The 1,133,386-nt window shown below is 30.1% G+C and overlaps 18 protein-coding genes across 44 annotated transcripts; 10 read left to right on the plus strand and 8 right to left on the minus strand.

Annotated features, from left to right (window-relative positions):
* Positions 1-1,073: 1,073 nt before the first annotated feature.
* Positions 1,074-28,601, plus strand: LOC136985044 (MORN repeat-containing protein 3-like). The gene is made up of 5 exons (XM_067282242.1): positions 1,074-1,341; positions 13,475-13,635; positions 16,651-16,810; positions 24,418-24,596; positions 28,068-28,601. The coding sequence occupies exons 1-5, from the start codon at positions 1,173-1,175 to the stop codon at positions 28,374-28,376; spliced, it is 978 nt and encodes a 325-aa protein (XP_067138343.1). The 5' UTR covers positions 1,074-1,172; the 3' UTR covers positions 28,377-28,601.
* A 1,957-nt stretch (positions 28,602-30,558) lies between these two features.
* LOC136985043 (calcium release-activated calcium channel protein 1-like) lies at positions 30,559-71,014 on the minus strand. The gene is made up of 2 exons (XM_067282241.1): positions 70,636-71,014; positions 30,559-31,631 (listed from the first exon to the last, which is right to left on the minus strand). The coding sequence occupies exons 1-2, from the start codon at positions 70,846-70,848 to the stop codon at positions 31,125-31,127; spliced, it is 720 nt and encodes a 239-aa protein (XP_067138342.1). The 5' UTR covers positions 70,849-71,014; the 3' UTR covers positions 30,559-31,124.
* A 276-nt stretch (positions 71,015-71,290) lies between these two features.
* Positions 71,291-140,922, plus strand: LOC136985040 (lysine-specific demethylase 2B-like). Its single transcript, XM_067282233.1, is given in 19 exon segments — positions 71,291-71,490; positions 96,441-96,579; positions 107,239-107,317; positions 107,476-107,522; positions 113,538-113,710; positions 113,794-113,900; positions 118,696-118,789; positions 120,313-120,466; positions 126,164-126,279; positions 126,373-126,532; positions 129,326-129,402; positions 130,932-131,024; positions 133,428-133,508; positions 133,743-133,961; positions 135,285-135,317; positions 135,319-135,525; positions 136,389-136,622; positions 137,706-137,837; positions 137,914-140,922. Coding segments are annotated over 19 exon segments (3,639 nt in total). The 5' UTR covers positions 71,291-71,427; the 3' UTR covers positions 139,345-140,922.
* A 4,656-nt stretch (positions 140,923-145,578) lies between these two features.
* Positions 145,579-166,126, minus strand: LOC136985028 (uncharacterized). Its single transcript, XM_067282218.1, has 3 exons — positions 165,871-166,126; positions 147,259-147,397; positions 145,579-146,560 (listed from the first exon to the last, which is right to left on the minus strand). The coding sequence occupies exons 1-3, from the start codon at positions 166,124-166,126 to the stop codon at positions 145,918-145,920; spliced, it is 1,038 nt and encodes a 345-aa protein (XP_067138319.1). The 3' UTR covers positions 145,579-145,917.
* Positions 166,127-173,391: 7,265 nt separating this feature from the next.
* Positions 173,392-397,196, minus strand: LOC136985016 (homeobox protein cut-like 1). Of its 16 annotated transcripts, none has more exons than XM_067282196.1 (27): positions 396,619-396,812; positions 351,004-351,114; positions 342,520-342,646; positions 280,650-280,787; positions 271,079-271,146; positions 266,900-267,032; positions 265,476-265,542; positions 264,893-264,941; positions 249,999-250,169; positions 249,220-249,294; positions 246,946-247,052; positions 244,087-244,274; positions 243,035-243,586; positions 237,494-237,607; positions 235,598-236,625; positions 224,061-224,328; positions 219,233-219,582; positions 217,251-217,431; positions 201,343-201,479; positions 201,167-201,242; positions 199,053-199,153; positions 195,145-195,261; positions 187,371-187,457; positions 187,243-187,299; positions 181,201-181,281; positions 178,821-178,885; positions 173,392-173,638 (listed from the first exon to the last, which is right to left on the minus strand). In XM_067282196.1, exons 1-27 carry the CDS (start codon positions 396,745-396,747, stop codon positions 173,593-173,595), a joined length of 4,623 nt encoding a protein of 1,540 aa, XP_067138297.1. In that variant the 5' UTR covers positions 396,748-396,812; the 3' UTR covers positions 173,392-173,592. The 16 variants fall into 16 exon arrangements, with proteins under 16 accessions (XP_067138297.1, XP_067138295.1, XP_067138283.1 ...); XM_067282194.1 differs by having other exon boundaries at positions 187,243-187,294; positions 187,366-187,457; positions 396,619-396,811; XM_067282182.1 differs by lacking the exons at positions 173,392-173,638; positions 178,821-178,885; positions 181,201-181,281; ... (4 more) ...; positions 201,167-201,242; positions 201,343-201,479 and adding an exon at positions 205,719-210,019 and having other exon boundaries at positions 219,233-219,450; positions 219,520-219,582; positions 396,619-396,799.
* Positions 397,197-397,330: 134 nt separating this feature from the next.
* mbo (Nuclear pore complex protein Nup88) lies at positions 397,331-525,683 on the plus strand. The gene is made up of 12 exons (XM_067282205.1): positions 397,331-397,567; positions 439,316-439,485; positions 452,682-452,807; positions 462,657-462,920; positions 475,368-475,545; positions 475,651-475,780; positions 482,876-482,974; positions 490,403-490,589; positions 508,999-509,274; positions 513,418-513,564; positions 514,660-514,917; positions 522,014-525,683. Exons 1-12 carry the CDS (start codon positions 397,364-397,366, stop codon positions 522,075-522,077), a joined length of 2,103 nt encoding a protein of 700 aa, XP_067138306.1. The 5' UTR covers positions 397,331-397,363; the 3' UTR covers positions 522,078-525,683.
* On the minus strand, positions 467,100-853,983 carry LOC136985018 (SMC5-SMC6 complex localization factor protein 1-like). 4 transcript variants are annotated; one of them, XR_010882270.1, is made up of 15 exons: positions 853,832-853,983; positions 849,540-849,618; positions 844,883-845,123; positions 841,611-841,794; positions 792,341-793,027; positions 792,006-792,209; positions 790,108-790,268; positions 787,187-787,309; positions 786,336-786,498; positions 785,363-785,510; positions 785,104-785,261; positions 784,203-784,291; positions 782,937-783,013; positions 781,956-782,516; positions 467,100-467,111 (listed from the first exon to the last, which is right to left on the minus strand). XR_010882270.1 is itself a non-coding variant. In XM_067282201.1 (14 exons), the coding sequence occupies exons 1-14, from the start codon at positions 853,943-853,945 to the stop codon at positions 782,035-782,037; spliced, it is 2,901 nt and encodes a 966-aa protein (XP_067138302.1). In that variant the 5' UTR covers positions 853,946-853,983; the 3' UTR covers positions 781,854-782,034. The 4 variants fall into 4 exon arrangements, 3 of the variants coding, with proteins under 3 accessions (XP_067138302.1, XP_067138301.1, XP_067138300.1); XM_067282201.1 differs by lacking the exon at positions 467,100-467,111 and having other exon boundaries at positions 781,854-782,507; XM_067282200.1 differs by lacking the exon at positions 467,100-467,111 and having other exon boundaries at positions 781,854-782,510.
* On the plus strand, positions 553,806-555,839 carry LOC136985027 (zinc finger protein OZF-like). Of its 2 annotated transcripts, none has more exons than XM_067282215.1 (2): positions 553,806-554,560; positions 554,645-555,839. In XM_067282215.1, the coding sequence occupies exons 1-2, from the start codon at positions 554,137-554,139 to the stop codon at positions 555,172-555,174; spliced, it is 954 nt and encodes a 317-aa protein (XP_067138316.1). In that variant the 5' UTR covers positions 553,806-554,136; the 3' UTR covers positions 555,175-555,839. The 2 variants fall into 2 exon arrangements, with proteins under 2 accessions (XP_067138316.1, XP_067138317.1); XM_067282216.1 differs by having other exon boundaries at positions 553,809-554,347; positions 554,441-555,839.
* LOC136985024 (lissencephaly-1 homolog) lies at positions 553,837-664,993 on the plus strand. 4 transcript variants are annotated; one of them, XM_067282210.1, is made up of 13 exons: positions 615,413-615,429; positions 629,959-630,112; positions 639,812-639,890; positions 642,800-642,874; positions 646,382-646,588; positions 646,688-646,784; positions 648,363-648,434; positions 653,890-653,992; positions 654,070-654,166; positions 655,882-656,013; positions 657,135-657,236; positions 663,437-663,593; positions 663,691-664,993. In XM_067282210.1, exons 2-13 carry the CDS (start codon positions 630,075-630,077, stop codon positions 663,762-663,764), a joined length of 1,233 nt encoding a protein of 410 aa, XP_067138311.1. In that variant the 5' UTR covers positions 615,413-615,429; positions 629,959-630,074; the 3' UTR covers positions 663,765-664,993. The 4 variants fall into 4 exon arrangements, with proteins under 4 accessions (XP_067138312.1, XP_067138311.1, XP_067138314.1 ...); XM_067282211.1 differs by lacking the exons at positions 615,413-615,429; positions 629,959-630,112 and adding an exon at positions 553,837-553,893; XM_067282213.1 differs by lacking the exons at positions 615,413-615,429; positions 663,691-664,993 and adding an exon at positions 661,692-661,728 and having other exon boundaries at positions 629,928-630,112; positions 663,437-663,544.
* On the minus strand, positions 577,032-615,309 carry LOC136985023 (U6 small nuclear RNA (adenine-(43)-N(6))-methyltransferase). The gene is made up of 8 exons (XM_067282208.1): positions 615,140-615,309; positions 602,521-602,861; positions 600,080-600,220; positions 598,492-598,750; positions 595,369-595,438; positions 584,465-584,557; positions 582,644-582,769; positions 577,032-577,986 (listed from the first exon to the last, which is right to left on the minus strand). Exons 2-8 carry the CDS (start codon positions 602,840-602,842, stop codon positions 577,411-577,413), a joined length of 1,587 nt encoding a protein of 528 aa, XP_067138309.1. The 5' UTR covers positions 602,843-602,861; positions 615,140-615,309; the 3' UTR covers positions 577,032-577,410.
* On the plus strand, positions 677,555-706,436 carry LOC136985042 (uncharacterized). Of its 5 annotated transcripts, none has more exons than XM_067282240.1 (7): positions 677,555-677,859; positions 678,351-678,787; positions 679,104-679,166; positions 679,256-679,394; positions 695,546-695,732; positions 695,869-695,996; positions 703,644-704,489. In XM_067282240.1, the coding sequence occupies exons 2-7, from the start codon at positions 678,418-678,420 to the stop codon at positions 703,645-703,647; spliced, it is 891 nt and encodes a 296-aa protein (XP_067138341.1). In that variant the 5' UTR covers positions 677,555-677,859; positions 678,351-678,417; the 3' UTR covers positions 703,648-704,489. The 5 variants fall into 5 exon arrangements, with proteins under 5 accessions (XP_067138341.1, XP_067138340.1, XP_067138338.1 ...); XM_067282239.1 differs by lacking the exon at positions 703,644-704,489 and adding an exon at positions 705,697-706,436 and having other exon boundaries at positions 677,556-677,859; XM_067282237.1 differs by lacking the exon at positions 703,644-704,489 and adding an exon at positions 703,286-703,617 and having other exon boundaries at positions 677,558-678,008.
* Positions 706,468-729,333, minus strand: RfC4 (replication factor C subunit RfC4). The gene is made up of 9 exons (XM_067282235.1): positions 729,188-729,333; positions 727,426-727,495; positions 720,011-720,052; positions 719,789-719,895; positions 712,375-712,476; positions 710,420-710,520; positions 708,089-708,246; positions 706,863-706,928; positions 706,468-706,791 (listed from the first exon to the last, which is right to left on the minus strand). Exons 1-9 carry the CDS (start codon positions 729,277-729,279, stop codon positions 706,483-706,485), a joined length of 1,047 nt encoding a protein of 348 aa, XP_067138336.1. The 5' UTR covers positions 729,280-729,333; the 3' UTR covers positions 706,468-706,482.
* Positions 736,905-777,813, plus strand: LIMK1 (LIM domain kinase 1). The gene is made up of 14 exons (XM_067282206.1): positions 736,905-736,964; positions 737,066-737,162; positions 753,448-753,583; positions 758,727-758,836; positions 758,912-759,103; positions 760,426-760,519; positions 762,739-762,965; positions 766,671-766,818; positions 767,351-767,629; positions 772,691-772,756; positions 775,664-775,891; positions 775,972-776,126; positions 776,208-776,454; positions 776,762-777,813. The coding sequence occupies exons 1-13, from the start codon at positions 736,907-736,909 to the stop codon at positions 776,446-776,448; spliced, it is 2,031 nt and encodes a 676-aa protein (XP_067138307.1). The 5' UTR covers positions 736,905-736,906; the 3' UTR covers positions 776,449-776,454; positions 776,762-777,813.
* Positions 853,984-854,500: 517 nt separating the features above from the next.
* LOC136985022 (nuclear cap-binding protein subunit 3-like) lies at positions 854,501-883,790 on the plus strand. Its single transcript, XM_067282207.1, has 12 exons — positions 854,501-854,900; positions 859,648-859,710; positions 859,785-859,885; positions 859,968-860,002; positions 867,223-867,351; positions 870,445-870,576; positions 874,139-874,245; positions 875,027-875,183; positions 879,977-880,048; positions 882,842-882,985; positions 883,070-883,184; positions 883,256-883,790. The coding sequence occupies exons 1-12, from the start codon at positions 854,715-854,717 to the stop codon at positions 883,617-883,619; spliced, it is 1,605 nt and encodes a 534-aa protein (XP_067138308.1). The 5' UTR covers positions 854,501-854,714; the 3' UTR covers positions 883,620-883,790.
* An 8,652-nt stretch (positions 883,791-892,442) lies between these two features.
* LOC136985030 (rab GTPase-binding effector protein 1-like) lies at positions 892,443-960,235 on the minus strand. Its single transcript, XM_067282220.1, has 20 exons — positions 960,131-960,235; positions 943,062-943,196; positions 936,141-936,344; positions 933,335-933,461; positions 933,136-933,253; positions 921,909-922,121; positions 917,184-917,319; positions 912,728-912,985; positions 912,463-912,581; positions 910,326-910,623; positions 910,119-910,243; positions 905,937-906,158; positions 903,243-903,329; positions 903,103-903,141; positions 902,906-903,007; positions 901,096-901,285; positions 898,279-898,445; positions 898,073-898,189; positions 897,890-898,000; positions 892,443-895,697 (listed from the first exon to the last, which is right to left on the minus strand). Exons 1-20 carry the CDS (start codon positions 960,159-960,161, stop codon positions 895,530-895,532), a joined length of 2,967 nt encoding a protein of 988 aa, XP_067138321.1. The 5' UTR covers positions 960,162-960,235; the 3' UTR covers positions 892,443-895,529.
* A 27,431-nt stretch (positions 960,236-987,666) lies between these two features.
* LOC136985017 (RIMS-binding protein 2-like) lies at positions 987,667-1,069,061 on the plus strand. Its single transcript, XM_067282198.1, is given in 29 exon segments — positions 987,667-987,773; positions 1,025,863-1,025,967; positions 1,026,880-1,027,035; positions 1,027,269-1,027,403; positions 1,027,663-1,027,858; positions 1,027,942-1,028,160; positions 1,028,352-1,028,450; positions 1,028,901-1,028,999; positions 1,029,501-1,029,599; positions 1,029,711-1,029,986; positions 1,030,058-1,030,242; positions 1,030,309-1,030,384; positions 1,034,049-1,034,180; positions 1,034,789-1,034,887; positions 1,034,962-1,035,152; positions 1,035,221-1,035,302; positions 1,037,011-1,037,025; positions 1,037,028-1,037,171; positions 1,045,539-1,045,670; positions 1,048,689-1,048,862; positions 1,048,946-1,049,088; positions 1,049,749-1,049,910; positions 1,056,885-1,056,980; positions 1,057,441-1,057,777; positions 1,061,323-1,061,753; positions 1,065,206-1,065,386; positions 1,066,084-1,066,187; positions 1,066,744-1,066,929; positions 1,067,756-1,069,061. Coding segments are annotated over 27 exon segments (4,539 nt in total). The 5' UTR covers positions 987,667-987,773; positions 1,025,863-1,025,967; positions 1,026,880-1,026,882; the 3' UTR covers positions 1,068,149-1,069,061.
* LOC136985029 (LYR motif-containing protein 9-like) lies at positions 1,049,202-1,097,262 on the minus strand. Its single transcript, XM_067282219.1, has 4 exons — positions 1,097,116-1,097,262; positions 1,088,970-1,089,062; positions 1,085,420-1,085,482; positions 1,049,202-1,049,996 (listed from the first exon to the last, which is right to left on the minus strand). Exons 1-3 carry the CDS (start codon positions 1,097,227-1,097,229, stop codon positions 1,085,456-1,085,458), a joined length of 234 nt encoding a protein of 77 aa, XP_067138320.1. The 5' UTR covers positions 1,097,230-1,097,262; the 3' UTR covers positions 1,049,202-1,049,996; positions 1,085,420-1,085,455.
* On the plus strand, positions 1,096,850-1,119,820 carry LOC136985026 (3 beta-hydroxysteroid dehydrogenase/Delta 5-->4-isomerase type 3-like). The gene is made up of 5 exons (XM_067282214.1): positions 1,096,850-1,097,005; positions 1,112,000-1,112,144; positions 1,113,732-1,113,896; positions 1,115,690-1,115,905; positions 1,119,215-1,119,820. Exons 2-5 carry the CDS (start codon positions 1,112,000-1,112,002, stop codon positions 1,119,772-1,119,774), a joined length of 1,086 nt encoding a protein of 361 aa, XP_067138315.1. The 5' UTR covers positions 1,096,850-1,097,005; the 3' UTR covers positions 1,119,775-1,119,820.
* The last annotated feature ends 13,566 nt before the right edge of the window (positions 1,119,821-1,133,386 follow it).

Consider the following 1,133,386-nt stretch of genomic DNA (forward strand, 5'->3'; position numbering starts at 1 on the left):
GTTTTCGCCCTTACATCCAGGTACCTTACTCTTGACATCATGTTTAAACCTATGCATATATATTTATTTCAATGAAAACTGATCATTTTTAATATATATACACTAGCAGCTGTCTGTCAGTCTCTCTATCTATCTGTATTTCCTTAATTAACACTCGATTCCACTCAGGAAAGTGCTATGTACTACCTGTCCCTGTAATTATATAGCGCTTCTATTTCACGCTATATTATCTAAGTAATAAAGTGAATATAATAAAATGGATATAATTTTTAAAAATATATAAGAATTATATTGTGTTATTTTGAAATTTTTTGCCAATAGATGGCGCTACATGTAAACCCAGCAAATGGAATGAAGACAGAAATTAATTGATGTATAATCATCCAATCAATATTTTGGGTTGGTATTTATGACATTATCTAAGTTAGAAGTATGTTAACGTAACTGCTAGGTTTTGTAGTAATTGGTCAAACAGCCTAGGTGTGCATAGTGAACAAACAAACGAACATCCTTATATATATGTGTATATATATACATATATATAAGGATGTTCGTTTGTTTGTTCACTATGCACACCTAGGCTGTTTGACCAATTACTACAAAACCTAGCAGTTACGTTAACATACTTCTAACTTAGATATTATATATATTAAAAATTATATTATATATATAATATAATTTTTATATATAATTTTTCGTCCCTTAAACTTTTGCTTCTTATAGCAAGTTACTAAGTTAGCGAACCAATAGTATAGTCTGTTTCACACGAAACGGATTATATTATTGGTTTGCTTACTTGTTAGCTGCTTATCACTTAAAACCACACTTTAATTGTATACGTTTTGTAAAATTAGATTAAATAATACTGTATATTAAAACATCAGTTCTTGCCTTCTTAATTTACATTGTTTCCGCTCGAATGAATAATTTGACGGAACGATAACAAATTTATCACTAAACAAAAGTCAACTCGTCGATAATCGTACTGTACACTGAATTTTATATCCCAAACAGGTGCACTTCTAAATCGCATCTCAATTCTTTAATAGCGCCCTCTTTGATTTTGTTTATAATTATAAATTCGAAATGATAGAATATTTAAATTAAAATAAAATGCTTTTTTTCGTATAAAATATTTAATTCCAATCAAATTATTATTCAATTTTAATGAAATGGAAAGGATTATAATAAGAGACAAATACGTATTACAGAGAAAACACGTCGAGCCTCCGCTGTGGAAAAAATGGCAGAAGTTGGCCGAAAGAGAAGGGCTTAGAAAAACCACGTTTTTTCTTAATGGAGATCGATACGTTGGAGAATGGCATAATGACGTAAAGCATGGTAAGTGTAAGCCCTAAATAGGGGCCAGTTTCTCATCGGAAGGTCTTCCAAGATGCACAGATTGCCCACGTATTGCATTGCCTTATCAATCCAGTCCAATCCATTTAATATGATCATAAAGTCTGTTTGGAAGATTGTTGAATTGGCTAATAAGCACTTTCTCTTTTCATTTTGCTAATAAATATTAGTCATAATTGGGCATATTCTTTAGTATTCACGAAGTTTTTATAACTGTCAAAAAACGTGATGTTTTGGTTCAACAATAGCATGTCAACATTGTCAGTGTAAAGAAATGGTAATTAATGGATTAAGATATTATATTTATAAATAAGTTATGATTTATGTTTTGAATCTCTGTTCTAAACTTCTGTTTTCGTACTAAATGGAGAGTGATGAATAATATTCTAATGGAAAAGTGTAATAAACTTTAAAGTTACAACATAACAGCTGTTATAACTAGCCAAATTTTTTTTTATCATTGTATTTTGAATTTAAAACTTTCAAATAACTAATGACATTTTTAAGTTTTATGTATCAAAAATTTTGAAAAAATACATGATTAAATTATTTTGCAATACTTTGAATAGTATATTGTAAGATAGCCAATAATGAATATAAATTAATTCAAAGAAAGTAACTAATTTCAAGAAAATATACTTTGAATCAGTAATTTTAGTATCAGTATATATAAAATTTTTAGTTCCAAATATTAGCATTTATTCAAAAGAAAACTTTATTTGAATCTACTAAGTCATTGTTATGCTTCCAAATGAATGCTAATATTTGGGAAAGTATTTATTTTGAAAAAAGATACCATACAATATTAATATTTACAATGTTAATTAATAATTACAATGCTAATAAATAAAATAATGTGAATTGAATTTTTTTATTGATTTATATATATTTAATCATATGGAATTGCCAATGATAAATCCTCTTTTTTAGTGTGGCTGCCTGCCATATAATATTTTCAATGTCTTTCCTTCTGTTCTTTGTCCTTCACCTTTCTGTTATTTTCTGTCCCCTCTTAATCTTTCGTGAATCAATGTAGGAGGGGAGTTTATTCGGAGAACCATCAATGAACAATGAAAAGGGAAGTCGATTGGGATGTTGGGAAGAGAGTCATAGTATAAATGACAAGTAGTTTCATGGAAGGTAACAGTCTGTCCCATAAGTTAATCTGCTCATGTGCGCCTTTATAGCAGATGCTAGCAAGGGAAATCGTTAGATGCTAGCATTTTTTCGTGAACTATGGGACGAAATAAACATTCTGGAGTGCACTGTGTCAACTATTAATTGTTCAATAAATAAAGCTGTTTGGAATGACTTATCATTCTTTAGATTTCCAAAAGACCCTGAAAGTAGAATAGCATTTTTAGTATAAGTACTGTAGAGTATGAAATCGTATTGTTTATCACATTTAAATATGTACCGACATACTATATACGTGCATGTACATGTGTATTGTATTTACATATTAAAATAAATAAAAACAAAATTATCTTATGCTATATAAAATATATGAAATTATGTTTCAATGTTTAACATACAGATGTCTGTATTGCATTTACTTTTAAAGAATGAGTGGTTTTAATGGTATTTTAGCTGGTATATAAAAATATAAGAATATATGTATGTCTGATGCAGGAAAAAATTTCAGGTGTAAGAAATGAGTAATAAACACCAGAAGGGAAGAAATCTTAAAAAAATTCTCCTGATTATTTGTATGCAAACTATTGAATTTGTGCTGACCATTTTGAAGATTGCATGTTCATGAATGTAGAGAAACACCTGCTAATTTGGAATGCAGTTCCAGCTATATTTAGCATTCCAAATCTTCCATCACGAGTAGAACCTCATTGATGTCCACTTAAAAGACACACAGATCTTCAGTCAACATTACCACTAAAGAAAGGTAGGTATGCTATCTCTCAACAAACACAATCTAATGCTATGACACAACTTGCATCAACTTCATCAGAACTAAGAATGCAACAAGCAACTACATCTTCAGCTGAAGCAAGTTCTCCTAAAACAAAAATGAAACAATTACAAAATTCAATCAAAAATGAAGGAAAACAAATAACAAGACTTAATAAAAAACTCAATGCAATGAAATCATGAAATTCACCTAAAAAACAAAAACAAATTTTGGGAGAAGATATAATAGCTTACATATCAGATCATTTCTCTGCACCATTAAAAAGTTTTTTGATAGCTCAAATCAAACTTGGATCTCGTACAAAAGGAGGGAAGAAATGGTCAGCTGCAATGATGAATTTAGCTCTGTCTCTGTATTTTCAATTGAAGTCCTAAAAACTACAGATTCATGAGAGATCTGTTTTCACTGTCATCAAGAACAAGTTTATGGAGGTATGTAAAAGATGTTGAATTAGATCCTTGGCTGAGTAAAAATCTTTTTCAAATGATTGAAATCAAGGGATCTACCATGACCCTAGAAAGTCAAATCATTTCTGCATGGATAAAATCTCTTTGAAGACACTTTTAAAATATAGTGTTAAAAACAGACAAAATAATAGGCTTTGAAGATGATGGAAGTGAAATAAGTAACAACATTGCAAATACTTCTACTGTTTTTCTAAGAAGAAACATCAATAAAAATTTTAAACAAGCAATAGATACAACTATGCAATATTCTACTTCTGCTGAAAAACTGATGATGCATCTGTTTATGTATAACAAAAAGCTTGAACAAATTGCCTTCAATATTGTAGCTATTGTATCTGATCAGGGGTCTAATTTTTTACAGCTCACTAAATTACATAATGTAACTATTGATAAGCCTTTTTTCCAAATTTGTGACAAGTGGTAATTTTATATTTTTATTTTTTTGATTCACCTCATTTGATAAAATCGGTTTGAAATAACTTGAAAAAATATAACATTAAATATAATGAGTTTATCATAGCTAGATCAGAAGACATAGAAAACTTTTATGCTCGTGAATGTCAGCAACAATTTTGACTGGCTCCAAAATTAACAGAGAAGCATCTTTAATTGCCAGCATTTTCAAGAATGAAAGTTTCATTGGCAACACAAGTTTTCAATTTAGGCAATTTGATATTTTTTAATTACATTTAAGTTTTAAAATATCAGAAAAATTGATAGACAATTTAATGAACCTTGGTATTAGTATAATCCAATAATATAAAGATTTTTGAAATAACAGTTATGTAAATTATTCTCAGAAATGTAAAAACACCATAGAAAACATTAAATGAATAAATCCAAATATAACCAGATTGTATTTCATAGAATTTACTCTGAGAAGAAGACTTCTGATAATTTACCTACTGTTTATAACAGGGAAAACTTTTGTCTAATTTAGTCATAAAAATTTTCAAAGAAAATAATATTTATCATTGATGAATGACTTAACATATTAAAATAAATTATAATTTTCAACTGATTAGTCTTGCAAAAACCAAGCAAATATGCATTAAAATGTTGATATGATGTGATTTATTTAATTCATATTCCCTAAAAGTTGAAGTGCAATATATTATGGTCATGATTTCAATAATAATTTAATAATAATTCTTGAAAGACAGTGTTTAACAATTATTTTAAACATTGTCATTCTACGGTTAAATTGGTTCCACTGCATTGAAAACTTAAAGAAAAGAATCATATAATCTTCAAAAGAGTAGATAATCCAGTGATTTTTGAAAATGAAAAAGAAAATTAGGTAGTGAAACTTTTTGAAAGTGATATTTTTGAAGTATTTTGTTTGAAAACGTTTTATTTTATTTATAAATTGTTATTTTAAGAATAATTTCTAAAGCTCACCATCCTCCAAACACGGGAGATATCATCACTTCATTACGAACCTGTTAAGCTGTAATTTCACGAAGCACACCGCTAACAGGTTTGTAACGAAATGAAAATAATTTCTGTATTAAAGTCTTGAATATGCATATGACTCGTCTTAAGAAGTGTTTGTATACATATACCTATTTCATTTTAAACCGAAACTAAATTAGATATGATATTCACTATATCAATAATAATTTGAGTTTCATAGAAAGTACAATAGAGCATCGATTATCCGAATACTAATCAACCAAAACATCAGTTAACCGAACGCGTTCCAGTCGGCAAATTCAAATTTCCACTAAGGCCGTGGCATTGCAGCACTCTTTCCCTCCCTACCAAACTGAACTGTAGGCCTAGTTTAATGCCCTACATTATGTAAGGTATGTATTTGTAAGACGTGTGATACAAATTATATACAGTACAGTTTTGTGTTTAATATAATTTTTGTAAATGATCAGTTATCCGAACAACCACAGTCCTGAATTGTTTTGGATAATCAATGCTCTACTGTATTTGATTTATATAATTACAAAGGTTATCTTATGTAAGGATCTATCATACCAGGTGACCAATCTAACACATTTTTAAAATTTTTTATTTCTCTACTGTACACAACTTAAAGAATTTTTAAAATATGTTAGATTGGTCACTTGGTGTGATAAACCCTTATGTAAGATAATCTTTGTAGTTATATAAATCAAATACGATAATAGAAGCATTAAAAGTACGAAATAATCTAATAATTTTAATGTTTGTTGTTATTTTTTGCTCGGGCAGTGTTTGGCTTATCTGCTAGTATATAATAACTTAAAATATTTTAGATGATTTTTATATATGTAATTTTTAAAATTATAAGAAATAGAAGTCTAGACTCATTTTTCAGGCAGCATGGATTTCTATTTTTTTTTTTACATAAAATACATAACAGTATTTATTATATAAATTTTCAAATATTTTAACATATTAGAAGATCTTACATAAATTATTTCAGTTTAATCAGAACAGTTTAATATATTTCAGTTAAATCAGAAATTATATAAATTATAGGTACCTAAATTTAAAATTTTGAACCTTGTAAGAAATACAAATTAGAAATCTGCATTGTCCAAAAAAAGCAGTTTGAATTTCAATTTCTTTATAAATTTAAAAATTATAAAATTTATTACTGTCAAATTGAAAGAAATTATTGAAGAAATAAAATTATATTGGCTAGTAAAGAAGAGAATACAGTATTTCTTAATAGTATTTACTAGTGAATACAAGCCCCTGTACATCAGTATCTCCCTTATAATTATTAAGTATCGTGGTAAAGTTAATACTGAGTCCCCAGTTTTTAACAAGCTTTGACTTTTATTTTGATATGAATAATATGCAATCTAAAAATAAAGTATTTTAAGAATGATATTGATTTTAGCATATGAATACAAAAATTCATATGATAAAAATCAATATACTGTAATTCTTAAAATTTTAAAAATAGAAATAAATTTTTTCTTTTATATAATAAAATAGTACAAATTTGAAAGAATTATTATAAGAAATATGAAACAATCAACAGCTTGCAATTCAGAAAACAGGAATATTTTATCAAACTATGTTTAAAAAGTCTATTTTCTGTTGATTGAATTATGGACTGCTGTTTGGGACAGGCATAGAATAAATACCGTATTTTCCGGCGTTTAAGACGACCCTTGACTTTTACAGTTAAAATATAGAGTTTGGAATATACTTGACCTATAAGACGACACCCGACTTTTGAGAAGGTTTTCCTGGGTTAAAAAGTTGTCTTATACGCTGGAAAATATGGTAATATTTTTTTAAATTTGTAAGTATTGAGTTGAACTAATTATTATAATACTAACTATTGTAAAAATAATATAAGCATGTTTTACTGTTATAATTTTTAAAAACTATAAACAAAATATATATAAATTTATATTAAATAATTCAAGTGCTGATTTCATTAATAAGCAGAAGTTATAAAAGTGTAAATCCTACAGAGGCATCACTATTAAACGATTAAAATCAAGAACATTGTGGTTCTTGATTTTAATCGTTCAGTACTTTGAATTTCAGGATTGTGGGGGTTTACTTTTTAATTATATGTTTGATATTGTTTAATTGGCAAAATCAACTATTCCATCAAGTTTAATTGTTTTCAACAAAATTGCTGATTATTTCTTTGTACTTTTTTAGTCTTTTTATAGTAATTTAGTAAATTTAAACTAAGTAATTTTAAGAGTAAACAGATAGCTGGTTATACAATATATTCATTTAACTGCTTTCTTTAGAGTGTACATTTTTCATTATTTCAAGTACTCTCAGATACCTTAGAAATATGAAACTGCTGCAAAATGCTCCTCTGCTTTTCTTTTCTAAGTGTTTTAGATCAGCACAATCAAAGAAATCTTCTTTACTTCATTTCAATTTCTTTAAGACTTTTCCTGTTATGTCATTAGTAATTCAGTTTTTATATAAAAGCTATGTAAATTTTTTAAACCTCATGTCTACAGGTTGGTCTGTGCTTTCTGTATATAAGAAAATTCAGTATAAGGATTCGTATAGTAAAGGAATTCTGTAAATTCTGGCTTTCTTTGAGTTTGGTCTCTGCTCTTTTCCATTCTTGAAATGGAAGGATTTTGTATTTCTCCCCCCCTTTTTTTGTTTTGGATTGTCTTCTAGTTATATGTATTTAAGTGAAAGTTTGTTCTTTCTGGACTGTGACTAATGACTAAGAGACTTATATTGGTTAAAAGATGTTCAATATTTGAGTGAAAGAGGTTGGAATAGTGAAATTTTTCTTAATGGAATGTGGAGTCCCACACCTTATTTATTGTCTGATTTGAGTTATAAAGTAAAGTCATTTGCTGCACAATTTAGATTAAATAGGTTTTCGATAGACCTAAATGGTAAAATAATTAATGTTTTAGGTGACTCTGAATGTTTGTTTTGTGGAACAACAGCGATGGATATGAGAAAACACCTTCTTGATTCTTGCAACATTCTTTTGGATGTTCAAGTTGCTACACTGACATCTGATTTTTGTTACCAAATTTTATTCAGTGATAATTTTGCCATGCTAACTCTGTATAAATTATCAATATATAATTTCTTTGTTCATGTATCTAACTTAAAATAACAATGTTCTTTAACCCCTTTGTAATAACACCTGTTACATCAAATAATAAAGATTGATTGATTTTGCCCTTTTTTTGCATATATTAATTGGAAAAACTTTCTAGAAAACTTTGTATTCATATAGATTGTTTGTTTATTCTTTATTAGAAATACTAATTCAATAAAATTAGTTAAAGTATTCATCTTTTCAGTACTTGTGAAGCATTTTTACTCCTTTTTAAAAAAATTAATTAGTTTAAAATCATGCCTGTATTTTTTACAATATTCTTTCTCATATCTCCAATTTTATTGAAGGGATAAAGACAAATGAAGTAACTTATTAACGAGAAATGTAAATAATATCATTCACATTTCTCTTTAATAAGAGGTTACTAATAGCTTACAGAAACTTTTAATTGAAATTTTCAATTAGTGTATTAGAATATTTTTTATTTGTTGATGTTGATCATTATATTTATAATTGTTCATAATAAAATATGCCAGAAAAGATAACTTTGTATGCATTTGATATGGTTAGGTATTAATATTTGAGTAAATCATACTGATTTATTATCTTCTTGATGAAGATGATTCTGAACATTAACATAAAATTAACTATAAAAGAAAATGTGTTTATTGTGGATTGGATTGATAAGGCAATGAAATATATGGGCATTCTGCCAATATGGGTGCTTCTTGAAAGGACATTCTTTGGGAAAATAGTCCTTATTTAAACGTTATATATGTTATAATAGTGTTATAACATTGTAACATGACTCATAATTATTATAACATTATATATGTTATAATAGTTACAAAGTGATTAATACAGGCATTCTGAATAATGCCCAGTCATTTTGAATAATGACCAACAAAATCGGGCATTGTAATAAATTTCAATAATTTATCAAATTGACTGGTCATTATGAATACTGCTACCACCTAGTCGGGCAAAGTGATAATACGTTGAAGAGTGATCATCTGTCATACGCTAGCCAATCAGAACTTACATCTTAGTCGCGCATGCATATTGCATTTAGTACCGGATTTTAAATTTATGTGACCAGTAGTTAATCTTTTTTCTTTGACAAAAGTAACGATCATGGAGGAATCATTAAGTGACACGAACAACTGATTAAACGAGTTAATAGCAGAAAAAGGTGAAAACAATTAAATTATTACAAAATCAGCAAACAAACACTTTTTCTATCATTAACAAATACTGTTAATGATAGAAAAAGTGAGAGTCAAAAATGGAAGTTACTTCTAACTTACCGGAAGAATATCAGTTAATAGTACTTTGAAATAATTCACAAAAAATAAATATTTCTAAATGAAATAAGTGGAGTTTTTTTTTAATCAAATTTAAAATTCGGTAGTAAACACGATACACACACACGTGACTGAGTGCCGATTGGCTAGCATATGTCGGATGATCACTCCTCAACGTATTATTATCACTTTGCCTGACTAGGTGGTAGCAATATTCATAATGACCGGTCAATTTGATAAATGAATCAATATTTATCACACTGCACGCCCTTTTTGGTCATTATTCATAATGTCCGGTCATTATGAATAATGCTTGATTAATCACTTTGTCCATAACATATATATGAATAAAAAAATTTTTCTTGTCCAATGATCAAGTTGTAATTCCAAAAAATGAAGACAATTTACAGAAATCATTATCTGCTGTCAACAACATTAATTAGTCTATTCCATAGACTTATTAATAATAAATAATAATAAGATCAGAAAGAATCTAAAGGTAGATTCACTAATGCATATCATAGCCAGCTACAGATGAAAATGGTTGATCATATACAGATAACTGAGAGCAAATCCCAAATAGAATATGGGTTGAGTCTGGAACAGGCCACTTAGCCTAAAACTTTGAAAGAATGAAGAAAAACTGGAATAGTCCACAAAGCCACCCTGTTTGTCATGCATAAACTCATGACCAACTATCCAGTGATGTTTACTACAAGATATTTCTATTCCTGAATGATAGAAATAAAGTAACATCAATAAAGTTTTTTGTTCTTTCAGATTCAAATTTCACAAAACATTAGAAAAACTATTTTACAATTGATTTCAAACTTTTGAAGAACTGTTGATGTATTAACACCTTCTTTCCTACTTTTTTTTTAAATTTTATAATTAATTATGTTTAATTACATTAAAAATAATAAAAATGAAAAAAAAACGAAAGAAATGTGTTAATTTTGAAGAAAAAGCTTCAAAGTACAATTTCCTTTTTCTGGCCTTAGCGCGAAACTTGACACCGATGAGTCATTGTTTACACAGCTGGATGACCTTGAGAACAGCTGGTGTCATGTTTCGCGGGACATTCTCATGAAACTCTCGGGAGGAGAAGGGTAAAAAGTAGGATGAATACTAGATGGCGGGATATTTCAAAATTTTTTTTTAATTACGATTTTAATTGAAATTTCCGACCCCCGACTTAATTAAACGTAATTATAAAAAAATCTATTAATTAAAAAAATTAAAAAACTATTGGATGTTGTTTCTTACATCAGAAAATAGCTTTAAATAACTTTACCAAAGTAAAATCGGTGCGTTAGAACTTTAGAAGGATGAATAAAGTTCCATAAAAAAATCCCATAAAAAAACAATTAAGCGTTAATTGCGCATCATTAAGGGTTAATTAAAATCGCAATAAAATTTTTTCGCGCGGGTAAAAATTTTTCAAAAAATTTGGGGACTGAAAAAACATCCGAAAAATCAAAAAAAAAATTTTTTTCCCCGAGGGTCTAAAAACCCGTTTTCTGTGTAACGCTATGTAAACCGATCGAACTGAGTTCGATTGCGGGTACGAAGGTGAAATAAATAAAATATTTTAATGGGAAAATCTCAATGAGAATTACTGACAGTTATGGATATATTTTGTAAAACTTTTTATTCTTTAGAAAAAGCAACTTGTGAGAAATCTAAACATTTTACAAGTCATAGATTGGGTACTCAGTTTGCTCAAGTAGTTTTTATTTCAATGCTCTCATTTTAAAAACAGATACATGAAATCATATCTGATATACTGTATATCTGTTGTTATTACTGATTTAATTTCAAAAATGAGCTTTGCTACAACATATTCCAGCTCATCTCAGCTCTCAGCTTCAGTCTAAATTCACAGTTCAGCTCAGCTCACAGCCTGCCTGATTGGGCTTGATTAACTTAAGGCTGGCCATAGTTATACGTTATAAGAATTTAATATACAGTCAAATTTGTTTTTATGCGCTCTTTTTATGTGCGATTTTTATTTGTGCGATTTTTTTTATGCGAATTTTTAATTTGTGCGGTATAGTTGGCGACTAGTCTCGTGCGATTCGTCATGTCTCACGTTGACTTATTATAGCTAAATAAACTTATTATAGCATAAATGCACTTATTATAGTAATATTATTGCATGAATATGCGAAAAATGAAATAATTTACTTTTTAAGTCAACAAAACACCACCTGGACAAAAATATGTAAAACAGACGATAGACCAGACGATGCAGTCAAGTGCTGACATCTGTTGTCAATAAATTCTATTTCGTACGGTTTTGAGTTATTTTCTATGTGAGACTTTTTTTATGCGGTTCCTGTTGACCGCATAAAAAAATTATTTTTTTTAATTGTGTTGCGAAAACTATTATTTACAGCCATTCGTGAAGTTTCGTGAGATTTTTTTTAATGCGTTTTTTTTAATGCGGTCCCTATCCCCCGCATAAAAACAGGTTTGACTGTATATAGTGATAAAACATTGAGAAGTCTGTAAATGAGAATCTGAGAAGAATAAGTTAAATTTACATTGTGTTTTCATAATTTATATTCTGCTTTAAGGAATAATTACAATAGATACAAAAGTACTTGCAGTAATTTTTAATTTTTTGTGTGAATTTCTCTTTTTAATGTTATTTATATAGATTGTTTTATAACATTTAAATATATTCATGATAATAATGAATGGGTTTATTTTGAATTTTATTTGTAATTCTTTTGTTGTTGTAATACAAGAGGCTATTCATTCTTATTTTTATAAATATTACCTATAAGAAAGTTTAAATAAAATAATACTAATAATTTTGTTTTATTCGTGTAACTAAATATATAAGATTAAAATATAAATTTTTATTCTTATAATTCTGTTGATTTGCTGCATTATCACAGTTCATCAACCATACGTTGTTGTTGTTATAAGCCAGACATGGGCAAATGCGGCTCCTTTTGAGTTACGTGCGGCTCTTGCTGAAAGTGTTAATTACTGCTTTTTATTATTATTTTTACAATTTTATTTCCACAATTTTATGAAAATATGTAATTATATATATGTAATATTTAATAATTTATTTCCAAGTTGGTGCAATAAATTAAATTGATATTTCAAATCCTTTCTTTTAAAACAAGTTCTCGACCTGGATGGGGACACCCTATCCTTCCCTGCCTTAGGTCAGGAACACACATGCATAAAATTCGGTGTAAAATCTATCATAAAATTTTAATAAACCCCTCTATTTCATTTATTTTTTGTTTTTTTTAAACCGTCACAATTATAGGGTTAACCCTCATTGCCGCCATTGTTAGAATGAAAACCATGTGGCTACTTTGATGTCACAGAAAAGACTTCTCTTTATTGGAGGAATTTTGGCGTAAAAATTTTACGGCGTAAAAAGTAGAGACATGCTTTACTCTTTTCAGTTCTGTTTCAGCCAAAATTTCAGAAAAATTTTTATGCTTTCTGTTTTATGCTAGGTTTTATGCCGAATTTTACGCATGTGTGTTCCTGGCCTTACCATACTATCCGCCACGACAGTACAGAACTGCGGCTCCCATGCATTTTGCAAAACCTACATTTCAGCTCCCACTGAACTCTTGCTTGCCCACCTCTGTTATAAGCTAATGTACAGAATAGTCAGACGAACGACTAAATATTATTATTTTTTTCAGATTGTTTTAACATGATACTTGGTTGTTTGCTGATTATAAAATTTCAGATTGATTTAATTTGTATGTATGAAATGTGCAGAATAATTAATATAATATTTCAGTTAAATGTAAATAATTTCAATTTTTATTTTTTGAGATAATGTTATTAATATGTTAAAACAAATATTTATTAATAAAATATTAATTTTTAATTATACTAAATTAAAAAACTTTTTTAATAGGTGTAGGTACTTATTGGTATAAAAAGAATGGGGAAGTTTATAGTGGCAATTGGGTTAAAGGAAGAAGATCAGGTTATGGAACTTTATCTATACCTCATCCAACAATTGAAAATGAAAATTGGAAATATTATGTAGGAAACTGGAAAAATGATAAACAACATGTAAGTTTTATAATGATGATGGTGATAATTTATGTAGTAATAAAAAGTAACTTTCTCAGTAAATTTGAAGATTTTATAAGATTCAAATAATCTAACTTTCAATCTTTCTTAAAATAACTTGACAAACATTATTATAACTACACTTTACTAACCTTTAACATGCAGACTATTTTATTAACGTAATGTAACGTTTTTGGTCAATTAATTGACCTTCGTCAGGATCGAACAGTTTTTCAATTTATGACAAACAAAATCGATTATAGAACGTTTTTAACTTTAAAAGTTTTCTCAGTGCCTATTGTGCAAGTCCATGCATCCACTCTCCATGCCATGCAGCACGGAGAGTGAGTGCATTATGAACATATCAGCAAAAGAAAAAAGCACGGACAGATAAAAGATAGGCATTAGTTGGTTGCCCGTCATATCATCACTTGTTTATTAATCTATTTCTTTATTATTATTAATTTTCATTTTTATGTGTATATTTGTACATTATCATAAAAAGACTACAGTTTTTCTTTTTAGATCAAGCCTTTATATCCTTATTTCCTTTATGTTGTTCAAAAAATGAAAATATCTTTAAATATTTCAGCAAGTTTGAGAATTTTGTTTCATGACTTACTTCTTAGGCTGACCACAGTTTCTTGATACCAAAACAAAACAGAGGAGCAACAGCTGATAAATAGAATAAACGAGTCTTCTTCTAATAAAATTAACTTGAAGACATAGTCTGTCCGAAATTGGTAATCACCATTTATTCACTTCTTGTGTTCCAGAATACAAATATTTGACAACCTGACCTTTCTTTTTAGGCTGCTTGGCTGTCAAGTTTAAAAAACACAGAAAAATATCCAATTAAAATTACAAAAGTTAAAATTGGAACTGGCGAATCTTACAGACATCTTCATTTTTCTTTCCATCCTTACCACTCAGGGATTTTCGAGCTTTATATCTACTGAGGAAAATGTGCTGGTAAATGTAGATTTTCATAGCTATCTGTAAGATTCACCAGTTCCAATTTTACTTTGTAATCTTAATTAGATATTTTTCTGTGCTTTTTAAAGGAATGTTTTTAAACTTGATGGCCAAGCAGCCTAAAAACAAAGGTCAGGTCGTCAAATGTTTGTATTCTGGAACACAAGAAGTGAATAAATGGTGATTATTAATTTTGGACAGACTATGTCTTCAAGTTAATTTTCATAAAGTTGCCATCCAACAAAATTCTACAAAGGTCTTCTATTATTAAAATTTTGTCAAGAAATATAAACGGGCATTATATTAATGATTTGGTGGTGTAAGAAAGGATATGGAAATGTCTAAAAGATTTTATTTTCAAAAATCTATTAAGATGTTTTTATTACAGTATGATATCATATCACTATTTAATAGTTAAGTTGATTTAGGGGGTTTCCTAGCATCAAATCAAGCATACATTTTTCAGATAAACCTTTTTTGTGTATAATTTGATCACTGACAATTTTATCATAAAACTTATTGCATTGTAAGTCACAGTTTTGCCTTATAATTAGCATTGCTTTCATGACCTCAATATTTAATTTCAACTTCTCTTTTAACCACAGGAATTCATGAGTGAAAATATTCTTTTTATGAAAGTCTTTAGTTTATCAGAAACTACAACTAATTATTAAAATTGTGAAATTCAAGATTATTTTTTGTGAATTTTATTTAAATATTTTGACCCATCTGTTACTACATTGGTGTTTTTTCTTCTTACAATTGCTTCAAGTGTTTAGTTATTGTGTTTATTAGTGTCATTGATTGAATTATTGAATTTCATCTGTTTCTCTTCAGGTGATATGTTCCTCAATTTTATTCAACCTATTCTGTAAGCTATACTCATATTTCATGCCATTTCTTTCTCAGTAATATCCATTCAAATTTATGACCTTTATCAATGCAGAATAAATATTTTATAACAAGTCACACATTCAGAACACAATATACGAGGGGTGTTCAAATGAAAAGGTACAAAACGTCATCACAACCAAACCAGTTGAAATGGGAATATGCCACTTTGGGATACTGTAGTGAGACATTTAGGGACATGAATGTAGTGTCCTGTATGGTTGTGCATCATGTGCATGCGTCCGCACATGATGCAGGAGAGAAGCAGGCAGTTGTGTGTTCTGTCCAATTGACGCGCAGTGTGTGTGAGGACATCGTGGTGTTCACATTGCAAAAGTCAACGATTGAGGAGCAGCAAGGTGTTATCAGATTTCTGACTGCAGAAGGTGTTAAACCAGCCAATATTCATCGCTGGATGGTGGCCATATACGGAGGAGACTGTGTGCTTTTTCTTGTTGCTTTACTTTTTCTTTGGTACCCATTGTAAAAACTAAAAATTGCCATATTTATCATAATAAAATAAAATATTATGTTTATATCTTTGGTCATCAACGTTATTATGTGTATAATCATAAATCAACTGTGATGCAGCAAACCTGTGTTCGAATTGCTAAAATACACATTGCAAGACTGCATGTGAGTATCAAAGCAACAAAATCGTGTGCGATTTCGGGAAATTCCAATACTACCACATAATACTGAAACAGCATTAAGCGGCATCTTACTGTATAAGTATATTAAACAAGTCACCTCCAGCTGGCACCATGATTAACTGTGTAAGTTTATATCTAAATTTAAATACATCTGGAAATGAAGGATTGCTTGGGGTCTAGGTAGTGCAAGTGGCAAGTGCACCACACAACAAGCGGAGGGTTCAAGCTCCGCCCCAGGCCAGTTCTTTTCTTCCAGATGATTCTAAGTTAAATTATAATTATTAATTTAGATAAGAGATGGTGCCTAACATCTACCTCTAGTAGCAAATTATTTAGTATTTATTATTAAAATTAGCAGATTTATAGCCCGAGTATTTAAGGCAGTCACTTGGCTAGAGTTGCGTTGCATATCTTTTATGCTTTGATTTTTTACATAGATACTGCACATCTAATCTTACCTACTGCATTAATATTTTTTAAATATATCTTCCTATAGGGTTATGGAATATGTTATTTTACAAATGGTGATGTATTTGAAGGCCAATGGAAATATGGTAAAATGTGTGGCTGGGGAAGAATGATTTATCATGATGGAAGTATTTATGAAGGAGACTGGCAAAATGGTACACGTAATGGATTAGGAACATTTAATTCAGGTAATTCAAGAATGCCAATACATTTTAATTAATACAATAGAATTTGTTTATTGTTGCAGTCATAGATATTGTTATCAGTCACTTAATGTTATCAGACCCAAAATAAAGTATTTTAACTTTGATTATTATACTTAAAAGTTTTGTAAGTTATAGTTATAATTATCAAGTAATATTAATATATTTGTGGACCTTTTTAACCTACATCATAATTACTAGAATATAAGGTTGGTGAACTCTCTTCCAAAATCTGTCTAGAGACACTATCCACAACTTAGACCTATTTTCATCCAGAGTATCTGGCACAACACACTGATTGCATTAAACTGTGCATATATAGTTTATACCAACAGTGGGCAACCCCCGGCCTGTGAGATCTTTAATAAATTATTAAATTGGAAAAATAACTATTAATTAGTTATTTTTCCAATTCTTTGTAATTTTTCGAAAACGATAAGAGAAATAAATGTAGTAATTAACTTCTTTTTTTTTATTTATTTCGTATTTGCAGACTAAAAAATTACAAGTCACAGGAAGGCATCAATTAACTACTACTGCCTGTGGAAAAAACGTAAAATTTATTCTGGCCCATGTTATAATAAAGGTTGCCCACCCTTGGTTTATACTAATACACAAATTAAATGCATTTTTGTGTGATAAAATAAATGTGTGTAAATCAGTTTTATGTTAAAATAAGTTAATAAGAAATAATATAATTGTATTTAAACACTAACAAATAAAAGAATGTGATATTTTTGTATTCTTATATAATCACACTGTATATTTATTTTTATTTTATTTTTTTGGTAACATAATTTTGTTGTAAGTTATTCTATATTGTAAACCTTCATATTTTTAACTTTCTTTGATATTCAAATGTTGATCCATCTAATGATGATTTGTGAAATAACTTGAAATCATTAATGAAAATTAAAAGTTTCTTTGTGGATAAAAGTTTATTCTATTAGTTACTTACAAGTTAGATCAGTGTTTCCCAGCCTTTTTTGTGCTATGCCCCACCTAAGCCTTTCTAAAATTCTTATAACACTCACGTTGAAGTCTTTTGGAAGGTCTCTCATTGTCGTGTTCGTTGAAGTTTTTCTTGCACTTAATTGCCACACTGTTTTATTGTAACCGCGATAAAACCCAATCCTTTCATCATAGTCTTTTGCACTTTCCAGTCATTGCCAAACGCAACCTGGAACACCACAACTCACGTCTGCCCACCTCGAGGTCTGGGCAAAGAATGCCCTTTCTCCTCTTTCACCGGCCTCAGGGTCTTGTTCATCTCTTTGTTCTCGGTGGTTCCCAGAATTGTTAATCCCACCCCAAGGGAAAAGGGTTATAAAGGAAAGTTCTAGAAGGAAAGGGAAACAAAGAACAATGAAAATTAAAACTAACTTAAATCAATATTTACAATAAATATGGCATACAGCGGCTATACGGTTAACTTAAACTCTGGATGAGTCCATTTTCAAATTGCCCCCCTTAACAATCAAATTGCCCCTCTGTGGGGCGTGGGCCCCACGTTGGGAAACACTGAGTTAGATTGTTTCCTAGCATTGTTATTGGCCATTGTGCTACTTATAAATTTAACTTCTCTTATGAAAAAATGAATTTTTGTAGTTACATAAAACTAAGTTGTGTGTGAGAAACTAATTGTACATAATGATCTTTACATCCTAGAGTGATTAAGGCCAAGTTGCTATCTGTTACAATATCATCAAATATTATAACAACAAATGTTTTATTTTATGCTGAGAAATACATTTACTACTATTATGTGAAATACATCACTTGTTTGGAAGGATACAGGTGTCTTAGATATTTAGGCACGTAGGATAATGGTGTGTAAATCAGTTCGTACTACAATTCTTACTATTTTTCCTAGTCGTAAATGCTTCTCCATATATTTTCCCACTTAATTATATTATGTGTCCTTAGTGGCTATCCATAAATAATGCCCATACTGGAAAGGAGGGAGGGTTGAAATTCAATGGACATCCATTTTATTGCATTAAATTTTATACAGTTTTACCATTTTATAAATAATAATATGTATAAGATTTTGAGATATCCCTTCCCATGACTTTTGTCGAAAATTTCCGAAATTTTGCAGGGTTTATATATTGGGGGAGCAATGCTATTAAATTTTAATAGTTAAAGGTTAGGAGATGGTGAATCATATCTTGAGTAGGGTCAGACCTAATAATGACTAAAATCTTCATTAACATTTATAGTTTTTTACAAAATTCATCTCTATCCTCAAGATTAATCCTTTTGCCATTTTATAATAATTAAAAATATAAAAAGTTATGACTCTTTGCTGGATTTTTTTTACTTGTTATTTAACAACTCTAACATATTGTCTAGTCAAGATGCCAACTGGTACAGAAATAAAATTGTAATGTATAATGTAGTTGATCTGTACAAAGATGACTCAAATTCATTCTTAGAGGATCATAGTTTGTAATTGAAGATAGAATATGGCAACACCTTGTCTTAATAACCAAATTTTTAACTCAACCACACAAAAGCATACAAATCTTTTAAAGCTTGATTTTATAGCAAGTGGCTAGGTTGATCCAAAGAGTTCTTAAGAACATAAATTCCTCTTGCTAGGAAAGGTAAGTACATTAAAACAAACTATAACACTTGGTTGTTGTATCATTGTACTGACTAAAAATGTACATTTTGTGATAGAAGTGATGCTATGCAATGGTCAATAAAACTGTGCTGTGTGATGATTTTTTTTTTTTTTTAGTAATTGTCAAATTTGTTTTATTCTGTTTTAAATAAAGTTTAAAACGGAATAAAACAAATAGGTGAACCATTTAAAGTTTGGTTACTCTGTTGTGTATCAAGTGAGGTTAAAACAGAACAGAAACATCACAAATATGGCATTGGACAAAACACACATGTGCAACATGTACTGTACAGTACATCCAGGACTCCAATCACATGCAAGTTGTCTATTCACACTTTCTTCTTTTCCATGTTGGTTTTATCTGGTTGTTGTGTGCCAATACTTTATCTGTTTGAATTTGAAGGTCTCACAGGATTTTGACTTGCTTGTTTTTGGCTACTTTTTCAATATGATATGCTTACCATTTCTTAGTGGCAGACAAATTGAAATTTCTGCAAAGGTTCCATTGGATCATTTTGGCTATTGTGTTGTGTTGCTGTTTGTAGTCAGTCTATGCAATCTTCTTGCATGAGCTGAGGATATGGTCCACTGCTTGATCTATTTCTTTGCATAATTTGTATTTCACATAAGTGGATAACTTTTCAATTCTGGCTTTTCTTGCATTTGTTCTGATTTCTTGATCTTTTTTCAGTGTTCCAGATGTTAGCCATTGCCAAGTTTTGGCAATATCCTTTCCTTTGATCTTTTCCAAAAATTGGCCATGCAATGCTTTGCCTTCCTAGTTTTCTGTTCTCTTTCATGATGTTGCTATGATATTCATGTTTCATAGCTTGAACTTTTAGCAAATTTTGATTTTTCACTTCTACTAGCATCACTGTTGACTGTCTTTTGATGTAATCAGCCAATGTGTGTTTTCCTTCTTTGACAGTTTTGTCTTACAATAAACCTCTGTACCTACCTCACAGAACTGCGACCTATCTGTTAGAGTTGCTAAAAGGATGTGGTCTGTAGTGAAATATATCAGTTTTTTTTTTTGTTTTGCAATCTAGAGTGTCCAAATCAGCTTGGGTCCAGTTTATGATGTGAGCAGTGTATCTTACAACTGGTATGGCCCAGATGTTGATGGCTTTTATTATATTGCCACCATTCAGTTTGGTCTTTAAAACTTGTTTGACCCTTTGTGTGTGTATTTGCTATCTGTGCTTTACTTTGCTATATTATTATTAAGCTCTAAAATGCCCAGATATTTGTAGGCTTCATCTTGATTGCTTTGATTGTTTGGCTGTTTGGCATTTTGATTCATTTGCTGTCTGATTTTACCCTTGTTTATTGTTACCGAGGCATATTTTTCCAGTCAAATTCTATTGAAATGTCCGTGCTGACTATTCAGACAGTGTTTGTCAGCTAGTAGATTTTGTTTTTGGATTTTCTGTACAACTATAGATCATCCATGTACAGAAGGTGGAAAATTTTTCAGAGGTTTTTGCTGTTTAAAGAAAAACAATTTGGGCTATCAAAGTCAGGGACTGTGGAATCATTGCAAAGACAAATAGCAAGAGTAATAGTGAATCACCTTGGAAGATGCTTTTTTGATGTTAACCTGTCATGTTTTTCATTTCTGTGAATGTTCTGATGTTACTATAATACGCTTCTTGAATAGTTTAAAATGTATTGGTGACCTCTATAATGACCTCTTTATTTCTAAAATCACGTTGAAATGTTCTGATGTTTTTATCTATTCTGATGGTCCACAAACATTTAATGATTAAACTGTGTAGTAGAGTCAAATGCCATTTTTATAGTCAATCCAGACCACTTGCAGGTGTTTTTAAAATTTGTACAGTTCTTGAGAATCATTGTTTTGATCAGAAGTTTATTTCTTTTGTACCTCTGCTTTTTTTTTTTTTGTTTAACTTTTGCTCCAGTGGTAAGATGTTACTTGCTTCAAAATAATCCTGAATGTTATCAGCTAATATGCCAGTGAGAACTTTGAACATAGTAGGCAAGTATATTATTGGCTGGTATTTTGGTGTGGTTGTTTTTTTGTTGGATCTTTTTGTGAGAGGTAAATTTGCCTGTTAACCATTCATCTATTTTGTCTCTGTACAGTGCTCGATTGAATTGTTTGGCCATCACTGTGTAAGGAACTGAGTCCGAGCGTTATTTTTATTTTATTATTATTTTTCGTTTTATTATATTTTGTTTGGGGCTTATGTTTAGTTAGGATGAAGGTTCCCACCACTCTCTTAATAACCAAAAAAAGAAGATAATAAACCAACTCATGAAAAAACTAGCGCTGTGGGAAAAATCACGCGCACTTGCGCTGCCCAGCGGAAATGAACAGTCCACAGAGAAAAAAAAATGGAGGGGGAATCCCCACACTCACTAAAAAAGAAATACTAAACCGTCATAAAACATCCCAGAAAATTGCGCTAAATGCTTTGTAAACGGTTTATAAGATTTTGTCGGAGAATTGAAGCTGCCAGAAAGAAATTTGATGTTAGAAAATCAAGTATGTAAATAAGGGGAGTAACCTAGCTGAATTGTGATGTCACCTCACTGCATAAAACCAGCACGCTAACCGAAGACAAACGAGGTGACTCCTGATTGAGGTGTACTACTGAGTGAAAAATTCGAGGCAAAGTCCAGATTAAAAGTTAGGCGATCCAAGGTGTTTACAGAGGAATTCGATTTGATGATAGCAAAAGGATTGAGGAAATAGGTTCCTAGTATAGTGAGGTGACAGATAGACGTTTAGTTCGTAAGAGATTTTGTTCATAGTTCTTAAGTATTTGATTTGTCGAATTTTCAAAGGGGAATTAAGATTAAGTTAAGTAGCCGAATTTTATTTTCGGGTTGACTTGTCGATTTTCGTTAATAAATTTTGTTTTGGATTATAGACATTTGTACATATATTTAATTAGTAAATCAAATTTAACTATTTGAAACTTTTTCTCTGACTTGATATTTGTTGTTATTCTTACTAATTTTTTCAGTGCACGCATAAAAGCCAGGCCTGGCAAACTAATCTCGAACCCGCACAAAGTACCTGTTAGGTTAACGGAGGTTTTACCGGCCACAGTTAGTGTCGGTTTCCTGAGATACTAAAAATAGTACTTTACAACTGGATGTAAGCTAGTCAGATATTCAGTGAACAGTCATGTACTTGATCATTACTAGATGTTCAGTTTTTAATCATTTCTGTTATCTCCTTTTCAAACTCTTTTATCCAGCCGACATCACGATTGTAATTTTTACATTTTGCAAACCCTTACTTTTTTTGTTTGTATCCATTGACCAACATGGAGACTGAGGACTTTTTCAACTGTCTGTTCTTGAATGTAATATATCATGTGTTAATAAAGTCTTGGTCCTAGGTCCTCTGTGTCAAGTGGCATGCTGGGCAACCAGCTGTGTGGTCAGTTGCAATGGTTTCAGCATCATCCCATGGAATGCTAATCTTTAAATATAGAGCACCAGGTTGTTTGTGGTCTACTCTGTTTCCTTTTACTACTGTGTGATTTCCATTTTAATGCTACTTTTGGTAAGCATTCCTCTGGCATACAAAGTACATGTCCTGCAAAATGCATTCTACACTCAAACATTCCTGTAGTTTGTAGGACACTTTTGAGGAGTTCCTCATTTGTGATATGGTTAAGATATGTAATTCTAAATATCCTTTGAAGACAGCATTGATGAAATATGTTGCATTTCTGAGTAATCTTTGTCTTTCCATGTTTCACAGGAGTAAATTGCAGTTGGAATGACAATGGGTGTTCTAGAGACGTATTTTAAATAATGTACTGATTGTTCGTGTGGATCAGATTTTGTGTCTTTCAGAGACAGCTGATGCTTTACCAAGTTGGCATTGAGCAATCAGCTTCAGCACCTCCATCTGGTGATAACATGCTACCAAGATAGCAGAACTTCTCCATTTCATTCATTGTTTGATTCTCGACTGATTTTTATTTTTGATTGCCTGTTTATGGACATTATTTTTGTTTATCACTGGTGATCTGCAATCCCATTCTTCCAGCCTCGTGTTCAAGGCTTGTGGTCATACTCTGCATCTTTGGGCATCACATATCACAACGCAGTATCATCAGCAAAATCCAAGTCTGTAAGTTGCATCCATCCTCTCCATGGAATTTCATGTTAATAAAGTGTTTGTAACAGTTGAGATCCTCATTCATTTCCAAACACATTGATTTTCATTATTGTCCTATTTTTACACAGCAGTATTTTAATATAAAATGTATATTTATCATATCAACATTTTCGTTGTGGTCTACTGAATATTAAAACACAATTAGTATAAAATTTGCCAAATGTCTAAATGGATAAGATCCACTAAACACTGCAGCTGACCATGGATTTGAACCTGACCAGTGGACTGTTTTATTCATGTACTTAACACTTCAATAGAGGTAATTTTTTGATAGAAATTCTCTTCAGAGATACCATCCCTTAGGTTAGATGGAATAAGGCCCTTGTGCTGTATTGCCTTGTCCCATCAAAGAAGCAGTCGTATACAATTCCTATAAAGGTGCTATGTACTGGTAAACTTTAAAAGATTTAACTTATGACGTACCACTCATATTTATTGAATTTGTTAAAGGTTTGTTATTAAGGTAATTGCAGTTTGGAATATTTAATATTTTAAACTCATAGATTAAAACTCTATAATAAACCTATCAATGACATTTGGAGAAATTGGGGTTATTCAAGTGAATTGGGAACAAGTTACAATTTTTCCCACAAGAAATAATGGAAAACACTTCCTGACATATGAATTCCTGATATTTAATCATTTTCAGGAAAGCATTATATAAGGATATGGCTGTATTTTCAGTATTATTGTTATATATATATTAATAATAATCACAATTTCTCCTTGTGAAAATAATTGATAGAATTCTAGTATAAATTATTTATATCGTAACATAAAAAATTTTTCTTTCAGGAAATAATTATATATATAATGGATCCTGGAAAAATAATTTGAAGGATGGATCTGGAGAACTAAAATTAAAGGATAAAGGAATAAATATTGATGGATTTTGGATGGAAGGATGTTTACGGTGTGGTCTGGTACAAGACGATAAAGATAAATGTTTAACTCCATATCATCCACTACCACTGGTAATATATTTTTATTACACAAATTTAAATTAATGTGATGTATATAAAATAAAATATTTTTCGACAAATTTGATTAATAATTATTTATTCTATTAATAATTAGATATTTTTATTTAAACAGTGTTCAATTTTTCTCAGTACTTAGAAACATAAAATCATTCAGTTTTACTATACAGGTAATCCCCGTATAACATGGGGCTTCTATAGCATGGATTCACTCTAACATGGTTTGAGAATTGGGTAAAACCCTTGTACAACATGAAATGTAATAAAAACTATTAAAAGCAATCTTTATGTAATTTGAAAATAGGGAAATCCCCGTACAACAGTTCAGTAAACATGATAAAGCTTTTAAGTGCAAAAGATACCTCATTTGAGCGCCTATGTACTATCAGATTTTCCTGCATAATTTTTGTGGACTATTAGTACTTAAGTACAGTATGTAAATTTTCTTTTCCCGCCTTCTGTCGATACATGTGGTCCTTCTCGAAACTTGTTTCAGTGTTGCCAGATCTCGACGCTTCTGCTTTTGAAGTTGCCAGATGTGTATCCCTTATTCCATACTTTCTTTATTCAGTCACCGGTTTTTAGGCATTGAACTGTGCCTCCGACTGTTGGGACAATCCACACATTTACAAATATACTTTGACTAATTGTGTCTCATTTTTGGCTACGTAGATTAAAAATTTTCAGTTAATAGTTTTTAAACAATGTTTTCTTTGTCATCACTAATTTATATTAAAATTTTATTAATATGTATCACTTCTTAAGAAAGATGCTATTATATTTTCATAAATAAGATAAATATGTTTTTTAATTTTTGGAACCTAACCCCCCTTTTCGTACTAGTTCTTTGTTTCGTATAACATGGATTCGCATAACATGGCAATTTTTTGGAACATAACTCCAGTGTTATATGGGGGTTACCTGTACTGTATTTTGTTCTCTTAATTCTTTGATTGAAATTTTTGTAATAAAAAAAAAATTGAAAGGTCAACAAAAATTTGTATTGTACAGCATTTATAAGCACACAGTCTCCACAATCGTTAAATATATTTCTTCATTTTTCTCAATATAATTATAATTTAACTAAACATTTTGTGTGCTTTCCCTAATTTGTTCCCATCTTTCTTTATTTAATACTATACAGAGAATAATAAAAACTAAAAAAAATTACAAGTACTGTATGTTGGTATCGTCATTTATTATATAGTGGGTGATTGGTTAATGAACATAATCCGTTCCATGACTGTGTTTGTTAACCGACTACCGATTTACCGTAAATTTTTGTGGGAATTTGATTAATTCGTTCTGAAGACCCCAAAAAATAGTAAATATAAATAAACATAAAAAAATTACGTACTTATGTAATAACAAACTAAAAGGAATCTCTCCATCTTTTCATGAATGTTTGTACTTTGTTTCTCAGATTTTCGTTTACTCCTTTATCTGCTTGAGTCTTTTTCATTTATATTTTTCTTAGCTAAGATTATGTTTACTGTAGACCTGTTGAAGTCATTTGCCTACAACAGGGGTGGCAAACCTATGGCATGCGTCCAAAGTGGCACGTAAGAGAAATCATCTGGCACGTAATGCATCATATGATTTCTGTCCTTTTCAATCATCATTTCTGTTTATCACCTGATCATCCTTTTTTCAATCAGATTTTTTACATTTATTCGAATTAAAGTGTATTCGTTTAATTTCTTTAAATATCATTATTCAAAGTCTAAGACTTTAAAGATGTTAATGCGTGCCAAAGCTAAGTATGCTTACAATATGGCACGCGGCCTCAAAAAGGTTCGCCATCCCTGGCCTACAATATCAGACATCTTTTGCCCACTCTTTATTTTGGCTATTATGTCTTGCTTAGTTTCTATAGTGAACACAGTTCTCGACATGCCAGTCTTTTTAGGTCCAAATATTATCAATTTTTTTTTTTTAATATAAAGTTCAGAAAAGCACTTAACTAGTGCAAATAGTTATGTATACAACTTTACGTGGTTTATGGAATGAGACTTTCATAGATGTCATTAAAATATAGTTTTACAAATCTTAGAACAAACACAAAAATCTTTTGCAAAAGTATTCGTCAGATTTGTTCTGTCTGAACCGTTTGCTAACTGATCACCCACTGTATTTCAAAACTAGATTTACTACTAGCTCTTGCATTGAAGTATTAGATGTATTTGTGTTCATATTAAAATTGTAAAATAAAACAACAAAAGAAGTGCAAATCGATAATGTAGCAATTTGATGATGATGTGATTATATGGACATCAAAATCTTTTGACTCAAGAAATTTTAAAATTGGAGCCCAAAACATTTATTTCCACATAACACTATTGTTGGTTGGTAGTTACTATAATAACCAGGGCTTGGGTTGGGTAACAAAGCTCCTGACTTATAGTTGGACCTTATAGAATTTTATGACTCAAAATATACTTTGGAGACAGGGATTTAATTAACTCAGAATCACTTGATAGTGTTGAAAAGCCGATCATCAGGCATTCCTATGGAAACTGAAAGTACTTAGTGATAATGATGATACTTTCAGTTTTTCATATTCAGAAAACATTTTGTGTGTCAACGTATGGTTTAGTAAAGTATTTAAAAACATGATTCATACAAAATGGCTTAAATCTTTTGACAATAAAAATTTAGGATTATCTAACAGTGTGTATTTAAGAATAAATTTATGAAAAGAAAATCAATAGTAATTAATGATATGCAAAGAAAGATCATGAAGTAGGGGAAATCATAAAGTAAGATCTTGCATTACAGGAGACTTCTGTAATGCAAGACAGGAGCTTAAAATAAAGCACAGTAAAAAAGAAGTCAGTCGAGTTCTACTGACACTTTAGTTTTGGTTACTACAAGAGAAACTAAGTCAAAAATTTAATAGTAAATTGGTTAACATTTAAAAGTAAGAATTTTGTTACCTGTGTGAACACTGCTAATAATTTCAAAAATTAATTAGAGGCCATAAACTATTTGATCCACACTATAAGCTATATTTATTTTTGTTTTATTGTATGTATAGTGTACTGAAATATCCTCAAATGTAGCTTGCATACATCATTCAGAACATGCATTTAACAGATCATGATGTAACATTGTGTATTTTCTCAGTAGTTTAATTTGTAAATTAAGAACCAGCTTCAAATTATTATGTTATCATTAATACATAATTTTAAAATCTTTATTGATAATTACATCAGTTATACATTTAAATAATGTTTCTGTAATTGTACACATTACTTAACTTTTGAGAAGCTTTAAAAATAATACCAATACATTTTAAATTTATTACAAATGACCTTTCAATGATTATTTGAGAAATTCAAGTGTAATTATATTTATTTTAAAATATTAAAACATTATCATCTTATTTAAATTATTTGATAAAATTTTCTAAATATAAATGCTATTGATATGTTACCATTAATATCTTTCTAAATGTTATTATAGCTGGAATTGGCCAACATAGACGAAGTGCTGAAAAATGCAAAACAAGATGTTATATTAAGATATGGAACAATATTTCACGATGCAAAGACAGTTTCTACAGATGCAATTATGTCTACTTTAAAGGAGGAAGAAGAAGAAGAAATAGAAAAAGTAGAAGGAAGTTTAAGCGAAATTCTTGAAGAATGTATGTTTGAAATAAAAGAAAGTTTAGTTTTTTATCAGGAAGATAGCAAAGATGACATGACAGAGAGTGATGAAATCAAAAGTTCAGATCATTCGTCAAATACTTCATCAGACTTCTCATATTGATATATATTTGCAACCTGAAAATGCGTTAAAATCTATTCTCGCAAAAGTAAACTATAAAAATTTTAATTAGTAGTACATTTATACAGAATAAATTTATATGAAGAAGTTTTAGCCAAAAAGCTGTATTTCATAAAACTCAAAAGAAATTTCAATAAAGTAGCTTGATACTTATTAAAACAAAATGTAATTTTAGAAGTTTCATAAATTATAGTTAAGATTTTAAAACAGTATTTTATAGAAACATTTGCTTGCTTGTATGAAATTATATTCTCTCTTCAAGCAGTTAGTGGTAAGTTAATAGTGAGGTCGAGGCCAAAGTTTTAAATGTGAAAACGTGAACGTCCGGTGCCGCTTTCCTGTAAGCCTAGAAGTTTGACAATGGTGTTTGGAATGTCAGTGGAATCGTGTTCAACATTCCAAATGCCATTGTCAAACTTCTAGGCTTACAGGAAAGCGGCGCCGGACGTTCACGTTTTCGCATTTAAAACTTCGGCCTCGACCTCACTAATAATCAGGAAAACAATACAGACAAAAATAGTCACTGTACAAATGCCAATATAAAACACAAAAGTTACAATTGATTTAATTTTTATATATAGTCTATGGTAACCATATTTAAAATTTTCTTTGTTACTTCTCTGCTTTTAAAATTCTTAACTAACAAACTGATTTCTAAATTTTCTTAAAGAATAGAGATTAAAAACCATTTTCAACAGCCATGATGAAGCATTGTTGTTAAAGATTATTATATAATTGCTTAACATATCTGTACAACACATTATGTTCTATACATTATAATAGAGGTGTACAAGAATTTTTGCCTAAGCTTTTTAAAACATTTCTTTGACCAAGAGGCATTTGGAAAATCAATGATCTCTGGAAACATGTTTAAAATGTTCATCATAATTAAAGGGAATTTAGTTTCTATCATTTTCTTTATTGAATTGAACCAGATTATGAAGAATTGTTAGCCAATGTTTGGAAAGAATTTTCCATTATGAGTGTAGGATGTCTAATAAGAAGTATAGGAAACTGGAAAGGTTTTAAAAACTACTACTGATAAGACATTTGATTATCATAGAAGTTATTGTAAAGATTTTGGCTCTGGCTTTAGCAATTGAAGATTAAGTTTTTCAAAAAAATTTCTAAAAGTAAACATTGAATTTATTTTTAAACAATGATAAATGCCTACGTAGGACCAATGTTTTAAAGATTGAAAAGCTTAGTCTGTGCTAATGTACAGTACATAGGGCGTTAAACTGATCGGTATAACAAAAACTAATCTTCAAAACAAATCAATAAACTATTTACTTATTTAGGATTGAACAATAGTAATTCTTCAATTTTATACTCAGTAGATTTGTATAAAAGACTTGCATGGAATAATAAATGTGTTCAACCATTATCTTACAGAAATCCTTTTCCGATATTAAATATTTATCGCCGTAAGAAAATTTTAATAGCAACATCCATTCAATTTGATAGTATAAAAATGGGTTCAAAAATTTCATAAATTAATAATTTAGATTTCTGTACTGAAAAGTCAAAAGTATCACATTTACATATTGATATTTTACCTATATTCAAAAATTGACTGGTTATAATAGGAAGTGATTACTGAATTTTTTTTTAATTATTTAAGTTAAATTTTGCATTATGTTATATCAAAATGATATTAAATCACTACATGTGCTTAAACACTGCCTGTTTTGAGAGTTGATTAAGAATTTTACATTATTCCAAAATCAACAAAATTTTAATGATATTTAGCTCTAGCTATGGTAATGTTTTAAATGATGATTTACAAAAAGTAATGATTGTTTGATTTTAAAAATTGATGAATTAATCATTTTTATTAAATAAAAGATAAAAATAAATATTGTTAGTAAGTGTGGGAAAACTATATAAAATATTTACCACACTTACGTTTCTAATATCAGATATAGTCGTGATTATTCTTAGACTAATCCAAAAATCAAACTTTGTACAATTATCTGTGTAATAAGTGATCTTGTCATTTCCATCATTTTCTAACAAATACCCGTAGAGTTCATATTATTCAGAAAGTTGTACAAAATCTTATTAAAACTTTACTCAGAAAAAAGGTGGGAAAGAAGTTTAAATATGCATGGTTATTAATTTGGTGAATCCTAAAATCTGGGAAAACAATTTATAACTTATCATACAATTAAAAGTTTTATTGCTCAAAATATTTTACATCCTTAAATATATATTTTACAATACAATAAATACAATAATACTATTATTGCATCAATTGTACCAGAAATTATTTATACGAATACAAATTAAGCCTCGCGTAAATGGAAATTTTATATAACACTCCAATATATAACAGTATAAAGTATTGAAAATATCTTCAGAAAATATAGTTTTATATAAATGCATTATGCATTATTTAATAAATATTTTGTTATAAGTATAAATATACAGGGGATTTGAATATAATATAATGGGGATATAAGTACATTTTTTTTTTGTATTTCAGTCTCTGCAATAGTAGACTGCAGCCTCACACATTTACATTGTGCCAGGGAAACTCATTACTGCAAACTAAAAATGATAAAAATAGAGTAAGCAAAAAATAACTATGAGCATTACTGTTACTACTAAAAATATAATATACTCAGAATGAAAATATTAAATAAATCCATAATTTTAACGAAAAAACCAATTGTGCTTCGTAAATTAATAAAAATATCACGGTGCCATTGTAATGGTATAACGAGTTCACACATTTATCACGTGCGATCCATTCAGAGGCAAGTTTGTTCCGTCGTAATGGAGTTGGTTGACCATACTTTCCAATTCTTGCAAGCCGTGAGCAGACTGTTCATACTTGTGAGCGACCAGTTTTCTATAAAAATGAAAAGCAAATGCTAAGAAGGTGATGACCATGGGAACCAATAATATGGTTGCGGCCAATGCGGCCTCCCTCGAATAATCGTAGAACTTCACCCAACACAGTATGGCTATTTCTAAAAGGAATAGTAGAATGCCAAAAACGGTCGAACAGGCCCAAGCCAGTTCAATGTAATAGTGCATCTTTTCGTGTGGAGACTCCGAAACGGCGGCGAGGCCGTGAACACTGGCCACCGCCTCCACGTTGGGCAAGATGCACGTAGAAATCATAAGAGCCAACATGTGCACGGCAACTAATAAAGTTGTACACACACTAAATGCAATTAACAGTTCACGTGGCATCCTTTCGCTGAGTTGAACTTCCACCATTGCCACCTGAAAAGAAAAATATTTGAATTTTAACAAAAAAGTATGCATATTAAAATAATTTAGCTTAATATAATTAAATTGTATAATTTCATTAATTTTAAATATATTTTTTAAAATTGGAATTTGCTTTTGTTTGCTAATTAAAAGATGTAAGCAGTTATTTAACAGTCCTGTAGATCAGTGTTTTTCCAACTGCAGAGTACTGATGCTCCGTGAAGACATACATAGTCCTTTACAAACCATTGCTCAGTAGAAAGTTTTTGTAAAATTGTTCTCATAATTTATATGCTTTTCATTAATGTAGACAGAGACTTACCTAATTATATACCTATACACTTACAATCATATATTGTTGCTCTACAGAAGTGAGAAAACACCAAAAGTGCTCTGTCACCAACATGCTCAATGAAGCATGCAATGATTAGTTTTCACTTCAATTTTGGAGAAAATTCAGAATATTCTCTTGGGTGCATGTACCTAATAGAAAACTAAAATAACACCCTCAAATTTATACAGACATCAAAAAGACTTATATTTTATTAATAAAGTTTAAAGTATACTTTATAATTTGGCTTTTTACTTTGTAATAAAAAATTTTAAAATAACTTCTGAGCTGTAATACCTTGTTGGGTATTACAGCTCAGAATTGGTATGGCATTAGCATTCATAATTTCACCTGAAGCTTTACATGATTATAATGTGACTATCGTTCTATTTGGAGTTTCAACACCTGCAATCTGTGCAACCAATTCCCACACATTATACAGAGAAACCATATTTCATATTTGTCATCATAAGTCTCTAGTCCTACTCCTACATGACATTTATATATTTCTATAAGTACATCTTTATTTTGTGCTACTGAGTGACATTACACAAAACTAATTTTTGGATAATGCCATTCAGTAACATGTAATCCTGCTTACACAAGCATCATTACCCTTCATTGCCATATTGGATTCTGATATGCTGTTAGGCCAACAGAAAAGTATAAATCAAACAGAAAGCAGGAATGGGAAGATAAATATGTAGTTTATACATATTATAAGTAAATCTTTATTTTAAATTGTTAATCATCTTCAGTTGAAATTTTGCAAAATTTTCTAAGACATCACCTAAAAAAAGTACTACTGACAGAAAGAAATTATGCTTCTGATGGCAACCACTTCATGACTATTATGATAGCTAGCCATGTCAATCACACATTTACAATTCCACTCTGCTTGGAATACCACAGCCAGCTGGATTACCCACCAAGTGTCATTACTTTCCCCTATATGGTCTACGATGTTGTATGATATCTAATGACTTATGTGGGCTTTCTATTAATTTTTTAAAATTTTTTTATAAAGAAACAATAATGAATAAAATTAGGGAAAAGGAATTTTTCTTAGAACAGAAATTTTAAAAAATAACTATAAAAGAATTAGAAATTACGTTTGAAAAATACATTTAAAAATAGATTTTCATATCAATAGATGAACAAAAAACAAAACTTTAAACTCTAATTATATTTATGTTCAGGCTTCATTTTCATTATTCTCTAATTTTATTTTTTGTATATAGAAATAATCTCTTATCCACTCATAATTTTTTCAACAAAATTTGACTTAAAAATATAAAAAAATTCTATAGTTTTGAATGTAGTACCTGCTGTGCTTCGCCTTTCCTCGGATGCAAATCAGTGGACTACCGTGAAAACAGGTTATAATAGAAAAAAAATACCGAGAAATTATGCCAAAATCTTGGAAACTTTCTCGTTTTAATTATTCTGGTGCAAAGCAAAACAGATGAAAAAAAACACGTAGAAATATTGGGAAAAAATGTCATCGGTTGCCATTTGTTTTTATTTGAAGTTATCAACTTCCATGCTGACGTACGCAGCAGTGGCGCGTTATAGCTTCATTTTTTGACCGATATTTCTACTTTCCCTGCTGTTATATATAACAGAGAGAAAGTAACAATTTCTTAGAGGACATAATACAGTAGTTTATATTAATTTAAAAAGCTAGGATTTTATAAACACGATAAAATGATATAATTATTTATTAATCGATAAATTATTCGAAATATAATTGTATTTTCTTTGGTAAAACGAAATCGATGCTACGTGCTACGACTTCACTAACATACTAATCTATACGATTCCTCTTTAAAAGTTTTATTTTATATAAATTAAAATATCAAATTAATCTTGTGTGAATACAGAAATTAAAATATTCAAGAACTATCGACATATTATTTAAATTACGATTAATTTCTTCTGAAATAAATCTTGAGTAAGCTTTCAACGTTTTAATTGGATAAACGAAACCGAAATTCGATATTTAAGTGTATAGTCTGACCATTTATCGGTTTATATCGACTTATTTCGTTTCTCGAAAAGGTGAAAAAAGGAAAGTACAAATACACTTTATATAAAATACACTGTAAAAGTACAAAATATTAAAGACTAATCGAATAAATTATTCAGTAGTTTTGCTGTACCTAAAGTGGTAAAAAAATCGTCACATTTGTAGTTATAAAAGTGACTTGAATTATATGAAGTGTATTAAAGGTTTATTTAGTGTTCAATTACACACTATTCGGCCAATTTTTCCATTTTGTTCGAAATGGGAAATTAAAAAAATTAGGAATATTTTGCTATAACAGATATTTACTGTGTTTTCATTAGAAAACAGTTCTTCAAGTAAAATGAATGAGGACACTTAATGCTTAAAATTTTTTAAATTTTGATGTATTATCTTTCAGTTACAGAAAATATTCATTAAATATCAATAAATGGTTAGAAATACTCCTTTGGTTTTTTTTTGCAAATACCAAATCACGCTCCTGGTCCGTTTTCTTTTTTTTTAGACTCAGACTTGGATGTTAATTTAAACAATTGGTTCCCAAGTTCCAACGCAACCGACACAGACTTATCATATGCTAAGCTTATGTTTACTCAACGCTTAAAAACAAGTAAAACTTCAGTATGCATTTCGCCAAAAATATAATAATAATGCTGTCGTCCTCAGCTGGTTTTAATTTACAACCTAAAATACACAAAAATGGTATTGATACACGAATGTTTTTACATGTTAATTTTTTCAGTTTTTCACTAGAAAGATTTGAGCCTTTCACTTTCCAAAGTTGTAAAAATTTTGTGAATCCAACCAAAAGTAACCATATTTTTTTGTCTTATAAGACACTTTTATATCTAAAATTTATCTGATAATTAGGACGAGTCCTATAAGCCGAACGAGTCTTATTCTGTAAGAAATATCCATTAAGTACTGTTATAACCTCTCTAAAATAAGTTGCCAATTGTAAAAATGTTAAGTGTGCGAATACCGTATACAAAGAAACTAAAAATTTTTTAAATCAATCTTTAATTCGCGTAACAGGATACAGGAAATTTTGTGGGATGCCAGCTATAAAAATCTCTATCCCCGACAAGTATATATATTAGTATAATGACCGACAAAAGTTTAAATCTCGCGACGATTCTTTCTTTACAAAATAACTAGTCTACTAAGAGAAATTAAAATATATGTACATCTTACTACTAAACTTATGACTAATTATAATTAATGTAGGACGATAGATAAATTTAGAACAATAAAGTAAAGAATAGAAAGAAAAAAGAAAGGGGTACACAAGAATTTCGGCTTTATTCACGGTGCGATATATATAAGTTGGACCGATCACTTCCTATTCAGGAAGAATGTCCACGCGGTTCCAAAAACGTGGTGGAGAGCTCCCTTTTGCGTGTCTTTCCTTGTCCAGTCCTATCCAAAGAATGACCTCTTGGTCCCTGTTCTACCCTGAGAGACGCATACCGTCCTATTGTCCTTAAGAGACCACCTGCTGTTACGCCGTTAAACACCAGTTGGGAGAAAATTCCAGGAAGGGGGAGATAATAGTGATAGGAAGAAGAAAGAAAAGGGAAATATATTCTAATATAAAATAAAATTAAATACAACTGTACAATAATGGCGTTTAGCCACAAAAACAGAACCACTTTTCAATCAGGTGCAGGGCTAATGACGGTAATGATGGTAAATAATTGGTGAATAGTAGCTATTAGTTAATTGTTTATTGGTATCTCGTTTTCTTTTCTATGATTTCTCTTTTCTCCGATTATACTGATAGTTTAAAATATCTGAGAATAACGCTAAATTACATATTATACGTGATCAAAAGATCCATTTCTATTGTTTATATAGGATTTATATAACGCGATTTATTTATTTATAAGTAAAATGGTTTGAATAAACGTACTATTTCGGACAACTGCACTTAAAAATTGAATATTTGGCTGGAGTCGTAGCCGTGATCGACAGTTACTCCTGACTTTTATTCAAAATTCGCATAATTAATCAGTACTTCGTATCGTTTTGGTTTCCGTCGTCTTCGTCGGTGTTAACTTGTCTCCTTTCCTTCGTTTTCCGAATATATAGCATCACTACCTGTTTCTTCCTCTTCCGATATTTCGTATCAATTGCTGCTGTTATTTCTTCGTGCATAAGGTTTGATAGTTCGCACGTGTGCCGGTTTTACGTTATTCTTTCACATTTTCGGCTTGATAAACAGATCGAAAGGCGCTAAACGATCCTTTATATCTTGTCGCGAGTTCATTATCCGAGCCATTATAGGTAAATATAGTAGTAAAAGTACGAAGTCTCCCGGTTTGAATTTTGTGTTTAAATGATTTGCATCAAAATGCTGTTTGTTTTGTTTATTTGTTTTCTTTTGCTCTGATGTTTAAGTTTATTGGATGTCGTTGGAAGTGCTTTCGTCGAGTGGACTTTGACATATGAGGATTTTATCAAAATGTGATTTGTCGAGTTATTTGTCGGTGATAAAGAACAATCGTAGGAGGAAAAAAAAATGAAGAAAACAAATTTAATCATATTATTTATCGCAGAGAGGATTGTAGCGATAAAGCGTGTTGCCTCGAATGTCTATTTTCGTGGTGTTTCAATCGTATGTCATTCGATGACATTTTACGAAGATTATGCTTTGCTGATTAGCTCATCAATTGTCTGGCATCCCCGAACTACTTGGTTGTAAGTGATATCTTGATCTCAGATGTCGGTGATAATCATCTCTACTGGAGCCAGGCAGATGATGCGACGGGTGGGTCTTTTCGAGAAGAGCTTTTTATTATTATTATTTTTTTTTTTATTTTGCATAGGCATAGTTGAGATTAATTTGTCCTTAAAGTGCGCTCAGAAATTATGCAGAGAAATCTGTTCCGGCTCTTACACTTTGACGGATTGCTCTCCACAAAATACAGGAATAAGTTTGGTTGTGTCGCTTGTCTCGTGGACTCTGAAAGACTGCGCAGAAAGTGGTATTTGCATTCTTTTAAAAAGTTTCCAATAAATGAGTGAACATTGAGAGCAGATCGGCACTTTCGTTTGATATCAATGTCCATTGAAGCTGCGTATGCTGTATTTGTTTTTTTTTTTTTTTTAGCGATTTGGAGCTTTGCATCTTTTGTTTTTGCTAGGTCTCTATGTTTACGTGGCGTAGTAGTTAGTAGATTAACTGTGTTCGTTTTATCAACTTTATCGTTGTCTTCGATTAGTGTTTGAATCGCTTCGGCTCTTTTTGTAAGTATTCGGAGTTCGCTTTTGTCCAATAATGCTGGAAACATATGTTTTAGATGTTCGTCCGAAGTATTCAATGTTTTCCCATCATTATAGCGTTTAAAAATTTGGAAAATAATTTTTGATAGTCGAAATTTTGTTCCGCGTTCATAAAGTTTGCGAGTAAAAATAGACTGTACTTATTTAGTATAAGATATATGTGTTATATCAATGGTGCGGTTTTCTTTATATTGCTTTAAATATCAATTCTGTAAATATTTCTTCAAAAAAAATTGATGAGACTTCATAGGTTTCGATGTTTTTTTTTGTCTGGACATCATTCCAAAGTATTAATCAATGCAACTAGAGCCCTTGGATCGGTTCATTTTTGCGTCTTTAAGGAGTGAAGGAATTGTTTACGAATGCGCACATAATCCCTTGGGCTCCATTTAGTCTTGAAAAGAGATAAAGTGTGTGTGTATATAGTAAGATCCAAGGATCTTTTATTTATCTGGAATGTATACTTTATATACAGTATTTTTAAATTTTCACAAAAAATGTCTTCTAGTGACAAGGCCGTAATTTAAAAAAAACACAGTTAAATAAGACATTAATTAATATTTAATATTTAGTAATTTTTAGCCAATTTGCATATTTTGTAAGGAAGAGTAGCCTCAAACAAAAGGTCGTCCCCGCAAGTGGAATTTGTTAGTGAAAATTGTAATTGTGATTAGTTGCTGGTGATTTTCAAGACGGATTCATGAACACTAATATCTTCTTTTCCTTTTGAAAAAATATATATATTTTTTCAAAAGGAATCTTGAAGCTACACCAATTTTAATAGAAATAAGCCGTATCGTTATTCAAATTAAAATTAGCAGTTATTAATAAACTACAACTTAATTAAAAAAAACAAAGCTTTTCATTATTATATGTGAATTATACCGAGTAAGCTCAAGGGTCATAAGAATCTTAACAACACATATCTGAATTTGTTTTTCTAGACTTAACTGCGCATGAAGCAGATAATTGCTTGTGTTACAGGAGGGTGGGAGACGGGCGTCACGTGTTCGCATACGTCACTTTCTACACGTCAGAAATCTCGAAAGTTTCATTGTTTTTATTCTTCGATATAGATTATATTTAATTAATTTTTATGACATATTATATTATAATATGATTATTAGGTTCAGCTAGTTTTATTATTTAAGATTACTTATTTATAATTTTATTTTTACTTATTTATAAACGTACGATTAAATTCAATAATCGAATTAAAACTATCACAAATGCTAAATTATAAGACAGTAAATTTTATAATTTTATTTCGAACAGATATTTATAAAGTTTAAAATATAATCAATTATTTTATAATTTTTATGAAATGTTTAATTCGACGCGACGGGATTTCAGAATCGATTAAAGACGTGTCTCACGTTATTTATCATGGCGACGAAACATCGATTTAACCTTTTTTCTAATTTAAAAAAATGCATATTTATAATTATGAAATCTACGTAGCAATGATATTTACGATTTTATTTTTTAAATAAATAGGAAGGGCTGTTTTTAAAATTAATTTCAAAAAAGTTATACGTATGTACAGAGCAATTGTATAACTAAGATCTAGCTACCAATAAAAATAAAAAAATCATTCCCAAGTATAATTTATTTTTTTTAATTATTCATTTTAAAATAAAGGAATTAAATAAATAAATATATATATATTTAACTGTGCAGCAAAGACTGGCTATTTTTACTTACAGCGTTAGCGGGAAGTTTAAAAAAAAAGAATCTAAGTTGTAGTTCAAGACTCGCGCTATAGTGTCGATTTGGCCATATTTATAAAATAAAAAACAATGATAGGCTTTGTGAAAAAATGTAATAAACATATCGAAATACTCAGAAAGTTATGCTATTAGAAATGTTTCGGATTTTTCAAGAAATTCAGATTTCTACACTAACGATTTTAAAAAGTCATTGGTGCCGATTTTACCGTATGCGAGAAACAAGTTAAACTTGTCATTTGTCCCTTGTTTCCTATTTCACTAACTTTTTAAAATGTTAACATGCTGTATATTCGCAAGAATAATTTAGTTAATTACATCAGCATTATTACATTCTATAAAATATATAGATTTATTAAAATTCTTGATTACAAATGAATAAAAGACGTATCCTCCTAGCGTTTTCTGTAAACCTTGACATAATAAACTTCGTCCATATTTCGTGACAAAAAGTATCAATGCAAACAGTAAACGAATTGTAGAAAACTGACGTGTACAAAACAAATGGAGAAGAATTCGATTCGGATGCTGACATTCCAACCAAATAATTTGAAGCAAAGTAAATGTACAAATGATACAATAAATAAATAAAATGTGTTCGAAGTGTTCACTATACGAGTATCGGATGCATTTTCTGAATGCAATTTAAAAGAATGTCCAACTTAATGAGTGCTAGTAGTAGGAAACTTTTTCACCGACGTTTTTATAACTTCATTTTCTTCAAAAAGAAGAATGAAATTAAGGAGGATAAAGGTAAAGACGAAGATAGGGCTTACGATGGTGGTGTCGATGTACCGATGACGTCTGTTTCCAAAGTTGTGCAAAATACTATATAATTAGAGTTTTTACAAGCAGATAATACCTCACAAAATATTTTTATTTCCGAGGTGAAAGTATACAAAGGCGACTCAACTTCTATCCAGAATTTCAGTACTGTATGTGTTAAATAAATTGGGACTATGTAACACAGTACTATCGCCATTACTGAAATTCCAGACAGAAGTTGAATCGCCTTTATATGTTGTAGTTGAACGTTATGAACTAGCAGAATTCGGCAGAAACAACGGTCTTCTGTGTATAACAATACATATTTTACTTAGATACCTCCTATGTCAGAATTCGCATTTTATCTTTGAATGGCATTAAATTATTATTTTCTTTTACTTTCTTCTTTCAAAGTTAAATCAATATTTCTTAGAAGGTAATGAACATCGATTATAACGAACCATTTCCGACGGTCTGTATAGGTTCGTTATAAGCAGATAATACTGTAGTGTAATTAATTTGAAATTAACAGCAAGATCTCGTTTTCGAACAACCTTTGAGCGTATTACTTTTTATGAACAATCCACCGAAAGTCGTTACTACTTAGATTTCTCGTAGGCGTTGCTGCTCGGCTATATTTTTATCCGCAGTACCTCTTTTTGTTCATTGCGAGTTGCCCCCAATTTCAGTAAGCCAGGTCAGCTCATACGAAGCCATCCATTAATTATGTGAACAGTTTAAGGGGGGACTCGAAAAGTATATCATTGTACAAAATAGAAGGTGAGGGGGTCGAGGCATTTTATACGTGGACTTTTTAGAAATGTTACTGGCATTTCTTCTTGTAAGTGTATTTACAAGTTAATGGTATTGTGAATAAATTATAGGTTATAAAATATTTATAAAATGTTTTAAAAAGTCATTTCTTTGATTTCAGGAAGTCCACGAACTATTTGTACACTTAATTAAAGGAGGGAGGGTTTGCCAAAAGTATATATTGTATACAACAAAGAGGAAGGAAGTCAAAATTGGCTCAAAAACTGTACATATAATTAATGAATAGTCCCTAACACAAGCAAAATAACACGGGATTATACGGTCGTGACAAGTGTTCCTAGAATTGAAATTGATGCGCGAATGCCACGGAGAACAAATACATACTTTCTCACGATAAGAAGAAAAGCTAACGTTTATCTTTTTAAAAATAAAAGTCCGAATTACCATCGGAATTATATTCAACCCCAGGTATTTATATGAAATAATTTGAAGTCCGGCGTATAATTAAGATTGTTTCCGAAATTCTGCGACTTTATTTTCCTAAAATTCTTAGATTTAAAAGTAAGGTATCACAGATCACTTAATTTTCATATAAATTGAATATAATCAAATGTTAAAATTGTTTAACATCAGTAGCTTTCAAAGTATTATTTTTGGGATACAGTATTTGTCTATTTGTGTTCACGCTTATCGAAGAATAAAAAATAATAATTTCTATTTTAGTACGAAACAACAGTCAACGATAATTTATTTACTGTATGCGCGCATTTAAATGACAAGAATTTCATTCTCTCATATATAGAATCTTAGTAAAAATACAATCTAATATACACAAATTGCCCATTTTATATATAATAAAAGTAATAGTTTTCGTTTAAATATTTGAAATTTAGTAAAGATTTTCAGTATATTGATTATTAAAAAAAATAATTTGTTACTTAATTTAAACCTTTTAATTTTTAAACTATTATACTTTATATCAACTTCGTTATTTACGTGAACTTGTTTTTATCTAAATGACATTCACTAACAAAACCCTATAGTTTTATTACATTAAACAGCTAACAAGAATTCGTCAAACGAAATTAATTTTATTTTCAGGGAAGAAACTAAATAAATTAGCAAACTTCCTAAAGATTTAAAAATTTCATCAAGAAACGTGCCGAAAATTGCTCTTTAGGAAATAAGTTTTTTAATATATTTTTTTCTTTTTTAATTTCCCAAGCGAGTCGTCACTATCTGATTAGTTACTTGATTCAAACTAAAAACAAGACAGACTCGAACAAATATATAGTTTCATTCAAATTTTTTCTTCTTTGGAAATCATTAAGTACATAAATAAATAAAAAAAACTCTAAAAAATAATTATGAGTAAAGAATTTGAAGATATGCAAGCCTAATTTTCACATTTATGTAAGATCTTAAAAGGTTACAATAAAACAAAGTGAAATCATCATCAGAAAAGAAATATTTTATTTGACTGAATCCTTAGTAATTTTTATCTGACATTTTAGACTTTCGAAATTTGACATTAGGTTTTTTTTTTTTAAATAAAATAGGTAATATTTTTATAAGAAAATTTGAAACATTTCTATTAAAAATTATAGTGTGTTAAGTTGAAATAAATTTCACACGCACACTTTCATTACGGAATTTCACACTTTCTTTTATGGTTCAGATGCATCTTTAAAACGTAAGAAATAAAAAATCGTATTATTCAAGCTATTATTCTTGATTTTGAAAAATTATTGTACTGTTTTAAGCCTATATATTTTTCATTGAGTATTTTAGAAAGTATTTTCTTCTTTTTTTTGACTGAACCAAAGATAAGCATCTCCCATTCTAGTTCTCACGTAGATCACCATCGATATAAGAACAGTCCGAAAATTCATTTTATTGATTTTTTACTGGTTATCAGCTTTAATTTATATTGATTTGTCCTTTTATGTTATCACTTAAATTGACAAAAGAATCGATAAATAATAGTATGGCCGAATAACGAAGAGCAAAATTTACAATAAATGGAAATCTCACCTAAATTTTATAAGTAGCCACACGTAAGAAAGATTTTTAAAAAGGAATTAAATTCAGAGAATTATAATAAACAACGTTTAAAAACATTTTATAAAAAACCTTAAAATCAGAAGTGTATTAAAAATATCTGAAATATAAATTATTTATAACGCCGATTATTTTTATATCTACCATTATTACTTTAACGCGATATAGAGATAATTTCTTCGGTATGTGATCGATGAAAAAAAAAATAGATAAATGTATTTTTGTCCCCTACGCTTTTATTTTTAAAGTTTAAAATTTTTTTGAAGGTAACATGAATGTTTTAAGATAAGTTATAATGCAGAAAACTGAAATTTTTAATTTAAAAAGTTTGGCAGATGATCAAGATTATTACGATTTGTTAATCGCGAAGGATTCAAAATTGCTATTAATTTTTGTATCTTTCCATTTAAATCATTCTGTTACTGTTTGACATTGTTCCATCTAGTAGTATAATATAGAAAAGTACAATACATTTTGAGCTCTCCTGGTGTATCTAGTGGTAAGAAAGGTGCAAAAGTTGTACGATACCGAGATTTGTTAAGTTTTCAAAATGAATTTTACTGTTCTGATGGGAGTGAGTATTCGGATTTCGACGGAATCCGATTTGATACGAATTTTTATCTCCACATCCGAGAGACTGGTGAAAACTATTTCGTAAAATGCAGGATAGAACGGAAACAGATAAAGTTCAGTCATAAGAAGATACAAAAGATTCCTTTCTTGGAGAAACATTTCTAATAATCTTAGTTTTTGACCGTAATTGCCTATGCAATCTGTTGCATTCAATCGGCCTCGAATGCGTGATTAAAGGTTTCTTTTATAAGGCTACTAAAATGACTTTAGCTATTAGCAGATATATTTTAAAAATTGGACGATTTCTCATTTATCCTCTCGCTATATAATATTTATTTCGAAATTAAATGTTTAATCTATTCAAAATTCTGTAGTTAAACAGGTTGGCAAAGAAAAATGTTAAAAAGAAAAGCTCTTTCCTCAGTTTACTGAGCGATTTAACATCGCTACTTTTCGTTTGCAGCACAATTAACATAAAGGTTGAAATTTGAAAAACGACACTATTTTCTAAAAACGCCTTTGGATTCACTCAGTATAGAGCAGCGATTATTTAATGCAAAAATATCATGTTTCGGACCAACGGCACGTCTCGGTACCTACTGGTACTGACGTCATGCACATGTATCAAGTTGCTGTGTGTTTTTTTCTGGCTACAGGAAAAAGGTTTTCAGACCACGTCATCGCTTTGGCCACACAAACGTTCATTGGTAAGGCATGAATGATCCACTCTACAGTTGACATGAAACCCTGCCGTGTTTCTCTGACAAGTGAGACTATTTGAAGGACCGAGTGTACTACCTTCCTCGACGACCTCAAAAGCCATTGCAGACGAAATCCAGATCATCGACAAAAAGCACGCTAGTAATTACACTCGAGATAAAAATTTTCAAAATACTTATCCATAAATTTCAGAATGTAAACAAAACGTGATGATTGCATCACGTTTACATTTCATGCATTAACTCTTTAAAGCAGTGTTTCTCAAACTTTTTGGACCACGACCCCCCTTATGCACTAAAAAATTTCAAAGGATCCCCGAAGAATAAGTATGTGTCAAAAAACATCCCGGAGGGAGGGGGTTAGGCTCGTATTTAAATATTTATATTATTTTTATTATTTATGTGTGCAATTTATTTAAGTAAAAATTATTATATATATTTTTTATTTCTATTATTTCTAAACATGAATCCATAGTAAATTTATAAAATATTTGAAAAAATTGATCTGGCATCAATTTTTCAGCGACCCCCAAATATTTTTCGCGATCCCCACTTTGAGAATCACTGCTTTAAAGCATAAACTCGTAAAATCTGCAAAGTGCGAGACTAATGCAATATAAACTTAAACCATATTTAAAACGGTACAATAAGTTGTTATTAATATAGCTTTAACTCAATGCATACTACTAGAATAACATCGGACAATTCAGTCTAATAAAATTCCGGTATAATAAATTATTTTTAAAATAAATATAATAATTGATATTAAAATCGAGATTACAATGAAAGCAGCCATTATAGAAAATATCTTGTCAATTGTACGATGTTCCAGTAATAAAAACGAACGAAATGCATATATCAAATTATCTTTCCTTAATTCGTAAATTATTTTCAATTTTTCACACCAGATGTCCTAAACATCTATCCTAATTTCCAAAAGCGTTCTACGAAGAGGGCGGTTTTCCGGCTCTCTCTTTTAAACTAATAAAAGCCTCGCAGCAAGCGTCCAACCGACAATATTAAGATTAAGATTAAACCAATATTTCAAATTAAAAAAAAGAAAAAAAATTAAAATATTAAATTCGATCGCTTAATCACGTTATTTTTAAACAAGATAAATAGATAATTCTAGTTTTTAAATTAAGTTTTTAACGTACAAATCGACAAATTCCAAATCAAATAGCGATAGACGGAATTTCCAGACAAATAGCGTTAAATAGAACACTTAGCTCAACGATATATCATAATGACGGAAAAGAAGTTGGCATGTAGCATGACAGGGCGTTTTAGATTGTCATTGTTACTGCCATACTCTTGGATATACGAAGGTAGTGGTTTATTCTGAAAGTAACGTGACTATTATATAGACAATATCAAAGCATTTTAGAATAATTTTCTTCAGTTTTTAAACAGAGATAATGAGATATCATATACCGACAACGGGAATACTTAACATTTCCGCAGGAAAGACATAACATCTATCAACCTGTTAAACACTTGCTTCTTTTGAAATTGTAAAAGTTTAACAATAAATATATTTTATCCACTACCACAAAGGAATTCAAACGTTATTCACAGAGTAGTTTAAACTTTAATCACTTAATTATTTGAAATATTTTCTTTTGTAGAATTATGAATTTCTTTGTAATAGTTAAAATTTCGATTAAGAGAACTATTCATCGAACGAAATACGTTAAAAACTAAAGGAAATTTAAATGCAGGGAAAATATATTTTATACCTTTCAACAGATAACTAATCGATGCATTAACTGCATCAATCGCAAGCTGAATTGCGACAGTTATATTAAAAAAAAAAAAAGTCGGATAGTAATGAAAAAACGTTTAATTTATATATGATCTGAAAATTCTGAAAATAATGAATATATTCATTATTTTCAGATTTTTAAAAATCAATAATTGCTTTTTTAAAAAGAATATTCATAGATATATAAAGCACATTTCAAAGGATTCAAACTCATATGGGTTGAATAGAATATATAACTACTTCTGAATGAAATAGCGGTTTAAGTATTTGTTAACTTATTTAATAGTAAATTTAAAAGTAATAACATCAAAATTCTAGTTGGTTTTCGAATTAAAATAATAGAGAAACACGAATCTTTCAAGTCACGAAATTTAAATCTTACACATACTCCAAAATTTTACTTAATTATTATGGAAAAAAATATCGTAATAACTGAATATCGATTCAATTACAGAAATTTCGACAGCGTAAATAATATAGAACGACAAACCAACTTTATGCATAACGAGAAGAAAATTATATATACACGCATGCGCTCAAGTTTCCGCAAAACAATATTAGATTGATATTAATTGATTGGTTAATGGATAATATACCTCGTATAAAGAGTAAAAAGATATTTAAAATTAAAATTTTACAATTGGTATAATTAGTCATTAGGAAAACAACAATTTAGTAAAACACTAGACAATGCACTTAATCGATTTGAATGAATATAATAGTTGTGCGAAGTAACCTTCAAATATTAAATAATATATTCACCAAAATTGATTTATTAATGACGAGAATGAAAATAGACAATGCTGCTTCTATTAATGTCGACTATCAATTCATTGATTCCAAAGAAACCTTAACTCTTTCGTCATAAAGTCTGTTAAACAGAAAATATGAAAAGATGTAAATTTTCGGTCACCTATTCAGGAGTTTAACAGTAAAACAAAAAAAAATTTATAGAAATTCTCTTTCTTTAAGGAACATTTTATTGACTTTCAGGTGTTACAAAAACGTACGTCCACCTGAGATATATTCTAACAGAATGCGAGCATTCCTCATTTATGCAAAGTTGCATTTACCATACGTTTTCGTTCCACTGAGCTTTAATATGAAACTTTCAGCTGTTTTTTGTGGTACAGGAACAAATTAATGAACAAAAACAGGTCGTAAAAGTCAGCTTACCGAAAAAGAGAAAGGTCAAATTACAATTTCAAGAAATTGTGGGAAGTTGAATAGGGAAATTGTGAAAATGATCACCTAACACTGAAGAATTTTACGAGATTAAAAAATGATTATGATTAAAAAAAATCTCCTGAAACTCCTCACTTGACACACCGGTCATCGCCAATGAGCTGGCCATGTGGAGTTTTCCGGGTTTTCTTCACGTTAGTAACACCTATTGATAAATAAGAGCTAGTTGCCAAAGAAAATTCTTCCGAAAAGCACTCCCTTCTGCAGGTCACCCACTTGCCGCGTTGCCGTATACAAATAAACCAAACCAGATAACTGACAATTTTATTGACACGACGTACAAAAACAACAATGGTGGCTCTGTGATTGTCTGGGCAGACTTCAGATGATCAAAATATGCTTGATGACTAACATTTGAAATAGAAGGGCGAAGCTTTATGTTTCATCAAGATAATGCTCTTACTTGCACAAAGTCAATCTTTGATTGGTATTCACATCATTAACTGACCTCCTTGCAGTCCTGATTTAAATCGTTCGCAAAAAAGCAAAGATATTTTCGAAAAGGCAGCAAGGAGTAGAATAGTTCATGGGGTGGCCGGCTGAAGATATCTTGGTAAGACATTTTTTCGTTTCGGGAAAAATGAAAGTCTGGAATTAACAAAATAGTCTAGAGGACAATTTATTGTCCCGTGCTTATCGAAATGTGCTTAACTTTGATTCCACAAGTAGACAATACATCAGTTCATATAGCAAACAGTACGTGGAAATGGTTTTTGGATAAAGGAATGTACAGTACGTGATAGAACAGCCAGCTGTCTCACCTGATCTGAATCCGATGAAGAACGTTTGGAGCATCTTAGAACTGTATATGAAAATGGTAAACAGTAGGATACTATATCTGAATTGGAAACTGCAATAATTTCTAAATGACAGAAAATTGATCCACAACTATTACAAAGACTTTTACACTTAATGCCAGATCGCATTTATGCTGTAATTCAGAAATCTGGAAATACACCAGCTATTAAGCCTTGTGGTCATATGATTTTGAAAAAACAAGATATTTCAGAGAAAACAGATTTAGATTTTAAGCCCATTTTTTATTTAGTTGTCGTACATAATAAATAAATGTTAATCTTAAATGCTAAGAGCTCACTTGGTTTCAACGATTTCTAACAACAAAGATACGTGAAATAATGCAAATCAAATCATGAAATGCACTGCATGTCCAATTTTCATACGTGATTACAGCATTCAGAAAGAAACTATGGATCACAGAAAAAAAGTTATATATAAAATAGAAGGCGCGCCCGCGCGCGCGCACACACACAGTATATGTACGAGGATAATCAGGTAAAGGTCTCATAGTTTTTAGAAATACAAACGTTTATTTTCAATAATTTTTACATCATTTTAAAGCTTGAACATTTGTCTATTTTTCTACGTAATCGCCATTTCGGTCGTTGCATTTTTGCAGGAGCTGTGGCAGTTTTTGTATACCAGCTCCCCGCCATCTTGCGGGACCTACCATGCGCGCACCTTCTAATATTGCAACTTTTTCGTTAAAATCCTACGAATGGTGTTTCGGGAAACTCCAGGAACCAAAATGCAGAGATCATCCAGAGTGATCCGACGATCATCACGCATGGTTTGCTCAACTTTCGCGACTGTCTCTTCGGAAATTGACGGTCTCCCGCTTTGTCAATTTCAGTGCGACCAGCTGCAAACTCCCTACACCACTTGCGAATGTTTCTGACATCCATGCACGACTCGCCATACACTTTCATCAATTGGCGATGAATTTACATCGATTTAACACGATATGGCGACGAGCTGGTATGACACTGGAATACAAAAACTGCCACAGCGCCTACAAAAATGCATCGACCGAAATGACGATTATGTAGAATAGATAAATGTCAAGCTTTAAAATGATGTTTATTTTCAATAATTTTTTACGTTTCTTTGTATTTCTAAAAAAATAGGAGACCTTACTTTTGGGATTACCCTCGTATTAATAAATATTGAAGTGTAATATATTATTTATAAATTTTATTCCTTACACTTTCTTTGAGTCAAAATACTAAATTTGACAATTAAAAATTTCTATCAGTAAGTTCAAGATTTTATTTCAATTTTAAGTAAATAAAAATAATTTTATTTTTATAAAAAAAATTCGAAACAAAATAGCAAACTTTTTGAAATTATTGAACTGATATACGTAATTACATAAATTTTATTTTTATTATGAAAAACTGAATTGAAATTGCATTAAAGTCTATGTACGAGTAATAATCCATAAATGGTAAAATAATCTGCAAATTCAATGCATTAAACATAAAAGCAACTGACATGTAATAGAAAATTTGCTCTTATTATGTCTGTAGAGTGGAAAATTCTCGGGGTCAATTAGTTAGTGGTTCCAAACCTTTTTCGTTTCACGAACAAGTTTAAAAACAAAGTGTACTCAAACGTCTTACAGTTCCCAGACAAAGACGTTTCACTTTTTTAATATTAAAAAAAATCTTGTACTTTTAAACTTTTCATAAAAACATACTGTGCTATAGATTTTTTTTCCATTCTAATAAAACTAAGGATTTTTAAATATACAATAAGAAAATCTTTTTATTCCAAACAAAATGAAATGCTGATGTAATAACTACATTGTAATATTAAGTCTCGATAATAATATACAGTACAATGCTGTATTTTAATGAAATAAAAACACGAAAGTTGCGGTTATTTCTAATGACAAAAGGTATTAAAACTAGAGAAGAGAGCATTGAATAGGTAAAAGAATTATGCTCAAAAATAAATATTTGATCATGTCTTCACGCCCTCTAAAGAGGGTCTCGCACCATTTGAGAACCACTGCTTTTGGTGGATTTAAATTTATGTAAAACTTTTTGAATTATAAAGTACTTAGAATAATTAATGTTTTTTTCTTCAAAAACTGGTATTTTTTAGAATTTGGAAAAAATTTATACTATTTCAACAAACTGATGATTATTTGTATAACTCTCTCTCTTTACAATATCCTTGTTAATTCTTAAAATATTTATTTCAATAAATTTTATAACACACACAAGCAAATAAATGATCATTAAAGACGAATAATGATAAATAACTGATTAAAGATAGTCTACTTTGTAATGAAACACATTAGACACTAGGAAGAACTTAATCAGAAATTGTAAATTATACTTCTGGGACATTTGTTCGGTGAAACAATTTTTAGCGTGAATTTTCAGTCTATTGTCAAGAACTATAGGAGAATTCGAAACCACTAAAGATTACCTGAAAAAATTTATTCAGACAGTAAATGCAACATTTAATTAATTATTTATTAATTGAACAAGAGATTGAAACTTTAATAGTGAACCCAGTTGAATATACAAAGCAGAATAAACAAAGAAGCTTAAGCAGTTCACAAGCCTTCGGTGTAGTCACTAGCATTGTCGATTACCCATTGCAATCGACGTGGCACTCGAATGATACCGTCTTCGGCAGATCTGATGTGTTGATGGTCAGAATGGAGAAGACATGGCGCGTAGAATGTCTTCGAACACCTTGAACTGCATACCTGGTACAAATTCCTTTATTTTTGGGTACAAATTCCTTTATTTTTGGGAACAAATTAAAAGTTATAAGGACTCAAGTCAGGTGAGTAGGGCGTGCAAAGAAGTATCCCTCAGCTCCATCGAGAGAAAAAGTCATTGATATTTGTAGCCAAACGATAGCGCGTTAATTTGCAAATTGATGAATGAATTGTTCAAAGTGACGCCGCTTCTTCCATAGAGCTGCTACAGACTGTTTTAAGAAATAGACATAGTACCGAACGTTAAGTTTGACCTTTAGATGCTGCATACGTTAGGACAACACCATTGTATCTTACGCAACAATGATCATTGCCTTCACATTACTGCACTTCTGACGCACTTTGGTCTGCTGAAAAATGCCGTGATGTCGCAATTCGTTACTCTGACATTTCTGTTGGGCTCGTACAATCGAATCCATTTTTTATTGATAATAATGTGTCTTAATTAAAAATGCTTCCTTTCACGTTGGAGTCATTCCAAATGGACACGAGCAACGTCATAACTGAGCTGCCATTTCTGGACATCACCGAGACAATGCAGTACCCAGCTAAATGAAATTTTCCACCTTGTAGTCGTGTCTTCAGAATATGAAGGACAGTCACATGAACCAGAGTGATCTGTGCATGCTCACGAACCGTCCACTGCAGGTCATTCTCCACCAACGAGGCCACTGAGTGCACTTCGTTTTCCGTAACTGGGGGACGGCCAGGCCGACGTTTGTTTCAGACATCCTGATTAAAACTTGGGTTAAATCGTTTCAAAAGGGTAATCTTACTATAGGATAAGACTGCATTTCCGCGAGCCTGCACAAGTTCCGGATATCACTTTTTTGGAGTAGGACTCCAATTTTCAGCCAACAACGCTGATCTGACAAAATTTACATCGACTGCTTCGCAATGTCGTCTGCTTTTTCGTTTCTATAGCGCAGGTGCTGTGTAGACAGAACCGATACCATTCTGCATACAGGTAAGTTAGGTAAGTTAGGATACGCTCGAATGTACTGTATAACCTTGGCTCTTTCGCTTTGAGGTGTTTTTTAAAAGTCTGGCTCACTATTAAGGTTCCAACTACGTATATATTGATATAATAAGAACTCCAGGTATAAGTGTATACATGCTTTCAATGCTTGCATACGCGTTCATACATACATATATAATGTATGTATGTATGTATGTATTGTATTTAATGTAGGAATAGATATATGTGGGTCTACATTTACGTTATATGAGTGTGGGTTTATTGTTGCAATATGTCAACGCAGGTGGATGATTTGTCAATGTGCGACACACATTAAGGTTATATAACAATTTCTCCATTACGAGATCCTGATCTGCAATGGGTTCGGCGGTAATATAGATGAGGAATGGGAGTGTTATATCCCGACTCGTACTATCCACGATAAATGAACAAAAGCTGATTCAGATTAGAATTCTAATTCCCATCGGCGTATACAAACATACATACAATTTCAGAAGCTTTTGCGATGTATTCGGAAAAAATTGAGTGTTTTAGCTAAGATTAAATTAAATTTTTTTTAAAATTTCGTACACATTTATCCCTCTTTTTACGCTGTCCATTTCATGCGATTTTTTTACACAGTTTCCAAAAAAAAATTAATCCTCTTTTTTACGCGATAAACTTTTTTTATACGAGGGAAAACAATTTATTTGAAAATATTTTAGTTTAACCTTTCGTCAAAATTATGTTATTGTTAAAAAGTTACTTTTTTGTTAAAATCAACAGTTGATTTATCTTTTATAAACATATATTGCAATATCATATGTACAGTACAATACATGAGAGAATGTTGTATGCTGATTTTGTTTCCTATGCTACCTTGTGTTTACTATACTTACTTACAAATAATGTTAATAATAAACGATGTTAGTATAAAAAAACTCTTGTTTCTTTTGTAAATTGCTTATTTTTCGTTTCATTGAAGTTGTGGATTCTATCAAGCATTTTTCTACAGGATGCGTGTACTGTACAGTACTTTTTTAAGCGATTTTTTTTTACCTAGCGTTCTTTGGAACGTATCCATCGCGCAAAAAAAAAGCGATAGGTGTATATGTATTTATTATATACGTATTATTTAAATAAAGTTCAACCAGTTTTAAAACAAAATATTGGCAACATGTGCTATTATAATTGATACTCAATTGAGACCTACGTAAGTCGAAGCAATTTAACTAAAACCATTTAGTTGAGTGTCGAGTTCTGTCAGCATTAAAGAACAGAACGTAATTTATACACTAACGAAACTAATCATCACGGACGAAGATGGATTAGATTTCCTTTGTCTACATTATTCAGACACGTGTTGTGCTATACTCTTACTTTCGAAATAGTTATTTCAGAATCGTTTTCTCTCCAATTATATTTTAAGTTATTTCTATTATTACATTATCACGTCGTTTTACAAAATTATATTATAATATAAATAATATATTATTGACTCTAGTATTTACTATTTTTCCCATAATCCTTCGCCTTTGTCATTCTACGCATTCAATTACTTTCTAATGTATTCATTTCCAATTTTCCTTGTCATACTACACTTCCAATTAAGTGTTCTTACATAAGTCATATTCAGTTTATTCTTTACGCTTCTTTATTAAGCGACATTGCACATGTAAATTATTAAATAAATTCAATAATTCAGATTTTTACCTCTCCATGAACAGATAAAAGAATTATAAAAAAATAAATTACATTTCGGGTTCAATAACGACTTAAATTTAACACGCATATCGAAAAATAAAACTAATAGCCTTATTTTTAGAAGATAAATACAAATTTTTAATGAAGCAAGGTGCATTACTTTTGTTTATTTCTAGAAATTTGTGATAAACAACATCTGAAGACATTTACCAAATAAAAATGTTCTCTTAATTAAAGTAAGACTTATTTTTTATCGATAATAGTACTATCCGAGTTATTGAATACAAATAAATTACTTGTGACTTAAATGCAAAATATTTTGCATGTTAATATGGTGTTCACAGCGTTTTCTAATTGAATAAAAAGTTCAAGAGATGAGAGTATTCAAAGACTTCAGAACACATCACAGAAGTCATTATTTTGTCTATGTTCCTATTTTAAAATTTTTTAAAAACGATATCTTTCCATGTCTGAAACCGAATTTTATCACTGATGGAAAGTATCCTAAAAAGGGAAGGTCAATGTCATTGTATTGTTTGTGGTTCCTATGACTGAAAGTGAAAAAAACCTTATTGCATTTGACGAATTTTTTTGTTTTTATTTTTCCGGCTGCTGTATATAACAGACAGAAAGTATGGCGGTCGGTCAAAAAATTATCCCTCCCAAGAGTTTTACATTTTTGGACTCAGGACACACTAAAACGTTAAGAAATGCAAAAAAATTCGGGTTTTTTTTCTCTGTATGTATAGATGGATGGATGTTAGGGTAGGTAGATAATAAAATTGTGCCACTTCACACCTAAGTTTCAAAGAGGGTAAACAACTCTTGTGCTTTTTGTCGAAATTTTCTGAAATTTTGCAGGGAGGTTTTTTAGTAAGATTAATTACCAAAATTTAATGGCATCAAAGGTCGAGGGGGTGGGGAGATAATGGGGGTGTGTGTATCTCCAGACTTGCTAATAACGAGTAAAATCGTCATTAGCATTTACAATTTTTTTTTATAAAACCCATCCCTACCCACAAAATTAAGCTTTTTCTATTTTATGATATTTTAAAAACTTTTTATATTTTTAACTAAAATATAATAACAGATGGCGCCACCAAATGTTGCCAGGAAAGTTAAGCAACTCGTTGCTGGATTTTTATCCCTAGTAGTAAGGTAAAAGTCATCCCTTGAACATTAAATATATTATAATATATTTTGTTTAAATTTGGACAAAACTTTAGTGTAAAGGTATTTTTAGTTTGCAATGGATAAATCTTAGGGTGCCTACACATGCCTTTGTCTTTTAGCTAAGCATTAGATATAGAAACTAAAAATTATATTGCTAATTTAAAACAAATAATTTTTGTACTAAATTTTGTAACGTTTATCTTTATAAAAACATATGCTACTTAGGCAATTATTTTTATTTTTTCATTTGCTGTAGCAAAAGAATTTGTAAAATACATTTTATAATTGATATCTATTACTAATGAAAAAAATTTCACTGAAAAATTAATTCAGAAAAATTCAAGTCGTTTAAAAATTTGTGTTTGTTTATTAAAAAATATTTCCTCCTATCAGAAAAGCTAAACTGTGCAGGGACATTCTTTGAAAATTATGCATTGTAGTAAAAAAAAAAAGTGTGTTTAATTTTTCGAACGCATTAGTAATATTTTTATTATTATTTCTTATACTATCAAATGCAACTAACATTGAAAATGTGAACATAAAACAATATATGAACTGGTCTTATGGCCTTACGAAATTTTAGTATTTTAAAATTTATTGATTATATTTCATCACACTGAGAATAAAAACATTAAAAATAGTATAATAGACTAATTTCGGATTATAAATTATGTACGCGTATAATTTTTATATAAAATACTCATTATTGTACTAAGAATATTGTATTTTACATCTTTTCCAAAAAACAAATATTTTAAAATGTAATTGTTAGATTTTATTATTCTTCTTTCACAGACAATTTACAAACGATAAAAGTTTGCCAATGCTCGTTGAAATTACCAGTTCCAGTTAACTTAAGCGATAAAGTGAAAATATTCTTATAACTAAATCATAAAATTGATGAATTAGAAACGTACTTGCATTTTTCTGATTTTTTTACAAAAAAAATCACGGACTAGAAATAAAACATTTGTTTTTCATTTGTAGTGAAAGTTAAAATTCACTAACTGCGTGTTAATATCTAAAGGAAAAAAGGAGATAAAATATAGCTGCGAAGTAGCAAAGAAAGAGGACAAACACTTGAAGGTTTCAATCAATATAATTTAAAACAAAGCTAATGAGCACTATAATCAATTATTAAAATGTTCAAAACTGTAATTATTTTGCTAAAAATATACTTCATTTATACAATAGGGTCATATTTAAATTTCAACAAAACACGAACCACATAGAATTCATATATGAGCTAATTATGATATCCGTCATATTAATAAAATAATCATTAGGTAATTAATTTTCTTAATTTAGTCTTATGATTTAAAGTCTCTTAAAGATTTCTGTACCTTTTTAGTATACTCTATTAGAAGTTTTGAAGGAGAGAATTTGATCTTTCTCCGCCAATATATGTAATTGGAGAAAGTATTCATTTAATTGTAAGAGAAAATTAAATAATCATCATATCTACTTATATCTATTTTTCTAAATTCATTTAATTTATAGTTTTGAAATTTTTATAATTGAATGATGCTATATTTTATTACTAATTTTATTAAACGTATCGTTTTATCAATAGATCGTTACTGTATATTGTTGAGATCCGATTTCCTCAAAATTATGTCTAAATATTTATTCCATGGTAAACTGCAGCTACTATAAAGATAAATTTTAGCTGAAAAAAGTCTATATAAATTCAGTTCTAAATCGGTTTTTTAAAATTCATCCCCGAAAGCATCGTATTTCGTGTATTGCAGCTTATTATGGGGTAAATTATGTAAAAACTATAAATGAACCAAATCTAATTTATAGTTGCTATAATTTAATTGTTTTATGCATGACCAGAGTTAGGGATTGTATTACCGGTAAATTCAGTAAAAATTTACCGGTATTACAAAGTAGGCATGTAATAATTTTTTAAAGCCAAATATTTATACATTTATATATTAAAGACATAGAAGCATCAAATTTATTTATTTAAACCGTAAAAAGTAGTTTACGTCATTTATCTCTTAAATTATTACTTTAGAAATTGTAAACTGTAAAGTAACATATTACAGCACTTTGCTGAGCAATTTGATGATTTGTTTCTTAACACGTAACGCCTAAAGCGCAACAGCGATTTTACTGAGTAATATTTTAGTTGACAAAATGCAATGCATTTATTTAAATGTGAGCGCTGGCACTGGCCATTTCTAATCACAAGATCCGTTGCCTGAAAACTACAGCATGCTAACTGTTGTTTTCAAAGTAGAAGAAAAGGAATTCAATTGAACATAACGAGTATCTAGTGATTATTTAGTTTCAACTTATCACTAAGCCACTAATTTTCATATTTAGAAACAAAGTTTACAAATTACCAGGTAACGTTTTGAAAATTTACCTTATTCTCGGTAATTAAAAAGTCGAGAAAGTTGTAATCTATACCAAGAACGGTTAAGGCGCGGAAAAGAAATCCGAATCGAATCACATGCGACAAACGTAGATTCCTTTTCGCACCTTTATCTAGCTAGATTTTAATACGCGTGGAACCAAAAATATATTTTCTAAATAAAATTCTAAAAATTTGAAGTCCAACGAGGGAATTGTACTTTTTCTATCTTTTAGTATTAAAAAGGTCCACAGTTTTACAGGATAAAAGAAAATCATGAAAATTTAACCTTTCAACGGGTGTTTACAGGAGCGTAGCTTTGCAAAATGTGCAATTTGTTCGGCGGCAAAGCAACGGTTGGAGGCAAACGAGTTCTTTTCAATAAAAAGAATTTCGCGATTTTTTATAGTTAAATTGTCGACGTTCCTGGCGTAGAGGGAAAATGCCTATTATTAAAACAGAGTTCGTTAAACGTTAAGATAAAAACTTAAACACAGAATTTTATATAAAGTTCATATACTTGCAATTTACCAAGTATATGCGCTTAATTTTTAAAATAAAATTTGTAACGAAAGATTTGTTTTCTTTTATAATCATTTATACAATCAACGAGCAATTACTTATTGTGACATCGTTACAAAGCCGGGCTGCAATTTTTAATTTATTTCATTTAAAAAAGATCATCTACGTTTCAAGTTAGTAATCTTGCCCTTGTACATCATACTTTTCCTTTAACAATAGAGAACTTTCAATTCAGAATTTTTCAGGGAAAGTTTTGGATTAAAATAACACGACTTCCTATTTTCATTGGAACTTCATATATAGTTAATCGGAGTCTCCTGCACATATCTGGTCGTGTCTTTCATCTATCTAACGCCGTTCTCGATTTTAAGGAAAGACAGTGAAAATTTAATTAAGTGTCTACAATTTTTTTCAAATTGCAGCACAATAAATAAACAACATATGATTCGATACATCGTATTTATATGATTTTTAACTGAAAACACCTGTAATATTCGCTTAACAAATAATCAAATATAAATTCATATATTGATTACTTCAATAATTAAAAACTAATTTACAGCATTTTTTTCTAATTAAAAAATCCCATAAATTTTCAGTAATCGTTCTGTTTTTAAAAAAGAATTTCTTTAGTTATTAAACGAATCATTATTTTAAATCGTTTAATAATAAAGCGCGATAAATACTTTAATAAGTAGTAAGAAAAATTTTAATATCAATTTTTCTTATTTGTTTTAAAAAGCTTAAATTTGTTTTCAAACTGTCAATAATTCCTATTGAGAGTTTGAATTAAATCCTGCTTAAATTAGCAATTTTAAAGAATCCAGCAACGAGTTGCGTAACAAAAAGCTGTTATAAAAAGCTTTTTTTTTTTATAATAAAATCTCATATTATTAATTATTATAAGATTAATTTTCAGAGTAGAGATGACTTATAATTAAAAAAAACTATAAATGCTACTAACAAGTAAAAATTTCATTAAATCCGACCCCCATCTATCTCCTTACTTAATAGTATCAATGCCCCTTTTATACAAGCTACCATACTAAATTCGATTCTTAATCATTACTTCCGTCTTCAGATATTAAACGAAATTTTTTGCCGTTTTTTTTTTTACCATTTTGAGTTCAGGAGGATTCAGAACATGGAGATTTGCAAAAAACTCAGATCATCAAATTAAACATGATTCCAATATTTTCTCTTGTTATGTATACATAACGGCCGGAAAAAGTAAACAACAGTTAAAATTTTAATCGTATAAACTTGTGATTCTAAGTTTACAATATGATAAAAGTATTTAAATGTTTCAGATATATTTTGTAATGTGTAGATTTTTTTTACAAAGCATTTGAAAACTATTTAAAATCACTATAATCCGAAAACAATTCTACTATAACATGAATAATGACAAATTATATTGATTTCATTGATTTCTAATTTCGCGTGAAACCAATACTACATTCCAAGGATAAATAGAAGTTACTAGCCTAAAAAAAAAAAAAAAAATGTAATTTATTTTATTAGCTCCAAGAATTACGTTCTATAAATAAAATGTATATTTAAATTAAGTTAAGTAATTGCTTCATAGATTCGTAATTTTCGTCCGAATAAAAGCGATTAAAAAACCTCGCTTATATTTTTACTTAAGACACATTCTAATAGATTATTTTCAGAATTGCTTTAAAAATTCTTCTCCGTAACGTAATAACTAAGTAAAAATTACAATATAATTAAAATAATATTGAACGACGAACGTTGGATAAATATTTATACATCGTGTATCAATCGATCTGTTGCGATCGATTGCAATACGATACGAAATGCTTAAATAAGAAGGAAAATATAGAATAAACTACGGAAAATCTTTCAGAAAAAAAAAAAATTTTAAATAAACAGTTTCTCAATTAACATGTAATAGTTTGAATACATAAAAAACAAAATTTACAACTAAAAATTTAGCCTTCCAAATTCTGTACATTATTTAATCGAAATAATACAGAACAGTGGGAATTTAATTAATTAAAAAAGTCTACAATTTTTCAAATTGCAGCCCAATAAATAAACAACATATAAATATGATGTATCTAAGCATATGATTTTTTTAAATATAATTTTATTCGGTACATGATGTTATTCAAATATGACAAATATATGAGAAAATAAATGGAATAAAAGCAGATACAAATTTTTCATCTTCTAATGTCTGCTATTTATATAAAAAAATATTTTATTATAAATAATAAAACTTGAATAAAGTAAAGTTTGCCGGTAACTATATTATGTCAGCAGAATAAAAACAAATTTATACGCCAAGAACGAAAAGTTTCATAAAATCACAAGTTTTTTCCTCCTCAAACGGTACATAGTGTAATGATTCAGTAATCAAGATATTCTTAGAATTGAATATTTTTTATTGATAAATAATTGTTGATAAAATCGCGGGATTCATTTGAAGTGATAACTAACTCAGAAAATTATTAGAATATGAAAAAGATGTTTTCTGCTTCATCGCTTAAAAATTTTAGTGAAATTCCTTTGCAACTTAAAACAAATCTGAATATTTTCACTATAATTAAAAAAATAAGCAATCTAAATTCTAAAGTTCATTTATGTGTGTGTAATTTTCGCACGAAATTTTGAAAATTAAAATTTTACAATAACGATTTTTTATGTACTGTACACTAGTTACGTACACTTACGCATCCAGATAGCTGTATGTCCAATTTTATAGTATTCGGACAATTCTTCTTGAAACAGTTAGACGAATTATTACAGTTGTAGTCCGATCGCACGCCAATTAATGCCACTAGTGTCTTAAAATTGCTATCACCATTATAAAAAAGGCTTGCAAAGACTCACTGTGTTCAGAGCGTTCAGCGTACCTGTTGTTTGGAGGTCTTCGAATGCTAGGCATCCTTGATACCGAACCTTCAGTATTATCGATGGTAGTCAAGACTTGGGTCCCTTGATTCACCTTACAGACAATCGAGAGAGAATTGCTTAATTTATTATTTTATCACAAACAGCTACAACGGCGTCTGTGTCCACCATCAGAAGAGACAGCCTCTGGATAAAATACTCGCTACAGAACCTTACAGTTCCCGTATTGTTGCCTACAACTAGTGTAAACATATTTGCATGCACGGCGTCATGCTATTGGTATCCTTACACAATTGTCTTTGCTTGTATTGTATATAATCTGGGCCGTGCCATTATGCAGAGAGGCGGATGCATCAGGCGGCTCCGCAAGGAAGCGGCATAAAAAACATTTAAGGGGCGGCATTTCGAAGACTTGCATCATACTGAGAAAATATACCGCACGATCCTGTATATAATTAGATTGCTACAGACTAGAGGTGCATCGTTTTTAACGACGAATTTGGAAACGGGAGACCATCGTGTTAGTTTGGAGGATTGGTGAGGGCTTCAATCCCACCTTTACTGTTGAGTGGCACACTGCCCCCACCTCTGCCGTGATAGTCTAAAGAACCATCTCGTATGAAAGTCTCACCACTCGTAGATATGCAACAGACACTGATAGCAAAGCTATACGTTGAGGAAATTCTAATACATTTTGCCTTCATGGCAGGCAGGGCTGCAGACAGACATTTTCCAGCAAGATAATGCTTGCCCACACAAGGAAAATTTTTCCAGAAATTTCCGTCACGTTGCCTCTTGCTTGCCTTGGCTGATCTCCAGATCTGTCGCTCATCGACCATTTGTGAAACCGGATGAGACGCCAGCTTCGGCTATATGTGAGTGTGAATGATCTAGAGCGACAGTTCACACTTATGAATAATTCTATACAGACCGTAGTTTTTCAAAATTTAAAAAAAGCCATTTATTATTATTTTATCACAATAGTCAATATTAAACGAATCAAGCGCAAGAACAAAGAAATAGAAATTAAACCTATGTAGAAACATCAATTTTCCATATTTTCCAGGAATTACGAGTAGCATTAATTAATTTTATTCGTACACGATGTTATTCAAATATGACAAATATATGAGAAAATAAATGGAATAAAAGCAGATACAAATTTTTCTTCTAATGTTTGCTATTTATATATAAAAATATTTTACTTTATTCAAGTTTTATTATTTATAATAAAGTTTGCCAGTAATAATTTATATATTAAATTTGTTTTTCAACTTTTATAATATTGTTTAAAAAATGGTTTAATTTATTCCAAAATTTAAGAATTCATCAAAAATCGACGATAAATATCGACACAACATAATGGGTATTAGATACAGGTGGTTACTAGCGTGACGGACATAAACATCAATATTTCCGATTATTGTATAGAACGACTTAACTAGTCAACTCTTAACTGAAAAAAGATTTTATATATAAACATCAAAGCTTAATCATATTTCTGACATGATGTTTACTAGAAAGGATACTTTGTTTAAAATGAACATATTTTGTATCCTTTTATCAATTTAACAAATGTCGATCTCTATTCAAATGGGATTTAAAGTATCTTTAAAATAGTGGTCGGCAACCTTTCTGACTTCACGGACCACTAAACTCACAATTTTAAATCCCGCGGACCACTATCGTGAATTTTTTAAACGATACAAAGTCTGTAGTATAATAATGATCATAAAAGTTTAATTTTACTATATTAATATGAAACGCGCGTGTTTAATTATAACAAGTTAACGCAAGCCTAAAGTTCATTGCTGCATGTTTGAAATAAGTTTATGGATTCTTAGCGCTTTTCCACGAAGGACGACAATCGCACTCACAATATTGTTTATTGTTCATTATTTATCGATAACAGTCACTTCGTATTTGGTTTCAGATTCGAATAAAAACCCCAAAGTGAAAAAAGCAAGTAAGCATTTTGCATTTCTTTCATAATACTTCGTGTAACCTTCAGTTGAACAATGTCCAAATTTCTCCATGGACCACCCAAATTTTCTCGCGAACAACCGGTTGCCGACCGTTGCTTTAAAATAAAGACCTATATATGTATATAAAATGAAATTTGAATACGGTTTTGATATTTGAAATTTAAATACGGTTTTGATATTTTAGTACAGTAGAGCATCGATTATCCGACTTAATTGGGGACTGGGGTTGGTCGGATAACTGAAAAGTCGGATAACCGAAAAGTATGAAAAAATGCATTATTATTAGTATAGTGTATTAGGCCTGGTTTAAATACTAGCCTCTTTTTCATGGTCGAGCCAGTGCTGCCAGCTAAAACATGCAAAAATTTAACAAAAATAATATTAAAGTAGCCAAGACATAACCAAATATTGTAGCGCCACATCACTAGCGGACATTTGAATTTGTCGACTAGAACGCGGTCGGTTAGCCGATAAGTCGGTTAATCGGGGGTCGGATAATCGATGCTCTACTGCACTAGGATATCGCGCGACTTTGTCGTATCGCGATAGAATTAAGCGGAGTAGGAAGGAAAGAAGCGATCCTTGCCCCTGTTAGGCACAGAAGACGCGATTCTTGTATACGGTACCTGACGGACGCGGCCAGGTAAACTTTGCACTTGCCGCCACAAAAGAAGCTATTCTCGTACCTGCAGACCACGGCAAAGCAATCGATTGCTTTGTTCTTGTGTTTTGTTCGTTTTTCGCGCTTATTTTTTACATTAGACGCACGTAATACTGTTTTATTTTCGATCCCTAAGCCTAAATTCCGTTAGATGCGCTCGTCGCATCAGAGAGCATGGACACTGTCATTGCAATACCTTCGGTACATCGCGAAGTCATGGACCTATTTTTACCTTCCTGGTTCTGTGATAGATAACAGAGGGAAAGTATGGCAATCGGTCAAAAAGTGAACTCCTCCAAGATTTTTACATTTTTATCTTAGGGGACCTTGAAACGTCGAGAAATGGAAAAAAAATCGAAGTTTTTTCTGTATGTACAGATGTTAATAGTGACACACACAAACACACACATTTTGTTTACTCTCTTGAACTTAACTCCTGTGCTTTCGAAAATTTCTGAAATTTTGCAGGAAGATTTGTGTATTAGAAAGATTCATGCTATTAAATTTTGGTGGTTTAAGTCGACCGGGTGGGAAGAAAGAGTGGTCGTGTGTCTTATCTCGATAGGGTCGGATTTAATGACTATTTTACTCGTTATTAGCATTTACAATTATTTTTATAAAACCCAATCCTACTCAGAATAAAGCTTTTCACCATTTTATAATAATTAAAAATGTAAACAGTTGTTTTTTTAATGAAATATCGTAACAGATACGCCACCAAAATTTTAAAATGTTGCCGGGAAGTTAAGCGATTCGTTACTGGATTTTTTGCGTTTAAATTGACCCACATTACATTTCTGGATTCCTCGTCTCAATTAATAGAAAATGGCAAAGTTTTATCAAAATCGATCCATTAAATTTTTAAAACGAACTCGATTCTATAAGCCCGTACAAGACGCGCTAGCAACCATGAAACATCGCACGACGAAGTCGCGCGATTCGTGCGATATCGCTCTGTCGCACGCGGTGGTGAAACGACCTTGTATCTCGAAAACGAAGTCATGGACCCCCTTTCTTATTGCATTTTTGGATTCCGCATTTTAATTAATGGAAAATGGCAAAGTTTAATCAAAATTTACCAACCGAAATTTTAGAATGAACAATTCTGAAAGCCTCAAAAGAAGCTTCCCTAACGCTCGCTTCAATGAAAAGCACTAAGTAAAATAAAAACTTCGCAATTAGAAACTTCCAAGTAAACAAAAATGAGACAAGAATATGAATTTATACTTTAGAACCTCTTTTTTATAAGTCATAAATTATTAAATCTCAGAGATAAATAACCCATAATTTATATAAAGTACATGTTCTTTCATTATGATAAATGGTTTTGATTCATAAACCAACTAAGGTTAAATCCAATTTATGATCTAAAATTACACTTTAAACTCGTGATAAATTCATAGAATGCGTTCTAATCATTATGAAAAAATAGAACACGGTTGTAAAAATTATTTTTAATCATTTTCGATTTATTTAGGCCTATCTATATTTGTTAAAATTCTGTTTTATAAATCTTACGTTAAGTTATTTATGAAAGAATGATAGAAATTAGGAAAAACTATTGTCATTAGTTTATCCAGTAATGAAACATTTCATAGCAGCGATTAAAAATAAATTTTCTTCATTGCCAATTAAACAATTAATTCGTAGGATTGCATCGTATAATTTCATTTCTAAATGAGTCATTTATAATGTTTTTCTGTATTATTATAGTCATATTCTTCTCATTTCTTGTATGAAAATAAAAGTTTTAAATAAAATTTAATTCTGTTAGTTAAACCAAGATTTAACATCAATTTCGTTTTTGTTAGATCTTTGTTCATCCACTGATTTATCTTAAGAGTAATTACATTTATACAAACATAATTGAACATTTTAAATATGTAGATATTCAAAGCACGTGTAATGATTTTAATATATAGAAAAATTGGTGAGGTTAGAAGGCATCTTTCTCTGAGTGATCGATCGGTGAATATAACTATCAATAGCGCTTTTATTTCATCGATTTACCATCTGAATAAATTAAGAATATGACCAACTTCATTATATTGCGAAACTTTAAACTATTTATATCTTAGTAACTAGAACTGGCTCCCATTAAGGCTATCGAGATTACGTATAAACAAATCAAAAAAGGAAAGTTCTAAGGAAGGGACTGTCGTCGCTGAGAAATGTTCTAGTTTTCAAAAGATAATAACAGAAAAACGTACCGAAAAAACGCTAACGTCCGTATTCACAACCAAGAATCGAGTTAGAATAAGAAGTTAACCAATTACCATTCACTTTACTTTTAGTACGTGAACGCTTATTGTTAACTTCTAACTCTTGACCCTCAGTTGTTAAGGCATAATATACAATATAGGCTATACATAATATTTTTTCATACAAACTTTTTTGCAATATGTTATTCATTATATGTATATCGCAAACACATACATTGATAATGAACTGGAAATTAATTTTGTATGATGATAAGCAGTCTAATTTATCTGGAAGCTAAGTGTTGTTTCTAATTAATGATAGCAGACTTTCCAATTTAATGAGATGCAAATAAAAGTTCGCAAAATCTAGACATACGCAGCGAATATTTAAAATGTACAATTTTATACCTTATATAAGAATTAAATATATCTGTGCATCTTTTGTATCTTTTTTTTTTACTAATTATGACGCTTTTTCACAATTTTAAAATGTCAACATTAAAACTTATAGAACAATCAACTAAATTGTAACTTATAAATATTCTGATCTACTTAATTACTGGATTTTACACGATCACATAATTCAATGTTTTGATTCATAACATCCCAGATTATAAATGGCAATTTTACTAATTTCTTTATCTCAGTACATTAACCAAATATTTGGCACGGAATGACCGGCAAAGAAGAAACTAAACTGAAAATAAATAGGATGGATCTATATAAAATTAAAAACACGCTATATTTTTAATAATATACGCGTTAATTACAGGTCTATTCTATGTCAAACGCAAGAAAATTAATTTTTAAATAAAATTTTTTATATTAAAGATGGTGTAAAAAAAATTTTTTTTTATCTTTGGGTAGATCGTTAAGTTGGTTCCGGTTGCCATGACTACGTTTTCAAATGTCCGTTTAGGAATAATTCCTTCTAGGGATTTTGAATCCGAATTTGGTTTTAAACACAAAATGAGTTTTGTAATGTGTTTTAATACGTTTTTAACGTCTGGAAATAAATTTTGAGAGTGCTAAAAACGTTTCGTTCTACTGTATTTTGTTAATAAACTCTGATAAAGTAATTAAAATGAAGTTATTACCCAATGTCTTGTTATCGTTCGGGTTATATAACTTACATTTATAATTTTGTTAACTATGCATTGTTTCTTGATTATGCTGTTTTATTTTTAGTGTTAACATCTATCTTAATAAAAAACGTTGTAAATTTTTAATTAGAAGATAGATGTACAGTACATATTCGTACGTAACATTTACATAATACATTTACATGGCATTAAAAACTGAATTATGAATATATGATTTTTCAATCAATATAGATTTAAAATTCAGCTCATAACTTATAAATTATAGCATACAAAGGGGGATAAATTATTACATTCCATAAGAAAATAATGTAAAATAGAATATATTCTAATACAGTATATTTAAAACCAGTCCAAAAGAAAAATTATACTTATACATACACACTCCCACACACATTATATACTATATATATAAAACCAATAACATAAATTGTTACAACTAACATTAGTTTTTAAATTTCAAATAAATTTGATAAATTTTTCAATATTCAAAAATATAAATGCAGTTTTGAACTATTGCATAGAATGAATAAACATGGTTACTATTAATACTACTAGACATATTTCAATTTTATTTATAATGTGTTGTTTATCATTAAGTTATTTAGCTGATTTTTAAGATTCACAATTTCTAATTATAGGAAATAGTTTCTCATCAAGAGTAATTTTCTATAGATCATACAAAGTTTATTAAAACAGAAATTTGATGGAATAATTCTTTTTCTGTTATTATATTCGAATAATAAAACTTTAAAGATTTTCTATAATAATTTTAATTACAGCAATAGAAAAATAATAAAATTATTACACACAATCAACTGGCAGACACTTAAAATAAAAAAACATGTATAAAAAATTATTTTTTATTATAAAAAGAATTTTTTAAATAATTAGAGTTAACATTACTAAGAAATATCTATTAAAAAAATTGTTAAAAGGAAGATTGACACTAACACTTTATATTGCATCATAATGTCAAGTTTAAGATAACAATGTCATACATTAAATAAATAAATTTTTTTTAAATTACTAGAACTAAAAAAATTGTACTATTTCATGTACTGTTTTTATTAATATAAAATATATAATAATATTGTTTGGTTTAGTATTAATACAATCAGTCTTTGAGATGTTTATACAAGGCATGTTCAGAAAGTAAGTGTACTGTGGCCATAACGGGCTGTGGTTTTTTTGTTTTTTGAGGATTGGCAACACTAAGTGGTAGAGAGATCTGACAGAGTGAGCATGGCAGGAACACAGTAGTACATAAACTGGTGTTGTAGTGTCCAGTTGTGTGAAAGATGTCGGTAAGAAATCCCGCTAAGTGCGAGCCATGTGCTGTGATCTGCTTCCTACTTCGCAGAAGGAATAACACCTACCAAAATTTTTTCACAAAGGTGTAATGAACAGAATGAGTGTGTTTAAGTGGTGTAGGAAGTTTAGTGGAGGCAGAACAAATGTTCATGACAAACAGAGGAGTGGAAGACCTTCCATTTTGACTGAGGAGTTAGTGCAAAAGAATCAAGGAAACTGTTCGTAAAGACTGCCGATTGACAGTGAACGAAATTTCTGCAATGTTTCCACAACTCTGCACTTATATGAGACACTCACAGAAATGCTGGGCTACCGGAAACTGTGCGCAAGATGAGTCCCAAAACAACTGACAGAGCAGCACAAGAAAAATCAGGTCAATAGCACCTGTGAGTTTCTTGAGCAACTTGAATTGGAAAGTGAGGATTTTCTGAGCTCTATTGTGACTAGAGATGAAACGTGGGTGGTTCATTACACTCCTGAGTCAAAAAGACAGTCATCACAGTGGCATCACACCAATTCCCCATCTGCCAAAAAATTCAACACTACAATTTCGGGCAAAAAAATCATGACCTCAGTGTTTTGGGACCAAAAAGACATCATTTTGGTTGAATTTCTGCCTCAGGGGAGACCATCAATGCACAAAGATATTGTGAGACCCTAAAAAAACTAAAAAGGAGCATTCAAAACAAAAAGGAGGAATGCTGACGAGAGGAGTGTGCTTGTTGAATGACAATGTCCGTCCTCACACAGCCTTAGCCAACAAGATGCTCTTGGACTCATTTGGTTGGGATGTTTTGAACCACCCCCCATATTCCCCTAACTTGGCACCTTCAGATTATCATCTTTTCACCTCCAGGAAGGCACACATGGATGGAATTAAATTTTCAACTGACGAGCAGGTGCAGAAAAAAGGTTCTGAAGTGGGGGAAGGAGCTGGCGGGAGAGTTCTTAGAGGAGGGCATAAAGAAGCTTGTGCCACGGCTCACCACATGCATTGAACAAAATGGCAATGGAAAAATAGTCAACAAGTGTATCAACAATATCCTGTAATTTTTTTTCAAATACACTTTTTCTAAAAAAATATAAAAATCTAGTACACTTACTTTCTGAACATGCCTCATATATATTTATTAATATATTTGAGGAATGTTCAGATTAATGACCAATTTATTGTCAATTTAATGACCTCTAAGTTATAACTTAGAAAACTAAAAAAATGTCAATAATAAGCAAGCATTTAGATATAAGTAATCAATTTTTTAAATCAAAACATATCTTTTTCTTTGAAGAACATAATTATAAATTATGTTCTATAGAATGCTAGGAAAAAGTAATAATACTACACATTTTTTCTTTCAAAACACTACTGATAAAATATTTCTATATCTCATGATATAGTGTTATACTTTAAAAGCTGTTATAATACATAAACAGAAAAGATAAAAATTCTATTAAGTTAGTAAGACATAACAGTAGCATTTAAGATTTTATATAAAAACCATAAAAATAAGTTTGTGTCAATCATTTTAAAAAACTGATTTCAGATTCAGATTTAATTATAAATTTCTAATTCTAATTGAAAATACATGCTTTATTAAATATGAGAAACTATAACTGAGTTTAATATTAATATTGAATCAGAATTTAAAAAGAATTACAATAAAGTAATGTTTATAGAAGATTACTATTATTGATAAAAAATTTACTTATAAATTTTCATTAGACTAAGATCTCAGTTTAAATAAATCAAATTTTTTTCTTTCAATTTTTCAGTTATTACTTAATATCCTAGTAACATTCAACATTAAATTTTGGACTTGAAAATTAAAACAAAAAAAAAAAAAAAAAGGAAATCACTAACATAAAGAGGAAAGAATATTCAAGTAAATATGTTAATTTTTGCAATTTTGTTTTAGAAATCACACTTTTTAACAAATTGATAGAATTTAAAAATTTTATGAGACATCACATTTTATAATCATCTTATTTGATGATTATAAAATATAATGTTTTATAAAATTTTTAAATCATAACAATTAAAAGGAGGTTTAATATCATCATTTATTATATATTTTCTTATTATGTGTTGTAATTGTTTAAATATCTACCATCTGTTGAACAGATTAATTCTGAAACTTCAAACTTTGATGTAATCAGCTTTGAATGTTAGTCATATATAAGAAACTTTTGTCTAGTCCAAAGTTATCTATCTTGGCAAGTATTGCTTTTAAGACTGCCAGCATTAAATATTGAAGCCAACATACACAAATAATTTGAATAATAATGAATTTAAAAACAACACTTTTTTTTGGAATGTGTGTATTAAACTTATCAGCTAAAAATTTCACATTGAAATTTTTGACACAAATTAGTACCATATGATCATATACCATAGTTAGTATTAGTCATATCATACATGTAGTATATAATTCTGAATTTTTCATGACTAATTCTTAATACATTACATATATTTAATCCAGAAATTTTAAAATGTAAAAAATTGAGCCTTAAATCTTCTGAACAGCAATTAAATTAATAAGGCTCAATTTTATTATAACTGTTAAAATTAGATATAATAAAATTTTTTTAAAATTTATATGCTTACACATTTGTCAAAGTATTAAAAATAAAAATTTGTACAACAGAATAATATTCCATCGCAAAATTTAATAAAAAACTTAACTTTGTAACTGAAAATATTAACCGCAACTAACAAATATATAATATTAGTACGACATTATCACATTTTACAAACATTTTTTATTTTATTCAGATGTGTTGAAGCATTTTAATAAAAGTAATTTTTTTAAATTTTTATTTAATATAAATGGCAGATTTTAAATATTTTAACGTCATTAAAATCTGGTACGGTCATGTTACAAAAATTTAATAATCCCAAGAAATTAAATACTTGTTTTGTTGTAAATATTATAAAAACGAAATACTCTAAGCTTAATTGAATATCATCATTAAATAATTCAATAAAAATAAATATTAATACTCTATATTGCTAATATAATTTAATGATAAGCTTTACAACTGAAAATTATAATTATATATATATATTTATATAATTAAAATTTAATGGTATATTATATATTTATATAATTAAAATTTAATGGTAAAGCATAATGGTTTGGTATATTTAAATATATACACACACACACAAATAGCCAAAAATTATATATTTCAAATTGGTAAGTGTGTTATTTCATTTATAAAATTTGGATATTTAAAATAATTGTTGATTAAGGACAAGGTCTTTATCACTTTTTGAAAGTGTATACAGATGAGATAAGATAGTAAGAATAAAATAAAAACAATAGTAAAGGGGACAATCTCACCATTGCAAATCCAGACAACAATGCGGATGTTCTGCTAGATGCTTTCAACTTTGCTCTACTCAGATGCAATCTTCTCCAAGAGAGAGCGTTAACCGAATTCTCGGGTTTTGACATTTCTTTCATCAAATTTTGCATAAACCACTCGGATAAAGCGTTTGGTCTGTGACTGGAATCAAAGCCCAAAATGGCTTCTCCGCAATTAGAAGGATTCATCGGTGGTAAATCGCTATAAATAACATTCTTTTGTTTCTTCCCATTCAACCTATAATAAATAAACTATAATCCGACTGTTGAGAATGAAAAAAGTTGATTCGTTCCGTCCGACGACGATTCTCTTTATAGCTTTAAAGATGGCGGCCTCGGATTTTTCTTTCGTCCAATTGTGTAATTAGAATAGATGACTAATCTCCAAACCGATTTATAATACATTATACACGTTATTATTATTACTTACGGATTAAAATTAAATATTATAACACAAAAGTTTTAATTTGTTATCTTTCTCGCTTTAATAAAAATATACGAAAGAAAATTAAATAATTTAATTTTATACTATTATATAAGACTGTCGAAATATTTATAAATATCATTTTGAAAAATTTTTAAACATTAAAATTTTTCCGTTTTGTATCGTTTCGGTTTCTGACGTTTTTCTCGTTAGGCGAAATCGGCCATCCGTCACGTGATCTTTCCGGTGACGTCACAATACACACACACAAAAGTTACATCGAGTTGTCGTTTTTTGTTGGTGATGATGATTATAAATATCGACGACTTTTATTAGATATTTGGATGAAACAATTACAGATCAAGTTAACTTCAATGGATGATCAACAAGAAACGGGTCGCAAACTGGTTAGTATGGGAAGCCCATCTTTAAACCTGCAATTCCCTATTTAAGGTTGGCCTTTGATTTTCCCGTCCGCAGCCATCTTGTGGGGGTGCCATGTGCTTTGACTCGAAATGACACGGGCGGGAAAGTATTTTGTGAACTTGATAGACATAAATGGATAAGTTTATAACAGGATCAAAAATAAAGTCGATGTAGTGTGTTAATATGGACCGGTGTTAGAGATTTCTAAGCACTTTTTTCCTATATACTTATATACACATCATATGCGACACGATTGTCATGTTCATTCCTTCCCCCTCAAACAATTGACAAGTTTGGAACAGAATCTTTATTTTAAATATTTTTATGAAACAAATATAATAACGAACTTCTTAGGCAATTTCTTTATTACAGTATACATTCTGTCTACAGTAATCTGCAATAGATGCACAGTATAAAATTTTTCTAGCAACAAAGTTTTTCTTTTACGAGCCTATATCAATAATATGAGTGCAATTTTTAAAATCAAATTATATCAAAACGTGTAATGTTTTGATGTTAATATTAATCTGAACGCAGTTTTTTTAATCTATTCGTGTTTTGTATTATTTTAATGGCATATATAATAATTGAGAATTTGAGCAGACTGGAAAGCAAGGGTCATATCTTAAATTTATTTATTTTTTTATTTTTTTAATGAATTCTTTGATATTTTAAGAGGGAGGAGTTTTTTAAGCAATACATTTCGTTATAAAGAGAGGAATTTATTTTATAATTATTTTCTAAACACGTAACAATAGTTAACTTTTCTGAATAGTTCAATTTCATTTCATGTATATATATGCCTTTAGATTGAAACTTACGAGTAATAGTCGTGAATGTATGTATTGTTCTATAGTGAAAATTATTTAAATTGTACGAATTTTTGTCATGTCTTAATGTATAAATGCTCTCGAAAGGTATAAATTTTGATAGTTTTAATTATAAATGCTACTTAATAACAATCAATATTAATATAAAGCTTAAAGTTTATCGAATTGATTTTCTTCATTACTGATCTTATTCATGACAAAATCTGTGACTTGTTCAAATGGATGAGGATTTATAACAAATTAAACAAAAACTATATATTTTCTTTGCTGTAATTGAAATTTTTTTCACGCCAAACAAAACATGAGGCTGCATTTCTTGATACACTTCCATGTCTTCGCTATTTATCATATTTATTGTATATGGGGTAGTTCGATCAAGTAATTTGACAGCTGAATAATAGGAAACTTCCTTGATTAACTGTTGCTTGTGAATTGAAAAGATATTCGTAAAATGTTTTCTCGTATAAGTTTCTTTTTACAATCGCATTTTTAACTTATTAAATAGAAAATAGAAAATATTCATTTATTTAACAAGTTTATTTGTATTTGCCTAGAAATAATACTTAAATGTAAATTTTATGTATTTTTAAAGCATTGGTGTAGTACAAAAATGGAGATTGAGTCGAATTTTATGTTTTAACTTAACTTATGATTAAGTAGTATAAAAATTAATTCTGTAAGGAATAATGTTGAAAATTATGCGATGATACTTTGCGTGTAATTAATTGACTTAATTTAAATCAGTTTTAATGAAGTTTTTCGTTATTTTATAAATGTTAGCATGAAATTTAATATATGCTGTTGGATGAAATTAGGGAGAATGTTTCTGAATCAATACACATACAATCTTAGGGTTGGATAGTTTCGTACTCTGCTACGGCACTGCAGTACAATCAAATCTATCTACTATAATAAAATTAAAATATTTATCATTGTGAATTCAAGAATTAGCCTTACATACAAAAATGACTGTACTTCACGTTATATTTTTTATATCATATATAATTTCACTTCCTATACGAGCATCTTGAGAGTGAACTTGTAATTAATTGTAATTAAATAAACATTAATTAAATAAATTATCATAAATAATAATAAACATATTTAGTCTGTATTTTACTGTAAACAAAGAAATCGTATACGGATGCACTGTTGAAATAATAATCACAGTTAGGCAACTGTTTGTTGTTCATATGACTACATAAAAATGATATATAAGTGTACTGTTTTCAAGATTTAATATAACTAAAACTAATATTGATAAAATTAAAGAAATTTAATGGTATAAATTTATAAAACTTTAATAAATCACAAAAGATGAATAAATTGCTTAATGCCTGAAGAGGCTATCGTATATAAAGAATTTCTTTGTTTTACGATAATATTCAAGGTTGATGGCACCAAGTTTTCAAGGACATTAAAATTTTAAACGGATGTTCAAAGTGTAGTTTGAATGATATCATCGTAATTATTAATCTTAACACTAGAAGAACATTTATTTATCAGAAATCAAACTTCTCTCAATTACGCTATCTTCAACGAATTATACTTTTAATCGATGGATTAATAATTATTTTAAAATGATCATAATCAATTTTTTCTAAATTATTATTGATTTCTCTCTCTATGAATGCCGATTTAAAGCATAATTTGTTCAGTCAATTCTCGTAGATATGAATCTATCATTCTTTATTGGTTTTCGAAGTTCGGTATCCTCCTTTCAAATGTAATTAATGCCTGAATTAACGTACGCAATTAAAATATAAATCTTCAAAAAATTGAATTTCGATTTCTAATCATTAAAATAAATCATAAACATTTTGTTTATTCGAGTTCTCAATCGAAAGATTGTTGAGGATTTAACATTGTATCAGTCTATTGATGAATTTGGCATTAAGTTCTTCAAGCAGCAGATTTTTTTCAGCATTTCTAATAGTAATGAGTATTATCATTAATTAATCTCACATTAATTCTGTTTATTTCGTATTTAATTTGGCTTTATGTCATCAATGCATTCGTATTATTTAATTATTTGGTTATTCAAGCGTTCTCAAGTATACATTAACAGATTTGTATAATCTGTTAATGTATACTCCAGAACGCTTCAATAGACTAATTTTACAAACTATAGTATGCTTATCGAGATTTTTATCTTATACGAATTCCTTTTCGACTTTGTATTGATTATATTTTACGATTGAGTATTAAATTCGTTCCACGGCAAACATTTAATTTCAAAAATGGCGTCGGTCACGTGATTCTTATAAACTGATACCTTTCATGGAGCGATATTATGATGTATAACTGGAATTGTTAAGATATTTTAATACGATTTTCGGCCAAAAATCGTTAAAAAGGTGGTGGTTTTATTTTACAATATGTTTTCATTTTGTATAAATTGAAGTTCAAATGTTAAAAATATAAAATATTATAATGATCGATTAGATAATATTCTTTTCGTTCTTATAGTGCAGCAGCAGTATATGATTTATCTGAAAATTTTGACGTAACTAAATAAAATAATTTTCGTCGAAATTATATTTTAATCGTATTAGAATTTTGATAATTTAAAATTTTTTGTATCGCTTAAAAACGTTAGATAAACCTGCTGTTTAGTACCTTTCTAATTATTACTGTTATTATTACAATTTAGTTCTAAAACCTTGCATATTCAGTTAGAATGAGTCTTTTTGTGTAATATCTGCATTGTTCGAAGATTATAATAAATGGACTTTTTATAATTTATGCTATTTCTTATGTTCTTAAATCATCGATTTACGTATAACACTTTAGTATAAAACAAATGGATCTTATACAGGTTTCGATTTTTATAAATTAATCAAAAAATTTTTATATATCAGCTAGATTAGTAATGAAAAAAACACGATTTTCTTGTTATATAATGATATATGTATGCATTTTAATAATTTAATTAAAGAAAATTCGTAAAATATAATTAAATTTATTTGACAGAATCTATGATTTAAACGAAATTCAAATTTGGAGAAAATGTTCGTTTGCATACTAAAATCATTGTTAATTTATTTGAAATTATGTAAAAAAGACAAACATATATATGGTCATATGCCATAGACTGAAACATATGTCATATGAAACATAATCAAAATGTCCTTTTAAATAGGCGCCCATTTATGCAAATTTATTTAAATATAATTCGAAGTGTAATCATTTTTATTTACGTTGTCCCGATTATAACAAAAAACACGTCATTAAAGCGATTTTTAATTTTTTCTACAAAGTTTTGTTTACGAAAACGCATTAAAATACGGAAACGTCTTAATTGTGACTCATCTTTCAAAATGGCTAAGAGTTTTGCGTCATACGTAGAAAATAGAAATTTGATCAATTCATTTTAATGGAAAATAATAATAATGTTGGAATTCGGCAAACATTCGAAATTACTCCACTTCATACCAAAAATGTTCTTTGGATAGGGATTAAAATGGGGAATCAGAAATCGATTCTTAATGGAATCTTGAGGAAGTTGGATTCTTTGTTCTCGATTTCTTTTCTCTTACTATATTTGAAATGAGGCTTAATGAAGACATAAATTTTGCTGCTTATCTCAGAACTCTGGTATGAATACGTTACTTTAAATGCATGATTATCGAAAAAAAGCTCGTTTTTAATTCTTTCTTTTTTAAAAAATATTCAAATAATTTTAATGTTTATACGTCTGTAATAAAGATTAATTTTTAAATCTTAGATTTATTTTATTAATATTATTTCAAACAATCGAAAAACATGAAAGTGTAGAAACGATTTGAGATTTGATTCGTTCATTTCATCAATTTCAGGTATAAACTTATCTGGAATTCAATATGAAATCGCGTAATACATAAATTTTAACAGCATTCCTTTATTAGTAATTGTTTTTTTTTAATATGTAGATGTTAATTTTGATATCTTTTATGTAATTCAATTATCTTCTAACAAATCAGAAAACGAATAGTAAAAGCTTAATGAATTTTTATCGGTTGTGGATATTAATTTATCCAGAAATTAGACATTTATAATAAATTTTCTATCAAAGCATAATTAATAATTTATTGTATTTTAATTGTCATAAATAATTTAGTTATATATATATATATATATATATATATATATATATTTTTAACGTAAATTGAAAACTTTATTCGTGATATTAAAAATTAAGGCATTCGGTATAACTAGAATACTAGAATGGGTTTTCTTCTGGGTCTAGTTTATAACAAGAGATGATCATTTTTTTTTCTAGAATATGTGGATAAAAGACTTCGTTCGTTTTTATTAGTTACGTATATTTAAAACTTAATAAACGATAATAATCTTTCCTATTTGGAATATTTTACAGTATATCTTCTATAAGCCTAATTTCATTGATAATTTTATAAAATAATTTCACGTTTTTTATGGCTTCACTCCATGTAATTGCAATTAGCATTTTATGATAAAAAAGATTAATTAATTTATTGTTCTCTTATAAAATTATATATCTGATAATTATAGAATAATAAACAGAATAATTATATAACTATATAATTATTCTGTTCAAACATTTTTCTTTCGGAATTTTTAAGTAAAAAGCTGAGGAGAAAGTTTATAATCTTTTAAGCGTTATTATATATCTAAGTGTTTTTCGATAGATTTTAATTCATTTAAGCAATTTTTACGAGAGCGAGTTCATAAACTTTTTAAGCGCATCTAAATTAATCAATTCTTAAAGGAATTACTAAGTAAGCAACTCGATTATATGTAATTAAAATATTTGTAGGTCTTAATTGTAATCTAATCAAGTATTGATTCGTTATTTTGAATATTTTACGCGATAACATTAATTTAGTTTTATATAAACGTGTTAAACGATTGATTTTTTTGAATATGTTTATCTTTCAAATCATCGTTATCAATTATTTAAGCGTTACTTGAGCCTTAAATTTCAAAATTATCTCATGCAATTAGTTTTTATATTGAGATCATGGTGATTAAACGAAGACGATTAAGATCTTTTGGATATTATTCGTTACAGCTGTTATGCTTAGACAGCTGGTACATAAATATATCTAAGCATATAGACATGATCTGTAATCATGCTGAAAAGAAAAATGAGACTTTTAATAGTTGGTAATAAGCAGGTTAAGATTCAATCGCTGTTATTTTTTGATAAATATTTATCCATTCTTCTATCTGAAGCTGTTTAATAACTGTTTGACCTATATTTGTTATTCGTGTTTTTAGTGGTTAGATATCACGACGTCTACTTATACTCGCTAACAAACAGTATACACGAGAATTCTGATGGTCAGACAGATTAAGTATTTGATACAATAATAATCGAACGTGAAGCTTAAAAGAATGTAATTGAATAGAAAACAAATAGTCTTGGATACGTGTTCGTCTATAAATAAATTACTAATTTCAAATATTGTTGCTATTAATTAGGCAAAAATAATATTCTCTGGGTATGAATAGTTCATTTATCGAATTTAGAGTGTAATATTATTCCTGTTTAAATTTTATAATAGATTCTCATACTATTAATATATACTTTTTATATTAATAAGTAGTATTTTATTATTTTTTAGTGTGTTAATGTTCATGAATATATCATCATTTAAAGTATATAGAATACAGTATATAGAAATAAATACCGATTGATCGATACATTATCTGTTAGCGAAATTATTACGCTTAAATACAGATTGATGTAACATTAATTAGCGAGTATTTGGAGAAAACGATAATCTTTATTAAATTTTTTCTTATTTATGTATGAAATATTACTACGTTTTGTGATTGTTTTTCCATGTTTTCTCAGTGCGTTTCGCAAAAATTCATATTAATAAATTATAAAGGTATTTGTAAGAGTTTTAGTCGATAGAATATCGATTTTTATAACAAAAATGTTACAGACAATGCGAATTTTTGTCGTAAACAAATAAAGAATTAACCTATCAACAGAAAAGAAAATAGTTTTAAATATTTTAGTTTTAATAAGTCATTTTACGTATATTTATTTCTTAAATATTTTACATTCTTTGCTATTTATTAATATAAAAAGAAAATGTATTCACGCAATATCTTAAATAATTTAGACAGTATGTGAACATTATGAAATATTAAATGAAAGAAATGCATTAAATTATTCTTATATCTCATAGTTCCGTATTGATTTTTTAAAATTAATTAATGATCTTTTTTAGAAATAAAATATTTCTGCTGTCTTAAAAAACACTTTCATTGGATTTATGTGCGAGCTGTCTTTCAGTTAATCAATATTTCTTCATAGTATTTTCCTCCACCCATCAAACGTAACAAAGTATTTAATCTGTACAAATGAGGCCAACATCAAAATTACTTTTGTAGAGAAATGCTTAATATTTTATTTTATATTTCTTTAACGAAACTTTATAAAAATTTATGTTTAGAAATATTTTAATTATGTTTTGTCATCCTGTTTTTATGGACTTGTTTATCTCCTCTCTCTGAACATAAACTATTCATATATATATATATATATATAAAATATTATGTATATATAAAGTGGTTTTCTAGTTTTTTTCTTTAATATTCTGTAAAAATATACTAGAAAAACTAGAAAAAACACTTTAACATGAATTTAAAATTGTTTAGGTTTTACGGATCTGATATCGAAGTTATTATCATTGATTAATTGTCATGAAAATGTAAATATTAAAATTAAATAAGAGATAATGTAGGATAATTTATAGCAATTCCATCGCAAAATAAGATTCTGGGAAGGAAATTAATTGAAATTTTATTATCTGATTTTGTAAGATCAAATGGCTAAGTGTTTCTTATTTGAAAATTCTTGTTAATTACTTTTATTACAGACAATACTAAAACGTTGTAATTAGTGTTGTCTGTAATATATTTTATAGTTACGATCATGGTGAATATCATACCGATTGAAAAAACTTATTTTAATCTTTTATTTTTAAATAATAATTTGTAATGTATAATACGGCTCAGAGCAAATAAAAGTATTTACGTCATTCTTCTTGTGACACTTCGGTCTTTGCCCACGTCAATTGAAACGTACGGTACAGGTGATTCCATGTCATAAAAACACCATTAATTACAATATTGAATTCTGTGCCTGCCATACGAATAAAATATATTAGTATTTTGATCTATAACATGACTTGTATCTAAAATAACTGTTTACGGATGTTTTTTAGAATATAATTTCGATGATATTAAATTCTATTTGTGAATTTATGCATTCACGCATTATCTTATACCATATCATATTAAGTTATATTGAAATTGTACGCTTAGACAATCTAATAGAAAATCAAATAAATGTTGTTGTTATTGAAAATGTCTCAAAGAAAATATTTTTCAATTTAAAAGAATTTTTAAACTTTGATTATAGTAAATTATTTCTAAGATTTGACTATATGAAGAACTTTCTGAATCTTGTTACATTTTCATATGAAATCTGAAAGAGTCAACCGAAAATTTCGTCATATTTTATCATTCCTTTGATTTAAAATTAAAACTGGTGTCGTTTCTACCCGTGAGATATGTTTACATCGTGATTTTTTGCGAAATTAGTTCATCGAAAACAATTATTAATTTCGAATTTTAAAAATTGAATAATGGAATTGTCACTCCGATAATTTAACACTAAATTTTCGTTTTCGGCCTTACATCACTTTAAATGTAATTTAATATCTCTATAATGATCAATATTTCTGTTAATATATGAATATATTTACAAGTAAATATCATTTATAAATAATTTTACGAATATATTTGTAAAACAAAGAACAAATGAATATTTCATTTTCGAATAATATGAAGAAATTCGGAGTATTTTCAAGACGAATATTAGATAAGAATTCTTCTAGCGACGAATAAAAAGTATAATAAAATATTAAGATTTATATACTCTCCATATTCATTTCATATATTTTTCTTAAAGAATGTTGCAAATTTAATATAGTATCAAAATATTCTTGAATCCCAACTTAATGAAATTTAAACCAGATTAAGAGCAAGAAATGAACTTTTAAAAACCGAAGTGTGTAATATATAAACAATGAATTTCCAATACAGATAAATTTAATATTTAGAATTTAAATTATGTTATCGTTAGTTACCTTCTCACGTACTGTATAGGCTATTGTACTGTACAAAGTGGTAATAATCAGCGACCACAATCAGACAACCACACTATTGTGGTTTGTTATGCAAATCATCAATTCAATAAGATTTTTATTTTGAAACGTTTTGAGTGGTGGCAATTTGCCACTTATTAGAAAATACTAAGACGACAACAAGCTGTATTTAATTTTAAATATATCTGACGAAATCTCTTTTTGTTTTTCGTGTTTAAATACAAATTTTCGGCTTATAAATGATTAAAATATAAATAAATAATTATTTTTAAAAAATTTGTGTATATTTAGTTACGATAAAAAACAGTTTTTAGATATTATTTTGGGGATAAAATGTGAATTTATTACGAAATCATTAAATTTCGATTTCGTTATATTATAAAGAAATGATATCAGAGCTTAATTAACGGTTATAATTACGTCATAATACACAAATGATATTATTTGAGATAGATGAATGCTGAATGTGTAATATATTATGGTGAAGTGGTTTTTAATTTCTTTATAAAAGTCATACATACCGGTATACAGTACAGTATTGGAAATAATGATAATGGGGCTTATTTTGATTAAATTCATTATATTGCGAGCTTATTTTAGATCATTCGAATAATTAACGGTGATTTAAATGAACTCCCGGTATTAATTTATCTACTACATTCGTTGCTTTTCGGTTAAACGAAAATTTGGCCTCAATCCCGATAAGCATCATATGGACAACGAATAAAAGTATTTTCGTCAAGCAGAACATTTCGTTGTTTAACACACTTATTATTATAAATTAAATATAATTTTGAAGCTGTTAATGATACTATTAGAGATTATACATTTCGGCATGGATATTGGAGAATGTTTACTCTTCGTCAATCTAAATATATATTTTTATTTTCTGATAAATTTAGATTTAATTTATTAAGATGAAAATCGTTGCCTGATCTTTATCAATTACAACTTAGTCACGACGAAATAATTGCAAGTGCAGTACCTCCTCTTATAACCCCCTTTCGATTTATATGTCACAGAAATCCGTCCTGTTTTATATATAAATAGTTTCTTCGTGAATTACATCGTGAACTGGTTTGTAGAGTTAATAAAATATTACTTCTGACTTTCATATTAACAGGAATCTTCATTAATTCGAAATAAATACTGATTTTAATTGTGCTACTTAATTATAAATAATTATTTTATTTATTTTTACAGGAGAAATTCTTTTTATGTGTTTTTTCAGATGAAGTTAGAATGTTCGAATTTATTAAAATCTCAGTTGAATTTAAGATATTTATACAATTTTAAAAAGTTTTCTTCATAATATCTGCTAGCAGTTATTTTTTATTTTGAAATCGTTACGAGTCTACTGTGAAATATCTATTATTTAGCAGAATTTTTGCCAATTCATATCGTTTAATGGTTGAAATTATTATAACATATATATATAAATACGCTGTATTTCTTTTTTTTTTCACGAATTTCCTGATTGAGGATTTTCGCGAAAAAGAGACTTAGTACGTTCTTAATCTGTTAAGTGATTTCAGAATTATTTAATTAAAAATTCAAATTGCAAAAGATGTTATTGCACAGCTGATTTGGTAAATTTTGAGTATAGACTGTCATGCTGTGCATCAGCAAAACTTATACGAACATAACAAACTATTATAAATAAATGAATAATTTCTGTATATAATTTTATCTGTTTATAGTGTAGGTAAATGCTGTGTACGAATTAGATAGCGTATAAAATTTAAAATTGTAATAACTTATTTTTTATAAACTCTCTTTACGTTACACTTTTAATGGTGGGTTTTTTCCACTTTAAATTTCGTAAGTTTATGGCGAAGCAGTTGCATTGTTATGCATTAGATTTCAAGTATCGACTTAATATTTTAAAATTCTGTTTTTAACCTATAGGCCTGTTTGTTATTGTAAAATCTAACGTAAGAAATAAAATATTCCATCGATTTTGAAAGATAAATTATACCATTTTCAATGTATATCACGAAATTAAATAAATAAATAAATAAATATGCATTTTTGCATTTATAAATTTATTAAGCAACAAATCGTGAAGCTTGTTCCTTCGAAATTCCATGAAATAGTTTCGAAAACATTTATTCAGAGTTCAAGGACTTTTAAGGATTTGAAAATTTATGTTTTCATTCTGTAATTCGTTACGTAAATCCAAAATCTTTCATATTTACTTAATCTATGTATTATTTAATCTGATTTTATCATTCGATTTTTGCGTTTTTAAACAATCTATCGACGTTATCTAAATTTAGAATACGACTTTTTAAAGTTTCTGTATCAGCTTAGCTTTAATGTAAAGTCATTATGATAATGCTATATGCTTATCATGCAAGATATATTTAAATGTTTCCTTAGTAAATTTGAGTATAAAATTAATACTGTATCATCGTCATTTCTACAATTTTGATTAACTGAAAGTTACGGGTTTTTTTTTTTTTTTTTTGTTTGTGTGCACAAAAGATAGTTTATGCGAAAATTCTTGATAAATGTAATTCTGTAATTAATAATGCTGTATTTAGAAATAGTTTCTGCAGATTTAAATAGATTTTTGCTTTCTTAGGAAGAATTATTAAAAGCGATTACTAGTAGAAAGTTGCCTTAAAAGTGAACGATGAATCAAAATGAACCAACAAACTATCGATATTTTCATTTTTTTTTATATTATAAAAAATTCAAGAGATGTGTTCAAATTTATTGATATTGAAAATTTACATTTTAATGGATAAATTTATCGCGAGAAACTTTACTGTTCTGAAAAGGGGTGTTTTATCTAACAGAAAAATATTTAAAATAAATTCCTATCTTACTGTTTATGTTTGAACAGGTTTTTGCAAATTAAAGATTATGAAAAATAGTTTAAGAAATCGTAGTTTATGAAAACTTAGATTATAATTAAGTTTGGGAAAATAAAATATTTTATTTAAACGTTTCAGAATTCCAATTAAAAATATATGAAAATTAAATAATCTATGAAATATTTTAAAATATTTTCATTAATGTTGAATGTCTTCTACTCGTGTATATTCAAATTTTCAGTCTCGATTAACGGAATAGAGTAATTATAAGATTAAAATATATATATATTCATTAATTAGAATAATTTAAGTTTCGAAAGGTTGATTTGTTTAATTGTGCAAACAAACTACAAATTCGAAAGTAAAATAATCAACTAAATTTGAATATTACGTGTTATTTTAAAAAAAGTTTTAAGCTATTAAAATTATCATTTTATCAAATTATCAATGGATAAATTATCGCAAGAAACTTTTCTTTTTCTGCAATTATTGGTGATGCATCAGTAAAAGATACGAATGTTTCACTATGAATTATTAAGTGATTGGAAAAAATGGTCAGTTTTAGCGTAAGGTTTTTATATTTTTATTGAGATTGGTCTATAAGAATATAAAAACCTTACAATAAAATTGATAAGTACAGAATAAATAAGATATTTTATCAAACTATATTTAAGTTTAACAGTCAATAAATCTACAATTAATTACAATTTGGTGTTGTTTCAAATTAGAAATTTCCGTGAAGGATTGCTCATATATATATATATATATATATATATATATATATATAGTAGTAGTAGTAGTTATGCTATTAATTAAATTTAAATGATTATTTTTAGTTTTTTTATAATGTCGATAAAATTCATCGTTTACGCAAGTTTTTATATCTCTACTATACCAAATTGGTTTAAACTTTTTACTTAGAATTATTAAGTGAATTAATTTTCTGCTTTTGTCATACGCTTGATTCGTAATTATACAAAAGTATCTTGCATCGAACGTTCTTTCACATTAATATATGATCTGAGTGTGGTTTCGATGCACCTTACTAAGATAAAAAAAAAAGATCCTAGAATCGATTTTCTGTGAACTCGTTTCTTTTAATCATGATCGACTTTCTGTTTAATGAATCTTTCCAATAAAACGATATTCGTTAAATGCGTACGCCAGTGATTTGCCTTACTTAAAAAAAAAGATTAAAAATTCTTCAGCCAATGCTGCTTTATTAATCGTTAATAACGCATAAATTTTATTGGAACAGTTTAATATATTTTATCAGATTTTAAATTAAAAATAATAATCGTAATAAAATACATTTTTAATTTTATCTGAAAATTATTATACTTGCTTATTGTTATAATTTTTAGTTATATATTTTCTTTTTCGGAATTTTTTTATTTTTTTTTGCGTACATGCAATAAGTTAATTCCGAATTTTTTCGAATAATAATTTCTTTAAAGAATTTTTTTTACATAAATTTCATTAATAAATGCTATGGTAACGATTACACTACCTGTGTATGCATTACATGTTTATTATTCATTAATGTAGTCTTTATTAACTTTCACCAAATTTAGTTGTTTTTGTATTTTAATGACGTCCTTGACTCTTTATCAGCATCAACTGCTAACAGTATTTATTAATATTCGATCTACTTATTCTTTAAATGGACAGTATATTATTTTATATTATGTTGTTCCCCCATTTAAAATTATATATATTTTTTAATAGAGTTTTGTGCTTTATTATTGTAAATTGTTTATATATATATATATTAATCAATCAATATATATATTGATTGATTTTATGGATAGATTAATATTTTATTTTGTAGTCAAATATTTTAAATTTTAACAATATATAAACATATGGTTTTATTTGTACATAAAAAGTAATAAATTATTCAAAAATTTATTATTAATATTAATAGATTAATTTATTAACAATAAATTTTTACGTTTATTTTGTTTTAATATTTATATAAAAATTTTGGGTTGCAATTTAAAATATTGTAGACATAAATTCCCACTGTCGTCCGTCCGTCTGTCTTTCCTTAATCTCGAGAACGGAGTTAGATAGATGAAAGCCGAAACCAGATATGGGAACCTTAGGGACAAAAGGCCCCGATTAATTATATACGAACTTCCGATGCAAATTGGAAGTCACGTTGTTTCAATTCAAAAATTCCCCCCCAAAAGTGTTAGATGACCGGTGCGACTGTATTGTTTAAGGAAAAGTATGATGTATAGGGGCAAGCCACTACTAATTTGAGGTGGAGAGCATATATTTTAAATGAAATAACTTAAAAATATGATTGAAAAGTGCAACCCGGCATTGTGACGATGTCACAATAAATAATTGCTCGTTTTATTTATATCTCATCTTGTAATTATGTAAAATGATAAATTATTTTTTAAAAACTTGGATAAATTTTCTATTGATACTTGTAATGTTTCCGTTCTAATTTTTATATTTTTTAAATGAAGGTTGTGATCAAATCAATGATTTAAACTTAAAAACAGCAATAAAAAAAATTCATAAACTGTGATTCTTAAATGCATTTTATGCATTTTAAATGCTTTAAAATGTTACGGTATTAACGGTGCCAATTCCTGTTTTATATTTTCAATTATGCCCAATGCGGATAGTGATAATAACACGTTAAACATGATCTGGTTGGATTTGTTAAATACGAATTCATGTAGAACGAAAAACGTGATCGGTTTTAATATCTTTTTTTAGTATACATGTAAAATTTATGGAATAGAACATAAAATGAAAACCATTAAGATATGAAAGTAAAAATTCTCTTTGTAAGAGACGAAGATATTTCAAAAGAAAATAGAGATTTATCTTCGAAAAATAGTTACTATAAGATTAATAGGAAATTCTTTGCTATAACCTGATTATTATTTGAGTATTCGAAATGTATTTCGTCTGCTCGTGTATTTTCACTTTCCGCGTATTCAATAATAAAACTCCAAAATATAGTAGAATTCATTACATCTAAGGAGGAGCTTTGTCATTTATGCAATTTATTTTACGTAACCGATACACATGCACAAACATATTATATATACAGTATTTACTCGCATATAAGACGAGGTTTTTATTCATTTTTCACTGCTTCAAAAACCTAGGTCGTCCTACACGCGCAAGCGAAGGGTTTTTTGCGTTTTTGAAAATAGTTTTTGTGAACCGTGTATTCGCATTTTTTACCGGATGCTCACCCTCTGGTGTTTCAAAACAAATGTATTTTATCTGGGTCTTTTCAATCGTTCTTGTATGTTGTTAGGAGTCAAGATGAATAGCAATAGGAAAAGCGAAGCTTTTGAATTGAATTCCAAATTGAAATTCCAAAATCACACGGGAGCCCGATATCAGTTTTAGTCCATTCCCACGTGAAAACAGATGATTATTCGGAAATTAGAATTCGGAGAAACTCGTATGTAATCGACGGAGAGGGGGATTCGACTGTTAAGAATTGGCACAAAAGGTTTCCGATTGTCCAACTTTACGTGAACAAATTATGTTGTCGATTTTACAAGATTTTTCCTTAAAGTTTAAAATGCCAGTAATTTTTGCGGGACAATGTGTGCATTTACGTGCATTTGATATTTTATTTGTGATTAAACGAAATAAAATTAGAATTGTATTAATAAATCTAATTTTCTTTATGTTGATTTTTAAAGTCACACCTCGTCCTATATGCGAGATCATATATATATATATATATATATATATACAGTATATAACTCGTAATAATGAACTTTTAGATTTACCCCGACCCATAATTCATAGGAACCGTGACAATTTTTCAGTTGTGCAAACATATTTATAACGAACTTTCAGTTTAACATTCCTTTTTCTGTCGTTTCCAAAAATTTCTGCTAGTTTTACTTTACTATAACAATTTCATTACAGCTTCTCTCCTTCTTCTCTATTGTCTTCTAATTGGTAAACAACCGTAACCGGGGGAGAGGGACGAGCTCAAAACTAACTAGCCACAGGTGTTCTAACCTCAACAAGGGGTAAAAACAGGGACGGAACCGCAGAGTTTTAAGCTCTCCTCACTGACACACACACACACACACACACACACACACACACACACACACACACACAAAAACAAATTAAATTTATTTGTTCAAACTCCAAAACATTGTTTTTAAAACCATTTATGATGGTAAATATGCTTTATCGGACGATCCTCAATACATTCCTCTTGCACATGTTAATAAAAGGTATTTATAATTATTCAAAGATTAAAATATTTTCCCTTCAGGATCGGCGACTGGCTGTAAGTTGTTGTGAACACAGGTGTGAGGATTACCTCTTTTGATTTTGTTATTTACCTTAGTCTTCAGTTAAGACGCAAAGGTAAGATGGCACCGCGAGACATTTGTGAGAGTGATTCATCCCACTGGCTACTGTACTTCTCTGGTATAGGAAACCGAAGCGTAGGAAGAATTAAATTGATAACTTTAGAACTTTATTTATTTACATACATTTAAAAAATAAGTAACAGATATGGCATCTTTGTTTCGTAAGTGGGGATAACTATTTAACTTGCTTGATGATAATTTATGCACATTTTCCAACAAACTTTCAATTTAATAAGCATTTTTAGGGATTTCCTCGAGTTTGTTATAACGAGATTTCACTATATATATGTACTGTATAAATGCGTATGTTGATATTTAGTGGATATTGTTTTGTCTGTTTTAGTGGATATGTCTGTTTTAGTGGATATTACCGAAAGATACGAATGTAAACATGTTTAAAAGTTTAATGAGGAATATGCATACCTTTAATCGTAATACAAATTCATTGCGTTTATTTGATAATTTTGGTCATGTTGTAAATTTCATCATATTAATTAAATTTGTATAATGACGTGCTATTATACATAATGTCCATGAAAATCTAGCTTATTTTTAAACGAAGAATCCACGAAGAAACGGTACGTAGAAAAATAGAAATTTTTTTTTTATCAACATACGCATTTAATTAACATTTATAATAATTCTTTTTACAAGAATACAGATTTACAGAATTTGTACTTAAAGCTTGATTGATTTTGAATTTATAATACCTTATAAATAAATTTTAATGAAATGTCCAACACTTACAGCGTGTAGCATAATTGAACATGTTTTGACAATAGATTGCTTGCTATTTCTTCTAAGATTCTCGTATTAAAGCGCCGATGCTGAAAGCTGTCCGTCTGCTGTCTAGACTGTTCGACACCTTTTTCTAAAGAGCGAAGAGGCTTTATGAAGTCTGTTATCTTAGAATGATAGTAACTTCGAAGCTGATCTTTTACGGTAAAGATGAGGCGGTGCTTCTGCTTACTTAACTGTAAAATTAAGCAACTGCATTTTTATTCAAGAAGTAATTATAAAAATTTTGTTTGTGAGAGCAGTGATTAAAAGATATTTTTCCAAAATACCAACGCCTTTAGCTTATATTTCTTTCTCTTTTTCTATATATTTGAACATTTTTATGAACAGTTGGATGAACTAATGGAATTAGGTCAGAAGCCAAGAAACTATTGACCTTGAACTTCTTTTTTTTATTATTATTCTAAATGTAGAATCTGTAATAGAGCAGTTCGCTTGGTCAGAGAAGGAATGTCATCGTAAATTTTTATTTTGTTTAGAGCGTAATAAGATCTGACAATTATTTCTTATTATACTTTCGGTAAATCGAAACAGTTCAGGTTTTTTTTTAAATCTCCTTAGACGTAATTCTTACGTCTGAAAATTATACTAAAATTAGAATTGTATATTTAAAGTTGATTTCACAAGCTGTAACAAAAATAATGTACATTGTCTCGGATAATGTTATCTTTTTAATTTACTTCTACGTAAAAAATGATATTACATATACGTATGTTTGTTTTGTAAAGTGCTTGTATTGTTTATTTTTTTCTTATTTTAATCTTCTAATGACTTTAAAATTATTTATCAATAATTTCTTTCGTTTATTTAATAATAATTTAATTTATTTGGTAAGTACGCTGATAAATATTAGTACATTTTTTTTAATAAATGGGCAATACACGAAATATTTAATACATACAATAGTATTTTATTTACATGCATTGTTTTACATTTTTTAAATTTTGGATGAGATAGAACATTTAGGAAAATGAATACACAGTATAAAATGTAAAAGGAAGGAGAGAGAAGAAATTTATTGTATCTAAAATATACTATATAATTATTTTGTTAAAAGCTAAGGTGCAACGAACCATTGTTAAATTTGAAATTTACAAATAGTTTATTATTTTTGTGAAATTTACAGATTATGTATTAATTTCTTGTGTGTGTGTAACATCTGTTAAGAAATTTTTCTTTGGAATTGTTATAATGTAAATATTACACTGTCGTATTTATTTACAGATTTTTATTTTGAAAATTTGATCGTACTTCAAAAATACACAACATGTACAAACAAATTTTTCTACTTAGGATTTAGGAACTTATAAAATTTTTATTTATGATTTATGTTTCTGATTTTGAATTATTTAAAAGCTATTATATGATATTACATTAAAATAAACAATGTTTTAAAACAAACAATTGTTTTAAAATAAAGACCTCTTTATCCATCGTAAGTGAATGCACTCACTCTATCAACTAAAATATAGACACATCATCGTAAAATTCATTGTATCAGAGAATGTCAAAAATCCATTTCCGATAATTTTATTAAATATTAATATATGGAAAATATAAATAAATTCTTAAAATATTTCACTTAACAAACACACAATTTTTCACAAAATGTTTACATTACTAAAATAATAAATATAAAAATAGAAATAGTCTTTTATAAAATAAATAAATTGTTTTGAATCAAATACAATAGATGAATTTGTAAATCTTTTGTGATTTCATTTTACAAAGTAATATAAAATTTATTATGCAATCTAATTATAAAAATAACATGGAATAATTTGGCAGTTTATTAATTATGAGTATTATTGCACCAATTATAAAGAAAACTTCTTAAATTATTATAAATTAATATGATTTGATACTTTATAATTTGGAAAGAGTCTTAGGAATTGTTTATTTTTAATATGACATTCTGAAGAAGTTTTCTTCTTTAAAGAATTTTTTATATAGTAAGATTGTTTAGGTTTGGATTATTCAATACATTTGATATAAGATTTGATAAACTTTTATATACTTTAGAGATTTTATTTCAGATTTTTTTTGTATGATTTTCGATAATATACTACTTATTAATCATTAAATACTTTTTAGCACATTGGAAAAACAACAACATTTTATTTTAAACTTTATCAAATATGCATTCATTTATATTTAATAAAATTTAAATATTTTATTATGAATAATATTTGTATAAATTAATCTTTTATAGTAAACATATTTGTTCAATATTATACAGTATTTCCTGTTTATGAGTACTATAAATAAAATCTTTTATGTTGAGGATAAGTTTTAATGGGCAATAATGGGCTTGCTTATGGACAAAATAACTTTCTCATAGTATTTAATAAAATTTAAAATAGAAATTCTTACATCTATAAATATAATAATTCCCTAATTTGAATATAATTTATAAATTTAAATTTAAGCAAAGTATGAAATATAGAGTAATATCAATATGAATAATAATAAAGTATAAATAATATCTACAGTTTAATTTATTTTATAAAATTTGATCATTAGTAAAGAAATTTTTTATTAATTAATAAGAAAAACACTGAAAAATCTATTTATATAGATCCATTTTGAATCTAATTTTATTTATTCTATAGTAATCATTGATTAAAATAATTTATATAAAAAGTTTAATTATGTCAAATGTATTAATTGTATTTTTTTATTTGTTTGATTAATTTATTTGTTTTAAATAATTTTTTAAATTTAAACTTTTTATAGAACAAATATCATTTGCAATAATTACATCAGAATTTTATTATTTAAAATTTTTTAAAAAATTTCTTGTTAATATTCATAGTAAACTTTAACAAATGGAAGATGTTTAAATAGTTAAGATTTAATATATATAACATATTCAGAATTACTTTTATTGAACATTACAGTTGGTAATTAGAAAGTTGCTTGATCTTACACTTGGTGAAATACTCACACAGAAAATGGAAGTATTGTTAAGTTGCCCAATATAAAAATATCTGGGTTAATGTTACCTATGGTAGTGAACATGGCGGCTTGTCTCTGAAACAGTGGAGACACACGTTCTAACCTAACCTAACCTATTCTAATAAATTACCCCTATTTTAATAATTTGGTTGGCAATAATTATGGTAATTTATTAGAATAGGTTAGGTTAGGTTAGAACGTGCGTCCTCACTGTTTCAGAGACGAGCCGCCATGTTCGCTACCATAGGTAACATTATCCAATATCTGTTTTAGAAAGTGTATAACTCCGATCCATTACTCCCATAGGTGTTCATATGCACTTAAAAGTGAATGACTGTTCAAAATGTTAAAATACTAGTTTCATTCCTTGTTTTGAACTTTTTATAAGGTATGTATTGTTAAGAGTAAAAGAAAAAATAAATTTATATATTCATAAAATAAAATAAAATTTAGACCTTTTTAAATGGAGCAGTTGTTTTTCTTATAAATTTAACCTATCTGAATGATTATCTAACATTTTTTTATAGTCATTATTAGATTACAAATTATGTCAATGTTTTTGTCAAATATCAAAGAGAGGAAAGATAACTGATGCTCTTTAGATTTAAACTATCAGTCTTTGAGAAATTACTGTGAAATTCTATCAAGTGAGCTAATCTGACTAGTAGCAGTTGAAAAATTTGGTCATTTTAAAATTAGTTAATCCCCAACATTTTAGATAGTCCCAATCTAAAATGTATCTTTTTAGAATTATTTATGAAACCTTTGTTGGTCCTTTGTAAGTGTTTATTAGTTACTTAATATTGTTTGTTAGTGAATAATTGTAAATATTTTTAGTATAGTCTTTTTCCCACTTTATTAATTGCATGTTATTAAACTATGATAGTCACAAATATATATGTAATAAGAAAGTTCCAAATAACCACAAAGAAATTTTATTACTACAAATTCAATCTGATACAAATTTGGAAATTTTAATTACTTGCTTGATACACATTTAAGATTCTCTACTTGCTTTCAGCAATTTGAGAATGACTTGCACTATGTAAAGTGCTAGACAAAGTATTGCCAACTAGATCTTTAAGTTTATGATCAGTTGTATTATCTCTAGAGATACTATAATTGTAGATAGTTTGAGGCTGTATTTATGAAGGAAAAGTTACAATGTTGGATTTATTTGTGGATTATATAAGAAATTTGAGTTGAAACACCCAAGAGAGAATTAAAAACAATCCACTAAACAAAGTATTAATTATAAACAAAATGTACTAACCTTATTGCACTTTGCACATAGTTTTGAAAGTTACTAACAATTTCAGTCCACATCTAGGACCTTCTTCAGGCAGATTAGAAAAGATCTGCCTGAAGAAGATACATAATATATTATAATATAATACTGTATAAACTTAATAATTCTGATTAATTTGTTTTTTAATATCTAGTGAAAACATTAAAAATACTATTCATATTTAGGATATGAATAGTATTTTAAATATTTACTTACTTACCATTTAGGATAGTTTATCTAAATATTAATGATAGGATAGTAATACTGTAGCCTAGATTTATTTATATTTTGGTAAAATGTGAGCAAAATCCTGCTGTTAATATCTTGATGACTGCTGATATAAAACGGTCTTTATTTCTGACATATACTGGTAATAAGTGTTACAGTTTGTTATCCCTATTCCAGTATCAAATTTTTATAAATTATCATTCTCCAAAATTTTTTAATATTCATTTTTCTAAGCATAATTGAATTGGAGTGTTAAGAAAGTCTGTTCTATGTGGCTTACAGAATTGTGTTCAGACAACTAGTTTACTATGCCTAGTTTAATTTTATCTATCATGTACAGTACTTAATGATTCAGGTTATTCCAGAAGTTATTAATTGCACAGAAAATATGTATTGCATTAAAAAATTGTCCTGTAAATGTATCAGTCTTAAAACATTGTCACAAGGTAACATATAATTAGCCAGGACATAAACAAACTTTAATATTTATGATTTTGTTCACAGCAGTAATGATCTAGGTAAAACTGTGAGAAGCAGTCCTAGATTATTATACTGTTTGTCAATGAATTTGTAAGATTATCTAAAAGATTTAATAATATAAAAATATATATATATAAGAAAGGTCGTCTCCGGAGGATTGTGAAGCCTTGAGGACTGCGGATGGTACGAACGGCGAAAATAAAGGACAAAGCTTACTTTGTAAAGTCCGTATTATATTTTTATATTATTAAATGTAATAACGCCGGCCATGTTTTTTATAATTTTTACTCAAAATATCTAAAAGATGTTTTTAGATCAAAATATTCAAGCACTAACTAAAGCTTGAATATTTTGATCTAAAAAAAATCTGTCTTCTATTGGATCTCTTAAGCCTTTGGAATAGTGTATCAATTCATTATTTCTGATTTGTTTTTTATTAATGGATAAGTTTTTCTGTTTTTTGCTCATTACTAAACAAAAAGGGAGAATCTGATATTCAGATTCTCTTTGAAAATTTATGAATCTTATTTATAAAGAATAGTTTTCTTGTTATGCACATTTTTCAATTAATCTATCAATATTGATGACATCTTTTCATGATTTGAAACAATTCTATTTTGAATAAGACTATTACTACTAATTTTTTTATGGTAATCATATATAATATGTGTTTACAAATTTATTATATAACTTATATTACAAATACTTTATATTATATAATTAAAAAACATATAATAAATTATTTGTGTCAATGTTGACAAATAATATAATGTATAATATATAGTTTGAGAGAAATAATATGAATATCTGCAATTATGTGTAGACATTGTTGTTAGTTATATAATGTATCTAGCTGTTATTCACGACTTTTCCTGTACAGATTTTGCAAGTAAATACCATTTATATTATTGTTACATAACACCTACCACTGAGAATGATGAGAATTGCTGAGAATCAAATGAACTGTTTTCAATTTGATCAATTATCTGGAACATTTACAATTGTTCTATATGTGCAGTAACAAATTCAAAGTTAAAATGGTTCGAACGTTTGGTTAAAAAATTGAAATATATAAAAATATTTATAACAATGTCTGAAATGTTATCAATTTAACACACCTAAGTACTCAATGAAGACTAAATATAGTTGAAAACAAAAATTTGCATTTAAAACAGTACAGTAGAAGCCGTTCTTCAGGTTAAGTCTTAATCCTTTCCCTCTCCCCCGTGGGGAGGAATTTTGAAAAATCCCTTTTTACTGTGCATTTTTATGACGTACCCTAACTGTGTACCAAATTTCACCTCTTTAGGTTCAGCGGTTTGCTCTGGGCAATGATGAATCAATCACTCGGTCAGTCATTCAGTCAGGACAAGTAATTTTATATATTTAGATGAAGTGATTGTTATAAATACAAATATCAAAACATTTATTATGTCAATTTAATAATGGCAGGTAACTTATTAAAGTTTTAGAAACTTAAGGATTTTTATTTTTTTATAACTTATTTTTATGTGAACTATGATTCACATAAGAATAAAAATAATATGCATTATCATAAAGTAATATAAAACTTTATCAGTTTTGTGATATTACTGTATTACCAAATTGTACAATCCATAAATTCCTTACACATTTTGATAGTACCAGAAAATCAAAATACAAACAATAAGACACTTGAGAAATACATCTAAAACAATTACAAAAATATTATATTTCAGCAAAGGGAACTATAAGATAAGAATTTTAAATCATTATTTTACAAAATATTTGATTATACTGTATCAAATACTTGAATCTTGCTATCTTTTAGATTATATCAAATATGATTTATATTTGATATAATCTAAAAGATATAATTATATTTATATATTATTAAAATATTATTTATTAAAGATATAGATTATATAAAATATAATTTATATTTGATGTAGGCTAATAAAAGTTCATAAAATAACAATAATGAAGTTATTGTTATTTTATGTTTAAATTATTAAACATTTTTTTTTGGATTTTATTACACATAAAATCCTATCAAAAAATATGGAAATAATCGTCCATGAAATAACATGTGAAAAGTGGAAGATTAAAAAGTGTTCCTGACTATACTGATCATCATACTATATATAGAGCTAACAACAATTGACTGTATTGTATATTATGGATAATTGAATCAATAAAGGATGAATGCACAATAAATATTGTTTTTTTAATGTTGATTAGCAAACTTATTGCATGACAAGAATAATTATTCATTAAAGAGCATTGTAAATTAAGCTTGTTTACTATTTTAATTTACCAAAGCATTTAAGTATGATAAGTATGAACACATTAATTTTTAATATATTTTGAGATATTACTATATAAAAATTACATTTCATTTCAGATATGAAAACTATACTCAGAAAAAACATATTCCTTTAAGAAATGTGTAATAGAAACAAATAAATAGAATCTTACACATTAAAATTCTTAAAATAGTAATAAAATGTTGTAGTTAAAAAATTAAACAACTAAATATGCATCTCAATAGTTACAAAACAGAAAGCTGTTGAAATGAATAAAAATAAATACTTAGATTTATATGAAAACATGAATATTAAAACAAATTCATTTTTGCATTTGTTGTCTGTAATAATTAATTAAATTTTCATTCTTTGTTTTATGTATACAGTTTATGTGCTATTCTTTAATGTTGCTGTTTTTGTCTGTAATTATTAATTTTATATAAATTTAAGTATTTTTTTTTTTTATGCATCTCAATAGATTTTTATGTTGCAACCACTGAGATGCATATTCAGGTGTTCTTACTGAAACATTTTCATTTAAAACCATAAAGATTATTTGCCTTTTTTATTTCTGTTGAAATTATACTATAATATTATTATTATTTAACTTTTTCATTTGTTAAAGTTATAATTATTGTCAATAAAGTTTTAAAATAAATTTTTACTTTAGAATAAATTAAGATTTCAGTATTAATGTATTTCATTTTCAGAGAGTTAAAGAGCGGAAACATTACACTGATGATTGCCTTCAAGATGAAGATATTGAAGGTAAAAGATTATTTTCTGTTGAAGAAAAACTGAATAGTGAACAATTTGGAAATTATTTTGTTAAAGAATTAAAAGGAGAAGGTGAGTACAAAAATCTTTACTTTGTATTTGTATTTGTGTATTTATTTTACAGCTTGTTTTAATAAAGAAGAAATCTGATACATGCAAATCAGCTTTAAAAAAGGCAATTAGTTATTCAAAGTAGTTTTTGTAGAAGGATATTTTCAATCATTTTAAATAACAATATAGTTAATTTGAAACTGTACTGCTGTTTTGATATTGAAATTTTATTAGCAATTAAAACACCAAAATATAATTCTAAAGCAAAGAAGTTGAACAGAGTTGTTTATGTAAACTAGTTATAAGAAATTATTAATAAGTATAAAAAACATACAATGTTGTTCTTGTAAAAGAAATTATAATTTATTTGCTCTTTGCCTTATATTACTTAAGTGTCATAGCTTGTGATAATTTAATATTTTATATAACAGCAATTATTTTAAACTAAATTCTAAAATATTATCTGTTATTCAGATTTTTTGAATTTATTTTAATAATATTTTATATAGATTAATTGTTAGAAACTGATGAATAGAATTTTATCATATTGCCTGATAAGCAGCTTATAAATAAGGATTTAATTAATGTTTTTGTTGTGTTTTTAACAATATGAAGTTATCAAACAATAAAACAGCATTTTCCTATGTATTCAATAGCTTTATTTGTATTTTACTTTTTATTTTTATATATAAAATTTAATTTGTCTTAGAATAGTTAGCACACACAAAATTGATTTATTTGAACTATTGTTTTATCTGTACTCAGCATAGAGAGACTACAATCTTATTACATCACCTGAAGTTCACCGAAAGAAAATTTTTATTTAACAAATGGCTTATGGTAATAAGTTGAAAAAGTTTGTTAAATAAAGAATGTTCTCATCAAACTTCAGTTGATGTAGTAAGATTGTAGTATTGTTTCATTTATTTTTTTCTATTTTTTTTGTTAATGTACTGTACATATTATTAGATTAATGAAAACAATTTCTGTTTATTTTATCCACTGTATTAATTATTACTAGTGTACTGACTCATTTTTATTGGATAGTATAACAATAAATTAGGTAGTACTAGAAAGGAAATTAAGTAATAATGTTTTTAGTTTCCTTTCTAGTACTGCTTATTTATTTTAATTTTTTTTTGTTTTTATATTTTTCAATATATTTATTTTGTTTGTACAAAATAAAAAAATAATTTTTAACGATACAATAGCCACGATTATTATTTTAAAAAATTTACGTTAGGCTTAATATTGACAAAAATTCAATGTGTAACGACACGCAATGGAGAAAAATTTCAACATGGGATAGGTTAATATATTTTTTTGTACATAATCGGTTATCCGAAAAATAAATTATCCAAACAACCCAGTCCCCAATTGATTCGGATAAATGATGCTCAACTGTATTTTATGACAATGTTATTTGAGCAAACAATGGTGCAAATGAAGAAATTGTATTTTTCCAATTTCATAAAAGCTTTGCATTCCAAAAATTTCTATTTTATATGTGATGAGATAGGAATAGTATAATCAGTATTAATCATTATTTGATATTTTTGTCTATATTTAATAAAAATAAAGCAGAGTTATTAGATACTAGATACACAAATATGAATCAACAAATTGATCTTTTATAATCTCGTGTATTTTAATTCTCATAATAGGATCCAAAAGTTTGCATAGATGCCATTTGGGTTTGAACAAATGTTTTTACAAAGTTTTATTGAATTTGAGATGATGCCAGAATTCATATACTTTCCTCATGGCAATAAATATACATGTCCCCTACTCATGGTTGTTATATATGATAAGAAAATTGACTCATTGCATTTGAAACAAGACTCATTTAATAAATAAAATACTCTGCTTGGTTTACGAAAAAAAATTGGCTTAGTCACTGTAATAGGTGTAACAAGTCTCCATGTATGCCTGAAAGCATTATTCCTCCAAACAGTCAAGGTAATAAATTTATGCACACCCAGCATTCACATACAATTATCAATTCATAGGTCCTCCCTTTGCCACATACACATCAGCAACTCACCTAGACGTCAGTGCAACATAGGCATGGCAAAGATCTTATGGAATATTGATCCGCACTTCCCGAAGAACTGCTTTAGCTTATCTTTTGTTCAAGCCTTGTGTTTTTACACTTCTTTCTTGAGGACATGCTAGGACCTTGATTGGGTTCAGATCAGGTGAATTCAGAACCTAGCCCAGGACTTTGGTTTGATTTGGCAAATCCAAGTTATTGTCATAAGGAAGGAGGTTAATCAGTATTATCAAAACTTTTAAACTTACACTTGATGCTAAAATGGATTAACAACATTCTAAAATAACTGTCTTTTGTTATTAAAACTTTTAATAAACACAATATATACTGTATAAGCAAGTACTTTTAACAGTGCATTACCAACTTTAAGCCAAGATAGTAAAGCACCATTGAAAGTACTTGTTTATTTATATTAAGTTTACTGAAATACAAGCCAGAATAACATTTATATACGTGAAAAAATATCTCTGTCAGATTCTAACTGTCAATGTTCTATACTAGAATGTTCTCTCATGAAAGACATGTTTTCTATTAGAATAATGTTTGAGGTAGGAGGTATGTATTCAAATCCATTACAAATAAAATGTGAAAAATATGTTGAATAAAACTTCATAACTTACTATGCTATCTAATCAATCATTATTGAATTTACTTTTATATATACAATTGTTTACAAGGTGTTTGAGGATGACTGGGTTAACCTAGTTTCCCTCATTCTATAGTTATGTCACAGGTCTAAAGTAGTTTTATATTTTTGTTCATAGCCTGTGAAAATGTTGAGAAATGGGTAAATGTCTTTATAAGTTATTAACTAATTATAGATTTAATATAAAAATTGATAGTACTGTTTTGTTCCTAACTGATATTGTGAACTCTACAGCTTGCGACACATTATGTCAGATAGGATCTGAATTAGTGTGCAACAAGGTTCCATTTAAATGCCTGTTATTAAAAAATTCTAACTATTCCATTCTGATCTGATCCAATGTAGTGTTTGGCAAGCTTATTAAAGTTAGTTTCAGTGCAACTGGAACTTACTTGTGATCAATTGCAGTTCTGGCTCAGTTTGACACTTCATATGTATGGATGTTTCAATATGTTTCAAGACACATTAAACTGTTTTTTTAGAATGAAACAAGTTGTACATTACATAATGTACAGTACATTACAATAAAGAATTTTTTCATCTGTTTTAAATAAATATCTAGGATCCAAACTTCTGTATACACTTTCTTCAATTTAGCATTAGCTTCTGTTGTTTACCCTTACTATAGGTTGAACCAAACTCAATATAATGGAATATTTTCTGCATATTCTCCATATGTGGATCACATTACTCGTGAGAAACTATTTCCCTTATATTTAATTAAACAGTATACAGTACTTAGTTTTGAAGTGAAGGATTTTTTGCATTTTTGCAATCATTTTTGTAAGCCATGTATTTGCATTTTTTACCCAATGCTCACCCTCTTGTGTTTAAAGACAAAAGTATTTTATCTTAGTTGTTTAAATCATTCTTGTGTATTGTTAGGAGTAAAGATAAATAGCAATAGAAAAAGCAAAGCTTTTGAATTGAATTCCAAATTGAAATTCCAAAATTACACAGGAGTCTGATATAAGTTTTAATCCATTTCCAAGTGAAAACAGATGATTATTCAGAAATCAGAATTCGGAGACCCCGTATGTAATCTGCTCACCAAAAACAGATCAGAACTTACTTACCTGATGTGTTACACTTCTGTATTCCAATTTAATAACAGCACATATTTACAAAAACAGGGAGTACTTGTGGGCAGCATCCTTTCAGGAGATCTGTGCAAGTTGGTTGTGAGTTTGTTGGAAGAAAAAGTCACACCTGAATTCATACTAAACGTTGTATACAAGAGATACATTGATGACCTGTTTGTTCTTTGGAGAACTGAGCCTGATGTAGACTGTTTTTACAACACATGAATGATAATCCGTATGGACTAACCCTTAAATTAGATCAGATAAGTAATACCAGTACTCACTTCTTAGATATTGACATTCATTTCAACAAGGGCTGCATAGTAACTGGCATCTATTACAAACCTAGCTATTTACCATTATTTATTCCCTCAAACTTGGCTGACCCTTTTTCATATAAGGTGGCTGCTTTCCATGCACTGATAAGATGGGCCTTTACACAACATACAAATTAGCAGTGTCATGCCATCCATGGAAGCTGTGGAAGTGCACTTCCCTTGTATTTTCTAAAATATAAATACCTATTGTGCAATTATTTTAATATACTTGAATTAATTAAAATTAATATTTTATTATAACCGCGTTATGTATATTATTACAAATTTATATACATGTGAAAAACAATGATATATTTGAATATAAATTTGTATGTGCATATTCCCAATGGAAGTGCTGTATTGTCGAATACGGGATAGCTTCCATGCGAAAATATTTGAATTGTGTAAAGCAGCCAGATTACAGGCATTTGTGCATGCGCTTTACAGAGCACTAACCTCACGTGGTTTAGCTTGTGGATGCTACACATTAAAATATTTTATAACGCTTCCAATGATTTTATCCAGGTCTGGCACTGCTTCCCTATCATCAAATGTCACCGCAAATTAGGAAGACACTTTAAAAGAGCTAAAACAGCTTTAGGACATAGCTATAAAGCATGGGTATAGAAAGGACCTAATACGTAATTTAGTTCGTGCCTACTCCAATCAACATGCCTTATGCAACAACTTCCACAACTAAGAAATTTCCAACAGAGGTCAAGCATGGAACCCATATTCCAGGCATATGGTAATAGAGTATGACCAGTATTTACAAACCATTTACAAAGATATAGCTGACAATACGGGTATCAATTTGACATACAAGAGAGTTCCCACAGTGTATAAATTACTATGCAATGGAAAGGACAAGGCTGATAAATGTAGAGCCCCAGGTGTGTAGTGTTCCTGTGAGAGACAATAGATTCCAAAAAGAAATATTGTATACGTTGGGTCAGTAAGTACTTCATACACAAAAGGTTGCAAGAACATCGTTACAGCATTTTGAATAAAAGTTCATACCGCTGCCCTGTCCATTTATACCACAGACAGACGGTCAAGCTGATCTCATAATGCCATGTTAATTAAGCAATCATTCACACTGATCATGTCAGGCCGCTAGAAGACTTGAAAATATACAAGGCCAGTCTGACTGGCAATTGTATTAACTTTAAAGACAGAAAAAGCATCTCATATGCATGGCATTACTTTTATGAAAAACCAGGAATTGCCAACATAAATTAATAATTATTATTATTATTATTTTGTATTATTTTATTTCTTATATTTATATATGATTTATTTGTATATTTACCACCGATTAATTATTTGTTGTTTTACAATGTTATGTTTTTGTTCTAATTATTTAAAAATATATTGAAAAAATGTGTGTTTTGAAAAAAATTGAAAAAATTTTGTAATATCATTGATGACCTGAGGCAGAGCTTGGTTAAGGTCAAAAACATTCGTCAGAAATTTTTGTTACTGGAAGTTAAAGATTTAGTTAAATGTGTTTAGACTATTAATTTCTGTTAACTTCTGAGGAACTTAGGCAAAATTAATATTTTATGATAGGGATGCATCCATAAGCAAATTGGCCAATTACTGATTAATTGGCCACTGATTATTTATAATGTAATTATGCATTGTGATATGAAAATGCATTTTGTAAAGAATTGTAGTTAATATATTATAATATTTAATATAATTAATCACAGTTATTGAGATCATATAATGACAGAATTAGAACAATTTTATCTAGTTTTTGCTTTTTATTTTTATGGTCATTATATGCTTTTTCACAAGGAGAAAATTAAAACTATTTCTAAAATATTGAAAGAATGTAGATAATTTACCTTACATCACAAAAACAAAAATGATTATAACCGGAAGTACTTATTTCACATATATAAAAATTTACAATTAAATTTTAATTTATAGTAGTGGGTTTTTTATTAGTTTAAAATGAAATATAATTTATTTTAAATTTATCTATATGAATAAAATCTATTTTCAAATGTTGATGCATATCCCTCGCACATGCTATTTTTAGGAAATAATGTGTTTTTTATGTGTTAAATGATGGACTTACCTGAAGCATTACTATCTACTATTTTTCATCTATCCAAGTCCATTTTCAAAAGCTCAGGTGCAGGAGGCCTCAATTAACTGTATATGAACTTCCGATGCAAACTGGAAGTCACATTATTTCAATTTAAAAATTTTTCCCTGAAAGGAGCTATATAGATGACCGACATGACTCCATTGCTAATGATGTACAAGGACAAAACACTACAAGAATTAATTTGAGGTGGAGAGCATATATTTTAAATTAAATAAATTAAAAAATATGATTAAAAATTGCAGCCCAGCATTGTGACTAGGGTTTCTCATTTCCTGGTCTTTTGCTTGTCCCAGGATTTCGGGAAAAGGAAAAAGATTTCCTGAATAGAATTAATTATTTTTAAGGTGTACAAAATATCTTGAAATCAAATGATATAATTATTTTTTCATTTTTTAAAGTAATTTAATATGTTCTGCAACCTCCAAAATCATATTAATAATGCTGTGTAAGATAGATATTAAAAATTATCTTTGAATTACGTAGAAATTTTCACATATAGAAAAAATTTATTGAAGTTTGCTGGGAACTGCATAAAACAATAACAACAACAACAAAAGTGCTTTGAATTGAGTTGAAAATTTAAAAAAAATGAACTTAGCTCAAACTTATAACTTAAAAGGTAATTTTCGGTTTTTAAATAAAACATAATACAAAATATTATTATTGTAGTGTTTATGAAACCGTGCCAGTATGCCAATAACCGTGCCGTGGTCAACTGAATAAAAATTAGTGATGAAATTTGCCATGTGTCCGAGTAAATACACTATATAGTTAGTGTTCAAGTTGCACAAAATATTATTGTAAATTTTTATAATAAGATTTTAAAAAGCAAAGATGGTCAATACTCCAATCACTCAATCTGATTCTTATTTTAGTAATGAAAAGATCCTGCTACCGAGAATACCCTTTCCGATGCAATTGATGTCAGTGAAATCGTGTTTAGTGCATTTAAGAACAGATGTTATGTGTTTTTTCACCTGTAGCCTGGAAGATTTCTAGTTTGTTTTTGAGATTGTAGTACTTCTTTTGCTCTCTAGTATTCTTGATTTGTCTACCTCGGCTGCTTTAATAGAAACATCAAGCTTATAACCCAATAATTTGGCAATTCGTTTGTCTTTAATAATCAGGTTTATGAAGAAAAACTTATACTTGTAGACTTCGTACTCATTTTTATTTTTGCCCACTTTGCAGAATTTGGCGTTATGAAGTTATTGAAGCTACTGGGCATGGTTAAAAATTAAGACAGCATAAGTACAATTATTCTAGATATTACAGGTTCTGACAAGTACAGAATTTTCAGAGTCCTGCCACAAATAAGCTACATATTGATTATTGACCATTTGTGACATGCCATAACGAGCAAAAATTTCAAAAAATTAATAAGTAAGTTTAAAAGTAATAAATACAAATGTATTCTGACAGTTTATGAGTTAATTATACTTTTTATTGGCAAAATTTCCTCAACCTTAACACAAAATAAGAAAAAAGCAAACTTTTAAGAAATTTGTGGGATTTCCTGGGTTAAAAAAACAATTGTGATCCCATTTGAGAAACCCTAATTGTGACAATATCACAATAAATAATTGCTTGTTGCGATTAGGTTTTTATTTTACAGCAATGTTTAAAGCAAACAAAATATATATTTTGAAGTACTGATTCTTCTCAATTTATGAATGAGATCTAATCCTAAAAGTTGTTCATTATATGTTAGTGACTTTTATCTATTAAGCACCTTTAATTACCAAATAAAATTCAACTTACTCGAGCCTCTAACTGGTGTGAAAAATAAATGAGTAAGTTGAATTTTATTTAGTATACACACCCCAGTGTGCGTGTGGAAGCTATATTGATAAGTGACACCTTTAATTACCTTTAAGAAAATAGAAACAATTAACAAAATTAAAAGGAACAACATATAAATGTACAACTAGTTTCATAATTATGGAAACATATGCAAATTGTCCTCATGCAGAATATGCTTGTATAGAATGGTTCACATACTCATCAGTTCCAAAAAGAACCATGTTTATATTTTCAGTTATAATTAGTTTATCAGCTGAAAAAGTAAAATGCCACGTAAAATTGATTATTGATTCAAAAGAGATATATAACAGCATTTTTCAAAGACAGATATCTTTACTCAAAATTATTCATCAGCGTGAGGGGAAAGATTGTATACTATGTTGTGCCCTGCATGAAAGAAGATAAATGTTTCATATCAAAACAGACAGAAGAAACTGTTTCATCAAGTCTGAATAAACTAGTGACTAAAGCATTTACTTTCATTACTATCTCCTGAAGATAGTAATGAAAGTGAATGCTTTGGTCACTAGTGAAAAATATACTATTACATTTCAATTAAAGACAACTCCAGACCAGTTAATTGCATGTCCAGAAATTAGACCAATGAAAGAAGTGCAAGTTCCATGCTTATCAGCTCCTTCCATCAGCACATTGCAGAATGTAGGACCAATGTTTAAAGAATTTGTGAAAATTATCTAGCAGGTTATAGGTAGAAATTTGTTATCATATTGGGCAAAGCATGGTTTCTCAGCAGCTGTGTTGAGTTGGTCACAATGTGTAAATTAACTCTGCCTTTATTATCAGCAAGAAGTGTCAGAACTTATGTACAAATGAGAGATAGTTGCATTATATAGTAATGATACAAAGAAAGTGAATCCATTAATTCAAAGCATTCATTTCTAATCACATTTGACTACAGTTTTTATGTTACAGATTGAAACTGAAGCTAGTATTCATGTTACATCCTTTTGCTAAATATCTACCAAATCACTTGTTGTTACACCAGTAAACTTTTGTGTATAGATTTTTGAAACAAGTTCTTAAAAATGATCATTCTTGTAGCTTGGATGATATGTGGAAAATATTTTTACAGAAGTAGACAAACTGGATCATTCTGTTCTCTGAAGCACATCTACATAGAAATTATACTGTCAAGCTATAGTCTATGCACAATGGAATAACATTGAACATTGTACTTAGTGAATATGCTATTTTTCAAAATCATATTGTCTCCCTGAAAACATTTCCATACAGTTAAAACTGTACATATTAGTACATTATTTGATGTTAATAGTTTTCATTGGTCAATAATTTTATTAACTAAGTCAGAATTCACTTTTTCCACATAATTGGTTCCAGATGCAGTGAAGTAGAAGGAAGATGGTTTGATGATAAAATAATTGTAGTTTTAAAACATTTGTCTGTAAAATATTGCATTAAACTTTATCAAAACTTCATTGTAACATGCTATTCATTATAAAAACTGTTTCACTTTGGTAATTCATGTTTGAGTCTCGTTCCTCAAAGATTGTCACTCTTTCAGAAATCATCTTAAAAGTTGCAGCATATTTTTGCTATAATTGTATGTAGAGATTGTGAAGCACCTTTTGTTATATCTTTGTGATTCTTTGTTACTTCTATTCTTAGATTTGTTTCTAATTCCATCAATTTATCAGTTATTAATTTCTATGACTCCAACAACTCTCACATCAGTCACATAAAGTGCAGGGTCATTACAAAGTGCATAAATTTTGAAGACGGTCTTTAGAAACACAGTATCTTTCCATTTCCCTGAAAAAAAAAATTTAAATCAGTCTTTAAACATTCCTGTTGTCATTTAAACATTTCTATTACATTTCCAGATAACAGGAAAGGATGACTTCGTCCTATCACAAGTAAAAAAGTTAAATACTATTTTGCAGCTGTATGGAAATTTGTTATAAAAGATATTTTCTTCCAAAACAATTGTGACCTTTTCTTCATTTTTTCTAATGCCTTTAGGAATTCAATTGCAGATTGAATATCTGTGCTCACCAATTCATCCTAATAAAAAAATAAATAAATAAAAAACATTCCATTGTACATTCGAGTCCCATTGCTCTTGTTCTTGGTTCTGTCACTTTCTTGGTTTTACTGCATGCTACATGGAACAGTCTTCTAGTTTTAATAAGTCACAAATGCTAAATTTGTGAAGATTTTGTACTTCTATCAATTGCAATTCAGTTAGGCTGTTAGTCCTTGTCAACAGTATATTTCCTCTGCATGCATGTTTGTGAATATGTTCATGTTGATTAACTATCCATCAAAGAAGTATTTTCATATTTAAATACATGTTCCTTGTATAGTCCCTTCTGAATTTTAGGTTCAGATAATCAGTTTAATTCAATGGAAAAAAATATAATTAACAAATCATTTAGACTTTTATAATGTTGTTTGACAAAATCTGATTGATTATTTTGCTGATTTATTTTTCTAATATACTTATTGACTTATATTATTATTATAATTATTATATTATATTAACAAATTGCCATTATTATAATTGCCATTATTATATTAACAAAAATATAATAACAAAAATAATTGCCATTATTATATTAACAAAAATATAATAATTTTAACAACTTTGCCTTATTTTTACAAAATATTTATTATAGAATTCAGCTTGAAGTATTTTCAAGAATATGGATTCGAGTATCCTATATTATTTAAAGATAAATCTGGCTTAGGAATGCGGTAAGATTTTTTATACACAGTGATTTTTTTATGCATTATTATTATGATTTTAATAATTTTTTAAATTATATGTAAAAAATATTTAGAATACAAAATTTTCATGTTAAATTATAGACTATAAATAATACAAAATAATCATTTTAAACTATATATTTCAGAATGCCAAGTAATAATTTTACTGTAAATGATGTTAGACAATGTGTTGGTAAGTTTTATTTGTATGATCTAATGTAAATAATTTTTGAACAGAATTTATTCAAAAATTATATAAAAATATAGTAGAGATAATTCATTTTGTAAAATCTTTATGCAGCTGTTTAATCATATGTATTATAGATTATATAGTTTCATTAATCAAATGTATGAAAATTTGATTGCAAGAAATCAAATTGGCAGGTTATACTTATAGTTTTCACTTAAACATTTATATGGTTGTTAAGGAAATAAATATATCCATTAAAAAAGAAAAAATAAATAAATACAGTTAATTAAATGTTTAAAAGTTGAAGTGAAATTTGAAATCTGAAGTTGTGAGTTGTTTAAATTTCCATTTGTTTTGTTGAAAAATGTCATTTTATTGGAAAAATGACAGTGAAATTGCTAAAATAATTCAAATGCTATTTTCATAAATATATAATAATATTTGAAGTCTCCTGTTATAATTATTATTATTGTTGTTATTAGCAAGGAAAATAATAAAAGGAACCTACAGTAAGGATAAAGAACAATGCTACAAAATAAATTTCAAATTGTAAACAACTTTAAATTTCATTTTTTTTTTTCTTTTAATAATTTGTAACAAATAAATATATTATGTTAATTAAATTGAATAATTCTTTAATATGATTATATGCATAAATACTAATGCATTATATACAAGATGTGATCAAAAAGTTTGGAGATTAAATTAATATTGGAAATGAAAATAATAAAAGAAACAAAACAATATTTAAAGTTAAAATAAATGTAAATTATGCAATTAATTTTTCAAGTATTTTCATTCTTTAATAATGAACATTATCAGGTTACACACAAGTTGGAACATTGAAACAGATTTGAACACAAGAATAGTTTTTTAAAAAAACTTGAATTTCAAGAGAGTAATAATTTTTTTAAATACTTTTTAATGTAAACTAATCAATAATATAAACAAAATATATTATATCACATACATTGATATATAAATTTACTTTTTAAGTCAATTTATGCACCAGCAAAATCTATCCAAAAGTTGATATTGACTTATATAAATGGTATAAATTGGGAAATTTTTACCCAAGTCAACATCAATATTTTATCTAAAAGTTTTGTTTACATCTATACCTGCTGTAAAAGTTGATCCCCAAACATATGGTAGGCCACTGGTAGGCTAAAACTGAAAGGCAGACTCATTAATAGTCTGTAGTGAAAGAGTATAATACGGCAATATTATTTTCTAGAGACACTAACTATAATATCTTCCAATATATAGTACCTATAATATATAACTTGTCATATATAAATATATAAGCAATAATATTTATATATGACACCAAGCAACTGTAAAAAATCATCAGAAAATTATTTTGGTAAGAACTTACATACATTAGATCTACATTTGTGCCAAAATCAGCACCTTCAATAAAATATTAATAGATACACAACATAGGTAGATCCATGATAATGCTTCTTTATGTGGTATATGATAGTAGAATACTGTAAGATGCCTTTGCTTATGCTATGCAATTTGCATCATTGATGTACTCTTGGCACATCAGCTATTGGAAACAGCATGTGATGTAGTGTTTCAGTATAAATTTTTATCATTATATTAATTTCTATGTTTCATAAGTTCAACACGAGTTTTAATTTAAAACATTTGTGATAGTCTGATAGAGAAAGAATAATTGGTGTATAGTGATTAAGAGAACTGTTCCCCTTGTTTACCATTGACTTAAAGCTAGACTCCAACCAAATGCTGAATTCTATCAGGCTAGCTATGATTAAATACTAATTATTTAGTATTTAGCCATATCTAGCCTGATAGAATTCGGCATTTGGTTGGAGTCTAGCTTTATAGTACAGGTATACCTCGTCCAACTTCCATTTTGTTTACAATCAGGCAAGTAAATTTCTTGTGCAGATGGACTTTAGTTTGTTAACCACATTGCATGATTACCCAATGAAGTTTTACTTCTAGAAGCACTAGATAAACCATCACTACAGGCTAATAAGATTGCCCATATGACTACCCAATATCTTATGCCATTATGAGTCCTCAACTGGGTGTATAAGGCATGGCTAATGGAAAAACTAGATGCAGAGTTAATTCCAATTTCTTCTGGAGAAAGATGCACTCAGTTCACAGAGGTTGCTGATTATAGGGATGCAGAGTTGTTATATCAAAGAATGCTCAAGCTCACACTTTACAATGCTTATTAATAAATTGTTTTCACTAAGGCTCTTGCATGCAGCTACATTTGGTTGCCAGGCATGAACAGAGCTTGTGCTTCCGAAGATAGTGACATCATTGGACTAGCTGAAGAATTCTTGGTCATGACTTCATATTGACCATGCTGATCATTTTCAGAGAATCTTGTTTCTGATCATCGTGGAATTATACTCAAAGTAGCTGGAGGTAATCAAAGTTAAATCATTTGATTCAAAGTGTGCAATCAAAGCATTGATAAAGTTATTTAGTGCACATGAGATTTCTGATATGGTTGTCTTAGTCAATGGAACAGGATTTATGTTGTCCTGACCGAACGGTGACCGCAAGGGAGGGTTCAGGTCACTGAAACTTTTCATCTTCTCTGTTAAAATGAGTAAGAAGAAACATTGTGTTTAATGGTTTCCAGATGTGGAGAACAATGTATAGTAAGGACACAAAGTATGATATATCATAAAAAGCTTTTTAAAAAATATTTCTAAGCTTTTCTTACACAAGGAAAAACAGGTTGGAGGCTTTAGGTATAAAATTATGGAACTAAGAAGACTGGCTAAAAAAGTTTGGGAATCTCTGCTTTATTCATTTGTTTTTTCTGAAGTTTTTGTGAGTTTTTGTTATTGCATTCTGAATAATTTCTACAGTTTCTGCAAATCTTCATACTATTAAAAGGGCTTTAACTGGCTATGTGCCACTTGCTTGCCAGTTAGTTACTTGTTTCCAAGGTTATCTTTGGCTAGCTTAAAGTCTAAATAATTAGTGGATGTATTTTTGAAATTAACTTTCTTAATAATTGTGACATATAATTTTACTCAATAATTGCAACTTTGAATATATTTATTAAACTGTAAATTTTTAATTTTTGTGACCAATAAAAATTAGTATTTTTGATATTGTGATTTTGAGGTATGAACTTTGTAACCTCATAACACATGAAAAAATAATGAAACTCTTACAGAAAGATTTCAATGTGACATCCTCTCAACACATCAAACTAACTTAGTAAAATTAATGAGAAAAATTTTTAAATGCACGGTTTATAAAATTTTTACATAACAGTAGTACTTAATAAATGGCTTTAAATAATAAATAAGATGTATTTCAGTTGTATGTACACCATATAACTCTAGACACATATGAGCAGTTGCTTTATATACTGTACAGTGCTTTTGAAATTATCCAAAAGTTATAATTGAAGATAACATGTAATCATGATTACATTAAGCATCAGCAGATTTAAATTCAGGCCATTAGATTTTATGCAGAGAAACTTCAGAAACAAAATGAAATCATGCAGAATTAAATAAATGAGTATAGTAGATTGTAATAGATCAAGAATCATATTTCTGCAGTGCTTCATAAGAAATTTTTGACTATGCAAGACAACTGGGTCTTTTGTTCCCAGGCCATTTTCATACATTCTTCATAATTTGTTACTGATTATTCTAATTCTGCATTTTCAAGATGAATCAATTCTCAAATTTTTTTGATTATATCTTATATATTCTTACATATATGTATATATAATAATATTATTGTGTGTATAGTTATGATATTACAGATTCCATTTGTCCTTCTTTTTTAAATTAAATTCTCTACTAAATATATACAGTAAAACCTTGCTAATTCAGATGTCACTAATTTGGAATTCATGATAATACTGTTACTATTTTGCATTGTGTATTTTTTTAAATAATGAATTTGTTGATTATACTTAAAGCTTTAACAACTTTTACCTATTACTACTACTCTTAGACAGATGAATCAAGATGTGATCAAAGAACGGTTAGAAAAGGAACCACAAATAAAACTTAGCTTCTAGAAAATAATAAAAGTTAACTCACGCCAAAGTTGTATATACTTCTGATAAGTAGCACTGAGTTCAGCGTTAACGTAGATTCTTCTTTTTATTGCAAGTACTTTCGACGAAAAATTACGATCGTCGTCTTCAGGCGAAAGTGGAAAGAACAAATTTGAAAGAGGCATGTGCCGAACGTTCCAAACCGATAACGGAAGATTTTCGTTGGCGAATTTTTAAAAATAATGTATTCTTTTAGCGCTTGGTAACTTCGCCGGTTCGAAGGAGATTTTAAATCGGCACGATTGACGGCGCATGCGCTGAAAAGCACACACGTTACGTGTGCGCTTGTCGGCGTGTTTGATTGTTTATGCTCTTGTAAAGAGTGACCCAAATTTCGGGCAAGTCCAGGGTGGGGACGTTGCATGCCTCTGCTGTTATTGTGAGGATTGCTTCCCAGATGAATATTATTTTTCTATTGTTGCAGCTTTTTAGGAGCGCTGTTTCTGACCAAAGCGGAGTGTAACCTTGTTGTAGAACTTTTCTGGTCAGCTCTGTTGTTTGCCTTCCTTTATTTATATCTTCCTGGTGTTCCGTGATATGGCAGGCGAGCATTCTTGCTGTTGCCCCTATATATTTCTCTATTGCTCCTGTAATTGGATTTTCTAGTGGCACCGCGTAGACCCCCGATTTTTCTAATGCGCTGATTTTGTCTCGGTCGTTGCATATACTTCTGCGTAGGCTGGGTAGAGGGGTCAAGGGGAGCACGAAGCCGTACCGCCGGAATATACGGCTAATGAGTATGGATTGTGCTCCTAGATATGGTAATGTTGACGGTACTATTGCCATTTCTTTTTTATTGCGTAGCGTGGTGAACGGGTGGATGGAGTCGTTCACTCTACGCAGTACATGCGTAAATTTGGCGCCTGTAAACCCAGCGTGATGTACTGCCGTTTGTATGATTTCCAATTCATCGTTTGTTAGGTCCTGCGATGAGGGAAGCAGTATCGCCCTTCTGATGAGAGCTGCTATGGCGGCATTGATATACCGCGATCTACGTCTATTTTTCGTCGAAAGTACTTGCAATAAAAAGAAGACTCTACGGTAACGCTGAACTCAGTGCTACTTATCAGAAGTATAACTTAGCTTCTTTTTTAAGCTTAAATTTATTGGCAATGACAAGAACAATGCTACTACTATGTTTGTATTGTAAAAATTCATCAAACCACTGTATTTGTTCATTTAAAGTGTACAATAAATTTTGACTTTAAAGAAAGTGTACTTGTTGGACCATACAATTTACATTTGAGTAAAAATCTTTTCTAATTCAGACTTTCACTAATTCGGACTAGGCTTTCCTTAATTAGTCCAGATTAGTGAGGTTCTACTGTATTTATGCTTTTATGTATACATTAGATTACAATGCATCTTGAAAAAAATGTTAAAAAACATTGTCTATCTATCCAACAATGTCCAGGCTGGAACTGAGATGAATCACCATGCAAACACCATAAATACTTTAGAATCTTACAAATTCAATTTCAGCAGCTATACTTGAAGAAGTTTTTTAAATAAGCTGAAAACATTATTTTTACAATAAAACATTTACTGTATCAGTATTTATGGTGTTTGCTTGATGAGAATTTTAATTAATTATTATTTTTAAATTTGTACTAATTATTTGTTAGTAGTTAATAGTTAAGTTAATTGAAAAGTTTATAGAAAGATAGAAATGTCAGGGAAGAAACTGAATTTCAGTTTTTAATCCCTATATTTTAGAGCATTTTAAATGTATTTATTATTATTATTGAGTTGTGCAATTATTATTTTATTTTAATTTTATTAAAGAGCAATTTACATTATTTTAAAGATTATAAACACAGTAGCTTGTAATAAAATATTATTAGTATTTATATTATAAATTAAATTTATATTCAGATTTTAATATTACTTTTTAAGAAAACAGTGTATATGTTTCTATACATAAAAATCTTTAGGGAGTCGTCGAATATTAGATGTAATGGATGTTACAACACAAAAAGATACAGAAATGACAATGAAAGAATGGTGCCAATATTTCGAAGATCCTAAGCGAGAGAGGCTGTTAAATGTTATAAGTTTAGAGTTTAGTCATACTCGACTTGAACATTATGTGGAATCACCAACCGTTGTAAGTATTGAAATTATGTTTTTAATGAAATCATTGTAACAGTTTAACAGTGCATTATAATTTACTTAAATTATATCATTTAGGTACGACAAGTAGATTGGGTTGATTTAGTATGGCCTCGTCATTTGAAGGAAAGTCAAATAAAAGGAACAAATGATATTGAAGATATGAAATATCCAAAAGTTCAAAAGTAAGTGAAAGTTGAAATAAATTTTTTATATTTGGTTTAATTTTTTCTTCAAGCATTCTAATTCAAAATTTACTTAATAAAATAAACTGATAAATCTTACTAGAGATCAATAAAATTTAAAAAATATATAATTGATCAAATGTTATTTAATATATTTAAAACTATAAAAATTCAAAGCAAACATTAAATCAGTAATATTTGATTTTCTCTGCATGGCCTTGAACATTCATGAAGAGAAGCTTTATAGTTTCACCACTCATTTATTTTCTTTTTGAGTGTTTTAACTGAATAAAAATGTCTTATGCTATTTTAGTACTGTAATAGTCTACAACTTTATAGTTTAAACTATGCTGTTATCTTTCATAAGAATTAACTTAGGATTTGCTCCATGTGAAAGGGGAGTTAAGGTGCATAGTGTCCAACAAATAGTCCACAATTGCACTGGAATATAGAGGAATTTTTTTAAATACAAGACTGTTTTTAATTTATTTACTTGCACTTCAATAAAATGTAATTTATTTAATATTTCAATTACAAAAACCCAAAAATGAATTTACATATGTCAGAAAATATATATATTTATACATCAAAAAAACAGTAATTGATTCTTTTAACAATTTTTCATTGAACAGAGAAAATAATTAAGCAAAAATTTAGCATTAATACTACACATACAATAAAAAATCAAACTTATTACAGGCATGTATCCTATAAAAGATTGTCCCACAAATGTTTTCGAACTTTATGAAGTTCTTCTTCAGGTGGAAATGGAATACTTCAGAAAAAATAGAACAGGAGATTTCAAATCAAAAAGATAGCCGATACACGCCAGTAACAGGTTCGATTTTTGATTGTATGTGTAGTATACTTCAGGTGTTAGTAAAGGATTGAACAGTATTGTAGCATTAATTCTTTTTTCAGTTTCAATCTTAAAATTTCCAAATTTTTAAGCTTAGTAAATTATTTTGAAACTTGGGAAATAAAGAATAGATATTTATCTCATTGATAACTGTATAATTATGTAATGTTAGCATAATAAATCACACTATTTACATTTTTTCCAACAGCAACACTTTAATATACAAACATTTTCGGTCTATGTCAGGTTTTAACATTAATCAAATTGAACATCTATAATGAAATAAAAGTTTGGAATAACTTTGGTGTTCTATTGATGTCAGAAGATTTGAAAATAGATATCTTCCAACCATACATTTACATAGATAGAATTACATAAATAACAAAATCAATTAATTAAATAAGTGCATATTGTTAATGTTAAAACCTGATGCAAGCCCATAAATGTGGCTGAAAACATTCATATATTAAAGTGTTGCTGCTGGAAAAAGTGTAATTTATTACAGATAAGTTCTAGCTTATATTGTAACATTTTATTTGATGAAATCAAAAGCCCAAATAATAAACTACAACTCCAAAACGAACCTGTTACCGGTGTACTTTTCGAAAATCATCTCACGATCGTCTCACTAACGTTTTCGAACTTATAAAAGTTCTTCTTCGGGTGAAGATGGAAGAATTTGAAAAAATTTGAAAAAATAGAATAGAAGGTTTCAAATCGAACCGCTTCGTCTAATTCCGTCTTGGCTGACATGCGCTGTAGTGTCTGGGTGTTGGTTATCGTTTTTGCACGTCGATAAGGACTTGCCAGGCCGATGAAATGTTGAGCTCCTCTTTTTGGTTGATGCAGATATTATTAAAGCTCATTTTATATATAGTGACAGCTTCTAACCATTTTATATGTTCCGGGTGGGGTGTCGTTACGATGATTTTAGCCTTATCTAATTCTGCCTTGATAACTTGATCGGATGCGTATACACTTAGCGCCGTGTTGAGTTTCCGGTGTTGTAGGTCAGCTTGGTGTTCTTTTAATCTGGTCTTTAACGAGCGCTTAGTGGAACCGATGTAAATGAGCCCTCTTTGCCACCTGCTGTCCATTAGAGGGATAGAGTACACTCCATACATTCTGTTGGGATCCGGCGGGTCTTTGCAGTTTTTTAGGATTTCGGCTATTGTGGGGCCTCTTCGGTATGCTATCTGCATCTGCTGTCTTTTGGCTACTTCTCCATATACTCCTCTAACGTATGGGTTGTATGTGATAGGGAGCTTTGCTAAGTCTTTTTTGTTAGCGGTACCCTTTGCTTGTCCAGCGGACATGTTTCCTTGGTGGTGTTGCCTGGTTATAGGATACCCTTCCAGCCAAGACGGAATTAGACGAAACGGTTCGATTTGAAACCTTCTATTCTATTTTTTCAAATTTTTTCAAATTCTTCTATCTTCACTTGAAGAAGAACTTTTATAAGTTTGAAAATGTTAGTGAGACGATCGTGAGACGATTTTCGAAAGGTACACCGGTAACAGGTTCGTTTTGGAGTTGTAGTTTATAAATCCCGGTGTCTGTAGAGAGTAGAACAGTGCCCAAATAATATTCTAATTGTGCATTACATAAACGAAGGGTTCGAAAGTGGTCAGGCCTGGACTTTACACAGGCAATAAAATAAATAAAAATTGTTATTAATGTCAAAACCCAAAATAATTACTATAAATAATTCAAAAAAATCTATTTATTAGTAAAAGCCTGAATATGTACAATCAAGAAATAATGTTAGAGAATAACTTGCAAATAAAGATAATTTATCAAAAAATTAAAACAAATATATACAAAACTTTCACGACAATTGGGGACTTACAAATTAAACTATAACCATCTTAGAACTATTTCCACAAAAACTAACAAGCAAAATATGAAAAAATATTGAAAAAGCACAATGAATCTTACTAATTTGTCTAACCATTACCAAGAAACTCTGTCGTCATTGGAACTGGAAAGCTTTTCATCAGTCTTGCTCAATCCTTAGGACCACCTCATTCAATTCTTCAATTCTTTTCCTTCTCATAGTGCAGTTAGGGTGACGTTACAAGCATATGCCCACCCAACCCTATTTACATACTTAAATATTAACACTTCATTCATTCTAGTTATTGGTCTTGTTAATTCATGTCATCTCCCTTACAAGTAATTTTATAAATGTTTTATGGCATTTCCAATGACAATTTGGGGTGGGAGATCAGGGGGACTTTCTGTGAAAGTCCCCCTGAGACCCTGAGATGTTGTTTCTGGGTTGATGATGTCATAAATTGCTGCCAGTAGTCATCATAAAGTGAATTAATTTTGAATTTTACCCAGGTGAGGTGCAGTAGTCTATCCTTGATGAAATAAAAATGCCCAAAATAAAGAAAATAACTAACTAAAAATAATCCCCAAACAAAATAGAATGAGTTGGATTCGACTCCTTATGACATATTGGAGAGCTTAATAGCTTAAAAACGATTTCGGCTGCGTTAATCAGCCTTCGTCAGTTAAATGAATAATAACATTGAATCAAATTCAAATTTACAAAAAACCATGACTGCGCATAGATGGGACTATGCTACAAATAGAATAAAAGAAGAAATTAATAAACGGCAATAAATACAAGAATATGACTAGACCGTAGTAGGTTCCCTCTTTTTCCCGTGCCAAAGCGTAATGTTATTCGACAAGTGACTTCCAGGCAGATGATAGGCCATCCGCATCTCGGTGGTTGATGCAAAGTGTAGATAACTGCGCTTTATGTATCTCTATTTTTTCCATGTATTTGACAGCCTGCCTGGATCGAGTGGCTCTTATGATGGAGGCCTTATCCCAGTGCACCGTTATATCATGTTGTCTAGCAATCAATTAAGCTATTAAAGACTTTGTACTGGATATGTTAAAGGTGTTGTACGTTTGTTAACAATTATTGTACTATGTTTAACTCTAATTCAGTTTTTTATAAGTAGAATATATCAAGTTTTTGATATCCAAATATATTCAAGTTGAGTAGTTCACCCAATATTTAGAATCTGAAATACTCCAAAATCTGTAACTTAGCTTTCACGGAAGAGTGTCTTTTGGGATAGAATTATGACTCACTTGTTTGTGCTGTGAAAATGATATGCAATTATGGTGCATTGCTGTGACTCAATAAATCATCAACCATTATATGTATGAGCGTCTGTGACTACTTTCTGTTGGGTTTATATTTCATTAAAAATGTCAAAAAGGTCTGATAGCGATAATTCTCTTCAGCTCTATCATATCATGTATTCCAAAATCTAACACCTTCTCAGTTCAAATTTTCAATTGATGATATTCAACTCAAATAAACTGTTAATTAAAGATTGGCTTTATCTCAAGATATAAATTATATTTATTTTTACATTTTGTTTAAGTTTGATATTAAAATTAATGTTATTTTTCTCTTCTGCCTAATGTATGTTCTTAAAGAAGTGATTTTACTTTTTCTTTAACTTTTTATAAATTTATTTTAAAAATAAATAAGTTTTGATTGAGTTAAACTCAAAAAACAAAGTATACTTAATATCAACATAGAAATTTTCATTTTGTTTAAATTATTAAGACAAGTGCTCAAATATTAGAATGCAGAATATTTTATAATTGTATTTTTGACACAATTCAGTTTTTTAAGTATTTTATTATTTTTATTAGTATGTATTCATTTTTTGAATAGATTATATCTGCTCTAAGAAAGACTTGTCTATTGGAAACACCAGAAAAAATTGATTTAAAAAATATTGCCCAAATTTATTTCTGATTTTTATATAATAATCATTGTAATCTATTAGTCTCATTATTTTAAAAATTATTTTATTTGTTTTATTTTCATTTTAATTGATTATATTTTTAATAAAATATATTATTCTATAACAAAATAATTTTTAAACAAATTTACAGATATTGTTTAATGAGTGTAAAAGGCTGTTATACTGATTTTCATATTGATTTTGGAGGAACTTCAGTCTGGTATCATATCATAAGAGGACAGAAAGTAAGATATTTGCTTTCAATAATAAAATTTTATTTTATTTTTAGAAAGAAAATAAATTAAATTTTAAAGTTTTTACAATTTTTGTTAACTAAAATAAATTGTGACTTAGTTGTAAAAGAAAGTATTTAGAAACTTAATAAATGTTTCAAGCATTATAAATTTTAGCTTTACTATTTCAAAGATTTGACTGAAGAAATAGAATAAGATATCATATTCCAAATATTTTTAATAATTGAAACATAATATTCTGTTCTACTTCTAATTTGAAAAAAAGATCAAATATATAAAATTATAATGCTTCAGAAATAAAGTAGAGTCTTGCTATTCCGAACATGTTTCGGTTGGCAGAGAGGAAATTTTCTCTAACAAGAGGTGGTAACAACCTCCTCCACTTAGGAGTGTTCCCCTTTCTCTTTCCTGAGTGAACCACGAGAATAAGACTTCATCAAGCTTGTCAAACATTGAGGGCCTTGCTGTTTGTCGATTTTCAACTGATTTTTTTGAAATAGAGGCACAAAACTGCTTGATCTTTGCATGGTTTTTTCCAGTCGGTTATTGTGACCTTGCCCACTCCAAACTCTACTGCCAATTTTGTTACACTTTTACCCTTGTCTAGTCTTTCCAAAATGTCTAGCTCAGTGATTCTCAAACTTTTTCGATCCACCGCCCCCTTTGTTCCATAAAGTTATACCCAACGCCCCCCGTGTGAGAAAGGATTGGAAATATTCTTAGGAAAACTTTTCTACGAATCTCACACTTTGTGTCCTTACCATACATTGTTCTCGACATCTGAAAACCATTAAATGCAATGTTTCCTCTTATCCGTTTGACAGAGGAAAGGGAACTTTTACCTTTGATCATCGTTCAATACCCTGCCTCCAGCGCCCCCTAGATTTACTCACCGCCTACAAGGGGGCGTTATCGCCCACTTTGAGAAACGCTGGTCTAGCTTATCTTTCAATGTACACAGTTATGTGTTTCCGTTTCGTGGCCATTGTAGCAGCAGACTAAACTAAATTAAAATAATATAGAGCGAAGAGTACATTCAACATCCACAATTAAGCGTGCTAACTCATACAATAGCATTAGTCAACAGATTGGAATCCTGGACTGTGTATTAAAAACAACGTTTTTTAGAGTTAAACTAATTTTAAGGTAAACAATGAAGGCAGGTTGCCATTTCAAAATTACAAAACTTGTTTTTGTTAACTGTTTTCGCCCTATATTGAGTATAAGTCGGATGAAATAAAGGGTGGGGCATTGACGTCATTGATGGTGTTGGATCTATATAAACCAGACCTGTTTTACTGCTGCCTCTGCATTATTTCATTTATTAGGCTAATCCGAACAGGGCTCAGCCCCAATTAGTTCAGATTAGCGGGACTCTACTGTATTTATAATGTATATGAATACATGCTTCTACAACTAAAATCTATATTTCCTTTTTCTGTTTAATAAAATTTTTTAATAAATACTAAAAAACTGAATTGAATTTTTAATAATTGTATTTACCTATTTATTAGGTATTTTGGTTAATACCACCAACAGAACATAATATTCAATTATATGAACAGTGGGTTCTTTCTGGAAAACAGGGTGATGTTTTCTTTGGTGATACCGTTGAAAAATGTGCAAGAATACATTTATATGATGGCTACACATTTTTTATTCCTACTGGTAACTAGCATATAATTATATAGATTAGTTTATTTTTAAAAGTTTATATATCTATCAGATTATTACTCTTTGAGACTAAAAATAATTTCATTCCTATTAAAAAATGAAATATTGGAAACTGAAAAAGAAAGATTATATTCGGATCAAAAATAAACTTAAAAATTTTTAAAATTCTGTTGAATAGAGAACAATAATAATTTGCATTCATTGATTTTGTACATATTAAGTAGAAACAAATTAAATCATGTAGTAAAATAAAAAACAAACCTTTTCAAAAATGTTATTTATTGTTCATTTTTGTATTATCTATTAAACTTAAAAACAAAATTAAGTTCCAATCTCTATAAATGGTTAAATTTCATTTTATTAGAAAGTTAATATAAACTAAAATTATTAAATTAAAATGTAACAAATCCTGAGTATTTTGAGCCTCCCAGCTCATCAATATAGGTGTTTACTTAGCAACGAATATCCAAACAATTCAGAACACTAGAAGCCTTAAATTTAAATTTATTCCAAACTTGTTGCAATCTCCAAATTCATGAAAAGACAAATTGTGAAACTATTGCTGATCTTCTGGACTGATTCAATCATCATAATCTATTTTTTTTATAAAAATACACTACAACTTTTTTAATACTGACATTTATTAAATTGCTTTCCTTTGAAATTAACTATGAATTCTTTGCTTTACATCCAAAGAATTCATGGTTAATTCATCTAAATTTTTAAAGTTTAACAATACTGAATATAAACAAACAACAACATTAAAACACAATACATTATAAACTACAAGCCAGCCAATGCTGTATGTCATCAGGCTAGATATCAGCTATAATACTAATAATAAATTATGAAACAATTTGGTACTAGAGGGAGATGTTAGGCGCCACCAGGGCCGGATTTGAGGCGATTGGAGCGATTGGAGTCAATTGGGCCCCGCATCACATCAAAATTTATATATTTAAAAATAGTACATTTTACAAAAATAAATATCTAGTTATATTATTATAAAATATAAAACAACATATTTGAATATGTAAATGAACTGTTAATTAATTTTGTTATGTAAAGTTTGAGGGGCCCCACAGTGTCGTCTTTATAGCAGGGCATACGGGGCTCTGGCCCAGGGTCCCCAGTCCGCGACTAACTTCTGAATATCAGTTACTTGAGTACTAATAGATGGCTGAAGGGATTCGACAAAGATTAAAAAACTCTGGTGGCTAAAAAAAAAAAAAAAAAAAGGTCAACGGCTAGTTGTGCACAAGGTGAAAAATGTATCCGAAAACACTACATACTGCGTGTTCTTTACGGGATTACGAGAACGTATGGTTAACCTGTCAGCTGCGCACTCGATAATCCGAAACTACACCGCTGTTGCGTACAGGTTTTGTGGTTTTTAAAGTGGTTTTTCAATTTGCTGATACTTCGCTTAAAAATTGTAGTAGATATAATCTGTTTTCAGTTTTCTATCACGTACATATTACGCTTTACGATTGTTAACTTCAAAATATTATGTACGTTTAAAAAAATTAATAAAATTTAAGATTTTAAAATATTTAAAAAATCGTTTTTTTTATAAATTTTCCATTAATTTGTTACATACGTTACTTAGACATGTATATTTTCTGTCAAATAAAAAAAATTGCAGCTTTCTAAATCATCGTAGAGAAATAATACGGCCTATAGATTATAACGTTGATCGGCGTGGGGGGGTGGTGGCCTTTCTAAATCTAGGTCAATACGCTTTTATTACTGATGATGTGTATTTGATTCTATTTATACGTTATTTAATTTATTGTACTAATAGTAGACTATAATAAGCGATTATTACTTTATTATATTAACGACTATACTCATGTATATCTTATGTATTACGGAAGTACCACCATAACCGGAAGTACTTTGTTTTTTGAAAGATTTATGGCTGAATGGCTTAAAAAACAAGCTTATTTGTTAAATAGGATAAATATACATAAAAATTTATTAAATTCATGCTAAAAGTAGATAAGAATAACGATTTATAATTGTTTGTTTACGTTTGTAGCTGACAATGTAGCTCGAAGTTGGTATAACTTTTTCCAAGAAAGTTCCCACCCCACAAACCCAAGTCAATGCTTATTGGTCAAAGGATAGTCATTTAGCTATAATATACCAATTAGAACTTAACGGGCATGCTAACTAGGATTTTATTGTCAAATGAACAAAAGAAAGGTCTCCCATAGACTTAACATGGAATGGAGGAGTTTTGTGCCTAAATTTAAAAATACAGGGTGGTAACAAATATCTTATTCGTTGAAACAGACTTAGTCTATGTAGATAAAAGCCAATCAGTGCTTAAATCGCCACCAACTAGTTAATTACGAAAGAAAATTGACAGTTACTCCAACTGGAGTACTCCGCAACAGTTTAACGAAAACCGGTTACTCCAATAGCAGTACTCTGCAAACAACTGGTTAAAGGAAGTTTCATATTATGTGTGTTCAGTTATTGTAGATTCTAATGTAAATTTCATTTCAATGACCAATAATTTGAAATAATTCAATTTTGTGTCAGGCTGGCCTCTACTAGGCCCCCATAACAAAACTCTGGCTACGCCATTGCCCTAGGTTTGTAATATACTATTCTTTCTGTTTTCTTAAGGGAGCCCCATCTTGGTCCTGGCCCATGGCCCCTTACGTTCTAAAGATGCCACTGGGGCCCCGCAAAAAAATTCAATCGGGCCTCGCACCTATTGGATCTGGCTCTGGGCGCCACCTCTTAATAAATTTAATAATTATAATTTTTAATTAAATAATTTAGACTACTGGAAGAAGTCTAAATTATTTAAGTTGAGTGCCTTAGGAGGTGTTTACAGTATGTGGGCGCTGGATATGTCCCCCATTGGCACCATAATAACCATCGATGGTTGTAACATAATGTTATATATACTGGAAGGGACGATCAGACCAGAGGTCTGGGTACCGTAATTGGGGGCCATCCATAAATTACGTAAGGGCGATTTTGGCCATTCTAGACATCCATCCACCCCTGTGTAAGAAACTGTAATATTTTCTTTGATCCTTCCTCCCCTTCCCTATCTTATGTAATAAAAATCTTAGGTCCAAAATATATAGTTATTAATTAGTTAATTAATATGTACTATTATTTATAAAAGACTATGTGAACAAATTTAAAAATGTAAAAATTTAATAATTCGAATGAACAGTTTATTTTAAGAACTTTATTTTTTAATTATTAACAATCTTTTTATTATTATCACTAATCAACATCATAATATTCATTTTTATATTAATTTTAATTTTCATAAAAGGATGCAAAAATTTTGACAGATCAACCAGCTAGTACATGTGTAAACAGAAACTTCATACAGAATAAAACAAGAGAGAATAGAAACCACATTTCGTTGCCATATTGGTTACATCTTGGTTAAGGCCAAGAAAATAAACTATATGCTGATAAAATGTGCTAGGTGCACTGGGGGAACTAAATCATAAAGCTTATAAAACTCTATATAATGGGACAATACAACCAATGCTACTTTATGTGGCCTCTAGCTGGGGTCATGTAACTAGTAAAAATTCAGTAGCAAGTAAATTACTTACTCCTCAAGGACAGTTTGCCATCAGAATTTCAAAGTGCTGCAGAACTGTTTCTACTAATGCCTCTCTGATTCTAGCAGAGCTCTTTCCTTTGCCACCATGTATTGTAGAAAAGGTTCTGAACTACTACATCAGAACTACAAACATCAAGGCTCAACAACAGTTTCTGCTCCTATCTACAGCTGTTCAAATGCTATCATATTGCAATTACCCAATCTCTGATCATCACCCTGTAAACAAGGTTATCCCCAGGATACATTTGCTGTCATCTGCTTCCTCCATGGATATGCAGACATTAATATCTACACAGATGGGTCCAAAAGCCCCCTTCATGTCTGCTCAAGTATCTGTATCTTCCTCCAAACTGTCATATTTTGCTCAAAACCTGTTAGAAGGTACAGATACCCCCACATATCAAGCTGAAGAAGATGCTGTCTACCAAGCTGTTCAGTGGGCCACTTCACTACCAAACAAAACTCTGTCTGTCAACATTTACAGTGATTCTTAGTCTGTCCTAAAAGCTCTATTAAATCTCAATTGCAATAGCAATAAAATCACATATATCCAGCACCATATTAAAAATCTTGTAAATAAGTTAACTTTTATGTTTGTTCATGGCCATACTGGCATACTAGGAAATGAAAAAGCTGAGGCTCAGTCAGCTACAAAGGACACTGACTTGGACTACACTCACATCCCTCTCTCACACAGCAGTCTTAAAAAAATTATATTTATGACAACGCTATGCAAAAGTGGAATCAGCAATAGTTGAGCACTAAAACTGGTAGAATAACAAGACTTTATTTTCCTAGTGTTGAATGCAGGTTCTCATCACCATTTAGAGATTTAATGTTTGCTACTGCTCAACTACTTACTGAGCACATATAACTGGGCAGAAACTGCCTCTTACTTTTGCTCTACAGAAAACCTAGACACCATTGACCATATGATCTATTATTGTCCAATTTACAATCAAGATAGACTTATTCTGAAATTAGAAATCTTTACGCTTGGTTTCAGGTGGCCATATCCATTTGATAAGCTTGTTCAGAAGCCACTGTTTGATGCTTTTTTACAATTATGTTCAAAAAATATGGAAGATAAGATTATTTATAATTTATAATTTCTAGTTTTACATTTTAGTTTTCACTAAAAACCAAATACTAATTTTATGTTCACTTTGTATCCATGTATTTTGGTTTATGTATTCTTAGTGTTATACACCCATAGGAGTGGTGCACTTATTCAAATAAAAAAAATGAGAGGGACAACTACACAGCCTTTCTCCCATGATAAAAAATGTGTCTGCTAGCATTATTATTCTATCACATCACACTTGATGGCATTAGTACAATGAGCATTCTTAATAGAAATTGCCAAACTAAAGCCAAATTCAAAACTTCGCCACTCAACGAGATCAAAAAATAAAAATAAGAATATTACATAAGATGAGATCTATTGCCCCCTCTATCCCTGAGTATGAAATCGTAAGACATCCTTGACCCCCACCCACTCCAAAATACCTTACATAATTTATGGACGGCTCCTTGGCAACACATCTTCACGGTAAGCAGAAGTTGTGGGTTTGAGTCCCACTTCAAGCCGATTCTTTTCTTCCAGTAGTCTAATTTATTTAATTAAAAATTATAATTATTAAATTTATTAAGAGATGGTGCCTAATGTACCAAGTTGTTTCAAATTTATTAGTATTATAGGCCAATATCTAGCCCGATGACATATGGCATTGGTTGGCTTGTAGTTCAATACTGAATATATGTGATAATCCATTGATATTCAAAACAAATGCTGAACAGTCTCTTCATGATCATACAATTCTTTGTTTAACTACTCTCAGCTATTTTTAGAATCCATTTCCATGATGTTGATAATGTGTCTTCATCTCTGTTGTAGAATCCCTAGTAAGTAATCATAGAGATGGAGGTATATCAAAAACAGCCTGAAAATGGATTATAAAGGAATGAGAGAACTTAGGATTGTTAAGGCCTAACTAATGTCATGTGTGATCTTTTTTTAAAAAAATATTAATTAGTCTAATTCAATGAATAAATTATAATAATGTATTTAATATAAATAGGCTGGATACATGCTGTTTTTACACCAGAAGATAGTTTAGTATTTGGTGGTAATTTCCTACATAGTTTTGGAATTAAGAAGCAACTACGTATTGCACAAGTGGAAGATATTACCCATGTAAAAATGTGTTATTGTTTTTGTCATTTGTTACTTTATAATGCTATAACTTATAAAATGAAAATTAAAAAATTTTTAAACTTTATTTATTAGGTGCCTCCAAAATTTCGCTATCCATTTTATACAGAAATATTGTGGTATGTTTTGCAACGTTATGTAAATTGTGTCAAAGGTAAAAATCATTTAACATGCAACGAAGAGGGTGATCCAGTCAAATTAGATGCAGTTCAACCTAATGGTACAATTTCTGAAGGTAATTTGATTTCTATCTCCAGCCAATCAAATCAACTTATTAAATTATTTACTATTTAATATATTATAATAGATTTCATTAATATTAAAGTCAAAACATTTGTTCTGTTTGTCATAAATGTATGTTTTTCATTAATTATAAATTTATATTTCTTTAAAAATGTTAATATAAATTTTTTTTAATTTTTAACATCAGTTTTAAAGATATTTTTACTTTTCAAATTGAAGTTATTACCAATTTTCAATTATTTATCAAATATAATATATTTTTTTCACTGAGCAGATTAATATTAAAATACAATTTAATGTTGATTCTACTATAATTAATTAATAAAATACATAAATAAGCACAAAAAAAATCCTTATTAGGTTTTAACTGGATGCTTAAAAGTAAAGTAAAATAATCAACTTATCATCTGGAAGTTAATTTAGAAAAAATAAGTAATGTTTGTGATCACTTTTAGCAGCCATCATCAGATTACATGTTTTTCTAAATTTAAACAGTTTTAAAATTTTAAAGAACATCAATTTTGAATAATTTAGAATGTTTTCTTAAATATTTTAAATAATTTAAACAAATATTATAAAATATATATACAAAAAGCAAATTCCTCACAAATTGATGTATTATACAATATGAAGTCATCCAATTAATTATATAAGGTCTTTCGAGCATTTGATAAGTAATGTACCGGTACATCTCTTATGGTTATGCACTCCCCTTTTTGACCATGCTTGTTTATTTTTAAAATTTCCACATATTTCACTAAATTTTAATCTCTTACTTTCTTAGTAATTCTAGCTTCTTTCTATAAAACTTCCATGTCTTGTTGAGATGCAAGGGCTGTAGAGTAAAGTTTCTTTTCTTATATCATACGGATGTTCCTTCAGCCTGTATTCTAATGGTATGGATATTCTGCAAATGTACACTGTTCTAATTCTTTTTTTTATCTATGGTTGCTATTTAAATGCCAGTCCTGCTTGACTATATATGTATCTTTAGCATCTCTTATTAATTGATGTATAACCAGATTTCATTTGAAGATCAGATGTTATTTATTGTTTATTTTTAGTTGTATTGTTGTAGGCTATGGAGCATATGTTGTAATACAAAATAGAATAAGTACATTATGAAGAAAATTTTAAAAATTCATTAAAATATTATATTGTTATAAATAAAATAAAATTAAAAAAATTTCTATACAAAGGACTAAAAAATATCTTCATTTTTATTATGTCAAATCATCAGGAACAACAGTTTCATTGCAGTCTTTTTTGTGTTAATTCGTCAGCTGTTTTTTTAAAAAAATTATGTATTTTTTATTTGTTGACTTGTCACCTGTAAACATGAAAACAGTCTTTTTAGATTGTTTTGCATATTTTTGCAGATGTGTAGCCTCTAATAAAAGGCCATCTCTGCAATGGAAGATTTGTTCCTGATGATTTGACATGACAAAAATGAAGACATTTTTTAGTTTTTGGAAGTTTTTTAATGTGTACATTTTTCAGTCATTTTAAAAAAAAAAATAAAATTCTATGAGATTATAATTATGATCTATACAGGATTCATTCAAAATATATTCTCATTGTTTTGAGATGGTAGTTGCATAAGGGGATTTGGAAAGTATGTTCCAATTGATATTAAAGTATACAAAGAAAAAATGTTGAATATTTCTTTATTTTGACAACAAAGGAATATTCAAAATTTTTCTTTGTATACTTTACTTTTTTTGAAATTTTTTATTTTAAACTTTTAGGAAAAAATTAATATTTAGAAGAAACAGTTTACAGATTTTTTTTTCTTAGTTTTCAACATAATCATCATCAAAATTGACACATCTTTTTACATTGGCATCCAAAGTTTTTTATTTCTTTCTTCAAGAAGTCTGTTTAGTTTATTAAACCAACCAATAATGAATCAATACATAACTCTATCATAAACCTTATAACCGGTGAACATCTATTTAATTTTCTATGGCGAACGTTTTTGGACTCCACTCTGGGTCCCGTTCACCGTAGAAACTTAAATAGACGTTCACCAGTTATATGGTTTATGATAGAGTTATGTTTACAACCCAGTGTTTATAGGAGTTTAAATGAATCAATAGTTTTTTTGATTGTATATACATCCAAAAAGGTAAAATGAGCCAAGTTTTGTCAACACATTGTTATCATAGAGAGAAATATAACATCAGACTTATTTGTAGATTTCCCATGTTTTCAGACCTCCATAATTGTGTCAGAAAATGTACAAGAAGGTTGAAAATCTGTTTACTGTTACGTAATGTCACATCTAAATCATGAGCAGCTAAATAAGCAAGCTAATGCCAGAGTTTGTTTCACATACTGGTATGAACTGCATCATGCTTACCAGCTTGCTACCTAGACACACCCAATGTTATATTTGCTGAATGAATTCTTGAATCATGGAGCAACAATACATGCAGATGAGTATTATAAGACCTTGAAAAATTTATTACCACAGATTACTGAAAACAAATGAGAAGACATACAGAACCATGAAGCATAATGTTGCTTTAGAACAATGTATGACTGCACAATGTCACTTAAATGAGTCAACTGGTAGACACAATTCCAGTGACATTGTGAGAAATTTTCCACACCCAAGCCCTGATTTTATACACTGGCTTTTATTTGTTTCTCCATTTGCAGGCATTATAGCTGTTAAATTGAATTTTAAAAAAGTATAAATAAATCATATTAGGTTAATTGCAATTACTTACTGATTAGAAAGTATTTTAATTATATTTTAAATTATAATTTTTTTATTTAGAAAATAAGCAACCTAATAATGAAAATACAAGAAAACAATCTGTACATCTAACTAGATTGGAAATTGAAGGATTACATGTAAGTTCATTATCAGGCATTATATTTTAATAAAATATCAAAATATATTGATTAATTTTTAATTGATACTGATAAGTATATAAAAACTATTTATGTATTTATATAAAATATATTATCTTATGTAATATTACTTTTTTGCCCTTTTATAAATAATTTTAATATTGTGTTAAAAGAAATATTTATTTTATTTATTCAAAGATTGTGTTCAGTTTTACATTTTATCTTTTTCTTCAAGAATTGTGATGCACACTACATATAAATTAAATTTTGATGATTATAAAAGTTAATCAAATACCATGTTACTGTTCCAAACGAACAATGACATTAAAGCTTAATTAATAATTTTCTAGTAATCTCAGACCAAAATTTTTAATTAATCTTAACAATTATTATAATGAACCTTTACAATACAAATTTTGTGATGACTGGGAAGAAAATAAACAATGGGTGAATTGGGAGACATCTTCACTCTTCCCATCATCAGCAAATGAATCTCTCTCCCCATAAACAACTGACATAATACTTGAATTGTTCCTAAAATCGTTTCTCCTTTGTATAATAATATTTAATAATATAAAAAAATATAATACGACATTACGAAGTTAAAACTTCGTTTCTTGTCCTTCTTTTCGCCGTTTTACACCATCAACAGTCCTCAAGTCCTCACAGTCCCTCGGAGACGACCTTTCTTTTGAGGCTACTGCCTCCGTGAGAAAATGCAGAGTAGGTAAAGCGTCCTTTGGTGTTGTCGCCACAGTAAAATATTACATTTTAAGTTAAAATTACAGAAAAAACATGTCGTGCGTTATTACATTTAATAATATAAAAAAAATATAATACGACATTACGAAGTTAAAACTTCGTTTCTTGTCCTTCTTTTCGCCGTTTTGTAATATTTTACTGTGGCGACAACACCAGAGGACGCTTTACCTACTCTGCATTTTCTCACGGAGGCAGTAGCCTCAAAAGAAAGGTCGTCTCCGAGGGACTGTGAGGACTTGAGGACTATTGATGGTGTAAAACGGCGAAAGGAAGGACAAGAAACGAAGTTTTAACTTTGTAATGTCGTATTATATTTTTTTATATTATTAAATGTAATAACGCCGGCCATGTTTTTTGTAATTTTTACTTAAAATATAATAATATTGTTATAAATTACATGTATTAATATCTGAATGTCTTTTGCTAAAGATATTCATATATTACATGTAATTTGTGACATTGAATTGGTGATAATCATGACATTTTTGTTATTAATAGCCTATATTGGGTGTAAGGGGACAAAACTTGTAAGATGAGTAGATGAATGAAGCCTTTCTTAGTTACATTATAACCTTATTTTACAAAATTGTTTTTATATTAACAACATTCATAAAAATTTTGAGTTCTGTGAAACATCTTCCTGCTTTATAATAATAGCTATTTGAAATATTATATTAAAAAGTTTTTCTCTCTTGTTTATATTATCATATTCTTATTCAAATTCTGAACATCATATTAATCTTACACTTATTATTTTAATATTTCAGGCAATAAAGGTGTGGCTTCAGAGTCTCCCTCAGAATAAGAAAAGTATTCCAGATCTTATTTATAATTATGAAGCACTAATTGCTGATGTTGAGGTATATATATATATATATATTTATAAGAATTTTAAAATATTTATCTATTATTAAGCAATTAAAGTTAATTTTAGAGATATAAAAAAATTGCTGTTTTAATGATTATTTGAAAAATTTATTTAGTGGGCTGCAATTTGAAAAAATTGTAGACCTATAAATTCCCACTGTGGTCTGTCTTTCCTTAATTAATCTCAAGAACAGAGTTAGATAGATGAAAGATGAGAACAGATATGGAAACCTTAGGGACAAGAGGTCTTGGTTAACTATATGTGAACTTCCAATGCAAACCAGAAGTCATGTTATTTCAATTGAAAAATTTCCCCTGAAAGGCATTAGATAGATGACTGGCATGACTCCATTACTAACAGAAAAGTATGATGTACGTGGGAAAGATACTGCTAATTTTAAGGAAGAGAGGATATATTTTAAATTAAAAAATTTAAAAATTGCATCCTGGCATTGTGATGATGTCACAATAAAATAATTGCTTGTTTTGTATGCATTTTTTAAAATTATAATTGTCGTGAATAATGTTTCAAGTATAGATTTAACTTATTAGAAATAAAAATAGCACTTTCACATTTTTAATTTTGATATCAGTTTTTTGGAAGAATTTTAGCAAAAATGTTAAACTGCATTAAAACATACATAAATTGTTTTTGTTAATGCAAATAATTTTATATTTTAAATCTAAATTAGAGTCATTCAAGTTCTGATGATTATAACTGGAGAAGGAATAATTCTTAAATGTGCAAAATATTAAATTAAGATAATGTTTAATTTATATAGATAATTATAATTCAGTATATCTATGTATTGGGTTGAATCTGAGTAAGGTTTTTTTTTTTCTTTTAAGTTTTAATACACTTTATTAACATTAAAAATATATAAAATATATATTTATTTAATTCAATATATAATGCCTTTCATTCTATATGATATTTTTTCACCAATTTACAAGTTTTTTGATGTCTTTCTTATAAAAATCTTTAGAAATTGATTTAAAAAATGTCTCCATGTACTTCTGGATAGCTGCTTTTGAATTAAAACTTTCCATGAAGAGTTGAAAAGCAATGGTAATCTGTAGGAGCTAGATCAGGGTTAAAATGATGAGTGAGAACTTTCCAATTAAACTCTTAATTTTTGTTGAGTGGCTATTGCAATGTGGGATCAAGCATTATTATGTAACAAAATAAAACTATTCCTGTTTGTCAAATATGGATATTTTTCTTAGAGTTTTTTTAATTGCTGGCAGTCTAAAATAGCATTTATTGTTTCATTTGGATTCACAACTCAAAATGTGGTATTCTCCCTATATTCCATTACACTTACATCAACACTTTTTGAGGATGAAAACTACACTTTTGTTGTAATAATTAGTACTTTCATATTTTAACGTTTTCACTTGTTTTTATATATATAAAAGAAGAGATTTCATTCTGTTTTTTTATTATGAATTTTTAATTTTGTTGATCCCTGTATACATTTGCTTGTACAGTTAATTTTACCTGATATAACATTCATAATCTTTTATGGTTTTAGTGTACAGGATTTATAAGTAACTTTGAGATATTCTGCTTTTTATTCATTGATTTTTTTCACTGACAATATTTTATCATGATATTTATTGTTACTTGTTATAGTAACTAGAAAGTTGCTATTTCTTCTCAAATTTTACAAGAAATATTAATTCAAAAAGTTGTATGTACTGTTTTATTTATTGTTTAATCAGTTAATTTTACAGAAATTTAAAAATTTTCTCACATCAATTGTCAGTAATGATATAACAAGAAATTGTGTCATCTGTTTATCAACTGGAAAGAGAATGAAATTTTCTTGAAGTTTGTTTTAAACATTCCATAGAATTTACCTTTGCTGATTATGTGTTGGAAAATAGTCAGATGATTTTAAATTTTACCTAGAAAACACAATGCAAAAGTTTAGCTTTCATTGTTAGTAGTAATTAGAATAATTTGTAAAGAGAAAGTGGTCTATAACTCTAATACTCTCTTCACTTGTCAAGAAATTAATTCATTGATTATTTGAAATGGAAGTCAGATTAGTTACTTTTTATGGATATTAACATAATTAAAATAAAAAAGTTCTGTTATTTATTCTATGATGTATGTTTATAAAATATATTAATTTAAAATATAATATTAACTAAGAGATTTCCTGAAATTGATTTATTAATAATTGTGATATCTTAAATTTTGTGATCAGTTTGTGTAGAATAAAGTGTATTGATGCTTACTTTTATAAAGTAAGCATCAATACACTTTATTCTACACAAACTGATAAAGTTAATATAAGAATTTTAAATAATAATTAAAAATTTTTTATTCTATTATTCACAAATAATTTAGATATGCTGGTTTTATTATAATAAAATTAATATTTCAGAGTCTGATTCGAGAACATATTAATGATGATTGTAGACTAGCTATTACTGGAAAACCTGTTTTATTTTGGATTGAATCAAAGGTCTGTAGAATGTACTTTACAAATATAAAATTATTAGTCTTTTAAAATATCATTACAAAACTTGCTCATATGATAATATGGCAAATATTAAATATATATTTCATATCAATTGATCTTAGCCAAACAAACTCTAGTATGTTGTAGTGGCATTGTGCTTATCCAAAAATTTACAGTTTATTTCAGGAATTCAATCAAAGAATTTATAAATGAATATTTAAATATTATTTTATTCAGAAACCAAGAAAACAACGAAATAGTCATCCTTATCTTTCAAAACCTACAAAAGCTTTAAGTAATAAAGCAGGTGGACCTCGTCACAGAAGAACAAGATGTAAAAAATGTGAAGCTTGTCGTCGAAATGACTGCGGAGAATGTACTTTCTGTAAAGACATGAGAAAATATGGAGGTCCTGGCAGAATGAAACAGTCTTGCATAAGTAGACAGTGTATGGCTGTAAGTAAAATATGTACATATATCTTCTGTCTGTTTTTCAGATTGGCTATTAAACATTTTCCATTTTTATTTGTTTTTGGTTTACTCTACTTTTACTTAAAACTTTTATTCTACAGAAAATTGAAAAATTCTTAAGCAGATTAAAATGCTAGGATGTCTTTGGCTGGTGTACGCGATAGATGTCGCTACACCAGCCAAAGACATCCAGCATTTTTGCTGTACTAAGAATAATAAACATGTTTTCTCACCCTGTTCGTGTCCTTCCTTTCTTGTGTTTTGTGTCAGCACTATTGCTCCAGGAAAGATTTTCCGACCATGCACTGCTATTTGATTTCCCATCATCGAGGTGTACTATATCTCTCCTGAAAGTTTGTAACCGCTGAACTGATACACCCTGTATATGCATGTATAATAATTTTAATATGTATGATATATTCAAAACTTTTTAAAAATCGACAGTTTGTGATAAAGCTATGAATATGAAGGTAACTTTAATGCAATTAATTTGTATGTTAAATCATCTTTTTAATACTTGATTACAATCAGTTGGAAAAGTTAGGATAAATATAATACTACTAATCACTGCAAGCAAATGTTGCTAGCATAGTTGCTCACAGGAATGGATATTTGTCAAGGATCTATCATTTCAAGAGGCTGTAATTTTTATGGACTGCCTGACTGCTAATGATTTCTGTCATTATAAATACATTAAAGATTAAACTTTTTTTAAAATAAATATCCAACTTACTTGAAGGGGTGAAGAAAGAAATATCAGTTAACATTTTTAAAACCTCTTTACTCCATCATTCTTTAAGATTTGTAAATTTTTAAAATAACTTTATACTACAACATGTATATGTTACTGTGAATGACTGAAATCTGGCGAATGTCGACTCTCTCTGGTGAATGTCAGCATTCACACAATCGTTTTGTGTATGTATGAAATATTTGCTATCAACATTCCCTATTTTCGGTCTTTTACAGTAACATATACATTTATTTATTTTTATGATAATTTTTTATATCAATGTCTATAAACTAATGACAAAGCATGCATTTTATGTATAATGCATATTGATTGTCTGTGATTGATTGATCTCATTGATTGCCTATTATTTGAAATAAAGCAAAAATCCATTTAAATAAAGCATTCCAGGAAAATGATATAATCTTAGTAATTTGTCTATTTAACTATTAGTGTTTATTTTTATATCATGTCTGCTCATATAGATTTTACAAAATTTAAAAAATTTGTTATTAATATATAAAGTAATTTATATTTCAAATAAATTCAAATTTATTGTAATTTTTTTTTATGTATAGCCAATGTTACCACATCCTGCATGTTGTATATTATTGTGGACAAAATGGTTATGATAAAAATGATGATTCTGAAGAACAAACATGTAATTTAATGGAATGTTCTGAATGTTGGGAAATTGTCCATCCATCTTGTCTTCAAGAAAAAATGCCCGATTTACCAGAAGGAATAATTAACGATGATCTACCAAATAGTTGGGAGTGTCCGAAATGTTGCGGTCACGGAAAACCAGAAGATATAAAGGCATGTAAAATCTAATTTCAAAAATATATAGTTTTTATTGAATAGAAGTTTTATTAGTTGCTTATAACAGATTGAAATAAGACAAGAGTGCTCAGATTAAATCTTGATACTCTTGTCTTATGCCTTTTCTTTATTGAAAACAAGATTGTTTTTCCAGTTGTATTTTTATGACAGAATTTAAGACTATTATGGATTTGTATTCAATACAATATAAATATAAAAATATTTTTACACTTGTGATTAAATTGAACAATTTTTTAAGAATCATACACTTTTGAGATATAGGAACTTCACCAAATAATTGCCTAAATGTTCGGGATATAATTCCACTAATTTAGAGAGTAATGCAAGGTAATTTGCGATTAGAGGTAGACATTAGATGCCATCTCATAACTAAATTAATAATTATAATTTTTATAGTTCTAAATTATTTAATAAATTATCTGGAAGAAAAGAACTGACCCACGGCCGGGCTTGAACCTGCAGCCTCTGCTTGCCGTGTGGTGCACTTGCCAGTTGCTTCCAGATGTATTTAAATTTTAGATATAACCTTACTCAGTTAATCACAGTCCTGGCTGGGATGATTCCTATGCCCACGACCTACATAAAATTCTACAAATGGCACTCAGCCAGCTAACATTTTACCCAGCGAGGCATATATATAAGTATAACAAAGGCAATCATTTGGTGACATTTCTATATACGTATTGGGCTTTGCGATGTTTGTTACACTTTTAAGGTAGTTATGAAGAGTGAAATTTCTGTCTTTACTTTGTTGTCTCGGTGACAATTGAAATAAAATATTAATTTAACTAATATTCAGATTTAAAATGCCTGATATTAAAATATTTTTAAAATTTTAGCCAAGACAAATTAAACCATTACGACAAAAATTACAAATATGCAATGAAGCAAAAGATTCAGCAATATCTGCTTCTCCACCTGTGCCTAAATCTGTAGCTACATCAACATCATCACCTGCATTGTCACCTTTATCCGTTCCTTTATCTTTATCAAGTTTATTATCATCTCCAAATCAAGTATATGGAATAGCTGCAACAGAAATAAAAAGTGATAATGAGCCTCCTACAAAAAAGGTATTAAAATATTTATTATCTTATTACTTTTATTTTTATTTTATTCACTTTCATTAATTTAATACATAAATTTTATTATGAATAATGTCAGGGTGATTATTTTGAAAAATATTTATAAAATTTATTTATATCCTAATATGTTTTGATTTTTTGGCATATTCCTGGAACTTTTTGAACATATTTTATATTGATCTAAAGAAATGATAAAGACCCAAAGAGTAAAAAATATAAGAGACTAGGATTTATCCTTCTGCTTCTATCCCCCTTTTTTTTAATTTCAATAGTTACATATTGAAATTTGTTTTTATCTGTGTTTCTTTTCTTAACTTAGTTAAGGAAAGGAATATAGATAAGAAAAAATTATTTTATTACAGAAATTAATAAAAAAACAGTTGGAATATTGAAAAATCGTGTGAGAGTATTGAAAAAGTGTTTGTCTCTTGTTTAGCCTGTATGAAAGAAAGCTCACTGAGAAGTAAAATATTGTAAGTTCTGAAAAGCATCTGGGTAAAATAAAGTTGTTGATTGGCTAGTATTTTTGGACCCTGGATATAATTTGTAGAAAATAATGGTGTTTGAATCGGTTACATATTGAAATAAAAGACTAGATTTTTTTCCCCTCTGGATTTTAGTTATTTTTTTAAATTAATATATTTAATGAATGATATTTATAAGAGTTTACACTTTGAATATTATGTAATCATACTAATTGTGAATATAATCATCTACTTATTTAACTTGGAGAATTTAACATTAGTTGTGATGATCAGATAGTTGAGTAGTAAAGGCTACTCTGAACCCAGGTTCATATCTGAGCAAAAACCCAGGAATTTTTATGGTGGTCTGTCCCAGATAAGTTGGACACTATCCACATGGTTAAATCCACAATGTGCTCATAAAAAGGCCCTTGTAATGCCCACAGGGTGAAAAGAGTGAAAAATGAAAAAAAAATCAATTTTAATTTCTGGAAGCTTTGAATCTAGACTTAAGTGTTTTTTAATAAAATATTAATTTTTCTTTTTTACATTTGTAATCAATTATATTAATTTATTCTAATGAATAATTTGAAATTGTACTTTTCAGCCCAAATTAGATAATTCAAATATTCAAGAAATAAGAAATAATGTTTCACCAGTTGCAATACCTGAACTAACAATGGATAATATGTTTAGTGAGAAAACAAAAGAATCTATAGAAGATGTATTAGAAGAAAAGGTATTTTTAATCATAATTGTTAGTAAAAGTACATCTTTTATTATTCAATACTTATATTTATTATTTATATTTCCAGACTATTAAAACTTCTAACACACCATTATTTAGTAGTATTATGGAAACTACAATGCCTTCTCCAAATAAAGATATGAACAAAGAGAAGACTAATATACAGACTGCAATTGGTAGGACACCAGATATTGTTATGAGACAGCATCGTTCTGAAATTAGCTACCCTCCAAGAGTTACAACTAGGAAACATAAAGAAAGCACCCGGGAAAGGCTCGTTAGAAGTATGAAAGGTTTAAGGAAAAGTTCAGAACTGCATATTAGTAGAACTAAATCATCAATTGATAGAAGCAACAAACCTTCAGTTTCTAACACTGCAGTATTGTCAAAATGCACTGTGAAAGTAGAAAAAGTTGATGTTCAGAGATTAATGAAAAAAACCGAACAAGGAGGATTGATAGACACTGCAAACAAAGAAGTTGGAAAAGAAACACCAATAGCTACTGTTTCACAAACACCACAAACATCTGAAAGTCCAGCTTTTTGTGATGAGAGGATAAACTTGCAATCACAGAAATTTTCCACTATGTTGAGAGATCGATCTAACCTACAAAAATCTAAATGTTTAGATTGTGTTTCTTGTTTATCAACAAAATGTGAAACTGAACATATGAGGACAGAACAAGAAAATTTAGCTTTAGAAAAAGAAGTTATCTTTCCAGTTTTTCGTTACCTCACTCATACGGATTTGTTTATTTGTCAGCTTGTTTGTAAAACTTGGAGCCGTTGGGCTATTGATCCGAAACTTTGGACTCGTATGAATGTGTCTCGCCGTCGAGTTACCATCAATGGACTTTTGGGGATTACCAGAAGACAGCCATTGTCTTTAAATCTTAGTTGGACAAATATTACTTTCAAGCAGTTGTCTTGGTTAATAGCTAGATTGCCTCAGTTGAAGGAACTGTTGTTGTCTGGTTGTTCATCAACAGTTATTACTGCTCTCTGTAGTTGTAATTGCCCATTGTTACGCTACTTGGATCTGAGGTGGATTGATGGATTGACCGATTCGATGATCCGTGATCTCGTATCACCTCCAAAGGACTCGAGACCTGGTTTTGTGGAAACTAGAACACGTTTGAGGCATCTTGCTGAAATCCGTCTGTCCGGAACTGATATCTCTGATGTCTCTGTGCGTCTTCTAGCTCATCACTTGCCACTATTGAGTCGTTTAGATCTCAGTCATTGCCATCAGATAACAGATATGGGAATAGCCGTACTTGGAGCAGCCAAAGCATCGAGATTATCTTCTCTCGACGTATCGTCTTGTTCTAATATAACCGACACTAGTCTAGAAGCTCTCAGACGTTGCACTAGTTTAACTTTTCTCGATTTACGAGATTGTGGCCAAGTTTCAGAATTAGCCTGTTCCAAGTTTGTCAGACAGAACAATTTTATGCTCACGGTGCGAGATGGAAAACTCTTGCAGAAACAAACTTAATTAATTACTATCAGTTGAGAATATTAGTGGGAAATGAAAAGTTGTTACAGTTATCAAACTGCATAATAAGTTGCAATATCTTGTTCAAAAACTAAAACGTACAATGGACGACATATAAATAATAATTGTACCTGTTACACCATTTTTTAATATCTATGATACTGTTAGGAGATGGGCTTTTTGTTTGCCTAGCCTACATACTACATAATGGAAACGGAATTAAATATATTCAAGTGATTGTTCTTAATGCCTACCAAAAATATGAAACTCGAATAACTTTCTGTTCGAAACTAAGGAAGGGAAGTCATCGGAACAATTTATTCATCCCATAAAATCACTAAACAGTGTTCATCAATATATTTAAATATTCCAGCATTCAACTAGAAGCAATGTGTCATTTCAGAGCTATATCATTCCCTTCATCTTAAACTACAGCATAAATTGATTTTTGCAATGTTAGATACAAACTGTGGTTATTGTCTTAAATTTGTTTTTCATCAGGAGTTTTAAGTGAAGTCTTCAATTCTTGTTCCCAAATTGTAAATGTTATTTTAGAATAATTGATAGTAGTTCAATTTCCATTTATCGGTCATCACCGTAAGACCAGAATACGAATCATCAAAAACCTTGGGATAATTTTAGGCATCACTGTGATAAGTCCCAAGCAAATACATGATACGTTTACTGTTTTCCTACCAAAAGATATATGTAGCTTTTATCTTCAAGAGAATGCTTTTATTTGTATGAGAATTTTTTCTTTTGTCTATTTCTATTTCATTAAGCAAGAAATTTTATCCTTTGAAATTAAATCATGCAAAACTTATTCATTCAGTTTACGGCATATTTTTATCTAATATTGCTTTTCTTTTATTTCATCATTGTACAAATAATAATTTATAGAAATTTTCTTTGGCAAATGAAAGTGTTTGTGTTTTACTGAGCAATAGTTTGAATATTATGGTGTTTTATGTGACAATTGCAATATTTAGATGATTAAGTAATTTAATTTTTAATTTTCAAAATCACTTGTTATAAAAACTATAACTTGTTTGAATTATTTAAATATTCACGAATAATGCAATCTATTTTGTGTTCTAGATACGTAATTAAAATTTTTATCCTGAATTTTTGTTTTAGTTCCATATATTTGTTTATTCAAAATTTGGAACAGTTGCAAATTATCCTACTCATATTTCTGTGAATATTACAAACATTAGAATTTAAAAAAATATATATATATATTTCTTTTTAACCTAATTTAAAATTTGCAATTTGTTTTTATGACATTTGTGTGTTTATATATTAATTTATCATGTAGAAATATATATATGCTGAAAGTGAAAATGTTATTGCCACGAACTGATTATTTGTATTTCATCTGCGCCATAAAAAACCAAGATAAAGAAAACATTTTCAGTGTTTTCATCGAAAACTACGAAATGGCAAATACCAAAGTTGTAGAGTTTGTTTTGTTCTATTAGCTCATTATTCTTTCATAAATGTAATTAATATTTTGAAAATTTGTATATTTTGTTCATATAAACACCTAAAAATGATTAAATATTAAAGGTGAATAAATGCGTATTTATAATTACTAGTATATAAATTCAAACCTAACAATTTTTAAACGGTATTTAAAAAAAATCAGAGCGTTGTATCTGACACGTAACTTGATTTTACTTTCTAATAGAGAAATTTAGGCCAAAAAGTAAGTATAATTTTATTTGTGAACAGCAGTTTTTAACTATTTAAGTTAATTTTTTCATTATTAAAGAAATACAGTTCTGACGAGTCCGAGTTCGAGTCTGAAACGCCTTAGAATATTTTTCAGAGTGAATTGATCGGATATATCGGGCCTCATCAGACCGAACCCGTGATGAGTATATAGAAAGGTCCTCTTAGTGGTCACAGGGTGGAAAGGACTTTAAAAAAAATTGTTAGTCAGTTTTGTTGAAAATGTATCGGAATACTGATTTATCCATATTAATATGGTATTATATGAATATGATTATTTTAAAATGACACGATCCTTAAAGATGGATTGTTCATTCATTTGATCTGAAATACCAATATTTTAACAATTGGGTCTGGAAATGAGGATCAAATGCTAAAGATGTAAAATGTTAGAAAACTATTTTACTTTCCCGGTTATGTATGGGCTACATGACAAGGGAAAGTATTGGAATCGTAAATTTCCACGTTTCGAAAACCCCCCAAAAAACGGGAAAATTTGTGTAAATGTATGATATTCGTTATTAGCATTTTCGTATGTTTTATGTAAAGTCTTTGACACTTAGACCCTTGTTAATTTCTAGTGTTTAATTATAAATGCCATGTATACGTATATAATTGGCCAGTGTATATTTAGCCATGTATATTGAAAAGAATATTGAAGAACAATGTTAGTTCGTATTTTACTAATAATTGATTTCATTTTAAAGCCATTTCTCTATATTAGATAAATGCTTTTAATTATTAGTTACGCGTAATTGGTTTATATGTTTACGGCAAGACAACACGGGGGCGATCTGCCGAGGGGGGATGTCGCTCGGGAGGACTTTCTAAGGGAAATTGGCCTCTTGTTACAAATGTCAAGAAAACCCAAATACTGTAATTCCACCTGACTAGCCGTTGGTGAAGCGCGAACCCCCGACAAGTGTTTAGTGTTTTTATCCAGTCGGCCACTCATGGGCATAAAAATCAGACATATTTTGTCATTGTTTTTAAATCTAGTAACCTTGATTTTGTGTAGACTGTATAGTATATAAGATATATTTTTAAATTGCAGTATATATAATAACAATTATCAATATTACATTAATTTTATCATTAATATATTTAAATAAGTGCGTCAACTCTTGTCAGCCGCCATCTTGATCGAACGACAGTTTGCCTTCATTTGCATATGTTTGCTCATTTTGTTATTCTCTTTTCGCGAAACAGCGGATGAGAACCGAATTCGCTAAATGGCTTTTTATGCTTTTCACTTTTGCTAGCAACAGAATTTGTAAACCAATCTTTACTGGTAGAATGAGGCATTTTCATTCGAAATAATCATGTAGTATGATGAAAACATGTTTATCGTAGTCTAGCTATCCAATTTCCAATCTAAACTAGAAGCTCAGTATATCAATTAATCGGAGAGAAATAAAGGAAAACTTTACTTCTAATGAACAAATTTTCACTTTATGTTGTGCATATATGGATGCACAAATAATAATCTTAGTCTGCACGATTTTCATAACAGACAGGCTACTGAATGCTAAACTTTATTAAACTGAATGTACTGAACAAGGATCTGAAATCAGAAGTTTGAGTTATTAGCTATCAAATGTCTGCATAACCTATTTGCCGGTGTTGATCAGTGCTGCCGAGGACTTTCATCTCTCAAGATTGGCAACATGATTGTTGATTTCATTACGTGCGAGAGATGTAGCGTAAGGTTGCTCAAGTCTTACTGCCTAAATCGTAGGTTTTAAAGTTTGAAGTTAATACAGCGGCAATAAGATGCACACTTCATCGGTTCAAGAAGTGACTGTCTGTCACCGACGGTGAAGAAACAAGTAAGTTTATTGTTGTTTTCTTATACTTTTCTGTATATGTTTGGTAGTTTTTGTAGCAAGTAAATTAGTGATAAATTCATGTTCCTATTTAAGTATTCGTTCTGTAGTATCTAAGGAGTTGTTTTCTCGAAACGAAATCGTAATAGATTTATTCGGTGTTTTCTTTATTTGAAATGTAACTCGTGCCGTGTCCTAAGTCCTACCCACATAAGATTCCCAAATCGTGTTGGTACTGTACTTTACGATTTAAAGAATTAGGCTACTCTGTCTGTTGTTATTAACTTTTATCTGGCAAGTGTCAGTAAAAGTAAGACAGTACATTCAACAACATATAATATTGCGTTGATTTTGATTTTTTTTGTTTTATTAAAGACTATAAACATGTCAAAACGGATTTATAATAGTTGGAAACAAAAGGATATGGACGAAGCGTTAAGTAAATTACACAGTGGTGATGTTGGATTTAATAAAGCACACCGACACTATAAAATCCCTAAACCAACTCTATGACGTCATCTTCGAGAATGAAATAATAAAATCAAATTCGCAAGGCCTGAAGATCTGACTGAAAATAAGGATAAAAGGGGAAAACTGGCGTTTTAATTGGCGGAAAAATATAAATTACCGCATCTTTTTAACACAGAAAAATAGTTGCAAATGGTACTATAAATTCATGAAAGGTAACCCTTCCTTACCTTTTTTTACGTTTCAAAGGCAACTTCAATGGCAAGAGCAGAATATAAAAGGAGCAGCTAAAAGAAATATAAACTACAAACAAGCTACAAACAATGGAAATAAAGAAAAGTTATAAAAGTAAAAGCGATTGGTTTTGTAATCTTCGTGCAGAAGATCGTGAAGAAAACATGATTCAGTACTTAAAATGTAAGATATGGGTGCATGATCTGTGTACTCGAGTTATGGAAATAAGTTTGTGATAATTGAATATGCGACGGTGACATGATAAAAATATTTGTATTTAAATAGATTACTTAAGAAATATAGACTTTAGCTCTTTTTGATTGATTTTATTAGATACGACTCAAGCTGTGGTTAGTACCACTTAGTGCACCGGTTTCCTTAGTCGTATCGATGTTACCGAGAGTTTAATAAGTTTTGTTAATTTCATGCAAAAAGGTACAGATGAGGCCGGATGGCCGAGCGGTCAAGGTTAGCAGCCTGCCGCCCTGGGGGACCCGGGATCGAATCCGGACGGGTCGAGAAATCCCCAGGAATTTTTCGGGAGGTGGTCCGTCCGGATATGTCGGTCCCCGTCCCTCACCACCCGGCCGCCTCATTGTGGGCCTGGCCGAACCCATAATGGGCTTGCTATGAGGCCCTCTTAGTGCCCACTGGGCGGAAAGAGTTACAAAAAAAAAAGGTACAGATGTTTTGAATTTTATCATAATAAATAACAATAATGTTCACGAAAGTTTTGAATAAAACAAATAATTCTTGTTTGTTTAATAGATCCTATAATTTATACTTTATTTTTCTTCTGGGGTACGACTTGAGCAACCTTCCCCTAAATAGTTTGCATATCAGTATGTGTTTTTCTAGCTCAGGCCGAAAGAAACGACGTAGACTATACATGTCGTCAGTAATAAAGCGACAATGGTGTTTCTTGTGTCAATTTTATAAATACATTTTGTTATTTATATGGTGAATTCATTGCAATCAAACAACTGTTTTCAACAGTTGTTTGATTAAAGACCAACAACTGCCGAATTATCGGGCTAGCAAATGGCTATAGTAATATTAATAATTTAAGTTAATTTGGTACTAGAGTTAGGCGTTAGGCGCCATCTCTTGCTAAATTTAATAATTAGAATTTTAATTAAATAATAGTTAAATAAGTTAAATTAATAGTTAAGTAAAATTAAATAAGTTGTTTGATTGCAATGAATTCACCATATGAAGCCTATGGTTTATAATTTTCGTGTCCTTCAAGCAATAGGAAGATTCAATATCTCACACAAATAAGTAGAAGCTCAAAGACTTACTTTGCGACATTATCTATTAATTTGCAAAGTAATCGACCATTGAAATACCAGAAGACAATGGGAGTTGATAAACTATTATTAGACATTATTATTTGTGAATTCTTCACTTCATTTGCTTTCATTTATATGTAGCTTCTCTTGTTAAACTTATGTGATGGAGTATAAATTAACTTGAAAACTGTTATGGAAAAACTAATGATATTTTTGGAATAAGCATGTTTAAATTACAATGTCTCGTCTCTAATCAAACTTTTTAAAATTTGTAGATTAGTGTACTATAAAGGTTTGTTTGTATAAGGCAATGCGACACGAGCGATCTGTCGAACGGGGATGCATCCCGGGACTTTCTATGGGAAATTAGTCCCTATTAACACGAAGAAAACCAGGCAAACACCATGTGTCTAGCCTCTTGGCGAGGCGCGAACCCACGATCAGTGTTCAATGGTTTATCCACTCGGCTACTGGGCTACTGGTGAGCATAATAGAAAGGCAGATTATGAGAAGTCTTGGAAAGAATAGCTTGCCATCTTTACCCCGTTTGAAATCCCAGTTTATAACTAAAACAGACATCGAAAATAAAACATAATGACTAAACACATGACAATTTTCTGCGCATTTTGAGGAGTATTTTGTATTTATTTATTAATAATAATAACGATAATTAGTGCATTTTTAATATTTTTATTAATTACTTCATTAATTAATTAATTACATCATTTCCGTATACATTATTTTCATTCATTGCCAAATTTAATGATAGATCATAGAAATGATAACATATATTCATTTACCAATATGATATTGACTAAATATTTATTCTATAATACATCAGAAATACAGAAACAAAATAAAATTCGAGAATAGTTCGAGAAAAGCTCGAACGCTCAATGGGGGTGGTAGCACTCGCGTTAAGAACAACTGGTTTAATGTATTTATCTTCATTTTAACCTGATATACATAAAATGTTAATTTTTTGTTAAACTTTAAACAGTCTATTAAATATCGGATTATTAGACAGGACGAATAGACATGAGACCGCGAGGAAAATCTGTCATTTTTCGCTTATATGCAGGCTTTCTTTGAGCTTCCGGTATAACTGTACCTAAATAACTGTAATACGTTTTTCCTGCTACAGTATATACCAAAGAGTCGTAAGCATTCCTAAATTTGTCATTGGCCAAATTCTTTATAGGTACTGAGTGTAACTCTTCTTCTCCGTTTGTATCCTTCAATGCAATTATTAGATTTCCATAATAATATATATTTAAATACCAAGAAACAACAATGTGCTTCCGGATGCCTCTCCACTTGATTTCTAAAGTTTCGTTTGATCCTAATATAGCATGGTAAAAGCCCGTAGTCTCTCCCTTATCTCCTATAATGTCAAGGACGTCTTCTCGACTCCAGTAATTGATCTTATTGATGTCTCGATCAAAACCTTGAAACCACGAACTCCACTTCAACGACGGATTCATGGTTACCAGATAATAATCTTCGGAACTGAAAGGTACTTCTAAACTATAGGAGCAGGCTTTTAAATTATCATTATGAAGAATATCTATTCTTTTTACTTCAAAAATAGAAGAGTCATTGCTGATATTTTCGCTGACGTTCGTGATGCAAAAATTAGTTACGAAAGATACTGTGGACATCCTATAATAAATTTTAATATATATTTCTTTTAATAATGAACTTTTAAATGAATTTTAAATTAAGAAAATAAATTGATTCGTGTGCTTAGAGTACTAGACCAACAGCTATTCACCAATATTCGTCTGTGTTTCCCCTTTACTGCATTAATTGGAGTCTCAAACTCAGTCAAAGCAACTCGAATCCATCAAACAGAAAGAGATTGCCTTTATGTAGGCCATCAAGCAGACAAATTCGAGTAGTGTGAAATACCGGCTCATTAAATCCAACGTAACTAAATTCACTTTGTATCCGGATTTTAGAATAGTTAAAATTTTTATATTCAATTTCTTTTATTACTTTACCAATAACTTTTATAAATACAGTAGACTCCCCTATAACACAGAACTATCTACCGTGTTATAGGGAGTCTACTTGTACTAAATTAAATGTTTTCCTTAATTCTATAATAAGCTTTGAAATTAGAAATTTTCAATTTAAATTTTTTCCGAAATTTGAGGACAATTAATACAGTATTATTAAATTTCCAAGTTTTGATAGTTCGTTTTTTAAGTAAGTAGCCTACTTCGTTATTATTGAATTATATTATTTTTATGGTGTAAATCGATTTTTAAAATATAGATGATTCGAATGACTTTTTAAGATTAATATAAACCTTTATTTTTCAATGAATATCGAATGAAAATTTATAGAAGACTTACGGTTTGTCATAATTAAATTGTTCATTCTTGATCTGTTTCTCTTCGCTTGTTTGCTCATCAATAAAAGCTGCCCAGCAGAATGGTTTTCCTTTCGTTTCTGAATATCGTTTTACAAAACTATATACCAAATGTTCAAAATCTGTAAAAAACAGAAAAAATATATCTTCATTTTAAGAATACTGAATTTCATTTTAATCTCATTTCGAATTTCTTATTTTGTTAAATGAAAACAATCTGCAATAATTGAGCTACAATTTGAAAAAATTGTAGACTAAATGCCCACTGTTGTCTGCCGGCAGTTATCTGTCTGTCTTTCCTTAATCTCGAGATTGGAGTTAGATAGATGAAAGCCTAGACCAGATATGGAAACTTTAAGAGCGGAAAGCCCCGAATAACTGTATACTAACTTCCGATGCAAACTTGAAATCACGTTATTTCAATTCGAAAATTTTCCCCTATAAGGTATTAGATAGATGACCGGCAGGACTCTATTGTTAAAGGAAAAGTATGATGTACAGGGGCAAGTCACTATTAATTTCGGGTGGGGAGCATATATTTTAAATGAAACAAATTAGAAATGCGATTAAAAATTTCAACGTGGCATTGTGACCATGTCACAATAAATTATGCTCGTTATTATTACTATTATGTATTTTTTTTATTTTGAATTCAGTTTGATGAAACTTTGAATTCAAAATAAACAATGTACTGTTCATTGCAATATACAATGTACTGATGAGTACAGTACATTGTATATTGCAATGAAACGCTAAGTGCTTGTTTTTAATATTTTATACAATGTTTTCGTTATTTCTAATTATTCATGTATGTTAAATTTCTATGCCTTTATCTTCGTTTACTATTATACTAGAATTAAAATTCATATTTTAGCTTTATTTAGATCTAAGGAATTTTTCTTTTTATTCTTTTCATACCAAGTGTGATCGGTTATCTGAAGGTTTTCAGATTCGATTTTCTAAGCAACTAGATTTATATACTTCTTAACGTAGTAGGTGTGGATGCTGTGAATATTAATCCAGACGGTTCACACAAGATTAGATTTATATAGATTATCATAATCCATTTTTAGACAATAGTTTTAAAAAATAAAAGCTTTTTAACGACAGAGAAATTAATTCTTTCAAAAGTAAGATAAATTTGTTTTTTGTTGACTACGAACACAATATAGTGCTTACGACGATCACTTGGCTTTTCTTCTTCCTGTTATTTAGTTGAAACAAGCATTACGTGAGTATGTAGCTCGTTTCGGGCCTAATATGTCCCTCTTCAGCCAACTAAATATTAAGACGATGACACTTTACAATCGATGTTTCAGGCAATGGCACTTTACAACTAATGTTAAGAACGTTGGTTTTAAAAACTTTTTAACTTTAAAAGTTCCACTAAAATCAGTATTCTTTCCGTACATGGCAACTCAAAAAGGTCGCAGGAACCACAATTCACAATGCACTAATCAATACTAAACTGAATTATTCGTTCGTATCATATCCGATTCTTGCTTCACGGCACTTCGACTCTCGTGCTCATTAACATATTCTTTCGTGTCCGAGGTTAACTGATGCTGAGTTGGATTGAAGATTTTGGTGTATATTAATTCTTATAATATGTTTTTATAATATTTTAAGCCAATTTCCATTTATCTTAACGCCTGGGTATTTATTAATGCTGTTCTGACTCTTAAAAATTTCGACACTTTCTTTAAACTTCCTATTATATGCTTTAGGTTCTTTATATAAAATTTTAATGTTACAACTGTTTATCGTGCAATGCTCGAGGAACGCTGGATTAATTCTACGATATTTGAGATCTGCTACGTGCTCTTTGAGTCTTATTTTCATTTGTCTCTTTGTTTCACCTATATAAACTTTTTTGGTACTGCTGTACAGTACATGGGATTTGGTAAACTATATTTCGCGTTTCTTCTATTGGTTGTGCTCCTTCTTTAACAGTTTGCCTAGCTTTGATTCTGGCCGATAGCTTGTCGTTCTTGGGTGCTAATTTGATATTAATTTTTTGTGTTTCTTTATTTATTTCTTCGTATAGCCCTTTAATGTATGGGAACGTAAAGTATTGGAGTTTTAAATTTTCTTTTTTACTTATAGTGATATCCGGATTGTTAAGCTCTCTTTCCCATGTGTCAAGTAATCGTCTCGGATAGTCATCTAAGATGAATTTTTTCTTTAGCTCCAGTATAATTTTTTGCGTATTAATTATTTTACTTGTTTTGTTTCTGATTTTTTTTGTATTCCATGGTAAAAATGTTCCTTTTTATATGTAAAGGGATATTTGAGCTGTATTTTATGGTTGTATTTATTGCGCACGGTTTTTTGTAAACTTCAAACTCGAGTTCATTTTCTCTTCGTTTTATCGTAATATCTAAATAACTCAACTTGTGCTCTATGTTATCTTCTTCTTCCACTTTAAATTGTATAGTTTCGCTTATATTATTTACCAACTTAGTTATTTCCTCTATTTTTACTTGTGTTTCATTATACAGAGTGGGCCAACAAAACGAAACGGCAGTGTGTTCGTGTTCGTCCAAGCAAATCGCTCGGACAGGTCGATTTTATTCTCGAGGGGACATCTTATGCAATAAAGTTTTTGCGAATCTGAATATTAACTAAACAAACATTTTTTTTTTTTCGAAATAAATGTTTGTTTAGACAATACAAAATAAATGAGTTTTTAAAATTTTTTGTTGTCTGTTGTATTCAGAATCGCAAAAACTTTATTGCAAAAGATGTTCCCTCGAGAATCAAATCGACCTGTCCGAACGATTTGCTTGGACGAACACGAACACTCTGCCGTTTCGTTTTCGTTGGCCCACCCTGTATATAATCAAGATGTCGTCGACGTATCTTCTGTAAAATTTTATTCCGTTTATACAGTATTATCAATCAGTTTATCAATGTCTATCATTATCAGCTCGGCCAATTTAGGTCCTATAACAGACCCCAAGCTGATACCTTCGACTTGTGTGTAGTATTTATCGTTTATTTGAAAATAGTTACTACGGTAACAAAATTCTATTAAATCTATTTTTTCTTTTTTCATGTTAAGTTGTGTGAGTTTATTTTCGATTATATCCCATGTTATCGATGGGTACATGTCCACTATATCTAAGCTGGCAATTTAATGTCTCTTCAATGTTAAGTTTTTTTTAGTTCATGCAACAGTTCATCGGTGTTTTTGGCGGAGTAATACGAATTTTGATATTGGCTCAGTTCATGTTCAGCCGCCAGGTTTGCGACCCCTGATATAATCAATGCTAATTAATCTAATTAATTGCAAAACTTTAAAAACGTTTATTAACGTTTTTCAGATTTTTACTTATTTTTTATAAAATATAAATTGTTTTAAAATCACGCAATATTCAAAAGTTTAGATTACAGCATGTTGCATGTAAACAAACTTGTTTATCGAATATCAAATCTGTTTTTTCTAGAGATATTTATAAAGCACCATTTGAATTGTCTCTCTTATTTTTCGGTGTTCATCAGCCAATAGCGGCTTATTACTTTTTACATAATTTAGCAGATATGCATGATACACTTGATGCCAGGATAGGTGTTGTAACGGTCGGGTGTAACTTGATCTGAGTGTCAGGTCAGGGGTGAAAATTCCTACATACTTTCGTGGTCGGGGAGCTGAGTTCTTGTGCAGTCGTCACCCCAGTCAGTTGTATCCGAGAGTGAATAAAGTTAATTGTTAATTAACTATGTGTTTTATGTGAAACAGTGTCGAAAACAAACTCGATATAAAATTGGCGACGAGGAATAATATACAGACTTGCCAGCAGAAATTACAATTCGATATAAAAAGCCGGAAATGTCGTTCCCAGGAACATCAACCAGTGGAGTTCGTTTCGAACCATTCAAGATGGACAGCCAGTGGAAAACTTACAAGGACCGCTTTAATTTTTGCTTGAAGGCAAACCAGATTGAAAATGACCAAGATAAGTGTGCTTTATTTTTTACTGTATGCGGTGAAACTTTATATGAACTTGTAGTCACACTCATAGCGCCGAAAGAAACGACACAAGTTAACTTCAATGAAGTAATTACTGCTCTTGATAGCCATTTTAACCCGAAACCTAGTGAAATTGTCGAATCGTTCAAATTTAACCAGAGGTCGCAAAAACCGGGAGAGAGTATCAACGACTATGTCGCGGAACTACGGAAAATTGCAATGAATTGCAACTTCGGCGCCTCACTAGAGCGTATGTTAAGAGATAGGCTAGTGGCAGGTTTAAGGGATAAAGGAATACAACACGTGTTATTGGCGAAAACGGACACTACTTATAAGGCCATTTTGGATGCAGCATTGGCAGCAGAGGCAGCGTCTAACGATGTTAGCCAGCTTGGGTCAGACGGAAACAACACCCAAGTGTATAACTTAAAGGCGGACTACAAGAGAAAGAATCAGCCGGCCATATTACGCTGTTTTCGATGCACCGGAAGTCATAACCCGAATAATTGCCGATTTGCTCAGGTAATCTGTAACTTCTGCAGAAACAAGGGACACATAGAAAAGGCGTGTATCACGAAACAAAAGAGTGGACAAAGAAAATTTGCAAACCAGGGAAGAAACCAAATTGGGGCACCACGGAAAGAGATATCCAGCCAGAGAGCCAAAGTACACCGAATTGAGGAACATAAAAATTTGATGTCTAACCAGGTCGAGGAATATACATCTCTATTCAAAATACAGGGAAGTAAGATACCACCCTTAAAAATCTTACTCAAGATTGAAAATATACCAATCCTGATGGAAATAGATTCAGGGGCTGGGTACACTGTAGTGAGCGAACAGACCTTAAAAGAAATCAAAATCCAGCGAGACAAGTTAGAGCCGGAAGAAGTCAAATTACAGACATGGACTGATCAGAATCTGGAGGTAGTGGGTACTACAATGGTGAGGGTACAATTTAAAGGAAAAATTAGGAATCTGCCATTGTTAGTAATTAAAGGAAATGGACCAGGACTTATTGGAAGAAATTGGTTTGAACCATTAGGAATCAGAATAGAGGGACTTTATCACCAACATGATGCAGACGATCTGATACAAGAATTCCAGCATTTATTCAATAATTCAGAAATGGGTCTATTTAGAGGCGAGGCAGTCAGTTTAGCGATAAATAAAGAAGCTAAGCCTATTTTTATGCGGGCAAGACAGGTTCCTTTTGCATTGAGAACAAAGGTAGAACAAGAGTTGAATCGACTTCATCAGTTAGGAGTTATAGAACCAGTTAGAACTTCTAAGTGGGCCACTCCTGTGGTACCCGTTGCAAAACCAGATGGAAGTGTACGTTTATGTGGAGATTACCGCTGCACTGTAAACAGAGAGGCAATAAAAGTAGATGTATACCCATTGCCGGCCATTAACGATATACTTGCTTCACTATCTGGTGGAAAGGTATTTGCCAAGCTTGATTTCAAGGAAGCGTACTTCCAATTTCCTGTGGACCAGGAGTCGTCTGAGATTCTGACTATCAACACATGCAAGGGGTTATACAGAATGAAAAGGTTACCATTTGGAGTGAGTAGTTGTCCAGCTATTTGCCAGAGAGAGATGGAAAAGATCGTAGGAGGTATTCCAGGGACAATTGTGATGATAGATGATATACTTGTCATGGGACTCAATGAAGAAGCCCTACATCAAAAGTTGAGGAAAATTCTTAACCGGATTTCAGAAGCTGGACTAAAACTAAACGAAAACAAATGCCTATTCAAGACTAACCAACTTAAATTTTTAGGATATTTGATAGATGCTCAGGGCGTTCGGCCCACACCGGAGAAAATTGCGGCGATCCAACAGGTTCCGGAACCGAAAAACAAACAAGAATTACAAGCATTTTTGGGATTTGTAAACTTCTATGATAGATTTTTGAAAGATAAAGCAACCGAAGCTGAACCCTTATATAGACTCCTTGATAAAAACAAACAATGGATCTGGAAAAAAGAACACAGCAAAGCATTCGTGAAAATAAAAAAGATGTTAACACCAGAAACATTATTAATCCATTATAATTTAAATAAACCAGTAGTGTTATCCTGTGATGCTTCACCATATGGAGTGGGAGCAGTCCTTTCACACATATTACCAGATGGATCCGAAGCTCCTATATACTTTGCATCGAGGACACTTCACCCAGCAGAAAGAAATTATTCACAATTCGAGAGAGAAGTATTAGCTATAATCTTTGGCATTACAAAATTTCATAATTACCTAGCTGCCCGAAATTTTACTATATATACAGATTGTAAGCCAGTTGTGGGCCTTCTGAACCCTGCTAAACCAATTCCTGATTTAATCTCACCCAGAATGATTCGTTGGTGTTTAAGATTAGCAGCATACTCATATAAGATTGAACATCGTCGGTCAGCAGAGATGACTAATGTCGATGCATTATCTCGTATACCAACTACTGTGGAAGACAAGACTATCCCTGAACCAGGAGAGATATTCCTTATATTTGAACAGCCAGAATTGCCCATCACATCTCAGGAAGTAAGCAGAGAAACAAACAAAGACTCAGTGTTAAAAAGAGTTGAACATGCAATCTTACACGGATGGCCACTGAGTAGTCCAGAAGAACTTATGCCTTTTTCTAGGCGAAAACTAGAACTTTCAATTCACCACGGTTGCATTTTATGGGGACAAAGAGTAGTTATCCCTAGAACCTTGCAACCACAGCTATTACAACTGTTACACTCCACACATGAGGGTATGTCTAGAATGAAAAGAACAGCCAGAAGCTATTTTTGGTGGCCTGAAATGGACTCCCAAATTGAAGAGACTGTATCGATGTGTAGAAAATGCCAAGAACAGAGGTCAAACCCAACCCCAGTTAAGGATACTCATTGGCCATCACCCTCGGGACCCTGGGACCGAGTACACATTGATCATGCAGGACCACACTATGGACATACATATTTTATTCTAGTGGATGCTTATTCGAAGTGGGTGGAGGTAGAAGAAGTACAAACGCAGTCAACCCAGGAAACCGTGAAATTATTGAGGAGAATATTTAGTACACATGGACTACCAAATACAATTGTATCAGACAATCACCAAAGCTTTAAATCCCATGAAATGGAAGAATTTATACGTAAAAATGGGATACAGCACATATTTACCCCTCCATATCATCCCTCTTCCAACGGACAAGTAGAGAGACAAGTGCAAACTATAAAGAGGAGAATTGAAAAATTACATCACAACCAAGAAAAAACTGAAGTGTTGCTCCCCAGACTTTTGTTTAGCTTACGCACAACACCTAGTAGTACTACAGGTAAAACGGCAGCAGAACTGTTGATGGGAAGAAGACTACGTACCATCTATGATCGACTAAATCCACACCTATATAAGGATAGAATAGAGGAAACAAGAATACGAGAATTCCAGATAGGAGACAACATCAATTACAGATGCTATAGAGACGCAAAGAAGTGGAAACCAGGTAAGGTGACAAAGAAGACCGGACCATATACATACATGATAGCTTCACCAGAAGGAACTATAGAAAGGAGACATATTGATCAACTGATAGCTCGAAGAGAACAACCACTCCAGAACAGGCAACATCCAGTTTCTCAGAATAACCAACATCCAGCTCCCCAGAATAATCAACATCAAGACAAAGGACCACCTGTTAGAAAGAGCTCTAGAACACGGACACTACCTGCACATCTCCGAGACTTCGTTTTAGAGGGGGAAGATCTGTTGTAACGGTCGGGTGTAACTTGATCTGAGTGTCAGGTCAGGGGTGAAAATTCCTACATACTTTCGTGGTCGGGGAGCTGAGTTCTTGTGCAGTCGTCACCCCAGTCAGTTGTATCCGAGAGTGAATAAAGTTAATTGTTAATTAACTATGTGTTTTATGTGAAACAGTGTCGAAAACAAACTCGATATAAAAATAGGAATCTAAAACACTCCTGTTTCGATGAAGACTTATATACATACAGGCATCCCTCGTATAACACGGTTATTACGTTCCGAAAAAGTGCCATGTTATGCAAATTCGTGCTATACGAAACAAAGGACTAATGCAAAACATAGGGTTATGTTCTAAAAGTTAGCAAAAGTATACTATTCTTCTTCATTACTAAGAAAAATACGTTTATTAAAGCAATCAATACTTTATTTTCAATCAATAATTAAGTAACAATTACAATTAAAAGTATTGCATCGCGCATTAATATTAATTTTAAATGTAGTTTTTGTTTTAATACAAAATGTGAAGATCCTTTCGCGCCGGGATTTCGATTGTTTACAAGATTGCTACGTCGGGAAATTTCGGAAGGTCAATCGGATCGAAAACGCGTGTCGGGCTACAAACCCGACCGATGTAAAACATTTCTTCTAAAACAAATACAACGCGGTAATGAACGACGGAGGGGATGTCACGGTGCTCGTAAATAAGAATCGGGATGTAAACAATCAACAAAAAACGGGAAGAAAGAAGAGAGACTTATGGTCAAGGACACCTGTTAAATCGTGAGCCCGGGACCGTCTCGAAAGGGGGGCGGCCACAGAACGTTTGGCTGATCGGTTCAGCTAGATGTCCAAGAGAGGGGGGCAAACAGTGTAAATTATGAGGGTAGCTGTCAACGTTCGGGCGCCGTCCCCGGCCAAACTTGGTTTTCGTCTTGCTTAGAAACAATAGACTGACCAATAGGGAAAAGGGACCCAAGACCAATCAAGAGGGGAAGATTCGAGGGAAAATGGTATAAAAACCCCCGAATCAAGGTCGGAAAAGAGAGACAACGGAGCTTTCTGCTAGGAAGTGAACGACGGAACTCCAAACCGCCACCTACTCCTTCACCGACGTCCGTCACCGACCTCTTGGACTCTTCTGCTTGACTGCCCCGGGGGTTTCACCGAGGACTCCGACAGCACACCCCGATCGCCGTTACCAGGAGCTTCTTCTGCCGCAGACGATCTAGATCGCATCACGTATTGCTCTTTGTAAGTTTGCTTTGATGTTAAAATAAACGGTTATTGTAAGACACTTGTCATCTTTGCCTCTGCCGCCACCACCCACGTACGATCGGTCCCTGGGTCTTTCCTGACGCGCAATTAACTTATTGCCACCATACTTCGGCAACTTACAAAAACTATAATTTTAACTTTATTCTTGGTATTTTTAAATTTATTATATTTATTTAAATATTATTTTCGATTATTCGTGTATGTACATAAGGGATTAATACTAACATTTATTTATATTTTATTTGGGAGGAGGATTAGATATAAACAAAATTATGATTATTCAAGGCCAATTTGTTAATAAAAAAGACATTTTCATTAACATTCTTCAATCTGTTTGCTTTCCGGAAGCACAATTTTGTGGATGATAATTGTCGTAGAAGCGTGTGAAACACACATTTCTGCAGTGAGCGCTTTGCAGATTTTTACAAGATGATGATGATTTACATGTCACGGAAAAAACAAACTTGATTAAATGTTTAAAAACACTTCATTGTCAACTAATTTGGAGGAGAATCGTTAGTACCTTATCACATTGGAAAATATCAGAGCACTTAATGATTATTATTATTATTTTTTTTTCTACCGCTTTTGAAACTTCTGAAATTGACGAAGAATTCTCGGCCGCAATTAAATCTTCATTTTAAAGGATGCTTTCACAATACGTAAATTTTGTAATATTGACGGGCAGTGATTCTTCTTCAGAACATTTTGTTCTTTAGCGAAGATGCAATTATAGATCCGTTTAGGTTAAACAATGACTTTGTTGCCAGAGTAACAGTAGCGTGCCGTCCATGGAAGCTGTGGAAACGCCGCTTCCCTTGTATTTTCTAAAATATAAGTACATACTGTGCGATTATTTTCATATTTTAACGTACTTTGAATTAATTAAAACTAATATTTTATTATAACCGCATTATGTATATTATTACAAATTTATATACATGTGAAAAACGATGATAAGATTGCTATTTTATATTCGAATTTAAATTCGTATACGCATATTTCCAATGGAAGCGCCGTATTGTCGAATACGGGACAGCTTCCACGGCGAAAATATCTGAATGGTGTAAAGCAGCCAGTTAAAGGCATTCGCGCATGCGCTTTACAGAGCAGCAACCTCGCGGTTTAGCTGGTGGATGCTACACACCAAAATATCGTATAACGCTTCCAATGATTCTATCCAGGGCCGGCACAGCTTCCGTATCATCAAATGTCACCGCACGCCACTGCAGAGTAAGTACATGAATATATAGAAAATGTTTTGTTTTTAAATAAATATTGTTAGGTAGTAGCATTTGTTAATTGCTTTTGACATTGACATTGACAAACAGATAGATTTAATGTTTTATTACCCTGTTTATTGTAGTTTTTTTTAGAAATAAATCAGTTTTTCTCTCTGACAATATAATAAATTTAAAAGTACCAAGAATAAAGTGAAGATTATAGTTTTAGGGAAAAATAATTAATACTGATCACCGGGATTTGAAATGCCAACATCACGATTATGAAACTGGCGTGCCCCACAGAGCTAATAGCAACTCTACAAACGATAGAAATTGTATAGGTTTAAAGTGATTTGCAATTTTCTCCATTAATTTTGAGTATTGCTTCTTACTACATGGTACATGTCAGTCGTTGGGTATGCACTATAACCTCACCGATTTTGATCAAACTCTGTGACCCCAACATCATGCCGTTCTCCCGTTAGTAAATTTGTTCCTAATTATTTTTCTATGCTACTATTAGCTCGGATCAACGTAACATTAATTTAAAATTGTTAATCATCATATTGTGACAGTCTCAGAAAAAACATCCTAATAGTTTCGCTGGGCCATTTTTATATCGACTCAAAGTTAAAGCCTGTAAATTGATTATACGAGTTTTTCATTGTCATAATAAACGAGGAATCACTGCAGTGACTCACCGCCATGTAAAAATAAACATATTCATAACGTTTTTTTGCGTATTAATTTACAGCAACGCAACACTTGGCCGATCTGTCTAGGGGAGATGCCTTCCGGGAGGTCTTTTTTAAGAATAACTGGCCCCTACTCAGGCGTTGCAAACTTGGAGAAAACCCGGAAAACTCCACGTGGCCAGGCCGTCTTGGCGAGGCGCGAACCCGCGACCGAAGACCGCTTGGCCACTAGTGGGCCACGTATACAGAAAGTAGAAATATATATATATATATATTGAAATTTCTTTAAATAAAAAATTTAATTGTCCATGTTTAGTTCAAATTATTTTAACTTAGAAACAGCGGGACATTGGGCAAGTTTCTAAAGGCAATTATCATGCCACTTTTAAAACACCATTAAGCAGCTTCAAAACAAAACCGAATTAGTGGGATTGTTTATAACAACGATGTAATACAAGCGAATTGCTGAACAGAACAGCCAACGAGGAAGCATTTAAGTTGACTTTCTGCTCGCTTATAATGGCACCCTAAGATAAAAAAAAAATTCCAAAAAAGATGAGCATTAAAATCGAGAAAATAAATACTAACACGTATTTTATTAGAAATAATTTTTTATTGCGTGATTTGATTACGTTTATCTGAATAAATTTTCTTTTTAGCCAAGTTCTACATTTAAGAAATATTTTTCCAAATTCGAGATAAAAAAAATTTGTTGAAAAGAAAGTTTCCTTTAAAAAATACAATTAAAATCCTGGAAATATCACATTTATGACGTAGAATACGTGACGTAATGCGTGACGCATTGCAACGTTCCACGGATTCGAATTCCTTCCATTTCGTATTCGCCGGCGCCATCTTGAAATAGAAAGTTTTCCGGAATTTGCGAGTTATTTTTCCCTCCATTTTGACATTTTTCGTACGAATTTCAATAAGGAAAGCTTGCGTAACGTAGGTAACTTAATATTTATCGATTAATAATTTATCAAAATTGAATAACTTAATTTAAATTAATAATTCTTAAATTCTAATATTCTTAAATTATTCTAGGAAGAAATATCATTCTCAAATGTTATAATCCAATTTCCAAAGAGACATGGAAACTTCTTGTGCTCAAAACAATTAACAAGTAGCAAAACAACAGACAGGTAAGGCGTTTTAGTTTTCATTTTACTATGTTGATACATTGATGCAGTAAAAAATGGCATATAAAAGTTAGAATCTTTATTGCCTAGTCTATGGGTTTATTATGGTATTGAAAAGTGATGTTATTCATTCACGCATTTCGCTATTCGGGAGAGAGTCCTATCTGTCCAATGAACATACCATTGTAGACGAATGATTCATATTAGTATAATAACATAATCTTTACAACTATCAGTTATACTTATAATCTATTCCACTTAGTAGGACAGTGATTCCATATACTTATCGAAAGTTTCTTTTAAGGTTTTCTCGCCTTTCGTTTAGGGATATTATGGCAGTTAATCGCCTAATTAATCCGGTTGCGATTTTACAAAATAATTGAAATAAATTCAACCGGCCAAATCCATTTTATTGGGTTGATAGACTGGAGATTTCGCAGATTTGCTGCCTTCACTTTACATATCATCCCTCATCCTTAGCATTGCAATAAATGTTTTCAAATCAATTATAAATGGATTTCTTTGTATAAAAAGCAACATTTACTTTTATTTAAATAAATTTAAATAACTGAAGAAAAAGTTCCAACCAAAATCATACATTACACTGCATTCTCCAATAATAAAACATCAATACACAAATTAAACTGTCTCCAGATAAGACAGAAACAGACTCAGTCTTCCGTAGAAAAATTTTTAATTATTCTCCTTCTGTTTCTGTTCAGACGATAGGTTAATTGTACAAAGTGGCTTTCGTTTCATTTGTGCCCGGATGAAATAAGAGGGCCTTCTTTTCTCCGATCGTATAAGAGAAGGCCGACAATAAGAGGAAATATTCCGAAAAGACCGGCCAAAAGACATATTCCAAATTTACTCGCCCGGATTAGATTCTGGGACCCTCAGCAATTGATCGCACTAGTATCTCATTAAACCGTTAGGCGATAGCCTAAAATATACGAACATACTTCAATTCAATATGCTATCACGATACAGTTTAAATATATAAAACATTCAAATTTCATTATAATTAGAGGGAGACATTAACATAAGCTTAGGTAAGTGCTAATTTAGTTTTCAAATTAAATTTCATATACAAACATGATAAATAATATACGATATATTCTTATTATCTGACTTTCGATAATATAATTTTAATTGTATTGTTTAAATTAAATGAAATAACAATGTTTAATATTTTATAACGATAATAAATACACATTTTTGATGGGCAGCATGATAGACAGGTGAAGTCATAAAAAAAAAAACCATTTTGGCAAAAGGGCCACAAATTTCAATACAAACAAACTCGTATTAGTATAGTATATATAAGAAGTATGCATACAGCAGTGGCGTGCCGTGACATTTGATGATAGGGAAGCTGTGTTTCTGTAAGAAGCCGACTTTCAGGGGCAATCAGTTAATTGCGCGTCAGTGATGGTCTAGGGTCCATTCGTACGTGCGAATGACAAAAATAAACAATTTATGTACTTTAATTCTAAAATACAAATAATACATACATAATACAATTATAGAAAAACTTGTTTCTTTTTTTTATTTTCTACTAGCTGACCCGGCCACGCGTTGTTGTGGCTCAAAATGTATCTATTATAAATGTGTAACACTTCACCCGTGGGGAGAATTTCAAAAAATCCCTTTTTAGTGTATATTCTGTTGACGTCACCTATTAAAACGCAATTAAAAACGCAAAAAACCGCATGTAAAATAGTATAAATAGAAGCCGAGTTCTTCACGGTAAGCCTTAATCCTGTCCATCTCCCCCCGTAGGGAGAATTTCGACATGTATATTATATAAAAACACGTGCATATTTGAATGCAACGTTGTGTCAAAATTTCAAAGGAATCTGTAGGAACAAACAAACGTTGTATTTTATTTATATAGATAGGTAGAAAACAGTGGCGTGCCGTGACATTTGATGACAGGGAAGCTGTGTTTCTGTAAGAAGCCGACTTCCAGGGGCAATCAGTTAATTGCGCGTCAGTGATGGTCTAGGGCAGTGGTTCTTAACCTTTTTATACTCGCGGCTCACCAAATATTTCATAATTTTTTTGTGACCCCTTATTTTTTAATAATAATTTATATTTGATAATTTGATAATTTATCTATAATAAATTGATTTTTTTATTATTGCTTTATTTTTATATAATAAATGTAAATCATAACTTTATTATTTCATTATCTATTTAAATAACATTCAAACTTCACAATTAAACATGAAAACTCATTAATTTTTAACAGAAAATAAAATAAGAAACATGTCGATAAATCGATCCAATGTCGATGCTAAAACTAAACTAAAACTAAAACGCCCACTTGTCGTAAGGATTTTGCATATCTTTTGCAAAAATATTTAAATTTTCAAAGCCTACTATTTTTCCTAATTATTTTTAAAATTCCAAGCATTAATAGTTTCTTAAAATTGCTTTGGAATAAAAGAAGTAAATACTGCGGTGTAAGTAGCATATTTACATTTATTTCTTCTGTACTAACAAAGTTGTATGTAGGAAGAAATACAAAATAAATAAATAAAAACTAAATAGGAAAACTTTATCTTTCTTATTTCACTTTTCAATACGATATTCGGATTATACATCAATTTTCTTTTTATTATATTCTGAAGGAAATTTTGCATAATTTGGCGGCCCCCGGCAAACTTCTTATGGACCCCCAGGGGCCGCGGCCCCCTGTTAAGAATCACTGGTCTAGGGTCCATTCGTATTCATTTGTTCGATAAGCCAGTAAAAACTGTAGACTTCTCTAAATGTATTTTTAATATCACAATTACATTCTGAATCGCTAGCCACGATATAAGGGCTAAAATTAAAAATAAATTATAAAAACTTACTCGGTAAAATAAAATGTGCGGTGGATATACATACCTGGTACAATGTATTGTTCGATTGTATTAATATACTTTTAAAGAAAATTATAATTAAAATATAGCTTTGTAAAGAAACGTACATAAAAATAACATAAAATATTCTTTACTTTTTAAATCTTAAAACAATCCACTTAGTCAAATATCTTGATACGAGTAGCTAATGGATGGAACTAACTAATGACGGTCCAGGTAGGTGTGTAGTGAGTGTGTGCGTGCCAAATCCCGAGGGTGCCGATACCGGTCAATGTCAAATGCCTCTTTTGTCGCATCACTAGTATATCTCAAAGGACGCCACAGGGCTGTTTTAAATTTTAAACGTCTCTCACCGTAGCTGTAAAAATTCTAACTATGTTAAACTTAATAGTCATTCGTTTTCTAACTAATTCGTTTTAATACCAGGTGTACACGGAAATCAGTTTCCCACTGTACTGAGCGAGTGATTGGTTCTGTTAAGCTTTTGTTGAAGTAAAATTCTGGCTCTTTCAACAGGATTTTATTTTGTCCCCATTCCCTAATCTCTTAATTATTTAGTCACTTCTTAAGTAGAAATAAGTCAAAACCAGTTACTTTGTACCTGAATATCTGTAGTCTTGGGAAAACAGTGGAAAGACAAATTTTTATGACAACGGTTATATAAATCGTAAATTTAAGGAAAATAAATTCTAGAGCTTTTTTTTGTACCATTGTATGTACTGTACGTCTCATTCATTAAATTTGGTTGTAAATGATGCCGCCAAAGTAACAGTTAATTTTTAACATTGTACTAGAATTGTACACGTTTTTTCTGCATCCCCTACAGATGGGACATACTAAATCGTAATATCACCGGTTTAACATCGAAATCCGTAAGTAATATAAGATGGGAGAGCGGAATAAACGCAGAATAAATATATCAAATATTTTAATGGAGTTTTTTTAAACTCCCGTCAACTATACAGAACTATCATAAAACCGTGCCAGTAAACTCCTATCGGTTGGGTTGTTATAAATCTAGTCTAGGGTGGGCAACCCTTTTTATAACATGGGCCAGAATAAATTTTACGTTTTTTTCCGCGCCGTAGTAGTTAATTGACGCCTTCTTGTGACTCGTAATTTTTTTAGTCTGCAAATATGAAATAAATAAATAAAAAGTTAATTACTACATTTACTTTTTTTATCGTTTTCGAAAATTACAAAGAATTGGAAAAATAACTATTAATTAGTTATTTTTCCAATTTAATAATCTATTAAAGATCTCGCGGGCCGGATAGAAACTTTTTGCCAGCCGTAGCTGGCCCGCGGGTTGCCCGCCGTTGATCTAGTCTGCTCGTGATTCACATAATCGGGCGAGGGTGGCCGAATATCTAGCAGGCGGCTAACAGCCCACAACCGCTCCGGGATATAAAGTCGCGTACTCTTTACGCGTGTGTCGCTTCTACCAGCTAAACCGTGACGTTGGTGCTCTGTAAAGCGCATGCGCCAATGCCTATAATCTGGCTGCTTGGAAGTTGACAGGCAGGCGGCTAACAGCTCAGAACCGGTCCGGGTTATAAAGTTGGACTCCGTACGCGTGTGTCGCTTCTACCAGCTAAACCGGGTGAGGTTGGTGCTCTGTAAACCGCATGTGCTAATGCCTATATAATCTGGCTGATTGGAAACTGACCCGGTTTCGACATTCCTTCCGTCACCGAATTATTCGAATATACAATAGCAATCTTGTCGTTTTTTTTTCACATGTAGTATAGAAATTTGTAAAAGATACATAATGCAGTTATAATAAAATATTCATTTTAATTAATTCAAAGTACGTTAAAATATGAAAATTTATATTTTATAAAATACAAGAGAAGGTCATTGGAAGGTGGAATCGGCGCTTCCATCGCTTCCAATGACGGCACGCCACTGGCATACAGTATAGTGGAACAATTGAATAAACATACCAGTATATATAACAATAAACAACACGTAAATTAAAACAATATAACTCCTAAGTAACGCGGCAATAACCGAAACAAATATATCAGTGGAAAAAAACAAACAAGACTATTTACACACCGACTATGACATAATTTGAAGTGCCGGAGCGCTTTTATGCGGTCTGGCGGGAAAGTGGTGGGTTCAAACGACCGGACACGACAGAAAACACCGGACATGACAAAATCTTGGAGTTCCGAAGTGCTTTTACGCGGTTCGGCGGGGAGTGTATGGTCACGCCTGGCGTTGCTCTCTATCCAGGTTTGATCCGGAGATTCCGGGATTTAGTGAGTTATCTCCGGGCTTAGGGGTTCATTAATATTTCTCCGGGGTGTACAAGTTTAAATGCATATGTACAAAATTATATGCAAACCGTCGTGTATATTTTATCCCTCGAGTCAGAGCCGGATTTAGATAAGGGCATTTGGGGCCATTGCCTAGGGCTTCGACAAAATAGGGGCTTCCATAAAACTATGTTTAAACATAATTTTGTTTGTATATATATTATCGCGACAGCCTAGTGTTGGCTAATCGTCAGGGCCACAGGCAGAGAAAACTAAACCCGAGGTACAAACCTATCAAACATATCAGAAAATTTCGGAAAAGAATTTTACCTAGGTATTTCTCAATTAAATTAAAATAATTAGTTTTACACACTAAAATATATTTATGTTTACAATAATTTTATTTTTAAATGAAATTTACAACTTTCTAGTCGAAATCTAGTTGAAAGTACAGTATTTTGTGTAAATTTTCTAAATAATAAAATTTGCCTGCTTTTAAATGGGGGGCCCCACCGTATTTGTTCCCACAGGCCTCTGATTGTTAAATCCGGCCCTGCCCCGAGTACCGAATTACTAGTGTGGTGGTCGTTGGCTTAAATACAAATTAAGACTTAATTGCTTTTCTTATGTAAATGAAAGTTATTAATTTAAATCACTATCATTGTGATCTTAAAATCGCATTAAGGAACAATACTGATTTCTTTAATTCACAAAATAATATAGACCAAAAAAATTAGGTTAAGTGACAAGTAATATGGCAATAGAATGTTTACAAACACAAGTTTATTTTACGTGATTTTTTTCCGCGGAAATTTAATTATAGGTTTAAGTGCGATAAAAAAAATGTTAAAAAACACTGGTCTATAGGCTTAGTCGAGACTCTATTCCATTTTAATGTAACGTTTTTACGGGTTTTTTTTAACTCTTTCCGCCCTAGTGGGCAGTAAGAGGGCCTCTTTTAGTAGGCTTATTGTGGGTTCGGCCAGGCCCATAATGGGGCGACCGGGTGGTGAGGGATGGGGCCCGACATATCCGAACAGACCACCCCCCGAAAAATTCCTGGGGATTATTCGACTCGTTCGGATTCGATCCCCCCAAAACGGTCGGCTTCCACCTTGACCGCTCGGCCATCCGGTCTAACGTTTTTTACGGTTATTGCAGTAATGTTAAATTTTTTCTAGCGCAAATTTTTCCCGGACTGCTTTAATCCCTCCCCCTCTGAACTTGGGCGATCGTGTTTCGTACACCTGTAACACGGCTTAAACTGAATTTTTATCTGCGTTACTTGAAATTTGTTATAAATTTATAAACCGCGTTAATTCGAGAAACGCATTAATCGAGGAATTATCACATTTACGCTATTAAATCAACGATAAAAAGAATAAATATTTTAAAATACTTACCTTCCTCGTTCAATTTTATTGTATTGTAGTTTGGATTTTTAGAATTTGGATATTCATCCGTCGTCCTTTCAGATACGGTTTGAGTCGTCGTTTCTTCAGATGGATTGTCCGATGTATTATGAATCGGAGTTTGTGTTGTTGGTATTGTATTAAAACCACTGGTATTCGATGATTGAGATTGATTCTCGGGATTTTTCGATTTTGTTGTGGATAAGACAATCAATCCGAGAATTACGACAAACTTTAAAAATGCCATTTTTAGTTTAACAATTATCAGCGTTTTCCGTTATATATATATGATGTTGAGTCAATTACGTATATGATTTATAATGCTAAGTAATGATATTTGCAATTAAAATTCAATGACATATTGATTTATTCGACGAAAGTTAATCAAGTCGAAATTGTAAGAAAAGAGAATGAGTAATTCTTTCCCTTTTTTTTCGTTTTCGTAGTTAAGCAATTTAAGTGTTTAATGCAGTTATATTCTGTATTTTCGCGAAAATACGGGCATGCTTAAGCGAAAATTGCATGTTTTGCGTGTTTTGAAACAACGCATGTCCTGCTTCCCTTGTAAGAGCATGCTGTTTATGAGTGAAAATTTGTTTGGATTTTTAAAGAGCACCACATTGCAGTGTCAATGTAAATTTAGTGTAAAGTATTTGCATATAGTAACTATCTCTGTGAAATCTCTGTGGCAACCATTATTAACAATAAAAAACCCAAATAAAAAACAAGTGATTCCGAAACTATAAAAGAGTTTTTAAAAATAGTGAGTTTTTTAAGTACGAGGGTAATCCCAAATGTAAGATCTCCTGTTTTTTTTAAATACAAAGAAACGTTTATACAAAAATAAAAATCATATCATTTTAAAGCTTGAACATTTATCTATTTTTCTACATAATCACCATTTCGATTGATGTATTTTTGTAGGTGCTGCAGCAGTTTTTGTATGCCCTTGTCATACCTGCTCGCCGCCACGTCGCGGGTCCCATCTTGTGCATACCTTCCGATATTGCAACTTTTCCGTTAAAATCCCATGAACTATGCTTGGGGAAAGCCCAATAACCAAAATGCAGAAATCATCCAGAGTGATCCGACGATCATCACGCATGTTTTGCTCAACCTTCGCGATTGTCTCGTCTGAAATTGACGGTCTCCCTCTTCCTTCTTCGTCGTGAATTTCAGTACGATCAGCTGCAAACTCCCTCTAGCACTTGAAGATGTTTTTGACATCTATGCACGACTCGCTACACACTTCCGCCAATTGGCAATGAATTTCAATCGGTTTAACACGACATGGCAGCAAGCTGGTATGACATGGGCATACAAAAATTGCCACAGCGCATACAAAAATGCATCGACCGAAATGGCGATTATGTAGAAAAATAGATAAATGTTTAAGCTTTAACATAATATGAACTTTATTTTTATTTAAACGTTTCTTTGTATTTAAAAAAAAAAATAGGAGACCTTACTTTTGGTTATCTTCAAAGTACCTTCGTACTTTGAAGATAATAGTAACATTTTCCTTCATCTTTAAGAATATTGTGAAGCCCGAGCGATACTCGAGCTCATGTGTTAAAAATATTATAAAAATGTCAAATCAAGGGATCAAGCTTTGATTCTGATGCTCGTAAATATTGGAAGAAAACCTTAAATAAAATTGAGAAATATTAAAATTATTAATCGAGAGAGAAATGTTTTTAATCTTAAAAGGAGATGCAGCGCTGATATTATGTATCAGACGGCCGGATGGCGAGCGGTAAAGGTGGCAGCCTACCGCTCTGGGGGACCCGGGATCGAATCCGAACGGGTCGAGTAATCCCCAGGAATTTTTCGGGGGGTGGTCCGTTCGGATATGTCGGGCCCCGTCCCTCACCACCCGGTCGCCCCATTGTGGGCCTGGCCGAACCCATAATGGGCCTACTAAAAGAGGCCCTCTTAGTGCCCACAGGGCGGAAAGAGTTAAAAATAAATAAAATAAAGATATTATGTATCAGACTTATAAGAATTCGAAACAATTGAATGCGAGCAGAAGTTTCAAGTTGCGATTAATTTCCCTTGATCGGATTAAAACACAGTGTCGAATTTAAAACCTTTAGTAGCTGGAAATGGTCGGTCATCTGCCTAGATACAGGAAACCGACCAATCGGGAGCTGGAGATCCAAGGAAGAGGAATCTTATAAAAACCTGGATCTCAAGGGCAAAGCAGACTTGTCTCTGCCTTGTGAAGACTTCTCCCGGCTTCTGTCCGTGTCGACTACTGTTCAGACTTTTCCCAGCTGACAACTATAATCCACTGTCCAGACTTTTCCCTGCCTCTACGAGTGGACACCATCCGACTGAACTTCGGGCTTTCACCATTCGTCACAACCTCCCACGGTCGAGCATCAACTGTCTGCCCCGGGGCCAACAATCGAACCATCGAGAGCCACCAGAAGACAAGACACGCAGGACACACTAGATTATAAGACTTAGTGTAAATAAACGGGTTTGTTTGTCACTGCAGCTATTTGCCTCACTTTCCTTCACCCCACATACGGTAAGTCCTGACATTTGGATATCACGAATTCGGCAACCTCACAATATGCTCTTACCTACCGTATTTCCAGTAGGTATGCATATACAATGGCGTATCATAGCATACATTTACAGTGCAAGAAGGCGATTATGAATAAAACAGTAGGTTTTTCAATTTCAATTAGCGAAAATTGTCAACAGAAAGCTAAATTTTATGCTATCTACTGGAACAATTCACAGCGTTTTGTGTCATATAGTTCTCGGAGAGTATATGCCTTCTCTATAATCCCAATTATGTAACCGGTGCCCTGACGTACGCCTCTAGGCACATGTTACATAATTGATATTTACGAGAAACTGTAACAACTGTTTTTAATAATTCAAAGTAGCATTTTTGCTGCATCATTTTCGATAAAAGTTTCTTCCTAATTTACAGATTGCATTAAAATGAGTCAAACTTTGCTTATAATTTCTGAAAACAATATTGAAACGATTTATGATGAGAGTAAGATTATCAGATAAAAACACACTAACGTAATAAAGATGACTCAGATATATAATTCCTTAAGATTTATTTTCATAAAATAAAAAACTAGGTTAATGTTACCTTAGGTTTTTTAGTTTAGGTACCTTAGTTATTTTCTATTCATATGTCTGTTTCTATGTAGAACATTATGTCTTAAACACAAAATGCAGGCTTATGGTCATTTAGTATATAAATGATATTACGAGAAAGAGTTTCAAAGTTCAATAAATACTACAGGTATACCTCGCCTTACGTCGGTAATTGGTTCCAGGAGACGTAAGTCGACGACGAGACATAAGGAGACGTAAGTTCGCAGGCGACGTAAGTCGAATTTACTTGTGTATTTACGACATAAGTCGAAACTACGGTGGAAAACGCCAATAATGAGCACTTAAAGACCGCTAAGTAAGACGACAACACGGAAACACAGATGTTTTCGTGTTTTGTTCTCTAGAATTTATGATGATTGTATTAACATTTACTGTAAATGTACATATTTTAATATGATTTTATGTGCTTTTAACGCTTTTCTAGTGATATTACGACTCAATATTTGTGGCGGACGGATGTAAAGTCGAATAAAATGACTTAAACTTGATTTTTATTTTTCCATATACTTTTTTGACAAAGACGTATAATCGAGAACGACGTAACTCGTTGTATACCTACTGTATATTCGATTGGCATCAGGTTGAACGTCGACCTCTCCCGCGAGCCGAAAAGTCTAGGATTGTCACCTGGAGACAAGGATTGACCAATCGGAAAGTGATGAGGAATATCGTCGATCAATCGGATTGCGGGATCAGAGAGAGAACCTTTAAAAATTCGTGTCTCAAGGACACAAAGTTCTTCCCCAAAATCCAAGTTCCGTTCCCGAAAATTTAAACTTATAGACTAAAAGTTCACTTCTCGGATCCGTCCTCCCTGGCCGGTCAGCTTACTCTCAGGAGTTACACTCCAGTCGTATTAAAATTTTAAGTTTCCTGTGTCGTGTTTCCCGAGCGGCCCTGACTGATGGATTAACCTCAGCCGACCCTAAGTTTTCACCTGATCCGATATTTAATCGGACAAATAGAGCCCCGTGACCATCGACTCTTAAGACAAATCAGCGAAATTCGGACAATCTCCGGATTCCCTCTTTAGACCGATCTTTATAAGAACTGAATCTTTTATGGGAGAAAATAGATAGAAATTTTGTAAGCATGTCTTTATTCAATTAAACAGGTTCTCACGTAAATGCTAATCCTGACTCGGTGTCCAAAGCGCACTCACATATGATCTTCCGACCCGCTTGTCGTCCTAGCGTAAATTTTGGCAATTTTTGGGTTAAATCGGCGACCTCGCAATCATTAAGTTTTTCTTCTAATTTTTACCTGTTGTTATTTAATGTATGTAGTAACGCACTTTTTAATCATCTGTTTACTATCAATTAAGGATTTTGTAAATATGTATGAGGTGGCCTTCCTCGTCATTTTAAAGATAATAAGCCCAAGATGGCTGGCTAAAGGTATTTTATGATTGAATAATGATTAAATAGATGTTTCGAAGTTACTAAGCAAAAGTGTAATTATTTCTGAACTGACATCCAGAGATGGTAACAAGGACTACTGAAACTGGTCCTTGTTTCAGAATTCAATATAAGAAAATAGTTTGATGGATGATGAAATTTATAATTATTTAAAAGGAAACTGGAACAGTTTCCTTTTAAATAATCTGGACATCTGGAACAGTTTTTCGTGTTTTCCACACACGAAAAAAACATTTTAAAATTTGATAAATTTTTGACGAAAACATTAGTGCTAAATAATTCTCTAATTATTTCTATGATCTTTAATAGTGAATTTGCTAATATATAATTGGCAATAGACGATTACACCATAACATTCTTTCCTTATAAATTCGATGATTGTTAATTTTGTGTAATTTTGTTAAATTCGTAAACACGGGAAATTTTAATGCAACTAATACTTTCACAAATGTAAAGAATTGATGTAATTTTTGCTTGTAAATACTGATTAAAATGTACATTTTATTTTAATGTTTGATTTCTCAGAAAACGTGCTCAAACTTTTCAGTACAAAAAGTTTTCTAAAATATTTTATTTAATATTATTATTATTATAAAACATTAAGATATATTCTAACTTATTTAATTTATTTCTACCGAAAATTTCGAATAAAAAATAAATGAAGTATAGATTTTAGAAGAAAACTTTTTTTATTTAATCTATGAAAAACTTTTTGCTATAAATCCCGCAGAGTATTCTCCTTTTTGCTTAATGTTACCTTAGGTAGCCAAGATGGCGGCTCGTCTCTAATTCCAGCAAGGAAACAGTGGGACGCACGTTCTAACCTAACCTATTCTAATAAATTACCATAATTATTAGCAACCAAATTATTAGAATAGGTTAGGTTAGGTTAGGTTAGAACGTGCGTCCCACTGTTTCCTTGCTGGAATTAGAGACGAACCGCCATCTTGGTTACCTAAGGTAACATTAACCATAACAATATATAAAACAAAACTAATGTTTATGAATAGGATTGAAATAATAAAATGTCAGAAAGAATGCAGAAGTAATATGTCAAAAAACACTCAATTTTAATTAATATTTTTTATTCCTTTTATTAATTATAAATAAACTTACAAAATTGATCATACATCTTTCTGTTTTTGTTGCTGTTAAATTATTTTGATGAGATTATAAAATAATTAAAATATGCATTTCTTATACTCCAAAGTATAGATCTAAATAATATAGCAAGAAATATTATTTTGCTTGAAGATTACTCACTCAGCAATTTAAATGTTATTGTTTTCAAACACTGCTAGAATTTGATCTTCCAAATTCTTTTATGATAAAATCTACATTCATATTGTTAAATTTACCAGTTATGAACAATTTAAATAACTTAAAATTTTTCTTAAAGTATACTTTTAATTACTTAAAAACCTGTTAATAATTCATTCAGAAAAAGCATTTATAATGATATATAATAATATATAATTAAATCTAATGCTAATACTTCATATTCCATACAAATATAAAAAAAATTAAATCAAATATAACCAATTACATAGTAGATGTTTTGCTATCAGCATCTTTAAGATATGTCTATATTTAAAACATATTATAAATAATAGAATAGTCAAATACAAACTTAGTAAATTTAATGGAATGCAATAATATTTTTAAATATAATTATAAGATTTAATTTAAAATTCATCAAAAATCAAATCATTTTACTTTTGTAGTTGTTAATGTTTCATCCTGAATACAATAAGTATCAATATAATAGCAAAGAATTTCTAATCCAGTTATAACAACATAGACATTAATTAATCTGATTCTGTTAGATATATGCCAAACAAACTGCTGCATTATTATAGCCGGATAAATATTCTGGCAGTACATTTGGAATAATCCACTTATACTGAAAAACTTCTAAATATTTTTATCATCTTGTTTTCATTATATCTTGAAAATTTATTTTTAAGATTTAATATAACATTTCTAATATATGCACATTTTATAGTTTGAAATGTAATTTTTACATAATATATCTTATAATAAAGAACACTTTAAACAATTGATTTTTAATGGTCAGAGAATGAAATTAATTTTCTAAAATATTGTGTAATATCTACACAATACTATTCTTGTTATAGAACAAATACAGTTAAATGCTTTAATAGATAAAAATTAAATTTTAATTTCTAAAACTTGTATTTTGAATGTTTGAAAAAAAAAAAATGATTATATCTGCATTAAAAGTTTGTTGATAAAAAATAAAACTAGTTTTCATTGATGTATTTTTGCATTCTATCAAATCCATCTACACTTAATATGCAAGTTTGTCTCATTTATGTAAATGCTTCATTCTATAAATTTGTATGCAATGTCTAGTTTTACGGGAGTTAGAATTTGTTTTTGATAATGTACTTGACAATTAACAGTGTAATTACTTTGATAAGAGCACAATTAGAAAAAAAATAAGAAAAATGAAAAATATATCAATTCACTGTTGTTATTTTTTTTACGTATATGTATCACTATCAGAATTATCATCATTGTCCTAATAAAATAAATTTAGTTAAAGTAAACTATTGATAGAATTTAATTACTGTATTTTTATAAGTTTGTAAATATATTTTAATGAAAAATATTTGCATATAAGTTTATATAAGTTGGGAGTATCTATATTTTTTTCAAATACTAAATGTATTAATGTTGTCTTGTAGTTTAAATATGTTCATTTTGATTATTAAAGTATTCAAATAGCTATATATAGTTGAGTTTAATACATAATTATATAAAGGATCATAGGTTTAGTATACATGATAGACTACTCAGTAACAAATAGGTTTTTAAACATTACAATGCTATTTATTGTGATGAAACTTGTGATAACTCTTTTCATTTGAAATTTTGAAAAATGAATTCAAACATTTAAAAAGTCATAATTTTGAAACATATTGAAAATTTATAATTTAATAGAGGATTAATTATTTACTTTCTAAGAATTCTAATATTTAATTTTCTTAATTTTATTGTATTTACACAGATAAAAACTAACTTTTGATTTATTAATTATCAAATTTTCAACACAGATATAATCATTTTTTAAAATAAACTAAATATTAGAATTATATTTTTTGTTAATATTATCATTCATTTATATCATGGTTTCTCCATGAACTTTTTCCATATGTTCAGCAAATCTGAAATAGAAATATATTTATTAATATTAAATTCACAGTATAAAAACTATTGAAAATTCATAAATAAATGAAATAGTTTTAATTTTCATATTAAATTCAGAACACAAATCTATATCTGTATTAAAAACAAAAGTTCATCACTGCCGCACGCAAATAACGTAAATTTAAAAATTAATTTGATTTAAAATTTGAAAATTTCAAAACAACTTTTAAACGATTTTAAAAACATTGAAACCAAAACCAAAATTAATAAAAACCAGTTTTAATTATTATTTTATTTTTAGTTTTAATTAACTGACTACCTAGTATTAGTTAATAAGTAAATCCAAATTAAAAAATTCTTATTGCATTATATTTATGTTTGACATATTCACATATATTGGATTTACTTGAAGATAAAATGCATTTTTTTTTTTTTTCAAGATTTAGTATATCTTAATTTGATGTAATATGTCATAATTAGCAAACTCTAATACTATGCATCTTATTTTCCCTGTCAATAATTTTATTACATTAGTGATTTTATTAGAAAAATATTTGAGCTAAGCTGACCTCTTCAATATTTTCTATTACAATCTTGTTAGTTTATTGTATTGATAGTAATGTGGTAAGTACTTGGATGAAAATCACAAAAACAGTTGTTCAGTAATCTTTCAAGAAGTGGTACATTTCTGGTGCTTCAAATGACACTGAGGTAAGGTGACCAGACATCCCACTTTTGGCAGGACAGTCCCAATTTTTAACAATTTGTCCTGTGTTGCATGGCATTTTAAAAAAGTCCCGAGTTTTGGAAAGATTAAGTTTTTGTCAATTATGTGTCATAAACTTATGTCTTATGTTTAAGATTTGTAAAGATCATTTTGTATCACACGTATCAGTATCAAGGTGTGCATAAGCATCGGAAATAAAGAATGTTGCACTGACAAAATCCTTTGTGTTCGTGGCAGACCGACAGAAAATGTTTTGGGGTGTGCAGCTTCAGCAATGTTCACAGGCTGTCCAAACAAGCAAACATTTTGTTCATTGCATGTTACATGGCGCAGAGCTATCGTCTGTTCCTGTCTTAGAAAGTTAGTGACTAGCTACAGTAAGCACATTGGCTTGCAAAGTTCTCTTGCTAGTGGTGGGGCTGGGGTTCATTTTGGTTAACGACAGTATTATATAATAAAAAAATTACAATAATAAAGTGACACTCAAGGAAAATTTAGAGGAAAAGTAATACAAGTTAGTATTATTATTATTTAGAAAGAAATACAAAAGGATTAAAATAATTGTTAAAATATAGTTTGTCACAGTTGCTTTAAAAACTTTATGACTATTTCAAAGATTTTTAAAGATTTATAATAGTGTATATATTTATTATCTTGTAAATTTTACATATGTTAAAATTTAAAAATATATAATACAATTTTTATGTCCTTTGATAACAAAATTTGGTTGTTCCAGAACAATTTTTTTCAACAAGACAACCACTCTCCCCGTGAATTTTGTCCCGCTTCATCCATGTTAAAATCTGGTCACACTGAGGATGATTGCATATGGAAAGATTGAGCATTTGTGAGGGTTCCAATACCAAGTGTTTGAAATCAGGATGAATGAGAGGTGAAGGGTCATATGTGGGTATGACAGAAACATTGACACTGATACTGGTCTCCTTCACAAAAAAAGTATTTATTGTGAGAAAGAAAAACCTTACACTTTTGCTGTAACAATTGTAACAATCCCAAATGTTGGTAGGAAAGAGTCTTAGGGAAAAAAGTCACTATACAGTGTCATTTCTGAGATGCTTGAGTTTTCCTCAGCTGACCAAGCAAAGGTGCTAGCTAGTCAGTGTTCAAATTTACATCAGATAACCAGCATGTTGGATATTAGGGATCCAGATGGTCAATGGTTCTTCAGCTGATGGTATTTTAGCACTTGTCAATGAAGAGGCATAGCAATCAATGCTACCTGGACCCTCAAGATCTTCAGATGAACAAATAATGGATCAGAAAGTGGATTCTGCCAAAAAATGTGATGGATCATGATAATGAAGTTTTTCCTTTTGATAGGATTAGATCTTAACAGAAGAAAGTACATATGGGGGAAGGTCTTGGTAGAAGAACATATGAAAAGAGGATCTTGGAGAAAGAACTGATCTTCATGGAATATCACATCTTCTTGTGATGAACTAATAGATATTTGCCAAAGAACTTTGTATCCCTGAGACACAGATTTTTATTGTTTTCTGTTTCTGATCATCCATTTCAATTGATTGCTTTTCCCCAATCTCATTTTCCAAGTGATTGCTCACCCATTGCTAAGTGTAATGACATCTCAACTCAGATCATAGGATAAAAGTCAAAATTCAACATTTTATCTGATTTTAAGCAGAGATGATCAGTCCTAGGACACTTATATTGTTTATACTTTTTGCATTGTGTTTCTTAATACAAAAAAATATTTCTATCTTTTTTCAAAAATATTTTAGTGCAAATTTTAGTGAGTGGTCCAGAGCCTCACATATTGAATCCAGTGTCAGAGGTTTCAGTGGACTTGGATATCATGCAAAATATTGATATATAACTTAGTTTGTTGTGCAAAAAATATTGAATATATTTATGGAACAGTTTTGTTGATATATGCTTTGTATTAAGTAACACGTACAATCTGCAAACATTACATTTTCAATACAGCACAGCATTATAGAGATTAAAAAATGCAGACAAAAATTTACAATAAAATATACAGAATAAATTAACAATACTTTCTTAACAATGACTCTAACACTTGTATAAATTGGATGACTTGGAGAATTGTTTGATTGTGTTAGTGGCATTATGAAAGCAAGGCTCTTTGTTTTAGGAAATGTTGGTATGATATCATACTACAATGTCTCTTCCAGCTCTTCCAGGATAACCTGCATTTAAGATGAACATTAATTTATTGATAGTTGGAGACACTTTTCGAAAAGCCTACAAATGATTTTATCATTCTAACCAAATTGTATTTGGAATTTAAGTTGAGACATCTCACACATATTGAACTTTTGTGATATAAATAATTTTTCTTGTACAGTAAAAGCTCAATATAACAGACCACCACAGAACCAAAGAAACTGGTCAGTTATAATAAAAGTCCGTTTTATCATAATTACATGTTATTATGGACTTGTCCATTATATTGAAAAGTCCATTACTAAATGGTAGAATCACATTAGAATGGATTTCAATAACAGACCTGAAGAAAATATTTGCAGATCACAAATTTTTTTCCAGGTCCAGAGACCAAATCAATGTATTTTTACTTCTTTTCAGCAGATCTGTTATTGAGAATATACGGGGATTCTACTATATATAGATAGTAATACAGTAGAGCGTCGTTAATTGGAACGTCGGTAATTGAAATGGCCGGAAATTGGAACGATTTTCAGTCGGACTGTGTCGTGCTGAATCGAACGTTTTTGATACTAAATTTACTTCTAAAGTATAATTTTCATGTTTTTTATATTCTTCAATATATTTATTTTGTTTGTACAAAATAAAGAAATAATTTTTAACGATACGATAGCCTCGATTATTATTATAAAAATTTTCGTTAAGCTTAAAATCGACGAAAATTCAACATGAAGCGACACGCAACGGAGAAAAATTCAACAGGAAGCGATACGCAATGGAGAAAAATTTGAACATTGGACAGGTTAATATATTTTTTCGTACAAAGTCGGAAATTGGAACAAATGACTAATTGGAACAACCCCAGTCCCCAATTGACGCCAATTTTCGACGCTCTACTGTAATGATTTGTCCATTACTATACATTGATATTATGGACAAAATTTCAATTGCAAAATATATAAGCCAAATTTTTATTAAATTTGTAAAAACAATATATGTTTCTATCAGGAAATCTGAAATATAAATCTAAATCTTTGTGTTTTCTTTTATGATCCATGCAGGGCCGGATTTACATAAGGGCATTTGGGGCCTGTGCCCAGAGCCCCCACAAAATAGGGACCCCACAAAACTAAAACTTTTCTATTACCGCGACAGCTTAGTGTGGCCTAATCATGAGGGCAACAGGCAGAGAAAACCAAACCCGAGAAAAAGTCTATGAAACATCGGAAAATTTCGGGAAAAAATTTCACATAGGTATTTTTCAGTTAAATTAAAATAATTAGTTTTACACAATAAAATATATGTATGTTTACAATAACCTTATTTTAAAATGAAATTTACAACTTCCTAGTTGAAATCTAATTGAAAGTACAGTATTTTGTGTAAATTTTCTTAATCATCAAATTTGCCTATTCTTAAAGGGGGGATCCCCACCGAATTTGTGCCCAGGGCCCCTGGATTGGTAAATCCGGCCCTGGATCCATGGCTTTGGTTTACGCAGCAAATGTATATTTAGTCAATTAACATAAAATGTAGATTTCTTTTATTCAAAATTTTGTGTAAAAATTTAAATTTTACATTTCTACGTATAATTCTTAAATTTTTCCAAATGACTGTAGTTTAATTTTAGGATTAGTAGAATGTTTTTTCAAATTGCTATTTATAGTACCAAATTTGCCTACAGCAAAATAATACACCAGAGCTAATAACTCATCTCACTTTCATCCTTTAGAATTGACAGTGGAGAGAGGAAAGAAAATGAATGTTGCTTATGATACTTTGTCATTTTACAGTAATTATAATATTTTGACTATTCATGGATAATCTGTATATGGCTAATTGGGAGTTTGGTACTACAAATGTAAATACTAGATAAGAATTTAAAATTTTTACAGAACTAAATTTTTTAATGCATTACATTGCTTCAGGAATTTAACATATGATTATTATTTTTATGTTCATTCATATATTTTGTTTTTTATTAATATAAGGGTGGATCAATAAATAACTAGCTAATAAGATATTCCATGCTGTTGATTTGACTGGTTATTTATTGATTAAAAGAAATTTAAAAAAAAAATGTTTAATTTTAAATAATTTATTTCTTAGTGAATTTCTCAAATTATAGATGATTTCTTTGCTTTAAAAGTTTCAAATCTTACAATAAAAACAATCATTATTAATTGTTAAAAAATCACTGATAAATAAATAAAAATTTATAATGTTATAAACAAACAGTTTAGTAAATCAACTTAAATAATTTTACTTAAAAATTATTGGAATTAATAATAAATTTCTTTACTTACCGAGCATTACATTCTGAAGATAGATCTCTTTTACATGATTCAGTATAAGCCAATTTATATAAAACCTGTATAATATACATATAGAATTACTAATAGAAATTGTAATAACTGAATTGATTATTAATTGAATATGGAGATGCAGTTAAAACTGAATTAGATAGATCTACTGTATGTCTGTTATAATTAATAAACCTTGATGTGATATTTATTGCATTCATAAAACCTTTATGTGATATTTATTGCATTCATAAAACCTTTATGTGACAATTAACCACTCTGGGACTTTTTATCATTGTATACAAGCATGCACTAAATGATGAACCAGTCTCTGATTAGACAGAAGGTTTCTCTGCTCTTAATAGAAAATGGCATCAATGTCAACTACAAAGTTGTAGAAAATGAGAATGTAGGTAATTTCAGTTTTCCTTCAATTCTGAAATACCAAATAGGCTTTCTCTGAAACAAGCTGTAAAAAAAGCTGCAGTGGTGCATACAGTGCCCCACTGTATGCACCACTGCATAACAGGGATGCAATAAAGAAGGAATTGAATGCAACATTTGCATAGTCATGGATAGGACTGAGTGATCCAAATGAATAATATAGGAAAATACCAAAATTCACTCATATGTACAGCAATTTCTTTGAGTTTACATACCTAAAATACCTGAAATTGGTTGCCTGTACTACCATAACAGATGACATTTTATTAGCCATGCAGAGTTCTGTAGTTTCAAAAGTACTGTATAATTAAAAGTAAAATGAAATAGTATCTTTAGTTTTGTTGGGTCTTAGAAATTTACCATTAAATATAGCAGAATTGGCAATTGCAATATCAATGCAAGAGTTAATTAATAAGTTTATGGTAAAGTTAAAAAGGAATCAGTACCTAAAATTTAGGGTTTATTTTTTTTTTAATTAAAAAATAATTTTGAATAATTTAAATTTTATTTTAAAAACATCTTAATTTCAAATACTTTGAGTTTATTTCAAGATGGGAATTCCTAAGTTTGTTATCTGATGAATTTTGAAACATTCATAATTTGAATTTGAATTTTAAGCCCCTAAATAAGTGTTCATTAATAGTATCCAAGGGTAAAAGACTCCTCAAAGCTTGAAATAATTTAATGTTTGTGTTGGTGATTTCAATGAATGGTGATTGCCATTATATCAATCTTCATAAAAGAGATGACAATTAGAGGTAAAAATGGCTCATAAATGGAAATACAGTCGACTTCACATAAGTCGACACCCCAAGGGAAAGTGAAAATGTGTCGAGTTATGCGATGTGACAACTAAAGCGAAGTTGGAAAAAAAACCATAAAATTACAATTAGGAAAATACAGTAGTGTGTTAAACAGTAGTATAGGCTTACAATACATTGTGTCCTCCATTTACAATTACTCTGTAGATGAAAAACTGAAAAATTTGTTTAGTGTTGTTTGTTTTGAGCACTTAACTGTCTCGACTTTCTTTTTCAACGATCACGAATGCCTTGAAAACATCATCTTCACAATTGTCAATTGTTGGCAGGTAACGTCCAAGGATTCTTAATGCCTCTAGCGTGAGAAAATGCAAAATTGGATTCTAGTGTGACGTTGATGTAGACTATATTTTCTTTTTGTTTATCCGTTATTATTTTATACATAAAAATACATAAAATGTTAAGGCATTTTTATTAATATGTATATATATATATTAATAAATCAATTATTAATAAATAAATCGACTCCCCCTCCGAAAAAAAAATGAGTTCGCACCACACGTCCAGAGTGAATTCATTTTTTCAGGAGGGGGTGACGACTTATCAGAGTGTGGGACAGCAAAAGTATGTAGACTTATTCAGTAATGACAAGTTAAATGGTGTCAAGTAAACCGGAGTTTTTTTAACATTAATGCCTATGTGAGTCGACCGGGACCACAAAACTGACTACTTAATCGATGGTGTTGAGTTATCCAGGTGTTGACTTATGCAGACTCGGCTGTATTTCAATTCAATTACTTTAAAATGAAGCTTGATGTTATTTTCTGATTGCTGTGCTGATATTATATAAGTGATCCTTTGATTCATTTACTACTATGTTCCATTTAATTTTCAAACTTTTTTGAAGCTTATAATGTTTCAACTGAAAATACTTGAAACATAATTAAATTTGTTCATTTATACATTGTTGTTTGTTTTGTGCTCACTAACACTCAATTTAACTCTCTTAAGTTTAATTATCTACTCTATGGTGTATGCTTGATTTAACCTGGACAGATACTTACATAGCCTTACATTAATAAAGTTAATTAAATTTTACATTAGATAATTTATGTAATACTAAAAAAGTAATTTTTTAAAACAATCTAAAGAAAATTTTTACTAATAGATGATATTACCAGAAATATTAAGCAATGCAACAAAAGAGTGTAGAAAAGTGTAATCATTCTTGCTGTTCTGTTTGATAAAATTATTTTCCCCTGAAAATAAAAACAGTGTATTAAATTCATAATAATGTGAACAAATTTATTTAAATATGAACATTTTTACTTTATTACCTTGGTCAAAAATTGTTAGACTAATTATTTATTTTAATAACATAGAAAAATATTAAAATATTCTATTTTTCTCAGTTTTTTTCTATTAATTAAGTTATTTCTTACGCACCAAAAATTTATTATTAAACTTTTCTTGATTTAATTTATAACTGAAAAAAATTGTTTGTAATAAATAAAAGTACCAAAATAAAGATATCTCAAGGAGAAAATCCAAAAACTGTTGTTAATAAAATGATGTAGGTCAATAAATTCTCACAAAAATAACCTAATAAGGCCAATTGTGGAAAAAATTAAAGCCCCTATGTTTTTCTTAGAAAAAAGGTTGCACCGTTATCTTTCCTCCCTACTGGAAGGCAGTATATTGGTTGCAAAGGATCCTACGGTAGTAGTTAAAGAGTTGCAAGACATAACTCTGATGGATGAGGAAGTGGGTACTATATTAGATTATGAGAGTATGTACCCATCCGTAAAAGTTGAGTCCTGTTTGGAAGTGCTAATGGAATCCTTATTTAAAGTAAACCCAGAGTTGTTACACCACAGGGACGATGTTTTGGAGATGGCTAACCTGGTATGCTGTGAATCCTTCTTTGGCTTCGAAGGCTATACTTACAAACAGAATAGGGGAGTTCCTATGGGAAGCCCTATGTCGGGGCTTCTATGCGAATTAGTGGTTAAGAAAATTGAAGAAAAAGTTCTGCACAGCTTCAGAAACAATATAGTTTACTACAAGAGATATGTTGACAATATCCTTATAATATGGAGAAGTAATCGGGGAATCAGTACCTTTATAGAAAGAATTAACGATAACGAAGACGGCCTACGTCTGAAACTAGAGCAGAAAAGTTCAGTAGAGGTACACTTCTTAGACATCAATATCACTTTTAAGAGAGGGCATCTATCCACTAAAGTGTATACTAAACCCACGCATAGCCCACTCTACATCCCGCCACAGTCAAATGATCCATTTCGTTATAAATTGGCAGCCTTTCGTACCTTAGTCAGGAGGGCTTTTACTTATTGCAATAACGTTATAGACAGGGTTAATGAAATCGACAGGATCATGCAAATAGCAGAGAACTTGGGCTACAAAAGAAATGTAATTAATGGTATCGTGAGGAAGTTTGAAAAGAGTGACACAAGAACCTCTAAACAAAGACCTAGTGGATATACTAAGTTTACATTCAACAAAAATGTACGGGGCATTATGAAGGAGATAGCGGACATTAAAAAATCAACATTGATTTTAAAACGAGCCCCGAACCTCTACAAAATTCTGAGAACTGATAAAGGGGAGATTAAGAAAGAGGATAAAGCTGGAGTCTATAGGATCCCTTATGAAAACCAGCAATTAAGACTAAAACAGGAGTATATAGGGGTTACAACGAGAAACCTAGGTGTAAGAGTCAAAGAACACAAATATGATGTAAGGAAAAGTTATAACGCAATGGTACTGGCCCAGATGGCCCAGGCCGAAGGATCCGTCGTTGGATGGGAAGAGGCGGAAATCGTCAAACAAATATATTCTCCAACTTTAGCAAAGATGGTGGAAAAAATAGAAATATACAAGAGTAGACTCGACAATAGATGCATTAACGCCAGGGACACTGAGGGATTACCGTCAGCTTGGAAGTTTGCAATTAAGAGACTTACAAATGGCTCATGATTTGCGATGTGTTTCGTATTTGGAGAACCTTAATATTTTATTATCTGTTAAATGATGTTAGCGTGTACTAATAACTTTGGTATTGTTATATGTTTGTTAGTTTACATTTGTGTATTTTTTGCGCTTTAATTCTAATTTTAATTAGTTGCTCCGTTGTCGGTTTTTTTGAATTTAAATATGTTGTGTTCCATTCTTTGGAATTATTTTTGTTCGTCAGTTTAAACCTGAAGATGATCAATGGAACAGATCAAAAACGTTAGTTTTCTTAATTAAAAATTCCCTCAGCAACTTATAAGGTGGTGGTTATTGGAAAATATTATTGTAAATTTTTATATAAGATTTTGAAAACCAAAGACAGACAATACTCCAATCACTCAATTTGGTTATTATTTTAATAATGAAAAGTCCCGCTACTGAAAATGCCCTTTCTAATTCAATTGATATGAGTGGAATCATGTTTAATGCATTTAAGAAAAAACAGGTGTTGTGTTTTTCACCTGTAGCCTGGAAGATTGCTCTCTAGTATTCTAGATTTGTCCACCTCGGCTGCTCTAATAAAAACATCAAGCTTAGCCCAATAATTCAGCAGTTCGTTTGTCTTTAATAATCAGGTTTATGAAGAAAAACTTCATACTTGCAGACTTCGTACTCATTTCTAACCTTGCCCAATTTGCACAACCTGGCATAATGGAGTTATTGAGTCTACTGGGCATAATTAAAATTAAGACAGCATCGACACAATTATTCAAGATATTACAGGTTCTGACAATTAAAGAATTTTCAGAGTCCTGCCACAAATACATATTGATTATTGACAATCTGTGAGATGTCAAAACAAGCAAAAATTTAAAAAACTAATAAGCAGGCATTAATAAATACAAATATATTCTGACAGTTTGAGTTAATTTTATTTTCTATTTGCAAAATTTCCCCAACCTTAACACAAAAAAAAGAAAAAAGTAAACTTTTAAGAAATTTGCGGGATTTCCTGGGATGAGAAGAATTTCCTGGGTTAAAAAAACAACTAGGATCCCGGGATCTTGTTTGAGAAACCCTACTGCATAGGGGATTTGATTAATGTCAGCAAAGCATGGCTCTAGGCTAATGATGCTGTTATCATACAAGTGGACAAATCTAAGGACTTGATGCTCCTCTCACATGCCACATACACAAGGGTCCTACTTGAATACATTATGGCCACAGAATGCAGTGGGCCCCCAACATCTATTAGAACAACTACAGTCCAGAATAAAATGTTTTGTAAACACCTCTTTGGCATGAGAACTCCACCTGAGCAATGCTGTGGTTACATCCGTATCCACACCCAGATTATTTGCTTTTGCAAAGGTGCACAAACTAGGAAATAGCTTGAGACCAGTGGTGGACAAATATTGATCATTAACCATCCATATTAAGTGATTCCTCTGCAAATTTGTCACTCAATACCTACCTGCATATGAATACAGCATTTCACAACCATTAACCGTAATTGAGAAGCTAAGTAGTCTTGATTTGTACGATGAGGAGTACATGACAGTCTTAGATTTTCTGACTTTATACCCACTGATCAAATTGGAACCCTGTTTTCATCATCCAAGGGACTTTCCCTTATGGAAATTCCATCATGCACCTAAGCTACACAATCAAATCTTGGAGCTGGCATATCTAGCAACTTATTTGTTGTCCTTCTCATTTAACAAACACTACTTACATGCAGAACAGAGGTGTCCCCATAAGAAGCCCCCTTTTGGGGTACTTTGTGAAATAGTTCTTAGGTCCCTGGCAACTTCTGTCCTGCCCAAGTATGATTCCAGCATTTGATTGTCTGCTAGATAAATAGATGATGTTCTTATCATTTGGAAAAACATCCCATCATCCAGAATTTTATAGATGTCATGAATAACAACCCATATAATTTCACAGTGGAACTGATGCAGGAAAGTGATAGGGAAGTGCATTTTCTGGATATTATGATAACATTCAAGAGTAGCAGCATATTCACGAGCATTTACAGGAAACCTTCCTACAATCCTCTGTTCATTCCTTGTAGTTCCCATGACCCTCTCAACTATAGACTAGTGGCATTCTGGAACTGATCAGGAGAGTGCATATACACTGCATGGATACTTGGGATAGAAACAATGAATTGGATTACATCATTTCTATTGGTGCAAGATTTGGTTACAAACATAGGACCATTAAAACCCTCATTGATTCATTCCAACAAAAAACAGAGGAATTCTTCACAAGCTGAACACCCTATCATGGACTATGCTGCTCCCCTACAGAACATCTTTAAAGAGATAGGCAACACCATTGGTTGCAGCATCACCTACAGAAGAAACCCTATGGTTATAAGTTATTAAGAAACGATAAGGATCCCCGACATGGTACTGGTCCCAGGCTTTTACAACATATCTGTAACAGACAGCACACTTGCACATCGCACATGATCTCTACTACATTGGGGCCACTCTGAGATCCATCCAACAACGCTTAAAAGAACACAAGAATGATGTTAGAAAATCCAACCCAAATACCACCTTAACAGGCATATCCCATCACTAATCAAAATTCTATGAGTATTGAATTGGACTGAGCCCAAATCATCCAGAAAATAGGGAATCACCGACACATTCACAATGTGGAAGCTTTCATATTTATAAAGTGACATATAAGGGACATTCTATCAATTATAAGTACATTAACTCTAACTCTCTGTCAGCAGCTTGGAAGTCCTATTTTGTACACTCACTACATAAATAATGCAAAGCCTCATGACAGCTATGGAACGAAGTATTTATATCATTTAATTTAACAGATGGGGATTCATTATTTAAAGATATTTTGTATTTATTTAATTTTAATGTTTCTTTGTATTTATCAATTTAATTTTTTATATACTTGTTTATTTTATTTACATCTTTAAAGATGATATAAATAAAATATATATGATAATCTTTGTATTTTTGAATATTTTTGAACTTATATGTTTGTTTTATGTTATCTTAACATTTACATGTTAAATTTGAATTTGTATTCTATAATATTTTTATCCAAACTATCATTGTGGCATTCTATTTACTTATTGTATTGGAAGAAGGATGTTAAAAACACCAAAAATGTTAGCAACAATAGTTATTAAAATAATTATTTTTGTTGTTTCTACAAGGTTATTTTTGTGTGAGTTAACTTATCTTTGCAAGACAGCTCTGATTTAGTTTTAATTATGTAGGTCTGTTAGACTTCTGAATCTTCATAAAGGTGGTTATAACAGTTAAATAACTCCACAAAACCTTCAAAAGTACCAGCACACTAATATTTTTAATACAAATATGTTGAAACAAATGTTTTCGATCCAATTAGGATCTGCTTCAGGTCATCAGATTTTAAAATATTTAAATTCGAAAATCCTGCATTCTATTTCTTTCGAACATTAATGACCTGAAGCAGATCCTAATTGGATCAAAAACGTTTGTCTCAACAAATTTGTATTAAAAATATTAGTGTGCTGGTACTTTTGAAAATTTTGTGGAGTTATTTAAAGGTCTGTTAGACCCACAGGATTTTTACTGTAAATGTTAGACCCTGTGGGTCTAACATTTACAGTAAAAATCATGCTTTTTCTAGAATTAAGAAAAGACTATTTGAGCAAGATACCAAATTGTTAAAAACTTAGTTTGCACTTAGTTTTAGATTAAGTATTTTGTCAGTTAATTGTGATTTATTATTTTTTCATCATTATTAGTATTAATTTGTAAGTTATTAATTCTGTGATTTGTATTGTATTATTAAAATTGATTCATAAACTTTGTTTTGTTCATTCATGTTTCAAGATCAGTATTACTTAACTTGTGATATAATTTTTATCCTTTTATTCATTCTAGTACACACTTATAACCTACAGTAGGTAGATATGTATAAACCCAAATGAACATTACACAAAATGTAATAAGAACTAGTAATTAGTAAAATACAAGAATGTATGTACTTCTTTCTTACTATAACTATACAAAATATTTGATATTTTTCTTACACTTGAATAAATTAAAATATTTAAAAATAGTTTGAAAAAATTATCAATTTCATTTCATTATCATATTTACAGAATTTTTTCTTCTATATTATAAAATGAGTTGTTAAAACATTTATTTCTTTGACTGTTCTTATATCCAAGAATAATTTCAAATCTTTATGCCAAGTTTTATAATAATAATTACCATTGTCAAAGTAATCTTTTCAAATGGACTGAGATTCATATATTTTCTTTGTCTTTCCTAAAAATAAATAAAATCAATGAATAAAATAATAGTTGATTATATTTATAAAAATTATTACTCTACTTTACTTTTTTACTAAATGTTGAAAATGGATTCAATTTTTCTTCATATTCTGCAGAATAACGATTATCCATTTCATCCTGTTGTTTCGAATGCTGAAATAAATTTAACACAATAATTTTTAATGATAGAATATTTAAACCAGGGGTCCCCAACCTTTTTATACCTAAGAGCACATTCTAGAATACCGGCTGGACGATGGGCACCATTTATTTTTTCAAGGTGAATTTATATTTGGACATAGTTAACAGCGCCGGATTAAGCCTCTAGCGGGCCCTAGACAAAATTTAAATTGGGGCCCCATTTAAATAAGTTGCTTCTAAACAAATCTTATATAATGTGACATTAGCATGGGTGACACCCGGTGCAGATATCGTGGTGTCACCCAGGAATATTTCTAGATGGTGTGAGAGGTATTGTGGCGGAGATTACTTCTGACACATGGATGGCTGTTGACCTTTTTTTTTTTTCTTTTTAGTTAACGACTGCTGAAATTTCTAGGTCACTCCAAGTTACGGGCCCTACACGTTTTCCTACTTTGATTTTACGGTATTCAGAACGGACCGTTTTACTTCATTTCAGGTATGGGAAATTGAATTGGTGCAGATTTGGCGGAGGGGAAAAAAAGATCGGTCACATTTTGCTTTGTGCTTTCATCTGTGTTGGACGCCATTTCTACTTTTGAATGGTTAATCATTCAAAGTGAAAAAACTTTTACATAGCATTTTATTGAAAACCGAAATATTTTTATTTTTATCGTGGTCGCACAGTGGCGGGCACACGTAAAACAATTGGCAGGCGCCATGGTGCCCGCGGGCATAGAGTTGGGGACCACTGATTTAAACAATACTTATTCTGAAGCAGAAACCCTAATAAAAATATCATTTGAAATTATGTGTTAATAGTACATGATTTCAAATGATATGACATTTGACGTCATGTTATGTTTGGAAAATGATATGATTTGATTTCAGTTGTCAGGATATTATATGATATCACTTATGAACAACTGAATTGAGAACACTTGACATCAAGTGATATCACTTATTCTCATCTGTTAAAACATTCTGTACATTTTCAATTTTTGAATCTTTGACATCAACTAATGTCAAGTGATAGGTTGTGGTTGGCATCATTTGATGTCATCTACTATCATTTGATATGTTCAGAAGCTTTTGAAAATAGCGAGGTTGAGGTCAAAGTTTTCAATGCGAAAATGTGTACGTCGAACATTTGGCACCGCTTTCCTGTAAGCCTAGAAGTTTGGCAATGGCCTTTGGAATGTTGAGCATGATTCCACTGACTTTCTAAACACTGTTGTCAAACTTCTAGGCTTACAGGAAAGCGGCACTGAATGTCCGATGTACACGTTTTCGTGTTTAAAACTTCGGCCTCAACCTCGCTAATATTTTGAAAAATACTTTAACAATAAAGATTTCTGACCTCTATAAAACTGTTTAACACTGCACTTAGTATTGTTTGAAATAAACCATTACAAAAATGGTATCAAGTGTTATCATGCCTTGTCATTTTGTCATTTAAAACTGATATCATTTGAAAATGGTGAAATAAAATAACATTTTTACTAGGGAATTATTAAAACTTGAAATAATTTTATTACCAAATTGTGGCCGTCGGCCATGATATTGTGTATTCTGTATATTTTATATTGAATTAGTCTTAGATTTTCTTTGTTTCTTTTGTCTAACTCTTTTGCCCTTGGGGAGGATTATCTTTCCCTCGATAGTAAGAACGAAAGAGGGAGTGAGGCCCTGAAGCAAAACAGACAGAAAGAGTGCCATTCTGGGTTGAAATCCCGAAGTGGTAGAAGGTGAAAAAGTCAGTGCTCCAGAGAGGGAGAAAGGTGATCTAAGACAATAAAGTGCAGAGAGAGATCATCGAGGAAAGACGACCCAGTCCGAAAGAAAAAGATTATAGACGAAAGGTCTACAAGGAAAAGGGCTACAAACAAAAAAAGAGGGAGGTCCGAAGTTGTTTCCCACCAAAAGACACATCGCTAAGAAACCCGGGTATTTCTACTACTTTCCTTATCTTTCTTTATTTCTTCTATTCTTCCATTTTCTTTAGTTTTAAGTTAGTATAAGTTAGTGTAAGTGAATACGGTCTTCGTCAGATTGTCACGTGTGTGCAAGATAACTGTTTTTGAAGACAAACATTTAATGCCTGTATATATTAAATTCTGGAAGTTGTAAAGTTGGGATCCTATGTAAAGAACCTGTTCAGAGAGAATAAAACTACTTTGTATTAAGTTTTATTTTGTACGATTTCACTCGCGAGATCGTGTACCTCTCATTATGAACACCACAAAATGTTGTTTATATTAAATTATTTATTTATTTACTTGGATAATCTAAAAAAATAGTTTTTAATGATTTAATGCAAATATTTTCAAGATATTACTTTAACTACTGTATGTATACAAAAAGTGAAAATGATTAATTCTGCAATTTTGTAATTTAAAAAAAATTAAAAAGACATTAAATGACTACTAATAATGTTTAAAATATTTACTCCATAATTATTTAAATGTTAATTTTTAATATAAGCAATTACAATATTATTTATGTTTTATTGAAATTTATAATTGTAAAAATAACATATATAACTAACCTGATAATTACTTTAAATAACAAATGAACAGCTGGATTCCATAACATAACTTGGAATTTTAACATAAATTATGTAAACCATAAAATTATAAAAGCTGAACGAGTAAAATTCTTCAACTGAACAATTAATAAATTTTAACAATCTTAATTTTCTGTCTATGCAACATATAAAATTGTTAAAATAGAATAAATAAGAAAAATAATAAAGTTGCCTTATGTGCAGGATGGCTACTAAATAGAGTCAAACCTGTTTTTATGCGGGGGATAGGGACCGCATTAAAAAAAACGCATAAAAAAATTGCACGAAACTTCACGAGGGGCTATAAAAAATAGTTTTTGCAACACAATCAAAAAAATATTTTTTTTTATGCGGTCAATAGGGACCGCATAAAAAAAGTCTCACATAGAAAATAACTCAAAACCGTACGAAATAGAATTTATTGACAACAGATGTCAGCACTTGACTGCATCGTCTGGTCTATCGTCTGTTTTACATATTTTTATCCAGGTGTTTTGTTGACTTAAAAAGTAAATTATTTCATTTTTCGCATATTCATGCAATAATATTACTATAATAAGTGCATTTATGCTATAATAAGTTTATTTAGCTATAATAAGTCAACGTGAGACATGACGAATCGCACGAGACTAGTCGCCAACTATACCGCACAAATAAAAACTCGCACAAAAAAAACTGCACAAATTAAAAATTCGCATTAAAAAAATCGCACAAATAAAAATCGCACATAAAAAGAGCGCATAAAAATAGGTTTGACTGTATTTTAAATTAATTTACATATACTTAATATGACAATCTTGTCATAATATGCTTTAATTACCACTGTCTATCCGAGGACAATACAAATGCCTTTATTTAACAATATACCTTAGGAAAAATGATTACCTTAATTTGCTTACCAAAAAATACTAACAAGTAAGTGTTTTTAGATTTATCTTAGAAGAATTAAAATAAAACAAGAATATTAAAGAGCAATTTATTTTCTTGAATTAATGCAATTTAATTTTGAAAGTTTCATATGCATAGAATTCCATAGATTTGATTCCCATTTATCATTCTTACATTAGTTACAGAAGGAAATATTTTCCTCTTTTTAACTGATATTTAAAACATTAACTTCATAAAAATATTCATTAAAAATAATTGTACTTAAAATCATTTTTGACATATATGGGGGAGGATTAAAAACAAAAAAAACTGGAATTTTCTTGTGAATGGCCAGCTCCTTTTAGTACAAGCTTCCCCTGGTAGGTGAGTGTTCAATGAACCAATCTGCATCAGTTTATAGATGGAATTATCGTGAAAGGCTACATTTTGCAACAGTAAATTTTTTGAGATTTTTTCAACATGTTTTCCTATTATGTAATGGACTGGGGTGTCGTGGAGTTCATGTCAGAGAATTTTATCAAAAAATTTGGGTATGAAACAAGTGGAAGCAAAATTTGTGCCTCACTTGCTCATTTCTGAATAAAGAGACAATTGCTTGGCTGCATATCTTGTGCACCGAAAGGGCAGTTGGAAACTGACCCAGACTAGAAAAAGTTTTCACTGGAGATAAATCTTGGTGCTACAGTTACCATCCTGAAACAAAGTAGCAATTTAGTCAATGAAAATCTAGCTTTACCACAACCCAAAAAAGCATAACAAGTGAAGTCAAACATGAAAACAATGATCATCTGTTTCTTTGATGTGAAAGGGATTTGTGCATTTGGATTTTGTTTCTCTCAGTCAAATGATTAGCCAAAGTTTTATCTGAAGTTTTGAGATAGCTGCATCAAGATTTGCAGAAGAAGTTTCCTGAGTTATGGCAAAGAAGTGACTGATTTTTTTACCATGGCAATGCTCCTCCCACACTGCACTGAGTATTCAATAGTTTTGGCCAAAAATAATATGATTCATGTTTCACACTCCCTATTCATCTAATCTCACCCTGTGTGAGTTTTTTGTTTTCCCAGATGAAAAAAGTCCTCAAAGAGAAAAAAAATTTGCTGATGCAGAAGAAGTGGAATAAAAAATGGCAGAAACACTAAAAGGCATCAAAATTGATAAATTCAAAAATTGTTTTAAGCAGTGGAAAATTGCATCAAACAAAGAGTTCTTTGAAGATGACTAAAGTTTTTCTACATGTAAAAATAAATACACAGTTTTTTATAAATAAATTCCTGTTTCTTGGGTTCCCTTCATAATTCTATAGTCATTCTTGAAGATTAATGGGTGAATATCTGCTAACCAGGAGACCACCAGAGATGACCCCCTCTGGTTTTACCATATTTGATATATATCATAGTAGCAGGGGTTGTGTTGTAAAGTGCCAAAATTGCCACTTGGCAATATTTTTATCAAAGTGGCAATAAAAACCCTAGTCTGCTTATTTTGACATTCAATGTGAAATTGAATCATGCTTCAGGAAAAACAGCAGAATATCAAGCTTTCATATGATGGGATTCCCATGCACCATACACCTAATCATGTCATGACATCATGTGGCAAGTTCAGGGAGGAAAGTAGCAATTGACATTGAGAAATGAAGTCATTTTGTATGCCCAGCATTTCCAGAAATGCTGGGTGGCATTGCATAAAAATTACCTTCAGTTGAGAAAACTGCAAGATTGGAGATTTTTTATCAACAAAAAAATTTGGGGAATTTTTTGGTGTGATTTTTTTTCACTTTGACCTTTTATCAGTAGACTAAAACATAAAAATTTTGACACTTGTGAAATACAGTTTAAGTACTGTGATCAAATGTATTATTTGGGATTATTCTTTAAAAAATTATTTGAAAACAATTCCTATTTTAAAGTGATAGCTTAACATGTTACTTTTGCTTTCCAGACTCCAAACTAATAAGACTACCATAATCTGCATTAATCAGTACATAAAACTAGTGATGATAAATAATTTGAAGTGGCAAAAAAAATTTGGCAAAATGGTTGGCGATTTTTTAAAAATTTTCCAGAACAACCCCTTACTACTCTTCAGTAATTCTTGGAAAAGCCACTCAGTGCAACTCTCAGGCATTCATGGTAAAAATGAGTTTAAATTTTCCATGTTTCTTGTGTACCATGTTATATGGCTAATATGTTAACAGTGGCATAGTCAAGTGGATAAGGTGTTCAACTATTATACTGTATGTTGCAGGTTCGAATCTTACGTTTTTTTAAGTTTTTGTCTAATGTGCATTGAAATGGATTATGAGTGCAACATATTTTTTAATTTTTAACACAGAAAAATCAGTATTCTCTAATTATAAGATCTGTTTGCTATGCAATAAAAAATTTCAATTATTTTCCACTTATTTCAATATTGTATTATTAGCAAAGTATTTGGGTATATAGAATGTTCCTTTCTTGTAGTTTTGAATTACTGGTGTAACAACATAAACAAGTTAAAGGTTTCATGTAATGCAAACTTGTTCAGCAATTAATTACAATTGTAATAACTAAAAAAAGTTTGTACTGTGTGAATCCCTCAACCTGTTCACATTGCTACACCAATAATGCAAAATTTGCAAGGAGATTTTTGTTATTGTGTAGTCTGCTATGCATTTATCTGAAAATACAACATTTAAAATGTTGAATTGCAATAAATAAAATGTTTAAAGTGCACATCAAATAAATGTTGTAACGACAAAATACAAATTTTCTTTGTTAAAATCAGAAAAATACTCAGCACAATTATCTGCTCTAATGCAGATTAGAAAAACTAAGAAAATCTGCAATATAAAGTATAGTAATCAAACACCCTATCCATCTGGCTATGCTGCTGTTAACATATTATCCATATAACACAGTACATAAGGAACATGGAAGAATTTAAACCCACTTTTCTCATGAATGCTTGAGAGTTGCATCATATGACTTTACTGTGGCTTGCTAGAAGGATATTACCATGATATAGCATATATCAAACTCGGCAAAGTTTGAGTGCTATCTCTGATGGTTTCATTGTAAGCAGGAAAAATGAAGGGTCCAAAACTTATTTTCAAAATTAGCAAATTCAAGTGTAAATTTTTTCCCAACATTATTCACATACTGAAGACACTGTACAAAAAATGTTTTTGACAAATATAAGGTCTTGCACACATTATTAAAATTTTTCAAAATTTTAGTGTAAACTTGGTAATAACAAAGTTGTGTTAGAAATGACTATTCACTCAGTAACGGCAAATTTATGTGGTAAGGAAGTGACTATGATAATCTTAGAATATTCATCATTATTGACAATGCATACAGAATTTTACAAAGTCATATCCCTGCCAACTGATCAATAGTTGTAATATCTGGAAAGTGTATGAGAAACATTTAGCATTCTCAATTGAATGATTGCTGGATGAACTGATTCCATGTAACCTGGTGCAGTAGTTATCTGCGTCTCTATGGATAGCAAGTCATTGACTGTCTTAATCTTGAAAGTCTACCTGGGGTGCACCTGCACCCATCATCATTACTTTTGGTGTCATGTTCAAGTAGTTTTGAGAATTCTGCATCCCCGTTATTCAGGCATTTGGGGATATACCTGAACCTCAGGATAGCAGATTGCGAGTATTTTTTCTCAGTGTTTTATTTCTCTTACAAAGTAAGTATTAATCATAACCATGTTTCAATTAAGGCAAAAGTTACAGAATATTTACTACATCTTATTTCCTAACAAAATTTAACTTATTTTCTAAAAAATTATAACTAATGAGTTTAAGAAAAGTAATAGAAAAGGTCTTTATTTCAGCAAAACAGAGAGACCATATTAAAATATGTAAATTTATTTTTCACTTTGAATCTGAAAATCAATGTTACAATTCAATAGAGAAGGAAGTTTTCATTGCCAACTTTTGAAATGAAAGTGAAGATGAAGAGGAGTTTAAACATTTTTCAATTTTTATGTTTAGTTATGTATTAAATTCAATTCAAATGTTTTGTATGTATGTATACAATGTTGTTATGTTATGTTTTATTATATTCTTTGTATGTTAAACAGATCTGTAATTGGGGATTCCTGTAGGTTGATTTGGTAAGTAAATAAATAAATAAATGCTATATTCAAAATAAATGATGTTTAAATAAAATAAATTAAATAAATCATTTTATATAGTTATTAATGATAATATTAATTTTATGAAATAAAATGAAGTACACTTACCTGAGATGGATAACTTTGAAGAAATCTAATTTTTTCATATAATTTAACATTATCTGCTCTAAGTCTTTCTATATCATTCTGAGCTGTCGTAAGCTTTTGTTGAAGTGATGAATTTTCCTAGAATAATATTTAAACTTTAATACTTGTCATAATTTTTACACACACAACTTAATTTCTAATATATTAAATCATCAAATATCCACATAAGTAAAAATAGACTTAGTGTTTCTATTTTTCAAGGTTTATGGCATTTATTCTATGATTATGTATAATTTATTTTATGATATCAATAAAATAAACTTTTATAACAATAAATGACTTGGAAAATGTACTGATTTATGTAAAGTCCAAGAGAATGACAACATAGTCCATGAGACTTAACAAGAATATTGATATATTATTAAGGTGCTTGATAGGGTGTTTTTTTGTTTAATAAATTGAGTAATTTTCCTTATATTCAATCTATTGATATTATATAATCATGTCTTAATTTTCCTTCTGTATAACTTAAAATAGGATAAAATATTTCAATTATTTAACATATTTTAAGTTTTTTAACAGTCTTTTATCTCTGGATTTTATTATTGTGCATATTTCTACTCATTTAAATTCAAAATTTACCTTTCTTATGCCTTCCTAATTTTATTGCTAAATGTTTTACATGTTTTCTTTTATCATAGTATTATGCATATGTATAATTTTGAACATTTGTTACATTTGGATTGTGTTCATTTTAAATCATTTTATACAAAAGGCTATGTATTTTTAACTGTGGTAATTTTTAATTTGTGATTTTTATGGAGTTTGTATGTGTTTGTTTGTTGCTTGGAGAGTGGTAATCATACATCATAACAATTTTGTGACTTATATATCAATATAAATAAATAAATAAATAAATATATTATGGAACCAAGCAAATATCTTAGAAATTCTAAAATCAAATGATAACAGCCAAATTGTAATCTAGATTTATAAAAGAGGACATAGAGAAGGTGATTTGCTAATTATGTCTCACTTTTTTGCAGAATTTTTTGAGTTCTATTTACAATAATCAAGGTATATATACACTTTATCTAAGGTGGCCATATACTTGCTTTTTCCTCCAGCCAGATGCCTCTCAAAGAGCTTTTTTGTGCTAGTCTTTCGGTTTTGTTTGTGCCCACATGTGAGGCAATGTGCATATGCTGTTTTTCCTGGTAGCTGTTTGCAGATCTTTATGTATAATGGTGTATTGAGATATGCTATGGTGGTATAATGGTGTTTTGCTATGGTCCTCTGGTTAGGTGGATTTTCTATTCTAATCATTTTCTTAACTTTCCTTATATTCTCCTTACTACGAGATTTGTGAGCTTTTGGAAATATTCAGTGTAACTCACCAGAAGCACTCACTTGTCACTTTTTCATTTTGTTACCAAGAACTCTGATAACTGTAGACTGGGAAACATCAATTGTAGACGGTGAATCTAACTGTAGACGGTGCAGGATGAAAGACATTCTTTGGAAAGAAGCTTGATGCATACATCAACTTTGCTCGCAACTGCTGCCTCCATTTTTAGAACAATCAAACCCAAACATTCTTAGAATGCAAAGAACAGTGACATCTACCAGTTTTCAAAACTTTATATATATTCGACTAGTAGAATGAAAGATATCTGATCGTGAATTTGAGTCATAATTAGCAAATCACCCTGTGTATATATATGTAACAATTAAAATTTAAAATTTAACCAGGAAAAAAATGTATTAGAGAAAGGGAAAATTGAAGAGTAAATACTAAAACATTTTGAAGTCTTCTACATAGCTATTCATAACTGTCAGAACAAAATTAACACTAGCAATGTATATTTTCCTTAAAGGTTCTTCTCCACCTCTAATGAAAGATCAACTCTGCTAGTGTTAATTGTGTTCTGATGGTTTTGAATGGACTTCAAAATGTATACATGTAGATTTCACATTTTTGTATTTAGTCTTCAATTTTGTCATTTTTCTAATACATATGATGTTGTCGACAGTAGGGATGCAGACAAACTTCCTATTCTTGGAAATGGCTGATTTCTTAAAAAAATTGATTATTAATATATTCATGTTCTACATATTTATTTCTTTGTCACTTCAATGATAAAATGACATGGTTGTATAAATACCATTAAATGTGAATATATTTCTGCCTTTTTTAATTGAAATTATGTTGAATTTTTTTGTTTTGTCTCCAGTAAAGTATTTTTCTATTAGTTTTACATAAAACAAAATATATTCTAATTTGATGATTTTTTCAGAATAAACAATCTATATTTAAAACAGAATGAATTTTATTCTAGAACTGTAAACTAATTATAGAGAATTGAAATTTTTTTTAAAATTTTCTTTGAAAGATACAATTATATTAAAAATACTGATTACATATTTATGATATTGAAAGTGTAATTGAATTAAATTTTCTAAATTGATATTTTTTAATTACAATTCAGATGAATAAAATTCATTTTTCAAAGAGTTTGCAGTGTTTAATAAAACTGAATTTTTATCATTGTTCCAATTTGAAGACTGCAAACTGTCCAGCTGAAAAGTGGACACTTTGCAAATATCATGTTCTGTTCACACAACTATTTTTGCATGTATTTCTGTAATTCTAGTCAGTTTGTTAATGTTATGCCAAACATATTCAAACACAAAGAGTGGATGGAGAATAGTAGGCCAACGTATCCAGACCAGATCACTATGATAATTTTTAAGGGTTGAACCAGACACAAATTCAGATCCCCAGAAGCGGGCAACCAATTTAGCTTTTTGGTGTGGTCGTGCGCCTTAGTTTGTATATTGTAATATATTTTATTTTTAGTATTTATTCCATTTTCTTCCTCTTCATTAGTTCTTTTGACTATCTTTTCCTAGAAACTTCTGTCTTCCCTAACCCTTCCCTGTTCAAATGGTGGTGACCTAATTGAAAGACAAAAGGAAAGGTGGTAGCCTGAGGGCCTAAGGGTGGACAAGAGCTCACTTTGGACTGGGACGTCGAAGAGAAAGGACGTATTGTGAAGACCTCCAGGTTGTTCTGGCATCGACTGGAGGATAAAGGGGACGTTAAGCCTAAGCTAGCGTTTGAGAGGGCTCCGAAATATATTTCGATATAGGAACCTCGAGTATCGTATTGAGAGGATCGGAGAGACGTCCACAAATCAACAACGAAGAAAGTTAATATTCTAGCGTTCGCCACCATCACCTCAAGATCGTCGACACTTTGGGTACCCATTCTTTTCTATCATTTATCCAACTATCCTATTGTCTATCTTTTCTTCTCTATCCTTTTTATTAGTATAATATTAGTATAAGTAGTTTTAAGTATTTAGTCTTAGTTCCTTATTTTGTAATGCGCTAAATATTCCTTTGTCGCGAAGTTACTTAACAATTCTGTTCGAACATCTGCTGGAATTATATGTATAAAGGATTAATAGTGAAAAAACGAGGAGTGTCGGAATTGTAAAAGAATCCTGTAGAGCAAAATAAACATGGGTGACGAGAACATATTTGTGTGTTATATTCTCTTTGTGAATCACTCACTACATGCACTTACCACATTGGTCATCTATTCATCACAATGAGTATTTCTATACTCTTAAAATCCCCAACTGGATGAATTGCTAGAGCACTTCAAAAAGTGGAAAAGCTACTATAAAGTACAATCATTAGCATAGCCAGAAATAAAAGCATAGAGAAATGTATGGTCTATTTTACTGTAAATGTCAGTTTTTTTACATTTTCCCCTGCTTTTTTATCTGTGCTTTTTCGCAAAGCAGGTCAGAAGATCTATAATCTGTAATTTTCAAGTATACCAATATAATATAATATAATTATAATAATTATAATTAAAATATATATATATATATATATTTTAATTATAGAACACTCACAGCTTCCAATTCTTGATTATGTTGACGAAATCGTTCTCTTTGACTTGATATAATTGGCAATAATGTCTCAGCAGCTGTATTCATTTCATTGTAAAGACTAGCTGTAATAATAGTAATAATAATTTACTTTTTAAAATATGAACTTTATCAATTAAATTTAATACTTAATATATATTATTTAAATTTTTTATTTAATCACTTCAATTTGAAATTTTCAAATGTTGATAACCTTCTTCAGAATCTTTTAAATAAAGTTTTTCATATACTACAAATCTACAAATTAAAATTATGCACACTTAAAAATTTCTTTTACAAATTCTTGAATGTTATTATTATTAAAAATTATGAAACTGATTCTTTTAGAATTTAAAAGTATATAGAAATTTAATAATAATTTAAAGCAATGGAAATAAAATTGTTGGAAACATCAGGAATATTGAAATTTATAGTTTAATTTCAACAGAAGACTGTATTTGTTTCATAGTTTTTTTAGTTATGGAGAAAAATTCAAGGATTTTAAAAATATATAATTTAACAAATTCTTATATTAAAATAGTTTTGTGATTAAGTAAAACTATCAATACCAAGTTTAATTTGAATTTGTCTAAATTTGATTTAAAAAAAATCTAACATTTTTGTTCTACAAGATGTAATTCTTATATGTTACATTTATTAAACAATGATAACATTATTGCTCTAAAATTGTTATTGATAAATAAGAGAACTTTAGTAATATGATAGAATATTATTTAAAAAATATTAATAACAGTAAAAAATATATTAAATGATTTTGTAAAAACTCCCTACCTTGAATATTAACCCAGCAGTGATGTGAGTTTATAAAACTACAGTGTTTTCATGAACTTGCATCACTGCTGGGTTAATATCAAGATAGGGAGTTTTTACAATATTGTACAGCCCAGTTTCTGGAGTGCAGAACATTTTTATTCTTTAAAAGATTTTATAAGATATCACATTTATTAAATAATGTTGGAGTATTTCATTGGAATTAATTAGCAAATTGATTTGTTTTAGATTTAAATGCTACTAGAATCTCCACTGGTTTAATTTCCATAGTGTTCCATAAGTAAATTAATGCACTCCTTACATTTTTCTATATGTAACTCTACAGTTTATATCTAATTCACATTCAGCATCTTACTGTACGTTATTATTAGTTAGGCATATTTAGATGCCTCTTCTTCATAAATTAATGATGAAATATATTTACGAGCAGATGATTGCTGTAGATTACTCTAAAAACACCTTTAATAAGCTTCACAGTAAACTATACAATGCCTCATTTTTTCTTTTTAAGTATGAATAAAAAATATACTGATATGCAAAAACAATAATAATATTGCAAGATAAGTTAATAAGCAGATTACTTACGTAAGGAAGGCATATAACTTTATTTTATCTGTACTTATGTACCTCACTGGAAGATCCTTAATAGAAATTGGGATATACAAATATCCATAGATTCCACTTATTGAGTTTAACAACACATTTAACTGTATATGAGCCATAATCATACATTGTTGACATATTTAAAGAAGTAAGTGAGTATATGTAAAAGACATTCTTACAGGTAAGTGAGTTACCAAACTGTTTTGATTGGCTTTAGATTTTAATTATATCCTTGAATGAAATTTGGCTAGGCTTATAAAACAGCATTGGTAATTATACATTTCCAAGATAATTGAATTAAATATTCCGAGATAATTCAATAAATAGAATCTTATAAATTATTTAAGGCAATTTTTACTGTTATTACAAACCACTGGTTAATATATATTTTTTAATGTACCATTGCAGTTGTTCAAATGTGTTTAAACTTTGATGTTCTGAGAATTTTTCTGTTCTTTTGGAATTCTGCTTGACAAAATTTTTTAGTGAGGATGAAAGTGCTTGCATTATAATGGATTTTAACTTAATTTGTTTATTCTCTCAAAAATAGGTTATTAAAATTTTATTCTGTCATTTTATACATTATATAGCTTCTTTAATCAGAGCTTGCTTTTTTGTTCATATTGGAATGTTACTTTAATCTGAAAGAAGCTAAACTGATCTGAAAAAAATATTTGTAAACAACAATATTAAAATTAACAAACCTGAAAACTGATTTTTTGGTTCGTTTGCAGCTTCAGCAACAATTTCTGAAGGAAGAACTGAAAGATCAGCTTGACCCTAAAAATAAATAATTAACAACAGATTCAAATAAGTGATATAAAAGTTTAAATTGTCAAGTAAAATCTCTTATTCGAGTAAAAAGATTTATTCAACAAACCTCTCCCTCTCCTCGATATATATATGAGAGATTTTTTACTCGAGCTAAATCACTCTCTAGTTTTTCAATAAATGCATTCTTTTCTTGCAATAGTGTGATATGTTCATCATTTTCTATTTGTAATTTCTTTAATTGTGCTGTAATTATATAAAGTTTTAATTGAATATGCATTTAATTTATGCAATATAATATAAATTTTAAACAAAAATTCATGAAAATATTTGTGAAAAAAATAAATAAATACACACTAAAAATAAATTTATACCGATAAAAGCATGTATATTATATTATCAAAATCTTTTAATATCAAATAATTTTAAACATTATTCCATATTTTTAATTTTTATTATAATCAGATTTATACAAAGAAAATAATTAAAACAACAATTTTATGAATCATATTAAAGAAGAATACCGTAATTTTCTTATTTTATTGTATTCTTTTAAGTGTTATGGAATAATTTTATGTACTTTCATAAATATAATAATTTAGTTTACTATTTTGTGGGTATCTGATAATATTCTAGTTTCCTTTTAAATATTTCAATTGATTTCTGAATAATAAAAGTAAAATGTGTATTAAAAAATCTTTCGTATAATATTACAATATCAGATTTTGAATTATCATGCTTAAATAATTAAAGAACATTTTTAAATGCTACATTTTAAAGATTATATTTAAAGGATAATTGTTATTAATTGACAAATCATTTAAATATATAACTTGGATTAAATTCTTTCGAACTGACAAAAATTCTTTCCAGAAATTTTCATTCTTTACTCATTCCTGTTGTAAAGAAGTTGTCACAATGTTTGAAGTTTAAAATTTAAAATATAAAGAATATCTTAGTTATAAGTAAAGTCTGATGAGTTTACAAAATTGGAAAATTTATTTTGTTATAAAAATTTACTTCATCTTATTTAAGATAAAATAGTAAAAGAATTTTCTACCATGATCTGTCTGACAGAGTAAAATTTCCAATATTAATTCAATTCTAATTTCATTTTTAATATATTAAACAAATTTTAAATAAAAAAAAAACCTTGGAGTATATAAAAGGAGAAAAACTTAAGAAAGAGTTCTTATAAAGAGAGAGAAAGTGAAAATGTATGTGTACATTGCAGACTGTATCACATTAAATAAAAAAATTGAAGTGAAGATTGGTTGGAATTATGGCTGTCTTAACAGTGATTGGTTGGAGGAATCAAAATAAGCATTTATATGTCTATTCTGCTGTTTTTCTATTTCCTTAATTAAGTGCATAAAAGTAATAAAAGTAACTTGTACCATAATCTTGTAATTATGAAATTGTTTCTCTTCTAAAACACCCTATTATTATTGTAATTACTTCCAGTTTCTTCTGTATATTTATTTTATGTAATTAGCATTTTTAGCTATAATTAAATATGTTACTTTTCAATATACTGGAAATATACAATATTAAAAAATGAATAACAATGCTTCAATATCTTAAATTTATAATAGATTTGTCATTGAGAAGGGATTAAAATCTTTGAGAAAATTATAAATACAGGTAATAGTCATAATGATCTGAAACAAATTTTAATTTTCAATTAATATATTTATTGTAAACATATAGTATAATAAAAGATGGATAAAATGATTTTTTTTTGAAAAATTCCTTATGTAAACATTTATACAAATTTTTTATATCAATATTAAAAAAATAAAAGATAAGAAGAATTGCTAAAGAGCATAGAATATGATTCATAAATTATTTAAAAGAACTTAATTCTTTTGATGAAATACATATTGTAATATAACACAATTTAAAGAATTTGATAAATATAATTGATACATGCTAGAAAATATTTGGGACTGAAAACATTCTAGAGATAAAAATTTTCCTTTTCTTCATTTGATAATATAGCAGAAAAATTTTTTTAGTTTATCATTAAGTTTTTAATACTTATACAAAAACTATCTTAAAAGAAATTATATATTTTATTAAATAAAGCTTTTTGATTTCTAAATAGGAATCATATTTAGCTAATGTTTTTCTAAAGATAACCAAGAAATTAAAGAGGTGGGAATTCAGAATTGTTTTTCTTTAATTACATCTACAGCTAAGTTTTAATTTTTATACAATTTCATTATTCTATAATAGTATTAACCTGAATTCATATTGTAAGAAAAATATATGTATTACTAGTTATTTTATATTTAAATGCATAATAACATTAAAAAAATTTATTATATTTTAATGATCAGTTAATAATTGAACCAGAAAATTTTATGTTAAACATTTAATGACTTTTACATTAGCCTGGGAGTGATTAGTTATGGAATTGGGAATTTAATTGTTTTCATTCTTTTATATTATATTTATTTAAGAATAAATTATTTTTAAATCAGAGTCAAAAACACTCTTATTTAATCCAAAGATATTTTCTGATCAAAATAAAAAGTATTTATGTATTAAAATAAATTTTTTAAGTAGCTTTTGTACAAGTATAGAATCTTATGCATTCAATCAAATATTTTAACACTGATATTTTTTTCATATAAGTGCATTTACAATTTTTATATCATTGTGAGAATTCAAAATTTAGACACATTTAATTTATCTGAAATGATTAAAATAGAAAAATTTTATTTTTAGATTATTATTTCAGCTTTAATATTTATTATTTAAATGTCAAAATGAAATTATACAATCACTGTCAATAACACGAGTCGTGAAGATTACAAGGTGGATTCATAGTGCATTTCTGAATCATTTGTGCTTGAAATACTGCAATTCTATTGCAATTTTTTGATGCAAGAAAGATTGCATTGTGCATCAGCTATAATCAAAAATATTTTCTATCATATTAAAATAATACAGTAATAAAAAATAATCAAATTGATTCGTTTGATTAATGATCCCATTCCTTCTTTCAAATAACCTTTATTCTGTTCGAAAGAATACGGATCATTATTCTTGTGAATCTATTAATTATTTTTAATTTTGATTGATGATAATCAAATTTTAATAACTGTGATTTACAGTAAAAACTGTTTACGATAAATGATAAATAAATAAATAATTTTTTATAATCAAAAAATAAATAAAATCTAAAAATCATTTTTAAAATCAATTTTTTATTAACTCAAGACAATAAAGAAAACATAGTAAAATACATGTTAGGATTGAACAATTAAAAATTATATATAATTATATACATTTGAAACATAAGAACATGAACCATGATTTTAAGTCAATATGTAGTTATAGTTTACTTTTTTTTATTGTCATCATTGGTTATTTTTGTATGTCAAAAATAGTTTTTAATCATTCTCTGTATTTATATTGTAAAAACTGTAAATATTTTCATGAGCTTGATAAACTTTTATGCATTATTTTAATATGATATGCGTATTTGTTGTATTAATAAATTATGTATTATTTTTATTTGTAAAAATTCTTATAAAAATTTAGTAAAGCCAAACTTTATGATTTTATGATATTTAAAGGAAAATGTTACATATGTATTAAAGTTTTTTTAAATATATTATGTCTGTGTTTAATAATTTATTAATTATATTTAAAATTTGATAATTAATTAATTATATTTCCTAGCATATATGAAATAATAAAAATTTTTTTGATATTTTAATTAATAAAATTTAAATTTAAACAATAATTAAAGTTTATAATAATTTTTAAGTAGGAAAAACAGATTAAATGTATTAAATATTCCCATGTGATTTCTGTGATATTTATATTATAATGTTATATATATTTTACAGATTTAAATAAAAATGAATATGGTTGTTTTGATGATTTATTTATACAAGTTTTTATTTACAAAATGACAAAGTTACTTAACAATAATATCAACGTAAATAATATTTTGAAATTTTCTTTAAAAAAGTAAGCTTATGGATTTTATAATAAAACTTATGAATAGAATTTTAGAGTATCATTTATTTGATAAAATAATCATAAATAAGAATTTAAAATTTACTCGAAAAATATTTCCGAATAAAAAAAAATAAATATTTTTAAGAATAAGTTTAAATTTTAAAATTCTAAAGTTGGTTTGAATAGATAAATATAACATAAACTATCAAAAATATTAATTTTGAATTAAACTACTCATAGGATAAAAATTCTATCAGGTTTTCTTGTTTTAAAAAGTCTAAATTTTTATTATAAATAAATTATAATAATAAAATTACATTTCTAATGCGTTCATTTTTTAGTTGCCAATATATAAGGGCTTCCTTATCTAATATCAATTATTGAACAGATATTTTAGCTTATCAAACTAATGTTTGTGCTTGAAGTGTAAAGTTTAAGTGTTGGTGTAATTTTTATATATATTTTAATAGGCAAGTAGAATTATTTGACCACACACACAAATAAATGTCCAGTTCAAGACTGAGAAGGTCCAACTTTATTATCATTTGAAAGTAGAATAAAAATAGTAATATCAATCTGAATATCAAACATACAGGCATTCATTTCCAGAGCAAGCTTAGAGGACATAAAATGGAGGAAAAAGGCCTTGATAAAAATAGCCTGCATACAAGGCAAAGTTTTTCATAAATACATTGCACTATCTATAACTAGTGACTGCAGAGAAACACTCCACAGCAGAAAATTCCACAAGATTTGCAGATGAAAAACTTTGTTTCTCAGACAGAACAGCTTGGAAAAGGCAAATAGTAGCATTGTAAGCACTGGCATGTTGTTATCAGCAGATACAATGAAATCAGACAGTATGCACAGGAGCCACTTCTCCTGAAAAAGTTAAGAGCAGTTAAGAGCAAAAACTTAGCTATTAGAGAAATGTAATTTGAGTCACAGAAAATCTCTCAACAGAGAGGGATTTATCTACAATATTAAATTCTTCCTAGGAATAGGTTTTTGTTTTTTTTTTCTAGAATTAGTAGCTTAATTAGGTATAGAATTGACAAGTTAAAATAAAGTAAATGAAGAGCAAATGATGACACTACACTGCTAATAATACTGCTTAAATACAATTCAAAAGCCCCTCCATTTAGTTCCCAATTTTAATGATCAATATAGGTTTTTTCTTTGTTGACTATTGTGGGAACTTCACAAGATACACACTTAATAATACACAATATTTTAAACACTGGCCACCGGATGGAGGGTTTAAGACATCTAGTCCATAAAAAAAATTGCCGTAGACATAGGAGCCAAAGGGGAATGAAAAATTATAAAGCAATCACAAAGAGTTAAGCACCTTTGGATTTTTAATCCCTGTAAGAGGAGTGAAGTTATTCTGCCTGATATGGCTGGATATTTTCAATCATAATGATTATTAGTGATGCAACATATCATGTAATGGGCATGATGTACAAAATTATGAAACATTCAAATGTGCCAACATGAAATGGAGGTCCTTCTTGGAAGTCACACGTACTGACCAAATTTTAACAAACACTACACGATACTGAACACATACATACATCTACCAGCCACTTCAGACAGGAGTTCCACTCGTCACCTTATTGATTTAACACACTAACAAATGGCAGCAAACATTGTGGCTGTTTATGGTTTATGCCACATAGTATGGATATTAATAATGATAACAAATAAATGCATTAAATGCATGACAACACTAATACTGTATTACTGATGCAATCACAAAGCATTTCTTTTCTCTGACCATTTCAGATCAATGCCACTTCCCTTATCCAAACAAACTTTGTGATCATGGCACCAGCAATGAAACCACAGTAACTTGTATTCCAAATAGTTCTCCCATTAGAAATCATGTTGTACATTATAATTTCAATTATTGAATACAATAAAAAGCACAGTAGATCAGCAATTTGCATTGTTAATGCTGCATTGCATTTCAATATATGCTGTATATATTATTTTTGTTATAATTACACTGCATTTATTTTTAGAAAATATTTTTATCAAGGATGTGACAAAAGAAAACAATGGTTTTAAATTCATTTATAGCATTACATGCAGAATAATACAGTTTATAATAACAGTAAGAATTTGTGACTAATTGATATTAAAGGATAACATTTTAATAACTACTTTCATATTTTAAAAATGTTATTAAAGATAAAGCATTTCATTTTCTTTTACTCTTAAAACAGATCTTAATAATAAATCAACCCGTCACATGTAAAAATAAGACATTTCTGGGAACAAACTAATGTCTGCAGTTACAAAATGGTATGAATAAATTTTATAGCAAAAACTATAAATCATTTTAATTCCAAAATAAACAATTTATAATTCACACAATTATGAACATTTAACATAAAAGAGACCTACAAAATTTATAGTAAAAACATTTAAAATATAATCTATTGGCAGACTGTTTTACAGTTACAGCAGACTATCATTCTCTCATAAATATCTTGTTTTATATTTTTTCCAACATATAAGAGATTTAAACAATTTTTGTGCTATTTGAAGAATAACAAATTTGTGTTACGGAACACATTCACAATATGTATAACCAATACTTATATACATCACTCATTCATAATGCTTTTGTATATAATAGATTTAAAATTTTTTGCACATCCCATGGAAGATACAAATTTAAGATGGAAGAGAAATGCAGAAATAGATTGATTATTTAAAAGACTAGAAATTAGTGGAAAGCATTAAAATGAAAGAAGATCAATGGACTAGAGTGCCTATTAAAACCCCACAAATTTAAGGGTAAATACTGACACAACACAGCCTACTGTCCACTGGTATTTAGGGTATAAAAGTTACTCCAGCACCGCCTGGTTGAAAGACAAGTGGGAGGCTGAGGAAGGCATCACACTATAATGTGTCTGGAGATTGTAAATTCCCAAAATTGGATAAATAACGAGAGGTTATTAAAACCCCTTAAATAGATCAAAAAACAGACAACATTGTCTAAAGAAACATGCAAGACCTACAATTATACACTTGACAATCTGAAGATAACTCAGATAAAACAAACAAACAAACAAATGAAAACATAAAGGGGGGAATATGAAACAATGGCTTTTGATCTTTATTATCCTATACTATGAGCAACAGGGAGCAGTGCACCAATTACATGTATTTACAATAAATATGTCCCAATGAAATAGGACTAAGTGTGAGAAATATCTCACACAAAGACATTAACAAAATTTACAAAGGTGGGTACTATGTCAACATTGAACACAGTATTTGTGCTATGTCCATCCTACATCAACAATTTCACCTTGAAGATGTAAGCTCATTTTTTTTTGTTTGTTTTGTTCCAGAGACTGAGAATATCCGAAGCCTATGGCTGGATTTCAAAGGCCATGTATGAGAATATCACATCTCGACTTTGTCCTCCTATCTAATGTGAACGCTACTTAAGGCCACACTCACACACCAAATTGTTGCTAATTACTAGCAATCATATCTTCCCAAATTTTTAAATTTCAGCACACTATTATCTTTTAAGAAAAACTATTAAAACTCCCAGTCATCATCTTCTTCTGTCTGTTCGATTCTTTGCTGTAATTTATCAATGTTTGTTTGCCTTTCATCATCAGTTTCAACCATATCCCAACTTTCATCTTGTTCACTCAGTGACCTCTCCATTCTTTTAATATTATTCTGACGTTCTTCATCATTTCCTTTCCTACTTTCCTCTTTATCTAAATCATCTATGCTTCTGTCTCTAGATAAACTGTTTCCATTTAAGTCTTTACTTGAATTATCTAATATTTTATTCATATTGTCATCTGGTGCTGGAGTAGGTTCAATATGAACTGTTTCTTCTTGTGGTATTGGAAGATCAAAACCAACAGTTTGCCGCACACAGACACCATTTATTATTTTATCTTGTTCTAATGGTCCATCTTCATCGTCACTGCGCACATCACTGTTTGGTGAAAGCTCTAATCCTGGATCCACCCACTGGGGCATAGCTGGTTTTCTTCTATTACTACTGTTACCTGACACTGTCAATCGAGTTGAAACAGGAAGATGAGGTGATTGAGTTCTACTCTGTTCGTCTAATGATTCATGATCACTTCCTTCAGTAATTGTTTGATCTTGTGACAAATTAGAATCATCATTCATTTCACTATTGGAGCGTTCATCAGTACTGCTATTTGGTTCAGTTTTCACATGGAATACTGTAGTACTACTGTTTGAATGATGTTGACTAGACATACTCAAATCCAAAGTTCCCCCATCATCTCCATGCAATGATAAAGGAGAACCATTTCTATGTGAGGTATACACAAGTGACATCCCACTTAAAGTAGGATTATAGTGTTCTCCTCTTTCCCTAGATAAATCTGCCAATCTTTGGTTCAATAAAATACGAAACTGCACTGGATCAAAACTTGCACTTTCTCTAACACCTGATAATGATGAATTATTTCCTGTTTCACCCGATTTTGAATCATCCGAATTAGAGTTGTACTGTTTAATTCTCATCCGATGATTGTGAAACCAGTTTGTAATTGTGCGAACGGAAAGATTTAATTCACTTCCAAGAAATTCAATAGTAGATGTGCTAGGATATGAATCCAATGAGAAGGCGAGACGCAGAGCTTCCTTCTGTTCTTCTGAAAATAATACTCTTGGTTTTTTTACTGGAGGGTAGGGAGAAGGTGGTGCAAAACTAAAATTAAAAACATGTTTTTCATGCTGGAGTTGAGGACTATCTTGAGAATCATTGTTCCTTCGACGTTTGTTAGCTGAAACAAGAAAATAATAGTAATGAAATTTTGATCAAACTTTTATGAGAATTTTTAAACTTTAAATTTTGAAAATTCAAGCAAAACAAGCAATTAAAACTATATCTGTTGTGGAAAATAAAATATTTTTATATAAAGCTGTAAACTTGGTTAAGTTATAAACAAGTGATAATTAAATTGTCAAATTTTTTAATGAACTACTTTTAAACCATTATTAAATAAACTTTCTGAAATAGATATGACCAGCAAGGGCTACTGTTACAATGTTACTTGCACCCCATTCTTCTAATAAATTTAAATAATTATTATCTATTATTTCTGGAAATCTAATATTCTTTCTGGAGCATCACATTCTTGCTGGTCATGTCTATTCCAGAAAAAATAATTAAATGAATTTCTATCATAACTAAGATAATCACTATTTTAAATAACTTTTAATAATTTGATAATTCAAACAAATTTTTTAATAATTTATACACAACTAGAAACAAAAGTTTATTTTTAATAAAAGTAAGTTTGAGTTATCTAATTATTAAAGATATAGAGAAATGAGGATTTTAACTGGCTTTAATAAGTAATTAAATTAATTCTTTATTACTATAATAAAATAATGAAATTTCCAAATTATCATCATGTAATTTGTCATTTGACTTTATGTTCAATAAAATTAAAAAATTTAAGTTCGTATTAAAACAAAATTTCCAATCCCTCTCTCATTTCTATGTAAGTAATGAAAAATGATTATAGATTTTTCTCTGAAAGATGACTGCTTATTTAAAATAAGTTTTTGAAGTATTTTGAAGTTAACATCTTTACAAAGTTTTTAAATTATCTAATTGTAAAGATTTAATTGCATCTTTAAATTTAACTTACTAGTATTACAAGCATAACAAACTTGAAAATTTGATACAAAAACTTTAAATCTGTATAGTATATGAATTCTTTTTGTTATCATAGGCAAAATTTAAATTATTTTATAAAATGATTTTTAAAAATTTCATATCAAATAAGTGTAATTACATATTTGATTCCTAGAATATAATATATGGGATAATCACAAAGTTCTGACACATTTTGAAACAGTATGACAAAGAAGGTGGCCTAAGATTTGGCCTAAAATGATACAATTTGCAGCAATAGAACAACTCAGTTTTTGAGATTAAGTGACACAGGGCACTATAAACCATCTGAAACCAAAATGGCAATATTACAGGAAAAGGTAGTGTATGTTATAGATGCCCGAGACAAAGTCAGTGGTTACTGTCCAGAAATGACATGGGAGAAAATAAAGAAAAGATGCGTTTTAAATTTATTAAGAGGTGGATATGGATTTTAAGGAGACAGAATTAGTTGCTGACTGGTCTAGTAGTAGCCAACCATTCATGTCATCTGAGACTGTGAAGTGCATGAAGCCTATTAGCATAGCCCAGAAAATCAAGTCACCATGATCATTTGATTTGCACATTCCAAAGACAATTGTACTAAAAATTCTACACAAATGACTGAAATTGCATGTCTGTAAAGTACAAATTGTCCAAGCTATTCAGCCAAAAGGTAAACCTTGACAAAGTGAATTTGCACAGTTCATACTTTCATGTATATTGATGAGGACAATCAATACTTAACTAAAGTCTTTTTCTCTGATGAAACAAACTTTCATCTATGTCGCAACCAACAACATTTGAATATGGGAATATGAGAATCCTTCCATGGTATATAAATATATTTGTGACAGCCCAAAGCTTATGTATGCTGTGGATTGCTTCAAAACAAAATCATTGGCCTCTTTTTCCTGTATAAACATAGTCAATGCAAATGTTTATATAGATTTGTTTCTTTCCACAACTTCAAAAATTAAAACTTCATGTGCCTTTTCTCATTGGAGTTTGGATGTTTATGCCAACCACATTGGCATAAATATCTAAACTCCAATGAGACTTTCCCAAACAGATGGATAGACAGAAATAAGTCTATCCCATGGATTTCATCTCTGGATTTTTTCTTAAGTTATGAAAAGGATCACATCTACAGAATGGTTACCAATTTAGTTGTTATAAAAAACAAAATTGCTGATTTTATCTAAACTATCACTACAGACATGCTCAATAATGTGTAGCGTGATATTGAAGATCAGTTAATGTGTAGTGAACAAGGCTGTCAAGAGCTTGTATGGAGCCTGGAATAGAACAGGCCCTTTTGCCTTTTTTTTGAATAAATGAAACACAGATGTTTTTTATTAATAAAAATCATTCTTAAAATTTTTTTAGTAAAAATAGCATTAATTTTTAGAGATAGGAATTACTATGTATTCCTAAGTTTTTTCCAAGCCCAGAGAAAAATGCTCCTCCTTTCAATAGTCCTGGTTATAAGCTACTAATAATGTTTGTTTAGAGGTGTATTGTATTATGTATAAAAACTGAATTAATCTTTTTTTTACTACAAATTGTATCATCTTAGTTCAATTACTTTTTATATTATTTCAAAATGTGTGCAGAATTTTATTACCCTTATAGTGATAGTTATCTCTATGTAAACCTTTCAATAATTTTAAATGCAAATAACGTTCATCAAATATAAAGATCCCTAGTTTAATCAACATTTGTGAATTTTGATATTTTTTCATATAAAATTCAAATGTAGTGTTAAATTTTGCTTTATAGAAATGAATGAATTCTTTGATTTCTGTTTTAGACATAATGATAATGATATTTATTATATAAATATTATCATAACAGCATAAACAGAATATAACAGCTATAAATGCAATCCTATAATATTCATTCATACAGTTCAGTTTAAATGATTCATATTTTAAAAATTTATAGTGAAATTTATAGCTATGTGTTATATGATATTAAAACAATATTTCATTATGTATTTATTAACATTTGTAATTTCATTAATACAGAAAGAGTAATGCATTGTTTTCATATTGTCTTTTTCAGAAAAACTTTCTGTAATTAGTTACTAACATAACAAAAATTAGAAAATTAAACAAGAGTGTATTGAAGAGAAGAATAATTACAAATCATCAAGTTTTCAGATGTCAAAAAGTCTGTATGTTTTCTCTAAATGATCGTAATATTTAATAATTTAATCTTAAGTAATTTTGTCTAGAGGTTTGTCTAGCAATTAGATGGCATCTCTAAGTAAAATTACTTAAGGATTAATAATTAAAACTTATTAATTATAGCCTGATTTAATCTGGCAGATCACTTGACCTTAATCAAAAACTGGGTTATTAGATGTTTACTGGGCTGCAATTTTCAAATTGCACACCAATATATTATCACCATTATCTCTCTATCCATCTGTCCTTCAAGAATGGAGTTAGATATGGAAAGCTTAGGGACCAAAGACCCTGATTAATTATGTTCAAACTTCTAGTCTGGAACAGAAGTTATATGATTTTTAAAATTAAAAGATGATTAAAAATTGCAACTCAACATTGTGATGATTCCACAATAAATAATTTCTCATATTTGTATATATCTTTTCTCTTTGTTTTTCTCATAAAGAGCATTTCTATATTTAAAATCACACTAATTTCTTCCACTTTTTATTTTAGAAGACCTTAAAGAAAACTATCATCATCATGGATTGATTTCAGCTTTTTTTGTAAAGTGAATTAAGTTGATTTAGTACTAAATCTATTTTTTCTATTTGTTTTTTTTTTCACATCATAAAATTGAACATATCCTTCTCTCTATAATTTTTTTTATTTTGTGTTGATTATTTATTTATTTGTGTATATCAGATTTTATTTTAGTTCTACCAATATATTTATCAATAGATTATTTCTAACTGCAATAAAGATATCAATTCTTTGGCTTATTTATAAGAAAGATTTGTCTTAATATTTATTTAAATGAAATCTAAATTTTATAATCATTTACTAAGTGATTGCAATTGACAAAATTTTGAAAAGTATGGTTTGAGTATAAAGAGAGCACCTATTAACTTTGAATAAATTTGTCTTTTATCTTTGTTTTTCAGTTTGGTATTACCATTTTTCATAAATATCAATTTCAATAAAATATATAAAATTGAGGAAAATGAAGGAAACACATTGAGTAAAAAGTTATGCACTAAGAAGGAGACATTGGAATATGATCAGGCATGAAGACATACAAGCACTGTATGCTACCTAGCAAACTGCAGCTCCAGATCCCTCATACTCATAGATGAACAAAGCTGGCATCCTATCTGGTCCCACAAATCCTCAATGGGCAACAAGTCTGGATACTGGGAAGGCCAAGTTGGTGTACCAATATGACAGAGACACATCCCTGAGAGACACTGCAGTGTACAGCTAAGTATTATCTTGCTAGAAATAGCTGTTAGGAAAGCTTGTAACCTCATGTATGGCATGACTGGGCCCAGTCATGCCATACATGAGGTTACAAGCTTTCCTAAATGTACTGCTCCAAATGTCTCTTGAACCAATACTAAGGATACTGTCATATGAGATGGCTCCCCAGACCATTATGAGATAGTATGTCACTCAACAGTAAAGTGGAAATTGAAATGTTCACCAGTAGTCTTCCATACTCTAATACAGGTATACCTCACCTTACATCGGTAATTGGTTCCAGGAGAGGCGACGTAAGTCGAATTTACTTGTGTAATTACGACGTAAGTCGAAACTACGGTAGAAAATGCCAATAATGAGCACTTAAAGACCGCTAAATAAGACGACAACACAGAAACACAGATGTTTTCATGTTTCGTTCTCTAGCATTTATGATGATTATATTAACATTTTCTGTAAATGTACATATTTTAATATGATTTTATGTGCTTTTAATGCTTTTCTAGTGATATTACGACTTCAATATTTGTGGCAGATGGATGTAAATTCGAATAAAATGACTTAAACTTGATTTTTATTTTTCCATATACTTTTTTGACAAACGATGTATAATCGAGAACGACGTAACTCGAGGTATACCTGTATGATGCTCATCTGTTCTCAAACAAAACTGAGATTTGTTACTAAAAACAATACACTGCCAGTTGGTAGCAGTCCATGCATGCTAATAGCAGGATGCTTTGTTGTTGCAATGCAAGCAACTTTATCCTTGCTAGTCACTTGCCAATGGTACAGAGAGGGAGAGATACTGTAGTAAGGCTCTCACCTATCTCTGAATAGTGGAAAAGATGTATCACAGTTGTTTGTGTTTGTCTCATGAGCAGATGATCATCTTTCCTAGCAGTCTATCTGGGGCATCCATCATCTGTGTGTGATGTATATGTGTGCAGGTCCCAATATCTCCTCATAGTCCATATGGTGAGCAATTCAAAAGGCAATTCTATTTCCTTCAGTCTGACAATTTTGCCTTTCTCGAACTCCATCAGCTATAGTGTAATTTCTTTTACTGATTCTTACAGACATATGTGGCATTTGAAAATCTCAAACAGCATGTATAATGAAAATTCTGAAAACAATGCGCCTCTTCAAGCTTTTTTATATAATTCTGGAGTAGTGAATTTTATACACACTGATGGCATTATCTGAAGTGCAATCAGATTACAACTGTAATCATGTACATAGAGTTTTGCAGTAATCAAACAATTCTATCTACAACTAACTGCAGTGCATAACTTTTCATATCAATATGTGTATAATGAGTTGATTGAAAATGAAGTTGAAAAATTATATGGAAAGAACTAGAGTAAAAGTAAGAAATCATTGAATAAAAAGCATTAAGCAGGAATTAGGAAATACTTTGTTTTTAGAGAGAATAGTAATTAACAAGATTAATGAAGAGAGAGTAATTAAACATAGAAAACAAGAAGCAACATAGTCTCTGAAAACATTTAAATGCAACCGATATTTATTGTGTAGAAAACTAAATCAAAAAGTAATGTTAATCTACATTTATTAGATTTTAATTGGAAATTGAAAAAGCTAACTAACTTGTATATTTTTAATTTTTATCTATATTGTTTATTTATTTATTAACAATCATTAAAAATTTTTCTAATTTTAATTCAGAATCTAATTAGTGATGTCTTTTCAGTTTTATTTTATGCTAGTTTCATTGTAATTTTTAAATTTTAGTTGGTTAGAGTTTTTAAAAAAATTCTACATCTGTTCTAAAAAGTTTCTTTATAAAATTGCAATGAAATCAGCTTTGAAATTATTTCTCATGTAAATAAATGTTTAGACTTCAATAAAGTTTGTGATCTCTTTCTATTGTTCTGATGTCATAAACTTTGGCTTTAGACACAAATTATAAAACAGCATAAGCTTTCATGTTGTTTACATAGTAAAATAATGTAATTTCAAAGCAAATTAAGCCAACATAGTATTTGAAGGTAGTTCATGTAAAATACTAATATGATTCACTTTGTATAATCAGCATGGTGTAATTTTTTGAAACATTAATAATGTAAACATGGATAACAATAATCTGACCATTCATCAATGTGAAAAGGAAAATATTTTAAAATATATCTTTGCAATTTATAAATTATTTATATAAAAATATTTCCAAATATTTATTTACTCATAGACAATTGATAAGCTTGTCAACTGATGTTTAATTTCAAAATAAGGCAACTATTTTGAAATAGTTTTTTACATTTAATTGAATAGATTACATTCAAAAAGAACCAATTCAGATTTAAAACTATTTGATTATTATAAAAAGTTATAGAGTAACTATTGAATTGCAATATATCTATTAACAATCTATCATTTAACAAAAATATTATATTCTCATTTTTCATGCAGAATGTTTTAAGGAAATATTTAATAGATGTTATTAGTTATGTGACTAAAATTTAAAATGCACGTATTTAAGATGTTTGTTAATGTTAGATTAATATCGAAAAGAATTTATAAAATGAAACTTAATGTATATTTTTCAATACAAAGTAGTTTTCATTAAAAATAATCCTTAAGTATGTAAATATTTGCTAAAACGAATTAAGTACGTGATTTAAATTTATAATAAAATATGGGGGTAATGATGTTTTATGACAGATGATAAGTATCAATATGTTAGTTAAATGGGTAAACTGTTATCAATAGTATTATTTAATTTATCTGTTTATGTTTTAATTTATATATATACTAAAATATTTTATAGTCTATAGTGCAATAGATTAGTGTATATTGTATTTACAAAATGTAAATTTTTATATTTGATTTATGAACATTATTAGACTTAAAATTACTAATCAATTCGGACTATTAAATAAGATTTAAAAAAATAATAACAACCTTCTCGTCGCTCATTTTTAATTGCTTGCAATTTTTCAACATTATGTGCATCACTCAACCACAATTGCATTCTGATAAAAGGTTCTCTTCCTTTGATGCTTAACATATGCCATGGTTTTGGCTTTGATAATAATTCACTTACTGAGCCTTGCGAAAGTCCAAGTACTGCCTCACCAAATATCTGAAAAAATATCAAATATTAAATTGTGAATAGAGTAAATTATAATAAAATAAATTTTACTAATTGATGAGTTGATTAAATTTGTTTCTGAAGTTTTGGTAAATTTAATAATAAATTCTTAGTGAAAATATTTTGGAATTTTTAAATTAATATTTTTTAAAAAAATTAAAAGGATGTCTTAATTATAAAATTTAAATAAAACAAAGTCTATTTTTTAAATAATTAGCTCTTTTTTTATGATATTTGAATGTTTTCAAAATCAAAAATTTCATCTTTAGAAGAGCATTCTCAAATTATATTCTTATTAGAGATATTTTATGAATGTATGTCTTATTTAGTATTATATTGAAATTTTGTTCATTGAAAAGTGTTCAAAATAATTTTTCCTCAAATTTTGAACAGAATATAAAGAACTATCACAAATTAATTTTCATTAATAGAACAATTTGTATATCAGATAAGGAAAATAGAAAATAGATAAAATTCTGAATTTTATATATAAATGTTGTATAAATAAGATAGAAACATAACTTTTATGCATTAGTATTTTTATTATAGTTATACATTATATTAATAATTTAAAAATGATTTCTGTTAAAATATAAAACTTATTTTATTTTTTTTTAATCATTAACTATACAGTAGAGCATCGATTATCTGACCCCCGATTAACTGACCGCGTTCTAGTCGGCAAATTCAAATGTCTGTTAGTGATATGGCGCTACAATATTTGGTTATGTCTCGGCTACTTTAATATTATTTTTGTTAAATTTTTGCATGTTTTAGCTGGCAGCACTAGCTCGACCATGAAAGGGAGGCTAGTATTTAAACCAGGCCTAATACGCTATACTAATAATGTATTTTTTCATACTTTTCGGTTATCCGACTTCTCAGTTATCCAACCAACCCCAGTCCCCAATTGAGACGGATAATCGATGCTCTACTGTATTTTAAATTTAAATGACCACTTTATTTTTGCATTAAAAAAAAAAAAAACAATAATTACTACTGCTTCAAAACTTACATAATGAGTAAATATTTATTGTTAATGTTAATATTAATGTTTTCTATAATTCATCAGAGATTAAATTACGTGAATTCTTATATACTGTTTTAGTGTGACAAACTACTTATTAAAATTGAATTAATTTAAAAATTGCATTCTCAAAATTTTATAGTTTTAACACGTCAATGTATTATTTAACAAATTAAGTCGTCATAATTTATCATATTTGTTTAATTCATTCTCTATAAAAATTTGGAATATCATGAAAAATCTTGGCAAAAATCTCATTAATATTATTTATAAAACAGAATTAGTAACAGATTATAAAAGTTTATGAAATAAAGAATTCTTTTTATAATGAAATATAATAGAATTTATGATTGTGAATAATGAAATACATTATGAATTTATTGCTTAATTCATTCAATGCAAAGATTTATCAGAATCCTAACAAATATAATCAAGTATCTTTTAAACAGTTTTAATGTTATTAAATATTTACTTTAAATAAATTCAGTGTAAATATTATGACTTCATCTAAAAGAATGAGAATTTTTAAAATGTATGTTAATTTTTTCTTTGTGATATGCTATAGAAATAGTTTCAAATTTGCAAGTCTTTTAGGCTATTATTTTGTTTTATTATTTCAAGATAAACTTTTCATCATTTGAAAGTACAAATAATGTCTATTTGTTTTGAATTTAACACTATTTAAATATTTTATATACCAAGCAAAACTGTTTAAACTTAAGAAAGTTCTAAAGTAAACTAAAACTAAATTATAAATGGATATACCTTTTGTCCAATGTTATGAGCCATCAAAGTTTCTTTAATTCTAGATGTAATTGCCTGAGTATCAAGATCAGTTGTAAGTGCTGCCATCTCATAGACAGATGGCTGAACATATGATGAATTTCGTGGACTATGTCCTCTCCTTGCATTATTCCCATTAGATGATGTAGATGCATTATTAGATGAATTATTGTTTGTTATTAATGGAAGGGCTGGTACATCTGATATGGAAGATAGGGCAGATTCTGAATGAGGTATAAATGTAGAATTGCTAGATAGTGAATGTCTACTTTCAGAAATCCTCTGAGTTAATAAATTTCCTTCTGAGGTAGGAGGTACAAGTTTGCTGGTTCCTGCATAAAATAAAAATTATAATTTGTATTAAATTAATATTTTATATATTTACTATTATTACATAAAATAAATTATAATAACAATTATGATAATGTTGTTGATAAAGTAATTTAATACTTTTCTTTGATGTGATTTTTTAAATAATCAAAATAGATTTTTTTACAATTTATAAATTAATATATTTGAAAACAATTATATTTATTCAAATAGTTTAATTATTTATTGTTATTTTCGGTAATAGCCTTTTGTTTGTTTAAATTTAATTTTGCACTTTTAAAAAGAATTCAGTTAAGCTTATATTATTTTTAAGCAAACTAAATGTTTTGTTAAAAATGTTATTTAATACATAAATGAGTGACAATTTAATATAATGTGTGATAGGATAAAAAATTATTCTAAAACATTCATGCACATGTTATGGGTTAAAATAACAAGATTTTGTTTGATTAAAAATTATTTTATAAAAATAGTTTTCTTATTACATTTATAACATAACACATGTTGATTATTATTAAGTACTATTGTCCTGATTTTCAATTAAAATAATCGTTTTAGTTGAAAATTTATTACAGAACAGCTTTAATACATTATGATATTACATTTTCTTCAATAATAGCATATCAATATATTTCATAAAAAATCAATTTGTTTTTAAAACCTACCTATGATTCCTAATGTTTAATATTGTATAGTGTATTACAAAATGAATATGAACTAATGTAATTTTATAAAAAATGCTGTTAGAATATGTTGCTGTATAATTGATGTAAGAAAGTTGTTATCTAATGAAAAGATAATGCAAAATATAGACATTGTTCTATTTATGTATTCATTTATATTTGTTTTTTTTTTGTAATTATTCATAACAATATTCCCTATTTCAGGAATTTTCAAATAAACAATTGCTTAATTTGGATGAGCTATAAAGAGTCATTAAAACAAAAAAATTATCATGGAAATGCGTTATCACTATAATAATATATGATTGTTACAACAACTTATTGTTGAAATAATTTCTGAAACACACCCTTAAATTTGAAAACACTCAAAGGTTTTTGTTGAATTTTTCCTGTTATTTCATCTTTTATTGTATTTTTATTGTTTATTCACTTCTATTTAGGTTTCCATTCAGTCTATATATAATCATTGTAATCATGACAATGTAAGAGATAATAATTTTTAATAACTTTAGAAATATTTTTTTGTTTATGTAAATGATATTTATGCAAAGAATATTTGAATAATTTTTTAATTTACCAAGAAATTATGTATTTATACACTTATGTCAAAAATATATATGTATATGTATGCACACACCAAAACATACACATACATTTAATCATATATGTAACCTTTCACTAATGATGTCTTTTAAATATCTTAAGTCTAGTTTTACAAAATATATTTTGATAGTAAAATTTTTATAGCAAATACAAGGAAACTATAATGTACTTTTAGTTTTTAAACTTTAATTGAATACATTAAATTGAAATATAACAATAACAATATAATATAAAATTTACATAACAAATACCAAGTAACCAGAGTGATATTACAAAATCATCTTTTTTGTTGAAAATACAAAAAACTCACAATAACAAAATTAAAAATCTAACTATTTTAATGTTTACTTCATTTTTGTGATTTCTAGAAATTTTAATACCTAAAAAACAGGAGTGAATTCTCTCTGCTTGCTTAGCATGCACTGCATGCTTAAGAGAAAGTTTTGACTGTCAATATATTTTTTATATGTGAACAAATATGCAAATATGAACAATAATAATTTATTCTAATGTGTAAACTCTTATCATTTGTGTTTCCTTTTACATTGACAGCTAGCAGCTAGCCATTTTAAGTCAGGGCGATGATTGCGGGAACTCGATCGCTTGTTCGTGTGGAGGTTTGTTGCAGCAAACAAGTGCACACGAATGACGTCATTCGAAGCATTTAACACGACCAGATTGTATCTAAAGCTTGCGGTATCCAGTCAGCATACATGTATTGTATAAAAACGGATCTACATAGAGATTAATAGGGAATAATAAGCACAGAGCCCAAACCATTAGGAGTTGAAAGTTGAAATTCGGTACACAGGATATGCCATGAGGATGCAGACTAAGAAGAAATTTTTGGAAATTCCACCCCATCTCTGGGGAAAGAGGAGGAAAGAGAGAGTTTTAGTCAGTATAAAATGTAAATAATAAAGAAGAAAAATAAATAGTGGCACGTATAGTATACATTTTAGTAATTAATATTTTAATCATTTCCACTTTTTGGTTAACCCAAAAACAATAAATCCAAAATAAACGAATTCAAATGATTGTTCCAAATTCAAAATATAATGTTCAAAACAAGCTTTTTTTAGATTTTAGAATTTAAAATTAATCATTTTATTCAAGTAAGGTTATCAAGTAAGTTAAGTTCTCATTATAATGAAGAATTTTCTGATTTTTTTAACTTTAGTATTTAAAAAGACTTTTTATTTAAATAAACTATAAAGATTTATTCAGTTAAAATTCAATAATGATTTTAATCATTTTTTTTGTGTCTTTGACTGCATTTTAGGTATGTCCTGAAATTGCACACTAAGAAGGAATTTTTGGAAATCCCTTGTGGGGAAGAGGAAGGGTTAAGGATTATCCTAAAGAACTCGGCTTCTACTGTTCTATTTTAGATGCAGTGCCTTGTGTTTTTGTGGAAGATCAAACATATTTTTGATCCATCTAAAAATTCTCTAATTAGCCTCGGAAGAGGGTGACCTAATTCTTGTACCTGATGAGAATGGGTAAGATTGGCTATATTCTAATAATCTTAATCTTTGTTATCTTTACTTTTTTCCCACACAATGCTGGGCTCATCTGCTAGTTATAATATATTTCATATATTTCATATGTAGATATAATGGGCTTTATAATAGTCTATACTTTTTTATTCACACCAAATAATGTTGCTGCCTATTGTTTAGTCCTAGAGATAGGCTTATTATTCTCATTATAATTTTCAGCATGCCCAAAAATTTTGGTCAGGATTCACCCCTGCTAAAAAATGTTTTTATAAAATTACATTATTAAAAATCTATGAAATTAATGTCTGAAGATCACAGTTTAAAATCTTATATCATGAGAAATATTATTATTGAATAGCTGGATGGCTGAGATGGTTAAGGTGTTAGCCTGCTGCTCTGGAGGACTAGAATCAAAACCAAATGAGTAACCCTACAAATTTTACATGGGTGGTACATCCTGGATATGTTGAGCATCATTCCATTGTTGAGCATCATATTAGAAATGAAAATTACTGTGATTGTTACATTCTACTGAATGTATACTTGGATACAGAACTTTGTATAACATATAATTCTCCTCATTGGGCTGCAATTTGAAAAATTGTGGACCTATAAATTCCCACTGTTGTCAGTCTGTCTGTCTTTCCTTAATCTTGAGAATGGAGTCAGATAGATGAAAGCTGAGACTAGATATGGAAAGATAAGGAGCAGGAGGCCACAATTAACTATATATAAACTTCTGGTTTTCACCAGAAGTCACATTATTTCAATTCAAAAATTCCCCTTGAAAGGAGTTAGAGTCATGCCAGTATTCTGTCTATTGCTAATGGAAAAAGTATGATGTACAGGGGAGAAAGACACTTCTAATTTGAGGTGGAGAGCATATATTTTAAATTTAAAAATTTGTCACAATTCTGAGCTGCAATTTTTAATATGTCACAATAAGTATTTGCTTGAATTTATTTTCTGTTTATTTTAATTTTTATTAACTGTTAAAATTTTGAAATTAATCAAAAACGGTCATTATGTAGATATTAATTTAGATTTAATTTCTTTTAATAGAGAATATTAATAAATATTCAATAAATGGTGTAATGTATGCAATAATTATATATTATGAAAAATCAAGAAACTGGTCTGATTTCTCTTTTTGCTGTAAATGCAACAACAAATTAATCAGATATTCCTATGTTTAGCCTCTCTTCTCTGTTAATTGCTTTCAAAATGTTTCTAAATACATTTTCAGTAAACATTTAAATTAAAATAGTTTTAATATTGAATAATGCTCCTTTTTGTAATGTGAACTATTTTTGAATTTGTTATTTAGGTTAGCTGATTATAATCATTTGAAATATAAATGAGACAAATATTCTTACTAGTATCCAATATATATATGTTGTTTTTATAAGAAACTTTTTCAGTTTAAATGTACAGTGGAGTACAAAAGTAAATATACAGTTGTGAATCTGAGAAATACAGGTATTTGGTATTCATTATAATTGTTATTTTGTATTCCTTATTAACATGATTTAATTTATGCATAAAAATAAAAATGTTTTCTTCTATGTTCTTTTATGTACTCAATAATTTTTAAAAGTTATTGGGTTTCATACAGTTATCACAACCATTACAATAAATTTCAACTTAAAATTATTATAAAATATATTATTATTAAAGTTTTCATATTTTTACCTGGTGAAGTAGTAGTTCCTCCATATCCTCCAGTCCTCATTAATTTTTCTGGAGCGATTTTGTACTGGGAGGCAACAAGTTTATGTACAGCATTGTCATCTTCTAAGAATATTTTCATACGAATGAAAGGCTCACGTCCTTTTTGTGTCAGCATATGCCAAGGTTTTGGACGGGCCAAGAGATCCGAGACAGATCCCTGTGATAAACCTAGGACATTCTCTCCAAATAACCGCTGACTAATGGAATATTGACTAAGTTGTTCTTTTACCTAAATAAAACAAAGCATCATATTATAAACTATTTAACATAGTCGTATATTCCTTTAAAAGCATTTTTATGCATATATATCAGGTTATATAGATAACAGACAAAAAGCATTATTAGTATTTCATATTTACAATAAAGAAAAAATATCCACTTTATATCTAATTAACAAATATTACAACCTGACAGTAAATAGTCCATAAAAAATAATGCAATCATTTATTTAAAATTTTTATTTTGAAAAATAAGAATTTTGATTATTTGGAATAAAATAAAACATGCTAATTTAAAAATAAAGTTACAATTTTAAGATATCTTAAAATTAAATAATTAAATTTTAAAACTGTATAAAACTACACATCTAATGAGCTTATTTAATTAAATTACATAACAAAAATAGTAAATTTTTCCAAAGTTATGGTACGTTTATAGAATTTTATATGATAATTTAAAATAATTAAAAGGATAATAGTGTAAGTAAATGAAGCAATCAACATAATACTGTTTTAAATATTTTATGTAGAAGTATTTCACAAATGTTTTCATTTGTTTTATACAGATTTCTTCAGACAAAATAAATTAAAACAGAATCTAATTTATACGACTAAGTTATTTGAAAAGTTTTAAAAACTCATTAAAATAAACTAATTTAATAAATAAATATAGTGTTAAAAAATACTGTTAACTCAAACTTTAATACTTGAAAATTTAAGTTACGTAATTTAATTTTCAAATAACGAGAGAAACTAAACATTCCTACATGGTTTCATTTTTTTAAGTAGCAATGACTTTTATTTTTATAAAAGATAAGATTCTTTAAAGTTTATACTACTATTAACAAATTAATTCTTTATGCATGTATATAAATATTTTATGAATTATAAAAGTAATACAAATTTAATTAAGTAATAAAATTTTTCAAAATAAATTTTTTATTTTCATAAACTCTAAGCCAATGTAAAGATAAGCTATTAAAAAAAAAATCTAGTCAAACTCAAAATTAATTTATTTTCATAGATCATTGCAGGTGTATGATGTTACATTTTAGTTATCATATGTAAAGTGTCTTTAATTACAATAATTTCGTAAATTATTTGAATGATACTATTTAAAATGTCAGAAGAGTTTCTAGATTCGGGTTTTTTTTTATTTTTAAATCTAATTCAATAAAATGTAAAATTTATTTTTGAGCTTTTTATATTCATTTTGGAATTAGATGTATAGCTTATTTTCATTGAAATATAACTAGGAAACAAATTATTAATTTATGAAATTGCTCAGGTCTTTTTGATTTTTCACACAATTAACTTATAAAAATTTAAAAAAAAAACAATTTTAAGTTATTTTTATATATTTTCTTATTTGGAAGATGTAAATAAATATTTAAAAAATTGTTTATATTATTTTAACAAAATTTCTAGAATAATATTTGATTTGTATTATAGAAACAGTTCCAAAAACTGAAATTTTGGTTTACTATTTCTTCAACTAATTAACATATCTAAAATATGTATGATTAACAATGTTATTAATAATTAATTTATTATTTTGAATCAGCATCGTTTTTGTTATCATGAATAATTTGATTAAAAAAGGAATCAAAATAATTTTATGAGATATGGATCCTGAATGATATGAAGATCACTTGATTTAATGGACACTGATGTGATGAATTTTGGAGTCAATGGGTCAAATCTACTGGTCCTAAGCTGTCCATCTGGGAATTGGAAATGAAATACTTGAGAATATCACACAACACATGTTAGTGTACAGAATATCCATTAAATAGTGCATTAGCAACTATTGTTTATATCCTGCTTGAAAGCATTGTAGTGTTTACTGTTTTAACTATGAGGGTAGTATAGACCCTCCTATTGTATATCTCTTACAAAGTGAATTTTCTAGTTGACCATGGCTTTAGATAACAGACAAAAAGCATTATTAGTATTTCATATTTATAATAAAGAAAAAATATCCACTTTATATCTAATTAACAAATATTACAACCCGACAGTAAATAGTCCATAAAAGTTTTAAAATAAAAGAACCTCATTTTATTTTTGTTTAACAGTTTAATACATGTTTTTGATCAAAAGTACTAAATAAAACAATAATAGTAATGAAACTAACTTTTATTAGTAACCATTGGAAGCAAATAATGAACATATTGATAATGTTTGTATAGATAAATTATGATAAATTCTTCTCTTCCATAATACTACTATTGCAACATATATGTAATAAAAACATTGTATAAAAATTTAAATTACTTTTTGTTATGAGAAAACTTAATTGATTATACGGTATGTTCATTTGAGAGTTTGTTAAATTTAATAAATTCAAAAAATTATGATTGTATTACTTTAAATTAATAGTTATTCAAAACTTTAGTACAGTATATTAAATTTATTACTATAATTTTGCTTTCATTTTTATTTTAATTTAATTTAAAAACATATAATCATTAAGTTACTTAGATTTATTGTTTTATATTACAAAATTATTAAATGAATATTACAATTACAATTATCAAAATGTAACTTCGAAGTTAATTGGCATTATTTATTAATTTTAATACTTTTTGTTTAATAACATTACTAAATGCTTTTAATCAAAATATAAGTTGTTTAAAACATTTTTTTTTTAAATAAAGTTCATTTCATTTTGATTTATTCAAATAGCATTGATTTAGTTCTAGCTGATTAAATCAAAAAAGTTGTAGCATTAATAAAAAATTTAATAATTAATATCATATTAACAGATTACCACAGACAATTTTTTTTGTGACTAGTACGATCTTTAATGTTGTTAAATATGTAATCAATGTGTAACCATTCAATTTAAGTTAATAATATAATGGCATATTAAACTTTAGATCAGGAAGAATATTTGAAATAGAAACATCTAAATAATAACACAAATATATTATAAGGAATTAAATTATTTAAAAAAAGCAAAATTTTTGAATTATTAAAGTTATGCTGCATTCTTATTTTTTAGTTTCATAAAACTGATTTAACACTGTTCACATTGTTTTCTTTACAAGTGGTAAAAATTATTCACAAAATAGTTCTAATTAATTATATTTCTCTATTATTAGTATTAAGTTTAAGAAGTTTTAGAGAAGCAGATTAAAATTTGAAAAAATTTTAGTTTAATTATGCTATAATAATGCTATAATTTTTTTCTAGGTTGTGAAATCTGTGCTTTGGTTTTTTTTTAAGTTACTAATTGATTCAGACGTATGTTACAATCTCTCCTGGAAAAAGAGGACGAGCTCCTTTAAACAGGAATAAGATTAACTCAGAGAGAAGCAACTTCAGAGTCACAATCTAAGACTAACGGTCTATGTGTCAATGTTAAAGAAAGGAATTTCTAACTCGAATAAATCTCCAAGTGAATCAAATTCCCCTATTTCGTCGAACTTGACAAATGCAGTTGAAATGACAGGTAAAAAGATCAGTTGAACTAGATGGAAGTAAAATTGTAGGTTTAAAAGAGAAAATAGATACATTGAAAAAATGAGAAATTGTTATTGTGATAAAAATAATTTAACAAGTTAAATTTATATTAATTTAATTAATTAATATTACACCTCTCTATCCAAATACAAAAAGACTTCTCTATAGAATAAATAATTTTCTAAATAATGATTTACACAGGTAAAAAATACTGATATAGTGGAACTGGTATAATTAAAAAATAATTCTTGGCATACATTAGTCAATGTACAAATAAGAAATCAAATTATTACTCCATTCTATGAATCAAAATGGAAAAATCAACGTAAATAGGTTACACAAATATCTTCTGATCTTACAAAGGAATCTAGAGAAAGGAAAAAATTAATTCTTATTTATATAAATATGAAGAAATAAAAAGCACAATGACTACATTTTATCTAACAATAATGAATTTACATATTGTTTTAAAAAGCAACAAATACTTAACATAGATAATTTTTTATAGATTATTCTGGTAATATCAAAGAAGCATTAAAAGACATACGTAAATGTAAAGAAGCTGAAAGTTATTTCTAATTATAGTAAGACAAAAGAGATGCAATATCTTAAAATATTAAACTGAAATTGTCAGACATTGAGATTAAAATTTGCTTCACTCCAATTCTTTATAAGATAATACCCACCAGATATTTTTTGGGGGAAATTACAGAAACATGGCTAATAGATTTAATGAAAAATAATAAAAAAGCTTAGATAGATATTGGATTATAATGGAACCAGCTGACAAATCATTCTCAAGGAGCATTTGTCTTTTCATAAAGAAAATATTAGGGGAAATAGATCAACAAAAGAAAACAAATTTTCATGTATTGGTACGAATCAAAATTAATATTATATATAATAATACTGCAATAGTTAATAATTTTTGAAATAATTTTATATTATTTTTATGAATATTCTGTATGATAAACATTTATTCAATATAATAATCTGAAATGCTAGTATTCTCTGAATCAAAATTAATGAAGATAATCAGTAACAATTAAGAAGTAAGGTTTCCTTTTATATTGTTTTCATATGTACACAAAGTGTTTTTATAAAAAAAAATTATCAGATGTTTTTCTTATATAGAATTTTAGAAATTGTTTTCATCTGGAACTTATTAAAACCAGATTAAATCAAAATATCTTACAATATGAACATTTTTTGAATTAATCCAGGATCTAACAGAACTTATTTATTGTTGTTTTATCATTTTAAATATTCATACTTTTCTCAAATAAATGAATATTTAATGGAATATATAACATTATTATTTTATGGAATCAATAAAAATAAATCAAATGTAAAAGGATAGATATAACATTATATTTATATTTTCTATAATATATTAATCTGCTTGATTTAACATTTCTACAATGTGAGTTGAATGTACTTACTTTTTGTATTATATATTTATATAGGTAAAAAAGTATTAACTTGCACTGAAAATATTAGCAAATCACTTTAAGAATTTCAGCTAGCTTCATAAAAACTGATTAATTTTTTAACAAACTTCATAAATTTATTCCATTAGAAAAATGAAACTCTCTTACTCTTTAAAAAAAATTTATTATTAGGGAACTATATTAAAAATATTATTATTGAATTTTGAATTAAATCAGTGCCATGTTTTTTCATATAAATTATATGTATTATGCAAAAAATATAATTTTATAGGTACATGTCTAAATATTTTATCTAACAAAATTTGTTAAAAAAAACTATTGATATATATATATAGTTATAAAATATAACAATTCTGCAACTCCAGCAAAGTTTGCTTTTATGTTATCAGTTACATTATCCAGACTTTCAGTCTGATTCTCATTACCAAATTTTATATGTATATGTATAAAGGTTGGATAAAAAATTTCTGGCCTAACCAGGAAGGAGTGATGCAAGTGAAATGAAACTTGGACATGACGATTCATGGTAAATATAGATAATTTTCATTTCACTACTTACTAGCAAACATTGTCAACACTATCAATACATGGATAATGGATTACATGAATGCACGTAGTCCATTATCCATGATAAATTATTAATGCATCTCTAACAGTACAAATTTAAAAAAATACTAACTAACATTGTCAATCTGTTTAATGGGTAGGGTCTTACTTTCAGCAGGACAGTCCTACAATTACAAAGATGTCCTAGGTACCACTTTACATTTGTAAACAAAAAAACTTATTATATGTTCAAAAAGAAAATTATTTTAAAACATATAAAAGAGACCCAAAGAACATTCAATTAATTTCTGAATGCATGTATGGAATTTTGTGAACACAATAAAAATCTTCATTGACAACAATACTTTTTCCAACAATGAAAAGTTCCATTTTACTACAAACTTCCATTTTTGGTCATGGTGAGAAGCACTGTTTGGTTTCACTGAACTTATCGAAGCAGAATTGCTTATAAGCCCCAATTGTAAAAGCAGTTGCATACAATTTTTTGAAAAGATACAGAATGATGTAGAACTATTGAAATATGCAAGAGTGATAAAAAGTATAAGTTCAAACATAATGTATGAATGATATATATGTATGTATATATAGCATTATATTCAATCGTTAATAATAATTACCTAAATTATAGTGTTACTGTTAAAGATTAATTAAGTAATTCAGCTAAATTAGCACAGTGCCAGTAGCATCATCTTCATCCAGGATAAAATCTACATGCATCATTTTGACCTCAAAACAGTCTCAATCAAAAAAACAAAGATTCCCTCCTCTGAAAAAATACCAAACTCAGCCTCAGCCAAGATCATGACCTCAATTTTTAGAAATACCAATGGAGTGCTGTTGGCTAATTTTTTGGCAAAGGGTATGTCAGTTAAAGGCAACTACTACATTGCATTATTGCAGCAATTGCACAATGCAATCAAAGAGAAATATCTGGGAAATGGGAGAGAGAAGTCATATTTCATCAAAGCAACCAGTTGCAAGGCCAATCAAACTCCCCTGACAAATGACAAATACACCTTTAAAATATTAGAACATCTGTCACATTCACCAAATTTGGTACCATCCAATTTTCATCTTTTTCCAGCAATAAAAAGAATCTGAAAGGACAACATTTTTCCAAATGATAAAGTGATGACAGCTGTGCAGGATTGGTGTGAGAGTTTCACAAACTTGGAAGACCAATGGAACAAGCGCAACACATGTCATAGAGACTCTGTAGAATAGTCCTACAGTTTCAATCGTCTGTGACAAGTGCTTCCTGTTAGGCCAGAAACTTTTCATCCAATCTTATATGATAGGTATCATTAAAGAATCTTATATATTGACTTAGCTTGTCATTTCTCTCCATATATTTGTTATTATGCAGATAATTTTATTGATATATTTTTCAATGAAAATTCATAAATAATTATATCAGTAATATAGTTACTATGATGTGTTTTGTGCATTATATTTTTATTTGAATATTTTCTATCAAACATTTATCCAATGTCAGTTTCAAAAACAAAGAAAAATAAGCATTGATTGAGTGCTCTGATTATGGAACAAAACATGTTACTAATAGCATTCACATTTAAGTGATTGTCTTAAATTTGTTTCAACAGTTTTTTAAAGTATTTTTTTAATGATTCAGTTTGATGTTTATCATCCTTTGATAATTTAAATAAAATACAATTATATTTAAAATTGAAAACTAAGTAATATTAAATTAAAAAAAAGAGAGAGCGAGAGAGACACCATTTTTTTAGCAGTAGACTTTTAGTTCCCTTATTAATGTATGAAATATAAGTTATTAAATCTATTGAGTTTTGTATTAATAATAAAACAATTATTCATTTAGCTATTTATTTGGATATCTCATTTTTTATTAAAAATAAATAATGATAAGTCTAAACAGATTAATTAATCCTCTTATCATTTTATTTCTAATGATGATTCATACAGAGCTAAATGAAAAGCATTCACTTTGTGACAAATTTATTATAATTAGGCCACTGAAATTTAAATTTATAAAATAATTATATTAACTATTCAGTTAATATAATAATGGTAATTTTACTACTATTATTGTTTAAATTCAAATATAAGAATATTTTCTTACTATCAAAAACTAAAATGATATTTTTCTTTAGCACTCCATAATGTGCTTTACAAATGATCTTTTATATTATATAAAATATTATATTAAAATAATGTCTTGTAATATAGTATACTATTTTAGATAATACAAAATTCATTTTTCTTGATATTATCTCATTAAATTGATAAGTTTAGTAGGTATAGTTTTAAAAAATATATATATAAAATCATATTTTCAGACCAAATATACCAAACATTCGACAAATGATCTTTTATTTCATCCATCATAAAATTTAAATTTTATATATTGTCATAAAGTTAATATTTATATTGAATACAGAAATGATATATAATTAATATAATAGTGGTTCATTATATGAATTTTATTGCAATAGTTATATATAAAATTAAAATTTGATTACATTTTCTGCAGAAATATAAAATTTTATAAAAGCAACTTCCTGGTTATTATCAAAATTATTTGTGATGACAACATTTATATATATATATATATATATATATATATATATTATTAATAGTAATTCATATATTAATTTAACTGTCATCAGAAAATTACATATTAATAACAATAATTTTTATCATTTATTGTTTGAAAATATGAATTTAGAAAGTTTTAGAAATATATTAAATAAAGTTTTAAATGAAAAATGAAAAGTCAATTTTAACATTTATAACAACAATATGATATTTAAAATCATATCAAGTAATAATCTTTACAACAGTTTTCTAATCAAAAACAATTATATTTATTTCTTTTCAAGGTTTCTTGACACATTAACGTATCTTTATTAAGACAGTTTTATTAGTTTTTAACCGTTCAGGAAACTGTTGTTGAAAGGCCTTGACAGAAAGCAAATATGAATGTATGTTTATTTATTATCCTAGAATTATTGTCTTTCAAATATTATTATATCTATTTAAATATTTTTAATAAAATGATTTATATTTTGATTTTTTAACAAAACAGTTGTAATCTATAATTGTAAGTAATTCTTTCTTACTCAACAATGAAAAAATATAGTTTATGAGTGCCATTAGTAAGTTGTAGTTTTATCATTTTGTCATTGTTAATAAATAATATCCTTTCTTCTTTTTCACTATTGTCATAATTTTTTGAATCAGATAATGTTTCTGTTGTTATATGAGCCATAGCACATAATAGCAGAAACATCATTTGATCTAATTTGAATATCTAACAAAAAAAAGCATCATAATTCAGAAAATGATATTAATCATTTGTATCAAATATTAAATGTATAGACTTCATAACTTTTTCTGTTTTTATAATAGATATAAAAAATAACTATGAAAATATATATAAAAATTGAATTATTCCTTTTTGTAATATAACAAAAATATTTAGTTTTTAATACTGGTATTTGCAATTTTTCCTTCCCTATCTTCAAATATAAATAGCATCACTTGAATATAAATTAGTTTTAAATACTTAAAACACTTTTTAAATTCATAACTGGAATATAGCTTTTTAATTAAGTTTTTTCTTAATGATTTTTAATATGTAAGATTAAAGTATAAAATTCTTTAAATAATAAAAAAATATTGTTAAAAATAAGATACTGTAAATGATATTATTTAATAACTGCTTATCTTGGGGTTATTCAAATGTGATGTCATCAATTTTAAGTCCTTTTAGACTACCTATTCCCTGCCTGTCACATTTTGTCATCAATGTTTAGACATCCTCCATGCTAATATCACACATGATCTGTCATCTCTCTAATATTAAAATCAAGCATTTCTGTAAAGCAGATCCACAGTACATTAATTTATTCATATTTCCTGCCACGGCAAGGCTAATTTTAAAAATAGGCTATAGGGGGAAAAAAAGGAATTCACTGATTTACCACAGAAGAAGAGTCTGATGACGTTGTACTAGGTGACTCTTAGACTAAAGATAATATGTTACATTCTGGTATATCTTTCAGTGGTATTTTTATCCATAATCTGTATCTATAAAGGCTAAATTGTTAGTGTTATACTGCAGTGGAACTTTTAACAATGAAAGGATATTTAGTACAACACTTCTATCAAAGTGCAATTATTTAAATAAGCAAGACTTGTTATTGTGATCATTGATCAAAATATTTCCACATAATGATTTTGGGAAAAAAAATTATTTCAAAACTTTTGAGAATCTTTAGGACATTAATCTACTAAAACTTCTCACTCCTGTTGCAAAATTCATATATATCCCCCTTTCCAGTGCAGATGTCATATTTGTATGACCTTTTAAACATTTTTATATCACATTTATGAAAATTATTTACATAATTTTGTCATTAATACATTTATAAATTAGAAATTAAAAGAAATCTAATTGAATTATATAGTGTATGAAATAAATCATATTAGATATAATACATTTTGAAATAATTTATGTTTAAATGTACAGTACACATAAAGAATTTCATTTAACTGTTATTTCACACATTTTTGAGACAATAGATTTGTTGTAAAATTTTAAAAAATCTTACAACATATTTCACAAAATTTCAAAATTCATATAAAAGTGAATAATTTATAACTTTCTTAATTGAACTCACTTTTTGTCAATTGGAATTATAATCTGATAGTATGTTTTGTTTGTGAACACACTATTGTTTACAGGATCCATTAATATTGTTTGTAAACGTATAATATTGATAGAACAGAATATACTAGGGAATAAATATGAAAGGTCTTTGCAATAAGCAGTAATACATGAGGTAATCAACTATTCATTTTACAGTAAAAAATGTTAATATACTCGTATCCAATTCTCAAAGATAACCAAATTACAAAGAAAAACCTTTATTTCAAATCAGTTTACTATTTCAACATTAACAAGTAAAAATTACCACTATTTATTAGTTTAGAAATTGATTATGTTTAGTTAACTATCAGTTTAAATTCATCATTTAATTTCAAAGTCATTTTTCAAACATGAATGTTTTTGAAAACAAGAAATGTTACTATTTGTGTAATACTACCTACAATACTGAGTGTTACCGAATACAAAATTAACACTTTTACAAATATGAGAGCAGTCAATTTACTTATTTTTATTGTTTTTTAGCACTAACTAAACTTAAAATTGTGAATGATTTGATGTAAAGATTTTTTTTCCTGTAACTTAATTATCTTTGATAACTGAACAGGAGTGTATTGACATTTTTTATCATGAATTGAATAATTGATCACCCCCCGTAAAGTTTTATCCACTACTTTTGAACCACCTTTATATTAAAATGAAAATTTATTTTTACTCCTTAACATATGCTTCTCTGCTAAAGTTGTATGCTTTGGAGAAAGCTGCAAGTTATAAGAGGAGGAATCCTTAATTTTATTTCACAAATCAGATTTACAAAATACTAACAGATTCATTTTTAATTAATTGTTTTAGATTAAAATTTTTCATAATAAATATAAATTTAATTACAAGAAGAAAATTGCATCAGTTATTACTATAATATTGAATCTTTCATTTCTATTAAATTTTATGATGACATAAAAATGTAAAACTCAATGTAAGATTTTAAAATATAAAACTTGAAAATATTAAAGTATAATTACTGTAATTTATATGAAACTGTAAATATTGTACTAATGGTGAACATAGGAAGAAAAAAAATGAGATAAAAAATTTATATAGCAATAAATAATATATTAATTTAATTTATAATATAATTATTACCTTTTTTACAATATCTTCAGTATTCAGATTATTATATTGGTCAAATTGTTGTTGAGTGATAGGTGGCAATACTGCTTTGGCTGGTCGTTGAGGTGGTGTTGGAAGATTGGGCACTGAAGATTGTGACAATAGGGAGTTAGTGATAGACTGCATACGCTGAAGTGGTGATGCTGAAGAAGTCAAGTCCTCACCTCCAGCAGGCGATTCTGAAAGTGGCAGGAGAGGTGGTGTGGGAGATGGTGTTGAATTGCGTACAAATGATTTGACACTGCCCGTGCTTGGCTCTGCTTTTGGCCGCACTAAAGAGAAGGCACTTCCGTGATGTCTTAAGTTGTCCGAATCTACACTTCCGGCATTTTTCTGCTCCTGACGATTTCTTGATTGTACAGTTGCATCGATTGGACCATCTTCTCTCGTTGAACCTGATGGAACACGAATTGATAAGCCTGGAAAAGTGCAAGTAGAACCATTCACTAATCCACCAGCAGTTATATTATTGTACCTACTATAGGAATTAGCTGATGTGACAGATCCTAATTGAGTAAGTCTAGATAATTCTTGATGATAAATACTGAGTGCTTGTCTAATTTCGTCCTGAGTTCTTTCATACTGATCCCGTGACTGACGAAAACCTTCTTCTACCCGTTGACCCATCAATTTCGCCAGTTCTTCTTGATATATTCTTGCAACCATTTCTTGTGGAATATCATCATTTTCATATTTCCTCGAGCGTCTAGATGAACAGTCTTTAAAATTGTGATTGTTATGTATATAATTATGATTGTTATAAGGAGTCCTTCTCCCTCCTCCCCCTTCTGTCCCTGAACCCCCACCTTCCCCTCTACAGTCATCCCCATTTTTTTCAGATCCAGGTTTTATATCTACATTGCAGCTGACTATACCATTGTGCAATGGGCTTTTACTAGATTTGTTATTCATTGCCATTTGAGCTTCATTTAATATTTGTGCTATCCTTTCTTCTGCAGCAGCATCTTCTTGTTTATAAGAAGAAACTCCTGATTCTTTGCCTGTTAAAGAATTTTTCTTATTAATAAGTTATCAGTATTTTAATATTTCAATCAGCATTATAATTACTCAGAATAAATTACTTATTGCTAAAAATTGTTATTGCTGATATAAAATATATTATTAAGTACTTCATGTTAAAAATTGTAATTAAAATATTACATCTCAAATCAATTTTAAAGTTGCTTGGTTTTATTTAAATAATAATTAATAAAAAAATCACAAAATATCTTTATTGAAATAGATTAATTTCTGAAGATACATCCAAAAAGTGATAAGAAATGTTTTTTAGAAATGCTTTGAATTATCTTATAATAATTACCTTCTTAATCATTATTTAATTCCTCAGAAAGATTCACTATTATTTAAATTTTCAAACATGAATATTTCAGAAATTTTGATAATTTTTATGCAGTGAGCATCTAAATAATAATAAATTATCTGAACATGTTATCACTTAAAACAATTTTTAGATTAACAATTGAATAGTAAGAGATATTTAAAAAATTATTCTTTAGACTTTATTGTATATTTTAAAAATTTGTAACAAAGAATTAATTTTCAAATTTGTTAAATTTTGGAATTTCAACTAAAGTTTTGTATGATTTATTTGAAAAGTTTTTTCAACAAAAATGCTAAAAGCAATTATTAATTCATATACCAGATGATAAAATTATTAAATTACATAATTTTTAAAATTGAAATTTTTATTTTTATTTTGTACACTCAAAAAACAAGATACTAACAAAACAGTTGTAAGCTGATTCTGAAGTATCACTAGCTAACCAAAAGAAAAAAAGTTAAATATGTTAATATATCATGAATAGTTTCTTTGTGCATTTTGTTTTATCAATCTTTCAAATCATTTACCTTTCCAGATTGGAATGTCTTTTAAGGATGGAATTTCATCAGAATGTTGCTTGCAAAAAATTTTGAAAATATTCCTCAGTTCAACAGATCCATTTCTCTTCACTTTGGAGACATCTTATGGCAACCATCCAAAAATATTAATTCAATAAAGATTAACATCAAAATGGCCATCAAAAATATCATCAAATATATCAAAGCAAATGTCAAGTTGAACAGAATACATTCAGAAAAAGTTCAAAAAAAATGTCATGATATATTTTAAATCATTTTCATTAATTCTCATTATTTACTTTAATTATAATTTTTATAATATGTTTGCATAATTTAATATATTTTTTACATTAACTTTTGTTATTTGTTACATAATTTTGAACTTTTTTTGCAAGCAACACAAAAATGATTTTTAATCTACAGTATATAAAATTGTCCATACTAACTTATACATAATATATAAATGATGTTAAGAAAAAAAATTGTAAAATAAACTGTAAGTTTTACAAAAATGTAGTTTTTTTTTACAGAATATATTAACTATATTCTAAAATTAATGCTTAACACTAATTTTCGAATAAAAATTAATTTTGTATCATATGCAATTTTCATATATAATTAAACACTGACATAACGAACTATCAATAATTAAAAATAAATAATTGACAGTTTGTCATATAAATGAATTGCAAGTTTTCATGTATACAAAATTAAATTTTTTAATTAAAAATTTTATAAATTATATAAAATATAATTACTCAAATATAAAGCAATAATAAAAAAAAAAGTGAATTGAAAAATGCAAATTATCATATTTGACATGGAAATATTAATGAAACTATTAAATTATTAATTACACTTTATAAAATAATATCATAAAAATATACTCTGAAATAAATTCATTGGATATACATTATCCAATTATTTTTTGCTAATAAAAAATTCAAGTTAATGTATAAAATGAAGAGATGATAAAAAAATATTCATTATGAATTGATTTTTCTTACATTTTAATTTTAGTCAGACTTTATTATTTTAAATTTGTTTTTCTTTTAACTTCTTATTTTATATTTGGAAATTCCTACATTTTATTTTTGAAACAATGTAATTATCTCTGAAAAATCAAGATCTTTTGTAAATAAAATATAGGTTAGATTTTTCTATTTTGAGGACAGATTTATCAATTTTTGAAATGTCATGATGCATTATCGTAACGTAATTACATAGTACTAAAATAATAAAGGCACTTTGATAAAATATACATATATGTATACATAATTTTCACATGTATTTTTACTCTTAATAATAATAGTAATAACAGTTTTATATTTAATGTTGTTGTTTTTTTTTATCAAACAAACAAATAAATTTATTGTATTTAAGATTTAACTTGTTACAAGGAGGTAGGAGGATTTGTCTCCTTAATAAATAATATTTAATATTATTTTTAAGAATTAGAAAGATTAACAAAATATTTAATACTTCAATAATAATCATCAATAATTGTGAAATGATTACTAGGACAAACATTTTTTTAATCCTGAATACAGAAATTTTTAATATAAAAATGATAAATATTAGTAGTGAATTAACAATAATATTTTTCAATCAACTCTACTAGGAACTTTTCTTTTTCTTTTTCTTTTGGTATTATTTGTACTTGAGTATCAATAGAATTGTTAATAAATTAATTGAATTACATCATGTTGTCAGAATTGGTTATAAAACATTTCACAATTAACCTTGAAGAGGAAACCATTATTTAATAAAAACAGTATCCTTTTTTTCAGAAGATATAGGATATGAATTATTTCTTATTCACATATTGAGTCATAATATTATATCATGTTATAATAATGATTATCAGATTAGATAAAAATGAGATCAAATTTTAATTTAAAAATTTCTTATCTTTCCAAGATAAATTAAACAGAATAATCTTAAAATTCAGCAAAGAATTGTACAACAGAAGTAATAAACTAAAGATTGATAAACTAAATTAAACAGTATATATAATTTAAATTTTTGAGTTTCATCAATTTTTGTAGTCTTCACTCTTTTGTTAAAAAAAAAAACTTTTTCAAATAAAAACAGTTTTATATGTGTATATTTTTTTAATATATATTAAAAATATACATATACAGTTAATAGTTAACATTCTTGCTTTAGATTAATAATTATTATTTACACTTGATACAAGGAAAAATGAAAAAGTGAAATAAATATTAAGTATGATCATGAAAGTGTTTTTTATTCAAATCTCTTAAATAATTATAAATTTTTACTTGTTAATGCAAAAACTAAATGTTGTAATGTATCTATTCAACTTTCTAATGTTGTTACGTTGTGTTAGCAAGTCTGAAATACTTGTTACAGAAAAACAAATAAATCCATTTAATACACATATATATAAATTTAGAAAATGTTTTATATGATAAAAGACATCTCAGTAAACGTGAAATGATTTTCATAAGTTATAACTTCACATATTGCCAATTTTGGAATTACTGACTTAATTAAAACTGAAGTATTTCTCATTTCTAGTATTTTACTACAAAATGATTTTTATATCTACTTTTACATAAACTGTAATCTTTTTAAATATTTATCTTAAAAACAAAATAAGCTAAAACTTGAGTGTCTCCAGTTCTACAAAAACAAGTTTTTATTTCTAAAATGCTTTAAACAAGAAATTTTTTTTCTTAAAATTTATTATAAAAGTAAAAATACTTATAGAAGTAATTTTATTTTGTGATTATCATATCAATTATTCAACATATATTTATCCTTAAAAAATTTTGTTTAATGTTTGAATTTATATTCTGCAGTTTAAATTATTTTTTTAAATCAGAGTTTATTATTAAAATTATATTAAAAGAGTTTATTCACATGTATTAACAAGTATATATGTATATTATATAAAATAAATAAATACTTTACATTTCATTACTGTAATCTGGTAATACTGCTGTATTACTCTAGTTATATAATTTTATAAATTCAATAATAGTATTAATATATTTGGTCTATGTTTATATGTTAAAATGTAAAGAAAAAATTAATTAAATATGAATTGTGGTTACAACATTTTCTTCATCAGTATTATTTACATCCTGTATATGTCAGAAAAAATCTACATATATAAAGAAACTCCATGCCAATATTTTAGGTTTATCACTTCAGTACAAGAACTGCTCAAAATGCAAGAGGTTCAAAAGCAGGAACATGCTTTTGAACTGCTCAAAATATTTTTGAGCAGTTCCTGTAAATTATTCTGTTTGATATTGTAAAAACAAAAAATTATTCAAAGTAAATTTGAAAAATTTTGCTTTCTAATTTTTTTTAGTGTAAAGTAGATGGATACTGTAGAATCTTAGAATGGATAAGGCTTTATTTTCATTTATTACAGTAGGCCCTACTTGTGTTACATTTACTTATTCAATCTATTGAGAAGTATTAAAAAATATACAGAATTATTTTAAAAAGCTGACTGTCAGCTCTAGTGTTAGTACTTTGGCAGGAAATTCGAAAAGTACCATCTTTTGGAAGGCCAAATCTTGAAAATGAAAATGTAGACATAAATCATAACTAATAATTTTTATTACAAATATTAAATTATACATTATATTAATATAAGTAACAGCTTTCATAAAGCCACACCAACTGCTGTATAATATCTGGCCATATTCTGTCAATAATAATTATTATTGCTGAAATATAGCGTGATATTATATGGTAGTTGGTGTGACTTTATGGTAATAAATCAGGTTTCGGAAGATGTTTATATTAACATCTTTTAGTTTTCTTTTCAAGCATAGAAGAGATTCTTAGAAAAAAATTTTTTTTTCTACTTTCTATTAAAAAATTTTGCAAGTCTTTAATCATTTAATGATTGTAAAAGCATGATTAGCTACAGCCGGTTATTTTGAGATAAATAATAACTTATCTTCTTTTTATATTTATGATAATCATACAATTACAAGATGCATGACATTAAGGAACAGCATATTACATTATTTTTGCAGATATATCAAATTTCTGTTAATACTTATTATTTGATATTATGTTATAAAATATTTTTCTTAGAACATAAATGTTAGTAATATGTTAGCAAATTATATATATGGTAGGCATGAATATAATGTTTAATACATATGTTATATAATTAAAAATTAAATATAAATTTATATTTAAGAATGTCTTCTATGCTTGAGAAGAAAACTAAAAGATGTTAATATAAACATCTTCCGAAACATGATTTATTACCATAAAGTCACACCAACTACCAGGCTATATTTCAGCAATAATAATTATTATTGACAGAATATGGCCAGATATTATACAGCAGTTGGTGTGGCTTTATGAAAGATGTTACTTATATTAATATAATGTATAATTTAATATTTGTAATAAAAATTATTAGTTATGATTTATGTCTACATTTTCAGTCTTATAATAGTATTTTTACTATTATTATGAGAATAGATTAATTTTATTTTTTAAAAATGAAATGGTTTCTTAGAACAACACACTAACACACAAAATATAAATTATGTTAGGTGTATTCAATTTCATATTTATCAAAACTTTCCCTTATTGTAAATATAAATTCGCAATAAAGGAAATTTACAAAAAATTTGAAATTTACCTAAAAATCTAAAAATATAATTATATTAATTGTATACATTGTTCATTGTGTAATATCATCAAAAATATATTGAAAAATTGTCACAGAAACCTTATATATAATATTTTAAGTGAAATGTTTTGACTTTTATATCTCATTTTATTACTTTGGAAAATTTTTATAATTAATGACAAATGAATGAGTTTTAAGTCATAAAGGATGGATTCTTTCAAAAATATTTGAAATAATAGAAAATTATTGTTTTCATTCACTAAAATAATGAATCATTAATGGAATAATAGAAAAATAGAATAATGATACAACTTATATGAATTAAATAATAATATAATTAATTATAAAGGAAATTATATATTTACAAGTTGTGGAGCTATCTATTTCTTTATTTATAAAAATACACAGAAAAGTGTTTGTAATAATAAAATATAAAATAACAAAAAGAAGATTAATTAAAATACTTTCTGTAGAAAATATGGTAAATTTAATGAATTTTAAAATAAGATAGGTTTAGTGAACTTTTAAAAAATAAATTATTTTTAATTTGTTTAGTGAATAAAAATAAATTCATATTAATGTTCAATGACTTATTAATACATACATTTGGCTAAAATTTCAAAGTTATTGATAATTTTTTAAATCTCCTGATAGTTCATTCTAATTCATTTATACTATATTTTTATTTTAAATTTATTTTAAAATACATTTCATTAGTATTGCTTGAGTTTTTAAATTTTTAAAAATATATTATTAGCTTTATATTTGAGTATTTTGAGTAAAAGGCACATGATGAGCATTTTACTTTAAACAGATATAAATGAACAATTTTAAAATATGTGATATTAAACTTATGCTTGTTATTTAAATATAGTAAAATGCATTTTAAATTATTAAAATATATACCTTACCTTTTCGTGGTATTAAAGTCTTCAGCATATATATACAAGTTTCATCTGAAGCCCATGCATGCATTTTTCTATAAGAGTCTCGACCTTTTTCTGTCAACTTATCCCATGGTTTTGGTTTTGAAAGTAATTCACTAACAGTTCCCTGGGATAAACCAAGAATAAACTTGGCAAATAAACGTTGTCCAATGTTATGAACACTTAGCAGTTCTCGCACACACCGGGAAATACTCAAAGTATTTAAAGTTTCATTTGCATATTTGTCTATATTTTGTTTGAGGCACTCTTGGAGCTTTTCTAGTGATGTAACCTCATTTGGGGAGTCTTTAGCACTTGGTGATGACTCCACTGGAGGTTTGATGCTAGTGGTAGATAGTTCCGTTCCAGAGGACCTGGTGTCCTCACAAGATTTGGGGGTAGCAGGGCAACTATTACATTCCTCTTTTGCCACTGTTTTCGCATACCTGGACACGATCTCCTCACCTAATAATGAGCTGAATGCCTCGACGTTTTGAAGTGGAGGAGGAAAAGCATTCCCCACAGAAAGAGGTGTTCCTGCAAGAAAGGTGCAGAACCACTGGGGTTTAAAAGAGATTTTCTTATTTACAACAAATAAAATATTCCAGAAGTTAGGGATATTTAAATACATAATGGGTTGTGAAGTAAATGGAATACACAGTATAAAAATATGTAGAAAAAGCATGCTTCAGAATCAGAGAATAAATAATATGAAATTTATATAACAGCGTTCATACACCTTTCTTGAGTAGCCTCTGAAGTGTGTTCACAGAAGCAAAGCCATGCAAAATTATTTTATAGAATCACATTCCATATTATTTTGTGTAAGCTATACAGGATTACATTTTATAGAAAATTTTATTTATAGTAAGCAAAGGAAATTAAAAAATAAAATAAATATTAAAGCTGAATATTCAATATTAAATGAGAAAATTAATCAAAAATATGATTAAAAGTTTTAATAAATGACATTAAGATTTTAAACAGATATATAATAAAAAGTAAACAATATATAAAAATAATGTTAAAAGTTTTACCTGCTGAATCTGCATTGTTAATTTTTAAAGCAGTATTCTCTGATTGAAGTGATTTTGTTTTTTCTAAAAGTAAAACTTCTAATGGTTTAGTAGATTTAGTTTCTCCAGATAAATTATTTCCACCCTGGTCATCTGGTGAAGAGTTACCCCAAGTCTGTGATGTTCCAAACTCCATTGATTTGAGTATGCTGAAAATAAAAATTATCATTTCAGAAATTACAGTTTGGTTCAATTTAAAATTTATATAGTACTTAAAATTTGATAATATTTAACATTATATGATCATAGTTACAATAAACATCAATTAAAAAATTGCATAAAGATCACATTAAATTTTAGTTCACAGAGCAGAAAAATCAGTGAGATCAAAAATAAATTATGGCATTATTATTATTATTATTATTTGCCAACAGTATGTATATATATATATATATATCTATTAGTTTATAATATTTAGTTTAAGAAATATTATAAAATTATTTGACTCAAACTTAATAAATTATTAGAAGAATTAAAGTTAAAATAAAATAATCTTTATATTCTTGAACAAAGAAATAATTTGATAAAGTTTTATATTTTTATATTTATTTTAGACTTTTTATCATCATTAGCTACAGTTTATATATAAATTTAAATTGTATTTAAACTATGGCTAACAATGATAAAAAGTCTAAAATGAATATATAAAAATTTAAAAGTTTATTAAATTATTTAAATATAAATTTATATTTAGCCATAACAATCATATTTTGCAAAAATTTATAATTATAATTGAAAGAATAAACAAACAACTAACAGAATAATACTAAATTTAAATATCTCATAAATATCTTTAGTTTGTTTACAATATAATTAAGAACAATTGATTTGATATCATTAATAAATTAAAGTGACCACTGTAAAAAAATAATGACAATATAATTTTATGGCTTTTAAATATAAAAAAAATTATAAAAATTAATGAAAATTCATACCATACTGACTATTCCCTTAAAATAATATAATAAATTTTTAAACTGTATGAGATTAAAAAAAAATGATAAAAATCATTTTGTTCTTCTTACTGTAATGTATGCATTATTTAAAACTTAAAATGTATAAAGTATAAAAAAGTAGTTTTTTAAGAAAATGAAAGTACTAAATGGTATTATTGCAGTATTAGTATTATTTTATACAATATTATATAATTACTCAATCTACGTAAATAATAAATAGTTTGTATATAAATGTAATTTTCACATTAAGAATATAAAACAATTGAATATATAAGACACATCAATTATTTTAATTGTAAATTTTTTTATGTAATTATTTAAATATTTGTTACTAGAGGAGCATCATTTTCAGTACTGTTTTAATATAATTTTCATTATTTAAAAACTTTTTTGATCTAAGGAATTTAAAAACAAAATTTGAACTTCATAACTAAATTTTCAGAATATTTGCAATATGTTCTTATAGAATTATCTGTTTAAACTATTTATATAAGTATTGTACAAAAAACTCACTATTGTGTTTAATTATAAGTAATTTATGTTTGTTCTAAACCTTATACATGTAACAGCACATATTACATTGATAAAGGTTAGTCGATAAAAAAAAATACACCGGGACTGAAAAATTCATATTTGATTATATAGATAATTTGATATAATCATTTCAACTTAATTTTTGTTAATTATTGAAATGAATAAATTATTGTGTCAGGTTATAAGGTAGAGACTAATTTTCATGCTAAAAATAAAGATGTAAAATCTTTAATTTATAACCTAGCAGCAATAACTTATTCATGTAAATAATTAGCAAATTTCAAATTCAATTATCTAAGAATTTCTTTAAGAAACCAAACTGTGTTTAATTGGATAATTGAACTTAATGGAATCCAGTCAGTGAATTGAAATTTCTAATTGAGTATAAATAAGTTTTTGGAATAAACTCTTCATATATTTAACCAAAATAAAATAATTATATAATAATTATTGCACTTGGTTTTAAGTGGCAAATTTAACTTAATTGTTATTTAGTGAATCTTATATACAAAAGAAAAATACTGTATATTGAAAGCAACAAAAATAAACAGATTTTTTAATGATATTTTTAATGTTAAAGATTCATATTGAAATTCATTTATTAATTGAAAATTTTCATTTAATTCGATTTACACAGATATAAAGATATTTATGAATTTAGCATATTATTTTTAATTATTTATAATTTTATTCTATTTGAAATGTACAATATTAAATTACATTATTTTTTTTATGTTCTTTATATTATTTTAATAGTTTTTAGTTATATAAAAAATTTCCTTTTTTTCAGCAGTTTTTAATTAAACAAAATATGGGTATAAAAAAATTTATACCCATATCATTAAATTATTTTTAGATAAATAAGTTATAATTTAAATTTATAATCTCATTTTCTATGTAAAATTTCAAATACAGAAATCCATTATTAATAAGTAAATTTATAACAGAAACTAAATGTTTTGACAATAAATGCAAAAAAAATATATATAATGAATTTGTATGCATAATTATTTGATGCTTCTAAATTTTAGAATAATAATCAATAATTGCAAATAAATGTTGTAATTGCATTTTTAATTCAAATCTTATAAATGTACACTTAATTATTATTTGTTATTCTGTTTAATATGCTTAGTAATGTATTGTTTATTCTTAGTACTTAAAATTTATCAAATTTAAAATATTTTACCTTAATGGATTTACTTTATTAAAATTGAATTCTTTTTTTTTTTTTATTGTAAATTTTCATTGATAACCAATTACAATAGACAATTTCAAAATAAATGAGATAAAATTAAGTATAAATTCTATCAATAAAATTTAAATTTACCTGAGTTCCCTTTTTATTTCATCATAATCATTCTGACGTAATAATTTGCTTTCCATTTCTTCAATAATTTTGTCTTTTTCTGTAACCATTTCTTCTAAATGAGCAATCTAAAAATGATATTAAGATTCATTTAAAAAAATATATTAAATTTCTTTGATTGTGTCAATATTAATGAATGATTTAATAGACAGAATATTATTATTTTTACTTTTAATATATTACTTAATAAAATTTATATTGTGTCTTAATAGAAAAACATTTAGCTTTGAATGGAGTTTGTAAAAATAATTCTAAACCTTCAAGTTCGAAATTAAGAATACGAATTTAATAGAAATTATACAATAGATTTTAATTTTTTATCAGCTAAAGATACTTTACTGAATGTTAAATTTATTTATTTTTGTAATAAAAATATCATTTATTCAAAGCAAACATATTCAGAATTTAATATAAACACAAACTCATAATTACTTGTTTGAATAATTCAATAAATATTAAGGTAAATAAAAATATTGGAATTGCATAAATTTTTAGATTTTTTATAATCATACAAACAATTTACAAATAACTTAATATTATAAAACAAAAAGCTAAAGTTTGAATTTAACTACTCTCCTTAAATAAGGATGAATTTTAGATTATACATTATTTATAAAAATGCTTAATTGTTTTTAAAATATTGATTGAAGAAAATTTCTTGGAAAATTATCCAAATGTTAATTTTTATTGAAGGAAATCTTATCAGAGTTTCTTAAATTAAAAACATTAAGTAAAATTAAAGATTGATTAGTAAGATATTATTAATTAAGACATCAATAAACTAAAATGAATAAAATAAAATAAATGAATCAAAATTATTTAAATATTAAAATAAAAGACGTTATTTACCAGAAAATATAGTAATATTTTTTAATACACTGAAGGAAAGCAAAATGTGTAAAAATTAGTTTTATTTGTTATTATTAATCATTTGCTTCTCAGTTATGCAGTATTATTATATTACAAATAAATGAATACATATATATATATATATATGTATTCATTTATTCTTTACTCATCCATATATATTAATAATCTTTATTGTATTAAGTATCTCCTCCTGTAACAAAGTTTTTCTTAACTCCACATTAATTTGATATAAATAAAATTATACGTTTCTATTTTGTAACATTTTTGAACATATAATTATTTCATATTGTCTAAAACTAATAAAGAGTTCTTTTATAATCATTATATGTGTTTAATATAGATTTATTATATATTTAATTTATATATTCAATTTCTAACTTTAATATAAAAGACCTTATTCATATATACAGTATATATATCTCCACGTTAAAAATTACTATCAATCAATCTTTAGACTTCCTATACATTGTTCACGACTATCTTTATAAAATTCACTATCAATCAATTCTTCCATTTTCTTATAAGTTATTCACATCTGACTGTCTCAGATGTGAGAAGCTGAAAAATTTATATAGTTATTTATATCCAATTTAATCTGTGCATTTGCATATCACAGCTCCTTTCTTTCCTTTTTAGACATATTTAAAATATAAAATCTAAAATAAATAAGAAATAATGAAGAAATACAGTATGTATTGATATATTACCTACTTAATTTTTCAAGTAGACACAAGAATATTGTATTGTTTTCATCCTAAACTTTTCTAGTACAATTATAATAAAAATCATATAGAGTTTTTAACTTGAACAAATTAAAATTTTTTGAAGAATGACTAACTTTTTCTGTGAAAATTCTATTGTCGATTCTTTCATAAACTTTTAATTAATAAATTTTATTTATTTAATAAAAGAGGAGAAAAATATTTAAAATTGATAGTGGATGAAGATTCATATAAACAATTCATACTTTTTATTGCTAAATAAAAAATAAATACTGTTAAGGAACACTTAATGCTATTTCTTAGAATAGATGAAAACCATAATTTGTACACACATTTATTTGAATATAAATAAAAGCTGAAAACTTCAAATTAAAAGATAAAAATGAACTATATTAGCTCTTGATCTTTTAAAGAATGATAATGTGTTATGAGGAAAAACTGATGGTGTATATCAAAAGAAATTTAGCTTTAAGAAAAACATTAAAACATTCCTTCTCTGAAAGGCATAATTTTGTATTCTGATATTAAAGATTTGGATTACTGTATCAAATGACAGGAAATGAATTAAAAATTAAATATTTTAAAGTTTATTAATTAGAGTTCTTTTTTTATATAATACAGAAAATTACTTCATAAAACTTACTTTAGTAGTTGTAGTTTCCTTTAAATTGTTTAGTGAAGATTGTAGCCTTTGAATATCATCAACTAATTGAGATATCTACAAAAGAAGAAAATCTATTTTAATTATCATGTATAAATAAAAAAACATACACTCATAAATGGTGTGTATGTATATATTATATATATGATAAAAAATATAATTTAGTATTATATTTTTTCCAAATTACATATAGTAATTTCAAACTAAATATAATGTATATTGAAAATTAAATATTTTTTTAAACAAATATCAAAAATTGTTACTGTAGTGACTAAATTCCTTCCATAATTTAATGATGTTAATTTTATCGAAATGATTTTTTGTTTGAAATCATTACTACATTGTTAAATATGCAGATTAAATTAAGATTCAACATTTATTTGAAGCATTAATTTTATTCTAATAAAATGTTTTAAACTGCTAATATTTGAATTTTTCTTATATTTTATCAGACACAGTTGAAAAGTGGCAAATCTATCAAGTCTGTAAAATTATCAATTATATGCAAAATAACCTCTCATCTTTGTAGTTTTTTCTGTTTATATTATAAAGTTTTAAAAACTATTTGTCATTTTGGAATATTTGTTTGAATGTATCAAAAATATGATTATTTGTCACAAAATGTTGCGTTGCATATATTTTTAAAGAAATCAATTAAGTACAATAGTAATATTGATATTAATTAACTTTATAATATTTTTTACAAAATGAATTCAATGGATTTCTAATAAACATTAATTATATTTGATAAAATGAATTACTTCTTTATCTTTAGCTGCTAATTCAACTTCTAAGGAAGACCTCGTTACAATGTCTACAGCTTGTTCCATGTCTGGTGCCTTTTGGATTTGGTCAGCAAGTTGAAGAGAATGTTTTGCAGCTGCTAGTTGTTCTTTCAACTGGGAAGCTTCCTTACCTGCTAAAGCTGCTCTCTAGGGAATAAAAGATAACAGAGGTTTACTTATCAAACATTATTACTAATTCATTTCTTTAATCCTCTTTGTTACTGTTTTCAGAGATAAAATAATTTATGTACTCTCAATAAACTAGAAAAACTTTATTATGTTTCTCAGTAATTTTATTGATTCTTTTTTGAGTTTAAGATAAAACTAAATTTAATTATAAATGACATAAACTTATATTTAATATGACATTGTTAATTTATAATTGTTGTAATTAAAAAGTTATTTATTTTGAACTCATTTAAGACAACTTAGACTCTTTCTTTAAAAATAAAAACAAGAGAGAATCATAGGTAAAAGATCTGTAGTAATTAATAAGTGAAAATTTATTGTTTATAAAAAACATTAATTATATATAGTTATTTGAATTATAATTCAAATAACTATACAAGTGGAGAATCCTTTCAGATTTAATAAACAACTGTTATAAATGACAGTTCTGCACTTTATCAGTTTACAGTTAAATAAAGTTAATTGTTATTAGTAATAACATACAAATATATGATTTATGTATGCATTAAAATAAAAAACAAAATCCACAAAGTATAATATCAAACAGTTGTGTAGTGCATAAAATTCTGCAAAACAGATAAAAGTAATGACAAATTTTATAACTTTGAATAAATCCAATAAAAATCTTTAATTTACAGAAAATATTTTAACTAATGATATATGGGAAAAGCAAATTCTTTTTGCACTCACTGCAATTATATATGTCAACCATTAATAAATTTATTTGACAACTACAGACTGTGTGAATAGGTGAAACCTAAACCATGGTGTAAAATACCTCAAACCATCAAATTATTATTATTATTACTTAATATTTTTCTTTTGAATTCTAAGATCTTGTTACAACAGCCTAGTAGGGGAGAATGCAATCCATTAAGAAAATAATAATTGATAGATAATGAATGTAATTTGATAATGGTAGCACGGCATTATTTTCTGTATTCAGTCAATTAATATCAATAAAAACGAATAGACCAGCCAATAAACAATCGTATTTTCACCACTAACATAATGTTTTGGAATAAAACAAAAACATCATGAATCATCCAGCTAGCTTGTCATTTGTTGTTAGTAACATCTAAACTAAAAAGCTATAATATCATGATATAATTGAGAAAACAACCAGTATAGGACGATCTTTTAGTATTGTCATTGAATTACTGTATCGATAACATACTATTCAATATAAGTGGGCGAATGTCAGGGGATAGCGCCCTATAATGTTGAATAGCATCGTTTATTTTGTAGAGTTGTGGAAAACCAGCAACTTTACCACTTTGCTGATACCAAGATTACAGTTGGGATGATCTAACCGCTCTTGTGAACAGTAATTTCTGTCGCCAGAATACGAGCTGCTATTACCGAGCAGATAGCTGTGTGTGTGTACAGTCATTAATCACCATCTGTATACTGCTAGTCGTCTAGCAGAACTTCCTGCAATGCAGTGGAGTGTTTTCTTTTCGTTTGACCGCAGTCACAGCTGTCAGATGCGAACCGAGAGACAGAGTAACGTTTCATCCTATCTCAGCATCGTCTTTTTAAAATGTAAACCATGTGCCGAATTGGGAAAAGAGAGTAGAATAAGGCCGGTGAACAAAAATTCGCCGATCTCTATCAGTAAATGATCGGATGGCGCAACTCTTGGCAAAGGCTTTTGTCAAAGTAGAGGAATGGTTCTTTATAAATGCCAGCATGACCAATTCTTTCTCGAGTATACGAAACTGCTTTATTCCCCTCTCAATTCTTCGAAACATTTGCGTGGGCTTGGATGTTTAACCGTGCAGTACCAGATGTTCCTACTACGCCGGAAGGCTAAAAACAATTCAGAAAACTGTGTAATATTTAAATCTACTTGGCATACGCTCTCGCTCGCTAAATGAAACTCTTCGACCTGTCTATAAATATTTCAAGCTCGAAGTTTCCGAAAGCAAAAATGGCTCTCCGTTCCTCAATGGTTAAGTACACCGATAAATTTAAATTTCCGTCTGGAGCAAGACATCGGAGGCGAAAGAATTAAAAATACAATGCGACGATGAAATATGAAAATATACAAAGATGCGGTATGGAATTTCCGTATCCATAAAAATATTAGGTTACTGAATCCTCTAACGTGAGTGCCTGATCAACAGGTTACATGCAATAACAAGACGTCTGGCCACTTCCAGAATTCGCTCTTCTAATGCTCCTTCTATAATATCAAGATTATAATTTTTTATAACCTCTGCAGCGCACGTTTATCGATTGTAAATAACGTCGAAATCGACGAGCATTTTCAAACACGTCAAAGGAATAACTAACAACGGGCGAAACATTAAAGTATAGATGGTCGAACTGGAGACGCTTCCGACAAAGATACCGTTGACAATCGCAATCAATACGGCCAACAGGAGCCATCGATTTTCTATAGGCGACAGACGACAACAGAGGTTGACATGTTTACAACATCTACCTACAGATGGTCGCCGTACAAGCCGGACGGATGGCATGGCTTCGATCTATGCAAGTTTTCTGCGCAAATAAGTTCCTGTTGCTCTCAATATTAGTCGGATAGATACTCGTAAACGTCTGAAAGGAAACGCTCGACAAGCGTAAATAACGAGCCAGACTTTAACAAAGAACTTTGTCGTAATACTAACCTAAAGATTTTTTACAAAGTTTGTTTAAAGTCTCCTAACGAAGAAGATAATCGACAATTTCTCTCTCTCGTCATGCCGGTTTTTTAAACTCGTTCCGGCTCAGAAATCAAATTTTCCGATTTCTCTCTCTCTCTCTAGAAGTCCAAATAGCTCATTAGAAATTGCGGCGGACACTTAAACTAACGACTTGGCTGCACCGCAACCGAGCGCTTTTGTTGTCTCCCGGTTGAAGTCAATTCTGAACAGAATGTGCGTAATTTTGCCCGAACCGCAAACGAAAGGGAAAGGAAGACTGCAAAAAAGTCTACGATTAGAATAAGTACGAGTAGGCGGAAAGAACGGAACATGTGCCAGAACACGGTCGCTTCCATTAATAAATCAATAACATATCCGTTTAGCAAGGTCTAGAAAAACAGGTAAGGAAAATCGCGAGGGGAAAAAAGATCTGACCAAACCGACAATAAACGTTAGGAGAAGAGCACAAGCGATCTTTACAATCAGGAATTAATTACCATTAGTAGCGGAACTAGTCTTTTCTCCCGGAAAACTTTGAGAGTTAATAGTTATTACGGGAGCGTTATTAAGAGTCTTAATGAATATTCATGAGGCCGTCGGTATGAAAGCCAACATAAATCTACAACGCTTGAATTGCTGCAACAACAAGACACTCCGGTTGCTCTAAACAATGGCAAATTAAAACCCATTTGGTTATAGCGGAGCAGAAACCGTCTGATTAATGATAATCTCTCGGCCATCCTCCAGTAGTGTGTTCTCAATCAGGGGAGACCTTGCCTTGATCCAACAGCGGGGGTAGGATTGTTCTCCGAAATTAATGACGCGTTAGTCTCCCCTCTTGTTTCTACCTCCAATCACAGCGTTTACAACACAAAGGCCACCGAGATCACAAGCAATGCTTTGCTGAACATGATGTCATGCAGGGAGACCGACCAATGTGCTAATACAAGAGGGGGAGGAGGGCCTTGCTTGCTGGAGAATCGCTCTTTTTTTCTTCTCTATCTTCCTTGACGTGAACTTAACTTCACCCTAATTCATCTCAATAAAAGTCAAGTGCACGGTTAAGTCTGACTAACGTAATCCAGGACCGCTGACAGTGTCGCCGACTGGCGGGAGAAATTAAGCACGGGCTTTATGCAGCCAGAGGTTAATCGCGGGTTAGTCTGTCTCGATTTCTTCTCCTTCCTCCCCCAAGCCCCGTCGACGATCGGTGGGCGAAACAACGGTCCTAACGATAAACGCCGCTTCGCCCTCCGCAATTTTGTTCGATACGAAACGGCCACCCATCGAAATTTTATAATTCAAAAGAAAAGGGGAAAAACACTAAAGTGGAATTTGTAAGCGACGCGTACGGAGATTCGATCGGAATTGATAAGGGCGCATCTGCTGTTTCAACGATTGACAAATACGTAAGGTCTTAAGATGACTCGCTCGCTACCAAATCTGTCGATACGCTAACCGAATACGCGGAGAAAAAACAGATTACAGATTGGTGATGTGTGTTAGATACAGGCCACCATTCGATTTTTCTCGAATTACAACACAACGGCCAAGTTGTTGGCAGGTAATTCTCAAATGCCGCTTACGAAAATCAGACTTTTTCAAAAATGTATATATATATAATATTAACGAAGCTATTTTAAAAAAAATATACTTGTTAATTTTCTGTCATTGCGATTATATATATATAATTACGCTTTTTTTCTCTACTTTTTGAAAGGAGATCTTACTTTATGGTGATGATTCCTACCAAGTAATCATAAGTTATAATACGATCTCATATTAATATATCGTACCCGTGCCTCATTAAGAATTTGCGACCTTGGATCTGCGGGGTCGAAAGTTACAGGTAATCTAAAAGGACCGTCTCGTAATTCATTTAAAATTCTTTAACCATTTCGGAGCTTTGGAACATCTCGTGAGAAACTGTCATAGTCCAACAGACTTATGAATTACCCTTTGATACAGACTAATTATATTCTTTTAGGAACTTTAAAACGGCTTGATTAATTTCTAAAGTAAAGTAGCGTGAACGGGCAAAGAAACAGAAATACAATATCGCGCTAAAAATAAGCGAAAGCAACCTGATAAAGCAGTTTTTAAAAATTTTAACCGCCTTGAAAAATATTTATAAGGTAAAAGTATGAGCGGCTCGCATCGCATAGGTTGCGAGAGAAATAACGTATTTTATTCTTTCTTTTATACTTAGGATTAATGCGAATACAAATTAAGTGGTTCTTAGAGTTTTCAATTATTAATTTTAAAATCAGTTATTTGGTAAGCAAATTTGGTAAATAACGTTTCATTGGAGTAATACAACCGGTTAAGTCGATACAGTTTGGCGGAAAGAAAGGAAAAAAAGAATGGCAAGAGACACGGAACAGAACGACAAATAAGAGAGAAACATCTGATAATCAGCAGAAAAATATTTTACCTCTCCGAATGCAAGCGGAACAAGCCAGACCAGAATTAATTACACATCTTCGGTATAATTAATAAAGTATATTTGGTGTTCGGACGCTTTTAAATAAGAAAAAAGTGCAACAATAATCTACCAGCTGGCGTAAGACTTCGATCAAATGGTAGAGAAAAAGAAAGTGGACGGGGAAAAAATGCGCGAAACCTCGATCAAAGTCACGAGGAGAGAAATCCGAGCCAAGAAAGACGAAAAAGTGCGCCTTAAGACACGAAGGGATAGCGACGGAGGAAGCACCCCCTCCGTATGTGGTGATGATCACTAATTGCATTAACCACAGCAGCGTTTGGCGGGAAAAGTTAATCAAGAAATAACGCTGTTAATTACGAAAGCTTTGTCTACGACTATTCTGCCTTAATTTGTGCAATAAAGGGTTACAACTGCCACAGATCTGATACCGGGCATGCCGTAATTACCAACCTCTCATTCGCCAGATGGCCAGCCGGCGTAGTAGATTACAGACGGCACGAGAGAGAGAGAGAAGTGCTTGATGTACGAAAAGCAGACACCTTGCAGTTCGGGAATTTAACATGTTGACTGGAGTAGAGCGGGTGTTATAACCTGTCACATAAACACGTGCAAATAGTCGTACGGGCATTGCACATAACGGCCACCCCGGACCGAAATGGTGAATGGCGCTCTCTCTCTTTCTCTTTGTCTCTACCGGGGTCATCCCACGCTAATGACTCTTCGGCATCGGTTTAGACCGACTAATTATCGCCTAACCCCTAAACAGTATTGCATCCCCGCTTGTTTTTCGATCCGCTTCATTGACTGCCTTCGCCTTGCTTTAAATTATTTAAGTTTTGGATGTAACAGCCGAAAACTCTGCTCCGGTGATTCTAAGAACGATCCTTTAAAAGTTACCGGGAGATTAAAAGTACTCTAATGTCAACTATTACTGTTTATTACTTGAAACGAATGGTTTGCTACGTGGATGATTACAACTTTTTCCTTTTAATAAATCTTAAAGCTGTCTTACCCGAATAATAAATTTAAAAAGTTTTATCGAACGGGCACATGATTAAAAATGCACTTTGTCAGGAAGATAAATCCATAAATTATAATAAAATATAAGCTATCGGGTTTTAAGAAAAGTCTTTTTGATAACAACAGGTCTTAACTATTTTTAAGGGGGTAGGAAAATCTCTCGACCCGTATCAATTGAAAACATGGACAAGCTTGGAAAATTTTCCAACTCAACTTACTGTTAGTCTCCGGACTGTTTGTAAGGATAACCGCTCTCTTGAACTTCTCCAAACCGATTTGTTTCGCTAAATGAATCCTTCGATAAATTGTTGATGGTCTTATGTTAAAGCAAGCATATCGTTTCCACCCTCCCCCAAGAAAAAATAACTTAAATGATATATTCATTCGACGATGTGGCTGAGATTCATTTTTTCTTTTGACAGTCGGTCCATTTTTCATTCCCTCTTCTCGGCTTCTCCGATGGACGAAAACGGGACCGGAATCCACCTCCTTCGTGTTTGTTTCATTATAGGATGATTGTGCTCGTAAATTCATATATAAAAAACTCAATTGACTGGACCAAATATAGCAGATACACAAATTTTAATTCTTTGTCTCTTTATTAACTAATGTTAACATTAACGCTCCGATCCATAAATCTACAAAACAAAAAGATATTTCTTCGAGTTGTACTAATTCAATTGGGAACGCGAAGATATGTCTAGATTTATTATCTTGGATAATAAAGATAAATCATTAAGGGAAAAAGGGGAAAAAAGGAACAGATCCACAAGTTATCTTTTTTTTACCCCTCCTTTTTATAGAAGTGTTGTAAGTATGGATGGAATTTTTTCTGATCTAATATATAATATTTAGTGTTGATTTTTTTAACGTCGCATTCCTACTTTTTTCTCTTTTCGTATCTGCAAAGTTTTGCTTCAAAGAAGCTTTAATGCAATAAATTCGAATAGTAAAAATATTGGGTATTGGTTACCCATCTCAATTTTAAAAAGGAAATTTGCTATGTCTGTATCTTTCCATGTTCCAAGTACTGAACAAAAACATTGTTGAACTGATAAAAAAATTATCTAATCTCAAAAATATTGCAATACCAATATTATTTAAAATAAGAAATTACATAAGTTTATTTTAAAAAACCCTACAAGTGAAGGAAGTCTTTTTTCTGAGTAGACTGACTTAAAAATATGATTCGAATTATTTACCATAATGGCTAACACTTTGGCTCTATAAATCTACTGTTGTATACCTCTGCTAAATTTAGTAATATAATTTAATCTGTTAATTAGTAAAAATACAAACTTGAAAGGATCTGTCTAGTACTTAAAATGACGACAGTGATTTAAAACTAAGTATAGGTAATAAATTGTGAAATTTTTAAGGAAAAAAGTATCAAAAATAGCTACAAATACGTGTTGTAGAATGCATTCAAAACAAAAAATTAATTTCTGCATTGCCCTTTCAGACTTCTTTGTTTAAGCAAAAGGTGATCATCAATCGATAAATTCTGTGAAGCCGCCATCGGGGAAAAAATTTCCAAATAATTCAATACTACAATATTTATTTTGTAGGAGGAAGGGGAGACGGAACCCTTTCCATCTACTATTAATGTTGAACATTATTCTAAAATTACGAACTGGTGCGGTGTTCCCCTAGTGTAGGGGATTTCCTCTAGCTTAGAGGGGAATCTTTGAACCGAATAAAAACCCGATTTCAAATATATATTCAGACAATTATTTAAAACCGAAGGTCGAAAATTAATAAAACGATGCGTGATGAAATACGATAAAACATGTAAATGTTGTTAATTTTGCTTCCAGTTAGACTCGTATAATTGTGCAGCGGTAATAAACTATAAACTTACTCTCGAAAAGATGTTATTTGTTAATCGGTATGGATTTAGAGTCCAAAAACGCGTCTGTTTAAATACCAATTCGTATTCAATCCGTCGTCAGCGGTGCGTCACTCCAATAGTTGCCATTCCTTCAGTCCCGAGGTCGAACAAACGCAACGCTAATGGTAATTAAAGGCAATAGGAAAACGGAACTCGGGGTGGGTGAAACACGAGTTATGAAAAGTGTAATTGAAGCATTCATTACGTACGTAGGATGTGCATCTGAATACGTAGATAAGCCGTCCTCTACATGTCTGTAATGAACGGCGTTGTTCCTGCAATTTTCTGCCTGGCTGGACTTTGCCACCCCCTGCGCTTTCCCGGGGCTTTTAAACGTCCCCGTATCGCCGTTCCTTTTGATTGTGAGCAAAGAGTAGCTAGACGGGGGTGGGGAAACGAGCGCATCCCCTTCCCGCCACTCTCTCTCCGGCTCCCTTCCTCCGGGGATGAAGAACAAAGCTAGAGACAAACTTGTTAATCCTAAATTTTTCTTCCAAATTAAAACAGATTATACAACTGACATCGTGTGGCTAGTAAAAATGTCAAGTTAGAAACTGTATAGATGTTGTTTATGGTCACGCCGACTCGACCACCGATGCGTGTCCGGCCGTGGGTGATAGTAATCGCAGGTGACACTAACCAATAGTGTGCACTCATCCCTGATGACATCATTTACGGTCACATTTTCTAAGTACACTTCTACAGCCACTGGGGCCTTTTCTTATATTAATTAATCCGTTTCTTTTTCGACCATTCTATTTATTATTAGCATTATCAATCATCGCATAAAACAGAAAATATCTCTCTCCTACGTTAACGACGTTAACTATAAAACATTTGAATATTTTTCTTCGTATATAACAAATTTTCGTAATGATTGATCGAAGCAATACGTAATATTTCGTATAATTATTCTACATTCTAATATATTTGTTTTATTTCATGAAAACCATAATCAGTTATGAGGGAGTGATAATAAATTGTCAATGCAACTATAGCTGATGAAAAAGTTTTCAATCACGCAGATTTCCTTAAGGATATTATAAATATCTTAAGAATTCTATTGGAAATAGTTCATAATTTCATAAAGCATGACTTTCCCGAATCAATTTTTCTTTTTGCAAGGACTTTATTATTCGAGAACCTTAAGAACAAGAGCTTTCCGAGAAACTTAAATCCTTTCTTTCTCTAACAACACCAGAAGAATATATAAACGTTTTGTTCAAGAAAAGGATTATATCTTGCATTTACTACAGATGAACAGATATTTTCAATTTTTATATTCGCAGTTTAATAATTTCTTTAATATTTTTAGTCACATCAATAAGAAAAAAGAAAGCCATAGAAGAAATTCATCAATGTTTTTACACTAAGGACTAAAAAGGACATTTTGGAGTTAGAAAGATAAATTATAGAAGGATAATTTAAAAATTTTAACAACTGGAAACGAGACGGGCTTCAGTTAATAATTAGACATCAACGTCCCGGACACGGCCGATTAAACTGTTCGAAACTTAACGAAAGATTTGGAAATCAATGAAGTGTGACACTGCGACTGAAGAATAGGAATAATGATTGATCGATTGAAATGATCGTAATAAAGATCGAACATGTGCCATTAAGGTGCTCTGCCAGTAGTTTTCACGGCTGAATGAATCACCTGACTTAACATTTGCGTGTCTCGATTCGAAAAGGCATTTGGTCAAAAAAGAAACGCCTCGGGGGACACACTCTACCGAGCAAAACGTAAATTTTTCACCTCCACCAGCGCCAAGTGACGTTTCATTCAAAGTTTTTGCGAAAATAAAGTCTGCTTGTCGGGCTTTTCGTATTAAAAACGAAAGCCTAATTAAATCTAAAATTCCCCTAAGAATCTATTTTACTTAACACAAAAATTTTGTTTACAAAACATTTAATAATTTAAATAAGAAAATAACAAACGTGGAGGTAGAAAGGATAGGAGGAAGGGAAAGAAGAGGAAAAAATAAAAAGTAAAGAAAAAAAGAATTTTTAATAAAAGATAGCGGAAAGATCCAAAAGATAAAAGATTGTCGACGGAATTGCAATTTTTCTACTTCTCTCGAAAAGCTTAGAAAAACGATTCTAGATATAATTTTAAGTCATCGAGTCACTTTTTTAATTATTAAGTTTTGGAAAGAAAAGTTGTTTGGTTATATCTCGCGTGGCAAACTGAAGCTGGAGCTAGTTTATTACGAATTCGGAGGCTCGGCGATATTGGACAAGAGGTAATGAAGGAAACAAACGAGGGACCCGTGAAAAGATTTGGATAGTCTCGCGATCCGAACGGGTAAAAAACGAGTGGAGAGTGGCCACTTGTCCGGCAATTACGGTGGGTAGAGTCTAAGTCCCAGTAAACAGTACGCTTTGCAACATTACTTTGCGGCAGTTGGTGATTTGTAACGTCGTTTCGTCTAGTTCTAATTAGAAAGCCGGACTTAGAATACCAGGTGGAATGGAGTGAAGAGAATTGGGAGGAAAATGCGAAATTTTATCTACCGTGAACTGGTAGGAATGGACCACGTAAATTCACACTTTCTACCCGTCCACTAGACGCTAGACGTAAGGAGAGTCCCACGGGGACCATAGCATTTCCCCCCTTCAAAAACACATACTTCCATCCTTTACATATTTATGACCGTTGTCTGACAGGTCCATCCACTAAATCCGAATATTTGTCCATCACCGCTGCTGTCTTGGTCATAAAATGGTTGGAGGGGAATTTAAACGGGCGCGCGCTTACCTCACGCGATATTCTGCGGACCCGCGAGAAGAGGGGGGACGAAATAACTCCATCTGCAGGGCGCATCGATTCCCTGTCTCTGTCGCATCAGGTTTTATGTAAATCCTTGTTTTCTCCTCACTCTGAGTTTCTGATAGGATGTGAATTAATCATAGAGTGGGTTGGAGTTTCCGGACTGAGTACAAGTGTCATCTTCACAATTTAATTGTTATTGAAAGCGGCCATTGTTTGCTATATTGCCACGAGGAATATCTAGCTCAGAAACGCATTTAAACTAAAAAAGCATAGTATATAGGAGATCATATATACATATATATATGAAAGTATATTTTCCATCTTTAATTTTCTTCCACAGTAGTCTATTCTTTCTATAATTTAAAAAGTGTAAAAATAAAAAAATGCACTGAATTACATTCATATTTGATTTGTTTTATGTAAAGAATTATAGTTTTAGGTACCCGAAAAATTCTTTTAACTCGCACGAAAGGAGGGAAATTTTATTAATTTCGCATCAATATAAGAATTTATCTTAACGGTTAAGAGATTAAACAAAGAATACGACAGGAGGAAAATAATTTCGTTTTCGATCTAATACGAAACAAATAGGCAAAGGTACATTATGACTTCCTGAAGAACTTTTTTTTATCTCGACGATTATTATATATCATTATTTTTATCAGTATCGTTTCAGATGAAAGATAATGAATAAGAATGTTCTAAAGTAGAATATCCGGTTAAAAGTTGTTAATCAGTTAGAAAGATATGGTAAAAGAACTTAATGATTATCTTCTAGAAATTGTATAATAATATGTAATAATTAAAAAAACGAAGCGAGTGAATTTTAAAGTTTATGTGTAATTTCGATTTTAAAAATGAACCACTTTCACCAGAACTGGCAATTTTTAATTCGGAGGCGTCGCAACATAACTCGAATCTGGGACATAAGTTACTCAAGGAAAACTTGCAGGAATCGGATGAGTTGTAGGGTCTTATATACACAGTACGTATTAATTTTGTAGATAAGAATCTATTTTCGATCCCCGTTTTGAATATTCTGGTCAAATTTAATCGCTATCTCCTTAGTGATATTTAAATAGATACCGTAATTGCGGAAAAAAGATGTCAATCTACAAGGAACTGTTAGTCAGAGAGCGTGGAAGACCTTAGCTGCAAAGTCACCCGCCGCGAAGGGGGAAGAGTAAAAGTGACGACCTCTATATAAAATAGGCTATCCCCGCGTCCAATCATCAGGTAAGAACCTATCCGGGACACCTGCGAGATCATTACGAAGCAGGACATTCCCAGGACCCTTGGGCCACTATTTTTGTTTATTATGCCGACGACGTTGCGCATCCTCCTAATCTATTCGTAATCGGCATTTTTCCAGTAATAAGGTTAGGCGACGTCTTCATAGCAACCAAGGCCGGCAATTTGGTGCAGTTCCGCCACGACAATAGTGTTACTTGTCGGTGGCAAATCTCGAGAGATGATGGATGAGAATAGTGTACCTGTGAGGCGTGGGCGGGTAGTCCGTTCACCTGTCCGGCTAAAGATGTAAATTGCTCAAGAAAAGGTTGGGGAGAAAATAGCCGATGCTGCAATCTCCGCATATTGTGCGTGACTAGGTACTTCTCTGGCTGTTTTTCCTGCAGGTAGTTTTTCCATCCCCTTCCATCTCGTCCAGTCGACGGCATTCTTAAATCGGCTACCGAAAGTTGCCCTTCTCAAACATCTGTAAACAGTCACGCTAACAGTTGCCCGCACGGCTTTACACTTTGCCTTTGTTATTGTCGGGTCTATTTTCAAGGTGCGTGTGCCAATTCCATTTTCCGCCCCCCTTTCTCGCTTCCAGGTCGTTTGGCCGCTCGGATCGAAAAATGCGTATGCCACCCGACCGAGTATAGAGAATTCTAATGGTCGCTTTTGTTTATCTTTTGCTGAAAAGGATCCGATCCAACAGATCTGGACCATGCGTGGCTCTTCGCTATCTTTCTAACCAATAAATCACCTCGGTTCCGCCATTAATATCTCCTCAACAGATATCCCTGTTTATATATTCGATACGTTTCGGCATTTTTATAAAACGAATGATAAGCTATCCAAAAGATCAAACAAAATAATGCATTTAAAAATAATGTCACGTCATAGACCTACTGTTTACTGGTCTCGCGACATTTTTCATGTTTAAGCCCCGGGCTTATTAAAAATATTGGTGAGTTGGGAATGATGAACGAGACCGTCTATTTTTCAAAATTATAAAGAAGAAGAAAAAAAACATGGCCGCTAGCCCCGCAGGTAGAACTTATATGAATTTTTGTTACCGTAAATTTCCCTGTTTAAAGTATAAATCTAATTCGTGTCAAAACAGTTCAAGGGGTGCCTCGTTATAAAACGAAAAAAATAACGACGAAAACAAGAGATTTAGACCAAAAAGATAAGTAGATAAAGTTTTATATTTAAGACTCAAAGGCTATATTGTCGAATGGACATATTCCGATACAATTCTAAGAAGGAAAAACAGAATCGTTAATGATAGCATCACTAACAATCCGGCTTTGGTCTAGATAATTGCAGATTAAATTCTGTACGGAGAATGGCATCAATACCACTAAAATAAGTCACATTTTTTATAAAAAACGAGCTTCCTTTTCTTTATGGGATTTGAAAACGATACGGAATACAAGAGAGCATCATCTCACGGATGGCGAAACAAGATAACTTTCATAGCTTAATATTATGGACAAGATGACGAATCGCTATCCGACTGTCGTCCATCCAAATCGAGCTTCGAACTCGAGACTAAAATTAGTGGCTGTGTCTTTTACAAAATGGTAGGTGATCACATTCAAACTATTCTGAGTTCAACCATCCGCATCATCTCTTCCAATCAGACGACAGCACTTGTTACACCAATCTGGTAAGGATGTTGACACACGGTGCGTGGGAACATGTCAGTCACGTTTACTCACGCGTGATAGCCACGATTTCGACTCTGCCAACGATATATACGCGACGAGGGTGGAGCGGGATTGTTAAGAACCCAAGTAGTTTGTTGCCCGAAGGTCTTTACGGACCATTTGGTAATTCATCTATCTGAGAACAAACACGAATTAAAAATTGTTTCTAGTCATTTTTCTTATTTACTCTAATTAAAACCGGCATAATAATGTTTTGTTTACGTTCTCCCCGTTAGATGATGTGACATTCATCACATATCACCAGAGAAATTTCGCTTTTAAATTAATAATAAAGTCGTTTATGCGTTATTTTTCGTGTTTGTGTCTTATATAATATTTTCTTACTAAATAAATATTTAAGAAACGAAGCGTAGAGTAGGATAATTCAAAATAGCGCAAGCTAAACAAGAATTATGGTAACTTATAGGCAAAATACGAGCTTAATTAAGCAATTAAAATTAGGATAGAGAGGGACTAAATATCATTAATTCTCCGAATTTCGTACGAAGGAGAGATTAAAAAAGATCAGAACAAAGCAGAATAACGTATATAAAAAAAGCTTATCACAAGTTTCCATAATTGTTTCTTCTCACAATCGCCTGTGACTTCCGGTCTGGTCGTGTGGACATCCTCATTAAGTCGTGGAAGGTTTTTAGCCGTCACTAATTCTCCACCCGCCACGCGTTCTAGCCGATCGAGAACGACTCCTCCCTCCCCCGCTTTTGTATTCAAAACATTAGTTTTTTACAAAAAAATAAAAATCCGGTACTTCTTACCATCCATCCGAGCAATTACAAAGACAATGATTCCAAAAAGGTGGACGAACGTATCCCAACAAAAAGAACCATACCGTCTCGTAATTTCGACAGAAACGTAATGCCCACAGTAAGTACTACATGATTATGTATAGGCATCATTTCGTGTAATCAATCAAGTAGATCGATCATTCACTCACCTGGTTGGCCCTTTCGAGATCGTTTATGATGATTTCCATCTCATCTGACCTGAAAGAGAATAAACATTAATAACTTTATTTAACGTTGGACCGTATAAAACTTTTCTTCGCTCTCGATCATTGCTACTAATTGGCATCTTTTTAGATAAATCCGGTTGTGTGACTTGCCTTAATCTTTCAGTATCGACACGCTGACACGTTCACCAGCCAGGACAAAGCTTAAAAACGTAGCGAAGTCGACTAATGCGTCCGACAAAAGGATTTAAAACCATTGCAGGTTTTAAATCCTTTCGTCGTCGTGTTTGCTTAGCTTCGAAATGAGGCTGATAAGTTAGAAAATTCTTCGAAAGAATTATTGTAAAAAAAAAGAAAAAAATTACCTTAACTTAAAATCTAATGATGCGGTGAAAAACCAAACTAGAAAAATTCCAAATCTATTCCGGTACATAAAAGTTCTCTGCGCGTGTTTAATGATACGCAAAAGACATAAAATAATAAACATGTAGTAATTCCCCGTCTGATCCGAAATCCATAAAATTCCTAATACCCCCCGGATTAACGGATTAGAAAGTTTTTAACTTACTTGGCATGTGAATCTTCTTCGTATTTCGATTTCAAATCGAACAGTTCGGATTGACTACGTTCCAAGGCTGTAAAGAAAGAGAAAAAAAGAATAACAGAACTATCATTTAGCCGTGGGCGATGGTTCGAAAACCGATTACATTCGAGTATTCGGATCGTCTCGAAAAACCTAGGTAAGGAACAGCACTTAGTTAACTGAGCCGTAGTTAACGCTGGATGACTTGTAAGGGACTGACCTTAATGGCCGAGAGAGTCATCGAGTTGATGATTCCTCCATCTCACAAAGAAACATTGGTCTGGCTCCAGATAGGGACGGTGGCGGAAATTTTATGGAGCGCGAAAATTGTTTATTATTATTAATAATTAGGAGAAAAAGCGACGCGGTTTTCTAAAAATCTATCGAGCTAATTATTAAGGCCCGGTTGATCGAGGCAGAATAATCTAAAAGTTCTCGAATTAACTAAAAGTCGTTAAGGTGCAAATTATAATTTTGCTAAATTCGGCAAACAAGTTAAATATATATCACGGAGGGTGACAGTGTTTTCCGTCTCGTATTTCGTTCTCTTTACGTTTTCATGCAAATGAAAATGCCAGCCGTACAACAGGTTAAGGTATCGACTAAGAGAAGAAATTAAACTTATCCTGCGAGATTCCATTTTCCTCCAATAATCGCTAAAAATATCCAAACCGAAAGAGAAAAGGGGGAAAGAAAAAAAGAGTCTGAAAGCTCCCGCATTGCTAGAAGCAGAAACTTATAGTCGCGAAAGAAGGGTTTATTATTATTGCCTTCTATTAAGGAAAGACCAAGACAGGTTGAATTATGAGTAAATTAAGCTGAATGTGAATTAGTGACTAACATCAGAAGTTGATGAGCCAGTGGACAGAGTCAACGTTGGAAATGTTAATATCCTTCCCTGTTCATTTAAGATAATTCAAGAATTGGTGCACTAATTATTCAGAAGGGAAAAATGTAAGAGAAGTGATTAAATTTGCAATTAAATTCCTAAAGAACAAAAGGTAGCTGGTGTGTGTGCTTTCGATGTTTGCAGCCAATATAAAGTAGTCAGGACAGTTTCAACTGTTTCTCTTTCTCACCCAAAAGTCATTTCTCGTAATGGTACCGAAAGTATTTCTGCAGAATATTTCATCCTTTTACCAACACCGAGCATCTAATGGAAGCGAATCGTTTACCCACACTACAATTTACTCTGTCCAATGCCTTTTGTCTGCTTCGGCCAAAACCAAGACTGGCTACGAGAGGAATTGAAAGAATGGAATTTCTTCAGCGATTGTGCCGTCATGCCGGCATACGAGATTGTTCCGCCTCTTTCAATCCCGCCAGATTAGCATCGACGCTATTAAACTATTCACTCGGACAATTCCCGCTTATTAATTTGTGATAGAGTCGACGGGCCGGCAACTCACCACTTTGGAGCTCGGCGATTTTCTTCTCGGCTTCTTTCACTTTCTGAGATAGAATAGATTGGTTCTCGTTCAGTTGTCTTTCACGCTCGCTCAGCAGTCTCTGTAGTTCCTTCTCCTTCTCTTTCGCCCGCACCTGTCAATAGGAGAGCACAGGGTCAACTAAGACCTCCTGTCATTCTGTCACTTCTGTCTACTTAGCTTCTAACGTCAAACTTATCAACTAGGCCTATATTTTGAACAGGTGAGGAAGCTACAAAACCGAACCATCGGCAACAAAATAAATCAATTTTAAGTCGAGATGAAAAATTTAAGTCATCCTCCTCTCTACTGGAGAAAGACAGGATATGTCGTTTAGAACTCACAACTTTTTTAACTTTCAACTACAGCAAATTCCGAATAAAGATAAATAAATTAAGATAATCTGTCTCTAAGGCTATTTATCACTATTGCATTTCTAACCGAAATAAATAAAAATATAAGCTATTGCATTTATATACATTAATAAATATATATGTATAGAATCGCGTTAAATGTTATCTGGTTACAAAAATCTTGTAACTATAAATTGGCTTAATTTCCAACTCTCGGAATATTTCTCGACGTGAGGCTCGACCTAAGCTATGCGAGCTAATTAACCATAACCACGAAGCAATTACACAAAAGCATACTTTGTCTGAAATCACGTTATATCGATTCGCGAGTTATTTATGCCGGGAATTAATTGAGAAGAGGATCTTGGCCATTGCATCACTTATATCAAAAAGAGGTTGATTTAATAAGCCGAAGACGGCCGAGAGATCGTTCGAATAGCTATTTTCAGCCGCATCTCGATAATAATTCGAAATTTCTGGTCGTAGTGCAGACTTCAAACCAATTGCCTCTATCATACTTTTGTAATTAGTGCGCAATCATCTGTTAAATCAAAGCCTTTGATAATATCTCGTCTTCAACGGAACTATTTTTGTCGCCCCTCAATTAAAGATATACTAATTCCTTTTAGATAATAATAATTATAATCGTCTAAAGATATTTCCAAATTAAAAAAGAGTGTATATAAGTTATATATATATTTACCTCCCTTTCAATTCACTATAGATGACATTTAACCTTTGCGATAATCATGTTCTTTCAATAGAGACGTTAGGAAAAAAAATTCGGATAATCAGTTGGCCAACCGAATATTTTCTTTTATGTAGAAAATATAATATTTTTTTCTATCCTCTTTTGTTAAAAATGTATTTAAAAAACAAGGAGGACTCCTTGCTAGATTAGCATTTAGTTTCTATCAAGCCGCAAACTATTGTCGATCGTCCAGTCCCTGTGGCAAGCTATGACATTATTCGCTACTAAATTACGCTACTTTCTACACAAACAACCTTCGACGATTTCTTTACACGGATGATTTGCTACTAAAAGGAGATCTGCTACGTTCCTATTGTGTCGAAACTATTTCAAATGCATAATAAAACGTATAATTTGCATATTTGTCCCTTCGAACTTAAACTGAAAGGAGCTTATTAATTCCTTATTAATTTCTATTGAAAATTAATTTTCTTTTTTCAGTTTAACGAGTAAAAATCCTCGTCATTATCATTTCGTAAAGGATTTCTTTTCAGATAAATAAAAAAAAAAAAAAATTCGCGTAATAAATTCACGACGTCTTCGTGCCACACGCTTTATTGAATTCGCAATAGGCGTTTATTCATATCCAATAAAATCTACAGAAATTAGGTTACATTAAGAGAATTATACAGAATCGCAGTTGTTGGTATTGTACGGTTATTGTACGTGATGTCATATCGGATGTTCGATAGTTAAACATTTAGTTAACAGGATTGCTATTATTCGCGTGTTAAGGCGACGATGCCGATGGAAGATTCTCGTCTGAAATACTTGTTAACACACACATTACCAATTTTCTAGTTATTTTCTTCTCGATATTTTTTTCCATCTCTTCGCGACGAGATGTTGACGCCAAAATTTATCGAAGACAAGGTCTTTTCTATCAATTGATCGATCGCGGTCGACGAGGACAGACCCAAAATAGATTAAATTGGATTTTTTATTATGAAAACTATTTTAAAGTAGCGGTATCTCGCGGGAAATTAAACATCTGACTAAAAGTATCTGATCCCAACAGTTGATGTTTACGAGATTTGGCATCTAGGTGACATTTTCTTCTTTCTTCTCCCCCTGCTGAATGGAATTGTGATATCTTTAGATATTCACTTAGCTGCTTTACATAAAAATATGGTGTCTGTGTATCTCAAAATAGAATCGAGACTGGATGATAGCTTTATATCTATAAAATACCACGTGGATAGATAACTTTATATCTAAAATATGTGGAGGAAAGTCTTATATTATCATTGCACAAGAAATTATTTGTGTATAAAATAATAATAGATTTGACACTTTATAAATTACCACTTTGTATGCAAAATATCAGATTATAACGTATGAGATTAGGTAATTTACAAACTCGATTACAGTGTGAATATACGGAACGAAATGGAGTGTACGTTCTTAAATATTAAAAAATAAATAAAAGGAGGGAAAAATTGATGCATTCTTTCTAATATTTCAAAATATGTGTATAATAAATATTCAGAATATTGAAAAGATTTTAATTATTCATTCAAAATAACGGCTGGATGCAGCCGAATTTATATCAAGATCTTAACCGAACGACAGTCGTGTAATCAATAATATTGAAATAATTGTTTTAATTTCTTCATTTTTAATTCAAATTTATCACTTGTATATGAAATAATTAATTAGTAATCTGTGGCCGAAAAATTCCTGATTTTGCTAATATTGATACAAACTTTCTAACTGACAGATTATAAAAAAGAAGGACTAAATGAATTTTCATTAGATAGATTATAGGCCTATATTGAATCGCCCTTCGTATCCGAAGCGTGTAGAGAAACTTATGAATTATGTTCCCTAATTAAAATCTTTGGCGTATGCCTATTATGATTACACTGTATTAAACTTTAGACGTCTTAGAAACAAATCTTGCAAGGACTGTTTGAAAATGTTATATATCTCTATTCACGACTTTTGTTTAGAAGGTCAAAACACGATCTTCAACTCGACAATAAAGTAAACAGATCGTAATCACGGTTCCTAGATATAATTTAAGAGTCAGGTAGAAACGTTTCGTGTACAAAGAGTATGCCAACACATTTCGTTTATGTTAATTTTTGCAGGAAGCTTATTAATGATAAGTATTCGTATGTGTACAAAGAGGTCAAATTGTTCAAGGATTGTCTGCAGCTATCTGTGCATACTTGATTATTATTATAGCTCGTTTTAATTTTAAGTAAACGTCGCTATTCTTCCTCGTTTGTGTTTTGATATAATAATGAATTATAGATAATGACGATAAACTCCTTCGGGATATCGTGATTAAATGTTGCGTTTGGCATGCAAAAAAACGTACATTAATCAGCTTAAAAAATAGCTAAAACACTTGAAACATTAAACCCGGAGTGTGCATAATAATCAGAACTAAGGCGTATATTGCTGCAAACGTCGTCGACAAGAAATTTCTACATAAAACAAGTAGCCACGTGATCGAGAGTGCGGTTATTCTGGTAAAAGAAGCCGCGAATCTAGCCTAATTGGTCTAAGCTTTGCCCGAGTTTACGTTCTCTAGAGTTTCATAATGTAAGCAATTCTCTCTAAACGAAACTGAATATTTTTCAAGAGGCAATGCCCATTTTAGTTAGGTAAAAATAAGTATTTTTCCAATTAAAAATGGTTAAAAATTAAAAAAATAATAATAATAAATATATAAATAAAAGACAATGAAAGCAAAGAGCCCAAACAAGCCAATTAGAGTAAGGAATTTAAACAATTGGCTTAAATCCATCACCGGAGTTATTACACCAGCGCATGCGTAAATGGAATCAACATATGCAACAGTTTTGCCAAATTAAATTCATCAGTTCTAATTATTTCCATTTGGAAATGTCGCGTAGAAAGGGGGAAAAACCGCGCGAAAGTCGAAGAAAAAAAAGAAGATATTTTTAAAACGATAACAAATGCGCCTAGTGGGGAATATATTGAAGAATTCGAATAAAGGGCTTTAAAAAATGGGAAAGAGCGTAAAAAGAATTATTGAGAGTTGCAACATTAAATAAAAAAAGATTAGAAGTAAAAAATGCTTACCTGTAACGTGTTCTCTAACTTGTCTTCATGTTGCTTCAGTTGTTCTTTTAGCTGTTTGATTGTCACCTCTGCAGATAAGAAAGAGTGAAATCAGAAAGGGGCATTCCCAAACAGCCGGGGTGGTCTTGCATAAATATCAAACATCGACAACAATGACACAACAACGAACGGTATTGTATAAAGAGACCACCCTGATCGCACAGTCTAGTAATCGCCACAACAAACGAGAGAAAGAAAGAGAGCAGCAAAAACGGACAAGACAAATGGCAGCGTTGGTTTTCTTTTTTCCCCCTTTATTGGAAAGCTGCACGTGATCCTATTATTGAATCCATTTCCTGATTATTGATCGTTATTGCTGGGCACAGCTCATTACGGGGCGCTCCCCCCTTCCTATATAAATCAGGCGATGGTGGCCGGAAACCGTTGGCCCCCTCCCCCAACTTTCCCCATTCTCCCGATCGCAGACCCCAGGTCGTAATTCTAAGCTACAGTAAACATAATAAATCAATTCTTAGCAGAGCAATGATCACAACTCCCATTCCTTCTATCAATGGCTGTGGCTAGTCGAGCTAAGGTGAGGAGAGCCGAGTTTGTGTGGTGGGAGGGGACAGACGATCGACCATAATTCACTGGCAGAGCGAACTTTAAATCTTTGGTGTCGTTCCGTCTGATCCGCGGTCGCTGCCGGATAACCGAAGAATGCGAATTTCTTTATTATTACAAATCGTCGGACGGTCGTCACATCGAATTAAACGCCACTGTAATAGTAGGAAAACGGTTTTGGCTCTCGGGTGACGACTTTTTTTTATATAAAGTACTTCCTTTCTTATTCGGTTTCCCTTCTTTCGCGGTCGACAATTTGTCTGACTTGTCAAAAGGATAAGAACAATCTGTCTGGAGAAAGAAACAGAAGACGGATGACGTCACGCAGTTACGGCAGGACAACCCTGGGTGATGTAACCGTGACGTCAGTTTTCCGTGTCAACCACCAGATGGCATCAGAAGCAACGGGAGCCATCATTAGGCGGAATCGTCATGGCAACGGATGGTAACCGTTTACGTCGATCGCGGCGGTTTGTGTGCCGATATGCAGATAAGTGCGTTTCTCCGTCGCCCGTTTGGCACGCGAAACGCGCAAGTTAACTGGAAAACCGCGATTAAAACCAACCTAGAAAAATGCCGAGCGCGGAAACAAGTTTCATACCAAGGTATTCTCTCGCACCTGTACATCCCCGCTCTGCCGGATGTAGGTTGGTTGGGAGAGTCCCCTCTATTGTCTGCAACAGTCGTCAGTGATTGCGCGACAATATTGGGCCAAGGACGACCAAACCGGACGTTGGATTAAAGTTCGTAAATGACTTTCGACCACCCACAACTCCTGTTTCCCGGAACTCGTTCGCTCTGATCATCCTATCTCGACACCAATCATTGCTATTCTAACGCTGATCGACTGTAGAAACACGAACTGGATTTTCCCACAAGATACGATAACGATTACGTTGTCCAACGGCACGAAGTGAGCGCGTACAGACCGACTCACCTCGACTATTAACTAGTTTAAATGTTTGGCAACACACCCGCAACCTATCTACACGCTCGTCCCCGGTTCCGTCTTGCTTCTCTCTTCTTCCAACCGCTTTACGACAGCCAAAAACATTTTTTAGCTCAGTCCACCAGACGGAGAAAAACAAACGGGAAATTTAGTCTTTTTTTCCGAACGGGGAGGGCACTCGATCACGCTACTCCGTCCGCACAACCGCCAAGGCTATTTACAACTCGTCATTGACTTAAGGACGGAAACGTTTCTTCTTTCGGTCCGTCTCTCATTGTTATTTCTCTATTCATACGACACGTGCCAATAGACAGGTTGATTTTTCGAATATCCTTTTTCCGCTCCGTGGACTCGCACACAAGAGAAGGATTTATATACCAATCGGAAGAGGAGGCATAACAAAAAGAAAAATAAAAGATTTTCCCAGTCTTAAGTTAAACAATAGCCGAGCGTGTGTATGTTTTATGCTTTTACTCCCCCCTTCTGTCCTCTCTACACGATAAAAAAAAGGTGTCGTCGGATAGCCGTGACGCTTTTCTTTACCACAGAATCTCTTGGCCGTACGCCGGTATTTAATGGGGAAAAACCGCGCGAGGACCACCCAAATAAGGCGTAAGAAAGCAATTCTTCCGATTTGTGATAACTCATTTTTTAATCGTTCGATTGTGCAATCTAACAGCCATTATTATTATATTAAAGCTATAATTATGTCGTGTTTTTCGTATTATCAATTTAAAAAGGTGAGCCGGTTCCCTTCGATTGAACGGAAAAATTTTTCCTGCTAGATTTCGTCATCGAAATAAAAAGTTTTTTCTTTTTTTTAATGAAAAAAATAAATAATAACAATAACAACAACAATAATAATATAAAAATGAAACAATAATAATAATTTCCGAAATATCGCAATAGCTATAATAGTTGGAATAATAAAAATTACTCGCTGATCCTTGAAGTGACCTAAAAAAGCAAAAGAAAAATACTACAACGGTCTATACTCTAATTCCTTGTATAAAAATGTTCGATAATGTTTGTTTTTTTTTCTTTTTACCATCGATTGTGCAACCGAAAAACGTCGATACACGTAGAGCGGGGTGGGCGATTGTGATTATTCTTCGAAAGGAAATTGCGCAAAATCTGAATTTTCTCTTCTCCTTTATCAATAGAGAGAATTTCTTACCTCATTCTGAACCGACGATAAATAATCCGTGCCCATAAGACTCTGACACGCATTACCAAGAAGAGCGAAAGTATTTACAAGGATTGAAACCGGATATTACGTCATCGGCTATATTGTGTTCTCGATCAAATTTACGATGTTAGCAATAAATTTGACGACATGTGAACGTAGTACATCTGTCACCTTGTAATTACGGTGATATAAGCAATTTGATTACTTCTATCGCCCGTCCGTCCCACGATCGGTGGCGAAAATGCGCCACGTCCACCCCGTCCGATTCGTCAAACTTTCTCTTACTACCCTCGGATGGTTAATGAATGTTTCTTTACGATCGACCTCTCTCTCTACTTCGGCTATTGGTATTAAATAGGACAATGGCGACGAGCCGAGCAGACAATGATGATGATATATCCAATCAGTGACTGGCTGACCGTCATGGCACACTGAGGTTTTACTTTCTTTATGACTTCCTGTCGTTGTGGCTGTCGTTTGGGTGCTACGAAGCGGCAAAAGTGAGCAATGTTCGAACAAGTTGATTTGCCAGATATAACTGACTTCACTTCTGCTTGAAAAAGCAATGAAAAAACGAGAAAAATTCAATGAAAACCCGCAAAAAACGGCTACGGATCTGGAGGGGAAAATCGTCTTAACAAAAAAAAAAAAAGTAAGAAAAAATACTAAAAGTGGAAGCCGGCCGATATTGGATATTGAACGAGGGGGTATTTCTGAAGAGTATTTACCTCCACTACTAGGTTCGGGTCAGTGACTGACGCCTCTCCCCTATCAGATAGCAGTTACAAACGGATATACCAGTGTGTGCATTGAATGACAAGAGGGCAATTGGGCTATTCTGCAATTTGCTAACATAATCGATTAATTAATCTGATGGAAAACTGAAATTAGAATGATAACAGATCTCTGTATCAGTAACAATCAGTTGGCATCGGCGAAACTATTTCACCAACGCGTTTCGTAACTCTAGCTATTAGATCATTACTTCCTAATTACTCGCTGTGTGCCTTAATAATAGTTAAGATAGGCCTTTCTACCTACTTACGACAACGGTTTTTTAATAATTTTATTCATCTTATTAGACTCAGTTCGATACAAAAAAGAAAAAAAAAGAAAGCAACCGCACCGATAAAAGAATGATACTGGTAAAGACCACCAAAGAGAGAGAGAGAGAGGGAGGGAGGGAAGAAAAAATTCAAATGGTTATGACTAGCTGTTTGCGGACGTATTAGTCTGGTAATTAATTTAGGAATTTTTTAACGGCAACTACTTAGTGCGTATCCTAATCGGATTTTTTCTGTATTAATCGGAGACCATTAAAAAATGCTACTAAATAAACAACCATAAAGGGAACATACCTTAAATGTAATTATCAAATGGAAGCTGGCATATAAGAGTAACTATTTAACAAAAATTCTTGCAGGATTTAAAAAAAATTATTTTTCTGTTTTTTTTAATATTTTTACACCAATGTGTTATGTCGATAAATTTTAGAACCTCTCTCTTTTGACCTCTTCCTAAGTGGGTATGAAACTTCAGCAGCCAGGACCAGACTAATCTTTATATCGAACACGACAGCTTAGTTATTTTTTGTTTATTCTAAATCCCGTCGATTTATTTCCACCAAAAAAAAAAAAAAAATTCCAAACCGGAACCATAAATAAAATCAAATTTATTTCTTCGTATTACAAGATTAACGACCGTCGGTGGCTAAAATGTCAAAAAAACAAGCGACAAATATTTACAAAGATACGAAATTTTCGAGCCCACAAAGTGTCGAGTACCTTTAATTCCGCCTCCGATAACATCATTTATAAAGTATCACGGCGCTTCCGCGTCAACTGCAGACTCGTGTTTTATAGTTCACACCAAAAGATAAAAACCTTCCTAAACCAAAAATTAATCCCGCACATTGTTGTCGGTCAGAAACGGACAAGTCGCGGAGCAACGGAAGTTATCTCTACTTCAATCACGTCCCGTTGTCCTCAAATCGCTTAAACCATTTATCATCGGTCTTCAACCTTTATCCCTCTCGATTTAAAAGTCCTACTTCGCAACTCTTGTATACCTGCTTTTCAAACGGGACAAGATATCGACGCTAGCCAGTGGCCCCGTTTACGTTGTCAACATTCGGATGCTGTGCGGGTATATATGTGTGTGTGTGGGAATATGTTCGAAGTCGACCCAAAAGGGTTATTGTTCCTTCTAACAATAACCACGATTTATTTTGGAATTGACCATCCTCTATAACGACTTCTACGCCATTTTTTTTTTTTCTTCTTCCTATCGTAAACAATCATAAAAGTTTCAGGCGTGCAGTTATCATTATTATTGTTCATCGCTTTTCGATGGTTTAGATATTTTAGCGAAGTCTGCAAAGGTTTTAAATATTGCAGGAAAACAAAATATCCTTTAAGTCTTAACAACCATTTATCTCTTTGTTTTATTTTCCGTCTTTTTTTTTAAAAAACGTAGGATTTTTCTCAGAGACAACAACACAATAGCTTTAATGATTATCACCTCTGCAAAATTGAAAGAAGTGAACTGCGGGGAAAATGATGTTTTTCTCTTCTTGACCTCAATTTGTAGTTCGGAGGTCATCAGCTGACTTCATAATGTCCCAGAAAACGAACGTGCAAAAATTATGGCTCGAGTTTATTTTAATTTATTGATTCGCAAATAAATTCAACAAAACTGTGCATTGACTAAATTAGGAAGTTAGCCTAAATACCGATTCCACAAAGTGAGATATGGAGACTAACAATAGATATCTGGTATCACTCGTCGTTCTAGGAATATGCGATATTTTTAAATATCATATATATATATATATATGACTATTTGGACTCTTATCGAAATTAAAATCTCGGGGACCATTTACTAAATTTCATATAAAAAATTTCCGTTTATAAATATTAGAAGAATCAGTTAACGCGATAGATTCCGATGGCAGATAATAGAAATTTATAAAGGTTACTCCGGAATTTAAAGTTGATAACGGATTATTAGACTTTTTAAAAACTAATTAGTCATAATGCACACACTTTTGGTATGTTTAGTGAAAATTAGCAAGTATTAATACCGATATATTTGATGTCGGTAGTTCGTTCTCGATGCAGAACCTCATTGAGGAAACCAATCACGTCCCAACCTGGATACCAAGTAGAGTCATCAAAGTGTCAGAACAGAAAACAAATCGTGACGGGGTCTCGAACGTTCACGAAACACACCCACTTTGTCCAGGAAGTGTCATCTTTTTACCACATGCGGTCAGAATGTCAACCATTGCGATGGTCAACCAGGGTGGAGCGTTGCCCTTAGAAATAGGACGAATTAGGCTTTTGATATATACAAGGAAGCTATCCTATTTAATATTTTGTCTCACGATCTTTTTTTTAACGAGTCAATGTTTATTATAGCTTTGCAAATCATGTTTTTTCTTCTTCTTCTTCGCTTTAAATTTTGAGATAATAGTCAAAGCGAATTCAACAAGTGTTTCAATTACTTCGGGAATCATTTACTGTCCTAGTTTTCATCCAATAGATTATACCATTTAATGGGCAAATCTGCAGTTTTTTTAAACTCAAACGATCCTGGAAAGTATAATATTATACGGGAAAATAACCTAAATTGTCATAAATCAACCTGAGAGAATTTATGTTTTTTTTTCTTCTAAAAACTCGAACGATTCGATCGACATTTTGACTTCATCCTTTTATAAATTTAGTTACGGTTTTGGAAAGTGGGACTATTATTTTTAGTTTGAGAGAAAATTAGGCTAATTTTTTAAAATAGGACTTTTTATTTTATTTTTAAATCTATATAATGTTATTATCTTTTTTTAACTGCCACGAGCGATTGGCTCCTTTGTTTTTCGTTTAAAAAATGAGGTGATAAAGACGACAACCGGTCGGGTTATAAAACGTAAAAAATGAACAATATCAGTTGAGAGTAAGTGGAAAACAGTGGCCGATGATTTAATATTTTAATTAATTCTAATTAATTAACGGCTTTTAAACGCCAACAAGTCCAACTTTTATAAATACAATCCAAACTAATTAGGCTATTAAGAATTCAGTGAGTTGAAGTTTCCTAACGTTTCTAAACGGTGTCAGATAGAAAATTTACCTAGCAGAGAACGATCCTGTCAAAACATCGCCTATAATCAAGTGTGTATAAGGAGCAGCGACTCGTTGGCTACTTAGCTTAGACATGGCCTACATCTTCACACCTGACACTTAAATTACATGGCTGGAGACGGACAGGGCGGTTAAATTCTACTCGATGACTTCAAAGTCACGTTTCTCAACACAAAACCTTTTGCAGCAGAGCTCTACCGGAAAAACTCCTCCCTTTTTTAGAAGGCAAATGATTCTTTCTTAGAGATTTGCTTCTGTCAATGCACTCTGACGACTACAAAATGTTTTCTCCGCATGTAATGCTAAAATACAGCTGTACAAATGCAGTTGCTTTTTAGAAAAACTGTAAGCGTGAAAAATCAAATTCCCTGCAGACAAATTATCCCAGGAAAGTTAAAAATAATCAAGTTAATTTTCATTTACTTTATCCCAATATTTATTTGTTTATTTTTTGAGCTGTCATTTTTTTCCTTTACACAAAAATTAAATCGAATACACATTCAGTACTTAAACAGTAACGGAATGAAGAAATGAGATAGCCTTAAAACAGATTTTTGTCTTTATAATATAATTCTAATAAGGCATAATTGCGTTTCTAAGATATTAAGAGGAAGTATTATCGTGATAAATTGTATAAAGACGGAGCAAAATTAACAATTGCATAGGCAGAGAAAAAAAGAAAGGAGGCATGATAAATATTACTTGATCCGCAACAGGATAAGTGGCAAAGATGAGAAACTGACAGCAGAATAACAGATTATGCTCGGGGAATTATTTTAAGATGAAATGATTAACAATTCCCATCAAAGCTCGTGTGGTTTGTGTTAACAATTTTATCATCTTTCATAGCTATACCAGGACGTTAATTTCTAAATATCACATCTCGAAATTTCCTATAAAATGCTATAAATCTTTCTTTAGCAGGGTTTAAGCCTAGTAGGCCACCTGCTTGTAATAAAATTTATTAGTTGGCCTATATCGGTGAGAGAAGGAACCGAAATAAAATGTGCCCAGTAGACTCTTTTTTATATCTAGAAATCTGAGAATATTTTTACAGCTTGCACTATTTTTGGAAATGGGAATCTTAGGAATATGAAATAGTCTGGAAATATGCCTAGATTCAGCATGTTTATTAATGAAACATGTTCACAAATTTGCTTGTTTCTCTCGCTATCTTAATTAATATACCCAAATCTTCAGATGTAGTCCAAATAAATTATTTTTACTCTATTTATTGTTAAAAAAAGAAGCGTTAGAAATTGATAACAGGTTTTTAACCGGCTTCCTATAAACTAGAATGAAATCTAATTTAGAATTTTAAGATCGTATTGTGATCAATCACGCATCAGGATAGCAACAATAATTAATAATTATGTTAATTCGTAATTAAAGCAAATTGTTCGCGCATTCCCATACACGACGCTGTACCAAAAACAAAGGAATCTCGACCAACTCGATTCCTTTGACCCCCTTTCAGTTTCATCATCCCAGATTGTACTTTCGAAAAATGGTAACGGAAACGACCTTTCGTGCAACATTCTTTTTTTTCCTTCACTCTCAATCGTGTATTGTCAATATAGTTCGGTTTAAAAGCGTATTTCATTCTTATCAACAAACCGGAGCGTATTTTTATTTTATTATTATTATTTTTTAACGGCACAACTTTCTCCATAAACATTACACAATGTCTATTAAAAGAATATAGTTAATTCCTATCATTTCCGGGATTTATGTTAAAAATAAATAATAGAAATTCTTAAGTCTATTCCTAAATTTATCAAATGTATCGACGAAGGTCCCTTTGATTGTAACCGAGTAAACAGTTTGATTGATCCATTCATTAGACTTGAATTCATCGTGATGGTTCGTTGGTGCTCGGCTCGCCTCTTCCGAAATACATAATATTGAATTCGAGGCTAATTTAACCACCCACGATCTTTTCATTTCGGCCGCTTATCATCTAAACATTTCCTTTAAATCACACGATTTTCCGAGACAACTTTTATCAAGATGTTGGAAGCTTTCTTTGTCAGTAAGAAAAATCGGAAATCTCAATAATCGTATCGCATTAAAGGCGTCTATTCAATAGACCGATATGTATTGGTGAGGTCACGTACGAGTCGACAGTCGAGCTTCAAAAGAGAAGCTTGATTAGCTGCAAGTGGGAATCGCTCGTCGTCTTCGTCCGATGTTGGGATGCGAGAGCTGAGGTGAAGTGGCTGTTGACGCTATTGGAGCGTCGACCTAATATTGAGAACGTGAGGAGAAGTGGAGTACTCCATCAAGTCCCGCTTGAAGATTGTCCGGTGTCAATATTCAGTTGACAGGAGCGAACGTTATTGATTCCAGAGGCTGAAGTGGTCGCCTTCAGGCTCTGTCCTTTCCAATAGTGGAGGACGCCGTGTTAGGGGGATGAGGATTTTTAAGTGCGCCTATTGATACGGAGAGAGGTGTCATTGGTTGTGTCGATGCGAATTTTTTATCCGGCCGCCAACCGCCGAGAAAAAAAAGAAAAAAAAGCGTGTAAGGCAGCAGGTGCATATCTTCTTTTTTATCAATAACATTGTGGCGTTTAATCGCTTTTCCAACAAATCCCAGCCGGTTACACGGTTATATATATATATATATATTTCATTAAGAATTATAAAAATATTTTTTCTAAATGATAATTACAGATAATAAAATATTTACCTTGATTTTTGACCTCCTTAAATTCTTGATTGTAATCTTTTAATGTTTCTCGCAGTTGTCGGTTCTCTATCTCTAAGTCTTGAGTTCGCATAGCTCGCTGCTGGATGGAAAGACAGTGCTCCAAACTGGGCACGGGGTCTGTAAGATAAAAAAGAATGGAACTTTTTTAACATTCGTTAATTCCGACCATTAAATACATCATACCGTTTTAAGAGTGAATCGAAAATAAGGAAGATGATTCGAGATGCGATTTCTGTTTTTTCAATAAGAGACAGCGATTAAGTAAATCAAAATTAGTGAAATATCACTTCTCACATCTGTATTATATCGCACGTGACAAGCAGAAACAATTACGAATAGAAGCAGTCATTTGCGGGTTGACTTTGTAGATTTTTTTCCTTTTAATTATTGAGAATGATGATCTAGAATATATTTTTTCGAAAAATTGAAAAATGTGAGAGAAGAGGAGAGAAACAAAAAGAAATCGTCAAAAATTCCTTTATTTAGCTAACATCCAAGCTTATTTTCGGAAGAAAACTCGAATTCACCTATCAGATTGCGAATGCCAATAAAAACTAAAAAAAAAAAAGACATACTTACAAGCATCAGATGCTTGTCATTTTAGAGAGAAAGCCGGGCAAAATCCATAGTTATTGTGTAGTATGTACATCACCCCCAGCAACACGGTGATGAATCCCAGCGCACGGTCGGTCTCCGGTGGTGATGGCATGGCGCACTCACCCGCCCGAGGCTCGCCTCGCACTGCACACCACCGACGCCACTTTCAATTACCCAGCCACCGACGGCAAATCCCACAAGATGGCGCTCGCACACGTGACAAATGATGGTGCTTCAATCTGCAGTGCCCCCACTCCCCCGTTCGTGTCGCCGTCCGCCGGAGATGAAAAGATGGGGCAGGGCCATCCACTAGGAGGCCATTGTTTTGTTATGTGCCTCCCGCACCGCGTTTAAACAGCGACTCGATTCCTCCGCTCCTTTCGCCCCCCTGGAATCGACCGAGGGAAGGGGTCGGACATCGCCACCTCCCCGGTTAAAAAACCCCCGTTATTAGTTCCCACAAGATCCACTAGACGGAGCAACCGGGTTTCCGATTCAAAGTGGAGTAATTTGTCTGTGCGGCAGATAACCGCTCGCTACTGGGAATTGCTAGAGTGGTTAGTTGGAGAATTAACGCCGATAAGCTGTAGATACCTAACCTTTTAGCGGTGCAACATCGCAGAAGCAAATTGGGTACACGCGCCTCCACTCTGTCCCAACGGGAAGTTTTACATTTTTTTACTTTCCAACAACGGATCCTACGAACTTCCCACTAGAGGACGGTTATTTTCAATTACAATAAAACTAATTAAATGGCAATTTATAACGACCTGCGCTTACTAAATCATAGAAAATTTAAGATATCAATACATTACTAACTATTTAAATTACCGACATTAAATTTATACAGTAAATGCTTGTCGACTGTCGGAACTTTAACGATAAAACGAAACCGAGCATTCGGCACAGTACAGTAAAAGGAATTCAGAGACGACGAGAAGAAAAGTTAATGTATGATAAACCACTGCATTGTTCAACAGTTTAAAATGTTTTTTAAACAAAAGCGAGAGAAGGAGAGGGAAACTTCCGCTATCGAACAAGATAAAAAAAACCATCACCGTTACCTGTACAAGTTAAGCATCCAGCCCGAGGCAAATTACAAATACCCGCAGCAATGATGAGACTTAGGAATGAGCAGAGCGGATTTAAACGTCATGTGCGGTTTATAGTTAGTTAGATGCAGAGAATTATCTACGATGATTTCACTGCTTACTAGACTACGAAAAAAAGCACAGATTTGCTCAACCGAATGACCCTGTTAGTCCATCCGTACACAGGTGCACAATGGGTGAATTTTAACATCCACACCCTTTCTCTTTCTGTGAGCTTTACTATCTCATCCGTCGGACCCATTTTCCAACGGAGAGTAAAAGTTCCACGTTGTGTCAGTCACGTGATCCAATTTGTTTTACTCCGTAAATAGGAAGGTTCAATTTATTGCTTGGCCATATTTTTTATTATTGTTCCTTTTATTATTGTTATTATTATTTACGTTTTACTAATGGGGTTTAGCTCGTTCTCTTCTCCCCTCCCTCGGCCCTATTAAGAAAGCGCGATAATCCGGCCACCGAATCAAAATGCATTGTAACTTTACTAATGGAGGTGAATAACCCATCCGTTAATGGCGATTTATCCGTCCCATAACATGTCGCAGCAGGTGTTGGACACGAACTCGTCCACCACCAACTAACCATTTGTCATCAAGACGATAGCTGCAGGTGTCAAGACCTGGGAAATCTCCTGTTATTTCCTTATACGAGTAGAAATAAATTATCAGTGAGCTAATTGAAACATGCAACTTCCTTCAACTTCTACGTTCCCTGAAGGCAAATCGTAGAAAAAAGAGATAGAAAAACTCGATTCGACCAAGTCGAGCAAAAGGAGAAAAAAAGGGAGGTGTTAATCTAGTATCTTTCTAATTACCAATTATAGAGTCCAATTTTAGCAACGTGCGCAGCAATTTCACTGAATAATTGATGGAAAGTTCCATTATAGAAGGGTTAGTGAAATTAGTCTATCACCAATAGCGGATAGCGGACAGAAAGGTCTGAAAGATAGAATGAAGTAAAACTGACAAGGCTAGTGCGAAAAGAAGAGTTTGGAATTCCACTAAGCAACAGGCGCCTAAATGCTACAAGGGAACTTCGAATGAAAATGAGGCAGCGGCAGAGAACAGGAAAGGGGGCTGACAGTCCCATATTTCATCCACACTCCACTAGTATCAGCTGTAGTAGAGAGTTGCAGTATTCTCTCGCTGCCAAATGATTGAGCATAGCCAAATTGGAGAGCTGCTGGCACAAAGCTGAGAACGGGAGAAAAGAAGGAGGGTTCCAGTGAATCACTAATGACAATTTTAGTTCTGTCTAAGTCAGGTTGGCATGGCAGCAGGTAAAACAAATGTACTGCTTCAGACTCGTTTTATAGCAGGCTACCACTACTAGAGCCAAAATACTTCTCATTCGCAAGTAGACATTTTCCTCGGTTTAATGCTACGGAAGTAGAATCTGGCACGTGATTATACAAAGAGAATAATGAAAAACTTTTATAAAGAGATTTATTATTTATCTTTTATCTACAAATGACGGATGTTGACGAATTTCCCCCTCTTTTCCGCCGTCGATTGATAGTGGGTTTGTAGGTATAACGTCACACATCGCGAAGAATGGGAAAAGTAGGTCTTCCCTTCTGGTTCGCTTGAAACGAAATCGGTTGACCTCGTGCGTTGAAAAGGAATTTCTAGTGAAAGCGAAAGGAACGACGATGATTGACAGATAGTGCGTTGCAAAGCCAGTTAAAGGCAGCCAAGGCAGATAAGAACGCATTTATTAAAACGAAGGACTAAGAGGTGGCTAGCGCTGGGCAGAAGTGTTTGGTTAAACCTGTTTAAATTGTTTTAGGCTATATACCCGGCCGCACTCCATCTCCCCCGCTTTAGATGTCAGAATGATTTGCAATGAGGCCGCACACAAAACGGGAGAGAGTATTTTTTTTCGTGGTAGCGGAGGGAAAGGAAGACTTGCCGACTCCCAATCATTGTAGACGGCCATCGGTAGTTCGATCAATAAAAGCGACCACCTCGAGGGAAATATCTCTGACACACTGCCCGATACTAGAGCTAATGTTCTCTAATTCTGCCCTGGGGATTGGGTCTGTTTGGCCCGTTGTGTTCTAATTACCAGAACGCCGCAGTTTTTTATTCTTTCTTCTTCTAACCGTCCCCGACGTCGGAGCGAGAGGAGCAAGTATGATTAAAACAAGCCGTCTCCACGTTTACCCAATACATCAGGTTTTCATAACGACTTGGCCCCAGGTAAAAGTCGGTAGTGAGCAGCCTATTGTTACTACCAGCCCGGGGCAACACCTGACATGTTCCACCTACAATACGCTACACACAGGACAATAAAGGGTGGGGGGAACGAATCACGAAATTGCACTAAACCTCGCGGACACTCTTCTTTGATGTGGTCGCGTTGCACCACATTAGTGTGTAGATGGTTGATTAGTAAGCAAACGTTATACTACGGCACCGAAGGAATTCTCCCGCCTAACCTTCACCTAAATGTCGGCCGATTTACATTAGAAAAAAAAAGCATCTGGAAGACGAGAGCTGGTTTAAGAACGGAAGTTTTTTAAGTCTGTCCTATTAAGAAGTATGCATGGAAACACCGAGCACCTATATCTTTCACAATACGGTTGTCCCGCTACTTTTTAGTAATTACGACTTCTCGGATCCTAGCCCTACGTTTAAAACGACCGAATTAGAAGCGACTATCCAATTCGCCAGGTATCGCACCTTCATTGTCTAAGTCGAGGTTGACAGACAAACACGTTTTCCAAATTTCCGTTAACTGGTAACTCGATGTTTCTGCACCGTTGCACAGTTTTTCATTCCGTTTAAAAGAGCTCAGTCGGAAAAATGAGGAATTATATTGTCATGTGCATGGCTTACAGAATTTCATTAACCATCCTCCTGGTATTGCCCCTTTTTTCCCACCCACCCCTAAGGGTCCTTTTGGTGTTAAATCGCCCGTAGCTGATCTGACTCGACTCTTACCGGTCCCAATAAGACGGCCGAAAACCATCTGCGACCGAAGTGTCATAAAGTCCTCTTTTAAGACTAGCGGCACAACAAATGTTTAAAACTGCACTATAACATAGTTTCTTTACTTTACTGCAATATCCTCGGCGACTTGAGACGGAATGTGCAGAGGCAAGAATGCAGAGGATCCATTTAATTAAAAACACGTGCGCACCATTCCTCATACGGAGAGGTACGTAACAGCTTTACATTGTTGCGAGGGTAGGTCGCTGCCGGGTCTATAATATTGCTCGCGATGGTTGTAATTCTCACGACTGCATATTTCTCGCTACAACTTTTGTTTCCTCGCACTGACTATCCCTTCGTCCCCCGTATTCGTCCCAACAAAACCTCGAATGTAATTATTGGCGACACGGCTCCGACTTCTTTGCCAGCCACTGTCGCAGGTGAGACTCCTGGGCGTAGAGGAACATTAACGACGCCATTTAATCGCCTTAAACGTTTTTGTTAGTCGCTGCAGAAATTCGGCATTCCTCTAAACCTTTTTGGAGTTGTCGCTTTTCACCGAAAGTGTGTAATCGTCTTGGTTAAACATTTGAATCCATCGGTTCGCTTCGCCTTCATCCAGAAACTCTGTTGATTTTTTCTTTTTACTTTCAAGTCTTTCTTTCTTTTTCTTTTTTTCTTCTTTCCTGAGAGAAAGATGCGAATTTTTTCCGTAAATTTATTTGTAAAAACGCCAGCGACTCGCCATTTTTTAAAGCATAACTGATCAATAATAAGGCCTTAATTAAAGTCTGAAGCGACGTGACCTTCTCGGTTTTTCTGAGAAAGAATGACGGCAGATTAATGGAATAGATGACAGAAGTCGTCATTCTCACAATCCTTTCAATGTCACAGTAATAGGAAAAGTGTTGTAAAATAATACGCTAAAAATACAATGAAGAAAACAATAATAAATTAAAAACTTATTGTTAATTTTGCAATTAAAAAATGCGAAAAAAGTAAGCAAACAGAAAAATTTCCTAACTGAAATAATTTTATCGCTTTTCCTTCAAAATGTTTTCAATGCTAATAAATTATAGAGAAAAATACATTTATAAAAATTGTAGATAAGTTATTATTGTGTAAATAACACGGCAGCATTCGCTACGAAACGATAGAGACAAACACATAATGACAATTGCGTATAAATTTAATGCATTAATTTACACAAATTTTGTATATACAGTAATATATTGTAAATGAAATAAATCTGTTTCATTCCTATTTAAAAGAAAGTTTTAAAAATATGCGTGATGTAAGCCTAAACAAAAACGAAAGAATAAATAATGCAAGAAAGGCCTAAAGCTCATTTTTTTTAAATACTCGCTAATTATAAATGTTTGAAACCATCTCTTTCCTTATTGAATGGAACGAATGTAGACTATGGGATCTACTTTCCTTCCGTTAATTTTTGATATCTTTTAATGGAAAGGTTTTTCAGTTCGATCAAAACGGATTCCCTCTCTTATAGTACTTGACAATTTGAAAAAGATTTTCAATTTTTAAAAAATTAAGCGAGATTATAATCGTTGATAAATTGTTTCACTTCAGCATAATCTTATGGCACACTGTACTGTATTTCATTACAATCTTACGATAAGATTCAGCATGATTCGGTATAAAATACCTCAAAATCGTGAAATACACTTTATCCAATATTATACTTTAAAATAAAATGTTATACAAAAATTTTCATTTTGTAAATTAATTTTCCTGGTATTAATTGAACTATTAGAAGCCATAATAGAGTATAAAGTTAACGTAAATCGTACCAGCTATCGTGAACCAAGCTGTATTATTTAACAGTTTTTTCACCTTTCTTTAAATAATAAAATACGAAAAACTGTTCATCATGTATTATTTAAATTCGGAATCGAACGACATTAACTTCTTTTTTCTTCCCTTCAAATTTCCAAACGATATGGATCCTGCTTGGGGTAGGGCTCTAAAGTTACTTCGGAATATGTTTTGCCAATAGCGATTCATAAAAAATTTAAAATTAGTTTAAAAGCATTGTATAGCATAATCGGTATTCTATATCGGCATAAGATGAGGACTACGTGTTTTTATCGTGATCCCATGAGAAACAATGTAATCGCGAAATACACGAAGCTATACATTGTTTCTACACCCCGTAGTCTATATAATAGCGACTTAAGTGCGTGTACGTATGTTTATGCACTTAAACTGAGTATACGTACAGTACCTATATATTAATCGCATGATAAAAAGGTAATACCCCTGCCGAAATCAATGTTCGGTTTGGGCTCGTGTTAGGGGTTATCCTTCGAAAAATTTTTTTCCAACGCTTATAATTATTCGAAAAACACTTAACACCATAAATCTATTATGAACAAATAAAATCAAAATATCGTATTAAACAGACTCGACACTATTAAAGTTTGGTGACGATTTAATACACTATAACATATTTATTGCAATAACATCTATATAAAACACAGCTGTGATATAATAATACTTTAAAACGTTTATTAGTTTTGTTTCCCAATAAAAATCTAAGTAGAAAAAAAATCTGGAGCATATTCCAGTTGCTGAAATCGGGTGTTTAAAAGATAAATTTAATTGTTAACGCATCTACTATGCAGGGACAAAAATGGAATTAAAGTACAGTTATTTTAAAAACAAGATGATCAATCTGTAAATTACGAAGAAAAAAGAAGGGAGAAAGAACCGATTTTTCTGCAAATTTATGTGAAAGACATGCACTTAAATGCATTCACTCAATGCTACTACCGGATTCAATCCTCATGAATGGCCGGAAAATTTTCTCCGGTATAAAAAATTGAAGATAAAACACTGTAGCCAATATCGAATTTCGTTGAGAAATCTCTAGGCCTATAAGTGTATCTCCTTAGGTCCATTTTTATAAATCAAATTATGTGGCAAAACGCAACTGTTCGGAATTAGGATATTTTATTTTTCTGAACAGAATGGTTATGTCCGGATTGAACTCTTAATTAAACGAGGCCGAAATAAATTTCGTTCATTTAATTAAGGTTAGACTTCAAATTTTAATCTTTTTTCCTTTATGTTTAAGGGTCGGCGATGGATACAATTAAATCTCTTTCTCGCATACATAAAGAAAGAACAATTGCTTCACATTTCACTCGCCGTTTTCATACTTAAATCTTCGAAAGTATTTATCCCCCCTCAAAAAAGAAAGGAAATAACACGATATTTATATTTAGTGAATCAAAAATCAATCCGGACGAATTGTACTTTTAGAATTTTCAAATAAATATCTAATTAAAGAACGAATTTGAAAAATATTTAAATTTTCTATAAATAATGTAATTCGAACTGTCTTTCATTTCGCGTTATAAATTCCGAACGGCGTTTGCAGTCACTTAAAACAATTGCATTTTGGTTAAAATACGAGCAGAACACGGAAAGAGAGAGAGAAAGAAAGAAAAAAAAATACACGAGTGGAGAAGGTCAAAGATTCGAGACCCGCAATAAAAAGGATTTACGGTGGTAGCATTAAGGATCCTTAGATGAAAACTGATGTGGACATGATCTTTATGTTCTTAATCCGTGTCTCGATTTTCATAAAAAGGATCGATAATGTTAAAGAATTTAATGAATGACGGATAACAACAAATTTACATTACTTCTGCGATCGCATTAATATTGTTTGTTGCTTGATTTGTTTTTGTTGTTATTCTATCATCTTGATTAATTTAGCAAGTTGCATTTTTGACGCATTTTCTATTATGTTCATCGTTTTTACTTTATAAGAAATAAAATATATTAATAATGTTATATATATATACATACATTAACTAATTATATTCAGTCGTAAAAAATAATTAGTGGAAAAAACTATAGTTATTTATTTTACACTAACTAAACACGACCCATATTTTCTTCATTACTTTAACCCGGCGATAAAATTAAAACTAAAAACGTTCAGACAATGTATAGGCATTCATCAAAGTTTGGATTCTATCCTGGTAAAGCTGATGAACAAAACAGTCATTTACCAATAATAGAAACTCGACAAGATGTTACCAATATATCTCTTTTGACAGAAAAAAACTCATTCCACGTGTTTAGACAATAAAACAATGAAGTGAAAGTAGTGGGCTTATTGCTCTTATTTTATCAAACAACACGGTATAATCCTCCTTTTGTAACCGTCGTAAACTATTCTAAAATATTGCCCGACTGCATGAAAATGCTTAAGCTCACTCATTAAACGAAATTAAATAAGCATCTTCACAGTTCGGTAAAGAATAGGAGTGCGGGTAATACGTTAGCAAGAAAATAATCTTAGCAATCGAAAAAATAAAAAACTCGAAACTGACCGAAAATGTTTTTTATTCATTAAGCACAAGTCGGAAATCCGAGCGCTAAAAACCGCACGAAGAATGAGATGCGGAAGAAAATAATTTGAGCGATCGAGCAGACGGCAGGGTAAGAAAATTAAAAATTGGCCAGATAAGTCGTTGGACTTGTTAAACAAAACCCGAAATGCGAACGCGCAAACCACAGACGCAAAAGATTCCGAGAAGAAAGAACATCAAGTCGAAGAGGGGAGGAGGTGCAAAGAGAGACAGAGTGGGAGAGTAATTATTTCAGAGTCTGGAACGCTGTCAATATTTGTTGTGCAGCGATACATTTCCACAGCACATCCCCAGATGTAATAATGATATTCGGCGTGTCGGAGTACCGCGCGAGGGTTATTAAGATGGGGTGGTCGGCGACTGACATCCCACAAAACATTAAGCTCGGTTGGCAAGCTGCCATCCAAACAACACAAAAACCTACTCTTTTCAATACGCGGCAGAAGGAAAGGGGAATAAAAAAACACCACCACGGGGGACGATATTTTACTGTTGAGTAAGAACGCACCTACCTATATTAGAAGTGACCAGAGTGACCTTTCGCAACTCTCCATTTGCCGTCCGCTGGTGGCCATTATTTCGGTCATTTGGTAAATGGAATGTTTATGACGAGCAATGAAACGACTGCTCTGTGGGAATTGATTGGTTCGGCGATTGGGGAGTGAGGCGTTGTTTAACTGGTCGGTCGATCGTAAACACTCGCTCGATTCTGAGCAGTAAATCACGGACAGGCCATCCACCCGAATCTGCGTGCGAAACGGGTCAGGTGCCATGTGGCACAGGAGGGGTCCACTCCAATGAATGCTTAGGTCTGTCTGTCCCTGTTTCTAACTCTCTCTCTCTCTATAATGCACGCGAAGACTCCGCGAGTTTTAGGCTCGCGTGAACCGTCACGAGTCACGCAGACCAGGTAGTTGGTAGGGAGGGTGCAGTCGATAAAGTCGTAAAAATACTGACACACGCGGGCGTGACATCACACGTCGCGTGCATTGCTATAGTAACCGTTGCCTCTTCACTTTATCGATCGGTTCACCTCTTTTTCTAATTAATATCGCCCATTTTCGCCTTATCGATTACCTTGCTTAGACAGTAATAAAATTTAACTGGTCATTAATGCCCGTTCTTCTCGTTCGTTTGTACATCGCAACAAGATTCTAAAAATCGATTTTTTTAGCTCCGTCAGATTATTTTTGCTTGTCGAAGGCCGGATGCGTTTGGTGAAATTTTTACGATCTCCGAGGAGTCCGTTTCTTCAAAATTACTACTACTGTCCATTTTTAGAGAATAAAAATTCCGCTTCCTCCGCGTGTTTCTTTCGCTCATATACTGAATATATAAATGAAAAATCAAATTATCTTTCTCTGCTATGGAGAAAGAAATAGAAACAAAAATTTTACAACTCCTCTTCCGAGTGGTTTGAAATAAATAAATAAATAAAAACGCCAACACGAACCGACGCCGTCGTTTTGTTTCCAAACAGCTCGAATGAGTGAAAGTAAAAATGGCGCTGATTTACTTGTATCGTCTACAGATTCGTCGTAATCGATAATTGTCCTTCTCATCGACAGGTGAACTGCACAGCATCATAGGCGCCTACAAGTGGGAGAGAGATAATGACAACAGGTGGTCTGCGGCGCACCTGTGGCATATCTGCCGCTCGTTAATAGAAAAAGTGAGTAGAAATGCGAAAAAAGAAGGCCAAAAGCAGACTACGGTCACCGATAGAGGCACGGACAGTCGATACAAACGGCTGTGAGCGAAATTATTTCTACCGGTAGCGATAAGATTTGGTCGACTTCTGTGGGAACCTGGAGTACAATACCTCGTATTATTATATTACCCGGCGATAAAAGGGTTGCATTCGACTATAAAATGAATTATAATACAATCGGCCGGGCTGACGCGCTCGATAAATCGCAAATCTGAAAAGAAAGTCGCGTAAGTCGCGGACGTTAATCGGTCGGTGGGAACTAATTTCGAGAGTACAAATTCCGTAATTCGGTGTACAATAGCGTCGGATATGGGTGGCGATATACGGCGTCCCGAGAGCCAAGTGAGGTCGGTATCCCCACTTCGCGAGCCCCCGATGGCGTCTCCAATCAATGGATCTGGCGACATTACATTCATGATAGACAGCGGCAATATTTGCTGCCAGCTGTCTCGAGCGCAAATATGCCAGTCCCGGGACCGAGCGGGGGGTGAGAGCCAGATAAAAAGCTCCCCGGCTGATGGCCGGGGCATTATCCGGGGGGAAGTGGCAGAGCGGACGAGAGGATAGAAAACAGTACCGCCGGGAGTGGTAATAAACAAAATCGGGAGGGGTGAAAATAAGAGAGGAAATTTGAACCGTGCGGCACAAGTGGTAGATGGGGACGACTCCATAAAATTCGGCTCGGTTCGTAACGTGCCGATAATGGCCGGCCGTCGACTACGGCCATCTGGTTCGTCAGTCTGTTGATCGGTCAGATGAGGCCATTTAATGTAGAGAGGGGTGAAGAAGGCGGATACCCTTTATCGGTTTCGGTGCGGAGTGAGTAAGAGAGATCCGTCCCCGGGCCGTGACTTACGGGCGGTACGTCTGGTACCAGGAATTCGACCGTCAGTTCTATGCACTGACCCATTCGGTCCGCGGCAGCAATTAACTTCTCCCGACTGGCACGTAGTCAATCGGACCCCTAATTATTCCCCGAAGTGACAATTCTATACGTGATCTTGTCCGGGTTTGTTGGGCCGACTTGTTTTTCGCCGCTCAATTATTGCCCCACAAATCAATCAGATGAAGTTAGAAGACGTGTTGGCGGCTCCTTTTCAAGATCGACTCGACTCCCGTTTTTTCACTCCTTTGTCGGTGTAGTTGACCTCGGCTGGCTAAATAGCAATTCTGCTACGAACGGCGTTTCAATTACCCGCATTTGATCGTATCGTGAACAATAGAATGTTTAACAGTCTCCTTGTTTACTAAGTTTGCTTACAGCTACGACAATTAGACGACGGTGAATCAATTCACAACGTCCATATAGTTTGATATATCGCCCCGTCTCTTAAAATCTATTACGGAGACGAGTCACTAAATCTCTCTGCGCGTTTAGATAAAGTTCGAACGTGTGTCGATACGTCAAAAGCCGCCGTTTTCCACAATTCCGAGATAAACAGTCGATAATCCAGACGCTTGTGGACGTACATTTCGTGTAATGGAACGAATCTCGCTGCAGTCCGTTTTCTAATTGTGACAAATGGTTGACAATTTAATAATCGTCGACCCATCAACAGTCAACTCGTCCAGGTCGACCCAACAAATGACGAGAGGACAAAGGCGTTCGATTGTCTTACCTTCGCCGCATGCTATTAATACAGCATTGTAAATCTCCCGTTATCACAAGAGTGTTGCCAAGGTAGATACCTGATAATGGACACTTGGGTAATTGCACACGTCCACAATATACATTCAGAAAAGAGAATGTCGAGAAGTAAATTGATGGAGATAAAAGTGCCGATCGTAAGACACAGACGAAAATGCATGTTTCGTCAATAAATCGCCATAAACATAACAAAATTGGAGGATCTATCATCTTCATAAAAGCTTAATTACATCGGGTGATCGGGATCTGTAGTGTAGGGTTCGGCACCAAATGCTTATCGGTCCTCCACCAAATTAATCCGTAGCAAGTTACATTTCCCTCCCCCCAACAAATTTTAAGCGACTTTTATAATTTTGAATTCGTAAAAATACATTTTATTTGGAAACGAAAATAGTAATGCCGCGTTGCAATGTAAAGTTATCAAAACGAGAAAACTTCCATAGAGATTAGCGCTATAAAAATCATAACGATAATCCTAACGAAAAGTGATCCCACCGTTTCGCAGTTGTGAACTTTAATGCAGAACGAGAACGAAAAAGTTTTGAAAATAATTAACACAGACTAGACTTGTGCGAAATTTGTTTTAATTCAGCGCGATATTACATTAAAACGAATGTCCCATTTATAGAAAAATGACGTTCGAAGCTATGTACAAAATATTTTACCATCCAAAAAACATGATGTAGTGACAAAGAAAATTCTCGAGTTAAATGAAGCGGGACAATGTTTAGTCTGTCAATGCGTCAGTCTGTAACTTTTTCTGATCTGCTAATTATTTCTACTTTTTTTGTTCGATGATGCATCGCTGCTTTAGGTAGCATTTTTTAATATATAATTACGTTGTTTGTTTTAATTTTATTTTCCGGATCAAATTTACTTATTATCTATAACCGTCGAATTTACGCACCGACTTACGTTAGCATCTGAGCCAAGTATTTCCGATTTTTTCTTTTTTTGAAATTATAAATTCGTCTACGTATTATCGAGTAATATTTTTAGATTTAACAAGCGTTCAACTAAAAGCAAGAAGAGAATTTCCTCCCAAACAGCTCTCTCTTTATTATGGCTTTCATGTATTTATAGTATTGCGTGTTAATTTGGCCTAATGCGATCTTTCCATTACGCAATTAATATTTCATACATTCAAGAAAAAGAAAGAACCATCCGCATTGATACAATTACAGGAAGATATATATAATTTTAAACGAATTATGTCACATACGTCTTTATAACATCTAATTTTTCTCCATTTGTTATTTTTGGTAAGTCTGTGTTTCGTCGTCAAAATCCCGTAATTGTCCCTATACCATTCATTCAACAAATATTTAATTGTAGTTCGAGTTCTACGAAACAGCACTCTGCTCGATGCAGACTAACATTAATCTCGACAAAATACTTGATTTTAATTACGGTCGAATAATTACTTTCAAAAATAATAGGGAAAAAGACTTTGCGCCATTCTTAAATCCTAAGAATTAAGAAAGAAAAATTAATTTTTAAAAACATTTTTCGCTTGTTTAAATTGAATGATTTTAATTCCGATTAGAACTCGGTTTATATAAATCTATAAACGGAGGAAAAAAAAAATAATAATAATCTTTCAATCGATGGCATCGATGATTGAATTTCGTTTCTAGACCATTCTGACGTATTTTTGATCCGTACTAACTTATAATTAGGTAGACGATAGCGTGTCTAGTACAGAATAGTGATCAATTTTTAAATTTATTTCTGGATTTTTCGTATAATTCAATAAAAACGCATAAATTAACGACAAAAACACCAAGGCAATACAAACTCTCCAGACTATTATTAAGTAATTAAACGAGAGAAGCTAAAATAAAAAGTATTAATCATTCGACTATTATACGAGTTTATGAAATTTCTTAATAAATTTGATCCATTCGTTTACCGAAGGTAAAAAATACTTACGCAGTCGAGTCTTTATTAAATAAATAAAAAAAATAACACGCCGCATGAATGGAAAGTATTCAAGAAAAAAAAATACGCGCAACTTAGTGTATTTTATAACAATAAATAGGCTCAGCCGAATTTTTATAAGCAGAATGACTTTAAATATTTTTTAGTATTTAACAAAAAAGGAAAAATTAGAGTTTTAATAAAATAAAGTGAAATTTTAATGCGAAACGTAAGCCATTGCTCAAATACTTAAACGAGAGCATTTAATAAAAAGAATTGTAATCGATACGGTAAAGTTTTTTAATAAAAATATCTGCGTAATTGAGAGTAAAAAAAATATTCAATTGAATGTTTGCTCTATACAAATGACTCATTTGGGAGCATTTTCAATAAAAAAAAATGCTCAACTCCAGAGACTTCAATGTAAAACATGCTCAATTAAGGTGTTTTTTAAATAAAAAATGTCGACGTAAAAAAGGGATTTTTTAATCAAGCATTCATTACTCGATATCAATTAAATTGCATTGTTCTCGTTAAATAAATTATTTTAAACTTTAAATCGACAGAAATCGCTGAGGAATATTCACTTATCGTAATTTAACGTTAATGTATTCCTTAATACTTCGCTAAACAGATTATGGATTATCCATCAAACTTAAGAAAAATGGTTGAACTAATTTGACATACCGGAGAGGATAATCTGGCGATTTAAAATTTAATAAGCTAGACGAACTTTTATCTAACTAGAGAATCGTATCAATGATTCAATTTATATAAAGACTTTTAGAGATAGCGGAATTTTACACAACTTTAACAAAATAAATTACCGGTAAGAAGGAATCGATAAGCGGGAGAAGAACGGAAGATTATTACGATCTAATCTGTAATAAAAATTTTTAATATGGATAAATTCTGGATGAAAGAAGCTATTGTTAATGCGTGTCAATCTACGAATTCGGCATTTCAAATAAAAGGAGAATAAACCACTTCAAATTGGATCAGCCAACTGGTCTGGCAATCCTTATCTATCCAAGAGAAAGAAAAGACTCATTTTCGAAGACGGGAGTCGTCTCCTACACACCACAGAAACAGCGAACGAGATCAATAATGTCGTCCAGGTTACAAAGTGACACAGAAGCGGTCACCGAAGCAACAGCAACAGGCAACCGTCTTGCTTTTTTCCTAGTTGCCTGTCCGACTATAGAAGGAATCAACAAGCACTTCTCGTGAAAATTATGACCTCTCCAGAGTGACATTTCACTGCAGAATGGTGGATACTCCTTCCAAGATACAGTGGACCCCGAGGACACTACCTAGTGACACTTCATCTCCCGAGTGTCCTCCGTCTGGTCAGTCTCAACGGAACTGTACCGTCGACCATTAAGGGGAGTCGACCCCCTCGGGGAAATCATTAAATGGAATCGATACGCTTCGACGTCGATCTTCTTTTACTCTCGAGGACTCGCAACCCTCTCAGACTAATCACAGTGACCGTCCCGGCTTCCAACCGGCTCGAATCCGGCTCCGCTTTTTTAAATCTTTCGATTAATAACCCCGTGTTGACGTTAGCCATCTTGCGGAATCGCCCGGGCAGAACAGTCTCCGGACCGGAAGTGTCGACAGGAAATAATAGCTGACGTCATCCGAAAGGTGGTCGAATGCTGAATGGAGATCTGGACAAGTCGAAATCGGTGGAGAAGATGAACCGGAAACTCTGGGCGCTACCTGACCACGCATGAATTGTGAGGTTCAGGGTAGATTGTCGGACACAATAAGCAGAGTTACGGGTCACGTTAGAGGTCGCTTTTTTCCTACTCTTGACAAGCAAAACAGAGACAGAGACTGATCTATAGGCCACTTACGAATCACTCTTGCTGAAACCCTCTTTCAATTTTTGATGGATTAAACTTCTACACGTTTTATGCCCCTTTGCTAATTAGACATAATAGTTCCAAAATAGATATTTAACGATCATTTACTTATATAACATAATGTACTGAAAGTTATTTTTGGAATCTTATTGTCGCTCTGACCATCCTCCTTCCCGTTTATCAATGATAAAATTATTGATAATTACGAATATACATCAATAACAACAATAATAAGTCGAGAAAATCTTGTCGAAATTATCCTTTTTTAAATCCAAAAATTAAAGTTTAAAAAAGTCACAACGGCAATCAATCTTAGAATTTAACTTATTACACGAGATATCAAAGTAATCTAATTGATTTCTGCGTTGTATCACTGTAAATAATCCAATTTTCTAACATAAAAACAGCTATTTCAATAGGAGACGATAAAATTTTTTGCCTCAAAAATAAAAATATTATCAATTAAACACGAAAATGAATATTGTTAAAACATAAAAACAGCATTTATTTTCAACTAAAATCTTTCAAAACATGTTTAATTCACTTTCTCTTTCTAAATAAAGAGATCTACTCGCGGAAAAAAGACAAGAGAAGACAAAAAAAAAAAAAAAACAAGAAAACGAGAACTCCCCAAACACAATTGCTTATTGTTCTTTATAGTTCCAGGACATTCCCAGGCACACCTGTTGCATCCAGTTTTTCTCAGCGAATCATCTACTGCGATTTGAGGGAAAACGTGTAAAGGGGGTGACAAGGTAAATACGAGACAGCCGTAGTGAGAATAGAAGAGTTCGTTACTTCTCTGGGAATTATAGGCCAGTAATGAAGATACGTGTCGAGAAATCTAAATACGCAACAAGTTTTCCGAATGGCAGGTGACACATTGAATATGTTGAAACGCTATCGGATCGATAGGTCAAGAAGACGACTGACTGAACGGCTTTCTGTCTCAATGGGATTTTATTGCCGCCACTTCCGAGAAGTTACGAATAATAAAAAAAAAACTTATTAAGAAAAAAGAAAAGAAAATGAACCGACCGAATCCGAGTTTGGTTTCATTAATACGGGAGGGTCGACTTAAAAGGATGCACGCAATGTCCGTCAATTATGCCGTTCTTCCCTTCTTCCTTCTCGCACGGGAGCAAAAAGATCGTAAAAATGAAGCAAAAGTACCACGTGACCGTTCACATATCTTTGCCGAGTCACGACTTGGACAAGTTGCGAGCGTTTGCCCGAGGAAGAAGCAAAGAGGAAATAAATGGAGAAGAAAGACGAACTAAGTGGGCCTACACATCGGTAGACATGCTCGCATTTTGGCAGCAAAAGCCATACAATACAATCGCATCTGCTTTTTTCTTTTCGCATCCTCGTCTCGTTTCTACTCGATACTTTGTAAGGAATAAGTTGGCGTTGGGCCAACGTCGTCGGCCAATTATTACAATATTTTGACATTTAAAATGGTTCCGTGAATAGTCGCCTCACCAATCTATGACCTCGATTCTTTTATTCTAGCAATATCCAGAAAATTGCCGAGTTTGTTAATGTAGTGGTGTAGAAAATCGCTTTTTTTTCCCTTCCTTTTCTTCCATCCCTGGCAAAAGACGAGATGAGAAATGAGACGATGCTAAATTGAAGAAAACTAACTTAAATATTTAAAAATTCTATTTCGTTTCATTTTTTCTTCATTAAGATTCTGATGATTTTATTAAAAACTTGCCCCTTTTTATCTTTATTTTTAAAAAAATCTTCGCATTTATCTTCGAGATATCTAAAGGTTGTCTATATTTATACATTTATTTAAGTAAGCATCGATAGTTTCTCGTGACAAATATTAATCAATTCATAAAGCCCAGTTCGGCCTTTCTTCGCTATACTTATTTACACTTTTTGTTCTGCCGACTGCTAATGAAAAATATGCGTAGAGTTTCCACGAGTGACTAACCATTGACCAGTGAATAGTGGCATTATGAAACAATTAACCTTAGTTAATGTAAGGTATGTAAATGTAATAATAACGGTAATATGATAAGCTCTATGCAAATTATGAGTTCGCGCCTCTAAAGAGTGGCCACGGTTCTGTATGTGCCACTGATTTTTGAATCGATTTATTAAAGTGTATTAATAATTAACGACTTTTATTCTTCGCTTCTAACTTAATTAAGATTTCTGACTATAATAAAGCATTTTAACCTACAAATAAAGCTGGATATCGTTTTAAATATCGAATTTTCTAAACATAATGTCTATTGAATAGAGTTAAATATAGTAAACAGCTTGTTTCTCTCAGGAAATGTCTTCGGTGTAAAATTATGATACAAAATTCAGGAAAGTTTACTTGTGTATCTTAAGCATTACATTTATTTATAATTTAATTAAAATTTCAGGTAAGTCTATTATTAGTGAGTATAATTTATTAGTACTTGACTATTAAAACTTTTCTTTTCTAATTGTAATACAGAATAAATTTGTTCGATGAAATTTCTATGCATAATCTTCCTAAAATCCTAAATATTTATATAAATTAACTAATAAAAATAAACAAGCCAATCAGAAACTTATATTTTGTTAATTAAGTCCCTTTATTATTATTTATATTATAAATAAATAATAAAGGGGGCCTAGACCTATAGATTTTATCAGGCATAAATACGGTTATGAAATATGTATAGAAGGCTAACAGCTTCATAAATAAGTAAAGATAAATAATAAAGTCGCGACTTTATTAAAATTTAAATATATTATATTCTATCAGCGGAGAAGAAACAATATGATATGTTTTTTTTTATAATATAAATTCTTTAGTAACAATAAGAACTTAATTGTATCGCATTGTGTTAGATACTTATTACTTAACCAGATTTTTGAAACTTGATAGTTACTTTATATAACAATTTTTTTTCTTTTCTTTTCTTATTAGTTTTATTTTTAAACTTGTATACGACTTAGAAAATTAGTTTATACGTTGCAATTACTATTCTTTAGATATTTTTTAACGTAGGTTTGTAAAATTTGCAGAATGACTGACTTGTACACATCCCATATAAATCTTCTAATCGAAACTTATGTTAATTAGCTTATTTGTACGATACAATGTATAGATTCTATCTGGTAAGATTCAATATAATTTATTTTTAATGGTTAACTAGTTAGATTTTAATACACCTTTATACTAATAATTCGATTTTGAAAGTCAGTGAACTACTCTGACTAGTAAATGTTTTCTTTTCTGTGTTTTTTCTTAAGTATAGAGTTGTTTCTTGTCTGGTTAAATCTTACATACATGATTTCTATCCGAATAAGAAGAAGGCAGCGTGTCCAAACGTCTAAACCAGTTTTCTATTTACTCTTCTTTGTGTTATTCGAGGAATAGAATCGTCCCTAACCATTTCAAAAAGAAACAAAACTCTTAATTTGTATATAGAAGCGAGCATCTTTCTGCAGGAGTGTACAATTTTCGATAGGCCAAAAATTCGTATCCGGGGCTTTTAATTTTATTGTTTGGAGAATTAAAATTTGTGACGGGATGGAATAAAAGCCATGTGCCAACGACCACCCGAAAAGAGAAATAAATCTGCACAATGGATATTGGAAAAGAATCCTCTAATAAAATAGAAATTAACGAATTAAATCAGAGAAAAGGCAATTTTAGTAATTGCCGTGGAGTGGGGGATATAAACCAAACAGAGATAAAACATAATGTAAATGGAGGAAAGTAAAGAAAATGGGACGGGGTATAGACTTAAGTCATTACGAATCGAACAAGTCGAACGATTAGCCAGGAATTAGGTAACAATCTAAATGCGGCATTATCAAGATGATACTGGCGTGAATTGGACAGGAAGATAGCGAGATTCTCAGCCCCGCCCTAGACAAGTCCCGTTTCATTAATTTGTTGGCTACGTGTGTCCCGAATGTTACGACTTTGGCTCGAGGCGAAGGAGGGGAGCACAACTTATCTCAGTCCGTCGGTGATGACAACCTAATAACAGTCTTTAAAATCAATATCCTTCAATGTTAACACACTCTTGTCGCCCTGTTTTAATTATTTCCCAACCTTGATTATCGGTATAGGAAGAATCGTCTTTAGACTATAAACCCGCTTCGTGTTTACGATTTACCAATTATCAACTACACCCAAAGATACTACGACGCTCTATTAAATGTATGAATAAAAATAAAAAAAGAATCTTTTATGACTTCTGTTAAGACTTCTTTTTTTTCTTCTCTCGTGAACTCGGGACTACTAAAGTTACCTATTATAATTCTAGAGAAGAAGCCGCTAATTTTTTAAAAGCTCACGAAGTCAGAGTTAGGTTGACTTATTACAAAATAATGAACAGTCTATAAATAATGTATAAAAACAAACTTTTTAAGGTATCTACTCTGTGTATAAATATATATTTAATCTTTTTTTTTGGAACACGGTGAATGCCAAGTAGCTTAAACGTCTTTAGACGTAGGCCCCATAGGGATGCAATAAATCAGAATGATATAACATCCTTTTCTATAAAATTGAAAGAGATTTCGTCTTGCAAAATATACTTGAAAGATGCCAAAAAATTAGAAAAAAATACAAAAATTAAATAAAATCGTACTGTCAGAAGATAAAAAAAAATCTTATATTTTTTCTGATTTAAAATCGTAATTTAAAATTGAAAAATTTATTCAAATTAATAAACAGCGAATAAATTACGATCAATATAACGAATCGCAGGAACAAAGGATCGTTGCACGTTGACTTTGAAATACAGGATTATATAATTAGATTGCAATAAATTATGAAAGCAAAGAATGTCACCGTCTGAAAGAGCATTACACTTATAATATGCGGTATGTTTTTAAATTATTATTTAATTATTACGATACAAAGTATATTTAACGCTAACCTAAACGCCTTTAATTGTTTAGATAAACAAGAGAAACAATTTTCAATCGACAAAACAAAGGAAGTGACCCAAAGGCTATATTTTAAAATGTATTTAGAAAATAACTTTTAAAATTCAACGAAATGATTATTTAAATTAACATTAAATCTTCGAGTAAATAGCTTAAGGATCGAATTAAATATATTTTTAATGAAACTAAATATGAAAACTGATTGTGTAAGTTACAGGTAAGAATATATCCGAGAATTCGATCCGTTCGCTCTCTCATCAAAGATGTTTTTTAAGGTTAGAAAAGATCATTTTGAAATGTTTGAAAAATGAAAATTGATAAAAATGGAGAAAGAGCCAAAGCCAATCCTATTAAAAGATTAAAGACGAAAGAGTATTTAATGACAATAAACTCGACAGAAGCTGATTGACAGTTATACAAAAAAGAAGATCTAATAATTTATAACTTATTAAGCAAAATAACTATTATTAAGTTATTATAGACATATTTTGATGTTTGTAAAGGAAATATTGTTTTGTAAACAACAGAGAAGAAAGTGCCAACTGGACTGTGTAGTGATTTATAAAAATTTAATGATCGTGATTATAGAAGCGAACTAAAAAAAATTTTTTTTTTAATTGCTAGAACATGGAACAAATTGCTCTTTGGCTTTTCATAAAATCTTAAAAATTTTCTGGATGAAATCTATTTTTAAAAAGTAGTCGGCGATTAAGACGTCTATCAAAATCGGTAAAATTCTGTAATGAGCATAATAGGAACGTCTCAGAAAAGTACACAAACCAGTAAAGATTTGATAATAATTTTAATATAGCCTAGTAAAAGATTTTAATAATAAAATCTGTAGAAAAATCGATAAAAAGTACGTTTATAAATGTATAAAATATCAATAAGGCGTATTAATTTATAAAAATCAGTAAAAAATCCAGCAAACTGTAAATCTGTAAGTACGACAATAAATGAGAATTAATAAAATGCATTGTAAATATATGTATAAAATAATAACTTTTATGTACATTTATATTACACATTTTTTAATTGCTAAATTTCTTTTTATGAATGTTTAAAACTTTAATCGCTTTCGAATTATTACTAAAGTTATAAAGTGTAATAATCTTTTTTTTTTTTTTTTTTATTGCAAAGATTATTACAAATGATCGTAACGATCTTAAACATTTGGATAAATAACATCAGAATTAATTCTTTACAGAGAAAAATTAAAAACACCAACAGTAAAAAAACTAATAAAAATCGCACTAACGATCGTTATCGCAAAATATCAATTTGAACCAGATTTTTTAAGGCTTTAAACGTGGAATTATGCCACATAAATATTTAAATGATCTCCGCAAAAAATTTATTAACCAACGACGAGCTAGAATGGTGAATTATATAGAAAGATTTTTTAGTTCTACTGGCGGATGCGTGGAGTAAAGTCAATTGTATAGAGTAAAACAAAGCTGGGTCTGATATCTGTTATGCAAGTCCAGACATTTTTGTTTACAAAGAAATCTTTTAAGAGTTACTACCAGATCTCTGACCGATAGTAAGGCAAGTAACACACAAACAGTTGGCAACGAGACATACTTGAAGAGATGTATAGCCAGTCATCGTTCGGGAAACTTTTTCTCCCACTCGTCACAGCGTGTCTCACAGGGAGTTATTTATAAGTCTTCTATGACAATACGTTGTGCTTTTATCTTCGGCATACACAATCAAACGGCACATCACCAGGTGCACGGAGATATACCAACAGTAAGGTCCCTATCCCGGCACTTACAGATCGAACAGATATCGGCATTTCTGACATAGCGTACGTGTCGTCGTTAATGAATCAGAGACACACGCGAAATAATGGTTTGTTTGATAACAAGCAATTCGAGTCCGGTTTGATAAAATATCCAAAAAAAAAAAAGAGAGAAAAAAATTAGCATGCAGATACAATTAAGATCGAGAATTACCAGTAAATTATTAGTGAAATGAAATATTTATAATATTCCGTCGGCGTTCTTAAGACATCCGCTGGAGATGTTATCTTTTCAAGATGGCGTCTTCCCGATTTTCGATAACCTCACAACTAAGAGGTTGTCCCGTTCTAATTTTGACTATGACGCAATAAAAGACAAATACAGAAGACAGTCGGTGAAAATAGTTTCTTAACGTTTTATGCACTCCTCCTTTCCAGTGACATTAATAGCTCGGTAATGATGTCTGAATGACTAAATATCGGATGCGACGAAAACGTTCCGCTTCTCGAATCGGCCATTTTTATCAATTTAGTTAACTCCCGGTAAAATAATAATTCAAATATTTGTCGTTAAATACTAAGTGTTTTCTGTTAAATAGTTCAATAAATTTTATTGATTAATAAAATTTTATTGCAACTTTGGCCTATTTCTCAAATTTCATTATTTCTTTCGCATTAACAGGGTTAAACAACGTTCATTTTCTTGTTTTTTTTTCATATTCCATCGCGATAATACAAACCAATTAATATAGAACCACTTAATCTAAGAAGGTTAATTATGATTCGAAATCACTTACAACGCTTTTTACATCACGAACTAACTCGAACGCCTCTCCGAATACCAGACAAAGAAACAACTTTATTGTTATCTCGACACATTTTTTTTGTACGGGAATAAAATTAAAGCGATCTTAAGTAAATATTTCGCAAAAAAACCTTTATAAATCTTTTTTTATCCTCGTATTTAGATTGGAACGTGACTTCGAAACAAAACGGAACCTAGCGATAATTCGACAATAAAGACACAATGCACCAAAAAATGCCATTTTTCTCTCCGTGACACGAGGAGGTTTACAGTCATCAAACATAACATGACTGCAATTAATCACTCAGATGGTGGACGGGATAAAAGCAGCGAGGGGTCATCAAATCGCCAACCTTTTTGTGCTAGTTGGGTTAGTGTGGGTATCCAGTACAGAGGAAACGTCCTTGGACTAACCAATACATCCAATTTATGCACAACGTTTCTAACGACTTGACGCTGATGTCGGCAAATTTTGAAGTGCAGGTGGCAAATTTTATAACTTATTCGCCCATCCTTTCACTACTACTATCCAATGCTGTAGTAAATAAAGGAAGTACCGAGAAAAACAACCGAGTACAGTAAAATCAATGTCTAAGCAACTAGTTTTAATACTTAAATAAAGTCTAAAATTATTTTTTTTTTAATCGTCAAACTCCAGTTATATATATATATATATTAAATTTAATCTGTCAGTTGACTAAAAGTAAAAGCAACTTTTTAAGAGTAGTTTTTTTTTTCTCGACGTCAGACTTTTCTCGTGTCTCTATATTAAAATATGTGCGACAAACGTTTAATTTTCTACAAAGGAAATTTAATCGAGTTCTGACCAATATTAATCCCGAAGCACGAAAATGAGGTCGGTACAAGAACGGCAAAGGTAGCAGATATAACTGAAGCGAATCACGCATCTAAGTTCCCTCCCAGTGAAAACAATACCTTGTGACAGAACAATTGCTTAGCTAAATGTACAATATGTTGCCCACCTTAATCACGTTCTCTGCAGATTGTATGGCAAACCGACCAATCATCATCGAGTTGACAAGATTTCCTTTTTGGTTCCACCCAAACATAACTACAACACAAACGGGTTTTTGAGGAGGTTTTTGTATAACGTGGTGAATACAATCCTTTTAGTGAACGTATTAACAGAATTTACAGGATGGGATAATTAACTTCGATGGAAAGTAATTATATAAGTTAAATAAAATAAGAGCGTCTGTAAAATAATGCTTGGATTAAATGATTCAACTATTTTTAATATAGAACGGGCACGATTTTAAACGTTAAAAAAGGGTTAGAAACATTAAGATATTCTGTCAGATAGTAGGCGTCCTTCTTTCAAAAGTTAAGAAATTTTGATCGAGTGAGTTCAAATAACACATTTTGAATAGATAAACATCTAGAACAAATATATTTTTAACAAATAAAAGTCTCTATCGAGAGTCACAAGACCATTTCGGGGGTCGTAAAGTTCAGAACAGCAAGTAAAGAAGGTGGGATGGTAACATCTAATTAAGACAAGGCGCACGCTTGTGTACCAAAAGTTCAAACGTGATAGTCGATTGCAGGCATCTTGTCCATCGTGACCAAACTTATAAAAATACCATTTTGTTTCTGTCCGTACATTAACACGTATGTCGGCTAATAACCTGAGCGCTGACCCTATTCGAGAAGAACATCGAAGAGGTTAAAGCATTGTTGTGTATAGTTCGTGTGGACGTTCATTAATCTAGGCGACGATATCGCTAATCAGTCCACTCTTAATTAACCGGCTGGTATGACTCTTTCAAGAATCATTGATTAGGAGAGGGGTTTCTCTTCGACCAAAACAAAACGTCTTACTTCGACAGTCGGCCGAATACAAACATCAATTTGAAATGGCAATTCGCTCTTCTCACACTGGATCGAGCACAGTAAGGTTCTAAATGGGATTAACTGAGAAGAAGCTGTTAAAGGCTATAGAAGTGGTAAGAGCGACAAATAAAACTACTTTCGGTTTGTGTAGTTTAATGGCCAGGAAGAAATTTGGAACCGATTACTTTTAGTCAGAGTACTTAATGTGAATGGAAAAAGACATTCAGGCGAAAACCATATCAAACAAAAATATAGCCACTGCAAAACACAGTTAATAAAAATCAATTGTGTATCTACATTAAACCGAAATGAATATCGCAGATCTGTACTTAGGTTTCGTTGATGCTTGACTGCACTGCATTGTGGGCACACGTGGCCATTACAACCCATTTAAGATTGCTTTCGCAGAAGAATCAAACTCTTAGATCACCCTCTGTCCGAATTCAATGGAGTTAAACGATTGCTACATTATTAACCGGAAGAAAAACTGCAGACAATTCGATTTTAACAACATTTACTTATTATTTCTTGGAATTTAAACGACATTAAAACTTTTACAGCAATTTCGAGTGATGTTTTACGTTTTTTTGGCATTTAAAAATTGTAACTTGAATCAGAAAACCGGCGGAAATCTTTTTCCTTATTCAACAGATGGAGGCACTGTTATTTTAGTAACCAATATGTGTGAGAAGACTGTACAAGCTCGGAAAATAATTTAGCATCTCATTTTCATCCAAGATTCTCTTTGATGTCCAAACGGCTAGAGTTGGTAATTATGAAGAAATGAAAATCAAGAAGGTGAGCGCATAAAATTACAATTTAACCTTATGTTTTTATATGTAAATGATTCAACTATATTTAATAGAGAGAGAGAGAGCCAGAGAGAGGAGAAACCAGAACAGGCATAGCAACTGTTTTCTTAAAATATTATAAACAAAGTATAAAATAAAACAAGTAAAAAATGGTAACAATAGAGTTTAGTTCACAATTAGAGAAACAATAAAAATTTATAAACCAGAAAGTTTTATAACAGACTATAATAAAGTTATGATTCAGCTTTTATTGCAAGGTCTATAAAATTAAAGCTCACAATCTAATCTTGCATGGAGCAGAAAGAGGGAGAGTCGTTTCAGACAAGGAACTAATGAAGCCAGTAAAGCCTGCAAAATTAACATTGTCATTTCTGGATGATATTTGATAGCATTCATAAAGCCAACTATTAATGTAGACCCAGGTCTATGTTAATTATTATTATTTTTTATTTTCTAATTGAGAATTCTCCGATAATCAACATAGAAGTCGGAGATAGAGAAAAATTAAAAAGCATATATGCAAATTTCTAAGTGTTCAATTTACTTTATTTCGGCTAATTTTGAATAAAATAATCATAAATTTCTTTCCTTTAACAGTTATTGGAGTAAAAAATAAATAAATAAAAAGAGGAGAGATGAAGACGCATCGCCACTTTGGGTGCTGAATGTATGTAGAAAGATTACAGAAGCAGAGATTTATCATTTTCGGTTATCAGTGGTACTCGATATGGTTAGCTTTAGCGATTGCCGATCTAAAGATAATTAACGATGAGAATCGAGGGATTTAATTCGATTATAACTTTTGCCAACCACTTGTAGCAGTAACAAAATAATGGTTTGTACTTTTTGGAAATAAATCACTATCCCAGGCGAATTATTTTATCGCGAATCTAACCACAAACATCGTAAAATATTGCCATATTTGCAAGTATTTTCTTTTACTTTCGAATATATTTAGTAACGTACTGAACAGTACAATGCGAGTTATTCCAAGAAACATAATAACACGGTAGAAAAGCAAGCATAATTGAATCTGGAACGCTTTAATTGATTAAACTTTCGGAAAAAAATTTTCTTAAAAATTTGATTTGTATGCATTTGTACATTCAAAAACATTCCTAACAATTTGACTAATTTTCTGCATTCAGATCAAAGAAATGAGAAGTTCAGTACAGTTTAGAATAACTAAGTTCTATATTTTAAACAGCGTGTCTTGTATCCTAGAAACAGATAAACTGCTAAGAAAAATGTGTAACATGAATTAAATAATAAATATCAACACGCTTAAGTGAATGTTGTTAATTTTCTCAAGGATAGTTTTTTTTTCTTAAAATAAAATTTATAACTTTTAAACAATACACGTAAAAATGGCTTTTGATCAGCGACTTCAAAGATAGCGTTATAAAAACTACACTAGCTACAAAATTGTTATTATTATTATTATATATAATTGAAAAATTACAATAATACGACTTAATTACTAATAATTATAGTTTCGAAAAAATTAATTAGGTACAAAGTAAGAATTCAATGCTGGAGCGGCAGTCTAGATTTAGACCACAAAAGCAATTAATGAGCGATATCATCCGAATTTTTTTTCACGTTCTTTTTTCTTTTTGTTTCTCCCTTTTTGCAAGATGAAATTCATTTTTCTTAACTCATTTTTGTTCTTGTAGGTCTATCTTTTGTAAATAGCTGGAGACTAGTACCGAAGGTCTGTCTCTGTATAAATAACAAATTATATCCTTACACACGTAGGTGCAATTCAATAATTATTCTAAGTATGTACTTGTTGACGGTCTAAAAAAATAGCGGGAGATAAACTCGAGTCTGTTTGTTTAAAAACATACTTTGCAAGCTATTCCATGCATACTTGTTGATTGGCATTATTATTCATTAGTCAAACCCTTAAGACACGTAACTATTCATATTATTCTATTTGATTCATAATTTATAAAGAAACGAGGGGTGGAAAAACTTATAAATACTCCCAAATTGCGTTTTCCTATTTATTATTTAGAGTTTAGATTTTAATGGTTGAAACGACTCTACCGTTTATTTTTTATTTTTAAAATAAAGATAAAATCCATAAAAAGCGTATAATATTTTTTATCAGTTAAATTACTTCTAAATCCGCAAAACGCATGTTACGCATTCACGCGAGAGAATCGACCACATAAGATAGAAATAGTTACCATCAACTGTTTCGGATCTCATAGCTGGCCGTGTTATGACTTACTATAGTCTTGATTGCATAACCAGTGTTCATCGTTATGTTATTACAAGATTGTAACAATCAGATCAGCTTCACACATGACCTGTTACGTGTAATCAAATGATCAGTTACGCTACTGGGCGACACAGACAGATGGATAGTAAAATCTGCTGTTTTATTACGACCGTCAATAGTTATAGTGGGACACGTCACGATGTTAAATAGGGGATGAAAACCCTAGGATTAACCAATATACTTATATTTATATCACGCGATAAGATTCGTCACGAATGTTACACGGAAATGGTCGACATCCGAGTCCGGTTTGGCGCATTCTGTTGCTTGTAGAGAGTTAGAAAAAGTGCCTTCTTTTAATTAATTAAATGAGAAAACAACTTTGCGTCAATATTCTGTCCGGTTAACTAAGTGAAGTTATACGATCCACAGTCTATTAATTACCACCGGTTAGACAGTTTCTGCTTGAGACGTAACATCATAGCTGATGATCAGTGTGATAAATGGCAAGGAGTCCAACAATTGTTCATCAGAGGTGGGAAACGTTGATGCCGGAGATTCGTAAATGGAATGTCGATTTATACGCTGTAATCAAGGCTAAGACTTAACGGGCGTAGAGACAGGCTCTGATTATAGAGTGAAGAAGCGAAATCAAAAGTTAAAACTTAACAACTGGTAGAAGAAACAAGATTTGTTATATATTACTCTACTGATCTCAATTCTTACATTATAATCATTTACTCGATTCCTTTACGAGACGACCGCTTCCGAACTTAATGCGCTTCTTTGTCTCTTACAGTAAAGGTTTCTATAAGTAAAATGAATAAATATCAGACAAAACAGCATTTTTCTTGGTAACAAAATGCCTGTTTTCCGCTAATTAACTGCAGTACTTAGCTGTATAAAGCCAGACATTATCGGAGCAGGGTGATGCATATCTGATTGTTTAAAATCATCTATTGCAAAATGGTTTAAATTGCTTACACTGCTAATTATTTAGCCTAGGTCTGATAAAAGAGTGAAATACTAAAATGGAAAATATAGTACACTCGACTTTGTATGTGATCATTAGTGTCAAATTTCGTAAAGGTTTGATATGAATATAAACAATTCTATCTCGTAACGAAGCATTTAAAAGACATTAAAATCAAACTCGGGTATCTAACATCTGAGGGACTGTAACAAAAACATCAAGCAAATATTACTAGAAATTGAGATAATACTAGATAGCAGTTAAGGTCAGACAGAGTTTTCAAACAAAGCTTTAAGAGAAATCGAGAGAAGAAAGAACATACAATAAGTTAAGCAACAAAGAACTTACAGAAAGAAGAGGTGTGCACCGACCTACAGGTAAAGTACAGAGTATGATGGACGATGACCAGCCAGTCACGTTATCCCTGTGGCTAGCAGATAACGACGGTGCCCATCGCACCACCCCCCGCCCTCAGGTACCACTCCCCAGATGAGAACGTGCGAGGGTGGAGGTCCACCACACCACGGCACCTCTATTAACGTCCATATCTGCGTGCTAAAGAACGTGAACTGTTAAAGGAGTGCATGAACAACAAGGATAATATCCGGCCTCATGGCTTGACTTTCTACAGATATGTCACTTGATTGCATGAAAAAAAAGTTGACTAGGACGTTCAACTCATCTTGGCACACAAATGGGATTCGGAGAAAGGTCAACATTGACATGCGGGCTGAAGAATGGAATTAGGCCTAAGAGCTGAAAGTAGAAAAAGGAGAATTTCCGATAAGATGCACGTCGAAACATAGGTGTTAATGGACAAACAGTACTTGAACGGACTACTAAATTTGTCAGATAACGAAACCGGATAAGAGATAATTATAGCTAAGGCGGCGACATTTTTCTTGGCAAAAAGATGAGGTAATTAATACTAGTTAATGTAAATCTATTATCGATATCATTAATCTCAATAAACTCGCATTATGTAAGCCAAATTTCATCATTTCCTCTTTTTTCCCCTCGATTATCTCGCCCATCATCTAACATCAAATTCTGTTTGCAGCCATCTGACGTCAAGAAACAAGTCCAAAGCCTTTTTTTCTACAGTCATTTCTCGCATTCCACCAATCATAAAATGGCGCAGTTGGAATGAAATCCAAAAGATAATCAAAACTACAGTGTAGCTATCCAAAAGAGAAGAATTCCAATCATCCTATTATAACATCTTAACTAATAAACCACCGCTTGGTACCTTTTATATACCATTAAAACGTCTCATTAACAAACTATGGATCCGAAAACAATTATGAGGCTTCAATCAGCAAAAATAAAAAGACAGATAAATCCTGTATTCATAGAAAGCATTGTGTTCCTCAAGCATCCTTAGCATGCAACTATAACTGCTTCTCAATGAGAGAATGCGTTATCTCAGCCAATGTTTTTATCCAGAAAAAGATTCTTCGGTGTTTGCAAATCCAGTGGCAGACACTGTTTTACAATGTTATTTTTTAGATCGTGTCACGAATCTGAATGGAATTGCGATCTCGCTTCATTACAGACGGCAAATATGTTAAATACCTTTCGAATAGCACAAAATCTAAAGCCGACAAGCGGCATAAAAATCTCCACATCCGTTAAGAATATTTTAGGATTTTCGCTATAAATCTTTAAGTCCATATATTAAAAATTTGGAAATCTCCAGGGTAAAAGGAAATTTAGATTTTGCAATTTCTATTGTTCGATACGTCTACATGGCAATTTTAATTATATAAATCTATAATAAGATAATTAAAATTTTGTTATATTAGTTTTCAAACGTCAATATTTTATATAAGGAAAACTAAATTCTGAAGCCAGTAGACCGTGAAGTGGAATTTTAATAAATTTATAAACACATGCAGCTAGAACGTGATCGGATCTTTGAAATTTTTTGAAATATCAATTCATTAAATCTATTCCTCGAAGGATATTTTAAGAGAAGACCCGTAGCACTTTTTAAAATCTGATTACCGATACTTACGTGTAGCCTAAGTTTTTCCTAGATGATGTTACGCGATTAATAGATCGGAATTAAATCTGCATAGTGACAAATATCCATAAACCGCCAACTGTCAATTACCGGAATGCGATAGTAACTCATGTAAATACGTTAATGTATTCGGCAATATTAAGTTTAAATGTTAACATTTTGTTCGAATAAAAATATCGTTCGGAGATCGATGCCTGCAATCAAAATAAAAAAATGCTAGATTTGACAGTCGTTTCAATCTAAGCCTATAATGCCGTACATCCGAGTGAATCTCGCTACGGAAAAAAAATGATTCCCTCTCTTGTCACATTGTTTCCGGCGCCATTTTTATCAGCACACAATCAAGCATTTTCGAGTTGCGATATCGTTTCCCAACCAACAATTTGCGATTACGACCGAACCTCCATTTTTTTTCTTCCTTCTTCTTTCCGGTTTGCTACAAAATAAAAACGTATCCTTCTATAAAATGTATTTATATAGAATTCTGATTGATCTCTTGATGAGATTCGCTAACCGAAATGTTTTTTCCTTAAGAAAATAGAAATAAAAAACTTTTCTACTTTTCTAGATCTTCGGACCAGTTACAATTGAAACGCAGTAACGATACTTGCAGATATTACATTTTTTAATTTTGACCCGCGTTAAGAGTAAGAATAAAAATATTCTTGTGCAAGAAAATTCTGTTTATTGAAGAAAGACAATAAATATATTTCATTTAAATACCCGCAATTTTTATCTGTAAAGGGCAATAAAAACATTTTGTGTATAGAATGTCTATTAAACTGATTAGGCTAAATTGGATTCTCGGAATCAGCAGATAGCTTTGTCGGCTCGGAGATGTTTATTAGAAAAAGTGTCTATCAACTATTAGGTATTTCTTAACGTAGCGCTAACGTGTCGATGAAAAAGAAGTGAAAAAAACTCATCGGGCAGATGTTGGGTTCGACCTAATTGCGTTGGCAGACGGACAGTGAAGGCTACAGAGGAGCCCTTTGTGGCGTGCCGCCCTCTTCGCCGCATTAACCCTAAACGATTCCTATCCCTTATCCGCCTACTATTCCTGGACCGTAGTCGGAAGAAATGTGATCGGTGCGTCGATTGTGAAGAGGGAGCGAAGTTGCCATTAAGGGTAGAAAACTGGCGTCGGTGAAGAAAAAAGGTTCCTGACCAGATGGCTCGTACCGCGCCGAGCGAAACAAAGTCGACTTATCAGCGAACGACCGGCCTTTGGGTGGGAGGAAGACGAAAAAGAAGAAAAAAATATATATATAGGGAGAGAGGACCCCGTCGCAGGAAATGCCAGGCCTGGCGTATATAGCATTTTGTCCCCTCGATATCGTCATTAAAGTCGGAATGGTAACAGGACACTTTTTGGGTGTATGGACCATTTCCTCTACTGGCGAATGTCTGACGATAACAGATTTGGGGGAATATCGGATTAGAAAGTAATGGACGGCAGGAAATCGCCGGATAAAAAAATATAATACTCACAGTTCGATCAGTGTAGGTAATCAATTGGTGCGTTAGTCAGTCGAGCGTGATCACGTGTAGCTGGACGACAAGGTCACGCTTCACGTGTGAGTAGATGCGTGACGCTGGAAAAGTGTTCACCACAGAGCATTCAACAAGCACGAAGGAACGAGTGGGAAGGCACCGGAGAGATGCTTATAGATCACGATCGCGACATAAAATCCGGCTATCGTCCCACTCCAAGAGATTTGGAAAAGTTGGCGTCCCTCATTGATTACTTTAATTTCCTGGCCTTTTGTTCCTCTCCGTTGATCTCTCACTCGGAGCATTCAATTGAACCGAAGGGACGAGCGAACTAAAGACACTTACCTGACCGTCCGTACAGCACAGCATGGTTGGACGACCCACTGCCAACTGGCAGCCAGTGCCAGCGTACCGCTGCTCTACTTGCCGGTCACGTGCTCACTCCCGTATTCTGTGGAACAGGTGGTAAGGAGAGTAAGCGCGTTTCTCTCGCACCGCCAATCCACCGTCCGTAAATACGTCTGCTGTCTACGGTCTCCGCGGGAACGTAACTGTCTCGGCTCGGCTGACGTCACGCTAGTCATGTGACTTTCCGACACCAACCTGGAGGATGGCCAAAACACATGAACAATGTATGTTTTCGACTTGTCTGTAGCCGTGAATGCTGCCCTTCTTCGGGAGCAATCCAATCCGGTCATTAAGTCTCTCTCGACTCTTCTCTCTTTTCTTTATCCCGATCGTCCATTCATCGAATCAAAAAAGCAGAAAAATACGCAAAAAGAAGCGACCAAATAAGTTTTTCTTTTAATCTTATCTAACGTTATCAAGCGATAGCTAATCGCACTTATGCACATAAAGTATACGATTACCGGATAAAAACCGGCTCTCCGAACGTCGAAAAACTTCACCAAAGAAAAAAATAATAATAAAGAAAAGTAACAAAGTGATCGCGAGGCCTTTAAAGAAAGTCTCTGTAAAGTTTAGTTGCAGAAACGGTCCACCGGGTACAGTTTGTCAATTCTTCTACAAAAAGTAAATAAACACGCAGGTTCTAAGAAACCAAACGAGCGGGTGTGAAAAATTAGTCGAGCTGCGGATATATCGATGCTTCTACACTAATAATAAACACATAAAGACGATTATTTGTTTAAAAAATTTCTCCACGAAGCCCCTCCAACACGTTAATTATCCCAAGCCAATTTGGCAAGTTTAGAACAATCCCGAGGCGAACTAACTTCGGAGATATGTAACGGGATTTCTTTTCCCAGCAAACAAAAACATATTTATAGAGGCTTGCCTACAATATATGCTATTTCGGAACCGATTAGGAGTTGGCAGCCAACCCAATGAAACATTCAAGTCAGAAATGATTCTCTTTCCCATTTAACATATAGGCCTAACTGTAGATACTGTATTTACTGCTTTAAAATATCTGGAAACCACTCCACGAGGAGTAAAAAATCGATCGTAATTTTTCCAAATTATATTCGATTTATTTAATGATCTTTAATACGTTTGTTTCGTGAGCGGAAATAAAACGTTGCCGATTATTATATTTATGTAGCATTGCTTGGAGTCCCGATTGTTTTTGTTAATAGTTAAAATTAAAGAAATTTCTTTTATCTCTACCCAGAGATGTAAAATTTTATGTATATACCATCAGTAGCAAAAACATATGGAGAGTTATATTCTATTTTTGACATATTCAGATTATCTCATTGATTGCACCCAAAAGTTAAAATTGGAGATTACATTTCTGAAACTATTTACTGTCATTAGTAAATTTCCCCAGCAGTTTTCTATCTTGAGCTCCTCCTCTTCTACTTTTTGTTTTTTCATTCTTACAAAGTTGACTCCCTTCTGTTTGAAGATAGTCCTTTCTTTAATTTAACCTAGATATTCTAACCGAAATCGGCAAAAAATATTCACAAAAAAAAATTAAATATAGCTAATTAAATCGAAAATATTTCATTTTTTCTTCGTGAATTATACGCGTGGTGATGAGTTTAACAGATAAGTAGAAGTTATTTTTTTCGACTATCTTCAACTACTAAAAAGTTGTTCCTCACGGGAATTGAAATAATATGAAATGTTTAAAAAATAATGTAAATTATTAAAAAAAAAAATTAAATTTTACGACAGAATTTCGGTATCACGTGATGTAAGAGTGAAATTATCTTTTTTCTCTTATTCGAGCTGCATAAAAACATTTTTCAGGTGAAAGATTTTTCTTTAATCTAACTCAGGAGAATGCGGTATATTGAATAAAATAGTTAATTTAAAATGTATAAACCAATACAATTTTATATAATGGTAATTCCATAAAAAAAAAATCTTTCTTGACTATTTCTCCGAGTTCTTAAATTACTGCAGAACTCTCACTCAATCAATTGAAAATTGGCATATAATTAATTAAATCATATTCAGGCACAATTCTCTTATATAATTGGAAATAAGAGTGTATGGAATTTTATTTGAAATAAAAATACAGAGATCGTACTACTTATCGTTCGACAAAACTATTCTTTATTAGAAACTTATCTTTCAATTTAACCCAAGCACATCTTGTCCTTTATGTTCTCAAACAACCGAAACATAATTCAATAATTCGAAAAAATATAAAAGCACATATAGTAAATTTACAATGTTTACATGCAATCGAGATTTTGTAAAAATTTTAATTAAAAACAAAAATAAAATAAATAAAAAATATAAAACCAAGATACTTTTTAATGCAACTCCAAACATAAATTTTTGATTACATACGTTTGTTATTATCAAATTTTTATTTATAAACTCGAAATTTAATGCGAATTTCCTCTTAACGATAGTAATAACAACGAACTGATTGGCACCGTTACTAATAATTAATAAAATTTCATTTCAATTATTTTATGCCAAGTATAATACTCATTTTATCCTTTAACTGTATATTAATTATTTTATATGGTCTACTTGATTCGGTGTTAAACTAATATATTAAAATGTTACCTATGCTATAATGAAGCAATTATGTATCGTAAGACGAATGTAACTTAACCTCAATAATGTCGAGAGTAAAGGTCCAAGATATTTTGTAACTATCGTACTGTCTTCATTCTCTATTTCCGAGGTTTACAAAAGTCGCGATTTATAATATATATTCACCATAAAGGTATCAAATTCCATTAAAATTTGAAGTGATTCTCTTCGATTCGTGGGTTCGACGTTACACTTCTGTTCGCGTAACAGCCGTTCAGAACGTTTCTATTCTATAAAATTGCAAGATAATGCAATAGAAATACTTTAAGCGTTTACACATGCGCTGCATTTAATTAACTGATTGCCATTTGTTGTGTCATCTCGATTATTTTCTTAATGTAGGTCCGTTGATTACAACTAGTTTTTCTCGATAGTGTTATATAAACGTAAAACAGAATTGCGTTATTTGTATTTAAGTCTTTATGTATTTCCGTGTTCGTTCATGTGTTTTAAACAGGAGTTGTTTACTATATTATATAATGTGTGTTGTATTTGATTTTATGTTTCTATGTTTTTTCACCTTCTACCGTGTTTATATTCTATTCGTATTGTGGGTGTTTAAGTGTCTGTTTATGTGTTTTTAACACATAAATAGAGCTATTCGACACAAAATTACAAAATAAACATTGTATTCTATTTTATTTTGTATTTTTGTGTTGATTACACAACATTGGAATGAATAACTGGCTTGTGTCAAATATGCTTTCTATGAGTGGTATGTAGGCCCCTATGCTACATTTAAGTTCATTTAAAGTTACAATGTAATATTTAAGATGTATACTGAACGTCTACTTTGTATTTACATATTAAATTATTTTTACGTTTATCAATATGAATATTTTCTGATCTTTTAACGAAGATATTACATATATACACATAATATCGTTATCAAAAAAATTCCATTGACTTTAGACATAAAATTTTAATTTTACGTATCAGCAAGCCAGTAAAAACTTTTATACCGCTGTTGTGATATTTTTTAATTTACAGAAAAATACAATGTCAGAACGAAGTGAAAAACCACGGAATGTGAAGAAAATAAAACTCGAAAAGCTATAAACGTGAACAAAATATATATTATTACTTAACTCAGTAAAGAATTAAAAAATCGAGTCACAAATGCAAATGGTAAGGATTTTCTGGAGAGGGGGAAACTAATGATGTTTTCACAGATATATTTTTCTAATTGTATGCACGTCATAGCTTTCTCCTATTTAAAAGTCATAGAGATTATCCACAAATGAGTTTTATAAAACGTGAAGTCTGAGTATTTGATCTTATCTGAATTATAATTCTTCTTTTATAAACAATGCAGAACACAATTACTATGATAAATTTAGTTTCGAGTTTTTCTTAAATTTTTGCACCGCAATTATATCTGACACGGATCTTTAATCTAAGACATTTCACAAAATTTTCTTTTTTACCTCAAGCACCAAAATAAGTCTGGATTGGATGCAAAAGAGAAAAGAGAAACAGAGCGAGATCGTCAGCCAAACTAGAGCATCATCGCTTACGAACAAAACATATTAAAAAAAGAAATACTTTTAACTCGTAACAACTCATTTAAAAAGTCATGCACGTTCATTATTTATATTTTCCACTTCCATATGTTTATATTTAAAGTGGCAAGTCCCAGTTTAATCTGAACTAGTTGTGTCGTTTTTGATTTTATATCGTAAGGGCAACCAGTTCAGGTTAATGAGGGATTAGCCGCATGAGATTTAGATAATAAGACTAATAAAAGTATCTTTAAAAAATTAAACTCGCCTTCCTAATTCCTTAAAATGTAAATATAAAAAGGATATTCAATAATTTTATTTATTGTAAACAAGATTAAGGACAATTTTTAATTTAATATTGATATTTGTTTATACAGGGACTGAGATATGAAGTGGGAAGAACTAGTTTAATCTGAACTAGTTGTTTCGATCTCGGAAACAACTAGTCGGATTTAAAATAGGATTCGTCACAAAAGCGTTTTCTACACCAGATGATATTTACGCGGTTGATAGGATTAATTATTAAATGTATAAACCGCTTTCTATCGATTCAAAGAACGCGCATTCGTATAAATTAAAGGCACGTTAATAATTATAATTTTCCCAATTAATACAGACCTGTAAAATAGTTGTGGAGTAAGAGGTTATGAACCTTTATCACAGCACTTGACCTTAGAGCGGTAGATATATCTCGGTCTAGGGAATTTAAGGGGCGAATGGGAGTTGCGGTCGACAAAATGTGAACGACCAGCTGCGCCACGGCACGGATTAAAACGAAGACAAAATTATACATCTACCACAGCATCACCTAACAACGTTAAGTATTTCCGTTTGCATGACACGTGCTCGGCTAGAGTGTTGACGGCTAAACTACGTAGACAATTGTAGGGTTCAAAACCTTGCCGCTCACAAACAATCACAGTGTTTGTTGTCGACTTTTCCGTTTTATGTCGGTAAGGTATTATTTGCGGATTTGCAGCGAAGAGCGACGGTTAGTATAGTACTCACAATAGACTCCGCATCACGCCTTTTTTAAATGAAACTTTATGAATAGGTTGACTCGTCTCTACCATCACGATATTGGAAAGAAATGGTACGTATAAATATATACGCGGATAGTTAATGTCGACGTCATTTAAAAATTATTTTATCTCTACTGTCAATAGAATGATGGATGGCGTCCTTAGTAAACGATTCCTGTGAACCAAAAACAGTTCGACGGATCAGCACAATTCTTTAGTCCTCCACTAATTACTCGTTCGGTAAGGGATAGACGTAACCCCGAAATACTGTGCCAAGTTATTTTTATACCACTGATTCGTTCTTTCTTTTCTCTTTTTCCCGAACTGTATGACGTCGCCGTTCACGTGATTCCGGGAGTTAGTTATAGCTAATCGCAGAAGACTCTGCCCAATTACTGACAAAACACATGGGTTTGGGATATTGCCAAGCTTGGTAGTGCGGCTAGACCTCGATGTAATGAGCCGTGTATGGGGAAGTCAGGTGGAGCGAGTAATGATCAGACCCACCCAGAACGACGAGAGGAGCGAACGTGGTTCTGTGCCATCTCTTACGCCAGCTATCTCTTAACTGTTGGTATTTTTCCTTCGTCTACCCGAGACCTGGTAATGATTTGTCGGACGTTGCAAGTTCTGATAGGATGATGGTGTTTTACGAATAATTTATAATCCCGCAACTAACGAAACAAGTAAGAACATTATAGGATATGTTTAGAAGGAAAGAAACTCAAAGAGATTTTAAAATTTTTACCAGCGATACATTAAGATTGAAAGTCACGTTCGTAAATATACAATCATTCTAATACTATTAATAGAACACTGGGGTCTTTTATTGATACTGATACGAACAGACGCAGTTCGATAGAGATTTTAACGATCCTCGCAACGTTCTTTTTATAAAAAATTTAAAGAAAAATCTTCCCCGAGTCATTTTCAATGTCTGCTTTATGAACTTTCATGGGCTATTACAAACAATTGCGCTCTATACCAATATCCACAATGAGAATAAAATTAAATCCGCGTGATTACGTTTTGAAAAGAATTTAGCTGCATTTTATGTTAATAAATTACTCGCAATCTTCAATTGCTTAACTTTTTAACATGGAGAGAAAGGCAAACGCTTCAGAAGATTTCTGCTAAGCAAAAATCGTTTGAACTTTCTTCACGTAATCTTTAATTCGAAAATAAATATCATAGAAAATTCCATGTAGACCTATGAAAATTTGTATCTTTTAAAACTAAGTTATCACGATTATCGACCAAGTCTACCCAACGCTTTAAAATTTCGAATTAAACATCAGATAATTGCAGAGAAAGAAGAAAGAATTTCGTCTCGAATAAATCGATAAATCTACTAATTGGGATGTCATAACAACAGTTTTCTAGTATCCAGTCGATTCTATTCGATGGTTTTCTTTGTTCGAGTTGTACAAACAGAATTGCAATGGGCCTCGTGGGAGGAAAGGTATCTCGATAATATTTAACTTAGAGGTTCTCGCCCTTCTAACCCCTTACACTGTTGGTTATTCATAACTCAAATGCAAGATGAAAGATCATCCTAAAGTCCCCGTTGGCTCTCCACTACAAAATTTCGAGAGGAAAATAAAAATTTTATATTCTTATAGCAAATTCAATTATAACGAATTTCGTTCGATGCAATTTTATCGCGTCTTAAACAAAATAAATCTTCTTTAATTATTCAAATTTTCATTCGAAGCTAAGAGCAAAAACTTCGAAAGGAAATTTACCTTTTATCTAAAAATAAGTAAACAAAATTTCGCTAAATGCTTTCATATTATTTTCTTTTATCCTATTCATAAAAATAAAACTATTTTGCAGCGTATAAAAATATGCAGTTTCGCTCGAAAACTGTAAGAAATATAACAGCGATAGTAACATTATAATTTGCATTATCACTTCGAAACAGGAGAAAGATAAAATTTGTAAATAAATAAAAGAAAAAATACAACAAAGAACAAATTCGAAAAATTACATATCAAATACAATAAACTACATCTGAGTTAAAAATATAAAATACAACCATAAAAATTTATACCGATTCAACCGTTACCGAACTAAAACGTTTAGTTTAAATTATATACACACACACAACCAACCAAAATTATACAATATTTACAAGCGCTACGTGTTTCAGATCTTTCTAAACCCAAAAGAAAAAAAAAATCATAATAATCAATTCCTGTTATGATATTGTAAATTTTAAAGAGACAAACAGTTTGCAGAATACATTACGCAATATGTTTTTACAGTAAAAATATATTACCGTCTATCTATTGTTACTATTTCTTGATAAAGTGTGTAATTCATCATACGGTTACTTGATAATTATTAGTAAATTAGTCACCTTAGTAATTTCAAAAAGGGTTCTTTTTACCTGTAAGCAATATTTGATTATCCTAATTACACGTAGAGCATTGTAGCAGTTTGCTTCAACTGGCGACGATGCAAAGAGTAACTTACCAGCAATCAAATCGTACGCCAGCGATTAAAACTCGGTAAGAATTGATCATATCCGCGTATCGATCGACTTCGAACTATTTTAGTCGATCATTGAAAATTTAAATGGTAAAAGCCAATCAGAGTTGATTGCTTAACGCTTAACCTTTTACTCATCCAATTAACTTGATGTCACGATATCCTAAAATCGAAATCGCCACAACCTATTTTTATTTTAATTTATTCTTTCCGATTCAAAATTGACAGGTTAATCTATTTTTCCCCCTCTCTATCTCTCTTCCTTTTTTCTTCTTCCTACTAGCAATTTAGTTTTGACAGTTAATTGTTTAATTTTGTGTTTTACATTCTATTAATCGTTTCTCAATATTGAAGTCATAATAATTTTAATTTTTAATAAGTAAGTCACTTAAACGAATGAAAACCTCATCGTCTTTGATGGGGGACGAAAAGAGGTTACAAAACCCAATTTCCTTACAGGAAATTTTTATGAATGGGCATTCTTAGAATTGAACAATGTAGACCTTATAGAATTAAATAAAAATGAACGTATTCGATTAAAAATAAATATCGTTAACTTATTAGATACGTTTTCTTTTTTATTATTTCCATAATTTGAAATTATGGGAAAAATATCTGCTTATTTATTTATTTATTTATTTTTATTATAAAACACCCTTTACATATTATTAATAATTAAATTTTTGTATTAAAGAGAGAAAAAATTTACCTACGATTAACTCAATAAAGTATATTTTGTCCGTAAGCCATTCGTTGAGAACCGAACAATTATTCTCGGGAATTTACTAAAAACTGTAAAAATATATATTGAAATTGACAATTAAATTATTTTGTTTACAAAAATTTGACAAGAACGTGATAAAATATAAGACACAAAATCGAAATTGACAAACAAAATGTTTTCTATTTACAAAAAAGTGACGACGTGATAAATATTTTTATTAAATTGATTTTGATCCGAATCGATTATTATAATTTTTTTCGATTTTTCAATTTATATAAAGCGGCAGAAACGACAACAGTTTTCCTTTTATAAAAATTAATAATACGTGATTAAAATAAAATATGAGTTTAAAATTGACTATTTAATACGTACAGATACGTAGTAAGCCCTTTAAATAAATATATTTTACAGGATTCCCAACGAGATAATGGTATATATATAGCATATATTCTTTCAAAACCATACGATTTATTTGTAATTGTAATTTTCACACAATTTATAAGTTTACGTACAGACAAACATACACAACAGAACTTATACAAAATTATTTTTCTATTTAAACATAATTATTTTTAATAAATAAATAAATTGTTTATATAAAATGGAATAAAAGTAATTCACGTCAATCGTGAAAATAAAATCTGTAATTAAATAATTTACTAAAGTATATATAGGGTATATAACATAGCCTATAGCCTATATATACGAAAGTGAAGTTAGTTGAAGCACGATATAACAGTGGATAGTAGCAGCACGTCAGTACTTTCAACAAATCACGAACCTTATCAATTAAACTGTATTTTGTTCCGTTCATTTCGTTGACGTCGCTTCCACTTTCTCTAATGTTTCTTTCCACTTCAATTCCCGTCTAAAGTGGTGTCGGTCGGCCAGATATCAAAACGCCAAGGAATTCCTGACCAGTGGCCACTCGTCTAACTCAAGTCAGCCGCAAGCACGTACGGAAAACGTTTAAGGTAAACCATCCAAACCCAAGACCTATCTACAGCTTAAATCCTCGTCGGGTAGAAAAATAACACCGCAAAGCAGACATTATGACAGATTGAGGGAGAAGTCCAGGCAACAATTGAATGCGGGGCGAGAAAGAGAAGAGAGGGAGCTTTTTTTTCCTTCCTTCTTCTTGTACGGGAAAACCTGTTGCTCGCATATAATACGCACCCTGGTAGGATAAGGCTTTGATGAATTTAGCACCTCGTGACACGCGCTACAAATCATGAAAGCAGGGATACGGGGCGCAAAACCGCTTTAATTATCAGACAGGTGCGAAAGATTTTTAGCCGGGCGCACGAGTGGCGCAAACGTGATGCGACGGGCGCAAGATTTATTCTCTTAATGAAACGGTGGAGTATCGATAGATAGGAGGACGTTGGGCGAGCGGACAGATCGGCGGGTATAAATCCACGGAGATAAGCCGGACCTTTGAACCCGCGCCACTCCCCGGTCTGCCAGGAGTCGTAAAGCACGGCAGTGTCATAGAAGAGCACGAGATGGGGATCCGCAGTTGAGATGCTTAGCACGTACTCTTTCAGCTGGAAAATAGCTAAATGTTAGGAAATTCGCCTAACTCGGTCGTAAATAATCTGATCGGACATTGGCCTTAATTGGAAGGGGATAACGGAAAGAAAAAACGAGTCATGTGTCGAAAGACAAGGAGATGGAAAAAATAAAGCGAAGGATTCTTCATATTTATGCAGCTATTCTCCGCAGTGATTTCAAAATGGCACGACGGTCCGCTGGCCATTACCCACCAATATTTACAGCTTTTATCGGCTCGACCAGACTCGGTTAGCAGCCATGGTTACAAGCGTTCAATTTCATGCTTGTTTGGATCTGCAAACATGACTTGGCCTACGTCCTTCTTGTCAGCGCTTGTCCTCGGCCCCGTCGACTGATCAAGAATCGGCTACTCGACAGCCGCGAGTCCGAACCTTCCGCCAGGCTGCACACATTCGACACCGACAATTACATGCACGCTCCCTCCTTCCCTCCTCCTCCCGTTGCTCTTTCCTTTCGCGAATGCGTTCTTAATAACGAATCAAATGCGAATAATGTACAAGCTGCGGGAAACCAAAGAAAAGAAACTTTCTTTTCGCTATTATTAGAAAATTTTCTGCCGCCGAGCGGTTAGGAGGGAGTAGCTTTCCTCCCTCTCTAACGTGGCGTGTGTGCGTCCGTCCGAACCCTTCATACTTACCTGGACAAATTAATTATGCAAAGGAATTCCAAAACGAATTAATATAGAGCGCAAGCGAGTGAGCGAACGAATGGACGGGGGTCGAACGGGGGAGAACAACCCCGTAGCCAAAACGGGTCCCGGTGTAATCGCGTGTGTGCAACTGCACGTTCGCACGTGTCTGCCGCAATCAATTGACGAGAGAAAGAGAGAGAGAGAGAAAGAGAGCGAGATGAAGAATCGCAAAAAGCCACACCATCCCTCCGTAGCTATTTGCGTGTCGAACGGATGAGCAGTCGTTCCGCAAGATCGCAGTTTGCATGATTGCCGTTCACCATTAACCGGAACGACAGGAACGCAACCTATTAGGCGTTGACTACGGTGTTAAAAGGATTTAAACCAAAATGCTAACCTAAGGATAGGTTAAACTCCATTATTCGTCGCGCCAGTTCTTTCCCGCTTGGAGACGAGCCGACGCGTTTAATCCGTTTAAAAACCTAATTATCGTCGCGTAAAATCGCTTATAGTTAAATCCGATACATAAATTATCGCCGCTGCTTCGCGACCAACTGTCGATACAGAGTTTAATTAGATCGTTATCGTTGAGAACGGGGATTCCGATTGCTTCAAACAAGTGTTTCCGTTCCGAATTTAATAAATTTCGAGTAATAAACGAGGCTCGACTTACGAAACTGTTTTATTATTAAGTCTAAACGTCTTATATTTATAGCTTATTATCACCTTTCACTACCACCTGTTGGAACTTGCTTCGGAATTCCCCGTCCAACTAAACAACGGCTAAGACTCGCTACTATCGAGATATACATAATAATTTTTAAAATATTCAAAATATCGCATCTACAGATCTACACGTACATTCTACCTTTTGGCAGATTGCCAGTGGTTATCTGTACCGCTTATGTATTTGTTTAGTTCTGTATTAATTTGTGTGAATATTTCGTATTCTCCGCTTCTTCACTTTCGTTCGGACGAGGAAAAAAGAAAATACAAATTGAGACGCGCCCGCTAATTGAAATAAGAACTTGCAGCCATTCCCGTGTAGATTAATTAGAAAAGCTGGCAAAATGATATACAGATAGAGAGCGTTTGAAGAGATAATGTATAGAGTACAGCCAGACAAAGATGCACACGGCACACGACTCGCTGGCATTGGGCGGATGAAGAGTGTTCCTTCCAAACATTCTCGAGAACTTAAGATCGACTTACTAAACAACGTCTCGACTTATTTCCCGCCGCAGAGACATTTCTCAAACCGGATGTTCGACCCACACACACCGGAAGTCATCAACTATCGGTTCTGACGTGGCGCACACAACTGGTCTGGTGGCAGCTAATCCCGAGCGCGTTTGGCCAAAAAACACACTCGGAAAAACAGAGAAATGTAAAATCGATTTAACGAACATCTTCGATCGGTTTTAGCGTTGTCGATATCGCCCCATTGGGCACGGTTCGGAAACTTTCTCATTGTTTCGGTTCGTCTTAAAAGAAGCCAGTTGGCGGAAGTGACGTAAATTCCGGCCGATTATCCCGGCTTAAAGTGACCGTGACGGGATCTCTTCGACGCTATGCATAAAACGGTCCGATACCGGCGTGACTGCGCGTCGTACGAAGTCTAATTGTGAAGCGTCACGCACGGCTCGTGCGTCACTATTTAAGGACGACTCTCACTACAAGTTCCGAGTGGATAAGCAATGTCAAGATTGGTGCGTGCGTGCGGAGCATCCATAGTCCGGGAGGGCGCCATCGTCTACGGACCACTCGGTTTCCTTTCAGACGAGAGGGGGAGGTAGGAGGAGGGGACGCCAATTGGCCAAAAGCCAGCGGATGCATTGGCATGGCTTCGCCATCTCGTTTTCGGTCTTCCCCAAACTCGGAACATATGTCGCTAAATATATCTTATATCGCCTCTTGCTCTAATTGCGTTACAAATGATCCGAGGGTGCCCCCTTCTCCAGCCCACCCGTCCCACCAAAAATAGGAAGCGGTGACGAACAATGAAAGAAAAAAATCAACCGCTAACCCTTTCGCGCCCGAAGAACGGGGAAACTCGACAAAACGTCCGCACACTCAACTAAATTAAATTAACAACTCTGGGCATCGTCCCCCGACGCAGGTGAGCTACGACTATCTAATTACCTGTCGCTGCTCGCACAGCTGCGACCGAAAAACCATCCCGTCGACCGAAGTGGCGTATGGGTGTGGATGGCACCGCACCTTTTTACGACAGGTACGATGCATGCATTCTAATAGATGCGATATCTATCAGGTAGAGAGGCCAGAATCGTGACTATTTCAATAGACGGTGCGGGTGGGTTATAGTGCCACTATCACTAGCCAAATGTAATGATAGTCACTCTTCCATCTCGCAATGGCAACAATAGCTGTTGTTTGACCTATTTCTAAGCTCAATTACTCGTATCTCCTAGGCTATCGGATCCCTGGTTGGCGTATAGAGATCTCACACATTAAATGGTTATCGCCTGGTGAATATCTTAATTCTGGAAGAAGGGGAAAAAACAAAGCTTATCTGGGAAGTATTCGTGGGTCGGGATCCCATAAGTGGGCCCCGTCCGCGGTCGGTTATTATACCATTTATCACATCTGCTTATATATGGAGAATGAATGGCCATCCGAGAGAAAGTCCGCAAGACGAAGGGATTCTTTATTTTGTCGGATTGGCCAATTTCGGGATTGATGACAAAGACGACTTGGGCCGCTTCCAAAATCCGTCGCTCTTTCCTTTTGCTGAAAATCGACGCTAGAAGAATACTTGTTTGATTTGACATTTTTGGCAGAGTTCAGTTGGCGGTTGTTCCCACCTATTTCAATCAGTGACTGAAATTACTGTTTTTGTCATCAAAAAACTTGTTGGTTAAAGGTGAGGGAATTTGTCAAGTGGAATCGAATCGAGTTTTCTCTTTTGTCATCGCCACGTGAAGATGCCTTTCCACGGTATTTTTTACCTTCTTTCAAATTCCAGAAATGTCATCGCTCGAGTCAACTGATCGAAAATGATAAGACAAAAGAAAATTGCGGATTTCGTTTCACCTATAACAATGAATGGATTAAATTTATAAAAGCTAGAAATTCTTTCGATAAATATACCTTTTAAAACAACTTCAATGGTATCTGTAATAAGCTGCAATCAGCGGCTAGAATACTTAAAATGCTCGAGTTTATAAAAATAGGATTTTGTTCGATCGAAAGTCTAAGAGCATTAGAGCAGAGTCTAATAATTTAGCAATCTTTACATAGATAAATCTAGAAAAATTCCTTTTTTTTAACAAGTGAAGCAAAAGGATATCAATCAATGTTAAAGGAAGATTTACAGCAATGCGAAAAGGTCAAGTAATGGTTAAGAGTTGAATTTAGCTTTGCTGGGAATCACCTCCACTTATTCATTATCACGCGGTGAGGTAGGGACTTTTTTACAATTCATACGAAGAATTTTTAATTCATTGAGAAATGATAACGAAATTATAAAATAAATTTTGCAGAACCGCAGAATATGAACTGGTTGCAGAGTGGAAGTTGCAAAGTGCAAAACTCCATAAAACTATTAAAAAACACTCCTTTTCTCGCGTTGAAAGTGATTCGTTTGAAACAGAAATGAAGAATGTTCCATCGTTTCTGCGAAAGTCGACACTGACCGAGCAATTTTTAATTGGCAACGGATAAATGCAGCGATCTTCGCCATTTTCAGTCGGGGATTCTAAAAATATAGTCATCTCTATTTGTTAATGTCGAAAATCTCTCTCGGAGTCTATTGCCCTAAAAATGGCGAACAATAATCTGCTTTATTATATTCGATATTTCGCAATTTCAATTAACAAATTACTGTTATAATTTGAGTTTATATAAGGTGCGATTCATCAACAAGACAGCATTTGAATATGAATAAAGAAGAGCAGTGGGATTAATAAATAAAATTATGTTATGCGTAATTAATTTTTTTAACAAATCGCTAGAGGTTTATCTGTTTTAAAAAAAATGCAAAACAAGTAATCTTTCAAGTAAAATCCGACCACGATCTCCTTCGTGTCTGTTCCATTGGGACATGAATCAAAAACTATTTGGCTGATATTTGGCCTCTTACAGTCGGAAATTATGGCACATTCACAACTTAGAAAAAGACTTAAAAAAACAAACAGGAAAATTTCCAACAGAAAGAGAGGGTTAATTTCGAAAAGTACAGCTGTTATCGATTAATAAATGTATCATTATTATTTCATAACTCATGCATTAGAGTTAAAACCATAATTTATACCTGTTAATTCTAAAATTAAAACTTTAAAAAGCGTGTTTATTAACGCGATTATTCACTGAATATTATAAAGATATTTTAATTTTAACAAGATTAACAATATGTATTTAGGTAAACTTTACTTAAGATTTAACTTAATAAAAGACTGTTATGAGTTTTTAATAAATTAGATAAGATCCCGAAACAATTATTAAGTTTTCATGGATACCAGGCGAATAATAATATAATAAGCAAGCCGCTTTGAATAGAGTAGTGATTTTTAACTACGACAGGATATGCCTTTATAGTTGTTCTGAAAAGCAGCATGTCACCGCACAAACCGATTGTGATTAATTGATTTCTTGCGGTTGTACTTTAGCCAAGTATAAAGAATCAATTAATCTTAACCGCTTATGCAACAACAAATCACCCCTTTTGAGAAACTGCGGATATTAGCATATCTCTATCCCAAGAATGATAAACAGAAAAGACATTTTTTTTTATATATTAAAATATATGGCTGCGATTCCAGTTTTAGTATTGGATTCTACGATTTGATCAACGACTGAGGAAAAACTAGAACGAAATAATTCCAGTTTTCGATAAACACGACCAGTTTAAACGAAACCTTTCCACATCCTAGAAAATCAACCCGCTGAGAATGAAGGAAGAGACAAAACGAGGCCTAACAATTAGACGTAGGTTCAAAGGTCAGCGAGGAAGCAAAGTTCTTTGAACTCGACCGAACCGATTGGGGTTAGTATGAGCAACAAACACACGAAGCGAGCGACCTTCCGTAACCCCAAGCGAACGGTCGGCACTCTGGAACAAAAGGGGTGTGAGCGATCCCTAGAAAGGGTCAACGACTGAGGTGACAATCTCGGAGGCTGTACCTTTTAATACGCGCTAGGCATGCATAAAAACGACGGTGACAACATAAACCTGCCGATGGTATGTTTGGCGTATCTCCTTAGACGTGGGTGCGGTGTAGCCAGGTGCATGCTTCTACTATTTACATATCTGTAAGTCACTGGAAGACGCAGGGATGGGCACCAAAGCTGCCCTTGACTAGTGGGTGGGACTCGCAATAAAGCCATTAGTTCACAATCCACTAATACACAACCTCACAAAAGAATTGGAGTCTTTTTTTTCTCTCTCTTTTCTTATCCCCTTTTGGCCTCCAATGGAAACCGGATGTGTTGGTCGAGGTTTATGAAAAGTGATCTCCGCGCAGTGAGGAGATAGAGAAACAAATAACTGACCGAACCATCAAGAAGAACAGAAAAATAATTTACCCTCGACGGTGCATTGGGCCGTTCAGTCGATGCCGTGACATAGTCTAATGACGTCAGTGCACGCCAAGCTACCATAAACCCATTGTGTAGCATTCGTTTTCTGGTAAAAAGAAGGTAAAAACATCCCTGTTATTTAAGATAGTGAAACAGAACGACGTTAAGGGAACCCCATAATTACTCGTATTCTCAGCCGCCATCCGATTTGAGGAAAGGAATCAAAGAGAACGCTTAAACGGCATCAAAAAGAGAAAAAGATGCAGCGAGTGGTGACAGAGAGACAACTTGGATCGAGTCCCAGACATATATGTAACTAAAAATAACATAGAGTTATCTGTCAAAGAATACACCCCTCTTTGAAACTAACACAACTGTATGCTTATTCTATGATATATATTAAGAACTCTTTATCAAATTGGCTGGAACATACAATGTTCTTTTCCTCTTTTATTGCACGTAATGGAAAAGAATTAAAGGTGGTAGTTATTGCCTGCGAATGAAAAAATACATTTAAATTATTAATATCGCGATTAATAATAAAAATTATCGTTATTATTTGTTTCTCCCTTTTAAAAAAATACTCGAAAATGCGCAATTAGACCATGGTAGATAGCACTTGGCGACTGACAAAATTCGTTACAGCTAAAACATTAAGACGTTTTATGCTTAATTATACATGATTAATAGTTTAATTTGTTTATTGGAATTCGGTTCTTTAAACATTTTCTTTTAATTTTCCGAAGAAAACAGATTAAGTTGTGAATTCGCGTATCGATTTTATGCTAATGAGTTTCCTTGTCTTTACTATATAAATTGGCACTTATTAGTCTATAGACGAGGCCGTTTCCCCCTATTTTTTTATACTTTTTTAAGGTCTCGGGAGAATTGTGATAATGTGACGTCAACAAAAGAAAAATTCGGCTTCTAGTCGAGTTGATTTACAGCGAAAAATCTCCGATATCAGAGGCAGTGTAATTCACGTAAAACCGAAATCATTTGGAAGAAATTCGCGAAGATGACTGCAGGAGGAATAGAATGACAGCTGCTCAGAGCGCTCCAACTGTTCCCTATCAATCAAGTGAGGGAATAAACGAATGGCGTCTCGATACTCTCTAACCGAATCGAGCTTGCCAAAGACGAATCGTTGGTTCCCCCAACGGGTTATAAATAGAGTCATTAGTCCGAGATTGGTGACGGGAGAATAAAAACAAGTTCAAAAACTGGAGCGGGTTTGAACTTTAAAGAGTTTCTCGTAACAAGTTACGCTATCGGCAATCGTATGCGGCACAATTTGCGAAAAAGTTTTCCAACGGAAACACTTTATCGAAGAGAAAGTAGCAATATCGAGGTTTTACAAAAGGTATCGCTTTGTACGACTTATCTGTAGAAACATACGTTCTGAAGTATTCACTTGTTCAACCCTTTAGGGCACAGTTCCCCCGCCGTTTCCTTCCTTCCTCCCTTTTTTGATTCTCTTTTCCGTTCTGAATGGTACAGATAGGTGTAGCCGTTGGCATAGCAACCACATCGGTCCGTATAATGTCTAGTAATCAGGTATTTCTCGATGTCTTATGATAGCGCCCGGGGCAGTGATAGGTTGAACATTGATAACGGGGAGACGAGCAGCGGGATAAACGCTTCCTTTGGCAACGACGCCGTTTACCTAACACCATTTAATCTACGAGATATGCAGATGCCGAATGTGGGGGTTGCCCAAAGCAACGTTTTGGGTGGGTCGATAGCGAGCGGGAGAAAAAATTGACAGAAAGAAACGAGGACCCCCACAGCGGACGAACGGCCCAAATTCGCGCCGGTTCTAGTCAATTTTTTGGCTTCCTCTTCGGTCGGGTCAATCGCGTTATTACACATTACTACTAAATGCGTTTTATGGCCGAGTTTTCTGGCAAATTTGTTAAAGGCGCGTTAGCGAGCGGCGCGATCAATGGTACGCGAAATGTACATATTGAATAAATATCTGCTCCGCTTCGAAATATGTCCCACAATACGTTTTGGCACCAAATCGCCCGTTCTCTAACATAGGAAAAGAGTATAAATTTCATATTTGTTGCGTCGTTACGTGGAGGCCGGTAACGCACGGACGATTTCGTTCGGGAGTCGAATAACTCGGACCGGAAGCGAAGCGTTCGCAATTAAAACAGAATCGTTTTGGAACAAAACTGGCTCGTAAAAATAAAGGGGGAAAAGAGTAGCAGAGTAGTCGCGATGTTCAACCATCGATCGCCTTTTATTCCCTCTGCCTTTTTTGATTCTTTTTAATCAATGTGAAATGTTTTTGAGCTTCAATTGCTCAATCAAAAGACTAGTTTCCCAGAACTCGATTTAACAGAGCGTGCCGTTTTAATTTAAAATGAATCTGTACGAAACGCTTGAAATATGGCGAGTGCCTTTTGTCGTAAAAGCGCAAGAATATCTCCTTTTTTTTATGCATCTCTTCTGATTAAACTTAGCACAAATATGCCGAAACCCGGCCTATAATGTATCCCAGACGAAATTTCCGAAGTGATACGGAGAAGCGGGACTCATTACACCAACAATAAGTTATCTAAAAAGTTACATCAAATTAAAAATTGAATTATTTTACTTCCAGCCGGCTTAAATAATCCGGCTCGGTCCACATACAAAGCTCCGGCAACGTGCCGGTGGGTGCCTATTTTAAAATTTCGGGCGATCCATCACTTCAATCACATCTCTAATATAATTACCCCTCCAAAAGAAGTTAATTCGATTAGGCTTATGCTCTAAAAGACCTTAACCTGATTATTCGCGAAAAAACTATAATCTGACAGCGTCGTCCGTTTTTTCATAGAAACGTGGAGAAAACTAGATGATTGGCTTCTGGCCAAATAGTAACGTCGGAGTCTCGACTCCTCGTCTAAATAAATGTATAATGTCAACCGATATCTAAACACCTTCCGATCTCGTCGACTTAACATAATTTTCTACCAAAATAAAAGTTGAAAAACGCCAAGAATCCAACCGCTAGCGTGTATCGTGACCGCCTCATCGAATGCGGAGAGGTACAGACTTATAGGTTAGAAGGTCTCGAGTTGACGCTGATGAAAGACGATATAATCGGACGATGCGAAGAAACCGACTGCAATAATGAAATACTGTCGTTTACATCAGACGAAATAGCCGTTGTCTACTTCGCATACTGAACAGTCGCCTCTATTGTCTGCTCGCTAAATCCTCCCTTCACGATTACGACAAAGGTTACGGACTTGACGAACTGGTGTCAAAATTGCTGACGCTAATAGGACGACGAGAGGTCGTAACAAAACGAGCCGATATCTCTCGTAATCCATTTTAGAATTTAAAAATAAAACAAGAATCAAATCTCAGTCAGGGCTATAAAATAAACAAATGCACTTTAGAGGGACGGATCGTAAAAAAACAGAGAGAAAAAACTGCAATTCCGATCTAACCCCGAAGGTGATTCCAGAAGAATAGAAGGGACGAAGCCGTTTCTCATTCAACAGATGAATTCATTAAAATAGAAAAATCCCATTTTGATTTAATTTGTTCATTAAAGTGAATGAATTATTAATATTGTCTAGTTTATCGTTTGATAAATGATATAGTATTATCAGATCCTATTAGGAAGAAAAACAGATTGCGCCGTTCCATCGACTTCTCTCGTCCACTGCGCTCGACAGATCAAACGCTGCGGGACAATCATGTCGCCCGAAAGGTGCTGCGGACATCTGTTGCCGGCGACTAACACGACATTGGCACCTGGTACGTCGGACACGGGCAGACGCCGTGAAAACATTTAGCGGTCTTGTAAACCTTTAGTCCCCGCGTGTCACCGGAATTGCCATCTTCGTCGAGCACTCCGGGGTGTATCCGCCGTCCCGGATACCTCCTCTCGCAATTCAAACGTCGCTAATTACTAAATGAATGACGTGAAAGAAATTTCCAGTTAAAAGATTAACGTAGAAATTAAAATATTCTTCTCGACTTTCCAACTAAAATAAAATAAAATACGAGGGTTTATGTGTTGCTTTCTATTTAAAAAAAAAAAAAAGTTTCTAACTTATGTACACGTGACTAGGGTATTTCCTAAAGATTTCGAACTTACCTCCACAGATAGCATTTATAATCAAAAAGTATTTTACACATTCGATTACTTTATATTTCTATTAATAAAAGACCTATAAAAGCTTGAATGGAATTAATTCCTATTGACTTTATTGATATAACCTTGCAAACATTTAGTAAAATACGTAAATAAATGCTATAAAATTAATTTGTATATCATAAATAATGATAAGCTTATAAGTTTATCGTTTAATTTATGTAAGTCTAATCTTTAACACAATTTAATAAACACAAGGGAAAAAAATCCTGATTCTTAAAAGTAAAGAAGTATTAATTTGTGGATTAAACATTCGTGATTTCATCTCGTTACTCATGTATTTATTTTATTATGTTCAATACAAAAACAAAAACAAAAAAAAATGTTTCTTAAAACCTGGAAATCAATCTTTTAACATTTATTCGAATGTCCATATTTTTCTTAAAGTATTCTCGGGGATAACTTACTTGTAGACCTTTATCAACCTGTCATCTTGTTCTTTGTGAGCCCATATTTCAATGCTACGTATATATAAAATATATCTTACAAAACATGCATTCCACATATTTTATAGTTTTAAATATCGGAATATTCACTCATTTGATACTAATGAATATTGTAATATATCATAAATCTAATTTTATATCATCGTCGAATGATTTCATGTTGTATATAGGGTATATTTAATTAATACACAATATTTTCTTTTGGATTATTCTATTAAGTTAATACTTTTAGATTAAATAATTCAACCGTTTATTTATGCCTCGATATATTTAATATTGAGCCCATTTTTTATTTTTATAATTTTAAAAATTCAATTATTAAACCTATACAAATATAAAACAGTAATTTTTATTAAAACACTCAAAAAAGATAGCATTTTAAAATTGCATAAATATTTATCAATTTTACGTAACACTACACTTAGTATAACTTATTATTATTTGCGTTTTACTTATATATATTTTCTTTCCGAGATAAAATACAACCTTGTCTGAAAGTAGTTTCGAAATTTTGATATCCTCCATACTTTATATATAAGTAAAAGAATTGATGCGGAATTTTCCATTGGCTACAGAGAATCTCTAGTAGATGGAAGGGGGAAAAAATCGGACAAAAGTCAGCGATACGGCAAACATTCTGTACAATATATTCGTACTAAACATCACAATACATCAAAATTCTGATAATTTTTGATGCAGAATTCGCATTGTATAAACTTACCTCCTCGCCAACGTGCAGATATGGAGAAGTGGTTACGATTTAAGAAGATTCTTTGATACGGCAATTTATCTAATAAATTCCTTTAGTTATAAACGAATATGTCGATATAAACAAAAGAAAAATCAAATTTACGGTTATTAAATTCATTGGCCTATTTCGAAAAAGTATCAAATTTCTATAATTTAGTCAACGATTGAATTTGTGACTCATATCGTTTGAAAGAATTTTATTTTATTTTATTTTTTTCCTTCTCGGTCGAAAATTACATTAGTTTATCCATTACATGTAGAAGTTTGACTGATTTTTCGGGTGAAAAGCGGAAAAAATATGGGGAAAAATTATTATTTGTTTATTGATAATAATTACCGAAATTATTTTATAGGATTTTTGAAATACTGTTAAATGGAACGATTAGTTTTTATAACAAGAAAGATATTTCTTTTTTCGAAAGCATTCCATTGATAAAAGAAAAGAAAAAAAAAGAAAGAAATTCGGTATTTTTCCAATTATTATGTCTATGTTATGCTGCATTTGTTTTACTTTGCCTCTTATGTGTTACCTTTTACAAGTTTTTTGATTCGTAGTCAGCGATTTAATTTTATTTTCTCAAACAGAACTTTTTTCTTCTAACAATTAAAAATAAATTTACTTTTAAATTATTAATTAAATAACAAAGTTCCGTCTCCAAAAAACAATCTGTTTAGTGAAATTTCTTTTTTGAAAAATCTTTTCTTTCATAAGAAATATTTTCCTCTAATAAAATAAAATGCTTTATAGAATATTTAATCCTCAGAGCAAAACATTACAGAACATTTCTTCCGATACAGCACGTTCTACAGCATGTTTAACTCAAAGAAAAAATTGTTCGAAAACAAATGTTTTCCTTTGTTACAGAACATTTCACAAAATACTTATCTATCAAAACATAAATGTCATCCAATATTTTACATATAAAATTATATAAACTACATAAAATATTCTAATATCTAACAAATGATGATAATTATTTCAACATCTTTCGTATGGAGATTACAATTTTTGCAACTTTAAATGACATATATTTCATTAAATATTAACATATTATAACAATATTTTATTCTAATAAACAGTATATAATTCTATTCAACAATTTATATAATATTTAATTTTAATAAATAAGTGTTAAATGAAAAAATTGACTTCCTATTTTATGGAATATAAATAACCAAAAATGAAACAGCATTTAAGAAATTTAACTGTTAAATGAATATTTAATAAAATATTACTTCGAAACAAAACATTTTTTATAATAAACTTATCTTTAATAAAATGTCAAACATTCACTCAGAATATTTATTAAAAAGTTAAGAAATATTTCATCGAATAATTCAAAAACATTATAAAATTATTTTCCTAAAAATTATGCTTCACAAAATATTTTTCCCTAAGTTCTTCGTATATAAAATAAACCCATTCAAAACATTGTTTTATAGATTATTTACCCCCAAAACTCAGGGATTTTTACGGAATATTCACCTAAATAGAATGATTTATGGAATACTTATCTCTTAAAAGTGTTTTATAAAACATTTATTTCAAAGCAGTTTATTTTATAAAATGTTTATTCCTCCAAAAAAAGCATCCTCAATAAAAATACATTAAAAATAAATCCATTTAAACACCCAATAAATACTCAAAATATAAAACATTCATTGCATAATCGAACAATTAAAAATTATAATTTCTTTTTTTTATGAATAAACTGTATTATGCAATATTTAACCCAAATATATTTTTATGGCGACAACAAAGAGCCGTTTATCTATAAAAATCAATATTTGTGTTGATAAAACAATGAATAACCCAGAAAACGGGTGAGAAAAATAAATCTTGCATCAGTCTTAATTATATAAAATTATATAAGCAGTGTAATTTATTACCGCTCACATTTAAGAAGGACTTATAAACATAGATTTGAATAAAGAAATTATCCTAATGGCGCCTTGCTGGGAGTCATTACTAGCTTGTTATAATATAGGTCTTGCACCTAAGTCTAATGACATGTAACGCTTTGCATATTATTAGGCTGGTGACGTTAATTTTGCTGACGAGGTTAGTAAATCCTGGTATCGTGTCAATTATATTAGGTCAAATGAGAATCTTATATGCTTAATTACAAAAGTAAGTTTACGTTAAATTTAATCATTACATCCGTACTTGTTCTTTAAAACACGCTCGACAGATCAAACGGGCGGAAAATATTTCGTCAACGATAATTACGAGCCTTACAGGCTACTAGAGATCGACAAGAGAGAAGGCGATAATATAGATCCACGAAGAGTCAAAGAAAAGCTACGAGATATTATCGACGATATCAACGTGCAGGCCTATCTTGCTGGTGTAACGCTATGGTAAACATTGTTTCGTGAATATCTATATGTTAATCCTATTAAGTGGCCTATTTAATGTAATTCTATTCGCGGATGGTTAATAGGCTAATTTATGTTGGAGCTAACGGATCCTATATGGATAAATCCTCTACTAGAACTAAATTGATAAGTGTAATAAACTCGGATTTAAAACAGAAATTTTTGATAATTTAAACAAAATTAACGCTGCTTAATTATTTATAAATCCATTGTGATTAGATTTTAAACAATTGAAGAGGCGTTCGTTAAGAAATTTTTATAACCTATCTACAATTTTTTTTTAAATATATTTTTCTCCTCTAATTCATTTAATTTAATGTTCTTAAAGATAAAGTGGACTTGCCAAGTAGATTGAATAAACAGGTCCGAATTGGAAAATAAGAATCTACTATCATCCAAACACGTCGCACTTTCCTCAACAAAAAAATTTCCCTAAATACATTGTAATTTATTTCGTACAATCTGGAAAAGTTCTATAAATTAATTTGCATTTTATCCACTAAAAATAACTCGATTTCTACGTTTTAAAAGTAGTTCCTAGTATTTAAATAACACATTATTTTTTCCTCTGGTGAATATTTCCTTTTTATGGTTATTTTATCAGTCGAGATGAGATACGCAATAAACATTTTTACCATTTCGACAATGGTATTTCCACTATATATAAACAGCTTCTTTCTTTTTTTATACAGAAAAACACGCCTTAAAATATTTTATAACATAAAAACATAATAGTTAGTACATTAAAACTATTTTAGCATCACACTTTGCTGCGTTTTAACTGAACTTTCAATAATGCATCCTTGCATGCGACTTTATTTTTAAAACATTTTATAGTGTAAATAGGTTTTTCTTGGAATATAGTATATAAAAGTATATATTTTTATTATAATGTTTTATAACCTCGGAAAATCTTGCAAGAACTGGAAAGATACCGTATTCAATTGCCATAGAATTTTTCTCTTTACCATTAGCGGTAAGCTTGGAGTAGCAATGACGTAGCGGAGCTTAATTAAGACGATTCCAGACAAGGGCGTTCGTGTAAAAATGCTATTCGATTATAATCAACGGCATTTATTAAAGAAGAGATGCCATAAATTTTAATCCGCAGAGAATAAAAGTGTCAGAAAATATCAGTCAAAAGTAAGAGAAGAGCATATAAAATGGCATCCGAAGACATCAGAAAATTCCAATGCAATCTATGGTCACATTGGATTCGCGTGTCATTGCGCAATAACTCCAACAGATCGATGTCTGAACGCTTAGCAATAAACTGTTATCGCTATAGTTATCTGGACGTTTCGCCGATATACTATAAGGTGCAATCGCATCAACAATGCGTTTTATGACAGAGAAAACTCGGTACGCCGTGTAATTGCGACGAAAATACTTATTCTTCTCTTAAAAGAAGACAATTTGACGGACAAAAGTTCGAGACTTTGATGACACGTTAACCTACGGTAACCGAGTCGCTAAATTACTGGCTTAGTCGGTGCGGTCGTGCCAGTGGATAGTGGCACACCGTAATTGACACATTGACACGCGGATTTAATTAACTAATTAGTGACGTGTTAATTGCTCTAATACACTAGATCGTCAGGTGATGGGCAATGCACAGGCCTCAGCCGATATTTTCTGGACAGGTGGAAAAGACAGGACACTTCAGCCAGGAGGAAGGTAGAGGTCAAGTGAATTTGCGAGAGCGAACACGAAACGGGAGGAATATCAGATTTATAAACGCTTAAATAGATCCGCCGCGAAATATTTTCCGATAGCAGAAATTCTGATAAACGTTTCGGGGCGACCTCGGGGTGAAGTCGGGGCTAATTCTGCAAAAGCATTACCGTTAATCGACTGGTTGCTGTGTCTTTTAAACGAAACGGACAGAAGTGATCGTATAAAAGGACGAAGGTGTATTTAAAAGGCAAAAGAAGTCAACGTCCAGCCAGATTAGCCTGGAGGTGATGTTATTACCACATCACACTTCCTGCTGGGTTTCCCACGTCCCTTGACAGTAATGTTCTGCGAAAAAAACCTGACCTACAGTCAACGTCGTCAGGTTAGCGTCCTTTCTGCCTGACATACTGGGTAAATATTTAACCTATAAATAACGATAAACCCAATAGCTTTATGCGCGCACGTCTAGTTCTGCTACCTTCATTAGACAACCTGAATTGTCGTGAACACTCGCCGAATATATTCACGACTTTAAAAGCAAAGTGTGAGAACAAGAACTTCTAGGCGTTTCTTGCCATGACGTAAAAATTTAGATTCGATGAATACTGATTAGCCAACCGGCGAAAAACCGTTTTTGAGTTGTCCAAACATAGCCCGAAGAAATCTCTTCGACTAAAGGATAAGTAATAGTTTCTCCTTTGTTTATCTATTTATTTCTCATGCTCCACTTAGAGATTAACTTGCGTGGGACATTTTTCTTCTTCGTTAACGTACAGTACGATAAATAGCCAGGAAAAATAGAAAATATTAACGGCATTTCAATATATTTTAACACTTTTAATATAAACCACTCGACGATGCCTACCAGAAGTAGACAAATTTGACAATGGGAGAGCCAAAGGCGCGATGGCTAGAGGAATGATTTACTAATTTAGTTCCGTTTAACCCGGTGGCATGACTCGGGTGTTTGGAAAGGCACAAATTACGTTTAATTAAACATTATCCACCAGACTATGCGGATCAGGTTGAAGTAATGATTCACAAGCTCGATTATATTCATCAAAAATACCAAGCGTAGGGGTCAAAGACAATTTTATCGACTTATGGCGCTTCCGACGCTTTATTTTTATCGACTTCCCCGCGACTTAACTAATCAAATTTGAATGTATTGGTATGTTTTATTGTCGGCGCCGAAATTGCTGCTTTTCCGGGGAAAAATCGTCAATTAAATAGTTGTGGCGAATAAAAATAACTTTTTTTCTGTCTCATCGATTCGTTAGCTGCTGGTCATTATAAGTGCTCTATGTAAATGACGCCTATTGTCAATGGAGCTAAGCCGTCTCTATAGAAAGAAGTCGATTGTTCGGGAGGGAGATAACCGACAGACGTGATACATATTTATTGGTGAGACTAAAAAAAAATAACATTTATATTGGAAAGTGTCCCGGAACGAGATGTGCTCGGAATAGGCTATAGCGGTTGACTTAAAAGTGGAAGAAAAGGTAGCAGTCGCCTTCAATCCTGCGAGACGGTCCTTGTCTCATTTTCCGAAGTCGAGCAGTCGAGTCAATAAATCAAAATAAACCATGACAGGTACAAATTACATTTTTGGAGCTGACGACTTAATCGGACATTCCCACTCGTCGCAGTTCTTACTCAGGGCTTTCGTTTTGTCAAGAGTCTTCAGTCTCGGTTGTGACGTCGAGGTGAACAATGACTCGATCCTGTGACCCTTCACCTTCCACGGGAGCGGTGTACCCTACCCGGCGCGAGTACATTGGCCACGCAAGGTGAATTCCGAGATAATAAAAAAAAAAAAGAAAAAAGTAAGAAAGAGAGAAAAATATTCAAAGCATGCTTAGCTCCAGTACCAGATCATTAGGATCCAAATAAGATGGTTTCCAGATCGGACGAGATTACAGGTCGGGACGGACCGTGCCTTTTCCCTACTTTGTCTTATCTAACTAGTCAGGGACAGTAAGGAACGAGGTCATAGGTGAATAGTTAGCCCGCGAGATATCGTCACTCGGTCACGACGCTGTCGAACTAATGTAAACATTAACCTAGGTTCTATAAAATGTGGGCAGATCCCGTCACGCATTTTAGCTCTACCGGACAAAAAATATATATGTATAACGTTTATAAAATTGGTGGGATCGGACATAACATCGAATTCTCGCTTTACTTACAAATCTGGAGAATCGATTTCCTCCAGATTCGAAATAAAAAATAAAAAAAAAAATAAAAATTCTTACTGCTGATGGTTATCTGCGGGAAATTAACCTTTGATCTCCTTGACTATCTACGCGTTCATATTTTTCACGATTAACATGTTCGTTCCCGGTTTTTTCGACAGTCACGGACTTACTAAGTCCACATCTCCACAATGGAATCGCGAAACGAACAATGACGACGAGAAAAACATTCGAAATTCCGTGTTATTTGGTACTATTAAGAGAAAGCACGTTTCCCTGCTGCCGTAGTAATAATTCACAATGTAATAATTCTGAATTTAAGGGAACGGGGGAAAGAATTAGCATTATGTTTCGAGATGAAGAGGCCAACTCGGTTTAACCCTTTAATGCAGGAAGAGAACATTGACATGGGCCACACGTGCAATAATAGCGAATGGAAGCCGAGCGAGAAGAACATTGTCAGCTCGACTGGGGGCACCCGCAGGTCTAGATTTTTGACATAACGAGGAAAAAGTTGGCTCCATCAGGTGTTTGCCTGACAGTGATGAGAGTACAAAGTGGCCTTCAAATTCCTAAAGAATCATCAAACTCAAACTCGATTACTCCAACATAAAATGCTTATTTTATAAGATTCGAGCTGAATTATCCATCGATTGGGCGCAAATATTTAACACTATCTGAAAAACTCTTCACTTAACTTACCTGGCACTTCAATGAGTTTCTTGTACACAGCAAGGAAGGCTGCTTCTGCTGCTTTGCTTCGTTTCGATAAGTTGTCTACTTCAGCTTGGAAATTTTTGAGTATCGGCGCGACAATTTTTCTAACATCCTGCGGGAAAACAACAATAAAAAATATTGACAATCTGAACGGTGTTTTAACATCTCGACACACTCTGGATATTTAAAAAAAAGCAGAAAAAAGTTACAGATTCATGCAAAAAATTTTTCTGGCAATGAAATCAATTTAAGGAAACACAAAACCCGAGGATCAATAAACTTTAAAGAAAATTTAATCTAGAGGCCAAACATCCCCGGCTAATTCCATTGTTAGAGGAAATTCTAAAACAGAAAAAAGAATCGAATCCGATTGGGTCTCACCTCTGGACGCGGACAATTAGAAGAACTGGTGTGGCGGCTCCGTAAAGTCGGTTCAATATGTGAGAGCAGAGGTCCGAAGTTCAAACCTGATCCGCCACATTAGCTTTACTAGCGACAAGCGATTCCAAGCGAACTTCCGCATTTAAAGCATTCATTTTACAGAGATGTTGCAATGGCAATTTACGATTGTTGCATTTTTCATTGACAAATAAAACCGATTCCCGGCAGTTCGAGTTTAGACCGTTGTACTTAAATTACAGACTTAAGAAGGAGAAAATCAGAAGAGAAACAATTGATTGGTTATATATAACTTAAGAAAAAAATAAAAATAAAATAAAAGCGACTATCGACACGTGTTCAATTCACTCGATTCGCGTATCTTTAGCATCTAGAACACCAAAATACAGGTCTCTGTAGATGTCTTTAACAGATTTAGCCTGATTCCCAGACCGAGTTAATTAATCGAGATAACATAATGTCAATTTTGATCGTTTTTATCCTATTTTTATAAAGGGAAATTTCGCGCTCGTAGCCCGGGGACGTTTACTATTTTCTTAAAGGGTATTGACATTTTACAAACAAATGCGTTTTGTAATACAGCGGATATCGAGTCCCAATTGTTATTAATTACAGACCTTGAGAAAGAAAAATCTACTTATTACAAATTATTAACTATTAAAAAATAAAGATTTTAATGGTCTTAACAATAGATCAAAACACGTTTAATCCGAAGATTACAGACGTTTAATACAGATTTGAATCTGACAATAACTGATGCTGAAAGTTTTATATATGAGGAAATCGAGTAATCTCCGTAAGATTAAAACTGCATTATTTGAAAAGGAAAGTGAGATCAATGGCAAAAAAGATTTAGAAATCTGATTAGCAGATTAACGATTCTTTATTTACAGAGTTAAACCAAATTCTTGCAAAGAATGAAAAGAGCAGCGGGCACACACACTCGCATTGGTATTTATTACGCGGAAGATAATCGAAGAAGTGCTCTAACTAAATCTTACCCAGCTCAAGAAGAATTTCGAGAAAAAGTGAGAGGGAGAGAGACTCGGATTAAAAATTAAAATAATTTATTTAATTCAATAGTTTTCGTCTAAAATTGATTTCTTTATCGAAAAATTAATCAGGTATTCTTAAAATTTATATACTTAGAATAATCGATGCGAGATTTTTAATTAAAAACGACATAAATCGACGTGATGAAGATGCTAAAGCATAAGCCAACTTCAAGACGTCTACGCGGTCTCAAATAACATTTGTTTACAGTGGGGTTTATCATCATCATAAATTTAATATTTTTAATTTCGTACAAAACAAGAATTTTTTAAAAAAATACTCTTGAATACTTCTCTAATTAAACGGAACTTTTAACAGTTTCATTCAATTTTCACAATTATTTTTAATAAAATATAAAATTCTCCCTTTCTCTCCTCTTCCAGCCGTAACAAGTAAGCACTATTGTCTTGACACTTTTCAAAAGCCATAATGGAAATGTTCTAAAACACAGTGTTAATAAAATTATGGTAAATATTTATCTCTTCGTTTATTTAAGAATATATCTAAACAAATTATACGAAGCAAAAGTTAAAAATGCTGCTTAATTATAAATATTTGTTTTCGTGTAAACTTCTATACAAGTTCTGTAAATTGGCTCAATTTTTGATACGGGAAAAGAAAATTAATATTTGTATAAGGCTACGGAAATAATATAAATGTAATTATTAAAAGTTTAAGAAAATTTACAAGTCTTTTAAACGCCGTATTAAAATTGTCATTTAAAACTCCAGCCGACTTCTTGTCGAACTTCTGGATCCAATTAACATCCTTAAAGAATACGGCGATACAAATTTTAAATTCTCTAAGCGAAAATCGAGATAGAAAAAAAATCTCCAACAAGCTACATTAAAAGTTAATTTTTAAACGTGCCTAAAAAGTTTTCACATTGAGAATTTACTTCCGAATCATTAAAAATTGACTAAAATTCATTTAATTACTGTACATAATTGCATTTTAATTTACAGTCAATATCCAAGGAGAAAAACTTGCTCTAAAATTCTTTCTTTAAAACCGCAAAAAAACTATAAGTTCTCCAGTTTTAAAACCGCTAAATTACGGTTTTAAATTGGAAAAATTATAGGATTTTTTCCCCTTTTTCTTCTTCTTCTTTTAATGAAACTAAGAACTGCCAATTATAATAAAATTCGAGTCGAGTTATACAGGAACTTGACATAAATTTAGAAAAAAAAGAAGAAAAAAAACTCTCGAAAAGTTACAGAAAGTGCAAGCAGCGATGTGTCACGAACACAAATCACATTCGCGACATAAATTCGTAGACGGATTCGCATCAGTCACGAGTCGCGAAAACATCACTCGCCTTAAGAGAAATATATATCATATTAGTGTCGTTTAGTATGCTAAAAATTTGGATATCCAAAAATATATATTTATTCTAAGGGCCTACTCTCTCTCTCTCTCGAACCTAAAATATTAATTGGAGCCTTGTACGAAGGGGGCAAAAATTAAATTTTGGCAGATCTCCAGATGATCTTACCTCTATCAATAGGACTGAAATAATCAAAACTGGAGGAGGGGTCTGTCACGTGATGACGTCCATGACGTCACCTCGGCAAGTAACGTTGCTAAGGCAACAAGAGGGAACGTTTCCTGACCCACATGAAGGATGGTAAATCATCAGTAAGTTTATAGCATGGTTATTTCCGTGCCGGCTCGGTTGGTCTTTCCCCCTCTCACTTCCTGTATTGGTTCAGATATCGAATCTGGAAAACGGTAAATGATGCTAACGACAGCAAACTAACCGGATTAACGATCGACGATCGAAAAAAGATAACAGAAACACGGTGCTAACCGGCGTGGTAGGAGAAATAAACCAAAGGAAAAAAAAAAGCAAAAGTAGCTGCAAAATAAAACAGAGCTAACAGGAATCCTCCGATAAAATAGAAATTATACGAGGCGATCATCGACATATTACAGTATTTTAACTGGTGACTCACTATATATACATGTATACAGTAATTGCAAAATCGTTAAACTTATCGATTCGATCATGTTTTAATTATAACTGATGAGAGAGGTACATAAGAAAACACAGGTTTGTCGAGAGTCGAATGACAGAAACGTTTCGATAAAATCGTTTTTTAGGCAAAATATTTTGTAATATTTTGGAGAGAAATGTAAAAAGTAAAAAAATAAATAAATAAAAGTAGTGGTTTGGAAGCTTTTTCAATTAACTCGACGGGAGGAAAATGTTGCCAGGAACAAAGCGAATTTACGATATACCAAAGAGACAAATTGACTGGGATCCGGCAGAGAAAGGTAATAAATTGCAAAATAAACGATAGAACGACGCGGAACAAAAACAAATATTATAAATAGAGACTCTAATTAGAATTTCTGATATTATCGCCATCTTTTACGACGGGTATCGAACCTCTTTGCTGGAGAAAACAAAAGAAAACTCGCCCCGTGATCTCATCTAATATTTCCTGGTAGGTCTACGATACCGAACTCGCCAAGTTTATGGCGACCATCTAGCTGCAACTCTGTACGGCAGCGTACTCAATTGTATCTTATAATTACAGCTCCTTGATAGGCAATGAAATTTTATGATTGGTCATTACGTATTGACTCGACTACAAAGCGCCTTCTCTTCTTCCTGCCGTAAAACCGTCCGCACCACCACGGACCCTGTCCAGACATCATTAGGTGGCCGGGGACACAATAGGGCCCGGCTCGATCGATAACCTTTGCCCCCGCCGATCGTCTCCTCTCGGCAATTACAGTAGTGTCAGTGTTTGTGTGTAGATGCATGCACGAACCGACGGCGAAGCGAAACTAGTGGAATTCATGAATGTCAATTGTATGGCGTGGTGGGGACTTAATGGACACGACAGCCATGTAAATCAATAGGAAACTCCTGATAAATATTTAAACATCATACAGTGCCGCTACTTTCCTCGGGACGTCCGTACGAGATTTATGGATAATAGAGAAGGGAGACGAGGGGTACGGCAGAATACGGCCGTTGCAAAATAGCACACTTTGATCGTGTTGGACCTAATGGTCGGACGGACACCTGGACTGCTTAAGAGTTTTCTACCTTTAGTCTTCGGGCGACTCTTGGTACATTTCAGACTCGTTTGGCATGTGTGTGCGCGCGCGCTACATTCCTATCTCCCCCCTCTCGTTCGGGATTAAAATGCGAATTAAACAAGCTCTGAAAGAGCGTTTTGTCCGTTAACCATTAAACGAGAGGCATACAAAAATCAAAGTGCTTCGCTTGAACAAAATCATTTGTTTTTTTTTCCTGTTTCTTATTTTTGTCTATTTATATAAAGTCGTAAAGCAGAACTAATTAGGCTCTACGTAAATCAATTTCGGACTTCTATCAAGTAAAAATCTGGTAGCAAAACCGCACCGATCTGTCATTATAACTTAGTCTTAGAACGTACCACGCAACTAATTCGATGCTTGGAAAGGAAGAGAAAAGCAAGAAGGAGGTAGAAAAGCATCTATTGTAAAAGTAATTACGCCATAAAACACCAGACTTAAATGGATTGGTCGAGTTATTATTTAACATTTTATAAATACGGAATTGAAAAAGAAAAGGGGAAAAAAAATCTTAGAAGCTTTGGCTTTTTAATCAGTAGAAAAGACGACAGTAATTCACCTAGACTTTATTATGCCAGGGTTCATAATTAAGGAAACAGTAAGATCAACTCAACAATCAGGACACAGGATGTGTCGAGAGACGGGACCAAAGACGAAAGGAAAAAAAAAAGTAACAGCTTTGGCGCATACAACAACATCCTCGCTAATTCAGACTCGTCTTGCCCCTCTTCTTGTTCTTTCTTTTTTTTTCTATTCTAGTACTTGCTCAGCCGTCTCAACCCAACCTCGTCTCTAGTGGCGTCAATTTTCTTTCCAACAGCCTTACCATCGATGTGCAAGCAAGTAATGACAGATTACCCACACAGTGCTTGCCGTCTCTGGCAATTACCACTAATCTTCTCATCCTGTCCATCTCACACGTTTGGGGATGAGGGGGACGGAGGAGCAGTTTTAATAATGGACGTAATTTCGGATGATTGCACAGTCACTACCCCGACCGTCTTGTCTTCAGCCGTTTTCTCTATAATGAAGCTATACGACGTTTTCAACTTAATTGTTAAAATACCGATCAATAGAACAACGTGGGTTCGACCCGCACAAGACGAACGTAAGATGGCCGACGTCTAGAGTGAGTTAAGATTGCCAATTGATACCGGGATAATATTCTTAACTATCCATTACAATGTACAAGGATTTTTGCACAGATTAAGAAAAGTCCGGTTAAGCGTTCTTTATATTTAAAAACAGATGAATATGCACAGATGCTGGAACTGAATTTAATTAGTTAGCCCGTCCCCCATCCGTCACAAAAAAATTAATGCAAAATTTAATGTAAAGGTACCCAGAAAGGGAAAGGCTATTGAAAATCATTCGTTCCGTTCGTTTGTGCATTGCATCGTTCTGTTCAAACGGTTAATAATTAATTAATTCTAATTTACGTATTAGCATGGATAATGTAATCTAATTTCCTATTATTTCACAAATCGGACGTTTACCTGTTGGAACGAGGCAGAAAATACAACAAACGTCAAAACCGCACGCAAAAACAACGCGGATTAATAACTTACCAGTCCACCAAGTACCAATTTTATTAACAATAAAGTCATTTTTGCCCATTTTTTATGCATGGACGACAAATCATTGTTTTTTTAGATGGTTGAACGGGCCCTAATTCTGCTGTGACACGAAACAATTACTAGAATTCCCATAATTGTTAAAACAAACCTGATAATCCGATACATATGAATGATAAACGCGATGCATGCTTGACTTATAAAGAACTTACCTGTCGTACTTAAGTGAACGAAGCGAGAGAAAGAAAAGTGAATTTGTTGGAATTTTTCTACAATTGATTATTCTAGAAATAAATTTATTTTTAATTATTTTTCCCCCTCTAAATACGGCATTTTCTTTTTTGAATCGAATTCCTTTAAAAATATTTTATTTTCGTTTTATTGTTGATTATCTTTGATTATCTTTCGCATCTGCGTGCGCTTTATAATCGATACACTAACGTTCCTTGTTTTTTGCATCTTTTTTTTTTGTTGAAAATTTGGACGAAATCGTCGTTTATAGTAAATTTTATTATGAGTCACGTGCCTGTGAATATTTTCGAAAATAAATCAAAAAGATTGTAGTAGTTTTTATTTTAAAGACTGTTGGGGATAACGCTTATTCGTTCCACATATTATGCTAATGTAAATATCATAAAACTGGAGGTCCGGAGGGGGTTACGATACTTTAGCTATGGCCCTGACCGTCAGTAGCGGAAACAAATGAAAAGCAGACGTTGTTGACAGAATCGATCTTTTTTTTAAGTAGTTATAGAAGACAATTAAAGACGCACGACCGATGCTTCAGGTAAGTTATTGACAAACCTCATACTGGGCAAAGAGTATATTAAAAGGAAGAGGAAGAGGTGGCGGCGGTCAGGTGAGGCACCACAGGAAGCTGGCTGGTATATCCGGTGTTACAAGCCGTATTTTGGTGAAATGCCTACCTTATCTCGTCAATCCTCCCTCTTTCATCTCCGACTATATTACAGCAACATCATTCTTCCTTCTCCTCCTAAACTGATCCATAAATGTAATGGACAATGACGGACCGGAGAAAGTCCCCTTTTGTACAGAAATATGGCCTCATCAATATAAACAGTGCAGGGGAAAATGTTATTAGGATGTGATAGGATCGCTGAATCTTAGGACCGAACCCACCACCAAGCTATAACCATAAATCCCCTTCCGAATGACTAAAGGGAAACTGCCTATCGACAGATCGTCGATTTCTTTACTTGGTAATGATAAGAAACTGTAAGCCCGATCACCAAGCGTCCCATCTGTGGATGGCATTTTGTCGCTTTTATGAGCTGTCGAAGTGAGAGTCGAAGAAAGGAAGAGAAGGGGAGGAGGGAAGAGGCAAAAAAAGCAAGCGTATTCTAAAGAATCGAGAAAAATGATGAACTGGATAGTGCCACATCCGAGTGCATTGGTAAATATTACAGTACATTGTCTCGGAGAATCTATATTGTGAACGAGTGTTTTAAAAAACCATCATATTTTATCTATTCCTGTTTCGAATCACGTGACCGAGTAAGCTTTCATTGTAACCTATCTTTCGACCCGTCCTGGGCGCCAGCGTTTTTAATTTCCAACAGTGAGAAAAATTAATAAAACTATCCAACAATGACGGAAGTTTCGTCGACAACAATAAAGGAATTTCCTGAACGACTTTTGTTTCAACGCGACTGGGTGTCCTTTTTTTTACCTTCTGACTTAATACCCTCCCCTCGACCAGTTCCGTATTTCCGGTGGCGAGAAAACAATAGACTCGACCCATCAACGATTACTGAGCATTCAGAAAAGTGTGAAAAATCTCTCTCCACCCCCAATCCCCTTTAAAGCGCCTGGTAATGGCGACACGTGATCTAAAAAGAATGGTCAATGTATATAGAGTAGGGGAAGAGGGGAAGAACGAATGCAAAACTTACGAATATTAACCACATCACAGACCACTGATTCCATTATCCTTCGGCAGAAGCGATTCCGTTATGATGGGGCACAGAAATGTGGTAATTGTTACACGTTGGTAATTAACTGTTTTTCTAGTAGAAGGCATTCGCCACCAAACACCAACTGGGGGTATGGATATAAACAAAAGATCAACTCCCCACAAGAGGAAGAGGCAATGAATAAGAGCGCGTCATCATTTTGCCACTCGATGCGTACGTAGCCAAAAACATTCCAGACCATTCCACATCCCCCTCCTATTATTTCCATGTCGTTGGTTCTCTATGATGTCGAAAACCCAGAAAAGAAACTGGAGACCGACTGTCCACTTTTCAAACTGATCGCTGTTTATTACACATGCATATAAGATCCTAAATGAAATGACCACAAGAGCAACGACACGGCAAAGTGGCAAGAAATTATTTCATATCACACTCACCTCTGGCGTGTTCCTCTTGAAGTCGCGGCTTAGGTCGACCAGACGTTTTCGCGAAGTGTCGCTCTCATCTTGTCTGTTGGCTAGTTCTGTGGCAGTGACGTCGAGTTCTTTCTGTCAATAAACGATAAAAAAATTAACGTGGCACAACTCGGAATCATTTTTTTAAATCAAGAAATAAAATATATTAGTGTATGACGCGCGGAAAATAATTCATTTCATTAAAATTCAAACGGTAGGCGATAAATACATGAAGAAATCTGCGCCGTTTTATCGAATTTTTAGAATTATCGAAGTTAAACCCGACTATTTACTAAATCTGATCGATAAGAGACGTGTTATATAGGAGCGACGCGAATAAAATCGTTGATCTTATGTTTACCTATCAAGAAAAAAATTTCTGACTGGTAATCCGCGCTAACAGTCATCGATTAATAGGGTAATCTCATTAACTAAAGTTTCACAGAATTTTTAAATGAATAGGCGAGTGGGCTAATGGTTGGTGCATTCGCTTACGTCAGGGTATAAAACATTTATGTAACTACGCATACGGGTTATTTATTCAGAGACAAACGGATCGTGGAGAGAAATCTGGTAGAAGGGAACGAGTGCCATTTGATCCCGACAAAAAGAAGGGAGGAAAAAAACCTCCAAACAAACTATTGCACAAAGGAAGTGGGTGTCGGGAGATGGCACGCGCGAAGGACAAGACGGGTGGAAGACCAAGAAAAAGAAATGATGGCTCCAATCTATCAGTATTATGGGACAGGCGACGACTCCTCCCCGCGCGCGATCCAGAATTAAAGGGCACGAGTGTAAACTCCTCCTCTTCATCTAAGTTAAAAGTGGCGGTAAAGCAAACGGACGAGTAGTTCGGGTGGTCAGGACAGGATTTAAAAAAAAAAATGGAGAGGGGAGAGAGAGAGAGAGAGAGAGAAGAGAAAGAGAGAGAGGGAACTAGTAATAATTAAGCTTAAAGGCGCTTTCCTCTTTCGGCACAGTCTGTCGCGAGTTGGTGGGAAAAGCCCGTTTTCCCGGCAGATGTCGATGATGGACAAAGTAATGGACGGACCCGGAGCAGAATTAGGAGCTTTTTAAAAGTCTTTCCCGTCCGTTTGCGTTGGCTGACTAACGGAACGCATCGTTTAGTATATCAAGGTAAAGTCAGTTCCGAACGAGTGGAGAAATGCAGGAGAGCGCGTAGCTACCTCTGCTCAGACACGGTCACGTGCCGACACCATTCATTTCTTTAGCGTCCGGGGAGATGGGGAAAGCCGTCTCTTCCCTCCCATCCTCGTCCAGGTAATTACACCGACACCCCGGTTACTATCAATATTAAATGGGCGACGATACGGGGCAGGTTAGATGGGCGGAGAGAATGTCAGCCGACGTCTTTGTCACACAAACAGCCAGGCAGCGGCGGCGTCCGATTCCGGAACCGAAATTTCGATCGACCCAAACTATCGCATCCGACCAGGGAAATTAAATTACAAAGCGCTAAGTGAAATCTATGGCTGTTATTTTAGCCCCAGCGCCACTGACCGCCCGGAATGACAATCGAGTGGATCTCTCAATGCAGATCGTCTACCGGAACTAAATCTCCCATGTTACCAACTCTGTTGTTTAGAAAATGTCCGTTTCTTTCTATTAACCAAGGAAAGAAACAATTTGTTGTGGTCTGTTTCAGCAGACGGAACTCTTTGATCAGACGTTGAACCCGATGCAGGACTAGACTGCGAGAACACAAACCACCCGCGGTGAACTCCCCAGCAACGGTCAGATTCTTCGTATCGTCTAGAAACTAAATATCCGAGAAGGCATCGCACTTAATTAATGACGACTTTTATAAATAATTATCGACGAGATGAAATAATGCCCGGGAACCAACACCCGCGAGTTTGCAGCAACTCTTCTCTACCCCGTGGCAACAAATATCTAGAGGGAAATCCCGCATTTGTATGCCAGTATTTATTTTCTTTTTTTCCTATCGTATATTTGCTAAATTATATCCTGTTTAACTCACGATTTTTAAAAAAATTGTTGTCTGCAAACCGGATTACGATTTTACCCATTCAATTAATGTCCTTTTATGTATTTACCGACGGTTCTCGGAATCTTCTGCAAAATACCAAAACAGTTGAGGACGTCGAAAACGTCCCGTTTTAGGAAGATGCGCTGGAGCATAAAACGAGCGATTTGATGAATCGGACGCTCAAATAATAGCATGGCCGATGTATTCGTCGATAAGGAATTTTGCCATTCGGAACTTTTGGGAAAACCAGTTTGCGGAATAAAGTATAAAAAAATGATAAAAAAGAAATGAGCATGCGGGAATCGTGTTCGATAATTGATTAATCGAATAAAAGTAGAAAATCCGAGCCATTCTAGTGTAAACTTATCCGGTTTCTCCGCTTTTTTCGTCTCTTTTCTCCGGGCGGATCATCACCGGTTTAAACTCGTCCGGCGATACTTAAATGAGCAAAAATGTAACAGCCAGCACAGTTGTCCATTATACGAAAACTAGCGAAAGGACGAAACAAATTTACATCCTCTTTCGCTCTCTCTCTCCATTCTCTCTCTCGGCACTTGTATACTAGTGGCTGAAAAATGGCGCCTGGCAGCTATTTGGTTGCGTTCCGATTCATTTACATACTGATTTGTCTGCACCAGATCTGGGGCCATTGGTTGAAGACGATACGCCATTTATCACTGTCAAACACCGTCTCTACATTGTTATTAATATCTGCATTTTGCATCGGAATCCAAGACCGCTGGGATGGTTTTCCCTTTTGATTCGATGATGCTGCCACTGGCCATTCCCCTGTCGGCCGTTACTAATTAGGGATGTAGTCTTCGTGCCAGCAAACGCCCAGTCGTTCGAAGAGCGAAAGAAAATAAGGGGGCAAAAATAGAGACAGACGGAGAATAGGAGGCCCCGAACATGACATAAAGCGCAGTAATGACAATTTATTCACATCCACATACACTGGCGATAAAATAACTCCCGAATCTTCTTTCGACCTGCCTCTATAACGAAAACACACAATCCATTTTTCTGCCAGTTCCTCTAAGAAACAATACCATCTTATTGACATTCGGTAACGTTAACGCTCGCTTCCTCTTTAAGGATCTGGCGGCTCGACTTCACCAACTTAACCTTATATTTAATAGTGTATATAACTAATTAATTGTAACGTTACTGAATAAATTAAGCGGGACAATTACTAGAACCGATCCATACGGAGCCATCTCATTTTTGTTCGGTACTCTATACCAGAAAATCAATAGGAATTATAGCGTTAATCATCAAGTGAAAGAACAAATAAATATAACTCGTGTTTTCTTCACCGACCAATCAATGGATTTCGTACTTTTTTCTCAATATTTAAATCTCGAGACAAACATAAATTGCAATAAGCATAAAAGTAAATATTAGAATAAAATATAATTTGCGATTTTCGTGACGTATATTCGCTTCGAAATTTACGATATTTTTCAAAGAAATAATTATATTATTACTAAATAATTCTGATATTTCTATTCGATAAACAATCCGAAAATTTATTGTTATTTATTAAAAACTTGTTTCCAGTAATGGAAAGTTTAAAGAATCCTGTAAAGGTAATTCCGGTTACAATTTATAATTAAAGTAAATTATAACTTTTTTAAAACTTAAGTAATACAAAAATTGCCTAAACCCAAGAATTAATTGATATGCAAATACACTTTTTTAATAATTGAATCCACCCTAAATTCCCTATCTCTTACATAGATTAGGGTGTTTATTTTTTAACACGTACACAAAAATAAAAATAACTTAAACAGATAATATTCATTATAAACAGCTGATAAAGGCTGTAAATTACCTTCCCTATTTTTTTTTTTTTTTAACTAAATGTATACATAAATAGCAGTTGTTTTAAGTTCTAACGATAAAAATCTGGTTAAAAGCATCTATTTATGTAATTAAACTCACCCTAAATTATCTCTATCTTTTCAAAAAGGTGTTTTCTTTTAATATTGTAGGTGATAGCATGAATATAGGACCCACTCTGAATTAGGAGAATATGTGGGATATTCATTATAAAATATTAGATATACACCCTAATTATCTGGATATAGAGAGATATGATTTAATATTTAAAATAATAATCTACACACTTTTATAATTAAAATCACATTAAATTGGCTGAAAAACTTGAAGAATAGGGTAAAACGGTTTTTGCTTTTTTAATGAAGAAGGAAAATAACCTGCACTGATTAGTAAATAGTTCTAGATATTTATATAGTTTAAAAGAGGGAATAATTGTTAAAAATTTATTTATTCCAAATATTCACATACAATAGTATATAAATTTAATAGTTATTTTTATAACTTGATAATTAATATAAAACTATTCAAATGTCAGTATATAGAGCTTTATTTATTTATTTATTGTTATAATGACGAAATAATTTAATTGTGTTAAGAATTAATGGTTATACGAATTTACAACTGGCTATTTATTATATTTAATACTCAATACGGAAGGTCGATTTAAACATGTATTTTTACAAGCGAAATAATCCCGATTATATTTATCTTTGAAGTAATTAGAAATTGTTGTTGAAAAGAGAAAACACATAGAACCTTTATCATAAACAAACGATGCGTATTCTAAACTGTGTTCCCTTTCTATGTGTATGCAGAGATAGTACAGGTACTTTTTTTAATGTCGGCGATAGAAACTCGATTATAAGCACACATTACATCATTCAAAACACCATAAAACAGATGTGCAAAGTTTCCACAACCACCGCAGGGGAGAAATGCACTAACACAGGTAAGCATTTGATGAGAGTTCGATAATTATCGCAATAAAAATAACCTTTAAAACGTTATAAATTTAATTAATATCTACGAGTAAAAATTCATAAGAGAAGGAAAAATTTCAATTATAATAATTTAATTTAAACTGGAAAGATCGATTTTAAAGGGTGATTAGCGCTGGAAGAGCCCCGAAAAAGGTAAATAAACCGAACCGATTTAGATTTTAATGAATAAGAATGAACAAATTTCTTAAATAGGTCTAGGTCTAAATATATTAAGTAATGATTTAGGTGGATTCTAAATAGGCTATTGTACGCCTAATATCCTACTTAGAATATTTAGGTTATGAAATATTTATAATGTTGCCGTATTAAACCTTTCAACTTTATTATTAATCTTAAAAACTTTTCTGCTAGGAAAAAATAATAATAACACGATAATGGGACATATACTCGCACGATTATAATAAGTTACTTTTAAACGCTTCTTAGATTTTTAATCTGTTAAAAGTGTTTCTATAACAAAATAAGCTATAAATCCATCTTTTAAAAATATGAAAAATAACTTAATGTCTTCCATTAAAGAAATAATGACTTCTACTTTTATTATATCATAAATTAAAGAGATTTTAATGTCTTAAATAATAAAACAATCAAGATTATAATAATCTCAAAGAACTGTTTATAGATAATTTGCATTCTACAGAATTTTAACATTCACTCGTAATCATTTATAAAATTCTTTATAAATCCTTTGAATAATTCGATTACGAATTTGTTTAAGTTTCTAGAATAACAAAGTATTTAACGTACGAGAAAAGATTATTATTATTAAATTTATAACCTTGTTAGCATATTCGTGATTCGTACATATTCTTTGCATAGTCAATAACGATGGGAAATTTTTCGAATCGTTTTTACAAAGGGCTGTGTACAAAACTGGAATCATATTAAACTTAGAAGAATATATTCAGTTTATACATTTCAGTCAATAAACATAAAATTTTAAAAACAAATATGGAGATTTCGCTCATCCCATTAAGAATACCAAGCTCCATCATTTGATCATACACGTCAAGGAACTTTGTTTATTTTAGCCACTCGAATTTTTATGGATCTCCCATACAATAATTCTCTTCAAGAGGACATCATAAATGATATATAAAGATTTTACCGCAAAGGAAAACTTAACCAATCGAGTGAAATCGAGTCGAAAAATCGGAAATTTTCAACTATCGAGTGAGAAGCGGAGAGAAAGGCCAAGACAATCGACGGTCGATCCATCACGACGATAACCTCCGACCTCCACTGCGTGAAGGAAAAGCTTACAGAACATCTACCGTCCTCCCTCGCACTGTGTAAACTCATCAGATTCAACCGGTTCAATTGACCATTACCGACTTGAAACGCCAAAGAATAATAATAGTAAGAAAAAAAAGAAAAAAGATTTCTGGCTGCGTGCCGCAACCGCCCAAGGTCATCCTACCACATTTATTTCCTGGCCTGCCATATCCGGGGTCGTAGGTCACGGGCCGTCCGTCCATCGATAGCTGTCTCCACCCTAAACCAGTCTTAGTCTCAATCGTGATCGACCCTCCTGTCTTATTTTCCCGCTTATAATAGCAGACGGCTCTACCCCCCCGCTATTTCTCTGGAAGGGACGGAAAAGTGGTGGCTTTCTAGTTGCGCAAACACACGTGACTAGACAGGGGTGAATGTGGAGCGAGTTTCCCCTCTCGCTCGGCTCCGTGCAATCAATGGGTAAGTCAGAACTCGGTCTCTTAATAGAGAACAATTGTTTGTCGTGGAGAGCGAGCTTCCCCTCCTAAGACCTACTCACTGATTCTACTTACGAGTGGGAGACTAACCTCTATTCTTCACTATATCGGATAAAAATGTCAGTTTTTTTTCCCCAATATTCTATCTTCCTCGTTAAGTTGGACAAGTTCCGTTACACTCCCAAAGAAAGATATAGCTCTGCCTTAAATGAAATATTGCGAAGTTTATGGATATCCAGCCAAATTCGTCATCAATCGTTTAACTCCAAATGGAACGATGGCAAAATGAGTTCGAACTGTACTTTAGTTGGAGGGGCGACACCAGTGCAGGTAGCCTATATATATATATATATATGAATCGGTGGCTACCTGCATGACAGAGGAGGGGTAAATTACGGCAGATGACAGACCCATCAATCACGCTTTCTATGTTATGCTTTTCCTCTTCCACGTGCCGTCACAGTGAGTATAGCTAATTGTCACATTCTAATTTGTCTGATGGACACACAACTAAAGTAATCCAATTTCTATCTATAAAAGCCTAACTTTAATTGGTATCCGCTAATGAGTTGTCTTGGAAATGAAAGAATGTGGAAATTTAATGACGACAACGTCTCTCGCCACACACATACAAAAGCGGAGGCAGGAAAAATCTAAAATTAAACACAAACCGCCTTTCTAATATTTAAACGTTGCACGATGCCCATATGATTTTTTCGGAGGCACGAAACGAGTGGCACGGTTACCACGTGCTGCCATCTACTGAGTAAAAAATAAGCGCACGCCTATACGTTTCTCCCATTAACCTACATATAGCGGGTGGCAATTTTCCGAGAATGCACTCGGCGTACGGACGAATCATCTTAATGACGCGACGATGAGAACGATATTCACGCCTTCGCCATCAGAAAACGAACTTTTAAACAAACGAAGTCGATGAGTTCGGCAATTAACTGCTTAGCGACTTGATATAATGGAGAAATTACGAATCTACACGACGACATTACATTACACCTGGGTCGTTTTAATGTCGTTCGGTGATGGGAAGTTGTAGTGGTTCGTGCACCACCCAACACCTGGATATCGTCATTAGAGATGTGATGTCAATTTTTCTGTCAAGTACCGATGTTAATTGGTTGGCGAATGGACTGTGTGGGCTTTCGAGAAAACTAACATCCGCCATTATAATTAAGGAAAAAGGGGTCGATCGGGTATCAATGTCACCGGTTTCGTCTAATGCAGTACCACTTATAACAGATGCTGTCTGCTTTGAAACTTTTGCCGTCACACACACTGGCGTTTTTCATTTCTAAATCTCCGATCGCTCCACGATTTTCCAAACGTGTTTAAAAAAAGCTGCAGGCGAAGTTGTTATGATAAGTTTTCTGATAAGCGCGAACGTGACGTTAGTTAAAATCTTAAAAATTTAATAGAAAGTGGCTATCCCGATATTGATTAAATAAGTTAGAGAAATGAATGTTTGGCTAATAAGCTCATCTAGCGAAGAGGTTCGGGCGAAAACTGCGAAAGTAAAACTGATAGCGCTGGGATGCGGTTTTACTTCTTTTTTTTTCTCGTTCTGTTTTCCTCTCCGCTTCCGACGCTGTATTAAATATGAAACAACGGGCTGCGAAGCACCGGGCTCGGAGTAAGATAATCCCTTTAATAAACAGAAGACGTCTTTCGTCCGTAGCCCATCTCTCTGTTGGGATTCATTCATCATACGTACGTACCACCAGCAATGTATCATCGCAGATTGACTCTAACATCAGCGAGTGGAATCGTCCTTTCTACTATCTTCCGATGCGCTAGATGAGTGACCCCCTCCGTGTATTGCTGTCATGACCATCTGTAGTAAGATGAGATTGTGTATAGCTTCAAAAGGGTAAATCCTACAGAAGTCATTGCGTCAAGGACATCAAGGGACTTGTCTATAAGCGGGCCAAACTGGGGGAACCGTAACTACCGGCGCGTGCCATTAGATAGAAGTGTCCATTTATACACATTACTCCTTGATGTAATCAAAATTCTAGTCCATCTTTAACACGTTTTGTTCTACGGAGGCCCAAGAGATCTTCGTTCTCCGGGATGATACTTAATCTCAATACGCGATACTAAATCGTCGGATTGTGTGGATGCAGTTTTAATATAACGTACAACGGGACCTATGTTCATTTTTAACCTTTTCGAGTTCTTTCACCACCGGTTGCAATCGAATCAAAATTACAGAAAAACTTTACAACTTATTACTAAAGAACGTATATCATTGCAATCTTCTTAACTGGCTTTATACAATATGGCAACGATTACAGGATCCACATAAAACGAACCACTTTACAACCGTACGCCGGTGTGGGAGGTTAATAAAAATGGATATAATTACGAACCGAATTGGAAAAGAAAAGGAATATTGGGGAAATTATCCGGGTTGAAATAGTGAACAGCAGATACTAGGGGACATTGTCGTTAGCCAGGTAGAGAAACCTGTGACAGGCAGTAAAACAGACAATAACAACGGAGCTAGCTGTAACTGACAGTTTGATCACTGCTATCTGGTTTGTGCACGTGACCGATGGATGGGAACTAAAAGTGCACGCACGAAATGACTGTACTTGTAAAGGCCAATAGGAAAACCGATTTGGAATGACGTAACTACGTGATAACCCAAGAGTTAAAACGTTATAGTGACGACCGTAAAGTAAAATATATAAGATGGATGATTCGTTTATTATATATTTAGATACGGCACTATGTTATATTGTTTAGGTATAACGTTATGTTACTTCCTAAAATAGCCAATTCCGCTAGACTTGAGCAGGGCAAAAAACAGCGGGAATATAAGACCACACAAGCAATAAACAATTACATTTATGTCTTTTACAACAAAGTTCTAATAATTGTATATAAGTTTATAATTAGAAAAGAAAATCAAGATACCAGAAAGATTTAATCCGTTATTATTTATGACAGAATGTATTCAATCAGAAAATAAAAAACTCGTTAATAAAAAATTAACAAAAATTTAAATTATAAAGTTTCCTGAAGTATTTTTTTAAATATTGTTTTTAATCACTGGATACAAGGACATTGTAACAACAATAAATCCTATTCCTCATACCGCACAGACGTTCACATAAAATATAACAATAAAATGCATAAAAATATGATTTATGAATCATTGACAAGCAATTTATCATGTATAAATAACTATATATTGTTTTAATAGCAGAGGAATCCGCCATTCAATTTCCAAACGAAAAGTCGAGGTTAGAACGATGGTTACGTAAAATGCAGTAAAAGTAAAAAAAAAAAATCATTTTAATATTCAAAACATTCGCCAAATAGAATTTATTATCGTCTATTTTCGAAAGGAGTAAACACGAGTTTCGCAGAAGCATCTGCAAAATTCAGCACCCGGGCGGTTCTTTCTTCTTCCCTAGCAGATACAGTTCGGTCACGTGACAGGAAGTGACACGCACCGAATTCGCGTTTAATTTTCGTCCCACGCGCGACGGATCAAGTCGCTCCAGATAAGTTTCTTCCGCTTTCTTCTCAGTTTTTAACTCTCGTCGCTGGCGAATTAGTTTTTAAATTGTGGCCATTATGCGGCGTTTACAATAACGCGTATCCTTATTAAGGCATTAACTTATCGAACCGACGAGCGCACGCGTTTATGTGTGTGTGTATCGAAAGAAAACTCAGACAATCGACGATAGGGGTAATCATTTTTGAATAAAATTCGTAATTACAAACTTTAAATGTCGAAATATTATCCATTAGTAAGTTTATGAAAGGAGTAGGATATTGTATTTTCATAATAGGAGCTCGTCAAAAATACCTTTAATGATAAATGTAACTGGGAAACAATCGTGATGGTCGTTCAAGGACGTAAACACAACAAAAACGAGAATCGCAATTCTCTTCACGATTTAACAAGAAGGGGAAAATCCCGATTTCGATTGAAGACAAACTGCTACTCAAATATGTATAAAGAGGAAAAAGCAAACCGATTTAGCGATACAAAACAATAAAGAAACGAAAGAAAAATATTGGAACGACAAAACAAACAAAAAGCTCACCGACACGTTGGATAATTCTTTACACCGCAAACGGGACGAAAAGAAGATTTAACATTCGACAGAGATACGACGAAACATCTGGAAGCAATGACAAAGCTGGCTGGAAAAAAAGAAAAACTAAAGAAAGGAAAATAAAGAGAAGCAACGAAATGGGAGGCGCTGGTCTGAGACTGTAGCCATTCAAAAGACAAAAAGCGGGCGAAGAAAATCCACTTTCGGTGATCAAGTTGGCAACGCCGTCCACGTCAGCCATAACTGCTTCATCGCCTTACAGCCGTTTCCTTTACTCACTAGTCGATACAAATTCGCTTATAGAAAATCAAACTGTGTGGAGAAACGTGCTTTTACTTCGCTCTGTGGCGTAAAGGGTTCGCCTCTCTTCTCTCCTCTCTCTGTCTCTTTCTTCCCCTCTGTAGACCGGGGGAGTAACCATGGTAACAGATGCACTTTCCAAATTAACCATCAATAAATCAATTGCCATTCACGGGACAAACGTGGGGTCGGTGGTGGTTTAATTGTATCCCAGGAATCCCTGGGGTGGATCTAAAATGACACCAGGGAACATCGCTTTCTTTACCTGAGACTTAACGCTAAGATTTAATACGAGACACACTAAAATCTCTCGCCATCATAATTTATCTCATTTTATAAGAGAATAAAGAAAAGAAAAAAATCCAAATCAGTAGTTACGCGCCACTTCGTAGTTTACAAGTTTCGGAGGATTTCTACGTTATATGCGAAAACGGAAAAACAATTTATAAACAGATTATTGCTAATAAAACATTCAATATTTTCTTTTAAAATGCCAGTTAAGCTCGGTAACGATGCGAACGGCCGATGTGCAGCATTTTTTCCATGGAATTTCGCAGTTCTTAAACAAGAGGCTTTAATTACAAATGCGCGTTTCGTAACAAGTGGAAAACTTCTTTTCTCCCCTCGATTCCATTCTTCAAATCTCACTAACTACTTACAACACTATGTTCTCTTTGGTGATTTATTTCACGTTTCGTCCACAGATGTTCGCTCGGTGCCTTAGTACGTGACTGCGAGAGTATAAAAGGCTTACCTTCGTCGCACGCGCTGAATTGTATACCCCCCGTTTCGCTTTGATAATTGAAGACAGACGCCGTAATAAAAAGTGATGTGGTTGCTTTGTAATGGGACGGCAGGTAAACGATAGCGCTCCAAATGACATCCTTCCATAATGAACTATGGGATTTGGGCGGGAATTTTGTTCGACACCAAAGCCGAGGAATTTCGTATGACACGAGCCTGAAAAATTTATATTGTGCGGAAATCCGAAATTGCTTTAAACTGCGAGAAGAATAAAATTTGACATAGCTAATTCTACGCATACGCTTAATTAAAAAATAAAAAACCACGAGAATTCAATTTAACAGCATTCATCTAAATAAACATAAATGGTCCTAAACATTTCATAACTGTTTTGTGAGTATGAACCAAAAAGTAAGTGTTAAATATATAATTTAGCTGTTTTATTTTTTCATGTTTTTCTAATTTCAAATCCTAATTCAAACAAATTTTAATGCATTATAGTTATTACGGATAAATTTCCAGTTCTATGCATTTGTTACATGAATATGCAAGAGCCGTAGAAGACAAATTTACAAATAGGAAAATTTTTATATGCAGGCCATACAATAAGACCAAAATTGCCGTTTGACACAGATTCAAAGCTCCGTAATCCAAAAATTTATGAAAATTTATAACTTTATAATGAAATTCAGCGCAGCAACGTTTATATGACACCATTCTCGTCTTTTTCTATCTTCTGAACCTGAAATTTTTTGCACATTTTGATTTAAAAGCTTATTTGTACATATTTGGATACATTTTTTAACGTACAGTACTGTACATATAAATTTGTCTAATCTGATTTTTGTATTGTGAAATAATGCCGATTATTCTCTACATTTATAAACTTAGCTGTTTGTTTTAATTATACGAATAAACCACACACCTATATATATATATCCAATTCTCGCGTTCGAATACGCACAACTAGATCCACTTTAAAATTAAACATTAATCATCATTTATCTCGAATTTACCCTATGTATGATATACACGTTACACATACGTATGTAACCTTGCTTTTTATGTAAGTTATATTTATATACACATACACACAGATCATACGACAAATCCGAAAGAAATAATGATTAATGTTTGAGTTAGAAATAAAATGATAGATGTTTGATTTGTGTGTATATGTATATACTTATTTAGCTTTGTTTTTTGATACATATGAATATGAGAACTTAAGATTCTCGTAAATAGATGTTCGATATTCTCAGTACTAAAAAAATATTTAACTGGCAAACAGCAAATACTTATAACATTACTTCATTCTATACTGAATGTAATAATACTCGTACGAAGTTTGTTCTCTTTCTTGCTTTCTCTCTCTCACTCTCTATAATATATATATAGAACTATACGTATATACACTGTATAAACGTATAGCTTATAACAACATACAATAGTAATAATAATATTTTATGTATAGGGTATATAAAAACGTAAAATAAACCTATATAATATATTCACACTCACCTAGGTTTTATTTTACATGTTATAAGTTATATATATAAAGTGTATACAGATTAAACTTTAATACAAACAGATATAATCGAGCGCACAAATGCAAAGTACAGTCAACATAAACTCAAGTGCAAAGTTAGATAGGATATAAACTTATTTATATATAAAGAATAAAGTCGAAAAATGCCAAGAAGAACAATCTATAAGTTCAATAGATTATTTCAAATAATCCGGCACGTTAAGATCCTACAGCATGTCTATCAACGAAACAAATCCGAGTTAAACCTCTTATCCATTCGAAGAGGATTCAAAATGGCAAACTACACAGTCTAATTTCACTCAAGAATAAAATTTGGGTTCGAATTTAATTTCGTTTTTATTCGAAATTCAATTATTTACGACATCAGCCAAAAAATAAACATCGAAATATAAAATTTCCTTTCGAATAAACTGCCTAAGCTTAGCGCTACTATACTATTATTATTTTACCGTTGCGCTCCTCCCCTTTCTTTTATAGTATACTCGGATATATAAATAAATAATAAAAGGATAAATATTTGGGGTATTGAGTTGTTTGATGGAAAAACGTTATTCCAGACGATTTTAAACATTCTTTTTTTTCTTTTCTAATTTTCAATTATTAAATCGAATGCGTATTCTACACAACAGATGGTAGTTTATCAAATACGAGAAAGATATTGAACAACAACTCGCTTGAATTTGAAATATTATTATATTAATAAAATATTAGACAATAGTAATAAAATATTGACTAGAATAGCCCTGGCTGTTTTATACTGGCAATTCTTGAGATTTAATTTTGTGCGTAACTGTCAAATAGCATTTTGACAGGTCAATGTTTTTAATACGGAGGACAGATTGACCCATATCATTTTGGATACATTAAAAGCTCGAACGATAGAATGACATCCGAATAATTTTAAGCATTTATTTTTCTAAAGAATTCTTTTATTTATAAGTTTTAAAAAAATCTACTCTAACACGATGATATAAATCGATTTAAAACTATAAAATTTTAACTCCACCAAAGAAAAAACAAAACGCTTTTAAAACTTTTAAAGCATTCTACATCATTTTAAAGGTAATTAATTTAATCTCATTACAGATTTTTATATTTAAAATTAGAATTATAATGTACTTAGTGTTTTTCCTGGATGATGTGTTTATATCCAATTTATTCTTCCTATATTATATATTGTTAAAATTTAAATTACAATCGGCCTTTCTGATTGATATTATTGTAAACTAATACATCAAAAAATTGTATTTGAGTGAATAATTATATATTTTATTTAAAAAAGAAACGCATCGATCTTGTTGTAGCTGTATTAATTTTCATTGCTTCTCTCTGGATAAAAACTTGAAGGAAATGAAAAATATAGCAAGAAATCCATAAATCAATTTACCGAGATTGATTTCTGAACTATTACCATGTTTCAATTTTATTTGTTCATTTATTACATTCTTTCATTTTATTGCTAATCGAAGTAAAATCGAACTTTATCGATGTTTTTCTTATCGATTTTTTACTGCATCAATATTAAGATTTGTCTACACCCATAAAAGTAGGGGTTAAAATAGCAGAGAAGAAAATGATTCACTAAAAATTCATAGAGCAAACTACGGCCTTTCAGCATAGAATAATAGTCCATTAAGAGACCACAAAGCTTCCATTCCTATTGATTCAGGTAACGAAAAGATGCAACCCTACGAGTACAATTCTGTTTTCGATCAAGAATTTACAAACTGGAAAATCTAGTTAGTGTTTATGTAAGATGTCGCATTAAATCAACTTTTAACGTTTAACAAGTAAACATTCCTTTCTTTAATTCTGACTTTACAGCTTTTAAAAAAACCAGTTAAAAGTACTTAATATAGACCATTCAAACGCGCCTATCCTATCGGTATCGGTGGAATGTTTTCACCTCTTAATATTTATAAAAATATTCAAAGAATTCAAAATCATATCGGTTAATTAATTCATAATTCCGTTTGGAATTCGGTTGAGATAAATTAATTTTATATTTTTATATTTGTTGCAATCATTCAGTTATTTTTATTAACAGCTTTGTTTAATGCAACTGGGTCACATCATAAGCGAATTTTTCTCTAGAAAATTGATTGTGACTCTATTTATTTTTAATTCAGCTTAATATTTGTGAATTTAAATGTTATTTCAATTCAATTACATTATTCTAATTGAAGAATATGTTCTTTATTCTCTATGTCGCAATAATAGACCGTTAACATAATTTATCACAATTCGGTTTTAATCAAAGATAACGAAAAAAAGCTCTTTGAAATATGACTTTTAAATTTTTATTTTATTTGAAGTATATCATTTTTCAATAGAGTTAAGCTTTCTTTTTTCTTCTTCTTAATTTTTCTGATAATCGTACGAAACTCCACCGACAATTTCCAACATTCGAATCGAGTATTCGTGATTAAAAATCGAAATTCCATTTGATGCAAGTTCGTTTTACAATGCTCAAAAAAGCAACTTACTTATCTACAGGTTAAAAACAAGCACAAAACAGTATCTTTTAAATAATATTCCGTTTTTTTATAAATTATGTAGAATGAAAAGTAAGACAAGAAAATCTTTATCGAAACTTCAGGGAATTTTTATTAAATTTTAGAAAAACATGATGATTTTTATATATTTTTTCCCAACAGGAATTATGATAGATGAACTGATTCAATCACTCATAATTCTTTATTTTTGTTTACAATATCTAATTTAATGCAAAACATACACATATTTCATAAATAAATAATCAAGTATAGCTTTTAAAAACTTTTGACTGCCCTATAATCTTTATCATAAGCTTTTATATCCAACTTATATAGCGAACATCCCTGAAAAACTAAATTAAAAGTAAAGAATAATTAAAAAAAAAAGTAAATATAAAAGTTTTGATTATATAATTTAAAAACTTATATAAACAAAATAAAATATAATTGAAACCTGTAGCAAATATGTAGAGTTTATTATGCTGTTAGTGTGGATTGTATGGTTTAGTCTTATTAAAAATACATCGACATGTTCAATTTTAATCAAAAAATTCTTTTCAATTAAAAATATTTTTAAGCTTCATTTTATATTCAATACCGATACTGCTTTAAGTATGCAACAACTTTTATTTATCCGTCCATAAGAATTACATTAATTCGACAAAGATATTTTTGAAAACAATTTAAATATTTATGTACCCCGTATAAATTCGTATTTTTAGACTGAATAAAACCTTATATATATATATATATTTATATATGCTACGTTAACGTATTTAGTCAACTATTTTTCTGAATATAAATACATCGTACTACACGCAATAAAATTATACCCTTTTTTTTTAAATAAAAAGTTGTTTCCGAATCGAATATGAATCAAAAAAATTCTCGTTTTAGACCTAATATAATAATTATTTTATAGCTCTATAATAAACAGACATGATATATATATTGCTTTTCCGATGAAGAAAGTGATAGTGATAACTCTAGATATTAATGATTAGGATGAAGGCATATGACATTCCATATTGGTGTATAAGATAGAATTGATCCTGTACTGTATATTTATATGTATAGGATAATATATATATATATATCAGTGGTGGTATAACCAGAATTTACTTAAAGTAAGGATCCAAGTATTTGTGTCTTCAGAAAAATATTTATATTTAATAATTAATGTTCCGCAGAGTTTCACTTTGGAATAAAATCGGCACTATAAAAATATGAATTTAGTTAATTATTATATAGATATATATAATACTTATTAAAATAATTTTTGAATATCTAAGGATGATCGAATACGACGGTTAGCTTGTCAATGCTACAGATATATGTATGTGTGTGTATGTACAGTACATACAGTATAAACATACACATTTATTTATTTTTGACATGATAATTTAAATACAGTACTGTTTTAAATCTCAAAATAAATTATTTTAGTATTTTCAATATTAATTTGATCGTTATTTTTATCATCATTTTAGTTATTTAAGAATCAAGTTTCAGTTTAAATATATCTTTTAAGTAGATTTTTAAAGTAATCTAATGTAGAAATTACATAATTATGTTATACTCTCATCTATACGTAATATAAAAAGATTTTATAGAATGATTTTATATAATATACATATATATTTTTTATTGTGACGACAACGCACTTACAACATTCTTGATCTGAAGAAAAATTTGAACTTATATATTAATATAATATAATATTATTGATAGTTATATTATTAGACTATATGTTACGCTTCATAAATTATACGTTTAAAAATTCCGGTTAAAATTAATAAAATTCAATTTACATAGGAGTTAAAAATAATAACTATAAACTTAACAGGATAATGATTATATAAAAAGTTCATTATCTCATGGGTCAGAAAAGAAAACGAAGAGAAAATACTCCAGAAATCGCTTGGGAATCGTCGAAAGGTTCTATTTTACTCATTTCCGTTCGAAAAATAAAATAAGAGGAAAAAAAACCATAACAAAAAATAAGAACCCATCTCGGTCGAACATCTGAACTTTCTTCATTTTTCCTTTTTCTGTTAGCATAAACACACTTCAACCATATTGGACATAAGGCGGTTCTGCGACGATCGTTTACGTCGGAACGTTGTTATAATACAGCGTTAATTACACATGCAAATCAACATTTTAGCTTAATTAGCATAATCTAGAGAAGGAGAGAAAAGATAAGGAAAAAAACACTTTAATGGGAGTATGTATTTGGAGATAAATTAGTGGAGCTGTGACGGGGAACAAGAGACAGTATCTGGAGACAGAATGAAGAGATTGCAAGACACGAATTCAATACAAGAAAAAAAGAGAAAGGCCGTTTATCCGGAAAATTGGACTAAGTTACAATTGACTTCGATTCCACTCGGAAAAATCCGCAATGGATTTAGCTAACGCATTTAACTACGACGCCGTTTAACCGGATGCCTTATCCTGGCAATTGCTCTAGGGGCAGGCAATTCCAAAAATAATTCCACAGACAACCAAAGAGAAAAGGTTTATTCTTCTTTTTCCCCCTCCTTTTCATTCGATTTTCTGAGGCAGGTGTTGACTCCAATAGACTCAACCATTACAATTCGACAAAAATCTCTTTTTCCCCTTTCCTTTACTAAGTCTGTAGATGTGAAATTTTTCCCGGTGGTTTGTCGACTTGTCTTTTCAAATATTTAAATCTGTCTAAGATTTCGCAGAGCTTCTCTTTCTCTTCAGTTATTTTCTTCACAAAAGAAAAACGGGGGGAAAAACAAGAAGAAAAAAATTATCAGTAACATTCCTGTTATTTTCGCTTGGATTATGTGGCTAAGTTTGCCGAAAACAACTGGATTTAAGAGGTTTCTTATTTCGAGCTGTGCCAACTACATTTCTTCTTTCTTTGTAAATGAGTCTCAGTTTACCGAAGTAGACCTCAATATCCAAAACTGCAACATTGAAAAATAAAAACAATAAATATATATATATATATATATATATATATATATAGAAAAAAATTACAGTTCGGAAGATACTCTGCAACGTTTGGCTATTTTGCCCGAATTATCAAGAGAGAGAAGAAAAAAACGTTCACTATAAAGTTTTTTTTTTAAGGAAAGGAAAGAATAAATGAGAGATGATACTGTTTAAAAAATAAACTGGACTGGGATTTAACTATTCTTCAAGATACTCATCTAACTATAGAAACTTCAAATATAAAGCGAATATTATAAATGTAATATAACTAAAATGAGGGTGTAATTTTTCGAATTTAAAATTAATACGATAAAATCTTTATACTGTTTATATACGAGAAAAAAATTTAAAAACATTTTTAAATTTAGAAAATTACTTATTAATCGCCCTTCCATGCATATACTCGTTTCTAACCTCTTTCAGATCACTTAATATTACGTTTTTACAGTAAATGTTTATTCTCCCTTTCTATTTAAAAAAATAAACTTCAAGCGGCACTAATTACAAATTTTATACTTTTAATGCATAAATTAAAATTTTAATATAAATGAATAGTCATGCGATAATCTCATAGTCATCGGAATCTGCATAAAAATTCTAAACGAATTCAGTAAACTGCCAACGTTTTCTAAATGTTGTCCGATAATAATAGAAGCATTTTCCAGCATTACCGAAGCTAAATGGTTTCTAAAGCTTCTCGAATGTTGTCCACTCGACAAATTTAAAAATTTCAAGGGCCATACGGATCACATGACTGAAAGAATCGTTCCGTTTTAATGGTGATCCATTGGCATCAGCCCAAAGAATCTAAATAAATTTTTAAATCCTGAAGAATTTTTCTTCTTCACTTTTCGGGAAACAGCTTTAAAATAATAATGTATTCAAGAAAATAATAATAATAATAATAACAATAATAATAATAATAATACTATTCGAATACAGTGAGTTTATATCGAAGGAAAAAAAAAGTTTATTTTTTATTTCCAGATCGAGTTTCAAAGTAATCATATTTGATTCGAGAATCGTATTTTAGATATAAGTTACTTCTAATCTCAATATTCAAAATTCAATGCCAATCTGTATACTTCAAAATTTACATAGTTAAGATTGATATTTGCATTCGAAAATCATCTAACTCACATCCATTGTTATGATTTTAAACTTTTTCAAAGTGTTCAATCGTACCTATATTCCTTATATAAATTTAAATGCGATGCCATACAAAATCAGGAATTTTCTTTAGGAAAAAAAAAACACCGCCACTATATGCAAATTAATAATATTGCGGTTTCAAATTTATTTATTTTACAGATTTATTTACATATTTGACATTTTACAAATTGTAAAAATAGTAATTTTATAGATCAAAATGTAATTACTAATCTGTTAACAAATTTTAATTACATAATTAATCAGTGTTAAATTATAATCCGCATCTATATACGATAAAGTCGAATCTATTTTATGCTTTAATACTACTACGTTTAACTTTCAATAACTCGAACATCTTTAACTTAACTTATTTTCTAAGAAAATCCCAAAGAGGGAATTTCTTTCTTCTATAAACTTTTTTATTTTCCCCTTTTTTTTTTCCTCTATTGCATTTCGAGTTAGCTAGAGAAAATTCTCATTTAAAATTTAATACAATGGATCGTGTAAGAAATCTGTATTTTTCAACAACAGAAATATTCTTATCAATATTATAACATTATATTAAAAAAAAGTTTAATAATAATTGCTGAACGTCAAATCTATTTCCTATCGTTAAAATATGAAAACTGGCCTTTAAAAAATTGGAATAATTAACGTGTATTTAATAGAATATTTTTTAAAATAAGTTTATATTTATATATTACTTTAACTTATTACAAAAAAAATATATATATAATTTTAAAATAATGATATATTTCTTGGCGCCTAAGGACAGTAATTTAAAAATTATCCATTACTTGGAGGATTATAAGAAATTAATTTTTAAAAATTATCTCCCGCATTAAAGCTTAAAAATTTCACAAGTAAATTATCTGTTCTTTTAGAAAATTTTAAGAAAATACATTTTAAAATGTATTTATTTTACTGCGATTCTAAAAGAAAGAATTAAAATAAAAAATATACATGTACTTCATTGTCTTTTTAAAAAAAACAGGTCAGAAATCTTAAATATTTTTATATTTAAAAAAAAATTATCTATTCCTTCGTGAGAAATATATAATTTTTTTCAAGGCTTTCTATTAAAAGATTATCTATTAATTTTCAAAATTAGCTATTTAAAGGTTATTTCAAAATTAAATTGTAACAAAATTTATTATTTCTTCAAGAAAACTTTTCAAATTAAAGAAAATTTCTTTAATTCGAAATAGTTATCTATTTCTTAATATTTTTAATAGAATAAAAATTTTTCATCCAAATGTTCCGCAGCATATACAACTTAACTATTTTTCATTGTTCTAAGCATATAATTTAAATTTTCTAAGCAGGTTTAGAATTTAATATATATATATATATATATTTATACGTATTCCTCTGAATTTTAAACAGGAAAATAATACAAAACATTATTTTGTGATTGGCAAAATTGATAAAATAGTATAAATATAATATGTATCTTAACACTTAGAGAAAATGCTTTTAAAAATGTGTTTATATTCTGTAGATGTATTTAGCGTTATTACAATGATTTTTTTTAAATTAAATCCTTCTCTAAATATTTTAACTGATGATTAATAATAATAATAATAAAGTGCACTTTTTTTAATAAGAAGATTAGAGATACTTTCCTTCTTATGTTATGTTAGCTTTATCCAGTGCTATCCATCATTGATGGGACTTTAAGAATTATACATTTATATTGTATCTCTAGTTTTAATATATGATTAGGAATATTTCCGAATCTTGTTAATGTTTGCAGATCCGGCATAAAATTTTTATCGCGTTTACCATCCGAATCTTGTGAATAATTTCCTACGGTGACTATTTATTCCTTTAATTATTTAGTATTTATTAAGCGATGAAAAAAGTATATATATATATATATATATATTATATAGACAGTTTTTCTCTTACGATGTATTTGAGATCTTTTTTTTATCACTCGCTGGTTATAAATAAGTGATAGATCTACTTAATAGCTCTATAACTTATCTAGTTTTAATTAATTCATTGTAGCATTTTAGTCGAAAATTCCTTACCTGGAAATAAAAGTTTCAACATCAAACTCAACAAATTCGAGTAATATTTGTTTACTTAAAAGGTAATTGCTCTTCTTTCTTAATTATAGAGGTTTTAATATGTACAAATATGATTTAAAAAACGTGAGTTCTATTAGTAGCGATCGACATTAACCAAGTCTAATTAAATAAAATGTATTCTCGACATGTTTTTTCCCCCTACAACCAATTAACTTTTAATTTGTTATCAATTAAACTTATTAAAACTTTATTAGAGATGCCTTTTCCTCTCTTGTATATTTTTAATACTTTAAATCTCATTTAATGTTTTTTTGTAATTAAGTTTTAAAAGAGAAATAAATGCTTCTATATTATCAAAATTAGCCTATAGAGTAGAACAACGATTCTATCACATTCGGTTAGCTAATTATAATAGAGTCGTTCTAGAATATAATTACCACTGAAGCTAAGCCGCTCGAATGATACTTTTTTTTTCTCCACTTTTTCTTCTGTACCCTACAGAAAATGTATGGATTTACCTCAGTAAACTTCTGTATTTAACTACGTAAAGCGCAAGCTACTGTATTAATTATAGTATCCCCCCCCTTTCCTTCTTTTATAGGGTAGCTAATTTACATTTAAAAATTACAGGAGGATAGACTTGTTTAATTTCTATCAAACATTTAATATTACAAATTATTGTACATACAGTACTGTGATTTTATTTTTCATTGGAATTGTTTCAATTTTTCATGCGTAAAATACAAACAAATTTATTTAAATTTTTTTAAAATGTTGTAATGAATTTTCTTTTTTAAGTTTAATGGATTATTAATAACAATCGAATTAAATCGATTATTTCATGGTTTTCTTGTCATAAACTTCTTGATTGATTTCAATTTTATGCTAATAAATTTGATCAAACTTATGAAAATTCTAAAGTCGTATCGAGCTAAAGATATCAGATGTTACATACTAAATTCCTAAATATAGACACAATCTACATTTAGTGTTTTTTTTTTCTTTTCTTTAATAACTAACTGCTTCATCCAGACATGAAAATAGACTCAGATCTAACATATGCATCTTTTAATAGCTTTAAGCAATTAAAATAATTACAGTTAATTAAATAATTGTAAAAATATTTTATAACAATTTATCTAAATATGTTTGCTCGTATTAAATTAAATAATTGATATAATAGATTAAACAGTCTTCAATGCATGCCATCAAATTGTTCTCTTCTATTACAGCTCATTGATATTTATAAAATGTCCCATAGATTCCTATTAAAATATTTATTGCATATTTTAAATATAAAAAAAATTAATATAAAAGATAACATATGCTAATTTTCTAAAATATATTCTTAACTATCTAAAATCAAATAATTTAGTTCAGAAGATTAGATCAAAAGATTAAATAAAAGAATTTTAATGATCCATTAATTATGATTATCTTTCATATAAAAATGTTAAAATATGTTTATTTATAATCTATGCTTTTCTTTTAATAAGTAAGCTTAACATTTTTGAATCAATTGTTGTAATTATATCTAATAAAAATTAGATGTAATTGCAGCAATCTACTAATTTTTTATATAAATAATAAGACAAACAATGTAGCTTAAGACTATACAAACAGCTTAATTTAATTACAGAAGAGTTTTAAGTTAAAAGATAAAATCGATAAGATTCAATAAAAGATCAAATGTAAAAGTCACACTGTAAGCAACGTCGCAAACAACTAAAACTCAAGTAAAATGTGACGGAAACCAAGAAAAAATGTTTAATTTTCATAGAGAAAATATCAAATCAATTTAATAAATGCAAATTTTCATAAACATTCCAAAAAAAAAAAAAAAAAAAAAAGTATTTTCTTATATTGATGTATTCAAGAGCAAAATGACTAGTAAATTTTCATTTCATTTTAGGTTCCAACTTGGTAGAGGCTTGATAGTGCAAATGCATTCTACTGGTTAAATCAATCAACTTTTCGACACGTGAAACTGATAACACATATAAGCAAACCTAGTTTGTAATCCCCAAGTATCACCTCCAATTAGAGTTTATTATTAGACTAACCAAACGGTAATAAATTCATCATCACTATATAGAAAAGAATATCAGATCCATAATATTCTATCATCTTCGGCCCGTATCACAACAAAATTCTATCCTTAAATCCTTTTCAGAAAACACTTTTCTTCTTTGCTAAGTAATTCTGGTAATACAACAACTTTCTCGATAAAATAAAAAAGTTTAGATTATCTCGGTAACTTTAGTTTTCGATTTTTCTCTTTCCGAAAATGTCTAGGAAATTTTTAAGATATTCTAAACATTTAAACTTATATTCCAGAAGCCCCAAAGCTTAAACATAAAGGTATTTTAAAAATTTAAATATTGGCTGGAGGCATTACAAAATTACAATTAAGTCGTTAAATTAAAATGTTTCTGACAGAAATATTATAAATTTTCAGCAAAAGATGTTCGCACTTTTCCAATAGGAATTTTATATGCTAACGGAACACTTGTGCCGATACGCACAAGTGCATGTGCCTCTTAAGTCGAAACCGAAATTTTATAAAAAATCGAATCTCTATGAAAATTTTATGAAAATCGAAGAGCGACGACTGTAAGATCTCTACAGCCTAAAATTGACTCCTGGAAAGGATTTTTTTTAACATTGTCAACTCTATTCACTTGAATATGTTATTTCTCGACGAACATAGTCAAATTTGGTCACCCATATTCAGAATTTAATGTAAAATGTATTATGTTATCTAATCGCTTTCTAATTTGATAAAACTACAAAAAAATTCGAATATTGTTGGCTTCACATAAATTCGCTATTTATCAAACTTTTGTAGTTTACATCTTAATAAGTAAAAACAAAAAAATAAAAAGCAGGGAAAAAAATTCTGAGTTTCCAATTAGCTTCTCCAAAATGGCTGCCACCTCGAGTCTTTTTGATTAGCCAGAATTTTTCCTTTTTCAAATATCGCTTAAAAATGAAGCCAGTAACAAAAACTAAAGACCATTCTTTAACTCAGCTTATTTTTAAGCTCCCGACCGATATGAAACAAAAAGAAATAACCATTAAAGTGACATTAAAATTGTTCGAGAAAAAACTTTTCGGTTGCAGTTCTCTAATTTATGAACGGATCAGAATTTATTAACCTTCACTTAATACTTAAGAAATTAAGTTTTTAAACGAACAGATTCTAAAATTATTTCTTATTTAGTAATAATTAATTTCGATTAAATTTCTGTTTAGTTTATACTGTGTACGCCGAAACACCCCAGATATGGGACTTATGCATTTTATATGTGTAATATGGTTTAGATACGTAGTATATAGTCTAAGGCAGACTTCCATAGATTATTTATGGCATAAAGAAAGAGAGATCCGACCCTCACAATGGCAGGTTAGTTTAAGTGATTAGGTGTAGGGCGTACTCAAGATGGAATTCGAAACGAAAATAGACTCGATCCAATTCAATACATTAAAAGAATTAGATATATTCTTATCTCCTAAATTGATTTTCATTTCAAATTGAAATCTAAACCAGTTTTTGTATGATAGATATTTTAATATATTCCTTTCGGGAGAAAACATTCCCTTTCCACCTATGAAATATCGCGTGCTCAATGCGATCAATTAGCATTTTCCCAAAATATTTTTGTTATAAAATAATCTATATAGAATCAATCTTTTAAACGTGTTGACACCGTAAGAATAATGAATTTTTATAAAATTCCCGATGGTTTATTTATAGAAATTATAACACAATGGTTTATTATTTGTTAATGAGAATTTAGCATATTGTATGCATTACCCGTTGTGATTTTCCGAAAAATCACTGTATTACATCATTCGAGTGTAGCAATCCGATAAGATATTAAAACAAAGTTAAAACTGTTTTTGATAGAAAAATATAATTATTATAGTTTTATATAATACATAACTTAAATCTTATAACATGCATTTTTAAACTGAAATATAGTTATAGCTTCTATAGGTAAATATATAATATATATAAACTGCTTAGAACCTGCCACTGATACCATCCCGCTGCTATTTATTCTATTTGTAACGTTGCCCATCACTTCCTAGTGATATGGCCCACATTTGAATCTAGTTCTAGACTATTATCTAAACAACTGTAGTCAAAATGAAGCACGTTTGCCATTTATTCAACGCTTATCCTTTAAACATGACACATGATATATACTATTAATACATTTTCTATTCTTTTAAGATCTGTTATATTATATATAATAGTTTTCTATGTTGCATAAAATTTATCATAGTTAAAATTATTTTCACTCGAAAACTAGTAAATTAAAGTTGTCCTATTATAATATAAAATTTTTGATTACGTTCCGTATAAAAATTTAAATTGTTTAAAACATTCAACCTTAATTTTTCGTTATATCAGACCTAGAAAACTATAAAATAGTGCCACATGTTTCTTATGAATAAAATTATTTTCTTTATATAATTATTATTTTAATTGATAAATGAGTTTTACGCTTTCATTTACCAATTAAAATATACTTGAATAAATATGCTTGTAAAGGATAATTTAATAATAAAAGTTATATCTTTATTGATTTATCCTTTATTGACATATACACATATTTATGTGTATGTGTATCTATTTAAATTTCCTTATTAAAAGGAAGGTATTTTAATTACTTTAATTTTAAGATAATTAATTTTAATTTTTAAGATGATCTAGTGACAAGGAAAAAGAGTTTAAAGTGTTGAATATTTTGGACAACGTTGGGGTATAATGTTTCTTTTTTTTTCCTTTCTAAATTATTCAATTAAATTATAGTAAAATTCAGACAGGCATTAGATATTTATAAATTTTCAGAGTTCCATCTAAAAAGTGAATTTTCTTATAAATTTGTAGAATTTGCGAACGTATATATCCACTGAATTAAACAACAGTTATATTGTAAACTTTACAGTACAATCTAAAAGAAAAAAAAAATTGAATTTATTTTAACGCTAATATATAAAATACCAAACTATCTATACGATGGATCTATAAAATCGTGTTTTGGATATTTTCTAATCTTAAAATCGATAAGAGAAATAAATAAATAAAATTTGAAGATATAAAAAAAACTAAGTGTGAGTAGACATGAAACATTATTTTGAAGAAAGGAAATAAAATATATATATATATATATGTTGTTGCAGTTGTGCACTTTGATAATATATCGACCGTTATTTATAAAAGAATTTCTTCTAAAAGATGTTCGCAAAATGCTAGGATAATTATGATTTCTTTAATAAACAAAATGAGCATTCTTTCGGAACGTTAAGATACAAGAAAATGGCATCAAAATTAGAAGATTTAAGCAATAAACCAACGTTCCACGGCCACTGTTATAATTGTTGTCCTTTATTACCTCGAATATTTATTAATATTCTTTATTAAACTGTAAACACGGATCAAAAGAGATTGTTTTTCTTTGTATTAATAATTAAAGATTAAAATTAGCTAATAAAGTCTCGATAAGAAGAAAAGAAAAAAAAACAATGAGTCATACAAGTTTAATAAGATATATCAAACCTTCACTGTTTCTTTTTCAATTCTAAGATCTGTTTATTAAGAAAAAACTTTATATATATAGATGCATTCACATTCCAAACAAACATCTGTATATGAAAGATATTTTTCCATTTTAAATTTCAAAAACAAGCGAAAGAAATTTAAACTAGGCCCCACACCATCTATTAAATCTGCTTATGGAAGAAGGATTTTTTATTTTTTTAATTTTAAAGCCTTCAGAGATTCAACAAACTAGAAGAGCATTCTGAGTTTACCTATATTTTAAGTTTTTTTCCTCTATATTTTTCCAAATATAATTACAAAATTCGAATGTTTATAAATAAAACTTCGAAACTATTGATTAAATATAAAACACTACCATGAAAGATTAATGATAGTATGACCTCGAAATTACCTTAAAAACAGCAATTCCGAGATCAATAAATTAATTTTCATCAATGCGGTTTTTTTGCCTATCCTCTTGCATTAAAAGATGTCAAACAAATTTGTCATTCGTCGATAGTGAAATTTATTTATTTTACCAATACCTAAAATTGGCATTAGCTAACAAAATTAATTGGAAAACAGCAAGATGGAGAATGGAGAGAGGAGAGTGAGAGAGAAAGAGCGAGAGAGAGATAGAGGAGGGAAAAAATCTTCAATAACAAGCAAAGTAGCTTCTGTAAAAATACTGAAAGGGGAAGTTTCGGCTTCATTATCTGTGTTGTTAGCAGAAAATTCTGTAAATCCTTGCCATTTCACAGAACATAACTGCTCTTCGACAATTCGTTTAATCGAATTATTCTCCAAAACCTTTTTTTAAATCTATTTTTTTTAAACTACTCTTCAGCCAATTACCCAATACTCTCTCTATCACAATAATAATCATTCCTGTATTAGGATATAGAACACGTTTACTCCAATATAGAACTGCGAAAGCAAAGATGCGATTACAAGGGAATATTACCAAACAGTACAGGTATCAATAACAATAAGGGATATAATAGCGTGTCGTGATCTAAAGAAAACTTCCAATCCAAGAAACAAATTCCCAAATGGTGTATTTATCGACAGATTAAGCTTGTCTTCAACCACTCCTGTAATTGCGATACATCGGCAACAATGCCAAAACAAACAGGAGAACCAAACGAACGTTATTGGGGTCGCCACCGCAAACAGTATGGGAGTAACAATCATCGAACCGTGGCGAGGGGGCGAGAAGGAAGCACGGGGGTTGCCAGCACAAAGAAAGCACGCTCAAAGTTAATTGTTGAGAAAAACTGCTACTTTCTGGGACACCTGCTTAATACCATGATGTTTTGGGATAGAGTGAAAGGAAGGAGTCGTGTCCCGAATTTTTAATATATTCCGGCCGTCGAATATATAGTTTATTAAACCGGCAATATTTTCCTCACCCACTTTCGAATTTTGGTCGACGAAAAATATAAAACAAATTTTCTTCCTTCCCCGACTAACGCTCCGCTTTCGCGGATTTCTTATTCAATTTCCAGATTAAGAAAGACGTCGAGTTTCTTGTAAGAGGTCGTGGTGATTTTTCTTTCATTATTTCTGCCATTCTGCAAACCGTATAAATCTAAGAGTGAGAAGACTGATAAACTTGGTAGGGGGTCTCGAGATTTCTTATTTAAGTCCCACGTTCACCTAGGTATATGGGAAAATGTCTGTTGAGGTGGATCGCTAAGCAGTGGAGCGTTTTCGAGATAACAGCTTTCTCCACCGCAGGAAATCACTGATACCTTCCTACCGACTAGTTTTCCTGATAGATCCTCTTGGCTTAATCCAACACGCTCACTTGACCGCGACCCACATCCACGCAAGTTTTGTTCGAGGAAAAACAATATACAAGATTATTTTTATTCGATAAAATAAATTGTCACGCTTTGCAGAACAAAACGCGAACGTGAAGTGATGCTTTTAAATGCAACAATTGAGATGGGAGATTTTCATTCGATGGAGCATCGAAGATCTTTAAATTCCCTTTTGCCTCTCTTATGGTTAAGAGGAGGCGACGAAAGGAGAAACAACTGTCTGCTGGCTGACGGAACATCTGTATATCGATCTGCTAGTTCCTGACAGGTTATTGGCGGCCCATCCAGCCTGCTACCCCCTATTGTAGTGACAGTGGCCCATTCAACAGGATCTAACGACTAAAAGGTAGCGACTGCGAACAGAACACAACACGATCAAAAGCTTCAGTTTTAATGCGATACGAATGTCGCTCGATATAAATGCACAAATTCTCGAACGTCAACAGGGAAAGAAAAAATCGATAACCAACGTTGTATTACAGACGATTGGTACTGTAGATGGTTATTCGTGACTTGAGGAAAGCGGACGTGAATAGAAACAAAATGTTCCGAAACGCGATCGATAACTTTCGTATAACAATTAAACAAGAGCTGTGAGTTTCGAGTCGGCCAGTCTGCTCTTCTCAAAAATATTCTTTAATGCTTTTTTCCTCATCTTCTCTCCAAACGTTTTTTCGACTATTCTCTTAATACCTACATGGTCTACGCATATATCACGTGTTTGGTGGCAATGAAATGTGTTAAAGTTAACGGTTTGCGTGATACTATACAGTTTAAACGAAATGACAAACAGTATCAAGACTCGAGTGATTCTGCTCTAAAAAAAATAAACCAACATAGATATTAAACTAAATTTATCACTATATATTTTATAGCAAAAGCGACATATCACATGTTATCATTAACTGCGTTTAAAATTTTATTTTCCATAAATATTGGTAATAACAAAAAAGCCGTTAAATAAACATGCGAAATATGTAGTGATTTTACTAAAATTTTAAACACGCATTATGCATTTACAAAGGAAAAACAGGGTTGATTACGGTATTAATTTATTACGGTAGCCTATAGATCGGTGGATAATTTATCACGCTATCTCATTATATTGCGAATTACATCGGTATATACCGATTTCATCGGCAATTTACCGATTTCGAGGGGGGTCAGACGCTAAAATCGATACACAATGAGACAATATATGCCGACAAATGTATATTGTTATTGCATCAAGGCGAGAAACAGAAAGGGAGTCGGCTAACAAGATAGTGAGAAGGAATCACGGAAATGCTATCTGCGAATCGATAAGGTTCTCTTCCAACAAGTGACTTGGCTTCGCAACAGGTGAAACTTTTCGATTCCCATTCACCTTCAGTCAGACATCTTCACAAGGCTGTCAGATTCGTCGCAATAGATGCACAACTGAAGCGAGTCAGTGATGTGTGTCACTCAGAATCACAAGACTCCCCCAAACGTCTTCATAGCCACGCTGTAAAATGGAAGCCGGATTTTTAAAACGTCGATACGATATGTTTTGCCAGCGTCTTATACCGGAACAGTTTAATTAAAAAATCTATAAACGAAATAAATTAATTTCGGCGATAAATTGGAAGAAATAAGCAATTCGAATAAACAACCTAAAATAAATTAATCTGAGGAATTTTTAAAACTTTCTCAAATCTGCATATTAAAAGATGATTTTGTCGTAAGAGCTACAAGAAATTAAAATGCCGTTCGGTTTCGATTAATTAACTTTAGTTTTCTCTTAAAGATAAAATTAAATTATTTCCGCTAACGTTTCGATAATAAAAATTTTCGAATTTTCAAAAATTGACACACATGGGAGGAGTGCGCATTTTAAAACGGAACCTCCGAAAAACTGATTAATTGAACGCCTCGCTTAGCTAAATTGAAAGAAAAAAATGTACAAAAATTTTTAATAATATCGTAATAATCAATATCAATTTACACAAAATCAATTTTCTCTCGTGCAAAGTATACGATACATTAGATAAGCTTGACTTTTTATTAATCCAAACGATTTTAATTTTCCCGAAAACACGTTAGGTTTGGATTATTCATTATCATCAAAAACCAAACGTTTTCTATTTTTAATTCTTAGTATTTTCTTTCTTTTTTCTTTTCTTTTCTTTTCTTGGAAAGTTCCCCTTTTCCAGATTTAATAACAGGACTTCGAAAACACTTATTGATGGACCAACGTACTTATTTTCACATTATGACCAAGTCCAAACAACTAGATTGCCCCTGGGCGCTCGGCTTTCTTTCTTACTCTTTTATCGACAATTGTTGAACTGTTCAATCAGCTCTAGACTATCACGCGCTCAATATTTTCTTTTACTTCTTTTTATTTCCATCTTTTTTAAAAAAATAAAATAAAAAAAGAGGTTAAAATTTCGTAAACGACTAAACGCTTGATAAGCTACGTTATTAATTCTACTAACAGACAGCTTTCGAATCAATTAACTAAATATATGTATTTAGATAACATAAAAAGTAGTAGTTAAAGACGTCGTGTTATCAGTTAATAGTATGGTATCCGCTGCATATAGAAACATCCTTCTCAGTATTGTGACCGATAAAGCGGGAGAAATTGAAATGCGCATCGACATGCTAAAAGATAAATATTTATCTTCCTAATAGAATCATAAGAAAATTAGCAAACTAACAAGGTCCTAAACGGGTATTTAAACGTTACATCGAATAGTGGTTGATATTAGAGCCATAAACAGGTATATACATAACAATTTCTGCACCTTAAATATATCTTATATAGAAGGGGAAGATTTTATCAAAGAAAAAAAAAAGGACGGCTTCAGTATACAATAGCAGGGTAATTGGTTGGATGACAACTGGGAAAATCAAAGATAAAGAAAAAAAAGAGCTATTCTATATTTCTGTTAAATTATGCAGAACTTATTTGCAATGGCATTCTAATAAAATCAAAAAAGTTAAAAACATTTCACGTCTTTTAAATTCTTTTTATATGGATTTCTTTGGCGGTTATTAAACGAATTTTTTTCCTCCTTTTTTATATTCTGTTACCATGCGAAAAGACTTATATTACTAATACTATTATTCGTTCATTTATGCATTAAAAAGTAAAAAAATAAGGTTAAAATTTATTCAAATATATTCATTCTATAGTAAAACGTGTTTGACAGTTCACCATGTTAACTATAACAAGCAATGCTAGAAAGGGAGGTGTGCCAGTGGCACGCGTCTTAAAAACAATACAGCAATTATATTTTTTCTAATGAACTTGTTCTTCTCGCGTAATTTTTATGATGTAATTTTTCGGCGATAATTGATATCATCCGAGATAAAAGTTGCTTTCCTTGGTTTATAATTTGCGAACGAATACAAGATGAGGATAATTAAGATACTTCGATAATTAAATTAAAAAAATAATAATAATAATGTATAGGTATAATTCTTAATGATATAAATAACAGAAACGTTTTGCATCCGCTGTAACTAGAAAATTTAATGGATGAAATATGCTTATTTTAAATAACCACGACAACGTTTCCGGAATAAATTGTCGTTCATAAGGGTATGTTTCATTGATTTCCTGCCGTAGATGAGACAAAGATTATGTGAAAATTGTTCTCTTATAACCCTGTTTATCTAAGATAATTTTCGACTTAATGAAATTGGCCGAATTCTATTAATTGTTGTTATTCAAAGATTAAATATGGGCAAAGATCTGCATTTCTGAATCTGCAAACTAAGAGAAACAAATTGAACCGTTTGCCTTTAAAATGAATTTTTATTTCCATTAACCGCTAGAAAACTAAAATAAAATTTATATTAGCATATTTAATGTCAATAACGAAATTTAAATATTTAAAAATAAAAAATAATTATATAATTAATAAATAATTACTTATTAAAATTAATATCCAAGCAGATAGGTTAATTTATTCTAATTTGAATTATAAAGGAAACAATTCCGCGACTTATTATGTACTTTATACAAATTTTGATTAAAATGCTTTATTTAATTATTAAATTACGAAGAAATGATCCTTTTAAATGATTTATCTTAGACAAATTAGAGAGATAAGAAAGATGGAGACTATTAGCTTCTTGCTTTAAACATTTCGCATTTGCGAACGTATCAGACTGCATATTTATAGAATTTTTATCAGACAGAAGCTGATAAATTTATAATTAGTGCCATTATATGTACAATGTATGCACATTCTAACGCTCATTTCCACAAAGAAATAAATAAGTTAGCACGCATAAAATTTACCAATAGTTTACTACGTCTTGAACAATTAATCATTTCTAATAAATTGTTTCCTTTAAATATAAACAAGTAAACGTTTATTTTATTATTACTTTTCGTAAATCAGTATCTTTATTTCTAAAATAAAATTTTATTTTCGAATTAATTTTCCCCCTCCGCTAGATACCGATTTAACTTTTATGCTTTTGTCTTTTTCAATTATATTTTTAAATTCATAACCTACTTAAAACTAGGTTACAGAAATATCCAAATTGCGTCAATTCATTTTGATTTTTTATTTTATTTTATTATTTTTTTAACTTTAAAAATCGCATTTATATTCCAATAAAATCTTTCTCTATTAAAAAGTTAGAAAATTCATTTTTAAAAATAGTTCAAAAAGTAGTTCATAGAAACATCTAAAAGATAATTACAGAAAAAAGGGGAGGAAGAAAAACTATTTTAATAGACAACTGCAAACTTCCGCGTGTCGAAATATACGTGTGACTAGATCCGTCGCTAACTCAGTTCTTAATTTTGGAATTTAGTTCCTTATCCCCACATTTGACCCTAAGTAGGAGTCTTATCAAGTTATTTTACAGTAAACACCCATTAGCGAGAATTTTAACAAATCTAGACCTATTATTTGCTCATATCCTGTAATAAAGAGCATGTCCGTAAGGCTCTTCTTCATGGAATATAAGCCTTGCAGACTAATTATTATCAAATCTACAAAAAGAATCTTACACTCAGCAGACAATTTATTGCATTGTATCAAAATTGTACAAATTAGAGCTTTCTTTTAAACTGTTTAATATACAGTAGCTTACTCCTGTAAAGAATTTCAAGTACTACTAGCTATTTCGTAAATTATTTCCTTTAAGTTTTTCATTATTTAATAAAATTTACTAAATGAAAAACTTAATTTCTTCAAGTTTTTCACTGAGTAATATCGTTCCTTAACGATAATTCATAAAAGTTATTATAAATTCCATAGAGAGAACCTTATTCTTACTGTAAATCTATTATATATGTTAAATAATCAATATTATCTTTCTATACAGGAACTTTTGGTAAATTACTATTATTACTCTAAATAAGTGCCTTAATGCAATATGCATCGTAAATATCTTAAACGAAAGTCTGTCAACTTATCACATATTGAGAGCTTCTTTAAGCAAAAAGTTTTAACAGTTTATATTATTGTGAACTCCAAAAAGCAGCAGATGTAACAGATTGTAGCATACGATAAAATAAGAATTCGCTGAGAGTTTTGATCAAAGACCATAAAGAATAGCAACGAAAAGTGACCGTGAAAGGAACTCAGACAAAGTAACAGGTTTCGATCGGAAAGGAGAAGTTATAGGATGGAGCACTGACAAGATTAGTTAAAGAGGTTCTCCAAGGAAAGATTAAATGCAATAGACCTTTAGGGCAATCATACCAGTTCGAGTTATTCTGCTAGGAATAAGAGTAACAGAGCTAGGAACACGAGAATTATGAGTCATTTCCCGAGATTATTATAAACACTTCGTGACCAATTTTACATTCCCAACTTCTAGACGATTTAAATAAATAAATAAAAACGTTTGAATAGTATTTAATTCACTTAATGGTTTGAAATATCCTATTTTCTATTATACAACGTATATCGTAAAAATTATTTAACGAAATAGAACAGATGGCCTCAAATCTGCAACAAGTGTAACATATTAAGTTCAATTTGTAACGTTTGCAGTCAACTTTAAAACGGTTTATAAACAATAAATAAACGAAACAATTCAATAGAAAAATAAAATTTCGTTACTGTTCTTTCTGTAATTATTTTAAAACCATTCATCCAAATGCTAGAAAAAATCTAATTTAATCTTTAGCTAAGGATGCTTCGGCAAAATTCTGCTAATACATAACTAATGTAATTATAACACTTCGTAAATTCAAAACTGTATATAAATACAATAAAAAAACAGATCTATATTAAGTATTCATACGAATATAATAGTTCTTTCTGTTCTGGGTATCGATGTTACTCAAACATAATGAAAAATTATTGATTTCTTTCACAATCGCAGTCAGTAGTTGCATTTTTTTTTTTTACAGTGAGGAGTGAAATAATAAGTCTGCTCGCAATTCCAAATGAAAGTGTAATATTTTTGAAATGTTACAATAAAATAAATGGATATAATATCGCGAAACAAAACTCACTAATGCATAACTAAATTATGGAGTTGGTAGAGGCCGAAGGTTGTTTTTATAACTAATCTATAGAGCACGAAACTGTCATGTTATCGTTACCGAGCGCAATATGACCTATCAACCCTAGAGGTGGTTCCTGATGTCACAAAGAGATTCCTCAACGATCCTACTTTCCAAAAACAGACACAGGAATGAGGATGCTTTTTGATGTCACCGACGATTATGATAATGATACGATCGTCAGCAAGATATAAAAATATCACGATGTTTTCTACCGAAGAAAAACGTCAGTAGGAAGATGAAGAATGTCACTTGGCTCTAGTAGCGATTGCGCGTAAGTATCATTAGACAAAGGAAAAGAGTATAGGGCATTATTTCTTTTAATTAAAATACCACTTAACGGTTTCAAAATCAATGCAAAACAACTTAAAATATAACCGCTAAACGTTATCAACTTTAAGATTTCTAATGCGGTAATGCGAAAATTATGCAAATCTCACCTGATATAAGCTTCGTTAAAAACTGATTAGGCAAAACAAAGATTCGGAAAGAGTATTTTTTTTTATAACGGAATGCGAAGGAAGAAACGGGCTGACTGCCTTTCTGTATCGCACCCTTGGCACAGACTCGGGTACACCCGTACGTCAAATGGTTTGTTGAATGGCGTGATGTTTTGGGTCTCGGGTGTGTGCGTGGTACGTGTTGTGTGCAGTTGGAATGTCGTCAAGTCGTCGTTTGGGAGGCGAAAAGGAAGGCACGAGAAAAGAAAGAAAGCCATTTCGATATTCTGTTTGAATATTAAAACAGAATTCCTGGGCGTCAATCGAAATGCTGTATGCAGGTTATGGCGTGCGAAAAACGAGAAAAATTGCTGTCCCCACCCAGTTTGCGCTCCTGGACCTAACACTGCGCGAGAATGGCGAAGACCCTCCCATCCATAACGGACATTCCGACCTGCCGGTCTTGATCAAATCGGTAGTCTACAGCTTAAGAAAAAAAAAACATAAGCATTATCTCATCTTCCTTACAATAAACAAACTTAGGATACTATCGTGGAGAGGAGAATTTTTAAAATCTTAGAATTGATTACAATACTAAACACTATAGCTTGTTCCAGTAATCTTCGTGCGCTTCTTAAATTGTTCGTTCATCCCAAATAAGCTATTTTCTTCGGAGCTTTTTACCATTACCCAAGATCTTCATTGCTTAAAAGCAATTATCAAGTAGCTTTCAAAAAAAGACAGACTAATCTAAAACAGAAATTTAATATGTTTAAAAGAATTCTATATGATAAAAAGGAGAAATTTCATTGTTAAGTCTACTGGAAGTAAACAGCAAGCTATTAGCGTATAAACAAAAATATTTGTTGAGTAAGCGACTACAATAAATATATTCATCAATGATAACTTGGATATTAATAATAGCTATTCGCGTAGATAATTATATTGATAAGTAAATTGTTTCATATATTTAAATTAAACTTATAAACGTCTTTTTAAACCAACAAAATTTTCATTAAATTAAATAAGCAAATATTCTCAAGTTCATTGAAATTTACCTACTATTTGTTTACAATTTTTTTAAAACAAACTAATTTATAAGGAAAAATAAGAAAAAAACCTGTACTCCTATTTAATTTGTTTTTCCAGTCGAGGATAGTAACCAAGGAATGGATTTTGAAGGATGCTATTCTATCTGGAAAGAAAATAAAGCATTTTTGTATATTTACGATTGATTATTCCTATCACGTACGTAACAATATTTCCCTACGTACTGCAACTATCACAGGGCACGCCCTAAACATTACCGATAAAGCGAATACCTTAACCCGTTTGTATTCAATGCGCGACAGAGTCGCAATTAGCGAAAACGAAATGATTTTTCAGCTTCGACATTCTCTTCCAACCTATTTGTTATCGACCAGTCTAAACATAAACTAAAGAAGTAAGAATGGCCAGAGAAAAAAAAATCCGTTAAAGCCGTTCCTTCTTCGATTTATATCTAGACTGGAATTCTTTTCTGAGTATTCTCTCGTGTCTAAGTCATTGATATCACCTTATCCGTTATTTACTATTTATATATCAATCCCTATATTTTTGTTGGCTAATAATCAAAGAATCTCTGTTCGGATTTTGTTAGATATTTATCAATTAGATCTATTGGATTTTTGCTGGACGATTTTCAATGAAATCCATTCAAACGTAGGCATTTATCTCTTGCTGGAATTTTGCTATTTATTTCTATAATCGACATATTTGCTATATTACGTTATAAACATCTTGAATGCTACCCGATAATTAATAGAACATAATTCAAGTTAAACAGATATTTCCGGATCTTATCAGTTGTTACATTTTTGTTGGCCAATTTTTTAAAAGAAATTCTTTTTTTATTAGTTATTTATGATTTCATAGATTTTTGCTAATTAATTATCAGCAAAATCTTATTAGATTTATGCTAGCTATTTAGCAATTATTGGATTTTTTCTACCCTATTTTTAACGAATCTCCCTTCAAATATCGATTTTCGCTGCTTGATTATCAATGAAACGCCTTTCCGATTTTTGCTGGTTATGTTTCAATTGCCGGTTTTTGCTGGCCGATTTTCAAAATAACCTTCTTCGTATATTTACCATTTTCTGGATTTTCCTACACGATTATCAATGGAACCCCCTTTACAATTTTGGTGGATTATTTATCAACTTCTGGACCTTCCACAAGACGATTATCAATGGAGTTCCTCCAGACCATTGCCGGATTATTTATCAATTTCTGGTTGATTATCAATGGAACCGTCTTTTTTGGATTTTTTGTAGGCGAGTAGCCTATCATGTTTGAAATTCGAAGAAATAATGTCACGAACGTCCACGCAGAAACAGCTTAAGCCTCCTTTTTCGACAGAAATAGGTCAGATGATGTCAGAAATTCGAACGATGGAACAAGCATCATTTTTCATCAAGAATTCGGCCAGATTTTTAATTCATTATTGCAACCACTATAAATCTCTAGCAGTATTTTAATGACCTCGACAGAAGAAATCAATGAAATTTTATAGTGAACAAGCGATTTTAGCCACGACAATGTGCATTTTTCGAGTGAAAGCAAAATTTAGCGAGAGGCGATCTCCTTCTCTATCTAATCGACATCTTCGATAATTCGAGCGTATACTTTTTATCCATTATAATTTTATTTTATACATACATTTTTTTGCTTCCAAAAAAGAACCGGAACCGGAAGAGAGAATGGTAGCTGGGCATGCGCCATTCCACCGCCAATTACTCGAAAGAGTAAAAGGCGTTGTGGGCGGTAATATTCTGCTACACGAGATGTTGATAACGAATTTTATTGTTCGGCCTTGTCGCAGTTTACACATGCCTTTCGGGTTGGAGGAAAAACCTCCAAAATGTTCGATACTCAAGGAAAAAATAATAATAAAAAATGCCACGATCCTATTGATTCTGCTTATATATCGATATCAAAGATAATAGTTAGTACTTATCGCTTATAATCGATTAAAAAAATCGATGTTTTAGCAATATTAAAAAAAATTGTCTGAAAATGTTTAAACTAGATTTTTTATAGATAACACGTTACTAAATTTCCATGTTAAGTAACGGAATGGACGTTATGACGCAGATACTTAACAAATTTCAGCATTAACAAACATCTTGTGTGTATCGAAAGCCGGTATGTTAAGAAGCTTAACGCAGTATAAATCTGATGTTTAATCGCTAATATCGCGTTTTTCGAATCGATTTTAAGCTGATTATTTTGATAATTTTACATAATTTCTCGCCGGTAAAGTTCGTATCATTGCATTCGATGCAGCATGGAAATGTTGTAATTTAATCAATGTTAAAGATGGTGAATGTAATCAATGTGGTTATGAAAGATGGTATCATCGGTTACTTAAAATATTAATTAATTTCGGAATGGATTGGCCGGTACAAATATTAATCCTTGTTGTATATAATATGAGAAATTACAAGCATCGGTTTTTTGGATTTTTCTCAATAAATATTCATCTAGAAGTCGAATTCCTCTATCTGTTTTTTTTTCTTTTTTTCATGTATAAAAATTAAAGTACCGTTGTAACGACTGCAAACTTGAAAAATAAAAAAATAAAGTAAAAAATCGGAAGCAGATACACGTTAGAAAAATTTGAATAGAATTAAATATTACTTAAGAAAAAGATATATATTCAATATCGTAAATACCGAATCGGTAAGAATAAAATGGAAATTCCGATTATCGCAATTGGATGCAGCATGGTCAGAATGTTGGCCCAAGTCCCAAATTCGATGCAGAAACGTAAGCAAGATTATAAAGTTCCCCTCCGACTTTCCCCTTTAAATCGCCTTCAGCAAAAAAGAAGGCAACAATCAGCCGACATAATTTTGTTTCTCTCATGAATGATTGAACAATCGATAATACACGTCTAGCAGATCAGAACGAGCTTCTTCAGATTTTCCAAATAGCCCCTAAGTAAATAATTTGGCAGCAAAAAACAACGGAGGCGAAATTATAATTTTTCCCCTTCTTCTGTTTTAATCTAACTGGATGAAATCACATCTTCTAAGTTTAACAATACGTTATTCTCTGTTAAATAAATTCAACAGAATTAATCATACTTATAGAAACTAACTCAAATAGAATAAGAACTACTAATATTTAGCCGTAGAAAGCAATGAATCATACTTAGGATCGATCAATTATAATCGATTTGAATTTTTCCCCCTGTGTCAGATTAGGATAGATGTGACGAATAAATCGGAACTGTGCAAATGGAATGACGTCGGTTCGGTCGCCGTCTTTAACTCGGGTCGGCGATTATCCATTCCTCCTACTAATATAAACCCCGAATGATTCTCCGCATCAAAGCTAAATTAGGACCCGTTACCGAATGAGCAGGTTAAGTACAACCTCTGACAAAGAATGACTGCCGACGACAGAGAATAAAAACGAGATTAAAAAAAAAAAGAACGAAGCGAGAAAAAATGAACATTAGACAAGGCTCGGATCTGCGGTCTTGGTGTTTGTATTAAAATCCTCACAGTCCATTACTCACGTGAAGTAGTGACGTCAGATGGGTAGTAGTACACGCGTGGCGCTGCCGCCGCCAACAATATGGCTTGGTGCCATCTCTACGGTAGGGATACATGCCAACAATATTCTAGTCCCCGAAGACACGTGTCTTCTCTAACAGAAATGCTTTCAATTGGACTGCACTGACATTACCGATGCCATTACTGGTGCGGTGGCAGAAAAACGCTTCCGCTCTTCTTTTCTTTCTTCTAGCGTTTTCTTTTTCCGTTCATTCTTCTCTTAACATAGCCCGTCATTAGAGAACAGAGGGGGTCTATTGATCGCAATCAACCGCTTCAAACCCATTTTCTCGGCAAGCCACACAACAAGACAGAGAAGAAGTCAGGGAAAAGATCAAGATGATGTCGATCAACCGATGTTTCCCGTTTGTTGTTGTTCTTACGTTTCCCCTGATGGTCGTACAGCATCGAGCCGACGATAACACCGCCCCTTTTCTCTCGACGGCAGAGGAAAAAAAAACTTGCTAGATTTAATATGGACTTCTTCGCACGTACTGTACAACCGCTGACAAATTGCGATGACAATATGCGCCCAATGAAGCGCTATTTATGGCTTACGTAGCCATTACAATTAACACAGCCACGATCCATCTCATCATCTACCAAAGAAAATGCAACCTACTGAGACTATGCGAGCTGACTACGTAATAGGTTGTGGATAAAGGTTTCGTTCGAAAATATGTAACGTTCAATTAAAAAAAAAGAAGTTAAAATTATCTATTAGCGCGGTTTTTCTCCACTGTTAACGCGTCCTCCGAGTGCATATTAGGTCGTCTGAACGTATACATTGTGTCATTAGTCTTATTAAAAATATTTTCGTTTGAAATTAATTTAGTCTATTTTTACAAAAATTATTTCTCGTTATATAAAAAAAAATTTTATAACAGTTTTTGTTAGGCAAACAAGTATTTTCAATTAAACTGAAAACTCGTATTAATAATCGATGGAATTAAAACTATTTTCTTTATAAATAGCTACCACTTCGCTATTCTTTTTTTTCAATTTATTTTCATTTTTTATATAAATAAAAGCTGTAAAGCTTAAAAAGTAACAAGAGTTATATTTTTGTATCTATTGCATTAAAAAAAAACTTTTATTTTCTTTGCGCGGAGATCTTTTGTTTATCATTAATTAAAGTAAAAAAGAGGATTATTATATATATATATATATATATATATATATATATATTTTTTTTTTTCTTTACTATAATCAATCGTTCAACTTCACTAGAGATCATTTTCCCAGATTTCATATTCGAAGAAATTCGACAGAAAATCTGAGTGTAATTTTTAATTGGGGCATGACATCTGTTGTGACATTCTAATTTTAAAAAAATTATAAAACTTTCTTTGGCCTACATTAAAACATATTAAAATTTTTAGTGAAGTTTTATTTTAAACTTTTTAACAGATCTTCGATTGTTTTTCGAATTTAAACAATCTCCAATACACTATTAAATTTTTACGACACATCTTTTCGAGGATATCACTTAAGAATGAGTTTATTTTACATGGCTTGTAAAGTTCGACTTGTTAAAAAAATAAATTTTTAACATAATCCATCTTAGTAATTCTATATTTGACAATTACAAAATAATCTGTTTAAGTTCCTTAAAATTCAAGATTCTTGCACCCTTAACTTGGCAACATTCTTTAATGAGTATGCTAAAACGTTCCATTCTTTACTCCGTACACTTCCGTGTCTGTTTATCATTATTAAATTAAAAAAAAAATTGAAGGGAAAATTTACTGGAAGATCCCTAACTTACAGAAATCTTTCTTAATATAAATGATAATATTAAGGTAATAGAGCAAAAATTACCGCAGAGTTTAATTCTTTTATAAAAGCGTCTCACTCACTCTCTCTCTCTTTTTTAAACTGATATTTTCCAATGTAATAAACTAAATAGTATTTCTGCGCTTCTGATCACGTACGTAACCCCGGGTGCTTACATAATAAGTGCGGTTTTAATATATGCATACATATTGATTCTAAAGATTTCCAAATGGGACTATAACCAGCCAGAGGCAGATCTTTCATTTTCTCTTGGGATCGCCAACTTCAATATTCCCACTCAAGAATAGGTGAAGACGTAAATATGTTTCTAAAATGCGACTTTTACTAATGATTAGATTGATTAAACTTTAATCGATTAATTGTTTTCTCGATTTTAATACGATTTAAACTTTGACAGAATCCAGATTCCTTGTTCTGCATTTTTAGTAAGAAGAAAAGAAATACAGAGACAGATTTTAATTGAACCTGTTTTTATCACTTGGTCAACAGAAAGCAACAAGTTACCATTTTCTTCAACCAAGTTTGTTAACCAGACCCGAGGCGTTGGAGGAGTTGGGTCTAGGAACGATAAATATTTACCATCCCGCGTATTTTTCACATCTAACGTTTTTCCTGACTTTCTTTCTTTCGTTGCCATAGGGTAAAGGGTTTAACGATAAAACTTAGCAACTTTCCACTCGATTCGAGTAAAAAGAATTCGAAAGGGAACTGCGACAAATTTTTCTATTCTGAAAGCCAACTAAATCCAAAATTATCAAGAGGAGACAATTACGCAAAGCTTCCGTTCTAAGAAAATTACAGGTGGCCATTTTTCTAATGTTAGTAGTTTTTTCCCCTCTAGTCGACTGGAAAACAAGTAAAACCAATAAAAACCACATGTACTACTTTAACAAAACAAATACACTAAATAAATAAAATATATATTAAAAAGCGAATTGCTTATACAAGTTTCATTTATAATTAAGAAATTCTTTTTTTAATCTTTGAGTTCAAAAAGCTCTTAGTACCGTCAGTGTTTACATCGGAATTTAAACTACACAACAGACAACTGTTCATAAGTATTATAAATTTAAGTTATAAGAAACTTATTAAAGATTAAATCGCGAGGAAAACCATATATTTTCAAATAGACCGACATTCTATATTAATAAATGGATTGCATCTTTATATAATATTTATTTCTCTAATAAATAATAAAAATATAGTATATTAAATATAGTTATTTTTATATCAGGTAATTTTCGGGTGAAAATATTAGGGCTAAATTAAATTGAATGATTAACTTGGTTCGGATTTTATTGAACAGCATTTCGTTCTCGGAGTATTAGAAGTGAAGTGTCATCTCCAGGGGGCAACGTGAAAAGAGGAGTCGAAGGCCATTTAATTCTCCAACAAATATATGTTTTTCTGCCATGATTTTTCATAAGGAATCTTTGCCAGCAATGAATTTCAAATTTGTAAAGTAGTATCAAATCAATAAATTTCCAAGCCATTATTTAATTAACGAGATAGGTTAATTACCCATAGTAATTAAAACGGAAATAATTTATATTCGAATTATACCGGGTCAGTTATATATATAAAGCTCGGGATGACAACATTTTCGGTGGTAAAAAATTGATTCGTAGTAGGACGGGAAGACAAAAAACATTGACAAATTGGCATTGACACCTCACTATCCGATCTGAAATCGTTGACAACCCTCGATCAAAGAGTGGAAGCAAGAAACCTTTCCATCTAGATACGCTGCAGAAAGATTCCATTTTTTTCTTTCATCGAATTTCCTCACTGTTCACCCCATCTCTGTCACTGGGCGGTCCTATCAAAGGATATTCGACGAGTTCATTGCCGACTCTTTTGCCTTCTGGCCTGCCGATGGCAAAATTTAATATTTTGATCAATACACTGTGGAATACGAGGGGGGAGTGAGAGAGAGACGGAGCGAGTCATTTGAATACATTATAATGACTCGTCCCCTGTACATGACGTATTGATCAAGATTAGAACTATGCAAGAGTCCCGACGAATGATAAACCACACAATACAGCCATTGCTGTAATGACATTGTCTCCGTCATCTTACGGGAGGGAAATGGTAAGTTGACTTGTCGTGCCTTATTGTTAGCACATAAACACACAAAAGCATCCTCCCTATAACAAATATTTATGTCCGACGGCTGCCGAGACACCGGAGCATTCACACAACCCAAGTCCGGCGGTAATGCCCTTGTGCAAATACACCAAAATTACTAACATCGGAAAAATCAATACTTTTTAATATGCATACCATGCTCAAAGAAACACAAAGCTTCACAAATCAATACCTCTGCGCACAACCATGCCGGCATCTGCTGTACAACCCGTCCTCTATATTTCCGATTTGCATGGACGGGGGGAAGGGGTAGCGAAATGGAGTTAGGAAAGGAGAACCGACCGAAGACATTCGGATGCCGACACTTACGTCCTAAGCTGACAGTGGAAAAAAAAGCCACCCGGCTATTTACAACGCGGAGCGTGGGCACACCAGACATATAAATATACCGGCACGTAACGTTTACAAAAAGTGTGGCGAAGAAAGAAGCTAGAGAAAGATACGTTTCGAATTTGCGGCATAGTTGGTACTCTTTCCAAAACTGTCAAGTAGCTCGGAGTATCGGGCAAACGAATCCGAAACGGGATCATCTCTACGAAAACAGAAAGCTATTGACTGAAAACTGCCGAGCGTGTGAATGTTACAACGCAATCCCATTTCAAAATTGACCAACAGCGTCAATACCCGCCGGTAGATACAGTATATTCCCAGCACATTACCGAACGTCAACATTGACGGAAGAACTTTTCAAGTCATTAAACTCTGTTTAAAATTTCTGAATATTCATGCCGCTACCCATTAAAGGCGCTTACGCCCATTCGAACACTTAATAAACTTAAACGTTATTTGTTTTCTGCTTCTGCTAAGAAAACTTTACCTGAACCGGAGCTCGGTAGTCCGCACCACAACCATACAAGCAGCCGCCGTCCACCGCAATGGGCACGGCTGCAGCGCGCAGCCAGCTAACGGGACCGACAGACTGCGCGAGTTTCAAACTCGGAAACATGCGAACCAGCAAAAAGTTGCTCCTGGTTATCCAACTAGGATCAACACCAGAACAGATATAAATCGAAGTGACGGCTGCCGTGTGAATTGGTACGCACCATCTCCACCAGCACCCGCTGTCACCAGCAATCAAATGGACAACAAAGACGCAGCTACCCTTACTCCGAATCAGGCATCGATCACCGCTGATAACCTATCGGTATCAATATAACATACTCTTTATAATTTTAATTACCGCCACTGCAACGACTTGTTACGATTCTCCGTCCAACCGGACGGACCTTGTAAGCCCATCCGCTCGCCCACGCCGCTTCTAATCCTTACCTGAAGGCTGGGGAGGTCGAAGTTTTTCCAATGCTGTGCCAAAGACTGTACATTCGCAGCCATCTTTGCTCAAGACGAATGACAACTAATTGTCCACGTGACCAGACAGACCCCGATACTCTCCACGCAGCTTAATTCGCTTCGTTAGTTAAAAAGTATCTGCCTTTGACTAAAAAAGAACCATATTATCTATTCTTGTTCGACAAGCGTGTCTTATGATTTATTATTTTCCATTTTATAACGCGTTTTTATTATTGAAGTCGGAAAATCCATCCTGGGCCGCGAGTATTTCCATGTCAAAGATGGCGACCATGGTTGATTTGGATAACAGTCGAATTTTGCAAGAATTAAAGAAGAATGGTGATAAATATAAGAATATTAACGAGTCCATAAGCATTTTAGCCGTCAACGACTCCAATATATTCGTTTGGAATGCAGAAAGTCAATGTTTGCTGACTGAAAAGCTGAAAAATGGAGGCGATGCTCCTTTAATGCAGGTTGGTTTCGTTTTCGTTTAAATGATTGAATTTTTTTCATGCTTCAATTGCTTTACATACAAAATCTAAATCACATTTTGCTTAAGTCTTAATCTGCAAACGATAAATAAAATGAAAATTCATATAAATTGTCGGAAGTCTTAACAGGTTAGCAGTTGTTTGAAGTTTGGATTGATTTTAATATTCGAATTGTTTGTCAAAGCAGTAAAAGAAATTTCACTGCAATTTCGTAATGTTTATCGTATATTATGCTATTGCTTTACAGTATAGTAAAATATAATTTACATAAAATGTCCTCAGTGTGCAAAGATCGAGATTTTTTTTGTCGTTAATGGAGAGTAGTTTCTGAATTGTCCACAAAGATTTATTTTTTGAAACAATTTATTTACCTTACTATGTCAAAATATAATTTTACTCACAGGTTTGAAGTATTTTGTTTACGCACATTTTTTAAATAAAGTACTGTATTACAAATTATAATAATTGCTGGCTATTGTTATAGATTTTAGTAAAATGTTTTTTAAGTTTATTTGTTTAAAAGTTGATGTATTTGATTTATTTTCAGAAATGTTAAAAAAAAAAAAAAATTGAAATTTGAGAACACTGTTTTTCAGTAAAATATCAAATTTTCTATGAAAATAAGAATAATGTGATAAAACTTTTTTTTAACTACTGATTAGTAAAATTATTTATATAATTTTTATGTTTAGCTTTTTGAATTATAAAGTGATTATAATGAAGAAATTTCTTAATTTTTATCAAACTTCGTTTCCAAATGCAATTGAAAAATAAAAACAAATACAATTAATGTTTTTATTAGTTATTTTTCTTCAGTGGATCAGCACTGACAGTAGTTTACATTTTGATAGTTGATGATTACAATTACTGATCTAAATAAACACTACACATAAAACCAATATCCAGCAAGAAACTGCAAAACTACGTAAATTTTTATGTAGTTTTTTGCTGGATGTTAATTTTGTGTGTAGTGCTTATTTACATAAACCCAGTTTGAGTAGTTGAATTTATTGATCTAAAAAACTGTTAGAGAATTCATTTTGTTTTAATTTATAATATAAATATATTAAGTGAATAAGTAATAATTAACATTTGAGTTAAAATATGTTACTAGAAATATAAAATGAAATTTTTTAAATTAAATATTTTTATTTTTGTTTCAATTCTGTTATTATTTATAATTACTTCTTTAAATAAATGATGCTAATAAATTGATATTATAAAAGAAAATTTAAGTATTAAGGAAGTTATGCATTATAATTATTTATAGATCTGTTGTGATTTTATTAATTCATATTAGCTTACATATTGCCAAAAATTTATTTTAATATCAAATAAGTAAATGTCTTAAAATATATCTTTTTAATTGCAAATAATATATATAATAATAAGTTTACAAATTTTAATATCAGTTGTCTGAATTAATTAATATTACTCAATATTACTTACCGTATAAAAATGAAAACTTTATGAATCACATAACCAAAGAATAAATAAAATAGGTTTTACAAATTATAAGTTAACTATGTAATCTTTATTTAATATCAATGAAAAAACTTAATAGAATAATTAAAAATAGAATCAAAGATAATACCAATATTTTATTCCATAGAAAATGAACTGTGTTATCTTTTGAAATTGCATAAAGTATATAAAATATAACAAATTAGCATGATGACAGAAGATAAAACATTACCAATTTGATTATTTTTAAATACTAAGATGAAATTATCAAATTCTTATCCTGTTCAACTTTTTAACATTAAAGAAAATATAATCAATACATTATTTCAAATTTAAAACTATATTAAACATGCACATATGAAATTCTTAAATTACAAACTTATAATAAATGATGTATTATGTTATGCTACAAATTTTCGGTTCAAATCATTATTTTATCTTGATTATAAAGAATAAGTGGTCTTATTATTAACATAAAATTGTTTTTGAATAATATTAATACGTAAAAGTTTTTCAGCAAAACTATGGTCTAATAATATTAATAATAGTTACTAATAACATTTTACTGAAAAGTAAATAATAATTTAAATAACTTTTTAAATGTAAATTCAATGTTTACTATAAAAATCAGTTTAACAATAAAAATACATAATTTATCTGTTAGAAAATGAAAAAAGTAAAACTACAGTATTGTTTGAACAAAATTTTTATTATAATTTTCGAAATAAAATAAAGAGAAACAAAATTTAATTAGTTAATACGTAAAATATTCAGATAACAAAATATATACAAAATACTAGTCTACCTAATAAAGTAATCTTTTAATTCCTTATTATTTGAATATTTAAGATTATTACTTTCTAATTAACTATATATAAATGGACTGAAAATGGCATAAAGTATGCTGAAAACATTAGCATTTAAGTATTTCAATAATTTATAGAATTGTATATATAGTTAATTAAATAATTATAAGCTTAAATATTTACCTAACTCTAAACTTATACTTAACATAAGAATTAAGTCAATTCAACAATTAATAAATTTCAATATTTATATCTACTTTATTTGAATAATTTATTGTTTTAATATAATATTTTACATTAATAATGAACATTAATTCTGTTTTACATTTTAATAATAAAAATGATATGTATTATTTTGTATTAATTATTTAATTTCATAATTTAATTGAAAATTTTCAAAACAGTCTCATCAATACATAATAAAATAAATATATTAATAATATATATATATAAATAAACATTAATTTATTTCTTTTTTACAAAATCAAGATAAAGATAGAGATATCACTATTGACTTTCATTACAGTTTGTATAAATAATTCCTGTAATTAAAGTGATGTTCTGTTATAATTAACAATAATACATTTGTTATATTCTTATTAAATTAAACATATATTGTATAATGGTTTATATAAAGTAAAGGAATTAGGGCCAAAATTTTTTTGAATATAAATTGAGTATGTTTATGGATTCTGTGAGAATTACATTTCTGAATTATGTGCATAAAGATTTGTATACCTTAATAAGCTCATCTCAGAAATTCTTTAGAATTTAATGATATACAATTTTATGTTCACTAAGGTCATAATTTTTTTTTATTAATTTTGTACAGATAAATTAAAATGAACGAACTTTTTATAATTATAATAACATAAATAAGATTAAATTAAATTAAGTTTGTAAAGAAAATTTGTGTTGGTTGAACTGAAGACACTTATTATTTTGTTGAAATACAGAATTCAGGTTGTCTGAATCCCGATTATCTAAATTTCCAAGTAACTAAATCATTGCAATCAAGGAATTGAAGATCATATCAGTACTAGTGTCAATTTTTTGTTTTATTTACAAACTCATTTTATTTTTTATGGCTGTTAAACTGTTTAATAATATCAAATAATCAAAAATATATTGTTTGACAATGGATGTCAAAGTAGAAACAATTAATTTATTGAAAAAGGACATCCAGAAAAGAAACTTGGCAAAAATAGTTTTTCTTTTAGTTTTATTATTACAAAAGTATATTATAAGCTTAACAATATTTTTTGTACCTAAGAATTTTTTTTTAGTCTAGATAATCAGCATCCCGTAGTACTCTGCTTTTATTATTAAATAATAATATAATGCTCTTAAACATTGTAATTATTACATATATTGTGTGATAAAAAATAATTTTTCTTAAATTTCAATTAAAAGTTACTTGTGAAGTGTAGTTTTAAAAAAAATTGCAGTTAATCTACAAATGTCCTTCACTTAACACTTCTAATTTCTTAAGTTAATAGTCAGTTTTGTAAACATTTATGTATACAGTATATGAACATACAATGCATAACTTTAATTTTTATACACTTAATAAGATTTATTTATCATCAATACTTGTTATACATATTTTAATTACTTTAAAATGTCCTTTTGATGTTGGAATCAATAAAGCCAGAATTTCCATTAATAGTCATATTTTTTAATTCATAGTTAATGTTTTCAGTCGCTTATCATCAGTATAGACAAATCACAATGAGCAGATTTTAATGTGTAAAGAATTGAGGGGCTTAGTAAATAAACCGCATATCCCATATTAGGAAATTTTTGAGAAAAAAAAAAAGGTGTCTGTAAGACCCTATTGGGTACTTATGTTGTTATATTTCCGATAATTCTGAAAAAGACTCATGAGAGTTTATTTAAATTAACTTTAAATTAAATTAAGTTGGTAGACTTTTTTAACGGAAACGCAACAGCCATTTATTCTACTATTCATTGAAATCATGTGGTTCCATACACCCCACTGTGTACATTTTTTCTGTGAAAGGTTTAGATTACAGCTAAGAAAATGGAGAAGGAAAGAAATGAGACAGTTGTTGATAGAAAATAATAATCTGAAAACATGTTTGGTAATGATTCAGACTATGTTATGGCATGCTCACAGAAATTGAAGTCGACAATAAGTGATAAGAGGACTAACATTATTTGGAAAAGAAAGGCTGATTCTCATTTTGTCCTTGAGCTAAAGACAAAAATGGTTTGTGAAAGGTAGTTCTGCTATATGCAATGATCACAGCTGTTGTGTGTTGGATATAGCAAATAAGCATTTTATTTGCTTTTTAAATTTTTTACTGGTTATGTGAGATAGTTGATCAATGCATTAACACAAGGAAAGACTTATTTTTTATGTATACAAATGTAGTATACACAATATTAAGTTCAAACATACACTACTTAAACATATTTACAAAAGTATTTGAGCAGTATATGAAATTTTCCTTCTGTTCTAAATTTATTAAAAAAGTAATTTTTCTTAGAAGTATTGAAGCATTTATAACAGATTTTGTATGAAAAATTTCCATTTGAAAAGTTCCATAAATGATAGGAATTAGCATTTTTTAAAATGTGTGTTGTAGTTTCACAGATTCTAGTGTGTACTATACATTGCAAAACATAAATATACAAATCACCTTCAGTTTATGTAATTTAAAGTTGTTTGCTGTTTTGCATAAAGTATAATGTTGTTTTAGAGGAAAAGGAATCAAATAAAATGCAATTCCACCCAGAAAACATTTGATTAAAATTTTAAATAACAAAAAAAAAAATGTTAGTGTTGATGTATCAGTAATGCAAAAATATACATATCTTAAAAATTTGAGTATAAAAATTTAGTCTCATTGCTTTGCTGAATTTGAAATGTTCATTTTTCAAATATATTTTGTGAAAGGAAACTTCTGGATTTTGATAAACATCAAATTACAGCATTACGATTAGTTACAAGATTAGTACAACTGGAAAGAGTTACAGATTTATAGCAAAGAATTAACCCAATCTGTTGAAGCAATTCAAAATTTCATGATAAAACATTGTAAGCTTCTACATTCATGAAACACCGGGGATGTAAACCAGGAACCACTTACCGGTGTTGGAAATGAAAAAACGTTGTTAATGTTTTCGGTTTAAAAATAATCGTTCTATTTTTGGATCTGCGTTTGTCGTTTTTTTATCGTCTGAAGAAGAACTTCCAAAGTTCAAAAACATTAACAACGTTTTTTCATTTCCAACACCGGTAAGTGGTTCCTGTATGTGTGGAAAACAATGTAGCTATAGTTTTAAAAAACTGTGCAAAATATCCCCACAAGTTGTTGAAGGAAGATGAACACTAGACTATCAGGATAGTATTAAGTAGAATGAAAACTGCAAAGGAAGTGAAACGAGAACTTCAATTGACCATGTTAAGGATACAATTCTCAGAACGGTTAGATGATATAAGTATGTAATATATGCCAAAATGGAAAGCATACCACAAATATAAACATCCAAATCCAATAGTTATATATTAAAGCCAAATGACTACCAGATTATATTGGGCTATATTACTACTACTGAGTAATCTTAGCTAGCACCATAAGTAAATGAGTATAGTTACATCTAAATAAGTTCTGGAAGCGAGGATTGGAGAAATGTCCAGCTAGCATAACTGGCAACTTGACCACTCAGTAAACGGGAGTTGTGGGTCAAGTCTTTCTTTGGACTAATTCTTTTCTTCCAGAACCTTCTAAATTAAAATCTTAATTTAATTATTAAATTTAGCAAGAGATGGCGCCTAACGCCTGCCTCTGGTGTCTAAAGTGTATCAATCTGACACCTAAACACAATGCAGCTAGATTGAATTTTTGTCAAGCGAACATGACCAAAAATTGGAAAATGGTATCGTTTAATTCTAGTCCTTCTTATATTAATGCACTTTTTAGCAAATCTGAAAACAAATTTTTATTATCTGGTTAAAATTTAAAAAAATCAAAAATGCTGATTGTAATACTACACATGTGCAGGTTTTTGATGTCTGGAAGCTTTTCATTTTTGAACTTGTGTGATAGTTCGAATTTGTAATTCCTATTTGACATTCTGCATTTCTTGTAACTTACTTCAGAATGTTTGTTTTAAAATGGATGAAAACATTCATATTAGTAAATCTTGTAATATTGAACTGGTATGGTGTTTAAGTGAGTTTTTTTGTAAATGTTTTTTACATTTCGAAGTGTTAGAACATTACAAGTAATTTGATATATTAAGTAATTAAATAAACTCAAAAAATTATTAATTATAATTAACACTCAATATCAAATTAAATTGAATTGTTGTTGCATATGACAGTAAACAATCATCTTTCAATGTCACTTTTCTGGTTTCTTATTATTTGCTTCATAACTATTTTCTGTTTTTATAGCTAATAAAACAACAAGACAGTAAAAATATGTTAAAGTTATAAAGAAACAATAAAAAAAATAGTAAACTATAAAATAATTAATTATTCTAATTTTAAAGCAAATTTTAAATTTATTTTAAATGAATTCAAAAACAAATTTTCAAGGAATAGAAAAAAAAAACACATTTTTAATATAAAAAAATAGATAGACAAAATGTATAAACCCATGTAAAAATTGCATTGATTTGAAAAAGTTTAGTTACAGAAATACAAACCTACAATGTTGCGATTAGCAATTAGGCACACTGCCACCAAGCCAAAGAATCTTCATTGAAATACTTCGCAAAACATACTCATAATAACAAATACAGAACCAATTTCTGCTGTGTATAAACAAAAAACAATATTTGCTCAAATGTTTTTTAACTCATTCTGAGTTCTTCTTTAGGTGAGATTCTTCAGAAGGAGTTAGAAAATGTTTGTGCAAAGATTGTTTTTTTTTTGTTTATACACACTGGAAATTGGTTCTGTGTTTATTATTACATATATCCCAGTGTGATGAGATGTAATATACAGGGTGTATCAGAATGACATTTTAAAATTTTGGGGATTGTATAGGATGAAATTTTGAACATTTTGATATAAGGAATTCATAGCCGGAAATGTGATATAAAGTTTCTACAGCACTTTGCACTTTGCAGTTCGTATGCTGAATGAAGCAGCAGAATACAGTATTTATTTCAAGTTTTATTGACAAAACAGTAGAGTACAATCAAACTGTACAACAAATCAGTGACTGCACTACTTTAGAGTAAATGTTTAATGTGATGACCACCAACTTTGTTACATCATATGCAACGACGAACCATGTTTTGTCTGACTCTCTATAAGATGCCATGCTCCCCTGTGATGGTATTGTACTAAATGCTGTAAAGATGCGTTCCATTAGCTCATGAACTGTTCCTACAGGTGTTGCATATACAAGGGACTTTACATAACCCCAGAGGAAGAAGTCAAGAACAATAACATGACATCAATGGACGGAAGGGTAGCTACCAAAGTGAAGGGCGGTCAAGCACTTCCTACCGCTGTAGAAACTTTATATCACATTTCTGGCTATGGAATACTTATATCAAAACGTTCAAAATTTTGTTCTCTACAATCTCCCAAATTTTTAAAACGTCATTCTGATACACCCTGGTATGGATAGAAAATAACGAGACTGATCACCTGCATGTAACAGTTGCACATGGGCCAAAGGGAGTGGGTGGGTAAACAACATTGAACAAGTTAGAACAAACACAGCAAGTCTCAACTTGCTACTGCTATTAGATTGCTGCAAGTGGATGTGTTGTTAGCACTCATCATAAAAATGGCAAACTTGGAGGAGCAGCATATCAACCTGAAATTTTTGGTGAAATTGAAAAAAAACTGCCACTGAACTGTTGCACCTGCTACATGTAGCGTATGGAGATGCATGTTTTTTGTTGTGCATGTGAGTTTGAATGGCACAGAAGATTTTCTGAGAGTTGAGAGGGTGTGAAAGATGATGAACATTCTGGACAGCCCAACACATTAAAAATCAAGGAAAACGCACAAAAAGTGGAACAAATTGTGAACCAATACTACTATAAAGAAGTTCTGGAATCTTTGAAGAAAGGGTCAGAAGAAAGTAGCGACACTTCTTTCTTGACCAAAACTTGCTTCATTGACAGAGCAGAATGGGCTGGTATGTTGTCCTGATGGAGGATGAAACCATTAGTTCATTCCGCTCTGTCAGTGAAGCAGGTTTTGGCCAAGAAGGGAGTCATACTACTTGAACACCCAATGTAGTCGCCTGACCTAGCTCCGTGTGACTTTTACCTTTTTCCTAAAGTCAAATCTGCTATGAAGAGACTGTTTTGATTTGGTTTATGAAAAACCATCAAGAAAAAACAACAGAGCTTCTGCATAGCTGTACAGATTATGACCTGCAACACTGTTATGATCAGTGGAAGTTGCAAATGCAGCACTGTGTGGAAGCAGAAGGATTATACATTGAAGGGGAGCACAACCTAAGTGTAAATACACTACTATCAAGATTTAAAGTTCCAGCATTAGTCTTGTTATTTTGTAGCTATACCTTGTACTCATAAGTTGCTCAGGATTTTTTAACTTTCATTCTCTTGAAGTGGTTTAAGAAGCATGCTTTCTCTCTTTGCACAATAATGGTTTATCAAGGTTTATCTACATTGAAAATTTTAATGACCTATTGTTACCTCCTATTGTAGATGGATCTGATGGGTTTGCCAATTATTGGTGTGATTTATGTGAAGAAGCATAATCCTTTTCTAACTGAAATTTTTCTGGTGGTATGCTGATTGTTTGGGGCACTTTCAGCTTTTGAGGCAAATTGAAATTGGCCTTTATATCATCCAAAATAGACAGTAATGAGTATCAACAAGTACTACAAGACAGTCTGATAACATACAAGAGAGAACAAAAAAAAAAAAAAAAATTTTTCTGAATGATGGGCTCCTTCTAGTATAAACTTCCTTGCCAGTTAAGTGTTCAATGAATCCATCTGCATCAGTTTACCAGATAGCATTGTTGTGAAAGGCATACATTTTGCAAAAATAAACTTTTTTTAGATTTTTCAGTGTGTTTTCCTATTTTGTAATGGCAGAATTATATGAGCAATGCATGGCAATGAAATAATGTTTTTTGTTGGGAAAAAAATGCAACAGAAATAGTTGTTATGCTACAGACAGTTTACAAAAAGTCTCAACAACAAGTTGCTTAACTTTCCTGGCATCATTTGGTGGTGCTATCTGTTATCATATTTTATTTTAAAAACTTTATATATTTTTAACTATTATAAAATGGCAAAAGCTTAATTTTGAAGGTAGGGATGGGTTTTATAAAAAAATTGTAAATGCTAATAACAAGTAAAATCATCATTAAGTCTGATGCTATTGGAGATACATTCCCACCTCCTTGACCTTTAATTATCAAAATTTAATAACGTCAATTCCCTTAATAAACAAGCCTCGCTGCAAAATTTTAGAAATTTTCGACAAAAAGCACAAGAGTTATTAAGCTTCAAACAGGGTGAACAAAATCATGCCCCTCACACACACACATTCATACATACAGCAAAAACCCCTAAATTTTTTTCACATTTCTCGATGTTTCAAGGGCTCAAGTTAAAAAATGTAAAAATCTTTGGAGGTCATTGTTTGACCACTCACCATACTTTCCCTCTTATATATAACAGCTGGAAAAGTAAAAATTGCTTTTGAGTAAAATCCAAGTTAATGAATAGTTTTCCCTTTTCAAATGAAGTGAAATGTCAATTGATGATCAACCTTGTTTCACACATCTCACAAGCAGCTGAAGTGAAGAAAATGTGGAAAGAATTTATCAAGCAATTTTGAGAGACTGTCGTCGGACCATTGATGAACTTGTGGAGTTGACTGAGGTGTCATGGAGTTCCTATAAGAGAATTTTATAGAAAGATTTGGGTATGAAATAAGTTGCAGAAAAACTAATGCCTCGCTTGCTCACTCCTGAAAAAGAGATAATTAATGAACTTCTTAAACTGGAGTAATGTGTAAATTTAGAGTTCTAGCCTCTTCCAAATCTCTCTCAAATCAAACGTTTGATTTTTCAAGAAACAATTGCTTTCCTGCATGTTGTGTGTGCATTGGAAGAACAGTTGGAATGCTGACTTTTATTCTGAAGTCATTACCAGCATAGCAGAGTAAATCTTTATTTATATGCTCTTCCCTGGTTAGAACTGTGTAAATTGTATTTTTAAAAGTCCCTCTGACATTGAGATCTTATAAAAATTGCATAATAATAATAATATGCCAAGAAAATATATTGTTATTTTTGTTTATACTTACATTTTTAAATATTTCATTCTGGATTTTTACTGTTATATAAAAAAAATCAGTAAAACTAAAACATTATTCAGTAAAATTAGAAACTGATTTTCATTTGCTGTTACGTTGTCAATAACATTCTATAAATATTTTTCATATAAATTAAATTTTATGTAAATTATGTGTGTCATATCAGTAATAAATATTAACATTTAAGTATTAATGATTCAATTGAAATATTCACTTGCATATATTTTTCCTCTTAGGCATATTTCCTTATAATTGTAGTGGAAGAAACTTTATAATCATATTTTATTAAAATGCTTAGTTTTTATTAAAATAAATAAATATTATATAATAAGAAATTTTTTGCATCACTTATCATTTTCATACCAAGGTAATTTAACTTTCTTTATTCAGTATACAGTATATCACTTTAAAGTAATATATAGAAAAATACATTAAAAAATATATGGATATAGATTAATTGAAAATTATAATGTTATTCTACATTGAATGCTTTTATTTTAAAAAAAAAAACTATATAAAGAAGTTATGAATTATGTTTATATTCACTGTAAAAAAAAATTAAAAAATAACAACAAAATCTCAGTTATACTAAAATTTTAAGAACAAAACATATATAAAACTTTGCCAGATGTCCTCCTGATGTAATAAATTTAATTTTTGAAATTATCCACTATTCTGTTCAAAATTGTTTATGCATGTGAAAGTATATAGTTTCTTTAAACTTCATTATTTAATATTTAATCCACATTCATCCATAGTATAATTAAATCTTCATCTTTGTATTTATATTGTCATTTCCATGGCTTCAGAAGCATTTTTGCAATAGGATATTCAGAATCCTATTATGTTGGAAAGATGATAAGAATGCTTCAGCAGAGGATTAAAGAACACAAGATAATGGTAAACATGAGGAATATTATTAATTTATTTTAAAAAATTCTACATGAAATGGCATCCTGCTTCTGAACTCATACATTTTCTTCAAAATTGATAAAATGTGAATAATTAAATCTTGAAGTGGATCATTTAAATTTAAAAATGAGAAAAAAATAGTAGGAAAAATTTCAGCATTATTTATAACAATGTTTTGGTGATTAATAAAGGACAACAAATTTTTGTAATAAAAAAAATATATATATACATTCAGTTTTGTATACTAGATACTAAAATAAATTATTGTCAAAAGTATATAAAAGTAATTAACCTTAAATGCTTTTCCATTAAGAGGGGCTGTGATAAAAATTTGCTGGTTCTGAAAGGTAAACTTTTATAGATTTTAAATTGACTGTGGGAATGACTTGTTTTTGTGGATTTTTATTATTCAATTTTAATAGTCTCGTTGCACTAGTTTCTCTTTGATCAGATATATTTTATCAAAGGAATTGGTACATATTATTTCATTTAGATTTTTGCTAGATAAACTTTTTATGGTAATCAATTAAATTTATTTATAATACATTAATAATATTGGTAATTAATTAAAAAGTAATTAATTCTTATATTCATGACAGAAAAATCTGTTTATTAAAAATAAGTAACAACAAAACAGTTTAGAAAAATTTAAAAACAAAAACAAAAAATATAGGAATAATATACAAACATCAGTTTTAAAATCTGTAATATAATACAGATTTTTAACTAGTAAATACATGTAGTTTGTTTTTGATATATTTTTGAAATAAGAGCATAATTTAAAGCATGTAAAAACATTTTTCTTCATTATTCTTCAGTTCATTTCAGACAAGAAATGTATAACTTTGTCATTAATATTGTATTTGACTGTAAGTCTTCATGCTTTTCAAGAACTTTTTATCTTGAATAATCTTTAAATTTATGAAATTTTTTATCAGACAAGTCTTTGAATCAATTGTTATATTTACCTTTATAAACCATACAAAAAATTTTACTACAAAATTTAAGTGATATATTACAAATTACAATGTAAATCTATTACATAACTCTTCTATTTTTAAAATGTTGCAGTGTAATTTAACTAGGTATTTTCTTGGGCAAGTTTTGGCTTAAAGAATGTTTTGAAGATAGTATCTTCATTTGAGAACTAAAATAAACATGATGATAAACTTAAGATAAATGTAATTTTTATTTCTAAAAATATAAATAACAATAAGTATTTGATGATGATTGTCACTAAACAAACAGCAAAAATTAATTACATAAAATTTATTCTTAAATACTTTTAAAAAGTTTGATTTATTTTTTTCACACAATACAATGGAATAATATACATATAATAAGAATAGTTTTTCTTTTTAAAATGCATTAGAAAAAAACAGTTTGCAATAAAAATTACAATAATTAATAAAATATTATACACATACATAAACACACACACACACACACACACACACACACACATATATATATATATATATATATACAATATATATATATATGTGATAACAGTAAATAAATAGGAAAAAAATATTACAAATGATTATAATTTTAACAAAGGATGTAATAAAAATAAACCATATTAAATCTTCTTCTTTTTAATTTTTATCTTAAAAATTGACAAAAGTTGGCACTATGTTTTATTTAATCAAAAATAAACAAACTGTGTATTTTAAGGAAACCAAAAAATATTTAATCAGAAATGATTTTGGCCATTATTTTTGACATTTTCAGATTACAAATACACTATTCAATATTTAATTGTGAGCTGAGAATGACCAAAATAATGACTAAAAACCATTTACCTTAAATAAGCAGTTTATTTTATTGATTGATTAAAACAAAAGTTAATAATATAAAAAATATCATATCAAATTTAAAATTTAGAAATAAATTAGGATAATTTCATATATCAAGATCATCTTGTGATGATTTGAATGCAGAGAAAATTGATTACAAATAATATATATATCTTATAATATAATCGAGATGGGATGATGATGATGATAATAATAATAAGCACAGAGCCCAAATGGTTATGAGTTGAAAGTTGAAATTTGGTACACAGGATATGTCATGAGAATGTACACTAGGAAGGGATTTTTTGAAATTCCCTCTGTGGGGGAGAGGGAGAGGATTAAGGCTTATCCTAAAAAACTCAGCTTCTACTGTACTACTTTAAATGTGATTTTTTTATTTTTAACTATGTTTTAGTAGGGTACACCATGAGAATGCACCCTAATACAAAAAATTTTCGAAATCCCCTGCGGGGAAGAGATAGACGGTTAAGGATTACCTTGAAGAACTCTGCTTCTGTTGTACTATTTTAGATAGTTTTTTTTGTGTTTTTGATTGCATTTTAGTAGGGTATGCCATGAAATGCACATTAAGAAGGAATTTTTAGAAATTTAACTCTCCGAGGGAAAAGGAGGAGAGAGTTAGTTTTAGTCAGTATAAAGTGCAAGTAATAAAGAAGGAAAATAAATAGTGTCACATATAGTATACATTTTGGAAATTATAAGTATTATAATCATTTCCACTCTTCAGGTAACCCAAAAACAATAAATCCAAAATAAACGAATTCGAACAAATATTTGAGTTTGTTCCAAATTCGAAATATAATGTTCCAAACAAGTTTTTTTAGATTTTAGAATTTAAAATTAATCATTTTATTCAAGTAAGGTTATCATCAAGTAAGTTAATTCTCCATTATAATGAGAATTAACTTACTTGACTGAGCAATGCCAGGCTCATCTGCTAGTTTAATAATAATTTAAAAAATTGAAATTACTTTTTGTAACATCATCAGAATGTGAGGCTGCAAATTTTAATTGTATTTTAATTTAAATAAATATAACTTTTTATCTTAAACTGTGATTACTTTTTCTCTATGATGACATTATTTTTCACGTGACTTTTATCACAGAAAATATCAGATCATGTGAATATTGTATACTTTAGAAGGTTGGGTGATATATTACTGATCTCAGTTTATCATAAGAGTCAATTGTATACCAAATTATCACTCTTTATAGTAAGGTAAAAATTTTAAATTGAAATCACATGACTTCCAGTCCTGACTGGAAGTTTGATACATTTAATTAGGGCCTCCAGCCCCTAAGCTTTCCATATCTAGTCTTGATTTGCATCTATCTAACTATCTTAAGATTAATGAAGGACAGATAACAGTGGCATGCAATTATTGGACTGCAGTTTGAAAATTGCAGCCCAATAATTTGAATAATTTTTGAAATAAAAATAATTAGACTAATAGAAAAAATTACCCTAATATCATATTTTGATATAAACTGGAAAAACATAATTTAATTTTTAATTTAAAAAGTAATAAACATTAAAAAATGATTTTTAAGAGATGATAACTATTAATAACTATAATTTAGGATAGTCATGACAACACATCCAGTTTTGTTAGAAACTGCTAACTTTTTGTATGTGTTTTTGGTTGGAAATTTTTATTCAAACAGAAAATTTTCTGTTAATAAATAAATTTTTAAGGAATAAGCTTCACTCTTATTAATAGCAAATTATCACATCTGATTAATTAATTTTCAGCACCATTTTCCTGTTTTTGAAAGAAATTTTTCATTTTTAAACAAGATTGTTATTACATTGCCAATTATTTCATATTGTTTTGTTAACTACATTGCTCTCAAAAGAATATCTGATATGTGAATGCAATTTTGACATAAATCAATTAATTTATCAATTAATCATAGAAAAATGCAACCACCAGAAGTATTAAAATCAAATCTATTTGTTCAGAATGGCATCAGTGCAGAATCACTGATAAAGTGTATAATCCACATTCCACATTTAACAAATTTTTTTGCTAGGACAATAAGTATTAATATAAACTTAGAAAATTTACAAAAAGTTTTCAATGGATGAACTGTAAGAGAGTCCTTCTTCTTTGTCCCTTTGTAGACCATCAGGAAATAACAATGGTGGTGAGATGTATGAAAATACAAAGAACACTTTTATAATTTGTTCATAGAAAGTTTACCACTAAAGTAAAACTTCTCCAGAAATTGGGCTTTACTATATGTACAAAAATTCACTATCTTTATATTCACTCAGCTCATTTCCAAAAAATAAAAAAAATGAACATTTTTGATATACTTTTAAGTGTATTAGAACATCAAAACTTTAGAAGTTCTATCTGTTTAAAAATTTTTTGCCTGAAGTAGACCAAAAGTGTTCATTTTTTCAGAAAAATCAGCTGAGTGAATATAAAGGTAGTATATTTTTATACTCGTCGCAGACTGCATACCTTATCAGCAAAACACACTCAAAACCCCTTATAAATGTGTAGCCAGTGTTCAATTTTTTCTGTTTTTTGGTTTATTCTTGATAAATGTCATTTAATATGACCAAAAACATTAGAATTTAATAAATCTGGTTGTACAAGTTTACCATATTCTACATCTTGAATCAATGTTAACGAAACTTTATCATGAAAATATCCTGCTACATACTGTCAATGAGATAAATTACCTAGGAATTAATTTTGACTGGAACTTAACATTTAAATCGCACATTTCTAAACTTAACAATAAAGTCAATCAAGCAATCGATAATCTTTTGTTTTTATGCAGCAGATTGAAAACTTCTGACTTAAGAATACACATGAAACTTTACAATTCGATTATTAATCCAATGATATTTTTACGCCAGTCCCATTTGGAGCTTGGATTATCTCTACAAATTAGAACGATTCCATATTTACTATCTACGCAGATTATTTCAGTTAGAACGGACAATACCCGGATATGCACTACGTCATGAAACCAATCGTATATGGTCTGTCCCGTTCATATTAAAACGAATCATTAAATTTTATTACAGACTCAAATTCAATAGTGACAACAATTTGATTGCTCTATATCATGAAAACATCAAGCAAAGTAAACTTCAAAAAAATAAACAGCTATGGCATAACAAATTAAAAACTATCTTCAACTCTTTTGGAGTATCAGAACTACTATTTCAAGATAACATTCAAGATTGGAAAACAGGCTACTCACTACTTTTAAACTCAGCTATGGCACAATCCATAAACAAAGATCAGTTCTCATTACATAGCAGTAAATATCATCCGTGGTACTTAGATATATTTAAAATACCATCAGTTCAATCATATATGTTGTATTCGGTAAACTTGAATGTAAAACGCTTTATAGCACAACTTCGTTTAAATAAAAATTCGCTGTATGTTAACAACACTTACATAAGCTTATCAACAAAATGTTTCTTATGTAACTCCGATGATTCAACACCTTATCATTTAATACTAAAATGTCCAAAATTAAATGATATTCGTGAACACTATGACATAACTCGAACTTATAAATGCAATTCGCTAATAGAATTGTTAAAAAACTTCAACAAAATGGGTAAAAAAGACTTATATAAAATTTATAACTATTTTTGTAAAATAATCGACATTTATAAAAACAAAACAAACTAACACTAATGAAGTATTAAAACATGTTATTATTAATGAAATAGAACAATAAAATTGTAAGATTCAAATTAAAAATGTGTGGAATGTATTCGCGGAAAAAATAGGTGTAAATTAAAATCAAAAGTATTGTAAAGTAAAAAACAAGTAAACAATGCCAGTGTTCAATTTTTTCTGTTTTTTGGTTTATTCTTGATAAATGTCATTTAATATGACCAAAAACATTAGAATTTAATAAATCTGGTTGTACAAGTTTACCATATTCTACATCTTGAATCAATGTTAAGAAACTTGTTCGGAAATAGTTACTGTGATAATTTTGATTATACTAAAAAAACTATCATGGTATATTATTTGGATGAATTGCCCTGTGTTCAGTTTGGCTTCTCAATTGGACACTAGACAAGACCCGTGTAACTAGACAGTTCACTTCAAACTTGGTAACCATAGCTATTGCTTAAAGCAGTAGCTTTAAGCAATAGCTATGGTTAGCTATATAATAGCTATAATAAGCAGTGTTATGCGGAACACTGGTGTTCCGTAAGCATTTCCCAAGTGTTCCGCAGATTTAGTCGCAAATCGGAAAGTGTACAATCGTATTCGAGCCGCCGAATATCAAAAAATTAAAATCATAAAATTTTCATAAACTTAAATATATATGTACAACTCGTACTTGTGGAGTGTATTACTGTTTCAAATAAGATAAAGGCAATGATAAAAACTGAATGAATTATGTAAAAAACATCAGGCACAAGTTTCCCATTAAAGTTATTTAGATATATTTTTCCTGTCTTAGAATTGGCGTTAATAATATGAGTAGAGATTTTGAATTATAACTGCTCAATTCTAATAAAATAACTGATGACAAGCTTATGTATTTCTTATTAACTTAATAAGTGTTCTGCTAAAGAAAATTGCTCACAAAAGTGTTTTGCATCGTAGAAAAGGTTGGGAACCACTGGCTTAAAGGTTAGGTTAGTTATATTGATCACCTGGGAATAGGAGACAACCTGTCCAAGACATTAAGGGATAGAGGAAGGGAGTGCACAGAGCACTCAAACATTTTCAGTTTAAGAATTATGTTTTGTCAATGAACATATTATTTACATACCAGTTGCATCAGTTTTAAGTCAGTTACATAACCAATTATGCATTACATAGTCAACCAAGGAAAAAAGTCATTGACATAAGTGACTGATGGTGATAATCTATTTACAATGGAACCTTGCATAAAGAGCATAATTCATTCCAGAATCTTACTCATAATGCAAAACACTCATTAAGCGAAACAATTTTTCCCATAAAAATGAATGTAAAATAAGATAATGTGTTCCATGTCAAAAAAAATACTCAAATACTGTATTTACTTGCGTATTAGATGAAGTTTTTATTTATTTTTCATTGCTTCAAAAACCTAGGTTGTCCTATACACACAAGTGAAGGATTCTTTGTGTTTTTGCAATAATTTTTGTGAACCATGCATAGTTCATGCTGCCATTATAGCAGAGTGCTACCGAGGTCAAGGTGAATGTCGCTTTTAAAGAAATGATCCAAAAATAGCTGGTCACTTAGCAATGATTATAAATGTAGTTATTTCATATTTGTTAAATTGGTATTTTTAATGAATATTTGTACATTCTGAATCATTAAAAATGAACTTTTTCCTGTCACGTGCATTATAATCTTTTGGTTTTGCTACGTGGGTATCAGGTGCGTGGAAAAGCATTCTTCAAGAGCTGATAACAGTCATTCAGGAAATACTGCAGTTTAAATTCACTTAATGGATCAGAGGATGATGCTTTGTGGAGTAATACTACATTCGCACACAATCCACGACTCACTTCAATCTTGATTTACCTACAATCAGGATTGTGACTGTCGCCAGTCAAACGTCGTGCTGTTCACACAGGCAGTCCGCTTGAGAAGAACCCAGCTATTACACGTGATGATAAAACTGACATAACTACTCGGTAAGTCACGAACACCAACACACAAAATGGAAGTTTTGATTAGAAATAAATACTTTTTCTTGCCATATATCTAATAATAGACAGATGTCATTGTCTCTCCAAATATCTTTTTTATTTCTCTGTCGATAGCTCAACACGTGTTCTGCAACCATCTTGTATTTTCTCACGCGAGTGGGATTGTGGGATCTCTCTTATGACACATCTAGTTTCAAGAACTCTCTTGAGTCGATCACGATTGAACCTCGTTTCAGTCGAGATTGAAACGATCGAGAGAGGTCGCACCAACTCATGGTCACCGACCTTGGTCACAATCTAGATTGAAATGTTCGGTGCAAACGGGATATAAGAGTGAAAAAGAATTGTAACGAAGCTTCGGAGGACGAGTCCAAATAGACAAAGATAATAGCGTCAAGAAAACATGGTTGTTTGCCTTAATACATGCATTTGAAGATAATTTATTTGTGATTAAACAAAATAAAATTAGAATTGTATTAATAAATCTAAATTTCTTTATTTTGAACTTTAAAGTCACATCTTGTCCTATATGCGAGATCATCTTATACGTGAGTAAATACGGTATTTTATGTATAATGTTTATTCAAAAAAATTATACAATATACATTGTTAATGAGCGTGAATCATCATTATTTCTTCTAGCATGGAATGAACCAACCTGGAATACGAATTCGATTTGCAGAAAACAAAAAAAAATCACAGATAATAGCATGATGGAGCATGCACACAATCCGGGACTTCCCCTCTCCCCGCCATTTATTATGCAAAATGTCGCTCGTTAAGCAGGTCATTTAAAAAAAAAAATTGTTTTGCTCATTATATGAATCACTTGTTATGTGAGGTGCTCATAGCGAAGTTCCACTGTACTAGAATTTTTTAGGAAGTTTTTGAAGTTTTTGTATTTTGAAAAAGTAATTCTTATCTTGAATATAATTCTATGTATAAAATAATATATATTAGTTAATTATAATGTTTAATTAATTATTATTCTGAACATTGTGCAATTTGTAAACGTAACTACTTTATAACATAGTGATGTGAAACAAAAAGTTAAATTTTATGAATATATTGCTGTGAAACAAGCATATGATATAAGAGAGAGCATTACAATGAAGGATGTCATAACTTCCATAATATTTAGAATTAATTAGGTAATCTGTTAATTGTTATCTAAGAATGATATTTGTTGATTTACTTTATTACTATTACTAGCAAAATTTTAAAGTTGAAATTAATTTAATTTTTATAAGTATGCTAGATTAGCTTTATTTTAAGTTAAGAAATATTTTCTCCTTTTTACTACACACAAAAATGTTACTCTTCCTGATAACTTTTACAGTACAATAAAATAAAAGTTAATAGTGAAAAAAAACTTTATTATTACATAGAAAGTCTGCTGAAATTCATGGCATGTATCTAGTTATTCATATAAACTTTTCAAATATAAAAATAATATTTTACTTATCATATATGATAAGATAATGACATTAAATTTGACAAGTAATTTGTCATATTTGTTGTAATACAGGTCTTCATACCATCTGTTGTTAATTTATATCTACAGAATTCTATGAAAGCAATAAAATTTTTTGTTTTTAAAACTTGTTATAAAACATTCAGTTTTATAAACAGAAAACAATTATTTAAAACACTTAAAATTATGGTAAAATTCTTCTCAATAGAAATTTTGAATTTTATAATTAAGCAACTTACAATAATTTATAATTACTGTATTTAAATTTTAGAAAATGATTAAAGTATATTATCTTATAAACTGCATGTTACTGTATTTTAATTAATGATCAGTCTTGTGAATGAATGAGGGCAAATTGTTATGGCAAATGACATTGCTTCATTCATTCAGCAGCAGTTGGGTAAGATACCAAAAGTTACACCATACATATAGTAAATTTATGGATTTTTTGTATCTTATTCAACATTTTCATTGGTTTTTCACTTAATGTAAACAGTTATAATGTAGATTTTTTTCTATATTTTACATTATTATTTAATTAAAAACTTTCATATTTATAATTAAATATGCATTGAATGATAATATTTACATATCAGTAACTTTAGAAATATTATAATTTTTAAAAATTCAGTTATTAAAAATTCAATAAAAAAGAAGCATTTAAATTTTAATGTTATAATATTAAGAGATTTTGTTATTTTTGTAATTATTTTATATTTATAGATAATTATAATGTATTTTAATATGATTATTTAGCAAAAAACAATAATTGAAGTTTCGTAATTTGTAGTAGATATAATGCTTTGGGAAAATTATTTTTTTCATATTGTTTTCTCTCAGACAAATAATGAATTTAATGAATTATTAAAAACTACAGTAGAGCATCGATTATCTGACTTAATTGGGGACTAGTATTGGTCAGATAACTGAAAAGTCGGATAACCGAAAAGTATGAAAAAATACATTATTAGTAGTGTATTAGGCCTAGTTTAAATACTAGCCTCTCTTCCATGGTCGAGCCAGTGCTGCCAGCTAAAACATGCAAAAATTTAACAAAAATAATATTAAAGTAGCCAAGACATAACTAAATATTGTAGTGCCACATCACTAGCTGACATTTGAATTTGCTGACTAGAACGCAGTAGGTTAACCGATAAGTCAGTTAATCGGGGGTCAGATAATCGATGCTCTGCTGTAGTTACATTTAGACTTGAAATAATGTTTTTGTGAATAATGATATTTTATACTTATGACAATTTCTTTATTTACAATGAAATAAATAACGCACGTAAAATATTTTGTATTAAATGAAGGTATAATTTATTTTCTATCTGAAAAATATATTATTTCTGCAAAATGTTTACATTTGAAACAATATTTTTTTAAATTATTTATTGTAATAACTTAGATAAGCTGAAATGTAGAATTTTTAAGACAGTAGGAGTTTTGAAAACAATAATTTATGATTGATTTAAAACAGAACTTTTTCATCTTAAAAGTGTTTTAAAACATTTATTTACAAGAATGATTCAAAAACAGAATCATTCTTTTAATCATGAGCTAGATTAAAGAGGTTGATTTTTCTAATTTGAGTTTACATCAGGTAAATAAGCAAGTAATTTATTTGCATCATAATACAAATTTCCTTTATATTAATACACTGTTGTTCCTCTAAATAATAATGAATTTAGAATGAAATCACAGAAACATAAAATGTATACATTTATGTGTTTTAAAACAGATATTCAAAAACCTTTAAAGTGCTGGAACTTAAATTAATTATGTTAACATTTTTAATGTGTCTCAGCAATGATGGAGCTTAAAGGATTTTAAGTTTTCTTTGTTTAGTGTTTTCTCTAGTTTAAGGTCTTTACATTAAATATGTAATATGTTGTTCATATTTTGCATTAACTTATCGCCAAGGAAAAAAGATTAGGTTAATTATATTGTGGTAAAATAGCTCTAATACTTTTATTCAATTGTTATGAAGTATTATTATTTTACAAAATAAACTAATTTATGATTTAGATGATAGAACTTTTTAAACTGCAAAGAAACCAATGCAAATAAACTAAACAGGAAATAAAATTACTAGATATACCACCACGAAATTCCAGCAAAATTTAAATTAATAGAACTAATTTTTCAACTATACTCTAATGATTATCATTAGGTGCCACTTTAGAAGAAATAAATAAACCAACATAATTAAAAGAATAGACATTTAGAATGTGAGATTGTTTTTTGAACAGAACAAGTGCCAGAATTTTACTGAACATGATCATAAATGGAATAAATACAAATTTAAACGTCATTTTATACATGCACACAAATATAAACATATCATTCATGATGATGATCAACTCCATGTTATAAAGTAAATTGTTCAGAAAAATATTTAATTCTGAAATAAAAAAGTGATCTGATGGACTCCTTAAAAATTTGTTTTAATATTAATGATCTTTACTCTACAAATATATTATTTAAATAATACTAGGACATTATGCAACTTCTTCGTATCACAATAGAATTGAGACAGAGCCAATAATTCACCATAAAAGGAGACTTCCAGTTACCTTGTTAATGGTACAGTGGAACCTCATACTTCAAATGTTTCAGAGTTTGAATACTAAATTCAACAAAAATTTGCATTGGAGTTTGAAGTTCAAACTGCACAGTGGAAAAATGCACTTGAGGCATAAATCTAATCTGGTGTTTGCTCAAGTCATCTCTCAATCTTGGTCTCATGTTACATTCATATGTTTTTTACGCTTTATTTTTGATGTTTGTGGTTATATATATTGTATTGTGTGTTGTTTATCAATTTTTAATAATTTCTTTCTGAGTATGTATCGACACATGCCAACCTTTATAATGCAGCCTTTTAATTCAAATTTCAAAAATTTTCGGTCTTTTTGAAAGGCCTTCATCAGGAATAAAAATTGAAATGATTCTTGCTTTAAACAGACAGTTTTTTCTGGAATGTTATAAATTTTTAAATTTTCTTAACTGTGCAGGCTTGTATATAAATACATACAATCGGTGATGGTACTTGTACCAATATACACAACAAATATAAATAAATATAATATATGAATAAATAATTAGCTGCTCGTTCCTTAATTACTATTCAAAATTTGGCTCACTCTCCATACGGCTGATATTTTACTGGACTCTCTAAAATTTATTGTTAGTCCTTCTTGGTATGTCTTATATATCTGCCATGCTTCTGCATATTTCAACTGCCTCTTGTCCTGGATCTTTTGTATTATTTTAGCCCTTTGCCAATCCACAGTGACTTCTGTTGGATCTGCAATAGCATACATTGCTAGTGCCGTGACCAGTTGCTCATTTCGCATGTTTCTTTTATGCTCTTTCAGTCTTTTTTTTAACGATCTCCCTATGGCTCCAATGTAGTATAGCTCTTTGTCTCCTTTCATCTTGTACTGGAATTCTATATACTCCTGGAATCAAGCTCTGGTCTAATTCTTCCTTGTCAGTGTAAAGCATTTGGTAACTTTTAAAAATTATTTTCTTGTTTATTTTCTTTCTGAAATTTTTCTTTATCAGCAGCTTTTGGGCACTCTATATATTTTATACCCTTTAGTTCAAGATTTCCCGAACAGAACTTTTTAAACCACATTTGACACATTCAAAGTTTAGCATATTTCTCATACACATTACAATTTTTTTTACTGTTTGTACGACATTGTATCCTTTCTGAAACTCATAAAGCATGATATGCCTGATATGCTTTATAGCTGAAGACATTTCAATTCTATTTTATTCAAACAAAATGTGAAGTGAAAAATTTAAAGTTTATAAACAAAGAAAGCAATTTCACATTAGTAGTAGCAGGTTAAATTTCACAACTGTTATAATTAAATCACATCTGTGTCAAGTAACTACAGCTGTCAAAAATATGCAAAACTTTCTGTTCCACTCAATGTAACCTTATTATCCATGGCATCTAGGAAGTATATGGTAGCAATGAAGCCTAAGAGGAAGATTGTATATTGATGATTAAGATGAAAAAGGAACTTAACATAAAGCATGAAAGCAGTACATGTATAGTGGATGTGGCAGCCATGTTTAAGATGCCAAAGTTGATGGTTAATGCAATTCTCATTTTCAAACCAGTTAATGCACTTCTCATTTTATTTACTGTACTTATGTTTTAATTTATTTTTAGGGCATTTAATTGTGTTATTTTTACATAAAATCAAATGTATTTTCTGTTCTAAGTTTATTGAAATGGATATTGTTTAGGGTCTTGGGAATGGATTAATTCACTTTTCATTATTTCTGATTGGAAAAATTGATTCGGACTTTGAATAATTTGGGGTTTCAACTGCCTCCTGGAATGAATTAAATTCAAAGTACGAAGCATACTGTGTTTACAATAGAACCAGTTTTCCATGTTAACTTACGAGAAGCTTGCTTAATACAACCATTGTATAGATATTGAAAATAACGATCATACAACATTTTAAATCAGTAAATAAATACATTTTAATGCAATCAAACTAATGTCTTCAGCTGTTTTAAACAGCCATCCTTAAGCTAACATACATTTCTAATTGACGAAAAAGAACATATTGCATATTGCAATAAAAGCACCAACTAACATCTGTAATCCAGTTAAAATTAACAAATTATTATAAGAACAAACATTTTTAACTGTCTTCAACAGCCATCTTCAGTTTATGGAATGTTACTTGGAATGAAAATCAAAAAACAAAATTTAAATAAAATAGAACTTGTTAAATACATGCTGATAATTACATTCAGAAAAGAATGTTGAAGAAAAATTTAAAATAAAATAAAATTCAAAACAATATAATGAGTTGTATTTTTGTCCTTATATTACTATAATTGAATATATAAGCACTAATTTTTGACTCTATAGAGAACTTATTACATACTATTGACACAGCCAGAGAAATCACAGAGAAATTAAGACTTAGTCTTAGCTCAAAACTTATGGAAACAAGACTATTTGTTAACATTGAGAATGGCTCATGAAAGATGAAAGGGAGAAGAAAACATAAAATTGAAACAGAATGTGTTACAAGCTTTCTGTTTATAATCTGCTAAGAGTAAGAGTAATTACATAATCTATTTTGAACTTTATATTATTTAAACATTAATTCCACAGTTTAAAATACTAATTTGTAAAATTTTAAAATATAAATAAATTACATCTGTCATATGAACCAATATTTATTTTACAATAATAATAAAATTACAGTAGAATCTCGTTTTAACAGATTGCAGAACAACTGATTTTTTCCTAACTCCATCTCCAGTAAACATCATATTTTTTCAACCTTTAATTAATAATTGGATGTATCTGGATATTGAATTCAAAAATACATTGCACACTGTGCAAACTGAGCACATAATCATCACAGTTCTCACTGTTAGTGTTGTAGCCAAGTGTTAATGCTCACCTGTGGCACATTGATTAGTGGAGGGAAACTACTTCCAGCTTAACTTGCATGTGTGTGTCACAAAGATGCATTACAGCGTTTTTGCAGATGCTTCTTTGGAAATATTACTGTATAATCCGGCGGATAAGACAACTCCTGACTTTTACAGTTAAAATATAGAGTTTGGGATATACTTGCTGTATAAGACTACCCCTCTTCCAACACACACCAAATAAAAGTAAGAAAAAATCATATTTGATTTCAATATGGTAATTTAATTTAAATCTTTATGACATGCAGGTACTTAGCAGTTAAACTGTCACTTATAAACATAAGGTTGTTTGTCATCAAACAACCTTATGTTTATAAGTGGATATTGTACATGTAAACATAAAACAGTGAAAGTGGATTAAACTTTTCTTAATTCACTCTAAAGCTGAAAGGAAGGATAAGACAATAAACCCAAAAAAGTCAGAAAAGTGCCGGCATCGCACAGACTCCACATGACCTTTTGGGTAGGAAAAATTTGGTGGAAAAACACACTCGCGATAATCGATATCGGCAATCATGAGCATCTTTTTTGTTATCAATTCTTTTCTCCCAATAATTTTTTTTTTATTTCAAGAAAAAGATAAATTCTAGCCCTGATTTTGAAGCGAGATGACACAACATACCGGCCTGCCCTTGTATCTTATTACCTTACCTCCTTCTCTGCCTCTCAGATCTCGCATGTGCGCCTGCGCCACTTCACTGCAGTCCTCAGGAGCGAGATCGTAGAGGCAGAGAAAGAGGTATGGTAATAGGATACAAGGGCGGGCCAGGCGAGTGAAAGATGTGTTTTTCTGGACACAAGGGTCACTCTATCTCTATCCATACTCCGGGCATCCCAGCCGACTGCAGCACCCGCCCTATAAGACAACACCCAACGTATAAGACAACCTCCAACTTTTGAGAAGATTTTCCTCGGTTAAAAAGTTGTCTTATACACCGGAATATACGGTACATCTTGAAATCGTGCTTGCATAACAGTAACATTTCGTACTGACGATGCTACCAAAAGCAGCCCAAAAATGTCATATCATCAAAAAACCAAGATGGATGATTTTTTTAACATATCATGATGTGCTAATGATCATACATACTTTGTTGCTTTTTTGCTTACATTGTATACAGTTTCTGTAAGCTTTGTTACAGTATAATGTATGATCTTTTAATATATGTGTTTATATAAAATAAAGGATAGAAATCTCAAGAGACTGAATAATTTTGAGTAGAGGTGTTTTTTTTTTTTTTTTGTAGAGAGTTTAAAAAATGAAAATTTTTTCAAATAGTGGATATTTTCCTGGGAGTGTGAGAAACCCATTGTTCGCAATATAACAGATTTCAGGAACAATGGATGATTTTCAGTGCCTCGAGTTATCCGTTAAAACGAGATTTACTGTATACAAAAATGTCATTGAACACAGTAACAGTAGCTAACATTGATTTTGTAATCTAGTTGAAGTGGCCTAGAAAATGCCAAAATTTATTCTGATAGCATTAAGTGTTAATTAAAAAATGGAAAAGTGTGTGATTTGACTAAAAATTCTAACAGCAATGCAAATATGTTTGTATAGTTACATTTTATTTGTAGGAGACCTTGAATTAGTAGATGAAAAACATCGCATTACCTTTGGAAGGTCTGCTGTTGAACAAGCAGTACAGGATTGTGGTGGAGAGGTGAGGTAATGTGTGCTTAAGTTGTCAGGACATAACATTATAAGGAGATCTGTGCAGCTCATTTATTCTATGGAAAATTAACAGATGAAGTGTTTGCAGGAGGAATGTAATGAAAGTTTATAAAACAATAAATGAATAACAGTCATTACTCCTGTTTCCTAAGTAAGGAATCATCATAAAATTATTCTTGGGAGGATGAATAGCATTCTCCATATTAGGATTATGCTTCATGTTGTAATTTGAAATTTTAATACAGTAGGTTTGTTAAAAAATGAAAATAAAAAACAGGTAGAAAATACAGGAAGAGCAAAGTTTAAAAAGTATGAGATGATGACAGATAACAAGGAGAGGAGAAAACGAGTGTGGGAAAAGAAGGATGATGCAGGGGGTATGAGAAAACAGAGGGAAGAATTTTGGGCAATTGAGAACTAGACTTGGAAAAGAAAGAATATACTAAATATTGTATAATTTGTGGATCGAGTGGTGTAAATGAAAATTGTGAATTGTGAATGGCTATTGAGTTAATCAGTAACAAAATAAAGACCTGTTTATTTGTTTAAACTGAGTTTTGTGAAATATTTACTATTTCTTATATTAAGTTTTAAATTTAACATTAAGTTTTACCACAATTTTGTGCTTAAAAACTCATGGTAAAAATGGCTCCATAGATCAACTGTTTCTGAAATAAATGACATTTTCATATGTGGTTTCTCAATGTCAGTGCAAACTCTTATAAACAAAAATCATGAAACTGCTAAACATATTATTCAAATATTGTATTATTTTAATTTTAACCATTTTCCAAGAATTAAAGGAAATTTTGCATCTGTTTTATTACAGATGTTAGAAATGTTTTCTATACATTTGAATAAATTTTTGCACATCAATTTGATATCCAAGGATCACAAGTTAAAATATAATTTATCTTGGTAATGATTGCTTTTCAGACCTATTTGTATTAGGAAGTTTTAAACATCCTGTTTAGGAATTTATAAATTCAAAGTAAAAACTAAATACTGGTAATTTTTCTTAGGTTTTTAGTTATAATTTAATTAATTTAGCCTAAAAGTATATGATGTTACCATCTTGTATTTATTTTAATAATTAAAATTAATGCAATCAATTAATCATTGAGAAACTTCTAGAAGAAAAGTTAAGCCCAGAATATCTGAAATTCAAAATCCCCATAAAATACAAATTAAAAGTTTAAATCTTGCTAATTAAAATCTAACTAAAAAACCTGGTAGTACTTAGTTTCTAATTTGATTGTAAGATTTATAAATTTATACATACAGTGGGTGATCCGGTAATGAACAATTTCGTGAAAGATTTTTATGTTTGGACAATGAACACCTCAGAGAACAAACACAAGAAGAAACGACATAAAATAATGAATACTGATTGGTCTTCCCTTGTCTTCAGGCAACAATTCAGAACTTTTTGGAGCATGGGTGACATCAACAATTAATCCACTATATACTGATCGGATATTATTCCTCCGAACTTTGAAACTCTCCTTTGCAATTCCAGCTTTTTATTTTTCTGACAGAAACAATTGTTTTATAGTATTCGCAAGACTGTCAGGCAGGCACTCGTTAAGTTTTGCGTCAGTTATTTTTGAAAGGTGAGAGTATAATAGCAAAGGTAGAGAGTAGGCAGAAGATGTTTGATATTCCTGGGCAGTATGACTTGAACAGGTCTACAGTAGGCTGCAGTTCAATCTTATCTAAGAAAGATCAAGAAGACACAAGCAGCTTAAGGAGTAACAAAAATCACATCTGAGAAATAAAGAACATTGAAGAGCTCATAATGGAACTTGAAACTCATCTGAAGACAGAAAAATGCCAAAAACTCTTGAATGAAGAACACCAAAAAACTCAGCAAGATATGTTTTCTTCTGAAAAAGGGGATTAATACTGATATCTGCTATTAAAGATGTTTTGAAGAAGTGGGAGGATGTCAGAACAACGGTCTTAGAATGGCATCCAAACCAGGTTGAAGTTAATAGGCTTGGGGATCTCTACAATTACAATGCTATTAATTACTTCTGAAAACTCCTTAAGAAGAGAGAAAAGCAATTGACATTGAACAGATTCTTTAACCCCCACAAATGGAAAAAACATGACTAATAAAAATGCATGACTGTATATATGTATTTTTATTATTACATATAAATAAACATAGTCGGAAAGTATATATTTTTTATTTTTTGAGATCTCCAGAACGAATTAATCAAATTTTCATAAAAACCTATGGTAAATCGATAATCGATTAACGAACAATTCAGATAGCGAACAAAGTCTTGGAACGAATTATGTTCGTTAACTGATCACCCACTATATATGACATTGTGGCTGAATGCCATATTGTATGCTTTTGTTCTTACAATTTTTTGTTCTTTGTTTTTTCCAACTTCTAAAAGTTAGGTACAGTACTTATGGGTTAAGAGGATGCCAGTCGGAAATTGCGATCAAAATCACATTTTTGAATGAAATTATCTAAATAGTAATAGACCAGTAAATTTAACTCTAAAAAGAAGAAAAATTACTGTTGAAGTTGTAAAAATGAAAAAACAGCAAGTTACCTATGGTGCCAAAATGGCACCACTTCGGTTAGGTTCGTTTCGTTTCCATTAGATTAACTATATTTTTAATAGATGTTTCGTTTATTTTATTTATTTTTTTTTTTTTTACTTTGTTTAAGAACTACTGTCTATCAATAACTAGTGATGTTAAACACATGGCAGCCTGCCAGCGGCTCCCCTCTGAGTGGTCAGTCGGGAACACGAACAGTCGGAAGAGCGGCCATTTTGTCACCATAGATAACATTAACCAAATTTAGTTATATTGTTATAAATCGTGGAGTGTGGCTATTTTTATTATTTTATTGCGTGTATAATTGCGATTTAAAACAATTGTTTTAAATTTGAAAAATAAAAACTTGCATTATTTGGAAAAATCGCAATTTCCAACTGGCGTTCTCTTAACTCATAAGTACCAAACTTTCTAATCTTAATTTTTTCTTTGAAATGAGGACCACTTCTCAAAATTTACCGACATATTGTATGCAAGGTTACCTGAAGGTATACGAAGCAAAGGAAGGTCACTTTTGGTGTGGTGCCCAAGGAGAGAAGACCGCAAAAAAGAGAAAGATGTTACAGTGTCTAGTGTCCAAGAGAGAAGTGAGGCTAAAACTTTGGACGGAAACTTCAAAATTTCCAGGCCAAAGTTAGTGTGTTAGAGTTGGAGTTTCAGCTTGAGTTCGAACTTGCAACCCGCTATTGGAATCAAATATACAAAAGCCTTCAAGAACTGAGGAAAGGGAAGACAGAAATGAAAATTTTGTGTTTAAGAAGGCTCCACGTGACTCTTCATGGTAACTGAACGATGTTTGCACTAATATAAACACCAACCAATCTGATGCATAGCAAATAGACACCCACAACTGTTGTAAATAATCAGATTATAATTTGGAAATATTAATTAAGAATTACAAATGAATTTGACACTAGAGGGAGGTGTTAGGTGCCATCTCGTATTAAAATTAATAATTATAATATTTAATTAAATAATTTAGATTAAACTGGAAGAAAAGAATCGGCTTAAAGAGGAAGTCAGACCAGAGGTCTGAGTAGCATAACTAGCAACGTATCCACACGCTAAGTGGAAATTACAGGTTTGAGTCCCGCTTTGGGCTGATTTTTTTCCCCCAGTTTAATCTAAATTATTTAATTAAATATTATAATTAATAATTATAATATGAGATGGCACCTAATGCCTCCCTCTAGTGTCAAATTCATTTGTAATTCTTAATTAATATTTCCAACTTATACTCCAATCATTTACAGCAGTTGTGGGTGTTTATTTGATGTTTGCACTACCTGGGTATTCTTTCCTATCCTATCTGCCATATTTGCTACCTCTCATCGCCTACGTTCTATTTCCTTTCTAGATATAAATTAGTATTAAGGAGAAATTTTTATTAATATTATTTTTGGTTCCTTTTTATAAGAATTGCAATAATTTTTGTAATTGTTCTGCCAACAACTGGATTTGGATGACAGTTAATCAATACACACTTCTAGAATTGGAATCCCTTTGTATCTGTACGTTTTTATCATACGGAATAAGTTCATTTTTCCATTTTCTACTTCGCGTGTTTTTTTTTTAAGGTTTTTCCCTCATTGGTCATCAAAACTCTTTCATAATTATCACAACATATATATTATGCAAAGTTATAATGCTGTGTGGAATATGGCAAAGAATGCCTAGATAGCAATTGAATAGCATGAATAGCAAGGTCCACAATAGCAAAAATAAATACTGTTATGTAGTGTTTCTACATAGTGACCATAAAGTCTGGAAACAGTGCATTAACACTGTTTCTATCAATCCAGACTATGTTATCATAATTATGATTTTGCATAGCATTGAACATATCATGTATTGTTAAATGTTATGCCAAAATGTTGAATATGCAATAGATCCTACTTATCATAATCCCAAATATTAACATTATCAAACTATCAGTTACAGTTATTATCATCTTCAGATAAGTATGTTTAAGCTTAAGCTTTCTTTTCATATTATCAAGCTTGACATGTGGATAATAATGATCAGTTGTTATCAGTTTTAACTAGTGCTTTGTTTTAATCATTATTTGTTTTCTGTGCAATAGTTTAAATTGCTGTTGTTTTTTTTCAAACACTAACTGTTGTTAAAGTTGGTATTATAAAAAATAGCATGAAAACAATACTGGAGGAATTACTATTAATTAAAAATAATAATTATAATTAATAAATCTTCAAGTTAATTATTTTTAATTGTTTAATATGTCTTTTTAATGACAAAGCCAATAAAGCCATAACTTCTACTAATTATAGTCTTATTTACTTATCTGCTTAATGTTTTGAGTTTGTTATTGTTATCATCATCAATATAGATGACTTTCAAAAACAAATAGATTCCATTGTTTTATGAACTGCAATCCGTATTTATTGTATAAGAAAGGAGGTACATTGTACAGACATTGTGCAACAGAGGACATTTATAAACTATAAATTAAAAAAACATTAAATGGACAATAAATGGGGTTTTAAATCCAATGTTAGAATTATTACCAACTGTCGTACATTGCCACCCTAATTAATCCTCTAAATTTTATTAGCTTGTTTGACTTATTAATAATAGTTTCTTTCTCTTTCCATTACTATAGTGCAGAGATGGCAAACTTTTGGCATATCAAGAGAAATTGTCTGGCATGTAACTTATCATAAGATTTTGCTATATCACTTGTCTTTTTCAATTATCCTTTTGATTTATCACCTGATCAGCCTTTTTTCAATCAGCTTCTTAACATTTATTCCAATAAAAGTGTATTAGTTTAATTTTTTTTAAACAGTATTATTTGAAGTCTAAAGCTTTTGCATGCGTAAACATTTTTAAAGATAAGTATGTTTATTATATGCATGCAGACTGAAAAAGGTTCACCATCCCTGCTCTAGTGAGTGATAAATAGAAAACTATTATTTTAGAATAAGAAAATAAATTACTGGAACGTTGTCTGTTGGTAATATTTTAGAAATAAAGAAGAATTAAACAAAAGCAAATAATTAAAATTGTAATACTTAAAAGGAGGATAGTAGTAATAAAAGGATGGGAGGACAATATATTTTAATGGATGATAGGCAACCCTATTGTTTCCAGACTTTATATATTGTTGTCTGTTATATATATTGTTATACTGACCACAAAAATATAGGCTATATCTAGAGATCGACTTAGAATCTGGACTTTAACTGTTAATGTACTAGCTTAGTTTTTAGGAATATGAATTCAAATCCAATTTCAAACTGGTAACTTTTTATAACTCTCATAAAGGAATCATTATTGGTTTGAATAAGTATGTTTAACATAATTTTATAATAGCCTAGCAAAACAGTTTTGCTGTCATAAAGAGAGTTTATTCACGCTACTTTACTCTTCATACAGCTGATCATTGCAGACTTGGATTATGTTGATCATATATGAATAAGTCCTGTTAGTATCCAGAGATCAGAATTAATAATTTTTTTATTAATTGCCTCCATGTGCTTAATATTTATTATCGGTTCTTTTATATTTTTAATAAATAATTTTATTTAAATTTATAAATTTCAAGTTACAACATGAGAAATTTAAATAACTTCAAAAAAACTTTGAATTGTTCCATTTTAGAGTCTTTTAACCTGAAGAAGGCCTTTAAATCAAGCCAAAAATGTTTGTTAGAATCATAAAGAAGTGCTGAAAATGTATGAAAAGATGTGTGATTTTATATATAATGTATAAAAATTTCAGCTTATGGTAGAAAATTTAATTCAACATAAACCCAAGTTATCTGCTTACCCAAATGAAATGAATGAATTAGCCACATTAGTTTGCTATCAGTCATTTTTTACATTCAATGAAAAGTCTTATAAACGAAAGAAAGGAGTTTCAATGGGAAGTCCTATGTCAGGACTTTTATGTGAACTAGTACTCTGTAAGCTGAAGAAAGCCATCCTCAAATACCCTTCACAGGAGACATTTTATTATAAAAAGATATATGAATGATGTATTTATAATTTGGAGAAATAACCAGAGGATTCAGAATTTTTTGAGTGTGGTCAACAATAGAAATCAATAGACTTAAAGAAATTACAACATCTTTGGGATATAAAAAAATCCACTGTAAAAGAGCTCATCAGGAGTTTTGAAGAAAACAAAGATAAATCTCTAAGAAACTTCAATAGAATCAATAAATTTATATACAACAAACATTTGGGAGGCATTATAAAGTCGTTTTTTCTTTTGTAATTGTTTTTATTTCATAATTTATTATTGTGTTCCTGCACATGCAAAGTTTGTACACAACAGGGGTTATTTAAATTCAGTTTTTGTTTTATTTGTGCTCTACCAGTAGAACCTGAAGATGACCTTTGTAAAGGTTGAAAACCTTTGTTGTTCAATAAAAGTCTTTGTTTTTCTCACTGGATTTTAGGTTTGGAATTGTTGTTATATTATATATATCTATATCCAGTTCCGGATAGGGTTTATGCATTATAAATGAGCTCGTAACTTACAAACTCAAAGATAGTGTACAAAATAGTGCCTAATATTTACAACTTATTGAGGAATGATAAAGACAAACTAAAGAAAGAACAATCTGGAGTATACAAAATACTCTATGAAAATCAATAGTCAGGAGTCAAAAAATATTACATTGGGGTTACACAGAGGAATGTCATGGTGCAACTCAAGCAACACAAATGTGGAAAAAGGCTATAGTAATACAATTTTAGCAGCAATGTCATAAGTGGAAGGCTCAGTTATAAAGTGGGCTGAACCAAACATTCTCCAACCATCACTATGAATATGGAGAAAATAGAGATATACAAGAGCAAGATCAGTGAACAGTGCCTAAACAGTAGGGATGATTTGTATCCCTCTGACATATTTCTAAGCCAAAGGTTTGGAAATATGTCATAGAAAAGAGATTAGGACATAAAACCCCGAGTTATATGTTTTCTATAATCATATTTGGCTTTACTTTTATGTTATACTTTCTTGATTTTTTTTATTTTTCCTAATTTTATTTGTATTTGTATTTTGTTAACCTTATATTTTTCATAATTTATGTTTTCAATTTGTGTAACTTCAAATGTTAAAAATTTAAATGGAATGTTCTATTTGTGGAACATTTTCTTAAATATGATGATGGTCTATGGTAGTAGGTTGAAAATGTTTGTTAATAAACAATTCTCTCAGCAAATGCTCAGGTGTGTAGTAAGATTGTGAAGTAGTGATAAAAATTTTAAAAACAAATTCATTTAAAATTTATTTAGATATTGAATTTTGGAATCAAAATAGGTTTAAAAACTGTGGAGTTTTTATATTTTACATAATTTATAATGTAAATTCCAGCATTTTGATAAATGAGGTTGCTGATAATTTTTAGACCCAGTCAGCAATTATAACAGTTTTTCAGATTCTTCTTTCATGGTGTCAACTTTCAATTCTTTTTACATTCTGTAAGGAAAAATTATTTGAGGCATATTTCAAATACATGACAAAAAGTTTAATTACATGAAAAGGTATGAAATTTATTTGATTTTCGTAAATGAAAATAAATAGTCTGTTTAGTTAAAAAATTATATATGGTATACACTCGATCATCTGGTTTGTGCTTACACCTTGATAAAAATTTACACCAGGAATACAAATATTTAATTTTTTAATTTTAATGCTAACTCTTGCTATTTAAAATTCTATGTTAAGCATCAGAACTACTATCAGAACATCAAGGCATAAATTAAATGGCTTAACAATGGTCTAATATTACAGTGTCAGCTGAAGAGGGGCTCTCAAGTCCAAAAAGCATCTTGACTAATATATTGACCAAGGTGAAGAATTGAATAAAGAATGTTTAACAGTCTGGTGTTTTCCATTAACATTTCATTATTTTAAAAACATACACATTTCACTTATAAAATATGGTTTAATAAGCAATGATGATCACCACTCAATAAATCTCAATTCTGACCAAATACAACAGTACAGTAACAGATAAACTGGCTAGCAAACTGCTTGGGCAGAACATTTGCACTCTACTCAAGCACAATTACTTATACCCAATCATTTCGGACTTTGAAAAGGAAAGCTGAACAAACTCCAATACGGTTTTGTAGTATACCAGCTAAGTCCAATAACAGTCTGTTCACAATATATGAATTACAACAAATCAAAAATATAGCAGTTTATCTTGACCAAATTCACTATGCCATGCTCTGCAACTTATCCTCAATAACACAATTGTCACTACTTGCTATATTTAATAATATATCAACAGAACAGAGATATCCACATTCCTGGAAGAAAGTGATAATTATCCTAATCCAGAAACTAAATAAATGTGCAACAAACACACAAAGTTATTGGCCAATAGTCCTAACAAGCTGTATGAGGAAAGTGATGGAGTCAGTGGAAAATTCCATACTAAGATGGTACCTGATACAATATAATAGTATATCCTCAATAGAGGGAAGCTTTCCACACCACCAATCTACAATAGAACAGTTCCTCCTCCTTGAAACAGACATCTGGGAGGAGTTCCTTCACCACCACCATCTCCTCTGTGTTCTCCAATATTGAAAAAGCATGTAGAGAAGCTATATAAACATCACTAAGCCCAATGTATTAATAATAAAGCAAATGATTGCCGTAATTAATTAGGCTATTAAATGCTATTAATGATTAACTATTCAGTAATTTGGTACTAAAGGTAAGCATTAGGTGCTATCTCTTATTAAATTTAATAATTATAATATTTACTAATTAATTTAGAATAATCTGGAAGAAAAGAATCGATCTGGAGCAGGACTCAAACCCACAGCTCTCGCTTATTGTGCGGATGCATTACCTGTTATGCTACCAGAACCCTGAGCTATTCTTCACTTTCAGACATATTTAATTATTGATATAACCATCCACATTTACTCGCAGTGCATCTATGTAGAGAACATGATGACACAGCATATTGACAGACCTCTATGATATTGGGCTAAGAGGGAATCTACCAGTATTTATAGAAGGATTCCTGGAAAATCGGTCCTTTCACGCTGAATTGGAAGTACCTGTTTTTGTTGGACATATTCCAACAAAAATGAAGAGAGTACCACAAGGATTTATCCTCTCATTACTACTATTCATTTTACAAATTAATAAACTGTTGGAACAACAATTGACAAGTTGAAATAACATCGATCAATATATGTCAATTGTTTTTATTATTATATGTTAATGGCTTACAAATACATTACACAGCAACAAATATGAGCACAATCAAACCATGTCTACAACTGACAATAAATAAATTAGGATCTTGGGCAAAGTCAAATAATTTTACTTTCTCAACAACAAAAATAATTTATGTCCATTTCTGTAGAATCCAAGATCTACATCATGATTTGATTATCCAACTCAGAGATACACAAATAACAGTCCAAACAGAAACCAAGTTCTGAATATGATCTTTGACAATCCCTTACATTTAAATCTCATATTAATTACCAAAATATGTTGGTGTACACTTGCAATGAATTTAATGAAAATCCTATGCAATACTTTCTGGGGAACTAACCAGAAAGTCATGCAGAAAATCTAACAATCACTTATACTGGCAAAACTAAACTATGGAAGTAAAATATATAGATCTGCAAGTTCATCAAGACTACATCTGCTTGATTCTGTTCATCACACAGGAATATGCCTATGCACAGGATTATTCCAAACTTCATTAATACCAAGCCTATATGTGTGGAATCAACAAAACCACTTTTCTCTCTATAAAGACAGTGCCTTTCCTTATAATTATATTTGAAACTCCAAAACATAAGGTATCCCTCCTACACCAGCAAACAATCCTATTAATACTAGAAGTCTTTCTTCATCTGCACCCTTCATATAAGTTTCTATACATTTACATACTGATCTACCTATAAGCACTTTTCTTTCAACTATACATCCAAATAACATGACTCATACCACTTCATCAAGGCTCTATCCAGCATCAGAAATGCATTTCAATATGCACAGCTACCCAAAATTGATAGCTCCAACTTATGTATATCAGCAAAACATTTTCAGAAAATCAATCTCAATACAGCCACACAATATAAATACAGATGGCTCCAAAACAAAAACATTAGGAGCTGTGTTTGTATGCATTGATGTTACACATGCTGCAGGGTTGCTTGTAGAAATAAACAGTCTTTACTGTAGAGATGTTTTTAATCCTTATGGCTTTCCAACATGTATAAAGATATGACCACAGACAAACAATAATACATACTGACTCTCATTGCTCTACAGCCGTGGTTCTCAATCCATGGTCCGCGGAACACAGGTGCTCTGTGAAGCCACTTCAAGTGTCCCACAAAAAAACAAATATACAATTAAAAAATTGTTACAAAAGAAAAATCAATACAATGTAAAATAATTTTTGTATGGGAATGTAATTAGTGAACACCAATGTCGTCATCTACTAGACTGAATGCGCTTGATTTCAAAAAGGTCTGTCATCCCTGCTTTAAAGCTGATGTAATGTAAGTGTTCTGCGGAAAAAAATGCGAAAGTTTAGTGTTCTCCAAGTTCAAAAAGATTGAGAACCACTGCTCTACAGACAACATCTACAGGAAAACTGACCACTCAAACTCTCAACGATATATACTATCTACTCTCAAACACACAGGAAATGCTATATATCCTTCTATTGGCTGCCTGGTTTCATAGGAATCCATGGAAACAAAACTGTTGACAAAGGTTTGAAGTCAACAGTTTGCTTGTTGACTTCAAACAAGCAAACTGTAGCCAGGGAAAAATGTTCTGATCATATTATAAAGGTATGTATAGCCATATAAACAGGTAAATGTATGACAGATGGCAAGAGGAATGGGACAAAGAGCTAAATAACAAACTACACACTATGAAACCAGAAACAAAGTATACAACTACTCAACAAAAAAAATGAAAAGACTAAATCTTATTTGTTTGACTTAGGACAGGTAACATGTGACTTATACACACAGCTATCTGCTAACAAAGGATATCTAACCGGCATGCCCAAATTGTTTTACCCTGCTTACAGTCTGACGCATACAAATAATCTGCCAACAGTAAAAAAAGTTCAAGATTATCTCCAATAATAGATATGGAAAATTCTTAGATGACAACATAGGTCTATGCATATAACTAGATAACAATGAATAAAGTCAACCTATTATGGCATATCTTCAAGAAATAAACCTACATTTGGAGCTTTAAAATGGTATATGCAATACTAAGATTTATGGATTCTTAAATTAACCAAAACGATATTTAAATACCCTTATGTCTTGACCTGGTACTTTTTGATCCTACCTAGGCTTTTGGACCATATATCCCAAGTCCAACCAAACAATAATTAGATATGAAGAATTTGTCTAGAAGTAAGCAGTTAAACTGTCATCTCATGATAAATTTGAACATATGGTTTTAATTAAAAATCGTGTTGAGTTGTTGTTTATATATTATGATTCTGTAAGAAAATATTTTTTGTAAGGTATTTAAGAAGAATCAATGGAGTCAGAACTTTTCACAATCTTACGTATTGTACTTTCAAAAGAAATGCACGAAATTTTGAAATTTTTGTGTACTTTTTTTGAAAGTAAAATACGTAAGATTGAGAAAATATTTTATTATTTGTGTATTAGAAAACTGACCAATGTAAGGTTTTACCAAATATCCATATAACATATACCATAGTGTAAGCGGCATTTCTCAAACTATGGGTTGCATTAAAAGTTTAATGGTTGCAAAGTGATGCTACCTTGAGCAGAAATACTTATAATACTTGTATTACTGAAATATTCTCTAAGAACTAAAAATAATAGACACATCTGTTAGGTACTGAAAGCTTCTAACAACTTCTTTCCTTATAATTATTATTGTCATTTATTAATAAAGTTGAGATTATAGAAAGTGTGTATGTGAAATTGATTTCTCTTTTCTATTTTGAATATTCAAAATAAATATTTTATGTAAGGTTGTAGTCATAAAGCCATTTAAGTTGCAATGGTTTTGAAAATATTTCCTTGCTTATTCAAACTTTCAGGTTTATTGTCATATGTAGCAATAAATTATAAAAAATAAATATAATTGATGAATTTTGTCACAAGTGGATCAATAAATAATTGTTTATTTTTTTGTTTGTATATACAAAATGAAATTGATAAAATCTTCTCACAGTTTGAAAAGTACATTTTAAAAAAGTTGTGGAAGAAAGCAATGAACTTTAGTATAGTAAGTTGACCATCAGTGGTCAGCTCTGCCAAGTAGCTTGTTCAGAAACCGAGTTATCACACACAAACTGGAGCAAATATGGCTCAAATATCATAAACACTATAGATTGGAGTGGCTGTACATTACACACCTGATAACCCTTATGTAACTCCAATATATCGTGTATGTAGAAACAGGCTATTTTCGATCCTTCTCTTTTTTCGGATCTTCCTCGGGTCCAGTTTTTCTTGGAAATTATGAATCCAAAACGAATGTATTCACGAGTTCCAAATGCATGTTCTTTTTGTGGAATATTTAGCAAAATTTCAAATTCAAATATGACATTCAAAATTTTGTTCTTAAATGGAGGCATTCATAACATGAGATTTGACTGTACTTAAATTATACATACATGCATATGTATTATTTATGTTGAAAGTTGATCTCGTATGAATGGTAAAAGTAGTCAGTTAGTTTTAGTTTTACTTTTAATTTCATATATTCATTTCTAAAGTTTGGTAAATTCATTAAATTATCAAACAGAACAAATGTAATTTGTTTTATTTAATATGCCAAGTGATTAAACTGTTGATGAATTGACAAGTTTACAAGCATTACAAAAATTTATAAAATTGGGACTTCTTTTTATGTTTTTATCAATTTACAGAGCATATTGTTTACAAATAATGAACAATATATAAATTTGTATTAAACTCTGAAATAAAATTTGTTTTAAATACATGTTAAAACAATTTGTTTTATAGAGTAATATTGAAACTTTCTTTTAGAAGGTTTTAATTAATTAGTAAATTATAATAAACTAAATCTAAAATCATTTACATCATGTGTATTTATATGTAATAAGTATCACATTCCTTATGTCTTTTTATTTTATTAATCTTAATTTGTTGGTATTTGGATTGACAATCAGCTTTAATTAACAGTTGTCCAAGGCTAAAATAAAATAAAATTCTCTAGTTGTTATCTGAGATCATTTTATTCATGGCAATTTCCTGTATTAATATCATAAAAGGAATTTTTCATGATGTTTTTTTTAAAAAATATTTTGTTAAAAATTATCAAGATGTATTATTTACAAAATATATTATTATTTTTAACTATTAAAAATCTATATTTAAAAGAAATTTATTTAGAACAAAATTGTAATGTGTCTGTCTGGCCCTGAACGAATTGCTCTAAATTGACATTAAGTTTTTAATAATTTAGAAAATATTATAATTTAGCCATATATTCTATTTTAATTTGTTCCTATTAACAGTTTATTTCTTTGATAAGAAATGTTTTTATATTTTATTTTTCAGACATTGATGCTTACAAATCCTCCATTATTTGAAGTCAGTTATCTACTCATTAACAAAGTTGGCCATTTCTTAGTTTTATACGGACTTAGTGGAGTGATGGTGGTAGAAATTCCAAGAAAATGGGGAAAATACAGCTATTTTGAGGGTGGAAAAGAGATAATATTTTGCAGGTTAGAATTATTTTTAATAAAAGATTGAATTAAAGTTTGATGATTTTATTGTATTATTATTCATATTTTTTATGGAAAACAAATTCAATTTTTTCCTTTTTTCATTTAAAAGTAACTAGGTTTGATTTTTTAAATATAATAATTTTGATAACTTATTTGTTTTTAATGAATTCTTAATTACTAGAATAAATTATATATTCAAATTTACTGTTTGAAAGATTTGAAGTTAAGTTATATCAGTATATATTTTGATTTAATAATTCAATTTCTATTAAAATTTTAATAAAATCAATACAAAATTGAACAATGTATTCTACAATGACCATTAAAAAAATTAAATCATGTATTTCATATATTGTATATATGTATATATCCTAATCAACTATAAAATAATCAGTTTTCTATGTAGAATTTAGAAATACTTTTTTAAAAATATTTGTTTTCATTTTTGGATATACAGTAAATAAGGAAAATAAATTCTAAAAGTACAAAAAAGAACATCTTGTAATATTTTATTTCAAAATTGTTTGTATAAAACTTCTGTTGAAAATAACAATAAACTGAAAATTTTTCTTTAAAAAGAAAATACTTTATGCTTTCATTTTTTACTTTTCAACATTTATTACAAGTGTTAGATGTAGAAAATTTTGCTCTAAAAGTCTACCATCAAAACCTTTTCCAATTTTCTTTTTCAAATAAATCATCATTTAGTCTAGTAAAAATATTTAATATAAATGAATGTTTTCAATTTGTTTACAGACATTATTAGTTTAACAATAGAAAATTAAATAAATAATGCAGAATTGAATATAAATTTAAAATAAAATTTAGAATTTATATTTCGTTCTATGTTATTCATTTTTGTACTAATAATTTTTGTATAACACAGTAGTTAAATTCCTATAAATTTGCAGTGCAAAGTCATGCTATTTGGGACTAAGAATTAGTCCTTGTGATGTTTTAAAAGAAAACAACCAATCATTCCTATTATGGAAAGTAAACCTGGTCTTAACTTAACATACCACAACATAGTCTATGAGCACATTCACACTCGTGACAATGTTGTCATTGTTATATCACTTCTCCAGTTTCCATGGAGATTTAGTGTTAATGGCTTTTTTAACCACTTGTGCATGGTGTTCTGTTGTTTTTAAAAATGAGTTTTAAAAACATAGCCTCCTTACTATTTTGTGTTTATTTAAATTATTTCAACATTCTCGTAATATCTCTTTTATAAAATATTTTTCTTTTGTTAATTATCATCTGTAATATTATTCTGATATAAATTACATTTTAATAAATACCATTCTTAGTAGATCAATACTATTTCTTTGAACATCTAGGAAACTTTTCTGTCCTTACACATATAGATAACTTTGTTTTTCGAAACCAATATTTTTACCATTTTAATTTCATTTTTCTCTCATTTTCTGTGATATCAAAACTTGTGAATATATTAGCTCTTTTATATGTTTTGTCATCTTTCATTGATATTTTGAGTATATACTTAACAGCATAGTTAAATGTTTTATGTCTAAAAAGATTCTTTGAATCAAATGGATTTATGAAAGAATAAAAACCCAAAATTATTAATTTTTTTCAGTTGAAATAAATAATATACTGTATTAAAAAAATTTAACTTTGGTTTAAGTACTTCTAGCAAATGTAAGTTTTTGTTAATTTTAATAATGATTGATTAAAATGAGTTTTAAATTACATTTTATGAGCTATTTCCTGAATTGTAATTTCACTTTAATTAATTTTTTTTTTTTTTTTTTTAGTTTGAGGATAAAATCAATTTTCAGAAACATTTAAAAATAATTAAATAAATATTTTTCTGAGTTCAGCTCCAAGGTTGATTATTTTGAATGTATATATGTATAAATTTAAGACTAATCTCCAACTCTTCAAATTTGCTTTTATTAGATTTCATTAAACTTCGTATTACTTCTAATCTAATTTTTTAATATTACCTGTACTTTTTTATTTTTTCTATGAATTTTTTCTATGCTGGTGCCAAACTGTTGGAATCTCTTTTATATATTGTTCCTACTTTTATGTTATATACAAATTTTTCCATACTATATTTTCTCTTTTCATTATTTTTTACCCTTAGAAGAGGAAATGAGTTAACAGAAAAACTATATAAGTGAGACAAACCAAACTCTGAGAATTAAATTGGACAAGCAGATTAAAAATTATTAGACAGAATGATCATTAGCCTTGTAGAAGAAGCAATGAAAAAAGCAGTAAAAATCAAACAAAAGAGACAACAGTCCTAGAAGATAGAAATAGAGTCTTAGAAGCTGGTGCTTTCTGAATTAGCTAAGATTTTGAACCTCTCTTATACCAACATAGTGTTTCTCAACCCACCAAGGGTGTTCAACTATGTAAAAATGCATCAAACATGCCAGCGGATAAGATCAATATTAAACAAAGCCAGTTCACCCACAATCTATGTGGAACATAGAATATACTGGGTTCTCTAGGAACACCTAAAAGTTATCAATATACAGTTTTGAGCAGTGGAAAGCTTATCTGCAGACTACAAATTATCTCAATAATGGGCAATGAGCACTTCACCATTATGAACTTTATTATCATGTTTCCTTCTATAAAACTTGAACCCTGCTTTTGTGCACTTATAAACATCAAATATACATCATCATCAAATCTTGGATCTTGCCCATGTACTTTTATTCCTCATTTTTTACCTTTAACAATCATACATATGTGCAAAAATTGGGAAACCAATTTTTGCACATATGTATGATTGTTAAAGGCAATGAACAGCAATGGGAAGCCCCATATTGGAGAACGTTTATGAACTGGTCATTAGAAGCATTGAACAATAGGCCCTGAGGAAATTCAGTAGGCATATAAAATTATATACAAGGTTTTTTGAGACAATTTTATTATTTGGAATACTAAACTGGATATAGAGAGCATTCTACATGAATTTAACAACAGCAGCAGTGATCTGACACTGTTACTAGATCAATCTAGCAGCAATAACATCCATTTCCTTGATATGGAGATTGAGCAGGCTGGCATGAGCATATGTAAAAGCATATTCTGTAAACCAGCTTACCTACCAATGCTAATACTGTCAATTTCACACAATCCGTGGAGGTACAAAATGGCAGCCTTCAACACACTTGTAAGAAGGGTTTATAATCACTGCTCTCTCTTGGATGAGAGGCAGTATGAATTGGCGTATATTAAGATGATAGCTGAAAACATGGATGTAACCCTGGTATGATTTTGAATATATCACATATCATAGAGGAAGAATGGCAAATGGCAGATTGTAATAATGACTACTATGCAGGCTAATATTGTATTTGAGTTTGAGCTGAAGATGTGCATCTACTCTAAAATTGTCAAAGATATAAACTGTAAAACGAGCAATTATTTGTGACATCATCACAATGTCAGACTTCAATTTTTAATCATATTTTTAATTTATTTAATTTAAAATATATGCTCTGGATTATAATAGTCTTGTCCCTGTACATCATACGTTTTTCTGTTAACAAAAGAGTCATGCCAGTCATGTATCTAACTCTGTTATGGGAAAAATTTTTGAATTGAAATCACGTTAGTTAAATGGGCCTCCTGTCCCTAAACTTTTCATATCTGGTCTTGACATTCATCTAGCTAACTCTGTTCTTGAGATTAAGGATTACAGACAGACAACCAGACACTAGTGGAAATTTATAGGTCTACAATGGTCAAATTGTAGCCCAACAACCTACATTCAAAGCCCTAATGTTTCTAAACTTATACTGAATACAAGAAGCAAGTTAAAAGCCCTGGAATATATAAAATATTGATAACTGACAATAGATTTAGTACTCATCTGGCCTACATTGGAGCTACATTTAGATCCCTGACATCTAGAATTAATGAGCACACACTATCATATTGAAAAAGAAGTAAACAACAGCTTTGGCCCAATATACCTGTGAAACCGGTGTAATACCAAACTGGAATGAAGCTAAGCTTTTAAAAATAATTTTTGACAAATCTAAAATAAAAATAAGCAAGAGCAAATAGGAAACTGCATTAACAGTAAATACAGATTAAGTCTTCTACAGACCTGGCAGGCCTTACTAAATATATGTCAAACATAGAGATAAGGAAGTGGATGTAATGTAATATTATATATTCATTTTGTATATTGTTTTTCATTTAATCCAGTTTTGAATTTTATACAAAATGTTTTGAAGCTATTTTAAATATTTTTGAATACTTTGGATATAAATTTGAATCTTGTTGGATATCTGCCGATTTTAAACTTCCAAATGTATAGAATGGAGTGAATCTGAGCTTTTTAGAAATTATTTTTAAAAGCTCCAGTATAGACGACAACACATTTTTTTTTTTATGTGAATTTCAGCTGCATTAAAATTCTATAAAACTTTTGGAAGCTTAATCAAATTCTTTTTCTGCTCATACACCTGAAGAGGGCTAATAAAGAGGCCAAAAATGTTTTTTTTTTATTTTTTTTTTAAGAAAATAATTGCTGGAAGAAGTATTAAAGAACTATGTAATTATTAGTTATCTCATTTTCAGTTTCTGTGAATGTTTCTAGTAATTTACTCATGTATTTTTTATTTTCAAATTTATAATGTATTTTTATTCTTTTGGTGTTCTGTTTTAATTGCCCTCTCATTTGTCTTACAGTATACCCTATTATATTTTTGCAAAGTTTCCAATAATAACATAAAATAAACATAACTACTGTCTGTCAGTGTTAAATAACTTTAATTGACAGAATAGTAATTGATTTTACAAAACTTTGCATGTATATTTAACAGTATATGTTTGTCATCCTCAGGCAAAATTCAAAATTAGAACAAGTATTTACAAACTTTATAGAAGATTCAAGAAAGAACATATTTTTAATTTACAACATTTAAGACCTAGAAGATAAAGAATTAGGACATATTATTTTCACAATTAGGAAATCAGGTTATACCCTAGCAAAATTTAAACACTTCAATTCAAAGGTGCAGGTATACCTCACCTTACGTCGGTAATTGGTTCCAGGAGAGGTGACTTAAGTCGAATTTACTTGTCACTAGGCTAAACCACAAATAATCATTTTCAGTTCTGTATTTTATTTATAAATTCATTTTTAATAATATATGGTTAATAAGAATCTATTTTAAGCTTACAAACAAATTAATTTTTTTTCTGTACTATGTTAAAACTAAAATTTAATTACATGTACAAATACATGTACATACATACTTGTAAATGTATATATTTACAATTTGGTGATGTTTACAGTACATTGCAGACTCTTTATTTGTTAATGTGGTTTGCTCTAAGACACTATAAAATAAAATGATTTTATAAGGACAGCCAGTACAGGAAATTCTCATTAGTTTGAAATTCAATGGACAAAATAATTGCAACTTTGAATTACTGAGTTTTGAATTATCTGAAATATATATATTTTTGCACAGTATGCCAAATGCCATGTAACTGATGTCATTTTTAAGCACTCGAAATTTGAATACATATACAGAAAGCTATTCTCATAATAATTACTGTAATAATAATAATATAAATAAACTGCAGATAAACAGCACTTGTCCAATGAAAACCTCACAGGTTACAGATAGGTTTTATAAAAAGCAAAGAAGAATTTTTTGAAATGTAGCCCAAATTATTTTTAAATTGGCACAAAAAGTAGCAAGTCACCCAAAAGTAGTAGCCTAGAGCCCTACAAATATCTCAATCTGCTACTTGCAGCCCAATCTTACAATTCTGAAACCCATCCATATTTTATGAGATAAGAGAATAAAGGTAGTCCATGAGTAATGTGATACCTGAAAATGTGCTACTGTAAAACAGTGTTTTTCAACCTATTTTTATCTCATGGCACACTTGAACCAAAAATTAAATTTTTGTGCCACGCTTATATTATAATGATTTAAAAAAAAGAGTAAAATGAAAGATTTCATTTTTCATAAATTATTTATTAACACAAAACAATTTATTATAATTTCTAATAAATAGATGATAATTAAAATTCTTTTAAAAATCTTATTTTTTTTCGGTTTATTATAATTGAACATTTAATGAGATATCTGAGCTTGATATGTTTTCAGAATATAATTTTGCATATGAATATATATTTTTTACTAATAAATGATTAACACATTGGTGTTGCGGCGTTACGCTTGTAACGCCGCAACACCAATGTGTTAATCATTTATTACTGTATGTTGGCGTGAAGTATAATATTATTTTACTGTATTTTTTACTACATTATGTATACGTTTATTTATTATAACAATGAAAAACTCGTATAATCAATTTAAAGAGGTTTTAATTTTGAAATGTATACTTATTGTTCTGTAGGCTTTTTTCGAAAATAATTTATTTAATTGCATTCAAAAATTTTTGTAGCACATTTAAGATCCTCTCGTGACACACTGGTTGAAAAAATACTTTTGTAAAAGCAAAGCCATATTGACCAGATTAGAGTTGTTCTTGGTCTATTGTTTTTTTATATTATGGAAACACACTGATTTAAAAAAATGAGTTAACATATGCATATCACAGTTCAGACAGAATTTTCACTTCAAATTTTGAAGGAGCTGTATTTCAAACTAACCAAATTCCAAAAACTCTAAAAACCTATAATCCAGCAATTTTTGTAATACTTGCAAATGTTTTCATCTGTGTTAAATGGGCATCATCATTATAAAAATTGCTGAATTATAGGTTGTTAGTTTTTAATTCAAGTATAACCAGTTTTGGGTGGTAACATTATAACAAAATTCCTTAAAATGTAAATCTTATATTCCTGGTCAGAACGAATAGTACAGTTACAAACTATCTAAGTTTGAATTAATTAGGATTTTCTGTATTTACATGTATTTTACTGTAATTACATGTATTTTATTGTGCATCTTGGAATATAGTTTCCAATAACATAAGTAAACACTAACCACAAATTAAAGGAAATCGAAAATACTCTATTCAGTTGTGTTAGAGATGTCACAGATGCGTTAAAACTTACACTGACTTGTAAATAAAAAAATATAACCCATCTTTCCCTCAAGAATAAAAATAAAAAAATGAAAATAAAATTTTTTAAAAATGAGTTTATAACCTAGAAGACAATGTCATACACTTCATAAACCAGAATGTGACCATTATGTCACAGGGTTGTGGAGTCGGTAAAAAACACTCAACTACTACTCCGACTCCTGATAATTTTAGTAGGCCGACTCCGACTCCCAACTCCAGCAAAATTAAATACCAAGTCATCTTATGGGGGGCAGAGGCACTCATAGGTGGTACCCTACTCTAAACTCTGAAAAGATCCTGGGGCATTTACCCAAATACTTTTATAGTTAGTATTTTTAAATATTTATTAATATTTATTTGTATAAAAAAATTGATTTTTAACAAATATTTAATAAGAGAGGAAAGCGGGCGATAAAATTTTACATCTACATATATTCGACAGCATTTGCACTTCAATTTCACCCTTCCAGAAGAGTTAGTCCAACTAAAAAGTGTGTGATCTAGCTAGCTACTTCAGCCCCTTTTTCAGAAAATAAAAATATGTACTCTGATAAATTAGTCTGGCTCATTCAGAAAAATAGAGTACTTATTTAGAGCAGGGATAATAAAGGAATGATTCAAAAATATTCAAATCCAATTGGATCAAAATAATTTAACTACTAAACACAAATACTACAAAGAATACTACATATTTAATAAATTAAATTGATGCGTTTTGTATTTAAAATAAATGAATTATAACAAAATACAAAAATATTTTTAAAAATTAATAAATATATAATAAATTTTTGTTCATTTAAATAAAAAAAAAAAACTAAATTTAAAATGCAGGAGTTGGAGTCGACACATTTTTTCTGACTCCGACTCCACGACTTTGACTCTGACTCCACAGCCCTGTTATGCCACTACTCTTATGAATATGTTTTTCCTTGAACAGCAGTAGAAATCCTTCTTCAGAAAGTGGGTCGAAATTGAATTAAAAAATTACTGATTCCAAATTGTGGATCAGATATTTAATTTGAGTACTTAAAAAATAACAAATAATGCTTACAAAGTTTACTTTATTTAACTTTTTACTATATATCAAACAATAAACATTATATAAATGAAAAGAAAATAATAATAGGATTATAACAGAAACAAATATTTTGTTTAATGGAAAATTTGCTGCTGTTTATTTGAGGATAATTTTTCTATGTGAGGTTCATAATTAGTGACCTGTAAAACATTTACTTGATAGCTTTAGGATCCTGCTTTCACATTACATATGTAAAATTCTAAAATCTATCAAATATTTTTTTATAATTTATAAAAACTCAATTCTTTTTAAACATTCAATGCAGATGCCTTGAAATCATTGTGTGGATTATTTGTTTACTATCACTGCTTCATAGCATGTAAATATAATAACTTAAAATGTTTTTTTTTAATCTTGAAACTACCTAGGATTGAGTATCTTTGACTATTACATATAGGTTTAATTTCACATGAATTATTTAAAAAGTCAGATAATGATTTGGTTCTTTCCTTGCAATTGTGACTAATTTATCTCATCATCACACTTGACAGATCTTGCAGATTTGGAACAAAAATGTTGAAGAGATATTTGAAAGCCTTTAGGCATTTGGAAATTTCAAACAACTCATTTAAATGATGGATCTGATAATGGAATGTTTTATTCTAAAAAATATTTAATTTAAAATAAATCTTGGATGCCTTCAGTCATTTTAAAATTGTACTATTTTTTTTTTTTTTTTACTTTCTATGGAGAAAATATCGTTTTTTACTTTCTTATAATGCAATCTGCTTAAATAACTTCATTACTAATTATTATGAAATAAATATAAAAGCATAATACTTTTCTGTCATTCAGTTAAATTGAATTTAATCAAAATACAGTGTAATTAATTAATATAATATTAATTATTGCATTAGTATGCAAACTATTGCCTACAGAACAGATTTATACAAAGAAATTAGAAAAAATAAAAATAGTATATTTTTCTGTATGAACTAAAATATAATTTTCTTATCTTATTACTGTTAATGAATTTGTATGTTGAAATGAAGATTTTTTTTTTTAATGAAGATTAATCAATAATATAATTTTTATACATATAGTCATCCTCCTCAAAGCTCCATTTCTGTTTCTGTTCCTTCTCGTCAAATTTATCATGTTGTCAATGCATCTGGTCAAGTAGTACCATATTTGGATAAAAAATCTTTAAATTCTCAATTACCTGGTTGGTTAACGTCAGTTGGTACAACTGTAACACCTACAAATTCTGGATCACAAGCTGTTGCATTATTCCATAATATTGCATCAGGAGGAACAGAAAATTCCAGTATTCCAGCTGGTCCTAAAGCAGTTGTTTCTGTCCATCAGATTTCACTTGGTGGTTCTCAACTTCTAAGATTGCAAGGTCCATATCCACCTCAAGGGGCAAAAGCTAATACACCTCTCAGTAACATTTTAGCAGGGAGTAGATTTGTTATCTGTGAAATCTGTGATGGTTATATAAAAGATCTAGATCAGCTTCGGATTCACATGCAGCTCATTCACAAAGTAAAAATTCATCCCAAAATGCTAGCTAGTCGACCAGCTTTAAATTGTCAAAAATGTTAATGTCAATATACATATAGTCCATTTTACATAAAAATTGATCTCATGCATTTCAAATTGAAGTATGAAAAAAATACTAAATGTTAATTAATTATTTTTTATAGCAAATTGAAAAAAGTAAACTTTTAAATATTTACAACAATTAGTTTATATTAATCTACTTTATAAGGCAATACCTTTATGAGAAATAGATCTAGATTCTATGGATAATCAAAAGAGGGAAAATTAGTTTTTTAAAATGATTAAATTTATTTTACTGATAATAAACAGAAAAATCTTAAAACATTTGTCTTTAGAACAAAATCAGAAAAAAATCAAATTAATTTTCTGCTAGTTTCTTGCATTAGTCAGTATTTCATATTTTTTGGCAATAGAGTTGACTCATCTTAAATGAACCACTGATAAAGCAAACTCTCATCAAGTGAATTTTGAAGTTTTCCTGGAAAAACTCCATTGTCATGATGTTAATTTTCCGGTGATAAAGAGAACAAAAATGTTACCAGAATTTGTTAAACCAAACTGTAAATTACCTTTACATTCCCAAAGAAATAACCCTATTGACAATAAAGGGTTGCTTTCACACTTTTCGACATAAGCAATAAAAAGTGATATTATTATAAATATTCCTTTTTGAGTAGAATAGATTTTTTTCTAGTAAGCAAAGATGGGTTTGACTCTGATTGTAGAGCAATTTAAACATGTGGTTTCAGTTGATCATTCTTCTTCTTGACCTTTTCCCAACTATATGGGATCAGTACTTTGAGTCTTTCTCTTCCATTCTGTCCTGTCCAAAGCAACTTCCACAGAGATGCTGCACTCCTGTATCATGTTTAAGGGTCTCATTCTAGGTCTTTTTAGATCTTTTTCTCCTTCTTGTCCTTTCCACTGACATTCCCTGGACTCTTCATACTGGGGCTATTTCTAGTTGGTCTTACATATATTTAAACCACCTCAGTCAAGTTTTTCCTCAATTTTTCTTTTATCTCCGTGATACCCAAGCTTTCCCTGATATAACTATTTCTTATCTTACCTTTCTTTGTGACACAAACTTGTCCATCTCAGCATTCACATTTCTGCAACATGCATTTTCTGTACCTGCACTTTCTTCACAGCCCAGCACTCTGAACCATACTACATTGTAGATCTAACAATTAATTTATAAATTTTTTTCTTTTTTTATCTTGGAGGCATTCTTATGTCACAAAATTCTCCATTAGCCTCTCTCCATTTAGTCCAATTAGTTGTGACTCTGTTTGTTATATCTTTATCAATCTTCCCATCTTGCTAACATACTGACCCAAATATCTGAATCTTTCACTCTCACTCTTTCAATTTTCACATAAACTTCATTCTCAGAAGCACCTTCTCCAAAAGCACATTTCATATATTCCATTTTCTTTCTACTAAACTTTAAGTTTTCTCCTTCCAGTAGTTTCATCCTCTTTTCCAGTTTACATTGTAATTTGTCCTTGTCCACACCAGTAAGCTCAATATCATCTGCAAACAGCAAACACTAAGGTATTTCATCTTATAAGTCTTCTGTCAACACATCCCCATAATCAAGACAAACAGGTAAAAACTCAGAGCTGAGTCCCAGTGCAAATCAATGTTTATGTGAAACTTGATCACCCCCATATGAGCTCCTTACTAAAGAGAAAACAACACCTTTCTTAAATTCCAGCAAAAGTTTAACTATATAAAAACGTTTTCAACTGATTTCATCAGTCTTCTTCAGTTACTCGAACAAAAAAACAAAAAATTTTTGTTTTTTTGTTTGAGTAACTGAAGAAGACTGATGAAATCAGTTGAAAACGTTTTTATATAGTTAAACTTTTGCTGGAATTTAAGAAAGGTGTTGTTTTCTCTTTATTATACCAGTTCCAGTAGGTTCGTTATTCATTTTTATTTGTCAGAGCTCCTTACTCTTGTTGTGGACCCTTTATACATATTGTCAATGACCTTAATATATTCCTCTTTCACCTCTTTACTCCTTAATGTGCAGCAAATCACATCTTGGAATTTTATCATAGACTTTTACCAGGTCAACGAAAACCATGTATAAATGGTTTTCATTGACTAAGAGAGCAGTTAGAGCAAGTGCTATGTTCTTGAAACTATTGCTTAATTAGAGTAGCCCTACGGCATGATGCATTGTCATCCTGGTAGATAAAATCCTTATCACCAAAGTGATCTTCTGATGTTTTAACAAAAGATTCTAATAAATCCACCAAGTAATCATCAGCACTAGATGTGCTATCAAGGATTGCCATTTTACCACCCCTTGCCAGTTATACAACCCACATCATTATAATTAGGAAATTTTTGTGATGAATTTAAAGTCAGGATGGAATTTTTCATCTGATCTGTATACTGATGTGCCATCATCATTATCATAGCCAATACATATTTTTGATTCATCTGTGAACATAACTTGTTGCTGACAAAACTCATGAAGACTGGAGTGTTAATGAATGGCATCAGTCATTAACACTCCAGTCTTTATGAGTTTTGGCCCATTTTAAATGATTTTTCTTTTGTTTTTTTGACATGTAGAGCTTTATTTTGACTTTTCTTGAGTGATAACCTTTTTCTGCTGGCATCCTTCCCACCATAATATCTGGTATGTTAAAACCTGTCTATCCCCATTTTGAATTAACGCTGCTTGATGATAAAAATCTGTTTTCCTTAAAAGTTTTAATTAAATTATGATCATCTCTCTTGGCTGTAGCTCTTGGTCTTCCAATTTGTTGCTAATTTTTCTTAGTTCCAAATGTTTAAATTTTGAAATTATTTTCAAAACTGTTCCTCAAGAGCATTGTAATGTTTTTGTTATTATCCTTTGTAATTTTCTTTTTTGATGCATCAAAATTATTAAATGTTTTTTACCTTCACTTAATTCACTACTGAGTGCCATCATTCACTTCATTATCATGTTCACTTCGATTTTATTCTTCACTATAATGATGTCATAAAATTTATTTACAAGAGTATTATTCATTTTAGCATGTTAAAATCTAATAATTTTTATTATAATAATCATCAAAATATTTCATACTCTTGTTCCTCTTACTTTGTTTAAAATACCATAATTTTGTAATTTATGTAAATGTCTTTATAGTTTGGTAAATACTCTAAATATGCCTTTTATATTTGCCAATTATTAAAAGTTCAATAATATTTTTGTGAGTTTGATTATTTCAGGATCAAAATAATTTTTCTTTTTCAATTACAAAATATTACATACTTCTGTTCAGGGGTTATAATTTGTTCGTACTGTACATACTGATATAATTTTACTGATACATAATCTGTCAGCTTTTAAAATGGAGTAAATCATATAAAAGAATTCTATAATTTTTAAAAAAATTATAACAACTGTAATAAATCAAAAAGTAAAATTACTTTTCATAATAATTTCTGATTTTGTAAGACAAGTACATAGTTTTATTTTTCTGATATATTACTACTGTAGTACCAAGTTATGTATGTTTTCATAATTATAAAATATATTTATTTGCAGATCATGGAATATTGCAGAAATTTTTTTTGTGTCCAATAGCAAAGTGAATGTATCCTCTGTTGTTTGGCATCCAGGTAGTGAATCAGATTGTCATTTGACAATATTGAGCAGTGATAATTGTTTAAGGTGAGTTTATTCTTTTATTTTGCGTTATTTGAACTTAATAAAAAAATAAGTTAAAACTCTTATTCATGCACTATTTATTTATGTCTAGTTTTGTTGTTAATGACTTTCTAAATTGTCTTCATATTTTTATGTATAATTATATCTTTGTATTTTGTATAATTGATAACAAACTGGCCTTTCATACATTTCCAGCAATTCCTTCAATGTAAATGAAACAAATGTTTTCAGTCTCATTCAGGGACCAGCATCAAGCTTCTATAGAACATTCTCTTCTTTATATTTTTTTTTTAGCTGAACCTTTGTAATTTTGAACAATTTTTGAAAAATTTGGAGTTTCAAAACTTTGAATTTTTCAAATTTGAGGTTGAAAACATTTGCATTTCATTTACATTGACAGAATTGCTGAAAATGTACAAAACGTCAATTTGTTATCAATTATACAGTGGAACCTGCCAATGTGACCACCTCTATAATGTGTCCATTTTCCTATAGTGACCAATTTTATTTGGCCTGAAATATATTCAATAGATTTTAAGGATACTTTTTCTCTGTATAGTGACCACCTATTTATTGTGTAATGTGACCACTGTTACATCTGGTTTTCCTAAAATGTAACCTATTAAAGTGACCACTTTACAGAAAAAAGCTGGTGGATTGTGGGTTTTTAGGTGACCCTCATGTAGGCAAGAAGAAATTTTACTTGCGGATCAACATCTGCCTCTCACATATTGTAGTATGTACTTCAAAAGTATTTTCCATTACCAGAAGTTGTTACGACAATCTAGAACAATCTTCTAGTTGTTATTTAAAAACTGGATTGCATATTAAAAGTCCATATCATGATATTTAACAATGTATATATATTAAGAAATGAATATTTTGAACAGTACTTTTGAATAACTAATTGAATGTTTTGTAAATGAAGTACAGAACACTAGGTTTATTTAAATTTAAAATATACATACTTTTGTATTTCTACAATATTGGTTATGTATTCAAAATTATTATAATTATACAATCATCACATTAATTTCAATATTATTCTAAAAAAGTTATTTTTAAAATCTTATAACATAAAGTCAAATAATTATAATGAATTAATTTGGAGTACAGTCAAACCTGTTTTTATGCGGGGGATAGGGACCGCATTAAAAAAAACGCATTAAAAAAAATCTCACGAAACTTCACGAATGGCTGTAAATAATAGTTTTCGCAACACAATTAAAAAAAAAATTTTTTTATGCGGTCAACAGGGACCGCATAAAAAAAGTCTCACATAGAAAATAACTCAAAACCGTACGAAATAGAATTTATTGACAACAGATGTCAGCACTTGACTGCATCATCTGGTCTATCGTCTGTTTTACATAGTTTTGTCCAGGTGGTGTTTTGTTGACTTAAAAAGTAAATTATTTCATTTTTCGCATATTCATGCAATAATATTACTATAATAAGTGCATTTATGCTATAATAAGTTTATTTAGCTATAATAAGTCAACGTAAGACATGACGAATCGCACGAGACTAGTCGCCAACTATACCGCACAAAAAAAACCCGCACAAATTAAAAATTCGCATTAAAAAAATCGCACAAATAAAAATCGCACATAAAAAGAGCGCATAAAAACAGGTTTGACTGTACTTAGCTATCATTGGTTTGAAGATCAGTTTACTTATAGATGTTCTATTCCATGAGACCATGTTGTCTTGTTGGGCAGCAAATGAAAAAATGATGGATAAATAATTATTTTTATTCTTAGACTATTCATTAGTTAAATGTAAACATTTTGTTTGTATTTGATACATGTTAATTTTCATATATTTTTATTATATGTAATTAATAATAAATAAATAGCTATTTTTTGTTTGTTTTATGTTTAAATTTTTACTTTGTATGCATTAATTCAAAATAAAATTTGTTATAATGAAACTATTTATAGTAATTTATAATCTGTATCGAAATAAATTAAAAAAGAATTTTTATAATTGAAATTGTAGTACTAGGAACAGAGATAGCAGACTTAGAAATCATAGATACATACAAGATTAGAATATAGAACACTGTTGCCATGGTAATTCAATAAAATAAAATTTTTAAAAAATTTCAAAATTGAATAGTTATTTTTGATTTAATTTCCCGTGATTACTATGACAACAGTGTTCCATGTTCTAATCATTTACATGTCTATATTTGAAAATGGGCAACTAGCCTAAAAGTAATTATATATATTTTTGTTCTATTTTAAACTCTGTTAAAGTAAGTATTTTATCTCTTTGTTGTGACAGAATGTATGTTTCTTTGAAAATTATTAGTCTAAGAAAAAGTTTAAAATGTTCTGTTCAACTGTAATTAATTTTATATTTTATTTTAATCTTTAAACTAGTTCATTAACAATATACTCAAATTAAAGATTATTATAACTCAGTTGGGATGGAAGATTGGTCATAAATGTAAATTTATAAATTTGATTTTTTAAATAATAAATAATAATGTCTTATGATAAAGAAATAATCACACCCTGAACAGTTGAAAAAAAGAATAAGAAAATATAGCATTTTTGGTGATTTTTGCACTTTTTAATTGCTTATTTCTGCAATCCTTTATAGAAAACCTGAAATTTTTCCCACTACCAAAGAAAACAAGTATCTTTCAAACAAAGTATTTAGACTTTCTGTAGGTTTTTGGGGTGGAGAAATTGACTCCCAAAAATCAGTAGCTCTTATTCTTGTATATATAGTGAATTGGGATCCTTATCACTTGGTGCAGAATCACTGCTGTGACTCTCAATAGTTTAAATTCTATTATTTGATTAAAGTAATCTTCTAACAACAAAGCATTAATTATAAATAAAACTTACGAACCTTATTACACTTTGCACATGGTTTGAAAACTATTATGTTACTAACATTTTTAGTTTACTTCTAGGACTGTCTTCCAATAGAACATTCTATAATTGACTCTTTCCAGTGCTAGTAGTGTTCTATTTTGGAATGCATATCATTCCAAATATGATTTCAAAAAATACTGTTATAAGCTGGCTGGGTTTAGAGCATTAGTTAGTAAAGCTTCAACACATTGCTCCGATGCTAAAGATAATAAAATAGGATTGGAATGCATTAATAGTGCAGCAATAAAGCATGAATATAGTAAACTCATTCCATCATTAGCTTGAAAAATTGAATTTAAGAACAACACCCACCCTATTAACAACAAGGAAGAAGAGAGACAACCTCAGGTGCTGGAACAAAAATGCCTTATAGTGCACTTTGATCCAAGACTGCAAACCACTTATAAAAGTTAGCCAAATACATTAATGCAAGGCTAACATATTGGCACAATCTAATCATCTTTCACTTATTATCTAATGCCAAAGATAAGATCAACAGGAATAAAGCCCCAGGGGTATTTTCTGTCTTCATAATAGACAATAGATTTAAAAGAGATCTTACATACATAGGCTCTACTAAGAGATCATGGACATACAGAATTAAAGAATATCTATAGGACATCTCTAATAATGAACTAGTAACAACTCTCGTCCAATATGCATGTTAGCTTGGGTGTCAATCATCTGGAATAAGGCAAACACGTAAGGAAAGTCTTTGACATTCAAAAACTAAGATCCTTGGAGGCATCAATTGATGGAAAATGCATAAATAGTAAAGCCTGTGAAAGAATATTTGCCACATGGCACTCAATGGTTGATAACCCTCTAAAGGGAAGCAGAAAACTGATTTTACAACAAGATGATACTATAGATAAATAAGTTTTTGTACTATGTGTACATATCTTCTTTTCATAATAATTTTATTTGTTTAAATTTTTATTTTATAAAAATAATTTGTAGACTATATGAAAAATGTAACATATATGTGTTAAACATTAAAAAACAATTTGATGTCAAAAGGAAAACAATTGTAAAATGTTCTAAAATTAGAATCTCTAATGTCCTTCAAAGTTCAACACTTGATGCAGGTTCTTAAAAGAGACTGAAAATGTTTTATTTTGTATTTATTTCAAATACATATTATTTGCTGAAAATGTGTGTGCATGGTATGTTGTTTATAATTTATCTAAATTCCAGCTGTTAGACTTTTACATCACTTGATGCATTCCATTTTAGAATCTTGTAAAATTAGTTCCAACAACTAAATGTGAAGAAGGCATCCTAAATAAGCCAAAAATGTTTGTTTTTACAATAAAACATTTTTTGGCTGCAATTTGAAAAAATTACAGACCTATAAATTCCCACTGTCATTCGTTCTTTCGTCTGTCTGTCTTTCTTTAATCTTGAGAGAGGAGTTATTTAGAGAAAGACAAGACCAGATATGGAAACCTTAGAGGAAGGAGATCCCACTTAACTATATATGAACTTTCGATGCAAACCAGAAGTCGTGTTGTTTCAATTCAAAAATTTTTTCCTGAAAGGCATTAGATAGATGACTAGCATGACTCTATTGTTAAAGGAAAAGTATGATGTACAGGGGCAAGTCACTGCTAATTTGAGATGGAGAAAATATATTTTAAATTAAATAAATTAAAGATATGATTAAAAATTGCAGCTCGGCATTGTGACAATGTCACAATAAATAATTGCTTGACTGGAAAAATATTTATGATATTTGATGATTTATCTCAGTTCTAGCTTGGACATTTATTCATTTATTACTTAATGAACTTAATTATCTTATATAACTTAATTAATAGTTTAATTTTATATTTATTATTTTATTTATTTTAATATATTAATTAAATTAATAAAGTAAAAAGAAAAACTGTTTACTAAATTAGATATTTGGGTACTCAACATCAAAAAGTTATAATAAATAGAAAAATAAATGAGTTAGTAAACTTAAATGTTTGTTCAGTTTTTCTATTTATTCAAATTTGTAATTGAATTTAAGAATTCATTTTGTATTTGATTTCAATTGCTTTCATTTTGTAATGTATCATTCAATGTTTGAACTCTTCACTTGAGAACGACAGATATGATGAAAACTAACAAAAGTACTAGTGAAGTTTTTTAATTATTTTAATATATATTAAGTAATTCTTTAATATTGATAGACAAAGTGCTTTTTTATTTACAATTTAATAAATTTTAAAAACTGAAACTTAAAATTTTTTATTTTGACAGTTTTACATTAGCTTTTATTATGGGTACTGTACTCTTATCTTAACTACAATAGTTTAATAATAATAATTGTTATTATTCTCAACTACTGCAGATTTTTATTTACGAAAATAAGCATTGAACATGTTCAGGATCTAGTGTGCTTCTATTCTTGTTGCAAATTAAAGAGAGATACTAAAGGAGTCACTCTGTTAATGGTGGCATGATTAAATAATACAAAAATAATATTTACAGACTTTTTCTAGTAATCAAAAATATTTTTACTTGGTAGAAGCAAACTTTCTTCTAAGTACCTTTAAATTTCTTTTGGGATATTCTGAGTTCATATTCCAGAACTTGGTGTTGATGCTTTACATCAGCTTCTATATTTACACTCCAGTGTAGAGAACTATTGTAAGTGAAATTGCTATCACTTTTTGATGGAAAAAAAAAAAAAAGCAAATAATTGATGACACTTTGCAAGTCATTGTGCAGAAAATTTGTAGTTTCTAGCACATTAATGATGCCATGAACAAGAGTTACGACTTCAGAAATATTATTGTACTTCCACTAGTGACAAATATTGCTCTGTCAATCATATCAAGAATAGCTATCAATTGCTTGATAACATCCAATTCTAGTGGTGTTAAATCTATATTGAAGTTGAAATTAGAACAGCTAAAGTTAGTGCTTGCTCCTGTTCCAGAAGTCACTTCATCATATATAATGAATTTCCATCTGGTAAATTTGTTTTGGGTAGCTTATATTATTTAATATTTAACTGGACTTAGGCTGTTTTCAGTTCTTTTACTGTTTTCATCAAATGTTTGAAGTGACTGTGATGATGCAAAATTTTTCTGCAAGATCTTTTATCATCTATTTGTTGAGAAGTTTATATTTTATAATTAAATGAAGAGAATGAATTAAGCAGGAAAAGTGTTCTAAAGAATTCCCTTCCCAAATACAGAAACTATGTTCTACTCATTATCTATGACAATAGATAAAATTTTGAGATACTCATAAAACCTTTAAAAACAGCAAAATAAATTTAATTATGAGTTAATTATTTGAAGACAAAGTCCTTCCCAAAATAAGGAACCACCATTTATTGTGTTCTGGACATTACATTTTTGGCGACTGACCTTTCCTTTGAGGCTACTGGCCGCCAAACATTCCTTTAGAAAACACAAATATGAAGTAATTAAAAATATAAACATAAAATATAAATGGTGGTTCCTTATTTTGGGAAGGACTTTGTCTTCAAATAATTAATCATAATTATCGCCATCGGACGAAGATTTACAAAAATATTTCTAAAGTATCGTCACCAGGGGGTAGCTTTTCTCATCTACATTTTACCAGCGCCTATTTCGTTGTAGATAAAAGCCGAAACGACCCCAAGAAGGTATGATGGAAGAATAGAAGACGTCCGTATATCACCAGTAACTGCTTTTTAAAAATGTTTATATTTTTAATTACTTTATATTTGTGTTTTTAAAGGAATGTTTGGCGGCCAGTAGCCTCAAAGGAAAGGTCAGTCGCCAAAAATGTAATGTCCAGAACACAATAAATGGTGGTTCCTTATTTTGGGAAGGACTTTGTCTTCAAATAATTAACCATAATTATCGCCATCGGACAAAGATTTACATTAATTATGAGTGTTTTTGGTAATTTTTTAAAGACCATTCTCAGATAGAATACAAATTTGAATAAATATGACATCTTTAAAGAAAACTTATAACCCTGCCTTAACCCAATATGCAAGCCAGCCCAGAGTGTCCCTCATGTTGGGAAGATGCAAAATTATTAAGAAAAATATAGCATTCCACAGACATATGGAGAAGTAACTTCTGGTTAGGCAAAGTCCAACTCAAAGCATGCTCTCCATGGCACAGAGAGCCTGCTTTGAGTTGGACTTTGCCTAACTGGAAGTTACGTCTCCATATGTCTATAGGATGCTTGCTCACATTAAATATTGGGTTTGTTCAGAAATTGTTTGTTTTTCTATAAAAAAAACGTTTCTTATAATTAAATATTTTATTGAATTATATCTTGACCATTTTGGTCAAATACCTGTTGCCATCTTTCTAGTAGTAGCATGATTCCATGTTCATAAAAGTTTTGATCTTTGCTTACAAAAACTGATTCAAGTGATTTTTGACATCCTCATTAGAAATACGGTAGAGAATCGAAAATCGGAATCAATTGGGGACTGGGTTGTTCTGATTAGTCATTTGTTCCGATTACCCATTATGTACGAAAAAATACATTAACCTGTCTGATGTTCAAATTTTTCTCTATTGCGTGTCGCTTTGCGTTGAATTTTTCTCCATTGCACGTCGCTTCGTGTTGAATTTTCGTCAATTTTAAGCCTAACGAAAATTTTTATAATAATAATCGAGGCTATCGTATCGTTAAAAATTATTTCTGCATTTTGTACAAACAAAATAAATATATTGAAGAATATAAAAACATGAAAATTATACTTTAGAAGTAAATTTAGTATCAAAAACGTTCGATTCAGCGAGACACAGTCCGACTGAAAATCGTGCCGATTACCGGCAATTCCGATTACCAGTGTTCCGATTAATGACTCTCTACTGTAAATGTTTTACTGTATAAAAAATTTTGTAAAGACCGAAACAAGTAATAATCCGAGGGTGCCAGATCTGGCAAATATGGTGGGAGTGGCACTCTCATAGTGTCATAGTGTAGTATTTAAACAGACATACCTGTATGGTTTTTTATTTCAAAATGAGACAAATAAAACAGCAAAGCCGTATTTGGGACAAGACTATGTCTCAGAGACTCACTACTAAGTGGGATCACTTCAACACTCACGGCAGGTCTCGTTCTCATTCGACAATCTTCTTTGGTATTGCTGGTTTTGAGCACGATTGTTCAAACTTCACCAGCCATGGCCACGAGGTCATCCACGATGCATGCGATTAAAATTAACCTAATGTTGAAATTTCTTTCTGTTGCATGTCGCCTCAGGTTGAATTTTTGTCCATGCCTAATGAAACTTTCCCATTTTGAAAAAAATAATCATGGCTATTGTATTGTGCAAAATTATTTTTTTGTTTTGCAAAAAACTAAATATATATATTAAGAAATGTAAAAAGAAAAAAAAATTATATTTTGGAAGTTAGTTTTAATATAAAATTATAACGACTAGTGCCATCTAGTTTCAAAAACGTTCTGATGCTGAAACAAGATATCTTGGGTCAATCAGTCAAGGTCAGCACGTCGTGGCCAGAGATATGTCAGGAATAACACAGGACAGGTAAATGGGTTTTTTCAAAAATTTGTTTGTCAAAATTTGATTTTACAATGTTCGCATTTTCAACTTCCCAACGAGCAACACATGCACAAATCTTGCACTAGTGCCTGTTTGTAGAAAGAGTGTTGCCATTTTGTATTTTATTTTGATTTGATTCTCGATCCCGAGTACCTACAAGTCTGGTTTTTTTTATGCGTGCCAAATTGCAACTTCTGACAAGTTACTCCTTAATACCTCTAAGCTGGTAAGCCAGGCTGGCAGCGCAATTTTATAAACAAGACATAGTCTTGTCAAAAATATGATACATTAATGTGTAATTCGTTTATTCTCTGTATTGGATTTGTATTTTTGTTACAGTATTTCATAGTTTTAATACTCTGTGTCAGTAATGTAAATTTGCAGTACAGTAGAGCGTTGAAAATTGGCGTCAATTGGGGACTGGGGTCGTTCCAATTAGTCATTTGTTTCAATTTCCGACTTTGTACGAAAAAATATATTAACCTGTCCGATGTTCAAATTTTTCTCCGTTGCGTATCGCTTCCCGTTGAATTTTTCTCCGTTGCGTGTCGCTTCATGTTGAATTTTCGTCGATTTTAAGCCTAACAAAAATTTTTATAATAATAATCGAGGCTATTGTATCGTTAAAAAATATTTCTGCATTTTGTACAAACAAAATAAATATATTAAAGAATATAAAAAACATGAAAATTATACTTTAGAAGTAAATCTAGTATCAAAAACGTTCGATTCAGCACGACACAGTCCGACTGAAAATCGTTCCAATTTCCGGACATTTCAATTACCGACGTTCCAATTAACGACGCTCTACTGTATTTAGATTAATCAGTATTCCTTTTATTTTTTTAATCACTGAGAAGTTATTTACCTTTTCCAAACAAATCAGTAAATGTATGCAAGAGTACTAGCTGTATAGAAATATGAAATATATAATTTTTCAGTAAACATTGCACATATAAGTGCAAAGAAATATCTTCTTGCAATTTTTATGATGTAAAATGAAGAACTTTTTTTTACCATGCTGAAATGTTCATGAGATAAATTAGCATTGAGAACTGATAGTGTTCTCAATGCTAATTTATCTCATTGCACATATAACCAATATCTAGCTAGAAGATACTAGAAGAAAGCAAACATTTTCATTTGTATTGAACGGGCATTATCAGGCTAACTGCTAACAGGCAGTTTATTATGAAATAGAACTATTAATTAACTCTAATAGTTTTTAATAAAAATAAAAAATTTGTATATTTGTGCAATATTTAAGTAAAAATTGAAGCATTATTTAGGTACAAAAATTTTCCTGTTGTTCAGCATTAATTTATTCCATATGATATGATAAATCGTAGTTTCATAAATTTCCAAAAACTGTAAAGATTTAAATGATTTTTAAAACATAATATCAACTTTGTCAATTAAATTATTTTTTTTTAGGATATATGATGTTACTAATCCACAAATCCCATTCCAAGTGATAGCTTTAAGTTGTGTTGAACCAAGTTTCTATTTAACATCTAATTCAAGAACATCATTTTCATCTTGTCTTGGTGAAACAGCAGTGAGTTTTGACTTTGGTCCACCAATGACAACAGCTGAAACAAATTCTGAAATAAAGGATCACGAATTAGACATCATTTGGCCTATTTTCATTTTGAAAGGAAATGGTGATGTCTATGTTGTTCATTCAAATTTAAAAAGGTAAGTTTTTGAAATTATTAAATTATTGATTCTTTTAATCTATCTCTATTCTCAATACTCTTCAAACGGAAGAAATACAGGAGTGACTCTGAATGTTTTGCAATACAGGAGTACTTATTAATTATTAATAATAAATATCTGTTCTCAGCAATAAGGTGTATTGGATGTATCTAGTATATTCATTAAGAAGCTGAGTCTGAGTAGGTTATTAATACAGGAGTACTATAAGGCCCGAAACAAAATATTTTTTATTTATGATCCAAGTACTCTCCTCTGGCCAAAATGCACTTATGTAGTTCCTCCTTCCAAAGATCAAAAGTATGACACCGCCCATTTTCTGGAATGTCAAAATACTCCTCAAATATTTTTTAAAAATAAAATATAGTCAGAAGTCACACAATGCTAAATCTGGTGAATATGGTGGATGTTGAATGATTCTTATATAATTAGCTTGAAGGAAATCAACAGCCTTTTTGGCAGTGTGTGATGAAGGATTATCATGATGCAAAATTTGATCTCAAATTTTCAGTGACTCCAGAATACTAGGAAGACAAACTGTAGTGTACCAATTAGTTGGTACTATCTTCTGTTCATCAAGCTTAATTGCTTTTGCCAGACCAGTGCTATTGAAAAAAACAGCAAACATGACTTTTTTTTTATTGCTCTCTGCCTATTCATAGTTGTTTGAATTGGATCATCTTTATGGATCCATATCTGACTTTCTTGACATATGAGACAATCATAAAATGATATGTATGTCTCATCAACTGTGACAATTTTGGAAATAGTCTGATTTCCACCTTGGTTTAACATTTCCAGAGTTTTCTTAGAGATTCTGGCAAACTCTTACTTTTGGAAATCTGTCAACTCATCGAGACACTACTTTTTTTAACCACAACTTCTTGTGCAGAATGTCTGCAACCACAGAGGTTCTAATCTGTAGTTTCTCCTGTATCATTTCATGGATACATCTTTGGTCTTCTGCAATCATACATTGGACAGAGTTACATTTTTAGGAGTCACTGCTATTCATGGTCATTTTTTAAGTGGTTCGTCATGGAAGGAAGCATGACATTTGAAAATTTTTGTACCATCTAAACACAATAGTAAAGGATGGAACATCATCCCTAAAAGCCAATTTCAATCATTTATAACAGTCTTTGTTATTCAGTCCATCACAAAAATTATAGTAAAGCTTTGCACAAAGTGCTTCTCTAGAAAGTTCCATTGTTACTATTAGAAAGGGATTCTGTCTTAGTTAGATTAAGGGAGATTGATGAAATTTGTTTATGAATAATGTGTCATATGAAGTTTATTATTAAAAAAACAAATAAACACTAATTCATCATGGATGGTTATCTAGTTGCAAAACTTTCATAGTAACTTCCATAAATATATATATAATAACACTCCAACCTTTATCTTCAGTTAACAGTTTAAATAATCAGAATATTTTCAACTTATTGAAGATCATCTCCAGTGTTTACTACATAGAAAATCTTTTTTCAAAAAAGGACATCAGCTTCAGAACAAACATTATCTCAGATTTTTTTTTAAACTGTGGAACATTCCATAAATAGAAATAGGAAGAATGAAAACAATTAGAAGCTAGATCTCATAATTAAATGTTTCTTCTGCAAAATTTAAACAATATGTAGGTGGAAAGCCAGTGAGATGGATGTGAAAAAAATTAAAACAAGATCAAATAAATAGAGGTTAAAAATATAGGTTAATGTTACCTTAGGATCCAAAATGGCGGCCAGGGAAATTTTTCCCTACTTTGAGAATGCGATGGGGAAAAAATTTTTCTCTAAAGTCGAGACATCGACGACGTGGGATTTTTTCCCCGTTCGGTTTCTACCCTGTGTTCGACGTTGCCGAGTATCCTGTAACCTCGAAACGGAGACGGTAGTGTGTAAATTTGCGACGGTAGAGGGAGCCTTTTCGTGACGTCGTGCGAGAGTAAAATCGGCGGGAAATTCGTAGGGGTGTTACGAACGAATATGCAAATGCATGATCTGCGACATGATTTCTGTTTATTTTGGGCAATTTTATGCAAATCGACTAGTTTCCTGTTGGAATCGTTTACTGCTGTGTTGCGACGAATTGCGTATTGGATTAATTGCTGTGTTTTTTTTTTTTTCGTAACGATATTTCATTTGCACACAAATTGCTATCCGGTGAATATTTATTATTATTAATTCCTCCAGTATTAGTAAGTACTGTTATTTCTTTTATTACAATTTAATCCTAAAAGTTAGAGAACCAAGTAATCAGAAATTAAGGAAAGACCGTGTTTTTTTCCTCTCCTTACCTCCCCGCGTTTAATTTATTGCCAATTGTTCGATAATGACTAGTTTTGCCGATTTGAGTTGCAACAACGAATTTTGGTCGAGATGCACTTCCCGTGATTTCTACAAGTTAATGGAAGACGACTTTTCGGAGCTAGGTTTGCCTCCCCGTATCGATAACGCATTGAATTTTGCTGTAAAATTAAGTATACAGCCGACCAAGTCCGTTTGCATTCATTGCGATGAAGATAAGAAATGCTTCATATGTCAGGTGAACGACAGATCAGAAAACACTGTGAATTGGATCGTTTGTAAATACGTGAATTCCGGCAGTACGATAATAACGGACAAATGGAAAGGATATATGCACATTGACGACATAGAAGGAGTAGCGGTTGAACATAGAACAGTCAACCATTCGAAAAATTTCATCGACCCCCAAAGAGGAGATCATACTCAGAATATCGAACAATCGAAAAGTGAGTAAAAAACTCCTCTTTTTGTTGTTTTTTATTGTTTATTTCGGTTAAAAAATCCGCGGAGTCTGCAGAGAAATTCAAGATGGCGGCCGGAACCGTGGCCATCTTGAATGCAGGGAAAAATTTTTTCCCGTCGCAGTCTCCGAAGTAGGGAAAAATTTCCTTGGCCGCCATTTTGGATCCTAGGGTAACATTAACCAAATATATACAGTAAGAGTATTTATCCGAATAAATTGGGACGGAATAAATTGTTCGGATAACTGATTATGTACGAAAAAATATATTAACCTATCCAATGTTGAAATTTTTCTCTGTTGCGTGTCACTTCGTGTTGAATTTTTGTCGATTTTAAGGCCTAACGAAAATTTTTTATAATAATAATCGAGGCTATTGTATCGTTAAAAATTATTTCTTTATTTTGTACAAACAAAATAAATATATTGAAAAAAATATAAAAACAAAAAAAATTATACTTTAGAAGTTAATCTAGTATCAAAAACATTCGATTCAGCACGACACAGTCCGATCGGAAAGGTTTCAGATAACCGACGTTTCAGTTAACCGGTTTTCGGATAAACGACGCTCTACTGTATATATTTTTAACCTCTATTTATTTGTTCTTGTTTTAATTTTTTTCACATCCACATATATATATATAACCCAGACAAAGCATATTGTAACTTCACAAGCAGTAGAAGTAAAGCCCCTGACTTTATAATTAATGCATATTGCTTGTTTTTTCATCTGATGTATTTCCAGTTCTAATAACTCTGTGTTCTTCTATATTTCTTGTGGGATAGATTAGAAACTTCATTGGAATGCTTTGTTCATTCAAACTCTAATATATTTTTCATCTGGTTTATATTTTTTTTTTTGTCTCTGTTTTTTTTTTATCTCATTTTAATTTTTGTCACATTTATCTCACCTTCTTTCCATCTATGTATCATTTAAATTCTGTAGAATAGATACTTAATTACAGGATCCAGCATCTGAAATGTTTTTGTTCTTATTTTCATTTATGGAATGTTCATTGGTTTTTAAAAAATTTGAGATAACTTGTATTTTGGAGTTGATAAACTGAATTTAATGTTTCTTTTTTTTAAAAATTATGTTTTACCTAGAAAACATTAAAGATAACCTTCAAGGGATCAGGTTGAAAACATTGTGATTATTTTTATTTAAATTGTTAACTAAAGATAAAGGTTGGCATATTATTTTATCTGTTCTTATTTTATAGATGATTAGATTTATTGTTGCAACTAGATTTTATAATTTCTATATCTAAACAGAAATGTACTTTTGACATTAAGTTCTTTATCAGTCCAACTTAAATAACAAAACATTTTAGACTTGATTTACATGTTACTGTTGGATATTACTTTAATTTGTTAATTAAGTCTGAAAACAGTTTGTTATACAGACTGATGAAAGACATAAAGTCTAAAATGCATTTTGTTTTTTGTTTTTTTTTATAAATCAAAAATTAAAACATTAGTTTAACATAAGATTTAAGTTAATTTTTCTGTAATTCTCTCATGTACAGTAGCAGTTATAGAAATTGCATTGCCTAAGATATACACCAACAGATTTGTAAAGTAACATATTTAACCCGTGAGGTGTTGCATGAAGAAAAATAATTTATGACTTGTTCACAGTTGTTTCAATTAGGTCTTTTAAAAAGGACAAAAAGTATAAGAATCATTGTTTCTGATTATTTTATATTTTCATAACAAAGAATATCTGAAATTTTTCAACATAAAAATTATTTAAAAGAAAGCATATTAAACATTATGTTAAATAAAATTTAATGTTGAAGTATGAAATACAGTAATACCTCGGTTTTTGTCGATTATCTGTCTAAAAACAATTGATGAAATCGGAAACCGATGAAAACCGAGGAAATTATTTTCATATGAATCAATTCATTTTAGATACTCCAAAATACATACCAAAAACACATTTTATAGAGAATAAATACAGTGTTTAATACTGAAAACAACAAGAAATTAATATAAAATGAATATACAGTAAAAAATTTTTCACATTGAAGAAGGAAATAATTTTCAATGATTTCCTTCAACTCGATTGTGCTCCTGGCCTTCTTCTTCGAAGGGCTGCTGGCTCCAGAAACTTTCTTTGGTTCCACAATGGAGCTAAACGGAAAGGAAAGCAATGGAATTGTTTGGATAGATGTGTGGGGTAATGCTCACACAATGAGAAATAATGCCACACTGAGCAGGAAAAGCATATACAATAGGTCACACATGGTTGAAAACACCAGGTTTAACAAAAAGCCCTTTACTCAACAATTAAAGAAAATAACAGTTACTAAAATTGCATGAAAAGTCAATGGCCTAGTCTGTAGAAAAGTACTGTAAAGGTGAGAGTGTACGTTATTCAGGTTTACAAAAGTGATAACAAAAAAAAAACAAACATGGTCAAAATGTTTCCACAACAGGTTAAGTTACAATTGCAATGCAGTTTATAACTAAGGTCCAGATTTTTGGATGCATTTTTAGAATGGATTGGGTGCTCATTTGGGTGTTTTTAAATGCAGTATTATGAAGACAAAAACCAACAAGACATACTATATTTACAAACTACATAATTGTGAAATTTTAGACATAAAGATGAGCATTGTAATTTATAACAGTAACCATTTCAATGTTCTTAAAAGTGAAGTTTTTTCGTTTGGAGGATAGAATGTCTTTATATAAGGAAAAAGATTTTTTTACATCGACCAAGACTAAGGGGACATGTTTCAGTTTTACACAGAATTCTAGTACAGTTCAATCCAGAATCTTTTTCAAATTGGGATTTTTTGATAAACTAGATTTGAGTTTGTCTAGGGCAAAACTGTCCAGTACATCAAACACCTGACTTACAACATTCCACTGATCTCACATTTCAGTTCCACATCGGTCCAGTTCATTGATTTTATCCACCAATAACTTGTACAAATGCATGGAGTAGAGCTCTATGGTCACTACTGGATCAGCGACCAGTTCCTTGACTCTGTTGACAGCCGCAGAATCGCCCGGAGGAAGTTCATTGATAAACGCATTAATTTTCTCAAAGTTTTTGCAGTAGAATATCACACTGTTTATCCAAGACTGCAATGGGTGACCCTTGGAGTGGGTGGTAATGGCAGTCCAGTTACATCTTGGTACAAGCCCTCCCAACTAGGGCACTTGAGAACTATTTTCATTTTCGAAATGAAGTCATTAACCTTGCTATATTCTACACAAATACGTTCACATACTCAGTGTAGGGCATGGGCAAGACAAGTCACATATTTTAGGTTTTTGTAGATACACTTCAAATTTGAGAATGCTGACATGTAAGATGCTTGATCTGTAATGATAAGCCAAACCTTTCCATACTGGACACCATTTGGCCACAACTTGACACAAACATCATTGAAAGCTTGGGACACTGTAGTTGAGTTTGTATTTTCAAGTTGGTGCATTTTGAACAACATTGGTTGTACTGTACATAGCATCCAGTCAGTGGTGCAACAAAGAATGTTCAGCACATACTGTTTTGTGGAATCCGTTGTTTCATCCAGTATAAACACTACAGGATTCTCTCTGACGTCTAGGATTTTAGATATTTGATCATAAACTGGTTTCACGTAGTTTTATCTGAGTGTTCTCGTTGGGGATAAGCTTTCCCGTATATTCTGGAGATATGACTTAAAGGCTGGATTGTTTATCTTATATAAGGGTATATTTTCCTGCAGAAGAGCAGTCGTTAAATCTGCATAAAATGTATTATTAGCCTTCTGAGATTCTTCTTTTCTTTGAAATGAGACCCCAATGAATATCTGCCCAAAATTCCTCCTTTTTTTTTTGTTTGCCTTCTCTATGCTTTTCTGAACTAGTGTCACCTGATTTTTGTTTTTTGGTGTTTCACATCAATCAAAATCACATAATTGCAAATGGAACAGCAAAGAACTTTTTTCTGTGCATATGCCTTCATCTTTAAACTTATTTGCTAAAATGTTTAGTTTAGATGTGGACAATTTTGCCATTTTCTATGTCGCCAACACCGAACAAAGGAAATTGGAACTGTTGCTGCTCACAAGTCAGGGTAAGGTGACCTCAATACAGAATTTTCTAGATTGTTCTTCTCTTAGAAAAGAAAACACATGTTGCATATTTTCAGTGAATCTGTTTACATTTTTAGAGCAACTCTAAAGCTTAGTTTAGTCCAGAAAATTCCACTTTACCTCCTTTTGTCTCAACAAAAGAAGAGAGTAAGCTAATTATCATATTTTTTTCCTCAGCATACGTGGTCTGGTTGAATTTGTTTTTTCCCCTCAAGTGAATAAATAAAAACAACTAAAAAAAGAGATAATTGTCAACATATTCTTTGAAAATGTAAAAAAGGGGAGCAGCTATGTGCAAAATACATAGTTTGGTTGCTAGTCACCATTTTGGGGCAGGTTTGCGATTTGGGTGCTAAACAATTTGGCAATGAGTGTGCCTACTGCACTAAAATCGATTAGTTTGTCTTTTTACACTCTGCCCCTTTCAAAAACCAAGTGGGTGCGGCACCCAATTAGTTTTTTTTAGTTTTCCAAGACACATTTTTTTTGTCATGTTAAATAAACAAACAAAATAAAAATAATTATTTCACTGCAAAATCTGATTAGGTGATTTTGGTATCAGAGATATATTGTGAACATTCATTATTTTAAATTCAAAACTGTTACAAATATGAATTTTAAACTCCTTTTATTTTTATGGTCTTTAATTTTGATTTTAAAACAGTAAACATTTTATTGAAATGCAAAGACTGTATTGTCTGAAGATACTAGAAGATGAAAGAGTGGATTATCTGTTCATATAGAACACAAATGACATTTGAATTTTGTATTTATGAAATATTTAGATTAATGTTCGAAAATTATATATTAATGAGGAATAAGTTCCTAGTGATAGTAAGTTGATTGTCTTTATGGTGGGCATTACAATTGCTACATTACCCAAGTGTTCTCATCTCTGATTTTAGTGATTATTGTATTTGTATTGAACAGCATCAAAAACTGATATTTTCAAGAGAGATATTTTTGTCTATTGGCAGAAAAACAATTTTGGGAAGTGAATAACCCTTCAAAGTTTGGCTTGTTGAACAATGATTTACTATTTTATATAGAAGCACTTATAGATTAATAGATTTAGATTTGAATGAAATCAACATAAAAGTATTTCTTATAATAAATAATCTAAATGATATTTTTATTCATAATTGGAGAAATTCTTAGTGTGTTCAATCTCAACTGCAAATTTTCTAGACCTTCCTAAAAATTCCATAATGAGTTTGAATTTTTTAAATATATGTTATACAGGGTTGGGCAGAAAGGACAGATGTTTCTGAAATGGCTAGAACTCACCACCAGGTAGACTGGCAGATTTGTGGCAGGTAGCATGAAAGTAGTGAGATCTTAGCATTGTCTTTTCAGTTGAAGGCATGGAGTCGTGGATGATAGAACACTGTCTGTTTGCATACGACTGAGGAAACAGTTGTACACAATTCAGTCATACACATCTGATGGGAATACGTTTCTGCATCCTAGCATATGATGGAAACGTATTCTCATCAGACATATGTGGTTTCAACAGGATGGGGTGATGGCTCACACAGCTAGAACATCAATTGATGTTATTCATCTCTTCCCTGGTCACCTCATTTCCAGTTTTAGTGACATTCATTGGCCTCCTTGTTTGCCCGACCTATCCATGTGTGATTATTTCTTGTGGGGACACCTCAAGGCATGTGTATATGAGCATAAGCTCATTCTTTGCAAGAACTGAAGGAAGCTATTCACATGGAAGTTGCCAAAATCACCTCCAGAAATTCATCACTAATAATGGACACTACATAGGAGATGTTGTTTTCCACACTTGATTTTGTAAAATGCTATTTCAATACGAACTCACATCTTTCAACAAATATCTTTTGTAGTAACAATTACAGATGTTGTGATTTTTTAAACAATGTTTGTCCTTTCTGCCCCACCCAGTAAAACAAATTTAATTTAAGTTTACATTTTTTGTCAAAAATTCTTTTTAAGAATTAAAAAACCCCCCATGATACTACATGACATGCCACAATATTGAAGTGATACTTTTTAGAAATATTTAATTTTTTAACAATCAGAAATGTCAATAAAGATCAATGATTAATGCACACTACAGTATATACACACACAATCTTACACTTAACAAATATTGTTTTTATATACATATATACACAATATTTGTTAAGTGTGTGAACTATTTTTTCATATAAGACACTTTTCTTAAGAATAAAGTATACTTTCATTCAAAATTTCAAAGCCCATATTGATTGAGAGTATAATAATTCAAAATTTTTCAATTCACCAGTTAACAAATTTTATAATTTTACACTTATAAAGTATGGTTTATGCATGTTGTGTGTACAATTAATGAAAATTTAGAATAAAATTAGTCATATCAAAAGATAGTGCATATAATGCATATTAATTATCAATTTGAACTTGTTCTAAAAGTAAAGAATAATTTTGTATACATGGTACTGTGCATCCTGAACAGTGAGAGGCATCTCCAAGCTCTTTCTCCAGGAACTACACTCAGCATTTAGCTGCCAAAGCTTTGAATTTTGTCTATGAGCATTTGTGCTTTATCTTAAAAATATTTTGTGTATCTATTAGCACATTTGGTATGATTTAATAGGTTAAGTTTGGTTTGAGACTATTCGAAATTTTTTCATTTAAATTAATGCTAACTGTTTTTTTTTTGCTTTATGCATTTTGGATTTTTGAAAAGTTTCATAAGCTCTACTTTTGTATAGTGGAGGAATTTATAATATATTTGTACACCGGGTTGAAAATCGTTTTAAGAAGAGAAGAAAGCTTGAGAAAGGACACAGTAAGGTGTCCGAAAACGTTTGCTGAGGGACTTTGAGTAGACTTTCACCAGTTAAAGGTTTTTGGATGAGTTAGTGGTTATAGTAAATATATTATCATCAAATTTATGGGTCATATATGGAGCAATAATGATAATCATGAAAAATGGAATATTTGTACAAAGCATTGCTTCAATTGGTTATATGACATGTAGTGTTGTACAATCAAAAACATGAAAACTTAATTTTGGTCTGTTCTGCAAAATATATATATATATATATATATATACATACACACATACACTTATATATAAAACTGTAAAATATTGCTTGACATGCCAAACTATGAAGAGTTATTCATTCCACAAAAAATATTTTTCTTTCCATAAAAAAAGAAATGCATGTTTTACAGCAGCAATGGCAAATCTTTTTTTGAAACTGGGACATAATTGAATTTGAAATTATACTTTCTAAATTTTCAGTTCAAATATGCTAAAATTGTTCTTCAGGTAATGAGATTGCCATCACTGTTCTACAGCAAATATATCAATATACTGTATAAGAATTATGAAAATCGTGGAGGGATATTTGGCTGATGTTTTTTGTAAATAAGAATACACTAGATCAGCAATTCCTAACCGGGATATGTGCTTAGTAGTTTAGGGGTATGTGAAAAAGTAAATAAATAATGGTAGATGTGCAATAAGAATAGTTGGATTCTGCATTGAGGCCTTTGCCAACATCGTGGCATTCGATGCTTAGTTTTAAATAAAAATATAATTATATTTTTATAATATTTATCCATGTCCTTCCTCCAATGCTTTTTGATTTAAAAAAAAAAAAAAAAAGCTTTTTTACATGTAATTGTACAACTTTGTATAATTCATCATGGAGCCACTGTTTGAAGAACACGCAAAATAAAATGTAGTGAAAATGGGAAGTGGAAAATAAAACATAGAAAAATAAGCTGCCAAGGGGTATGCAAGTCAAGAAAGGTTGGGAATTGCTGCACTAGATGTTTGCTAATTATAAAATTTAGCTTTTTAATTTTTACTGTTATTTAACAATGCAAAAATAAAACTAATTTTAATTCCTTCTTTGGTTGTGTAGTCATATGTTTCATAAAATTTTGTTCATATTTCTTTCAAATGGTCTTATATATATATTGCAATAGAAGTAAAACTAGTATTTGATTTATTTTGTTATGTAATTACAGTAGAATAAAAAATGTACTAATTATGAACAATTGATTTGCAAAGATCATTTGAAATAAATGCAATATATGAAAAAAATTATTGGGATGAATGCATATAATACAACTGCAATGCAATCGAGTTCTTTTGCTGATTCTGTAGTTACTGTAAATGGAATGAATAGAAACAAAACTTATTGGAAATCACTTTTCTCCCAGGCTTGCTAGTTGAGGTCCAACATTAAGGTGATATTCATTTTTTTTTTTTTTATCTGGAAGGAATTGTTGAACAGAGTTTGTACTTAAAGAAACAACAGTGAACTATGAATGCTATACAGGGGTAATAGAACATATGAGAAATGATATGCTCAAAAAAAATACTGGAGAAATGGGCAAAAGGTTTCATTTTTCATCATAACAATGTTCCCTGCTACACATCACTCATCATGTGGCAATTTTTGTCTAATAAAAACATTATCATGTGCCCCATTCATGATATTTGCCAGACATAGTGCCAAGTGACTTCTGGCTTTTCCCCAAAGTTAAATGGACAATGAAGGGAAATTGTTTTTAGACAATTTTTGTAATTGAGGCAGGCAGGTCAGCCCAATTAAAGGCATTAATGAAGAAAGACTTCCAAGAGTACTTTGAAAAGTGGAATAAGTGAATTGCAAGCAAAGGAGACTGCTTTGAGGGAATTAATTGCAAGTTTCATGTGTTTCATTACTTTTTTTTATTCCATTATTTATTGTATTTTTTTATCACTCTCATATATTGCCACAATCTGCGAAATTGAAGAATATGGATATGTGGGGCTCTTTCTACAGGAGAAATCGTAGATGATGAGATTTTTAAAGATGTTTGAGAAATTTTACTTTACATACGAAGATGCTATTAGGAAATTCTTTGTTCTCATTACCAGCTCTTTAGTATGCTTCAAAAACATGATAAGTTTTCCTGATGACTACATTGACTTAAGTATTTTTTAAAAGTGCTTCCATTTTTATTTATGTAATCAGTTTTCCAGATTATCTGATCAACTCTCTTTTCTTCTTGTGTAAGTTCTGATGTGCATAATAAAGGTTTTTGTAACTAACAATTTTTGCAAAGAAAAAGCATTTTCTTTCAATTTTCTAGTTGTATAATAGAAACAGATATGACTTTTAAGTTACTGTTTTAAGGGATGAAAAGAAACATCAATAAAAAGAATAAGAAAAAACAAAGAATTTGATCATTTTGTAAGTTCATATAACATCTACTGAAGTTCTTAAGAACAATTTTTTTTAAAAGAAAACTTATGAAGTCACATCATTAACATTATTGGAGTTACATAATCATTTAGACAGAAAGATGTTGCTATTCACCCATTTTACACTAACTAAAGAAATTAAAAGTAGCATAAACTGAAAAAACATTGAAATCTGAACATCTGAATTGCATTTGTAATTTTTTTTTATCAAAGACACATAAAAGAAATTGTGCTACATTGCATTTGCATATATAATAAAAAAATATATGAAAAATATAGTAAAGTAAATAAATTGCTGTTAGTTTTAAATTTAATATTTTGAAACAATTTATGAATTTCTAGATCACAGAGTAAAGTGAAAGGCCCATTAACTATGTATCCAAGTGCTATTGATAATTATGGTATTGATAACTGTTCACTGATGTGTCTGCAAGTAATGCCACCAGTATTAGTAATTTCTACATCTTATGGTACCTTATATCATTGCATTGTAATTAACTACTTAGAAAAAGAAAATTTGGTAAGTATTTTAGTTTATTTTGTAATTTCTTTTGCTATGTAATAATTGTTTTTAATAATTTAGATGGGTTTAATATACCTTTTTTGAAATTAAAAACTTTTTTAGTCAGAATCAAATGAAGAAACAGAATATCATCCAATTTTATATGTTTATGAAAAAGTAGAATTAGAATTAACTTTAACACCTGCAGATGAGAAAGATGATACGGAATTCTGTCCAATACATTTGTATAAAGGTAAAAGAGAAAAAATTTTACTTAAGATTTAAAAGATAAAGAATATATATAATATATATACTTTTCATATTTTACTATAATTAAGACTATCGTATTTTAAAACTTATTTCTCTTTTTTTACTGATATTGTAAATAGATATCTTATTCCTGGATATACACAACTAAGATACTTGATTACAAATTTTGAAAGCTCTCAGTAATATTCTCAACAATTCAAAATTATTCATTTTAGAATTATTTTTCTTGATATCGTCAAAGTACAGGTACTTCTCACTTTACAACCTATCTGCTTAACGACCACTCACACTTACGACCAATCGAGTTTCGACCTGCAATTTGGGGAATCCCCTTTCTCAGCTTGAGTGTCAGTCAGTGGCGAATGGTGACATATGCACTAAGCATACTATAATAGACTTGCATGTACTGTAATAGTCTTATAGTACTATAATAGGCTAATAGCATACTATAATAGTCTTTTTATGAATAAATTTGAAGTTTGTTGCATAATTTGTATAATTTTACAACAATCCTATATTCCCGGTGCAAGCTCCTCACTTATCGACCAATTCGCTTAACAACATAGTTCTCGGAACGGAACTCAGTCGTAAAGTGAGGAGTACCTGTATTTAACAATGAAAGGAATTAAAATGTTTAAGACATTTTTTTAAAAAAGTCATAAATTTTACGTGGATGATAATTTATGGAGACGACTGCTTCTGCTATTGTAATTTAATTCAAATCATAGCATATTCCTGATAGTACATTCAGTTATTTAATTTTTTTTCTTTATTGCTGTTTATCATTTGTTTTGTTTTAAACTGAAGTTAAAACTAATTTATTCCAAAGACATTTAATTCTGCTTCAAAATTTCTGACTTGTGTGTGTAAATATCATCATCATTTCTAAACCCAATTTATAGTTAATTCAAACCAAACAATCTGTCAAATTATTGGGCTATTATATGGTTAATCTCCCTATCTCTATACAAATTAATTAGTTTCTAATAATTAACTCAGCCATATAATGGAATGAGACAAATTCTGGACTATTTTTCAAAGCACAATATTTGATTAAAAAATTGAAGTAACTATTAAATATTATATATAATTTTAAAAGACATTTTATTTACAATAGTATAGAATTAATGAACACGATTATATGGCCCATGGTTGGTGATGCATCATAAATTTGTTTTTATAGACTTGAAACTTTTTGGACAGTTTTCATGTCAATTTTTTAAAGTGAAAGGCTGATTTTTCGGATGATTTGTGTGTTGTTTTTTGTTCATCAACCTTTCTTGTATACTATTTATGCCAAATATCCAAAGAAATCTTTAGTTGGCTGGTATTGTGGCAGATTTGACAGATTATGTTCTTTAAATACAAAAGGAAAGTTGTGGCTTTGAGGAACTTCACAGCCGAATTTGCATAGTGAGATTAAGCTTTGTCAGGCCAAAAGATGAAATCACCATTTTGATGACACTTGTTAAGAATAGGTATTAGAATTTTCTTTAGACATTTGTTTGGTACATGTCAGCATCAATTGCAAGGGATTCCTTCTTAAAAATGGCTTTGAAACACATGTTGGTGAAATGAACAGTATGATTTTTTCTTCAAATTTCTTCTTAAATTTGTACTTCCCCCCAGGTGCTTGATATTCATTGCTCATATAATAAATTTCATTTCCTGGCATTTTCATGCCAGAGAGAGAAAAGTACTTTTCGTTATCCAAAATGAACTGTTGTTTCCAAAATTTCTTATGAGCCATCTGCATTGTGTTCAGATTTCAGCAATTTTTTTAGCAGTGTACTTTGGGCCCTCTTTTTCTGCTTTTTTTTCATGTCCATCTTCTTACCTATGTATGTTCAATGACAATTGAACCTTTTAGATGTTTCTATATGGCTAACTGAATTATTGTTATCAAACATTTGTAGCAATGCTCTTCAGTTTTTCGCATTCATAGCAATCAGCTTTCTTCCATTTCCTGGCCATTTTTTCACATTCCAGATATTCATACTTAAAAATATTATACAGTTGGTGGCCTTTACAGTTGGTGATTTGCTATGGCCTTTAGCTAAAAAATACTCTACCACCAATTTTTTGAATGGTTCACTCTATTTTCATACATTTGAACAATGTGCTCTCTTAATATGCCATTTTTTAAAATCATTTTTCTGAACTGACTCAAAAATGTTGGAAAACGTCACATGCTGTAACTGAGAATGTATAATGGTGTCATTTTTGGCATGAAGATTTTAAAATGATCTTTTTGAGTTCAAATTTACGATGCTTTAATCTCAGTCTAGATTTATTGTCTCACCTTATTAATAGCCTGATAATTTGGCATATCCTTTGGTTTAAAATTTCTAACCTTTTTTTTTTTTTAAATATTATGCAAAGTTGAATTTATCTGCAATATATATATATTGCTAAAATAAATCAAGAAGTGTGTGTTGCTTTTGTGTTAATTGTAGGAAAGAATGTATTTTCAGCGACAGGTCTAAGTGGTCAGTTCTGTTTATATAGTTTAATCATTTAGAAAAGAAATTCTTAGACTTTTTAATGTGGTTAAGATTTAAACTGAACTGATCACTTAGATCTGTCATAAATTAAGAAGATTTTTCCTCTAATATGAAAATGTCATAAATATTTATTTTTTATATTTAAGGCATTCTTTTTGGAATTTGAAATTGTTCCAAAAAGATAAAAGAAAAATTGATCAAATCAGAAACAAAGGTAAAATTGCTTTCAAGCAAAATTTTAGTAGTATCTATCTGATGGAAGTTTTGTTAAATTTGAAATGGTACAAATAGAATTTTACAAGTCAATTTAATTATTTGTTTTATCTTGTAAAATGAAGAAGATATTCATCATTTGAATCATTATGAATGTGGAATGTGATAACAAAAATAAAACTTAACGTTACAACATTATGATTTATAACTAAAAGTTGATTAATCAAATTTTTATTTTTTACACAGTTATAACTAGGGTTTCTCAAATGGGATCTCGGGATCCTGGCTGTTTCTTTTATCCGGGAAATTCTCATCCCAGGAAATCTGCAAATTTCTTAAAAGTTTGAGCAAATAGCAAGTATAATAACTCATAAACTGTCAGAATATATGTGTATTTATTAATTTTAAGCATGCTTATTAGTTGTTTGTTTTTGCTTGTTATGACATTTCACAGAGTGTCAATAACCAACATGTATTTGTGGCAGGACTCTGAAAATTCTTTACTTGTCGGAACCTGTAATATCTTGAATAATTGTGCTGATGCTGTTTTAATTTTGAACCATGCTCAGTAGCTTCAATAACTGCATAGCTGTAACATCAGGTTGTGCAAATTGAGCAAGGATAGAATCGAGTACAAAGTCTGCAAGTATGAAGTTTTTCTTCATAAACCCAATTATTAAAGCCAAACAAACTGCCGAATTATTGGGCTATAAGCTTGATACTGCTATTAAAGCAGTCGAGTTAGACAAATTAAGAATACTTGAGAGCAAAAGAAGTACTGCAACACATCTCAAAAACGAACTAGAAATCTTCGACACTATGGGTGAAAAACGCATAACATTTGTCTTCTTAAATGCATTAAAGACGATTCCACCCACACCCATTGAATCGGAAAGGGCATTTTCAGTAGTGGGACTTTTCATTACTAAAATAATAACCAGATTGAGTGATCGGAGTATTTTCTGTCTTTGGTTTTCAAAATCTTATAAAAATTTACAATAATATTTTGTATTATGTTTTATTTAAAAAATGAAAATTACCTTTTAAGTTATAAGTTTGATCTAAGTTCAATATTTTTTAATTTTCAACTCAATTCAAAGGCATTTTGTTTTTTCTTTTGTAAGCAGTTTCCAACAAACTTTAATAAATTTTTTCTATTTGTGAAAATTTCTACATAATTCAATGGCAATTTTAATATATATCTTACACAGCATTATTAATTTGATTTTGGAGGTTGCAGAACATATTAAATTACTTTAAAAAATAAAAAATAATTATATCATTTGATTTCAAGATATTTTGTATCTTAAAAATAATTAATTCTATCCTGGGATTCCGGGAAACAGTTCACTTTTATCCCAGAGTCCTGGGACAAGTGAAAGACCGGGAAATGAGAAACCCTAGTTATAACGTTATTTTTTTACATAATTTTAATACAAAAATATTTTTTTCAATGAAGGTCATATTGTAATATTTATTGCAAAAACAATTGCATTTAGTATTTACAACATTGCTTGGAAAACTGCCTTGTAGTCTAATATGAATATTTACATTAAATTCTGTTTGTTTAAAATATTTTGTGTGTTAATGTATATTTTATTTGGTAATGTCTTGAAAATAACTATAAGTTATGAGTAAAAGTATTTATTAGTATTTCTTGTGAAATAGCTCATATAAGGGAACTTAATGGTCTATGTGTAAATATCAAGCAAGACAATACTTTATATAATGTGTTGAATTCATAACTCCATGATGATACATCTTTTACATGAGGAGAATAAGTCAACAAACAGGCATTAAGAAATATTTATTTCTCTGAGAGCGCTTTTGACACTGTTATGAACAAATTTTAAATCGACAAAAAAACATTTGATTATTTGATTTGTATATGTGCCTGAAGGTGACGTTCATAACAGTGTTGAAAGCACTCGCTGAGAAATAAATATTTCTTAACACCTTTTTGTTGAGTTATTCTTGTGTATGTACATTTGTCAGCCTATCTATTTACATTACTTTACAAGATATATCTTTTAATGATTTTTCTTATTTTTGCACTTAATAGATAATTAATAACATTTTAAGTATAAAAAACAGTTTTGTGACCCAGGATCCAAATGAACTAATAAGAACAATACAAAACTTAAATTTAATGAACGATGAAATAGGAACTGTAATGGACTTTGAAAGTTTGTACCCCTCCATAAATTTAACATTGTGCTTCAAAGAATTAATTGAATTTTTGATACAACAAAATCAAGAGGTGGAGAAATTCATGGAAAACCTACAAGATTTGGCAGATCTAATTTGTTTTCATTCCTTTTTTAAATTTAATGGAGTAATATATAAACAAAAGAAAGAAGTTCCCATGGGAAGTCTTATGTCTGGACTCCTATGTGAACTAGTAATAAGAAAGTTGGAAAAGAACATCATCGAAGATTTCGCAGATAGCATCGTTATATACAAACGATATGTTGATAATGTTTTAATAATTTGGAAAGATGACCAATGCATTAACGATTTCTTGACTGCAATCAACAACAATGAACATGGTTTGAAACTAAAATCAGAACAAAAAAGTTGAAGAAACATCCACTTCTTGGATATTAACATGGAATTTAAGCTAGGAAACATACAAACGACAGTATATTTGAAACCAACACACGCTCCTTTATACATACCGGCATGTTTGAAAGACCTGTTTAAGTATAAGCTATCTGCATTTAAGGCGCTCATCAAAGGGGCCTTCTTATACTGCACCAATGTACTAGACCGGAACAAAGAAATTAATAGAATCCAAAAGGTAGCGAAGAATTTGGGATACAAAATGTCCACAATCAAAGGCCTCATCAAGAGTTACAGTAAACAAAAAGGTGCAACAGCAACGAATAATGGCACCACAAGTTTCAACAAGTTTACATACAATGAGCAAACAAGGAAGGTGGTGAAGGAATTGGGAAAATACAAAAACACAAACATAGTTTACAAACGAGCACCCAATATTTATAGACTATTAAGAAATGATAAAGACAAAATTGGAATGGAAGAACAAGCGAACCAACAATTAAGAATTGATAAAGAATATATAGGAGTGACAAGAAGAAGCCTCAAAGTATGGGTAAAGGAACATAAATATAGTGTGAGTAAGGGACTCAACAGCACAATTTTGGCGAGTATGGCGCAGGTGGACAGAGCAGTAGTCAAATGGAATGAGGCAAAGATAGTTAAAACAGCACATTCACTGTCCACCGCAATGGAAATGGAAAAAATAGAAATTTACAAAAGTAAAATGAGGGACAGATGCTTAAACTCAAAAGATGCAAATGCATTACCATTGGCTTGGAAGTACAAAATTGAAAAGAGTATGGGATTTGATAATCCATAAAATATGGGCTGGAGTTTATAGGAATTAGTATTCACAATTAATTAATCTGGATGTAAAATTCTTTGTTATTATTCAGTTATTGTATTTTATTATTTATCTTTACTTTTTACTTTATGTTTTCGTTTTTTGTTAATTTGCAACGCGTTTTGAGAGTATGTTAATCCGTTAACTTAAAATGCAAATTCAAATAAATTCGAATGTTACCATTTTGAACAAAAAATGTAAAGCCTGAAGATGGCCTATTATAGTAGGCTGAAAACGTTCGGAATAAAACAATAAGCTCAGCGAATATAAAACAGGTGTGTTTATTTAAAAAACAGTATGAAAATTCAATCAGCAGTCCAATGTCAGATGTCCCATCAGTTTTTATTTATTTATTTTTTTACTTTTTTCATCCTGTGAGTACCAAAAGGACATTTTTTTCCCATGTCCATCATGGGTCTAGTCAGGCATACAATGAAAGCAGCTGGGTATAAAGTGAGGGATAAAGCCTGACAAATTTAGTACACTCTAACTATCCATGAAAAACCCTCTGGCTGCTTGCTCAGACTTAATCCTGGGTCCCTAGAGCAGTAAGCTAACAGTTTAATCATCTTGATCATCCAGTTATACAATGATGTCTCATATATTTTTTTTTAATTCTTGCCTATGCATTCTTGAATACATTCCAAGTTGTATGATCAATTTATAGTGATATGCATATTACAGTTATTAAAAATCAGATTTATTGGTATTATAATTACTATTCTACTGTAAATGATATGTAAAACTTATTGACATTTCTAGCAATTCTAATCATTATATTGTTTAATTAAACTGCTTATAATTCGATGATTTATGGTAATAAATTTAAACAGGAAATTTTTCATGACACAATAATAGAACTAGGTTGTTTTAACTTGTTGTTTATTTTATGTAAATTATTTTAAGAAGAATCATTAAATTTAGATAAAAATATTTAAAAAGATTTCCTTTTCAGATTTTAGTTCAAATGTAAGATATTATTGTACTCATACTGCTGGAATTCATGGAATTGCTCTACCTTTAATTCAAAAATTGGAGCAGTTTACTGAAGTTGGTAAGTTTTGATTCTTATTTATTAAATATCAAATTTCTATAAAATAATTAAAAATGTAAATGGATTTGAAATATTTTTGAATAGCATTCAGTATTATGAGCAATGACTTTATTTTATGGTTATTGGTTGAAAAAATTAACCATTAACACACAGTGAAGAACCATTTACATGTTTCTAATGGGATTAGACCAAAAAGATATACAGTAGAGAACCGAAAATCGGAATTAATTGGGGACTGGGGTTGTTCAGATTAGGGATTTGTTCCGATTACGGTCTATGTACGAAAAAATATATTAACCTGTCCGATGTTCAAATTTTTCTCCGTTGCGTGTCGCTTCCTGTTGAATTTTTCTCCGTTGCGTGTCGCTTCATGTTGAATTTTTGTCGATTTTAAGCCTAACGAAAATTTTTATAATAATAATCGAGGCTATCATATTGTTAAAAATTATTTCTGCATTTTGTACAAACAAAATAAATATATTGAAGAATATAAAAACATGAAAATTATACTTTAGAAGTAAATTTAGTATCAAAAACGTTCGATTCAGCACGACACAGTCCGATTGAAAATCGTGCCGATTACCGGCGATTCCGATTACCAGGGTGCCGATTTACGACTCTCTACTGTAAATCAAAAGACATAATCAAAATTTATGCAAAGATAGCAGTACTAGTAGTACAATTCATTAAAAGTTTGTAATGTTATGAATTTTTATGACAAACTCATATTGTTACAAACTTTTAATGAATAGTTTAATGTCTACCCTTTATTTTATATTTTTACTAAAAAATAATAATTCTTTTTATTGTACACCTTCTTTTGAAGTTTTAGTGATCACTGGTCAAGTACACAAATCATATACTACAATAAATTACAAGTTATTTTTGCCTGTTCAAGACTGAAGTATCTGCCATCTAGAAACATTTTTCTAATAATAGAAAATTCATTCAGAACATTAGGAATTGTATATTAGTAATTTGGATTGGAATAATTCCTGAAATAAATTTATATTGGTAAATGAACATTGTTTGTGGAGTTTTTTTGCTGTTACAGGGAACTATAAAATTAGACACTATAGTCTGATCACTTTTTATATTTATTAACTAATAAACTATCAAGTGCTAGTACTAGCAAATAGCTATTGCAATATTCTGTTAAAAAACACACTCAGAATTTATTGAACATATTCTTTGCTAATTCTTATATTCCTTACTTTAAATATCTAAAATTACATAGCATAAAACTGACCCAACCAAGTTCATTCTCTTACTGTAAGAGAATGAACTTGGTTGGGTCAGTTTTATGCTATGTAATTTTAGATATTTAAAGTAAGGAATATAAGAATTAGCAAAGAATATGTTCAATAAATTCTGAGTGTGTTTTTTAACAGAATATTGCAATAGCTATTTGCTAGTATTAAAAAGGGTATAGTATATAAATGAAATTCCATAATGAATCTACTATATAAAACTGAAAAACTGGGCTGTCTGTCACAGTATGCCAAAAACAGCCACTAGGGGTGTCCCTAGCTATTATTTAAATTAACAATAAATTCAGTTTTTTGCATAACAATATTAAAATAATAACAAATGCGGTTTTTTGCATTTTTGACTGTTTTAGTAGGGTATGCCATGAGAATGCACATTAAGAAAGGATTATTTAAAATTCTCCCACTGGGGAGAGGGTTAAGGGTTACCCTGAAGAACTGTACTATTTTGGATGCAGTTTTTTGTGTTTTTGACTGTGTTTTAGTAGGGTACGCCATGAGAAATTTGGTATATATTATTTTTATTTGTAATATGAATTTATTATTTATACCATGGAATGACACCGCTGCTGCTAGAACGTCCACTAGGGGGTGTCCCGGGCTACTAGTTTAGACATATAAATGAAAATATTTTACAATTGAAAGAAATGGAATGTTTTAAGAGCATCATAAAACAATGTATAAGCATGAAACATATAAACAATTTCACTGTATTTAAAAACATATTTTATTAAATTCACTGTTCAGCTTTTGTTGGAATGCTGCTATTCATACTTCTTGAAAAAATATAGAACAGTTAGGTGTTATTTATTTTTAACATAATGAAAAAAATAATTACACTAACAACTTTCACTTTATAATTCTTTTAAAGATTTATATTATTATTTTATAATTTTATGTTATACATTATATGGTTTAAATTGAAATTTCTATTAAATATTCCAAAATCTTAAAAGTGTCTAATTATTCAGTAAAACCATACTCCATAATTGTAATTAATCAAATAAAGCACCATTTTAAATTTGGGGCAATTTCAAGTTAACCTGATGAATTGTCCAAACTCTATATGTATATCAAATTAAAGCTTATGACAAGAGAAACAATTTCTAGTTGGGAAACTAGAAGGAACAAGTTAAAAATTGCACTTATTTTTTATTTCTCCACAGATCACTTGATTTTTGCATCTAACTTGTAAAATGTATAATAAATTGACAGTAGAAGACACCATAAGCAACAAGTATCACTTTTCTCGTGGATTTTACTTTATTTAATTTTATTACTGCAAATATCAACTCTACCTTACAATAGCAGCATACTCAATATGGTTTTCACACAAGAAGTTTGAAAATTTCAAAGGACAAGAAGAACAACAAGTTTTCAGGAGCATTACCTCATTTACATTTATTAGTAGTAGATTGAATAATAGTAAGTGTAATGCATGCTGCAAAAATGCACTTTTTACTTCAGGTGAAAAAATGCAGTTTTTCAATCTTTTCCCTCTAGTCCCTTGACTTAAAACTGGTATCATTGTGATCATGAGTTTTAATTTGAAATTTACCAGATGAACAAAGTATTTGGACACTTGTAAAGAAGGAAAAGTGGTATTTATTTGCTGAATTTAGTACATGGTCAGATCCATCTTTGGCTTTAATGACTAATGGAATTTACCAGAACTTGGTGGAAGGCATGCCTCAGAGTGTTGCTGCAACACTCTGGGGAATGCTTTCCACCAAGTTCTGGTAAAATATCAGTAGGAATGTTTTTTCCATTCTTGTAAATGACTACAAGCACAGCCTTCAAAGAAAGTTGTGACAGATGAGATGTGGTGTAACATTCCAGTTCATCCCAAGAATGTTCGGTTGGGTTCAGGTCAGGACTCTTAGCAGGCCAATTCAAAAGTTGAACCGCATGCTCTTGAAACCACACGTGGATAGAACGTGCAGTGTGGCAAGGCATTTGTTCATGCTGGAACACATGGATCTGAAGTACTGCCATGTCACAAACAGTTCTGAATTGTCTAGAATTCCTTGTTAAACATTGGCATTCATGGTGATAGGCCCAGAACCAAAGAACCCAGTCCATGTCAGTGGAAATAATCTCAAACTATTACTGATTCTTTGCCACACTGTACTGTAGGAACAACACAATCACAATTGAATCATTCTCCAGGTAAGCAACAAACCCAAACTTACACATCTGACTGGTCAAAGTCATGTGGTAACTTCAATATTGGATTACAAAATCTTGTGATCCAATGCAAGCTGCTTTGGGGCTTGCATTGTACAACTGTACTTGCTGAAAGTTCTCTAGTAATGTCAGCAACAGCTGACATGTAATGTTTCTTCATATTTTGCACTAGTGCTTTCTTCCTGGGATCAGAGGTCTTCTATGCCAGTGTACAAGTTCATATTCTCTAGTTTCTTTCCATTGGTAAATAATGTCTGCAACAGTTGGTTTGGAAATTTCAGAAGCCTGGAAATGCTATATAAAGACTGATTACTATGATGGCATATAATAATCATGCTGTGCTGAAAGTCAGCAAACTCTCTTCCATGTGACATTTTGGCAAATACTAACTTCTAGGAGTGTGCAAAGTTATGCAAATGACCACAGCAGCTCCATGTAATCATAACATAAGCAGAAGGAAACATTTGCATTCTTTGTTATGGTATAAATAGTACTTGTCCTTTTTGTATCTGTGTCTGGATATGTTTGTTCACCCAGTGTGTAGTTTGGGCATTCCCCAGGGTGACTGAAAATTGCTATAAATATGACATTGTTCTTTTGCATTTTATCAGTAAAATATAGAGCTAAAATGTATAATAAAAATTATTTAATATGATTAAATAGTTGATATAATATTAAATAAATTAGATTTTAATGAAAAAATCTAATATTATAATAAATTATGATTTTAAATAATGTAAATAGATTTAAAAAAATACTTAATGGATGTTGATATAATGAATAGTTTTAATTAATATATTTTTTAATCAAAATTACTTTGGTTAAAAGTATTTGGTTAGTGAAGTATGTTGATTGGAGATCCAATATAATAAGTCCTTACTTGAATTATTGAAAAAGTATTTTTAAAATGCATAATTCAAAGTCGTTAAGAATTTGTAAAGCAATCTCTTGACAGAATAATTAAAGATAGATTGGAAGTGGTGCAGACAAAGAGGCAAGCTCAGAAATTATTAGAAAAAGATGAGCAGAGGACTTTTGAATTAGAAAAGTTAAGGCAGCAGCATTTACATAGAAGAAGAAATAATGCCAGTGATTCTTTAAATACAGATATGATAGAAATGCTCACTATGAGTTTCTGAAGCTAAAGCATAGATATCATTTAAATGATGGTGATATCAGCTTTTATATTACATTGTTTGAGGGACAAACACAGTGTATTTTATTGAAAAAAGAGAATTTGGTCTCTCACCTGTTGGTACTATTACCTTATGAGATAATTCACTGTTTTACAAATTCCTCTTTAAAGCTTTTTGCACTCAAAATGATATGTTTTAAGTCTGAAAGTTTTTACAAATCTCCACATTTTGAGACTGGACGCAAAAAAGGCAAAAATTTCTTGTTGGTATGTGTTGGCATCTGTTTCATTTAATATCTCAGGATGGGGTAATCATTAAGAAACAAACTTTGGCATGGTAGCTTGTATATAAGAAGATTTTGGGTGGTAAATGGTAGAGGGGTGAAGAGATAGAGGGTAGTCACACAGTGGCGTACCCAAGAGCCTTGGCTCCCCTTCAAAGAAAAAGGAAAGAAACACCAAAAATTTTTTCCTAATGTTACTTTTTTATTTATATTGTGTTATTTCTTATATTTCTATACTAATAAATGAATTAATGGTGGCATAAGATGGAAATTTTATTGAATTTACATTAAAACTTTTTATTCATTTAACTTGACTCCCTCAAGATTAAATCCTGAGTGCACCACTGTGGTTACATGTCATATCTCATTTGGGGTTGGACTTAATGAAGATTTTACTTGTTAGCATTTATGTGAGCCTTATGCCATTTTATAATAATTAAAAATATAGACAATTTTTATAACAGAATCTCATAACAGATGGTACAACAAAGTTTTATTTATTTATTGTGATTAATAATATTAAAAATATATCTATTTTTAATATAATCTCATAACAGCTAGGAAAGTTATGCAGCTTGTTGCTGAATTTTTTTATATAGAGAGGTTTCAAGGTCGCATGTCACGTGATAAAACACACGTTTGCTCCGCCCATTCGCCATTTTTGTGGTAGTTTTCGCTCGCTTAGCTTGCACGTGGTTTGTTGTTCGACGTCTTTTTTTAGTTTAAACGTACAAAAATATTGCAGTTCTATTATCATGGATTAAGTTAAAAAAGACTTTTTTCTTGCGGGCTATTCTAGCAGTCTAACAGGACGAGATGCAGCTCTATACGAAGAGAAAATTTCGTTATGTCAAGGCAATCCATACGAAGCCAGTTTATCAGACTAAGTCGTAGATCAAGAGTTGTGGCCGAAAGTAGAATTTGGTGATATAAACTATTTGGTTTTGACAACAAATTTCTACATCCTGTCACAAATGAAAGCTTATAAATCTTTAGAGGCCCATAACTATTTAACAAGTGGCTGGGTTTCTCCTGATATAAAAGTAAAAGTAATGAATAACAGCAAAATAATATTGCTTGGAAAGATATTTTTTCTTTTGTTTGTACGTAAAACTCGTGTTTTTACGTATTTCTTAACTAAGAATTTATGTCTGAAAGTAAAAAAGTCTAATTAAAAACAGCTGTGGCAATTTTTTTAATTCAAATTGTTTCTTTATTTTCTAGTTGAAGTTAGCATATAATAAGCCTGCTTGTTTTTAGTTTTAACGTGAAATGTTTATAAGTTTGCACTAGCTAAAGCTTGAAATTACATTAGTTATTCATTTATAAATGCACTATACCGAAATAAATTAATATAAGCAAATCAGTAAACTCTTTTAGGTTGTAAAATATAACTTAGTGTTTATTAATGTAAATATTGAAATAAAATGTTTCTGACAAACACTTGTATTGATATTCACTTTATTCGCATCAAAATTTTTCCGGTTAATTCTTGAGAGCCATGCAGTTTGCCTTTGTCCTGAAAGCTTCTCAGATTGGGATCCTTGATGACAAATAATGTCGGGAATTTTAAAAAATGATGTTCCTTTGTTCTTGAGTGAACTAGCATCACACCCAATTACACAACAAATCACCATAGTGATATACGCGACGAAAAAAAACAACACAAAAACTCCAGTTAAAGCGCACGTGAACACACACAAAACGTAAACAAGTCACAAAGAGTCACAAAGATGGCGCTGGACAATTGCGCATGCTCACGACGTCACTCGTGATGTCGACATGAAACCTCTCTATAGGGACATTGGTGTTGTTATCATAAGATTTGTCAAAATCACATTTTTAATTTGTATCCTGTTCTTATGTTTGGAAATTTTGTATATTATCTCAGAGCTACCATGTGATTTACCTGTCCCTTTTCTTTTTTGAATAAATGAATTTAATGTACTGTAAACATGCATTGGATCTTTTGAGTATATGCATGCAATACTGAAAAGATCTCTTTGTATCTGAATATATGTTAAAATGAACATCTATATACTAATATATAATATGCCAATAGTGGCCAAAGTGTAGTTTGTGCCACATATATAACCATATAGAGATAACAAGTGAAAAACTTAGACAGCATTAAAGTGTGATTTGAAAAATGGTAAAAATATTAAGTTAGAAGGGATAAATTACATTACATTAGATCGATTGTATTAAATTAGTGCACAGATGTGGATCCAGTCAGTAAATTAACTTATGGTTTTAAGCGTTTGGATATAAACAGTTGTTAATTTCACAATTGTATAAATGTTAAAATATTATAATGTTGTTTATATTTAAATTTTAAAAAGTCATATAATTTTAATTTTTTACTGTAGTTGGTAATAGCTGTAGTTACTACATTAGAGATTATTATTGCATTTATTTTTAAAAAAATACATATATATATATATATATATATATATATGTGTGTGTGTGTGTGTGTATTTTTTTTAATATATGTATTTTATATATATATATATATATATTTTAAAAACAGATACATTTTTAATGTTTCTTATAGATGATGCTGAAAATTTTCTTCCTCAACTAGAACATCAAGAAAGTATTGTTGAACATGTAATATGTTCCCAACCATTATCAACTACAGCTCCTGCACCAATATTAGGATTTGGTTTGACAATTAGTCCAATTAGAACAGTTTTAATTTCTTTATTATCGTCTTGGGAATTTGTTTGCTTACCTCTTTTGTAAGTTCATTTTTGTAACACTTTATCATCAGTTTTTATCATCATATTTTTGTGGAATGACTGGCATGTGTGTTTATCCTGGGGGAATGCCAGTTTAAGTGAGGTTATACATTCCTTTCTAGAGGGTACATTAAAAAAACAAACAAGTTTTTATTCCAAAACTGTGAAACTGTCATAATTACATCAAAAATTACAATTATATGTTTAATTTATTTGTTTTGTCTTCTTTCTAATGATGTAGAATACTCATGAAATTCCAAAAGTGCTTTTTTTGTGTGTATTTTATTGTTATTTGATTCAAAAAAGCAAAAATAAACATATTAAATTTAAGAAACTCTCTGTAAATTATCTCAGCTTACATGGTTTAACCTGATTAACATTGGTTTTGTGTGAAATTTGAGAGGAAGGTGTTATTTTTAAGGTCGGTCAGTGTAGCCCACACTAACTTACTACTACTACTACTACTACTACTACTACTACTACTACTACTATAGATACTTTATTAATTGTTTTATTGACTTGTAAACCAAAACTCTTTTCTTTAAGTCAGTCAAATTACAGTGTTATTATTTTATTATGCTTGGAAGAATGCTTTCTTCAATGTTTAATTAACGACTAGTTCTGTTAGATCTGATTAATTTTATATTTTAGTAGCAGTTTAACAGACATGCTGGTCTCCCTCATTTTTATGCAGCATGCCATCATTCCACAAAAATATAGTATGAGTTTGTGTAATTAAGATGGGCTAATGTTGCATACATTGTTTTTCAGTTTTATTACTGTATTTTATTTATAAAAGATATAAATATTTTAAATAAATGAAGTTTAAAAAAACTTTTGTACTGGATATCCTTTTGCTCTCATTATAATTCTTATGAGTAAGCATAGAATTGCTTGAGAGAACAAATCATACAAGAACACAACTAGGTGGAAACACGGACTTTTGTTGGTTTCTGAGGATATGCATTTCAGACAACATGTCCCTCATCGGTCTTGTTTAAATTTTCCAGCAACCCTTTAGTTTTTCTATATTATACTGTTACATTCATCTAATGTTTAGATGTTTGTCATACAGTGATTGTTATACCACTTTTTAACACTTTAATGAGTTTTATTATCTTTTTTCTTTTACCAGCCTTTTTAATTTTACAGTTTTAATTGCATTTTATTATACTCCCTCCTTTTATAATTTACAGAACATAAAACGTCATACGAATTTTTAATGTTTATTTTTTTTAATTCTACCATAACCCTCTTTTATAAAATACAGGTATTTTATTCTATTGTACATTGGAATTCAGTTGTCACAATTATCTATAACGTACATGTAATTTCTATCAACAAGATAGCTGTAAAATTTAAAAGAAGGCCAATGAGGGACATGTTGTCCAAAATTCATATCTTCAAAAACCAACAAAAGCCTGTGTTTCCATCTTAGTTGTGTTCCTGTATGATTTGTTATCTCAAGCAATTTTATGCTTACTCATAAGAATTTTAAAAAATGTGTTACTTTTTACAGTTTTTGATTATTAAGTAAATAATTTACTTATTAATAATAAAAAACTGCATTGAATTATATAAATCTAGCAAGTAGGCCCGGCGTTGCTAGCGAAGATTAAGATTATTACATTATAGTCAGAAAAAAAAAGTAATTTCATCAACGAACTAAGTTTTTTTAAAGAAAGGTCGAACTTGAAAATCGAATGTTCTATTATTGTTCGATTTTCACGACGTATTCTGATTATATCGTTCGATTTTCATCGAATGTTCTAAAGAAGAAAGGTCGAGAAAAACTGAACTAATCTGTTTAAATTTGAAAATCGAATATGTTCCAACATATTACTCTTTTTCTTTTTTCTTTTTTTTACCAGCACCCGTAAATCTTTTACGTCGCTTTCTCTTGTTCTCCATTGTTACTTAACACTTTGGAACTTATATCTGGTACCCTAACTGTGCACCAAATTTCAACTTTCAACTCCTAACTGTTTTAGCAAATATTAAGATTATAGTCAACCTTACCCGTTTTCACAAAATGCAAGAATTGGGTCCTCACTGTTTCCAGACTAATTACAGAATTTTTAGATAGGTCTAAAAATATTTTCGATTTCGAAAAAACTGCATCTGCGTCTTGCACTTTGCTTTCTCTTAACACTTCCATTGTTATGTAACACTTCCATCGTTGATGGAAGTGTTAAGCTTTAATCCTGTCCCTCTCCCCCATGGGGAGGAATTTCGAAAAATCCCTTCTTAGTGTGCGTTCTCGTGACGTACCCTAACTGTGTACCAAATTTCAACTTTCAACTCCTAATCGTTTGGGCTCTGCGGTGATTATTATTATTATTATTATGTTGGGTTAAGTGAGATATACTCGGTTAACACCGGTGGCACCGGTTATTATTATTATTATTATTATCATCATCAACTCGTCTCAATTATATATATAGATAGGCATTTTAAACATTAAAAATTTCATTAGTTATATCTAGTTACAATTGACCCATACTTTATGACTTCTTTTGCAATTGGTATAAATTTTTATACCATTATATTTATTTTATGATTTATGAAATGATTGTTTTCAATCTCGGTATGATATTATGTAGTTTAAACTGAATTTCAAGCATATAATTTTAATTTTTGATTACTTGCTTAATAGCAATTTTCCAGGAATCGATTAGTCATGAAAGCAGGAAGTTTACTATACAATATATTTAAAGACTTTTATAATCATAGTAATTATTGATTTTAACTTTTGTTAATAATAATTAATATAAAATTATCTTAACCTATTAACATCTATACACAAACTTTGATATAGTGCCAATATTTGTTTATCTCTGAAATAACAATAAGTATATGTATCAATGAGATGTACTGTACAAGCAAGTTTGACTTTGAAAATCATGTGATTTGGTGATAGCAGTGTCATTTGCTATTACCAATTGATGCAAATTAATGCATTTAGCAATTTACAGGTATTGAAATGTTCTCTATTAAATATATATGGAGAAAATTCATTCACAAGCATTCATTGGTTCTTTGGAAGATGCTATATCAAAGTTTGAGTTTATATTCATAGAATAGTAGTTCTTCATCAATATTCTGCAGAACATAGGTGTTTTGCAAACCTACCTCAAGTGTTCCACAAAAAAAATGATTTTGAAAGTTTTTATTCAAATTTATTCTCGTTGCTATATTCGTAGACAATTCCATGTTTTTATTTTATTCACTATATTAAAGTTTATTAGTTTATTGCTTCATTGTTTCCTAAGAAAAGTAAACATGGAATTGCTTATCAATTTTTGAATATATTGATGCTAATGCTCCATGAAATAAAAAGTATATGAATGGTGTTCTGTGGTTTCAGAAAGGTTGAGAACCGTTGTCATAGAGCAATACAATGCAAAAATTGAACTATAGAGATTTGCATTGTCATTCATTTTATTGTGCTAATTTTTTTGTATTCATTTCTTAAAGGAGTTGGTAATTGTTGTATACAAAAGGACCCCTAATTTTTCATTAATTGTAATAGCACTTGTATCTGAATTAATTTAGAGAAACTTAGAAAAAAAGCTCTGTTCAAGATTAGGACTCCAGACTGAAACTCATCCCAACCAGTCAGTTGATATTACCAATTATGCTTTTCAGATCTTAGGCAGGATGTCTGCCAAATTTCCTAATATATTATTGATCTGATTCACTTATTTTTATTGTTATTTTTGCTTTCAAAATTTTTTAGAATTTCTTAATTCCTTTTGTCCATTATGCATGATAAAATACTGGTATTAGTCAATACATCTCAACAACTGGTTTGTATAAATATAAATATATATATATATAACTCATAAAACCAACACCAGCAAATAACAAAAAAAAAAATTACGAATGCTTTTGTCTATAGACATCATCAGGTATATACAATATCAAACAAACAGCTAACTATAATAGAATGTTTTTAAAAGTTTAGACTGATTACATGATTTGAATACCTTATGTTAATAAGGTATTCAAATCATGTAATCAGTCTAATAATAAGATGTATTAGTTTTCCATATGTAAAAGGATTATATGAAGAAATTAATAAAGAATTAACAAAGGTAGACATAAAACTCGCACCTAAATATAAGAAACTTAAATCCCGGCTAAAAAATAAAAAGAGTATACAGCAAACTAGAACAGAAGCGAAAGAAACAAAGAATGTCGTTTACGAAATTCCGTGTACTTGTAAGAATAATAGTATTTATATTGGAGAAACAAAACGTAAGTTAAATATCAGATTAAAGGAACATGTCGCCGACTTAAGATACAATCGAGTAAACTCTGTTTTTCATGATCATTGCCTACTTAATAATTGTAATATAGATCAAGATGGTACAAAAATTTTATATAAAGAAAAATACGCTTATAATAGAAAATTTAAAGAGAGCGTGGCCATCATAAAGTCCAGTAATTCTATAAATAAAAATTTAAGCATAAATATAAACAAGAATTGGTTAAGAATATTATAATCATATAAAAAATAAGCAACAGATCCAGCCTAACTTGGCTACTTTTGGCTATACAGTTAATTATGTAAATTCAGATCGTCATAACCAGCAGAATATGCAAATGGCCAACAAACAACTGCGTAATAATGAGCCAGTACTAGACGAAAAGTGAGTTTTTTAGTTAACACCAGGTCCAAACGTTTATTGCTTTATGTCAAGATAAAACACCAATGAAGAAAAGAAAAAAGTTAGTAAAAAGAAGATTAAAGATCTATTGCGTTTGATTTTAAAAAAGTAAGATACCGAATATGTTTAATATACCAATATGTATAAAATAAGCCTGTATGTTTATATATTTTTAAAGAAATTTTACAATTTAATTAGCCGTACGTAGAACATTTACATTTGTTGCTGTAACTTTGAGGTCCAAATTGTGCTATGCACGCGCACCCTTGAGTTCGAGGAACCAACGTTGACTGAAGAGGGGCGAAATGCCCGAAACGAGTGAAATAAAATCTTGTCTCAACTAATAGAAGTGGAAAAGTGCCAAGTGTTTAATAAATAACACGGTCTTGTGTTTGATGCTCACCTTATGTTAAAATTTATGTGGTGGCTGGCAAGTGGAGGAGCGAGGTACTAGAGGTGTACAGGAGAGGTGATAGGATGATGTGAATGAAACTGAGTTTTGGAGATGATCTACTTGTGGTGTTTAGTGTGTACACACCCCAGGTAGGATGTGCAACAGAGGAGAAAGAATGTTTTTGGAGTGAATTGGATGAAGAAATGAGGACACTGGAAGGAGGGGAGAGAGGAATTGTGGGAGGCGACTTCAATGGGCACATAGGGGGCGGAACATGGGCTATGAAAGGATCCATGGAGGCCATGGGGTTGGGGAATCCAACAAGGAGGGGGAGAGTATATTGGGTTTTGCTGTGGCTTTTGATCTGGGGATTGTGAATTCGTTTTTCACCAAGCAGGAAAGTCATCTGATAACTTTCAACAGTGGGCCTCATAGTTTGCAGATTGACTATATCCTTACTAGACGAGAGCACCTTGCGACGGTGATAAACTGTAAGGTTATACCAACAGATCAGGTATCGGCGCAACATCGGTTGATGTGCATAGACATGAAGTTAAGAATGTATAGGAAAAGTGGAAATACACAGATGAAGAAAATCAAGTGGTTTCGTTTGAGGGAGGAGAGGGCGAGGGCGGAGTATGTGGAGAGGGTGCTGCTACAAATCTCACAAGAATGGGAGGGGGTGCAGGACTGGTGGGCATATAATGCCCAGGCTATCAGGAACTGTGCGGAGGAGGTGCTTGGTGTAACATCTAGAAAGATTAGGGTGCAAAAGGAAGGTTGGTGGTGGAATGAAAATGTGCAACAAGTTGTTCAGGTAAAGAAGGAGGCAAAACGGAAGTGGGACAGGTCACGTACTGAGGAAGATAGATTTGCGTATAAAACTGCAAAGCGTGAAGCTAAGAGAGTAGTGGCACAGGCAAAGGCAGGAGCATATGCGAATTTATACGAGGAGTTGGATACAAGGGAAGGACAGAAGAAAATATATCGTTTAGCCAAAATCAGGAATAGGGCAACGAAGGACATCTCGCATGTAAGGCAGATCAAGGACACAACGGGGACGGTCTTTCGAAGGGAGAACGACATACAAGAAGGATGGAGGGCATACTTTGAGGGACTTTTGAATACAGAGAATGAAACAAAGAACAGAGAGGAAGGAAGCCAAAACATGGGCATGGTACAGATGGTAACCAGAGAAGAAGTGGAAAGAGCCCTAAAGAGGATGAAAAACGGTAAAGCGGAGGGCCCGGATGGAATTCCTGTAGAGGTGTGGAAGTCATTGGGGAGGAAGGGCATTGACCTGCTATGGGTCCTATTTAAAAAAGTCTTTGAGCAGGAGGAAATACCTAACGAATGGAGAGAAAGTATACTTGTACCTATCTACAAAGGAAAATGGGATGTTCAAGAGTGTAAAAACTATAGAGGAATAAAGTTGATGTCCCACACGATGAAGATTTTGGAAAGGGTTTTAGACAGAAGGTTGAGAGCAGAGGTGACCATTGCAGGAGGACAGTTTGGATTCATGCCAGGACGGTCAACAGTCGATGCCATTTTTGCCCTTCGGCAAATGTTGGAAAAATATTGGGAGAAGCAAACCCAGCTGCATATGGCATTCATTGACCTGGAAAAAGCTTATGATACGGTGCCTAGACAAGAACTCTGGAGGTGTCTAAGGGAAAAGCTAGTTCCTGAAAAGTATGTTAGATTGATACAGGAACTGTATAGGGATGTGGCCACAAAGGTTAGGAGCTGTGTTGGAGTGTCCCGGTGCTTCAAGGTGGGAGTTGGTTTACATCAGGGGTCAGCACTGAGCCCCTTCTTGTTTAACATGCTGATGGAGGTGATCACGGACAGGGTCAGAGAAGAGGCGCCTTGGACCATGTTGTATGCAGATGATATCGTTCTGTGCGCCGAGACTAAAGAGGAGCTGAGGGTTAAATTGGAAAGGTGGTTGGGCACGTTGGAAGGGAGGGGCTTGAGGGTGAGTAGGAGTAAAACAGTGTATATGTGTAGTGGGGAGGTGGATGGTGCCCGGGAGAGGGATCTGGAGTTGAGGGGGAGACGTATTTCGCAGAGTCAATACCTTTAAGTACCTGGGGTCAACTGTGGCGGAGGATGGAGGTGTGGATAAGGAGGTGACAGGCAGGATTCAGGCTGGCTGGAGGAATTGGAGGGATATGTCAGGTGTGTTATGTGATAAGAGGGTGCCGCTTAGGTTGAAAGGGAAAGTTTATCGGGTGGTGGTGAGACCAGCTATGCTGTATGCTATTGAGACTGTGAGCTTGAGGAAAACCCATGTCAAAAGGATGGAGGTGGCGGAGATGAGGATGCTCCGCTGGATGTGTGGGGTTACGAGAAGGGATCACATTCGAAATGAATGTGTGAGGGGGACTGTGAAAGTTACGAACATAGAAGCAAAGATACAGGAGGCAAGTGGTTTGGTCATGTGGTACGAAGAGAAGAAGGGTATGTGGGAAGAAGGGTTATGCAGATGTCAGTGAGGGGGAGGAGGAGGCGGGGACGACCGCGGAGACGGTGGATGGATCTTGTGGCGGAGGACTTGAGAGGGAGGCATCTGAATGTGGAGGCAGCCCAAGACAGGGAGCAGTGGAGGCGACTCATCAGAAACAGCGACCCTACATAGAGTGGGAAAAGCTGAGGAAGAAGAAGAATACCTTATGTTAAAATTTATATGTTCAGGATAAAAGTTCAATATATGTATAGTATTTAAACAATAAATGAATAAATAGTCAATTAATTTCACATTAATTCCTATGATTTAAATATCCTCCACAGTTTAAATTTTCATTAATGCTGGTTTATGTCAGTGGAATCTAGTTCAAAAATGGTGCGCCATGCTGTGGATAGCGTGTCCGTTTCCTTGAAGTTAATAGTTACTCCCTGTTTAATTGCACAATAGATCTCAAGTGCTTTGAGGTATTTGAGGTGCTTTATCCGACACTCTGTGTACCAATTTTGCATTCTGTAGTTGAACTCGGACTTCCTCACTATCCGCATATGTTGTTAATGCCATGGTTGTCAGCTTTTGTCTATTTTACATAGACAAAAACGTTCATAAATTTTCCTTTTTTCTTGTTATTTGCTGGTGTTGGTTTTATGAGTGATGTATATATACTGGTATTAGTCTACTAATATTTACATATATTGTTAGTTCTGTCTAAACATTGGAACTAAAACAATCTTGTTTGACATGTTTAAGGACACAAAGAAAGCCTATGAAATGATGGCATCAAGGATAAACCTGATGTTTTTAAAATGTTATTCATGAGAAACATAATTTATTGTATTGTTAAAAGAAAAGGGGAACTGACACATACTTCACATACTCTCCCAGAACTAAAACTGTTGTAATGTATAAAGAGCAAATGTTTTCAGTTTAGGGGCCAGCATCAGACTTCTATTGAAGATTTTGCATTGCAGGCAAATTGCATTTTCTTTAACCAGACGGTTTTGACACAAATGGTTTGTTTTTTAAATAGAAGATATCCACTTTGTTAAAAAAATTTTTAATAAATAAACTTAAGTATAATTGAGAGTGTAATATTAATTGCATGCCAAACTTTTCTGGTTTCTGGAAAGTTTTTCAAATCTTAAGGATTTGTATCTTGATAGTATAATAATTGTAAATATGCAATACAGTAAAATTTAATTACTTTAATAATAATTACTATGTGGTAAGGGATAGGATTAGACATATCCAAGACAGACAATCTGGGCAAACCTTGTTTTTCAATCTGTCCAAATATAATTTCAGGTCTCCTTGAGACACCTTAACGGGTGTTGGCCTACCAGGTGGTGAGATCAACTGATGCAATATAAATTAGTTTCCTAGAACTATTTGCTTCTAATTTTATACAATTGAATATATTCTCCATAGTTGTAAGTGTATGTAAGTAATAAACATAGAGTATACTGGATGAAAAGTATAAATTGCACTCACGGAAAAAACATGAGAGGAAAATGAATGATTTTCAATTGCCTTGAGCAACCATCATCAGGTTAAAAGACTAGATTTGGAAATTGAATGACAAATGAAATATTACAATTTAAATTATGTAAAGAACATAAACATTTATAATACTGAAGATTAGAAAAATGTTCCAGAAACTAGAAAAGTTAGGCTTCTAATGAAAAATCTTGAACAGAAGCCTGATTCTGGCTCCTAAACATAGCTGAAAATATTTGCAGTTCACATATTATAATGGTTTTAATGCTGGAAGAGTATGCAAGGTTAATGTGAGTTCACTTTTAGAATATTTCTAGCTGTGGAAATAATTTTAAGATTTCAGCTATTGTGTTGTTTGCTTAATAGAAGTTTTAGAGAATAGATAGTTTGTAAATTTTTATCTGCTATTTACACTGCTTATTTACAGAAAGCAGTGTCTACTTAATCAAGGTAAAAATACATTAATAGTTCTATTCAGCAGTGGATGGGGCTATCACGAAATTTCCAGAGATGCCAATAGAGCTGATCTCTTTATATTCATAGGAGCCAGCACTAGTCCATATATTTCATAAGCTACTTGAACAAGTCCCAATCACGCATGGTTCTATTGTTAGGCCAGTATGACACATTTTGTCTACCAATGCAGAATCAGGTGGCACATTTTGTGCCAAATAAAATATATGATGATGCCAAGGATGGATGCATATTGATGCAGCAAAAATGTCTTTATACCAAAACATCTTGCTGCACTCATTTTTCGTGCATGTGCACTGATTAGCTTTTGTATTTTCAACATAGTAATCAATACCATGATTTCTATTAACAATGAAAAAGTGTGTGCAATTCTTATAAAGCAATGGATGCAGCTGTCAGGAAGAATCACATAAAGGTTTTTCTTCAATTAAAACAATTAACTTCTCTGCATCTATCTCCATAGTTTAGTTCATTATAATCAACTACATACGCAAATGTGAGCTACATGTGGAAAGTGTCTAGTCAGCTTCAAGTGCATATGCACAAGAAAATGTTTGCCCGTTAAGCAAGAATACATGTTTGCACATCCAGTAGATTTAAGCATATTTAAACTTTATAATCATATATGTTGATGAGCAACTTCCCTTGGGTAAAAATGCTCTTGTATAAAATATTTTAATACATACTGATCAAACAAAAACATCCTTAAACCAAACATTTTGAGAAAATGTTTAATTCTGATTTATCACATTTTTTATTTTGTTTGAAAAATGCACAATGGAGCTTATGCAAACCATTGAAAAAAACAGTTTTAAGTGTTTGGTCAAAAATGTTTTGAATAAAGCCATTTTTGCTACATTAGTGTGCATCTATTCTAAGTCAACTGCCTGCTCTAAACCCAGGTTTCACTGTAAACTTTTTACTCATTAAAAATATAAATATTACAGAACTTATATATAATTATAAAATAAAAAAATTATAATTTTAACATAATATTGTTTTCTGTACATTGTGGTATCTGAAAGTTCCCAGACTAGCCCTATAAAAAGTTGCAGGGATATCTTATTCAAATTTGGCTGCTATTCCCTTCAAAGTAGTCTCCTTGGGAGCGTGTACAGCAATCTTAGCATCTCTTCCACAACTCAAAGTTGTCATGAAAGTCTACTTCCTAAAAACTGTGTCATTACTGCCTGCGATTCTGTTTGGATTTTGTCAAAGGTCTCAAAACAGACCCTTTTAGTCTCAGTTTAATTTTTGGGAACAAAGCATAGTCACACAGACTAAGTTAGGTGATTACAGAGGGTGTGGGACAACCACCATCTTGTTTTCTGCTAAAAACTGTCGTCTTCAACAAGATATGAATGTGCATGTTTTCATGATGAAACAGCCAATTGCTGTTGTGCCACAGTTCTTATATTTTTGTCACACAGCTTTTCTCAAGTGCTTCAAAACATTACAGTAAAAATCAGAATTGACCATCTTACTGGGAGGAACAAAGTTTTGGTGAACAATGCCCTTAATGTTAAAAAAACAATGAACAGGGTTTGAAATGCACATGCCACTCAAAAACCTGTGTTCAGCATAATGAGTGGTTGCTGTAAGCCTGCTAAAGCATTTTGAGGGTCTCAATGGTAGATTTTTCAAGCTTGATGCAAAATTTGATAGATGCATGTTGCTCAAATTTGTCAGACATTGTCACAATCGCAGAGTGGTCCTCACACTACTACACAAAACCACATGTAATGATTGAATGCACATTTACTCTCTGATGCTGTTCAGCCTGTTCACACCAGATGTCAAAGTGAAGACCTTCACCATTACATGCAGTTTGGTTGAATGGTAAAGTCATGATAACTATAGTCCAAGAACTTTCTGATACCACCTTGTATAAGTCAACTGATTAAGTATGAAAAATTTCTGATGTATAATTGATGAAATGCCATATACCATATCTGTATTTCAGTTGTAGCATATCATGTGTTTGAGTATCAACTTATACATCAAGTAAACTTATAAGTTGGTATTTTATATTTATTTTTGAATCAAATTAAGAAAAACTATAATACAGTTTTTCTTAATTTGATTGAAAAATAAAATACTATAATATATTATAAATTAAATTATTATAATTTATTGTTTTTAAAGTTTTAAAATAAAAATGTATTAGGAAGTGGTGAACATTGACATTGATTACAATTGTATTATAACCAGAACAGATAGCCTAACAAAAATGACTGATAAAGATCACCCTAGAAAGATTTATTTTGTGAAATTTCCATATTAGCCTTAAGGAACAACTTAAACAGTTTAAGGTTTAAGTTTAATTACAATAATCAAATACAGACATTGAAAAGAATTATTCAATAATTCAAATGAAATAAAAATTATTTTCTAAATAATACAAGATTATTTAATTGGTTATAAATCTATTAAATGACTGGAGTTATTGAATACTTACACTGCTAAATTATTCAAGTCATTAATTAAATTCATGATCACTAAGTAACCTGATATAATGTGATGACTGATTACAGTTTGATTAATGATATCTAATTAAGCATTGATATTCTATTATTAAATATATGCTAGGCAATAATGACATTGCTGAGAATACTGATAATCTAAATTAAAATGATTTGGATATATGTGTAAAATGAATGACAAAACTTGTAGGTAAAATTAATTCTGAATACTAAAAGACAAGAGATGAGAGAAGAGGTATGTTTAAATGGGAATTAAGTTGGAAAAATTAAAATATATTGATAGGAGAAGGAAGAAGAAAACAATTACTTGGCAAAAATTGTTTGTCCTGAAGAAGACATTTTGTAATGCTGAAAGCATTAGAATTATATATGTTTCTTTGAATATTTGCTTTTGTCTGATCTTTTCTCATGCAAAAACTGAATTTCCTTTGCTGATTACTGTAATGTGGTGTACACCATTTAATAAATTGAATTAAATTTTTTTATCATAATTTTTAAATTGGTCAAATTTTTTTCATTTAGAAGTTCTGTAAGAAATTGAAAAATGATAATGTAAAGGAGTAAAGTTCAGATAATTATCATGGATCAATAAAACTTTTCTAGTTTAACTTCAATTTTTTTCATAATTTTTATTTCAAGTATACATGCATTTCTTGACAAAAAGTTTTATTTTGTTTTGTTCTGCAACCTGTATGCTGCACAAGGTGAATAGTGTGATGTGAACTTTTACATATTCTATTAATTTCAAGTTTTATTTATATATTTTTATCACAGTTGCTGTGTTTCTTATGCTTGTATTTCATGCTCTGCCACAGCACTGATGAAATAAGATGATAATTGTTTATTCTTTATTACAAGCCATGCATTTTTATGTATTCTATCTAAGAAATTAAATGTAAAATAAATTTGCTTACAGGTGTTGACGTCTGTTTATTAATATTAATAATAATAATAATAAGTTAGTGGCATTACGTAATTTTATTAACAGGATCATATCATACATTTTTGAGGAGAGTAACATTTTGGTGTGCTGTGTCGAGTCATGGGTGTGCCGCAAATAGAAAAAGGTTGCAGAACACTGTTCTATTGGATGGTGGGGGTACTCCAGGAAAATAAAATAATCACCAAAATTCATCCACCTATAAAAAATTGAAATTTTTTTTTTAATAATAAAATTATTACAATAGCAATAATCTTTTCTTAACTTTTTCCTAAGTAGAAATTTGTTGTTTTTGCACAACACAAACTGTTTAACTTTGTCCAAAATGATCAATCTTAAGTTCTCTTTTAAAATAAACTGTTTCACTGCATTATACTCTTTGTTGATTGGCTTAGATGTTCAATATTGTTGGGACGAATGTATTTTTGAGATGGCTGTGATTTTTAGGTTTATTCTTTGATTTTTTTGAGAACAGTTTCTTATTGCTGCCATAACTGGTGAATTAGCTGGCTTAGATCTCTTTTTGGAGGAGGGATATGCTGGGACCACATTGTAGGATTCCGTACTGTAACATTCTGGTACTGTAACATTGGAGTAATTGTGATACTCACATTTTACTGACAATACTTTTTCTTATGCTTGTTGGGATACTTGAGCCATTGTAGTTTTTTATTCATTCTATCTTTTATAAGAGCAAATCAATTTTTTCACAATCTGGATCTGTATTATTTACTTCAGACTCAACACCAACTGTTCTGTGTACTTAACCTTTTGGCACATGCACTGTTGTAAAAAGTACAACACATTTACTTTTTTGTTATCTTTTTAGAGATTGGTTCATGCTTCTTTATTTCTTAAGTATACTTCTATCAATATTTTTTCTAAGTACAGTGATGCCTTTAATGGATGCTGCGAACAACGGACTTTCTGTTTGGCCATTACGTGACTCGAGCAACAGATTGGCTGCAAACAACAGACTTTCTGTTTGGCTGTTATGTGATTCGAGCAATGGACTGGCTGCAAACAACGGACTTTCCGGCATAATTGGTGATTGCTCCATGGGTGTGTTCTTTAATAGCAGACGCTCTGCGTCTCCGCTACTACGGGAGTGCGCTGCTGTTTGTAGGCATTTAGGAACAACAGTGAAAGAAAGAAAGATGGCAGCACCCACACTATTGATAGTATCATGATGGAGGAATCTATAATTCTAAAATATGAGCTTTTAAAGGCAAAAGAAGGATCCCAATTGTAAAATTTAACCATAAAATGGATTATTTGTTGAAAGAGCATTCAAAATAACTACGAAAAAAATTAGAACGCCGGCTACCATTTGAAAAAAATTCGTAAAGACACTTACATCACCGTGTGTGCTAACTCGCTCTTTCACAATTTCTACATTTTCATTCATAAAACCACATAATGGACCTGAAAACAAAACTATCTGAGCCATGGAGGATGGATGTCGCTCGCGCAGAGTTATGCAGAGAAATAAAAGAATGCACCCTATGTTCATTTTTTTTAATGATACAGTACGGTTATTTTATGCTCCGGAACGAATTAGATGTTTTAACATTTATTTCTATGGGAAAATGCGTTTAGTATAACAGACGTTTCACTTAACGGATGTGCACCTGAAACGGATTAAATACATTATATGAGGCACCACTGCATATGTGAACCATTCTTTATGTTTATGTTTACCATCCTTTCATGGTTCCATAACTGTTGCGGAATTACAAAAGCTAGTGGCAGTTGTACTTTTTATAATGCATGCATGTTTGTGTACAATTTTTCTTTGAGTTAGTTCTACTTTTTGTGGTTTTTGTGTTGTCTTTACTTACATTATAAGGAATGTCTAGACAACTTTCAGGAGAAGAAATACCAGAAGTTTTAGAACAAGCATTTTCTGACAAAGATGATGATGAAATGGATATTTTTGATGGCAGAGTGTTTGAAAGTGAAGATGACGGAAATGATGAAAATGTTGAATTGAGTAATCATGAAAGTGACACTGAGACAAGTTCATCAGATAGTAGAGAAGGTAAAGATGCTATTGAATATGATGATTGCCAGTACTATTTAGATAGAGACAACAGTACAAAGTGCAATAAAAAACTGAGTTTGAAAATGGCCAAAACTAGGTAAAAAAATATTGTAGATATTTCTGGACCAAGGGATGAAGCCAGAAACACTTCATCAGAAGCTGAAGCATTTTTCAAATTTTTGAATAAGAACATAATAGATGAGATTGTTAATTGCATTATAAAATACATCAACACTGTTTTCAGTAAATCTGGAAGAAAAATGGAACACATAGTGAACTGTTGGCTTTGATTGGTGCAAAAAAAAGCAAACATACTAATGTTAGAGAACTGTGGATAACTGATGACATATATATAGAGATTTTATGTGTAATAATGAGTTATAAAAGATTTTCTATTCTTACTAAGATGCCTTAGATTTGATGATAAAGCCATTGGAGATGAACGAAGGAAAACTGATAAATTGGCAGCTATTTGAAACATATTTGACTCTTTTGTACATAATTGTAAGGAAAGTTACAATATAAGTGAGTTAACTATGATTGATGAGATGCTACATCTGTTTAGAAAATGTTGTTCATGGATTTAGTACATCCCAAGAATCCTGGCATTTCTGTATCTAGTTAAGTTGACCTTAAACTTCCACTTTTTTCCTCTTCTCTATGAAAAGGAATGTTTCTGTTCAGTTCTCTATTGGTAATGCTCCATTGTAAACTAGAAATATATTGTGCAAAATATATATTGTAAATAAACTAGTATCAGATATACTTTTAATAAAAGTAGTTTGTACCTGTGGTTTTTTCATCATCGTTGTTCATCAGTCAACGTAATAGTGATATGGAAAAATACCCCGAATGTCAACGACTTTCTAAGTGCCATCAATAACAACCTGTATGGTCTTACACTCAAACTAGACCAAATCTCATCTTCAGAGGTGCATTTTCTAGACATTTCCATATGTAACAACAATAAGGAAATACAAACAAAGGTATATTATAAACCGGGATTCTCACCACTATATATACCAGCATGATCGGAAGACCCTACCAATATAAGATAGCCGCCTTTAGAGCATTAGTAAAAAGAGCATTTACCCACAACAGCAGAAGTGAAGACACCGCTGAAGAACTCAAACATCTGAAAGATATAGCAGCCAATCATGGATATAACAAAAGCATAATTCATAAGTTAGCCTGGAAGCTCCACTGCCCACACAATAGAAACCGAAATGACGTAGGACAAGTGGGATATACTAGGATTCCTGAGCAAGAAAATAACAAAAATCGTGTAATTGTCCAATACAATAAAAACCTCCATCACATATATAGGGAAATAGCGGAAGAGAAAGGAATCAAATTAACATATACAAGGATCCAGACAATATATGAGCTGCTAAGAAATGACAAAGACAAGATGAACACCATGAGAGTGCCAGGAGTATACAAAGTACCAATCAAGGATAATAGATTTCACAAGAACCTGGTATATATAGGATCAACAAAAAGGTTAATACAAAAAAGGCTAAAAGAACATAAATACGACATAGACAAAAATAAGAATACAACCGCATTGTCTACATATGCGTCAGACCCAGATATACATGCTGACCTAACAGCTGCTACCCTTATAAAAAAATCATTCCAAACCGACCATATAAGGGAATTGGAAAAATTGGAAATATACAGGGCCAGCAAAGCAGGAAACTGCATAAATTATAAAGACAGCAACGCCATATCGTATGCATGGCAATATGCATGCCAGGGACAACAACAACAGATGTGACATCTTACTCATGGAATTATGGGCTAGAGTATTAATATGCAATCGGTGAAAGCCTATAATGGAGAGGAGCATAAATAGCCAAATTAATTTACATCAAATAATTCGAACGCCTGTATTGATTGGCAGTTAATTTTTAAACTCTGCGCATTCCAATTTTAGAACATTAATGAACCTGAAGCAGTTCTCGATAGAGATACGAAAACGTTTGTTGGAACACGCTATGTTTTACTGGAAATAGAAAGGTTTTAAAAAGAGTATTATAACTTCCAGTACCTAAGAGTGATAGTTAACTGAAGCTGGTTTAAAAATGTTTCTTATAATAAAAAGTTTTGGCCAGTTGAAAATGCAGTTTATATTTTTGTTTATTATAGTATGATATTAAGTTTACTGAATTTTTCAAAAATGTTATGATTAAATGAACAATACTTTTAATTAAAATAAAATTTTATGTGTATTGAAAATGTAAAATATTATATAGAGAGATATTGAAAACAAATACAACTGAAATCAAGAACAAAATTGAACATTTAAAGAGCCACTTTTGAATAATTCTAGCATGCAAAAGAACATATTAAAGTGGTTTATCAAGTAGATTTTAGTTAATCATTTCCAGGATATGAAGATGGTTAATTGAAAATGAAAGTAGTCCTTTATGTAATAAGGGACAGTCAATTAATGCAAAAATAATGTAATTATTTATTATTTAATATTTTATTATTATACTTTAGCTTTATATAAAATTGAATGATATTTTGGCTTCCTACAGGATAATTTAATAATATATACAGAGGGCTGTTTCAGGCTTATGGAAACAATTGTTATAATCAGGGTAATGTACTGAAACCCATGTTCAAGCATGAAATTCTACCATTGTATGATGTTGAGACTTCAAAAATATGGTTTTATCAGGATAAAGCATTGAGTCTTATTTCATGTTCAACCCTACCATTTCTAAAGAAGATGAAAGAAGAAACTGGCATAAAGTCAATATCCTTTACTGACATGCCTGTTAAATTACCAGATGCAGTGCCCATAAATTTCTGTACCTTTGAGTTACTGAAAAGAATCCTGAACATTGGACAGATTATAGAAAGCTTGCAATGACAAATAAAAGAAACTGGACCAAAATTTTTTAAGAAAGGTCCTTTGCAGTGGAAAATTTGATGTCTGGAAATAGCAAGAAACCAGGGGAAGTAGATAGAACACGAGAGAGGAGGAGTAAGAAGTGTTACTGAACAACTAACAGCTATTAATTAAGAACATGTCTATAAGGCTGAAACAACCCTCAATCCAATTCAATTACTAATGCCAAATGAACTACCAGATTATTCATTGGGCTGCTTATTGCCCAATGAATAATCCATCAGTTTGTTTGGTATTAATAATTTTTAATTTAAATTTTTGAGTTTTATGTTTGATATTTCAAAATACTGTAGATTGATTCGATATTGTTTTTGTTACTTTTATTATCTTGTGAAGATGGATGTTGAATCTGAAAATCTTTGGCATTTTCAGTTCTTAAGTTCTGTTAAAATAGTTTTCAAACTGAAAAAAATTTTGCGCTTTAAACTACTATTGTTTATATTAAAAATATTTAATTTAATTACAGAAAGTTTTGAAAATAATAATAAATAAAATTATTTTATTTTTTTAGCTTAGATCAACAATTTTATCACTTAAATTATCTCAGTTCATTTCAACCAAAAAGTGGATCGTCTCAGAAACAGATAAAAGCAAATTCTTTTATGCATTATATCAATAATATTTTGAGGCATTCTGTAACTACTCCTCTGTTGAAATCAAATCTAGTTTCTGATGATTCTCAGCCATCACCTCAAGAATGGCTTCAACTATTAAATAATGTGACACAACGCTTAAGAGAAGAATATATTGAGAAATTAGATACTGCAATAATTCAAGCTCGTAAACGGTAATATAGTCTTTTTATAAAGTTACTTTTGTGTTATTAATTTATTTTTTAATTATATTATTTGTAACCCATTTAAGTATTTGATTTATGAAATGATTAGAAAGTAATAAAATTTTTGTTTTTTAACCAAACTTTATTGAAAAAGAACAGTTTAAAATAATTTCCTCATCTAGTTAGATTATGCTCAACGTGACACTATAAAGAATAACACTGTAATTTTTAAATCAAAATATTGAAGAAAATAAATAAATATTTATAGTGTATTGAGTTTCTGAAAATCTTATAAAATTCTTGTTTTTAAACATGTTCTTTCTAATTTCCATTCTATGATTGCAATTTTGTTACAATGCTTAAGGAAAATATGAAATGATGGAAGAAATGATTTCATGTTATATGAATAAATCAAAAATTGTACTGGCAAGATGTGTTATGGAAATGAGTAGTTAAAATTGATAAGTTATTTATATTAATATAGGTAAAAATAATTTAATAAAATATTATGTAATCAATTAACAAAATATGTTTATGAAAACTTTACAGAATTTTGCTTATAAATGTGTAATACCATATTTATGCATGTGTAGACCATATATGCATATAAGCCGCACTTCGTTTCTGAAATGATATACTTGGAAAAAATAAAAATCTTAGAATTCCACTGAGGGACGAGTAGCAGCATGGGTATACAGAAATGTGGCAGTACTGCAAATTTCAAACGGATGAAGTGATGGTTAATGCTTATTGTTGAGTGCTTGTTCAGTGCATGTTAAACATGGATCAAGTGAGAGTGAGTTACACAGCAAAGTTTACATTGCAAGTGGTGCATTATGCACAAGAGAATGAAAATCAAGAAGCAGGAAGAAAGTACATACAAAAAAAAAAAATGTGCGGCGATGGATTCAAACAAAGAACGCTCTTGATTAAATGTTACAAAATCAGTAATCATTTCATGGAAAGACAGCAAAATATCCTGACCTGGAAGCATATCCATGAAATTAGGGCAAATGAATTTTTTGTGTGTTGAAATGATTCAGTTCAATGCCCGCAGGATTTCCCAAAATATGAAAATTTTGAAAAGTCAATTTAAATGAAGTTATGGCTGGGCAAGACGTTCCATGGGATGACATGAGTCATGATTTGGCATCAAATTTCAATGGTTTAGTGGCTTCCTGACACCTACCTAATTTTAAATTGCTTTAACACACTAAGTGACGTGTTGCAGAAATATGTCACTTAATGTGGTATTTCTATAGATTTCTATTGATTTCTATTGATTTCTATAGAATCAATGTAGATGCAACAACTACATAAAATTAAATTGAATTTTTTTAACAAAAATTTTATAGTTTTGTTGATTAACATTTCTCTCTGGAAACTTCTACTAAAAATAGCTGCAATTGGTCATAAATACATCAATACACACAAAAAAAAATCAGTAAATATTTTTTTAAAATCATAAGTTTATCTATAAAATAAATTTGAATCACAGTCAAATTTCAATGTATAACACATGCTATACATTGAAATTTCTGCTGTGTTATTTTGGAACAACATGCTAGTCATAATGGAAATAATGGAAATAGTTAGAGTATGGCCTGTGAGAGTGGAAATTTCACCTGGTCTAGTAAATTTTTTATGACAGAAATGCTAATAGAAATTTAATTTTTACTATAAAACATGAGAAGTATGCAAAATTTATTTTTAATCAAGTAAGTTTTTATTATGCCAAAACTGTATTGGATTAACTGTGAAAAGAAAGCATCACCTTCATCAAAAAGAAGAGAAATTCTGCAAATGTGCTAGAAATTAGATCAATCAAGGATTTTTCGGCAAATCTTAGAGCAACAATTTATAGAAAGGGTTGGAAGGCAAAAAACCTGGATCAGCTGATCAATCACATAAAATACTGTCTGAAAATTGTGAGCCAACGTCTTATTTAGAAGCTTTCACTACACACCCAAAGTTGAATCAATAACATTTAATAGCAGGGATTTGCAGAATTACAAAAATAAAAGATAACATACAGCTTTTAATCATTTTTCAAATGACTATTTAGTTCATAGTGTTCTTTTTCCAAGGTAAAAACTGCATTATACAAACTTGTATGGATTTTTTCTGGAAATCCATTATTCATATTTTTTCTTTCTTCAATTTTTGTATATTTTGAAGTTTTTTATCATACAAAAGTTTGTTTATAAATAATTTTTATATATTATGGGAATGCTCCACTTAATGCAGATAATGCCTTTCAGAAAATTACTACAATAATCAGGGAATATATTTAATAAAAAATTGAAGACAAATTGAAAATTGTCTTCAATTTTTGACAAAAATTGAAGACAAAAGGAATTTTTTCACTTATGGGGAAACTACCAGTCTGTATGCAAAATAAATGATGTTTCAAGAGCTACTGGATGTATTTGTTTCTGAGAAAAATGAAAATAAGGTTCATTTTCATCTTCTGCAAGTACCAAAAAATGGCAACAGCATACATTTAAACACAAGTAGCACATATCTTCCTAGCTGCTACTGTGGTGATATGGTAATACTGATGAATTTTTTAATGTGAATGCTTCAAAACACAATTTAGAAAAAAATTAAATTTTTAAAATATTTTTTGAGGTTTTGTGATATTTATGTAGTGGTTTTTACAACTTGGAGAATTTTTTTACAGTTGGTGTAGTGGAAACATTACCTTCATAAATGGTATTTAATATAAAGTTTCCGTTTAATTTGATGGTAGTCAGATTATACACATTATTCTGTACTATAGTTTTTAAGTGTTAAAATGCATACAAATTGTATATAGTTATCTGTGCAAAGTCAAACTTTAGATGCAACAACTACATAAAATTAAATTGAATATTTTTAACAAAAATTTCATGGTTTTGTTGATTAACATTTCTCTCTGGAAACTTCTACTAAAAATAGCTGCAATTGGTCATAAATACATCAATACACACAAAAAAAAAATCAGTAAATATTTTTTTTTAAATCATAGGTTTATCTATAAAATAAATTTGAATCACAGTTATCAGAGGTAGAAAGAAAAAAAATAAATGTTCTTATTACTTCTTTATCATCAGGGAAGCTGGTTAGGTAACATGAGGTAATTGTATGGCTGTCTAATTGTCACAAATTTTCAGACCATTTTTTGGCACTTTAAGGGGCTAGACACAAAAATATATATGAACTTCATTTTTCTCAAAAACAAATACATCTAATAGCTTCTTGAAACATCATCTATTTTGTGTATGAGTTGGGAGATTTCCCTTGTAAAAAAAATAATTGGTGTTGCTTACAATGATGCATTCATTTACCATAAGATCCATAAAAACTGTATGATGATGAAATTAAATCATACTATTAAATCTAAATTTTTATTACTTTGTTCTGCAAAAAATGTTAAAATATTTTCATTAAAAGAAAAAAGTTATCCAATATTCTTTGAATATGACTCACCTTCAAATTTTAAGGAGAAAATGCTTAAAATTTGTAATAGCTCTAAATTGCATTTTATAATGCTTAGTGTGCAAAAATATTAATGCTTTTATTTCAAGAATTCCCAAACACTGTTGCATTTCTTCTTGAGGTTAATTGGCAATATTGTCACTAGCATTGTGTACTACATTAGTTTTTGCATTAAAGATATTAATCACTATTGTAAATAGTATTTAAAAGCAGCCAACACCTCTAAATAAATAGAAAAAGAAGAAATATTTATGTTCAAGAATTTCTTTACACTTTTCTAAAAGGATATATTATAAATTTATTTTAATATAGAATTGCATAAGTTAATAGTAAATTTAAAATAGTTTTGATCTTTTTATTTTTTAATTAAAGTTATGCTGTGATTTTAAATTAAGATTTATTTTTAAAAGTATAGTTGTAAATTCTCTTATATTTATTAGACTGGCAGTAATTGCTTAATAATTATTTCACATTAATCATATAAACTGCACTATGGTGAATACCACATTAAACAAAGTCATATTAAGTAAGGCATTCCTGTAAATGTATTCAGTTATAACTTAATAGTGAAAAAAAATTACTCTTAAGCATATAGTAGTTTATTGAAACAAATTAATGAGTAGTTATCTATTTCATATTTATTGTTATACTGCTTGCATTTGATATTTATAGAATAGAAGTACTTAAAGAATTAAAGAAACAGCAAACAAAAGATATTGATGACTGCATAAATATTAAAGAGCATTTATCTAGTAAAGAAGAAGCATTAGCTGAGAAATATGAAGACGTTTATAATGTACAACAAAAATTAGTTCAGAGGTAAATACTTTAAACTTCTTATGCAATCAAATTTGTAATAATTTAAAGCAGGGGTTCTCAAAGTGGGCGATACCGCCCCCCTGTGTGCAGTGAGTAAATTTAGGGGGGCGCTGGAGGCAGGGTACTGAATGGTGATCAAAGGCAAAAGTTGATGGGTTAGGGGGCGTTGGATATAACTTTATGGAACAAAGGGGCGGTGGATAGGGAAAGTTTGAGAACCAATGGTTTAAAGTAAAACATTTTGAATTTTAATTTCATTATTTATATTAAATCTGTTTATAATACTTTTTTGAATTAACCAAAGACCTAAATATTGTAAATACCAGTGTATAAGTCAACTTTTTAAGCCCAAAAACTTTCTCAATACTAGAGGATGTGACTTATATGACAAATATAAAATGAAAACTTGTTGATATATCACAGTGTAATAAACATGTGAAACAACACACTTAGTAATTTTTGGGTATCTCTTACTGAAACTGTAACAAGTTACTACAAGTACTTCTATCTAAAAATCATCTTCATTGAACTTATTTAGCATAGAGATTACATATAATAAAACTTGAATATAAATAAACACTATCATTTATTACAGCTATGTATTATTATAAATAGTGTCTCAATGAAAATAGTGTGGCCTTATTTTAAGCCTTTTTTCATAGACTACTATATACTATATCTACTTTTCAGATGGTTAGGCTTCATCTAAAGATAGCAGCCTGTTTACCTTTAGACCAAATTACTTGATTTTTATTAATAGCACAATCATAATTTACAAATAATCTTTTAGATTTTTATGTTTTTGGTTAGTTCTTCGTAACTTATTAATAACATTTTTTTTAACATATCAAATATATAAATAAAAAACCATGATAATAGTATAAGGTATTTCGTTATTTAGCTTTTTTCTTAATTTTATTAGTTTAATGAATTTTGGAGTTAACTAATAATACAAAAAGATCAGTATGTGTTTTAAACATTTACATGTGAATTAAATAATTTTTTTTTTTTAGAAGTTAAAATTAATATAATATGTTTATTACTTTTTTTATCTAAACAGAGAAAATATTACCTATGATAAAAATATATTTTCAGAATTGAAAAAGTTCTTCAGAAATTACAGTATTCATTACCTGTTCTCTCAGATGCAGAAATTGAAATGAAACAAGATTTAAAAACTTTAGATGAGAAATTGAAAAAATTGAAACTTTCATTTGAGCAGATACAGTTGAAATTTCAAAATCAGAAGAAACATCTGCTAGAAAATAAAATTCTGTTTTCAAATATCACATATAGTGCTGAAGATCTTAACAATAATCAACTCTCAGTCGTTAAAGATATATTAAAAGAAGAGTAAGTATAGTTTGTCTAAAATTATAATAAATAAAATATGTTGACAATAAATAAACATTCAAAGTATAAATCTTAATTTATAAGCTACATAGTCATTAAAAAAATGATTGCATTTATATAACTAATGTGGTATTTTGAGTGTATATATTGAAAATTTGGTTATTCAGTTTTAACATTACAGCATGCAGTGTGAGTATAGTCATATTAAAATACTGTGGGTGAACGGTTAACAAACAGCAAAACGTGAACAAATCAGACAATGAAACACATTCTCAAAAAATTTTTACATTCGCACAACAAACACACATTCAGATAACGAACACCTCACAGAACAAACACGAGAAGAAACGATGTAGAATAGTGAATACTGATTGGTCTTCTCTTGTCTCAGGTGACAATTCAAAACCTTTTGAAGTTTGGGTGACCTCGACATCAGTGCTCAACCCAATACCAATCAGATAGTATTTCTCCGAAAATTTTGAAACTCTCCCATGTAATTCCAGCTTTTTGTTTACCTTTTTGATAAAGAATTTTTTTATATTCTTTGCAAGACTGTCGCATGGGCACTCTTGCAAAGACTATTTAAATTTTGCATCTGTTTTTATTTTCAAAAGGCGGGGTTTAACTGTCCCATCAGATATTTGTTAACGTTTTAACACCAAGTTTCAAATTTCATCTAGACCTCACATTTACATAATTTTTTGTGCTCTAGTTGATTTGTTCTCTGAATTTTTGGAAGTGCTTTTCTGAACTTTTTATTTAAAAAAGAAACTTATAATATTATGTAGTCTAAAAAGAGTGGAGTTTCAAGAACTGTGCTCACCACAGAAACCAATCAAGAGATAATAGCCAAGGTAGAGAGTGGGCAGATGTCTGATGTTGCTAGGCAGTATGCCTTGAACAAGTCTACAGTAGACACAATCTTAGCTAAGAAAGATATAATGAAGAAGACTCAAGCAGCTAAAGGAGTAATGAAAATCACATCTGAAAAATAAAGAACATTGAAGAGCTCATAATGGAATCTGAAACTGATCTGACAAAAGAACTCCAAGAACTCTTAAATGAAGAACACCAAGAAACTCAGCGAGATGTGTTTCTTCTGAAAAAGAGGAAGATGAAATAGGACCAATGTTGACATCTGTTATTAAAGATCTTTTGAAGAAGTGGGGGGAAGTCGGAACAACAGTCATCCAAACGGCATCCAAACCAGATTGAGGTTAATAGGCTTGGGGATCTCTACAATGACAAAGCTATTAATTATTTCTGAAAAATCCTGAAGAAGAAAGAAAAGCAATCGACATTGGACAGATTCTTTAACTCCCACAAACGAAAAAAAAAAAAAACATGACTGATAAAAATGCAAGACTGTGTGTATATGTATTTTCATTATTACATATGAATAAACATAGTAAGAAAGTACATATTTTTTATTTTTTGGAGTTTCCAGAACAAATTAATCAAATTTCCATAAAAACTTACGGTAAATCAATAATCAGTTAATGGACAATTCGAATAGCAAACAAAGTCTTGGAACAGATTATGTTCACCAACCGATCACCCACTGTAAATGTTTTACAGATATTCTCAAAATTGAAGCTTTGTAATTAGATCTTATAATTTCAGAATTAAAAGTTACATGTAAGAACATGCATTTTCTGTTATGTTAAAATAAATTAAGAATTGTACTGTTGAATGAGAATTTTAAGCAAAACAAGCAGTATTCAGGTATACCAAGATACTAGGTATAGTTATATTAATGGTGTAGCTATCCTATTCATTTTAGTATGTTTGACTTGAAAATAGATTTGTTGGTTGTTTATTAATGCCTTGCAATAGTAATCTAATCAAACATTGTTATTTCTTGAAAATGAGTGGCAAAATGATTTTAAAAGATAAATTTAAAGCAATAATAAGATTTCATTGCTCAATAAAAGAGGAGTTTTAAAAAAAGATCATGTGTTGCTTGATCTTCTCTCTGAAGATAATAATCAATATAATCTGGAATAAGTACAGTGTGAGTACAATAACAAAAATATGTTTTTTTAATCTATCACAATTAATTAGATACTTTTAACATAAATAGAGAAAAATACAAAAATTATCAGACAACATTATTCATGTCCTTCATTCTCTATTAATTGAAAGAATAGAAAAAATTTTTAGTTTTTGCACTCTAGCCTACAATTCTTTAAGTTTTTAATCAAGATAAGATAATGATAAAACAGATACTAAACATTATAATTTTAAATTTAAATATCTGCATTATCAATTTAAGTTTTATCTAAAAATACTAAAAATATTCATTAGAATCATCTCTTTTAATATTTTATCAGTTTTCAATATTATACACACCACACACACACACACACACACACTGTCTCCCTCTTCAAATTTATTTTAAATATTAATATTCTGTTTCTAAAAGATTTTGTAAACTGAATGAGCTTGCAAGACACAATTTCAAATATAGTTAATAGCTGTTATATTTTAAACTGAGAATACTGCAAGTGTATTTGTCCTCTGTTGTTGTTTTGAGCTATAAATACTTAAGAGAAAATAATAACAGAGAATAAAGCAAATGCATTCTCACTTTCTTGTTTCTATAAATTATAAATAGATCTTAATTATTGCATATTAAATATAAAGTTTAATTAATTTAAATTTCTTAATGGGGTTTTCATATAGTATTATGTATTCAGATACTTATAAAGAGATGTGTGATTTTTAATTACTGTACATGATTGTAATTCTTGTATATTATCTTTATTCTGGTAATGTTTTTGTTATAAAAGTTGAATTGAATGTGCTTGAAGGTGGCAGGAGCAGTTAATTTGTAATTAAATAGAAAATTGAAAAATATTTTTCATTGTAATCTGCATATACTCATTTTATAAATAGAAAATTCTTTTATGGTTAGATCTTCAATAGTTAGAAGAGATTCAATTGGTATATTTTTTTTCTTTGTATCTTTCATACAGTAATGTCTGAAATTTAAAACAAGAGTTGCAAATGTGATAATACTAATTTTTGTATTCTGGAATAATAATAGTGCATTCTGTTCTAAATATATATTCCCCACTAAATGCTGTGTAGTCAAAGAGATAATGTCTTGGTTCAATGAGATATAATGTCTTATAATTTCAGAGAGTAATTACAACTTTTTCTTTAGTACAGGTATCCCTTGTATAACACAGTAGTTACATTCTGAAAAAGTCCAAAGTTATACTCATCTGTGCTATACAAAACAGAGGACTAATGCCAAACAGGGTTTTGTTCCAGAAGTATACTATTCTTTTTCATTACTAAGAGAAATATGTTTGTTAAAGCAATCAATAATTAATTAACAATCACAATTAAAAGAACTGTATTACATGTTAATATTAATTTTAGTTAAACGAGGGCATTTTTTTACAAACTATTGTCGTCACCTCAGCTTTTTTGTTGATCTTGATCAGAAATATCAGCAACATTTTCATATTTTTTTTATTTTTATCATAAAAAAATCTTTTATGGATGACAAAATAAAAATATGTTATTAATTGAAAATTTGTTCTAATTCTGGTTGCACTTGTTCAGTCGAGCACCAAGTGACTTTTTTCAAGAATTTGTGTTCAAATACCAAATTGTTTGAGTACTGAGATACGTTCATCATTTTACAAATAATTGCTTACTTACAGTTTGAAAAAAAGTTTAATAACACTTACCTAAAAATGTTTAAATAAACTGTACAAATACAAAGATTAACCTATAAAAAGAAAACACAGTGACAGTCTTAAGAGCTAAAGTCTGAAAGCAACGACAATAACACCTGGTTGATAGGAAAGTTAGGACAATTTTTGCTTCCTTGTCCTATCAGTTTTCATTAAAGCAAACCTAACGAAAAGCACGAAATAATTTGAAAATGTCAATATTTTAAAATCCATGGGCAAATTTGAGACATCATATATGCTTACTTGAATAAAAAAAGAAATATCGAATAGCAAAGTTTACACTAAAAAATTGTGAAATTTTGTAAGGAGGATTTCCAAAACCAGAAGTTGTGTTGTACAGGGGATATCCCCAATTTTTAAACTGTGTTGTAGAAGTACCATGTTATACGAGAGATGCCTGTATATAAGTTTACCAGTTTTAAATGCTCTGCTAATAGATGTACACTGCAAATTTCCAACTACTTCCTTTTTTAGCATCGACTTTTCTGGGTTTTGCCAAAACCAAAAGTCTGCATGGTAAATTGTAAGCTTGATTTTTTGCTTTAGTTTGATTAGTATCTATTATTACCAGTATATTTGTAGCAGTTTTAGCTTATCTTATTATGTGTTAATCTTCCTTCAGCCTAACTGATCTCATTTACTTATTCAATGTAATGGCAAAAATCCAATATAATGCTTTCTTATCTTCAAACAATTTTTATCCCCATTCTTTAATACTACTTTTCAATACTATGAATTTCAAAGATGTTAGAAGCTTTTATTTTGTGTTGAATCAAATCCTTTGCTAATAACTACTTTAGAGGTTAACTTTTTTAATTTGACTTATTAATTGTTAGTAAAATTATTCTAAATATGAACAATCTGCTGAAGGAATAATACTGTAACAAAACTTTTGTGAAAATTTTTCTTTTGTCTTTATTTGTATCTGATTAGAATGTCATTATAATAGTGTTTGAAGATTAGTTTTTTATTAGTTAGAACTTGATCCCATATGTAAGAGTTGAAACTTTTGGATATTGTATATATCATTATATAAAATATAGAGAGATTTTTAGTTGGTTCAAGTTCAATTTTTGTTTCCAAAATGTTTTTGGACTTTTTCTGTATAAATATGTATGGACACACACACACTCATTGATAAAAATGTTATGCAACTAGAAAGAGATGTTGAATGAAACTTATATTTTACTTATATACTGTGAATATAATGACAATGGTAATACCCACCAGTGGCCAAGTGAATGGATAAACCACTAACACTGTAGTTAGTCGTGGGTTTTTGCCTCATCAATGGACTGGCCATGTGGAGTTTTCTCATTTTTCTTAATGTTTTTAACATCTAAATAGGGGACAGTTTCCCATAGAAAGTCTCCCAGGAGCATTCCCTTGGCAGGTTACAATATCAGAGCAAAGAGACAATTTCCTATACAATAATAGTACAATTTAAAGAAACCTTTAGTACATTGTAGGATCTTGTCTTGCCTGGATACATATAGTGATAAGGCATACAGGTTTTGTAAGCTGTCTTGAATGAATTTTCCCAAAGATGTTGCAACTGCTGTTTCAGATCTCTCACTCTGATAAATCACTGAAACTGGCATCCCAACTGATCCCATAAAGGCTCATGGGCAATAAATCTGGAGACCAGGAAGGCCAAGGAAGTATGGCAACATGATGGAGACATTTTTGGAAAACCCTAGCTGTATGCAGCTGGGCATTATCTTGTTGGAAAATGGCTGTTTGCAACCCTGTCATGTCAAGAAACACATGGGGTTGCAGGATTTTCTGAATGTACTGCTATGTCATTAATGTTTTTAATACCACTACTAGGGTGACTGACTGTGATATGAACATGCCAGTAGTGTGGGTAGTGTGCCACTCAATATAGTAAAGGCAGGGTTGAAGCACTCACCAAGGCCCTCCACATTCTAACACAGTGATGATCTGTTTCAAAACAGAATCTGGATTCATCATTAAAGACAATATACAGCCAGTCTGTAACAATCCACATTTCTCTGTCATAGTTCTGTTGTAAACAAAGCTGACAATGTTGGACTGTTAATGGCATTTGCTGTGTATGCAAATTTACTTCTGCTGGTCACTTCCAATGGTTCAGGAAAGGAGCTACAGTGAGGCTGCCACCTGTCTTTGGCACTCTCTCTCTCTCTCTCTCTCTCTCTCTTCATTGTAAAAGTTTGTAACAGAAAATATTTAATTCTTTCTACGTAAATCTAGTTATTTTAACACTGCTAAATTATTATACAAAAATTTAAAGAATAGTACTATCAGCAGACATGACATTTATTATTAATCACTTGGAGAATGTGTCATTGATTCTTGATCTGAAAATAAAGATCTGTTTGGAAACTTTGTAATTTATTTATCTATTAGGGAAAATATTTCCCTGTCACCAATTGTGTGTAATGAAAATAGAATAATTATCAACTCACATTTGTCAAAATAAGCAATGATAGGGACAATAAAACTCATCTCTACCCTCAAAATTAAGCTTTTTGCCATTTTATAATAATTAATAATAAAAATATTTTTTAATAAAATAATATAACTGATGGCAGCACCACACATTCAAACTTTTTTGGGAGGAAAGTTATACAACTTGTTGCTGGACTTTTTTTTTAACTTGAAATTATGTTATTTACCAGTATTATCAGTTTGTAAATTAAAAATTCCTCTTTTTTCTTTAATTTGACAGAAATAATAATAATAATTGATTTTTAGTGCTTCTTTATATACATTGACCAGAAACTAGTTAAAAATACATTTATGTAATGATAATCACAAGAACAATTTAATAAATTAGTTTGAAGTTTTTTTTAATTTTATGTTGAAAATTTGGATATAAATTCTATTCATTCAATTTCAATTTATATCAAGTTTAATTCAGTTTTTTTAAAAATTATAATTAATTATTTTTATGCCATTTAAATTATAATGTAAGACATTAAAGGATACCTGAATATTCCTTGTAATTGCAACAGTTTTTGATGATATTCATACAATAAATGTAAAGCAGACATACACCATGCATTTGATTTATTTTATGTCAATTGGTTTAATTTTTGATGATTAATTTTTAAAAAATCAAAATTCATTGTGCTTTAACAGTAAAATCAGCAATTTATAATATATTTATAAGAGATTACAACTACGTATTTAAATAATTTCACTTATTATGAATAAATATCAAAATCTTTATAACTTTCATCCATCTGTGAGTTTAACTGAAAAATATATTTGTTAGATTATTTTAATATATTCTGATTTAAGTTTTTGAAATATATTTAGTAATAAAAAAAATGTTTTTAATTCTATGTAAATTTATTTAAACAATAATATGTAATAATAATTTTTGTTTTTAATTTCAGAGGTGTTTCATTATTGGAAATAATTAAGAAATTAAATTGGTTGAAAGCAGAATTAGGATTATAAAATAAATTCACAAGTATCTATGTATATTATTTTTTCATCAAATTACAAAATGTTTAATAAATTATTTTTTATAGAATATCCTATAAAATTAAAAATAAATAATTACTGTTTTTATCATTATCGTTAAGTCTGAAATATGAATACTTAATTCTTACGGAATTAAATCCCTGATAATTGCCAGGAAAAAAAGAAACCAGATATAGTATAAATTGTAAATTTCACTCTCCACTATCATCCATAAAGAGAATGTCCAAAAATATAAACAGTATTTTTTTTAATTGCATTTTCCCCTTTCAATATATCTTCTGTCACTGACTAATGAAAACCAGCTTTGCCAACTCAATTTTTAAAACAGCTGGTTAACAAGTTATACCAGCATGTTTTCTATAATTACAACATTTTAGTTTTCATATTTTTTATACACAACAAAATAAAAAAAACTGCTTCCGTTCTAATTGAATATGATAATTTCATTGATTATATTGTATTGTTACAGAAAAAAACCGAGTTTGATTGATTGACTGTTCATTCGTGCTTATTGAGAATGATTCATCTGTTGTGACCTGCTTGATGGATACGAATAACGAAAAAAATAAGTTCGCGCTCGTGTGTCCAAAAATAGTTGGGATTAGAAGAATGTGAGAATGTTTTTAAGAATGAGAGGGGAAAAAAATTAAATTAAGTCTTCTCTTGTAATAACAAAAGGAAGGTTTGGTTAATGAACTCTTTACACTAATCGCTTTAAATAATTAGCTATAATAACTTATGACTCTCTTGTTCCTGCGAAACACTTTAATTACTACAGATATGATCGGTTAATAAATAAACCTTTTCAATGACAGATCGATACTGTTAGATTTAGGGGATTTTTGCTTCTTTTTGCGTGAGACGGGCGCTCACGTGACGTCACGTAACACTGACGTTTCATTTTTCATACTGGCAAGCAATTCTAACTCTCTTCCCCCTTCATCATTCTCTCTGGTGCAAGTTGATTTACATAATTCTGTTTCCCTACCTTTGCGTGTTCGTTCCTAGTCCATAATAATGATAATACTTTTTTATATAATAGGATACTTTTAAAAATTATTCTTAAAAGGACATTATTTTTCGTGGACATGTCTATAACTAGTGTTAGAAACTGTAATTTAATAGTTGTATTGAAGTAGTGGGGTGTCTCTTTCGTTATAGTTTGGTCTAAAAATATTCGAATCTGAGTTTGCAAATCATCAGTTAAAAGAGGACATCTTCAAATAAACAGAATCAGCTTGTTTAAAGGATAGTGTGGACCGTTTGTCAAGTTTAAACTGCACAGGCATAGTGAATAAAATTGATTAAATGCCATTTAAAACTTGTTTAGTCAAATCCGAAGCGTCGTAAAAGAGTATTTATTCGAACAATTGAAAACCGAATTGTTTTAACAGCTGGCAGATGTCTTTGGACTAGAACAGTTTGACGCGATAAAAATCACAGAATGACTGGAATGTTTTCTGAGTATTCAAACTATAAAAAGCAGATTTGTCCGGAAAGTCCGTCTACGTAAATCATCGATAGCAACAGTAGTATAGCGATCTTTCATTACTGTTTGGATATTTGCCATCCGTTTTAAAATAACCACTCATTTGTCAACTGTTCTTATCACCTGGGTACTTTTAATAGTCTCTACAATCGAACGCATGTTGATAGATTTAAAGATGACAAAACTTATGAAGTCAAATTTGACTACTGGCAGTGACAACAAAAATCAAATAAACTTATTTGTTTTCGCTTGATGAATGTGACAAAATTGCATGTCGTGCTATTTTCATCTTGTCTAAACTGACTGGGCTTAACGGATTTTTTCTTTCCAGTTACTCTCACACACATCATCTCTGCCGCTAATGATTCTAATTATAGAATTAGAAAATGATGATGATTTGTCTTTGGCAAGCTTTCTTTAGAAAATACTATATTAGTAAAAACTTAATATATACGGTATATATTTTTTAATCGTGACATTCGAAATTTATTCTGGATCTGAAAATGAGCGATGTATGTTTTTTTCATTTAGAAATTTTCTGGAAAAGGAATACTATTAATGTTTTAACTGACTAATTTGTAATATTTGTCATGCTAAAGTGTAATAAATCATATAGAAGAAAATATCTAAGCAGAGTTTCCCATAATAACATTTACAGTGTTATTGATCCTGGATAAAATTGAATTTTCGAAGAACCAATTGGATGAGAGCCAGATAAAAATTTAGATATAGGATGTATCCTTTTTTGCATCCATTCATACGTGCAATTTCGAGAATTCCAAATAAATCTTCGTCAAGAAACTCTATTTTTGAAACATTTGCTCAAATTACTTGTATCAGTCAAGTAATTCTGGTACTCGATACACTAACTACTGTGCAAAAATTTTGTTTCCCGCATTTTATAATAAATCTTCTTTTCGTGTAAGGATGCAGAAAACGCTATTTGATAGTCTGGTAAAGTATTCTAAGCAACATTTATAATTCCCGAATGATACACTATAGCGATACTTTCCTCTTTTCAGCGTTCTTAAAATAAATTATATTCGGATATCTCCCAGATATTAGACAAAAAGAGGAGTGTTATTTATTCCTTCTTTGTAATCGTTACCTGCCATTAGCGAAAGATTAAGCCGAAAACAATATATCATTAAAATCGGAGGTCAGACTCGTGACGATCTAACAATATTTCAGCCATAGTCTACTGCAGCAATTCTTCAACAAGCTACTAACATTTGTATTTACAAGATGCTCTACTACTTATTGTCTTGCCGAATACTATCCATTAATACTGTATATTTTTTCCGACCTTGGTTATTTCATACCATTATTTTTATATAATCAAGACAGATTTTTGTTAAAGATTAATTTTCATCGCGTTATAAATTTCCTCCTCTTAAAATTGTCTTTATAATTTTAATTTTTTTTCTATTAAAACATATCCATTTGATTATCAAACTTTTAATAGGAAAAAAATATGTCGTCTCATATCTTCTCGATTTGATTTTTGGAATTAAAAAGTAGTCCGAAAAACGTTTAACAATGTAAAATGTCCCAATTTTTATTTAAGATCAGAAAAAAACGGAATAAATAAATAAATATTCTACGAATCACACACACTGTTGCTATTATAAGTTTGTGATAACTCGTTTGAACTTTCGTGGAAAAAGCCGGTGTTTAGCGAACGAGTAACGCCATCTGTTGTTTGCTTTATAGATAAACCATAAAGAAAAATGTTGGCACGTTTACCAATTTCACTTACGCGACTGAATCATAATTTATTAAGATGTTTTACAGAAACTAATACGTAATAATTATAGGAAATTTTTTTCCTGTTAGACCTAGATATTTTTTCGGTTAATTTACTTCAAAACATTTATCTTTAATCTTACAAAATCTAGCTAGAATTGATACCAGTTTATAATTTGTAATTAATTATCACGTATCTAAAAATACAAATTGCTATCATTAATTTCTTACGTAAAACTTACAACCTTGTTTACGTGTCAAGTATCAATGACGCGTAATGAATTCTGCTACCGTATCGGTAATACGAATAATCATTGGCTATACCGTAATGATGCGTTGGCGAGATTTATTAGACCTTCTAAACGTAACACGTGTTTAGAATTTCGATCATATCGGATGTTTTTTCTTCAATTTTTTATGTATATAATTTATACTTTCGTAAAATTAATGTGAATTGTAATAAAAGAAATTCTTCCAAAACAGAAATAAAATTTGGTCGAAAAGTAAAAAGTTAATTTGGTGCCTTACGTAGAGCGAGGCCTTCCTTCCCTTTAAATTGGCATCCATTTGCATTTTAGATATTTCAAATTGTTTTTTCTTAAGAATTTAAAAATCGGCGATTTAGAAGAATTTCCGCTTTTTTTAATCTAGATTTTTTATTTTCTCTATGTATCATAAATACAGTAAGTTGTTATACTAATATAAATACATAAGCATTTTTTTATATCACACTTAGGGGCTGTCTATAAATTACGTCCATGTTTTTATTGAAATTTTTACTCCTCCCCTCCCTTCTTCGGACGTCCAACAAAACTCAAGCCCCCTTAAATCTTTTATCACTTTATGATGGTAGATACCATAAGTAGAAACAAAATATACAAGAAATTTTGAAATAAATATAATAAAATGCATAAACTGTATAAAATTTAATGTAATGGTTAAGATAAGTGGAGAGGGGAAACATCCACTAAAGCTCAACCTTTTCCCCCTTGCCGGACTTGTCTTTACTCCCTCTCGCCCTTTCAGTGTGGACGTCATTTATGCACAGTCCCTTGTAACCTATATACAGTGAAACCTGCTTACGCTGAATTTGCTTGATACGGAATATTTTTCCGGTTTGTCAGATTTTTGTTTGGAATAATAATAATATTTTTTTTATCGCTGTGTTCAGAAGAATATTTCCATTTTATTAATTAAGGTTATGTTTTGGACAGGTTTTACTGTATTACATATACCAGGAATGCGTGCCAAAGTGACACATTGGGAGAATCAACTGGCACGTAATGTGTCGAACGATTTCAGTTTATTACCCATATTTTTCAATAATCCTCTCGGTTTATCATCTGATCATCCTTTTTCAGTCAGCTTCTTTACATTTATTCCAATTAAAACATTTTCATTTCATTTTTTTAAATATCGTTATTCGAAGTTTAAGACATTGGCACGCATAAATATTTTTAAAAATAATTACTCTCACCATATGGCACACAGACTCATAAAGGTTCGCCATCCCTGGCCTATACTATTCATTACAGAAGCTGGGAATTATTTGATTTTTCTTATTAACAAAAATACTAATGTTAATTGTTAACTATAACACTCCATTTTTATAAATAGTTTCAAAAATGTTTTGAAAATTGCTGTATTCTTTGCCAATACAGTGGTGCCTCATATAACGTACTTAATCCGTTCCAGATGCACGTCCGTTAAGTGAAACGTCCGTTATACGAAACGCATTTCCCATAGAAATACATGTTAAAACATCTAATTCGTTCCGCAGCATAAAATAACCGTACTGTACCATTAAAAAATGAACATGGGGTGCGTTCTTTTATTCCTCCGCGTAACTCTTCGCGAGCGACATCCGTTTAAAAATTCCTGCGGAACGCGTTCCTAAATTCCGGTGGGAGTGCGCGCCGTCGAACGGCAAAAACGGCCGCTTGTAGCAGTAGTTTATTGTGGAAAGCAACATGGCGTCCTCCATGGCTCAGATAGTTTCGTTTCCGGGTCCATTATGTGGTTTTATGAATGAAAATTTAGAAATTGTGAAAGCGCAAGTTAGTGCAACGTGGTAATGTGTCTTTACGAATTTTTTTCGAATGGTAGCCCGCATTCTAATTTTTTTCGTGGCTATTTTGAATGCGCTTTCAACAAATAATCCATTTTATGGTTAAATTTTACAATTAGGGTCCTTCTTTTTGCCTTTAAAAGCTCATATTTTAGAATTATAGATTCCTCCATCACGATAATATCGATAGTGCGGGCGCCACCATCTTTCTTTCTTTCACCGTCGTTCCTAAATGCCTACAAACAGCAGAGCATTCCCGTAGTAGCGGAGACGCAGAGCGACCGCTATTAAAGAACGCACCCATGGAGCAGTCATCAATTATGCCGGAAAGTCCGTTGTTCGCAGCCAGTCCGTTGCTCGAGTCACGTAACGGCCAAACAGAAAGTCCGTTGTTCGCAGCGTCCGTTATTCGAGGCGTACGTTATACGAGGCACCACTGTATCTTATTATTTGTAGTATGTTTAGTGTAAGGGTAACATCAAGTTCCTTCGATTTCATTATAAAGGATACACTTTGTAAACAGATTTAAACTGATAATAAAATTAAGAGAAGGCGAAAAACAAGAGTCATTAGTTTCTACGTTTTTAAAACTACAACCTGGAAAGGTGTTGGACGTATTCCTTCGAGTCGAAGAATCACCTCCAATTCCCATCCAACTTCATCGTGTTTCCCAATTTTAGTTCGTATATTGTCCTGTTGGATAATATAAATTGGGACTCTGAATACTATCAATAAAAATGTAAGGGTTTCTTTTTTGATTATTTGATGTACAGTATTTCATTAAAGAAGAAAAAAATTAAAATTGATTGAATCTTTACATAGTTTGGTCCCTAACGAGTAATACTTGAAAGTGAAAGAATTTAATTGCAATACAGTAGAGCGTCGTTAACCGAAATCGACTTCAAAGAATATTAATTTTAGACATTACGAAGGTTTTACGTAATAACGATTGTTGGCAAACTTCTGTAGGGCCTCTACCTAGTTATCTTCTTATCAACACTAGTGTCAGGTTTTATTTATTACAGTAGAAATAGAAAATGATGATTAATGACTCAATGGCTTCTAATGCATCAAATGCTTCACTAAGCCTATGCACAGTGAAACATTTGATGCATTAGAATCAGCGTTGACATGATTTTTTAACTCCTGACGATCAAGTTAGCATGGATTCAGCAGAGTTAAAAAGAAAAAATGTGTAAAATAAAGGAAAATGAGTGATTTCTTTAAAAAAAAAACAATTATAATAAATTATTTTTACGTGAGTATTGTTCTTTTTAATATTAATTTTACTATTATAAATTTTGTATTTAGAATTCAGTTTCATCAGTATGTTGTAGATTGTAATGAAAGAATGCTGTTTATTTTCAGTAAATTAGACAATTCTTTTGTCATTTCTTACCATTCGTATTTATTAAATTTCTATGTCTTAGCCTTTTTTACTATTGTACTAGAATTAAAATGAATATTTATGGTTTATTGAGGTATTTTTTAAATGTTTTTTAAATATTTTTTAAAAGCTATTTTACAAAGATAAGACTTTGTAAAATAGGGCTGGCGGAAATACAGTATTAAAACGTAAAAATTCGTGGAGAATAGTTTGTTTCTGGTGATTGGACATGGCGAGTAAAGAAGATATTTTTATTAGCTGTTTACGTGTTTTTACGTTTTAATAAACATTCATTTATTCATCTCTTCAACTATAATACAGTATCATCACTCAATTGGCGACAGCTGTGTCGTAATTCACATTGTATTTGTTATAATTGTTTAATACTTAATTTTTATTTACAGTATGTACTGTACATTATACAGTACATCCCCAATATCGCAATGGACAATTGTCGTGGTGTGATAATAGTTATACATTGTAAGATTATAGGTTATAACATTTACTTTACACAAATTAGTATTTATGAGGATCTCATTTAAAGAGTATATTTACAAACTTGCTGGTAACAATTTTAACTAAATACAGTATTATTATTGTAAAGGACAAAGTATTACAATTAGTTGTTTGCATCGATTTGTTCTTTACATGAACAAATAGATATTTACAAATTTGCGAACTTGTAGAGAGATAAGCGTTATACCACAGTGTGTAAATCGAATACCAGAGTTGGCTGGTTGTTGAAAGAGTTACAGAACCGTTAAGGGCTTCAGGTAGTCCTACTACTGAACTACCTGAAGTCCTCACTGTACTACCAGGTCGGTAAGTTGTAGGTACATACTCTTGTTATTAACAAGGGAGTTTTTGCTGCAGGGCCAAAAGCCTCCCTCTCCAGAGTGATAGCTTCCATGCTTTGTTGTTACTTCTGGAGCATGGAGCAGCAGAAGAGGTAGTACTCACTCCCACAGATGGTGTATAGGTCACAATTACGGTACCCAAACCTTTTACAAGTAACAGTTGAAACGGCTGTGGCCCGTCAGAAACTGTATGAGGTTATGGTAGGGATATAATTTGGCATGCTCCCAACCAGTTGTCTAATACTATAATTTTCAGGTTAATTGCACTCTGGTTTTCAATCCTTAATCCTAGCAACGTCTATAAGTTATATAAGGGTCGGCAACGCGGTGTCCGTAGCACATTTCAGATGTGCCCTCTAGAAGCGTAGTCACGCAAGCGCAAATATATATATACTTGTAATTTTATTTAATTTGATTTTGTGTTATTTTATGTATGTACTTTTAATTTTCATTTTTTAGTTATTACATGCATGTATAATCATTATTTTGTATATACATATTTCAAAACATGATTGTTTTGTTTATTACAATGTTTTGATTTTTCAAAAATTAAACTATGTGCTCTCGATGGTTTTTAAAATTTTTATGACGACTTTAGTAACAAAAAGGTTGCCGACCCCCGAGTTATATTATTTTCACAGAACGTAAGGTCCGTGAAAAACATGATATCATGTCCACTATTATTAATGATCAAAATATGATTTATGTATTATTTTAACTGAGATTTGGATTACCTTTCGTAATATTGATATTTTTAATTTACTACATAATAGAGGTTATTGTACAACGTTGATTCCCAGAATTAATCGGCGCGCCGATTAATCCTGGAATCGACATTGTAGAAAAACCTCTGTTACGCCGCCGCGTGGCGGTAGAATTTTGATGATATACTCTGAATCTTTATTTGTTCGAATCTTTATTATTTGAATATTATCTGGCCCAAGTACGTTGTAACTTTATCAAAGTATGCCCTCCATGACATATATGAGTATATGACATAGTGCATACTTCGAGTATCGAAGTATGCACTATGTCATATACTCGAGGATCGCATATATTGACATTCTAGGGACGCTTTCTAGAAAGTCTGATATCGTCTCTCGAAACGTTTTGCTTTTCATGATGAATACGAAAAGTTTAATTAGTGAAGTTTCTACTTGTACTTTTTTGTAGAATCAAAAAGGATTGACAGCATCTTACAGAGCTTTGTTTGTTGTAGTAACTATTAACTGTCTGGTCAGTTGCATAGGATGTGATAAGCATTTGCCCAAATGGGAAGCCATATGGGCAAATGCTTGAACTGTCCCGCGCAAATTTGATTTCAGTTTTGAGAACACAGTACTCCAAATCCGCCGAAAACTTCTCAACTATATTACTATCCTAAAAAAATTCTCCCAAACACTACCAGTATTGCTTGAGGAATCTAGAATAGTGGTTCCCAAAGTAGGCGCTACCACCCCCTATGAGCGGTGGGTAAATTAGAGGGGCGAAAAAATACAAGTTGAATACAAGTTGGCGAGCAAGAAGTGCTGGAGATAGGCTACTGATGGAACGATGACCATAGGTGAGATAAATCTGATTACACCCTTAAAAAATTACACCAAGAAGCTAGATGTTCGTACTGGGCCAAAAATCGTTTTATTAATCAATCACGAAAGATCGCGTGGTTATTTTAAAAATAGAAAAATTATTTTTCTTTTTGTTTTCTTTTATTGTTGTACTTTAGTTTAACGGTCGGCAACCGGTGGTCCGCGGACCATTGATGGTCCGCGAGAAAATTTGGACATTGTTCAACTGAAGGTTACGCGAAGTATTACGAAAGAAATGCAAAAATACTTAGTTGCTTCTTTTCACTCTTTGGGGGTTTTATTTGAATCTGAAACCAAATACAAAGTGACTGTTATCGATAAATAATGAACAATAAACAATATTGTGAGTGCGATTGTCGTCCTTGGTGGAAAAGCGCTAAGAATCCATAAAACTTATTTCAAACATGCAGCAATGAACTTTAGGCTTGCGTTAATTTGTTATAATTAAACACGCGAGTTTCATATTAATATAGTAAAATTAAACCAGCGTTTCTCAAAGTGGGCGATAACGCCCCCTTGTGGGTACTGGAGGCTTTCAGGGGGGCAGTAGAAGGCTCAAAGGAAATTAGGGGGCATTAAGGAAATCTAGAGAGGCGATGGCAGACAAATTCTATCTATAAAAATCTAACTATAATATATATAAAATGCTGACAATCTATATATTTTTTTAATTTTTATTGAAGATCACAACATGAATATTTCTAACACGTTGACTTATATTATAGCATGAATGAACTTATTATAGTAACATTATTGCATAAATATGCTAAAATGAAAGTCCAAGAATGGCTACCAAGAATTTTGGCTGCAGAAACAAATCTCTCAACTGTACCCTGAGTTATGGTCAGTTGTTCAACGATTTCTGATAGCATTCCCATCGTCGTATTTGTGTGAACGTGGATTTAGTGTTGTAGCAACGTTGCTAACTAAAAACAGAAATCGGCTGCAAGTTACTGAACGCGGCGACTTACGGCTGATTTTAAGTGAATTCGATCCTGATATTAACAAACTGGTCGAAATACATCAGATTCATCCTTCACATTAGATAAGTTTTAAATTCAAAGCCTTCTTTTAATGTTAATAAAAATACTTCTAAATATGATTAAGTATGGGTTTTATTTTCTCTTATTGAAACATTCTTTGATCTCAGAAATAGGATATAGATCACACCCTATCTATCCTATTCATATAATAATGCATGTTTAAACATTATATTTGCAACTGTTTTTAAGATACGAACAGATGGTAATGTAAAAAGGCAAGTTAAAAAATATGGGGGCACTAGGAATTTTTTTAATCTCAAAGTGGGCGGTGGTCGAAATAAGTTTGAGAACCAGTGAAATAAACTTTTATGATCATTATTATACTACAGACTTTGTATCGTTTAAAAAAAATGACGATAGTGGTCTGCGGAATTCAAAATTGTGAGTTTATTGGTCCGTGAGGTCAGAAAGGTTGCCGACCGCTGCTTTAGTTGACTTGCAAGTATAATTTTCATTGTATGAACTTAGTTATAATTTGCACTGTTTTCTTTTACTCTAATCCTTGAGTTATCACTTCATGCATTGTATGAGAAAATTTTCCTTATAATTTCATTTTGTTTATTTATCATAAATTTTTTAATTGTCTTTAATTATTAAATTATCAGCAGAAGATAAGCCGACAAGTTTTTCTCCTACATTGTTCATATTTTACGCGTTCACAGAATACAGGAGGTTCGAGAAATATCTACATTATTTTAAAATTTCTTAAAATAAAAAAAAACGAAGCGATCTATCGAAATGTGGCTTGCAGTAAAAGAAAAATTAACTCAAAAAAGTTTTAGGTGCTAAATAGTTTCTTCTTCAAGGATAACACGCTTACTGGAGATGTCTATTACGATCTTCTGGAGTGCTACGTCATACCGCTTAGTGGAACGCCTATAACCACTGTACCGTTTCAAGAGGACAGTGCATCCCTCACTGAAAGGTTTTAGTACATAGTTTGTTGATACGGTATTTCCTGGATGATCTAGGGTGCTGATCGTGGGGACTAGCCCTCTATCTCGCCCGACATAATCTCACTGGATTTATTTCTGTGAAGTTATGTAAAAGACATCGTGTACCATATCCGTTCATAATGTCGCTGTTCTGAAAGAAAGAATAAATCTCTTGTTTTCGCTAAACAGGAAAGGCGTCACAATTTTTAATCTCTTGTTTTATAAGCTTTAAACATTAGGAATAATTATAGTAATAATAATGCTGATGATGCTGTCAAATAATAATGTTACACATAAAAAAAAAAACTAAACTAAAATCCTAAAGGATTGAACCTACATCGTCTAGCTCCAATGCCTTCGGTCTGTCATGTGGAACTTCCAAAGACTTATAAGCTAAACACCCAATTTTCAGAGTCCCGTTTTTCAGAAACGCTTGCGAAGTAAGTCCTATTATTTGGACAACGGAGCTGTTTGTATTTATGGCAATGTACAGTACTCCCAAGTTTTGTTCGAATTGGAGACCCGAACGTCTGGCTCTCTCCTTGTGAATCTAACATTTTTTGTACTTTTATACAATACTAGCAGACCCGGCCACGCGTTGTTGTGGCTCAAAATGTATCTATTATAAATGTATAAAACTTCCTCCGCGGGGGGAATTTCGAAAAAATCCCTTCTTAGTGTACATTCTCTTCACTACTCTATTAAAACGCAATCAAAAACGCAAAAAACCGCATCTAAAATATAGTATAATAGAAGCCGAGTTCTTTACGGTAAGCCTTAATCCTATCCCTCTCCCTAGCGGAGGGGAAATTTCGACATCTAAATTACATAAAAACACGCGAGTATTCAAATGCAACGTTGTGTCAAAATTTCAAAGCAATCGGTGAAGAACTTTCGGAGATTTGAGATTAGGAACAAACGAACATTTACATTTTTATTTTATATAGATTTACAATTTAAGACACGTGCACTGCGTATCTTGCCGACCGCACGGTTACCTATTTCGTATACGTATGCGTCTTGCCCCTCGCCACCCGCTGATACCAAAAATATAACCCTTACCTAGATGATATCTTTTAATTTATATGAATGTTTAACGGAATAATATACAGCCTATATCCACCCTGAAGGTCCATTCTAAATATTGGTGAAAGAATTTTTGAAATCCGATGAGTAGTTTCGGAGATTACCTCCTACATCCAAACTTAGAAACTTTACCTCTTTATAATATTAGCATAGATACACATTCATTTAGTCGTTATTTAAAATATCATTTTAAAAAGTCAAATCTCATCCAAGAAATTAGTTATTAAATCATTGCGCGCGTTGCCTAGTAAAGTGGATTTAAAATACAGCTAAATAAGTAAGCCAACTAAACAAAACTGGCTATCTCATTCATTTGCTTATTTGCCTGTATTAAATCAGCGGACAATAAATAATTTTAAATGAAAATTAATAGGAGAATGCGTAGGAAAAGTAAACTATCACGTATTAACGGTCAACAACATGAACTTTTTGATGCTTGGCGCGCTTCCAGTGACGTTGGTCATGCGAAAATACTTTTTGGTAAAATAAAAGCAAACAATACGTGTTGTTTACTCTAAATATAGATACTTCTAGAATTAACAACGTATGGTATTAACACCTAGAACGGTGGGGCGTCGTGTTTTCTGTGGAGAAAAGATCAATATACATTTTATCTCTGGTTAAAAATTTTTTATACATCATTTGTATTCTCGTTACTTATGGTAGTCTATGGTACTTATATTTAAAAAATCATTATGTTTTAACAAAACATTTTTATCTTAAGTCTTTGATTTATCTTTTATGATGGCATGTTTTTAAGTAGACATTTGTGAATGAACACCATTGCACACTTAAAATTAATATATATTTATAATTATTTGTATAAATTAATTGCATTGTCTTAAAATCGCGTTTATATAAATTCATAATAGATATAATTTCATGCTGATGGCATGTAAATAATACATTCTAATTTGTTAACTACAGAATATTAGAGGATGAATCAGAAATCGATCATAATTTCCATATAAAAAGAAACTACATGTATCATAATTAGTGGTGGATTAACTACCATCCGAGCCCTAGTCTGAGGTTTAGTAAGGTTCTCCCTGAACTTTTTTTATTTTTTGCTTTCGAGCCCCCTCCATTTCAGGCCTTAGGTTGGCCTACTCAGTCCAACAGTAAATCCGCCACTGATCCTAATTACAGTATTAATCCAGAATACTGTCGTAGATTCTTATAGATGGAAGATCTGAGTACACAAACAACCAAACACCTTAAGTTGCTGAGAAAATTTAATAACTAACAAACGTTTTCAGCCAAATCTGTTGGCCATCATCAGGTTAAACAAATTCGAATGCAAACACAAAATGGAACAAAAAATTTAAATACAAATAAATAAAATAACGGATAAAATATACATATAAGAAAGTAAAAATTAAATATAAATAACAAAAATATATAAAAAATATGTATAGGTATATAAATAATAAACTACACGAAACTCTAATAAATGCAAGAAGTGCATTTATCAATAAATTATACGAAATTCTGACAAATACAAGATATGCAGTGATAACAAAATCAAGGCATTAAATTAAGAGCTATCAAACCTCTTAATTAAATATTTCCATGCCGAAGGCAACCCTTCAGCATCCCTGGCATTAATGCAGGCATTATGTAATCTGCTCTTAAATATTTCAATTTTTTCGGCGCAAAACGCTAAAGTCGGTGAGTGTACAGGTTTAATGATGTCTGCTTCACCCCACTTGACTACCGAGCCTTCAACCTGTGCCATCTGAGATAGAATTGTGGCGTTAGATCTTTTGCTGATGTTGTATTTGTGCTCCCTCAATCTAATCCCTAAGCTTCTATTAGTAACTCCAATGTAGTTTTTATTAATGCCTAGTTCTTGGTTTTCATAAGGAATTTTGTACACTCCAGCCATTCTTTCTTTATCAATACGGTCTTTGTCGTTCCTTAATAATTTGTACAAGTTGGGAGCCCTCTTGAAAATTAACTTGGTATTTTTGCGGGCTGAGATTTCCTTCATGATAGCTTCTTTCTTTCTGTCATACGTGAACTTTGTGAATTTGCGGAAATCCCCTCCTTGAGCTTTTGTTTTGTTATTCTTGTAGTTTTTGATTAGTGTGGTTATCATATCCGCCCTGTACCCTAGAGTTCTAGCGATATGCGATATCCTGTAGATTTCTTTTTGTCTATCAACCACACTACTGCAGTAGAGAAAAGCCCTGCGAACAAGGGCACGGAAAGCAGCCATTTTGTATTGGTAAGGATCATTCGAACGCGATGGAATGTACAAAGGGCTATGCGTTGGTTTTACGTACACTTTAGTAATCAAATGTCCTTCCTTGAATTCGATGTCAATGTCTAAAAAATGTATCCGTGAGGAACACGTCTGTTCAATCTTTAGCATGAGGCCGTCATCGTTGTTGTTGATTCTATTAATAAATTCCTCGATTTTCCGGTCATTCTTCCATATTACAAGGACATCGTCCACGTATCTTTTAAAATACATAATGTCATTCATGAAGCCACAAATAACACTCTTTTCTAACCTTCTCAATACAAGTTCACACAACAATCCTGTAGGCTTCATGAATGACATTATGTATTTTAAAAGATACGTGGACGATGTCCTTGTAATATGGAAAAATGACCGAAAATCGAGGAATTTATTAATAGAATCAACAACAACGATGACGGCCTCATGCTAAAGATTGAACAGACGTGTTCCTCACGGATACATTTTTTAGACATTGACATCGAATTCAAGGAAGGACATTTGATTACTAAAGTGTACGTAAAACCAACGCATAGCCCTTTGTACATTCCATCGCGTTCGAATGATCCTTACCAATACAAAATGGCTGCTTTCCGTGCCCTTGTTCGCAGGGCTTTTCTCTACTGCAGTAGTGTGGTTGATAGACAAAAAGAAATCTACAGGATATCGCATATCGCTAGAACTCTAGGGTACAGGGCGGATATGATAACCACACTAATCAAAAACTACAAGAATAACAAAACAAAAGCTCAAGGAGGGGATTTCCGCAAATTCACAAAGTTCACGTATGACAGAAAGAAAGAAGCTATCATGAAGGAAATCTCAGCCCGCAAAAATACCAAGTTAATTTTCAAGAGGGCTCCCAACTTGTACAAATTATTAAGGAACGACAAAGACCGTATTGATAAAGAAAGAATGGCTGGAGTGTACAAAATTCCTTATGAAAACCAAGAACTAGGCATTAATAAAAACTACATTGGAGTTACTAATAGAAGCTTAGGGATTAGATTGAGGGAGCACAAATACAACATCAGCAAAAGATCTAACGCCACAATTCTATCTCAGATGGCACAGGTTGAAGGCTCGGTAGTCAAGTGGGGTGAAGCAGACATCATTAAACCTGTACACTCACCGACTTTAGCGTTTTGCGCCGAAAAAATTGAAATATTTAAGAGCAGATTACATAATGCCTGCATTAATGCCAGGGATGCTGAAGGGTTGCCTTCGGCATGGAAATATTTAATTAAGAGGTTTGATAGCTCTTAATTTAATGCCTTGATTTTGTTATCACTGCATATCTTGTATTTGTCAGAATTTCGTATAATTTATTGATAAATGCACTTCTTGCATTTATTAGAGTTTCGTGTAGTTTATTATTTAACCTATACATATTTTTTATATATTTTTGTTATTTATATTTAATTTTTACTTTCTTATATGTATATTTTATCCGTTATTTTATTTATTTGTATTTAAATTTTTTGTTCCATTTTGTGTTTGCATTCGAATTTGTTTAACCTGATGATGGCCAACAGATTTGGCTGAAAACGTTTGTTATTTATTAAATTTTTCTCAGCAACTTAAGGTGTTTGGTTGTTTGTGATTTAATTTTGCTGAGTGAGTTCACTTCAATGTTCGATCTGAGTACATTCTTCTGTAGAAAACTTAAAATAAAATTATAACCTACTGTATATGAATTAATCAGAAACAATCTTAATCTTAATGATACAATGCTTTTAAGAAATAATAATTTAAAGAAATTGAAAATGTCTATAAAAACAAAAGACATTGGAGAAGGTCGAATTACCGAAGGTCGGTAGATCGAGACAGTCATCCTACCACCGAGGTCGGCGGAGTTTAGAAGTTGGAACTTTATAAATAATTCCCTAAGGAGTGTTGGAAAATACTATTCTGTCTCACTCAGTAATATTACCTGATTTAAGCTCGATTAACGTGATTTAAATAATAATTAGAGTACGTCCTACGTGGAAGCGACCGCAAGCGGAAAGAATCTTTGTACTCACTTCCCGCTCGCAAGCGACCACTGTCCGGAGTGGACACGTGTTGTGTACAAAATGGCAGCGAGAAATTTGCCATGGAAAACAGTTTTCTATATTGCATTGCCGAAACTTCTTACAGGCAAAATCACACGATATTTATAAGAAATGTCGTCAGTTCGGTGAATTTCACCGTTGGTATAATAAAATAATTCAAACAAAAGCATCAGAAATACAAAAACATTTCGCCAAATAAAAATTTATAAAATTTAGACGACGGTCAAAAATTTTCTAGCAGTTTTTCTTTGGTAAAGATAAACTTGGCGCTTGGAGGCGAAATGTACAAACAATAATACGGATGAAATCTTGTGTGTACCGCTTCCAAGCGCTAAGTTTATATTTACCAAAGAAAAACTGCTAGAAAATTTTTGACCGTCGTCAAAAATTTGTGAAACAAATACATGTGAGATGCAATATGCATCTCACATGTTTTTGTTTCGATATCAATTGTATTTGTTTAGTAATTATATTATTACGTCAAGACATATAGGATCGATCGGCGGTCACGGAGCGCCGACCGATGCTTTCGATACGCCGTTTAGAAAAATCGTTGTAAAAAGTTTTAATTGGCATAAATTTGAGATTTTGTAATTCTAACATTTTGAATAAAATCCATTTGTTTTCATGCAATTTTATTCTCATAAGAATAAAATTAAACCGTAAAACTGAACTCTACGGGAAACCCCGTAAACTTTCACCTATCGACCCGAAAGTTTCGCCAGCACTTTACCAATAACGAGAAAGACCATAGTTTAAAATTTGAGCTATCTAGACTCAGTAGTTTTTTCTCTACGAGCGTCTGCAGTGTCGAATGAGTAAGAAATGCAACTTTTTGGGCGATTTTTACATTTTTCAATTGCTTATATTTTGGCAACCACTTTATAGAAAATTTTGAAATTTTGCACACTATCTAAGAAAACAATTATATTTCGAACGATATATTCGGAATTACTTCGGGTGTTTGGAGGGCGGAGAAATTATCCCCGAAAATCGAGAAATCTGATTCCTGTATACGAGTATATAGTCAGTCACTGACTTTTTTACTTGGCGGGGAGTCACTGCCGTGACTCTTGATAATATAATAAAAGAGGAGCCAGCTTTTCTTCTTTGGAAGCGAGAGCAGCAGAAGTAGCGATCAAACTTGTTTGGTAGCTGCTTCCCGCACGCGCGCGTAGGAGTGGCATCTGGTGGTCGCGACATGTTAAACGCGGTTACTCCGGACAGGGACACCGCTAATTGAGTGACGAAATAGGAGATGAATAACAGACAAAATACAAAGTTTTTTTTTTTAATAAAAACTACCATTCTTTTCTATTGACCCTGTAAATTTAAATAACGGTCTTTAAGAAACGAGTTAAAACGATTTTGTAATTAACAAACATATACATATTACATACTTTATTTATTTGTTTTTAGGCGCCTTCCATAAAAGGCGTTCGGTTTATTTCATTAATTTTAAATTTTATACAGTTTATGTATTTTACTATATTTATTTCAAAATTTCTTGTATGTTTCATTTCTGCTTACAGTATCTATCATTCGTAAAGTGATAAAGGTTTTAAGGGGGTCGAATTTTGTTGGAAGAGGAGAGGGAGTTATGGAAACTTGGACAAGATGGAACGAGAGGGAGAGGGGGAGTAAAAATTTCAAGAAAAATGCGGACGTAATTTATGGACAACCCCTTACAAGTAAATAGTAAAGTCTCGAAGAACAGTTGATATCTACACAAAAATTAAAAAATATACATAAAACAAAGACGATAGTTACATAAAATTAAAAATATATTACATTATACATTAAATACAATATAAATTACAACAAAAAAAGTATAAAAGTTCTTCGAAAGAATTTGTTATCGAAGAACTATTTTTCTTTGATGTGCTTTGTTAACCACTCTGACAAAATAATTAATGATGCTACAATACTTTGTTCCAAAACATTTCCTTTTCCTAAGTTAGAAGTAACTCGTACCTTATAAGTTTTAACTGTATTTATATTTATACAGTAGACCTTTATAACACGGTAGATAAGTTCCGTGTTATATGAATCCGTGCTGTACGAGTCACTTAACTACATGAGCCAATCACAGCCTGGCACACGGGCTGCGATTGGCTCGTGTATTTAAGTGATTCGTACAGCACGGATTCTTACAACACGGAACTTATATACCGTGTTATAGGGGGTCTACTGTATATACGAGGCTGAGTCAAAAAATAAGACAACAAGACCTCTCACAAGTGTCATATTCCTCCTCTTGTTCAAATTTCCCATTAAGAAGCAGCAGAAGACCACAGCTTTATCGCACAGGCATTGGATGGTACAAACGTTACGTCAGACTCTCGCAATATCATTTTGAACAGTGGCGTGCCGTCATTGGAAGCGATGGAAGCGCCGATTCCACCTTCCAATGACCTTCCCTTGAATTTTATAAAATATAAATTTTCATATTTTAACGTACTTTGAATTAATTAAAATTAATATTTTATTATAACTGCTATAACTGTAGTATAGATTTTTATAAAAGATACATAACTGCATTATGTATCTTTTATAAATTTCTATACTACATGTGAAAAAAACGATAAGATTGCTATTGTATATTCGAATAATTCGGTGGCGGAAGGAATGTCGAAACCGGGTCAGTCTCCAATCAGCCAGATTATATAGGCATTAGCACATGCGGTTTACAGTGCACCAACCTCACCCGGTTTAGCTGGTAGAAGCGACACACTCGTAAAGAGTCCTACTTTATATCCCGGAGCGGTTGTGGGCTGTTATCCGCCTGCCTGTCAACTTCCAAGCAGCCAGATTATAGGCATTGGCGCATGCGCTTTACATAGCACCAACGTCACGGTTTAGCTGGTAGAAGCGACACACGCGTAAAGAGTACGCGACTTTATATCCCGGAGCGGTTGTGGGCTGTTAGCCGCCTGCTAGATATTCGGCCACCCTCGCCCGATTATGTGAATCACGAGCAGACTAGATCAACGGCGGGCAACCCCCGGCCCGCGGGCCAGCTACGGCTCGCGAAAAGTTTCTATCCGGCCCGCGAGATCTTTAATAGATTATTAAATTGGAAAAATAACTTAATTAATAGTTATTTTTCCAATTCTTTGTAATTTTCGAAAACGATAAAAGAAAATAAATGTAGTAATTAACTTTTTATTTATTTATTTCATATTTGCAGACTAAAAAAATTACGAGTCACAAGAAGGCGTCAATTAACTACTACGGCGCGGAAAAAAACGTAAAATTTATTCTGGCCCACGTTATAACAGGGTTGCCCACCCTAGACTAGATTTATAACAACCCAACCGATAGGAGTTTACTGGCACGTTTTTATGATAGTTCTGTATAGTTGACAGGAGTTTAAAAAAAACTCCATTAAAATATTTGATATATTTATTCTGCGTTTATTCCGCTCTCCCATCTTATATTACTTACGGATTTCAATGTTAAACCGGTGATATTACGATTTAGTATGTCCCATCTGTAAGGGGATGCAGAAAAAACGTGTACAATTCTAGTACAGTGTTAAAAATTAACTGTTACTTTGGCGGCATCATTTACAACCAAATTTAATGAATGAGACGTACAGTACATACAATGGTACAAAAAAAAAGCTCTAGAATTTATTTTCCTTAAATTTACGATTTATATATCCGTTGTCATAAAAATTTGTCTTTCCACTGTTTTCCCAAGACTACAGATATTCAGGTACAAAGTAACTGGTTTCGACTTATTTCTACTTAAGAAGTGACTAAATAATTAAGAGATTAGGGAATGGGGACATAAATAAAACCCTGTTGAAAGAGCCAGAATTTTACTTCAACAAAAGCTTAACAGAACCAATCACTCGCTCAGTACAGTGGGAAACTGATTTCCGTGTACACCTGGTATTAAAACGAATTAGTTAGAAAACGAATGACTATTAAGTTTAACATAGTTAGATTTTTACAGCTACGGTGAGAAACGTTTAAAATTTACAACAGCCCTGTGGCGTCCTTTCAGATATACTAGTGATGCGACAAAAGAGGCATTTGACATTGACCGGTATCGGCACCCTCGGGATTTGGCACGCACACACTCACTACACACCTACCTGGACCGTCACTAGTTCCATCCATTAGCTACTCGTATCAAGATATTTGACTAAGTGGATTGTTTTAAGATTTAAAAAGTAAAGAATATTTTATGTTATTTTTATGTACGTTTCTTTACAAAGCTATATTTTAATTATAATTTTCTTTAAAAGTATATTAATACAATCGAACAATACATTGTACCAGGTATGTATATCCACCGCACATTTTATTTCACCGAGTAAGTTTTTATAATTTATTTTTAATTTTAGCTTTTATATCGTGGCTAGCGATTCGAGAATATAATTGTGATATTAAAAATACATTTAGAGAAGTCTACAGTTTTTACTGGCTTATCGAACAAATGAATACGAATGGACCCTAGACCAGTGATTCTTAACAGGGGGGCCGCGGCCCCTGGGGGTCCATAAGAAGTTTGCCGGGGGCCGCCAAATTATGCAAAATTTCCTTCAGAATATAATAAAAAGAAAATTGATGTATAATCCGAATATCGTATTGAAAAGTGAAATAAGAAAGATAAAGTATATAAAAACTAAATAGGATAACTTTATTTTTGTATTTCTTCCTACATACAACTTTGTTAGTACAGAAGAAATAAATGTAAATATGCTACTTACACCGCAGTATTTACTTCTTTTATTCCAAAGCAATTTTAAGAAACTATTAATGCTTGGAATTTTAAAAATAATTAGGAAAAATAGTAGGCTTTGAAAATTTAAATATTTTTGCAAAAGTTATGCAAAATCCTTACGACAAGTGGGCGTTTTAGTTTTAATTTAGTTTTAGCATCGACATTGGATCGATTTATCGACATGTTTTTTATTTTATTTTCTGTTAAAAATTAATGAGTTTTCATGTTTAATTGTGAAGTTTGAATGTTATTTAAATAGATAATGAAATAATAAAGTTATGATTTACATTTATTATATAAAAAATAAAGCAATAATAAAAAAATCAATTTATTATAGATAAATTATCAAATTATCAAATATAAATTATTATTAAAAAATAGGGGTCACAAAAAAATTATGAAATATTTGGTGGGCCGCGAGTATAAAAAGGTTAAGAACCACTGCCCTAGACCATCACTGACGCGCAATTAACTGATTGCCCCTGGAAGTCGGCTTCTTACAGAAACACAGCTTCCCTGTCATCAAATGTCACGGCACGCCACTGATTTTGAAGATGGCTGCGCTCACGGAAACGTAGTCAAATGTGGAAGTGCATAGTGTGATTCGGTTTCTGCGTCTGAAAGGCAACTCACCAGTAGAAATTCATCGTCAACGTGTTGAGGTGTACTGTGGTAATGTCATGTCACGAAAACAGGTGTGGGTTTGGTATACTGAGTTCAATAAAGGCAAGACAGATGTGCAAACTGAGCAAAGATCTGGTAGGTCAAACACATCTTCCACAGATGACAATCTGTGCCATATTGAAGGTCTATTTCAGGACGATCGTCGCATTCCTATTTGCGATATTGCTGAAGAACTCAACATCTCTGTTGTAGTATGCACAAAATCTTGCATGAGTAACTCAACTAGCTGTCATGACGTGGCTGAAGGAACTTAACGCAGATTTCTTCTTTGCCGGCATCGATGTCTTGGTATATCGTTGGAATAAATGTTTGGACAAGCATGGTGACTATGTTGTAAAACAATATGTACCAGTGCCATAATAATATGTATCACTATATCTGCCTGTGAAATAAAATTTGTACAGGGCCGTGTTCAGTAACCAGAAATCTTGCTAAGTCTAGTTATGCTGTAATGTTGAACTCGTTTCTAACTACTGCTTGACTCCTCCCACCACTAGCTTCCTTTATCTATTCTTAGTTCCGCCCACTAAGCCACTCAGAATTCTAACTTAGGTGTTCTGCGTTACTGAACATGGCCCAGGAGAACTCTCTTTGTTACCTTATTTTTTGAATCAGCTACGTATATACAGTAAGACCTCATTTAGCACTTCCTCGATTAACGCTGATTCAAATTATCGCGACATTTCATTGATTCGTATATAATACGATTATAATAACACGAAGCACTCAGCAAATCATAGATATACATACACTTAACACCTTATTCTTGCCGAGAAATATAAATTTATTTAATTCAAACAAACGTTTTCAGCCTGATTTACAGGCCATCATCAGGTTTAGAATACATTCGAATTAAATTCTATCCTTGGAACACAAAATTCAAATTCAAATAAAATACATTTAAACAGAATATAAATAGCCAACATAAATACAAATAAAACTAAAACATAAAATACACATAAACATGCAACAAATGAATATATAAGTATTAATAAATGCAATACTAAGACATTCAATAAAACTGTTACAACGATTGGTTAGAGCCCTTATTAAACTTCTTAACCATGAACTTCCATGCAGAGGGAAGACTTTCTGCGTCCCTCGCATTTAGACAGCCTTCTTGCAATCTACTCCTATAAATCTGCAACTTCTCTGCCGTCAATGCCAAAGATGGAGAAGATAAAGGATTTATGATGGTCGCCTCATTCCATTTAACTATAGCTCCTGGCGCTTGTGCCATTTGGGACAAAATTGTTGCATTAGACCCCTTTCTGATATTATAACTATGCTCCTTGATTCTAAGCCCTAAACTTCTAGTGGTTACTCCAATATAGTCTTTTTTAACGTCCAATTGCATGTTCTCATACGGAATTTTATAAACTCCTGCTTTCTCTTCCGATTTTATATCATCTTTATCATTTCTGAGGATTTTGTATAAATTAGGCGCCCTTTTTAAAAGCATTCTCGAACCTTTTCTGTGTGCAATCTCCTTCATGACCGCATTCATACTTTCGCTATACGTAAATTTTACGCTTCTATTGGGAGCATTTTTAAAAAACTTTTTCTTGATGTTGGCTTCGTATTTCTTAACTATTCCCAGAATTGCACTTTTTTGGTAACCTAGGGCCTTGGCTACGTTTATTATTCTATTTATTTCTTTCCTCCTGTCTTGTACCCTTTCACAATACAAAAATGCCCTTCTTATTAAAGCTCTGAAAGCCGCAATTTTATATTTATACGGATCCTTAGATTGGGAGGGAATATACAAAGGGCTATGGGATGGTTTAATAAAAACGTTGGTGGACAGGTGGCCTTTTTTGAATGTAATATCAATGTCGAGAAAATGCAGATTCAATGAACTCTTCTGTTCTAATCTTAAAGTAAGGCCATCGTTGTTATCGTTGATCTTATCCAAAAAATCCTTGATCCTGCTGTTATTTCTCCATAATATAAATAAGTCATCAACGTATCTGCTAAAATACATGATATCCTCCTTGAAAGCATGAAAAACTCTTCTTTCCAGCCTTCTAACCACCAATTCACATAGGATCCCTGAAAGCGGGCTTCCCATAGGGACCCCTCTTCGCTGTCTGTAGACCTGCCCATTGAAAGTGAAGCAAGATTCACGGCAGACCAAACTAGCCAAATTCTTTACTTCTTCAGTATAATTAAGCAATTCTGAGTTATTACAGTATAAGAAGTCCAATAGTTTTTCATGCTTTCAAGGAGGATATCATGTATTTTAGCAGATACGTTGATGACTTATTTATATTATGGAGAAATAACAGCAGGATCAAGGATTTTTTGGATAAGATCAACGATAACAACGATGGCCTTACTTTAAGATTAGAACAGAAGAGTTCATTGAATCTGCATTTTCTCGACATTGATATTACATTCAAAAAAGGCCACCTGTCCACCAACGTTTTTATTAAACCATCCCATAGCCCTTTGTATATTCCCTCCCAATCTAAGGATCCGTATAAATATAAAATTGCGGCTTTCAGAGCTTTAATAAGAAGGGCATTTTTGTATTGTGAAAGGGTACAAGACAGGAGGAAAGAAATAAATAGAATAATAAACGTAGCCAAGGCCCTAGGTTACCAAAAAAGTGCAATTCTGGGAATAGTTAAGAAATACGAAGCCAACATCAAGAAAAAGTTTTTTAAAAATGCTCCCAATAGAAGCGTAAAATTTAGTATAGCGAAAGTATGAATGCGGTCATGAAGGAGATTGCACACAGAAAAGGTTCGAGAATGCTTTTAAAAAGGGCGCCTAATTTATACAAAATCCTCAGAAATGATAAAGATGATATAAAATCGGAAGAGAAAGCAGGAGTTTATAAAATTCCGTATGAGAACATGCAATTGGACGTTAAAAAAGACTATATTGGAGTAACCACTAGAAGTTTAGGGCTTAGAATCAAGGAGCATAGTTATAATATCAGAAAGGGGTCTAATGCAACAATTTTGTCCCAAATGGCACAAGCGCCAGGAGCTATAGTTAAATGGAATGAGGCGACCATCATAAATCCTTTATCTTCTCCATCTTTGGCATTGACGGCAGAGAAGTTGCAGATTTATAGGAGTAGATTGCAAGAAGGCTGTCTAAATGCGAGGGACGCAGAAAGTCTTCCCTCTGCATGGAAGTTCATGGTTAAGAAGTTTAATAAGGGCTCTAACCAATCGTTGTAACAGTTTTATTGAATGTCTTAGTATTGCATTTATTAATACTTATATATTCATTTGTTGCATGTTTATGTGTATTTTATGTTTTAGTTTTATTTGTATTTATGTTGGCTATTTATATTCTGTTTAAATGTATTTTATTTGAATTTGAATTTTGTGTTCCAAGGATAGAATTTAATTCGAATGTATTCTAAACCTGATGATGGCCTGTAAATCAGGCTGAAAACGTTTGTTTGAATTAAATAAATTTATATTTCTCGGCAAGAATAAGGTGTTAAGTGTATGTATATATAATACGATTATTCCCGAACACGAACCAATCAGCAAAAGGTGGCCATTCATCGTAGCGCCGTACTTTCCTTAAATCTATGTTTATTTTGTGCGATTTTCGAAAAAAACATCATGGATGCCATAGGCAATATCAACTCCGCTTGGCAAGAATTAACTGAGAAATGCATGAACGAAATGTGGAAGAAAGTATGGCTGAAAATATCTAAGAATTCTCAACGAGAAGAGCCTATCTTTGACCGAATTGTCAACCTAATAGATATAGCAGGACTAGGAGATGTATATTGAGGAGTTACTGCAGGTTTCTGGTGAGAGCCTTACCAACGACGACCTTCAAGGCAGAAAAAGGAATTCATGTATAACTGGAAAATAGAGATTCTGAAAACTAAGAACCCAAAAACTTTCTTTACAGATTTCCGAAATCGTTGATCAAATTGTAGCGAATGATCCAGATTTTGAAAAGAATGCAAAAGCAAGACGTGGCGTTTTGGATGCGACCTCCTGATACCGACATTTGCTTAAGGAAAGAAAAAAGCGACAAATAAAACTTCACGACTTTATTGCAAAAAACAAGAATTTCAGAAGAGCCAGGACCTTCATCACAACAAATGAACTTTACATTTCTGTGTGCATGTTTATGTGTTATTTAACATATATTATTATACAAATTAATATAAAATAACTTAAAATTAAAGTAAAATCTGTTTAATTTTGGTCGGATGTTCCTCTTTCCCTATTTACTCTGTGTTAAAATGACCTCGTTTAAGACTGTTTCATTTAGCGCTTTGTCGTCTAGGAACGTATCCCTCGCGTTAAGCGAAGTCTTACTGTATATGTATTTTAACAATATTTACAAAAAATAATAAATAAATGATATCCGACCAATCGTATGCTTGCTAAGTGTACAAAACTTTTTAAGTTTCTGTCGCCCATTGTGAATCAGTTGTCGTGTACGCCTCCTGTTATGCACATTTGCTCGTATCGGTTTGTCCACTCCGCTCGGTAACGCGTAGGACGTAGCCTTATGACATTGAAAGCAAATACAGGTATTTGGTGGAAGTACTTTGCCTTTGTCACTATTGACATCCATGTTTACTACTGTACCGGATCCGGCTTGAAATTCGAGTCCGGAAATTTTGGAATTTATCAGGTTGATGGCTAGATGGCCGAGCAGTCAAGATGGTAGCCTACCGCTCTGGGGAACTCGGGATCGAATCCGAACGGGTCGAATAATCCCAAAGAAATTTTTGGAGGGTGGTCCGTTCAGATATGTCGGGCCCCGTCCCTCACCACCCGGCCGCCCCATTGTGGGCCTGGCCGAACTCATAATGGGCTTGCTTAAAGAAGCACTCTTAGTGCTCACAAGGCGGAAAGAGTTTTTTTAAAAATATATATATATATATATATGTCAGATCCAGGCTCCAGCATTATCGGCGTAGGATTTGTATAAACTGGGTGTCATGTAATATTTTAAATAAATTCTAGATTTAAAAAATTCCTCTATAAACGTTATCCAAATTTCCCTTCCCTTTTTGAGATATGGCCCTCCAAAATACTATCGGAAACAATTTTGAAACTTTCCGATGTTTGTTTCCACTTCCGTGCTACCAAGACGTATACAAACCAAAGCTCTGTTTTTGGGCTGCATTTTAAAAAAAATTGTAGACATAAATTCCAATTCGTCTGTCCGTCCACCTTTCTTTAATCTCGAGAACGGAATAGAATATGAAATCCAAGACTAGATATGTAAACCTTAGAGGCAGGAAGTCCTGAGTAACTATACACGAACCTCCGATATAAACCGGAAGCAATGTTATTTCAATTCAAAAATTTTTCCAGAAATCGAGTTGGAGGACCGGCACGACTCGATTTCCAAAGGAAAAGTATGATATACAGGGGCAAGCCATTACTAATTTGAGGTGGAGAGCATATATTTTAAATTAAATAAATTAAAAATTGCAGTACGCCATTGTGACGATGTCAAAATAAAATAAATTGCTCTTAAATGTTGAGATTTTGTTTTTGAATAATGGAGATTGAACTGCTAAAATGTCTTCCGCGGATGTGGAGGGCATTTTGAGAAGTTCTTGTAAATTATTGTGTTCAATTTTGTAAAAATAAATGTTATTAAAAGTAAATTTACGTTTAATGACTTCATTGTTAAATGCTATGTGTGAATATCAAGACTGCCATAAAAAACTATTGGACGTTTAGTTAATATTGAATAATGTGCAAATACATAAAACTCGAGAATTAATGCGATACGTCGATCGAAGAATACGTACTGATATTTCTGCCACTATCTTCTCATATTTTTTTTCTGACATAGCCTAATAAGCATGAGCCCATGAGGTGTCAGCATGCCGCTCTGGGAGACCGGGAAGTAAATCCGGACGAGTCGAAAAACTCCAGCAATTTTTGGAGTGTTATCCGTACCGGATATGTCGGGTCTCGTCCCATACCAAGCGGTTGCCCACTGCAGACACGATGGGCATGGAAAAAAGACCTTCTTAGTGCCGACAGGATGAAAATAAAAAACAAAAACCTCACTTGTGAATCTATGTAAATCAGATCTAGCCAATCCAAATCATTCCGCGGGCTGTTTTGGCAATTCACAAAACTCATTCAACCCTGCACTTACGGAGAAAAGGGTGTTAACAGTCTCGAACTACCAGAATTAGTAACAAAATTAACATCTTGTAAACAAAGGTAACAGAAATTATGATTTCGTTAACTGTTGATTTAGTTTTTGCGTTTTTAAATGCAATACAGCATGTAGAACGGCATTGCTGTAGAATTAAATGTATTTAAAATAACAAAAGATATAAGTTTATTATGTTCAAAATTATGAATTGAAATTTTTAATACTATCTATAATTAATTAAATTTTCGATGTATGATATTCAGTTTTAACAAATGTACTTTTAAGAAAATATTTTAAATTACATTACATTAGAAAAACTAATTCCAAATATTTAAAATTTTTTCTCCTATCTAATGGTAATTTATCCACTCTCCATCCTTTATCTACATTAAACACAGACCTCAGTTTTTTACTCTTGATTTTTAATCTATTACTTTCTAGCCTATCTATAACCTTTTAAAATTCTTATTTTATTTTGTTATTTAATAGCAATTTTATATAGAAAATTTAAAGAAAATTTTAATATAAAATATTAAACTTTTTAGAATTTTTACACGAGTAAAAAGCCTGCATTTATTTTTTTCCAAAATAATATCGAGGCACAGTTATGGAGTGTTCACATAGTGTAGCAGGCAATTATGATTCTGAAAAACCACTTTCGACATTTGTATTTTTTAACTAGTAAAGTTCTTAATTTCTTTTAAATAGTTGAATAAAATTGACATAATAAAAAATATCTGCAAATTTTATTATTTAAAACTTTTTATATTTTTAATTACCTTATTACTTCGAATCTAAGCCTCACTTTTTATTCTAATTTTTAAGACGTAAAATTAGGGTGCGGCTTCAATTCAAAGCGAATCATTTAACCTCTTATTTCTGCCGATCTACCGCTCTCTGACAATCGGGTCTTTGCTTTACGCTCTACGCATGTATCATGCGTAGCATTACGACGTTGATAGAAGTTTATTCGGTGGTTCCCCCGTTTGCACTTTTCTGATTTAATCCAGTTGCTGTTTGATAGAAATGTGTAGAATCGAATTTTAAATTCTTTTTATTACCCATACTAATAATGGAAAAACGGTTTACATATGATGCTGAATTCAAAAGAAAAGTTATATCGTGTGCCGAAGAAATTTGAAATCGCGCAACCGGTAAAAGATTTACGGTTGACGAAAAAGAATGAGAGCCATGAAAGAAAAATTATTTCAGTGTAAAAAAAAAAAAAAAAAAAGACAGAAAATTATCTTCGAGGCCCAAAAAGGGAAAATAGTAAATACCCTTTAATTGACGCAAATCATATATATATATATATATATATAATCATTTTTATTTTTTTTTTATTTTTTCCAATTTTAAACTTCTACTGCGACTTAAATTCGAGCGCGGCTTATATTCGAAGTAATACGGTATTATAAAATGACAAAAAGCTTAATTTCGAGGATAGGAATGAGGTTTATAAAAAATTGTAAATCCTAATAACCAGTAAAATCGTCATTAAGTCCGACCCTACTAGAGATACGCACGACCACCATTATCTCCCATCCCCTCGATCTTTAATCAACAATATTTAATAGCATCGATATCCCTAGTAAACAAACCTCCCTGCAAAATTTCAGAAATTTTCGACAAAAAGCACGGAAGTTATTAAGCTTTTAAAGGGTGAACAAAATCGTGTCCCCCCACACACATTAACATCCATAATACAGAAAATACCCCCGAATTTTTTTTCCATTTCTGGACGTTTCAAGATGTCTTGAGTCCAAAAATGTAAAAATCTTGGGAGGTCATTTTTTTGACCGATCGCCATACTTTCCCTGTTATATACAACAGCCTGGAAAGTAAAAGTGTTTAGACGTCTCTGTAAAAAGAAGTATGGGAAAAATCTCGACCATATTTCGTATACATTGAATATTAGGTTCTTATTTTTGAGAAAAAATTTTAATTTAAAATTCAGTCGCTAGAGCAAAATTTGGCTCTCTGTCCCCTTAATATAAATACTACATACATTTTTACGAATTTCGGATAAAAAAGGAATTGCAAAGCGTTATTCACAAATTCTTTGACAGATAAACAATGTGTTCACTTTGCTCCATTATGCGTTAATACTGTCAAAGCTTAAATTTAATTTAATAATATGTTATGTTACTTTTTCACTGATTTATTCCTTTCAATAGCTTCAATAGAAATATAATTGGATGAAAACATATTTAATTTGAAATTTTGTCAACAAAACATGAAGTCTAAAAATTAGCCGGGTCATAACCAATAATGATTTAGCGCCGATTCATAATTACCTTATCTAAATACAAAATTTAGAATTAAAACATTTTTAAAAAATCTTTATAGTTGAGATGGGATTATTTTGCTTATAAAAACAATGAATTAGAGATTTTGTGTTTAGAATCAGAGTATTTCCAAAATCATTTGTCTTTGCAGTCATTTCAAGTTTAAATATTTTGGAAAATACCATAAACTTAAATTCTCTTACAATATTGTTTGTTCTCTTCAAGAAAACATAGGTTTTTTTTATTTTTTTTTAAATCTAGTGCTTTTTAATATATCAACCGGAGTAGTTGTAGCTCCTCCAATGCTAAGTAGCATACCGGGCAGCAATTATCTTCCATCGATTTCGATCATGAGCGAGGACTTCAGCTTCCTCCCACGTCATATTGAGCATCTTCAGATCTTGGAGAAAAGTTCTACACTAAATATTTCTGGGACGTCCGCGTGGTCGTTTGGCACCAGGAGGAACCCATTTCATGGCTGTCTTTCGGATCCTATTGTTCGCCATACGAAAAATGTGGCCAGCTAATTGAACTCTTCTACGGGCGACAACGTTATGAAGTTTGCACATCCCACTCCTTCGGAGAACCTCTTCATTAGTGATATGGTCTGAATATCGGATCTTTAAGATTCGTCGTAAACATCTCTGTTGGAAAACATCGAGCCTTCTATTGATGTTTTCCGATGTATTCTAGGACTCACTAGCGTAAACAGCTATCGGAATCACGATGGAGGTAAACAGGCGGAATTTGGTTCCCAATAAGTTGGATGGTGAGAACCAGATCTTGTTCATCCGCTGGAAAACGATCGTCGCCTTTCCGATGCGGCATTTCACGTCCACTTCCGCGTCGCCGTTTTGGAAAATAATACTACCCAAGTAGATAAAACTCTCCACTTCCTTCAATCGTTGTGCTCCAACAATTACTCCCCGCGTGTCCGGTGTTACTTACATGCATAATTTTCGACTTCACGGCATTTATCCCGAGGCCAATTTTGTGTGCCTCAGTATAAACGCAACCGGGTAAATTTAAAAATTTAATTTATAAAAATTGAATACAGATTTAAATACAATGTATTGATAATATTATTAATATGAATATATATATGATTTTTATTATTCTTAATAATTTTAACTGTTTTTTTTTCTTGAATGAATTATAGTGAAATTAATTAATTTATCTTAAATCATATCGTATATATATCTAATTAATTTATCGCGTTAAATATTGAAAATTCGTACACCGATTTTCTAAAAATATTTGAAATAAATTTTATAAAGTATTCTTTAAATATTACGCCGGTTAAATTCGAAACTAAAATTTTATAATTATTTTTGAAAGTTCATATTTCGGTCGCTAGGATGTATCGCGTCGGGTTGGGCAGCTTCGTGTTTTTTCTGTTCATAAATATAAACAAACTTTTTCCCGTCCTGAAAAGCTCTTTGTTCTCAAACTGTAGTAACTGTAAGTATCGTTTGATTACTTTTTCCGTTTTTAATTGTGATAATGTATGATAGGTTTCCACAACGATGACTTCGACGTTTCTGATAGAAATTGTTAAGAAAAGGAGAAAAAGGCGAACGATGTGACAAATATTTCTTTGTGTGAACTGAGGTTAAAAAAAAAAAAACATTTTCTTCGAACTTTTTTTTTATGTTTTGTGTTTCTGTGTTACAAGACAAATGCTGCTAACGTTGGGCTGTCAAAATGGATCCAACATTTGGATTGAGTTCGGAGTTCCCTACGCAGATACCTATTGGTACCTGTGCTTACAGCTTGTATGGTAACTTCGCTTTGGATACAAAACGTATGCTTGTGAATTCCATGCAGAATATTCCATCGACGTCTCTACAATCATTAGATACAAAATCTATTATCAATATATCTGCTTCTGGTGAGGAACAGTGTAATCAAAAAGGTAAGGTGGTAAGAAAAAATTTTCCTTGTAACGTATGTGGTAAAGCATTTACGCAGAAGGGAAATCTGAAAACACATATGTATTGCCATTCAGGAGAAAAACCGTTTAATTGTGAAGAGTGTGGGAAAGGTTTTACTCAGAGATCCAGTCTCGACTATCATCGCAGCGTCCATCTTGGTGAAAAGCCCTACGAGTGTGACATTTGCGGAAAACGTTTCACTCAAAAAGGAAATATGAAAACTCATAGAAATTCCCACACTGGCACCAAACCGTACTCGTGCGAAATCTGTGGGAGAGGATTTACCCAGAAGGGAAATATGAAAACTCATTTGCGCATACATTACGGAGAGAAGCCGTTTCCTTGCGATGTCTGTGGCAAGGGTTTTACGCTGAAAGGAAACTTAAAAACTCACATGCTCTCTCATAAGGGAATTAAGCCGTTTGTTTGCAGACTGTGTGATAAGGCATTTGTACAAAAACTTAGCCTGGAATATCATATGAATAGCCACACGGGGAAAAAACCCTATTCGTGTGAAATATGTGGAAAGAGTTTTACGCAAAAGGGTAATATGAAAACTCACATGCATTCTCACACTGGTGAAAAACTTCATACCTGTCAAGTTTGTGGGAAATGTTTCACACAAAAAGGTAATATGAAAACACACATGAAACTTCATTTACGTCCACCTAGTGTTGAGAAGCCATACCACTGTGGTGTCTGTGCTAAAGCATTTGTTACTAATTCAAGCCTTCAATGCCATATGACCAGTCACATGGGTCAGCCAAGTCAGCCACAGACATCTCTACAGAAAATTTCAAAGCCATGAAATGTTTCAAGTGCTCCAACTGTTATGCAAACTTTTTTGTTATTATACTTAGCCAATAAGTTGTTTGTAGTTAATATCCATAATAGAAACTAGTATTATTAAATAGTGATGAAAATTTTTGAACAATAAACTTAACCATTGCCAACTTATACTTATTTGTGAAATAAAATGTGATGATTTGCAATAACTAGAATAACTGCTACATAAAAATTGCATTACATATATATTTAGAAGTAGAATCATCTAATTAGCCATTAAGTAACGAGAAAAGTACAGTTTATCTGTGTTTTCCTATCATCTCTTTATGGCTAGCTAGCATGTCTATTAATGTTTCTCCTAGAGAAATTGCTTAAATTAAGAAATTTTAAGACCAAAGTTTTTGTCCTTTTTTTTGTCTACTGTGATTATAAGTTTTATTGTATACAAAACAATTTGTTACAAAACTATGTTAACATAAGAATGATTTGTTATAGAATGTTTGAAAAAAATTGTTTACTTTGTGAGAATGAATGAAAAAATTTTTTTAAAGAATTAAAAATATCTTATGAAGTAATGAATGATGATGAAGCATTCTTCAATTTATTTAATCTTTGAGACTATTTTTACTGGCATCTATGCAGTTATTGCATTATCTTTGTTGTTTTAATAAAAGTTTTTATACAATATTCAATTGGTTTGGAGTGTGCTTGAATTACGAAACATTTTTCTGATGTAATATTTTAATTTTTTCATTTTAACAATGAAAGAGGATTAAAGTGAGTAAAATTAAAATGGTCATGATTTATACTTTTTGTTACATTTTATTTTTATTTGAGATCAAATAGTTATGAAAATCACTGATTCTTACATATTATTACCAATAGTAGTAGTCTGAACTAATTGAAAATATTTTATGCAGAAAAAAAAATATCAGTTTGTATATTTTATAATTTTTATGAAAATTCATTAATTTTTGCATCTTTATATAAAATTTATAAAGTTGTACAAAACAATATGTAGTGTAAACATTTGTGACTTTTTAAAAATTTCTTTTGTGGGTTCTCATTGATTTTTGTTTCGAAAATAATCATGAATGAATTTATTCTTTTAGTAGTAATGAATCAGCTATGACGTATATTTTTTATTTTCCCTTATCTTAAGTTTAGGTGTGAAAAAATTTATCACTCTTATTATTAAAGGCATGAATTGGAAATGCTGAGTAAAATAAAATTTAATTCAGAAAATTCTGATATAGCAAATTTTGAAACTAAACCTTTGATGACTAAAATTCAAAAATACTGTGGATCTCTCAATCTTTGTTGTTTACTATTGATACTAATGATTTAGAGTTAAATATGTCAGAATTATCTCTCAGTTTTATTTCTGGATGGTATAATTCAGAGTTATAGTAATGGCAAATTAAAAATAACTGGCAGAATAAGTTTATAGCATTGTTTAGAAATAACTTGGATTAGTTCTGAAATGTTTATTTTATTTATGTTTTCAAGAAGAATATTTTACATTAAATGAGATTATTCAAAAGATTCATACTTAAATTGCATTTCCAAAGGTTATTTTTTACTGTCACTACTGATTGACTTGATTTTATATCATGTTACCTTGTTACAATATGCCAATGACATGATTTTACATCATTTGGATGCTGGAAGTTCTCGGTAAATTGCACACATGTTATTTTTTGTGTGTCATTTATTACTACCTAGAAGTGTAAGAAATATTTTAGATATTATATTTTATTATCTTGGTTTCTTACTTTCCCAGGACATGTTTAATTATAATAGTTTTTCATCATTTATGTCCTCAGTAGGTGCTGTGATTCAAGTTTTGTCATCATATATAATTATAAAAAAATTACTCAAAATGAAAAAAAAATTTTCTTAATTTGTGTATAACAGTGACATACTTCATGAAAAAATTAATTTGCATATTTGATACAACTTTTTTTCAAAGGTGGAACAAAAGGTGGGCCTTAGTTAATACAAATTGAATGATTTTTCCATTCTTCAGATCTTAAGTGAGCTGCTGAGGTTTAGGATTTTCAAATAATTTTACTTTCGGAAGCATTGTTGATTAATATGTAAAGAATTGTATTGGACATGTTTAATTACTGATACCTTAGCTTTGCTAAAATTAAAAATCATCAAACTTTAAGACCCATATAATGTAAGTTTCAGGTATCTGATTTTAGTAAAACATTGAATACACCCACTAACTGAAATCAATTGATATGTTTACAAAATAGTTAAACTTCAAAAGAATTTTAAAATTTATTTTACATTTTTTAAGACCTAAATGACTGAATACTTTATGATCTAATTATTTATCTAAGAATCTTATTCCTATTATCGAAGAAAATATTTACTAAATATTTTTAGATGCATATTTTTTATATATAATTTTCAATTTATAAATCAATACTATAGGAAAACCAGTTTCTCTTTCATTTTAATGATGGTCCAGTTCATTTTGAAGTCTCTAAGTTTCTTTACTGAATTATTATCTAAGTTGGGGAGCTATGCAAATACAGAAGCTTTTATCATCAGACTTAATTCTTTGTTGAGAAAATGTCAACTCTTTATCAGTACTTGAAAGGAAGGAATTTTATATTTTTATTTTATACACTTAGGAATTGTCAGAACACAGATGATATCCACCTCCCATTTAACAAAAATCTCAAACAGCAAAATACAATTAAAATCAAAATATAACAAAGGATAAATATGCAAATACAGTACATGTTAATGTGTAAATGTAACATTTTTAAAAAATTTATAATAAAAATAGAATGAAGATAATAAACTATCAATAATAATAATAATTTAAAAAAGTAAAATATTTCACTTCTTATAAAGACTGAACATGTTTTACATACATCTGAAAATCATTTGATCTGTAAATATACGTTAGTATATTAAGTGATCTTTCAAAGGAATTTTATACAAATAAGCATACTAACAAATTTATGGGATAACATCATAGTTAATTTAATCAACTGAAAATATTACTTTGGAATTAAAAATGACAGGTGACCACAACTTTTTTCAGGTACAGAACATTTCAAACTCTATTATAGCCATTGAATTTTTATTAATTGATTGTTTTACTTTAAATATAATTATTTAGTACGCTTTGATGATAACATAGACATAAAAAGTTACTTTAATACATTAAACTTTTAATATTTAAACAGAATTATTATTATTTTAAACTTTTTTATCAATTGTAAATATCTCATATGAAAGACTTATGAATAAAGACATCATCCAATATTAACTTTTTAACAATAACAACAAAATATGAATAATTTCTAGCACTATATTATAATATAGTATCTCTGGGAATGAACAATAATACATTTTAGAATTTGTTTGTAGCCTTAGTAAGTTTAGGTCTTTCTCTTTGCTTTTTAATTAATTATTAAAAATAAAAAAATTAACATCTTTTATTTTTCTTATTTTGGAATGTGTTTTTTTTAGTATTTCTAACCTATGTTTTGGTATTTTTCAATAAGAATACAGTTTTTATTGAAAAATATAATTCTTTAGTTATATAGTATTTAATATTGGACCTTGGTACATTATTTAGTATTTATCTAAACTGGATACCCCATAGCCAATCTTTCAAAGAGCCATTTTCTTGTTTGACAGTTTGAACTAAACACTGTCACTTTATTCTTTTCTCCCTTAGACACCAAGCAAACTTGCTTTCTTTAGTGATAAATCAAAGTCTGAGTGTTTGGGAGTGAACAGCCAAACATTGCTTTGATTAGAAGATGTTGCCAAACAATTATGATTACTTCAAAAGTTCAAGGTTCAAAGAAAATCTTTTTAAGTAATTAAATGCCCAGTCTATTTCATATTTAGGTAAATCTAATAGAAATTGTTTTTAGCTGCTATATATCAACTAAAGGATGCTATTTAAAGAAATCTCAATGGGTACATTGCCTGGTAAAGTTGCCTTAGTCTACTAGAAGTCAGTTTAAGCAACAGCTCTACTACTACTGCTTTGCAATTTGTAAACAGTTTTTTTTGTATAAATCAAATGTCATACAGAAATGATGCAAAATTGTAGCTGAAGACTTACATATTCTCCAATCTAAAATCTTTAGATATAACAAACATTGTGAAGTTTGATATGTATATAGAAACGTTACCAAATGAACGCCTAAATAATTGCCCGATTATATGGCAATCATTTGGTGATGTTTCTAAACATATTTAGAAATACTTTGTAATATCTATCTTTTGTTTGTCTTCATCACTTCCAAATTTTGCTGCACTAACTCTATAGTGGCTAACTTAAATCAGAAGTTGTGTTAAACTATCTTTTAAAAAAGCTGCTTTGAAGTGGCTTTATGAGGCAGCATGCCTTAAGTCTTAAATGTAATTGCTGATACTAAAATTTTCAGATTTTATTGCCATAACGAAACATTGCCATATTTCTGGCACTGTTTTGTTTGCTATTGATTATTAAATGTCATCTTATTAAATATATAGATTAATAATTTTATCAAAACACATTAATAATAATAAATTATTATTAATGTGCTTTGATGAGAGAAAATTTGGTAGTTATTCATATTTGAAAAATTAATGCTATAAACAAGATAAAAAGCAGGATTATCCTGAAGATTAAATTTGCAAGGCAAATATTATTTACAGTAGTATTACAGAAGCTAATTAAAGTTAAATTTAATAGTAATGGACATAATTGTCATTAAATCCACTTTTAAGTCTATGTGACAAGTAATATTTCCAGTAATAATTGTCCACTGGATGATTTTCTTGGTGGGCAGTTATTAAAGTGAAAAAAATACACATTGTAAGAAGGAAATAAGTATGATTGCAAAAGAGATGTGAAACTATTTAAATCAAAATATCATGACAAATATCAATATATAAAAAATAATTTGAATGAACTACTTGAATTACCTTCATAAGTTTCAATAATTCTTGTATCAGTAACATCAAACATCAATAACAATATTAGCCAGTATTCATTTTTCCAACTTTGATATTGAAAAATATTGTGTCAATAGTCAATTATTCAATATAGTAATATCAAAACATCATATACAGTAATATACTGGTATTTAGATCAATCAGTGCAGTTTATCTCACAGTATATGGGAAATTTTTACAACAAGAATATTTACATTGGTAGTTATTACAAGAAATATGATAATTGATTATTTCAATATTGTAATTGTTATAATGCAGAAAACTAATGAATGATTTTGCAGGCACTAAAGGAATGTCTGTCTCCCAACTTTAACTGTTTACATAACATAATGACATTATGTACTAATATAACAAAATTGCTGCTTTGCAACTCTTACTAGACTACTGAAAGAAATAAGTTCTAGATTGTATTATCCCTGGAAATGAGATATGGAATAATCTACTATAGACCAAAGTTCAAAACTGAATGAATAACATATTTTTTAATTAAGAGTTTGAAAATAAGTTTGAAATATCCTCATAAACTTGCAATTTTATCATTCAATCATTAGTCATTATAGACATATTTGATACTTTTTAAATTCAGATGCACATGAACAGTTTGGTGACCAAGACACATTGCATAGGTTGTGAAGTAATGTTTGCTTTAAACTTGCATCATGATGATATTTAATGATATTCACAGTTCCTTACAAAAAATTTTTATTTCTGATATGCCTTTAAAAAATTACTTGCAAACCTTCCTTTACCTAGTTATCTTTGGACTTTTCAGATTGAATTCACCAAATTTTTTTGTTGTGCATTCAAATAGTCTAAACATATATGGCAAACCTATGACACACACGCCCAAAGTGGCACATAAGGAGAAATCATCTGGCATGTAATGTATCATACAATTTCAATTTATCATGTCTGTCTTTTCAATCATCCTTTTGGTTTATCACCTGATTACTCTTCTTTCAATCAGCTTTTTTACATTTATTCTAGTTAAAGCATATTTGTTTAATTTCTTTAAATATTGTTATTCAATCTAAAATTCTGGCATGCATAAACATCTTTAAAGCAAAGTATGCTTACTATATGGCACACAGGCTCAAAAGGTTTGACATCTCTTGTATAGACTTTCTAGATCAGTGGTCCCCAACCCTATGCCCGCGGGCACCATGGCGCCCGCCAATCGTTTTACGTGTGCCCGCCACTGTGCGACCACGATAAAAATAAAAATATTTCGGTTTTCGATAAACTGCTATGTAAAAGTTTTTTCACTTTGAATGATTAACCATTCAAAAGTAGAAATGGCGTCCAACACAGATGAAAGCACAAAGCGAAATGCGACCGATTTCTTTTTCCCCTCTGCCAAATCTGCACCAATTCAATTTCCCATACCTGAAATGAAGTAAATCGGTCCGTTCTGAATACCATAAAATCAAACTAGGGAAACGTGTAGGGCCTGTAACTTGGAGTGACCTAGAAATTTCAGCAGTCGTTAAGTAAAAAAAAAAAAGGTCAACAGCGATCCGTGTGTCAGAAGTAATCTCCGCCACGATATCTCTCGCACCATCTAGAAATATTCCTGGGTGACACCACGATATCCGCACCGGGTGTCACCCATGCTAATGTCACATTATATAAGATTTGTTTAGAAGCAACTTATTTAAATGAGGCCCCAATTTAAATTTTGTCTAAGGCCCGCTAGAGGCTTAATCCGGCGCTGTTAACTATGTCCAAATATAAATTCACCTTGAAAAAATAAATGGTGCCCGTCGTCCAGCCGGTATTCTAGAATGTGCTCTTAGGTACAAAAAGGTTGGGGACCCCTGTTCTAGATCATCTTAAATATAAGCTTGTTTAAGATCATATTCAATATTTGTCTTTGAATTGTTTTTAAATGTACTACTGTTCATAGAAGTGCTCATCCAAGATATGAAATAAATCTGTATCAGTGGTTCTCAATCCATGTTCTGCGAACTTGCTCTAAGTGTTCCACAAAAAAATGTAACATTTTTATTGCAGATTTATTCCAATGTACTATAATACTTTATTCAATATGATAAAGTTTATTAGTTTATTGCTTCATTATTTTGTGAGAATAGTAAACATGGAATTACATATTGATGTTGATGCTCTGCATAATAGAGTATATAAGTGGTGTTCCATGATCTTAGAAATGTTGAGAACCACTGCTCTATACAACAAAATGAATAAGGAAGAAATTGTACTGAGTACAATATTTTCCTTATTAGTTTCATCATTCCTTATAATATATTTGGCACCATATATGAACTTATAAAGTTTGACAAAATGAAAGAATGCATTTATCTCACAGCTATGTAATCCAAGGATGTACTCAGGGAAGAAAAATTAAAGTGTAGTAATTGACACACAGACACATAGCATAGAATTTAGTATCAGTTTGAATAATGAATATTATGACTAGACTAGAGCCATCTGTAGTGAAATCTCACTCTCCCTCCCCATTTTCTTGAAATTAATGTGAGCTGCCCCCCCTCTAGTTCAGATCCTGGGTATGCCACCAATATAATCCATTATTTATACCAATTTTACATCAAAAGAAATAATAATTTAATTATTTTTTTCATACTTAGACCTTTTTATTATAATAATAAAATAATGAAATCAACTTTTAGATATTTGAACTATAATATGAACTTGGAAATAATAATTTTATGAATAATAAAAATGGTCAAAAAGCAGTATAATATACTTTTAAATACTTTTTATCATTCAATTTCATTTTATTGTGAGCAATTAAATACAAACCAACTTCAGAATAAACAATTCTCTAATTAGTCATATTTTTCTGGAAATTGTAAAACTGGTTAAACATGTTTTAAGACTTGGAAGTTTACATTTACTGCTAACTAACTCACTAATTATTTATCTTTTAGAAGTATATACAGCTAGTGTGACTTAAACATTTGAAAAAAGTTTATTGTATGTAATACTTGAAATTAAAAATATACAGTATAGATGAGATTAAGAACAGAATTCTGAGTAAGTTTAGTTGTAAGAAGATAAGATGAAATAAGTGAGGCTTTAATTTTCTGTTATCAAAGTTATCTGTAATTAAAAAAATTTAATATAATAGTAATTCTATGGAATATTAATTTTTAAGTATTTCATAGAATTATTTATATAAATTTACTATAAAAGAATAAATTTTTTAACTTGTGCTGGGAGTATATACTAATTTTGCTGGAATTAAATGCTATTATTTGAGAATATTAAACAATAAGATTTTGCTTAATGCTTGAGATATGTACCTAAAACTTACAGTATTAAAAAAACAGTGCTAAACAGAATCATTTTAAAATTACATAAATAGGAATAAATTAAAATACAAAATATAAATAGAACAACATTGAACTTAATGATATTAAATATATTTTTACTAGTAGGGTTACTAGATTTCTACAGCTGGATTAAAGAACACTTAAAAAGGATTAATGCTATCACTCTCTATTACTCCATCCTATCCTACTACAAAAGTAAAATTGAATGTTTTTTAATTAATAATTAAATATTCTCTTTATATATTTTAGATTTTGATTTAAAAACTATAGTTTTCGTATTGACTATAAGTATGTGCAAATTTTAGTTTAATTTAGAATTTAAAATATTGAATGTAAGCCATAGCTTTCTATGGAAAAGAAATGGACTGATATATAAGGTTAGGCATATGCTTGTACAGAAATCTGCCACTGCCATTACAAATGACAAGCATTGAAAAATGAAAACAAAGGACAAATTGCAGCCTTGTTTCATTGAAGGATAAGGATAGTTAGCTAAAATAAAGGATATCCAGCAACACTCATTACTAGATATAATTTGTATAGTTTTAGAATAATATATTTTAGATGAAGAACTGGATATGGATCATTTAAGATTTTTTGGAATTTTGTAATATATATATAGGATTGCCATAATTGCCAAGCTTTGATATGGACATTTATTTAAGTGCTAAATAAATAAATAAAACATGAAAAAAGTAGGTAGGTAATGGTTTATTTTTCTCTAATCAATAAAATTTAAGCAATGTAACAAAATGAGCACATAGAATAATAATAAAGATACATAGCTAATCCTTTTTAGCCCAGTCATATTTTAAAATTGAGTTTACTTTCTTAATTATATCATTTTCTTCTTTTACATAATTATAAAATTGGGTGCAAGTTATTTTAAAATTATAATGACAAATCAAAATTGCTTCAGTTGTCTCCACTGACAACCTGTTTCTTTTGTCCGATCATTGAGTTGACATTAGGGAAAATATTCTCTCCACATTTGCATTGTAGGCTGGAATAGCAAATACGTATTCGCATAGCTTTATTAGACATGACTTCTAATCAATGCTTTGCATCTGCAAAAAACTTCAGCCATTTCTCTTCCATACTCAATTTCATAGTTACTTTGCAGTTTTGATTGGTATTATTTTTCTTTAAATCATCTTTTAGATATACAAACTGATTGAATAGAATCTGTGTTGCCAATATCGATGCTTCCTACTTGTAAATATGCAATAGTACAGTACATTCTATTTCTTCCCATTCAGGAACTTGGTTGAGAAAACAAGTCAAATAGTAATACAGGACTGAGTAGTGAAATACGGTGACAGTCCCATATATACGGGACGTATGGCAACCCTAAATATAGCTATAAATTGCTAATTGTTATTTTCATCACTTATGAAGGAGTTCTCAGTAGCAGGATATTATGTCTAAAACACTATTTAATTGTAGAGCTCTGTTCATAATCTGAACCATTGTCTTCAACTTATTTTATAATTTGTGTAATTGTAATATTTCTAAGAAAGTGTATATTGTATACATAGTCTTCAGAATTAAGTTACAGATTCTATATAAATATCTTGTTCTGCCAGTTCTTAAAAATCATAATTGCTAAGATGCTAGAACAGGATTGCAGCAATTTTTGAATTATTTGTATTATCTAAATTATCACTTGAAGCCAAAAAGTTTGGAAATTTTCTGGCATATGCTTACTCCAGTTTCCATTTCAGGAGGTTAATGTTTTACTGAGCATTAGCAAAAGTGCACAAATGAAACAGTGTTGAAAGAGAGCAATGCTATAGTTTTTACCATACTGATATGAAATTTATCATATATATCAAATTTTATATACTGTTTATACTGTATGCCACTATGTAATTTGACCTCAAAATTTTCAACTCAAAATTCTGGTTTAGATTTACAAATCTAAACCAGAAATCAATCCTCAAATATATGGTCAGCTAAGCTACAACTCATATGTGGATATAGTATACAGGGTGGGCCAGCGAAAACGAAACGGCAGAGTGTTCGTGTTCGTCCAAGCAAAGCGCTCGGACAGGTCGATTTTACTCTCGAGGGGACATCTTTTGCAATAAAGTTTTTGCGATTCTGAATACAACAGACAACAAAAAATTTTAAAAACTCATTTATTTTGTATTAAGTAAACAAGCATTTATTTTGAAAAAAATGTTTGTTTAGTTAATATTCAGAATCGCAAAAACTTTATTGCAAAAGATGTCCCCTCGAGAGTAAAATTGACCTGTCCGAGCGATTTGCTTGGACGAACACGAACACTCTGCCGTTTCGTTTTCGCTGGCCCACCCTGTATAGTTGTTCATACATTTTTGTCAGACTATCTAAGAGTTCATTTACATGCACCTGATGTGAAATGTATTTAGTAGATTAAACAAATAATAACTGTTTTTGAGTATTAAACTTGAAAAAATTTTAGTGGGTTCTTAAACACTAGTGCTTTGAACAAAGATGCTTTATCAAAAGTGCTAACATTTGAGAGCTTAAATAAAATTTTTTCAAGTTTAATGCTAAAAGACAGTGTTTATTTAATCTACTGTCTGAATTATATTATATATATTTATATACTGACTGATCAAAACATTAGAGACAGTGGCGATGTGGTGATAGAAAGTTTATGCTGGTACCTCCAAGCTGAGTTTAACTAAACTTATAGGTTAAATAGGTAAACATCTAGTCTTCCAGGCAATGTATCACAATTGACAGGATAAATATGGAGACTATGACTTTGATGTATTGCTCAAAGGTATCAAGGATCTACCAGGTGTATAACATGCATGGACATATTAGTTTCCTAGCAAGCAAGCAGCACCTGCCTATGCATCATTGATGACTGAGTGCAATGGAGATTGGTCATACTGGTATAGACTGAATGAAAGGCAGTAGTGGTGCCGATCACATCCAGGCTCAATGCTGAAGCCTCAAGTAGCATGAGTGAGCAGATAACACAGTGAATACTAGGTTATACATACCTTAGGTTGTAGAAGCCAATGTTCTTATGTACCATTGCTGACTGTGCATCATTGGACATTATGCCTTGCCTGGTACTAGGAAAACTGGACCAGAGTGCAAGCTGGTCCAGTTTTGATTTTCCAGATAAGATGAATCCAGTTTCCAGTTGCACCGGGCTGATGGAAGGAAGCAGAAGTGGCATCAACATGAAGCCATGGACCTATCCTGCTAGGTTGGTTTTGTTCAAGGTGGTGATAGCTTTAAGATGGTGTAGGGAGCAGTGGTGCACAGAAGATTTAACCTTGGGTAGCCAAGTTGACCAGATAAAAAAAATTTTAATGCGAATTAAATAAAATTCTACCTTATATGACTCCTAATTCATAAATAATATAGAAAAACAGAAGACACAACACAGTATAAATAAAAAAAAAATGAATTTTAATTAGGAAAAGATTTTTGGAAAATTTATTAGTGGTTTTTTTTTTCTACTTTGGAAAGTGCCTGGACCTCTTGGCCTCTCTCTGAGTGTGCCACGGTAGGGAGCCTTCTTGTAAGACTCATTAAGTCCCTTAGTATCTCTGGATGAGTTCTTAAATGCTGCAAGCTATCATAATGCACAGACTGATCACATACACCTTTTTATAACTTCATGCATCCTCAAGGGAATGCACTAGTCCACTAGAATCTCTCTCTGCTCCATACTGTATTGATTCGGAATTGTTGCAGTCACATGGCTACTCTTAACAATGATAATTTCATGATCTGGCAAAGCAAGGCATTTAGATAGAATCTGTAGTTTTTAATTGTAAAAACAATGTACAGAGAGAACCTACTCAGCAATACTATTTCTGTAATTATACAAATTAACATTGTTTTTATGAAACAATTTGCAGAAAATTACTCATATTATGAGCAGAGTTCTAAACCTAGTAAATAGGGTGTTACAGAAATGATTTCTGATAATTCATTTACTGACTGCTACTTAAACGGTACTGATAAATCCTTTGAGTGGTGGCAGAAACAACAATCAATAATTAATTCCTACACAACAATAGAGATTTAACGCTTTAAACATGAAATTGGTCAAAATCAACTTAATCTGTTCAAGATGAAATCAGCTGAAGGGAAAGTTGTTTGACTGGTTTTGCTATACAAATTCCCCTCATAGCCTGAGGGGTAAAAACATTTTATCTCCAGGTACAGTACATAGAAATTTTCAGAGCTTAAAGAGTTAAAGGTTATTTAGTAGCAGTGGCGTAGCATGGGTGTCAGCCGCCTGGGGCAGAGGAAAATTTCGCCGGCCCCTTAAAATTTTGCCCCCTCTTAAATAAAATATGGGGAATCCCTACAAGTCAGTACAGATGGTGTTGTCAGTCACTACAATGAGCAAGATGTCGTTATTATACATTCATTTGTTTAATTTAATGAATTAAAATATGAGCTTTAGAAACATTATTGGAAACATGAAGAGGATACCGATGACAGGCAGGCTTCAGTTGCCATTAGATACAATGGATGATACCATACAGTAACAGATCCAGAAGTACTCAAAGAAGAACTAACTCAAAAATTAAAGATATTTGAATAATTAATAAGTACCTTTTATTAATCCATGCAAGATGATTGTATTGCAAATGATCTGGTAAATCATATTTACATTACATAGCCTACCCAAAAAGCATTTCACAAAACAATACCTTGGACTACTGTACTTGAGATCACATAACTGTTGACAATTCAAATTATTCTTACACTTTGACAACGGTTGTGAAACCACAGTTGAAAAAAGTTTAGATTTGGTTTGGCATAAAGCAACCCAACATATGGACGATCTGCCAAGGAAGGATGCCTCCCAGGAAGTCTTTAACAGGAAACTAGTCCTTATTTAGGTGTCAGACATGTAAATAAAACCCTGAAAATTTCAAATGGCTAGTTTGTTGGTAACTGGCACTGTAGTGTCATGCCCCTGCAAACCCTTATCAACTCCCAGTTTTAGAGGTTTTATCTGATTGGCCACAGGTGGGTTCCAGATGGAGAACAACTAAATAGTTCCATTAGTATTGCTGTAAAAATCCAGTCTCAGAATTTATGGACTGTGTATTTGGGAATCTGACTTTCTTAAACTATATGGTTTTGGGTAGGAATCACTTGTCTGACCATAAAGATTCACCAGGACTGGGATCAAAATTTTAAAAATATTATCACTCTTAGAGGTTACTTCTAGTTTATAGTGCTGGGGATTTCATGTAACCAAAACATGAATTTTACATAAAAATTTATGAATTAAAAAACTGTTTTGAGTTGATAAAAACATTCAATAACAAACAAATGCTGATGATACTTTTATGTTTAATTATTAAAGTGCAATTTTTCAAAACTATCATTAGTCATTATTTTAATTGGGCTGCAATTTGAAAATATTGTAGACATAAATTCCCACTGTTGTCCCTCTGTCTTTTCTTAATCTTGAGAATGGGGTTAGATAGATGAAATCCGAGACTGGATATGGAAATCTTAGAGGCAGGAAGCCACGATTAACTATATAAGAACGTCCGATGCAAAGTGAAAGTCGCGTTATTTCAATTCAAAAATTTTTTCTTGAAAGCAGTTAATATATGACCAGAACGTCTTTATTGCTAAAAGAAAAGTATAATGTACAGGGGCAAATCACTAATTTGAGATGGAGAGCATATATTTTAAATTAAAAATATGTTTAAAAATTGCAGCTTGGCTTTGTAACGATGTCACAATACTTGCTCGTTTATAACAAATCATCATGGATCACCATTGATTTTGGTAAGTGCGTTCCTGCTTATATCCAGAAATGAGAAAAGAGGTCAAAAGTTGGATTTCTTTATCGTCTAAAGCTTCTATCATTTGTCGAACTTTTAGAAACGATAAACCTTTTCTACTTTGTTCAACAAATGAAGAGAACCTTCTTACAAAATTCCCTTTTGAAAACTCCAATGCCAGTGTACTCATTTTCTTGGATTCTGATGAAATTGTCTCGTCCTTGTTTTTTCATTGTTTGACTTGTTTATTGAACGTGGCGAACGAAGATTTCCGATCAGACTATTCTACATAATTGAATGAATATGCCACAAACTATGATGATAAAGTGTAATTAACAACCAATGTATAATCGGGTTAGTTTCGGTAGGTGACAGTTTTGATTTAATTATTGTGGTGTCTATTACAAAGTCTGGTGTAGTCGTCACGATCTGGTTGATGCCTTGTAATTCTTTTAATTTTGTTTTTCTTGTTTTCTAATTGGACTTTTAACCAATCTGTTTCTTTCTTTAAATTTTTCTTCGATTGTTGGTCTGAGGTGGTAATTTCAGACATTAGTATATTGGGATTGATTATAGACTCCGGAATTTTGTCAGAATGGTAAGGATTTTTATTTTTGTTCGTCCAATCGTCTTATTTCTTTTCGTATATCGTTGGATCGTTTCGAAATTGTGTGAGAGGTGTCATATTGCCTATATCGGCTTTGGTGCCACGATAAGATAAGATTCGATACAAATATTTTAAATAATTGTCGCTATCGGGAATTTTCGAAATCCGGGTAGATCATGCTGCGGACAGAATGTAACAACTTCATTTTTGCTATTTGTTTGATGCTTCACTGGATCCAAGTGTCTTTGAATAGGTATAATGTTTGTCAAAATCTGTGAAGAAAATAAAGAGAAAATGAGCAATTATTTATTGTGACATCGTCACAAAGTCAAGCTGCAATTTTTAATTATATTTTTAATTTAAAATATATGCTCTCCACCACAAATTAGTACTGTAGTGTCATGCCCCTGTACATCATACTTTTCCGTTAGCAATGGAGTCGTGCTGGTCATCTATTAACTGTTTTCAGGAGAAAGGATTTGAATTGAAATAACATGTCTTCCGGTTTGCATCAGAAGTTCTTATAGTTAATCGGGGCCTCCTCCCATAAGGTTTCCATATCTGGTCTCGGATTTCATCTAACTCTGTTCTCGAGATTAAGGAACGGACGACAGTGGGGATTTATAGGTCTACAATTTTTTCAAATTGCAGCCAAATTATAGGACTTATCATAACGATAGATTATACTTTAAAACTATTTGTGAGAATATTCTTCTCATGAATTGATATTGTGGAAAACTAAATCGTTTTCAATTGCTTGTTCTTTTTCTGCCTTATACTAATTTATTAATAGATTATATTTTCATTTGGTTATTTACAATATTTTGTTCCTTTTTTTGAATAATAAAATTTTGTTTTGTTTCTTAAAAAGATGTTTTCTTTCTGTCATACAGTTCACAAACACAGTATAGTGTCCGATATCGCCTCACACAACATATGATATAGGCCTACAGGGTGTAACAGAAATACGTGTGAAAAAAAAATGAAGCAGATTGATTTTGAGTTACAAACTCTAGTGCCATTTTTTCATTTGAAGCGATCTTTTTGAATTCTAACCGATTTAATACATCGTGACGTCATTTTGTGTTCAGCAAAAACGGCGTCTGACGTATGAAAATATCTGATGATAATTTCATGTTGGTTTGATACCTTTCATTTATCATCTGCACTATTAATTTATCGACCCTTTTCTTTGTAACAATACGGGCTATAAACTAAGTAATACTTTCAAACCAATAAATTGATTTGAAAGCATTACTTAGTTTGGATGCCCCTTGTTCTAAATACTATGTTGCGTAGTATATAATCGGCTTGCTGTATGGTATCACAATGTGTTGCGCTTGGCCCTTCCGAGTGCTTGATCCGCCACTGCCCGTATTGTGACAAAGAAAAGGGTCAAAATTCAAGTAATAATAACGCAAATAATAAATGAAGAGTATCAAACTAGTATGCAATTATCAACAGATATTTTGATGAATGTGACAGAATGTCATCACGAGTTTTAATCGCTTATAACTGAAAAAGTTCGTTTCAAATTAAAAAGGTGGCACTAGATTTTTGACTCAAAATTAATCGCTCTACATCCCTTCTATCTTTTACACACATTTCTGTTACATCCTATATATCTTTTCCGTACCAAATAAGTCATTTTTATTTGTCCAGCTGTTATGTATAAATAACGAGAAAGTATTGAAATTGTGTCAAATTTGATCATCCCGAACTTTTGCAAATCTCCATGTTTTGAGATCCTCGGAGCACAAAAAACTAAAAAAAGGGGGAAATTCTGTGTGTTTGTGTGTTGGCACCTATTTCGTTTAATATCTCAGGATGGGATAATGATTAAGAAGCGAAATTTGGCACGGTAGCTTGTATACAAGCTACCGTGGGGCATTGATGCTATTAAATTTTTAGTGGTTAATAACATAAGAGTTATTTTTTAAAGTAGAATCTCTTAACAGCCGGGAAAGTTCTGCAACTCATTGCTGGATTTTTTATAATTGAATAAATCATACATTATTCATTTTATAAAATCCATTTTTATTTTTAATTACAGGTAGTTGTGATTTTTTTACTTTAATTAATTCATGATTATTATTAACTTACATAAGTGGCATTTTTATTATAAGGGAATCTCATCTATTCAAAAGCTGAAATTAATTGTTGCAATTTGAAACGCCTATAAAACACACTCACTTCAGTATTAAGGTAAGATGCCCAAATATCGTCCCCTCTCCTAAATTTGTCCTCCGTCATATCTGACGTTGATGAAACTATCACCTATCTAATCAGTGACAGAATCATATCACAAGTAGCCAGTTAGACAATTAGTAGTGAGATGGTGATAGGCCTATTGTCCGTTGCCACGTAATTTAAGAAAATTAATTTTAATTAATTAACTACAGAGGCATTACCCTGTTAAATACCTGTTATAAAATCTATGCTAGAATTCTAAATGAACGATTAAAACCAGAAGGTGAAAAATTTCTTTTGGAATATCAAAACGGATTCGGAGAAGGCAGATCTTGTATAGACTCAGCTTTCTTATTACTAGAGAAACAAAGAGAATTTAATCTGAATACACATTTAGCTTACATAGATTATACCAAAGCTTTTGACATGATAAAAAAAGACCCAAACTTTATGACATCCTACAAAACAGAAACATATCAAATATTTTACTTCAAAATATATGCAATATTTATGAAAATAATAATATACAACTTACTAATGCCAATTCAGAATATAGAAGAATAAATTGAGTATTACAAGGATGTCCATTGTTACCAACACTTTTTAACATCTATATAGATGACATAATACATCAATGGCAGGAAGAATATACATTAGGAATTCAGCTTCCAAACAACATAAAATTCAATACCATACTATTTGCTGATGATCAGGTGGTTATTGCTAACTCTGAAAAAAATTTATAGGCCTAAAAAGGTTTATTTACCTTAAATAAAATTTCTAAAGAATACAGCATGAAAATTTCAACTGCTAAAACCAAAAACCATAAGGTTGTAAATGCCATTTTTCTCAAAATACGTTTTATTGAAGAAATGAATTTTAAATGCAATGTTTTTTCCTACAAAAAAATATTGCATTTAAAATTCATTTTGCGTTAATGTCAGTCTCGAATGTCGCCGGGTAGGATACCTCATACAGTTTTACAGTATCAACCACGAGGACGACGACGACCTGTACGTCCACAAAAACGACTCCTACATCCTGTGGAGGTGTCGTTTGTCTGAGACTGAAATGGGTCAACATGGCCTAAATTCGTGAATGGTGTATGATGATGATGATTTTAATTAAGTAGTGTCCTTAGTTTTCCTATAGCTTCAAAACATCATTCCGACATATGAAGGTAAGTTACAAAGCGTTTCTTTTACATTTCTATAACTTATATCCTACTAATACTGTCCCATTAGTTAACTGCTGGTGGGTTGAGCGATTGGACAGAGAATGGCTGTCATATTTATAAACGTTGTGGTCCTAAATCTGTCCCCCCTCAAGGTTCCTAAACTCATGCCGAGGACGAATTTAGGCACCAACTTTACCCAAGTTATTTTATTTCGCTTATTTTACCTGTTGTTTAAGAAATCCGGATAAAAGCTATTTTGTTTTGCTTCATTATTCAACATTCCTCGCCCTCCAGAGCTGACACATCGTTTTTGGTGACAACACCTCTCTCACAAGACAAGACTTCAATCCTCCATTGAGAAACAGCGAAAACCTGAATAAAATAAAAGAAACAGACACAGTCTAGCTAAGAAACGAATCAACAGTGGGACCAAAATCTAACCAGGAACATCATCTATGAAACTGCAAAGGAAACGAGAAAATGTGATTCGATATCAACTGACTCACAGGATGAAGCATAAGTTCCATAGGTGTCAGCAGATGATGATGATGACAGTAAAGACCCCGATGTGTAATAATCTTTCGACTGAAAATCAAGGGCAAACAAGGAGAAAAATGGGTCCAATACACCAATGCTACAATTTGTATCATGAAATGTGCTCTTCGTGCACCAAAAAGAAAGCAATTCATATGCGATCTCTGCTTGGATAGATAGTTTCATTACTTTTAATGCTGTAAATTTTAATAAATTTTTGTAATGGCAGTATTTGTTACTTCTTTCAGATTTTTAACCTCAAAATATTAAACTGTAAAAGGAGTAGGAAATGGACTGAGACCCCTTTTCCTAAATATAAAAATTTATGATATTTTCGTTAAGGCTTATTCAGCGACAAGGATTTGGTTAATAATAATAATAGAATTTGTTAATAACTCGTTGAGTAACTCCAAAAGCATTTTTTCAAATTTTAAACTATGGCATTATTAAGAAAATTTTGGATCTTGTTAAGGGGGACGCTATATGGGCACTTCATCTTACTATATTTAGTATCTAGTTTCGGATTGGATCTGTATCAACATTTTATTTTATATAGTAATAAATTTTTGGGTAATTGTGCGCATCATTCTACTTAATACTCTACGAATACTTTTATCATGAGCAGTCTTCTAAATAAATGTTGGAAATTCAATTATCCAAAAGTGTTTTCAAAAACCTAGAACGTATAGTGCTGTATGTACAGCGGTACACGTTCTAGGTTTATAGGCTGTATACTACACGTTTTTGTGTATTATACAGCGCTGTATAGTACTCAAAAACCAAACTCTGCATATAACTAGTAATCACTATCATCTGTCGATTGTAGCGCCGCGAAACTAGGTCATATACATGGGCGTAGCCAGGAAGGGGCATGGGTGGGCACTCCCTCCCCAGAAAATTACGGCCTCTACTAGGTCCCCATAACAAAACTCTGGCTACGCCAATGGTCATATACGTAACATAATTTACTCAAAATCTAACGTAATCTTCACATACAATAATTGGATTACAGTAGATGTATTTCATACAGTTTATAAAACTTTAAATACACAATGCTTGATAGACTCAAAACATAAAAACAAACGAATTTCTGGATTATCTGAAATATATTTGGTTCCATCAAGTTCAGATAATCGAGTCTCTACAGTAGTTAAAAAATAAAATATCGATGTCTGTCATATCAGCTACGATTTATTGTAATAATATCGCAAATTTATTTAATTTAAAAATATATTCAAATTGATTTTGCGGATATAATTCTGAAAAATCAGTCATAATAATTGAATTGTAACTGAGTGAGGTCATGGCATATTTTAGTAGCCTACGGCAGGAAAAGACCAGTTGTAAGGGACCTATGACAATATTTTGATGTGGGATCCACCGGAATACTAACGTCGGATTTTATATAAAATCCAATTATGCATACCGTTTTTTTACCATACCATTTTTACCGTTAGATGCACGACCAGTTTTGAAATATTCGTTCTTTTTCAAATTCAAATTTTTTGTTCGTTTCTTTGTAAACATTAACTGAAGAAGATCTCTTAAAGGGATCGAAAACGTTTTTATAGAATTAAACGTTATTCTGGACACGTCAAAGGTGTGAATATATTTAATTTAAAACTTTTAAGGAAAAACATACATATTTTTGCTTTCTGCCTTCTTAGTACTAAGAGAATCTTTTTTCAAGCTCATCACGGGTTCAGCTAGGTGGAAGGGACAGGTCCAACATATTCCACGAAGAATTCTCATCTGATATCTGTTTGATATCAGATGAGCAACACCTGGGCCCTTCAGAACAGCAGGTTAATTTCATCAGCCATCTGGCCACTGATATACACTGCTGTACAGAAAAAGTGAAACACCCATAAAGCATAGTTCAAATAGCCTAATCAGATGCCCATAAATACTACCCAAGGGGTTATCCAAATGATGATGATGATACAAGAAACATGCCACTGAAGCACAATATGGAGAGTGCTAATTCAATAATTAGCACTCTCCATCTTGCATCTTTAAACATAAAAGGTCCTGTGTAGGCTTCAACAGTATAATTTAAAGATGTTATCACACATCTGTGACCATACAGTATGCCAGGATGTCAGCAGTTTGTGCAATTGAATCAACTGAATGAGGCTGGTTGGTCAATTCAGCAAATATCTTGCAGTGTGGACAGATACAGAATGCATGTTATGAAGCAATACATCATACTACAGAACATGAAGACACACACATACAATGATGTGCTAAAGTTGACCTGATGCAACATCCACAAAAATTTTGAGATGTTTGAAACCTATATTACAATCTTCAGTTTCTCAGAGGGCAATCTGTCAGAGACTGAATAAGGTTGGACTCTACTGTTTGCCTTTGACACCAAACCATTGTGTGGCATGTCTTTAATGGTGTGTCACACATTGGGAATTGGTGCAAGAATCACATCACATCGACTTCTTACGTAAGTCACACTTCAATGTGAGTATGGACAATGGACATATCAAGGTATGGTGCTGCAGAGGTGAGAGTCAGCACCCCACAAATATTCATGAGCACCATAGGTTGCCTGCATCTGAAAGTTTTGCTACAGATTGCCATTAGTTATCATTCAAGAATGTGTCTTGTTTTTGTACACTGCTCAATGACAAGCCACTGATATGTCACAGAGATTCTAGGTCCCCATTTTCTACCTTTCTACAGCACACACCATCTGGCATTTGTCAGCATGATAACACATGGCCACATATCACAGCTGTTGTGTAACAAGCTCTACAAGACATTGACATCCTACTTTGGCCTGCAAGATTACTGGATTTATCACCAATAGAGCAACTCTATACAGGACCAGCTGGGACATCTGCTGCAACACTAGCAACTTGCCCAAGCACTTGCAGAACATTGTGCACAGTTAGAGGAAGAATGGTAGAATGTGCCTCAGGACACCATTCGGGACTTGTATGCTTCCATGCTTCAAGTGACTGCCCGCACCATTTCCAGATGGGAGAAACAGCCCATACTGAATCTTATGTTGGATGCTATTGTGTGGCTCAACCTTATTTTTTACAACTTTTGGTGCATGTCATACATATCATCATTTACTTACCATGTGTTTCATGTTTTGTTTTGCATTTAATAAAGTTTCAATGACATTTTCTGGGTGATTCACTTTTTCTGTCCAGCAGTGTATGTATTTATGTAATTTCAGTGTGAATTTTCATGTTGAAATTCAATTAATTCAATTCATTAATTACAATTGGTTATTCACACACATTTCCAAGTAATAATTTATAAAGGAAACACAAATACTACAAATAACTAATCAGATTTATTGTTTATAATTGCTGTTCACTGGACACATGAATTTGGTATAAACTACCTACAACAAAAATAGGTTTAAGAATTTTGATAGTATGCATTAGTCAGACATGATCAACCTATGGTTTGCCATTTTACAGGTTATTTTTGGGTCATTATTAGCACATATGAATATGCTAAATGGCATGAAATTAATTAATGTCAGTATTGCTATTAAAAGAATGTATCAAAAAATAAATAGATTTAGTTATTTAATGAAAATGTAATATACAACTGAACACTAACAATGTTTAAAAGAATATATTTATATGTATTTATATATTCATAACAAAATTATAAAGATTCTCTGGTGTAATTTTTGTCATGTAATTCACATCAATTTATTTTTAAAATATTGTAAAACTTGATGCATTGGTTCTCTATTCATTTCAGATGAGCACTGAAGATTCAAAAATATATTTCTGCCACCTCTTTTCACTGACAAATCACAATATAATACATATTGATCAGATTTGTCTTCAATATCATCCAAATCGTAATCACTATAGCCTACAAACGATTCGCAGTTTTCATCATAATTTGTTTCTAATTTGACTCTTTTTGGTTCAATCTCTTCAAAAGAATCTGAAGAACTTCTTTCTCTTTTAAGTGAAACTTCATCCTCATTGGTTTCATTAGTATTGATGTTTTCTTCTATTTCAATGTCCTCAATACATTTGTTAATGCATGAATCTTCAGTTTCCATTGGAACTTCGTCTTTTTCATCTACACTTTTTTCTATTGTGGTAGAATCCTCTAATTTGTCTGAACTGGAACTATTTTCTTTAATTTTCTGTTGTCGTAATAATTGGCGCCGCTTTCTTCGTTGATGTGACCATGTATTTTCTTTTGCTTTCAAACAAAGATGAATATTGTTCTTGCTTCTTGAAACAATTTGATAAGATACCTAAAATAAAGAAGTAAAAGAATTAAAATTTTATTACAAATAAAAAGTTTCTTTCAAAAATATACTGATTTAGTTAATTTGACAATATTAAAATTTAATGACTCGATATATAATGATTATAATAAAAATATTTATTCACAACTATTAATTTGTAAATACCTAAAAAAACTAAGAGGACAAAATCCAGACTCCAGAGCTTCATTGGCCTGCTGATGACCAATGAGACTCTAGAGTCTGGATCACAACACAAAAACACCAAGAAACCAATAAAAAATAAAAATATTTTATTCTACAAATGTTTTTTTTATCTACAATGATCATCATCAAGTTCAAATATAAACTGATAGAACTTGTTTTTTACATTAAATCAAATAGATCGAAATTTAAAAATAGACACGTGCAAAACCATCAAAGTTCTATATCAGTTCAACCAATGTACTGGTACACCAAGCTGTAGAGATAAAGTCATTCTTTTTAAAATTAATTGCTTTGCCTTTCTTAACTGCCTTATAAAGCTCAAAGGACTCAAAATTTTTCAATCATACCTGGTCCGTCGTGTGATGTAATATACTAGCATCATGAAAGTTGACCCATACACCTTCCTCCTCACCATATGCAGCTAGTGCTGTAATGGCCATTTTCTGTTTAATATTGTATTGGTGTTCTTTAATTCTTGTTGCTAGACCCCCTGGCCATGACACTAGTATAAACAAATGATAAATCCACTCTTTGGTCACATAACAGGATGGAATAAACACCTGGCTAGAACTTATTGTCAACCATGTCCTTGTCTTTTTTGTGTTATTTGTTGCATATATGGCTGGTTTAAGTTGTGGTTAATCCAATAAACAGATTATCTAACAAAAGTGAAACAGAGGAATGTCACACTATTATGCCACAAACCTATGATATGTCAAAACCAGCAAGCAATGATAATACTGTAACTATGTGTGGAGAAGCTGAAATGCAAGTTCTAAATGTACAGTACATAGGGTTGGTGTGAATCCGATACAAAAAATATCAAAGTATTCAGAAAAAATGTGTACATTCATTATGAAATATAATTAATTCAAAACTTAATAGTAAATTTAATAAGATTTTGTATTACTAGATTAACATAGATTAATACAAAATGATAAGACTGCTTGTTTGAATAGCATAATATATTGGGGAAAAAGGAATCTTCAGTATCATTTCTAAGAGAAATGATACTGAAGATTCCTTTTTAGCAGTGCAGTGAACTCTAGAATGAATCCCAGCATGAGATTTGACAAAAAGCTGTTTATAACTTCAGCCAACTTTTTCTTCATCTTTTTTATTCATTCTCTCACTTGATTTTGCATGCCTAGTGTTAGCATAGACCAGTCTTTTATGGTAAGCCAACAATTGTCCTATTGGTACGTGTGGGGTATGTTTAGAGGACTTTTTCTTTGCATAGAAAACTTAGGCACAATTCAATGAGCTTTGCTTAAGTCTGACATGCATGGTGAGCAGTGCCCAGAGTATAACGAAAAAAGCATATCTTTCATTGTTTGTTACTTTGGATATTGGTTTCAGATATAATCTCTTCTCAACACACTCAGTTATATCTGTGTCCTGGTTTAATTTGATTCCAATGAAAAACAAATCTGATGACTATTTTCGTCTGAATGTAAGCAAAGCCAGCAACCTTCATCCAACTTTTCCTTGTGGGGGCAATATTTTCTTGTCATTGGCCATTTCTTCCTTTATACAAAGTAAAAATTGTACAATTGCAGTTCAGAAAAGAGTAATTTCAAATACAAAATAAATTGCAGGATGAGGGAACAGGAAGGAATAGCAACTCTTGTCGTTGATTACATCAAGTGTGAAAGGAACTCTCGGGTGCCTTTGAAAAGAATGGACAATTGCTGCTGTTGCTTCATTCCTCACCTGGATCATTTTTGGTATACACTTTTGCTTTCTCACTACATATCCCATATTAAGCACTTTTTATAATTTTATCTGATATCTCCATATCTCTTGGCCAGGTTGAAACTGATCTAAACTTGTCTAAATACTGATCACAAATACCTGAGTTAGAAAACAAAAGATTGTAAGGAAAAACAAGCTCAAAAAAGCTTTATTTGAGAAATATAGGAATTAGTAAAGTTAAAAGAAAAACCAATTCAAGCAACAGATAAAAGAAAATTGGAAAAACAATGGGTAAGTAGTAAAAACATTAAGTATTCAAACAATTCAAAGATCAGATATTTTAACCAAACATTTGTAACTTAACATGTGACATACTAAGGTAAATTCTTATGCCAAATTTATAATTTTGAACTTATTAGCTAGAATAGATATATACTGAAAATATTATTAAAAATATGAATAAATAAACTAGACATACAGGTACAGTTTAAAACAGGATTGATTCACGAGAAACAAACAGCACAATGATCAAAGACATAAGACAAATGAATAAGTAATTACAATAAATGTTTTTAATTTTATTTTAAATCATGTTCTACTGGTCGTTTTATTTTAAGTCATATTACAAAAAGTTACTTATATGGACAATATTCTGAGCCATCCAAGCTTGTTACTTCCCCACTATGCATCAGAAAAAATACTGAGATTTTGAATTTTTATTGATATTTATCATAAATGCAAGGGATAACATTTAAAACTACTTACTATCAACATCAACTGTATTCACTCCTTTTAATTTGATCACTCTGTATTTTATTTATTTATTTAATTTTCATTACTAATAAATTAATATTTATCTTTAGACAAAAATTTATATTTCAAATAGAATATATTTTAAATATATAAAATACTATAATTGAAATTTGTAAAATTCCATTGTGTAAACTTAAAATGAACTTACTTATGAAAAATTACTTTTATAAAATGTTTATGAGATTATAAATGAATTTTTAATAATTTACTGTACCATTTCAAATATAACATGGAGAGATTTGTACACACTCACTTTATTTTATTTGAAAATGCAATTTATTATAGATTGACATTTTTAAAACATAATTTAATTGCTTAGTTTTAATTGCTTTTGAATTTTGATACTTCAGTTTTCGTCGATAATCCGTCCGAAAAGAATCAGTGAAATCCGAAATTGACAAAAACCAAGGCAATTATTTCCATATAAATCAATGTAAATCCAATTAATTCTTTCTAGACACTCCAATATACATACCAAAAACACATTTTATAGAGAATAAATATAGTGTTTAATACTAAAAACAATAAAAAATTAATATAAAAGACTAATGTAAAGAATAAACCTGGCATTTACCATAATAGTGCTAAAAGGAAAAGAAAACAATGGAATTGGGCATATTCAAAATCTCAGCATCAATCCAGTGAGATGCTGCCAGAAGTGATGCAACTGCTGACATTTTCTAGAGAACACAACACTGACAGCTAGGAATTTCAGGAGAGAAAAACAAAAATGGCAAATGATGTGGACTTCCAGATCACGTTAAACTTATTTTTTAATTTATTTAATGAAAACAGCTTAATGAAAAATGAATATTTTGAAAAGAGAAACAGGGATGAAGATTTTTTAAATTTCCATAAGAGTTTTAAATAATTAAATCAATTCTAAGATTACACTTTAACAACTAAAACAAATTATGTGATGTCTTATGTAAATATAGTAGTATATTAAAATATTCTATTAATGTACTAACTGAATATTAATTTATTTAGGGCTTATTCATCAACAAATAAATTAAATTCAAAATTATCAACTCAAAATAGAGCTCTTACAAGCCTCATGGTGGCTGTGTTCTTTGCTTGTGTATCAAGCACCGTAAAAGATTGTTGCAGTTTGCCGAAAGCACATTGGCAGCAACTGGAAGTCATCTGAGATTTTAAACAGACAGTCAGTCAGTCAAATAATCTTTATTCTCTGGCACCGCTGAGCACAGCCAGGCAGAAATACAAAAAGTACATAGTAGATACATGCTATTAGTCATACAAGGGATACAATAAAATGGCAGAGAAAAGGAAAATAAAATAAATAAATAAAATAAACAACATAAATGAATTAAAATGAAAAAAATTAAAGTTAAATAAATGATTAAAAAAATAAAAGTGCACTATAACTAAAATAAAATTACTGTACATCAAAGTCTAGATGCTGTGATAGCAGAGCAAGGCTAGAGTGAGTCAGATCACAAGAGAGCAGGTCAACGGATCCCACATCTAATGGAGTAGAGTGCAACAAATTTCTTTAACAAGTTAAAGTTGCTGTTGTTTTGTAGAAAAAAATCAGGCTTTACTGGCCAGTCTATATTGCTTATTTTGGCATGCTGCATGCACTGATGCCTAATGTCATCCAGCAGAAGTGTGATTGCATGCTGAGATTTTGAATATGCCCATTGTTTGGCTGAACATGTGGGATAATGCACACAAAATGAGAGACAACGCCACATTGAGTAGGAAAACGCATGGTTTCGCAAAATTAACAGCAAGGTCACTTAGGCACGCCAATGAAATCCAAGACAAATTTTTTGCAAATTTATATAAAAACTGAAACTGACGATAATCAAAGTCAACAAAAACTGAGGTATTACTATAAATATAATAATCATTTATATAATTAAGATACTGTATAAATTAATTCATAAATATCAGAACTTAACTTTTACATAAAATTAGACTTTACCTTTATTTCTTCTAATAATTTTGTAATTACAGATGCTACACTTTCAACTGTGTATTTAAAATTTTTACTTTTTGGGACTAAATAAGCAATTGGCGGTTTCTGCTTATGATGTCTGAGTGATGGTACCTGTAATCATAACATTTGTTTTTGTAAATAACATATTATTAACTTCATACGGTATTATGAAAAAATTGATTTTCTTTTCCGATATTTATTTTCTTTTAATCAAGTCCCGCTCTGGTCCGATTCTTTTCTTCCTATACTTCTAAACAGTTTAAATTAAATTATTAAAATTATAATTATTAAATTTATTAAGAGATGGTGCCTAATGCCTAACTCTAATGCCAAATTGTCTTATAAATTATTAATATTATAGCCATTTCTAACCCGATTAATATTCGGCTTTAGTTGGACAATTGCTTTAAAATATATCAGGTTTGATGATGATGTTTATTTATAAATATCAATTTCAATAAATCACAATAAGTAGACTTCCAATAATGATATAAAGATTAACATATTATTTTATATAATCTCTTAATTTAATGTAATAATGAAATAAAAAAAAAAAAGACAGTGTCTTTTCTTAAATTAGATAATTAATAAACAAACTATACTTAAAGCTATAATATCAGAATATTTCCTTATTTTATACAAAAATAGCAATGTGTAAAAAGTATGAAAACCCTCCTCTAAATGATAAATGGGGAAGCGGAGAAATTGGGTGCTGTAAAATTTAATTCTCACATTCTTGGTCATAGATCGTGGGGGAGAGAGGAGTGAAGTTTTTGCAATCATCCAACACCAAATCTAAAGTGAAAAAGCAAACGCTTCCTAAGAGAGGCATGTGGATGGAACTGTGCAGGCACATTTTCAGTAATTTAAGGGACAATCATTCAAGAAGAAACATAACTCTATTCTTTGGAGAGAGCAGTCTGCATTAGTAGAAATAGAGGGTGGTCAACAAACATCACATGGCCCAAATTACATTCCTGGCAACAGCACAGATTCCAGGGAATGTGGGAAACCAACAGTTTGGACCAACCAGAAATCAGAATTTGGGACAAAATTGCATAAAAACCCATGTCTTCAAGGACACAGGGTGGTCATCATCCAAGGATCTTCGTCAACTTTTCTCCTCCAGTGAGTCTGCTGTTCACTCAAGAACCTTCTTGCTGCCTGCTACTTCAACATGCAGCTGAAGTTTGACCTGATCCTTAGCCAACATCTTTCCAAGAGCCATGTGGCCATGGGACGAGAACTTGCCAACAGGAGACCACCAAGCTCCTCTTAACTGTGTTTTCATCCATCTTGTCAGGCATCCTGTCATCTGCTTCCCTTTATCAAATATGATAATCTCATTGCAACACTTTCTTATTTTCTACATGTTGCAAATCAATAGTTCAAAAAAAAATATATATATATATATATCTGCTTCCTCTTTAATCTAAATACAGTACTCTTATTTTTAATAATAATATAATACTTTTGAATCGCAGATTGTATGTTATCTATTATCAACATTTTTCATTTTCTTCAGTCAAATTTCATGAATAAAAAAATTGCATATTTTGAATATCTATGTCCATTAGAAGTATCTCACAAATGTGATACAAAATCTTTTCTTAATTAATGTTTCATTTCAATATATCCAAAATAAAACAAAGAAGATTTTAAATAAATAATAAATAATTTTATATATTATTACTTAGCATTATTTAATTGCAAACATAGGGATTATAATGAAAAAGAATAAGAAAATAGATAGTAAAAATATCAAACTTTTAAAATATATTCAAATTAGAATGTAAAAATGAATACCTTTTGAAACTGTACATCAGAAGAAAATGTCCATGCTATTCCCCATCGCATTGTATTTCCTTGACAAAATTCACAAGTGATAAATTGAATTATCTAAATTGAAAAAATTAAATAAATACTTAAATTTTCATGTAAAGATAACAGATTAAAACTTATTTTATTAATATTATCTTACAGTAACTTTTAAGCTATAGTTTTTAATTCATAATAACTACCTCTTAACCTGTTACTGGTGTGTAATCCCTCTTCATCAAACTCGTAACTCAAAAAATAGGTGTATACAAATGTTTTCGAACCATAAACGTCAGTTCTTCCTCGGGCAATACAAATTTTGTTGGAACTGCCATTTGAATCACTTCAAATTCATCGAAATCATGCTCGAATTCACTCCTATTTTTTGAATTACGAGTTTGATGAAGAGGGATTACACACTGGTAACAGGTTAAGAGGTAGTTATTATTATTTTCCGGTGTTAAGATGGAGTTTAGTTTTAATTCATAATTTACTTATCAATATAGACATAAGTTTGTCAATCTTTGCATATTGTTTCTAAGTATCATAAGTATAAAATTAAATATCAAAATGAATAAAATTGCATAATTATTAAATAGTTAATATTTGAAATATATGGCTTTTGTTGTTTCTTCTGACATAAAACAGATCATTTTTTGCCATTACTTTTTATTCAAATTAGTGGAAAAACATTTGAAAAAGTGGAAAACCCAGCAAAAATATTTAACTAATGTTTTTAGTTTTTAAATCTACATTTATAATATCAGAAATAATTTTATTTTGACCTTTCATTTTAAATAAATTAAAGATTACCATACACAGTTAAATAATTACTATCAATATATCATGATGTGCATTCACATAGCAATGCAGTGCTCTTATAAGCCAAAATAAGCTGGCACACATAAGAGCATGCTCTAATGTGTGTGGAAATGTGGTAACCTTATTTTTAACACAGTATATATGAATGTATGTATATATATACAGGGTGGACCAGCGAAAATGAAACGGCAGAGTGTTTGTGTTCGTCCAAGCAAAGTGCTCGGACAGGTCGATTTTACTCTCGAGGGGACATCTTTTGCAATAAAGTTTTTGCGATTCTGAATATTAACTAAACAAACATTTATTTCGAAAAAATGTTTGTTTAGTTAATATTCAGAATCGCAAAAACTTTATTGCAAAAGATGTCCCCTCGAGAGTAAAATCGACCTGTCCGAGCACTTTGCTTGGACGAACACGAACACTCTGCCGTTTCGTTTTCACTGGCCCACCCTGTATATACATACTGTGTTAAAAATAAGGTGTATATATATATATATATATATATATATATATGGGTGGATCAAATGAAAATGGAACAGTGGTTATAATTCGGTGTATGTGTATGTTAGTATAACAAAACTGTGTGTAGATGTAGAGCAGAGGTGAAAGAGGAGAAACCCTATTGAGGAATGGACTCACCCTTGGTAACTGCGCGCAACCACATGGTATGAGCTGGCTGTCGGCCAGAAGTGTCGTCTGGCAAGCAATCAGTCTGCATCATGTTTGTGACTAAAGAAGAGCAACATGGTACCCTGGAATATTTGCATGCAGCAATACGCACACAAACGTCCCTGCAATACCCTGGAACATTTGTGTGCAGCAATCAAAGCCAAGCAACCAGGAATGTTGTCCTCTGGAGTGCTTTTGCTCCATAACAATGTGCAGCCATTGCACACTGAGCATGCCTGCAAAGTTTCGGTGGAGTGTGTTGGAACACCCACCATACAGCTTCGACCTTTCACCATGTGAATTTCATATCTTTGGTCCGCTAAAAAAAAGCATTGCAGGGTCGACGTTTTCAATCAGACAGTGAAGTCATGGACACTGTTCGAAACTAGTTTCAATCTGAGCCAAACTCTTTCTACTGTGGCCGCCAGCACCAGAGATCCCGAACACTGCCTGGCAACACTTGCCAACGAGATGTTGGCTGGCAACTTGTAAAAAAGTGGCGCAAAAGTTTGCGGGTTTTTGCCTGGATGTTGGCCGAGGATGTCGGTGACAGTTCTCACCTTTTTAATAAAGTTTTTTTGTTACTGTTCGTGTTTGTCTGCTTAGTTCTAAAGATCAGTAGGATCGAATGACAAAGTGGTGAGCCGGACGTGACGCGATTAACGAACTACCTGGACTTTCGACTGAATTGGATAGCAAACAACTCTGTGTCTATGAAGGAACATTTTTAACAGGACATGCAGGTACGATCAGTTTCTGAATCGTGAATTCAATAAGACGACTAAGAGTGCGTGACTCGGGCTAAGCCTAATCAAAGACTATCCCGCTTTCCTTGTACCCGCATAGTTAGGTGCCCGAAATGGCGGAACAGAACGAGTTGGAAATCGGACATGTACAGGCAAAAATGCCTATCTTCACTAAAACCAACATCAAATTATTTTTTGTGCAGCTAGACGCAGCTTTTGCCATTAATCGGATTACAAGTGAGAACACTAAGTACAACTATTTAATCAATTCCCTGGACGCGGAGATTCTATCTAATGTCAGTGACTTAGTATTTGACCGTCCAGCCGAGGCTCCGTTTACTAAACTCAAAGATCGACTCCTCGAAATTTTTCAGAACTCCGCTGCTAAAGAGGCTAAAATTCTGCTTGAAGATCTGGCGTTAGGGAATCAGAAACCCAGCGTTTTACTCCGTAAAATGAGGGAGCTTTCAGCGGGCAAGATTACCGAAGAATTTCTTAGAAACTTGTGGCTCCAACGTCTCCCCAAAAATATTCAGACAGTTCTGGCTGTTAGCGGTGATGAACTAGACAAGCTAGCCATCCTTGCTGACAAGGTTGCTGAACTTACAGAACCAACCCAACTGGCCAGCATCAACTTAGAAGCCGACAATCCCGTAATCAAAAATATCGAAATGCAGATTTTAGAACTTACAACGAAGGTTGCAGAACTTAATGTATCACGTACTGCTCGTCCACATTATCGTAGTAGAGAGAGAAACCGACATGACCCGAATTTGAGGTATCGCATTAGTTCACACCCTCGAGGAAGAAGCCTCAACCGTCAGGGATATTGTTACTACCATGATAAGTTTGGATCAGCTGCTAGGAAATGTCATTCGCCGTGTTCCTTCGACCGAACTGCTGATCAGGGAAACGAGCGCAGCCAGCCGCAGTAACGGCCTGTGGGTCCAGCCTGGCTCCTAAATATAGCCGTCTGTTTGTGTATGACAACAAAACTGGCCTAAATTTCTTAATTGATTCTGGAGCAGATTTATCGATCATTCCCAATCGCACTAAGAATCAGCCTACAAAGGTTGAATTGTATGCTGCCAACGACTCTAAAATCTCGACGTATGGAACAAAGGTGCTAGAACTTGACCTCAACTTAAGACGTTCTTTCAGATGGGAATTTACCATAGCTGATGTGCAGAAGCCTATAATCGGTGCAGACTTTTTGGCCAACTTTGGACTCATTCTCGACATCAGAAACAGATTATTGGTCGACCCCCTGACTTCCCTTACTACACAAGGAAGATATTATACAGGACCACCTACTTCAGTCAAAACTATAATCAGCAATTCCCCAATGCAGGATATCCTCAAGGACTTTCCACATCTCACTCATCCTCGACCGTTTTCAGATAAAGTCAGGCACAACACAATGCATTATATCGAAACACACGGTCCACCCGTATTTGCCAAACCCCGTAGATTGCATTCGGCTCAGCTGCAAGTAGCAAAGCAAGAATTCCAGCACATGATGGAGTTAGGTATATGCAGACCATCAAAGTCCAACTGGGCTTCTCCCCTCCATATGGTGCCGAAGGGTCGTAACGATTGGAGACCTACTGGAGACTATCGTGCCCTGAATAGGATAACTGTTCCCGATCACTATCCAGTGCCACACATCCACGATTTTGGTCAAAGTCTACACGGAGCCCGAATATTTTCCAAGATCGATTTGGTTAGAGCCTTCCATCATATACCAGTTAACCCAGATGATGTGCCAAAGACAGCCATTACAACGCCATTTGGGCTATTTGAATTCGTTTTCCTTCCTTTTGGTCTCTGCAACGCAGCCCAATCATTCCAACGATTCATGCACGAAGTTCTGAAAGGCTTAAACTTTTGTTTTTCATACCTAGATGACATCCTCATTGCTAGCACTTCGTGGGAGGAACATAAGATGCACATGCGGCAAGTGTTTCAACGCCTTGACAAGTACGGTCTGCAAATCAATGCATCCAAGTGTACTTTTGCTGCTCCACATGTATCATTCTTAGGATACATGGTGTCTTCCCACGGCGTTATGCCACTTCCAGAACGTGTATCTGCCATAACTCAACAGAAGCGACCACAGACACTCAAACAACTGAGAAGGTTCTTAGGCATCTTGAACTTCTATCGTAGGTTCCTACCCCATGCGGCCCATCACCAAGCTCCTTTACACGACCTACTTAAAGGAGCAAAGAAAAACGACCAGCGCGAGATTAAATGGACTGACAATTCGATTCAGGCATTTGAGTCATGTAAGTCACAATTAGCAGATGCCACCTTACTACATCATCCTTCACCAAGTGCTACCCTTGCACTTCACGTCGATGCATCCGATTCTGCTGTGGGCGCTGCCCTTCATCAAGTTACAGCACAAGGTCTCCAGCCACTGGCGTTCTTTTCCCGCAAACTGAGTAACTCTCAGCGTCAGTATTCTGCATACGACCGAGAACTTCTGGCTGTGTATTTGGCTGTGAAACATTTCCAGTTTATGCTGGAAGCACGACAGTTCACCATTTACACAGACCATAAACCATTAACGTTTGCCTTCCAGCAACGACACGATAAGTGTACACCCCGTCAGTTGAGACATCTTGACTTTATAGGACAATTCTCAACAGACATCAGACACATAAAGGGGATCGATAACGTTCCAGCTGATGCTCTTTCCCGTATTGAATCAATTAGTAGCCCATCTATAGATTATAGCAAAATTGCAAAAGACCAACAGCAAGATCCTGAGCTCCAGTCTCTCCTGACTTCAAGTGACTCATCACTTGTACTTAAGAAGTTTAAACTTCCTGATAGTGATGTCGAAATTTACTGTGATGTATCGACAGGTCGCATTCGTCCATACATTCCGCCTAGTTATCGTCGCACTGCTTTCAACACTGTCCATAACCTGTCCCATCCAGGTGTAAGGAGCTCAACAAGATTGGTAAAAGCAAAATTTGTTTGGCCATCCATCAGTAAAGACTGCCAGACATGGTCTCGCACCTGCATTTCTTGTCAACGATCGAAGATCCAGAGACATGTCGCTAGCCCTTTGGGAACCTTTCCTATTCCAGACGCTAGATTTTTAAATATTCATATTGACATTGTTGGTCCATTGCCACCTTCCAACGGCTCAACATATTGCCTCACAATCATCGATAGATTTTCTCGTTGGCCTGAAGCAATCCCGTTGCCAGATATAGCAGCTGAAACAGTAGCTTCAGCCCTGTACTCAGGCTGGATATCTCGCTTTGGAGTGCCTGCCCAAATAACATCTGATCAAGGACGGCAATTCGAATCTGGCTTATTTAAATCCCTCACTCAACTTCTTGGTACCCAAAGAGTTAGGACAACAGCATACCATCCAATTGCAAATGGCATTGTTGAACGCTTTCATCGTTCACTTAAAACTGCCATCAAGTGTCACTCTACTGAAAGATGGACGGAAGTGCTACCTACAGTCTTGTTAGGATTGCGAACTGCGCTCCGTGAAGACACCAATACTACCGCGGCTGAGATGCTCTATGGCACCAGCCTCCGACTGCCTGGAGAGTTTTTCGTCCCAGGTTCTCAGGACGTCAATCCATGTTCTTTCGTCGAAAAACTCAGGACGATGATGGCAAACTTAAAACCAGTGCCTGTGGTGCACCACTCCTACCGCAACCCATTTATCCACAAAGAACTGCAGTCATGTTCCCACGTATTTCTTCGCAATGATGCTGTACGGAAGCCCTTGCAGCCTCCATACGATGGACCCTACGAAGTCGTGTCACGTGGTAGCAAGACATTCACTCTATGCATAAAGGGAAAAGAAACTGTAGTTTCTATTGATCGACTGAAACCGGCTTTTATTCTCGCAGCGAGTGAGTCGGACCAGTTACCCCCAACGTCTCCAATGCCAAGACCAGCGCCAACTAGACGTACCACAGACAATCCAGCCCCAACGCGACAAACTACCACACGCTCTGGCCGACATGTAACCTTTCCCGCTCGTTTCGTGTCGCAGACACTGGTGGGGGAGTAGCTGTGGCCGCCAGCGCCAGAGATCCCGAACACTGCCTGGCAACACTTGCCAACGAGATGTTGGCTGGCAACTTGTAAAAAAGAGGCGCGAAAGTTCGCGGGTTTTTGCCTGGATGTTGGCCGAGGATGTCGGTGACAGTTCTCACCTTTTTAATAAAGTTTTTTTGTTACTGTTCGTGTTTGTCTGCTTAGTTCTAAAGATCAGTAGGATCGAATGACAAACTACAAATGAGGTATTCACCGCTTGGTGCAACAGTGGGACAAGTGCTTGTGTAATTTTGGTGATTTCATTTGAAAATAACTAATGGCGACTGTTATGGCTGGCTACTGTTCTGTTTTCATTTGATCCACCCTTATATATGCTGTGTTGAATATATATATATATAATGACATATTCTTCATAATGTAATATATAAAATTCAAATTTTAATAATTAATTTTATAAATAATAAATGATTATTTTATTTTATGTTAATAAATACTTGTAGCATATTATATTACATTAAACTAAGTGCATAATTGATTTTACGATTTATTTATATTTGAATAATAAAATACTAGATAGTTGTTAAGAAAATATTTATACAGTAAAACCTCTCTATAATGGACACTTGTGGGTGTGAAAAAAGCTTTTCATTATAGAGATGTCTCCAAAGAGAATTTTGCAAAAATTATCTTTAAATGTAGCCTGCACTATTTTTATTTTGCAAACATATAATACACATACTGTAATGTGCTGTATTGCTATTTTTGTGTAGTATGTGATAAATTATCATAAGGTTAGTATTATTTTTTCTTTAAATTAGTTATGTTTGTTTTTTTACAATTCATTGTAGCAATCTGCTTCTTGCTATTCATAAGAAATATTGTCCTATTGTACCACCCATGTCGTTTCTATTTGTGCAAAACTGTCTGAATTTTTTCACACAGTCCAGGGTCTGCCTGTATGACTCTAATGGTGGCTCTATAGCAGGTGTCATTTTGGATGTGAAGCCATTGACATTGTCATTAGCATCATTCTGTCAATCCTTCAGTCACTTTTTGATATTCAAGGAAGGAAGAGTGATGATTATTCTTCTTTCCTTGAATCCAAGAAAATGACTGAAGGATTGTTTTTTTACCTTAACTTTTGCACTCAGTTGAAATGTCAGAATCTATGTCCACTATGGTTTGCAGTGATGTAAATATCTTATCAAGCCATATCATTACCATTGTACATGCATATGGGGGTTGTGGTTGTGGACACAGAGACATAGATAATGGAGTGACAAAATTAATTGTGTTTATTAAGGCAAATCATGCTTACAGGAGAGGTACTATGCCATCCAGTTGAAGGTTGACACACTAAGCAAAAAAATGTTCGTCTCTGATGGAAAAGTGTCATACCAATGGGAGAAAGTTCGTCTCTGTTAGTTTCAGATGTTTTGGAGGCTGAAGGGGTACAAGTCTGCATTCACATTGAGAAGTTATGTCCCTATTTGTACTTGTCTGGATAGAGAAGTGCGCTTGGGGAAAGTTGAGTTCCCCAGACCTTTCTGTACTCATCTACTTTGTAGATGATACATCTATTTTGGAGTCCATACATTCCAGACCAGGATTGGTCCTGGTCTGGATTGTATGAACTGGCTATCTTGCTCCCAACCTCCCCGTTTCCTTGAGATTTCAGGATTTTATACCATCTTCACCCAAAATCCCATTTTTTCGTTGATCCGAAATGGTGGTCTCCTGCAACTCTATTGGTCCCCAATCTGTTGCCAGGGATATGGTTCAAACCACGGGGTTGTCAAACACCCCTGCCTGGACCACTCCCCACAGGTTGGGTCATGCTCTTCCCCAAGTGACTGTCCCGTAAATTTCCACCAATGTGTTTTCTCCTATCTCAGAGAAAACGCAGCTGGGTTCATATGATCACAACTGCTGAAGTTTCCCTGGTTGTCGATCTCCTGCTTTCCCTCATGATCTACGATCAGGGATATGTCAATTAGATCTTTGAATGCAACAATTAAATCATATTGCACCCCATTTCTTCGCAGACCCGGTTCTGTTTACAAAAATAAGTCATGGTTTATTGACTCTGGTTCAACAGCCAGTTTCCTATCCAAAGAGTGAGGTCCCAGCCTCACAGAACTATTAGTTGTTCTTTAGCTACTTTAATACAGAATACATGTTTCAGTAGCAAAGCCTAAATTTTTCTCTAGAAGAACACAAAAGAACAAAGAACAGACCTATTTTGTCTGCATCTAAAATATTAATATTTTCTGGAAAATAAACCAGCGATAACTGAAAGAAGCTTAGCCTCTCATTGTGCTACAATATTACAATCAAGTCCAGATGATTCCCACAAAAAATTTTGAATTTGATGTTATGTCACTTTTGAAATTTTTCAAACCATCCATTTGAGACTTTGAAGTCAACAGTATTCAGATACAAACTGTAAACCTTTCATTTGTGAGAGTGGCTATGATGTGGGAAAATTCTGATTTCAGACTGCACAACAAGTCTATGACCACTTTGTCAATGAGAACACTATTCCCATCTTGCAATCATTAGATTTGCTGCTCATTGTCATTATGATGTCAATGGCAGAATATGACTTCTTGTTTCTTGATAATTTCCACACTTGCATTTTTGCAATCATAAGCATTTCTACAAATTTTCTCATTTTGCACTTCTTGCATTTCCACTTTCTCTTTGTAAGTAATGTACATGGAGCCATATCGATACTTGCAGATTCTCTTTTCAACATGGAAAAAAATCACGTGTTCTGTCTTAGAATAGACAAGGCTACAGACAGAGGAATCATTACTTTCTCATGTAATACTTTTAGAAAAATTTTGTTACAATAAAATAGCCAATCAGCAATAAATGCAACTGTCTTCATTGCTGATTGGATATTTAGAAAAATTTCAACCTGTCATAAGTAACATAAGAATGTAAAAAAAGAAAGAAAGTGAAAGTGCACAAGACAACAGGTTTGACAATTATAGAACTGAATGAATGTCCTTATAACTGCTTTTGACCAACCTCGTCATTATTATTTTTAAATTTTAATAATAAACACTTTATTAAAAGATGTAACAAAAATTTGTTCTTTTGAGCAAAATAAAATACTTAGTTTTAAAAACAGCTAAGATTTATCATATCTTTATTATTGTAATTCCTTCAATCCACTTACTTTAAAGAGACTAAAGAGATCAATGAAAATAAAGAAGTTAAAATGGATTGAAGGAATTAAAATACAAAATTGTGTGTTTTATGAAGTACTATAACTATCTTAAAAAAAAATACAGGTATGAATAATTTATGCCAAGATAAACAGGAATGAACTGAAACGTAGTTTGAACAAAAATCAGTTTCTGAATTTTGCTTCAAAAAGTTGTGTTTATTTATTTGATCTAGAATTCCATAGACACAAATTCTATAATGTTATTTTTAGAATAAGATTATGCTTTTGAAAATTTATAACTTATTGTTTCGTGCATATTTATTACTTTTACACATGCAGTACATAAAAAAAATTAAATTATAAAATATGTTTGAATAATATCATTATTTTTCTAATAATATAATTATAATATTTACAAAAAAATAAATATGAAAATTTTAAATTAAATTAAGAAAAAAAAATATATATATATATATATATACAGGGTGACAGGGTGTCCCACAAATTTGTAAATAGTTTAAAAATTCATAAAAGTTGAAAGAAATGGTATATTTGAATGCAGTTTGCATAAAAGTTATTCTCACGAAGGGGGATTTTTTTTGGGTAGAGAAAAAGAAAATAGTTCAAAGTTTTGTCAATATAGGACACTGAACAAAAGAAAAAGCACTGGAATTGTGCAAATCTGAGTCTTATAAAATGCAGGGTGTACGATTAACAGCTCATTTCTGAATTTTCCTGTTACTGGCACTGACATATGGTTTTCATTATGATGTTGACATTGGTGGATAAAGCACTATTGGTGAAGTTGTTTTATCTCAGCCACGAATTGCTGGCTGAAACTTTACAAAGGTTTAGGACACAGAAGAGAATAAAGAAAGGTTCAGGTCCAATCTCTCCTGCTGGATTGGTTTCCCAGTACGACATTTCAAAGAAACGGGAATCGCTCGTGAAGTGGTGCGTTTATTACCTTTGATTTGGCTTTGCAAATGGAAACCAATCCGGCAGGAGTGATTGGAGCTGAACCTTTCTTCATTCTCTTCTGTTTCCTAAACCTTCGTAAAGTTTCAGCCAGCAATTCGTGGCTGAGATAAAACAACTTCACCAATAGTGCTTTATCCACCAATGTCAACATCATAATGAAAACCATATGTCAGTGCCAGTAACAGGAAAATTCAGAAATGAGCTGTTAATCGTACACCCTGCATTTTATAAGACTCAGATTTGCACAATTCCAGTGATTTTTCTTGTGTTCAGTGTCCTATATTGACAAAACTTTGAACTATTTTCTTTTTCTCTACCCAAAAAAATCCCCCTTCAAGAGAATAACTTTTACGCAAACTGCATTCAAATATACCATTTCTTTCAACTTTTATGAATTTTTAAACTATTTACAAATTTATGGGATACTCTGTATATATGTATAAATATAAAATACTTACATTACGATTTTTAAGTTCACTTTTTATTACTTGAAAACTTTGTTTTTTTCCAATCATTGTTGTAAAAATCCTAGGAAATTCATATAATTTACTCATATTAAAAATATATATATTGAATAATAGTGTATTGAATATTATATGGATCTACATAAAAAAGTAACACATCAAATGTGTTTTATAAAATATATACTGTAATAAATGATTAAATAAATATACCAAATACACCCTATTGCTGAGAATCATTTAATACTTTAAATGTAAATAAAGAAATCATGCACTAATTACTTCTTATTATAATTTTTAAAATAAACCTGAAAAATATATAAACTTTCCAAACTTTATGTGTTGTTATGAGAATTTATTTTTAAATGATCACAGAAAAATAATTATTGTTGTTAATTTAATTTTATCAAAATTTTCTGTCCATTAAATTTTTTCATCTGTTACAACTGAAAATAAGTAGTAGTAAAATAGCAATACTAAATTGTACTACTAATTACAAATCAGCTAAATCTTTGTATTAATAAATTTAAATGTGAGAACATTCAATTATAAAGCATATATAATAATTATGCATTATATAACTGAAAAAAATTTGTAATTCGAATTTAATTTTAGTATTGTAAGCAGTATGCCATTCATTTTTGCCATTTGTTCAATGCTTCACTAGATCCAAGTGTCTTCTTTGAATGGGTAGAGCATTTGTCAAAATTTGTGAAGAAAATAAAGAGAAAATGAGCAATTATTTATTGTGACAATGTCACAATGCTAGGCTGCAATTTTTAATCATATTTAATTTAATTAATTTAAAATATATGCTATGTACCTCAAATTAGCAGTGGCTTGCCCTTGTACATCATACTTTTCCTTTAAGAACAGAGTCATGTTGGTCATCTATCTAACACTTTTTGGGGGAAAATTTTTGAATTGAAATAGCATGACTTCCAGTTTGCATCAGAAGTTCTTATATAGTTAATGGGGCATCCTTGTCCTAAAGTTTCTATAATTGGTCTCAGATTTCATCTATCTAACCTCATTCTCAAGATTATGGAAAGACAAGGACAACAGTGGGAATTTATAGGCCTACAATTTTTTTGAATTGCAGCCCAATAAAAAGTAACATAAATGGTATGATAGTTCGTATGTAGTATTGGCAGGTGCTCAGTAAGAAAAATCCTATTTGTTCAGACAAAAAGTTTGGTGACTAGTACAATAAAAATGAATAAAATAAACTATGTCACTCTATTGGCCACAACAAATGCTGAAGGAGTTAAGGTATCAGCCTACTGCTCTGGGAACTCAAGACAGAATCCAGACAGGTCAAAAAATTCCAGAAATTTTTTTGGGAATAATATATCCCAGATATGTTGGGCTCCATCCCAGCTAGCACATTGAGGGCCTGACCAAACCTACAATGGACCCCCTAGTGTTCCTACTGTAAATAGAGTATAAAAATAAAACATTGTCTGCTCATTGAAAAATGTCCTCTGATGATCAATCATCTATGAACAGACACTACTGTCTGGAATTGTTTGTTTCCAATACATTTTTGTATTGAGAACAAACAGATAATATTTGAAAGGGAAAGCTAAAGACATGGTTAATGAAAAAGTACTATTTAGCAACTAATTCAAAACAAGAAATAGAAATTTCTTACTAAAATAGAGATTACTTGTTTTGGATTAGTTGCTAAATGATGCTTTTTCACACAAAGCAGATGTTAATCAGTGTATGTTGAGATAATTTACAGTGAATTTCTGAAATTTGATATGTTTTCTTTGCATTTTTGGATCAAATTACAATAAAATACACATTAAAAAAAAAAGCATTTTTGGCATTCCACAAGTATTTTACATTGTTAGAAAGAAGACAAGATGCAGAAATTAAGCATATAATCAGTTTTTGATATAATGCTAAGTTTCACAATTTTAGAATATAAACTGGCATCTATGAGACACCATGCAATGTAACATTTTCATTTTTTTACACAACCTCTGAAAAGAAATGTATAACCTCACATAAACTGGCATGCCAGCATTCTCCTGGGATAAACCAGCATGATAGTTTTTACCAAATGGAAATATGATTTTATGGTCTCCCATGGATAGACTGACATGCCAGACAATCTGTGAAAATATGATAACATTCATAACTATGTGAATAACTTATTTATAATTTTAAGCAAAATATTAATAAATATCAAATGCATTTGATAATACAAACAAATCACCAAATACTTTCAACAAAACTTTCTGTATAAATTATTTTGGATAGACTGAACCATATCATTCTTTATGCAAGTCTGAATTTGGCACCCAGTAACTTTTATCTGGTTCCTGCTTTAAAAAAGCCTTTATCAGAACATTACTTTACTTGCAATGAACATGTCATATATGCTATTACTATAAGAATGTAATAGGGACACATATTCTAATGCATCCAAAATAACTTATTACATGCTATAATGGATCCTTTAACCATCGAGGGAAATATATTGAAAGATAACCATATACACCAGTGATATTTTTATTATTAGTTATCTTGTCAGTATCTTGTTTTTATGTAGTGTAAATCATATTTATAAACTTTCATATAATAACAAATTTAAAACACTCTTCTAGTTTTTCTTTACTCATTTTACAATTTGTAAGAGTGTTTAAAAAGATTTTGTTACTTAAAAGTTTATATTTTTTGTCTATTCAAGATAATTTGTAAAATTTTATGGATGTCAAAATATATTTTAAAATCCATAAAATTTTGCAAATGTTTTTTCTGGAGACATTGAATTCAGATCATTTATCTCAATTTAAAAAATCTCTATAAGTATTTTTTGTACTTTTCATGTTTATCAAATAAAAAATCTTGATTATTACTAATAATCAAGATTTTTCTCTGAATTTTCTCAAATTTTAATATGAAGATTTTTCTCCAGATTAAAATTAAACTAATAACAAAGAGTTTTGATTTAATTAATAGATGCTGATAAATTATCTGTATTATATTGTGTTACTTTTGTTTCCTGTTATAGCAAATATTTAGAATTCAAATATTTTAAAGCATAAGTTAAATGGTTAAAAGTTTTAAGTTAAAAATTTAAAATAAATTTATATGTTAAATATTTACCTTACTTTTTCCTTCAACAAAACACTTTCATCAATCATCTTCTTAATGAATTCTATTTCTCCTCCTTCTGTTGATTTTTCTGTTTCTGATGGTGTATTAATACTTTTGGGAAGACTTCTTCGAGGAGTACGAGATTTTTTTACAGACATATTATCATTTTGATCATTAAAAAATGGTGGATTACACATAGTAAAGTCAAAGCAAGTTTCTTCATTGCTGATAACATCTTGTAGTATATTATTAGGATTAACTTTGATTACTAGAAATAAATATTGTTTAATATAACTTAATATTAAAACTTAGTAAAAACAGAGTTTTAATAATTTTTACTAGTATAATTGAATTTTAATTAGTTTACATTATAATTTTATTTTATCTGCCTACTAACAAATATTTTAAAATGATACTATATTAAAGATAGAAAATATATAAGTTTATTTAATAAAAGTAAAACATTAATATTTAAATAAATTAAAATTTGAATTTTATGAAAGAGGATAATTTTTTCTACATATATATTCATACATACACATAATATTAAACAGAAAATAATTAAAAGTTAATTTTAAAAAAATTAGAGAAAGAATAACTTTAATATTTTCATATAATAGTTTGAGTTTTCTCATTTCTTAGATATGAGATGATCATTGTGGAGTAAATTTAAAGTTTACACAATATTGCACTTAATGTTTAAGGAATTAATAAACTTCTTTGATTAAATAATTATAGTAACTCAAAGAGTTTGAAATATTTTGTCAATCATATTCAAATTTTATCAAAAAGTTATTTTATTGAAAAAAGGCAAAAAAGTTAATAATATATTATACAGTATTATAATAGATAGTCAAAATGAAAATATAGTTATTAATTGTATTTGAAATTTGTTGTTATAAATTATTTTTCTTATAAATATTTATTAATATATTGTATTTTATAAAAATATTATTTAAAAATACTGATTAAATATTAAGGTTATTGTTCTATAAATAATTCATATTTTAGATTAGTCCAATACAGTTTAAGTAATAGTTCCAACAAAACTTTAAATTATAAATCAGTTTGTTAAACTTTTTATTTATAGAGAAACTAAAATAAATTAAGATTGAACTTATAAAAGCATCACAAGATTTTTTCAATAAAACTTAATATTTAATAATCATGTCATTTAATAATATGTAAATAAAATAAATTTTTTTAAGCTATTATAGTTATATATGATATGTGAGAGTCTATGAGAGTATGAGTATCCATTTATAAGATGAACTGTTTTATAAATTATTGAATCTAGCAATTAAATATTTTATTTTCAAATAAATAAATAAAATTTTCAATGATTTCCTCTCCTTACAAAATCATATTCATTAAAAACAAAACTTTAAATATTTTAATCCGAACATTTTCCTTGTAGTTTATGTACTAAAATTTTTAGCAGATTAAATTACAAGAAATATTCAAGTTTCTCTATTTTTCAACATATTAACAAAATTCAGAAAATAAAGTAGTTTTCTAATTATATAAATTGCAATCAACAAACCTAGTAACCAAATTTAGTGATTATTTATTATAAATCTTCAAATAAGAAAATTACCTTTTATTTGATTCTGCATATTATTCGCATTGATATTTTTAATTGCCCAATCAAATGACTCTTCGTTAATCTCAGTTGCTAAAAATTTCCAACTTTTCATTTTGCAACCAAGAAGAGGATAAATACAACAAGCACCTGTACCTAGTTTAAAAGAACTGAAAATTAATTTTATTCATCATACAACCATTCCTATCTAATCATGACATCAGTAACAATATGTTTTATTTAGAGTAATATTAATAAAAGTTACAAAATCAAATAAATATTTATAGAAAAAATTCTTATATTTCTTCTTTTCTACATTTTATTCCAAATTTTATTGTAATATATGTTATATGTAAATAGAAGCTTTAATCAAAACTATTTTATTTTGAAAAGCAAAGTAAATTTGTTAATAGAAATCTTCATTTTAACTTTGAAATATCAAAATTTACTTTTCACATAAATGAGATTTACATTTTTAATATTTATGATTCTTAAATAAAAAATTTTTCTTCTAAAACATATTTGGTTTTTAAATCTTTAGTTTTGAGTTCTGAACAAAACAATTATTATTCACTTAACTTTATTATTCTAAAGAAATGAATTTATTGTTTATTAAATATGAATTTCAGAATACTGAGGTATGAAAATGAGCCATTTTTCAAATTTACGAATATTAAAAAACATGATTAAAATGACAACAATCTACAAAACAAATGATAAATTAATACACATAGAAAGAACATGCTATTTGAACATAAGAAATGAAAAAGAAAAGATTCTAAAAAAAATAGATAAATCTACAGATACTAAGAAAGAAAACAGACAAAAAATTTCTATTGATCCATCTATTAATCAATAAAATTAATGATACAAGTTTTATTTAAGGACAAGCAAATTTATTAGAATAATTTAAAATTATTGTGTAAATATAAAAAGAGACTTATATATGAACTTATGATGTAATAATGTAAAGAAACAATGAGAAAATTATATTATTTTACATCAATGTATATATAAATGAACATTCGGTTTAAAAAAAACCATTGGATGATGTGTCCATAATAAAAGAAAATTACATCATTGTAATTACTATCTACATGGTTTATAAGGATCTTTAAATACTACTGAAAAACAGACTCTTATTAAGATAAGAGATATTGATGGCATAATTATGTAACAAGTCACCAATACAAATAATAATTATAAATATTTATTTCAATGTATGACATAAAACTGACATTTTTGTAATATTCATTACTCTGAAGATGAATGGAAGTATTAAATCAGGTGGTTTCATTAGTTTATTTCATATTTTTGTACTTTTATTTATGGATATTATATTTACAGTGAAATGTCAGTATAATGAGTGACATTTTACTGAAATTTTCAGTATAACAAATTTATCTTGAATCCCTGTCAATTTTCTGTTTAGCTCAATATAAAAATGCTTCAGTTTAATGAATACCATTATAACAAAAATTTCAGTTTAACATAAAAGTTCTGTCTATTATGAAAGAATAGGTTCATTATGATGAAATCTGTAAATGTAAATGTATATTTTTTGTAAACAATTAATATTAATGTCTAGTTCAACTAGCAACATTAATTTTAAGTTCTTAGTTAAGTTTCTTAGTTATGGTTTCATTTTGATACTATTACTCTACAGTTATTTATTTTAGGTTTATAAGAAAAAATGGAGAAAAACAAAAAGAAACAACAGCAGTTATCTTTGGAAGAGGGGGAAAAAAATATCAGATGACAAACAAAAAGATGTGATTGATGACATTCTGGAATGCTGTGTCATGGGATTTATTGAAAAAATTTTGATCAAACAAACAACACAAACAGAAATTACAGATTTCTTTTAGCAAAAGAATGGCTTTAAGCAGAAATAATAACAATTAGAGAGGCAGGATTCCAAGTAATCAGTACTAGTGTATCACTGTTTTAGATGTTTGCTCATGAAATTTTTTATAACAATTTTTATTACAGTATAAATATTTATTCTGTATTTAATATAACAAAAACATTTCGACAGTCTCCAAAATTTCATTTTAATGACATTGAATTTCATTACTGTATATATATAAAACCAAAAACAATGTGAGAACTGAATTACAAAACAATATCAGCATTTTATTACAAATAATAAAAGATTGTTGTGACACAATGTATTGTTATTACTAATGAGCATTTCCAATCTTTAAGATACAGACGAGTCCTCTTAATGGAATATTGGATAATAGAGCAGTTCACTTTTAGAGAGCACTATCCTATGTTCCCAATTTTCTCCTATATGTTTTACATTAGTAAGATTCCTGTTAATAGCCTTCCAGGTAGTAGAACAGTCTGTTAGCCATTGGATATTTCGGTGACCAAATGTAATTGCATCTTTTACTAAATATCAATTAAATAAATAAATAAAGTAATGAATTAAATGAATTCAATTTACTTACCAATATCAATTCCAGTAATATCATCTTTTTGCTTTGGAAAACTTTCTAGTAAGTCTTCAATCCACAAAATATAATTTAATCTTTGGGGTAAAGTAGGAATGAGATGATCTGGTGGAATTTCAATACTTAACTGAAAATCATTCTTCAACAAGATTGTTGTTAACATACGCAATGCATTAGGATCCTTAAAATCAATTCGTATTTTTCCAGCTAAATCCTGAATTGCAAATTGCCGAAATTCTGGATATCTTATTGACAGTTCTTTAAAATTTGGGGGATTGCGATAAATATTACGAGGATGCATAAATCTATTAAAAGACATTGTGAAATAAAAGTGCAACCTGTTGGAAAATTGAAAGAAAATTTTCATAAAACAAATAAAAATGAATTCTGAGATTATATAGAATACTTTAAAACTATATACAATATTAAGCAGATAACAAAATTAATAAATTAATTATTGTAGACATTAAACAACTTTATCTGTAATATCCAATACAATAACATAAATTTTTTGTTCTTTGTATGTGTACAATAAATATTGTAGTAATAAAAATTAATACTGTCAAATCTGATTCATTTGAACTTTAATTCAAATTGTTAGATAAATCAAATCCACTTTTAAATATTATATTCATATATACATATACTCATTAAGTTCATTAAATGTATTTTCAAATTTTTATGTCTAAAAACTTATACTAAAAGTAAAAATCATTTTTTAAAGATTGTATAGAAATGTAAGTTTTACAGAGCTTTGTGTTGTGTAATCCATTAAGCTGATTTACATTTACTTGTTTCATGTAATTAATTATATTAATTAATATTCATTTTATTATATATTAAAACATTTCATGTTAAAATGTGAGTGAAATAATTTAATCTGTTTGTATTAAATGCTATAGTCAAAAGCTCAAACTCTGCAAGTAAAAAATAGCAACGAATTAAACCTTAAAAGCAATTCCAGGATAATCTATTGCAAATTCTAATGTTTTCAATCTTCAAAGGAGATCTTCCTCGGAATTCTTTAAATTAGAATGCGGAAATGGAACATTTTTTAAAATTATTTAATCATTTCTGCATTCCAATTTAAAGAATCTTGAGGAAGATCTCCCATGAAGATTGAAAACATTAGAATTTGCAATAGATTATCCTGGAATTGCTTTTAAGGTTCAATTCGTTGCTATTTGCTATAATCAAAATACTACAATTCAAATACCTTGTGTAAAATAGAACACAGTATATCAGTTTTTAAAATTTCAATACAGTTCAACAAAATTTCAACAAATTTCAATTTCAAAAACACAGTTCAAATCTTCCAAATGTTCTACAGTCAATCACCCTTAAACTGCCTGTCATGTACTGTACCTGTACATACTATGACTCTGGGTTTTTTGTTGAAAGTCTCGGAAAAATGATTCATTCTACTATGGAATGAATCATTTTTCCGATGTAAGGAACTGAGTCCGAGCGTTATTTTTATTTTATTATTATTTTTTCGTTTTATTATATTTTGTTTGGGGCTTATGTTTATTTAGGACGAAGGTTCCCCACCACTTTCTTATTAGTAACCAAAAAAGAAGATAAACTAACTCACGAAAAAACAAGTGCCGTAGGAAAAATCTCGCGCACTTGCGCTGCCCAGCGGAAGTAAACAGTCCACAGAAAAAAAATGGAGGGGGAATCCCCACACTCACTAGCAAAGAAATACTTACTAAACCGTCATAACATCCCAGAAAATTGTGCTAAATACTTTGTAAACAGTTTATAAGCTTTTGTCGGAAAATTAAAGCTGCCAGAAAGAAACTTAATGTTAGAAAACTAAGTATGTAAATAAGGGGAGTAACCCAGCTGAGTTGTGATGTCACCTCACAGCATAAAACCAGCACGTCGACCGAAGAAAGCGAGGTGATTTCCAGAGCGAGGTGATTCCTGGTTGAAGTCCAGATTGAGAATTAGGCGATCCAAGGTGTTAAAGAGGAATTTGATTCGACGATTTGACGATAGTGAAAAGAGTGAGGAAACAGGTTCCTAGTATAGTGAAGTGACGGATAGACGTTTAGTTCGTAAGAGATTCTGTTCATAGTTCCTAAGTATTTGATTTGTCGAATTTTCAAAGGGGAATTAAGATTAAGTTAAGCTAAGTAGCCGAGTTTTATTGTTGGGTTGACTTGTTGATTTTCGTTAATAAATTTTGTTTTGGATTATAGACAATTGTACATAGTAAATTCTATTTACTAATTAAATATATTTGAAACTTTTCTTGCTTTGACTTGATATTTGTCGTTATTATTACTAATATTTTCGGTGCACGCGTAAAAGCCCAGGCCTGGCAAACTAATCTCGAATCCGTGTAAAGTACCCGTTAGGTTAACGGAAGTTTTACCGGCCGCAGTTAGTGTCGGTTTCCTAAGATACTAAAAATAGTACTTTACACCAAGACTTTAAGAAGGTAAGTCAATAATATAAACTGCCACCCCGTTTTCCACCATGATTTAAAATAAAAATTGTCATTTTCCATACAAAATATTTTGGATAAGCTGCCACACAAAAACTGTCACAAAAATTAAGGTAAAATATTGTAGGAATGCAAGTTCCCAGCAATTTTAAAATGTGAGAAACAGAAAGTTTCATCACAACTAACAGTTTTTCTTACCCAATGGACAGTTATGAGCAACTGTTACAACGGTTAAGATCTTTGCACAGACAAATAATGGTTAAAGAGAGCTGGACACACATTCTGTCAGTCAAGTCTGAAACTGAAACTGTTTAGAGCCTTCTGTGCTCTGAATTCTTGCTATAGAGTACCTGTTGTACTATACACTGTGATTGTTTTAGTCTTTTATGCTGAGAAGAAGAAGAAACTATTCTTATAGTCAGTAAAAAGCAAGAAATCTGTGCCTATAGTGAAACCCATCCATCCTGATCTCAAAAATATATTGCTAGTCACTTTTCTATTATCTGGAAGAAAAATGTAAATAGACAGATGGTAGAGATATTTTATACTAAAAATGCAAGTGGATGAATGCAGAAAATAGAGCAGCTAGAAAAATGAAAACTGGAAGATATAATGAACCCAAAAAAGTATTACTGATATCAATTGTGCAAGTAAGTGCAAAGAATGGCACTGTCACAGATGATGGAATAAGAAAACAAGCAGAAGTATTTGAGCAGCATATAAATATAAACAATTTTAGTTACAGCAATGGGTGACTGCATTAGTTTAAACAGTGTAATGGCTTATCACAGAGAAAGAAACATTGCAAAATCACTGAAGTTGATTTGGATGTTGTAGAAGGAAGAACTAATCTGTTGACAATAATAGAGCAGTATGATATGAAAAATGTGCATAACATGAATGAAACTGCTTTATTTTATCAATTCCAACCTGACAAAATGATTGCTCATGTACCTGTAACTGTGAAAGGCTGCAAGAAGAATAAAGATAGAATTACAATTATTGCCTTTTTTTGTAATTCAGACGGTAGTGATAAGAAAACTGCAACTGTTATTTGGAAGATTCACAAAGCCTCGTTATTTTAAAAATTTCGATCCTTTTATTTATTGCCACTACAACCACAACAAAATGGGATGAATGACAGCCCTACTGTTGAAGATTTTAAGAGACATATGAAGGGAGAAAATCGTAATGTCCTGCAATTAATTAATTGATAATACACCCTGACATGAGACAGTCAATCTGAACAATGTGGAAATACAATTCTTTCCAGCAAATTCTGAAAACACTTGACACTGACATCATAAAAGTTTTAAATCTAACTACAGATGCCACAAGTAAGAAAAATTATCAAATGCATGAATGATGAAATTCCTATTGAGATGTCCCTGAAATCTGCATTGCAGCTAATTAAAAAATCATGGGATGAAGTGACATCTAGGACAATAAAAAATTGTTGGCTACACACTGGCCTATTCAGAGAGAAGGTACAAATTGACGAGGATTATAACAACAGTGTTCAAATGTTAGGTAGTGATCTCAGCTATCTTCCAAACATCACTTCCACAATCCAACTTGATGCTGAAGAATTGATTGAAATCAACTGTAATGAAGCTAATTTTGCAGAGTTAATCAATTCTATATGGAGTAAGCTAGAACTTCTATATATTATTGCAAAACAGCTTTCTTGCTTTTTCTAGCAAATTTTTTAATTGAATTAAACAATGGGGCAAAATCAGCACTATATTCCACAATTTAATTTAAAAATTTGCTAAGGTGTTTTGCAATAATAGAGTTAATCTTAGAAAGAATGAACATACAGTACACTTCACGCCAGTGTTTAGAAATTAAATAAATGATACTTCTGTGCTGCGGTGTTACTAACAGCGATTTATTAAACTTCAGATATCTCACAAGTCCTTTCAACAGTTTACAACCGTCATCCTCAGACAAAAATCAAATAAAGGTATTCGATTTTCGCCTGAGGATGATGGTTATAAACTGTTGAAATCACTTGTGAGTATATCTGAAGTTTAATAAATCGCTGTTAGTAACACCGCAACACAGAAGCGTCATTTATTTAATTAGAAAGAATATTTAATTTTGTGAAAAAAGAAGATAGTCAACTGCAGAAAGAAAACAAAGACCATGACAACAATGACATATAGAATATTCTAGTAATTGCAAAAGAAGCTCAGGCTTGTTTAGAGAAAATTTGGCATTTTCTGGTGATAAGTAAAGAATAAGGATTATCTTGTGCATGTCAAGCTCATTGGATATATTTATCTCCATGACTTGAGAAAATAATGTAGTTCAAACTACTTTGGACATGTTTTTTATAAGTGAAAACAATAAATGTAATGTAAATGAAGGAAATGTGATAGTTATTATTATTATCCAGACCTTCCTATTTGCATACCATTTTTGATAAACCACCACCCTCACCTTTCCACCATTGCCTGAAAACCAATAGTGGCAGTTTAAAGGGGTTTGACTGTATTTTAATTTTATGTAATGTGCTTTTAAGTTTAAAAATATGACATGTACAGTGAATTCTAATTTGTAATTCATTTTATGTGATTCAATATATGATTGCATGAGGATGAGCAATAAATACATTCAAAAGCATTAGCATTTGAAGTTAATAAATTGCTGGAGAAATAAAGTATGGAATTGTTTACTGGACTAGGTTATATTTCAATTTTAAGTTGCAATTACAAACTCATCAAACAATTTTTCCTTTGTTTAAAGTCATTAAGAGCATCTTTAGAAGATGTGAAATATCCTTTGTGTGGCATAAATAGACATCTGCCATTACAGTTTTTCCCAAATCATCAAATAAACATATGCCATATTTTATAGATGGGGCAAAATCAACACTATATTCCACAAAGTAATAAACCTCATTATTTAAAAAAATCTTTTATAATCTCTGAAGCATTTTTTTTATTTTGGCTTTTTATTTTTAATAATGGTTATCACAGAGATGCCACTGAATAGTTATTGTAAGAGTAGATTTACATTTAATTTATAATTATGCAGCAGTATAGTGTTCTTATAAGCCAAAACAAGATGGCACACAAAACAGCATACTCTTAGAAACAAGGCATTCTCTTTCAACTAAAGCAGGATATGAGTTTGAAAATCACAAAAACAAGCAATTTTCACATATAAGCTCTTATTTGTGTGGAAATACAGTATGCATATCTTGCTTTTAGTGTTCTCTTGTTCATTTTCTGTATATTCAATTCACAATATAATTGATATTATTAAACACTCCCATTTGAATTTATCTTGAAAGATAATAGATTTCTGATAATTATTCCTACATATCTATGTAATGATGACATTTCAGAGAACTTTGATGATTAGACACATAATGCAGTAATTGTCATTCTAATAAATTGCTATAAACTCATTTCTCTTTCCATCACTATAAAGTAAATTTTGATAACTAAAAATAATTATGAATATTTAAAATGATAGACCTAGCCTGTGAATGTGCAATATTTCAGTTTGTTTACTTACAACACTAGCATTACTTTCTATCATTTTCTAATGAAATTCAAATTAAAGACATTATCATTATAATTTTAGTTTATATGCTTTATTTTACATTACTTAAAATGGTATTCAAATAAAACATAAAATATTATTTAATAACTTTTGAGTTAGAAAACAATAAAATAAATTTTTGCATAACATTTTTTAAACAGTAATTGTATGAGAAAAACAGAATTTCAGCATTCTGTTAGATAGACTGACCATTACAATCAGTCGAGTCTTTAACATATAAGGAAGCATATTTTTTTAATGAGTTGGCTTGAAAAGACAAAACTTTTTATCACATTGCTTTATTCATCAAATAATAATATAATAACTGTTTAAATAAATTTGAACAAATTAAACAGAAAATAATTTTCGGGTCTTCATTTTAAGTGTAATGGTTTAACCTTTCCTTATACGTGGATTTTTTTATCAGGTCAAAGTGCTTACATTCATTAGTTTGTGCACATGTCTTAATTTTAAAAACTTAACTCATAAAGGGCACAAATCACTGCTGGAAAAAATAGCAAATATTACATTGGCAGTGATATCCCTTTTAGTAAATTTTTCTGTTTTGTGATGTGAATCATAATTGCATTTTAAAATGTTGAAATTAGAACAACTAAGGAAGATAAAGCTACCGGACCAGATGACGTTCCCGCTGAAATTTTGAAATTACTCGATGAAGATAATCTTGATATTTTAGTGGATTTTTACAGCGCTATTTATGAAAGTGGTGTAATTTCTCAAGATCTTTTAATCTCTACGTTTATAACAATTCCCAAAAAGGATAATGCAAAAGAATGTGGTGATTATAGAACTATAAGCCTAATGAGTTTTGAAAATTTTCTTAAGAATAATTCATATAAAAATATGAAGAAGACTTAAGCAACACACAGTTTGGGTTTAGAAAATCTTCTGGAACAAGAGAAGCTCTTTTTGCTTATAGAATTTTGGTAGAAAGAAGTTTAGAGGTTAATAAAGATATATACACCTGTTTTATAGACTATGAGAAAGCATTTGATAAAATTCTGCATGATAAATTAATAGATATATCGATACTTAGGAAGAAAGGAATTGATAGAAATGAATTGCAAATTACAATAAATCTTTACTGGCAGAAAGCCAACATTTTAATTGATTCTGAGTTATCTGAAGAAATAGAAATAAAAAGAGGAATAAGGCAAGGATGTATTTTATCACCTTTACTTTTTAATATTTATTCAGATGAAATTTTTAAAAAAGGTTTAGAAGATATGGAACACATTGGGATTATAATGGGATGAATATAAATAATATACGATATGCTAATGATACATGGTTTTAGCAGAAAATATAAATGATTTGACAAAATTATTGGAAAAGTTTAATTCAGTAAGTAAATTCTACAGACTTCAGATAAACTGTAAGAAAACAAAACTACTCATTTCATGTAAGAAAAATACAGATAATGTAACATTGCAGATACAAACAGAACAATTGATAGAGTTTCATCAATTAACTATTTGGCAACTAACATACAGGAAGATGGCAGATGCATTAAAGAAATTAAATGTAGAATAGAAAATGTAGAGGGTACTTTTATCAGAATGCAAACATTTTTCAAATGCAAAGATTTTAATTTAAATCTTAAAGTTAGAATGTTAAGTTGCTATGTGATGTCAGTGTTGTTCTATGGAGTAGAAATGTGGACCTTAGATAAAAATATTTTAAACAAACTTGAAGCGTTTGAAATGTGGTTATATAGAACAATTTTAAAAATATCTTGGACAGATAGAATAACAAATGATGAAGTTTTGGAAAGAATGGAGAAAAGAAAAAGAAGTTTTAAATACAGTTAAAATAAGAAAGACGGGATATTTTGGCCACATCATCAGAGGAAGTAAATATGAAATTTCGAGAAATATTTTAGAGAGAAAAATCTGTGGAAAGAAAAACCCAGGAAGAAGAAGGAAAAATTGGTTAGGCAATATATGTGAATGGAAACTCACACGTAAAGCACAATTGAGATCGTTATAATAATACAAATCCTATGTTCAGAACTGAATACGGAACCAGAAGAAGAAGAAAAAATTTTCTGTTAGCAAAAAATATTCAATGCCAATTGGAACACATTTCTTGAAATAACAGAGATTTAAACATGGTAACTATGAAGAATATACTTTCTAATTATATTCTTATTATTACTTCTGAAATTTTCTTTTCAATACATAAATAGAGTAAGCTGTAAATGCTTGCATTTTCCAGTATTTTTTATTTTGCCTATTCTACTGTTATGAAGTAGTTCTATTTATAATACCATTTAATTTTAAAATTATTATGTATTAGACTATTCATCTTTGTATTAGCATTGAATTTTAAAATTGATAAAGAATCAAAGCATCAGAAGTCTATTATTCAAAATGTATTACCAATTATCAAATTTAATCCCATCACTTGTTCTTTTTAAATTTTAGATATTTTGATCACGTAACTATGGTGAATTAAAATTTCATGATATTTAATTAAGAAGACAACCATCTACGACAGAACTAAAAATTTAACTCATTTTTGATAATTGATGACGTTTCAATTGACAGTCTTCTTAATGAGACACTGTTTTGCAAGACCATGACAAAACTGAAACATCTTCTATTAAGACCGAGACAAGACAGACATTTTCTCCCAAGACCAAGACATGACCAAGACTTCTATAACTATCAAGATATTTCACATCTAAAATCAAAATCAAATTAAATAAACTTGTAATGTAGTTATAAAAATTAAATATTAAAACAAAACCGAATTATAAATAATGCAATAAGCTTCAAATTTAAAATGTTATTAGCATTACAATGCATTTATCTTACAAGCATGACTAAAACATGTGTGATAAAATATAGAATACTAAAAAATGTACTGACCAAACAGATCAGCATTCAAAGGGTCTTTATTACACTTTAAAAACCAATAATTCTAATAATGAATCTGCCATTGTGACACACCAGAAACATACAACAAACCACTTTGAAAAAATTCCTCCAACAGGAGCTAAGGTTGCTGCCGTGCAAAATATACGCAAGGAAAAAGTTTTCTCGCACGTGCCAGAACCAATATCTAGATCACTGTTGCCAGAATACTTTTAGCACTGCTCCAATGTATGATGTAAATAATTTTATTATTTTAAATTTTTTCAAAGCTTTTATTACTGAGATAAAGACTTTCATTTTCCAAGACCAAGACAAGACTGAGACACTCAATTTTGGTCTCGATTGTCTCAAGATTTCACAAGATTACCAATTGGAGACCTTACCAAATTATTTCAAATTGAAAATGTAAGATTTTTATTAACAAAGGAATTAATTTAATTTTAATTAACAAAGTTTATTAATTTTTCAACAATAGTCTGCTTCCAAATTTTAATAACCAACCTCCACCTCGCCAGCTGCACATGCATGTTCTGTCCAGTTAAAAGGAGAATTCTGCCAGAGTCCAAAGATGATTGGTTAGACCAGGGGTGCCCAACCTTTTTGTATCTAAGAGCACATTCTAGAATACCGGCCAGACGGCGGGCACCATTTATTTTTTCAAGGTAAATTTATACTTGGACATAGTTAATAATACATACACATAATGTACAGAAAACATTTCATTCCAAAAATGTAATAAAACATACACAAGACTATTAACAATAATTTTTACAAAACAAGTAATTACTAAACAATGCATACAAAATCTACAGAGTATAAAAATTCTTTATAAAAAATATAAATCTGAAAGTAAATGTGATTTTTGGCATTGCATTTCATTGGCCATTGCTTCGTAATTAGGAGAGTGTGATGATATTCCTGCTCGTAAGCAATCGTCAAGATGTTCATCTGTAAGTCGTGATCTGTACTTTGATTTTATGATATTCAGAACGGACCGGTTTATTTCATTTCAGGTATGGGAAATTTGGTTGGTGAAGATTTGGTGGAGGAGAAAAAGAGATCGGTCGCATTTCGCTTTGTGCTTTTATCTGTGTTGGATGCCATTTCTGCTTTTGAGTGGTTAATCATTAAAAATGAAAAAACTTTTACATAGCATTTTATTGAAAACCGAAATATTTTAATTTTTATTGTGGTCGCACAGCGGTGGGCACACGTAAAACGATCGGTGGGTGCTATGGTGCCCGCGGGCATAGGGTTGGGGACCACTAGGTTAGACCTTTCATCCCTGCCATGCCCTCATCCGATAAACATTTGTGACCATTTGTGAAATTCTTTGGCCTCTTAATGAAGAAAATGGCCAAAGTGCCACTAGGTCAAGGTGGTCAACACACTAAAAACCTTTTTTATATTCCAGTACGAATAGTTTTAGATAAAAAATAAAAGTGGTGCAAGAAGTTGGTCAAAGTGGTGCGGGCCATTTGGGAACATTAACCAGCTTCAATTCATTCGAAGTGACAACTGAACTATTTTTGTATGCATTTTTCATCACACCCCAAAAAGGAGAACAAATCGATATCCAGCACAAGGTTATGCGGATGGAGGACAAAGTAGTCACATGCCTGACAATCCAGCAAAAAACTGGATGTCTGGCCAGTCTAGCAACAACCGAATGGGAAAAACTTATAAGTCAGTAGGCCTATATTATAAAGATAGATATCTTGGAAATAGGATGTTTGTTTCATTTTCTTATTACTTATTACTAAAACAGTTGGTAGTGTTAGTTTATTGCATCTTTATTTAGTATTGCTCTATTCAATAAAATTGTATTCTATTAAGTTAAAATATACAAATCACTGAAGATATTGAATACAGTCAAACCTGTTTTTATGCGCTCTTTTTATGTGCGATTTTTATTTGTGCGATTTTTTTAATGCGAATTTTTAATTTGTGCGGTATAGTTGGCGACTAGTCTCGTGCGATTCGTCATGTCTCACGTTGACTTATTATAGCTAAATAAACTTATTATAGCATAAATGCACTTATTATAGTAATATTATTGCACGAATATGCGAAAAATGAAATAATTTACTTTTTAAGTCAACAAAACACCACCTGGACAAAAATATGTAAAACAGACGATAGACCAGACGATGCAGTCAAGTGCTGACATCTGTTGTCAATAAATTCTATTTCGTACGGTTTTGAGTTATTTTCTATGTGAGACTTTTTTTATGCGGTCCCTGTTGACCGCATAAAAAAATTATTTTTTAATTGTGTTGCGAAAACTATTATTTACAGCCATTCGTGAAGTTTCGTGAGATTTTTTTTAATGCGTTTTTTTTAATGCGGTCCCTATCCCCCGCATAAAAACAGGTTTGACTGTATTTATTTTTTAAAGTGAGCCCTGGTTTGTGCCAGAAAAATTGTTGGCATGTCACATTTTACATGTAGCCTACTGTACACCAAGGATTGACTATCCCCGGTATGTGGCATACAACCTCATCAACTATTTGATTTTATAATAGTAAATATAATTTTGTATATATGTATTAAAAACAGAAAATTATATATGCATAATAATTCTGTCTTATATTACCGAGGATGGTGAAACTCAATTTTTTACCACCATAAAGATCTACGAGAGTTGGGTATCTAGTCCAGTGATCTCCAAACTTTTTGATTGCATACCCCTAAGACAAAATATAATTATAAGTTGTACCCCCTATAATATAATAAAATTTGCTGAATTTCCACTATAAATACATAATTCCTGCTAAATTTCCTGCTACCTACAATTTGAATTCTTTCCGTGTATGATCGCAAGTGATCACGAGCCTACTTCTTCGGGAGGACAACTGTAAGATTAGACAGACTGCAGACAGGACACACATACAGTATTTTGAAGGGAAACTTGGCATATCCCACTTTGGAGACCACTGATCTAGTCTACGACGTACAGTACATTGCATGTGTCACTTAAAACTTTTTATTAGTTTTACATTATTATTAAAAAAAGGGTTAATGTTACCTATGGTTCCAAAATGGCGGCTTGTCTCTGATTCCAGCAAATAGAAGAAAGGAAACAGTGAGGACACACGTTTTAACTTAACCTAACCTATTCTAATAAATTACCATAATTATTACCAACAAAATTATTAGAATAGGTTAGGTTAGATTAGAATGTGCTTCCCCACTGTTTCCTTTCTTCTATTTGCTGGAATCAGAGACGAGCCGCCATTTTGGAACCATAGGTAACATTAACCAAAAAAGTAAATAGAGACTGATTAAATTAGTTTGTTTTTTCAATTTTAAAAAGTTCATAAGTTAAAAATTATCATTCCTTTAATCTTATGATAAAACTGTTTCATTGTTTATATATTAAATATGAGTGGTCCTTTAAAGTTTTTCTTTTAGCCAAGTGTAATTTAAAAGTTTCATTGAAAAATTTTATTATAAATTTGAACTGTTTACTTAAGATAATGGTAGAACTATTATAAATGATATACTGTATAAAGGTTAAACAATAAATGAATATTGTCACATTTCACTCAATTCATTTTAATTAAACAACAAACTTGTACTTTGTAATTTCTTGTAATCAAATTTCTAATTGATTTGAAATTATAATTCTTTATACTGAAAATTCAATTGAAAATCAGAGCATTAGAAACGAAACAACACATTTAATGAAGATTTTAAATGTTACCTGCTAGTAATATAAAGCGATTTGTTAAAATACGACTTAAAACCCTTTTATATTTGCATATTAGATAAATATATAAGAAAAATCAATATATTTATCATCCAAATTCAACAAATATCACGACTTAGGACGTACAACTTATAATTTCGACTGCCATTTTAAATTCGCGACGATAAAATGACGTCATTTTGGCCTTCGCAATGTATTTCGGGACATTTTTTTCCCTCAACCGGCTTGCTCTATGGATTGAATGGAGAGGCGATTTTTTTGGAGGTATTTAAAAGCATTTATTCGTAGGTATAATTTATATATTAAATAAGAGTAAGGTGAAATTTTTAAACGTAAATCGTATAATTTAATCTCAATGGAAAAATTTGAACCATGAAATTAATGGGAGAATCAGATGCGGCAGAAGCGAACAAACGTAACTTTGTATTGGTTAGGCTTAAAGGGAAGATGTGATAATTGACGATTCAGCTTTTTAGCCATTTTATAGTAATTCCGAGATACTTTAATGATTTGTGACGATGTTTTATACACGATTTTCTATCGAAGAGATGAATAATTGTAGTTTAGAAGTTTACTCTTGTTAAATGTCAATAAGAGGAATTTCCAGATTAGTCACTCTGTTTCTAGATATGATTATAATAATTTGATTAAAATTTCATTCATGTTTTACATAAAAAAAAATTAACATAATGATATCATGGCACATAATCCAAATAAGATCCGAATTTCTCAATTATTTTCAAATGTAATTACATATACATAAAAATTTTCATTGCTTGTAAATAGAAATGATTATTTTTATTGATGAAACATCTAAAAATAATTTAATCTAAATTTTATAAAATTAATTTCTCTTGGTAGTCATTTTATATAAATAACTACAAATAATTCATTATTTCTCAGTTATTATGCAAACAAACATATTTTGTTAGATCTGTTACTTATTTTAATGATTAATTAATATACTATAAACATTGCGTATTAAAAAACATAAAAAAGAAATAAAATGTAATCAAACTGAAATGTATTTTGTTCAAGAATTTTTAAAAAACTAAGTTTATAATAATAAAATATCCGGATTTAAGTAGGTTTAATTGGTCTATTTGAAGTATAAACTTACATATTATTTTTCTTAATCACAATCATACAAGAATTATCATTGTATTTTTTTAAATAACTTGTTATTAACAAATTTCAGATGTCTGTATTTTGTAATTAAAAAATAGACACTAAATAATAATAATCATCAAAATATCAAAATAAAAGAAAGAATTTCAAACTTAATTTTGAATATTTATATTTGCCTAAATTTTTCAAAGTGGAATTCTGCAGCCCATGTATATAATAGATATTTTTCATATAATTAGTATTATCTTGCATACATATAGATAAAATTTGATTCTAATCTGCAGTTTATAGTTATAGTTGTTCAAACATAAATATTAATACAATTTTATAATAAGAGATGGCACAATTAGTTTAGTTCCATTTTGTTATGAGAACTTAGTGAACGTGAAAAGACTTTTCATATTGAACTTTGGCTTAAGAACAGTGTTATTTATTTCAATACGGCCTTATTCTTTTCATAATTTATAATTGTACAAAATATGCATTCATGAATGAAATATAAATTCATTAGTTAGTTAAAATACTTTGATTGATGTGAGTTGGAATATATATCAAACGTACTGGATGAATGTACTTCTTCTGATATAGCCTTAATCCTTAATCCTTTTGATATATATATTTTTTAAATAAATAATAAGTAAGAAGAAAGTTTCATTTTAATCACAGAATAAATATGCTTATTTTTTTGAGAATAAAATTTATTGTTTTATTTCTTAAGGTATCATTTTCAAAGTTTAAAAAATTAATAATTGTGTCTATAGTTTGATTTATTGTCCATATTGCTGAAGATAATACAGAAATAAAGTAATGATGCCAGCTGTTATTTTACAACAATTTTTTGTTTTTAATTTCCCAATATATAGATCAATAGTTGAATTTATTTATGTATAAGAATATTATTAACATTAAACTAATACAGCAGTCCTTAAACTTTTTAACTCTATGGTACACTTTTTTACTCAATCATTATCGCAGAATCTGAGCTTTTATCTATCCATATTTACTGAATTCTAATTTAAAACACTAAGTTATGTAAATATATATTTTATTAATTTGCTTAATTTTAATTGTAAATAACTTGACAAGTAAATACAGAAAATAAAATCATTAACAAACATCTCATTATTTAGGCAATCATTTGGTGATGTTTCTATAGTCAATAAGAAAAACACACCTTTAAAAATCCAGCAAAAAAAAAAAAAAAAATTTACTAATAAAAAACGTTTTTGAAATTTTGCATTTTATTTTCACAATCTGTATCATCTTAACTGATGAAGATTGGTAAAACTGTTCAAAAACATTTTTATTAGTAAAATTTTTTTTTTTTTTGCTGGATTTTTAAAGGTGTTTTTCTTATTGACTATTTTTATCCAGTTGAAAGAAAATATATTGATGTTTCTATAAAATCATTACTTGTTAAACAAAATATTTATTACAAAAGTATTTTACAAACATTTTATCTTAGACCTTTAATATGAGAGATATTTTTGTAAAACACATTAAATACATTTTAATAGAATACAGCTGAATTTCCATGTTTGCTTTTGCATTCAACCTATTTCAATATTTTGCTTTGGTAAAACATACAAATAGAATAAGTGGCACCCACAGAATATACAGAAGGGGAAGCACAAGCTGTAAAAAAAAGATGCAAGAAGCTTCAGACTAATGATTCAATACTGGATCGGTGCTCCCACAAGGTGGTACTGGTTGCAATCTGGGCTAACTTGGTCTTGAAAACAAGAAACATTCTTTGTTTTCAAGGCCAAGTTTTGGTCAACATATCATGAAGTTGCATGGGACAGTGGACAAAAATCATTCATTAGCTTCTTTTATATTTGCAGAATGGGCTAGAAGTCATGAATTTTCTGTTGTTGATAATAGAATTTGGAGTCTTCTTGGAAAATAGGAAAAGGGCAACACAGATGATAAGGGAGGCATACAACATTCTATTCAGAGGTGCCCCAATGTATGGGCACCCCTGAATAGAATGTTTTCTAACAAAGATATGTGCTTGGTAAAAGAAAGAGTAATTGGACAATCCTTACTAGAACCAAGTAGCGATGCCAGCTAGTACTTACCATAAAATGCTCATAACCCTAAGTAGGACTAGAGCTCGATTGCATTTCCTGACGGAATGTAAAAAGAATGGAATACTACCCATGTCCTTTTACCTTTTTGATAATTTTGACAGTTCTTTTTTGATACTGCACCAAAATTCTGGATGTAGATTTTCAAAGGTTTGTTGTAAAGTGGAATCTGAACCATGTAAATAAACTTTCCATACTCCTTTACATTGAAATTGATTTGTCTACCTTAACTTTGAATGGATTGTTTTACCCATAAATGATTTTTAACATTGTCATATCGTCCTAATGTCCCTTACAGTTTGTCTATGGAAAGAATCAACTTGGGTATCAATCAATGAGCTTCAGCCATTAAATGCTTAGTTGTGGCAAGTTTCTTCCAGTTTCTTCATCATTTGTTAAACATGTCACTGCTATTATAAATAGTATTATGGAAGCTTCATGTTTTGATATTGTAATACAAGGAATTTTGCTATAGTATTAGTTAAATACGTGATTCTTTACAGTTGCTACAAAAAAATCACATGCTACAAAAAATTAACACAATGGAAAAGTCATTCTGCCTTATAGTGAGAGAACATAAAGTACAAATATTGCCTGACATATTAAGCAAAAAGTGCTTATATCATTAGGGAATGTGCTGATTGGTTTTAACTGAAGCAACATCATGTATGTCATTCTCTCAAGTTGATTCTTTTGATAGACAGACTTTCAAGAAATACACTTTCAAAAATACTACTCTAATACATCAAATATATTAGGGTGGCCAGATTTTTTTCAGAAAATCCAAGAACACATGTCAATCATCACATTTTAGGGTATACAGTAGCAGCCTACATGTATAAGTACTGTCACATGGATACTGTACAGTACATATGCATGACTGAGACCTAAACATTTTAATTTTGGTTGAGCTCATTTGTTTCAATCAAATGGCTCGCCTTCAATAAGGTTTATAGCTATTTACTTTTTGGCACTTTTTTAACTATATTTTTTGTTTTCATTTTAAAATTTGGCTCCTTTTTGGCATTTCTTTGAAAAAATTGGTTACTTCATTTAAAAAATTACCTGGGAATGCCGAAGTCATTGGACATGTACTCTAGCAATAAAACTGTGGCAGTGGCAATATTACAGTAACTATAAGGAAATGAAAAAATGGGGACAAGTGGGGAAAGACTCTTTTTCATGGACAAAACCAGGGAGGACACTTTCTTACCAGGAACAGATGGTCAAAATTCAGGAACATATGGTCACCCTAAATATATGCATTATCTGTGAATTTCATTCTGATTAATTTTTCTTGTAATTACAGAAAATTTATTGATAAATGAAAAATATATGCATATATTGCTAATAAAAAAATTGAGCAAGATATAAAATACTTATAATAAATAAGTCATTTTTTTACATTTTATTTATTGTAATAAAAATTCTTGCTTAGTATTAGTCTCAAAACATATATTTTTATTATTCATATGTATATTAGTATTTGTAATTATAAATATAGTTATAATAACGAGATAAAGTGTGATCAGCAAAAATATGTGAAATTGCTATTACTATTATATTAAGATACCAATAATTGTTAAACAGAGAAAAATTGAACCATCAGTTAGGATGAAGTCAAGTGTCATTAGTAACAAATGCTAAAATTATTACTTATGATGTTTTTTTGGTTTAGAATCAAGCTACTAAATAATTTACTATTTTGAATAGGCAGCATCAACATCTGTTTGAAAGTTTAATAATTACATAAATTTAATTTTTGATTAATTAGAACTATCTGAAAAAAAAAGTAGTTAGAAATAGGATTTGAATCCTCTTGTGACTTTTGCATACTGTATATGGTGAATATACTAAAGCTATGCATCAAAAGCCAAGTTAGATTCTTTCCAAATTATATAAATTTAGTATTTATGTATAACTTTAATGGTTACTCACTGCTATGCTAATTGGATCATTTTAATTGTCGATTTTCAAAACTCAGTCATCTACAATTTTCATTTCAGTACAAGAAATATATAAATGTAGAGTAATATATAAATCTTATATTTATAGGGTATTTTTCTGAAATACATAAATTGTGCCTGGTTAAATGTTCTCTGAGAATCTGTAGACAAAATAAACTGTTACCAATGGGCCTAATAATATAAGAAATATTAGATTTGAGTCTTTTTTTAAGATTTTGCTGTTGAGACATTCTTCAAAATCTATAACAAGATGTTTAAGATGTCTAAAATGAAAAAAAAAAAATTATTTCTTGGACATTTGCCAACTATTTTTTCCTATGATGTTGATGATGATTGATATTTATCTACTTTCATGATAACTGAACTTCATCAAAATGAGTAGTATCTACAGAATATTTCAAAATTAAAGTTATGAAACTTTGAAATTAATATTGTATCTAAAAATGCATTATATATCAAACTCATAATCAACATTATTATAATATAGGAATAAGTTAATGTATAAGAATAAGTATAATGATAAAATAACATTAATTATTTACACTTAACACAAACATTACACAAAAAAATCTAATCATAAAGAATGTAACAATTTATTCTATATGTTCTAAAAGACAGTAAACTAAATAGACTGGAGTATTTCTTTACAATGCATTTTATGTTGTATTAGGTTAACTTTCCAAAAAAATTTATTTATTTTGACGAAGATATCTTGGTGGTCCTTTATTCACTAATGTCCATCATCATCTCTTTTTTGTATCCATTAATATAATTTTTTTTCCCTCTCTCTGTAATGTTCTTCCTCTTCACTATTTCTTTACATAGCCTTTTCATGTCATGACAAAATATCTGCAGTTTTCTTACTTAATATTCTTTTTAAATTTTTTGTTGCTTGTTTTTAAGTATTCTTAGATGATGATTGTCTGGATCTATTTTGTAACTGTCTCTATTGATTTTTTTGTTAGCCTGCAAAAGGTGTAGTAAATTTAATTTGTTCAAACCTATACACATTGAATCAAAATGATCTGCTGAATTTTCGGGCTATTTTTAGTTTAAGTTAATTCAGCAGATTGTTTGAATTTAATTAATTAAATCAAGTTACAAGTTGTTATTATTATTATTTTGTTGGGTTAAGTGAGATATACTCGGTTAACACCATAGCGAGGGTCGATGAAATACTGAGCAGGCTCCACGGAAGTCAGTACTTTTCTGTTTTAGATCTTAAATCAGGATACTTTCAAATCCCCCTAGACCCCTCTATTAGGCACATATTTGCTTTCTCCACGCCCTGGGGTAAATATCAAATGTGTAGGTTACCCCAGGGAGCTAAAAATAGTGGAAGATATTTCCAGTATGTAATGTCTAACCTGTTGGGTCAATTCCTGGGTATCAACTGTTACATATTCCAGGACGATGTTGTGTTATTTTCCCGTACGATAGACGACCATATGGACCTTCTTGATAAGGTCTTGAGTATCCTTGATTGCGCTAATTTAAAATTACATCCTGAAAAAAGTAAATTGATTATGAGCGAGGTACGGTACTTAGGGCACGTGATTGATAAAAACGGGATCCTCCCCGACCCCAAGAATATATCTGCCATCACAGATTTGAGCCACCCAGTGAATGTTAAACAAGTACGCGCGTTCCTTGGGATGGTCGGTTTTTTTCGCAGATTCATCCCAAAATTCGCTGAGTTAGCTCTCCCATTAATCGATCTAACGAAAAAGGGAAAAAGGTTCATATGGAGTGAACAATGTCAAGCCTCATTCGACAAATTTAAGACTATCCTCACGAAACCTCCCCTACTTGCTCATCCTGATTTCAACAGCCCTTTCAGTTTATACACTGATGCTTCTGATAAAAGTGCTGGGGCTGTGCTAGGCCAGTTACGGGACGGGGGCTTCGTCCCAGTAGGTTATTTTAGCAAAAAATTTCGTGGGGCAGAGGTAAACTATGCGACCGTGGAGAAAGAGTGTTTATCTATCATAATGGCGTTACGCCATTTCAAACCCCTCGTGCTAGGACATACTATAAATATTTATTCTGACCACAAACCCCTAATTTATGTAAACAACATGCATAATCATAATAAACGTCTCATGCGTTGGTCAATGGAGTTATCGGACTATGATATAAAAATCTATCATGTAAAAGGAAAACATAACCCGGTAGCGGATTTACTTTCACGCCCCATTGACGATGAAAATTCTAATATAACTATGAGTTATGATATGAATGTCGTGAGTAATGGGTTCTGGAGACGCATTATTGACTCGCAGGAGAGTGATGAGTTTCTTAACAAGTTGAAGGTACATAAGATAAATCATATTAATGATAACCTAATTCCGAACACCGATATTCAACCTGAGTACCAATTAGAGGGGAGCATTCTCATCAACGTTAAGCCTGGGCGTTATGGTTTGCGCCATTGGAGACGTCCCTGTGTAGGGAAGAATATGATCAACGAAGTTATAGAGGCGTTTCATGCGTCCCCTTTGGCCGGTCATCTCGGTATCGAGAAGACTTGCAACCTTATTGATCGCAATTACCACATAAGGGGCCTATCTACCCACGTTAGAAAATACATTAAGTCTTGCACCATCTGTCAACAGCATAATGTTCACTGTAACCGTGCCCCCTTTCAGGAAACGGAAACGGCGAACTTCCCTTTTCAAAAGGTGGCTGTCGATATAATCGGCCCTCTCAATATTACATCAAGAGGTTACCGTTATCTTATGTCGATAATTGATTTATATACTAGATATGCTGAGGTATGCCCCATACAAAATCAATCGTCCCAGACCGTTACTGAGGTCTTATTCGAACATGTTATTTGTCGTTATGGTTGCCCGGAGATCATTATTTCTGATAGGGGGGGCAACTTTACGTCACAGGTATTCCGCGAGGCATGTGAGTCTCTTTCCATCAAACATAATGTTACCACCGCGTATCGCCCTTGCGCGAATTCCGTTTGTGAACGCCTTAATAAATCTATCGTGAAAATTATATCCCGCATATCGTGCGGAAATAACAAGGACTGGGACATATTCGTACCTCCTGCTGTGTTCGCATACAACAATGCCTCGCACTCCTCAACGGGTGAAGCACCCGCCTTTCTTTTATATGGATACGATCCCCGCCTCCCCTGGGCTTTCCCTAACGATACTGAACATGATTTTGTCAATGACGAATCACTCGGTGAGTGGAAGAGAAGACTTAAGTATATTCGTGAAATAGCTTACGAGGTCGGTAGAGATAAGAATAGGGAGGGTCGAAATCGGATAAATCAGGGGAGGAATGTCACTGATTGGAAGATAGGTCAGCGGGTCTGGCTCTTGCGAAAGGAAAAAGGGAAGCGTTTCGGAAAATTCTCCCCCAAGTACCTAGGTCCGTTTCGCATAGCCCGGATCTTGGGTCCTGTGACAGTAGAGATCGAGAACAATTCTAGTAGTAACCGCATGACTGTTCATGTCGACCGCTTAAAGCTGTGTCAAGTACCTATAAACATTAGGAGGATACATAGGAAGCGGAGGCAAAGAATTTCTAAAGTTGAGGAACCCGAACGTAACGATGAAGAGGAAGATGATCTGCCGATTCAAATCCGAATCCCGCATGTACCAACGAGAGACATGCATGATCAACAGGAGGAAAACGAATGTCTTGGAGGTTCTCCCGATGAAAATGCGGTAGTCGACGCTTCACCAAGGCCCCGTCACAACTATTATCTGCGCGGTAATAAAGTGAATTATCGTAGGTTGCACTACGGCAATTAATCTTTGTCGGGGGACGTATGTGACGGTACGTCATAATTTTGTATATACGCGATAGTTATAAGCCTTATATTAATCCTTCAATTCTTTGTTCTGTCTCCCTTGTTTTCTCGATCTTTCTATTTTCACTTTCCTTGCGGGTGGGGCAGTCATTTCCCCGGAAGTAAGGGGGAGGACAAAAGAAGAAAAAGACCCGGAGGCAAAAGAACGGGAGTAACGGTCATTCTTGGTGTGGAGCTGGGACGGAGCAGACGTGGAGAAAGAATAGGATCGGCTCGTTCAGCGAAATAGAGATCTCGAGGACACATCGTTATTCTGGGTACCCCCTATCCCTTCTTATATATAATTCCATATATTTATCTAACTCTTCTTTCCCCTTTCTATAGCAAGTAAGTTAGTTTTAATCCTAGTTTGTAATAGTCCGGTGAATATCCTATTTGTAACTCGTTATAAATTTGTCGCGCTTATTGTGTGTGAACCACGTGTTTCCCTTTGTTATTTTTGTCTACTCCTTCGCCTACACGTGTGAGGTTTCGAGTCGGAGTTGTAAAAGAATCCTGCGTATCATCACGCGAGGTGAAAGAGTGTTTTATTGATTGTTGTTTTTTTTTTTCATTAAACTTAAAGTTTTGTTTTATTGTAAATTTGTCCTTTCGTTGGCCATACACTCGCGTGACTTAACAATGGCGTCCGCGTTTGAGTATAATAACAACTCGTAATCAGATTTAATTAATTACCATATTTACTCGAATATAAGACAAGATTTTTATTCATTTATTACAGCTTCAAATTCCTAGGTCCTATACACACGAGCGAAAGATTCTTTGCGTTTTGCAAATAATTTTTGTGAACCGTGTATTCACAACATTTTTTACCGGATGTTCACCCTCTTGTATTTAAAAATATAAGTATTTTATCTGGGTTGTTTGAATCGTTCTTGTATATTGTCAGGAGTAAGATGAATGGCAATAGGAAAAGCAAAGCTTTTGAATTGAATTCCAGATTGAAATTCCAAAATTTCATAAATGCCCAATATAAGTTTTAATCCATTCACACGTGAAAACATATGATTATTTGGAAATCAGAATTTGGAGAAACTTAATTAACTTCATCCAAAGAACAAAGCTTTAATATAAATACATCTCACTAACCTTATATAGCTTTGCAGAAAATTTAGAAAGTATCACGAGCATTTTCGAACGACCTAGAAAGTGGGTCGAAAACGTTCATGATACTTTCTAAATTTTCTGCAAAACTATATAAGGTTAGTGAGACGTATTTATTGGAGAAACTCATAAGTGTAATCGACAGAGAGTGGATTCAACTGCTAAGAATTGGCAAAAAAAGGTTTTCGATTGTCTAGCTTTACATGAACAAATTATGTTGTCAATTTTACAAGATTTTTCCTTAAAGTTTAAAATGCCAGTAATTTTTGTGGGACAATGTGTGCATTTACATTCATTTGATATTTTACTTGTGATTAAACGAAATAAAATTAGAATTGTATTAATAAATCTAATTTTTTTTATTTTGATCTTTAATGTTACACCTCGTCCTATATGCGAGGTCATCTTATGCTAGTAAATATGGTAAATCATTTTGATTGGCTCAATGTGAAGATGACCTAAAAATTACAGAATATGAGAAAAGTCACTTATAATAGAAAATAGAATGCTCCAAAGTCACAAATTTTTCCACAGACTTTTGATAGTTTTTCTGGTAGGAAATTTTAGAAGCAGATAACAGTTGCTATAGTGACTTAAGTTCTACCACTTGATGATGAAATTTTCTCTCAACTTTTAATGCAAATTTCAAATGAATGATAAACATTTGTAAAGTTAATTAATAAACTGGAACTTTTCAATTAACACTGATATGCACAAAATAACACTTTTCTTAGTTATTCTAGCAATGTTTATTCTGAATTACAAATGTTTTCAGCTGCATTTAGAGGTCTCCTTCGAGTAAAAAGCCATTTCATTTTTTAAAAATGGAAAAATGTTCTAAAAGTATTGTGAATTTGATTTTAAAATTTTACATCCTAAATTAACTAACATGGAAACAAAGTAGAAAAGTAATTTTTTACTTTATTTTACAATTTTGAATTAATCCAGATTGATTGATTTAGAATGTAAATTTTTAAAATCAAATTCATAATACTTGTAGAACATTTTTCTGTTTTTCAAAAATGAAATGGCTTTTTACTTGAAGGAGACCTCAAATGCAACTGAAAACGTTTGTAATTCAGAGTAAACATTGCTGGAATAAGTAAGAAAGGTGTTATCTTGTGCCTATCAGTGATGTTGAACATTTGCATACTAATAGCTGCTGATCCTGAGCAATTCATTGTTTTTGAATCCTTCTGTCTACTAAAACTGTTCTTAAAGCAAACATGGGTCTTCCTAGTTTATTGAACTTATCTGGACTATTAATAATTTAAATAATTAATCACACAGATACATCACTAAACAATAATTGCATTTGTAATTTTTACACATATATTGTAATATTATATTTAGTATAATTAATTTTTTATTAATAAGAATATAAATTTATTTAAAACATATGAGCCTAAAACAAATGTAAACAGTTTGTTTCTTGCAGTTGATGTGATTCACATTATTCTGTAGAAATAATAATTTTATATGGAACAGCTGACAGTGATTATAATGTGATTGAATGAATTAATCTATAACATGAATGTGTCAGGAGTTTAAACTATGTATTAATCTGCTCACAAAGAATTGAAACAATCATAGTAATAATAGTCAAAATAAGAAATTTGATATTATATTTTTTTTAATACATTTTTGATATTTTATTTATATCATAATTTGGTTTTAAATTATATTCATCATTTTCTATTTAGAAAGAACTAAAATAATTTGATTATTTTATAGAAGTTAAATTTTGTTTATAAAATTTTTTCTCTAGGGTTGTTATAGAAAAAATTTCTAAACAAATTGTAGTTTAAAATATGTTATTTTAGTGTGAATTTTATATTAGCTATTATTGCTACATCTTTATTTATTATCATTGCTTATATACTTGTGAGCACTATGTTGGCCTCTATTCCTAGACTTATTACACCATCACTGGACACAAGATCAGCCTTAGAAAATCAGTTTATTTTCCAAAAATAGTATGCATTTTGGACCTTAAGTCCCTCATCAGCTTCTTTACCACTAAATTTTAGGAATAAAACATGCAAGTTAAACTATGTAAACATTAAAAAATTTAAGGTTGTAATATAACTTACATATTTTATGAAATTGAGACATCCACATCTACGAAATACACAAGAAAATCTCTATTTGGTAAAATACCAATAACAAATCCAATCATCATGTATATACTATAATATTAACATGATGTTAATAATTTAAGTACACAAATTACATAAAAATTGTAACTATGAACTTATGTTAAATATGTTGATACATTGTATAGAGCAATACAATCATAAACTTCTTCAAAATGCACAGTCATATCAGCATGTTTAATATAAGTTTATAACACTTCCTTTTACGTTATTTGGGGGTATTTAAAATTGTTAACATCCTGTCAGTATTGTTGCAAACACTTAATACTTGGATCTGTAATCAATGATTTACCAATTTTTGAGATTTCATTGTGCATTTCATAGATGTTGATGTCTCAATTTCATAAATATTTAAGTTATATTACAACCTTAAATTTTTTAATGTTGACTTGCATGTTTTATTCTGAAAATATTGTTGTAAAAAAAGCTGATGAGGGACTTAAGGTCCAAAATGCATACTATTTTTGGAAAATAAACTGATTTTCTAAGGCTGATCTTGTGTCCAGTGATGGTGTAATAAGTCTAGGAATAAAGAGGCCAACATAGTGCTCACAAGTATATACCAAGGCTAGGTGAGAAGCCTATTATCATTGCTTATTGCAGATTTATTTATTCAGACTTATTGAATTATAATCTATATTTGACTTTGACTTTTTGGATTACTTGCTCTCTTGCACATGGTACTTTGATATTCCTAAATCACTTTTGATATACTAAATTGTAACTTTCGAATATCATTTCAAATCATTTGTAGAAATTCATTTTTATTGTCTGTTTTCTGTTCAATTAATGGTTTTAACATTTTAAACGTTCAGTGTCTTTATAATGTAGTCACTATAAAAAAATTCACTATGGTAATTGTGTTTCTCTTTTAACTTACTGGGAATGAAATTCTTTTATAACATACAAGTCTATTGTCAGGGCCATATTATTTACAAGACTGATTAGGCTAAAGCTTAGGGGCCTTGCAGGGACTAAAGGATTGTGAAATTTTTTGCTGAAGCACTATTATAAAGGATTTCAAGTTTAAAGGTACTGTTCTCTGCACTGTAGCAATACATGTACATATATAAATATATATGTATAAATACTTTCATAAGTATTCTATATATATATATATATATATATATATATAATGATCAAAACATCATATCTGTATTTCCTAAAATTTTACAGGAGAGCTGAAAAACGTGGTTTCAAGGGAACAAGATTTTAACTATGAGCAAAAAAATTAAATACCTTCTAAAACCGATAACCGGTGCGAACTATTTTTCGAAATGGTGAACGTTTTCACTGCCCCTCCTGGGCTCTTCCTCAGGCCAATTCTGGATTTGATAATCGAACAGCATAAATAAATGGAACGTGTTCCGTAATGGAACAGCATAAATAAATGGAACGTGTTCCGTTAAAATTACGGAACACGTTCCATTTATTTATGCTGTTCGATTATCAAATCCAGAATTGGCCTGAGGAAGAGCCCAGGAGGGGCAGTGAAAACGTTCGCCATTTCGAAAAATAGTTCGCACCGGTTATCGGTTTTAGAAGGTATTTAATTTTTTTGTTTATACAACCCGGTGTGGGAGAAGTGTTAGTTTAACTATGAGGTTATGAGTTTTTAACAATGTCAGCATATCAGAGAGAGGGCCTAAGAGGTACACACTATATGCAAGGTTTTGACATTACATAGAAATTGACTTCACAATCTCATTAACACAAAAATTTGGTTTTGACCATGGTTAGAGAGATGAGGTTTTGATTATCAATTGACAATATATGTAAATACACATTGCTTTAATGCCATATAATTTATAATTAATTGATTCTCTTATATGACCTCTGTTAATAAGATAATTAACTGTTCTCGTATTGCAGTGAAACAAATTGTCTCTTACATTAAAACAATTATTCATAAATATATATTTTTTTAATAAATAATATTCACTTCAAAATATTATTGTATTGAACAATTATACTCTCAAAATGTGCTTTTCTGAAGATTTCTATTCATACAATAAAAATATTTTAAAAAATTATGAATAGGTAGATTAATTCTTCAGGTGATCCCCAAAATGGATGTAGGGCTATGTACTGTGATCTAGTAACTACTATATCAGGGTCAAACTGTCAGCTGTAATGGGGTGAAACGTTGAAGTGCCAGAGGGGGTCCAAATTACCTGAAAGCCTAGAGGCCTGGTCATGGATTAATATGGCCTTGTCTATTGTTCAACTTTCATATATTTGTTTTGTAATGCATACTTTAAAATGTATATTAATCTGAGAGTCAAAGACTGTCTTAATATTTTAATATGTTGGAGGAAGTTTTGATAAAATCATAGAAAAGTATTTATTTTAATAAGCATCATTACCATGATGAAGGTATTTATATATTCAAATATTCTTTGGTTTTCTGAGCTGAGATATTAGAAATGCTATTTTATTTTTGTTCACTTTACTCAAAATAAAGATTTATGAGTTGAATTGATAAAGTGTTTTGAAATATTAATTTATGTTATCAAAATTTGTATTTTTACAGATAGAATAATGGAACAGTTATAAGTGAATTTGGAAGAAAGAAATTTATTTGCACATCTTAAGGAGGTTACTAAGACATAAAATTTAAATTTAATATATATTGCAACTTTGTGAGCAATGAGAATGGTGTTATCACAGCGACAAAGAGAAGAGCTGTATGTATTCTTTTTATTAAATTATTTTATATAAATTTTCATAAAATATGACTATTGTATACAAAAATTCCAATTTAAATGTACAAATAATCCTACAACTTATAATCATAACTTTAAGAATAGATTCCTCATCTATAAACAGACTAAAAGGTCATGTACATAAGCTTGATTCACAACCATTATACAACTGTGAAATGTCTTTTTGGCACAAAAATAGAAATACATAAATGATGCATAGTCTTTTATTAAGAAAAGTAAAACAAAAGCACTGAGCTGAAAGGACAAGTGGTGGCAACAAATTTACAAAATGGCAACCATGGACTGGAATGCAAAGTCTGATATAGAAAAAAAACCAAATCTGTAGCATTACATATAATAATTTAATATTTTATGTACTCATCATCATTTCTAGCAACTCATTAACACTCCAAAGGTCTTTAATAATAAATCAGTTACTGGAGTGTTAATGAGTTGTGGAAATGTCAATGTTGGCCAATAATTGTAAGAGACTGAAGAGGATAATGCTGTGTGAAAGAAATGAATCAAAATTGCTTTTCAGTTAATTGACTATTGGACATATGTTTATGTGATTTTTGCTTTGCTCACAGGTAAGGAATTTGTCAAGCTATGACTAAATTGTATATTGTAGAATAGTCTCTATAAATTATTATTTATGTAATGTTTTGAGATCAGTGGAAAAGTTACTATATATATATATATAGTAACTTTTAGTAACTGTAAGTGTGTGTGTATATACATACACACACACTTACACTGAGAGATAAAAATCCTTGGAATAATCCAAGAATACTATTGAAGGATTTCAACTTGAGAATTGTTTAACTTAAGTACAAAGTCATACTGAGTAGAATCCTGATTATCCAAGCCCCAGTTGATCAAGGTTTCATATTCCATTATTCAAGATTAATCTGTAAGTGACTACACTAATTTTCTTATAATTTATAAAAACTTTGCTGTGAATGGATTGAGCACGTAAATACTGTAGTGTGTTAAGCCTTGTCATTGAATAAGTGGCTGATGCTGAAGTGACTTTTAAAATACTCTCAACCCTGTATGCACTGAGAGAGCCATTTTTTCATGTCCATCACAGGTTTTACCAGGTTCACAATGAAGGCAGCCATATTATTAAGGACTGAGCTCAGCAGATCCGTATGGACTGCTCATGAAAAATGATTCTGAAGTGACTGCAAAACATTGTCAAAGAAGGGAGAAACCACTAAAAAACTTTAAGAGACTTTTTAAAAAAAGTTTAAAATGATAACATGTATTACAAACAATTTGTTTCTGTTACTTTTTATCATTTAACTTCAATGTGAGACAAGAGACAAATCATTTATATTAAAATGTAACTACAATAATACACAATTTTATACTTAAAAATATTGTACATATTAGCTGCAAATTAAATTAAGTAAAAATTCTGTTCTTATATATGATTAAATTTACTAAGATATAAAAATAGGCTTAAATGTGATACCATATAAATCTTCTATATTCATAATTTTAATCTAAAGGATTGTGGTTGTCTGTTTTATCCAACATAGCATTGATCTCATTACTTCAGATAAATGGGATTTTACTGTAAATAAAGTTGTGAGAATTAATTTTTAATAAAAATGTAATATGTTTATTTTGGAACTAGTACAAAATGTTTTAAAAGGTGAATTTATCATTTAATAATTTCTATTTTGTATTTGATATTAAAATATTTTTATTTAGTTGAAACTGTTATTAGTTAGTAGTGATCAAAATAAGTTAAATGGAACAATTAACATAAAATATTGATTAATTTACCTTTAATTTCATACAGTGAAATTTCTGTATTTAGATAATTGTTTAATAGTAATACAGTGATTTTTTTTTAAGTATATCAGTGGTTACATTAATCCTTTTGTTGAAAATACTGTAGAGAAAATAACCTTGAAATAGGTGTCTTATGATTGTTGATAATTGTGCTGCTCAGCCACCTGGCATTATTGAATATGGCAATAATATCCATGTGGTGTTCTTATTGCAGAATACAATGTTGCTGCAACTGTATGATCAAGACCTAATAGCTACAATTAATGTTTACTGTATGCAAAATATGACATATTCTAAGTGCCATTAAGAGAGAAAACAATTCTGAAGTAACTTTTAATTTAAAAGAGATTTGGAGAGGCTACAATATACAATTGATAATCATCAACTTTGGAGATGCTCTGAACAGACTTGATGAGAAATGGCACTTGCATGAGATTGTTCCCTGAAGCACAGAATAATTTTAAAGGCTTCAAACCAATAACAATAAATACAACAATGACTAAAAAGTATGGGTTTGTGGAAGTTGACAAAGGTAATGTTGAAGTGGTTTTGGCATCCTGTGACCAAGAACTAACAGATGAAGAACTGATGCAATTGCAAGAAGAAAGAATACAGATCAAAACTGAATGCAATAGCAAACAGAAAGTGAAGTTTCCACAGGAACTGAATATGAAGCACTTGTGTTTTTTTTCTACAGTTGACAGTGCTGCAATGATTGCAGAAAGTATGAGTTTAATTTTGAAAGAACATGTAGGTTTAGGGCAAATTTACAGGATGTTTTGAGAACTATATGATAAAAAAAATGTACAAGACTATGCCAGTGGTTTTCTACCAGAGTGCTACAAGACTTCAAAATGTTACAAAATGCATTGATGGAAGAAGGCAATGCAATACTTGGGCAATCTACTAAGAGGATGCCTCCCAAAAGGACTGTTTATGGGAAATTGCTCCCTGTTTAGGTGAGGTTTAGACACGTAAAGAAGACCTGAAAAACTCCACGTGGCCAGCCTGTTGGTCAGATCCAAACCCACTACCAGCATTCAGCTACTAGTAGGCCCATATGTTTGGCCTGTTTGGATAATCACTTGATGATAGGCCACAGGCTGCAAAACTTTAAAGATATTTGTACGTGCCAAAGCTTTAGACTTCAAATAACAATATTTAAATTAATTAAATGAATATGCTTTAATTAGAATAAATGTAAAAAAGCCGATTGAGAAAAGATGATCAGGTGATTAATCAAAATGTTGATTAAAAAAGAGAGATGATAAATTGAAATTATATGATATATTGTGTGTCAGATTATTTCTCCTTATGTGCCACTTTGGCTTGCGTGCCATCCCTGCTATAGACCGTGTAATTCAGAATTTCCTAACCAAATTCATTGATCACCTCAACATGCACAAGATTATGCTCTGACACCAGCCAAAAGACTTCTATTTTGCTGACATTGCATTGTTGCCAAAACAATGAGAGAAGAGTCAGCATGTGGGGGAATGCATAAAGTAAAGACACAAATTGGGACTATGTAACATACAGTTCCATTACCATTGCTGGAATTCTGGTCAGAAGTTGAACCACCTTCATATTATCTATTATAATAAAGCTACATTGTCTTCATTGACTCTTTGCCTAACAAATGTTTGAACAGAAATTAGCTTTTTACAGGAAAACAAAATACTAAAGTAAAAAAAAAAAATGTTAAATATGTTATCAGAAAGAACTAAAATTCAAAAAAAGCAAAATTATTTGAGGTATAAGATGCTAAAGTTTAATCCTTTATACTTCTGTAAGAAAATGGCATTCAAACAATTAATTTTAAGTGTGATCTATCTACCTGTTGAAGATGCTTATAATTATTTTGCTTTACATTATTTTAAATTACAGTATTTTTATGTTTGGATTTAATAAATGTAAATAATATGTAAAGCTAATGTTGCTTACAAAGAATTGTTTTAAATAGAATAGAGATTATTATAAAGTAATGCAAAACATTAGGGTTAGACTGCCAAAAGTGATCATGATTGGAGCTCATAGTATTACATATATCATATTCTAGTATTTATACATATAATTTTGTTTTATTGAAGTGTTTCTTATTTGATACTTTATTTATATATTTTATCAATAAAAATTGATTATACAAATATGTCAGATTAAATATAAATATAATCAGTGTCGTATATTTATATACCGAATCTGTTTTTTGAATTTGGGAATTCAGAATATTCAGATGGCATTATTTTTATTTTTTATTGCTAGAAGAATTGCTGAAGATGAACAATAAGTTTGAGAGCATTTAAATTTGTGAGTTTCATCAATAAGAAATGTTCCATGAAAGTTGAATATTTATATTTTTGAGATTGAATTTTTAAAAATTTTTCTTTATATATTCTAACATTTGCAATTCTGATTATTCAAGAATAACTTGTGTTGAATATTTATATGTATAATAATAAGATGAGATAAACTTTATCTAATGGTTATTATGAAATATTTTATTTTCAAAATATTTGATAAAATTATAACTCAAATCTAAATCATAGGATTTCAGTATTTGACTATGTTTAAATACAATTTTAAAGTTTATTTGTAAAAATTATAATTTTTAAACTTGTAAAAGATGTTGGTCATGAAATAAAAGATTAAACTTCATTTAAAATAACAGAGTTACATAAGTTGAAGATCATGACACAACCTTCTTTGTTTATGCTACTAGAAGAGTGACATTGTTAACTTGCCAGATATGCATGTTTACATAACAGTAAGGCAACAATATCATTTTTCTAATAGCCTAAAAAGGAAGGTCAGAAGAGGTTTATGCTTTGTTTGTATTAAGTGTCATTAACAATATAAGTGTTTTGTCAGACTATTATTTAAAGTTTTAATCTTAAATTTTATTTTGTGTTGTATGGCATTAAGAATTTGGAAAGCTTTTATGATGAAATAAATATTAAACCAGAAGTACATATGAATCTATAGAACATTAATTTTGTAGAGACAAAATATTTAAAGTTTTTTAAGATATACAAATGCAGTATATACCATAGTATAAATATAAACCTCTTAAACTTAATAGTTATATATTAAAGCCAAATTATTACCAGATTATATCAGATATATTACTACTATTATTATTAATTAAATGCTAAGTAATTTGTCATTTAATTAATAATAGTAATAGTAATATAGCCCAATATAATCTGGCAATCATTTGGCTTTAATATACCATAGTATGATCTATTCAGACTATAGGACCTAACTATTAGATTATTATTAATAGCTTATGCCTATCTAATTAAGCTAATCCAAGTATACCTCAGGTTATGTCGTTTCAAGTTAAGTCATTCTTGATTATACATCGTTTGTCATATATATATATATATATATATATGGAAAAATAAAAATCAAGTTTAAGTCATTTTATTCGACTTTACGTCTGTCCATCACAAATATTGAAGTCGTAATATCACTAGAAAAGCATTAAAAGCATATAAAATCATGTTACTGTACAATAAATAAGAATAAAAGTATATAAAATCATATTAAAATACTCAGAATCAGAATCAAAATATCAGAATCAGCTGTTGATTCTGATGATCCACAGCCATCTACATCCGCAATGTAAATATTGGTAAATTTAACAAATTAGTTTTTCCTACTATCGCAAAATAATTTTAATAACTGTATTTGTTATTTAACCTTACAAAATCATTTTATTTTATAATGTCTTAGAGCAAACCACATTCACAAATAAAGAGTCCGCGATGTACTGTAAACTTCACCAAATTGTAAACATGTACATTTACAAGTGCAGTAGAGCATCAATTATCTGACTCGACTGGGGTTGGTCGGATAACTGAAAAAACGGATAACCGAAAAGTATGAAAAAATACATTATTAGTATAGTACAGTATATTAGTATATCGCTATTAACCTACTTCACATTGAATTTTTATTGATGTTAAGCCTAACAAAATATTTTTTAAAATAATAATTGTCGCTATTGTATCGTTAAAAATTATTTCTTTATTTTGCACAAATTAAATACAGTACTCTACTGTATATTGAAAAATAAAAAACAAAAAAAATATATATACTTGGGTTACATGTTTTACATAAAGTAGGCCTATACATTAGAAAAAGAAGTCCAAAATTTTCTTTTACTTCACAGCTGACACACATTTTTTTTTTTTTGCCACTAACTCTCGCATCCATTTTAAAAACAGCAATTGGATAGCGTCGTTAAATAAAATTAAGCCTCGTTTAAATACTGGCCTCCTTTTCATGGTCAAGCCAGTGTTGCCAGCTAAAACATGCGAAAATTTAACAAAAATAATAATATAAGTTCTAAGAGGTAGCCAAATATTGTAGCGCCACATCACTAGCGGACATTTGAATTTGCCGACTAGAACACGGTCGTGTGAACACTAACTGATGTGACGGTTGATCGGGGGTCGGATAATTGATGCTCTACTGTATGTATGTACATGTATTCGTAAACTTAGATTACCTTTTTTCTGTACTATATTAAAAAGTAAAATTTATTTGTTTGTAAGCTTAAAATACATTCATATTAACCATATATTATTAAAAATGCATTTATAAATAAGATACAGAACTGGGAATGGTTATTTGTAGTTTAGCATAGTGACAAGTAAATTCGACTTAAGTCGCCTCTTCTGGAACCAATTACTGACATAAGGTGAGGTATACCTGTAGTTTAATTGCAAAATTAAAAGCACTGTTATAGCTCATTAATAATAAGTAATTTAGTAGTTTAGGTTTTTTTAATTTTGTAAAATTTTTAAATGAAATGAATTGGAAACAAAACAAATTTGTTTCAGTGTGACAAAAATTGTTCATTAATGTTCAGCTGATAACAAGTCTTTTTATCATAATGCAATTTTATTAATTGGTCATACTTTATTTTAAAATATAATGATTAAAATTATTTTCTAGGACTTTCCAATGAAACTTGTCAATAGTAAAAAATATTCTCTTAATATTAGGTCATATTTCTTCAGATGTATTTGACTCCATCTTGATTAAAGTAGGGGTCAAAATATTCACTTATACTTAGAGAAGTAAAAAAACTTTACTGTTGGATACTTCACATAAAGATTACATATTTGCATATCTGCCATCTTGGATTAGGTGAGAATCTTCCATTTTTGGGCTGCAGTTTAAAAAAATTGTAGACCTATAAATTTTCACTATCTTTCCTTAATCTCAAGAATGGAGTTAGATAAATGAAAGATGAGACCAGATATGGAATCCATAGGGGCGGGAGGCCCCGATTAACTATATACAAACTTCTGATGCAAACCAGAAGTCACATTATTTCAATTTAAAACTTTCTCTTGAAAGGTGTTAGATAGATGACGGGCATGATCCTGTTGTTAAAAGAAAAGTATGATGTACAGATCAGATGCAAGACATTACTAATAATTTGAGGTGGAGAGATATTTTAAATTAAATAAAATTAAAAATGTGATTAAAATTGAGCCTGGCACTATGATGTCATCTCAATAAAATAATTGCTTGTTATATATAAATCTTTCAATCTCTCAATTATCATGCTAGTTTTCATTCTTTCCAATTTTTATTGAAAAAAATAACAATTTTCTTATTTGAAAAATTTTCTCAGACTAATAAGTTTCAATTAATACATATCACTATATGTGTAAGAAAAATTTTAAATTTAAACATTAAATTTTAATAAAATGCTAATATTAAGTGCATTAGTGAAAATATTGATTTATGATGCTCAATTTATCATAATTGCAATCATTAGTCAGGATTCTGGTGAGCAGTATTTTCTCAGGAAAAAAATTTTCGGTGGCCAACCTGCTATGTTAGCTGGCTACTATGTAAATTTCCTTACAAGTACTCAGAACTGAATCGAAATACTCATGCTTAGACTCAGCCTTTCACTTTTACTCAAACTCAATATTTAATTTAAAGCCAAAAGTATGTATACTTCAACAGCATTAAATAGAAATTGTTTGTCATCAATCATCAAAGCATTATTAGTAAAGATGTAAGGAAATAAAAAGTAATTAGTAGAGATAATCTGCTACTTGCCTTTTATCTTTACTGATTTGTAAAGATAAAATACAACTAGCTTAGTTTTTCATATTCTATCAACATGTTCTGGACTGTATATAACATTTTTTTCCCAATATCAATAAATTCAGCCTATTTTTTATGACAAATCATCATCGTCAATAAGATTTATGTGATTTATATGTAGCTTTCATTGATACTTGAAAGATTCAAATTTATAACATTTATACAAATAAATATACAGTAAAACTTTAACTCAAATGTCTGTAACTCAAATATTTAACTCAAAGAAAACAAAGCACTTGGTAGGTCTCAATGGAATAGCATCTTAATGGATTTAATGTCTCCAACTTGAATTTCTTAACTCAAATTTTCTCAAAGTTGAAGTTTTTCAGTCCCCCTGACTCTAATTTTAATATTTATTTTATTCAAAGTAATCCTAATTATCAGATTTCCATGAAATTTTCAGACAGTTAGTGGTATCTACTCTCCAACACCAATTTTCAGACAATATAGATATAACTGCAAAACTGTTCAGTTCCATTAGTTACATTGTACATTTTGTGAAAGATGTTGCATGGGTTGTTTAAAAAAAATTATCAAAGATTTTTTATATAATACAAGAGGTAAAAATCAAATTTATTCAGAATTGATGTTTTTTACTCTATTGTTCTCTAATTTGGATCTTCTGTAACTCGAAGTTTTACTGTAGTTAGTGACATCAAGAATTTGTCTGTGACCCAGGGAGTTGAGGGCCTATTTTTCTACCTTTTTTGAACAAATAAAATATGCAAAATGTTTCTTTATTAATAAAAAGCAGTCTTAAAAATTTTCTTTTCTGTTAGTAAAAATAACATTAATTTTGTACAAATAGGGACCACTATGGCCCTTAAATTTTCTCCAGGCCCAGGGAAAAATCCCGTTTCTCTTATGAAAAATTATTTAATTATTTTCTGAATCAGTATGCAATTTCTTTTTATGGTTTGGACTATTTTCACCTTTTTGTCCTACAGAGACAAATCAACTTAAAAATTCTGTTGTACAAGTAGTAATGTCAGTATTGTAGAACTGTGGAGCATCACACAACATTGCTTTATTGTACATGGTCATGCTATGACCTTATATCTTGAAAACAAAGTCATGGATCCCCATTTTTTATTACATTTTTTGATTCCACATCACAATTAATGGAAAATGGAAACATTTAATCAAAATCCATCAAACAGATTTTAAGAACGAACACAACTCTGAAAGTCACATAGAAGAGACTTTGCTAACACTCTCCCTCAGTTATGACTACTTTTGAGTTTAAATTTTATCATTTCTGTACAGATTTATGTAAACTAGCTTCCTACTGGTTAAATTCCATTCCTGCCACATGTCATCATGGTAAAAGTTTAGTTTGGCTCACTCAATAAATCTGTCTCAAAATAATATTACAGTGGCAAGTTTGTCATGTTGTTACCGCTTTATTATTGACTCCATTACTATTGAATTATAATCAGATTACTTTTAAGGAGTTTTACTATCAATAAAAAGTTTATTTAATAAGATTTTATCTGAGTGAAGCTTGTTTGTCCTTTTTGTATGTGAGAAATAGAGATTTAGTGCCAATTTTATATAGAACAAATATTGTATCAGATTTTCTTTCTAACATGACAAATTTAATGTGATATATTTAGAGAATTAAATTGTAAAAAAATAAATAAATAAAAACTTTAACAGTTTCAGGAGGATATTTTTTTGATTAAAAATAAATAAATAAAAGAAATTTTTGAATAATTTAAATCTTTAAATTTTTTTCAGAAATAAAGCCATTGCAGATTATCTCTCTTCAAGTGGATACATGGGAGCATTGGAAGCATTCAAAAAAGAATCAGAAATGGTATGTTATATTTTAAATTTTAGATTATCCCAAATTAAAGGAGATGTTGAAAGATCAGTGATTTTTATTGAATGCTGAAATGTAAGTTGCTTTGTGGGAATGATCAAGGGAAAACTATAAAGTTTTTTCATGCACAGAATGAAAAAATGGATTAAATGTTTGGAAAAATGTGTCACTTTAAAATAGTGATTGTTAAAAAATGAATATATAAGGTTGAAATAAATGTTTTTATTACTTTTTAAAACTGGTTACATTTTTCTTCCACTTCTCAAATTAATTGTATAAAAATGGAGACCATTATCAATCAATCTCCATACTTACTCTTCAGTTACACTTATTCCTCAGTTTATTATTTATCTTGAATTAAATACTTGGTACGACATAGAATTATAAGAGAGTACTTGTATCTCATAATTGATGAGTATATTATTGTCTATTTATTCTTTAAATATTATCCATTCTTTAAACAACTGTGCCACAAGTTAATCACTATAAACATTACTGAAATTTTTGTCAGATATACTTAGTTCACTATTTATTTGACTTATTTAAACCTAATTATTTTTTACTAATCATCCAAAACAATGTTTTAAAAAATTAAGCCAAATGATGCTTTGTAACTTGGTGATTTCATTCAAAAACTTGACTTAATCATTATAATAACTAATGTATTGTGAACAGTGATAAAATGATTTGTGGATAGAATTGATGCTTTATTTTTGGGGTGACATAGCAATATTTAATTTGATCTACTGGTGCCCAAGTGGATAAAACTACTAAACACTGGTAGTTGGTCCTGTGTTACATCTGACCAATAATCTAGAGTGTTCCAAGTTTTCTGTGTGTATTAACACTTAAATAGGGACGACTTTCCCATAGATAGTAGTGACTGTTTATGCTGTCAAGTTTGTTTTGAGTTTTATAATAGTATAGTAGGTATGGATGATGAATTCATTCATATGTTGAATCCATTTCATCTGTTGGCTTGGTTTTCAGGCCTTGAAGTTGAAGGTCAGTGACTGGATTGCCACTGAAGCAGTATGGTTGGGTTGATATGTGTTTTCTGTTCTGTGTGTGTGAGGTGGCAGAATATGTTTGTGTTTGTGATGCAGTAGTCAAACTCGGGCCAGTGCTGTGTTTATCCTAGTGGTTGGGGAAACAGTGGCGGATTTTTTGAACAAGAGCTTTTACTTGTTAACTCAGGCAACATATCCATCATACTGTGATTATGAAACAATCTTTTATATTCTTTTATATATATATCCTTTTAGGAGTGGGTATGCTTAAACTAAGTGTTTATAAATCAGCTGCCCCTGACATGATGAACAGACAGTTCAAAGCTGTACATTCTGGGTGAGATGCTTCTTATAGATCACTCTGTGTAATTTCTCTCCAAAGACTTTACTATCATGGCTGACTCTGCTGGAAGCTTATGTTTTCATTGGCTTTGCTCTATGGTTTACTGGAAGTACTAAGCTCTGTCATCTCAATAAGATGGAGTCTAGTAAGAGAATTGTTATTTATTATTATTATTATTATGGATATTATTTAATAAATATTATAGAAATGTGAAAAATTTGATGATAAAAAAAAGTTTATTTAATAGGTATAGTACATTTGAATTTTTTTAATTATTTGTTTTATAATTACATCAACAATGAAATGTAATGGGAAAGCAATAGTTCGATGTTTTAGTTGGAGCCTGCTAAATTGCCTATCAGTAAGTATCATACTTTCAATAACTGTTCTGGAGGTGTGGAGTAGACAAGTATACAGTGGTCAGTTTATATGGCAATTTTTATAACCATTCGAGAAATATTTTACAGAATAAATGCCATTGTATATTATAGACCAATTTGGGTTATCTATATGAAATTATAGCAATTAATTTTTAACTTCTACAAACACAAAAATAAACTTTTGAAAAATGAAATTTGATCAAACATTTTTAAAAATTAAATTTGATTCTAAAGCTGATCTCCCATCAACAGTAGCAAAATGATCTGATGCTCTACTTTTGATGTGATACAGAAAGTATAGTGTGTTATATTTTTGCTTAATTTTTTTATTGATGATTTTATAATTTTCTGAACTGAGTAGGTTTATACTAACTGATAGGAACCTTTCTTATTTCTTCTGTGTTTTGAGAAACAGGATAATTTTATTTCTGACAGCTACTTCACAGAAATATGATTCATAAATATATATTATATTAACTTGAATTTATCTTTAGTTCACCCGGAACTATTTCCAGGTGAACTAAATAAAAAATATTATTTCTGATCTGTAAGACTAAATATCTGCATCCATAATTTTTCAATATAATAAGTCCTGTTAATTGATAAATGTACTAATATACAAAGATAAATTCAAGTTATGATAAAGGACACAAAGGCATAATAATTTAATATTATATTAACTGTTTACAAATAATAATAATTTGGGACAATAGTTTTTAATATATCAAATATGATTAAATATTTTTTTGAGTAACTTGATTACAGATAAAATGTACAAATAATAATTTGCAATTGTATACATTGGTGAAAATCTTTAATTGCTTTGGATGTATTGCTTATTTTTTGTAACTTGTTAGTAGTATTCATTCTACTTTATTTGTTTTATTTGAAATAAGCACTATTTCATCACTATTGGTTTTTTTAGAGAAAAGTAAGAGATTATTTTTATTTTTTTATTGTTTAATCAAAAAGGCAATCATTTGATTATGATTGTTTAATCTTTGAACAGTCTTAAAGTTAGAACTATAGTTTGTCATTTTTGAAAATCTTTTCAGATTATAAAAAATATATGCTATATAAAATAAAGTTTTAATTGTTGTTAAAATTTATAAAGAAATAAAAAAATTTGATTATTTTTTGTCTTGATGATTGATTGTTTTTTAAATGCAGCCAGGGGAAATTGATAAAAAGTATACTGGATTATTAGAGAAAAAATGGACTTCAGTTATCAGGCTCCAAAAGAAAGTAATTATATCTTTAATTATCATTATATTATATAAGAAATTTTAACATAATTTGATATTTTGTTAAGTATATACAGTATATATAGATTTCATGTATAGTATAGTGTTATAATTTAATCTGAAATTATTTTTAACATTCGTATTCAAAATATTGGTTTTATTAATTCTTCTTAATTGTTATACATATTGTTATTTGTTACAAAGTATATTATATATGAGGCATTTTTAAGTAAGTACCAATTTGAAAATAACCAAACTATATAATTTCAGAGACACTATTAAGTGATATATGCTTTGAGAAACAATCACAAAATCGATAACCAAACTACCAATACTTGAAAGAGTAGTCAATTCACCACGATAATCTCCTCTGGTTTGCCCATTGAGAAGAATAAGGTCGTGTGTCAATTAACCACTGTAAAAACAGCCTGCCATTAGTGTCATTTTTTAGATCTTTTGATTTCCTTGCATTGTAAATATGTCGTGACACTACATTCAAAAAGTGTCAATTTCATAACTGATATGTACATTGAAATCCCCCAAAATGACCACTCCATCAAACATCGGAGACCAAGTTTCCAAAATATTAGAGAAAAAGTCAAGACAAAAGTCTTGCTGTTTTTGAAATCTATCATAAATAATCAGTATTAAGATGGATTGAGAAGCAAAAACATTTGAATGTGTTAGACTAACCACAAATATATCTAGATTAAAATCCAATAGCTTAAAATAACCTTTAGATTCATTAAAGAAGAGGATACACCACTAGGCCTACTTGGGCCCTTAGATTTTTCCACTGGTAGCACACAAAAATTCTAATTGGCTGGCAATAACCTCCTCAGATCATTACTAATACATAACAGGTCTGGACAGTTACACATAAAACTTATAATCACCAGACTTTTTGAACTAAATCCATTACAATTCCAGAAAGATAGGAATCTGATCAACAGTCCAACCTAGATCCAAGTTGTGTCCCGGAGTGACGTCATGTGCTATATAGATGTGAAAATCCGAATCTACCGGCAAAACCTAAATTTAAATTTCTATTCGTCTTTATTATTATCTTTCCATTCCTAGTACAAATTCCGACATCAACAACCAAATTCCAAACCAAAATCCAACCCGTCTTAGGGGAATGACTGTATTTCCTCTCCCCTCGAAACTCGAAACTGAGTCAGAACGGAACTAAAGATGAAATTCGCTAATTGGAGAGAAAATTAATGAGGGAATGAAATAAAATGGAGAGGAGCGAGGACTAAGGGGTCGTTCGTGGCTCCCGCCTCCATTCGAATTCAAAGCCTCTCCACCGTCGCCAGTTGGATTTTGAACGGACTCAGTCCTCTGATGATCCTTGTTGAGGTATGATGACCACTTATTTGTAAACTCTCTCTCGGGTTCGGAAACTCCTAAGTTAGTGCGTAATATTTCTATCGATGTTATCCTGTGTAACTGTTCTTTATTGTCTAATAATAAATTCTGTTTGTTGTTTTATCTGGTGTCATTTATTCGAATATCGCCTCTGTCTTATCAACGAGCCCCCTCTCCTCCTCCACTTGACCTGACAAGCAATTAGTTCCAGACTGGACAACCATCCTTGACAGTGGGCAAGTTTTACCGACCTGTTGACCGAGAAAAAGGAGGTTTAACTCCATCCGAACTCCTGGTGAACCCACATAGACCTGTCGGATTGACCAACATATGAGAAAAGTTTAAAATAAAAAAGGAGGAGGAAAATCAATGAGACAGGATTTCAAGGTAGAAAAGATATAATACTTATCATCTATAAATAAAACATTATCACGTAAATAGACTTGTTTCCCCACAGAACAATAATCTTTTAAATAAGAAACCAATTTTGTATGGCATAAACTTGATCTAGCAGACAAATCTGGTGCCAAAGTAAACATTGCTCATCTATCTCTATCAACTTGTTGAAATGACATTCTAAATTTCTGAAGTAAAGAATTTTGGATTTTCCAAGATGACAATTGAATACAATAAAATTTATGGTTTTTCCCGTTACAGGAAATATCGACTATGTCTTGTTTAGAAAAGTCAATCTCTAATTTTTTGGACAGAAAATTAATCATATAATCAAAAATTTCTAACTCTCATGAAACACTGTGATTAAACATCAAATTATTTTTCCAGGAAGCTTTAATATGTTTATCATAGGCAAAAGCATGCAATTCACCAATGTTGTTAAGCAAAAGTTATTCTCATTGCTCTAGTTTATCTAATCATGATCAAATATTAGAACATTCACTCTCCAATGATTTTACTGAGACAGAGTAGCCTAATAAACCTGTTCCAGACTGGTGAGCTTGTCTTTTATAGTTGTCAATTTCACCACAGCTGCACTTAAGGTTGACTCCAGGTATTGCCACAAGAAAGATAAACCCTCTCCATCCACTTCCAATATGTTTTCTTGTTTTTTAAAATAATGTTCAAGCTTCAGACATTTAGCTCTCAGGTTGCTTGGAGAACTGTAGTGTTTTGCTCCTTTCTTGCCATTCCAAACTTGAGACATATCACTAGGAGGAGTTGTTGGAAACATATTTGAGAATAATTCAGAACAAAATACTGTCTCAAGGATATTGTATTACTTAATTCTAGTTGGCTTCACTTGACTGGTGTATTAAAATTAAAAAATTTAGTATATTAGTAAAAAAGTAAAATCACCAACAGCCAAGACTAGTTAACTGCACCCCCTATTTTTAATAATAAATTTGTTTGGAGTTGATCTCTTTGTAAGAGTGTCATTATTGAAAACAAATTTTCAATCAACTGGCAAAGTGACTCACAAATAAATTTCTTACTTTACTTAAATCTATAATACATTTTTTAGGTATATATAGGTATCAAAGATTTATAAACAAAACTATTAAATTTCTTTTTTATAATTAATTAATTTAATCATTAACATTTAAAATGTAAAATATCAATTGTAAATAATAAAATAATATAGATATTATTTTATTATATTAATAATATCGATTAACCTGTTTAATATTCATAATAAATCTTGATCATTATTACAATTAAACAGATTATTAAATTTCTTAATGTGTGTCTGAAAGCTTGCTTATTCATGACCATGTGACTTTAAATGGTTTTAACATAAACCTTTTGAAGTCATTTTCCAGTTGAAAAATTTTTAAATTTTAAGTAATTAACTTTATGGAAATAAATAATAGTTACATCAAAAAGTGTTTTTTGTTATCAATAACCTCTTATATAGATGAATATTTGAAAAAAATTTAGTTAAAACTTTTCTACCCCAGCAATAGTAAAATACTGTAGTTGAGAATATGGAACAAATCTCTAAACATCTTTCTGTGATCCATTTACATGGTTTTCAGTTATGCATGGTTTTTGTGGAATCAATTACTTGCATAAATGGAGGTATTACTGTATTTTATCATCATAAATTGATTGTAATTATAAATATTAAATATAAAGGATTTCAACTTAAATTTTAATATTAGAAGAAAAACTATTTTAGGTTATGGATCTAGAAGCAAAACTTGCTGAAGCAGAAAAAGAATTTATAGCTGGTGCTCCAACACGAGAAAAACGCTCTCCAGCTGAATGGATTCCTCGCCCTCCTGAACGATATTGTTTAACTGGCCATCGTGCTCCTGTAACAAAAGTTGTTTTTCATCCAGTTTTCAGTGTTATGGTATCATCTAGCGAAGATGCTACAATAAAAGTGAGTGACAAATTAGAAAATTGTTACATTTGAAATAAAATGTAAATTTTAATTATGGTTAAAGAAATTTTCTTAAATGTTTTGTAAAAATAATCATAGGTTTGGGATTATGAAACTGGTGATTATGAAAAGACATTGAAAGGTCATACTGATTCTGTACAAGATGTTGCATTTGATCACACAGGAAAATGGCTGAGTATGTTTTATTGTTTTATATAATATACATACATACATTTAAATAATTTAATGCCTATATATTACATTTAAATAATTTAATGCCTATATATAGGCATTAAATTATTTAAATATACTATTTACTTTAAAATTTTTTTTTCTCCAAACTGTATGTGCAAGAAAAAGAAAAGTTGTAATTATTTAAAATTTCTAGATTTATATTTAAATTTATGCAGATAATGGTAAACTTTATAAAAACCATTTAAAATTTGTTTTTAATGGCAATAATATGTAATTTTTGATATTTAAAAGAACAAAAATTATTAATTAAAATCTTTTTGCTTATTGATTTTAATTACAGTAAGATCTCGCTTAATGCGGGAGATGTTTTCCTAGACAACAAAGCACTAAATGAAACAGCATTAAACAAGGTCATTTTAACGTAGAGTAAATAGGGATAGGGGAACATGCAACCAAAAATAAATAAATTTTACTTTAATTTTAAGTTATTTTTATATTAATTTGCATAATAATATATGTTAAATAACACACAAACATATGTACACAGAAATGTAAAGTTAATTTTTTGTAATGAAGGTCCTAACTTTTCTGAAATTCTTGTTTTTGCAATAAAGTCATGAAGTTTCATTTGTCACTTTTTTTCTTTCCTTAAGCAAATGTCGGTATCAGAAGATTGCATCCAAAATGCCTTGTTTTGCTTTTTGTACTCCTTTCGAAATCTGGATCATTTGCTACAATTTGATCAATGATTTTGGTTATTGTTACCAAACTTTTACTAAGAAAATTTGTAGAAAAATTTTTTGGGTTCTTTGTTTTCAGAATCTCTATTTTCCAGTTCTACACAAATTCCTTGTTCTGCCAGTTCTTGAAGGTTGTCATTGGTAAGACTCTCACCAGAAACCAGCGGTAACTCTTCAATATCCTGCTCGTCTACATCTCCTAGTTCTGCTGTATCGATTAGGTTGACCAAAGTCAACCTAACGATACAGCAATATGCTCGTCTTGTTGAGAATTCTTGAATACTTTCGGCCATAACTTCTTCCACACTTCGTGCATTTATCAGTTAATTCTTGCCAAGCAAAGCCAATATTGCTTATGGCATCCATAATATTATATTTTTTCCAAAATTGCACCAAACAAACATAGATTTAAAGAAAGTGTATTTTTTTTCCACCTTTTTCTGATTGGTTTGTGTTCATAAATAATCATATATACAAATCAATAAAATGCCGCAATAATTTAAACCAACATAAATTTTGAGCTCTTTTAAGGCTTTGAGCAGACCACGTTATATCAAATTAGCGTTAAGTGGGGTCTTACTGTATTGTATTAATGTTTTTAAAGTATTTATTACTCTTGCTGTAACAAGATGTTTTTATTTTTGTTACAATTTCTTGTACTCGCACTGTAATTATAATTTTGGAATTAGCTAAGATGTATTTATTTTGTTTTATGAGTTATATTTTTTCATTTATATTTGTCTTCTTTATCAAAACAGAATTCTGTACTGAATTCATTTCAGATCTTTTTTTTATTATTATAATTGTTGCATAATAATTAAATGATTTAATATTTTTAGTTTCATGTTCTGCTGACATGACAGTTAAATTATGGGATTTTCAAGCTTATGAATGTATCAGAACTATGCGTGGTAAGTTATATAAACTAAAAATTTTCCAATAAAAATAATAATATACTTTTGTATCAGATAATAATAATTATCCTTAATTAATCCTTCATATCAGTTTAAATCGTATTATTGAACTTTAATAATATACAAATTTTTTACAAGAATTTTACAAAAACATTTTTTATTTAAATATATGTTTATTATTATGTATGGAAAATAAGTTTTATTATTAATGTTTATTACCTATGTTGATTATAAACATTACAAATTTTGAACACTATATTTACTTGTGAACTGGGAAAGAATATTATATATTTGAAATGCACAAGAGTATAAGAATAATTTTTTTTTCTGTGGAAAACTTATCCAAATTAGTTACTAAATTCAAAAATCAATGTTTGTTAGCGTGTTAATGAAAATGAAATGTATTATCATGCTCATCTATCATGCTAACTGTTTCCTCATCTTTGTGATTTGGTTTTCTGTATTTGTTTGTATTCCTTTTTTTTTTATGGTTCACATATATGATCATTTCATGTGTTTTTATTCTTTTATCCCAAATATTTTTAAATTTTTTTTTCTAAAATCTTTAAACTTTTACCCGAAACTCTGTCATATTATCATTCTGTGTATCCTAAATATTTAATTTGACATTCTGCATTTTTTCCCTCCAATTATATTGTTTTAAAATTGGCCTGATGAATGAAGCATCAAAGACATTAGTTTGCCACTCTAGAAGAATCATTCAAATCCAGATTAGAATTTCAAAAATTGTTATAGATGGTGAAAATGTTGATCTGGCTATTTCAGATCCTATTTTTAACTAGCTGACCACTTTACTGTGGGTCTGACCTAAACTCATGATAAACCCTGGAGTACAGAAATCCAGCATAGAGTTCAAAGTGGATGGCTGAACTGGAGAAAGTTGTTTGGGGTGCTGTGTGATAAGAAAATAAAATGAAAAGATTATACAAAATCATGGTAAGACCTGCAATGATAAACAGTGCTGAGATGTTGGCAATTACAAGATCCCAGGAAAAGATGATGGAGACAGCAGAAATGAGAATAGTGAGATGGATGTATGATATAATGAAAAAGGACAAAATTAGGAATGATTACATAAGAGGAACAGTCAAGGTGGATGCTGTAAGAAGATGCAGGAAAGTAGATTAAGATGGTTTAGATATATGGAGAGAAGTGGGGACTATTTAGGAAAGAGGATTAGGAAGTTGGAAGTAATAGGGAGGAGGAAACAGGGAAGACTGAAGCTGAGATGGAGAGACAAGGTGGCAGAGGATTTGGGAGAGAGGGAATGGAGGAGAGAGAATGCCCTGGATAGAGAAAAATGGAGATTAAAGATGGGAATGCTGACCCCATGTTACTATGGTAAAAAGCACAGACAGGTTAAGTGCAGGTTATGTATCGTGATAATTTTAGCATTTTGACTTTCAACTAGCATTTTAAACTGTTAGAACAAATATGAAATTTTTATTTTTTGAATATTTTTTTAAAAATACAGATTAATTATATTGGACAAGTACTTTTACAGTAAAATCCCATAAAATGCGAATTCATATAACGCGACGAAAAAATTGCAACTAGTACTCATACAGTACGATAAACAGTTCCTTATAATTCGTAAGATAAATTTAATGTTTTCACCTAGTTTCAGATTTTTTGTTTACAAAAGCAGAAATATACACTTACCAGTTGTTTATATATGAACAGTGAAGCCAACAGTTTAAAAAAATAATTTTTTCGTTGTAAATAATCTTTGACCTATCATACAAAACAGTTATAAAATCAATTTCGAAACATTTCACATGTAATCCATGTTTTTTTATTGGCTCACCAGTGAACAGGAAGCATTGATTTTTCTACGTTTTTCATTACATGTGGATTTAATGTATGGTTAATTAATATTGGCTTAGTTACATGTTCTCCAGCTGCATTAGAACACAAAACCAAAGTTATTCTGTCTTTTGACGCCTTGAAACCAGAAGCAGAAGTCTCATTTTTTGTAATATATGTCCTGCCAGGCATTTTTTTCCAATACAGAGAAAATTCATCAATGTTATAGACTTGTTCCACTATATAATTGCCCTCCTCTACAATTTCGGGAAATCTTTGAGCTGCTTCTGTATCAGCTGATGCACTTTTTCCAACAATTCTCATATTACGCAAAGAAAATCTCTTCTTGAATCTGTCAAACCATCCTGTGCTGGCTTTAAATTCAGGTTTATGCAATTCATTAGATGAAACGCTCTCAGAATCTTTTAAATGTTAGTAAACCTTGAGTGCCTTTTGCTTTATGGCAACACTATTTACAAGTATATTTCTCGAGTAACAATCTTTAATCTATATCATCAAACACTTTTTCCATCTTAGATAGGCTTACCATAATATTTTTTTCTCAAACCAGGACAATTTTGAGAAAATACTCTCAACAGAAAATTAAGCCTACTAGGATAAGTACCTATGATAAGTTATTAATATTTATCACTAGTGTGAAGTTTTTAAAAATTCTTTGTCACTTAAATCAGTACATTTAAAATATGACAATACATTTGAGGAAGTTCCTATTTCTTCCTTATGTTTCACACATTTCAAGTGATTTTTAATGTTTGAATTCCCACCATGAGTTACTGAAAATTCTGAAAAGCACAGTTCATATTTCCCTTGGTCAGTATGATCACAGCCTTTTTTTCAGTCATCAGTAAAAACTTGGTTTATTTTTGGCATTTTAGAGATTAAATGAATTTAATGTACAGTACGAAATAATTGCAAATGCCAACCAGCAGTTTGAACTTGACTAAGATATGACAAGCACTACAATGACATGGCCACTGTAAGTTTCAGATTGCCAACTCTAATTGAAACAAAATATCTAAAAAAATGAAATAAAAATAAAAATATCTGGTTTTCATAGGCTGTGCGCTATTATAAATTCTGTGAAAAAATAAAACATCTAAATTCATTAGGCCATATGCTATAAATTTTGGGGAAAACATCTAGACAACGTTAAAAGTACTTAGATCTAGATACAGAATATTTAGATTGGCAACAGTGAGTGTAACAGAGGGGTACTTGCCAAATTGCCATTTTACTCAAGGCTGCACTATTTTTACTTCTTGTATATTCTGCACTTTTAAAATTTTACCAAATAATCAGGACAAAATGACAAACTGGCCAGGACACTTGGACAACATCGTCAAACCAGGAGTCTGTAAGCCTAATCTTAGGCAGTAACATGTCTTTTATTCGAGGAACTTTCTTCAAATCTAATAATAAAGATGTACTAGACAATATGGCTTGTGTTTTGCTTTCATTTTGTCTTATTGTTCGAATTGTTGACTCTTGTAAGTTTATTTCTTTAGCAATGGTTGCTGTAAAGGTCGCCTTTGGCGGCCTGAGTCAAAGAAATCGCCCGACTGAGATAATTGCTCCCACCTGGAGCTGGGGCCATAAACGGCCGGAAGGATCAAAGGTGGAGCGTCCCCACTTAAGGGTCAATGTGTTGGCCACGTGCCGGCCAGCTTGAGAAAACAAAAATAAATAAAGCACGGACGCAAATGTGAGCTACGTCGGCGGGAGATAGGGCGGACGTCTTGGAAGGCTCTAAGAAGGGGAAGGAAGTGATTGGTCGCAGGAGGCAGGGCCAGAATCCCTTAAATTGGAAGGGTGGCAAAAAAAGCGAGGAGAAAGGGCGAGGGACCTGGTACGTGGCGGTCTCTAACAACAGGCAGACCTTTGAGGCAGATAGAGAGAGTGTTCTCCTCTTGGAAAGTCCTCTGGAGAAAGGTTGTTGTAGAGACGGACGGCCACGAGGTTAAGCCATCTCCGGAAGAGTGACTGGTGTTCCCAGGCCAGCTAAGTCGACGTGCTGCATCACAGCTTCGATACTGTAGTGTACGTAATGCTATTGCATAGTGTATATCTTTGTAAATATTTGTAAATAAACTGTATATAACTAATCATTGAGTGTGGAGGTGTGACTTTCCGACGGACCTTCTAACGGAACATTTGTAAAGATCACGAGACGAGTAAGAAGGATCTTCACTGTTGCCACTTTTGCACCAGATTTCAATTTATCCAAAATTCTAATTTTGTCATCCAGAGCTATATGTTTTCTTCTCAATCTCTCAGGTATTTTATTTATTTCCGAATGCATGGCTAAAATATATATTTTTCTTATAAAAATATTATTATAATGCATACAATACTTCTTTTATAATTAAGTTATCTGTAGTCTGTTTTGACTTTCCTTTATTAAAAGAAACTTTATTTGAAACAAATTAGTTATGTATAACACTAACAGTCTGTTTGCAATGAAATAATATTTCAAACTGAATCACATTTCATTAGCATATTGCGACAACCATTACAATTTACAGACATGCCTGAATTTGCATAAATTGATCTGATAATGTAAATCCCATATAACGCGATTTCCTACAGCATGGAACGTATCCCTCGCTTTGTACAGGACTCTACTGTACTTTTCAAAAATAAAAAACAGTCCAAGAATCTAATGGAATATTTAGTTTTATTTCTTTAATAAGATGTTCCGATTGCTGTTTTAATGTTGCTAAAAAATCGTCTATTACATTTTCCCCACAATAAAATTTAAAATAGATAAGTAATATAAACAAATATTTTATACTGACTAAAAATAAAACTATAACATAATAGTAAATACTAATGAAACCAGACTAGTATAATAGATTATACCATAAGATGTATGTTTTAACTAAAGTAACAAACATTTTAAATGCTTAAATTTTATCAGAAATTTGTGACCTTTATTCAGCTCTCTTATTTTGTCTGTCTAATGATTTAAATGCATGTTTTTCATCTTCAAATTAATCAACTTTTCTAATTTATAAAATTTCCTATTTTGAAAATTTTTACAATTTCTGTATTTTGTTGTTTGAATAAGAATATAAATTCAGTCTTCATTTCCTTTCTAACATTGATATCAGTTTTGGGTTGCAATTTGAAAAAATTGTAAGCCTATAAATTCCCACTGTCATCCATCTATCTGTCTTTCCTTAATCTCTAGAACAGAGTTAGATAGATGAAAAACAAGACCAGATATGGAAACCTTAGCAGCAGGAGGCCCCAATTAACTATATATGAACTTCTGATGCAAACTGGAAGTCACATTATTTCAATTCAAAAAAATTTTTCCTGAAAGCAGTTAATAGATGACTGGCACAACTCTATTGTTAAAGGAAAAGCTGTACAGGGGCAAGACACTACAGTATTAATTTGAGGTGGAGAGCTTATATTTCAAATTAAAAATATGATTGAAAATTTGCAGCCTGGCATTGTGACAATGCCACAAAAAATAATTGTTCATTGTATGATCAGATAATGTGAAACTTGTGGTTTTTTTTTAAATCTTTATTATATTTTAGTGGTCTAGATTTTTATTTAATTTAAATATGTATAACATGTAGTCTTGTTTTTTTAGGGCATGATCACAATGTATCTTCTGTTTCATTTATGCCTAGTGGTGATCATCTTGTATCATCTTCCAGAGATAAGACAATAAAAATTTGGGAAGTTGCCACTGGGTTAGTATAAATATTTAATTATTGGAACATTTTTTTAAATGTTACTTTTAAAAAAAACTTATTGATATTTACATTAGATATTGTGTGAAAACTTTTACTGGTCATCGAGAATGGGTCAGAATGGTTAGAGTAAATCAAGATGGCTCATTGCTTGCCAGCTGTTCCAATGATCAAGTATTTACTTTTATTGTTACTAAAAGTTTACTGCAACATTTATTTGTCTTAATTTTAAAATTTATTCTCATTTTTATGATTTGACTTTTTTATTGAAAAAAGTGATGAAAAATTTCAATAATGTACGTTTTTAATTCAGCTAAGAATGTTAAAAATGAGTTACTTAAATAGGAAAAGTTTCATTCTGAAATGTAAGAATTATATGATAATCATATTTATTAATCAAAGCTGATTGTGGCATGTGGCATGACAATATGGCAGCTGAAGGAAGCTGTCGGGCAGATAGCATTGGAGAAGTGTTATCCATATGGTGACCAAGGATCAGAAATGACTGAATAGTTGACATCATCATATTTATTAAACAATATACTCTAAATTTAGATATTAACTGAGAGCAGTAAAACAATAAATGGTTGAATAATGTGAATTATACAATAAAAGGATTGTTTATCAATTGACAAAATTCATAAAAATTATTGGAAGATTGAGTTAGGTATTTATAATGTGTAGCTGAATTTATGTTTATTTTATATATCAGTATACAAATTATTTATATTGTTAGTGTTTTATTTTTGTAAAAATAATGTACAATAAATAAACAAGCTTGCTTATTGGAGTTGTTTCAAATTAATTAATAATAAATAATTCAGAATTAATAAATTATTAATTCAGACAATTTTCAATTTTGAAACAACTGCAATAAGCAAACTAGTTCATTTATTGTAAATTATTTTTACAAAAATAAAACACTAACAATATAAATAATATGTATAATGATATATAAAATAAACATAGATTGATACAATTCACCTATACACACCGGGGTGAAACCAATTAATTCTCTTGCAAACCTTGTAACCGGTGCTGCCAAAGTTCGTACGCTAACATAAATTGAGCTATGCATTATGTATACTTAACTCAATCTTTGACAAAACTTATTAACCATTAAAACATCTATTGTTTTACTACTATCAGTTAGTATCTAAATTTAGAGTAAATTATTTAATAAATATGATTATCATATAATTCTTATATTTCAGAATGAAACTTTTCCTATTTATGTAACTCAGTTTTAATGCAATACACCAACCAAAGCTGAATTATCGGGCTAGAGATGGCTATAATAATAATAATTTATAAGATAATTTGATACTAGAGTTAGGCATTAGGAACCATCTCTTGCTAAAGTTAATAATTTTAATTTTAATTAAATAATTTAGAACAAACTGGAAGAAAAGAATCAACCCGAAGCGGGACTCAAACCCACAACTCCTGCTTACTGTGCAGATGCGTTGCCAATTACGCTACCCAATAATTTGGCTTTGGTTGGTGTATTGCTTTAATGTATATTGGATTGGCTGTTGAAGTTTGTTCAGTTTTAACATTCTTACTTGAATTAAAAACATACATTATTGAAATTATTCATGTTTTTCAATAAAAAAGTCAAATCATAAAAATAAAAATAAATTTTAAAATTAGGACAAATGAATGTTCCAGTAAATTATCTGAATTAATAATTTATTAATTTGGATAATTTTGAACATAAATAATTCAATAACATGAAATAATATTTTTAGATATATGTAAACTATTAGGTTGCTATATATGGCATGTGTGTGTATGCATGCATATGTATATATATTTTTTTAAATACTACTGAAATATATTAATAACAAAAAATTAAATTTTTACAAAAATTTGAAAATTTTGTTTAGACTGTTCGAGTCTGGATTGTCACTACAAAAGAATGTAAATTAGAATTAAGAGAACATGACCATGTTGTAGAATGTGTTGCTTGGGCTCCAGAGTCTGCATCACCAGCTATAAATGAAGCTGCTGGAATTGATGTAAGTGCATAATCAAATTACGTACTTATTAATGTTGCAATGAATAGTATATTCGGCCAAACTATTTGGCTTGATTAACACACACAAAAATTTGTGCAAATCGCATTATGGCAAGGACCCTGCTCTCTATTGGCATGCTGTCACTACACTTTGCCAATCGCATTAATTCTTGACAGTCGTAGCGGACAGACAGGAGCATCATGGCAGTATGTGATAAGTGATGATATCAAATGTGGATAACAATGAAATGACCTAAATGTGTAAATAATGGAAAAAGAACAGAGAAGGACTGCGAAGTGAAAATGTGAAAATTAATATAAAATTGAGTTGATAACATAATTGAACAAGCCGAAGCAGCTTATTGGCGCAAAATTTGCGGCTGTCAATGCCAAATAATTGTTCTCATAGACTTCAGAAAGCTAAATGCTTGTAATGAAAGTCACTTAGCGTGCACGGGCGAAAGCCTGGGGCCATTCTGGCTACCAAGCTGTCTCAAATCTATGAAATCATAACTGTGACTACCGACGTCTTATCTGTCTCTTTTCTCCATTATCACCAGGCTATGAGTTATGTAATTGTAAAATAGGAAATCTACGACAGAAAAGTGACGAATCAAAAGTATTGTGTGCACACATTATGATGTATGCATAGGCATATGTGGATTAGAGCAATAGAGGAAAGAGAAAGGGAAGAGCAAAGACAAGCACTTAAAAAGAGGGTGGGCAGGGTCAGACCCTGAGATGTGCAACGATTCTTGAATGAATAGGTGTATACATGTGATGATCTTTGTAATTATAAATTGTGAATACATGCGACTATTATTATTTCGTTTTTTATTTTGTTCAGGTTATAAGTTATAAATAAATATAAACAAACAACACTAACTTGATAACATTAAATCTAAATACCAAAATGATTAATTTACTGTGTTTTTGTTATTTCTTACTCCTGTTTTTAGGTATTTGGTATTTGGCCAAATAGTGATTAAATATTCAGTATTCAGCCTAATAGCGAAAAATAGACCAAATAGGCCAAATACCAAATATTAGCCGAATATTCGTTGCATAACTAATACTTATAATTAATTTTATTCTTTACAAATATTTAATTTTATATTTTAGAATAAACGTGGCTTTAGAACTGGACCATTCCTTCTCTCTGGATCTAGAGATAAAACTATAAAAATGTGGGATATTAGCACTGGACAATGTATTTTTACATTGGTAAGAAAATAAAAAGTTGTTTTATATTAATATTTTTTATTTCAAACTGAATTGTAATTATTCATTTTTTAATGGTTCCATTAATAAATTTAGAAAAAGCAAGTAATTTTTAGAAAGTAATTATATTTCATTAGATGAAAATTATAAAAGCATAACATTTTAATATTGATTATCTGTTAATATATTTTTCACTAATTATTTTTAAATCAAAGCTATATAAGCTTATATTATACTGTAGTTTATTAGTTAAGTATTGAGTAGTATATTATATTTACAGTGACCAGCCAAAATATTATGACCACCCCTTGTCAATGCAAGAACTGTTCCTATAGATATACAGTGACGTGTCAAGGTCATTAAACAGGTATACAATAGCTGATAGAAGGTTGCACAATCATTAGTAGTTATAGTATGCAAATGGATTAAATCAGTGGATTCGTCTTACTTCAACAAAAGCCAAATTGTGATAGCCAGACACCTTGATGTTAGTATTTACAAAACAGCAAAGCTTGTGGGCTGTTTGTGCTAATAAGTAATGTCTATCAAAGGTAGTCCAAACATGGCAAAGCAATGAATCATCTGCAAAACAGGTCGATCACACCTTATTGATGAAAGAGGTTGGTGTAAGCTGTATAGTATTGTGCAAAGAAACAGGAGTGCTACTGTGGGGCTACTACTCTCATCCTTTCAATAGTGATGATGGATGAGAATGTTGAAACATACTGTTCATCATATACTCCTGAATATAGTCTATGGAACTGTAGGCATAGTCTTGTGCTCTGTAAATAATGTTCATTGTGGACAGTGCTTGAAGTAGGCACATTAGCATCAAAATTAGACTATTGAGGAATTGAAGATTGCCTGGCCAACAAATTACAATTTATAAATCCGTTGACACAAATCCAATTGCACACTTGTGGATGCAATCATTAATCAGTTTCTCTAATTGAGTTAGAGAAATGGATTAATGATGCATCACCTAAACAACATAATTTGTAGGAACTGAAGGCCCTTCTACTGACATCATGGTTCCCGCTCTCACTAGACATTAGTAAAGTCTCATAGAATTCATGCCTTACCATATGCAGGTTGTTTTAGCAACAGAGAGGATCAGCATCCTATTAAGTATGTGGTCATAATGTTTTTGCTGATTGATGTACATTTGAATTAAAATGTCTGAATACAATATTAAAAACAATTTATTTGTACTACTGTTGGTAAAAAATGCTTGGAAATGTGGCTATACCAGATGACTTCTAGCATCAAAATTGCTTATATTTCTGTGTATATTCTGTCTGTTTTGATCTTGTTTATTAATAGGACTTATTACTACACCAATTAATAAGTTGTATTAATAAACAAGGTCCAAGTACACACTGTTTTACATTTCTGTGTATATATTAAGGACATAGAGGTAAAAACAATTAAAATTACATATAGTTTACTAGTGTTAAAAAATATATAGTGAAATATTTAATAAACAGTTAATACTTTTTTCACTTAAATCATTTCTTCAGAAATACAATTATAATTGTAATTAGAATGACTTTTAAAGACACATTAAAATACAGGAATTCATATTAAATATTTTCTTTTTTTCTATCTCTCTTTTTTTCTTTTTTTATAGTAAAATAATCAAAACAAAAATAGTAGTAAATATAGAGCTCTGTAGAATTATTTTTAAAATTATGATTTAAATTTAAAATAAAAATAACTGTTTATATTAGATCATTTTAAAATTGTCTCAAAATATTAAGAGGATTTAAAAATATATTTCACACGTAATTTTAATGAATGAAAACATTTTGGAACTTGGGGGAGTCGTGGACGGTGTTGGTGACTTTTTATTCGGGGTTAGAAGTGACGTTCTATTGTAGCTTTGTGGAAAGTAATTGAATATGGTGTATCAGAAAGTTTACGAATACACAAATATTTTAAGATTAAGTTTAATAAGGTGCTTATTGCAAATTGCGGGGATAGAGTCTAACCCTGGCCCTTTGGCTAGATCTCCTCAGGAGATGGATCGTGCAGATATGCAAAGAAAGGGGCGTGGAAGACCCCGGAAAGGTAGTGCGAAAGAATTAGCGAGAGGAAATGAGTTATTGAATCTGATGCATGGTGAACAAGAACAAATTGTAGAAACTCCCTCTATAACTAAAAGTGGGATAGTGAGAGACTCAAACATTCAAGACTACTTTGGATTGGTAGCGGAAGAGGATGAATACGAAACGGAAGAGACTCAATATACTTTAAAAGGAATATACGTTTTGATTCAGGAAAAGTTTACGCAATTAAATTCAGATTTAAGTACGATAAAAGCAGAAGTAACCTCACTAAAGAAAGAGAATAGAGAATTGAGAGAGGAATTGGATAAAGCCTTCCAGAAAGTAACCGATCTCGACCAGATAGTTAAGACTGGTAAACAACTGCAAGGTAAGCTGGAGTTTCAAATCGATTCTTTGAGAAACGAGAAGGTAAAGAACAATATTATAGTCCTGAACTTCCCGTTTAAGACAAACGATCTCACGGATGAGATTAATTATTATATTAAGAATAAACTAGGACTACCTGATTGTTTGCCTGATAGTTTGGTCAGAGTGTCAAGTGGGGACGATAAATCCATTGTGAAAATTACGTTAAGCTCAATCTATGAAAGAAACTCGATTTTGCGAGAATTTTGGAAAAAAAGATCAAAATTAGCAAGTATAGGAAAGGGAAAGTTTCTATTTATAGCAGATCTATGTAAGAGATCCAGGATCAGAAGAAAAAAATTAACCTTAACGATAAGTCAAGAAAAGGCAAAGGGACATAAAATAACGGTCAGAGACGATTATTTCATAAAAGATGGTAATATCTTCACGTACGATTTAAATTTGGAGGAAGTAATTCAGATCAGTTATTTTTTATGAGTCGCCAGACTGCTGATACAGAGAGTCGTGAGCAAGAAAGATTGGAACTAGAGGTTAAAAAGCTGACTAATATTAAGGAAAATTGTAATCTTCACCAGGAGAGTTCATTAAACTCGTTACCTCCAGACCAAGTCAAAGAAAATATTCAGGCTATCCTAAACAAAATAAGTATAAGCTTTTGGAATATCCAAGGTCTATTTAAAAAAATCTATAAAGATCCTGTCATACAGTTTTTACAATCGCATGAAGTAATAGGATTTACAGAGACTTGGATATTAGATATAAATAAGATAAGGAAGAGATCCCTAGAAGATAAGTTTTGGATTTTATATAGCAAAATGCTCAAAGGCCACAAAGATTTGGTCGACCAGCTGGAGGTTTGTTACTATTAATTAGGAAATCGGTTGGTCATCTAGTGCAATCACATACTACTTCCAGTTTTATATTCGCATTGGTGGAATTAAACCAGAGTCTTTTTTAGTGGTCGGCTGTTATTTAGTTTTTTTGAACCAATTATATCGGAAATCATTACAAACAGAATCGAGAAAGAACTGGGTAAGTCAGCTGACCAGAGTAATTAACAATTTTGGATTTCGATGGGCCCGTTTATACACCTTCCGGAGATTAGTGAAGAATTATGTAAACAACTAACTAGAAATGTAATGGAGAATTCATTGATACTTGACGTGGAGGATATCCGGACACGAAATCTGCCGAATTCATATAATATAATACCTAATATCAATAATTATATGTAGCTTAATTTTCCCTTTGGTGTTAAGGGGTTCTTCATCCAGCTTCGCCTTAATAATGACATAATAACCATTGATAACAAGATTTATATCTATTCTAAAATTGTATGTCCGAGGTGTTTAGAAAACTTCTCTAAATTCTATCTGGTTTGTGGATGCGAAAAAAACAATATTCCTAAGACAAAGTTCCGATTTAAATAATTTAAATGAGTGCTCCTCGGAAAAGAAATGTCTATTTTTTCCATGTGGCTACGTTAAAATCTATTTATAACTTGTATAATTTTGTTAAAAAATTTGTAACTACATAATTGCTTATTTAATGAATGTTAAACAAAACTCCCCTTGTAACAGGCCAAGGCCTAATACAAATAAAGATGAATTGATGATGATGATGATGATGATGAATGAAAACATTATTCTAAACTTGGTAAATATCCTTTTACAATAGTGGTGGTTGTATATATGTCAACAAAACATCAGATAATGAAGTATCTGTGATGATGCAGACAAAAAGGTAGGCTTTGCATTTGAAAAAAGAGAGTTGAATTTGTTAAATGAGTGTGAAACCTTGTATGAAAGGAAAATTTCATTTAAAAACTGCATACAAACAAAAATAAACTTTTTTTTAATACTGTATGTGTTCTTTTTATGGTTGTATAAATACATCAAAAAATAAACACGAATACATATTTTATTTATTGGAAATACTTTCTTTTATTGTATGATGACTAGGTAATTTTATCATGTAAAATTTCATTAGAAATAATTTAATTCTTAATGAATTTTTCTCTTAGAATTAAGCAACTTCAGTAAATGGAAGTTCTACTGTATGTAAGTTATGCATTATGAATAAACTTTGATACTTTCATAACACTATCTATTTTGAATTTGTAACAATAAACAAGAACCAATTAATAATTTATTTTTTCAGTTAGTTATGGTATTATACATACCTGAATATTAAATTTTGGTACATTTATAGAAGGATATACATAAAATATGAATTGATCAAATATGTTGTGTATGCTAGTAGTTAGTTACATAATTTTGATCTTAATCTACTAAATTATAGAGAAAAAATATGAAAAGAACTCAGTTGAAGATTAAATATTATTTTTTAAATAAAAATGCAAGTCAAACAAGAGAATGAATTTCTTACTCATGAAATACAGTAGGCAAGATCCAAGTTGATATGACCTTTTTAGAATAGTCTCTAACATGTCTGCCAGTCCTGGAAGACATTCTAGAACTCATCTTTTGCTATCCTTTTCAGAATGGTCCAATGACCATTGATGAAATGAAACGCTGGCCTCACAGCTCCGATTTTAAGTAAGAGAACAAGAACATAGTTACAGCAAGCAAGGTCTAGACCAGGCATGGCCAACAGCTTTTGCCCTCGGGCTGAATTAGAAAGAACAATTTTTCACGGGCCAAACAATAAAATATTAAAATTAAAAAATGTTAAATACAAAACCAATTCATTTAAGTAAATGAATAGTATTAGTATTATATTGCTAGTATTATATTTCTAGCAAAGCATGCGAATTACTAAGTTAAATTGAATATCACCTGTATATTTTGAATTACTGTCTAACATACGTTATGATAAATATTAATATTTTAAATTTATTTTTTTTTTTTCCTGGCACTGTCACACAGACGAGTACAAAAGTTGTAAATCTCTACAATGGAAGTTTTTTAAAAAAATAAAAAAGTATCGCAATTATTCGACCAATTATTGGAAGTTAAGTAGCTAATATTGAAAGATTAATCATGGACCTCATAAATTCATTAAGCGAGCCATATGTTGGCCATGCCTGGTCTAGACCATATAGAGGGTATAGCACATATTCAATGTTTGATGGTTTTATACACATTTCCTGTGGCCAAAAAAAGCCAAGGAAGGAAATCACCATTATCTCTCCCTCTATGGAAGAGGGAATGGTTGTTTCTTTCTTCGACTACCATGAAATGGCCTGATAACATGAAGTCTCCTGCATGGGACTGGTGACATGGCAATGGTGACTGGGAGTATCACATGACAGTTTTTACGACCATGGCCAAACATGACTGATAAAAAGCCTTGAGCGGCTTGTCCATCTGGTTGGTGCCTACACCTCAATAATGCAGCCCTCATGTTGCCATTGTTATTGCCCAGTATTTGGCTTGATGAAACATCATATGTTTGCCATACCCTCTATACAGCCTGAATCTTGCTCTGTGTGACTGTTTTTGTTCCCTCATCCGAAATTGGAGCTTTGTGGTCAGTGTTTTGGTTCATCAGCAGCTGTTCTAAAGTGGTGGTTCTGAAGACTGTCAAAAGACAGGTTCCAGGATTGGTAGATACATATTTCAACACTATGTTATATCTTATATAAGTTAATTAAATAAAGTATAAATATTCTTTTTGTGTAAAGTTGTTCTGTTTCAAAAAACCAAGAAGATTGTTATTTGTAATAGAAATTACAGCTGTAAAATTTATTTTTTGATTAATGAAATTAAAATCCTTTTATTGATTATAATCAATTTATGCTAATAGATTGGACATGATAATTGGGTTAGAGGATTGAAGTTTCATCCTGGTGGTAAATATATTGTAAGTGCATCAGATGATAAAACTTTAAGAGTTTGGGATATAAAGAATAAACGGTGCAGTAAAACGTTAGAAGCACACAGTCATTTCTGCACTTCAGTAGGTAAGAACATTTTTTTAAAACTTATAATAAATACATTGTATTGTCTTGATAACAATAGTAATAATAATAAATAAATAATTAAATCTTTTATTCATAGACTTTCATCATAATGCTCCTTTTGTCATCAGTGGCAGTGTTGATCAAACTGTTAAAGTATGGGAATGTCGTTAGCTGGGAAAAAAAGCTGACTGGAAGGTGATAGCAGCTCACTGAACTCTTTTTGTGTCAAACTACTTTTACATAAAAAGGCTAATATTGATAACTAAATTTACAGCATGATTTTTGTCCTGTGAATTGATATGTTGCTTATATAATGGCCAACATTACACAGATTTTGTGGCTTATGTTACCTTACCACATATTTCACTGGATTATAGGCAGCAGTGATATTTGTACAGTGTTTTAATTTAATTTGTGTAATAATTTTGCCAAACATGTTTGCCAGACAATTATTTAATTGTAGGCATACTAGGCAAACTAAATTAATGACTTAATAGTTATAAATGTTAGTGATGTTTTGTTAGTGTTATACCCTGCAATGTTAGAGGTTAGGGAAATAGAAGAGATTTGAGGTTAATTCTGTCTTGCATCTGTGCAATTTGGAAGTGACGTATCTAAAAATTGATTCATCGATCAACTCTGAAAAAATATTGGACTCACAACCTGTACTTTTATTTTGTACAGGTTTGAAAGATTGAGATTGCTTATTTCTTTCACAGCTTTACTCTTTCTTTTATTCAGTTAAGAGAGTAGTTAAAGCTTTAAGAAAATAATTTAAAATAATTTTATTAAATAAATTTATCTTAGCAGTTAAACCAGGAACTAAATTTCTTTCCAAATATTTTCAGTTGTTTTTAATTTTTCCCTGTATGGGTGTAAATGGAAAGTCATTTTCAGATAATTTGAGGAGTTGTGTGAGTGTATGTATATAAATATATATGTATCATTAGTTAAATAATTCTGTGCAAATAATAATCTAGTTCTAATGTTGCACAGTTTAGTCTGCTGCATAATAATTTTAGCATGAATATCTTAACTGTTAAAAATTGGCTTTAAATGTGATAAGTTATGAAAAAAAAAAAATATATATATATATAAATATATATACAATATGTATTTGTGGTACTTCCAAAAAGTGAGAGATGTAAATCAGTTGATTCACATTGTATAAAATTCCTAATAGCAAGTCAAGCAATTGTCTGACTGTTTCCAATGCTGAGTTATATTTCTGGTCAGACTATTGTGTATTATCACTTGTAGTATGAATGGATTTGAATATTATAGGTTGATTAAAATCTTACCTAGTTCTCTTCCAAGCTCTGTATTGTACATTGCAAGAAAACTTATGTGATTTGAATTATTAAACTTGTTATGATGGAAATAAATTGTAATTGATCTCATTTGTGTTCCTTATTTTGTAGTTATTTTTTTTTATTTAAAGTAAATATAACTATGTTCCATATAACACTTAAGATATTTTTAAAAATTTGCATATATCTAAGAAAATTATATAAATTATAATATTGTTTAAAAAGAAGTAAAAAATTAACCATATTACATGTTATTGTAAATCACTATAATTGTCTAAATGCAATATATTTTGCTCTAATGGAGTCTTTATAGCAGAATTTGTCATAAAATTTAAAGAAAACATTAATTGGAATATAACACCAAAAACACGAAACATCTTACTAAAATTGTATTTTGTATAAACTTCTTTAAAGATGTTTTTCAAATATGTTTATTATTATTAATCTAGTTTGTAATTTGAATTTTATTAAAATTAAATAATAAAAGATAAGAAGTCTAATAATACTTTTCAGAATATACTTTAAACAAAAAAAAATTCATTTACTTTTATAATTTTCAATGAATAAAATTTTAACAATTTAGAGACTATTCAAATGATGATTATATACATTAACATTGTTGCAATGTGAATGTGAATGTGAATATTTATTTTACATATTTTTGTCTAATTATTTATAAAAGTCAGAAGAAATCTTTCATATGTTTATTTCTTTTTGTCATTTCCAAAGGAAAAGAGAACTTAATTCAAATTTTTTTAATGAAAGTAAAATTTACATTATCAAATTGTAGAAGCATTCTAAATGTGTAGCTCTTCAATAATAATAATAATAATAATAATAATTTAGAGTTTATCATTAGTGAATTCTTCAAATTTTTCCATTCAAAAAATATTTCAGTTAATTAAAAAAACTTGATCTTTGGAACTTTATATTATTATTATTTTTTATTTGAAATATCAAAGAATTTTTTTACAGGTAAGACAAGACCTTTTGAATAAAAACTAAGGTACCTTAAGCTTTGTTGATTTCTCCTTTTGTATAAAATTTCTATTTAATTATTTCATATTTATAATAATCTTTTAAGAAAGGATGTTAAATCAATATAAAATGTAAAATAAGTTACTATTTTGCATTTTAGTATTAGCATCTGATATTATTTAATTTCATGTTGCCTTTATATGAAATTTATAAATTTCTGAAATTCTTACCATAAAATTTTGTATTAAATATTTTTGAACTTTTCTCCCCTCATACATGTAAAGGTTTATTTTATTTCTTCAAAGAAGAAAACTAAAAAATATGGTCTTTGAAAAAGTTAATGAACAAATATGAAATTACTTGTGTACACTTACACCTACCTACATAGGACAGATTTTTTTCAAGCTCTGATGGTCCATAAAAAAAAGACAAGTGTAAATAAGAAAATGAATTTATTACCAAAAGTTACGTACAAACACCGTTACTTTTCGACTTAATCACTGTGAAGATTGAGGAATTTGTCATATCTGTGGGCAAGTTTTTCCATCCTCTTGTCATAGAATGTTGCCACCAGTGAATTGAGATGGCCTTAACGTTTTGAAGATCATCATTAATCTCAAACCTCTGCCCTGCTAGCCATGTTTTCAGTTCAGGAAAGAGGTGAAAGTCTTCACACATTAAAAAGTTCCAAGCTGGGTGGAAGTCTTCACCACTTTTAAACACCCAGTGTATAGCCCCGATTTAGTGCCAAGCAACTTGCACCTCTTTCCTGAACAGAAAAAGTGGCTAGGAGGGCAGAGGTTCGAGACTAATAACGATCTTTAAAACAACATTAGGGCTCATCTCAAGTCATTGGCAGCAATGTTCTATGACAAGGGGATGGAAAAGCTTGTCCACAGATATGACAAATGCCTCAATCTTCACAGTGATTATGTCGAAAAATAACCATGTTTGTATCTAACTTTTGGTAATAAATTCATTTTGTTATTTACATTTGTCTTTATTTTATGGACCATTGGAGCCTGGAAAAAAAAAACAGCCTACATATATACACGCATATAATAGCACAAATACAAATTATATAAAATGAAAAAAAAATTAATCTATTTCTCTGGCTAATAATAAGTTCTTACACAGAGTTCGACACACACTAAGAAGTACTGCTACAATACTTTTCTGATAAATGTATGGTTTTCACTACTACAGGATTTTTGTCTTTTCTAAAATGTAAGTGACCACTTTTGCTTGATTAATTGCTTACTTAACATAAGATGTCTGCACAATAAACCTGTATGGTTATGTTTAATTATGTCCATTACACATAGGTCTGATCTGTAATAGAGCTGGTTATATTTGTGAATGATTGGAAATAATGTCCCAGTCTATATTTAAATGAGATTTTAAGTTCAGTTGGAATTCATATGAGAAAATATCAACAAATTTATTAAAACCGTGTTAAAACATCACAAGATTAACAGACTTCTACAGTCCATAAATTGATATTCAAAATTTTTCAAAAAAATCTCTTCAAATAACTTTGCCAGCAATATTCTTTATTTCCTGAAACTTTTGGCCGTTCTAGCTGCCATCATCAGATTCAAACAAAAAGATTATAAAATAGAATGCTCAAATTAGAATTAAATTAAATACATAAAATAAGAACAATTTGGGATGTACCGTATTTTACGGACTATAAGACGCATCTTAATTTTTAAGTAATTTTTTTTTAAAAATACCTATAAGATGCGCCTGAATTTTGGAGGCAATTTTTTGAAGAAAAAAGTGCGTCTTATAGTCTGTAAAATACAATAACGAGCGTACGGAAGCAGTTGGAAATAAACTACAAAAAATAATAAAATTATATATTTTTGTATAGCTCACAGGATGTATTTTCGTGTAGATAAAAGAACAAACAATGGATAAAATTGTTGAAAAGTTAACCATCTTTGCATTGACCATAAAGATTCATAATGTTTCATCTGCATGGAAATGTATCCTGCAAGCTATACGAAAATATATAATTTTATTTCTATTTTTTATTTATTTATTTCCAGCCATTTTTATATGCTTGGTACATTTCAAACTGCTCTTGTTCTAAGTATTTAAGTCAATTCTAACTTCAAAATTCTGTTTTATATTCTTTTCCTTTGGCTGCTAGTACAGTTGATAACATTTGTGAAATAAGCCTTCACCAGCAATATTATTTGTCTGGAGAGGTTTTTTTTTGTGTTCATATAAATACATATATGAAGAGGTTTATTTTATCTTGGTTGTTTGTATACATTATGGTATTTTCTTTCAAATCAAAAACTGAAAAGTTCAATTTTGAGATCTGTCTATAAAAATCTGAAATGAACAGTCATAAATTAACATACATATTAAAGAAATTAAGTCAAGAAATTTAAAATTTTGTTTGAAATACAAGATGCAATGTGAGTCAAAAAATGATATAAAATATTGCCTAGTCTGGTAATTAGCAACTTTTTCTAGATGTGGGTTTAAAGAGAACTCCATAAGCTTCTGGCAAGCCTCGTATATTTTTCTTACAGAGTATCAACATACTCCACAATTGCAAGTACACTAGATACTAAAATAATGTATGCCAATGTTGCACAAACTAGTAATAACTTATAGTTTATTTTCACATTTTCACTGGTCGAGTTTAGTTTGAACATTCTTTGTGATGAATGTCAGCTTAATTAATCTGCATATATATTAAAAGCAAAATGTTCAGTCATCACTGCATACAAATAATGTAAATTTAAAAATTCATTTGATTTACAATTTTAAAACAACTTTTAAACGGTTTTAAAAACACTGTTTTAATTTTACATTTAGTTTCAGTTTCTGTTTTGGTTTTGATGAATTTTAACTATTATTTTTAGTTTTTAATTACTTTTTAGGTTTAATTAATTTAGTATTAATTTAGTTTTAGTTTTTATAAATATTTTTAATAATTTTTATTTGTTTATTATAATTATTTATTTAATTTTGCATTCGTTTTGCCTGCATTTTTGAACTCTTAATTACAAGTTTTTTAATTAATTGCAACTCTATTTTTCTTTTGCCACTTAATAATAGAAATTGTTTTAATGTTTGGCACAAAAGACGATCAAATTTATTATTATGTTTTTTAGTAATTTCATTAATTTTTGTTTCATAAATTTGTTTGCTTTTTAAAACTTTTTTACATAAACTTATAAATATTTAAGTTTAATAATAATCCTACATGTATCTTCTGTATTCTTCATTAACCAAAATAACAATCTTTTGTTTTCAAATTTCATTCAAGAAATTTTAAATAATTTCAAAAAGACTTGTTTTTTAAATACTGCTATGAATAATACATGTCACGCTTTGTTTACAGCAATTTTTAAACACAGTAACTTTTAATATGTATGTTTGGTTTATTTAATATGGTTGCAGTATTTTGTCGATTATTCGTTATTGTAGTTAATACCTGAAAAAATAGTAATAAATACTTGTTGTGAAGTCATTATAACTTTATCATATTTGTGATCATATAGTGACTGTAATGTAACGCAATACAGCAATAACTATAAACTCAGAAGGGAAGCAAGCTTTAAAGGAGGTTCTCCAACTAATATCTAACAGAAAACCAATTGGCAAAATTTTCACGTACTGTACATTTTTTAAAGAGATGTTTAAATGAATTTTTATGATTAAATTATTGAGTATAAATCAAATTCATTTCAGTTAGATTTATTTATTTACTTTAATCCAGAAATGGATTAATATGCACACATCTAAATCTGTATATATTTGATAAATATTTTATAATACGGAAAAGAGGAAATATTTAGAAATTGTTTTAGTTACACGAGTTTGGTTTTTTATTTTATGACGAACTTTAACTGCGTTTAAAATTCATTATATTTTAATCTTATTCGTAGTATAGAAGAATTTGATTTATTCCCTGGATTTTCATCAAATTATATTTTTGTGTGGCACTCGGATAATCTGATATACGATCTTCCACAAATTCTTTAGACTTGCATGTTTTGAAATGACTCTCGCCGATTTATTTAAAAAGATTTTTATTCCGATTTAAAAATAATTAAGTTTTTTGCAAAAATTAAATTTTAAGATACACAGCTACTATAATAAATACTAACAATCCGAGCGGTCAAGGTTAGCAGCCTGCCGCCCTGGGGGATCCGGGATCCGAATCCGGACCGGTCGAAAACTCCCCAGGAATTTTTCGGGGGGTGGTCCGTCCGGATATGTCGGTCCCCGTCCCTCATCACCCGGCCTGGCCGAACCCATAATGGGCTTGCTGTAAGAGGTCGTCTTAGTGCCTACAGGGAGGAAAGAGTTACAAAAAAAAAAAAATAATAAAAATAATAATAATTTAATTTATAATACAGTAGAACCCCATTTATCTGGTTCTCGTTCCAGAATATCTGGATTGGTTTGAAAAGTCGTTTCTTTTTAAATTTTCACACATTTTGTGAAAAAAAATTATTTTTGTGATTTTTGAGATCATTGAAACATTATTTATGTATTTATTAATTTGTACCTATGCAGTAATCTCACGTTTGCAGGATAAAAATGCTTAGTGTATGTATATACTAAGTAATTTTAAGTTTTGTATTTTTTCAAGTCAGTAAAAGTGATTATTTCATTCAAAAAAAAAAAAAAAAAAAAAAAAACTTTTATTTGGTACTTTCAAATTACAATCAATGTCAAAGTTCTAAATCGCAAGAGAAACTTTTGTAATTAAAATATCTACAGTATATACGTGTATATTCTTGTCTTTCTTCAATAATGAAAAAGTAACAAAAATGTTTTCCACTTTTTTTAATTAGAAAAATTGTTTTACCTGCTTAATACAATGAATTCTTGAATTTAATTCAAATTTAATGAAAACCCAATTTGAGTAGTAGTTATAAAAGTTTGTAGGTTTATTTTCAATTATTAAAAAGTATTTTCAGTATGGAATTTTAAACTTTAATTTCAATATCCTATTAATTTTGGTTTATCCAGATCGGGTCTCATCCCGCTCGAGCCTAACAATAGTCGAGTAGATAAAACTACTGAATACTGATGAAGGGTTGTGGTTTGCCAACAAACTGGTCACGTAGAATTTTTCGGGGTTTTTTCCACGTTTGTAACAACTAAGGGCCAGTTTCCCATAAGTCCTCCCGACAGGCATCTCGCCTGTCGGGAGGACTGTCCCCTTGGCAGATCGCTCACTTGTCGCAACCAAATAAACTAAACCCCTCCAGTTCGATCCGGATAAACGGGATTTGGCTATAGTGTTCTGGACTTCCTTCGCATGTCTATATCTAAATAGAGGCCACTTTTCTATAGAAAGTTTTCCAGAAAGCACTCTCTTTGGTAGATTACTCTTGTGTTACGTTGCCTTATTTCGTAATACTAAACCAAAAGAATCTATAGTGGATGACCGGATTGGCCGAGCGGTTAACCTGCCAGCCTACAGCTCTGAGGGATCCGGGAATGAATCCTATTGAGTCGAAAAATTCCAAGAATTTTCGAAGCGGTTTGTCCCTCGCCATCCGGTCGCTCCATTATACGTCTGACCGAACCCACGATAGAGTTAACGAAAAGGTCCTCTTAACTAAAAATTTTAATTGAATATAAGTACAGCTTTATTTGAATAATAGCCGCGGCTACTATTTAAAACTACATATTTTCTCTGCGGTTATTATTGGAATAAAACCGATTTTTAAAATATATTCAAGCCACAATTTTGATAAAATAAGCCACAGGATTTATATAAATTTCAGTCTATTTTCTAATTCAAAATTCAGATCAGCCATAAAATCATAATTTCAATTTAGAAGACGAGTAATAAGCCAAGTAACAAAAGTTCGAAAGAAATGATTTATTCTTTATTCGAAAGTTCATCATCACGTCCTTCTGTCTATTTGATATTTCATGTCACATTGGAGCAGTAGCGGATCCAGAAGAACCCTACAGGGACTAACTAAAATTTAAAAATTTTAAGGACCTTTTATTAACACATGCAAGACAATTACAGATGACCCGATAAACCATATTTTCCACCATAAATGTTTTGAAGTTTGAAGAAATGATATTTAATTTGTGTGTGTGTCTCACAATTCAAAGTCATAAATAGATGAATTGCACACGTTTTTTTTTTTTTTTTTTTTTTTTTTTTTTTTTTTTTTAACTCTTTCCGCCCTGTGGGCACTAAGAGGGCCTCTTTTAGTAGGCCCATTATGAGTTCGGCCAGGCCCACAATGGGGCGACCGGGTGGTGAGGGACGGGGCCCGACATATCCGAACGGACCACCCCCCGAAAAATTCCTGGGGATTATTCGACCCGTTCGGATTCGATCCCGGGTGCCCCAGAGCGGTAGGCTGCCACCTTTACCGCTCGGCCATCCGGCCACCGAATTGCACACGTTATTCGTCTTAACAACATAGAATAATGAAAAAGATACTTTCATTTTAACTCTAATCTTATCAAATTTCTTGTTAAATTCCTCCATTTTTTTCCAATAAGGCTTCAGTGGAGTGATATATATAAAATATAGTCTAATCGAAAATTAAACATTCTGTAATTCTAAAATTGAATTGAAAAAATCTTGCAATTTATTAAAATTATACTTAATTTGCCAGAAAAGCCGATTCCTCCCACAATTTATTTATTTGTTCATCCTAAGTACATTAGGAAATGTGTGTCTCTAGACTATTGATTTCCTCTCTCGATAACAAAGAAGACCCTTAACAAGAAATTAAAATAGCTATTTATTTTTTATTTCTTTGATCTACCGAAGCAACAGCGAAATTTTCTTTCTTTCTTCAGCAATTTCTTCAAAGCTAGAGAAGGTTCTATGATAAAATAATTCTTGTTGCAATCGAATTCGGCATCACATTTTAGTTTTTACTTCCTTGCTGAACAAATATACTATACTAATTTAAAATCTAAATGTATTCACCTCGATCTCGTCATTTGATTGCTCCTATTCGACATTGGAACATTCAGGCAGAAATCAACAAATTTCTGGATTCTTCGGATATCGAGGATTCCCCGAGAAATCAAACAGAAATCTAATAATTTCCAGATTCTTCGAATATTTTGCAAGTCGATCGCCCATCTCTTCATCTTTTTGTTCTCTGAACTTCTTTTGTTACTTTTTTCAACTCTTTCCGCCTTTTGGGCACTAAGAAGTCCTCTTCTAGCAAGTCCATTATGAGTTCGGCAAGGCTCACAATGGAGGGCCGGACGCGACCCGACATATACGGACAGACCACCCCTCGAAAAATCCTGGGGATTTTTTGACCCGTCTGGATTCGATCCCTGGTCCCCCAGAGCGGTAGGCTGCCACTTTGTAAGTCTTCACGGGGTCCAACATATTCGGGATGGATCGCTTCCAAAATATTTCTGGCGTTTTTCGATCCATCCGGATTCGATGTTGGAACCCCACAAAGGTTTGCTGCTATCTGAACCGTTCAGCCATACGACCGTCTTTTAATTTTTCGTTTTCATTCTTTCCATAACGCACTAAGAGGGCTTTGTTAATTTTAGCCATAGTGGGTTCGGTTAAGTTCACACTGAAGCAGCTGAGTAATGAGGAACAGTGTCCGACCGTTCATGAAAAATTAATGGGGTTTCTCGGCCGTCCGGATTCTATCCTAATCCACCAAAGTAGCAGGAGACACCTTTATCGCCTCGGTTATCTAATCGTCTAACGTATTATTCAAAAAGTATAATTTGCATTTTTATTATAATTTTTTTTCAAAAAATATTATTTTATTATACTCTATATTGTGCAATCTAGATGGGGAAAGGATATTCCAATTGGTGATGATATTATTGAATCACAGAGAATGGAAAAACCGTACCCGTACTTTAACACATTTCCTGGCGTAAATGATAACTTCACTACTAGCAACTACACACGTATTAACGCCAACATCGAAATTTATACCGATGGATCCGGCATCGACGGGAATGTGGGATGCAGCTACATAGCATACGTTGATCGTACGGAAACACATCACCAAAAATTCAAGCTACATCCTATTTGTACCGTGTTCCAAGCTGAACTCCTGGCCATCAACAACGCAATAGACTGGACCAATACCACCTACACCAACATGCAGATTTCAATCTTCACAGACTCTCTCTCAGCCCTCAATATAATTCACAGTTGCAAACTCCATCCTCTGGCCGTGGACATTAGGAATAAAATTAACACTTCTACAAACAATTTCCAAATCAACTGGCTCAGATCAGCTGGTTTATACCTGATCACTACACGACACAGTTCCTGAGCTATCACGGCGTTTCGCCAGTTATCTGGCCAGATTCACCAACCACGCTTCCGAGCACAGCCCCACCTGCACCGTCAGAGACGGCGCCACTCACTATTTATACGACTGCACCATCACCGCCAGCGAGCGAACAGAACTAAGCGTCCTCTTAAATGAAATTCATACAGACTGGCCCTGCGACATGAAGTATATGGAAACAGGGCCGGATTTTAGGCGATTGGAGCGATTGGTGCCAATCGGGCCCCGCGCTTGAAGGGGCCCCGCATCACGTCAAAATTTATATATTTAAAAATAGTACATGTTACAAAAATAAATATCTAGGTATATTATTATTAAAAATAAAACAACATATTTCAATATGTAAATTAACAGTTAATTAATTTTGTTATTTAAAGTTTGAGGGGCCCGCAAAAAAAAAAAAAAAAAAAAATTCAATCGGGCCTCGCACCTATTGGATTCGGCGCTGTATGGAAAACTACTGAAATTTTTCGTACTTTCAAAAAGCTAGCCAAAAACGCTATCATAACCATCAATCCGCTTTTTCAAAGAAGGCCTCATCGGACAACGTAATGGAATTTAGTGTAAGGGCCATCTCAGCCTAACTCGTGCACATGGTATTTGTTATTCGACTTGGATAGCCATTCAGTAGCACACTCCTTGTGCTACTTCTATTTCTACTTACTCTATTCATATTTTATCATTGTAACTCGGTTATCTTAACGTTTCTCTGTTAAATGCCTATGTTCTGCATCCAGTTTGTAATCGCATGTCATAAGCTATGACAGCATTCTCTCTTATGTTCATTTCCTCACTGTGCCTGCGTGTCTAGCTGTATCGCGCAATTTTATGTTATGTATATATTGTTTCACCACTCTTATTGCTGTATGTAATCTACAATATCACAGTTGCTTTACATTTAAATTGTACACTATCTCCCTGATAGTGCTTCTGGCGGAACAGCGAATGTATGAATATACGTTAAATAAATAAAAAATACTCTATATTGTATATTTGTAATTTCCAGAATGTTTGGATGATGACAGAATCTTATCAATATGACTAACCTTTATAGCCTGTAATAGAATTTTTGCAGCTCACGACGAATGACAACCATAGTGTTATCGCCGTAAAGACAGGAAACTAGAAAAATTACATCTCGGACAGAATGCCTGCAGATAAACTATTCATCTATCGCTATAAGAGATAATAGGCTAATAGTTCCCCTCATTAGCGGCCGGATGGCCGAGCGGTCAAGATGGCAGCCTACCGCTCTGGGGGACCCGGGATCGAATTCGAACGGGTCGAAAAATTCTCAGGAATTTTTCGGGGGGTGGTTCGTCCTGATATGTCGGTCCCCGTCCCTCACCACCCGGCCGCCCCATTGTGGACCTGGCCGAATCCATAATGGGCTTGCTAAAAAAGAGGGCCTCTTGGTGCCCATAGGGTGGAAAGAGTTTTAAAAAAGTATCACATATTCTATATTTTATTTCTGTTTTCATATTTATAAAATGTTTTAGAATATATTTTACAATTTTACAATGTTTTACAATTTTTGAAATTCGGCAAAGAAAAACGAGACCCAAAACTTTCGTAATTTTCTCGTGTGAAAGACGAATATTAGAAATATTAAGAATTTTCAAATCTAATTCGGACTCTCATATTTCTTTTATACACTCCTAATCTCGACTTCTCACAAGAATAATTACTGATTTATTTTCCTTTTAGTCCTATAGGCCGACAGAAAAATGAAGTATGTCCATGATGAAATTTAAGCAGATGTTTAATTTAATGAAAACAGCCTTACAAATGACCGGTTTAATTTTGAGAATCTAACGATCTTATTATTAAAATAAAGGAAAATAATGTCTTAGAGTTTATAGAAATTGATATGTATAATGAAACTTTAATCAAAACAAAATCAGAATCAAAATTTAGAAGTATTGCAGAAAGCAGAAAGAGTATTCATATTCTTCTATTCGTGAATACAAAATGAAAACTCATTGATCTCTTTGTAATTTAGAGGAATTGAGATGAACTTTCCAAGAGCTATGTCTCAATATTGAAAGTCGCAAAAAGTTAACCAATTGTTGACAGTATTGTTGTCAATGGGCTATTTGCTAAAAATTCATCTTCATCGAATAACTTACCAAACACCAGACTGACGATATTAACGTTTATCTTTTTTACCAATTACGTATAATTATAAAAATAATAAGCTTAAAAAAATTATTTTTATATTAAAAATTTAAATCCGTTAATTTTCTACTGTTTCAGAGCTTTTATCATTTATCCGATTTAACGTTTACTTTGTGGCTTTTAAAAATAGAAAAGGCAACTTTAATTACTTCAATAATTTATAGTGTACATTAAGTGATTAAAGCTTAAATATTTAAATGCCAAATATTTTCCGACTAAAAAATAAAAGAAAAAAAAAAGGTCTTTCGCTTCAAAATTATTCCGGATAAAAATCATCGCAATACTTCTTAACACTTTCTAAAAATTACAGAACAAATTCTGCTATTATAAAATAATTCATTTCTTTAAGCCTTGAAAAATGTCTTAAAATGAGGTTGATATTTTTATTGCATGTCGAGAAAGAAGAAATAATGAAAAAATATATATATATAAACTAGATAATAATGAGTAATTACTTGTCTTTTATCTTTTTATTTTTCAGTTGTTTGACGTTTATTCAATAGAGATAAGAACAGATGGTTATTCCCATTGAACTGTGTAAACAATTATTTAATGATGAAATAAAACTTTAAGGCGAATTTTTTCCATATTTAATTATTATTTTAATCTTTCACCTTTCTGAGAATCGTGTACAGAATTTCGCTAACATATACAATTACACTAATTTTACGCCATCTCAAAGGCCATTTTTATTACTGTGTAATTTATATTTAAACATTTTTTGGTGTGTAATAATAATGGAAAAGTATAATTAAGTCCCCTGTAAAAATAGCTTCTCATAATGGCCACGATCTTTACCAAAAAGTCAACCTCTAGATTTAGCGCAGCAAAAAAAAAAAAGAATTCCTATTTAATATATTACCGGAAGCAGCGCAATATAATAAAAATGATAAATTAAAATATAATTTATTTTTAATATATATAATTTTAAATAATATATCATTTTATTTTTTCGAAAAAATTATGTTTTGAGGTACAGTACTTCCGGAAATGATAGAGTAGGGAACTTCGGATCGAAAGTAAAAATAATAATAAATGGGTTTATGGATTAGTGAGGTTATACAATTACAATGAATAAAAATGTACGCAAAGTATAATCTATTATCGTTTAAATTTATTAAAATATAAAACGAGAGCAGAAGAGGTTAAAATACGAAAAAAAAAATCTATATAAATAGTTTTAGGACGAAAAGATATATTTTTGTTTAGGATTTTTCGAACAGATTTAGTAATATGAAGTTGAAAATTCTTAGGGATTCGATTAATTCGACGATTGAAATCGTCCAATGCCATCGACGCTTTTAACGATGGTCATTGCACTTCTGTAGATGTAGAGAACAAAGCGAAGATCGATTCGTTGATGTCACCCCGATTCAGCTTGCCATTGGATAGCGGTCACGGGCATTGACCAATCTCCACCTTTCGTCATTGGTACTGACACAATTCCGAAGGAAGAAATTACCATGATGCAGCAGATTGAGAAGAAACTTGCCGGTTAGTGTCATCCTCCATCAAAATTGATATCGTTACGTTTTATTTCGTTAAAGATTCGTTTATACTCGAATTGTGGCGTTCGATATATTCGGATTTTCTTCGTATTAATTATCCATAATCAGACATTTTAGTAGATAATCAAACATCTGGTGAGTTGTTAATTTCGTGTTTGTCCCCACCCCCGTCCACATCTATGGTAACCAATAACAGTTTTTTTTACTTTGATTCCTTACTCCAAATGAAATCTGTGATAAATCCAACACCATTTTTATATTTATGCAATTTTTATTAAAATAATCGTGATAATTGCTTTATTGATAATTCAATTATTGAGATTACTGGGCATTCTTCCGGAATTTTTTTTCTTAATTATTATGCTTTACTTGTAATTTTAAATTTAAAAACAGTAAGAAATTTTGAAATTGAAGGATTAATGGAGTATTCCAAATTTGATTAATTTCAGATTGTTTTTTTTTTTTTTTTAATTTTAGGCTGCCATTGAACTGAATATTTCTTTTGAGAAGAAAAAAAGATTTCTATTGTTAAATATCAGGTGCAATGAGTAGTGCTGACAGGAAAGCAGATGTGCAAGGCCCCTCTTTGCTGACTTCTCCTTGTTTGACGTTGCCCTTTGGGTGTTCGACCGCGGGTACTTTTCAACAGTGGTCCCACGTAAGTGACGTCGATCACTACCCTAAACCGTTGAAGTGCGACCGTCTTCAGAGGCTACCTCCTCCCAGATCCCTTTCCACATCTCGTAGTTTTCCTCCGCTGTCTTCTACCGCCTCCGAAACTCGTGATCTGGGTATGGATCCAGTTCAGAAAGTTCAACAATTGGAAAGAAATTTAGCCTTTGTTAAAGAAAACCATGCTATTGTGCTAGACAGTTTGCACAAAGAAGTAGAAGAACTGAAGAAAAAAAATAGAGGTTAAATATTACTCTATTAAAATGCATTCTAACTATTTATCGAAACCATAACTTTCATTAATAAAATTTGAGATAATTAAGTAAATTTATATACTGGAGATATACACTTATAATATAATAATAGTAATAATAAATCAAATTTAAAAATTAAACACAAATTCATTAAATTAAATTTACAAAGGTATCAACTAATAGATTCAAAATTAATTCTTAAACCAAGAATCTACAGTTAATTTTATAAGATATTATATGGAAAGATAATTAATGTCTGCAGTTTAAATTTGTTCTTATCTAAAATTTATATATTTATTTTCAGAACTGTTATTTCAATTAGTAATTGGAATACCTGCTGAGAAAGCTAATCAAGAAAAAGAAAAACGTTAGATTTTATTTCATCTTTTTTATAATTAAGCATTTATAACTTGTAATTTGTGGAAGTGGATATGCAGTAATATATTTAAATTTCAGCATCAACTCCAGAAGTTCCTCCAGAGATCCAACAGAAAATAGATAGATTAGAAAAAGAAATAAAGAAGTTACGGAGTGCTCTCAAAGAATCTCTGAAGACCAATACTTGTTTGACTAATCAATTAGAATTTTTGAAAAGGTAAGTGAATTATATCAATAATAAATTAAATTATATAAAAAATAATGTATCGTTGAAGTGAATCTAATTATATTAAAAGTAATATCGCCATTATTCTTATAATAATTATACTTTGATAAACTAAAAATATATTGACACAGATAGAAACAGAACAAATGTATTATTTCAATTATTCTTTACCTAGATATTTCAATTAAATTAAGATACGAGAAATCAAAATGAATTCAGAAAGAATACATTTCTAAGACTTAATTAATTTTGAAAAAAATTGAAATTATTTTAATCATTTGATGATAATAAATTATTTAACATTGCTGAGTGATTAATATTAGAAAACCAATTTTCCATAACATTAAAGTCTTCCATATTATTTACAGATAGATGATTTATTACTATTGATAAAAATATGATTTATAACAATAGTTTTTGTCAAATGATAAACTTTTTAATTTGCTAAAAAAGATGTTTCCCAAAAGTTAATGTTTATACTGTATATTTAAATACTGTGTATAGTTGTATTTATAAAAATATTTTGATTTGTTTATAAATGATTACAATGATTATATTCCAATTTGCATAGCATTGTTTAATTAAATCATGTACTGTAAATGTATTAATGTGTCATTTTTAAAGAACAGCTAAACATAATGAAATAACTTATAAAGTTTTTTTAGATATAATTTATACCAGAAAATTGTTAACTTAAAGAATTACTTTTTAAATTTTCTTAACTATTTAAATTAAAGAACATTTATGTATGTATGTACAGTACTTGTATATGTAACACACACACACACACACGCATATATATATACAGTTATATCTAACTTTGAACAATTCTAACTTATTTAAATATCACCTTCTGTCCTGCTTTTTTCTTTCGGAGTTAAAATAATGTTCTTACTTTAATATTTAATTCTCAATTACTTTCAAAAGTATTTAGGAATTGAAATGTTAGTGTGAATGTCATCCTGATTTTGAAAGAAAAACAAACTGAATAGAAGATGAGTTATACATATATATTAAAGCAAGCATAGTGTCAAAAGTTTAAGTTTTTGTAATACTTCAGTTCATTATATCTTACAGTTGTTTATAACATTTTTTATAGGTTGGAAATTTTTAAAACATTGCAATAATTTTAAAGTTCTAATGATATTTTTGGGGACGTATTAAATTTAATACATACATATATATCATATGTTAATTTATTAAATATTTTTCTTACAACAATATAGTATTAATTTATAAAGTATAACCACTAATTCCTTGTATTTAAACTATCTGTAGTAATAATTATTTTGAAAAATAAATAATTTTATTATGTATTATTGTTGTTATAATTAAAATTATTTATATAAAATTGTATGCAAAGATACTGGAAGATGCTATAAGCAGAATTATACAATGTCAAAAAATCAGTAAAATCAAAAATCCTTTACTTAAACATTTTCATCCATATACAATGGACATCATCAGATTCAATTAAAATAATACAGAACTAGAACACTAAGATGAAAGCTGGAAGAGAATATTTTAATTTAAAAATAAATATGAATAACATAATTTAAGTAAAGGATTTTTGAATTTGCTGGTTTTTTGGTGTGTTGTGTAACTCTGCTTAAAATTATTTATAAAATAATAACTATAGAAATGGCTATTCATATCATAAAACCTATTATCTTTGATTTACAAATAAAATTTAAATAGGAATATTATCAACTAAATTTTAATAATGCAGATAAATTCCATTAATTATTATTAAACTTCAAAAGTTGTTACTTTCCTGGCTGTTATATATTATAGAGGGAAAGTATGGTGATTGGTCAAAAGACGATCCCCAGATTTTTACACTGTTTATTTAAAATTGAATAAAATTTCATTTGTATTATGTTCTCAAATCCTTTTTTTATTTATGAAAATTTAAAGAGAACAAAGTAGATCATAAATCATATTAGATCATTAAAAATAATTGTCACTCATCAAAGTTCAGTTTATTGTTGGATTAATAAAATTCAATAAGCTTTTTCACTTTACATTTTAAGTTTGAATAGTAAAAATAATTCATTTTTTTAATTATGAAAAATAAATTATCAACAAAATTATCATTAATAAATTATTATGCAATTTTATTGTAATTGTTAGAAAAAATAATTTACAAGTGTGAAATATATATTTATATACATATGTTTTTATTTCAGTTTAAATTATATAAATTATGTATTAGCATTTATATAGTTAATTAACAATGTATTATTTGCAGTTATGTACATCAAACAGACATGATTAAAATAACATTTATCATTATTAAATATAACAAATATCTAAATGATGTTATGATAAGCATAACTTCAATCTACATAAAATTTTATCTTACATTTATTAAGTCAATAGATCCAAACAGAATGTATTTCAGTCTATAACTATTATCTATTCTAACTGTCAATATACATTGATATATTTATAAACAGAATAAAAAGGAGAAGTTGTACATTTCTGTTTGTAGCTACTGAATTTATAAATATCAAAATATGGATATTTTGATATTTATAAATAGCAAACTATGGTCATTTTGATTTTTTAAATCAAAATATGAACAAATATTTAATATAGCAAATCAGTTTTGACATATAATGCATTTATTTATATTATACTTTTAGTGTTTCTCTCTCATTACATCCTATATTGTTATAGCAAGATTAGAATTAATGACTGTTTGTTTATGTTCTTTTATTATCTTTAGCTTTATTCGTATTACCTGCAAATCTCTAATACTAAGTTTTATAATACTGGTGACAAAAATTATTTAAAATTTGTATCTCGTAATATATTATAAAATTCACAATCATTATTCTTGGAAAATCTTTTCAATATATCCTACAATAAAAATTATTATTTAATGTTTAATTTTTTAAAGTGAATAATATATCCATACACAAAATAAAAATTGAGTAACAGAACAGTTGGAATGATATAGTTTTGCTAAATCTTGTTCACTTTTACTTTAAAATAAGTAGTATTATTTTTAAAATTAACTTTGATGAAGTTGAGCAAGCAGAATATAACCTGAATTCAAATATGACTACATATTTATTCTTTTTTACCTCTTTGTCCTTAATTTTTACATTTCTGTGTATATGTTGTCTACTTGGACTTTGTTACTAATAGGACTTATTATACTGGAGTTTCTGATTATCAAAGAGAGGAAATCTTAGTCAAAAGTCAAAACAAAATATCTTTATTTTCACCTGGTGAAAATAGATATTTAATCAGAAACTTCCAGTATAATAAGTCCTATTAATAAACAAAGTCCAAGTAGACAATATATACACAGAAATGACTAAATATTTGTTTGCACATATATTAAAATTTAGATAATGTCTTACTTTAAATTACTATTTTTTTCAAATTATAATAAAAAAACAAATATATTTTTTTAAAACAAAATGTTTGCTTTTTTTCATATAAATATAGAATTAATGTTAAATAAATTAATTCTAGACCTAAAACTTTTGTAAGTGTATAATTATTTTTCATTTTAGTCTTATTTTTATATTCTAATTTTTAGAATGTAAAATATTTGATTTCAAATTACAGTTAAAATTAAATTCTAAATATTAATTTTACAAAAAACCAAATCAGTGTTTCAAAGTAATTTTTAAACTCTTGACTTTTTTAGAAAGATTGCTTTTTTATAGTTACAAATAAATTATAGCTTACAAAGCTAAATCGTAATGTTTTTCGACTGAAACCTTATATTTTCAAGAATTAAAAATTATCTAAATTTTCATTGTGTCTGTTTTTATAACAATAATATAAATTTTGATGATTATATGACTAAATAAAATCTCTAAGTGCCATTATATAAAGATAGATCTTATCAACAATATTTCTTTTTTTACTATTATAGTTACTGGTTGTTTAAATTTGCTTTAGTTTTGGCTCAAATAAAGCCATCACTCCAAAATTTCAATTTAAAGTTTTGAATAATTTAGGTTCCTAATTTATTATTTCTTTACAAAAATATATAGAAGTTATATTGCATTAATTTTTTTGGATAATATATAATAGATGAATTGTCTTTTCTCATCTAATTGAGTTAATATTCAAATGTTTTTTAAATAAAAGCAAATTTAGAATAATATGAAAATGCACATTATATCTAATGAAAACTATTTTCAAAATTTAATGAAAAGGATGTAATATAATAGTTGAGAGCAAACAAAAGATAATGACTGTCTTATCTTTCAAGTGTTCTCTATAATTGAGAATTATAGTGCATTATTAATTTCTAATATCATTAATTCTGTATTTTGCTAATGTATAGTTTAACAATATTTTTAATTAAAGTTATTTCCTATTAAAAAATTAGAAATCAATGTTTTTCTATAAATCTGTAAAATTTAAAAAGAAAATATAAGATATATGCAAATAACAAAATAATGCAATAGAAATAGCAATTAACTTTGTTATTAATATTGATGATGATATTACTTGAAGAATAATCTACGGTTTATGTAATTTTAACTAGAATTTAAAATTTTTTAACAATAAAATAACAATAAATGATCATCATATTATTTTATTATTGTAAAATAAAAAATAATTATCACATTAACTGGAAGTCCCAAACTAATTATAAATGTTTTCCAATAAAATGAATAAACTCATTAGAGATATTTTATTGGCTATTGTAATATTATACTGTATTATATTTATACATTACATTGGTATAAAAATAGTATTTTAACTAACTAAAAAGGAATATAAATTTGAAATGCTTACTGTGGTAAACTGCTCATTGAATCAGTTAATGTCTGTTTCTATGCTTAATATTGAATTAGATAAATAAATATAACTTTTGTATATTTTATGTCAAAATAATATTACTAGTAATAGCTGTTTTGGCACTACAATAAATACCATAGAGATGTCAGTGCTTTTTGTGAATTATTTATAACTAAATTGGCAAACACAACACTTTTTTACATATTATAAATATGTTAATAATTAGAATTAATTCTTATTAAATTAATCATTTTAGAAATGTTTAAAATATTATTCCAGATAAATTTTTTTTTATCTGTAATATCTGTAAACTGTGCTTTAATATAATCAACTCATTTTAAATAGAAGACAAACACTTGAATGATTATAGAAGTCAGAAGTATGTATAGATAGATGAACTGATAGATGAATTTTTTTTTAGAGACCCTTTATCTCAGTTTTCGATCCAACATCTTGAGCATTGCTTTAGTTCAGATGTAGAACTGAACTGATGTTCAAGAGAGATCTAAAGTTAAGAGCCCAACATGAAAGATCTTGAAAAACGTTTGTTCATACACATATGACTTTTGTAATCATTCAAATGTTTGTCTTTTTGGTTTTATATTCTATAATACGTAAATACTTTATTAATTAGAATTTAAAATTAATTCTAATTATTAAAACACAAGATTGCAGTTCTGTCTAGTTCAAATTATATAATAATTAATTTCTGATTTTAAAAATAATCTGAATAGATACAGCGTATATGATAATTTAAAGCTAATGTTAATTAAACCAAACAAATAGTCATATATATTACCATGTACATATTCTTATATCTTATTGTATAGGACAAAAACAATACTTCAATATAAGTTATTACAGGAAATTCTTGTTAGTTTGCAAATTCAAATTATTGCATTTTGAATTATCCAAGATTTACATATATCTGTACAATATATCAAATGCCATTTAACTAATGTAATTTATTAAGCAAATGGAATATGGCTACATTCATAGAATGCAGTAATTAATAATTAATAATTATAAACAATACTATAAATAAACTGCAGGTAAATAACATGTGTCTAGTGAGAACCTCACAAGTTGTCAGATAGGGTTTTATACAAAGTAAAGCAGAATTCCTCAAAATGTAGTTCAAATTATTTTTAGAGTGGTTCAAAAAGTAGTAAATTCTCAAATGTTGTAACCTAGAGCCTACAAATATCTCAATCTGCTGCTCGTAGCCCAACCTTGAATCTCTAAAAGTAACCATATTTTATGAAATAAAAGAAAAAGGGTAGTCTGTGGAAAAGGTAACACCTGTAAATGTGTTACTGTAAAAACAAATTCATATTGAACAGATGAGATGTTTGTGGTCTATTGTTCTCTTATAGTATGGAGGCATTTCAATCTAAATGAATGAGTTAACATACACACATCATAGTTCAGACAGAATTTTCACTTCAAATTTCAAAATAGCTGTAATTTGAACTAACTGAATTCCTTAACAAGTAAATATCAAAATATCCATCCCGCTGGAACAAATAATACAGTTACAAACTAATGGAGTTTTAAACTATCTGAGTTCAAATTAATGAAGATTTCCTGTATCTATTGTTAAAAAATGCTACAAGATAATAGAAGGTATAGAAACAGCATTTGGCAATTTACTACACTTATACAAAAATTTATTATTATATTTATACATTTTATAATATGTACCAGTATTTAGAATATCATTTGTATTTGTATAGTCTAATACAGTGTAATCACTTATTAAAAAATTCTCCTTTTCATTTTCATGTGCAAAAACTGCATTTTGCTTATTGAACAATAAGTTAAAATAGAGCTTGTCAGAAATAATAATATCCAACTCTATCATTTTCTTTCTTGCCAATAAGTTTTTTACTTAAAAACTTTTTCTAAAGTTTCAGTTTCTCTTAGGAAATAATTCAAACTGTAAACCTTGTGCAATCTTAAATTTTTCATGTTTCTATTACTAACAGACATGAGCAGGGACAAGGATACTGTTTCCTGGCCTGGAAATATCTTGTTAGTCTTTTGCATCAACTATTGTCATCATAGTCCACTTTCTCTGCTTGTTTACTCTATCAGTGTCTATTCTGTCATATTTACATAATCTCCAAAAAATTTGATCAAGATGAAATATATAGTCAAAGCTACAGTGGAAGAATTTAAATTAAAATGGATTTTTTTCTACTTAAAATCTTTAACCAATAATAAACTGCTTAAATTTAAAGACTGCTTTAAAAACTTGATGCAGTTTTACTAAAACCTACAAATGTGAATTCCCTTTGTTCTTATTTCTTGGTCCTCTGTATCTTCACCCTTGTGAAAAATGATGCTGCACCACTCCAGTGATGAATTTGGAAAGTTTTTGTAGAGATGCTATTTAATTACGATATTTTATTAATACGAAGATTGGTAAAAATGCCAGGAAGACAATCATATTCCAAAGAATCAAAACTTATATAGAGTATTGCAATTTTCATGTGGAATGGATTTTATTTTATTTTTTGTTAATTTTTACTTGTTTAATTTATTAGTAATTTATTTTATTACAAATTTGAAATTAGAATGGCTGCATTCAGTGAACAGCAGTTTTACAACATTTAGCAAAGCAGCTGGCTAAACTAATCTTGCATCTATACTCTGTTACTTACAGCACCAGCTGGAGATGACTCAGCACCTACAGCCTATAACTCCCACAATGGCAGTCAGCTGGTAATTGCATCTACCCCAGCATGGTATACCTAGCAAATACAAACAACTTAAACCTATGATAGTTATATATTAGTCATACAATTGCCAGATTATATCAAGCTATATTACTACTACTATTACTACTATTATTAATTAAACACTAAATAATTTGGCACTAGAGGCAAACATTAGGTGCCATCTGTTGCTAAATTTAATAATAATAATTAAATTAATATTTTAATAACTAATTTAGAAGGTTGTTGTCTGTTGTCATATCTATATTATCTGAGGCGTGAGAATCTGTATTTGATAATCTCTTTAAAAAAAAGCAGCAACTAATAATACACGCAATAATAGTAATTTACATTTCGTGAAATAATTTAATTTTTTAATTTTTCAATTACATTATTTATTAAAGGCATTTTAACATTTTTATTTGTAATTACTGTTTAATTTGTTAAAACTATATTAATATTTATGTAAATATAGTATATTTTAATTCAAAGACAATTATGTCAAAGAAAAATGGCATTATTCCAAACTTCTAACCTTCTATAGGCGTTCAACATAAAATTTGCTTAACCCGATGCAGGCCACTGAAGGTAGCCTGCATCAGGTTACCTTGATTTTAATCAAATGTTTAACCTGATGCAGTGAATGCTGGAAAGTGAGAGGAAGGTGTAAATTTTAATATTTAGATTAGTGTTTGTTGAATAATTATGTATTCCACAGTACTGGATTGATGGTAATTTAGATGTTGTGTATATATCAAAAAATATATATAACTATATCTAAAAATCTTTAACATAACTGGCAAAATTGTAATGAATTTTTTTCTTCTTTTGTATGACTTTTATATTGGACAAAAGCCATTGATTTGGTACATAACCATTCTGAAGTAATCTGGGGAATAATTTAGATAGGATAATAGCTATAGTGGGTTTAAATTTATTATAAAATATTAATAAAATGTGATCTGGACTGTATGTGGAACAATTTATTTTACTAATCATCAGGGATATCAAATCTTTGAAGTTTGAAAACATGATTTTCATTTTCAAGTTTTAATATCAACATTTTTGCCATAGTAATTTTTCATTACTAGAAATGAATGAATTTAATTATGAATTGATTAGATGACTACATTGAGAATTCTTAAAATTAAATTCATAAATACCAACCAAAAATTTTAAAAACAAGCTTCAAATTCAATTTAGAATTTCAAATCTGTTTGATTATTAAACACATTTGGGATTTTCTTTGAAATAAAAAGTTAAGTATACAGAAGCATTAAAAAAATGAAGAGGCATTCAATTCTTTACTTTAATTGCAATGTTATTACAAATTAAGAAAATCCTTTCAGTATCAGTTGAGATAGGTTTAGTGGTTTTGAGCACTAAGTAAAGTTTCTCTATATTTTCACTACATTTGTGTGCCAACACCAACATATCTTCTGCTTTAAAATTTGTTTTTACTCTTGTCTGTATATTAATTAAAATCTTCATAACTTTGGCACATTTTTTCCTGAAGCTTCAGTCTAAAAATGCTAAAATTTTCAAAGGCTTCAATTGATATCCCTATTAATAGCACATTTGACTTCTGAAAATGTCTATTTGGCTATAGTTGAAGTATAATTATGCAGAGAGACAAAGTGAAATTGCATCCAGTATAATATGGATGTACTAGATTTTATATTTATATAGACTTTGTAAATCATTTCATTGGGAGTATGCTTTTGTTTAGTCAATATTTTTTGAGAAAACTTTGGGTCCAATGAGTAAGTAGAAACCACTGTTAAAATAATTATGAAGAGAGATATAACCTTCTTTATAAAACAGCTTTTGTAAAATTCTAGGCATATAATGATCACAAGGATTTCTGTTATGTTTCCATTTAGCTCACTGTTTTCTTATAACATTTCTTAACTTCTTTAAGTGATGTCGTAAGCACTAGGGTTTCTCAAATGGGATCCTGGGATCCCAGTTGTTTTCCGGGAAGTTCTTCTCATCCTGGGAAATCTCACAAATTTCTTAAAAGTGAACTTTTAAGAAATTTGTGAGACCTTACGTTAAGGTTGAAGAAATTTTGCAAATAGAAAGTATAATTAACTCATAAACTCTCAGAATACATTTGTATTCTGAGAGTTTATGAGTTATATTTATTAATTTTAAACCTACTTATTAGTTTTTTAAATTTTTGCTTGGTATGGCATTTCACAAATGGTCAATGATCAATATGTAGCTTATTTGTGGCAGGACTCTGAAAATTCTTTACTTGTCAGAACCTGTAATATCTGGAATAATTGTGCTTATGCTGTCTTAATTTTTAACCATGCCCAGTAGCTTCAATGACTGCGTAACGCCAAGTTGTGCAAATTGGGCAAGGATAAAAACGAGTACGAAGTCTGCAAGTATAAAGTTTTTCTTCATAAACCTGATTATTAAAGACAAATGAACTGCCGAATTATTGGGCTATAAGCTTTGATGTATCTATTAAAGCAGCCAAGGTAGACAAATCAAGAATACTAGAGAGTAAAAAAAGTACTACAATCTCGAAAACAAACTAGAAATCTTCCAGGCTACGGGCTACAAACACACAACACCTGTTTTCTCTTAAATGCATTAAACACAATTCCATTCATATCAATTGAATCAGAAAGAACATTCTTGGTAGCAGGACTTTTCATTACTAAAATAAGAATCAGATTGAGTGATGGGAGTATTGACCATCTTTGCTTTTTAAAATCTTATTATAAAAATTTACAGTATTTTGTATTATGTTTTATTTAAATTACGAAAATTACCTTTTAAGTTCATTTTTTTAAATTCTCAACTCGATTCAAAGCATTTTTATTCTTCTTCTTGTTGTTGTTGTATGTAGTTTCCACAAACTTTAATAAATTTCTTTTCTATTTGTGAAAATTTCTACACAATTCAAAGGTAATTTTTAATATATATCTTACACAGCATTATTAATATGATTTTGGAGGTTGCAAATGTATTAAATTACTTTAAAAAATGAAAAATAATTATATCATTTGATTTCAAGATATTTTGTATATCTTAAAAATAATTAATTATATCCCAGGATCCTGGGAAACAGTTCACTTTTATCCTGGAATCCCAGGACAATCAAAAGACTGGGAAGTGAGAAACCCTAGTAACTACCTATATGAGATAATATTGATTTTACAGTACTGGAGAAATTTATTAGTAGTAGAATGGAATATAACATACATTTAATCAAACATGAATTGCATGGGCATAGAAGAGGACTTGAGAAAGGACCAATCAATAGAACAAATATAATTTTCAGCCTGTTTTTGATTAAAGTGAGTCCCTAATGGTATCTTTACATTTCATCTTGGCTGGCAAGTGACTACTTTTTTACAGACTTATAGACCTATAGCATTGTGATCGGACCTAAAACCTTGTGCCAGGTATGCTTTAAGGTATTATTTAGAATTAAAGTAAGATCTAAAAATGAACTAAGATGAGTAGGGAAATGTATGTTTTGAATAAAATTTGAAAAATAATATACATCAATAATAAAATTAACTTCTTCATGATGAGAATTTATAAAAGAGGGTTCATTAGATGACCAAGTAATATTATGCATGTTAAAGTCACCATATAATATTTTTAAATTATGAATGTTTCCTATACTTATAAGGTAATGATATATCATTTTAAATATGCTTTCATATTTTTGATGTGGTGCATATATGGATATTAAGTATTTGAAATGCATGTAATAACAATTAAAACTGAATCTAACTATTCGTAAACTTTTAATGCATTGATAGATGGGGAAAATCATTATAATTCCACCTCCTCACTGGGATTCATGGGACAAAGAAAAATATTCAATTTCCTAGAACAATTGGGATATTCATATTTCATAAGACTAAGAAGTTATCCAACTTTCTGTTAAGATATACATTATAAAATTTGTAATATATTTGGACATTTACACTGTTGCAGGTGATATTGTGACAAATCAATAATGTCTTTCTCATCCAATGATAATTCTTCAGATGAATTCAGAAAATTTAATAACAGCAACATGAGTTTTTATGATCTCCACATTCATCATTAAATGATGCCATATTTAGAGCAGTTGCTGCTGCTATTGCTTTTCACCAGAGCAGAAAGTTCTCAGAGTACAGTCACTTTCAGTGACTTGAAGAGAGTCCTCCACTGCTCTGCTCTGATCAGTCAAATAGGAAGGGAACAAGCAGAGCACTCTACAAGAACTTTAAAGCAGCCAGTAAAGTTTGTCAATAATAAGCCAGTTTTGGTCATGACAAGTCAAGAGTTTATAAATCTGGGACTGACTGTATAATAATTCTGAATTTTAAACTTTCAATTAATTGTTTAATTTCTTTCCTAAATTTGAGAATAATTCTTTTTAATTATTAAATGTCTAAAAGTTTTACATTTTATTGTTGATACAAGAAGAAAGCAAATAAATAACAATGAGAATTTACTCAAATTATATGATGATAAACTTTTCATTTTCTCAACAAAGAATTTCTTCTGCAGATTATAGGCAGAAAATTATAGTAATATTATCAAGATGTCATCAACACTGCAATGTTTCATTGTCGTTTCAATATTGAATATTTTTTTTACATATGTCTTACTTTATACTAAAATAATAGAATTTTAATTTTGTAATGTGTAATTCTTTCTGGTTCTTACTAAATTTTTGATTTATTAAAAACCAACTGGATGCACTTGAATGCTTATCAAAGTGCAATTGGCTATCTTTTGTCCATGTTGTAATGTAGACTGTATCTACAGTTACCAGATTTCTGTGACTAGATTAAAGGAAACTTAAAAATGATTAATGTTATCACCCTCAACTTTACACCATCCCATTCCCAAAAAAGGAAAATAGAATGATTTACTTTAGTTAATAACTAAATGTTCTGTTTATTAATTTTAGATTTTAATTTAAAAATTATAGTTTTCATATTGACTATAAATAGTTGCAAATTTTAGTTTAATTTAGAATTTAAAATATTTAATAATAAACCATAGCTTTCTATGGAGAAGTATATTAATTGATATACAGTATAAGGATAGGCATATGCCTCTGTGCCTGGCATTACCAGGAAGGAGGGGCCCGGGTCCTTTGTAATGGAAAAGTTAGTAAAATTGCTAAATATAGGAAAAATAATTTAATTGTGGCGTTAACTACTGACTTAATGGATTTTAACAAATGTATATAAATTACTATGTAGGCCTAAGTATTAAAAGCAAAAATTTATTAAACTACAGTAGAGCGTCGGTAAGTGGAATGGCCGGAAAGTGGAACGATTTTCAGTCGGACTGTGTCGTGCTGAATCGAATGTTTTTGATACTAAATTTACTTCTAAAGTATAATTTTCATGTTTTTTATATTCTTTAATATATTTATTTTGTTTGTACAAAATGCAGAAATAATTTTTAACGATACGATAGCTTCGATGATTATTATAAAAATTTTGGTTAGGCTTAAAATCGACGAAAATTCAACACGAAGCGACACGCAACGGAGAAAAATTTGAACATCGGACAGGTTAATGTATTTTTTCGTACAAAGTCGGAAACTGGAACAAATCATTAACTGGAAGGACCCCAGTCCCCAATTGGTTCCACTTATCGACGCTCTACTGTATAGTGATTCATTTTAAATTTCCCCTTTATGTTAGATCTGGTTATGCTACTGCCTGTATGGAAAGCTGCTTCTGCTACTGTCATTACAAAACATAGACATTTAAAAATGAAATTGGTATGGCTGTATTTATTGAACTATGTATACTGTATATTTAAATTATATATTAATGAGATTATGCAAAATTTGAAAGTGTCTCATAATTTTGTCATGGAGATCTAGGACTGCTCGCAAATTCTCATCAAAATATACTTATATTTGTCCATAGTAATGACAAATTCAATTTGTTTAATTAATTAGTATATCATAAAATGTAATGCAACAACAAAAAATTTAAAATTGCAACTTATTCAAATTAAATAACATTAAGTTCAATTAACTTTTTTAATGAATATTTGTATGGAGACTGTATGGAGAATAATCAATACTCATATGTAGTCTGTAGGTCAAAGATTGCCTAAAGCAATTTTAGTCTACTATAATCTCTAGTCTGTATAAACAAACAGACATTTTGCTCACCAAGAAGTTTAGCATTATATGTTCACAGATTTATCAATGATGATATTCTGTGAAAGTACGTTAGTCCAAAGAAACACGACTCTGATTTAACAAAGAAACAAAAGAAAAAAAAAACTTTAATTAAGACCCAAAAATTAAACTACAGGTTATTTTAGAATGCCAGTAAATCTCTATTCCAACAGATGATATTAATCGTATGACCGATAATACTATACATACAAAATCCTGGCTTATACTACGCGACAAGGGAGAATCACTAGAAAAACTAATCTTATGTCAATACCGAAATATCACAAGCACGATTAACTTAAAAACTAATATTAACCTAAAGTAGGAGTATAAGGGATAGAACAGAAAGGATAGGAAATTGGAAAGGGGTACCCAGTACTAATCTGCGAAGTCTTCAAATTTGATTTCTTCTCTGAGATCCTTGGTGAGATCGTACAAAAAAAAAAAGGAAATTCTTTCTTTTCAAGTCCTGTCACTCTTCGGCGGTTTGTATCCAATAGTTCACAATTAATTATCATGAGTCTATCACAAATATCTTTCATCCATCTCTGAAGCTCTTTGTTCCTTCTGTACGCTGCCAAAAACGCACCAGAAGACTTGTCTCACCACTTCCTCACACCGAGTCCGAATCTCATCTGACCTCTTCTTTCTTTTTCATCCCCTTAGGGGTTGCACACCCTGCTTTTGTTCTAGGGGATTATCGATGATCAAATAAGGAAAAGAATTTTGAAAAGGAACATTCCAGAAATGAAAGACAATAGAACAAAGAAAAAGGAAGGAAAGAAGAGAATGTGGAAGTAAAAATAAAACTATAAAATAAAAATAAAATATATATAAATGCATGGCATACAGCCGCAAAGTACATTATAATTTGGAATTTGGATAATTAGGACTGAAGATTTTACATTTTAAAATATTTATTTCATTTACAACTCTTTCTACCCTGTGGGCATTAAGTGTACCTTTCTACTCTCTTTGAATACTTGAAGTTTAATTTATTTTGTAATTTGAATGAATAAAATAAATCTGACTAGTTTTTATAACTGTGGTGATTATGTGATTTAATATATGATTTGTAATGTGCGTATTATAATTTTTAATTGTTGTTTCATCATTACAGCTATTAGTATTTCTGGCACCAATAATAAACTGAACTTTAATACAATTACATTTTTATTTGGTTATAAGAAAAACTAAACAACTGTTCATCAAATTGAAAAACAACAGAAATAATTATTTTTCTTTTAGAGTTTGAAGTTTAATTAAATCAATATTCTACAATTCTCTATTAAGTTTTAGTTAAGAGCTTTTCTTTAGGTTAATTTTTTTTTTAATATATGTATAAAGTATTCTAATATTTTATCAAATATCCAACACACGCGCACACAAATTAATCAGTCATACAAGAAGTCACCTTTTTTCTTTAAACAACATAATAAAGTGAACTAATATGTTCAACACTTTTTCTCAACACATAATGGTCCTGAGAAGGACCATTTATATACTTCCAGTAAAATTTCAATAGTATCTTCTATGATAGTCCTGACAATAGATGTAATATGACAAAAGTCTAATTAAATAGAATTAATAAATTTTGCTTCTATATAAAAGATTTGAAAGATCAAGAAACACGCATATATATATTTATGATCTTGCTTTCTTGTCTTTCATATTACATTCTATTGCTTTGCTTTTCATTAACTGTTTGCAGGTTTCTGAAGATAAGGATGACATTTGTTGTTAGTAATGTTTTAAAATTTTACCTGCAATAATTTTTGCTCAGAATTGTCTTTCTTTGGTACTTCTCATGTTTTTGTAGTTGTTACACATCTGTGAGATTAAAGTTTATTGAAATAATAGTTTCTGTTTCAGTTTTTAGAACTGACCAGTAAGTTACATACAATAGTTGGAATCTATGGTTGGCATCACAGAGCTGCTTGTTTCTTGTAATTCTTCCAACTCCTCTCATTGTCCTGGATCTCAGAAACTGGCAATTGTGGTGGTGTGTCCTTGGCCAGGAGATGTTCTTTCTCAGTGGCTTTCTTTTTCATAGTACTTTTTGGAATGTTTCCTCTTGTATTTTCTTCTTGCTCGTGCTTCTCTAGCTGTCATGTCCTTAATATTTTCAGATTTCTACTATTTGTTTCAACGTTTATCTTTCACATTCAGCTCTGAAATTATATGTTAAATGAAATTATAAATGTTATCAAATCTGCTTATAAATTTTTTACTTATTTATCTAAATATACAGTTTAAAAAAGTATAATAAATATGCTTAATGAGAGTAAAAGCTGTTGAATTGTCAGATTTCTAATGATTCATATTATTTCTTAACATATTATCATACAATAGCTTTTTAAAGTAAATTTTCTATAATTTAGAAACAATATAGCTATTTTTAATTTCTACTCACATAATTAGGTAAATTTCTTCATTAAGTAAACTCAGCATTTAATTGCTTTTGTTTTAAGGGAACATTATTTATCATCTGGTTCTGGTGGCTATCCAAGATCTTCTCCAGCAGTATTATCTGCAGATAGTTCGTTAGAAGGACGGCAAAGAGCACCAACACCAAGTGGTCCATCTCCAAGAATTGATGAATATAGTGAAACATTAAGACAGATACAAAGAGCAGCTGGTCGTCCAAGAAATGGGAGAGTAAGTTCATTAAGTATTATTTGGCAAGTTATCATTAAACAGTCACAAACAAAAACCTTTTTACCAGTGTTGTACTTATCATTAATAGTTAAAATTTCAATAGAATAACATTTAAACGTTATGATTACTATTTTAGCCTGGTAATGAAGGTAGAAATGGTGAATGGTCTGGTTATTCTGAAAACAGAAGAGGTTACTGTAATCATCACCAGGGTCGTTTGCCTCGTCTGCCGCTTAGAAATCATCAGAATGTTTCTCAACAACAGTAAGCTTGAATCTTTGTATTAAATAGCATGCAACAGATTATTAAAATTTGAAAATAAGATAATGCTAATGTTACAGTTTTTTAAAATTATTATAGTTCCTAGTTAATTTATTTTATTGTGAAGAATAGTACTCACTTTTTGAACCTTTGTATCCGGTACTTTTTTACTCTTCAGAAAACAAATGTTTTTGGCCTCACTCGAGGTCTGCTCCAGGTTAAAAGAACAAAAGAAAACCGGCTTCCCAATTATTTGAATTATTCTTCGAGGAACGTTTAGCTTTAAAATACATTCGAACATAATTTTCGAATATATGTGTGCGCTACGTAGCATTGTCGTCTTCTTGTTCTTCGCATACGTAACGCCAGGTGATACGTATTTGGAGTAATTGCAAATCTTGAGTTCTGCAATCACTATCTATCTTTTGTTTCTTTTCCATATTTATACAAATCCACGCAAAAGTGATGTAACTTCAAATCAAAATAATGCTAATTAATATTATTAAGAGCAGAGGTTCTGAGTAAGCAAAATGCACTGGATTTATCTTTAAGACACTTTTAATTAAATTAAACACACTGTATTTTCACTAAGAAACTATAGTCACAAAACACACTAGTCGCTCTATATTTCACTTTTCAGATTGAACTTGTCACTCTGATTTCAAACTTTAGAACTGTCCAACTCTCGGTTGTCTCCCATATTTGTACCAAGCATCCTCGGTGCATAGAAAATATTCAAAAACTCTCAAAAGTACTCAAATCTTTCAGACAAGCGATCATGCAGCAAAACTTTACCAGAACATGCTCTAGCTCTGCTACTCACTACAAGATGGCATTGTATACTTCAACTAAGTGTTGCTTATGAGATAAGGGAAAAGCTATCACATTCTGAACTTTTTGCTTCAAAAGGAGGGTCCTTTTGAAGCAAAAAGCATTTTACTTTACAGAGATTAAGTATAAAAAATGAAAGCACCAGATGACAAAGATACAATAGTCTTTCATAAGTAACGTTTTCAATGGAGTAATATTTCCTTTCACTTAGCTGGCATGTGTCTGTCTCTCTGAATGGCTACCTAGCGACAAAATTTAGCAACACTATTCTCTGGCTATAGTGCTGTGAAACCCATTGGACTTTAAGGTAACGTTTATGTTTTGTTTATAAATGTTTCTCCCTGCGAAAGGAAATTGACAAAACAGTAGCATACATAGGTATTTTTTATATCACATTATTTCTTTTATTGTAAAAGATCCTTTTCAGAGCATGGTTTATTGCTACATTCCATTGTGTAGAAGCAGTGGACATATGAAAGGTGTTACTTTCCAAGATTTACTTCCCAACTGAATCACAGTTGAAAACATAATGGCTCTTAAGTATAAAAAGGGAGGGTGAGAAAAAAACAGTTCATGGATTCCTTTTGAAAGATCTAGAGTTTGTAGTTGACATTTTCTCCCCACAAATTATAGTGTTAGCACAACACTAAAAAGGCTTTTACTTGGCTCTGTACCATCAGTTTTTGAGGAGTATCCAGAAAGATTGAAAAGAAAGGAGCACAAACACAGAAAATTGCCCAAAAAGAGATGTACACCATCTACAACTAGGTATTTAACTAGTGTGGAAAATAGTATTGATCAGGAAGAGGATGATGCAAATGAAAATAGAACAGCCAGCATTGGTGTTCAAGTTCACATTCCTGATGATATCCAGATATTTTTCAAAGACAGAATTATAGTGTGTGTATTTTTGTTGTTCTAGCTTTTGTCTACGTGTTTGAAAGAATTTATTAAACTGTACACATTTGTTGTATTGAATAATATGCTATGATAGACAAGACATTTTACTTTACAGAGATTAAGTATAAAAAATGAAAGCACCAGATGACAAAGATACAATAGTCTTTCATAAGTAACGTTTTCAATGGAGTAATATTTCCTTTCACTTGTGTTCTCCATAAATGAATGGATTGTAAATGCATTTAGTGCATACATAATCCTGTTGCACATTTTCTCTCGTATAAATCAGAATAAACATATACGAGTGTTACTCATAAGCAACAATATATATGAGGCACTAGGAGCTTTTTCAACCCGTTGTTTATGAGATAAGGCTCCCTTATCTTGTAAGTAATGCTCAGGCTTAGGGGTGTAGTAACACCCCTGCTGGCCACCATGAGAAACCATTTTGTTCCCCTGTGCATTCTCAAAATGCGATAGCCCCTCCCTTATCTCATAAGCAACAGACTAACCAAGCATAATTGACGTTTTTGCATAATTCTGCCACTCCCCACAAGATGGCGCTGTACTACTGTATGTTGATATGATGAGCTAACTAGGTTTTGGCCCTTGGGACTTAATGGAGGAGTCAGTGTGGCCCTTAGGATAAAAAGTTTGGAGACCCCTGCTCTATATCATATCCTTCGATGGAAAATAGGCCTCAGTGATCCAAGAAGTTTGAGTTTTCAGGCGGTGAACGACAATGAGGTGTTAATGACAGGGTTTTGCTATATACAGGTTGACTGTATAAATTTGTATACTATCCAGCCAATTTAACAGTGTGATGGAATATCATTTTCCAATTGAAATTCTAAATCATTATTGGAGATTTTCTCAATAAACTTAATTTGTTGTTACTAGATTAACTGTTATGAAGACATTGATTAGTCTTGTTTTTGCATATAAAAATTAAGTTATTCTTTCACGTCTTATAAGAAACATTGCCAGGGGAGATATTTTGACTTTTTCAAACACATATATGTATATATGCAATGGAGTAACTAAAACAATAAAAATCTAATTTAATAACCTGTTTTTATTTGTGCAAAATTGTCAATTGAAAATAAGAGAAGCATTAGGTCTACAGAAGGTGCAAGAAAGACCTGCTCTGAGATCACTAACCATCTTTTATAAAACTAAATAGGAGGCTGAATGGCCAAGGTGGTTAAGATGTTAGCCTACTGCTCTGGAGAACTCAGGATCAAATCTGGACAGGAAACCATAGTATTTTTACAGCTAATTTGTCCTGGATATGTAGGCCCTTACCATCTGACCACTTCATTATGGGTCTGGCAAAACCCATAATGGACTTTCTAAAAAAAAAAGACACTCTTAGTTCCCACAGAGTGAAAAAGGTTTAAAAAAAGAAAAGTATGTATAAAAGATTGATTGTTTAAAGATGTTTAAGAATAGATGCCAGAAAATTATTTATATTTATAAATAATTTTTTAATATTAATATAAAATATAAAATAATTTATATTATTTATAACCAATGTATTGAATCCAGTACTGCAAGTGAAGTTATTTTGAAAACTACTGATAACAGTATTGCAAATAAACTTATGGTGGGTCCAAATAAAGACAAAATATATAAGTTTTGTTGAAAAAGAGCATTTAAAGAATGAATGTTGGAAGCTAAAAAAGAAAGAATGCTATCTCTGGAGGCAAAGAGGAGAGTAAAATGGCTTAGAGCAACAATCTGTCCTAGAAAAGATGAAACATCAACATCACTTATTCTGAACAAACAACAAGGAGAATGAGGTCAAATTCAAGAACCAAATACTGCATGGTATATAGCAGGGGTGGCCAACTTTTGTGCACATAAGATCTACTTTTTATCGTAAAAATGTGTCGCGATCGACTTGTTGTCATAGGCATAGTCTAAGTGGGGAGGGGGAAGTGTGAAATACATACTATGTTTATACACTGTTTCAGTACGAAGTGCACTCACTGCTTATGAGTCGAGTCATAACTGCATGCATACAGTTGCATTCGGTTACAAATATAATACATTAAGTCAAGACATCGCTACCGATCGACCAAAATTGGCTTGGCGATCGACTTGTTGGCCACCCCTGGTATATAGAATCTGGAGCAACATCACAAGTAACAAGTCATTTTTCTCCAAACAACAACCAACACATGATAATATTTATCTTGCCAATGGCAACAAAATTCCAGCTGAAGGAATTGGTGATGGTGTGCTGAAATGCATCACACAAACTAATTCCATAAATCATATCACAGTAGCTGATGTGTTGTATGTGCCTTCATTAGATGGCAGTCTGGTCCTGTGACTCACTGAAAGTAAACATGGATATAAAGCAACATTCAAAGATGATATGTGTTTTGTCAGTTATAAAGACAGGATTATAGCTACAGCTAAGTTGGATATTAAATCGTTTAAATATTTAAATGATTTAATTTGTAATTTTGCATTCACATGTGTACCACAACCATATACAGCTTACTAAATTGCTTTTTAGGAGTTTTGGAGATATGATATCAATTGCTGCGCACTTCTATAATTTTTTGAAGATATTTCAATTTAATTTCAATTTATTCTGTATTCCATCCATGTGCCTTGGATAATTTGAAAAAGTATGTTTGAAAATTGTGTTCGAAAATTAATTGTATTCAATTTCTTTTTTGCCTGAGGATGGAGGCTGTAAGCTATCGAAAGTACTAGAGAGTACGTCTTAATTCTAAATCATGATTGTAACGCCACAACACTATAGGGTTAACTTAATTATTTTAAAAACCATCACTTATAAAGCAAAGCTCATCACTAGAGGCATTAACAGTGATATGGAGAGGAATTTGATGAAACCTTTCCCTGTTGTCAAACATGAAACCATTTGAATACTCCTTGCTGTTGATGTGTATCAAGGACTAGAAGTGAGACATCTAGATGTAAAATCAGCCTTCCTCAATGGTCACTTGGAGGAAGGCTGGACATGAAACAACTGCAGGGTTTCATAGAAAAAGGACAAGAAAATCTAGTACTCAAGCTGAATCATAGCATCTATGGTTTAAAACAATCCACAAGAGCATGGAATAAGAGAGCCAATGCTGCATTAAAAGGCCTGGGGTTTGTCACACAAAGCTGATCCAAGTTTATACTCAAGAACAGAAAAGGATGGTTCGTTAACATACATCCTTCTATATGTTGATGATGTTCTAGTTGCAAGCAAGCATGCTGAATACATTGAGAATAAAGGCAAGTGCCTTAACAAGAGTTTTGAAACCAAAGGACCTTTGCAAAGTATCCTGTTATCTTGGGATCCAAATTGAGAGGGAAGATGGTACATTCCCTCTGCACCAACAATCCAAAAAAGATGCTCAATATGTATAAAATGATGGATGCCAAACCTGCTACTCCCCCAATGGAGATGAACTGTCAATGCTATTTTGATAGGCTAAGTAAAACATTACTGAATAACACAATGTACAAACAAGCTATTGGTTTGCTTCTATATATTGCTACAGTATCAAGACCAGATATAGCAGCAGCTGTGGGAATTCTTTGTTGTTGAGTAAGTGAACCTACTGAACAACACTGAATGCAGTAAAATTTATAATGTGCTATCTTTCAGCACAGTGTGAACCAAAACTGCAGTGGATGCTGATTGGAGCAATGAGAGACATGATAGAAAATCTACATACATCATGCTGGGTTGCAACATCATATCATGGTCAAGTGAGAAGCAAGCTATGGTTGCTACAAAATCATCCAAAGCTGAATAAATATTGGCTGTATATGCACATCAAGAAGTCATTTGGCTGTAAGATCCTATCAGATATGTAGATATTGATGTGAAGTGCAACTACAATTTTTGAAGACAGTCAAGATTGCATTGAAATGGTGAAATCTGACAGATCAAATGCACAGACAAAACACATTGATATAAAGTATCATTTGCTATGTGACCTGTGTGAAAAGAAAAGTTTGACAAAACTCGTAATTCTGGATGTGATGACCAAACCTCTTCCTAAGGATAAATTGAAATGATTTTCAAATGCTGCAAATTTGGGATTATGACTTTATTCAGTGAGAAAGGGGTGTTGGCATATTTATATTATTATTATTATGCTTCATGTCATCATGATAAATTAAACCAATAAATAAAATAAACATTAAAATTTTATCTGTTTTTAAGTTTGTGTTTGATTCTTGGGTTTTGTTGTAAAGTCTAATTACCCCGTAGTGTAATGGTGAAGCTAGGTTGATTAACTTTTTTTTCTATTTACATCCAATTTATTATTGAAATGTCCATGTCTACCAAAATTTTACATGACCTGGTTTACCACTAAACTACAATATTAATCCATTTGTTTACTGGTCAATTTTAGAAATTATCTGAAATGAAATATTTGAGTGAATGAACCATACTTTCCAGGATCTTTGCAAATATTAAAATCAAAAAATTTTGAGTTCATTTTTAATTTGGTAGTTTTTGATGCTCTATGCTTAAATGCAAAATTATTTTTAATTAAGATTACAAAATTATAAAATAGAGAAAATGTTTACTCCTCTTAGTTATAAACTTACAACATTTAAAATTTATCATGTTTCCTCAGTTTAATTCTGGAATTATTAGTCTGCAGAACTTATTCTGAAAAATTCTGAATACATTTTAATAAACTTGTATCATTGAAACTTAAAAAAACTCTGATTTGATGCTAACAAATAAAAAAAGAGAAGGCAGTAATTATGTTAGACAAAAAAATTTTTGTTTATTCTTTGGTGTCTGTCTTTAATCTAATTGATTTCTTCACACATACCTATATTTAAAACTATTTTCTTCAAAAATTATGCATTAAATAACGAAGTGAGAATACAAATTAGCAATTTCAAGAAGTTATGATGCAATATAGAGGTTGAACCATTTAAGTTGCAACACTGGAAAATCCCAGAGACAAAAATGTTTTAAGCAACAGTTAATTTGGTTGTAAAAGTGAAAGGAAACTGTGTTGTTTATTTTGAATTTGGTGGACATCCTCAAGATTAGTTGTGGGACACCTTTGTTTTGTAAATGACCCTAATTGTTTTTAAAAATATCTTACTTTATGAAGAAAAAACAAATTTAAATTTACTTTTACATTTTTAAATGTACAAAATGTTTACTTGAATGTCACGAGAGGTTTGTCTTTTGTCCTATGTGGATTTGCCTAAGAATTGGTCCAAAAAGTTATTTACAATATATAAAAATGGAAAAAGTATTCCCAACAAAAGTCGCATGCTGTCAACATTTACATCTTTCTCTCAGATGTTTTTGTTTCTGGGATATTCTGATGCCTCAACTTATATATTGTACATATTGACTATACAAGTAATCAGTGATTTAATAATTGTGTTAAATGTAATTGATGAAAATGGCAGTTCATAAGTTAAGAAAACTATATACCATCAGCCCTTATTTTTTACTGAAATTATTGTTGATGAAATATTTTTTAAATTATATATGAAGAAGTATAATTTGCTTATTAAATATGATGAAGTATAATTTTCTCATTTAGATATGATATTCCATATAAAGAGAGGAGTTCCAATAATCTTCCAGCATTAAAACAGCCCTTATTTCCTCTGATGGAACGTGGAGACAAGCCTCGGAAGCCTCGAGGTCCACACAGACCCAGAGTTTCAGATAATATTTCCAATCATTAAATTCTTCCAATATATTTAAATTTCTGCCAGAAGCTGCCTATAATTTAATAATTATCAGTATTCACTCAAATGAAAAACCAAAACAATAAAAATTTTCAGTTGTAAATTCATCAATTATGACATTATTGCAATTCAGAATTTTAATTAAAATGTATTAATATATATAAATATCATAATTTTAATAACATTTTGTTATAAATTTCTTTTTAGATGACGAATGGTACTAAAATACCCACTAAAGCACAAAACTTCATATGAATATTTTAAATAAAAAGATTACATTGAATTTAATTTGTCGACGATTATGTAATAAATTAAAATTATCAAATTTTTATAAAAATTTAAACTCAACAAAATAATAGCCTATAAATTCTGTGATTCTAAAAAAGTGGGTTTCATTGTTGTTATAAAAAAAGGCAATCTTGATTATAAAATTTTTAGATAAATTTATATCACTAAGTTACATCATGCTGCTGCTTTGAAATGTCATTTTCAATGAAGCAATTTGAGCGTTAATTATATATAACATTAAGAATAGAAAATCTTTGCTAATTTTAAGAATTTAAACAGAATTATAAAGTTTCTATTCCATGTACAACCCTCGACAAATCAGAATATTTTTGATATACTATTTAATATTTAATTGTTCATAAATACTGAAATGATTACTTTAATGACATACATTTTAAAATTTATGCTTATTGAAGAAATTTTTCTTATCATAATTTGCCAAATTTAATGTACTGTATAAGAAAAAACAAATTTTTATTATTGATCTTAAAATATTAAATCATGTTTCTGAAGACAAATATCATCGTATACAATGATTTATTCTTATTGATTCATCTTACAACAAATCTGACCATATTCATTTCTCAATGAATATCAACTTCTTCAATGAATGAAACAAAATCAACTTTTTGGGAAAATCTTTGAAAATTTCAAAATGATTGATGTGTTACTGCAAGTGAGAATCTTTATGAATTAATAAATACTTAAATTTACAATAATCTACTTTTTCCAGTTTCTTTAAATCCTTCTAAATATTTTAAACTTAAAATATCACTGTTGTAATGATATAATTGTATATAAAACAATTCTCTACATCTAAGTATAAAATGTTAGGATCAGCAAAAACAGTTCTTCAAAATGCAATATTCAATTCTTGAAATATTTATTTGCATTGATGTTTAAATAAAAAAATTATAAATTTGTAAAGTAAACCTAATCTATTTACATTTGTAAGAACTTTTTGAGAAACATTTCAGTGTAATAATAGTTTAAAATGTCCTCTCAAAATTTGATCATATATTATTGAAATTGAAAAGTGAAATAAAATGTTTATAGAAGCTAATTTAAAATTTCTTAAACATTTGAAATTAATGAAATAATATTAGCACATCTGAAACATCAGAAATAAAATGTTCTCCAAATTAATATTGCTCTAAAATCAATTTTTACAATATAATATTGAAATTGTTTATGCAATATAATTATTATTCATTTCTTCTTTATTGAAAAAATTACAAGATTTCCTTTTATATTTTCAAAGTTGAATTTTATTCAATAAATATGATGATGATTCAGAATTTTTATTATGTTTAAAGAAAGAATTTTAAAAAACTTGATTCAAATTATATATATTTAAAATGTAATGCATTTATATGATTATATAAGCACATTTGCATAAATCACAAGTATCTTTTTTTAAAAATTCATTTTTACTAAAATATTTTTATTCACACATTCATAATATAAATCTTTTTCAAAGATGATATATCACTTTCAAATGTTTAAGGTGTTTGAGCTATTTATTGTTGTTTTCATGTATATGTTAATTTAAATAGAAAGTCATAATGATGGGGTTATTTGTTGGCATTTATTTTTCATGTAAAAACTTTGAATTGTTCATTGAAAGTAACAGTTTGGCTGAAGTAAAATATTTCTCGATGCAAGATATAATCATTGGCTTCAAGGTTTGATCATTATTTTTATTTTAATACTGCACAATTAATTTATTGAATACTATTTTTAAGAACTAAAAACATTTTTTACTCCAATTTATTACTATTTTACAGAATAAATTTTCGACTTTGTTACTAAAATTATCCAAGAATAAAATTTGTCGAGGGTTGGTTGTTATATTTACGAACCAAATAATAATTAAAAATAAAAATATTTTTTCCAATATGACAACTTTAAAAAAGCTTAATTTGAAATTTATAAAAACAAATCAACGACTGCATTTATTTTTTAAAAACAGTAAAAATTGAAGAAAATGAAAAAACAAGATAAAATGGAAGATGAAAACAGAAGATATACAAATTTCATTTCTTAAAAAGTAGAAAATAGCTTTATAAAGAAGTATTAGTTATGAGAAAGTTAAAGAAAATACTGGAGAAAAATAATTTTGACTTTCATATATTAAAATATTGGTTCCTGATATAGAAATGATGTAGCTTGGTAGATATATATCAATGTTATTGTGATATCTGAAATGCATTTCACTCATATTTGTATTGCTATAAAGTATATCAGATTTGAAAAAAGAAAGTTGTTTCTCAATCAGAAATGTTTTAATCATTATTGAAATGGATTGATGATAACAGATAATTCTATTGTTTGTTTGTTAAATGTTTAGTATAAAGATTATCTTATTTGGATATTTCACTCTCTTTATAAAATGAGACAGTATTAGTTTTATGAAGATGTTATTACTAATACATTTAAATCATTTTAAAATATGAGCAAGAACAAATTCAAATTCCTTTGTGCATAATATTAGTGATTAATCTTAGTCACATCATTAATAATAATGATATCTTATTGTATATTATGCACTGAAGATGTTTTGTTGTATTTGATGTTGTACCCTTTATTTACATTTCTTTAGAATAATATGTTAATAATTTTATACAATTAGATTTGTCTAAGCAACTTAAATGTTTGATCAACATTGTATTTGATGTATGTGATTAAAGCAAATAAACTTTAAAACAAAAATTTTTTGAAAACTTTATCTACAAAAAAAATATTTAAAAAAAAATACTTATTTATTTTCAATTAAAGTTGAAGCTTTTTCACAAAGCCGAGCTAATAATCCAGACATCTGTAATAAAGACTGAACTCCTTTGACTATTTTCATGTGTGTATATCCAATTTCTTTGATAAATTCTAATTTTAAATATTCTGGCATGGAATGATTTTTACAGACACGAAAGACATTTGTAATAATATCTTCTGAAGCATATCCCAATTTCCAGAGATGAGCCATTATCTTATAAGCATCATCTATATTAGCATTTACACAATGGGTCAGCATGTCTTTAATTAGCAATGGATGTGGTTCATCACATACCTGAAATATTTAAAACATGATTACGTAAAAAGGAAAATTCTGTCAGGAAATTTGATTTGATGTAATATTACCTTAAAAACATTTTCACTAGATACATGGCCAAATCCTGAAAATGTTGATTGTAAATTATTCAGAGCCTGAAATAAAATTCAAACAAAAGAATGTCTGTAAAATATTTTGGACTAATTGATTTAAAACATAATTAACATTAATATTTAGTTGAAAGAAAAACTGACAGAATTGATTCCTGTTGAAAATTCTTGCATGTTTTTTGTAATTTTTAAAATTTATTATTACTACTAAATATATCAATTCATTAGAAGTCAGTTTTCTTTCAACTAACCTCTTTTATATGAAGTGTTGTTAGTTATTCATTTGTATTCAGTAAACATTTTATTTTAAGATTCAAATAATTTGAAAGAAATTATTGTATATAATTCTCAAATCTAAATTAATTTTTTTAAAGTTACCCATTTACTTGAGCATAAGAAAAGATAAGAATTTAATTATGATTAAAAATTATTTTTGTATTTAACTTTCAACTTAACTGTTTTGTAAAGTGAACTAACTAACTAATTAATTAATATTAGTTAGTTCTAATTTTAGTCAAATGAAAGAATTAAAATCAATTTCAGTTATAAGTACAATTTAATAGTTGTTTGGTTAATAAACAAATCTAGAAGATACAGAAAATTAAAAAAGCCCTAATTATAAAATTATAAATGACAAAATAAAAGTTAATGTCAAAATTTCTTAATATAAAATAATAAGATTAACACATTACAAGCTGATTTTATCAAATGCAGTTTCAAAAGAAATTTGATATATACAGTATCTTTGTCTTTTTTATAAATAATAATACTTAATAATTTAGAAAATTTACATTAATCTATATAATAAATGATATAACTCGATTATTCATTCTAAAATTTTAGATGATGGCTCATTAATGTTGACCACTCTGATTGATATATTTTCTTTAAAGATCCATATCAATGATGTATTAGTTTCTTACTGTTAAATTGTATACTAAGTAATTTATAGTTATTTAAAAGCTTATATTTTACTCATTAAACAAAACAGCTTGTAATATATTGCATTTAAATTTATTTTACTAATTTTTAAACTTTGAGTTAAGCTGAGTACATATAAACCAATATACCTGAACAGACACCTGTCTGGTATAGCTGAATATATGATGAAAAAACTAACAGTTCTGTTACTACATGTTCAGGTTTATCAGTAAGTGTACCCAGCTTTATGCTTTTAATATCTACAAATAAAGATTAAAAATTACCTGTCTCATATCACCCTGTGCTGTAAATACTATTGCTTCTAATCCATCATCTGTATGGCTGACATTCTCTTTCTCACATACTTGCATTATTTTTTGTAGGATTTCTGCATCGCTTAGTTTATTAAAACGAACCATTGCACATCTTGATTGAATTGGTTCTGTTAAATAAAAATTCATTTATTTATTATTCAGTTTGGTTTTACAATTGTAATTCAAATTATTATATAATTATTTCTCTAACTTGAATTTAAAGATAAAAATATTTAAATTTAAAACTACGCTTTCTAATTTTGAGTTTTTTATTTTTAACTGTTCTAATATAGAATATAGATATTTTTCTATGTACTGTACTGTACATGAATCTGTGCATGTATGAGAGAGAATAATAGTTGTCTGAATTCTAATAGGACTACATATACTAGTGCCAACTAAATTAGCTTTGTATTGGATTGCCTTCTATTTGATAAAAGTTATTTTTTTATCTGTATTATCTCAATAATTTCTGATGCTTTGTATCTATCTAGTTAATTTACATACACATAAAGTGTATAATTTTGGTATCTGTTACAATCCAAGAGAGATGAAATGACTTAGGAACTATAGTAAGTTGGTGAAAATTTAAATCAAGCATTTGTAAACAACTTGCCAGAATCATAATCAAAGAAAACTATTCTAAACAACAAAAATAAGATAATTTCTTAATTTCTGACAACTACTGAGATCTCATTTCCATAAAAATAATTGATATTCTTAGTAATGATGAACAGATGGTTCTCCCATCATTTCAATTGAAACTTATGGGACTTAGGTCTAAGAATTGTATTTTTTACCAATTTCTTAGCCCTCTATTATACTCTCTCAAGAATTCAGCTATCAATAATTGAACAAATATCTAATTTGAACTAAGATTTTTAAATTTTGTAATTGATAACATCTTAATTTTCACTGATGCAACTTTAAAATCATTATCATGTAATTACTTTGTCTGATCTAAATTTGTTGTAATTTGTTTTTATCTTTGAGTTCAATAATAATTGTTCTGAAACAATTTGATTATTAATCAAATTATTTAAGAACATTTCTCTTGCTTAAAAGTATTTAATCATATTCTTGTCTTGAATTCATTTTACTGTAGAATATCTACATCTTGTTCAGAAAGGAAAAATTGAACAATGAAGTTTTTAAATTTTCTGCTCAGTTGAATTTTCAAAAATCATGTTAATTTTCTTTTTTCAACATAATTTTAAATAAAATCATGTTTAACTTTAATGTTTTTTTTATTTTACATCTTTTCTCATATCAGTCTAATAAATTATTTTATATATTGGGTTGAGCAAAAAATCTTATTCAATTTTTTTAAATAAAAATAATAATAAGATTTTAAAGTTAAAAAATTATATATGAATGTTTGTTTTCTAATGAAGTTAATCACTTTAGCTCATCTATTGGATATATCTATTGTTCCGTGTGCAAAAATTTCTTAGAAACGTTTTTTGAAGAAAAGTCCTCAATAGTTATTCACATTGCAACATTTCAATAACTTAGACAAACTATTCTGGAGAGAATAAGTGTTAATCTGAAGGTGCAAGATAAAGATTAGGAGAATATGGGGAGTGGCACAAAACATCCCACCTAAATTCCAATAATTTTTCTCTACTGGTTAAAGATGTCTGTATGATCTAGTATTGTCATCACAATAGCCACACACTTCTTACTAATGCTGGCCATTTTTCTTTGATGACTGCCTTTCAGATTATCAAGTTGAGAACAGAATGTCTCTGTATAAAAGATCTGATTTTGAAGAGGCAATTCATAGTAGATATTTCCTGCTAAACCCATCAAATGCCAATTATAATCTTTTTTGGATGTGACTGGTTTTTGACTGTATTGCAGGAGTCAGTTTACTTTCTCCTCAATTTTTTTTTTTTTTTGGCTGCACATTATCATACACAATCCAATTTTTGTCACCAGTAATTAGTTGCTTCAAGAAATGATCCATCAGGTTATGTTTCAGCAGCAAATCACACAAATATTCTTGGATAAGTCCCATAAGTTTCAAGATATTGAGTGAGCAAATCTACGTAATTTGCTCGCTCAATTGATCAGATTTGTCTTACTCAAACACCATAGCATATGTATCCAAGTAGTGTAAATGGCCAACAACCAATCCCAGAGCAATAGTTAACACCTCTATTATTTCCTTGATGGTGTTATCTTGAATTAATGCAGCAATTGCATCATCAACAACAAATAAACAAACTTTTTGATCAAACCAATAGATTTAATTATAACAATAAAACTTTAATTTTATGTAATATATTAAATAATTACCAATGATTTTGTCTGATGTATTGCATGCTAATGCAAATCTAGTTGTTTTAGAATATATTTCCATTGTTCTTCGCAATGCTTGTTGAGCTCCTTCAGTCATACTGTAAAAATATAAATGAATAGGTTTTTGAAGAATTCTGTAAACTTTTCTAATAAATAAAATATTTTTATTCTGTTATTGATTGATTATTTGATTATATTTAACTACTAAACATGACAATAGTTAGACTTTTTTGATTTATTATTATTAAACCACAAAATATTTTCTCTAAATTTCAAATCTAAGATTTGGACTATTTTGGAAAATCTTAATTTTCTTAATCCATAAAAATCCAATGTAAATTTTTTGTGGAACAAGAAAATTGTGTAAATTTACATCTTTCATTTATTAGAAATAACAACCTTTTGAAATTTGATTTTATGCATGAAAAATCTAATTTAGCCCATTTTAATAGTCTTAAATAAGATCTTTAAATTTCATTTCTTTTCATGCATTGATATGCTATATCAATGCATCATCCATCAATTACAATAAACATTTGCCAAAGTATAAATTTTTGAATCTACTCTATTGTTTTTTCTATTCTGTAAACTTTATAAACTTTTATGAAATTTTTCTTTACATCTGAGATTAATTATTAACAGAAAATAAATCCACAACATATAATAATGTGTATAACTGTAATGCAATTCCTTCTAAATTATATCATCATCAAATATGCCAATAAGTTTCTTTACTTTTATTTGTAATAACTGGTAATCTGTTCAAAATTTTTAAACCAAGTATTAGTAAGCTGAAAATAATTTTATATAATGCTATTTTTTTACTAAAGAAAAATAATCACAGTCCTCATTTTATTTTATCAATCCAAAAGTATAAAATTTTGATCACAAAACATAACTTAAATGGCTTTTGAAATTTTATTATCATTAAAAACAACCTATTCTATATACAAACTTCAGTTAGAATTTTTTTCTTATTTAAAATTAAAATCTGTCCAATAAGCCAAAGATATATCTGATGCATTACAATGTAATGCCCTACATCAGAAATAATAAAGCATTTGGTCCTTGTTAATAGCTTGTTATTCTGTAATAATAAAAACATATAACAAATAAAACAAAATATTAAAGTTCCAAATGAAATCAAAACTCCATTCTTCTTACAGTTCATCATTCTATTCACAAGCTGTTCTAAGCCAATAATTCTCTACAAATTCAAAACATATTCTTACATCCCATCTCAGATGAATTTGATTTCTCTTTTGGATAAAATTGGAATTTATAAAAAAATAATGTCCTGACAATACTAATGTTTCATATTTGTTTTTATTAAACAAAAATGTATGATCAAATTAGAAATATATTTAATGTATTATAACACATACTATAACACCTCTTTGTCCTAAATAGAAATCAAAATATGCTTGATAATTTGATTTTTAATGAAGCTTTTCTTAGTGAATGATAACAAATAAAAGTTATAGTTTCAAAAGAATTTTCAAAATTGCTTAATTATTTATTACGTAACAGTGCTAGATTTAGCCTGCCACACAATACAATTTACTTTGGCCTGAATGATACAAATCATGAATGATAAAACTCCTGATTTTTTTTTATAAATTAAAATCATACAATTTCCTAATATGTTTAATTTTCCCTAATAAAGTGAAGGAAAGAAATACATCCTATACTTCTACAGATAGGATTGTAACGATAGATATGTCAGATGATATGTATTCTTCAAAAAATAATTTTTATACACTTGGAATATATAAAAATGTTGGTTGACTACTTATAACTATTGTATAATTTGGTCTGTTGATCAAAAATTTCATCACTGGATTAAACTAAATTACATAGAATTATTTTCATTTGGTATGAATTGTGTCTATGCAAAAATACAAAACTTAAAACAACAGATATTTTTTTGTAAATATTTATTGACAAGTTACCTGTCTGCTTCATCCAAAATAATAATTTTATGTTTTCCTTTTGGCAAAGTAACTTTTTGCTGTGCAAACATCTTGATTTTATTTCTTACAACATCAATTCCCCTAAAAATAAATAAGATTTATAATAATTATTGTGATATTTATTGCAATAATTTATAATATGAAAGAAGATTAAATATAATGTAAAACAGCAAAAATAAACTTTATAATGCACTATTGTTCTGTACAATAGTACAATAGTAATCAAAAACAAATACCTGTTCGGTTGATACTTAAAAAAACCAACTTTTTTCCCCTGTATTTTTAAAGTACCTTATTATATCTTCACTAATCACTTGTGAAGGAGAGTGCTCATGGTAATATTCACCATAAGTCAAATCTAGAGCAAGATTTAAATTGTATGGTCAGTTAAAATCAGCATTCATCATGCATTAATTCTAGATTCAACTTTGAAATCTGAATCATGATTTAATTCGCCACTATTGGTGAGTCAATTCTCAAATTACAGATTAAGGTATGTGTTACTTGAATTCATAAAACAACATGGACATATTCAAATTTTACAACAATTTTAAACTCTTACAAGTTGAAAATAAAGCAGGGCTGTGGAGTAGGTAGATTTTTACATGACTCCGACTTTTTCTTACCATTCGACTCCAACTCTGACCAGGGGCGGACTTGTTAACAAAGTAGGCCCGAAAATTCTGATGTCATCACGTGACCTCAGAATATTAGCTTCAATAAATATAGTTCTAATAACGATAGGATGTAGAAACTTTTTTATTCCAAAGCTAAAATAGTCCTCTAAGTAATGAGTCAATACAATAATTTTTACTTTTCCAGCTGTTATATATAACAGAGGAAAAGTGTAGCAATCGGTCGAAAAATGATCCCACCCCAAGTTTTTCATTTTTGGACTCAGGACACCTCGCAATGTCGAGATTCAAAGATTCGGGTTTTTTTCCTGTATGTACGAATGTTAGATTGTATGGAAGGCAAGATTTTGAATCGGAGTCGGCTGGTTTAACACAGGAGTTATTAAGCTTGAAAATAGTTCAACTAAATCAGTTGGTACACATTCTAACATCCGTGCATACAGAAAAAACCCCAAATGCTTTTGCACTTCTCTATGTTTCGAGGCTTCCCAAGTCCAAAAGAGTAAAAATTTGAGAAAGTCATTTTTTGACTTTCCTTTGTTATAGGCCTATACTGTATAACAGTTGGGAAAATAATAATGACAACGATTCTGATTATTTTTTTTAAAAATATATAAAATAAAACGATTTTAAAAAATTAATTAAACATTAAAATTTGACACATCTACTGAATATATAAGTTCACATTTGTTGACTTGTTTGATGATGGCATTGGTATTTGGTAAGAACATATGAATAAAAATAGTAAATACATTCTTATACAAACAAATTAGTTTAATAAAAATGTTGTACATAATATACGAGTATATTGGGTAATATATAAGTATACAGATATATTAAACTAAGTCAAGAATGAGAAATATAACATTTAGACTGGTAAAGAAAGAGGTTGCTTATTTTGCCATGTTGATTAATTTATTATTTTTCTCTCTGTTATAAACTCAATTACTCCTTACAAAAAAAAATCACTTCTATTAAATCAGCATTCACTGAAGCTCTTAAATCATATTTAATAATTTTAAGAGTGGAAAATAAACGATCTATTGAAACTTGGTTGGTGGCAATGCTGTGACAATCAATGTTGTATTTTGGATAATATCTGGATAGTGCAGTATTGCCGTTTTCACATCCAAACTTCAAGAGTGGCCAATGTGATTTATTTTTTCCAGTGCATAGTAAATATCATCTTCAAATTTTGTAAGGCTTCCTTTTCTGTCTGTACTCATATTAGAACTCAAGTTTAATTTTGAGGGTAGAGACGAGTTTAAAAAAAAAAACCTAGCAGATGAGCCAGATGTTGCTCACGCAAAAAGTAATGATAACAAAGATTAAGATATTTAGATTATAGCTGATTTTACCCGTTTTCACTGGGTGCAAGAATTAGGTCCTCTCTCTTCTGAGACTAATTAGAGAATTTTTAGATGGGTCTAAAAATATGTTTGATTTTTGCAAAAAACGCAAAAAACCACATCTAAAATAGTACGATAGAAACAGAGTTCTTCAGGGTAATCCTTAACCCTCTCCCTCTCCCACTCATGAGAGGAATTTCGAAAAATCCCTTCTTAATGTACGGTACATTCTTATGATGTATCCTAACTGTGTACCAAATTTCAACTCCTAACCGTTTGAACTCTGAGATTATTATTATTATTATTATTATTATGTTGGGTTAAGTTAGATATACTCGGTTAACACCGGTGGCTAAGTACTATGCCGGACCAAACTCAAGGCATAGTAACCAAAACAGAAATTAAAGAAGTGTATCAGTGTGTGTGTCTGTATTCAGGAATTTTCTCACAATATGACATGTATTCAATATAGTGGCCTTCTGTAGAGTGATATATGTGTTTCTATTCAATTCTAATGTGCCCAGGCTTTTGTGTAGTGTGTGTGGTATGACACCTGTAGAGGAGAGAACAACAGGTACAATAAGCACCCTATCCATCCTCCACAGATGCCTTATTTCTTGGGCGAGTTCTGTGTACTTGCTAATTTTTTCAGTGCATGCGTTTTGTATATTGTGAGTGTTTGGAATGGATATGTCTATAACGTATGTGATTTTATTGTGTTTGTCAATGAGTGTGATGTCTGGTCTGTTGTGGTAAATTGTTTTATCTGTGATTATGGCTCTGTCGTAGTACATTTTGTGCGTGTTGTTTTCCAATACTGTCTGTGGAATGTATTTGTAGTATGGTTCGTGGATGTCTACTAATTTGTGTTTCTTTGCAAGCTCTTGGTGTATTATATTTGCCACTTGGTTATGTCTGTGTAAATAATCTGTCTGTGCCAAGAGCTTGCAACCAGAGGTGATGTGTTGTATAGTTTCTGGCATGATGTGACATTTTCTGCATGTGTCATTTGTGAGTGTTGCATCTTTGAGTATGTGTTTTCTGTAGTTTTTAGTATTTATGACCTGATCCTGTATGGCAATCATGAATCCTTCCGTCTCCCCAAAGAGGCATCCCCGAGCTAACCAGCTGTTTGACGCAGTTTTGTCAACAAAATCCTGGGCCAGATCGTAAGGATGCCTGCCATGGAGTGCCTTTCGAGCCCACGATTGCTTAATGGTGTCTATGCTTTTTATATGTTGTGTTGTGTCCATATGATGTGAGTGTAAGTTTAATGGTGTGTTATTCGAGTCTGCTAGAGTTACTGCTTTATGTAATTGTGATGTTTCTTGTTTTTTGTAGAAAAACTCTCGCAGTGACTGTATTTGTTTGTAGTGAAGGTTAACTATGTCAATCAGGCCACGTCCGCCATCTTTACGTGGAAGGGTTAATCTTTCTGTGGCAGATTTAGGATGATGTTGTTTATGCTTAGTAAGTGTTGTTCTTGTTTTCCTTTGGAGTTGCTCAAGATCAGTGTGAGTCCAATGTATAACTCCAAAAGAATATGTGAGTACTGGGATGACATATGTGTTTATTGCTTTAACTGTGTGTTTTGCATTTAATTGTGTTCTGAGAATAGCATTTAACCTACTTTGGTATTCTTTAATTAATCTTTGCTTTATTTGTGTATGTTCTGTTAGTTTGGCCTGTTGGAATCCTAAATACTTGTAGAACTCGCCCTCTTCCATGGATTCAATAACGTCTCCATTTCCAAGTGCAAAATCTTCTTTCTTCAGGATTCCTTTTTCTATGTGAACTGTTTTGCATTTATCTAGGCCAAATTCCATTTGTATGTCCTTGGTGTATGAATGTGTGATTTGTAGGAGTTGATGAAGTTGTTTTTGTGTGGATGCATAAAGTTTTATGTCATCCATGTACATGAGATGTGACAGTGTAAACTGTGTTGTTTTTTTGTGTCTGATATTGTAACCATATTGCGTGTTGTTTAACATGTTGGATAATGGGTTCAGGGCTAAGCAGAACCAGAGAGGACTCAAGGAATCTCCTTGAAAAATTCCTCGCCTAATAAAAATTTGGTTTGTTTGTATGGAAGTGTTATGGGCCCTGAGATGTAGTGTTGTTCTCCAATGCTGCATAGTGTTTTGAAAGAATGCAATGAGTGATGGATGTATTTTGTACATGTGTAGGATATGTAGCAGCCAACTGTGTGGAACACTGTCGAATGCTTTTCTGTAGTCTATATATGCCATGTGTATGTTTCTGTGTTGTCTGTGTGCTTGCCGTAGAATGACTGAATCTATGAGTAACTGTTCTTTGCATCCCCTGTGGTTTCTACGACAACCTTTTTGTTGTTCTGTTAGAATGTTGTGTTCTTCAACGTGTTTGTATATTTTGTTTGCAATACAGGATGTCAATAATTTGTAGAGTGTTGGAAGACATGTAATTGGTCTGTATTGTGTGGGGTCTGTGGTATTGTTGTTTTTAGGTTTCATGTAGGTGATGCCCTGAGTAAGAAAATTTGGCATGTCTTGTGGATTGATGATGATGTGTGTTAGATGTTTAGCTAGTTCCTGGTGCAGTGATGTAAACTTTTTGTACCAGAAATTGTGAATGTTGTCTACACCAGGTGTCTTCCAGTTGTGTGTTCTGTTAACAGTGTATTGGAAATCATGTATGTTTATTTCAACACAGGGCATAGTTGGTATGTTGTGCAAGTTTCTGTTCTCCTCCTCGATCCAGCCTGCATCAGCATTGTGCGTGACAGCACTGGACCAAAGAGAAGACCAATATGTTGTGAGTTCTTCTTCTGTTGGTGTGCCACTGTGCTGTGTATCAGTGTTTGCTTTGTTATTAATTTGTCTGTAAAAGAGTTTTTCATTGTTTGTAAATAATTTATTTTGTTGTTTTCGTAGTGTACATGTTTTGTATCGTTTGAGTCTATGTGCTTTGGCAGCAAGTTTTTGTTTTAGTGTATCAATGTATTCTGTAATGCGTGTGTTGTGATGTTCATGTTTTGTGTGTGTTTTTATTTTCTTGAAAATGTTTTTGAGCTGTTTCCTTAATTTGGGTGTTATGTTGTTTTTAGTGTATTGTGTTAGCCTGCCTAATTGCTGTCTAATGTCATTTATTTGTGTTTCTATTCTTCTCTGCCAGGCAGGCTTGTGATAGTATTGTGTTTTCTGTGTATTTGTCTGTGACTGTATTTTCAGTCCATGGTGTGTCACTACTGTGACTGCCCCAGCATAAACTAATGTATGAATGTCTGCGAGTGTAGAAATTGAATGAATGTAGTGTGGTAGTAAGTGAGTGTTTACATAATTTAGTGTTTTTCCTACTTCCTTTGACGTGTTGATTTTTGGTATTCGTGGTCGTTGTGTGGGATCTGTACCTGTATATTTAGTGAGTGTTTCCTGAAATATAAGTGAGAGCGTATTAACTAAATTCATGTCTATGTTATCAGTGATGGATGAAGAAGTGTCTGTAGTATCATTAGTGGTAATTGTTGTATGTGTGTTATTATCAATGCTTGTTGCTGGATTATCCTGACAGGTTACATGATCTTCATTAATGTTAGATGTTTCTGTCTGTTGATGTATTTGATCAGCAACCTGTTGTTTGATAAGTTCAAGTGTTGTTTGTGGAATAAGGTTGTTGTGTATAATTGTTCTTTTTTGATCAACAACCCTTTGTTCGGTGACAGTGAGATGAGGATACTGTTGTGTGAATCTATGGTGTAGTTGTTGTCTGTATGCTGTCATGTTTGTTTCGAGTTTTGTGATGGTGTAATAAGTACAGATGATAAACTCGTTCATTTCTACTGTCCATTTCATCCGTTGGCGTGGTTTTCCAGCCTTTGTGGTCTGTGGATGCATTGCCACAGAAACACCAAGGCTGGGTTGGTTCCTCACATCTGTTGAGGGCATTGCAGTAGCCATGCTTGGGCCGGTGCTGCTTTCGCCACCGGTAACCAAGGGAGACTGTGACCTATTTTTCGAACGTGAGCCTCTGCCTAACCCACGAACGCGGACCTTGTTAACCCGGGCGACGTCCGAGCCGGTATCACACTTTGATCTAGTTATTACCATGATGAATATCTCCACAGAATGTGGGCGTGGTCACTCTTAGCTTCATTTCTCCCCATAGACCTTACTGGCATGGGTGTCCCTACCAGGAGCTTGTGCTCCAGCCTGCATTGCCCTATGGATCAGTAAAATTACTGGGCTCTCCCACCACGACCAGGTGGTGACCACGGGAGAGTTATTATTATTAAAATTATTATTATTATTATTATCATCCTATCTTGATTACATTATAAGATTGTGAATGCTAATAATGAGTAAAATATTCATTAAGTCTGACCACACTGGAAATATGACACATGACCCTTACTATGTCTCTACCCTGTCGACCTTTAATTAAGAACCAAAATTTAATAGCATTAATGCCCTTTATACACACGCTACTGTGCCAAATTTTGTTTCTTATACTTTACTCATTCTGAGATATTGTTTAATAGTTCAGAACAGAATGAAGAAATTAAACAAATTAGACACCAACATACGCACGTGGACGTGTGAATTTTTCCCTTTATTTGACATTTTTTGGGTTTGCGAGATCTCCAAATGTATAGATTTGCAAAAAACTCGGAGAGTCAAATGTGACACGATTCAAATACTTTTTCGTTTTTTATATACATAACAAGTTGGGAAGGTAAAAAGGAGTCGGAGTCAGGGAGTATTTTTGACGACTCCGACTCCAATTAAAATACCAAAACTCCACAAATCTGACTTTGAAGTTAGCCAGTATGTTTTTCCAGCAATACAGTCACAAACAAATAAAACTAGAAAACTATAAAAGGAAATGAAATTAACAACTGGCACATAAGAATTCATCATCTATACCTATTACAAAATAATTATTCTACAGGGTGGGAAAGAAAGTCACTTAACACTCATGCTACAGTTTATAGAATGTACCCAAAGTTAATTTGCTCATGACAGAAACACAGAAACACATAGACCAAGTGACCCACATCAATCTGTTAGATTGATGTGTGTTACATGATGCATGGCCACCATCTTGAATGCAACTCCAAAACTGTAAATGGAAAGGAAGTCGTATGACACATCATTTAGGCTCAGAATGTCACAAGAAATTGATTGATGAAAGATTTATTGGCCTACCTCAAACAGTTACAGAGTTATACACATTACATGATGTGCTCAATGTACTGTACATTCTTTGGGTACATTCTATATTCTGTAGCATGGGTGTTAAATGACTTTCTTTCCCACACTGTAATTTTATATTTATTGAATTAGCTTGTTGCAAAACTAAGCAGTATTTAACTCATTCATAATAAATTCAATTATACAATTTAAAGTAACTAGTTCACAATATTTACATTACCTGTCATTAGATGCATTTAATTCTAATACAGCATCTTTGAAAGCTGGTCCAAGCATTTCTCTTGCCAAACAAAGAATTGTAGTCGTTTTGCCCACTCCTGGCGGACCCTTTAAAATAAATAAATGGATTACTAGAATATAATAGAAACAAAATTATACTGATTTCATACAATGGTATAAGCACCAAAATGAAACAAATTACAATCACATTTAATGTACTTACAGCTAAAATAATATTTGGTAGGTTTCCTTCTTTTGCAAAAATCTGTAAAATTTATAAATTGTTATTATAAATTATGTAAATAAATACTTTTATTCATATTATCTAAATATATAAAATTACATGTCCTGACCGACTGATTGATTCATCATCGCCCAGAGCAAACCGCTGAACCTAGAGGTGAAATTTGGTACACAGTTAGGGTACATCATGAAAATGCACACTAAGAAGGGATTTTTCGAAATTCCCCGCAGGGAAGAGGGAGAGGATTAAGGCTTAACCTGAAGAATGGCTTCTACTGTACTATTTTAAATGCAATTTTTTTGTTTTTAACTATGTTTAGTCTTCATTGAGTTTTGTATTTATTGAGTACTTAGGTGTATTAAATTGATAACATTTCAGACATTGTTATAAATATTTTCATATATTTTGATTTTTTAACCAAATGTTCGAACCATTTTAAATTCAAATTTGTTATTGCATATTGGTTCGATTATAGAACGATTGTAACGTTCCAGAAAATTGATCAGGTTGAAGATGTTCGTTTGAAGCAATAAAATGATTCTCCGCAATAAGGGACATGTGTTATATAACAATTACTATGGTTGTTGAAGATTACCATTGATAGTAATAACTTAATTTCCAAACGTACAATATTTTACCAAATCAATCAAATTGCTTGCCCAAGCAATGTTGAGCTCATTTGCTAGTTTTATATAATTTAACATATTCTTATTGATCAAAATAGTTAAATATAAAATTTTCATAATGAAACATAGTATCAATACAGTAACTACACTAATGTAATGTATCAGAAATTGACACTAGACTTCTAAAATTCATAAATTCTATAAAATTCAATTTAGTTTCAAGTTTACCATGTCTCATCTCAAACATTTTATGAATATACAGGTATACCTTACCTTACGTTGGTAATTGGCTCCAGGAGAGGCAACTTAAGTCAAATTTACTTGTCACTGGACTAAACCACAAATAACCATTCCCAGTTCGGTATTTTATTTATTAATGCATTTTTAATAATATATGGTTAATAAGAATCTATTTTAAGCTTACAAATTACTTTTCCCTGTACTATATTAAGAACTAAAATTTATCTAAATTTACAAATACATGTACAGTATGTACATACTTGTAAATGTACATGTTTACAACTTGACGATGTTTACAGTACATCGCAGACTCTTTATTTGTTAATGTGGTTTGCTCTAAAACATTATAAAATAAAATGATTTTGTAAGGTTAATAATAAACACAGTTATTAAAATTATTTTGCGATAGTAAAAAATAAACTAATTTACATGAAATTTACCAATAAAGACCGCTAAATAAGACAACAACACAGAGTCACAGATGTTTTCATATTTCGTTCTCTAGGATTTATGATGTACGGTATTAACATTTACTGTAAATGTATGTATTTTAATATGATTTTATATACTTTTATTCTTATTTATTGTATAATAACATGATTTTATGTGTTTCTAATGCTTTTCTAGTGTTATTACGACTTCAATATTTGTGGCTGATAGACGTAAAGTTGAATAAAATGATTTAAATCTGATTTTTATTTTTTCATATATATATATATATTTTTGACGAACAACATATAATCGAGAACGACTTAACTTGAAATGACGTAACCCAAGGTATACCTGTATTGAATATATATTTGAAACTAGAATTTAAAATAATTATTCATCTGAAACATACATATACAGTGGGCAAAGGTTGCTAATACAGTGGGTTAGGTTCTTGACTGCTGTCATAAAGCAAATATCATCTTAAAATGAAATGAATCTTTCCCAATTGCCAATGCATATAAAAGCAAACACAAAAAATATTTACACTATCATTTACTAAGTGTGCAGTAGCACTAGGCCTAAAAACTCTATGCAAAAGCAAAATAAATTTAAAAAATGCTACGTACTGTAGCACTGAAAATAATAAACATGAATATAATCAAATTTGGAGACAAGTCTGCCCAAGAGGGACCACCATTTATTTTGCGTTTCAGACTAAAAACATACACATATGGCGACAGGCCTTCCTTTTTAGGCTTCATGTCGCCAGTAGTAAAAAAGTCCTTTAAAGAAAACACAAACATCCAATTAAAACTAAAGGAGTCGGTGACATACAGACGTCTCTCTTCAACCATCCGGCCAGTGGGTGTTTCCGCTTTTTATCTGCTGGAACAGGCGCTGGAAAATGCAAATTTTGAAGCTGCACCCTGGCGACAGTACTTTAAAATTTCTTTTTGTCGATTTTTCCGTCCGATGGCGAGATTATTATTAATCAAAAAAATCGACAAAAAGAAATTTTAAAGTACTGTCGCCAGGGTGCAGCTTCAAAATTTGCATTTTCCAGTGCCTGTTCCAGCAGATAAAAAGCGGAAACACCCACTGGCCGGATGGTTGAAGAGAGACATCTGTATGTCACCGACTCCTTTAGTTTTAATTGGATGTTTGTGTTTTCTTTAAAGGACTTTTTTACTACTGGCGACATGAAGCCTAAAAAGGAAGGCCTGTCGCCATATGTGTATGTTTTTAGTCTGAAATGCAAAATAAATGGTGGTCCCTCTTGGGCAGACTTGTCTCCAAATTTGATTAATAATAATCTCGCCATCGGACGGAAAAATCGACAAAAAAAACATGAATATAGTTGAAAAGTGCTATATCAGAAAAGAGCTAAAGTGAAACAGATCTGTATTTATCTATCTACTAAATAGAATGAAATTAAATCTTTGACCCTGACCCCAAAAAGTAAAGCATAACCCAAACAATTTTTTAAAAAAATTGCACAGTTAATTTAAAATTTCTTGACGATAGAAAAATTATGATTAATAAGTATATTTAAGACAATAAGTAAACAGAAAACACGTAAAATAGAATAAAATGAGCGATTATTTATTGTGAGATTATCACAATGCCAGGCTGCAATTTTTAATCATATTTTTAATTTATTTCATTTAAAATATGTGGTCTCCACCTCAAATTAGTAGTATCTTGCCCTGTACATTATACTTTTCCTTTAACAATAGAGTCGTGCCAATCATCTATTAACTGCTTTCAGAGGAAAACTTTTAAATTGAAATAATATGACTTCCAGTGCAAACTATCTAGTTGATCGTGGCCTCCTTCCCCTCCGAGACCAGATAAGGTTTTCATATCTGGTCTCGGATTTCATCTGTCTAATTCTGTTCTCAAGATTAAGGAAAGACAGATGGATGAATGGACGAAAGTGGGAATTTATGGGTCTACAATTTTTTTCAAATTTTAGCCCAATAAAACTGTTTTTTAATTAATTAAATTGTAAATATAGAAGTATATAGAAATATAGAAGTAAAATTCACTAAACTTCAAAACTGTGATGGAATAAATAGCACTAACTCTAACAAAGACACAACATAAATGAAAGAAAGAAAATGGAGACCGGAACTTGCAAACATCTGATCAGAAATGAATGAGAATTTCAATCTCATTGCAATCATGATTAGAATATTTTGTTTTCATAAATATCTTCAGTACCAAAGTGGGGTTTTTGGGGATTTAACCTTCTATTTAGGAAGAATTAAAAAATTAAATAAAAAAAAAACCGTATTTATTTTGTACCTGTGAGGATTAAGCCTAATCCATTCCAGAGAACAAAGCAATTTATGTTTCCCTTCCATTGATTCAATCTGTCCAGAGGTTGGACACTCCACTACGTCACCATTCCCAGAAAGCATGGTATCAAAATAGATCCTCACAAGAGTGAACTGATATCTACTAACAATTGACTGAGGGAGATACAAACCCAGTCTTTAAGTCTCTTCTGTCTGATTTGGGTCCCTTATGAAGGAAGAGACGAGAGAAAGACAAAAGTAGACCATGTGAAAATCAAGGTCTCGACTAAGTTCATTGACAGAGACTGAATTGATGAAGGAAGAGGATTGGCCTGGGTGGTGAAGGAAACTCCAAGATTAAGTGGAATCAGTGTGCAGGTCACTGATGTGTATAAAGCCTGCACATAGGCCTCATCAACATCATATTGAGTATTTTGTCTCATATATGGAGAAGAGAGAGAAAAGGAAACAACTTCTATTGAATTCTTGTATAACAGATATTCATAATTTGTTTTAGTTGACTTTCTGCAAAACTACAAAAATTTCCAAGAGCTTGCAAATAAGCAACTTCTCTCTTGTTCACAATACAATAATTTAATCTTTTGTACATCCTAAAGGAATTTACTGTTTTGATATTGTCTCATTATTAGTTTCTTTAAAAATATATTAATAGCTTTATCCCACAGAAACTTTGAAGTAAGATCAACATCTTCAGTTTCTTCCATTTGTTTATTACAAAATAATATATTTAGAATTTGTTAGAATGTATCATAGCACAAATTTCAAAAATTCTATTGTACTACATTTACAACTGCATTAACAGAGCAATATCATTATGTTCCAATTGTTATCTTTTAGATGAAAAATTTTGGTAAGAAATAGAAATTTGCAGAATAATATGACTACAATCTCAATTCTTTTAGTAAATGAATACAATAAGCATACAGTAAATAGAAAAATATTTTAGAGTCAGAATTCCAAACAATTTCCAGTACACTTCATGTATTCTAAACCAGCAGTCTGCAACCTTTCTGACCTCATGGACCACTAAACTCACAATTTTGAATTTCATGGACCACTATCATGAATTTTTTTAAACTAAACAAAATCTGTAGAATAATGATCATAGAAGTTCAATTTTACTATATTAGTATGAAACTCGTTTGTTTAATTATAATAAATTAATGCAAGCCTAAAGTTTGTTACTGCTTGTTTGAAATAAGTTTATGGATTCTTAGTGCTTTTCCACGAATGACAACAATTGCACTCACAATATTGTTTATTGTTCATTATTTATTGATAACAGTCACTTCGTATTTGGTTTTAGATTCAAATAAAAAGCCCCCAATGAGTGAAAAAAGCAACTAAGCATTTTGCATTTCTTTCGTAATTGATCAATGTCCAAATTTCTCCACGGACCACCCAAATTTTCTCGCAGACCATCGATAGTCCACGACCACCGGTTGCCAACCGCTGTTCTAAACCATTTAAAATAAGAAATGTAGATTAATTACACCAGTCTTTAATATTCAAGAATAAGTTTTGTTCATTCTTTTGATGACTTTAAATTCTGCTTTGAGAATTACGGAATTTCTAACATTTTACTAAAATTATTTGTGATGCTGAAAGAAAAAAAGGTATATTAATAGTAAAAGGTTTTCAAATTTGATATCACAAATATTTTACTAGAGTTAATCATGATTAGAACGAAAAGTAAGGTAACTTTATTAATGTCACAAACTGGTTCTGACTTCTATAATCACTTTCAAACCTTTGCCAGCAAAGTTATTAGTTATTTAATTGTCAAACATTTTCAGCTGTCCAAGTAGCCATTTTCAGGATACATCAAATAGAACAGAACATAAACAGAAATACATAGATTTCAAATTAAATAGAATACACAGATTTGAATATAAAACAACTTAAGAACAAGAATATATCAGGATATTTGGCTAAATTGTTGTAAAACAATAAATAAACAAATAAAGTAAAATGAAAATAAAATAAAAAGTAAATAAAAACAAGAAAAAACAAAATATAAAATAAGCACAGTGGTTATACAAGACTGTATACATACTGTACTTATAGGTTCTTATATAAATGTTTCATAATTAAATAATAATATAAAACTCCAAACTCAACCAAAAAAAACCAGTAGAACAAACAAACACCTGAAAAGCAAACATTTCATCCATTTTTAAAGGACATCATCAGGCTAGTGTTCTAATATGGAATCACACAATTTGCAAACAGTTTAGAACTTTACGTTGCTGCTGCCGATAGGTGGATACATTGTATATATAATCCTGCAGAAATTGCAAGATTTATGTTGGATGGATATATATTTTCCGTGAATTTGGGATTGTGTTATCTTCCTTATAGCTGATGGCCTTTTTTCTTAAAGTTGCCCAGTAAATTTCCATCAACTCAAGATATCTGAGCTGTGTTATGTGTAGAATTTTCGTCCAGTAAAAACGGACTTTCACATCTGGATCTCTGGCATATGCTGATAGGGTAGTGTTTGTTTTACTGGGGTTTTTTTGGTTATTAAGTTAGGAGTTTTACTGATATAACCAGTAAACTTTTCTTGGTTTTTAAATTAAATAATAACTTTGCTGGTAAAAGTTTGAAGTGGGTAATAAACAAATTATTCCACAATTTACTGTATGTAAGTCCAAATATGCTTAAAATATATCTGTGTAAAATGCTGCAACTCATTTCAAATAATTTTATGGTCTAGTACAGTAATGCCAAAACTATGGTATGGGGCAATCGTTAATCTGGCCTGGAAACATACTTGACACAAAACTTATGATAGAAATATGCCTATTTTTTGTATATATGGAATATATAAAATATTTGTGATCTGCATACTAATGACTTATGGGCAATTTAGCCCTCCAATGAAAGTTTGGACACCACTGATCTAGCAAACAAATTTAATCTTCTATTATCTGTACTAAATATTACACCACAAGTACTTACTAAGAATATGATATTCCATAATTAATTTTTATCAAAATCATTAAAAAAATCTGTATGAAAACTAGTGAATGGAATTACTAAAAATTAAAATTTGAACATTAACACAAAAGAATTAGTCATAAAATTAACAATACAAAAATGTATATGTATTATATTACAAATATACAGAATTTTAAACTTTTTCATTTTGGCACACATCACAAATGTAATTAGAATATTCTAGATGTATAAATCTGTCACAATGCAAACACCTATACTTAATCATGTGATTTTTTTATAGTGTAAAATTAAGGTGCATGTTAGATTCAATGATATTTTACATTTGAGTAAACACTAACATATTTAATTAAAAAACAAAATAAAAATAAATGTAAAAATTTTCTTATGCTTAAAAAAAAAACTACAAGTATCATAGAAAAATTTTTTATGTAGTGTATTAAACAAATGTCAGTTTTTTTATGTATAATGTAGTATATTGTTATACAATTTCTACACGATTACATACATTTTGTTAAGATAATTTAGACTGATATTAAAAAAACATAATGAAAACATTTCTCATTTAATAAGATATTTAAATGCACATTCTTGTGTATTTTAGAAATGATAAAATGTGTTAGGGATCATAATATATGTGAAATGTCACACAATGAAAAGTTAATCTTAAAATTTTTTAATTTGTAATTAGTAATACAAGAAATATTTAACACTTGAATGGTCAATAATCTAAACAAAAAACATATGTTTTCAACAACAAAATTATGAATATTACAATAAATGTATGTATTAAAACAAAAAAGAATTTCATTACCTCAAAACGAGATATCATTTCTTCATTTCCAACAACGTCAATAAATCGGACAGGTCGATATTTTTCAACCCTATAAAAAGTATTTTTTTAATTCATAATCATCAATTTAAAATGTAATTAATTATTATTAAATACTAAAATTAATTAATTAGTTGAAATACAATTATCACTTATTTTAATTATAAATTCATGAGTATAAAATGTTAAAATACTACACTTAATGAATTTTTTGAGATTTAAGATGCAAAATTTGTCAAAAAATATATTTTTTTAAAACTACCCTGTGTCTTATTCGTAAAGTTCCAATCTCCCATAGGCTAATGAATACCCTAAACCTTCAGTAGGCTACAGGTACAAGAGTTAGGCTAGATAGAGGTTACCTATCTCTATATAGCCTAACTCTTGAACAAAAATGTTATTGTTTAATTAATATTATTATTTTTTGCTATAACTAAGCAACTTTTGCATGTATTTATGTTAAATATTTTAATGGTAAAATTTAATTGTAAATGCTTTAAATTCCTCTTTTTTTTCCTGATAAATAAAGGTGCACATTTTAGTTTTAATTTTTTAACCAAAGACATGAGATGGCTTAAATTCAATAAACACTTCCCCCTAAATACTGTAAGTTGAAATGCAGGTGTCTTATTTACTGTAAAACTTAGTAACTATAATAGATAAGTAAGGAGTAAACTTATTTTTCCAGATTTTATTATTTTCGAAAAAAAAAACGAATAAAGTGTAGAACAGAAAATTTTGTAAAGTTTATTAAAAATTCAATTATTTCTTTAAAATAATTATAATTTATGTAACTGTTATATATAAAGTTGCCATATATTTTAATTAGATGCATTCTTATGTTATTTTATTTAAAAAATCTTTAATGGACATTATTGATATTTGACAAATATAGTGGAAATTCATCTGAAATGCGTGGCTGTCTGAAAGTTTTCAAAAATAAAAAAAAAGTAGAAAATACAGTGCTATACATACCACAGAGTATATAATACACCAAATACTCTATGTAACTGGAAATCACTACATCATCTTTTAACTGTAGCACCACAAAACTAGGTCATTTACATTACTTTAGATTTTGAGTAAATTAATTTATCTTCAAATACAGTAATTGCATTACACTATTTATTGTTTGAGGCTGGATGGCCGAGCGGTCAAGGTGGCACCTGGGGGACCTGGTATGAATCCGGATGGGTTGAAAAATTCCCAGGAATTTTTCGGGGGCGGTCCATCCAGATACGTCGAGCCCCATCCCTCACCACCCAGCCGCCCCGTTGTGGGCCCAGCCGAACCCATAACGGGCTTGCTAAAAGAGGCCCTCTTAGTGCCCACGGGGCAGAAAGAGTTAAAAAAAAAAAAAACTATTTATTGTTCACTAAACTTCTAAATGCTCGATGTAACCAAAACATAAAAACAAACGAGTTTCTAGATTATCCAAAATATCTCTGGTTTGGATAATCAAGTTTCCACTGTAGAGGCAAAATATAAGAATTTTATGTTATATTTTTAAAACTGTTATTACTAATCACTGAGAAAAAATTTAGATTAACTATATTAATTTATAACGACATCAAATTTGCTATAACTGATATTTTATAAACAAATCAGAAGAGATTAATTTAACTAGAGAAAAATCAACACGTAAACTTTAGACTGTATTTAAAAGCCTACGTTTTATGGTAAATATTGAATTTAAAAGTGAACAGTTATGTTGGAAAGTTTAAAATTATCATTCGTCATTTACCATGGAATGTTTTCTTTTCTCTTTACTTCGCTTGAAATATTCGGATCTTGTTTTATAACCTTCTCATCAACTTCCATTATACTTTCTTCCATTTTAACTCGTTGATAAACAAACCCACACCATTCATAGAATTCCCGCCAACCACTTACCTCGCTACCGCCAGTATGACGTCACCGTAATATACATCATAACAAATATGAAAAATTAAAAAATTATAAATAAATGTAAAATAAAAGTAAATTAAATGTTAATTTTGAAATTTTACTATTTTTAATTAAAATAGTTTCTTTTTCGTTTTTAATCATTTTTGCCTCATGAGGTTTCTTTAATATGTACTGTACTATGAATGAATCACATTTATTTTATTGTTATAACTAATAGCTAAGGATAAAATAAACGTTTTAAATATCAACTTTTTTCTACTCGGATTGTTGCGCGAGGCCCCGGGCGATTGCCCCGCTCGCCACCCCCAAAGGCCGCCATTGGGCAGAGTTATATAGTGATTCGAACGATAGGATTAAATGGAGGAATCGTTGTTCTCAGCCTTTCTTTTCTGATTAGAGCTTAGAATACAACCCTGTCTAACACCCTTTTCTTTTTAGTTTATTTTTAAATAATTTATTGACTTGATGATTCCGGTGGAGATGGTATAGTCGTTGGTGGTGTTTCTGTTAAGATATTAGCGTACGCGGATGACGTGGTCATCGTGGTGGATTCTCCGAGGTCGTTAGAGGTCGATTGGCCTTCTGGATAAGTATTTAAAGGATAATAGTCTACAATTGAATCTCGCAAAATCTAAAATTGTGGTCTTTCGAAAAGGTGGTAAGGCTTCTAAGACTGACAAATGGTGGTTCCGAGGTGTTCCAATTTCGGTTGTATCACAATCAGTGCCGTAACTAGGGCGGTGCCAGCGGTGCCCAGGCACAGGGCGCAGACCCTGGGGGCGCAGAAATGACCTGGACCAAATTTTATATCATAGTTTTGGGGCGTAGTTACAGAAGCTCGCACCGGGCGCATAAAATACTAGTTACGACGCTGATCACAATATAAGTATTTAGGTGTAATTTTTTAAAGTAATGGTTATTTTAATACTCGTGAGGTCTTGTAAAGTTAATGCCGAGATAAAAATGGACAAAGTTATTCATATGTGTCAGTCTGCTAAGTTGTGTAATTTGAAGGATCGGTTAAGGTTATTTAATGCTGTGGTGGGCTCATCTCTTCTGCTTCCGAGGTGTGGGGGTTTCAGGCGGAGAGCTTGGATACAATATTAGTTACTTTTGTTAAGAGAATGTACGTGCTTCCAAGGTGTACTGCTGGTATTATAGTGTCTATGGAGTGTTCATTGATTCCTTTATCTTGAACAAATGTGTTAATTAATTGGATTTTTAGAACGTTGAGTTTAAACGAAGAACGCCTTAGTAAGATCTGTTTGCGTTCTGTCTTGAAACAAGTTGAGTTGCCTTGGTCGAAGTATTGGTTAAATAATTGTTCAAGGAACGGAATCGATTTTGATAATGTTACAAGATGTTAATAGTGTTTATCTATTAAAGTTAAATAATTTTGATAATTATATTTTGAAGTTGAATAATGGTATATTATTAAGTTCGTATTGTGAGTGGTGTAAGAGTTTGAATAAACCCTTTTTGATTGTTCTCTTTAAAATAGTAATTTTTCTTCTAATCTTATGGGCGTATTAATGCAAGTAATTCATTAAAGTTTTTATGTAATTACAGAAGGGGCATTTGCATGTGTGGTGCGGCTGACTCACCATTGGATGCGTTTCATATTGCTGTTTGTACTTTCTTGTCAAAATTACGTGAGGAGACTTTTGGGGTTTCCTGTTTTTCATTTAATAAGTTTTAAAAAGCTATTTTTGATTTTGATTTGTTTTCTAAGATATTTATTTTTATAAAGAAAGTTAAATTGTTTATTTCATAATTTTTATGGTATATTTGATCTTAATCATGATTTTTTAATTTAAATAAAAATTTTGAATTGCAGTCACTTGAATTCCGGCTTAGATGATCCCTATACACTTAGTCGGAACCTCCTCCCCTAAGCTTTCCATACCACATCTCAATTTTCATTTATCTAACTCAGTTCTCGATATTAACGAAGGACAGACAGCAGACAAACAGTATGCAATTTGAAAATTGTAACCCGATAAGTATTAATACATTTATAATACCTTGAAACTTATAAATTCTTCAAACCATTTTTAATGCTAAACTGTGTTTTTTTTCTATTTTAAACTCACATTTAATAAATACAGTAAGATCCCCCTTAACGCGGGGGATTCGTTCCTAGACGACAAAGCGCTAAGCGAAACAGCGGGACCATTTTAACATAGAGTAAATAGGGATAGGGGAACACGCGACTAAAAAATAAGTAAATTTTACTATAATTTTAAGTTATTTTTATATAAATTTTTGCATGATAATATATGTTAAATAACACATAAATATATGCGCACAGAAATGTAAAGTTAATTTTTTGTGACGAAGGTCCTGGCTCTTCTGAAACTCTTGTTTTTTGCCATGAAGTCGTGTAGTTTCATTGGTCGCTTTCTTTTTCTTTCCTTAAGCAAATGTCGGTAGCGGAAGATCGCATCCGAAATGCCTCATTTTGCTTTGGCACTCCTATCAAACTCTGGATCATTCGATACAATTTGATCAACGATTTCGGTTATCGTTACCAAACTTTTACAAAGGAAAACTGTAGAGACAATTTTTGGGTTCTTCGTCTTCAGAATCTCTATTTTCCAGTTCTACACGAATTCCTTGTTCTGCCAGTTCTTGAAGGTCGTCGTTGGTAAGGCTCTTACCAGAAACCTGCAGTAACTCCCCGATATCCTGCTCGTCTACATCTCCTGTATCTATTAAGTTAACAATTTTGTCAACCTAACAATGCAGCAATAGGCTCTTCTCGATGAGAATTCTTGGATACCTTCAGCCATAACTTCTTCCGCACTCCGTTCATGAATTTATCAGTTAAGCGAAGTCGATATATTTCTTATGGCATCCGTGATGTTATATTTTTTCCAAAATTGCACAAAACGAGCATAGGTTTAAGAGAAGTACAGCGCTAAGACGAATTGCCACTTTTTGCTGATTGGTTCGTGTTTGGGAATAATTGTATTATATACGAATCAATGAAATACCGCATTCATTTGAATCAGCGTAAATTTTGAGCGTTTTTTAGGCGTCAAGCAGGCGTTATATTTAATCAGCGTTAAGCGGGGTCTTACTGTATTATCGAATTTATTTGAGAAATTTGGAAAAACGCATCACTATCTCTCGTCAAAATCGATGATATTATAGTATAAATATTGATAGTAAGTTGATAGGCTGCAAGGCCATAGTCCCCGAAGGGTCTAAAAGAACACCAATGATTCAGTGCCGCCACGAATAGCTAAGTGCTGAAGTTAGTGCCAAGAGGCTGTTAGTAGGAAGACTTATAACTACTTTTCAATTACAATATAATAAAATTATGTGGTGTTATCTGTGACATTTTGTTGTAAAAATTTTCTATATTTTTAACTGTTATGGGATGGAAAAATGCATAATTTTAATGGCAATAATCAGTTTAAAAAAGGAAATTAAATACTAATAATGTATGACATGACATTAAGTGGAGATATGACACATATAGTGTATATTCTCTTGAAGTACAGTATCCTATTAAAACGCAATGAAAAACGCAAAAAAACCGCATCTGCGCCTGTAAATCTTGCAGGTGGCTTTCTCTTAACACTTTCTTTGTTAACACTACCATTGTTAACACTTTCATTGTTACGTAACACTTCCATTGTTGACAGATTCCCTCCCGAAGTTGCATTTCGTCGTTAACTTAAGACGATTTATGGGAGAAACGATGCACTTAAGAAATTCGTAGGAGGAAGACGTTTCAGATGGAATTCAAACAAAACTTTTAAAATTCGAAAAGCCATTTTCTAAATAAATGGCTTAGACTTGTAAAACACCAGCAATAATCGCGCAGAATTTTGGTACAGTATAAATAGAAGCGAAAAGCACTGTACTATTCAGGTTCGCGGTGGTCGGATCTGGAGCGCGCAACGCGCCGCCGTCTGTACCGTCACGAGCTGTGGTAGGCCTAGGCTGTCTTCAGTAACGCAGCGCACTTAGGTTAGTCTTAGATGGCAGAGCTAAGGGTGCGACTATGCAGACGCGAATTTAGAGCGAGCGATTTAGTTTTCGCAAAGGAAAACCCTGCACAGGCGAGAAGAGAGAAATAAGGCTGGCGAGAGCGAATTTCTGGTTCTCGCACATATATGACAGGTTTTGATATTTATCGCGTCTCGCCTCTTCTCGCCACATATTCTCGCTCGCTCGCGTCTGCATAGTCGCAGCCTAAGAATAGATAAAAGGGTTCAGCATAGCTAGGAATTCTGCGTTACTGAACACGGCTCCCGGGTTTGCACCACCGGTGTGTTCTTTTTTATTTTTTTTTAATATTGTTTCATATGTCATTTGTAGTTACATAATTCAGATGTTTCAAGAGCATATAATTTTTAATAGTATAGTGCAATTTTTTCACACAAACCATTCATATATGTAAATGAGAATGTTCCTTCAAGTGTTTCTTCGCTCTACACTCGTTCGACCAATTGCTACGAAACTCGGAAGTTAGGTTCACATACAGATAATGTCGAACATCGCATTCCAAAATATCTATAGAGGTGGTGCACGTGACGTCACATGACTCCGCTTACTTATACAGGCGCCGTATTGGTTGCTGATTTCACGTTACCCTGCTTGATCACTTTATTACGTCAACGTGGAAGAAAGGAATTTTATTGTTTTTGCAGCCGATTTAATAGGTAATGATTTGATAAAATATAAAGAGAAAACGGTAAAAGTTCAGTTTTAATACATGGCGCATTTTTTCCTAATTTTGCTTTCTTAAGAGACCTCCCTAGTAGACGTGTCCTAAACAGATACACCCTCTTGCACCCCTCTCGCTATGTCACTGTTATGTTCTAGTAAATATAATTTTATGTATATATATATATATATATATAAATTAGATAGGCCTACTGTAATTAAATAAATATAAACAATATAAATATATAATTAGAAAATAAAATAAAAGTTTATCAGAATTTATTTAAATGACAAATAAGAGGCACAATGAGAGTGTAGCAAGGGCACGAAGGATACAAGTAATCCTCTTGCCTTGCCCCTGGCACTTGCACCCGTTTACAGAAATGCGGAAAAAAGAGAAAAAATATAACAATATAATTGGAATTTTATTTTATTCGTAAATGCACAAAGTAATCTTTTAGTGGACTACAAAGTTTTGTTAATTTTGCTAAATAAAACTAATTTTGCCTAATTAATTTTAATCACTTTGTTGAACCGAAATAAATTCTGCCAGCGCTACTGAACATAGCAAGAGACGGCCGGATGGCCGAGCGGTCAAGGTTAGCAGCCTACCGCCCTGGGGGACCCGGGATCGAATCCGGACGGGTCGAGAAATCCCCAGGAATTTTTCGGGGGGTGGTCCGTCCGGATATGTCGGTCCCCGTCCCTCACCACCCGGCCGCCCCATTGTGGGCCTGGCCGAACCCATAATGGGCTTGCTATAAGAGGCCCTCTTAGTGCCCACTGGGCGGAAAGAGTTACAAAAAAAAAAAAAAAAAAAAAAAAAAAAAGAACATAGCAAGAATTATGAAAACTATCATGTCGTCAAGTAATTCTTTCCAGTAGTCAATATTCTCATTGAAAATAGTGTAACTAGCTATTCAAGTTATATCTAGTTTGTAAAGGCCAATGACTCGATAGAAACAACGTGCAATAAAAATCAGTACTGTAATTTCCGTGTAAAGTTTGGAAACTCTTATTCTTATCGATATTCCCCCTCAATTAGTTGATTATAGAACTATAAACAGAATTAATTGTTGTAAAAGTCAAGTGAACTTGTAAGTTTTCCAACAAACTTATTTCAAGAGAATGAATTTTAAAAATTCAGCAACGAGTTGCTAAACTTTCCCGGCAACATTAGGTGACGCCATCTGTTATCATATTTTATTAAAACACTTTTTATATTTTTAACTTTTATAAAATGGCACAAAAGCTTAATTTTGAGGGTAGAGATGAGCTTTATTTAAAAAAAAAAAAAAACTGTAAATAGTAATAATGAGTAAAATCTTCATTAAGTCAAACCCTACTCGAGATAAGATACGATCCCCTCTATCTCCACATCATGTGACCTTTAATTAACCACCAAAAGTTAATAACATCAATTCTCTAATACAAAATTTGCAAAATTCCTTCTTGTAAAATTTCAGAAAATTTCGACAAAATGGACAAGAATTATTAAGCTTGAAAGAGGGTGACTAAAAACGTGCCCCCCACACATAAACATCCATACATACAGAAAACACCCGATTTTTTTTTTCTTTTTTTTTTTTAATTTCGCGACGTTTCAAGGTTCCTTGAGTCCAAAAATGTAAAATCTTCGGTGGGGGGGTCATTTTTTTACCGATCGCCATACTTTTTCTTGTTACATATAACAACCAGGATAGTAAAACTAAAACTGAATGTATGGAAATTTGTATGTATTAAGTCTGCAAAAATTATATGAATTTTTTTTTTTTTTAATATTTGTATTTAGTCTTCAATATTGTATTTTTAAAAATTATTATATTTCATTTTAGCCTAGATTATTTATTTTCAGCAAACAAATGTTGACATAAGGAATAGTTTTGATAATCGTCTATTAATAATAATCTACTGCGTGTACGATAATAGTTTTCTTTAAAAAGAACAAAACAAACGCATATAATCAGTTCGTTTCAAAGATTTTTAATCTGCAAATTCACAAGCGTTTTCGCATTAAGAGGAATTTTTATGAAGAAATAAATTAAAACACTTTGTTTTTTGCATTATGGTTAGTACGATTAAAAGCATTATGATAATTGATATAGTGACTGTATGTTTCAAAAAGTCACGTGAATATGAATTTACATGGATACGTAGTTAGTCGTAGTACAGTACATTGGAATGTCCTTTATGCAACAGACAATCGCGTGCGTCTAAATTTACAGCTAAAACGATAAATAAATCTTTTTATGTATAATATAATACAATAAAAAACCTTGAAAATAATTTCTATGCGGTTTTTAAAATTTAGAATTATCTGAAAATATTTCAGTTCATATAAATTTTATTAGAAATTAGCAAATGAGCCCGGCGCTGCTGGGGCAAACGATTTGGATGATTTGGTAAATTTAATACGTTTGGAAATTAAGTTATTACTATCAAAAACAAAAAATCGCATCTAAAATAGTACAGTAGAAGCCGTTCCTCAGGTCAAGCCGCAAGGGAATTTCCAAAAATCCCATCTTAGTATGCATTCTCATGGCGTACCCTACTAAAACGTAGTTAAAAAACAAACAAAATAATAAATAAATTTATTATCTCAGATAAACGGAAAACGATAATCCCATTATTCAAGAATATTTGCAATTAAATTCTAGAAAATTTCTATAAAAAAATTTCTGATAAATTATAACAAAAAAACAATTACAACTTTTATTATAAAATTTTTATATTAATATTTCTCAAAAAATTCTAAGAATTTTAAAAATATCATTGTATATATATACTATTTTCAACATTAAAATAACGAAAAAATAAATAAATAAATAAAAATAAAAATTCTAAACTTCAAACTGAAGTTTCGAGATGTCAATTTATGATATCAATACGCATGCGCGAGAAACAATATGGTGGCAGTATGGAGGAAGTTTATGGTTAGTTTGTAAATTGAAATAATTAATTTACGCTTATCGTTATTGTTACTTTATATATTGTTAATTACGTAACGTTATATATCGAATTTCTTAAATTGTAGACGACGAATCGATGGTGTGTTCTGGTTGTCTGAATGTAATAGAGGATGACGAATTTCTACATGCATTAGATCATGATTGGCATAGCGATTGCTTCAGGTTAGTAATACACAAAATTAATTTCCTGTGTTTCTGTAGTGTCACTCGATGTAATTAACACCCGGCTTGTATTATTGTCTGTAAATTCGATACGCTTCGAGTTTTATTTATAAAAATGTATTGTTAATATTTCATTTTTAAAAGATGACGTTAAAGAAACGTAATTATTTGTTAATATCTTCAATTGAATTTTTAAATCTTAAGTAATTTCGAAATATCCTTCTGGTTTTCGTTTAATCTGGAAAAATGTGATTAATGTCTTTATCAAATGCCTTTCTGTAGAATTAAGAAGATATTTTCAAAACAAATTTAGTATTCATTTTAAAACATTGTTTTTTGAAGATTGTTCAATTGTTCATTATAAATATTGTACCAAAATCAATGAAGTTTATGATTAAATGTAAATGTAATTTTATGAGAACATTTTTTACGGAATTAATTATGATCCATATTTTATAGATGTACAATATAAATTTTTTTTTTTTAAGTTTAAGCGATCTGAATTTAACTTGTTGAATTGAAAATGTAAATTATATCAAGTTTGTTGTTTGTTAAATAGTTTGATTAAATTTGATGTGAAAATGATCTGTTTTGTTTGAATGTACGGTAGTCTCGCTAGTCCGAACACTGCTAATTTGAACGTGTTTCGGTCGGTGGAGAGGATATTTTTTTAGTTCACAAAATATATGTTTTTTTGTAGTTTCAAGTTGAATTTAAATGGTATTAATGGTACAAAAAGATTTAGAATCCCACAAAAAAAAATTGTATTGTATTGTAGTACACTATTACAATTACTACCCCTCCCATCTGTTTGCCCCTGATGTTTACTTTGAAGATCCAGGTGATCGTCTCATGTTTAGGATTTACACTGATGTTCCAAGATGGGTGACAAAGTGGGTGCCGCTTTTGCAGTTTACTCCGACTTAGGCCGCTAGCTTCACGACGTTTGCTTTCATCTAGGTACACACTGCTCAATAGCACAGGCAGACACTTTAGCTATTTATATGAGCTTAATTCCTGTAGCGTAGCGAGGGGGGTGCAAGAGGGTGTATCATGCACCAGGTGCCACTTGCAGAGGGGTGCCCAAATGGTCTCCAAGACAATCTATATGTGTTTCTGGAGGGGGAGAGGGGTGCCAATAAAGTGTTGGGCTCCAGTTATGCCTCGGGCGCCAGTTATGTTCACTACGCCACTGCTTAATTCACATTAGGTGTAGGAAGGACAAAAGAGGCTACCTACACTATCGCATTTATTCCAACAGTAGGCTAGTTTTACACAGGATTGAGAAGTCTGATAGCCACTTAAAACTTGTCCATGTCATACACCACATTCTCAGATACTTAGACAACAACATTAGAATAGATTTCCAATGGGTCCGGGTCATGCTTGGCAACAAGACCACTGACCATCTTGCCAAACAAGCTGCAAAGTCTTTGGTCACTAGTACTTTCAGTTACATTCCTGCCTTGTACATCAACAGTCACATCAAGAAGCAAATCTTCATTCTCTGGCAATACAGCTGGGACCATGACATCACTGGTAGGCTCACCTACACTTCTATCCCCAAGGTTGATACTACTGCAATCCTTTGCCATTTTTTTTCCTAGTTACACTCTCACTCAGCTACTTACAGGACATGGAAACTTTAAGCAATACTTGCATAGATTTAACCTTGGGGACAATCCACAATGAAATTATGGTATTCAGGAGGACCAAACACCACTTCACTTAGTTTTTTGCTGGAATAGGTACAAACACATTAGGGATAGTTTAATGAGAGCTGCTATTCTTGAAGGGTACAACTGGCCTTGCAACCCACACCGACTCATTCACACGCTTACAATGTTTCATCATTTACTCTCATTCATATTCCTTAAGCCCTGGTCACACTATGCGATTTCCAGCTGCGTGGGTGACTGCAACCATGACAGCTGTTCCCGTTAACTAGTAATCCCCCCTCAAAAACCGGCGCGACTGCAACTGCAATTAGAAACAAAAAGTTTGTTCTACTCACGACAGTTGCAAACGCACATCCAATCAGAAAACATCTTTGTGCCACGTCATACTTTGTGTTGTTGTATATTTGTCAACATATCTTGATTATAACATTTGTATTAACTCAGTTTCAGTACATTTAAATGCTATATTTGATATAAATCAAATCTGAATTTACAAAAGTTATTGTTGGATTTATTTTAAAAAGTTTGATTACAATTGAATAAAATAAATGCTTATATAAAAGAAAAAAATATATCGATTATAAATGAATTAAATCATTCAAGCTTTCTTCTAAACAACACTTACCCTCAAATATTCACTTTTATAAGATTGATAAATAGCATCCAAAACTTCTGGGATAATGACTGATATCGAATTATGGGCCACTCTAAATTGGTATGCCAAACTACAAAACGTTTTGCCTAAATTATATATAAGTATAAATTATATTCATACAGATATATCCCCTATAACCTTCGGCATCCAAAAGCCTTAATTCATTCGTCAACTGGTGAAAGCACAATTGTTTAGCCCGATTGATTTTCATTTCACCAAGTTTTAACCCAGCATGAACGTTTTTTCTTATTTTTCCCTTCGTATATTCTCGCCAACTCTAACAAAATTATCACCTTTTATCTTTTATTCATTCCAGAAAAAAAACTGCTTGCCATTTTAATAATAATAAAAAAAGAAAAAAGCTAAAATTCTGTAAATAATCTGAAGTGAAACGTAAAATGTCAGTAAATTCAAGAAAGAAGTCAAAGACAAGCTACTGTAATTTTATTTGTTTATTATAGGGTCATGTGTTTCTGAGTTGCATTGCCAGCGAAAATGTATGACCACAACTCGCACATATTGCAGTTGCGGTCACCTGCACAGCTGGAAATCGCATGGTGTGTCCTGTGCTTTGGTGGGGTTCTTGAGAGCACTCACTCCAGGGGCACAGATGGCAATTAGCTTTCCTGTGCTTTGTTTCAACTGTCATTATATAGCTGCCTTTAACTTTGTATTTTAAATTAATTTTTTTCATTATCTTTTCAGTCTAAATTTGGTTAGTTTAAGTTAGTCCTAGTTGTAAGTTAGATTAGGGACTCGTAGCTTAGTTTCTGGTTAGGTTATGGTAGGTTAGTTTAGTTAGTAAGTTAATGTTTAAAAAAATAATAATAAAATAAATAAAAAAAATTAAAATTAAACAAAAGAAAAAGAGAAGATTTTGGGGTCTTGCTTATTTGTCTTCTGTTGGTCCATTTGTGTTGTCTAGTTCGTCATTGTGCTCGTTTGTTTTCACACTGTCTGTCTAGCTGTTAATACTATTAAGATTCATACTTGCATTCAGTTTATTAGTATTAAGTAGATATAAGTCTTCCTACTAACAGCCACTACTTCCTACACACTTTTCTACATTCAGGTTTTCTTTTAGACCCTTTGGGGACTACAGCCTTGCAGCCTAAAAACTGCACACCAACATCAAATGTAGAGTAACCATATGTATGCTGTTCAGAGGGATCTTACCTTTCTCTGCTGTCTATCTCCTCTTCCTCCTTCCTCCCCCTTTCCCTTACCTTCTTTTCCACTGGCTTGTACACAAATACCTTGTGTACAGCTGATTGTCTTTCATCTATGTATGTATGTAGTATTGTATTAATATTGTACAAAATTAATAAATCAGTGTTTGACATGGCCTATTAAAATAGCAGATCTATACTGTACACACACAAAAACAGAAACAAAAGTCATTGATGGTGTTGGATCTATATAAACCGGACCTGTTTTACTGCTTGTTTCTGCATTATTTCAATCATTCAGCTAATCTAAACAGGACTCGGTCTCAATTAGTTCAGACTAGTGGTACTCTACTGTAATTAGGTTTAGTTAAATTAAGGATCGGGACTGTCTAGAGCGGCTATTCCCAAACTTTTTTGAACTACCATTCGATACCAACCTGTTTTCTCTTGTGTAAGAAAGGCTTGGAAATATTCTTAGAAAAGTTTTTCTATGAATCTCACACTTTGTGTCCTTACCACTTGTTCTCCACTTTGGAAGCCATTAAATGCAATTTTTCTTCCTAACTGGTTTAATGGAAGAAAGAGAAAGGTTGTCAGTGACCCCAACCCTCTTCTATGGTCACCATTTGGTCAGGGCCCACCAGTGGCCAAGTGGTTCTGTTTCCTGAACACTGGGAGTTCAGTCGTGGGTTCACGCCTAACGAGGACAGGCTGGCCACATGGCGTTTTCTGGGTTTTCTCCACATCTGTAATGCCTGAATAAGGGGCCAGTCAACCCTTAAAAAGACCTCCTGGAAGGCATTTCCTCCTAGGCAGGTCACCCGAGTGTTATGTTGCCATAACTTAATAAAACAGTTTGTTTTATTAAGTGGGCACCAGAGGATCCTGCCTCTGGTGCCCCCTTTTCTTTTTGCACCTAGATTTAATCATCACTCTAGGAGGTGGTCATGCTCTCTTTGGAAACCACTGGTTCTAGAGGAAGGGAGCTAGAAATATTTTCCTGGACTCAAACAAAAATTATGGTTCCATGCGGTTGCTACCACTATAAATGAATATTTTTATTAACAAAAGATAAAATCTTTAAGACTGTTTTTATTAATACAGAAACATTTAATATATTTTATTTTGTAAAAAAATTGCAAAAGGGACCTGTTTTAATCCTTAATCCCATACAAGCTCTTGACAGTCTTGCTTATGATATGCTTTTTGTATATCTATTATTTCAATAATTGTTTTTAATAAGATTTTATTGTAATAAAGCATATATCATTTTAAAAATTACATATATTTAAATATTGATAAGATGAGTCAGAGGAAGTTTACTTATGTACTAAAATATTGTAACAAAAATTATTTGTTACATTGCTTTAACAAATATGTTATGTCAGACTGAAATAAATTGTGCATAAATTTGTATTTAATTGTATTTAATAGATATTTTTAAAATGCAATGTTTTTTTTTTATTTATTAATTTAATTATTCATTGCATATATGATTTTTTTAAAAATTTGTTTTATATTTTAAATTTTCAGTGTTCGATAATTAAATTTTGTGATTGTGTTCATTATAAATATTTAAATGCATATGTAAATAACATTTAGATAGCCAATATTCATGACTGCTGACTAATCCAATTGCTTCCTTTCACAAAATGATTCTGCATTTAAAAGAAAATTTTATATTTTGTAAATCATTTCTCATTTTTATAGTGATGAATAAATGTTAAATTTTGTTCTGTGCCAAATAAAAATGCAATTGAAATTGTTTTGCAAATTAGTAAACAAAGATATGATAACAATACTGTTCAATAACAAAAAAGTTTATTTGTAAGTAATTATATTTTAGTTACTTTGTTTTTTAACTTTTATTATGATCTGAGGATTTACTTGTTACACTACCTATTATCTCAAAACTTCCTATCTTAGTTATTAATGTGTCATGATGATAATACATTCTATAAAACCAATGAAATTATAACTGTCAATTTTATAAAAATATTCATGAATTCAATAATAATAGGAATGACTTGTATTAGTTTTTGTTAAAAAAAATTATTAACTTCTAAATACTTTTGCTTGTCTGTGATTAATGAATGTATCTTGATGTGGTCTAAATTTGGCAAATTTTCAGACCTATCACACCTTGTAGGTCAAGTGATGAAAACTGAGTTATAGATCAGATTCAAATAATATATGCTTTTATTGACATTGGAAATGCATTTCAGACTTACAATCCCTCATCAGTCCAACCATCTTGCATAGATGGCTAAAATTATATAATACAGACAAATTTTACTTTTTACTGAATTGTCAGTTACATAAGGTTTAAATAATTATAAGACTTGTAAACTGTACCTATAAACAGAATTTCTGGCATATATATAATATGATGATCCTGCTCTTAACAACAATTGTTACCCAGAGACTGCACATTTATCTATTTAATGTAGACAATATTTACAAAAATTTTAACTAAAATTTCTTTACAAATAATTTTAGCTTACACTTATATAATTTTCTTACCTCCTAAATAACAGATTTTAAAAGAAAAGACCAACAAGTATAAAAAATTTAATTGTACACAATACTAGTTAATAGCATTACAGATAATACAATGATCCTGTTTTCAACGGAATTATTTAACTGACAACTATATTCCTATTTTAATATTGGACATATTAACAAGGAAATCTTTAACAAAATTAATATTAACCAACAGTTATATAATTTCTTACCTCTTAAATAACAGATGTTTAGAGGAAAGGGAACTGGTGATAACACACGAGTAAAAAAGGTTCACAGAATAGTTAAAAGTGTAGTTGATTAAAAGATTGAGTAAAATTTTTCTTTGGCTGTGCACAAGGGTTGATTAATCTTATAAATTTAGTTGATTTGTTAAAGATAATAATGCCTCCCGAAGTTTCATGTGGGGCTACCAGGATTCTGGTAGTTGATATCTAATATTATAGTTTATTTTAGTATCTTTATGTAATTTAATTACTGTATTTCTATGCATTCATACCATTTTCTTTTTTATGCTTTTTACTGAATTTTTTAAAATTTCACATTCATTATTACAAAGAATTGAGACAGCTGAATTTTTGCTATTTTGTTATATGGAATTAACATGTTCTTTAAATCTAACTTGAAATTTTCATTTTCTTTCCTCACATAGATGTATACAGGTACATTCAAACCTGTATACTAATCCTTCTGTCTGCCATATATCTAATTCAGTCTGATTTTATATGTCTGTTTATTTTTTCTGCTATTTTAGGAGTAATGTAAGGTCATAATTCTTTAGTTTTGTTTTGATTTTTTTGAAAATCTCTAATATATTTTGATTTAACTATTTTTGATGTATTAATTTGTATTTTACTAGTCTTTAGAATTTGAGACTGATTTCACCAAGTGTTTAATTTTTTGTAATCATTCATTAAATATGTTTTTAAGACTTCTTTTATTTCTTTTTCCTGATCATCAGGCAAAGTTGTTCTAGTCTTAATTTTTTATATTGTCATGAGGTATGTATTTTTCTTTATATATGTAGGGATTTCTGAGTAATAATTAATTACTTTTCGAATTTCAGCCAACAATTGTTATATGTTCTAATTTATGAATTTTTTTGCTTTTTGTATTTCTGTGATTTCAGTTTTTGTAATTGTTATTGACAGTCAAATATTGATAAGTAGCTAGTTAACAAAAATTGTATTTTTTATGAGTTTTGTTTTAACTGTTATTAATTAGTTTATTTTTGTACATATTATCTGTGTATTTAAAAGACAATTTGAAAGGGAATGTGAGTTATGCAATGGACAGGTTCTATGCCAATTTTAAATTGTAATTAAGAACATGTGCTTATGGAGCAACCAGTGATCAATAGTTGTGGGATACATGGGGAGGCAGGTTATTCAAAAGTTTTATTTTTGTTCTAGCAATTTTTGTTTTGTATGTCATTGCAAGTTATATGCCATTATGGGTGACATACATGAAAATGTGGTGGTAATATAATCAAATATTCAGTTAGTATTATTTGTTAGAAAAACGATAAATCATAAATCATAGTATGACTTAAATATTACACTAATATCTTTAGAATACAAAAATATAACAGCCTAATTAACAAGAAACAAGAAGTTTTTATTTCAAAAAATTTGAAATGTGTTGTTTTGGAATATGGAAGTTTAAGAAGTAATCAATGTTGTTATATAAATGCTTAAGAGTAACAAAATTTCAAATATGATTACTAAAGACTGGATTGTGTGTGTTTAAAATTGCACTATATGCACTTACATATGAATATAAAAATGCTGGATACGTGGATTGCTATATGCATGTTAAAATGCTTAAATAAGCATTATGCATGTTAAAAGCACTAGTAATATACACTGAAATTTGAATGTTGAAATGTATATGTACTTCATTTCTGTCTGCAAGCAAATCTTATATTCTTTACATCATTACTGTCTATTATGTTACATTTTTAGGTGGAAGGGGATGAATGTGCAACATCAGGTTATATCATAATTTTCAAATCAATTATGTTACATAACATTTATTAGAATAATGTTTCATATAAATGTACAATCAAGTCAATTATGAATAAAATTACATGCTCAGTAAAATTTTATAACTGTATCTAACCAATCGCTATTCAATTTATTTCTATGCAGTTGTTTATAAGATATTTCATTATGTCTAGGTTAACTTAATTTCTCTTATTCTCTAGTTATGTCACTGATCTAGTCTGTATATTTTTGTTTATAGCCTTGTAAAAATGATGATAGATAAGTAACTACTTTTATTATAATTAATTATAGTTTAGTGCCAAAGCTGATAGTAATGTTTTGTTCCAAACTGATATCATGAACATCGCTAAAATTAGTGTCTGTGCAACCAGAACTAACTTGTATCAATTTGCTGTTTTGGTTTGTCTTGGTGCTTCATTTTGCACTGGATTGCACTGTTGATCAATATATTGGATCTAAATAACTGTACATACTTTCTTAGCAATTCAGCATTAATTTTTTGCTCTTTTACTCATATTGATATAATGGAAACTTTTCTGTGCCTGTTCCATATGCAGAAGTTTTACTACTTTATTTAAGGAATTCTCTCTCTTATATTTAATTAAACATTATATTTACATAATGTTTTGAAAGAGTTAAATTTAACATTTAAAATTAATAAATATAACATTTACAATAATTTTACCAATTAAGTCAAAGGATTTTGAGAATTTGAAAAATAAGAGTTCCACAGCAATGCAAAATTTGTGGGACTTTAATTAGACAGTTCAAATTTAAGCATTTGAATTTTTCACATTCATCTGTGATTGATGGTGAAGCGATATTTGAAGATATTTTCCACTTGAACTGTGTGTATGTACAAAAATGATCTACTGCATAGATAGCAGAAGCAGTCTATAGATTATTTGAAAAAAAGGCACATGCAATCACACAAACAAGCTGTAAAGTTTATGAAGTACTTGTTTAGTCCTGAAAATGGTCATATCTGCAAAATATGCAATAAAAATAATAGATGCTTATAGTATGGGTTTTTAAAAATTCATATAAAATATGAGTGAAGATCCTTACGTAATCCGTCACGATCTTTACGATGAATCGTCTCGAGTTGGGTTTTGTGACTCGAGAATGTCCGTAAGATGGTTCGAGGAAAGCTACACCTCCACACTCAACAAGTAAATATATACAGTTTATTTACACAACAAATATTTACAAGATGTACAATGTTCGACAACATTACATACGCTATGCTACAAAGATATAGTATCTCACATCGACTTGTCTATTGGGGACTGTTAAACTTTGGGGAATTCAGGTCGCCTTTCCGGAGTTGGCTCAACTATACAGCCTGTCCAGTCTCCGCACTTACCCGTCCCTGAGATCGTTGTCAGGGGAGAACACTCTCTCTACGCTCAGCGGGCTGTCCAAGTGCCTGAGACTACCGTATTATCAGTCTCTTGCCCTTCTCCCCGTTTCTCCGCCACCCTTCCAATTTAAGGGATTCTACGGCGACAACTTGCGGCCAATCAGGTTCTTCTTCTCCCCTGGGAGCTTCCAAAGACGTCCGCCCTGCGCCCGACGACGTAGCTTACATTCGCGTTTGTCCCTTGTTTACATTTTTTTCCCAAGCCGGCTGACACGTGGCAAACACATTGACCCCTAAACGGAGGCGCTACTCCTTTGATCTTTCCGGCTGTTTATGGCTCCAACGCCAGGTGGGTCCAATTATCTCTGTCGTGTGGCTTTTCGACTTAGGACGCTAAAAGCGGACCTTTACAATATGAATTATCAGAAAACTGTAATTTTATCCATTTGGACTTAAATCATGTTTATATTGAGGTTTCAACATCGTAGCATTTAAGGAAAAAATGCACGTCAGTACAAATGATTACCAAGTAGCTGAAATAATTGAAAATGCTTGTTTCTTGGTTTATATTGTTAATTTTTTTTATCTATTGCACAATATTAATAAGTTTATTTTAACATTCTCTGCTTGAGAAACAATTATTGTACTAGATACTAAAAACAGGAAATGTAAATATTGTGCAAAAATAATATTGAATTGCTTTTGAAGAAAAATATTCATGATAAACATTTTATTGTAACAGAAATACCTTACAAATAAATGCATTATCAATTGAATGAAGCAATTGGTGGCATTTACGGTAAAACTGTTCTATCTACGTAATGATTTCTCTAGGGATAGGATTTTTTTAGCAAAACAGATTATACATTAATGACTAAATCTATAACAGTACAGTTTAGCATAAGCAGCTAACTTACCATTAAACTTTCAATAAATGAGGGAATTATCAAAAGTTACCTTCCATGATTTAAAATTATGTATAAAGTATTGATCATGAATGATTATAGGTATGTGCTGAATGAAACTCAAATTCAAATAACATCAAAATAAATGGAAAATAGTTTATTCTGAGTTATATATTTGTTATGAGATTGATATTGATATCGTCTTCCATATTCCATATATATAGGTGTCAAAATAGTTGCCAGTAGTTAAACCAGAAAGTAAATTTTTTACTATGTAGATAAATTTGAAAGAAATTCTCATTTTATACAATAAAATGTCCATCTCTGATGAATCAAAACCCCTTTTGAAATCAGCAAAATATGAAATTACTCTGTTGTTCTTTTGATAATGTAAGTTGTTGCTAATGATTATTGTATTAACAATATTAAAAGTGAAATACGGAAGTAAATCGAATGTTGACAAAAAAAATTAAACTTTTTCCTTGAAATGCAAATTTTTCAAATGACATTTAACACAAATTCAAAGGAAACTTATAAAAAAATGTTTTCTTTACATAGAAATATTATGAGGCATAGTTTTTGTTTTAGCTAATGAAACCAAATTGAAATAATAGAGAATTTTCTTTACTCATGACATCACTATTATGCCAATGAATTAAAAGTTTTTCATAGTTTGGTCAAATAAAAATAACGAAAGGTTGATTTAATATAAGAATTTTTTTAATGTTAAAACAGCATGTGGAAAAATATTCTGTTTCTTGAAGATGATATAATCAAAGCGTATTGTATACACATTACATATTGAATTTGACTGAAGTTAAAAAAAAGGGTGATAACATTGGTATTTTTAATATGGTATCTATAACTATTGGATATCAATTGTCTTATGACATTTTCTTTTGTATATGCAACAAATAAATAAATTTCCTGAAAGTGAACCGTATTTTAATATTTAAATATAAACATACTATGATCCAGGAAAGTATATGACATATACTTTCTTGGATTTTCTAAATTTGTTTTAATCACACACCTCTTAATAGTCTTTACAAGTTTATTTCCAGAAAATAAGGTTCATTTTCAGGAAATTTATTTATTTCAATTTATTTATTGCATATACAAAAGGAAATGTCATAGGAGAATTAATATTTTCCCCTGAAAATAACACCCATAACAAAAGACTAAAATACAAATAGAAAAAGGATAACAATCAAAATACATGATAAAAAATTACATAAATAAAAAGAAATGATTATATAATATAAAGTAACCCTTTACAAATGTGTTTAAAATGTAAAAAATCTTTATGTAGAGATTGTTCCACACAGCTCATATTCTGAACAGACTGATAGAAAAATGATCTGAAGGAAATGGAAAGCCTAAAGGATGGGGTAAAAAATCAAGTTTAGTTATGAGTAACTCTTGGTGGAACTCTTAGGCATAGCCAATCAGAACAAATGGAACCATAAAAGTATTTGTATAAAAGTAAATGGTCAAAGTATTTGATATGTTCAGTAAAACTGAGACTTCCCAATCTGGACCTAGCAATATTAGTATTAGGGGTAAAAGGAAGGTTAGAGAGTTTATTTAGAATAAGAAATATTTTATCTAATTCTCTTAATATTTTTTCTCAATGAGAAGAGGCAACCATAGCCCAAATTGGTAGACAATAATCGAGTAGAGACTATTATATATATCGTGAAATAAATGAAATGTAAGACTGTTTTTAAAGAAATAGTTTTGCAAAAATGTCAAAGAATTCCACAATGAATAGCTAGAGATTTAATAACTTATCAGTGTGTCCTTTGAAAGTAAGTTTAGGATCAAAAATGACCTCAAGGTTATTATAAGAATTAACATATTTTATGGGATTATCATAAAATAATTTTTAGGTTAGTTTTTTCTAAAAGGGAAGATAAATGGAGTAGATTAGACTGATGGACATGGGGGTTGTGGTTAATCAATTTAATATCATCAGCATAGAATAATATAGACAAATAATATGACCAAGTATATTGTTTAAGTAAGCTGAAAAAAATAAGCTGTTTAAAGTTGATTCTTGCTGTAATTCCGCATAAGGGAGAGAAATCCACAAATTTGAAATCACCACGTGTAATTTTACAGATACGAAGGAGATAATAATTAAGCCAGAATTGATAAGCAGGATCAATTTCAAAGTGATCTCTGAGTATTGAGAGAAGGAGATTGGGAATTACAGAATCAAAAGCTTGGCTAATATCTATATAAATTATAAAGACAGATTGCTTACTTTCAAAATTCTGAAGGATTTTATGATATAGTTTCCAAAAGATTGTAAGTGGTGGAAGGCTATAGTGCTGAATTGGTATTAATTTAGATAAAATTGTTGAATATATTCTATGGTATAAACAAATTTCCAAAACTTTCAACATGGTAGGTGAAATGGAAATGAGACAGAAAGAGTTTTTGTCTTTTTTAGGCACAGGTATAATGTTCAAACAGAGCCATTGTTTAGGGACAACACTATTTTGAACAAAAATAGAAAATAATCTAGAAAGAAGAACAGCAGATATTGGTTTTAAGGATTTAAAAAAAATAGATGGAATTTGATCTGTGCTGTTATGAGCATTATTTAACCCTTTCCATGCGGTTATACGCCTTTAGGCGTATGTCACGTGACTTGCCGTTAATTCGTGATGCGGCATATGCCTTTCGGCGTAATTAATCAAAAAATTCGATTATTTTGCGTTATATTCAATTTTCCAGCGATCTTAGCTTTGATTCACTATTATGTAGGTTGATTGACTTTGTTTAAGCCAAAAAGTGTTTTGTGACCACCCCTGGGCCATAAATATTTCGGTAAAATGGACCCTCTCCCTGCCAAGTAATTAGAGACATAGTGTAAATAATGGCAATAACTTCTCCCCCGCTCTAGCTAGAGAGCTGCGGTTTCTTTTATTTAAAAGAAGACAGATGTATCTAACTAACAAATGTACAAAGTTCAGCGATTTTCTGTAAATTAATTATTTTTTTCTTTTGTTCGTAAGCTTCAAATTTTAATATTATTTTAAATTTCTATTAAACTAAAAATTAAACAATTGTAAACTGTAATATGTTCTTAATCAAACGCAAAAAACAGATTAAACATAGCGCGATTTTAAAGCGAAATATTGCAATTTAAAAATTATCCAAAAACTGCAAAAAATGCGCCGCATGACGAATTCCACTCAATTATTTGCTGTAGATCGCCAGCATGGAAAGGGTTAAGTTATGTATGGCATTAAGAATTATGTTAAAGAAAATGCAAAACTATATGAATAGAAGTGAGGGGATAATGGAAAAAATATGGCATTAGGAAGTATTGTGGAAAATCTTTTTTAAAAATTATTGTAAACATTATAAACATTATCATTCTGATAAGAAATCTTATCTTTTAAGACATATTTATCAAAAGAATTAAAATAACTTGTTGTATTTGCATTGATAAGCAATTCTTTTATTTAAAGAACTTATCTACAGAAACTTTTTAAAAGAAATATTGTTCCTTTATGGTTTTGTCATAGATTTATGCAATCATATTTTGTTTCACTATGTTCTTAATATAATATTAATATCAATTAAGATTTTTTTATTTTACTTGCTTTTTAACAGAATTTTATATTTTGAATTGCCTTCTATAAGTATAATTTGTTACTAAATATTATTTTTGGCATAATATAGTATCTTCAACAAAAAATTAGTTCTTTTTATTTAGTTTGATTGAAACAAAATACTACTATTGTTTCATTCAATTTTTATGTCAATGTAAAGTTGAAAATTAATCAAATAAGAGATTATTGTCAATGAATTAAAAGTTGTATTGATACTAATAAAAATAATGGTGACAATTTTAAAAATATTTTGAAGTAATAAAATTATAGATTTAATATTAAAGTCAGAAAAGTATTAATAAAAATAAAACAGTATGATAATTCATCTTCCAATTGCAATAGTTAAGGAATTAATGAAAGCTAAGAAAATTGCTATAAAAATGTTTTCCTTTTAGATACCATATTTTTTATTTGCTTCTTTTAGTTACAAATCATAGATATTAATGAGAAAGATAATTTTTTAAAGATGATTTTAGTTATTTAGTAAGGTATCTCAGAAATTTTTAAAATATCTCATGATTGTATTATCTGAAAATGATTGTTCTGTAAATTCTCTGCAATTTTATCAGTTATCATTCTATAACAATGTTACAATGATAGTATTAACTTTTGTATAGTTACATGTAGCATATTTGCAAACACTTCATTTTCTAATTAATATACTTTTTGACATTATTATTTCACATATAAATAGTTTTACATTTGAGTTTTAAAGTGTAAAGTATTATTGCTAATGCAATAACCTTTTAGGTCTTCCTCATTTTTCAAATAAATCAAGAACTTTATATTGTGCACTTTCTTCCATAGAAGTTTTGTAGGAAATTTTGCAAAATTCTTCCCTTTTAAACCTCATCCAACATATCTTCAGCCAATTTATAATTTATCCATCTGTAGTTTTTTCCTGTTTGATATTGCTTCTTCTAGGAATTTGGTTGAGACAGAACCCTCTTGTTTCATTTTGTATAAGAGGAAGTTATTTTTCTTTTAGCCATACTTTATTACATTATAATGGTCTTGAGCAGTACATAATATAAATGGATATAATGGTCTTAAAGCTTGTGAAAGAAAACTAAATGGAATGAGATCTCACTCAGTGTTATTGCTCAGTTCATCTGAGCAATAACACTGCTATCTTGTTTGATATTGTGTTCTTAACACATTAGCTATTATCTGTTATAAAGTCCATAAGGAAATTTATTTCAATTATTGATTATTATGAATGGACTTATTCTATTTTCAAAAAAGAAAATTCTTGTGATAACATTTTACAGTTAAACTTCTTTTGATTAATTTATGAGCCTTTTTTAAAAGTGGTATAAGTCCACTTAAAAAAAAAAAGTTAATTTAAGTTTTAGTGAGGCATAGATGTTTTCTTTTTATATTTATAATAACAAAGTCAATGGTGTACAATATCCTCATAAATTAATCAAAAGAAGAAGTTTAACTGTAAAATGTTATCACAAGAATTTTTTTTTGAAAATAGAATAAGTCCATTCATAAACAATCAATAATTGAAATAAATTTCCTCATGATCTTTATAACAGATAATAGCTAATGTCTTAAGAACACAACATCAAACAAGATAGCATATTATCATATATATTATAAGTCAGTTTGTTGTATGGTTTTGTTTGATATTCCTATTAATTATATATTGTGTGTATATATATATATATATATATATATAATTAACAGGAATATCAAACAAAAACATACAACAAACTGACTTGTAGTGTTATCTTAATAATAATTAAAACACAGAAGCTTCACAAATATAAATGCAAACAGTTTCAATAAAATAATTTATTGTCATCAGACAATAGAACATAATAATATCACTTTGAAATTAAACTAATGGAATGTTTCAATTTAAATAAAATGGGAAGGGAAGGAAAGGTAACATTTTAATCACTGAAATCCAATGCTCTGGTAGGTTTAGAATAGCTTGGTTGCACAGGCCAGAAGTTATATGTATTGTTTCCCCACATATAAACTAAAGTAGAATCAGAAAATGGATGTAATAAATGAACATCTGACCTAATGGGATTGAAAGTATTTTCTGACACAGATTTAGCTAATTCCATTCTACATTTTGCATGTAAGATGTTCTGATGCTCCAATATACACATGGCAAGCATTCTGTAAGTTGCACTGATATAAGAGGTGAAATTATTCCAACTCAATTTACACAGGAAAACTTTATAAACACCAGATTTTTCCAATGATAGGAATATAAACTATTCATTCAAATATTTAGTGTTTGTAATAAATATGTATGTTTTTTGTAATTTATAAAAATACATTTTTCATTTATTTGTAATAAATACTTATTATTTTATATATTATTTTTAAATAGGTGTTCAGTATGTGATATTTCATTGACAAATTGGTATTTTGAGAAAGATGGGCTCCTCTTCTGTAAAAATGATTATTGGACAAAATATGGTGAAGCTTGCCAAGATTGTGCCGAAATTATTACAGGACCAGTAATGGTAAATATAAAATGATGTTTAAATAAAGATATAAAATATATTAAAGTTTTTAATTGCGAGTTCGTATTTTCTTACTAACAAAATTTTTCTTTTGTTTGTTTGTCAGCATTGCATCTGTGTCAGGCTTTTGTAGCCACATTTGTAGTTGGGTTTGGAGTGTCATTGAATTTCTTTGTTTCTCTCAATTTTTTCAGGAAAATTATCTTTCTATTTATTTATGTACTTTCTTATGAACCTATTCCATTGTATTTTATAGAGAAAGCCCATAAATTTCTTTTGGATGACCATAAAAGTTCATTTTAGCAAATGAATTTTTGACATTACATTTAATTTCATGTTCAGTTACTTCTATTTTGGAAATAGTAAGTTAATAAAATAATTATTATGAATATCTGATCTAAACAATGATGTGCAACCAATTTTGTAATTGACAGAGATGTTACTGAGAATATGTTGTAATTTATTTCTTGTTTTTAGGCTGCAATTTGAAAATATTGCAGACCTATAAATTTCTGCTGTTGTTCGTCTGTCTATCTGTCTGTCTAATCCAATAACACAATCCTGATATGTGTTGAAAATACTTTCAAACACATCTTGGGTGCAGTAGAGAGTAGTGCCATTTTGCATAAAGTGATATTTCTGGACAAAATGATTTTTCATTGTCCAAGGGAAAAATTTGGTCTCCAAGAAACTTTTATATATGGGACCTGTAACTGGAATCTCAATGAATTTTAAGTATACAGCACTCGACGTAATTGCTGCCCATGCTATGATTTTCACTGGATGCAATGACTTGGAAACAGTGACTTGTGGATTTGATGTTTCCAAAAATCAAAAGTTTTGCTTATTAACATAGTCATCAATATAAAAATGTGCTTCGTCTATGAATATTATCTTTTTGGCATCTAATGTCCCATTCGCAAACATTTCCATCACTTTATTAGCAAAGCTTACTCAAATTGCCATCACACCTTGGGTAAAGTTTCTGACGTATGGTAATTTTGAAGCATTCGTCTTGAGAATAATGTGGAGAGATTGTCTGTTGATGCCTGGTCTTTGTTTTGCCTTCCTGAAGGAACTGCTTGGATTGACTTTGAAACTTTTTCCAGCCTTTCAGGAGTCAAATTTGAAATTATAGGGCTCTGGTTTTCATGGCAACGATCATCTAGGGTACTATGTTCAAGGAAGTTTTGAATCACCCTATTGACATCATATTACTTTATTTAGTATATGAGATATAGGAACTTAAAATTTGACATTACCATTTAGAAATGAAAAAGTTTCTTTTTTTATTTTCTAAATATCTTCTCACTAGGGTTTCTAGATGTAAAAAATTTAGTATGAAAAACCCTAAGTGCTATCTGTTCATCATTTTGGTAATATATCTTCATAAGAAAAAGCTTCTGACTCTTGCTTAGATCGATCATCTTGTGCTTGTTGTCGGAACGTAGTGACGACTAATACTTGACTTTGTGCATTCCTTGTCAACAAAATAACTCTGGAATGGGTTCTATCTTGATGAAATTTTCTTGGACGACTCACCATCACTCAAGGATGAACTGATTAAAATTTCAACTTTCAAAAAATGATCCATTTTTGTAGAACTGGAGATAGGAGTTTTTCTTCAGTATGGATCATTTTTGAAAGTTGAAATTTTAATCAGTTTATCCTTGAGTGATGGTGAGTCGTCGTAGAAATTTTCATCAAGATCGGACAACTCATTTTAGAGTTATTTTGTTGACAAGGAATGCATGAAGTCAAGTGTTAGTTGCTTCCTGCACGCACGTGTAGAAGCGTCATCTAGTGGTCGGAAAATATGACAAGCAGTAAAATGGTAATTTTGAAAGATAAATGTTATTGCTAACTAGATACACAACAAATATAAAGAATCTTTATAGAATAATAAGTTTAAAAAAGTTTTCTTTTTAAAATGTGGAGCAGCAGCGATCAATATTGATGGCTTTACTATCTATTCTCTCCTTCGTCTTCCTATTGTCAGTACGAAATTTCGATCTCTAAATGGAGAAGCTGCACAGAGATTCCAGATTGAGATGAAGTCGCTCAAATTCATCGTCATCGATGAATTTGATGCAAGAATGCTTTACATGATTGAGAGAAGATTGAGGGAGATAAACCCCGAGAAAGATGAGCCATTTGGTAGATTCTTTGTCTATTTGTTTGGTGATTTTCGTCAGCTTCCTCCTGTTAAAGATACTCCTCTCTCCTCGAGCATTTTTTACAATGTAATGTCCCAACAAGGTAGGGACCTTGTTGGGACATTACATTACATTTGCACTTGATTCTGTTGAGAAGGTCATTGAACTTAGTAATTCTCATAGACAAAATAGTGCAGATAGTTCCTTCACAGATGTTTTACAACATCTAGCTTTGGGTGATTTCTCTGATACAGATCTGAACACTCTGACGACAAGAAATCAAACCTATTTATCCAGAGATGAACTTGATCGGTTCCAAACAGCTATATCCAACAAACGAGCAAGCTAAACAAAGCAACGAAGACTACTTGCAGTCAACTGGGTACCCTGTTGTTTATATAGCATCTGAAAACACTCCAGATGCCTTTGCTCTGCCTTTGTCCAAAGATGACTCAGCTCTTGGTCTCTCCAAGTATTTTAATCTCTCAGTTAATGCCAGAATCATGCCGAGAGTCAACTTATGGGTGCAAGGAGGTCTCATCAATGGTTCACTAGGAACTATATGCTCCTAATGCTCACCCTCCAGCTCTTCATCTGTTTATTTTAGTGGAATTTGATAGCTATCAGGGAATTTGATAGCCTTTGGATCAGTGGAATTTGATAGCCTTTCATCTATGGTAATCTGCCAATAATCCCCATAACACACTCTTCGAATGATGGCAGTATATCGCAATCTCGTAGACAGTTTCCCCTTACCTTAGCATACTCGATGACTATACATAAATCACAGGGATTAACTCTTACAAAAATCAAAATAGATATAGGGAAAAAAAGAGACCGCTATCGGTCTTACCTATGTTGCATTGAGTCGATAAAAAAAATAACTGACATAATATTTTTAAAGAGTTACAATAAAGATCGCTACGAGTCAATCTGTAAGTCCAAGGCCCATAGTGATAGACAGAATTTCATGAGACGTTGGCATAGCAATTAATTAATGCCTTATTCTGGCTTTATATTTGTACCTTTAAATGATTCAATAAAAATCAAACATATTGTTGAGAACAAATGATTCTTTGTTTCTTTTTCCCCTCGTAATCTAGAAAATAAAGGTGCGAGCAGCTTTGTTTCGACTACACGCTGATACAGCATTACTTAACTAGTTTAATTAAGTTAATTATTGCATCATAAAAAAAAAACGGCACTTGTTTACTAAACACATTGATACTGTCGGTGTTGCTACTCTTTCTAATTATGTCATATTTGAAAAAATCTTCTTAACATATAACTTTTGTCATCCTGTATGACCTGCAAATTGTACATGTTACTGCAAAAGAAGCAACTATTTGGTAATGATTATTATTATATTAACTGTTTGATGGTCAGAAACTAATATATTCAGCATTTTACATTCTATAATGATAGTTTGTAATTTAACTAAAACTCAATACAAAGCCTATATATATGTATGCTTGTGTGTGTTTGTGTGGTTTTTATTTGGAAATTAGTTGGAAGTTTTGGATTGAAATAATGCATTATAATTTTTCCCATTTAAAGTAATGTGAAATAGGCTCCTGGTTAACATTTTCTCACAAAAGTCTGATTTTCATAAACAGATTAGACTAAAGTTAAGCAAGATTACACTATAATTATATGCTAGTTTGTGAAAAAATAACTTGATATACAGTCTTAAATACAGTTTGAATGATATACAGTTCCACATTAAAAAGTCTTATATAATGAATATTTTAATAAAATGTTGACATTTTTTTTATACTCACTATCAATGCATTTTCCATTCAACAAATTTTCTATATAACATCCTCTAGAAACAATTTGTTATATGGAAGTTGGACTATAAAACTGTGCAAATTAATGGAAAGAAGAGGAAAAAAAAATACATTATCATTTTATCACTAAAAACAGTTACCACTAAATGGCATCAAATTTCAATGAAACTGTTTCAGTAGTGGTTTATCAGCTGGATATGAAAAAACAGATGATTAGGGTTTGGCAACAGTAATTCTAACTTACTTCATAATTGAAAGAAAAAAATTCCAAAACCTGACTTCATTTTGACTAATTTGCACAATACAATATGTAGATATTTGTATTAAGGAGCTTTCCATGTTTCACTATAAATTCCAAATTTTATCACTGAATACATTCTTTTAAAACCATATGAACTCTTGATTCTAGCACTACAAACTAGCTTCACATTTACTGTACAGAAATGAGGTAGCCATTTCCAATTACCTTTTTAAAGTAAAAAATCTATTCTTGTTCTGTGGTTTAGACAAAAATTGTTTGTTTTCATTTTGTTCTTGTTGTTTATAATATTTTAGCTGATTAGAAATGTTCAGCAAGTGTGGCAAATTTAATTTAAATAAATCAAAGTGACAATTAAGAGGTTACAGGAAAATGAGTCATGATCAAAGAAGTGTTTAATGGAATTCTCCAGATGCATGTTGAAATCATGCATATAACACTATTTCTATCTTCATATAATAGTTTCTTTATGATACCAAGCTTGTACAAACTTTTGAAATATAGTATATTTATATATGTAACTACATACAGTAGTATATTTTGTTATTTTTTTAGAAATTTTAAAATTATTTAAACATTTTTTTCATAGCATTAGAATGGCATTGCAGTACAATAGTGTGTTGTGACACATCAGTTGTGAACTCTACTGCACTAGCAGATATAAGCATTTTCCACCATTGAATAATTTTTAATGTTAAAGTGATAAGATGACATTCATTGAAACAAATAATTATTTTCCAAATGCTTATGTAAATAGTCAGTTTTCATGTAACATAAATCAAAATCATAAATGTGTGTGTGATTTTGAATAAATAAAAAAAAATACAGTTTTTCAGTCAAATATTTTTCATTAACTATTTCTCTTAAGTTTATAAAAGTAAGGAAATATATTGTTACATTGTAACAAACAAAGTATTTTTTAAATTATAATATTTCAGGTTGCAGGAGATCATAAATTCCATCCAGAATGTTTCAAATGTTCAAACTGTGGAAGTTTTATTGGCGATGGAGATTCATATGCTCTCGTGGAAAGATCAAAACTTTTTTGGTATATACTTTTATAATTTAGTTGGTGTATAAATTTATTTGTTGAAATTATGACTGTTTTTATTAATTTTTAAAGTGGTACTTGTTACAAACGTCAAATGCAACCATTATCAAAAGGAACATTCTTTGGGAAACAACCACATAGTATACAACTAGTTGAGATACCTGCAACATCTGATGGCAAGACTCGAGGGATTAAACTTACAATGGATCATTCCAAAGATTGTTTAAGCTTGGATAGACTAAGATTAGGAGTTCATATAGCTGAGTAAGTTTTGAAGCTACAAACAAATTTTAAAATATATAATGTTTAATATTATTTATTTAGAACATAAAATATTAAATATTTATATTATAAATTATACATACTTGTACATATTTAACATTTCCCAAAAGTTTTTTCAAATAACTACTTATAGAAAATTGTGCTTGTAAACTGATTTAGTGATGTAAATTCTAATGTTGATGAATTGATCTAATTTTAAAAATATAACAATCATTATTTAATCATTGGAGATAAGTTATACGATAAAAGAATTATATATAAATTTCAGTTTCAAACTTATAAGTGGGAAGATTGTATAGTTTACTTTTTGCAACAAACATATTAGTATAGCTGATGCATTGAAGTGCATTGTTTCAAAAACTTTTTAAACATTTAGCATTCTCTATTTAGCAAAAAACATTAAAAGTGCAATAACTTTTAATATCTATAAAAAAAGTTCAAAATATTGATCTTCAGCTCCATTGTGGATTTAATGTTTAGAAAAACTTTAAATTTCTTTTCTATTAAATACTATAACAAATAGTTTGTTTTGGGCTGATCCCATGATATGTATATGGCCATTTTCATATCACAGGATGAGTTTTCTGGAGATTGTTTTAAAATGGTCTTGTCAGAGAAGTTTTTTTTAATTGCACTCAATCATTGCTGATTAGAGCTATGTAAGCATCTTAAATATGTATGGCAAATTGTTGCAGAGACTACAACATACTGGAGATAAAACTGTAAAATGAGAAAGTGAACATGAAAGAGAATGCAGTTGGTAGTAAAGTAAACTTTTAACAGAATTAGTATTAAATGAAAGAGAATTCTCTACTCTGTAATGATTAAATTTATATAATAGAGCAGGAAAAGATGAAGCAGAAGCAGATAAAACAATGACAAGAATAAATTGAACAAATAACAACAAATAAAAAATTAAGAGCATGGAACTATTATAATTTTAAAACATTTCCTTCTAAACAAATTTTTTAAATGGCACTTATTAATATTATAAAAATAAAGATTAATAAAAAAGTAAACAGTAAAGAATAGCATTTTATCTTTAAAACCTTTCTTTTTTACGATATGATATAATTTTATTATTATTAAAATTTATGATTAAGATTATTAATGAAAATATACAGTTTTTATGAGATGAGTTTGAAGATGGATGTTAATTCTTTCAAATGTTTATATTTCTGCTGTAACTTAAGATTTGAAAAATGCTGAAATAAGCATATTTTTCTTTATATGCGAATGTCTATTAATACTTAATTATCTCAATAATTAATTATTGTTAATCAAAAATTATCTTTTATGTTCAGTTTAGATATGAATCCAGATCTTATGTCACTTCATATTGGTGATAGAATACTTGAAGTAAATGGTACGCCTGTAAAAGATCATTCATTATTAGAGGTAATTTTCTATTTTAGTTTGGATGAAAATTAAATATTAACTAGGTATTTTTCTAGGAAAACAAACTCAGCTCCACAACATAGGTTTTTCTGTTTTGGTTGACATGAAAGCACAAATGTGGTGAGATGCTTCTACTGTTCTGTTTAAAACGGTTTAAATCTTTGGGTAGAACATTCGTGTCCATCGTCATAACTGTCAAGAAATGTTTAAAACGCCCACACGTGTGGCCAGCAGCCTACCAATTCCAGCAAATAGTTAAAATACACACAGTGCTTGTTTTGAAAAATTGATTTTGATGCAACATTGTGCATATTAAATTCCCACATAAAGAGCAAAATAAAAAAAAATTGTAGAGATCAATGTAAATTGACAGCAATTGTAAACTTGATTGACATGTAGTGGGCAACCAGTTTACAACTGGCAATTGTCCCATAGGGTTTACATGATGAATTTTGACTTCATTCATCTCAGCCCATATATTGAATTTCAAAATTCTGGCATTGTATATATAGTCTGTTCTGAAATGATAGAACCACTGTGAAGTAATGGACACACAGTAATAAAATAAAAATGTAAATGAATTTTAATAATGTTGTGTAGGATATACTTGTTCCAAGATGATAGAGCCACTTCAATATTTAAATAAGTGATTTTATTTATTATTAATAAGCAATATGCTCACCCTATTTATTAATTATTCATAAACTCTACCTGGCATTGTTTTAATAAGATTTTTTCTCTTCTCATTCGTGATTTTGTGCTAAGCATCAGTTATTGCAATTTTTAATGATTCCTCTGATGTATATTGCTTTCCATTCCTGTGTACTTATCTTCCTAAGATAAAAAAATGTATTTTCTATAGGATTAAGACCAAGAGAACATGGTAGCTAGTCAATAATATGACCATTTGCTAAAAACATTCCCAAGTTTATTTTGCATTATAAGTGGGTGCATTATCTTATTGAATGTGGAAAAAAGTCCCTCCAGTTTTTTTCTGCAAATGGCATTTGGTGCACATCTAGTACTTGTTTGATATCCTACAGTATAAATACATTCAGAGATAGAAGTAGATTTGTTGTACTACCTCATCCAAACGCACACCATACAATAACACTTCTGACACTTTGATGTTGTCATGAGTGAATTAATTCATTTTTTCTAATATCACACAGATAACTTCTCCAATCATCTGGCCATCCACGTTGAATTTCTTCTCATCACTCAATATAACTTGTTACCATTTATCACTCCATATCATGTTATATTTAGTTCATGTCAAAGACTTCTCTTTGTGGCTCTTATTTAGAGGCAGGATTTTTTTCTAATAATTAATATAAACACTAGAATTGTGTGGTGAGATTATAGGATGATCTCAATTTATTCATTAACCACTTACTATTGATGCCTTAGTGGACAGTTATTGCTTTTAGAAAGATGTTTTATTCATTAACATACTTCTTTTTATAATATGCATTTTGGCCAAATTACTTGAAAATAAATTTTTTTAAATGTAACAAAAATCCAAAATGTAAATCACTCTATAATTGTTAAAATAACTTAAAAAATATTTATGTAAAAAACTAAAAGAATTATTTAATTTTGATGTAGCCTAGTAAATAATAGAACTGAAAACATAATGGAAAAAAGAAAAATTAAGCTGACACAATTAAACTTTTTACACGTAAAAAAATTTTCTAAGTAATATTATAAAATTTTGTAAAAATATTCCTTAGAATAATTTATAAATATAATTGTAACTTTTATGTACTTCAATTTACAGTACAACTGAAGAGGGCCAAACTAGTAATTTGGCCAAAATGCATATTGTAAAAAGAAGTATGTTATTGAATAAAACAGCTCTCTAAAAGCAATAATTGTCCACTAAGATTTCAATAATAAGTGGTTAATGAATAAATTGAGATCATCCTTTAATCTCAACCACATGATTTTAGTGTTTTTATTAATATTACAAAGAAAACCATTGCTCATTGTTTCACAACAATAATTGTTATTGGTAACTATCACAAAAGAAATGTAAAAATCTCATATCATTTAAATTTTATGGCAGTTTTAGATCATTCATATTTATTACTTATGATGTAAAAAGAATTCTGTTTTTGAAAATTGACTATATATGATTGAGTGTTTTATTATTTTATCAATATATATAGTTCTTTTCAATTGAAAATTTATATTTGCTATTTTTAAACATTTAATAGATTGAAGGTCTAATACGATCAACAAATAAAGTTTTACAGTTAACAATAGAACATGATCCAAATGCTATGCAACAAAAAAGACTTTTACCTTTTCAACAACAGCATATACAATTAGATAAAGAAAGAATTTATAAAAAACGAGAAGAAAGTGGTGGTAGATCACGACAGTTACGCAAAGGAAAGGGAAGCAAAGAAAGATCCTCATCATTACCAAAACTTTTAGCCAGGTATGCATTTTTGTTTAAGGAATTTTGAAGTTTTGAAAATTACTTTTATGAATATACTGTGAAAAATTATATTTATTTCAAAATACTATTTTTAAAGTGTAATTTGAATTTCAAAATTTAAATACAGTAGAGAGTCGTTAATCTGAACCCTGGTAATCCGAATCGCCGGTTATCTGAACGATTTTCAGTCAGACTGTGTCGTGCTGAATCGAACGTTTTTGATACTAGATTTACTTCTAAAGTATAATTTTCTTGTTTTTATATTCTTCAATATATTTATTTTGTTTGTACAAAATAAAGAAATAATTTTTAATGATACAATAGCCTCGATTATTATTATAAAAATTTTTGTTAGGCTTAAAATCGACAAAAATTCAACACAAAACAACACGCAACAGAGAAAAATTTGAACATCGGACAGGTTAATATATTTTTTCGTACATAATCGGTTATCCGAACAAATCACTAATCGGAACAACCTTAGTCCCCAATTGATTCGGATTAACAACACTCTACTGTACTACTAGCTGAAGTAGAATTTTTAAAAACATTAATGAAGTTTTAAATAAAATAGCAAGTTAATATATGTAAATATTATATATTTAGTGCCTATTTGTATTTGAGATTATAAGGTTATCAGAATTCTTGTTTAATAAAATAAAGATTATCAAATTTTCAAAATTTTATTTGGACTATACTGATATGGGCAATCTGATTTTCAGACATACTGTGTTCTTTAAAATTGTCAAATTCCAAAAGTCAAACAATGGAATTGTGCATTATAAAAGATGTTTCTATCCCAGAGAACTAAAATGAAAAATTATAAAATCTTAAATTAAGATAGAAAGTTTTACTTTTTTTATATTAAATATATTAAAATGCATAAAACATTATTAAAAATTCTAAAATCTTAAAAAGAAAATACTAGAAAATATTGTGACAATTGATTTTAAACTTATTAAAATTAAAACTGGTAGAAAGTACCACTAAATAATAACTTGCAATTTTAGTCTGGTGGCTGAAGATGTACAAAAGTCCAAAATTGATATAGAAAAAGTGACTTAGGAATATTAAAGTATTATATATGAGAGTGAATTATCTGAAAGTCAAGGATATATGTCACTGCTTGAGAGCTCTTCAAATGTAGCTACTTCTCCATTAAAAATGTCTTCAATTTTCATCCTTGTTTTAAACCCCTTGTTCATTGAAAGAACTCTTTCAAGCTTTCTAGAAATGATCTGTGCTACTGGACCATTGGCTTGCTATGCCTGGGTATAAGCTACAATCTTGAGGGCATCACAGTTGAATCCCTGCAGTTTCCAGTTGTGTAATTGTAGCCAGCAGTCTTCCAAACTGAGATTTAGGATTTGCTTTTCTAAAAAGTTGTATAATTATCCTTCTTACGTAGTTGGGTTATCTGTCATAAAGTATACAATTCTTTGGTTTGGTTTTATTCAATCTTGGCAATGCAACATATGGGCCATCTCCTGACTGGGAATGACTCCTGGGAGGTCTTTTATGAGAAACTGGCCCCTTTTCAGGTGTTACTAATGTGAAGTAAACCTGGAAAACTCCACATGGCCAGCCCATTGGCGAAGCATGAATCCACTACCAACTACCAGTGTTCAGTGGTTTTATCCACTTTGCCACTAGTGGGCATATACAATTGAAGGTTACATGAAATTAAAAAATTAGCATTTACTTTAAGTAGAAGTGACGGTTTTGTCCTTATAGGTTTCCCTTTTGAAAACATGACAAAATTTCTGTTGTTTAAAGCTAACCCTTGGGGCAAGCCAACCTTTAGTATTGTGACATGGCAATGGTAGACAAAATTGAAAAAAACTTGACAATTTCAAAATGTGTTGGAAAAGTCTACAAAATTCCCAAAACAAAAATTACAAAAAAAGGTGTTATACTATATTTTGGTTTAAAAAAGACCTATCTCAAAATTTTGGCCAAAATATGACTCTAAGACCTATAAGAGCTTTTCATTTATATTCAACATGATCTGAAACATGTCTCTGTGAAGTCAGGAGTTCAATCAGACTCATAAAAAAATATGACTTTTTTCCTTAAAATTTGAAGACTTCTAATGAGTATACTAATGTTTTATTTGGTAAGGTTTTTGTGTAAGGCTGGTAGCCTTACACAAAATCCTCAATCTGGAGGACCATATTGATTATCTAATACAACATGGAAATTAATTGTGTACCCAGGAATACAATTAAATAAACAGAATATATCTAAACAACTTTCTTCAAATTATTGAAGAGGAAACAGGATGAATATAGACATTTATTTTTAAACTGCAAAAAATTTGCAATAACTATAACATGAAAATATCGATAGAGAAAACAAAGGCAATGGAATTTAAAGAAAAATATTCAGTGAGAACAAAAAATAATCTGATAATCATATTATTGTTCTATAATATGATTATCGGATTATTTTTTGTTTTAAATACTCTGGTTTCAATAGAAATTATCTTGAGGATATAGACAAACTCCATAAATTCCAATAAATTTGTGTACTGTTAGAAAAACACAATAGTTAAATCTAAATATTGGTTATTTCTCAGTAATGTGAACTAGTTCTAGTCAATAGTTGATCTGTTAATAAAATAAGATGACTTAAGTACTATTTTTGATTGTAATGCATAATATATAAAAGGAATTAATTCTGCAAATGAACATCACACACAAAAATGTGCAACATACATTTTTACATAATCCCTTTGATAATTTAAGACACTGTTGCAGTATGTGATAACCTTGCCAATGCCAGCTGGGTGCCAAATAGTTAAGGTGTTAGCTCACTGCCCAAGGACCTGGAAACAAATCCAGTCAGGTTGGAAAACCCCAAGAATATTTTGGAGGGTAGTCTATCTTGAATAGCTGGCCATGCCATTGTGGGCCTGGCCAAACCCACAATGGGTTTGATAGAAAGATCCTCTTAGTGCTCACAGGGCAGAAAGAGTCTTGGTTTTTTCTTTGCTGACTGTAGTTTTACAGTATATTTCATATCATCATCGTATCCAAAACAATAAGCGGATCTATTTCTTTAAGATATGAAATGTTGTTTGATGCTAAATTTGGATTGTATGGTGTATGATATAATAGCTTATGGTTTTCAGCAGTTTGATTGTTGCATTAACTATATAATAAATTTATTTTGAAAATCCACAATTATTAGTTTTTCATAATATAATCAATGTCTTTTAGTTACAAGCAATCAATTAATAAGTTGGATTTTGGCAAGATTGTTGAGACCAATAAAATTGTGTCATTAATGTTTTCAAAATAATTTAATAATAATTTAATTTTTTTAAAATGTGACTAGATAAAGCATTATTCTGTTTCATAACATAAATATACACACTATACTCTCTTTATTATTTGAACGTATACAATTTGTTTGTACTAATTACTATATGAACAATTTTGATGACACATGTATTATGATACATTTCTGTTTTGATAGGATAGAAATACTTCTTGAAAAGTAGTATAAAATAAAAAATCTGAGTTAAGTTTTCTTCTAATTAATTTAGTAACCATAAAATATAGGGTTTCCTGGCATTCTGGTCAATCTCACTTTATGCCTGCAGATTACCTAATGCAAGGAAATATGGTAAAAAATGTTTCATATTAAAATAATAAAATATATAAATGTTAATTTTGAATTGTATTGTTATATTATTGATAGTGAATCTTCATCTTCAAGCAGACTTCCTTATGATTTAAGTAGAACGAAATCATTTAGAGTTGAGCCAAAACCTCATAGAATATTCCGTGCATCTGATCTTGTACAAGGGAAACTTTTGGGAAAAGGCTTTTTTGGTCAAGTGTATCAGGTAATTATATTTTTTCATTTTGTATATTGAATTTTGATACGACAATGTTTAGTGCTGTGCTAATAACAAATTTATCAAACTGAAATTGGTAAATGTTTGTGATATTAATATTCTAGATAAATACTGAATGTCAATGTTTGGTATTTTTTGGTATTTGATGTGATATTTTATGGTATTTATTGAAGTTTAATTATTATTGATATATCAAATGAATCTCAGTATCAACTCTGATATCAATATCAAATATTTGGTTTAGGTCTTATAATGTTGCACTCTTGTGTGTGTTAATGCTAATTGAATATTAATTTATTAGATTTTAAATAATATAAATATTTTCATGTAGCATATGTTTTTCAAAATTAAGAAAGTCTGTTTATTTTTAACTACACAAATATTAGTCTAATAGTTACACTTTAATATTTGATTGGCATGTAAACAGCATATTTATTTCAATCCAAACTTTATTAAATAAGAATAAATTTTTGTTAATAATTGTTATAACAAATTTTGATAATAAACTTTTTTAAAACAGATAACTCACAGAGATACTGGGGAGGTAATGGTATTGAAAGAACTGTACAGGGTAGATGAAGAAGCACAAAAGAACTTTTTAAAAGAGGTAGCTGTCCTTCGTTCATTAAACCATGAAAATGTTCTACACTTCATTGGAGTATTATATAAAGATAAGAAACTTCACCTGGTGACTGAATACATAAGTGGGGGAACATTAAAAGAACTCATTCATAATTTAAATGAAACATTGCCTTGGGAACAGCGTGTGAATTTTGCAAGAGATATTGCATCGGGAATGGTAATATATGCAAAATTTATTTTAAAATTTTAGTATTTAGTTTAAGTTTAATGATATATACCGACTATAAATCAGTTGTTGCTATTAAATATCTTATTAATAATGAAATTTATTATTAAAAAAACAAATAATAAACAGAAATGATATAAATTACAGAAATTAGATTTATAAATAATGAAATAAAGTTTTTAGTTCATTTAGTTCACACACGAAAATTATCTGATTGATTTAAAACATATATTTGGAAATTTAATATAATTTTGCTACAGATGTGATTAATTTTTTGAATTTTGTTAAACATATTATGCAATTGTATCAGTATGATTCCAATTTTTAACTAAAACCATGGAACTGCTTTCTTAGTTTTATATTAAATTGTTTTGTTTAAGCATTTTATTAAATAATTATCTATACTTCTCTGTAAAATCAAATAAAGATATGAAACCATTATTCATTACCGAAATTTTTCAGTATTTTGTTAATTTTTAGAGGATATGGCTATTTAAAAGACAGAGAAAAAATTTAAAAACTACTGGGATTAGAATTTCATTGTTATAATGTTTATTATGAGGTTGGCTGAAAAGTAATGCACACTTCTCATAACTCACAAATGAAAGATATGAAATAAAAAAGGCAATAAAAGGAAAATACATTTTATTGGCTATAAGAACATACATTTACTTCTCAATGTAGCCATCATTTACAGTTCTACATTTCTCCCAGTTGTAAACCAATTTTTCATCCCATCAATGAAGAATTCTACAGTCTTTCCTTGATTCATGACTTCAAATCACCCTTCACTTCATCACTCATAGTGAAATGAATGTTCTTAAGGTCTCTCTTTAAACTTTGGAAGAATGAAAATTGCAGGAATCCAAATCCAATGAGCAGAATGGATTCAAATTTCAATTTCACAAGAGTCTCTATAATAGCGCATGATGTGTGTGTCTGAATATTATCACATAGCAAGACTATCAGCTCAGTGGATTTTCTAACACAACCACCACATCTCAGATGTTTTAAGGTCTCTGTGTACTGTCATAATTCACAGTCATCCCACTGCCAATGTACTTCATTGTGTACATGTTTGGCATCTCAGAATAGTCAAGCTAGTTTTTCTTTAGCAGAGGGTTGTCTCTGAATTTCTTGGGTCATGCAATGCCAGTATTCCATGCTTTGCCTTTTTTCTTCTGGTTCATAATGATGCACTGAACTTTTGTCTTCTGTCACAATATGTTTCAGAATTACTTGCAACATTGTTTTCATTGTCATTTGTTGGGCTGCAATTTTGAAATTGTAGACCTATAAATTCCCACTGTTATAGATAAACATCGTCTTTTAATTTTAAGAATGGTGTTAGATGAAAGTCAAGACAGGATATGGAAAGCTTTGGAGCCTCCTTCCACTATGCTTTCATTATCTAGATTAACTATATATGAACTTCCACCTTGGACTGGAAGTCACATTATTTCAATTAAAAAATTTTCTCATAATAATAATATCTTGAAGGCATTTTAAATATTAAAAAAGGAATTTAAATTATTACCATTAAAGCTTACTCAACATTCACATCAGTTCAAATATTATACAGGGTGCGGCGCCAAAATCTGGACAAAATTCAATTTCAAATTCCCGCCATTCTGTACCACCGGTAGATGTCGTGATTGGCATTCAAATAGCTTGACATGTGTATTAAACCATTTTAACCGCGAAACAGTCGCCATGTTGAAACAAAGTGCTGAGTATAACCGAAGAGCCGCGATTATCGAAAGTGTTCGCGCTGGGCGCTTGGCGACAGAAATTATTCGGTTCTTCAGATACCCGAGATCGACTGTTTATGATGTCGTTGCAAAATACAATCAGTCAGAGAAGTCAAATGAAGGTTTTGCAACACCGGCAAGGAAAATTCACTTGAAGGAGCGCATTGTCAGAACCCCTGAAATCATTCAACGGGCTCAGGAGCTGATTTTTGAGGATCCAGGTCAGTCGATCCGAAAATTGTCGTCGATTGTTGGTGTGAGCGAGAAAACTATGCGTAGAATCGTTGAGGAGGACCTTCGCTACAAGTCTTACACAATTAAAGTGAGACAGATGCTTTCTGAAGCTGCCAGGACAAAGCAAGTTGAACGCTGTAACCTGCTTTTGTGTTCCTTAAAAAACAATGCTGCCGGACAACTCAGATTTTTTTCTGATGAGAAAATTTTTACTGTTGATGCGAAAATCAATCGAAGAAATGACCGATGGCTTGCCCACGACCCAGAAGATGTCCCTGTTATTGCAAAAACGAAATTTCCGGCGAATGTTCATGTGCTAGGTGTTGTGTCCAGTGAGGGTGATGTCATGCCACCGTATTTCTTTAACGAAGGGGAAAATGTCACAAAAGATGTTTATTTGCATGCTCTGTCAAATGTAGTGAAGCCATGGATGAAAACTGTGTCATCTGGAAAGCCGTATGTTTTCCAGCAGGATGGTGCGCCCGCCCACACAAGTCATTTGGTGCAAAATTGGTTGTCGGATAACGTCGACATGTTTTGGTCAAAAGAATTCTGGCCTCCCAACAGCCCAGATTTAAATCCTCTGGACTTCTACGTATGGAGCGTAGTTGAAAGGGTCACAAACAAGACCAGACATGCAAACATCACATCGTTGAGAGCCGCTATTGATGCGGCATTCACCAATATCGACCGTGAGACATTAAAGCGCGCATGCGCACGATTCAGACCGAGAATAGAGGCTGTCATTCAAGCAGGAGGGGGCTATATTGAATAAATGTATTCTGTATGACATTGCAAACAATGTGATTTAAAAAAATTTGTAAACCTTTTCGTTTTTTCAATAAGAAATATGTTTGAAAAAAATGTGTAATTTGTCTGGATTTTGGCGCCACACCCTGTATAGTATCTTTCTAAATTATTAGACTATGCAAAAAGAATTGATCATTTGTTATTTTTTTTTATGTAATAATTCAATAGTTGTTAAGATCTAATAAATATTTAAATAATCCTATGAAATAAAAAGTAAGTTTTTTAATTTTATTATATTAAAAATTTTTAATATAATAAAATTAAAAATGAAAATTAATATTTTGTATGACCATCCTTAACAGCCAGTAGTGTTTCTGTATGACAAGACACTATACATTTTTCTATTTTTGTTCACATGGTACTCTATCATTTTCTTTTTTTGCAGTAGAAAGTTTTTTTTAAACATTTATGGTGTTGCCATATAAAAGACTTATTACTTCAACAATATTATGAAAAATGAAAGAAAGAATAATTTTTGTCAATAGGTTCAATAATTTGGCAAGGTACTGTAGTCAAAATATATATTAAAAGTATGTGTGTAACACACAATACAGATCTAGCTTTGATGACTGCTTATTATCGTTTTGAACTGAGAATGTAGGAAGTATTTCTATTTTGGACAACTAGAAATGAATAAAAGTCTTAAAAAATAATTTCAACTATTTTGTTAAAAAATAATATTTCTTCAATTTTCTTAGAAAATTGAAGTTTGAATCAAAATATGTAATTGTTTTAGCTCAAAGATTAATAAAATATGATAATAAAACAGTTAACTCAAAATATACATTATTTAGCAGATGTCTTTAATGTTTCGATCAGAGCACATATAGTGTGGTCCTCTTCCAGCACAAATGACAACCTGAACATGCTGAGGTATTGACTCCACCAGATGAAGGAGGATTGCAAGCCATACCTGTTACAATTTTACTGTAGACATGATACTGGCTTTGTGAATCTGAGGTGTATCTCAACAGTATCCCAGAGAGATTCAGTCTTAAATCTGGGAACCTTAGGCCACTGGATGGTCTGAAACTGATGAGTGTTCTTTGAGTCAAGCCTTGGTAGTGATAGCCCAGTGGAGCAGAGAATTGTTCTGCTGAAATGCACCATCTGCTTGAGAATGTATGAAGGCCATGAAAAGATATAAGTGATCAGCCAGCATATTCTGACTCAACATTTAAGGTTCTCTCCAGACCCACTACAAACATCCCTTAGTGGGTCTGGAGAGGTCCTTAAATGCTTAACCAGAATTCTGAAAATGAGTTCTAATGAGTCCTAAGTGTTATACCATTACAAAACTACCACCTCATTGAACAGAACCAACCTAGCAGAATGAGTCTATGGCTTTGTGTTGTCATTACCACATTCATATCCTTCCATCAGCCCAGTGCAGCTAGAAACAGCAAGATGAATCCTGTCACTCTGAGGATGTCCAGTTTTAATGTTCCTGGCACTATGCAAGGTGCAATATATGATGACACAGTCAGCAGTGGCACAATAATAGGACATCTGTTTTCATAGCTTAGGCCCAGGGTGTGCAGCATGTTTTGTATCATCTGCTCACTCACATTACTCAGGGCTCTGGCATTCAGTTTGGAAGTGATCTGCACCACTGTTTTCCTTTTGTTGGTAGTATGTACTAGTCAGTCTAAGCCATCCTTTGATCATCAATGATGGTAGCCAGTGTTTGTTTGCTGGGTGCTGGTATAAGCCCAGTAGACTCTTGATGTGGTTATCCATGAGAATTCTAGGATTATTGCCATTTCAAAGATGGAATGACCTATCTGTTTATGATTAAAGTTACTAAGGTTAATATTTGCCTATTTTCATTGATTGTGTAATACATTCTTGGAAAGGCTAGATGTTCTCCTATTTATACTGACTTTGGTTTGAATATGTAAAACTCTGCTTGGAGGCTGCAAGCATACACTTCCATAATCTACATCTCTAATGTTTTATACATACCAGGAGATCAAACTGACATGAAGAATTTGGTCAAACTTAGCATGCTATGAGCTAGACGTTCATTGTACAGTACCACCTTCTTGTGCTGCTACTTTTTTGTTTTATTGCCTAGTACAAAAAATTTGTAACTAAAAATGTATAAATTTAAAAATATACTAATATTAAATGGTAATTTAAATTTTGCAAAACAAGTTATTAAAATACTTGATTTTGTAAGCTGTCATGAATATTATAAAATTTTCAGATATAAATTATAGTAAAATAAATATTAATAATAAATTATTTTTTTCAGGCTTATCTTCATTCCATGAATATTATTCATAGGGATTTAAATTCTCATAACTGTTTAGTAAGAGAGGTAATACTTTGTAATTATATTTACATATTACTATTTTTTATATTTTAAATAATTTTGGTTTATAAAACAGAAAATTTGTCATTTGTCATCATCAGTAACAATAATAAAAAATTTAGAAAGGAATGTTGTGTATTTTACACTTAATGTTTCAATTTCTCAGGACAAATATAGTGAGTTCATCTGAATTAATTAGAATGGTAGTTATTTCAGATTAATTAAAATCTAAATGAAATTTCAGAAAAGGCCAGAAATATAAACCGTTGCCTTTGGAAATTTAATTTAGCTTTGTAATTATGATGATTAAAATAATTAACATAAATTTAAATTAACTTGGTTGAAGAAAATATTTAACTGGACAGTTGTGTGACTAAAACTAGCTTTTTGTTAACTATTTTAAAGATAACTGAAATAGGGATTAATATGTTAATGAGTACAGCATGAGTATTGATTTGTAACAGAATCTGCAATGGTTGGACCATCTAAAATAGTGATGGTAAACCATTTTCTAGTGGTGGTTCAAAATTGAATTTGAAGTATAGTAATTCCAAATTGTGAGCAAAATATTTTAGTAAAGAAAATAAAGTTCATCTTTTTATCTATTCATTTATATAATGGAAACAACTATTTTATTTAATGGGAAATCTGTTGTTTTATTTGATGACATTTTAAAATTCTATCTGAAGTTCTTAATGTGTGCCTTTACTTTTCAATACTTTGCATATTTAGTGTGAAAACAGAATCTTAAATCTATCAAATGTTTTTTTTATAATTTATAAAAACTTGATACTTTCTAAACATTTAATGTGGGTACCTTGAAATTGTTGCATGGGTCATGATTCACTGCTGATCTAAAATATCTTTCCAAGGAGAACATTGAATGTTTTTAATGGTGAAGCGTGTTAAAATAGATTTCGTGATTTTTTTAAAGCACCAAGGAAATTAAATTAGAATTATTTAGATTTACTGTTATGTTTTAGTAAAATGTAGACTAACTTCCCTTTAGGCATGTAGAGTTTTAAGAGCTCACTTGGGGAATTTTATCAGCGAGATACATAATGCAAATTTTATATTTTTACAGATATATATGCTTGACTATGATTATATCTTTGATTTCTACAATGCAAAAAACTAAACTTACAAAATTTCAATTCACCATAAATCATTTCAACTTTCACTTATTGACATCAGATTTGTTCAATTTCACAGGCTCTTAAAACTCTACGTGCCTAAAGGGAAGTTAATTGTTATGTTTTAGTAAAATGTACACTAATAATTCTAATAACTTCAGGGTAGTAAAGCTTTGTTTATTGTCTCCTGTGAAAGTAATACTCTGGTCTCCCACTGTGAAGGACAACAAACTGCTAATTGTTTTATTACCTTATTTTCAAAAAAAAAAAAAACTTCTGTCAGTAGTGGGTCAAATGACTAACAAATTGTTTTCTTGCACTCAGGGGAATGTTTTCAGTTAGATTTAAAAACTAGTATTGCCAGTAATGAATTCTGTAATTTTATTTTTAATAGTTTAAAAAATATTGATAAAATGACTAAATAAATGTTTGGGTCACAATTACTAAATGGCATTGCTATGTAATGAACATAAAATTTAATTGTTGCAAAATTGAAAGTATTAAATTTCTTATCATGCTCTGATCAAGAGAAAGCAGGGCAATAACACCGAAGCCAGAAAATTGCATTGTCAAAAATACAGTGGAATCTCGCTTAACGAGACTAATTCATTCCAGAATTTTACTCATAATGCAAAACACTCGTTAAGCGAAACAATTTTTCCCATAGAAATTAATATAAAATACGATAATGCATCCCATGCCGAAAAAATAATCAAATATTTTATATATAAGAAATTTTTAGTAAGAGAGGTTGATTTATATAATGGAAACAACTATTTTATTTAATGGGAAATCTGTTGTTTTATTTGATGACATTTTAAAATAATCAAATATTTTATATATAAGCATTGAAGAAAATTAATTTATTCAAAGAAAATTACACAATATACATTGTTAAGAAGCATAAATCATCATCCTTTCTTCTAGCATGGAATGAACCAACCTGGAATGCAAATTTGATTTGCAGAAAACAAAAAAGTCACAGGTTAATATGCCAAATTCTTGGGCTATGTAAAGGCTATAATTAAATATTAGAAATTAATATGAGAACTGCCTACATTTAGTCAAATTAATTAAGATGCTGCCATCTCATATTAAATTTAATTATTATAAATAATTTAATTTTTAATTTAGACATTTCTAAAATTTAATTTGGAATCAGATGGCACGTTTATTATATAATGGGCTATGATTGTCGATGTTTATATGTAATGTGTGAACACAAGTTTGGAAAAATGTGTGATCACGAGCGACACTAAGATGCTAGTGGAATGAGTGCTAAACGGACTGATGGAGCGTGCACACAATCCGGGATTCCCCCTCTCCTTGTCACTTGTTATGCGAAACATCGATCGTTAAGAGAGTAAAATTTTTACAATTTGTTCTGCTCGTTATTCGAGGTGCCACTGTAGCTGCAATGACTTATTTGAAATGAATTGGGATTGGCCTGGTCATTGAAACCAAGAGAAGAAGAAAATATTGTTTTTCGTAAAATTTCTCAGAATAAAAAGTCATAAACTTTAAAACCACTGTAGGAATCAGTTTAAGAATACTACAAAGCCAGCAGTTCAAATGTTATTTATTTTTAAGAAATCCAATAAAAAAATCACCATGTATCTGCTGGACACATATGCCCCAGAATGCCGGTTAAATTGGAAAAATTAAGAAAGCTGGATATAAAGATAAATCTTTGTTGTTTAATTTTAATGAGACTTATATAGATCTATCATTTAAATTTCATTATTATTTCATCATAGCCTTTTCCTATCTTTCTTCTTAGAATAAAACAGTTGTAGTAGCAGATTTTGGTCTTGCCCGAATTATATGTGATCAAAGCAATCAGTATTCTACACGTCGATATGGAAAAAGATGCTCCACTAAAAAGTATGAAAGAAAGAAAAGGTATACCGTAGTAGGTAACCCATACTGGATGGCTCCTGAAATGATGAAGGGTAAAAAATATGATGAAAAAGTAGATATATTTTCTTTTGGAATTGTGCTATGTGAGGTAAGAAAATTCATGATTTAGAAATAATTTTTGAACTAATATATTAGTTCAAAATATAAATCATGTATATTTGATTTTAGATAATAGGAAGAGTTCAGGCTGACCCTGACTATTTGCCAAGAAGTAATGATTTTGGTTTAAACACAGTAGTATTTAAAGAAAAGTTTTGTGCCAATTGTCCTGAGTCATTTTATACCATAGTTTTTCTATGTTGTGATTTGGATCCAGAAAAAAGGCTTGTGGTTTAATTACATTTATTCCTATTTAAGTTCATACATCAGAATTTTATTAAAACTTTATTTTTTTTAATGTTTAGACCTCCATTTGAACAACTAGAAACTTGGTTGCAAGAAATGGCCCTTCATCTTGCAGTCGGTGCTCCGTTGCCTCAGGATTTGGTAAACGAAATAACTAATTACAACAATAGAAGCTTGTCATCGTCGGACGAATCAATTCCGGAAACGCTTTCGCCAGAACCAAGATGCCCTCCATTGCGTACCATAAGTGAACAGGGATTAGATTCACCAAATTCCTTAGCAAGCTTTAAAGACTCATAGTTAAAGGTAAATTTATATATTAGTTGTTACTATTGTAAAATAACAAACATTTTGACACTATATAATGAGATTCCAAGAAAATAAATTTTCTTTTTGTGTGGATCAATGCTTTATGACAAAGATGGGAAATTAATGACAATGCATGCCTTTTATTTCCCCTCTTTGTCGCAAAGCATTGATTTCAAAAAGAATGGAAAATTTTGTTTAATTCTTCTGTATATAATTTAATTCTTTCATGTCCATGTCAGTGACATAAAAAGAAAACACAGTTTAAATTCTAATTTACTGATTGGTATATTCTATTTTTGATTAGGTATTGTGGCAACTTCACTCCTTTCCCTCAGGTATTATTGTATCCTATCTTCACTGGATATTCTATCAAGCAATTAATTAAAATTATATAATTTCTACAAATTAAATCTGTAAATATACTTGGAGTGCCTTTTAAAATTTTAAACTGTTAATATTTGTTCTTTCTATAAATTTTAATAATTCTTTCTGTATATAAAATCGTACATGATTACGAGACAATTATGATAATCTGCTGGTCAGGTTTCATTTATTCTGTTGTAGTTCTACAACAGTATTTAAATTACAACAAAAAGTACGTTTGCTGTTGTAAAATTTAATTTTTGTTACAAGACGTGGAGAAAGACTAGGGGAGAGAACGTTAATACAGTACAAATATTAATTAAAATGAAAGTGATGTCAAAATAGTCACTAGTGATAATTTAACTAATATGCAGTCACAAATGATATCATTTTAATAAATTGTTAAGCTCTCTATTTAAATAGTGTTCCAATATATTTTATTTTATAGATCCATACTGCTTTTTTCAATCTAAATATTTCTAGAAAATAATAATTGTCTTAGTACAAATTTAAAGCCATACATTTCTTCTTACTACAAGTATAGATTGAAAATTTAAAAAAAAGTATATGTTTTACAAATGCTAGATAAAGCAGAAAACTATTAATTTTGAACCCTATGCATAATTTTTGTATTTTGTACAGTTTAGGCATTTTTATAATCATTTATAAATAATCCAATGTAATTAGGTAATAATTGCCTTAAGACTTTTTAAATTTTGTATATAATGTCAATTTATGTGTATCATTTTAAATATCAAAATTACTATTTTTATATAAATAAAAAATTAATATTTAATATTTTATTATTTGAAGAAAATTTTAGAGAAAAAATATTATCAAAAGTAAGATATCTTTTGATATGATTTTATATCCTAATTAATGATGATTAAAAATAAATCAAACTTTTTCTAACATTCCAATATCTTTTTATACAAAAAAAAATTTAGTCATAACGAATTATTTATAAATAGCTCAAATAATTTTTATTGCAGCCAATTTGTTTTTTAAATTTTATCATTAGTGTAGCTAATTGGATAAAATTTATATCAAAAATTTAAAATTAGATTTTAAAAGTGCAATAAAGTAGTATTGTGCAAGGAAAATCGGTTTTGAACATGGCAGATATGGATACTGCTACAGTTGTCCAAGTTTGTTGATATTTGAGAAATGAAGAATCACAACTGTAATATTTACATTGAATTTATTTTTGTGTAATTTTGTTGTACTTATATATATGTATGTATGTATATGATGTAAAGTTTATAATTATAATTTTTAAGTTTCTAATTTAGTAAAGTATGTATATAATGTGTAAATCAAAAACATCAAAAAGTTTAACTTTTGATTATTTGCAATAATTTTTATAGTGATTTTATATAGTAGAAATAACATTTTAGTTAAGTTGTAACTAAATATTTTTAAAAGAATATTGTAAATTTGAAATTTAATAAATTTTTAATTACAGACCTATGTATCATTTATTTATCTTCAAATTTTTCATGTAGGTATTTATTACTGTAGTAGTTGTTACTATGTTCATTATCATATTTTGAGCAATTTAAATTTAGGAAGTCCTCATTGCTATAGATTTTCATTGGATCATGTTATATTTGCTAAATATTCAGAAGGAAAAGGGTACAGAAAATATAAATTTATATACAGTCAAACCTGTTTTTATGCGGTCTTTTTTTGTGCGGTATAGTTGGCGACTAGTCTCGTGCGATTTGTCATGTCTCACGTTGACTTATTATAGCAATATTATTACATGAATATGCGAAAAATGAAATAAATTATTTTTAAATCAACAAAACACCACCTGGACAGAAATATGTAAAACGGACAATAGACGAGACGATGCAGTCGAGTGCTGACATCTGTTGTCAATAAATTCTATTTCGTACGGTTTTGAGTTATTTTCTATGTGAGACTTTTTTTATGCAGTCCCTATTGACTGCATAAAAAAAATATTTTTTTAATTGTGTTGCGAAAACTATTTTTTATAGCCACTCGTGAAGTTTCCTGCGATTTTTTTATGCGTTTTTTTTTTTAATGCAGTCCCTATCCACCGCATAAAAACATGTTTGACTGTATACTATTACAACCTATAGCTTGCAATACTTTTCAGTAAAATGTTCAATGTGTTTTTTTTTTTAACTATCAATGAATTCCTCATATAATGCAAATCAAATCTATTTGCAATGAGCATTTTTTACTCTATTGTTCTCTAATTCAAAGTTTTTTACTGTTAAAATGTCACAAAAGTCTGTGTACTGTACAGGAAAAGAAAAATTGCATGATTTATGCATTTCAAAATAAATTAATACCACATAGGCAATGCTTGGATCAAAATGAGAGCCTGTGATTTCTGGATCATTGACGTGACAAAATTGCTTGTAGTAGCCAGTGTAATTTCAAGCCATGCCGAGGATAATGCTTCCATTAAGGAATCTCTACTAGAAATGCTGTATTGCCAAACCTTTTCTCTGGTTTATCCCATATGTATTCAATAAGGTTTAAATCAGGCAACTGCAGAGGTGAATGAAGCTTTTCAGATACCTTATAATGGAAGCATTGCTTAGAATTGTTATCCCGCCGAAGGATCCTATGCCTTCCAAGCTGTAAGCCGTTGATAGATACCTGTAAATTATCCTGCGATATCTTCCAAGTATTGTCAGTGATCCATTGTACTGTTTGCTGCATAAAGGTTTGTACCTAATTCTAAGTGATTGGCACGAGCGGAAGTTGAGCATGTGCAACTAAGGTCAGTTCTACCTATTATCAGAGCAGCTTGAAACAGACTGTTTTGTTCTGGGACATGTTGAGTGAAGAAAATGATTGACAGGGGCGTCTTTTAGGGCTAGAGCCCTAAAAGATGCCCGTTTTCTTCACCTCCTTCTTTACCCAACATGTGAGTGGTAATTAGTATTATTGGCTGTTTTAGCCAATAATACTAATCACCACTCGCTATTATAGCCTTGCGTGTCACACAATGCAATGTGCACATGGTAGAGCCTTTTATAAGATTGTGGTTTGATATGCGATGGCCATAATTCCACAATTTTATCTTATGTAATTTTTTTCCTTAAGCTTTCCTACATTTTTCTTGAAATTTGATCAGATAAATGGAAACTATATTTGATATGTTTATCTCAAATTTCACAGATTGACATCAGCTTTGTTTTCGTTTTGCACCCTCCTGTGAAATGAAAACAAATCACAAAGAGTTTTATTACAGTCTAAACAAAAGATTCTTTCTGGTTTTAAGAGGACCAGATGACACTGTTATTGCATTTGGAAGAATGTTGACTTTTAACTCTTTTTTGTGCAATATAATCATGCAGTTAACAAAAATCAATTATAATTATCTTCATTCAAAAATTAAAACAATATGTATACTCTATCAGAATTTTTTAAGAATATTAATTTTATCAAATAATTTCATTTGTCTGCCTGAATAACACTCTTACCCAACAAACACGTTTTAAAGTTGCACACTTTGTATTATCAAAAGTAATTATATATATATACACACGCACACACACAGAGTTGCATGACAGGTCTCATTGCCTGAGGAAATGCAAACATCCATTTGAAATGAATTGAAATTATATATTTTTTTACAAAAATACCATTCCTTCTATTCTCTGCTCTTTCATCATCCCTGGAGAAAAAATTCATTCATTTTGAATTGCCATTGTGTTGAGTTGCAATTGTTACGTGTGACACTTGCAAGAGTTATCACCTGCATCTTTTACCATATTAGTTGAGTCCTGTGGTGCCTAAACTAATCTTAATAGTTTTCTTATTACTGATTTATTTCTGCTTCATGTATGAAAATATTTTTGACATTATAAAATACTAAATTTTAATTCTTAAAATTTTCATTACAATTATATTATTTCTGTTATTTCATAGAAATATTTATTGGCGAAACTGCTAGAATTCGTGGAAATTTTCATATATTTCTATCTTGTCCTTATACTATATTTCATAAGTTTTATAAATGAAATGATTAAACTTAATTTGCATACTGTAATTTTTGTAATTTATAGGAAAGCAACATTTGATATGTTTATTTCTTCCCCTTACATGATATTTGGAATCAGCCTGCAAACTTTTTTCAGATTGGTTTTTGATGAAAGAAATATGATTACATTCAAGAAAAATTTTTCTTCTCATTATAAATGCATTCTGATATAATTTTGGAAGAAATATGCATATCAACATTGTTTTATCCAATTGTGCTTAAACTATTTAGTCATAATTGTCTGGAATGTTATGATGACAGTTATAAAGCAATTACACTAGAGTCCTGCAAACTTCAAGTGATAAGTCATTGAAAATGATGTTTAATTAAAACTCGACTTTGGGTTCATAGTCCAACAATCAGCAAAACACGGTTTCAAAGAAGAAATGAAAATGATGAGTTTTACAAACTCCCATGTTAACAGTAAATTGAAAGAAATGAGATTGTGTTAAAATTTAGGTAAAATTTGACATCTTTTCATCAGCAGGAGCATGTTGCCAACTCTAATGGAATTCTGCTAAATTAATGAATTTTAGACTAGCATCGTCACTATGTCCCTATATGTTAAATAGCAAAATTTTCATACAGGTAGTATTTCTTTAATTAAAAAATGTATTGACTAATCAGTGGTTACTTTTGCAATGGCACCTTGGAAAACAGGTTATAGTCTTTGTGAACATGCGGAATTGATTCTATTATCAAGTGTCGACGACAAAGAACAATAACTTTTGTGATCTTAGGGTTAGGCTACAGACACAAAAATTAGATTACGTGTATTTTGTTTTTGAACAACACCAAGTTTTATAGAATATCAAGTGTCTAGGACTCTACTATATTTCATTGATATACCAATCCTTCAACTTTCAGACTGTGTATGTGTAGTACCCATTGTCAAATGTCTGGAAAGTGCCATACTCCAATGACAGATTGCATGGACTTTTGCAACTAGAATGCTCACAATCTGTCAATAGCTCAAGCTTTGTGATGTTTCAATAAATATAACAACTTCTATTTTTTTTTTTATTTAAACAAATATTTCAATAACATTATTTATGATAGTTTAAATTTCTATCATAATCATAAATTGAAGCAGTTTCTGTATAACAACAAATGTTCTTTTTATTAAAATAAAAAAATTTCAGCACTGACTAGAAATTTTTTATAAATAGTTATTTTCCTTGGATGTTTTATATTTCTATTAATTGTAATGCAAGAAGGATATCCTTGGGTAGTTTTGAATTTTCTGTGCACATCTTTTTCACACTTTTCTCAAACTTCAATTGATAGTTATGAAATTTGTTTGCCATATAAAGATCATCACTAATAGCAATTACAGTATCCACTGAAGGTTCTTGCCCAAGAAATGTTCTAAGAATGTTTGGAATGTTTATGTTACCTTTTAAGCAAATTTGCTTTTCGGATTTTTCTGTTGAAGAATCATTTACTTCATTCAAATTTTCCAATTTACTGTGTTGAAAGCCATGTTTTGATCTTAGCATTTCCATAATTTCATGTAAATGATTCATTTTTATATATGAAAGAATAAGATTCAATAGCAATAATAAAAATTTATGTACTTGATATTTGGACTCAAACGTTATTTTATCATAGGAATTCAAATCATCATCAAAATCATAAGTTTTCTTATTTTTTCTCTTTTCTGCTGAAACTGGCAAAGAGTTTTATCATTAATATAATAAATTAAAGTATAAGGATTATCTAAATTATATCAGCAATTTATTATTATATTTATGTAAAGTCATTATCTACTAGCAATAAGACTTATTTATGTAATCCTGCAACATAGTATCATGTTATTGAATTAGGGATAGGACAATCAAATTTTAGTATTTAATTCAACATATCATTTAATACATAAACTTTTAAAGAAAATGTTAAAGTTCAGCAATAACCAATTTATGATATACACTGCATAAGTTGTATTTGAAAGTTTCAATCAAGTGAATACAGTTGGTTTTTTCTATATTTTTCTTGACCATAGATTCATTAAGCATATTTTAACTTTAATTTAGAATAAAACATAATTTTACTGAGATTAAATAGAAATTAGCCAAAAAATGTACAATACCTTTTAGATGCTCTGTATTTATTCTTGTAATTTCTGGTGATAAAAGCTTGCTTTGTTTTAATGTTTTCTTTTCTATTCTGAGATGGTTTAAGTTCATTTTTATGAAAAAAATTACATAAATTATAAAAGTTTAAGCCTTCTCATAGAATTTGCAAGAGAAGTTATAATAAAAATAACTAATATTAAAAACTTAAAATATAGAATCCATATAAATATTTAATAGATGATAAATCAGATAAATGTTAGTCTCTTGAATTTTAATTCCTGATTTATCAACATTTTAATGCAGTTATTAAAATGAAACTAAGAGTGAAAAACAAAATTGATAAAAAAATTAATTTATGTAAAAAATACACACATCATTTGTAATACATTAATAAATTACTAACAAAGTTACAATTTTGAAAATCTTTTAGCTTCTAAAGCTGATATGTACTTTAAAAAATATTCAATAAACTAAAATATTTGTTTATGAACTCCAATTAAGCTGTCTTCATAATTCTATAGTTTAATCTTGTATATATTTTCCTTTACACTAATTAGTAATATTTGAAAATAATAATTCAAAACTATTAAAATTGAACTAAAACCCACGAAACCCTGTTGTTTCCATGAATTATTTATTACAAGGTGCATTTAATAGAAAACCAGAAAAGTGCTTTTAAGTCAGGAGGATGAGCAACAGTGTAATAATTTTGACACACGAAACTTCCAAGTCAGAGTCAACAGTAACTGAGAGTGGCAACATTGTTGATGCATGAGAACATAAGACAACAGAATGATAAAATTACTCTCTCTCCAGCAGTGCACAAAGAGTGGTGTAGTGTGTCTGATTTTTGATAAAAACCAACATTACACCAATCTTGCTTTGTGCACGCATGCACAAAGCAAGAGTGCACATACTACATGCTCATGCACTACTAGAGAGGCTGTTGTCTCAAGTGCTTGTGCATCAACATGTTGCCAGTCAGTTTCTGTTACTTCTGACTTGGAAGTTTCATGTGTCAAAATTATTACACTATTGCTCATCCTCCTGACTTTTAATGGCACTATTCCTGTTTTCTATTGAATGTGCCTTATACATTCAGTATTTGTGAATCCAATATTTGCAAATACTTTCTGGAAAGTTCTATTAATAAGCACAAATATTGTAACTTACATATTTTCTCATATAAAGATATAACATTGTATTAAATTATCAATTTCATTTAAAAATTAGATACTTTATGAAGTATTATACAAACTATTGTAAAAATACATACTTACCCAATATGGATTTTATCATCAAATTTTTCATTCTGATGAGTTAATAATTCTGATACTGGAGCTGGAGTAGGAAACATATATTGTCTAATCTATTGTTAAAATTAAATATATAATCATAAATAACTTCAACTAAAAAATTACTCTAAAAGAATTAAGATATAAATTATTTCATTATATTTTTAGTATAAAATTGATTTTCATGTAGATCTCATCAAACTAAAAACATATTAGTCTTGAAAAATGCTCTTATATTACTAATATAAAAGCAGTCGTCTGTGTGTAATAACTCCTGCAATTTTTGTCCAAAAAATCCAGATGAAATTTTGGTTGAATTCATTTTATGTTCTGAAGGAAAGTACAGGCTACTTATTTTGCGAAAATATTAGCTATAAAATAAATGTTTTATCGATTTTGGATCGGTGATCTCACTTATATTGCAGTGACCACATGATGTTCATGCTTGACGAGGGAATTTCCCTTAAGTTGCATTTTTAAATATTTTGGAAAATGGCATATACTTTGTTAAATTTAAACTTTATAAAAAGGTAGCCTCATAATGTCATTTCTATAACAAATTTTAAAAAAATCTTTCCATAGTGACCAAATAATGTTCTATTATCCAACTGAAAGTAACAATCTAACAAGACTGTTATCGCTCATCTAACTAATGTACATAATTCCGTGTTGATAAAACAAAGGTTTAAGAAAATGGCTTTATCAAGGGCTGCAGAAAAAGCATCACAACATCAATCAACAAACCAACACTAAGGTGTCTATTACTAAAGGAAGACAGCAAGGAAATCTTTTAAAAGACAATAGAGTGTATAAAGAAATTTTATAAAACAAAATAATTATTATTACAATGTTTTTAAATTAATAAAAAGTATTTGAGTTAACTCACAATTTTTCTTAATGACAACTGAATTCCATTATTTCCAGGTTTGTAACCCCACATTAAAAAGTACCGATCTAAAAGATATAGACAAACTTTTACTTTCAACCAATCTGGTTGAAGTGTTGTTAAAAATGATTTTAATTCATCTACAGTAGATATTGCATCTAAAAATATAAAAAAAATACAAATTAAATAATTTCAAACCATCAATAAATCAATTACTTTATTAATGATATCTAGACTTTTCAAAAGAAAACTAATTTACCGGCACATGATGATGATATTGCTAAGGCATATTTATCACAGTTGGGTCCTAAAGAACATATTATTTCATAGTTTATGTTTCTTTGACTTATTTGGCAACATTCAGCCACCAGTGAAATTAATCTTTGTATCAGAAGCAATGTGATATTCTATTAAAAAAATAACAACTTAATTAAAAAAGTAATTAAACAGTAATTAAACACTACTGATAGCTCAATAGTTCGATCAATGTTAACTTGCTTATAATTAAAATTTTTAAAAAGCAGGCAAATTTATGAAACAAAAATCACTAAAAAACTTAAAATAAATTTAACCCCTCTACAACCTCTCAAATTTTTTTTTTACACCCTATATATAAAGATACAGAATACAGATGGCAACCTTAAAATGGGGACAGTTACTAGATTGATTAGTAACCATGGTTAGAGTCTGCCATGATAGACATCATTTTGTGTATGGGAGGAGTGTCACAAACTCTGCTTTGTCAACACAAAAGTTTCCAATAAACTAATATTTAATTGTTAATATTGTAATTTAAAAAATTTTTGAGTGAAACAAATAATTAATTTTCCCATAAAATATGGAAGAATCATTTTTAACCATCAGAAATCATGACGAGATTTTCTCGATTCAGATTCCCAGAAAATGTCTGATTTTTCTGATTCTGATTAATTGTCCCCATCACTAATTAAAGGTTAAAAAAAATAAAACTGTATTATGATTAAATTTTAAATACCATTTATATTGCTCTTCTATCATATGCACATTGAAGTTTAATATTACATATAAACTAAAATTTTCTAATGCAGGGTGATTATAAAATTAAATTCTCTCAAAATTATATTTTTCCAATATCATTAAAGTTTATTTAAAATTGATACTAGAACAGTTATGGCATTAAATTTTTATTGTAAAGAAATGTAAACGGAAATTAATATTAACAAATAAGTCAAATACATATGATGCTTTCTTACTTTTTCTTTTTCACACATTCTGCTTGATAGCAACTTAACAAGTAATGAAAATAATCCATTGCAATTATGATTTACAGCACCCACTTCAGCTCTTGGCCAAAAAATATTAACAATCAATGGAGAAGTACAATGCATTCTTATATCTTTGGGAGGACAAGATGAACTAAATAATAAATACAGAATTATATATAACAACAAATGAATTTTTAACATAATAAAATTTATGATTATAGATTTAATATTACTAAGTAATTAAAACAATATAGTAAATGCACTTAGAAAAAGACTCTTGTTACTTAGATTAAAAGTATGTTTATCCCCAAAAAAGTTGTGTCAAAGCATATTTAAATAGATACAGAAATAGTTACATAATTTTTGAATTATTTTAAATTTTATTCCAAAAAGAATTTTAAAGTTAAAATTACACAAGAAAACTTTATTTATATAATATTATTTACACTAATTTGTAAATTTGATTTTTAGTTCATCTTTGTAACACACAAATCTTAAAATTATTTTATTTAATAATAAATGATATTTGAAAATTGAATGTATTTATGAATATGGAAAAAACCAAATAAGAGTTTGAACTTATTTACAGGCCTGTTTTAAGCAATAAATATATTTAAAGCCTGAAAGTAAACATGAAAAATCTATTTTAGGCTATGTATCTGGTGGTTAATTTATGGTTTTAATAACATTATTATTGAAAATTTAATACAATTAAATGTTTAAAACTAACAGTGAAATTTAAGTTACTTTAGCAATATTAGGATTTGAATGTACATATTTTAAGATTATAATTTAAATACACAATTTAAAATATTAATTATAAGAAATAATTTTACTACCTTTTTAAAAAATTCTGCATATCTTCTTCTAAAACACTCAAGATAAAATTAAATAACAACTGATTATTTTTCACAGATTGAGGAATCACTGCAAAATCATTTGTTGTTGTTAAAATGCTCCCACTATTTATAATAATAAAAGTTTGTTACAAAAATATATAAATTATAAATTCATTTTTAAAGAATTATAATAAATCATTATTACTAGAATATGGAGATATTTATATATATGATAATATAAAGAGGAAAAAATAAGAGAATTGTAATGAGACATCTTACATAAATTATAGATACAACGTTAAATACTGTTTTTCAAAAGTTATTAAAAAAACTTATACAGTCAAACCTCAGGTTTTGAACACCTTGCTTTTCGAACAACATTTTGAATGCCATATTTGCCCCGGTTGCTGAACAAGCTACTCGGAAAGAGTCTGCTACAGATTAGTGACACAGACTGTCAACTCCGCATACTTCCTGCATTAAAGAAAGTATATGGCTCAACCAATCAATAATGGGACTACCAATTCAGAAGTTAGTAGCACTGAGTTTGTCTTGAATCATTAGATGTCACAACACAAACTGTCGATGACATTATTCAAATTAGATTTCAATGCACATGCGGGTAAGATATTACTTCCACTTTTCGGTTCACATTGTAATTAATTAATTTGATTTAAATTCAATGTCAAAACTGCATTGAATGACATCAACGAATCTGTGTTTAAAGGTGCTTAACTCAAATTAAACAACAAAAATTTATTAACATTATTATATATTATAACAATAATATTTAATTTAAAGTTTAATTAACTGGCTATCTAGTACTAATAAATATTAAAATAATAGTTAAAACTTTGGTTTTTACACCAAAATTAGAAGCTATTGAAATATAATATTTTGGAAAGTGTAGATGAAGTACTTGTTGGTCTTGATTGATTTGGTTATACAGTGGAACCTCGCTTAACGAGCATAATTCGTTCCAGAACCTTAGTCGTAATGCGAAACAATTTTTCCCACAGAAATTAATGTAAAATATGATAATGCATTCCATGCCAAAAAAAAAATACACAAATACCATATTTACTTGCATATAAGACGAGGTTTTTATTCATTTTTCACTGCTTCAAAAACCTAGGTTGTCCTATACGCATGAGTGAAGGATCCTTTGCGTTTTTACAATAATTTTTGTTAACTGTGTATAGTTCATGCTGCCGATGTTAGCAGAGTGCTAACAAGATCAAAGGGAATGTTGCTTTAAGAGATGATCCAAAAAATAGTCAGTCACTTAGCAATGATTATAAATGTAGTTATTTCATATTTATTAAATTGGTATTTTTAATGAATATTTATACATTCTGAATTGTTAAAAATGAACATTTTCCTGTCATGTGCATTATAATCTTTTGGTTTTGCTACATGGGTATCAGGTGCATGGAAAAGCAATCTTCAAAAGCTGATAGCATTTATTCAGAAAATACTGCATTTTAAATTCACTCGATGGATCAGAGGACAATGCTTTGTGGAGTAAGAGTGAAAAAGAGAATTGTAACAAAGCTTCGAAGGACGAGTCCAAGTAGATAAAAGGTAATAGCATCAATAAAACATGGTTGTTTGCCTTAAATTAACATCAAATGCACGTATTATTTGTGATTAAACGAAATAAAATTAGAATTATATTAATAAATCTAAATTTCTTTATTTTGATCTTTAAAGTCACACCTTGACCTATATGCAAGTAAATATGGTATTTTATGTATAACATTTATTCAAAGAAAATTATATAATATACATTGTTAAGGAGCATAAATCATCACCACCTTTTCTTCTAGCACAGAATGAACCAACCTGGAATGCAAATTCGATTTTCAGAAAACAAACAAAAATCACAGATAATAGCATGATGGAGCATGCGTGCAATCCGGGACTTCCCATCTTTTTGTCACTCGTTATGCAAAACTTCGCTTGTTAAGCGAGGTTCCACTGTATTTTATAGACAGAGTTGAGTCTCTATTTATAGCACTTTTTAAAGTAGTGGTTTTGGTTTTCTGTCGGCAGTGATAAAACATTTTGCTTTTAATATGTATATAAAATGGATGTAGAGATATATAATATTATATTGCATTTGTAGGCACTTTTATGCATGAAATACAGCTAAAAAAGAAGAAAAAACAACTTTAATTTGGGAGTCAGGAACAGATTAATCCATTTTATATTGTTTATGGGAAAATTTGTTTTGGTTTGAGAACAAATCAGTTTTTCAACAAGTTTTAGGAACAAATTAAGTTCAAAACCTGAAGTTTGATTGTGTTGGTTATATAACATTAACATGTCTTTTACAAATCACTAAATGCACTTCTATATTAAATATTTTAAATAGCATTAAAAAATAAATTTTTAAATTATCTTTTATAAATTTTATTTGAATCTATTTCTAAATTACAGAAGATAAACTAGAAAAATCTCTAAGAATATATATTAATGGAATGCACAATAAACCAATAGTTAAGAAAAGATTAATATATTAATTGTTTCTCAATTTATTATATCTTTTTGCTATTATTATAAACTTTGAATATTAATTCATTATTGCTGGAATTCAAATAATAAATCACTAAATTTACAATATAAATAAATATCTTAAAAAGTGAATTTTACACTGATGAATTTAACATTTTAGATATAAATTTTATAAGTAAAAATATTTGAGTATACACTGAAGCAAAATTATATTCAGTTAAGCTTGAAAATGACATTATCCATAAATTACTTAAATATTGATTACTGTACATATGCCCCATTGTCACATGAAGGTTTTAAGCCAGTTTATGTATATGCAAATGGTATAGAATTAATAATTCTGCTATTGTAATTTTAGTAATATGAAATAATTTTTATTTTGCACTTAAAATTAATAAACTCACTCAATGACTTCTTCCAAAGAATTCCAAGCTGAATTTTCATTCTCATAAAATAATGCTTTCATGTAATATTGTCTACTGTTTTTATTAATTGGAGGATGAAGACATAAAACTTCACAAAGAAATGAATAAGCTTTATTTGCAAGGTGTGGATCTTCAGCTTTCTATATTAAATAAAAGTAATATATTTTAATATTAAAATTATGAGCAGTTATTTTAAAAAGTTAACAAAGTATTAATTTTTTAAAATAGATTATTACAAAATTTCTTTTTATATTAATAGCTACATACAAATGTAAATAAATAGTAACAACAGTCAGTAGCAGCTGAGCATGACATTCACAACATAATATTATTATGTTGCATATTAAAGCGTGTATTATAATATAATATATATATATGTGTGTGTGTATATATGTATACATGTATGATTATTAACTAATGGCAAACGACGTTAGATAACTTCTTCACAAAAAACAAAAGATGTCAAATGAGAAAGAACCTTCCTCATCACAACAATAACTTCTTTCATGAAAATCAAAAAAGTTCTAGTAATGTTTTATGAATAAATATCGATATTAGCAATAAATAAGTCTATAATTAATGTAATAAAAAGTATTTAACAATAAATGTTACAAAATAAAACAAACAAAAAAACCTGATAAATTTTTTATTCTCTGTTCTGTTTCACTTAACCCCATTATTTACCTGTTAAGATGACCTCATTTAGCACTCAAACTCATTGGAACGTATCCCCCGCGTTAAGTGGGGTCTTACTGTAGTAATAATAAAGCTAATGATGCAATATAATAATAAAAGAACTAAATTAAAATTCTAAAAACTTGAACCTACATCATTTAGATCAGTGATTCTCAAAGTGGGGGTCGCGACCCCCAAGGGGGTCGCTGAAAAATTGATTCTAGATCAATTTTTTTCAAATATTTTATAAATTTACTATGGGTTCATGTTTAGAAATAAAAACTATATAAAATAATTTTTACTTAAATAAATTGCACATATAAATAATAAAAAGAATATAAATATTTAAATACGAGCCTAACCCCCTCCCTCCGGGATGTTTTTCGACACATACTCATTCTTCGGGGGTCCTTTGAAATTTTTAAGTGCAAAAGGGGGGTCGCGGTCCAAAAAGTTTGAGAAACACTGATTTAGATTAAGTGCTTAGCGTCTTATGCACTCGGCTCTTGCCACTCAGAGAGAGGAAACTTCCAATGACTTATAAACTAAACACTAAATTTTCAAAGGCCCAGTCTTCAGAAACGCTTCAAAAGTGGGTCCTAATATTTGAACAAGGAGCTATTTATGTTCGTAGTTACGTGTTCACAAAGTTTCATTTGAATCGGAAACCCGAACATCCAGTCCTCTTCTTGTAAGTAACAGTTTAACATGTTACTTTTGCTTTCCAGATGCCAAACTGATAAAGCTAACAGCACCTGCATTAATTTGTAAGCAAAGCTAGCGGCGATAAATAATTTGAAGTGAAAAGAAAAAAAAAATTAAAAACGGCAAATGGTTGGCAAAATTTTTAATTTTCTAGAGCAACCTCTGAATATGCTGTTTAGGAACCACTTCTTCAACATCACTGAAATACATATTAAGACAACTGACATTCTGCTATTTTGAAAAAGTTACAGAAAAAAAGCATTGTCAATCAAACTGATAACTTAGGTTAAATTTGCAAATTATTTTAATATAGCTTTTACTTTATAAATAATTTTTTTATCTACTAATAGAGAATATCTGATGTAAAAAAATAACTATTGTACTGTATAGATTGAACTTCTAAAATTTGTAGAATGAATATTTCAGTAAGATTTCAAATTTATCAATAAAAATAAATAAATTAAATATAACAAATATAAGTAAATGCATTAAATTACCTGTAATATTTCAATTATTATAACATTTAATACTTGATATGATGGATACGTTTCTAAAGAGAGTAGACAATTTGCAAAATAGATAGCTTCTGCATATTCTTCCTCTTTTATTGAAGAAGTAAAAATGGATGGAATTTGTAAGCTTGATTCTTCTTCATTTTCTTGAAAATACTGTAATTTTCCTTTAGATGCAATTTCCTCACTCTATTAAAAAGAAAGTTAATATTTTGTACACCATGTTGTTACAGTTATTTATAATTTCAAAATGAAAATAATTAATCTTTTTTAAAATTAAATTGCTAACTGAATACTGAATTTTGATATATTGCATTTACGAGTATATAACTCACCTTGTATGGATAAATTAAAGGCATTGTGCAAGGAGTTTGTTTTAAATAAAACTCCCATAAATTTAATCTTGAGTTTTTCAGAGTTGATGGACTGTTTGTTTCATCTTCAAAATCTGATGATGATGATAAAAGTGAAGCGGAATTTAAATCTTCTAATGAAGTTATGATTGATTTACGAAGTTTAACATTTTTAGTTATTCGATCAGAAGGCACTGGGTTTTCAGTTAGTTTATCATCGTCAGATATATTTGTTTCACTTATTTTTTCATATTTTAAAAATTTTGTCATTTTTGTCTGTGTTGTTTTTTTCATATTTAAACTTTTAAAATTTATTTTACAAAGTTTTTTCCTGTTAATTGGATAAATTTGGCTAGAATTAGTTTTTACACTTTTTGTAAAGTATTTACTTTTAGCAAATTTATTATTCTTGCAATATCTTTCAAAATTACCACCACTAATATTTTTTAAAGAAGGATATTTTTGATGATGACAACACAAAGTAAATGATTCAAAATTTTTTAACTTTTCAATTAATGGTACTAATTTTTTATCTGTGCAATTTTTAAAATTATTTTCTTCAAAAGATAATTTGTTATTCCAATATGTATTAAAATAATTTAAAGATGATTCGTAATTTTTTATATGAAAAATCCATGGATCGGGTTTAGGTTCCTAAAATAATAAAAAATACAATTTTTTAACACAGAAAATATTATCACCAATTCCATAAATAATAACTGGTTCAAGCACTGATTTAGATTTTACTTAAATTTTTTATTAAAAATGTTTAATAGAAACTTTTATAAAAATCATCTTTGGAAGTTGTTACAAAAAAATATTTATCAAGGCTTTATGCAAACCTACCATATCAATTTTATATGAGCAGAATTTCTCCTAAATATTGCACAATTAATTTTATTTACCAATTTTAACTTTCTGTCAATTTAAAATTTTATGTAATACTACTCTTCATTAAAAAGGTTCTATATAAAGATATAATATTCCAAATGGCATCTGTATCAAAAATAAAGACTAAGTGACAGAAAATCAAATTCCAAAATAACTACACAATATCTAATATCAATCACTTCTTTCACATAACTATATATGTAAGAAAAAATGCATTATCATTAGAGTTTTATCATTTAATGTCTATCTATTTCATAAAAATAAAATCCAGTTCAAGCTTGAATCACAAACTCAAAAGTACAAACACATATATAATATATACATATACATTTAATTGCATAATGCCTTAAAGAAACAATTTTTTATAAGCAGGTAAACTAAACTTGCATATAGTCCATTGCTGTATTAGACTGCAGATAATAGTAGAATTAGCATGTACCAAAAACATGTTAGTTATAAAAGACTGCTTTAATCAATGTATTTTGAGTTCTGGCTAGTTATCATTAACTTCAGGTAAATAGACACTTTTAGGTTGTCTTTTAACACTCAGTTTCACATTTCTGATGATTATAACTGCAATTAGACCTAGTTAAAACTGATAGAAATTGTAAAATGCACATACCTATAAGCTTTTTACAGGTGTGCGTCTCGGAACAAAATATAAAATAAAATAAAAGTCCGTTATAAACGTTTTCGAAGCATTGCGGTTCTTCTTCAGGTAACTTGAACTTCCTAATCGAATACACTTCAATTCAAAGTTGTTATGAAATATAATACGGAACATTATCCCGCACAAATCGATGACGTCATTACGGATTTGTGCACTATACTTGCTGTGTGCTATCTTAAGAGTTTTATCCAGGAGGACCTGCCAGGCTGTTGATAGAGTGATTTTCTCCTTGTAGTTAATATTTTTACCCTTCTTAATTGTATTTAAGCATATGTAAATATCCTCAAGCCATCTGAGGTGGTCTGTGAGGTGGATGGGGTGTATCATTCATACACCCACCCACCGCGAGGACCAGCTCAGATGATCCGCGTGGTGGGACTATTAAGAATATTGTATTCGTGAGAGAAATGTGTAAAAATTATGAACTGATTTAAAGTAAAATATCTGAATTTTAAAATTATTTCTCTTATTTAGAAATTAATTTCAAAGATCTTTATTCCCTTCACAAATTAATTTTGTAAAGTTAAGAAGAAAAAAGAAATGAATAGAATCTATGAAAATATTTTGAGATTTTTATTCAGTATGAATATGATTCAAAATTCTGATGTTTATGACATTGAACTAATTGACAAGTCATACTCTGTCAAACCATATATTAATGGGTTCTGGTTAGGTACTTCTAAAGTTAAAATTCAAGATGAAAATAATGTAATAAAAACTAAGAAACTGCATTACTTTAATTGATGCTGTCTTTTGAAAGTTTTGATACTGAAAAATTTTGCCACTTAATTTTGTAAGTCTTAATTCTTTATATTAAAAAAAAAAACCTGTTTAAACTTAACCTTATGTTTATAACATTGTTTTTGTTAGGTTTTAAGAAATTTTGCCTCTTAATATTGATATTATTAAAAAACTACTTAAACCATCAGATATTTTTTGTGAATAAATCTTAAACTTAATCATGGAAACTAAATGATTTCAATAAAAAAACTTATTACTAAAAACTGTATCTTTTGTCATTTTTAGAGCTGGAAATGGATTTTTCCTTTCTAGAAAAATCCATATAACTAAATTGAACCATTTAAAATTAAATAAAATTAGTTTACAACAAATAACAAAAACAAAATAACCCCCCAAAGGAGCAGATGTATACATGTATGTGTATGCTTTTTTTTATATATATATATATATATACACACTAAAGCATAGTAGAGATTTTCAATCCCTACGAAGAAAGTAGTATTGTTATATATATATATATATATATATAACAATACTACTTTCTTCGTAGGGATTGAAAATCTCTACTAGTACAATCTTAAGAACTTTTTTCCTATATTCTGAAGAACGTATCCTATAAATTTTATTATCTGTCAACAAATCCCATTCCTGATAGGGACAAGTAAAAAATTTTAATTAAAGCAATTACTGCATATCAAATTTTAATCTATTCATAAATCATCCAAGCAACAAGTTGCTTAACTTTCCTGGCAACATTTGGTGCCACCATCTATTACAATATTTTATTCAAAAGAACCTTTTATATTTTTAATTATTATAAAATACAAAAAGCTTAATTTTGAGGGTAGGGATGAGTTTTATATATATATAAAAAAAAAAAAAAAAAAAAAACACTCATAACAAACGAGTAAAATTGTCATTAATCACACCCTACTCAAGATATGACGTGACCCCCTCTATTTCCTCATGTTAGTCTTTAACCATTGAAATTTAATAGCATCAATCCCACTAATACACAAATCTCTTGCATATAATGTTTGCATATAAATGTTAATGATGGAATGATACCAAAATTTATCCAGATTCCAATTCTTTTGAATACTTTCTAAAGTTTATTTTAGTTTAAAAATATTATATTAATGATTTACATTATGAGCAGGTACAGTCATTAATTAATAAACATCACACCCTTAAGAACAGAAAACAACTGGGAAATCCAGAATCAATCTTTCGAAAGAAATGTGAAAATTTTCCATTTATATGTGGATACATATGCTTTTATTGTATACTCCAAAATAAATTTGTAATCTTATTTCACATACAGTTAATATTGCAATATTAACCCCCAAAGAAATTACAGCTAATTCCCTTTTAATCAAAGAAATATCCCATCATGCCATCTAGGGTTGCCATCTTTGGAAACTGTTTTGTTGGCCAATGTAATGATCGGGAGGAGGGGAAGATAAATGAGAAGCTGCACGTTTCTCACAATGGGCATGTCGTGTAAATGATTTAACTCCATTGTATTTAACACTAAATGAGGTTTGGCAAATGATGCAATGAGCTGAACAAATATCATCATTGCCACAACTTAACTAACTTTTGAATTCATTCACTCGAGCCACAAATGTCTAGATCAGGAGTAGAGATCCCGTGGCCTTTTTAAACAAGCTTTCATATTGTTACATTGATTAATATATCTTAACTAATTTTGGCAATACGGCAATTCCGCTAAGAGATAATTTTTGGTAAAAGCTGTTATCTAGCCGCAATAAGGCAGTATTGTTTATCTAATTGTAGTTCTTGGAGACAATAAAGCAGTCATCTGAAATGTCTGTTGCCAGCAACGTCGGTATGGAGAACTGGCAATAAACACTACACCCAATAACAGACGCAGAATTAGCAAGGCATAGCATCGCACCTTCGGATAAATGTATCATGACGAGACTTGGAGCAGAATATGGAGGAAGAGTAAGTGTTGGATTTTGAACGAGAGAACGCATTAATGAATCAGTTTGGAGTTGGCAGTGAAGTGTAGTGGTCATGTGTATGAGATGTCATCATAGAGATTGCAAGATTCTTAGACAAGGGCGTCGCCAGCCAATGGGCCAGGGGGGGCAAGATGATATAAATTGATAGAGGATATGAATTGTATGTAGGTAAAATAAAAACGATTCATAAATTTTAAGAAGCTTAAGAAGATTATTTTAATTAAAACATAATCTTCTTGGGTTTTTCGCGCGGGAATTATAAATCGGGCAATAAATGACTTAGCATTTAAATAATTTTTTTCGCATGTCTAGAGAGGGGCAACTGCCCCTCTGCCCCCCCTCTGGCGACGCCCTTGTTCTTAGATCCTGATAAGGTTAACAAATGCCTCTTCAAGAACTAATGCTGATCAGCAGCATGAATAGAGTGATATAATGACAAAACAAAATAACTTGAACATTTTATTGTAAGGTCAAGGTAACACCAAGTATATATATGATATGTAACAAGAAATAAAAATATTCAGAAAAAAATTAACATTTCTTAAATCTTAAATCACTTCTTGGCCAAAATGAGTTTTCTGAAGAGCACTTCACTTAGTAAAAATGATTAATAAAGAAAAATATTCTTTTGAACATTTCAAACAATATGAATCAGTTATAGACTTGCTAATCAAGGAATACAATGAATACAAAATCGCTGACCTGGACAGCAGGTCAGGTTTGTTCAGAGATTTTGAGAAGCAAGACATGACCTTCAAATTGGCTTTTCAACCTCACTTAGTTGATATATCTGAGGTCCCAGAGAAGCTGCAGATGGAGTTAATTGAGTTCTTGCAAGATGATATTCTGAAGTCATTGGAAGAGTCCATTTAAAGAAGAGCCCATTCAAATATGGAAAAATGCTGTCGAATATCCTCACCTCAGGGAACACTCATAATGCTTGCTCTCCGCTTCAAAGGTAAGCAGTTAGCAGCTTCTCAAGAACATATCACTGCGAATCTACGTTCTCCTACTTAACACAAATTAAGACATCCTTAAGATCATAAATTACAGATGAACACCTAGAAAACTAGTTAAGACTAGATACATCCACTTTGCAGCCTGATATAGCACTTCTTTCTTGCAAAAAAATAGTGTTGCCACCTTTACAAAATTGCTGACCTGGACAGCAGGTCAGGTTTGTTCAAACAGAAGTTCCTGATGCATGCGCAATGTCATTTTACAATGCAAAGAATAATGTGCATGCTGGTTCTAAATCAGTTACAGTTAGAGACTAGGGACTTGTGTAGGAGTAACATACAAGCAAAAAAAAGTCAAGAGGCAGGTTGCGCGTCACACGTCAGCATAAACAGAGTAACATGGCGGAATGGCAGATGAGTTTCAGTGAGTGTGAGGTCTTTCATTGTTCAAATGGTGTAAATTTATAATGATATTTGCAAGAACTTTGTTTCATCATAATTTCACAACTTCTACGAAATTCCTGGACAAAATTAATAGTCCACCTGGACAGTGAGTCAATTCCCAGACTGTCCGGGTGAAAACCGGATGGGTGGTAACACTACAAAAAAACAATCTCAGAAAAGTAACTGAAAGGTAAGGCGTTAGCTTAGTTGTTTAAAATAATATATATTATATTTACTCGCGTATAAGACAAGGTTTTTATTCATTTTTCAGTGCTTCAAAAACCTAGGTCATTCTATATGCATGAGCAAAGGATTCTTTGTGTTTTTGCATAATTTTTGTGAACCGTGTATAGTTCATGCTGCCATTATAGGTCTACAGTCTATTTATTGTAAGATGGCACCTATTGTTGAAAAATTAAGACACCCCTCCTTTGTTTATTGGTTTAATCTACGTCTATCAATTAAAACCACATTACATCCCTTTGTTTGCAGAAAATAGTTCCTCGTTATTTATAAAATCAGTAATGAAATACAGGCCTCTTAGCAATGATTCTAAATGTAGTTATTTCATATTAGTTAAATTGTTAGTTTTAATGAATATTAGAACATTCTGAATCATTAAAAATAAACTTTTTCCAGTCATGCCCATTATAATGTTTTGGTTTTGTTTTCCATTCATCATGTATTAACCATTAATATACTTGAATAATAATTCTAAACTAGTTTGGCCTGACATGCTTACGCCAAACTAGTTTGGCGTAAAATTGGGTTTTGCTGGTAACATATATATTTGTATTGACACATTGTTAGTATGCACTCTCCCGATGGCAGTATAAGATAGTTAAAAGGGTTAATTCTGTATGAAAGTTAAATTAGTATTTAAATTATTTGCATTTTGCACTAATTTTTTTTTTTTTTTTAAATTTTATAATGCTGCCTTCTTGGAAGGGTGTTAGCTCTCATGCGGATTTCAAATGAGAAAATGTTCTAGACCGGTCTAGACTGACTCATGAAAAATCAATTTTTAAAACTCAAAATGGCGGTAAACTTGGAGCGAACAAGTATTTTTACACAGAGTAGCATTTGAAAATTTAACGAATTATAGCATAATCTGTGAATCGTAACAAAAACTTTCATAATTATAACGGGAAATTCATTTTATATTATAAGTAAACATATTAAACATTCAAAATAATTTTACATAATACTTTTCAATTAAAGTAACATTTTGTTTATATTTTAAACTGTTTTGCCGACCGCCTGCCTTGATTTGAAACTAGATAGCCCGATAGTTTAATCAATCGGTACATTCCAGTGTGCACTGAACAAGATGGCAGAAGCAAACAGCACTACATTAGCATTTGCAGTCTTATTTTGTCAAAATAACATTGGATTAAAACAGATGATGATTATGAAATATTTTAATAATAGCTGCTGTTGTTGCTGTGAAGAAGCCTAAAAGAACTTCTCCATACAAAAACGATCACATTTCATCCTTCCTTTTCAATGGTTGTGAACTATAAGCTTGATGTTTCTATTAAAGCAGCTGAGGTAGACAAATCAAGAAAACTAGAGAGCAAAAGAAGTACTACAGTCTCGAATATGAACTAGAAATCTTCCAGGCTACAGGTGAAAAAACACATCTGTCTTCTCTTAAATGCATTAAAGATGATTCCACCCACATGAATTGAATCGGAAAGGGCATTCTGGTAGCAGGCTTTTCATTAGTTAAATAAGAACCAGATCGAGTGATTGGAGTATTGACCATCTTTGCTTTTTAAAATCTTATAAAAATTTACAATAATATTTTGTATTTTGTTTTATTTAAAAACAAAAATTATTTTTTAACTTAAGTTACAAGTTTGATCTAAGTTCACTTTTTTTTAAAATTTTCAACGTAATTCAAAGCATTTTATTTTTTGTTGTTGTTGTATGCAGTTTCCAGCAAACTTTAATAAGTTTTTTCTATTTATGAAAATTTCTACGTAATTCAAAAGTAATTTTTAATATCTATCTTACACAGCATTATCAATTTGATTTTGGAGGTTGCAGAACGTATTAAATTACTTTTGTGAGATAAGCAGGGGACCAGGGGTTCTGACCTTCCTGACCACTTAATTTCCACGGGCTGGTAAAACCCGATCTCTGCGTCGGTGGATGGCTTATTAGGAGGGAAAAAGTGAGTGGGGAGGTGCGTCGGTACGTGGCGTCTTTCCGGGAAAGAGATAGACAGTAGACAGGTCAACAAATAAAACCTTTATTTAATTAACCAAGGTCAACATACAAAGAACGGTTACATGTCTATCGACTAGCTACTATTCGAGTATATGCAGTTAAATGCGGTTACAAATTCTAAAAAGAGGGCTATGAATTGCGCCTATTCTGTTCTAAAAGAGAGAGAGAGTTCACAGAGTTCTAACAAATACCTTTATGTGAGACTGGACGGTATGGCTGAAGTATGGCGGTGGCTGACGGTATGGAAGATCTGCTGTTGAATGTCTTCTCCGACAGGATTCAAGTCCGAAGCATGGAGATTGATAGGCACAAATACAATAATAACTTCCGTGTGCTGACGTGCCCTGAGGGTCAGTATCACGCGCTTATATAGCATTAGCGTGGGAAAGCAGTCCGTTGTTGACGACAACTTGCAATTCTTGACGGCTAAGTGTCAACTTTCCCACCTAACTGTTGATAGTTAAAGGAGACCTCTGCTCCGATTCTCTGCGAGAAGCTTTTCCAAGAGGGAACTTTCCTTTCCGTTCGAAATTATTAAATTCCATAAAACTATTAAATGAAAGGAAACAAAGTTTCCTTTTAGAGTAAAATCCGCGGTCTCGCACTTTAAAAAATAATAATAAAAAAATAATTATATCATTTGATTTCAAGATATTTTCTATATCTTAAAAATAATTAATTCTATCCCGGGATCCCGGAAAACAGTTCACTTTTATCTCGGAATCACGGGACAAGCAAAAGACCGGGAAATGAGAAACACTAGTACCGACCGAGCGCAATCTCTCCTCTCTCTGACAATATGAAAGAAAAGTCCGCTGTGACGGACGTCGCCTCGTATATGGGGCGTTGCGTACTCTCTGCTTTGTCGACACGAAAGTTTCCAATAATCTAATACTTGTTGTTAATATCGTAATTTTAAAAACTTTTAATCTTTGACTGAAATAAATTGTGAGCCCGCAGGTTTTGAGGGCATAAATTCGAGAGTTAAAAGGGGGTTTATGACCCGCAAGTTCGATAGGAAATCGATCGGATGTTGATTACACATCCGATCAGAAAGAGAAAACATAAATCCAAGGCATCGCGATCAGATCAGAAAGAGAAAACAGAAGTCCCAGTCATCGCGAGTCAGCAAAATAGTCATCGAGCATTGAATAATAGACTGGCTCAATGCCAATAACGATTGTATAAAAACCTGATCGACTCTGGAAAGGGCGCGATCGTCCAGGAAGGTCTGAATCCAGTGTCTCCAGTCCCGGACATAAGACTGATTCCAGCTTCCATAGTCCAGGAGGTCGTCACATATGGTCATCGGACCACCTATCAAGGTATACCGACTTTGTAAACTCTCTCCCACTAGAAGTTATTGGTTAGATCGCGATTAGCGATAGGGATATTTTATCCGCATTTTAGCAGTAATTATCTGTATATCTTTATTTTATGTGTATCTTTAGTGTATGTTCGCTTTTGTTAGTTAATAAACCTTTATTGTTATTTGTCAAACCTGTCTCCTGTCAAAGTAAGGACGCCTGTCGACTTACTGACGCACCTCACCACTCACTTTTGCCCTCTTAGCCATCCAACGACAATGAGGTCGGGTTTTACCAACCCGTGCAGAGTAAGTGGTCAGCGAGGTTTACCCCCTGACCCTCTGCCTATCTCACAAAATAAATAATTTTCTTATAAAATATGGAAGAATCGTTTTCAAGAATCGGAAATCGCGATGAGATTTGCTCGATTCCGATTCCGATTAATCGTCCAATCACTAGTAAATGTACTATTTACCAAACTTAAATAACGAGCTTACGTGTATAGTACAGTTCATACACGCGTCTACTCGTATTCCTCGAATGTCTGGCTCGCGATTCTACACGCAGCCATGACCCATACTTGTCTACTTTCATTTCAATAAAAAGACTCTCAGTGAACGGCAAACATTTGGATAGATTTGAACCAAAAACTACTTATTCACAATATTCTGTATTCGCCAAATAGCAGGCATCAGTCATTTAGGATTTGTTAAAACGGCATGAGTAGCACCGGTTTTTAAAGGAAAGCTGCTTTGAAGCAACTTCAAAGCAGCTTTTTAGTGATTAGTGATACACAGTAATCACTAATCCGCTATAATTCTTTTCTTCTGCTAGCTCAACATACAAATTATGTTCATTCAAAATTTTGAAAACCATATTCATGTTCATTTTTATCTTTTAACATATAATCCACTAAAATCTTTTTAGTATCTTTAAATTACCCAACAAAATTTTAATTTAATTATGTTAATTATTAATTAACTTACATTCACTAAATACCGTTTAATCAAATAATTTTTCTCCATAGACATTCCTCATAAATACAATACAACTCCGGATTATCCGAGGTAATGTAGACCGATACAATCTCGAATAACTGGATACTCGGATGAAACGGACGGCAACGGCCATTTTGGATTAAAAATTACAAATATAAAATATTTATAAAGTATATTACTTTTAAGCCTTTTTTTTTATAGCTTAGTGCATTTAGTATCTAAGTACAATAATTTTTACTTCATTTATTACACAGCTAATACACCTACAAGTTTTGAGAATAAAAGGGTAGTTATATTTTAATATGAATGATGTCTCTCACAATGAAATTAAATAATAAAAAGTAATAAAAACAAATCATTTTGTAATATATGTTACCGTTTTGAACTTTATTTTATGAATTACAGTATAAGAGAAGTAAAGTACAGTATTCAGTTACAGATTTGCCTCGGATAATGCGAAACCTCGGTTAATCGAGATTCTACTGTAGTTTCGAAATTATGCGCGCTATAAGCGAAAAAACTGTGCATCCATACTTTTAATCTTTCTGTAATGACTAGTTATCATTTCGTCACAAGGAAAAAAAATTACTTTTCCTATTACGTGTTAAGCCTGGACTCCACATTACCTGAAAACAGAAACTCAGAAACAGAATTCAAACATACAGAGTTTTCGTTTCAGTTTTGTTTTCGTTTTAACTTGACTCCACTAGCACGTTACGTGGAACTGCGCCATCTGTTGATCAGTTTTGCAATTGTCGTAGAGTCAAAGATGGACGACGCTACGGATTTTGCCTTGCTTTCTCTGCATTTATTAACAATTTCATTGTTAATAATCTTTCAATTATTTACATTTTTTGTCGTATTTTCTAACTTCTTCAATGAATAATTCCAAATCTATTTGTTTCCTCGTCCTTTTCGCTACACTTTCCGCCATTACGACAATCAAAGTACACGTGACTACGCGTCACAAATCCTTGCGTTTTTATTGGTTGCAGTACGACAGAAGCGCGGAACGAAAACGGAAAAGTTAAATAATTTTTAACTCTGCTTTCAGTCTTGTTTCTGTCCAATTGAACGTTCCAAAACTGAAAGTTTCGTCAGTTTGGCTTTCAGTTTTACGATTACGTCGCGGATTCCGGTAATGTGGAGTCCAGGCTTTAGCCAACTTAAGATATGACAGAAAAATTAGAACAGATGAATTAATATTAAAATTACGGAATAGTTAACCTACAACAAATAATGAAAACAAATTATATTTAAAGTTTACTTTAACTAATTTTGTGCTAATAAGCGTCAAATGCAAAATAAAAGCATGTTTTATTCTAATAGCAATATGCAACGAATTTTTCACTTCGTACGAGAGCTCATAAAAAACCTGTTAACAGCGGAATAACTAACCAAAAAGTCTGTATAATGACGACTGAATAATTTATATAAAAGATATAGATATAAGATAATAAAACAGATTAAAAATTAAATAAACAGAACGATAATGAGATTTTTTGCCTACAGTGCTAAAATTTGTTCTCTTTTAACTACTACAGTTAGATTTTTTTTTTCAATTAGCTGGGGACATATTCTGAGTTGTATGGTTAAACTAACGAATACGGAAAAATAAATTTCTATCGGAATCACGTGATTACCGTTTAATTAACAGTGATGGCGACGTTCGACGTTTTAGAGATGAAAACTTCGGCCGCAATCTCGCTATTACTTCACGAGCAATTGGAGAGAGAGAAAATTAGCATTGGACGTTACGAATCTCGGTTTTCGTCTTCGAGATAATGCTTTTCGGCTGAATGATTTACGCTTTAAAGAACTTTGTCGTCTTACGAAGCCATTACCACTACATTTAGCAATGAATTACGAGAAAAGCTACAGCCGGGCCGGATTTACAAGCTGTATAAGCTGTAGCTTAGGGCCTCGAGTTTGAAGGGAGCTCAAAAATGTCTACAAAAAAAGAAAATTGAAAGTCAAATTTTCTAATAATTTTTTTTTACAACCAATAAAATATACTTTACTTTTTATTTTGTGCAGTATTTAATTATATTAATAATCGACATTGTTTATATTACATTTCTAATGATTTCTTCTTTTTAATATAAAATTCATTTAATTTTTAAAGGTAGCTTTTTTTGCTATCAAAAAATGACGAAAACATTTTTAGTGTTTCCTTTTTTAAATTGTACCTTATTTTATAATACATCGCAAATACTTTTTAACAATAAAACATTTATTATTAAAATTAACATGTTTATGTTAATTCTTTTTTTTTTTGATACAATTGATTTCTAAAATTGTAAAGTGTTGGTAAGGGCCTCACACAGTTTCAAGGGCCTCGAAATGCCTAAATCCGACCCTGGTTAGAGCCGAAGCGTTTTAACCAATATCTCGAACTGACAAGTTGTAGTTCACTGGCTTGCGTTGTGCCTTTTTATAAGTATTTGGATGACATTTTAACACACAAAAAAAATTTGGCTACAAAATACTAAAAACACGTGCGTCGTTGAAAAACGGCGGGTTACAGTCACGTGACAAAAAGATAATGTTAACTAAATTGTGATTGGTGAAAGCATAGAATCCAGACGCATCTCAACCGATTAGCCGTAGCGAAATCCACTTAACGTGGAGCAGAGAATAGCGATTTGTCAAAGATTCGTTAACTGTCTTTCTCTAAGGAGACTTATCGAATGTCCCGTATAGCTCTCGTTGAGTTATCGGAAGAGCTCAGAATAGGTCCCCATGGTGAGATTCAATATCCAAATAAATTTGGGCAACGACGTTTTTCTTCAGCATACACCACCCTCGATATTCGGACCGCCACACCATTGGGGCCAATGATATCAAACGCTTGCACAAATTCAAAAATCAAAATCTCTACGACTGCATTTAATATACGTGTATTTAACAAAGAACGCGGGGCATGCTTCAATTACAGATTTGAAATTTTGAATACACTATTAATAACTGAATGTCAGTGAAAAGTGAACCTTTCAATCAGAATATTTTAAAGCAAAGAGAAGAGTGATATTTATATTGTTTAATTTAGTGAATTCATTCAAACAATACCTACCTCGCGGCGTGTTAAAGAAAAACATTGCGCGTTTTATAATTATTCATTTTTGATAGCCTTTACTTGCACTTCAATTTCACAAGATAAATCCTGATGTTCCTTATAGACTTCTTCCCCTCTAAAGAGAGAATTATTTGATAGGAACATCAGATTTTGTGAAATTACTCGACTTAAATCAATATTTAATTATTTAATAAAGTTCTATCTTGAGGAAACCGTGTTTTGTATTTTCGTTTCTTTTCTTTTCTTTCGAAGACACAATGTAGTGCGTAACTATAAACACTGGGCGAAAATTTTTTCAATCTTTTTATTGGTCAACATAATAAAGGATAAAAATTCGCCCAGTGTTTAAGTTTCGTCACACATTGGTCTTTCAGAAAAGAACAGAAGTGAAATTTTAATAGGTTTTTAAAAAAACTATTTAAATTATTTTCCTTCAGTTAGGGAAAAAATTAAAACCTTATGTAGAATTGGTAATAAGTCATTTTGAGATAATTTTGAAATTAGTTAGCATTAGTTTATTAATATGATGTAGTTACATTCAGGGACTCCGTTCGTCATGGCGACTGGTGAGATTTTGATTGCACCTTGTTTCGTCGGAAAATATTTTACCCATTTCACTTTTTCTGTTTATGTCTCAACAATGTTTAGTTTAAAATTGACTCAATTACTACTACTAATGTCCGGTATCGAGCCGAACCCAGGTCCTCTTCAAAAAAACTCCAACGAAAAGAGGTAGACCACCAGCAAACCGAACTACGCAATCTTCTTTTAATACAAAATCAACTGAAAGTGAAAGCAACTTGATTACCGAGTATATTCAACCACGAAGAGTGGAATCGACTGCTCCGGTAAGTGAAAACTCTACTTTGAATCCTTCATGTGCAACTTTAAATATGGAACTATCGGACACTACAACTGCACTTCCTTGGACAAAGCTAGTCGATTTGATTACTTCTAGTAACGAAAAAATAGAAAATCAATTTTCTTTAATCCGTAAAGAAATTACACTTATCCCTCGATTTACACGGAAGATAGGTTCCTGAGAAAAACGTGTAAATCGAATTTGTATCTTTTTGAATGTAAAACCGTGTAAACGGTTTTACATTCAAAAAGAATTTACACGGTTTTACATTCGAAAAGTATGCAAAAAACCCATAATTTCGTTGTTTATTAATTATGAATTTTTTTCAATTTTTAAAGGTACATAAATTAAACAGTAATATTGAAAGGCAAAAAAAATATATTCTTTTATTAATTAAATACAAAATACAAAGGAACAAAAAATAAAATCTGAAAGATTCATAAAAATGTAATGTAATGTAATGTAAAAAAATGTAATTAAAAATAATGTAATCGTTTGTTACTTATGAATATGAAAAATTAAAATTTTCTGGTTTAAAACTATGTGCAATGAATGCAACTTCGTGCGTATGGGGGAGTACCCTATATCGGTTTGTCGGTTACTATTTGACGGATTGAAATAAAACTGTCACCTAGTATCCTAAATATCAACTATAACATATAATTAAGGTGGATTGGAATATAGATGTAGATTACAGTTAAAAATTGTTCCTTTTGATCATAGCCAGTTTATTTTCTACATTTATTTTTTAAACCGTGTAAAAGCGAAAACGTGTAAAAGAAGTACCGTGTAAAACGAGGGATAGATGTATTACTATCCATAATGAAATTAGTAACTTTACTAGTCAACTTCAGACTATTAGAGATAGAAATGATAATTTTGTAATTTCACATTCAAGATTAAGAAAAGAGAATGAGTTGCTCCAGTTTAAGATTGATGCACTGCATAATAAATTAAATAATAATAATTTAATAATATATGATTATTCGAAAACATTTGCTGACGGGAATGAAGAGGACATATTGAATTTCTTGAATCATTCACTAAATATTCCATGCAAAATGGAAGAAGAAATTAAATCAATTCACAATATTCCTAACTCAAAAATCAATATCTTATGCTTGACTTTAAAATCTGATCAATTGCGAAATCAAATTATGATCACCTTCAATAAACGAGAACAAAATAAATCATTGGGACCATGGCAAAATTTAAACATGTCTGTAGATTTGGTTGTTAATTCTCGTAAGAGAAGAAAAGCTTTATTACCTTACTACATTGATCTAAAAAAACGAAATACACAGGTTAAATTACGAGACGATTTTCTCCTAATCAAACAGAAAAAAGTAACTTATAGTTTTTCAATAAATCAACTGGTATATGCAGAGAATTTTTTAGACTATACGACTTGAATAATTCCGATAATCATCAACCTTCGATAATACTTAATAATGAAACTGATTATAATAAAAATCAAGAAAAATCTTACCTAAACATAATAAATTGGAACTGTAATGGCTTATTGAAAAAAATTGATAGTATTGGATTTAGATATTTATTACATAATACTGATATAATGGGACTAACGGAAACCTGGTTGACTTCGTCACATGAAGGATTAAAAAATAAATACATTGAATATACTGATATATCAACCGTGGTACATAAACCAGTTAACCCTGGTCGTCCGTACGGTGGTTTAAGCTTACTCATTAAGAAAAATATACGAGTAATTAAAAATATACAGAAATTTGATAACTGTATAGCAGTCTCAATCCAAATTACCAATCCAGACTTACATTTTTTGGTAAACAGATTGATAGCCATTATACTAGTTTATATCCCTCCAGATCAGCTTCAGATTTTAAATGACGTCTTTAAATTCATTAAACAATGGAAAATCATTACTCCTTATGTTATAATTATAGGCGATTTAAATGCGAGAATTGCAGAAAAAATGGATATGGAATATAAGGGACCCAATTTATTAATCCAAAACACTCGTAAATCAAAAGATAAAAAATATAACAAAACAGGACTTCAACTACTAGAATATATGGATCAATTACAACTTTATATACTGAATGGTAGAATTAAAAATGATTATCCGTCTGAATTTACTTGTCTGACTAACTCTGGCTGTTCAACAATAGATTTAATGATATGTTCAGAATTAATTACAGATTTATGTACACAGATTCAAGTATTAAATTATTACCTCTCCGACCATTTTCCCATAAGAATGTCCATTCAAATTTCAAAAAGTCAACTATATAAGATTGAACCAATATCATATCAAATAACCAACTATAATTATCAACATTACCAACTTTCAATTAGTAACAGAATTAAATATTTATTGAACCATGCTCTAACGGAGGGAATAGAAAAATATTTACAATTTGAACTAGCATTAAAAGAATTTATACAAATACGTAATTCAAAATATAATAAATCACAAATTTAAGAAGCCATGGTATGATATAGATTGTTACAAGCTTAAAACTCAGAAGAACAAAGCTTTAAAACAATTTAGAATAAATTATTCTGATGAATCTTTCAATCGTTATAAACAACTTAAAACATCATATTTCAATCTTCTAAAAGTAAAAAAATCAAACTATCTTAAAAACCTACAACAACGTATCCTAGCAGACAAGAATAATCTACTTTTCTGGTCAACACTTCAAAAATTGCGGAAAACTCGTCCAGAACGTCAACCAGATATAGACTTTTCAACATGGTTTCAATATTTCAATAGATTTCCGATTAATGAAAATATATCAAACTACCACCAAAGAACCCTAACGAATGAATTTTTTGATCCACCCATTACGTATGATGAACTGGAATACTCCACTGGAAAATTAAAATTAAAATCATCGCCGGGACCAGATTTAATTACTAATAAATTCATCAAACTCTTACCGCCGCAGGAAAGCAACTACTACTTGAACTTTTTAATTATTTTTACGATTCCTCAACTTACCCGTCATCATGGAATTCCGCCAATCTACTTATGACCATCGCACTTTTATCGACTATAAGAAAATGTTTCACATCCATATTAGCAACACGTATTCAAAAATGGGACTATAAACCAAAATCTAAATTCGAAATTTCAATTTGCTTTCATCAAATCTAAAGGAACCGAATCGGCTATATTTTTGTTAACTTCTCTAATTCAAATATACTTAAGGAAAAAACGAAGGAAAATTTTTGCCGCATTCATCGATATTACTAAGGCCTTTGTTTCTATACACGTACCCTCTTTGGTTAAAAAACTAAAAATACTGGGGGCAGGTAATAAATTTGCAACTACTATTATGAATCTTTTTTCCTCATATAAAATCAATATTATTTACGGAAATCAGCGATATCCTGAAATTACTATAAATCGAGGAATTCTACAAGGTGAGCCACTGTCTCCTTATCTGTTTAATTTTTATATTAACGATATCGATAAGCTATTTTTAAATGATTCAGAAGGCATTTATATATACGGAAGAACATTTCATTACATTCTATACGCAGACGACCTCGTTCTATTGGCCCCAACCAAAGTTACTTTACAACATAAGCTTAATAAAATCAATGACTATCTGAATTCCATATCCTTGTCAATTAACATTGCTAAATCAAAAATAATTATTTTCAGAAACAATATCAAACTTGCAAATCTAGAGAAATCTTTTTATATAAATGATCAACCTTTAGAACTGGTCAACAATATAAAATACTTGGGTACGATTTTCAACTGGAACGGTAAATTTCAGACTCACTTGAAATATCTCAATATAAAAATCAATCAACTAATTAATAATACTCTCTATTTAAGTGCTAGTTTAAAAATTACGAATTTAAAACTTCATATGAGACTGTTTAACTCAGTGGCGTGCCTTCATTGGAAACGATGGAAGCGCTGCTTCCACCTTCTCTTGTATTTTATAAAATATAAATTTTCATATTTTAACGTACTTTGAATTAATTAAAATTAATATTTTATTATAACTGCATTATGTATCTTTTACAAATTTCTATACTACATGTGAAAAAAACGATAAGATTGCTATTGTATATTCGAATAATTCAGTGGCGGAAGGAATGTCGAAACCGGGTCAGTTTCCAATCAGCCAGATTATATAGGCATTGGCACATGCGGTTTACAGAGCACCAACCTCACCAGGTTTAGCTGGTAGAAGCAAACACGCATAAAGTATCCAATTTTATATCCCGGACCGGTTGTGGACTGTTAGCCGCCTGCCTGCTAGATATTCGGCGCCCTCGCCCGATTATGTGAATCACGAGCAGACTAGATCAACGGCGGGCAACCCCCGGCCCGCGGGCCAGCTACGGCTCGCGAAAAGTTTCTATCCGGCCCGCGAGATCTTTAATAGATTATTAAATTGGAAAAATAACTAATTAATAGTTATTTTTCCAATTCTTTGTAATTTTCGAAAAACGATTAACTTTTTTATTTATTTATTTCATATTTGCAGACTAAAAAAATTACAAGTCACAAGAAGGCGTCAATTAACTACTACGGCCCGCGGAAAAAACGTAAAATTTATTCTGGCCCATGTTATAAAAAAGGTTACCCACCCTAGACTAGATTTATAACTTAACCCAACCGATAGGAGTTTACTGGCATGTTTTTATGATAGTTCTGTATAGTTGACAGGAGTTAAAAATATAATATCCATTAAAATATTTGATATATTTATTCTGCTCTCCCATCTTATATTACTTACGGATTTCAATGTTAAACCAGTGATATTACGATTATAGTATGTCCCATCTGTAAGGGAATGCAGAAAAAACGTGTACAATTCTTGTATAATGTTAAAAAATTAACTGTTACTTTGGCAGCATCATTTACAACCAAATTTAATGAATGAGACGTACAACGGTACAAAAAAAGCTCTAAAATTTATTTTCCTTAAATTTACGATTTATATATCCGTTGTCATAAAAATTTGTCTTTCCAATGTTCTCCCAAGACTACAGATATTCAAGTACAAAGTAACTGGTTTCGACTTATTTCTACTAAGTAGTAGTTAAATAATTAAGAGATTAGAGAATCGGGACATAAATAAAACCCTGCCGAAAGAGCCAGAATTTTACTTAAATAAAAGCTTAACCGAACCAATCACTAGCTCAGTACAGTGGGGAACTGATTTCCGTGTACACCTGGTATTAAAACGAATTAGTTAGAAAACAAATGACTATTAAGTTTAACATATTTACATCTATAGTGAGAAACGTTTAAAATTTACAACAGTCCCGTGGCGTCCTTTGAGATATACTAGTGACGCTACAAGAGGCATTTGACATTGACCGGTATCGGCACCCTCGGGATTTGGCAACCCGCGTGCATTGCACGCGCCGCACACCTACCAGGACGTCTCTGATTCCATTCATTAGCCACTCTTAGGGAGCTATTTCACTAAGTGGATTGTTTTAAGATTTAAAAAGTAAAGAATATTTTGTTATTTCTATGTACGTTTCTTCACAAAGTTATATTTAATTATAAGTTTCTTTAAAAGTATATTCATACAATTGAAGAATTTTTTGTACTAGGTATGTATATTCATCACAAATTTTGTTTTACCAAGTAAGCTTTTTTTTATAATTTTATATCGTGGCTAGTGATTAAAAAATATATTTTAAAAAAGTTTTGGCTCAAGACCATATAATGTAAAAGAAAACATTATTAAAAGAGAAAGACCAACGCCTAAATTAAATATAAATACGTCAACAAAAAATTTCGACATTTTGACGTTAAAATTTATGACGAATGACGATTCTTTCGTAAAATTGAAGCAATTTGGAAATCAAAGCGGAATAGAATTTAACATTGGTAGACAATATAAAATAAATATTGAAAATTATAACAAGATAATTACGATTAATAGATATATCTAAATTAATAGATGTTATATGTTTTTCTCAAAGCAAGAATTGGCATTTAGAAGGCATTATGTCAATTTATTGAATCTAATAAGAAAGTTCAATATAATTACCTCTGTTATTTATGAAGTACGTCAGATAATCTATTAAAAATACATTTAAAGAAGTGTACGGTTTGTACTGGCTTATCTAACAAACGAATACGAACGAGCCCTGACGCGCAAGTAATTGATTGCCCCTGTAAGTCGGCTTCTTACAGAAACACCGCTTCCCTATCATCAAATGTCACGGCACGCCACTGGTTTAACTCAATAATAATGCCAGCTATTTTATATGCCAGTCCAATTTGGGCCATAGATATATTCTGACTTGGAAAAATTTCACATCATGTTTTTACGTAAACTAAACTCGAACGTACTGTCCCAGGATATGCAATACGTGCAGAAACCAACAGATGTCAACTTTTCCCCTTCTTTATGAAAAGACCAATAATCGGTAATAGAATTTGATTAAACACAACAGATGATAATATTAAATTTTTACTTCATATTATGAATACTCAAATGAATAACGACAATATCATCAAAATAACATGGAGCTATAAGTTTAATAAAGTTTTACAGTCATTTGGAGTATCTATTTCCCTATTTGACAACTATACTGACAATTGGAAATATGCCTATACTATGATGATAGACTCAGCATTTTCTCATTCGATGATTGGTGATCAAAACGCAATACTTAATTCAATATACCACCCTTGGTATTTACATATTCTAAGCCTACCTGCTCAATCGAACATTATCACAATGGATACAACTTTAAATATTAAACGATTATTACTTCAACTGAAACTCAACCATCACTCCTTAATTGTAAACAATTCATATATTGGCTTTTCAAGATCATGTTATTGGTGTAACTCTAATTCTTTTTCCGCACTTCACATTCTCAGAGATTGTTCTGCTTTGAAAAATTATCAACAAAAATTCCAAACATCAGTCCTATTTTCTACAAATAATGAACTAAATTATAGATCCACACTGGGCAATCTAACAAAAATGAATATGTACAAAATTGTTAATTTCTTTACTCATATTATTAACGAATTGAATGTCCACTGTACGAAATGATTATATGTTTATATTGTCTATTTGTTAATATTCATGCAACTAACTTAATGTTTGTACTTAATGTTTTTTTCTCGTACATTAACCAATTCCCCCCCGTAACAAGGTCTCCTTACTATGAATAAAGATTATTATTATTATTAATTACATCACGAGAAGACAGATTGATTAGCTACTGTATATTTGCTACATTATTATATGTATACGAAAAGTTTATTTTTTAATACATAAATATAAAATGTGTAAACTATTCGTAACTTTTCGTCTGACAAGCATTTACTTAAATTTAATACAGTAATGTATGAAAGCATTTACTTAAAAATCTTTATAGCAGGAAAGTTTTTCTACTCTCCTGCAACTAAAAGAATTAAGTTTCCTGAAAACAAAGAATTATTAGATAAAGCTAGAGGAATCACCATATATAGTTGCAATATTATCATCTTACTACATTAAAAAATAAGCAAGTATGAATTAAAAAAACAATTAAACTTACTCAATAATTTATAAAATTATTAGTGTGTAGAATACAATAGATAGATTGTAAAAGTAGCGAATTAGTTTATAAAATATGAAAATATACATCAATAATTCAAACAAAAATTCAGCAATATGTTTGCACATAAATACAAATACCGGATAGAAATAGACATTTCATAAGAAATATTGAAAAGTGTACAAAAAGAAAATATTGAAAAATGCTTAAAACCTGGTAAAATTAAGGTAAATTATAAGCAATTCTTTGTTTTTCGGCGAAGCTGGCCTATATTTTTTTGTACTTATATAAAATATGTTGAATATCACATAACCGATTCAGTTTTAAGTACAGTAAAAAATTGTAAAAATCCAGCAACGAGTTGCTTAACTTTCCCGACAACATTTGGTGGCGGTATCTGTTACGATATTTTACTAAAAAAAACTTTTTATATTTTTAATTATTATAAACACAAAAAGCTTAATTTTGAGGGTAGGATGAGTTTTATAAAAAAAAAGAAAGAAAAGAAAAAAGGAAAGCTTTAAACGCTAGTAACGAGTAAAATCGTCATTAATCAGACCCTACTCGACGACCTCCTCTATCTCCCCACCATGCCGACCTTTAATAGTATCAATTCCCTAATAGACAAACTTCTCTGCAAAATTTCAAATTTTCGACAAAAAGCATAGAAATTATTAAGCTTCAAAGAGGGCGAATAAAATAATTCTCATTCACACACTAACATTCATATATACAGAAATTACCCCCCGATTTTTTTTTTTTTTTTTTGAATTTCTCGACGTTTCAAGGTCCAAAAATGTAAAAAACAGGGGAGGACATTTTTTGACCGATCGCCATACTTTCCCTCTGTTATGTATAACAGCCGAGAAAGTAATAGTTTTTCCGACCCGAAACGAGCCTGGGTTTCCCAAGGTGATAGGATAGAAGCCTAACTTGTTATCAAATTTTTTTTGTTTTACAATTTCCTGTTACGAATGTTCTCCAGTTGTCACTTACTCAATAATGCACATGTGACGTACAGTACTTAGTACCGGTCTTTCCTGGCTGTTATATATACAGAGGGAAAGTATGGCGATCGATCAAAAATGACCCCCAAGATTTTTACACTTTTGGACGCACGATACCTTGAAACGTCCAGAAATGCAAAAAATTCGGAGTTTTTTTTTTCTGTATGTATGGATTGGATGTTAGTGTGTGTGGGGAGAACGATTTTGAAGCTTAATAATTCCTGTTCTTTTTGTCAAAAATTTCTGAAATTTTGCAAGGTTTGTTTCAGTCTTTCAGCACGCGCCACAGTTGAATTTAAATCAAATGATCTGAACTATAGTATTTGAGATATTAGTTTCAATAATTTTCGAGACAAGAAGCTCTTTTACAATACTTGTTGTCGGTCTTGGTTGATTTGGTTACAATTTCATGCAGGCAGAGTTGAGTCTCTATAGCACTTTTTTGTAAAATGTTAGTTTTTGATTTCGGTTGACGGAACATCTTGCTTTTGATTAATATACAGTATATATATACACTAGAGGATGAGTCCGGCGTTGCTGCGGCAAATAGTAACAATAGCAAAGATTAAGATTGTTAGATTACAGCCGATCTTACCCGTTTTCGCCGGGTGCAAGAATTAGGTCCTCTATTCCGAGATTGATTAGAGAATTTTTACATGGGTCTAAAAATATGTTCGATTTCCCGCAAAATGCAAAAAACCGCATCTAAAGCAGTATAGTAGAAGCCGAGTTCTGCAGGATAATCCTTAATTAATAACCATTTGTTTGGATTTATTCTCGAAACTTATTCAAAACAACGTTAAAGATTGTTGATTTGTACGGTTATTTAATCATTTTTATCTCTCGGGTCAGAGGACAATTGAAAGGCCAGGTAATGAGAAAAAGAAAGTGGGTTTTTTTTACACTTCGTAATTAACTGCGTATTAATTTTTAATCCATTAATTTAACTAATTAATCGATCCAGAATCTCACATTTGACTGTATTTTTATTCTAACGATGCTCTATTTTAATTGTCTTCTCATTCGACTTACAGTATACTTTTATTATATTTTTTAAAAGTTTCTAGTAGCATAAATAAACAAACTGAAACGTTCTATATACTTAGCTGACAGCTGAGATGTCACAGCTGTTAAAACTCGCACTGACGTTTCGTTTTTATTAAACCAACCATAATGTATACAGCAGGGAGTCGAATATCCGAAATAATCGGGACGGGGAAATTTTGGATAATCGATTTTTTCGGATTAAAATAAAATCACAGTTGATAGGGAAAGAGTAAAAAAGATAAATCCTTAAAGTAATGAGTATATTAATTTCAACTCTAATACAGTATAATAGAAGGAAGGAAAGAAAGAAAAATAAAGTTAAGGCAGTAAAATTTAGTACATATGATTAATAAGAAATAACGAAAATATTGTCTAACTAGCAGGTAGGCCCGGCGTTGCTCGGGCAAAAGTAAAGATAGCGATAATTAAGATTATAACGTTATGATCAACCTTACCCGTTTTCACAGAATGCAAGAATTGCGTCCCCGTTTCCAGACTAATTAGAGAATTTTTAGATGGGTCTAAAAATATGTTTGATTTCCCGCAAAAACGAAAAAACTGCATCTGCGTCTTGCACGTCGCTTTCTCTTAACAATTCCATTGTTACGTGACACTTCCATTGTTACTTAGCACTTCCATCGTTACTTAGCACTTCCATTGTTGTTGGAAGTGTTAAGCTTTAATGCTGTCCCTCTCCCCGTGGAGAGGAATTTCGAAAAATCCCTTCTTAGTGTGCGTTCTCTTGACGTACCCTAATTGTGTACCAAATTTCAAATTCAACTTTCAACTCCTAACCGTTTGGGCTCTGCGCTGATTATTATTATCAACTCGTCTCGATTATACATATAGATTATTAAAAGCACTACACTTTTTCAATTTCAAATTAAAAGAATAAACAATAATAATACATTTATTTACAGACAATTAAGTTAATATCAATTTTAAGTAGACCTAATGATAAAATCTTAAACTGTAATTAGTTAGCTCCGGGCTTAAATTGCAATTAAATTTATCATATTCAATTTAATACATTAATAGCATTAATTGCACAATTATCAAATAAAAATTAACTGTACACACACACACACACTACTGCAACATAAAAAAAATTAACGCTGCACAAAGTTTTATTACATTTAATTAAACAAAACTTAATTTTCAGGAATGGTATTTGTTGTAATTAAATATAATAAAATTAGTTCCCTCTATTTCAAATATTAACAATATAATTGCTTTGTGTCTTTCCAACATAAAAAACGTTATCCTCGTCAAAAAAACTTCCTTTAATATCCGAAAATATAAATCAAAAACCTGTATATATTTAAAAAAAACGTTTTACAACGTTTCCTACTACTGGAGGAAGAAGGTTTCAGCAATTTGTTAAAACAGAGTCCTTCATACACACTTGTAGATATTCAATTTCAAAAACCTATTTACCTGCATGTTATGAAGAATGTTTCAATTTCTGTAAACAATTAGTGCATTCCTCAAAAAAGTCCTCCTCACAACTGATCGTTGACCGTCATTACATACAGAAAATTTCATTTGCATTACGATTTACTTTATGGGTAACGGTTTTAAATTAAAGTCAATTTTATTAAACTGTTCGTTATTAGAAGTTAATCACATTATGCTGTTTTTCACTTTGAAAGTTTCTCGTTGACTACTAGGCACAGCCACCTCACGTTCGCCAAAGAAAAGAGTTCTGCCGATTTTAACCTTTAAAAGTTATTAATGGCTTTTGCAATATATTGTAAGTCATAAACGAGACATAAAATTGCTTAAATGAAGTGGAAAGGCAATAAATTCGGGAATCAGGACACAGAAAAAAAACAGTTCTCACGCATGCGCAAACTGGATCGCTGTAGGTGTTGAATGCTTTCTCAATAAGGTAAAAGCCACGTCTTGTTTTACGTGAATGTAAGGAAAGAAAACGCATCGTTTCTTTTACCAGGGCCGTCGAGTTTGTATGGGACCCGGGAGCAGAGCGAGCCCCTTTAGAGTTTTGTTTCTTGAACAAATTAAATAACGTTTCTTTATTAATAAAAAATAAGCTTAAAGATTTTTTTTTCTGTTAGTAAAATAGCGTTTATTTTATAGGGTTTGGCCGTGTGCGAGTCGACAAATCACAGAGTATATCGCGGAAGGATACGAACGCGGAAGGGTTTTAATGCGATACAATAGAAACGAAGTACAGTACGTATGTATAATGAGAATCTAGCACATGCAAGTGACGATAACAGATTGGGAAGTATGTGACATTTGATGATAGGGAAGTTGTTTCCATAAAAATTTTTAACAAATACTGAAAATGACAAAAATAAACAGTTTATTTATTTTAATTCTAAAATAGATAATTGACACGAAATTTCAAAGATATGAATCCAGTATAATAAGTCCTGTTAATTGATAAAATACTAGTAGACGAGATAAGTTTAAATATATTTAAAAGCTCTTTTTCTATTGAAAGCAACGCTAGTGACGACAATCTCTCCACTGACTGTTCCTTGCGAATGTATCAATTCGCTTCATCGTTGAAAAACTGCACTCGTAGATGGTACCGTAAAAATTAATGATATTAAATCATATAATTCTTTTATTACATCTTCAGATCATCATTAATTATATTTTTTAGGTCTAAGTGTGACTTGCCAATATAGTCTGGACATGAATATAGCCTAAATATTTCAATTCACTACGTAATTTAGATAAATCAAAAAATTCTCCATAAAATTTACTTAATTCAAAGAACTAAAACTCGCTTCGGAAAATTGTTTTTCATAACATTTAAAATTATTAACATCTAAAAGTGCTAAAAATTCTAAAGATTTTATGTCTGTCAATATAATTATAATTAAATATAGCTTTGTAAAGAAACGTACATAAAAATAACATAAAGTATTCATTACTTTTTAAATCTTAAAACAATCCACTTAGTGATATAGCTCCATACGAGTGGCTAATAGATAGAATCGTTGGATGCGTTATACGATATTTTGCCTGTAATCTGACTGCTTTACGTCATTCAAATATTTTCGCCGTAGAAGCTGTCCCCTATTCGACAACACGGCGCTTCCATTGGGAATATGCATATACGAATTTATAATCGAATATACAATAGCAATCTTATCATCGTTTTTCACATGTATAGAAATTTGTAATAAAATACATAATACGGTTATAATAAAATATTAATTTTAAGTAATTCAAAGTACGTTAAAATATGAAAATAATCGCCCAATATGTATTTATATTTTAGAAAATACAAGGGAAGCGGCGCTTCCACAGCTTCCATGGACTGCACGCCACTGTTCCGCTAAGGCAATAAATACAGTATAAAAAATGCCTTAAACAAACATTTAAAATGGAAACATTTGGAATACTTTGCACACATCCTTAATTTAATCGCTACGGAGAGCTTAAATTTACTGGATATTGCCATTCTGCTAGAGAAAAGTAAATCAATTCATTAAAAAAAAAGGCTTTTAAAGTATCAAGAAAATTCCAGCAAACAGGCACTAAAACTTATTTCAGACGTTTCAACTAGATCAGTGTTTCTCAACTTCTAATGAACGTCACCCCCTTCAATAAAACCGTTACGTAGTATCGTCCCCTTCACTTCGAAAAAAATTTTGTTGGGCGTTAGCCTCGGCCCTCAAATTCGCATTGCATTGAATAGACTAGTGACTAGTATAATGTTATTTGTTTAATTATTGTACGATATAATGAATAAAATATCTAATTATTCTTAATATAATGTTTTACTATATCGCCCAAAAAATTGTTTTTGCCCCCCAAAACAGAAATTGTTACTAATCGCCTCCCCCAACATGGAAAATCGCCCCCGTTGAGAAACACTAAACTAGATGAAAAGCAGTATTTTTACATGACTATTGATAGAAATTGAGGATGCTATAACAAGCACCATAGTGATTTTAAACAAAGATATTCCTCGCATTAAAATCTAAAGAATAGGAAATTTTACACTAGTTATGCCAGAGATTTTTCATTTTTGACTCTCCGTCCTATTGCACTAACAAGAAAATTTTTTCAGGCTCATTGAGGATTCTGCCAGGTCCATAATGAGGCGGCCGAGTAGTAATGGACTGTCTGTCCATTAAAAATTTCTAGAATTTGCCCATTCCAATTCGATTCCAAGCCCCCAGAACGGCAGATTAATTACTAACTTGCTTTATTTACAATCTTATTAAGTTTTGATAAAAATTAGTAAGATTAAAAGTTATGAAAAAGCAATAAATAGTTGTTGAGAATCCCAACAAATTATTAAATAAATATATATTTATCATCACAAATTATTGTTTTAAGTTATAAAAAATTAATTAAAAATATTAAATTATAAAATTTACAACATAATATTTATTATTGTTACTAGAGTATATAATCAAATTACCGTATATTTCCGCAGATAAAGACGATAGTTGAATCATAAAAAAAAGGCCCCCCAAAATCCGGGTCGTCTTATAGGACAGATATATGCTAAAACTATAAAACTTTGACGAAAATTTATACCTCGTCTTATCTGCAGAAATATACGGTACATTTTTTAAAATATTTTTAAAAAATATACTTAAAGATTATCATATCAAAATGACTTTTACAGTAAAACGGTATTTTTCGAGACTAAATCAATCTATTTTTAAAAAATAACTGCTTTGATATAAATTTTATTATATCGAAATTGTCTATAACTAAGTCGTTTAAACAATTTTAAAAAGTACGTAAGATCGAAATTATTATTAAAAATACATACATCATAGCTGGCTGACAAATATAAAATTATATATAAAGAAAAAAAATTGATAAATAGCAGCTGGTGTCCTACATTTTTCATAAATGTCTAGATCACTCGAAATATTAACTTTAATATTTCACGTATTTAATTTATTAAATAGAGATGGACTAATATCACTTTTCACGAAATCGAATATTCGACTACTAAGAGAACTTAATTACCTTATTCAAAGAGGTAAAAGGTCAATGGGATCGGTATTATATCTAAAATTCTTTTTTTAAATTTAAAACTCTAAAAATAAAAATTTTTAGGTTAAGATTCAAGTAAAACTACTCTTTTAAATCCCATTTCGAGTGATTTAACTAGCGTGCAAATAATTAACGAAAACGGGAGTTTAATAAATATAAAGTTTTTTGATTGAAGTAAACCATCTTTCGTTAATTATTTGCACGCTAGTTAAATCACTCGAAATCGGATTTAAAAGAGTAGTTTTACTTGAATTTTAACCTAAAAATTTTCATTTTTAGAGTTTTAAATTTAAAAAAAATTTTAATTACCTCATATAACTTATTTAATTAATATTTATTATTTCATTTATTTCTATATATTAATAAATTAATAAAGTAAAACAACATGTAAACAGTAAATAATTTACTAAATTCTACCAAATGAAACTTCAAATTGCTTTTCTTTTTACTTTTTGTTTTACTCAATCAATTTATTAATATATATGTAGGGATGAATAAAACAAATTAAATAAGGTAATTAAGTTCACTAAATGTTCAAGAGATTGAAATATTCGAGATCTGATTAATATTCAAATTCGAGAAAAGTAATATTCGCCCATCTCTACTTTTTAAAATCCTCTTTTACTGACCAACAAATAAGTTTGAGTAGTCCATTTACATGAAAGACGTTTGTGAGCTTTTTTGCTCTTTAGTTGCCTGTAAATTACAAATTAATTTACAAGTTTTACAACGTATATCATCATATTTTTATACGGAACATCCTCTGGTTAGTTAGTTATAAAACATAGTTTTTGGAAATTATTTTTAAAACATATGTAGTAAGCAAGCTTTGGTGGAATAGATTACATAAATTTTAAGAATTAGCTTTTAAAGAAAAATTTCTTTTGGAAAAAGGAAAACTTTTTTGATGAATTATTTAAAAGATATTTTAGTAATTTCATTTATATCCCATACAGTAAACCTTGGATTTTATAAGAGACGGCGTGACAGAAGGGAAAAAATTCCTTTGTTATATTAAATGGAAAAAGTTAAATTACAAATAATTTTAAGAAATGCCTATCGGGGTTAAACAAGGTAAACGTGTTTTTCAATCTTTTTGGTAAAAAAAAAAGTTTCAAAACGCTGCAAATCAATTTGTAATTTAAAGGCAACTGAAGAGGAGCAAAACCGAACCTTGTATGCAAATAGATAACTCGAGCTTGTTTATTGGGCAATAAAAGAAAGATTTTAAAAAATAAGGCCTTACGTTACTTAATCTTCAACTCCAAGAGAACACAACATCCGTTCAATTTCTCAACTGTATTCAAACTGCCATCCAAACTATAAATCGTTATCTGATTTTCATTAGTAGTTGCTTTTCATAACGACTATTTTATTTCGAAATTAATTCGAAAAATAGAATGAATATCCATTTCTCTTTATTGTTGTTATAATTATCGGTTCGGTTCCACACGTTTTACACTTTATTACAAACAATAAAAAATAATATAATATAAAGTAAGTTTATGATGATAATATATAAATATGGAAATAAATTTTGCCACTTATCATAAAATTTAATCATTAATTCTAATTTTCTTTTTAACTAATAAATTGTACTCTTAAAAACTTACGCATTTTAATATCAAACATATCAAAATATTTCAATTAAATCGAAGACCTGGTAATTTCCAATTAAGATTTATATATAATAACCGACGAGTAACTACGACGTTATTTTTTATTATGTTATTTAACAGGTGTGCAATCGGCCATGACAGTATTTATATAATGCAATAATTTTATGCTTCAATGATATATATTACTAGCTATATTTACATGAATAAAAAACTAAAAATCGAAAATAAAAAACATATAGTATGCCAAAATTAAATGATTTATTTATTTAGTATCGAAACAATCTCTTTTTTCATAGAATTTTTTTTTATGCACTCAAAGCTAGAACTACTTAAAATAAGTAAGACAAAAACCTTTCACACTTTGTTTCTAGCAATTTAATCACTAAGTACAAACGTTTTCGGCCGTTTTGAATGGCCTTCTTCAGGTACTGTACAATAAGGTCGGTTGGAACGTCGGTTAGCAGATATTTAAATGACGTCACTGCTAAGAAAGTTTAAACGATATCGACATTGTTAATTATCTTTTAAGTTTAACCAAGAAGTGCGAATGACTATTGATGATAAGATAATTGTTAAAAGTAGAAAATAAACAACGAGATAAGTTTAGAAATTTCTCGAAAGATTGGAACGGACTCGATGAGGGTGGATTGGCCTATTTAATTTAAGGGGTTATCGAGGAGTGATTGCCATGCGGTGGAGAGCGAGTCTGCGTCTCTGCTGTTAATACAGTTCTATTTGAGGAATTTCGAAAAGATTTCTATTGTTTCGATTGTTCTAAGCTTGTTATAATCAAGCATATGTATAATAATCTTAAGCCTCTTCCCATTTGGCCGTTATACTTGCAAACGGGGCTAGGGTGGAATTAAACTTTTTGTTGTATGTATCGTATTTATGCTCAGCTATCAATTTTTATGTGATCTGTTGGTTGAGCCTATGTATGTTAATTTTTTGTTCGGCTTAAATCTATTGTCTTCAAGCGGAACCGAGTAAATCCCCGGTTTTCTGGCTTCGCTGCATTTATCATTGGTATTAGCCAAAAGTTTATATATCGTAGGGATGCCTATGTAAGATCAGCTTTGACCTTCTTGGTTACGATTTTAAATGCTTGGCTCATTCTAGAGTCAAAATCAACTACAATTCCTTTACATTTCTGTTTAAGAGGTCTGGAATTAATCGCTTCGTTTTTTAAGTAACTATGTATTTTTTAAGCTAGCTTATCTATAAATTTACCGTTGTAACCATGGGCTATGGCGATGTGTTTGATGTGTTGGATTTCTTGAAGCTTGTCATTAATGCTAGAGCAATGAATAAATGCTCTACGGATTAGAGCCCTGTAAGCGGATATTTTATAAGTAAATGGGTCGTTCGAGGATGAGGGGATGAAGAAAGATTGGAGATTAGGCTTATGGTATACCTTAGTGGTTATACAACCCTGATTCAGGTAAATATTGAGGTCAAGGAAATGGGCCATCTTATTATCCTGTTGGTCTAACTTTAACTTAAGCCCAAAGGGATTGTTGTTGACAGTCTGCAGAACTCTATCAATATCTGGCTTGGATCTCCAAATAATAAGAATATCATCGACATAACGCGTGTAAAGTATGATTTCTGTGTTGAAGGATTCTAGGAGTTGGCTATCTAATTTTCTAACAACTAATTCACAGAGGTCCCCAGATAAGGGGCTACCTATTGGGACCCCTCTTTTTTGAAGATAGATTTGCTGGTTGAAGGTGAAAAAGGAAGTGTAGCACATAAGGTGGGCTAGTTCTGAAATCTGCTTGTGGTGTTTAGGGCTGGGTAGAACGGTTTGAAAGAGGAAATCTCTAATGGCACAGTTTCAATTTAATGGAAGGATACATAACTTCAAAATCTAGAACTGTAATAAATTCTTGATTTGTTAAATCAATATTTTGTAATTTAGCGACGAGTTCAAGAGTGTTCGAGATGGTGTAGCTATATTCTTTCAAATGGTTTCTGAGGAGCTCCGGAAGAATTAGTTCAAGCATTCAAATTTGAACCTATGTTTGCTCCAAAATCTATGAAAATCTCAACGCATACCATTGTTCCGAATATCGAAAAGCTGCTTTTGCCCATAAAAGCTCAACATAAGGATTACTTCAGGTGGAATACAGCTCTCAGCAAAAGAATTAAAGAAATTGATGACAGAGACAAGGAAGTTTGGACAAACGTAAGTAAAAGTAAGAAATGGCTCCAGGCTAACGAAGTCACCCTTACTAAGGCAGATAAAAAAAGAAACGTAGTTCTTATGAAGAAACATACATACATTAAGCTGCTCGAAGAATACATCGGCTGTACAGAATGCCAAAAAATAGAAGAAGGATATTTAGACAAACTCCATAACAGGGTTACTAGATTTACCAGTTCACCACTAGCTAAACACCTCCAACTAGGAAATGCCACGATGCAATCGCCTGAGATACCAATGCCATTTGGCTACGCTAAAACCCATAAACCAGGCAAACAAATACGGCCGATCGTGGACAAATCAAGATCCCCAAAGCTACCCATAGAGAAGGGTTTACATGAGCTCCTCCGAAACCATTTGAAAGAATATAGCTACACCATCCCGAACACTCGTCGCTAAATTACAAAATATTTTTCATAAAAACTTTTATTCTAGAGATTGCAAAAGTTTTATTTTTTATATAAGTTTTATTAGGATGAAAAGGTTTTAATATATAATGTGATTTACCGTGTGTATATATTATTCTTATAAAAATTGCTTTTATACTCAAAATTTATTTGTTTGCATTGAATTCATTTATGGAAAAATAGAATGAATATCCATTTCTTTATTGTTGTTATGATTATCGGTTCGGTTGCATATGTTTTATACTATATCAAGAATAAAAAGTAAAAATATGATATAAAGTAAGTTCATGATGAATAACGTGATCTAATTTTATTCTGTCCTTAAACAATGTTTAAAGTCTGTATAATTACGCCCAACAGTGTCCCAGTGGATAAAACCACTCATGGGTTCGCGCCTCGACAACGGGTATTCTTCACGTTAGTACAGTAATACCTAAATAGGGGCTAGTTTACCATAAAAGACCTCCCCGGAAGGATTTCTCCCCTCGGCAGATCGCCCACGTGTCGCGTTATCGTATACGAATAAAATCAAACCTATATAATTAAAAATATTACACAGAAATTCGAATCAAATTCGGATTACGATCCTTCAATAATCTACTTTTACAATTAGTATAATTTCGAAATTAGGAACAGCATTTAATGCTGAATAATTAGAATCTATATAGAAATTAAAAATTATTTTCATATTTATAATAATAAAATTATAAATCCTACTCTATTTCTACACATAATGAATATGTTAAAATATGGATGTATGACAGATTGTATGATATCGTAATCATTTCATTGTTTCAAACTTTGTGCGCGTCATTTTAACATATTCAAACCAATCAAGACATAACTTATTAAATAGTATAATTTCAGTTTTAGTTAAGTTATAAAATTTAAACTATACATACATATACAGAACGCAGAATGTTTAGTTCTCACCCGAATCAACTATACGTACTACTACTACTACACTGATTGTGGGGGAAATGTTAAATATGTTTTTCAAAACTATAATTACAGCTCCCGGCAATGACATGGCGTGTGTTGAAAAACTCCAGATGATAAATTAACGAATTAATTACAGTATTACACGTTTTAAAATCTTATTCTAATATAAACGAAATATTGAATGATGCGACATATTTTGTACATATAAAATTATATATAATGAAAATTCTAACGACCAATTATTTATTGTGACATGGTCACAATGCCGGGCTGCAATTTTTAATTTATTTCATTTAAAATATATTCTCTCCACCTCAAATTAGTAGTGTATTGCCCCTGTACATCATACTTCTCCGTTAGCAATGGAGTCGTGCCGGTTATGTATTAACTGCTTTTAAGGAAGTTTTGAATTGAAATAACGTCACTTCCGGTTTTTACCGGAAGTTAATCGGGACCTCCTGTCTCTAATGTTTCCATATTTGATATCGTCTTTCATCTATCTAACTCCGTTCTTGAGATACAGGAAAGACAGATGGACGGAAAGCCGACAGTGGGAATTTATAGGTCTACAATTTTTTTAAAATTACAGCCTAAAACACCTTATCCACTAAGATTTTGTAGTATCCATCCACTTTACAATTGAAAAAAAATGCATGGTCCTATTATGGTCTAACTAAACTTTAACACTTGTTCCTAACAAACTGGACTTGCCAAAAAGAAAATTCTATGCATCATTCATTGGTACCACTATTAATGTATCACTGAAAAAATCAACATCTGACTACAATACTGTATTGGATGAGGGCTGTGGAGTCGGAATAAGTAAAAATGGACCAACTCCTACTTATTAAAGGCCGAAGTTTTAAACGCGAAAACGTGTACATCGGATGTTCAGCGCCGCTTTCCTGTAAGCCTAGAAGTTTGACAATGGTATTTGAAAAGTCAGTGGAATCATGCTCGACATTCCAAACGCCATTGTCAAACTTCTAGGCTTACAGGAAGGCGGCGCTGAACATCCGATGTACACGTTTTCGCGTTTAAAACTTCGGCCTCAACCTCGCTATTAAGTTTCTAGTGGGAACGTTAACCTCCTATAATGCAAGATCTTATTTTATGGCTATTTCACTACTTCATGATCTTTAAATATCACTAACTACTGTTGATTTTCTTTCCAGAAATTTATATTCGAATACATTATATGCTAGCTAATTCTAAATTTTTATTGCCAAAAAGACCTTTAAAAAGGCTAAGAAAACACTGGGTTAGTGTTTTTGAATATTTTATTATAACTACAGATGGAAAAAATTTTGTGTCAACATGATTGGAAATAAAAATGACAGTGGTGATAATGAAAAACTCTGAAAAGACGATTAGTAGTAGGATATTTTCGTTTTCAACAACAATGACTGATGATTCACTTAAAAATAGTATGGTGATTCATTTGGTAGTAATGAAATCCTATTATGGATTAATATAATCAAAATATGTTTTTAAATTATTATTTAAAGGGAGGCACCGGAGGCAGACCTAAAATTCTATGACTAAGAGTCGGATCGGGCTTGGTCTAACGACACAACAGCCCTGGACACAAGGCCGGTTCATACTTCGTGAGAATAGAAAAGAGAAAACGACACTAAATAGAGAACAGAATTTGTCACCATTGGCACCCTCAAGATTTAATCTTGGGGAGCGTAGCTGAGCGGAAAAAACATTTTTTATGCGGAATTCAATAAAATTCTCACTTTATGTGGCCGCTAATTCATTGGTAGTATAGAATTAAAAAACATTACACAATACAAATGCAAAAAATGAATTTTAATTAGAAAAAGATGTTTGGAAAATTTTCTATTGTTCTTTTTTCTTTTCTTTTGGAGAGTGCGCCACTGTATGTCACTAGTGTGAGGATTCAGATCGAGTCCGAGCCTGTTATTAATCGAGTTAAAAATATTTTTAAAAAGAAAGAAAGAAATTGTAATAAATGAACGCGACGCGAAAGTAAACAATGTGAGTCCCGAGTGAGATTCGGACACGTGTTAAGCAATAGATCAGGGTCAGACCGGAGAGTTCAAACTTTGACACTGATGCTCGTATACAAAGGATCGAAGTTAAACTGACAAGGGAACTGTCGGAGTGTCTTCTAATAAATTTTAATAAAATTTAGTTAATTATTACGTTGAAAGTATACAAACTCTATATTAAATTTGTAGTATTCACTGAAAATGTTAATCAAAGTTATTAGCAACCAATTGTCGTACTATTTGATAGTAGTTTAACACAAGTATGCAAATTTTTAGTAGTGAAAGGATCACGGAGGAAGACAGCGATATTACATTTAGAATAAATTCTGGAATTTTCGAAAATGAGAGAAGAATTAATAAAATTTAGTTTAATTACGTTAAAAGTATACAAACTCTATATTAAATTTGTAATGTTTACTAAAAGTGTTAATCAGGATTAATAGCAAATGTCGTACTATTAACACAAATATGAAAATTTTTAGTAGTCAAACTTTAGTAGTTCCCTTGTGAGTCGGGAAGCGGGAAGGTTTGACGAAAGGAAAACGCCGCGTTCGACAGTTAATTAACATTCCAAAATGTCAGAATAGAGAACATAACGATCAAAAATACGAACGCGGGTTTCGAAGTTCAATCAATATCTTCCGGTCAAAGTCGAGGGATGGTGTCGGGTTGAGCACCTAAGATCGACCTTTCTCGTGACCCGATCCGATCTTATTTCCACTTGGAAACAATGGAGGCGATCAATCGAGAAACGACGAGAGAGAGTAGGAACCGTTCGGAGAAGGAAATTTGGGGGTGAAATCCCTTAAATACCCCGGATTTCAAAGACGAAGAGCGGATTTCTGTCATTTGTAACGTCCAAAGTGACCCTTGCCTCATCCCTTTGTTTTATGTGCCATCGTCCTTGCCGAAGTTCCTGATTTCGCTTCGCCTGCACTGTCCTGTGTTCGCTTTGCCATCGTTTCTAGGACTAGGTTACTGCCATTCGTCCCTGACTGAAGCGCAGCAACGACTTGAGAACTCACGTTAGATTATTAGGAGTTTGAGAGTTAAAGCGACTTGTCACACTGCATTAGCAGTGAATTCTTCGTTATAAAACCTCCTTAACGCTAATAAACTTTGTACAAAGTATAATACGTTAACTTATATAGGTATATATGGTCAATTTTTCGAGAAAAATGGAAAAAGATCGGCATTAAAATAAATTGGAAAGAGCTACGCCGTATTTCGAATGTCGGATAGCGCACGCTCGTTTACGCTTTTACTAGGGTTTCTCATTTCCCGGTCTTTTGCTTGTCCCGGGATTCCGGGATAAAAGTGAACTGTTTCCCGGGATCCCGGAACAAAATTAATTATTTTTAAGATATATAAAATATCTTGAAATCAAATGATATACCGTATTTTACGGACTATAAGACGCACTTTTTTCTTTGAAAAATTGCCTCCAAAATTCAGGTGCGTCTTATAGTCCGTAAAATACGGTAATTATTTTTCATTTTTTAAAGTAATTTAATATACGTTCTGTAACCTCCAAAATCATATTAATAATGCTGTGTAAGATATATATTAAAAATTACCTTTGAATTACATAGAAATTTTCACAAATAGAAAAAATTTATTAAAGTTTGCTGGAAACTGCATACAACAACAACAAAAATGTTTTTGAATTGAGTTGAAAATTAAAAAAAAAAAAAAAAAAAAAAAAACGGATCAAACTTCTAACTTAGAAGGTAATTTTTGTTTTTTTTTTTAAATAAAATATAATACAAAATATTGTAAATTTTTATAAGATTTTAAAAAGCAAAGATGGTCGATACTCCGATCAGTCAATCTAATTCTTATTTTAGTAATGAAAAGTCTTGCTACCGAGAATGCCTTTTCCTATTCAATTGATGTGATTGGAATCGTGTTTAATGCATTTAAGAGAAGACAGATATTATGGTTTTTCACTTGTAGCCTGGAAGATTTCTAGTTCATTTTCGAGATTATAGTATTTCTTTTGTTCTCTAGTATTTTTGATTTGTCTACCTCCACTGCTTTAATAGAAACATCATAGCCCAACAATTCGGCAGTTCGTTTGTCTTTAATAATCAGGTTATGAAGAAAAACTTCATACTTGCAGACTTCGTACTCGTTTGTATCCTTGCCTAATTTGCACAACTTGGCGTTACGCAGTCATTGAAGCTACTGGGCATGGTTAAAAATTAAGACAGCATAAGCACAATTATTCCAGATATTACTGGTAAAGAATTTTGAGAGTCCTGCCACAAATAAGCTACGTATTGATTATTGACCATTTGTAACGTGCCATAACGAGCAAAAATTAAAAAAAACTAATAAGTAGGTTTAAAATTAATAAATACAAATGTATTCTGACAGTTTATGAGTTAATTATACTTTCTATTTGCAAAATTTCCTCAACCTTAACGTAAAATAAGAAAAAAGTGAATTTTTAAGAAATTTGCAGGATAAAAAAACAACCTGGATCCCGGAATCCCGTTTGAGAAACCCCAGTTTTTACAATGCAAATTTTTCCGTTGATTTAACATGGGGATGACCTTTGATCCCGGATAGTTCAAATTTTAAAGTTAGTCTTCTGTCATGGTATGCCATTTTGCTACTTCTGTCAATGTGCAAAATTTCATTCAAATCGGTCAAGTCATTACTTCGTAAAACGTGTTTCAGCAATTTGTCAATTTCATTCACTGCCAAAAAGCTTGCTCGCTTCACTCGCTGGGAGTCAATAATAGTTTCCGTTCTCTTTTCTTCTCGATTTCATTAATCGAATATACTCTAATTTTTTAAAAATTCTACGTCTCAGGTTTCACTTTCGCTACACTTTCAAAGTCTCATTTTAAACTGCAATTACCGAAAGCGTATTCGCGATTCTCTTTCGTTCTTTTGAAATATGAACGCTTATAGAAAGAGAATAATAGAATAGAGAAACATTCTCCTCTCTTCAATTCTCACGAAATGTGATCCACTCTTTAGAATTGTCAAAAATAAAACATTTTCGAAAAAGTGTACATTAGGCTAAATTTGAAATGCCTGTTGTTTTTATGATTTACACATATTATGTGTAAACCATAAAAAGAACAGGGATTAACAGTCTTACACATAATATTTTATGTGTAAACCAACAAATTATGATTAAAATAAACATTTATTTCTTAAGAATCAAAAATAAAAAATCGTCATTCCTAAAATAAATTGAAACTCTTACTTGAAAACAAAATACAGTACAAACTCTCGTTAATCCGAATTTCCTCTTAATTAGAACTGGACACTAGTCCCAGCTGATTCGTATTTAAATCAATGTAAAATTCGGTGATTCGAACTCGATTGTACCGTTTCCAGGTTATTCGAATCATGAATGCTTATTACTAAATTATCATCTTCCCATTTTTAAAATTTAAATTTCGAATTTAAAATAAATTAATTAATTTTAAAAATAAATGAATCAAAATTTGAAAACATTTCAAATCAGTTGGAACACGACCGTTTAAGGCCGTCCCTCGGAGTTCGAATTAAAGAGAGTCTACTGTATAAAAAAAAAAAAATTCCAGAAACGAGTTGCGTAACTTTCCCGGCATTATTTAAAACTTCGTGTGTGGCGCTATTTGTTATAAAATTTTATTTAACTTTTTGTATTATTTCATAGTTCTAAAATGGCAAAAAGCTTAATTTTGAGGGTAGAAATCAGTTTTATATTAAAAAAAATTGTAAATGCTAATAATGAGTAAAATCTTCATTAAACCCGATCCCACTCGAGATATGACACGACCTCCTCAATCTCCCCATCCCCTCGACCTTTAACTACCAAAATTTAATATCATCAATACCCTTAATACAAATTTCCCTGTAAAATTTCAGAAAATTTCGACGAAAAGCACAGGAGCTTTTAACTTCCAAGGGTGAACAAAATAGTGTCCCCTCAAACAAACATACAAAAAAATCCCCGAATTTTTCTCACATTTCTCGACGTTTCAAGGTCACGAGTCCAAAAATGTAAAAATTCTTGGGAGGTCATTTTTTTTGACTGATTGCCATACTTCCGAGAAAGTAACTTAATATAAAAGAATTTATTACGTTGTTTTGTGATCTGCATCTCTATTATCTAAATTAAGTTGACGGTAATTTATTTATTGCATAAAAACACAATTTAATAAATGCGGTTCTTATTATAGGCCTATAGCTTACTTGGTTCCTAATATAGCCTGCCTAGGCTGTAATTAGAACGCTTAACTAACTTTATTTCATTAACCTTTCCAAATAATTAAAATGCAAATCAGAAAAAAATTAATCTAATATAAACTACAACACTTACTCTGTTCACTAAACAGAAAATCAAACCGTTAACAGTTGTAATTAACTAGATTCGAATGATTTACCTTACCGAAAAAAAAACAGGATGAAGTGTTAGTCGAACCGACGGAAAATAAAAAAACTGCCATACACGGAAGCCATAAAGTATAAAAGTTCAAAACCGAAACCAAAATCAAATTAAGTTTCAATTCAGGAAAATCGGGGAGAAATGTAAAATTTATCAAGTCAAACAACCGAGAAAACAAGTAATATAAGTGTCGAGTCGGCGACACCAGACTTTGACATCGTCGCTCAAAAAAATAGAGGGGAAAGCAAAGTTTTAAAATAAAAGAAAATTTAAAGGGAAAATATTTAAAACTTAAGACGCAATAAGGTAAAACGAAACGAGAATGTAAAAGAACGAGCGTAGGTGTCTTGGTCATCGATAAAGCGTGATCAGAGTCGAGAGAGAGGATGGTGTCGAATAAACCATCCCGGGCAGACCTTTCTCGTGACCTAAACTAGTCTCAATTTTCACCTAGAAACAGGTAAGAGACCAATAGGGGAGCGGGAAAGGGAAAGCCCGACCAATTAGAAATGAATCGATCCCGAAAAACTCATAAAACCTCCGCCGTCAAGGACAAAAAAAAGCTTCCTCTAGAGCAGGGATGGGCAACCCGCATTAATATTTTTGCGACCCGCGTATCATAAAATATGAATAAGTATATCAATTTTTCCAGCTTAAGGAAATATAAAGCAAAAATTCAAACGTTATTTTCTAAAACTTATGTATGTGAATAGTTTTTCCGCAATAAATTTAGTAAAATTAAAACAAGAAACCGGCTAACAGACACATGGAATCTAATTTTAAACTAGCAGTGACTAATATTTAACCAAATGTTTCCAATATATTACGTTTACATCTGTGCCAGAAGCTAAATTAAGTATACCTATGCTAATTTATAATTATATATTAATAAATAATTGTGATTTACCGACATTTTTTTAATACTATTTTTTCATTTATGCGGTCCGCGTCAGTTCGAAAGTTTTGAAATGCGACCCTTACATAGAAAAAGGTCGCCCATCCCTGCTCTAGAGCAGTTTCTCAAACTTTTTGGTCCGCGACCCCCTTTTGCACTTAAAAATTTCAAAGGACCCCGAAGAATGAGTATGTGTAGAAAAACATCCCGGAGGGAGGGGGTTAATTTAAATTCAGGAAGAGTTAATTTGTTTTGTTTAATTAATCTATCCCATGTTGAAATTTCTCTCCGTTGCGTGTCGCTTTGCGTTGAATTTTTGTCAATATTAAGATTAACGAAATTTTTTTTAAATTACTTTTTTATTTTTCACAAACAAAATAAATATATTGAAAAATATAAAAACAAAAAAAAATTATATTTCGGAAGTTAATCTAGTCCCAAAACGTTCCGATTCACCATAACACAGTCCTCAGAAAAACAAGAAATACTTACCGCTCACGACGGGAAAAAAGTCTGGTTCAAATACTGGCGCGTCCTTAATTACCCTCTCACGGTCGCGCCAGTGCTGCCAGCGAAATACGCATATCAACTAAAACAATATTGAAGTAGCCCAAGACAGCCAAATATTGCAGCGCCACAGCACTAGCGGAAATTCGAATTTGCCGACTGAAACGCTTTCAGTTTTCGGACACGACTCTCTACTGTATTTCTAACTCGACTTGCCTACAGACGCAACGCTGCTAGCAAACACCGTTCCAAATGACAACGTTGTTCTATCATAGTTTAGGCGGAGAGTGGAACTCGGGGGATTCCCCAATAGCGCACAAATTTATGATTATTATATTTAGGCTCGTAGTTAAATATTTATATTGTTTTTATTATTTATATGTGCAATTTATTTAAGTAAAAATTATTTTATATATTTTTTATTTCTATTATTTCTAAACATGAATCCATAGTAAATTTATAAAATATTTGAAAAAAATTGATCTGGCATCAATTTTTCAGCGACCTCCCAAATATTTTTCACGACCCCCACTTTGAGAATCACTGCTCTAGAGAATACCCTTTTTGGTCGTCTCTTCTCTCCATGCTTCCGCTAATAAGTGCCTAGCTCATCGTTATCCAGGGCATCTATTCTACTCCGAACTCCAACTCGCCATCGCCCGGGACTCCACCACCGCAAGACGAAAACTCCTAGAGACTGACTCCCAACCGACGGGACAGCGACATCTGGGACCTTGTCAATCATTTGTAAGCATGACCTTCGAAAAATAAACGTTTCGTTCTCTTACAAAATTAAATAGAATTTACAAGAACTGTTTAAAGTATATCGTCGGAGTATGAGGACATTTTGGAAAGTTCAATTTCTATGCATTCGAAAAAATTTTCTTCAACATTTAAAATAAAGCTTCACTTTGTACATGTTGATAAGATAGAAGAGGAGAACAAATCGATGTTCAGGGGTAAAAGGGCCTAAGTCACCTTTTATTGATTCTGAGTTTACACAGTATTGTATTTGTAAGTGGTACAGCTTAAGCTGTGTGAGTGGGTAAAACAGGGCATGTAAAACGATATATATCTTTTTACTTGCGTTCTTTTACCCTCTGATAATTTTATCAGAGGGTAAAAGAAGATAAGTGACTTTCCTTTTTTTCCCCCTTACAGCTAGGTCAAGACTGACATGCCCTTAACTAATGTCGCTGCCTTATGTTCCTGATTTATGCTTTATTGTCAAAATAATAATGACAACTTTGAAATCGCTTATATACAAGAGTATGATTACTAAACATTTATTATTTTAATATATTTATTTATGAAACACGTTAACACTTAACTAAAACTGTACTTTTCCAACATGGCTGCCTATCGCACTTAATGTGTTGAATGATTGATGATGAGATAATTATTATTATTTTATTTCGTTCTCACTGTTGGATTTAGACATGAAAATATTAATCACAAGTAATAACTGACGAGGAAAATTACTTGTGCACCTCCCCTTATTCAAAGTCTGTGGAAAGGAAGGAAATACTGGTAATTTTGGCACTTCTTAACACAATAGTCTCTATCATTGTTATTAGATTACCATTGCAAAAATTATTATAGCAACATTCGTAAATTCACATCAACCCCAACGGAAAAAACTGCAGCCTCTTTCTATAAAGTGAATCATTATGGCACCGAGCATGCAGCAGGGCAGTCTTCCTCAGTCTCAGTCCTACACATCCACTAAATCAAACCACTGGTGGTAGTAATAATTATTGCGAGGTTGAGGCCGAAGTTTTAAACGCAAAAACATGTATGTTGGATGTTCAGCACCGCTTTCCTGTAAGCCTAGAAGTTTGACAATGGTGTTTGGAATGTCGAGCATGATTCCACTGACTTTGCAAACACCATTGTCTAACTTCTAGGCTTACAGGAAAGCGGGCACTGAACATCCAACGTACACGTTTTTACATTTAAAACTTTGGCCTCAACCTTGCTATTAATCTGGACATAACGATTGACAGATTTCTGGTGAGCGTTAATAAAAAACTGCAATTTACTACTTTTGGCTTGATTACTGAATCAGTTATAATTTCCTGTGTTACTGGCTTGAAAATAATATTATGTTATAGGCTTATGTCTAACTTTCTTACATTTAATAACATTATAAATACAAGAAGGAAGTCTGTGGTGAACAAGTTAATTTTTTCTAGCAGGACAACATCGATAACATTTCTACCCCTCAATCACAACAACTATCAACAGTAAAAAATAATGCAGAGAGTGACAAATTCATTCTCTGCATCATTTGACAACTGAAAAGCTGGAGATTCATATTAATCTTTATCCCATAAGACAGAATACCTTAATCACAGTGATATATTTTATTCTTACCATTTTAATTTACCAGTAAATAATTATTTTCAGGACATGTTTTCCTAATTTATTTTTCATTTACAACTCTGTAAAAGGTGTTCCATATTATTTTCATCAGACAACATTTACATGTATGTTTATTGCAGGAAGACTATCCATCAGATCTAGACATGGATGATAGTGATTCGGATCCGAATTATGAATGTAAAACTGAAGGCTCCAGCAGTGAAACTAATAGCAAGATAGACCCATGAGATCTAAGGCAACTCCACAGTGGCAAAGCATCCATGGTGATGCAGAAAATGAGACCAAAGCAAGGAGCAGGAAAATCAGGAAAGAGAAAAATCAAAGCATAACGTGAAGAAGCTTACACAACTGAAAGTGGTAAGGACCTAAGAGCAAGTCATTTCAAGAGATTATCAAGATGTGGAGTGAACTGCATCAGCAAAGTTAGTGAAAAAGCACAACAGATTTTGTTTGCAAAATACTGGAACATAAAAGTCTTGTGTCAGGAAGATCTTTTCTATCTGGATTAATTGACTTTGAAAAACCAAAGGTTGCAAGAAAATGAAGTACCACCACAGAAAAACAGAGAACCTTATTCTTACCACTTACCAATTGATGGAGTAGTCAAGGTAAGAGTATGCAAGAATTTTGTATCAGCAAAAAGAATTATCTGCAAATTCTTCAATGCTGGACAAAAGAGGAAAACTTAGTCTACCACAGAAATTCAAACATAGAATCATTAAGGGGAAAAATATTTTTCACTGCAAATACTGCTCGCTGCTCTCTTTCCAATAATAATGACTTTCATAAAGTCACTATTGTTGGAAAGAGAGCAGCAAGCAGTATTTGCCAGTTGGCTATATGATGAATAAAACATATGATATGTATAAACAATCTATTGAGAAGCCAATCACTTATGATTTTTACAGAAAACTTTTTCACAGAAAGAGACTGGCAATATAACCCCTCCAAAAACAGCACTTGCCAAACTTTTGATGAGTTAAAGACTAAGTTGGAGTTTGCAAAGATGCCAAAAAAACATGACATTCTAAGAGAGAAAAATGAACAGCTCTAGCATAGTAAACTTCCACATGAAAAAAAAAAAAAACGATAAATAGCAATCACAACAAAATATTTTGTCTTAACACAGTGACATCAGTACTTTACACCTTCACTCTTCTTGTCAAATATTCCATGTATTACTTTCTTATGAAAAAATAAAAATGTTGACAGTAGAGAAATATTCTCTTAGATGGGTAAACAGTATGTGTTTAACTACCAAATAAGTGTTAGTACTAAGTATTACATGACTTGCATGTAGTGACATCCTCTTTGTTAATTAAAAGAAATTACATGGCAATATTTCAAAAAAATACTTTGAGAGACTGATGGCTGAAAGCAACAGACAGGATTAACAGCTTATCCAATGGTTTAGTAATTGATGTAGAATCATTAAAATGATGATGTAGTCAGTGACTTTACCAAATAAAATGTAAAGTGGTCATTTTAAAAAAATATCAAAGCATTATCTCAGAATACTCTTTCCTGAGATGGACAACTTTCTCCAATACAACTGTATAATATAACATCCATTCATCCATATTAGATATAACAAAATTGAAGCTACAGATGAAAGACCAGTCTAAAGGTAACTATTTGCTTTTCTTTGGATGAGAGAGAATCTTAGAGAGAAATAGCCACCTAGAATCATGTTTGGGAGCACTGATCTCTCAAGAAGACAAGAGGCAATGACCAGAATACAACCCCTGGTGTTGCATGGTTGGATTTGATTCCTAGTCCCCAGAATAGTAGACTAATGCCTTATCTGCCTCAACCATTTGACTGTGCCTTTCCACTTTGCTTCTTCAAAATAATCAGTTACATTTTTAATATTTTTGTTTTTACAAGTAGCAATCAATAGCATTTTATGGTCTATAATTCAGGTGCATTGCTGTATCACTAACTGATGTACTGTATTGTATTATATAATATATATGGTGTTATGTAAAATTATGTAAAATATTAACAATATTTTATGATTGTCAGTTTTTCTTAACATATACTGTGTAGTATATCATACAGAATCAATTAACAACATTCCTTCAATATGAAGATCTCTTACTTAGATTTAAATCAAATTACAAATGGATAAATAAAGCAATAATAAAATTATTAGCTGCTTAAGTCTTGAATACTTCAATTTTTTGGAAATAGTTTCTCATCTGACATATATTTTTCTGATTTCTTCTTTATGCAAAATAATAATACTTTTTTAAAAATTATTTTGAAATAAAGAAAAATTACAAAATGTAGTACAGTACAGTAAAATTCACATTTAAATTTTGAAACAAAAACTTTGAAAACGAAGCATCATTGAAAGTGGAAATTACTAATGTCCTAACACAGAAAAGATACAGTACTTGTGATAAGTATTTCAACACAAATTCCTTTAATTTTGATTTCATACAAGATTCAAATTATTTGTTAAGATTCTCTACCAGGCAGAATATTTCCAAAATATTTAATCTTTCAGTCAGTATTAATTTTTAAATTCTTAAAAGAAATCTTTATGTAAAGGGGTAATTGGAACATGATTATTTTTTTCCAGCATGTTCCAATGAGCCTTTACATATAAGATGATGATGTTTAGATTGCTAATTAAAAGGGCCTTCATACATTGATCACATACAAAGGACACCTGAAAAGAAATAGAGCACATATAAAACATTGCAATATTGCATGGTTACTCCAAAAACTGAGAGCTTAAAAAGAACATCTTAGGAGACCCACCAAGGACGACACTATTGAACAAACAACTCAATCTAGACTCAGGCATGTGGTAGTGGATTAAAATCCTCAACTTAAATTTCAAATTTATAAAGACATAGCCAAATACTTAAACATTATATAAACAAACTTCATCAGCTAACCCGATATACATTAAAGCAATACACCAACCAAAGCCGAATTATCGGGCTAGAAACGGCTATAATAATAATAATAATTTATAACATAATTTGGTACTAGAGCTAGGCGTTAGGTGCCATCTCTTGCTAAATTTAATAATTATAATAGTTTAGAACTAACATGAACTAACTACTTAAACATTAACTACAATTGTAACCTAACAGTGTACAAATTATTATGTGATAATAAAGATAAAGTTGATGTCAAAAGAGCGCCAGTTTACAGTATTCCTGTTTATAATAATAGATTTAAGCCTAGACTAGTATACATAGATGTCATGAATTGATCATTAAATGAAAGACTCAAAGAACACAACTATAATATTGTTCACAATAAACTAATCATAGTTTTAGCCTGATATGCCATGGAATCGAGGGTAATGGGGAATGGATAAATCTAGAGAATGCTAAATTAATTTAAAACGTCTATAAAGAAAAATAAGGGATATAGAAATATTGGAAATTCATGAAGTCTCCATAAAAGAAGAATGTGTCAATTCCCAAGATTGTGAAATGTTATATGCAATGTGAAAGATTTTTTTTATGACAACCTGCAAGGTGGAATGTAGCCAGTAACTTTAATTTATATTTGGCTTTACTGCATAATGTTTTGGTTTTGATTCAAATTTTTAACCAATGTGTTGATTGGAAATCCAAATCAAACCTCTGACATCCTATGTAACATTAAAAAAATTAACATATTTTCAGTATTTTTGGAATGAAAAGTGTGCAAGGTACTTTTGACTCATCCTGTACATGATGTAGTGAGAAAGTAGGATTCTAAAGTTGTGGTGAAGTCTTAATTATGAATACAGATAGAAAAATTATCAAATAAACAGTAGTAGATTTCCGTTAAACAAAATATTTGTTTCTGTTATAACCATATTATTATCTTCTTTTCTCTTATACAGAGTTTATTGTATAGAGTAAAAAGTTAAATAAAAAACAAATTTTTACTTTATTTTCTTAATTTCTCAAATTAAATATTTAATTTGGAGTTACTAAATTTTGAATTCAATTTTGACCCACCTTTGAGAAAGTTTAGCCACTGCTAATATATAGCCTCTGATTTTGTGGTAATTAAATTCTATTAATACACTTATGTTTTATTATTTACTACAATTATGAGAATTTTATATATTATGTTTACAAAATTGTATGATATACAAATGTGTATATCATTTAATCATAGCAAAGAAAAAAAAAATTATAGCAAGACTAGACAACAGCTTTTATTCTATTATAATATTCATCTATATCAACAGTTACCAGTTTTCAACATACTAATTTTGTAATGCTATATTAGTAAATAATAATGAGAATAAAATTTAGTATTATTAGCAAATTAAATTTAATAATAAAATTGAATATTAACTGAAATAAATCTAAATAAATAAATTTTAAAATTTATTTGTTTAATTTTATTTAACTATATTCTGCTTTATTGGTGAATTTAATCAGTTTTATAAAATCCATAGTGCTTTGAAGTTCATCATCAAGAGTGTATATTCATGAAAGAAAATTTAAAAATACAATTTAGAATACTAAAAACATTTAAAATCACACACATTCTAAAATCTTACTAATAAATGCCAACTACATGAGCAAAAGAATCCTACATACATTCTATTCGATAAATTTTATCTTTACGGACTTTTATAAAAATGACAAAATTTTCCAATTAATAAAAGGAAATCTACACTAATTGTCCTTTCCTTTGTTTTTGCAACTACCTTTAATCTTCTAAAATTTACTGCTACTTCTAGTTCAACATATCAACATCCATAAAATTCATCATATCAAATCTTAAAGACACAACAAAACTTCCTTGAATATTCATTCTATAAACTTTTGTCCAGCAAGTGGCACATACATAGAATTCATCAGCTCATGGTGTTAACATTTGTTATAAAAATTTTATAATATGTGGAGTTTGTGTTCTAATTAGTATTTTTAAATTTTCTTCTGTAATTAAAAGTACCTCTTTAATGATGAGTTGAAAGGTTTGAAAATACTTAAGATATGTAATGTAATTATTTAAGCTTTCTAAAGAGTAGAACATGGATAAACATAAATTTGATTATTGGAGATTTAATCTTAGTTTGATTTTATTTCTAATAAAAGTAAAATATTTTAATAATTTATTTAAAATAAATACCAGAAGCAAGTAGTTATGAATGTATTCAGGAGTAACACAAAGAATGTTGGATTTCAGGAATTCTTTGACATCACATTCATTTTCTTTCTCCAAAATAACATGAGTCAGTTCACTAGTAAAGGAATTCATATCTGTTATTGGTTGTTTGTATTTAAAAACTTTTGCTCCTCCTTGTTTCAACATCCTATATTAGATAAAGATATAGACAAAATATAAACATACTAGTATTTAAATTTTAACAGAATAAATTAACAGAAAAATATAATTTCTAAAATTAAAAATTAATAGTAATAATAATAATAATGTAATACAATGTAAATAAATCCAACCAAATAAAGACAAAGTACTGTACATTTTCAATATACTTAGACAATATTAATCAAAAGAAAATAAAATAATTCACATAATCCATGATAATAAATAGTTTGTTTTAAAATTAAAAAATGCTTAAAATAATTAATCAAGAGCACTTTTGTTCATTTACTGTACAACTTGAGCCTTTTCAGTTGATTCAAATTCAAATGTTGTGTTTGGATGGTTTAAATATTCATAATATAAAAAAATATTACTATTCATTCATAAAAATTTTGGAAAGACTATATTTTTCAGATGAAATAACACAATATTCAATATTTTGAGTAAGGAAACATTGCACACATTAGATGTTTTAATATATAAAGCCTCTAACAAGAATAAAATTCTTTGATATTATCAATAGTAGTATCTCTTCTACACAGAAAAATCTATTCTATACATATAAAAGACTTAACTCAAAATTATCACAAAATTTTTGAACAAATGAGCAAAGTGAAGGGGTAGGCATGGAACAACCAAAGCAAAGCAACTGAAGATAAGACAGTTAGAACCAAATGGAGAAGTGAAGTGATGGAGATAGAAATGTTGGCTGCCCATCCTGTGGGAAGTAGCACAAAGGGAGCAAAATGAGTGGAGGTTGGTCCAAAGGAAGATGGCCCCTTGCAGTGGGTTAAATCATCATGAAATTTTTATTAGTCTATATTGGGAACAAGTGGACAAAGCCCACAGAGTGAGCATGTAAGGTAAACAATGTAACCATGAAATTGGAACATTTTTCTGTGGAACATTAAAAAAACTTGAGGTTTGATCAATTTGAAAAAAAATATATTTTTGTTTGTTCTGAAATTTGAAGGTTGTTATAGGTTTGATTTTAATGGAGAAAATCTGAAAGATTTTTGTGATATGAATAAAAACTATTTTTTTCCCCCAATTAACTTGTGTATGGAGGTGTGTTTTGAAATGGATCTGAAATTAGTTTATATTACAGAAACTAAACCATTAATTCTACACATGAAACTAAAAGATATATTCAGTTGTTTGTTATTAATTTTTTTTAGAACATAAGATAAAAAAGAAAGGTTTTCTTTATATAATAATCAATTTAATTTCTTTCTGACAAGAACCAAAATTACAATATGTATGAACAAAAAAAATACACATATAATCCAGTTCTATGATTTAAATTGAAATAAAACAGTACTTAGCTATTAATAATGTAAAACTTGAAATCTTTATTATAATAAGTAAATTATCATCATCATGTAATATACAGAGTGAGTCAAAAGATTACACGGAGATTTAGTTTTTGTTGTTGAATTTGAAAATTATTTTCAAGGTTAACAAAAAGGTCCCATCAAATACTCTATAAATGACTTCTTATTTAACTATATTAACAAAATTAATATATCTTCAGTACTTTTGGAATGAAAATGGTGCAAGGGACTTGACTCACCCTGAATATATATTAAATGATCAACAGAACTGCTGTAGCACGAAAAATTTGGCAACACTTTTCTGTGAGCAAAGTATGCCTGTTACTGACACAAATTATACACAAATTGAAAGAAATTTTGAACATTTATTTACTACGGACTCAACTGATAACATTTGAAACTCTAAATAAATAAACAAACTCAAGGACAATTCTGACTTTATAAGACTAAAATTTAAATAGTAATACTGTATATAATAATAAAATAAGAACAGTAAGCAAATTCAGTCTCTTCAAGATGTTAATTAGCTTTACTTCTAAATATCTCCAAAAGATTTAATTGGAATAATTTATAAGTATGCCTGAATGTCTAATCTTTTCTCAGAAAAACAGTTGTTGTGAATAAAAAGTTGTTACAAACTCCATAGACAGTTTGAAGACAGGCCCGTCTTTAGATGTGGGCCTACCGAGCCTGGGCCCACCGAGCCTGGGCCCAGGGGCCTCCTAATATTTGAGACCTCAAAATATGCAAAACTGAACAGAGAAACAAGTAATAAAATTATTATAAACAATAAACAATCATAAGGTATGTTTGATAAATTTTATTAAACATAAATATAACAATATGAAACACGTTTTTCTGACAACTTAAATTAAGAAATGAAATTAGAATTAACTTTAGTTAACAATGGACAATGAATCTAAAGTATTTTTTTTTCTATATTTTTTTCAGCAAAGTAATTAACTAAATCATTGAAATTTAATTTGTTTAATAAATCAGACTCAATATTTATGTATTCAAATTATTGACTATTATCAAAGTCATTAAAAGTGTATGTACTGATATGAAAAATTTTAACTATCAAATTCAATTCAATTAATTAATCTTAAAAAAAAAAATTACGATATGTCGGTAAGTATATTTCCTGGTTAGGCTACTTATTTTTACTCAAACATTCACATGTAAAATTTTTGAATAAAAATTTGATTATTAAATAAATGTACATTTAATTAATAGTAGTTCAAAAATTTTATTTGATGAGATAATTAGTTACCGTAATAAATTCTTTTAATTAAAAGAAATGTAAAAACTGAAAAATGTTTAGCAGAGAAAGCTAATTGAAAAAATTTATGAACATTAACTCTCCATTACAAATTCCTTAAAGAAGCCTCCAAGTTTTTCTTGGCCCAGGGCCTCGCATGTACCAGAAGGGCCTGTTTGAAGAAGTTTGTAAACATAAACATCTGTGTTTATAAAAATACAGATGATTGAGAATATTTTTGCATAAATCATTGCCTTAAACTCTTCATTCAAGTAACAATAATGAGCTAATATACATTTGGAAGTCAGTGTTGTATGACAAGTTAGTCAGATATCACTGACTCAACGTTACCAAACTCCTTGCATCACTTCTCATGAGTTCTTTCATTTGACCAGTATTATCGAGTATATTTCTTATCAGAATCAGTATATTTATCTTTTCATAGTAACTTACAAAAAATTATTATTAAAAATTACTCTCACCTGGAATATATCTTTTTCTTCTTATTATTTGATAATAAAATGACTACTTTCCAATTGTTAAACATTCCTGCATCCTGTGATTGAGCTGCTTTTCTACACAGTTTGGGTGCAGAATACAAATTCAAAGAAATATTTTTATTTTCAACATAACTTTTTTCATTCCATTCATATTTTTTTTCCTTTAACCAAATTCCTGCTTCAAAACTGTCATGTACATATTGAGGCTTTAAAATCCAAATACCTAATAAATAAAAATCAATTTAAATAACTCCACAAAATCTTCAAAAGCACCAGTACAATAATATGTTTAATACAAATATGTTGAGACAAACGTTTTCAATCAAATTAGGATTTGCTTCAAGTCATTAATGTTCAAAAGAATTAGAATGCAGGATGTTCCAATTTAAATATTTTAAAATTGTTGGAATAGTAAAGCCTTATAACACAAATACAGCAAAAATCACATCTAGGTGTTAACATTAATGTTAAAACTACAATAAAAATTAACAAATACATTTTAAAATCATGCAAATTAATTGATTTCCTATTTTTTTAATGTTGCCTGGATCATTGAAAAAGGATTGCCAGGCATGTGAGATATTTGTCTCCTTAAAATTGATGCATTCCCCTTTAGTTCGGCTTTAAAAATTTCCAGAGCCTCTAAAGTTTTGATTTGATCTGTGTGAAGAGAGAGTCTAATGAGCCTGGCTTGCTGTAGTTTAGCTTCTATGTCCATTTCAGAAGCATATATTGCTAGGGCGGTGGTCTGTTTTTTGTATTCTATATCATATCTATGTTCTGCCAGCCGTTTTTAAGGGATCTCTGTTGAACCAATGTACACAAGATCCCTATGAAGTCTGTCATCCCTGATACACCCCTGGTGCATTGTAGGTGTTAATAACATCCTTGCCATTTCTTAATAACTTATATACTGACGGGTTACACATGTATGTTATTGAACAATCTCTACGAGTAGCAATATCTTGGTATAAAGCTTTTAATCCCCAGTCGTAATCAATTAGTATATGCTTGCCACTAGTCAAAATCCTTATTATCACCCTTGTTAAGATTGGAAGTGGTGTGTTCATTCATTCTTTTAATATAACTCTTTGCTAAACCTTGTACCACTTTTCTAGGGTAACCATGTGTAGCCACTATTTTCTCTATATGTTTTAATTCTTGTCTTGAACTAATTATGCATGTGCAGTGTGTGAAGGCTCTTTTTGTAAGGGCTCTGAACGCTGCTATTTTGCAACTATAAGGATCATTTGAAGTGGTTGGTATGAATTATGGCTAGTATCCTGGTTTATAGTAAATGTCTGTTTTGATCTGGCCATTTCTAAAGTAGATATTCAGGTCTAGGAAGTGGGCGTGATTGTCGCTGCATTGTTCTATGTTAAGTGTAAGACCATATGGGTTATTATTCATGCATTGTATAAAGTTGTTGATATCTGGTTCGGTTCTCCAAATGATCAAGATATCATTTATATATCTCTTATATGTGATTATCTCCAGAAGGAATGTTGGTAGTACATTCTGTTCCAAGTTGCATATCACCAATTTGTATAGGTCCCCTGACAGCAGGCTGCCCATAGGCAGTCCAAGTTTCTGTATGTACAAGCTTTTCACATGGATCAAATCAAAACTTTAGAGGCTCTGGAAATTTTTAAAGCCGGACTAAAGGGGAATGCATCAGTTTTAAGAAGGAGACAAATATCTCACATGCCTGGCAATCCTTTTTCGATGATCCCAGCAACATTAAAAAGATAGGAAATCAATTAATTTGCATATGATTTTAAAATGTATTTGTTAATTTTTATTTTAGTTTTAATGTTAATGTTAACACCTAGATGTGATTTTTGCTGTATATATATTATAAGGCTTTACCATTCCAACGATTTTAAAATATTTAAATTCAAACATCCTGCATTCTAATTCTTTCAAACATTAATGACCTAAAGCAGATCCTAATTGAATCGAAAACATTTGTCTCAACATATTTGGTATTAAATGTATTATTGTGCTGGTACTTTTGAAGGTTTTGTGAAGTTATTTAATTGTTTAAAACCAGCTTTGTGAAGGTTCAGAAAAATCAATTTATTAAAAATTAAAATTATTATTAAAATATTTTAAAATATAACATTAAAAATATATACTTATGCACAAATCTTATGAGAAATGAGTCTTGATGATTTGGTTGAATTTTTGATATTTTGTAGTTCTAGTGGTTCTGAACAAAAGCCTCCACAGGCATAAAGTTAAAAAATGGACAGTTTTTGATTTATTGAGTATCCAAGATACAAAAACAGCATAATTTGTGCATATGTTGTGAAGCTTTAAATCTTTTTTGTTTCAAAACATAAAGTATGTTTTCAAACATTACTGATGTTCAGCATATTATGTGGATTTCCTTATTAGGAAATTCATTTTGCAATACACACAAGTTTAATTCTCATACCGTTTAGGTTCGTACCACATTAGTAAATAAAGTGTGCTCTACTACGTTGTGGATGGGTGGTCTTTTCTCAAGAGACTCAACTCATTCCATCAAGACTTGATAACAATTGAAAAGGAGCTTAAGCTTATATTTTTATGAACTAGTATAAGTCTCTTTAATCCGACATAATCTTTAACGGTAGACTATCCCACAGCCTTTACAGGTTATGAACTCCTTTATTATTTTTCTTCAGATGCATTTCGGGCCAGTGTTTTCTTCCTGGTCCCTCTTCAGTGCCTAAGTTCTCATTATATTTTTTCACACCTTTACGGTACTTCTGTGTTCCATTCATATTATCCTCCAAAAAACTGCCATTGTTTCTTTTTTATGTCAGCATATTTTGTTTTTTATGTCAAAGAAACAACAGCAGTTTTTTGGAGGATAATATGAATGGAACACAGAAGTACCGTAAAAGTGTAAAGAAATATAATGAGAACTTAGGCACTGAAGAGGGACCAGGAAGAAAATACTGGCCTGAAATGCATCTGTAGAAAAACAATAAAGGAGTTCACAGCCTGTAAAGGCTGTGGGATAGTCTACCATTAAAGATTATTTCGGTTTAAAGAGACTTATACTAGTTCATCAAATTATACAGCTGTCATTAGAAAATTCAATTATTATCTTATATTTTGAAGCAAAAAATTTTATGGCTTTACAACATATACATGAATTATGTTGATTTGCATCTTGAATAGTCAATAACTCAATAACTTGATTCATCATTATATTGGTTACTTATTAAAAGATATAAAGCTTTTTTCTATGTGATTTATTAAATTGAAATTAAAACTCAAAGATTGTGCATCAGAAAACAAGATCAACATAAAATCATTGTTACCCTAAAGACAAGTTTATTAATTTTGAGTGTTTTTTTTTAAAAGAAATAATAGATTACATTAACAAAAATATTAAATAAGTTATGATAAATAAAATTTCTGTATTGATATTTAAGCAATACCATTTTACATTTATATACGATATTTATAAAAATAAACATTCCTAGATATTTTTTCTATTTTGTAAAAATATATTTTATATTGACAAAATCATCACAACAACAAATTTACTAAATTTAAAAATCTAGACAAAAGTTATAAGTAAAATAAATCATGCTTCTGAATTTAAAATTAAGATCATAATTTATCATAATTATTAATACAGTAGAATCTCATTTTAATGGATTGCTCAGGCCACTGAAAATCATGTTGTTCCAAGAACCCATTATATCAAGAACAACAAATTTCTCACATATCCAAGAAAATATTTGTTATTTATCTATCTACATATAAGAAATACCTGTACTTGAAATTACAGTATTTAGTCTCTTGAGATCTCTATTCTTTATTCTATAGAAATACAATGTCACAAGATCATAAGTTATGCTGTATGTGTGTACAATAAAGCTAACAGAAACTGTATATACTCTAAGCACAAGAGGCAAATTATGAATGCTCAATAGCACTTGATATCACAATTTGTTAAAATACTTGCCCATCTTGGTTTGTTTTGATGCTGCTTTTCTACCTATTGAATACAACAACCACTTGATATTAGCAATATCATGTACATATTTATTTATGTTGATACTTGTCATGACTTGGAAAGACTCAACGGCCTTGCTAAATTTCGGCAATACACTTGGACCAGCATCCAAGGTAGTGCCAAAATTTAGCGAGGCCATCAAGTCTAGGTGACTCTTTCTCAATCATATCAGCCCACTGACTCTCTTCGTACAATTCTTTAATTGTACATATCCCAGATGTAAGCTAACAAATTCATCGTGAAACTCCAAATTTCCAGAAACACCAGAATGTTAACTAAACGTTGAAAAAATATCAAGTTTACAATACAAGGGGCTAGAAAAAAAAATCTGTTATTCTGAATTATGGATCTGCTAAAAGGAGGTAAAATTACATTGACTTGGCAGAAGCTGGGAAAAAAATCCATTGTTTTGTGACCTGTTAAAATGAGATTCTACTGTATATACTTTTTTAATTATGATTTTAATAATGAATGAAAAGTATATTTAAATTATTTTATTAAATATACTTTTGAATATTTGATTAACACAACAATTAATTATTTTGTTGTTTAATTAAGCAGAAAAAATTATAAAATTTTCACAAATTATTTGTTCTATGTAAAAAAATAATAACTGACCTGCTGCACATGCTGATAAGTATTTAGGTGTTAAACTTGGTTCAACAGCTATTAGATGGGTGACTGATGATTTTAGATGCTACAAAAAATTTATTATGTTATAATTATAAAAAGCATATAAACTCAAACATACATATGTATACAATCACATCAAATATTAAATCATATCAAAATTTTAACATTATTTGAAAGACTAAAATTAATTTTGGTCATAATTTTTAATACTACATTTCATAAAATATATTAACATACAAAAATTTAAATTAAAAACATTTTACAAAAATACTGAATAAATTATTAATTCATTTTTATGACAAAATATCATTCTGCATATTATATCTGCAAATATTTATAAAAGTAAATTCTAACTTTTATTAAAAATTATAACAGTAAAGGTCAAAAACAATCAATGTTAAAGAATTTATGTTGAAATTTATGGTTAAGTTTTTTTTTGTTAACTTTTTTATACTAGTAACATTTACTAAAAACATTAAATTTATAATCTAGTCTTTGTTAAAAGTAAAAGAATAAAAATTTACTCATGAGACTGAAAAATGTAATAAAAATTAACTATTTAGAGATAACAATTACACATTAATGGTTAGAATATCTGAACATCTTGCTGCCGTACGATTAAAAGTTAATACTTCCCCAGTTTTTCTACATTGTAATAATAATGATTGTCAAATTGATATAAATAAGATAAAAATTGTATATAAGGAAAAAAACATTTTTTTTTTTTTTTAACTCTTTCCGCCCTGTGGGCACTAAGAGGGCCTCTTTTAGTAGGCCCATTATGGGTTCGGCCAGGCCCACAATGGGGCGACCGGGTGGTGAGGGACGGGGCCCGACATATCCAAACGGACCACCCCCCGAAAAATTCCTGGGGATTATTCGACCTGTTCGGATTCGATCCCGGGTCCCCCAGAGCGGTAGGCTGCCACCTTGACCGCTCGGCCATCCGGCCGTCAGGAAAAAAAAAAAAAAAAAAAAAACATTGTAAAAAGAAGATTAAAGAAACATTTTGCAATTGTTATGCAAAGTAACACCATAAATTTAAATAATGGTGCAGTTCCAGCAGAATGCTGGGTAAATCTTGTCAGATGTATATAAGTTGTAATTGTAAAATGAAAAATAATAATGGATACTTGTCGTGGATGGAAATTTAAACTGTACTGTGTACTTGTAATCGACCCTACTGAAGAGACCAGTGTCTGGCAAAATGCATTTAGGGAAAAGTTTACAGTAATAATAAAAAGAATCTCTCTTTGTTGGAAACTGGTTTGTTTTTTCAACCTTTTAATTTTGATTCTACTTCGTTTTATAAATGTTTTAGAGTTAAGAAGTCACTAATCCACCACAAGTCATAAAGGGAAGAGAATTTAAATTTTCATGTACCAGTCTATAATACAATTAAGTAAGATTAGCAACAAAATCTGAATCCATTGGTTTTTAAATAATTTTAATTTTTAAATTATATATTTCATATATTTCATGTGTAGATATAATGAGCTTTATTATAGTCTATACTTTTTTATTCACACCAATATAATGTTTCTGCTTATTGTTTAGTGCTAGAGATAGGCTTATTATTCTTTTTATAAAAAAAAATAAAAATTAGGGGCTAGAATGCATCAGTTTTTTTTAATTGCCAGCATCTGAGAAAAAAAACAAAAATGAAATATAGAGAAAAGATAGAGTATGTTCAATTGGGGACTGAAATACATCATTTGATAAACAAGAGATTACTTGGCATGTGACGTTCCATTGATCTTCAACAAAAAGTAGATTTTGGAGTTTTCAAATTCCGCTGTTTTGTTTCATCTCACACAAATCCAAATATTTTAGCACCCTAGGTTAGTTTCAAATAGGTTAAGTTTAATTTTACGTGTTGTCCACTAGAGGGCGAGAATTTGTTGCTGTCAATTGCTATTTTGCATACAGTTAGACCAGGCCTTGCCAACCCAAATTGTTTTGCGGGCCACTTTGATCATGCGTAACATTACAGTGGGCCACAATTTAGACAAACATGCTTTTAAAAAAGTAAAACAAATACAAAATGAATAAGATTTTATTGTTATACCAAGAGTTTGTACTCGCACTTGCGCATTATAACAATGACACATGCAAATTTTCATTTATTTACTTGTTTTGGTATACACATAATGGGAAACAAAAGTTTTAATAGATATATAATATCGCTTAGCGGGCCACACAATTTAACGTGACGGGCCGCGGGTTAGCCAGGCCTGAGTTAGACAAACTATAACATTTACAATTCAACTGAGGACACATTTCAGAATCAGTGAAAATAGGGTCCAAAACTGATTGAACTTCAATTATTATTTAAAATTTATTTATTGATCTATAAATTGATGATGATATAATGGAAAGTTAATAAAACTGTTCTATTCAAAGATTGATTCAACAACCAAATGTTAAAAACAGGAAAAATTGGGGACGTCCAGTCACCCTAATATAATAAACATGTAATCGTTACAAGTGTTTTCAGTGTTATTTCCATTTTATGTAATTAAGTATGGGGATACTATAGATTACCACCTATGGAATTTCGGGTCTTTGAGTATATATCTGAACTCAGGAGACCGAGACGAGTTCAACGATACCCTACTTTTGGACCGGAAACGAAAAATAATAAAGTTACCATACTTTTTTCCAGCGATCGCGTGATGATAGGCAGTTGCGTCGCTCTCTCCGCTAAGTTGGCCTCGCTATTGCAATCGGGAGTCGCGTTGCTTGCCGTTAAAATTGCCTTCAGTAGACATTCCCCCCTTTCTTTACTTTGTTCAAGAACTACCGTGAATCAATAACTAGTGACGATTAGCACATGGCTGCCTGCCGGTGGCTCCCCTCCGGGAGGTCAGTCGGGAGCACGAACAGTGGGAACGGCCGCCATGTTCGCTGCCATAAGTAACATTAACCGAAATGGTGATCGCGTGATGATTGGAAGTCGCGTCGCTCTCCTCCGCTCTCGTATCGCGTGTTTAACTCTCCTGGAGATGACCGTAGTCCGACGTCATGGTTTGCAGACTTTACTGCAAGATGGCAGTACTAGCAACTATGGTGTCGTCTTCACGAGAGCATTAAAAAAGTATGATAACTTTTTTATTTTTCGTCTCCGGTCCAAAAATAGGGTACTGTTGAACTTGTCTCGGTCCCTTGATTTCAAATATATAATCATAGTCCTAAAATTCCATAGGTGGTAATCTATAGTACACCCTTAAGTATAATTATTTTACACTCTTAGCCATTATTTTCTTTACTAACCGTTGAATGTGTTATAAATTACCTTTGGTAACTATACAGTTTAAGGAAATATGAGCTATTTTAATTATTTTTTTAAAAAGAAGGTATGTTTAATAGACATTCAGAAAATGCATAAATTTTTCCGGGCGATCCATATATAAAGTGTTATAAATAAAAAATCATTAGACTACTTACCGATTGTGCCCTGTTTGAGACACCATTGCTTAAACTTGTTTTTGTCGCGGGGCGGCACATTGGACGGCGGATGCATACAAAGTGTGTCACGTGACATTTCTTGATGCCTCGATGCCATCCAGCCATGTGACTACTCTCTCACCTCGCATCTGACGTGTTCCTGATAACTTATTCTTCTCACTTCAGTTATATTTATTTACATCAAGACAATAGACATTTTATGTTGCATCTGACTAATTTTTATCATCATAATATATATCGTGATAGAATTATCATTGTTAAACAAGCAGTTTTACCTTTGTTGTTTCATATATTTATTCATTATTCATCATCATTATTATTAAGTTATCAGGATATGAGGTGAGAGAGTAGTCACGTAGCCAGATGGCATCAAAAAATGTCACATGACACACTTCGTACGCATCCGCCGTCCAATGTGCCGCCCCACGACGAAACAAGCTTAAGCAATGGCATCTCAAGCGGGACACAATCGGTAAGTAGTCTAATGATTTTTTATTTATAACACTTTATATACAGATCGCCCGGAAAAATGTTATGCATTTTCCGAATGTCTATTAAATATACTTTTTTTTTTAAATAATAATAATTAAAATAACTCATATTCCCTTAAACTGTATAATTACCTTACCTTTAAAATTGATAAAAGTCATATCCATTTAATCAAAAAGTAACCTGTATGTGAAGTAATTGATTAATTATACACTTAAGGTATACGAGATGTAATAGTGAAGTAGCTAGATACAGTAAAACAGCTAAAACATTTAAAATGTACTTTAATATTACTATTATTATATAAACAAAATTCTTACTTCAGACTCATAATAAATGCCATGTAAGGTTTGAATCTTGTAAATAAGATCAAGTTTTTGATATTCATTGATGTAAGCTTCAGAAAATGTAAAGTTCTTCCATCGAATGCTCATTTTTCTTACATAATTATCTAATAAAATAAGATTTGAATTAATAAACTGCAATGATTAAAAACGTGGTAGTCCTCTAGAGTTAAATAGTTTGCTTTTAATAATAATATTTTGAAATTAAAAAGTTAAAAGTCATACTTTACACACGACGTCAAATAAACGAACGAAAGCAAATTTAAAAATTAAAATAAAACTAACAACAAACATTTATCGCTTAGCAACTGCCAAAAATTTAAACAAGAAAACCGCCAAAAAATATTAATTAATTTACAAAAACATATCGAAATTAAACTTTTTACTTAATTATTATTATTACTAACTTTTTAATAATAAATAATATATTATTTACTCCACTAGATTTTTATTTTAACAAATTCTAAATAAATATTTTTTCACATTTAATAAATTTATTTAAAGAATTTCATTAGCAGAGTATATATTATTTCTTTTTATATTTAAGTTAAACATATATTTAAAGAAATATATTATAAAGTTTATTATTATTCAACATTAAAAAAAAAGGTTTCTATTCACAGTTGGCAACACTTAAGTCATGTATTTATTTTAATTTTTCTTGGTCTTATACAGAGCAATCTTACGCGAAGCATTCGATCGTTGTGAATAAAGGCTACTTTTAAATCGAGTCTTAAGATGATATTTTTAAATTATTCGTCACTAAATACAAACTGGAAACTTTATTAGAATTATATTAAATTTTAAAATATAGTTAAATTCAAGTCAGTGTTTTTATTTAAAGCATATTATTTAAAATATGGATCAGTTAGTTTTAGGTAAAGAATGGCCAAATTTAAAAATCACTTTGGATTCTAACAATGCCACGTCCTGTACAGATACAATAGATATAATGGAAGTTGATGAAATTCCTGATGAAAAGGATGCAGAAATTGATGAGAAGCAAGTCAAAGTTGAAGTCAAAGTGGAATTCATGCCTTATAAGGTTAAAACATTTCATTTTTCAATAATAAATTTTCCTTTCCTGGATATTTCCTGCGATTTTTATATATTAAAAAGTATTTGTGATTATTATAATAATGTATTAACTTGATTTTTATAAAGCTAAAAATAATCTTTTATTGAGATTATTTTAAAAGATTAAACATCAAGATTAACTGATCTAAGTAAAATGAATTATGTTCTTGGTCTTTTGTATGTTTTGATATGTCTAGAATTATAAAATACTTTCAACTTAAAGTTGAAATCTGTTTAATGTATTTTCAAGTTTGAAAGAGAATTTGTTCAGAACTTATGCTGCTGGATTATATGTGTATAATAGATTATTTTATCATCGTTTCTTTGATGACCTCCACTTTTTGATTACGAAATATTGTATTTAGAAGTTATTCTTTGTTTACCATTTTGGCATGCTGCTGTTATATGATTTAGAGTCTGCAAAGTGGTCAATATTGACTTCACTGGGAGTTGATAAAACATCTTTGAGGGTCAATTAAAAACAGTTCGTTAAAAATTATTAGTCCAGTGTATGTGACAGTTTAGGATGATGTAAATTTATGCACTGTAAGTAGATCTTTTATATGAAAACAGTGTGGATTCCCTGGCTCGTCAGATTTGTTGTTGTTAACAGTATTAGCAAAAAAAATAGGGGGTTGATAAAAAGTTGAGGAATTTTTGAACAGATCAATAGTCAAATAGTTTGAAGACCCGTGATACAATTTTATTATTTAAATGTCTACTAGGACAGATCGTATTACTAGGACTTATTATACCGATGTCCAAGTCCTGCAAAATGAGGAAATGAATCCAGAGAAAAAATAAAGAATCTTATTGTTGGCTTGATTTACCTGTACACAATTTACACACTGTGTTTTGGACCATTCAGTCCCTCATCAGCAGGTTTACAGTCACCATGTGCTAAAAACAAGATTTAAAAAGGGGGGTTACAATAATGCTATAATAATTCACCATACAATAATACTATTAAAATAACTTACATTATTTTGGTTGCTAATAACATTGAAATATAAAAATAACAATAAAATATCCATATTATGTCTCTGATCCTGTATATATAAATCAATAATTTTAAAAAGATACATATTTAAAAAAGAGGGATCGTGAAAACATTTTCTTAAAACCAACATATCCCTCACTTACCTTTGCCTGGACTATTATTGTATTTTTAAGTGCATTTCCTCTATAAATGTGTCAAACTGCCATCCCTGTTGATAATACTTCCCAGGATTGGTGGATTTCTCTTCCCAAGTTGTTAATTCTATTGCTTTGTCTTTTAATGTACATATGTTTATATAGTTGCCTTTTATAATTATTGCTTTCTTTTCTCTCTATTTTGACTATATTTTGCAAAGAAACACAAACAAAGTTTGTAAATTGTGTACAGGTAAATCAGGCCAACAATAAAGATTCTTTCTTTTTTCTCTGGATACGTTTCCTCATTTTGCAGGACTTGGACACTGGTATAATAAGTCCTAGTAATACAATCTGTCCTAGTAGACATTTAAATAATAAAATTGTATAATAAGGACACAAAGGCATAAGAATAAACCCCCTGATATAGTTAGTTCAAGGTATATTGTTTAAAATAGACACTCCATTTATGTTGTTGAACCTATTGGAAAACCCTAGTTTTCTTTGTAAAAATTCACTTAAGTGAAGATTTTCCAAGAATTAATTAGATCATAAAAATAAAGAACAACTGAATTTTGAATTATTCTCTTCATTTTTTTAAATATACTATACAAATAATTTATATTTTTATGAATATGTGTATTCTTTCATTTAACTTTAAAACAATTTAAATAATAAGGATGCAATAAATACTTGATTACTTAAAATTAATCACTGTTTAGGATGATGGTTTATTCTTCAAATCATTATCAGTAGTGTCCAATAATTATTGTTTTAATTGTTATTGCTCACAGTATAATAATTTAAATTGCTGGCATTAAACTGACATAAATTTTATTACAGAAAGTATATGTTAGTTATTGTTACAGATAATACTGCAAAAAACAGCAGGCAAACAAAATTACTGGATGAATTACTACTAATTAATACATTACAGTATATAGTTATTAAAAGGACATAATAAAACACTATGACAAAGTACAAAACCACTCACCACACCAGGATATAGTTAATCACATACTCAGAACCAATTACGGTGTAATGGACAAAGACGCAAAACCAGAATTCCAGTAATTGAAATCTATTCACTTTTCCTGTTTATTATCATTAGTTGTTATTGTTATCAGTATAGATGAAACCTCAAGTGATTACAATAAGCAGATTCTATTGTAATTAATTCTCTAGCTAAATAGATTTAAATAGGTTAAACTCAATGGCCTAGTAGACCATCATCAGGAGTTTTTAACTATTGAATAATAGAATATTTGATTAGAAAATAACATTTAATAAATATAAATACAACTTTACAAAGACTATATTTTTTATATTTATTAAATGTGAATAATGCCAGTCATGTACTTGTATTAGTTTTTTATAGAAAATAACAGTTAAGTGTTTGAATGTTCTATAATTTGATATTAAAGACCTCTTAATAATGGTCCATAAAATAAACCAAAAACATTAGAGTTTGAAATTATATCAGTTTTTAAGTGATTTTTTTTTTTTCAAAATTAAATTTCAGTATACATATGTAATACTGATAATGATTACATGTTATCAACCACATGTTGAGACGATAGTGTGAAAAGACAACTTAATGCCTACTTACTTAACTTTGATTACAATAAGCAAAGTTTATTTCAACTTATAAGAATTATGATGTTTCAAAACATATAACATAATTTGACTGATAGTGATAACCTTGATTACAATAAGAAGATTCTACTGTATTTTTTTAATTTAAATGGACTATGGGTACTGAATTTTAATTTTTAATTTATGCAATTAATGAATTGCTGATTTTCATTTGAATTACTATGTAAATATTTTAAACAATTAGAAATTTGTCTAATCTTTTATTAAATCAACATAGTCTTTTTCTTTTTTAATGTTAAAATATTGTGTTTGAATAAATCTTTTTATTTCAGAATTAAATGATTAATTTTTTTTTATATACATATTGAAGGAGAAATTTACAAAATGAGTTTCATAGTTCTTTGAAAATAAAATTGCTAAATATACATGATAAAGCAAGTACAGTAAAACCTTGATTTAGCTAATTTGGATGAGGGATGCCTGATAAAAGCCAAAAGTCCATTATATAATAAAGTAGGTTTTCATAAATGCGTGTTAAAAAATTGACAAATTAGTTAGTTTTTTTTAATGTAGATATATTTGTGTAATTAAAATTATATATGTATGAGAAGTTTAATTTCTATACGTATTATTGTTTATGTAGTTACCATAGTTCTGAGATTGTAATAAACAAGTTTATAATCTAAATCAAAATAAACAAACAAACAATTTTTGGAAAATACATTTTAATTGTATTTAAGTAAATAAATAAATACTGTTAAAAAAAATTTAAATTTGACAAAAACAAAGAGTTTCTTATTTTTTTTTCATCTTTGGATGATGATATATTGAGTCATTTTCAATGTGCATATTATAACTGTGCATTTAATGACATGCAGACTATGTTATCATTGAATACACAATTATAATATGAAACAAACTAAATCCATAAAATGGAAGTATCCATTTGCAAGCGTCAAAAACTTTGAAAATTCATAAGCACCAATAAGTTTATAAACCATTCTGGACTCAATGGATTATTTCAAATGGATTTTGTACAACAGTGTCATATAATCAGTATACTGTAGTTATTAACAATAGAGAGGTGAAACGTAGATGTAATTGAAAACTGAAGATGAGTTTTGTTACTATAATCTATAGCATTGTTAGGTTTAAATATTTTAAATTATTAGTCTTGTCAAACCTCTAGATAATTTATTCAATCTTATATTTTATTTAAAAGATTTGCAAATGTATTAAATTTCACAAAATTGAAAAAGGTTTTAGGTATCTCATTGGTTCAATTAGTCTTATTATTTTTTTGTTTTGATTTCAGGTTTCATTTTAAAAATTATTACCTAATTATTTATATATTATGTTATCAAGACATGACTAAATTAGATAATTAAAAAAAATATTTTTAATTTTTAATAAATCTGTTTTGACTATAACTGTTAAAACTGTTTATAAAGATAGCATTAATGTTGAGAAATGTTAATAAATTTTATTTAATTATTCAATAATAAAAAGTATTTCTAAAAAGGAAAAAATAAAGTTTCAGAAGTGATGGCTTGGATAACTCAGACCAGCCTACTGCTTTTTGGATCTATGTTTGAGTCTAGGTCAGCTCAGAAATATTCAGGAGTGAGTTGACCTGGATATGTCAAATGTCATTCCTCATCACTTTGCTGCCTCTAATTCTGGCATAATCCATGATGCACATAATTAGAAGGTTGCTTATTGTCTGCAAGGCAGAGAGTCAAACATAGAAAAAAACTTTAGAAGTGTTAAAATCTCAACATTGATACATCATCTTGTTCATAATTTACTTCAAAAGTCAATCTTGACGATAAAAGAATTTTTTTGATTTAACATATTATATGGATATATATAAATAATACCTATATTAATAAATTTTTCTGTTTATCGAGAATTTATAAAATAAAATACTGAAATAATATTTTAAACTTCTTGTTATAAATGAGAAAATATTGAAATTTTTATAGGAAATGAAAAAGTATGAAAATAAATCTAACATTTTTGCATCTGGATTAGATTTGACATCTGAGGTAAGTGTATTTGCAGCCAGGTTTGTGAAATACTCCTTTGTCTTTTAAATGTGCTCTTTTAAATTTATTGGCAGAAAATTCAAGACAAGTTAGGAGAAAGAGCAGAAAGATTTTATTTAGAAGCAAGACCAGTACAAAATATAACACAAGAAGAAATCGGTGCTTTGTATAAGAGGTTATCACCACTATTTATAAAATTGTTTAATTTTACTATGTAATTTTAGTAATAATTGTATTTTTTTGTTTTTTTACAATAGCATGAATATTCCAGTAGATTCTGAAAAAACTTCAGGTAATTTATTATTCATAATTATTATTATTTTTTTTTTCTATTATATATATAAGGAATATAATAATTTAAATTATATATTAATACTTCATAAAGTATCTAATGAAATATATAAGGTGTCCACTAAAATTTGTCACAACTTTATTTATTCAAATTTCCATGTAAAAGAAATATTAATTTAAATGAATGATATACAGTGGGTGATCAGTTAATGAACAGATCGGTTAACGAACAAATCAGATAACGAACACTTTTGCGGAAGATTTTTATGATCGGATAACGAACACTTCACTGAACACTTCATTTCACTGAACAAACATAAAAAGAAGCGACGGAAATAGCAAATACCGATTGATTTTCCCTTGTCTACATCGACGCTCAATCCGATATATACTGATCAGATAGTATTCCTCAAACTTTGAAATACTCCCTTGTAATTCCAGCCTTTTGTTTTTCTGACAGAAACAATTCTTTTATAGTATTCGTGAGACTGTCGGGTGGGCACTTGTTAAAGTTTTGCATCTGTTTTTATTTTTGAAAGGTGAGAGTATAATAGCAAAGGTAGAGAGTGGGCAGAAGATGTCTAATGTTGCCGGGCAGTATGGCTTGAACAAATCTACAGTAGGCTGCAGTTCAATCTTATCTAAGAAAGATGCAGTATAACGAAGAAGACTCAAGCAGCTAAAGGAGTAACAAAAATCACATCTGAGAAATAAAGAACATTGAAGAGCTCATAATGGAACCTTAAATGGATCTGACAACAGAAGAAAGCCAGGAAACTTGGCAAGATATGTTTTATTATGAAAAAGAGGATTAATGCCGATATCTGCTATTGATTACAGATCTTTTGAAGAAGTGGGAGATGTCAGATCAACGGCCTTAAAGAATCTGTCTAATGTCGATTGCTTTTCTCTCTTCTTCAGGATTTTCAGAAGTAATTAATAGCATTGTAATTGTAGAGATCCCCAAGCCTATTAACCTCAACCTGGTTTGGATGCCATTTTAACCCCCACAAACAAGAAACATGACTAATAAAAATGCAAGACTGTGTATATGAAGCGTGCAATGCCATAATGTTGTAAATACCAAAAAACAAACTTTTCGGGAGAGAGAAAAAACACGTTTTCTAATGAACAAACTTTAATCAAATGCTATAAAAATTATTTTAACAATTTACACTTTGGAATAAAACATTGGGTTTAATTTCAAACACCTAAGTATGATGGTAAGGAAACAAAAAAAGTTTAAAAACAGGGTTAGAGCCACAACGTTGTAAATGCCAAAATTGTGCAAGTGCATAAAGTTGTAAATGCCAAAAACAATTGCAATCATAAAATTAATGTTTCTACAGCTGAAAAACAGTTTTGAATACCAAAAACTTACATTTAAATTATTAAACACAATTTACAAATTCAATATCAATTTTAACATTAAAAACTGGCAATAATCTATTAGTGACTGCTTCCTGGCTTCAAAAATGTTGGGCCCACAGTTTTGGTACTTGAACTGGGCTGTAATCTTTATCAATTGTAATATAATTATGATAAATAAAGGAAAATATAAACAATAAGGTATTAATTTAGTGTAATAAAAGTTAAAATGTATTTAAAAAGTTCAAATTTGAAAGATTAATGGAAGTCTGAATATCATTTTGAAATATCAAATAATGTGATACGGGTTAACTATTAATAAACTGGGATTCAGTTATCCAGTTCTGCGTAAAAAACTCACTGTGTTACAAATTGGAATAACAAAATGATGTAAATGTAAACCATAACATTTTATGCGCCAAAAGTCACGTGGCTTGCACTTTGGCACTTAAAACATTATGGCTTGCACATAAATTCATCTTCAAAATATAGCCATTTAGAGCGCCACTATCGCCACAATATTTTTTGTAGGAAAAAACATTGCATTTAAAGTTTGTTTCTTCAGTAAAATGTATTTTGAGAAAAATGGCATTTACAACCTTATGGCATTGCACACTTCATATATGTATTTTTATTATTACATATAAATAAACGTAGTAAGGAAGTATGTATTTTTTTATTTTTTGGGGTCTCCAGAACGAATTAATCAAATTCCCATACAAACCTATGGTAAATCGATAATCGGTTAACGAACAATTCGGATAGCGAACAAACTCTTGGAACGGATTATGTTCATTAACTGATCACCCACTGTACTGTTTAAAAGAACAAAAACAACTGTTTAATATAAACTATTTACAAAGTTTTAATTACATTCTCACTGCATATTACATCAATTCTTCTCTTCACTGAGAGGATTAGGTCCAAATCTGTTTTCATTAGACAATAACAGATCCCAGTGATCAACTGCTTGAGATAAGCCCAAAAATCTTCGATGGTGTGCACTGCAGGATAGAGAAAAAGAAATTTTTTCAGTTTCTGAGGTGTCCAGTGTAAAATTATCCAGGAAAAGAAAAATGTCTGAAATTTTGCATTGATAGTGACTGACCTGCCATTGTTTGAATCAAATCTACAGTTTCCTCCAATCATTGAATATGAGAGAGTGAAATATGACTCATTATTCAAGATGAAGGAATAGTTAGTGAATTTTCTGGCAAGGCATCCAAATTTGGTATTTGCTAACCAAATCTGTTCATTGGTCCTTGCAGGAATACATTTTTTTATTCCAGTATTTAATGTTCATCTTGTCATGAAGCACTTTGTGGACTAAACTTTTTAAAGGTTTAAATTTTGAATGTGCATATCAAATCAATATTCCATAATTGCCTTCAAAAAACTATTCCAACTGAATAAATTTTGTGGTGAAAATTTCAGCTTTTCTTTCAGCTGAAAGACTTCTCATACTTCTTCAAATACAACAAATTGTTCTTTGTTTTCCTTCTATGAAATGAGGAATAGTGAGTGATTTTCTGAAATAACCATGTCAAGAGTAGAATTTGTACACTTGTGAATACAGAAAGCCCTTTTTATACTGAAATTTATAAAGGTTTTATATATAAACAAAAACTGGAACAAAGAATTCAGTAGGGAAACACACCTTGATATTTCATCAAATTGACTATTTCATTGAACAGAGTTTTGATTATCATTTAATCTTTTAAACTATTGTTTTTCACCATCATTTATTTATGATTTATTCAGTGAAATAAAGTCAGTTTTCTGGAATATCAAGGTGTGTTTCTCTATTGAATAAAGGTTTTTATTATTATTTTATAATAATTAAAAATTTAAATGATTACCATCGTTTTGAATTTTTCACAAAATTTTTATTTTGGCCAGTTTTAGTTGTCGTAATATAAAATGCACCTATAAGATTTATCTATTTTGGTGTTTGAAATGTCAAAATCAAGATTAATATAATAATTTTAAATAATTAATCACTCAAACTATTTGTATTTCTAGCATATCACTAACATTATATAATTACTATTGTCAAAATAAAGATGATGAGAATTTTGAGTTGTTACAGGAAAAGAATGATTTTGAATGTGAGAAAATGTTTTGGAGAAACTATTTAGTAGTGTATACAAATTTCAAAAGTTAACTTTTGAAATTTGTATACACTACTAAATAAACTAACTTTTATATTTGAGCCATTTACAAGCCAAATTGATTAACTCCACATTTCAAATTTTTAAAAATTTTAGTATGAAAGCACTTGATATACTTGTAAGTTTTTAAATTTGTAAGTTTTACTAATAATAGAGATTAATACCACTAAATGACAAAATTTTATTGGCCATTGAAAAAATTTTATTTATTTCAGAAGCCAATCTAAGTAACTCCATACTGTATTGTTAATCTGTCAGTGCACACTGCAATTTCAATGCTGCAGTGTACACACTCCAGTGCTTTGTAGATAATGGTAAATTATTTAATGTTACCTCATCACAAAACATAAGTAAAAGAAATTAGTTACAGTCCAACTGCCACAGCAGTATACTTGTGGAATATTGAACAATTGTTTTAATTTTGGTGACAATTGTTTTTAGAAAAAAGAAAATCTGTTATATTAAGATGGATAAAACTAAAAATAATTTTTTCATTCCTCCTATTAAACACGATTCTTATAAAAATTTAAGAACAAATCGACATGATGGGACTCAAATACAGCTAATGAAGAAGACATCATTTATGTTGCTGAATAATCAATTTAAATAAAATTATTATTATTTTGTTTAAATTAACTATTTTGCTACTGTTAACCATTGTAACAGTAACAGAATAGTTATTCATTTTTGCAAAAAAATTTTAATAAAATGTGTGCTAATGTGAAGATTGAATTTGATGTTATTACATTCTTCACTTGCCAAATTGATATAACTCCCTCAATCACACCAAAATTGTAATAATAATAACGATTATAACATATCTATGCTATCTTATACATTTTATATCATTAGATAAAAGCTTCATCTGCAATAATACATTCCACAATGTTCATTTGAAATTATATTTTACAAGGGATTCTAAAAAAGAACATATATTACTTTGTCACTTTTCTCCACATTTTATTTTGTGGAGTTAATTGATTTGGCAAGTGAGCGGTACATTTGTCAGAAGTCAAGTTTTACAGTTCCATTTCTGATTTAGTATACTGTATTAGCCCAATTATAAATTGACAAATACAAAATCAACTCCTGATTTTGGAAAACTTGCTTTTTGAAAAAAAATTATTACTTTGATATAAGTCAACCTTTTATTTTTAATTTTATTCATATACAAAAAGTTAGCAATTTGCATCAAAAAACTTGAAGTCATTGAAGCAATCTTTACTTCATCACTTTCATTGTCATCATTTCTGTTTCCTATTTCATTCCATCTTGCTCTTCAGCCTCCTTAAACAGTAAACAATTCTCTGTTCCATTGAAGTTGTTGGTAATATAATATTTCTTAAAATCCTGTATAATTGTCTTTATCAATAATCTTTCATAATGCTGCTGTAAATCTAATTTTTACAAGAATGTGTGAGATTTTTATTACTTTTTGCTATGCAATTGATTATAAAAATTTTCACTGTTTTATTTTATTTTATTTATTTTGAAATTGCTTTAGTTTGTCTATACAAATGCAAAAAAATTTTATTTCTAACATTTGGGAATCAATCAGCATTACTAAATTTTCGATTGATTTCTTAGTAATTTTTACTAATTGCATTTAAATCATACCTGGTCGATTGGAAAATTGTACTCAAAAGATTTGTGTTTTATAGACAGAAATATATACATTGGACACTTATAAGTGACAAATTGTAACTTAGCTTCTTTTTTTTTTTTGTGTTGATGTCAATAAAAATGAAATTAGTATCAATTTTGCTCTATAATTTTTATTATGTCATAGTGCTCAGCCTCTCAGCATAAAAATCATACCAGGAGAAATAGGTTTCTTTGCATTTTCACATGTATTTTGGAAAGTATACTTGCAGTTTTATGACTGTTGAAAATCAAATTGAAACAGAGACTGGATGTCATTATGGAAAATAACTCATGGTAATTTTTTGTTTTTCTGATTACCCAATCAAGCACTGCTGAACATCATTATGATCAATATGTGTTAGTTCACAGCAATTATCATTTATTATCAGCTGCTGGTTTATTTTGCCAGAGTGATAAAAAATATTGCCATGTGACAAAATTAGCACTGTGTAGCAGAAACCCTGGCATCTTTGCTTAGATATGGCAGTAAAGTGCCAAAATTCAGCATTCTTATTCTTTAGTATTTTCCAAAAAAAAAATAGAAAACCGTATTAACTTTTATGCTTTTGAAGTTTTGTTTCTTATCCAGTGCAAATTGTTAATATTCTAAAGTTAAAATATTTTTCAGCATTTTTCACTAAAATTAATCTGCTTTTTATTTTAATAAAAAGTAAACTGTAGTTTACTATTATTACAATCTCTTAAGTATGATAAAATTGCATTTTAAAATTAAATTTATTTTACATACATTACATCTGTAATTTAATATTTCAATTATAATTAAATGATTTGGAAACTTTTTATTTATTCCAAAAGATGCCTTTACTGAGGAAGTTATCAAACTGACTAATATCTGTTGAATACGATAAAAACAACACTAATCAATTATGTACAATTCTTTCAGACAATTTATTCTCCCACATAGTTTGCAGACTGCAGCATGACAGATTGCAACTTGTTTGGCATTTAACATTTAGCATTGCTAAAAAAGCAATGCTGAATTGTAGCATTAGTTAAACTCTACAACATGTACCATAGATCTATGGTACAGTACATGTTGTATATAGAGGAGGATGGCAAACCTTTTTGAGTCCGCGTGCTATATTGTAAGCATACTTAGCTTTAAAGATGTTAATGCATACCAACGTATTACACTTCGAATAATGATATTTAAAGAAATTAAATGAATACGCTTTAATTCGAATAAATGTAAAAAATCTGATTGAAAAAAAGATGATCAGGTGATAAACAGAAAGGATGATTGAAAAAGACAGAAATCATATGATACATTACGTGCCAGATGATTTCTCTTACGTTCCACTTTGGGCACGCATGCCATAGGTTCGCCACTCCTGATATAGAGACTCAAACATAAGTTAAGGTTCAATGTAAGTTGAGTGCAATTTCCCCCTTAAAACTGGGAAAAATGTTGGCTAATATTAGGCCAATGTGATATATTCATGTTCATATTTTTTTATGAAAGTTCTAATAAATGAGAGAAATGCTAACATATTATAATTCAATCCAGTATTTTTTGTAATAAACTTATATTAATCTTGATATTTGATATGTCGAAGTTTGACAGATTTTTTATTTATATTTGATTATGTTGTAATAGATATAAGTTAGATGATAATTTCTATATTTGAATAGGAAGTATGTCATGCATAATATGCATTTTACTTTATGAGGAAGAAAGGTACACAGAACTTGAGAAAAAATACTAATTATGTACATTGGAAAGAAGTTGATATATATATATATTGTATATAGAAAAAGCTTTCCAGCATTTTTAAAGTCTTTTTCTAATATTTTAGAAGTTTAAATTTGATTAATATTAAATATTTTGAAATTTAATATTTTGTGAATTACAGAATTATTTACTGATGGCCTAAATTTTATAATTATTGATTTTCTGGAAGCCTTTTTTATTGGAAAAATAATGATTTGATACAAAATTTTAAAATAAAATAAAAATTCTTTTTGTTTGAAATGTTTATATTTTTGTTTTCTAATTGAATACTTTTTAAACTAATAGATAAACTAAGAGGGATTCGTTTAGATGCTATACATTTCAGAGGAGTGAATGATATGAGTACAGAAGACATATTTGATTATTTTAAAGATTATTCCCCATCATCTATAGAATGGATTAATGATATCTCTTGTAAGTTTTTGAAAAATTTTTATTTTAGCAAAATAGAATAAGTTTTTAAGATTAATTCTCTAAAAAATTATATAAAATGATACAAAAAATTAAACACATTACTCACATTTATTGGATAAATGCCATAGCTATTTATTTATTATGATTTTAAAGGAGAATGATACATTTAAAAAAATTTCATTTTTATACAGGTACAGTACACCCAGAAGGAGCATTATGACTAACAGCAAGAATAACATTAATTTGCTTAAATTGTTATATTTATGCTTTAATGATATGATTATTATTATAATTATATAATTGCATAGTTGATTTAATCTACTTACAATTTATTTTTTGAAATGCAGAGGTAAAAATTTGCAAGGTCCTTAAAGTATAAATTTTCATTAAAAATAAGACGTGTTTTAGATATTCTTTTGTATTTTCTTCATGCAGTATAACTTGTTTTCAAAATATAAAAAAATTAGTGCTTTATATATAAGTCAAATTTTAAAACCTGATGTATTACATATGTGATTAGTTTTGAATAGCATTTTTCAGAAAAATTACAAAAATAATGTATATGGTTGTAATGACATTTTTGCTAATGCATTCATAAAAAAACATTTAACATGCATTTATTTGAAGTAAAATATAATTGGAAAATAGTAATAGATTATTTTAAATATTTAAGATAACTTTGTATTTCAACAGTCCTTACATTAATCATTTTATTTCACTTAAAAATAAAATAAAACAACATTTTGAGATATTGAACTGGATCACTAAGATTCACATTTTTTTCTCCAAAATTTTATTTCAAATTGATTTATATATAGTTTCTTATGACCTTTCTATATTAGATTCTCAATTCCTAATGTAAATTATAAATCAATTTTGAATAATGTCAAAGACAAATTTTAAAATAGAAAAGATGGTTCCAGGATAGCTATTGAGATGAGTTTCAAAAACCACATATTGTAAAATTTCAGTTTAAGTTACTAAAAAAATTATATAATCCAAATTTTTCCCATTGTTCATTTATTTAGAGAAAGTTTTGTTTATAGGTATAAAGAGGTTTCTAGTAAAAATAAATGGTATGGTAATATTTATACTCTGCAACAGGCTGGTTTATCTCCCAGCTGATTTTTCAATTAATTAGTAACTGATCATTACTATAAAAGTATTGTGGGAATTTAATTCTGATTCATTCCTTAGAGAATTCTAGTTTTCATGATTAATGCAAAGATATTGCTGTGATAAATGCCTTACTATAAACTGTTTAGTTGTTTGGGGATCAAATGTACATTTAAGCAACAATTTATGGTAATTTTAAAATTTATTTGTCTTCAAACTGATATACCATTTAAAGGATAATTTAAGGTGTATTCTTGATTTATGAATTTGATTTTTCTGTAACCCCAATAATAAGGTAAAACTATGAATTGAGTAAATACAGTTGGAATAAAGTTTATTAGAATCAAATAGTAGTAATTTGTATTCCAATTATAATTATATTATTATTTGAGTGATAAAATAATATAAATTTGCAAAAGCTTTCAATATTGTTCATTTTATAACATTAGCAAGCTTAGAAACAGTTATTTCAAGACTACAAGTTTAGTAATATTTGACAATTTCAGAATTTTTATATTTGTTAAGTCAAACAAATTGTTATAAAAATAAAATAAAATATAACTTATCTTTTTTATATATGTGCTTTTTATCTATTTCCTTTCTACTAGTTTTATTTCCAAAATTAAATAATAGGACTTCATTTTGGATTAGTATTGCAATGTCACTTAATATACAATATTTTTCAGTTATTCGAATACTTTGCTTAATTTTCACCAAGCTGTTTATCATAATATTGAACATCACTGAATTTGGCTATAGAGTTAAAAGTTTGTTTTAAAACAGAGTCAAATGACTAGATATGACAATAGAAAAATACCTTTTGACCTGAAATATGTACATACGTTAGATACTTACACGCACAGATATATAGAGTATGATAATATATATATATAAGTAAGAATAAACTTGGTATTGAATTAATTATTGGTTTTGAAAAAAATGTATATTTTTATTATAATAATATCAATATACTTTGTGCATAATATGAAATAACACTACACTGTTATTTTGTAATATTCAGAAAATGTACAAATTTTCATGCTTTGACACTTAATCTATTGTTATGAAGAAAAAAAAATATGCTAGTATCCAGAAATTCTTTTAGTTCATACAGAAATGCAAGAAATTTATTTGCCTGAAAAAATTGTTTTAAAATATGCCATATAATTAATAAACATACAGACAGATCTTGATTTTATGAAATAATCTTTGTAGTATTTGAGGCCTGCTTGAAACTACTTATGAATATTTGTAAAAATTAGATGATAAATTTTCTTCATACAATAATTTAATGGAACTAAATGAAAATTATATAATTTTGTCATCATTTGTTGAAATTACTATTTTATATGTTTAAAGTTCCAAAAAGTTTAATTTTATTATAAAGAGTATCTTTTCATAGATACTGTGTTTCCCCAAAAATAAGACATCCCCTGAAAATAAGACCTAGTAGAGGTTTTGCTGAATATAAGGTCTCCCCAGAAAGTAAGACCTAGCAAAGTTTTTGTTTGGAAGCATGCCCGACGAACAGAACAACACCAGAGCATGCAGCTGTGATTCTTTTTAGTCTGCTGCTGTTATCCCCTACCTTCACCATCCATTGCAGAGCAGCTGCATGCAGGACATGAAGACTGTCACCTACACCTACCACCAACCCTGATGTTCCCTTCTGCGGTTGTCACTTGTCACGTGTAAATGTGCAGGCAAGGCATCAAGAGGCCCATTGCCTGCCGCCGTGCTGTGGTGAGCATCCCCTAGTGGCCGGAAACCACCATACCATACAAAAAATAAGACCTAGTTCATCTTTTGGAGCAAAAATTAATATAAGACACTGTCTTATTTTTGGGGAAACAGGGTATATATTCTTTTGTTTCATGCAAATCATTCACTATTTACAATATTAATAATAATGTAAATAGTGAATGTGAATAGTGAATAGTTTATATATATAAAGAAATATTATTAACAATATTATAGGTAATGTGGTTTGGTTGGATGAGCAAAGTGCTGCACGTGCATTACTGGAATTAAGTCGGCCTATAATTATACGATCTCGTAAAAACAATTTGGAAGATAATTTGGATAAAAATGATAAGAGTGAAACTTCAGGTATGTGCAAAAAATTATTTGAATATAACATTAAATTATATATATTTTTAAATATTTGTTTTAATGTTATTGATAAGACATTAATTAGTAATAGAAAAATAGTAAATTAATTTGTTATTTATTTTTCTACTGGACTGACGTTCCATTATGAACTAAATATCAGTGTAGTTCTGGATTGACTAAGTCAAATTTAAATAAATTTATTTTTTATTTGTACAAATTTTTACATAATTATATCAATACATTTTAAACAAATTATTAAAGTATTTTATAAGAGTGATTATTCATAAGAAATTTAGTTAGGTAATTCTCTAGCTGATATGTTAGGAACCCTGTTACAGGAGAATAGATTTTTCTGTATACATGTTAAGAATACAACAAATTTTCCTTTTCACATGACTTTTGAATTTTTCCAGACCATGTTAAATCATTTTCTTTTTACTTTGTTTTTAATCTAACATGTATCAATTAATTTTCCTTGATAAAAATTTCCATTTTATTTTAATTTCTAGAGAAGAAAGTACACTTTAATTTTTTTTAAAGGCTATTACACATAGTTAACTCAATTGAAGCAGTCATTAATTCAAAAAGAAATGATAAAAGTTAGTTTAAAAAATTAAAATTATTTATAAATTTACATTAGTTCATTAAATTCTACATTTAAACTGAGGATGTGATGGATAATTATAAGGGGTTCAGAAAGAATTAAATATATTTTGTTAAATTATCCATATTCAGATTTTAAAAATGATGGCATATGCTGATTGATATTATGCTAAGGACTCAGCCCAGTTACCTTTTGTAATAATTCTTCACACAAACATTTCAAAGTTATAAGATAGAATGTAATTTTAAAAATTATCTGCATTTGTTAGTACTAGTCATAACATAAAAATAAAAAATATACACACTGAGTTAGTGAATGGCTCTTAGTGTTGCAACATAAACAATTAATATTAGTTTTAAAATAGATGATAAATTTTACAATTTTTATTTTAAAATTTAATTTATCATTCATACTCTTCTTTATTCACTGTGATTATATAAATATTCAACATATTGATAGTATCAAACAAAGAGATGGAAAAATCTCTTCTTAATATATCTGATCTTTTGCCAATACAGTTTATTCCGGTTATTAGCCTGGTTAGTAGGACATGCTGTGTGTTAGGACAGAACATCCTATAATGCAACATAATTTACTTTGCCTACTGGCCCCAAAATGCCACTTAATAACCTTGCTGGCACAGTACTTTTCCATGTGCAACCTCCATCCAATTTCCTTTGTCAGCTGTAAATCATGATTAAGAAACACAAGAAACCTTTTAAGAGTGCAGGCCTTGTCTTCCTCTTTTTCACTCAGTCATGTCAAATTGGCTTGACTACTCGTACGGACCACATGTTTCAATAAGTTGTGTACCACTGCCATACAAAATGACAAGACAGAAATTCTTCATTCCCACCTGTCAAGGGAGCCTATCAAGTAGGGACAAAGTGATTCAGGTTTCCACTCATTGGAACTCATTTTTCAGAAGGAGGTTAGTTAGTGTGAGTCATCCTGAACAAGTTGAGGCAGACCCAAAGAAAAGCTACTGACCCAGCTCTGGACTGGTCAGCCAACAAACCTCGAAATTGGATATAAGGCAGCATGAACGTTTGAACAAGGAGAAGAAAGCAAGGCTTCAGCCTATGTTGTTGGTAGCAATCAAGAAGTATTGCTGTATATAGTGTAAATAGATTAAGTTCATTTATTTTACACTGAGATAAATGAATCGTAAGGAAATCCAGAAGTCAGACAACACGATCTGAAATTTACTCCACCCCACTTTTGTCTTTGTGGCCATTAACTGTCTGGAGGGCAGATGGAGCACTTGCACTTTGGTTCTCCAGTGTTCGATTCAAGATGCCATGGACGAAATTGACACTTTCTCTTCTGATTTGATCTAGCAGATCAAATCAGAAGAGATTGTGTTTCTGGTAGCTGGTGCTAAGAGGTGCTAAGAAAACTATCTCATGCTTGATAAAGCAGGAAGACAAACTTTGAGAAGAATGGACATCCTGCGAAGGAAGCCATGGAAGAATCTGGAAATGGAAACATGAGGGCAAAGCTACAGAAGTCAACAATGCTCTGAATCAATGGTGTTTGTGTCAGTGGTCCAATGCTCAAACATCAAGCAGAGGTCCTTGCTAAGGAGCTGAATCACCACATGGTTGGTTGTCTTGATGGAAATTGAAGTATGAAATGAAATTTAAAAAATCTCATGGTGAGAAGGAAAGTGCTGACACCAAAAAATCATCAACTTGTCATCTGGAGAAAACTTCAGGCATTTACAACACAGATGACACTGGACTTTATTATTGTGTGATGCCAGATGGCTCATTGAGCTACAATCACGTTGTTTTATCTGGTTCCAAGAAAGCAATGGATTGCATAACTGTTGTGCTGCTCAAACTTGTCAGGTGGCAACAAACGGAAGCTGTTGGTCATTAGGAAAAGTGCAAAGCCCCAATGTTTTAAAGGTCTTCGAATGGATGCCTTGCCAGTGGTTTACTGTTCAAACAAAAATGCATGGATAACTTATGAACTTTTTAAGGCATGGCTTAAAACAGGGGATCAAGAGCTAAGACGAAGCTTTAAAAAAAATCATATTGCTGTTGGATAACTGTCACACATCCAGATTGAATTTTTGCTTCCCCAGACCACTTCTTTGATACAGCCAGTGGACATGGGGATCATAAAGAACGACCCTGTACTGTGGACAACTGGTAAATTTTATTCTCCAAACAATTGAAGATGACCTACTAATGTCATCTTCAACCACCATCAAAGTAAGCTCAAAGGTAAACATTTTACAAGCAATCCAGTTTCTAAGTGACAGTTGGCAGAAGATAAGCAGCAAGACAATTCAAAACTGCTTAGGTCACTGTGGTTTCAATCACTCAGACTCGGCAATGCAAGTAGTGGCAGCAGATGGCAACAAGTCCATCAATACAATGAGTTGACGACAGTCTTCATTGCCGTGAAGATCTGGAAGATGGGATTGTGGCAGAAATCACATCAAAAGATCTTTGAAGACAAAGATAACATTCCTGAGCCTGAGCCAGTGACATGCTGTGATGCCAGAAAATTCATTGATGGACTAAGGACTGCCTTCCAGCATGAAGAAGTGCCAATGTCCACACTGGATATCTGTGGAGATTTTGTTTTGGTGCAGTCAATCAAAAGATGATGTCAGGTCACACTGGACAGATTTCCACAATAAATCTGGTAAGAACACTCAATCATTCTGTACAACAGTGTATGGATGATGCATGTGAAATTAAAGAATACCAAGAATGTACTGCAATGATTTTTTTTTGTACAGAAATAATTTTATTACACTCAGATGTTTGTTTAGTAGCCCTGCCATTAAACGGAATTGATTATTTGTTTCTGGTTCATTTTTTATAAAGTGTGTTTCTATCTTTTCTCCATTTGATACTATCACCATCATTATAAAATAATTGTATTTTCATATTAAACAAACATAGATTACTACTTTAAAATAAAATTATTTGTTAGAAAAAATAAAGGAAGAAGGTGAAGAAGTAGTAGTGATGTCAGATGATGACATGTCAGAAGATGAAGTGCAGGAACATATCCCAGAAAATGATGCTGATGATGATATGGTAAATTAAATTTTCTTTCTTTTTGATGATAATTATAAATTATTTTTGTAGATTTTAATCAAGATATTTCCATAATGGTAATATGCAAAGAAAATCATACATTCTGACACCATTATGAATAAATAACAATAAATACAATTAGGTTGACATTGATTCTTTTAATGTACTGAACTGTAGTTTTTTTACCACCTTTGACAGCTTTAATAAATCTAGATCTGGTTTCTTTAAATCATTGTTGTATTTTATGAATAAACAGAATGTGTATGCATGGATGACAAATGGTTAGATTCATAAGAATAATTCTGATTATTAATGCATATACATTGACAATCTTTACAATATACATTGAATTTCATAATAAAAGTTAAAATATCTTAAGTGCAACTTAATGTTTCTGTTAATTTTAAATGATTTACACAATCATCTGGGATTACTTCAGGTAGAAGAAAAATTTATATAGAATTTTTTATGCAACCTCTATGCAATAAAAGACCATAATATAACTTAGTTTGAATACTGAATTTTGTAGCACTACTCATGAAAAGAAACTGAGATTTAGTCATATAATGATAATATATAGTTCTTGTAACAGTATCTTGCCAATTTAACTTGACTAATCAATTGGAGTGAGTGAAAACATTTTTATATTTATTAATTTGCAGTACAGTCTAATGTAACTATTTGCATACAATTTGCATTCTTAATTAATAAAATTTTTAATTACATAGTACCAACTATATATGAAATAATAATAGTTACAAAAGAATATTTCTAAATATAGAAAAAAGAAGAAAAAGAGTCAAAGATTAGTGAAGAGAATACTTCTGAAATAAAAGAAAAATTAGATGTAGTACCAATTCCAGTTCCTCCTGGTCACTGGCGGTTAGGAGTTTCCCATCCTAAAGCTAAAGCACTTTTACTTAGGTTTGCAACTAAAGGTAATTATTAATTTTAGCATTTTATCATTTAAAAAAATAAAATAAAAAACACTAGAATGATTTAAAAGTTGACAAATTAATTAAAGTGCTAATGTATACAATCAGAGATTTACAAAAACCATAATATTTCCCAGAATAAGAATGGACTAATGAGCTGGATTTTGAATATATATCATTCCTCCTAGAAAATAGGCTTAAATATTCAAATTTGAGAAAAGTGATTTTAAGTATGCAGGATATTCAAGATCTGGTTAAGGTAATTAAGTTTGCTAACTTAAACACTAAATAAATTATTAACAAATCAATAAAGTAAAAAAAGAGAGAGAGAGAAAAACCAATTACTAAATTTTAATTAATCAAAGAATAATCAGTTTAGATTTTTAGATATACATAAATGAAACTTCAGTGTAGTTGAGATAAGAGTAATTGTTCTCATTCTCACCTACTGTAGATTTTTATTTAAGAAAACAAGAATTTGAACACATTCAGATCTATTCTGCTTCAGTTCTTGTTGCAAATTAAACCAGAAGTACTGTCTGTACACAGTGGTGGATACAATACCATTATCACCAAAAAAATTTTAAATTTATTTGTTCGAAATTCAAAACATTGTTTTTAAAAACATTTATGATGGTAAATATGGCTTATTGGACCATTCAAATATTTTAAGTACCTTTTATCTGAGTTAATTTAAGTCTCCCTTTGGATACTTCTTGATCTGTATCCAATGTATAGTGCAATATTTGATATCTTGAATATCATAAAATTAGAGATGGGGAACACTCAAATACTACAATTCTTGTTTTCCTGCAATTAGAGTTGTCAATTTTTAATTCTTCATAATGTTATAAATTGTCAATATATATTTGACGACTCTTTAACAAATGAATTTTCCAAACCGTCAGTGTCTAATGTATCCATATTAAAAACTCAGTGGATTCTACAATGATGTCTTCAGAAGAAAAGTCAGATTTCCAGAATTCTTCTTTTTTCTGAGCATGATAGCATAAATGCATGTATATCTCATTTGTCAATCTTCAAATAAAATTCTGACATATAACTTGAAAGTTTTATTGTGGTCTGCTCTGTAATCTTTTATCTGATTTCAAGCTAACTCAATTTTCAAATTGAAGACCTAAAAATTTCCACTGGCATTGTCTGTCCTTCCTTAATCTCTTAATGAACTCCATTCTTTCTTCACAACAAACCAAAGAAATATAGTTTCATTGTCCTTTCTTATTACTTTTGAAAGAACATTGGAGTCAAACAAATCATCTGAATGCCTGCCATTGTAAAGAATTTGGAATAGAACAGAATAAAAAACTGAAAATTCAAACATTACATCATATTACATTGTAACAGTTAGAGGCAGGAAGTCCCAATTAACTATATTTGAACTTTTGGTCTGGACTGGTCATGTTATTTCAATTCAAAAATTTTCTCCAGAACAATGTACAGAGGCAAGAAACTACTAAAATTAAGAATGTATATTTTAAATTAAAAAGTGCAACCTGGCATTGTAATGATGCAATAATTTTGTTGCTTTTTCAGTTTAGTTCTGCTTATGGTTTGCTGCTTTAGACATGCCATTGACATAGAGAAACTGAAGTAGTTGAGTTTACTATTTTACCTTCAACATGTTTTGGCTATCATTATATTCCTTTCTCAGTTAACCAGTTGTGATATCTCACATTATCCATAAAAATAGCAGAACCTCATTGGATGAATGTAATATAATTATCATCAGGAAATGAATAGTTTAAATGCTATTTGATGCAAAATATAGGAGAGCAACATCCATATATTGACTTTAGTTGTCTACTTGGATTTTTTTCCAGCTGACATTCCATAAAGAAATGTATGTTGATAAAATTTCACAGTACTGTCTTTCCAACATGTGGAAATCATATGACCAGTGTTAATGATTGTATTTCAGAACTGCAAGTATCACCTGTAACAATTTTCTTCAATACACAGTGGAAAGTTGAGTTACCTACTTAGTAAATAGAAATTAAATCCATTTTTTAGAGGCTCATTTCTAAAGAAAAACGGATGAATTTTGTTTCTAACAGTTGAACAAACTCATCTCATCTTTTCTTACTGTTTAAAAAGATATTCCACATGAACTCCACTTTTTCACCTAATGATCACCATTCTTTCTTCACAACAAACTAAAGAAATATAGTTTCATTGTCCTTTCTTATTACTTTTGAAAGAACATTGGAGTCAAACAAATCATCTGAATGCCTGCCATTGTAAAGAATTTGGAATAGAACAGAATAAAAAACTGAAAATTCAAACATTACATCATATTACATTGTAACAGTTATTAAAAAATTGTGCAATATTTTCTGTGTGCTCTGTACATAATTATATGGTACAGAACTTTCCTTTGCACATATAGGTTAATGAACATTCTATAGTTTTTTCCAGAAAAAATGGAGCTAATTTAAGAGTCTTCCTTATTAATGGTTAATATAAAAATTCCAAAATATACATAATATTCTTTTTAAAAACAAAACAAGTAAAATGGCAAGACCATTTTTGGGACAAGACTATCTCTCAACTGTAGACCGTTTTCTAAGGAAAAGAGAAAAATGAGCATTAACCAATGAGGAAAAGCTGACGCCAGTACTCGGGGTCACGGGCCTGTTCTTGGCTACTGTAAGTGGGATCACTTCAACACTCACAGTGGTTTTCATTCTTCAAGCTTCTTTGGTATTGCTGGTTTTGAGCGTGATTGTTTAAACTTCACGAGGGTTGCCACAAGGCATTTTTGGGTCAAAGGGATCCGAATGAGGTGTCAGCAACACACAAGAAAATCGAAACAATGAGAGCAAGAGAATACACATGTAACATGAGTCTCACGCTTCTCAAAATTCGATTTTGCAACATTCGCAAATCTCGCACTAGCATCTGTTTGTAGAAACAGTGTTGCCATTTTGTATTTTATTTTGACTTAGAACAAAGTCCCCTGACTACCTACAAATCTGGTTTTTTTTTTTTTTTGTGTGCATGATTTGGGCACTAAATACTCTGTGCTAAATTGCAACTCCTGATGTGTACTCCTTCATACCTCTAAGGTGTCCAGTTGTTGACAGCAGTACAATTTTATGGACAAGACATAATCTCATCAATAATTAGACAGATGGTAATTTTTTAAAATTTTCTTTCCTTAAAACTTATTAAATCTTATTTAAGCTGTAATATTCTAAAATTACATAATTTAATTAGTGTTTCTCAGAAGTATAAATTTAAAATATCAAGATAAAGTTATAAATAATAATTAATAAGGTTAAAAAAACAAAAGTTAATTTTCTATATTCATATTAAATTTTTTCTTAAAAATACAGTAAAAATTTTAAAATAAGTATATAATATCACATCATAGAATTCTGAATTATTAATTGACCATTGTACTAATGAAGTTTAATTCAATTTCAAACATGATTACAATACCATAGTAAAGGGACAATTTTCTATGCAACAGTACAATTTAAAAAAACCTGTATTAGCACATGTATCCAGGCAATAGATCCTGCAAGGTAATAAAAATCAGGTATGGACAGAGGTGTCCTTAGATGGTCATAGCTAGCATCTCATCTGGTCTCAAAAATCTGGAGACTTAAATTGGGTAGGCCAAGGAAGCATGGCAAACAGCTAGGGTTTTCCAGGAATGTCTGTGGCTAAGCATTTTCTACAAACAATCATTTTCTAGCAAGATCATTTTGCTAGAAAATGACTGTTTGTAGATCTGATATGAAAGGCAACATGAGAGCAATACATTCAAGAAATACTACAACCTATGCTGTCAATGTCCCTCACATCATTACTAGGAGTGACTGACTGTCATGAGATGGCTTCCCAGATCAGCATACCAACAGTGGAGACAGGAGTAAAACATTCACCAATAGTTGCCCGTTCCCAAACAGAACTGGGATTCATCACTTAAGATGATATGCTGCTAGTTCATATTAGTCCGTGCTTCTTTGCTGTAGCATCACTGAGAACAAAGCTGTTAATGGTGAGTCACACAGCAGTCAATGTGCAAATTTACCTCTACTACAAGAAGAGATAGGGTTGTGTAGTATTACTCTCACCTGTTTCTGGATGGTGGACAAAGATGCTAATGCATTTGTTTGTGCTTATTTGTTTGAGCAGTTCTAATGCCCCAGACAGACCATCTGATCATTAGATTGGTAGTCTGTCTGGGATCTTATCTTGTGTGTCCTGATGTAGCCACCACCCCACAGTTAGGTGATGAACAACCCAGACAGAGGGCATTTTTGCGAAACAACCATCCTGTTTCTCTCAAACTGCCTGCCAGCTGTGCATAAGGTCTTGGACTGCATCATACAAGCATGCCTTAAAATCACTACCAGTGGGACCCAACTGCATAACATAATTATTTCCATATCTGTATGCATAACTTTTTTGTCTACAATCATCATACATTTTAAAATTATTAAAAGTATTATGATTTAGAATATTCTTAGCTATTTTATATTGAAGTTTTTTTCCAGTAACAAAATCATAACTTCATTGGCATTAGCAAATTCCATTTTATAACTAATGAACATTTCATTCTGATTACAAGAATTGAAAGTCATAAATTAAATAATGAAGAATTGTTGATATTTACAATTAAAAAGTTATTTGGTTTCATCTTTTGAATTGAATTAATTGGAAGGTATTTAATCTTGCATCACTCAACATATTTCACAATATCATAATTTTGATTATAAATGTATAACTATTTATTTCTTTTAATTCTGTAAAATATAAATTTTCAGATGATAAAAAAATCAGAGGAGCAGAAAAAAGAAGTCTCTATTATAAAAAATATGGAAATCCAAATTATGGAGGTATGGAATTATTATTATTATATTCACAATAGTACAAAATGTAAACAGAAATTTTCTTGCTTTAATTTTATTATCTTAAAAATAGAAATTAATAAATATATCAGATGATCATGATTAGTTAAGTACCATTATTCAATACTCACCAGAGAGGTATAGTGACATTTCCATGATTAGTACCAAACTTACCAATAAAGTATTTTTTTATGTCCTGGGTATAAAATTGGCCTTCTTAGCTGATAAGAATGACATTACTAGAACATACATTTCTTGTGAAGCTCTTTTATGAAAATTAAGCAATGCTATGCCTGCACTTTGAAAATTTTGCCATTGTAAGGATTTATGCTGAGGACCATTGACACTGCAGTCTCTCAGTAGAATTTCATTTGAGTAAACTGGACATCTGGGAGTCAAGTGCACAGACTATCACTTTGCGGGTCAGCTGTTATTGAACAGTCAATAAATGATGTTGCAGTTTCCAGCAGTGCAGTTGGGTGTATCCTATGACACAGTGCAAGAGATAAGTTTTCCTTTTGATGGCTAATCTCGACTTTTCATTGACGTTCCTTTCTGGAATGGAAAGGATCGTGGAGTGACTGGACAGTGCTAATAACTGCTGTATTTGGGGTAATTTTTTTCCAGCAAATTGCATTTCATTTGCCTAAGGTTAGTCGATATATATTCATAGTTACATTTATTCTTGAATCGTTCTTTATTGAAGTTAATCCCAAAGAGCATATGACATTCTCTGTGACAGCTCAGAGCTATCAAGAGATGCTCCAACACCAACAATTACAATGCTTTGAGTCACCACTTTCATACAAGATGGAGTGCATTCACATATTAAATGCTGTCCACAGCATTTCACTGATAACAGAGTAACTGCGTGTTTCCTACTACTTACGGATGATCTGGAAAACAAAGTGATTGAGTTTTGGTTATACAGTTTTGCAACATATCTCATTACACTGCATGCGAGAAGTATTAAGAAAATCAATTATGGTCAGATGTTGAACAGTTGTTCAATATCTGACTTTTTCTAATAGTGATTCCTAACTTGGTTGTTTTATATAATTAATACATGAAATAATATAAATAATTTATAATAATTTTATTATTAAGTCAGCTAATATAGTAAACTGATAGTTTACACACATTGTACTGTTTATTGATTATCTTTTCTGTTTTGGCAGATTTCATCTTTAAACTACACTAGAAAAAAAATCCCTAACTCTGAAATTTACTATAGAAGTGGATGTTTTGTGAACTGTACATAATATTTTATTATTAGGCTTAATCCAAATTAATTCCAACTAAAGATGGCAGTATTCAAATGCAAGAATTGAGAACTATTCAGTTGCAAAATTCCCAAGAATTTACGCTAGGTATTTAGGTGAATACTTCTTGGATATGAACTTGTATGACAGTGAACAAACTAATTTCAGTACCAAGAAGTAGTGTCTTGTTCTGCGGTCAGAAATTCTAAACACATTACAATAATACAGAGACCATGAGTTATTCTGTGATCTAGCTTTTTGATGAATTTTAATACTTAAAGTATTAACTTGTTTTTGAATATTCAGTAAATAACTACTAACTAGTACACTGTACAAGGCAAATTGACTTCATGAATTTCAATAAATGTAACCTTATTCTCATTGTTAGCATTGTGTATGTTCTCAATTCTGCCCCTATTTGACAAATATCATATGACAAGGGGACATATTCCAAGAATGATTTCAATTTGTTTTTCTGACTACCATTTGTGATGGTTTGCAATGATTGTTATATCTGGAGGTGATTTTACTTAATTTTCTTCTTTGTTGACAAATAAGATTCCATTTGTACAGGTTAGGTCAGATATTTGTACCCAAAAACTGCATTTTTTTTAGCATTAATGTAAGCCAGAAAACTGTTTAAACAGAAAATATCCCTTGGAATGGAGTGATTTTTAGATGGAACTTGAACAAAAAAGAAACTTCTTTTAGACAGGTTTAACCGTATTTGGTGAGTTACAAGAAAAAGTATGTATTTCTGAAATAATTTTAACAACAATATGAGAAAAAAAAAATTATTCTGCAAATTAAGAAACATGCTGGCAATAAAACTGTGGTTTTAGCAAAAACCAAAAATTGTTTTGTACAGACAATAAAATCAACATGATTGTGTTTACTTGCTATTTTTGACTGTTAATTGGCACGTCAAGATAATGTATGGTATTTTAAACATGAGTACTTTGGTTTCTAGCAGTCATGATGAGTCTCTCATTATTAAAATGGGGGTATTCTCTGGTACCACAGACGTTACAGGTCTAACACTGTCATGCTCTGCTTTTCACATGTGAGATGTATTGCCTACATACTTGCTGATGCAATTCTCATAGCCTAAGGCATTGGTTCTCAAACTTTTTCGATCCACCGCCCCCTTTGTTCTATAAAGTTATACCCAACACCCCCTAACCCATTAGATACTCCAACTTTTACCTTTGGTCACCGTTCAGTACCCTGCCTCCAGCACCCCCTAGATTTACTCACCGCCCACAGGGGGGCGGTATCACCCACTTTGAGAACCCCTGGCCTAAGGTAAAGGATTTTTCCCAAAACCCTGGATGATGATACTATCGATGGGGTCCTTAGGAGACTTATTAATTGAATAGTCTATGTACACACGAGAACAGAAAATCATTGTGTGTGTGATGGCTTTCCTGCCGTAGCCACCCTTTGTATATTGTTATGGTTAAAAACAGAATGAATAATCCATATATCAATATCATCATCATCTCATATTTTCTTTTAGGTCTTAAAGGTATTATAAGTAATTCTAGAAAAAGACAGTTTTGGCAGATTCAGCAGAAGAAGGAATTAGAAGAATTAGGAGTCAACAACATTAGCTCAAAATTTACTGAAAAAGTACCATCATCAAATTCAGATAGTGAAAATGGTTTGAAAATATGATAAACTTTAAAATTATAATACATAGGAAATTATATATTCTCATTTACAAAGTTATTGTGTTTTTCTTTAGAAGACAATGAAAAAACAGAACATTCAACAAAGAGAAAATTAAGAATGAAGATGTATGCCGACGAAGAAGAAGTTAAACAAAAAAAGAAGAAATATCTTGCTTTAAAAAATAATAGGTCATTTGAATTTAAAATTAATTTATAAATATTTTATTAGTAGTATTTATTTGCCTTTTATTTAACATCAGGAAGAGAATATCAGATAGTAGACAGAGAAAGGGATCCTCGTCCGTAGAAGAGGAACCAGAAAACAAAGACTCGGTCGATCGTTCCGAAACCGATATGGTGGCAGACCGCCTCGGTCACGGCAATCTCAGTGTCTGGAACAGGCTCACCGACAAGAAAAAATCTGACTATTCGGATTATTCTCAATCCGAAGATCTCAGAAGCAAAATTAGATCAAGAATAAATAGCAAACCCGAGTGGACTCGTTCGGTAACTCCCATAATGGGAGATTTGAGAAACAAACTGGATCAAATTCGAAACAAGCGGAATGCCGACAGTCACAGGTCGCCACTGCTGATACATGTCATTAACGATCAAAACGACTGAATTTAAAAGTAACTTCTAAGTTAAATTGATTATTGGCAATGAATATGTTTCCTGTATGTACAGTATTCCTATATACAAAAGAAGTGCAACATTTATTTTACCAGCAGCTCCATATTGTTTTTATCTGTTGTATGATATTCAAATAAAGACCCTTGACATTTTTAGATAAAATATATATATATATATATATATGGAATTTAATTTTAATATTACATAAATATTTTTGTTAATCCATTTGAAATATGTTAAATTTTTTAACATCAAAAATAAATTAGTAAAGAAATATTATAAATTATGCTTATAAATTAAATAATTATGTGACTAAATGAAATAATTTATATAAAAATTTTTAAGTTAAAAAAAACAATATGATTTGTGGAAACAACAATAATTTTTGTAGTTATTTATATTGATTTTAAGTTTTATTGTTAAAATTTACTGTTTGACTATCAAAAAATGTAATTGATAAAATTTTAAACCAAGAACTTACATTATCAGTTTTATTTATATATCACATATTCATCTATTGTTACATTAATTTCATGTTTGTATAAACTTGCATAATGGAGAGAAATTCATTGGTTTTAAAAAAAATTTTCCTTTTTTTAATTATTGTATCTAGTTAAAACTGAAAAAATTAAATTTATAATTTAAAACTATAGAAAGTATATTATTATTGAAATTTTAGATATTGTGTATTTTATACAATTTATAATTATTATTATATATATACATAAAGGTAATTATATTTTAGTATTCTTATAATAATTTTTTTAGACGAGTTAATATTATATTTTTGTGCTTTGACATTACAAAACAAAATTAGAATATATTTCAATAAATATGTAGTGTGTTTGTTAAATCTCTCAACTATTTTCTCAAAAAATTATTGACAGTGCCAACAGTGAAGTACAGCAGACCATGATATACTACAAATACTATATTCATTAGACATTCTTGTGTCTAATTATCAATGCATCTATTTTTTTTACTACTACTGTACCATTAATTAAAACTGTAATCCAAATTGCATAAGTACAATAATTTAATTATATGAAAGAAAAATATTTACCAAAGCAATTTTTAAAATTTGAAATAATATATTTATAAAATTGAAAATATTAAGAAATTCACAAAATTAAACCAGCGGAAGAAAAATAATATTCAAGAATGCTAAAGAAAATTGCAGGTTTTCATATACAAATCAAAATTGTGTATACAGTATATAAATTTGCATATATACAAATTTTTTGCAATAAATTTCCTTAAAATCTTATATTAAAAGGTTTTGTTCTCAGTGGCAAAGCCAATTGCTATGAAATGTTAAACAATGTGGATCAGATAAAAATAAAAAACTTAAATTAATCCATGTAACTGAGAATCTGAAGGAGGGAGGCAATTTGATTGATTAACTTAAGTAGTATTTCAATCTGATTTTAATACCCCGGGCAAAAGGGGAGAACAAAAGGTTGGAGAAAGGATGACAAAGTGGGGAAAAACTCACACACATCTTATTTCTCTCAATTTCCTACCAGATAAAACTAATCAAATATCTCTCCAATTTAACAATTATTACTAAGGTTGTAATATCAACTCTAACCTTAGTCACTGCCAGCCATTAATTTTGTTTGTTTGACGGCTGTTGTCACAATTATGAGGTAAAATGAGTAACGATACCAGATAGAAAATGGCAATAATCTGTCGAAACGTTCAATTTCTGACAATTCATATGAACAACACCTGGACCCAGATTGAAGTTAGAACACATTACATCAGAACTCCCCCAAATAGTTTCCACATGGAACCTGTATAGAAAGTGGTTGCACCCAAACACAGGGCAATCATCCAAAGGAAGACTCCTGACAGGTAACTCTATTCGGACCTCCGCTCCACTCTCCTACCCAAGGACCTCTTGGGACTCGATCACCACAATATAGAGGTAATTACTTAAAAGCTGATGTGAACTCTCTCTCAGAATAGTTTATAAATTAGACTATTAAGACTATTATAGACTAATATTAAGACTGATATTAAGACTATATAGACTAATATTAACTCCCCAAATAAAACTGCGGATAGATCGGACTGCCTGAAACTGCGATGGCATTTCGCTTTATATCTTGTATCTTATTTTTATATGTATTGTATCTTCCATTTTTTTTTTTTTGGTACGCACTTTATAATTATGCTCAGCCGAGTGTCATCCTTTGCGTATTGCCAACACTGTATCAACGACCTCGCTAACCCTCCCACTCGCCTACACCATAAGCCATCTCCTGACGCAACACTGGTAAGAAGGGCCCGAGCTCACAGCCCTGCCCCCACGGTTCACATAACTATTCAGTTTAAATATTTTCAATAAAAACAATTTAAAACACATTTTTAGTGTTAGTGTTTCAGTACTTATATACAAGTATTTTTTCAACCATATAAACCCGGTGCATTATTTGATCTTAAAGGCAAAAATGCCGTTAGATTTGCTCAGGAATGGGAACAAGAATGCACTTTGTATAGTTTGAAACACAAATATTCATGTCAACTTTACTGCTTAACAAATACCGTATTTCAAAACACAGTTTCTTACAGTGGGCTGCAATTTTCAAATTGAAGACCTATAAATTCTCACTGGCATCTGTCTGTCTCTAATCTTGAGAACAGAATCAGATATGGAAAGCTTAGGTGCAGGAAGCCCCAATTAACTATAAACAAACTTCCAGTCCAGACTGGAAGTCATGTGATTTCAATTCAAAAATTTTCTCTAGAAGGGTTGGTTGAGTTTTATGGCACAAGAGCCATATAGGCTAAGCTGCACCATGTCAAAAGGTAAAACTGTAAATAGAAATTTATAAAATATTAAATATAAACTCAATAACAATACTAAAAACAAGAAATAACAAATAAATAAAATAACAAGGTACAGTAGAGCATCGATTATCCGACTCAATTGGGGACTGGGGTTGGTCGGATAACTGAAAAGTATGAAAAAATACATTATTAGTATAGTGTATTAGGCATGATTTAAATACTAGCCTCCCTTTCATGGTTGAGCCAGTGCTACCAGCTAAAACATGCAAAAATTTAACAAAAATAATATTAAAGTAGCCGAGACATAACCAAATATTGTAGCTCCACATCACTAGCGGACATTTGAATTTGCCGACTAGAACGCGGTCGGTTAATCGGGGGTCGGATAATCGATGCTCTACTGTATTTAAAAGTGAAATAAAAATAATTAGATTTCCTAGTACACATTAGGGACTTTCAGGAAGTCCAGCAGCATGTCAAGATTTGGCTTCTGGCTCAAAATTTCCAACAAACTTGCATTTTTAAAATGCTGTCTACAACTCCCTCAAATACAGAGCAACTGCACAGTATGTTTCAAATTTAAAGTACAGTTGCAGTGCTGGCATACCGGTTGGACTTTGCTCTTCAAAAAGTATCGACGAGTCAGCCGAGTGAGTCTGATTCTCAAATGAGCAAGAATGACCTCAGGTCTGTTGTAAACCTCATTAGGTGTCCAATTTTCTACCAAAAGTTTGATCTTGTATAGCTTATTGCAGACTTGTTCATTCCACATGTTCTGCCGTATCTTGCCAGTCGTTTTTTTAAAGACAGGTTTCAAGTTGCCGCCATCTCCAGAATGGAGTTAGATAACGAGAGTCATGCCAGTCAGCTATTGGGAAAAGTATGATGAATTAAATCGCACATAAAAAGAGCGCATAAAAACAGGTTTGACTGTATTTTAAATTAAAAATTGCAGCCTGGCATTGTGATAATGTCACAATAATTTTTTATCATTAAATTTGAAATTAAATAAGTGCATTCACATTTTTTATTTCTTAAAATAAAGTTCCATACATCTGGTTAATTTTACAAAAAGTAGACTTAATTGTTTTTATAATACCCAGTAATTAATTTCACTGTTTTATTGGAAAACAATAAAATATAAGCATTCACAAAATCCTAGGTACTTTGTTAGTTTATAGTTTAACTTAACAAAAAATTAGGTCAAGCTGAAATGATCACTAAATAGTGACTTAAATATCAATGTCCAAAACTAAATAAATAAAACACTAATAATCAATCAATCATACAAATGTAGTCTCACTTTACAGCCATTCAAACATCACTATATACTCCAGCTGTAAGAACATAGAATTTACACAGGGCTAGTCTTGGTGCTACCGGATGCTGGTCACTGCCAATTTTCCCACAGAACACGTGAAATTCATGTGAGTCTACTGAAGATTAGCTTAATGTTTCATACGCATGCCATCTATGTGTCAGAAAAAGTATTAAAACCAGGATTTGGAAGTTTTCTCAGTCTTCAATATGCTCAATTAAAAGTTTTCAATTTTATGATACAAATTTAACATTTAGGAAAAGTAGACAACCTAAAAGGTTTCTCATATATGGATTTATATACGGCAGACTCCTGTATGCTGTGGGGTATGTTCTGCATTATCAATGATTTTATGCAATTTAAACTTGTTATGTTATATAGGAGTTCATTGTATATAAAGCTTTCTTTCTATATTTTAAAAATCTGTATTATTCACTATTTTTTATAATTATTTCTGGGTAACAATCTATATCTGTTACATTTACATAAGCAATCTGCAAGACTGCGTGATTATCATTTTATAAGAAATATGATATGTTTTTTTTTATAAGTCTCAACTAACGTTTTAAGCTGGTTTTTATGTAATAAGTTTAAAAGATAAAAAACATTACAAAAAAAAAATTAGTTATTAATGATACCTTATGCTTGAACAAAAGTAACCTAAATTATAATTCAAAATAAAAAGTCAAGAAAAGTTTAAGGTCTATTTCAATGTTAAATTACAAGATATTCTAAATGAATATTTAGAAAATAGTAATTTTTGATAATACTGTATAACATGAGCACAATAATAATTATTTTGTTCATTCACATAAGTTTTGTTATACCTTTCAGACATACTGGCTTCTTGTAATATATTATTTTGTAACCAACCAGTATTGATACATTCAGTTTCACTTAATTCACCGTTAGTATTACGAAAGGACAATGACTGGCCTTTATCGTCATTCGTAAAATTAATTTTTCCATCACATATCAGTACAAGATGCTTCTTAAGAATCTATGCTGCATTATCTTAGAAAGTTTGCTGGACATTTATTTGAAGACATTATGAATCAGAGGATTCAACTTTTGCTTATTAAAATTGAGTGAAAAAATTAGCTATTTCATTGAAAATATTTGGCCATTATCTTCATTTGCCATAGTCATCCTTGTTTGTCCACAGAACAAAAATTCTTGATATTAAGAATGGTGATTTATAGGTATTCAAACATTTTTATAACTATCGCTAAAATTAATATATAGATATTTCTTATACTGAAAGTATAGAATATATTGCATATTATACTAATCACAATGCTAATTTCTTTTAGAATATTCAAATTTTTTGGTCTTTTCATATTATTAAGCAAACTCAAAAAATATACAAATTTGATCAGACTAGTGTTGTATGGTCCATAATCATTTAGTTCATGTATTAAATAAAAATCTAATTGCTCTCAAAATTGTTCAAAAATTATTTTTGGCTTAATGCTGTTTCACCTTCATTCTAATTAATAAGAAACTAGTAGAAGTATATAGATTATATTAATATTTAAAATTTATCTTATTCAATGTTATAACTTAATTTGTTATGAAGTTTACATTGTTCACATTTTTAAGTAATCAAGAATATCAGTGATGATCTGGCATATGCTGGTGTTGTTGATGAAGTTAGAATCTTAAAACATTTCCAAAATCAGTTTCAGTTTGCTCATTTTATGCTTCGTATTTCATAATGATTATGAATCTTCTATTTTCTCAAAAATATCCATTCTAAATTTAAGAATATTCCCTGCTTATTTGGAATAAAATCAATTCATAATTTCCTATGCATTATTAGTAAATTTTCACACTTTTGTACCTTAATTTATCTTTTGAATATCATTTTCTAACAGTGATAACAGTGGCATTCATTTGCTACAATATACAGGGCGAGTCAAAAATTGTTTAACACTGAATAAAATCAAACTGAGTTGGATGAGAAATTTTGCCACGACAAAAACGTGTTACTCTTGAGCAGATTATAAGATTAATGGTTGCCGCATGGCAGATTGCCCATATTGCAATGCAACATGTGGGCAATCTGCCAAGAAGAAAGTGCCTCCTAGGAGGATTCTCTATGAGAAACTGGCCTCTATTTAGTGAAGAAATCTTCAAATACTCCATGTGGCCAGTCTGTTGTGAGGTGTGAACTTATGACCAATTACCAACGTTCAGTGATTTTATCCACTCGGTCACTGGTGGGCATCTTTGTACGTATCAACCGGGTGGCATAACATGCTTCTATCATGACAAAATTTCTCCTCTTGAACTCAAATCAGAACGTTAAGCAACTTTTAACTTGTCTTGTATAAATAAATAAATATGTCATAGCCACAAACTGAGATTTGCCATTTCAGGAAGTACCTAACCATTTCTTGAAGTGCTAGCACATTTTACAATAAACATTTGTTTCAGAATCTTTCCAGTTTTTCTAATCACTTCTTGAAATGCTAACTTACTTTCTTCAAATGCTGAAACACATCTGTTCAACATCTGTTTAATAAAACTATTTAATATGTTTAATGGCTTATTAGTACAAGACATACATCAAAATAGCTGAATGTGTGTGCACATTAAAAGTTAAACTTTACATAGAAAATTTATTATAATTGAGTGTAAATATAACTAATAATATTTATTATTGATAGTATCAATATTATGCTTTACATAATTAAGACAACAGTTTAATTTGCCAGTTCCTGATGGACTGTATCAACTGATTTTACTATTGTATTGTAGTATTTTAATTAGTTTAAGTTTGGTATTTTATTTAATTCATTTATGAGGTAATTGTATACACAGTGCGCACTGTTATTTATAACAATTTCAGTCTGTAAATTGTGCTTGTTACAATATGTTAGTGTTTAATACATAAATATCTAACCTTCAATGGGCTTATATATATACATATATACATATCATCTCATGTGAGCAATAACAAGTAATGTTGGCAACAATGCAACAATTTTGTTTTCTAATGTTCTTCACTGTAAATAGACTACACAGACTGTATGACTGTTGGAAGTGCAATGACTGGATAGCTAAGGCTATTAATGTCATACTATTGCTTTGGAGGATCCAGATTTGAATCCAAGAAAACAATCCCAGAGATTTTTCTTGGGTGGTAAGTCCTGGATGTGTTGGGTCCTATCCTCATCAACCAGCTGCCCCCTTTATGTGGTATGCCAAATCCACAATGAATATGAAATAAGGACCCCTTAGTGCCACAGAACAAACAGAAAGAGCCAAAAATGAAAAAATAAAAAATTCTTAAAAATATGTAAAAATCGCCATTGAAGTTATATCCAGGAATCTGTCTGATACAAAATACAGAAGTGCAGAAATATTTGGCACTTTTGTTTAGTGCCATAAGCTAATAAGCCATTAAACATTACACAAAATGCTTACTTTCATTAGACAGATACTGAAATATACACCTGAAATGCTAATATAGCATCTGAAGAAACTAGATTAGCATTTCAAGAAGAAGCGACAAGAAAAACTTGACAGATTCTGAAACAAATATTTATTACAAGATGTACAGACTTCTTGAAATGGAAAATTTCAGCACGTGGCTATGGCATAAATAAAATTTTCTTGGGTAAAATTAATATATAAATTTCCAGCGTCAATATGAAATTCATATTCAGTTTCTTACACTGCATATAAAAAAACAAGATATTACAAATATTATAACAGTTCATTAGTGATAAATTAATGTAATATTGCTTTCAGTATGGTATTAATATGGCAATGTAATTATTGACAGATAAAATTAGAACAATTATCTCTCTTAATAATTACAGAATTTGCATGATTAAAACAGGTTTGTTGAAAGAAATGATATTCAATAGCAATGGTATCTAACATTTATGAGACAATTTATCAAAAGTTTATTTGTTAGAAATTCATTCCTTACAGTTTAAAAAATGAATTATTTATGATTTTCTTACTATAAACAAATATTTAATCATATTTATAAAATATAAATTGTTAATAGCATATAAATTAGAAGAAAAAAACTTTAATTGGAAGTTATATAAGCTTCAGCTACAGAAAACAGATTTCTTCAGCTCTATTTCATTTATGATTTCTTTAAAATCTGAATTTAAAAACATAATAATAAAATAACTGACTAATATTTGTCTAATAGCAATGTTGGCAAACAGATAAAATATAAATTTTCTCTGTCATCCTTTCAACATAAGTGCATTTAATTTACAATTTTGATTAATTGTAAATTGGAATATTTAGATTAATTAAATTAGTTCTTATATTCAATAGTGACATAGCTATAAATAACATGGATAAAGTATTAACAGGTACATTCCAAGATGACAAGCATCATGAAAAAAATTAACAAGGGTAGCAACTAAATCAATTGTTATCTTGAGATGTCAAAGATTTTTAAGATAAACTTAAAAATTTTTAATAATAATTATTCTTTTAAATGTCTTAATTATTAGCAGGTTCAATAATTTTTTCTTTTTAATTTTGGATAAATGCACATCAGTGGTATTCAAACTATGTTCAAAGGAACTCTTAAGAGTCTCACAAAGCCATTTAAAAGAAATTTATATTCTCATTAAAAATACTGAATTAAAAATTTCTACATCATACCTACCTACCTACCTATGCAGAATTTTATTACTTAAAAATAAAACAGCATTGAAGTCTTCATTTTTACACACATTCTTTATTTAATTAAACTTTATTTCTTAGAGTTCTGTAAAAATAATACTCTGGCACAAGGAGTTTGGCAGACATTAAAAGTTTGAAGACCACTGTAATATCAAATTGTAATTGTTATAAACAACAATTCCCATTGATGTCCAACAAAAGCAAGCATTCACGGATACAAATCTGCAACCTGAAAATAAGTACAGCATTGTAACATGCATTGCCATCTGACTGGCAGTATGTAAAATATATCATAAAGTATCAATTTTTATTCAGTTAAAGAAAAGATTCAAAAAGTACATAACAGATATAGCTATGTCAGAGAATATGAATATAAGCAGAGAATGTACAAAAATAATATTGATATATAGACTAAATTAATTGAAATATTACCTAAATTACCTATGACTATATGTCATTAAAATAAATATTTTATAAATAAATAAAGTTTCATTGAGTGAGACTTTTTACATTGTACACTTAAAATAATTTGTCAGTGACAAATATCAAAATTATTATTGTACATAAAGTAAGACTTTTAACTACAATATTTAAATTCATAACGGAAAAATATTATATTACTTTTTTGACAATAGGAAGCTTTCAAAAACTTTATAACACATCAAATAAATCAGAATCATAAAAACTCCTATAGCCTTATATTAACAAGATGTATATTTACAATATAGAACAGATACAGAAATATGTACACTATCAAATACCAAATTCTGATATGTGTAAAGAAAACACAAGAAAAAAAATAATTGCAAAACTTATGCTACAATTGAAATAATGTACAATTTTTTGCATAATTTTTTTTATCGATAATTATTTTAAATTTGATAATACTATACATACTAATTCATAACAAGAATTACATAAAAGATTAAAATAAATTTATATTGGGCAAAATATTTATTGTCGTCGTCATCATATTCAATTCACATATTTTCTTACTTGAAATTTTTTCGAAATGTTTACACATTGATAACAATTTTAACTTGAGCACTTTAAAACAAGTGCAAGATAGCTTCAACATATGACACTACCATAAACAAAAACAAAAAAGAAACTTTTTTATTTTTTATGTATATGTATACATATATTGTTCAACCATAATATAAACTATTGGGCAGTGGTACTTTTTATCTTCTGTTAAGATTTTAGCACAGAATACTAATTTTCATATCATCAAATTTTTATAGCATAATATATATGGATATATTATTTACAGAATAAATTTTTGGAGGAGAATCATCCAAAGAGATCTTTTAAATATTGACTTTATTGATATTAACTTTTATGTATTTTTTATATATAATTTTTAAATTGTTTTCCAGATAGTAACATTTTAAGAGATATGCACAATTCCAATATCAAAAAAGATAAATGGCCCATATTAATAATATAAAATATCTAAAAACTTAAGATATTTATCTTTTGATATTTTAAAAGTATCTAGAGGCAATTTAACATATAATTTATTATTATGTAACTATATTTATATATATATGTTTTGTAAAGGATAACATTATTATTTAATTGAAACTATTTTCCATTTAAATAATTCTAAATAACCTTATCTTAACTAGGAACAAAACTTCTTAATAATTTGACTGAAGCTAATTTTCATACTCGACACCACATGCTCATAAACACCCGTATTATAAAGCTTTCTGACACAATTGAGAATTACGTCATATCACAGCCTTAATAAAATACTAGACATTCACAACTTTCCTTGAAAATTTGCAATTGCACTACTTTAACTAACTGTACATCATTCACATTAAATGTTTCACAGGTTTTTTTTTTTACTTTCTTTTTTTCCTCAATTCTACAACATTGTTGTAGTAAATAAAAATCATTGAAAGGACTATTAAAAATTTTATGCATACTCAAATTAACTTTAAATAAAATTACTAAAATGAATATCATATTTAAGAAATACAGTTATGCACCATTTAATGACAGACCGCATATATGGCTGCAGTCTCACAAGATTATAACAAAGCTGAAAAATTTGTAGCCACTGTAACGGCATGTGGCAGTGGCAGCATCATGCAATGCATTAATTCATAAATAAACCTAAAGCATAGTCAGTTGTGAAAAGTACATAAGGTGTGTCCAAAAAGTTTGAGGAATAAAGTATTTTCAGAAAATTTCTGAACAATAAATACTATCATTATTATGTCATTACAAATGCACTATGAATATAATTTTACAATAAATTAAACAGTTTTAAAAATCAAAACATGAAATATGTTTTACTGTACATTTTCTATGTTTACATAAATACTTATCATTGTGTTATATATATAGTCTATACAAGTAGTAGACTATAACATATATGTTCGCTAAGTAAGCTGCATGGCATTCACTTAACAATGAAGTCACAACGATATATTTCTTACAACATATCCCATCATTAAGCAGTGCATATCTGTATGTAACATAAATATAATATTATTCAGACAAATTGTATTAAAAATATTAAATTACTAAAATTAACTAATTATAAAAATACTAAAAGAAATAGGAACTTATTTTTTCAAAAATGTAGTTTTTAAAAACAAATTAGCAGACCAAGTGTGATAAACAAAGATATTGACATGTAATTTTATATTTTTACAAAACCGTGGCTACTTATACAAAAATGTCACTTTAAAATGTATTATGTTCATATTTATATATATATATCTGAATCGAGCAAATGGAGTATCTTTTAGAATCAACATCTACGCCCATTTGTATTACACATTAGTATTTTTTTCTTTTTTCTATTTAGAAATACCTATAAATAGTGAATCTTCATGCATGAAATAGTCGAGCAGTCTATCTTTGCGTCAGACAACATTAAATAGAAAGTGGGTGTATAATGAGAAAAAATGATCATGGAATGATGTGCTTTTTCATCTTCCTCCAATAGTTCCTTTTACGAAACTTGGAAAAAATGGAAAATTTTCATATGAGTGCAATGACAGTCATTTCAATAGATGGTGATGCCTGCATCGAAATTATACAATTCACAAAAAAAGCCAGACACAAATTTGAAAATTAATGGAGGAATTTACATCCATTGTCTAATCTGGAGTCTGAGGAGGTTGGCTGCTAAAATAAGGAGCCGTATCACGGTCCAGTAATGTGTGACACACATTGCATACTTTGAATAGTCGATTTTGAGGTCCACTACGAACAAGTTTAGATGTACAATCAGGACAAAAAACTTTTCCACAATGCTTACAGTGTTGCTGAAAATATAAATTCAGTAAAAATGTAAAATATGACAATATTCTCAATAATCTAATTGATTAATTGAAGAGCCTGGGATAACATAACAATTAAAAACTTTTTCTGAATATATCAGTTAACAGAGATCTAACATATAATTTCTTTTTATTATGATAATTTAGATTAAAACAGTTTTGAAATATTACATAACAAATATGAAAGTAATTCATGATTTACAGATTTATAAAGGAAAATTGCACATTTGCAATATGTTAAAGAGCATTCCAAGCTATTCAATTAGAAGATTTATTTTAGTTTTCAAAAGTCAAATTCACCTATCCCTCTTTTTACAAATTTTGAAATAATGTGGTAGATAAAAGAAAAATAATCCTTTTTTATGTGATCAATTTTTTACGGGAAAAAACAGTTTATTTGAAAATTTTTTAAATTTAACTTTTTGGTTATTGTTATTGTTAAAAAATTACTTTTTTGTTGAAATCAAGAGTTCATTTATCTTTTTTAAGCACAACACAATACGATTCAGTATATTACAATACGATTCAGTATATATATATATATATATATATAAATCAATTGCATAAAAACAGGATTATTTTTCTTTTGTCAACCACATTATTTCAAAATTGTGTAAAAAGAGAGATAGGTGTATTATTTTAAATCACTATTGTGGATTCAATAAATAACTTAATAACTAAGTATTATAAAAAAAATATATAAAAATAAAGCATAATATAGCAAATGTTTATACTCTCTGCTTTATCAACATAACAGTTTCCGATAAACTAATATTTAATTGTTAATATTGTAACTTAAAAAATTTTTAATCCTGGGCTGAAACAAATAACCAATTTTCTTATCAAATGTGGAAGAATTGTTTTTAATTAAGAATCTTAAATTGTGATGAGATTTTCTCAATTCCAATTCCAAGAAATGTCTGATTTTTCTGATTCCTGATTCCGATTAATCATCCCATCACTAGTCTCTACAACTGAAAGTTGTATGGATTAAGATCTAAAATGCCAGAAGTGCACATAGTGATGAGTTTTGGTACTAATTTACTTTTTTTTTTTTTACAAATGTCTTCTGCATGTCCCAAAATCCACCATACCAAATTTCATTGCATTTGGACTGATATCTTTCTAGAAAGCATTAAATATGAGTACTTTATTTATTATCACCCAATATTTTCACTTCAATCAAACCTTAAATTATATTCCAGTAAGGTTTAATTCAAAAAAAAAGTTTTTTTCAACTTAAAGGTTTTTGATCTGCAGTTGGAGATCTTAAAAAAACATCATTGTTCGATTTAATCATTTCATCATCAAATATAGACCCAAAGAAGATCTTCAATTGCAGATCAAAAACATTAGTTGAAAAAAAAGCTTCTTTTCAAATTAAACCTTACTGGAATATAATTTAAGGCTTTTTGATTGAAGTGCTTATTATATCATTCCAGCCTACTAAGTGGTATTTTAATTCAATATTTTCTTTATAAAATTATACAAGTAAATATTATAATGCCATCATAAAATAATTTTTTTTTTGTATTAATAGTAAATTTTTAAAATAAATGTATAAAAAATACTTGAAAGTTATTTATTTAATTTTCAAAAAATTTCCAGTATAATTTTTCTCTTTTTTATTGAGCTGCAATTTGAAAAAATTATAGACCTACAACTTTCCACTGTCATCCATCCATCTTTCCTTAATCTCGAGAATGGTGTTAGATAAATGAAATTCAAAAGTAGATATGGAAAACTTAGGGACAGGAGAGCCCAATTAACTATATACAAACTTCAGATGCAAACTGGATATGATTAAAAATTGCAGCCCAGCAAAGCAACAATGTCATAATAAATAATTGCTCATTATTATTATTATTATTATTAATTTTCTCTAATGTTTTATGTAAGTTTCAAGATTAAAATTCAAGCAATTTAAAAGGAAACAAAATTCTCAAAATAAGAAAGAAACAAAACTTTGCTTATGTCTACTGAAAGTTTAACATGCTTAATTTCTCTAAGATATAAGTGAATTTTCCTCTTTTAATTTATTTATGATGGAGTTAAATATTTAGAGATAAATATTAAATTTACTAAATCAAATTTATTTTTTCCTTTAAACAAATTATAAAACTTGATTATTTATGAAATATAAAACAAAATTTTCTTAAATTATTAATTTTTTCTACCTTTTCCTTTTTTGAATGAAAAGTCTTTTTACAATTATTGCATTCAGTAACATCATCATCATGTTGCCACCTAACTTCACAATCTGACTGACGAATTTTTTCAAGCTCAACCTAGAAAATCAAAGTTATCATTTTTTTGAAATTAGTTTACTATACGAATTACCAATTTAATACTTTTACTACCTGTAATGATTGAGAAAGCTTCACAAAATCTTTTTGAACTGCTTCACTAACATCTAAATCATTTTGAAGACTTTGAACTTTAGCTTTTAGCTCATGAGTTTCATTTTCTAATTTTTTCTATTAGAACAAGATACAGAGATTTTGTTTTTAATTTCAAGATTCAGCATAAATAAAGAATTTGCAAGCATAATCTTAAAACAACATACATTTATATCTGTTAATTCTGTCACTTTATTTTCAAAAATTGCTATTTGTTGTTGAATATCTTCTTTTCTTTGAGATATTTCTCCATAGGTAGATTTGAGTTTTTCTTCAGCTTCACATCGCCGTGCTTGTTCTTTCTCTAATTCAACTTTTATGCTCTCTAATATTCCTATATTTATAAAAAAGTTAATTTCTTTACATTGATCAAGAATCAAAAAATTAAAACAAAAATTTATTAATAAATGTTATTTTGTTTTAAAAATTTTGTAAGTTCAGATTTATATCTTCAAATTTATAAATATTCTTATATGAAATAAAATTACCTTGATACAAACATAAATAAAAAAATAATGTGCACTATTATTATATACATTTATAAGAAGACCACCTAATAAGAAATTCTTCTCTAACAGTTAATATTAGATAATAAAATTTAATAATTTTATCATCTAATATTTGAAAAACACAATAAAATTATTAAATTTTATTATGTTTTTCAAATGCTATACAGATTTATAAAATTAAAATCTGTACACCATATGAAAAAGAATCATGAAGTTTGTATAATACTATATAATATATAGTATTTTTTGAATACATTCCAATTTTTGTTGGAATGTATTCAAAATTCTAATAATATTGATTAATCTATAAAGTTTAAAAACATTAATCTATAAATTAAGTCACAAATAGAATCTATGAACGAGATAAATATTCAAAAATATTAAAAATGTTTGGAAATATTTTTAAAGAGAATTTATTGTTGCAATATACAAGATGTTTCATGAAAACATTTCCAAAATATATTGTGTAATACTGTATTTAAGATCTAGAAATTAAGATTTGAATTAAAGTTAAAAAGTATGATATTACAAAAATCCAGTTATTTTTATATCTACTTAAACTTATTTTTTTTAGTATATGAGAAAAATCTCTCTTATTATAGAACTATTCTTAAAAATCTGACAATTAAACTTCTAAAGCTATTGAAAGACATCTTAACATCAAAATAAAACCAGCAATATATATTACAGTAACTCTCTATTATACATTAAATATTATGTATTAAACACACTGTATGAAACAAATATTATATGTTTCCCACAATTTCTTAATATACACAATTGTAAAATTAAATTTACTTCTACAAATTATAGTTCAGTTCAAAGATATTGGAATATAATTTTTAATTTTTAAAAAAAATCAACTTCTTAATAAAATATACAATAGTATTATTGTGAATTTTATTAAGTCCTGATTACTCAAGCCTTACTTCAAGAAATTTTCTGGAATTTTGTTAATATTAACATCTTTAGAGTTTAAAATTCTATCTTCAGAATTATTTTCATAAAACTCAAAAATTAAAAGAACAAACTGGAATAGTAGTTTAATCAATATACTAACACTTTCAAGTTCCAGAAAATAAAAAATGTAAACATTTTCCTTATGGCCTTAGGCACTCAAAATATAGCTAACAATACGGAATCACAACATGCACGCAAAACACTTGAGGTTAAGGTAACTCAAGTTAAACAACAGGACAATCTCTAAACTGGAGTATTCCAAAACACAACTTAAATATTTGAATTACAGTAGAGACTTGTAAATCGGAACCCCGGTAATTGGCACGATTTTCAGTCGGACTGTGTCGTGCTGAATCGAACGTTTTTGATACTAGATTTACTTCTAAAGTATAATTTTCATGTTTTTATATTCTTCAATATATTTATTTTGTTTGTACAAAATGCAGAAATAATTTTTAACGATACGATAGCCTCGATTATTATTATAAAAATTTTCGTTAGGCTTAAAATCGACGAAAATTCACACGAAGCGACACGCAATGGAGAAAAATTCAACACGAAGCGACATGCAACGGAGAAAAATTTGCACATCGGACAGGTTAATATATTTTTTTGTACATAATCTGTAATCGGAACAAATCCCTAATCTGAACAACCCCAGTCCCCAATTGATTCCGATTTTCGGTTGACTACTGTATATTCATACATATGCATGATTAGAATTGGTGGTTGAATTAAATAAAATATAATACAATATAAATAAAATAGGAAAATAAAAAATAAAAGGAAAAGAGGAGAAAAAATAGAATGTGAGTGAATGTCCAAAAGGATAATTATAGGCTGTCAAAATATATTTTCTTGGCTAGATTTTTCATCAAAATCAGTACATACACTTTGGATAACCTCCCTTGTTAGTTTTAAACATAGTAAAACTTTCTTTATTTCATTCTCTTCATGTTTAAAGTATAAATTATACTATATAATCTAAAGAAAAACAGATTTCAAAAAACTATAATCTTTCTATTTTCAAAGAATTATACTTATTTCTAAAAACCAGGAGGTAAAATTACACAGATAACTTATTTATAAATAAGTTTTGAAATATATAAGTTAAATTATCTGATTAAGAGAAAATAAAAAAATATACATTAAAAACTATTTATAGACATAATTTATTTCAAAGCATTAACTTTTTTTGAATAAACTGATTAGACATCAAGATTAGTTTCTCTCTTATGAGAGAATCTAATCACTTTTTTAAACATTAAAAAAAATAATAAAAGTAGTTTTTACTTTATCAATATATTTTATTATTAATACCACAATTTCAAAATAAGCTTAAAATAATCTTAATTTTTAAATTAAAGATGATATTATTTCATTTATTTCAATTTTGTAATTTTTAACTATAAATAAAATAGGATAATTAGAAATATAATATATTGAAAAATTAAGATTTATTCATATAAAAATATTTTGTATAATTAATTAATTACAGTATAAAGTAATACTCACCTACTTGTTCCTGCAAATTGCTGATCTCTTGAGTTAATGCATCTTCTAAATTATCTTTAGCATTTTGCTCTGCTTCAATTTGGTCTCTTAAAAACAAGATATCACTTTTAAGAGTGCTTTCTAATTTTTCTCTACTAATTACTGCTGCAATAAGATCTTCATGAAGTTTCAAACATAAAAATTGCATCTCCTATGGAAATTTTAAAAACATGTATTTTTTAAACAATCTATTACTATAAAATTATTCATTATTATCTTTTACAATTATAATTCTCTTTAACTTTTAAATGATATTTACATTCTTTTAACAATTTTTATTGATTGTTACTATAAAATTACAACAAAATAATTATAATATTGAAAAAAATTATTTTATATAATTGAAGAATACATAAATAATTGGGATTAGCTTTTGGGGAAAGCTTATAATTGTTTAATTTGCATTTTTTCTTTTTCTAAACATATATTTTGTTTGTTAAAAACATGTAATAAATATTTTATTTTACTGCTTAGAATAATTGTAAAAAAATGAATAAAGAAATAATCTCTCTTTTTCTCCACAGAAATTTTATAAAAATAATTATGGTTAACCAATTAAGTACAACAGTACATCACATAATATAACAACAACAACTGTCTGCAAAATAACAAATTTTTCAATAAATTTTAAAAATAAATATATTATTATTGTAAAAAATAAAAAAACATATAAAATGTAATTAATTATAAAGTTAATTTCTTGTAAAATATCTTAAATTTCTACAATTACCATTCCATCAAATCTTTACAAAAAAAAACTTTAAAAAAATTTTTTTATAATGTTTAATTTGTCGTAGTCATATATTTTTAATTTATATGAAGTGCCACTGCCAGAGGGATATTTTAACTGTTTATATTTAAAGGCGGATGAGCAGCCTATAAAGAAAAGTCAACTCTGCCGTGAAATTGTTAATTCCTCAAAGGTGTGTTTGAAAGGACTGGATTAGAATAAAGACACATTTGTATGAATTGTCTTAGAAGATTCTTTTTAAAAATTTTTTTTTGTAAAGAGAGATAATAATTCCTTTCCAGAGATGTTAATTCCTGTAAATTTTTCACAAAAAATTTTTTAACTTTCTCTATGGGTTGGTAACACTGTTCTATGAGATGGATAAGAAGTATCATTTGTGCTGATGGTTATTGCTAGCCAGGTCTGTGTTTATTTTAGAAATTGTTTTATTGTCACATAAGCAACTCAGTTCAGTGAAAAATTAATGCACCAAAAGAGAAGCAAAGCTTATAATTTCTGTGACAAAAGAAATAACATTTTTTTTGTTGTGGCAAAAAATAAATGATAGTTTCAATTTATACCTTAGTATCTTTACTAAAAAGAAATAATCTGGAATGTTAATTACTGTACAGTACCAAATACAATTATGTTTTGCAGAAGAATTTTCTTAAGGTAGATTATTAAGCTTTCATGAAACAAAAATGTGGAGTAGACATCAGTACTTTTGACTCATGAAAGTTGATCACTTCCAACATAAGTTAGCTAGGCATGCTAGAGTGTACACAATTTACTTATCAAAATTTTTAGGATTTTGATGAAATTCATTTCCCTTCATTTTAATAATAGTGCACTGTGGTGTCTGTGACACTGTATAATTAATACTATTCATCAAATTTAAGTAAAGAACTATTTTTTCATTAAGTTCTGATTACTATTTATTAATTTTTATTAGTTATCACTTTAACTATTATTATGTTATACATGAATTTTATGTCTACAATAAGAATTTTAATTAAATATACATTTATATGAAAAACTAACCTCAGGATTATCAGGAAAATTTATAATTTCACTTTGCATTTGTTGAGCTTGCATAATATGTTTTCCTAATAAACTGTTATTTTCTTCCTGAAGTTTAGTTAACTAAATAACATTTAAAACATAAATTAAATATAAGGAAAAAATATACAAAGTTTTATTAACAAGATAAATTCATTAAAGAGAATTAAATAATTTACTTCTGTTTTCATTTCTTCTCTGTGTTGTATTAACTGTCTCTGAAATATTTTAATTACATTTAATTGTTGTTCTTGTGTAAAATTTTATAAGGATTAATATAAAAATTCATAACAAAAATTTAATTTTTAAATCAGCTTACCAACTGTTTGTAAATTTCATTATAATTAGCCTTTAATTCAGATACCATTTTTTCTGATTCTTCTAATTTTCTCATCTGTTCAGCTATCTATCATAAATTATTTTAATTAGCCTAAATACTTTGAAAGTAACAAATAGTGATGAATTAAAAATTTATCTGTAAATAAAATAATAAACCAATCTATATATGCATACACAGTATAAAGTAGAGTACTCTATACACAAGAAATATATTTAAAATTTTTAAATCCTAATCATTCAATGCAAATAAATTTAAAAATTCAAATAAATAATTTAAAATATTGTCATATTATTCAAGTAATAAAATTAAATGTAGGAAATGCATCAAATTGAAAATAAAAATCATCAATAAGAAATTAATATCAAATCACAAAAAAATTGTTAATCACAGTTCTTAAAACTTTTTATGAAAATATTTCAGTAACACTTATTATGAGAAACTTTGTTTTGAACTTCTTGACTATTCAAATTTAAATATGGGGAAAAAATATAACAATAGAATTGTTAAATTAGTACATAGATAAAATAAAGCTTTTAAGTTCAAAATATAATAAATATGTTATGTTTACCCGAGTAGATTTATTTTATTAAAAGATATGGAATTAAAAGAATTGAAAAAGAATATGAAATAAAAATGATTTTGAATAATTGAATTAGGACAATTCAATGATAATGACTTAAAAAAGAATATTATATTTTTTAATAAATCTTCAAAATAATTAACTATTAAAAATGCTGCAATTTATGTAAAATTAGTTATTAAATAGTCTTTTTAAAGATAGCTTTTTTAAATATTACAAAGTTATAAGTGGTAATAAAAAATATTACTTTTATATAAATTAGCTTTACAAAGAAAGTTTTAAAATAAAAATTAATTATATAATATTTTATATAATTATATACTTCATAATGCTGAAACATTTATTGCTTTATTTTAGAAAAATAATATTTAGTTTTGCATCATGCTATAATTGTTTAGTTTTTATTGTTAACTGCTGATATTGAATTAAATCCAGATCACTTACAACATTCTCATGGCAGTCAAAATCAGACTATGTTTGATAGTGAATTAAGAAGTAATGTGTAGATGTTATATTTAGTAATTACGGAAAAGTGAATTTCAGCGACCTTTGTATTTTATAATGTTAATTTTGTTTATGAATTGTATAATCTTTTTTTTATAACTGCTAGTAATTATTATTAAGTTCCCTTTTAAAAGGGGGGTATAATGCTTACCTTATTAATAAAAACTGACTATTATTAATTATTAAAACAGGATGTCTACAATGAAACATCCTATTTTTGAATGCTTATAAACAATTTAACAAATTAAATAATTTCAGGCCAGTGATGTATTTGGTGTTCTGCATGAGTTAAAATTATTGTCTAAGTTTCTTACAATACACTTTTGTCACCAGGAGATATGCTGTTAGCTTTTTCTGCAAAAATAGTGTCTTAGTGAGAGAAGGTTCAGGTTGTCGTGTGGTTTGCAAAGTTTAAGGTCCATTGTTATGATGCAAAAGAACTTTTGCCATGCTTATCTGAAAGCAGCACTAGATGCCAAGAGGATAAAAGCAGTGTACAAAAAATTTCTGGAGATTGAAAGTATGATGAAACAGCATGGAGGCAGCCACAAATCTCTCTGAAGCTGCAGTTGAGAACATATGCCAAGCAATTTGTCATTTGTCTGAGGTCAATTCAACAAATTTTCCTAGGAACTGCAGATTCCACATGCAACTGCACATAAGATTAGAACCATTTTGTGCAGTTGCATGTACAGATCCTGCACAATCTATACAAATGCTCTCAACTGCAACTTCAGAGAGAGATTTCTGGTTGCCTCCATGATGTTTCATTATGCTTCCAATCTACAAAAATTTCTTGTAGTATGCTTTATGGCACTGTATTTTTATAAAATTAATACTGCTTTCATAAAGAATATTTAATAATAAACATTCTACATAGAGTATTTAATTACTAATTAATTATTTAATTTTTATATCTATTTTTGAATAAACTTTAATTAGTAACAAGGTTAGATATATGAAAAATCTTTATAACCTTTAAAATATTTAGTTTATTCATCTTATTAATAACTTGTTATAGTCTAATTAGTTTAAGAATGTGTTTTGTGGTGTTAATTTATACTTAATAATAGTTACTTATTAAAATATTTGTAAATTCTAAAAATAAAATATTTTCAGATTAAAAGACGAGTAAAAAGAAACTACTCTTTTATAACCAACTTTAAGTGATTAGCGAACAAATGATTAACAACAGATACTAACTTCTACTAGAACCAACTTTTTGTTGTTTATTATCTTTCAAAATCTCCAAATGCATTTCGCTTTAGCCTCTTCAGTGGATCCACTGAAGAGGCTAAAGCGCTCACTAATCACTCGAAGTCGGTTATAAAAGAGTAGTTTCTTTTTACTTGTCTTTTAATCTGAAAATATTTTATTTTTAGAATTTACAAATATTTTAAAATATTACCGATCCCATTGTTTTTTAACTTTTTATTGAACAACAGTTACTTATTAATTATAATAAATAGATTTACACAATCATCATCAAAAACAAAGTTATTATTAATTACCCAGGAAAGTAAAATAAACTAACAGTTAAATAAACTATAAAAATTTTGAATGACAATTTTTTAACTTCAATACTAAACCTGATTACGTGAATCCTGTGCCATGTCATTAAATTTTTGTTCCATTTCTTGACAATATGTCTGTTGTTTTGTCAATTCTTCTTTATACCTTTCTTGTACTTGCTGTAGAGTAGACATTTTTCTTTTCTGTTCTTGTTCTGCTCTTTGTAGCTGCTGTAATTGTAATTCATAATTGCTACACATTTGACATGGCTGCCCCAATTTTTCTCTAGCTCTTCTCACCTATTAATAAATTTTAAAATACACTATAAAAGCCATTTTTATTTAAAATCATATTGTATAATATATATGCATTCATTTGACATATGATTTAATACAGTTTTACAGTCAGATTTTTCTAAACTGAAAGATAAATGTGTAATTTTAATATGAATAAGCATTAGAGTCAATATTGTAGATTAAATCTAATACTATTTCACATAATTTCATAGATTCAGAATAACCTTTTAACTGCTTATGTGATGTCAAATATCATGAATAAGTCTGAACAGGATCTAACACAGTCAATTTGCATTAATATTTAAATAAGTAACCTATCTTTTAAAATATATTCATGCTAATTATAACAACTTTAAATAAGTATTATTTTTTCAAACAAATAAAGTTGTTGAGTTAGCATGAATATATTTTAGAAGAGATATTACTGCATTTAAAGATTAATGCAAATTGACTGTGCTAGACTCCTATTCAGACTTATTCATAATATTTGGCATCACATAAGCAGTTAAAAGGTTATTCAGATTTAATCTACAGTATTGACTTTACTGCTTATTCATATTAAAATTACACATTTATCTTTCAGTTTAAAAAAAAATCTGTCTGTAAAACTGTATTGAATCGTATGTCAAATTAATACATACCATTAATATCTATTATACATTACTTCTATAACTGATCACTAAACAAGCAAATATAAAGAATTATAACATTACAAAAAGTACACAATTACAAGATAAAATAAAAATTTGGCAGCATAATATTCTAATTGTAAATTTATTCAAAATAACTTTGCAAATTTATTTTGCATGCATTAATGATTTCTTAATATTTGGTTTTTCTTTAAATAATTTAAAAGATCAAACTGCTCAAGAAATCAATTATTATATATCCAATTAAATTTAAGAAAATATTCAGCAAATTATTCATTCATACATTTACAGAACAAATGTCATTTGCTCTAAAAATATGTAAAACTGGACACCAACTCTCAAGTTAAATTAATATTCAATTATTTGATCATATTATATTGATCTATATTCCAGATAAAGGAAAACAAGCAAAGAATATTGAGTGATATCAGTTTCCAGATTCATAAAAAAAAAAACAAACAAAACAGTTTTAACTAACTATTTCATGAAATGTATTCATTTATATAATGACATTAAATTAACCACTCCACTAAAACTGATGGACAGAATTAGAATTTTTAAAGATCAATTTCCCTTGTTTATGAATAAAAATCTTTTCAACAATGCTATGATTTTTTATTAATTTTAATGTATGAAGCTAAAATTTATTGCGATAGAAAAAATAAAAAGAAAAGATGAAAAAGATGTCATTTTATTTCATGACAACTAAGGGCATATTAATTAGAAAAAATGTGTTTAAAAACCTGTTATGCCTCCTAGTTCTCTCTGCACCTTACTGAAATATGTGGCATTGATCTAATCTCATTTGCAATATCTTGTGAGATGTTCTACTTCTTTTGAAGAGTTCTCAAGCTCTAGTAATGTCAGAGGACAATTTAAATGGTTCTAAAACTGTGTTCCCAAATGCTTGATGCAGGGAGTTGATGGGATTAAGGTCAGGACTTCATGCTGGCAAGGAGATAACATTAATATCAACTTTGTTCAGATACTCAGTAGCAATGTGTACAGAATGAAGTCTAGCATTATTGTGCAAAAACAGAAATTCATCACAGAAATATGGTGCAAATGGCATCAAATACTCTTTGAGAACATCTCAAAGAGTATTTGATGCCATTTGCATATGTAACATCTGCAATTATATCCCAATTATATGCTCATATGTAACATCTGCAATTAGTCACCCCTATGTATGATGAACAGTATATGTCCCCAAAGTTATGCTTGCCCATGGGCTACTCTGGGAGTAATACTGCATTCTTCATACAGCTCTCCTGGGTGTCTCCAAACTTTTTGCCATCCATCAAGAGTGTGGAAAGCAAATCAGGAGTCATCAGGAAACACAACATGGCCCTACAGTCACTATACTCATTGGTAAACTGTAACCTGGCAACTCAATGTCCCTTGGTGAAAAGTGGGCCATTTGTGGGCTATCTTGCAGCCATGCCAGTTTCATTTAATCTTCATCTCACTGTTCAAGCCAAAATCAACATATTCCTTTCCCTTCAAAGTGTTTTTGAAAGCAGAATGCTTGTCTGAAAACAATTTCACAGAATTGACAAAGAAGTCGCTCATCTCTCACTTGTGCTCCTTGCACTGCCCTGACCTGATCTTCTGGAGTAACTCCTAACCTCTGTAAATCACCAAAGAAGAAAAGAGACAATCAACTGGTAGATCCTAAGTCTATGCACTCTTTTACACTGACTGAACTCAATGTTAGCAAAAACAACAGCTCTTGCAGCATATTCTCACTAACAAAGCATTGTCTGTTCATTTCATGATCTACTATAACTTTCTAATCAACAAATAATATAAGTAAATCCAGATATAAGCAAACAATCTTTCTAGCATACAAGTGCAAACAAGACACTCGAATGGCAATTAGTGGAAAAAATGCTTTAGTGTAAAATGAGATTGATTATAATGAATGAAAGAAATGTGAATTATTAACCACATTTCATGTTTATTGCTATAAAAATCCAACAAAAGCATTTAATAAGTGCATCACTTTAAGATAAAATGGTTTTAATACATGATGTGATAACTTTATACAGAACTTTATTTTGTGACAATTTAATATTGCTCTTAGCTACTGCATCATTTTATAAATACAGACAAAATATTTATGGATCAAAGAACTAAACCAGTGGATAAGTAAGAAATTTTGAATTAAATAAAAACAAAATGTTTCATGCAACATAAAGTAAGAATCAAGTACAAATAAAATATCTATATCATTAAAAAACAAATTAATATGTTTATATGTAAATTTGATCTACTGAACAAGAGAATATCAAAACTTCGATATTTGAAAAATTAATTTTTCTCAAATTTATGTCTAAAAAATTTTGGAAACAAAAATTTTATCTAAAAAAATAAATTAACAATAATAAAGGCCAACTAAACTGAATTGACAGAATTAAAAATATAATAAAACCTAATTTGGACATCCCTATATTATGAAAACTTTCACATGGACAAATTTGTATACTTTTACATGTACATGATACTCTGGTCTTGGACACCTGTCTACCTTGAATTCTGGATACCTTTTTGTGATTTAAGTTGGACATTTTCAATAACTTGTGTCTCTAATTTTTAACTGTTAAGCCATCTTATCAGGTGTACTGTTTTAAGGTCTTATCAGTTAAAAGCTAATAAGGAAATTTATGACAAACACTCTTTTTATGGCATTTGGGAAGATTTTCCACAATTCTGACCACTAATAGCCTCAGGCATCATTTCTAGCAAGATCAGGCAGGATTGATTCTCTAGACTATCAAAACTGGAGTAATTTATAACTATGAGTAAAAAATTATAGAACATTAAAGTAAAGAAAAGATTTGCCCAATCATATAATACTTTCATAAAATTCTTAAAATTTCACAAGTAACTTAACTATTGCCATTGCCTATGAATTTATCTTGCCTATGAATTTATCTTTACATTTGTTTTTTAAGTCATGTGAAAAATAACCTTGATATAACTAAATTAAAAGAACACAAATATTTTGTGTTCTTTTAATACCAAAACAATGTTGTGTTAAAAAAAACTGCATTTTTCTGTTGCAATTTACTTAAGTCAAAATAAATAAAATTAGTGATACATCTAAAGATTAGTGATACATTAAAGAAAAAAAATCAAAATATTTTTATATTCATGTTTAAAACTGGATAAAAATGTATTAATCAAAACAAATATCTAAAAATCATTAATCATTTTGGTTCAAGTAATTAAATTAATAAAACAAAATAATGCAGTTAAAAGATTAAATTCACTTTTAATAATATATTATTTTATTAGAACCTTCCATCACCTCTTCCTCTAAAAGCTGCCATTCTTTTTCACTTACTAATCTTTTCCCTACTAGTGAAAAAGATTCCATTTCTGCTCTTGCATTATCCAAAAGAGATTTTCTTGCTTCAAGTTCTGGTGTAATATCTGTGAATATATTGCAAATATACAATATCAGATATTTTTCTCTGTACAGAAATAATTTAATAAAAATTTTCATTGAACTAACCAGAAAGAGCTTTAAGCTGATCCTGTGTTAGACTAGGTAATTTTTTTGGACTCCACGGGCTAGATGATCCATCTTCCAAACCAGAGAGTGAACGCGTTTCAGCTCTTATCTCACTTTCTTGACTTCTTTTATGTTCAAGTCTTTTCTCTGTAAGTCCATTAAGAGAAACAGAACGCCAAAGATTTTCTTCTTTACAGTATGTACTTGATGTAGGTAAATGCAAAGTATTGCTTCTAGATGATGCTTGAAATATATCTAATCCTGTTTCACTTAACCCCTCAGGTGCACTCTGACATTTCTATAATATATGTAATAAAAAGAATAAAGCAATGTGTAATAATAATAAACTCTTTAAACACAAACTTAAGCAAATAACTAAATAACTTCATACCGTACCAAAATAAAGTTAATAACATTCACTGAAACCAATAACTGGTGCAAAATAAAAATAAACAACAAAAAACTAACATTTTCTAACTCCTTCTTCAGGTTTTCCAATGGTAAAATGAAACAGATTTTTGATATTTCTTCTATTGACCATTGGAAAACCTGAACAACAACTTGGAAGGAGTTAGAAAACGTTATTTTTTTGTTGTTTATTTTTATTTCACACCAGTTATTGGTTTCAGTGCATATTGTCAAATAACTAAGTTTAAAAAAAATAGAGTTATCAAGAAAGTAATGAACAATTTTATACCATTATAATTTAATTTTTTTTTAATTCAAGAAATGAGAAATAACTTTGATTGTGACATTGTGACAGCTACCTTACTGAACCACATGAAAACGTGAAATATATATATGTGAATCTTATATATATTTATATATTACATTATACACTATATAATATATATTATATAATGATTTTTATGGTGTATTTTAAATGAAAATATTTCATAAGGTTGTGAAATGAATACTGTAATTTTTGTGCAAATAAGAAGCTTGCTCTCATATATGAAAATTACTTGTTTTCATTTTTGAAACACATGTCCTTCTTCACTTATAAGAACATGCTCTTATGTGTGCCAGTTTGTTTTGTCCACACATTCACTCTTCACTGAATCTCAAACAAACATTTGGTGAATACTGAGTAGCATGAATGGTTCACTTGCAATGAATGTGTTTGCCATTTACTAATTCTTGTTGATAAATTGTGCCAAATCAAAGGAGATGAATATTTGCCTCTGTATATTTGTGTTATCCTTCCACACACACTCATGTAATTTGTTGTTTTTGGTCATCAGTATTGTTGCTATTTTATTCTTTTTAAAACTAGATCTAATCTTTTATTTTTGAATTTAGTTTATTGTTAATATATTTATTTTTCTCTATGTAGTTTTTCTAGTCTTTTTTTGCAACACAGTTTTAGTGTGTTGTTTTTTCAAAAAATTTCTTTATTTTTTACATTCACATTTTTCTGCTTTAGTGAAGTGATACCATCTACTATCTTCTTCTTTTAGGCTTTTTTCATTAACAGATATGAACTACTCATTTCAGTGACACAATTTATTGTTTGAGAATTGTCCATTTTCTAGATCTTTGATGAACATTTATTGTTCCAACAATGAACTGATGCTTGCTGACAAATAATCAAATGTGTGCACATGTGTATTCACTATGTGATAAAAGTTTGACAAATAGTTTGATGAAAGGCAAATAGCAAATGTGTGGACATGCACTTATAAGAGCATTGCATTGTTTATCTTGTTTCAGTAATTTATGTAATTGATGTTCAAACAAGTTTATATGACAATTAACTCTATATTTAACTGAAACAAAGTTAGATTCTAAAAATATATATACTAATATTAATTTGAATGAAGTTCATCAATTTCTTCAAATAATAGAATTAAACATCCATAAAATATTGTTAGTGCTATGCAAAGAAATATAGAAACCATATTTCTTTGCATAGCACTAACAACATTAGCACCTACATAAAGAAATATGGAAACCATATTTCTTTATGTAGCCCTAGCCATATTTGAAAATTATCATTCACAATAAAAAAATTTATCTACTTTTTATTAAATTTCTTGATAAATCATATACTGAAGCTTTGTGACATATTTTTGAATAGACTGTATATATTTGTAACCAACTGATAAATAATACATATAATAATTTATAGACTTACATTTGAATTTGATATTAAAGAGTCTAACAAGTCTACAGATTTGCTATCAGCAGAACAAAATCGACGATGCATCATAGGTGACATTGTTCTTCGAGCTAACTTGCTAGATAATGGTGTACCTAGAAAATATATAATATATTTTTACATAATTTGTTTAAAACATTTACCTAATTTAAAATATTTGTTGATTAATATTTAATTTAAACAGTAATCATAAAATTAAAATTATATTAAATCTTTTTCATTGTGAGTTAAAAATTATTACCAGGCTCTGGTTTATCTTGAGATTCAAGTTGATGTGGAATTTGTAAACGAGATAATCGTCTTTCCTGATCCATTATTTCTGCATCTTTACGTTGCATTTCAGCAACTTGACGCTGCTGTTCAGCTGTCAAAACACTTTGCATTCGACGCATATCCATAAACTGGAGTCTCTGTGCTTCTAGAAATTGATCGTTAGCCATTTGCCAAGTACGTTTTAATGATGCATGCTCTCTTTTTTCCTTTTCTAAAAGTTCACAAACTAAAAAAATATATAGTTTTTATTATAATATACAAAAATAAGTTTTTGAAATTTAATAAAATTACAAATATATACACAGGTTGTCTTCATTTTAAATCAATTGATTTTCACTGATTGACAAGAATGATAAACTTAAATTTTCTCAAAAATGTTTTTTAAAAATTCCTTCCAGAATGTCTAGAATATTTTTTCAAAATGTTAAATGCAAATATATTTTTTTCATGCCTGATGGTAGTGCTAGTAGCAACTTCACTTTAATATTATGTAGTGTATCAAAAAGTATCTCCTTGTATCTCCACTCTTATAACTTTTTATGATGGGACAAATTATGTCAAAAGTGGTTTGGGATTTACCTTGATTCTTGGTACACAGGTCAATCTAGTGGCAATTCCCAGCAACTACATGCTTGCATATTGAAGATCTGAAATGGCAACTTACATGGATGAATGATTAAAGCAATGAGCTACTATCAAATTGCTTACTACAGAGAGTGTAGCTCCGACTGACATCCATTGACACTTGAGTGTCATGTATGAAGATGTATGCATTATTCTCAATACAATTAGCTAAGGGCTGTGAAAGACAAGAATCCTGCTGAAATGAATCTTAATGATCAAGTATGCAGTGAATGACCAGTGTCTATCTGCACATAACAAAGGCAGATGGCTGGCACTGTTGGATTGGTTCATGAGAATCAGTGATGCAGGCAGACAGATATTACAGAGATTTTGTGCATTTCACATAAAGGAGTTTAACACATTATCCAGAACACACTGCAATACAAGAAAGTTTATATGCATTGGTTGACCCAATGCCTTATTGATGAAATGAAATACCAGTAAAAGGAAATTTTTGTAAAATTCTTGGCTGGCTATGACACAGATGATGATGATGATGAAGCACCATCATCTCAACCTCCACAGAATTGTGACTGGCGACAAATCCTGGGCACACTACTATGATCCTGAAATGAAACATCAGTCCATGGAGTACAGACATAAGAAGTTCACCTCAAGCAAATACATTCAAAGCAGTTCCCTCAGTGGAAAAAGTTACAATTACTGTTTTCTGGGACTGCAATGACATCTTGACTTCCTGGATCAAGATGAGACAACTCAGAATGCTATGTTTCACCCTAAAAAATCTGAAGTGATGGCTACATAAAGTTTGTTCTGAGAATATAGCAACTCATGGCAGTGCTTGACCTCACATGTGCAAACAAACATGCACAGCCAGTAACACTGGTTACAATTTCCAAACACGCCCTAGGAAGGTAGAACCAATTGAACTACTTGTCTGAGGCGTTGCTTATATATAGGTATGAGCAGTGGCAGCACACTTCAAAAATTTCATGACACACTAAAGTGCCATGGCACAATGGTTGAGAATCACAAGCCATTTTATTGTTCATGATCAAAATTGTAAGTGTTCTACAATTTTTAAACAATCTATTCTAGATACAAGAAGTCTATTATGAAATTTTAGTTTTAATTTGATTTAATGTAAAATTTAATACAATTACTTTGATTAAAAAACAATATGAAATTTCTTTCTAGCATCAGAGAGATATTAAAAAAATAAGCAAATGTAATGACAAATAATACATAATGCTAGGACATATGCACTTATTATTATTTTTGAATAATGCAGCAAGATTAATGAATTTTTTTTCTAAATGAATAATAAATTTGTAATACATGCATAAAATGCATAAAACTATTTACAAATACATGTTAACAGAATTATGAGATAGAAAGTAATATGACTTTTTAATTTTAATGTGTACTTATTATCTATGTATTTAAAATAATTATAATAATAAACAAAAATATTGACAAATTCTAAATTTTGTTAAAACATTTTTTTTTTTAATTTTTCTTCAACAAATATCACTAAATTATTTCAAACTGATATATTATCATGAATGATTGAGACAAATGAATCTGAAAACATTTCAGATTAAAATTTATGTTATTTCTGTATTTTATATTTTTGACAATTTACAAAAATTTAGTAAGCAAAATTTTCTTTAAAGTTTTTTTCTTATTTTAATTCAATTGATGCTAATAATTCTAATCTAGTATTTTCAACAATTTAATGTTAAGTGTAAAAAAAATAAATAGATAAATTTTTTCTTTTTAATGATACAATACCATGCAAGATAATTTTGGTTCCAAGAGGTAATTTTTAACATGTTTATGTTGATCCCCCAAGAAAAACACAACAATTTAATAATATATTAATAATATTTTAACAATAAGCTAATGATTAATTATGATTTAATGTACTTGACAAACTGCATCATAATTTATAAACATGTAAATAATAATATGCTAAACTGTTCATTTTTTTTTATTCGTTTTTCTCATTTTTTTATTCAGTGGACATTTCAGTTTGATTATTTTGATATCATTTTTGAAGTTATAATCTTATTTTAAGTTCCTAAGTTTACAGTTATTTTATAAATAATGTGTAATTTTCAGAATTTTTTTTATTTTGGATTTCTAAAGTGAAGACTATTATTTAGTTTAAATTGGAATACATGATAATACATGGAATTGCAATCCAAATCAGTTGTACATTATTATCAAATACAGTCAAACCTGTTTTTATGCAGTCTTTTTTTGTGCGATTTTTTTATGCGAATTTTTAATTTGTGCGGTTTTTTTTGTGCGATTTTTTATTTGTGCGGTATAGTTGGCGACTAGTCTCGTGCGATTTGTCATGTCTCACGTTGACTTATTATAGCTAAATAAACTTATTATAGCATAAGTGCACTTATTATAGTAATATTATTGCATGAATATGCAAAAAATGAAATAATTTACTTTTTAAGTCAACAAAACACCACCTGGACAAAAATATGTAAAACAGACGATAGACCAGACGATGCAGTCGAGTGCTGGCATCTGTTGTCAATAAATTCTATTTCGTACGGTTTTGAGTTATTTTCTATGTGAGACTTTTTTTATGCGATCCCTGTTGACTCGCATAAAAAAAAAATATTTTTTTAATTGTGTTGCGAAAACTATTTTTTACAGCCATTCGTGAAGTTTCGTGTGATTTTTTTAATGCGTTTTTTTTAATGCGATCCCTATCCACTGCATAAAAACAGGTTTGACTGTATATTGCAATCAATTTTACTAAAAAAATAATTTAAAGATTGATATAGAAAATTTAGTAAATTTTCTGTAATTTATAATTATGCTATCTATAATTAATTATATTTTAAAAATTTATTTTTAAGTATTCCTGCTCATTTAAGAATTAAACAAATTTCTCTATTTTCTGCAAGGAAAAAAAAATATTAAAATATATGAAATTTAAATCTAGGAAATACATGAAAATGCTCAAATCATTCAAGAAACAGAGTATTTTTTTACAACAGTAATTATTTCTTTCTCTTTAGTTTTAGATAAGAACAATCTGGGAATGACCAAACAAAATCTAAAATTAGGTTCTAATGAATGAAGTGTTCTGGTAGTAGTTCTTTAAATATAACTGAAAAATTGTGAATGAAAGAAAGTTTAATCACTGTTCTGATTTTCATATAATTTGTATGCAGACTCAAAATATTTGTATAAATAACAATAAGCTAATATTTTAGAAAGTAAAATTTGAAGAAGTTTAGACTATAACATACTGAAGTAAGAAAATCCCTGATATTTCAGTATCTAAACTATGCATCATTTGTATGTTTAGTGATAAAAATTTTAAGACTCCTGTTGCTTCTTGATGCATAAATATATCACTTGATTCATATCTCATATGGCAATGTAAATGACAATGATATACACATACACACACACACACACACCATAAAAAATTCTATAGTTTTCTACTCAATTTCCACATCTACAATAATTATATATAAAACTGTTGGAATCAATTTATTTTGTGATTCTAATGACGGAAATAACTGTCTAAACGATATAAAAAAATGTTATCTTTTTAAAATCTATTTAGACTTATCTAAATTATATGAATGCAAACGTTAATTCCTTCAGCTCTTATTAAATTATTTATATATTAACTGGTACAAATCAGTTTTAAAATAAACCCATACAATAACATTATAAAATTAAATTCTTTTAGCAGTGCAGGTTAATACATAAAAAATAATTTCAATGATTATATCTAAGCATATCAAAATTTTGTTCATCTTGTATATTTGAAACTTTTATTTTAAGAAATGTACCTTCTTGTAACTCTTTCTTTATTCTGTCCATATCATCTTGCATTACACTCTTTTGTGTATTCAAGACAGCAACGTACATTTCTAAATCACTTCTAGAAGCTTTTTCTGCTTGAAGTCCTTGGCTTAAACTAGTTAACTGAAAAATATAAGATATAGTTAAAAAATAATTATTTTAGATAAATTCTTGTAAATTTTCTTTTCCTATGTAAAGAAAATAATAATCACATACATAACATGCAGTAAAGTTCAACATTTAAGCTACCACATTTATCTACTGAAATTAAATGATGTTTAATATTTAAAACATTCAATAATAAAATATTAATAATCTGCAAAAACTGTAATATTTAATAAACTTCAAATTTACAAAAAAGAAATTTGAACTGTTAAATATAATTATTTCATAATTTACACGCACATTAATTTGCTTAAGACTATATTTTTAGCATTTATTTTACAATAAAACCTGTATAAACCAAAATAGCATGATATTGAATATTTTTTCTGTTTTGGCAGGTTTTCCATTTTGAAAAAGTGTTAGTATTTTTTTTAACCTTAAACTATACTAGGTAAATATTCCCCAGTTACCTTCATTTTAATAGTAAAATCATTTTTATTACACACACAAGAAACATTTTGTTACTGGGTTTCATTCAAATTAGTACTAGATGATTCCAATTAAAGATGAAATTATCAAATGAGAACTTTTTATTTCTAAAAAGTTCTCATTTTGTGCCAGGTATTCAAATACTAAAAGCTCCAGGTTACAATCCTTTAGCTCATACAACAGTAAACAAGCTAATTCCAATACCAAAAATGTCTCACTCTCTGTAAGAAATTCTAATCACATTACTATAATACAGAGACTGTATTCTGAAATCTGACTTCTCAAGAAATTTTAATATTGTAATTAATTGTTAACTTTGATCTCTTTAAAGCCAAATGATTGCCGAATTATATCAGACTACATTGCTACTATTATTATTAATTAAATGTTAAGTAATTTGGGACTAGAGGTAGATGTTAGAATTTCATTGTCTTCATGTTTTCATTTCAAACATTTTAAAAGAGCTGGTAATGATATATTTAAATCTTTGTCAATATCTTCTATTGATTTACTCAATCACCTTTTTTCAGAAATCTTAATTTTTTCTTCCTTTGTTAGCTGCTCAATTTGCCCATAATGAAATAAAAATCACAATAGCAAGTGTTAAATTACTAAACAAAACATGTAAAGTAATCTATATATTATTGAGTTTTTAAATTCATAAAACAGATTTTGCCACTTTCTAAATTTATGAAACAAGTGTGATTTATATAATATATTTTTGTGATTAAAATAAATGTTTTGAATTAAAACTTTTGATGCATTTTGTAACTTATTTATTTGTTTAATCAGGGAAATAAATAAAAAGTTAGATTCTTTATGTATAAATAGTATTTTGCTTGTAAATATCAACACTAATACTTTTAATGACAAAATTTCTAAACTTTTGAGTTGTAGTAAAAATATAGTCCAATATAATTCAGAAAACATATTTCTTATTTTCATTAAACATTTTTGAAGATATTTTATATTTCATTATGACATCAAACATTTAACTGTAAACAGATTTGAATTTAGATCCCAAGTTCAAACCTGAAATCTATTTATAGTTAACATTAAAAAAAACTGTTGAAATTTTTGCTGTCATAGAATCTTATACCTAATAGCTATTTTTTGACTAAAGCTAAGATAAAATACATTTTCAAAAGGTTTTTTGTATGAAAATTCTCATCTCTTAATAAATAAGAGATACAATTCCAATTTATCAGTTCAGTATGATATTTTTTTTTAGCTAAGTAACCATATGGCTCAAAAAAAGATATAATTCCATTAAATTGTTAAATATATAAAAGTTGAACATAAAAACTGCAAAATAATAAGGAAATTACAATCATAAAATATAAAATATTACTAATTTAATCACATTAGGTTTGCAGGTTTGTTTAGTTTGTTTTAAGTGAGGGGTAGTCATCTTAAGTACTGTACATCTGAGTTTTACCTATTGTGTTCAGAAATGAAGTAATAAATTAATTAATTAATCAGTTTTATAAATGTAGCTTATGGAAATCATATCTTATAAAACATCACTGTCTTACATAACTTCAATAGCAGAATCAAATAAATACAATACTTAATTTACTGATTTATTGCTTTACTACACTTCTATTGACTTACTTTGACTGACTTACCTGAAAACTTTCATAATTATTTAATCTTATCTCTCTGATTAAATCATTTTTAAATCTTAATTTAGCATAATTTTGTAATAATCCTCTACCTGCTATAATAATTTTTTGTTCTTTTTTTAATGTAATGACAATTGTATAAATAAACAAACATTGCTATGCTAAATATGTATCTTGAATATGATCATCCATATTTATGAGTTGAACAGAAATCTGGGATAATGCTTCTAAAGACTTATAGGTTGGTGTTTTTCAGACACACATAAACACACACAAACACAAACACACACACACACACACACACAAACACACACACAAACACACACACACACACACACAAACACACACAAACACACACAAACAGTGGGGTTAACAAACATAATCCGTTCCAAGACTTTGTTCACTATCCGAATTGTTCGTTAACCAATTATCGATTTACCATAGGTTTGTATGGGAATTTGATTAATTCGTTCTGGAGACCCCAAAAAATAATAAATATATATACTTTCTCACTACGTTTATTTATATGTAATAGTAAAAATACATATATACACAGTCTTGCATTTTTATTAGTCATGTTTTTTCCATTTATGGGGGTTAAAGAATATGTCTAATGTCGATTGCTTTTCTCTCTTCAGGATTTTCCAGAAGTAATTAATAGCATTGTAATTGTAGAGATGCCCAAGCCTCAACCTGGTTTGGATGCTATTCTAAGACCATTGTTCTAACATCCTCCCACTTCTTCAAAAGATGTTTAATAGCAGATATCGGCATTAATTCTCTTTTTCAGAAGAAAACATATCTCGCCGAGTTTCTTGGTGTTCTTCATTCAAGAGTTCTTGGCATTCTTCTGTCGTCAGATCTGTTTCAGGTTCCATTATGAGTTCTTCAATGTTCTTTATTTCTCAGATGTGATTTTTTTACTCCTTCAGCTGCTTGAGTCTCCTTGATTATACAGTATCTTTCTTAGATAAGATTGAACTGCAGCCTACTGTAGACCTGTTCAAGCCATACTGCCCAGCAACATCAGACATCATCTGCCCACTCTTTACATTTGCTATTATACTCTCACCTTTCAAAAATAAAAACCGACGCAAAATTTAACGAGTGCCTGCCCGAAGGTCTCACAAATACTATAAAAGAAATGTTTCTGTCAGAAAAATAAAAGGCTGGAATTACCAGGCAGAGTTTCAAAGTTCAGAGGAATACTATCCGATCAGTATATACCGGGTTGAGCATCAATGTCAATGTCTCTTGCACTCCAAAAAGTTTCAAATTGTTGCCTAAAGACAAGAGAAGACCAATCGGTATTCATTATTTTACGTCACTACTTCTTGTGTTTGTTCTGTGAGGTGTTCGTTGTCCGAACATAAAAATCTTTCGCAAAAGTGTTCATTAACCGATAACCCACTGTATATACATATAAAGCACTAAGCAGTTTTCTCTGCCTCAGAAATAACAAGCAGATAAAACCACTAGTGAGAATCAGCCTTAAGCAGGGGTGACATTGCATATCACCAAAATTGCCACTTGGCAATATTTTTACTAAAGTGGTGATAAAAATATAATATAGCTTCCACACACACACCGGGATGTGTGTACTAAATAAAATTCAACTTACTCGAGCCTCTAACCAGTGTGAAAAATAAATAAATACAACAAAACTAATGGCTAGGTAAAATAAATAAATAAATAAATGAAAAATAAGTAAATATGTTGAAATGTTTCGTCATATTTATTTATTTTTCACACCGGTTAGAGGCTCGAGTAAGTTAAATTTTATTTAGTAAAAATATAATACTGGCAATAAAATCCCTAGTCTGCTTATTTTAATATTCAGCATAAAACTGAATCACAAAGCATGCTTCAGGAAGAACAGCAGAATGTTAAGCTCCTGTGCACCACACATCTAGGGATGTCATGATGTCATGTGACAAGTTTGGACAGAAAAGTAGGAAGTGACATTGAAAACAGAAGGCAGTTTTCTTGCACAAAAATTTTGAAATGACAGAACCTGTAAAATACTGTTTGAGCAATGTGATAAAATGTATTATTCAGAATTATTCCTTAAAAAATTATTCAGAAATGATTCCTATTTCTAAATGACATCTCAACATGTTACTTTTGCTTTCCAGACTCCAAACTGATAAGGCTACCAGCACCTGCATTAATTAGTAAGTAAAACTGGTTATGATAAATAATTTGAAGTGGTGAAAAAAATCTAAAACTGGCAAAACGGTTGGCAATTTTTTAAAAATTTTCCAAAGTAATTAAGAGTCAACATTAAAATATCAGAAGAAAGATAATTTTGTCTACTTATCAGGTAATAAATGTTCAATCTTGTAATCTACTGTTTCTTAGAAAAATCATGATTTTAACTTATTTGAGTTAAAAATAAAGTTAAATAAGTCTGAGATAAATTAATACAAATATAAAGTTTTTTAAATATATTATCTTAAATATATTATAGCTATTATATATATAATTATTTACTTTATCATCTAAATGTCCAACAACTTCAGCAGGAGATTTTCCTTTTAACATTTCAGCCAGTGAATCAGATCCTAAACCTTTAACTAATCCAGAGAATGCAGTCTCATACATCCTCAGATGTTCATCAGTAGATCGTAATTTATCTTTGAGGGCTTTTATTTCTTCTTCTAAAGGTACAACTAAAGATCTCAACATTTCAGCATCTTCCTGTGCCTAAGGTATAAAATATTTAAAAATTAATATTACATCTTTTCAAATATAAAGCAATTTATTCAACTTCAATTAACTGAGATCAAATTAAATTTTCAGCCTTATGAAGATAATTTAATATTAAAGTTAAAAATGTTTTATATAAAAAAAATATTAAAAATAAAATACTAAAATAAAAAGCTAATATTTTGATTAAGATAATTTGAAAAATATATTGAAACAAAATTAACAAAACAATAATGGAATAAGCATAAAAAAATAATAATAAATGCACATTTATTCAAAATTCCTAACACAAACAATGTTTCATTAATAAAATTCAGATGAATAAATATCTTTCATTAAAATCATCACAGTAAAAATAACAAATATACTAAAAAAATAATTATAACATATAAAATAATTTATTTGTTAAATCAAATTTAAAAAATCTTATCTCTCTTTATTAAATAAAATAAAGATTTATAATCATTTCTGTAGTTATTAAATTACAGAGACAATAGTTTTATACAATAGTAATTATATTAAATATAATCAAATTTAAAAATAATATTAAAAAGTAATCTGTTAATAATGTCTTAATTAGTACAGTGGGTTCTCAAATTACATATTGTGAAATATATATTAAAAAAAAAACAGGAAAAATTATTCAAAATTATATGCTTAGCATAGTTATACTTCTTCTATTAATAAAAATATTTACATATCATATTGTTCAGAAAATATTGACCACTTGAAAATCCATTCCGTAAACATCTTGAAGAAAAGTTAAATTAAATCTATTGTTTAGCCAGGCCCACAATGAGGCAGCTGGATAGTGAGGAATGATAGGGCTTGACACATCCAGGACATATCCTCACCCAGAAAAATTTCTGGGGTTTTTCAGTCTGATTGGATTCTATGCATTGCCGGTTATGCTACCCGGACCTTTGGTCCAGGTAGCATAACTGGCAACGCAATCACACGGTAAGCAGGAATTGCGGGTTCAAGTCCCACTTCGAGACGATTGTTTTCTTCCAGTTTAATCTAAATTATTATTTAAATTATTATAATTATGAATTTTAATAAGAGATGGCGCCTAATGCCTACCTCAAGTGCCAAATTTATTTCTAATCTTTAATCGTATATATCCAAAAGTTAGCCCATTATTTACAGCAGTTGTTGATGTATTGGCTGACTGGATTCATTCCAGAATCCCTGAGAGCCCTAGTACTCTCAGGGATTCAGAAAATGAATCCTCCAAGGATCAGCTCCAAGTAACACCTTATAGGCTCAGCCATATGGTCATCTAACTATATATATATATTTGTGTGTGTGTTTTTCAACTATTTCTTTTGATGTCTAGCACCAACCATAAACTTAAGTGACAAAATTTTATTCATATTATGTAAAATTTAACTTAGAATGCAACCTTCACATAATTTGAGAATCCATAATTTCTTAATAGTATCTTAAGTTCAGAGTTTTAACTTCAATCTCATACATATATACAGTACATATCCAACCAAAATAAAAAATAAATTAACTACACAATCCTGTATTAACTTAACCAGAAACTATATATATACTAATAAACTACATCTTGCAATTCCAGCAAACTACAAAATTAACTAAATAATGAATTATTAAATTTATTGTTAACATCTGAAGAATTAATTCTGAACTATAAAATTCATTAGTCAAAACAGAAATAAGTAACATTTTAAATGTTCATTTTACCCATAACATTTTTATCTCTGGATTATCTCTTAAAACTCTGTTAATTATTCTCAAAATAATACACTGCTTCAAAAAAATTTCTAACATCTTAGGAAGACCAATGTCAGTCCTTATTTTTGAAAAAAGTATATTCAATAGTTATCTTTCAACTATATTAGTTTATTAGTAAATAAACTAATAAAATAGGTTGGTTTCAAAAAGTTAGTTAATTGAATTTAAATAAAACACAAAAAATTAAAAAGTATAAATTCATATTTTTTTAGAGAAAGAAAATCATAATCATCATAAATAACAGATAAGTATTAAGTTTTGTTTTAAACTAGACAAAACTGCTGATGAGATTTTAGACATATTAGAAGAATATATGGATAGTCATTTCAAGATGTATTAACCGAATAAGAATTTTAAAAAGAAAAGAATAAGAATTTTATATGTCAAAAGATGACAATCCCGTACAGATAACTTTAATGAAAAAATAACCTCATTATATATATTTTCAAATCCCATTGAGAATACACATTAAGATTCTGTTGAAATAAGATCCCCACAATAATTCTGTTTACATGTGTAATATCAATCAATGTAGAAACCACTCATTATAAAAACATTTTTGTGTAAGTAATTAAAAAGAAATAAATAAATACTCGACACACACCGGAGAAATATACAAATAATCCTTCGATAAAACCTTTAACCAGCGTGGGGTATAATTAATTTATGTACGCTAACGTTTTTGGATCTCTCCCTGGGTCCTTTCTCAAGCTACGTTCTTTGTAACGATCCGTTATAACGAAGATCAGCAGTTTTTGGAACGAAATTTGAACTAGTGAAGTTTGAATTCAACAGGAATCACGAGCGATCTAGTTTAGAAAATTAAAGTCATTACGTAATGATCGTTACCTAAGAAAATGGTTTATGTAGTTTTATACGAATAAAATCCGTATCAGTGTGGGTCGGAAGTTGGAGAAAATGTGCGATGAGGTCCCCTAATTATTATAAAGATCCTTGCCCATTTAACCCGAATTATCTTTCTGGAACAGGGCTTGCCACGCTAGGCCTGTTTCAGAAAGGCAACTCTTAAGCAAGCAGATTGAAATCTGCAAAGCCTACAACTCATCTTCTCCTATCAACTCAAGGGATAAAATCACCTTATCCTTAGTGTGGCAAGCCCTGTTCCAGAAAGATAATTTGGATTAAATGGGCAAGGATCTTTATAATAATTAGGGGACCTCATCGCACATTTTCTCCAACTCCCGACCTGCACTGATACGGATTTTATTCGTATAAAAATACATAAACCATTTTCTTAGATAACGATCATTACGTAATGACTTTAATTTTCTAAACTAGATCGCTCATGATTCCTGTTGAATTCAAACTTCACTAGTTCAAATTTCGTTCCAAAAACTGCTGATCTTCGTTATAACGGATCGTTACAAAGAACGTAGCTTGAGAAAGGACCCAGGGAGAGATCCAAAAACGTTAGCGTACATAAATTAATTATACCCCACACCGGTTAAAGGTTTTATTGAAGGATTATTTGTAAAAAGAAATACTGTAATGAAACTTTTGATATGTTTAATTTATGCTAAAAACAAACTAATATCCAAAGTTCATTTTTTGTCATTTATGTACAAAGATAATTTTTCCATTTATCATTTTCCATCCATCTGGAATGTTTACAAGAATCAATCTTTTTACAATTTTATTTTTATTTATAAAAGAAAATTGGTAAAGTTTTTTTAAAATATGCTTTAAAAATTAATTATTATTTGAATTTAAAAATAAGGAGAATTGATAAATAAAATTCTTTCATATAGAATTTCCAGTGTATAAATTTTCATAGTTTAGAATCATTCAATCACTTTCGAAAACAAAGTACAAAGAGAATCATGTTATTAAGCACAGAAGTTTAGCACTGAAATTTCTAACCAAGGATAAACACAGAAATGATATACTGTTCTGTCTTGATTAATGAACATTTCACAAAATATAAAATGTCTGTGCTTCTTTTCATCATACAACTTAAAAAATATTGAGAACAGCAGCCAATTTCAAATAAATTGTCTTTTCCTTTTTTCTCAATGAAATAATATTTAGGGGCAATCAAATGAAAATGGGTTACCATGCATAGAACTCAAGACGTGCAAAAGTTGGCAACATGATGTTTACAAATGATAATGCCATCTGTGAGGAATGAGGGCAGCACAGTGGCAACCTGCACATGCATTCTCTCTTTTTTTTTTTTATTGCACTTAAATTACTTCAAGTTACTTGTATGGAACAATGGCTTATACCCACCAAAACACAAAGTTCTTCCACTGTGATCTGTTGGTTTTCCTGGATTAGACCATAACCCTGCACAATAACATCAGGCATAATGATGCAATGAACCTATCCTGAACACAAGCCTATCATCTCACAGTGACACATCCATCTCAGAATCTCTTATGTCACTCCAGCACATGTACACTGTACATGTGAAATGCACTGTTTGTCATACACAGAAGACATGCAGCAATCTCTTGTCTTCCAACACTCTCTGCAGTCAAAAACGAACCACATCTCTCTTCTGTCCTTTACTCACCTCCAATTCTAATATTGGATACACATATTGCTAATCTTACTTGAAGTACAATAAACAAATAATGAGCATGTATGTGCAAATTGTCATTGTTCAGTCTTCATTCCCACAGATTGCAGTATAATCTGTAAACATCAGTATGGCCAACTTTCACATTCCTTGAGTTCTATGCATGGTGACCTGTTTTCATTTGACTTCCCAAATAATAAACTTCCACACAATGTAATTCCAATAGCTTGGTAATTATGCAAAGCAATTTTCTATTGAAAAATTCTCCCATACTGAAACTTTTTTGTGTCATATTGTTTTGGCTTCATAGATAACAAACATAGAAGTGATTAATACTATAAATTATGATTGTATTTGCTTCATTTTCTCATAAATGTGCTGAAGATCTGTGTTTTGCTTTGAAAAATAGATTTATTGATAAAAGATAAAGCAAAAGTTTTCTTAGTTGTTCATATTATATTACATTATTCTGAGAAAATTATATTAGTTAATTTATATGTAAAATTTTATTTACAGTAGTTACATTTCATTACTTTTAAAAGAATTAGACAAAAAAAATTTCTAAAGATTTCAACAAAATTATTTATTTATTTTAATTATACAAATTATTTAATTTATGAATATAGGTAGGCCTCCTACAACGCGGTAGATACGTTCCTTGAAAATACCGCGTTGTGGGAAATCGCGTTATAGGAGACACCAACTTAATACAAAAACTGGGATTCAGTTCTAAAAATAGAAAAACTGCCTTTTATGGTGTAACATTTTCATCATTTTTTAAATTTATGTACATAAAAAGCTTAAATAAAATTCAACATCATATAAAAACTAAAAAGATTATGATTTCAAGTCGAAATCAAAAAGAAAAATAATGTTGTGCTCAAATTCAGTCCTCATCGTCACTTATTATAGTTGTTCGAGAATGTTTGACTGGTCTTATTTCAAGATCTGAGCTTGTTCCATCAAGTTCCACTGCACTTATGCAATCCGTTGCGATTTTTCTGTTATGTGAAAGATAATTTGTTTCTAAATACCCTAAACCGTGTTGAAAAGTACCGCATTGTAAGAAAATTTCTGTGTTTTTCCAGCCGCGTTGGAGCGAAAACACGTTGTAAAGGTACCGTTGTAGGAGGTCTACCTGTACTCTAATTAGAACTCATATTATGTTTACAATATACTCATTTCATATAATTTTCTCTTATTATTTAAGAAATAGTTTAATATTTTACAACTTTAGAAACTTTCTAGTGAATTAATGATGTAATGTTTTGCAAATAATTCATGGATTAAGTATATTAAAAGCCAGTCTGAAAGTGTGTAGGTTATATAATGATGCAATGGTCATCAGTTATCACTGATTTTGCAACTTGCAATTTATTAAGACTGTCTCGAACAGTTTTTCTATTTGTAAAGTCAAGAACATCTTTAAACATAAAACTTATTTTTTTAAAAAAAAAGACATTATTATGATAAAGCCAAATGTAGACTTTCATGTGCCATTACAATTTTTCCAGAAATCACTGAATACATATATTCAAGCCGAAAACACCATCTTCAGGTTCTAAACTACAAAAGACTTTCAGCATAGAACCCAAGGATGGCCATTTAGGATGACCATAAACAATCATCAACCATTCATTCCTTCATTAAAAGTTTTCGTTGTATTTAAATATCTTTTGTTTTAAATTTTATCCAGTCTAATTGCTTCCTTGTTCATTTCTTACATTGTTTAACAGTTTGTATTTCTTCAAATACAAACTTCAAATACATTTTATTCATATAGTAAGAATGCAGTTACAAATCAAATAAATTTTTGAAAATATAAATAAGGTATTAACTATTATAAGTTACAGAATTTTCTACCATTAATAGTTTCAGATCAATTTACAATCTTTAGAAAAATTTCAGTATAAACTTTTAATTTATAAATTAGACTTGTACATGATTTAATAGCTTATAATGTAAATGAAGAACATATGAAAATATTTAAGTATTTTATATGCTAAAATTTTTTATAAAATTTTTTTGTAATGTCAATAATAATGTATCATCATCATAACTATCAACACTAGAAATAACAAATATCTAGGAATGACTTTTATAAATGATTATTATTTGATCAAGCAATAAAATAATATTCATATCTTTTAATTGATTTCAAAATCCTCTATATTATTAACCCTTATCAACTAAATTTTATTAGAAAAATTTAAATAAAAATTAAACTGGATAAAAAATTTATCTTATATTCAAAAGGCAAAAGATAAATTTTTTACCTTGAGAACAAAGGTTGTATGTACTATAAGGAAATTTTATGACAGATTTTTGCATTATTTAATCATCTAAGTGATTTTCTGAATTTATCTTATGTAATTATATGTACTTTTTCAATGAAAAACATTACTAAACGATAAATACGGTTTAATACTTTTTATAATCATTTTAGCATTAAAAAATTTTAAACAGTGTATAATTTAGACTATCTGATCTAATTAAGTTAATAAAACTGTTGAAAGATTAACTGTTTTACAGAATTTATAATGTGTGTTTTACAAATCCACTGAAGTGAAAATTTTCTGATATTAATACAGTAGTACCTCTTTAATCCACACTTCTTTATCCAATGACTTCCATAATCCACAGACTGGAATTTTCAACAGTTGCCAACTCTGCCTCATATCAGCAATATAAAAACATCAAAATACTAAAATCATGATTTAATAATAATATTAAAAAATGATTGTGATACACATGAAAGATATTTTAATTACTATTATTGTACTTATTCAGGTTACTGAAGCCATTATGTTTTATTAATATATAACATTGATGGATTATATAATCAATAAAATGGCATGCATTTCTTAACACGTTAATAATATAAAATGTGCTAATTGACATTATGTATTTACAATACATTAAAAAAAATTAAAAGTTGAATATTAATATCCAGAAACAAAACATAGGATGAAACGTTTAATTTGCTTTATTAAATTAATCAATTATTTTTAATATACAAAATTATTTTTAAAAGTTGCATAAAAATGTTTTTAATTTATAAATTAGACTTGTACATGATTTAATAGCTTATAATGTATATGAAGAACATATGAAAGTATAAGGCATGATCAAAAAGTTTCCGTTTGAAGGCTGTACAGTCGAGATTTGGTATGCCAGTCATGCAAAAGCGCCATGACCATTTAGATAAGCATCCCACTGCTTTGCCAGGTTGAATATACCATGTTGATATAACTCCTGTTTCTGCTGCTTGAAGATGTCCAAAACTGCCTGCTGCACTTCTACATCCGACCAGAACCGTCGACCTTTTAAGAACTTCTTTAACGGACTGAAGGCGTGAAAATCACATGGAGAGAGATCAGGATTGTAAGGCGGGTGCTCGAGTGTCTCCCACTTTAGTGAACATAATTTCTGCATTACGACATATGCAATATGGGGACGTGCGTTGTCATGAAGCAGAATCACCCCATTTTGCAGTTTTCCTGGATGTTTTGCCTTAATTGCAAGTCATAATCTCTCCAGCGTTTCACAGTACCATGCCCCAGTGATGGAGACACTTGGTTCCTTGAAATCAATAAGCAATGTGCCCTGGTGATCGAAGAACAGGGCAAGCATCACTTTTCCAGCAGATGACTAGCTCTTGAACTTCTTGGAATGAGGAGACGAAGGATGACACCACTGCATGGTCACCGCTTTCCTTTCAGGTTCCCAGTGGTGGCACCAGCTTTCGTCATCAGCAACAATGTGCTCAAGGAACATGTTGCCTTCAACATTGAAACGCATCAAGTGCTTCAGGAAAACAGCCATCCAGTTTGATTGTTGTTCAGAATTTAATGCCCGGGGTATCCACTGGCTGCAGACCTTACAGTAGCCTAATTCCTGTTGGATTATGTGTTACACGCTACAGAAGCTTATGTTGAGATCTTTTGAAAGCGCACATATGGATATGCAACGATCCATCCTAATTGCATCATCAGCTGCCCGCTTGTTGTTGTCTGTATTGGATGTGGTTGGCTCCCAGATCGACCTGCATCTTGGGTCAAATCGTAACCAGCTCTGAACTTTGCGCACCATTCCACAACAGTGGTTTTCAACAGGCATGCTTCTCCATACACATTCTCCATTCTCCAATGAATGTCTACCGGTGTGTTCCTTCGGCAGCCAAAAAAAGAATAACAGCACGTTGTTCCTGTTTGGACGCATGTGATATTAACGTTGCCATTTGTTCACGTTTCAGTGTTTTCCACACAATAATACCATGCCTCGCTGTCAGTGCTTATATACCCCATATTGGCGATGCACTAATTTCCATATATGCTGCAGCCACGTCCTTAAACGGAAACTTTTTGATCGCCCCTTATATTTAAGTATTTTATATACTGTTATAAAAATACTAAAATTTTTTTATAAAATCTTTTTGTAATGTCAATAATAATGTATCATCATCATAGCTAAAAATTTGTAATTTTAATCATATTAATAGACAATAATCTTCTTTTAAAAATAAAAGTTTATTAATTTAATATGAAAATTTAAAATGAAGTTGCAGCCTTTAAGTTGAAGTTGCCCATATCTTTTTATAATATTTATAGTAATGAAAACAAACTTCAATAGTATAATAATGCACTTAAAAATAATACATCAAATCAACAATAATCTATATTCTATAAAATTTAATTATTATTTATAATATTATTTATAATTTAATAAATAATTATCAAAAATTTATATATAATAAATCATAAATACTAAAAGTAAGTATATATTAAATTATCAATATAATTAAAAGCTATAATTAACAATAGTATAAACATAAACATCTGAAATCCAATTCATTACTATAAAGCCACACTTATTATACAACAGTTGGTGTGGCTTTATAACAATAGTATTTATATTAATAAGATAAATGATAATCAAAAAAATTAATTTTATGATGATTATAAAAGTTTACCTCTTATAACATTTCTTAACCAGAAAAAAAGTACACATGAAAATTGAGCAAAGAAAAACCCTACTGTCATATATGTGCACAAGAAAAATGCATACACCAAAAAATGCCAACATGGAAAAATATGCACACAAATTCTCATATTTACATTATAAAATAATAAAATTTAAATTATGTACTGTACATGCTATAAGTCATATTTAAAGATGTAGCATTATTATTGACATAAATCAAACTATGTTTTTAAAAACAACTATGTATAATAAATTGAAAAAAAAAATTTGTGACTGTGTATGGGATAGCAATTGTGATCATTCATTGTAAGTTGTTACTTGGTATAGTTCATATGCTTTTACTCTCTGTGTGTCTCCTTTCTCATTACATATGAAATCTTTCATTATTAAATGCCGTATTTTACAGACTATAAGACGCACCTGAATTTTGGAGGCAATTTTTCGAAGAAAAAAGTGCGTCTTATAGTCCGTAAAATACGGTAATTGTTGTCGTTAGAGTTAAGTAGTTCCTTGTCATGGTAACTCGATGTTCCATGATAAATTTGTTAAATACAAATAAAGAGAAATTGAGAATTTTATCAAATGATGAGATCAGATATTTTATACCCATAAGGAAAATACTGTAGGTCTACAGTAAAATAAATTGCACTTGTCCCACAGTTAAACTTTGCCACTAATAGCCATTGTGATAAACCATTTTCACTTTCTCTGATAACTTTAACATGATCTTCTAATGACAGCACTTTGCATTTCTTTCATTTTGCTGACAATTTCAAACAAACTGAAATGAATTTCCTTTGTTACTAGACTAATTCATTAACACCTGCACCTAATTTCAAGGGTGGGAGAAGTGCCCAAGGTGAGTTCGAACAAGAGCTTAGACTAATTCATTATATTAGGAGGGGGAAATGTTGTTCAGATGGGTTTGAACAATAGTTTAGACCAGATATATTTGCAGAAGTGGTCGCTTATTACAGTTGTTGTGTGTTGTTTCCGATCAAAAATCGATGCCCGCGGGTGCATTACACAGGTGGTTGTTTAATACGGGTAACTTATACGAAGACTCTATGTATAAACAATTCTGTGCCAGAAATTTTTGCCTGTTTTGACAGGTGCCCGTCAAATGCAGGTGGTCGCCTAAGCAGTTTTTAATGTACATGATTCTCTCACACTCATATACACAAGTAGGAATCAAGAGTTAGAAGTTAATCAACAAGCATTTAAAAAGATAATTCATTCAAGTATTAACATTTGCAGTTTAGCAAGTAACATCCCATAAAAGTTTTGCATTTTTATCTTAAGTAAATACAGAATAGAGTAATACAAGGAGTCCAAAAAGTTACTGTGCAGTAGAAAAGATTTTAGTAATCTTTTCCACGGCATACTAACTTTTCAGATAACCTTTAGTACTGCTTCATATTGGAATAATTCTTAGAACTTTAACACAAGTATAAAAGATAATTGCTTTATATATATTTATATAAAACACTTATTTCACTACATATGATATGATCAAATAAAACATATTCATTCTACTGAAAGTAAAGTGAATGGTAATTGGTTAATTTGTAACTCTAACTCCTAATCTTTGGTTTTGAATATGGCCATTAATGCAATAAAAAGAAATAAACAAAATGCATTACATAAAACAATAACAATAATTTCTATATAAATATGAAAAATATTTGTTATGTATATAAAATATGAAAATTGTTAATTCACCTTCCTCATGCTCTCTTCTAAATTTTCTGTTGTTTCTGAAGAAGTGAATGGAATTGGGCTACTTAATCCTCCTACTCGTTGTTTGAGAGATTTTGTTACAACAGCTAAAACACCTTCCCTGAAAATTAATATTTGAAACATTAAGTAATTTATATCATTAAATCATACTTAAAAATTACAAATTAAAAGAGATTTACACCTCTCTTTTGCTTGTTGACTCTTAATCTCATTTAATTCTGCTTCCAATTTATCATTAAATTTTTTAAGTTTAATGAGTTCTTTTTCTAATTTACTAGATGAATTTCTAGTTGCATCTGCCATAGCTTCTATAAAAATAAAAACAAAAATAATGTTAAGAATTCAAATGATATATTTCTGAACAGTAAGTTTAAATCCTCAACTAATCCTAATCAAAATAAAAATCAGGATTAATATAATACTATTATAATTTGTAAGATAAACACAATTAAATAAACTAGAGAACCAAAATATATAAATTATTATATATCAAAAGATATATTTTTCATTTCCATAAACTTAATTATATTTAATCAAATGAATTTAAAAAAAAAAAAAACACTAAATTAAAAATTTGAAAAATATTTTTCTTACACACAGATTTTTAGCAAGAGTATCAATGAGTTATATTGTTTTCTCTCATAATTCGATAAAATTGAATTTTATAACAAGTAATTTTAGACCTTTCTTTTACATTTTATTGTGTAAGAATAATTCAGAAGTTTTTGGACAATCAAAAATTTAAAAACTATTTAATTTCATTTCAACTTTACTTTATTAATGCATATATTTCTCACAATTCAACTTACCACTATAAGGTATATGAATTATAATTACTAGGTGTTAATTTTGAATAATTTTAAACAGACCTAATTTAAGAAGAATTGTTTTTAAATTTTAAATGCAATTTTTTCAGTACAATTCTTACATGTACAGCAATCTTTAATTTATTTATTGAATTTAAATTAAATAGATCTAATTTCAAAGTTGATTCACATAATAGCTATTCTTTAATAAATAAATCACTCATTTGGCAGAGAAAACAGCATAAGAAAATTCTAAATAACTACTCAAAAGATTTGTGAAAATGTAAAAAGATAATTTATTCAGTATTAACATTTGCAGTTCAGCAAGTAACACTCTATAAAAGCTTTGTTTTTTCTATCTTAAGTAAATACAGAATGAAGTAATACAGGGTATCTAAAAAGTTACTATGCAGTGGAAAAGATTATTTAAACCTTTTACACTGCTCAGTAACTTTTTGAACACCCTTTAATTCTGCTTCCAATTGAAATAATTCTCAGAGCTTTAACACACAAAAGATAAAAATTGATAATATATTAAATAAAAGATAATAATTGTTTTATATATACAGGGTGGGCCAACGAAAACGAAACGGCAGAGTGTTCGTGTTCGTCCAAGCAAATCGCTCGGACAGGTCGATTTTATTCTCGAGGGGACATCTTATGCAATAAAGTTTTTGCGAATCTGAATATTAACTAAACAAACATTTTTTTTCAAAATAAATGTTTGTTTAGTTAATACAAAATAAATGAGTTTTTAAAATTTTTTGTTGTCTGTTGTATTCAGAATCGCAAAAACTTTATTGCAAAAGATGTCCCCTCGAGAATAAAATCGACCTGTCCGAGCAATTTGCTTGTACGAACACGAACACTCTGCCGTTTCGTTTTCGTTGGCCCACCCTGTATATATATATATATAAAACAGTTATTCCATTATATATGATATGATCAAAATGAAACCTATTCAAGCTCTTTCTTTAGAACTTTTTATTCTAGTTCAATCCAAAAACTATGTTACAATCTTTTAATACCTGTAGATGGAAACAGAAATGCTTAATGTTATAAAAAAAAAAGCTGTGTGCATTCAGGCAATCATTTCAGCAGTTTCTGATGCTGTCTGCAAAGAAACTTTTTTTTTGCTGTTCTCTGAAGAAAAAACACACAAAGTCTATATTCTTTTAAGGTTTCCTTGAAAGATCTGAAAAGAAAAAACTATTAGCACACAGAGGAATCATCTGAACTTAACTAATTCAAAAAGTTTGAAAGTCATTCAAAAAACTTCAAAACACAGGCAACAATGGGGAATTATTTTATCATGTTTACAAACTGACATTCAGGGTCCACTGCTATTGGAATTCAAGAATTCAGGGTAAAATCAATATAGAATGCTAGACAGACTATCCCAATTTCCATCAAGCAATCCAGACAAAATGCTCAGAAAAGCTCAAAATAGACATTATCTTGTTGCATGTTGTTAAAACATCTATAAAACCTTTCAATGAATGCAATGGAAATTTTACAGAATTTACCATATAGCTGAGATTTGGTGTGATTTTTTCAGAAGAGAAGTAGGAAATAAGTAAGAATCAACTATTCCTTTCTAAGAAAATCTTAATTCAGGGTATACAAAGTGATCAGCTGGAGCTAGCCAGACGTAACTCCAGATGACTTGTTCCTGTTCTCCAAATTAAACTTTGCTTCAAAATAGAGACCATTTCAATTTCAGAAATCCAAGAGGCTATAAGAAGGAACTAAACAGCATTGCAAAAAGATCCTTTTATGAGAGATTCATAAATTACTAGACCTTGCAAAAAATTGTATAGATCATGGACAAGTATATTTTCAAAAACTGACACTAAATTAAATTATTTCTACCAAAAAATTTTTTTATAAATTGTCTTCAAACTTAGTACATACACTTTGAATGGGAGGAATGGAAAAGTTTGTCATATTGTGAAAAACATTTTATTTATATTATTTTAACTTTTGTTCTCCTTTCTCATTTTTTTTACAGAATTAAGTTAATGGTAATATATAACAAGAAAAATTATTTTTTGTTAAAAATAGAGATGAAAAAAATATTTTTTTTTTTGTAAAAAGTGTCTCATTTCTGCTTGTTTCTCCTACTGTTTTCCATCCTAGGAATATTTACAATATTTTACAGACAAGTAATATTTATAATACCTTTCATTATATGTTGAAGTGATGCAATTTCTTCTTGGCATTTTTGTTTTTCTGCTTCTATTTCATTTTCTTTCTGACATTCTGCAATTGCAACTAGAGATTTAGATTCATTTAATTCTGTCTGAAGTTTACATAATTCAGATTCTAATTTTTCTTTTGTTTGTAAAGCTTCTTTTAAAGCTTGTTTTTCTCTGTTGAGTTCCTCTAAAATATAAAAACGGAATTTAATACATTCTTTAATAAATACTTGCTTTATGATATAATATTTAAATTTTTGCTATCACAATTAAAATACTAGATTAATATTGTTAATTAAATTCAATACACTATATAATTTTAAATATATAAAATAAACTATGCTATTTTAAATGCAACTATTCTTATTTGAAGTTTCAAATGCTTTTCAGGTTTGTTTAAGTTTGTAAATCGTATATGAAGATAAGTTGAAAAAACTCAAAAAACATCTTATACTTAAACATACTTCTTTAATGAAATAACATTTATCTTCCTAAAAAAATAAATTCTTATTGATATTTTCAGAATGCCAAAGGTATAGCTTGCATACTCTATTGAACTGAATATACTGTATACTGATGAGTACAAAGCAACATAAAATTCTTCAAGAGGTTAATTCTTACACTTAAAAATATTACTACTTTTACTAATTGTAAGTTAACTTCAAATATTTGAATAAAAAATTACTGAATTTTTTGAGATTTAAAATGGAATAGAACAATATTTCAAATTAAATTAATTTGTAGTTTTTCACAATTAGAATATATTTATATATTTATTAAATTGCCAGCTTGATGGTGCCCCAATCGTTTTGAAAGATGGAGGTGTACTGGCTGTGAGAAATGGTAATGCTGACTCATCGAGATATTTGCAGCTCTGAGGTAACACGTCTTGTGCATAGTTCTGAACTGTGTTTAAGCCAGTCATCCTCTATTGTTCAGCTGCCACTGCTCGAGATACAATAGCTTTGCTGTAGTGAGCGATGAAGGGTGGTGGATCTGTTGCCAACAAATGTCTGGTGTCCTAGACACCTCTTCAAAATACCAAGTCAGTGCATCCCCCAAAAGGTAAGAGATTAGGGCTTTGACTCCGCCTGTCAGTTAGGTTGCTGGAAACTCTCTGGAAGAGATCCATCCAAGTGTCAGCTCTTATGTGAGCAGTACTGCCACTGTAACGCTCAAGAATTGAGCCAACAAAGCAGTAAAAATGATTTTCGTCATCAATGTTGATCAATCCTGATTTCCAGTTGCCCGAATCACAGCAGTGCTCAATTTATCCCAAGTCATAGACAGACAACTTCAGCCAATATTTCAGTTCTTAAATCAACATGTCTTTTGCGTATCTCCTGTCTTATTGCGGCCAATGCATCAGCAATTGACTGGAGACCAACTTCTGGAACCAGTGTTGGTAGCAAACATAGCCTTTCTCAAGTATTTTTTCTTGGCATTGTTATTCTCTAGACCAGTGATTTGCAACCTTTTTTTTTTGTCACAGTACACTTTTAATAATTTAAAAATTTGGCAGCATACACAGTTACTTCAATAAGTACTCCAGGATGTCATGAAAGTGATTTTTAAATGTAATTGGTTATTTAGGTCACATTGTCTAACTGGTAACTGCCTGGTTACTACCGACAGTTACTGGTAACACCGGTTACAATTTCCAAAAGTGCCCTAGGAAGGTAGAATCTATTGAACTACTTGTGTGACGTCGCTTATGTATGAGTATTCATAGTGGCGGCACATTTCAAAAATCTCGCGGCACACTAAAGTGCCGTGGCACAGTGGTTGAGAATCACTGCTCTAGACTAACGACCAAATCAAATTAATGATGACTATTCAAACAAGTGAGAATCAAATCATCATGACCATACAAAAAAGAGAAATAAGTTTGACTAAGTCTTACAATCATTACTAGTGACACAACTGCTTGACTGAGATCCTGTCAACTCTGACAAATGAATCAGCATCAAACTGATTCAAACCGATAAAGGTCAAAAATCTAAAGTTAAACATGGTGACTTATCACAAGCTTAAGACAATCGTCATTAGCAAAAGGCAGAAAACTTGAAAATGTCCATTAGAGGTCCAGGGACTCGGATGTCTCTCTAGAAACAATTGGGGCATGTCCAGGCTGGCGATTCAATATACAGTGAAACCTGTTTTTATGTGGGGGATAGGGACCGCATTAAAAAAAAAAAAAAAAATTGCACAAAACTTCACGAGTGGCTATAAAAAATAGTTTTCGCAACACAATTAAAAAAATATTTTTTTTATGCGGTCAATAGGGACCGCATAAAAGAAGTCTCACATAGAAAATAACTCAAAACCGTACGAAATAGAATTTATTGACAACAGATGTCAGCACTTGACTGCATCGTCTGGTCTATCGTCTGTTTTACATATTTTTGTCCAGGTGGTGTTTTGTTGACTTAAAAAGTAAATTATTTCATTTTTCGCATATTCATGCAATAATGTTACTATAATAAGTGCATTTATGCTATAATAAGTTTATTTAGCTATAATAAGTCAACGTGAGACATGACGAATCGCACGAGACTAGTCGCCAACTATACCGCACAAATAAAAAATTCGCATTAAAAAAATCGCACAAATAAAAATTGCACATAAAAAGAGCGCATAAAAACAGGTTTGACTGTATTAAATATTAATAGGAACATAACAATAATGCTTGTCTAATACGTTTAATTTATTACATAACCAAACTTAAAAAAATAAAATTTTTTAATAATTAACAGACATGAAATAAAGATAAAATAACATGATTACTTGGTTGACTGGTTCACAAGTTAAAATAGTTACTGACTTAGACAAAATAGAATATTAACATTAATGCTATTGAAAAAAATGCATAAAGGATCTCAAGAGGTTTCAAAACCATCATTTAATTACACATTCCACTAAGTTGGCTGATCAAGTAGTGATCATCTAGTGCAGGAATGGCAAACCTTTTTGAGCCTGCATGCCATATAGTAAGAATACTTAGCTTTAAAGAAGTTTATGCATGCCAAAGTTTTAGACTTTGAATAACAATATTTAAATAAATTAAATAAATATGCTTCAATTAGAATAAATGTAAAATAGCTGATTGAAAAAAGGATAATCAGGTGGTAAACTGAAATGATGATTGAATGAAAAAGACAGATAATAAATCAAAATCATATAATATGTTATGTGCCAGATGATTTCTCCTTACGTGTGACTTAGGCAAGCATGCCATAGGTTTGCCACCCGTTCTAGTAGAACGTCTTTCTTGTGTTCTCATGTAACAATGTTTAAGAGCATCTACAGTATTATCAATGTACAACAGTAAGTTAGAAGTCAAACTGCATGCATAGTATCTTATATGTTCAGGCTAATTCTTCTAAATTGAACACATTTCTATCTGTAACTAAATCTGCTATATGAACAATGAAGACAAGTTTGTTATTGTCCTGATAGATGATTTTATGAAACATAGTCAAGCATATATTACTTGATACTAAAACAAGAAAGTTGTTTATTCTTATTTAAATTCCATACTCTCTATCTGAACTGCTGTATGTTACTATGTATATAATTCATCTCTGTAATCCAAAAGATTTTTGGTAGATGGTCTCACAGCAAAACTTTAAGTTAGGAACTCTCTTTTATTCCTTAAAAAATGACATATGCATTTCGGGTTGGTATATTCATCCAACCCCTCCTCAGTGCTAATTTTTAAAAAGACAAAAAAACTTTCTTACGTGAAGAAAGTACACCAACCACTATGAAGTTAAGAAGATCCATAAGAAGTGTTATACCTAAACATGCAGTATGGAAGATTGAAAGGAAAATAATAAAATCGGTAATTAGATTTAAGTATAAGAAATGTAATAATCTCAAATACCAAATAAGAAAATTATTATGTAGACTTAAATATAGTGAAAATCCTTATAAAAATATAGCTAGAGAATATAAGTATAAAAAAGAAATGAAACTACATAAGATGTTTTCCTACCCTACACCTAAAGAAAAAGGTGATTGGATTAATAATCTTATTGTAAATAACACGGATATCTTAATACCTAATCCTGTTAAAAAATTCCTAGCGTTGGGTTTTGAGTATAACTTACCTAAAGCTGAACTTACATTAGATATAATTGCGAATATAGACAAGAGTATAAAAAATCTTACTGTCAAAAAAGAAGATGAAAATAATTTAATAACATTAGTTATTCAAGATTTAAAACGTGTAGATCAAAGAGATAAATATAAGATTAATAAATGTAAAATTAATATGTCATTACTTATGAATTTTCTTAATAGTAATAACCTTACAATTATAAAAGCAGATAAAACGAAACAATTAGTTATAATGAATAAAAATAAATTAATTGAAAAAACTAGTGAACAAATTAAAAGTAATAATTATATCCAATTAAATGAGGACCCATATGAAGAAATTAAAAAGAAATTAATTAAACTGGTTAAAAAAGGTATTCAGAATAATAATATTAGTAATAAATATAAAAATTATATACTAGATTCTAGAAATGATAGAACCCCACAGTTAAATATTAAATTGAAAACGCATAAGCAAGATGAGAAAAGTTTAGGCCAATTGTAGATTTTAAATTTTCGGTTCTATATAATTTGGAGCAGTATATTAAACAACAGCTAAAACATATTGAGAATTCTATTTATAGTGTGAATAATGCTGATATGGTTATTAATAGAATAAAAAAGTTAAAAAAAGAAAATACAGATAAATTAATGAGCCTTGATATAAAAAATATGTATCCCAATATAAATTGGGAGTTAATAAGAGATAGTTTAATAGAATTGAATGTAGAAAAAAATTTAATTGATTTGATACATTTTGCATATACAAATAATTACTTTAAGGTGAATGATAAGTTTTATAGACAGATTGAAGGTATAAGTATGGGGTCAAAAATGGGGCCAAAATTAGCAGAAATAGCTATGATTAATATAGATAAGAAAATAAATGACATTAACAGCATAAAATTAATTGTGAGATATGTAGATGATTATTTAATAATATATAACAGTAGTTTAACTAATGAAAACATTATACATCCCTTTATAAATGGTATAAATAAAAAAATACAATTTGACATTGAACTTGAAGAATCCAAAAAAATTAATTACCTTGATATCACTATTATAAATAATATTAAAAAATTTGAATTTATAACATATAAAAAATCTTGTGATGTTAAAAAAACCATGAATTACAATTCTTACATTCCTGATTATATAAATAAGAATACATACATGATGGAATTAAAAAAGATTTATACACGTAGAACAGAAGAACATATTAACCTTAAATTAGAAGAATTAGATAATAAATTCATTTTGAATGATTACCCAAAATTTAAAATTAATAAGTGGAGAGCTGATTTTTTGAAAAATAGATTTAATACAAAATATAAATCTGAAAAACAGTATAAAAAATTCCCATACATAAAAGATATATTTGAAAATATTAGTAAAATCCTTAAGGAAGACAATATATGTTTAGCCCCGTCTTTGACTAATAAGATCACAGATAATGTTTCTAGATATATTAATAGAAGTAACCTTAATAATATAGATCAGTTAAATAAGACAGGTATTGTATATAAAATAGAGTGTAACTGTATGAATCCATGTAGTTATATAGGTGAAACTGGTAGGAGATTAAATATACGAATAAAGGAACATGAAGCGGCTATCAGGTTGAGGTATAAAAATTCACCTTGGTATGAACACACGGAAATTAATAAATGTAAAATTAATCGCGATAATATTAAAATTCTACATCATGAAAGGGATATATATAAATGTAAATTTAAAGAACATTTAGAAATTAAGAAAAACCAAAATAATTTAATAAATATTTCTGATGGAATGCAAATAGATTCTAGATGGTATAAAGTGATAGAGGGTGCTATATAGTGATGGAATGGTGATGTTGTTGTGATTGATTTAAAAGTGTATTCTAATGTATCACTAGTTGATTTGATTGTTCGCATGCTATTTATCTTTTAGAGGTATGTATTGTATTAGTTATTGTGTATACTGGTTGTTTACAATAATAGTCATAATGTACAATGGTTTTTAGAAGTGATGTTTTGCAAACACTTCAAGTGCACCTTAATTGGAAAGCAAATTGTTTGGTGTGTGGATGTAGTGGTAACTCATACACAACTTTTACTTTAAAAGTTAGTAAGTATGACATCTTGTAATGTATTTGTGTCATGTATTGGGTATTATACCCCCTTCTCCTTTTTTTGTCTTTTTAAAAATTAGCACTGAGGAGGGGTTGGATGAATATACCAACCCGAAATGCATATGTCATTTTTTAAGGAATAAAAGAGAGTTCCTAACTTAAAGTTTTGCTGTGAGACCGTCTACCAAAAATCTTTTGGATTACAGAGACGAATTATATACATTAAATTCCATAGTTTGATGTACAAATATTATAGGTAAATTTATAGATTATTTCACTTTGGAAAGAAGTTTATTAAAAATAAGAATAGAGTAGCAGTATTAACAATTGCAGACTTAATAATGGTTAATTTTTCATGAAGCAGGTTTCTATTTCAAGAATAAAGTAAAACATGTTTAATGATTGGATAAATAGCCAAATATGATAGTTTGTATTGAAATGTGTGAATTAGGCTCTGATTTATATTTAATTACAATGGGTGCCACACATTGTAATCACTTTGAGTACACTCTATACTGATAACAATAACAGAGTAATAACATTATGCAATGAAATTAATTATACCACAACTGAATAAAAACATCATTTTACAATTTTTGATAAAACTATTTTATTTATATGTTTTTGGTAAAATTTAAAATTTATTTAATATAAAACATAAATTAAAGTATAAGTGAATAAACTTGCCTTCCTTTTGAATAAAAAGATCCTTCAATTGTGCTCGTTTCTGACCAAATTCATTTTCCATTTCTTGTTTTTCATGAACAAGTTCCTTTTCTCTTTGTCTGAGCTGCTGTACCAATTTATGTAATGATTCCACATCTAAAATAAAAAGTTAACTTTATAAAATTATTATTATAACAAGTTACTTTTTCCCCAGAGAAGCTAGCATATATGGACCTTTTTCCATTCAGAAAGCATTAAAACAAATAAAATTACTTTTAATATTTGAACTATATATAAATCATGCATACAATCTGACAACTTATACTTTAATATGATAAGTTATTAGAAAATCTATACAGATTTTTAATTTAGAATAATTTTTTTAATATCACTACATATAATAAAACTATCATTTTTTTTTTTTTTTAGGAAACTGAAAATATTCCTATAAGAATTTTTCTCAAGCAATCAATCAAATACTTTCAAAAAGCATCTCAAAATGCAATTTTAAATTTCTCTATTTTGTTAAGCTGTTTTGTTAAAATAGTTTTTGTTTATCCGAATAAATACAATTTTTAAAAAGTTATAAGTTAAAAGTTTATTCAGGAAATCTGATAAATCTGAGTACAGTGAAAATTGTTTAAGCAGGATTCTCAGTAAGACAGAAACCAACTTATTACAAATTTTTTCCCCCATAACATACAATTGTACATTACATAATATGTATTATAATGTAATTTTGTCTGTATAAGCCACTGCTTAACTATTTAACACAAACATGGAAAGCAATTTTAAATCTACAAAAGGTAAAACACATGGTCTTTTATGTGTTTTACTGTATTTTTAAAGGATGCTCTTAGAGACAGGCAATCTATCAAACTATTATAGTTAGTTCCAGATTATAACTGTACCATGATTTGAATTTTGTTAATTATAAAACAAAACACATAAACCTAACACATCATAGTTCCTAATGAAACTGGTGAAATCATCTGCTACAATCAATAAACATTGTTAGATATAATTTATTCATTGTTCATAGTTGTTATTGCCACTAATTTATGCTTTTCTCTGTTGCTTCAAATAGATTTAAACAAAATAAGCTTTTATTTTCTTTGTATATTCATTATTCTAGAATGTTTGCTTCAAAGTATTCACTTCAAAACAAAGATAAAAAGTATTCATGTATGGTACAGAGAAATTCATTTTGTTGTACAAAAATTTTCAAACACTAATCTGTTTTAAGCCTTTATTCATTAGGCAAGATGATGTAAATGAAGTAGAAAGAAATGACATTGACAAAACTAAACAACTAACATAAACAAAAAAAACAAAAAAATAGAAAACTACTTTAATTAAATAATTAAGGGAACTAACAAAACTTAGATACAGATGCCAATTTCAATTTTATTTCTGTTAACAAAAAGTTATACATTTTTATTTTCATAATATTGCATAAGTTAATAAATTTGATTTGTAAATTAAATATAAAAACTGAAGAGTATTTAAAAACAGTAAAACAAAGACACCATAAAACTAAAACTCTTACATTATATTTCTAAATCACAATTTTTGTAATGGTATGTTGTTTTACTTTCTAACTTATTTAAATCATTTTTTCCTAAATTTGTAAAGTTCTATTCTACAACAGATTACACTTTAAAATATTATTTATTTTTTGTGAAATTATGTTTTTCAAATTTGTATTGGTCAAACATCAATCATCATACAACCCTGTTGGTAAACCCTGATTTCTGAAATTCAGCTCAGCTCATTGCTTTCAGCTCAATTTTTATCTTTACAATAGTGCAGTCAAATCTGTCTATCTCAAATGTCACAGGAACAAGAAAAAAAATTTGAGATAGACCGGTTGAGATATAGAGGTTCAAATGTAGTAAACAGTAATAGGTTTGATTCAAGGTATGGTATTTTATTGATACAATATCATGTACTGTACAGTACATACCTGTATTAGGTAAAAATAAAACATTTTTGACATTTTTTAGTAGAAATAGTTGGTCAATATTTTCTGATGCCTTGCTTTTTTTGACTAGACAATTTTTTGAAGATAAACAATAGCTAAAAATGCATCCTGACTAATATCTGCCTGACATTCAAGGAAAGTTCTCAACATTTCAATGGCCTTTTCTGCTTCTTTTGTGATAATAACTTACAGTGAATCATTCTGATCCTCTAGTTCAGTGGTTCTCAAAGCGGGTGCCGCGAAATTTTTAAATAATTAAATTAAAATTACTTAAAATAATTGAATTCAAGTATTAAATTAAATAAATAATTAAAACAATTATAAAAAATGAATATTGGTTTTTTTCTACTAATCTTGTTACATCGCCACTTGTCTCAGTGACTCGGTAATTGGCAACACGTAAATACTAGAAAAAAAATGAACTAGTTACTAGTTGTCTGTTCTTCTGCTCCTTCAGCGAGTAGAAGTGCAATATAAATGCATTGAATGCAGTAAGTAGTTGTTTTTATTATTGTTATATGTTCAGAAAATAACAAAAAAGCATCATATACAAATATTTTTCTTCTTTAATTAAAACAAGAAAAATAAATTATTAACTTTTAATTAAATTTTATAATAAAATATTGAAGTTAATTATGTCGTTCAATATCATGAATAATTTTTTCATTAAAAAAAGAAAACGTGAAGATTCTAATGATCAAGAAGTGGTTACTGATAGCAAAGCTAAGGAATCAATTAGCACTAGAAAATCATCAAAAATTGAGAGCTCTATTAGTGAAGATTTGACTATTTTTAACATTGAGCAACCAACAAGCACTACTGAAACAAAAGAAACAGAAACAATAAGTTCTCATAAAAATGTTGCATTAAAAAAGAATGTAAAAACTCGCTTATATCAAGACAGTTACCTAAAAATGGGATTTACCTGGTGTGGTGATAAATTAATTCCCAGACCAAAATGTATTGTGTGTGGTTTGGTTTTATCAAATGAAGCTATGGTTCCCAGTAAACTATTGCGACACTTCTCCACAAAACATGATCACTTGTCTAAGAAACCTCTTGAATATTTCAAAGATCTGATAAAATTACAAGAAAAACAAAGTAAAAGTTTTGTAAAAAAAATATACAATTACTGACAGTGTTTAAGAAGCCAGTTATTTAGTTGCAGAAATAATCGTGAGAGAAATGAAGCCTCATACTATTGGCGAAACTTTGATTTGCCCGGCCTGTACAGCAATTGTGAGAACAATTTTTGGTGCTGAAGCAGAAGAAGAAATAAAAAAGATTCCTTTGTCAAATGACACTATGAGTAGATGTATTAGTGATCTATCAGTTGATATTGAAAAATCAGTTATAAATAAAATAATCGAATCGAAATTATTTAGTTTGCAGTTGGATGAGTCAACTGATATTGGTGGTAAAGCACAATTACTTACCTTCACTCGATTTATTGAAGATGATGAAATTTTGGAAGAATTTTTATGCTGCAAGGAATTCGAAAAAACTATGACGGGAAAAGATGTTTTTGATATCATGAACACATATTTTAATACAAATGGTCTATCTTGGAAATCTTGCGTGGGTGTATGCACAGATGGCGCCCCTTCAATGATTGGAACTATAAAAGGATTTGTTTCATATGCTAAAAAGGAAAATGAAAACATTGTAACAACTCACTGCTTCATTCATCGTGAATCATTGGTAGCAAAGACAATAGGCCCTGAACTCAAAACAGTGTTAGAAGAAATCATTAAAATGGTTAATTATATCAAAGCTAGACCATTAAAATCGCGTCTATTTGCAAAACTATGTGAAGAGATGCAATCTCATCATAATAACCTGCTTCGAAATGAGATGGCTTTCGAAAGGTCGCGTTTTAAATCATGTTTTTGAACTTAAAGAAGAAATATTAATATTTTTTCAACATGAAAACAAACCAGAATTTTGTGTATTATTACAAAATGATTCTTGGTGTTCCAAACTAGCTTATTTAACAGACATATTTGATCACCTGAACAAGTTAAACTCAAGCATGCAAGGTAGAAATAAAAATATTTTAACATCTGTAGATAAAATTAAAGCTTTTAAAGATAAAATAAAAATGTGGAAGATAAAAGTAAATGCAAATAATGTAGAAATGTTTATTCAAGTTGCCAAAGAAAAATATAACAATACAGATTTGTAGAAACTTATTTACAGTCATTTAACGTCGTTAGAATAAAAAATAAACCATTATTTCTCTGACATATCAGTTGATTTGTACGACTGGGGATTCAAAATCCCTTTGTAGAGACAACAGAAATAAGTAAGTTCAGTCTTGCAGAAGCCGAAGAATTAATTGATGTATGTAACGATCGTACGTTAAGATTGAAGCATTCAGAAATGAGTCTGAATTCATTTTGGATAACAATTATGAAGAAATATCCCAATATAGAATTCAAAGCACTTAATATTTTATTGTAGTTTTCCTCATCGTATCTCTGTGAAGTGGGATTCTCTACACTCGTAAATATTAAAACAAAGAAGAGAGAAAGACTAAAGGCCCTTGAAAATGAGATGAAGGTATGTCTTTCAAAATCACGACCTAATATCAAGGAAATATGCAAACACCATCAGGCACATACTTCACATTAAGTTCACATTTTATCATCAGATACCTTTATAATAATAACTTTTGTTTTGAATGTGTTTGCATTGTTTGGAAATAAACTAACTTACTTTAAAAAACTTTTATTTTTTTCAAAGACTTCTTCATATCTTTACTAACCGTAAAAAGCAAAAAAATAAATTAATAATAATAATAATAATAATAGGGGTGCCATGAATTTTGTTTAATAATTTCAGTGTGCCACCAGACAAAAAAGTTTGAGAAACACTGCTCTAGTTCATTGTCGTCATCAGAAACTCCTCTCACATTTTCCATGATCTATCATCTATCAGCATTCCGCATGTTACCAGGAAATCGTCCACATCCAAAAACTTTTCAAATGAAATGTCTAGATTAAGTCTATTCTTGATGATTATCCAATATTCTGAATTACTTCACTGGTTTCTATGTCTTTCACCATGTCAATAATGTTTTGTTGTTGTTCCTCTGCCTCATTGTTTCTTTACTTAAACCCAGCTTTCAGAAAACTGTTCTTGATTGTCTTTTCTGCAACATTCCTCCAAGCATAATCTATCATCCTCATAGTATCCAAAACATTAATATGGGAAGGGTATTGCCATTATCAATGGCATCTTATAGTGGGAAGTAGAAATCTTACAGTGTTGTTTTTTTAGAGCATGGAGGTTGGAATATGCATTGCAGTTATTAATGAAAAGAAATTTTTTTAAACCCATTGATTTGTCAATTTCTTTCAACCAATCACTGAAGATTTCATTTGCCATCCAAGTTTTCTGGTTTGCTTTGTATGTTATAGGAAATGATTTCTCTTTTGAAAAACATCTAGACTTTGCAGAACATCAGTGGTGGAAGTTTTTCACTTTCAGTTTGATTAACTGCTAAGAGTACAGTTACACGAATTTACTCCATTTCCCACCTTGGCACTTTTGTTCCTTGAATATCTCAGTTCAGTTGGGTAAACATTAGAAAAAAAGGCGTTTCATCTGCATTGATGACATCCATTGGCTAATAGCCTTGAACAAGAGAAGGGAGCTTCTTGATCCACTCTCACACTTTTGCTGCAAAGTTTCCTGACCACTTCAGTCTCACTGAAGACAATGTTGTGTCTACTTTAAATCTCGAGCCACCCATTGCTGACTTTAAATTCACTATGGCTAAGTCTTTTGGAAAATCTTCAGCTTTCCTTTGTAACATCATTCTACTAAGAAGAACTCCTTGGTCACAACATTGCACGAATCATTTTCTCACACATTTGTCTATTTCTGGAAAAGAATATTTCCAATTTTTTCCACTTTCTTGTTGATGTTTTCAAAGTTTCTCTCTACTGAATCTCTATTCTTTATCATCATTGAAAGAATACTCAATAAAATATCAAAGTTAGTCACAACTTCATTCTTTCTTATTAGAGGATTTCAGTCAAAAACTTTAAGATTTTCATTTTTTCTTCAATTGAAAGGACATTCTACTTTCTTTTCACACCAACCATTTGCTTCTCTTAATATCACAATCAAACTTAAATTATGTCAAAAAACCATTAGTCAAGGAAAGTTCATTAAAATCCATTATAATAGGTCAACCCCCAGCAGCCAATAAGATGAAAGTCAAACTCGTAGCCAACCAGAGAAAAGCAGTTTTAATTGCAACTATGTACTGTATTGTAAGAGATGTTTCTCAACTACAATTTTTATCAAAATATAGTTGCCGAGCTTTGAAATTGATTTTAACACTTCAGTCCATAATTTGAGATATAGAGGTTTTGGGAGAAAATTATTCAAGATAAGCATGGAAAATATATTGAATTTAGGCTGAAAAAGCATGGAAAAAATAAATTTTGAGATAAAAAGATTTTTGAGATAAATAGCTTTGACTGTATATGATAATGTTTATCCCACTGTACACTCTTCGGATTGAAGTGATTTGGAAGGTTTTATCATAAATAACAATCAATTGCATATGTCTCATCCAGATCAGTCAACAAACATTATAACTCTTGGCAGACTTCCATCTGAATATAATTCTGCTCTGGCATCAGAAACTGAAGAACCCACTGAGAATAAATGTTGTATAAACATCGTTACTTATGCCTCTTTTAATTTTGTTATTTAACTTATTTTTTCTTGAGTGTGATGATAAGATGGCACCAAGAGACATCCAGATGAAAGTGTAAATGTAATTTACAAATTCAGGAACTAAACTACATTATTTACATAAAATAATTAATATAAAGAGTTTAAAATTCAACTGAAGATACTTTGCTTAAAAAGTAAACTCATAATTACAAAAGAGAAACTATGATATTGTGCTAGAAACAGAAGTTAAAGAACCCTGTCCAAAACAAAATACTTCTGAATACCTGGAGAGAGAGAATCTTGGTTTTCATACATGAAGCTCAGATGGACAAAAGTGAGGGGGGGGGAAAAAGCTATGAAACTAGCTCAAATTTAGTTTTTGAAAAGAGGGTTAACAATCAATAGGAACTAGGCTAGAACAAATGGGCCTGATTTTGATCTAACCCCAGCAAAATCCTGAGGTCTAAATTTAGATATTTTCATGTTTTATCAATACTGATCTGAATGACTAGCAGAAAAATTATGGAAAATCTGTATATATATATTAAAAGCAAAATGTCCCGTCCCCACTGAAACTGAAACTAACACTTTACAAAGAAGCAGCATGTAAGTAGGTCACACTGGATCGTGTGTAGGGTCTACAATTCATTTCTTGAAAGGTCCACTCATTAACTTCCTCTGTGGACTTTGTTAATCCTTTCCAAGAATTCGTACCAAAGGAAGGATAGGGATAAGGGACACAAAAAGACTACTTTTGACTCATACTTAGAGTTGAAGAGACAGATGTTTGTTTGCTCCCATAGAGCTAGTGGAACTGAGTTGAGCGCCACCTGTACGCAGGCAAAGAAAACTGCTTCGGGAAAACACGCGCATCTTTGGGTTGGATACGTAATGAAACACGGTGCTTGTTTTCTACCTGTGATAATGAACCACAGCTTTCTGCTACACAAAACTTCAAAAAATAACTGTTGTGTGGTCGGTTGTAGTGTTACCTATATTTACCTATATTACTGCGCCGCCAGGTACAAAGTTTTATTCGTTTCAAAATGAACAATACCCTGGGAGGAAAGAGAAATGGCTGGCTGCAATTTAATTCCTGAGGTTAATTACATAATGATGTGTTGCATTCTAACCAATCTTCTGTTATAAAACCTTAGTTGGCTCTATTTTAAATTTAGTTCTCAAATGTAAACTTTAGTAATTTTCTTTTTTCTTTTATATTATTTGGTTAATCTGACAGATATTAATTGGCATATGATGTGATATTTGAATTTAAGAGATCTGTGGAAGAAAGGAGTAAGAAGCAAAATTAGTATTTTGAGGAAATGAAGGTAAAAGTTCTCCCTGTTAATACAATACTATTAGCTACTGCTATGGTCGTTATTGAAGCTCCTCTATATATATATGGTTAGTTATAAATTTCATTATTTACCATGCAATGGATATATAGTTTGCTTCTTCCACACCACCCTCTAAATCGTACAAAATTAAGAGTATAATAAATATCAGAATATTAATACTGCTCAGTCCTAATGATCTACAGTCATTTCTCGAGTTATGACGAAAAACTTTCATTAAAAAATTTTAAAAATGTATCAATTTTTTATAGTTTTCGTCAAATATATATCATATACATATATATCTTCCACGCTTCTGATGATTAATTGTGTCATCTTTAGTTTTGTTGTACCCTTTGTGTGCTTATGTAAGATGGCTAACTGTTTTGTTGTAAGTACAGTCACTTCTTGACTTACGTCCAAAGTTGCAGAACTGAACCCTGTCGTAAGTCGAGAAGTGAATGTATTGACTAATGCAGGCATTAATTTGACCGTAAACTGCTGAATGTATGTACGTATATATTATATATTATTTAAATATATACTTATAATATATAAATTTATAATTTATCAAATTTCTATTTATTAAAATATATTTAGTGTTACATGTAACATACAAAATTCATACAGGATAAATTCATATATTGCAAGAACGCTATTAGACATCAACAACAATCAAATGAACAAAACGTTGAAACAAAAGTAATGAACATGAAGTACTAAACTTTAAAATTATCACATTGAAAAATCACTGGTAAGATCATCATCATCAGAATCTTCCTCACTAGAATGTTTTGGTATGGTTGAAGCAGATGATGGTTTCCAAATGTAACATTTCATCGTTGTTGCTTTTAAGTAGCTCCTTTGCTAATAACAGTGCTTCACAAGAATCGGCAAGAACTCGATTTTGTAGTTTAGTTTTTATTAAATTTAATTGCAAAAAATATGTTCAACTGCTGAATGAGGAAGCAATAAAAGCATCTATTTACTGCCAAAGTAAAGTAAAAAAATATAGAATAAAAACAAATGTTTTGAAAGGTACTAAATTGAAAGGAAAGGTATTAGGATTTCATGAATGGTACTAGGAAAATTGTGTTGGGTATTTTGATACTGGAACAAGTAAAAAGGTACTAGATTAGTACAAAAAGTACTAGGTGGAACAACACTGGTGCCGCCTTTGTAGCCCCGATTCTGTTACCTGGCGTCGCCGCTAGAGGCACCTCGATCTAGTTTCATCGTTCCTTCCACTAGCTCTATAGGCAAATATTCTTTGAATTTGGTTGTTGAATAATAACCTTTGGTTACATACAGAATACAGATATAGTTTTAGTTTTCATATTATTTTTAATGATTTTTATCTGTATATATGTTAAAGGCAAAATGTTCTGTCACCACCACACACAAATAACAAATTTAAAAATGAATTTGATTTACAATTTGAGTTTCAAAATAACTTTTAAAAACATTTTAATTTTCAATTGATTTGATTTTAATTAGTTTTGATTTTATTTTAAATTTTGGTTTCAGTTTAAAGGTCAAAGTTTTAATTAAATTTTTGATTTAATTAATTTATTTAGTATTAATTTTAGTTTTTATAATTTATTTTTAATAATTTACTTATTTAATTTTGCATGCACTTTTTGAACGCTTAATTACAATTTTTTTAATTAATTGCAACTCTTTTTTTTCTGTAACATAACTATATTGACTGTTGTTGTTTCACACAAAAGATTATCAAATTTAAATTCATTTTAATTTTTTATTAATTTTATTAATTTTTGTTTTATAAATTTGCCTTCTTTATAAAAATTCTTTTTAACTTTAATTTTAAGCAAGTTCACATTAATTCAACTATCAAGCTACCTAGTTCTCGATAATAGATAAATTTCTCAGAGGATGTTTTTGACATCTTTTGTTAGGAAAGATCTCTTTGATTGACAAATATATCATTTTCTCTCTCTCCTTCACAAAAGATTATCATTACAGCTGCAAACTATAAACTAAACTGCATAATGTTTTCCACATTCCCAAAATAAAATATAAGCTATTTACTAAAGTTGACAAGGTTTTTAACAAAGAACAAATGTACAGAATTCAATTAAAAATGAAAAGAAAATAGTGAGGTTGAGGCCAAAGTTTTCAACACGAAAACGTGTACATCGGACGTTCAGTGCCGCTTTCCTATAAGTGTAGAAGTTTGACAATGGAGTTTGGAATGTCGAGCATAATTCCACTGACTTTCCAAACGCCATTGTCAAGCTTCTAGGCTTATAGGAAAGCAGCACTGAATGTCTGACATACACGTTTCCACGTTTAAAACTTCAGCTTCAACCTCACTAATAATTTCCAGTACTTGAACTAAATTATCTTAAACTTCACTGCAACATCAGAGCTCAATGATGCAATGCACATCCACCGGAGGGTACCTCTCCTACGGTCTCACACATTTCACTTGCAAGTGGTCATGAAAAACTGTAGAGACATTCTCATGGGAAATGTTTAACATATCAACAAGTTTATTGATGATAACTCAGTAGTCTTTTCAGATGACAATAGCAGCATGTTAAGTTCATTAGTCAACATGCTCACAGTCTACAGATCTATCTGCTACAACAGGGCTGTCCAACTGGCGGCCCGCGGGCCGTATACGGCCCACCAAATTATTTTTACGGCCCGCGAGTACATTTTACCATGAATAAATTTATGTTACTAAATTATTATTATTAATATTAAAATTATTTTACTATGTGAAAATTACGGCCACAATGTTCTCATTAATATATTACGAATATTTTAAAGTTTTCTTTTTAGTATAAATAAAATATTTTTTTAATTAACATAAACTGACTTTTCATTTATCAACCTTCTTGGCCCCCGAAATGTTTGATAAAGAAAATATGGCCCCCGGGCTATGATAAGTTGGACAGCGCTGTGCTACAAGATTGATTCTCAGTTTCACAGAGAATATTTTAAACCATCAAAATGCTGTGGATCATGCAAGAGATTCTACACTATATGTCTGTTTCAACATTTTGTAAGATTCTGTGGCTGTTTTCTGCATATAGAAGCAAATTTTAGCACTATATACTGCTTGTCACAATTTCTATTTTATCATATATAGGAAATACATTTGCTCTGTGCACTTTAGAAACTAAACAAAGCATCCTATTTCTGTACAATTTTTTGGACAAATGCATCAATAATCATTCTTTACAGTGAAATAGATCACTGTAATGCTATAGTTTCAACAGAAAAAACTGTCTGAATTCATTTTGACATCCCCGTATGTATTATAGTATATATTAAAATAAATAATACATATTATATACATATATTTTTTTTATATAAACAGCAGTAGACAGAACAGTTGTATTAATTGAAAATCAATTTGTAATATACAAAACATGAAAGTAAGAATTTTCAAATCTTGAAATCAAATTTTTATAACTTAAAAACTTTCTTAATTTTTTTATTTCAAAGGTCTTTTTACCAAGCCTATTATGGGTTTAGTCATACTCACAAGTCCATAATAGGTGCTGCAGGACAGTGCCTGACATATCTGAGACAAACCATTTATGAAAAATTCCTGTGATTTCCAATACAGATTCAAACCTGGATTCCTCAGATCAGCAGGGCTTTATAACCTTGGCTATCTACCATATATACTCGCTTATAAGAAATGATTTTTTATTCATTTTTCACTGCTTCAAAAACCTAGATCATTCTATAAGTGTGCGAAGGATTCTTTGCATTTTTGCAATCATTTTTGTGAACAGTGTATTCACATTTTTTACCGAATGCTCACCCTCTGGTGTTTAAAAACAAAAGTATTTTATCTGGGTCATTTGAACCCTTCTTGTGTATTGTCAGAAGTAAAGATGAATAGCAATAGGAAAAGCAAAGCTTTTGAATTGAATTCCAAAATCATACAGAAGCCCGATATAAGTTTTAATCCATTCCCATGTGAAAACAAATGATTATTCAGAAAACAGAATTCGGAGAAACTTATAAGTGTAATCGATGGAGAGTACATTTGACTGTTAATATTGGCATAAAAAATTTCCGATTGTCCAGCTTTACACAAAGAAATTATGTTGTCAATTTTACAAGAATTTTCCTTAAAGTTTAAAATACCAGTAATTTCTGCAGACCAATATATGCATTTACATGCATTTGATATTTTATTTGTGATTAAACAAAATAAAATTAAAATTGTATTAATAAATCTAATTTTCTTTATTTATTTTGATCTTTAAAGTCACACTTTGTCTTATATGTGAGATAGCCTTATAAGCAAGTAAATACAGTATATGGTTACATTAAAATATATTTTATTTATTCTTATACAATCCTTTTAAAAAACTTTGCTTTTAAAAGATATGAATTTAAAAAATTCATTGCATCAATAGGTAGTATAACATAATTAACAGAAATGACTAATGTATTAAATAATGAAGTAAAAATGACTCTCAAGCAATAAACACAAAACAGTAATATAAAATTTAGTTCATCATTCATAAACTAAAAAGAAAAAACACAACACATCTTATTTCAAGAGACAGTTCTTTTCCATTATATCTTATTGTAAGAAGAAACACAAAGGCTAAAATTATAGAAATCAAAGCTTTTTTACTAAATAAAAAGTTTTGGGAATTTCTCCATCCCATCATCAGACCAAAAACAAAAAATCTTCTTTTGGGGTTGAATGATGGGACAGAGAAGTTCCAAAAAATTTTTTATCCAATAAAGAAGCTTTAACTCCTATAATTTTTAGTATTTGTTTCTTTTTATAATACATGGAATCATTATATTCCAAAACTTACTGTAAGATACTATCCCCAAAGAAACAAATATAAAGTTCATAATAAATGAACACACTATTTTATTCAACTAAAGAAACTGTTAATTGTTTGGTTTTTTTTTTTTTCTTAAGAAGAAAGAGGTGATAAAAAAGGTATTTAAAAGTAATTACATTACTTATCAGATATAAATTTAAAAATAAACTTTTTTTTATAGTTTGGTATCAGACTATTATCTTAAATATGAAGTAGTATTATAGATATTTCAGCTGCATTAAAAAGATAATAAACCTAATTTACAATTTTATTGTTATTTCAATATAAACTATTGATAACAGAAATTTAAGACATTTTAATCTATAAAATATATCAAAATAAATGAAAAAATCTTTTTTTATTTAATTAGATGAAATCTTAAAATATATTTTACTGAAAATTTGTTTGTATTTGTTTGTTTTAACTCATTTTAAGAAATATAGATCATGTTAACTAACAGCTGGAAATTACAATTTGCATATTTTACTGAAATGCACAATGAAAAAAGGATATTAAAATTATGCAGAAAATCGGTTCAATAAAAAGGACTGAACTGTTCTTTGTTTATGAAAAAAATCTATTCAAAAATTCCACTTAGAGTGAATCATCAATAATTTGGTTTTAAACTTGTTTACACTTCTAACTTCAACACATTGCTTAAAGCACATTAATCATAAACAAGAATTATAGCTAAGATTGAAGAACAATTTGTTCTTCAATCTTAGCTATAATTCAATCTATTGAAATGAGATTGAAGAACAATTTGTTCTTCAATCTCATTTCAATAGATAAAATTTCACTAACATTGAAATAATTAAATTTATAACTGATAATATAAGGGATACCATATTTCTACATAATTTTATTTACAATATAATTGTATCCTGTAGTCTGTCAATAATATAGCTATTCAAATAACTTATGATCAGTCTATCACCAATATGTTCAAAAACATCATCAGGAACAACAGTAGAACCAAGAACAAAGCATTTGAAAAAGAACACTTTAAATTTCATAAAAGAAATAAATAAAATTTTAATGTATTTTGGAATTATATTATTATTCTTGCAATATAATATTTGTTATTGACTTAATTTCACTTTTGAGTTCTGTACAATACTTGTGATTCTTAACACTGATACACCAATGTGTTATTTGAACACTTTCAATGAAATAAAATTTTAATGAATCAAATATAAAAGTTGATTAAAATCTTTTCATTGACAATATGAGTTTAAAACTTTATAATCAAATATTCTAAAAGAGCAACGAGTTTAAGAATGTATCCTATATTGTGCTTAAGTATTTTAAGATAACTGAAATGAAAATTTTGAAAATCACTCAATAAATCTTAATTTCAATAAATAATATTCAAGTTATATGAAATACTTTTTTCATTTGTGTTAAAAGATACTCAAAAATTTAACTTTGAAAAAATCAAATGACATTCTGAATTAAAAGTAATCAGTTATACCAATAAAATGCTAATTCATTTATAATTCAAGAGAAAGAATCGATCCAAACAAATGAATTACTTAGGAATGACACAACATTAATGCATTAAAAATCTGTACTAGTTCTAATCATGTAAATTGTTACCTCAATGCCAGACATATCAAAAGAATTTTCTGTATTGATAAAATAGTGTAAATAAAATATTATCTTTTTATTATATTTTACTTACAATAACTCAAAATTGATTCTCTATATTATAGCACTCATTATCAGTTAATTTATTTATTTTAATGCAAATTTATTTTGGCTTGCGCTAATATTCTTGAATCATTTCATATAAATATATTTAAAATTTTATATTTGATTTTCATAAATACATATAGACAACCAAGACCAAGTTATTCTAATGATGAAATGATAAAGCCAGATTAATTTATGAAATTTGGACTAAAGTTAGTTAATCTAACCTTATCATTTTATTTTAATAATTTTATTTCTTTGAAAATGCTTCTTCTAGTTCCAAGAAATAAAATATATTAGCAAGGTCGGATGTTCGGTGCCGGAAAAAACATGTAAGTCGGATGTTCGGTGCCACTTTCCTGTAAGCCTAGAAGTTTGACAATGATGTTTGGAATGTCGAGCATGATTCCACTGACTATCCAAACACCATTGTCAAACTTCTAGGCTTACAGGAAAGCAGTGCTGAACGTCCAATGTACACGTTTTCGCGTTTAAAACTTCAGCCTCAACCTTACTAATCCTTCTCTCTCTTTTTTTTTATTATTTTTCTTTACAGAAATTTCTATTTCTGTTTAATGTTTTATGTCCTGATTATATTATGTCTAGTATTTTGAAAATAAATGAAATTTTCAAGCTAAGCTATTACCATTTCTAAAAAAGAAAATATTCTTAATATTGAAAAAATATAATATTGTCTGTAGTAATAACAGCAATAATTTGCAACTACATACTTTATTTCTGTGCAAATAAGAGTATCCTCTTATATGTAAAAATCAGTTGTTTTCATATTTTGAAAAACATGTCCTGTTTCAATTATAAGAACACTGTATTGTTGTGTCAACATAAATTAAATGTAAATATAATGATATAGTAACTATTTGGTTACATCTACTTGGTAACAATTATTAAAAATTAAAAAATGCTTCTGACACTAAAAAAAGTTTTTTAAAAAATACAGTGGTACCTTGTACTTCAAATGTTCTGAAGTTTGAACAACACTTCTAAGTTCAAACTGTGCATGCAGTGAAAAAATGACTTATTGCATAAATGCCGTCTGTTGTGCACTCAAGCCATCTTTTACTCTCATTATGAAAGCATCTTGTGTTCATGTATTTTCAGTGCTTTTTTTGCTTTATTTTTGGTGTATTTGTTTATACGTATATACATAAACAATATATAACATATAACCCCCTACCTATTAATCAAGACATTGAAAAACTGAAATGTGTAGAAACAATGAAGCCTAAGAAAAGGGTTGTAGTATTGACAATTGAGATGAAAAAAGAAATCATAAAGCATGAAAGCAGTACATTTAAGGCAGATCTGGTAACTATGTTTAAGATGCCAAAGGTGATGGTGTGAACCACACTTAAGAATAAGGAAGAAAAAAAAAACAGCAAATATGGCTAAAAGTGTGACAATGTTTACCTCCAGGAGATTGCATGTTATTGAGGAGATGGAAAATCTCCTAGTGTAGATAAATGAATTGAATGGTAAAAATCATCTCCAAGAGGATTGTTTGTGAGAAAGCTAGCAGCTGCATAATGTCCTTAAGAAATGAGACATCACTAAGGTACAGTAAATACAAGTTTCATTTAATTATACAGTATTTATGTATTTTATTTAGTTTTTATGTTTTAATTTATTATTTAGAGTATTTAATTGTGTTACTTTTATCTTAAATTATATGTAGGCCCTATATGCAGTTTAAATTTATTGAAATGGGTATTTTTTAGAGTCTGGGAATGAATTAATTCACTTTCCATTATATCTAAAGGGGGAAATTGATTTGGACTTTAAAAAATTCAGTTCTAAGATCTCCCAGAACAAATTAAATTCAAAGCACAAGGCACCAACCACCGTAGTGATCTTTAAGTACTTCGTGGAATATAGTGCCAATTTGGCTCCATCTATAAGAGCATACTCCTGTATATGAAGAAATATGGTAATCATCAATTACCATCTTATTTCATCTATCTTTTGCCAGGGTTCATGCCCTAAAGCCAGAAAGTAATAAAATCACATAGAAAATCAAAAAAGCAAGAAAACACACCACAGTTCTACCTGAAACGAAGCTTGCATAAATTTTAACAAATAATAGTAATTCAATTCTTGAACACTAAATAAAAAAATAATTAAAATCAGTCTAAATAATGTTTTTCCACACTATTTTTTTCATTTAATGTAATGTTTGTTAAATTTAAACAATACAAAGACATCAATATACATTATAATAGTGTTACATCAAAGTTGGTAAATGAGCGCCTTATACTGTAGAGTAGCAATATGCACGATTATATGTAGAGGATTTATAGATGTATGCAATTAAAACTTGCCATTAACGTTTCTTATGCTAACATACTCGTTTACCTAACGAAAGAAAATAATACAGTTATAAATTACATTACGAAACACAACATTTTATTGATGAATATGTTGTAAGAATTGCACCGGTTGTATTTATTTAAGAATGTGTTTTCAGTCGTAATCTAAATACATTAAAAAACGAAATAAACGATATTATCCTAGAATTTCGGTGCTCACCATCGGGATCATCGACATCTCGGCTTTCCATTTCGATGACAACAGTGTCGTTTACAATTCAACATAAATTCACATCCGCCATTTTGTTTTAGAGAAGTGTCGCCCTCTCAATCTTTCTGATTACTTTCGATGAGACGTATTTATGAGAAGTTTTACAAAACCGCCGGCTAATTTAATAATTATATTTTTGTTTAAAATGTTTTATACATTATTTAATCGCTTTTATACTTACATTTTACCCGTTATTTAAGGTTTGCAAAAGTTTCAAATACTTTACCTGTTTCGGATGATTACTATTATTATCCGTTCCGCTAGAAGAACACAGACGTGGCAAATCCTTTGTGGCGAATCCGATGTAACTGTATAGAAAAATGCAAAATTTTATAGTAATAAAATTTATTTTTCTTGTTGGAGTTACTATCGACAAATAACAAAGTGTCTTGGATTGGTAGCGATTGGTAATTGTATTAAAAAATTCATAGAAATACAAATATCAGTTCGCGAACTTCCCGAAAATAAGTATTAAATATACGAATGTGTAAATTAACCTTATCAAAACACGTTAAAAATTCATAATTATGTATATATATATACTTTTCCCTTCGATTTCCGCAATAATTCCCGCAACAAGCGAGAGAACAATATAAACAGGATCTTATTGACTTTATTGATAATTTTTGTATAATATACGGCACGAGTTTTGAAATAGTTGTTGCATTTTATATAAAAATGTATTAAAATTATACAGTTGGAAAATTCTTACATATAAGAACAATCATAACTTAGAACCAAAAGGGTTTCGAACGCATCAAACAGAATGCTTTTCGTTTGATGTCATAATCAAGACCAGAGCTCCGCAACAAGTATGCCGCGGCACAATGCATCCAAGAGGGAGATAAGCACACGTGAATATGATACATGTTAATTCAAAAGGGAAAATGATTTGCTTATTACATGTTTTTTGCCACTGACATTTGAGACAGAATGAATTCTAACAGGCTTCAAACTTTTACACTTTTACAGTCATATTTCACAGAACCTGTAAACATGTAAATTTGGCGAGTCGCTTGTCATAGTCGCCATCTCAATTTTTGTGAAGCGACAAATAGATGATGTTCGTGCACTTACGATCACAAGACCCAGATCATATGCTTTTTACGCTAGGAATGCATGATACTTCATTCAGGATGGTTTCGGGTTGTTAAAAAATAAGAATACCGATTATAAACTAGTTTTAAATATTTTTATATTATTACAAGTAAAAAGAAACAGTAAATCGGTAATTTTTTTGTATGTATTCTGTAACTTTATGTACTTTTTGTATAATTTTATTTCTGGTATACTATGGAATTCTAGGAAGTACCTAGGTGTGCCTTACGAGAGAAAATGTTGCGGAGCACTGATCAAGACAATTGTTATGATCATGAGTCAGGTGATTCTTTTTCTTCAGTCAAGAATTAGAGTTTTTTTGGAGGATGCAAGTCCCATCTTTTGCGGCAGAAGATAGAATTAGGAGAGAAATTGCCTATTACTTTTTATTGAAACAAATAACTTTACACGTGGACTTCACGAGTAAACGACATAGCTGACTCGCATGCGGGTTGTTTACATTAAAAAAAAAACGTTAACTCTGCTGCTACGCGACAGAGGGAGCCTTGTCATATTTTTTCTTTTTATTACAACAGTGCCCCCATTAGAATTTCGAACCACAGCACAAAGTGGTTTGTTCCGCTTCTTTTTATGTACAGTACATTAAATAACGTAAACATTGAAAAAGCCTAGGATACGCTTTTCTCTGTCTAGTATCTTTTCCGTTCTGAACAGAAAACGAAACAAAAATGAGCGGGACACAACCACACTTACCAAAAGAGAAATAATTGAAAAGGAAACTTGAACGTCATTAAATTGTGGAAAGAAAATTTTTTAACATAAAAGAAAGGGATGAATTTTGAGAGACTTGTGAAGAAACAAGAGAGAGAATTATTTATAATTATATTTATTAACATACATTATGTATTTTTCATTTTGTTTCAGATAATGTTAATTTTGGAGTTGAGTTATATTAAACTTAAACCGCTATCTCAACACTTCACAACTAAAGTTTAATTTGCATAATTTCATGATACTGTATATTTGAGTAATGACTGGGATTGCATCTCACTAATGTAGGGTTTAAATTTGAGTAAAATATTAAATAATATTCCATTACATTTATTCGATTACAGATATTAGTAAGACACAAAATAAATTTCATTTTTACTTTCCCAATTGTTATGTATACATAATAAAGGAAAGTATTGGAATCATGTCAAATTTTTGTAAACATATTTAATGTGAAATCAATAATGTATTGACTTTCCCTTGTTATGTATACATAACAAGGGAAAGCAGTGGAATCATGCTCGACATTCCAAACGCCATTGTCAAACTTCTAGGCTTACAGGAAAGCGGCGCTGAACGTCCGAAGTACACATTTTCGTGTTGAAAACTTCGGCCTCAACCTCGCTATTCATCGGAATCCCGTCTTTACTTCGAGATAGGTTGTTTTCATTGGACTCTCCGATGTTTCGAATTCGAAATTTTATTATGTAATATAATAAATTAATAAAATAATCAAAATATTCGTAAATATTTAAATCATAACTGAAACTTTAATGGTTTAGTTGTGTTAATCATAATTTAAAATACATGCAACTAAAATTTACTGAAACTACAAAATTGTCTTCGTGTTCCGTCGTTAAATAATTTAGTTACCGATATATTTAGTAGCGTTAGTCAGGTCTACAACTATTTCATTTACATAGAAATTTTTTTTTATAACGCATTAATAATTATAGATTAATATCTCTGCGTAATTTGGATCCCATATTCGAGGCTGTTAATTGATAATCCGATGTCCCTAATATATCACATTCAATAAGAAAACTAAAGCATAGGTCCATATATCATACTAAGACCGTTTTAAAGCAGATATGAAGCATCCAGTCTTAATTTCAATAGAGGTATTATACAGATATAATGCATTCATTTAAGGTGACCAGACGTCCCGGATTGCGCGGGACTGTCCCGGATTTGGGTTATTAGTCCTGCATTGAACACAGTCCCGGATAAGTGTCCCGCGTTTGGTCATGTAACATTTTCAACATGTTCGCAAGTTGTCAAGAGCACAGTTTTCGTTTTCTTTTACTACTAGTAGCCCGAGACGCCCCCCAGTGGGCGTTCTAGCAGCAACGGTGTCATTCCGTGGTATAAATAATAAATTCATATCAATAATTCAATAATAAATTCCTATTGCAATAATAATATACTGAATTTATTATTAATTTAAATATTATCTAGGGGCGCCCCTAGTGGCCGTTTTAAGCATACCACGACAGATATACAAACAGCGCCATCAAGTTGTAAAAAAAAATAATTTTTTTTTCTATCAAGAGTTATTTTTAAGTTTATTTATGCATTTATGTATTTATATATTTTTCTACTGAATTATTTATTAATGAATTAGTTTTTATTAATATATTTATGTATGTTGGAGGTCCACCCCATTTTTAGCTCCCACGACACAAAAGCGTCCCGCATTTCAACCTAGCATATCTGGTCACTTTATATTATCTTATATAGAACAAAAATATTAGCAGTGAGCAGTGATATGAGACCGTCAAAAAGTAGGCCTCCGGCCATGGCTGGATATGTTCTTGCGTTAATGCGATCCTGGACATAGTTTTCTCAAAAATCTAGCAACAAGATGCTTAACTTTCCCGGCAGCATTTAAAAACTGTATATGTAGCGCCATCTGTTATGATATTGTATTATTAAAATTTTTTTAAATATTTTTAATTATTATAAAATGGCAAAAAGTTTAATTTTGAGGGTAGAGATGGATTTTATTTTAAAAATAATAAACTGTAAATGCTAATAATGAGTTAATAATGCTATTATATTTTTACGAAATAAAGAACAATAGTTATTGTTAAGCATTTTATACTACAATAGCGCGTAAAAAACAAACTGTGGGATGATGTTCGGGTTTCTTTGAATCCCGGACTAGGGTAATTTTACTCTATCATTCCCCACTCTCGTCAGCCGTACTTATAACACAATACTGTGTAAATATAAAAGTCAGTTTTCTGAAATTTCTCAACAGAAATGCTGTACTCCCATTAAATTTTCTACGGTTGCTTCAATTTTCCATGAAGTTTAGTAGGAATCCATCAAATTGGCAACATGAATACCGGAGACGGCAGTGCGCTCCGATGACTGAAGACAATTGAAAATTATTTTTAAAAGATTAATGATTAATTTGAGAACTCTAAAATATAGTAAAATATGATTGCTCTTATTTCATATTTTCTTGCTATTCTATATAAGTTTTGTTACTACAACGTTCTAATATCATACAAAAAACAAATGTTTTCTTCCTAAATGATTAACTATTAAATTCACCTTCCTCCCAATAATCTGACACTGTTCCGATCTCATACTGTATATGTCGGATTATCGAGATTGTACTGTACTGTCAAGTATCTGAACTTTAACCACCGTAATCATTAGAGATTCGCTCTGCGTTCCGCGCTAAAATTCAAAATAATAAATTATTATTAAAAATAATTAAAAACCTTTATAAAAGATCTTATTTATGGGTTTAATTAAATGGTATTTTGTTGTAAACTTTGTAAATTCGACTATTATTGTACATGTACAATTACGTGAACTATTTCGTTAACTGGAATAACGCCCATCAAAGTTAATTAGGATAATATATGTTTCACTCAATTGTGCGCGTTTGAAACATTCCTACCAAATCGCCATATTGGATTCTCGGCCGAATCTAAGGCGGCGCAACGCAAAAGAGTGGGGAGCGCTGTCTCTAGGTAATATTTATTGTTTGCATTTAACTTACTAATTTACCTTTTGTAAATACAATACACAATTTTCTATATTTTACACATATTCAAAACAATCATGACAAAGTAATCTAAACCGAAAACATCGTCGAACATTCGTCGTAATTTGCGATACGACAAAATTTGGTATTCACAAAATTTGTCCTAACCGAAAATCTCTATCTCTCTCTCTTGTATTGGGGTTAATATGGAAGTTATTGCGCATTCGTTTATCCTCCGAAGAGCCGGCCGAGGCTTTTTGCTTGACCATACGAAATTCTCGCAAATTTCTCGCGAAGAGCTGGAGAAAATGCCTTTTGGGGAGTCTTTTAAGGGTAATTGTCACATATTTAGGCGTTAGAGATGTAGAGAAAACCAGGAAAACTCCACGTGCCCAGCGAATCCTCGACCGAACTACCAGTGTTCAGGGAACGGAACCGAAAGTGTCGTAAATAGACATCGTTATATGTGACATAGAATGGGTTGTCGTAAGTCCAGACATTTCGAGGGTCGGTGTTGAGCGATCAAGGTGGCTCTGGGAGACCCGGGTCGAAAAATCCCAGGAATTTTTCGGGTCGGGAACCCGTCCCTCACCACCCAGCCGCCTCATTGTGGGCCTGGCCGAATCTATAATTGGCTTGCTAAAACAGGCCCTTACAGCGTGGAAGAGTTAATTTTGAAACGTCAAGAGAATTCGAGCTGGCTGACGACTATTTAACTTTCTCGATCCACAAATTACACAGTTCAACGAAAATTTATAATTTAATTCGTCTGTCGATCGAAGGCACTTTATTAACGGATTAATTCCGTTAATAAAGTTTCGGAAGGCTAATATACTATCGAATGTCGAGGGAAATGATTTTTAATTTAATTGAGGAACTAAAATTTCGTTTGGAAAGGCGTACACGTCATGTATAGCATACTATTTTCTTAATCATGTTAAAATTATAAACAGAATTGTTATAATCAATAATAAATATTTTACTAGCCTTTTTTCTTTGAAACACTTTTGTAATCTTTCTTCATTTACGTCGAATTTCATCTATGATTCTACGTTTACATTACTAACACTAAATAATAATCTAACACCTTTATCGTTGCCGAGAAAGTTTAATTTAAAACAAACGTTTTCGACCTATTCCATAGGCCATCATCCGGTTAAATAAACCGACAAATGGAACAGTTCCGTTCCAAAGGATCGAATACAAATATTTAAATTTCAATAAATTGACAACGGATTAAAAGATGATAAATAATAAACTTAAAAACAAGGAATAAAAATTAAAAATAAATTTAGAAAAACTTCCAAATACAAGTACCAACTAATACTTATGCAGAACAATAAAATAAACATGTAAATTAAGAGTTCCTTGCAGAGTTTTTAACCATATACAGTGGTGCCTCGTATAACGTACTTAATCCGTTCCAGGTGCACGTCCGTTAAGTGAAACGTCCGTTATACGAAACGTATTTTCCCATAGAAATACATGTTAAAATATCTAATTCGTTCCGCAGCATAAAATATCCATACTGTATCATAAAAAAATGAACATGGGATGCGTTCTTTTATTCCTCCGCGTAACGCTGCGCGAGCGACATCCGTTTAAAAATTCCTGCGGAACGCGTTCCTAAATTCCGGTGGGAGTGCGCGCCTTCGAACGGCGAAAACGGCCGCTTGTAGCAATAGTTTACGGTGGAAAGCAACATGGCGTCCTCCATGGCTCAGATAGTTTCGATTCCGGGTCCATTATGTGGTTTTATGAATGAGAATTTAGAAACTGTGAAAGCGCGAGTTAGCGCACGCAGTGATTTAAGTGTCTTTACGAATTTTTTTTCGAGGCTATTTTGAATGCTTTTTCAACAAATAATCCATTTTATGGTTAAATTTTACAATTGGGACCCTTCTTTTGCCTTTTAAAGCTCATATTTTAGAATTATAGATTCCTCCACCACTATACTATCGATAGTGCGGGCGCCGCCATCTTTCTTTCTTTCACCGTCGTTCCTAAATGCCTACAAACGGCAGCGCACTCCCGTAGTAGCGGAGACGCAGAGCGACCGCTATTAAAGAACGCACCCATGGACAGAGTCGGTAGATTAACTGGTCTTTCGACTTCCTATCTTCGCTAGTAGCTAAAATCAACTAGAGACAAATGTTACCACCAGGGGCATTGCAATCACTACAAGAGCGCTAGATCGAATCTCAGTGAGGTCGAATATTTTTTTTTTTATTGAAAGTTATATATAACCTTCGAGTTCGATTTCATAATTTTCTATGAATTTTATTATAAGAATGAAAAGGCTTTTCTTTAAACCCAAAACCAGGTTTATGGATAAATAAATGACACTTAATAAAACATTAAACACCTTCCATCGCTGAGAAATGTTTATTTAATAAAGATTGATATTCAGTTAAATGAATGACAAGGAACAAAACTGACATAATAGTACAATTATTATACGTTAAAAATTTATTATACATACAAACAAATTATATTACACATAATTATAATTATAATAGTAATTATTATTATTTGCGCTATTAAAATTTACTTTAAGTGAGAAATTTTTCTATGTTTTTTACTTTCAATTGATGAAATAAATGATTGATTAATCGTTCGCGTGAAAAAATGCAATCGACAGGTAACAAAAAAGTGCAAAAATCTGGAGGTCAAGTAGGACTTGTGACCAGCATTGTGGCATCCTATCATCAATGTAACAGAACACTGATTTAATATAATATCCATTATTGAAAAATAAACATTCATGTTTGGGTTTGTTAATTGTTCACATACTTTGCTTTCTGCCCAGTACATCAATTGGCAAAGCTTATAGCTTGGATATAACAAACCTCCTCGAGATTTGATGAATGTAAATGTCTTCTCTGGTGCAGCATCTTCAGGTTTTGCTGTTAATATATTTTTGCATTCATCACAACCAAGTGATGGCAGCAGATGACGAACAATGTAACCTCCTAAATAATGTAAAATAAACTTAAATGTTTCTGGTGCACAATAATCGTGATCTAATAATTCATTATCAGTAGGATCTCCACAGGGCAGGCTTGGATTACAAAGCAAATTTTGTAAATGTTCTTCCAATTGTTCTTGAACTTCCTTAAATGGTTTTTTATGACTCTGAAGAAGATTTTTTAAAGTAACAAGGGAAGATCCAGGATCAGTTTGAACTGATGCTCGTTTGGGAGGACGAACCAAACTGTACACAGTCATCAGTCTATACAGGTATAAGAACTGTACTGTTGTGGGATGAGAATTGCTTCCACTTCCTTGTCTTATCATTCCAAAGAAACGCTAATTGAAAAGAAAACATAAGTTAAGAGTTTAATACAAGATTATATAATCATTACACTAAGTCAGTTTTACCTCTAATGGATCCTGATTAAAGTGAGCTGTCAAGATATAATATGAGTTTGGAAGCAATTGTTTAATGAGTGCTGAGATACTAGTTAGCGTCAAGCGTAGATTTTCTGCTGTCTGGTGGCTCAAAAATCCCTTTTGATCACTGTTTTCAATCTGTAATCTGAATGTTTCCCATCTATTTAACCATTCTAGAGATTCTTCAATAACCTATTTTAAAAAAGTTGTTTATTAAAACATTTATAGTTTTTCCTAGTGAATCATTACTATTTTACCTTGAGATCATTTGAATCATGTCTGATTCCATCCTGTGGCAATCTGCGATTTAAAGCATCAAAAAGAGCATTGATGCGACGTATGAAACTTATTGTAACATTTGCATTCTTTAGGCTAGCAACCTCACGCTGTTTATAAAACAGCATAGCATCAGCAAAAGTATTACTAAATATCTATAAAGAAATGAGATAAATAAAAGTATTCTTATCAAATCAGATTATATAAGTAAAAAAAAAAAAAAGTGTTACTTGAGCTGCCAGCAATACACTCATTCTCTGGAAGTTATTGGGATTAACATGTATTTCAGTTACTTTGGGACATGCCTTTAATCCCTTTGGTAATTTGGAATCTTCATCAACAACTGCTTTAAAATGCTGTAATTCTACCCTTCCTTCAGGAAACTAAAAGTAAAAATGAAGAATAATGCAATGGCTTATATTATAAATTAGGTGAAAACACTTTATTTTCTTAGTTTTACCTGAAAGTATCTACTTTTCAAAAGATTGTTTCGTATACATTTTAAAATATGTGGTACATCAATAATTGCCAGTACTTGTCTATCTGCAGCAGGATTTGTAAATGAGCATTGTATATTATTTGTGTCTGCACAAATTCCTAGAGCTTTTAAAGCTGCTTTGTTTGTGCTGGCACCATCACAAACTATTGCATTGACTATTATACCACACTGCTCTAAATGAATAATTGCTTGCAAAATAAGTTTTGCAATAGTAGAACCTGGGACAGAGCTTTTTGAACAGAATGTGCCAATACATTGTACCCAACTAGCAAAGTGAGGTCTGAACATAAACACTAGGCCATGATCACCTGCTGTAAATTCACTCTGTGGCAACACAGAATTATCACCACAATCAACAAGTCCAATCATTTCACCAGTAGCTTTTGAAAGTTCTATATGTTTTTGAAGTGTAATTTCATCAAAAATTAAAACTCCCTGGCATTCTGTTTGTGGAATAGTCTCCAATTTTGACTTTAAAATAACAAAAAGATCTTCGTCAAATCCAAATTTGGCATTAATGCCTCTGATATATTGATGCAGTGTAGACTGACAAGGTAAAGGCAAGTAATCATTGTTTCTCAAAAATTCATAGACAGATGGTGACCTAATTTTTAAAAGCAAACAGTCAAGTAACCAATTAATGTCATATCTCATACCCTTTTTGCTTTTTATATGGCATGCTTTCAGCATGTGCTCTATTACAAGTTTCTGTCTCGGTGGTAAGGAATCAAGTTTATCAGCTGACAACTGTTTTATTTTAAGTTCAGCATTTTCTTGATGAAGCTTGAGATTTTCTGTTTGAAGAGTTTTCAGTTTCTTCCTATAGATCATCTTTTGCTTTCTGCACCGATACAAATCCTCTTTGACTTTTAACAATTCAGACTGCAAAGCAGAGATTTTATTGACATATAACAGCTCAGGATGCTGTGTAGTTGCTGCTTCAGATGTGGAGGGTTCTTCTATTTCATTTTCTACAGTTGTTACTTGGGAGTGTGTATCATGCAAATCTAATGATTGATAAAAAAATATAAAAAATATCAGACAATTAATCTTAAAGTATTTATAAGGAAAGTTAGGCCACAGAGAGATAGCCCTCAGTGAATCACAGTGGGTCTCACAAACCCAGCTCAATCTTTAGTTAGCATTTTTTAAATATAAAATGTTCCTTAAAAATACTGAAAAAATTTATATTTTTTCAACTTTTCGGCCCGATCAACATGAGATTAGAACGTTTTTTTTATTTGATTTTACTTAGACTAGATGTCTTAAGCTTCCAATCGAAAAATTTATATTAAAACACAGGGTCCGAGAGACCCACTGCAACTCAGGCAAGGGCAAAAAGTTACATGGCTCACTAAGGATTAAGATTACATAAAAAACATATAAATATTTACCTTTGGTATTGACTTTTCGGTATCTCTTCGTAGATGGTTCTTCATTTCTTGTGAGACATCGCGTTGATCGTTTTTGAGGTACAGACTTACTAATGTACTTAGGACAATTAGGGAAGTTTGATGGATATGCATCTGACGTTAATGCCCAGCGATCTCGTGGAATTTCTACTTTCTCTCCATTTATAGCATGGGAGTAGGTTTTTAAAATAAATCTACTCGCAAAATGTACGTCACAAACATAACATTTACTTGTTAGCATCTTGTCGTCTCGTGGAATGCATCGCATCCACTTCTCAATCTTATCGCTAGGAACACGGAAGAAATGTCTCTTCTCGTTCGATGACTTATATCCTGCCTTGCATCCTGGCACAAAGCACGTTGGCATTTTTATGTAGCTAAAAAAACAATTATTATAGGTCGAAATCACTGAGTTCCGTATATCCAAAGCAAGAACAACGCTCTTCTGTGAACAGTGGCGCCAACTAGCGGCAAATATTGTCTCTAGCTAAGTTTGAACTATTAGTCGAAAGACCAGTTAATCTACCGACTCTGCCCATGGAGTAGTCACCAATTATGCCGGAAAGTCCGTTGTTCGCAGCCAGTCCGTTGCTCGAGTCACGTAACGGCCAAACACAAAGTCCGTTATTCGAGGCGTACGTTATACGAGGCACCACTGTACTTCTAGGCCGATGGAAAGCCTTCAGCGTCCCTTGCATTTATACACGCCCCTTCCAGTTTGCTTTTGTAAATCTCTATTTTCTCATTTGTATATTTTACTTTATTTCATTTAGAAAATATTGCTTAATAGGTAAGTAAATACTTTATAGCGCTTTAATGTTATATGAGAAACATGAGGATTTTAACTCTTTCTGCTCTGTAGGCACCATGAAAGCCTATTTTTCAAGCCAATGATAGGTTCAGTCAGATCCACAATGGGGCGGCCGGATACTGAGGGATGTGGCATGACATATCCAAAACAAACCATTCCGGAAAATTTCTTAGGTTTTTCGATCCCGGATTATCCATAGCAATAGGTTGACGTCTTAACCGATCCGGTTATCCGGCCTAGAGAACTTGCGTAGGTTGACAGGGTTATGCCGATACGAGGTACAAATGTCGAAATAAGAAATAATGAATAAATTCGTTCCTATTTGTAAGATTTCGATTTACAAGATGATTTCAAGAACGGGGTACGCTCGTAAATCGGGATTACACGTTTAATAAACACAATAATTGGGGTTTCTCCAACGGGATCCTGGCTGTTTTTTAACCCGGGAAATTCTTTTCATCCCAGGAAACCCGTAAATTTCTTAAAAATTCACTTTTTTCTTATTTTGTGTTAAAGTTGAGGAAATTTTGCAAATAGAAAGTATAATTAAACCATAAACTGTCAGAATACATTTGTATTTATTAATTTTAAGCCTGCTTATTAGTTTTTTAAATTTTTGCTTCTTATGACATGTCACAGACTGTCAATAATCAACATGTAGCCTATTTGTGACAGGACTCTGAAAATTCTTTACTTGTTAGAACCCGTAATATCTGGAACAATTGTGTTTATGCTGTCTTAATTTTTAACCATGCCCAGTAGCTTCAATAACTGCATTATGCCAAGTTGTTCAAATTGGGCAAGGATACAAACGAGTACGAAGTCTGCAAGTATGAAGCTTTTCTTCATAAACATGATTATTAAAGACAAACAAATTGCCAAATTATTGGGCTATAAACTTGATGTTTCTATTAAAGCAGCTGAGGGAGACAAATCAAGAATACTAGAGAGTACAATCTCGAAAATGAACTACAAATCTTCCAGGCTACAGGTGAAAAAACACATAACATTTGTCTTCTCTTATGCACTAAAGATGATTCCACCCAAATTAATTGAATCGAAAAGGGCATTCTCGGTAGCGGGACTTTTTATTAGTAAAATAAGAATCAAATTGAGTGATCAGAGTGTTGACCATCTTTGCTTTTTAAAATCTTATTATAAAAATTCACAATAATATTTTGTATCATGTTTTATTTAAAAAACGAAAATTACCTTCTAACTTAGAAGTTTGATCTAAGTTCATTTATTTCTTTAAATTTTCAACTCAATTCAAAGGCATTTTTGTTGTATGCAGTTTCCAACAAACTTTAATAAACTTTTTCTATTTGTGAAAATTTCTACGTAACTCAAAAGTAATTTTTTATATTTTACACAGCATTATTAATATTATTTTGGAGGTTGCAGGTTGTATTAAGTTAATTAAAAATGAAAAATACTTATATCATTCTATTTTAAGATTCATTTTATATCTTAAAAATAATTAATTATATCCCGGGATTTTTCGGGATCCCGGGAAACAGTTCACTTTTTCCCGGAATCCGGGACAAGCAAAAGACCGGGAAATAAGAAACCTTAATAATAATAATAATCATTATAGAAAATTTTATAATCGTTCTTTTGTTTCTGAACAGGCCTATCTACTATAAAAATTTTCGATAGTAAATAAAAATATCTTTTAACTTCGACACAGTATCTTCACTATTTACACTTAAATGTGTTCGAAAAATGTGGGATACGCGATTAACTGCTGTTAGGGCTACTTGAAGTATTAATACACTTTGATTTTTTCAAAAATTTTTATTTATTTATTTATTAACAGAATAATAAAATCTATTCAAATTTTGTTTTTAAATATTTGTTGAAATATATCCAGTAAGTTAAAAATGAATTTTGAAGAGAATTCAGGAAAAATTAGAAGTAATAAGCCTTACTGTAACTTATACAAGTACTGTACCTGTAACTTGTAAAATTTATATTCTCTATACGAAAGAAGGATAAACTAGGAAAAACCTACATTTTATTAAGCTACACTATATTCTTATCAATAAATTAATCTACACCATCATAGGGTACTATTTTTTTTAATCATAAACTATCATATAACAAGTTAATATATAAAATTCATTTTTTTTACTATTATTCTTCGTAAAGACAAAAGCTGAATCTGCGATATAAGAAATACAATTGAAAACCTCTTTTCAAAAATCTATTCATCCATGTTCAGCTGTTATTTTTCGACACTTCAATCACGACAGAGCGAACTTCGTCTAAAAGATAGTGCTGAAAATTGTGAACTAGGATATTACATTGACAAGACAAATAGTGATGCTAAACTGACATCAGAATGTTCACTTTCTAGAAGAAAATAAATGGAAATACTGTATGATGTTCCCATCGAAAGTATTTGTGATGAATAAACAGTTCTTGACAATGACATGCAGAATATTGTAGACTTTTATGGACAGGTATTGTATAATACACGTGATCGTGTTATGGACGATACATATTCTGAAGATTTATTATTGAATATTTAACATTCTTCTAAATCTCTAGAATATATCAATACGTGATTTGTAAATATAAATATCACGAGAAAATCAACTGTATTAAAAATTCGAATTTACATAAACATAATAAAACGTAGAATTACAAAATTAAAGGCATAGATCAAAAGCATATAGCTTATAACTTAATTATTTCATATTTAAAAAATACAATAGACAACCCGGTAAAAAATACTCTCGTTAAAAACAGAAACACTGAAGCTTCGATTTTTTAAGGCCTCTACGCTGTTTGAGAACGTCCACTCGCTTTAAAGGTCCTGTACACAATGTCAAAAGTGTCATCTTGTCTCCTATCTATGATAACCACTTTGTATTATTTGCGTAGTGAATCCGGTAAAGGACAAGTATGAAAAGTTTGACGCATAAGGATATTTTGGAATATTGTTCTCGTTGTGGATAGAAGATAAGAAAACACCTTTTGATATTGTACACAGGACCTATTAAGCACATGGACATTCTCAAACAGCGGAGAGGTCTAAAAAGAAATAAAATAAAATAATAAAGAAGCTTTTACTCTTTAGAATTCCTGTTTTTAACGATATCACTTTTTAAATGTATCGTATTTTTTTAAATTTTAATATCTTATTTTAAAAACTTATTTTTCTAAACCAGTGTGAATTTTTGGAACGCTATATAGTCTATACTATATATAGGTCAATATATATATTTTTTCTTATTTTAATTTATTTAAAAATATTACAATATTAAGAAACATTGATATGTAGTAATGTTTAATATTTGAACCAATTAAAAGAGAAAAAATATTAAAAAATAAAGTAAGACTTGTATATTCTTTGCGAGACGACCTGTTTTTTATTATTTATGAATATTACATTAGTTAATATTAGGTTTTGTGGCTTTTCATCTAATTAACAAAAAAACATTTAGCCTTTAGATGAAATATGTTAGGAAAACATGACTTAAAACATAACTTTATAAAGTAAGCAAGTATATTAGATTTTATTATATAATTTACATTAAAATATTAATCACAGTCCACTTAAAGATTGTTTAAGCTTATTTAAAGATTTCTAAAAAAAAAAAAACTCTTTTTCAATCTCATGGGCACTAAAGAGTGGAACCACGGGGAGGGGGCGACCTGGGCTTAAGTCTTCCCCGTAACATACACACACACACATACACACAAAATAAATTTAAGTTATTTCTTTGAACTTCAAAACACTTTTAAAAAAAACATTTATGATTGCAAACATGGTTCATCGGACCATTCATAATACAATCCTCTTGCACACGTTATTCAAATTATAAAGTATTCAAATATTCTTAATCTTGCAATTAGCCTTTTTTGGGAGGTTCTTCTGGACCCACCACTGATACAAAGAGGATTGTTTCCACGTTCGTTATGGGTTTGATCCAGGCCAGGTAATGACATGACATATCCGGTACAGCTGCTAATGAAAAATTTCTGAGGTATTCGTCCCTGACTCGAACATTAGTCCCCAGAAAGGCAGGCTGGCATATTTACAGCTGTAATTATTCAAAAGCTTACTTAAATAAGCATGAAATTAATGAAAAATAATTTGTTTTCATAATAATTTTGTTTCAAGATGACTCACGGAAACGAAGTTCTTTGAATAATTAATTCTTTTATTTATTTATAATAAAACTTAAAAATTTAAATTCGTTGACCCAATTTATATCAAGATGAATTTTATACAAGCAACCAATAGATAAAACGAATAAAACAGTAAACAACGTAATCAAAAAGCGTTAATAATAAATCTATTTACTATTTTTTGCAAGAATGCATTATACTATGAGTTATATCAGTTAATTTTAAAATAAATAAATCATACAAAATCAATAAAATAAAACAAACTATAATCATAATAAGCAAAAACTCTATGATTATATGGAAATAGTTTATATATTTAATGAGACATCGGTGTCTATCTGTATACATTAATATGCTGGGAGTCGGGTTAATATCAAATAAGAAAAATTTCTCGTTGTCAGGTTTTGGATATAAAACGGATATAAAAAATAAGATACAGTACAGTATATGTTATGTATTGTACAGTGTACTCGGTTTCTACTCCTAATTTTTGTATAGGATATAAAATAAAAATACATATGTATTTTGGAAGGAAGACAGTTTGCCGGTAGAAAAATAATGATATATGGGTGTCGATCCATAAGGGTCAGAAAGGACATGTCTCCCACATGTCCTCTCTTACCCTTATGGATCGACACCATGTATCGGATACCATCTATGAAAAATCTGATTGGCTATATTAATTTAATAATTATTTTCTACGACATGGACATTCACGAATAGAAATAGCAAATAAATACACTAGAAAATATTTTGATTAAAAATATATTAAACGATGATGAAAGAACAAAGCGAGCACCTCGAATAGAAGATGGATGATGAAGAAAATTCAAAATATAGTTAAAATTTATAATTTAACGTTGTTTGTGTTGAAAAGTATAATTCTCAAAGATACTACCTTATTTGCAAAAATTGCCTAATCCTAACTCTAATAATTCAATTACCTTTATAAAGTACAATTTCATAAATATAATTTTCAAATGATACAGTACACACTACTGTATGATGAAAATACATTATTTTGATCTTCAAAAGTTGTTTTCTTTTTATGTTCATTCAGTATAACCTGCATAAACCGGAATTGCACGGTACCGATTTTTCCAGGTTAGGCAGGTTCCATTTTAAATAGATTTTACTGTATTTTGATGCTCTCTTTTTATTTCATCAAAATATTTTAAAATTTAATAATGTTTTTAAATTACAAATTATAAATAAAATAACTATAATATATTATTTAAAAGTATTTAATTAAGTTTAAAATTTCTTATTAAATTCGTGTTCGCTTCAATTGTTGATTAAATCGGTAATTCGCATTTGTAAGTTTTATTTATCTACCTAATTTCTAAATTATTCAATTATTTATGCAAATATTTAATGCACAATAGTAGCTTTGTCGACAATGAAGTTTTAAACAAACGATTCTAAAGAAAACAGTGGAAATGTCTTTCAATTTTTATATATTTATGAAACTATTTTGTGCTCAAATAGGAAAGGTTAAACTAAAAATAATGTTGTTTCTCCAGTACATAATTTATGAAATTATAGTTCAAGGAAGAAATAATATATTGCCAACAACAATGCAGTTAAATTATGTATTTTGTTTATATTTTGCAGTTGAAATATGTGTATTTCTTATTAAATATTCAAAATTATGTTAACATCTTTATTACTTTTATTATCTTAAGGAACTAAATATGTTAAAATATATAAATGTATTATAATAATTTATATAAATATAAATTTATGAAAAAATTATATTTTTTATATAAATTAAAAATTAAAATTTCAATTCTTCTTCTTCCTCTTTGTTTACGGTTTCATATGGAGATTATAGCCTTTGCGGCTAATAAGCGTCGCCTGTAATTAAGAGAAGTGACCTGTGAGATTAATGTAGCGTTCCAGCGCCGCCACGTGGTGGCGAGGGGTGACGGAGGTTGGCGGCCAGTAAATTGGCGTCAGCGTGCGAACCAGTGACATGTCTAGGGTCATCGTGTTGCCTAGGTCTTTGCAAGCCCTAGTGTATTTGGGGCATTGTAGCCAATAGTGCAGTGTCGTTTCCTCTGCGCCACAATGGGGGCATCCCGGTGAGTTGTGCAGGCACCGTAAAGATAGGAATGTGTGTAAAGGTGTAAAGGAGCCGTCTCGGTCCGAAGCTGGGCCAAGAGTGTCTCCACATGGCGAGACGACGCGCAACTGTACTGCCAAGGGTGTAGATGGTCCCGACCTTTGTTGCGTAGCGCAGCTGACCAGGAGTCCGTCAAGGTGTCGATTGTGGAGTCCCGCATGGCCCGGGTGAGATCGCGTGGCATAAGCGGTTTCCAGATTGAGCCGCAGATCGGGTCGCGGCGGACCACCTCGTTGATCGGAATGTTAGTATGGCCTGAAGTCCAACTGATGACGATGGGCACCGTGTGGGCGCTGATAATTGCCGCGAGGTCGATGATGATCGGTAATGATGTGAAAGAGACGTTGGCCATAGCTTAGATGACCGAGCGACTGTCAGAAAAGATAACAGTGGGTTTGGCGAGCGGGGCACTGATTTGCATTGCTCGCAAGATTCCCTGGCTTCTGCCCCGAAGACACTGCAGTAATCGTGCAGGGACCGGGCCTCGGTCTTGAGGTCCCCGTGCGGAGCATAAGCGTTGATTACTGAGAGGGTCGTCCCCGTTACGTAGATCAGTGCTTCTTGGTATTCGGGACCCTGGATGGCGGGGCTGCGCGACTGGTATCAGACTGGCCGGCGGTGTGCTATGGCGGTAAGGAGACCACCTCCCTGGGTCGTGGCGCGGTCTGCCTGAAAGAGAATGTACCCCGGTAGCGAGAAGGGTATGTCTGGCGTAAGCCAGGTTTCGTGTATGATGATGATGACTACCACTCTGGTGTTATGAGGAGGTCGCGTTTCGACCGAAGCCTCCGCGCGTTCCATTGTATGAGACGGGAAATGTTTTGGTCGTTTGGGAAACTAGCCATTTGGATGCTGTGTCGTTGGCAGAGTTTCACCAATTCAGCTGGAGGGGTCGGACTGGGGTCCTCGTGGGACAGGGCATGGGGTGGACCTGGAGCAGATTGAGCTTTCATGTCCGACCACGGACAGTCCGTGTCGACGTCGTTGCAGCGGCTGGTTGGCTGTGTTTAGTCCCTTTCTTCTTTTTGCTGCGTTGTGTGTCAGCTGATGTTCCCGCCGTGTGGGAAGGACGTTTACTAAATATTGGAGTGGCCGTTGCCTGTTCCAGACCTAGAGTCCGGTCGGACGGGGCGATGTCGAGACGGGCGTTGGTGATCGTGGGCAGACAGTTCGAAGAGCTGCCACCGTTGACTCGAGTTGAGTCACACGGTGCAGAAGGGTCGTTAGGTCCCTCTGCGTCCCGTTGGGGGAGCCGTTCAGAGCCCGCTCCCGGCGTGGGGGCTGGCGAGGGGCCACCTCTTGCGCAGTGTTGGTGGTAGCGGTTTCCGCCTGAGCGAAGGTGCAGGGGGGCAGCGTTGGGTTCGGCATAAGAACAGCACTGTAGTGCACTGAGTTTTAGAAGGTGCGCTTCGTGGCGAAAAATCGGGCAGTTAGGAGAGTCGACGCTGTGTTCCCCCACAGCGCACGCAACTTCTGACAGTGGTGGTGCAGTTAGTTGGGTCGTGGTCATCCCCGCAGTTGGGACATCGGCGACGTCCCCGGCAGGTGTGGGCAGAATGACCAAAGGATAGGCAGCGTCTACACAGGCGCGGCCGAGGAATGTAAAGCGTACATGGAAAGCGCTGATAATATAACGTCACGTAGTCGAGCGGGACAGCTCTGGCTACCGACACGTAGACGGTGGGACTCGGGAAAGTGAGGGTGCCTTCTGTTCGCGTAAAACGGCAAATTTCGATAATCGGGTGATTGGCCTCTGTAAGGGCATCGTATATCTCTTGTGTTGTTATTGAGGTGTCGACCCCCCGGAGGAGGTACGCCGTAAGGGCGCAGTCCGGGGCTAGTCGACTGCGGACAGGGAACCCGGCGAGGACACGCTGCCTTAGCGGTGCGGGAGTCCCGTGTCTTTAGGATGAGAAATCCCCCTCGGGAATATCTGACGTCTGTAAGTAGGTCCGGGTGAGGGAAGTGCGGTTGAAGTGCCACCTGCAATTCTGCTGGACGTAAGCGACGGAGGGGACCATGTCCTGCCAAAAATATGATGTAAAGCTGGTCCGGGGGAAAATCTGGACGAATGGACCTAAGTTTGTCCAGCTCAGTGAGCGGAGAAAATAACCGATAATCAGCGTGAACGGAGCGCGGCACCGCGGCCGTCCGTGTCGGCTCCTCCCCTGAGGCCTGCGAGACCTCCACGCTGTTCGAAAAAACCGAAAAACTCCTACCTGCTCTGACTATCATGGAGGCGAGGGCAAAAGGAAAGGAAAACTTACACTTTTAACCGTCGAAAACGTGCTAAGTCAGCGGGCTGGAACGCTATTAACTAGCTGAAATACAAACAAACCGCGTCCCGCTAGCTCCAAGATGGCGCCAATAAAAAAACTTCAATTAATAATTATATTTTTAATTTATAAAAAAATATAATTATTAATTGAAGTTCCTTGAATAATTATTTTAAGTTATTTTAAAATATATTGATTTAACATGTATTATATATTATATAAATAAATAGAAACAATCCAGAAAAATACTAAAATATTTATATGTTGATATAAAGTAAAGTAAAATTTTTAAAAATAAATTTAATTAATATCATTAATATTATAAAAACATCTTAAAATCTTTCTAAAGTATTTTTTATAGCATGAAATAATAATTTAAATCCTTTTTTTAAAGATTTTCAAAATATAGAAGAAATAAAATACATTGCATGAGAACACTTGAGCAGTTCAAAAAATATATAAATGCTTTTAAAAAGATCAGAAATATATTTTATATTTAAGTAAAAGGATAAATTTCACCAAATGGATTTGTTACTATATTAAATCTCTGTAATATGATAAATTTTTATTTGAATATTGAATATAACAGATAAAACATGTCTTGAGATAGTTAATGGAATAAATTATATGTTAAAATAAATTTATTAAGTCATATAATATAATAAAAAATAAATAAGACTAACATATACTTCTTAAAATATATCTAGTTAAATAATCCTCTTTTTAATTCTATATAAAAAGTGATATAAATTGTATAATCTTTTAAAACACACACTTATATATATAAAATATAACTATAGATTTTATAGATGCTTAAGAAAAAATACTTCTATTTTAAAAATGTTATATAATTTCTTTTATTGAAAAAAATTATGTGTAGTTTTTTCATTTTTAAAAAATATAAATAATTTGAAAACAATATAAACAATGAATTTAATTGACATTTTATGTGTTGTTTACATAATTTTAACTTCAAAGACTGGATATTGAAAATATTAATATTAATGCTATTATGTAACAACCGATAACACAAGTTTTATTTGATTTTTTAATGAATTCCAAGTATAAATTTAAAATATTTATACATTTATGTTCAAGAAAATATGCATTTTAAAATTTAATATTCAAAACTTTAAAATACAAAGAAAGAAAGTAAATTTTATTGCTGTTTTTTTACTAAGATGGTTTGAATGAATAACACCAACAATTTTAAAGTTTTTGAATTTCTAGACTATTTTAAAAAAAATAAAATAAAACATATAAAGTTATGTTGGTTTTATTTTTAATTTTACTATTTATTAAGAATATTAAAAATAATAAAAAAAACTTAAATTTAAAACTCATTAGTTAAGATTATCTATAAATATTTAAAGACAATGTAGTTCTAAAATAATTAAAAAATTATTAAAGTCTGAAATGTTAAAAAATAGTATTTAAGCAATATATATTTAAAAAATATAACAGAATTTATTTAGAAGTTGCTTATTAAAATCTGTACAGAAGTGAAATCTACAGACTAAAAATTACAGCAGTGCTATAATAATAAAGGGAAACTTCAACATAGTATTATTCAATGAATTAGAATACTTCAAATATATTTTTAAAAAAATAAATAAAATTTAACTAGAAGACATAAATTTTTAAATTATTTCAAAGTAGAAATAAAGTAGAAATATCAGAATAAATTATTCATTTTCTTATCAGTTTTTAGATTGGAAATTTGAATTTTAATTTATACAGGATGCAAATTACTAACTTATATTTTCAAAGATCGAATCGAGACAAAGTGATCCTTCAATTAAATCCTTCAGAAGAAGGATTTAAACGAATAAATCCGATTTTTCTTCAGAAATGTGGCTATAACTACGTTAAGAAAATAACTCCATAAAAAAATAAATCTGGAAGATTATTATAACTAAGATGGTTTTTGTTGTTCATTGACTAGATAGTGTTGTCTCGAATTAGAACATAAGATTGCCTCTCAAAGACTCCAGAAAGAAGTTCTAAATATATCCCGTTTTTCTGGGGCAATTCCGGAAAATCGTGATATATTTAGAACTTCTTTCTCAAGTAGAGTATGACAACAAATACTGTTATATTAATAAAAACTGATTTACGTTTATTAATTAGAATGATTATAATTCTTAATTATTTTAATAAATCTTGATAAAGTTAACAAATAATCTTATACATATTTTTATCACTTTTAAAATAATTTTTAAATCTGAATTTAAATAATTAGATTATGTTCTAAATTTTCTTGTTATTGTTAAATTATAATGATTTGATTTTATGTGTATTTTATACTTAAATGACAAAATCTGATTAGCATCAGTCTAAAATATAATTCTGTCTCATTCAAAAATAAAATACTTTTTTAATATTTTATTTTTAATGTTTATATCAATTTAGAAATGTTACAAGCTTCTTTTATCTTTTTTTTTTTCTTTTACCAGGAATTAAATGATATCCTTAATAACATTAAAAACAACAAGATAATGACACTCGAAACTGATTTTTATTTTGGACATTGGAAAAGTCTTGATTTTTATATTTCAGATTAATAAAATGGCTATTATTGAACTTTCTAATTAATGTTTTTTAATTTACTTTTCATCTGTAATGAAGTAGTTGCGACTTTTTTAATTTCTATTTAATACTTTAATTAACTCAAAAATAACATATAAAAACTAAATTATATGCCCACGTATCATTCATCCATTTGCTAGATTCTATGTTTATATAATTATATCCAATCATTATATAGTTCAGTTTATCAATTTTATAATTAAAGTTTTTCTTTTTACTGTTTCTTCGAGTATTTATTTAAATATAAAATTTATTTCCAGTTTCCTATATAGTTTTTATTTTTGAAGACAACTAATTTTTTATAAGATTTATTGATATTTCCTGGTGTATAAGTTGGATAAATCATTTGTTAAACGTTAAATAAAAATGAAATTAATGTTTACGTTTTTGTTTCTTCTGCAATAAGCATAAACTCAATAAAATAATTTAGTATTACTAATAAATTATCTATTAATTTTGAATTATTGTTTTGATTACCATTTTGTATCCTTGAAGGGTTTTTAGTTTGTTTTATTTTTTAATCATCAAATAACATTTTTAACTCTTAAATTAATTTAGTAATCATCATTAATAATATCAGATCATTAAACTGAGTGAAATTACATTAAATATATTCATAAGAAGTTGTTTACCATATATTATATCACTATAGTAATTTATTGGATAAAATTTGATTCGTTATTTTTTAATATTCGTATATTAAATATTTCGATAACTTAATACCCTTATTTACTTTTTGAAAATTATTAATAAGTTTTTATTTTTTATGTTTTCTATCTCAAATTGTTTCCAAGCAATTTTCCTTTGACATTTCCACTGAAATGTCAACGATACTTCTATGAAAAACTAGCAGGAAGTGTTCTCTTATGCTAAAAGAATTTAAACAGATTGTAATAAATTACTTAAAATTTAAACTTAATTTGGGCGTAGCAAACAATTTCCTTCGTGATAATTCCTACTAATTTATTTCTGAATGTGATCTATCAACACGGCAACCATTATGTTAACAAGGTCTATATACAGTATCTAGCTAAATTTTATTAATTTTATTTTGTAGATACAAAATTATATTAGATTTTTATTTAGTAAATTTTTGAGAGATCGAAATAATGAAATTTAAAACAGTTTTGTTAAGTCCTTTTATTAGTACAAGTAAAATATTGGCAATATTTTGAAAGAAAATAAATCAATTATAAATTTAATATCAAAGATTTATAAGTATTTGAATACATTACATAAAGTATAACTAAAATTTTTGGTAAAAATTGTTTTAAAAAATAAAATATTTCTTCCACAAAAAATGTATTATAAATTATAAAATAATGTATATTAATAGCTTATTTAAATAAATAAGTCCTATTAATTTGAATTTTCTTCAGAAAATATGAACTAAATTGAAAATATTTGTATTTGTAGCTGATACGTCTACAGAGTAGCTACTGTTAATTAATAATATCGAATTATATTAATTGATAAGAATCGAATACACAAGTTTTTTGGTTTATAATTGATATTTTAACTATCTGAAATTATTCACATAAATTAAAAATTAATCATTACTGATAAATATATATACACTGTACAGGCTATACACTACTTGAAAGAGATACTGCCGCACCTTGAACGAAATCGCGAAATGAAATGAAACGTAACAAACGTATAGACAAGTAAATTTGTTTTTCTTTTCTCTGTAAACTTTCAGGCGAGTTTAAGAATTTCATTAGCGAATAAAGTTATTGTCAAGTGAAACCATTGGATGTTAGAAATGCTGTTTTGAAATTCTCAAACTTACCTGAAAGTTTACAGGGAAAAGAAAGATAGAAGTTCAGTTTAGAATTTATCCACATTGAAGTAAATTTATGTAAAAGTAATCTTATTTTTGAGGTTTTTATATCAATCAAGTGGCCAAATATAAAGTGTAACTCAATAAGTCGTATATTTCCCATACCAGGAGATAATCTGGCAGCACAGCATGGCATTTACTATGTGTCCTTGAATTGTATCCTAAGGAATTGCCGACCAAGTGATATTGACTAGGATCCACAATTCATCTTTATTTCGAAGAAAGAGTTATTACTCGAAGACCAATAATATCCCACAGGTTCCCAATTAGAGAGCGATCGGTGGATTGTAGTGGTCAAGGGAACACTTGGACATCTTGCAAGGACAGTCTACTTAACTATATGGGCCGTGAGTTATTAGCTGAAAAATGGCATTTGATATATCCTGAAGATACAGTAACAAGAAAGACTACGGCATCTTATCGGTATATTGATGTGCCGTCATTGTACTCGCTATGTATACTCGCTGATCTGTTGTTGATGCTGATGGCATCCTAAACCAAGACCATACTGACGAGCTGTGTGAGGCTCACGAACATCAACAGGATCAGTTGGTTGCTACAATTTTTTTTCCAGAATTTCAATAGGCGAACATCGACCTTCAAACGAAATCAAGACTCGTCGCTGAACACAACACTGTTTTACTCGTCACGCCAGATAGCTCTGGTACCACACCACTACAATTTTTCATGATGAACCGGGGTGAGAAATAATCTTTACAAAATCTGGCGGGCATACAAACCCTCTTCAACCAATCTACGAGTAGGCCTAACAATCCATGTATTGTAACAACAAAATCTTCCAGTACACTTCGTCGAATATCTAATTGCTACATCCGCTGTCACGCAGTAGTAGCCCCATTATCAACAACTAATGGGACTACTACTGCGTGACGTCGGAGATAGCAATTAATGTGTTCTAATGTTTGTTTCTGCTCTTCAGTTTTTCCACGATGATTCACATTTCCTCCTTTTAACCATCGACTCAAAATTCTATCTACAGTTGTTGCATCGCGTTGTGTTTCCGCCCAATGCTATGCATCGTATTGCAGTGAAAACGCAAGCCAGTTGGTCCCTACGTAATTCTACAATGAAACCTTTAGGACAAGCATTTGTTTGTTGAAGAAGTTCTTGTCGGTATCTCAAAGGCATTTTTCACCTCTTAAACGTTTTTCTAATACAGAAAACAATATAAAGAACTTTTTTGTGGCTACGGGAAAGGGCCATGTGGCTGGCTCACTCTTCCATCACGTGATTAATTTGAAACTTAAATAACCTGCGTAACTCACCTGTTTAAATGAATTTCGCAATCTGTATAGTACTGCAATAAAATTTTTATAGTGTGGCATATGTTTTGTCCAGTAGTGTATTTAGGTTCTACATAAATATTTATTTAATTATCAATAGTTTCAAATTTCGATAAAACAATAAAATTAATTTTATTTATATTATTAAGATTTTTAAAAAATATATCTAAAATATTCTTTAGGATAATTTGAAATTATTATTATCATTAATTTTTACGCGATGCCATAATTTGTATACAGTTTTGACGTTATTGTTATATAAGAAAATTATATAGAAAAATTAATATCGAATGAAATTACTTCATATCGAATTTATAGCAAACCATTAAATATTATCAATACTTCTATTGATTTTATTACATCAGACATTTAATAAGGAAGAAAATAATGTTCATTATCTATACAATAATGTCTCCTGCAATAAATGATTCATACTTATAGACACGTCGACTAACACCTTTCATCCATTTTTCCACTATCTTAAAAAAATACGTCACGTCCACGAAAGTTATTGTTATCTATAAAAATACCCCTATAAAGTGTTCAATGAACAACGATACTGGAATATTATCCGTACTCGTTTTTATAATAATTTTTAAGCAAGTAATATGCATTTGCTATAATTTTATAAAGAAGAAAATTCTATATTATATGTCTATATTCATGTTCTAGCTCTATTTAGATGAGTTGCGCAGTTCCTGGCTAGGAATAATTACTTTTATTTTGTTTTTATTAATTTAAAATTAATATATGTAAAAAAAAAAATACATATCTTTTAATTTTAATTCAATTTTAAACTTGAGATAGGATTTTGAAATTTGTTCTAATTTAAATTTAATTTTTCATTAAAACAAAAATTTTAATTTCAAATTTGAAGATTTAAATAATTTTTAAATAATTGCATGTTTATATCAAAAACACTGATTAAAATTATATTTTATAATTAATTTCCTAAAGGTATTTAGTAACATATCTTAAAACTGTAACATAATTTTATTTCTAATTCCTTAAGGGGAATAATATATATAATTCATACATTCAATACATTCAATCTAAACATAAACAATGATTTTAATAACAAATTTTATTACATTTTAAATATATATATATATATAATTTAACTCAATTTAATATAATATGTATTTATGTATAATTTAACGCAATTAAAAATGCTAAAGTTGACAGAAATTCATTAAATATTTATACAGATATCTCAAAATCTGTTTTAATGATAATTTTTTCATGCAATTTAAATTGTACAGGATAATTACAGATTGGTTAATTAAGAAAAAATTATTTACAGTGAAAAGAAACGGATGTAATCAAAGAAACGTTTAATATTAAATTTTAAATATCACAAATTTTACCCGTTTTCAAATATTAAATTGATATTAAAAATTAATTTAGCTGTATCATTACACGTAATCCAATTAAAGTTTATAATTCACAAAATATTCGCTAGTGGAGACGATTAAAAAATTGTTATTGCATATAGTTAACATGGAATATTTTTGTTATTTTTTTTTGCCTTACCTCCCACGTCGAGTTAAACCATTTTAAAAACTAAAAATTCTATCTGAATACGAAACTATTACAGCAGGAAATCATTTACAATAAAAAAAATATTTTAAAGAAATTTCCTTTACTAAATAAACTGCTCTCGTTTACAATTGCTCTCCGTTTATTTAGGTAAAGCTCGTGTCATTAAACAATTACATATTTTCTCCGTTGATTAATACTATTATTTTTTATTTTGTTTAATTTTAGATAAATAGCGAGATGTTTGGAAAAAACAAAGTGGTAGAGGTATAACATATCTCTAATATAAACACGCCCTTTTGGATAGATTATAATTGGATAGTTTCTCATTCAAGAAAGACCTTACGTGTCTATGTGGAGTGTGATTCGAAGTGAGTACGACGTTCTATCATCCCTTCGGAGCGCAGATGGTAGAGTCCGCACTATTGATTGGATGTCAGAAGAGCTTTCTGGACAAGACTGTCTACAGCCCTCATAAACAGTGTACTGGATTCAACCATCACGTTAGGCCTAAGTTGCAGATAAGTGGCATTTATCTGTAAGGAAGAAAAGTAAGTAAAATTCTTCATTTCTAATTATGTAAATCATTCATCTCGCTACCGGTTGCAGTACTGTTAATCTCGTTCCTTAATGTCGTAACCGATAAGTAAATTCACTTTTAAAAGAAACCAATCTTAAACCGAGAAAGGTTTTAATTGTGTTATAACGATTTAGGATAGGAAATTGAGAAACATTTTTACTTTCTGATATAAAAGAATATCTATTTTTATTATGATAAATGGATTTATATATACGTAATATTTTAAATAATCATCTTAAAGAGATATACGTATTAATGAAAATAAACTAAATCTGTATTTGAACAGGTAAAAATCTTAATTATGTGTCACCTTTGTGACTCAGAAAACTTTCCGTGTTATTCGTGACTATATTCTTTTCTCTTAAGGCAATGAAAGAACCGTGAATTATCTTTTTAAGGAATTCGACTAAATAGTAATTATTTAAATCTTCAAATCTATAATGTTTTAAAATTATAATTATTTTATTTATAAAAAAATTACTTTGTTTTTTAATTAAATAAATCTTATCATTTAACATAAAATATATTGGGAAATTTAGGTCGCTTTCGATAATTTTTAAATAAATTTTTTTTTAACATTAATAATGTTATTATTAACACATCTCAACTGATATATAGAATAAAACGTTTATAATATATATTTATAATATCATTATCGATTAAAAGCAATGTTCTCGTTATTTTGTAACAATAGAAAATATCACACTGTAATTGCGTTTTCCTGTAAAGGAGTCTTTCCCTTAAATACAGTTATTATGCCAAGAAGTTTCCTATTCAGGTGCAATAGCCTTTTCATATTTATGATAATTCGAATTTCATAATAATAATTATTATTATAGTTAAGTTTACTTTTAAATGTATTGACTTATTGTATATTTAATTGAATAAATAAGTTGGTTTTGACCGAATTGATCAAATATAATTTGAAATCCTTGATTAAAATGTCGATTATATATAAATAAAGTATCATAAAATTTTATATATATTGTGTAAATTATATATATATATATATAAACTTATATAAATTATTTGAGTTGTGAGATTGATATAAAGATACAGATATTTTTATAAATTGCCTTTTTCCCTTGTAAACACCCGTTGTGCATTCTTTATAGTTGAATGACTGTGTCATAGAAATTGTTATAAATAGAATCTTATAAATGTTCTTTCTGCAAGATCAAAATATTTTCTAGTCTATATATTCTCATTACATGCATATAAGAACAATTTTATGCCCTTATATATATAGTTCTATATTAGAATATATTTTATCTTCAAATGGAAAAACACTTTTATATTCATTTTGGATCAGATAAAATAGATATTAAAGTAAAGCAAGTTTAAAAAATTCAATGTAATAAAAATAACTTTAATATAAAATTATGAGTTTATATTTAATTGTAATTTAGGAAATTTTTTAAATTTTATTAATTATTTATATATAAATAGTTAATAAAAATTAAAAATTTTAGTATAACAATATAAAATATATTCTAGATTCTAGTTTGTGTTATATTAATTACTAGATAATTTATAAATGTATAAATGACTTCATTTATCATATAAAATATATATAAATATTTCTGTTTTATTTAAAGTAAACAATGTAATTTAATGTTTATTGCACTTTTGCATTGAAAATTATTATTTTTTTCTACCTGTTTAGCTATTTTAATTTGAAAATATATTATTTTTATATCATTAATATCACAAAAAGTCAAAAAAGTATTTCCATTTTACAACTTTAATCTTTAATTTATTTATTTAAAAAAAATACAATATTTGGACTAATCTTGTTTACTTTTTAAATACATAAATTAATTATATAGTAAATTATATAATTTGGAAATTATTTATGAATATCTACTGCCTTGATATATAATTGTTGCCTATTAATATTTCTAAAGTTAGTCCTATATAATAGAATTAAATTACATAAGCTACATGTAACTATCCTGTTTATGTTTGAGTGCTGTTTAAGCTATAGAGCAAAGGCTATGACACCTACAGAGCTAAAATGTTATATATCTATAGTAATATATACCTGATGACCTCGAACCTGCACTATTGGAAATTATTAATGGAATCAGACAATTATGATACTTGAAATTCGGAAAAAAAAACTAATAATTGAGAGCAAAATTTCAGTTCTCTATCATTTATCGATTATTCGATATTTTTGAAAACTATTAAAATAATTCAATTTTTTCTCTTTTTCTTTTTTACCTTATGAATCACTTGATATAAATTTCAGTAGATTTAAATAATATAGTTTTTAATTACAATTTTATTTTCTATATATATATATATATTTATTTATTTAATTGCATATAATCAAGATGTTGAGACAGTTTATATTACTTAAGAATTACAAAATTTTATTATTATTATTATTATTATTATTGTAATGAAAATTTTCGAGTAATCAATCTAGAGTTTTTTTAAAAAAATTCCTTCTTTTTCTCGTGACCAATCGATTGGTATACACATGTCCAGATTTATTTTACATTTAATTTTCAATTTTTTTATAAGTTATTATTTTATTATTTTATATTTCATAGCCAATTTTAGTGCTGGTCTCTGCCATTTACACTTCAAGATATTGAACAATAATAAGAAACTCGATTTACTTACAGAAAAATGTACTTATGTACTGTACTTTTTTTTTTAAAAAATTGGTCATTTATATACTTATATACTGTAAAATACTGCCTTTATAAATTATTTAATCTCAATTCTATCTCTGTTAACTTGACACGTGGCGATTTAGCAAGCAATTCTAGATTAAAAATGATGTAATAAAAATGGTTTGGGAATTTCCACATCATAACTTTTTTGCGTTGATAGCTGAATAATTTCCACCAATAATAATAATAATAATAATAATAATAATAATAATAATATATGAATTATAATATTTATATTGTGGATGTTTAGTTTTTTATTTTATAAGTTAATTCTATAACGATATTCTACTTCAATTATCAGGAATTTATAACTTATAAAAACAGATATGAATACTTTATATATGTTTTATTAATAAGTATTATATAAAAGGGATTAAAATTTTTAGTTGGTTAGCTAATTTGCGTGGTTATTTTATTTATAATTTATTGTCGAGGGGTTTCATTAGAATAGTTTCGGCTAATTTTTCTTTAGATATTGTTCTTCGTACTAATTTTAAAAAAAAATTGAATAAAAATAAATTGATCCAAAGAAAAAATATATATATAAATTCAAAAACGCAATAGCTCAATTTTAAGCAGTTTAATAATAATTTGGTTAAGTTCTGTACGTGAATTCAACTGAAATTATTTATTTATATTCATTTTTAATATACCTTTAATATTTTAACTGTATTTAGTACATTTAAAGTTAAAGAATATTTTAACTCAATGTTTTATTGGAATAGTGTAATCCCAGTTAATCCATTAAAATTTGGCTTATAACTGACTATAAATTTAATAAACTTACAAAATTTCCTTTATATACGATTTCGTTATTAGCATAGTAAATTGTTTTATAAGTTTTATAGTGTGCTTTATATAGAAATTTAGATAGAAAATCATATTTTATCAATTTTGACTGTTGAATGACTGATATAAATCGCTTTTTTTACTATTATCTATATACTAGATACTGAGAAGCCAATGAAAAATTCTACGAAAGTATCTAATTCACTTGTCTCAAATCCCACATAGGGTAATTCTAACTTATTTGCAAACCCTTATCTCTGCTAGAATTGATAACATACAAATTATTTATCAAAGCGGTAACTGGAAACAAATTATCGCTTTTATCTATTTTTCATTATCTCATATGTAAATCGAGAATTTCTATGGATTGTTTTTTGGTCAAAAAATTATATTTTTGCTTAAAATTCATTTGTATAGAGATAGAAACAAATATTAAAAGTGCTAGATTGAAAGTAAATATACACATTTATTATAAAAAAATAAAAGGATTTAACTTCATTTATGATAGTTTAAGACTTAAAAATGATAAATTAAATAAATATCTTAGGAGTATTTGTTGTAAAATTATGATTTTTGTACTCCGCTTCATAAATTAATAATGGAAAACTTTTGAATTAAAATATGAATGTATGAAGTTGCATCTTTTAGATGATTTAAAGCAAAGAAATTAAAATTAAATTATAAGAAAAATAAATTGTTTATTGTTAAACTATAGAATAAGATTTTTTTTTGGCTTAATAAATTTGGAATCCCTTAGAGACGGGCTTGCATATTTAATTCACTTGGGATTAGTTGCTAGAATTGCTCCTTTCTTCTCTAGTTAACACAATTGATAATTAATTAAAAAGTTCATTTGAACTCTTTCACTATTAATAATGAAGCCCAAGTGATATATAAAACACTTCTATAATTAAATTTAGATTTATTATACATAAATTTATATTTACTTTATGTTAATTGTAGTCGTGAATGAATTAAGTGGAAACCTATTAACTTTAGATATCAATAGATGAATGGTAAGTAGGCTACAAATGGAATAATTATAAACAAAAGTACATTATCAGTCGTTGAATAAAACTTGTTTTAAAATATTCGAATAATAAGAAAAGCTCGGATTATTACAAAGTTAGTAGTTCAACTGAACTATTCATCAACGAACGTATAAAATAATATAGTGATTCAATTGTATAACAATCGTAAACGAACCACTGTTAACAGTAAAAACTAATTTCCTTATTGTTAGGTAATAAATTTAATTTACTGTTTATAATTTAATAAAAACCAGTGTTAAAATATATAAAATTCTATCATAAAAAGTAAAAATAAACGACAATTTGGATGAATTATTATTAAGAATTGTTGATATGAACAATTGTTATCGCAGAGTAACAACATGAGTGATCATATTTCTATTGATAAAAATTCACGTTTTTAATTTTATAAACTCCATAAATTAAAATATACAATAAGCATTAACACGAAATAATATAATAATTACGATTGGTGAACATTACTATCAAAAATATAAAACTGTAATGGTTAAGATGAACTTCCATCAGAAATGCAACAAAAACTGGCAATTCAGACGAAGCACCACAAAAAGTTGTGACAATTCAGATAAGCCACTGTCATCAGACTACAAAAAAATTGTAACAATTTAGATGAGTTTCTGTCAGCCAAAACTACAAAAATTGTAACAATTCAGATGAACCACCATCAATAAAACTACAGAAAATTATGGCAATTCAGACGAGCCATTGATATCATATATATATATATATATATATATATATATATATATAAACATGTGAGAATTTAGATCAGCCACTATGATAAAATGGCATTTGAATTTAAAAATAATAAATTTTTAAGTTTCTTGGAGACGTATAAAGCTTTTTAAACAATAAATCAAATAGTTGATGTAAAAATTAATTATTTAAGAAGAGTCTTTTATAAAAATTTGAAAGCTTTTCCTGGAGTTTTGTTTGTCTCTCTTAGATAAACAGATTTATCTAAACATTTAAGTTAAATTTTTAATTTATGCACATGTAAAAATATTATAAATATATTTGGAAAACAATTCAAAATTTAATAAAAATTACAATAAAACAATCGATACGAAATATATTCACGAACAGAGTATTCATTTATATTTACATTATACATATATATAAATTTTAACTCAGCCCGATGCAAAATAAATATTTAAATTGAAAGCAAGTTTAATATACAAAGCCAGTCAAGCGAAATAATTTTACTTGCTTTGAATTTTAGAAATCAGCATGTAAATGTTATCTTTATAGTAACCATACGAATGTTTAACTATTCTAGAAACGTTCGAGACTTTCAAACAACATAAAATAATTAAATTTTTTAAAATTTTACGACGTTGATAACTACCTTCCTTTTGCTCTCTCTCCTCTCTCGCACCTCGCATTCTTTATTTTTACAAATTAGCATCGTCTATAAGATTTTAGTCGACTGAATGGCGATGACGAATATGTTTCGAAGAAAACGTCTGAACATTTATTATTGTAGCAGGAAATCAGTCTGAATCAATCTTGTTTTTTCTGTTGAGATTTTACTTAGCAAGGTAACCCAATAAAAGATGCTTCTCCTAAGAGACAGCCTTGTATACTTCACTCACTTGGGATTAGTTGCTAGAATGGTTCCTTTCTTGTTGTCTTGTCTGGTTAACACAATTGATAATTAATTAAAAAGTTCATTTGAGTTATTTTATTATTAACGTTTAAGTCTCTGATAATGTATAGTACAAAATGCTTTACATTTAAACTTAGATTTTTATATAGAAATTCTCATCTCTTGATAATCACTAGAGATGTGTATTGATTTAGACAATGTTTATTAAAACAGATGCTTTTATACATAAAGATAATTTAAAGTAAAAAAAATACATATTATTGGTATATTATATGCGGTTTTATTAATAATATATTAATTTATAAATAGCATAATTTTAAAATCTGTTTTTAGTGTTTTTATTTTAAAAATAGTCAAATTTATGGTATTTAAGTTGGTATTTTATAAAGAATAGAAGCAAATACTTGTATATAAAGGTTTATTTATTGTAGCTGCTAGTAAATAAATGTGTAACGTAATAATTGAAGATATCTTAAATTAGGATACCGTCTATTAACAAGAGATTGTAGTAAATAAAAGTTACATCAGTGCAGATATCAATGAATAAAAGGTATCTTAATAGTATATTCTTCCAAATTAAGACTGTGTTAAGTGTGATTTATTATATTTTAAATTAGATAATATTGTGTGAATAAATGAGTTTGCAAATAATTTATGTAACCGAATTAAAACTGAAACAATAATATTCTTAGGCAAATTTTTTTTTTTTTTTTTTGGTTTTATAATTTCTACCTTTTGTCCCAGTCCAGGTAAAGTGAATAAAGACTTTAGTCGTCTTGACCTTTTTTTTGTGATTTATTGCTTGTCTTATGCATCCGCACCAGAAGCAAGAAATCGATCGCACTTGATTAGTGTGTACGCGAACAAAAGTACTACTTTATTCCACGTCTTCTTCCTTTTTTTTTTTTTTCCTTCTACACTACTAAAATTTTTCTTGTTAAAATCAGACTTTGACAAATGAAAAAAGCTGAATAGAGATAAAAATAAACGAAAATCTTTTTATCATTTAGACAATTCTTGTTAAAATTTTAACAAGACGAAGTCTTCACGTTATAAGTCATGCAAAATCTCGAAATTTATAGTCTTTTAGTTTTCACATAAACGTTATATTATTGCATCTAATTTCATTGTTTTGTTTTTTGGAAATGTCCTCTTCCTGCAATTGTATAGAAGACGGTCGCGAGGGACTTCATCTAATTTATATTTTAGAAGGAATAATTTCTTTAATAGTACTCAAAATTACCTATAAAGGTATTTAAGCATGTTTACGAGCGGAAAATTCGCCATTAAGTTTCTTATTTACGATTGTTTTAATTTAATTTCGCTTTTATGCCATTTTCTTAATTTCTACACTGTAAAAATAACTATTTATTATATTCAAGTTGTGTATGTTTATAAAAGATATACTTAATATATATATATATAGAAAGATAAAAATAATCCGAAGTAATACATGTAAAGCAAGAAAAAGCCATTATAACTGCTTCTGATAGTTGTTTTTATATATTTAAAATCTTCATTATGGATAAAATTATGAAAGCTACTTAAGATACATACTAGCATATTCGATTATATTAAAAATTCCGTTCGCACAAATTAAATAATTGGCATCAGAGTAGAATATTAATGCAAATTAGAAGTGTATGAAACATACTTTATAGTTTTTTGAATGAAGAAAGATTGATCGAGCTTTGTTATTTTTCGAAGAAAGTTGGGTTGATCATTTGTGTAGGTTGCCTTCATCGAAGATTTTGCTCAGGAATTGAATGAAAGAAAATTATTTCCATTGGGACTGAAATGAATAGAAAGATTGCGTGTGTATGAAGAAAAGATTAGTCGAGCGTAAGATATTATTTCTTTCATACAGTTTGGAATATTCAGAATTTTGTGGTTTAGAAAACTACAAGATGAAAATAGATTCAGTTAAATTTTTATGGTTTTCTTCTAATAAAGGGAAACATTCTATCGAAAATAGAAGAGATACGTCTTCGAGACACGTATAAATATTTCAGAAAGTGCTGGCTATCCTACAAATATATTGTAATACTTTCTAAACCATCTTCTTTGCGTTAAATCTTAATTTTAACACGTACAAAATGTCTTACACGAGTAAAACTTACCTCTTTTTTTATAAATGCCGTGTTATTTTCTCGAATAAAACACGTCATTAGTTATTTTAAATTCACGTAAAAATTGCAAAAAAAATTATATATTTTAATATCTTGCTTTTAAAATTGTGAATTAGATTCGTTTCTATAAAAATCTTCAATATGTGTAGACTATATATAAATTTGCATTCTGTATGAGAGATATAAACGTTATAGCATCATTATAAGCTATTACTTGAATAGTAAAATGGCAGAATTCTAGATTTGTAGCCTTTAACAAGTTCGATTGTATTTTATTGCCTAGTTAAAGGAAGGTTTAATCCCTAGATAGTTTTATTACAATTGATAAGAAGCCGATAAACAGCATACAAAATATAATGGTTTCTGAATCTAAATTATTAATCACAAAGTTTGCCTTTCAAACATTATTAGGGAATAACAATTTATAACCTCGCTAACTTAATTTGCATAGAAATTTTGATAGGAATATTCAAATTTTAAATTAGTTTCCTTATCGCAGAAGTAGAATTCATATTTTAATTAGCGCTATTTACTCAGAAATTTCTTCGTAAAATCGCAATTCGTGTAGATTCCAGTTAATATATAAAATGTCACCCGTCAAATTTTAGATCAAGTTTTGAAGTCTTCAATTAATTTCCTGCAGTTTTTTTTTTTTCTATGAATTTTATTGGTAGATCATTTATTGAACTTGCTAAATCGATAAATAACTCGCAGTTAAATGGAGAATTTTTCGGAAAAAAATTGAAATTTGAGAAGCGTGATCAATATGTAAATATCAACGTTCTTGATGATCTTTCGTACGCATAAAATAGAAATATATATATATAATTTTAATAATTGAAACTGATATTATATATAGACTTTTATATAGATACACATCTTCCACTCAATTATGCTATGATTAAATTATATACAACCAGGAAAAAAAAAACATCAAAATTTTAATTAATTAAAATTTATGACGGCACAGAAGGGAAAAACAGCGTAGTGTAATGAAAATTCCAAGAGGAACGGTTAATCGAGGGTGACAACTTACAAACTAAACACGATAGAAACATATAATAATTTAAAAGAAGCTAAGGAAAGTTTATTAATTATGAATGTATGTGACGTTGTTGATGCAATAAATTCTTTAAGAAGAAACATGCCTCGTAGAAGGGGTTGTTTCCTGAATTCGATCCATAATCAATCGATTTGCTAGTAGATTATTAGAAGAATTTTATAGCAAGTTAGAATCTGAAGATAGTTTGCACTTATATACATATATATGTATGTATATATAAATATATAAAGATTAATGACTCGTTTAAATCTTAGCAAATATAGATTTTTCTGATAAGCAATATGGACATGTGATAAATTCTTGAGTTGTGTCCTAAATGTATTAAAATCAATAATTTGATGGCTTATATATATATATATATTTCTACTAAAGTAATGAATATTTACAATTAATAAACGTCGAAAGGTAGAATTTCCTATAATTAACCTGCAAAATGATATAATATGTTTAAATCTGGTTATTCTGAATATTTGATAAGCGCTTGATTTATACAAGCATAAATACAGATTTATATATATTTAAAGAGAAATTTAATCAGTTTACGTTTGAATTTACAAAACGAAAATATTAAATACCAAATTTAGATTGAATTATGAAATTAATTACGTTTAATTTGTTTTTAAAAAAAAATTAAATAATTTTGTAATTAAATTTTTAAAATCAATGCCTTTAAATATATTAAATGAAGCATAACAATTTAAAAATTTATAGAGTATTTGTGTAAATTGCCAATTGTTTAATATTTGTTTTGAATATTTAATAAGTACTTCATGTAAACAGGTATAAATATATAATTTGTAGTCTGTAAAAGTGTAAATATAAACAGTTAATAATTATTAAAAATTAAATGTTTGATAAACATTTAATTTTCAAGCATTAAACCAGAATTTTTTAAAAAAAAACGAAAATTATTATTCTAAATTTAAATCCAATAAATTCATTTTAAATTTGTTAGTATATATATATATATATATATATATATATATATATATATAATAAAGGATACAAATATAAATGACTGATATATAAATTTTTGTAGGAGTTTTAATCATTGATGTAGATGAAATCTTTCGTATGTTTTTATATTTCAATCATTTTCCGGATATATAATTTAGGATAAGAGAATGATCGATCAAAAATACTTCCTAGGCATAGTCGTTCATTCCGTACTGTATATATATATATTTCCATACAGAAACACATCAGTTCATTTAAAGAATTCGCAAATTCAAAACGTACGATTAATCTTCCATTTGGAAGCAGCGAAACTGTCAAAATCGTTTTCCACTTTTAATTTGAGCATTTCCAAATGAAATCGTTATAAATCATGGCCAATACGTGACTTGTTTTAATTAAAAATAAAATGTTTGAAATAATTTTCTATCCTCAATAAAAAAAAAAAAAAAAAAAAAAAAAAAAAACCAAAATTGTGACCATTCTTGCTTAACTATTTTAAATGCTTGTTAGTATAATTGCACTGAGCCTAATTGAGATAATGTTATGATTACTTCCTTTTAATGATGATGATGATAATGATGATGAAATTGTTAAATTATACATAATGCTCTTAAATTTTACCATTAAAAAGTTTAAGATAAATCACTTTTATAATTTTATCTACTCGAAATTTAATTTTTTCTTTTTTTTTAAATAAAATGTAATAAAAGTTAAACATAAAACAATTAACATAAAATTAAAAATAAGAGTAAAATATATTAAATTTTATTTATTTATTTATAAATTTCTGTTATACAAGGGCGTAGATCTTTCGAGAAGTGAGATAAAGTTAGTAAAATATTTAATACACAGAGAAAAATACGTGTCTCATGATGGGAGGACAATTATGAGTACATAAAGCCAAAATTCGCGATTATATTAATCTTCGTATCTACAGAACTACAAGAACATTAATCGATAATCATTTATTAATAAAAAAAATCAAGAAAATAAATGGGTGATTTTTAAGTTTTAAACAAAGCTGAGAATTTCCCATCATTTAAATTAAAAGAAAATTTTGTTTTGCATTATTCCACTATTAATTCCTAAAGTATAAACAAATATTTGCATCGTTAAAAATTTCTAATGATTGAATGATAAAAGACTTTCACTCCATAAATGTGAAAAACGTGGAAAAGAATTAAAACAAATTTATAATTTAGATGGTTTTAAAAATTAAAAAATTTCACTTTTTTTTTAACTTAAAAAATTGAAAAAAAAACTTTAGTTTTAGTGGTAATCAATTTTCTTAATAATAAATTTCGAATTGATTTTATTTTAATTTTTAAAAATTGTTACATATTATCTAATCATCCTTACCGCAGAAAGATGTTAAACTGAAGATGCTAACGTAGTTCTTAACAACTTTGTATTATATTTTAAAGATTAAACACGCACTAAATTATTATTCTTAAACAAGTTTTATATATATACATATATAAAAGATTGTATTTTACATAATATTTCAATCACTTTTTTTTTTACATTTATGCAAAAAAAAGGTTTTTTTTATCTTTTTCAGTACATTTCTTTTGCACTTTCACCTTTTCCATAAAACATTTTTTCCCCTTGCGAAATGTTCTTCGAATATTTTATTTTCAGAAATTTAATATATAACGCTTGACAATTTATCACCTGTAAAATTATTATATAAGAAAACTTTTCACATGCAAGTTTAAAATGATTAAAAGTTTTTATTCAAATATTTAGTTTCGAAATTCGTCTTTACCATGATTAATAATTTTTTTTTAATTTTATTTTATTCATTCTTTCGAGATAAAACGCTTGAAATAACAAATATTTTTTTCGTCATTTCTTACTTTTTTTCCTTTTCTTGTTGCACGTTAGTTGGAATATTTTCTGTAGACATTGTTGAACTTGTGTCAACATTCAGTCGATGAAACATAATCAATGCGCTTTCTGATAAAATTTTATATGTTTCTACATCAATAGTTATTCAGGAAAACTAATCAAGAAGACTTATAGATTTATCCATAAGAGAGAAAGGCGTTAATTCTGTCAAAGCAGCAGATTAAGAATAAATCATTCGCATGAATAAAATTTAAAACCGAAACATCTTTTATGCTCTTCGTGTTTTCATTCTGATGCTTTCAAATATCTATTTTAAATATTTCTCCATTATATTCTACGATGAAAATCAATTCTTCTTAAGAGGCATTATTAAAATATCTTCTAAAACTGAGTTTTGTTTAGTTATAAACTCGTTTGTAATATTAATTTTAAAGGATAAATTGATAAATATTAATAGTTAAATTGTACAGAAAGGAGAAAATGAATCAATATTATTATTATTATTATTTAAAAAATCCAAATTTTGGTAACTGTTTACAGTAATTTTATATTTAATGTATGATAATTATGCAGACGAAATATCGAAGTTTTCGCTTGCGTTTATAAAATATAGATGAAGTAAATTTGTAGGAGCTCATGAAGAAATTTATGTTAAATTGTATTATTTCTTAATACCGAAATTTCTTCTTCTTTGCATAAAGAACGGGAAAAAAATAATTATAAATGGCCAAATGCCAAAATTTTATTGAAATTTTTGGTAAAGATTAAAACGCTAGATTAGCTAACTAATTAAGATTTCAATTTACAAACAATTTTATTTTGGGTAATTTTTATTTTGGCAAGACTTGCCGTAATAGATTACGAAGAGAAAAGTATATTCCGCTAATTAAAAAATAATAATGATTTAATAAAATATTCATCCTGTAGTTTCTTTCGAGTGCTTCGTTTATTTAATAAATTGATTCGCATCATAAATATGTTAAGAAGATAGAATTTTTTATATGTTTTAACATGAAAATATTAGAAATAGAGCTAGACTTTTATGGATTATAAATGCTTAAGATGAAAAATGAACTGCTCAATAAACCACCACGGAAAATGACGTTAAGAAATTAATATATATATATTTCTTTTATTAGTTTCTTTATGTAAGTTGATTGTCACTTATTTTTCCAGAGTTTTTTGAAAGGACACCAACAATATTTTGAATGGAACCTTAGCAACTTCATACTTCTTAATGTATCTTTAGTCTAAAGGAAGTGTGAGAGGAATAGCAAGTCGTATTTTACTTTCCAACATTGCTGATCAAAGAAAAACTATCTGAGAGTGTCAGATTTTCAACTGTGGTTTCTATTTCTCGGTTTCCTTTTAAGAAAGAAAAAGTATAAAGTAGGCCTACATTTTTTGTAAAAGATTTGTTGCTGTCATTTTAAAACAACTATAATAATTATCTATCCTGAATAGTATCTTGTCTTTTCTGATATTCATTTAAGTTAATGAACATTCATAATTATTTGAAATACAAGATGAATGCAAATAATGGTTGATAAAAAAAAATAAATAAATAAATAAAAACTATTGCAGCTATTCTTTTAATATATTTCAGTAAGAGTTCTAATTTTATTTTGCAGTGACAACTAATTTTCTCGCCAATTAATTACAGAAAAATTATGAATTAAGTTATCTGATTAATATATAAAGTTACATTGGCCTCACTGGCCTCAATAACTGTGGAAGCAGACTTTTTGCCGAAAACGTAAATGATCCAGTGAAAAGAGAACATAAAGCATGTCACCAGAAAAATTCGAAACCTCGAAAAAGTCAAATATTTTATGTTCTACGAAGCGTCAAAAGTTAAACTCTGGAGACATATAAAACAAAATAGCGCGCAAACGAAACCTTTTTAGCGCCATCTGACTTTTTTTTATAGAAAGTTTGCAACTTTTAATTTGCTTGTGGCATTTTAAATTACAAATTTTTCGAGTCATACTATCGATCGCTTTTTAATAAATTAAATAACCGTAATAATATGGAAAGTTCATAACGTTTACCTAAATTGCTATAAATTATAAAAAAAAAATGCGGTGAGCATGGAAAAACACCGCCACGAATATGTATATATAAGATATATATTTAAACTATAAGCACTTGTATGTATATACATGTATATTTTCTTTTAAAAAAAAAATATATATATATATATAAACTAAGGTAAGTAACAACAGTCTTTCCATCAGTCCTCAACAGTCTTTCCATCAGTCCACAATTCTAAGAAGGCTGTAATCATTTATATTAAAAAAATACTTGGATTAAAAAAAAATTATTAAAATGAAAGTTGTAAGGGTCAAAATAAATTTCTCAAGTAATGTGAATATATAAATAGACAAAAAATATTCTGGTTCCATTTGGACGAAGATTTTTCAGTAAGATAGAAATACATATCTTCTATAAAAAGAAGATAGGCTACATTATATATATATATATATATATTCTTTATTTATACACACAACTGTATATAGCTCAAATACTTAAATTATATTGATATATATTAAAGCAAATACCGCAATAAATATGTTATTATTTCCATTAAATATGAATACAGCAGCAATAAATAAATATGATTATCTGAAAAGAGATTGTAGCTTATATACATTTTATTTCAAAAAAAAAAAAAGTTTATTTTATTAATGTATGTGGAAAACCATGATCATATTTGAGATAAGTAATAAGAAAGATTTCTTCTATTTTTATAATAATCACTTTATAATCATTGATTAATAAAAACTTGTATCTTCCTCTGTAAATCCTATACAGGATTTTGTAAGTTTGTTCTGAGATAGACGCAATAGGATTGATATACCTTTATGTAATTTGTAAATAAGAGGTCCTACAATATTTGTCTTATATGAAAAATAATCCAATGCTGTTAAGGAACAAATTTATGAAGATTAATTTGATTTATACCTAATAAAACAGTCTTGTTTGAAATTTCAAAAGTTTCCATTTATAAGAGAATAGAATAAACTTTAATTAATATATATTACTGAAACGTAAAAAATAATGAAAAAATTAATTAATTTTTATATAAACATCCAATAAAAAAAGTAAAAATTATACTTTATCAGGAATTCAGGCCAGCCATGCGGAAAAGTATCTTCATATCGCTGAAAGCATTCGGATACCAATCCGATCAGACTCATGATTTTTTCATGATTAATTCAAGTTGAGGCTTCGTTTCCTATCTCTTATCATAATAACTACTCTATTCAGGGTCACCAGTAATGGATACAATTGAGGCCATTCGTAAAACTCTCAGCCTATTGGTACCTCGTGTCAAGAAATCCGATCCAATCCACCCAGATGTTTAGTCAAAAGAGAGATAGTGGAAGAGATTCGGAGACAAATGAAACTTTTTTTAAAATTCCGTGTAGAGCACATATTCATTTTTATCATTTTTCTCTCTCTCTTTTTAAAAAGTAGAATTTATCCACATAGATGGCAAGACAATAGATCGTTTTATTATTTTTTAAACAACATTTCGAGCTATTATAAAATCGAATGAAGGACACGTATCGAATACTAATCACATAATAATTTATTATTGAAACAATTTTATATCTGTAATTAATTATGTATAAAATAGCAGCTAAATTTTACACTTGTTTTTGTAAAAATATCTTAGACCTAAGGTTCTTTTTGAAAAAGAAATAACATGGAAGAGACCAAAAAATGAATTTAACATCTTAATGCTGTTTCTCGGAGGGTAGAAAGTGTCAATTTTCTAGCAGTGGTTTATATTTCGTGGTTACCTTTTCGAAAAACATTACGGATGTTCTTTTCTAAAGGTGATTTCTTCTCTATGATGTGTTTTTTCTTTCTTTTGCTTTTTCTAAGTGAAGTCCTTCTCAAATAATATTTTGTATTTCTCATATTCTTTTGGAAATAAACCCTCACATATTTTTGGAATAAGATTTAATTTATTTTACAAAAAAATAATATAATAAAGAAAGAAATAAGTTTCTCAGACAGTGAATTTTCTTTTCATTTTTTTTCTTGAAGGAAACGATGTTATTCTTCTATTTTTGTATTCTTTACAACATAATTATTAAAATAAATTTATAAAATTTAATATCATATTTTAATATTATGTTATTCTTATTAACAATAATGTATATTATTTTCATTCTTTCCCCCCACATGTTTAAATAGCTGTAGTCTAAGATTAAATGAATTTAAAAATTCTGTTCGAATAAAATAATAAATGAAAATGACAAAGTCATTTAAATATGTGAAATCTAGAATATGAATTGAATTTTTTCGAACAGACAAGTGATCTAACTCAGTTTTACCCATTAAGGACGAGCATTCTCCGCAATCGAATCGATCTGCATGAATGGAGACAGAAAATAATGCCTCAATCCTAATTATTCAATTGCATAAGAATTATAATAGTGTGATTCAGATTATAACTCAAACCAGTCAGAACGTTGATCTTTTTTCATGTGATCATACGGCAGATTATTCTAAATCTACGTTTACTGTTTCCTTTATTTTAAAATTGCAGTAGTAAGTCTCATCCCCTCTATAATTAACAATGAAATATGTTAATACTTATTCTGTCTTTATATAATATTAAATAATTCTGATCTAATGGAAGCGTTTATTAAGGTATTTTTTCAGTTCGTCAGATTACAAATTCGAATACCGCTTCAGCCATGTTTGGTTGATGTCTATACAATTTTAATAAGCTTTGTTGTTTAGGATCAACGAATTGAAGTTACTGTTATTTATGGCCTTGCTCTCATTCAAAATTAAAAGAAAAAAGTAATATTATAGGCCTATATCTTTTCGCTTCAATAAAGATTCTTCGAGAATTTGTAAGCAATTCTGTGGTCGATTATGGAAGATTTTTAATTATTTTCTTTAAAAAAAAGATTAATAGTTGAAAATTATTATCTTTAATAATCTCAGTGAATTCAGACTTGCATTGATATTGAATGTTTCTGAGTAAATAATGTTAGAAATTTTATAGTTTTAGATCAGAACTGCTTCATTCGGCAAGTGAATGAGGTCTGAGCAATCCCGATTTCTTTGTTTAACAAGCAGTATTAAAGTTAATGAAAAAGTACTTTTTATTGATTAAACATACAAGATTATTCAGAATTTGGTACATTGTACGCGATAAAAAATGATGATAATACGATTTTCTTTTAAATTTTCGAAAATACTTTTGAAAATGATCTTTCCTTCATTTTCATAAAATGTAATCCTCGTGTTTTTAACCTAATAATTGTTGTCCTCCTCGTAAGGTAGTCGTTTCCCAATGTTCCCACTTGAATAGAAAATTCAAAAATATCGTTTTCTATATTTGACTTATGCTTTCGAATATTATTATTATTATTATTTGTGAAGGAAGCATAAATCATGTTTCGAGTATTTCTTTTCGAAAAGGAATACTCTGAATATGATTAATGATTCTTGCTGTTTCTTTCGGAAAAGGAATAATAATAAAAAATTTTTAAAAATGAACTCGTACTCTGATATATATTAAAATTTTCGAGTATTTCTACTCGGAGAAACATTCGGAAATACAATCCACATGTCAGTGTTTACCAAAATTCGATCTTGCGACACGCTTCCATACAACCAAAACTTAAACAAATGTTTGATTGGCTTTAGGCCAAAACCATTCGATCAAATAATCTATTAATTCAATTATTTGTGTCAAATAGTATTATTTCTCAATGAATACAGAGCATTTACTTCATTAATATGTTACATGGAAATTGAAATACACTTTAAAAAGTTTCGAATTTAAGGGGGAAAAAGTCGCAACTCATGGAAGTTTAAGTTAAACGTACTATAGAATATCGTTATTGAGTTCATTAGTGCTTTTACTAGGCCAAATCAACTGTCGTTTATTAATATCTGATGTTGCTGTGGTAACTCGATTTGCATTTTATAAACGTAAACACGCAAACAACATGGAAAATGTGGTACTTATAAAAACAGGTGGTTTGACATAGTACATTTAAACAATATTGACACAAATTCATGCTGAGAATAGGTTATTCACGAATAAAAAATAAATAAATAAAATAAAATAAAAAATGTCAACTTGATCAACAAAATTTGATCCTTTTAAACAAAATTTTTCATTAAAAATTTAACTTAACTTTATAGATTGATAGCTTGGGTGTTGTAAGCTCTATTTCATTGAACAACGCCCAAACTACTCACTCGACAATGAAGATTTAAAAAGGAAAAAGAAAAAAATTAAATTTCATTATAGTTTCATATTTGATGCGTAAAGAAAGTTTTATCGGGCTTTTTTGAATATCTTACCCGCATAAATTTGAATATTATATAGATTAACTTGGTTTTTATTTATATACGAACCGTGATGAATATCGATTGACCATTTAAAATATAAATAATCGATTACGGTTAGAAATCAAGTAGAAAATACAGGATGCCAAAAGAAAATCTAAATTGAATTTTTATGCGGTGAATTTATTTATTTATTTTTTTAATTGTTACCTAATATCATTTCTAAATAATGAAAGCAGAATAAAAAGAATTGGGTGGAAACCTTATTTATCTAATCCACTTGGTTATATTGACACGACGTATTGATCCACTCTTCGACTGTTTTCTGTTTAACTATTATTTTTCTTGATTTAGATACGAAATTGAATTTTATTATTTTTAGTCAATTAATTGGAATTTTTGCGAAAATTACTATACTTATTGTAAATTCATTTCCTTTTAAAGATATATTTATGTATTATTGTCAATAATTCGTATGATTAAATCATCGTTTATTCTATTTTAAGATGAATTTAAGAAATAGAGAATGCAAAGTCTTTTTAAGCCCTTCTAATTCATGAGGCTTAGTTATTTTTTTAAAAAATTGGATTGTATTAAAAATAGGTTTACTAGAAAAAAAAAATTGTGTAGTTAAGCTAAGATGTTTTATATTCTTTGTATTAAGATTTCTGCATATTCTTAAATAAATATTTTTAAATGTATTTTCGTAAAATTTTTAAGATTATAAGTTTCGTTAGAAATGAAAGGTAAAATATTATTCCTTAGATTTTTCAAGATATAGGCCTATTTTTAGAATTTATATTTATTAATAAATATACGAAAATCGATTAAGATTTCGTGATGAATAAATCTTATTTACTAAGATTTTCTTTGCTTTTCTATGGATTGATGAGTAAATTGAGATACTTTATAAATCGAGTTTTATTAATAAAAATAATATTAAAGTATTCTTAAGATTTTTCTATCTTTAATGTTTAAATTTAATGATTAAAAAAATAAATTAGTACTACAAGAAAACTGAATTTTGATATTTAAATATGGCGGAATTTCAGTTTCATGTCAACAATGATTCTTGCTTTCTAAACTGATATCTCAGAAATAATATTTAATGGCTTTATCTTTTATATTTACGCTACTTAATAATTCAATTAAAACTAAGATTTGAAAATAAACATTTTAACTCTCACTTTTATAAAGTAAAATACATTGAGCATTTAAAAAAATATATAAATTCTCTAGTTTCTTGCATGGGCATCCTCAGAGGGGGAAAACGGGACAATTATCCCCTGGGATCGAGTAAAATATTCTACAAATTATAATCGTAAAAGTGATTCAGATATATAACCCTGTACCTTCGACCATGAAGCAATACTGTATCCTATAATATACTCATAAAAAAATCCCCAAAAATTAAATAGTTAAATAAAAATTTATTGATATCCCCAAGCCTTGCCTCCACTTGGAAAATTTTCTTCGGGCGCCCATGATTTCGTGTATATTTAATTTTCTTTATAAAAGGGCACTGTATTAAGAATAAAACCAGATTTAGACTTCTTATAGCCTAAGCTGCAAACACATAGAAGCATTTTTTTTTTCTTTTACCAATTTATAATTAATATGTGAGTAAGATCTAAGTTCTAATTAGCTTGAGAAACATCTGATCCCGATTAAGACTTGTAAGTCTGAAGAAATAAATCTAATATTTCTTTATTTAAATAGCTCTTTAATAGGCCTATACAAAATGAACTATCGGTTTAATTAATATTTATGAATTAGAATCTTAAAAACTGAACATAAAATTCGAAAAAAATGATATACAAATTCAGAAATATCTTTCAAATAATCGATTCTGTCAAAGATTTTATAATAAAATTTAATTTAATTATATAATAAAATGATAATTAAAACGAATCCAGGAGGGATAAAAATACAAATCCATTATGTTTTAGTTTATTAATTAAATTTTATATTTAACGTGACTTATAGGAAATTGCAAAGAACCAAATAGAATGAATTATTCTCTAAAGAATAAGAAACCAAGTCGGGTATAAAATTTGAATGGGTGCTGTCTGGCGTCAGAATTTACAAGGACGAGAAAATGCCATCTGGTCCTGTTAGATTCCATTGTGAGAACAGCAGTGGATGCACTTCTAAGCATCAATTCTGTTTTCCAATGAAAAATTTAGTTACGAGAAGAGTACGGTAAAATCTACACATTAGAGTACGAGGTGTAAAGAGAAAGGGATATAAATAAATCCACAAAAAACAGGTTGAAATTTTATGAAACGTTAAAAATTCTTGCAAATGATACTATTAAATATTAGCAGATGTTATGTTTATTCTTCTGCAGTGTTGCATGATAAAAATAATTATTTTATCTATGAAACTAGTTGCTACCATTTGACAAATTAGAAAATGACAAGCAGCTGGAAACTTGCCACATCCAAGATTCGTCTCTGCACTTTATGATCATATTTAATGTGACTAGAGAAAAAACTGATGCCGCAATGAGCACAAAACTAAGCAAATTATCACTGTAAGTAAACTTTTTCTACCAACATTTATAGATAATCTTTAATATAGAAGTGAAATAAATTCCTTTTTTGAATTTTCCGACTGCTATGAAATTCTTTAAATACTTTTATATTAAATTTCATTGTTACTATGAAATCTTAAAGATTCCAATTTGTAAACACCTTAATTTATTACGACGATTATTAAATTTTATGAACAGAAAAAATAATATATCAAAATATATTTTAAAAAATTAATAAATTTTATAAACAGATATAATTTAATTGAAGTTTTTTTAAGATCATAACTTATAAATAACACCAAAATCATAGGATAAATACATAATTCTGTGTTGTAATATTTTTAAAATGTCTTGGCATTTTATAAATATTAAATTTTCAGATACTGGAAAAGTTTTTGAATATTTAAAAATGAATATAATTAATTTAGGTAATGAGAAATCTTAAATTTTTCTACATCTTCAAATACACTTAGAATTTAAAATTTTTTCATATAACAAAAGCTTTTAAATATAAATTTATTGACATTTTACACTCAGAAAGTGTAAAATTTTCTTTCTATGAGTCAAGAAAAATTTTGGATAGTTTAATTTTCGAGATTTTTATGAATTTATATTGATTTTATCGTAATTTTATCGAAACACACGATATTTAAAACTGCGTATTTTTTGCACTTTAAGTATCACAAAAGCGTGAAACATGTTTAAGTATATACATAATTACAGGAAATTGTTTTTATGGCCTTATATTAAAAGTTAAAGCGAGAAATAAATAACAATTAAGAAAGAATTTTAAGATTTAATTGAAAGAATATAACAGGATTTTGACACGAAGCAATCAAAAAGGAATTACTGGTAGAAAGTATTTAATTTATACCATCATAAATTAATTTTCTTCTCATTTCTCTGCACAAATTACAAAATTTTCTTCCAAGCAATTTCTTTACAAGAGAATGTGGAAAAATAATTATAAAAGTGCGATTTTTAATTTCTGATACTGTATTTCGAAAGATATATTATTGGGTGAAAAAGTTAAAAAAAGAAAATGTAACGTCGAATAAGTAATCCAATTAGATAATACATTATTAGAGAATGTTATATCAAGAGATAATTCAATTCATTTTCTCTCAGTAATAGTTTTATGAAAGCTAACAAGATTATCCAGCAGATAGTTATATTTCTAAGAAATATAGAACTTCGAATAACTAACCTGAGGATAAATTATCAGGAAAAAGATGAAACGAGACAAGATTCGACATCATTAAGTTAGCTCTATTGCATCATAAACTTATCGGACGAACTTGTAAAAATCGATAAATACTAATAATAATCTGAATAAAATTTAATAAAATAAATTCTATTTAATGGGCCTACATTTTTTTACACCTTTCGATAATTTAATATATAATCGTTCTTCATAGAAAACTGCAAAATTTGAGTGAATAACACGAAAAAAGAATCTACAGAAGAGTTACATTGACAGCCATGATTTAGTAGATGTTAGGCGAGATAGAAGATAGCCGTAAAAAGAAAATAAGAAAATACGTATTATACCGTATGGTGTTGGTCTTATAAACCAGAGAAAGCATGGAATTTTTTATTGGCCCGCTAAATAAAGCGAGATAACATCGGATAATGATATAATCTGATGATGAATAAAGGATGTATAGTCCTATAATAAACTAACGAAATTTGAAAAATCGATAAGGAAATTTGCTGTCTGCTGAATTCTCGACATCATTTTACAATATGAAATTGTGATGGTTTGATTCTATTACCTAGTTAAAGGAGGGGGAAAAAAAGGAAAAAATAATGCTTATTTTTTTAGTCTTCTATTGAAAATCTAGCTAAAAATCAATCGGTCCGACCACAGATGAGAAGAAAGTAACTAAATATAATAAATAAATAGGAAAGAAAAATAGAGTGCACTTTTCTTTAGAAATAGATTCACAAATTATATTATGATTTGGATTTCCAAGTAGAACGATAAAAAAATAAAAATAAAAATAATAAAAAAAAACATAAAATGGTAATGTATTTTTTTGATTTTTTATTGCGTTTTAAATAAATTGTGTAGATCGTCGGACATTTTAAAAGGTAATGAAGATTGAAAATGTTTTATGTTGTCGAAGAGAAATATAAAATTTTCCCTCATTCTTATATATTATTATGAATAAATGAAGTATATTTAAGACATTACTCGAATTAATGCTTTAAATATACTTCCTAGTATTATTTTTTTAAATAAGCTTCGTGACCGAAAATGAATAACAATGCGAGACTTCTGATAAAAATGTTAAAAATATTCATTTTTAAGCTCTAACTCAAAAAAATTCGTAAGAAATATATATTTTATTTTAAAATATTTAGATATATATAGTCGTGTTGCATGCCTTTTATCAATTTTAAAATATATATAAAAATGCTGCACGCGTATGTATAAAGCTTATATTTACTGAAAGAAAAATTCCAGTATTGCAAGAAAAATACTTATAAATTTGATTAAAGCGAACAGGGGGGGAAAAATCTGTATGATATAAGTTATAACAAACAATTTATGCTTTCTGAAGAATGTTTGATAAGTATATTAGAAGTAAATTGTTATGAAAGAACTTCATCGTTGGAAATGAATGACATTTTGAACAATGGATATCAGTTGGAGTGCTCTTGCTTCATTAATGATGTGAATAAGTCCTGTCAGATTTTAAATCAGGTCAGTTATTTATGAAATGCTAGTTGTAAAATTTATAAATTTTTTTATTCTTAATTAAAATTTTCTTATTGATTTGAGTTAAGCAAAGTATTTGAAGTCTTCCGTCAATTAAAAATTTAAAAAAAATATATATATATATGTCTTTTCAGAAAAGAATGTATATTCGAAAATTTTGCGTTACGAAGATAATTTAATTTTTATAAATAAATTTTATTTAGTTATTTTTCTATTTCTTTTTTTTTGTATTCTTATTAATTTAGTTTTTTCCCCCTTCTCAAACTACGAAATGAGGAATGAGGAAAGCAAATCCTTCATTGAAAAAGTTTCTATATTAGAAAAAGAAGTTAAATTATTATTGTTTTCTTGAAAATATTCGAAAAATAATTTTTAGTTAAAGTATTTTACATATTTTATGAGAAAATATTTAGTTGTCAGTGTATTTAATTTTCGAAATCTGTAGAAAATTTTTAAAAAAGTAGAAGAAAATGAAGTGAAAAAAAAAAATATATATATTGTAAGATGAAGCAGAAGAATTTTTTATGAGGAATGAATTGGGAAAAAGTAGAATGTGTTTGGAGCAGTAATATTATTTACGAACGATGTAAACAATATTACTGTGATTGAATTTAAATGCTCTTTAATGATCTGTTTAATGTAATTTTTCGCTATCAATTTCTCACTAAACAAAATAAAATATCGCAAATTGAAATATATATATATATATTTCAATTTATTATATTTTAAGTAATGGTATAGAAACAACTGTAAATATTTAGGGGAGGAAAGCTTTTAGAAACAAAGTACGAACGTCGAGTAAAACTTGATATTAAAGAGATCTAAGAAAATGAAAAAGTCAAATAAAAAAAGCTGAAAAGAAATCTATCGTACAAAGTTCTAAATGGAAAAATTATTAAATAAAATAAAAAATTAGAGAGAAAAATGTAAATCGGACTGAATAGGATTTATAGATTCAATTAAAGAAACGGCAGAAGAAAAATAGATTTAAGATTAAAATTATTCTAGAAAAACAAAAAGAAAGAAAAAAAAAAGACTACAAATAATTGAATTTTAATGACGAAGAATAATTGTACAAATTCTTAAATCTACAGACTAAAATGCATTTAATTAAACAAGAAAATATTCGGATAAGGAAACAAGATTAAGATGATAAAACTCGGAAATAAAAAAAAAACATCTATTCTATATAAAAGTAAAGACATTTTAAGGTAAAAAAAAAATTAAAAAGTGAACAGAATAATATCTTTTGAAGATAAAAGGCAAAAATTGATCTAGTTCACATATTGCAATATTTCTATCATCTTAGTGATTGAGATATGCAGTAGCATGTAATAATGCCGAATGCAAAGAATACGAGACGAAAGGAAATAAATCTGAAGGTTAAAGAAGAAAAGGATAAAGTTTCACGAGAGATAGATATACTTAAACTAGATTTCAAAAATAGAAAAATAGTCGAAGATGAAATAAATAGAGGAAAAACAAATATTAAGTGAAAGAAAGAATTGGTTTATTATTAAAATAAGATAGGAGAGCACCTATCTTATATAATATTTAATTAAACTGAATACAATGGGAATTATTATAATTTCTTCACTTATGATTATTATTATTATTATAATTATAATGATTGTGATTCACATATAATAAACTGAATCTCATAATTAATATGAAAAGACTGATTTCAAATACATTATAAAAAGAACATAACTGGATTCGTATGTAAAGTACGGTAATTTATAGGGCGAAAACATTTAAAAAGTTAGAATTTATCTCAAATGAAGGTGTAAAATGTTCTTAATTATGAGTAATTGTTACAGTAGAGATAGCTTAAATATAAGAGATCCATCTGACAGTTACTTTAGGGTATTTTTTAACCCATCGGCCCATTTAGTTAATACTATTAGGCTCAATGTTCTATTAACATTATCAAGAATAACGAATCGATAGCCTAGTTGATCATTGAGTGGGTGTTCACGAGTTATTATTTACGTATGAAACGTAGACAATTTCGTAGAGTAAATCTGGTCTTGCAATTTCCTATTAACGCTTTATCCTGGATATGTCGAATCTTGTCCTCATTACACGGCCATCTTCGTTGTGGGCCTAGATTAACCTACGCCAGACATGATTTAAATAGGTCCTCTTAATGCCCACAGAACGGAAAGAAAAAAAAATCATAGCCTTATTGTAAAAAACTAAGACCAATTTTAATGATATACGACTTCTAATTGAATATATCTGAAGAAACAACAGCGGACAATTTATTAAATTGTTTAAATTTTCTGGTAGTTATCTCTAATTTCGATAGAATAGATCATATTAAAGGAAAATAAAAATTTTTCTAGATGTAAATGACGTATAATGACAAAAAATAAAGCGATAACGATACATATAGAAAGAAATGTCAAAATCACATATTTCTGTCCAATGAAATAAAATTTGAATTAAGTAAAATTTCAGAGAATTGATAAAGAGGAAAAAGAATGAAATATAATTTTAAACCAATAATTTACGGAATTTCTGAAAAGTAGAACATTCAAGATCTAGTCATAAACTTGATAGATTTATCGTTATAATTTCTATAATCTGAAAGCAACAGTAACTCAATATCTATTTTAATTATGTACAGTATTAATACTTATTAAAATTAATTATAACAGTTTACGGATAATTACATTGTAACAGATAGGAATATATTGAGAATCGAGATACTACCGCTCGAATTTTTGGGAAATTTTCAAAAATCGATCTTGATGTATTTAAAACGTGCGAAGAAAAATTAACTCGAGGAATTAAAATAATCACGAAAGATTAATTACAAATTAAAATTTCCAAAAAAATAAGTTTTTTAATCCCATAAATCCAGTTTTTTTCCTTAATTTCACGGAGTGACGTAGGTAATTCATTTATACTTAATCTTATATAAATTTTACTGAGAAGAATAAAAAAAGAAAACAAAATCATATTCTCATTATATGAAAACGAAAAAAAAATAATTAATTTTTTTTTATTTAAAAAAGTTTTAAACGGTATAAATTATAGAATAAATTAATTCCATTTAGCGTTTAATTTCCGAAAACAAAAACCTTACGGATTGAGTCAATAAAAATTAAAGAAACAATTTTAATTAACGGAAACATCACTTAAATAACGAATAGAGTCTTCTGATTTATGTCTTAAGCCGTCAAAATGTATGGACAGTGAAAAAAAATCGGCTATATTTTGAGACAAACATGTTTGTTTATTGTCTCGGAATACAATATAAACGACATTTTTTGTTTCTACTTTCGATTCTGTCCTTGCAAATATCACTTGGTCTCTTCACTTCATCTCATATACAACTGTCACTTGAAAATCCTTTCCTTGCGATTTTAATAACATTATCTTCTCTTTTATAGAAAATAAATATTTAAATTTACAGAAGTTTTACATAATTATTTAAAATAATTACAGTTTATTATATAATTTTTTTAAAAGGAACAAGAAAAGATAACTTAATTAAGTATTAAATTTTAAAGAAAAATAATTTATTTAAATTCATAATTTCACTAAAAGATAAATTGTATATATTATTTTTTTTTTTAAATAAATATACTTTTTTAATTTTTAAAGCTTTAATTAATTAATTTTTTTCGTATAAATCTCTAAATATTTTCAATCTATTTTTGAAATGATTGTTAATTAATTAATCAATAAATGGTAGATGAAATACAGTTTTATATTAAGAAACTTGAGATGATTTTTTTCGGAACTCCGGAATTATGGCAATTAGCATTAAATCTTTGTTCTATAATTTAAAAACTAAATTTCCTTCGTTTGAAAAGAGAAAAGAGTCATTCGGATATTGATCGCGACACACGTCAGACCTTCCGACTACTTTACAATAAACATCTTTGTAGCTACCTCATTTATTGAGTTTCCTGCCGCAAATTTAGGTCGAAAGTCTAGATTCAGGTTAAAGCAGGTTAAAGTATAAAAAATTTTTGCATATCTTTAATCGTAATTTCGAAATAAATTTAGTTAGAACCTGCAACGAAATCAAACGACGGTGCTGTACAGTACATAAGTAACTTCAATGATTTTTACGGATTAGATTTTACTTGTTAATTACAAAAATAGGATACAGCAAATTTACATGACACCTATTCGTTAAATCAAATAAAACACTTCTTACAATGACATAACGTTAGCTCTATTGTTCGTTTTCACTTAAGAAAAGGATTAAAATTACTCAATAACTTACGTTAAATACTTTAATTTTACATTTGATAACTTTTGACCAGTGGTGCGTTGTCCCATGGAAAAATAAAGCACAATTGCCTGGGGCCTCCACATCAATTTTTTTAAATCAGAAAACGTTTCTCCGAAGAAAAATGTCTGAAGATAATACATGGGGGCTCCCTAATTCAAATTCGCCATGATGCCATAACATGGCAATGTTTTCAACACCAAAAAGTGTACGAAAACTAAGAGATCAACCTTATTAATAAATAAACTTAGCGGATATTATGATAGTATTGCAAATTAATAAAAAAATTATGGATTTAGTATATCTGATTTATATGAAAATCTTCTCTAAAATGATAATTTTTATTAAATCTAATCTCATGTAAATTTTCATCGCTATTTTAAATCTTAATCCACTCTCTAAAGATTAAAAAGATATTTAAATCCTTTCCTAAATGGTCTTATTCTAGTGTTCGATTTAACATAATTTTATATTTTTTTCAATGTAAAATTTTTATACACCGAATTATATCATGTAGATCTATTTAAATGAAGCGAGATTATGCCGTTTAAAAATAATTTAACAAAACAAAGTTTATAAACTTCTATCCATTTTAGAACACTAAAAATAAAAAAAATAAAAATAATATTAGAAGTATACAATATACTGCATTAATGATCAGTGTTACTGTCAGTCATTGTCATCAGCCAATCAATGGCTCGATTACCGACGGTCGTTATTACTGATTGGCTGATGCCACTGCCTGTCGGTGATGCTGATTGTCAGAGTCATCCTCTGAATATGCTATTGTTATACTCTACGTCATAGCTTCGTTCAATAAAGATCATTTATTTTTAACAATTTAAAAAAAAAAAAAAAATCTTTATTGTTAAACAACTTTAAACATTAACAGTTTCAATGACTTCCGTTTTTTTATTTTTTATTTACTTAAACATAACAATTTCCTGCTCTTAATGACCACTTATTCAAAGAAGCAATGGAAATTATTAAGTTTAGAAAATTTACAACTTTATTTCCTGTTTTTTAGATTTAAGAAAAAAATATTTCTTTAGTTTTTTTTTTAAATTAACATTTAAAAAATTCTTTTAAAATATTCATTATATTTTCATTTTACGAAATTAATTTTTGTAAATTATGCATTAAAAAATTACAAATGTTAATCATTTAAAAAAATATAGTTTAATCCTTCAAGAAACGTGACGGTTTTAAAATTATTTCAACAAAAATTTCATTTAAATTCAATTGACATTGTAAAAAATATGGAAAAACTTAAGCTTATTTGAATAAAATAATCTTGATATAAATTAAAAATTTATATATATATATATATATAATTTTTATTTTTACCGATATTAATTTTAATTAACTTTAATTATATTCTAGTAGGTTTAAATTATCGTGTGATATATTTTAATTAATAGAATTGAAATCTGTTATAAGTATTTCTCTCGCAGTGTATTTCCTATAACAAATTATTAAAACTGATCTACATTTTCGGTAATTGTACTCCATTATCGTTGACGAAACAACATTTATGATAAAATCAATATCCAACAAGACGATCTCGAATGAAAGAAAAATTGAAAAATTGTCGATTGACGAATAAACAATAAATTATCATTATTAATCTATAATTAGATACGATTGTTTTTTTTTAATATCTGCGTGTAAGATCGAAGGTTACGCTCATCAAATTAATTTATTGACAAGTATAATCAGCCTATCTAAGAGCCATAAAGCTGTCTAGAAAACGATGCATTTAACCTTTGTGATAATGATTTGAATATATCTTTAATTATCTCATTTCGATAAAAGCTTTCAAGAATCCAGAACAGACGAATTCTTTTTTCTTTTCTTTTTTCTTTTTCGATAATGATGCTATCACACCATTTGTGAGTTAATTAATCAGCTCTGAAAAGATTTAGATTCGAGTTGGACATAAGTTCTAGTTTCATCCATTACAATACGTATTTTTTTTCCTTTCTCAAAACATTTACTCTAGTTTTTCTCTCGATCAGATATTTTATTCTCGGATTTTATCTTGTTTTAGTGGGTTTCAAATATTCCATTGCTTTCTAAAAGATGGAATTGATAAAAAAAATTCGTCCATTTGAATTTTGAGTTTTATTTATTAATGTTTTATTTTGGCTGAAGTAAAAATTTAAAAGTTGTGTATGTATTTTTGGACGTAAATATGAAAATAAGTGATTAAAATGAGATTTTTTTTATTTTCAATTTTTTAAAATATTGTTTTGTCTTTTTTCTGAATATTTATTTTCATTCTCTCCTACATTTATTATATCAATCATTAGAATTTCTTATAAAAAAAAATAGTTACTGTTATGCAACTATGAAGATTAAATCTCATTCCTGTTGATTGATTATTCAATGAAGCAGCTTAAAACAATCGATTAATGCTTTATGAACTTTCTGAACTGGATTATGATCATTTAAATTCTTCATCTTTCTAAAATATTATATATTTAAAAAACAAATCCAACATTTCTTATTTTATTTAAATTTTCTATTATTTTAATTTATATAGGCCCTATATATATTAGAGAACCAATAATAATTTAGGGAATAAATTTTAATTATAAAGGAGCAATTCCTAGGATATAGATTTTGAAGAGTCTAATTCTAAAAAAAAAAATCTATATCCAAAACAAGACGTTGATTCTTGAAAATATTACTATTAATAAAAATAACAGATCCTTCAAAATCTTTATTCGGAAAACTTTCTTCTTTATAATTAAAATTTATTCCCTAAATTAATTATTGGCTCTCCAATATGGTATTTAACATCATAAGAATTCCATCTGAAGAGACGATTCTTATAAGAATTCTTAAAGAACAATTTATGGATGAACTTAAAAACTGATTCTTCTAATGAAAAATAATGATGAATTCGTTTCACAGACTATAGATTCTTCTTTCATTCAATTTATTTTATTACTCTATTGAAGTATCGATCTCTAATAATAAGTAAATGACATTTGATAATTTGACACTGTAAATTATTATTATTTTTTCTAACCGTCAATCGATGCATCATCATTCGTAGATACCAGTTTTAATTGAAAAATGTCTACGTTTATATTTCAATTATTTATGACTGACATTCAACTATTTACATTTCATATTGTAATTCATAATCATGTTCTTTCATTACCCATTCAATAGGAAACTGAATAGTTCGTTTAATTTCTACGTTATCTATTGAAAGAGATCTCTACTTGTACACATAGAGAATCCCTACAACCTACTACACTTCCTTTCTTAACTAGAAACTCCTCATGATAGTTTTCACTTAATTTATTCTTTAATATATTTACTTGTAATTTAAATTCTATTCATAGCATGGGGGAAGAGATACCATTATAATTCCTGCATCTGTTTCTCTATTCATATAATCAGTCTGAATCTACACAAACGAGGAATATTAAAAAGGATAATAAATTTTATTCCTGTTCGTTTTATTTTATTAAATGCCACGTAGACTCGCCCATTTTTTTCTTATTTTATTAAATGACAAATGATAACACTATAACATGACACGAGGGTAATATTTATAAAAAATTAACTTTAATGATTATCAATGACTTAAACGTTAAAAGCCAGATTCACGACTACAACAATTAAAATAAATTTTAATATACAAATTATGAAAAGTTTTAAAATTTTTATTAAATTCTTTTATTAAAATTCAATATTTACTATCTATTCGTGTTTTGTAATTTCATTAGATGACAGAATACGTGGTTAACGGATCGATTTTCGATTTTCACAAAGATAAGTTTTGATGTCTTTATTACTTTTACTGAAAGTCAGATTGAAGAAAATAAAACTCACAGAGATCTTCGACCTCTAGAAAAAAAGAAATTAAATAAATAATTGACAATCAGTTTCTATTATTTTTGTTTTTGAACTGGATTGTCAATCAATTTCTCAGTTAACTGTTCGACAAACTATCAATTATATTTGTTTTTCAACAAAACCATCAATTTTTTTTTTTTTTTTATTATTAATTGAAAGGAACAAATCATCAGATATACTTTGCTTCAGAAAACTCAATTATTCATTATTTGGGAAGTTATGCTAATTATTTAACGCACAAAATTTTTAGTAAACTTTTTAATCAGAGCATTTTATTTTTATAACGTATAATAAATGAATATTATAGATAACATAAACATCTATTGTAGGTGTATACTTAGTTAATTATGTAGCTGCATTTGATATTGTTATTTGTAAAGCTTAATATTGTGGTTTTGTTTAAAATCAACCCTTTGTCTCTTTATAATTAACTTTATAATTACGGTAAAAATTACAATAATAAAACTCAATTATATGTACAGTACAGTACAATAGACTGTTATTGTTCGCGCAAATTCATTTCTACTATAGAATAACGTTAAGAAACTAAATGTTGTATATCAAAACATGTTTTAAACGAACCAAGATATAAATATATATATATATATATATATATTTACATATTAATTATATTATTTTATATTTATATACCTGTACGATACTTTCTTTGTTATTCATATATTCGAACATAATTAAAATAACACAAATGAATGATAATTATTTGATTATTTGCAAATAAAGAGGTATTAAATTTGTATAATTCGCGATACATTTAAGTTGGAGAATGCAATTAAAACAAATAAATGTAGCTAAATGTACGAATTAGAACGTAGCTTATTAATTAAATAGTGTCATATCATTTATTCATACTATTTATAATAAAGTTGTATTTATTATTCGTATCATCACGTTTATTAATTTAATTGTATAGGCTTATTTATGCTCATTTGTCGTTGCATACTTAGTATATAGCTATTTTTTACTTCCGACAAACACGATCGTTAGAATTCATATTCGTGTAATGCCATTAATTAATTACTGAACTACATTACTAAATAATTAAGCCTTACATTTTTTACGTAAATTTTCTTTGCATTTTTAAATAAAAAGCCATCTTCCACATTTTACTGGTATACAATAACTAATGCACTATATCATTTGTTGACAAAGAAAAAAATCCTCGATCCGTGAAAAATTTTTCCACTTGTCAAGTAACCAGACGAATAAACTAACTTGGATAGCAAATTCAATAGCAGTAAATGCCACAGTTCATCCTCGAACGTAATAAATGCAAACATTCGAAAGAGAAGTAAAACTATTCGACTGAAAAGTTAGAACAAGTTTTCGATTTAGCCGCCTAAGAACATTTTATAATGTACTTTTGTGGAAATGGTAGCCTCAGGACCATCAGTATGAGAAACCTGTTCCTCAAACAAATAATTCGATTGCGAAGCACTTCACCAAAATTAAATGTTAAAAGGAAAACAATATTTCTGAAACTGCCGGTTTTTTTTTATCTCGTTAACATTTTTTGCTTTGGTTACTTATCTATCAGTTAAATGTTTTTCTAGATAAAACCGGATTTTATCACAATACAAAAGGAAAAAAAAAAAAGAAATATTAGCATTTAATCCTATAAAAAATTTTCTTTATTTCTTCTGGATATAATAATAATAATAATAAATTCTAGTAAAAAATCGAATGCATTTAGAAAGTATTGAATTCCTTCTCCGTTACACAATTCAATTTCCAAAACCGATTTATTGAATTTTTACTTGGAAATTCTTCAAGATAAAAAAAAAAATACTCTTCCGGAACTATTTTCATCTTTATTAAAAATAAACAATTGACGACTATTAGACAATGAAGAGCAGAATGCACTTCTCACATTTTGTAAATGAAGAAAGGAACGAATCACGTGAGAAGTATGATAATCACGTCAGACAGAAGTCAGTGACCCTCTACAGAAGGACATTGGGATATCGATCTTCACAACCACATAGGGATCTAAAATCTTCCGTTTATTCAAGTTATTTTAGCTATAATCATATCGGTTATATAACGTTCCTTTACAAAACTATCATGAAAGGCCAGACAAACGAATAAAACCCTGGGTAAAGAAAAGGAAAGCGGCATTAGTTTTCTCTTAGTGACAATTCCGTGATGATATTCACTTCCTAGTAATAACTTTTACTATCTGAGGTAGTGCGTTATATTTTCCACGATAGTAAACCATTGTGTAGAATTATTTGTAAGAATATCAATCTTCTTTTATCATCAAGAAAATCATTTTCTTTACATTACAATAAAACATTTTGTTAAACTTTAATATATTTATTTTAAATATTTGCGAAAAATATAACATTCTAAGCGTTTGTTTTAATGAACTAGTTGACCAAATAAGGCCTAACACGTTTAAAAGTGAAGTAGCGTAACGGCAATGATCGAATCAGATATTTATTGAACTATAGATAAACAAAATATGTACAGTACATAGCTGATTCATGTTATTATTCAGCTATGTGCAGACTGAAAGTGTAATATAGTAATATATATATATATATATATATATATATATATATATAAACGTTTTAGGAACACTGTTCCAAATAAGATCCACTATTGAAATTCATTGGCTTATATTAATTTTTGTTGCATATTAGGCAAATAAATTCTCAGACTGATAACCTATGCACTCAGCATAAACCCATTGTCGATTTACATTAAAGGAAGTTTGTATATTGTTGATTTCGGAAGCACAATATCTAAGTCTTTTGGGAATCAGGGAAACCAATGTATAAAAAATGCAGAATTTATTGTGTATCAACTCTGTTCTGGCTTCCTACAGTAGTGGCCTTTCTGCCATTCTCACATCCGTTCCACTTGTTTTTAAATGATTTCCTAAAGTTCTACGAGGAATGCTAAACCTGATAGTTACGTTTCTTTCACTTTCTTCTTTTTTCTTAGCATCCAGGACCTTGGCCATATCCTCAGGAGTCTAGTTCCCTCTTTTTTTTATATTTTTTTCCTGTAGCAGGCATACTTACCTCTAGAAGAACAAATTTGCTATAACAGTTTTCCAAATTTTATATTATTTCTATTAAGGCCTACTATTATTGCGGTGGGCCTTATTAGGAACATCCATGTAGTGCCGTAAATAACGATAATATATCTTATCCCTAACGAATATGGCACGTCTCCTTTCTTTCACATATTCACATATATACACGACTACCCTTCCTTTAATATTATTTGCAATCCTGATATTTTATGACCCCCTCCTAAATGTATTAGAAATTATTTTCCCAGAAATATTTTTATAATAGCCTGCCAAGACTTTTTTGAACACCGAATAAATGTAAAAAATCGCCTATTCCTCTAACAACAATGAAACTTCCACACAGCAACCAGTCTGTGACGAGTGAAGATACTGCAGTATCATTTGCTGGTTAGCAGCGGCGTAACATGTTAATACGTCATCTGAGCCTTTATTAAGATAATCTAGTTATATATATAAAAGAAAAAATATATATATTCTAAAACTTTTTATATTTATCATGTTTCTAACACCTATAAAAGGGAATGTCTAGTTATAGAATTAAAATGAAAATATAATTTCAGTTTCAATGGTATTTTACGGGTGATAACTGTAATATACTTATAATGAATTACCTCGTTATTACGATGCAATTTATTATGCGTATAACTAATCATTTCGTAAAATTATGACCTTATGATATTAATATAATTTCAAAATGTATGGAATAAAAATTAAAAAAAAGGAAGAAAAAATTTTCTTGTAATTATCAATTTCTACATATTTTCATAATGGGAAATATTAATAAAAAATATGTTTAAAATTTATTAGAAATAATTAAAACACGTATTCACGCATTAATTTAAATTTTGAAGAAAACTAGTTTATAAATCTCCCCATTATAGAAACACTACAGGCCTATTGTTTATAAACAATATTCATGAAAGAAAATGGCAATAATATTGTTTATAAAATGTTTATTACTAATAGAAGCATAAGCATACGTATTACACAATCGCAATTATTACATAAATCTATAACATAAATACAGATTTGTTTGGTTTGATGGGATACGCAATGCAAAATATGGGCAATCTGCCAAGGGGAAGAACTTTCTATAGGAATGTGGTCGCCATTTAGATATTAGACACGCGAAGGAAACCCGAAAAAGTGGACATGGCCATCCTATCGGTGAAGCGTGAACCCACGAACAATGTTCGGCACTGGTTCACGCCTCGCAGATTGGTCAAGGATTTTTATTCACCCGGCCACTGGTGGACAAATGTAGCTCATACAGTAACAGACTAATTGACTAAGTAATTATTTAAAAAAATCACTCTTGCCATTTTCTTCAAAGTAATTCCTAAACAAACAGTTTATATCGAGAAAACTATCGATTCTATAAGTTATTATGATAAATTTATTAAATTAATATTTATTTATCGTTAGTGGAACGTAATGTCCAGGAGATAATTTATTCGCAATTTACTTCAATCAGTCGATGTAACATGTATTCCGCCGGTTTGCTTGTACACGAGACATTTGGAGTGTGCAGCAAATCGGGTAATATCCCATAATCATTATTAGGAGTCGAAACAGAGAATCGCCGCAGGACATCAGAAACGAATTCTGTCTGCATCGCTGATGGAACTTGCACCAATAGCCGCATCTGCACAGCTGGGGAGATAAATCTTGGGATTGGAAACACATTTCTATTCACGACATTTTATTATTATTTTTTTTAAGAATTTCATTTCATAATTTTACTTCGTTTAGTTCCAAACACAAATACCCTTAATACGATCCAACATTTCTTATTTTAAATGTAAGAGAGAGAGAAAAGTAAGGTTAAGGTTTCTGGACCAGAACAAAGCTCATAAATAAATAAATTTTTATGATCGTTTTTTCGATTATTTTTTTTTAATTTTATCTTGTCTGTTATGCGAAAAAAATGATATTAAAGTTTATTACTTATCGGAAAGGATCTATTAATAATTTTAATGGGGAAAATATCTGAAATTATAATTTAAACGAATATTTAAAGTATAATAATGAGACAGATAGAAGAAGAAATCGATTAAATACTCCTATTTAGAAGAATAATACACTAATTGGAACTGAAATAATGATGTGAATTAAAATTGTATATATATATATAATTTTTTAAGTATTTTTTTAATAATATTTTCTTCGTTGCATTTCGAAAAACCTTAAGGGCCTTTCGATAAAAGAAAGAATCGATTCCAAAAAACAACAGATAAGTTATTGATGAGTATGCACACAGCAATCAATATTTACGTTATGTTTACAGAAAATATCGATTTTACAAAGAAACAGGAAAAAAACTCCATCAATGTAAATCACAATTAATAATTTATAAACTTAAAAAAATACTTGTCACAATTAAGAGCTTCAAATATTTTTTAAAAGGTTTCATAATTCTTAATAAAAGATTCTTTAAAGAAATCATAATTTAATTTTAAAAAAGTATTATAATTGATAATTATTAAGTTTAGAAAATTAACAATTGAATTTTTAAAATTATATTTAAAAGGAAGACTATTAACATTAAAAAAATAAAGTGATAAGTTAAATTTATGTTTTTCTTTCAGTCAAAAAATAACAAATATACGAAAAATTCTCACTATTTTAACAAAATTAAACACATTTTTTTAAAAGTCAGTGCTCAAGTTGAATATAGGCGTATTTAAAGAAAGATTTTCTTCACCATCGGCAATTTTCTTTTGTTTTTTTAAATTTTTATAAGATATGATTAGAGTTAATGACATTAAAGTGCATTCTCCTGTTAATTTCCCTTCTTCTAAGCATCCTTAGCATATTTTAAACACTTTCTCAGCTTCGTAGTTGCATAAATATGCGTGCAAAAACGTTTCAATAATAAAGACTTATAACTGAAGAAAGAAAACATTTGGATTTTTTTTTCTGGAGTCAATAATGTAATTAGGAGAGATGAGAATTTTAAAAACCATTAAAATTTTCTGTCGTCTTTTGCTTCTGACAATAAGATGAAATGCCGTTTGGGTCGTTATCAGAACTACCAAGCGTTATCATAAAGAGCAAAAGTATGACCAATCGTGTGTTAATTTTCAATACAAAAATTAATTTTATCGGCTTAGATTTATTTATTATTATTCATTTTTTTACAGGTAACGAAAATGTTCGAAAGAAAAGAATCTTAGTAATATAAATATTTAATTATTTTTGAGAATTTTTATTTAAAAAACCATCTCAAACTGGAGGCCTTACTAAAGGTATCAATTTTTATATAATTTAAAATAAATATTTTAAAGTTAAAATGTTTACTTAAAACATTTGCGCTCATTATAATATATTTAATTAATTTTATTTTAAATTTAGATGCTTTATAGTTTAAATTGCATTTTGAAACATTAATTCATCATCACACAAACCCACACACACCAAAAAAAAAACTGTTGCAGGTCTCATTAATTACTTTGTACAGTACATCACTATGTAATTGTGGAGAAGATATAATTCTTTTAAATGAAATTTCTTTTTAATTATAACTATTTAATAGGATTTAGATTTAAAATGCCATAAGAAAATTTTATATAAGTCTAAACATATTTTGCAAGACCTGTAAGCATTATATTCGGGTCATCGTCATCGTCATCGTCATCATCATCGTCGTCAGCAGCATGACATAATCATCATCGATGTAGGCGCGTATTCCAAGTTCTGTTAAATTGCTCTTTACGTTAGAATGTTTTCGTATGTTTTTCCTTAATTATATTCAGTTAAACGAATTTAATTCTTGGAACATTTCTATAACACGTTATGATTCGAAGCACGTTTGCAGGGCCGGCAACGTTATCATCATCAATACAAGCGGGAATTGTTGCTGGTCCTGTTGAATTGCTTTTTTATGTAATACGTAGTAAAGCAGAGAAAGAAATTTTCTTTTAACTTAAGGGCGTTATCGTTTAGTGACTTTAAACAGGTTTACAGTACCAGCAACATCATTTTTCCAGAAACAGGGAGCTGTTGTTGCCGGTACTGTTGGTCTTACGTAATTTAATACAGAATAAATCAAAGAGGAAGGAACTTAATTAAATTTTAAATAGGTTAAAAGTGCAGATTTATTTAGATTTTTATGTAAATGAATTTAATGTGGAAGAATTTAGAGAATAGCTTTCTCATAGCACATGCGCGAAGCCGCATCCAGAAGGAGCGAATTGGAGAGGGAACATGCGGAAGCATTGGCTGAATTGCGGAGGAAACAGGAAGATGTCAAGTACATGCCCATATCCAACGATGCCGAGAAAAAAAAAGCACAGGAAGCAGTTCAAGCGCTTGAGGTGAATCTATTATATCGTATGTATTTACTCCATTTGTGTATCGAGTGTAACCACATCTCTCGCTGGAGATGCAAGATATAAAACACTATGAGTTTCGCATCAACATCTTTAATGAGTACACAGCAATCTGCATATAGTTCGTAAATTTTATTCATTATTTTATACAAAAAATTCATTTCTTTTGATTATTTATAATAATTAACCAAAAATAAATTATTAAATATTATTTTCAGTCCAAGGTAAGAGAATTACAAAAGAAATGTGAATTGCAAAACGTACGTCACGAAGAACTAGCCTTAGAGATGGCCACTTTAAGAAAAGCACAAGCAAAACAAGGATGGAGATCTCAACGATCCCAGTCTGCAGATGTGAGTGGCACCATCTGTTGTATAATACACGAGATAAAATGTGATTTTAACGTAATTGATAGCTGATATTGTATCTCGAAAGATTTTTCTCACAATGTAAATGATTTGAGGTCTGAATATTTGTAGCTTAAGCAATAAATAGTCATACTTATCTAATATTGATAGAAATTATAAACCAGATACCCTAAAAACTGTTTTAAAAACTAAATATTGAAAATAAAATTTATCACACCAAAAAATGAATTTATTTCGGTTACAGCTAACCCGAGAAATGAATTATTCGAGTCCAACAACAGACAAATTCCTTTCCTCAGGAGAAACATGGAATAGTTCCCTTTCATCTTCGACCTTAGGACTCTCTACAACATCTTCGTCCCTTCCTTCTCTCGACTTAAATTTTCCGAGAAGTTTAGGATCGTCTTCAATTCATTCAACATCATCATTAAGGTCAACAGGTGAAATATGCTGATATTGATTTATTATCTCAAATTCTTTCATAAATATAAAAACATAATAATAAACTTGGATTTTTAATTAGGTTCACTGTCATCATCTACAGATTTTACAAGTAGCAGAACTAATTTTATGTCGACGAATCCGTTAGGATCTTCAAAGACAACTGGTTCTACTAGCAGTTTGTCACTTCATTCATCTTCGCTGTTAGATACGACGTCGCATGAAATTGATCGTATATTAGCTAGAATTGATCAAGATAATCGAATATTAGCAGAATTAGAAAAATCTAGAGCAACCGTGGGTGAGTACCTACGCAATAAAAGTTATTCAGGTTATCCTTATCACCTTTCCACATATTGACTGTAGCAGATAAGTACGATACAAATTCAACTCTGTGAAGTTTGTTTCGTTATTATACCTTACAAGTGCTCTATAATATAAATAATATCTATGATATTCGATTGAATTATGTTTTGAAATATCTTTCTTTAGGTTCTCCCGTATCATCGGCTAATATCGAACGACTTCGAGCTCATATCGAAGAAGATAACAAGCAGTTGGAAGACCTGACTCAGCCTCTGTTTCCTTTAAGTAGGACTTTTTTAAAGATTATATATATTTTTTAAATATATTTTTATTGGCATCGATTATGGATCGAAATACTTAATTAGTATTACTAACAATATTCATTTTATAGAAATTTATTTTACTCACAAAGAAATCTGACACTTACACAATAGAACGACTTTTTAATCTAGAATCAATAATTTTTTGATTACTTTTTCTTAATAGTAACAAACATAGAATACATTAATTTTAAGCTTTATAAATGAATTTAACCACGTTCTACATACCAAGAAATTTAAGGGGTGCAAAGCGAAAATACTATAAAAATTTTAAAATAAAAACAAAGTACTTTCGAAGATGCTAATTTTCTAAAGTCCTATCACCTATCATACAATTCCATACAAAACAAATTCCTTCATTTTAGCCTTTTCTTTTCTCTATCTTCTGTGCTGCCGCTGTTGGATGATTAAAAAGAGCCATCATATTCATCACCAGCTATTGACCAATTATTGCATGAGCCCCATCGAATGAAACAAATGTATTATCAGCTGTCTAGACACAGATCTCCGATGAGTAAGTAAATCACGCAAATCACCCCTTATCACCAATTTTCTGCACACGTACCTTTGTAGTCCTTTTAAGTTAGTAGAACAATCCAAAATCTGCAATCTGCATGTGACAAAGCATTCTCCAAGCACCTAACCTGTCGTTGTGGCCACAGTAGAAATTTTAGCATGCTGATGCGCTTAATTCCTGTTTTGTTCCCTCGTTTATTGTACAATGGCTAAGGCTTTGAGTAGTTGGCACAAAATTCATTTAGTATTCAGCTTTAAAATAGATAAAACTGAATTAAATGTCTTAGTAAATTTCTGCTTTGCACAGTAGAAGCTTTAGTAAACTTATATGTAAATTTAATAACTAAAAAAAAATCATAAAATTTTAATAATTGTAGCTAAAATAGTTTAAATTTTAAAATTAACAAACTTTTAATACAATTTTTTTTTTTTTAAATAGTTCTTTTTGGAACTATACTCGTTTCTCAAATTTATATATTATTCTTTCTTTCTTTTTCAGAGCAATCGGTTACTGTGCAGCATTTGAATCAGTTAATGGAAAAGTTAGAACAGGATAATAAGATTTTAGCCGAACTAGACCGTAAGAGAGCTAATATTGGTGAGTGTTCAAGAGATTTCCATGAATTCGATTTATCGAAAATTCTTTAAAAGTTTTATAATAGTTTTGATAAAAGAGTGGATGACAAAATGGAAAACTTTTACTCTTTAGGAATCAGTCCAGGATCAGTTTTTACTCCAATGACTAGCCAGGTAACGGTACCGACCATAAATGCTCCTGGAAGTAATCTTTTGTCAATGACGCCGTCCAGCAGTACGTGCAGCACACCACTTCCTACAAACACTTCGTTATTGCCGAATGTACCCACTTTTGGGGGAACTACAATGCCCACTATGTTTAACGCTCAAATAGCCAATACTTTACCATATAATGTGCCATCGATAATACAACCTACAATAACTCAAACATTTAACAGAGACGAAAATGGTAAACACGCTCTCAATTTTTTCTTTGTATAATCTGATCAATTTATAAATTTGTGGAATTTTTATCGATAGCTATTACTACAGAAGACATCTTGAGAGCGGTCGACTATATAGATTTGCCTGGAAGAGGTCGATGCAAGATTTATATAGCGCGTTATAGTTATGATCCACTGAAACAGTCTCCTAATGACAACCCCGAAGCAGAATTATCATTGAATGCTGGAGATTATTTAATCATTACTGGAGAAATGGATGAGGTAACGAATCATTTGGGAAAAAATGCAATAATGTAGCTCCAATGCTTATTTCTTATTTCTTGTTAGGATGGCTTCTTCAGCGGGGAGTTATTGGATGGCAGAAAAGGTTTAGTTCCCTCCAATTTCGTGGAAAAATTGACAGGTTAGTAGTTAAAATAATTTTTAAATCGATGACAGAATAAATAGATTTTAAGTAATTATCTTAGAAATATTTTAAGATATTCAAATATCCGCTGTTTCTCCCTGTTGATACATATGTTGAACTGGTCTCAAATGAACATGGCATAAAAAATACAAATAAAAAAAATAGCGAAAAAAGTTGGCAGAAAGCCTGAATACAAGAATTATGTAATGAATTCTACACTTGTCTTTCACAAATCTAAATGCTTCATTTATTTTATTATAGCGACGTGTTCTATAAACGCAATGTTATTTTTTAAACAAAAACTAGAGAAATTCGACATTTTAAAATGTCAAAGTCAAAATATGTTAATTTGTCTAATAGCTATTTTCAGAAAAATGGAATTATTTTAAGAGGGATTTGCAGATTGTCTGGAATGTTTCAAGGCCAATTTATTTTTCAAGTTGAGCATTTTAAAAAATTTTTTCATAATTTAGATTATTCGGGAAACGAAATTTGATATGATTAATTATAGAAACAATTCCATCGACTCGAAAACCCGAAGAAATTAAATTTAGTTGGTCTCGACTGATAGAAATGAAGATAAATTCTAGGCAGGAAAGTTGGATCGATGCTCTGATTAGGAATTTCATTTTAAAAGATGTCTTGATAGAAGCTTAATGGGTAACTTATACCGACGCATTTAGAAAGTTTTGAAAAATGTTTTATTCGAAGAAAAATGACATATTTCCCTCTTTTATAGAGGTGATAATCCAAAATGCATATTTTATGATACGTTAGCTTTTTCGGGAAAGCACCGTTAGTTTAAAATAAGAAGTCAATACGCAATTACAATATTTGAAAGTTTTCATTAAGCGAACAGAAGCATAAAATGAAGCAGTGACAGTTTGGTAAAATACAAAAATAGAAAATTGACATTTTAAAAAAATGCAACGTAAATTAGCGTGACGGAAAACGAGTCCCGAAACGTTACTTAAAATTACTTTTAATTATAAATATATGCAGGTATTCAATATATAATACAGAAAAAACGCGTGATAATTATGTTATAATCTCCAATTTTATGGGCATGACAGATTTAACAATTTATATAAATCAACGGTACTAATTTCTCGCGTTATAAAATTTACACATTCTAGAATTTAAAAATATTTCAGGTGAAAAACAGGTATTTAATAAGTCGTGACACTTTTGTACATTAATACACGTAATTTTAAGTTTTACATAAATTCGATTTAATCACGGCAGAAAAGTTTTTAGAAATACTTTGAATTTTAATGGAAATTTAATACTATAGAGAATAACCATAAACATAGCAAGTGTAACAATTAGCATGAATTACTATATAATTAAATAAGCATGGAGTATTGTATTATATCAAGATATAATAATAGAATAGAGTGTACGCCCAAATGTAATTATCAATAACAACTCAGCTTTAGACTTACAACTCGTATTAAATAACCATGACTATACTTATTATCAACAGATGTAAATTTTCCTAGTGTCAATTTATCATTCGTGTCGTTTATGGCTTAGTTCGTGTAGACCAGGATTGGTAACCAGCGTCCAAAATGGGCGAAATAATGATAATGGATTAAAAATAGACTTTTAGGAACTATAATTACATTGCACTCTTAAATTATGCTTATTGCTGGCTACCTAGGGCTGTCCATAAATTACGTAACGTAGATATGGGTGGGTGAGTATGCAGGTAATCGTTACGATCCATTAAAGCGTTAGTAAAGGGGGTGTTTACAAAAACGTTACCGTAACGTTTTTGTAAATATTCCCCACCCCCTTGTAATGCATCGTAACAATCACTTGTATATCCATTCATGTATATGTTACGTAATTTATGAACAGCCCTTTCGAAAAATAATTTAGAGTCAAAAGACCTCGGCAACGCGCCGATCTTGTTGACTGAACTTAATGCAATTTTAAAAACAAGTTACCTTGATTAGTTCGGTTAATGGCTGTCTAAAATTCTTTGCAGTTTTAGGCCGGTGGCTTAATACAGAAGAAAGACAATGACAGTTTTTTCGACGTCCGCGGGACCTGATAATTGCTTGTTAAAAGCTTCAAGTGTAATAACTTATTAGCTTTGAATTTAAAACAGCTATTTAACAAAGCACTGTAAACCACACGTAACAACATAGAGCGTAGTGATGAGAAACGTTCCACTACCGGTGATTTAATTACCATTACTGAAAAGTCACCGCCAGTGACATATTTCAATATTGGTAATTTTTGTACCGCGGTAAAGGACCAAGCATAAAAATATCACTCGTAGTTAGAAACAAGACCGTATGGGGCCCGGATTTAGAGTAGTCACCTTTTGCCGTTTGGTTTTTGAACAAATAAAATATGAATTTTTCTTTATTAATAAAATGTAGTCTTATTATTTTTATTTTGTTAGTAAAAATAACGTTAATTTTATAGGGTTCAGAATCACTACGGGCTCAGGGAAAAATCCTCAGCTCCCCTAACGACGGGCCTGGACTTATATAATTGGTAGAATATAGATCACGTGTCGTAGCTGAAACTTTGATTCCGATTGGCTACGTGATAGTGAAACCGCGATCATAGTTACTAACCAACGTGACATCGGAAAATCACCGGATCTCTAGTATAGCACGTTCTCTGTTAGACACTTGCGACCTCCAGCGTTTTATTCAATAGTTACTCAGACTTTAAAAAAAAAAAAAAAAAAAAACATAAAATAATTTTAATGTATAAAGTAAAACCTAATAAATTCAACATTTTTAATATATTGCTTACGAACAATGTCGTCAAAATGAAACACGTGATAATACAGTCACGTGACAAAATATAATTTTTCTATAAATGTAAACGTCACAAATATATTTAACGCTTTACAGTCTTTAAACGAATATAGCCTACAGCTTAAGGCGTTTAATTTAAGATACAAATTATCGTACAATGCAAAACATTCTAATAATAGACCACGTGACGTTACTTCTGGTCACGTGGCCGATCGAAAATCGTTAATAAATCGGCATCTCGAAATATAATAAAATTTTTTATAGTTTTCTGCACGTCTAGAGGTCACGAGGTTTAATTTGAAACCTCATTTGCTGAATTTGATCAATGGGAAGTGCATGAACTATGTGACTGTTAGCTTTTAAGTGTAGTCCCACAGATGTGCGTGTATGCAAAACACACAACACGAAATTTATAAAAATATAAAGTATATATAAACGATAATCGCTTATCAGGTTAAAAAAAAATTGAATCTACTTGCAGTTTATATTTTATTGATTTCATCTAAATATAAATTTAATGAATTTAAATTCTTAACCTTTGATTATAACTTTAACGACTCGAATGAGGATACAATCAATGAGCGAAGGTTATATAGAAAAAAATATTATACACGAATTAAATTGAAGGTTTAAATAATATAATAAAATAAGTTTAGTGTCGTGTATACAATAACGTGATCTGAATAGTTAAATCCTTACTATACAAGACATGCAAAATGTTGGTAAAATTAATCCTTGTCCACAGCGCTATCATTTACAATTTTTGTGTAAACATATATATATATATATTTCTCTGTCAGAAATTGTTTACAATTTTTAGATATTTTTTTTAAATGAAATTTGCATAAACATGTAATAGTATATTGCACTTCCCTCAGGTGAAGATCTGTTCGATTTTCAAGCAACCGTCATTTATGGTAATAGAGATTCTGATGATAGCAGCGCAAGTTATACTTTCGCACCTGATCTGGACTTATCAGGGAGTGACGATTTTCATGTGTTACCGCCAGGTGAGTAGTTGCCTCTATCAGCTACACTGCACGCAAAGCAAATGTGTAGTGTATCGGAAACCTGCTTTATACCTCTACAGTAGTCTAGCAGATAGGTAATGCTGGTCTTTAAGTTCATAATTATCATTACACTAAATCTATGATCGATGCCCGCGTTCTGATTATTCAGAACGTTAAAAAAAAGAAAAAACTTATTACAAAACGTGTGGCTCGAATGCGATCCAGGAGAATTTTTGGTAAGCACAACCCGAAATATTTACTAATATTTTAATGAAAAATAACCAGTAAAGTAAGTGTCTGTAAATGTTACTTCACTACATTACTCCAGAGATTAACGATAAAGTTAACTTCAAGATAGTGGTTTTTGTTATGACGGTATGTTGACCTGAAAATTGATCTGTGTCATGTCTAAAATATATTACTTGAAAGTATTGTTTATATAAGAAAAATAAATATGATTTTATTTTATAATATAAAGGGAAAAAATACATGGTATAAGAAATATTGTTTAAATTTAAGATATGGAAAAAAATGTGATACATATTTATTATAAAAATTTAATTGTTTTTAAAATTGTGTAATTAAAATTGTTTAAATTCATTAAACAGAAGATTTCCATCGGATGAATGATTACATAGATCTTGAAGATATACAAGAAGTTGATGAGGAAAATTTATCTGATTTTGAAAGAGAGGGAGAAGGACTAGGTAAATTGCTTTATAATTATAAACAATAATGATTGTTTTAAATTGTAATTTGCTGTCTGTCATCATCAAAATAGTTCCTCCACCTCCTCAACGACTCATATTAGAAAGACAATTAAATAAAAGTATTTTAATTGGCTGGCTTCCTCCTGAAACTAATGTAAGCACAATAGATACATATCATGTTTATGTGGATGGAGTTTTAAAGGCTAGTGTCAAAGCCACAGAAAGAACGAGGGCATTAGTTGAAGGTGTAGATTCGTTACAGGTAAAATAAAATAATTTTGATTTATAAAAAAAAATTTAATTCTGATAATAAGAATTTCTTAATTTCAGCCACATAGAATAAGTGTTCGGTCAGTTGCACCAACAGGCCATCATTCTCAAGATGCGGCATGCACAATTGTTGTTGGAAAAGGTACAATTTCTATAAATTATTTTATTTTTAATAATGATATAATTATTTTCAGTATGACAAATTAGTAGATTATAAGCAACAAATATAATAATTTGGTTATTTTCTTAGATTATCAGAATGTTCCTATTGCTATTTTTACATTGTTTATTTTATACTAATGTATCAATACAAATTGATAATCACAACTTTTACTGATTAATTAAATTTTATAATTGATTTTATTGATGTTTAGTGAAAACCAATTTTTAAAAGAAGTAAATGCTTTTCAATAATTCAATATCAACTAAAGATATGATGAAATACAGTGATTCAAAAAGGGTTTTATAACTTTAAAGAACATAGAATTTTAATTAGAAGATTAACAGAATCAATTGTGGCATTAATTTATACCAATATATATCATGTTTCATCTCAAACAGTCATTTTGATTTCATGTGAGCTATGTTTGTGATACAACAGACTTTCCATCCGAATTCAATTTCTTGCCAAACTCCACACAGCATTTCTATTGTCACTTTGGTAACTATGATAGAGATTCAAGAATAAACACTAGATCTTTCATGAAACCTCAGAAAAAAAACCAAGAGGTATCAAATCTGGAAAACAAGGTGGCCATGCTATTGCCCTATCAGCCAATTCACTGATGTGAGAAATATTTATTGAGGAAAATTTGGATATCAGCTTCTGAAGATTTCATTAAAGATCTAGTGTTTATTCCTCCCTTGCCTGCAAATCTTGCCAAGTTCAAAACTTTAATCACCATCACAATTACTGAAGTGATAGCAGGTACTGCTTCAAGTTTGAGAATAAATTGAATTCGGGTGAAGTTTGTCATATCACCAATGTAGTTCACATGAAATCAAAATGACTACTTGAGTAAAACTTGTGTTTTGTTATAAATTAATGTCTCAATCAATTCTGTAAATCTTCTGATTAAAGTTCTATATACTTTCAAAGCTGTAAAGTCGTTTCCAAATATCTTGTATTTTATTTGGGACATTTTAAATAAAGTTTTATTGATATGTTGGAAAAAATGCATCTGTGGCCGCCAGCGCCAGAGATCCCGAATACTGCCTGGCAACACTTGCCAACGAGTTGGCTGGCAACTTGTAGAAAAGAAGCGCGAAAGTTTGCGGGTTTTTGCCTGGATGTTGGCCGAGGATGTCGGTGACAGTTCTCACCTTTTTAATAAAGTTTTTTTGTTACTGTTCGTGTTTGTCTGCTTAGTTCTAAAGATCAGTAGGATCGAATGACAAACATCATAAAAAATTTTATTCAAAAGTTTTGATAAGTAAATTTTAAGCATTATTAGATTCTTTATACATTTCATGCTATGTAATTTAATATATTGTATACTTTGCATTAAAAATGAATCATAAGGTCAAGTGTATTAAATTATTCCAATTTATTTATTATTGCTATAGTCTTAGCTCTAGTTTTACACAAATCATAAGCATAAATTAAAAATAAAATAGTAATCAATTTTAAGAAATTAAATGATTCTTAAATTCCATCTTTATTAATCATAAAAATAAATGTAATTAATTTCTATTTAAAGATTAGCATAATTTTTATGTTTACAAAAATGATTTTGATCAATTTTGTTATTAAATTTATATATAGATCCAAAATTCATTACTAAAAATAATCTGCTAAATCAAATTTAATATTCAGATTTAAAAAAAAAATGATTCTTTGTTGATATTAGATGTTCCATTGGCTCCAGCTGTGTTAAAGCTTCCAATATTACTTCAACTTCTGCAATTATTAGTTGGTTACCTAGCAACAGTAATTTCCAGCACGTTGTGGCCGTTAATAGTGTAGAACTAAGATCTGTGAAGCCTGGAACTTTCAGACATACAATATCAGGTTGGTGAATTTTATCAAAATATTACCTAATTATAAGTGAAAAAACATACTATTTAACATAATTGTTTATTGTGAAATCGTGTAGTATTAAACTTTTCTCTAGTAATTAAATTACCATATGGTAGTTTCTTGTTAGTTTAATATGTTTGTTTAATTATTATTATTAATTTTTAAAATTTATAATTATTGAATATATTATAGAATTACAATTGCTGTGTGCTATAATTATTCTTAAAATAAATTGTGTATGTAATATATGTATAAATATTATTTTAAACTTTTTAAATATTAAAATTTTAATTAAAATTTAAATTATTATATCCTATTTTAAAGTTTGTTTATTATTAAAGAATTTAATTTACTTTACTTTAAATAAATTCAGATAGACAATAATCACTTTTGAATATTTAAAGAATAATAATAATGTTTTTTTTTTAAATGGTAAAAAAAGTTCTTAAGAATTACATTAGTATTACATATCATAAAATATTTATGACAGAGGTGTTATAATAATTTTTTCACATATTCTTATAAAACAAAATGCTCATAAAAATTGATAATTTTCACATGAAATTTCACTTGAAATTAATACTTCATATTATTAACCTTATTATTAATGTAAAAAAAGCAATTATTCTTTCAATTATATTTTAAGTAAGAATTATTTATTGCAACATCATCACAAAGCTGGGCTACAATTTTTAATCATATTTTAATTTGAAAATTAATCAAGATCTCTGGTCCCTAAACTTTCTGTATCTGGTCTCGATTTTCATCTAATTCTGCTCTCAAGATTAAGAAAGAACAGATGTAGAATCTATTGTTCTGCAATTTGAAAACTGCAGCCCAATAATTATTTACAAAGAAACTATTTACAGAAATTTTGAAAAAAGAACATAAATGAACATAAATTTTATTTTTATATATATTTCCAAATAATGATTCATTTTATGACATTAAAATGTATTTTAATAAAAAAATATAGTATTTAGTTGTAGAAATATTTAAAAATTATAAATATAAATAATATAAATTAAATAAAATTTAAAAATGGAATTAAATATTATATCTAGTAAGTATAACAATTCACTTCAAAACATAAATTTCAATTATTTTAGAAAATTTTCATTCTGCTTTAAAATACTAATTTATTCTTTTTGACTATTTATATGTTATATTCTGTTCATGAATAACTAATCAGTATAATGAAACTAATAAAATATTTGTTATATAAAATAAAAACTACATAAATATATTATAATGTTTAATTACAATTGTTCATGTTCAAAATTAACCTTCTCAAAGTTTTCATACTGTTCTAAAACATTAAAATATGCTAGTCTCAACAATGTAAACACTTTATAAAACTAAAAGAAAAATTTTATGATAGTAATAAAAATAGAAAATAAAATATAATGAAAATATATTTTTCTTAATAAAAAACTGATTAACAACAAGACGATAAAAATTTTTATTTTAAATTTTATAATAAAAATCTTCTAGAAGCTTTTTAACTTAGTTTCTTACAGTTTTGTGTTTATATATGCTTTTATGTTGTTGTATATGTTTATTATATTTATATACATGAACCACAACACACAAACACAAAAAGTATATTATTCTCATTGCACATGAGAATCCTTAGTAAAAGAGATTACAAAATAAATCAGATGTTTATGTGGAAGTATATTGGTTAGGGAAATACATTTATGATCTATGAATTGTCACCTACACAGGCAATCTGTGAATATTGATTGATTGTAATGAATCTTTCTCTCATGCATGAAAATTACTAGTGACAGCAGAAAAGAGAGAGAATAGAAAGATTTCATGAATGTGATTTATACTGTACAAGCGTAATGATTTATACAAAATAATAAATTTTGAGTTTTACTTATTCTCATGATGATTATTGATTTAGTAATTTATTTTCTTAAATTATTTAAAGCTGCAGTGCAGCAAACTTTATATTGTAATTATTAAATAAGTGAAAGTTATAAACAGTGAACTTAAGTTCATTTAACAAATATAAGCTATAAAAACCATAAAACAAGACTTTTTACAATAAAATTGATTTTATTTTTGATAAACAAAATGTAATTAATAATGTAATTTTTATAAATGTGATAAACAAAGATTATTTATTTTTTTATAAATACGTTCTAAAAAAGGAACATACTGCATTTATAAGATGCATTTATTACAAAATGATTTTCTGATATTTCTGAAAAATAATTAATATTTCATGTAATATTCAAAAAATACTTCAAATGATAAATAATCAAACTTTGAACAATTAAAGTTTTTTATATATATACATATTTCTGTTTAAATATTGTTTTAGAATTAATATAAAAATTAATATGCAATATTTCCTAAAAACTTTTAAATATGAAATTAGGAATTAATTTTATAATGATTTTCCCATTTCATTTCATGAATATTGTTAATTAATAGAGTAATAAAAAATTCTGTAAGCTTTTTGCTTATTAAAAGTTTATTAATGAAAATTCATCATATATTAAAAAGAATATCACGTTTTTAACTGAAAACTTAATTAAAACAAAATCATGTTTATTTAAATCTTTTATCAGTCTTTTGATATCTTTATCTCATTACTAGGGTTGTCAGGTACAACTGGATTAAAGGATACTTAAAAATGATTAATGTTACCACTCTTCCCATCCCACCTCAAAAAAGTAAAATTTAATGATCTTTTAGTTAATAACTAAACATTTTGTTTATAATTTTTAGATTTTGATTTAAAAATTATAGTTTTTATATTGACTATAAATATTTTCAAATTTTCATTTTAATTTAGAATTTAAAATATTTAGTGACAAACTATAGCTTTCTATGGGATAGCATTATAGGATTGGGATAAGGAATGGTGATCTGGCAAGAGGAATGCCTCCTAGGAGGACTTTCTTCTATGAGAAACTAGCCCCTATTTAGGTGTTATCATGTGAAGAAAACCCGAAAACTCTTCATGGCAGCCTATTGGTGAGGTGTGAACCCACAAACAACTACTAGTGCAGGCATGGCTAACAGTTTTTGCCCCAGGGCCAAATTGAAAAGAAAACTCTTTTCATGGGCCAAACAAAATATTAAAATTAAGAAATGTTAAATACAAAACCAATTCATTTAAATAAATAAATGTTTAAATATATTAGTATTACATTTCTAGCAAAGCACACAAATTACTTAGTTAAATTGAATATCACCTGTATATAGTGTTGCCACCTTTACAACACTGCTGACCTGGACGGCAGGTCAGGTTCGTTTGAACAGAAGTTCCTGATGAATGCACAATGTCATTTTACAATGCGAAGAATAATGTGCATGTCGGTTCTAAATCAGTTACAGTTAGGGACTAGGACTTGCGTTTGAGTAACATGTGTAACCTAAATTAAGAAAGAACAGCTAATTTAGCTTCATAGAACAAGTAAAAAATAGCAAGAATTAAAAAAAAAAAAAAAGTCGACAGGATTTCTACGAAATTCCCAGGCAAAATTAATAGTTCACCCGGACAGTGAGTCAATTCCCAGACTGTCCGGGTGAAAACCGGACGGGTGGTAACACTACCTGTATATCTTGAATTATTGTCTAACATACATTATTTTATGATAAATATTAAATTTAAAATAATATCATTTTTTTTAATTCTGGCACTATCACACAGACAAGTACAAAAGTTGTAAATCTCTACAATAGAATTTAAAAAAAAAAAAAAAAAAGAAGTATTGCGAATCCATTCAATCAATTATTGGAAGTTAAGTAGCTAATATTGAAAGATTAATCGTGTGCCGCATAAATTCACTAAGCGGGCTGAATCTGGCCCGCAGGCCGTATGTTGGCCATGCCTGTACTAGTGTTTGATGGTTTTATCCACTTGGCCACTGGTAGGCAGCTTTCTGTAGGGAAGGATACAATGGCATATTTAAAAATATGGCACATCTAGACCTACAATATGCAGGTTTCCCCAAATTAATAGTGCCATTTTTGCACTAATTGCACCTTTCTATTTTATAATTGTATTTCTGCAATAATTGTATTTTTACAGATTTTTAAATATCAAAAAGAGCAAAGGGCACTGCTACTGAAAACTCATCATTAGTACTACCACTCTGTTCATGCAAAATATATTCATATATTAAAACTACTCAGCTCTGATACATCTTATTTTGCACTAATTCTTTTATGAATTGTTTCTACATAAAATTATTTTTTCATTATTTTATTGTTGTTGTTGTTATTTTGAATTTTGTACCCCGAAGCCTTGTGCCTCTAGGCTATGTTGCCACCTTTTCAAAATTGCTGATCTGGATGGCAGGTCAGGTTTGTTCGAACAGAAGTCCCTGACGCATGCGCAATGTTATTTTACCATGTGAAGAATAACGTGCATGCCAGTTCTAAACCAGTTAGGGACTTGTGTAGGAGCATCTTAAATTAAGAAATAACTTAACAACTTAGCTTTAAAAAAAAAGATCAACAGGGGTTTTGATGTACGTCGGCATAAGATGGTGAATTAACATTTGGTGAGAGTGTGAAGTCTTTCACTGTTAAAATAAAGTAAATTTATAAAAATATTTGCTAGTACTTTGTGAAATTATGATAAAATAATTTCTACAAAATCCTGGACAAAATTAATTGTTAACCCGGACAATGATTAAAAACTGGACTGTCCGGGTGAAAACCGGATGGGTGGCAACACTACTCTACGCCCAAGTCAAATGAGCCTAATGGGAATATTTGCCACTGGAAGGATATGGATATAAGGATCTAAAACTAAACAATATATCTTCCTTACATTTTCCAGCAACACTATTAGAAAACAATTAATTATAAATAAATTAATATTTATTAATTATTAAATTTAATAAGAGATGGTGCCTAACATACTTCTAGGCCAAATTACATAGATTTAATTATTAGTAGTAGGAATTAATATAGCCCAATCTAATCCAGTATCTATAATAGCTATAATGTCACTATTTAGCTTGGAGATATTTATCTTTGTAGAAAACCAATGTTTTTTGGTCTCATTTAGGGGTCTGCTTCAGGTTTTACAGTATTCCAATTGAACATTCTAACATTTAAAATGACTTTTTTAAAATATTATAACATAATTAACAAAATTAAATAAGAGTATACATAGAACTATATCAATAATAATTAAAATGAAATTAAAATTGAAATAGTTTACTGCATATTCAAGTTTGGAACACACAGTAAATCATTAAATTGGAATTGTATATAACCTGAACCAGGTCCCTAAACAAGGCCAAAAATGTATGTTTTCTAATAGTGTTGCTGGAAATCATAAGAAAGGTGTTGTATTATTTAGTCTTAAAAAAGTTCCAGTTTTGGAAGATTTGTTGCATATAAAGATCTGTCACTGCCATTACAAAATGCATTGAAAAATGAAAATAAAGGATAGATTGCATCTTTTCTTGTTTCAATAAAGGATAAGGACAGTTTAACCAAAATAAAAGATCTTCCTTTGAAATAAAGAACATCTGACAACTCTACAGTTTTGGCATTAAAAATGACAAAATATGAAAATTATACATTATATATGGTAAAGTAAATAGCATTTTTTAATTATACCAAACAATTAAATTTTATCAATAATTAAGATGTAATGTTCATTTATAAAAATTTATCAGATTTCTTCTTGTAATAATTCATAAAATTCACTAATAATAATAATAATTAGTGAAACTTTGCATCGTGTTTGTATAAAATAAAGCTTAGCATCAAATAAAATTTATTTTAAGAAATGTTTTCAGAATTGATCATTAACTTATATTGTCTTTCATTTTTAAATAATAATATTTTAACAAATAACTTTGAATCCTGTTCAGTGTTCAGCAGGCTTATCATAAAACATCATAAAATTTGACAGTGTTATCATATTGTCATAATATTTCATATACTTGTCATGCATGAAAAGTTGTAAAATTTAATTTAATATTTATTATTAAAAATGACAGAATTTTATTTTGATAAATTATTACTATCAAAGTTAATTAATCAATTATGACAGATATATATTTTTCATCATGAGATATTTTGCAGCTTTGCTTTTTCTAGACTTTAATTAAGTGTAACATGTAAAATAAAAAAAATAATGTTAATTAAATGAATTTTTATTACTTAGTGGTGTATTTTAACTAATAATTACAGTAATTTTAAAAATACTTTTTAGTATATAAATATCAAGCAACACTTAATAGAAATATTTGATAAATTATAACTTACTTTATTTAAAATATATCGTGTAACTATTAAAAATCTATTTATGCATAATTTCATGCATATTCAATTATTTTTTACAATTTATTTAATCAATCAATTATAAGAACAGTAATTTTAGGTACATTTCTACAATACTTTTCAAAAATAAATTATCACTTTATTGAAAAATGGTATTTCTTTAGTATTTTTTAAAACACAACTTTTATTTTTCTATATTATTCTGAATTGCTTAAAAACTTATATTTGATATGTTTTAAAATAGATAATTGTCATATGTATCATTATTTAAGCAATATAAAATTTCAATAAATTTTATTATGAATATTTGTTTCAGAATGATATAATTTCTTAAATTTTTTTGTTTTGTTTTTAATCAAGTCAATTCTGATAAAATATTAAATATTTATGAAATAATTCTTCACTATATCAAAGTTATTTATCTGTAAGATTGTTTACAATAGGTTTTCTGTAAACTGAGAAAAAATTTTATTATGTATTGAAATATAACATTAAATAAATAAAGCAGAGTAAATGATGATTAATATTTAATTTATATAAACTTTCATCAAATTAAATTTTTGTAATTTTCTGTATTCTAATCACTTTGATCATAATTCTATTTATTGGAAAAATTTAACAAAAAATTCTTTTAATAATATTAACATTAACATATCTAATACATATTTGTTTTATTTTTCCATAGAAAAATATATTTTGGTAAGTTATTCTTGTAAAATATCTGACAAGCTGACAGTTTAAATTTCAAGTAGAATAGTTTGTTTAAAATTGATACTGAATTATCTATAGAATATTCTTAAATTTTGTACAAAAAAATTATTATACCTATTATTTTGCAAATTCCAAATAAGATTTCTCACTAATTTTAGTTCATGGAGAATTTGGATTATTAATACTGTACTTATTAATTTCAGAATATTAGATAACCATTATAGTTATCTATTACTATCTTATTATTAAAATCTGATATATAAATTTTAACCAAAGAAATAGTCTATAAAAACAAAATTTAATATACAGTAGAACACTGATTATCCAAGGTATTGTGGACCAATGCTAACTTGGATAACTGAAAACTCAGATAAAGTGTGTGTCCATGTCTGTTTTGGGTTAAAAATTATGAATATAAAAAATTTATAGGATATTACTTTTTAAGAGTTTACACTTTAGTGAATTTAATCATATATAACAGGGTTCTCCAACTTATGGCATCTAAGGCCTCTGAAGCATGGTTATCTGGCCTACACAGCTTATTTTCACCAATGTTTATGTTATGTTTTATCATCAACATTTGAATTAATTTTTCAAGTTTATATGCATTGAACTAACTAGAATTAATAGATCTTGCTACACATGATTTTTTTATAACAACCTATTTAAGTAAGGTAATTTGCTACATTTTTACTAATCTCTGCCAGAAGAGAATTTTAAGTCTTAGAAAGTTTTTGCTTCTATGTATTATATACTGTATTTCATTTTCAGAAAGGTTTGTTTGCAAACCTTTCTGAAAATGAAATACAGTTATATAAAATCAAAATAGCAAATATCATCATCCCATGAATATCCAAAACGAGTTTTATATTATGTGCCACAAAATTTATCTAACATTCTTTCAAAAAAGAAGTTGCAAATTTTACATTGATTTATGTTCATTGTTATTCAGAAATAAAAATTCTTAATCTTATCTTTAACTGTATCTTTCATACCTGGCCCCACATGGTCCTCCTTAGAAAAAGGTTGGAGACCTCTGATATATAAGAACAACACTTTTTACATCATTTATTATACAGCTAATAGGTACAATAGTTTTAAGAATAAAAATATGTACTATTGTAGCTGCATTTTAATATGAATGGTTTATCTGAGATTGAAGTTAACTGATAAAAAAAAAGGTAACATGTATTACAAAATTATTTGTTTTTGTTATCATTTTAAATTTTTTTAAAAGTTCATTAGAATTAAGAAAAAGAAATAAATCAAATCATAATATATTACATCTAAAATAACTTAGAGTTAATTTAATAAGAAATTTTTAAAAGTTTATAAACTAATAATTATTTTGATATTATTAATAATTTACTAATTCAGGTCTTGCACCAAATACTACATATCGTGTCTCCGTAAGAGCAAAACCAGGTAGACTTCTTTATAATGATGAAAAAAATCCAAGGAAATTAGAAATGCTGACGACATACGTAGATTTTAAAACTCTTCCTAAAGGTAAAAATTTGTAATAATTTTATTAATATTTGCTTTAATGAGTTTTAATAAAGAAATATTACCTTTACTATCAATTCAAATACTTCCTAATAAGAGAATAAACTTTTAAATATTGATTACTAAGAATAAATATGTTTTTAATCAACATATTTTCCTTATACATATTAAGATACCTGGAAAATAAATTCATATTTAATAGCCGAAAAGTACATTTTTGGTACAGACAAAACAAAAACATTTGAAAAATTACTAGATTCAAACTAAGCAGTTTACTATCAAAACATTGAACATCCTTTTAATTTCCATATACTGGTAATATAAAAAATATGAATAAAACAAGTAGAAAAATAAATGAGTAATTATATTTATAATTTTTTGATTAAGCAGCATATACAAATAGTTTCAATTCAAAAACTTTTTTATTTTTTTTTACAATAAAACAATTATTATTTTCATGGATTTATAATTTTAAAAAAATTTTTGATTTCATTGAAAAATATATAAGAATGACAACAGCATAATGTTCCATAAAATTTAACTAAGAAAAGCATTATGTTTTCTTAGTTATATCTTAAAATTTTTTAATTGAAAAAGGCATAAAAATCAAACAGCAAAAATAGGTTAAAACTATACTTGATAATGAAAAAGTTACAAGAAAACTAGAAAAAGCTTATCCAGCAAGTACTTCTTTTCCAGCAAAAGTTTTTAATGTAGTGATAAATCTTTTCAGCTTAACTCATAGGCTGACATCAGACCTATGAATGTTTTACAAAAATTACAAAAGGCAAGAAATGACTAACCCCATAAACAACAACAATAAAAAAATAAAATACACATGATAAGAAAACAAACAAAACAATCAATAAAACTGAACATCAGTGTTCATTATAAAGATTCTTTTTACATGCCAACTTAAAATACCTAAAATCACAAAATAAAAGAAATTTAAAATTAGACATAGCATTTATGTTACATAGGTTAAAAGATTGCCTAGATAAAAAATGACAAAATTATTGTGACATCATCACAATGCTAGGTTGCAATTTTTAATCATATATACTTAATTAAATTTAACTTCATCAAAACTATAACTTTATGCGACTCTATATATACTTAATTTATTTAATGTAGAATATGGGCTCTTGATTTTAGTAGTGTCTTGCCCCTGTACATCATACTTTTCCTGATAACAATAGTCATGCCATTCATCTAGCTAAAACCATTTTGGAGAAAATTTTTGAATTGAAATAATGTGACTTCCAGTCCAAACCAGAAGTAATTATATAGTTAGTCAGGGCCTCCTGCCCCTAAGATTTCCATATCTTAATTTCAACTTTCATCTATCTAACTCCATTCTTGAGATTAAGGAGGGATGAATAGACAGATGCTAGTGGGAATTTGCAAGGTATTTATCAAGGGAATTATAAGTATGCAATTGCATACCTATAAATTCCCACTACCAATGGCTTTTTTTACATCTTAATTGGAATGCAATTTGAAAATTGCATCCCAATTAAGATGTGAAAAAGGCAGTGCACATCTAAGAGCAAATAACTCTGAATTTAAAAAATCATTAAAATATTTTGTAAAATAAAATTCTATCAAAATAAGTTGATTCTGATAATATTAGACAACTGATAACAATAACTGTGATTACAATAATGCCGAATTTCCAAAGTCAATGTTGTCCAACAGGTATTCTGCCATTCTTAAATTAATGTTACAATAGTGATTGATTTTAGGAACATGCAAACACCTATGTTTTCCTTATGTTTGAGCTACTGAAAAAAATCAGTTCTTTGAGTTGTACCATCTAATCTGTGTAATCTTTGATGTTTTGTTCAGATCATGTCATAATGTATAGTGATCAAGATACATGTTTCTAAAGATAATGTAAGATCACAACAAATTTGAACTTTATCATTGTAAATATTGTACCAATAATGTACAAACTATAGTTGAAACATTGCATTTAGGAACTCAGCATACTTTGCACTTACTGTATTATTGTTTATTACAGAATTTAAAGAAAATCTATTTTATATTTCTGTAAAAAGTCAAACTTGATAGAATCTCTATATATAGTTAGGATCAAGATATTCATTCTTAATACAAGTTTTAATTTTAAAATATTTACCGTATTTTACGGACTATAAGATGCACTTTTTTCTTCGAAAAATTGCCTCCAAAATTCAGGTGCGTCTTATAGTCCGTAGTGTTTTATAGGTATTTTTTTTAAAAAATTGCTTAAAAATTAAGGTGCGTCTTATAGTCTGTAAAATACAGTAAATAGTTTATTAAAAAAAAAGAAATTAATGCATTTTAATTGGTAAATATTTTTTATTATTGATTATTTATTTTAATAAAATTTATAAACATTTTTCTTCAAAATTTTTAAAACTTATCAGAGAATAGTAATTGAATGGATTATTACAAAGAATATTATTGAAATGAATTGGATAGTCAATAATTAAAATTTGTATTAAGCAAGTGCTTTTAGTTACTGAATACATTAATGATGACATTTATTATAAATATCTCATATTAATTTAAAAATAATGTTTGAGTTTAGTGAATGTGATTTTAAAATAAAAATCTGAGCTCACTGAATTCATATTAGCCAAAACTGTGATGTAAAAGTGATTTAGAATGATGATTAATGAAAAAAAATTTTTTTGGGATATATATTTATAACAAGAAGTTTCCAAAAGTATTAAATTTGGATATAGAGCAATTTAAATTTTATCAGACTAATATATATATACAACTAAGATGCATACCAGGATCTTGCAGGCCAGGAGTTGATCATGACTGGTCTAAATTATTAAATTTAATTCAAAATTAATGTAATCAATAAGTTTAGTGATGACAGCCTAACTGTCTGCCTTTTAGTCTAGATTATATTGTATTTATTATATTAATTTAGTCAAATTCTAGCCCAAAAGTTAATCCAGCAAATATAGTTTTTTGCCAAATTATAATTTTAGTTAATTAAAATTTACATTTTTATATTTTTAGGACTTCCTGATCCCCCATTAAATATTCAAATAGAAGCTGGACCTCAGGATGGAACATTATTAGTAACTTGGCTTCCTGTTAGTGTTAATACAAGTGCCACAAATGCAGCTCCTGTTACTGGGTATGCAGTTTTTGCAGGTGGGAAAAAAATAGCAGAAATAGACAGCCCATCAGGTAAATTAATACTATACTATAAAAGCATCGATTTTCATTAATATAGAAAACTTTTAGTTATTTATTTTACTATTATAATTTAGGTGATCATGCATTATTAGATATGACAATTTTACAGCCTTTTGACCGTAAAAGTGTTACTGTACGCACAAAATCAGGGGAAAATATGTCTTCTGATTCCATGCCTTGTGTTATACCAATAGATTTACTTAGAGCACATGCAAAGGTAAGAAAGATTAATATTACAGACTAATAAATGTATTTTTTAAAACATATTAAAAGACAGCTTAAATTTCCTTTTAAAATAATTTTTATAAATATCTTGAAAAAACAAAAATATAAGCATTTAAATTTTTTATTTTTCTTAAAACATTAAAACAATAACATTATTATAATTCACTGGCTGATATTATTCACTCTTCTTGCTAATTTATAGTTGAGTTGCTGCTATTGCTAACTTCTCACTGCATGAGTTAAATCTCACATTCTATATCAGCAGTGATTACAGTATTCACAAGTAATTTATTTTGGCATGTATGTTCATTTGTTTTAAAATAAATTATTAAATTTAAAGTTATACAAAATTATAAACAAATATAAATATATTTATGTTTTGAATTCTCAGAATTATAATGTAGCATCTCAAAAACTATGGCACAGTTTAATAATAGCAAAATATTTAAATTATATATTAGTTATTTAAGAAAGTTTTTATTTGATTTTGTTTTAATTGATATATTAATATAGGTTTAAAAACTGGGAAATTCTTAAAATTTATTATTTTAGCAACTTAAAAGCATGTCTAAGTAAAAGACTTAAAGTCTATTTTGTTATACGTTATTCTATATACCAATATGCATTTTTCCTCCTTGGTTAACGGTAACAGAGCATGGTATTCGCTAACAAGAATGAGGAACGAAGCAAACGTGAGAGGCGAGGCTCTAGTTCCGATTCTGAATCGGACACAGAGCTAGCTGAACTTCTGAACCATGTGACACGCAGGGCTCAAGCTTTTGATCCCGTTGACTTATCTCCATTTGGGTCACAGGTAGAATTCCTGAGGTGAATTGGGTGGTCGTAAGCCTGTCGTAAACCTCTCCCAATAGTTGTGTCTATAATGAAAAACTAGAATACCTGAAAATAAGTTATAAAAATTATTAAAACATATATTTAAAAAAATTCTTCCAAACTTATTTCTGTATTTAATGTACAATCTATTACAGAATAATTTACATGCTTATATACCATAAAAACATACATATTGATATGGATAAAATTGAAATTGCTAGTCAAATAAATAAAATACTTGTCAGTGAATAATAATATACAATGAATATAATGCATATTTGAATATATAATGCAGTTTATTCTAATGTTGGAAATTTGCAAAATATAATAATAATAAATTTATTAGTCATATTAGGCCATAGCCTGTTATTACAGGGTGTTATTACATTGTATTCACATTAATCATAACAATAATAATATCATTTAGTATCATCAGTTCATCTTATTACATTCATTAGTTGAATCAGATCAAGTACTTATAACTTTAAAGAGGTTGATTACAAAAAGTTTTTCCATAATTGTATAGTTTGTAAATCATTACAGAATTTGCATCATGAAATAAACGATACATTTGATTTTCTTCTTTAAAAAAATTTAGTTGGTTTAAATTTGCTTTGTTTCTTAGTTTGTGTCTCTTTTTACACTCACAAAACATGTGATATTTGGTAAATAAATCTTGGCATCTTGGACAGGTTATTTTAGAAAATTCGTAAATTCTATTGTTAGATTAACTACCAAAATGATTATAGTTAAGTTGAATAAAAAATTTCTTGATTGTAAATGCATATTAGATAACATATAATTATTATTAAAAGGGTAGTCCATAATATTATACCATTTAGGTTCTTTTCTCCTATGCATTTCTTCAATATCTTCAGCTAAGGTAATTTCTAATGTATTTTGGATTAGTTGCTTCCTTATTAAATTGCTAATTTCTGAATTTTCTAACAATGGAGTTATAGAAACTCCATATTCATTGACAATATTTCTCATTTGACTAATCCAGGAACTTTTTTGGGGATTTTGACAAGATTTTTTATACAGCAAGTGTAACAATTTTGTTGGTAGATTACCATTGTCTCTGATCTTATAAAGAAAGTCAATAAATCTTTTTACAAAAAAGGGAGTTAATTTGAATCTATTGAGTTCAATTCTAAGAGCATATCCAGCTATGTTATAGTCCAGAGTAAAAATTCTTTGAATGAATTTATTTTGGATTATTTCAAATTTTTTATATTTTGTTAGACTCCAAATTGGTGAGGCGTAGGCTATTGCATTAAGAATTATAGAAGTAAATAATCTAAAATGGCTGTATATGTTTTTTAGCTTAATTTGAGCAAAAAGTTTCACCATGTTATTAATCAGTCGATTAGATTTGTGAACAGTCTTCAGCAATTGCTTTTCAAAGGTTAGAGTGGGAGTCAGTAAAATTCCCAGAAATTTGACTTCTTGTGTTATCTTAAGTTGTACTTTATTCAAATAGAATGATGTACTTTTTTTAGCAAGTCTGGAATCATTTTGAAATATCATAATTGAAGATTTGCTCGGGTTAATAATTAATTTTAATCTATCAAAATATTCTTAAACTTTTCTGATTTTCCTACGGAGTCCTGCAGCTGTGGGTGCGACTATTACGATATCATCAGCATATGATCATATGATATGGAGTGAATTACTTGGCCATCTATATAGAAACCATTGTCTTCTATCTCAAAACATTCATTTATATCAGATAGAAAAAAATTAAAAAGATGTGGGGACCATGGGTTGCCTTGTAGTAGTCCTCTGTCCACTTGTAATGCTGGCCATTTTTTGTCAAATTGTTTTATTATTACTTCATAGTGTCCAAACAATTGGTCAATTATTCTAATCATACAAGTATCTGCTCCATATTTACTCAACTTATCTAGCAACACTGCAATAACCACAGAGTCATACACTTTTTTAATATCCAAGAATAAGGCGTAGACTTTGTCTCTTTTTATATAAATGCAATTGAACTAGTGCCGTCAATGTGAATAATGCAATTTGAGTACCTCCGTTTTTTGTGAATGCAAACTGTGTATAATTGAGGAATTTATTAGTATCAGTCCACTCATTAAACTTTTCCATTAATACTGCTGTAAAGAGTTTGCAGAACCCAGATAGAAGAGTGATAGGCTGATAATTGGCTGGGCAGTTTCTTACACCTTTTTTAAATATCATTTGAAAAATGACTTTATTCCAATCTTTAGGAATTGTACCCATGTAATAAAAATTATTATATAGGTTAGCCAATATGTGAATACCTTCTATCGAAAAATTTTTGATTATCAAGTTGGTAATAGAGTCAGCACCAGGAGCCGTTTTCTTTCTTAATTTTTTAATATATCTATGTAAATTTTCTACATTGAATATTTCTGTTATTGGTTGAATCATAGTCATAATACATTGTAGTTTCTGCTCTTTGTATTTATTTTTATAGACAATAGAAAATTCCTCTAGGTATTGCTTCCAATTATCATACATCACATAGCACTTAGGCTCTGTAGTTTGCGATTTATTACGGACTTGATCAATAATATTCCAAAATTTTTTAGTATTTCTGACCTTCAATAATTGGTCACTCATTTCAGAATAATATTTCTTCTTTTTTGCTTTAATTAAATTTTGATACATTTTTTTGTTTCTTATATATTCCTTCAACACTGACTTGGAGTTCATTTTTCTAAAATACTGTAAGCTACGTTGTTTTTTAATCTTATGAAAGTAACAACTCTTATCAAGCCAAGCTTGTTTGAGTTGTATTCTTTTATTGTTCCTGGAGATTTTATAACTGAACTGGTCAATTATTTTCACTAAGTTATCATATTTCTGTATAGCCATAGTATTACTATCACGGTCTAGTATCTCTCACAATTTATTACTGAATTCATTTTTAAATTTTATCAAATTAAATCTTCCCATCTTTTTTTTTTATAGGTTGACTATTTTTTTTGGGGTTTGGCCTTCCTTATTTTCGTGTGGAAATTCAACTAATTCTAGTTACACTGGGAAGCGGTCAGAAATATCATTATTTAACACCTTAAATTTCTTGATCTTATTTAGAATGAATTCCAAACAAATAATATAATTAATTATGGATTTTCCGACATTAGACAGAAAGGTGTATTCTGCGGGGCAATTGTTAGGGAGTCTTCCATTCAATATGTATATACCATTTTCTTGTGCAAATTCTAGTAATAATTTTCCTCCTAAGTTGATTTCTTTATCTTTAGACATTCTAATATTATCAATTATTCCATTATTATTTTAATTTTTTGTGTCCATTTTTTCACCTATTCGACTATTAGCATCTCCACCTATTATCCACAGATCTGTAATATTAGTTCTCTGTACTATCATATTTTGTATTTGTAGTAAGATAATCTTTTTATTGGTGGTTGGTGGTAAGTATATGAGTCCTAAACGTGTTTCTCCCCAGAGTGTACATAAACGTTGACAAAGTTCTAATTCAGCTAGAATGTAATTATTGTCAACATACCAAAACTTCAATTAACCTAAATTTTTTTAAATTAACAACAATAGACCTCCAGAGGGATGATTGAATTTACTATTTCTTTGATCTTTACTTTCTAATACTAAGAATGTTCATTCCAAGTATGTTTTATCTTCTGTTTTTAGTTGCACCAACCAAGTTTCAGAAAGACCAATAACTGCATTAGATTCCAAGTAATTGTAAAATATGTCCACGTATAGTTTTCTATGGAATCCTTAAATATTCCAAAAACCAATGAGAATTTTTGAATTATCGCTTTTAGTATTGAATCTGACTTCTAGTGGCATGTCTATAACTATATTCGTCTGGTCTAATCTACGCCCTTTTTGATTATTATTTTCTATTATTTCTTGGTTTGTGATATCATATGTTCTCCAAGAATTCATAGTAATATAAGATTTTGTTGCATGCACATACAATAAACTATTTAACTTAGTCCTAAAAAACTCTTTAGTTATGATCTCAACTTAGAAAAAGTTATACATGTGTAGATAGTCTCTTTATTTATATAGTAATTGTCTCTTATAATTATTTTGATGCTTTTGGCTTTTTCTTGTTGAGCTATTGAAATCAAAATTTTTTCTCCTCAGCCTTGATCTTCTGCACAGATCTGTTTTGAATATTATTTTTTTCCATTCTTCTAAATTAATTTTAGGTTTCTTAGACCAAAATTTTTTAAGTATTAAATTTCTATCCTATGTTGAGGATAATACAATTTTCACCATAGGCTCAGTTTAATTAAATTAACTAATAATGAATATATCTATAGGACTATTTGTTATGCCTAGTTCTATTATAATAAATTGTTCTATTTCATTTAGATATTCAGAAGTTTTAAAAGAAAAATTTATAATTACTATGTTTTTGTTCATTTTTTTTCATTTAATAATTGATCTATTTCAAATTCTAGCATACCTTTAGTGTGGGAATTATCCTTAGTAAGTCAATTTCTTCCAGTTTTTGTGCAATTTTTTTGGATTCCAGTTGATAAGCTCTGTTTTCTTCTTTCAGTATATTAACTTCTGTTTTGATATTTTGTAATTCGATATTTAATTGAGTGAATTTTTCTTGAATTAATTCATATATGGATTTCAAGGATTATCTTTGTTCTGCTGTTGAAGTGTCTATTCCTCGGACGGTGTGAAAATAATCTTGTATTTTTGGAGATCTTACGTTGATTAGTTCACCTCTATTGTAATCTTGTTCTTCTGGATGAATTTCCTGACTGGGCACAATTTCAGATATATTTGTTTTATCTGTAACTTTAGGATTAACATTGCGTGGCCTCCCTTGCCCCATCTTTTGCATATCTGTATGGCCACAATATTGATGTGATCTACACAACAGACCTGGATTAGTTCTATCCCCAAAATAAACAATAGATATAATATCAATAGCAAGAATAGTCTATTTTTGTAGATCCATTTCAATTGAGGTTGCATATTCACCTGAGAACAACCCACTATCACACAAAGTAGTATCAATATTCTCAAGATAAACGCGCCAACACCTTTGCCAGTCGAGACACTCCCCCCTGCAAAATATAAATTATTAATTTCAAAAAAAAAAAAACTCAAATTTTTAAATAATATATAGCAGTCATGAGCAACCTGCTGCCCCAGAGTGTGGCAATGTGATTTTATTTTCTTGTTTTCTAACTCATAACATTATGCAACCCTAATTAAGATGACATTTGTGACAAACAACATTCAAACTAAACTTGACCAGTAAAAACATGAAAATGAACTATATATTACTAGTTTGTATGTTGTTGTCATATTTTATTTTAGTACTTTGTGTATTGGCAATTATGGAGTATGTTGTACTTGGGAGGCTTAAAGCCTACAACTCTGCAAGAAAAATGCATGTAGCCTAATGGAAGCCTACAAAGTTTTCTAGTGGCCCACATCCAGTAAAGGGTTGATCAGAAATCAGTAATATAAAGTAATGTAACATGAATACAAAATTATAATGATAATTTATATATATAAAAATCTTTGTTTGTGCATTACATATATTTTATCATCATAACAACAAATCAAGAAGTTTTTATTTTTTTAAATGTATTAAACTTTTCTGTGACTATTTTAATTTTCAGTCATATTTATAAAAGTTTAAAATATTTTAAATATAGAAATCTGTTAATAAATTTAATGAATAACTGAATTTTAAAAATTAACAAACCAAAATTTAAAGCATAAATAATTTAATATTATTTTTCATTTGGACACAACTTTGTTTGTTCAATGTCGTAAAGTTGAAGTTCTTGTCTTCAATAATCCTGCTTTATTCCTGCTTTTCCCCTTATGCCAATTTAAATCTGATGCTTTGCTCCAAGCATGAGATCGCACTGTTGCATCAGCTGTCTTGTTTTGTATACAGCTTAATTAACAGTGCTCGTTAACTGTAGTAAATTTACACATATTTAACATGAAATGTCTGAAATACAATTTACATAATATACCATAAAAATTATATATTATGTAAGTTAATGTTATAAAACTATTAAACTAATTTATAATTTATAAAATTAATGACGATATAAAAATATGTAGTAAATTTAACCATTAATTATGTTAATTATAAAATATTTGAAATATAATTATTATAAGATTTTATATAATTATTGACTTTTTTAAATATTTATACAGCTGTATTTTTTTATAATTTTAAATTTATTCTAAAATGATGTAATTAAATACTTAAATTTAAAAAACTTTATGATATTTTTTATTATCAGTATCTATTTTTAAATTATTAAAACAACTTTTTTAATAAGTAATTTAATATTTACTACAATATTATAAACAAATATTTAATTTGAAAATTAAAATTTTATCTGAAATATTACACTTTATATAAATAAAATACTACAATACCAAAAATTAAAATTAAAAATATCTAATAATAAAATATTTCTAATTTTAAGTAAATAAAAACAACTTATTAGAATTAAAATTGTAAATATTAAACATTCAGTCCACAAACAATTTACTACATCATCAAACATGAATTTTCTTTTGTCATTTGCACAACTTTTGCATGAACACATAATCTGTAGATTAAATTAGTCCACAAGTTAGCACCACTATTTTTGTTAGTACTTGATTATAGATCTAGTTTCTTATTTAGATGAATGCTATTAAAGTAGTCTCAATATATTGGTACACAATTAAAGTTAGTGTTGTTTTGTGTAACCATGCTAGTAGAAGTTAGATATATATATATATATAAAATATGTAGTTCCTAGAAGATATGCCATAATCCTAAGCATGTAATGATTTTACATACTCCTATGTTGTAAAAGTCAGTTTAATATAGTTTATAAAGCATGGATTGTTGTATCAAAGGACATATTAGCTGCAATATAATGGCAGGGCTATAAAATGCACAAAAGCATTATGTTTTTTTACTAGAAGGGCTTAACAGAAGATCATGCAGAGGATGGTAGTAGGTCAGAGCTGCCCGATATAGTGGAGGAGATAGAAGATGAAGCGGGAGAAAGGTTGGAGGTCTGTAACTGTGAAAATCGCAGTGAAAGAATTTATGTTGTGATTTGTTGTTTGTATGTGTGCAGTATGTCTTATTTTAAAATGAAAATTCCTATAATAATAATACTCTTCAAATATTCCTCCACAAATAGTAATTTCATTATAAAATGTTGGTAATTAGTCACAAAGTTTAAAAATTTAAAAAGTAAGTGATTTTTTTTTAAAATAAACAAAAAATGTTACATTCTTGTACGAAGAATGCATTAATTATTATTTATCCCATTCAGATAGTTTCTCTTACCAAACAAATCCTTTAATTATACAGGTTTTAGTAACGTTGAATTTTTACTAAACTAAAGCATTTTTAAAGTAGTGCATGTTGCATGATTAGAAATATATAATTTTGCCTGTGATGTGGCACTTCTACACTTCATGCATCTTTTGAAATAACATGACACAACACTTACTATATAAACTACAGGAACGAGAGAAATCACTTTCTATTAATGAAAATGGCTTGGATCAGGACAGAGAAATGTCACATGACAGAACAGATACCAGAATGATACGCCAATCACCCAGAATTATTGATGTCAGAAATAGAGACAGACTGCAAGAAAGAGCTTCGCCACCAAGAAGTCAGAGGGAACATATATATAGGATGGAAGATACTTTACTCTCCGCCAATGAGAAACGAAGATTCAATCGATTATTAAACGAAAGGAGAAATTCTTCAGGCCAAGTCATTATTGAACCTGAAGATAATTTAAGTGATAAGGAAATATATCCACCTACTCATATGACAATTCCATCTATAGGTAAGTATTAAAATAAATGTTATAAAAATGAAAGTAACATAATATATACAGTAAATAAATGATCTAAAATAAATGTTAATAATATAATATTAATCTATTTTATAAGAATTATTTGCAAATAAATTTTCAGAATATGTAGATGGCAAAAGTAAGTTGCCATAAATTCTAAAATGTACCATACTTAATTTTTTTACCCATTTTTATTTGTCAAAAATAGATCTTAGAATTGTAGAAATATGATATCTTACAAGTGTATAATAGCATTATAATAAATGAATAAGATATAAACTAATTAATGCTATTATATCTTTTCATTACCTTTCTCTGGAATCACATATACCATATTTTCTGGTGTATAAGACGACTGGGCGTATAAGACAACCCCCAACTTTTACAGTTAAAATATAGAGTTTTGGATATACTCACCCTATAAGACGACACCCGGCGTATAAGACGACCCCCGACTTTTGAGAAGATTTTCCTGGGTTAAAAAGTCGTCTTATACGCCGGAAAATACGGTATTTTTCCATACTGTTCCTGAATTCCTAGTATTATTTTGCAATATTTAATCATAAACTGATTATTTTAATATCTTTACAGTTCATTGCAGTTGTAATTTTTTTCTATTGACTAGAAAAATATTTTACATTATATCAGACAGAGTGCATACCAAAGACATGGAAAGTGATCTGGCAGTAACTTGGAAATAACATGGTAGTGACATACAAGTGATGAGAATCATGTGTGACTTAAAAGCAAACCAGAATGATCTAGCAGCAATTCATTTTGTAACCATGGCTGCTTCTGATGAAGATGATGCTTTAGACTTATTAAACTTAGTGATTATTATTAATTACACTAGTTACAATGGAGGTAAATGACACTTTTGGGTGCATTCTTTTTTTGGAAGAAAATGTGAAAAAACATAGTGCTTTCAATGTGTTTCAAGAGTTAAATACATATCCAGAAAAATTTCAATCATTTTACTGAATCAGTAAAGAAAAACTTAGTTCATTATAAGCATGAAAGATGAATAAATAAGTTTGCTACTTGACTTTAATGAAAATTAAAAATTAAAGCAATTTTCTTTTGAACTAAGTTGTTAGTAACACCTGACAAAAGTGTAGCCTAACATTGAGATAGCAAAAGTTGTGTCACTCCTACATCATGTTACTTCTATGGGTATTGACACATACATTTCCATCGGTTCCATTTGAAGTGGCATGTCAGATGCCAGATCACTTGTCATGTCACTCTGGTGTATGTTCTGGCTTAATAAAAATAATGATTAAAAGCTACATCAATAACTACTATGCATTAAATTATTACTGAATTTAAAAAAGGAAATCTGTTTGCTGCATATTGCACATTGAAAAGCTAACATTCAGTATCATTAATCTCTTAATTTTTTTCAATTTCATTTTTTTAAAATTTATATAAAAAATACAGTAAAGTCTCAATTATTTGACCTTTAATAATCTGATAGTACACATACAAATGCAATTCTTCTAATGCAATAACAAAAAATAAGTAAAAAACAAACAAATTATAGGACTAGACACCAACCAAATGCCAAAACCAAGTTTCAGCATTTGGTTGGTGTCTAGTCTTATAATATATCGGGGGTTAGCGATGTTGTTTAACAAATTATAGAATATTTATTTTATTACAAGGTAAGAATATTTTAAATAATTGATTTATTGTATTTTTTAACTTTAATTGCAATTGTAAGATTCGCTGACTTGAAAGGGGGGATACAATTAATCCCGCGTCAGGATGAGCTTAAGGGAACCCGTGTATGTGGGCGGTGGTGAAGGAGGCAAATGATGACAAGTGTTTACATGCGGAAAACCATTTATTTGGTCGAATACATGCTTACATCGGTTAGGTTGATCCAAATCTCAGCGATCTTCAGAACGTGAGAGTTCGGCAGGTCACTATATCCAGTCCCGGGCGGACGAGAAGGGCCATTGGACGATGTCGATGTTGACGGGCGGTGGCACACTTAAAGTTCCGAGGGATGTCACTACACACACTGTCTTAATCCACAAGAGGCATGTCCGTCATTCCGAAAACTCTTCCGGAAAAACTCCCCTTTTTGACCTTGAAGTCCCAGTTTTTATACGTTTTTCTGTGTCCTGTCCACCTTGCGGATTGGTCCCTCGTCCCTTTCCTCACTTCCCGATTGGCCTCCCCTTTGTTTCCAAGGCAAAACGAGACCATGTCGGGTCGCGGGAAAGGTCCGATTCGAGGTGTCTATTTGACACCCTTTTTCGACTATGCTCCAAGATTGTTGATAGAACCACAACACCTGCACTCATAATTTAATCTGTTTGCAATTGATGTCATTTTGGAATTCTAACGATCACGCGATATTTTTCTATCCCTTCAATTTTTCCCTTTTTCTGAAATTGTTTTCCTATGTTTAATTTTTTCTTTGAATACTTGTGTCAACCTTATATCTCTTTATGAGTGCGTGTGTCAAAGTTCTACCTTTGGATTAAACATTAACAGGTCGTTTAACACGCGTTGACGTCATCCCGAGACTCGTTTACATTTTTCGTTACGTTGTTTTGATTAAGAGTTTTTTTTCTCTCTCTCTCTTACATAATTTATTGTTATTTTTTTCACAACAGAATTCTGCATTTTTGCGATTTTGGACCTCGTCTGGGTCCTTACACAATGTTACAATTGTAGACATATTTTATATTGTATTGCTTTTTATTCAAATAAATTTATATTGTAAATATAATATCTGTGGTATTTTGCTTTACTCAAACTCCATATTATCAAACATTTTCAATTACTATATATGAAATTTTTTGATCCCATTTACATCAGCTAATTGAGACTGTACTGTATTTTTTTTAATATTTAAAGAAACATCAATCCCTTTCATTTCAAAGCAAATTTTATTAATTAATTAAAACTAATTCCTAGTCAACCTTCTCTTTCTCTCCTGTAAAATCATTATTGACATCGCTATAATAAAATTTGTTAAGCCATAGAGAATCACTCTGTTTATATACAGTAGAATCTGCTTATTGTAATCAGTCATTCAATTTTATCAAACTTAACAAGATCTAAATATATATGTTAAGAAATGTTTCATAAATACATTTTAACTTTTTGACCATTACCAAAACTCAGATCAATATCATTTTATTCAGATAAATTTGCACTATCTGCCTTAACATAGCAATTGTTATCAGTCTTAACATTTAGCATTTATAAGTACTAGTTCAGTAATTTAAATTGCTGAAATTTTTTACTTCAATTGTGTTAGCTGCTGTTAAAGAATGTATTGCAAGAAAACAATAAGTGTACAACACTGCATGAATTATTATTAATTAATAATAAAATAAAATTGTTTTTAACATGTACTTTTAATGAAAGTCAATAAAACCATTATTATCAATATAGTCAAGTCACACAAAGTGATTACAATAAGTAGATTTTACTATATATCATTTAATTTTCTCTTTGCTTTAATTTTTGTACATTTTATTAAAATTTTATTTTTTTCAATAAATTACTTGTAACAGAAATAACTAAAGATACTACAAGTGAAGGCTGCAACTCTTTGGAAAATTTTTCAGAAGAAGAATACGATTCACTTGCCAGACATGACCGTCGTATGGGTTCTACTCATTATCCAAGAACACACAAATCGAAAATGCATGGCCATTACTATTCTGATATGACTACAAGGAGGCATATGCCACCGGAACACGAACATGGCTACTACAATCCAAGAAGTACTACACATCGACGAAGTGATGATTATCGTGGTAATGATTATCGTGAAGGCATGGGTTATCATGGTCGACATCCAGAATATAGTACAAGATCTTATCCTCCAGATAACAGAGCTAGATGGTTTGTTGCATTGTTTGATTATGATCCCATGACTATGTCTCCAAATCCAGATGCTGCTGAAGAGGAACTTCCATTTCAAGAAGGGCAACTCATTAAGGCAAGTAAATCACAAATTAATACATGTATATCTTTAAAATGTTTAATATGTAGTTGCATGTAACTACACATTAAAGATAAAATTACAATAGTCAAGCATTTACTAAATGCATGTTTTATTAAATAATTAACAAAATTAACACTGGAGAAAAAACATTCTTTATAAATTTATAATGAACAATAAACAGACAATTAATCAATTTACATGCGTGTTAAAATATTTTATATAAATTAATTCACAATTTATAAAACTTTCTTTTGTCTTTAAAATGTCTATTATATCTGTTGAAAGCTTGTCTAAGTTATTTTAATTAGATATTTCTTTAAACAAAAATGTTGAAGAATTTGCTGTAAGCATTTAAATATTCTTCTGAATAATTATAGTTATAATAGTTTGATAAAATTTTTAAATTATAATTAAAAAATTTATTTTCTCTATTTCTTACATCATTATTCTAATAAATTTAACATTTTAAGTTTTAAACATTATTTTTAAAATTTGATTTTAGAAAAATCTGCTAGGAAATTTCTATTGTGTAATTAGAGTTGCCAACTCTTCTATAGGCTTACCAGGAGACACTCAGAATATTCCAAAAATTAGATTTAATAGTATATATTAATTTTATGTTTATGTTAAATATACTTATTCCAATAGTACAGGGTGGTCATAATAAAAGAGTAGGTGTTCAGAGCTCTCTGTAGAAAGAACTATTTGGCAATTTTCACACTGTCCCAAGTACATGGTTTCAATTTTTGGGGAGGTTTAACTTCAAAATTCAATCACCAGCAAGTGTAAATTAAGCTGTTTTTTAGTTTCTGCACTGAGAGGGCACTCAACTGAAACAGACACCTATGAAATAAATGTTAGTTCAGAAGTGTTAAAAAAACTGTCTTACTGTACCTCAATTGTTTAGTGCATTTTCCAGTCATTAACAGAGTGACCTGTTAATACAGTCACTTAATGTCACTCCCCTTAATGTGCATATTATCTATGTTTTCTAACAAACTTAAAAAGAATTGTGAAGAATATTTTTGCAACTTCTTTGATAGGTCTTGGTGCAAACATTGCTTTTATGCAATATAGTGCACCCACATATATTAGTATAAATATGCAAACCTTATTGCAACAACATTTGTTGCACAAGAGTGATTAGCAGATCATTTCTGACTTTATAGCTGCCATGGTCACAGATATGAACCCTGTGACTTTTGGTTATGGACAGAGCAAGCCTTAGCTATGGAAATGATGAGGTGGCTTAACCTCCTAAACTAAATTGTGTCCATATGCAGTATAAATAATATATATTTTTGCTTTCATGTAAATTTAGGCTACTGTTACTTTGTTATAAGCACAACGCAAAAGGAAAAACACATACTCGTGTTTACTAATAAAAACGAATTTAATTTTGTGATATATGTATGTATATATATATATATATACAGATTCTTTTTGGATTCCCGCTGTTCTTTTACTCATTTACAATTGTCCTCAGTGATGGTTTTGGCATTACAGGCAATAGTTGGCCTTATCCAAACTCCAAACTGACAATGATTCGTATCTAATAGTCTCTCGCGCAATTCTTAATCTAACTTAATCTAATAGAAGGTAGATAGAAGAAGGGGAAGTAAGAAGAGTAATAGAATAGGGGGTACCCAATTTTATCGGCGAGTAGTCCCAGTATTGCTTTGTCTCGACTTCTGAGTCTTGAACGTTATGTTTTCTTGCAAATCGGCTGTCTGAGGGTTCTTCTCCCAATATATCAATATACTTCCTTCTTGATCCATTTTCTACAGTCTCCTTTCTTATAGTCTCGTCAGATTCTACTCACGAGCTTTGCCGCCACACATCCATCACCTCTCGTGTCCAGCCCAATAATGTCCACTCGAATCTCTTTTTTCCCTCTAGGCTCATTGCCGTCTATTGTCTCTCCCCTACCTCCTGGTGGGCTAGGGGTAAGTCTGAGTTCTTGGAAGTTCGAGACAAAGGGACAAAGAAAATTGGAAGGAAGGATAAATTTATAGAAATAGAATACAAATTAAACCTAAAACTATACAGAAATAAAAAGCATACAGCCACAACTTTTTTACACTTGGCATGTAGCTAATAGGCCTGGGATGACTGGACTAGTGATGACTGGAAAAGAGGAAAAATACCAGACAGAATCCTTATCTCCTGAAATTTGTTAGAAAACATACATAATATGCATATTAAGAGAACAGCAGTGCAAAATTTCATTCTAGCAGCTGAATTTTGAAGTAAATTATTTTCCAAAAGTTGAAGCTGCACACTCAAGACATTATGTATACCAGATTTGGTTTGAGATTTGCCCAGTACAGTAATACTTTCTACAGAAAGCTCTGAAAACTTATACAGGATAATTATATTAATAATTAAATAATGATTTAAAATTATATTTATTTCATAGTTATAAATTTATATATCTACATATTACATCCAGAGTGGTGCTACCATTTAGGCAAACTAGGCAATTGCCTAGGGTGAAAATTTCAACTATGCTTTATTCATACTTCACTAAAAATATTAAATTAAATAGCAATATATGATTTAGGTATTTATTCTTTTCCTTATCCCTCGCACATCACACTAACTTATTTAACTATTTAACTCTTGCTTCTTTTTTGTTCCTTACCTAAATGATTTGAACCTGAATTTTAATAGTGGTAACACTATTTAAAATACCAAAGTTAATATTTTAAACTGTTTTGTAAATGAATTATAACAGAATTTTCAAATTAATTAAAAACAGATAATAAAAAAAGATTCTATTTTTAGAAGAATTACATATTATTAACAAAGTAATATACAATATGTAAAGCATGCCAAAATAATTATTTTTTATATTTAAAATTTCATTTTAAAAAAGATATCCAACTTGTGAAATAAGGAGCACACTTGTAAACTTTGCCTAGGGTGCAAAATAACCCGACACTGGCACTGATTATATCTTAGTTTAGTATATATTATTATTCTTAAATTTGTTATTGGCTTCAATAATTTCTTATTTCTTTAATAATGAAATTTAAAATATGTAAATATAGGAAATTGTAACATTGTTAATTCATGTCTTATGAAATCTAATCCAAAAATTAAATTCGATTTGAGTGTATATCAAAAGTTTTTTTAAATCTTTAAGTAAATCCTCAAAAAATTGTTAAATAATAATAAAATGTAATAACATTTAAATTCTTAAATGTTTGAAAAAAATTAATAAAAAATCTTTAATAATATAACATTAGAAGAGTTACAAGAATTCTATTATAAAATCATTTATAAACATTTCAAACTAATACAAAATCCAAGTACAGTATATAGTTTGTGTATTAGTTTTTCTTTTAGAAAGAAAATTGTAGGAATAATTCCTTTACTGGTATTTATCTATATTTTTAAACAATTTCTTCCTGAATATTCATAATTGGTCATTTCAATTTTAGATTTATGGTGATAAAGATGCTGATGGATTTTACAGAGGGGAAGCTAATGGACAAATAGGTTATGTGCCATGCAATATGGTTTCAGAAGTTCAAGTTGAAGAAGAAGATATGTCTCACCAATTAATAAATGAAAATGTATCTTCCAGGTCCCATCATACACATCATTCAATAGCTGCACAAGGTATAATATTGTTTCTTAAATTTCTTTCTTGCATATTGATATAGTTTCTCTGAACAAAATTAATAATTAATTTATAAATCTTTTATTTTTGAGTATAATTCAGTCAAAGTGAGTATGAAATTAAAACTATTTAAAAAAATCTTCATTGTAATAAAATAAATATTGTGGTAAGCAAATGTAATATTTAAAAATAATTAATTTCTTGTCTTAGTAAAAGCCTAATGAAATTTTTATTTAACACAATATATCAATAATACTTTCAAAATTATAACAATGGTAAAGTGGAGTTTTCTATACATTGAATGAAATGTCTAGAAAAATCCACTTTAAAGTGATACTTTAGATAAATACTACAGTATTCAGATAATTATTTAATTCATTATCAAACCTAGTTTGACACAATAATTATTATTTACAGTTATAATATAAAAATATATAAAATATTTACATACATTTGGAGCCAATAATTTTGTTATCAATAACAGATATTTTTTTAATAATTTGATAATTAACTTTGCTTTCAAAGCTTGCCTTTTTTGTGAATATTCATAAATGTTTTTAATATCAAAAGTGAAATTTAATGAATTATATTTGATATTTTATATAAATAAGAGTTTTTAAGTCCAAAATGGTGACATTTCTATCCTGATACATAAAATGCATAAAATATTTTCCAAATGATGGGTTTTGTGGATAGGTAACCGTGGTACCGAACAGTGGGGAAACAGCATGCCAGTACGGAGGATGGTGGCTTTATATGACTATGACCCACAGGAACTGTCGCCAAATGTTGATGCAGAGGTATCGTAAACGTTACATGAAATATATAATATTTTATACAATCCCCTTTTTTCGTTTTAAATTAAATAAAATTTTATCAATTAGTAGCATCTGCATGGTTAGATTACTGTTTAGCAGTGCTAACCAAGGGATGCTTTAAATGCATGAAATTATTTAATAGTAGTAGCATTATGAGTAGGATAGGATTTTATTAGTGATTGAAGTTCTGTAGCTTCCAGGTGCATAGAGTATTAAATTAGCATGCAAACTACTTTTTTTTAATCTTAATTATTATATAGTTTTACTTGATTTATTATATTTTATAATTATATAAATAAATAAATAAATAAATAAATAATCAAAATTAATAAACACTGACTTATATGTTCACCTGAAGGCTCAGCAAGAACTAATAAATCACAAGAATGGCAAGATACAAAAGCACAATAAACAATAATAGCTATAATTACATTAGTTATCATACAATAAAATGGCCCCAAATATAATCTCTATATAAAATATATCTAAGTATAAAAAATCAATCTTGACACCTATTCTTATCACCATCTACTATTAGATGGAATTAGCCTTCAGCACAGGTGACATCATCTACGTTTATGGTGAGATGGATGAAGATGGGTTCTTCATGGGCGAACTGAATGGTGTTCGGGGACTTGTACCCTCTAATTTCCTGACAGAAGCACCCCCTGACTACCGTGACACTCGAACACGAGAGAAGCTGGGTCCCCCTGGTGTGGGGAATGTGAGTCGGACAAAAGGTTAGGGGCGGAGCATTCCAGGCCCTCTCAAGTTTCTCAGGAGAAATGTTTCGTCAAACCTTAATGTTGTTGTTCATTCCTAAACATATGTTCAAAACCTATACAAATTTCATGCATGCTGAATGCTTTTTTCTGATAGCACAATGTCTCTAAAACCCAACCACTGAAAACGCTGCATGATAGTAATCAACTGCACGGTACTAGAATGCTTCAAAAATAGCAAATAAATTATGCATTACTATTGCTTTCTAATTGCTTGCTATCCATAGATGTTAACAGCACTTTCCTTTAGTTTTGTCATTTAGTATTGTCCCATCCAGCTATATATTTCATAGAGGATGAAGATGTGTTTATCCTTTGTACTACCCTGAGAAACCTGAACTTTACTTACTGTGTGCTCCGCCCTCCCTCTGTAATCATGGTAACATCCATCTTTTGTATTTTGTTTAGTAAAAATGTTATAATTCAATAAATTGTTTTGTATTTGTAAAATTATTAGTACAGTGATTGGTCTGTTTTCATTTTTTTTATTATTATTTATTTAAAATACTAATTTTACAAAAATTTCATACTTATAAAGTAAAATCTTAATAATTTAGCATGATAAATTAATAAAACTAATATACAATTTGTATTAATTAATACATTCAATAGTTTTTAAATTAATTTTTGTAAATATTAATTTTATTTGTGTAGTTAACTTAATTTTAAAAATTACTATTTTATTTTTATTTTGTTATATAGACCATCACTGTACTGATTATGTATTTTATTGTATGTAACCGAGGTGTATTTTTTTAATAACTGTAGAGTCACGAGAGGAGATACAATATGCGAGGACCCCCAATAGCACCATCTACTCCACATCAGCCCCGTCCAAAGACCCTTCAGACAAAGGACGCTTTGGTCCCGAACGTCCAAGATATGAGAGAGACAACTTTGAAAGGACCCACCAACTTCCTGACAGGGCTATTCACACCTCAGAAAGAAGTTACTATGACACAGGAAGAACTGTACAACGCTGGTAAACAAAGACCAACAACTCTTGACCTAAAAGGAAAATTATGGGCATATCAACCATTTGGTGGTTCTGAAAACAAAGTTCCCCCAAATCAAGTAGGTGATTCGCAATTGCAACAGGAAGAGAAGAAGGGAATTTTATCTTCGGTCAAGGACATGTTCAAGCCTTTGTGGAGAAACTGAGAAAATTCCATATTATAAAAATTTGCAAAATAATAGCTTTTTTAAATACTGCATGAATGATAAAGAATAATTTATAAATGAATGAATATAGCTAATAAGAATATCATGGAAATAGCTTCCAAGATCAGAGCTTCCTTCTAAATCCTCCATGTGTTATTTATTATGAAGTACAAATGTCGCATCTTGAATATTTCATAATTTGCACAAAAAAGTTCAAATGTCATTCAAGTTGCAACATTTTGCTTTCAAAAATTTTATATCATCATTTAGACAAATGTCTCTTATTCAATTTCCAGATATTTGTATTATATCATTAAGGGATAGGTCATTAAAGTGCAGTAGCAAAAGAATCCAGATATGGAATATTTTGTGCCTTTTAACTTATACAGCTTGGTGATAATCAGTATTATGTTCTGTCAAATGAATTTAGTTTTAAATAGAAAAGTGAGAAGGATATAAACACATAAATGACAATTTTCTGTCATATCTCATTATCAATTTAAGATAAGCCATCTGCAGTTTTATTAACTGGTAATGTGTTCCTTGCATGATAAAATTTGCCAAGAGATCATACTTACAAAGAAACAAACAAACAATTAGTCTCAGTGGAATCTTAAACTTTTCTCTTATTATATGTGATTCAAAATTGTCCAAAATACATTTCATTAATTGATATCTGTTTATAACTGGTAGGTAAAATCAATGAAAATGAAAAAGCCAATATAGTATTAAACAGCCAGATGATTATCTTTTTCAAAGAGATAATGTTCTCTTTGCACATATCTCCTTTGTGGTACTGTGGTATTTTGTGTGGGTATTTTCATGTGCCACACTGAGCACGAATGTGTAATTTGTTTATACTTTTATTGATAGTATCAATCATTGTAAATAAAGTCATTCTCATTAGTGTAAATTGCTGTGTGTTATATTGAAAATGTACTTTTGTTTTATTTGCTTACAAGTGAAAATATTTCTAAAATAATTGTTTTAATTTATAAAAAAAATAAAAACATTTACATGTATAATTCTAAAATTATATATTAGATCTCTAAATCATTTTAGTTATTTTATGTTAGCTATAAGAAAAAAATTGGTTATAACCATTTTTATAAACAATACAATAAAAAGCAACAATAAAACAAAAATAAAAGATTATTAACAATTCATAGAACAATATATATGTTCTTGTTTGTGTTAGAGTATGTTATAATGTTTTAAATATCCAGAAAATTTCTAGATAGCACACACAGAAAAATAATTATATAATTTTTAGACTATATCATTGTTGCAAACAGTAATCTCATTAATAACATTATTATTGCTATTTACATTAACATTATTTTAAAAGATTATAATGATGTTCTAGTTATAAATTTACATTAAGCTAGAGTACATGTGTGAGGTTACCGTGCTCCGTGTTTTGATTGAAAACTTGGTGCTGGAAACCATCATTAAATTGGTGAGGTGGATAGTGGTAATTTATATATCGTTGGGACGTGCAAATAGCCTGGTTTCTGTGAGTACACTTGTCTTTTTTGTTTTTCAAATCATATGTTCACTGAGTGATCCATCGTCTACTGCATTTTCGGACTTTGTCGCCGTTTCTCACACGTTTGACTGGTTTACATTCTTCCACAGGTGGTATTTTATGCTCTGTTACGATGTTAATATACCACACAAATATCATGGTTATCCATTAATTAATATCCACGTTATCACTGCTCAAAGTTTCGCACCGAACAAAGAGCTTTGTTCTCAGCCCTAGCCATTCAGTAGTCCTAGCCATTCAGCATGAGATAGCCATTCAGTGCAAGTCTCCCGGTCACTCTATTTCAAAGATATCTTGTTTGGGCTCATAGTGCTGGCTATTCTCGACACCACTAAAGCAGGAACCATCCAATTTTATGCACTGTGCACCTCCAGGTGACTGTACAGTACGTTAGTCGATCGGTGAGGTTTTACACCAATTTGGCATTTCCTGTTCCCGGGGCATTCACGGGTGTCTTAAAGACGCCGTTACTCACCTACTGTTTATATTAGTGTCACCTAGTGATGCCAACGGGCATCAGAGGACCAATCTTCACACGTCTCTGGTCAGCAACTGCTTAAGACGTTGCACTGGCTGTTTCAGTCATTGCTGAGGCAAGTTTTGGTCCTTGTTCTTAGCTTTTACTGCAAAGCTGGTCCTTGCCATGTGCTGTTTTATCTGTGCTATACTAACCTACTGAGTAAATTAACTCTTCTGCCATGTCAAGGGAAAGTGCAGCAGAAAATTTAAACAATAGCTTCATTGAAGAATAACTTATAACATCAATCAATATACACCTGGAAACCATCATTAACTGTATTCCTACAAACATGGGCACTGCTGTCAATAAAGAAGAACGGACCCATGCCAGGAAAGCGGCCATCAGTATGTATGCGGCTGCTAACTAAATTTTTGGAGTGGTCCTGGCCCTAAGAGAAAGGGTCAAGAAACTCTCAAAGCCAGTATCTTTTCTGGATAAGGGATCCTTCTCGGACGTCTTAAAGAGGAATCTAAAATCAATGAGCAAAATGACTAAACTAACTTCTGAAAACTAAGCAAAGTTAGAAGGAAGAAAGAACCCTAAGAAGGCAACCCACAGCATCATCGTGTCAGCAGTCAAAGACCTGAATCAGCCTGTCCCATTACCAGAGGAAACAATGAACATAGTACAATCTCACATTGACCCAAGGCAACTTGGAATCAAAATAAACCACATGAGGCCTCTTCCGAATGGTGATATTGCAATACAGCTGCATGACGAGCAGGATCTAATAACCTTAAAAACAACAATACAAAACTGAACATCTTTCGCAGCAAATTAGAGTAACAGAGCAAAATAAAAAGCTCCCAAAAATAATACTATTCAACGTGCCAAATAGCACTAAAAATGAAGAGCTAATTCAGCAAATATATGATCAGAACTATCAAATAAAGGAACAAATCACACAGGAAGACTTCATGGAAAACATTAAACTGAACCATAGCTTTCAACCAAAAGAAACATCTCATTCAAGGCATGTTATCTTAAGCATCACTCCTGGAACTAGGAATATACTTATGCAAGAAAAAAGGATGATACTCTCTAACTGTGGATGATTACATCTCAATATATGCACTCGAAGACTCAACCATAATAAACTTCTTTTGGGTAAAAAGGGCACTCTGGCAACCTCAGGAATGATAAAGCCGACTACTTAGCCAAAAAAGCTAAGGATATTGCCACAAATTGCAGCCACTTGTCACTCCCAATGTCCTATCTCTGCAGCAAACTTAATAATATCATCATGGTCAGGTGGCAGGAAGAGTGGAATAAAAGCCACACCAGCCACATTACTAATGAATTCATCCCTAATGTTAACAATAGGATGCTTAACAAACACCTAGATACTACACATGCTCTCGCACAGATTCTGACGGCGCATGGTAACTTTTGGGCTTACCTTTGTCGTTTCTTAAAGAAAGGCAATGGTCTGTGTGATTGTGGTGTAAAAGGTGATGACCCCACCATCTAATCTTTACTTGCACTAAACATACTACTTACTGCTCTCATCTGAGACAACTGGTGGAAAACAATGGGCACCACTGGCCCTGCAATCTAAATACCTTCATGGACAACAGGAAAATCTACCATGTCTTTACAAACTTTGTTCACAGCCTTAATCTTATGAACCACCAGCAGACCAACATAAGCAACTTGTAACTCCACATCCTCTTTGCTGAGTTATCCTACTACTACTACTCAGCCTAGTGTATTGTGTCTTGTTTATCTATGGCATCATCGATATCTTTCTTATCATGTTCAACCATTGTAACTTACATATCCAATGATATAAGGCTACCATTGTAAAATGTACAACCATAACATATTGTATAACCATTGTATTATGTATAACCACTGTAACCTGTATACCCTTTGTTACATGTATAACCATTGGTCTATGGTTATCTGCTGTTTTATGTTTAACCACAGTTCTACGTAATTCCCTTGCAATAAGCATTACCCTGTATATTGGTGCATTATTTATAGACATCTATCTGCTCTTACTGTACCTTACCACCTCTCTCTGGACTCCTGTTGCTATGGGTGGTACCTGTAGATCGCCTCCCACCAATTTATTATTGTTGCGTCTAACCCTCTTACTTTTATATTATCCTCATGCGGTCCCTTCTGTATCATTTGCATCCCACCACTGGTTTCCAGCAGACGCTCTGTGACCCTCCTTTCCTCCCTCTTTTTCTTCTCATTCCCACCCCACCTCTCTCTCTACTATCTATACCTATTCCTCTTTCCTTCCCAAGGCTATACCATTGAGTCAGGCCTTTCCTTTAACAGCCTATCCTATACATTAAGATATAAATTGCAATGTCAGGATTCTTCATATTTGTTACATTAACAAGTATGGGTATCCTTTGTACAACATGGCATTTATACAACGTGGTTTTGCTCCAACATGGCTTGGGAATTGGAAAATCCCCTGTACAAATAGTCACAATTTTTAAGTGCAAACTCTGTTATTCGATATATTTTTATTCAAGCAAACATGCTGGTCATCCAATTTTCCCATGGATTTTAGAATATTGAAATTTTCAATTTGTTTTGTGCCTTTTGCCAGGTTTATTTTAATGAAAACTGATCTTATAACTTTTTCTTTATCCTAGCTTTCCTATCAACCAGATGTCATTGTCAGACTTTAGCCTTTAAGATTATTTAATCTATAAAAACAAAACACACTGACAAACTAAATACAAAAATTAAACATTTTTAGGTAAGTGTTATTAATCATTTGTAAAAATGATGAATGAAATACAGTGGTATCTCAGTACTCGAACAATTTGGTATTTGAACACAAGTTCTTGAAAAAATTGCTCAATACTTGACTGAACAAACATGACCTGCTAGAACAAATTTTAAAATAAAAATAACTATTATTAATTGAATTTTGTCATCCATAAAAAAAATTTTCCATGATAGAAATAACTTACTTACTTAAGCAACTTATTGTTGGATTTTTAACTTTTCCAGCAACATTTAAAACTGTGTGTTGTCATCTGTTATGATATTTTATTTAAAACCTTTTTATACTTTTGATTATTATAAAATAGCAAAAAGCTTAATTTTGAGAGTAGAGATGGGCTTTATAAAAAATTGTAAATGGTAATAACAAGTAAAATAATCATTAAGTCTGACACTACTCAAGATGTGACACAGAATCCTCCTTTATCTCCCCACCCCACCGACCTTTAACCACTAAAATTTAATAGCATCAATCCCCCTAATACTCAAACCTCCCAGAAAAATTTTAGAAATTTTTGACAAAAAACACAGGAGTTATTAATTTTCAAAGAGGGTGAATGAAATTGTGCCCCCACATACATACAGAAAAACCCCTGAATATTTTTGCATTTCTTAATGTTTCAAAAATATGAAAATCATGGGGGGTCATTTTTGACCGATTGCCATACTTTCCCTCTTATATAAAACAGACAGAGCCAGGAAAGTAAAATAAAATGAAATCGTAGAGTTGCCTGTCTTTGTCAGACAAAATTATACTCGATCCAGTTTTGTTTTTTCCATTTAACACATTTGGAGCCAAACATCATGTTTTGCAACAATTCCAAGTCAATGAAGTGTTTTAATAATACAAGTCTGTGACACATTAACAACAGGTTGTAAACTTGCAACAAATCTTAGTCAGTTTTAATAATTTATTTCTGCAATCTTTCTTTGTTGACAGCTTTTGGGCATCCTGTACATTTGTATCCTTCAGTTTAAAATTTCCTGAATGGAACTTTTAACCACATCTGACATGTTTGAAGTTTAGTTGTATCTTTTCCATGCACATTATGAATATTTTTTACAGTTTGTACAGCATTATTTGCTTTCTGAAACTCAAAAAACATAATATGCCTGATATTCTTTTTATCTGAAAGCATTTCAACCTGATTTTATTCAAACAAAATGTGAAGTAAAAAGTATAAAATAAGTTTCTAAACAAACAATTCAATCTCACACTAGTAGTAATGTGTTAAATTTCCCAACTGTTATAATTAAAATCACATATACATGTTAAGTAACAACAGCTGTTAAAAATACACAAAAACTTTCTATTCAACCAGTAGTGATATTCAGCAGGTTTGCACAGGTTCAGCCGAACCAGTTGTTAAAATTTTCAGTTTTCCGAACAGGTTTGCCTGAACCTGTTGTTAAAATTTTCAGTTTCCCGAACCTTGTTAAACACATGGAACATTTCTCAATGGTTTTGTTTTTTTTTTTTTAAATATATTAAAATATGTATATTATACTCTGTAATACTACTAAACTAGAGCCTTATACCCCGTTTGCACCGAACGTTTTAATCTAGATTGTGAGCAAGGTCAGGGACTATGTCTTCGTGCAATCTCTCTTGACCGTTTCAATCTTGACCAAAACGAGGTTTAATTGCAATCGATTCAAGAGAGTTCTTGAAACTAGATCCAGTCATAAGAGAGATCCCACAATCTCACGTGCATGAGATAATACAAGATGGCTGTGGAAGATGTGTCGGGCTATGGACAGCGAAATAAAAAGGATATTGTATTACGAGAGATGATGACATCTGTCTACTATGAGTAGTGTGATTCGGGGTGAAAAATTTCTCTGCCTAAAAAAGAAAAAAAAAAGGTCGACAGCACTAATATACTATTGTTACCTGGTCTTCGCCCAGGGCTTGTTACGTTCCAAATACGCCACTGATTATTAGATATATCGCAAGAAAAAGTATTGTATTTATTTCTAACCAAAACTTCCATTTCGTTTGTCGGTGATTGTCAGGGAAAAATTTTCTGCTAGCGAACCCTTTGTTAAATATTTTGAATATCACCACTGTATTCAATCCAATAAAATTAGACATATTTTGCCACTGTGTCTTTCATATGGGTAGTTTTTCAGCATTTTTTAATGATTTATGTATGTTAGGCTTGTAAAATTGTTAAATTTGGTAACCCTAATTTAACACAAACGTCCTACTTTGGGAGGACATGTCCTACAATTTGACCTCCAGTCCTCTGTCCTCCCTCCTTTGAACAAAAACAGCAAATGTCCTACTTTTGGAGGAGTGAACGTGGGAGACTACACTCACCCATCTATCCTACAAGTGACACATGGGTCAAGTCACAAACATCTAGAGCCCTGGTAAATCTTAGTTCTCTATGGCAAAGAGCACCAGTCACAGGAACTGGATTTGTCAGTTTCGGGTCGTGGTTACACATGGGTCTTGTCTTTGTTCAGTCTTGGTTAAAATGGAATGCACTATACGCCACTTAAAATATAAATATAAACAAAGTTTAAGCAAACACATGAGAGAGAAGCATAAAAAGGACTATAGCAAGGATAGAGTTTTAAAAATATTTAAATGTAGTTTGTGTTTAAATGAATGTCAGAAAAAAGAAATATTGTCATATTTCGGCAAGGTATAAGACATTTTTATATCTAATAATAATCAGACATATACCGTATTTTACGGACTATAAGACGCACCTGAATTTTTAAGCAATTAAAAAAAAAAATACCTATAAGACACTACGGACTATAAGATGCACCTGAATTTTGGAGGCAATTTTTCGAAGAAAAAAGTGCGTCTTATAGTCTGTAAAATACAGTAATTCATTTAGTGACTTTAAGGAATGGAACAGAAATATGAAATGGAAAATACCATTGAGTACATTATAATGAATGGTTCAGAAAGGAACATTAAACCTAATAGTTCTATATATTATAACTGTCATAGATCTGATTATTTCTAAGTATCCTTTCCAAAATAATCCCGACAATATGATGGTTGAATATGTCATGTAAGTAATGAATTTATAATTAATGCAAACAGTAATATTTTTAGGCTATATATTTATGCATATTACATAATGTTCAATTACCACTTCTCTCAGTGGGATAATATCAAATTTTAAATCTTCCTATGTTTTATTTTATTCATAGTACCATCTGATAATCTTACAATATTAATTTTTTATAGAATAATTCATTTTTTAGCAAGGTGTCTATTCATATATTTTAATTAATAATTTTGAACAAAGCATTTATAATTTATAATTATGAATAGGAAACACAAGTATTGTACCGGTATATTTTAAACCACATGAACTACATTCCATTTAATTTAATGTGTAACGAGTTCAGCAACGTTAACAGTACAATAAACAAATGATAAACATATACTGCATTCCATTTTTAACCAAGACTGAACAAACAAGCCCCACATGTAACCATGACCTGAAACTGACAAATCCGGTTCCCGCGACTGGTGCTGTTTGCCGTAGCGGCATAATTTAGAACTAAGATTTACCAGGGCTCTAGACCTTTGTACAAGGATGATGAAGTATTTTGTTCAATTTGTAATCAAATTCTTAATATTGCTTATAAAGGGAAGACATCATTAGAGCAACATCAAGAAACAGATCATCATAAGAAAAATATTACATCAACTGGTGCCACATAGCCATACATCTTTCAGTTTTAAATCTATAGATTGCACAAATAAATTGAACTCCAAAATTTTCGATGACTTGATGGTAGCAACACAAATTTCTTCTGCCAGAACCAAGACAGAAGTTTTGATTAAAAGTGTTTTGGCACCCTATTCATTAGAAAAGACATTACAGGTAGAAGAGTTAAAAAATATTCCATTCATAGGAATTGCAACTGATAGTAGCAATCACAAAGATGCAAAGATATTTCCAGTTATAATTCATTATTTTAATCACAAAACTATTGGAATTAAATATAAACTTGTCCAGATGACATTAGTCTCAAACAAAAAAGCAGCTACCACTTGTTAACAAATACACTGAGAAAAATTAATTGTTCTCAAAAATGTGTTGCTTTTGGGGAAGACAACTGTAACACAAATTTTGGGTCATGTGGACATGTAGGAAAAAATAATGTGTTTGCATTGCTAAGACAAGACATTACAGCATGTTGACTATAATTATTTACAATATGCACTGTACATCCTCTACCTTCTAAATGCTTAGATTCTTTACCCATTGATATTAAGAGCATTCTTGTAAAGATTTTTAAACATTTCTCTATTTATACTGTCCAGGTTGAAAAGTTGAAAGAATTTTGTTCTTTTGTTGAAGTTGAATAGAAGCAAATTCCAAATTTTTGTGTTTGAAAAAAATCAAATACAAAATAAATTTATAGTGTTCACACAAATTTTATAATTCTATTAAATTCTAATAGTAAGTTACAATTATCCCTCCTTCAATTTATCAATTAAAATTGGAATATTTTGTTATATATAATATCATATATTAATTGGTGTGTTGAATTTTTTAAATTCATTTTTAAGTTCTTTTCATAAGGACAGTATCTTATTTTAGTTTTTTTTTTTTTAAATCTATCTACATCCAATTCCATTTTAACACAGTTAAGTTTAAAATACCTAACTAATATTTTTGGGTTACAATTTTCAAAAGTTTTAGACATAAATTCCCACTTCATCTGTTCGTCTGACCTTTAATCTTGATAATGGAGTTAGATAGCTGAAAGTCGAGACCAGATATGAAAACCTTAGGGGCAGGAGACCTCAATTAACTATATACAAACTTTTGGTTTGGATTGGAAGTCACATTGTTCCAATTCAAAATTTTTTCATGAATGAACTTACCTTGTTACATAAATGACTTGCATGACTCCATTGTTCACAGAAAAAATATGATATACAGGGGCAAGGCACTACCACTGTGATGTCACAATAAATAATTGCTCATTGTTACTTTTAAATTTTATTACAGTCAAAATTATTGAAAAGAAATGAAATATTAAAACAATTATTCTAAGAGATCAAGTTACTAATTTTTGTCATTAAAGAGAATAAACAGTGAATTTCTAAAGAAAAAATACTCCAGTTTAATTGACATTGGTCAAAAACTACTTATCAAAACTTGTATTATTTTATATCTATTAGTTCAAACCTGAGGGATTCCAGTCATACGAAAACATTTTCAATCTGTACATCTACTGCAGACTATATCAGATGTTCCTCAAAAATGCAATTGAATTTTCATTTGTAATACAGATCACTGAAGATATTCAGTTTAAAGCAGTGTGAATAATATACATAGACTATATATGAAATTTAGATAACTGATCTGCTTTAAAATATGTAGACAAACACAATGTAACAAAAATCTTTGATACTTTTTATTGTAAAGTATTAAAGATTTTTATATTCAAATATCAAAAGTACATTTTGAACCTTTTGATGTTTGAATATAAAAGAGGATACCAGCTCACAATTGGCTGAAGTGCTTTTTATTGTAAAGTTTAACAATTATTCTACTTTTGAAGACTTTTACATTACTTTATATTTGTCAATGTTAAATTTATAGACAAGTGCAAAGTAGATTATTATTTTCAAAACTATATGCTGTATCTCAATTGTGTGTAGGTTATTTTTATACATTGTATCTTTCAAGAAACATAAAACGTAATCACATTTATTCACTCTGAGGATCAAATTTTGTTCTGGCTTCCATGCCAGGACAAAATTTTCATTTTCTGGAATGATTCAACTGTTAGACAATACTGTTTTCATTCAAAATGTTCATTGAGAACCAACACCATTTTCAGTGAAGAATTAAGATCTGAATCTGTTGGACAAATGTTTTTCCAAAATTGAAACACTGTGTAGGGAAGAATCTTATCTGTTTGCTGGAGAAATAGACACATTTGCTATCCTTCTTCAAGGACATTCTGGAGTTAAGGGTAATAATTATGCCAGTTTTTTGAGTAATTTAATACTGTAGTAGTAGTAGTACATATTTACTGACCAGTATTCATGGTGTTGTTGAAAAATGTTGGTCCAACAATACTACATATTAATGATGCACACTACATTGCACAGTCTGGAAGAACAGTAGCAGCTCCATTATACTATGTGATGCTCATTGGCCCAAAATGCATATTCTGTACGTATGTACATTCATGTACACATTCACACGAAAATGCATATCATCATTAAACTGTCATCTATGTTATGGAAGGCTGTTTTATGCAACTGATATTAATGGATTGCCTTCTATAAACAGCTTGAACTTATTGCATAAATCAACTGTGCTTTAATGGATTCTTGGATGCTTTATCGTATTTACAAGTATGTTTTGTATGGAAAAAGTTTTTAACACATCTTTCTAAATTATCATGTATATTGATAATTATTTTCCAAGCATTTCACTAATGATAGCACAATCTTCCAAACTTGTTGAATTCATGGACATAAAGTATCTTTTAATTTGTATTAAACTTGGATCTTCTACTGAATCTATTATTTATATAAAATAAAGTTCTAAAAATTTTTAAATTCAATGTATTCATATGTATTTTTGTTTATGGAATCAAAATTTATTCTCTAGGAATGTAACTTAAAAATGGCTTTAAAATGTTTGTTATATAATATTTTCTTCTTTGAAACTTTTCAAAATTTTGTTTTGATACAAAATTCTAAAATTAAAGACAACTAAAACTGAAGCATTTTTTAAGATTACTTTCAGAAGCTTTGTTGATTCATTGTTAATGATAAACTGTTTTTGCTAAATATTTGAACAGTAATATTCATTTAATTTGGTCTATATTAAGTGCTAAATATAATCGAGGAGCTTATTTCCAAATGGATGTAAATGCCAAATGCATGATATTTGAACCAATGCCATATTATCATTCATTGCAAGCTCTACTACAGTAGAGCTTGCAATGAATAATAATACAGAAAATCGGAATCAATTGGGGACTGGGGTTGTTCAGATTAGGGATTTGTTCCGATTACGGTTTATGTACGAAAAAATATATTAACCTGTCTGATGTTCAAATTTTTCTCCGTTGCGTGTCGCTTCCTGTTGAATTTTTCTCCGTTGCGTGTCGCTTCGTGTTGAATTTTCGTCGATTTTAAGCCTAACGAAAATTTTTATAATAATAATCGAGGCTATCGTATCGTTAAAAATTATTTCTGCATTTTGTACAAACAAAATAAATATATTGAAGAATATAAAAACATGAAAATTATACTTTAGAAGTAAATTTAGTATCAAAAACGTTCGATTTAGCACAACACAGTCCGACTGAAAATCGTGCCGATTACCGGTGATTCTGATTACCGGGGTGCCGATTTACGAGTCTCTACTGTATTTATGTAATAATTTTGCATGTCAAGTTGGCCCATATACAGTAAGAAAAAGAGCCTGTATTTTATGTTTTGTTTACAAACAGACATATATCCTTTCTACTGTAGTTCCAAATGGATGTACAGTACATGTATATTACCAATTTTACAGAACAATTATGTCGTGCAAGTGTAAATGACTGCTTGTAAAATAAGGGCTGAATAATTACATAATAAGAATGTTGATGATGTTATAGACTCCTTTTTAAACTTTTTAGAATTAAATAATTATTTTAAATATGGTATCATCATATAGTAATGGTTACAAATAGCTTGGAAGATGAAGTAGTAATACTGTGTGAAAAAGAAAAAAGTGGAGAAACAAAAAGAAATCCCATCAAGTGCAAAAAAAAAAATAAAAAAAAAAAACTGAAAGAAAAATTCAGGTGAATGTAAAAGATTTTAAACTTGCTCCATGGATTCATTACAGATGTAATTATAATTATAAAACAAGTAGTAGTGTGGTGATGAAGAACTAAAATAAACAAAAATTTAGATTAATTTTTTAGACAAAATTAAATAGAAAGTAAAAATTTTAATATCAATAATATCCAATGACATGAGTGGAATGTCCCTCAGCTCTTAAATTTAAATTCACTTTACTTTATTCTAACTTGAAAGTTATTTAATATGAACAAAAATTATTTTGACATTAAAAATTGCAGTCTGTCATTGTGATGATCATTTTTAATTTATTTAATTTAAAATATATACTTGGGATCTCAAATTATTGGGTTGTTCGGAAAAGTAATTTCGTTTTTTCCATAGAAAAGTAAACGCAATATTCTTATAATAAATAAATATTTTATTGAATTATATATTGACCATTTTGGTCAAATACCTGTTGTCATTGTTTCTGGTAGTAGCATGATTTCACATTCATAAAAATTTTGATCGTTGTTTACAAAAAGCTGATCCAAGTGATTTTTGACATTGTCATTTCAAGTAAATGTCTTCAGTTAAAAAAAATTTGTATAGACCAGAACAAGTAATAATCTGAGTGTGCCTGATCTGGCAAATATGGTTGGTGTGATAACACATCCCATCTAAGCTATAACAGTTTCTGATGAGTTACCAAACTTGTGTGAAATTTGGCATTATCATGGTAAAACACTACACTTTGTTTGTTGATCAATTCTGACCTTTTCTGTTTGATGATATTACTCAATTTGTTTATTCAATGGCGGTACACTTTTGAATCTATTGTTAAATTGTCTAGTAAAAGCTCAAAAAAAAAATTTCTTTAAAATCCAACCATAGAAAGCATCTCTCGTTAATAACACATGGAACCCATATATCGAGCTTTGAAACGAAACCAATTCGTTTTAAGTAATAATAAATGGTTCAATTTAACAGATTTAATCTCTTAGTGATTTCACGTGTTGTTATACGGCAGATCGCTTCAATCAGTACCTTTATTTTGTTTTCATTGGCTTCAAATGGCCATCCAGAATGTGGTGTATCTTCGATATTAAAATTGCCAGAACGCAATTTTGTTAACCAGTTTTGGCACTGTCTTTCTCTCAACACATCTTCTCCAAACATGTACCACAAATTTTTTTCTTGTTTGAACAGCATTTTGATTTTTTAGTTATAAAAAAGCAAAATATGCCAAAAATGATGCTTTCAATTTTCCATATTTGATGGGTCACCGAAAAAAAAAAAAAAAACAATTGTACAGAATCAAACAAAATTTTTTACAAATAAGCCTTAAAATGTCAGCTGTCGAAGTATATAATGAAAATGTGGTTTAAAATAAAATTAGCTGGTAAAAATACATCTAATTCCTCTAGTAATAAAAAAATGAAATTACTTTCCGAACAACCCAATATTAGTGTATTGCCCCTGTACAACATACTCTTCCTGACAACAACAGTCATCCATGTAACTCTGTTCCGGGGAAAATTTTTGAATCAAAATCATATGTCTTTCAGTCTATAGCGGAAGTTCGTATATAGTTAATTGGGGCCTCCTGCCCATAAGCTTTCCATATTTGGTCTCAACTTTCATCCATCTAACACCATTCAAAATTAAGGAAGGACAGACAAAGGGAATTTAATACAATTTTTAAAAATTGCAGCTCAAATATTTAAAATTTTAAATGAATGTTAATTTAATATAAAATGGATTTGTACACTATACAGTTTAAAAAATGAAGCAAATAAAGGAAAATGGTATTGATGTCATATTTAGTTTTGATTTAGTCAGCAATATGACAGAAAGTAATGCTATTGTGTGTGTAAACAAAGAAACATTGTACAGTTAAGCTAGGGATATTATTTCAAATATATATAATTAATTTAATTGCTAAAATTTCTTTTATAACGATAAAAAAAGTAATAGGTTAACACTCAATGACATGACAGTCAGTTTCTAAATAGTTTTCTGAAATGATGATATTATATAGAATCAACTAGAAATTTATCAGATTTCAAGATTTAACTTCAAATAGCAGTATATAATAATAATTAAAGCAAGAATTGACACAAAAAAAAAAAACAAACAGGAATCTAAAAAGTGAGGTATGCATTTATGTATTTTGTGGTTGTTTTCGGAAAAACCATGATAGCAGAAGAATATCTGCAATGTAAAAAAAACTTTTTATGTTTTATAAAGATCTCAGTGACTTTAGATAGAGGCAGTGCTATTTTATTACTTTGTAACTGCAATTTAAAATTGGTGTATAATAGACTAATCATATAATCCATATTCACTTTCAATATCCAAGTTGTCTTTTAAATAAATAACATGCAGGAAAGCCATGTAAAATTACAGTACTTAAATTTTTATAACAAAAAAACTTTGAATTTTTTATTTTTCTATAAAGTAAACCTATATGATTCTTTCCATTGAACTATTATTATTCAAGAATAAGAACAAACAATTATTTTCTGCACAAAATTTTGATATTTTTTCTGCATTTTTATATCAAAGTTGTATTTTTATAAGACAAATAAGATTAAATATAATATTAATCTTCTTATATGTAGCTTATACCTCAATACCCAAACTCCTTGTATCCAAATTCCCACTACAACAAATGATGTTCTTTAGTACCCATTGTAATATTCAGATTGAAGAATCTGAGTATTACGAATTTATTTGTAGTGCATTTCTGAAAAATTTGAAAGTTACACTAGTAAAAGTGAAAGAATAGGGAACACCACTGTTCTCAGATTCTGTTTTGTTTTTTCAGTGCTGTTATGGCTGTCCTCTATTGCAACTACATAGTTCAGTGATTTTTAAAACAAAATTCCAGTGCAATCTTACAAGCTTATTTTTAGCAGTTTATTAAAGTAGATTCATATTTCATTGTTGTTCTGTTTTTATACAATGATATTTTAATATAAAGTGCATTGTATAATTTTCATTGCTATCTACCGCATAGTAAAGAAAATACCCATAATTCCTAATTGTGGATTCTATGCAAAATTATTCATTGTGTTACTGCTTGCATACATAGCCTTTAAATGAAGTTTGTACTATTTAATATCATGTTAAAATATTGAATTGGTAAGTAAATAGATAGTTTCCAAGTTTAAGTCTCATTTGAGAAAATTGATTGTAATTATTTAGATGAAATGGGAATGAATTTGAGTTTTTCCCAAAAGAAACAGTGGAAAAAATTTCCTAATATTTGAATTATTTTCAGGAAATGCATTATATTTGGACAACAGGCTATGGCTGTATATGCTATTATTGCATTTAAATGCTTTTATTTACATTTTTACATAGCTAAATTATTATTCAGAAAGTATCTACTCTGAACTTCTATGTATATGATTATGCTCCAAGAATAAATTTGGTCATAATTGTAAGAATTATTATCTGTTAGGGTGATTTTTGTATATGAAAATAATTTTCTTGCAGTTTTTTTCATTCAAAAAATATTAAACTTTAACCTTTACAAAATAATACAGATAATTCTTGCAAAGGTTAAGGTTTAATATTTTGTGAATAAAAAAACTGCAAGAAAATTATATATAATTAACGTATTATTTCTACAATTTAAAACTGAAATGTCTAACTCAGAATATGAAAGAAAATTAGTTTTATTTAATCTATAAATTTTTGTTACAATATTATTACTGTATTATTAACATATTATATTACATATATTAATTACATTAACTGCTAAGAATTTTTTTGTTCATTATTAAATGTGAATGTAGAAAACTTCTAAAAAATATTTTCTGTTAATGTTGATTAATGAAAAATATATTTATTGGAAAAAAACATAAAATGAATTCTTATAAAAATAATTTTATTGCTAATTGTAAAATATCAAAATATAAATAATTTTTTGCTAATTTTATACATTTAAAATTCTGAAATGTTTCTGTTTTCATTTTCGTGTTTGAAAAAAAAAAAAATTAGTATAATAATATTTTTTCAAGTTACACAGAAAACTTTTTATTATTATTTACTAAATAAAAATTTTATTCAAATTTTTAGTTTTATCTACTGGATTGGTAACAAGAATTATAGATAATTGTTTATTATAGATCTGTAATTTTTGAAGAAGGAATTTTGATCAAATCTGAAAATATGAAAATATTCCTTTTAATACTTTTAATTATATTAGAATTTATTAATATAAGAAACACAGTATTTTAAAATCTTTTATAAAACTAGTCATTTTCTCCATTTTTCTAATTGTAAAAATTTTAATTTTACATAATTATTAATCTTTAACTCTTTACATCTAGTTTTTCTTTTAATCATTAGCCATTTCCACCTACATGTTTGCCTCCAACAAAATGTTATTTTTCAAAATAGTATCTGTTATCTCATTGTTAGAACAATCAACAACCACTCTAAATTCTATAAAACTGAATGTAATAATAACAAAAATATTTTAAAAATTAATAATTTTGAAAATAATCAAAAATTATTTTTTTATAATATATAAAATTAAATGTGAGATTTAGGAATGAATTCATTTGAATTCAAATATAAAGAGTTAAAGGTGGAAAAAAAATTGCTAAATGATAAAAATCAAGTATTGTATAAAATAATGAAACTTACATTAATTCTATTTATATCATTCCTACTGACTGTAAATCAATTTCCTTTAGATTTATTGGCATACTAATAAAATAAAGCAATAAAACAATGAGAAAATATTATTCTGATAATTTATGATACTTAAAATGATATTTATATTAATAATTTAAGAGTCAAGAGAGAAATAATGAGCACATTACATCTAAAATCACTTCTTTTAATCCAAAAACTGGTATACACGTAAGCAGGGAACACTCACATTATACAAGGTATACTCAGATGGAGAGAGTCACTATAGTAGAGAAACAATTAAACAATAATCTTTTGCAAGTACATGTGGCAGTGCCAAGGAGTGCAATGTGACCTCAACACATTTGTGCAGTAGTGTCTAAATCTTTGTTTCCAACATTGGGGAAAATACTGCTCAAGATGCTTTCACTAGAAAAGTTTTCATTTGGAGATAATTTTAAGTTAGATTTCATCCACTTTTAGAACCCTTTGTGATGGAAAATGTGCAAGGGTATTCCCACAGAACAGAATACGAAAACCATGTCTTGCCATCTTGAAGGTTTACTACTTTCAGAAGCAGTAAACTGCAAGGTTTTTTTGCTTGCTGCTACCATTCTTGCCCTTACAATGTTTTGCACTTGCAATATGTGTACCCACAGTAAATTTCTTTTTGTTGTTGACCATAGTATTGCAGTATTCACAGCACAAATTTCCATCTTCCAGTTACAAACCCTTCATCGGGAAATTCATGTAATCAAAGAGATGCTGTAACTGGGGTCTTGGGCATTATCATAAGATACAATGAAATACATTTAATTAGACTTTGGTTTATTCAAATCTTTACAGCAATATATCAGATATAACTAACAGTTACTAGATCCTGAGGAGATGAGAGCTATGTTACCAACTGTTTGGAATGAAAAGTCACTACATTTAAAAAAGTCATCTTTTTTGCTACCAAAATTTTAAAAGGTGCTACCTTTTTTACTACTTAATTGAGAAAATAAAAATACAAAATTACCAAAGTAAAAATTTAAAGATAAATATTTTATTTAATGAAAACAGTAAATTTCTATTTAACATTAAATATAAAAAACACTGCAATTTTTCTGAAAGGAAATGATTAAATCTTCATAAAGGTATGAAGATGAAGTTTTTAATATGTAAAAATAATACTGATAGAGGGCACACGAAAGTAATAGCTATAAATTTGAGCAGTATAAAAAGTATAGAAAGTATAAATAAGAACTGAAATATAATAAACAAGATTTGTATTTTCATGCAGATATATAAAAATGAGAAAATCTCTACTTTTGGCTTATTTGGATGCAGGTGCCCATATGCTACAGCCCTCAAAAAACTTACAATCTTGCTGACAAGTTGCTATGATTGGCAATAAGGTATGGAGAGACAAGGTGTGGAAATTGGACTGGATTGCAGGGAAAAAACATAGCAACCTTGATAAAGTTCCTTAATTCTGCTTTATTGCTTAATAACTGGAAATGGTATGATATGCACTCATTTCATAATTTCAGTAAGCAACCCACAACTGGGTTTGGATATTGCTTTATCTGTTTTAGGGTTGACTTACTGATCAGTTTCGCTGGTGGTGGTGTCATAAGCTATTAATAATTTAAGAATTATAAGAGAGAAATATGAATATGCTACATCTAGGTTTAATCTATCAAAAATTTTAATCCGAAAACTGATATACAAAGCAGTAAGTCAGGATACATATCAATATGATATGTATCCTGACTTGCTTGTATTTGTTTGTACTTGTGTGGGGAGAGATTCTATAGTAGAGAGATAATTAGACAAGATAATAGTCTTTTGTTCTAAGGTAAGGATGATAGTTTTTTTCTCCACCAGATCTCTCTGGTGGACAAAATTGGTTCTTAATGTAAACAATGACAATTAACTATATTATATACATTATAACATAGAGTGCAATTAACCACTCAACATAGGACTGCATGCCTGTCATGGTGTCATCTTCATCACAACTGGACCACTGAATGGCATTGGATATTGTTTATGGATGAATCCTGCTTCTGGATCCTGGCAAACACTATGTACTAGCTCTTTTCATAGAGCTTCACACTGGCCCCATACTGGGCATCATGTTCCATCAGACGACAGCCCTAGTGCACATTTCTGGTACTCTGACAGCAGACCAGTACTTCACATGAATTGTGATACCTATGGTTCAGCCACTGGTACAGACCACAGCCGATACAGTAGTCCAGCAAGACAATTCCCAACTGCATGTCACATGGTGAACTCTCACCAGGCTGAAAGAAATTCACATCCTTCCCTGGCCTGCAGCCTCACCAAATCTCTCTCCTGTAGGATCTCATCTTACATGAGGTGCACTACATTACCATAGAATATATGCATGAAACATGCATATATGCAGTGATGCAGCTTGGCAAAGTACCTCAGTCAACCATTAATCATCTCACTGAAAGTATGCCTTGTCTTATAGCGTCTGTATAGCTGCCCATGGGGGCCATATTTGTTACTGAGTAAACAAGTGTCGGTTGCATATCTTTGTTTATTCTTTTAATCGTTTTCATATCTGTTACCTCTACTGGTCCTGCAATTTGCACATGGCTACATGCATTCCTTTGTGGTGCTGAAATTTCACTTTTGAAGAGTGTATTACATGCTATATATTATAAAATTGATTTCTTAATTATTAATTTTGAAATGATAATATTTCTTAATAATATATGTTACATTTATAGTGAGAAGTACATGAGTTATTGTTACTTTATGAAAATGTTATAAACATTGGCCTATTGTTTCATATAATTTCACTGCTTTTAGACAGAAATTTTGTGATTTTTCTTAAAAATAATCTTGTAATCTTGCATGCATAACTAATGAGTCAGTATTGTGACCAGGAACCACATTCTCATTTTCTCAGTTTTCACTTGATTTGTTCTGTAACACACACAGGATTTCCATGATATTTATGGCAAGTCTATTTTATATTGATATTTTGTAAAATTTAAAAACAATTGAAATTTTTTTAATGATCTTCATGAAAAATTTTAATCTAGTTTCTGCAAGATAATTATAGTAAAACAAACTTTAAAAATACAAATACACCAACAACTGCCGTAAATGATCAGGCTAAATATCCAAAATTTAGCCTGATCATTTATAGCAGTTGTTGGTGTATTTGCTTATGATATCGGGTTTTGTTTGATGTATGTTTCTTTAAAAATACATTTATTGTTTGTTTATATATAGCTTATTAATAAAAATCTGTCTGCATGGATTATTATTAATAGATAGTAAATCTAAGGATAGTCTTTCTCATAATTCTATATGTTCACTTATTTATTAATCATTGTTTAAGTTTTATAGTAAAATAAATTTATATCTAAAAAGTATAATTTGTGTATATTTATATAACGCCATTAGAAATTTATTATCATTAGATTAATTTAAAAATTAATTCTTATAATATTAAGTAAAAATGAATTAACAAATTTGAAAGTTATCAAACAATGAATGAATTCAAATATGCTGTTTTATTATTTAAACTTACCTTATTTACAACCCATTCAGAATCTTCAATTGCTCTTTTTATAATTTGTTGAATACGTTCGGGATCTGATTCATCTGAATGACTATTATACGACTGGATTTAAAAAAAGCCTCAATTTAATCACACTTTATAATAAATCTGTTCATAAAGTTGTTCAAAAACTTATTCAGTAATCAGAGCCATGGAAAGGCAGGGGTAAAGAGGGCATGTGCCCAGGACACCATGATGATGTGGGTGTCAAAATTCCAGTTATTTCACGGGCATACTAAAATTCATAGAAAACTGTCACGTATGTATATGAAAAATTATATTATCATATGTACTTATTAATTTAATGCATATTACATTAAAAAAAGTGTTTTTATGATTTCTAAATTTCTAACATACTAATGAAAGGCATATCCAAAAAGTACCATATTTAAGTTTGCCCCTGGTGCCAAATGCTCTAGCCATGGCCCTGGTAGTAATTTATTAATATAATTTTCAGTATTTAATAATACATAACATTTTTATTTTTTAAATCCAAATATTTTCAGATTTGTTACTCAAGATAATACAAGTACACCACTGAATTTTCGGCAACGGATGTCCAGCACCTTTAATCCATACAAAATTACAAGAGGGAACTTGAAATTTCTGCAGCCATCAGACTAGTTTATTTTGCTTAAATTTAACCCTAGCTACAGCTTTTAAGAGATATGAGAATGTCAGTGTTGGTATCAAATGTAATTTACATTTAATATTTATTTAAGTTCTAGCAGTTCATGTATACTTTAGATACGTAGGAGGTAATGAATACATTATTAGTATGTTAGAGAAGTGTTGATAAATTATTATTATATGCAACCATGGTTGGGCCAGCAAAATGGTTAATCCAGCAAGGCTTTGGAAGCAAGGGTGATGGAAATTCAGTGGTGCACCTGTAATTAGAAAAAAAAATGTGAATGACATTTAATAAGTCATTGAGTGAAAGAACTTTAATTTTTCTATGCTAATTAATATAATTTGTTAATAATATTTATTATACATTATTATAATAGTGTCACAAAACAAATGGAAAATCATTGCAAAACTGGTATTTTAAGTTTGCAAAAATTACAAAAAATTATACACAGGGTGATTCTAAATTCATAGAACAAACATTAAAAGTAGTATGGCACACTAAAACAAACATTTTTGGTCAATGTATACTTGCAACTGAAGCATGTAGGCACCAGAAGTCAGACCGACAACTGCCGAATTATCGGGCTAGCAAATGAATATAGTAATAGTAATAATTTAAGTTAATTTGGTTCTAGAGTTAGCAAGAGATGGCGCCTAACGCCTAACTCTAGAACCAAATTAACTTAAATTATTAATATTACTATAGCCATTTGCTAGCCCGATAATTCGGCAGTTGTCGGTCTTTATATATAATGGGTTAGTTGTTGTTTATTTAACCAGAAGTCAGTTTGGCACATTTGAAAATCATTCCTGTGTTTTTCTGTCATTTGCAAAGCAGATTTCACACCTGATAGAGCAATTCATGAATTCCAAGGAGTAATGTATCTAATATATGGGGCTACTAATGGATATGAAATAGCTGTGCAAAGATTGTACTGTGAAAGAGTTCACAGTACAATCTTCGACGATACAATCTTGAATAGACGAATTCAGGATCATAAAATTTTTAAGTGTTTGCACTGCCAGCTTTGTGAAACCAGATCATTCCATGTCAGCAGACATGATGCAAGTTGGGTGAGAAGTTTGAGAGCTGCAAAAATGAAAGAAGACATTCTATGAGAGGCTGAAAGTCTTGACCAAGCATAAGAACTATTGCATGTAGAGTAGGTATGAGCCAACCACTATATGGAAAGTTTTGTATGAGGAGCAATTACACCCCTTCCATTTACAGAAAATTCAATCATCAACAGCCAAGGATTATCCTTTATGCACAGAATTCTGCCATTGGTTTATGTAGCAAAGTGCAGTGCAGCCAGATTTTCCAACACATGTGCTCTTGATAGATTAAACATTCCATGTAAAAAAAGCTTTGTATGCATAATGCTCATGTTTAGGGAAAAATCAATCCACATGCTACACTACTACATGTTTACCAGCAACAATTTGCCGTCAATGTTTGGGTTGGAATTGTCAATGACTTTCTGCTATCATCTTGGCTCAATGGGAGGAGTTATTGTATTTTTCTGGAAGAGGTCTTGCCAGAATTGCTTCAGGTTATTCTATTAGCAATTCTAAGGCAAATATGGTTTCAACATGGTGGGGCACTAGTGTGGTGTTCATACAAGTGGTACAGTACGGTCCGCGAACGAAAAGTACAGAAGGACTCTACAACAATTATAATAATATTCACAGTCCCTTTATTACACTTTGTACAAAGAGGTTATATCAAGAATCCCAACTGGTTACATGAAATTTTATGATCCGGCGTGGTTTTCACAAAGAACTCTTTGTTCCGTGATTTTTACAAAGCACGAAGGTGACTCTTTCCTGATCGCGTGACAATTAATTTTTAGTAAGAGCGTAACTAACCTAATTTAATTCTAACTTAACACTAAGGAAAATAATGAGGAAGATAGGATAGTGGGAAGAAATAAGAAATGAAAAGTTGCTTCACCCGGGGTTTCTCTATATCAGGACGATATGCACTTTGGGTAGGACCTTGGTTCTGTTATCGTGACTTCTGTCTTTCGGATCTTCTCTTCTATATCACTTATCGAGATTCTTCCTTTACGATAAACTCTCTAACTTGGTCCTTGGCTGGACGGCCTCGAACTTCTTTTCTTTCTATCAAAACTTCCTTCCGAGCTCCTTCTCACACATCCGATCTCCTCTGTGCCTAGTCCAAAAGTGACCTATTGCTTGGGCGCTATTCACCCGGCTGCACTCTCTACTGTTCTGTGTTCTGATTCTTAGAACCGCTAATCCTACCCCAAGGCAATAACGGTCTTTGGAAAGTGTTAAGAAAAGAGAACAAAGAAACAAAGGAAAGGCTAAGACTAACTAAAACTAATAAATATAAATATATTATTATGGCTGATGGCCACACTAGCACATTTCATCATCGATGTGTGTAATTACTTGGATGCCACTCTTGGGGAGTGATGGATTGGCCAACATGGACTTGCTTATAATACACATCTCAAAGCCTGATGAGATAATATAATCAAATAATTAATACAAATAAATTTAGTACTAGAAGTAAGCATTAGGTGCCATCTCTTAACTAAAACTTATTTATTAAATTATTAAAATTATAATTATTAATTTAGTTAAGAGATGGTGCCTAATGCTTACCTCTAGTACCAAATTAACTTGTATTAATTATTTGATTACAGCCATATTAGCCCGAATATTTAAGCGATCGTCGGTTTATTATATGGACTAGCTGCTAAATCAGGTAATCATGGTGGCCAAGCAGTCTTAATTTCTGTAATATATGCATGACAGTGTCAGTGCAGTGATTGGCATACATTTTCCAAGATGACAGGTATTTTTCAAACAGTTGCATTGTTGCAAGAGTGATGAGATCCTTCAAATTATGTATGTGAGAACCTGGGCTAGTGTAAATTCGAGTATTATTTCATTTCACAAATGCAGAAGGAACTTCATAAGATTTTCCCACCAATAACACTTCCTCCATGGGTGACACAGCTTCCAAAAAAACTACTCATCAAGGTAAAAACAAATCGTTGGTGCACAAGAACAGTGACACAATCAAAAATTTCCAATTTTGAGTTTATTGTAGAAATGTATAGCAAACTCTCCATATTTTTATGTGGAAGAACAAACACTAATATTTATTTCCAAAATAGATTTGAAAATCTTAAAAATCCAAGATCATGACAAAGCCTTACAGGAAATAAGAAACTTAATTGGCTGTTCTGGAGGAACTATTTTTTTGAGTTGTATCACTATTCTTGTGCACCAACGAAATATATATATAACAAATTAAATTAGAGCAACTGCCAACTTTACTCAATAAAAAGCAAGAGGACAGATGATGAGATGATGAGTCAGAGTTTGCCTGGCTAATTTTTGTGTGTTAACCTCCTCGTTGTCCTCAACTGCCACTCTTCCCAAACTCCAATCAAATTTTTTCCACTGGACTTTCACCACTCTCCTTGATGAACAAGTATCTGAATTTTATCCTTGAATCAAGACTCATCTGGACAAGCCTTCCCTCCTTGAGATGTTGATGATCACTACTATTAACCATCCTGGTATTTATCAACTCACATAAACTGTAAACATTCTCTCTCAGTTCAGCACACTTTTAGGAATAGACTCTTTCACTAATTCTATTCCCTTATAAAATTTTTATACACTTGACCAAATTGAGCGCATTATTTCCGGTGCACTGTTTCTCGACTCCCTCCTCCATCCTGAACCCATTCATTCTCATATGTGACTACTTGCACGAGACTTACATATACAGATGTAACAATCACATGTATGAGACTTGAATTAACTTCATTGGGGATATTGTCACCAGACTTTCTGTTGCTGCTACTGTTTAAGAAATAAATGCCATCTTCAAAAATGTAACCACCAGTGCTGCAAGCATGTATTACTGTTAGTCATTGCTCCTTTAAGCATTTATTGTAAAATGAGATAAATAAAACTTTCCTTTCATTTTCTGAGCAATCTCTGTGTTAGACTCTACATGCTTCAGTTGTGGATATATATTGTTTGACAAAAAAATGTTTGTTTTAGTATGCCATATCCTCCTTAACGTTTGTCCTATGAATTTAGAATCATCCTGCATAATAACACAAAGAAATGAATAATGCAATAAAAAATACTTATAAATACAAAAAAATGGATTGATAAAATACAAAAATTAGTTATAATTTATATTTTATAAAGAAAAGACACTGTGGCTATTATGCCTTTTTCAAGTGTCTACAGACAAAAAAAAACCAACAACAAATATTAAGCCAAAAGTTGATTAACAAGGCCACAAGAAAACAAAATTAAAAAACTAACTCGTTATTTCCCTAGATTCGTTACTCAGGTTGTTCCAGTGTATTATCATTTGGAATATCGGTGATGATATTTCCACAGGGATAGAGTAACCACAAGTCCTTCCAAGTATTTTGGATCAAAACAATACAATATTTTTTTATTGTATTTCTGAGGTAACTATTATCCTTATTACTTTTAATGAATCTGTGGCTCACCAGTAAAATTTATTTTATATATAAGCTATGGATTGTGTCAATTTTATCAATTTGATAATGTTCTGACACCAAATCTCTAAAATGTAGGTTATGGATGGCTCAAATAAAACTATTTTAATCTCAGTTAATGATATGATATACTAAGTTCAATTAATATGAAATAAGCTTAAATTATATTTTTAATACTGATAAATTGTATTATAAGTTTTTATTAATATGTTTATATATAATGATTTATATATAAATATTTACATATGTATTAAATTCTATTTTGAATTTGTGAGAATTCTAATACTTAATCAAACTACCAACCATTGATTTTGACCAACTGCTGACAATAAAATTATACCAAAAAATAAATTAAAATTAATTCCTTATTAACTAAGCATCTTTTCAGTTAAAAATATCCAAATATTTAGAAATTTTTGTCTTTAATATGTTAAATCCATTTTAGTTTATTATCTATCTATTCAAAGATTCTATCTTTATGCTCCAAAATATTTTTTGAAAATTTCAATTAATTAATGAAAATTTTGTTTATAATTGATATTTAATAATTAGAAAACAAAACATTTATTATAATTTATAATATAAATCATGATAAATTTTTACATATATTTAATTTAACTGATGAAAATAATTTATGTTAGTGACAAATTGTTTAAAAAAGAAAAAAATAAAGTATTATAATGATCATATTTTTAAAATATTTTAAATAATAAAATATGTCACTAATGTAAAAGCTAAATAGAATGAATTCTTGTGGAATATTCATATGTGATAAAACACTTTGATTTTATATGTTGTTTATATAACATTTATACATAAGTAACAAATTAACCAGTAATTCCAAATATTCTAAATATAAAAATTAAGAAAACTTTGAAAATTTAAGAGAATCAAAAGCTATGGAAAAAGAAATAATAGTAAAATATTAGATCGCTCCTTGGACCTGTCCGTAAATTACATAGTGCAAATATGGTAGGTGGGTATGCAAGTAATCATTATAATGCATTACAAGGGAGTGGGGTGTTTACAAAAACATTACGTAATGCTAAGATCTCATCTCTTCAGTAACAGAACGATTTATTTTTGTTTCTGAAGTGTTATATAGCAAACTGTACTATTTATGTCATTGTTTTATATATATAGATTTAATTAAAAAAATAATGTAATGTTTGGTACCTCATGCCATATATTACTCCTTAATACATTTAAGGGATTGATCAAGGATATATGTTACATAATTTTGAAAGTGGGTGTATGTGACAGCATTATGGAGCATGACAGGGTGATGGGGCTGTAGTTGAAAAGTAAAAAAATAGCATTACACAATTTATAAATGATTCCTGAATGGATACAAAGATTGCTTAGTAGTGCTTCAGACTATGTTGATTGATCAATCCAATTAATAAAAGTATCAATTCTTCAGAGTTTATTGATGAAATATTGTTTATTATAAACTTTAAATGTCTAATATTAAATTATAATGTTTAATTAACAAGACTAAGTAGTTAAAACTCAGACATACATTTGATTAAACATCTGAAAATATATAAAAATGAAACACTATATAATTAAACTGCAAAATATACTTCATATTAAAAGTTAATTTTTAAAATATCTATTCTTTTTTATATACAAAGAATGAAAGGTATACATACAATAAAAATAAAACTTATGAAACATAAATTAAGTTTATCACCGTGTATAGGTTGACAATATCACTTTCCTTAATCTATGAAAATTTAAATTAGAAATAAAACTTAATAAACTAGAAAAAATTTATTTGGTTGTAATGAAGATTATTTTTCAGTTGTCCCTTAAGGTCAGTAAAAATGTTTAATTAATTCATTTTTTGCTGCTCAGTTTTCAGCCATCACAAAAATAAATATAAAATGAATAAATTTCATAACTTGTTAATTGTTTAACAGTTTCCTTCTTTATTGATGCCTTATAGTAGGCCTATTCCTTTCAGACATATTCATTTGTTAATTTAAAAGGAAATTATAACCACAATTTTTTCTTAATGTTCTATACAATACATTATTATTGAAAATTAATTATATTTCTAATAGTTATATGAAAATATGTTAGAAGTTGAAATGTAAAAAAACATATTTTTACATTTAAATTACAGAAAAGAATTAACATTTTTTTAAAGAAACAAAAACCATTATTTGAAATATTTTCCTTTACATTTTCTTCTAGAAATGAAGTAATATATATTGCTTAACTTTTTCTTATTTATATGTAGAATATATAAAATATCAATGTTATAAGAACGATAGATAAGTTAATGAATAATAAATCATTCATAGCAATTTTTCCTATAAAGTTAGCAGACAAAATATAAATTTATTACTATTATTATTTAAACTGATAAACATATTTCAAAATTTTATTTAAAAGAACTATATATAATGTAAACTTCTCTCCAATGTATTATCTATTTTCATAATATAAATATTCAATTAAAAAAGTTATTAAACTGCAAAGAATTTTGTAAGGTGTATACTGTATATACAGTTGGCTGATAGGAAAGAATATATTAGAATATATTAATATATATTCTAATATATTCTTTCCTAACATTAAATGCTGTTTGCAATGCAATGCTTAAATTATTGACGGTGGAATATTTACAATTCAACTAAACAAGTTGTTATCAACATCATGATCATAAGCATTCCTGTAATATAATTGGTGGAGTAAAACACACATTGTGAATCACGTGCAGTGACGAGGAAATAAATGTAGGTTAACAACGGCCATTATAACTAACAGGTTGCAACTTTAACGAGTGCAGTTGACGAGTAGAACTCGACAAAGTACCTTACACAACCTAAACAGGTAAATATTTTTTCTGTTCGTATACATAAAGATAACACATGTATCTAGGTGTAATGCGCTTGTTATGACCGTGAAGTGTTTAAAACGAACTGACAATTATTCCGTCTTACCTGTCGAATTTGATGTTTATAAAATTCTTGTTTTGATTTTGGTAACCGTCTGCATTGCTTTAGTAGGAACTTATACAGAGAAACTGGCGTTTGTATATTTCGCGCCGCGGCCATCTTGAATTTTATTTATCGCTAATGAAATCTGACTTGATTTTTTTTTAATCGTTAATAACTTTTTCTTCTAAAGGCTAATTTTAATGTTAAAATTAAGCTTTCGAGGAAAATAATTATTTACAAATTATAATGTATTTATATATAATTATTATAATCATATATATATATATTCGACATCAGCTAGCTATGAGGAAAATGATTAGAAAATTAAAAAAAATTAATGAATGCCAGTTTCGAATTATTTAATGTTTTTTCTGGGGAAGAATTTTGCTTACTTAAAATGTTATGTAATGAATAACGAAAATGCGTTATAATTTTGATATTGCATGCATTCACAGTTGGACAAAAACGCAAATCCCAATTTTATTCAATACTTGGATAAAGTACGACACCATTTTGCTAAAAACCAACCTTATGAAATCATTGCGGTATTTGCAAATCCTCGGTTTTAATTTAAAATTTGGGTCGATCTTTTCATTTTCATCCATAATTCTATTTTGAATGACTGAACATTCACAAAAATAAGTTTACATTTTAAAAGTAAAACATTATTGTTGCATGATTTATAAGCAAGAAAATGCTTTCTTTAGTAAAGTAAAATGGAGTAAATTGAACCGCAGAAAATAAGAAAATGACATTATTTAATTCTTAAATAAACAATAATATCTGTAGTTTATATTTAGACGGATTGTATAGAACTTTTAATCGAAATTTAACGATTAAAATTTTTAATTAGAATATAGTAATCTTACAGATCAATATTCATTTCAGGATTAGCGCTAACCGTTTCAATAAATGCTCTCCCATTTTGGTTTTAATATCGGATGAATTTTTACTTTAAAAATATCAATAAATAGCGTAACTTTAAAAAAATTCTCTAAATAATTAAATTTTTATTTAAGAAAAAAAAAATAAAAAAAATTTATCTCAATCGATAGACTTGAAGTTTATCAGTTCAGCGTAAAGGTGGATTAAGTTTCATCTAAGTTCGATCAGGCAGATATCAATTAAAATAGGGTCTAAGTCTCTTTTTATTATTATAGAATACCGATAAAAATGTTAAAACTTTGATATAAACAAATCTAACATATCAAAAATGATTTTTATAAATATCTCAGCAACAAACGCGTTTTCGCAATAACGAAAACAAGTTTGTTGCCGAGCTTAATTTACTTTGTTAAAGTGTAATATATAGACTAGACTATTCATATGTTCTTTTCTTTTCATAACCATAACAACTTTAATTATTTTCTCATAAGTAATTTTTAAATCTGAAAATCGTACGCAAATCATAGCGGATATTGACTTAAATTTAATCGAGAAATTTATGACTATAAAATAAAGGAAAACAATGATTTAGAATTTTAGATAGTTGAATTTTACCCAATGGAGGTTTTCAGTTAAATTTTATTCTGGACGAGTTTGATTATATTTGAACTAGACAATAGGATAAACGGAATACTTATTGGTCATTTCGAATTTAAGCCTCTTTAATAAGAGTTCTATGAAAGCTATTCTGGAAATATTGCATGGCAGTATTAATACAAATATCTGTTATCAGTAGGTAGCAAAAATTCCCGCAGATTTTTCTTTTATAGCCAATAACTATAAAATTTTGAATTTTCTTAAAAAAAAAGATACATTTTGGATTAAACGATTGGCGTTTGTAATTTCTAGATGTTGTAGAAAGACAATTTAAAAAGTAATAATTCCTTAGTAAGTATAATGTCTCCCGATTTAATCTGTTATGTCATAGAATTTTTAAAATAAAAATTTACTTGAAGTGACCAATAACTCTGCCGTTTATCCTAATTATAATTACTTTCAACCATTGACATATCCTGTAACGAAAATCTAAACGCTTCTAACTTGGAGGCTGGAGCTCTGAGCGTAAGAGATCCCAAGTAGAAATAATTATAAATGGAATTTAAATTATGATATAAATTTTAAGTGGAACATTCGAGGGATTCTGAAATTCGTTAACACGTAAGACTTAAAGATATGTTAACTTGAATCTGCTCTTAGGACGATTCTTTTGGTTTTCATTCAATTGGTAATGTGGATATGAATTACTAACCAGCGTTAATATTAAGAATGTTGAAGTAGTAGTTTTATAAATATAAATACATTTTCGAATATCGAAATTACTTCCTTTTACGAAATTTATCTGATTGGATAAGTGCCATTTATGCTACAGGATAAATTAGGTTTTTTTGTTTTTCATTTTTCATCTCTCCGCCATTTGGGCACTAAAAGACAATGCCGTAACTTAACTTTTCATAAGCTAGTGCAAAATTTTATTTTTCGCTTCGCTTTTTTGGAAAAAATAAAACAACGAAAATTAACTGATCATTTATATTGTAAATTTAACCAAAAATGCTACATAATCAGCTCCACGGCAGCAAAATTTGAAATGAAAATCTTGGCCCTGTGCCTCTGTACCTTCGCATTATGACGTGTTGGAATAGTCATGAGAACCGGTTGTTACAATTTTTAAGCTGTTTTTGAAAACAATAAAAATACGATTTGTTTTCTGAATTACAACTTCACCAAACGACCACACACAATACTTTTATATTTCATTACGAAATTTAGGAAAAAGTTTTCCTAAATTTATCTTTTCCTCTTAAATGAAGAAAAAAAGTGTTTGCAAATGAATAACGAAAAGATAGTAAACTTATGGAATTTATTTTTAAATGACTGTTGATTTGTTGAACTACTTGATTTATTAGATGAATCCGCTTTGCCCAATGAAGAATTAACTTCGCGGTTGATGGAAGGTGAAAGAAATTTGATAAAATAAAGTGTTAAAGTTCAAAATAAATATAAATGCTTTCAGAGATTTCGTAGAACAGTAGACTATAGAAGGAAAAGTTGCATCAATTCCTGAAACAATAGAAAAAGCTAGAAAAATACTTAATTTCATAGCAACTAATAGCGAGAAGCTTTTTTTTATCAGTGGAAAAAGATGATAAAGAATTAAATAAAATCAGATTCGGAAACTTGGTAAGAGTGTTTGGAAAAATTTTTCAATAAACCGAAATATTCCCGAATCTAATAGTACAATACAAATCAATAAAGAAATTTAAATTTTATGCGTTCTGGTAAATTTTTCGATTTGATCTATTGCAAGTAGGCCTATAGATACAGCAATGATACAGTATAAGTGATAGTAAATAAATACGAAATGAAGTGCCACAAATAGAAGTAAACTCTGTTTAATGTAATTTTGAGTTCAGGAAATTTTTAGTTTATAAATATTTTAAAGACAGGTGTATTTCGTCTCATTAAAAATTGAATGTTCTCTAACTAGAGACAAACATGCTATCATAAAATTATTTCCGAAAATTATATGAATACGAAGAATTTCATCAGATTACAGTAAATCAGTCATGAACACCGCAGACCTCGAGGTCCTAGTATGTGACTTCCCGGGCATTGGCAAAATTTATTTTCCTATTTTCTGTCTTGCGCTGTCATGCAACCCTAATTAAGCTGATATTCGTAACGAAGAACGTTTAAACTTGCCAATAAAAAGATGAGAATAAACTACACGTTAATAGTTTGCATAATGTAGTTATATCGTTAGCATATATTAGCGAGGTTGAGGCTGAAGTTTTAAACGCGAAAACGTGTACGTCGGACGTTCGGCGCCGCTTTCCTGTAAGCCTAGAAGTTTGACAATGGCGTTTGGAAAGTCAGTGGAATCATGCTCGACATTCCAAACGCCGTTGTCAAACTTCTAGGCTTACAGGAAAGCGGCGCCGAACGTCCGACGTACACGTTTTCGCGTTTAAAACTTCGGCCTCAACCTCGGTATTATTTTAGTATCTAATTCACGTTACAGGCTTAAAGGCCGCAACTCTAAGAAAAAATTCACGAGGCTCGCTAGAAGCCTAAGTTCACTCGCGGATCACATAAAGCTTGCTCATCACTAGACTAAATACACCAAAGCTTTTTCACTATGGTGAATAAAGCTTAGTCGCCATGAACATATTTTTATTGCCGCAAGTCATTAAATTATCATAGGAACATCTGAAAGATTTGTTTATCGGTAGAAATCTGTATATCGATTCTAATACAATGTGGAGTATATGGCACTATACTTTGGGTTGTAGAGAATATAAAAATATAAGAAAAATGACAATCTGTCTACAATAAAGCTTTGACAAATTTTTCTGCGGATTTGAGATAAGAGAAATTTAATAGTAAAATAAACGGTATAAAATGTATAAGCGAATTGAATTATTAGGTTATAGGATAAATCTTACTATCCATAATTACTAAGAAAAAATATCTTGTTAGTTTTTAAACATTTTGCAATAGTTGAATAGTCAATTCCATATGAATGAATATATACATTTAAATGAAAGTCAGTCAAGTTTAAATGATGTTAAGAATGTTTAAGGTTAGTACTTTAAGATATTTTTAAAATAAGTAGATGTGGTGATTGGAATTAATGATGAAATTTATCCTTCACACAAATTTAAATAGACGTTTTTATCATTGCGATAAAAAGTTCAGTTTAAAGCTATTATAATTCATATCTTAAATTATGATTTTTTGAGTTTTAAATCTAATGCGATTATTAAATCGAAATACAAATTAAATTAAATTTTAAAAGTGTTTTATAAAGCTTTTAATAAACAGATTTTATGCTAAAAAATTTACCTATTTTAAGCATGTTTTGGATAACATTGAAATTACTAAAATAACTTCAAATAATAATGACAAAACAAAATATATTATGAAAACATATTTTTATAAAAATAAATAAGTATAAAAGTATGACAAATTAGATTTTTAAAAGAGAAATCTCATGGCTTAAAGCTTTACAAAATTACAAAGGAAAATTTTTTTAAAAAATTAATTAGTAAATGCACATTTTTCATATACTGTAAGCCTATATCTTTTAAAATCTGAATTTTTTATTGTGAATTTAACAGCTAAATTTGCTAGGAAATTTGATTTATATTGTTTCTTATTCTATTTTATTTACTGTTTAAGTTATTCCAAATTGACAATTAAGATCTCCAGAATTTATTATAAACTTTTAATTAACAAATGATTTTAGCTTTGAAATTATAAATGGATGTATTACTTTTTATTAATAAATTTATGCAGGTTAAATATTAACTTTTCAGGTTTTTTCTATTTTAATTTGTATTGTTTACTTCATCTCATATATACATACTCTGAATAATTATGTATTGTGATGAATATATTTTGAAGTTGTTTACTTAATTACATTTATTTCAATAATATTTTTTATATTTGATTTGTGTACTTTGTATACATTTGTCAATTATAGATTTGATTATTTTGAAAATGTTAATTCTGTATTGGTTTATTTAAGAAGTGTGTTTAAAAATAAATAAGTTGCTTTTAAGTATATGAATGTGGCCAACTAAGCCTGACACGAGTTTACCAAGAATTGGAAGTGAGAAAATACATTTGTATTAGTAAATCAATGATTAAAATGAACAATTTTTACAATTTTCAATCATTTTTCTTTTTTAAATTGAAGTAAATTTATAACTATAAAATCTATATTTTAAAATAATACTTTGATAAGTTTTCTCTTTTATATGTGATTTAATATTTTATAAAATATATTTGTTTTTTTATTCTGAGAGACACCAGGTAAACGATATTGTTAAACTATTAAATGACAGTTTTCATTGACGTCTAAGAGACATTTAATAGAATCTGTGGAAGAAATAAATATGCTAGTATTCATAATATCGAAAAAAAAAATGAGCGCCTTCTATTATTTGCAATTTGTTCCATATTGTTCAAACAAAAAAAATTTAAAATATTTGCTTAATATCAGTTTAATGTGATTCTTTTCATTGTCTGCAGTTTATGTTAGGAAACAAGGAAAGCTTAAAAGTAAAACAGGAAATTATTAGGCCGATTTTCACTCATAATTTTTAAACGAGTTAGCAAATTTTAAAACTTTCCTCAAATTCAGCCTATTACATTTATATAAAATTTAGGTTTTAAAAGAAATGTTTGAAGAAAAGAAGCTTAAGTTCTAATTCAAAAGTAGTTCAGGGAAAGTTTTTCTTTTTTTCCCTTTCTTTTTTGAACGATTAAATTTCAAAATGTCATACCTTGACTTGTACGCCGAAGGTTATTCAGTAAATGAGTAAAAAGGATTTTGAAGTAATAGTGTAATGGTTTTTATGAATATGTGCCATTTGTGCTTAATAGTGACCGAAGTTAACTAAAAAAATGAATGAGAAAACTAGCTTTGATTTTAAGATTATTTATATTTAATAAACACGTAAAGAATTTAATGCTTTTTCTTTTTTTGAAGTAATTAAAAAGGCTTAAGTAAAATCTGATTTTTTATAAGTAATAGTTATGAATTGAATTTTAAAATTAAAACAAACAAATAAATAAGATTGTCAAATTATTAAAAAACTTATATTTCAAGATCAATCAAATAATTTTTTTAAGTGTTTACGTAAGCTTTAAAGTACTGTTTTTTTTTTCTTTTGGATTAAATATAATATTTATAAATTTTATGGAGAAGAAAGTAGATAAATATTAAATACAGTACGATAAAAAAAACGATAAACAGCAATGTAAGATTTGATAAAAAATATATATTTTTAAAATAAACTCTAAAGAATTTCATTAAAATGTTTGTTACGTTAAATTATTAAATATAGACATTTTTTAATTAAAAACATCATAAAATATTTATATAATTATATAAAAAATAATAAGACGAAATAAAATAAATATATCGATTAAAAGTAGGAAATATTTCCTAGTTTTCTATAAGTACATGGTTAGCCTTGGCCCGAAGAAAATTAAAATATAGAAATTATTTCAGCACAAGGAAATTTCAATGAAAAGGTAAATGCTAGTAATAATGTTGAATTTTTTTTATTTTCTGGTTTTGAAATAGTTGGCTCGATGGTCTGTTTTTTCAAACAAACATAAACACACATATTTATTCATTTGTAAATATATTTGAATAAACATTCATGAAAAATGAACATTTATTGATTTTCATTTATTATAGAAAAGTGTGAATTATTAGAAACCAATAATATATTGTGACATCGAATAAATATGACAAGTACTGTACATTTTTCAAAACGTTAGCGTGTTACTTTCTGCATCTTAATTTGCACTTTTATTTTAAATACTGTTCAGAAACATTTAACATATATATTCTGCATTAAGATTATTTAAAAAACTATACTACTATATAAAATATTTTAAAATACAATCTATAATAAACAACAGCACTTATAGACAGCAAAATGGCGGAGGCAGTAAAGATGTCAGCCTGCCATTCTGGGACCTAGATTCGAGTCAGAGTTAGAAATTCCAGGAATTTTTTAGAGTGGTTACGAATGCGAGTTTTTTATACAACGAGGATGATAAAAAAGCCTCGCCAGTTCGCGATCTGATTGGTAGTGATACATTTTGACCAAAGTGTGTGGTCTACGTCATCTATCCGATTTCTATCGTTTTTAGACTGGTGTCATTGCTCGTGTGAAATGTGATCATTATCGTTAGCGCAGAATCTTAAGATATGTTAGCGTACAGTGATTCATATCACTGTACGCTAACAGTGGTACAGTGATATGAAAAGTGATATAACTGCTTATTAGCATATTTTCTTTATTATTTCATTCTGATTCTGGAAATGCTTTGTGTAGCCACTATATACAAAGCGTTTTTCTCTAGAAAGGGAAATAAAATTTCACACAAGTATAGCGGCAGATCATCACACAGGCGCAAGAAGTAAGCGCTTGGGGCTTTCGAAAGTTATCAGCTTGAAAAAGTGGTACATTCTGCGAATCCTAGGCACAAATATCATCATCATCATCATCATCAAGACAATTTGTAAACGACATAATAAAAGTTACTACTACTTAACAACTGACAAAATTCCCTTTTCTTTTTCAACAGTGAATAAAATATCTTAAGTAATACAGTATTTGAAATGCTTTGTGGGTTTACGTAGGCCTACTTATTATTCAGTCAAATAAACGCTGTTGATCTCTTGCAAACTGCAAATTGTGTGAGCGAATGAAAAAGTTCTTAACTGTTTGCGTTTGGTGTGATTGGTGTTTTTAGTTCCTTTTTTTGTAACTGAAACGTTATAAAGTAAGCATTTATGTACTGTATTATATCGTTATTTATATTACATACTATAAGCACTGATTTATTGTGGTCACTTGTTATTACAATCAATAGCAAGGACCCATTCAAAACAGTAAAATCCACTGCACTTTAGTCGATTATTAGAATCATACCATCAAATATTAAAATTGATTGATCAGTATTTTACTTTCCCAGGTGTTATATATAACACCTGGGAAAGTATGGCGATTGGTCGAAAAAAAAGAAAAAAGGACCCCTTCAAGATTTTTAAATTTTTGACTCGGGACCTTCAAACTTCGAGAAATGAAAAAAAAAAAAAAAAAAAAAAAATGGTGGTTTTTCTGTGTGTGTGGATGTTTGTATGTGGGGTACGATTTTGTTCACCCAATTTGAAGCTTAATAACAGTGGCTTTTGTTGAATATTTCTGAAATTTTGCAGGGAGATTAAGTTAGGGTTATTGATCCTATTAAATTTTGGTGGTTAATGATGGTGGAAATAGAGATGATCATGTCATATCTCGAGTGGTGTCGGACTTAAGATTTTACTTGTTATTAGCATTTACAAATTTTTTATATAAAACTCATGACAAAAAGCTTAATTTTGATATAAATTTATATCAAAATTATAATATAAATTATATAATATAAATTTATAATATAAATTTTTTAAAATAAAATCTCATAACGGATGGCGCCACATACAATTTTAATTTTTTTTGCCGGGAAAGTTACGCAACTCGTTGTTGGAGTTTTTAAAATTAGGTTATAAATTGATTCGATAGCATTACTTAGCATTTAGAACAAAAAACCTCAAAACTAGGTTGCACTTGGAGCCCACTAAATGCCTAATCCGCAATTGCATTAGTAACGGTATTAATAAATATTCATAAAATTTAACATTTGTTTTATAAACTAAAATCGATTTTTATTATAATTAAAATGTTTTCGTTAAAAAGTAATGATCCAAAAACCATAACAGAATATACCTAGCACACAAATTTTATTTTAGGTGCCGGGTATTATACTTTAAATCAAATAAATGCAATAGATTAATTAAGCAATTACAAATAATTGTGTTAGCTAATAATGTAATGATAAGCGAAATTATTCTAAAAGTGACAAGTAGATTCTTGATAGGTTTATATATGAAAAGTTTATACATTTTTTATTTACGTATAAAGAAAAGGATAGCTGATTCACGCATAGTTTATTTTTTTCATTACTTTTTCCTCTAGAAATTGAAACTCATTAGATAAAATTATATAAGATGTTGCCTGTAGGTTTGATTATTATTTGTGAACTAGAATGATAATATTAAAGCTTTAATATTTTACTTAAACTTACTCAATAATTTATAGAGCATAGAGTGCGATGGATTTATTGTAAAGAGGAGCAAATAAGTTTATAGAATATGAAATTATTATTGACATTATGATATTATTATGAAATTATCATCAATAAAGCGTACAAAAAATTCACTGCTGTGTTTATTTATAAATGTAATTATCAAAGTGGATAGACATTCATTTCTTACGTCATTTAACAATTATGCAAAAAGTATTGGAAAGTAACCTGGTAAAAGTTAGACTTTTATGTAAATAAGAAATTGAATAAATTTTACATTTTTGTATTTTCACAATTAAGCTCTTTTTTTTTTAACAAATTGACAATCTCTTTATTTGCTCACTGATAATTTCATAATAAAGGTTTAGAAATTATTTATAAATTTTAACTGGCAAATAATTGAATACAAGTGAACTCCTCTTACGAACGTATTGAATATATGAAGTGCTTATTTTCGAAATGTCTCTGGTACAAAATTTTCAAAAAAGATGTATGAATCCGAAGGAATCGATATGGTTTGTCTTTTTATTTCTGCTTTCGTTATTCCCAAAACGTTTTATAAACCGTAAAAAAATTTCTTTCAAATACGAGTTTGAAATCAGAAACGAATCTTGTCCACAACAAGATGGCTACCATCCTACAGTGAAACCATTCAGTACAAAACATCCCTTGTTACTCGTCCTTGCATATCTTTTCCATTATTTTTTCTTTTCAAAATGTCACTTTATCTTACAAAATTTGCTTTGAAAACGTTCTTTGTTCCCATCTTTAATTCTAAATCGCCTTCTAATTTCTTTAATTATTCTATAATGTATAATATTATGAAAATAGGATAGATGGCGAGCGTTGGTGATAAATAAAATTTCAATCTATACTAGTCATGATAAATTATAAGAAGTTGGAGCGTCTTCAGAATCTTATTGTTAATACAATACATTAACAGTATTTTGTTTCTATGGTAACAGTAAGCCTTAGATTGATAGTAAAGTAAAAGCGAAGTTTTATGAAAATATAAATTTCATATTATCTTTAAAAACTAAATGATTTTTCACTTCATTTTGTTCTCTTCCTTTATCTTCCTCTTTGAATCTCGGAGATGATATAAATTTCTTACAAATATTTATCTATTTTCTTCCATTCTCTTCTCCTGTGATTCCACGTTACGTTCATCTCTTATCACGCAGTATTAAACATTGGACAATTTCCAATATTGTCTAATTTTATCTCTTATTCTTGTCTTCCCTTTCTGTTTTAACGAGTCCTTGTGTATTTCGTAGAATATACAATTCAAGTTTTTTTTAAAATCCAAACAGATCTTTATCTTTTAAATTTAGTATCTTTCTTAACGTCGTAAATATTATCTTCACTATTACTTGTCTAAATATCTAAATTGAAAAAGCAAAAGAAAATTAACTTAGCAAATCCAATAGAGTGAAATATACAAGGAGATCATAATTAATGTACTTCTTATTCTTTGTTCTCTATATGCAAGCAAATTTAGTATGGTGACTTTTAAGAAGAAGAAGACATTTCTGTTAAAAAAAGTAAGTATGAAAACTCGCCACTATGGCACTAAACTTTCATTTGTATAATACATGACACATATACTGTACAGAGACCTTAGCGATGCAAGGAATACTGCCCAATTTGATCACTGTTCTGAAAGTTTGAAACTTGAAGGCAATGAACAGTGTTTTTATCGGGCGACTGTAAATTGATCATCTGTGATACATGTAGTGTCTTTCAAGGCTACCAGATTTGCAATATGTCCTCGATAAACCACACTTTTAAAGTATCCCTGACCAAAATTCACACGAATTAAGATCTAAAGGCCAAAAGAGTGGACACTTTTCTGTGTTGAAATTATATTTTGAGACACCATGAAGTGTTGATACTAGACACTGGACTTTTTCACATCCACTTTATTTTCTTATATGCTTTACGGTGTATAAACCAATTGTTCCAAATGCCAATACGCGTTTCGGGCTAGTGCCCTCATCTGTTGGTTAACGATATTTATTAGTACATAATATTAGCAAATTATCGCTTTACAAAGGCTTTAATTTTTAGATTACCTGATATAAGTTTTCTACATGCATACATAAAAGAAAGATATCGGCCGTACACGAAATGTTTAGCCAGAGAAAGAGGGTAAGGGAAACGGAGGGGAAGAAGGAGGGAGAGGAGATAGACAGTAGAGAAAGTAGGATCCCTCTGAACAGCGTACAGTACATATGGCTACAGTACCCTCTATGTTGATATGTTGGCGAGCAGTTTTTAGGCTGCAAGGCCGTAGTCCCCCGAAGGGTCTAAAAGAAAACCTGTGTGTAGCGAACACCAGTAATTGACTGCCGCCACGAATAGCTAAGTGTAGAAGTTAGTGCCAAGTGGCTGTTAGTAGGAAGACATATCTACTTAATACTAATAAAACTGAACGCGATCGCAAATCTTAATACTACTTAACAGCTAGACAGTCAGCGCGAAAAGCAAACGAACACACGACAAACTAGACGAGACGAATGGACCAACAGAGACAAAACGAGCAAGACCCCAAATTTTTTTTTATTATTTTTATTTTTTATTTATTTTTTTCAAACATTAACTTTAACTTACTAACTAAACTAATCTACCATAACTTAGGACAAACCTAACCAGACGATCAAAGCTAACAAACCCTAATCTAATTTAATCTAACCTATCATAACCCAACCGGAGACCAAAGCTAAGAGTCCCCAATCTACCGTAACTTACAACTAGGACTAACCGAATTTAGACTGTAAAAAGACAGAAAATAAGAATTAAAATACAAAGTTAAAAAGCAGCTATATACTGACAGTTGAAACAAAGCAAGGGAAAGCTAATTGCCATCTGTGCCCCTGGAGTGAGTGCTCTCAAGAGCCCCACTAAGGGATATGAATGCGAGATGATGATGGAACATTGTACAGTACGTGTGTGAATGAATTTATGCGAGTTGCAAGGCCAGTTGTACCCTTCAAGAATAGCAGTTCTCATTAAGCTAATGTGATTGTACTTATTGCAGCGAAAAACTAAGTGGTGTTTGGTTCTCCTGAATACCACAATCGCATTGTGGATTGTCCCCAAGGTTAAATCTATGCAAGTATTGCTTAAAGTTGCCGTGCCCTGTAAGTAGCTGAGTCAGGGTGTAACTAGGATAAGTTTCCTACAATGGTTTTAAATGTATTGTTGACGTACTGTACATAAAACCGAACACCACCGTGTATTGTAAACCAGTTAAAAATTCCTAAAACTATACAACGCTAAATTTTAAAACGATACAACGCTAAATTTTTCCAATAAAAAATCTTACATACCTTGGTGCAATTTTCATTTAAAAATTACATGCAGAGTTCCATTTTTACATACGATACCGATAATATTGCAAATAGCATCGGACAGCAGCCATATACTGCCTAACACAAATTTTGCACTCTGCAAATCATTCAACAAACTGCACTTCCGCATTAAATAATTTGCATATATACGTGTGCACATTTATAGTTTATATATTTATTTCTTCTATTTCACAATAATTTTATCGTTATCATTTATTTTAATACTTAAATTTTTATTAAGTTTATTATTAGATCTTATAATTTCAAAGTTTTCTTTAAATTTTCTGAGTTGTCTACTACTATGTCTACTTTTAGCTCTTATTCTTAAGTCTTTGTTTTCTGTTTTAATGAGTCCTTGTGCATTTTGTGGAATAGACAATTCAAGTGTTTTTTTTAAATCTAAACAAATCTTTATTTTCTAAATTAATTATCTTTCTTAGCGTCGTAAATATTATTATTATTATTATTATCATCATCACCATCTTTCCAATTTAAATATTTAGACAATTAATAATAATAATTGTCTAAATATTTAAATTGGAAAGACAAAAGAAAATTAATTAACTTAGCAAATCTAATAGAGTAAACGTGATGTTCACGATGTAAAATTTTTATATTGTTTTTATCTATATTTCAGTTATGGAGTGTACCGGTACAATGCTCATAAAAAACAGAATTAATTCTATTGTATTTTAAATCGGCAATACGTTCTTTTAACCAAACTTTCCTTTTCGTTTTTTGTCTCTCCTGTGTAAATTTGAGAATTATCGCAAGTACACGGGATAGAGATTTGCTATTTCAATTATATCGTTTTCCTTATTTTCCGATTTTTGATTAATCACTTGGTTTTGTAATTTTTTGTAAGTGGGGCTAATTTTATATCAAACCTACGAAACATTGTACTTAATTCTTCAAAAAGATCTCGAATGTAAGGAAAGGCTATGGATTTTATATTTTGTTTACCTGCAATTTTATTCTGAATTATTTCTTTCTCCATTTTTCAATTATTTTGTTTGCTATTTAAATCATTTATGTCAGTTTTAATATTGTCCTGTTTGCTTGTTCTATTTTTTTATTTTATTATACTCCATGCTAAATATAGGCCTATTTTTCTTAATATATAACGGAATTTTTGATTTATTATCAATTATTTTTTTGTACATTATTCAATTTTCTGTAAGTCCTAAATTCTAATTTATATTTTTTCCTTTCTATTGTAATTTTAAATTTTATATTTTGATTTAACTTATTAATTGTATTCTGTATTTTATCGATATCCGTAACATTATACACTTTTATTTCAGTAAATCAATTCTCATTCTAATTTTTTATTTATTGAAATCACAACTTAACAAAATTTTGAGCAAATACCCAAAACTCAATCACTCAATTTTTTGTTCATTTTTCGTGTCACATACAGAAAAATAGCTAATGATACTAAATGAATGGCAATAGATCATCACATGGTTTACGATTTTATAAATCTGTTTTTAATTTTTTGTTTTTTTTTTTTTTTTAATTTAAATTCAGTGGATTATTCAAATATTTATCTATTTTATTTTATGGTAAGGATTGTTCCTGAGTATTTGTATTCATCAATTCATATGCATATACTTAAATTGAACACACTGATACATAATATACATTAACTAGTGACTAAGTCGCCGTGTCACGATCATGTAAATCGTGACACGAATAATAAGGCGCGCGCCAGTAACAAAGAGTGCTTACAGCTCTACAACAGCGATCTCGTGGAACTGTAAGCAGGGAAGGAAATAACTTGGATAAAAATTTAAAATGTGTTTATTTCAAAACCCATTTTCTATAAATATCCACCATAAATTTAATTTATTATTATTCTGTGTCATTTTAATTCTCTAACTAATAACATAATAATCTATATATACATATATAAGTTAAGAAAAATATTGTTTTTTTAGATGTCTTCCGTAAATAAAGATATCGTACTGGTGACCGGTTCGAGTGGATTCTTAGGTCAGCATATTGTCAAATTATTACAAGAAAAAGACGATGAAGTCGAAGAGATTAGACTGTTCGATAGTCGCCCTTATAAAAATAATTTAGGTAAATGAAATTAAAACTTTATTTGAATTTTGTTTTTAATTGTAATTTTATTTCACTACATTTGAGTAAGATGAAATTAAAAGCATAAAGAATTTATTATGGAATTAAATTGATAATTTATTTCCTTCAACGAAAGATAAGCCTCCTAACACTATAAAGACTTATTGGATTGTACCGGTCAAGCCATTCAATAGCAAAGTATTCTGTAGCCAACAAGGAAAACTGAAAAGAAAAGCTGGCAGTAAGTAAAGTCACATTGCCGATGGTCGAGCGTTTAAGAGAAGAATCCCCAAAGTGGTCGATAGCGACTTCTAGGGCACGATAAGGTATTTTCGGGGTCGATTGAAAACTGTTCATAAAAACTTATTAGTCCAATGGGTTGTGTATAGCCTATGACAATTCAGAATGTAAATTTGCCCATTGTAAGAACTTGGAAACAATCTATCTCTCACTAAATTTATTTTAGTTTGTTGTTGTTATTATTATTAACTATATTAATGACGGCCGGGTGGTCAAAATCCATTCTGGAAACCAGAGACCGAATTAAGGCGGTCGAAAAATTTCAAAAATTTTCATGGGCAGTCTGTCCCGGATATATCAGGGCCCGTCTCTCACCAGTCACCATCTGACTGTCCCATTGTGAGCCTGCTTCTGAACCCACGATAAGTTTGAAAAAGCCCTTATGGTGTCCATAGGACGGAGGCAATATATATATATATATATATAATATAATATAATATAATATAATATACATTATTAAATATTTCATATTTTTCTCTTATACTGGCATAGGAAGAGTGGGATAGAATAAGGCAACGCAATACTCGGACGATCTGCCAAGTGCAAAATGTCTTCCAGTAGGGCTTTCTATACTTCTAATATGTAAATAATAAACAATAAAATAAAACAAATTTATGAAAAAATAAAACTATTGATAAACCGAATAACAAAACGCAAATGAATTTACAATGTCATAAATTCTTTTCAGTCAAAGTTTTATCGTAGAGAAATACAAAACTCTTGATCTAAAATTAGATTAGATCCATGCTTTAAATATATATACTGTACTGGTAGGTCTATTAGGCCTATATAAAGTTAGAATAATTTAAATTTCTTAAATATTCTATGCGTCATAATATATAAGGATTAAATGAAATAGGAACATCACGGATGGATTCAAATGGAATTAATTTTATTTTACACACATGATTACTTTATTCTTTACTTATTCCACGATTGTTCTATTTACATATAGATTTTCATTACAAACTATATTTTTGAATAAATTTATTATAATAATAAACCTTGATAGTTAGACCTATTTTTTTATTAAAACTGGGTCATTTACTAAAAGCATTCTCACAATTAACCAAAGAATAGTAATTTAAAACATATCAGATATTATTCATGTATAAAACTTCCAGGTAAGAAAAAGTAATTCATGATAATTCCTGGTAAAATCCTTAGCAATATTAATCGAAAGTGTCTTTTCATCAAAGCTATTTTTAAGGATTACGCGTGAAATACGTTGATTACACAGCGTGAAATACGTTGATTAATCTCTGTCTATTTTTATTTTTCATTTAGGCCACGAAGAAAAGAAACCCATGAAACACATAATTGGAGATCTTAGAAATATGCAAAAGTTAGAAGAGGCTTTGACTGGCGTCACCTGCGTCATTCATGCCGCGGCTGTAATAGATGTTTCGTTATTTTCGGATCGAGAATTATTGGAATATGTGAACGTTAACGGTAAGTCACAATTCTCAGAGGTTCACTGTCCTCAGTCTCATCCGATTTGTTTTCTATGACCCATACGAAGGTCGCTGTGCTAGATTTTTTCAAGCGTTTTGTGACCTGCATTTCGCTTCCCGAATATTAAATCTCAACTCGCATAGAGAAAAATTACTTAACTAGTAGCCCACCTGCAGGATTTAATGCTAATTTTGTAAACAAAATAATGATTAAAATATTCAAACCTATTCAGGGTAAACACTTTTCCTATTGATGAATAATCACTTCCTGCAAATTTTAAAATAAAATCGAATAATAAAAAGTTTTGAACTATATTTATGAAGTTTACAGATTATCAAGTCGTAAAAAGTTCGAAGTCCCCAACTATGCTAAATTTTGTGATTATTTTTTAAAGAGTGACTTTGTGTTTAATTTTAAACTTTTATATACGCAATTGAAAAATAGACGCCTTCAAGTGAAAATAAAATGATTATATAAGTTCTTATTTCAGATTTCCTGTGTAAAACGATAGAATTAGACTTATCTTTCACAGTTTTTGAAGATAAATATATAGATTTATCTAAGAATAACATGAATAAAAACAAAACTTAAAGTGATATTAAAATGAATTGGTTAATGCATATTAATAGTAGTTCTATTGAATCTTACGGCTTAGTATTTTTTTTTTTTTTTTTTTAATTCATGTCAAAGTGAATGTAGTTCATTGAATACGTGAAACTATTGAATTCCATGCTTGTCAACTGTATAATTATATAATAATTGGAATTATATAAACCAGAGATATTATGTAATCACGGCCTTCGAGAGAAAGCGGTGATTACATAATATTTAAGTTTTCCTCGGCCGGAGAAAACTTACGTGCACGTAGTTGTTCCTATCCCGATAAAATTAATACTGTATTATTTTTACTAACAAAAATAAATTTATTAAACTCTCTTTTTACTAATAAAGAAACATTCTATGTATTTTATTTGTTCAAAGAAAAAAATCTCTAAAGGGGTCCGCTAAGAAGCGAATGGGACTCGTTCTAACTCCAGACCCCATATAAGCTCCTGATGGTCCTGTATATAACATTGTAAAATATAATAAATAGAATCGCAAATACACAAATTATACTAGTGTATTTGTAATGTATTGATATTTACATTAGTATATTAAAAAAAAACTTTAATCACTTCCTCCGAATTTCTATGTGTTTTTATAAAATAATTATTCTTAATTTGTGCTAATGTTTGTTTACAGATTTCCTACAGAATCAATCCCCCCAAATCAAGACAGCAATGTATAATGAAATACTGGTACTTAGTTTAAATATATATTACTTGTCAAATGATGTGAAATTATTGCTTAATTTTATTATACAAATGTCATTTGTATGCTTTGTATGTAAAAATTGTTTGGTTTGTAATAAATATTTTTCCCGTATGTAGTCAAAACAGATAGGAAATTAAATGATAGGGCTTTATCTAAATTATGTGCCATATACACAGTACAGTACATGTACAGTAAGTTATATATAATGCAGATTAAATATGAGAGTTATATTTAAAACAATACGTTTATAAATTTTCCATGTTTTTTGTAAAGAGAATACCCAATAATAAAGATTTTGATGAAATTGAAAACATCTTTCATCTTAAATCAGTGGTGCTCAAACTTTCCGATTGGTGGACCAAATTGCGCATAGATCATAGGTAGACGGGCAACAAATATCAATATTTTGTATATTCCACATTACCAAAAGTAGACCTATTTCTAAGATACTATTAATTTAATATTTTATTTTAAAGGAACAAAGAACGTCATCGACGCTTGCATCAAGAAAAATGTACCAAAACTGATTTTTACCAGCAGCGTAGATGTCTGTATAGGAGGAGAACATATTTTTTATGGCACCGAGAGCACAACACCTATCCCCAAAAAGTTCTTAATGGGCCCTTATGCAGAAACTAAATGCCGTGCGGAACAAATGGTTTTGGATGCTAGTGGAACTCTACTCAATGATGGTGAGTTTATATTGAAAATATGATGTATTTTAAATGTTTATAATTATAAACTTTAGTTATTATTCACAGAAAACCCAGTCGCAATTATTAAATCGCAATTATTCAAAATTTTGAACTACTTAAAAAATATTACCGTAAATCTTCATTTAATCGCCCATGTAAACAGATTCACTTAATCGCTCATTGCTCGCTTAAACGCCCAAGGGCAATTAAGTGAAACGTTTTTCAATAGAAATTATATCCAAAACAGCGATTAGGCAAGAATTTACTGTACCGATTTGACTTTACTAAGTGGTGTAAAATATAATTTAGTAAAATAGATTTAAGAATGATATCGCTATAGAATCAATGTTGAAGCTCTTGAGATCTATACCACAAATTCTTAAAAATATATCAAAAAATAAATTACAGTTGCAGGTAAAGTATCCGAGCACTGTATCGTATTGGTGAATCGAGAAAGAGAAACATACTTTTCAGGAAGAGAACAAGACGTTACTAGTAAAAAAATTAACAAACTGATGTTTATCTATAAGTTCCTTCGTTCCTTGATATTGTACACAGAAAAGGGTTAATAGTATTATAATATAACAATGTCAGGAATTTTTTATGAGAAGTCTTTCCGGATATGTCAAGCTCCGTTTCCCATTATTAGACTGCCTCTGTTGTGAGCTTGATCGAACCCATACTGCCATCAAACAAAGGCCTTTTTAGTGCCTATAAGGAGGAAAAAGTTTTTAAAAAGATTTAATATACCAATAATTACACGTGATCATTAAACACGAGGCGACGGCACGGCGCCATACGGACAAACAGAACACATTGCAAATATAAATAATTGCAAAATTTTAGTTTCTACAATTATATTTAATTTTGAATGGATTTTTATTTTATTAAAATATGAAATTCTAAATTTATCGTAAGAATTTTCAATAAAATTTAGTTTTTTTTTTTTCAACGATTCTTTTTACCTTCTATTCATTAAGAAGCTTTCATATCCATTATTAGTTTGGTTCTATGAGAAGTGGTTCGATTTTTTCTGCCTACATTATCGGTAAAAAATTTCTTGAGGTTCGAATCTGCAATTCTCAGAGTAGCAAGCTGGCATCCAATATATTATAATAAAGATGTTAGTTACCGTTTTTAATTAAAAAAGGAAATAAATGTAATAACAAATGTCATGTTGTTATAGAATTTAAGCTGCTACAAATTATATTGTATACATTTTTTCGTCTTTTTATTCTTTGTCACATCAAATTTTATTTTCTCTCGTTACTATTATAGTACTTGAATTGTTTGTAATTTATTCAATTTTATGTTGTATATAAAAGAAAAAATCCTAGCAACGAGATGTGTAACTTTCCCGGCGAAAAACACCAAAGCATACTACCAAAAGTTAAAATTGTCTGGTAGCGCCATCTGTTGTGAGATTTTGTTTAAAAATAACTTTTACATTATTAATTACAGTATTATAAAATGGCGAAAGGCTTAATTTTGAGGATAGAGATGAGTTTTATATTTTTTTAAAAACTGTAAATATTAATAATGAGTAAAATCTTCATTAAGTCCGACCACACTCGAGATATAATACGTATCCCCCTCTATCTCCCCATCCCCTTGACGTTTAACCACCAAATTGTAATCGTGCCAATTCCCCTTATACACAATCTACCACGTCAAATTTCGTTTCTTGATCATTACCCCATCCTAAGATATTAAACGAAATAGACGCCAACACACTCACATACATACATGCATGACCATGAAATGTATTCCCTTTTTTTTCGGTTTTTTGTGTTCAAGGGCCTCAAAACGTCGAGACTTGAAAAATCCGTAGGGTAAAGTTTGATATGAGTCCAATACTTTTTCTTGTTATGTAAACAAAGGCAATAAGTCGGAAAAATCAAATGCACAAATTATGCAAATAAGATTATTTGAAAATGGAAATACTTTCCTTACTTCCCATTATATAAGCCTATAACTGATAAAATATAAATAACTTTAAGCAAACTTTTAAATTTAACTTTTAATCTGAAAACTTGTTTAAATCCTATACATTAAACGATAATCAGAATCAATATTAATTATTTTTATTTTTTAAAACTGTTCTAAATATGGTATTTTTATAATAATTTGGACGTAAGATTTATATTATAATGCACTGTGATATGTAATCAGTGGCGTAGCGTGGGTGTCAGCCGCCCGGGGCGGAGGAAAATTTCGCCGCCCCCTTATTTAGGTATCTCAATTCAAAAGACTAAAATATAGATTAATTCTAAAGAACTTTTCGGCAAAGAACAATCAACATTATTGTGTATTGTACAGGTATAATGTGTATTGTGTATTTATTGTAAAATTTTGCCGCCCCCTAAAAGTGCCGCCCCTGCCGTCCCCACTACGCTACGCCACTGTATGTAATAGAATCCGTTTATTATAAGCACGAATGTTTTATCAGTTGCCCAATGTTATCAAAATTAGCATGTCCCAAAACACCAGATAAAAAGGTATTTTTAGTACATTACGTATTTTAATTAGAGTTTCGGTTATAGTTATCATTATTTTCAGTTAAATAGATATTTTTAAACTGTTTTCTCAGGTCATTGCCTGCTGTATGTAGCTGATGATAAGCAATTTTTATCATCTATCGTTATCAGTGCTACATTATATTATTTAAGTAACATAAAACGTTAATTGCTTTAATCGTTATTTGCTCTCAGTACAGTTGCTTGAATTACTAGAATTTCTTACTTGAGTTACATGCAAAATAATTCATAGCAAAAAATAACACTAGATGAATTAATATTTCGGTTACATGAACTTTTTAAATTTTTTTAACGTGTTCTTTTAATATCAGAGCCAATAAAACAAATTCATTAATTATATACCACTTAATGTTATCAGTCGGTTATTGTCATCAGTATGAGCGAATCTAAATTGATTACAATAATGAAAGCGAAATTATATTTTAAGTTTAAGTTATGGCAACGCAACACTTTGGCGATCTGCCTAGGGGAATGCTTTCCGGGAGGTCTTTTAAGGGAAACGGCCCCTATTTAGGCATTACAGATGTGGGGAAAACCCGAAAAACTCTACGTGGCCAGCCCGTCCGAGCGAGGAGCAAACCCACGACCGAACTACCAGTGTTCGGGGTACGAAGACCGCTTGGCCACTGGTGGGCCTTATATTTTAAGCCAAATAAATCAATATTTTTTTTGTTTGAAAAGAACCAAGTGAAATATTTAAATTGTTAATAACTTTATCTAGCTCTTTCTTGATTAGACCTTATTTAATTTATAAAAATTATCTTAACAGGCGAAACGAAACTTAGAACTCTTTCCTTACGACCTACTGTAATCTACGGAGAAGAGGATCGCTTTCTCGTCACTAGCATTTTAAGGATGGCTAAAGAAAATAATGGAATAGTAAGAAGAATCCACAGCCTGGACGAACGATTGCAGATCACTTATGTTGGAAATGCGGCTTGGGCACACATAAAAGCCAAACAAACAATTGGCAAAGACGAATCAGTTTCTGGCGAGGCATTCTTCGTTACGGATGATACACCAATTATCGATATATACGAAAACATCCGCCCCTTCGTCGAAGAGCGAGGATTTAAATTAAGTGAATATGTCATTCCATACTGGATCGTCTTTCTCTTCTTATTTTTCATCGCTTCGATAGCAAGATTGATCAGCTTCGTTTTCGTCCCACCCTGGAGAATACAAAATCCCAGCACGCTCGATTATATTTGCTCTACTTTCTTCTTTAATCGAAGCAAAGCAATTTTGAGATTGGGATATCAGCCTATTTACACACCGGAAGAGTCGCGCGACAAATCGATAACATTTTATTCTAAAGTGCAGTTATAAATTTTTCTAATTACGTTATGGGATTTAACAAAAATAAAAATAAAATAGGTCTATATCTTAATTAAAATGAAATATAATAATATTCGTAAGAAATATTATATTATTTGCATATTTTTGTATACTTTTTAAAATTTTTATAAAATTTTTAAATAAAAAACGTTTATTTTATAGCTAATGGCTAGGTCTATATGTTTTAATTTTCAAATATCTGCATACAATATACAAATGTGAAGCACCATAAATTACAATAAGTATATTTTTAAGATTATATATCCTGCAATAAGTAATAATGGATATAATTTACTATACAGTTTTATACTAACATACTATATTTATGTTACAATTTATTATAAATGAAATTTCTAAATAGCATGTCTATCTGCCTGTCGGTCCCCTATACATTTCTAAACTCATTGACCAATTCGAACCAAATTTTTCAGCGTTATTTAATCTCTAGAACCTTGCGATAAATATCGGCTTCCATGAAACCTAGACGCTTGTAATAATTTAGGTTTAATGCATTATACAAGTGTGCTTTGCATAATAATTAATGAAAGCTCCACATAATCATGAATCATATTCTAAAATATAACCTATTAACTTATCAATGTTTATTGTAATTCAATTTGAAAAGAATAAATATTAATCTGCTGAATATTTTTAATAAAGCATTGTAATATTCAGTATATTAAAAATCCTATATTTTTAATTATAGTTTTATTGAATGGACATTTAAATGGAAAAGCAAAGCAGAATTTTAAAATTATCTGAAGAATAATAATAAAATATAAAAATTATTTTGTAAAAACTTACGAATTTTGAACTTAAAATTAAACTGGCAGTACTAAAAAAATATAAATTTGGTGATATTCGAAACAAGTAAAATAATTGATGATAAAAACATTATTTGTATTTAAGTTTAAGTCAGTAATACAAGTTAAACTAAATAATAACACGTTTAAATTTTGTTTTGTAAATTAATTTCAAAAAGTTTAAGCGAGAAAATTTTATTTTTTTACATTATACTTTCAATAGGTTTTTTCAGCAAAATGAAATGATAAAATTCATTTCTTTATGTTTTGATAATTTAATTTTTTATTATTAATAATGAAAATAAAGTAATCAACATTCTGTGAAATCTGGAAGTTAAGAACCTAAAAATTTCTGAATTTTTTCACTCCAGTTATAAACGGCTTAATCAACAACATTCCATACCCGGGAAATTGTTGACCCTCGACGGGCAACGATCGTCCCCTAACTGTCAACAAGCCGTTATTTCCTCGGAGCAGGTAGATCATCTTGCACGATGGTTTACAGTTAGCGTCCGAACTGGTCGTTTATTTAAATCCCGGGAACACCTATGGCCCTAAATACGATCCGTTGTCGATCACGTGACTGGTTTTCTCAACAAAAACTTATAAAAGACGCTTCCTTCCCCCCTAAAGGGCTCTCCGATCGTCTCTCCATTACGAAGTGCACTGCGCCGTCGACCGAACCCGAAAGTTTCTAAGTTTCTTAAGTTCTTTTAAGTGCCATTGTTCAGCCTACGAATTCTAAGGTTCTACGTGCCATCGTCCCATTAACTGACTCTCCGTCATCCCGAAAATTATCGTCACTTCTGAGTGAATATTTACCTACCGGGACATTCACCGGACTCCGTCTATTACGGACTTGTTAAGAGGTATGACAAATATTTGTAAACTCTCTCTCTCCGGACCCCCTTTTTTGTATATGAGGTTAGAAGTGTAGTTTTGTTCGTTTTGCTTTTAAAAAATCTTGTTTTGTTATAAAAATGGTGTCTTCTTTGACTGTCGGCTTCTCTTTATCGTCGACTCCATCCTTCCTCCTCATCCACTCGCGTAACGCGTGACGCGCCGTCAACGTAACCGCCATCCTTGACAAGTGAGTCGCCGGAAAGGGAGGTGCGACATCCTCTTACCTCCCCGGGATCTCACAATTCTAAACATTTTAGTCTATTTATAAAGTTAGAACTATTATAGCAGTGGCTTAACTAGAAAGTTTAATTCGTTAAGCAAATATGGTAAAGGCCCTCTGATGCTTAGGACCTAACTCCTCCACACTCATGATGGTACAAGAATTTTAATTTGTTGGAAAATATGATAGGTAGGTACATAAAATATATTTTGTTGTAAGCAAATTAAAACAAAAAATATTCCAAAAGTGATCTATAAATAGGCTTATGAATAAAATAAAAAAGACTTGTTGTAACAAAAAGTAACAAAGATAAAAAAAAATTACAAAATCATAGAGAAATTACAAAAATAATCACAGAAATCTCATAAGATTTATAACCAATATTTTAAGTATTTGGATTAATGGATAAATAATATAAATATACGTCCTAAATCCATTGAATTAAAATTTCAAATTTATTATCTTTGTTAAATATATCTCGTATAACTGATATCGTTGTACAACATATTCTTTCTTGTCACTAGGGATTGCAATTGCTGGATCCCTCATCCAGCAATCCAGCTGGATCCAGCGCATTCTTCGGCCTGCTGGATCCAGCACTTGGTGCTGGATCCAGCGCTGCGGATCCGCAAATACTCAATTAACTTTCTAAATAATTGCGCAAAAGTCTACGTCGTCGCGTTGCCGCTTTGCTAACTACTAGACTGCTACTAATTACTTACTCACTACTTTACTAACACTAATAATTAAATTACTTATAAATAAACTATACCTTAATCAATTCAACAAAATTTAATAAAATAATAACGTATTCAATCGCTTTTAACGATCTTCCTCAGTTACAAAAAAATACAACATTAACTATAGAACATAAAATGTGTTTGGAATAAATGTAAAAAGAATAGTGCTTAATTACATTCCATTTTTAAACAAGATACATAGATGTACAGTACTGCCAGGTCTAATAATTTTCGTATTGTATACCGACGTAATCCCACTGTTTTCAAACTTTTAAGAAACGATAAAAAGAAAGAGGATCGGAATTCAACAACGGGTATATATTCGGTGCCTTTACACGACCAACGTTTCAATTCCAAGCTCGTTTATGTGGGTGCAACGATGCGCAGTTTAAAACAAAGGCTCAAGAGCACAAATATACAATCAGTAAGAACCTTGACAACACTGCGCTGCCATCATACGCAAGAAAGAAGGATGTTAACGTTCAATGGGATCAAGCGGCAATTATAAAAACGACGACGAATAGGCAAACGGTCAAACATCTTGAGAGATTGGAAATCTGCAAGGCGCACATGACAACTGGTTGTATAAACCATAGAGATGCGGACTCATTGTCTACCATGTGGAGATCCTTTTACATTAATTAATGTTATTAACGGACAATGCTGGTTTCATTGGATCTTATATACAGGGTGTTTTTTTTTAAACTGACGGTACTCAGAGACATCTGTAGAGCAATCTAACAGCCGGACTGTCGCCAAATTTGGAAGAGTGACTAAGGACGACATGGGAAAGAGATTCCGCGAAGAAAAAAGTAGTACCCAAATTTTCCGGTAGGGGTGGATTTGGCGCTGTTGTAGCAAAACAGCTAAAAATCTGCATAAAATCCAGCTGCAATTAACAAACACACGAATGAATAATCAGACAGAGGTTTCAGTGTAATAACGAAAGTTTAATTAATCAGCAAATAACCTTCTCCCTTCTTCAATGTGATCACCGTCCTGCTGGACAACTCATTGCATCCTGAACACCGTGTTCTCTATGGCCGAACGTAACATGTCCGCAGGAATGTTCATCACAGTTCGAGAAATGTTGTCCTTCAAAGTCATCAAGTTTGGGACACTAACAAGATAGACCTTGGACTTTAAGTAACCCCACAGGAAAAAGTAACATGGGGTTATTTCCGGGGAGCGAGGCGGCCCATACAAGTGGAAAAAAGCGACTGATGACCCTTTCTTCAGTGAAGTGCTGGTAGCTTTTTCGCTACAACAGCGCCAAATCCTCCTCTACCGGCGAATTTAGGTACTACTTTTTTCTTCGCGGAATCTCTTTTCCATGTCATCTTTAGTCACTCTACAAAATTTGGCGACAGTCCGGCTGCTAGATTGCTCTACAGATGTTTCTGAGTACCGTCAGTTTAAAAAAAACACCCTGTATATATTTTTTCCACTATTTATTTGGTTTATTTATCTATATTTTGTCTGTTTGGGCGTTTTTCGTTAATTTTCATATTTATTCCGAACACATTTTATGTTCTATATTTAATGTTCTATTTTTTTTTGTAACCGAGGAAGATCGTTAAAAACGATTGAAAACGTTATTATTTTATTAAATTTTGCTGGATTGATAAAGGTGTAGTTTATTTAACTTATTCTACTTCCAATACATAGTTTTATATACTTATAAATAACTACAGACTAATATGTACAGCCTATATATGAAAACTGGTAAGACTGATAGCCACTTAGCCACTGATTATCCGTCCTTACATTATTATAATATATTAATATAAATTAATCAGTAGAATTACCTTTGCTATTATTTAACTTAAAGATTACATTATAATTATAATCTAACTAAACATTTAAAGTTAATTATCTCTATCTCAAATGTTAAACCGAACCAAAGTTAAGTTTACTACCTCAATGTGTAAGAAGTTTTACTGATTTATACCAGTCTAAATAATAAAAGCTTTTTAAGTATTTTTAAAAAATGTTTTATTTCATTAAAAAACAAATTGCAGGATAGATAGATAGACAGATAACACTTTATTGCACCAAAAATACATCCATGCTGGATCCGCGCTGGATCCAGCTGGAATGATTTCAATCTAGCAAAAATCCAGCTGGATTCAAAACACTGCTGGATTGCAAATCCCTACTTGTCACATTATTGACTAACTACAATTAGACAAGATTTTTTTCAAAACTACAGTTTTGAAACAGAATTAAACATCATTTTGCAACGGTACAAAATGATAAGTGTAACCGGAAAAAAACTAAAATAAATACGTTTATTTAAAATTAATCGTTCCTAGTCAGAACAAACGTAAAATATATTAATATTATTCTTATATAATTAAACAATTTTATACAATTTTATTTTTAACAATTTGATATTTATACTCTCCCACACAAACAGTGCCCAAGGATTGGTCTAATCCTCTTTATGGGTTCTTAGCGTCGCTTAATCGTGCTTAGCAATAGTTACCCTACTGTACCACAAATTCTTATTGTCCTGTAACAGATTTATTATATTTCTCTGGGATAATCTAAGACAGGCAGTAAACGTTTGGATTGTATTAATTGAAATAAAATTCGTTCCGAATCACAAAATAATAATAACATTTTCAATAGTTACTCCAAACTTTATTCATATTAACATGTTATAAATGTTTAGGAGTTTGTTTCAACTCTTCGCCCTGTGAGCACTAGGAGTTTTTAATTGATAACCGTCAGTGGCGAGGCAAGACCATTTGAGGTAGGCAAGGTACAATACATTTTGCGAGGCCCTCTGGTGCACAAGAAGACGGATTTTATAAGATAAAAAGCAGTTGAAACTGCCAAATTTTTATTTATAAAAATTCAAACTATATTCTTTGACTAACATTAAAGAAAAATTAAAAAAATAAAAAAATTAAAGAAACAGAAATTTCCTGCTTTTAGCCTTACTGAATTCTTTAATAATTGTATCGTAATTCAGCTTAGATGCTATATATGCTTCAATAGATAAAACTGCCAAAGCTGAAAGTCTTTCCTGACCCATTGTATTTCTTAAATAATTTTTTATTAGTTTTAATTTTGAAAAGCGCCTTTCAGCGTAGACAATACTTACCAATATTGTTAACAAAATTCGAACGACAATGTAAATATTTGGGTAAATTTCTTTCTGTAAAGTTATTTTCTGTTATGTATTGGAGAAGCTGTTTCACATCTGGGTAAATTTGGGATCATTGTTTGTAATTCTTCATATAATTCTTAAGGTTGGAAGTCACTGCTCTCAACCACTCGCAGGACTGAGTGTAAATCTCGATAATTTTTTAATATTTGCTCTTTTGGAATATTTTTTAACTTGCTTAGATCACAGAGAAAACCAAAATTTTCAAAATGTTGATTTAAAGACATATTTCTCGAATCCATATTGCTTATTATACTGTAGAATCAATCATGGTGTTAAAAAATCTGTTTTATACCGGCTTTTGGGAGATGTATAGGTTAATCGCTGCCTTCATAATCGAACATCCCTTTCTTTTTGGTTACCCTTTCATTTTTAAAGTCTTTTGGCAGTTCATAACTGCTATTCTCAATAAATTGACGAGCATCAGACAAGCATTTTTCGAATCCAGCGTGAAAGTAACGTAAACAAACAGAATGGGAAATCCCCAGCTCTGGCTGGCGGGGATTCCCCGCGATAGCAACGCAACGCCAACAAATGTTGCTAGATTAAATAAAAACAAATTTGGTATGTCAATATATTTATCGTTTTATGATGAGTAAAATTTTTTCGTTGCGTTCACGGCTTTTAAATAATGCATAAACGTTCGAGGCGCGAGGCCCCTCGGCCGTAGGCGGTGGCCACGTCGCCTCTGATAACCGTCATGGATTCCGACAGTTAATTTTATCCTGTAAGGTTGGCAACCTGGTCTAGGCGTTTGTCTCGCCAATGGGCTAACCACGTGGAGTTTGCTGGGTTTTCTTCGCGTTTGTAACATCTAAATAGGGTTAGTTTTCCATTGGAAGGACTCCCGGGAGGCATCCTCTCTTCTGCAGATCGCCCACGTCTCACGTTGTCTTAACTGGTCGATCGCGTTCGATTTGTTTGACCGCGCTCGATACACAGGATCTCATAAATTTGATTAATCAATAATTCAGCTATCAAATCACAAATGTGTTCATTACAATTTTAAATTTTCAAAATATAAAAATAACGATTTTAAAGCGCTCCGATTTGATTTGTCAATTCGCGGAGTTCATTACTTTACGCGCGAAACGTCGGTAAAATTTGAAATTTTATATCGTGCAGAGGAGTAATTCTAAACAATATGAACCTTCAACAGCGTGATAATATCGTCCTTCCCCTTGAAAACTCAAAAAGAAACCATACAAAATGGCCTCTAGATCTTAAATTTCGAGTGAATTAAGAAAGCTTGAGTCAAATCCACTGAATGTTATATTATGTATATGAATTCTCTAGATTATGAGAAATACAATTATTAATACTTAAAATACTCTTTTATCAACTTTTAATTCAGATTATAAACTTGTCTACGAAATATTTCATTAGTTATTAATACTAATTTATTACTTTTAATGAATAAAACAAATACTTTTTTATCGATTGTTTAAATTAGATGTGAATAGAAAGGATTCGATTTAAACTTTGTAAACTGAGCGCTATTACAAGAACATACCAATATAGTGTACACTATACAGTATGGACATTATGTAAAGACAAAGGATTGTTAATTTGAAAATGGCAAAACTTATAAATACTGTCCTCCAAAGCTTTTGCCTAGTTTACAATAGAGATAAATGGAAGTATAGCTATAGGTTTATAATTTGTTAATAGCAAAAGGCTGTTGTATAGATTACTCCCGGTGGAATTTCGGAGAGTTCAAAGTCCATTAATCCGGAACCAGGTCCGTCGAAACGACACCTTGCGACGTATTCCTGAGATGTAGTTAGATGTATATTCCTTCCGGCGTTCGTTGAAGAAGCAGCGAGACGAAACAACCTTCTTAGTCCAGTTCATTTGGCCAACCTCCTTTCCCGCCAAAACTTTTAACCTTTTATACGGATTGAAGTTAAGTCTGATTAACCAATCAACGTAAACTAGCTTTATCGGAGGTCCGGCTATGATCCGATGATTTGCGGCCAATCAACGGTCGTGGATTCAAATCTACTGGTCATCTTTCAACCGACTTCCGCAGCGTCGACTAATTTGAAATAAAATAAACAAGAAAGGGCGGGAATCGTACGTCCAGACGATTCTATCCCGACAATGACATTTATAAATGCTTTTATTTTTTTCTTGTATGATTTTTTAAATACCGGAATTTAAAAGCATGGAGATATTTGTTACAAATTGAATATTTAACGGTTTTTCCGTTATAACCCGTTGCGATAGTAACGTTAAAACCAGTGGCGTACCGTGACATTTGATGATAGGGAAGCTGTGTTTCTGTAAGAAGCCGACTTACAGGGGCAATCAATTAATTGCTCGTCAGGGCCCGTTCGTATTCGTTTGTTCGATAAGCCAGTAAAAACCGTATACTTCTTTAAATGTATTTTTAATAGATTATCCGACGTACTTAATAAATAAGAAAGTTCAATATAATTACCTCCGTTATTAGATTCAATAAATTCCCTACGCCCTCTAAATGCCAATTCTTGCTTTGAGAAAAAACATATAACATCTATTAATTTAGCTATTAATCATAATTATCTTCTTATAATTTTCAATATTTATTTTATATTGTCTACCAATGTTAAATTCTATTCTATTTTGATTTCCAAATTGCTTCAATTTTACGAAAGAATCGTCATTCGTCATAAATTTTATCGTCAAAATGTCGAAATTTTTTGTCGACGTATTTATATTTAATTTAGGCATTGGTCTTTCTCTTTTAATAATGTTTTCTTTTTCATTATATGGTCTTAAACCAAAACTTTTTTAAAATAAATTTTTGAATCACTAGCCACGATATAAGGGCTAAAATTAAAATTATAAAAAAAACTTACTTGGTAAAACAAAATGTGTGATGAATATACATACCTAGTACAAAAAATTCTTCAATTGTATGAATATACTTTTAAAGAAACTTATAATTAAATATAACTTTGTGAAGAAACGTACATAAAATAACAAAATATTCTTTACTTTTTAAATCTTAAAACAATCCACTTAGTGAAATAGCTCCCTACGAGTGGCTAATGAATGGAATCAGAGACTGTCCAGGTAGGTGTGTGCGTGCCAAATCCCGAGGGTGCCGATACCGGTCAATGTCAAATGCCTCTTTTGTCGCATCACTAGTATATATCAAAGGACGCGACAGGGTGTTGTAGATTTTAAACGTTTCTCACCATAGCTGTAAAAATCTAAATATGTTAAACTTAACAGATTGTCCGTCGTTCGTTTTCTAACTAATTCGTTTTAGGACCGAGTGTTCATGGAAATTTCCAAAATTTACAACTTTTCGGTCATTCTCATTGAACTGGAAAAATTTCTGTCTTTATTACATCTAATATTATGAAGAGATCAGACCCCACTGTACTCGCAAGAGATTGGTTCGTTTAAGCTTCTGTTTAAGTAAAATTTCGGCTCTTTCAGCAGGGTTTTATTTATGTTTCTAATTCCCTAATCGCTTAATTATTTAACTACTTCTTAAATAGAAATAAGTTGAAACCGGTTACTTTGTACTCGAATATCGTAGTCTTGGGAAAGAAGTGGAAAGAAATTTTTACGACAACCGATACATAAATCGTAAATTTAAGGAAAATAAATTCTAGAGCTTTTTTTGTACCATTGTACGTCTCATTCATTAAATTTGGTTGTAAATGATGCTGCCAAAGTAACAATTAATTTTTTAACACTACTAGAATTGTACACGTTTTTTCTGCATCCCCTTAGAGATGGGACATACTAAATCGTAATATCACCGGTTTAACATTGAAATCCGTAAGTAATATAAGATGGGAGAGCAGAATAAACGCAGAATAAATATATCAAATATTTTAATGGAGTTTTTTTAAACTTCTGTCAACTATACAGAACTATCATAAAAACATGCCAGTAAACTCCTATCGGTTGGGTTAAGTTATAAATCTAGTCTAGGATGGGCAACTTTTTTATAACGTGGGCCAGAATAAATTTTACGTTTTTTTCCGCGGGCCGTAGTAGTTAATTGACGCCTTCTTGTGACTTGTAATTTTTTTAGTCTGCAAATATGAAATAAATAAATAAAAAGTTAATTACTACATTTATTTCTCTTATCGTTTTCGAAAATTACAAAGAATTGGAAAAATAACTATTAATTAGTTATTTTTCCAATTTAATAATCTATTAAAGATTTCGCGGGCCGGATAGAAACTTTTCGCGAACCGTAGCTGGCCCGCGGGCGGGTGCCCGCCGTTGATCTAGTCTACTCATGATTCACATAATCGGGCGAGGGCGGCCGAATATCTAGCAGACAGGCGGCTAACAGCCCACAACCAGTCCGGGATATAAATTAGAAGCTTTATGTGTGAAGCATCCACCAGTTAAACCGGCTGACGTTGGTGCTCTGTAAAGCGCATGCGCCAATGCCTATAATCTGGCTGATTGGAAACACCTGGTTTCGACATTCCTTCCGCCACTGAATTATTCGAATATACAATAGCAATCTTATCGTTTTTTTCACATGTAGTATAGAAATTTGTAAAAGATACATAATGCAGTTATAATAAAATATTAATTTTAATTAATGCAAAGTACGTTAAAATATGAAAATTTATATTTTATAAAATACAAGAGGAAGGTCATTGGAAGGTGGAATCGGCGCTTCCATCGCTTCCAATGACGGCACGCCACTGGTTAAAACAATAAGTTCACAATTGGCGCCCGTTTCCGGTTCGCCAATAAACACAATATAATGTTCAATTAGTTGGTGTCTCTTCCACACTTCGGTCGGTCAGAAAAACACCTTACGACTCTACGAGCAGTAAACCAGTACCAACACTTCGCGGTCGTAGCGTTCGGTCTACAAGACAGTTCTAAACATTCCAGTTTCCCGCCAAAACTTTTCCTTCTATAACTGTGGTCAGGTGGACAGCTAACCAATCAGGAGTTACGCTGATTCGGGTTCTCCTTAACGTCCGCTCCGGTGGCGTGATGCTCTTGCCTCGGTCTGGATAGCGTCAACCGTCTCCAACCGTCTTCTTTTACCATGCATGTGCGAACATTCAAATTTGACCAATCGTGTTATTACAGATATCTCGTTGACACCGATAATGTTTTTAAAATGTTCAAACTATCCAATGGCATTAAAGGAGAAATTCAACGGATCTCGTCTTTTCTCAAAATCATCGTCCAATAAGAGCATTAGAATATATGACCAATCAGAAAACGAGGCCGGCTATAAATTTGCTTGGACTTTCAGATTCGTCAAAACCTTCACCAGGAGCGAAAGGCTGCTAGTTAGCCTTTCGTTCAGCCTTTTTATACAGAGTTTTGGTAAGTTACATTTTGATTATGATTGTTTTTATTCTAATTTTAAATTTATTAATTAACAATTCTTGTTAATATATATTTTCAGGAAGAGGAGGATAGAATTTAAAGCTCCATCTGAACCAATATCATCGCAAAATCAGCTTGTTTTCAGTTACATCCGATCCAACAACATTCGATACGACATCTACACCTATTTCAATGAAATAAGTATAGGTTTGAATGTCGTTGGATCGGATATAATAACTGAAAACAAGCTGATCAATTTTCCGAAGGTTCTACATCCCGGCATTTTCCTCTTCAAATTCTGATATTGGTAACTGATTTTATTCAATAAATAAAATGATTTTATATATTATTTTAAACGTTAAAATTTTTCTAAAACTTGCAGCGTCGTCGACCCATCCTACACTCCTCAAGAAGAAACGGCAATGTCGGAGTCATCACTGACTAGTATCGTGATTTTGAATTTGTCGGAATGAAATGATTTCATGGGTAAGACATTTTTATGTTTCTTTCTATGCAGAATTGAGAGGTCTGATGTAGAATTTAATCTGTCGACATTCATCTGATAAGAGTGAAATTTCTCCCCTTATCTCCTTATGAAATCTTCATTCGCGCAATTAAAAATAAATACCGTATTTTACGGACTATAAGACGCACCTGAATTTTGGAGGCAATTTTTCGAAGAAAAAAGTGCGTCTTATAGTCCGTAAAATACGGTATATTACTTCTTAATATTTAAGAGATTCGGTCTCTTAATGTCTCATTTTTTATGCTTTTTGTTAAACGAACTAAAGTAATTCAGGCCTCTCCATCTTGTTCCCATTTCCTTAATATTAATTATATTAAGGAAATGGGAATACTTGAATGCATTTTTGTTTTTTTTTAATTTTATTTGATATATTTTATTTTATTGTTTATTTGTTAATATATCTAATATTTTCGTTTTAAATTTAAATGTAAATTATTCTCAGCAGAAAAGATGTATTAATGGTTTATTAAATGTTTAAAGCTGAGTTGGATATTTATTAATATTATTTTTTGATTATGCCATAAGTCTTATCATTCTATAGGCCGGATTTCAGAGAGTTAAAGGTGGCAGCCTACTGCTCTGGGGACCCGGGATCGAATCCGAAAGGGTCGAATAATCCCCAGGAATTTTTCGGGGGGTGGTCCGTTCGGATATGTCGGGCCCCGTCCCTCACCACCCGGTCGCCCCATTGTGGGCCTGGCCGAACCCATAATGGGCCTACTAAAAGAGGCCCTCTTAGTGCCCACAGGGCGGAAAGAGTTAAAATTAAAAATTGATTATGCCATAAGTCTTATCATTCTATAGGTATAGTGATTTTTTTCAATTATTTAAAAATTAGTTATGTAATAAAAGGCAGTATTGTATTGTAAATATTTGTAAAATTTGACAAATATTTTGATGAATAATATTTATATAAAATATGTAAGAATTGTTTATGTATAAATTTAGTAATTTTTTGTATGTAAATATATGGAACTGTCAAAATAAAGGATATTTCTTTTGTATTTTTCAAGTTTTTTGTTTTAAGTTAAAACTAATTTTTTAAAAACTATTTTATTCCCGAATTTCATCGTTTCATTTGCGATCAGTCATAATTTTAAAGTCTAACGTGATGATGCATTTAGAAAATTATGAAGAGGCGGTTTCAAATACTAACGTTAGGTAGTTGAATGCTAATGCGTTGGTGAGATCCAAATTTAAATCAAATTTTACTACTAAACGAACTGTAACAAACTATTATACTTTGTCAGAGCAACCGTATGGCCGCGTTTCTTTATGCAGCGCTCGAGAAGCGCTTTACAGCGAACACACTGAAGCTGGTTTCTAATTGGCCAACACTGCTCGTGACATCATTTCGCTACACTGTCTCTGCATAAAGAAATGCGGCCTATAGTACACACACTACATCCATGCTCTGGCGACAGACGGACAAGGCAACGAACTTTGACTCGCAACATTTGTAAAAAGCGCGTGAGTCTTCTGAATCTGACAGCGGCGGCCACAGCCGTCACAATTAAACGGTATAAGGAATTCGGAAATTTTTCACGAGCAATCTCTGTCCCTTATTACTCGATTGCCCTCATTGTTAGCTTGGCCAAAAGTCATAATAGACACGAGAGAGGCTCTCTTAGTATCCACAGGATAAAAGTGTCAGAAAAAGAATTCTCGGGAAAATTTATCATAGTGCACTACAGTGTTATGTTTTAAAAAAAATATATAAATGAGGATGTATGTTTGTTCGCTATGCACTAAGAAATTCGACCAATTTCTACAAAACTCGTCAGTTAAACATACATCTAACTTATATAACGACATACAGTATTGTACTGTATACATACCACCCCAAAATAGGGTTTCTATATTAATTTCTGTCTACATTCATTTGCTGACTTTACATGTAGCGCCATCTATTGGCAAAAT

This window comes from Centruroides vittatus, unplaced genomic scaffold (assembly GCF_030686945.1).
Source record: "Centruroides vittatus isolate TY-2023 unplaced genomic scaffold, ASM3068694v2 contig_943, whole genome shotgun sequence".
In the NCBI taxonomy this organism is placed as follows: domain Eukaryota; kingdom Metazoa; phylum Arthropoda; class Arachnida; order Scorpiones; family Buthidae; genus Centruroides; species Centruroides vittatus.

What these genes read in the sequence shown, in the direction of transcription:
- LOC136985044 (XM_067282242.1), top strand. Translation starts at nt 1,173, where the DNA reads ATGGAAAGGATTATAATAAGAGACAAATACGTATTACAGAGAAAACAC. An exon ending in GCATAATGACGTAAAGCATG is followed by an intron (nt 1,342 to 13,474) that starts GTAAGTGTAAGC and finishes CTTTTTTAATAG; the next exon opens with GTGTAGGTACTTATTGGTAT. An exon ending in ATTAGGAACATTTAATTCAG is followed by an intron (nt 16,811 to 24,417) that starts GTAATTCAAGAA and finishes TTTTTCTTTCAG; the next exon opens with GAAATAATTATATATATAAT.
- LOC136985043 (XM_067282241.1), bottom strand. Translation starts at nt 70,848, where the DNA reads ATGAATCCTTCTAATTGCGGAGAAGCCATTTTGGGCTTTGATTCCAGT. An exon ending in TGTTGTCTGGATTTGCAATG is followed by an intron (nt 31,632 to 70,635) that starts GTGAGATTGTCC and finishes TTTTCTTTTCAG; the next exon opens with GTGGCAATGGTGGAAGTTCA.
- LOC136985028 (XM_067282218.1), bottom strand. Translation starts at nt 166,126, where the DNA reads ATGGCATTTTTAAAGTTTGTCGTAATTCTCGGATTGATTGTCTTATCC. An exon ending in AATAAAATTGAACGAGGAAG is followed by an intron (nt 147,398 to 165,870) that starts GTAAGTATTTTA and finishes TGTTTTTTACAG; the next exon opens with ATTTTGAACATTTGGTATAT. An exon ending in CAATTTAATTATGACAAACC is followed by an intron (nt 146,561 to 147,258) that starts GTAAGTCTTCTA and finishes AATTTATTATAG; the next exon opens with GATGTCCACAGTATCTTTCG.
- LOC136985016 (XM_067282180.1), bottom strand. Translation starts at nt 396,747, where the DNA reads ATGTTTCCGAGTTTGAAACTCGCGCAGTCTGTCGGTCCCGTTAGCTGG. An exon ending in GAAGAAGATTCACATGCCAA is followed by an intron (nt 264,942 to 265,475) that starts GTAAGTTAAAAA and finishes ATTCTCTTTCAG; the next exon opens with GTCAGATGAGATGGAAATCA. An exon ending in AGGAAACTACAACTACTAAA is followed by an intron (nt 247,053 to 249,219) that starts GTAAGTTTTATG and finishes TATCATTTTTAG; the next exon opens with ATTGCTCATTTAGAAGAAAT.
- mbo (XM_067282205.1), top strand. Translation starts at nt 397,364, where the DNA reads ATGTCAAAGATGGCGACCATGGTTGATTTGGATAACAGTCGAATTTTG. An exon ending in AGCAGTGATAATTGTTTAAG is followed by an intron (nt 452,808 to 462,656) that starts GTGAGTTTATTC and finishes ATTTTTTTTTAG; the next exon opens with GATATATGATGTTACTAATC. An exon ending in ATAATTCAAGCTCGTAAACG is followed by an intron (nt 509,275 to 513,417) that starts GTAATATAGTCT and finishes TGATATTTATAG; the next exon opens with AATAGAAGTACTTAAAGAAT.
- LOC136985027 (XM_067282215.1), top strand. Translation starts at nt 554,137, where the DNA reads ATGGATCCAACATTTGGATTGAGTTCGGAGTTCCCTACGCAGATACCT. An exon ending in GTGTGACATTTGCGGAAAAC is followed by an intron (nt 554,561 to 554,644) that starts GTTTCACTCAAA and finishes TCTGTGGGAGAG; the next exon opens with GATTTACCCAGAAGGGAAAT.
- LOC136985023 (XM_067282208.1), bottom strand. Translation starts at nt 602,842, where the DNA reads ATGTCTTTTAATAGATTTATGCATCCTCGTAATATTTATCGCAATCCC. An exon ending in TATTACTGGAATTGATATTG is followed by an intron (nt 600,221 to 602,520) that starts GTAAGTAAATTG and finishes CTTTTAAACTAG; the next exon opens with GTACAGGTGCTTGTTGTATT. An exon ending in GTGAACTTAAAAATCGTAAT is followed by an intron (nt 584,558 to 595,368) that starts GTAAGTATTTTA and finishes TTTTCAATTTAG; the next exon opens with ATAATTCAATTTATCACTTG.
- LOC136985024 (XM_067282210.1), top strand. Translation starts at nt 630,075, where the DNA reads ATGAGAATGGTGTTATCACAGCGACAAAGAGAAGAGCT. An exon ending in TTATCAGGCTCCAAAAGAAA is followed by an intron (nt 642,875 to 646,381) that starts GTAATTATATCT and finishes AAACTATTTTAG; the next exon opens with GTTATGGATCTAGAAGCAAA. An exon ending in TCATTTCTGCACTTCAGTAG is followed by an intron (nt 663,594 to 663,690) that starts GTAAGAACATTT and finishes TTTTATTCATAG; the next exon opens with ACTTTCATCATAATGCTCCT.
- LOC136985042 (XM_067282237.1), top strand. Translation starts at nt 678,418, where the DNA reads ATGAGTAGTGCTGACAGGAAAGCAGATGTGCAAGGCCCCTCTTTGCTG. An exon ending in GTCGTCCAAGAAATGGGAGA is followed by an intron (nt 695,733 to 695,868) that starts GTAAGTTCATTA and finishes TTACTATTTTAG; the next exon opens with CCTGGTAATGAAGGTAGAAA. An exon ending in CAGAATGTTTCTCAACAACA is followed by an intron (nt 695,997 to 703,285) that starts GTAAGCTTGAAT and finishes TTTCTCATTTAG; the next exon opens with ATATGATATTCCATATAAAG.
- RfC4 (XM_067282235.1), bottom strand. Translation starts at nt 729,279, where the DNA reads ATGGAAGAAAGTATAATGGAAGTTGATGAGAAGGTTATAAAACAAGAT. An exon ending in CACAGGGTGATATGAGACAG is followed by an intron (nt 706,929 to 708,088) that starts GTAATTTTTAAT and finishes ATTTTATTTCAG; the next exon opens with GCTCTGAATAATTTACAATC. An exon ending in CTAGTGAAAATGTTTTTAAG is followed by an intron (nt 706,792 to 706,862) that starts GTAATATTACAT and finishes TAAATATTTCAG; the next exon opens with GTATGTGATGAACCACATCC.
- LIMK1 (XM_067282206.1), top strand. Translation starts at nt 736,907, where the DNA reads ATGATATCAATACGCATGCGCGAGAAACAATATGGTGGCAGTATGGAG. An exon ending in TGGCATAGCGATTGCTTCAG is followed by an intron (nt 737,163 to 753,447) that starts GTTAGTAATACA and finishes ATTTTTAAATAG; the next exon opens with GTGTTCAGTATGTGATATTT. An exon ending in TTAGGAGTTCATATAGCTGA is followed by an intron (nt 759,104 to 760,425) that starts GTAAGTTTTGAA and finishes TTTTATGTTCAG; the next exon opens with TTTAGATATGAATCCAGATC.
- LOC136985018 (XM_067282199.1), bottom strand. Translation starts at nt 853,945, where the DNA reads ATGAGCATTCGATGGAAGAACTTTACATTTTCTGAAGCTTACATCAAT. An exon ending in GAATGTGTGAAAAAGAAAAA is followed by an intron (nt 785,511 to 786,335) that starts GTAAGAAAGCAT and finishes TTTTTTTAATAG; the next exon opens with AATATCACATTGCTTCTGAT. An exon ending in AAATACAGAGCATCTAAAAG is followed by an intron (nt 782,517 to 782,936) that starts GTATTGTACATT and finishes ACTCTTTGCCAG; the next exon opens with TTTCAGCAGAAAAGAGAAAA.
- LOC136985022 (XM_067282207.1), top strand. Translation starts at nt 854,715, where the DNA reads ATGGATCAGTTAGTTTTAGGTAAAGAATGGCCAAATTTAAAAATCACT. An exon ending in TGGAATTCATGCCTTATAAG is followed by an intron (nt 854,901 to 859,647) that starts GTTAAAACATTT and finishes AAATTTTTATAG; the next exon opens with GAAATGAAAAAGTATGAAAA. An exon ending in TGGAAATCCAAATTATGGAG is followed by an intron (nt 880,049 to 882,841) that starts GTATGGAATTAT and finishes ATTTTCTTTTAG; the next exon opens with GTCTTAAAGGTATTATAAGT.
- LOC136985030 (XM_067282220.1), bottom strand. Translation starts at nt 960,161, where the DNA reads ATGGAAAGCCGAGATGTCGATGATCCCGATG. An exon ending in AGATGTCGATGATCCCGATG is followed by an intron (nt 943,197 to 960,130) that starts GTGAGCACCGAA and finishes TTTTTATTTTAG; the next exon opens with ATGTGGAATCATTACATAAA. An exon ending in ACTTCAACATATAATGAAAG is followed by an intron (nt 933,462 to 936,140) that starts GTATTATAAATA and finishes TTATTTTTATAG; the next exon opens with AAGCTATGGCAGATGCAACT.
- LOC136985029 (XM_067282219.1), bottom strand. Translation starts at nt 1,097,229, where the DNA reads ATGGCCGCGGCGCGAAATATACAAACGCCAGTTTCTCTGTATAAGTTC. An exon ending in ATAAACATCAAATTCGACAG is followed by an intron (nt 1,089,063 to 1,097,115) that starts GTAAGACGGAAT and finishes TTTTAAATCCAG; the next exon opens with TCGTATAATAGTCATTCAGA. An exon ending in CTGAATGGGTTGTAAATAAG is followed by an intron (nt 1,085,483 to 1,088,969) that starts GTAAGTTTAAAT and finishes TTATTTTATTAG; the next exon opens with TATGCCAATAAATCTAAAGG.
- LOC136985026 (XM_067282214.1), top strand. Translation starts at nt 1,112,000, where the DNA reads ATGTCTTCCGTAAATAAAGATATCGTACTGGTGACCGGTTCGAGTGGA. An exon ending in GGAATATGTGAACGTTAACG is followed by an intron (nt 1,113,897 to 1,115,689) that starts GTAAGTCACAAT and finishes TTTATTTTAAAG; the next exon opens with GAACAAAGAACGTCATCGAC. An exon ending in TGGAACTCTACTCAATGATG is followed by an intron (nt 1,115,906 to 1,119,214) that starts GTGAGTTTATAT and finishes TTATCTTAACAG; the next exon opens with GCGAAACGAAACTTAGAACT.